Source organism: Lissotriton vulgaris, chromosome 7 (genome assembly GCF_964263255.1).
Source record: "Lissotriton vulgaris chromosome 7, aLisVul1.2, whole genome shotgun sequence".
Lineage (NCBI taxonomy): Eukaryota > Metazoa > Chordata > Amphibia > Caudata > Salamandridae > Lissotriton > Lissotriton vulgaris.
In genome coordinates this window covers 362,461,302-363,303,335 of record NC_141695.1, presented here as the reverse complement: position 1 = coordinate 363,303,335, position 842,034 = coordinate 362,461,302, and the positions used below count along the sequence as shown (strand labels likewise).

General features: G+C 45.7%; 1 protein-coding gene across 7 annotated transcripts; it reads right to left on the bottom strand.

The window, feature by feature from the left end:
- Positions 1-219,453: 219,453 nt before the first annotated feature.
- LOC147701648 (leukocyte immunoglobulin-like receptor subfamily A member 6) lies at positions 219,454-822,039 on the bottom strand. Of its 7 annotated transcripts, XM_086930274.1 has the most exons (12): positions 821,834-822,039; positions 654,893-654,931; positions 600,313-600,351; positions 474,091-474,384; positions 470,400-470,681; positions 451,469-451,756; positions 412,058-412,351; positions 364,416-364,706; positions 356,303-356,593; positions 323,085-323,390; positions 249,587-249,657; positions 219,454-219,718 (listed from the first exon to the last, which is right to left on the bottom strand). In XM_086930274.1, exons 1-11 carry the CDS (start codon positions 821,880-821,882, stop codon positions 249,608-249,610), a joined length of 2,223 nt encoding a protein of 740 aa, XP_086786400.1. In that variant the 5' UTR covers positions 821,883-822,039; the 3' UTR covers positions 219,454-219,718; positions 249,587-249,607. The 7 variants fall into 7 exon arrangements, with proteins under 7 accessions (XP_086786400.1, XP_086786395.1, XP_086786396.1 ...); XM_086930269.1 differs by lacking the exon at positions 249,587-249,657; XM_086930270.1 differs by lacking the exon at positions 249,587-249,657 and having other exon boundaries at positions 412,058-412,345.
- Between the last annotated feature and the right edge of the window lie 19,995 nt (positions 822,040-842,034).

Below are 842,034 nucleotides of genomic sequence, written 5' to 3'. Positions count from 1 at the left end.
GTTGCCTGTTTGTGGAAGAGACCGCACCACTGGTAAGTATTTCGCCAAGTTTGTTTATTCAAGAAAAGGCAGCATTTTAGGCAACGTAGTCCACAGGCATCAGATGTCCAGCCCAACGCGTTTCGTAGTAAACTTCCTCAGGGGCAGAGGACTCGAAACAAACAGCAGAGCAGTTATGGCGGCAACTTTTGTATTTGACCAAACCCCGCCTCAATGGGCGCGGCCCTCACCTGAAGGCCTCTGGTATTCGTAGTGCCGCATTTTTACTACAGTGAGTCGCCTGCTGTTTGCTCGATCATAACAGTTAATAACATCCAAGTGGATCGTGGCACCAAGTCACTGTCCATGCCACCGTTTGTGTACTCTTGAAAAACGGCACCAGTGCCCAAAGCTAATCCGCTGTTCACGGATCAACGGGGATGTTGAACCAGCATCGGAGCGTCTTCCGCGGCTCAGGCCAGCCGCTAAATACCATCCAAACAAAGTTGCCTGTTTGTGGAAGAGACCGCACCACTGGTAAGTATTTCGCCAAGTTTGTTTATTCAAGAAAAGGCAGCATTTTAGGCAACGTAGTCCACAGGCATCAGATGTCCAGCCCAACGCGTTTCGTAGTAAACTTCCTCAGGGGCAGAGGACTCGAAACAAACAGCAGAGCAGTTATGGCGGCAACTTTTGTATTTGACCAAACCCCGCCTCAATGGGCGCGGCCCTCACCTGAAGGCCTCTGGTATTCGTAGTGCCGCATTTTTACTACAGTGAGTCGCCTGCTGTTTGCTCGATCATAACAGTTAATAACATCCAAGTGGATCGTGGCACCAAGTCACTGTCCATGCCACCGTTTGTGTACTCTTGAAAAACGGCACCAGTGCCCAAAGCTAATCCGCTGTTCACGGATCAACGGGGATGTTGAACCAGCATCGGAGCGTCTTCCGCGGCTCAGGCCAGCCGCTAAATACCATCCAAACAAAGTTGCCTGTTTGTGGAAGAGACCGCACCACTGGTAAGTATTTCGCCAAGTTTGTTTATTCAAGAAAAGGCAGCATTTTAGGCAACGTAGTCCACAGGCATCAGATGTCCAGCCCAACGCGTTTCGTAGTAATCTTCCTCAGGGGCAGAGGACTCGAAACAAACAGCAGAGCAGTTATGGCGGCAACTTTTGTATTTGACCAAACCCCGCCTCAATGGGCGCGGCCCTCACCTGAAGGCCTCTGGTATTCGTAGTGCCGCATTTTTACTACAGTGAGTCGCCTGCTGTTTGCTCGATCATAACAGTTAATAACATCCAAGTGGATCGTGGCACCAAGTCACTGTCCATGCCACCGTTTGTGTACTCTTGAAAAACGGCACCAGTGCCCAAAGCTAATCCGCTGTTCACGGATCAACGGGGATGTTGAACCAGCATCGGAGCGTCTTCCGCGGCTCAGGCACGCCGCTAAATACCATCCAAACAAAGTTGCCTGTTTGTGGAAGAGACCGCACCACTGGTAAGTATTTCGCCAAGTTTGTTTATTCAAGAAAAGGCAGCATTTTAGGCAACGTAGTCCACAGGCATCAGATGTCCAGCCCAACGCATTTCGTAGTAAACTTCCTCAGGGGCAGAGGACTCGAAACAAACAGCAGAGCAGTTATGGCGGCAACTTTTGTATTTGACCAAACCCCGCCTCAATGGGCGCGGCCCTCACCTGAAGGCCTCTGGTATTCGTAGTGCCGCATTTTTACTACAGTGAGTCGCCTGCTGTTTGCTCGATCATAACAGTTAATAACATCCAAGTGGATCGTGGCACCAAGTCACTGTCCATGCCACCGTTTGTGTACTCTTGAAAAACGGCACCAGTGCCCAAAGCTAATCCGCTGTTCACGGATCAACGGGGATGTTGAACCAGCATCGGAGCGTCTTCCGCGGCTCAGGCCAGCCGCTAAATACCATCCAAACAAAGTTGCCTGTTTGTGGAAGAGACCGCACCACTGGTAAGTATTTCGCCAAGTTTGTTTATTCAAGAAAAGGCAGCATTTTAGGCAACGTAGTCCACAGGCATCAGATGTCCAGCCCAACGCGTTTCGTAGTAAACCTCCTCAGGGGCAGAGGACTCGAAACAAACAGCAGAGCAGTTATGGCGGCAACTTTTGTATTTGACCAAACCCCGCCTCAATGGGCGCGGCCCTCACCTGAAGGCCTCTGGTATTCGTAGTGCCGCATTTTTACTACAGTGAGTCGCCTGCTGTTTGCTCGATCATAACAGTTAATAACATCCAAGTGGATCGCCGCGCCCATTGAGGCGGGGTTTGGTCAAATACAAAAGTTGCCGCCATAACTGCTCTGCTGTTTGTTTCGAGTCCTCTGCCCCTGAGGAAGTTTACTACGAAACGCGTTGGGCTGGACATCTGATGCCTGTGGACTACGTTGCCTAAAATGCTGCCTTTTCTTGAATAAACAAACTTGGCGAAATACTTACCAGTGGTGCGGTCTCTTCCACAAACAGGCAACTTTGTTTGGATGGTATTCAGCGGCTGGCCTGAGCCGCGGAAGACGCTCCGATGCTGGTTCAACATCCCCGTTGATCCGTGAACCGCGGATTAGCTTTGGGCACTGGTGCCGTTTTTCAAGAGTACACAAACGGTGGCATGGACAGTGACTTGGTGCCACGATCCACTTGGATGTTATTAACTGTTATGATCGAGCAAACAGCAGGCGACTCACTGTAGTAAAAATGCGGCACTACGAATACCAGAGGCCTTCAGGTGAGGGCCGCGCCCATTGAGGCGGGGTTTGGTCAAATACAAAAGTTGCCGCCATAACTGCTCTGCTGTTTGTTTCGAGTCCTCTGCCCCTGAGGAAGTTTACTACGAAACGCGTTGGGCTGGACATCTGATGCCTGTGGACTACGTTGCCTAAAATGCTGCCTTTTCTTGAATAAACAAACTTGGCGAAATACTTACCAGTGGTGCGGTCTCTTCCACAAACAGGCAACTTTGTTTGGATGGTATTCAGCGGCTGGCCTGAGCCGCGGAAGACGCTCCGATGCTGGTTCAACATCCCCGTTGATCCGTGAACAGCGGATTAGCTTTGGGCACTGGTGCCGTTTTTCAAGAGTACACAAACGGTGGCATGGACAGTGACTTGGTGCCACGATCCACTTGGATGTTATTAACTGTTATGATCGAGCAAACAGCAGGCGACTCACTGTAGTAAAAATGCGGCACTACGAATACCAGAGGCCTTCAGGTGAGGGCCGCGCCCATTGAGGCGGGGTTTGGTCAAATACAAAAGTTGCCGCCATAACTGCTCTGCTGTTTGTTTCGAGTCCTCTGCCCCTGAGGAAGTTTACTACGAAACGCGTTGGGCTGGACATCTGATGCCTGTGGACTACGTTGCCTAAAATGCTGCCTTTTCTTGAATAAACAAACTTGGCGAAATACTTACCAGTGGTGCGGTCTCTTCCACAAACAGGCAACTTTGTTTGGATGGTATTCAGCGGCTGGCCTGAGCCGCGGAAGACGCTCCGATGCTGGTTCAACATCCCCGTTGATCCGTGAACATCGGATTAGCTTTGGGCACTGGTGCCGTTTTTCAAGAGTACACAAACGGTGGCATGGACAGTGACTTGGTGCCACGATCCACTTGGATGTTATTTACTGTTATGATCGAGCAAACAGCAGGCGACTCACTGTAGTAAAAATGCGGCACTACGAATACCAGGGGCCTTCAGGTGAGGGCCGCGCCCATTGAGGCGGGGTTTGGTCAAATACAAAAGTTGCCGCCATAACTGCTCTGCTGTTTGTTTCGAGTCCTCTGCCCCTGAGGAAGTTTACTACGAAACGTGTTGGGCTGGACATCTGATGCCTGTGGACTACGTTGCCTAAAATGCTGCCTTTTCTTGAATAAACAAACTTGGCGAAATACTTACCAGTGGTGCGGTCTCTTCCACAAACAGGCAACTTTGTTTGGATGGTATTCAGCGGCTGGCCTGAGCCGCGGAAGACGCTCCGATGCTGGTTCAACATCCCCGTTGATCCGTGAACAGCGGATTAGCTTTGGGCACTGGTGCCGTTTTTCAAGAGTACACAAACGGTGGCATGGACAGTGACTTGGTGCCACGATCCACTTGGATGTTATTAACTGTTATGATCGAGCAAACAGCAGGCGACTCACTGTAGTAAAAATGCGGCACTACGAATACCAGAGGCCTTCAGGTGAGGGCCGCGCCCATTGAGGCGGGGTTTGGTCAAATACAAAAGTTGCCGCCATAACTGCTCTGCTGTTTGTTTCGAGTCCTCTGCCCCTGAGGAAGTTTACTACGAAACGCGTTGGGCTGGACATCTGATGCCTGTGGACTACGTTGCCTAAAATGCTGCCTTTTCTTGAATAAACAAACTTGGCGAAATACTTACCAGTGGTGCGGTCTCTTCCACAAACAGGCAACTTTGTTTGGATGGTATTCAGCGGCTGGCCTGAGCCGCGGAAGACGCTCCGATGCTGGTTCAACATCCCCGTTGATCCGTGAACAGCGGATTAGCTTTGGGCACTGGTGCCGTTTTTCAAGAGTACACAAACGGTGGCATGGACAGTGACTTGGTGCCACGATCCACTTGGATGTTATTAACTGTTATGATCGAGCAAACAGCAGGCGACTCACTGTAGTAAAAATGCGGCACTACGAATACCAGAGGCCTTCAGGTGAGGGCCGCGCCCATTGAGGCGGGGTTTGGTCAAATACAAAAGTTGCCGCCATAACTGCTCTGCTGTTTGTTTCGAGTCCTCTGCCCCTGAGGAAGTTTACTACGAAACGCGTTGGGCTGGACATCTGATGCCTGTGGACTACGTTGCCTAAAATGCTGCCTTTTCTTGAATAAACAAACTTGGTGAAATACTTACCAGTGGTGCGGTCTCTTCCACAAACAGGCAACTTTGTTTGGATGGTATTCAGCGGCTGGCCTGAGCCGCGGAAGACGCTCCGATGCTGGTTCAACATCCCCGTTGATCCGTGAACAGCGGATTAGCTTTGGGCACTGGTGCCGTTTTTCAAGAGTACACAAACGGTGGCATGGACAGTGACTTGGTGCCACGATCCACTTGGATGTTATTAACTGTTATGATCGAGCAAACAGCAGGCGACTCACTGTAGTAAAAATGCGGCACTACGAATACCAGAGGCCTTCAGGTGAGGGCCGCGCCCATTGAGGCGGGGTTTGGTCAAATACAAAAGTTGCCGCCATAACTGCTCTGCTGTTTGTTTCGAGTCCTCTGCCCCTGAGGAAGTTTACTACGAAACGCGTTGGGCTGGACATCTGATGCCTGTGGACTACGTTGCCTAAAATGCTGCCTTTTCTTGAATAAACAAACTTGGCGAAATACTTACCAGTGGTGCGGTCTCTTCCACAAACAGGCAACTTTGTTTGGATGGTATTCAGCGGCTGGCCTGAGCCGCGGAAGACGCTCCGATGCTGGTTCAACATCCCCGTTGATCCGTGAACAGCGGATTAGCTTTGGGCACTGGTGCCGTTTTTCAAGAGTACACAAACGGTGGCATGGACAGTGACTTGGTGCCACGATCCACTTGGATGTTATTAACTGTTATGATCGAGCAAACAGCAGGCGACTCACTGTAGTAAAAATGCGGCACTACGAATACCAGAGGCCTTCAGGTGAGGGCCGCGCCCATTGAGGCGGGGTTTGGTCAAATACAAAAGTTGCCGCCATAACTGCTCTGCTGTTTGTTTCGAGTCCTCTGCCCCTGAGGAAGTTTACTATGAAACGCGTTGGGCTGGACATCTGATGCCTGTGGACTACGTTGCCTAAAATGCTGCCTTTTCTTGAATAAACAAACTTGGCGAAATACTTACCAGTGGTGCGGTCTCTTCCACAAACAGGCAACTTTGTTTGGATGGTATTCAGCGGCTGGCCTGAGCCGCGGAAGACGCTCCGATGCTGGTTCAACATCCCCGTTGATCCGTGAACAGCGGATTAGCTTTGGGCACTGGTGCCGTTTTTCAAGAGTACACAAACGGTGGCATGGACAGTGACTTGGTGCCACGATCCACTTGGATGTTATTAACTGTTATGATCGAGCAAACAGCAGGCGACTCACTGTAGTAAAAATGCGGCACTACGAATACCAGAGGCCTTCAGGTGAGGGCCGCGCCCATTGAGGCGGGGTTTGGTCAAATACAAAAGTTGCCGCCATAACTGCTCTGCTGTTTGTTTCGAGTCCTCTGCCCCTGAGGAAGTTTACTACGAAACGCGTTGGGCTGGACATCTGATGCCTGTGGACTACGTTGCCTAAAATGCTGCCTTTTCTTGAATAAACAAACTTGGTGAAATACTTACCAGTGGTGCGGTCTCTTCCACAAACAGGCAACTTTGTTTGGATGGTATTCAGCGGCTGGCCTGAGCCGCGGAAGACGCTCCGATGCTGGTTCAACATCCCCGTTGATCCGTGAACAGCGGATTAGCTTTGGGCACTGGTGCCGTTTTTCAAGAGTACACAAACGGTGGCATGGACAGTGACTTGGTGCCACGATCCACTTGGATGTTATTAACTGTTATGATCGAGCAAACAGCAGGCGACTCACTGTAGTAAAAATGCGGCACTACGAATACCAGAGGCCTTCAGGTGAGGGCCGCGCCCATTGAGGCGGGGTTTGGTCAAATACAAAAGTTGCCGCCATAACTGCTCTGCTGTTTGTTTCGAGTCCTCTGCCCCTGAGGAAGTTTACTACGAAATGCGTTGGGCTGGACATCTGATGCCTGTGGACTACGTTGCCTAAAATGCTGCCTTTTCTTGAATAAACAAACTTGGCGAAATACTTACCAGTGGTGCGGTCTCTTCCACAAACAGGCAACTTTGTTTGGATGGTATTTAGCGGCGTGCCTGAGCCGCGGAAGACGCTCCGATGCTGGTTCAACATCCCCGTTGATCCGTGAACAGCGGATTAGCTTTGGGCACTGGTGCCGTTTTTCAAGAGTACACAAACGGTGGCATGGACAGTGACTTGGTGCCACGATCCACTTGGATGTTATTAACTGTTATGATCGAGCAAACAGCAGGCGACTCACTGTAGTAAAAATGCGGCACTACGAATACCAGAGGCCTTCAGGTGAGGGCCGCGCCCATTGAGGCGGGGTTTGGTCAAATACAAAAGTTGCCGCCATAACTGCTCTGCTGTTTGTTTCGAGTCCTCTGCCCCTGAGGAAGTTTACTACGAAACGCGTTGGGCTGGACATCTGATGCCTGTGGACTACGTTGCCTAAAATGCTGCCTTTTCTTGAATAAACAAACTTGGCGAAATACTTACCAGTGGTGCGGTCTCTTCCACAAACAGGCAACTTTGTTTGGATGGTATTCAGCGGCTGGCCTAAGCCGCGGAAGACGCTCCGATGCTGGTTCAACATCCCCGTTGATCCGTGAACAGCGGATTAGCTTTGGGCACTGGTGCCGTTTTTCAAGAGTACACAAACGGTGGCATGGACAGTGACTTGGTGCCACGATCCACTTGGATGTTATTAACTGTTATGATCGAGCAAACAACAGGCGACTCACTGTAGTAAAAATGCGGCACTACGAATACCAGAGGCCTTCAGGTGAGGGCCGCGCCCATTGAGGCGGGGTTTGGTCAAATACAAAAGTTGCCGCCATAACTGCTCTGCTGTTTGTTTCGAGTCCTCTGCCCCTGAGGAAGTTTACTACGAAACGCGTTGGGCTGGACATCTGATGCCTGTGGACTACGTTGCCTAAAATGCTGCCTTTTCTTGAATAAACAAACTTGGCGAAATACTTACCAGTGGTGCGGTCTCTTCCACAAACAGGCAACTTTGTTTGGATGGTATTCAGCGGCTGGCCTGAGCCGCGGAAGACGCTCCGATGCTGGTTCAACATCCCCGTTGATCCGTGAACAGCGGATTAGCTTTGGGCACTGGTGCCGTTTTTCAAGAGTACACAAACGGTGGCATGGACAGTGACTTGGTGCCACGATCCACTTGGATGTTATTAACTGTTATGATCGAGCAAACAGCAGGCGACTCACTGTAGTAAAAATGCGGCACTACGAATACCAGAGGCCTTCAGGTGAGGGCCGCGCCCATTGAGGCGGGGTTTGTTCAAATACAAAAGTTGCCGCCATAACTGCTCTGCTGTTTGTTTCGAGTCCTCTGCCCCTGAGGAAGTTTACTACGAAACGCGTTGGGCTGGACATCTGATGCCTGTGGACTACGTTGCCTAAAATGCAGCCTTTTCTTGAATAAACAAACTTGGCGAAATACTTACCAGTGGTGCGGTCTCTTCCACAAACAGGCAACTTTGTTTGGATATATATATATATATATATATATATATATATATATATATATATATTTCTATCCACGCACCAAGCCCCATGACCTCGACACCTAGCAGGTCCAACAGGTCCTGCTCGCGATCCAAGATGTCTGCCCAACGGTGGGATAGCTGATGGTGGGTGCGCCGGATACCGGAGCAGCGGAAGACTGCCCGGCGCACCTTCACCCACCGCCGGAGACAATCCTCTATGGGGTAGCCGGGCCTGCTGCCTGCTGCCAAGGTCAAGGGGAGGTGGCGCTGGATGAAAAAACAAGGGCAGCCACCTCCTCCTCCCCGAAAAGTTGCTGGGGCGTCACCCCTGAAGGTCGCATTCTGCCGCAAGGCAGCCAGCTCTTGGGCACAGGCGTCTTGCCCTTCGAGCCGCTGCTGCAGCCCTTTGCCATGGTTCTGGGGTGGAGCGGAAAAGAAAAGTTAGAGGAAAAAAGTTAGGGGAAAGAAGTAGCAAGGTAAAAGAAAGAAGGAAAAATAAAACAATAGAAAAGTGGAGATTTAAAGTGGATTGAAAACTAGGCCCAAAAATATAGCTTAGAGTGTGAAAAACAGGATGGCTGCGCCCATCGCGACCACGTGGGTAAGTTTGCGCGATATTTATCGCTAACACGCACTTTGGTAGCCCGAATAAGTAGATGCATTCCCGAACATGTCTTGCCCAACCCGAACACGTTAGTAGCGACCCGGAACCTGAAATAAGGGGACACGAGCGGGCGGGACAATTGAAAAAACAAGATGGCCGCACCCATAGCCCACCTCATGGGTAACTTCACGCGCTACACATCCCAAGCATGCAGGCAGCGCCCTGAACACCCGCACCGCGCTCCCGAAGAAGAAAAACGGCTCACGAACTGGTCGAGCAAGCTACTACGCAAGCTCGTGGAGCTACGCGTATCTCGCGGAGTGCAAGAGCAACTTTGCGTTGCTTCGCGGAGTGAGGCTATGCAAATTACGCCCATGCCTGCATAAGAGGCAGTGGAAAGGGAAAGGAATATGGACTGGTAGAAGTCCTAAGTGAGAGAAACACAATATTTTGTAAAATACTAAAAAAAATTTAGGGCATTCAAAACAGGGATGCGAGAGTGTGTGTTTTTGTCAGTGTGTGCATGCAAATATTCCAGGTGAAATTCGACAGGCTCGTCACCGTACCCATCCTGAAAACACCTGGACCCAGCTATTCACCAGAAAATACATTTGTTAGGGGGGTGTTAAGACCCCACACACCCCTGTGAAGCTATCCCCCTGCCTATAGAGTTACAGACATACATATCATCAGGCCTAATACAGAGTGCTGGTGGCGATTTAACAGAGTTCCCCTTGTAGAATTTAAAAAGGGGAAAGATCAACAAAAAAAGCAGAAAATGGAAGTGTGCTGATTCTTGTCATCATGCAGTGCAATCTACCAGTCCTTGGATTTGATGCCAGAGAGGCAGCTTCAATTAAAGAATATTGATGCTTTTTATCTTTGAAAACAATTTGTTATAAGTCACACAAGTTCTAGGAAATATAGTTTCTGCATTGAAATCTAGAAAATATGTGACCAGATATACATCTCCTTTCAAATGGATACTAGGGACTGACCATTCACAAGAGTTGAAACAAACAAAGTTGCAGTTTTCTGGAGTAGAGTAAGTGTGGTGCAGGATTCACAAATGTGTTAAGTTGATTCCACTCAAAGTTGGGCAAGTGACCAAGGACCTGTTAGTGAAAAAGAGTCTTTGACATGCCCAGAAGAGTACACTGATACACCTGTTCGTAAATTTAAGAATTATTCACAGGCCGCAACCGTTGATCAAACAAATTTGATCTGACTAACGTAATTGATTCAAAAACTGCTTATTATTCTCTATTTTTTATTTATCTTAGTTAATCATATGGTTTTTTTTTTTGTAATGTTTATATTTCTTCCAGCACGTGCTCTGCTTGAAACCTTTGTTTTGGGAGATGAGTTATAGGTAGAATCCTGGATGAAGTACACGCGGTTTCACCATATCTCTGTTATACACATGTAAATTCCTTGTTCCAAAGAACAATATCATCCCCTTTATCACTATCTGATATACACAAAAAGTCTAGAACTCCAAGCTAGTCAGATCTGACAGCCCCCATCCAATCTTCACATCACGAAGGTGCAATCAATCAATCAATCAATCAATCAATAAGTCAATACATTTGTAAAGCGGACTACTCACCCGTGAGGGTCTCAAGGCGCTGAGGGGAGGCGGGTGCTGCTATTGCTCAAAGAGCCAGGTCTTGAAGAGTCTTCTAAAGGTGAGCAGGTCTTGGGTCTGCCGCAGATGGGTAGGGAGGGTGTTCCAGGTCTTGGCGGCGAGGAAAGAGAAGGATCTGCCAGCGATGGTCGCTCGTCATATGTGGGGGATGGCGGCGAGGCTGGTGGAGCGAAGTTGGCGGGTGGGGGTGTGGAAGCTGAGTCTGCTGTTCAGGTAGGCTGGTCCCGTGTTGTGGAGTCCTTTGTGCACGTGGGTGGGGACCTTGAAGGTGATCCTCTCGTCAACGGGGAGCCAGTGTAGGTCTCTCAGGTGGAGGGTGATGTGGCTGCGGCGGGGTATGTTGAGGATCAGTCTGGCGGAGGCGTTTTGGATGCGTTGTAGTCGTCGTAGGTGTTTGGACGAGATTCCTGCGTAGAGTGCGTTGCCATAGTCCAGCCTGCTGCTGACGAGGGCTTGGGTCACCATTCTTCTCATTTCGGTTGGGATCCACTTGTAGATTCTGCGGAGCATACGGAGGGTGTTGTAGCAGGAGGAGTAGATGGCGTTGACCTGCTTCGACATGGAGAGGTAGGGGTCGAGGATGAATCCTAGGTTGCATGCGTAATCTGTGGGTGCATGTGCTGTTCCCATTGTGGGTGGCCACCAGGAGGCGTCCCAGGCATAGGGGGTGGGGCAGAGGATGAGGATCTCTGTCTTGTCCGAGTTCAGTTTCAGACAGCTGCTCCTCATCCACTCGGCGATGACTTTCATTCCCTTGTGCAGGTTGGTTTTGGCGGTGTGCGGGTCCTTGGTGAGGGATAGGATGAGCAGGGTGTCATCGGCATAGGAGATGATGTTGAGGCCATGCTGGCAGGCCACTTGTGTGAGCGGGGCCATGTAGACACTGAACAGGGTTGGGCTGAGGGATGAGCCCTGGGGTACCCCGCAGATGATGTCGGTGGCTTCGGATCAGAAAGGTGCGAGGCGGACTCTCTGGGTTCTGCCGGAGAGGAAGGACGTGGTCCAGTCCTGGGCCTTCTCTTGGATTCCGACTTCTCAGAGGATTGTTTTAAGTGTGTGGTGGCAGACCATGTCGAAGGCGGCTGACAGGTCCAGAAGGATGAGGGCTGATGTTTCGTCGTTGTCTGAGCAGAAAAGTCTGTTCTCCAAGTAATACCTTGCTCAGTGTTACCATCTTCATTCTTGTCTCACACTAAACTTAACCCTTTTACTTTTCCCACTTATTTGCTGATGTCTCCACTAGCTCCGCTAAACTTTACAGCATCCTTAAAGCTGTCCAAACAATTGCAGGCAATCTTCACTCTCTCTCCATACAGATATATACCCCTCTCCTTTCTGGCAGCTCACAGTTTTATCAAATCAAAGAAAAGAAAAGGGGGACCTATGAACTAATAAAGGTCCAGTACCCAGGTTCCGGAAGCAATGGTACAATTCATGGGGGCGGGGGCTGTACTGTTCCCATAAAGAAGGAAAGAAGGTAAGGTTTAGGACAATACAGGCAGTGGGAATCTGAAGAATTTTTTCTTGGTGCTCTCACACATCCCTAGGGATGTCATACTTCATCATTGGAAAAAACAACAGAAGTATTACCCATAGACCAGATTGAGATCTGGATGTACATATGTATAAAACAACAATATCTCAATAGGATTCCCTTAACCAACAGATAAATTTGCATGTATAAAACATTACAAAGGATTTGACTCATCGGAGCACTGCCAGCGGATCCAGGTCTACTCACGAGACCACTGGCGGCTTCCTGACTGCTGGAATTTGATGGCATTAAGACAATCCTCATAGGTTACCCCTCCGGGACCTGACAGTGGATCGTTTGACCCTGCTGAATTTTAAATCAACTACCCGGCCGGAACGGGCCTCCGTTCAGTTGCCGTTCCACGACTGATTGAATGCTTGCAAATTTTCTACCCAGTCACTGGACCACCTCTCATAGACAGTTCCCTCACCTTGGCCATGACAGGGCTCCGTCCACGCGCCTTTCTCCAACGCACCATACACACTACGGGATTCCTCTACCGATCTCACGCCCATCTACTCCTCTTATCCTGGTTAACCTACTGGCCAAAGCGGGACTCCGTTTTTGCTTCAGACATTCTCTTCCACATTCTGGGCTCTTCCGCGCCGGATACTCAGCACTACACGACTATACAGTCATCAATCTCTACCAGATTGGTTATCCAATTCTGGACCAGCACCCCTCATCACTTTCGTCAATCGGCAACCCAGTCCTGATGAAGATCCTGAATCAATAGGATCGAAACTCCGTCGACCCATATTTCAGCGCAACTCACTTTCCGTTTTTGGTTCCCAAACCAACAGCATTTACTGATTTACTAAGGAGGAACCCACCATTTTTAATATATTGTTTTTATTTGTTGCATTTTGCGCCAACCGCTGTTTTTTCACTCATATGTCACTTGCGCCATCACCGTTTGTCTCACTATCACGTAGTGCACAAAGCCCCCTTGGGTTGCCACCGCATTACATGCTTCAAGTGTTGTTTCTCCAAACTGTTTTTGACTGCTTTGACAAAATTACGCTTTAATATATGATCCTATATGCACTTTGAAAGACAAAAATTCGGAGTCTCTCTTCCTATACTTCATCATTGGGCGTGCTTCTCAAAGCGCCGGCGCTGCAATGCCCTACAGTCCCTACGAAGGGTCACTTTGGCAGAGATCTTTTTTTGTTTTGCTGTATGATGAGTAATGAGAGTATGAAGGTCTCCTAGATGTATGGGGTGAAGTGATAGTGTGTGTACAAGTGAAAGGAGGATAAATCTGTCTAAGAGATGCCAGGAAGAATTTTTTATATGATGGCTCTCTTGGCAGGATTAAAAGACTTTATTGAAGGAGCAGGACTGCTTTGGGGGTTCAATTTACTAACCCTGGGCGAAGCACTACGCTACGCTCGCGTAGTTTGCGAAGTTTGCTCAACTTCGCACAACGCGAGCTGCACGTAGCACAGTGCGAACACGCATAGTGCAGCGTAGCATAGTGCAGCTGTCATTTTTTGCTTGCTCGCGGTCCTCAACGTCATGTTCGCAACCACGAGCAAGCAAAATGACATCCCGGCGAGATCCTCAACGTGGGGAGGTCAGGTTTCTCATTGCGAGTGGTTGCGCATGTTCGCGACCGCTCGCGATGAGAAACTACCAGTTCGCGTTGAGAAAGCTGCAGCTCGAGTAAAAATCTACTCGAGCAGCTGAAAACTACAGCTCGCACTGTGCAAGATACCGTTTTCAATGATTGCACAGTGCCGGATGTTTGTCCGCACTGTGCAATCATTGAAAATGCATCTTGCACAGTGCAAACATGCTACTACGCAGCTCGTGTAGTGCTACGTGTAGTTCGCGTAGTGCGAAGTGCACTTTGCGTAGCTTCGCGTAGCGTTCGTTAATCTTCATTTCGGCAATTTTGCCATAAAAGATACAGCATAAAATCAATAAAATGAAAAATCAGACATCACTGGCACATCAATAGCGGGGTAGCACACAGGTACAGGCTAGTGGTTCTCAAAGACAAGGCCCCAATACACAACAATCTATACAGTTAAGAACAGTCAGATGACTCAGAACTAGTTAATTATTTTAACAACAATCTATAATATTATGGAATATAACAAAATAGAAGTGATTTAACACTAACAGCTAAAAATCTTGCATAAAATGACTTAGTACATAAAAGTTTGCTACACTAACTGATACATGGTCTGAATCAAGATTGGAGTGCCCTAGGAATTAAAAACATACTCTTGTGCCATGCTGCTTCGAGAAATTTGGCCACTGCAAAGACAGTTGCACTTGAGAGGTCAGTCTTAAGTATTCTGAAGGTCTCGGAGCAGTTAGCAAACCCCAGATTTTTACAAAGTGGAATTATCCAAAACCTTCTAGCAGCAATGTAGGCAGGGCAAAAGAAAACGAAATGCCCAGGAGCCCCAAAAGAGTGCATGTGGTCAACATGTTTTAAACCCTCTGGCCCAAAATAGGATCCACAGTGCTTCTACCGGACCTAAGAAAAAGTGTGTGGGGGAGGGGGATTCTGCCCTATCCCATACCAAAAAATGAATTGTGTAGTAAAGGTATTCCCCAGAAAAAGGATACCTAGTATCTCAGATAAAATTGATCGTCCAACCTACAACGGGAATGAGAAACATAAAAAGTATACATAGTAAAGAACAGTTTTGCATTACTGGTTTGATGCCTCAGTAAGTTTGCTTTGAAAAATGACTCCAATGGTAGTCAAGCGCAATGCTGTAATACAGCACTTCATCAGTTAGCACAACATGGAAAAAGTAGAAGAAAATGGCAGTACACAAGAACACAAAACAGACAAGCGGTGATGCGTGCTACACAAAACACAAAATCCAAAATGTGTTGCTGTCACACCCTCGGCCATAAGTGGCTGCTTATTTTAGGAGTGAACAAAGGGCTTTACCTGAAGGACTGATCAAATGCGCCCCATTGGTCAGAGAAGGCTAGGCTAAGCTAGCGCACAGCTGCTGACTGTAAAAAGAAGGTAATGACAGTCAAGATAATGTGCTGAGGTAATGCAGCTGCAACATGGAAAAAAGGTTTGGCTCTTGTAAAGGGAACCATACTCATAAGGCTTCTCACTCTGCTCACCTGGATCGAGACTGAGCAGAGGAGGTGGTCCATATTTAAAGTACCATAAATCGGTAAATCATGCTGAGGTGTGGAGACTAGAAGTGGTGTGATAAATCAAGTATGCCATGGCGTGTTGTGTACAAGTCGGTACTAAAAAACTCTAAATACTCTAAAAATCACCCCTTTTGTGGTGGCCCTCTTGAAATGTCACGGTTGCATCTGTGCATAATGGAGACTATTGCAATTAGTGTGACTCTTCTGGATAAAAGTGAATCGGGGGTTCAGTTATACTTCTTTTGAAGGTCAGGTAAGGGAGAAAACCCCCCAGGACCCACAAGGATAGTGTCCTGTGACAAGTGGTGGAGCTCACAGGGTGTTGTGTTTTTGGAGGTTTTGTTTGAGGAGATCTTTCTGGACTACGCGAATGCAGTTTATTTGGGTGCGCGGCAAGGAACCATTAAGATCCTACAGACTGTTCAGAACTGTGCGGCCCGCCTCTTAATGAATGTTTCAAAACATAATTCCACTAAGTTAGCTCTTAGTTGGTTGCACTGGCTCCCTGTGCAGGAAAGAATCAGGTTTAAGGCAATGTGTATTATTCATAAATCCATTGTTGGCAATGGCCCTCCTATGATTCAGTCCATGGTGCAATTATATCGCGCCAATAGGACTCTTAGATCTAACAATAAACAACTTCTTGCAGTCCCTAGAATCAAACGCACACACACGGGAGGACGACGGTTCCCTTACAATGCAACTAAATTCTGGAACCAGCTTCCGGATTTTATTCGTCTTGAACATGACTATCTCAGGTTTAGGAAACAGCTGAAAACTTTTTTCTTTCCATGAGCAGTGGTGAATGATACGGTGTCACAGGAAGCGCTGGTATGCCCTTGGGTAGCCAAGCGCTATACAAGTATGTATTCATTTCAGGCTGTGAGTGCACTGGAAAGCGAATCATGGTCGCGGGATCTCTAGGGACCTGGAGTTCAGAATGCTCCAGTGCTTTGTGATGATGAGCTTGATCCTGTTAGAATTTGGGGTAAAAGTGGGTGCACATGTAATGACATCATCAGTGGGGCTTGTGTTTGTTTCCAGAATGGCTTCCCAATGGTTGTTTTGCGACCTCTTCTCCATCTGCTTGATAATTCTAGTTGGGTACTTTTTTTGCAGTTTCTTGCAGACAAGTTTTTGTTAATTAACCTGGCATGTGCCTCGTAATCTTTTAGTGAGCTGCAGTTTCTCTGAAGGCAGTAGAAATTTCTATATGGAAGGTTCTGTAGCAGAGCTTTTTGATGGTGGCTATTAAAGAGCAGAAGGCTGTTATAGTGTGTTGCCTTTTTGTAGGTTTTGGTACTAAGGTGTCCATTCTCGATGTTGATCAGTAAATCCAGAAATAGTATCGCTCTCAGGTACTGGTCAAGGGTGTTGATCCAGTTGGTGAACTCTTGACATACAGTGTCCTAGCCTTTCCAGAATACAGAAATCTCATCTACATACTGTTGCCATGGGATGTTGTTTTTGAGGGATTCACATCAGATGTACTAGAGAAAGGCCAGGCTCAGGGTGAATGTGCTGACCATAGATGTCCCTTATATCTGATGGTATACTTGGTTTTTCATTTGAAGGGGTTGTTTCTTAGCGCCATAGTGGCACACTCGATTATGAAATCAGTGGGTGTGGTGGGTTGTCCAGGTCTGTGTCCTGAGGCACCGCTAGGTCGGCATCCTGGGGGATGTTTGTATATAATGCCTCTACATCCAGGGTCGCTAGGAGGTCAATCAACTGGTGGTTGTTGGTGTCCGCAATCAGGTTCAAGATTCCCTGGTGTCTTTCAGGAACAAAGGTGTTTCCTGGGGCAAAGGCTAGAGAAAGTGGTCACAGAACTTAATCCAAGGTTCCAGCAGAGATCTGATGCCGGAGACAAGGGGTCTGCCTGGAGGGGGGTTAGTACCCGTATGAAGTTTGGGTAATATGCAAAAGTAAGGGATCGTTAGAGAAGTGTTCACTAAACTCTCTACTTCATATTTTGCAATTCAGCTCTTTTCCCCAGCGATTGTGACTATGGATTAGATGCATTGCAGCAAGGTGTTAGTAGGATCGGTGCTCATGGGGTGGTAGTATCTTCCAACCGCTAATTGGAGGAGGCATTCTTGATGATAGTAGGTGGAATTCATGACAACGATTGCTCGCCTTTGTCTGCTTGTTTTATTTTGATCGAGGTGCCTTCTGCCAAGGTGGTGACCACATCACACTGGATGATAGGTTATCATGGGGTCTGGGTGCTTTGATCAGCGCGGTTTCTTTTAGTACAGCTTTTTCAAAAATGAGATCTTTACTGGGTGCCAAAGCATGGGGGTGTAAACCTGGATGCTATCCTTAGTCCAGAGTCCTCTTGTTCTGGGGTGGCTTTATCCTAAAACAATGCCCAAAGGTGGATCTTGCAGAAGAACTGATAAAGTTTATTATTGAGTCAGAATTGCTTTTCTCAAGGGGTGGGCACAAATCCAAGGCCACTATATAGTACTGCAGTCTCATCTTCCATCAAAGTCCTCTTGAAAAGGTTGACGACTAGCTATTCTTGACCGTCTGACTCCTGGTCTGCATCTGGGTCTCTTGTTGCTGCCAGTGCACTTGTTTGTTATCTTCTCTTCTTCTTCTTCCTCTGCCTCTGCCCCAGTCTCTGCCTCAATAAGCTTTGAGAATAGGGTGTTAGAACAGGGGCTCTGGTGAGTGGGGTGGCATCTGGAACCCTGGGTGTCCCACCTGTACTTGTCCTGAGAAAGGGTGCATCTGATCAGTGGTGGGGGGAAACAAACTCCGGTGGTTCTCATTTCAGCCCCAGCAGTCGTTGCTCGGATTGCTGTGTTGTACAAGAAGTGGTTGAGCCATCTTCTGATGAGAGCTCCCCTCCAGATGGTCATTAATCTTCTTTGATGTTGGAAAACAGCTTATTTTTATCAAATCTCTTAATATCCTTCTGCAGCTTTAATAACTTCTGCTGCATAAGGTAGTCTTTGTGCTCTTTCAACTGGGTGTTGATATCCAGCAGCCATGACTTGAACACGGTGATGCCGATCCCAGCCTTCAAATTGTTTTTTGTAATTTTCTCCCTGAGTGTACTGGGGTAGCTCAGACGTGGGTCCCAGAGCCTCCACACCACTGGAGTCAAGCTAGCCGGGCTGATGGGAGGTGTTACCTCGAAACCGGTCCGGTCCTCGGATGCTTGATTCCGGTCTGGGAAAGATATGGCTGTTGTAGTTCGGACTGGACTGTTCCCATGGGGCACAGGGTCAGAGCTGATTTGCATAAAGCCATTATCTGACCCAGGGTGGTGTGGAGTGCAAAAAACGATGGATCTAGGCCCAGATCCTTGTACTGGGGTGAATGTAAGACATTGATCTACATTCTGTCCATCAAATTGTTTTTTGTAATTTTCTCCCTGAGTGTACTGGGGTAGCTCAGACGTGGGTCCCAGAGCCTCCACACCACTGGAGTCAAGCTAGCCGGGCTGATGAGAGGTGTTACCTCGAAACCGGTCCGGTCCTCGGATGCTTGATTCCGGTCTGGGAAAGATATGGCTGTTGTAGTTCGGACTGGACTGTTCCCATGGGGCACAGGGTCAGAGCTGATTTGCATAAAGCCATTATCTGACCCAGGGTGGTGTGGAGTGCAAAAAACGATGGATCTAGGCCCAGATCCTTGTACTGGGGTGAATGTAAGACATTGATCTACATTCTGTCCATCAAATTGTTTTTTGTAATTCTCTCCCTGAGTGTACTGGGGTAGCTCAGACGTGGGTCCCAGAGCCTCCACACCACTGGAGTCAAGCTAGCCGGGCTGATGAGAGGTGTTACCTCGAAACCGGTCCGGTCCTCGGATGCTTGATTCCGGTCTGGGAAAGATATGGCTGTTGTAGTTCGGACTGGACTGTTCCCATGGGGCACAGGGTCAGAGCTGATTTGCATAAAGCCATTATCTGACCCAGGGTGGTGTGGAGTGCAAAAAACGATGGATCTAGGCCCAGATCCTTGTACTGGGGTGAATGTAAGACATTGATCTACATTCTGTCCATCAAATTGTTTTTTGTAATTTTCTCCCTGAGTGTACTGGGGTAGCTCAGACGTGGGTCCCAGAGCCTCCACACCACTGGAGTCAAGCTAGCCGGGCTGATGAGAGGTGTTACCTCGAAACCGGTCCGGTCCTCGGATGCTTGATTCCGGTCTGGGAAAGATATGGCTGTTGGAGTTCGGACTGGACTGTTCCCATGGGGCACAGGGTCAGAGCTGATTTGCATAAAGCCATTATCTGACCCAGGGTGGTGTGGAGTGCAAAAAACGATGGATCTAGGCCCAGATCCTTGTACTGGGGTGAATGTAAGACATTGATCTACATTCTGTCCATCAAATTGTTTTTTGTAATTTTCTCCCTGAGTGTACTGGGGTAGCTCAGACGTGGGTCCCAGAGCCTCCACACCACTGGAGTCAAGCTAGCCGGGCTGATGAGAGGTGTTACCTCGAAACCGGTCCGGTCCTCGGATGCTTGATTCCGGTCTGGGAAAGATATGGCTGTTGTAGTTCGGACTGGACTGTTCCCATGGGGCACAGGGTCAGAGCTGATTTGCATAAAGCCATTATCTGACCCAGGGTGGTGTGGAGTGCAAAAAACGATGGATCTAGGCCCAGATCCTTGTACTGGGGTGAATGTAAGACATTGATCTACATTCTGTCCATCAAATTGTTTTTTGTAATTTTCTCCCTGAGTGTACTGGGGTAGCTCAGACGTGGGTCCCAGAGCCTCCACACCACTGGAGTCAAGCTAGCCGGGCTGATGAGAGGTGTTACCTCGAAACCGGTCCGGTCCTCGGATGCTTGATTCCGGTCTGGGAAAGATATGGCTGTTGTAGTTCGGACTGGACTGTTCCCATGGGGCACAGGGTCAGAGCTGATTTGCATAAAGCCATTATCTGACCCAGGGTGGTGTGGAGTGCAAAAAACGATGGATCTAGGCCCAGATCCTTGTACTGGGGTGAATGTAAGACATTGATCTACATTCTGTCCATCAAATTGTTTTTTGTAATTTGATCCCAGCCTTCAATGCATTTTATACTAGATTCATTTTGATGATAAGTACATAAGATAGGTGTTTGACCATGTTGTTGATGAGAATAAGCCAATCACACCTGCACTTCCACGAGATTTGGAACTATTCACGTCTGAACAGGATGTCCTCCTAAAACAAGCGTGGTGCTGTAGTTACTAGCAGCATGAGGTATTCTATCATAATGGCCCATGCATGGCTACCGTGACCTGTAATTTTTTAAGGTCAGTGATGGATGTTCCAATCGTCTTGGTTACTAGTCGTTTGTGTGCTTCAATCCATTTCGAATAAGGACAGTGTCTTCAGGTTCTCTATGACTATGTCCTCGCCAAAGCTCAGACCCTGGTTATCATCCATGATAAAATAGTTGTGTGTCTGTATTGTACTGTTGGATTCTTCTGTAAGAGTGCTTTAAAAAAATTACTCCAATGGTATTTAAGCGCATGCTGTGATACGGCACTTCATCAGTAGCCACAAATATGTAAAATGTGGAAGATAGCGGCAGTACACATAAACACAAAACAGACAATTGGACATGCGTGGTACACATAACATAACATCCAAATTGTCTTGGTTTCACATCTTGGGCCATGAGTGGCTGCTAATTTTAGGTGTGAGTGAAGGGTCTTACCCTTATGATAGATCAAATGCGCCCCATAGATCGGAGACAGAGGCCAGCGCACAGTTGCTGAATGTAAAAAGAAGTTAATGACAGTCAACATAAAGAGCAAAGCTAATGCAGCTGCACTGTGGAAAAAAGTTGGGATATTGTAAAGGGAACCATACTCTGGTCGGAGTGCGCAAATTATCTACCCTCCACTGCTTGCCTGGATCAATACTGGGCAGAGGAATTACAGTTTAATCCTACTTTCACTTCTATATACCCTATCACTCCACCCCGCACATCTAGGACACCTCATACTCTCATCAGTCATCATACAGCAAAGCAAAAAAAGATCTCTTCCAAAGTGACCCTTCATGGGGCCTGTTGGGCATTTCAGCGTCGGCCCTATAAGGAGCACAATAGTTGATGAAGCATGACATCTCTAAGCATGTGTGAGGGCACCACTAAATAATCCTTAGAATTCCCACTTCCTGTCTAGTCCTTAGTCTTACCTTCTTTCCTTCCTGACAGGAACAGTCCCCCCACCCCCCCCCCCCCCCCCCATTTGTTGAACCTCTCTGTTATAACCTTCACTCTGTCTTTCCTACCATAGTCAAGTATTACTCAGGTATTGTGCTACATTGCAGTATTTAAGTTATATACATTTTTGCACAGATAGACATGGCCCTCTATCCATCATGAGAGTCTCTCTGGGAGCATTCTGTCTCAGGTTGATCGCAGTCCAGATTTGTACGCCTTTGCTTTGTCCGTGCATTGTTCAATGTATTGCAAGGACAACACAAAGGTTTCAGTAAGATTTTCAAAGCCAAGCAAGAGGCTATTTGCACTGCTGTGTGTGGCTTTGTAAATAAATGAAACTCAACGCAGCGGCTTGCACTGCATTGCATGAATTAATAGCAAATATGCACCTCAGTGTTTAGTTTCTCTGCAGAGAATGTAAGGTTACCACCTGGCCATTCTTTTACCAGCATGATCATGATTTTAATGGCCGGGCAAGTACAAGAATTAGGAGAATCACCTAAAGCAAGTCTTTTTCTCCCTTATCACTACAAACTTCAAACAGCAAATATAAAAAGAAAGCACTTAAAAACATGCTTTAGAGCTGTTTTAATGATCACTTAAGTAGAGTAAACAAAAACATAAACATTTTAGTAATGAATACAGATGATTATATATTAAGTTCTATTTAAGTATAATTTACCGGTCTTTGCAGACTCTTATAACATGAACAAATGACCAGTATTTTTCTTTCGGGTAGGTGGTATCCCTGGCAGAGAATGTAGACAAAGATGCAGAGGAAGGAGGACTGAGATTTTTAGGAATTAATAGTTTTTATTAGATGGTAGTCAAAACAGATGGACACAGTTTCCTGCCTACACCCATTGGCCGGCAGAGCGAGACAAAGGCAGTAATACACAGTGTTTAAGCCCATAACCCGGAGGCCTGCTGCGTGTCAAGCAGGATTGCAGTACGATACATTGCATCTTCCAAATTTAAGGGGATGAAAGAAGTTAACAAAGATAAATATGACAAAGGGAAAACAATACCAAAACAAAGTCCCTCGCAAACCCATATGTCCCACCCCCACCCTCCTCCGCAGCAGTTATTGCCTCATTATGCTAATCTGAACTTCTAGTCATAGGTTTTGAGAAAGCATCATACTCATGTGGCCAGTATCTCATCTTTAGCTAGCTTCTCCAGTGGAAGCAGTTTAAGGACCTGCAGATATTTAGGACAGGTCACTTCTTTCATATCGTTTGTTAACAGCCCTCGACACCAAGGGACACGCGTTCCATTGCTAAGAGATTCCACAGGTGGTAGATCCACAACAGCACATCAGGTGTAGATATCATGCCCCATTGAGCTAAAATGACCTGTATAGCTGCCAGCAGCTCTAAGGCAATTTGCCCACCATGTACGGATTTTAATGGAAAGACCTTGGGGTGTGAGAGGCAGAGGGGAGTGTATTCTGGTGAGCGGGGCAAGGAGATCGCAAACGGTGCATCTATGTTGTCTAGGACCTCCGTCCAGTAACGTTGCAGCTTTGGACAGTGCTACAACAAGAGAGCCAGAGGACCAGACATCCCACAGCCTCTCCGGCAAAAATCTGTTTTGCTTTTGTCTCAATTGTGGATGTGGACAGGAGTGCAGTACCAATATGAGAAAACCTTAAAAGCTGTCTCTGCCCTAGCGGTGTTGTGCGCAGTGTGATGTGTTCTGTAGAGAATGTGTTCCCATTTCTTAGGAGCTAGTGGCCTGCCTATTTCTGTTTCCCAGTGAACTAGTGCCCATGTGCGTTGCCCAGAGGGACATGCAGTAAGCATTGTGTGTGCAATTCGGATATGAGACGGCGGTCATTATGTTTGCGAAGTAACCACCTTTTGAACGCAGTAAGGGGCCTGGACATTTGAGCGTAATTGGAAGGCGCTGTGATCCAGTGATATAGTTGATGATAGGGGTACGCATCAGTCACTAGGAGGCCATAATCCCACTTGAGCTGCTCTAAAGGGATCAGCCCTTCTGTATCAAAGAGGGACCCTACTCTTTTACAACCCTCATCCCACCACCGCTGGAACACGGCAGACGTCTGTCCTGGAGGAAAATCAGGGTTATCCACAACGGGGGTCATCGGCTAAGGAAAGGAGGTCCAGCCTTTTGTGATAGCCACCCTGTCCCAAATCTTAAGCATCAGAGAGGTAAGAGGGGAGGAGTAGAGACCCCACTCCCTGTGTTTGCGAGGTAACCACAATTCCCTCCACACGTTGACACCAGCGACTGACTGGTCCATGAAGTTCCAGTGTTTGCCAGATAACAGTCTGTTCCATTCTACCAGGTATCTGAGCATGCTGCTTGATAGTAGCCTCCGATCAAAGGTAGTCCCACTCCGCCCTGCTCTTTCGGACATGCCATCTGGTTAAGTGAGAGACGCAGCTTTTTCCCCTCCCATACAAACTTATTAATGAGAGCCTGCAATTGTTTTATGACCTGAGGTGCGGGAGACATAGGGAGCATCTGAAATATATAAAGAATGTGCGGAAGGATTGTCATTTTCACCGCTGCAATCCTCTCAAACATGCTAGCCGCAACCGTGACCAGGCATCCAGTGCCTTGGTCGTCTGCTCCAGTAACATCATGTAATTGAGCGTAAACGTTCGGGCAATGGTTGGGGCTAGTCTGATTCCCAAGTATAATATGTCCCTCTGTGTCCACTGGAACAGGAATTGCTGTTACTAGATATCCACCTCTTCCGGGGGGATAGTTAGATTAAAAATATTGGATTTGCCCAGGTTAACTTTAAACCCTGACACATCCCCAAAAGAGGAGTGCTCCACAAGCAGACCCGTCAGAGTTGACTGTGACTGCGCCTGCGTAAGAGAAAGGATCACATAGTCAGCATACAGACTTATTTTATGGATGCCCGACCCAAATTTCAAGCCTACTATATTCTTGTCTGCTCTTATACGTTGAGCTAAAGGCTCCATATAGAGCACAAATAAAAGCGGGGACAAGGGCACCCCAGGCGAGTCCCACAAGTGATTGGAAAGGACAATCTGTTCATCCGCACTTTCTCCCCCCCCTCCCCCTTTGTGGTCCCGTAGTGACTGAACCTGGGTTACTTGCGTTCTAGCTCGCAGTCTATGGGCCAGCATTTTACCACATTTATCACAACTAAGGTTGAATTTGTGACAGAGCCGGAGAAAGGCATATTCTGCCCTGTCAAGGTCTAGATGTTTCAGCAGGTGCCTGTGGTTCTCTAGTTCCCTCCACAGCCTAGGGACTCCGGTACGCTTGTGAATCAATTCGAGTTCCCCCACCTCCCTCTCAAGTTCGCTGTGTTTCTCTTTACAGAGTTTGTTATATGTTGCAGAAATGGAAATTAATTCCCCCCTTGTGACACGCTTCAGGGCCTCCCATGCCAGCGATAGGGGCGTAGAACCTACGTCATTGAGCAATAGGTAGTCTTCTATTGTTTGCTTTATTCATTGCCCTGTATCCTCAGCGTGTAAAAGATTCTCTCTGAGGCGTCACCCATGGGGAACACCCGCGATCGCTAGGCAGGGATGTGGACAGTGATAAGGTTGTGATCCGAGAGAGAGAGGGGGGCTCTATCGTGGCTGTGTGAAGGTGATGCAGTAGGGAGGTAGAGGCCAGAAAATGATCTAGTCGCGCATAAGCTTTGTGCGATGCTGAATAGTATGTGTAATCTCGTTGCATGAGGTGTTATGTGCACCAGACATCGTGTAATCCATTGTCCGCAACCACTCCTGTCCCTTTGGAGAGAGTGCCCCTGTTTGATGTGTTCGCTGACCAGACCTATCTAATTCTGTGTCCATTACAAAATTTAGGTCCCCTCCTACCAAAATCGCTGCATCCGGAGACGTAAGAACCTCTGTGAGTGCTGAGAGGATGAAGGGTTCCTGTTGTGTGTTTGGAGCTTAAAGTGATGCTATGGTGATGTGAGTCCTGCCCCATTCTACTCTAAGTGCTAACAAGCGTTCATTTATTTCTGCGAGAGTCGATAAGACTTTACCCGGGAAGCAGGCCCCAATCAGGATTGCTACGCCATTCTTTTTAGACAACCCACGGACCTAAACTGCTGTGGAAAGAGCCTATCGCGCATACGACTGAGATTTTTAAACATGGGAAACTGTCACAAAAGAAAAGCCTTGAGAAGAAAAAGAGTTCCTCAAACAGGATGTTTTTTATTTTTTGTTCAGTAAATTTTTATTGAATTTTTCCAAAACAAACTAGAATTACAATACAAATGTCAAAAGAAACTTTATTCGATTGAATTTACAATCATAAAAGTACATGAATAAAAATATTTACAACATTTTATAGAAAAGGGATGACCATGTAAGCGAAATTGACTGATAGATACAATAAAACATTAGATTAATCATTAAAAGAATCGACTTTACAATGGTACCCTGTATGGCAATAGAATAAAAGTTATTCACACAGGACGAAGAAAAAATTTACTGTGCAGAAGCCGCAAGTTGAGTACGAATTTTCATACATGCCTTTAAGAAACAGGCGACTGATTTGGCAACAAAAGGGGAGTCTAAACAGTGTAGTGCCAAAAGAGCAGGTCTGCATCTTCTCAGTCCTATTTGTCTAAGCAAAGGGACCAACCAACGTTTGCGCGGGGTCTCGTAAAATGTACAGAAAAAAGTTACGTGCAGTGTAGACTGAGAAGAACAATCGTCACAGGGACATTTGATCAATTCACGCGACCAATCAGAGGGCACAGGAAATGAGACAAGACGGTAAAATGAATCAAACCTGAAACGAGTTAAAACATATCTATCATAATTTGACAAATAAAAAGACAGATAGGGTTGAATGCCATATAAGGGTTGGATCATCATTAAATGTGTGGTCAACTGTTTACCAATTTCAGAGCACATGCGCAAATCACTTAAATGTGACGCACATAGATTCTTTAAAGTCTTTCTTGGTATGGTCGTGAGTGATGTAGGATTTGTAAAAAACGCTGGACAATTCAAATCATTCAAGAAATTAAAAACATACAATAGCCAAGGAATCTTTTTCCAATGGGTCAGTGTCAGGCAGTCTGTTATTAGCGACCGAGTAAGGAGACATTGCTCCTTGGTCCATATACGGTGCCAGAGGAGAATCGGTTGGTATCTAATGGTGTCGGATAGATAGTCCCAACCGAGCTCTGTGTGACTACCGTAATTTGGGGCGCTTCGGGGGAGGGCTAGTACGTATTTCAGAAAGTCATTTTCAATTACTTGAAGCTCGTTGGTAGGAGCGTAGCCCCATACACCTGCTCCGTAGGTCGCCACACTCACGCATTTGGCTTGATAGATTTGTAGTATTACAGCCGGAGCGGGCTTGCCCAACTTCCTTGAGAATGAGGTCAGCGCTGATGTAGTGCGCTGAAGCTGCAGTTTCCTACTGGAGATAGCGGGTTTCCAGGACATTTGATGATCAATGAGTATTCCTAAATATGGATAGTTCCTAGCGCTTTCTAACCTAGTGTTCTCGATATAAATAGGTTTGCATTTCTGGGTTTTCTTGCCAATATGCATAACGAAAGTCTTGGATTTATTTACTTTTAAGCCAAGGGAAAGCATATAATGGCAATACTTGTCCAGTTGCAACTGGAGCTGATTAGGTGTCCTCGCTAAAATAACAGAATCATCAGCATATAGTAATGCTGGGATCGGGCGGGCGTTTATGCAAGGGAGGTCCTTGTTCTCTTTCAACATCGCTTGTTCCAAACCATTAGTATAAATATTAAATAAGAATGGAGCAAGGACGCACCCCTGTCTCACGCCTTTTGTAATACTGAATGAGTCCGTTAGCTCTCCATTGATGCCATACCTCACACAAGCTTTGGCATCCGAGTAGAGCTCTCGGAGAAATTTCAGGATTGGCAGATCTACTCCCAAATTACTCAGCATCTCCCACAACTTGGAGTGGATTACGCAGTCGAATGCGGAACTTAGGTCCACATAGACCAGGTAAAGATTGCCGCCTTTAGCCCAGACATATTTCCCCATAAGTAGAGTTAGGTTAAGGGCCTGTTCCACAGTACCCAGTCCCTCTTAGAACCCAAACTGGAGGTCGGTAATGATCTTATTCTCCTTTGCCCAGTCCTGGAGACGTTCCAGGATGAGTCTCCCAGCGACCTTGCCCAGCGAGTCCAAGAGGGAAATTGGTCTGTAACAAGCTGGGTTGTCGCGATCGCCCTTTTTAAAGATAGGGAGAAGCACAGAGGTAGACCAAGAATCAATTAGGCCGACCTGAGAGGCTGCAGACATAACTTGCGAGACTATTGGGGACCATAGTTCGAGGTTGTTCACAAAGATGTCAAGTGGGACGCCATCAGGACCGGGAGCTTTCCCGGTCTTTGAGGAAGTCAGTGCTGCGTTCACCTCTCCAAGGTCAAAGTGAATGTCGATTGGATAGATGTTATCACTGATGGAAGGAGCCTCCCCTGGTCTTATGCCATCGGTCGTTGGAATGGAATCCCCAAAAATCTGAGAGTAGTGGGTTACCCATTTTTCAGCGGGTACCGCCACATCTAAATGAGAAGAAGCGGTGGCGTCCGCTAGAAAAGGGGACTTGACTGTTCGCCAGAATAGCGTGCTGTCCTTGGATCTTGTACTCTCATGAAGTTGGGCCCAAAGATTGTTTTTTATTTCCCGTTTACGGGCTTTTAGGGCCAGTTTGTATTGCCTTCTTAGTAGGGAAATTAGGGCCGTATTCCTGTCTTGGCTATGAAGGGCTCGTTTTAGTGCGCTATGGGCTTTGCGACAATGGGAATCAAACCATCCCCGGTTATCTTTATCCTGCTTCTTGTGTTGGCGGGTAAGCTCCTGCCGTATGGTTACTAGTATCTTAGCGAAACTAGAAAGGATCAACTGAGGGGATGAAGTCACCTCTAAGCAGGTGTATATTTGAGGAAGGGATTGTTGGATGATCCTTCCGGTAACCTCATTGGGGTTGATCTTTGACCACTTTACTGTGTAGCCGTTGGTTTTACCCATCACCAGGGATTGCTGAGTTAAGAGACTGAGCTTGGTGCGAGATGAGGGAGCAGTATTAAGTGTGATGGTAATGCTGTTGGGGAAATGGTCGCTAGAGGGATCTGTGCCAGTTGTGACATTTTTCAGACTATTGCCTAGAATTTGCGAGCACAGAATAAAGTCGATCGTGGACAACAATCCTCTTCCATGGAAAGTTGGCTTAAAATCGACAACAGGACACACAAGTTCATTCGCAAATTCAAGTTCCAATGAAAATAGACAGTTATTTAATGCAGACCCTATACTGGAATGTGTGAAGTGGGTGATGGGGAAATCATGCTCATCTTGGAGGCCACATATACCTTTGTTGTAATTACTGCATAGATAAACATTAAAGTCCCCACCCCACACAAAATAACATTGTGACTGTGAGTTTTTAACTTTCTGATCGTGCAGGAATAAAGTAATTTCCGTCAGAGACTTTACACAGTCGGCAGGTATTGTGTTATTATACATGTTAATAAAGTAATAAATGGAACTTTTATCAGAAACTAATTTAAGAATTTGGAAAATTGGGGACGCTGGGAATACTTCAGTCATAGTGAATGGGATTTGGTTGGAAACGTAGATAGCGAGGCCACCCTTGGGTCTTCCTTGCACAGATGGGGTAGCGGACATATGGAAGGTTTTAAAGCCCTGAATGTGAATCGGCTCGGTAGCCCAGGTTTCCTGGAGGCAGACTATGTTATGCCTATTAACCAAGTCGATCCAGGACTGAAGATGTATCTTAGATCTAAGGCCCGCTACGTTCCAATACATGACTGGGAGATCCCAGGTTGTTGGTAAAGAAGAATATGCAGACTGCGGATTAACAGAGGGTGGTGAGTCACAGATCTGAGGGGACGGGATAAGGGAGGAGGCGGTGGTATTTTGATCACAGGAAGGTGGTGATGTAATATTTTGTTGTCTTCTATATGTCTCCTTAGAAGCGATAGAAACAACGGAGCTGGGATCATGAAACCGTGGGGATGGCAAATACGAGGATAAATTTAGCAAGGAAGTAACAGGCTCGATCCGAGCGCCGGACGGAGGGGACTGATTGGGCCTTACCAACCAAGTTTTTCTGGAAGAGTGATTAGAATGGGTCTGGGTACTAATAATGTCTTGGGTATTGACGGAGGGGACTGATGGCCAGTCAACCATGTCCAAATATTCGTATCTGTTGGATAATGGTGGTCCTCTCCAATTGGTAAAATGACCAGAGACAGAGTTAGGGAAACCATAACCTGCCCAGTGACCACAGTCTCTATTCCCATCCCAATTGCCCACTCTCGTCCAACTCCAGGGAGGACCAGCGTTGTGTCGAGGAGCCGGGGGGTAGAAATATGACAGGTTATGGGTGGATATCCCTTCAGTAGAAGTGCGGTCTCCCCAGGAGCAGATGTGCTCAACCGTATTAGGGTCGGCAAAGTTCACTATAATGCAGTCACCCTGAATATTTTTGGGCTCAGTGCCAAGCCATGGCACTCCGCGGACGGTGGTTACTCTGTTGTCCAAGAAAGTTGGTAGAGGTCTATTATTGGACAGCCAGTATATGACTTTGTTTTTTAGTGACCAAATTGGCTCGTCGTGATTGGGGGGGAGTTCCGGAACACCTGTCATAATTACCACGTAGGGGGATGCCTCAGGCGGGAGATGAATGGGATGGCCCCTCCTCTTTCGATTTCTCGGGACGGTGTTAAATCCAACCGATTGTTGTTTAGGGAGAGAAGGAGCCGGGGTGGGAAGGGCGGGAGGAGGAAGGGATTTTTGTTGTTTGGACAGCTGTTCATTAGAGTTAGTCAGAGGTTGAGTTGATAGGGGCTTGGGTGGTTTCGGTGGGGCTTGAGGCTTAGGTACAGCTGGTGGTGGCAGTTTTTGAATAGGTTTCTGCAGAGCCTTTTGATTAATGTTAGCTTTGGGGAGAATCGTTTTTGCCAAGCCGGGCTTAGTAGTTTTGGTGTTATTTGGAAGGGATTTCCCTTGGACTAAATTGGGGTTTTTAGTGATACCCTTACTTGGGTTCAGGGCTGAAGACAGATGGGTTAATTGGGATTGGACCTGGTGCAATGCCTTTTCTATGGGATTTAAATATGACTTAAATAGATCTCCTATTTTGCTAAGCAATAGGCTATCGTTGCCGCAGGTGTTGGTAGTTAAATTTCCATTTTCAACCATACTACCCTCGCTGTCATAGCTACTAGAGCTGCTAAGATTCAGATTATCTACGGTAAGGGTCGTTGCAGCTGCTATCGCGGGGGAGAGTGGTTGGTGGGGAGTTAAAACAAGGTTAATAGTTTGAGAGGGGAGATGCGAAGTAGAAGGGGTTATAGGGGTAGTCGTAGAGGGGGAATTAGCAATGTGCTGTAAGTTAGCAGTTTTCTTTCTCTTACTCTTTCTTTTTGGGATTGCACCTTCACGTATGCCCCTGTCTATAGCTGGAGAGGGAGCAGTATCACTGTGACTAGCAAAAATGACTGGGGATTTTTCAAGTGACAAGTGGGATTCAGACAAATCTAGAGTTGCCGAGAGGTCCACCGTACAAGGGACAGTATGTACCTCTGCATGCACTGTCACTGGCAAGGGTGATTCTACTGGACGGTGAGGAGTTATTGCGGTAGCCAGTAAGCCCATAGAAGAGCGTCTCGCAATAGCCAAGTCCTGAGAGACTCGTCGGTTCAATAGAATAATACCCTGCTCAATGGCATCGTTGGCTTTGGTTATAAATTGGTCTATCGGTCCGATGACCTCAGCAGCGGCCTGGGCCTGTTTTTTAACAGTATTTCTGGTAGTTCTGGGGGACATGATACAAAGTGGCTCGGTGTGGGATACAGATGCTAGAGATACTAAGTGCGAGCTAAAAACTGGTTAATTAGTAATACATGCAGTGGCAACAAAGATGAGGGGGAGAAAGCAAACGAGAAATAGGGTGGCCCAGTCCAGTCTTGCCCTGGCTTGAACGGGCTTAAACGGGACCGCCCTTGGCCCCGCGCGCATCCCGCGTTGCAGGAGGGACTGTTCTAGTTATTATGTTCGTGCAGGGGGCGTGGCCGCCGGGGGAAGAGGCACCAGATGTGAGGTCTAGAGGCTGCTGGTCCTCGCAGTCCCCCGGTGAAGGCAGCGGTAGTTTAAAGGGGTCAAGCGCACGCTGGGAGCGTGCAGGCTGTCCGCCGAATGCGGAAATGCTCCCACCAGCGGCGCGCCCTTCCAAATATGCCCCTGTAATCAAGTGGGTCCTCCGTGAGCAGCGGGAAACTCTCCTTGAGAATCTCACAGGCAGCAAGGAACAAGTGAGAGGCACCCGCGAAGCGGGTGTCGCGAAAAGTAAGTAGCAGCTGATAGGGGGGCGTGGCCGCCGGGGGAAGAGGCACCAGCTGTGAGGTCTAGAGGCTGCTGGTCCTCGCAGTCCCCCGGTGAAGGCAGCGGTAGTTTAAAGGGGTCAAGCGCACGCTGGGAGCGTGCAGGCTGTCCGCCGAATGCGGAAATGCTCCCACCAGCGGCGCGACCTTCCAAATATGCCCCTGTAATCAAGTGGGTCCTCCGTGAGCAGCGGGAAACTCTCCTCGAGAATCTCACAGGCAGCAAGGAACAAGTGAGCGGCACCCGCGAAGCGGGTGTCGCGAAAAGTAAGTAGCAGCTGATAGGGGGGCGTGGCCGCCGGGGGAAGAGGCACCAGCTGTGAGGTCTAGAGGCTGCTGGTCCTCGCAGTCCCCCGGTGAAGGCAGCGGTAGTTTAAAGGTGTCAAGCGCACGCTGGGAGCGTGCAGGCTGTCCGCCGAATGCGGAAATGCTCCCACCAGTGGCGCGACCTTCCAAATATGCCCCTGTAATCAAGTGGGTCCTCCGTGAGCAGCGGGAAACTCTCCTCGAGAATCTCACAGGCAGCAAGGAACAAGTGAGCGGCACCTGCGAAGCGGGTGTCGCGAAAAGTAAGTAGCAGCTGATAGGGGGGCGTGGCCGCCGGGGGAAGAGGCACCAGCTGTGAGGTCTAGAGGCTGCTGGTCCTTGCAGTCCCTCGGTGAAGGCAGCGGTAGTTTAAAGGGGTCAAGCGCACGCTGGGAGCGTGCAGGCTGTCCGCCGAATGCGGAAATGCTCCCACCAGCGGCGCGACCTTCCAAATATGCCCCTGTAATCAAGTGGGTCCTCCGTGAGCGGCGGGAAACTCTCCTCGAGAATCTCACAGGCAGCAAGGAACAAGTGAGCGGCCGAATTACAATACAACAAAATACAATTGTATAACATTGTTCACGTCGTTAAACAAGAGGGTAGTGGTTATTTGTTTGATCGCATTTTTGGATTTACATTAAACACTTGCTACTGCAGCATATCAGGTGAATAGACATAGTGGTACTGAATCATGCTGAATAAAGATCCTATGAAACCATGCATGCATCTAAAAGCTCTTGGTGATGTACCTCCTGTACAGTTGCGAGCATATGACGCTAGTTTCTATTGATTCCAATACATAACCTTACTCCTCCATATCTACTGAAAATAATGTGATTTAATGTAACGTAATGTAAATTAAACCACTTAAGAAGGCAATTAAGTAACTAAGTAGGAAGAGACAGAGGTAGAGGAAAGGAGCGCTAACTCGGGACTAAAGGTCACCCATACCACAATGGGATTTACGCATGTTGCAGGTGTTACCTGTTGGTTCTTTCTATTGCACTTCACAGGGGTTTAAACATTGTGGTTGCCGTATCCAGGGAGTCCATATCCTCCTATGTTTTGGCTTCCAAGGGTAAATTTGTAGAGTGATGTTATCCCCAAGTCTCAGGAAGGTAGGCCACTCCTGCCAGATTTTATATGAGATTTTGTTAAAGCATTTCCAGTTACACAAAACTATTTTACACAAAACTATTTTACAAGCTAAGGTCAACATTAGATCAAGCAGAAAGTAGTCATCATCTCCCCCAAGTTCTGGGTCCTGGAAACCAAATAAGATATTTGAAAACTCTTTTGCCAGGGGAGATATTGAGTGTCAGGAATATATGATTAAGGACCTTGCTCCAGAAAATCTGTAATAGTGTAATCACCTGTATGGGAGTTACAGTTCCAGCATTGTGGAGACTGGATAAGTTTAAGTTTGTGTAGTCTAGCAGGTGTCCAATAGCTCCTATTTATTATCATGTATTTTGTTTGAGATAGTGTAGGGGAAATTTTGTGTCTAAAGGGCATCATATGGATTAGTTCCCAGGCTGGTTTAATTGCTTTGCTATTCTGTTCAGACTCCAATTTCACCTCAACTGATTTATGGGACTTACGAGGCTCTGGCAACAGGCCATTGTATATTTTTTAGACCATGTGGTTGGTGCTACTCAAGATATTCAATTTGGAAGGGAGTGAAAGGGGTAAGGGATTTGTATTATGTTTAGAGATCTGTACCCTTAGTTTAAGGAATAGTAAAAGTTTCGATCCGTTAACCCTCTATTCTTTTTGAGGGCCTAAATGGGATTGGTAGAGGGTTCTCGTAAAGATCTTTGATGAAATGAATGCATTTCCGTGACCATTCCTTCCAGTAGATTGTTTTTCTGTCCATTCTTATTAAGGGATTATGCCAAATCGCCATTGTGTTTAAGGCACCTATTTTTGTAGTTGATATAGAGTCAAGACGGGTCAGAGCTTTCTTCGTGTTGAGAATGATGTATTTGGAGTGTTCTAACATTGCGACCTGCATAGTCATTATAGCCTGAAGGCGGATTCCATTGAGCAAATTAAGTTCTGCATCTAGCCACTGGGGTCTGTAGTCAAAATTATCCTTGAACCACATTGCCCCCTGTTTACAAAGTTAGGCTGTTTGGTAAATCCTAAAATTAGTAAGACCAACACCATCTTTTTTCTTGTCAAGTTTTAGCTTCTCCAAGCTAATTCTCGCTCTCTTCCCTTGCCACAAAAACTTACTGATGGCTTTATCTATTTTCTTGAGGAAATTATTTGATAGAGTCATGGGTAACATACTGATGAGATAATTTATGAGAGGTGTTATCATAATTTTTACTGTTTCTATTTTCCCCCACCAAGTTAAGAATTTTGGTTACCAGTCGTCTAAGAGTTCTTTGATTTTTTTTAATGATGATAGTTTTGTTTTCCTCTAGCGTAGAAATCAGGTCGTTTGAGAATTCAATGCCGCGATATTTGATCGTTCCTTTCTGCCATGTCAGTCCTGAGTCCCCCACAACATCTCTTGACTCGCCCATATTGAGTAGTTTTACTTCTGTTTTATCTTTATTAAGGGTGTAGCCTGATACCTCTGTGTACTCTTGAATCGCTTTCATGAAGGGTGGAATGACCCTGTCAGCTTCCTTGGTTACCACTAGGATGTCATCAGCATAGGCTGCCACCTTAAAATTAAATTTATCAACGTCTATGCCTGGCATATTTAGTTTTTTCTTCAAATGCTGGAGAAAGGGCTCAAAAGCTAGGAGGAACAGAGAAGGAGACAGGGGGTATTCTTGTCTAGGTCCTTGCTTGAGTGGTAAGGAAGAGGAGAGAGCACCTCCCGTTCTCACTCTAGCTTTGGGGTTATGGTACAGAGCCATGATCATTTGAACCAGATTATACCCAATCTGAATTTCTTGAGTGTCAATTGCAAAATTGTCCAATCTACTTTATCGAACGCCTTTTCTGCGTCCAACGTTATGGCAAAAGTTGGAGAGCTGATTAATTTAGCTTTTTTGATGGCATGGCAGAAAATTCGAGTATTGTTGCTAGACAATCTTTGTTTTAGGAAGCCCGTTTGGGAGGAGTGTATGAGTTTGGCAATGTACTTTTGTGTTCTGTACGATAATATCATGGCATATAATTTGCAGTCCAGGTTTATGAGAGAAATCAGTCTGTAGTTCTTAGTCAATAGTGTGTCCTTTTCCTCTTTTGGACGGTGATTATTGCCTCAGCTGGGGTATAGGTTACTTGTCCCGATGAGGCGAACTGATGAAAGAGAAGTTGCAGAGGATGTTTCAGGAGATCACCAAACTCTTTATAGAATGATGCATTAAACCCATCTGGGCCTGGAGCTTTGCTTATTTTTAACTTCTTAATGGCTTGGCTTGGAGCATAAGGAAGAAACTACCATCCTGCAGCAATCCGGGATACAAAAATGGGCATACAGAGAGCACATTAAGGCTCCTCAATAACTTCCAGAGCCCCTAAACTCAATCTGACATGAGAAGTAGGAGTACGAGCGCGCACAACGGAATAAGGTTCACCAGCGCCAATCAACCTCATCTATTGCTAACGACGAACGGAGGGTGGTTGCAGCCTTACAGCTCTCATCATTCATACTATTAACAAAAAGAGCTGGCTCTAATCAGTGGGGCTGAGCAATTATAACAATATAACAAGGGAAATTGCCTACACTGATACAATTTGTTCAGACAAAAAAATTAAATTAAACTCAAACAGAAGAAAAACTAATTTCAACCGGAGATTTGCTATTTAATAGCTCTTTAATCATTTTAAGTATAAAAATTTTTTTACTACATAAATTCATGAAAAATTACATATATTAGATCAAAGGAACACAACACTTTCAAAAATAATATTTACACATCTACACAGCTCAACCATATCACAGTCATTCAAATCACATCCATCCATTCATACACAATCTGCCACATCCAAACTATAACGGATGTGTCAGTATAAAGACATAAAACATAACCGGAGTTACTCTGTAAATAAAGCTCAATGTTATTTAACAAGCAATATTTTAAGAAAAAAGAAGAGAAAGAAGAAAAGAGTGCACTCAACAGATATACTAATGGTAATTTTTAACACAATATTTTATCGATGATGTGCACTAGACTCAAGTGGAGTGTCACTCAACACTTGAGTATATTGGAGCAACTCCTTAGACAGGGGCCTACGCGTTTCGAATCCCGATTAGTTCAGACTGGGATTCTCCTCAGGGCCAGTGAGTTTTCTGAAAGACAGAAAAGAAAATCTGCATGTCAGCTCATACCTAGGTCATTTCAAGAGAGCTCATGAGTGAGGACCACCAGTAAAACAACACAGCTTACCCTTCTAATATGTAAGGCAAAAGGAAGGTGTTGCGTGACTAATTTCTGTGAGAGCCAAAGACAAAAGAATAAAAAAGAAGTTTAGAGTGGCTCAAAAGCAAGGACGAGTTGACACTAGGAGACACATCTAATTTCAGTTTACCTATCACTAATAATTGTCGGTCCTCGACGAGGTCATCTGTTTTATTGTATTCCTGCTAGACGAAGTGTCAGCTATTGTCTATCGTCGATAGACGGGGAGGCGGGTCGCTTGTATTTTGCTGAAAGCAAAAAACAATTGTTAAACAGAAGAGATAAAAGCCTCCACTCGGTTATAGCTGAAAGCTATTGTTATCTTACCGGCAGAATATTTGTAAATATAAAGTCTGATACGGGGGTCCACGGGACGACGGAGATTAACGATGTACCTCAGTGTCAGAGGCAGAACTTCTAGCACACTGACAGGCGTGGAGACAAAAGATTTTTGGACAGACTAACAGCTCGCTGGTTACGTGAAGAAGGCGTTTCTAAAAAGAAACAAACAGAACACTGAGGCTAATCATGAAATCCAAAAATATCATGACCAATACAATTTAAAAAGGATATCTTGTTGGCGTGGTCCGAGACGCTTAATTTGTTGTCATGCGCGAGGGCTGCAAGGGTGAGACCTGACAGCTAGCGAAGCGTGTGAACACTTGATTATCTAGACCAAAACAAATGAAACGTATAGTTAGCATAAGAAATCCGGGCATTTAGAAACAGGAGCCTCTACTCCGGGTATAATTTAAAGTGTGCCTTACTGAGGAAAAGACATCTCGAGCCGTGTGTATCATCCGGTGTTACGTAAAGGAGGCTTTTCTAAAAAGGAACAAGCATGGCATTTAGGCTAGTCGTGAAATCCCAAGTACTCGAATTCCCAATTTGCCAAAACTAATACAATTTAAAGGCATGGTCAGAGACGCTTACTTTGTTATCATGCGTAAAGGCTGCAGGGGTTAGCCCTGTCGGCTCACGGGTAGTATAACCGCTTGATTATCTAGAGCCAAAACAAATAGAACATATAATTGGAATAAAATATCTTCATGCCTATAGATACGGGACCTTTACTTCGAGTGTAATTGAAGTGTGCCTTACCGAGGGAAAAACATCTCGAGCAGCATAGATCATTCGGCGTTCTCAGTCCGCAGTGAACGGGCACTAATCTCCCACGCATGCGCCGTAGGAAGATTTTACGTGTCCTATGGCAATTCAAGTTATATACCGTCAGTTCTAGTGGGACCGCCCAAAGGCAGACAAACAACCGAAGGGAGAGTGAAGTCTCACAAAGATTTAAAGATATAGGGTCTCTATATTAATCACAGGGCTCAAAACAAGTGACCTACATACAAGGCAGTCCATCAATTTGACAGAACCGCAACACGAAGTGTCATAGCTTATAGATCTCGGAGAGTTCATTAAGACCTCTGACAGCAGTATTGAATTTTACAATAAGGAGCACCTCCCTTTTGGAGAGTTTCAAATCCCAATCCCCTCCACGGGGATCACGTTCCACCTTTGAGATGATGGTCCATCTCAAATCTTTAATTTGATGGTTTAATCTATTCCAATGGTTGACTAGAGGAGCTGTCTCTATACGATTTTTCAACCTAGATTTGTGCTGGGAAATTCTCTGGCGGATCTCCTGGTTCGTTTTCCCGATATAAAGAAGTCCACATGGGCACAAAATGCCATAAACCACATATTTTGACTTACAATTACTAAATGTTTCATGTTTCCATGAAACACCTTGGTATTGAAATAGAGAGCCCTCTATTGTGGTCTCGCAACATAAGCAGGTTCTGCATTTATGGTGTCCAGTGATAGGGGATAAACCCATCATCTGCCGGATGGATGGGGAGGCTTCCTTTGTAATCGCGGCTCTCACCACATGGTTGGCAATACTATTCTCCTTCTTAAATGCGAAGAGGGGAGGCTGCTGTAAGCTTTCATCTAGATTTTTCACTAGGTGCCAGTTTTGTCCAATAACTTTTTTTAATTGATTCGCATTGGGGCAGAACGTGGTTACGCAAACCTGGCGCTTTAACTGAGGTTTGTTACGTCGCTCTAGCAAAGTTTCCCTAGGTGTCCAACGTGCCCTTTTCATTGAGTTACATACCAGTTTTTTTGGGTATCCTCGGTCGCAAAGTTTAGACACCGAATTGGTTGCATGGAACTTATAGTCTACGTTAGGTGTACAGTTTCTTCGCACTCGGAGGAATTGACCAAACGGTAAATTCTCTCGAAGGCTCCTCGAATGGTTACTTGAATATAAGAGTGCATTATTGCGGTCAGTTGGTTTAACAAAAAGCGATGTAGATAGTTTACCCTCATTGGGGAACACTTCCACATCCAAAAATGCTATTCTTTTGTCAGAAAGTGACATACTGAACTTAATGTCTGCAGTTCGTGCATTTAGCCAATCATAAAAGCACCTCAATTGATTTTCTCCACCTCTCCAAACCATAAAAACATCATCTATGAAGCGTAACCATGCTCCAATGTGGTCTGAAAAAGGATTGTTGTTATGGACATATGTGTCCTCATATAGGGACATAAAGAGAACCGCCAGCTCTGGAGCAAATGGACAGCCCATCGCTACTCCTTTTACTTGAAAATAAAAATCCTTCCCAAAGCAGAAGTAATTTTTCTTCAAAGCAAAAGATGCCAAATCAACCAAAAATTTAGTCGGTACCTGTACTGGTCTCGGTCTTGATTCCAGGAAGTGAGTGAGCACTGCCACTGCCTCATCCTGAGGAATCTGGGTATACAGAGAGGTCACATCTAAAGTGACCAATATTTCTCTCCCTTCACAAAATTCAACAGATTCTAGCTTATTAATGAAATCTGTAGTATCCTGTAAGTAGGATGATACCTGGGTCATAAATTGTTTCAGAAAGCAGTCGACATATTTGGCGACGGGTTCAAGCACAGAGTCACACCCTGCCACAATTGGTCTTCCTGGGGGTTTGTTTTGATCTTTATGTACCTTTGGTAGAACATAAAATAAAGGTACCTTAGGATGTTTATTCAATAGGAAATCAAGTACTTTTGGGCCTACAAAACCTTGTTCAAAACCATCTTTGATTATGGGAAACAATTGGTTCTGTAATTCTACTGTCGGATCCTTACAGATTTTGCGATAACAAACTGGATCATTTAGTTGTCTAAGGACTTCGGTGGTATAGTCTAAAGTGTCACAGATAACAATAGCCCCGCCCTTATCGGCTTGTTTGATGGTCACAGTGGGGTCGTTTCGCAAATCAGTGAGGGCTTTTGTTTGTTCTTTTGTGATATTGAATTTGACATATTTTTTCTGCTTTTCCATTTCGGAAATAGCAGAAAGCACAGTCTTTTCAAAAACAATAATTTCTGTAGGTATTTTGTGGCCCGGAGGGCAAAAAGTGGATTTTTTTCTAAGTCCTGTGACTTCAGATGTTAGAGGCATCGGATTTTCAGAGAAATATGTCGTTAATCTAAGTTTGCGACAGAATTCTATGAACTCAGTTTTCATTCTAATAAAATCAGTTCTTTTAGATGGTACAAAAGACAAACCCTTTTCAAGGATACTTTCCTCTGCTTTAGTGAGTGATTTAGAAGAGAGGTTGAAGTTGGGCGAGACCGTTAGTTTTTGTAATGTTGGCGGTGTGTTGTCATCTCCCATCTGACTTTCGCCCTCGGTCTGGTTTGGCCTCTCCCTAAAAAAGAATTCTGAGCATGGCTCTGTGGTTGTTGGTTTTGGTTCCATTTACGGTTCCTATTTGGCCTACTGTTACTGTTGTTGCTACTATTGTAACTATCGCCCCCAGATGAGGAAGTGTCCGAGAAGGTGATAAACTGATTTCTTGATCTACCACGATTATCTGGTAAGTATCGTCTAGAATCCGTCTTAGTATAGAAGTCGGTTTGTAGGAAAGGATACACGTTCTCAAGGGAAAAGTTCTTTTTGTCTTTCTCGAACTGATTTGTTTTTTGTGTGATAGTATAGTCCTTAAATTCCTGTATTTCTTTAGAAACTTTGTCTAGTAATGCCTTTGCATCTGCTATCGTAGGATTACTATTAATTTCTGATTCCAACCGGGCTATTTCCTCCAATTCTTGTTTCGAAATTCTGGCTGCTGTTTCTACAGTAAGGACCATGAGGTCCCTACTGCATTTTGTCTCAATCTGACTAAAGCCCTTTTTGAAAATAGGATCCTCAGTGAAGATCACCGGAATATTTTTTATTTGGAGGCCCCCTGGGATGGTGCCTTCTCGTAGATGTTGGAGCAAAAAATGGCCTTGCAGGTCAGTTCCTATTTGCTTCTTTTTCAGACGAAGCAATTTGTCCGATTCATTTTGTGAAGTTGCTGAGACACTTAGGGAAACTGAAGTGAATACTGGTGGGTCACTCAAGAGGTTCTTAATGTGGTCTTCTGTGTAGGCAAAGGTGTCCTTCTCTGCCATAGGGAAGAATAAAAAGAAAATCGTATAGGAGAAGCATGAAAAAGAAGACAAACAGTTTAAAGTGAATACATTTATATACAAATGAAAAAATGAAAAAATGGCATATAGATTTGCCTATCCTAGGACAAAGACAAGCAATATATTCTCATCACCCACGACTCAACGTGGTTTAATTGCAAATAGCTTTGCAAGACAATTCCCGTTATAATCACTATTAACAAAAAGAGCTGGCTCTAATCAGTGGGGATGAGCACTTATAACAATATAACAAGGGAAATTGCCTACACTGATACAATTTGTTCAGACAAAAAAATTAAATTAAACTCAAACAGAAGAAAAACTAATTTCAACCTGAGATTTGCTATTTAATAGCTCTTTAATCATTTTAAGTATAACACAATTTTTACTACATAAATTCATGAAATATTAAATATATTAGATCAAAGGAACACAACACTTTCAAAAATAATATTTACACATTTACACAGCTCAACCATATCACAGTCATTCAAATCACATCCATCCATTCATACACAATCTGCCACATCCAAACTATAACGGATGTGTCAGTATAAAGACATAAAACATAACCGGAGTTACTCTGTAAATAAAGCTCAATGTTATTTAACAAGCAATATTTTAAGAAAAAAGAAGAGAAAGAAGAAAAGAGTGCACTCAACAGATATACTAATGGTAATTATTAACACAATATTTTATCGATGCTGTGCACTAGACTCAAGTGGAGTGTCACTCAACACTTGAGTATATTGGAGCAACTCCTTAGACAGGGGCCTACGCGTTTCGAATCCCGATTAGTTCAGACTGGGATTCTCCTCAGGGCCAGTGAGTTTTCTGAAAGACAGAAAAGAAAATCTGCATGTCAGCTCATACCTAGGTCATTTCAAGAGAGCTCATGAGTGAAGACCACCAGTAAAACAGCACAGCTTACCCTTCTAATATATAAGGCAAAAGGAAGGTGTTGCGTAACTAATTTCTGTAAGAGCCAAAGACAAAAGAACAAAAAAGAAGTTTAGTGTGGCTCAAAAGCAAGGACGAGTTGACACTAGGAGACACATCTAATTTCAGATTACCTATCACTGATAATTGTCGGTCCTCGACGATGTCATCTGTTTTATTGTATTCCTGCCTGACGAAGTGTCAGCTATTGTCTATCGTCGGTAGACGGGAAGGCGGGTCACTTGTATTTTGCTGAAAGCAAAAAACAATTGTTAAACAGAAGAGATAAAAGCCTCCACTCGGTTATAGCTGAAAGCTATTGTTATCTTACCGGCAGAATATTTATGAATATAAAGTCTGATACGGGGGTCCACGGGACGACGGAGATTAACGATGTACCTCAGTGTCAGAGGCAGAAATTCTAGCACACTGACAGGCGTGGAGACAAAAGATTTTTGGACAGACTAACAGCTCGCTGGTTACGTGAAGAAGGCGTTTCTAAAAAGAAACGAACAGAACACAGGCTAATCATGAAATCCAAAAATATCATGACGAATACAATTTAAAAAGGATATCTTGTTGGCGTGGTCTGACACGCTTACTTTGTTGTCATGCGCGAGGGCTGCAAGGGTGAGACCTGACAGCTAGCGAAGCATGTGAACACTTGATTATCTAGACCAAAACAAATGAAACGTATAGTTAGCATAAGAAATCCGGGCATTTAGAAACAGGAGCCTCTACTTCGGGTATAATTTAAAGTGTGCCTTACCGAGGAAAAGACATCTCGAGCCGTGTGTATCATCCGGTGTTACGTAAAGGAGGCTTTTCTAAAAAGGAACAAGCATGGCATTTAGGCTAGTCGTGAAATCCCAAGTACTCGAATTCCCAATTTGCCAAAACTAATACAATTTAAAGGCATGGTCAGAGACGTTTACTTTGTTATCATGCGTAAAGGCTGCAGGGGTTAGCCCTGTCGGCTCACGGGTAGTATAACCGCTTGATTATCTAGAGCCAAAACAAATAGAACATATAATTGGAATAAAATATCTTCATGCCTATAGATACGGGACCTTTACTTCGAGTGTAGTTGAAGTGTGCCTTACCGAGGGAAAAACATCTCGAGCAGCATAGATCATCCGGCGTTCTGAGTCCGAGGTGAACAGACACTAATCTCCCACGCATGCGCCGTAGGAAGATTTTACGTGTCCTATGGCAATTCGAGTTATATACCGTCAGTTCTAGTGGGACCGCCCAAAGGCAGACAAACAACCGAAGGGAGAGTGAAGTCTCACAAAGATTTAAAGATATAGGGTCTCTATATTAATCACAGGGCTCAAAACAAGTGACCTACATACAAGGCAGTCCATCAATTTGACAGAACCGCAACACGAAGTGTCATAGATTATAGATCTCGGAGAGTTCATTAAGACCTCTGACAGCAGTATTGAATTTTACAATAAGGAGCACCTCCCTTTTGGAGAGTTTCAAATCCCAATCCCCTCCACGGGGATCACGTTCCACCTTTGAGATGATGGTCCATCTCAAATCTTTAATTTGATGGTTTAATCTATTCCAATGGTTGACTAGAGGAGCTGTCTCTATACGATTTTTCAACCTAGATTTGTGCTGGGAAATTCTCTTGCGGATCTCCTGGTTCGTTTTCCCGATATAAAGAAGTCCACATGGGCACAAAATGCCGTAAACCACATATTTTGACTTACAATTACTAAATGTTTCATGTTTCCATGAAACACCTTGGTATTGAAATAGAGAGCCCTTTATTGTGGTCTCGCAACATAAGCAGGTTCCGCATTTATGGTGTCCAGTGATAGGGGATAAACCCATCATCTGCCAGATGGATGGGGAGGCTTCCTTTGTAATCGCGGCTCTCACCACATGGTTGGCAATACTATTCTCCTTCTTAAATGCGAAGAGGGGAGGCTGCTGTAAGCTTTCATCTAGATTTTTCACTAGGTGCCAGTTTTGTTCAATAACTTTTTTTAATTGATTCGCATTGGGGCAGAACGTGGTTACGCAAACCTGGCGCTTTAACTGAGGTTTGTTACGTCGCTCTAGCAAAGTTTCCCTAGGTGTCCAACGTGCCCTTTTCATTGAGTTACATACCAGTTTTTTTGGGTATCCTCGGTTGCAAAGTTTAGACACCAAATTGGTTGCATGGAACTTATAGTCTACGTTAGATGTACAGTTTCTTCGCACTCGGAGGAATTGACCAAATGGTAAATTCTCTCGAAGGCTCCTCGGATGGTTACTTGAATATAAGAGTGCCTTATTGCGGTCAGTCGGTTTAACAAAAAGCGATGTAGATAGTTTACCCTCATTGGGGAACACTTCCACATCCAAAAATGCTATTCTTTTGTCAGAAAGTGACATACTGAACTTAATGTCTGCAGTTCGTGCATTTAGCCAATCATAAAAGCACCTCAATTGATTTTCTCCACCTCTCCAAACCATAAAAACATCATCCATGAAGCGTAACCTTGCTCCAATGTGGTCTGAAAAAGGATTGTTGTTATGGACATATGTGTCCTCATATAGGGACATAAAGAGAACCGCCGGCTCTGGCGCAAATGGACAACCCATCGCTACTCCTTTTACTTGAAAATAAAAATCCTTCCCAAAGCAGAAGTAATTTTTCTTCAAAGCAAAAGATGCCAAATCAATCAAAAATTTAGTCGGTACCTGTACTGGTCTCGGTCTTGATTCCAGGAAGCACTGCCACTGCCTCATCCTGAGGAATCTGGGTATACAGAGAGGTCACATCTAAAGTGACCAATATGTCTCTCCCTTCACAAAATTCAACAGATTCTAGCTTATTAATGAAATCTGTAGTATCCTGTAAGTAGGATGATACCTGGGTCATAAATTGTTTCAGAAAGCAGTCAACATATTTGGCGATGGGTTCAAGCAAAGAGTCACACCCTGCCACAATTGGTCTTCCTGGGGGCTTGTTTTGATCTTTATGTACCTTCAGTAGAACATAAAATAAAGGTACCTTAGGATGTTAATTCAATAGGAAATCAAGTTCTTTTGGGCCTACAAAACCTTGTTCAAAACCATCTTTGATTATGGGAAACAATTGGTTCTGTAATTCTACTGTCGGATCCTTACCGATTTTGCGATAACAAACTGGATCGTTTAGTTGTCTAAGGACTTCGGTGGTATAGTTTATAGTGTGGTGTATTGTTCAAAACAATTTATTAAGACAATCGTTGCTGTTTGTCCATATGTTTCTTTTTATTTGTATTCCATCGTTGATATTGATTTCATATCCATATGATGAAAAATTTCCAAATAAGCTTTCAAAGTTCACAAATGCAACATGTATAATCCGCTCCAATGCATTTCGGGCCACCGCACTTCATCGGGGAGCATCTACAATAAAACAATATATGGGTGTAATCCTTATTCCAAATCGAAATTATGATGTTAATGTGTGAGCTAATAAACCAGTTTTTGGCGCCCGGAACGATTTGAAACCTCACAAATTGTAAGTACCCCTGAGCCCGTAGCACCGCTTTGCGCGCGCAGTCATCCTGTTAAGCCCCGCATGGGAAAGTAACATTAGAGGCTCTGAACCCACTTGACTCTTACCGCTAAACCGCGTTTAACCGCTACTAGTCTTTACTATACCGGCAAGCATGTCACAGCACCTCGCCTAACGCACTGATGTTTTGGTTTACACAGACTCGGTTCTTCTTTACTAGATCACTAGCCAGCGAAAAACTCATCACATTGAGCACATTATCGGTGATAGTAATAACATCGGGCACCTTATTAAACTGGTTTATTAGCTCACACATTAACATCATAATTTCGATTTGGAATAAGGATTACACCCATATATTGTTTTATTGTAGATGCTCCCCGATGAAGGGCGGTGGCCCGAAATGCATTGGAGCGGATTATACATGTTGCATTTGTGAACTTTGAAAGCTTATTTGGAAATTTTTCATCATATGGATATGAAATCAATATCAACGATGGAATACAAATAAAAAGAAACATATGGACAAACAGCAACGATTGTCTTGATAAATTGTTTTGAACAATACACCACATTGAGTGCCTCAGGGATGTCATCAATGATCCATTGGTTACACTCATTTTGATTTATCTACACTCGCCCTGAGTGATGGGCGACACCTGAGAGCACCTATAAACTTTTACTTTTCCCAAAAGCATCATCGAAAGCTGTGCCCGGCTCTACTCATTTTCAGATAGTTTATAGTGTCCCAGATAACAATAGCCCCGGCCTTATCGGCTTGTTTGATGGTCACAGTGGGGTCGTTTCGCAAATCAGTGAGGGCTTTTGTTTGTTCTTTTGTGATATTGAATTTGACATATTTTTTCTGCTTTTCCATTTCGGAAATAGCAGAAAGCACAGTCTTTTCAAAAACAATAATTTCTTTAGGTATTTTGTGGCCCGGAGGGCAAAAAGTTGATTTTTTTCTAAGTCCTGTGACTTCAGATGTTAGAGGCATCGGATTTTCAGAGAAATATGTTGTTAATCTAAGTTTGCGACAGAATTCTATGAACTCAGTTTTCATTCTAATAAAATCAGTTCTTTTAGATGGTACAAAAGACAAACCCATTTCAAGGATACTTTCCTCTGCTTTAGTGAGTGATTTAGAAGAGAGGGTGAAGATGGGCGAGACCGTTAGTTTTTGTAATGTTGGCGGCGTGTTGTCATCTCCCATCTGACTTTCGCCCTCGGTCTGGTTTGGCCTCTCCCTAAAAAAGAATTCTGAGCATGGCTCGGTGGTTGTTGGTTTTGGTTCCATTTACGGTTCCTATTTGGCCTACTGTTACTGTTGTTGCTACTATTGTCACTATCGCCCCCAGATGAGGAAGTGTCCGAGAAGGTGATAAACTGATTTCTTGATCTACCACGATTATCTGGTAAGTATCGTCTAGAATCCGTCTTAGTATAGAAGTCGGTTTGTAGGAAAGGATACACGTTCTCAAGGGAAAAGTTATTTTTGTCTTTCTCGAACTGATTTGTTTTTTGTGTGATAGTATAGTCCTTGAATTCCTGTATTTCTTTAGAAACTTTGTCTAGTAATGCCTTTGCATCTGCTATCGTAGGATTACTATTAATTTCTGATTCCAACCGGGATATTTCCTCCAATTCTTGTTTCGAAATTCTGGCTGCTGTTTCTACAGTAAGGACCATGAGGTCCCTACTGCATTTTGTCTCAATCTGACTAAAGCCCTTTTTGAAAATAGGATCCTCAGTGAAGATCACCTTAATACTTCGTGTAGCGGTTCTGTCAAATTGATGGACTGCCTTGTATGTAGGTCACTTGTTTTGAGCCCTGTGATTAATATAGAGACACTATATCTTTAAATCTTTGTGAGACTTCACTCTCCCTTCGGTTGTTTGTCTGCCTTTGGGCGGTCCCACTAGAACTGACGGTATATAACTCGAATTGCCATAGGACACTTAAAATCTTCCTACGGCGCATGCGTGGGAGATTAGTGCCCATTCACCGCGGACTCAGAACGCCGGATGATCTATGCTGCTCGAGATGTTTTTCCCTCGGTAAGGCACACTTCAATTACACTTGAAGTAAATGTCCCGTATTTATAGGCATGAAGATATTTTATTCCAATTATATGTTCTATTTGTTTTGGGTCTAGATAATCAAGCTGTTATACTACCCGTGAGCCGACAGGGCTAACCCCTGCAGCCTTTACCCATGATAACAAAGTAAGCGTCTCTGACCATGCCTTTAAATTGTATTAGTTTTGGCAAATTGGGAATTCGAGTACTTGGGATTTCACGACTAGCCTAAATGCCATGCTTGTTCCTTTTTAGAAAAGCCTCCTTTACGGAACACCGGATGATACACACGGCTCGAGATGTCTTTTCCTCGGTAAGGCACACTTTAAATTATACCCGGAGTAGAGGCTCCTGTTTCTAAATGCCCGGATTTCTTATGCTAACTATACGTTTCATTTGTTTTGGTCTAGATAATCAAGTGTTCACACGCTTCGCTAGCTGTCAGGTCTCACCCTTGCAGCCCTCGCGCATGACAACAAAAAGTAAGCGTCTCAGACCACGCCAACAAGATATCCTTTTTAAATTGTATTGGTTATGATATTTTTGGATTTCATGATTAGCCTCAGTGTTCTGTTCGTTTCTTTTTAGAAACGCCTTCTTCACGTAACCAGCGAGCTGTTAGTCTGTCCAAAAATCTTTTGTCTCCACGCCTGTCAGTGTGCTAGAAGATCTGCCTCTGACACTGAGGTACATCGTTAATCTCCGTCGTCCCGTGGACCCCCATATCAAACTTTATATTCACAAATATTCTGCCAGTAAGATAACAATAGCTTTCAGCTATAACCGAGTGGAGGCTTTTATCTCTTCTGTTTAACATTTGTTTTTTGCTTTCAGCAAAATACAAGCGACCCGCCTCCCATTCTACCGACGATAGACAATAGCTGACACTTCGTCTAGCAGGAATACAATAAAACAGATGACCTCGTCGAGGACCGACAATTATTAGTGATAGGTAAACTGAAATTAGATGTGTCTCCTAGTGTCAACTCGTCCTTGCTTTTGAGCCACACTAAACTTCTTTTTTATTCTTTTGTCTTTGGCTCTCACAGATATTAGTCACGCAACACCTTCCTTTTGCCTTACATATTAGAAGGGTAAACTGTGTTGTTTTACTGGTGGTCTTCACTCATGAGCTCTCTTGAAATGACCTAGGTATGAGCTGACATGCAGATTTTCTTTTCTGTCTTTCAGAAAACTCACTGGCCCTGAGGAGAATCCCAGTCTGAACTAATCGGGATTCGAAACGCTTAGGCCCCTGTCTAAGGAGTTGCTCCAATATACTCAAGTGTTGAGTGACACTCCACTTGAGTCTAGTGCACATCATCGATAAAATATTGTGTTAAAAATTACCATTAGTATATCTGTTGAGTGCACTCTTTTCTTCTTTCTCTTCTCTTTTCTTAAAATATTGCTTGTTAAATAACATTGAGCTTTATTTACAGAGTAACTCCGGTTATGTTTTATGTCTTTATACTGACACATCCGTTATAGTTTGGATGTGGCAGATTGTGTATGAATGGATGGATGTGATTTGAATGACTGTGATATGGTTGAGCTGTGTAAATGTGTAAATATTATTTTTGAAAGTGTTGTGTTCCTTTGATCTAATATATGTAATTTTTCATGAATTTATGTAGTAAAATATTTTTTATACTTAAAATGATTAAAGAGCTATTAAATAGCAAATCTCCGGTTGAAATTAGTTTTTCTTCTGTTTGAGTTTAATTTAATTTTTTTGTCTGAACAAATTGTATCAGTGTAGGCAATTTCCCTTGTTATATTGTTATAAGTGCTCAGCCCCACTGATTAGAGCCAGCTCTTTTTGTTAATAGTGATTATAGCGGGAATTGTCTCGCGAAGCTTTTTGCAATTAAACCACGTTGAGTCGTGGTTGATGAGAATATATTGCTTGTCTTTGTCCTAGGATAGGCAAATCTATATGCCATTTTTTCATTTGTATATAAATGTATTCACTTTAAACTGTTTGTCTTCTTTTTCACGCTTCTCTTATACTTTTTTCTTTTTAGTCTTCCCTATGGCAGAGAAGGACACCTTTGCCTACACAGAAGACCACATTAAGAACCTCTTGAGTGACCCACCAGTATTCACTTCAGTTTCCCTAAGTGTCTCAGCAACTTCACAAAATGAATCGGACAAATTGCTTCGTCTGAAAAAGAAGCAAATAGGAACTGACCTGCAAGGCCATTTTTTGCTCCAACATCTACGAGAAGGCACCATCCCAGGGGGCCTCCAAATAAAAAATATTCTGGTGATCTTCACTGAGGATCCTATTTTCAAAAAGGGCTTTAGTCAGATTGAGACAAAATGCAGTAGGGTCCTTACTGTAGAAACAGCAACAAGAATTGGAGGAAATAGCCCGGTTGGAATCAGAAATTAATAGTAATCCTACGATAGCAGATGCAAAGGCATTACTAGACAAAGTTTCTAAAGAAATACAGGAATTCAAGGACTATACTATCACACAAAAAACAAATCAGTTCGAGAAAGACAAAAATAACTTTTCCCTTGAGAACGTGTATCCTTTCCTACAAACCGACTTCTATACTAAGACGGATTCTAGACGATACTTACCAGATAATCGTGGTAGATCAAGAAATCAGTTTATCACCTTCTCGGACACTTCCTCATCTGGGGGCGATAGTGACAATAGTAGCAACAACAGTAACAACAGTAACAGAAGCCAAATAGGAACCGTAAATGGAACCAAAACCAACAACCACCGAGCCATGCTCAGAATTCTTTTTTAGGGAGAGGCCAAACCAGACCGAGGGTGAAAGTCAGATGGGAGATGACAACACGCCGCCAAAATTACAAAAACTAACGGTCTCGCCCATCTTCAACGTCTCTTCTAAATCACTCACTAAAGCAGAGGAAAGTATCCTTGAAAAGGGTTTGTCTTTTGTACCATCTAAAAGAACTGATTTTATTAGAATGAAAACTGAGTTCATAGAATTCTGTCGCAAACTTAGATTAACGACATATTTCTCTGAAAATCCGATGCCTCTAACATCTGAAGTCACAGGACTTAGAAAAAAATCCACTTTTTGCCCTCCGGGCCACAAAATACCTAAAGAAATTATTGTTTTTGAAAAGACTGTGCTTTCTGCTATTTCCGAAATGGAAAAGCAGAAAAAATATGTCAAATTCAATATCACAAAAGAACAAACAAAAGCCCTCACTGATTTGCGAAACGACCCCACTGTGACCATCAAACAAGCCGATAAGGCCGGGGCTATTGTTATCTGGGACACTATAAACTATACCACCGAAGTCCTTAGACAACCAAACAATCCAGTTTGTTATCGCAAAATCGGTAAGGATCCGACAGTAGAATTACAGAACCAATTGTTTCCCATAATCAAAGATGGTTTTGAACAAGGTTTTGTAGGCCCAAAAGAACTTGATTTCCTATTGAATAAACATCCTAAGGTACCTTTATTTTATGTTCTACCGAAGGTACATAAAGATCAAAACAAACCCCCAGGAAGACCAATTGTGGCAGGGTGTGACTCTTTGCTTGAACCCGTCGCCAAATATGTTGACTGCTTTCTGAAACAATTTATGACCCAGGTATCATCCTACTTACAGGATACTACAGATTTCATTAATAAGCTAGAATCTGTTGAATTTTGTGAAGGGAGAGACATATTGGTCACTTTAGATGTGACCTCTCTGTATACCCAGATTCCTCAGGATGAGGCAGTGGCAGTGCTCACTCACTTCCTGGAATCAAGACCGAGACCAGTACAGGTACCGACTAAATTTTTGGTTGATTTGGCATCTTTTGCTTTGAAGAAAAATTACTTCTGCTTTGGGAAGGATTTTTATTTTCAAGTAAAAGGAGCAGCGATGGGCTGTCCATTTGCGCCAGAGCTGGCGGTTCTCTTTATGTCCCTATATGAGGACACATATGTCCATAACAACAATCCTTTTTCAGACCACATTGGAGCATGGTTACGCTTCATAGATGATGTTTTTATGGTTTGGAGAGGTGGAGAAAATCAATTGAGGTGCTTTTATGATTTGCTAAATGCACGAACTGCAGACATTAAGTTCAGTATGTCACTTTCTGACAAAAGAATAGCATTTTTGGATGTGGAAGTGTTCCCCAATGAGGGTAAACTATCTACATCGCTTTTTGTTAAACCAACTGACCGCAATAATGCACTCTTATATTCAAGTAACCATTCGAGGAGCCTTCGAGAGAATTTACCGTTTGGTCAATTCCTCCGAGTGCGAAGAAACTGTACACCTAACGTAGACTATAAGTTCCATGCAACCAATTCGGTGTCTAAACTTTGCGACCGAGGATACCCAAAAAAACTGGTATGTAACTCAATGAAAAGGGCACGTTGGACACCTAGGGAAACTTTGCGAGAGCGACGTAACAAACCTCAGTTAAAGCGCCAGGTTTGCGTAACCACGTTCTGCCCCAATGCAAATCAATTAAAAAAAGTTATTGGACAAAACTGGCACCTAGTGAAAAATCTAGATGAAAGCTTACAGCAGCCTCCCCTCTTCGCATTTAAGAAGGAGAATAGTATTGCCAACCATGTGGTGAGAGCCGCGATTACAAAGGAAGCCTCCCCATCCATCCGGCAGATGATGGGTTTATCCCCTATCACTGGACACCATAAATGCAGAACCTGCTTATGTTGCGAGACCACAATAGAGGGCTCTCTATTTCAATACCAAGGTGTTTCATGGAAACATGAAACATTTAGTAATTGTAAGTCAAAATATGTGGTTTATGGCATTTTGTGCCCATGTGGACTTCTTTATATCGGGAAAACGAACCAGGAGATCCGCCAGAGAATTTCCCAGCACAAATCTAGGTTGAAAAATCGTATAGAGACAGCTCCTCTAGTCAACCATTGGAATAGATTAAACCATCAAATTAAAGATTTGAGATGGACCATCATCTCAAAGGTGGAACGCGATCCCCGTGGAGGGGATTGGGATTTGAAACTCTCCAAAAGGGAGGCGCTCCTTATTGTAAAATTCAATACTGCTGTCAGAGGTCTTAATGAACTCTCTGAGATCTATAAGCTATGACACTTCGTGTTGCGGTTCTGTCAAATTGATGGACTGCCTTGTATGTAGGTCACTTGTTTTGAGCCCTGTGATTAATATAGAGACACTATATCTATAAATCTTTGTGAGTCTTCACTCTCCCTTCGGTTGTTTGTCTGCCTTTGGGCGGTCCCACTAGAACTGACGGTATATAACTCGTAAAATCTTCCTACGGCGAATGCGTTGGAGATTAGTGCCCGTTCATTTCGGACTCAGAACGCCGGATGATCTATGCTTCTCGAGATGTTTTTCCCTCGGTAAGGCACACTTCAATTACACTCGAAGTAAAGGTCCCGTATCTATAGGCAAGAAGATATTTTATTCCAATTATATGTTCTATTTGTTTTGGCTCTAGATAATCAAGCGGTTATACTACCCGTGAGCCGACAGGGCTAATCCCTGCAGCCTTTACGCATGATAACAAAGTAAGCGTCTCTGACCATGCCTTTAAATTGTATTAGTTTTGGAAAATTGGGAATTCGAGTACTTGGGATTTCACGACTAGCCTAAATGCCATGCTCGTTCCTTTTTAGAAAAGCCTCCTTTACGTAACACCGGATGATACACACGGCTCGAGATGTCTTTTCCTCGGTAAGGCACACTTTAAATTATACCCGGAGTAGAGGCTCCTGTTTCTAAATGCCCGAATTTCTTATGCTAACTATACGTTTCATTTGTTTTGGTCTAGATAATCAAGTGTTCACACGCTTCGCTAGCTGTCAGGTCTCACCCTTGCAGCCCTCGCGCATGACAACAAAGTAAGCGTCTCGGACCACGCCAACAAGACATCCTTTTTAAATTGTATTGGTCATGATATTTTTGGATTTCATGATTAGCCTCAGTGTTCTGTTCGTTTCTTTTTAGAAACGCCTTCTTCATGTAACCAGCGAGCTGTTAGTCTGTCCAAAAATCTTTTGTCTCCACGCCTGTCAGTGTGCTAGAAGTTCTGCCTCTGACACTGAGGTACATCGTTAATCTCCGTCGTCCCGTGGACCCCCATATCAGACTTTATATTCACAAATATTCTGCCGGTAAGATAACAATAGCTTTCAGCTATAACCGAGTGGAGGCTTTTATCTCTTCTGTTTAACAATTGTTTTTTGCTTTCAGCAAAATACAAGCGACCCGCCTCCCCGTCTACCGACGATAGACAATAGCTGACACTTCGTCTAGCAGGAATACAATAAAACAGATGACCTCGTCGAGGACCGACAATTATTAGGGATAGGTAAACTGAAATTAGATGTGTCTCCTAGTGTCAACTCGTCCTTGCTTTTGAGCCACACTAAACTTCTTTTTTATTCTTTTGTCTTTGGCTATTACAGAAATTAGTCACTCAACACCTTCCTTTTGCCTTACATATTAGAAGGGTAAGCTGTGTGGTTTTACTGGTGGTCTTCACTCATGAGCTCTCTTGAAATGACCTAGGTATGAGCTGACATGCAGATTTTCTTTTCTGTCTTTCAGAAAACTCACTGGCCCTGAGGAGAATCCCAGTCTGAACTAATCGGGATTCGAAACGCGAAGGCCCCTGTCCAAGCAGTTGCTCCAATATACTCAAGTGTTGAGTGACACTCCACTTGAGTCTAGTGCACATCATCGATAAAATATTGTGTTAAAAATTACCATTAGTATATCTGTTGAGTGCACTCTTTTCTTCTTTCTCTTCTTTTTTCTTAAAATATTGCTTGTTAAATAACATTGAGCTTTATATACAGAGTAAATTCGGTTATGTTTTATGTCTTTATACTGACACATCCGTTATAGTTTGGATGTGGCAGATTGTGTATGAATGGATGGATGTGATTTGAATGACTGTGATATGGTTGAGCTGTGTAAATGTGTAAATATTATTTTTTAAAGTGTTGTGTTCCTTTGATCTAATATATGTAATTTTTCATGAATTTATGTAGTAACATTTTTTTTATACTTAAAATGATTAAAGAGCTATTAAATAGCAAATCTCCGGTTGAAATTAGTTTTTCTTCTGTTTGAGTTTAATTTAATTTTTTTGTCTGAACAAATTGTATCAGTGTAGGCAATTTCCCTTGTTATATTCTCATCATTCATACAGCACAACCTTACGGCTCACCAAGGTGACAGCTACGGGCGCCTCCGTCCACCTAGCACAGCGCAAACCAGCGTCTCCATACAACGAGCAGCACTGCTTCAATACTTCACTTCTACCCACGACGAGGTGCGATGGAATCGGCGATCTCGCTCTCAGTCTAGACAGACTGCACTGAGCCTCACGAATGATGCGAGGGGGCACGGAGTGATCGGTTTGTTCCAATCTGTTCCTGATGACAGCACTGCCGGCCCTTCAGCAAGAGTAAAGCCAAAGAAAATCGAGATATAAATAAATAAATACAAACCAACAACGGACAGAGTCAGCGCCATTTCGCATCCTGCCGCATGGCGGTCCATTTCGTGCTACAACGGCTTTCTCAATGGAGAGTAAATAAATAGAGCACACAGGCACACAACAGGAAAGCGGCAAGACAGCAAACAGTAAGCATTAACTTACATAATCCAATTAGGGAAGAGAGATAAAGCGACAATCTGTCTTTATAAAAACAAAGTAATATGTGATATGTGTAAATGCCTGACCTTAAAATGTATACCTGTCTTAAGTTAATATGATGATACCCTACAAACAAGCCTTACAAACTAGCCTCTAAACAAATATACTGTCAAAGTGGTGGATGTTGCAGCAAAATGCTGTGCTTTGTGAGACTGGATCTATATAATGAAAAATCACTGCAACTGAGATATTTGTTATTGAACTGGATGAGACCTGTGCCTGACCCTAAGATGGCCCAACAGAAATATTCATCCAACAATATTACTTTCACTTTTTGAAAACACTTCTTGCACTTCCCCCTTGAGGAAAGGAGTGGTGACATGGGGTGTCACCACTCCTTTCCTCATGGGGGAAGTGCAAGAAGTGTTTTCAAAAAGTGAAAGTAATATTGTTGGATGAATGTTTCTGTTGGGCAACAGTCGGTCTGGGTTTAGAAAGGACATAACTGATTTCACGTGGGTGATATGTGTGCGCCGTTTATGCCAATCCTGAGGCACTGTGTGGTCTTCCAGGTGGTTTGACTGATCTGCCAGATTGTCAGTAACAACAACTAGCAGTCTCTGTCTATAGAAGATTGGCTTATGCTCCCATGTCTTCATGAACCAGGAAAAGGTAAGCATTCACAAACCCATTGGGTCTGAATCATAACTTAAAGAAAGAGAAAGAGAGTGTGTGTGTATGTGCATGTGTGTGTGTGTGTGTGTCCTTGTGTGTATGTAGTGTCCAGCATTTTGTGGAGTCAGTGTGTTTCTGACTATTAACTAGGGGTCAGCGAAATATTCAGGTCTGTCAGTCGTTAGCAATATTTTCAGAGGGCTGCGATTTGAGTAGATTTGTTGCTGCTCAAGCAGTTTTCTGCTCGAATGGCAGCAAAATCAACCCGAATGACTGTGCGCTGTTGCGCAACACATTATTTTATATAGGAAACAGCGGTTCCAGTAGAGCAATGTGATTACTTGGTATAGTAAAAATAAAGCATAATAGCCAATATACTAAGTTTTATGAGGATGTTAGAGAGAAAAGGCAGCTGACGAATTTAGATAGAGCAATTGTATTTTAAAGACAAGTATAATTATATACATTTTACAAAATTGTTTCAGTGCAGAGGTGTCCCAGTGTTTCAAAAAGAACCAAAGAAACTAAACAAAAGTAATGTGATTACGTGTGACAATATTTACAAGGTTTCTCAACAATATTTGTGGAGGAAAACAACTAATCTGGATAATCAACAGAAGCGATAGACAGACACTCATTACAATCATAAGTGCTGTCTGCAAAGTTCGTTTCCTTTTTTCGTCAACGGCGTTTCGACCCTGCTGTGAATAGTGGGTCTCATCAGGACCAAGGGTGGGGGGACATCTAGACAATAAAATAAAGAATAGGTAAGGGCTGGACCAATTGTGGTATCCTAGCAATTGAAATGGACACCATGAAGGGGATTAATAGCTGATTAAAACAATACGAGGTCACATACAGTGTGAAGTGCCAACCTTGTGAGTGAAGAAGGAGTAAAACTGTTTACTCACAGTGAACCCAGCCGGGTTCTTGGCATGAAGGGAGGTCAGGGGGAGAAAAGGCATATGAATGAGAACAGGTACAAGGCATGATTGCACAATTACATGGTGATTAAAACAGGGGTCACTGCGTAAGGCAACTTATCACCGGTATATGTGACTGTGCACTCAGTGGAATCTGATCTTAGGAGCGTTTTCGATGGAGCGTGGTGATGTCAAATGAAGGATCTGGAGTTACTTTTCAAAGGGTAATGCCTGTGCGAGGGGAAAATCTATTAGAACCTGCCTCGCTGAGAGAAGCGCTCGTGGTGTGGTCTAACGCTATGGAACTGACCTTGTATAAATGGCTTGATGGCTCTGGAGTAGTGAAAAACAATCTGTATGCTCCCTTGATGGATAAAGAAGTGACTGGCGTCCTCGATGGAGCGCAGTGGTGTCAAATGAAGGATCTGGAATTACGTATCAACAGGTAATACCTGTGCGAGGGGAAAAAACTGTTAGAGCCTGCGACGCTGAAAGAAGCGCTCGTGGTGGGGTCTACCGCTATGGAACTGACCTTGTAAGAATGGATTGATGGCTCTGGAGCAGTGCGAATCAATCTGCTCCCGTGATGGATAACGAAGTAACTGGCGTCCTCGCTAGTCTACTGTATAACCCTAATGGCTTGCGCACTGAGAAGAGGTGAACACTGCGAGGTCGATAGTTTGCCTAGCTTGGAAGGGAGTGGGGAATGATAGATCCGCCGTGACAAGAGGGAGGGGTTAAAAATCAAGGGAAAATGTGGGGGGTTGGTTCATAATGATTGAATGATGGTACAATTAAAAAGCCGGTACTTGTGGCATTGCAGAGTACATTGTGTTTCTCAGGGATAAAACAGCGTGACATTGTTAATTAACAGTATGAGACATGTGCAAAAATACTGGCAGAAATAACATAAGTAAATACATACGGTGTTTCCAAAATGCAGTATCAAGCGCAGTAAGTGTTTACAACGTATCTACTGGCAGAAGCTAAAAAGTGCTTTCCTTGTCAGTAGTGTACAGTCACAGTTAGAGTATATAACGCTACTTGCCAGGGCTGGACGAGACAGTACAATTGCTATATACAGAGTATAGTGTACCAGGTGAACACATAGGGCCCGATGTAGGTAAATGTGTTTTTCCGATTTCAAAATACCGAGGCGGGCCGAATCGGTATTCTGAAATCGGAAAACGAGATGTAGGAAAAAATCACCGAAAAAATACCGATTCGGTCGGCATCGGTATTGTGATTCGATACGTACCGAATCGGCACGGACCGAATCGGAAAGTACCGAATCGGCTACCACCAAATCGGAAATTACCGAATCGGCAAAATCCGATTCGGCAATTACCGATTCGGAGGTCGGAATACACCCCCATGGCCAAAAAGCCCATAGGAATGCATTGAACAATCCGATTCGGTTAAATCCGAATCGGTAAAATCCGATTCGGTAAAATCCGAATCGGTAAAATCCGATACAGCCAATGAGGTGGATCCACCCTCCCCCACCCAAGCAGGGAGTGGCAACCCAGGCAGGTGCAGCTCATTAAGAACTTTCTGGAGAGCCAGCCTGAGCTGAACACTCACAGTGAGCAGCAGTGGGAGCAGGAGGCAGAGAACTGTGGATAGCAAGATGGCAAACACCAGTGAGAGCCAGAAGGCTGGCCAGAAGAGAAAGCCAAAGTTTAGTAGCATGGAGCTGCAGGTGTTGGTGGAGGAGGTGGTGAGGGTGCACAGGCAGCTCTTCGGGAGGCTGTCCCTCACTGTGTCGGACAGCACGAAGAGGAGGCTCTGGAGTGAGATAGCAGAAAAGGTCAACGCAGTAGGTGTCACCCCCAGGTCCCTTGATGACCTTAAAAAACGCTTCTACGACATCCGCAACCTGACCAAACGAAAGATGGCTGAGATCCAGAGGCAAGCTGGACTGACAGGTGGAGGCAGGAACCCGGCGCCACCCCTCACTGAGCTGGAGGAACTGGTGTCCAGCACCATCGAGAGGTAGTGTGTGACAGGAATCGGGACCCTGGATAGCTCAGCCAGAGCTACAGCTACAGGTAAGAAGCATGCGCATCATGACACACCCTACCAGACACCTCCCCTTTAGACACAATGCACAGCCAAACCCCAGCCCAGTACTGTAACCAACATACAAGAGAAAAGCATCATGGTATATGTAGTCAGCAGAAGTTAGCAAAATATGGCAGTGCAGAACCACAAGATAGAAAAGAGTGGAACACATTCAAAGGAGATGCAAGGACATGTGCAATGCTTTAATTGTAGTGACTGTAATACATCGGCACTCAATTTACAAATGCTTCTTTATACCTAGGGGCACCATCAGGCGGAGGACCACAAGCTACAGAGGCACCAGCACCAGCACCAACTACCAGTGCGGTGGCAGGGCCTAGCACGAGTCAGGCTGCCGAGGAGGAGGAGGAGGACAACACCATTGGCCAGGGTAATGAGGGAGACCTGGTAATCGACTATACATTCCTTCACTCCCCACAAATGTCAGGCACACCCCCCTTGCTGTTCTCCCCTGAGAACTCTCCGACAAGGGCCCACCCTGCACCTACACCACCTCCTGCCACGAGTATGGCTGTGGCTCCAGTCAACCTCATCCAGGGAGCAGCGGGTCAGGCCCCGGCCACCACCACACCCACACCAGTGGCACCCCAGCCCACACAGCAGGGCGGCAGCAGCAGTACCCGGAGGCGTGCCATTTCCAGCACTGCAGCGCCGGCACCGGAGGGCAGTGTCTTCCAGGGCCTTGAAGGCAGCATGGTAAAAATCTAACGCCAGCAGGCAAAGTCCATCATGGCCTGCCAGCGCCAGCTCCGCCAGCACAACCTGCAGATGGGCGAGATGGTGAAAGGGTTCAAGGCATTTGTAGACACAAACAAGGAGGTTGCTGCAGGTCTTGGCAGGCTGACCACAGCCATAACACAGTTATGCGGAAGACTTGAGGAGCACGAGCACTGGCGCAGGCGGGATGCCCGCGTGCAAAACCAATCCATTAGCCGCCTTGCTGCTGCAACCGTGCAACTGTGTCAGCGTGGTGCCAATATGGAGGCAAATTTGACACAAAACACCGCCGAGGTCACCAGGGGAATGGCCCGCATCACTACAGCCATGGAGGCAATGATAATCTCCAACACTGCCGCCAATCCAGCCCTGGACCTGGGGGATGCTGGGGACAGCAGCAGCCGCAGCAGCCCGGCCAGCGCTGCGTCAGAGCCGCGCAGGAGCACCAGGCGCTCCGCAGAAGCCGCAGGACATGCGGAAGGGGGTGAGGCACACCCCAGTGGGGCTGCCAAGCGCTCCAAGAAGTAGGCTTGCCAGGGCGGGTGAGGCAACCCGGACCTTAGACATTTGTTTTCTTTACTTTTACATTTTATTTTGTTGCACATCAGTGCAGTAACGGTGTTGCAACATTATTAAAATTTGCTTTTCCCCACAACCATTTACCTGTCTGTGCATCTGTACTCACTCAGAAATAGTTTTCTGTAATCTCCTCACGTCTGTATCTGCCATCACTTGGCGTAGACACCCCAGCAGGCTGTGTTAGTGGCACAGCATCGTCGTCGTCATGGTCCTCGTAGTCAGACAACTCCATCTCAGTGCCCTTCTTCACCGCAAGGTTGTGCAACATTGCATAGACAGCTATGATCTTGCAGCAGGTGATGGGGGTATACTGCTTTGCACCTCCACTCTTGTGCAGGCATCTGAATCTACTTTTTCAGATGCCAAAGGTCCGTTCAACTACATTCCTTGTGCTTTTGTGGGCCCGGTTATACCTCCTTTGGCTGGGTGTGGAGGGGTTGAGGTAGGGGGTGAGTATGAAAGAGCGGAGGGCATATGCACTGTCGCCTGGAAGGAAAAGGGGTAACATTACTCACATGCATACATGTATTACACCTAGCTACTTTGTGTTATGGGGGTCCGATGATGTGTCTCACCTAGGAGGTATCCTTCACCAAATTCGCCAGCCATCAGCCGTGCATAGATGCCGCTCTGTTGAAAAATGTAGGAGTCGTGGGTACTCCCTGGGAATTTTGCTACCAGGTCTGTGATGGTGCACTTCGCATTGCAGATCACCTGCACGTTGATGGTGTGCGTAGACTTCCGATTGCGGTATATGTATTCTGTGTCAGCTGGGGGGCAAATCGGAATGTGCGTGCCATCTATGCAGCCAATGATTTGGGGAAATTGTGCCATCTGGTAGAAGTCAGCTTTAGTTTGTAGCAGTTCTGCGTGGGTTGCAGGGAAAGAGATGTATTGGTCCATCCTGTGTATCATGGCGTCAAGGAATGTGTGGAAGAACCTTGACAGGCTGCTCTGGGTCACCCCTCCTACCGCCGCAACTCCACTTTGATAGCTGCCAGACGCAAGCAGGTGTAAGCTGCATAGCACCTGGACGTGTGCTGGGATGGCGTGTGCCCTTGGGGTGGGGTGGTCCAACAGTGGTTTGAGGTCCCTGATGAGCTCCAGAATGGTGTCTGAGTCCAGCCTGTACCTCTGTAGGATCTCTGCCTCTGTGAGCATGAACAGGGTGATCCTCTGTCTGTAGACCTATTCCTCTCTTTGCCATTCCCTCTGTCCTTCCTGCTGTAGCCGTAGCCGCCTCGCAATGACATAAAAAGCTGCCATCCTGCAAGTTGCAATGCATTTTGGGTCTGTTTTTATGGGTTGGAGTTGGTTACCACCTGATTGTAATCCATGGTAAATACCGAGTGAATAATACCGATTTTGAGCCGAAATCTGTGTTTCTGTGCTTCCCTACATCTCCCCATCTGTCCGAATCGGGGACTTTCCCGATCGGTGATTCTACCGATTCGGTAGGTTATCCGATTCGGCTTATGTCCGATTCGGTGTCACTACCGAATCGGTACATGGACCGAATCGGATAATTTCCGATTCGGTGTCACTACCGAATCGGTACATGGACCGAATCGGATATTTTCCGATTCGGTGTCACTACCGATTCGGTACATGGACCGAATCGGTATTTTAATCCGATTCGGTGTGTTACCGATTCGTTACATTTCCGATTTTCGGTATTTACGTATCGGATTATTTTCGATTCGGTAGTCATTCCGATTCGGTTTTTGGACCGATTTGGACGTTTTTCTTTGCCCTACATCTCGATGGCAGTATACCGATCGGTAAGGGCCCAAAATCGGTATATTCGGCCGTTACCGATCGGTAACGGCCTACCTATATCGGGCCCTAAGTAACAAGCTGGCCGCAGCCGAAAGATGCTAATTCGCTTGTGTTGTATCTTGCGTGTTTTGGTGAAAGGCAACATTAAAATGTAATTCCGAGAATTGCCGTCGTTCAAGCCATTACATCCACTTGATGCCAGGGGACATGTGAGCCATGGTGTGAGATGTGAGCATCGTGTATAGGGCATCGCAAAGAGACTGTACAAAGGGAAGAATGTGATAAATTGGTGTAGTGCCGTGTGATGAATTATCACGGTTGGACCAGGACAGACTTGCAAGGTTTAGTGGCACGATTCCCACGTGCTGCTGTGTCAGTAATGAACAGGGAGCAGTGGGCAATGTGAGGAGATTGGTGTCTGAGGGTGGCGACAAACCCGCGCCATTCCTCTGCAGAATTTAAACCTCTATTGATTGAATCAATCTTGTCAATCCAGTGGCATTCACGTCGTTGGAGGATTTGGGCAATGTCTCCTCCTCTTTCTGGAATTTTGGCAATGTCAATCACTTGCCACTTAATCTGCTTTATGATCTTTTTCAATGAAATGTGAGACCAAGGGTGCTGTCATCACTTGGCGTCTAATGCGACTGCGGTGTTGGCCTATTCTGGCTTTAACGGGCTGTTGTGTCTGGCCGATATAGGGGAGTCCGCACGGGCACCAGATGCAATATACAACGTTCCGTGTATTGCAATTTGAGAAAAAGTCTAGCAAATGGTTGCAATTTTCGTGTTTGAATGTGGTGGTGTTGATTGTGTGGGGACAAGCCACACAGTTCCCACATCTGTAGTGGCTTAATACTGGTGGGAGATTCCACGTTAATTCAAGTGTCCCTCCTTTCTTATGGTTTCTGTGGAGGATATGACCAGATGGTCCTTCAGGTTTTTTTCCCTTTTGTATGCAAATAGTGGCACTTCTATTGATGGCTCTATGCTTTTGATTATGTGCCAGTGTTTGGTGATGAGGGTGCAAATTTTATTGGTGTGTACCCCATCGGTGGTGACACATACAATTGTATTCACTTGTTTTTTGGGTCTTGTGACCAGTAATTCCTCCCTAGGGCAGTACCATGCCCGTTTGAGAGATCTCTTGACAATTTTATTTGGAAATCCTCTCGATATGAGCTTGGTTTTAAGTATGTCTGCTTCTTTGAGGTAATCTTCCTAGTGAGCACAGTTTCTATGTACCCGGAGAAACTGCCCAAACGGAAGACAGTCTCTTATGGTTCTGGGGTGATGGCTTTTGTAGGATAGCAGCATGTTCCTCTCTGTTGGCTTCCTATGGAGGGATGTGTATAGTTTGCCGTCTGTGTGTTGAATATTGAGATCTAGAAAGGCTAATAATGATTTGTGTACAGTGGCAGTAAAGGTCAAATGTGTTTGTATCTGATTCAGGTAGGTTACAAATTCATGGAAGTCATCCTGGATGCTACTCCGACCATAAAAATGTTGTCAATATATCTGTGCCAACATTTGATATGTCAACGTAGGGGGTCAAGTTGCTTAGTGCATACGTTTTTTCAACATGATTCATGTAAATATTTCCCAAATTTGAGGCACAAACTGCGCTCATGCTGGTCCCGAGCATTGTTGGTAATATTGCCCATTCATAACAAAGTAGTTGGTCTGTAAGGCCACCCGTAATAGAGATATAATGAATGTGGTGGGGACAGAAAAAGCCCTAGGTCTGGTTTCCAACAGATGTTCAATGACTTGGATGCTTTCATTTTGGGGATGAGAACGCTCCTAAGATCGGATTCCAATGAGTGCACTGTCACATACACCAGTGGTAAGTTGCCTTACGCAGTGACCCCTGTTTTAATCACCATGTAATCGTGCAATCATGCCTTGTACCTGTTCTCATTCATATGCCTTTTCTCCCCCTGACCTCCCTTCATGCCAAGAACCCGGCTGGGTTCACTTGAGTAAACTGTTTTACTCCTTCTTCACTCACAAGGTTGGCACTTCACACTGTATGTGACCTTGTACTATTTTAATCAGGCATTAATCTCCTTCATGCTGTCCATTTCAATTGCTAGGGTACCACAATTGGTCCATCCCTTACCTATTCTTTATTTTATTGTCTAGCTGTCCCCCCACCATTGGTCCTGATGAGACCCTCAATTCACAGCAGGGTCAAAACGCTGTTGACGAAAAAAGGAAACGAACTTTGCAGACAGCACTTATGATTGTAATGAGTGACTGTCTATCGCTTCTGTTGATTATCCAGAATAGTCGTTTTCCTCCTACAAATATTGTTGAGAAACCTTGTAAATATTGTCACACGTAATTACATTACTTTTGTTTACATTCTTTGGTTCTTTTTGAAACACTGGGACACCTCTGCACTGAAACAATTTTGTAAAATGTATATAATTTGACGTGTCTTTAAAATACAATTGGTCCATCTAAATTCTTCAATGTCAGCTGCCTTATCTCTCTAACATCACTCCTAAACCTTATAGTATATTGGCTATTATGCTTTATTCTTACTCTACCAAGTAATCACATTGCTCCACTGGAACCGCTGTTTACTATATAAAGTATGCACCCTGGTTCCTAAGTGAGTAGGGTTCCCTTGTTTCCCCCTTTCGACGTTGAGCAACACATGGTGCTGATCACGCTGATTTTCAGTGCTGCTCATGCTACAGGCGCTAAATTGCTGCACGGGCAGCATATGTTCTGCCCATTGACAAAGTTCCACAGAATCTCGCTGAGTTTTTCTGTAACTCCACCGAACTCCACAGAGTGAAACTCAGCGAGTTCCGTCCATCCCGACTATTAATCATTTTATTCCACTTTAAAAAGCCATTAGCTATTTGTGCATGTGACTGATTGTAGTAGTTTGTACTACACAGTCGTTGTTTTTAATTAATGTTTTAATATCATAGGGACCCCATGGACTCTGAAGGGACACCAGGTACCTTAAGATTAATGTATTTGATTTTTGCCTGCCTCCTCCTGCCTCCCAGAGGGGTCCCTAGGGCCTTGGCGGAATACCAGAGTATTTTCATATTAATGCATTCTATTTATGCTTAGGATCGCCATGGGCATTAAAGGGACATCAGTAATTTAATAGATGTTTATAATATTGTTATGATTTGGTGATGACATGCTTTGCTTTGAGAAGATTTGGCAAGTCTTACTCTTACTTATTTTTATTCCCTGCAGGTACTGACTGAGATGGAGATAAGCCTGTTAATTCGCTGATACCTGAGTTCAGAAATCTCTCGGCTAAGTACTTTTGCTAGTGCTTCTGCTGACCAACAGTAGAAGGAGTAAAGAAAGATAGCGGGCTCCTGCTAAGAAAGCGATCAGTGAGGAGAAGAAGTCTACCACTGGAATCAAGTCATCAATCCTTTTTAGGCAATGTGGCATAACTGCAGCATCCTTTTCCAAGCTGGAAGACACTGGTAGGAGGATCACCTCTGAACCAGCAACAGTACTACTGTCACCAAAACCAAAGCAGATGTCTCTCAACAGTGCAGTGACTTCAGTCATGGCTGAGAGCAGTGACTCTGAATTCATATTGTACCAGCAGCAAATCATATGTTTGAAGGAAACACAACTGCAAATAATGTCTACAACACCTGATCTTCCAGAGCTAGCAGTAGAGCAGAGAGGTCAGTGTACTTCAGAAGAACTGGATGTTGCTCTTCCATTGGACAGATCATCTTCATAATATTCTCAGAGGAAAAGATGAGCCCTCCCTACCCCACTCCCAAATGATAGTGACATAGGTTGGAGCTCTGACACCCTCTTTGGAAGGAAAGCGAAAATGAAGGTTGCTGATTACTGAAAGCCTAGAAAGTAAGGATCATGAACCAGTGATTGTTCCCACGTAGAGTGACAGACAGGAAATTCAGATCATTTATATTCATCTTTCTCTGATTCATTCCAGCCAATGATCATTGGTATGAAGAGGTACAGATCATCTCTGGTCACCCTGCTCAGGGACATGTGGTTCCAGCAACACCATCAGCGCCCACATTTGTAAGACCCCAGAAACCTGCATCTCACACTACCCCAACAATAGCTGCAGCACACACAAGCACTAACTTTACCTTTAGTTCTTCAAGCTCTAGCACAATAAGTAAGATCTCCTTCCCAGTTTATGAATTCTTTATGCTTAGCCTGCATGAAGATAATATTGTAATATGCTCCATTTGCCACATGTTTTATCAAGGTAAGCCATGTGAGCACTACGGTACGGTAGGCCAACTGTCCCATTTGAAAAAGCAACACACAATATTGTGGGAAGAGCACCTTACAAGCATAGCTGTTGTTGGTGGGAGAGAACCAGCAGCTGAAGTGAGGGAAGAAGGCGGTCAGGAGGAGGAAGAAAAAGATGCCAGCAGCAGCTGCACATATACCACTTCACTGTACGCTACTCCACTATCTGCTATTCCACTCTACACCACTCCAATGTAAACCACTCCATTATACGCTATTCCTCTGTGTGCCACTCCGCTTTATGACAGTGCAGGGTATGCTATTCCACTCTAAGCCACTCATTCTACTAACCTTCATCGGACGCTAATCCAGTGTACAATATTTGATTGTACACAATTCCACCACATGCTGCTCCACTGTACCGTACTCCTCTTCATGCAGAGTAGAGTGGCATAGAGAGGAGTGGCATACACTTTAGTGGTGTAGAGTGGAGTAGTTTACAGTGTAGTGGCATACAAAGGAATATCATACAGTGGAGTTTTGTATAGTGGAGTGGAATAGCGTATAGTAGAGTAGCATTGATTGCAGAGGCAAACAGCATAGTGATGTAGCCTTGAGTGGCATACATTGCAATGAGGTAAAGTGAAAAATTAGAGAGTGGGGTATCGTAGACTGGAGTGGTGCCAATGGAATAGCATAGACTTGAGTGGTGTACACTGGAGTGGTGTAGAGTAGAGTAGCATACAGTGAAGTGGAATACAGTGGAGTGGAGTAGGCTGCAGTGGGGCACAGAGAAGTGGCATATAGTGGAATGGCACAGACTGAAGCGATGCACAGTAGAGTAGGGCAAATCAGAATATAATACAGTGAAGTGGCTCTGAGTGGAATGGCGTCCATTTGCAATTGTGTACAATGATGTGGCGTGGAGTGCAGTACTGTACACTGCAATAGCATGCAGTGGAGGAGCATCCAGTGAAGTGAAATGCAGTGGAATAGTGCACAGTGGACTGTACTACAGTGGAGTGGCATACAGTGGAATAGTATAGATTGGATTGACGTAGAGTGGAATAGCGTATAGTGGAATTGCGTACATTAGAGAGGTGTACAGTGGAGTGGCATAGATTAGAGAGATGTATAGAGGAGTGGGGCAGAGCGGACTACCATAGAGTGAGAGTGGCATTGAGTGGAGTTGCATACAGCTTAATAGCATAAAGTGGAGAGGTGTAGAATAGAGTGGTGTACATTGCAGTGGTGTATAGTTGAATGGCAGAGAGTGGAGTGGTGTATAGTGGATTGGTGTACACTGGAGGGGCATACACAGAAGTGGGGTAGAGTGTGATATGATACAGTGTAGTGGCGTAGAGAGGAGTGGCATAGAGTGGTGTGGCATAGAGTGTAGTGGCATACATTATAGCAGCGGTGAGAGGAATGGCGTATATTGTAGTGGAGTAGTGTGTAATGTCAGAGAGTGTAGTAGTATAGAACGCACTGGAGTGACTTACTGTGGAATAGCGTAGAGTGGAGTAGTGTAGAAGGGAGTGGCATATGGATGTAGATTAAATTAGGCAGAAATTTAGAATATAGTACAAAAAGTAACGCAAGCCAGAGATTTGCACTGCCTTGTGTTCTGCAACCAAAAGAGATTCTCAACTGGAGACTTAATATGTTTGGGAATGTTCGAGAAGACATCGCCAGCTCTACTACCTCAGGCTCCCCAGTTGACGCCCTACCTCTGAGGGTATGGAAGGAGTTGAGGGATGATCTTACTCTTCCGACATTGTAGTTGTGTAAACAATCCCTGGAGACCATAAAATTCTCCTGTCAAGACTTCTGTCTATTGGTATTGGGGACTCAGCTCTGAAATGGATGAAGTTCTACCTCTCGGACAGGTTGCAGGCTGTCTCTTTATATCTTCACCATTCTGAATTTAAACATCTACGGCAGGGAGCACTGCAGAGCTCAGCACTCAGTCCATTCTGTTTCATATATATCTGAAGCCACTCATTACCCCAAGGGGGGCTTGGGGGAGGGCAGCCGACCCCTGGGAGGTCTCCTCCCCCGGGCTGTTTGGGAGGTTTGGGTGGGGGTGCTTTTTCGAGCAGTTTCCATTTGGGCTTCTTTTGGGCTATTTTTGGTTGTTTTTGGAGCCCAGCCTATAAATGGGCGGGGCTCCTCCTCCTGGGCACCATTTTGGGCTTAGGTGACCTGGTGGCCGGTTGTTTACTCAGCTAGTTTTTGTCACTGTTATTCGTAGGTCTTTTTTAGTCTTGACTTTTGTAGTGATTATAAATTCAGGTTTGTGATGGCTGGTGAAGATTATCGAGTGCTTGAGGCGATTCGTCTGCTTAGTGAGGCGGGCCGTTTGGATCTGGTTATAGGCGAGCGAGAGCAGGCCGAGCCCCCACGTCCCCAGCGTGTGGCATCGGCAAGGGTGTCGGCTGCCGTGGCGGCATGTTTTTCCCCTAAACGTCGGCGGCAGGAGGCGGTAAGTGAAAGGGGCCGCTCCAGAACTAGGAGAGCGGGCGCGAGGGCGCGCCGTGGGAGTGGTTCAGGGTCTTCTGACCCGGCGGGTGGTTTGGGTCTTTCTGTGGGTAGAACTGGGTTGGTGGGTGAGTTTCAGACGGTGCCGGTTGAGGTATCAGCAGTAGCTGTACGTGACAGGGCTGCCTCAGCTCCTGTTTTGCGAGGTCGTCGTGCCTCTAGACAGCGTGGTTGCACGCGCCGCTCTGCCTCGGCCTCTGCGGTGGCGGTTACTGACGTCATTAGCGGGGGAGGGGCGGAGGCCATTTTGGAGCGCGAGGCAGTGGCGTCTCGACCGTTACAGGGCGGTCAGGTTCATACTGTGTCTGAAGGGTTCGCTCCTCAGAGTGGTCTCAGGCAGGCTGAATTTTCGGCGCCCGTGGAAGTTCAAGATAACATTGTGTGTACTCCTTCGCTCACGCAGCACATCTCTTTACCTGCTGGTCCTGCAATTTCTGATTTGCCTGTTTATGGGGGGAGTGGTGCTGCGGACATGGGTCAAGTTAGCCCCTTATTGTTTTCTCCTACTGTTTCTATTCGGGGTGAAGTGGTTTCTGTTGGCAGTGGTTCGTTGGGTGAGGGTGAGTGGGCGCAGATGGGGGTTTTTGAGGGTGTTGGGCTTGGGGAAGGGTCTTTTCATGTGGGGGATGCCTTTAATGAGGGTCACTCTGTAGCTAGGTTTAGGTCTTTGGGTGGTTCAGATGTATTACCTTCTTGGGGGGAGGGGCGTGGGGACGTCGCTTTTCGGCAGAGGAGTGGGAGCATTGGAGTTTTGCCTGCTGTGTCTGGTGAGTTACAGTTTCCAGGTTTACACGTGGGTAGGAGGGATAGGGTCTTGGGTGCTTTGGGGGAGCCGGGGGTTCAGGGTCCCCTAGTTCAGGGCCCTGCTTCAGAGTTTATTCAGGCTCTGTTAGATGTTAGTTCTGATGAGGAGGTATGTGCTCCTTCCCCTTCTCCACCCAGGCTGAGCGCTGCTTTAAAAAGGAAAGGCACGGTTGGTTCTGTTGTTTTTCGGGATAGTGGTCAGGGTTTCGGTAGAGCGGTAGGTGATTTGTCTTCGGTTCCTGGTGTTTTATGTAGTAAGGGACCCGGCACATCAGTCCGGCCTTTTTCTTCGCAGGTTCGAGATCGGCCGGGAGCAGCTGACTTGGCAGGGCGGCAGGCAGCCCAGTCACGCCAAGGTGAAGTGCGGGTGGAGCCTTGCGCGGCACGTCCCATACCATCGAGGGATCCCGTCGTGGCCAACGCAAGCAGGTTCAGCGCGAACTCGATGGCCCCAACGAGGGAAGTCAACACAGGCGGTTTAAGCAGGTCAAGCGCGACCTTACTAGCCTCATCGAGGGATTCCAGTGCTGTTCATGAGAGCAGGTCATGCACGACTTCTCTTGTGCCTCAAGTTCTTCGAGATTCTACTTTGTTTTTACCGGTTGGTCAAGCGGTTGTAAGTGGTAATAGTGGAGGAGGGTACCGGCGCATACAGTCGGCCTCCCCACCGAGGTCACAGTTGAGGGCTGGTAAGGCCCGTGGTCGTTCTCAAACGCTTGCAAATGTTCAAAGTCATGTGGTTTTGCCTGCTCCTCCCCAGTTAGAGGAGTCGTTAATTTTGGACTATGATGAGGAAAGCCCTGAGGAGGGCGAAGTGCGGGAAGTTGTGTCTGGGGGGGGCATTCTCATGTTTCTCATAGTGTGTTACAGGCACCGGTGGTGCGGAGTCATGCAGAGTCGTCCAGGCCACGAGTGCTCGGCCCCTCGGTGAGGGCTCCTCGGAGGGCAGATGACGGTTCACGTACGGCATGGAGGATGGAGCCAAGTCAGCCTCCTTTATTGCGCCCAGGTGAGAATGTGGAACACTATGTGCAACCTAAAATGGTGTCTGTTGGGATTGGGGTGGACTTGGTTTCTGGTGAAGCTGACGGTAAATTGTATAAAGGTCGCATGGTAAAAGACCAAAGTGTGGGTACAGCTGATGAGGATAAAGGAGTAAGTACAAAAGTGGATAGTGGTACTTCCACAGTTGGTTTGGACACGCCTAAAAACGTTTTGCATAGTAAAGAGTTGAAAATTAAAAAATTGCCCTATATGGGTGTTACTAAGCCCTTGGGGGCTCATCTAATGCTCAGCACTAAGGAACGGATATGGAATGGTGAGTATGTGGAACTGTTGAAATTATTGCACAGAGAGGTACGGGCCAAAGAAGGCTCTAAGGAACAGGAATATGAGTTGGCCAAGCGCCCTAAGGTTCCGTTGAATATTGAAAATTGGACGGCGGCCTTTTTAATCTATGCCAGCGTCTATTGTGAAAAGTTCCCCGAGCGCTGTGTTTCCTTGTTTAAATATATGGATGTGATTCGGAAAGCGCAGATAACCAGAAATGATTTTGCTTGGGCGCAGTATGACGAAGAGTTTAGGGCGCGCATGGCTTGGGACCCAGAGGCAAAATGGGGGGAGTTGGACACAGATCTTTGGCAGCATACCATGGGTTCATCCGCTACTAGTAGGACTATTTTTACTGCTAGTGGTTTGCCTTTAGTTTATCGCCCCTTTCAGGCGCGACCCACCCGGGGAGGGGTGGGAGCCAGTTCGCCAGCGCAGTCCAGTTCAGGCACATGTTGGGATTTCAATAAAGGGGCGTGTAATAGAGAATATTGCAAGTTCCGGCATGAATGTTTCCAATGTGGCAGAAAAAATCACCCTTTGTCGAGATGTTGGGGTCCTAGGCCTTCCGGGGGTCCCCAGGGTACACAGCAGGGGTCAGGATCTTATGTTGCACCACAGCCATCTCCAGCTCCCAGGGGAGGGAAATCGTCAACTGGCTCTGGGCCCAAAGGCTCGTACACCGGTTAATGTTCTTCATCTGGCTGCCGCTTTACAGGACTACGAGCCTGCGGAGCTGCGGTCGTTTTTGTTATCAGGTTTTCAGAATGGTTTTCATTTGGGTTACGAGGGTCCTCGTTTGAGGCGTTGGTCTAAGAACTTGAAGTCGGCAAGTGAACATTCTGCTGTGGTGCAAGAGAAGTTGAATAAGGAAGTGTGTGAGGGCAGGATGGCAGGTCCTTTTGATGATTGGCCTTTGGAGAATCTGATTGTTTCCCCTATTGGAGTGGTCCCCAAGAAGGAGCCTGGGCAGTTTCGGCTCATCCAACATTTGTCCTGGCCAGAGGGTGGGTCGGTGAATGATTTTATTGACAATGATGCTGCCTCTGTGTCTTACTCTTCTGTTGACGTGGCTATGACATTGGTGGTAACTGCAGGCCCTTCTGCTTTAATGGCAAAATGCGATATTAAATCAGCATTTCGACTGCTTCCAGTCCATCCTGAGGACTGGAGTCTTCTGGGTATCCATTTCCTTGGTAAATGGTACGTGGACAAGGCACTGCCAATGGGTTGCTCTATGTCATGTGCATTGTTTGAAACCTTCAGTACGTTTCTACAATGGTTCTTTACTCAACGAAGTGGACATACGTTGGTCACACATTACTTGGATGACTTCTTTTTTGTGGGTGCGGCAGATTCGTTGGACTGCCAAAATGCTCTGACAACGTTTCAAACGCTGATGACTCATTTGGGTGAACCACTGGCTCCTGAAAAGACCATGGGTCCTTGCGCGACCATGTCTTTTTTGGGAATTGAACTTGATTCACAGTTAATGCAGGCACGTCTACCACTCGACAAGAAACAGAAAATGCTGGAATTGGTGGGTGCAATGTTGTGTAAGGAGAAGGTTTTGGTGCGGGAGGTTCAATTTTTGCTGGGTCACCTTAATTTTGCATGTAGGGTGGTCAGGGTGGGCAGGACTTTCTGTAGGAGGTTGGGAAGAACTCTCTCTGGTCATTACTTGCCACATCATCGAGTGCGTCTGTCGGTGGGGGTCAAGGAAGATTTGCGTATGTGGGTCACTTTCTTACATTCTTTCAATGGTGTGCCTTTATGTCGGGAGGTTGACTGGTTTTGGCTTGTACTGGCAGGGAAAATGGTGTGCACAACAATGGCCGGAGAGTTGGAAGAATGGAGGCAGGAGCATTGCATTTTTGGAATTGTTCCCAGTTGTGGTGGCTGTTACTTTGTGGGGTCGGGATTTGGCCCACAAAAAGGTGCTTTTTAGAATTGATAATATGGCTGTGGTGCAAGTGATCAATAAACAGTCAGCTAAGGACCCACAGATCCTTAAACTCCTCAGAGTCTTTGTGCTAGGCTGTCTTAAATTTGACATTTGCTTTCGGGCCCTGCATGTTCCTGAAGTGGACAATGACATTGCGGATGCTTTGTCTCGTTCACAGTGGGAGAGATTCCGTGGGCTTGCTTTGGAGGCAGACGAGGAGCCGACTCCCATGCCGGAGCATCTGTGGACGGTAGGCAACACAGGGTTGTTCAATTGGTTTTAGGTTCCCTGGCCCCTTCTACTAAGTTGGCTTATGAATTGGCCTGGAATGAGTTTTTGGCATCGGGAGCTTGTAGGAGGGAGATCCTTTGGCAGAGGTCTGAAGATGTGGTTCAGTTCATTTTGCGGGTAATGGATAAGGGTTTATCCAGAGTTACAATTGCTGGTAAATTGGCAGGTGTTTCTTTCATGGGAAAGTTGTTATGGGGCTATGCTCCGTCGGCTGGGGAGTTGGGTAGGAGAATGTTGGAAGGGTGGTCCCGGGAGCGGGGCTGTGTTTGGGCTCCCCTTTGTCCTGGCAGAAGTTGTTCAATATTATTGCTGTGCTGCCTGTTGTGTGTACAGACCGGGTGGAAGCTTGTCTTTTTGCCACATTGATGGTGTGGATGTTTTTTGGTGCGTTTCGGGTGTCTGAGCTGTTGGGCAATAATGTTTCGAGAGGTCTTTTGTGGGGGAAGGTTCAGTTGTCGGTCCGGGGAGTCCATATTTGGCTCTCCCATTCTAAGACGGATCAGAGGAGTTCAGGCAAGGGTGTTTGGCTGGAGGCAGTTTCCCCTCCGGAGACGTGCCCTTTACGGTGGGCTCATTGCTGGAGAAAGCTATCGGGTGGGGTTTTGGTACATCAGGTTTTTCGACATTTGGATGGTTCCTTGGTGTCCAATTATCAATTGCGCATGGTACTGCGAAAAGCGCTGCGTCATCTTGGCCTCGATGAAACTTTATATGGTACACACTCTTTTAGGATTGGGGCGGCCACCGAGGCCTTTAACAGGGGTTGGTCGAGGGAAGACATTATGGGCTTGGGGCGCTGGACTTCAAACTGCTTTCAGCGCTATGTCAGAAGGGAATCTAGTGGAGCGCTTGCGTCTGCTTCTGTTTTGCCTCTCTGATACTGTTTTCTTTTTCAGGTTCCGTGGCTGGTCCTCGCGCTGAATTCTTAACTGTGTGGATCGTGGGCCATTCGTTCATAAAACGAGCGCAACTTCAAGCTCCCCTGAGTTATTTTGGCGCAATGTTGGGATTTAATGATCGTTTATTTAATATTGTTTGGAAGGGAAAGGGGGGTATGTTGTGGAAAGACTTGATCCCAGCCCTTAATTCCTGGTTGATAGGGGGAGTTTGTCCAGATGTTTTAGTGATTCATCTAGGTGAGAATGATTTGGGTTTGGTGAAGGGAGTGGTTCTCCTTCGTGCGATGAAGAAGGATCTTTCTTTGTTACACCAGCATTGGTCAGGATGCCATGTTTTGTGGACCGAGTTGATTCCCAGGAGGGTCTGAAGGAATGCTGTGAAGCCGAAGGCCATTGATAAAGCCCGTAGGAAACTTAATCTTGAGGTTTCTAGGTTTTGTAGGGATCTGGGTTTCGGGCGTATTGTGCATAGTGATATTCGGTTCGATGCGGTGGAATTTTTCAAAGGCGATGGAGTCCATTTGTCCAGGATGGGGATGGATTTATACCTCCTTGAGTTGCGCGAAGTCTAGTCTCGTTGTTTGACGATTCAGAATTTTTTAGGCGAATAGTACACTTTGTTGGTGTTTCTGCTGCTTCTATTCCTTCGCCCCCTCCCCCCCCTCCGTGTTTTCCCCCGGTTCTGTGGTTTCTTGTTGGGGGGCAGAAAGGTGGGGGTCTTTCCCCCACTGCTTTCTGGGTGGCGGATTATTTTGGATTGTCAGTTTTTGGGCCATGATTGGACCCGTTAGTTTTGAAGTTGGATTTTGTTGGGGAAATTTTGTACAGGTTGAGTTGGTGTTCGGAGATATGGGTTGGGGCATCTGGATCGGTTTGGTTTGTAATAGGGGTTTGGAGTTATGGTTTGGGTAATGTTGATGTTATAATGTTGTTGTGGGATTTTGGTATGGTTTATTATGTGATTGGGTATGTACGGGTGGGGGCGGGTTTGATGGAGGGTGAGGGGCGGGGTTTGGGGATTTGAAAATATACAAACAAATTTGGTAAAGTTTTAGATTGTTAGACTGTTGCTGAGGTTATGTGTTTTGTAAATGTGCACCTGTTCCATTAAAGCGGCCTTTTTCACACTACTTTGGTTTCCTGGTCTGCTCACTCTCGCCCACCCCTCCCTCCCAAGGGGGGCTTGGGGGAGGGCAGCCGACCCCTGGGAGGTCTCCTCCCCCGGGCTGTTTGGGAGGTTTGGGTGGGGGTGCTTTTTCGAGCAGTTTCCATTTGGGCTTCTTTTGGGCTATTTTTGGTTGTTTTTGGAGCCCGGCCTATAAATGGGCGGGGCTCCTCCTCCTGGGCACCATTTTGGGCTTAGGTGACCTGGTGGCCGGTTGTTTACTCAGCTAGTTTTTGTCCCTCCCCCCCCCCTTATTTTTGCTGGGTTCTCCTTTCTTCTTCTTTTCTTTTGCATTTATTATTTATTTGGCGGCTGGTTGCAACAGGTGGACATAGGGTTTTTTTGCTGTGTTCTCTTTGTCGCTTGGGACAGGTGCTTGGCGGATTATTTTGGATTGTCAGTTTTTGGGCCATGATTGGACCCGTTAGTTTTGAAGTTGGATTTTGTTGGGGGAATTTTGTACAGGTTGAGTTGGTGTTCGGAGATATGGGTTGGGGGATCTGGATCGGTTTGGTTTGTAATTGGGGTTTGGAGTTATGGTTTGGGTAATGTTGATGTTATAATGTTGTTGTGGGATTTTGGTATGGTTTATTATATGATTGGGTATGTACGGGTGGGGGCAGGTTGATGGAGGGTGAGGGGCGGGAGCGGGGTTTGGGGATTTGAAAATATACAAACAAATTTGGTAAAGTTTTAGATTGTTAGGCTGTTGCCGAGGTTATGTGTTTTGTAAATGTGCACCTGTTCCATTAAAGCGGCCTTTTTCACACTACTTTGGTTTCCTGGTCTGCTCACTCTCCCCCACCCCTCCCTCCCAATAATAGAACACAACATCAAGCTGAATAATTATGCCGATGACACAGAGCTAATTCTGACCTTCAACAAAGATCAAGAAAAGGTAACACTTGCCTTTCAGACTGACATTTTGGATATTTCCAGATGGATGAATGCAAATTCATTAAAACTAAACAGGGGCAAAACTGAATTTCTGTACTGTTCAGCAAGTAATATTCCTATGATTCTTCCTCCTAACTTTTGGCCCCTCCCATCTGGAGATGAGTTGGTGCAGTCAGAACCAGTCTTTAATCTGGGGGTTACCTTTGATAAAAAGCTATCTTTGGAGAACCATGTCACAAAAACACCAGGCACATGTTTTTCACTTTTGCGTAGTCTCAGGAAGGTGTTACCACTACTGCTGTGTCAAGTCAAACCTAATATAGTGCATAGTGTTATAGAAGTTGACTATACTAATGCAACTCCTTGCTACTTCGTGTGTCTGAATCTCTGCTTAACAGACTGCACAGTCCAGAGTCCAGGTGGCAGCAGCCAAATTTGCATCGAACAGACCCCGCAGATCATCAGCATCCAATTCCTTGAGGGAAGTGCTTTGGTTGCCTCCGAGGCAGAGGATCTGTTTAAGGCTAGGTGCATTGTGTTCAAGGCAGTATAAGGCTTTATCCCATTGCCTCTTAAATGAAAACTAAAAGGATACACCCCTGGATGATAGATGCATTCTAGCACAGCAAATCTAGTCTGTGTTAGTAAGGTCTTGATGGTAAAACAAGATTGTCAGGCCTTCTCAGTTAAAGCAGCACACATTTGGAACAAGCTTCCACCATCACTCCAATCTATAAAGGAACTGCTGCATTTTAGGAAAGCCCTGAAGACCTAGCTGTTCCCTGAATAAGTTCTCCATGTCCTAAGGGTAGATAATATGGTTGGCAGCTCTGTATCTCTATTTACACCTTAGCACCAGGATACCAGTTCTGGTGACAGTTTGCACGTTATAAATGATATAAATAAATTGTGTTTATCCAAATTTACTAACCATCACAGGGACATGCATTTTGGCCTATTGTTACTTTGTAAAGCTCTCTTAAGTATTGCGCTGGCCATGCCACACCACGTATCAGTCAAGGGTAACACAATACAATACAATAATAAATCTGGGTGTTACTGATACATTGTGACAAGGTGCAGGTCGTTTGCAGTACACTGTGGTACATGCCCATGGAATGGCAATACATGGTTTTTCCAGAACGTTGGCTGTATTTTGGGATATGGCCTTACAAATTAGATGACTAGTAGCTTTTTTTTCTTTTCCCTACTTATTACCACTGTTTTAAACTGTTAATAGGTAGAGAAAATAATTTGTATTTTTCTACGTATTTTTAAAAGTTCATTGTGTAGCGCACTGGTAGGTAGCAACTTTCTGATTGTTTTTTAACAAATGTATCTTTAACTTTTCTAACGTCAGCAATATTTTAGCACAACATACCAACTACAGCATACATTTTCAGTATTATTGTAAATATGAGTACATTTTAAAATGCATTGCGTACACTATATTAGTAAAACATAGTGTAGTACAGGTTTTGTTTTAGACATATTTAATATAATTTTCTTTTCTTTTTTTCTTTTTGGTATTGCAGTGTAGGTACTGTGCACTAAGAACAACATGACTGCCTTTGTCCTTTGTAAAGGCAGTCATTAGCCAAACATATAACGCCATGTGCAGCAATAATTTCATAAAATGAATGCAAAACTGCATTAACAACAGATATGACTAGGTTCTAGGCCCCTATAATTTACCCGATGTACCCTAAACCCATAAAGGATCTTCTGTACATCAGAATGTACAATCCAGCCAAATTTCATCCAGGTTAGACTGGCGGTTTGGCCACTACATCCTATACAAACAGTCTACAGAAAGAGCATATCGCCTTTAATGGATGTTTATACGCAGGAAATTGTCCCTTTCTGCACATGAACAATTGCCCCTGCAGCGCAGGCACCATTACAACATGGCATAGGAAGCCTGGGCTGGTGCTTTGCAGCTTAGTTAGCACCAGCGCCAGGGTAAATGCAGGGGTGCGCCATATTCTTGTGAATACGATGCATCCCTGCATTTTACAAAATGTCTGTGTGTGGCCTTGCCGAATTTGGCGTAGCACCACACTCCAACATCTTTTGGTAAATATACCCCTCTGTTTCCTAAAAAGAAGTTGAAGAACAAGATGTCTCCTGCGCCTATCCTTTCTTCATTTCCCTTGCTACACTACCAATGATGATTTAGAAATTGAGGCTTTCTTATGTTGAGCATTGCTTCCATGGAGATGGCAAAAGCATATGGACAGCACACACTTAGAGCAGGTACCTTACATGCACTAATGAGGATTACTAAATAAAAGATTTCTCATGTTGTGGTTGATTGAAGGGTCTGGTAGGCTACATTTGATAATGTATTGCTTGGGGTATCATTTGGCATCATTGCTTACTTTTCACTTAATGGGAAATTGTTAATGCAAGTCCATCATCTCTAGGTTCTTCTGAGACCAGTCAGTTTATTTACCAAAACTAAACTAAAACTACTAATCCCCAAATTATTTTTCTTTTCTTATCAACACTACAGACCTATCTCTTTCAGCTGAAATAAACTAAAAACACCATTGGCAATGACCATGTGAGCACCATTGCCGAGAATCCGCTTCAATTAAAAACAAGTGCACTCAAAAGGGTCCTACTATTGTGAAATTCAGAGCGGTGTTGGAAAATTCAGAGTAGTGGCTCAAATGACAAACTCTAATCAGTGTTCGACTGGTGGTCTGCTTTGCAGCACACAGCAAAATGTTGTTATTGTTAAATCGAACTGCCAGGTACACGAAACTAATTGTCTGTGATTGGTGGTATGAGAGTTGTGTACCCTCTTTTTGCTTAGGCACCCTCATCCCTACTTTAACTCTCCAATATTGACATTTTATTTTTGCACTCTACGGGACATCTGGTCTTGAAGGAGATTGCTCCATAGTGCTCCATCTTTGTGTTTCAGCCCTGCACCCTAGAAGGACAATGCCAGAAGAATGCAGATGAACCATCCATTTTATACAGCATCATTTTTCTTTTCATAACTTACTATAACTATTTTGTTCATTGGCTCGGTCTCTATTTAACATTTTTCAAATCATTGCTAACAAATTGATTAGACAACTTGTGAGTCTGGAGGCTGAAGGACTGTTTGATTTAGGTAACTGAATTGCCATCTTTCTTCCATAACAGAAGTGATGGGCTCATTGACTTGATGAATGTTGGGTTTGTCTACCTCACCTTTCCGTAATATACCCTACCCATCTATTCATTAAACCACTAACCCACTTCCGCAGGTTGTGTGATCAGTTGAGTTGTGTGTTAATCACCACCATCAACAGATCTCACACTTGGTGGGGTGGATGTGGTTAAAGCATTGCTAGCTATTACAGGAGGTGGTTTGTAGTACCAAAATTGACATTTGCTCACACCCTCACCTCCAGCCTAGGCGTAAAGAGTACATCATAGTACAGAGACTTAGGGCTTTACTGATGGTACTACCAATTACATGTAGGGTGGTCTGATCATCTTGGGACTGACCGCTGCTGACGCCAGGTATAGTGGATCCCTGGCGGTCTTGCAGCAGACTTGAGGCTGCAAAATGCTTGGTTGGGCCGCTGTGGCCTCGCCAAGCATATTACGCTTTTCCTCCCTGCCTCACTTTTTACAGAGGTGTGAAAATTTTGGTGGTGAGGAAACAAAGGGGCACCCCTGTGGGCCCCTTGTGCCTCTGGGGATCAATGCAGGGGTGCACATAGTGTGTCCCCTGTGTGCTTGCATCCCCAGTTCCTGCAGGAACTTGCTTTGCATTCCCATAACAGTGCCTTTTTTATAGGCACTGCTGTGAGACCCCCAAAGTGATCAGTGATCAGTGATGAAATATGTCAAAATCTGGCGGGCGGGTGGTGCTCACACAGGTTTAGAGGTGCAGGAGCGGTGCAGTCCTGCTCTCGCAATGCCAAAGACATAATAAGGCCCTTAGTTACAGCAATGTATGACCAAGGTTCAGTGGTGTGAACTTTTCTACATTCGATGCCTAATATATTTGTATTCTACTGAAGTAACTTTCAACTGAGACCTCCTGACTCCTCCTGAGACTTGAGGGTTCATTATGCTTACTTTAGTAAGTAACTCAATACTACGGGTTGATTCACAAAGGTAAACTTAGACCTGAAGCCTAAGTTTAGACTTAAGTCTAAGTTTAGACCTAAAGTCTAAGTTTAAATGTAAAATTTACGTTTAGACCCAAAGTCTTATTTTAGACTTGACGTCTAACTTTAGACCTGAAGTCTAATTGTAGACATGACATGTAACTTTAGACCTGCAGTCTAATATTAGACTTCAGGTCTAAACTTAGACTTCAAGTATAAAGTTAGACTTTAGTTGAAAAGTTTGACTTTAGGTGTAAAGTTAGACTTTAGGTCTAAAGTTAGACTCCAGGTCTAAAGTTAGACTTTAGGTCTAAACTTAGACTTCATGTTCAAACCTAGACTTTAGGTCTAAATTTAGACTTCAGGTCTAAACTTAGACGTCAGGTCTAAACTTAGACGTCAGGTCTACATTTACCTTTGTGAATAGGGCCCAAAGTTGCTAATTGTTGTTTTATCATAGTATTCTCAGTCTTGAATTTCCACTCATCCGGTTTATTTTATTCTAATTTGGGGCCATGTGCTAAAGTTAACCTCATCACCAAGTTCATTACGGTGTCTTGCAAACACTGTCATGTCTACCCTGTTAGTGCCGTTGGTACATCGCCACTAGCATTAAGAAATCTGTTTGCAAAAGGTATGGATCGATTATAGAAGAGGTAGCAGGCATCACCTTTTCTACTCTGGTAAGAAAAAAAAAAGCTCTTAAAAAGGAGTAATTGTTGTTTTTGCTAAATGTAGACCGACCCAATTAGCGGTTACTAGTTATGGAGGGTAGGTCAAGTGCAATCAAGTAGTATTTTTTTATTTATTTTTATTTATCTAAACTTGTATTGCGCACAGCTACCCTCAATGGGTTTCCCGGCGCCAGGGACAGACAAGAGAAGAAAGCAAGCAAAAAGCCCAAACAGAACAGACAGTGCAGAAGGATCAATTAAACAAAAGAGTCTTTAATTTTTTCCGAAATGAGAGGAGATCAGTCTCGGACTTCAGAGCTGGCGGAAGAGCATTCCACATCCTTGGACCAAGATAGGAAAACGAGCGGCCGCCCATTTTGGCCAATTTAATTCTAGGGACCAAGAGATTGCCACTGGTGGAGGATCTTAAAGTACGACCAGGCTCATAGACTTGAACCAGGTTCTGCAGGTATTTAGGAGCAGAGCCCTGCCGAATTTTGAAAAGAAGACAGAAGGTTTTAAATTGTACGCGGTTCGGGACCTTAAGCCAATGAAGGTCACACAGAGCCTTGGCTGCAGAAGATCTCCGGGGTACATTACACAATAAACGAGCTGATGAGTTTTGCACCACCTGGAGTTTATTTATTGTGGCCTTATCGGCCCCAAGATAAAGCACATTCCCATAGTCGATGCGGGAGATCACAAGAGCCTGGACAACAGTTCTCCGAGTAGAGCAAGGTAACATCCATAAGATCTTCTGCAACCATCTTAAGATGGAGAAACAGATTGCAGCGACCTTTGTTACCTGCTGTCTCATTGAGAGCTTATCGTCAATAAGAAAGCCGAGGTTGCGGGCTACGGGGGTTGGATTCGGCAGAGGACCCATGTCGCAGGGCCAATGTCGAGGGCCCCACAGATCTTTATTTTTGCCCAAAATAACAACCTCGGTCTTATCACCGTTGAGCTTGAGCAGATGGTCGTGAATCCAGGCAGCAACGCGTGATAGGCCAGACTTCAAAGCAGAGACCTCGTGGCCCTCACTGCTAGAGAGAGAGAACACTATCTGCGTGTCGTCAGCATACGAATAGATTGTTAGGCCGGCGTCCTCCACGATGGTGGCAAGGGGTCTGATATAGATATTAAACAGCAAAGGGCTGAGAATCGACCCCTGGGGGACGCCGTATGCTGATGAGTAGACAGCAGATTCAGCTTCTGTCGAAAATACCTGAAAGGTGCGTCCGCTTAAAAAGGAGGCAATCCAGGCCAGCGCAGATCCAGCAACACCAAGGGAGTGGAGAGAGTCAAGAAGGATGGAATGAGACACGGTATCGAACGCTGCACTCAAATCCAAAAGGATGAGTGCAAAGGTCTCCCCGCGATCGATACCGTGCCGAAGCCGCTCCGTCAACCCAAGGAGTGCGGATTCAGTGGAATAATGTGCGCGAAACCCGGATTGGGACGGATGGAGATATCCCACATTTTCAACAAACGAATTAAGCTGGGTGTTCACATGCCGTTCTAAAATTTTAGAACATGCAGGCAGCAGGTATATGGGCCTAAAATTTGCTAGGTTCGTGATGTCAGCGCCGGTCTTCTTCAACAAGGGAACGACCATGGCATGTTTCCACTCCTGTGCCATTGTAGACTTTGTAAGAGAGGTATTCAAAAGTCTCATCAGGACTCTCCGTGGCTCGAGGTCCAACAGTTTTAAAATTTTCATAGGGACAGGGTCCCGAGGGGAGCCTGACCTGATACTATTTAGGCACGATAAAAAGGTAGTGTCATCAAACAAAGACCAGTCGATGATGATCGTTGAAGGGAGGGGAGGGCTCCCAGAAGTAACCACCAGTGAGGACTCAGCAGATGGGGGGGAGGTAGACAAAAATTCATGAATACACTCCACCTTAGAATTAAAGAAATCAGCAATGGCATCACACTGTGGTTTGTCCAAAGCCAGAGGAGAAGGTACCGTGTCTGCTCCTGTTAGCTTCTTTATCATTGTAAAAAGAGTCTGCGGACAATTCTGGGCTTGAGTGATCGTAGATGCCGTAAAAGTAGCCTTGGCCAGTTTACAGTTAACATGATATCTTTTTAGTGCCTCTTTATAAGCTGCCTTACTGGGGATTGAATAGAAACGCCTCCATTTTCTTTCTAATGCCTTGCACTTGGCTCATTGTGATTTTAGCTCCTCTGAGAACCAAGGTGCGGGAGGATAAAGAGATCTGTGATTCTTAGATATGGGAGGGAGAAGTGCAGTTACAGCATCCCTTAGCCACTGGGACACTGCAGCATTAGATTCTAATCCAGATTTTTCCAAAGCCGGGATAGATTCAGAAAGATGTTGATTAAATGCCACCATATTAAGCTTGTCCCACCGATAAGAAAGCTTGCACTTACCAGCACAAGGCTTAGCATTAGATGAATGAAGAGATAACACAAAATGTACCGCAAAATGGTCAGTCCATTCTAGTGGGCGGGCCCTTTGGGAGCAGTCATAGGGTAAGTTAGAAATGATTGGGTCTAACAGGTGACCTGCTGAATGGGTAGCCCCAGAGTTTCGAAGTGAAAGATTGAAGACTTCGAGATCTGACAGTAACGACTGACTGAGGGTACCTTCAGCGTCCTCAAGATGGATGTTGAGGTCACCAAGAATGGTGAAATTAGCCGATTTAAGTAATATAGGGGATATAATATCGGCCAAAGACGATATCCAAGGGCCAGCATTGCCCGGAGGGCGATATATTAGAAGACCAGTAAGCGTTAGTTGAGGACCGATCGTTAATATAAATAGAGCGGCCTCACATCCAGGGAGGGGAAACGACTCCAACTTACATTGGTAGATGGATTTAAAAATAATAGCGATCCCCCCACCCTTCCCGGAAACCCTGTCCTGACGTACCATCACATAGCCGTTAGGAACGTCTAAAGCAATGTCAGGTCCAGAGCTTTCGTGAAGCCAGGTCTCGGTTAAAAACAAAGCGTCTGGTAACTCTTCATTTATGAAATCAAAAAAAATTAATTTGATTTTGGGGAGCGATCTGCAGTTAATACTCCAAAATTGGAGAGGAAGGGGAGGCAGAAGAATCTTAGTGGCCTTCCATTTACCCCGGTGATGTGCCTTAGCAGTTTGCGTCTTAGAAAGCGGCATTTTACCGGTAGAGAAGCCACAACCTGCAGAAGTAAAATAATGGATAGGTAGAGTACAAATAGTACAAGAAACAGGAGTACGGGGTCGCAAGGATATTAAAATAAATGCGGAGTATGTTAGACGAATGGGAACAAGATCATGATTTCACCGACCTGAGTTGGAATGCAAAATGTCGATGGGCAGCCCGTCCTGCAGCCCGTCCTCAGCGCGGACGGGCGCAGACGGGCTGGACTCTGGCATGACTCCGGCAGTGATCCGGCATTCCTGCTGCGCGTGACCGCTGCGCGTCAGCATGATATCCTTTATGAGGGGGTCGAGCTACCCTCACCAAATATGGCCGCCAAACAATTCAACTGCCGAGGGGCAGAAAGAAAGGGATCAGGGACCCGCAAAACGCGGTGCAAAACCAGTTATTATGCAAGTATAGGGGAGCAGGCCTTAAAAACAGGGGAAAAATAAATTAAAAGCTAAATTAAATAAAAAACGAGGAATTATTAAAAACCCTTGTAATTCAAGCACAATACTTCTCTTTTAGCGCGCAGGGCGGTATGACCGCTCTGCACAGGTTAGAATCTTCGTTTGAGGTGTTTCCAGCAAGGCTGAGCTCTGAGTTTACTCTCCTTATAAGGGGGTCGAGCTACCCTCACCAAAGATGGCCGCCAAACAATTCAACTGACGAGGGGCAGAAAGAAAGGGATCAGGGACCCGCAAAACGCGGTGCAAAACCAATTATTATGCAAGTATAGGGGAGCAGCCCTTAAAAACAGGGGAAAAATACATTAAAAGCTAAATTAAATAAAAAACGAGGAATTATTAAGTAGTAAGCACATTTTCCTGACACCGGCAGGGTAGGTGCAGCTCAGCCTCATTAAACAAGGGTGAGAAGGCTGTATATGGACAGATCACCTTTTTTTCCATCCTTACCGTCCACAACAAGTCCCACCCCTCATAGAAAATAGGCCTCCGCAGCCTAATATATTGCCCTCTTGGTTCCCCCATGGGATCTGAGGAGTCAGGGTATAAATATTCAGGTATTCAGTGTATAAATATTCAGGACAAGGGACTAACTACCCGAGTCCTGTATGACTGCCAGCTGGATTTTCCTCATGTTGCTGGCATATTTTTAAAAGGTTTATTGGTGATTTATCACAAGGTGTCAAAGTTATTAGCTACACAAAAAGTGCTTTCCCTTTGGAATAGCTGATCTAACTAGAACTACTCAATGGCGGATCCTTCCCCCCCCCCCCCCACGCTGCCCTGGGGACTGCCAACTCCCCGGGGCATTCCTAATTATATGCGGGGGCCTCGCAGGCCCCCTCAAACCCGGGTAATGTCACCTCCTTGGGACTTAAATTAGGAAATTTGGTGTGGGGGTTCCTGCCCCCCCACACTGCCCCAAGGACCACCACCTCCCCGGGGCACTAATTATTCAAATGCCGGGGTCTATAGCGGACCCCCAACCCCGGGACCACCACTTCTCCGGAGCTTTGAAAATGAACGGAGGGGGGCCGCGGGGCCCCCCTCCTGGATCCCTGACCTCCACCTGCCCAGGGCCAGCTCCTGCAATGTCCCTTGGTGCCCACTCTGGGACATTGCCGTTTGATGTGACCCAGTCATATCAACCCCTGCTCTCGCTTCCAAAAAGCAAAGCAAAGCAGATTGCTTTGGGCAAGGGGGGCTGCATGTCACCAGCTCCCCTTGCCCAAAAGTAATGCCGGCTCCTGCAGGAGGCGGGGAGCCTGCTCGGACCATGGGAGCATTAGGGGTCCCCCCATGGTCCCCATCTTGAGGGCCAGCCCTGTGGGATGAGGACCCCAGGCCAGAAGTGACCCAGGGGAGGGGGGCACGCGGCCCCCCTCCTTAAAATAATAAAATTTAAAAACGAGGCCAGGCCCCGGGGGATGGGGTCCCCAGGGCCAATAGTGGGCAAGGTAAGGAGGACCATGCCGGCCTCGTCCCGTTTTTTATTTTTAAACTAAATCAAATGCTCAATCTCTGGGGAATGGGGTGCCCAGGGCCCGAAAATAGTTAAGGGAAGGGGGGCCACAAGCTCTCTTTCCAAAAACAAAATATAAAAAAGCTGTCATCTTGCTAGAGGCCCCGCCCCCTCCTTGCACCACTCTGCAAATGCGCCCTCTGGAGCATTCTAAGTTGCAGAATTAAGTGCCCTTGAATACTGAGGGTGCCACAGGGCCAACTAGCCCACCAGGTACCTCCAGTAAGCGACACACAGCTGGATTGCAGAGAGGTGGTCTGAGGCACGCCCCGTTTTACATCACTCTGCAAACACGCCTCTTGGCACACTGCCGGTGGGGCATTGAGGTCCATTGTGTCCTGAGGACCTCAGTACACAGGTGGACTTCCTGCCTTGAGCAGCAGTATGTCAATAATCGCGTTTGCAGAGTTGTGTAAAAAGGGGGCATGCCCTCGGACTACTCTCAGCAATATAGGTGCGTGGCGCTTACTGGAGGTGTAAAAAACACAATGGGGGGAGTGCGGAGGTATTAAAAGCCGTGGACTCAACCTCCTTGTGGTAAATTCTAATTACCTATACTTAATTTATGCGGTAAAGTTCAATAAGAATAACTCATACAAATAAGAGGCAAAATCCGTGATAATTGAGGTTTTCAAAAGGGGTTTTATTCCTTAAAAAGGAATTGGGTATTTGGCTCGAGCCAAGGTGGCATACCATTCCGTCACCACGTAGGTTCGGGAAGGGACTGACAGACAATACTTTATTGACAATCATTCATATATATAGTCAATGCATTACAGTAATGTCATATTGCAGAAGGCGTAACAGCTGAGAGGAGAGATAAGAATACACATACGTAATAAAAAGGCGTTACAATAGGCGTGCATGAAGGCGTGAACTAGAAACGTCATTAGAAACGTCATTAACATGATGTCACAAGTAGGTGGATCCATCTGAGAATCCTGCAGTGTCAGCAGAAATACATGGCAGAGATGCGCGCGCAGCAGCATGACGTGCGATTGACGTGTAACTGGAGGGTGAAGGGGACTTGACATTTAGCCCTACATGTGGAGACAGAAGTCTGGGATGTCAGATCAACCTAATCCCAAATCGTATCTAATATCTTATGTTTAAGGAACTGTATTATCTGGAAGGAAATGTCTCTCGGACAGAGGCTATTCTATACTAACTGTGAGTGCGTGTATAAGCGTCTACGTGTCTGCATGAGATGCGAGGGGGCATGGGCCTACCATGGTAACAGGAGCTATGAATTACTTGCACCGAGACAGTGAGGCCGGGCCCTTTGCTCTGCAGCTGGAAGGATGTTTACTTGAACTACGAGACAGGAATGTATTTTCGAGGAGCGGAGCAGATAATTCGAAGGTTGAATACAGTCTTGGCAGGCAACAGGCTGAGCCAAGCACCGTTAGCCGCACAGGGAGTAAGGCAGAGGTCACGGGTACAGATGCAGGCCCAGGCTGAGGCATTCAGAGTCAGAAAGCAGGAAAAAGCTCGATGGCAGAATTCAGGGCCTACTTCGCCAGGGCTGAAAAACGTGTAAAGTACACCACATAAAGACGTTGGCAAGGCATACTTAGGAACGGACTATTAGACCCATTCATGGTGGATCTGAAAGAGGACATGTTAACATCGGACGCAAATGTATTTGCGTCTTCATAGCTGGAAGTCGAGGGAACATACATGTACTTGTAGCGCGTACACGGAGTCGTTGGGGTCTAAGATAGGGGACACAATTGATCATAAAATTTATATTTCCTCATTCCCTCCTTGTCCCCTACGGACCCTTCATGATATATCGATCCTCATGAATCTATCAATCTGTTCACGTAACATCATTTGCTCTTCTTTCTTCTTCTCGCGTTTTGAATGGGAATTTGAATGAGGAATACATGATGTGGCGCACAAGCCGCAAATCGCTGGTCCACATTGTAAACACAGGCAGCAACTGAATACTATGAGAAGGGCAATGCCTAGGAAGGATAGAATCTTCCATCCCCAAGCGGTCAACGTAGTCCAGAACCAACCGGACCAAGTCCAGGTGCCTGGATTCTGATGTATCAAACTTGCAATCTTATGAAGACGTGTGATGGCTTTATATACTGTTGGCGCGTTTTCTGGAATGAAAACACAGCAACTCGACCCGATGACCTTACAGGCTCCGCCCCTATCTGCTAGGATGACGTCAATGACAAGACGATTTTGAAGAACAACAACCCGCATAGCAGACTGTTCCTCTGTTAAGTTGCCTAGAGCAGAAGTAGTTTCATTCACTACTGCTTCGAGGGTTCTAGTCAATTTGCGTATCAGTTTACTATTAAAGACAGCACCTAAATAGGGAAAGAAACCTTTATTGAAGTCTGTGTATTGCTCCCATGCCGTTTCTGTGTAATCGACAATCGGGAGATCTCTTCGAAGTCTATTGTTCACTAGATTGGTATATCTGTGATAATCAGGAGGAGCTAGGAAAACAGGTGGCAGAAGGAATGCAATGTAACAGGTACCATCCCAATCTGGAGGTAAACGTATGTATGCGGTATGACCACAAACAAAGTAGGAATGACGAGTAGCTCTGAATGTAGACTTGCCTTGATCACTGAATTCGACTATGGTAGTACATTTACTATGACCTAAGTGTACTGAACCATTCTTTCTGATACATAATTCACCTGTGACTGGTAATACTGACATAGCAGGTAATACTGGTGCAGCTTCGGATTCAACAGTTAGAATCAGGAGGTTAATTGTATAGTTACCTAATCCATATACTTCGTTTTCTAGATCAGTTCCTGTCCTAGTAGGGAGTCCCTTCTTGTCAGGGTAACAGGCTTTAAGCAGAACTAAGTTCAGGTTTCCCCAAACCCAATTCCCGTCATAGACAGCAATGTCAGAATCTAAGGAATTAATCAATCTAAACCATGCCCCACATGAGCCATTATGAGTGAACGGGTACGGAAAGAGGGGCAGAACTCCCTTGTATTTCTGGTAGGGAGGGAGTCGACCACATATCCAACAGTTTGTAGCGTTATTAGTCTGATGGGAGTGATGTAACATACTAATGAATGTGTTGTTGCGCAGCGCAAGTCTATAAGACAGTTCATGCGGAGGTAATTCGCTAAAAGAATGTTCGGCAGTGACATTGTAAGCAGATTGTGCATGCTTGAAGATAGGGTAGTAGATATGCAGTAATATACTGGCAGCAATAATCAGAAGACTTAGAAAAAACATAACCAACAATGTCACTATACAGTGACTACGAAGTGATTTACAATATGCACGTTTCTTGAGTTGTCTCTGTCTATCTCTCTCTCTATCTCGGTCTAGGGGATACATGTCAGAAACTAATTTAACCGATTCACCTAGGGGAGGACTTAAACAATTAAACTGTCTGACTTACTAGACCGTAACTTTAGTCTATATTCTTCGGAGGCGGTTTTCTCAACCAGGGGGAGTTTTGAATCAGTCTGTGGAGGAGGGCAGGGCTTAGAGTCCAAGTCCGAAGGGAGTCCGTGAAACTTTTTAACGTGGCTCGAGTGCAGCCACCCTTTTCTGCCCTCCACCTTAACGGCGGTCCTCGTCGTCAGAAGAACCAACTTCGGGGTTTGCCAGCGGGGCTCCAACGGACTTCTCCGGTCGAAGTTACGAACGAAGACAAAGTCGCCGGGGACCACTTCATGGGGCTTCACCTCGGTGTTGTCGGGAAAGGCTGCAGCTACCTGTGAACGACAAGATTGTAGTGCAGACATCAAGGAGGCAAGGTAATCTGTCAGCATAATACAGTCAACATCTGTGATTTTACAAGGTATAGGCGTCCCCCACATATTTGGTGGCCTCCCGAAGACCACTTCATACGGGGATAGCCCGGTTCGAGAATGCGCCACCATCCTCATATAGAAAAGGGCAACTGGCAAGGCTACTATCCAGTCAACGCCTTTTTCTCTACATATTTTTGAAAGTCGGATTTTCAGAGTCTGATTATGGCGCTCCACGAGACCTGCTGCCTCGGGATGCCGGACACAGTGGAACTTCCACTGATAGCCTAACAGGAGTGTAATGTGTTTCACAAGCTCGGATGAGAATGGCTGACCGTTATCTGAGTACACGATACGGGGCAAACCATACCGCGGGAAGAATTCACGAACCAGCTGCTTGGCAGTGGTCGGAGCAGTATAATCTGGGACTGGATATGCTTCTGTCCATCGGGAAAGTGCACATACGACTACGAGGACATACTTGAATCCTCGACAGCGTTCCATCTGGATATAATCCATCTGGAGGACTTCAAAAGGGTGATCGGGAGGCTGAAATCCACCTTGCTCTACGGGAATGCTTTTACCTGGATTGAACTGACAACAAATCATGCAAGTACGCACTTTTTGTTTGGCTGCTGCTCGTAAGTTTTTATTGAACCATATGTGTTTAATACTGTCTAACATGGCCTTTTCTCCTAGGTGTGCTGGACTATGTACTGTGTTAATGATTACTTGAACCATAGAGTCGGGGAGAAACCATGTAGATTTTCCCTTCGTCATCCATCCTTGATCTGTTTGGATCCCTCCTAGTTCAGTCCACTTCTTTATTTCGTCTGGTGTGGCATGTGTCTGTATGTCAATTACATCATGTGCGGGATCCTTGACTGTCATGCAGTGTGTCGATGTCGGAACTATTGTCTTTGTCAAGTCAGTTACATGAATTCGATTCTGAGCAGTTTGCTTAGCTGTTCGGTCTGCCAGGTCGTTACCCTGGGAGATAATATCGGTGACCTTTGTATGTGCCTTACACTTCATAATAGATATCGCAGTAGGTAGATGTATTGCATCTAACAGAGCTTGAATGAGGGGACCGTGTTGGATGTTGGCACCGTGAGAAGTTAAGTAACCTCTCTCTCGCCAGAGGACTCCGAAGTCGTGAACGACTCCGAATGCATAACGTGAATCAGTGTATATGTTAACTTTCTTATTCTTGGCTTGAATACAGGCTTGTGTCAGAGCGATGAGCTCTGCTGCTTGAGCTGACAGGGTGTCGATACAATTGGTTTCTATAACTTCGGTGTCTGTCGTGACTGCGTAGGCGGCCACTAATTCACCTGTACCGGTTCTCATGCATGAACCATCCACGTAAAGTGTCAGGTCTGGATCTGGTAATGGAACATCTGTCAAGTCTTGTCTGGGTTTCGTCGTAATAGTAATGACTTCAATACAATCATGTTTCAATGGGTCTACACCACTTATTGGCAAAAGTGTGGCAGGATTTAATGTGCTACAGCGTCTGATTTCTATGTGTGGTTGAAACAATGTCAATTCATAACCTGTCAATCTTGCTATAGTCAAGTGTTGGGTCTGTGTACGATTTAAAAGAACTTCCACGAAATGTGGAACTTGTACTGTCAATTGATGTCCTAATACTATAGAATCGCTTTGTCTGATTGCTAAAGCTGTCGCTGCAACTGATTTCAAGCACGCAGGCAGAGCCTGGGCTACTGGGTCTAATGTGCTAGAAAAGTAAGCACACGGTTTGTGTGAACCTGCTTGTTCCTGAGTGAGGACTGACAAGGCAGTACCTTCACGTTCTGTGACAAAAAGTGTAAAAGGCTTACTATAACATGGTGTTGCTAAAACAGGTGCTTGACATAAGGCTTTCTTTAAGTCTTCAAAAGCTTGTGTATGTTCTTGAGTCCAAGGGAGGACAGACGATGTCGCTGCCTCCTGAGTTGTCAACTGAATGAGTGGTTTTCCTAGAAATGCATATTGGGGAATCCATTGTCTGCAGTACGAAGTGAGGCCTATAAAAGCCCGCACCTCCTTTTGTGTCTTGGGTGGTGACATGTTTACAATTAACTGGATGCGGTCAGGAGTGAGCTGTCTCCCCACTTTGGACAGCAAGTGACCCAGGTACACAACTTGCTGAACACAGAATTGTAGCTTCGAAGGGGATACCTTGTGCCCCTTGTCAGCCAGAAAATGTAAAACCGTCAGTGATGCTTTTTCACATTCGGGTTCGCTTCGGGCGCTGATCAGCAGATCATCGACATACTGAAGCAGAGCGGTGGTAACAGGCATGTGGATACTGTCAAGTTGTCTTTTCAGTGCTTGGCTATAGATGCTGGGGCTTTCTGTGAATCCTTGAGGTGCGCGTGCAAATTTGAAACTTCGTCCATTTAAACTGAATCCGAACAAGTATTGGCTTTCCGGATCGATCGGGACGCTAAAGAAGGCGTTCTTGAGGTCAATTACAGTAAAGAACGTCGCTTCTGAATCAATGGCTGTCTGTAATGAAGAGATATCTGGAACCACAGGATACTGTGGTACAATGCATTTATTCAATTCGCGCAGATCAATAACTAATCGATAAACAGGTGCTGCATTTGGATCAGTACGTTTAAGAACTGGAATGATAGGAGAATTACATACATTGGAGTCTGTTTCCACAACCACTCCTTGTGCAATGAGCTCGTCAATGATTTTCAGTAAAGCCACTACAGCATCTGGGGGTAACTTGTATTGTCGAATTCATGGTAATACCACTCCTGCTTTGAGTGTGACTCGATATGGTGTAATGTGCATACAACCTACATCAGTGGGGCCTTGCGCCCACAAATGTGCAGGGACATTCTGTAACCGGTGATCCATGTCTCTTAATACATAGTGACCTTTAAAATCTCGTAAAAATAATCGCACTCCTTCCGGAGAACAGCATATTATAGCTCCTAGAGCTTTCAGTGTCTTTATACCTAGCAAGTTTTCTGGGCATGATTTTGTAAGCAATAAATCTGTAGTCCGTGTCAAAGGACCAACTGCAAGAGGAAGAGGTTGTGATACTTCATTAATAATAGGCTTTCCTGAAAATCCAAGGGAAACATTCTGTGAGCCTGAGAGGGGTGCCCCTGGAACCTCATTGTGACTTATCGTGGTCCTGCTTGCCCCTGTATCAATGAGAAACTTTCTGTCTTTCCCTAATACTTGACTGTGTACATAAGGACCTTCTTGATCTACAGGAACTTCAATAGGAGACAAGCCAACCTCCCTCTCTAGGCTGTTTCATGTGTATCGCTGATAATCGGGGTAGTCATTTTGTGCATACTGGTACATCTGTTGTGTCGTGTTCTGTGTTGCGGTAATGGGCTGTTGCTGTGGTACTGCTACGGTCTGTTGTGAAACTGGCATAGGCGGAATATGTTGTATATTCTGGGGTACTTGTTGTTGGGCCTGATCTTGTCTAGGTGGACGCGGTCTCTCCTTGGTCTTACCCGTGGAGATATTGTGTTTCAAAACTGCACAATCGTTTATATAATGACCTGGCTGTTTGCAGTAGTTACATGTCCCTTTAACAGGAGCCGTCGTATTACTGGGCTGGGTCGCACCCTTTTTGTGACCGTCTGCAGGAACTGACTGGGCAACTAACATTTTCATTTTCGTGTCTTTCATACGTCTTTGTTCGTGTTCTTGTTCTTCTCTGATTCTATTCTGGTGATACTGTAGCATTTGTAACATTTGTGAAGGGGTATTAGCTTGCCAAGTACTCCCAACTTTCAGTACTCTGTTCTTTACCTGGGGCAGGGAATTCTCGACTAATTTCGTTACAAAAAGGTGTGGATATGATTCGCTACTTGCTTTCAGGCCGCTGTTAATACCAAAACATTTTTCAAATCGGGTATAAAAATCACTAGTGTCTTCATCGGGTTTCTGTTTGCAGGCTGAGATTGCACCCCAGTCTTCCTTTTTCGTACTTAATAAACGTGGCAACACTTGTACTAACAATCCTGGTAACGCTTTAACTTTGTCTCCAAGCCCTAGGCCTGGAACCCGAGTATTTTCTTCGTTTTCTAATGCAGCCCAATCAATCTTTGCATTTCCTACTTCCCATTCTTTTTCTTTAAGTTTCTCGTAAATGCCGGCAGGCAGTAGTACTTTCAATATTTTCATAAGGTCCGGATAAGTGTAATCACCCATGAGTAGCATATCTTTTATTTCACGGTGAAAACCTGCGGGATCTTTGTCATGGCTAGGTACTAGTTTTTTCATTTCCAATAGTTCTATTTTAGTTATGGGTGTGTACACAAACACGCGTCTAAGCGTATTATCAGCATTCTGAACTGGGTGCACTTCTCGTAACGGATTCTGTCTGTCTATATAGTACATTTTTCTTTCCATGGAGTGGGCTGAATCAGATTGTGGACACAGGAAGGCACTATATCTGTGCCGATGTTCTAGAATCACTTTAATTAGATCGGTACCTAGGCCTCTCCACTTATTCATGAGCAGTTCTGCTAATATATCAGGCAGGGGACCTGGATCAGAGCGTTGGCTTCTATACAATAAGAGCAGGTGTATGTACCAGCTAAACGCTGTTCACTTGGTGTCATATTCAAAAATGTGTGTGCTAACGCATCATCACTATATTTCTCAGGATTGTCAGCCCATTGTACTGCTGACCTAGCTAATTCTTGTTCATCCATAGAATCGAGCACATGGTACCCCATTCGTTCTCGGAGTCTGTTGTCAGCCCATTGTACTGCTGACCTAGCTAATTCTTGTTCATCCATAGAATCGAGCACATGGTACCCCATTCGTTCTCGGAGTCTGTTGTCAGTGGCTTGGAATAAGTGTTCAGGAGTTCTCGGATTACACATGGCTTCTTGAAAAATTCTTTTACTTTCTGGACATACTGGACGCATTGAATTATTAAAGGGTCTTCCTTTACCTACATACGCTATCGTTTCTCTAACTGGTAATTGTGCTTGTCCTGTCGCCGTTTCTGGTTGGTCCTCCTCCCCTGAGGATTCAAACTTGTCTGATTCTATTTCTGGTTCTAACTGTCTTTTTTCATGTATTTTTATTACTACGCCTCTGATTCTTTGATACATGTTTTTTATACAATTCTGTTTATCGTGGTTCCCGTCTGCTATATTCTGACCCCATCTATGAAGTGCTTTCATTTCCTCCGGGTCTACACCCGGCCTATCTTGTTCTCTTATTAGGCAGTTTATAAAAAACCGTAATATCTTGGCTTGAGTGTCAACTTTCTGGTGCGCCATGGCCTGGCCAATACTTTCAGGGCCTTCCCCTGTTTGAACAAAGTGATATATTCTGTCTAGATGATCAATCATTCCGGGTAGTGTCAATAAAAAGTTGGTGACCCGTCTTAGTCGCACTGATGCGAGTATTAATCTTTCATCATTTCTACCGGGTACTGGATCATATCTACAATCCCCGAGACGTTCTTTTATTATATCAAAATCGGCTGCTTGAGGTGTACGTTGCAATGCTAAATCCCTATAAGTCCACCTATGTGTTTGTGGCGGTGTCTGGAAACCTGTCTGGAAACCTGTCGCCCCTCCGGACGCGCCTCCTGAGGCGCCGGCTCCGAAGGGATTTGTTGGGTGCAGAGTAGGAAGATTAGTTGCAGGAAGAGGTGGAAGAACGACTGGAAGACCAGGAGGAACATTCGGGACGGGAGGAACGGGAGGAGGAGTAGCTTGTCGCAGAGGTGGGGGCTGATTATCTCGGGGTGGAGCGCCGCCAGGAGGAGGTGTGCGTGGCGGTGCGGTATTAACATATTCGGGGGCTACATCGTCTAGATAGGAAGAAAGGAAAATGTCCTTTGCGGTTTTCTGATGCACCTTAGTCGGGAGCATTGGAGGTGGTGGATCCTTTGGTACTTCCGGGGTGGCCTTAGGTAAACCTTCAGTTAAAAGAGGATACATACCATTCATAAGTGTGTTTCGTTGTCTATCTACTTGTTCTATTTTTACTCGGATACCTTCCTCAACCAATACATTTTCTCGGGCCTTGTCTGAATCCTCTTTTCTTTTCTCTTCTTTTCTGTGTGCTTTTTCTGTGCGCCTATGCGATTCTTTACGCAATAGTTCAATGGCATCTTTCTGTGACTGTCTGGCTTTCTTTTTCCATAATGCTTCTTCTACTCTCATGATGCAATCTGCATCCCACGTCCCAGCAGCGGGCCATCTCTGATTCTCTGCTAGATCCTTGGTGTAGTCCACCCATAAATCGAGATATAAAACGGCATCTAGGCCATGTTTGTGATACATAAAGTACCCTGGAGTGTCCCTAGGTGGAATGGGAACGGCTTCCTCGAGTATCCCTTTTCTAGTTTTTATTTGTCTTAATTTAGAGAATAACGGCATCTTAAAATCAGGCTACTTGATCCTTACTCAGATATGAACACACTGGACACAATAATCACAATAATCACAATAATGAAGATCGAACAATCACTCATACCACGACATTTTGAAACACATTAAAACATTTTAAAATGAACAACAATGATTAGAATAAAACTAGCTAACTGCATGATACTAGATGTACTGCTAAACAGTACAGATACACCGCTAAACAGTGCAGACAGGATATACTGCTAAACAGTACAGATACACTGCTAAACAATGCAGACCAGGTCTGTGTACCCAAACCCGTCTTGACCGGCACAAACTAATGCGCACGTCTAGATGCGTCCCCAGCAACGGTACTCACCGGGAAGCACAGAAACGGAAGGCCTCGGAAACTCTGGACTGGACTGGACCGGACTGGATTCGGACTCGACTCGTGACGCAGATATTTCGGAACTTCGGAACCTGGTGGGCCTCAGTATACCTCGGATCTTGCTCTCTCAGCTAGGCTCTGGTCGGGATCCTCCGCACTCCTTACCGCCTCGTCTGGGTGTTGATCGCAGCCTCAGTCACCTCCGTTGGCCTGAGGGAGATACAGGAAATCCTGCGGGTACGCGTAGTTGTCCGTCCGGCTGTGGCAGGGGGCCAGGCCTGCAACGCACCTCCGGCGCGTAAGGTGGGGGAGGGGTTCCTATTCGGGCGCCAATTATGTGGTAAATTCTAATTACCTATACTTAATTTATGCGGTAAAGTTCAATAAGAATAACTCATAAAAATAAGAGGCAAAATCCGTGATAATTGAGGTTTTCAAAAGGGGTTTTATTCCTTAAAAAGGAATTGGGTATTTGGCTCGAGCCAAGGTGGCATACCATTCCGTCACCACGTAGGTTCGGGAAGGGACTGACAGACAATACTTTATTGACAATCATTCATATATATAGTCAATGCATTACAGTAATGTCATATTGCAGAAGGCGTAACAGCTGAGAGGAGAGATAAGAATACACATACGTAATAAAAAGGCGTTACAATAGGCGTGCATGAAGGCGTGAACTAGAAACGTCATTAGAAACGTCATTAACATGATGTCACAAGTAGGTGGATCCATCTGAGAATCCTGCAGTGTCAGCAGAAATACATGGCAGAGATGCGCGCGCAGCAGCATGACGTGCGATTGTCGTGTAACTGGAGGGTGAAGGGGACTTGACATTTAGCCCTACATGTGGAGACAGAAGTCTGGGATGTCAGATCAACCTAATCCCAAATCGTATCTAATATCTTATGTTTAAGGAACTGTATTATCTGGAAGGAAATGTCTCTCGGACAGAGGCTATTCTATACTAACTGTGAGTGCGTGTATAAGCGTCTACGTGTCTGCATGAGATGCGAGGGGGCATGGGCCTACCATGGTAACAGGAGCTATGAATTACTTGCACCGAGACAGTGAGGCCGGGCCCTTTGCTCTGCAGCTGGAAGGATGTTTACTTGAACTACGAGACAGGAATGTATTTTCGAGGAGCGGAGCAGATAATTCGAAGGTTGAATACAGTCTTGGGAGGGAACAGGCTGAGCCAAGCACCGTTAGCCGCACAGGGAGTAAGGCAGAGGTCACGGGTACAGATGCAGGCCCAGGCTGAGGCATTCAGAGTCAGAAAGCAGGAAAAAGCTCGATGGCAGAATTCAGGGCCTACTTCGCCAGGGCTGAAAAACGTGTAAAGTACACCACATAAAGACGTTGGCAAGGCATACTTAGGAACGGACTATTAGACCCATTCATGGTGGATCTGAAAGAGGACATGTTAACATCGGACGCAAATGTATTTGCGTCTTCATAGCTGGAAGTGGAGGGAACATACATGTACTTGTAGCGCGTACACGGAGTCGTTGGGGTCTAAGATAGGGGACACAATTGATCATAAAATTTATATTTCCTCATTCTCCGTAAGTAATGAAAAAACACAAAGAGTCCGCTTCTAAAGCAAAATTCACTGATTTCATGACACTTCCACTCTCACATCATACACATATCAATCACTTCACTGGTAAGTTCTCCTGTGTCATCGTAGGTCCTAGCATGCCCTGTCCCGCAGCAGAGGGGAAGAACCCAATGATGAAGCATGCAACCAAAGGACCTTTAGGTCAGTGATGGTTACTTTTAAAACACTAGCTGTTGCCCCATGCAAGAAACCGACTGTCTGTCATGGGTTTAGTCATTTTCTAGTAAAGATAGTACAGTTCTTCTTTTTGCTTTAGAAGCAGACATTTACTGGAGGTACCTGGTGGGCTAATTGGCCCCCAGGCACCCTCTGGAATGAAGGGGACTTTATATCCCAACTTAGAACACGCCAGGAGGTGTGTTTGCATAGAGGTGGGGAAAGGGGTGTGGCTGTTGTCCACCTCTCAGCAATCTCACTAGGTGGAGTTTACTGGAGGTAAGAGATAAGCTTGTTGACCCCTAAAGGATCCCCAGCAGTGAAAGGGACTTTAATCCCCATCCAAGAGTATGCCAGGGAGTGCGTTTGCAGAGTGGTGGGCAAAGGGGGCGTGGCCTGCTCTGAGAACTTAGCAATCCTGCTGTGTGGGAATTTCTGGAGGTAATAAGAGGGGTAGTTGGTCCCCAAGGATGTCCTTGGGGACCAACTACCCCTCTTGCTACCTCCAGTAAGTCCTGCAGAGTGGGATTGTTAAAACATCTTCAGAGGCCATGCCCCTCTTTCTCCACCACTCTGCAAATGCACCTCCTGGCAGACTACGTGATGGGGATGAAATCCAATTTACTTCTGAGGGACATTGGGGGCCAGGAAGCCCTCCTATGCAGCGGAATTCCTGAGCATTGGCCGGAGGCCAAGCACCATTTCTCCACCACTCTGCAAACGTGACTACTAGTTAAAGAAGTGTTTGCAATGTAATAGGTTATGCATTTGTGAAAATTAGAGCTATTGGTGTTGTAAATGCAAAAGTTTTTTACTAATGTTTTGTGGAGCGGAGTGGATTTAAGTTGTGTGTAGTGGAATTATGTGGTTTCTTGTACAGTGAAATTATGTGGATATAAAGTATGTGCTACTTAGTGTTTAGGAATTATGTAGAGTAGGATTATATGTGGTATGGTAGTCTGTGTTGTGGAGTGGTAACAACAGGCTTAGTATTCCTCGTTTCTATAGAAGCTCAACTATGAACTCAGTGAGACAAAAAAAGAAGGAATTACTGAGGAGCACTTGTGCATCCAATCAGAGGTATCAGCAGGGCCACTGGAATTATGTGACTGGCTGCACTGACTTTCGCACGATTATACATTTTCTGCATTAGCCACATAATTCATCATCTGCTCCCCAACCTGCAGATTTGTACAACAAAAGCCTTGTTTTTAGCTCAAATGGCTCAAGCGTTATCAATAATGCAGCGGCAAGTGTTACAGCGTGGTGGAAGGTCCTTTGCAAACCTAGAATGGTCACCTGTTACTTATTGCTAAATGTGGGTGTTAAATTGGTACTAATGGCGGACGGGTCCGGTCTCCCGAGGAAAAGGAGGAGAGGTGCGGCGGCGCTCAAAATGGCGGGCGGCATTTCGCCGTGGACTCCGCCGTCTGCGGCCGCCGCTGGGAGGTAGGATTGCGACCTGCGCTCCCCCGGCTTGCCCAGTCTCGCACCAATTGTCGCAGCAGCCGACGGGTCCTGGCTCCGTCTAGCCCCAACTCGGCGGTGTCCCCCAGCGAGGGAATCCTCCCAGCGCCTGCCTGACTTCAAGATGGCGGCCGGCGGCGACCCTCGGATGGCGATCGCCGCTTCTTCTGGCTCGCCCCAACTTCCCCCCAGCCTCTTGCCTCTCCTGCGGCCCTCTTCCTGGCTGTCGGGCCTGCCACCCGTCCCGCTGTTGCTTTGGGGGCCTCTGCCACTTCCGTTTTGCCCCGTGGTCCTGCAGCAGGAGCTGGATCTCCTGGATCGCTCACCCCTCCCCCCCTGCAGCATGGCACCAATGGCTCCGGTGCTGAATAGGCTGCTCGTGTCTCCCGGAGGCCACACATCTTCCAGGGCGGTTGTATCCACGCACGGCCCACCAGCTGCCGTGGCAGCGCCTCACGGACAACGCGTGATCGCACCTGCACCTTCGCCACCTTGCGCTCTCTCACGCCCACCGAGCCGGATGGCTGCAGGCTCTCCAGGATGGCGACGTGCCTGCGGCTGACCTCCGGCGTCATCCCTCACCTGGGCTCCCACCTTCTCTGCTGGACTTCTTGACTTTTGCTCTGTTCTGACCGACACTTTGCTGCTGTTCTCGGACAGTTTCTCTGGGCTCTGGCCCCCTACCATGCCCCTGGCCTCAGCCCTTCTCACTGTGGATGACCCTCAAATGTTTCCTCCCTGTTGTGCTTCCCCTTCTCTCCATGCCCTTGCATCCCTCCCACCCTCCCTTTGTGCTGTGGCTGCATCCACACTTATGGAACTCTGCTTTGTCTTGTGTAGTGACTCTAGTTAATGATATCTGCTTTAGACCTAGCACCATATACCATGCCTATGTAACTCTTGGAGTTTATCCAGTCATATCCCCTCCCTATGTGTGTAGAGATGACTCTAATCATTAGTGTATGCAGTAGACCTTTGACCGATTGCAATAATGTTAAGCTTTGGTATTCGCTGAAGTCCTTACACCATATACCACCCCTATGCGTCTTCTAGAGCAGCTGAAATTCCAGGAGCCTAGTCCCGACAGCTCGACGACTTCAGAGGGCTGGAAGAGGTCCCCCGCTACACGGCACTGGACATCGAAGGCTGTCCTATGTAAAGCGCTTTGATAGCCTAATCGGTTCAAGATCCTGAAATGTGCAACGTAACTGATTCTATGTAAACTGCTGTGATAACTTGTAACGGAACTGGTGCTATGTAAAGCGCTCTGATAACCTAATCGGTTCAAGTTCGCGCTACAGAAAACTCTAAAAATAAAATAAATAAATAATAAAATGCTGTGCAAGCCACTCTTGCTTCCCTCTGTGCCTCTCTTGCCTCTTTCTGTATTTATCTTGCTTCTTTCTGCATGTTTCTATCTTTTTCTGCACTTCTCTTGCCTCTTTCGGCAAATCTCTTGTACTTTCTGCACCTCTCTTCCCTCTTTCTGCACATCTGTTGCCTCTTTCTGCACCTCATTTGCTTCTTTCTGTACCCCTCCTATGTCTTTCTGCCCCCCTTTTGCTTCTTTCTGCACCTCTGTTCCTTCTTTCTGCACTTCTGTTGTTTTTTTCTGCATCGGTCTTCCTTCTTTCTGCACCCCTGTTGCCTCTCTATCCATCCCTCTTCCCTCATTCTGCACTTCTGTTGTTTCTTTCTGCACTTATCGTGCTTCTTTCTGCACCTCTATTGCCTCTTTCTGTAGTTCTTTTGCCTCCTTCTGCACTTCAATTGCCTGTTTCTGTAATTTTCGTGCCTCTTTGTGCACCTCACTTGCTTCTTTCTGCACCCATTTTGCCTGTTTCTGCATCTCTCTTCCCTCTTTTTGCAACTCTCTTGCCTCTTTCTAGGCATCTCTTCCCTCTTTCTGCAATACTCTTGCTTCTTTCCTACCTCTGTTCCTCCTTTCTTTACCTGTCTCGTTTCTTTCTTACCCCTTTGTACCTCTTTCAGCACCTTTGTTGCTTCTTTCTGCAGTTACGTTCCTCTTTCTGCACCCCACCTGCCTCTTTCTGTGCCCCTCTTGCCTCTTTGTGCACCTCACCTACCCCTTTTTGCACCCTTCTTGCCTCTTACTCCACCTCTGTTAGTTCTTTCTGCACCTCTTTGCTTTGTTCTGCACTTCCCCTGCCTCTTTCTGTTCTAAATTTCTGCATCCCTCTTGCCTTTTTCTGTATCCCTCTTCCCTCTTTCTGGAGCTCTCTTGCCTCAGTCCGGCCACCTGTTCCCTCTTTCTCTACCTCTTTTGCCTGTTTCTGCAACTCTCTTACCTCTTTCTGCAGTTCTCTTGTCTCCTTCTGTACCTCACTTACCTCTTTTTTTGCACTGCTCTTGCTTCTTTCTGTACCTCTCTTGCCAATTTCTGTACCCCTCTTGCCTCTTTCTGCACCCCTTTTACCTGTTTCTGCACTTCTCTTGCCTCTGTCTGCACCTCTGTTCCCTCTTTCTGTATCTCTTTTGCCTGTTTCTGCAACTCTTTCCATTTTCTGCAGTTCTCTTGCCTCCTTCTGCACATCTGTTGCTTCTTTCTGCACTTCTCCGGCCTCTTTCTGCACCCCTGTTGCTTCACTCTGCACTTTCCATGCTTCTTTCTACACTTGTCTTCCCTCTTTGTCTACCTTTCCTGCCTGTTTCTGCATCTCACTTGCCTCTTTCTGCACTTTTGCACTTGTTTTGCTTCTTTCTACACCTCTGTTGCTTCTTTCAGGAATTCTCTTGCCTCCTTCTGCACTTCTGTTGCCTGGTTGTGCAACTTTCTTGCCTCTTTATGCAGTTCTCTTGCCTCCTTATATACCTCACTTGCCTCTTTTTGCACCTCTATTGGTTCTTTCTGCCCTTTCCTGCTTCCTCCTGTACCTCATTCCAAATCTGTACCTCTCTTGCCTCAGTCTGCCCACCTGTTCCCTCTTTCTGTACCCCTATTACCTGTTTCTTCAACTCTCTTGCCTCTTTCTGCAGTTCTTTTGCCTCTTTCTGCACCTCACTCGCCTCTTTTGGCACCTCTGATGGTTCTTTCTGCATTGCTCTGGCTTCTTCCTGCACCTCTGTTCCAAATGTCTTCATCCCTTCTGCCTTTTTCTGTACCCTTCTTCCCTCTTTCTGTACCTCTCTTGCCTCAGTCGGCCCACCTGTTCCCTCTTTCTGTATCCCTATTGCCTCCGTCTGCACCTCTGTTACCTCTTTCTGCACACCTCTTGCCTGTTTCTGCAACTCTCTTGCCTGTTTCTGCAGTTTTCTTGCCTCCTTCTGCACCTCACTTGCCTATTTTTGCAACTCTGTTGGTCTTTCTGCACTGATCTGGCTTCTCCCCTGCAGCTCTGTTCCAAATTTCTGTATCCCTCTTCCCTTTTTCTGCACCCTCTTCCTTCTTTCTTTACCTCTATTGCCTCAGTCTGCCCACCTGTTCCCTCTTTCTGCACACCTATTGCTTATTTAGGCAATTCTCTTGCCTCTTTCTGCAGTTCTTTTGCTTCCTTTTGCACCTCACTTGCCTCTTTTTGCACCTCTGTTGGTTATTTTGCACTGCTCTTGCTTCTTTCTGCACCTCTCATGCAAATTTCTGAACCCCTCTTGCATCTTTCCACACCCCTTTTACCTGTTTCTGCACCTCTCTTGCCTCTGTCTGCACCTCCGTTCCCTCTTTCTGTATCTCTTTTGCCTCTTTCTGCAACTCTCTTTGTTCTTTCTGCACTTTTCATGCCTCTTCCTGCACCCCTGATGCTTCATTCTGTACTTTGCCATGCTTCTTTCTGCACCTGTCTTGCTTCTTTCTCTACCCCTGTTGTCTCTTTCTGCACTCGTCTTCCCTCTTTGTGCGCCCCTTTTACCTGATTCTGCACCTCTCTTGCCTCTGTTTGCACCTCTGTTCCCTCTTTCTGTATCTCTTATGCCTGTTTCTGCAACTCTCTTTCCTTTTTATGCAGTTTTGTTGCTTCTTTCTGTACTTCTCTAGCCTCTGTCTGCACCCCTGTTGCTTCATTCTGCACTTTCCATGCTTCTTTCTGCACTTGTCTTCCCTCTTTCTGTACCTTTTCTGCCTGTTTCTGCATCTCACGTGCCTCTTACTGCACTTTTCTTGCTTCTTTGTACACCTCTGTTGCTTCTTTCAGCAATTTTCTTGCCTCTTTATGCACTTCTCTTGCCTGGTTGTGCAACTCTCTTGCCTTTTTATGCAGTACTCTTGCCTCCTTCTACACCTCACTTGCCTCGTTTTGCACCTCTGTTGGTTCTTTTTGCCCTTTCCTGCTTCCTCCTGTACCTCATTACAAATTTCTGCATCCGTCTTGCCTTTTTCTGTACCCCTCTTCCCTCTTTCTGCACCTCTCTTACCTCAGTCTGCCCACCTGTTCCCTCTTTCTGTACCCCTATTACCTGTTTCTGAAACTCTCTTGCCTCCTTCTGTAGTTCTCTTGCCTCCTTCTTCAACTCACTTGCCTGTTTTTGCTCCTATGTTGGTTATTTTGCACTCCTCTAGCTTCTTTCTGCACCCCTCTTGCCTCTTTCTTCACCCCTTTTACCTGCTTCTGCACCTCTCTTGCCTCTGTCTGCACCTCTGTTCCATCTTTCTGCACCCTTATTGTGTGTTTCTGCAACTCTCTTGCCTCTTTCTGCAGTTCTCTTGCCTCCTTCTGCACCTCACTTGCCTCTTTTTGCACCTGTGTCGGCTCTTTCTGCACTGCTCTGGCTTCCTCCTGCACCTCTGTTCCAAATGTCCGCATCCCTCCTTCCTTTTTCTGCACCCCTCTTCCTTCTTTCTGTACCTCTCTTGCCTCAGTCTGCCCACATGTTCTGTCTTTCTGCAGTTCTCTTGCCTCCTTTTTTACCTCGCTTGCCTCTTTTTGCACCTCTATTGGTTCTTTTGCCCCGCTCTTGCTTCTTTCTGCACCTCTCATGCAAGTTTATGCACCCCGCTTCCATCTTTCCGCACCTCTTTTACCTGTTTCTGCACCTCTCTTGCCTCTGTCTGCACCTCTGTTCCCTCTTTCTGTATCTCTTTTGCCTCTTTCTGCAACTCTCTTGGCTCATTTTGCACTTCTCATGCCTCTTTCTAATAAATAAATAATAATAATATTAAAGAAATGTATAAAGAGCATGGTTACGCCATCTCGGCGTGTCCCCGCGCTGAGTGAGAGGGAGGTAACAGTTCACCGCAACTGAGGACCACTTCGTGCTAACCGGAGAACTGATATGTGTTAAGCATCTTTCTAAATTTAGCTTCAGAGCTATCCAACCTGAGTTTTCGAGGGAGCTTATTCTATAAGCATGGGCTGAAAATTCGCTCCGCTCGCGGAATTTGCGGATTTTCCGCGATTTCGTGATCCGTGAATCTCGCTAAATCGCTGTCAAATCCACGAATCAGAGGGACAAATTTTCAGCCAAGCACTAAACTTTTGTAAATAACTTTTGTGAAGATTATGTTCAGTGTATATTATTGTGACGAAAATCCAAGAACAGAAGTAAAATATTAACATCTTTTTGTGACATTTGTAATAAAGCTTGAAACATTGAGAGAACATATTTGAACCAGTTGTTGTTGAATGGTTGCACCGATTGATGCTGGAGTGGCGCTGAGTGGTGCTGTAGTGGTGCTGAGTGGTGCTGAAGCGATGCTGAGTGGTGCTGTGTTGGTGCTGAGTGATACTGGGATGGTGCTGAGTGATGCTGGGGTGGTGCTGAGTGGTGCTGTGGTGGTGCTGAGGGATGCTGTTGTGGTGCTGAGTGGTGCTGTGGTGTTGAGTGGTGCTGTGGTGGTGCTGAGTGGTGCTGTGGTGGTGCTGAGTGATGCTGTGGTGGTGCTGAGTGGTGCTGTGGTGGTGCTGAGTGATAATGTGGTGGTGCTGAGTGATGCTGTGGTGGCGCTGAGTGATGCTGTGGTAGCGCTGAGTGGTGCTGTGGTGGCACTGAGTGATGCTGTGGTGGTGCTGAGTGGTGCTGTGGTGGTGCTGAGTGATGATGTGGTGGTGCTGAGTGATGCTGTGGTGGTGCTGAGTGGTGCTGTGGTGGTGCTGAGAGATAATGTGGTGGTGCTGAGTGATGCTGGGGTGGTGCTGAGTGGTGCTGTGGTGGTGCTGAGTCATAATGTGGTGGTGCTGAGTGATGCTGGGGTAGCGCTGAGTGATGATGTGGTGATGCAGAGGGCAGAAAGGCACAAAAAGCAGTCTAACAAAGGGTAGAAGGGCAGAAAAACAAGGGAAAAACGAGTCTAACAGAGGGCAGAAGGGCACAAAAAAACAGTCTAACAGAGGACAGAAGGGCTGAAAACCAAGGGAAAAACGAGTCTAACAGAGGGCAGAAGGGCACAAAAAACGAGTCTAACATGGGGCAGAAAGGCACAAAAACAAGTCTAACAGAGGGCAGAAGGGCACAAAAAATGAGTCTAACAGAGGGCAGAAGGGCAGAAAAACAAGGGAATAACAGAAGGCAGAAGGGCACAAAAACGGGTCTAACAGAGGGCAGAAGGGCAGAAAAACAGGGGAAAAATGAGTCTAACAGAGGGCAGAAGGGCACAAAAAATGAGTCTAGTAGGGGGCAGAAGGGCACAAAAACAAGGGAATAACGAGTCTAACAGGGGGCAGAAGGGCAGAAAAACAAGGGAAAAACGAGTCTAACAGAGGGCAGAAGGGCACAAAAGAAGGAGTCTAACAGGGGGCAGAATGAATCCTGCCCTGCGTGTTTGTCCACGAAGATGCCACCGTTTTGTGCAATACCTCTACTCAACTGTAGTACTTTCTACTGTCTAATCAGTCAGTACCTCCTCGTTGGCTAAATGTATAGGGGCACATTTACAATAACTGGCGCATCCCCAGGGATGCGCCAGTTATTGTGCGCCGCAGCTCCGCCACCCATGGTCCGCCGCATTTACAATGCGGCGCACCATGTGGCAAAAACGGCTCAGATGCGTCACGCATCTGTGCCGTAAAAGCAGCGCATTGCTGGAGCTGTGTCGCAAGCACGACGCAGCTCCAGCAATGCTCTGGGGGGCCCCTATCTCCCCAATGCTGTGTCAAGCCTTGCACCTGCTTCAAGCAGGCGCAGGGTTTTGACGCAGCATTGGCCTAAAAGTGACTGAGTGAAATCTTGTAGATTTCACTCAGCCACTTTTAGGAGGCGTTCCAGCGCAGGAACGCCCTCCCCTCCCCCAGAACGTCTCCTGATGGCGCAGGGCTTTACAACGTGACGCATCTTTCAGATGCGCCACGTTGTTAATACCCAGCACCATGGCGCATCTTTTGTGCTGCCGCTGCGTCACAAAAGTGACGCAACTGCGGCGCAAAAGAGGAGCAAGCGGCTTGTAAATCTGCCCCATAGTGCTTTCACTACACTGTAGCTGCGTAAAGGGCCAGAAGATGTGTCTCCAGTGGCCATGTGTGCCTGTGCCTGTGTCTTCTGGCCCTTTACGCAGCTGCAGTGTAGTAAAAGCACTATACATTTACCCAATGAGGGAGCACTTACTGGATTAGCCAGTAGAAAGTACTCCAGGGCAAAATGCAAAAAAAACAGCGATTTCATGGGAAAATTCGCGAATTTGCAGATTTGTTTTTGCGATTTTGCAGGGAAATCTGAGAATTCGCAAATTTCGCCCATGCTTAGCTTATTCCAGATCTGAGCAGCCCGGAACCTGAAAAAACTGCCCCCCATTCTGGCCTTTGTTACCTTTGGAATTACCAGCAGCCCGGTCCCACTGGATCTAAGAGACCTCCTTGGCACATACCTGGTGACCCAGTCACTCAGATATGAAGGGCCAACATTCTGGGAAATATGGTGACAGGTGCATCATTTCTTAAACATAAATCTTTCCATAACTGGAAGCCAGTGCAGTGAGTCAAGGGCTTTTCTTGAAGCCGCCCTCCTAGGCTGCATGTGAACCAGCCATGCGGCAGCATTCTGCAAGACCTGTAATCTCCTAAAACCCTTTGCCATGGCCCCATGATAGAGTATGTTGCCATAGTCAAGGTGTGATGTGATAAGAGCATGCACCATCGTCTTCCTAGCCCCTTACGGGAGGAGATCCAACGTTTTACGAAATTTTTTAGGACTCCAAAACACTTCCCGACTACCTGTGTAATATGTCCGTCATAGGAAAGAGTGGAGTCCACCCAGATCCCCAGATTTTTCGCCTCGGTGCAAGGTATGGGAGTAGGGCCCAAACTCGGAGGCCACCATTCCGACGTCCAGCTCGATGTATCACCTCCCAGCCCCAGCACCTCGGTCTTGCTGCCATTCAGTTTCAGGCAGTTCTTATCCATCCGGGAGGCAAGCTCCTGCATGCAAGCCCTGAAATTAGAGGCCACAATCTCCGGTTCCTGGGATAGGGAGATCAACAGCTGGGTGTCATCAGCATAAGAGACAACCCCAACTCTAAAGCCCTGCACTATCTCCGCCAAAGGAGACATGTATAAATTAAACAGGGTAGGACTCAGGGCAGAGCCCTGAGGCACTCCCTGCTCGAATTTAATGCCATTGGAGTAGTGTACACCCTGTCTGACCTGAAAACTGCGATCTATTAGGAAGGATTTCAGCCACTTCAAGGCAGGGCCCGAGACACCTACTTTATTCAGACACTGCAGCAAGGTGTGGTGTGCTACAATGTCGAAGGCTGCACTGAGATCTAACAAGATCAGAGCCATGGTGTGCCCCGCATCAGCCCCCTGTCTGATGGTTTCCGTGGCACGTAATAGAGCAGTTTCCGTAAAATACGCTGCCCAAAATCCTGATTGCGACGGGTGAAGGAGACTCGCGTGTTCCAAATGTGTCATGAGTTGGCGATTGGCCACCTTTGCCAGAAATGGCAAAAGCCAAATGAGACGCAAATTTTCTAATTTGTATAGACTGACGATCGGCTTCTTCTTGACTGGAAGAACAATGGCTCGTTTCCAGTTCTCTGGCAGCATATGTAGATTGAACGAGACATCTAGCACATGCCTAATGAACGGCTCAAGAATATCCAGACTCTCACCCATCACCTTAGGTGGAGCAGGATCTCTGGGAGAGCCATATTTAACACTAAGGCAGACACTCCTAAGAGTCTCAGGAGAGGGAACAGTGAAGTTGTTCAGTCTCCGCCCTGTCTTAGTATCTTCCATCTGTTCTTCAAATTCAGCACCTCTCATTACAGTCCCTGAGAAGGATGAGTAAATTTCCTCCACCTTCTCCGAGAAGTAATAATTTGCAACCCGATTGCACTCTTCAGCAGAACCCCTGCTTGGCACAGCCGTTGCAGCCAAGGAGGAGATTTCCTTATATATTTGAAAGAGTTCTTTAGTGGAATTCTCCGCCGTTCCGATTCTGGCCTTGTAATGGGTGGCTTTAGCCCGTCTTAACAGACCTCGGTATTTCCTCTGTTCCTCCCTATATATCAATCTATCCTGGTTCCAAAATCCCTTTTTCCCCTGCCTCACCAAACGTTTACATTCCGCTTTTATGCGATGTAAAGCCCCGAGCTTTATTCGAGAGCAACGGTGCCACCTTATTGAGAGCATTGATTATGCGCCTCTCCAGATTCACACAGGCGATTTCACTGTCAGAACCACCCGGAGGACCACCCACTGTCAGCTCTCTATTAAAATCGTCCTGTACAACATTTTTCCACTTCCTACACGGGTGGTTGCCCATTACTACCTCCTGACTTTTGATCCCTGGCATCCTTATCACAAAAGGTAACAAAAAGTGATCCAACCAGGGGATAGGGAGAGGGGTAGACACTTCTACATCCTCCCAGCTGGAAAACACCGGATCAAGAAGGTGTCCGTACTGATGGGTAGGAAAGTAGGATTTCAAGCCTAGATGAAATGACTGTAAGTCCTGGGGTAGATCGGATGCTTCCTTATTCAAAGGGTCTTCCAAATGGTAATATATATAATATAGTTAAAAGCACAATTGTCGCACTAACACTAAAAATGCATGCTCCGGTGCAGCTCACACAGGCTTCAGGAGCGTAACAAACAGCGGTAAGAGGCCCTGCCTCAGCCCACTAACCACATCATGGCCATGCTCTCTAATGCTTCATTCTGCACTTTACCATGCTGTCCGAGTGGACACTGTCCTGTGCGGTCGCTCCCTTCGCCCTCTGCCTCCCCCAGGCGCTGCACCCACTGCTGACTGTTTTCGCGCCTGCCTGCCTGCCTGCTGTTGGAGCGCACTCAGCGGTTGGTATCGTTTTGCTGTTTATTTACATATTGCTGCATTCGGCGCTTGGTGATATTTGACTGCTTGCGCAGTGTTGTTTTCCTGCTGCACATTGCTGCTAGTTGGTGAGGGAAAAGACGATTGTGTAGGGTGCATTTCACTGTATTTTCTAGCGTGTTGCCCACTCCGGCTGTGTCTAAGTTTCGGTTCTGTTTACCCTCGGCAGCCCGTGGCTCCTCCTAGATCCCGCCTCCCAGCTGCCCCTCCCACGCTCCGCCCCCTCCACTCTCCATTTATGTCAGATGTCCCAACGCGCAGCGGCACGTGCTGCGGTCGCGCCAAAGGTGCGCCAAAGGTAAGCCCGTCTACGCCCGTCCGCGCCTGGACCGCGCCCAGCGCCAGACCCCGTGGTTCTCTTAATTCTCACCCCACCCGCATTACTGATGATTCCTCCTCCCTCCTTGCTCTAAACCCCGGCCGACTCCCCAACTGCGCCCAAGCCGCTCCTGGACACACCCATGGACCCTTCTCTTGCAACTCCTGCAAGTTCGACGGCACCAAATCCAACTCCTTATCCACCAACACCAATCAGAGACCTGACACCAACCACCTAAAATGCATCCTGCTCAACACCCGTTCGGTCCACAGACACGCCATCGACCTCTGGAATCTACTAGACACCATCTCACCGGACGACGCCTCCCTAACAGAAACATGGATGAATGCCTCTTCAGCCCCAGACATCACCATTGCCATCCCGGAAGGATACAAGATCATCTGTAAGGACCGCATCAAGCAAACAGGAGGAGGCATCGCTATCGTCCATAAGAACTCCATCCGCATCTCAACCAGCTCAGACGTCAACCTTGCCAGCGCCGAACACCTCCACTTCCAGATCCACACCGACCCCAATACCACACTCAGAGGCACCCTCCTCTACCGGCCTCCAGGACCCCGTGCACAATTCAGTGACGACATCACTGACTTTATCACCCCACACGCCCTCCCCTCCGAGGACTACATTCTATTGGGAGACCTCAATTTTCACCTGGAAAAGAGCAACGACAGCAGCGCCACCACCCTTCTGGACAATCTTGCCAACCTCGGACTCAAACAACTTGTCACTACCCCCACCCACATTGCAGGTCACACACTCGACCCCATCTTCACCTCCAGCAAACATGTCTCATTCAGTCACACCATAGCTCTTCATTGGACGGACCACAGCTGCGTTCACTTTACCAACAATAAGACCACAATCCACAACCATCCTCAACCCACCCTGCGAAGAAACTGGAACAAAATCACCATCGACCAGATCTCCTTATCACTTCTTCTAAACCCCCCCGCCCACTCCTCAAACCCCGACCAAGCAGCCATTAACCTCACCCAATGGCTATCCAACAGCGCCGACATCCTAGCACCGTTGAAAAAATGTCTAAGCAAACTAGGCAGCAAAAACGCCTCCTGGTTCAACGATGATCTTAAGAAATCGAAGAAACTTTGTCGCTCCCTCGAGAAGGCCTGGAAAAAAGACCCATACACCAGCACCAGGGACGCCTTCAAAAACGCCACCCGCATACACCACCAACTAATCCGGTCTGCCAAAAAAGTCGCATTCAAAGACCGACTAGATAACAACGCCCACAACAGCAAGGAATTATTCAACATCGTCAAAGAATTTACCAACCCATCAGCCAACTCCAACGACATCACCCCCTCCCAAGCCCTCTGCGACTCCCTAGCTTCCTTCTTCCACAACAAAATCGCAGACATCCACAACAGCTTCGACAACCGACCCGGAGACCAACCCACCCAACCTTCTGCAGGACCTTCACCCCCCTTGAACATCCTTAACGACTGGAACCCAATCTCCACTGAGGACCTCATCCGCCTGATGAACTCCATCCACTCAGGATCCCCAACTGAGCCATGCCCTCACCACATCTTCAACAAAGCAGACTCCATCATAGCACCACACCTCAGAGATGTCATCAACTGCTCCCTCAACTCCGCCACCTTCCCGGAAAGCTGGAAACATGCAGAACTCAGCGCCCTGCTGAAAAAACCCACAGCTGACCCCACCGAACTCAAAAACTACCGCCCCATCTCGCTTCTTCCATTTCCGGCCAAAGTCATCGAGAAAGTTGTCAACAACCAACTCGCCACCTTCCTCGAAACAAACAAATCCCTCGACCCCTCACAGTCCGGCTTCCGAGCCAAACACAGGACTGAGACCGCACTTATCGCAGCAACAGACGACATTCGAACTCTACTGGACAATGGAGACACAGTCGCCCTCATCCTCCTCGACCTCTCCGCTGCCTTCGACACAGTCTGTCATAGCACCCTTCTACAGCGCCTCAGAAACGTCGGAATCCAAGGAAAAGCATTGGAATGGATCACCTCGTTCCTCTCCGGAAGAACCCAGAGAGTCCGCCTCCCACCATTCAAGTCAGAGGCCTCTGAAGTCATCTGCGGCGTGCCACAAGGATCGTCTCTCAGCCCCACCCTCTTCAACGTATACATGAGCCCCCTTGCGGCCATCGCTCGCCAACACAATGTCAACATCATCTCCTACGCTGACGACACTCAACTGATCCTCTCACTCTCCAAAGACCCTAACACCGCCAAAACCAACTTACACGAAGGAATGAAAGAAGTAGCCGAGTGGATGAAGCACAGCCGTCTGAAACTGAACTCAGACAAAACAGAAGTCCTCATCTTAGGCACCTCCCCCTCCGCCTGGGATGACTCTTGGTGGCCAGAGGCCCTTGGAAAAGCACCCATTCCGACGGACCACGCACGAAACCTGGGCGTCATCCTGGACTCCTCACTCTCGATGACCAGACAAGTCAACGCCGTTTCATCATCTTGCTTCAACATTCTTCGCATGCTCAAACAACCATTTCGCTGGATCCCCACCGAAACTAGAAAAACGGTCACCCACGCACTGGTCACGAGCCGCCTGGACTATGGAAACACACTATACGCCGGTACCACCGCAAAACTCCAGAAAAAACTCCAACGCATCCAGAACGCTTCAGCCAGGCTCATACTAGACATCCCGCGTAAAGAACACATCTCTGGTCACCTGAAAAACCTCCACTGGCTCCCCGTAAATAAGAGGATTACTTTCCGCCTCCTAACCCACGCACACAAAGCACTTTACGAACTTGGACCCGAATGCCTCAACACACGACTGTCCTTCTACACCCCCTCCCGTCAGCTACGATCCTCCAACCAAGCCCTTGCCACTGTACCTCGCATCAACAAAACCACCATGGGAGGTAGATCCTTCTCCTACCTGGCAGCTAAAACCTGGAACTCACTTCCCACTCAACTTCGCCTGACTCAGAACCACCTTGCATTCAGAAAGCAACTTAAAACTTGGATATTCAACAAGTAATTCCCCACCCTTCCTCAAGCGCCTTGAGACCCTATGGGTATGTAGCGCGCTATATAAATCTCTTGACTTGACTTGACTTGACTTCTTTCTGCAGCTGACTTGCTTCTTTCTCCACCTCTGTTGTTTCTTTCTGCACTCGTCTTCCCTCTTTCTGTACCTTTCTTGCCTGTTTCTGCATCTCACTTGCCTCTTTCTGCAGTTTTCTTGCTTCTTTCTACACCTCTGTGTGCTTCTTTCAGCTGTTCTCTTGTCTCTTTCTGCAATCGTCTTGCTTCTTTCTGTACCTCTCTTGCCTCTTTATGCACCTCTCTTGGCTCTTTTGCACCTCACTTGCTTCTTTCTACACTTCTTCTGCCTCTTTCTGCACCCCTGTTGCTTCATTCTGTACTTTCCATACTTCCTTCTGCACCTGACTTGCTTCTTTCTTCATCCCTGTTGTCTCTTTATGTACCTCTTTTGCCTCTTTCTACACTTTCTTGCCTTTTTCTGCAGTTCTCTTGCCTCTTTCTGCACCTCTGTTGCCATCAGTGATGTCACTGACCATATCATGAATGATGTAATATGTGATTTCATCAGCAGTGCATTGCGGCGGCGTGAGTTATAGTTAGCTTAACTAACTATACCAGACAAAGTTCTCTGGTTTTGTACGAGTGAAATGTCCAACTAGTTTTTTCAGTAAATTTCTCAGGTTTTTTAAATGCTAATTCCTAACTATAACATCTCTGAAACCTGTGTTTTTTTTCAGTGAATATAGATATATATATACATATATATATATTCTAATTGTTGCTTTCACACGCCGTAGTTTGAGCAAGAAACGAAAAGTGGACCCGCAACTCTTGTGCCAATCAAATCTTTATTGTTCCATATATCCGACCAGCCAGTCCGCCATGACGCGTTTCGACCCCCACTGGGTCTTGATCACATGACGCATATCCATGGAGGAGAAGGCTATTTAAAGTGTACCCAACACAGGAAATGGCATTTGACCCACCGGATCATAGACAGTAAAGAAATACTTAACATGTCATAGTGCAATTAATGCATGTGCAAAATTATGCAAAAGACAGTACAGGATATTGTATAAATACATCAGATAACTTATCCTTCCGGCATACATAGCTTTAAGGCATAAATATCAGTCTAAAACCATATCTTATGTGCAAATATCGCTGATGCAATGTAAACATATTTTGTAAACAATATAATAGCAGCAATGAATTGTAATAGCAGCATAATGCAAGTGCCAGGCGAACAGTTGTAATAATAAAACAACCTTTACCTAAAATCATAATATAGAACCATGCATATATAAATATATAAATAATTCCATTTTATAGGTATCAAAATGTAAAACCCCATACAATTATGCTGACATCATGTTGAAAAGACTATATTATTTCCATTGGACATCTTATGGTCTTAATGCTTTATTTGTCAAATTGAGCCCCAGTGGGCACTAGTATATCCCTTACCAGTATTTGGTCTGTTGGTATTGCCCTATTCCTGTGTATAAAAGTGAATATGAATGTGCTCAACGTATCCCATTGATTCATAATGTGTAAAAGTGCAAGAGTCCATTAAACTTGTCACCCAGTAACTGTAAGTGGACCATAGTCATCAGTTATCTACTCAGAGATACTGTGTGCCCCCTCTTAAAAAGTGAATGTTCAACATCTATGTACAAAAGTATATATTTAAAAATTCATGTGGTCAAATCCTTTTTCAATTAATAGCAATCAATTCATTTCTATACAGCATGAGAACATACTGTATATTTTACATCAAGTTCAAGTATCAACCAGTGAGATCAGAGAAAATGTATAAAAAACAGGAAAAAGGAAAAGAAAGGACAGACTATCCCATTCCAAACATCATGCCCATTGCTCTAAAATCATAAGAAAATGAGTAAATATCTCTATTTGCATACTGGGTTATTATAGGCAAGTGTGGAAATCTTCAATTGAGTTCAATCCTGTAGGGTGCTTTGTGTCAAGTTCTAATATGTACCGTGTCTCTAAGAGTCGGAGTTTGGCCTCTCGATTGTCTCCTCGCTTCATGGGGTCAACTGAATCTATCACATAGTCCTGTACCAAGTTGGGGTTGCTGTTATGTGACTGCTCGAAATGCCTGGCCACAGGGTACGTTTGGTCTTTACTCGTAATAGCTCTAATGTGCTGGAGTATCCGTTTGTGGGCAGGCAGTTTAGTACTACCAATGTACCTCAGCCCACACGGACACTCCAGCACATAGACAGCGAAGTCTGTCCTACAGGTCAATCTTTTAGTGATTTGGATGGGTTCCGTATGGAATGGAGTGCTGTACTGAGTTCTGTTGCTGCCAAATTTCCACGCCTTGCAGCTCGGACATTTTCTAAATATATAAATGATTCCATTTTATAGGTATCAAAATGTAAAACCCCATACAATTATGCTGACATCATGTTGAAAAGACTATAATATTTCAACTGGACATCTTATGGTCTTAATGCTTTATTTGTCAAATTGAGCCCCAGTGGGCACTAGTATATCCCTTACCAGTATTTGGTCTGTTGGTATTGCCCTATTCCTGTGTATAAAAGTGAATATGAATGTGCTCAACGTATCCCATTGATTCATAATGTGTAAAAGTGCAAGAGTCCATTAAACTTGTCACCCAGTAACTGTAAGTGGACCATAGTCATCAGTTATCTACTCAGAGATACTGTGTGCCCCCTCTTAAAAAGTGAATGTTCAACATCTATGTACAAAAGTATATATTTAAAAATTCATGTGGTCAAATCCTTTTTCAATTAATAGTAATCAAGTCATTTCTATACAGCATGAGAACATACTGTATATTTTACATCAAGTTCAAGTATCAACCAGTGAGATCAGAGAAAATGTATAAAAAACAGGAAAAAGGAAAAGAAAGGACAGACTATCCCATTCCAAACATCATGCCCATTGCTCTAAAATCATAAGAAAATGAGTAAATATCTCTATTTGCATACTGGGTTATTATAGGCAAGTGTGGAAATCTTCAATTGAGTTCAATCCTGTAGGGTGCTTTGTGTCAAGTTCTAATATGTACCGTGTCTCTAAGAGTCGGAGTTTGGCCTCTCGATTGTCTCCTCGCTTCATGGGGTCAACCGAATCTATCACATAGTCCTGTACCAAGTTGGGGTTGCTGTTATGTGACTGCTCGAAATGCCTGGTCACAGGGTACGTTTGGTCTTTACTCGTAATAGCTCTAATGTGCTGGAGTATCCGTTTGTGGGCAGGCAGTTTAGTACTACCAATGTACCTCAGCCCACACGGACACTCCAGCACATAGACAGCGAAGTCTGTCCTACAGGTCAATCTTTTAGTGATTTGGATAGGTTCCGCATGGAATGGATTGCTGTACTGAGTTCTGTTGCTGCCAAATTTCCACGCCTTGCAGCTCGGACATTTTCTAAAACCCTTAATTATTGACATCCATGTTCCTTTGGTAACTACTTCTGGATTATTCTTGACAAGGTTGTTTCCCATTTATATATATTCGATGACACAGCAACACCGCCAACAAACATCAGATCCCAAAATGCATCTGGGTCATCTGGAGCAAGTAGTGAGACTATAAAAGAGAAATTTCGGACATTAGAAAAATTATGCAAACAGGAACAAAGTAAATGGTGGGAGGGAAAGTCACTTCAACGCTATCTTGATGTGAATCGTGTACCAAGAGGATTACGAAGTCTCCTAGCACCAAGCTACGAGACACCCGACCCCAATATGCTCAAAGAATGGGCGGAAACAAATCAGGAGTAGTCACGCAAATTGATGATAATTTTAGTAAAATACGCGGAAACAGACTGTGAAAAACTACAAAAAAGATAGATGATCTAAATGAAGAAATAAAAACAATGGGACAAAATGAGGAAGAAATCAAACTCAGAAAAGAGATGATAAGCCGTCTTGAAAAGGAAGAAGAAAGAATCAGAGAATGCAAACATACAAATATCATCGAGACAGAGTTGATTATGAATGCGGCAGAATATTCCCCTTTGCTAAAAAGTATGAGAGCATGAAAATTTCAAAATTAAGTGGGATAAGTAAGAATACAAATATAGGCAATCACCATAATAAACAAGGTGGATCATTGACATCAAGTCTTAGCTCAGCAATAGAAAGTGAGACAGAAGATACAAGAGCAGGGCGAGTACCAACTACTATATCATTAGGTGAGGAGCTAGATTTTTTGGTGGAGGAACAAAAACAAACCCTCAGGCCGAAGCGACAAACGACAAAAGCTCCAGCAAAAATAAAAACTGTACCAGCAAACATAGAGAAAGGAGACGGGCAAGGAAAAGGAGAAACGACCAGGCAGTACCAAACACGCAGGTGGAACCGCAAATAATCGGGGAAAATTAAACCAGGGATAAGAAATCTAAAAACATTACTGTGACCAACTTATCTGCTGTAGTATTGAACACAGCGGAGTTACAGCTACTATCCCTGGGACTTTCCTTTGCGCCTGAAAGTACCTTTGACTACGCATCCACATGGATGGATGTCTATAAAGGAATTAGGAAGTTAAAACTAAGAAAGTACCATCTGCTCAAAGGGGAAACTGAGCGAAACACCCTGGAAGAATCAGCATTAGACATTCAGTAACAAACGGAACAAACAGAACAAATGTTTAATACCCAGGAAAGGATCCTAATTGAAGATCTAGCAAACATGGCATCCACCCAGTCACAAGACAATATGACACAAAGTGAAAATAATGTAACAACAGCATCACAAAGCATTGGAACATGCACTACCAATTTCAAACCTCGCTCCAAGTTTGTTCCAAATATGCCAAGAGATGGAATTGAAATATACCACGAACATATAACAAAGGAACTTAAGGAATTAAATATCGCCACAAATAAAATCAAAAACAGAAAGAAGAGAAAATTGGAAACGAGCTATCACCAATTGATGAGCAAGTTTTCTAAAAACAGACAGATTGTAATAAGAAATGCGGTCAAAGGGGGTAACCTGGTAATTTGGAAAAAAACAGACTATTTATCAGAAGCCCAAAATCAATTAGCGGATAAAGACTGTTACTGCAGATGTGATCAAAGCACATTGAAAAATACATATGAAAAACTATACATGAAACTGATAGCCTGGAAGGGTATGGGCCTTATAAACAAAGAGGAGTTTTTATTTTTGAAAAATGATAGACCTACAACACTGGTATTATATTTCATACCGAAACTCCATAAAAATCCCCAAAAACCACCAGGGCGACCAATTATATCCGCAATAAACAGTCTAACAGAACACATGTCCCAATATATTGATCATTTTTTACAAGACTTTGTCCATAACTTACCCTCATACCTGAGAGATACAGGAGACTTTTTGGCAAAAATCAGTAATCTACAATGGCAACCTGATTATTTACTGATTACAATGGACATTACCTCGTTATACACGAGTATTAGCCATAAGGATGGTATGAGAGCAACAGAACACTATCTAAGACAAAGACAAGAGACTTATAAACATCATAGTAAAATGATCCTTGATATGATAGACTTTTGTCTGCACAACAACATCTTTCTTTTCCAACATGTTCTCTATCAACAGATTCGCGGCGTAGCTATGGGGGCCAGTTTCTTCCCAAGCTACGCCTGTCTCCATATGGGATGGTGGGAGAAACTGGTCCTCCATAGAAAATTTGGAGACATACTAAAGGAACATGTAAAATGTTGGTGGCGATATATTGATGACTTGTTTTTTGTTTGGAGAGGTGCAAAAAGTGAGGCAGAAAAGTTCATTCATGATTTGAATCAAAATGACATCAACTTGCATTTTACTTCAGTAATAAGTACTACCAGCGTAACATTTCTGGATGTGGAGGTATATGTAGAGGGTGGGAAAACAGAGACTAAAATACACAGAAAACCCACAGCGGTAAATTCCATCTTACATGCTAATAGTCACCACCCCAGACACTTAATACAGAGCATTCCCTACGGTGAAATGCTCAGAATGAAGCGCATATGCAGCACAACAACAGAGTTAAAAAGAGCCCAAGAAATAAGCAAAACTAGATTCCTGCAACGGGGATACTCAATAGCATGTATTGACACCACTATAAGAAAAAGTAATGAAGTAGAGAGAACATCACTCCTACAATCAGCTCTTGCTAAAAAGATAACAAATGCAGTAGACACATCCTCACAATCAGAAAAAGAATTTAGGATGATCGTGGGGTATAATAAGTACTACAACAAAATCAGACACATAATACAAAAGAATTGGCCCCTGGTGAAAAACGATCCAGTATCGGGACCCCATCTTCCCAAGAAACCTACTGTTACAAATAGAAGAGCCCCAAATATCAGAGACCGTCTGGTGGTCAATAACCCAATAGAAATCCCGAAAAAGAATTGGCTTAATCAAAGACAGGATTTATACAAATGTCAAACCTGCAAGGCATGTATCAATGGCGTAAACACGAAAAGTTTTGAATTGGCATTTGGGAAAGGAGAGCATCAGATAAAGCAACTGCTAACTTGCAAAACAGAGTACGTGATTTATGTTCTGGAATGCCCCTGCACGCTGAAATATGTGGGAAGTACGAAGCTGCAGGGGCATAAGAGAATATTACAACATATACGTGCAATCAAAAACTGAGATCAAACATATCCTGTTGCCCGACATTTTAATGAAAAACATCAAGGGGATGTTAAACTTTTAAAGTATTTCCTGATAGACACTATACCCCAAAGTAAGAGAGGAGGGGACAGGGATGAAAAACCTAGGAAACTAGAATCCAGATATATTCTGGAATTAGATTCCAAACATCCAGATGGTCTGAATATAACAGAATACCTATATACCTGTATATAAGATTAACAATTTACAGATATATGGAGGGAATATGTAAGCAAGTCACAACACAAACAAGCATGTGAGATTGGCCGGTCCAACAGATAAAACATCAGCATCCCCTTTAATATAGTCCACAAAAACAACAAAGCCTCATGAAGTAGAAGAACAGGATCCTTTTAAATGAAATCGTAAAAGAACAGAAACAAAAATCTTTTTAAGGCACATGTAGAAAATTTCTGAATTCCATGTTTTAATATTAATTTCTTTTCTTCACTAACTAGACTCTAAACACGACTTCACTTTTGTAACAGTTTCCATCACGATCATACTCTCACCAGAGGCTTCTGAGTAGAGAGACACAAAAAGCTACATTGATAGGGGAATTTAAACATCTTAATCCCAGAAACCTTTTTAGATGTTGGAAGAGAAACACCATATCAAAAACCAAACCCGTACAAGTATAAACACTGCCATTGAAAAAATATAAAATAAAATAACGCCAATTAGAAGTATATATTTTGTGCATGGGAAAATGTTTTTATATGTATATAGATAGAAATGACATATATTTTTTATACAGGCTTTTACTTATGAATGAAGGATTGAATATATATTATATCTATTGATAATATTTATTTGCTAACGTTGCATATAAGAGCAAAATTTGCACAAAAAGGTATTTAAACCGAGATAACAATTGTGAACTTTGCACGAAAAGCAACAAAAACTTGCACAAAAAAGATGTACTGTACTGCATAATTTGCACACAAGACGTTACTGCACAATTCAATGAGTTAAATGATGTATTTATACTTGTAAAAAAGAACAGCCATAATTGGGTACTATACCGATATGGAAATGAAAATGTTAAAAAATGTAGCTTTTTTCACTTAAATTCGAGCACTGTCACTTTAAATGCATCACGAAAAAAGAAAAAAAAGTGTAAACTGTCGGCATATGTTGAGTCAGGTGGCAACCTTCCGTGTCATGTGATCAAGGTATGTCAGGTACCGAAACGCGTAATGGCCAACAGAGCAATAACAGCTGAATAAATAAGAACTCTTGGCACCAACCTGGGTCTGTGCTCCACCTTTTTTTTCTGGAAAAGAAAGCGCAAGCTATCGGCTCGTGGGAGTGGAGTGGTGTGGATATATATATATATATATATATATATATATATATATATATATATATATATATATATATATATATATATATATATCCTTCAACAATTTAGTCCTTGATGGGGGAAAACGATGTAGCTGGTGCTCATGGCAAGAAAAGGATTAGTTCTTGCTGGCAATGTTTCAACAAAAGATGAGTACACGGCACACGCCTCAGTAAATTTCAGCTCTTTGTTTGGACAAAAGCGCTCTCCTACGCGTTTCAAACTTCACGTTCTTGGTCACAGTAGTTTACAGAGTCCCTTGTTTGTTTCAACTTTATATACTCAGTGTCCATTGTTACTCATTATGAGGCATTGTGGTACTGGTAGTTCAAATTTACAATTTAACTTTATCAATCACATTCTTTAGGCATGCACACATTTTTATAGCAACAATTCAAGGCAGCATTTAACAATTGTATTTATTGTTATCACCAATCAGTCTTATTTGGATGTCAATTAATACAGCATCTTCTAGTTTTTTTGTGAACAATTGCGCGTTCCAATTGCTTGTGTTAGTCATATTGAACTCCTCAATGAAAAACCATTCTGGTGCTTGTGTTGGTTATTATTCATCCAAACCCGATTTTGTATAGATGCCTGTGAGAAATAATAATCATTTATTCTGGGTTTGTGATCTGGGCTGAGTGCCTAAATTCACAATGATTTATTTAATTCCTAGTTATCCCATTGGATGGTAAACAATATGTTTAACATTATTGCACTAAAGCTTAGCAAAATGACTGTTTTCTTGGACATTTAATGGACTAAGTTTCCCACTAATAGACTGCTAAGTGCATCATATAGTCAACTTCTCCAAAGACGAAGAAGCGGAAAAATAGGTTATCGAAAGTGTGGAAAGACTCAAAAAGAGAGGATACAAAGAAAGAGATCTCAATAAATGCATGAAGAAAATTTATAAAATCACACAATTTGGTAAAAAATTCTGAAAGTAAAAAGAGAAATCAAAATAAATGTGATAAGCAAAGAGACCCAAGGCTTCTATTAACGTTCAGCAAAGAGGCACATAAAGTCAGACAAAAGATTCAAAAGTACTGTCCATTACTACAACAAGATCAAGACATTGCTAAAATCATTGGTGAAAGACCACAAATCACCTATAGAAAGGCATCTTCACTCAAAGATACAATAGTATGGATCCACTTCCAATCTAAACCAAAAGAGCAAAATTATCTAGAACAACAACAAAGTGGCTTTAAAAAGTACAACAACTGTAAAGCCTGCAAAATTGGGACTAACAAAAAAGACATAAGACCCTGAACAAAGAATCATCCACATCAACCAAAGAATAATCAAAGAATAACATGCACAACGCAATATGTAGCCCATGCCATCCAGTGCAATTGTGGCCTTATGTATATAGGTAGCTCCACCTGCATGCTTAAAAAATGGATTTTAGAACACATCTGGGCAATAAAAAATAAGGACCAAACCTATGCAACTGCCAAACATTTACTCATGTGCCAAAATGGAGATTGGCGAAGCATACATTTCTTTGGTATAGACACTGTGGAAATCAATGAAAGAATGGGTGACAGGAAAAAGAGAGTCAGACAGCTAGAGTCCAAATATATAATCAGGCTCCGCACAAAAAATCCAAAGGGGATGAACATTGCTGAAGAATTTTATGTTCATCTGTAAACAGACAAGATACTGTAAATCACATAAATTCACAACAAAATTGAAAATACCCTCAATGCCATAAACCAAACAAGGGAGAAATTGTGATCAAGCACCGGTTTAACTCAGACCAACTCAGAACTGTATATCATAAAAGAGGGTAATATACCCTTCAAGCTTTGAACAATATGCTATAAAAAATCCAGATACATAGATCATTGTTACCTCAAATGTACTTCACATATCAATGTAAACAGCACAGTATTTATAAAAAAGTGTTTGCAATGTGATCATTTACAAAAGGAGGCGGTGTTTAAAGAGATAATGAGCGCTCATGTAAAATTCACACTTTGTTTCTGAACAAATCACACCTATTTGATGTGTTCACTCCAACGAGATATCAATCCTCCCAAAGTTCAACAGTGCTCTTCAATACGGAGCGTTTATTAATCAAGCCAAACTGGTTCCACCTCTGAGTACGAGGGACCTTAACGCGGTCTGATCCTCCGCGTAACACTCTATCCCAAGAAAGCGCCAAACCGGCATTGGACTCGCTGTTCTAAATATCCTGAAATCAAAAGATGTTGGCACAAGGGAGTGGAAGAAAAAGAAAAGAATTAAAAGGACGAAGCACAAAGCAACAAATATACATTTCATATGTTTTTTTACTGTTTGAATGTACTCTTTATATGTTCTAGCCTGTGCAACAGAAAACTGTAAACAGCATATGCAATGTGATAAAATTGGACAATATGCCATCATTGCTACATCTATGTAAATGCATATTGCACAAAACAATACTGTTCAATCACTGTTAGGTGTATAGGAATACGGAAAACCATGTGTTCATGATTTGCAAATTACGATTCTGTCACGAGGGAATCTGTATATATTTTAGAATAAAACTACAATTCCCAGAATTCCATGGGAATGCACACTCACAGGAAATTATACAAAAACAGATGCAACAGTAGTGCCCCCTACCATGAGAAAGGCTGTCCTGGCCGAAGCGCGTTGGTGTGACAGACTGGCTCTGTAATAAATCACACATTCCAAGAGTGCAGCGTCCTTTGATATAGATATATCTCTCTCTCTCTCTCTCTCTCTCTCTCTCGCTATATATATATATATATATATATATATATATATATATATATATATATATTAGAACAAAGAGGGCGGCACAGCTGGATACTCTTTTATGAAGCTTTATTCACACAAACACTCCACCGACGCGTTTCAGTGTCTGAAACACGTCGGTGGAGTGTTTGTGTGAATAAAGCTTCATAAAAGAGTATCCAGCTGTGCCGCCCTCTTTGTTCTAAATATTAATTCGGGGCTAGGATCCAGCCCTTGGGCCGAGCACACACTGTCGAGCGCACTCAAGCTTGAAGGATCAGTTTGGAATTATATATATATATATATATATATATATAATATATATATATATATATATATATATATATATATATATATATATATATATATATATATATATATATATATATATATATATATATATATATATAAAAAAAAAAGTTGCCGCTAGGTGGGGAGAAGCACTTACAGGTAGGAATTGATGCCTGCGCAAGGGCGCGAGCTGCGAACAGAGTCCCTTTTCTGCCAGACGCGTTTCGGGCCAACACCCTTCTCAGTGGCAGCACATGTGACATGACGGCAACTGTAGGCACCAGTAAATACTCTCAGTAATTATGCACAGGTGTAAAACCTGAAGCAATGCTCTCTGGGACTGGTGGTTCCGTAAAACCCAAGTGGGCCGCCCCGCCATTCGCATGCAAAAAAAGTGTTAAAGGGATTGCCAATGTCCCTGCAAGTTCCCCGCAAGTAAAGGCACCTCCTGTACCACAGAAAGCTGCCCAAGTAAGGCAGCTGTGGACCCGCAGTTGTAAGCGGTAGTGCAACCCCGCGGCCAGGCAGGCCGCAAAAAATGGAAAGAAAAAGTTGCTGCTAGGTGGGGAAGCACTTACAGGTAGGAATTGATGCCAGCGCAAGGGCGCGAGCTGCGAACAGAGTCCCTTTCCTGCCAGACGCTTTTCGGGCCAACGCCCTCTTCAGTGGCAGCACATGAACATGAAGGTAAGCTCAGTCTATGAGGCCAGCTCAGTGGTGGATGACCTGCCACTGGGTGCCGGAGACCCTGGTGTCTCAGCGCATGCTGCACCAACTCTCCCCCAGTGCATGGTATGATCTGCCAGTCTGTACCACTTGCCAGGCATGCCACCGGCTGTCTACATGAGGGGGAGCAGGAGGTGGAGTTGTACCAAAAACACAATTTCAGCCACATCCTCCTCCAATAAACTGTTGCCAGCCATGCCCTCATAGTGACATTAGAGGTTTTTGCTGCCTCCTGTGGCCCAATGTCTGGCTCCACCCTAAATGGGGTGGCAGGGGATGAAAAGAAAGCAAAACAGATAGGTGCAAACTCTCTGAATTCTTTAGGCTGGGAGCAAGAATTATGTATCTATGACAAAGACAACCCTATACGCCCACGGGACCCGGGAAAGTATATCTATCAATCTGCACAAAATGTCTGTGGAGCTCATTCAAGCCTAAAGTGCTCATCCATAGGTATGGGGCTCTGTGGGTGCTTAACCTCATTTAATTCCAACTTGTTTCTTTGGAAATATTTTATAGAAATTAATTTCCTGGACAAAGTAAACATTTCTTTCATACCTGTATGTTTTTATACATATACAAACAATGTGTGTAACATTGAATATATAGTGCGCATGATGCAGTGCTCACATCGAGATAATATTTACAACATTTAACTCACAAAGGCAATGTACAATCCTCAATAGCTGTGTAATCTTCTAAGCAAATATAGGGAAGTTCCACCGAATTTGCAATCACGTCTTGTTAATTGTGAATGTCAACCAGTTGGGGGGGTTTTATTGACCTTTCAACCTCAAAGTTTTTGAGAGGTCTCCTCAGGACTTCGTCGTTCAACTACCACACCAACATGGTGTAGGTAGGCTACTGTCAACAATCTGTCCACCATTCATTACACCCAAGAGTCTCAAGGTCCAGTCAATTACTAGATGGTCAAATCCGTCTAACCGTTTTATGAGTGAATGCACAATATTGTAATTGTATTTTTATAGCGCTTACTACCCTTGACGAGGCATCAAAGTGCTTTTTGGTGGGTAGCACGCTATTCCAGGACCCAAAAAGGATTAGTGGTGAATTAATATAGTGAAATATGAGTTAGTATGAGCGGTGGACATGTGAGTCTGCTAGTTAGATTGAACAGGCTAATGGAGGGATAGAAGAGGGAAGGGCATAGCAAGTGTTCATTTGGTGATCATAGTAGTAGGAGGAAGTTTAGGATTAGAAAAGAAGAGATGGAGGGGGGAAGAGTCTCTAGAAGTGGATTAGGGAAAAAATATGTATTGGATGCGTCTAAGAAGGGATACATGGTGGAAGGGTTTAGAAAGGGTTGCTTGGGAGATCTGAAGAGTAAAGTGAGGTTTGAGGTGGTGCACGGAGGGATAAAGGAGGGAGGATTCTAGAAAGGGGTATTTTGGAGGGCATAGTAGTAAAGTGACATTTGGTATGAGTCGAAGAGTGGAGGTAGAGGCTATATTGAAAGAGGTATAGGGTGAGATTTAGGGTAGTGCATTTTAGAGGCTCATTATTTTTTACTGTAGGAGTACAGTACTAAATATATAGATACCTAAGTACATGGAAGGTATATATTTATAAGAGAGGTAATATCTCAGGCTTTAAGTTGTATTTAACCAGTTGCCTGCTTATGACGGCAGCACGTCGTCATGAGATATGGGTGGCATGTGCTCATGACAGGGTGGTTTCGTCATGCAGCTGTCGCTCCTCCCACGCGGCATTAATTCCCCGCCTGTGCGGGCGAATTAATGAGCGGGTGGGGCCGTGACGGAACCACGCCATCATGAGCACACGCCGCCATGACTTATGATGGCTTGGTTCCGTCACGAGCACAGCAGCGCCGCGCTCACCCCCTAGCCCCACAACCCCGCGCCATGGCGAAATTCGCGCAGAGGCAAAGGGGTTAATAAACTCAGACTTTCAAGTGTTGTTGTACTTGAAGCTAAATATTTTTTGTTTCTTTTTCATTAACTTTCAATAATTCAATGTTGAAGCAATTGTAGTTACATGGTTGTGGTAAGAGTTACATATTCTGATAGATAAATAAATGGAGAACCATAAGCATCTAATCAAATAACTTATATGCAAACTATGCAGTGATCTATACACATTTTAATTATAGAATAATATAACCATAAGCAATATGTACATTTGTTAAACAGACCTAAAGAATATCTATGTATTTATAAACATAAATTTATTTCAATTTAAGAACAAGTTTATTTATACCAATGGTCTTTAACCGTTTTTAAAACAACATTAATACAAATTATAAAATCACTATTCTTAAAACATCATAAAAAATTCCATATAAAACACACAATTGTCCTATCCACGATGTGTACACACAGGTCACCTAAATCTTTAAAACAATCTTTCAGCTATATTTACTTTTGAGGAATTCTTTAACTTTTTGAATGATCTTCCCCATGCCACTGGCTATGTCCAATGTACTTATTTCGGTTAAAAGGTTTACTGCCTGGACTCTATTTTTAGTATCATACTTTTTAAAAATCGAACACAAAAGTTCTTTTCGTATATCTATTTTACTGCAGGAGTACAGTACTAATTATATAGATACCTAAGTACATGGAAGGCATATATTTATAAGAGAGGTAATATCGCAGGCTTTAAGTTGTATTTAACCAGTTGCCTGCTTATGACAGAAGCACGTCGTCATGAGTCATTGGTGGCGTGTGCTCATGACCGGGTGGTTCCGTCATGCGGCTGACGCTCCTCCCACGCGGAAATAATTCCCCGCCTGTGCGGGTGAATTAATTAGCGGGTGGGGCCGTGACGGAACCACGCCATAATGAGCACCCGCCGCCCGTGACTTATGATTGCTTGGTTCCATCACGAGCACAGCAGAGCCGCGCTCACCCCCTAGTCCCCCCCCCCGCACACCGTGGCGACATTTGCATAGTGGCAAAGGGGTTAATAAGCTCTGACTTTCAAGTGTTGTTGTACTTGAAGCTAAATGGTTTTCTTTTCTTTTGTATTAACTTTCAATAATTCAATGTTGAAGCAATTGTAGATACATGGTTATTGTAAGATTTACATATTATGATAGATAAATAAATAGAGAACCATAAGTATCTAATCAAATAACTTAAGTGCAAACTATGCAGTGATCTATATACATGTTAAGTATAGAATAATATAACCATAAGCAATATGTACATTTGTTAAACAGACCTAAAGAATATCTATGTATTTATAAGCATAATTTTATTTCAATTCAGGAACAAGTTTTTTATACCAATGGCCTTTAAACGTTTTTAAAACTACATTAATACAAATTATAAAATCACAGTTCTTAAAACATCATAAAAAATTCCATATAAAACACATAATTGTCCTCTCCACGATGCGTACACACAGGTCACCTAAATCTTTAAAACAATCTTTCAGCTATATTTACTTTTGAGGAATTCTTTAACTTTTTGAATGATCTTCCCCATGCCACAGGCTATGTCCAATGTACTTACTTCTGTTAAAAGGTTTACGGACTCTATTTTTAGTATCATACTTTTCAAAAATCGTATGCAAAAGTTCTTTTCATATATCTACAACCTTTAGGAAGTCTAGTAATATATGTAAAATGTCACAAGTTGTTCCCAAACAGCCACATTTACCCTTATTATCGGTCATCAATCTTTTTACTCTGCTATTAGCATAGCAGGGGTTAACCCCAATTTTGAATCTTAATTATTCCCTTCTTAGCCAGAGGCAGGGTAACCTATCAATGTAGGGGAACTGCTGTTCATTTTGCCACACAGTGGTTATAAAACGTACAGAGCGTTTCTGTAGGGAGATAATCTTGGTCCTGTGCTCGGGAAATCTTACTTCCCTGAGACCTAAGTTCTCTCTTATCTACCTCAATTTGGAGGGTCTGGGGACACAGCTTAACCCTCAAAATGCAACACGCTTTACTAATAATAGCTCTTATGCCTTTTGCCCATGTTAACTCACTCTTTAAGATATCGTTTCTGTACCATTGTGAGAATTTAAACTCTTCTCCCATTCCCTGGCACTGTACTAAGGTCATACAAGCTAATATGCTCCATGAGGTGGTTCCCAATTTCAATCTCACCGCCTGGACCTTTGAAGACTTGGGCAATAAGAATATTTTTTTTAAGGTTTTACCTTCCTTAACGTCCCAACTGTTTTTACCATTCAAATAGATCAGTTCAGCACCATATAGGACTTGTGGTGAAACCATTGCTATGTATGCTTTCAGGACCGTCCAAACCACATACAGTAAAGGGGACCCATGGGCAGTTTAATGACCAGCTCTGAATACATGCCCACCTAACATTAATCACAAGAGAGTATCAGAGGGTCAAGAGTGAGACAGGCTGATAATCAAAGACAGAGAAGGTGTAGCGCTCCCACTGGCCATATGACTAAGGGGCGAGTGCTATAAAACATGCCAGATCAAGATCAGTGTCTGGTCTCTGGCTCCCATCAGTCACCACTCGGAACCGCCCTTCATCATTTGGGGCTCCGAGGACCAACACTATGCCAGATCTTGGTGTTCTAGCAGAAAGGGGTTGACCTTCCTGTTAGTCAGTGAGTGTTGGTGTTATGGTTGAAACCATATGTGTTGGTAAAGTAACTGACAGGGTTGAAAAAGGTGTAATGTGCAGTGCAAGGAAAACCAGGACAAGTATAGAAAGGTGAATAAAATTGGTTTTAAGGAGCAAAAAATAATTTAATAAGGTATAACTCCTAACACCAATATTAAAAAATAGCCAAGACAGGGTGAATTTATAACCTGTCTAGTGGTGTAACGTGGTCGACATGTTTCAGCAAAAACTGGCCAATAGCCTTGCTTTCTTCAGGACCTTTAAGATACAGCTACTGCAAACAAAGAAACCCAATGTGACAGATAAGTAAAATGTAGTGTAGGAACGACACAGAAAAGTCACCTGAACCTCCAGGTTGTGTCTGTTCCAGATCTCTTCATACCATCAGCAGTGGGCTGATTAGTAAGAAGTGAACACCTCACCTCGCCTGGCTACGGCTCAGGACTGGTGAAGCACCGCTCTATCCGTCGGTACTTCCTAGCGGCATCTGTGCCGTCTGGGTGCTTTCAGGACCGGTCTATCCGACATTTCACCATAAACCCCATTGAATTTTTCCAATCCACTAACCAATGCTGATGTCCTGAGCTTTAAAGCGTCAAGGTGGGTGTGCCAATGAAGACTTTTCTCAAACCACATCCCCAGATACTTGTATTCCGCTACCTTTTCCAACTTTTTAGAACCCAGAAACCATGTAAATCCTATTTTCCTCCTACCAAAGCATAGAATCTTTTTTTGTCCATATTGACCACAAGTTTTTTTACACCACAATATTCATTAAACCTATTTAGATTTCTTTGTAAGCCAATCTCTGTTTTGTCAATTATAACAAGAACATCCGCATATAACAGACATGGGATATGGTTCTCATCCAGCTGCGTGCTTGCCCCTCTTTCATTACCTAGGATACGGGGTAGGTCTGCAATACATATGGAGAAAAGCAGGGGGGCCAATACGCACCCCTGCCTCAACCCATTGCTAATCTGAATTTTCTGGGATAAACTCCCCTCTACATTCAAAATTATCTGGGTCCAGTTATCGGTATGATGTAATTGGATCAACCCCAACAGATCCATAGAGTTGTTGTACCCAATCAAAAGCGACACAAGGTCCACTAAGTCAACTGCTGTGCGGAAGTCCATGAAGCAACAGAACAAGCTTCCCCTCTGCTCAATCGACTTCCACGCAATGGAACACTGTGCAAAACAGTGGTCAATGATTGAGTGACCTTCTTTAAACTCCCCCCTTTCCGGGGGTTCGATACGATTTACTGCAGCCAGTCCTTAAGCCTTTCCAAAATTTCTTTGGCGAAGACCTTTTCACCTATATCAAGCAGGTTTATTAATCTATAATTTTTCAGGGCTTTAAATATCTTTTTTATGGATTGGTCCTATTTATGCTCCTCTCCCATTACCTGGAATAATTCCTATATTAAGAATCTCCAAGAACCTTTTTGCCAAAAACTCAACCCATCACTAAGGCCTTGATTTTATAATTACGGCAGGCAAATTTGTCGGGCTTGCTGCACGGGTTAGCTTAAAGCTTGAGATTGCTTTTCGATTATAAGTAGGGGTAAAAACACTCCTTTATTTCCTCCCTCACTCACGGCCAAGAAATTATCCTTCCTCTCTCTACCAACAGCCACTTTCCATAGATTTCTCCCAGATCGCTCACCCAATCATCTTCAGGGACCGCACAAAGCAAAGTTCCCAAGCTTTTGCCGGAGCTTTCTTGGACCAGTTTCCAAAAGCTTTTCACATCTTTGGACTCTATGACAGTTAAAATTTTTGCCCAGCTCCTACCTTTATAAGTTCTTTATTTATGGCTAATGATCATTTTATATTTTCTCTTTTATTTCAGGAGAGTACGAGTCAAATCCGCATTATATTTCACTCTTAGTCTTTTTTCCCTTTGCCTAATACTTGCTTTTACTTTGCGAAATTCGTCATCAATCCAGGGTCGTTCTTTGCTATGGGTTTTGTTTTTACTACCTACGCCAGATTCACCAAATTTCCTTTCCACCCTTAAACATTCCATCAGTTCTCCTATTGTGTTTTCTAACCAGTCAATTCCATTATTAGTGGAAGGGTCTGCCGAACGGCGATTACGTTTCCAATAAATTCCTCTGATATAAGGGTTGTAAGCCGCTTTGAATAGTCCACATGTACCTGAAGAGTGGTATCTCTTTGTTTACCACTTGTTCCGTACATTCCAACTTAAGAGGATAGTGGTCACTGTCTTCCTCACTTACCACCTCAAAGCACTTAATTAATTCGAAATTCCAGGCATATGTGAACACATAATCAATTGGGCAGGCTTGCTAGCCTATCATAAATGTGCGCTTTGTCGGTTGATCAGTCACCATTCTACCATTCTTGCATACCAAACCCATAGAGCCTAATAGTTGATCAAAAGCCTTATCTTGGGCCAAAATATCTCCCCTAGGAAAAATGGCATCCTCTATGTTATATGAGGATAAAAGCTCCTTACACCAAGGATCTATTCCACCGGGATCTAATTTGTGATTGAAGTCACCCAGCACAAAGAGAACGTCTTTCTGGTACTTTTCAGAAACAGTCATCAAATCTTCTTTTACATTTTCTATTTCCACCTTATATTCATATGCCTTCACCTTCTTTATGTATACACTTACAATGACTATACCTTCCTAGCGAGGAACGAGGACCAACAATAACACTCTACACCTTAACAACCATTTACATTTTAATTCCCCAAAATCCACCTTCCTAGCAATTTTTTTAGAATTCGATGTCAATTGTCCCCTAGAGGGTCTACCAAGGGGTTTCTTCTTTGACGTTTTTGACTGTTAAGCAAACCCTACAGTTGCAGGCGTTTCTTCGCACAGCCAAATCTCCTGTAAGCACACAATGTTGTTACTCTCAATGATCTTTTAAAAACTTTCCTGGTTCGATATTCCAGGATAGTAAAGAAAGGCTGTACGACGAACCTTGATCATAATTATTCCAGCCCAAGCACCCTTTTTCCTCGTAATCATGGGATGCTGGAGATGCTAGGGCTCTGTATCTATTTCCAGCTAACATAGCTATTTCACTGCCTCTTATGGTGATTTCAAGTACTTCCTTGTTGTTCCAGCAGGTATCCATCAATCTTACCTGACAAAATCCCAGCCCGGCATGATTTGTGAGGAATGGCTTCCCCTGCATGTTATAAATGCACATATTTTGATCCAGCAATTTTTCACTTTTTACTAATCTAATGCCTTCCTTTTGTAACTCATATTCCACATTTACCAGTGCTGTTTTTACAAAGGCTGAGTAAAGGAGGACCTTATTTACTTCACCCCCTTAACTATTTTCCAAAAACCTCACTTACCTAAGATCCTCTGTGCGGATATTCCATAAACTTGCATATTCAGATAGGGAAAAGAGGAGTTGAGATCTATTTAGTCGGATTCACTTCCTCATTTTTTCCCACCTGTACCCTGGTTTATGGCTCTAAAACACCCACTGATCATGTCTGCATTATGCCGCTAACCCCCATTGGTCCCCATGTGAATCTATCTTTCTTCTTCCTTGAAAGTCAATATCCTTGACGTTCTTCACACGGCCTCTGTAAGTACGGTTGCTACTAGGTCCCATTTGTAAATTCTTTTCCACCCTCCTTACCATATCACACCCTTCTTCTTTCTCACCCTTTGTTTCTTTGGGGTTATTTTTAGTGCTCCTAATTTTTTCTGTGCTTTTTACCCATCCTCCTTTCTTCAGGTTTACTAATAGACCCTCTTAACCCTGGGTATTTTTTATTCCCCGGGGCTGAGCCCACAATCTTATCTAAATTCCCAAGTTGTTTCACAAGTTGTTTTGCTACCCCCATCTGACTTCCCTTCCGTCTTGAAACTAGGACTTTCCTAGGGATATTCTCCCACCTCCTAAGGCATGGGATACACTGCTTAGAAAGCCTCCTTTCACCCCTTTGTATTATAATCATTGGGTAACGAGATATATACACTGGGCTCCAACTTCTTGGTGATGGTATCCTTCGTCACTCCTTCCTACCTGGTGACTACCCCTGCTTGAGGGTCACCAACTGGCCTGACTATTGAGGGCATTAACCTTTTTATTTGTATCAATTCCCCTACCATGGTTTTAAATTGATCCTTTGGGGATTTTAAAATCTTATTGTTCAACATTGAAACCTCTAACAGGCCTTGCAATGTTTTTTTAAGAATAAGCATTACTTCAAGCATTAAGATACTTGATGCTCCCATAACTTCCAGATGTCCCAGAATGTTCATTTCCTGTGCCTTGGGGGCTTTCAGAACCTTCCTTCCTATCGCCACAGTACTCTGTATGAATATTATCCCTTTTACTCTTGGCCTCGCTACTTGAGGCTACCTCTTCATCCTCCCCCTCAAATTCCTGATCATATGAGGGTGGGAAGAGACGACAGCCTTGGTTCCAGGGGAGTCCCTGAGATATTAAAATTGGTAAAGTTTTGAGAGTCTAAATCGTGGACTGTCATATTAACCAGGGTTGGATGGATCTCAACCACACTCAGTTCTTTATCTACTGGTTCATTCCCCTTAAAGTGTTTCCCCAGAAAATCTTTTATCGAAGTTGAAACAGATGAAACAGAAGCTCCTCCCTTTGCCGCCCCTTGTTTACCCATCTGTGGGGTTATGTACATTGAATGACTAATCTTCTGTATAGTTTTATTACATCCTGTGGGGCCTCCTTGATCTCCTTCACCATTTCCTTTTTCTTTCTGATTTGCATCCCTAACCTCTATCCCCAATCCCCTATTGTCAGCCTTTTTAGCATTTTTTGGGTCTTTCCAGACAATTGCTTTTCCTAGCGCCATCCTTTTTAAAGTTTCTTTCCTTCCCTTGGCCACAGATAGTCTTATACTTTATGTACAAAAGGAAGGGAGATACCCTACTATTGAAAATAAGGATAGGCTAGATATAATGAACATGAACAAGAGACGTCCCAAATTCCAAGCACGAATGTGTATGCGCCTTGGGCAAACACTAATTGCACTAAACTGTTAAATTGACATTACATTGCAAGAAGATCAGTACGTCAGCAAACACACACTAATAAAAACCAAAAAATATGATATTGAATTGATTGAATAGCTTTATTTCGATATATTTGTCATATCATAAAAGCTTTACAATACAATATGAATAAAAGTACATTACAATCTAACAGTTCATTCCTCTCAGACAATACATTTTATCAAATCTACAAAAACAGTAATAAAATATCATAAAAAATAGATTTATTTGCCCGAAGAATAAAAAACAAGCTAGGGGCTGAATCAAGCAGATCGTATTACTGGAGAAGCAGTTTCCTCACAGATCTTATCCGCCATACCCAACCCAAAAATGTTGCCAGGCAACAGGCGAACAAAGGGCGAGCATCAGATCGTAGTATACGTAAAGCCTCCAGGTGCGATCTAGTGCCAAGGCTCCTGCATAATGGTTTCAGCCATCTGGACCGGGGGGCTGTATAGGCGGGGCACTCAAACATGAGATGGGCAATAGACTCAACCCTTGTTTCACAAAAAGGGCAATACGGTATGGTTTGCAGTGGTGGCTTCCAACTTGATGTTAACTGCCCTAAAGGTAGAACTCCCACCCTGAATTTGAAATACAGCGATCTATCCCCCGGATTAAGAATCAAGTCCAGATAAGGTTCTCTAGAAGGGAGCTCCTTGATTGATAGAAACTCTACAACAGATCTACATAATTTGGAATTCCTCATTCTCCCGTTAGCCACCCATGACCAATATAATTTCTTTATCATATGTTTGGGTGGAGCTGTTCTATTAACCCAGGCATCTCCTAGGCCTAGTTCACAGAGAAGCCGCTTAACTTCCCTGAGCCAGCCGACCTTGTGCCAGCCGGGTAATGAAAGGAGTTCTCTTAGGGCATCAGCATAGCTGGATAGTTCAGGTACATTCCATATTCGAGCCAATAATAAGAGGGGGCGTAGCCTAGCTTGCTCGCTTATTGGGCATGTACCTGCATCAAGTAAGAGTGGGAGTGTAGGGGTGCTGTGTGGTAACTTCATAAGATCTTTATGGAAATTGTTTTCGAGGTGTGTTAAGGTGTCGACTCTCTGTACACCCCACAATTCCGCACCATACAGTGCCGCACTCACCACCCTTGCCCTATAGATGTCTAATATTGCCCCAATGGGTTTAAGGGATGAGGCACGTTGTTCTTTTAGCAGGGCCCCTGTAACCCTCTTATGTGTCAAAAAGACTTTTTGGTGGTGGGCCTTCCAATTCATGGAGTCACAGAGTCGGATGCCTAAGTAATCAAACTCCTTTACCCTTTCAAGTGGGACTGAGTCTAGAGTGGGAGGGATTACAGTTTTCCTAGGGGGGTTTAGGACAAGGAATTTGGTTTTGCTTACATTGATAGCAAGGCCCTTGGAGTCACAAAAGTCCTTGAAGCTAGAAAGCAACGTTTGAATGCCTACTGGGGTTTTTGAGATTAGGAGGGTGTCATCTGCAAATAGAAGGGTAGGTATTTTTCTGCCAGCCAGGGAGGGTGCATCTGCTGGATGTTGAAGAAGATGCTCCACCACTCCGTTAACATAAAGTGAGAACAGAGTGGGGGCTAGCACACAACCCTGGCAGACACCCCTATCTACAGGAATGCGAGATGTTTTTTGCCCCTGATTTCCCCACCTAATCTGTGCAAAGTTGCTTTCGTGAAACTTGATAAGCAAACCCAGCAAATACGGGGGTATACCCATACCCTCTAAGACATTCCACAGTTAGTCACGTGGGACCAGGTCAAAGGCAGTCCGTAAATCTATGAATGCGAGATACAAACTGCCCTTGCCCAATACGACCACTTTCCAATAAAGCATTAATAGGCGAAATGTCTGTTCGATGGTGCCAGTTCCTGATCTAAAACCAGCCTGGAAATCTGACAATACCTGGTTTTCTTCAGCCCAGTGCAAGATCCTGCCTAGAACTACTTTGCCCGCTACCTTTTGAGTGGAATCGAGCAGACTAATTGGGCGGTAGTTAGCTGGGTCGTCCCGACGGCCTTCCTTAAAAATCGGGACGACCTCAGCACCCCTCCAGGAGTCAGGTAGGCAGCCTCCCATCACGGCCTCATTCAGGAGTGAGGCAATAAGTCTACTCCAAACATCTGTGTTTTCCCGCAACAGATCACCTGGAATGCCATCTGGGCCTGCAGCCTTGTTAGCAAAAAGGCACCTGATTGCCCCTTCAATTTCCTTAGCACTGAAGGGGTAATCATTGGTTGTGGTGGCAACCGGCAGTCTGTGTGAGAGACCCGTGTTTGATTGTAGTGCACCTAATGGGATGGAGTAAGGCTTAGAAAAGTGGGCAAACCAAGCCTCCCCTGAGATGTTGCAGGTCAGTTGTGCATCGATGGGCTTGTCCCTAGCTCTCATCAGATCCCAGAACCCCTTAGAGTCCTTTTTAGAACTCGCAACCATTAGCTCACTCCAAAAGTTGGAATCATGTTCTTCCCTTGCCAAGGATAAAGTTTTTTTGTAGCATTTCCTAGAAAGTCTGATTTTACCTGGGTCTTTGGATTTACGGCTAAAATGAGTTCCCCTTTGGCAACCCGACATTCCGAAGAGTACCATTTATCTCTTGCCTTAGTTGCGCCTCTCATTATGGCCCTTACCCTATTTTGTGGAATTATGAACAGCTCGCCTAGGGCCGAGATGGTTTCTGTAAAGGCCGCAAGGACAGCATGTTTAGTAATTTCCGATGTGTCTAGACGCAACTTCACAGCTGTCATTATGGTCTTAGCTTGGGCCATCCTTCCCTCGTCCGCTGCAACTTTAGCCCAATTTAGCCGCCTACCACAATTTGAAGGAACAAGTTCGTGGGATGATTTCCATGTAGGACTGGACTTAATTGGGTTCCTGTCTTGCCACGGGGAGGTGAGGGTAAGAGCCAAAGGGTTATGGTCGCTGTCGGAAGTCAATAGGACTTCCATATCTTGGTGAAACGGCCATAGTTTGTGGTTCAGCAAAATGTAATCAATTCTGGAAGTGTGTCCCACCCTGTTATAGGTGTGCGCTCCCCTGGGGTCTGACTTGGAACGACCATTAGTTGCTCTGAGGTCGTATTCCATACAGAGTGAGTTAATATCTATGGCACTCTGGGTCCATTTTTGAATCGGATCTAGGGAGAGCATGGGAATGCCTCTCCTAGCATCATCTTCCCAGGTGTCCAAAATGTCCTCGCTGGCCAGAGGTTCGAAGCAGCAATTAAAGTCACCTTCTAGGACAACAAAGGAATCAATGTTACAGGATCCAAGTTCATTATATAATCCTGTTGAGGATAACGTTGTGGCCCCTCCCCTGGCCCCCCTTAGGTAGAGGTTAAACACTTCTAACTTCCTACCCCCCTGGCACTGTATTGTTATTCTCTGGAGATCAGGAGATTGTATAATCTTATGCCTTATGGTTAAACCCAATGCAATGCTAACCCAAATGAGAAGGCCGCCGGACGGGCGACCTTTACTGCCCTGATGTTGGGAGGCGGGAACAAAGTAGGTTGTGTAACCTACCCTGTGACAAGGTTCCAAGCACCATGTTTCTTGCAAGAGACAAATACCGAAGGGATCCACAAAGGAATTCCACTCTGGATTGTCAAAATTGCGTGCAAGCCCTGCCACATTCCAACTTAGGATCTTCAGCTGTGTTTTACCTATGGTATCCTGCCTGGGCAAAGTGACAGAAACAGGGGGATCAGGCTCCAACCCTGACACCACTACATCAACTCTATTTAGCATTAGGGAGGTCTCATTCTGGGTTCGGGTGTTTGCCCTGGCTGCGGTAGGTCGTTTCCCAGCGGCCAGGGCCAACTGGTGGGGTGACATGGAGGTCATGGGGGGTGCAACTATCTCATCCACTATAGCATGGGTTCCAAGATTATTTAAGGAGTTCAACACCCCCTGTGCTAGCAGGGCATGTACCGTTGGTTGGAGAAATGAGGTGGAGTTAGTATCATCAGGTTCGGTTGTCAGGAATAAGGAGTCTGAGACCCCAAGGGCTAAGGAAGCCTTTATAAGCGGTGGAGAAACAGCTTCCCTGAGGAGTCAATCAACTTCTTCGAGACAGCCAAACCTGTTCGAGGTTGGTGCCCCGAGCCAGCGTCTAGTTAGATCTTGCTCCTTATTTAAATACCCCCTCCGAGACTGATGATGTACCAGTGACCAATCACCTCCAAGAGTATGTATAGTGCGCGGAGGGTAAAAGAAAGTCAGTGGTCTGGGAACAATGGGTGAGCCTTCGCCATCAATGGGCCATGAGCAGATATGGTGGGCCGTGTATGGATCCTCGAATGTTACCACTATACAGTCACCAGGACTGGATTTCCTTGAAGGACCCACCCAGGGAACTCGTCGGACCATTAAAACTCTACTTCTCCGACCATTTGAAATCGGTCTATTCACGTTAAGCCAGTGCATGATCTTATTCTTCAGGGACCAATGGTTCTCGTGGTGGTCATTTCCAATCTCGGGCACACCCGTCAGCACCACCACATAATCATTGGCCTCTGGAGGAAGATCAATATAGCCCCCTCGAAAATTGTTCTTGTTATGAGAGCCCTGGGTGGTTCGGTAGACAACTTTGCTAGCATTCGACCTTAAGGGAGCACCAGCATTGGTGTATACAGGGGTTTGGGGAGTGGGGAGCTTAGTCGCCCTAGGTGGAAGATCAGAGGTTTTTCGGTCAACTCCCATGGTACGAGGTTTGGGAACAGGCCGTGTTGTAACAGGTGCTGGGGGGGAAGTTGTGGGGTCTGAGGGGCTGGGTCTTTCTCTAGGAGACCTTGGTTTTCTAGACCTCGCAAGCCAAGAGTGGCCAAAGCTATAATACTCTTTTCCATCCCTAGCAGATTATTTTCAATGCGTGATAGTCTCAGGTCCAAGGGAGAAAGGAGCTTCTTTAAAGTTTCCCAAACTATACCTATAAACTCCCCATCCCTCCCTTCCTGGCCCTCTGAGTGTAATCCAACTCCATCTGCAATTGTGTTAGCAATAGTGGATGCAGAGGCTGCACCATCCCTATCTTCCTCTCGGAGTACCTGTGACGAAGAGGCACACCCTCCCGAAACGTTAGTCACAGGAAAACTTCCAACATTAAGCTGGTGTGCCACAGCAATTGGTGCCTTCTTACGTGAGTAAGCTGACCTTGAATTACGTTTTCTTTTGTGTAGTTTACCTTTGGAATTATTGCATGCAGAATTATCGGGTGTTACCAGAGTAGGGGGTTTAATAGTAGTTTGCTGGTCGGGAATAGCCACGGGTGGAATCTGGTTTTCAAACTGGGTTATGGGACACAAGGATGGAGGTGAGGCGAGTGACACCGGAGTGTGATGGACGTCCGCCTGCGTGATTACGCAGCGCTGGATGACCAGGCGCTCCGGAGTTATAGCAGATGCTATATGACCCAAGGAGGATTTTTTAGAATTGGCAATGTCCTGCGACAATCTTCTAGCAGCAGCCAAGTCTAAGGAGACACGAGTTTGCAATTTGGTGATTTCCTTGTCTATAGCTAGATTTGTGCGAGTAATAAAATCATCCATAGGGCCGTTTTGTTGTGGCCCCCCCCCTTAGCAGCCCTACCACGGCTTGCCTGAGTGCACATATCTAGTCAAGGTAGGCTACCCACCTAAGCAATAAGGTGGAGCTATATAAGCAAAACAATGGCCGAGCAAGGGGCGATAGGGGATGGCCCATTCCAGTCCTCTCCATACTCGAACGGCCTCAAACGGCCCGCTCTTTGCCCGGTCTTCGCCCCGAGCTGCGGGAGTATGAGGCTGTGATATAGGGGGCGAGTTGGACAGGGGGCGGGCCAGCAGGGAGAGCGGACCGGATGCTGGTTAACGGTCTCGCAGGGACTCCTGGTTGTTGGAGTCCCCGCACGCTCGCAGCCCCGCCGAGCCTCACGCCCAGAACCGCCTTACTGCTCCTCTCCTTCAGCTGCTGATGCCCCACGCACTCCTAGATGAAGCAGCACCCGCGGAGCGGGTGCGGCGAAATGTGGGCTTGTTTAGCTTCTGCAACGCCGCCTGAACAAAGATGCCTCCGTGAGTAAACAGACTGGTGTCCCAGGGAGGGAAGGTGGGGGGTGCCTTTACTACCTCAGGTGGGCGGGGGGCGGGCCAGCAGGGAGAGCGGACTGGATGCTGGTTAACGGTCTCGCAGGGACTCCTGGTTGTTGGAGTCCCCGCACGCTCGCAGCCCCGCCGAGCCTCACGCCCAGAACCGCCTTACTGCTCATCTCCTTCAGCTGCTGATGCCCCACGCACTCCTAGATGAAGCGGCACCCGCAGAGCGGGTGCGGCGAGATGTAGGCTTGTTTAGCTTCTGCAACGCCGCCTGAACAAAGATGCCTCCGTGAGTAAACAGACTGGTGTCCCCTTCAAATATGATATATAAAAATCAAGTTTTCAATTTATTACATATATCAAAGTTAAAAACAATTTATCCATAAAAAACATTTCATAATAATATTCAAAGAAAACAAAGTTGACGCTGTGTTTCGGTGATTCAAAGGATGTTCACCTTCTTCAGGACAGTTTTCTTTCTTTCTCGTAAGGCTTTGATTAATTCCAATTTTAAATGAATATAAGCATCATGAAGTGGAGGTAGCATTTTCTTAAAATCTCCCCAAGGGTATATACCGGTAAGAGAAATACTCAAGATATGAAGACCTTCGTTGGAGCCACTGTCTTATTTAAAATAACATATAATGAGCTAGAAAAAGGCTGTCAAGGAGCCTGTTATTAGGACTACTTGCAAGTCGCAACTGGATATCGACTGGGCTTAAGACATCACAATGAGTTTGCTCTTCTGAATCGAAGAGGTTCTGTGAGTATTTGGGTGCGTACGTTTTTTTGTTGTATGGTTAGATTTTGAGGTGGGGTGCCAATATGGAGCAAAGGTTCCTTTATTGAGTATATTGGGTGATTTTACTCCTGATGAAGACATGTCCTGTTCCATGTATTGTTTTTTGGGTGATATAAAGCAACTTGAATGTGGAACTTCTGGCAACTGGTAACCAAATTAGGGCCCTCAAGGCAGGGAGGAGATGTGCACGTGTGGCTTTATATATAGAAGTAGTCTGGCAGTAGAGTTCTTAATCGGTTGTAGTCTTTTCATAGTTTATAAAGATGATCTGTGGTAGGATCATTGGCGTAACCAAGTTTAGACAGCACAAGAGAGATAGTAGCCTAGACTTTGTGTGGAAAGCCCAAGTGAGGGAAGACGTGTCAAAGAATTTTCATAGTAATGAAGCTCGATCTTGCTAATTTGGGCATTTTTTGTTATTGATTGGAGTACTTGGTGATTCCAAGCTTTCCTTCTCCCTTAGATACTTTTGGAGGCGTTCCCTCATCATCTGGCGAGGCGGCAAGTGTGTCATAATATTTCCAATCGCCACATGTGAATATTTCTGTTTTGGAAGTATTCAATTTGAGATGGCTCCATGTCATTCACTAGTCAACGGCTATGAGGCAACTGAAAATCTGCACGTTTCCAATGTCTTTGAATAGTTATAGCATTTGAGGTGAAATTTATTCAACATTGCCAGTAATTACTTCATGTACATGTTGAAAAGCATCGTTGAGATGATAGAGCCTTAAGATACCCTGCTTTAGTGAAGGACGGTTTGGATGACAAAGGGGGCGAATGAATGACATTTGTTCTGTTTAGAAGTTAGGATGCGATCCAGTTGAGAACAGTACCCATCTATGCCAGCTTCATTGAGTTTTTCTATTGGAGTTTCATTGTCAACTGTGTCAAAGGCAGCTGAGAGGTCTAGGAGAAGTAGTGCAGCAATCTGGTCTACTCTGGTTTTTTTTGTTCAAATCTGTTTTTATTGTGAACACAGCGATAAGCCTACAACCCCGTGTCGGGGCCGGCCGCGCAGAAAAGAGCTGGTAGGTGTATTGAACCCCGGGAGGTTGAAGCATTAACACAGCGCCCTGCCTACAACCCCCAGAAGGGGCCGGCCGCGTGGCTTAGGGGCAGTGGTAGCAAGAGGTGGCCATATGCTGGCGATGTATCATTATGCGGGGGAGGCGCGTATGGGAGAAAGAGCGGTGGTGTCACATTTTCAAACGACCCAACGGGGCCCAAACTGCCCCAAAGAGGGGTGGAAGCCAGAGTGGCAAGGAGGAAAGAAGAAAAAGTCGGAAGAAGAGTGAGCGGTAGCGAGATGGAGAGGGGTCTGGGGGGGAAGACTGTAGTCACTGGTCGGGGGCTAGGAGACGCAAATGTGCACTGGGGGAAGCAACTAAGAGCCTAGTCTGCTCGGGTCAGCAGGGATGAGGGCGTCCTCAAATAACTGCAGAGCGCGAAGCCTGGGAGGCATGTGGCGGGCATAGCTGATGGAGCACAGATGGCGCACAAGGGGTTCCCACACTGCCTTGAAGCGCACCCCCCTCGATTGTATCCGCGCTGTGAGTAGCTCCATAGTCAGGACCTGCCAGAGGCGCACAAACCAGGAGGCTATCGGCGGTGCCTCAGCCCGCTTCCAGTACAGAGCAATGAGTTGCTTAGCAGCGCCTAACATGTGAAGGGTGAGGATCCAGTCGCTGCGCGTGAGGGCCCTAAGTGTGGGGGGTCGAATGCCCAGCAGGAGCGTGCAAACCTCCTCAGGGAGGGGAAAACCCAACACCTTCTTGATGTGACTAAGGACCTCCTTCAAAAGACAGCTAGGGCAGGGCAAGACCACCAGATGTGTACGAAGTCGCCAGTCGCAGTGCCACACCTCCAGCACAGCGGCGAGGAAGTGGGGAACATTTTGCTGAGTCTCAGGGGGGTGTAGTACCATTGTGTTAGCATCTTGTATGCGTTTTCCCTCTGCGGGATGCTGCGATAGGTTTTAGGGATGTCAGTCCACAGCCGGGCCCATTGAGAAGGTGTGATATCGGCGCCAGTCGCCGACTGCCATTGCCTCTGGTAGGGATGCGCGGGCGGAGCGGTGGGGTGTTGCAGGATGTTGTAGATCTGGGAGATGAGTCGTTTCAGTCCCCCGAGGGAGCGTGCCAACTTCTCGAATAGAGTGTATGCCCTGGTAGCAGCCCGATACATGTCGTCTCCCGAAGTCCAGTGGCGCAGTTGAGCATACTGCAAGCTGGCGGTTAAAGGGAGGCCAAATTCTTCCCTGCAGTCTAGCCATGATTTAGGTGACCCTCCAAGAAAGAGGTCTCCTACAACCCTGCAGTCCCCTTGTGTCCAGCTCTCAAAAGCTCGGGTCCGGGCAGCAGGGGGAAAGTGCGGGTTACCTGCGATGGGGGTGTGTGGAGAGGGGAACATGGTTAGACCTTTGGACATTGCCACTCTGTCCCACACGTCAAGAACCGTCCTCGTGGGGACCGCCATGTATGCACTTCTGGAGCGCGCCACACGCGGTAGCCAAGGCAGGTCCCATATGGTGCGCCCCGTGACCACCCGGTCCATGTGGAACCAGTGCTTGTCGCTTTCGCGTGCACCCCATTCTATCACGAACCGAAGATGCGCCGCCCAGTAGTAGTGGAGGAGATTCGGGCAGGCAAGGCCGCCCCTGTCTCTTGGTTCCATTAGGACTTTCTGCGAAAACCGGGGTCGCTTGCCACCCCATATGAAGGACGTGAGGTCGCGTTGGAGATTCCTGATGCAGTGGAGCGGGATCGGGGTGGGTAGGCACTGGAAAACATATAGAATACGGGGAGGACCGACATCTTGACCGCATTGAGCCGCCCCAGCCAGGAAATCATCAAGGGCTTCCATTTCCGCAGGTCCGCCAGGACTTCCTTGCGGCAAGACGCCCAGTTCCTCGAGGACCACGAATCCAGGTGGGGTGTGAGGTCCAGACCCCGGTATTTAATGTGATCTTCCGCCCAACGGTATGGTGTGACCCCCTTGAGGAAAGAGACCTCCTCCTCGGGGATGGTAAGGTTAAGTGCCCAAGATTTGGTGTGATTAATCTTAAGGCTTGTTCAAACAGTGAGAGGGCTTTATGCACCGCTGGGAGAGAGTCCCGAGGGCGCGTAAGAGTAAGAATCAGATCATCCGCGAACAGCGCTACTTTGTTGGTGCGCCCCCCGTGGGGGATTCCATGAATGTCAGGAGTGCGCCTAATCAGCTCCGCCAGCGGCTCCACCGCTAGGGCGAACAGGAGCGGCGAGAGCGGGCACCCCTGCCTCGTGCCCCTGTGAATCGAGAGCGGCGATGTCAGTTGGCCGTTGACCCGAATTCTGGCTTGTGGTCCGAGGTAAGGGGCCATGCACCTGGAGATCATGTTAGGGCCAAGACCTAGTTTCCGGAGGACCGCCCGCAAGAAGGTCCAGTCGACCCGGTCGAAGGCCTTTTCTGCGTCTAGCGAGAGGAGGCAAGCCGGTATATCCCAATGCTGTACCTTCCCCACTAAGTGTGCCAGCCTGCGAAACGTTGTCGGCCCCCTGACGATACCGAATAAATCCCACCTGGTCCGGGTTTACTAATCCCGGCATGTACGGGTCCAGCCGTTTGGCCAGGATCTTGGTGTAGATCTTAAGATCAGTATTCAGGAGGGCGATGGGGCGATAGGAGGCACACAGATCGGGGTCCTTCCCAGGCTTGGGGATCAGGGCAATTTCCGCCAGACCCATATCGGGGGATGGGCCAGTGGTGTCAGAGAAGGAACCGTATAGCCGCAGCAGGTGCGGGCGGAGCTGGGTCAGGAACAGGTGGTAGAAGGCCAACGGCAGGCCGTCCGGTCCCGGGGTTTTCCCAGTGGGAAGGTCTTTGACAGCCTCCGTTATTTCCTCCTCCTGCAGGGGACCCTCTAGTGTATCTGCACACGCCGGGGACAGTGGAGACCCCTCGAAATCCACAAGAACGGCCTCCCGTGCCTCCGCAGAGGTAGGCTCCTCAGCATATAGAGAAGAGTAGTAAGCGACGAAGGCGGCCTGCTTGGCTTTCTCAGAGGTGGCGCAGGTGCCGTCCTGCCGCTTGACATTGGCGATGTGGGCCCTGGCTGCACGTGCCCGCAGCCTGCCGGCCAGCAGGCGGCCAACTTTGTCCCCGCCCTCATAGTAGCGTTGTTTGAGCGCCAGTAGGGAGTGTTCTGCCTTGTTGGTGCACAGAGTGCAGAGTGCGCAGAGTGCGGAGTTGCCCCCTGAGGTTGGTGAGAGTCCTCTTAGACGCCCGTGAAGGGGAGTCCCGGTCCCGTGCCTCCGCTTGCTTGATCTCGCTAGCCAGGTCAGTTTCCATCTTGAACGCCTCCTTCCTCCGCGCCACCGCCAGGGAGGTGATGTGGCCCCGAATGGTGGCCTTGAAGGCATCCCAGACCGTATGAAAGGGCAGGTCAGGGGTGTTGTTAACAGCGAAATACGAGTCTATGGCGTCACGGATGCTGGCGACGTCGTCCGGGTCCCGAAGGACTCTCGGCGGGAGCACCCATCTGCGTTCACGAGTGGTATGGGCCAGGGGGTCTTGTAGCAAAAGTTCCACATGGGCGTGGTCCGATAGGGAAATGTCGGATATAGCGGCAGCTAAGGAATCTCGGGCCAATTCAAGGGAGGTGAAGAGATAGTCGATTCGGGAGTATGTCCTATGGGAGTGTGAATAGAAAGAGTAGTCCCGGGTCCCCGGGTTGTGGTAGCGCCACGCATCCACGAGTCCCAGGTCTGTAAGCTGCGTTCTAAGGGTAGAGGACATTGCTCCCGTGCCATTGAAGGAGGCTCCCGCACGATCCAGCTCGGGGTCCCATACTAGATTGAAGTCTCCGCCCAGGATCACGTTAGGGTCGCCCAATGGGAACTGATCCCGCAGAAGTGTCTGGAGGTATTTGTCCTGTGACTGGTTGGGCGCATATACACATCCTAGGGTGAGCTGTACACGACCCACCTGCACCGTGGCTCGGAGGAAACGCCCGTCAGCGCTCTTGAAGGGTTTCGTGGGTCCCCGTCTAATGCCAGCCCTGCAGAGGATTGCCACCCCCGCTGTCTTGGTGTCAGAGGATGCCCAGAACTGTGTGGGGTATCTAGGGTGCGCCATGCGTCTGGTGTCTCCCTTTAGAAGGTGCGTCTCCTGGAGGAGGATAATGTCAGGGGAGTGATGTAGGAGATAGCGCCATATCTGATTCCGCTTGTTGGGGGAGTTGAGCCCTTTGACATTGAGTGAGAGGACCTTCAAGGGTGTAGGGAGGTTCGCTGTCATGGCACTAAGGGGAAGCAGAGCCGCGCAAGACCCAACGTAGCAAACCCCCCCCGCAAACAGGGCAGCGGCAGCCTCACCTCGCCTCCAGCGTGCCAGCCCCCGTAGGTCCCACCATGCCACCCCTCCGCAAGCGCGGGGAGAGAACAGGAAGAGAGGGCAGAGCAAGAGAAAAGTAGGAAGAAAAGAGAGAGGAGGAAGATAAAAGGTGCAAAGAAGAAGTACAACCAAAACAGGCCAACAGGGCCAATGTGCATTGTCCCAGGTACCGGACATCCTCTACCCGAAGGTTTGGATGAACACAGGAATGTCACTTCCTACGGGACAAAGGGAGGGAGCGGAGATCTGGGTGAGTGAATTGAAGTCAGGTCGTCTCGCAGCCCGTCCACCCCGCTGTCACAAGAAAGTCCGGGGGTGTGTCGAGCCGGGGGATCCTCAGGTTCGGACCAGCCATCAAGCGGGCACCGAGGCCTGGCGTTGTGGAGTGGGGCCCGATAGGGGCGAGGCCCATTGTCTGTATCACTGGACCCCCACAGGAGGGGGCGAAAAGCACGGGGGCAGCCCTCTAGCGGGGAGAAGGACCCCAGTCCCAGGAACAGCAGGGTTAGGTCGCCGAGGCGTGGTAGGACAGGTCCAAGTGGTCAAGTGGCGAGGACTTGCTCAGGGCAACAGGGGTCTCTCTAAGCAAGGTCAGATGTTGTCTGGAGTTGAGGGACGGTCCCCTCCTTCGGCGCCGGAGACAAGAAGCTGGGAGGCCTGACCCTCACGGTCGCCCTCGAGGGAGCGAATGTGAGCGATAATGTCTTGCTTGGTCTGTGAGGCGGAGAGGCTGTCCACTGGGGGGGGTCCGGCGGCGTTTGCGCACCGTGGACCAGTCTGGGCGCGGAGGGGCCTTCTCCGGGGGGTGAGAGCGGGATGGGCTGTGATCCGGGGACCCCGGCATATCAAGCAGTTGCGCCGCTTCTCGGTAGGATCGGAGGGACCGTCGCGTACCCTCCCACCGGAAGATGAGGGCGAAGGGGTGCCCCCACTGGTAAGAAACGTTGAGGGCCCGGAGTCTCTCCGTGATCGGGCGGAAGACCTTCCTCCTGTGGAGCGTGGTGGGAGCCAAGTCTTGAAAGATATGGATCTTGTGGCCTTCATACCGCAGGTCCGGGTGGTCTCTAGCCGCTTTTAGTATGGCCTCCTTCTCCGTGAAGTAGTGGAGCCTGGTGACAATGTCGGGCAGGAGGCCCGCCTTGCTCCCCGCCCCAAAGACACGATGTGCGCGATCAAGGCGCGGTGGGGGGCGTCCTCCTCGCCCCACACCGCGTGCAGGAGTAGGGCCATGTAGGCCATGGTATTAGTCCCCTCTTCTCCGAGTGGCACACCCCGTATGCGAAGGTTGTTGCGTCGTCCCCTGTTTTCGAGGTCCTCCTGCTTGATCTGGAGCTGGATATGTTGCTCTTCCAGGGTCGCCACCCTCTGCCGGATCTGCTCCAGGTCTTCGGTTCGGGAGTCAACCGTCTTCTCCAGGCCGTCAACCCGGTCGCCGAGGTCGGTGACTTCCTTGCGCAACTCTTTGACGCACGAGTGCACCTCCAAACTGAGGGATCCGATTTCGGACTTTAAGTCCGCCATGAAGGAGGACATGAAGGCCTGAGTCACTGGGGGGGAGTCAGCAGGCGGCAGGGACTTCCCCCCTGTCGTGAGGGGCCTCCGGAAGATGGCGGCGAGCCCGCCTTGCCCCACATGGAAGCCACCGACGCACTTCTGGTCGCCGCCGTTGGGGGGTCCGGCTTGTTCCCCTTGCCACGAGTCATGGTCCGCTCGGGGCGGCGAAGGATAGCGGGGGGGGGCAAGCTGGTGCGTGCAGCCCCCGGTCCGCAGTAGAGAGGAGTCTGAGGGAGGTCTCCCAGGTGTCCCGGTGATCCAGCAACCCAGGGTCCACGAGCAGGGGCCTAGGTCACAAGGCAGAAGATGGCAGGATGTGGTAGGGCCTCCGCAAGCCGGAGGCCGGACTGGCCTGATGTCAGCCTGCAGGGTGTGCCTGGGCAGCAGGGGTCCGGCGTGCAGGGGGGCTGTGCGGGTGTGCAGGATGGCTCCACCGGGGAGGCCAGGCGGAGTGTAGGCAGAGGGAGCGGTGGAGGTCCTCTGACAGCAGTCCTCCCGTGGTGGCCAAAGTCCGGGTCCCACGGGCCGAGGATCTCAGATGGCTGGGGCAAGAAGCAGCCTCCCGCCCCCGCGTGAGTCAGGGCCTTCCCCTGCAGCGCCCGGGTGGCCCCACAGCCCTCCGTCAAGGCTCACAAGGCCAGCAGGTTGCCCGGTAGCAGGGGATCGCGTGGGTGTGCGGGCCGGCCACCCGCCCTCAGATGTAGCCCCACTAGCAGCCGGTCTGGTGGACAAGATGGCGACCAGGGCTGAGACAGGGCCTTCCCAGCGCCAGACCCCGCCAGAGACAGCCAGGGGGAAGGGGCGGCGCAGAGGCTGCAGCTCACCGTGAAAGTCCAGCGGCGGATGAGCGATCAGGAGCTGGGGCTCATATGGGAAGAGCCTCCGACGTTCACTCTGGGTCCGGCCTCACTTTCCCGCCCAAGCCGGGGCCTCTCGTAGACTCGGCTCCCGGGCGGTCGCAGCTTCTTCAGCCGGGGGGAATCCCGGCGCCGGCAGCCTCGGTGATGCGCCCAGTCAGCAGCCGGCACCGCGGGGAGAGGCCCGCCACGAGAAGGGCCCAGGAAGGCACCAGTCCCTCGCCTGCCTCGGGAAACAGCTTTGCACCAGGAGAGTCGGGCCAGGGGACTCTTCGGCAAACCCCGCGGCAAGATGGCGGCCGGAGGCCGATCGCGGGGATCCCGGGGCTCCGGGCGTCTGCAGCGGGGGTCCCAGCAGGAAGGACTCGCCTCCGGAAGATGTTGCTGGTAGGGTGTGTAGTAGTCGGGGGGCCCCCAGGCAAGAGAAACCCCCCGGACGTCGCTGAAACAGGCTATTTACTCAGCGGGGCGACGGAGCTCACACGAGACGCGTCCGATCACATCGCTGTCTCGGCCACGCCCCCCTCTACTCTGTTTTTAAGGTCATCCCAGATGGCAATTAGGGCAGATTCTGTGCCTCTTCTTGGACAGAATCCTGTTTGGTCGTCTTAAAGTATGGAGTTATCTTCAATGAATTATGAGATCTGGGCGGATGCAGATCTTTCTATCAGTTTAGGAAAGGTCCATTTGTGATTGGCCTGTAGTTGTCAGGTCAAAGTGGGTCCAGGGTAGTTTCCTTCAATAATGGGTGTATGTATGCCTTTTTAAGGTCATCTGGAAAGGTTCCCATAGTTAAAGAATTATTGATGATTCTTCTAACTGGTGTGGTAGCTGAGTTAGATAAAATAATGTTCTTGAAGGTTTGTGATGGACACAGGTCAGAAGGACTGCCGGCAGACCTGCATCGTTTAACCAGAGCAATAAATTCACTTTGTAATATTTGTAGGGCTGGGCGGCGTTCACAGAGGTCTGCTACATGGAACTCCACAAAGTGACCAAAAATGTTGGCACGCTACACGGTGTTCCACAAGCGGTAGAGTCTGATACGTCACGCTGCTCACGCTGATTTTTAACGTCAAGTATTTGTCCAATGCTGAAAAATCTGTGTGAATGGCACTGCTTCTTTCTGCCACTCGAGTAAATGTTCTACTTGAGCATCAGCTTCCTCAATGCAAGCACAAGGTTTCTCAACGTAAGCTGTAATGACCAGCAGTGACCGTACGCATTTCGAAATCTTGCTGGGAGGAGGTCTGGAGTAAGATTTTCCTTGCTCTTCAACTTCACATTGGTGAGCTGCGGCAGAGGAATAACTCTGCTTCCTGCTGCAATGTGGAGTTTTTCAGACCTTCGTATGGAATAGGAAAAACTCAACAAACTCAGTAAGTGGGGGAGAATTTCAGGCCCAGGCCTAGATGTTTGTTTGAAGGGGTGCAGAGGCTGGGTAAGCCTACTCTTGGAGGTGTTTTTTGGAAAGGAGTCATTGCTGGTGTTTTTAATTTGTTTTAAATAGTAGTCCAACGTATCTGTTTTGGCTGTGTAATGATTTGGACATTTGTCTGCGAATTCTTGAGTGTTGGGATGAGTTCCTTCTATGCATTTTGGTTTCCGAAATTAGGTAAGAATTTTATGAAATTCTTCAATTGCACATTTAGCATTTTGAATTCTGTCTGAATAGTCCCATTTTTTAGCTTTTTCGATTGCTGACTTGTCTAATCTGTTAAGTTTCTGTAGGTGAAGTTTGTCATAATTGCTGTTTTTTAAGCCAAGTGTGATGCAGCTTTCTTATTTGCAATTTAATCTCTTTTAGTTCTGCATTACTCCAAGGTGCATGTTCTTTTGTCCTGCTTGTTTTTCTGAGTGTAATTAGGATATCAAAAGCTTAATGTAGCCACTCTTACAGTTTTATAACAGAATTCATTGTGTTCAGATCTGTGTTGGATGTTACTTGTGTTTCTAAGAGTTCAAAATTGATTTTGTTCCACGGTTGATAAGTGGATGCATGTAAGGTGGTTTTTGGGGTGTTTTATGTAGGAAAGCTAGCATATTGTGGACTGACCATGTAACTGGCATAATTGTTTGAAGGTTAACTGGTTTCAGATTTGCAAAAATTACATCTAGGATGTGTCCAGTGATGTGTATGGGTGTGTGGACAATCTGATGTAGGTTCAGTGTGCCTAGGCTAGTGATGATAATTTTTGGATAGGGCATTTTGGGTTTGTCAAACCAAATTTCTAGTTTGCAAAAACAACAGGTGATGGACCGAATGAGGATCAATGTCACACATTCAACCCAGTCAAAAGATCTGGGTCCTAATCCATCGTTTTTTTGCACTCCACACCACCCTGGGTTAGACAATGGCGATATGCAAATCAGCTCTGACCCTGTGCCCCATGGGAACAGTCCAGTCCGAACTACAAAAGCCATGTCCTTCCCAGAACGGAATCAAGCATCCGAGGACCGGACCGGTTTCGAGGTAACACCTCTCATCAGCCCGGCTAGCTTGACTCCAGTGGTGTGGAGTGCCTGGGACCCACGTCTGGGCATCCCCAGTACACTTATAGCGAGTTTGCAAAAACAACAGGTGATGGACCGAATGAGGATCAATGTCACACATTCAACCCAGTCAAAAGATCTGGGTCCTAATCCATCGTTTTTTTGCACTCCACACCACCCTGGGTTAGACAATGGCGATATGCAAATCAGCTCTGACCCTGTGCCCCATGGGAACAGTCCAGTCCGAACTACAAAAGCCATGTCCTTCCCAGAACGGAATCAAGCATCCGAGGACCGGACCGGTTTCGAGGTAACACCTCTCATCAGCCCGGCTAGCTTGACTCCAGTGGTGTGGAGTGCCTGGGACCCACGTCTGGGCATCCCCAGTACACTTATAGCGAGTTTGCAAAAACAACAGGTGATGGACCGAATGAGGATCAATGTCACACATTCAACCCAGTCAAAAGATCTGGGTCCTAATCCATCGTTTTTTTGCACTCCACACCACCCTGGGTTAGACAATGGCGATATGCAAATCAGCTCTGACCCTGTGCCCCATGGGAACAGTCCAGTCCGAACTACAAAAGCCATGTCCTTCCCAGAACGGAATCAAGCATCCGAGGACCGGACCGGTTTCGAGGTAACACCTCTCATCAGCCCGGCTAGCTTGACTCCAGTGGTGTGGAGTGCCTGGGACCCACGTCTGGGCATCCCCAGTACACTTATAGCGAGTTTGCAAAAACAACAGGTGATGGACCGAATGAGGATCAATGTCACACATTCAACCCAGTCAAAAGATCTGGGTCCTAATCCATCGTTTTTTTGCACTCCACACCACCCTGGGTTAGACAATGGCGATATGCAAATCAGCTCTGACCCTGTGCCCCATGGGAACAGTCCAGTCCGAACTACAAAAGCCATGTCCTTCCCAGAACGGAATCAAGCATCCGAGGACCGGACCGGTTTCGAGGTAACACCTCTCATCAGCCCGGCTAGCTTGACTCCAGTGGTGTGGAGTGCCTGGGACCCACGTCTGGGCATCCCCAGTACACTTATAGCGAGTTTGCAAAAACAACAGGTGATGGACCGAATGAGGATCAATGTCACACATTCAACCCAGTCAAAAGATCTGGGTCCTAATCCATCGTTTTTTTGCACTCCACACCACCCTGGGTTAGACAATGGCGATATGCAAATCAGCTCTGACCCTGTGCCCCATGGGAACAGTCCAGTCCGAACTACAAAAGCCATGTCCTTCCCAGAACGGAATCAAGCATCCGAGGACCGGACCGGTTTCGAGGTAACACCTCTCATCAGCCCGGCTAGCTTGACTCCAGTGGTGTGGAGTGCCTGGGACCCACGTCTGGGCATCCCCAGTACACTTATAGCGAGTTTGCAAAAACAACAGGTGATGGACCGAATGAGGATCAATGTCACACATTCAACCCAGTCAAAAGATCTGGGTCCTAATCCATCGTTTTTTTGCACTCCACACCACCCTGGGTTAGACAATGGCGATATGCAAATCAGCTCTGACCCTGTGCCCCATGGGAACAGTCCAGTCCGAACTACAAAAGCCATGTCCTTCCCAGAACGGAATCAAGCATCCGAGGACCGGACCGGTTTCGAGGTAACACCTCTCATCAGCCCGGCTAGCTTGACTCCAGTGGTGTGGAGTGCCTGGGACCCACGTCTGGGCATCCCCAGTACACTTATAGCGAGTTTGCAAAAACAACAGGTGATGGACCGAATGAGGATCAATGTCACACATTCAACCCAGTCAAAAGATCTGGGTCCTAATCCATCGTTTTTTTGCACTCCACACCACCCTGGGTTAGACAATGGCGATATGCAAATCAGCTCTGACCCTGTGCCCCATGGGAACAGTCCAGTCCGAACTACAAAAGCCATGTCCTTCCCAGAACGGAATCAAGCATCCGAGGACCGGACCGGTTTCGAGGTAACACCTCTCATCAGCCCAGCTAGCTTGACTCCAGTGGTGTGGAGTGCCTGGGACCCACGTCTGGGCATCCCCAGTACACTTATAGCGAGTTTGCAAAAACAACAGGTGATGGACCGAATGAGGATCAATGTCACACATTCAACCCAGTCAAAAGATCTGGGTCCTAATCCATCGTTTTTTTGCACTCCACACCACCCTGGGTTAGACAATGGCGATATGCAAATCAGCTCTGACCCTGTGCCCCATGGGAACAGTCCAGTCCGAACTACAAAAGCCATGTCCTTCCCAGAACGGAATCAAGCATCCGAGGACCGGACCGGTTTCGAGGTAACACCTCTCATCAGCCCGGCTAGCTTGACTCCAGTGGTGTGGAGTGCCTGGGACCCACGTCTGGGCATCCCCAGTACACTAATAGCGAGTTTGCAAAAACAACAGGTGATGGACCGAATGAGGATCAATGTCACACATTCAACCCAGTCAAAAGATCTGGGTCCTAATCCATCGTTTTTTTGCACTCCACACCACCCTGGGTTAGACAATGGCGATATGCAAATCAGCTCTGACCCTGTGCCCCATGGGAACAGTCCAGTCCGAACTACAAAAGCCATGTCCTTCCCAGAACGGAATCAAGCATCCGAGGACCGGACCGGTTTCGAGGTAACACCTCTCATCAGCCCGGCTAGCTTGACTCCAGTGGTGTGGAGTGCCTGGGACCCACGTCTGGGCATCCCCAGTACACTTATAGCGAGTTTGCAAAAACAACAGGTGATGGACCGAATGAGGATCAATGTCACACATTCAACCCAGTCAAAAGATCTGGGTCCTAATCCATCGTTTTTTTGCACTCCACACCACCCTGGGTTAGACAATGGCGATATGCAAATCAGCTCTGACCCTGTGCCCCATGGGAACAGTCCAGTCCGAACTACAAAAGCCATGTCCTTCCCAGAACGGAATCAAGCATCCGAGGACCGGACCGGTTTCGAGGTAACACCTCTCATCAGCCCGGCTAGCTTGACTCCAGTGGTGTGGAGTGCCTGGGACCCACGTCTGGGCATCCCCAGTACACTTATAGCGAGTTTGCAAAAACAACAGGTGATGGACCGAATGAGGATCAATGTCACACATTCAACCCAGTCAAAAGATCTGGGTCCTAATCCATCGTTTTTTTGCACTCCACACCACCCTGGGTTAGACAATGGCGATATGCAAATCAGCTCTGACCCTGTGCCCCATGGGAACAGTCCAGTCCGAACTACAAAAGCCATGTCCTTCCCAGAACGGAATCAAGCATCCGAGGACCGGACCGGTTTCGAGGTAACACCTCTCATCAGCCCGGCTAGCTTGACTCCAGTGGTGTGGAGTGCCTGGGACCCACGTCTGGGCATCCCCAGTACACTTATAGCGAGTTTGCAAAAACAACAGGTGATGGACCGAATGAGGATCAATGTCACACATTCAACCCAGTCAAAAGATCTGGGTCCTAATCCATCGTTTTTTTGCACTCCACACCACCCTGGGTTAGACAATGGCGATATGCAAATCAGCTCTGACCCTGTGCCCCATGGGAACAGTCCAGTCCGAACTACAAAAGCCATGTCCTTCCCAGAACGGAATCAAGCATCCGAGGACCGGACCGGTTTCGAGGTAACACCTCTCATCAGCCCGGCTAGCTTGACTCCAGTGGTGTGGAGTGCCTGGGACCCACGTCTGGGCATCCCCAGTACACTTATAGCGAGTTTGCAAAAACAACAGGTGATGGACCGAATGAGGATCAATGTCACACATTCAACCCAGTCAAAAGATCTGGGTCCTAATCCATCGTTTTTTTGCACTCCACACCACCCTGGGTTAGACAATGGCGATATGCAAATCAGCTCTGACCCTGTGCCCCATGGGAACAGTCCAGTCCGAACTACAAAAGCCATGTCCTTCCCAGAACGGAATCAAGCATCCGAGGACCGGACCGGTTTCGAGGTAACACCTCTCATCAGCCCGGCTAGCTTGACTCCAGTGGTGTGGAGTGCCTGGGACCCACGTCTGGGCATCCCCAGTACACTTATAGCGAGTTTGCAAAAACAACAGGTGATGGACCGAATGAGGATCAATGTCACACATTCAACCCAGTCAAAAGATCTGGGTCCTAATCCATCGTTTTTTTGCACTCCACACCACCCTGGGTTAGACAATGGCGATATGCAAATCAGCTCTGACCCTGTGCCCCATGGGAACAGTCCAGTCCGAACTACAAAAGCCATGTCCTTCCCAGAACGGAATCAAGCATCCGAGGACCGGACCGGTTTCGAGGTAACACCTCTCATCAGCCCGGCTAGCTTGACTCCAGTGGTGTGGAGTGCCTGGGACCCACGTCTGGGCATCCCCAGTACACTTATAGCGAGTTTGCAAAAACAACAGGTGATGGACCGAATGAGGATCAATGTCACACATTCAACCCAGTCAAAAGATCTGGGTCCTAATCCATCGTTTTTTTGCACTCCACACCACCCTGGGTTAGACAATGGCGATATGCAAATCAGCTCTGACCCTGTGCCCCATGGGAACAGTCCAGTCCGAACTACAAAAGCCGTTCTGGGAAGGACATGGCTTTTGTAGTTCGGACTGGACTGTTCCCATGGGGCAACAGGGTCAGAGCTGATTTGCATATCGCCATTGTCTAACCCAGGGTGGTGTGGAGTGCAAAAAAACGATGGATTTGGGCCCAGATCTTTTGACTGGGGGAGTGTGTGACATTGATCCACATTCAGTCCATCACTTGTTGTTTTTGCAACCAAATTTCTAGGTCACCATGAATGCATAGGTTGGAGTGTAGTGTTATCAGGTTTGAAATTGCATCTAGAAATGGGTGTGGGAATGTTGCATTGCTAGGTGGTGGTCTCTAAAGGAGTGGGAGGTCACAGGATGAAGATGGTGTAGGGTTGCATCTGGTGAAGAATGCCTGACAACCCTGTATGGAGATGTCGTCAGCTTTAGTGATATTTTTTTTTGCTTGAACATAATAGCTATGCCACCTCCTCTTTTGCCTATATGATTTTGTGTGATAGTTTGATAGCCTAGAGGAATGGCTGCATGTTACCCTGGAGCCATATCAACTCCCAACCAAGATTTAGTTATGAAGAGTAAGTCAGGTTCTATGTCAGTGAGTAGGTCATCGATGTAATGCTTGTTCTAAGAGAGTGAGTGAGCATTTATTTGTAGGCAGTTAACAGATTATAATTTGTTGTTGTGGTGACTTTGTTTGTAGAAGAGTGAGCAGCATTTGTTGAACTTGTAGCATGTGTGTTATTGGTGGTGGCATAAGCTGTATGAGGATAGCAATAATGTTACATTTCTATACAGAGTTCCTCATCTAGCTGCCTTAGAGGGCATTTTGATGGGTCTATGTGTGTAGGTAGTGGAGATGGCGGTAGAGAGTGTGTTGGTAAGCTGTGTTGATTTTAACCCCTTCCATGCTGCCGTCGGCCATTGGCCAACGGCAGCACTACCTCGCTGGTGCTGCCGTCGGCTAATGGCCGACACGGCCCGCCCGTTTTTTAAAACAGCCGCACTGCCGCGAAATCGCGGGAGCAGACAACGGGTTAATAAAGTAGCTTTGTTGGGTAATAGTCATGGAGAATCAAAGTTATGAAGAGTGACATGTTGGTTATTTTGTGTGCATCTGTTTAGGGTGGAAAGTGTATGAGTTGGGGTGGTGGTGCAGCATGTGGGTCATATTGTAAGGCTCTGAATTGTACAATGGATGAGAGTCGGTTGAATGAGAGTTGTTGTGTTGGTATTTTTGTTAGGTGTGGGGGAGGAGAGAAAGCTTGGCAGTAAAGATGGTTTAGGATGTGTATTATTAGTGTAGTCAGAAGGGTGGAAGTGAATGTATGTTTCTGTTTCGGAATGTATTGTGAAATTGTATGTGTGTGTGAAATTTTGATGTGCTGGTGTGTGCGTTATATTTTGTTTTGTTTTTGTGGAATAGTGAAAGGAGGTGATGATGATGTAGAGATTTTCTGAGAAGGATTTGTATGTAAAGTCTTGTTTGTTAGAAGGTGAATGGTAAAGGGGTCATGATTGTATGTGGTGTACGATAGGGGATGGGCAAGAGTAAGAACTGTTTGTATTAGATTTGATAGCTGGAAGAGGTAATATGTGTGGTGCAGTGGAGTGTAGGAGAAGCCTGTTCTTTTTGTAAAAAGAGGAGGACGGTGTTGGTGAATGAAATGTGAAGGTCTGTGTATATGTTTGGTGGTGACAAAAAGGGTTCTGCGTAACTTTGTGTTGTGTTGCTAATGTTTAGATATGTTAGTGGTATAGAACAGGGTGGTGTTTTATGTGGAAGTAATGTCATTGTGTGGTAGTTGGAATAGAAGGGTGTAGAGGTTTGGAATGTGGGGCTAGGGGGGTTGTAGGGATACTGAAATGTTTTTAGGGTTTATTTGTAGTAAATTATTAGAACGCATTTACTGTGAGTGTTTCAATATGTATGTGGATGGGTTAGGGTGGGTGCTGGTGCTGGCAAATGGAAAAATGGGCAGCATGTCTGGCCTTAGGCCCAAACAGTCTAGACTCGTCCAGAACAGACAGGCAACTGCACATGTGCTCTTTGCCCTTAGCCTTGATGCCCTAAGCTCTGAGCTTAAATAGCCCTAGTGGTCATGTGACACCTTCAGCCAATGGGAACACTAACCCTAACTAATCAGAACACTAGCTCTAAACCCTAGAACCAATAGGAGACCAGGCTTTTACAGACAAACACAGCCATTGTCCTAGCAGCCAATCAAAGACCTAACCCGTAACCTTTCGTCCAATACTAACCCTTGTCCCAGGGACCAATTAGAACACCAGACCTATAAAACACAAGATGATGGACAGAGTTTTAAAACTTTTCAAACACTCAACCCCAATCAAGAGATCTGGGTTGAATCAATTATTCATGTGCTCACCATGCTACCCCAGTTTGGACCCAGACATATGCAAATCAGTCTTGACCCTGCTCCCCATGTGAACAGTGCAGCCTAAACTGCCAGCCAGGTTCTCCCTGGACTGGAAACAAGCATTTTGGGACCGGTTTTGGGGTATTACTTCTCATCAGCCAGGCTAGCTTGAATCGAGTGGCACAGCAAGCAAGGAACTCACACCTGAGCATACCCTTGGCCAATTAGCACAAACATGTGAAACACAAGAAGATAAATGGAGTGTAGAAACTTTTGATACTTTCACCCCCAGTTAAGAGATCTGGGTTAAATCCATAGGGGCAGATTTATGTTAACTGGCGCATCCCCAGGGATGCGCCAGTTAACATGCGCCACAGTGCGCCACAGCTCCGCCAGCCATGGTGCGCCGCATTTATAATGCGGCGCACCATGGTGCAAAAACGGCACAGATGCGTGACGCATCTGTGCCGGAAATGTGGCGCATTGCTGGAGTTGCGTCGCAAGCGCGACGCAGCTCCAGCAAGGCTCGGGGGTGCCCCATTTTAACAATGCTGCGTCAAGACCTACGCCTGCTTCAAGCAGGCGCAGGCTTTTGACGCAGCATTGGCTTAAAAGTGACTGAGTGAAATCTCATAGATTTCACTCAGCCACTTTTGCGAGGCGCGCCTGCCCTGGAACGCCCACCCTGCGCCGGAACGCCCACAAGCGGCGCAGGGCTTTACAACGTGACGCATCTGCCTAGATGCGTCACGTTGTAAATCGTTCGTAGGGATGCGCCACGTTTACGCCGCCTTGCGTGACGCAAAATCTGCCCCATAGTTCTTTTGCTCACTATTTCACCCCAGTTTGGACCCAGCCATATGGAAACCATCTTGACCATGCCCCCCTTGGGAACAGTCCAGCCCATACTGCCTGGCCAGGCCAAGTGCTCCCTGAACCAGAAACAAGCATTCGGAGACCCAGATCTCTTGACTGGGTGTGCGTGTTTGCAAAGTTTCAGCACTCTGTCCATCATCTTGTAATTTTTGCACCAGACCTAACAGTCAATCAGAAACCTAACCCTAAGCCCTAAGTGCACTAGACTCCCTAGCCCCAAGGACCAATCAGAACACCAGACCTATCAGTCAATATGAAAGCTACCCCTAAGGCCCATAGAAACACCCAATACAGGAACCAATTAAAGAACAGAGATAACGTCCAATGGCTAACTTATGTAAGGAGTTCTGTGACCTCAAGCACGAGTTGATGGGCAGGGGGCTGGGAACTGCTCCTCAAGTCAAAATATCCTTGGAGACAGACAGGCTCACTCCACACTCTGGAGTTCCTGTTCAAATCTCTGTATGCAAGTGCCAAGTCTAAGCCAGTAACATTACTGTTTTTTACACACTTAAACAACTCACTCCCAGCCAAAAAACAGTGCTATATACACTATCCAAGCACAGTTTAAACCCTAAGAGCAGATTTGAGCAGTCTCAAAGGACACTCTGCTTAGTCTCTGAGGCGTATTATGTATTAAGGCTGGAGGCCTCTGTGCTCCTCGCTACAACTTCCTCCATGCTCCACTGATGTAGAGAACTAGGGTCTAAACCCGCACTGGGTTGCTTCTGTTCCCCTTCAGAAGGGATCCGGCTTGGCAGTTAGGGCTGGACTCTTCCTATTAAAGCAGGGTCATAACTGATTTGCATATAGCTGGGTTCATACTGAGGTGGCATGTTGTGTGAAATAACGATGGATTGGGATGAGGCCCAAGTGATTAGCAGCAGGTGAGATTAATTCAAGCATTCAAAGCATTACTGTTTTGTATACATATTGTGCTGCCCTAAGTGAGACGGGTATGCCCAAATGTGGACCCTTGCACACCGTATCACTGGAACCAAGCTGTCCCTGGTTGAAAAGCCCATAACTAGGGTGAAACCAGTCATGGTTTGCTTGTGTTCCAGTTCATAAAGAATCTAGTGTGGCAGTTCAGGCTGGACAGTTCCTATTGGAGCAGAGTTATGACTGATTTGTGTTTAGCTGGGACCAAACTGAGGTAGCATTGTGTGCAAAATAATGATGGATTATTGTGTCTCCTTAAGTGGGACAGGTATGCCCAGAAGTGGGTCCCATGCACACTGTGTCACAGTAACCAAGCTGTACGGGGCTGATGAGCCAATAACTTTGGCAAAGCCTGTCCTGGGTTGCTTGTGTTGCGGCTTAGGGAGCACCAGGATTTTCAGCTCCAGCTGGATGGTTCCAATTGGAGCACAGTCAACACTGATTTGGGTATAGCTGAGTCCAAACTGAGGTAGCATGGTGTGCAAAATAATGATGGATATGGATGCAGCCTGAGTGATAAGCAGTGGCTGAGATTAATTCAAGCGTTCCATCTATCACTGTTTTGCATACTTATTATTTCACCCTAAGTGGGATGGATATGCCCAGACGTGGGTCCAGTACACACACACACTGTCATTAGAACCAAGCTGTACCCGGCTGATGAGCCCTTAACTATGGTGATATCGGTCGTGGGTTGCTTGTTTTCCAGTTCAGAGAAGTCTTGGCCTGACAGTTCGGACTGGACTCTTCCTACTGGAGCAGATTCAAGATTGTTTTGCATATATCTGGGTAGAAAGGTGGCATGGTGTGCAAAATAACAATGGATTGGGATGCAGCCTGAGAGATTATCAGTGGCTGAGATGAATTCAAGCATTTTATTCATTACTGTTTTTAGGTCTCGCATGGGCAGCACATGCGCTGCCTCTACGAGGCATTACGTAAACTGTATACTTGAGTGGAACTCCTCCTCTTGCCAGTAGTTTCTCTTGCCGCTTGCCATTCGTTAACTGTGGCATTTATTTTGTTAGCAGGCTTATGGTTGGCTTGCGGTCCAATGCAGCACTTCCGTTTTGCTTCCCTTCGGCCAGAAGCAGCACCAACCAACTACAGTTTTGTTCCGCTGCTCGGCCTTATCTATTCCTGTCAGGACTACTTCTTTGTTTGTCCCATGATGCAGTCTCTGCTGGGAATCCTGTTGCACCCAGATCCCGGATTGCCACCTGGGGAGCAGCGCTTCTGTTGACGCTGCTCCCACTACACCCGATAAGACCTCCTGCCATTGCCCTGCGGCTGTTCCACAGCTCCTGGGCGGCACAAGACCAGTGACTTTCCCTGCTCTGCCTGTGCACGAGATACTCCAACATAATACCTCAGGGATTGGACTTGGAGCTGGCAACTCCGTGAAGCACATACAGTAGAGGTAGGTGGGGGGCTAGTTTTCAAATATGACGTATACTCAGCTTGGATTTAATTGCTTATGGGCCCTGGGGCTTCAGATCTTTTCACAAATGTCATGTTTTCTAATGTTTCGTCCTTGTTGCACATCTTGCCAAGATGTGATCTGCAAGATACACGTGGGATTCGAGCTCTAGCAATGTAGAATGATCCGCATACATGCCCTCGGAAAACTGCTCTGACTTGAACGCCCATTCGGTTTATCAGCTTCAATGAAATCTGCTGCAGTTTTTTTTTTAGAATGTAAAGGTTGGTTTTATTTTGAACGTGTTGGCCTCAGTTTGTGGCACTCCATAAAGTGAATTTCTAGGTCAATTCAAAGATAAATTAGTGTGCACAATTTTGCTATCCGCTGCATTATGTTTCTCACGAGATACTGCGTGAAGACAGTATCGGGCCTCGGAATCCTTCGTTTTCAGCAGTACCAGGAATAATGCGCTTGGTGCGTGAAAATACCCCTGTGTCGAAATACTGAACACACCAGGAGGTGAATACAGGAAGCCTGGGTGGGTGCTTCTCGGTCGGTGGAAGTAATGCTGGTTTACGTTGGCTGAAAGAAGACACGGACACGGTATGTGTCTTCTAGATGTTTTATTACGGCGGCAGAGCACCGGGGTCACTCCTGCACTGCTGTGCTCCCAGCGCAGACATGGCCGCCGGCGCGCCCAGAATGCACCAGCCATCACGTGGTGTAGACAACTAGAACGCTATAGTCACCGGTAAACAAAACAAGAAGGTATCGCTTGCATGTTAATGTGCACTATTTTAAATACGCTGTGTAAGCGTAAAGAGACTGTGGTTAGACAATGCTGCTACCAGAATAACCCGAAGTCTTCGGGTTAGCCGAAGTTATGTATCGGGTGAAGAGCCAATAACAAGCCCGCTATCAAAAGTTAGCTAATGGCAAGCAGGGATACATTCCCAAGTAATAGGCGGCGGTTCCCCTCAGATATAGATTACAAGATGTCTCGAAGAGACAGCGCATGTGCGCTGTCTAGCCAAAACCTAAAAATGATTTCAATATAGCTGGGTCCAACTGAGGTGGCATGATGGGGAAAATATTGATGGATTGGGATGCTGCCTGAGTGATTACCAGTGGCTGAGATTATTTCAAGCATACAATCCATCACCATTTTGCATACTCCTTGAGAAAGTGAAGCATGATGTGAATCAAATGGTCTTGGCTGACACCAAACCTAAATTAAGCAATCAGTTTTTGGGGTTGACTGACAGCCTCTTATGTTTGATAATGCTTTTTTGTGAATCTCTATTGACAGACAGAAAAACAGAGAGCCTTGCAAAGATAGATAGCGAAGGTTTTATAGCCAGATAGATAGGCAGTTGCACAGATAGAGATAATTGCATAGATAGACCACTAAATAAACAGGGTTGCATACATAGAGAAGTTTGGATAGATAGATAGATAGATAGATAGATGGATGGATAGATAGATAGATAGATAGATAGATAGATAGATAGATAGATAGATAGATAGATCGATCGATCGATAGATAGATAGATAGATAGATAGATAGATAGATAGATAGATAGATAGATAGATAGATAGATAGATAGATAGATAGATAGATAGATAGATAGATAGATAGATAGATTGAAAATAGTGATAACTAGATTTGCAAAGATAGATAAACAAACAGACAGATATGTAGATATACAGGCAGACAGGTTGATAGATTGATAGAATGATAGACAGGTAGGCAGACAGATAGGTAGATAGATCAAAACACCGGTAGGTAGATGGGCAAGTACATAAATAGACAGACTGGTAGATAAACAGACAGGTACTTAGCTAGACAGATAGATAGGACTGCAACTGTAGATGGATAGAAAGCTAGATAGATAGATTTATTTATTTATAAAGTTATATATAGCGCGAATATGATCCCAAGGGATATCAGAGTGCTTTACAATTAGAGGGATGGGAAGGTAACATTTGCATTACATGTGTCACATAGAAGTACCAAACAGAACACTTATCAAGTAGGACTCACAGAACCAGAACGGTTACAATGACAAAGGGTCAACAAAGAATAAGATAAAAACTTGTACAAAGCGAAATAGGAAGGGAGCAAATGATTCAAACCAACATGAATGGCATCTGAATAGATAGATAGATAGATAGATAGATAGATAGATAGATAGATAGATAGATAGATAGATAGATAGATAGATAGATAGACAGATAGATAGACAGACAGACAGACAGACAGACAGACAGACAGACAGACAGACAGACAGACAGACAGACAGATAGATAGATAGATAGATAGATAGATAGATAGATAGATAGATAGATAGATAGATAGATAGATAGATAGATAGATAGATAGATAGATAGATAGATAGATAGATAGATAGATAGATAGATAGATAGATAGATAGATAGATAGATAGATAGATAGATTGATTGGAATAAACAGCACAGTTTCAAATAGCATTGGAATAGTTAACTGCCTGTATAAGCATGACAAACAAGACCTCTGAAAGCAAACTGGAAAGGCATACAAGCAGAACATACATACTTTTATTGGTTTAAAGCTATAACTGTAGTCCTCAACTTAAAAAACTGTTTTAATTGGATGCAATCTGAAATGCTGTGAAATCGCAGCAGTCTGATAAAAAAGGCCCACTCCAGAAGGAATTTTCAACAGCTTTAGCAGGAGGCAGGAACTGATGAAGCTGGAATGTGCCCTGTGCTCCCATCAAAAAAGCATCCTGCTCTAATCACAAAGGCAATACTAAAGTTATAATAAAGCAAAACAAAAACACTGTCACTGCAGGAAACTAATTTATATGCTGATGTGCTTCTTGAAAAAGAGCAAATTCATCCCTCAAAATGAAGTTTGTCAGTGGCTAAAGTAGGGTGGTCCACTGCCCCATGCTGTATGTTGTTGTGGGCGGAAGTAAAATGTAAATCACTCAACAGACCAATCGAGGAAAAGAGCTGGCTTGAAAGCCCCTAAAAGTATAATATACATATAATTTTAGAAAAATCAAAAGGCCTTGGCTAAACCCAGAATTAAAAATCCAATTTGGGGATCAGAGATATAAATTTGTAAAGTTATAAGCATAAATAGCACTAGAAAGCCTAAAGCGCCAATGACAATCAATAGTCTCAGTAAAACAGGACCTAGACTCAAATGTACGATGACCACAATGGAATGTGGGTTAGATACACTAACCAGTTTCGTCCTGGTGAAAGATTTTTCCTTATAGTCTTTTAAAGCCCGTCAGGATGCCAGGGGGAGGAAACCAGAAACTTACAGGGTGGGAGGCAGAGTCCAACTGAAATGTCCACTCCAGGTCCTGTTGACAATGGTCACCTGGGCAGTTGTAGAAAAAGGTATCTTGTAGCTTTTTGTGTCCCTGTAGCTTTGACAGGAGGTCAGCCTTATGACCCTCGGAAGTCCTTGTTTTTGTCTTGGGTGAAAAAGGGAAAGCAAGTCCATTCTTCTAAGCTCTTTTCAGGTCTCAGACAGCATGTTTACTCCTCTTCTGATCTTCCACAGACACAGGACTATTCTGAGGTGAGTGCATGGTGATGCTGCAGTTATGCCTGGCATGAGAATGTGGATGTAAACGACCCCTGGGTACACCCTAACCAATGGGGTAAAGGTTACTGGCTCTAACCCTATCCACTTTGGCCATTTTCAAGATGACTGAAGTCTTTGGCCATACTAAATGTGGGCTTTGAGGGTTTTGGGTGTGTGTAGGAGTGTGCTATGATAATACTTGTATCCTATCACATTTAACAGAAATGCTAGTTTGAAGCAATGTCCATCCCCCCACAGCAACCTCAGAGACAGAGACAAATGTCTGGTAGAACAAAACAGAGTTTTTTCGCAACCAGACATGGGATACACAAAAACTGCTTTGGTATCCTGCTTTCGCCCATTAAAGTGCACCCCAAATGTTATTTATAAATACAGCAGACCCGTCAAACAGGCTATGACACTTTAATGTTAGAAAAAGGCTTACTGTAATTGGGGCCTGGCTGGCTAGAGGGACAAAAAGAAGACCTTGCCCAGGTGTCAGCTAATATTTGCTTTTAACAGAGAAGGTCTCGTTGAAGTAGGTCCCAGGTGCTATGAAAAGCCCCAGCAGACCTGTCAAGCAGGTTGTGACATTCAATCAGGATATGACACTTTAATGTAAAAAAGGATCCTCCCGCTCCCACTGCATATTCTGTCATATTCTCGTCCCATTCAGATCAGCCTGTTTGCTCATGAAAGAAAGTTCATAATTCACTCACACCTATTGAAATGCTAATTATTGGCTTGGCAAAGTGGGAGGGTAAAATTCAGATTTAGCTTTCAGGTACTTCAGGCAGGAAAAAGGCAATATTTTAGAAAAACAAATGTCATCGCCATTGAATTGGATTTTTAATAGCATTAAAAATAATTATTTAATATTGCATCCCTGTGTTTTCCTATGGAACAGCCTGCCTTTTTTTATTTTTATCTCTTTATTGGAGTTTATAACACTAAAACACATTGAAACAGTTCAGGGGGACAGCACATAACCTTTACAGAGCGCTTTATAAAGATGTGGTCAGTACATTTTTGTTGTGTTTCTAAGGATTCACAGTCTTACATCTCTGTGACCACCTACTATGTTCGCTTTATGGTGCCATCTACAATAACGTGTATAGAGGCATGCTGTCTATAGGTGAGAGATCAGGAGAAGAGGGGAATCATCCAGCTCATCCAGCCTCAAATTTTTGACAGGCCTCAGTTGGACTAAGCCTCCAATACAAAGGTATATGATGGAGAAGATATGCAGCGTCAGGGCATGTACAGTACCCAGATAGTAGCCCTAGCCCACAGGTAGAACCCCAGTGTCATATCACTATGGTGGTCTCTCATCATCCTTGGCCTTTAAACTCAGTATGTATGTTTCTTAAATCGTGAACTCTCTGTCACTTCCCACCACGCCCATCGGTAGAGCTTTGCTAATACCGTCACCACTGCTCTTGCCCACGTCACTAGGTCCTGCGGCCAGTGTCCCAACCCTGGTGCCACGCTGGCCTTCCATGCCATTGCTATCTGACTCATGAAGAGAACCAGGGCCGGCGCATAAAATCTGCTGGTGTACCTGTCTCTTAGTGGCGGGGTGTATGCCTACTATGCAACATTTTCGGGTGAGAAGCACTGCTCTTTCCGTGACCTCCAACAGCAGTGATTCCCTTACCACATTCAATGCCTATTGCAGTGTAGGGAAAGCCCATACCATGTGGTGAAAGTAGGAGGGCACAGGAGGCATTCTAGAGAAGCCCCAGGAAACATCCTGTGAATTCTCTGTGATTTCAGATCGGTGTGGTGTAAGCAGTTGAACTGTGGATACCCCCTTCACATGTAAAATGGCCCATCCATTGTTTGTCAGTAAGATCAGTGCCCATGACCGCCGACCATTTGGCCCTCGCCGGCAACACCACACCACACTTCTGAGTGTGTATCATGCTATAGACCACCACGTTCTTACGACAGACATCCCCATGTGTGATCAGGACTTGCAGTAAGAAAGATGCCCCTGGCTTCGTCCCCACCCCCCTTCAATTACCCCCCATAGCACATCCACCGCTCGTCGAATGGCTTTCTAATCTAGGAAATGCCTCACTGGTATCCCGCATTCATCCAGGATGACTTGAAAGGACTTTAGAAGCCCTCCCTGGTATATATCTTCCACTTGTAGCACCTCTGTAGTACGGGAGAGTGAATCTGGCAGTTGCAAAATCGGCACCCGTGGTGCATACAGTGAGTATTCTCCCCTGCCCTTGATAAATCTGTGCCAACATGTGTGTGCAACCCTCATCAGTCACCTCTCTGAATGGGACAGTCGAGCATTTTGCAATGTCTCCCCGGACTGCACAACACACAGTCTCCCAGCCAGCGCATTGGGTAGGACTAACATCTTCGAGCTAGCCACACCACCCACCGAGGACATAGGGAGCGCTGCCCGATGGGGAGGGACAGGCAAGCCAACACCCTGCCCTATCCAGATTCCTGCATATGTGCCACTAGATATATAACCATATCAAACTGCCAACCCAGACATGTGGACATTAGCGTATTGCGTGCTTGATCCTCCATTCGTGCAAGTGGGAACAAACAGGGGGGCATATTACCAAGCAATAGCGATAATTATCGCTATTGCTTGGTTAGAGACAAAAATTTACTGCTGAACTGCGGCGATTTTTATCGCAAATAAACCTTGGTATTACCAAGGTTTATAGCAAATGCGATAAAAATCGGCCGCAATGCATGAATATCGCTGAAAAGTCCGCGATATTCATGCATTACCGAGCTAATGCTCTTAGCCATGTTATCCACCTCCCATTGGATAACATGGCTAAGAACTGCTCAGGGCAGGTGTTAGCTTTTGGAGATATTCGAGCTTAGCGCGAATATCTTAAAAAGTTGGTAATACGAAATAGCGATGTTGGCGACTGTTTCCAGTTGCTAACATCTTGGCACGCCCACTTTGCATGTCATTAGTAATAAACAGCACTGACATGTGAAGTGGGGCCCAAGATGGTCGCTATCTCCTACTAGCTGTCGCTAACTGGTGTTAGCGATAGCTAGGCAATAGGGAGATAATTTTATCTCCGCTTTCTTGGCTTTTAAAGCCAAAAAAGCAGAGATAAACCCCCTTGATAATATGCCCCAGGATTTGTACCAGTTTATGTGCAGCCCTGATATTTCCCCGAATTTGTCCAGCATGGACATGAGGAGCTCCAAAGCTATCCTGGCATCACACAAGTAAATCAGGGCAGTGTCCGCGTATAGGGACACAATGTGCCATTCCTAGGATGCGCACACTCCCCGGGATTCTGCTTGAGTGCGGAGCCAGGCTGCTAAAGGCTCCATAGCACGCGCAAATATGAGTGCCAACAATATGCATCCCTGCCTTGTGTCCCAACGTATATCGAAGCTGTTTGATATATGGGCGCTGGTTTTGACTAGTGCTGCCTGATTACTATTCAATGTTGGTATCCATCTCAAAATCCCGGGCCCATCCCCTCTCGCTCCATCACCCCCCCCCACCCCCCCCACCCCCCCCCCGTGCAGGTATGTCCAGCCCAGGGTGTAAAACGCCTTCTCTATATTGAGGGGCACTGCTACGCTCTCAGCAGCAATACCCTCAGGTGACCCTATCAGATTGAGTCGGTGTGGACCAATGTGCCAATCACTAGCAGTCGGTTCGCCAAGATCCTCCCCGATATTTTGTAAGCGAGATTCAGCAGGGAAATCAGTCAGGAAGATCGCACATCCTCCTGGGTTTGGGGAGCACTACTATTAAGGCCTCCCTTGTCCGCCTCTTCCTTGTACATGTTCAGTAGGTGGGGGGCAAGTGTGCCAGCAAAACCTCACATAATACTCCAACAGGAAGCAGTCTGTTTGCTGCATTTTATTATGTGCCATCTGCGAGATTTCCTCTCTGGTCTTGTCTGTTTTTAAGGGTGCATCCAGCTCCTTGCCCTGGAGGGGGTGTAGGTAGGGGAGGAGATTCCCCGCAAGAAATTTGGAATCGGCTCCAAATAGCCACATCATGTGCTGTAAACAGGGTACTGTAGTAGTCCACAAAAGTATCAGTAATATCGGTGTGGAAGTGGCTTAATCTGTCTCCATTGGACCGAAGAGTCCCATTGGGAGGCCGGAGGGTCTCACACCACAGAAACTATGCCAGCATACTACCAGCTCTGTGTCCATTGGCATGTAGGCAGGCAAAATATGCCTTGTAATCGAAGTTTGTCATTCTGGCCCCAATCTCTCGGTGTTGTCGCCTCCTCTCTCTAAGTGATTGCAGTTTGTGCGCAAGTCTCAGGGTCTCCCATTCATGGTCCTGAAGTTCCCGTTCCATGGCTAACAGTTCTCTGTGCAGAGTCCCTTTAACCCCTCACATCTTGGCTATACATTGTCCTCGCAATACCATTTTTTGTGCCTCCCACTCAAAAGTGTGGGTTGATGCAGTACCCTTGTTCTGTTCAAAGTATTGGGAAATGGTCACTGAAATAGCATCACGGAGCAGTAGGTCCATTAAAGCCTCCACCTTAGGTGCCATGCGGGGATCACCGCCATTTCCTGTCCTCATCGCAACTCTAACAGCAGCCGTCAGAATCAGTGCAGGCTAAATAAGCAGTAATCACTACCCGGTCACCTAAGGCATCGCTGCAAAGAAAAATGTCCAGATGTGTGTGTGCATCATGTACATTGCATACTGGGGAATAAACTTAATACTCCCCTGGCATCAGGTGCTGCAATCGCCATATGTCATGCAGTTGCATGTGGGCCAAACATCCCTGGAAGTGGTGCATAGCCTGAGGGCACACGCCCCCCTCCGTCAGCCATGCTAAAAGATCATGCTCCACAACTAGAATGCAATTGTAATCGCCTTCCCAAACACAGAGTGCCCTAGGTAGCCAAGAGGACAGGGTGCTAAGTAATGCACCAACCCTCCCTCAAGCGCCTTGAGACCCTCTGGGTGAGTAGTGCGCTATACAAATTCCTAACTTGAACTTGAACTTGACATGTACCTTTAAGTTGTACATGGCCTAGTAATGAAAAACTTCCAAATTCATTTTTCACTACTGTGTGGCCTTGGCCTACCCCTCCCCAAGGTTAATATTGGGGCTATATGTTGTAATTTCCAATAAAAAAAGGTAGCTGTCATGTTTAATACATATGGAATTGTAATGGTACATCCTCTTTAATGGTAAAGTCGAATTTATCATGACAATGTTTTAAATGTCTGTTTTTGTTAATGTGTGCCTGCAGCCTGTCTCCAATACATGCCTGGGAGTGCGGGAGGAGGGTGACAGCTGGGCTTTGTGCATTCCCTCTCTGCAGTCACACAAAAAGAACTTAGGCCCATCCACAGCCTGATGGGCCATTTTGGGCAGGATGGGAGGGAGGAGCTGGGCACAACCTCACACTTACACGTGAATAGGCGGTATCATGTCCCCATACAAAGGACCTCTTAACACCCTGTAGTGAGTCAGGAGTCAGAGCAGGAAGGGAGGACCTCTGTGCAATTCAATGTTCTTCCTTGAAGTTTCCCCCACTTTAAAGGCACCACTGGGTATAAGAACTGGACTGCTGACCCTACCACTTCAGTACATTTCTAAACCTGTGGATACTCTGTCAGGAAGCATCACCACTCTGCTGCACTGTTGCTCCGGAATCAATGCTTTCTTGCGGTACTGACCTGCTGCCCTCCTTGCCTGGGTAAGAAGGACTGAACCCACATCACTGAACCTAGAACCAAAGTGACTCTATGGGCTTGCTGGCTTGCCTCCTGATTGAAGTCTCAGGGATATAAAAGAGTTCCAACTCACCTGCCTCAGCTCTGGGACTCTGCCATCTGTGAGTTTGCCATGGAATTGATGTGCCACGCAGTCAGCGATGCATTAGAGTCAATCCTCGCAACTATGGCGATGAGTTCGCAATGGACGAGATGCCCTGGTTCCGGGTATTTACAGGGTGGTGGAGGAGGCTTTCAAAACAGCACCCCACAAAGGGAAAATGCACGGTAAAGGTGGGGTTATGCTGCCTTCAGCACACCACTGCCTGTGGCCGTTAGGGAAGGGAGAGCGCTTTCAGCACAGAGCCTCCTGGAGCCAATACTAGATGGAGAAGCAGGGCGCTTTCAGCACACCGTCTCCTCTGGCCGGTACAGCAGGGAGATGGTAGGCTAAGTGCATACAACACCTCCTGTAGCCAGTAAAATAGGGAAGGAGTATGGCGATTTCAGTATAGCACCGCCTGTGGCATTCACAACAGGGGGAGACTACATGGCAACACTCAATCAATCAATCAGGAGTTTGTTAAAGCGCGACTACTCACCCGTAAGGGTCTCAAGGCGCTAGGGGTGGGGTGGGTGGGGGGGGGTGCAGGTTCCATTCCATCAAGGAGGGGGTCTGTCGAAGAGCCAGGTTTTGAGGTTTCTTGCAAAGATGGGGAGCAATGTTGTCTGTCTGAGGTGGAGCGGGAGGGCGTTCCATGCCGTGGCTGCGAGGAAGGAGAAGAAGCGGCCTCCCAATCTGGTCTTCCTGGTGCGGGGGACCATGGCGTAGGAAAGCTGGGCTGATCGTAGGGTCCTTTGGGGTGCGTGGAATTTGAGTCGGCTGTTCAGGTATGCTGGTCCGGTGCCGTGGAGGGCCTTGTGTGCGTGGGTGAGCATCTTAAAGGTGATTCTCACCTCGACGGGGAGCCAGTGGAGTGTGCGCAGGTGCTGGGAGATGTGGCAGTGTTTTGGCAGGTTGAGGACCAGTCACTACATCGTGTATCTGGTCAAATATAGAGGGGAAAGAAGGCTGTGTGAAAACAACATGCCCTAGAAACAGTACAGCAGAAAGACAGCAGGATGCTTTCACCACAGCACTTCATAGAGAGTATTATGCTGTGCAGATGGGTAGACTGCAGGTACATCAGACCTCCTGGGGTTGACTTGATACAAGAGGGAGGGGGTAGGCTGCGTCAGCACAACCCTTCTTGGAGACTGTGCAACAGGGAGAGGGAAGGTCACTTCCAACCTTAAAAAACAGGGTTCCTTCTCCTGAATTCAATAAATCATAGGTGGTGTTGCTATCCCCTGTGTGGGGTGTTTGCGTCAGTAGGAGGGATTTGAATGTTTCACCGGTTACCAAATTTACAAATAGATATATATATAGCCCGTATGTACTATTGGAAACATGAAAAACATGAAACTATTTTTATAAAAACATTTTTCATTCATTTATTTGGAATTTTTATTTTTTTATTTTTGCTAATAGCATATTTTTGTATTTAAAATCACACACATAAACATTTATCATCAGTTTCAGAAATAAAAAAACATACAGTATTCTTTAAAAATTGCTAATCTAGCAAGGTATTACACAAACATTACATTATAACATCATAATTAATATTCAATGAATTTCTATAGGAACGAAATTGTCGACGCTGCGTTTCGGTGCCTCTTTTGTATCCTGCACCTTCTTCAAGGACTCGTTCACTGGTTTAATGTTATCCAGGTAAGATCTTCCCTGGTGCTGATTTATCGGTCACTGTGAGCACGTATTACATCCGCTCATCTATTCCCTTAATTCTTCTATTCTTGTGTGTCAGTTTTATTCAAACTTCACTCGGTTTAGGGAGAAAATGGACCAACTTCAATCCAGTCCCATTTTCTTATTTTCTTTGATAGTTGGGGGGACGCCTCAGGGAGCTACCTTGTGTTGTTTCTTTCATCACTTTCTCTTTGTAATGAAAAGAAATTTTCTTTGCATTTGGTCCTTTTGTATTAGTATTTCCTCATACAGGCAAGGGTCACTTCTTGGAGATTTTTTTAAAATGTAGCCCTCCACTTTGTGGCTGGTAGCTGAACTGCACGGCGTCCTCCTCCTTCCCGGGTTGTTTGACCATTTTCTCCCTAAACCGAGTGATGTTTGAATAAAACCGACACACAAGAATAGAAGAATTAAGGGAATAGATGAGCGGATGTAATACGTGCTAACAGAGACCGATAAATCAGCACCAGGGAAGATCTTACCTGGATAACATTAAACCAGTGAACGAGTCCTTGAAGAAGGTGCAGGATACAAAAGAGGCACCGAAACGCAGCGTCGACAATTTCGTTCCTATAAAAATTCATTGAATATTAATTATGATGGTACAATGTAATGTTTGTGTAATACCTTGCTAGATTAGCAATTTTTAAAGAATACTGTATGTTTTTTATTTCTGAAACTGATGATAAATGTTTATGTATATGATTTTAAATACAATAATATGCTATTAGCAAAATTTTTTAAAAAAAATTCCCAAATAAATGAATGAAAAATGTTTTTATAAAAATTGTTTCATGTTTTTCATGTTTCCAATAGTACATACGGGCTATATATATATCTATTTGTAAATTTGGTAACAGGTGAAACATTCAAATCCCTCCTACTGACGCAAACACCCCACACAGGGGATAGCAACACCACCTATGATTTATTGAATTCAGGAGAAGGTACCCTGTTTTTTAAGATTGTTGACCCAATCCTTTTCCTGTCAGAAAGGGTAGCTCCCTACATACATTTGTTGACCTTGAAGGTCACTTCCAACACAGTACCCCATGTGGCCAGTAAAATATGGAGAGGGTAGAGAGCTTTTAACACAGCACCACTTGGAGGGGGTACTACAGGGCGGGGGAGAGGCAGTATCATGAGTGCAGCCTGTGGCGGTAAAATAAAGAAGGGCCATTTGCAGTACCATGCAGTTTGTGATTGCCCAGAATCACAGGATGTTGTGTCGAGGCCAGCTCTAGCACCTAGGATACATCTCCTCCACTGACTTCGAGGAAACCCCTGTAATTGACACACTTGTTGCATAATGATGCTTCTGGTGGGAGCGCACCCAAGGACACAGAGAGCAGTCTGGCAACAAGAAATTACTACAAACGAAAAAGCAGTCAGCACATACCAGACAATCACCACACTGCAGTAAAGTCTTTAGTGGCAGCTTATGTCCTCAAGTTTACCTAATCTTCCATTGAGTTTATATCCAGCAGACATGACCTGATCACTGAACGCCACTCACCCAGACATAGGTAGACCGCATAAACAGTGCCACCGTAAGTGATTGGACATCACTCTGGCTGTCTGATGGCAGAAGCATGTATAGTGCAACAGGAAGTGATAGATGTGCACCTTTCTATAATCGGAAATTACTGAACGCCACTCGTTGAGACATGCGCAGGCCGTACCTCCAGTGTGTACAAAAAAGTAGGGGTGATGTACATGCAGGTAAACTCCGCCCCACCTGAGGGCGGCAGAGTTGTGTGCTGGGAGAGCGGAGTTCACTACCCACCCATTGTTTTTGCAATGTGGATAGCTGTTGATTTTGGGACCTAGCTCAGCCGGCACCAAGGGAAACCTTGCAAACATTCCTGTTTTTTTTAAACTAGACACCTGGAGTATTCCAGCGTGGGGTTGATGTGTGTGAATCTCAACAGGTTTTCTTACCCATAAGCTCTTGCAAATGTCAAACTTTGAATACAAAAACATATTATTCTCACATTCTATGATGAAATGTTCTGGAATCTGAGGGGAGCACATATTTCCTACCACCTCGCATTTCTCCAAGTCTCTCGATATAAATGATACCTCACTTTTGTGGATAGGTCTAGTGTCCACAACAGGAAAGGCCCCAAAACACAATCTGGAAACATCAACATTTCCTGTCACAAACATAACCTGATTTGGCTTTTGATCGTTTCCCTTGCACACATATAGTATCACAAAAGGTTACAACAAAATGTCAATTGAAACAATACAGCACAGAATTCTTGGATGGTGTTTTTTGTTCTTTTAGACAGTTTGTACAGCGCAGCCAGCCGACACATGTTTTGTCAGGGAAACAGGTTGTTTCCTGACTATTCAGGGCTGTATAATTACAAACCGGCAATTCCCACACTACGGACGCAGCGTCCAGGATGCCTGATTACTTTTCTCATTAATTAACTCGTTAGACACACACTCGTGTTTCTTGAACGCCGACGCTTACGACCACCATCATACCTATTCATGTTTATTTCAGAAAGGCAATGTGTAATGGCATGAATTTTGAGGGAACAACTTTATCCAGAGGTCCCCAGCTCCTACAAATACAGTTAGACCGAGCACAGTTGTGCCGGTTTGGAATTATCATCGGCACCACGATTATCCCATATTATTCCTGCACCAGACAGTCCTTACAGTCCTCGTACAGCACCACCACCATTGACCAACGTTGTTGAATACACCGTACCGGTTTGGAATTTTTATCCGGTCAAGTGATCACCCTTTCATTGGTACTACCATACAGCCCTGAAGAGTCAGGAAACTGCCTGTTTCCTTGACGAAACACGTGTCGGCTGGCTGTGCTGTACAAACTGTATTAAAAGAACAAAAGACACCATCCAAGAAATCTGTGCTGTATTGTTTCAATTGACATTTTGTTATAACCTTTTGTGATATTATATGTGTGCAGTGGAAATGAGCAAATGTATATGTTGTAGTTTTGGGACTACACAGATTAAGGGGTTAAAAGGTATTCCCTTCCCAGTTAGCACCATAGCCTACGCATACACTCATAGACACCTATGATAACTAGCAGAGTGCCATACTTCCTATATACTAAAACCTTGTTCACACAGCTATAACCTGATTTGGCGATGGTGTAGCTGTGGATTGTGGCCAGGGGCTCAGCAGCCACCCAGTGAAACCTACCAAACCCAGGCATTTCTTAAAATTAGAAAACCAGGGGAGTCCACAGTGGTGTGATATGTGTGGATTCCACACAGATGTGTTACCCACAATGTCCTGTAAACCTCAGACTTTCCCAAAAATTGTGCATTTTTCTTGCATTAATTTGACATAAACTGCTAGAATATGCAGGGATCCACATAATTCTGATCACTCAGGGTTCCCCCACTTGTCCAAATGCAAATGCTATCCCAATTGTGTGGCTGGGCCTAGTGGCTGCGACACAGTCATTAATTCATGAGCAAGGGGCTGGCCAAAGTCCACTCTATGTATATTAAAAACATCAGGTCTGATCAACAGACAACTAATGGTGTCTCTAGCCAAGACCTAAAAACTAGTGGTATGCATAAATTGTTTTTGCGTAAATAAATATGCAAAATGTTGACAAAATCATGAGGAATGTATGCCTTTTTGTGATCAATGAATTTCATCCCTATTCATGTCTTTGTCTCGCCCACGAGCATTTTGCTCTCACAGTGTTCTGATTAGTTGACATGTATCCCTCCACTGCTGACAGAACTATATTTTTAAGCACTCCATGGTAATGCACGTCTTTTCTTGATTTCTTCTCCATGTCTTTTTTACTCTCTGCACCCTCACTATGTTGCTTTGCGTATTTCCGCAGCTAGTCCTTTGCTTCTCCCATCCATCCCTAACCCACTCATTTTTATTTATTATCCCTCCTTACTTCTGCTTCTCCTGTGTATACCCATCACCTCCACTTTGCCGCCCAAATCCTTACTTTTTGCGCCTGCTGAACTATTGACAGGCGCCTATTTTAAAATGTGTTTTGGACCTTTTCAAGATGGCTGCCAGTGAGTTTATTTTGCCCACATGTGGTGTGCACCTAAGAATGGGTTTGCAATGTCTGAGCAAACCTAGACAAAGATAGCCATTATGGATGCATGACAACATACCGATGTAATCTTTGAACTGGATTAAAACCAATATTAAAAATGCATTGAAATATGGCTGCCGTGGTTGCATTTGCAACTGCTGAAGCCATTGTTGAATGCACTGTACTATTTTAATAAACCATATTCCGATGTAGCCACCACAAATTTATGTGCATTCGCTACGACTGGCTAGCCTCAAAAAACAGTGGCAAAGTCAATAATTTCCACTACTGACATATATTGGCAATGTGTGTTTTAGGAAAAAAAGTAATTTCAAAAGCCTCTTTTTTATTTTGCAGGAGATATGAGGTAGGAATTAAGCCAAAACAAAAAGACACGTGTGGCTCTATGGTAGACAAGGCAACTCAAAGCTCCTAAATGAATATAGTGGGACAGGCCTGAACTCATAATTCACAGTTGAACGGCTGCCAGAGGTAATATTTAGAACATTTTGATATCAATGATACACTATAAATTGATGAAACGACCTAATTACATAATTGAAATGATGTGACATCCAATGTGTCATGTCCTTAGTCACGAGCAGATTTTTAAGCGTAGGTAAAGTACCGTTCATTCTCTAAGGAACAATGACAGTCTTCTATAAATGGTTCTGTTTAACTATCCAATAATGACAGTCAGAATATCTAAGTTAGAATAGGGTTTGTTGTTTATCTCAGTTTCCTTCTCTTGATTCAATGGCTTTCCTCCTTATTACTGTGTATCGTACCCAGTAGCATTTCATTCTCACCGTGTTCCGAGTAGTTGACTTGTGTAATTTGATTTTTGACTTGCTTGCATTGTGCACTCTGTGACCTTTTTAGGTCGAGCCTGGGCAGCGTATGTGCTGCTCTGAGGCATACAGTATTGGATTATGGCTTTGGAGCCCCGCTCACTCTCCACCCATATTTTTAATTGGCTTATGTCATTGTCCTTCGTAAAAGCTGGCTTTCGAGTCTTTATTAGGCCTGTTAGTCCCTCCTTGGTACCGTCTTGTCTGCTTTGTAACCTCCATTAACAAATGGACCTTTTACTTGTCTTGTTACACCGTCTGCTTCATCTTGGCTGTGAGCACTATTTTGTTTAATAATTTGCCCCTTTCCAACCCACTACGTTGCAGCACACCAACCGCTTTTATTTTATTTAACAATGTCGGTCCGCTTCAACCATAGCGGCCGCTTTATCTTTATTTTAGCAGTGCGGTCCACTTTAAGTATAGCGGCTGCGCTTTTTCTTTTATTTACTAATGGTGGTTTGCTTTAACTATTGTGGCTGCGGTTCTTTCTTTCCTTATTTTAGCAGCGCGGTTTGCTTTAAAAGTATAGTGAATGCGCTTACTTAATATTTTATTACATTTTTTGGTTTACTAGCACCCATGTGACACTTTCGCATTCATGGAGGCTGCGTCCCTTTCTTTAGACAAGCCGCCTCTAAAGAAAGATGCGCAGCCGCTATTAAAGTGAAAATGCGGCATGGGCACATTTACAAAACAAGCACTGGCGTTGCCAATAGGTTTCGCATTTGGAAAGTTGGAGCTATTGATTTTGATTTTCTAAATGACATTTTATATTTATATATTGTTATTGACAATGCCAATAACGATATATAAATATAAAATGTCATTTACAAAACGAATAGCTCCAACTTTCAAAATGCGAAACCTATTGGCAACGCCAGTGCTTGTTTTGTAACTTTTGATCCATTTGAGCTAGAAACTGCTAAAATCTGCCAATTATGCAACATATGGCGGATTGTGAGGCAAATCCATAATTATGCAGAAAAAGACACGGAATTGCATAATTCTAGCGGCCCTAATAATAATCTATGCAACATACGGGGTTTACATGACAACAGTCTGTTTTTTTTAGTTCACTAATTGTTCATGTTTAAAACACTCACTTTTAATAAATAGTTCTTAGTGCAGTGCTTAATGTCAAAGCTCACCGCATCAATACGCTTTTTAAAAAAAAATTTTTAAGAGACTTTGTTATATTTTACGAGATGTTTGTTGTAATATTTACACAGCGAACATTTTCAGGGCTCGGCTAGTGTACGAGCTCTAAGAGCCGAGCCAGACCCTTCTCTCGATTCTCCATCCTAATGTGTAGCCTCACCCACCTCAACCTTGACGTGCAGTGGGGAAATAGTTCTGACGGTGGAAATTTGACAAATCATACCGGTATGACGAAAACAAATCGAATTTGGCTCGTACCATGTTCACAAAGGTAGAGCAGAGTCAGAGCAAACAGACACTTCCAGAGCAGCACCTCAGTGTGACCTCAGCCCACACACTGGCTCGGTGCCTGGCTGCTCGGAGGAGGACGGGCCGCACTCCTGTGCGAGGAGGGCTATCTGCAGAGTGAAGAACCGCCAGGCACCGGCCTCCCGCCCTCCCACGCGTCCGGGAAGGAGCCTCCCTCCACCAGGGGCAGGCACCGCAGGGCTCAGACACTACGGCCCTCCACAGACCTTGCCGCCTCAGAGGTTTTCTGAATCGTTTTTGGCCACTATAGGTGTGGCAGAGTATACTCAGACATGAGTCCCTTTCTCACTGCACCATCAGGATTCAAGCAAGCCGGGCCGAAGACGGCTGAAATGCCAGAAACCGGTCCCCGGTAGCTTGTCTCCTTTCTGGTGAATAATTGGCTTGGTAGTTTAGTCTGCCCTGTTCCCATGATGCACTGGGCCAGGGACAGACTGATTTGCATATAGCCAGGTTCTGAGCTGGGATGGTGCAGTGAGATAAATAACGGTGATGGATCAAGCCCTGATCTTTGGACTGGGTAAGAGTGGTCTGCTTAATTCTGACACTCTGTTCATCACCACCCCCTTTTCTGAATCGTTTTTGGCCACTATAGGTGTGGCAGGGTATACTCAGACATGAGTCCCTTTCTCACTGCACCATCAGGATTCAAGCAAGCCGGGCCGAAGACGGCTGAAATGCCAGAAACCGGTCCCCGGTAGCTTGTCTCCTTTCTGGTGAAGAATTGGCTTGGTAGTTTAGTCTGCCCTGTTCCCATGATGCACAGGGCCAGGGACAGACTGATTTGCATATAGCCAGGTTCTGAGCTGGGATGGTGCAGTGAGATAAATAATGGTGATGGATCAAGCCCTGATCTTTGGACTGGGTAAGAGTGGTCTGCTTAATTCAGACACTCTGTTCATCACCACCCCCTTTTCTGAATCGTTTTTGGCCACTATAGGTGTGGCAGGGTATACTCAGACATGAGTCCCTTTCTCACTGCACCATCAGGATTCAAGCAAGCCGGGCCGAAGACGGCTGAAATGCCAGAAACCGGTCCCCGGTAGCTTGTCTCCTTTCTGGTGAAGAATTGGCTTGGTAGTTTAGTCTGCCCTGTTCCCATGATGCACTGGGCCAGGGACAGACTGATTTGCATATAGCCAGGTTCTGAGCTGGGATGGTGCAGTGAGATAAATAATGGTGATGGATCAAGCCCTGATCTTTGGACTGGGTAAGAGTGGTCTGCTTAATTCAGACACTCTGTTCATCAACACCCCCTTTTCTGAATCGTTTTTGGCCACTATAGGTGTGGCAGGGTATACTCAGACATGAGTCCCTTTCTCACTGCACCATCAGGATTCAAGAAAGCCGGACCGAAGACGGCTGAAATGCCAGAAACCGGTCCCCGGTAGCTTGTCTCCTTTCTGGTGAAGAATTGGCTTGGTAGTTTAGTCTGCCCTGTTCCCATGATGCACTGGGCCAGGGACAGGCTGATTTGCATATAGCCAGGTTCTGAGCTGGGATGGTGCAGTGAGATAAATAACGGTGATGGATCAAGCCCTGATCTTTGGACTGGGTAAGAGTGGTCTGCTTAATTCAGACACTCTGTTCATCACCACCCCCTTTTCTGAATCGTTTTTGGCCACTATAGGTGTGGCAGGGTATACTCAGACATGAGTCCCTTTCTCACTGCACCATCAGGATTCAAGCAAGCCGGGCCGAAGACGGCTGAAATGCCAGAAACCGGTCCCCGGTAGCTTGTCTCCTTTCTGGTGAAGAATTGGCTTGGTAGTTTAGTCTGCCCTGTTCCCATGATGCACTGGGCCAGGGACAGACTGATTTGCATATAGCCAGGTTCTGAGCTGGGATGGTGCAGTGAGATAAATAACGGTGATGGATCAAGCCCTGATCTTTGGACTGGGTAAGAGTGGTCTGCTTAATTCAGACACTCTGTTCATCACCACCCCCTTTTCTGAATCAGAGGTACAGCAGGCAGGGGCCAGACACCGTGCACCTGTCAGACGAGGTGGCCGAGACTCCGCGGAGCCCCATGGCTGCATCAGTCCCGCGCGCGCTCCTGCTCCTCGTGGGGGCCCTATGCGGGCTGCCCTCAGCTGCGCGAGCCGCCCTGCGTCAGCGCTACGTGGGCGCCGTGATGGTGGACTGGAGCTACCAGTCTCTGGAGGAGGGCCATACCAGGTAAAGAGGGGGGCTGACCCTGCTCGGGGCCTTAGATACACCCCTGGGCAGCGCAGAGTAATGGCAGCGGCCGCTGGGGGCAGGGGGCGAAGAGACAAGGATTAGATGCCATAGTGGGTCAGCTAACCTTTGTCAACAACTGGGGAGGAGTAGAGCCCACTCAGGCTGATAATAAATAGCCTCTCCCTATCAAACACGAGATGAGCGAGGTAAATATGGACACAGGAACTCAGACGCACGCTTTTTGTGCACACATACATTCAATTTGGGTGAGTTTAAAAGTGACCTGTGGGTAAACTTCCTTTAGGACTCCATGGAGCTTAGTATTGAAGTAAATCCTCCAGTAGGACACTTAAGATCCACAAACCCTTCTTCCATTAGTAGATGAGAATCACTTCTGGATATTAAGAAGTGCGACAAGGTTGTCACAAGCTCACATAAACGTTTGTTAATCAACCCCCCTGGCTTTATTTAAAAAAAACCCATGGCTATGGATGTAGGTAAGGGATTGGTTGTGGTCCGCATCTGGAAACATGCTCAGCTTCACGAGTGTATGGGTATTCATAACCGTATTTGGGCCCTAGCCTGAAGATGTGCGCTAGACCAATGCAGAGAAGAACGCCTGTATTCAGTGTCTTCACCAAGGCATACATTTAACTTTGAATTTCTCCAAGTTAATGTATGGGCTGCAGACAGTGAAGCTCTGATTGAGAGAGAGGCTTTCACTACTTACTGTTTCCGAGTTGTGTTCCCTGCAGTTCATGCACTAATTCGGTGAAATTATGAGTTAAATGTATGCACTTTAGAAACTACAAGAGGAAAAACAGACGAGCGCCCATCACTGCACTGTTCCAGCACAGCTGTTCACGATCAAGCCTTGAAGATGTTTCCCACCCTGGAGATGCTCGTAAATCTTCTCAAAAATGTAGATGTCCCTTCCTTGCCAGGTGGAAAGGGGAAGGAAGCATGAACTTATTACATGGGCAAAATTATTTCTCAACAGGAAAACGGGGCAGTGTCACCAACAGCCATGCTGCGTCAGCACAGAGATGAGTGCTTGTTTTGTTGAAATAGCAGAGCAAAGGGTTTGCATATTTAACTCGGAATTTCGAGTTGGCGTATGAGTTCCACATAGCACAGCTCGGATGGAGAGATAGACAATTATTACTGCGCGCTGTTTCCAAGCGGTGCATTCCGAAGGTCGAAAACACAGACAGAAAACGTCTGCATTAATCGGGGCACTTCAGACACTGCAAACGCAAAATAAAACAAGTCAGGTCCCGGGCCGTGCTGTGATTGGCTGACGTCACGGGGGTGTCCCGGACCTGCAGCCAATCACAGCGTGGCCCGGGACACACAGCAAAAGGGGCGGGGCTTAAAAAAAGGCCTAGAAACGCCCCCGAATCGCGTTTTCACCAGAAAGCGTGATTGACAGCCTCTGTCTCCCAATGGCTAGCGTCCATTTATGGAGCTAGCCAATGGGAAACAGAGGCGGTCCGAACATCCATACTGTTGACAAAAGTTTTCGATCTGGGAGGGGCACTGCGTGCCCTCGCCAGGTCGAAACCTAAAAAAACATCTCTTTGTCAATTCGACAAAGAGATGCTTTTTGTCAAAACGCCCCATGACGCAGGTTCACTTTAAATTCAGCCACAACCTTTTCTTTAGATGTAGCTTGTCTACAGAAAGTGGCGTGGCCTCCATGAATGTGAAAGTGCTGCATGGACGCTATTAAACAAACAAATATTTGCAATGCAATAGGTCTCACATTTGCGAGAGTTTAAGCTATTGCATTGCCAATCCTCTAGCTCTTCATGTTGCTTCCCTCCTCTCCAAAGCTCATCCATTGCTCCTCCCGTCCTGCTCAAGCCTTTTAATACTGTTTCACCTCCTTTCCCTTTTCATGCCCTTGTCCTGCTCTCACTTCGTTTTAGCTTTTGCACATTTTGGCACTTGCCACATGATGCAGCGCTTAATCAGAATTATCACCAACCCAGGGTCCAGGTCACTCCGGTGGGGCCCATAACACGGAAGTACAACAAACCTAGTCAAACACACTTTACACTTTACCCCAGACCCTTACAAATAATCTATACAAATGGGTTGAGTGAATTCTCTCCTATGACGGGATACCTTTAAGCACAGATTTTAACACCAAAATTTGCTTTAATCACATAATTTTACTAACTAATCTATGCATCAAGGTACCCAGCTAATTAGGTCGATGGACCAATTAGTTGAGCAAGTTGATGGTGATTGTCAAGACCAGCTTAACCTCACTACACCAATACATTGATTTGCATAATTAATTGACTCCAAAAGAATCACGAACACCTGAAATCATTTAAAAGATTTTATATAATTAATTTGCATAAAAGAAAATAATCATTTATTCTCCCATTATTAATTCTCACAGAGCATTGCCATTTATTCAGGAAATAAATCAAGAAACTGTTTAATAAAAGTCATGAAGAGAAAATGGAGGTTTACATTCATTTCATTTTTTCTTAAAATAGTTCAAAATCAATCAATCCCTGGGCATGTAACTGAAAGAGAGTTTTTCATGAAAAGATCAAAGAACCATAGTTAAAGACACACATTTAATTCTAAAGATTTCTTGCACTAAAACCTTTCTACCCAGCACTAAAACCCCAACTTTTCTTACCAAAGCCTGGCCTCCTCAGCGCATCTCTCACCCAAGCTAATGTCCCGCAACTATCTGGAACCTACTTTGGTCATCAGTGAGCATTCTGGCATAGTTTCAGGCTCCCAACATCTCTGCAAACATTTTCCTTGCAAGCAGCTTCTCTGCAATCAGCTTCTCTGACACTAAACCCCAATATTGGTCTGATAGTTATACTGTATTTGCTGGCTCTCTACCCTCAAATGTTTCAACTCTTGCCGTTTCCCTTTCCCTGATTGGTCATGAGATTTCAGTTCTCAGCTCTCAGGATGTCCATTCATTGACAATGTATTTTTCAGCTCCTAGGATGTCCGTGCATGACAATGTATTTCTCAGCTTCCAGGATGTCCATGCATGGCAATGTATTTTCAGCTTCCAGGATGTCTGTGAATAACTTTATGTTGGACATACTGATAAATACAAATACAACTGTCCCAGAGTTCATTAGCAGGCATCCAAATGTTCATATACAGGGATTCAGTTGTTCCCACATGGTCATTCTTTGGCAGGCATTCGACTGTTCTCTTAGGCAGGCATTCAGCTGTTCTCATGCTATCATTCTGCCTCTCAGCCATTCACCGGCATTCACAACAAATGGCCTCGAACATAGTCAGCTGGAGTTGCAAAGTTTCAGTGAAGCACAGAGCACAGGAGGTTTCTCCCAGCCAGATGATGTAAGCATCCTCTACTGGGCAGAACCGGTAAAACGAAGCCATTTTGGAACTGGCTACCAGCCCAAACTACGATAAACTCAAAAAGAAAATGTAAATACACAGAAAATAAGTGTTATGAGTCCCCCCAAACGCCAGTGCTAATATTTATCCTTTAAAACTGTTACCTAGCAGAAAAGCATCACACTGCAAGCCATTAAAAATGAAGCAGAAAAGCAGCATGCCATGCACAATGTACACTACAACATAGACATGTACTATTACACTACTTAAATGCTCAAAATAGATTAAACATGCGTTTTACATCATTAATTAATATGTTAATCAAAACCTGTTAATGCATAGCATTTCCCACATGTAATGTGTGTTTTTTTTAGTTAATACACCACAATCAAATTAATATATTACTGTGTTATGGGGGTGATTGGTCTGAACGAGGTACACACAAAATCTTCTGTACTTTGCTCTATCACACACTATCACTGCGCGTCCATCTTAAAGTATGTTTCTTAACCATTTCAAGATGGTCACTAGTAACTGTTTATGTACACACATGTACTGCGTGCATCAAGCTATTGGTTTGTATTATTTGATCAAACCCATTCAATGATGCATGCCCCCCAAACGCCAGTGCTAATATTTATCCTTTAAAACTGTTACCTAGCAGAAAAGCATCACACTGCAAGCCATTAAAAATGAAGCAGAAAAGCAGCATGCCATGCACAATGTACACTACAACATAGACATGTACTATTACACTACTTAAATGCTCAAAATAGATTAAACATGCGTTTTACATCATTAATTAATATGTTAATCAAAACCTGTTAATGCATAGCATTTCCCACATGTAATGTGTGTTTTTTTTAGTTAATACACCGCAATCAAATTAATATATTACTGTGTTATGGGGGTGATTGGTCTGAACGAGGTACACACAAAATCTTCTGTACTTTGCTCTATCACACACTATCACTGCGCGTCCATCTTAAAGTATGTTTCTTAACCATTTCAAGATGGTCACTAGTAACTGTTTATGTACACACATGTACTGCGTGCATCAAGCTATTCGTTTGTATTATTTGATCAAACCCATTCAATGATGCATGACACAGATGCCACATGCATCCACAGCAGTTATCTTTGAATGGCATTTGTTAAAACATAAAAAATGCATTCAGATGGACTCTCACAAATACCTGTGTATCCACGATGGTCATCTTTTCATGTATTTGTAATATTTTAATCACACACTTATATCATCTCCAGAATAGTCACAACCAGCATATCCTCAAAGTAACTAGGAGTAGAATCAGAAAAGTTAATGTTTGCTTGACGATGGGTGTCTAGTTTGATGATATTTTGGTAGTCAATATTGTGTAGTGAACAAATTCTGAAGGTTGACATTATTGACCTCAATAATGTGACTTACAAGCTCATTGATTATTCTTAGCTTTAAGGACAATGAGGATTTATATAGAAACATGACAAGGCACACCAAGAAATCAACTGAAATTAAACAAAGTTATCACAGTATCATGTTCATTTTCTGGTCTCCTTACCAGCAAAGTACCAAAGACTACTTGACAAGTTCCACATTGGTTACACTGTAATAAGTGAATGGTGTTACTAAATATTTGTTGTGCAGGAGTATCAGGGACAATCCTTCCATTTTTAATCTAAGAGAATGTATTTTAAGCAATTCAATTAGTCTGGCACTGGATTTTTGTCTTTAAGATATCATGATGCTTTGTGGAATCAGGCAAGCACTTTCATTTGAGCTGGTATAGAAGGTTAATATGGAACCTGCGCACACATATATAGTCATAGATCCAATGATCACAATTTTTCTAAGAAGCAATAATACAATCCAGGCGGTGGAATCTTTGTTCTTTATCTTGTGTGTTTTTAATCAAGCAGATGGTGTAATTGTACAAACAGCCAGCCAACACGTGTTTCGTTGTTGAAAACTGTGTTCAACAATTCTTCAGGTCTCTATGGCTGGATCACAAAACTTTGTTGGGCCTTCCTCCGGTGATAAATCCAACCCGGCGGGGTAACCAAAAAGACTCTTAGCGTTCAAAATGTTGAAGGTAAGCTATATGTTGGCAGTTATATTATCGACGCCTGAGTGATCCCAAAACCGCGTAGGGTATTGTACAGGATCGGTAAAGTTTGAACGTGAAATCACGATATCAATGCGGCAGGAAAACAACCGGTAGGGTACGTGCCCTCCTGAAAGACCCGCCTCTTCCAGATAAATGGCTTTCCCCTCGGCGTCTCTTTCCCAGTCTCGTGTGGTATAGAAGGTGAAACCAACACAAATTAGCAAGGGGTGAATTGTTGAATCAATAATCTCATTTAAGGGCAGCCATTGCAAAAATGCGCCCGGGGAAATCTCCTGGCCCTAATGGGTTTCCGGCGGAACTTTTTTCAAAAATGGCAGACCTCCTTACCACCCATATGCTGGCATTATTCAAAGGGGCGATGGAGGAAGGGATGCTTCCCCCGGACCTCCGTATGGCCACGATAGTGCCTATATATAAGCAGGGCAAACCGCCAGGGGCCTGCCCGTCATACCGCCCCATATCGTTGTTGAACGTGGAGATAAAGCTCTTAGCGACAATCCTCGCCCTTCGTCTTCGACAGGTAATTACTGGCCTGATTCATCTGGATCAGACTGGTTTCTTACCAGACAGGGCGACTAGACATAATCTGCAGAGGACGCATAATTGGTTGATGGAGGTGAGTGCACGTGAGGTAACACATGTCTTTCTCTCCCTCAACGCTGAGAAAGCGTTTGATGCGGCACTCTGGCCCTTTTTAGACAGCGTATTGACAAAGTTATGGTTTGGCCCGAGGTTCCGGGGGTGGATTACGCTCCTTTACACAGACCCGCAGGCGAGAGTTAAGGTCAATGGGGTGCTTTCCGAGGACTTTCCCATAAGGAGGGGGACCTGCCTGGGCTGTCCCATGTCCCCGCTACTGTTCGCCCTCACCATTGAAATGGTAGCTTGCGAAATATGGCAGGATAGACAGATAACTGGTTTTAAAGCCCGTCAGGTAGGAGGATATGAGGAGAAAATATCGCTCTACGCGGATGACATCCTGCTATATGTTACCTCTCCGGAGGTCTCGATACCGCGTCTGTTTTCCCTTCTGAACCGTTATGGGTCGTGCTCTGGATATACCATCCATCTGGGCATAAATCGGTGCTGTACAACCCTGGGGAGGGAAGCATAGGCCCGACATTACCTGAGGCATTGCGGGTGACGACTGATGGGCTTTTATATTTAGGCATTTACATAACGACTGATAGCTCCATCTCGTATAAGAAAAACATCCAACGAGTCCTCCAGAATTTCAATGACGATGCGTGCAGATGGAAGACTCTCCCACTTACAATGTTAGGAAGGGCGGCAATGTATAAACTGATTACCCTGCCGTGGTTTTAATAGGCACTAAAAAACGAATATTTTCCTCTCCCACGTCAGGTTTTTACAAAGATAAATGAGGGACTTCGGGATTAAGCATGGCGAATTTTGCGAATCTGGCGTTCGCGAATTTTGCGAATTTGCGAACTCGCAATCCGCAAAATGCACGAATTCTCGTGAATTTGCAGATTTTTTTTTGTGTTCGCAAGGATTTCTGCCAGTTCGCAAGGATTTCTGACAGTTCGCGAGGGTTTTGTAACAGTTCGCAATTGCGAACTTACATGTCGGCTCGCAACGGTCACGATTATGTTGTTTCTACGTCTGGTTCATCATCATAGGTTCCCAGCACCCTCTGTTTCACCCCTGCCACCCTCTGTTTTACCCATGCCACCCTCTGGTACATCAATGCCTTATGCCACCCTCTGGTTCATCATCACTGTAGATTATGGGGGGAAAAAGCAAGCACACCTGCCTGCTTCAACTGACATGAATTAATTTGGGGTTGATTTATTAATGTGTCACTGTTTTAAAATTCCAGTCTGGCACCTGCATCCTTATCTGTAATTTGCTTTCTGTTGCAGTGCAATTTTTTTTCCAGGACCTTTGTGGCCTACTTGTAGCTATTCTATGAGCCTGCTGTGAGGGTCAGAGCAGGGTCATACAATTGTTGCAACTAGCAACTGAACTCTGGAGGGGCCCTTGTCAGGAAGCACTACAGGGAATGGTTACTAATGTTGAGTTTGAACTTTTGAACCTGCTGAATGCTTTTTTTGTGTTCGCAAGGAATTCTGCCAGTTCGCAAGGATTTCTGCCAGTTCGCGAGGGTTTTGTACCAGTTCGCAATTGTGAACTTACATGTCGGCTCGCAGCGGTCACGATTATGTTGTTTCTACGTCTGGTTCATCATCACAGGTTCCCAGCACCCTCTGTTTCAACCCTGCCACCCTCTGTTTTACCCATGCCACCCTCTGGTACATCAATGCCTTATGCCACCCTCTGGTTCATCATCACTGTAGATTATGGGGGAAAAAGCAAGCACACCTGCCTGCTTCAACTGACATGAATTAATTTGGGGTTGATTTATTAATGTGTCACTGTTTTAAAATTCCAGTCTGGCACCTGCATCCTTATCTGTAATTTGCTTTCTGTTGCAGTGCAATTTACTTTTCCAGGACCTTTGTGGCCTACTTGTAGCTATTCTATGAGCCTGCTGTGAGGGTCAGAGCAGGGTCATACAATTGTTGCAACTAGCAACTGAGCTCTGGAGGGGCCCTTGTCAGGAAGCACTACAGGGAACGGTTACTAATGATGAGTTTGAACTTTTGAACCTGCTTTGACTTTTGCAAAACTCGTTTTTCTGCAGAGCAGCATTACAGCAACTTTAATGCCCCACCAAGCTTATATGAGAAAGTTGATTTCTAATCCAAAAGTTATCCAAAGAAAATCAAAAGGCCTCAAATCTAAAAAAGTGCAGGCAAATGTCAACCTGAGGAGTTATTCTGATAAAAATAATCATTTTCAGAAGGTCTATGCTGCTTGCTAGTAGATTTCTTGTGCGGAATTGCAATTTTTGTAATTTCGCGAGTGCGAGATTGTTGCTGCCCGCCGCACCTACATGTTCGCAATTGCGAACTTACACCGCAAAGAAAAAAAATCCGCTGCGTGCGAATTTGCGGATTTTGCGGGAAATTCGCGAATCTTGCGGATTGCGAATTTACCGAAAATCCGCAAAATCTGCGAGCGTAACGGATTTTCCGCCCATGCTTGTTCGGGATTTGCTTTGGCTAGGGAAACAGCCTAGGATAGCGATGGAGACGTTACAGAGAAACCAATACAATGGTGAGATTTCCCTCCCCAACATTGAGGCATATTATTGGGCAGAACATCTCGCTCCGATTAATGACTGGATACATGCCCTGGCAGATCACTCCACGTATAGACTGGAAAGGGAGAAATTGGGCCACCGCACATGCTTACATTACGTATACGGCAGGAAAGGGAAAACAGCACTACTGCCTGCAACCAGGGTGACCATAGAGATGTAGGATAGGACGACGCAACGGATCGGCTGGCGACACAACCCATCGACACAAACCCCAATTTGACAGTGGGCTTGGTTGAGAGAATTGTATAAGCTGAAAGGCTTCAGACAGTGGGACGATATAGGCATGTCCGTGCTGGGTGACCTTCAGCGACTAGGAACCCTGAAATCCTTCCAGGACTTGAGGGCAGAGTACGGGTTGCACCGCTCTCAATTTTTTAAATATGCGCAATTGCGTCATGCGTGGCAGGCGGAGGAGGTGCTCATGGAGTCACTAACGGAGTACGCTCCGCTAGAGGGCCGCCTATTGCAGGAGCAGGTACAGGCCAAGTTAGTTTCCCTGACTTATAAAACTCTTATCAACAACATGCCAGACGGGCTAGTGAAATTGAAAACGGTGTGGGAATCGAACCTGGGGGAGATGGACACGCTTGACTGGGAGACGGCACTGATGCATCCTAGGGAGGTGGCCATAAAATCCCGTCTCCGACTTATTCAACTCAAGATTTTGCATAAAGTCTACTATGACAGACACCGTTTACACAGGATGAGGCGCGCTACTGACCCTAGTTGCCTAAGATGTGGTCATGACAAGGGCGACTTCTATCACACCATCTGGGAATGTGGGGTCCTCCAAAGTTACTGGGCTAGAATATTGAGAGAGCTGGGAGAAAAACTCAAAGTGACCCTACCGCTGGACCCTAAACTACTCTTCTTGGGGATAGCGAACGAGGTGGACCTGACTCGCCCTGATCTAATTTTTTTTACATTTGCACTAGTGGTGACCAAGAGGGATGTGGCGAGGGAATGAGGAGCCCAAAATCCACCGAGGTTGGCGGACTGGAGAAATGGTATGGACATGTATATGGCGGCAGAAAGGGTTACTTATAAAGCGAGGGGTTGCCCGAAGAAGTTCAGCAGAGTAAGAGGGAAATGGAGACCTTTCTATGGCCTAGATGGGGGACTCTGAAGGGGTAGGGGGGTGTCACGGGTTGTTCTACTGTGCACGGGAAGGACTTGGGGGCAGCTACTTATCGGGTTGGAGGGTGGGATTTTCAATACAGATGCACGGTTTTGTTTAGTGGTATGCGGAAGTGGGGGGAGGCGGGTGGAGGAAGGGTAGGAGGTGATGGCTACTCAGATGTGACATGCTCGTTATGCTTTTGTTTTCCTTTTTGTTTGAAAATGCAAATAAAAGAAAATAATAACAATAATCTCATTTAAGGCTAATTCTAGTCAATTGCTGATACTATTATTGTCCATTTCACCACTGAGATATTTAAAACATCTAACCAATATTGCCTTCAATGTAAATATGTACTATATTAATCGTTATTACCTGCTGTGCTACATTACCCTTTCTCACTGCACCATCAGGATTCAAGAAAGCCGGGCCGAAGACGGCTGAAATGCCAGAAACCGGTCCCCGGTAGCTTGTCTCCTTTCTGGTGAATAATTGGCTTGGTAGTTTAGTCTGCCCTGTTCCCATGATGCACTGGGCCAGGGACAGACTGATTTGCATATAGCCAGGTTCTGAGCTGGGATGGGGCAGTGAGATAAATAACGGTGATGGATCAAGCCCTGATCTTTGGACTGGGTAAGAGTGGTCTGTTTAACTCAGACACTCTGTTCATCACCACCCCCCTTTTCTAAATCGTGCTACATTACGGTCAGCAATTCAACTGACAACCTAGAAAAGAAGGCAACTGGAATGTTAACCTTTAGGAACACTTATCCCAAGAATGCAGCAGCCTTCAAAGTAGAGTAATGTAAGCACTCAGGTTTCCTATACACGATTAGGGAGAGTAAAAGAGTAACCCATTCACCTTCTCTCTTTTTTTTGTTAGGTCCTTTCCCTTCAAAGTTAAGATGGTTATAGTCCTTGGCATATCAGTAGGTCTTTTACGAATAATACCAACGTCCGTTGCATATCCATTTGTTGCACCTCCTATTCAACACTGCATAAGTCTGGTAATGAAAGCGAAATTAAGATTTCTTCTGATATTCCTTCTTCTTGTAGAACAACTACTACTAACTTTTCCTTGGAAACTCTGACCCTGATTCACAGAAGCACTGCAGGGGTACTCTTTTACACACCTTGACATGCCTTAATAAATTGTTTCAATGCCTTCCAACTCATTATTTTCAAAAGTAAAAAGTCAACATAGTCCTTTCTGTTTTTTAAGTCGAGCATAAGTGTAAAACCTCTTGTATTATTTAGTTTACATCTATGTGGGCCTAAAGCCATTCCCAGGCTTCTCATTTGTTTGTTACAGTGTCCTTTAAAAATCCTTGCTTGCTAGTGGGCAGTCCTGCCTGCCTCTTTGTCCCTCCTTTTTCCTCCAAGGAGCAGAGACTTAGAACAATATCATTACGCTTTGTTCTGTTAGAGGGGACTATGTTATTGTGTTTGCAACCTCATGTTACACTGCGGGTGCTCAGAGCTGTACCTGCTTACATTTTATTGCCACATTCATTCCCCCAAGTTCATGCAATGTGGCTGAAATTATTTTGTTTTCTTTTGGAAGGCAGCTTACAGGCTGGCTTGTCTACAGTTTGCTGGTGAAGTGTGGAGTTAATGTGTCAGCCTATTTTCATCTGCAGATGCTCAGCAATTCCTTTTCATGTAGAATCACGTTTATTTTTGTCATGTGCAGCTTACAGAGGCAGTTCTGCTTTTACAGAAGCAGTTCTGCTTTCAGAGTGTTGCACCCGCTTCTTCAGAACCATAAACTTGTTTTTAGTGCACTTTGGCGCAGGGCGATGAAAATCGTAATCCCTAAAAGAGATAGTGATCAAGAGGGTGGCTATGAATGTGGCTACTGAGCACCACCTCTCCCAGATAGAGCTTTTATCACCAGTATTCTTGATGGAGCGAGGGTAGAAACAAAATTTTGTATACCCCTCGTAAAATAACTCTCTCATAACACTAGCATGAACTAATTGAGTGGTTTGAAATGCTAATCAACTTAGAGTAAAATTGCACATACACAAGTACATGTGGGAAACTAATTTTGCTTATGTTGCAACCATAATTAACTGATAAAGTGATTTTGTCATGTCCTAAATTAATAAGCAGCTTTAAATTAACCAAAAGCGGCATAAATGTGCTTTCTGTTTGTCTATTTGTGGAAGATGGGTAAGCAAATCACGCATAATTGTGGCTTTATTTGCTAGGTAACAACTAACAGGGATACCTTAGTAAAGGGGGAGGTAAACAGAATGGGTTTTAATTTAATAATTAATAACTATCTGTGTTTCTTTCTATAATAGTTCCCATATGGGCCATTGCGGCCTGTAGAAAAATTGACGCTTGCATGAACTCGAGCTTGAGGTGTACTGCGCATGTGCAGAGCTGTGAAAGAAAACTGCAGGCTCAGCTTGCGAAGCCTCTAGCTGAACGAGATGTGTCGAGGACAATGTGCCCTGAAACCCTGAATGACTGCCAACAAAATGGAAGTCCGTAGTGAAACCGTGAGAACTGAAGTGAATATTGCAATTTGAGGACAAGAGTGAAATGAACATTACAAAGACAATAGCTATATTCATTTTTGCAGATGCAGCGGAAGTCGAATAATGAAATGATGAGGTTATGCTCCTCCACCCCTTGGAAGAACCAATCAAATTTGTCAGAGACCCCAAATGTTTCAGAAAATGAGATAGTATAGTTAGTAAAAAGGTATAAAAGAAGGGGTTCTTACGAAGTAAAAATAACTCTCTTTTCCGATTTCATCTTTGTATCCTGACATGCTGCCGGAATGCAGATTGAATCCTGATGCGTAAGAACTCTGCTGTTTTCTTTATATTTGAACTTAGCCTGAATGGGAAAAAGAGTCTTTAGGTGAGGTTGATAGTTAGGGAAATAGAAGGATGAGCTTGGGAACTATTATGTCTTTTTTTCCTAAATAACAGTGTCCTTTGAATTTAAATAAATGTTAATTTCTGAGCATTTCATTTAATAAAATAAATGTTTGAAATTTACAATTAATAAACCTGAATTCAGTTATACTAAATTGTGTGAATAAAGCAAGTCATGATATAGAGTCTTTGCTAAATAAAAATTAGATAAATGAAGAATTAAGCTGGTCTTGTTCATCCTTAGCCTAATTTTTACTAGCATGATCCATCAATAAATAGAATGGTGGTGTGTCTGAATAAATTGATTTAATACTAGAACCATGGTAAATGAATTTAAACTGCAGATGTACATTTTATAAATAGTTTAGCATAATTTATACACCCTGCTACGATCCAGCCGCTCTCCTTTGAGTCTCACCAATCCATGAAGTAGAGAGAAAGTGCCTAAGTGAAATCAGTGTTATGGCCCCACTGGTAAGTGAATGTAATAATTGTGACTTCAGGGAAAGGTGATGAGGATTTTAGAAATTATTTCCGTAGTAGCGCTGCATCAGTTATAAACTTGGTAGCAGAGCATTGGTTGCTATAGAATTAGCTAGGATAATGTATAAGGTGAAATATATAGAAGTGGATGTACAGAATTATGACTAACATCTGTTAAATTCGTATTATGTTATATGTAGTCTTGAAAAGGATTCTGAGGATTGCGTGAAGCTGGTACCTCTGTCTGCAGGCAGAGGAAGTGTAGCAAGTAAAGTCCCACATGGCATAGTCTGTTTCAAAAAGTAGTATTGTTGTATACTGCACTGGTATAGTCATATATCACAAGTGGTGTCGTCGCACATCAGAAGTTTAGGTACTTTTCGTGTGAAAGGATAAATGCATAGCAAGGACAGCCTATAAAATCTTATCCTTCAAGTACAGGGATCATTGCGTATCCTGATTTAAAACTTACTTCCAAGAGAGTAATAGAGCTTAAGCCAAGCTTGTGAGAAGGGTAAAGGCTGCTTTATCGGCGAGTGTAAAATTCTGTGGTAGAGAAGAGGTAAGCGCTGTCTACTTGAAATACAGAATACTTGTGTGATTGAGGAAACTATCACTTTGTTTTAGTGAAACAAACGAATGGAGTTGTTTTGTGTAAGTTACTAACCAATTCAATTGTATATTTTGTAAATACGGCTTGTAAAGAAGGGGTCAGTTGGCGCTGCAGAAGCCGGAGCATGGTGACGTCAAAAGTGTCGTGCAGGGATTGGTCCTCGTGACCAAGACAGAGTAAGGGCTGATTGGTTCATCAGTAAAACAGCGAAAACTATTGGTTAAGCACTAAAGAGACTTATCTTGTTCTAATTGGTACGCTAGTGTAAACTGTGCTGTGATAGGCTGGTGTTACTGAACAGCAACAGAAGAGTAAGCGATCCTTTGAAAGACAGGTCACCGATCAGAAAATATGGATTACGGATGTATGACACTACAACGCATGCTTTTACCATGCATGCTGTTACAACACAGTTTTTACAACGCATGCTGTTACAACGCATAGCGCTTTGGGGTGCTGGATAGTGAATAGTTTAATTTACTATTCCAACTCCAGTCTCCGTGGATAGTAGGGAAGGTGTTGGATAGTAAATTAAAACTATTCCCTATCCTAGAGCGCCCCCCAGTGCAATGCGTTATAATGGTTTTCGTTGTAAAACCTGCGTTGTAAAAGCACTGCGTTGTAAAAGTTTTGTTGTAAAGGATGTTTCCCGTGGATTACTATTAAAGAGAAGACAGGAAGAAACCTTCATGGTTTAAAAGATTGAAAAATGTATTTTAACCAGACAAAGAAATAGTGACAAGAGAGGGAAAATTGCTTCCTCTGGTAAAAACGCCTGCTTCTTACATGGCAACAAAATTTGGATATCATACCTGTATATGGTTAGAGAATTGGGATAAATATACTAGAAATTATGGTGCTGTAGCTTTTCCAGAAGTAGGATCTTTAAACCCGGCTGCTTTGCGAAATCTTGGAGAAAAAATGATGAGATTTGAACCGAGACCTGGACCAACTCAGTTTGAAGCATTAGCTGAATGGGAAGATGAGATGCATGAGTTGGAAAGAGAAAGGTTGGAAAATCAAAAGGGAATTTCAATAAGACAAAAATGGTAGGAAATATAGAAGAGCTTAAGAAAAAGTTCCCTTGTCATAATTGCGGCAGGATAGGGCATTGGAAGAACGAGTGTAAGTATCCACCAAGAGTTAATCCCGAAAATACATCATTGAATTCACGGATGTAGAGGGAGATAATTCAGCAACCACCGCTACAGCAACAGGTATACTCAGCAAAGTCACTTCCACACAGTGTAAATCTACAGAGATACAGTGCAGAAACAGGATTCAGCGGAGGAGGACAGGTAAATCGATCGCCAAGAGTGAATGTGAGCTCTCAGTACTGGTTGGAAGAGGAAAATGGGAGTGAGTCGGACAATAGTTTCTGACGGTGCCTGAGAGAGGAAGAAGAGTGTGTGCTTGGAGCCACTCTTGAGATAGATCAATCTGGTCCACTTGTGAGTGGAAAAGTAAATGATCTAGAAGTAACTTTCCTAGTGGACACAGCTGCTACCCGTTCTACTGTTAGATCCGTGGTAGTCAAAAACCTTCATCTCTCAGGAGATCAAATCCAAGTTATAGGCGTAGTGAATGAACAAATCAAAACCTCCCTAACCAAACCAGTTGAAGTAGAAATTGGAAATTTTAAAGACATGCACCTATTTGTGGTGTGTGACAGCAGTCTTGTAAACCTGCTAGGCAGAGATATTTTGTAAAAAAATTAATTGCGCCATATATTGTTCACCAGACGGTATAGAGCTTTAAACTCCAGATGAAGATAGCCTGTATAAAATGACCATGTCAATGATAGAAGCTGAGAGAGAAGCAAATTATTTCCAGTATTTGATAAAGAGAAGATACCGGCAGAACTAAAAGAAACAGTGAAAGAGCAAGTGTGGGATTTTACATGAGAAGATATTGGCTTGATGAAAGGTGTAGATCCTGTAAAGGTTTCTGTGAAAGAAGGAGTTAGTTACCCAAACGTCCCACAATACAAAATGACAGCAAAAATAATTGAAGGAGTAACGCCAATAATAAACAAAATGATTGAACAGGGTATCTTGAGAGAAATAGAAAGCAGCCCTTGTAATTCACCGATAATGGGATTGAAAAATCCAAATGGAACATTTAGGATTGTGCAGGATCTCAGAAAAGTCAATAAAGTTGTTGTCCCATGTTGTCCAATTGTACCAAACCCAGCCGTGATTCTATACCAGATTCCACATGATGCAGAATGGTATTCCGTTATTGACCTGTGCAACGCATTCTTTACGGTTCCATTACCCCCAGAAAGCCAGCCAATATTTGCGTTCCGGTTCGGAGATCGCATTTTGCCATGGTGCCGAATTCCTCAGGGGCATACTGAGAGTCCATTGATTTTCAATCAGTTGTTAAAGAAATCATTAGAAGGTTTGAGCATGCCTGGAGAATCGGTATTGGTCCAATACATTGATGATCTGTTGGTGGTATCAAAAAACAAAAGATGAATGCATTAAGGATACTGTTGCCTTGTTGAACCATTTGGCCGAAGAGGGACATAAAGTGTCTCCATAAAAATTACAATTTGGTCAGAAAGAAGTGCAATACCTAGGTCATAAGATTGCAAAAGGAACTACACAGGTCACTGCAGAAAGAATAAAAATGATACAAGGAATGCAACCACCAAAAACACAGAGGCAAGTCAGAATGTTTCTGGGAATGGTAGGTTACTGCAGACAATGGATAAGTGGATTTTCACTGATTGCGAAGCCTATACAGAGACTGACAAAAGCAGACATAAGAGACCCTATTGTGCTAAATAAAACAGAAATGGAAGCGTTTGAACAGCTAAAGACAAGCTTGTGTGAAGCTCCAGCATTAGGGATGCCTGACTATGAAAAAGAGTTTGAACTGTATTGCAGCGAGCGAGAAGGATGTGCATTGTCAATACTAATTCAAAGACATGGAAAACTAAGGAAGCCAATTGCATACTTCTCAGCTGTCTTGCACCCAGTTGCAAAAGCCTTGCCAGGTTGTTTAAAAGCAGTAGCAGCCACAAGTGTGAGTTTAGAACAGAGTGAAGGAATAGTGATGGGATTTCCTGTGAGGGTTTATGGGCCTCACTCTGTGGAGATTCTCCTCGCCAGGACCAAGACGCAGTACCTCACCAATAACAGAATGACAAAATATGAAAAAGTCATTTTGGCAGCAGACAATGTGACAATTTCCCGTTGTGTTAATGTAAATCCATCTACATTACTACCTGATACTCTGGAAGCTGAAGTGAGAAATGAAGTTGATCAAAAGTGTTTAGATGTTCTTGAATATTGTACTAAACCAAGACCTGATATAAGGGATGAACCATTGCCTGAATCTGATTATGTGATGTTTGTTGACGGTTCATGCCTGAGAACGGAGGAAGGTATTTTGAGTGCTGGATATGCAGTCTGCAAAGTTGCAGATGTTTTGGAAGCATCTTGTCTGAAAGGAATTCGTTCTGCTCAAATAGCAGAATTGATTGCTTTGATTGGAGCATGTGAGTTGCGAAATGAAATCAGAGTTACCATAGTGACCGACTGTCAGTACGGATTTGGGGTTGTCCATGATTATGGGCAACTGTGGTCCCAAAGAGGTTATTTAACTTCTGCAGGATCCCCATCAGAAATGCTGAGTTTGTGAAAATGTTGATTGATGCTATTCAACTGCCTGACAAGACTGCTGTGGTTAAGTGTGCTGCACATAAGAGAGGGAATGACTATGGGCTAGATGTAGGTAACTCTAATTTACCGACTCATAAATACAGAATTTTACCGATTCGGTATTTATGAATCGGTAAATTAGAAGGAGGGAGATGTAGCTAATTTGTAATTTTGAATTACTGAATCGTTAACATTCGGTATTTACCGATTCGGTAAATACCGAATCGGTATTGCCCATTGATTCCTACGGGCATTGAAGTCCATAGGTAAATACCGTATCCTGCAAGGGTGCAGGGGGTGTCACTTTGACACCCTCTAGCACCCCAAGTACAGGCTTGTGTGCCATGTGGCACACATACATGCCCTAAGGGCATGTCTGTGTGTCACATTGCACAGGTGTGCATGCACACCTGAATTTGGTATTTTACCACCCAATAGGATTGGATGGTAAAATACCGACTCTTAAGGGCCTGTGGAACTCTTAGGAGTGTCACCTACATATGGATTTACAGAATCGGTAAATATACCGATTCGGTATTTTACCGTTTCTGTAAATTTACCGATTCGGTAAATTTACAGAATCAGTAAACTATAGGCCCCCTACATCAGAAAACCCTAATACTGGTCGGTAACGGCCAAATTTGGCCGTTACCGACCGGTATTAGGGCTCCTACATCTCGCCCTAAATAACTTGTGGAAAGAAGTATGTTGATTCAATTGCAACGTACTGTGCAAGAAATCATCTTGCATCCATAAATCAAGACAGGAAAGAAGAATATGTTTCAAGTCCTTTAATGCTAACCACAATAGTTGAAACTTGGCAGGAAGTGAGGCAAATGCAGGAAGAAGCTAGCGAGGAAAAGAAAAATACTTGGTTAAAAGCAGGATGTAGGCAAAGAGAAGACGATGAAATCTGGGTTTACAAAGATGAAAGACCAGTAATGCCCAACAGCATGATTTCAAACATGGCTCGAATGTACCATGGTCAAGCCCATATTGGGAGGGATGCAATGATTAGGTTGTTCAGACAAACCTTGTACAATCCAAAATTCAAAATGATTGCTGAGAGTTTGTGCAAGAGATGTCTGATCTGCCAACAGTTTAATCCAAACAGAAGAACTGTTGTAAGTTTAGGAACCATAGGAGGGAGTGAGGTCCATTCACACGAATGCGGCTGGATTTCATTGAGCTGCCATCTTGCAAAAGACTCAGATATGTACAAGTGATTATTTGTTTGTTCTCTCGGTGGGTTGAAGCCTTCCCTACCCAGAGAAATGATGGAGTAACTGTTGCAAAATTGCTTTTATGTGAGATCATGCCACAAAAGGGTTTCCAGTAACGATTAAAACAGATCGTGGACCCCATTTTCAGAATGCGTTGCTAGAGATGATATGTGAAGCACTGGACATTCGTCAGAAACTGCATCATGCCTACAGACCAGAAGCTTCAGGGGTAGTTGAACAGGTGAATGGAACAATCAAAAACAGGATTGCAAAAATGTGTTTGGCAACAGGACAGAAATGGCCGGACACATTACCCCTTTTTTTAATGACCCTGATAAGTATACCAGACAGAAAGAATGGATTGAGTCACATGAGATTTTGATGGGCAGGGTCATGAGACAGGCATTTGTACCAGTTGATAAACTGTTAACTATTAGTGATGACATTATACTGGATTACTGCAAAAATCTGTCTCACGTGGTAACTTCTGTTTTCCATCAGGTGGGAACTGAATCAAACACGAAAGAAACACAACCATCTCATGATCTAGTTCCAGGAGATTGGGTTCGGATAAAAGTACACCGAAGAAGAAACTGCTTGGTACCTCGTTGGCAGAGGCCAAGATAAGTTATCCTGGTCAGCACAACTGCAGTCAAGTAAGCCGGAGCAAAAAGATGGGTGCGAGCTAGCCACACCATCCATGTACCTGAACCTGAAGATCCACACAAAGAAGGTGAAAGCAGAACTGACTGTGATTCAGAAGGAGAGCCAGAGAAGAATCCAGATACTGAAGCTCGACAAGAACGTCAACATCTGGAAGTATCAGATGCTAGTTCGCCATCAGAAGGAGAAGGTGAAGTTGATGAAGTGCCAAATTCTGAAGATCGACCTGAATGTCGAGATTTGGTAAGAACTGAGTCCAGTAAATGTATCAAACGGAATACAGATAAGACTGATGATCAAGAAAGTATTGAAAAGCAGTCAGAAAACTCTAAAAGCAGGGACCAAAGTCCTGACACTGGAAAAGCGGAAAATTACTCACAACAAGGATGAGATTCCAAGTACCAGATAAGGAAATGATCTTAACAGAGTGAAACTGCAGAGTAAAGAAAAACTTGATTTTGAAAAAGATACAGACATTATAAAAGTCATGTTGAAAATACAGAAAGTGAAACTGATGACAGTGATGATGAAGCACAATTAAGAAGAAGTTCTAGGAAAAGAGCTTGGAGAGTGGAACACAATACTACAGAACCAAATACAAAGAAAGTTCGAAAATAGATAATTGGCCTACAGAAAATGATGGACTAAGATTCAAACTGGTTAACAAAGCAAGAAAACCCGAAGATCAAGTGAATGAGATAACAAGTCAGAAAGAGTCATTGGGAAAGAAAATGTAAGTAGTTCAAAGGCCAAAGAGAGTAAAGAGACCAAATCAGAGATATAAGTCACCTGAGTGGACATATATAATTTTGCCTCCTATAGAAGAAGTAGGAAGCAGCCAAGAGAATGTAAATGTTATAGATCTGGAGAAAGAAAGAAAGTATTGAAATTGGGACTAAAGAGTAAAGAAAGACTGATTGCGAATGCTTGAAAGCGAGTTAGACTCGTAAAGATTGACATTGAAAAAGCATTATAAATGCATACTGAAATAGTAGTGGGAAGAAAATAGGAGTAAAAGAAAAATTTGTTAGAAAACATCGCTGTGTAAAAAAAAACAAATGGCTACTAATGAACAAGTTACTAAGGGGGCCATTAGGATGACGGGCAGACTTTGTCCGCCTGTCATCCTACCAGTGATTGGGACCGCCCGCCACAAGGACGGGGTCCCGTAGCCAGCATTAGGATGCACCCACCACAGTGGCGGGCGCATATTGCATTCCTACCATTGTGGCGGGCGGTGCATTCAGCACCGCTCGCCACAATGGCAGGAAGGCATGATGTGCATGGCACAGCATGGCAGGCACCGCGCGATGCCTGCCATGCTGTGCATGGAACTGCTGGGGGGTACCACTCATGTGCACCCCACAACTCCCAGAGTCCTTGGGGGCCCTCAACGGGCCCCCAAAGCAGACTCCGCATGCCTTTCCATGGCGGCATTGCTGCCACGGAAAGGCATTGAAACATGCCATGCTAATATGGCTGGCGGTGTCTGATAGACACTGCCACCATAGAAACCCTTTTCCGCCCCGGTTGCAAAGCGACCGGGGCGGAAAAGCGGTGGGCGGTCTTTCCGTACGCCACGGACCATCCGCCATACTAATATGGCAGGGGTCATTCCGGAGCAGATGGCGGGCAGAGTTGCCCCCGCCAGGCCGGCGGTGACCACCACTGGCCTGGCAGGGGCAATCCGCCGGCCATCCTAATGGGCCCCTAAGTGTTCAATTTTTAGAAAATGTTGCAAGATGTCAATGATATGTACCGTATTGCTAATTGTAATATGGTTGATTTTAGCTGTTATTATTCCTTTTAGACATGATTCTGAAAAGTTGAAACCTAATGTGACAAAGGATGAATTCAAAAGTGATAAACCACGTGTATATAGACCAGAAAATCACCAGGATAGGTCGATTAGCAATTTTTCAAGGTTGCTATCTGAATATGTTAGAACTATGCATGCCAGCATCAGTTTCAGAGGGCGTAACGTACCATCACCTTCCACTTGCATATGGTGTGACTGATGATGTTGTGGTGTTCTGATGATATTTTTGAGAAACTGAAAGTTTATAATCAATTAAATAAGGTCAAGCCAGCTATGGTAATGGGAGAATGTTTCTTAATAACACAGAAATTACCACATGAGTATGCCTACAGACATAATCTGACTTGTAAAATGAGGAATGAAGAAAAAGTATTTTTAAATATGGTTGAAGAAAGGAGGGCCATGTACAAAAGAAATGAGTGGCTAAAACATACTAAATCAGAGTTGTGGCAAGCTGAGAATGAAAAATTGACTGGTCAGAATATGAATGTTGCTATAAATATAGACACTCCATCCTTAGGGAAATGTTGTATTCGCAGGGACAATACTTTGTATGATAATTATTTTGTGGTAGCGAGTCAATGTGAAGATACATATCGTATAATAGGGGGATGGGGATTTAAAGGTGGTAGAGATCCAATTTTTCCTGGGATATACTTTGTGGCAATAAGGCGTATTACAAGTTGCCAGACCATTGGTACGGGACATGTTATGTTGGCTTGCTCTTTCCAAAAATCTTTCATGTAGATAGAAGTACTAGGGGAACACATGAGATAGGCAAACATTTAGGTGGTAGAAAAAGAGAGAGTGTAGCCGAAATAATTGGTGATATTTTTGGAGCACTGATACCAATGGTGGGAATATCTTTTAATGCAAACAAAATTGGAAAATTGTCAACAATAGTAGATCGACTGTCAACAGATACTGCAGGTGGATTATGTTTTATGGTAGATACTGAATTAGTTGCTATGAGAGCTATGGTAATGCAGAATCGTCTTGCTCTTGACATAATATTGGCAAAAGAAGGAGAAGTTTGCGGAACCTTACATGTACAGCACTGTTGCACGTACATTCCTACTAAAAGCCAAAACATTGAAAATTATATTAGAAATATTACAGAGTTGCATAGAGAAATTGAACCCCTAGAGGTTGATGGTGTTCTTGAAAGAATGGGTAAAGGTTTTACAGCAATTAAACATTGGTTACATGAAATAGGTAGTTCTATTATGGGTAAGATATTTTTTCCAGTGATAGTAATAGCAGTAGTAATATTAATATTAAGAATATGTTGCATGATTAGAAAAAGGAGAAATGTTAAGAGATCAATAAAGAGGATGAGTAAGGAAAGACAAGATAGAGAACGTGAAAAAGAAGACATTGAGATGGAAGAATTTCGATCAAAAGCGTATCAAAATAATAGAAAGATAGATGAAACAAAAATTTAGATTAATACTAACCGAAAAATTTTAAACATGTTTTATTAAATTTTGCTAAAATTTGGGAGAGATTTGGGGCCAGATGTAGGTAGCCAAATACCGGTCGGTAACGGACGAAAATATCGAATTTCGGCCGTTACCGACCAGAAATGGGCTTTTGAGATGTAGGAGCCAAAAATATTCCGATTCAGTAAATAAGAGTCGGTAATTTACCAATTCAGAATTTACCAAATTCTTATTTACCAATTTTTGTAAACAATATATCCCGAGCAGTTGCAATCCGCGTTAGGAAAAGCAATAAAGAAGAAAAAGTCTTTCAATTTCAGTGTCAATCTTCTTCTTTTAATGTTCTCAAAATGATATTTCTTCAGATCTTTAGCCAACACGCCCGGATTACTCGTGAGATTCAGATCCAACTGCACACAGTTGTGGGAATTAACCAGCCCAGACGTGGGTTTGTGTTTCAAGAACATTATTTTCATTCTGCCACTTCATCGGACTGGACAGTCCTTTTAAGATTTTACGAGTGACATTGAAATTGTCTATGGGAGAAATTTAATCAGAAATATTGATCTAGCTCTAACAGACAGACAGCCCTGACGAAGTCTAACAGCATAAACTGCTGTAGACGAAACACGTGTTGGCTAAAGATCTGAAGAAATATCATTTTGAGAACATTAAAAGAAGAAGATTGACACTGAAATTCAAAGACTTTTTCTTCTTTATTGCTTTTCCTAACGCGGATTGCAACTGCTCGGGATATATTGTTTACAAATGTTTCATATGTAGTTTACTACATTGTTTATGACGCTAGATAGACGTCACTATTGTCCCTTGTAGCGGCATTGAGAATTGTTTTCACCTACTATTAGACATTTGTGCGCAAGTCGGAGAACCTTCTATCTTGTCCTTTATCAAAATTCTTATTTACCAAATCGGTAAATAAGAATTGGTAAAAAATGAGTTTGGAGATGTAGGAAACCTCAAAAATACCGAATTTTATGAAATTCGGTATTTAAGAGTCGGTATTTACCATGGAGTGAAAGCAGGTGGTACCCAGGTGCAGGCTATAAAAAAGGGCCCAAAATGCAACAGTGTGACCAGAATGGCGGCATTCTACGTCATTGCAAGGCGGCTACGGCTGCAGGCAGCAGGAGAGAGGGTCTGGAGAAGGGAGGAGTAAGTTTATAGGAGGAGGATTACGCTCTTCCAACTCACTGAGGCAGAAATATTGCAAAGGTTCAGGCTACACCCCCAAACCATCCTGGACATGATCAGAGACCTGCACCCACTCCTGGAGCACCCAACACCAAGGGCGCACGCCATCCCACCCCATGTGCAGGTGCTGTGTAGCCTACACCTGCTAGCATCTGGGAGTTACCAGAGTGTGATTGCTGCGGTAGGTGGGGTGTCCCAGAGCTGCCTGTCCCATTTCTTCCGTAAGTTCCTGGAGGCCATGATGCAGAGAATGCATCATTACATCAGCTTCCCTGACACACATACAGAACGGCTGAAGACCAAAACTGAGTTCTATCAACTGGCACAGTTCCCTCACGTCATAGGCTGTATAGACGGCACCCACATCTTAATCTGCCCACCTGCAGCCACAGAATACATATACAGGAACTGAAAGTCAACCCACTCAATCAATGTGCAGGTGATATGCAACGCTGGCAACATAATAACAGACATTGTGGCCAAATTCCCTGGGAGCACCCACGACTCTTACATATTCCAGAACAGTGGGATCTACACACGCCTTGTTACTGGAGAATTTGGGGAAGAATACCTGCTAGGTAAATTACTGTGACACACCAAGATAGATACTGCAGATGAATGTATTTTGAGTATGTAACTAATGGCACTCTCTTTTCCACCTAGGCGATAGCGCTTATGCTGAGCGGTCCTTTGTTCTCATCCCCTACCTGAATCCATCTACCAAGAGTGAGAGGCGTTACAATGTGGCACACAGAGCAACATGCAAAGTTGTTGAACGCACATTTAGACTTTTAAAAAGCAGGTTCCGGTGCATCCACAAGAGCAGAGGTGCACGGCAGTACACTCCTATCATCTGCTGTAAAATCATTGCGACCTGTGCCAAGCTGCACAACCTTGCCACCAAGAAAGGCACAGAAGTGGAAATAACACGTCATGAGGACAATGAAGATGGAACTGAACAGCCAGAGCCCTATGCAGCAGGAGTAGCGCCAGCAACAGATGGGAGACTAAGACGGGCAGACATCACACGCACCTATTTCTAAGTAAGTAAGGAAACACAGCCAGGGGTGGAATGTGAATGATGTAGTTTAATGGGCACTACGGCAAATGTCAAATGACACATCATTGTAGTCCAAATTGTGACAACCTAACTAGGCGGTCACGGGTTACCTCACCCGAACATGTTCCCTGGAGTGTGGGCAGCATTACTATCTGTGCCCACGCACAACAATGAGGGATGCCAAAGGTTGGGATTCAACATTGGCTGTTGAGCCACGGCCTGTAGATTGGCGCCTGCTGCTCCTCCTAATATCCAGTATGGGTGTGCTACTGCTGCTCCTGCTGGTGGTGTCATCAGTGTCCCCCACACCTACATCTCCAGCGTTGGCTAACTGGTTTGTCAGCAGAACTTCCATGGCAGTGGTAACCCTCCCCACCCCCCTGGAAAGATCTGTGCAGCAGTGAATCAGCCCCTCTAGCATGGCCACAGAATGGTGACATAGCAGGGAAGTGGCAGTTGCAAGACGGTTCATGGCCTTTCTGTGTTGCTGAGTACACTGCCTCTCCCGGCACCTCTGTGTGCGGTCATCATGCAGTTCTTCACATATTGACATCATGCACTGGGACATGTCCCTCATCCCATCTGCCATGTCGTTCATTTTCTCCGCCATGGAGGTGATGCCCCGGTTCATGTTGTCCATGTTGCTGTTTAGATGGCGCATCTGTCTCTATACTGAACTGATTGCTTTTGCCTGCAGGCGCTGCACTTTGACCATTATGGCCTCCAGCCCGCAGAAGACCCCGTCACCATGGCCACTTGTGCTTCACTCCCAGACCCTACGGTGTCTTGCACCTCTGTGCACACCTTCAGAAGTGGACTTCAGCCCAGCAATGTTTGCCTCCTGTGGCTCAGTTTGGGTGTCACCCTCCCTTTCCTCATCAGAGGACGTCGCAAGTATTCGCAGAGGGGGAACATCATGCCTCCTGGGCCTGAAGACGTCTGACAACTCTGAAGCTGCTGATGGAGACAGTGTTGGTGGGTCCTGCTGTGGAGAGTCATACAGGAGAGGCGAAGATGGATGTGGGGTTATGCCTGCCTCTGGTGTGGCAGCTGCCTGTGTTCTGGGTGCAGGTGGTGTTACAGTGCTTGGCCCTGCACTCCTGCTAGCATCCTCACTTCTCTCCCTTTGGGGTGTCCTTTTCTCACTCTCCTGCACAGTCCTGCGCGATGACTCTCCTGTGGACAGATATGGACATTGGCTTAGTGGTGATGCAACCCTGTATTTCAATATTAAATTACAATCAAGTCACACAATTTCATGGTCCTCAACTGCCTCTGTATGTAGTGTGTGGCATACCTTGCCTTTTTTCAAGCTGACTGTCCTGATGTATGTTGCAATGACTACCTCTCCCATGATGCATTGCTGGTGTATCCCAAACCGTGTACTGGCGTGTGTAACACACAGCCACATTGGGGAAGGGGGACAGGGAAGAGGGGGAGGATTGCTGGACATGTCCCTTACCTTGTTTTGTGGCAGCTCAGGCTGAGCTGTCCGCATCACCAATCCCAAAAACACTCTCTGGCTCCAAGGTGGACTCCACAAGCTGTTCCAGGTCCGTAAGGGCAGGTGCCCTGCTCCTTCCTCCCCCTGTGACACTGGCCTCTTTTCTCTGTGCTGCCAGCTTCACCTTTATAATGATCCTCAGATCATACCATCTTTTCTTGAGGTCAGCCACTTCTCTTGTAGTCACCCCTATGGTGTTCACCTTAGCCTGAATCCCCAGCCAGGTGTTCCTTTTCACAGCCTCTGCTACCTGCAGAGACTGTTTGTCAAAAAGCTGGGTGTGGTGTTTAACCACCTCCTCCACCAGCACCTGCAGTTCACCTGTGCTGAACTTTAGTTTTCTTTTCCAGTCTGCACCTTCCTTCTGGGAGTCCCGGGATTCCATCCTGCACTTCTGCTCAGCTCAGCTCAGTACAACCAGTCAGTGTCTCACAGGTCTCCAGTATGTTGAGTTAGTCTGCACCTGCATGGGTGTGACCACTTCCTGGTTGTGGGGTGGGGTGGATGCATGTGATTGGTTGAATCCTCAATTGCTTTTTTTTTGTATCTTCAAATCTGTTTTTACCGATTCGGTATTTACCGAATCAGTAAATACTGATTCGGTAATTCCCATTCATTCCTATGGGCCTGGATGCCCATAGGAATGAATGGGAATTACCGAATTGGTATTTACCGATTCGGTAAATACCGAATCTGTAAATACCAAATCGGGGATTGCGAATTTTACCGATTCAGTAAATTTTAACGATTATTTACCTACATCCCATTTTCCAATTCTAAAATACCGAATCTGTAAAATTCGGTATTTTAGAATCGGTAAAACAGGATTACCTACATCTGGCCCATGGTGATAAGATCACCAAAGGAGGGAGTTGATGGAGTGAGGGTAGAAACAAAATTTTGTATACCCCTTGTAAAATAACTCTCTCATAACAGTAATATGAACCAATTGAGTGGTTCGAAATGCTAATCAATTAGAGTAAAATTGCATATACACAAGTACACACGGGAAATACATTTTGCTTATGTTGCAACCATAATTAACTAATAAAGTGATTTTGTCATGTCCTCCCAAATACCTTCTGACCCTTGCGCACACCTACATGCCTGCCCGAGACTTGAGATCTGCCACCCAAGGTCTCTTCTGCATCCCTAAAATACACCGGGCTAGGATGGGAGGTAGATCCTTTTCCTTCCTAGGCCCAAAACTCTGGAATTCCCTTCCCCAACCGCTCCGTCTTGAAAATAGGTACTTATACTTTCGCAAGGCCATCAAAACCTGGCTTTTTAACCAGTGAGCGCTTTTGGTCACCCATTTAAAACCCTTTTTGTCCCTTCAGTTCAAATTTTTGTTTAGCGCCGGGAAGCCCTTTTTGGGTATCTGTCGCGCTCTATAAACTAAATAAATAAATAAAAATAAATAAATTAATAAGCAGCTTTAAATTAACTAAAAGCGGCATAAATGTGCTTTCTGTTTGTCTATTTGTGGCAGAAACTGGAAGATGGGTAAGCAAATCACGCATAATTGTGGCTTTATTTGCTAGGTAACAACTAACAGGGATACCTTAGTAAAAGAGGATGTAAACAGAATGGGTTTTAATTCAATAATTAATAGCTATCTGTGTTTCTTTCTATGATAGTTCCCGTATGGGCCTTTGCGGCGTGTAGAAAAATGGACGCTTGCATGAACTTGAGCTTGAGGTGTACTGCGCATGTGCAGAGCTGTGAAAGAAAACTTCAGGCGAGCTTGCGAAGCCTCTAGCTGAACGAGATGGGTCAAGGACAATGTGCCCTGAAACCCTGAATGACTGCCAACAAAATGGAAGTCCGTAGTGAAACCGTGAGAACTGAAGTGAATATTGCAATTTAAGGACACAAGTGAAATGAAAATTACAAAGACAATAGCTATATTCATTTTTGCTGATGCTGCGGAAGTCGAATAATGAAATGATGAGGTTATGCTCCCACCCCTTGGAAGAACCAATCAAATTTGTCAGAGACCCCAAATGTTTCAGAAAATGAGATAGTTTAGTTAGTTAAAAGGGTATAAAAGAAGGTGTTCCGATGAAGTAAAAAAAATCTCTCTTTTCCGATTTCATTTTTGTATCCTGACATGCTGTCGGAATGCTGATTGAATCCTGATGCGTAAGAACTCAGCTGTTTTCTTTATATTTGAACTTAGCCTGAATGGGAATGGAGTCTTTAGGTGAGGTTGATAGTTAGGGAAATAGAAGGATAAGCTTGGGAACTATTATGTTTTTTTTCCTAATTAACAGTGTCCTTTGAATTTAAATACATGTTCATTGTTGAGCTTTTCATTTAATAAAATGAAATGTTTGAAATTTACAATAATAAACCTGAATTCAGTTATACTAAATTGTGTGAATAAAATAAGTCATGATATAGCGTCTTTGCTAAATAAAAATTAGATAAATGAAGAATTAAGCTGGTTTTGTTCATCCATAGCCTAATTTTTACTAGCATGATATATCAATAAATAGAATGGTGGTGTGTCTGAATAAATTGATTTAATACTAGAACCATGGTAAATGAATTTATACTACAGATTTAAATTTTATAAATAGTTTAGCTTAATTTAGACACTCCGCTATGATACAGCCACACATTTGAGCCTCACCAATCCATGAAGTAGAGAGAAAGTGCGTAAGTGAAATCAGTGCTTTGGGCCCCACTGGTAAGTGAATGTAATAATTGTGACTTCAGGGAAAAGTGATGAGGATTTTAGGAATTATTTCCGGAGTAGCGCTGCATTACTCCTGTCTCCGGTACCTGCTCTATATCTCCTCCCATCCTCCACTGCCGAGAAAGAGTGAGCCGCGAGTGTCTAGCTGTGCTGCAGATCTGTGCTGGAATCCTCTGAAAGCTGACACCACGTGACCACTTGTCTCTTAGGAACCTACATATCCCTTGCTGCTGTCATGCTTCCTTCAACCGCCCCCTCTAGCTTATGGGAACGGCTGAGAGCTGCATGCTTGGCTGGCTGCCTGCCACTGGAAGCCGTGGCATACATGTCTCCAGTTAACACGACAGGGACAGAGCTCTTCTGATTGAATGAGTTGGGCCCTACAGGTTGGAGACCTTTGGCAGCCTCAGTCGTTTCCTTTACTACTGGCTATCTTATGCGCACCCTTAGCTCGCCGAGTGTGTGTTTTCTCGCAAAAATACCTGTCAAGCTTCGTCTTAACCAGGATTTCTTAATTAAGCATTAAAACTCCACTCCCGTAGGTATGTTAATTGTAGCCTTTGAACTAGTTTATCCCGGTGCATCATAAGGTGGCTTTACTGGTGAGCAGAGGACAGGGCTAGCAGGACCTAGAGTCATATGAGCAAACTATTTTAAATCAGTTGTTTTCTAATCTAAGTCCATTTGCACTCTTCAAATCCTAGGTGTGTTTCTCACTATACAGCATGTCGTTGTCTGGGCGTGTTTGTGGGAAGTTTGTACTACTCGCCTCATTTTATGTTTTTTCCAATTTAACAAAAGAGGATTGCACTGCTGGGATCAGTGTGTAGTTTGCCATTGTTGAATACCTTGCAATAATTGATTATTTGCATATGCCATGTATGATGTTTGAAATCTGTAGATGCATCGCCTGTGCATGGCTTTTGATTCTTTCAAGGAATCTGCACTCAGTCCTCTCGAGTCCAGTGCACATTATGCGTCTTGTGTGCAAACATTTTTATTGCTTATAAGAGAAGGGTCTATAGCTCGTCCAAATTTAAAAATGGAAGACTATTAGGAGTAAAGCAAATAATTAAAAGAAAATAAAGAAGGTTAGAATCCCCTTGTTGGTTACAGAAATTTCAAGAAAGTTTCTTGAAGTTCTTAGAATACCCCTGCCGGCAGCGTTGAGCCACGGGTATTAAAGCGTAGAATAACCACATGGGCCTTTTTAAATATCTAAGCCAAAACATTTAAATGTAGCAATTTATTAAAATACAACAAGTACCTGAAAAAAACAGCAGTTGGAGTCAAACTGCAAAGAGTTTCACATTTAATTAATTTCTCCCTATGTAAACAGATCTCTCTTGTTTAAATTAAGTGGTAATCCGGCTGAGGAGGCAGGAAAGGCAAAGCAATACTTTTCTGGGGGCATATTATCAAGAACGGCGTTAAAAATATCGCCAGTTTAGCGTCAGAAAACTGATGCTAAAGCAGCAATAATGGGCTTGATAATATGCCCTGGAGAATTCCAATAGAAGCCCATGTTCACCCCAGAACATGGACTTCTATTGGAATTCTCAAGGGCATATTATCAAACCCTTATTGTCGCTTTAGCGTTCATGATAATATGCCCCTCAGTCTTTCAAACAGTTAAAAAGCACATAATAATCCACATGGAGCCCTTTGTTAAATAAAGGCTCTCTTCATACAACACAAAACATTTTCAAATGTGACGCATCAAGATTAGCTTGACAGTCGTCGTTGAAATCTTGCACCAATCACAGTATCTAGAGGTTATTTTTCTTTACCTCCGGTGTGCCGCAGCCGCTCATTGCCTGGAGCAAAGGAACTGCTTATGAATTGGTCCTCGCTCCTCAGAGCAGAAGCAAGATTCCTGAGCAATGTCCCTTGCCAAAGAAAACGGAGGTCGCTTGTAGACTTGCTCTTGGGTTGAAAAAAGTATTGCTCTTCCTGGTAAACATTATTCTTTGGGCAAACTCTGCTCGACTGAGACTGTTCAGACAGCTGGGTGAGAAGGAGGAGGTAAGAGGTGGAGGTTTAATTTCCATAACCTGAGTGGTATTAACAGCTTGTATACCACTTAAGACCAAATAGCTATGCAAGGCCATTGCCATGCCACACTTCTTCACGGCACGCCTGCAATAAGTTACCATCTCGCTGCACTAAACCCTAACTCCTGAAGTTGAACAGGATGCTATTCTTAGGTCTGGATTTTGACCATTCAGTCGTCGAATTGACCTATTGCCTACAATATAGAGAGTGGGCATTGGGTCTATCCTCTTCTGCCATTGGCTTTCTTTGACCAGTCTCTTTTAGCGATTAAATTGAGCCTTTGTTAGTCAGGTTTTGGCTCAGCCCAGTGGAATATTAATTTCTAACCTATTTCTATTTGCGGTTTCAATCTTTTTTCTGTAGCTACTCAAGTGTATGCATTGAAATGCATAAGAAACTGCTTTAGATCTGTAGGCTCCCAGGTAAGGATCGTGTTTAGCCCCTCTGATTGGTGACCCTCCTGCCTTAAAGATCTGTCATCTGCTGTTGAGAATGCTAAGGCCTCGGCTTCTGGACCAACAGAACTCAAGATGGCCACTTTGATTAAAGCTGTAATGGTGGCTTCTTATTGTCAAATGAAAATATTGAAAGAAATCCTTCTTTATTCAAGGCATTTGAAAACTTGTGTCATCAATGCTAACATTGTTACTAGGCTTGATGAAACTAAGGTTTGTTGCTTAATTCTTCCAGATAGTGTTATTTGTAAGCTTAAAGTGTTATAAAATGTGGCAGTTTGACTTGCTCTGAATTTTAGGAAGTTTGACAGTGTCTCCAAAGTGGGCCATACGCTGCCTTACCCCCGGTAAACCTTTTAGAAAACTGGGGCCAAGGCGCTGCAATCCTTGTTCTCAAGATATTCTCTTAAGGGCTCCCTTCCTCTGATTCTTCCCTTTTTTTTTTTTTTTTTTTTTTGAAAACCTTTATTTATCATAAACATGGTACACAGCGTCTGCCTACAACCACTGCGGGCCGGCCGCTATGACAATATATAACCTTCCAAGGTACCTTGCGCTGAAATAGATGACAAAATTAACAACACTACGATAGACTGGCAAGGAGCCACAGGAAGAGGATAAAGAGGGTTTCATTTTGTAATTTTGTCGAATCGTCCTAAAGTCAGACCGGGTAGCTGAGAGGGCGGACCACATAAAAGGATAGCAAGTGAAACATCATTATCAAATTACTGGCGTAAGTCATTACAATAAGGATACACGAGCACAGAAGTACATGTCGCCCCAGTTAGCGCCCGCCCAGTCAATATATCATATCAGGAGTTGCAGTCTAGCTTGTCTACGGTATAATAGGATATAAGAGGGATCATTCTATAGCAGCGATGAAAGGATCCTACGACGTACAAAAAGGCACTTATTACATGGGAAAATTCGTAAAAGGAAATGCGCCCTCAAACAGTAGTATAAGAGGGAAGGAAAAGCAGGATATGAAATCATTCAGTAACTATGCATTAAAATCGATTTCTTGGTCGTAGAATCAACAAACCTTGCAAGAAAGACATAGACGCAAAGCGCAAGAATCGTCCCGGAAAGAACTAAACCCAACCCCCATCTGACCCGATATATATAAGAAAGAAGAAGAGAAACAAGAGAAAGACCAAGAAGAAAGGCCATAGAAACAAAAAAGGAAACGGAAATCAAGCCCCAACCCCCCCACCCTGCACGTCGAAGAGGCTACGCCCCCCCCCCTACTAACGTGCCTGTCGCCCCAAGAATACCCACATAAGGGAAAAGACGGGGGAAAGTAAACACAACCAGATCCCCACCCCATTCGCACAAAGCAGCTCAGGCTCGATCACAAACAGACCGACAGGTCGACAAGCAATGGCGGCGTCGTAGTATAGTTCAGCAAAGCGTCCACATCATAATGGGTGACCGGGCATCCGTCCTGCAATATATAGAGGAAGAGTTCACCCCTGTCCCAACTTGACCCTTCCGTCAATACGTAGCCACTGGAAGTTTGCAATGGGGCACCGCCCCAGACGAATAGGGTGGCCAGACAGGTAGAACAAAAGCAACTCCGTGAGAGACCCCAGAAGCAAGGGACTGAGAAGTGATCTCCTCCAGACATGTAGGCACAAGAACAGGGCTCCGGGCAAATCCCTCAGATTGCGACCCGATAGGGGCAGCACAAGATGGCTGGGTGGTGAAACAGGCCCGTGAAGGCAATCCGCACATGTTGCAGCTCTAGGCCCCGATGTCACATTCACGCGGCCGGTTAAGTTGGATCTGTGACCAACATCATCCAGGGCTCTCCACGGCACCACCTGTAGACACGCAGCAGGTGCACTCAGTGGCGGCAGAGATCCGCTTACGACACCATTTCTCCCGGGATCGCCGGAGCCCTCTTCCCACGGCTGGATGATAATAGCGTCTAGGCGCCGTCCAAGGTCCCTGGCCCCATCCACCCAGGTTAGACGCAGGGAGCTCAGAGCAGCAATGAGGTCACGAGCCGTAGGTTCCATCCTGCTTAGCCAATATAAACTCACTCGTACTCTGGGTATCTTCTTCACCGGTCAGTGTCAGTAGCCCCCACCGCACCACCCAGCCAAAAAACTGGTATAAAATCCACCAGAGCGGGGGCCGGCGCCACCTGATTCTTCCCTTTTCTTTTCAGTTTACCACCTTTAAAAAGTCTAGGACTCTGGTTAGGGCCTCGCTTTTATGGAATAGTCTTCATCTAGTTCTGTGTAAAATTGACAATCAGCAAAGGTTGAGAAGAACCCTCAGAACACATCTGTTCTGCTGAGACATTTGCCCCCTCTACTTTGTGTAAGTATGAGCCCCAAGATTATTTTGCCTGAATGTTTTCACTTTAGAAGTATCAGCTCAACTCAACTAGACCCCTCTTTTCGCTCTTGCTAGCTCAATCCTGTGTGTGTGTGTCTCTCTCTCTAATCTGCAAACACAGCATTCATTAACACATTAAACACCGACCTTATTAGTCTACAGAGCGTATTTTTGGGTAGAGCCTAGTGGCAGCGCGTATTTGCTACTCGCTCTGCCAGGCATGCTGTACTAGAGTATGCATTGGAAGCCCCCGCCCACTCTCTGCCCACATTTTTCATTGGCTTGTGTCATAGTCCTTCATCAATGCTGGCTTCTGATTGGTTAATAGGCCTGTTAGTCCATCCTTGGTACCGCCTCATCTTCATTTGTAACCACCCATGGCAACTGGCCCTTCTGTTGCGACACGGTATGTCTTATTTAGTCTGCAAGCACTATTTTGTTTGATACGTTTTTCCTACTGCAGATACAACATGCTTTTCTTAAATTCAGCGTGCCATGCGCACGTTCACTTTTTAACCAGACCCAGACAATGGGGGATCCTTGCTTGAAGTTAAATTGGTCTTGCATTTACAAGAGTTTGAGCTATTGCCACAATAGCATAAACTCTCGGAGTCGGACGAAGTGCAGAGTGTTTTACAGAAAGGCAGATACTTTTACGAAAATCACGTGTCATTTCGGCCTGTTGTTAACTGGAATGTTTTTACAGAGAAGTGGTGGCCTGGTGCGTAAGTTGCTGGTTATGGAACAAAGAGCCCCGGTTGTCCGACTTCCATTTTGGACAGATTGTGCAGTATTGCATATGTCACTTGGTTTACCTATGGCTCGTTCTCCTCACATGTCAGCCAAACCTTGGAGCAAAATAGGCAGAACACAGACAATGAACACTTTATTAAAACACTGGACTTTTTTATTTAATTAACGTGTGTGACATCCTCCCTGGGTAGCTCTAAGATCAGTCAGTGGAGCTCACACGAGCTCTGAGCCTGGTGATCTTTCTGGTGAGAGAGATAGCACTGCTGTCTCCAGAGTGAGCATGTGAGCCCTGCCAGCTCCTGGCAGCTGCTTATCCTGCCTAGGTATCTCTAACATCAATCACTGGTGCACACACGAGCCATGAGCCCGCTTTTACAAAACAAAAAAAAACATTTGTTTGTCAACTTGACAAATAGATGCTTTTTTCTGTCAAAGCGTTGCTTGCCGCGGTTTAACTTTAAAGTCGGCCATGCCTCTTTCTTTAGGTGTGGATTGTATAAAGAAAGGGGCGGGGTCTCCTTAAGTGTAAAAGAGCCACTACGGCACAATAAAACACAAAAATAATTGCAATGCACTGGGTCTCGCATTTGAAAGAGTTTAACCTCTTCCGTGCGTCGGATTGCCCCCGCCGCCTGATGTCACAGTGGGCTTTGCGTCAGGCGGCTGTAGCCCGTCCAATTTACGCAGGTGTAGAATTCGCCTGCACAGTGGGGAAATGTGTGCCACATCGAAGCGGTTAAGCTGTTGTATTGCCAATAGCACAGACTCTTATAAATGTGAGACCTATTGCATTGCAAATGCTTGTTCTAGCTGTATATAAATACCCTCTGAATATTCCCATTTGAAATGTATTAGTGTTAACTCATAAAGGCATTTAAAAGTAGGTAAAAGGGTGCTACAAATACTACTTTACATACTTTAACATGCCTTTGTGAATAAGCCTCTAAATCTCTGTAGAGACAGAACTGTAGCTGATGCCCTTCTATCCCTTGCTGGAAAAGTGAACACTGGGACAACCAGGCATTCCTACTGCAATATCCAAAAATGGTTTCTTTTGCGTAATTCTGAGTCATTTATTGATACTTTTAACAACATCTGCATTTTACAGGGTTTAACATATTTGGGGCCAGATGTAGGTAGGCAAATACCGGTCGGTAACGGCCGAAAGTCGGTAATTTCGGCCGTTACCGACCGGTATTTGGAAAATGAGATGTATGTGGGCATTTTACTGATTCGGTAATTTACCAAATCGGTATTTTAAGGAATCGGTAAATTACCGATTCCTTAAAATACCGAATCGGTAAATTACCGATTTTGCTATGTAGGGAGCACTCAAATGAGTGCTTTTCCCCTTTTAGGATTCGTTATTTACCACCAACTACAAGTTGGTGGTAAATAATGAAAACCTTGAAAAAAGCATTTTTTTTGCTTTTCCAACAGTGCCATGTTGCAGACATACATGCCCTTAGGGCATGTATGTCTGCAACATGTGCACCCATACACAATTGAGGGGTGCAACAGGGTGTCAAAGTGACACCCTGCCACCCTTCAATGTTTCCCCCTTTTACCGAATCGGTAAATACAGATTCGGTAATTGCCATTTATTCCTATGGGCCTGGAGGCCCATAGGAATGAATGCCAATTACTGAATCGGTATTTACTGATTCGGTAATTACCAAAACTTACCGATTCAGTAATTCTTTTGATAAAATTACCTACATCCCATTTGCCCGTTCTTAAATACCGAATCGGTATGATTCGGTATTTAAGAATCAGTAATCTGGGATTACCTACATCGGGCCCTTGGTCTTTCATTGTTATTCTTTTTTTTCTCTTTCGTTATAGTTGTGAACAGGGCCGTACTGTGAACCACAACCGGCCCTGGCAAAGTGCTCGGCTGGCCCCCATGCCCTCCCCACTCGGGGGTGGGGGGGGGTTGGGGGTGCCGCCGAGCTCTTTGCCATGGCTGGTTTTCTGCCGATTTTGTTACAGGGACGATTTTGCAACCGGCCTTGGTTGTGAATCATTTATTATTCATTGGGAGAAGGTAATAATTCCGGCTTCCACCCCTTGGGTGAAAGAAAGGATTCCTACTCTTACATCATGCCACAATTGTTACAATTTGTATTTAATATTATTACTATCATTCCAGGTTGCAAGCACAATTCATTTTTGTTCTGAAGTCCCTTTTTTAAGTTGCTTTATTCAAATAATTACTCATAAAAGCAAGACATACACAATATGTTAAAATAGAATTAAACTTACAGTCAATTACAATGACAGTGCACTATTGAATCCGTAAAATACACTCAATTAAAAAGTTTCTCACAGTGTTTGTTGAATGATTAAAAAGAGATTAATACATAATTAAAAAATAGCAAGTTTATAAAAACATTAATAGTCTGAAAAAGAATAATATCAAATTCATGGAGACAGATTTAACAGACAGAGAATAGTTAATTAACTAGCAGTCTCTGTCTGGTTACAAGAACATTAATGGTCTAAAAAGCAATAGTAACAAATTTGTGGAGACAGATTTTACAGACAGAGAATAGTTAATTAACTAGCAGTCTCTGTCTGATCGCCAATGCCCAACCAGTATATTTTGCTGTGGCTATTAATATCCATGTAAGTGGGCTTGAACATATAATACGCAGGGCAACCGAACTACAGGTGGTCCCAAGGTTCCTACACATAGGTGCTAGCCAAACACGCCTTGGAGCACAGTAAGCCTTACAAGAAAACAGAAAGTGACCAAGTGTTTTCTTCCCCATTCCACAGGCTGGGCAGATGTCACACCCCCCTGTACCCCATTTAGCTGTCAAAGATCTTATGGGGAGGGCTCCAGCTCTGAGTTGGAATAGGAGCTTTCTGTCACCCGGCTTTGAAATAATATTTGTTCTGAAGAAGTCCCTTTTTTAAGTTGCAAAATAGTAGTTAAACACTTGCTATAATATCATTGATTATTGTGCGGTATATTCATTGCTATTCTTATAAATAATTTAATTTGGACGCACATACTCACCGAAAGTTGTTAAATGTATCTATGAATGACTGCTGTCCCATGCAGTAATGGATGTAAAGATTTAAATGAAATATCTGCCACAATATCTTGTTATTTGCATTTTTTTCCTACTCTCCATCGAATCACAAATAAATACAATGTCCTAAAAAATAAACATGCTTTAATTCTGTTTTATTCTTTCTAAAACAGGCACAGAGTTCTTCAGTGAACAAAAAGAAACATATGAAGGCGTTATGGTCTGCTACATAAGCCAAAGAGGCATTTAATGTACATTTGTCATTAGTCATTTTGATAATGTTTATTCCTGGTTCTCTTTCCATCCCTCTTGCTGCTGTAACAGTGCTCAGCGACGATGACCGTAAGAAGGAGAAGGACCACTCCAGCCAGCACAATTTGGACAATGGATCCTTGGGTTAAATCTGTCCCAAAAAAACCAGGAATTAATATTTCATAACATTAAGTTTCCTATTCAGAGATATGAAAGTTTTGTGGTTATCCAAATAATAATATTAATATAACATGTTGGCAATGGAGACAGTAGATGCTTGCGTCTCTATAACATTAATGAAGTATGGGTGCGATAACGCAGGTTGGTAATAAGTATAAGCCAGCTATATATTCTCTGGTATATATGTGTTCATCTGAGCTACTGTATGTTCTGAGCTGCACTTGCTGCATCCCTGATACTTCTGAGTGGTTCTACTGTTTGGTCGTTCAAATTGTTGTGTGAATGACTGAGTATTCCTTTCCATTTGAAACATTAATCTATCCATTACTTATTTGTTATGGCTTAAGATATTATTTGTTTATCTTATGCTTGTAACACTGTGAATGTATTTAGAGCTTGTAGATTCCGGGGGGTTCTATGCTCTGGCAGGTGAACTGCAGCTGAAGCCTGTCTAGGAGGCATTGGCGTTGCTGGAGAAGATTCGTAATAAACCTTCATATTTACCTTCAGCTCTTGTTGTGAGGCATCCACTTTACACTGTTCCTTTCTGCTGGTGGTTCCTCTCTATTTTCCAATTTTGACAATATTTAGGGGTTTTGGATTCATAAGGTTCCCCCAAACCACAGATCAATTGCTTTCTATGGACGGTCTTGGCATGCACTGAGACCTACACAAGCCCAAAACAGTCTGCCATTTCTGCAGTCTCAGGTGATTGGCCACTCTGCACCCTTTGGTCAAGGTCCAGCCTGGTGGCACCATTATCTAAGTTTTGGGGTTCTGCAGGTTTCACCCAGGTGTAATATCCACTAGCCTCTACATGTAAATTAAGCCCCATGACAATAAATAGTGATGACTCAAAACATCAATGGGAATTGATTTTACAATCATGATCATGAATGTCAGAATGAGTGTGAAATGATGAATGATCATGGCTATTATTGGTGAACCTTTTGTTAGTGTGGATAACCACAAACTCTTGTTGATGAGGAGTGCAAAATGGAGGATTGCTGCTAGCAGGATGGTAACAACAAAGCCAGCTCTTTCCCAGCGTCCTCTGTTATCTCATCTCTCTTTATCACTGGGTCCTAACTCAGGGGAATACTCATGATCTTGCATCAGAACGGGTGCCTGGAGATTGTACCAGGAGCAGTCTAGGCACCAATCCCAGTAGTGTATTCTGGCAGCATGGCAATGCCTGCTCTTCTCCTAAATCCCACTGAGGAGGGAATCTCTGCCCCAGTGTGAGTGGTTGGTGTTTCATATCAAATTATGAATGGGTAACAGTGAATTACAAGCATATTTTTCACCTAGAGGTTTCTTAGTGACATCAAATAGACAACTAGAGCAAATATGAGTTGTTTATGATGTCACTCAGAACCACGAGGAGAAAAACATGTCCGTAATTCACCTTTTACCCATCTATAATTATCTGTTCAGTATGGCTCCCAAAGTCATTTGCCCTTGCTACAACTGCTGCACAGTGGCAGATGATTAATGGGGGAGCCAGACATAACTAACCCTGGGTGTAGTACTATGCTACGCTCGGGGAGCGTGCGTGGTTTACACTACCACGCGCTATGCGAATTGCATGTAGCACTGTGCAAAAACGTGTAGTGTAGCAGGCATTTTTCGCTTGCTCGCGGTTCTCAACGTCAAGTTGGCGACCGCGAGCGAGCAAAATCAACATCCCGGCGAGACTTTTTCCTCGTTTGCGATCAGCAACATTAAGTTGCCGATCGCGAGCGTCGAAAATAAACCTCCCGGCGAGATTCTCAACGCGGGGAGGTAAGGTTTCTCATTGCAAGTGGTCGCATATGCGCGCGACCGCTCGCGATGAGAAACTATCAGTCCGCGTTGAGAAAGCTGCCGCTCAAGTACAAATCTACTTGAGTGCCAGAAAACGGCCACTTGCACTGTGCAAGATGCCATGCCGTTTGCAATGATTGCACAGTGCGGACAAGCATCCGGCACTGTGCAATCATTGCGAACAGCATTTTCCCTATCGCACTACCCAGTTTGCGTAGTGTGAAGTACACTTCGCGTAGGTACGCGTAGCTCTACTACACAAACTACGCCCAGGGTTAGACTTAATGTGGGTTCAGTTATGTATACCTGTCCCACAGGTTAAAAGAAAGCTAACTCCCATACTTCATCAACCTCCACCACCTTCCCTGACTTCCTTCCCCCTTCTGCCGCTGTGCTTTCTGCCTCAAAGCAAACAAGCAGTGCTGTGCTGACAGGCTCTCAGTGAGGGCTGTAAGCTTGACCTGCCTGGAAGGCCTTCATGATATCACAATAGTGGGTAACCAATTTTGTTATCAACAGTTGCTGTATCATAGCAGTGGGTTACAGATTCAGAAAATGAAATAAAGTATAAAAGCTCTCTATGAGAGCCATGCATAACAAAGATTTAGCTGTGCACTGACCCTGATTTGCAGTGGATAATGTCAAACAGTGGATGTAAGCAAGAGTTCTAGCCCGGCTTATTGAAGACAACGAGATTCACAGCTCTGTGTAGAACGTACTGTGGTCATTCCAGAACATGGAACTGTGTGGTGCTCATTTCCTCAATAATTGAACTACACCCAAAACCCTGCTTAAGCTTGGCTGACCTACCTTGCTACTGCTTGCCTCTCCTGTCTGGAGTCCACCAGACAGCCTGTAGTGTCCAGAGACATGGACAAAGTATTAAACACAAACAAACACCTGGGTCTAAACTGTTAAGAAAAAGAGCTGTTCAATGTAGCATAGCTCAAGTGGAGTATTCCTTTTAAAGGATGATTTCCCTCACCCACCTTAGGTGGCATGCTTCAACATGAAGAACCTCCTCTCACCATAATGCCTAGTCATGGTGCAGGCAACAACCCCATTACTAGAGGGAGGGGCACAGCTGATTTTTTTTAAAGTATAGGACATTGCTCTGTTTGTGTGTCTCTGGGTCAGGATGAATATAAGCAAAACACAGCAGGATCTATTAAACCTGTTAAGGTGTATCATCAAGGTAGGTCAATGTGTTCCTGCTTGTTACCCTTCACAGAGGTGTCTCTGTATTCTGCTCAGAAAAAGCTCAACCAAATATGTACAAGGTGAAATAATACAAAACCAGCCAGTGGTCCTATATGAATCCAAGGAAGGGATCCACTGGCGGTCACCCTTATCATCGGGCATAGTGCTTTAACTCAGACCCTGGCATGGAGCTCAGGGTACTCTCTATCGTAAGAATCCTGAGATTCAGCCACTTCCATTGCCGACCTCTGAAAAAACATCTGCTGTGGTCCTCTCTCTAGTGAAGGGGTTGTAGCCCACAGAGTGACTAGGGATTACGGTGCGAGGAGGTTCCCAATGATGAAGCACACTACCTATGGTGGGTGAGGAAAAATGTTCCTTTAATAGGACATTGGGAGCCCTGATAGGGGCCCCCAAAGAATCTTTCTGACAGGCTTTCCATGTCAAAAGCCCAGAATGGAAAGCCAGTTGGAAACTGCCATCGTTATTCCGACAGCGGAAAAGACGTCGCATAGGAATTATGTGCTGTTCTGACTGGCCGATGGGCCCGTCGGAAGCCAGCCGGAATGACTAGCTGGTTAAAATTCTGACTACCTGGATTTCAATTAAGGGGTCGGAATTGATACCATTGACATCAGTCAGAAAACCACTGACCAATCATCAAAATCAGGCCCTAAGTGTCTCCTTGATTTAAAATATTTACAAAAAAACGTAAAATGCAGACGTTTTGGTAGAGAACTCATCATTAGTACAAGGGGGCATTGGATAAACAAACACCCACTGTCCCTTTGGAAATGATAGTGTACAGTGCTTGCTATCACGTGAGTTACAAAAAACGCGCCCATTAATTTGAAACCACGCATGCATAAGACTCCATGGTGTCAAATGTCTTCAATTAAACAAAAGACCTAACAAAGTGCTTGGATAATTCCATAAAATCCCTCAGGGGGTGTCTCAACTCATAAAAAACATTCTTGGCCCAAGTCAATATTTTTTAGCAATCAATTCTGGTTTGGCAAATAAACAGGCCTACCAAGTTCAACAACGAGGATTTCATGTAATTTAACACTCAAATTTTAAAAAAGGCATCCACCCTCAAACAATCTCTAATCATATCTCTAATAATTTCTCTATTGAAATGGGTAGTTGGTTTAACCCCTTCCGTGCTCGTGACGGAACCACTCCATCACCAGCCACAGACGCGATGTGCTGGTGATGGAGTGGTTCCATCACGGCGCAGCCGCCCCGACCACGCTGCAGGGATTCCTCACCTGCGCGGCAGTTTAATTGAGCGGGTGGGGCCATGACGGAACCACTCTGTCACAAGCGCAGCGCGCCCGTGGCTCGTGACGGAGTGGTTCCGTCACGAGCATGGCGGCACCGCGCGACCCCCATCCTCCCCAGCACTGCTGCGGAATTACCGCCGCAGCCAAGGGGTTAAAGCAGGTTAAAGGCTCTATTAACCGGGGGCTAATTTAATAACGTGTTAAGTAGGGCAGACTTGGGTCCTAATTTGTATGTTGATGGAGAGGGAACTCCGTCAGGTTATCTTCCAGTCAAGCAACTTTAAGTGAGTGATAGATGCAGAGGTTTTCCACATTGCTTTTTCAATAATATTTAACCCAGGTGTTACTGTGCCTCACCTATGGTTTGGTTAAGTAGAGGCTTAGAAATGGTGGGACAACACAGAGCCATTGTAGGTATGCCTGACTTTGTCTGTCTTTCCAGCTTCCTGTCTCCATCCCCCTCCCCCACTCACCTTCCATGCTCCAAGTAACTTTTAGTTGTTTTATTTATGCTATGGTAACTGATGTAATTCTGTACAAGTGTTTTGTTGTAAAGCTCTCTGATACCTCTGGGTCTAGCCAACTATGCAAATAAATAAACACGGGCTTAAGCAAAGCAGGTGCCTTCTAGCGTCACTTTTAGGAACTTGTGTTGTACAAGTGCTGTGCCTTGTCAGCCTGTGTAACACAGGAATTAATGTATGCAAGGTAGTTTTCCACGCAAAATCCAACAGAACGTAAAGGCACTGGGATTTACTGATATATCACTGCGTGACACATCATCAAGCAGTGTAACACAACAATGTAAATGCGTCAGAATGCTAAGCATGGCCAATGCAAGAGTGCACAACGATGCAAGGGCATCAGTATTAAAAGATCTCTAACGCAACACTCTCTGGCACGCAAACCTACTCTTTGGAGGTGGGTATTTTGTAACTGGAAGTTGGTGCAAGACAACAACAGTGACAGCAAAGGAGGAAGGAGTGCATATTCAGACAAATGATCTCCCTTGTCGATATCAATGAGGAGGAGGTGATCTTGAAATAGAGACTAAAGAAGAAGAGCATCCTGAAGTTGCTGGTTAGATTTCTTCAAGTCTACAACCAGCATTATGAATGATCAATGCCATCCCACCACATGTGAAACTGATGGCAGTTCTGCACATTATTTGTTCTTGGTATTTCCAGAAGACCTCTGCAATGTTGGCTGGAGTGTCTCAGAGTGCCTTTTCCACATTTGTGCTATCTGTGTTGGATGCCATCATCAAGCTCACGCCACAGTACCTGCTGTTTCCCAAAATCAGCCTTCAACAAGTAGACACCAATGAAGGATTTTATGACATAGCAGGATTTCCTCATGTTCTTGGTGCAACTCATTGCACCCATGTGCAGTTGGTGCTACCAGCAGTTACTACACATATTTTCTGCATTTGGGAAGATAACTATTTAACCACATGACTGCTGGCCATTTTCCCCCCCTGTGCTGGAAAATGCCATTTTGCTGTTTCGATGACGAGCTCAGCTCGTCATCAGCACACGACACCCGTGGGGGATGACTCGTCATCAGCATCGAAAGGGTTAATCAACGTGCAGGCAATTGTGAACTATATAGCTTAAAATTGTAAATATTGAATATTTTAATATATAACATTATTATAAAGTGAATTACATATATTTAAGTAACATTTAATTCTATATATTGAATTATATACTTATAGAAACATACACACATAAATATATGTATGCACATATTTATATAAACATATATATAATATAGCACTTTTATAAAAAGTATATTTTACATTATAATCTTTTTTTATTTACTATTAAAAAAGCTAATTTATATAAATATATATTGATATGCATATGCATATATTTGTAAGAAAAATAAACCATTCCTTTCTAGGAACCGATTAGAGAACATAGCAGGTCTGCAGGATTTCTTTTTTTCTGAACAGCATGTTCGGCAAAAGTGTCTTTATTAATTGCAAATGCGCCTGGGGCTCACATGTGGATTGATATACACGTTGCTTCACTCTCATTGGAGGAAAAACAAACTGTTGCAAATAAACGTATCTATACAAATCTTATAAAATAAACTAAAAAATAACTTCATATATATTTAAAACTCCGTGTAACAGTAGGGAAAGCGCTGGATGTCAGAGGGGTAATATTTACTTTTCCCACTTCAGTCTTTGCAACAGTCGGGAAAGCGTTGGATTACTGAGGGGTTAAATGTACTATTCCTACTCCAGTCTTTGCAACACTAAGGAAAGCGTTAGATTTCGGAGGGGTAAAATTTACTATTTCCACTGCAGTCTGTGCAACAGTAGGGAAAGCGTTGGACCCTGGAGAGGTAACATTTACTATTTCCACTCCAGTCTGTGCAACAGTAGCGAAAATGTTGGACTTCAGAGGGGTAAAATGTACTATTCTCTTTAGAGTCCTTACAACAATGGGGAAAGTGTTAATTATTTTTTTAACAAACATAACACCCTTAATATGAACTTTATTATAAATCGAAAACTATAAATAGCTAAAAATAAAAAAACACTCACCATGATTAGTAAATAAATTAATAATTAACTATCAGTTAAAAATAAATTATTTATCATTTAATTAAATGACCACACTATACCCCCAAAAGCCTACACGCCCACAAGTTCAATATAGCTAAAATAAATAAATGTAACGGAATTAAAGATCAATTAAATGTTTATTAAAAATTGAATTATGAACTACTAATTTATTATTTACTTCCCACTCTATACCCCTACAAAGCCATCTGCCACACATGAAAATTATTACCCAATGTATATACTTCTAATTCAATTAAATCAATAATAATGAATTAATGATTAATAAAATCATTACTTAGAAAAGCAACACCCTTTACCCCCTAAACCCAACAGCCCACACCTAACATACAACATATAAAATATCATTATCACACAATTTGCATATTTGTTAGTCAATTAGATCCATACTAATATAATGAAGAGAGAGCCCAAACCTTTGAGGCGGGTAATCTCAGGAACCACAGCAGCAATCACAACACCCAATACAGCGTTGGAAAGGGCAGTTGCAGCAGAAGGACATAGGCTATGCAGACGCCCATCATATACATTTAAAAGGTAAAAGAACTGTGCCAGCAAAGTAGTCCCTTGTGGGCGTGTCTGCGTTGTGCTGTGTGCGTGTGCTGGGGGCGTGACAAACGCTGGGGGGCGTGTGGTACGTTCCGCCCTTCATGCCATGTCTCATATCCTGTGCTAATCCCACCCTGCTCCCTTTAAATACCACTGCACCCCATAATCATAACCCACCCTTACTCCTTAAAATACCCCAACACCCTTAAACACTAACCCACCTTAACCCTATAAATATACCCTGTACCCCAAAACCCAAACCTATCCCTAAACCCTAAAAATACCCCTGTATCCCAAAACCTAACCCTAGCCCTGAACCCTATAAATACCCCTGTACCTCAAAACCCAAACATACCCATGACTCTTAAAAATACCCCTGTACCCCAAAACCCAAACCTAGCCCTGAACCCTAAAAATACCCCTGTACCCCAAAACCCAAACCTACCCCTGAACCCTAAAATACCCCTGTATCCCAAAACCCAAACCTAGCCCTGAACCCTAAAAATACCCCTGTACCCCAAAACCCAAACCTAGCCCTGAACCCTAAAAATACCACTGTACACCAAAACCCAAACCTAGCCCTGAACCCTTAAAATACCCCTGTACCCCAAAACCCAAACCTACAGCTGAACCCTAAAAATACCCCTGTACCCCCAAAACCCAAACCTAGCCCTGACCCCTAAAAATAACCCTGTACCCCAAAACCCAAACCTACCCCTGAACCCTAAAATACCCCTGTACCCCAAAACCCAAACCTAGCCCTGAACCCTAAAAATACCCCGGTACCCCAAAACCTAAACCTACCCCTGAACCCTAAAAATACCCTTATACCCCAAAACCTAAACCTAGCCCTGAACCCTAAAAATACCCCTGTACCCCAAAACCTATCCCTAAACCAAAAAACTACCCCTGTACCCCATAACCCAAAACTATATCTGAACCCTTAAAATACCCAAATACCCCAAAACATACACCTCAGTACCCCACAACATACACCCCTATACCCATACTTACCTTATCCAAACATTAAAACAAAACATGCTTTTACCATTCATGCAAATGTATGCGTGGTAAGAGCATATAAAATGTAATGCCATGCGTTATAATGGCATTGCGGAGTGATGGTACTTTCGTAATGAAAGTATGCGGAGTGATGGTATGCGGAAAGAAAGTTGTGGAATAATGGGTGTTTACCTTCCCCCGGTAAGTACATTGGTGGCACGGCGGCCCACATCTCCAGCAACATACTCATATTTTTTCACCACCCATTAGAAAAATGCACAGGTCTCTCTCATTGATGTCCAGCACGACATACACTTTTAGACACACCTCCCGCCACAAGATCTAGAATTGCGAACTTTAGAGCTGGGGACCTACGTTCGAATCTCGGCATCAGTCAACATCCTGTGAATCCAGGCAAATCGCGTTGTCTCCCCGTGCCTACCACAAATGTATGTGTTCTTCTGTAATGTAAATTGTGCTCATGCCATGTTGTCGAGTTTGCGCTATATAATATTGCAAGGAAAAATAAAGTAGGGAAACTCGAGTTCACACACTACTGAACGCGCACTCTTAAGTGCATCAGCAGTGCACTGTGAATCGGAGCGTTTCACAGGCCTGTCACAGATAAGAAATGCAATCTAAACGAAATCCTACAAAACAATATAATACTGGCCGGCAGCAATTCATACCCGGACAACGTCGGGACGGGCCTCTAGTAATTAATAAAAACATTAATGATTATTGTTAAATAATGTTATGTTATGTTATGTTATGTTATGTCAGGCGCGCAACACCCATTGGGCTCACCGGGCTTCAGCCCCCCCCGTCGCCTCCTCTGCCCGGGCTAAGATTACACGCACTGAAATGGTGCAAGATAGCATCCGATCGGAGAATGATTTTTTAAATGCTTTCTGAGAGGCCCAGCAGCCCGAGCCAGCCAGCCTCTGCTTCAGTGAGTGACCTCCTGCCCCCACCTCTTGTTTTCCTTTACGGTGGCGCCGCGAGGTGAAATCCTTGCCTGAAGGCAGGGATTTCACTTAAGCACTTGATCGCTTGTGAGCATGGGGTGTGAAGTGCACAGCAGGGGGAAAGGGCTGGCCAGTTAAGGTGATGCTTTTCCTTTGTAAAGGAATTTCTGCTGGCGTCATAGCCCATGGGGTGCTGTCTGTGCACTTGTATAGATGTGTATTTCATACAAGTGCGCAGACAGCAACCCCTGGGCTATGACGCCAGCAGGAATTAATTTACAAAGGAAAAGCTTCACCTGCACTGGCCATCCCTTTCCCCCTGTTGTCAGGCAGCAGTTTTTTGTGTAAGTTCCAGTAACTTTAATGCATTTTTCAGCACAGCATTACATACTGCCTGCATATCTAGGGGCCATATGTATCAAGCCATTTAGCATTCGCAAAGGCCGAAATTCTGTGAATTTCGGCCTTTGCGAATGCTAAATACCTAAATGGTATGTATCAAACATTTTTGCATCAAAATAAGGAATCGCAAAAATTGCTATTCCTTATTTTGCGATTGCACTTAAGGAATCGCAAATTTTGCGATTCCTTAAATGCAATGTATCAATAATGCTTTTTTCAAACAAACCAAAGGTGCCATATGACGCCCATACATGCCCTTAGGGTATGTATGTGCGCCATATGCCCCCAAATGTCTTTTTCAGGGGTGCAGCAGGGTGTTCTTGAGACACCCCTGCACCCTTGAAAAAATTCCTAATTTGCGATTAGCTAATTGCTAATCGCAAATTGCCCCTTCATTCCTATGGGCCTCCTGGCCCATAGAAATTAATGGGTAATTTGCAATTAGCAATTTGCTAATCGCAAATTAGGAATGGTAAGGAATCGCTATATAAAAGCGATTTTGTTCATACATACCATTTTGCATTTCCAAAATAGCGATTCCATAAAAAATTCGCTATTTTGGAAATGCAAATTGGTTTGATGATACATATGGCCCAAATTGAGAATGTCTTCCCATTCATTCCTATAGGCCTCTAGGCCCATAGGAATGAATGGAGAGGGTTTCCGTAATTGTGAATTGCACTTTGCGATTCACAATTATGGAATATGTAGGATTCACAATTTTTTTTGCAAATCCTACATACATCTCGTTTTGCCATTCTCAAATAACGATTCTCTAAAATTTGCTATTTGAGAATAGCAAAACCAAACTTTCATACATATGCCCCTTGGTTACTGTGAATGTTGTTTTTGACTTACATACATAGAAACGTCAAAGAGGACAGTCCCCTCCAAATATGCAAATGTAGTGTAAGTTTGTAGTGTTCATTTTTTTTTGGGGTGCTAGTGGGTAATTTTAGAGTTCAGGGTGGGTGTGGGTTTTAGGGTGCCAGGGAGTAATTTTATGGTTCAGGGTGGGTTACGGGTGGGTTACGGATTGGCGTGCCAGGGGGTAATTTTAGGGTTCTGAGCGGGTATGTGTTTTGGTGTGCCAGGGGTAATTTTAGGGTTCAGGGCAGGTGTGAGTTTTGGGGTGTCAGGGGGCAATTTTAGGGTTCAGGGTGGGTATGGGTTATGGGGTGCCAGGGGGGAATTTATGGTTCAGGGTGGGTATGGGTTATGGGGTGCCGGGGGGAATTTATGGTTCAGCATGGGTATGGGTTTTGGGGTGCCAGGGGTAATTTTAGGGTTTAGGGCAGGTGTGGGTTTTGGGATGTCAGGGGGCTATTTTAGGGTTCAGGGTGGGTATGGGGTGCCAGGGGACATTTTAGGGTTCAGCGTGGGTATGTGTTCTGGTGTGCAAGGGGTAATTTTAGGGTTCAGGGCAGGTGTGGGTTTTGGGATGTCAGGGGGCTATTTTAGGGTTTAGGGTGGGTATGGGGTGCCAGGGGACATTTTAGGGTTCAGCGTGGGTATGTGTTTTGGTGTGCCAGGGGTAATTTTAGGGTTCAGGGCAGGTGTGGGTTTTGGGGTGTCAGGGGGAAATTTATGGTTCAGGGTGGGTATAGGTTATGGGGTGCCGGGGGGAATTTATGGTTCAGCATGGGTATGGGTTTTGGGGTGCCAGGGGTAATTTTAAGGTTTAGGGCAGGTGTGGGTTTTGGGACGTCAGGGGGCTATTTTAGGGTTCAGGGTGGGTATGGGGTGCCAGGGGACATTTTAGGGTTTAGCGTGGGTATGTGTTTTGGTGTGAAAGGGGTAATTTTAGGGTCCAGGGCAGGTGTGGGTTTTGGGGTGTCAGGGGGCAATTTTAGGGTTCAGGGTGGGTATAGGTTATGGGGTGCCAGCGGGGAATTTATGGTTCAGGGTGGGTATGGGTTTTGGTGTGCCAGGGGTAATTTTAGGGTTCATGGGTATGGGGTTTGGGGTGCCAGGGGTAATTGTAAGGTTCAGGGTGGGTGTGGGTTTTGAGGTGCCATGGGATTAATTTTAGGGTTCAGCGTGGGTATGTGTTTTATAGTGCCAGGGGTAATTTTAGGGTTTAGGGCAGGTGTGGGTTTGGGATGTCAGGGGCTATTTTAGGGTTCATGGTGGGTATGGGTTATGGGGTGCCAGATGGGAATTTATGGTTCAGCATGGGTATGGGTTTTGGGGTGCCTGGGGTAATTTTAAGGTTCAGGGTGGGTTTGGATTTTGGGGGGCAAGAGGGAATTTATGGTTCAGCATGGGTATGGTTTCTGGGGTGCCAGAGGTAATTTAAGGTTCAGGGCGGGTATGGGTTTTGGGGCTCCAGGGGGGTGATTTTAGAGTTCAGGGTGGTATTGGGTTTTGGGGTGCCAGGGGGTAATTTTAGGGTGTGGGGTGGGTATGGGTTTTGGGGTGCCAGGGGTAATTTTAGGGTTCAGGGCAGGTGTGAGTTTTGGGGTGTCAGGGGGCAATTTTAGGGTTCAGGGTGGGTATGGGTTATGGGGTGCCAGGGGGGAATTTATGGTTCAGGGTGGGTATGGGTTATGGGGTGCCGGGGGGAATTTATGGTTCAGCATGGGTATGGGTTTTGGGGTGCCAGGGGTAATTTTAGGGTTTAGGGCAGGTGTGGGTTTTGGGATGTCAGGGGGCTATTTTAGGGTTCAGGGTGGGTATGGGGTGCCAGGGGACATTTTAGGGTTCAGCGTGGGTATGTGTTCTGGTGTGCAAGGGGTAATTTTAGGGTTCAGGGCAGGTGTGGGTTTTGGGATGTCAGGGGGCTATTTTAGGGTTTAGGGTGGGTATGGGGTGCCAGGGGACATTTTAGGGTTCAGCGTGGGTATGTGTTTTGGTGTGCCAGGGGTAATTTTAGGGTTCAGGGCAGGTGTGGGTTTTGGGGTGTCAGGGGGAAATTTATGGTTCAGGGTGGGTATAGGTTATGGGGTGCCGGGGGGAATTTATGGTTCAGCATGGGTATGGGTTTTGGGGTGCCAGGGGTAATTTTAAGGTTTAGGGCAGGTGTGGGTTTTGGGACGTCAGGGGGCTATTTTAGGGTTCAGGGTGGGTATGGGGTGCCAGGGGACATTTTAGGGTTCAGCGTGGGTATGTGTTTTGGTGTGAAAGGGGTAATTTTAGGGTCCAGGGCAGGTGTGGGTTTTGGGGTGTCAGGGGGCAATTTTAGGGTTCAGGGTGGGTATAGGTTATGGGGTGCCAGCGGGGAATTTATGGTTCAGGGTGGGTATGGGTTTTGGTGTGCCAGGGGTAATTTTAGGGTTCATGGGTATGGGGTTTGGGGTGCCAGGGGTAATTGTAAGGTTCAGGGTGGGTGTGGGTTTTGAGGTGCCATGGGATTAATTTTAGGGTTCAGCGTGGGTATGTGTTTTATAGTGCCAGGGGTAATTTTAGGGTTTAGGGCAGGTGTGGGTTTGGGATGTCAGGGGCTATTTTAGGGTTCATGGTGGGTATGGGTTATGGGGTGCCAGATGGGAATTTATGGTTCAGCATGGGTATGGGTTTTGGGGTGCCTGGGGTAATTTTAAGGTTCAGGGTGGGTTTGGATTTTGGGGGGCAAGAGGGAATTTATGGTTCAGCATGGGTATGGTTTCTGGGGTGCCAGAGGTAATTTAAGGTTCAGGGCGGGTATGGGTTTTGGGGCTCCAGGGGGGTGATTTTAGAGTTCAGGGTGGTATTGGGTTTTGGGGTGCCAGGGGGTAATTTTAGGGTGTGGGGTGGGTATGGGTTTTGGGGTGCCGGGGAGGGATAATTTTAGGGATAGGATGGGTATGGGTTTTGGGGTGCCAGGGGTAATTACAGATTTCAGGGCGGGTATGGGTTTTAGGGTGTGAAGGGGTTAATTTTAGGGTTCAGCGTGGGTATGTGTTTTGGTGTGCCAGGGGTAATTTTAAGATTCAGGGTGAGTATGGGTTTTGGGGGGCAATGCATCAAACTAACAAAAATGTGTGCTTTAATTGTTGTCCAGTTTCAAATGTAGAATTCACCACATTTTTTTCTCAGCTTGACCTGAGCATTAACCGATCCTGATTATCTGCCATTTTAGCTCCGCCCCATTGATATACATTAGCCACGCCCCTTCCTCTGCCATGTTAGCCCCCCCCGAAATTAAGACCTAGTTGCGCCCTTGTGTTATGTTATGTTATATATGCTTATATAGCGTACGGCTGCCCCAACCGCGGGGCGTCCCAGCGCTAGACTACTTAATTACCTTCCCCCCTACACCCCTACAAACCCAGAATCCCACACCTGATTTATACCTTAAAGATTCATCTATTACACAATGTACATAATTAATAATCAAATAATGATCAATTATTTCATTATTAATAATATATAACTTAAAAAAATACAATTATAACACAATATAATACTTAATAATTATTTATTTATTTAATAAATACATTCCTAATAATGTGTTAATTAATTATTACTCAATTAACTTCCCACCCTATTCCCCTACATACCCAGCAGCCACACCTAATAAATACTTTAAGAAACAACAATTATTACACAACTTACATCATTAATAATCACTTACAAAAGTACAAATAAATGATTAATAAATTATTAATTAATTGCAATTAAATAAATTCCCAGCCTACACTTCTACAAACCCAGTACACCAATATGACTATATAAATTACTATTAGCAATATAAAATCAAAAACTTATAAATCGCTTGAAATTACAAACCATATTTCAAAAATCTTATTAATGATTTTATAAACAATAACAACACATAAGAATAATATATGAACTAACACATAAAGATAATTAAAAACAATGGGCTAGATGCAGGTATCCAAATACCGGTCGGTAATGGCCGAAAATACCGATTTTCGGCCATTACCGATCGGTATTTGGATACTGAGATGTAGGGCATCTCAAAATACAGATTCGGTAATTTTACCGAATCGGTAATTTTACTGAATCGGTAAAATTACAGATTCGGTAAAATTACAGAATTTGTATTTTGACAGTGCTACAGGGCTTTAACCACATCACTGCTTGAGAGTTTCCCCTGCTGTGCTGGACAGCAACGAAAAATGGTGTGGTCATGACGAGCTCAGCTCGTCATGAGCACAGGAGCACTGTGCTGCATGACGAGCTGAGCTCGTCATGAGCATGGAAGGGGTTAAGGATTCGTTATTTACCACCAACTATTAGTTGGTGGTAAATAAGGAATTCCTATGTAAATGCATAAATGTGCATTAGTGCTTGTGTGCCATGTGGCATACATACATGCCCTGAGGACATGGCACACAAGCACTAATCAGGGGTGCAACAAGGTGTCAAAGTGACACCCTGCCACCCTTGACTTTTTCGGTATTTACCGAATCGGTAATTACGATTCGGTAATTGACATTCATTTCTATGGGCATATACCCAGGACCTGTAAATTGAGTGCTACCAGTGGGCCTGCAGCACTTATTTTGTAATCCACTCAACTATCACTTTAAAACATGTCTCGGGCATTTCATAGCAGCCTCAATGCAGTTTTAAACTGGCAATTCAACTTGCTATTTAAACCCCCTTGTCAAGCCTTAAACTCCCCTTTTATTACATACAAGTCATCCCTAAGGTTGACCCTAGGTAGCCCATAGGGCAGGGTGCTGTGTTATTAAAAGGTTGGACTTTTACTTATAAGTTTGACTTTTCTTAATAGGGAATCCTCCTAAATTGTTTTTTCACTACTGTGAGGCCTTCCACTCCCATAGGATAACACAGGGGAATCCTTATTATATTTAATAAGCTGTAATTCCTAATTGGTTTAAGGTAGACATGTCATGTTTGATACCTATGAAATTGCACTGATAAACCTCCTTTAATGGTAAAGTTGGATTTTTTTTTACATTTTGAAAATACTACTTTTAGAAAGTTGCCCTTTTCCGGTCTTTAGCCCTTTTGTGCCTGCCACCTGTCTTAGGTCACATGACTGAGTGTAGTTGACAGTTAGACTTTACGAATTCCTCCTAGACAGTCACAGAATAGAGGGATTAGGTGTGCCTCAATTGGCCATCTGCAGTCAGGATGGGGGTGGAGCTGAGCATAGCCTCACTTATACCTGAAATGCCTGTGCTCTGCCTTCACACAAAGGACCTAACAACCCTATAATGTCACTGTAGCCACCTTGGAACCAGGGCAGGGGATTCAGGAAATTCCATGCACTTCAAATAACCTTTTCAGAAGCTTCTTCCACCATCCAGAAGGATCTCAAGATATAAAAATAGGACTTTCAGAGCCCTCTTCAGTGTACTACTGGACCTGCAGAAGGACTCTCATAGGACTGCCTACTACTGTGACCTGCTGTGTACTCTGCCAGACACTGCTGTACCTAGGAGGACTCCTTTGTTGTCTGGAGCCTACCTTGAAACATCAGAGGCCATAGCTACATCTTCACCTGCACCCATAACTACCAGAAGTGACTCCAAGGGCTAGGTTGCTGGCCTGCTGCTCAGAGCCACAGGGAAATAAAAGTCTCCCACCATCTTAAACCCACATCTGGCCCCAACATGAGTGGGTCCTGTATCCCTAAGATGTGTCCCACCAGTCCTGGACCCTTTGTTGTGGTGCTAAAGGTGCCCAGATGCCAATTCCCAAAACTGAGGACTTTGAAAAATGTTGCCCATGAGCTGCAGTGAGAACCAGGAGGAGACTGCGATCAGCTTGCTCGCCTATCTGCCTAAGGTGCATCGCTGATCAGGTTGACTTTGTGTCTTCTCCTGCAATGTTTTTCTCTGCAGCAGCAAATCCTTTTCAGTAGTCCTTCGCCAAAGGAGTCTCGAACCTCATGGAATTGTCTTCGGGTACAGCCATCTATAGATTTTAAACTTCCATTTCGACGACTAAGTCTGAATGTACAAATCGTCACTAAGGCTTTGACCCATGGCCATCAGATAACGCTCGCTCCTCAGACGGCAGAACTTTATCTTCTCTGAACATTTTTTTCAAGATTTTTTCTGAGTCCAAAGGTAAGCACTGACAGGGCTCTCTCAAATTCTTGTATGCAAACCATGCTCCCTTGCAGTCTGACTTAACCTTTAACTTTAGTCCGGTCTCATGCGACTAGATCTCTGTGGTTGGAATTTTCATCTTTCAGGTGCTTATCTTTTACTAAAATCTTTAAAACATCATAACTTTAGTTCTATTGATTGTATTCTTGTTGTTTTGAAGTAAAACAATGTACTACAATTTACTCTATTTTTCTAAATTGGTTTGGAATTGTTCTTGTGATGTGTTTTCATTTTATTACCATATGTGTGCTACATAAATACTTTGCACATTGCCCCTAAGTTAAATTTGACTGTTTTTTTGTGCCAAGCTACCTAGGGTTAAGCAGAGTTAATTTAGTGACTTTTTTATTTTTTATTTATTTATATCATTTGTAGAGCGCGCTGTAGCCCTGCGGGAATCCTGGCACTGAAGAAAGTTGCAACGAAGAACAGTCAGTCTTGAAAGCAAGAGGAGGGTGTCTCGATGAGGGTCTGTGGTTCTGTAGTTTACCCTGCAAGGGACTGTGACTGTGACTGTTGCTTGTTCAGGGCTCACAGCCCATTCAACCAACAACCCAATTTCTCACAAAGAAAAGAACCTCCTTCAAGGAACGCATCGACATCCACGCACACAACAGTGAAGAACTCTTCAAGATCGTGAAAGAATCCCAGCTCCAGCTCCAACGACCTCCCGCCATCACAAGTACTCTGTGACTCCCTGGCTACCTTCTTCCACCGCAAGATCACAGACATTCACAACAGCTGCGACACCCAGACGCTGACACCCCTGACTCAACACCCACCAAACACACCGACCTCCTGCTATCCTGAAACCATGTCAACAACGAAGACACCATCAAAATCATGAACACCATCCACTCCGCCTCACCTTCCGACCCCTGCCCCCACCACATCTTCAACAAGGCAAGCTCCGCATCACACCCCAAATCCGAAAGATCATCAACAGCTTCTTCAAGACTGTCAACTTCCGGGAGAGCTGGAAACACGCTGAGATCAACACCCTCCTCAAGAAAGCCAAGGCAGGCCCAAAGGACCTCAAGAACTTTCAACCCTGATCCCGTTCCCGGCGAAAGTCATTGAGAATACCGCCAACAGACAACTGACCCACTTCCTGGAGGAGAACAACGTCCTGGACTACTCACAATCCGGCTTCCGCGGCAACCTCAGCACCAAAACCGCCCTCATCTGTGCCACTGACGACATCAGGACCCTACTGGGCATCGGCGAAATCGCGGCTCTCATCCTCCTGGACCTCTCGTCCGCCTTCAACACCGTCTGCCACCACACCCTGCGCACACGCCTCTGTGAAACAGGGATCCAAGACAAAACCCCTGACTGGATCACCTCCTTCCTCACCGGCAGAACCCAGAGAGTCTGCCTCCCCCCTTTCTGATCTGAAGCCACCACGATTACCTGCGGCGTACCCCAAGGATCATCCCTCAGCCCGAGCTTTTTCAACATCTATATGGCACCGCTCGCCAACATTGTCCGAGCACACCACCTCAACATCATCTCTTACGCCGACAACACCCAGATGATCCTCTCCCTCACCAAGGACCCAGCAACTGCCGAATCCAACCTCCACGAGGGAATGAAGGCCGTCGCAGACTGGATGAAGACTAGTCGGCTGAAACTGAACTCAGACAAAACGGAGGTCCTCATCCTCGGCTTCACTCCCTCTGCATGGGATGACTCCTGGTGGCCGGCCACGCTGGGAGCTTTCCCGACACCTACCAACCACAAACGCAACCTGAGGCTCATTCAGGACTCAAAGCTCTCCTCCTCCTGCTTCAACACCCTCCGCATGCTCTGCAAGATCTACAGATGGATCCCCACTGAAACCAGAAGGACGGTCACCCAAGCACTCGTCAGCAGCAGGCTGGATTACGGTAACGCCCTCTACGCTGGAACCACGGCCACACTCCAGAAGAGACTCCAACGCATACAAAACGCCTCCGCATGCCTCATCCTACCTATCCACAGCCACATCACCACCCACCTGATAGACCTGCACCGGCTCCCAGTCAACAAAAGGATCACCTTCAAGCTCCTCACCCACGCTCACCAAGGACTCCACAACGCCGGACCAGCATACCTCAACGAACGACTGTCCCTCTACACCCCAAACCACCAGCTTCGCTCCGCCAACCTCACCCTCACGACCGTCCCACGCATCCGCTGAACGACCACCAGCGGCAGATCATTCTCCCACCTCTCTGCCACGACATGGAACACCCTCCCCGCCCACTTGCGTCAGACCCAGGACCTGCTGACCTTCAGGAGACTTCTCAAGACCTGGCTGTTCGACCAGTAGATGCTTCCCCCAACCCTTAGTGCCTTGAGACCCTCACGGGTGAGTGACACACTCTACAAATGTTTTGATTGATTGATTGACAGAAGGGCTTAAATCTTAAGGAAAAACAAGTCTCTTTCCATGTGTGCTGCAGACTGTTGTACATGTTGAGAGACGAAGTAAGTACCTAGGAATACAAACCATATGTCACAATGCAATGTCTGGGATCCACACTATTGACATGCATTCATATAGTAAGTGGCTGCATTTGATCTGACAATACAAGGAGAACAATGAGTTCATGCATGTGAATGTCCATGCTCCACCCATGGAAGACCTAATAGCCTGAAATGTCATGTAAGTTGATAGAAGGATACTACTGTGCATGAAAGTTATGTACAAAATTACTCGACACCACTCAAAAGTGGTCTGGTCTGTTGTGGTAAATAACACTGAACTCTTAAATGGTTCCTGCTGTCACCTTGGGAGACACAAGGGCATAGTAATAACTTCCTTTCCAACTAGTTGTGGCATTTTAATAATAAATCACACATCCTTGTAACAATATAACATTTCCTGTGTGTAATGCCAAACCATGTGTAAACTCAATTAAGAAATGTTTACAAACAGACACATAAAAATAGTTATGGCACATATCTGTATATAGGGAAAGACAAGCGTAAAAGTGGATAGCCGAAATCCGAAAGTGGACAAAAGCCAGAGACAGCCAGCATTGTAAGGAGCGGGAGAGGCGCAAGGAGTGGGACACCTAGGTGCTCCGTAATCACTGTAATCACTGTTGTGCCTGGATATGCATAAATACCAGCAGCCGCTCTTGCGGCATGGGAAAGACAAGCGGAAAAGTAGAAAGCCAAAAGTGGACAAAAGCCATAGCCGGTGCCCTTCACGGAGATGGCCAGCATCATGAAGAGCGACAGACGCGCAAGGAGTGGGACTCAAACTCCCAGACTCCCCAGTGCAGGGGTGTAGGAGACACTAAAATTCTGGGGGGGACAGGGACAACCTTGTGGACTTCCCAGTGACCCTATACAAATCACCGCCCATTAAACAAATACAATTGCATACTTTTGAAGTGAAATATTGAGAAAAGCAGGCATGTTGTCACAGTTTGAACAGACCAAATGTTAAAAAAACATGTATATGAATCTTGCATCTTCAAGCACCAATCATACAAAGGTCGCGGACTTAAGGCGGGGACGTCATGTTTGCTAGTGCATTATGGTTTTAAAAATACCTGCTTCTGCATTCCTGGTCTCCAGCAATTTTCAGGCAACAATAAAAATGTGAAGATAACCTTGGTGAATAATAACCTTTATTGAGAGAGATCGGAGGTTTGTCTAGTGGAAGTTTTGACTCATGGTAAGGTAGCCACAGTGGGGTAATATGCCTGCTGCACGCAGATCACAAAATGCATATCATGTAAATAGGTCAGTAAGTTACTACTTTTGTCTGAGAGATTATTTTGGTATTTGCAGTTTATAAGTTAAAATCCTAACATTGAACAGTTAGCTATTAACCATCATCAAAGAACTGCATGAAAACTTCAAGGTATAGATTAGCACGTTATGATTTTTCCCCAGTTTTTCCTTATCCTAATGTTGGAAAATGGGTTCATTAGGATAGAAATCCATTCTTATTATTGAAGAGAACCCCGCAACCATGGTGTTATGTTTTAAATTCTGAAGTTGTGCTTCTTTAGTGTTGCAAAGCCATCCTGTGCCCTTGGCATTCCCCAACGTTTTGCTGACTGGTACTGGTGGTACCTGACTCTGACTGACCCTGCCCTCTGCCTGAACGTGGAAGGGTATACTCAGACGTGAGTCCCTAGCTCATTGCACCATCAGGATTCAAGCAAGCCGGGCCGAAGACGGCTGAAATGCCAGAAACCGGTCCCCGGTAGCTTGTTTCCTTCCCAGTGAAAGAATTGGCTTGGTAGTTTGGTTTGCCCTGTTCCCAGGAAACACTGGGCCAGGGACAGACTAATTTGCATATAGCCAGGTTCTGAGCTGGGATGGTGCAGTGAGCTAAAAAACGGTGTTGGATTAAGCCCTGATCTCTTGACTGGGTGAGAGTATTCTGCTTAATTCAGAAACTCTGTCCTTCACCACCCCCTGTTGTTAATTATTTTGTCCACCATAAGCGTGGAAGGGTATACTCAGACGTGAGTCCCTAGCTCATTGCACCATCAGGATTCAAGCAAGCCGGGCCGAAGACGGCTGGAATGCCAGAAACCAGTCCCCGGTAGCTTGTTTCCTTCCCAGTGAAAGAATTGGCTTGGTAGTTTGGTTTGCCCTGTTCCCAGGATACACTGGGCCAGGGACGGACTAATTTGCATATAGCCAGGTTCTGAGCTGGGATGGTGCAGTGAGCTAAAAAACGGTGTTGGATTAAGCCCTGATCTCTTGACTGGGTGAGAGTATTCTGCTTAATTCAGAAACTCTGTCCTTCACCACCCCCTGTTGTTAATTATTTTGTCCACCATAAGCGTGGAAGGGTATACTCAGACGTGAGTCCCTAGCTCATTGCACCATCAGGATTCAAGCAAGCCGGGCCGAAGACGGCTGAAATGCCAGAAACCGGTCCCCGGTAGCTTGTTTCCTTCCCAGTGAAAGAATTGGCTTGGTAGGTTGGTTTGCCCTGTTCCCAGGATACACTGGGCCAGGGACAGACTAATTTGCATATAGCCAGGTTCTGAGCTGGGATGGTGCAGTGAGCTAAAAAACGGTGTTGGATTAAGCCCTGATCTCTTGACTGGGTGAGAGTATTCTGCTTAATTCAGAAACTCTGTCCTTCACCACCCCCTGTTGTTAATTATTTTGTCCCCCATAAGCGTGGAAGGGTATACTCAGACGTGAGTCCCTAACTCATTGCACCATCAGGATTCAAGCAAGCCGGGCCGAAGACGGCTGAAATGCCAGAAACCGGTCCCCGGTAGCTTGTTTCCTTCCCAGTGAAAGAATTGGCTTGGTAGTTTGGTTTGCCCTGTTCCCAGGATACACTGGGCCAGGGACAGACTAATTTGCATATAGCCAGGTTCTGAGCTGGGATGGTGCAGTGAACTAAAAAACGGTGTTGGATTAAGCCCTGATCTCTTGACTGGGTGAGAGTATTCTGCTTAATTCAGAAACTCTGTCCTTCACCACCCCCTGTTGTTAATTACTCTGCCTGAACAGGCACAGGGCCAGTGATATTCTGAAAGAGACACCTAAAGATACTGTGAAAACACCTACATACACTAGGGTGCACTATGGGTTAGGGTACCCCTATGATTGGCATGACCTCTCCTATAAGGCCCTAGTACATAATAGGGCAGGGGGATTAGAACTATCTTTAAGTCCCTAGAATATAATAGGCAGTTTTGAGGCCAGCAGCCCTTTCTGCTTTTGCACATATGCACTGCAGTAGCCTGAGGTCAGTTTAAAAGTAGCTCTGTGTTGTAGGACTGCTTTTAAAATGCAAATTGTACCCAAACTCGACTTTTGGTTTTGGGAACTTGCAAAATTGATCAACTACAATGCTGGGGCAAAAAAATAAGTTAAGTGGAAAAATGTTTCCACCTAACTATGGCTGTATCATATTTGCAGCATAATACATCATCTGCTGCATAATCTAACAATTTGACCCAAAACAATTTTGTTGCTCAAACGGATAAAAAATGAGAAATGTGACTTATGTTGCTGTGAAGTGTAGGGCCCTTTGCAAAGGTTGACTGGTCACCTTTCCCACTGCTGCATTTGTATGTTACACAGGTACTAATGAGGCAAAAGCTTTGCAGAGGCTGTTAGTATGTATAAATATGTCAAAATAATAAAGTATCACTAAAATGCACTGCATTACGCTACAGCCTTTTTATTGTTGCATAATTTAATCAACACTGCAACATCTTTTTGGCCCCTGTTGCTGCATAACTCCAGTGGGCCGAAAGCAGGCTGCACATGTTAAAAGTGTTTGTGCATGAAGCAGAGACCATGAAGTTTGCAAACTTAGGGGCTGATTACGATGGCAGGCGGACTTCAGTCAGTCCGCCATCAAATTGGGGAATGGGACCGCTGGCCTTCAAGGTAGCGGCCCCACAATAGGCATTAGAATGCGACCGCCACTATGGCATTCGCAGTGCCTATCTTTTACATTGCAGCAGGTGCTGCTGGCTGCATCATCCGCCGCAATGTAAACAAGCAAAATGGTGGCAGCAGCTGCTGATAAGCCCCGTCCTTTTCAGACTGGGGGTGTGTTTTTTGTTGTGTGACAGATGACGTCACAGATAGAAAGGAGAGAAAAAAACATGCCCCTCAATCCGAAACAGAAGTGGCTTAAAGGGACGGACAGAGCTCTACTCCAATGGCTGGACGTCATTTAGGAAGCCAGCCAATGGAGAAGAGCTGGCTCGTTTACCTCCCTACTCTAAGACATAATTTCTCACCCAGCGAGACTGCGCAAGCACAGCCTACGCAGGCCAAGACCTAAAAAGGACATGTTACATATATCACTGCACTACGTGGCAGGCACAATGAGGTGCCTGCCACATGGTGCAGTGATATGTAGGGGGGCATCTTAGATACCCCCCGGGTCCCATGTCTGGGGGCTGAGGGGACAGGGGCCTGCTACGGGCCACCAATGTGCATTTCCACCAACTTTTCCATGTGGGGGGTGAACCGCCATGGATAGGCTGGATGGTAAAGGGTATCGTAATCCCTACTGTGGTGGCTGGTAGGCACCACCAGCATTGTACGAACCACAAGCCCCTACGCCGCACGAGTGGGCTCAAGGCGCCAGTTGGGTGTGTGGTGGTAGTCTTTCCGACCACCAGGGAACTACCTGCCATTGTAATATGGCTGGCGGTAATGCAGTCACTGATGGCGGTGGAACCGCCACTGACGGGGTGACGTGGCAGTCCCACCTCCATTATAATCACCCCCTAAGTTTGGTGTGCCTGCAAATCCTTCATTGCTGATCACTGGTGAGTTGCACCACTACTGCTGAAAAAGGCCAATGGAGGTACCAATGGGTGCGGTGAACTGGCCTCAAGGATCTTGTGACCTCAGTGACAGTCACTGTCGATGGTGTGTCTAGGGTGTGCTTCTTTGTATGCCTGCTCGCAAGACTGGAGGTGAACTGTGGTGGACTGTGGTGGACAGGCCTTCAAGGTTAACTCACACTTGCCACTGTTAGGGTCCACCTGCGGGTGCTAAGACACCAGGGCTTCTAAGGTCTATCGGGCCTTCTAAGGTGTAGCATTGGAATGAGCTCGGTCAGGAGTGCGGTCTGGTGGACTGGTCATGAAGGCTGAAAATGGTGCTCAAGTTCCAAATTCAGCAGCTCTGGCAAGAGTGCCACATTCTCTCCCACACTGAACACCATACTGCCCCACTGAGAGAAACTTGCACTGCCTTAAGCTACAACTCAATTGTGCTGCGACTAAATTCAAATTATGCTCTAGACAACAGTAAAATGCTGTCTGAAAAAAACGAATAACACCCTGGAAAAAGCAAACACTCCTAAGGAATGCAAGAATAAGAAAAGCATGTGAAATGTATTCAAGAACAACATGGTTACCTTAACAGTTTTAAACTCATTATTCAGTAAGTGATTTTGCCTGTAAAAGTCAGGACATGGCTGCAATACAAGGCAGGAAGGCACCTGTTTTGTGTCCATTGCTTATATCCTTTCAAAATGTAAGCAGTTTGGTTTAAAAAAGACCACACCCCCGAACACAGAGTCGCAGTACGCATTTTATAAGCTAAAATAATTAAAACAGTTGAAAACGATCATATTAAACGTTTCTACTCCACTCATCAACCATGTATTGCAGTCCCTTTTGAAATGGTGCACTTCCCCACCCTGGAAAAACAATGTTGTTCAAAGAAAGAAGAGAAAAAAAGAAAGTAGCGCTTTCACTGCCAAACTCTGTATAAAGTGGTGCTAATGTGTGTGGGTGTAAATAACTATATGGCCTGTCTGCTGACCACTCTGTATCGCTTTATTTAGGTATTTAATAATTTTTTCTCTCCGTCCCCAGGTTTTTCTATGGAATTATAAAACGGTCAGCAAATGAAGACATTTCCAGCCAAAGTGTTCTTCCTATTTTGGCTCCATTTCACAATTAAACAAATAAAAGACAAGGAGAGGCAAGAGAGAGAACGTAAGAGCTGACTCTTGAAATCAGAACTTAACGAGGAGGGAGACGGAGACAGAAAGAGATAGAGGAAAAAGAAAGAGAGAGGTGGAGGAGGGCCGCTGCCAGAGGCAGATCAGGAGAAGTTGACACTGTGCTTGCCTTCTCTGGGTATGAAGGAAAAGTAACAGTTTTTTTCCTTCTCTGCCCTTAGGACACCGAGCATTCCTGCAGCATAACAAAGGGCAGAGGGCGGGGGGCCTCTTTGACTCCAGGCAGGTCAAGTGCAGGGCCATTAGGTAGCGCTTTCGCGCGCTAATGGCCCTGTGAATAACAGAAGGGAGAGGGGAAATTCTTTTGTCCCCTCGTCCCCCCCATGCGCATCCCCCGTGTCCCCCCCACTTTAAAATCTGGGGGGATATATCCCCCGCGTCCCCCACACTTCCTACGCCCATGCCCCGGTGCTCCGTAATCACTGTTGCGCCTCGGGACGCATAAATACCAGCAGCCGCTCCCGCAGCACGGGAAAGATAAGCCGAAAAGTGGAAAGCCGAACAAAAGCCACAGCCAGTGCCCTTCACGGATACAGCCAGCATCGCGAGGAGCGGGAGAGGCGCAAGGAGTGGGACTCCAACTTCCAGACTCCCGGGTGCTATAATCACCGTAATCACCGTTGTGCCTGGAGGTGCATAAATAACAGCAGCCGCTTCCGCGGTGCAGGATGTGCCCAGGCCAAGGTCGGGCCCGTCCGCGCCCATCAGGGACTGAAGGAGGCCCCCCTCTTGGTTGGTTTCGTTATAATTCTCTTGTGTGTTTATTTGTTCCTGGTCCCCATCAAGCCTGTAGCCATCACCCCACGATTCCAGAGACTCTTTGATCATGAGCTGCTTATTTTAGGTATGAGTGAACTATCCTGTTTCTTCCGCCTATATCCATGAGCCCAGTGTTGTCCTGCTGATTCTGTTGGCCTCTCTACCTCTCTTACCCTTAACTCAGCCCAGAGGTCAAGCGTATCATTGTGGACTTTTTGGCATTTACTTACCTCATGTTTTCTTGCTGTCATCATTAAGAAATCTTGCCCATAGAGAACGACAACAGTGGTGCTGTGTGTGGTGTTTACCACATAAATAAATAATGACAATATGTTAAAGTTAAACGAGGTATCAATTAATAAACCTCATCCACAAACAGCTCAATCTCAACTGCCAGGAATCCCGGCTTAACATTCTTACATCAGAATAATGCAGAGACCTAATTCTATATTCTAAAAGGAACAAAGATATGGAAAGCAAAGAGGTACACATAGCTGGGCATTACACATCTCCCTTCTCAACAAAACAAAGAACAAGATGCAATAAAATAAAAATTAAGTAAAAGGGATCAAACATAATCATTCATGTAAGCAGGAGCCTTGCGTATTCGTTGACTCCTTGCACGGACTTCAGGAGAATTATTGGAACAAGATGGAGGAGTACTGATTAAACTAAACAAATGATTTTCTGCATCAACATTACATTGCTCACCAAGCATGTATTTAACTACAACAACACAACTTTTGTTTCAAATTCTCCCATCATTAGTTTTAATAGCGTTCTTAAAAACTTTTATGACAGACCTAAGATTGGTGTATTTAGACCAAGATTTACATCCCACAGGTGCTTTTATTTTAACCAAATCACCAATCTTGACCTCTTGGAAAAGAACACATTTCTTATCATCATAGTATCTTTTCCTGTTAGCTTGCTTCTTCAACTCCCTCTCCCTCCATGGACCAATGCGATTATCCAAAATCCCTTTATTCAACTTCATCCAACCTGGACACCACATGGTATTGGGAACTCTCCCTTTAAATAATTCAAAAGGGGACCTAACAGTGGTGGAGTGAGGTGAACACCGATAGGCATCTATCCTTTCCTTGAGAGCTAATTTCCAACTTAAGCCATTAGCTCTAGCAAGTTGAATACACTCCTTCAATGTTTTATTAACTCTCTCAACAGCACCATTGGTTTTGGGATGATACAAAGAAGACTTCTTGTGAACAACCCCACGATTGTTCAAGTATTCACTAAAAACACCCAAACAGAATTGAGGGCCATTGTCAGACAAAATACTGTTAGGAAAGCTTTTCCTTTTGAAAATTTCTTCCAAAAACTTAATTACAGAATCAGAGGTAATATCACTAACAGCGCACACCTCAATCCATCTAGAATACAAATCAATTACAACAATCAAGTAAGGAGTGTCTGACACCCCAGAAAGTGGCCCTAGGATATCAACGGCAATCTCATCCCAGGGATGTTTAGGTAAATTCCTGCAAACCATGGGCATGCGTTTTGTCTTAAGAATTTTATCGCTTGCAGAACACTCCACACAATCTCTAACCATTATTTATATTTCTAAATCAATTCCAGGCCACCAAAATTGTGTTCGCAACATCTCTTTAGTCTTCACTATACCCAAATGACCAGAGTGAGCATGTAAAAACATTTTTTTCCTCAAGGAAGAAGGAGGTATAAGTCTCACACCACGTGTCAACATTCCATCAGCTATAGATAATTCTTCAGAAACAAGAGACCAAGGTTTTTCCAAACGTTGTTTGCCTCTCAACATACCCATGACCTTGACTAAATCCTCGTCCTTCTCCAATTCATTTTTCCACTCATGTTCCTCCACAACACCTTCCGTAACTTCACAGACATTTATAACATCATCATCCTCTTCAACTACATCCTCAACACACATTTTGTCACTTTTCACCAATCTCGAGAAACAATCCACAGATTTATTAGAAACTCCAGGTATGTACTGTACCACAAAGTCAAACTCCTGCAATGAAATAATCCATCTCCTAATCCTAGATGAAATAGAATCTAATCCCTTTTTTCAAAAGACCTCTTTTAAAGGCTTGAGATCAGACATAACAAACATCTTAGTACCCCAAATTAAATTTTTAAATTTTCTCAGAGCCCAAAAAATTGCTAAAGACTCTTTCTCTATGACAGAGTAATTTAATTCTGGTCCCCTAAGGCACATTGAAGCACAAGCAATAAGGGAATCATTGCCTTGTTTACTTTGAACCAAAACCGCCCCTAGACCTTTATCACTAGCATCAGTAAATAAATAAGTTGGAAAACCTGGAACAAATGCATGAAGACATGGAGCCTTCTTCAACTCCTCTTTAATTTCTTCAAATTCTTTCTTGCACTCATTTGACCATTCAAAGACTACACTCTTGGCAGTAAGTCTCCTCATATTCTTAGTTTTATCAACAAAATGTATGATGAATTTTCCATAGAATTCCACCATGCCAATAAAAGAAAGCAACTCCTCCTTATTCACTGGCTCAGCCATATTGTGAATAGACTCAACTAACTCATTTTTTGGAAAAACACCTTCACTATTTATACAATGTCCCAGATATTTCACTTCTTCCAGCCCAAACTTACATTTTTCTCTCTTAAGTGACAAACCAGCTTCACTCAACCTCTCTAAAACCGCACACACACACGATCGTTATGCTCAAGCTTATCAGCTCCATAAATTAACAAATCATCTTGATAACACTTCACACCACACAGACCTTTGAGAATACGAGCCATAATGCGTTGAAAAACCGAAGCAGCTGAAATCAGCCCAAATGGCATCCTTTTAAATTTAAATGTGCCCATTGGAGTAATAAATGCTGTTAAGTCTTGACAGGACTCATCTAATTCTACTTGGTGGTAAGTAGATGTCAAGTCTAAGTACTTGGCACCTTCCAAAGTCCCAACGATTTCATCAATATTGGGTAAGGGGAACCTGTCAACAACAACCTTCTTATTTAAAGCACGTAAATCCATACATAAACGAATCTCACCAGTGGGCTTCTCAGCTATCACGATGGGTGCCAACCATTCTGTGGCCTCAACAGGCTCAATAATTTGATTCTTAATGAGTTTATCGATTTCCTTCTGTACCTTATCTTGTTCACCTAAAGGAATTCTCCTAACCTTCGCTGTAACAGGAACAGCATTTTTCTTTAACTTAATACAATGCCTGTAACCCTTCAAACATCCTACATTTTCATTGAAAACATCTGGAAACTTTTCTGCAAACATTGTAGACAAATCCTCCACCTCCTGTATTTGTACTTGGGGTGAAGCATTTGGATTAAGATTAACACCTAGGTCCCGTTGATGTCTCCAACTAATCGATGCATCACCCTGTTTGGTTACATAAATTTTACCAGGAATAATACGACTTCCCAATTCAATGGTAGCCAGAAAATAACCCAACAATTTGATAGGTTTATTTCCATAACCCAAAGGCAATATGTCACTTTTTAAGAGCTTTACGTTTTTGCCAACATTTTGGTGCAATAATGCTTCATCAATCATGGTAATTTGCGAGCATGAATCAAATTTGAACTCAATTAATGCATTATCAACTTTCACCAAATGGGATGGGTGTTCTAAATGGCTTCCATTAACTTGAAAAGTAACCGTCTTCACATGAGGTTGAGACCATTTTCTATTAACATTCTCTCTCTTGTTGATTTTAGTTCTACAACATTTTGAGAAATGTCCCCTCTTACCACAATTATTGCAAATAGACTTCAAGGCAGGACAAATTGGAGAGTTGGCAAGATGACCAAAATTTCCACATCTAAAACAGGAAAATTTGTTGTTAATATTTGTGACATTAGAATTATAACTATTTGACGTAGAGTCACTTTTATCTACAGTTTCTTTGTCTTCTTTTTTTGCTCAACAACTTACTTCCTCAACCTTTAATTCACTTTTATTTTCTGAAAAAGATGCCTTTTCCTTTTCTCCTTTCAATTCGTCCACACATTTAGTCATGTGTTCAACTTGTTTTGCAATAACTAAAACTTCTTCCAGCTGAGGTTCGTCCTTTAGCCAAAGTTCTTTCCAGATACTGTCATGTGCACATTTTAAAACAAACTGGTCTCTTATTCTTTCTTCCAACGTATGACCAAATTTACATGAAGAGGCCAACTTTCTTAACGCAGAAACGTATTCTTCCACCGATTTATCTTTCTTTTGACCTCTCAAACCAAAATGATATCTTTCCATAATTGTACTCAATCTGGGAAGATAATGTCTGTCCAATTGTTCTATTGCTATTTCATACTCATTTAAATTCCTTTGCTCAGACGCACTAAGTTCCGGTAGATGTTCTAATACATCTTGACCTTCACCTCCTAAGCAATGAAGTAATAATGAATGTTTTCTTTCAGCACTTAAATTTGTTCCGCACACTCTTGCGTAGTTAGCAAATATTTTCTTCCATTTTTGCCATTTTACATTAGGCTCTCCTGGACTTGTTAAAAAGAAAGCTGGTTGAGTTACATTCTGCATATTGTTTTTTTTAAATTTACAGAATTATTATTATTTTTTTTTAAAAGAATTTACTTGAAAATATCTCTATTTTCCTTGTAGATTTATTATCCACTACACATTTATTAAACCCTTTTTTAAAAATTTTTTTTAGAATACAATTGTCTTTAAAAGTTTATAATTCTTTTCTTGAGCTGTATTTGCACTGTGAAAAGGAAATTCAAAGAAGCACTGCGCTGATAATATGCCTATTCTAGTTGCCATGGAGATTTGAACGTAGCGCATCTTCGACACGCAGACGCCGATTTTACTAAAGAATCTCCAACGTTCCTTTTCGAAGACAGCTTGCAGTGGAACGCACACGCACACGTACAGGACAACGTCACTGAAACGCAGAGCGATCAAGATGCATTCTCCCGATTTCTCTCTTTAAATTCATTTTTCCCTTTCCATTTGACCTCCCGCCACACTTCTCACCGCTTTTATATGAAAATGCAACAGCCGCTGGGAAGACCACGCTTCCGTTCAAACCGATCAGCCGCTGGAGGAGTGATGAAACAGCATGGGAGCAGGCTTTGTGTTGAGGTAGGAAGGGCTCTCTTTCGATCGTCACCAAATAAATGTGGTGTTTACCACATAAATAAATAATGACAATATGTTAAAGTTAAACGAGGTATCATGTAATAAACCTCATCCACAAACAGCTCAATCTCAACTGCCAGGAATACCGGCTTAACATTCTTACATCAGAATAATGCAGAGACCTAATTCTATATTCTAAAAGGAACAAAGATATGGAAAGCTAAGAGATACACATAGCTGGGCATTACACTGTGCTGGGGTTATTGACAAAGTGACTAAGATTTTTTTCAATGGGGAAAGGCAAGGGGGTGTCTGGACCCATAAGTAAAGAGTCAGCGAATACGGTGAGCACTAGGGATGCTTTCCTGCAGTGCGCTGTTGGAGTGTTGGACAAGGAGTTTGACTTGGCTACCAAAAGACTATCTCATTCCCCTATCTACCAGCCACCACTGGTCTCTTCTGCTGCCCAACCAGTAGGTGCCCAATAACAGCTGCACTCCCCCCCCCCCTCCAAGCAGATTTGGCAGACAGGTCACAATGCCAGTCTGGGGGTATTGTTCCCCTCTCACCAAATGTCGACATTCAGGTCAGTGTTCAGTCACCTGCTCTAGCTCTGGGGCCTGGCGTGACTACTGGCATTGGGGGCAGGTGCAGGAGGAGCCGAGAGGAAATGCCCCTCAGTGGCGGGTCCTTGTAAATGCTGAAAGAACATTGTTCCACAGTCAACCGCAGCGGTACATTCAGCAGCGATTAATGCGGAGGCTATTATGTTAGAAACGCTCAAAGCAGCCTTGCTGTCAGCACTTGATACCAAATTAGACCCTATCCTACTTCGACTTTCTTCGCTGGAAAATACTTTGCCACATTGACCGCATCTTTCCTAAGAGACCATGCCCCCTGAGTCAAAAGCCCCCCTCTCCCACAGTCTATGACTTTGTCCATGATCAATATCCCCAGCACTAGCGGCAGTGGCATGGGGGTGGAGGTAGAGCAGTGTCTACCACAAAGCAGCCTGGTCACTCATGTGGCAACTGCATCATTACCTGACAAAACGGCACCACCAATAAACAGGGTTGATCCACAGGCCTGAACAGACAATTACGGGAAGGAGGGGAACTTTGAACCCTACTTCTTCTCAGTGTCGCCAACCAGTGGGTTTCAAAGCGGGTGGTTTGTCTAGAGCTGATTGTGGGGGGGGAAGGGGCAGGAAGGGAGGGAGGGAAGGCACACTTTCTGGGGCATTATATAACCATTCTCCGAGTCCATGCTCTGTTCACCTCCCACCCGAGTCCACGCCGCTAGTTGTGGTGCTAGCTAATGTTCCATGCCTTGATCCCGGGACTAAGGAAGACTTTTTTCAACTGAATAATAAGGTGGTGCATTGGCTCAACTCCAACATCGCCACAGGGCCTAGAGTGGTAAATCAAATACTCATGGTGTGTAGAGCATAGTGGGTGGGAAGTGCTAAGAGAAAGTGGCCAGCAGATTGTGTTATCATTAATTTTAACAACCCTGTTGTTGTAAACCGAATTTTAAGTGCAGTTGTGGAAACCAATTATAGGTGTCGGAACTCAGCAGTCTTGGCTCTCCCGATGGGATACTTTTATAGACCCAGTTATTACCAATCAGTGCCCCAACGGTAGTGGCTTACAGACGTTGACCAGGGGGGTCAAACTATGGGCCTATATAGGTTTACTCCCCTAAGTTCACTAGTCCCAGAATGGCTATCCCTTGTTAAGAGTTTTAACGTGATATGCCTCCAGGAAACCTGGGCTATAGAAAACAAATATCACTTGGATGGCTAGAAAACCTTTTTTGTGCCAGCGATTATATCTAGGGTAGGAAGAGATATAGGGGGGCTTGTCACCTTTGTCTTGCTGGCAATCCTTGGCATCTATGTTACTCCATTAATCAATCAATCATTCAATCACTGCATTTGTAAAGCGCGCTACTCACCCGGGAGGGTCTCAAGGCACTGGGGAAGAGGGGTAAGTTACTGCTCGAACAGCCAGGTCTTGAGCTTCTTCCTGAAGGAGAGATGGTCTTGGGTACGCCGAAGGTGGGTGGGGAGGGAGTTCCAAGTCTTGGCTGCCAGGTAGGAGAAGGATCTTCCTCCGGCGGTGGCTCTGCGGATGCGTGGTACAGTGGCGAGGGCGTGGCAGGTCGATCGTAGCTGGCGGGTGGGCGTGTAGAAGGTCATGCGCTCGTTGAGGTACTTGGGACCCAGGTCGTGGAGAGCCTTGTGTGCGTGGGTGAGGAGTCTGAACGTGATTCTCTTGCTGACGGGGAGCCAGTGCAGGTCTCTCAGGTGTCCGGTGATATGGCTGTGCCGGGGGATGTCCAGGATGAGTCGTGCGGAGGCGTTCTGGATGCGTTGAAGTCTTTTTTGAAGTTTGGCTGTGGTTCCGGCGTAGAGGGTGTTCCCGTAGTCCAGTCGGCTGGTGACAAGTGCCTGGGTGACGGTCTTCCTGGTTTCAGTGGGGATCCATCAGAAGATCTTGCGGAGCATGCGCAGGGTGTTGAAGCACGAAGATGAGACGGCGTTGACTTGTCTGGTCATCGACAGGGAGGAGTCCAGGATGAAGCCCAAGTTGCGTGCGTGGTCTGTTGGTTTGGGAGCGGTGCCCAGGGCTGGGGGACACCAGGAGTCGTCCCAGGCGGAGGGTGATGATCCCAGGATGAGGACTTCCATCTTGTCTGAGTTCAGCTTAAGGCGGCTGTTCCTCATCCAGTCGGCGACGTCTTTCATCCCTTCGTGTAGGTTGGCTCTGGCGGTGGTTGGGTCGTTGGTGAGGGAGAGGATCAGCTGGGTGTCGTCGGCGTAGGAGATGATGTTGAGGTTGTGTTGGCGTGCGATGGCTGCGAGGGGGCTCATGTAGACGTTGAAGAGGGTTGGACTGAGTGAAGATCCTTGTGGTACGCCGCAGATGACTTCGGTGGCCTCGGATCTGAACGGGGGGAGGCGGACTCTCTGGGTTCTTCCGGCGAGGAACAAGATGATCCATTCCAGTGCTTTCTCACGGATTCCGATGTAGCTGAGGCGCTTCACTAGGGTGCGGTGGCAGACAGTGTCGAACGCCGCAGAGAGGTCCAGGAGGATGATGGCAGCTGTTTCCCCGTTGTCGATCAGGGTTCCGATGTCGTCGGTGGCTGTGATAAGGGCGGTCTCGGTGCTGTGGTTGGCCCGAAATCTGGACTGCGAGGGGTCGAGAGATCTGTTCGTCTCCAGGAAGGCGGCAAGCTGTCTGGTGATGGTCTTCTCGATGACTTTGGCCGGAAAAGGAAGGAGCGAGATGGGACGGTAGTTCTTGAGGTCGGTGGGGTCCGCCGTTGGTTTTTTCAGGAGGGCGGTCAGTTTGGCGTGCTTCCAGCTCTCCGGGAAGGTGGCGGTGTGGAAGGAGGAGTTGATGATGTCTCGGAGATGGGGTGCGATGATGGCGTCGGCTTTGTTGAAGACGTGGTGTGGGCAGGGGTCGGTTGGTGATCTGGAGTGGATGGAGTTCATCGTGCTGGTGGTGTCTTCCGAGCTGATCGGGGTCCAGTTGCAGAGGGTGGTGGTGGCGGGCGTTGGTTCGGTGGTAGGGTGCGTGGTCTGTGCGTCGAAGCTGTTGTGTATGTCGGCTATCTTGCGGTGGAAGAATGAGGCGAGTGAGTTGCAGAGGTCTTGCGAGGGAGTGATGTCGTTGTTTCCGGCGCTGGGGTTGGAAAACTCTTTGACGATGCTGAAGAGTTCCTTGCTGTTGTGGGCGTTGTTTTCCAGTCGTTCTTTGAGTGCCGTCTTCTTGGTGGCGCAGATCAGCTGATGGTGTTTGCGGGTGGCGTGCTTGAGGGCGGTCCTGTTGTCTGTGGTGTGGTCGAGTCGCCAGGCTTTCTCGAGGGTGCGGCAGTTCTTCTTGGATTCCTTGAGTTCGTCGGTGAACCAGGGGGTTTTCTTGCCTCCGGGTCTGCTGGGTGGGTTTTTAAGTGGTGCAAGGTCATCGGCGCAGGTGGTCAGCCACTTGGTGAGGTTGCTGGCTGCTTCGCTGGGGTCCGTTGTGCTGGTGGGAGTGTTCTGGCTGAGGGAGGCGGTGAGCTGCTCGGCGGTGATCTTGCTCCAGCTCCGGTGAGGAGCCTGTTGCAGGTGGTGGTGGGTCGTAGTTCTTCTGAAGCTGAAGTGGACGCAGCTGTGGTCTGTCCAGTGGAGTCCGGTGGCGTGGCTGAAGGAGATGTGCTTGCTGGATGAGAAGACGGGGTCAAGCGTGTGGCCGGCGTAGTGGTTGGGGGTGTTCACCAGTTGCTTGAGTCCGAGGTTGGCGAGGTTGTCCAGCAGGGCGGTGGTGTTTCTGTCATTGTTGTTCTCCAGGTGGAAGTTGAGGTCCCATAGGAGGATGTAGTCGGCGGACGGAAGGGCGTGCGGGCTGATGAAGTCTGCGATGTCTTCGCTGAATTGTGTGCGTGGTCCCGGGGCTCTGTAGATGAGGGTGGTCTTGGGGTCGGTGTGTACCTGGAAGTGCAGGTGTTCGGCGGCGGTGAAGGATTTGTCGGAGTTAGTCGAGATGCGGATGGTGTTCTTGTGTACGATGGCGATGCCTCCTCCCGTCTTGTTGACACGGTCCTTCCGGGTGATCTTGTATCCGTCCGGGATGGCGATGGCGATGTCGGGCGCTGAGGAGGCATTCATCCAGGTTTTGGTGAGGAAGGCGACGTCCGGTGCTGTTGCATCGAGCAGGTCCCAGAGTTCCACGGCGTGCCTGTGGACGGAGCGGGTGTTGAGCAGGACGTATTTCAGGTGGTTGCTGCTGGTGCTCGACTTGGCGGGGGTGGAGCAGGTCCGGTGGCTGGTGAATCGGCAGGCTTGGCAGGCGAAGGGTCCGTGGGTGCGTCTCGGGGTGGCTCGATAGCAGGCGGGGTTCCGGCCGGCATTGAGTGCTTTGAGATTACATGTCTCCCCCAATTTACAGGTGATGTGATGCTGTTAAAAAGTGGACAAAGCAAGCTTCTGTTATTAAATTTTTAGAATGCAGGAGTTGCACACATGGAGGAAGGCAATATTGCGCAGCTGGGGTCTGTTCTTTAGGATAATAATTTGAAAGTCTCGAATTACCATCACATTTTTTTAACAGGGTATTTTAATATTCATATGTGTGGGGATATGAGGCAAGAAGGAGTGGAAGCTATGGGCTGTGCACGACCAGCTGGCTTGCATATGGAACACACACCCCAGGGTAATGATCTTAATTCTATCTGGAATGAATTTGATTTAAGATCTGTCATGAACAAACTGCCCCAGGGAAAACTGATATTACTCCTACTTTTATTGCAAGAGGGTGCGAGTCCTTTATTAATTTTGCCTTTGTATCTACCCCATTTTTTTCTCTGATCACTGATTTTTGGTCCAGGCGAGTGTACACAGCAACCATAATCCTGTTTGTGTTTTAACAGGTTGGTCACCAGCACACAGTAATACCAAGGGGGAGGAGAGGGTTTGGGACCCCCTATAAAAGTGAGAGAAGCAGGAAAAAGCATAAAGTAGGGGCCTATAGTACCACAGCTATTTCATGAGTCCCTCCAAACTCACAGAGAATTTGCCATCTGTAATGATGGTGATGCAAGCGCTTCCAACATTATGGATGCATTTGGGAAAATGTCTACTGCTATTGGGAAGTTACTACAGGCCCCAGGTGGGGCACGCAAGCAGCTAGGCCCAAGATGGTTCGATTCAGCATGTTCCCATGCTTCAAGGACTCTGAAGAAGGCTCTGGGTGTAGGCCGAGGGATCAAGTGGCAGTTAAAGGCCTACGAAGAGCACATAAGGATGCTTTAGCTACTTGTAAGTCTGCCCTGAAGGAGAAGGCCTGGTCTGACTTAGTCGAGTATAACACATTGCTCAATAGCGTAAGGTTTTGGGGCATCATTAATAGCCCCTTTCTATCTGGAGATAATGATACCCATTTGGATGTCCATATTACAGAGGATGACTGGGTACACCACTTTGAGGGCATGTTTCAGTTGGACATCCCACTAACACCGAGGAGGGAAGGGAGGAAGGAATGGCTGACCTTGTTTTTACAACGCAGGAGGTCAGAGCTGGTATTCTTGGACTGTCTAAAAAAAAGGCCTCGCGCCTGACGGGATCCCGGCTGATCTCTACATCACCCATGTAGACACCTGAACACCGGTTCTCACATCTGTTAATAATGCTGTAGTCCAGGTCGGACGCCCATTTTCTTGGGCCCTGTCGATCATAATCCCGATTTTTAAAAACGGAGACCGGGAAAGTACTCTTTGCTATAGGCCCATTTCTCTACTGGACTCAGTGGTAAAGGTGGTGGGTCGCATTGTTCTGGGTAGACTTGTATCTTGGCTTGATGAAAATAACTTTTTAAGTGACACTCAATATGGCTCCTGCCCAAGCCGTTCCACAGTGGATTCATGTTTAAATCTGTACATGGTTCTGACTAAGTATACTAAGGCACGTACCGGGACCATACACCTAGCCATCATGGACCTATCCCAAGCGTTCGATTGTGTCAACAGATCTAAGCTATAGCCGCTGATGTATACCATTTGCATTGATAATAACATTATCCTATTTCTCAAGGACCTTCATCAAGACTCAAGGATGGCTGTCCGATATACAAAAGATATGAAAGTGACCCGGAAAATAAACATTAAGAGAGGGGTGCGCCAGGGTACTATACTAGCACCCTTCCTTTTTAACTTATATGTTAATTCTTTAGAGAAGGCCCTTTTTGCCACAAAAGCCAATTTTCCCCAGGGAGGCAAGCATAGTCTGCCGGTCCTACTATACGCGATGAAACGGCAAGGACAGCCAGAGGCCTACAACTTTTATTGAACTCTTTTACTCTCTTCATGGAGGACCTGGACCTGACAGTTAGTCATTCAAAATTGTTTATCATGCAGGTGGGACCTCTTACAGCGAAGCAGTTTACCTTTAAGCTAGAATCATCACCAATACCCAAGACTAATGTCTTCTCCTATTTGGGGGTATTGTTTGATGACTCCTTGAGCTGGTCCCCCTTGCTTACTTGGAAGAAAGGGGTCCTAGTGAAATCTGCTGCATCTGTTTTTAACTTTGCCACCAGAGTGGAAGGTAATACAATAGAGGCCCTCTTGAAGATTTACCAAGCAAAATGCTTTTCAAAGGCCAGTTACGGGTACAAGATCTGGGGCTATATTGAGGTCAGGACCCTGACAATCGCTGAAAATTCTTTCCTGCAGCGGGCCCTTTCTGTGCCGCAAAGTACTTCTTTGTACGTTGTGCATGAAGAACTTGGGATGCCCTTCCTCTCATATGAATTGGCTTTTCCTCCCCTGGCATTGTGGCTCAGGATTTGGGCCAAGCAGGCAAATGCACTCAGTAAACACATCCTAAAGGACTGTCTTTCGCTTGAGCACCTTCGCGCATCTGATGGCTACTGTACATAACAGTAGGTCTATTGAGGCTAGGCAGAGCAGAACTATTCACTAATTCTGAGAGTATATGTAAGAGTGAGTATGCATGGGTCAAAGAGTTTTTTTTAAGAAGGAGCCATTGCGAAAGAGAGGAAACAGAGCTGCGTAAGCTCAGCGTACGCAGGCACATTATGTTAAAAACTGTGACAACCACCGAACCATATCTTTTAGGGCTCAAAATTATTTATGATTGATTTTTATTGACAAGGTTTTGGGTCGACCTTTTCCACTATCTCTTGGTTCAACAGCGTGGCTCCCACAGAGGTCAGTATCTCATGCCCTGTGGCTGTGACAGAGAGTCTCCTCAGGACATGATGCACGGTTTAACGTTCTGCAGTTTTTATGATCTTTCTAGAAATAATTTCTTATTCCTTTCCTCCGTTTCCCAGAAGGCCCATCCTAGCTCTCCGGTGACAGTTGATTCTTTTTCCTTTTTTGTTTGGTCGGATCTCTGCAAATTGACAATGGATAGATGTTGGATATTACTGCAATTGCAATTTTTTTCATACAGAACAAGAAGCAAAAGCAGGTATCGGTAGGTGGCAGATGGCAAATGGGGGCTTTGGAAAGCCTGAACTTATCGCGTTCTTTTTTTGCTATAAATAACAATGTTTAAATGGCTTGTTTGTGTTGGGTGTGGGGTCGGCTCGGGAGTGGCCATGGGTGCACTGTCTCCAGGAAGCTGCCAATATTGCGGCAGTTGTTGAACGGGGATGATTCCTCCTTCAAGATGCAGGGAGGGTGCTGGGTTGGTCAAGCGCAAAGGGGGTAGGGTAGGGTGTTTTGAGGTCCAGAGGGGTGGAAAAAAGTCAACAAGGGGGTGTATAGGAAATTCAGAGGTAAATCTGTAAAAAGAGTATATGAAAAAGGTATGTGTCAGAGAATAGAAGGTTATTTAACAGTGGGTAGTGTTAAAATGGAAGAGAAATATTTTTGGCATGGATCGAATTAAGAGGCAGATGTATCAAGATTCCATTTTGCGAATCCTAAATAGCAATTTTTAAGGAATCGCTATTTAGAATTCGCAAAATGGAATGTATGAAAAAAATCACTATTTTTTTGCGATTCCTTAATCTTCCTTATAAGGAATAATTTCCATGCATTCCTATGGGCCAGCAGGCCCATAGGAATGATTGTGAAGTAATTCTCGAAATTGCGAATTCGCAATTTGCTAATCGCAATTTGAGAATTATTTCAAGGGTGCAGGGGTGTCTCAAAGACACCCTGCTGCACCCCTGAAATGTACATGTGTGTGCATATGGCGCACATACATGCCCTTTGGGCATGTGTGTGCGTCACATGCCACCATCAAAAATGCTAAATTGTGCATTTTTTAAAGACTTCGCAAATTACCATCAATTACTACTTGGTGATAATTTGCGAAAATCGCAATTCAAAAATGCTACATACATAGCATTTAAGGAATCGCAAAATTGCGATTCCTTAAATGCTATGGCAAAATAAGGAATCGCAAATTTTTGCTATTTCTCATTTTGCGAATTTTTGATGCATGCCAAAACATGCAAAAAGACCTTTTGCGATTCGCAAAGGCCGAAATTTTGCGAATGTCGGCCTTTGCGGTTTGCAAAAGGCTTAATACATCTGCCCCTAAGAGTCTTGTCTCGAATGTTGTAGGGCATAATAGTAGAATCAAGCGTCAACTTGTCTGTGAAGAGTTGACAATGTATAAATCACAATTAGCTTTGCTAACAGAGACGCATCTTTCATATAAAGATTGCAATCTTCTTAAACAGCTGGGGTACGAAATTATAGTTTGTACTATACAAGGGGCATCAACAAGAGGAAAGGCTTTATTAAAGCACAAACATTTTTTTGGGACGATATATAAAACATTGGCTGATCGGAGAGGCAGGTGGGTAACTGCACAGATGGGAATTAGGGGTAACAAATATGTTTTCTGTTCACTGTATGGCCCCAATATTGAAGATTTTATGGTTATTGATGTGTTGAATATGGAAATAGTAAATTGGGAGGGGGAGTGGTTAGTAATGGGGGACTTTAATTGTGTTATGAATTACAGTATAGACACTACTAGACCAAGTACTACCTATAGAATGCTGAAGGTTCGTGCAGTGATTGTAGAACTGGGACGGCTTCAATCAATTAGAGACGAATGAAGATAATTGAAACCAACTGCCCCAGGGTACACATATTATTCAGCCCCACATAGGTTGTATTCTAGAATAGATATGGCATGGGTGTCGGACCATATTATGATGTCATCAGATATAGAAGTGTGCCCACAAGTTACTTCAGATCACAATCCTATATTATTATTATTTAGCTTAGAATCTGAAGGAAAGACACTTAGATCTTTTTCTTTCCCTAGATACTTGTTTGGTGATAGTGACTATTTGGATAATATTAGGAAACAGCTAGATCTATTTCTTAAGGAAAACATGGGCACAGCTTCATTGATTACAGTCTGGGATACTATGAAGGCAGTGGTAATAGGTATTACCCAGCAATTTGTTTGGCAACAGAATAAAAACCATGATATATTAAGGAAGGATGCTACTCAAACAATACGTAAAGCTGAAGAGCTCCACTAGGAGGCGGGTCTTTTTTGTACCGGTAATCAAGAACAGCTGCTCCTTTCTTTAATGGATGCTAGATTAGTATTAAGGAAGACATTTAGGGAAAGAATTGCGGCTAGATACCATCAATTTCGTTCCATGCAATATGAATATGGAAAACAAATAGGCAAGGTTTTGGCTTATAAAGTTGCAGAGGATAGAGATAAAACTCAAATAAGAAACATAAAGGGTGCTAATGGTATTATGTATTCGCATTCACAGAAATTTTGGAACAGTTTTCCATGTTTTATAAGGCGTTATATTCTCCAACTATGGGTCCTGAAGAGGAGGATATTCAAGGGTATCTTCAGGGTAGAACTTTCCAAACAGTGAGTAAAAAGGTATCTGCTCTGTTAGAGAATGATATTACAGGGGAAGAAATAGATCTGGCAATATCTTCTCTTGCCTCTGGAAAGGAGGCTGGGGAAGATTCTATACCCATTAAATTTCATAAATTCTTTAGGGATATCTTGACTCCATTACTTAGGCTAATCATGCAAAGTATAGGCACTACTGGAAAGATACCAGAATCCTAGAATATGACACAGATTGTCTTTTTTTTTGTTTTTTAAAGGCAACCTCCCGATGAATGTGGCTCTTATCAGCCAATTTCGATCATGAATGCGGATGCTAAAATGTTTGCAAAGATTCTAGCAAATCGTCTATCACCAGTTATGTCTGGGTTGGTATGCTCTCATCAACATGGCTTTATTCAAGGTAGGGACATAACAGCCCATGTGAACATGGCAGTGAGGGCTTTTGATATGGCTGAAAGGATGGCAACTCCCTCAGGTATGACCCTTCTAGATGCCGAGAAGTCTTTTGATAGAGTGGAATGGGATTTTTTTGTGGGCTGTACTAGATATCTTCGGGGTTAAAGGTCAATTTAGGTGCTGGATACAAGCTCTGTATAATAAGATAAGCCCCAAGCCAAATTATTATACTTTGTTTCACAGTCAACAACTTTCCCGATTCTTTGTGTGATTCTTGTGAGTCCCCTTTCCCTTTTATTATTGAGCCATTTATTTATGCTTTACAATCTGACCCTCAAATTATTCCACTAGTGTCGAGTAAAACCTCACTTAAGGCCATCGCTTACGCAGATGATGCGGTTTTTACAACTGAAGTTGCTAAAGCTATCGGGATTATTAAAGATGAAGCAGTTAAGTTTGGTTCTATTTCAGGGTATAAATTAAATGCCAAGAAGACACAAATACTACCTAATTTTAAAGTGGGGGAACCAATCTATGGTGTTTGTTCGGAGGCTAATTATTTGGGGGTTAGATTATCTGTGCAGATAGATAAGATATTTTCTTTAAACTATGAATTTTTATTGCAAGACACAGTGAAATTGCTTAAGCAATGGCATAAACTCTAGGGCTGGGCGGACATTTCCATTCCGCCCACAGAATGAGCGGAGATTTGCCCCTTCCGCAAAGAAGGCGGAGAAACGGGGCAAATCCCCGCACACTAGGGGGCGGAACGGAAGTTGGCCGCCCGCCCGCCTCCCGCCCGCAATATTAAACATTAATTAAAGCCTAGGAGTATATTTAATAACACTTACCTTATCGCGGGGTCATCTGCCTGGTCTATTGCGCCTTCTTCATGAAAGTACGCATGCGCGGGAGCCTGAGCATGCACATTTCTGGTAAGGAATGCGCATGCGCAGGCTCCGCACATGCTCAGTTTTAAGAAGAAGATGCAATAGACCAGGAAGATGACCCCGCGATAAGGTAAGTGTTATTAAATCTTATTTTAGGCTTTAATTAATGTTTATTATTGCGGGCGGGAGACGGCCGGACGGGAGTCACGTAACGGAAATTTGCAGAGAGGCACGGAGATTAAACCGTGAAAGTCCCTTACGCGACTTCCGCCCACCCCTGATAAACTACCTATAGGTATTATTGGGCGCTTTAATATCATAAAGATGAAAATTCTGCCCAAATGTGTGTACCTATTTAGATATATTTCTTTGCAGGTTCCAAATGAACTTTTTTTTAAACTAGAGGGGGTTTTGGGTGGCTTCATTTGGGGCTATAGGAGAGTCCGGCGAGCTATTGTTTTGTCAAATTTTCCACATAACCAGGGGGGCCTTGACTTTCCTGATATTAAAAAATATTTCTGGGCTGCTTTCACTGAGTGTTTTCGTAGCCTCTTAAATCCTGAGTTTAAAATGTTTTCCATCATTTTATATTGGGAGAGGATAGTAATATGTACTTATACAAGACCAATGAAACAAATTATTTTAAAAGAGTTAAGTTCAAGACCATGAGGGATAGCATATTTATATGGTGTGCTATATCTACTAGATAGATCTTTCATTTTATCATCATAAACTACCCTTATGGGGTAATCCGATATTTCCAGGAATGTTTTAGGATACTGCTTGTAAACGGTGGGCTGGGTTTGGGATTATTTGCTTAGGAGATCTTTATGATTACAATGGCTATGCCTCTTTTAACAATCTACAGAGGCAGTATAAGTTGCCTGACAGCAAGTTTAGGTCATGGCTAGGCAGAGCATGTGCTGTCTTGTCGAGAGATGCTGTATACAGTATGGTGAGGGAAGCTCCGCCCACTTTTCTCCTAGCTTTACATATCTTTTTAATTGGCCAAGATATTAAATTCTGCATAGTGCATTGTGATTGGTTTTTGTTAAGTTAGTCCCGCCTCCTGACGACCATGTCGTCATTTTTCTCCTTCCATGGCTTTGAGCCCCTTTGCAAATGCTTGTTTGAACCTGGGATTAGCTGAGTGCATTTGCACGCTATTTTGCCTGACTTGTTCTCAACACATGCGCAATACAGACGTTACCTGGAAGCGGAAGTGCGGGTAAAAGAAAGCAGAAGAGTAAATGTCAGAAGCAGCATGGCAGCTGTAAAGCAAATGCAAGTCCTGCAGTGCGCTTTATCTAGGGCATGATACTGTGCAGGTTTTTGGGAGGGAAGCTCTGAAGAAGCAAGTTGAATGTTGCGAGCGTCGGTGAGGGTGGTGCGAAGCTCCCAGCCCCTCTGCTTGCTATGTCTCCTCTTGTATTGTTCTTGGCAGTGATGGGAGGGGAGGAGTGTAGAGTGCTTAGGTGACAGGAGGGGGAGGAGGAGGACAGGCACAGCCTGAGCGCACACACAGCCACCATGGACTAACACTGACTGAGGCTCAGAGCAGCCTGGAGGAGTGCAGGAGCCAAGCACCAGCAAGCGGATTCCAGTACGACCAGGGGAGCACCGCCACAGGCAGCCTGATCACAGAGAGGAGCGCAGCACAGTTAGGAGCCAGCATCAGCAGACCAGGCACCGGCCGGCACAGCAAGCCCCAGTCAGGGATGTGCAGGAGCGGGACTAGCTGCACTGGGAGCGCTTCTTTCAGTGGCAGCGGCTCTGTGGGCGGAGCAGCGGGATCATGACGCTGCATCATCACTGGGTGGACTCTGCTGCTCACTGCAACCGGATCGTCAGCAAGCCACTGTTTCCCTGACCCCATGGTGAGTATCGTGGGTTTCAGGGAGGGGGCGGTGGGGGCTTGGGTGGAAGCGGTGTTTAGTTGGAATGGTGGCAGGGTACATACCCTAGATCCGGTTACTAAAAGCCCAGAAAAATGCAGAGCAGCTAAGCACAAAGTTAAAAGTTCCATTCAAATAGGACCGACAATCTTGCGAAGTGCATTTATTTCTTTTAACGTTAGACCAGTGGGTTAAGCGCTTACTTGTTTGTTAAGCTTGCACCCATCATAGGCTGGTAGCAAGTGCACTTTTTGGTGAAAATGTAAGTATGGCGGTATGATGTAGGCGCGGCCTCCGGTGTCTTTGTGAGCGGCCAGTCCGATTTGCTCAGGCTCAATGGTATGCAGTGCAAACATAATACATTTAATTGGGGAGATCCGCCTATTAGGTTGCTGACCCTAGAAGTAAAGGACTCTAATTCCTATTAGTCTCTTTCCAAGGGCTGGTTTGATTCACCTTGGGAGGTTCATAGAAATCCATGCATGACCCTAGATGTTTCAGCACCCAGGCTAATGTGCTTCATAGCTAAATTCATATAAGGTCCCAAAGACGAGACCAATTGCATTGCAAATGCTTTTCAAAAAATATTTACAGATTAGGGACTACTTGTTGAGGCATTTGAAGTTGGCAACACCATCTAGCTCAGAAATCTGGGACTGTTTGTACAGCGGGAAGACAAAATCTATGATAAGTAATTTGTATAAATGTATTAAAAAACTTAAGCAAAATGACTTAGAAAGATTGGCGGCAGGAGACTCTTGGGACAGAGGTAACATTTAGTGTCATCAAACAAGCACTTAGTGTTATAGATGAGTCAGTGCAGTCTGTTAACCTGCGATTGCAACAATTTCATGGGGAACATAGTTTACAACAAAAATTTACCACGCACTACCATTACAACGCAGGAATTACAACGAAAGTCGTTACAACGACTTTTGCTGGAGGGTGCTATTGTATAGGGAATAGTTAGATTTTCTATCCAACACCTTCCCTACTATCCACGGGGACTGGAGTTGGAATAGATAATTAATCTATTCCACTATCCAGCGCCCCCAACGCAAGTCGTTCTAACGACTTGCGTTGTAATACCCGTGTTGTAAAGGCATGTGTGGTAAAAGCATGCGTTGAAACGTCATACAAACCAATTTCATAGTATTTGCTTTCTCTTTTATACACCTGACAACATTTCTAAATGGTCTATGGCTGGTCTGGATGGGGATCGGACAAAATGCCCTAGATGTGACTTATATGCGGCTAATATTACGCATATGTTTGTAACCTATCCAGAATTGCATATGTATTGGCAGAAGATTGGCCAAGTGCTTTCTCAGAGATTGGGGTTAGGGACACCATTGACGACCACAGAAATTATGATGGGTCCTAAGCTAGCGAATCATCGACTTACATGTCTTGTCTCAATGTTGTTGGTTGCTGCTTGATTGGCAATTGCTCAGGTATTGATTGCTTCAAAACCGCCTTCCATAAATGAGTGCTGGTAATGGTTAAGGAAACGTATGAGATGGAAAATGCCATAGCTCAGGCAAGGGGTACTTTTTCTCTACAGAAACTAGATGCAGTATGGGGGCTCTTATTTTATGAACACCGGCTCTTTTTTTGATATATTATCTCAACGCATTGACAATTGCTATGTTTTTTTTCATGATTCTCTGTAAATGGTGTTTACTTTTGTCTGCCCTACGTTGTTAAATTTTGCTCTGCTGTTGCTTTTATATTATGCTTATGTAATGTTCTGTTAATGTGTACCTCACTTGTTGACAATAAAACGTTTTTTTAAAGAAAATAAATTATTACTATTCTCAAAAAAAGGTGGTTTCAGGATGGTAAGACCAGCTTTTACCTTTTTACAACTCCTCCCTACAGACACTGTTTGGAACACTCTTAATTTTGTAAGGGCTGCTCTAAGAGTCAGGTCAAGTTGTGATTAATTTCTGTATTGGAATTTAAGTATTTTAACGATAAACTCAATGTATTAACACCTGTTAACCTGTAATTTGGAAGATCTCATTAATCATGTTTGTTTGACTTTCATGGTTTTATTCATAAAACCAAATAAAGTTTGTTGATGATGAGGATGATGACTATACATAAACCATCAATTTTGCAAACAACCTATGGCTTACATTGATTTACTCATGTTCTGAATATTATATGTGTAACTTCATAAATAGAGCATGCATATCCATAGTACTGCAGTTTAAACAAAGTCAGACTAAGGAATATGCAGCATGGATAATAATGCTCGACAATTCAAACATGGTAATAGAGTGTTTACATATACGTGTGCATGACCTACAATAATTTAAATATCTGTGAATGTATGTATTGAACTGTATTTATTCTAAAGCAGTGTTGGTTTGACTCAGATTGCCTCTGTCACAGTTACCAAAAACATAATCCTATATGTCATGTATGTCAAATATACATGATACAACACTAAATCAAATGTGTGTCAATCACTGTATTATTATGTCATCAATTGTTTGAGATGGTCACCATATTCTAGGTGATCAAGGCTTTGGGGTTTAGTCATAGTTGATGACCCTATTTTCAACAACTCAGACTGAGGGACAGAAGAAATTTAATGCATCATTGCGTAAAACCTGCAATGTAGTGCAGCAAACTTTCGGAGTCTTCATATCATTTACAGTGTTTGGACAGTCCTTTTGCTCAAGAATTTGTAAAACTCCAACGAGTCGAAGTCATATTTGGAAGTAGTTGATGCGGGAAGAATATACCTTTATTGATCCATAGCTCATTGTGTAGTGGCTATCCTTTGTAGAGTACTGTGTGATTGCACCATATTGATTCCCAATTTGAACGTCTTATGCTTCTATCTAGGAGTTTATCAATTTTCAACAGGGCAATTTCATATTTTTGAAGATAGATTTTGAGCAACTGGTCGTACTAGCATTAACAGTTAAGATGGTCGCTGGAGCGAGATTTCTAAAAAGAGCTTTCTCTACGGCAAGCCACACAGGACTGTAGCCAGCAGGGGGTGATAGCCAGTAAGAACCTTGTTTGACAAGGAAGGCCGTCTGGTACAGTTTGAAATCCACTAAGTTGACCCCTTCTAGAGATTTATCGAGGCAGAGCTTTTTTGTACTAATCCTTTCCTTTTTCCCGTTCCTTAGGAACTTAGACAGTAGAGTGTCCAATTAGTGGTGAAAGTCCTTGGACAAGGTAAGAGGGAGCATTGTAATGAGGTAATTTACTAGTGGGGAGATCATCATTTTGATGGTCTTAACCCTTCCACACCGGTTATGAAGTGGGGAGACCAGTCGTCTAATTGTGATTAAATTTTATCTAACGTGATGGACTTGTTGTGTTGAAGGGTCTCGAGAAGGGTGCTGCCAAACTCAATACCTAGGTACTTAATAAAGCCGGTCTGCCATGAGAGACCAGAATTTCCAAGCATGTGTCTGGTGCCAAGGATATTCCGGGGCTTAACCTCTGATTTGTCCCGGTTCAACTTATATCCATAGTGGGTTGAGCATCTCTCTATAGTAGTCATGAGAGCCTCGATGGAAGTCTCTGGGTTCTCCGTAACCACTAGGATATCGTCTGCGTATGCTGTCAGTTTCACCTGTGTGTCCCCGAAGTTCACTCCTGCAATGTCTTCATTTCGTTTTATATCCGTTATGAGTGGTTTGAGGGCCAGGAGAAACAGAGCTGGCGAGAGGGGGCAACACTGCCTGATGCCCTGTTCTAATCGAAATGCGTCCAACAGGGTGCCATTTATGGCGATCCGGGTGGATGGAGAGGAGTAAAGGGCCATTACCAATCAATGTAGGACTTCCCCAGATTAAAAGCTCTCATACAGTGCTTTAAGAAGGACTAAGACACCCTGTTGAACGCTTTTTCTGCGTCCAGGGTGATGGCCACAGATGGGGTGGGGGTTGTTTTAGCTTTTTCCAGGATATGGCACAATAGTCTTGTGTTGTCGTTGGACATGCAGTATTTAAGAAAGCCCACTTGAGAGTTACTGATCAATTTAGGGAGTATGGCATTGAGTCTGTTGGCTAGGATCTTCGCATAGATTTTGCAATCCAGGTTTATGAGAGAAATAGGGCGATAGTTTTTTGTTAAAAGGGGGTCTTTATCTTCCTTCGGGATAACGATTATAGTGGCTTCACCCATTGACTCAGAGACACTACCTGAGGTAGCAATCGAATTAAATAATTTAAATAATATGGGGGTTAGAGATTTAGCAGCATGACATCTTGTTCTTGTAGAGGTCCTCAAAGAAGGCCTGGAAGGAGACTAGAATCATGTCTTGTTTGGTGTGGACCTTATTAGCAGAGTCTTTGATTGAGGATATGGATATGGTGAATAGTTTCTGTCTATGCTTGAGGTAGGATGCAAGCAATTTCCCTGCTCTATTCCCCTCACACAGTTTCAGGGCTTTGAATTTATTGATCCATACACCGGCGCGTTTGATCACAATAGTGTTATATTTGTATTTCTTTTTAATAAGTTGGTCCAGGACTAATTTGTTGTCTAGGTTAGCTGAGTGGGTGATTTCTAGGGCCTTGATATCTTTGATATCCAGTGTGTCGATTTCCGTGTTTAATTTTTTATTGGTCCGCGCTCTAATGCCAATAATGACGCCCCTAATTGTAGCTTACAGAGCATCCCAAACGACAGAGGGGTTTGTTTCTGGGGAATCATTTAGTTTGATATATTGCCTCATAGAGTTCTCTATCTGCTGTTTGTTCTCGGGATCCGACAGTGTTTCCTCATTGAAGCGCCAGAGCTTTGGGGGTAGAATAGAGTGAGAGCCTGCCATTAGTACTAATACACGAATGGTCAGAGACTAGTTTAGGTTCTATGTCCGTTTCTTCTATAAGATGAGTGAAGGGGCTAGAGATTAGAATATAATTGATTCTGGAGTAGGAATTGTGCTGAGCGGAATAAAATGTATAGTCCCTTCCTTCAGGGTTTTGGAGGCGCCAGGAATCTCTTAGGTTAAATTTGGAGTACATACGTATGAGTGACTCGTGAGAGCAGGATGATTGGTATGTGCATTTGGTTCGTCGGTCTATTAGGGGGTCTAACGGGAGATTGAAGTCGCCACCTACAATCAAGAGCTCATCTTGTGGTATGTTTTCTATGGATGATGAAATAGATTCCCAGAAGTCTGGGTCATCCGAGTTAGGTTAATATATATTTACCACGTGGATGGGGTCTTCGTCTCTCATCATGTGGGGAATTAATAGCCTGCTGTCTGCATCATGAGTGTGTGAGGTGATGAAAAGGTTTGATTTCTTTGAGACTAGGGTGATCACCCCTCTTTACTTGTGAACGGCCGAGGAGCATTGAGTGTGGGAGATACAGTTGAGATTTATAAAACTTATATCCTCCTCTGACAGCTTAGTCTCTTGGAGTAGGATGACGTCCCCTTTTGATTTCGCTAAGTAGTCAAAGACCTTCCGCTGTTTCACTGAATGGTTGAGGCCCTTGACATTCAGAGAGACTACAGTGAGATGTTCTAACAGGGATTTAGTTTGAGCCATCTAGAGGGTGTTGATCAGTAGAAGAGTGAGTGCAGTGGCATAACAAAACTTGTGGGGGCCCCCTGTAAAGAACATTGAGGGGGTCCCCAACACTCCAGACTCGGGAGTTCTCATGTCAGGCCCCTGCCTCCCATGCACCAGTGGCGACTGAAGGATCCTAAAAGTGGTGGGGTGAAAAGCTGAGATGTGTTTCCGGGTTGGCCATCCCGAGTGGGTCCTCCCCCAGCAAAAAACAAAAAAAGTTCAAATGCTACAATGCATTTACAACATACATATCAAGGAAACTGCTGTCAAATTTTGAAAAACAGGATTTCGAATGGTACATTTTACAATACAAGACTCAAGAAATTCCACTAGAAACATGTCGAAACCTGCCAATTTCATAATATTGAATAGCCTGGTTTGTAAAATACTTTCCCTTCATGGCTCAGTACAGAGCTGGTGCTCATACGACACCCTTCTGAATACAAATCTCCATCCATACTTATCAGAGTGCAGAGCTCTAGTTAGGATAAAGCTCACATTCCCAGATACTCAGTATAGGATTACTCTGCTAAGATGAATGAATGAATGTAACGTAAATGTAAATTGATACTTGTATAGCGCACTACTCGCCCGCAAGGGTCTCAAGGCGCTTGTACGAATACCGCTGTGGAACCCGTCCTGGCTTTCCCTGTGAGGCGTCCACTCCTGGGCACCCCCAGGGTGGGGGCCAGGCATCCTTAGCGTTGTGGGGGCCGTTGTGGAGATTAAGCAAGCTATTGCCCAGAGTTGCAGAGTGGGACTCTATGATTGGAATAGGCACCGATGCGAGAATTATCAGGTACGTGGAATTTTGAGGCCAAGACCCGCCGAGGCGGGGAATTGAACCCTGGTAAGGGGATTTATAAAGTGCAAAATAGCTGCTCCAGCAGGAGCGTCCTGGTGCTAAGTCAAGCCCTATCTGTTTGGAACATGCTACATGTTAAATTTAGAACTCTCCGCTCAGCAATTAACAGGACACATTGGTCAGCACAGATCCCACTGAACAGCATGGGCCCCCTTTTCTATACAAGACCCCTACTCACTAAATGGTTCATAGGTGAGTACAATGCTTCCCAGCAGCTCAGAACGGCCTTCAGAGCTCCAGTCTCCATGCAAAATACTATCTCTACATTTGCCGGATGCTTCATGTTAGACTTGGCATCCTTGGCGGTTTCCCCTGACTTTTGCCTCTACCTCCTGCATTTTTGCTTGTATACAAGATTTTGTTTTTGCTGGTTTAGATGCTTTGGGCACGTTGCCAGTGTTGATCAGTGTCAAAGTGAAGTGATTCCTGCGTATTTTGCGATTATGATTGGTTATCCATGATTGGCATATTTGAAATACTGGAAGTCCCTAGTAAAGTGCACTGAGAGTGCCAGGGCCTGTACATCAAATGCTATTAGTGGGCTTTGCGATTATGATTGGTTATCCATGATTGGCATATTTGAAATACTGGAAGTCCCTAGTAAAGTGCACTGAGAGTGCCAGGGCCTGTACATCAAATGCTATTAGTGGGCTTGCAGCACTGGTTGTGCCACCCACGTGACTTGTCCAGTAAATGTGTCTCAGACCTGCCATGGCAGTATCTGCACAGGCAGTTTTAAACTGCCATGTTGATCTGGCAAGTGTACCCACTAGACAGGCCCAAACCTTATCCTTCCTTGCATGTAAGGCAGGCCCAAGCTACCCCCATGAGCAGGGTGCAGTGTAGGTGAGAGGTGTGTTTTATGTGTCCTGATAGTGAAATACTGGGTATTTCATTTTTCACTGTTGAAAGGCTGTCTATCCCATATGTTAACGTGGCAGCTGGCGTGTAACATTTTACCAGTGTAACTTGTCTTTGGGCAAGATTTAGAAATGGAGTTCAGGCTCTCTGAAATCAGAATTTAATAATACACCTTTTAGTAAAGTTGGTTTTAAAATTGTGTTTGAAAGTGCCACTTTTACAAAGTGGGCATTTACTTGTTTAACCATCCTGTGTGGTTCCTGGACCTTGCCCTTATACTGACTGTAAGACCTATCACCATGAGATGGAAATCATCTAGAAGTCCATTATTGACTATATGGCAGGGAGATACAATGGGGCAGTGCTGAAAGTACGGCAATTAGAAGAGAATAGGAAAGTGGTATTTGGAAGCACCCTATTTCTATGGATTGGGATATCATGATGGAAGACTTTAAACAGCTGGACTTTATACACACACATAACAACCCCACACAATAGTAGACCTAAATAGTCTAGGACTGTACGCCAGAGAACTTCACAGGGCCTAGTCACGACACCATTGTACTCAAGCAGCGAAGAGCAAATAATGATATATAGATAATAAAAATATGCAACTAAACATACAAGTAATGGCAGACCAGGAGGGAGGGCAGAGGGAGGGGGGTGTTATATAAGTTCTAAATGTTACGTTTTTAATGTTGAAGCATAATATGTGAAACTACCCTAGGAGAAATATTGCATTTCCAGAGTACACAAAACCACCTTATAGCGCAGTGATGGATATATAACCAGGAACAACTGCAATTGTATTACATGTTCAGCATACCACTTTGTACTGTATACGATGGGGAGGACATCAAAAAGAGTAAATGCCATTTGTATTATATGTATCACATTGCAATGCTATCGTGGCAATCAATAAAGTATGTTTAAAAAAAACATCCTGTGCCCTGCCTGTTTGTGTAATTGCTGTATGGCTTTTGGAGTGACAGGAGCTGGTGATGTGCATTCACACTAGACAGTCACAAGGAGGTTTGAGATGTCCCTTGCCTTTCCTGGGTGACTCCTATAAAGGCTGAATAGACCTTGTCTGCATTTAGAGTGGTGGGAGGGGTTTCACTAGCACCTGAATGGGCTGTGTCTCCTTTTCACAATGATGTATCCACCACCTGTGGTGAAGCTGGACTAAAGAGGCCACAACTGGGCTCAGAGACCCCTGCCACAAAGAGAACAATGAGAAAATGGACCTAAAACCCCAGGATCACTTCTGGAAATAAGAGGACCCTGCAGAGAAGAAGAGCTGACGAGCTATGTGAGGAGTGTTAACTTTTTTTGTGTGAGTGGTAGGTTGGCCTGCAGTTGCTGTTTCTGTCTGTGACAGAGGAAAATGAGTCACTCGGTTTGCCCTGCTCTGGTATCCTGCTTGTGAAGAATCTCCAAGGGCTTGTGTGTGCTTGCCTCCTGTTTTGGAAGACTCACGGACATCAAAGTCTTCAATGTGCTTTACAGGATATTTCCTTGAGCTTTGCTCGAAATGACCTTGTGCTTTACTGAAAGCGCCCGTGTGTTTTACTTATTTGGGGAGTTTTCCTTGTGTTTCCCTTCATGGAACCCTCCATCTGCTTCGCTCCTTTGAAGCAGAGTGAGCGTTAATCTTTCTTATAGTTCAGGACTGAGCCCCCACCTGCTGTGTGCAGAGGTTGGAGAAGATCTGGAAGTGCAACCGGGCCTCTCATCAGCGAAGCCAGCACAAAGGAGTCCTCAGCATTGCCAGGCAATCGGCGCGGCTGACCGGCGTTCCCGGCATTGTTCACCACCACCCCTGGAGGCTTATGAAGACGTGGAGTCATCGGCTGCCACCTAGCCAACCAGCACCACCGAGTGCAGTCCCCGGGCGAGGCGGAGTAGAACACCCTGTAAGTGACAGGAGCAGGAGCCCCGCCCTTGCTGCACCAGCCGCACAGGGCCAACATGCTGCACACCGCTACAAGAGAGGTACCTAACGCCTTCCGCCTCTTTGCAAATCTGTTGCCATAATTTGGCCGCATTTTGCTGTGGTGTACAAGCAGGCCCCCCAAATTACCTAAAACAGCAACCTGGTACTGGAATGGTGTGCTCAAGGATCATTGGCACCACAGTGTTGACTACAGCATGGTAATCCTGGTGTTGTTCCTTCACTACGCATGGTCATTGTTGATGGTGATAACTGTTATTTCTTTTTCCCTTCTGAAGACCGTAGAACAAGTGTCCTGTTTGCAGGGCCTTCCCACAACATGCAGTGGAAATGATTTTATGAAATAAGCAACCTAAAAGTGTTTATTACAATTTTCTGACTGTTATGCTTATGACAATTGCCTAGTTGGCAAACATTTAATGAATAATGTGATTGTGGCGTAATGTGTTTATATACAGTGTAGGTGATATTTTTATTTACTACTGTGTGGAGTTGTAGTATGTGTAGTGTGTCAGTGGTGTTTGTGTGTGAGTTGCGCAACTGCTTTTCACATTGTCTCTGGGATAAGCCGGACTGCTCTGCCAAACTACCAAAGGGGTGAGCAGGGGGTAACTCCGTTATCCTGACTACAGTGGAGGGTTCTGCCTGATTTGGGTGCATACCTTAGCCAACTATGAACTCAATTTTTACACTTCTTCTCTTGAATGATATGCCTCTTCATTAGGAAGTATTCCAAGATTTAGGAGAAACAGAGAAGAAAAAAAAGAAATACTTCACACTAATGACTTCTAACATGACGAGAGACACACATATGCACAATGAAATACACACAGAATAAAACATCTGTCTATGGAGAGAAGCAGCTTCAACAATGCCAAAGACTACAGAGACCATATTTGGAGGGATTCTGGCACAAGGAATATCCGTCCAGAATGGAGGGGAAAAGTTCAGAAACATCCTAAACATTTAGGTAATTGAAGTGCAGGGGGCACAATGGCTTTGGTACAGGGGAATAGAGAGAGTACCCATCAAGAAAAAATACACTCTCTCAAAGAGAGGAAGGGAGAGTGCAAGTTCAAGGGGAGTGATCATGTCAAATCAGAATGAAGATCTTCTTGTGGAGAAGAGATTGTGTGACAGGGGTGAAATGTCAAGGAACATGTCCGCAGAAACTGATGAGAGGTAGGCATAGAGAGAATGTCAGCTCTCAGGAACATTTACATATGGAGGGGACGGTTACACTGCAAGTGAATATATCTAGTGAATAAGAGCATGTTCACTCAATTAAAGAATGAGAAGACAGATGGTGATCAGGTACAAGGAGATGCACTTTCAAGTATTACGGGACATGTCCAAAGAGCGGGAACGTGCCCAAATACATGAAAAGCATGTGTCTCGACACCTGTGACATCTCTGAATGCAACAGCGATGGGGTTTGTGTTTAGGTGTGGCAGGTATTTGCTCAGAAAATGCAGGGATTGCAAAAATGGATTGGGTGGGGAGAGGACCAAACTGGATGAGGGCACCAACAAGATTTCAAGCCCTAAGGCCTATCTTAACCCCTTCCATGCGGCCGCGATTCCTCTGGTGTGCTGTAAACAACACGAACAGGTGCGGGCCGTGACGACCCCAGCCGTCATCAGCACACGAGCACCGTAGTGCATGACGGCTGGGGTTCGTCATCAGCATGGAAGGGGTTAAACCAATAACTGCAATCACACACTGGTCTTTAAACAAATATGCTTCACACACTACACAAAGCTGTACAAATGCACACACCGTAAATAAAGTCTGTAAATGCATATCAACTTCACACATTGCTCTGTAAATGCAGGGCGGTGAGGGAAAGGAGTTCTTTCTTTTACACATATAGGCAGCTACACACAGACAGCTACACATGAACACACAAACACCTCAGCCGTGACCATCTCATGTGTCACAAATCTACTATTATGTGGTCACTCCTGATTTAAATTGATGTTGGGACTCCTCTACGAATCTCAGTCAGCAGAGCAGGTGGCATGAAGGAAATCTGTGCAGTTTGCTGTAACCTCAGAGTCGGAAAGGGGTCTAGTATGTCAGAACTATAATCAGGAATGGGCAGTTTTGTGGGAGACCTATCATATGCAAAGTTGCCAGCCAGCAGTAAATTGTAAAAAAAAAAAAGGAAAAAACGTCTTTATTATTCATTCGAAATTATAGCATATTGCATTCTGGGACTCGTTGGCTCATGGTTAACAAGCATTTACAATGCAATGGTTTTGCCTTTGTTAAAGTTTGAGCTATTGGCAATGCTCTTGACATTATTTTTATTTATGTTTTTTTTTAACATAAATAATTGCCATTGTCATTTGCAATGCCACTAGCTTTATCTTTCGCAAATGACACCCACAAATACCTACAGAGAGCCCCCCCAACACACACCCACACAGAGCCCCGCCCACACACTGCGAGCCCCCCACACACTGCGAGCCCCCCACACACACTACGAGCTCCCTCCACACACTGCGAGCTGCCTCCACACACTGCGAGCTCCCTCCACACACTGCGAGCCTCCCCCACACACTGAGAGCCCCCCACACACTGAGAGCCCTCCACACACTGAGAGCCTCCCCCACACACTGAGAGCCCCCCACACACTGAGAGCCCCCCCACACACTGAGAGCCCCCACACACACACTGCGAGCTCCCTCCACACACTGCAAGCCTTCTCCACACACTGCAAGCCTCCCCCACACACTGAGAGCCCCCCACACACTGAGAGCCCCCCACACACTGAGAGCCTCGCCCACACACTGAGAGCCTCCCCCACACACTGAGAGCCCCCCACACACTGAGAGCCCCCCCACACACTGAGAGCCTCCCCCACACACTGAGAGCCTCCCCCACACACTGAGAGCCTCCCCCACACACTGAGAGCCCCCCACACACTGAGAGCCCCCCCCACACACTGAGAGCCTCCCCCACACACTGAGAGCCTCCCCCACACACTGAGAGCCCCCCACACACTGAGAGCCCCTCCCCCACACAATGAGAGCCCCCCACACACTGAGAGCCCCCCACACACTGAGTGCCTCCCCCACACACTGAGAGCCTCCCCCACACACTGAGAGCCTCCCCCACACACTGAGAGCCTCCCCCACACACTGAGAGCCCCCCACTCACTGAGAGCCTCCCCCACACACTGAGAGCCTCCCCCACACACTGAGAGCCCCTCCCCCACACACTGAGAGCCCCTCCCCCACACACTGAGAGCCCCTCCCCCACACACTGAGAGCCCCCACACACTGAGAGCCCCCCGCCCACACACAGAGAGCCCCCCCCCTTGTCAAACCTCCTGCCTCTAGAAGTCGCCAGCGCTTTTTTGTGCTGGTGCTTGTAGGTGCTGGCCAACGACACTCATGGTCCAGCATGACCTGGAAGAAGCAATGCCGTGGAGTGCGGAGAACAGGAACACACATCCAAACATTACTGGCAATACTTTGACATTTTCAAAATCAAATAGCCAAACCGGAACGGATTGGCATTTAACGTGGAGTTCCATTTGTTGCGCTATATACCAATATGCAACGTGCCGGTTTCCTTACATGACCTTTTGGAACCAGTCTGTAAGATGACATTCGATGGGACATCAGCAGTACACAAAGAAACACAAGTGTTTGCGTTATTCAGATGTGAATGATTGCTCTAAACGTTTGCCACGAATGGCGCTTAATTGTGGTTCTTAGTGAGGTAAGTAATGTTATGAACTTAGCATAACCCGTGCAACATTAAATTACGCGAACCAGAAGTGTCATCAAATCAGGTACGGAAGACTTGCCCTTCATTCTTCTGAAGTCGATAACTGAGCCTCGAGCTCCGTGAATCCCAGGAGACACACACCCGCGACACTCAAAGAAATCCCATCTCCCCCACAAAGCAAAAAAGTTGAAACAAAAAGTGCGTCTCCTACAATGCAGCGGGAGGGGGGCGGGAACGGCCACACACTGACAGCGGGGGAGGGAGGAGGAGCGGGAACAGACACACACGGACATCTCTCGGGTGAGCTCCGATCCCGTTCCTGCAGTGAGGGTGAGGCCAGGCTGCCACACCCCTGGGGCTCACAGGGCTTCCTTCTTGTTTCACCCCTGCTAAGACCCCCGCAGCTCCACTCCGCCTCTTGCTTCAAGTTTCAGCCCCCCCCCCCCCACCCGGCTCTAGTTACCTCTGCCCATTGTTCCACGATGTTTGCTACTCTGACCCCCACATGTGAGGAATGAAAGGGCACAGCGAGCTACTAAAAGACTTATTGGGGGTCTGGGAAGACACACAGAAGGCTGTTGTTTTCCTACTGTTACCACATGCAGAGCAAAAGCATTGTTGCTGTTAAGGTAGGCAGTGCTACTGAAATTAATGTTTACGAAAAGGACCAAAAAAAATGAATTGTTGAATGCCTGTTACCCCCCACCACCCTCCAAGCATTATTTAACGCGTTGAGTTCACAGCTACGACATATATGTGTAGGTCAATATATTGGGGTTGATAATGTGACATACAACCCTACGAGATGAATTAAAATTTTATATATTCATGTAGAAAATGTTATACAAATGGGGCTCACTTCTGATGGTAACTTCTTTCAGTAGATTTGTCATTTTATGAAATATCCACATTTACCACTCTGGGTCCAGAAGCTTCTCACAGTGTGGTGTCAGGAGCCATGTGCCACCAATGCCAAAACTGGGTGTTGAGCCGGCTGGCATCAACATGAAGTGATGTGTCTCCTCCAGTTGGGCATGGCCTGTGATGTGGATTCCCTTTCCAGTAGTACTTCACAGAAGATGCTGCGAATCGTGACCACGGAACGTCCAAATACATTGGGGCCATAAATCACAGGGCTCGAAGCGTGATTGCAAGTTGGGAATAGAGTGTGCCCGATGCAAGAGTTTGCCCATGCGGGTGCCTATATCGGATTGGGGAATAACACGTGCTATTGGTTCACTAGACTTCATTTTAAGGAGTTGTCACAGCCGAGTCTGAGTCTCAAACTAGTGTTTGTGGAATGCCTGACAGTACCTGCCCATTTACGCACTGACTCCCTGCTCATGGCCGTCACCTGCTTGTAAACAGAGATCGTTTTGCCTGTTCGCGTGCTAACGGTTGGATTAGAGGGGAGGATTAGGTGGTGGCTGGCCGTAGGGTCAACATGGGTGGATGATTGTGCTAGGGCCAACCCTTGCATTTTGTTAAATCGCCGTTCATGGCGTATTTTGGCTAGTAATCCCTGGTTACCAGCCACGGTATGAGGGAGCGCCTTTCAGCTTCGAGTCCCACTAGAAGGCGCGGCCACCTGGGGAGGCGGGAACAGGTGTCTAAACAAGCCTTGTTCGAATGAGACGCTGAGGGGATCGTGTGTCAAAGCCTCACCTGTCCCTTGGTCCTAAAATGGTAGAGAAGTGCTCGGCCTCGCATTGTACGCTAAAACCACAGGCATTCAGCGCAGGGGAGCAGCTCAAGCCATGAGTCTGCAGGTAGGTGAACAATAGCGTCAGAGGCGCGTGCGTTCCTTCGGAGTCACGGCCCGGGTGAGTGCACCGGGGCGCAGAGTAGGCTCCTGCCTGCCCCGGTGCCCAATGCAGCCGCGATAAGCAAAGCACTCACGTGAGCAGGAAGGCGGGTGCCGGCTCAATGCCGGACCAGATTCGGGGGCGTTCCTGGCTTTTGGCTGACGTCGCGTGACGTAGCCAAAAGCCAAAAATTCTCGGGAACGCCCCCGAATCTGGTCCGAGATTGACGGACGGAGCCCTCTCCCAATGGCTAGCCTCCATTTATGGAGCTAGCCAATTGGAGGAGGGGGCGTTCACCCGACCCACACACACAACTCAAGAGGTTTTTTGGCGCATGCGCAAAGCGCATCGCCAGCCAAAACCTAAAAAGTAAAAAAGAAATACCAAGCCCAGATATGCAGAATGCTAACGGCCGAGCAGACTGCTACAAATAAGGTATTGGAGTTGTCTTGAGATCACTTTACATTTCTATGTTCTAATATCGGACATAGAGGTGGGTAGCTGACTCTTGAACATTTTATTTCAAACCTTAGTACATGCTTATAAAGTAAAAAATGGGGGCTTTTCATTAGTGGTAGGCAGCCAGGCAGGAACCGAAGAAGAGGAGGGTGAGTAAATGCTAATTGTTAAAAGTTTGTTTATACCTGGCAAATGATAGTAGATGGGGGAGATTGCGGTTGGGCTAATCCCTAGAACTGTACCGCCATGCCTTATGACCACATGTTTCCTTTTTTACTTTTGCTGGAATTGTCTGCGCACCTGTACTGTATTATTGTATAAAACTTTAAATAAAGTTTCAAAACAAAAAATGTGGGATTTTTTCAACAGCAGGTAACCTTAGGCCTCCTATTTGGTTTCAAATTGTGGGCAATGAGAGTGGCGTCACATAGTGATAAATGAATTTCTCACCTGACTTCTCATTGGACACCTCTCCTGGAGTCCAAGCTGCCACTGTGCCAGTTATGCACTGCTGGCGAGTTCCCAGCCCAGTCAGTAAGTCCTCCAGCCCCAGGGCCTGGTGTCAGAAGGGCAGCATTCAGCTGCTCTTAAAAGGTAGTAGTAGTGCTCTCCCACTGTTTGATCATCGGGAGCAAGGAAATGAAGGGGGGAGTCATACTGGAAATATTTGAGTGCCCGATCCAAGTTCCACATTCAGCAGCAAAGTCATGCACTTGCTAGGCCTTTCACACAGGATACAACAACCCAAAATGCCGACAGAACAGGAGAAAAGTGCACACGCAAGCGGCCCGTCTCCGACCAAGGCCCCATTATCCATATACTACACGGAACAGAAGTTCCTGCAGGACTCCTCCTTCAGCCAGCCCTCTCACAGCAACTAAACCATAGGGCGGTGGAAACTGCTTTATCTTTGTGCCTGCGATTACCACCCTATACACTGACTGCTGAATGTATCCAGCCTTGGGCCACATCAGCCAATGCCCCAATAGAAGCCATGCTTAAAATGGCCACGCCCACAGTCATGACATCACTAAACTGGCTGTGCCTTAAAGGCGAATCACTTCCATCTTGCACATGCATAGTTGCCCCATCCCCCAAACATCTTGAGGACTGTTTTTGATGATAATACAGGCAGCCAGCTCTATGATGAGCATCTTCCCGGTATTTTCCTTTTGCTGTCGACTCCCAGGTAACTTGTTGAGCAACATCCCTTATGCCTCCTATTACCATTCTCCCATGCCGTGCACAGTGCTGTATGGGGCCCCCTGGAGCACGGGGCACACCGCACCGCGTGGGCTGCGGGGCCTATTGTTACGCCCTTGAGTGGGTGACATCGTGGTGTCCGGAATCAGGAGGACAATGGCTTAGAGTGCCACCCTCTGCGTAATAACCCCAGCAAGGTATGAGACTAGTCATTTGCTGATTTTGTGAATTTTCTTTCCTACAAGGACACCTGTGATGCCTGAATTGGAGCCTGCAAGCAGTGCATGTCTTGTGCGATACTACAGAAGAGGTATTGTCAGCAAAATAAAAGGAACAGTAAACAAACAAAAGGGAAACAACCAGTACTGCATTTATCCCAACTCCCACTCCCCCTCCTCCCCTCCCACCTCCCTTGCCCCCTACATCCCTCCCCTCCTTCCCAGCCCTCCCCCTCTCTCCCAGAAGATTCAAACTTAGGAGCTGCGACTGCAGTACCGCCTAGAGGCAGCACAGAGAAATTGAATGGAACATTGGTTCTTCAGGAGATTCATGGAATGAGAACTACACCTCAGCTTAGGTGTGGAGATTAGCAATGAACATAGGTGATTTCAAGCTTGTGAACTAACACACCCCTTAAAACGTAGTTGGGTTAACTTGAACCTGGCAAACAGTGAATTTGTAGTGGAATTACACAACTATTGAACTACAGGGTCTTAGGAGATGAATTAAAACAGACCCTAGATGCTCTAGAGAACTATTATGAATTGCCCTGGTCGGGACATGTAGTGGCGTGAAGCAGACTTAGTAATTGCCAACATTTTGTTAACATTTGTAAGCATTTTGTTAACTTTTGTAAACATTTTGTTAACTTTTGACAACAGGAAATAGTATAGGAAAAAGTATAGGTAGACAGTTGGCTAAAGAGATTCAAGATATTTGTTGTTGATTAATAATCAACAGTGCCAGTAATCAATAATCAACGATGCCAGTGGTGTATAATGACCAGGCGGTTCAGGAGATGGAAGAGTCCTGGGCATCTGTTTTCCTCTTGTTGGAAGAACCGCTGGACAGGTCCATGCTTTGAGTTGGAGAATATTCTAGGGGGCGTGCAAGGTCTTGAGTACTTGAAAAGAGATGTGGTTTGCCATTTTCGATGATTTCAAACTTCAATTGACCTCCAAAGGAAAATTTAATATTTTTCACCTTGTGTTTATCCCTCAGAAGGAGGAATCCTTTCCTCGCTTCTACAGTTTCCTTAGAATAGTCTTGGGTGAATATTATGAGTTGACCTTTCCAGGAGACGTGATGATTTTTCCTAGAGAACTGCAGAATGGTCTCAAAATGTTGGTACCAGAGTGGTTTGCAGATCAGAGGTCGAGGACCTTTCTTCCCCTGGATGTTGAACATTGGTATTCTGTGTGCTCTGTCAAGCTCTAGGTTGTGTTCGAATGTGATCCCTGTTATCATCGGTATCCAGGCTTCAAGGAATGCTACACATGAACCTGCATCCTTCTCCGATTTCTCCGGAACTACAAAGATGCGGACGTTTCCTCTCCTTTTACGGTTTTCCAAATCGGCATTTTGTCTTCTGAGATCGTTTGTGACGCTCTGGAGATGCTTTATTATTTTTGAGGACTGAGAGGTCTTGTTGTCCACATTAATTAGGCATTGTTCCGCTTCACTGATACTCTTATTCATAGGGCTCATGTCCACCCTGATTGCCGTAAGTTCTAGCTGCATAGTATCAGTGTAGCTTTTTGTTGATTTGGGTAAGTCGTGGACTTCTGCTAGTTTTTTAAGGTCATGTCCATAGTAGCTGTCAGGTCCGACCTGGCTTTGATCGGGAATTCTGAAGGTGACGGTTCTGGACATACCTTCTTGTTGTTGGTCCGGCTTTCTCTATCCGCCATTGTCAGGCAGGGTTGAGGCATTTGCGGAAATGAACTGATGTGCTTGGCACCGTTGGTGAAGGAACTTGATGATGTCTACTCTATCGCTCTCGCCTGCCCACCTACCCCCCCTGCTGTCAGCACTGGGTCTTTTGAGTTATGCCCTGTTGCAGGAGTTGTGCCAGCAGTAGTGGTCGGAGCGCAGTTATTGAGAGGCAGAATAGAGCGGAGTCGATCAGCAGTCCGCAGGCAGTCCACAGCTGGGTTACTTGCACGGAGGGCAACACCGGGTAGCACGAGACAGCAGAGATAGTGAACCACCAACCAGTAAAGGCGGAGTATCGAGGCAAATTATTGGTAGAATATCATAAACATGCAGGATCTGCACGGTGGCCTTAAAGCAATGGGTTTTGTTTCACACTGCTTCGATGTTGTGGATTACTGGGCGCAACCCACGCAGGGGGTCAGGATGCGAGCGTCGCATGTAGAGATAAGGGTGCGTGCAGGCTACATACATGTAGATGACCAGTGTGATCTTCCTAAGGCGTTCCTGTCAGGGCATTAATGTGAGATGAAAGGCCAGAGAGTGTATGATGCTGCCGTAGTGGATGTAGGACTTGTGGTCTACTAAGCTGTGGGTTCGCCACCCAGAACAGTCTACATAGCCCCACCGTTAATATGCCAGCGGGAAATCAGGAGCCAATCGGGGGTTCAGCGGGGTGCAGCATGTTATGCGGCCTCTATTCTAGGAACTGAGTCAGGCTGTAAGTGGAATTGTGTATCGCGGTCCTGCACTTGGCGCCATTTTGTATCTGGATTAAGAGACATCCACACTCCTACTGGCTCTAGGGCAGTTGACTGTGTAAGACAGGCGGGAGTTATATGCAGAACACCTTACATCCCGCTGCAGATATGCTCATTTGAACACAGGTCTCAGTGCAAGCTGTTGGATGAGCGCTGTGGTGCCGTGCTGCTAATGCCCATTCGCCATATTGAAGTCAGGCAGTGCGGAGCAAGGGCAGTTTCATGTCTCTCGGGTCTGTTGTTATTTAACTCTAACAAAAGAGAGGGACCCAAACAAACCAAAGGGGTAGGGTACCAGAGGACAATTTGTCAGAAAAGATTCCCCATTGGGTGAATTTTTTTAACTAACCGCAGTTTAGAAACACACATACACAATCAAAACCAATAACATAACTAAGGAGCAACAAATGATGTAACCGATACAGTCATACAAGAAAATATATGTACATTTTATTTTAATATATTAAAAACAGAGTTAAAAAACATAATAAAAAACCACAATATATAATGGGACAGTACGTAAGGAAAACAATTCCTAATTCATAAGAGGGGAATACACTAGTCAAAACTGTTGTATAGGATCACACTCCAACATATATTGTTAGTCACTTCAAAAGGAGTCCTTTGTCCAATGACTTAGTGCATTTCCACCCAGCAGAGCATCGACGCGTTTCGGTTATGACATCAATTGATTCAAAGCCAAAAACCTTCCTCAGGAAAAACAATAGTATCCCACTATAACCATGAATCTTTGATAAAATCAAAAGAGATCAGTATAGGTGCTGCTATTTAAGATCAGCTACCTCCAATTACCGTCTGGTGCTGTTACGTACAGCTACTTCCAGCTACCATCTGGTGCCTTTTTAGTTGTGCTGGCCGATGGGTCTGATCTTGAACCGTTGCTAGCAGACTGCAGGCGGTCTAGCTATAGAAACGACTAAAAAGGAAACGGCAAAATCAGAATATCGTTGGTGCATTAGCACTTTTTATATCCACGCGCAATGCCAGCACAACTAAAAAGGCACCAGATGGTAGCTGGAAGTAGCTGTACGTAACAGCACCAGGCGGTAATTGGAGGTAGCAGATCTTAAATAGCAGCACCTATACTGATCTCTTTTGATTTTATCAAAGATTCATGGTTATAGTGGGATACTATTGTTTTTCCTGAGAAAGGTTTTTGGCTTTGAATCAATTGATGCCATAACCGAAACGCGTTGATGCTCTGCTGGGTGGAAATGCACTAAGTCATTGGACAAAGGACTCCTTTTGAAGTGACTAACAATATATGTTGGAGTGTGATCCTATACAACAGTTTTGACTAGTGTATTCCCCTCTTATGAATTAGGAATTGTTTTCCTTACGTACTGTCCCATTATATATTGTGGTTTTTTATTATGTTTTTTAACTCTGTTTTTAATATATTAAAATAAAATGTACATTTATTTTCTTGTATGACTGTATCGGTTACATCATTTGTTGCTCCTTAGTTATGTTATTGGTTTTGATTGTGTATGTGTGTTTCTAAACTGCGGTTAGTTCAAAAAATTCACCCAAAGGGGAATCTTTTCTGACAAACTATTGTTATTTAAAGCACCCACCTTCTGGAGCGCTGGAGTAGTGAGGAGAAGCGCCGCTGTTCAGGCTGTTCAGGTTGTCGCAGGGCCAACAGTGCCGGGAGTAAGCACAGGGGCTGGGATAGTTTCGTCCAGCGTCACGCCACCATTTTAAGCCTGCGCGCCTCGGATCCGTGGGCCACTGGTTGCGTGCGACACCGATTATAGCTTTCCCTGGGCAGTTAGGTCGAAGGTCGTAGTGTCATGTTTTCCTACCTGGCAAGGTGAGGCCTGATTTTCTAACTTTAAATATGGAGTTTAGCCCTCTGAATGCGGCCCTGATCGCTCTTATGTCTGCCGAGCGACGCATTCAGGCAGCCATTGTCGCTGCCGTCCAAGCCACGCCCCGTCACGTTAATTTTTGATTCTTCACTGCAGTCTCAGGAGTTCTTGCAGTATGAATTTGTTCATCCTGCTCCTCTGACAATGCACCGACTTGAGGATTTCCATTTTATCATTTACACTGACGGAAGCGCGTAAGCGGCTACGGGTTCAAAGCACGGATATTCGTCGACCTGCGCAATTGTGGTGGGTACTATGGTGGATGGAGATTTCAAGTCCGATGTCGTGCATACACAGACATTATGAGACTGTACAGCCTACTTGGCAGAACTACGTGTTCTGATGCTTGCAATGGAGTACGCCGATCCCAGTGTGACTACTCTTATTGTAAGTGACTCTTACTACTGTGTTCAATCATACAATGACAATCTCCCCTTTTGGACTCAAAATGATTATCGTGACTCCAAGGGTCGCACAATAAAACATAAAATGATCTGGGTTCGAGTGGCTGAGCTTAAAGAACGGCTGCCACTTGTCTTTGTAATATATACTTTGGGTCACCAGCGTGTCAGAGTTCACGCTGTTGGCAACTGTCTTGCGGATGAAGCCGCTAAGACAGCAGTTGCAACATATGCCAAAGCAGCAGTTACACGTTCCAAAAGTAAGATTGATGATGACATCTTGGCAGCTATTGCCACAACAGAGAATGGAGGTAGGTACCCTAGAAGTTTCCCTTCTAAATACTGCTATCGTCTAAGGCCTGATAAAGTTCCTTACGTGAAAATTAACGACGTTGGTGACAGGTTGATACCCAACGTGGACCGCAGGCAGACTTTGATTACAGCAGCCCACGCTGGGATGGCCTCATCGCATGCCGGCGTGTCAGCTACTGGGTCTCTTCTCCAGCAAAGATATTGGTGGCGGGGTTTGTACAAAGAAACGCGTGATTATGAACTTCAATGTGGCATTTGCCAGCAAATGAAACCTTTAGCTGCTGCACGCCTGCCCCAAACTCAGTTGTACATATCTAATAAACTGCTTGCGGGTGTTTATTTAGATCACTGCGGTCCTTTCTCATCTGATACTGCGTATAAGTACATCTTAGTAGCAATTGACTCTTGCACGCGCTTTGTGTGGTTGTGGCTGCAACGCAGTGCTGATTCCAGAACTGTAGTAAGGGATTTGCCTGTCTTTGTGGGAATTTTTGCATGTGGTACCTTCCATTCGGACCAGGGTGCAGCCTTTGCCTCTAAGGCTTACAAGGATGCTATGAGTTCTTTGGGGGTCCAGGTCAAATTTTTGTCTCCACACAGGCCTGGGGGTAATAGTATTGTGAAGCGAATGAACCATGACTTAAAGCAATCCTTGACAGCTAAGGTATTAGGTACTGGCCGAGACTGGCTAACCCACATCAATAGCATACAGCGTGCACTAAATATTCTCCCTAGAAGGTCTCTGGGTGGGTCGACCCCATACAAAATGCTCTTTGGCCTCAAAATGTTTGTTCCGACTTTGAGGGTGTAGACATGGCGATGGCCGCTGCATCCTTTGATGTAGCTGAACATTCCAATGTTTTACAGAACCTACAAAAGACCAGAGACAGTCTTTAAAAGTAACATTTGCCCTCCACATCTGATACTGCGTTGCAGATTCCGGTAGTTGGCTGGCTACACCAAGTTGGAGAACTGGTCTGAGAGAAGTTCGAGTACAAGAAGGAATTCAGTCCCTCCTATCTAGCTCCAGTTCCTGTGCTTGGCGTGCAGGGTACAAGAACAGTCATTTTACCTCCTCTTCCTGGACGTAAGGGGAACAGGTACATTTCCATTGACAATGTCAAACTACACAGGGTGGCCGATTCTTCTTAGTATGACACCTGCGGTCTCGTGTCCAGCAATGGTGCGACACTCTGTTTTGGCACCGGATCCTGCCATCGGGCCTGATGTTGCCATTGAGATGAATAGTTGTGAATCTTTTATTGCATCCACCTGCTGGTGATCCTCTTAATGATACTGAATATACTTACCCCACAGACTTGTCTATGCCTGATTTGGAGACCCATGTGGCTAATCAATCAGGTTTTTCATTTGACACACATTCTACCACAACAAAGTCCCCTTCAAAACTTTCGATTTTTGCTAACTGGTTTAAAAAACATGTTTTGTTCCCCCTTGGACTTACATTTGGCTGGTGCTATTCTCAATTTTTTTATTCATGTCCATCGGATTTGTGGTGTTTTTTTTCGTTTAGTGAATCGACACTACGTTCAAGAAAGAACTTCAATTAGACTAATTGATGGGACTTTGGGCACCCCCACTCCTCTTAGCACTTCATGAAGAGGGACCAGACATTTGTCAATATAACTGCTTGGCCCGTTTTAGATGGGACTGTATGGGATGCTGTAAAGTTCCAGATTCATGGCCCCACAGAGGTTATTAATGTCCCCAATGTACTTCGTGTTTCTATGGGGGATGTGGTTAAACAAAATATTTGCTCTGATGATTGGGATGTCCAGGCCGTAGAGGCTTCATTTTCTGTTTTGAAATATTATGCTGCTTTTGATGCTGAGGATTTGTATCTAGATTCTGCTAACTACTGTGATGTATTCTGTTACCAGCATTTTGGAAATCACTTTCTGTATAAAGCTAACACATTTAGACATTTGGTAAACTACACACAGTGGGAACATTATCCAGCACCTGTCGAAGGCAGCTCTAAATCTCTTTTTAAAAAGTTTTCTTATTTTACTGATTTTGATCAATCAAACCCTGATGCATTTTATTTTAAGATGACTGAGAAGTCCTCTTCCAAGGTTAGACTTACCCACATACAATTACTTTATTCTAAGTCCTTTATTGACCAGTTGGCTGTTGAGGGCTATGAACTGTTGAAAGATACAGTTGATCTTAAATCTGTTTGGGGTTCTAAAAGTTGGCAAGTGCAAGGCACTGAGGCTTTGCATCGTGCATGCCTCATCCCGAACCATATGTTGTTTCTGAATGCTTCTCTTTCACAAACCACCTGCTTTGGATTGGCTACTTCTAAAAAAGTAAATGCTCCTTTAATTCCTGATTTGGGTGAATACCCCAATTGGAATAATTACTCCAGTACTTCCCTTAGTGATTTACAGGCCCTGTTGAGAAATTCCTCTTTTAATGCTTCCAGCATTAATCCCGAAGGCCGGTTGCATGGCAATAAAGTGCAGATTCCTGCCAGCGCTGTTTTCAGGGTCTGACCCCTGGCTATACAGAGGTTAGAGTATGTATGTATGTATGTATGTATGTGTGTTCTTATATAGCGCTCGACTTACCCTAGGGCATCTCGGCGTTTGCCTTGGGAACCCGTCCTGGCTTATCCCTGTGAGATAACCCGTACTGGGCATCCCCAGGGTACTGGGCATCCCCAGGGTGAAAGCCAGGCATCCCGCCGCGGGGGGCCGTTGTGGAGATTAAGCAAGCTAATGCCCAGAGTTGCAGAGTGTGAACCAGTGATTAGAGTGGGCACCGAAGCGAGAATTATCGAGTCCGTGGACAATTGGGCTCAAGACCCTGCCGCGTCGGGAATTGAACCCTGGTCCCGGGTCTGACCTCTGCTTCAGGGTCTGCCTCCTCTAACCAGTGAGCCACACTTCTCCAGATCCCCGTTTTGAGAGTCAACATTCGGTCACCCCCTATTCTGTCGGCAAGTTGTGTCAGAGTTGGCTCAAAAACTCTACCTTAGTGTCAGTTAAATCACATTTGTCTGAATTGACTGACGCCGTTGATTTAAATGATTTTGTAAAAGGTCCTGCAGCAGGCAGATCGAAAAGATGGATATATGCTGCATAAAACGAGGTTTGGAAACTGTCCCAAATTGAAGCTGCTTCTAGGCTCAGAGCTATTGATCAGGCCAATTTAGAAAAAGTGCTTTTCGGGGTAGATAATAGCATTAACACCCTTTCTTTCCGTATTTACACATTAGATTTTGCAGTTCTGTACCATGGACAAAATCAATTGCGTTCTATTATGCAGTTTGCTTGGACTCTTCAAATGTCAACATTTGGGAAGGTGCCTTGGGATTACATGAACACGACTTAATTTTTTTTACTTTTTAATTTGGCTGTTAAACAACAGTTTATGTCAATGAAAGATACCACGTTTTCACTCCTGCATATTGAAAAGCTGGAGCTGTTACCATTTTCAGTGGCCGAGTCAAATTCGGCAGTTTGGCTCATCCATGGGTTAATAACTTTGCCTTTTCCCCTGTTTAAATGTGAGTCATCTATGAAACACTATGCCACAGTTATATTTGAACCTTTAGGTGGTGCTTATCTTCATGAAGTCTGTAATCTACCATTTACATATAGGTGCTTGAGAGAAGGAAAGGAAGTTTATTTAAAAGGTGAAGACTGCACATCCACACCAGATCACTCATTAGTCTACAAGAACCATTCAATTGCAGATTTCTACAATGTATTGGCACCGAATCTTGCGTGTGTTTTGAAAGGCACACCCGCTCCGGCTATTACATCAACTTTCATGTTGCTTGCAAATGGTAGTTATTTGTTATTGAAAAATGGAGATTGATGTGGTATGCTTGCTGGTATTCCGTATATCATTACAGTTTCCCAATGTGTAGTTTGCTGTAAGAATGTCCTGTTTCCTCCTCCACATTTGAGGCTCGATGTTTCCATCTGGCCTTCTATCCCGACCTTGAAAGCAGAGTTTAACTAGATGAGTCAAATAAGAGCTCTTTTGTCCCAGAAGGAAGTCGCCCTTACATCTGTGCGTGAAACATTCATCCTTCACGTTGCAAACACTCGCACTGAGGTACATGCCTTAATAAATACAGATCTATCGCTACATTTTGGTGCTTTGATTCACACAATCTTTAATGCCTCGTCAACCAAGGGCCTGCCACACTTTTTTAAAGTAGGAAGTTCTGGCCTTGTGACCTCATTCCAAGCTATATTTGGTGTGATCCCACCTTTTTTTCATTCATTTTTTTCGAGTATCTTCGGCGTTTTCCCGTTAATTCTTGCTTTGGGAGCGGGCATACTGCTGTTAATTTGTTTACTCTAAAATGGATGCACATTCTGTGCCCCACTTCAAACTGTCCCGGATGCTCCAGCTTCGTAACTGGATGCTAGAATACTATGGATCGCTACCACTGGCGACTCTGAGTGTGGCATATTGTTTACCTTTCCGGTTCTCATACTTTACTTGCGTGCAGCCTGTTTTCCATTGCCTGGATTGTGCATTTGAATGGGCCCTGGATTTGTGTCTCTGCAACACGGTGTCTCCTGACCCGGATTTTAATCTACTAATGAGTTCATTAGTTGCTCATGAAATAGATTGTTCTGGTTTTGGGATTATGGCCCGGGCAGCGGCTCATGCGGTCCTGGGCAAATGGAATATAGGGACTGTGGCCAAAGACTTTCTGGCACGCAGTTATCTTGAAGTAAGCCCGAGTTGTCCTATGATGGTGCTAGAGGCTCCGGCTATTGAAGAACATGTATGTTCATTTCCATTACTGAATTGGATGGCTGAAATGTTCACGGATGATGACAATAACTTCCTGTTAGAGGCAGTTGTGACGTACAGTGCCTATACACTGTTGGATTAAAGTGAAAAAAATGTTTATGATTCATAGTCACGTACTGAACTCATGAATTGTTTTACACTGATGTATGAATGTTTTTTACATATTTTTTTTAGGTCTTCTCCACACCATGGCCATCCATGGATGTTTTTACTGACTTGGTTACTTTTTTAATCAGATTATTACTCCCAATTATCAAGTTTGGCAACATTTCTTATTTATTTATTTATTTATTTACGCAACTTTTATAGCGCAACAAATACCCGGAGGTGTCTCCGCGCTGTAGAGCAACTGGAGTCTGTCATCAAATCATCCTCTTACTGATTTCTGAACTTGGTTCTTTCTCATTCGAACTTGAACTCTGCATTCTATGAATCTTGCCCCCTTTATTGCGAGTTCTCCAATCAAGGGAGGGTGTAGTGTGGCCGAAGGGCTGCTTTGCACGCATTTGTTATGTTAGCATGGCTTATTAGAAGTTTAAACGCCGTTTTACCTTTTGCCACTTTTGCACATGACACTTCATATAGCTATTTTTGTAAGTTAGCCTGCGTGAAGGTCTACACATGAGAAAAGGTTTGTTTTCAACATCTCTAGACTTACATTGTGCCCCTAGTCTGCACAGTGAGTGCTGAAGCCGTCAAGGTTATCATAACATGGTAGCTGTTGTTCGACATGATCGGCTAACGTTTATAGACACAACAATTTGGCAGCTGTGAGCCACTGAGATTCTGGCGCCTTTATTATTCCACAGTTGCCATGATTTCACACACTTGGAAGATTTCCATTTCCAGGGATGCAGAGAGCTTATGCTGATCAAGATGTGACTTACTCTTACTGAGCGGAAAGGTAAAGGGGTCCCCCAAACAAGCCTAAGAGACCTTCTTTAGTTTACAATACATAGTTCCTATATAGGGAGGGTGTTAAAACTAGGCGCTATACAACCTGTTTTCACCATCATTGTAATAGGATTTCTCCTTTTGTAGTTTATGGAATTGTAACAATGCTGACCATATTATTTTTAATCATATGTCTGCTTATGTTGGCTAAGATACTGCACCTGAGATCACGTCATTAAAATAAATATTTTAACCTTACCCGTGTCTCTAATTTAATCCTGTTGTGGACTGGTATGAGAGTATAACGAAAGAGTGTTCTCACTTCCCACCATTCCTGAGATGGTCTTAAGTTGCATGTTCTAGGTTGTGTAATCATTGGTTACTTTGCTATAGGATGAATAGATAATGTGACACTGATGCTAGCTGGTTGGGGTTTATCTAGGTACTGAGGTGAGTTTCTGGTACATCACAATTCACTTATGTACTAGGTCTATGTGCACAGTTCTGTATATGAGCAGGATCATTGCAACAGTAGGCCTTTTGAGAGGTTGCTTATTAGGGGTCCCCATGTACACTCAAAATGTTTGAAGTTGTCCCTGAAGACATCATTCATTCATCCCCTTGTTATTGCCCGCCAATGTTGGGCATGCCATTGGGTCAGAGTTAGGGCGTCGGATTTCTTCCACGCAGCCACTACTGCTGTCTTTGCTGCCCCCAAGCATAGCCAGAGTATTCCTTTATCTGCATTTGTTTGATATTTCAGTGTTGTAGATCTAAGCCTCAGCAGTGCAAAGGTCGGTGTGTCTGGTATTGGGTATCCCAACATTTCTTTAATTTGTGCTAAGATTTCTGCCCAAAAAGGGTGAATACTCGGTCAATTTCCACCATTCTTCTTTTGTGATATAGTGCCATGGTGTGTGTTCCCAAAACGCCATATGGTGGGCAGTTTTGAGTGCATTGTGCGGAGGAGAAGATCTAATAGAAGGCTATGATACCCTTAGTACTAGTGTTTTTTTCTCAAACTTTTCTAGCGGGGTGAGTTCACCTATGGCTGCTGCCTGTATGTCTGGTTGCAGTGCTCAATGGTGCAGTTGGCAGTAGTGGAAGTATTCCCCTTCTGTGAGGTTGAAGTCCCGCTGGCAGAGTTCAAAAGTGAGAATATCTGAATTGTGAAAGAGGTGTGATAGTGTTAAACACGCCCCTCCCAACATGCATCAAAATCTCCTAGGCATGCTGCTGGTGGGAATGCTGGATTATAATGGATCTGAACTAGAGAACATCATCCCACACCCTATTGGGGTGCTAAGGTATGCGTTGAGGAGCCGGTCTGTTTTCCGTTTCTACAAATGCCCTACATAACTCTACCTGCAATTTCCCTATCCATGTCTAGCTAGCACTTATCTGACTCTCCCTGGGACTACACAATAATGACTCTGAGTTGTGCCCTTTTATGGTAAAGATTGAGGTCTGGATGCTCTAGTCCTCCCTCTGACCTGTGTATTCCGAGTAGTTTAAAGGGAAGCAGAGCACGTTTGTTTTTCCAAATATTTGCATTGAGCATAGTCTTGAGCCCCATCTGGTATTCGGTCTCTAGTTCTATGGGCAGACTTTGAAATAAGTGGAGGAACCTAGGCAGTACCACCATCTTGACTGCATGGCTTCTTCCAAGCAATGATAGGTACATCGGGCCCATTTGCTTCAGTCTGCTTTCAAATTGTGTTGGAGTTGTGGGTAGTTAACTTGAAAGAGTTTGCCAACTACTCAAACAAGCATTTGCAATGCAATAGGACTCGCATTTACGCAAGACCTATTGCATTGCTTTACCGGACAATGGGCACGAGGGTGAAGGCATGGGCACTGACAACGGGAGTGCCAGTCGGGGTGAAGGTGCACATAGGAGTGCTCACACTCCTAATCGCACACACTACTCATACACCTTAGTGACAGTCCGACGCCGGCGACGCGGAACCAGGATCGATCCCTACACGGTTTCACATCTTACCAAGCTACCCTCCACCCCCATAAAAACTCACCACAGAGCAGAACAACTCCCACCCTTCGCAAGCAGCGCCGCAATTAAATGAGAACTACTCCCTAAAGTTACATGGTGATGTGGCGCCGCTGCACGCTGGGCGGCGTATTCTTGGTGCGGTCCCCGTCTTTTCAAAGTTCTTGAAAGGGGAGTGTCGGCTCAACGTCACGTGATTCTGCGCAAATCATGGGGGGAGCTAGACTGCTAATTGAGGCACTGGGGAACTGAGTTCAAGCCTCAGCGTCAGCTCAATGTCATGTGATTCTGGTCAAATCACTTAATCTGACCCATGCCTACCAAATAATGAATGTGTCATTGCATAGCGGTAACTGGAGCTCGTATAAAGCGCTCAGATAACTTGACCGTTCAAACTACATAATTGTGCAAAAAAAAAATTGCTTCGAGGTGATGAAGGCAAACCAGGCCCTAGTGATGGAGCTAAACTCAACGTTTGCGCTTAAAAAAAAAAGTTTGCTCTGAGGTGATAAAGGCAATCCAGGCATCAGAGGTGAGAGGGGGGGAGGCACAGAAAGAAATAAGTCTCCAGTAAAAGGGGCCAATAGCCTTGGAAGGACACAAATGAAGACATGTCCAGCATAAGGAGGGACTAATCAAGCCTACAACCAATCTCAAGGCAGCATTTAAGACACACGCCAATGAAAATAATGGGTGGAGAGTGGGCGGAGCTTCCACAAAGCTTCCCTGCTATAGTGTATACTGCATGTCTCAACGAGACAGCGCAAGCGCTGCCTAGGCGAGATCTAAAAAGGGGAAACAAGGCAAAGAAACTGCAATCTTTCCACTTTTCAACAACTTTGACACACACACAACTCTTTATGCCTGTCCTATTGCTCTTTTCACCACGTCTGTGATATGCACACACATACATTGGATTAAAAGCAGCATGCCACAATGCTCCTCCAATACTTTTTTTTACAGGCTTTACATGTATGCTCTTCTTTGTATTTCTTTTTTCAATTTTAAACAGGCTTTCTCTATTGAAATGTTCTAGTTTACGTTACAAGTAGTCATGCCGAATGTAACTGCCCATCCCTTCTTTCTGATGTCCCCTAGGGAGCCTCCCATCAAATGGCAGAAATGGAAAAAGTTTTTTGAACGTTATGCAAGAGTTTGTGGAGTAAGTCTGAGTGCGGAGCGTAGGTCTTCTCACCTGCTTCACTGCTTAGGGTCAGAAGGTCAGGACTTTTTTGATCACCTTCCTGAACTCAGTGATGCAGAAGGAAGAGACTTAAATGAATTTGAAATCTGCATGAAAAAACTTGACAAGCACTACTTACCTAAAGTGAGCACTATATTAGAAAGATATCAATTCACAAAAAAAATGTAAAATGAAGGGAAATACTCAACTTAGAAAGCTCGCTTGATCCTGCAAGTTTGCGGAATTGTTGGATGAGAGGATCAGAGACCAGCTCATGCTTGGTTGCAACATTGGAAGGATCAGTGAAGAGCTTTGGTTGAGTAATGAACCCTCTTTAGACAAGGTAATCCAAATAGAGAAAAGGGTCAAACACTTGTCAAAGTGTGTTGACACCTTAAAGAAAGACAAGCAGGCAGCTGTTCAAGTTGTCAAGGAAGAGACACAAATTAAGTCTAGGTCTGATAATGTGAGTAAAAGTAAAAATAAGCCTGTTGTTTGGAAATGCTATAGGTGCAACAAAATTGGCCACCTAGCTAATGACAAGAAATGCCCAGCTTTGAATGCTATTTCTTCTAAATATTAAAAAAGGGCAATATTTCTATTGTTTTCAAAGCCAAGACAAGGTCCTCTAATGTTAAGTGTGTGGAAGCAGAGGTTCCCGAAGTGGATTTTATCTGTGGCCAGATTGTAGTCCAAGTAGATTCTGGTGTGCAGCATAAGTGTTGCCTGGTCAATACCATTCAGGTGAAAGGTGAATCCACCAGTGTTCTCTTTGACTCTGGTGCTAAAATCACCATAGTTTCAAGGGTATTTTACCAAAGCAAACTGGCCCACAAGACCTCACTTCTTAAACCCGATATACATCCTTTAGCCTATGGTGGGGAGCCCATACTACTGAGTGGTACTCCACAGGACTCATTGAGTACTAAGGCCGTTACACCTCTGGCAAGATTTATGTGTCGGAGACAGATGGCAGTATAATCAGCTGGTTCCTCCAAGGGGATTTGGGCGTCATGTTTGACCCAGGTAGCACTTGTCCCATCAAATTAAAGAAAGAGTGAGTGCTATTCATGAAAACCCTGATCATAGTAATGAAACTCGGATTAAGAAGAGTTTCCCCAATGTGTTTAAGGATATACTTGGTTGTCTCAAAGGGTTCAAACTTGAAATACGTTTGCGTCCTGACTCACAACCCTCTAGATGCAAAGTGAGAAGTGTACCGTTGGCTGAGAGGGAAGAAATGAGAAAAGAAATGGGCAAACTCAAGCTAGGTGGAATAATTGAAGAGGACGAAGGCCCCGATTGGTTGGCCCCGGTGATCGCAGTTCCCAAGGCCAACGGGTCCCTCTGCCTATGTGTGGACTTGAGACAACTAAACAAATGCATTATAGTTGCTCGTTACCCACTCCCTAACATCTCAGAATTGCTGGTCTTGCTAGGGGGAGCCAAGGTGTTAAGCACTGTTGACTTGGCTTCAGCCTTTCACCAGATTGAGCTGGCTGAGGCTTCAAGGGACTACACAGCGTTCATAACTCCATTTGGTACATTCAGATTTGTAGGTATGCCATTTGGCCTTGTGCCTGCGGCGTCTGTTTTTCAACGTGCCCTGGAGAAGATACTCAACGGCTGTAAAGGAGCCAGTGTCTACCAGGACAACATTTTTGTGTTTGGGAAAGATCATAAAGAACATGAAGACCATCTTAATGTTGTTTTGGGTAGACTTGAAGAAGCGAATCTCACCATTGAATCTGAGAAATGTCAGTTTAGTACATCCTCCATCCACTACTTAGGGCACACTGTGTCAGGTGAAGGAATCGCGCCTACGTCTAATCTGGTAGAAACCATATATCACATGTCTGCTCCCTCTTGTAGTGAAGAACTAATGACATTTTTTGGAATGATTGAATATTATAGTAAGTTTGTTGAAAATGTTGCTAAGGTCACTATCAACATGAGGGCACTCTTGAGGAAAGGTGTTGAATTCAAGTGGAATGAAGAGTGTGACCACGAGTATGCTTCTCTCAAGAGATAGCTCAGTGATCACCCCAAACTAAAAAGTTTTGACCCTTCTAAAACATCTTTAATTACAACAGACACCAGTCTCAAAGCCGTCCTTCAACAAGAAGGTGAAGGGGGTATGAGAACAATCATGCTTGTCTCTTGAAGGCTCAGGACGCCAAAGTCTCGTTACTCCGTCATTGAAAGGGAAGCCTTGGTGGTGTTTTGGGCCATCAAGAAGCTGAAAGAATTTCTGTGGGGACCAAGTTTTTGGTAAAGATTGATCATAAGCCTCTCTGTGAAATCATCACAAAAAAGGGGATATACCTAGTCTCTAGCAGAATAACCAAATGGGGTATAGCCCTTCAGGAGTATGATTTTGAGATTAGGTACATTCCTGGGGTAGAGAATGGCATAGCTGATACTCTTTTGAGACTAGCGGGGATGGTTGAAGAGGATGTCTCAGATGAATATTGCGATGTAAGTGATGCTCATGTGTGTGTTGTTGGAGAAGAAATCATTGATGAGCACCAGTGGCGGCTTGAGTTATCTTCTGATCCTGTGCTCTCTGAAGTGTTGTCTCTCATTCACAAAAGGTGGCACACAAAAAACAGGCATCAGAGGAGGCTTTGATGTTTTGGGGCTTAAAGGATGAGTTGGCTGTTTGTGATGGGGTGCTACTGCGTGTAGCAAGACTTGTTCCCCTCTCAAACTTCGCAAATTCTTAATTGATTTGGTCCACAAGTCCCATTCTGGTATGTCTAAAACAAAGGAGAGGCCCTGGTCCTCTTATTAGTGGCTGGGTATGGATTTAAATGTTGAGAGAGTCATAAGGGACTGCGTGGTGTGTGGTGTGTGCTATGAGTGAAAAGTCGAAGCTGGTAAGAGTCCAGCCCATGATGATCAGGGAATTTCCCCATGGACCCTGGAATGAAGTGGCTTTGGATATACTTGGGCCAATTCATTCTAATGGCCAACAGGCATTCATCCTGGTCTTCCTAGATTTATTCTCCAGGTGACCTGAGATTCACTTTACCTCTATCATAGAGACTGTACATGTAATAAAGTTTCTGGAAACTCTTATGGCGATGGAGGGTTACCCCGAAGTTATTCTCACTGATAATGGGGTACAGTTAGTCTCACGCGAGATGGAGGGATTTTTAAAAGATTGTGGCATCAGGCACACAAGATGCTCCCTCTACCACCCAGAAACCAATGTCATGGTGGAAAGGTTCAATAGGGTGCTAAAAGAAACCATCTCTTGGGCCAAAAGCTCTGGTCTCAATAGGAAGGAGAAGGTTCTTTAAAAAGTTGAGACCTATAGGGTGACCCCACACAGCACGACAGGGAAGTCACCTTTTGTTATCTTCAAAGGTAGGTCTCCGTGTTCTATGGTTGCACCCTCTTGGATGAGGCACCTAGAGGAGTCTGTCCCTGCAACTCCGTCTGAGAGGGTCTTTTCTGACTGACAAATGTGGGAGGAAGCCAAGTGCTTGTCTAGGAAGTTGTACTTTGACTCCAAGAAATCCACCAAGGTCACTGTAGTCAAGGTGAGGGTCTTGGTTCTAAAGTTAAGTTCTCCAAATCTATACACATCACTAAGATTTTAAAAAACACTGTAACAACCCAGGCTCACAGAGTTTGGAATTTGAAGAGGGTTTCAGTGTACAAAGGGCCTGTGTCTAGTGAAAGTTCCCTGGTTAGACAAAATGCTGGTACCCCACGTTTGCTCTTTAGGGTTGTCAAGAGGTCAGTATATTTAAAAGACTAAGGGCCAGATGTAGGTGGCCATTTACCGGCCGGTAACGGCCAATTTCGGCCGTTACCGACCGGTAAATGGGTTTTTGGGATGTAGGGGGGGCAATTTTACCGATTCGGTAAATTTACCGAATCGGTAAAATACCGAATCAGTATTTTTACCGATTCGGTAACTTCTAGATGTAGGTGGGACTCTTCTGAGTCCCAAAGGCCTTTCAGATTTGGTATTTGACCACCCAATCCAATTGGGTGGTAAAATACCGAATCCAGGTGTGCATGCACATGTGTGCATGCACACCTATGCCATGTGACAGACAGACATGCCCTTAGGGTATGTCTGTGTGCCACATGGCACACATGCCTGTATTTGGGGTGCTAGAGGGTGTCAAATTGACACCCCATGCACCCTTGCTGGAATCGGTATTTATCGAATCGGTAAATACCGAGTGGGTAATGCCCATTGATTCCTATGGGCTTCAATGCCCATAGGAATCAATGGGCATTATCGATTCGGTATTTACAGAATCGGTAAATACCGAATCTTAACGATTCGGTATTTACCGATTCTGTAATACCTATACCCCCCCCTCTATTTTACCACTTCTTAAATACCGAATCGGTAAAATTCGGTATTTAAGAAGTGGTAAAATATTTTACCTACATCTAGGCCTAAGTATCTTGAAAACATGCTTGTATGGTTAACATGTTTTTTCTGCTAATCTATATGCCTTTTCTTTTCCTCCTCCCCTCCCATCCTATCTTCCACAATCATTTTGTTTCTCTCTGTGTTACTTGGGGAAGGTGTGTGGCATCTGAAGCCTGTCTTTCTTCTGATGTCATGGTGCATTGGTTATGTTTGATTCCATGTGATTATGTTTGATTCCATGTGAGGACCTGGTATCTCAGGTGATAAAATGTGTTGAGTCAAATGTGTTGGAGCTGTTACCTGTGTGACTGGCTGGAACCTGGATGGGTTTCTTCTTACCCTGAAATAAACTTGAAGTTCTACTCAACTACCTGCCTTCCTGTGTGATCCTTTCAGCTGTTTCAAGGATCTTACAAAGGGGTTTTGCACTCACCCCATTTACCAAAATCCTTGAGCTAGGCTCAGCCTTATTTGCCTGGATCATGGTGAGAAAGGTCTCGCAGAAGCCAAATCGCCTCAGGGTAGGAAAGAGAAAAGCCCAGTGTACCCGGTCTAATGCTTTCTCCGCTTCCTGGACGAGCATGACCGCTGGGATTTGTTTTTTTGTAACTTTCTCTATTAGGTAGATGATTCTTTGTACATTATAGTGGGTTTTTTCTCCCCTTGATGAATCCTGATTGGTCTGGGTGAATTAATTCAGGCATAATATCTTCTGATCGGGTAGCCAAGATCTTGGAGTAAAGCTTTGCGTCCAGATTTAGAAGAGCTACGGGGTGACAGGCACTGCAAAGTGTTGGAACTCTCCCTGTTTTGGGGATGACTGTGGTCATTGCCACACTCATGGAGGCTGTTACCCGTCCTACTTCTGCTATGTGATTGAAAAGAGAGGTTAAATGCGCTGAATGTTTTGTAGAAGCATGCGATCAGCCCATCTGGCCCGCGGTATTTAAAAAGCTTTAGAAAGCTCATTTTGAGCAGTTGTAATTTTAGGTAAGTCCACCATATCTAGTTGAGCTCGGGCGTTTCCCAATGTATTCCTTTTCCCTGATGAACCTGTAGTTGACGCACTAAGTGGACTCACACCTTGTTGCCTAATGTGTAGGATGTTTGTTGCAACCTTAAAAGTGTCAGCTCTGCTCTATTGGCATATATTGCATTTAAGTTCCCCCTCACAACTGTTACCTTATGCTGAAGAGCTAGAGCAGGGGGCCTGTTTGTGCAATTGTTCTAAGTTGTGTAGCTCAGTTTCCAGTTTCAAATGTTCTGTGGTTCGTTGTTGGTTAAGCACCACTTTTACCGGGATACAGTGACCCCTAAAAACTGTTTGAATGCATCCCATGTGTTAGAGAGAGATGTATCCTGGGGATTGTTCAGTTAAAAGTATTCATTTATAGTTTTCTGTAGTTCATTTCTCGCTACTCTGTCACGCAGCAATGCATGTGGGAGGAACCAACAGGAGAATTTTGGTACAGTGTCCGTCCACCCAAGAGTGAGTACTACCGGTGCATGGTCTGAGATAATAATTGGACAGATCTCAGTTTTACCGACCTCTTGCATTAGGGTACGGCTCATGAACACATAATCTAGTCTTGAAGAGGAGCGGTGTATGTGGCAAAAAAAGTATAGTCTCTGTCTATTGGGTGAGCCTCCCGCTAGACATTAACCAAACCCATATCCTGTATTGCCTGCTTAATCGCTGTTAAAAAATCTGCCCATGAGGGATCTTAATGGGTGTGTGCTGTCGGTGCCAGAGCGCCTAGTAAGGTTGAAATCACCCATGAGTAGAATCTCCCCTTCTGCAATCCCCCCAGTAGTGACTAACCCTGGGCAGGAACTGCGTTCCGCTGGCAGAATTTTGCATACTCAGCGTTCCGCGGAGAACGCGAAGTTCATGCAAAACTTCCAATTTCGCAGCGGAGCAGAGTTCAGACCTGGACCCTCCCACTTCCCCCCCCTCCCCCCATAATAAATATTTTATTTTAAAAAAATGAAAATTAATGTTAATAGAGCTCGCCATGTTCCTGCAGAATCCCCTACGTCAGACGTACGTCTGATGTCATGGTAGGACTGCGCATGCCAAATTGATCGCAAGCAGTAATATTTGAGAAAGGCATTTTTCCTCATTGTCCCTCGCACATTTTTGCAGGACACTATTCACTGGGACACATCCTGTTCCTGCCAACAAAGCATCGTTTTTGCCTCATCGCACCTATCATAAAGATTTAATTCGGGTAAGTCCACCTTCAGTTACAGTATGTGGTAATGCATTACTTGTGGCACACGTGGCACTGATAATAGAATTGTCTCTCTACAGCACACACCTCATGGCTGTAACACAGGCCACAGCATCCTCCAGGCCTCATCCACTAGCGCCAGCCTTTCCCTTGCCTCTCCCGCTTGCCTCACACTGAGGTAAGCTTGTATAACATTCTTCCATAACACGTCCATCAACAATGCCATGTTTTGCTTCTCACTATTCTTTTCTCTCTCACTTCTGTAGTACCCGGTTGGGTCCAGTGTGAGTACCTTTTCTTTTTTCTCACTCAACCGGTGTTTTCACTTCACTTGGCTGCGCATATCAATTGTTTTTGTTCCAGATACTTCTCGCTATTTGGCGTTCAGAGTAATTTATTTATACAAAATGTTCCCACCGGACTTTAGCTTACGTCACTCTCGTTTCTAATTTACAGATGTCCCTATATTATTAGGTCCTGAAGAGACCCTGTATTATTTGAAGGGTCGAAATGCCATCGACTTTAGAGAAAGCCATCTGATCAACCACACAACACAGAGCAACGAACAGGCGGTCATGATAGCACTGGATGCGGAGAAGGCTTTTGACAGAGTCTCGTGGCCATTCCTCAAGAACTGCATGACAAAGTTTGGACTAGGGGAGAAGTACATAGCAATGATAATGGCCCTATACAACAAACCGAGAGCAAAAATAGTGGTCAACGGGAGTACATCCGACCCGCTCCTACTGGGAAGAGGAACGAGGCAAGGATGCCCACTGTCACCTGGTCTCTTCCTACTGGCACTTGAACCACTACTGGCAAAAATAAGAGACAATGAGGGAATAACGGGTGTCAAGATCGGAGAGAAGACAGTTAAACTCGCAGCGTACGCGGACGACATCCTAATCACCACCACCAAGCCATCAACGTCAATCACAGCACTAATGGAGGCAATAGGGGAATATGCAGAAGCATCCGGATACAAACTCAACAAGGACAAATCGGAATGCAAACCAATGAACATACACACCACCAAATTAGTACTAGGAGACTCCGGCCTAGCATGGCAAACGAAACCACTCAAGTACCTTGGCCTGCAGTTCGGAAGGGATCTAACATCAACAATACAGCACAACGAAGACTCGCTGCTAAAAAAAGTCAAAGATAGACTAGAACTGTGGTCGCCCAAATACATCAGCTGGTGGGGAAGGATAGAGACGATAAAAATGATGATAACACCCGCAATAAACTACACGTTAAACATGCTACCGATCCAAATGACGGAAGGCTTCCACAAAAAACTGGACGGCTTGATCAACACCTTCCTTTGGAGAAACAAAAAACCACGAATTAGCCTACCCAAACTGAGACTAGCGAAGGAACTAGGCGGCCTCAACCTGGCAAACTTCAAAACCTACCAGACAGCCTGCCTAGCTAAACAAGGATTCGCATGGATCGACGAAACACAACAATATAAACCAGTCTGGCTGGAACTGGAAAGAGAGCTCCTAGGAGGCCTACACCCGACAGCGATTTTAACTGCAAACAAACACCCCCTATGGTCCAACATTATACTGAAGCACACCAGAGAAGCGCTGATGGGGGTAGACAGACGAATGGCACAGAAACTGAGAGGTACAACATGGGAATCCATCTGGTACAACACAAAAATATCATATCAAGGGGCAGTAATACACTATGACACATGGATCAAAAAGGGGATAAGCCTTCCCAAACAAATAGAAACAAAGGGGAAGCAGTTAACCTTCTCAAACCTACAACAACTACACAACCTCCCCAACAAAGAGCTATACACATTTCTGAAAATAAGGACTGCCATAACCAAAGCAAACCTAACCCGAGAAGAACCGGGCATCGTCAAGTACGTGCTAATGCTAAACTCAGCGGGACACCAAACAGCCAAGATCTACAAACTGCTTGCCCCGACGACCCTGTCTCTAAACAAGAAGACAACAAACTCATGGGCAACACTCCTAGGCAGACAGCTAAACGAAAAGGAACAGGCGCAAATGTGGGCCTCAGCTACAAAAAGCAAGATCACCCCGCAGCTAGCACAAACAAAATACTGGTTACTCCACAAAGCCTACTGGACCCCATCCAGGCTCCATAAAAGCGGCATAGCAGATTCAGGCGACTGCTGGAACTGCCAGAAAGAGGAAGGCACACTTGAACACCTCATCTTTGGGTGCGTCAAAGTCAAGAAGTTCTGGGCCCAGATAAACGCATTCATAAATGACATGTTCAAATCAGACTTAATGTTAAACTATGTGACACTGGCGACAGGGCACTTAACAGCAAACCTGAACAGCAGGGAAGAAAGAGACCTCCTAGACCTGCTCCTGACAGCAGCCCTGAAGATAATCTTAACAAACTGGAAGAACACGGCGAAAGCAAACTTCAAAACATGGATCAACTGGGTCACCTTCCTAAGAGGAGCAGACAACATCACGGGCAACCTCTCGAAAGAACACACGCCCCAAGAGCACATGTGGAAACAACTCGACGAACATTTAAAGAAGCCACAATTAATCCCCCCCCCCCCTCTTTTTTTTTTTTCTCTTTTCTCTCTCATCCCTCTCTTTCTCTTCAGCACTGTTGTAAGACTGCCAATGTATATGCCACTTTATTTTTCAATAAAAAATCTTTAAATCAAAAAAACAAAAAAAAAAAACAAAAAAAAAAAACAAATCATTATATCAGCACTGACCATTGCTTACAGTGCTGTGAAAGATTGTTGAAATGAATGGTCGTTTGTTTAGAATATTGGAAACCAGATTATAATTGTCACAAATGACATTACAGTTTCTTTGTTTGGTTTCAATTTTGCACCGGGGACACTAAGCACCAATCTTTTTGTATATTTGAATTTGGCTTCAATATTTGCTATAAACTTAACAAATCGCAACTACTGTTTACTCGGCTGCCTTTTTGTCTGAACTCTGTGCAACCCATTTACATTGCCATTGCGCATTCTGATTATCCATTTTTACCCTGGTATTGACTCCACAAGAGCCGCTGTTTCTTGATATAAATACGTACCCAGGTTCTCTGTGAGTAGGGTTTCCCTTGTGCCTGTTGAGATGTCTTCATTTTTGAGCAGGGCTGACTGAAGTTGCATCTGGAGAGCTTGCGTTGTGGTCTTTAGCTGCATGGTACAGTGTTCAAGCTCTGTCATTTTTGTCTCCAGATCTATCACCCTGCTCTCTGCCAAGTCTATATCCTGCCGAAGTGTCACCAGCTTCGGATTTCCATCTGCTTTTAGGGACTATAGAGTTGTGCACATGTCTGTTTTAAGCTCCTAATGTAATTCTTTCTTTAAGTTGCGTAAACATGTTAAAAGATCCTCCTTTGTAAAGACCATCTCGTCTTCTCCTCATGCAATCTGACGGCTGCTTCCCATGTCTGTATCATCAAACTAATTAGATATTCTGGTTTGTTGCTGTTTTTTTGCAGTATACGGAGACTCTCCGACTTTGCCAGTTGCTCTGCACGGCCCCTCTTGTATCCGAGCTGAGAAGGGGAGGTTACTCTCCAGGTGTGGCGTGCCTATATACAGAGGAATCTTCTAAGGGTGTCATCCCTGTTGACTTGCGGTAGACGTGTGGCCCCCTATCTGCCTCTATATTGTAAATTCAGGTGTGTGCAATATAGACGTTTCTGTTATACATGTAGGGTCAGATTTACAAGAAAGTTCCGCAGCGTGGAAACGCAAGCCCTTTGGCTTTCAAAGCAAAGGAATGCTCATATTTATAATTATATGTTGCATTCCTGTGCTCTCCCCTGTACTGGCGCACAAACAAAGTTGCCATGCGCCGGCGCAGGCACCCTTGAACCATGGTGCAAGGATGCCTGCATCATGGGGAGATTGTTTTTGCGCAAGAAGGGGCACCTTCCTGCACAAAAACAATCACTGCAGGCATTTTCTTCTTTCAATGCATGCTGGAGAATGCAGCACGCATTAGTAGAAATGAAAACATTTCTCCTCGTTGCACCTCGCTATGCCACCCATAGGGTGGCGTAACATTCTGACACATTTTCAAGATTACGTGTCCTCGTAAATCTGGAAATGTGTCTGGTTCCATGGGTGTTGCATGGAAACACCCACAGGAACACCCATGGAACTCCCCTATCACACAAAGTGTTGCGTGTGAAGGGGTTGTATTTATAAGGACAGGAAAAGTCACGCAGAGTGGCTTTTCCTGTCTTTGTAAATATGGGGCAGTGAAATGCGATGCCAGTGCTTCACGAAAAGCAACATTGTTCCCTGCCTTAGCTAGTCATTTACATTGTTACTAGACCATTACCATCTGCATCATCATCCTGAATTTCCATTAATACATCAAGAACAGTCTTCAAAATTAAGAACGCCACACCCCCTTGAGGGTCTCAGCACCATGTCAGGGGGGCATGGAACTCATGGAAAAAAGCCATCCATGTACACTGCAAGCAAATCCTGGGTTGCGCTCTGATCAGGCTATAAACAGAGATTAATTACTCAAATACCGAGTTTCCTTACTATAATCTGTGACCTGAAGTTTACAGGCACTGCTGTGCAAAAGGTTCATTACCTTTGCTTATGAATTGCATAACTGTGTGTGTAAAAAACAAATGCAATTCTATGTGTATGTGTATTTTGTATGACTGGGCAGAATAGTTATAAATGTGCTTGAAACTTTGATGGTTCCAAAGGAGATCTAGAATAGGGAAGTGACTGGGTGCAATGAAATTCTGGTAGCTGGAGAGCTGAGATAAGGTTGGTAGGGAGTTGCATGTGGCACGAGATCAAATAAAGGGGAGCTCTCAGTGACTAAAAGGAGTGTTAGTTTCCAAGCTTCCTGTTGTGATTACTGACCTTCTCTAGAGCAGTCCATCTCCTTGTGATGGTTTAAGAAGCACAATAAAGATCTCCTGTTTGAACCTCTGCTTCCTCGCTTTGTAACACTGGTGAGATTTTGCTGTGTGAGGACAGCCACACCATCACCCCCAACTACTTCTCCAGTGGCAACTTCACTGTGCATCTGTGCAGTACTCCTAGGGCGAGTTTACTTTTTCTCTATGCCACCTCAAGGTACTGTTTTAACATAGAACATTTTGTGCCCTTACCAACAGCTTATTGGTGCCTTTTTGCTCACCTTTATCAGAAAGCTGCAACCTTTTTACAGCAGCCATGCTTCTTTCAGTGTGGCCCAGATAACAAAAGGCTGGTTATTTAGTTCACTACAAATTGAATACCTTTCATCAGCCAAAGAGACCCCTCAGCGCTGGTATTGGATTACATTTTCCATAATATATTCCGCTGCACCTCTGTAGGCTGGAGTGCCAGGACCACCTCTGCCCTGTCCCCGAGTTTTGCTACATGACCTGCCTACAATCAGGAGGGGCTGACAGTTCGACTGCGTAAACTCGGCATCATGCCGGAAGAGACGTAATCAAACACATCATACAGGAGATATAGAAGACCATAGTGAAACTAATTTGCACCTGAAGTTGAAGGTGCAGAGCGGCAGGTAGAGCTTGTGGATGCTGTTCTCTTCTCACCCATGCCTTTGCCCCACAGAAATCACCTGCTGATAGCACAATGCGAAGACCAGGCTCAGGAAAAGCAGTGGCTCAAAGAGCCAGGGCCAGCACCAGGTGGGCATCACGTCCTCGTCACTTCGGCTAGGCTACAGCCAGCTTGTGCGAGACCCAACCGTGTCCTCGCGGCCCTGCATAGCACACGACCCTATCTGCTGCCTGTCTCAGCGTCCTCTGTTGCCCTTCCTTCTAGAGCCATCTCTCCTGCGAGGGCAGCCCTCACTGGCAGCAGCTGCCCACAGAAGAAACATCCTCGGTCACCGCCCTCAATCACACCCATGCGTGCTCCCTCCCGAACTTAAAAAAGTTTTAAAAAAAGGTTGAGGGGCTGAGAGAAGACAGCTGCCAAGATGGAAAAGAAGTCCTGTAAGAAAGAGGAGGTGAGTCACCTTGGAGCACTATAAAACCAGGCTCATCCCCTCCACTCTTCTTTTTAAGATAGAAGTTAAAGCTATCCTCATGGCTAAATACACTTGAACTACTACTCTTGTGCTTTTAAGACTTTGCGTCGTTTTGTACTATTTGTTTGATTCCTATGCACATGTGTTTTACTTGTATTTTTGACCTACCTGACTGTTCCTGCCCCCTCCTATTTGTACTACTTGCATTTACCTTACCTTACCTCACCTTACCTCCTAACTATGCTCCCTCGTGAACCCACCCTACCACTCATTGATGCCTTTGTAAAGCGCTCTGTTATCTGCAAAGATCTTGTTCGCGCTATATAAAACTTTCAAAATAAATAAAATAAATAAATAAATAAGAGGGCAAAACTCACAGGAGGCACATTTAGATTAGACCCTTCTGCACGTGACGTGCCTGCCTCGTGCTACTGGCGATTTCAAATCTGATTTGTTTTCCATTCTGCCTGCTATGCAGTGCTTTTTTCTGCAATTTAAGGTAAAACGAAATTGCCATTTGCATTCTGTACTTGCACAAAAAGAGGCGAAAGCAGGAAATACAAATCTAGTGACAGGTATTAATGAGGTCTGAATACATTATCTCTGCGGACCCAACTACTACCGGCACTTGCAGGGGGGCAGCGGCTCATAAGCACAATGCGAAAAGCAGCAGCCCGGCTTGTTTTAAACCAAAACAAATGCACAGAGTAAGCGGGGTGGTTTCTATCAACACCCTCGACTCAGAAGACGCCGGATGCAATGACGGACAGAGCGGGCCTCGTATTCCTGAGCAAGGTTCCAGGTGAGGTGAAGTCCAGTCCTCGGTCAAGACGGATGACATCTGCATCCCTTGAAGCCATCCCTTGAAGCAGAGGATCAGTAAAAGAAGGTTGTATTTCATTCCAACCTTATTTGTGGTGATATTCACTGAAGTGAACATATTAATCTTTTGACACGTTTTGGTTTTTTAATTGGTACACACATGCAGGAGCACATTTTGACAACATAGGTCCTGAAGAAAGCCTTGGGCCTTTTTACCCAGTTGGCTAAAACATGTCGACCTTGATAAATAGCAGTTATTTGTTAAAACTCCTTTTTGCACTGTTTTGGTTTTAATTAGAGTGTGAGACGATATTTCTAATAAACGTTGTTTTTCTCCTCACATCCCTATTTTAAGCACTGCACTCACTTGTTTAGCACTGCACGTAGTTCCCATGTGATCATTGATCCAAGAAACATGCGATCTGTTTTTTTATTTTCTGGTGCTCCCTCTTTGACTCTTGTTGTAATCTCATCTAGTTCATGTATGTTTAGAGTATAGTTGCTATCCTTCCTATTGACATATGCAAATGGTATGTTCCTACCCCCCTCCTCCCTTGAACCCGCATTGTTTGTCCCATGGAATGTTGGCAGGGCGTTTGACATAGAACGTTCACTGAGGTGAGCGGAGTGCGAGAGACCAGACGTGAATAAACCCAGCTCTTCTGAAGTATCTTGTGGCTGTGATTTATTCTTAATAAATTGGCGACGGGGCTGCTCGGGGGGCAGATCTGGTCTTCCCCCGTTTTTTCAGCACTGCCGTGAACCACGACGCCAAGTTCAAGTAACCGTGAGTCTTCAGTGGAATTGCGTACTGCGTTTGCTGACGAGTTTATTTATTGAGCCTTGCGTTCTTTGCCTTTCCCGCAGTGCTCTTTACTCGTTCCTGAAGAGGTTACGCTTTTATCTCATTGAGGCGTTTGTTAACTCTTGGCTTGCGCTTTTGACATTTGCGCATAGTATTTGAGCCAAGCTATTCATCGCATCCCGCTGTGCTGTGAAGTGGAATCCTTGAGGTTTCCTTCCATCTGTTATGGGCGGATGATTATTTGAGGTCGGCGTTTTTTTTTACAACGGCGCATCGACCACTCCGTGACTGTTAAGGGAGCTGTTGATTTAAGGAGATTACCGTGTGTCATTGCTCTTCATCTGTTCACGGTGCCGTTGTTACAAATCATTCGGCTGTTCCTCTCATAGCTCTCCCGTATGACAGAACAGTCAGCAGAGCGTTTATCCCTGACGACACCCGGAGTCTACAGCTGTTACTGCAGGGCGTGTGTTTTGACTGTTGTGAAGCTGTCAGTTCCGCCTTCATCTTTGGTGATGTGCGTGTCGCTGTGCTTTTTAAAGTTCTTGAAGGTGCTGGCACAAAAATTAGGTGTGTGAGGAACACCATAGCACCTGTATTTTGGCGGATCCGGTGTGGGAAGCCAAGGAGAACGACAGCCCAGCATCACACGTGTCGATGGAAGCACATGTAGAGGAGCTTGAATTACCTGTGGTTTATGAGTTGTTGTTTTTCTCACGCTGACAAGCACAGCTTAACATCGAAAAGCTTGTCAGAGGGTGCTGTTGCGCTTCACGCTGATAAGCACAGCTAATTATTTTCATCATTTCATGGTACCTAATCACCACAATATTCAGGAGCTTGTTGTTGCGATCACGCTGACAGGCACAGTATTCATCTCAGTATTCATCCAAGTCACTGTTCAGTGCATGTCACGCTGATGGGCACAGCTTAATGAGACTAAACTGTTTTTGTTATTCATCCTAGTCACTGTTTAGTGCATGTCACGCTGATGGGCACAACTTAATGAGACTAAACTGTTTTTGTTGACATTGTTGGTGCTATTTTCAACATATATATGCTAAAGAGCAATCTTAAAAGAGTATTATATATTGAGGTGTTAGCACTTGTATTGTCCAATCGCATCTTTATTATCTATTCCCACGAGTGTGTAGAGTGTTTTAGATTTGTGGTATGGCTACTGCAATGTCAATGTCGCAACCCCCTCCATTTCTCAATGATGATGGAGAACCTCTCACTCCATGGAAGAATTGGGAGAGGATTTTTGAATCTTATTTGATAGCTATTGGAGGCAACAGATTTTCATTAGAAAGGAAATTGCACATGTTGTTACACAATTTGGGTAAGCATGCTAGAGAAATGTATGATAATCTACCTGAAATTGAGTTAGAAAATAGTGGTGGAGGAGGAGAAGGTGATGCTCCACCAGATGTTTACCGTGTTGCCTTGAAAAAATTAGAAGTTCAGTTTGGAAAAAAAATTAACGTGGTATTGGAGCGACACAAATTTTTTTCAAGGAATCAAGGGAAACAAGAAAGGGTGGTGAATTACATAGCAGTCCTTAGAGGGTTGTCTTCCACCTGTGATTTTGGAAACCTCACAGATTCGCTTATCAGAGACCAATTGGTAAGGTTCACTTCTGATAGGAAAATACAAGAAAAATTACTTGCTGATGCCCCTGATTTGAAGCAAGCTATAGATATAGCTAAAAGCATTGAACACACGGCATTCTGTATGAATGAAATGAAAGAGGCGGTTGAGGTGAAGCAAGTGTGTGAGGATGAAGTCCTGAAAGTGTCCAATAAGTATGACAAGGGCAAATATGTGCATAAAGGTAGTACAATCCTAAAGGATGAGTCCCAAAAGATGAAATGTTTCCGTTGTGGTAATCCTAATCACCTTGCGAATAGTGTAAAATGTCCAGCAAGGGGTGCCATGTGCAGGAAATGCAATAAGAGGGGACATTTCACCAAAGTGTGTCATGATATAAAGAAGGAAATGACCCATATGATTTGGGATGATGTGGAGCCAAGGGAGGACATTGTATTCATGGTTAATGAATTACTTGAAAATACAGGATGTAGCTATCCAGAATGTGAGATTATGCTTGATGGTGTGGCTTATAATGTATATGCGGATTCGTGTTCACCTTACACTCTTATAAATGAAACCACGTTTAAGACCAGGTCAGTTGACAAAGTTTATGAAGTGTTGCCTCCAGACATCAACCCGGGAGGCTACAATCATGACACTATACCTGTTGTGAGAATGATCATTATGCACATCAGATTTAAAGAAAGAGCAACTGTGGGTAAAGTGTATCTAACTAAGAAAGGTTCGTGCTTACTGGGATGGAGGCATCAAAAGGACCTAGGTATAAGATTAGACCCCAATGCCTCAGAACCTGTCTATTTGATTGATCAACCCAATATTGGTAATGAGGTGTGTGAGGAGTTCCCTGAGGTATTTTCTAGTGAGTTAGGATTGTTAAAAGGATTCCTTCATAAAATAAAACTTAAAAAGCATTGCAAGCCCACAGTACACAGAGCTAGATCAGTGCCATTGGTGGTGAGAGATTCCCTGCAAAAAGAGTTGGAAAAATTGGAGTCCATGGGGGTTATTGAAAAAATTGAAAGTTCAGAGTGGTTAGCCCCCATTGTGGTCGCTTCTAAAGGTGGTGGCAAAGGGATTCGTTTGTGTGTGGATCTTAGGGATCTTAATGCCAATATCTGGGTAGAGAGGCATCCTCTCCCTAGAATAAACGAGATGCTCAGTGTGATAAAGGGGGCTAAATTTTTCAGTGTGTTGGATCTCTCGGCGGCATACCACCAGGTTGCCCTTCATCCGGAGTCGAAAAACCTCACTTCTTTCATTACGCCATTCGGAGCATACCAGTATAATCGTATGCCCTTCGGGTTGGCGTCCGCGGCGGCGGTTTTCCAACGCATAATGCAACACATCCTGGAAGACCTCAGTAAGGTTCTGTGCTTTCAGGACGATATATTGATTTATGGAGACTCAGAGTGCGAACACAACTCTATTCTAAGAGTAGTCTTATGTAAATTGAGTAAGGCTGGTTTTACTACACAAAAGGACAAATGTAAGATTGGAGTCAAATCTGTGACCTACCTTGGGCATACCATATCTGGCGAAGGGATAAAACCAAAAACCAGTTTGGTAGACGCTGTATCCCTGGCACCCCCTCCGTCAACGAAAGAGGAGGTTAGATCCTTCCTAGGATTAGTCGAGTACATGAGCAAGTTTGTGGAAAATGTTTCTAGTCATACAAGCAACATGAGGGAGCTTTTAAAAAAAGGTAGCACTTTTAGATGGAGTGAGGAGTGCGATAAGGAATTCAAGTATATTAAGTCAGCCATCGCAAGAGCACCCACATTGGGGATGTTTGATCCAAATGAAAAAACCACTCTGACTACAGATGCTAGCAGCAAGGGCCTAGGGGCATCCCTCACCCAAACTAATGGTGGATGCGAGAGGGTCATTGCATTCGCTTCCAGGACACTGAAGGACCCTGAGTCCAATTACTCTACCATTGAACGGGAAGCCTTAGCGTGTTATTGGGCTATAATCCACTTTAAATTCTTCCTGTGGGGTATCCCTTTCACTCTAAGGTCTGACCATAAACCGTTGATTCCTCTATTTTCCACCAAGAACTTGGAGAGGGCCACTCCACGTATCGCCAAATGGGTACTGGCATTACAAGGGTACAATTTCTCGATGTGTTATGTGGCTGGAGAGAAAAATACCATTGCAGACTGTATGTCTAGGTTGCCCATAAAAGGAGAAGACAGTGTAAGTGAACCACCAGATGAGGCTATACTCGCGGTGGAACTTCCAGCCATCAGTAAAGAGGAATGGGAGAGTGGTTCTCAAGGTGACCCAGAGTTAAAGGAACTGATGAAGTTGGTTGAGAATGGGTGGCCTGAGCACAATAGAGAGTTAGCTGAGAACCTCAAGCCTTATTGGTCTGTGAAGGATGAAATCTCCAGCATGAATGGTCAGCTTTGGAGAGGAAACAAGGTCATTCCCCAGGCTGGCATGAGAAACAGGATCATTGTGTTAGCACACGAGGGTCACCCAGGAAGGAGTATGACAAAGAGTAAAGTGAGACAACACTATTGGTTCCCAGGCATGGATGGGTTGGTGGAGAGCATGGTAAAAGATTGTAAAGCGTGTGGCAGAAGTGACAAATCCAAAGTTGTACACAAAGCCCCCCTCATTCCAATAGATGTTCCTAGTAAACCATGGGACAAGCTGGGAATTGACATAATAGGGCCCATGAATTTCCTCAGTGCCAACCAGAGATTCATGTTTGTAATTATAGATTACCATTCTCATTGGATCAGCACCAAGTTTGTCCACTCTATAACTACTCAGGATATGATAGAATTCCTGAAGGAAGTATTCGCTACAGAAGGTATCCCTAGTACCTTAGTGACAGACAATGGGGTCCAATTTACGTCAGAAGTCATGAAAAGGTTCTTGTCAGAATTAGCCATCTCACACATAAGAACACCTCTTTACTGTCCCAAAGCTAACGGTATGGTGGAGAGGGCAAACAGGATGGTGAAGAATTCTATTCAAATGGCAGTTACTATGTGTGAACCAGTAGAGGAGGCCGTTAGAAAAACACTATGGTCATATCATTCTACCCCCAATGCTGTGACAGGGGTATCCCCATTTGTTTCCCTCAAAGGGAGAAACCCAGGGTCTAAGCTTAACCCCAACTGGTTGAATGGGAGCAGTCCTGTGTGGGTGGACAGGCGGTCTGTGAAGGACAAGGTGGAGCTACATCAGAAGGAGTATAAAACCAAATACGACCAGAAATGGGGAACATCTTCCAGGAAGTTCTATGTTGGTCAATGGGTGGTGGTCAAAAGACCTGCTGTGGGTCGAGCTAAAGTGTCCTCCTTCTCAAAACCTGCAAGGATACAGAGAGTGAACAATAACTCGCTGGTGCTGGAGGATGGAAGTACATGGAGCATAGACAATGTAAGTGCATGCCCAGATGTGTGTGTACCAACGGCCGTTGGTGAGCAAACCCTAGATGATAATTCATCGGACACGCAGGAAACCAGAGTGACCAGGATGCGTCAGCCACCTAGTTGGCAAAAAGACTATGTAACCTAAAGTGTTTAAATCTTTCCTCCTAGAGGACCCATCACTTGAGTTGTTTTCCGTACAAGGGGAGATGTGTTGTAATCTCATCTAGTTCATGTATGTTTAGAGTATAGTTGCTATCCTTCCTATTGACATATGCAAATGGTATGTTCCTACCCCCCTCCTCCCTTGAACCCGCATTGTTTGTCCCATGGAATGTTGGCAGGGCGTTTGACATAGAACGTTCACTGAGGTGAGCGGAGTGTGAGAGACCAGACGTGAATAAACCCAGCTCTTCTGAAGTGTCTTGTGGCTGTGATTTATTCTTAACAACTCTATTGAGTGAGTTTTCCCCTGAAGATAGTCTCTATGATCAAAATACATATCATTCATCTGGGTGGATGACCAGATGATAAGATTGATCATGTTGACAATTGATGGGAATCCAAGCTCTGCTCAAGGGTCTCTGTGCTTTCACAATACTCCTGCTTCTTTGCTTCTGTACTTCTGTTTCTTGTAGTCCTAGGCACTTGTAGGCACTTTGTTTGTGAGACCCCCTCGAGTTTGCAATCATCGCTTTCATGCTCGAGGCTGCCGAGCTCGGACCTGGTTCCACAGCAGTGTACAAGATAGTGGTGGGTGCCGACCGGTAAACTCCGCTGCGCAACATAGGCTGAGCTTTTGCCAAACTCCTCCCTTCAAGTGAAGTGCGGAGTTACGAAATCTCAGTGAACTCTTCTGGCAGGGCAAAGTTTATCGCCCACACTTAGGTTTTGTTTCTTCTCAACTGTTGCATTCATCAGAGCTGCGAGCATGCTGTGTCCTTTTTACTTTATAGGCTGGTCGCAGTTTCTGAGCCGTGCATCGCTGAGGAATATTTCAGCTTTTGTCCTCACATCGACAGGCACAGCTCATTAAAGAAGCCTGTCTAGGCTCGCCTTAAAGCATGTCAAGCATGAATTGGGTCGCACCGTTGATACAAGCGGGTGCATCTATACCGCTTTTGTAGAAATTATTTGAATTACTCAGATGCAGAAAGCACTAATGACTCCCATTTCCCAAAACCAACACAGATGAAGGAATAAGATGTATTGCGTTCCTCCTGATTGACACGAGCTAATAGACAAACAAGTAACCGTAGGGTGTTGCAATTCAGGAAGCGTTGACCGGCTCCTGAACATCAGTCCCAATCACGCACAGAGATTTCAGTTGCGGGGCTGCCTCCGTGATATGAACTTTCGATTCCAAAGGCATAAATGGGGGACTTCTGAGATTTTCACGATCCCTTGATCCATGTTGCAACCAAAAAGCCTTCGTAACAGGTTGTAAAGAAATATATCTATAGTCTTGAAGAAGACCCTGGGTGATGTTTTACAACAACACTCTTTTATTGGGGTCGAAACATCGACTTACAGATTAGGTATTCTGTTGTAGTATCTGACATATCTATGCCAAAAATTAAGGTCATATGGTTGAATATACATGCTAAGCACATACAAATGCCCAATTAAGTTATTCTATGTGTGCTATAAATGTTGTATGTTCTACTATTTGGATTGTGTTCTATGTAATGTACTTTATATATGGCACATACATATGTATGTAATTTTATATCTTGTTGAACAGTCCTGTGTCTTTAAATATTAGTTTATGTATTGCTTTATACAATATATGATTTCCAGTATATTGGGGACACTTCGGAATCATAGTGTCAGTGTTATCCTTTTGTCTATGTGGTAATCAATATTGACTGTATGCCATTGATTGGTTTTCCTAGGTGTCAGGATAAATGCAAAAGGTTCTGAAGCAATTTTACTTTTCTTGACAGAAGCAACTATTAGTTTATACTGTCATATCACCCCATGATCTGTGAGATACTTGGTTACACCATTAATATTAAATGGCACACGTAAAACAAGGCTGGTTAATTCATACACTACAAGTACCTTTCATTGGCCAACGAGATCCCTCAGCGCTAGGATCGGAGAAAATGTTTTGTAAAATAGCCTCGACATGACACTTAATCAGAAGCACATTTCACACATTTCAGGCATTGTTTCTGCTCCGATGATGCATTCATCAGAGTTGCGAGCGTGCTGTGTCCGTTTCACTCTATATGCCGTTCACAGTTTCTGAGCCACGTGCCACTGAGGGGAAGATTTTCAGCCACAGGTTACTCACGTTGACAGCTAATATTGAAACCTGTCTGGTGTCAAACACGGTGAATCAGCGTGTACGCCAATAAGAATTTAGCTTTTGTTCACACGCTGACAGGCACAGCTCATTAAAGAAGCCTGTCTAGGTTTGCCTTAAAGCCTGTCAAGCGGAAACGCCTTGGTTAAGCCGGATCACTGACAGAATATCAACAGTCAAAATATCGACTTGCCAAAATATCGAGGTAAAAATATAGAATGCCAGAATATCAACTTCCTATCTACAAACAGGTAAGTACAAAAATATCGACTCCAAAATATCGATAGGAAAAAATATACACGGTCAAAATATCAAATGTTTTAAATATCTTAAAAGTAATTTAAAACTAATATAATACTAAATATAATTAATTTAAACATACTTAAAATACTTAAATAAACTTAAAATTAATAAATAATTAATGTAACTTTAAAAATATTTTTTTTGGGTATAACACATATATATATATATATATATATATATATATATACATATATATATATATATATATATATATATATATATATATACATATTATTAACAAAACATATACAATATTTTTTCCGTAGGATAGCAAGAGGGTTACATTTACTATTCACACTCCAGAGAGTGCAACAGGAGGGAAAGCGTTGGAGAGCGTAGGGGTAAAAATTACTATTCCCACTCCAGAGAGCGCAACAGTAGGGAAAGCGTTGGATAGCGTAAGGTTAAAAATTACTATTCCCACTCCAGTGAGCGCAACAATAGGGAAAGCGTTGGATAGCGTAGGGGTAAAAATTACTATTCCCACTCCAGTGAGTACAACAGTAGGGAAAGCATTGGATAGCGTATGGGTAAAAATTACTATTCCAACTCCAGAGAGTGCAACAGTAGGGCAAGCTTTGGATAGTGAGAGGGTAAAAATTACTATTACCACTCCAAAGAGAGCAACAGTAGGGAAAGTGTTGGATAGCGTAGGAGTAAAAATTACTGTTCCCACTCCAGTGAGTGCAACAGTAGGGAAAGCGTTGGATAGCGTAGGGATAAAAATTACTATTCCTACTCCAGAGAGTACAACAGTAGAGAAAGCGTTGGATAGCGTAGGGATAAAAATTACTATTCCCACTCCAGTGAGTGCAACAGTAGGGAAGCGTTGGATAGCGTAGGAGTAAAAATTACTATTACAACTCCAGAGAGTGCATCAGTAGGGAAAGCGTTGGATAGCGTAGGGGTAAAAATTACTATTCCCACTCCAGTGAGTGCAATAATAGGGAAAGTAAATACTTCATATATAAATAACATAAATATTAATACCAATTACAAAATAATTAAAATATTTTACAATTTTATAAAATATAATAATTAATCAATTAAAATTACAAATAAAAATTAACTAATAATAAAAATTAACGACCAATACTAATTATTTACCAATTACCATTAAATTAATTTACAATATAAAAATAATTAAAAATTAGACACAAAAAAATATTTTAAAAATGTAATTACTTACAATTAAATTACTTCCCAAGCTATTCCCCTATAAACACACTACCCAATACAGAAAATAATGTAATAAAAGTAACATATTTATCAATTATTCCATTACAACAAATTACAAATTATATTTTAATTAATTACCAATTAATAATTAATTGAAAACTAATTCTAAATAGATAACAATAAATAAAATAACATATTTAATTAATTATAATTAAATTACTCCCCACCCTGTTCCCCTATAAACCCACAACCCGCTACAGAAAAAAATTACTAAAATTAACATATTTATCCATTAATCATTTAAAATGTATTACCAATTATATTTTAATTAATTACCAATTAATACATAATTAACAATTAATTCTAAATAAATAATAAATAAAATAACATATTTAATTAATTATAATTAAATTACTTCCCACCCTATTCCCCTATAAACCCACAACCCGCTACAGAATTATATTACACAAAAATAAAAAAATTAATATTAACTTACCTTAAATTTGATATTTTTGTTGTCTATATTCTGTCTAGTCGATATTATGTCCATTCTATATTTTTGATTCGATATTATGTCCATTCTATTCAATATTAAAATTTTCTAGTAGATATTTTGGTAGTCTATATTATGTCTAGTCGATATTATGTCTATTCTATATTTTTTACTCGATATTATGTCTAGTCGATAATAAAAACTCGATATTTTGACTCTATCCCGGTTAGGCCTGTCTAGTGAGGAACGTTCTGCAATGTTCATTTCATCTCAGCTGTTCTATTCCATTATAGCCACAAGTGTGCTGGTCCACTTTCAGGCTTCTAGTCACAGTTTTAGTTGTGTGTCGCTGTGGAGGACCTACTGTGTTAATGACAGACACCAGCAATAAAGGATTAGGAGTTAGCCTATCTCAAATGGTGGGGGGGGGGGGCAGAGAAATATTATTCGGTAGTCGAAAGAAAGACCTTAGCATGCTATTGGGCGGTTCAAAAGTTTCCTGTGGGGCATTCCATTTACTATCAAATCAGACCACAAACCATTACTGCACGCTTTCACCACCAAAGGCTCGACCAAGACCACACCAAGACTATTGAGCTGGATATTAGGATTATAAGGGTTCAACTTCAGAGTACAGTATTTTCCTGGAACATAAAACATTCTAGCAGATTTTCTTTCACATGCTCCTCTGGACTGTACCACAGACATTGCAGAGGCAAAAGAGAATGATGTTCTACTGGAGTTAGTCAGCGTGAACAGGAATTAATGGGAAGATTAAATGAAAGAGCATGAAAAAATGATATTGCTAACAAGATACGTACAAGAGGTTTGGCCAGATAGTAGAAATTAGATTACCACCGAACTGTCCAAATAGTGGTAAGGAAGATAATTCCCCCAGAAGGGATTATAGACAACATCATCAAATTAGCGCACAAAGGTCACCTGGGATGGAGCCTCACAAAAAATAAGACGTCCTCTGAATATTGGTGGCCAGCTATGGATGCTGTGGTGTTAAATGTGTTGAAAGAATGTCTTGAATGCATAAAAAGTGACAAACACACCAAGTCAGGAACCTTCCTCTTTCCCCTGTTGAGCCGTAGACATAATTAGCCTTAGACCAATGGCCCATTAACATTTAAAACTCTAAGACAGAGGACTATCCTGGTATTGCTTGACTATTATTCACATTGGATCACTACAAAATGTCTACAGCAAATAAACACAGAAACCCTAATCAACTTTCTTAAAGAAGTATTTGTGGAGGAGGGTACCCCAAAAACCTTATTAACCAACCACAATGTACATGAAGAGGTATGGTGCTGCGGCCAGGTGACTGACTCCGGAATGTGGGGATCACGGTTCGATCCCCGGTGCCGGCGGCAGATTAGCCCAGCACCATGTGACTCTTGGGAATAGCTTGCCTAATCTTCCCGACGGCCCCCAGCACCTAGAGACCCTTACGGGTGATTGTTCGCGCTTTACAAATGTGTATTATTATTATTACAGTTCACCTCTGACCTTATGAAAGACTTTCTAAAGGAGCTACAAATCAGTCATCACTAGACAGCCCTATATTGATCCGGGTTAACGGGTTAGTGGAAAGGAGGAATAGAATGGTGAAAGAGTGTTTACAAAGGACAGAATCTACTGGTGTGTCAGCCAAAACTGGCCTTCAAGACAGTGTGTGGACTTATTGTACAGCGCCTAATTGTGTCACTGGTGTTTCTCCTTTCCTGTAATTGAAGGGTGGATCCCTAGAACTAATATGACAGCTTCATGGTTAAGGGAAAGAAGAATGGTAACGTTAATATTGAGAAAGTCGATGTTAATATGAATAATGATAAATTCATGTACAAAAACTAATTTGCATCTTTATTAATAAATTTGCCATTATGTACTCCACGTCAAGCCCAACTGTAGTTGTAGTTAGGCAGGCTCTAAGACCCAGAGTTCACTGATTGACAGATCACAGGTGGGGTGGCACGTAGCCGGCAAACAAATGTGCAAACAGGAAACCCCAGATCAATCCGACAGATAGGTGCAGCGACACGACAATGGTCTAGGGAGATTGGCCCCAATAAAGCAAATATGGCGCAGGAGTAGCACGCTCCCAAAACACCATAAAGTCAGATGCTACATAAAGTTAGGAACACATAGACAATCAGGACACAGCACACACACTACATGTAGTGATCACTCGCTCCCCATGTCGGACATCTGGACACATTATCCACTGGCTGCATTATGTCCACCCAATGTTGAGGCCCACCTGGATTCCTCAATGAGGGCATTACTTTATTGCTCCAAAGACAGTAGTTCATAATCCTTACTAAGCATGGGCGGAAAATCCGTTCAGCTCGCGGATTTTACAGATTTTCGGTAAATTCGCAATCCGCAAACTCTCGCGAATTTACCGAAAATCAGCAAATTCGCACGCAGCGGATTTTGCGGATTGCGAGTTCGCAAATACGCAAATTCGCGAACGCCAGATTCGCAAAATTCGCCCATGCTTAATCCTTACCAAAAAGGATTGCTAGAACTGTTAATGACATTCTATGCATTGTATCAAAACCCATTTCAGATCAATTGTAAATTGCGATACTCCTCAGACTCTATACCTGTAACTGTTCTCCCAGCTGCATTGTTTAATTCAACATACTGTTTGTGTTTTGCCAAATTCCTCTTATCTCTTGTTTTCTCAAGTTATTTAATGTTCAAGCAACAGTTGCAGTGGACAGAGAGAAAATATTGAGAGAAATGTCCATCCACCATGAGAAATACAAAAACGGATATTATGAGCGCCAAGAAACCCTGGGGTGAACGTGCGCTCTACAAATTCATACTAACATAACATGAAATACCACATGTATGCGTCCATCATTTAAGGAAGGAGACTGGTATGTGCTGATCTGCCCAAACCCCACAGGAGGGAAGATTACAGGATTTCTGTGCCTTTCAAAATATCTTGATTAGGGGGGTAATGTTGTTGTATCAGATAATGGCAACAGGCCCGATTCACAGAACTAACTTAAGACAAAATCCTAATCTTACTACTTTTGTTATTCACAGAAGGCATTTAGTAGTTGTAAAGTTAGGATTTTGTCTTAAGTCTGTCTTATGTCTGTCTTAAGTCTATCTTTAGTCTGTCTTTAGTCTGTCTTAAGTCTGTCTTAAGTCTGTCCTACTACTTTTGGTATTCACAGAAGGCATTTAGTAGTAGTAAAGTTAGGGTTTTGTCTTAAGTTTAACTTAAGATAGACTTAAGATCAACTTAAGACAGTCTTAAGACAGTCTTAAGACAAACTTAAGACAAACTTAAGAAAAACTTAGGACAGACTTAAGACAGACTTAAGACAGACTTAAGACAAACTTAGGGCAGACTTAAGACAGACTTAAGACAAAATCCTAACTTTACTACTACTAAATGCCTTCTGTGAATACCAAAAGTAGTACGTTTAGGATTTTGTCTTAAGTTAGTTCTGTAAATCGGGCCCCACATCTGGGGGATGGATAAAATAATATCACATAATACGGTTCATACATTTTCACAAAATAGAGGTAGTATGGGTACAAAATGGCAAGAATTGAAAGATCAGGAGGGCATTAAGAGATCTGGAAGAGTGAGTTCTCCTCCTATTTGGCATAACGATTATGTTATGAAATAATGTACTGGAGTTTTGCACTTATTGTACTGCTTTCTCGTAATGAAGTGATGTACTGGACTTTGTGTCCTCTCCTAAATACTCCATAGTGTAAGTTCATTCTCCTTCTTGCTTGAGAATGTGTATTTTTGAAAGACTATTGTATTGTAGGCTATCCTTGACAGTTCCAACTCCTATCATTGCTATGTAGCTTTTCCCTGTTGTGTTCATACCCCTTCACCTTAGTATTTTTCTGTTGTTTTATTTCCTCTCCTTAGGTTTTCCTGACAGTGAGGTTTTGTTATTTTTCTTTCCTCCCATGTAAGGGAGGTGTGTAGTAATTTCTGACCTTCTTTGGATCAGTCCCTCTCCCCCTTCCTTTCCCACCACTTGGAATGTTCCCACTCAATTGTCAGATGAACATTTCACAGCTGACTCCAGCTGACTAGAACCTTGTGATTGTGTAAGAAGCATAATAAAGATCCCCTGTATGAACCTCTGCTTCTTCACTTTGTAAAACTTCTATATTGGAATGTCGTTATTTACCTGGAGGCGGTTATGACTCATTTCTGAGGGACTAGAAATAAATGATTCTTAAAATATACCTGAGGAGTCCTACTGGCACTTATTGGAGAGGGAATCTTTATAGACAATGCTTAATCCTCTTTTTGTGAACATACAAAAGTCATGGGGCTTACTATCATAATGGTGTTTGATTTTTTTGCACCTGTTAGTTTTCTCTGTCTTTAAACATAAAATATTACACAGCTCACCTTCACCAATCTGTATGGGGTCACTGAGTGGTGATTCCACAGATACTCCGGAGTCCTGGATCTGATAGGAGCACCTGTACTCGGTGCCATCTCCAGCATTCACGCCACTGATGGGAAAAATAACGCTCTGGCTCCCAGGCGAGGGAGTGCGATCAACTAAAGCTGCTTGTTCTCCATCTGTGTGCAGGAAAAATATTTTTACTGTCTTGTCTTGGGGTGCTGAGCAGTTAATGTTGTAAGATCCTTTTACATGATGCGCAGTCTCATAGAAGATGGACGGTGTGGGCATGGATGGTTTGGGCACGTCTGAAAAAAACAATGAGAAATATTTAGTTGAATGGTATTGTGAGACATCAGAGTTTACATTTTTTAACTTTTTTCACAAGCGCTGATCGCCCAGGTTGCTGAATATTTAATTTTGTTTCCAACTCTTGCCTCTTTCTTTCATCACTCTACTCGTCCTTTCTCCTTGTCTCACACATGCAGAATCTTTTCATCCCCTGGTCACTGTTCTCCTGTGTTTGTTTTTGTCATTCTTTCTCCCCTTTCTACTTTTCTCTCTCTTGCTTTGACCAAAGTCTGATGATGGCGAATAAATCTTGGTGCCCACCACCTGCAAATATCAGAACAAATTAAGCACATGTCTTATTACAATTGGGGATCTCTTCTTTAGCACTGAGCAGGCTACTTGTAGCCACTGGAGGTAGCCCTCATATGCAAGCTATGCTCGATTTTCATACCTTAGTGTTAATTGTTGAGCAAAAACTAATGACACCCAATAATGAGACAGAATATTATCTGTGCTGGGACCATCAACTAACATATGAAAATATCATTTAGTAATACTCTTCCTTATAAGCAACGCCAATACTGCTTTATCTGTCAAAAGAAGGAAGAGCATCCTTCTAAAAATTGACCCCAAATTGGTAGAACTCGTCAACAATGAAGGAGGACAGGAAGCCAATGCACTATTTTTCGGCGATGATTTTATCAAAGAAATAACCAAGTATGCAGGTGCCTTTAGCTCCCTACAAAAATCTCAAAGGGAGATTGAGAAGGTATTTGACAGGCGTGTTTTTGGCACAGCCGGGCGATCATGAGGCCGATTTCCTGGCAGAGGCCAAGGTGTCAAGGGCCTCCTTTCAGAGGGGATTTAGACCTATCCTCTACCAATCCCAAAACTCATATACAAGCAGCTTCCCTCAGAGACAAGGGTTTAGAGGAAGAGGACAACGAGGCGACTGTCGTTGCAGAGCCTCAGATAGGTCAAGACCTTTCTGTTATCCCTATAAAGAAAGGTAGGAGGTTAGCTCAGTTTGCAGAAAACTGGCTATCAATAACACAAGACCCTTGGGTGCTGGAGACCGTTTTTGGCTACCCGATAGACTTTGTAGGGGTTCCCGTGCAAAACCATATCCCGGAGATAAAAAAGTTCAACGAAGAGTTATCAGAACTAGTCAACAAAGAGGTTCAAGACCTATTAAAGAAAGGTGCGATAAAAAAATCTTAATCGAACAAGAACTAACCTTTCCACTGTATCAACTTAATATTCAGGTAATGTATCCAACATCTAAATCAACATTGTCCCAATACAATAATTATTTAGAAAAAACATATTCTTATTTATTCATTGTTTCTTCACAAAATTCTTCATAGGAAAAAACATCATCATTATATACACTACATTTAATTCTGTACAACACTATCAATACAAGCCCCACAAAAACCTTAGAACCAACCAAATTCAGTCATTCATTAAAACATTTCTACCAACCTATCAACCATTCCAGTTAAACCTATCAGACACCACTCAACTCCTATAAAATTAGAAAAAAGAACGAAGAACAGTACATAAAACTATACATAAATTCATATATATAACAACAAAACAAAGGAAAAAAAGCGCTGATGCGCATTTCGGAAAAGGACCATGTGTCCACAGTTCCTTCATCAGGGCGCAATAGATACCATTCTTGATGGGCATGAATTCTTGATAGGCGTAAACAAGGTTCTTAGTTTCTTCTTCAATATAATACAGTTAGTCCACCAAAATAAAGTGTTTTTACACACAGGGGCTTAATATTGTAGTAGCATCCAAGTTCATAATGTCATCTTAGATTTAGAATGTTCCCAGATATTGAGGAACTTGGAAGATTCTTCAGTCTCATATCGAGTTTCTAAACGAAAATCCTATTAGGTCCAAAAAGTGAGCAACCCCTCATACGACGCTCTTAGTGAAAGCGTATGGTATAGATCAACCAAGGTCCATAAGAGGGCACCTGATAAGAGGTTTTCCAAGGCATCTCTAAGTGTTGCGCAAGTGGTCGCCTGGGTCCAAGAATTCAAACGTTTAAAGGACCGGATATCGGGGGGTCCTCCCTGCACTCGACCAAACTTTCGCAGTGCGGGCTTATAGAACAGCACCCTCGTAATATCCACTCAATCGAAAAACAAGAATTGGTAGTTTCTGAAATGGGCACGTCGTCCACGGATAGGAAAGGATCCTAGGCCAGATGTTCAATTCTCTTGCTAATGGACAATGTCTCTGTGGTAAGATATGTCAACAAGCTAGGAGGGACTAAATGGAAGGATCTGGCAGATTTGGCAAAAGTATTTTGGGATTATTGTCTCAAACAGAATATTGCATTTCACTCGGAACACATCCCTGGGTTGAACAATTTAGAGGCAGATTGGTTTTCTTGGAATCACAGGGACTCGAGCAATTGGCGTCCCAACAGGGAAGTTCCTAGCTCTGATGGACATCCTGGGTCCTTGCCAAGTAGATCTCTTTGCAGACAGACTCAATACCCAACTAGAGACTTTCTTCAGTTGGCATCTGGATCCGGAATCCGCAGGCAAAGATGCTTTCAGGCAAGATTGGGGGGAAAGGCTTCCCCCCCTTTCCGATGATTACTCGAGTAGCTGCAATGGTCCTCAAATGGAAGGTTTCTCTGGTTCTTGTGACCCCCCTTTGGAAGTATCAGGTGTGGTACCCTATGTTAGAAATGCTAGTAGACTTTCCGGTTTTATTACCTGTATTCCTAGAAGTTCTTCTAGGTCGTTCAGTAGAACTGCACGATCTAGTTTTATCAGGAGAACTGAGAATGATGGCCTTGAGAGTTCCAGGACTTTATGGGAAGTGCTGCCTACATACTTGGTCATTTCTTTGATAAAATCATCGCCAAATAGTAGTCCATTGGCTTCCTGTCCTCCTTCATTGTTGGCCAGTTCTACCAATTTGGAGTACATTTTTAGAAGGATGCTCTTCCTTCTTTCGACAGATAAAGCAGTATTGGTGTTGCCTAGGAGGCAAACTGCCCTTTGGATCCGTTGTCTGAGTTCTTCTACATTAAGAGTGGATTTGCCAACAAAGGCCTCTTCCGTCATATCAAATATTTTGGATAAAGGTCTAAGAGTCGGTCTTGGCACATGTGTAAACCCTTGTCTAACCCTTTTCTGGGGTCCTGACCACCTTTCCAATAAAGGCAATTATTTTTGGGTCCAAATCGGGGGTCTGGGTGACCGTGCGGGTAGCATAGGTCTAGGGCATTCTGACCTGAGGCGTAGTCTCAAGTCCTTGGGGATCTGTTTTCTTAACAAAAACTGTAAGTAGTTCGCTACATAGGTAGTTAGTGACCATTCAGGGGATAAAGGATGTTTCAGGAGAGAAGGATCGAACATAAGGCACCTGAAAGGGTCCAATAACTCTACGGTATTCTCTTCGCCCAGTAGCGAATCCTTGTTTGGTTTGAATGGAAAAATGTCAGAACCCTCAGAGTCAAAATCAGAAGAACAGCTCAGTTCAACTTCAGCGCTCCCCAAGGAGTTGTCACAAAGCACAACCTTAGGTTTGTGAGCATTAGGTACTATATCTCTTGATTCATTAGATGGACCCTTACCATGGTCCCTTGCGTGTGCTCGATACCACCAATTTTCATATGGGCAGAGATTTTGTTAGAATCAGAGAATTTACCTTTCTTATAAATTGGGCCGGTCGTTTCAATATTTCTGCGTTTTCTGCTAGCCTTACCTCCTGTTTTATGAAGGAGTCCTCATTGGCTGACCAAAACCTCTCCTCATCTGGGAGTCTATTATTGTCCCCCAAAAATGTTTATAGTTCATTGTCTCATTTTTTTCTCCATATCTTGAGAGAATGTCTCTAACATTCCCCTTAATTTGTCCTCAAGGGATTCAGCAGAGGTACTAGGGAGTGATTTGTTAATTCCTTCTGAGGGTTCATGGTGAGGAGAAGTCAAAGGAAGAAGTTTAGAGGGGTGAAATGCAGGGTAAACCTCATGAGAGGATACAGGAGCACCTCGAAGAAGCAGTTGACAGAAAGCTGATACAAACTGTCACTCTTTTTAAAAGGGTCACGGGGTGTGAAAGCCACTAAAAGCAATGTCAAATATCCCAAAGTCCTAAAATGGCCACCAAGACTACGTAGAAACGTGGTCTGGGCATCCAGATAGTCCTCTTTCAATTTCTATTAAAAGTGCCAAGTTATACTTCAGGTAGAGGAATGGGGATTAGGATCCCACGCATCGGAGGCAAAGGTGAACAATTGCGCTTTAAAATACACAAATGCGTATAAGCAGCAGAGGTGATTTCTTCAAAAGGCGGCTGCGACTGGAGGTGCAGCGGCTCAGAGGAGAGAGAACAGAGTAAGCTGGTCGGAACAAATGACAAGGGCTCGGCCACGTTCGGAGAATTATTGAAGCTACTAGCAATGCGGCAGAGGCACGCAACCGGTAACCAGGCAGGTTGCCATGGAGCGCGTCCCTCCGTTTTGTGGGGACAGTAAAATTGATAAGGAAACATATCGCAGAGCAACGCTGAAAAGAAAGGTCATTACTGTGGAAAAACAATTACTCTGCATTACACGGACAACAGAATAGCAAAACAAAGGCAATTGGCAGCAATAAAAAGGAACAATTAGATAGCGGTAGAGATATAAGCAGATACAGGTTTGACAACACCAATGAGGGTAGACAATAAACAATAAACAATAAACAATAAAACACCTGTAAAAGTAAAATATGTAGAGAGAAGTTTAAGCATTTTAAATAAAGGTAAATAGGAGTATTTATGGCAAAGCAGCCTAAATATAGTGAAAGCAGAACAGGGAGTGAAAGAATACTTATCTTGACAGCCAAATAAAAGGGAGAGTTATACGTGTTCTGACCTTTTATTGGGTTGGAATTTTTTGTTTTACAACATTCTAAGTTCTTTAAAGTGGCTGTGGTTAGCTAAATAAAGACGATTGCAATAAGATTAGCCTCTCTTACTTAATAAAATCCAGATTTTCTGACCATCAAGGTTGGGGAAAATCTACATTATTAGCTTCAGCCCAAGAGGCTGCCACACACTTCCTAGACTTACTCTGAATAGAGCCAGGGGCTGCATCTTAGGCTGGTGCTATGGCTTGACAAATCCATGCTCCGCCAGTTTAATTGAGATGGCTTCTTCATCCTCTTTGATGTATCAAAAGCAACAAAAAGAGAATTTGTTTATCTTATAGCCTTTGTCAAACTTGTAATGTTTTCTTAAAATGCAGAGGGACAGAATCCTCACCCTCAGATTGATAAATCAGAAGAACTATATCCTAATGTTTATGAAACAGGGACTGCACTTTGGAATGAAAGTTTGGATCCAGCTTTAGGTTCATATCCTGTGGTAAAAACAGATATAAGTATATGAAACTAAGACGGCTCCCTGCTCCCCTTGACCTCTTGCTGACATTACCACCAACAAGACCATCTTAACTGTCAGCCAATATGAAAAACCAATTTTAAGGCTCAAAAGGTTTTTTTTAACACCACTTAACACTGTTGGTAAGTCCCATGGAGGAACCACTGAATATTGAATGTACTTGTTTTTTCTGAACCCTTTATCAACCTCTTAACAAGGCGAGAGATTTTGGACATTTCCAGAAATGAACCACCAACACCTTGAGTAGCTGCTAACTGATAGGCCGATGTTGATTGTTATAAACACTTTTGGAGAAACTGCAGTATTTTAAAAGGGTCACAAGCTGTTGCTATACAGTTGTTCTTGATTTGTTTTAAAACTGCAGTGTTCTGCATATGCAGATCAAGTGGACGGACCCTAGATAGCTATATAGATACCACCATTTATTGAACAATGTAAAGCTTGCAATCCCCACCTCTCAGTTTCCAGGTCAGCAGTTTTAGAGCCAACGAGCCTTCAGGGAGAAGGGTAAAAATGATCTGCGGAGTTAATTGTGGAAATGCTGTACTGCTGACTGAGACAGGAGCATGGCCGGACTGGAAACCGACACCGGCCCTGGCAAGGAGGGGGCCTGGCATGTGCTGGGTGAAAGCTTTGTGCCACTTTTGTTGCAATGGGCGATATTGCAGATATTCTCTTCCTAAATCATTGACAGCACTCTGTGTTAAAGGAGAATGGGACGAAAGGTATTTTATTTATTTATTAAGCTTGTAGAGTGCGGCAGCTACCCAAAAAGGGTTTCCCGGCATCGGAAAGGGATGTATTAGCCCCTTCGGCCATCAGACGCTTGACTGTCTCTGGACTCTGTGCAGTAATTCTGAAGATGAGCATTTCTTGGATAGTCAAAATGGTCCAACCAGTGCTGGACAAACGTCCCCACAACCTGTCTGAAGGCTTCTTGACTGAAGAAGCAACATTCCTGCTTAAGGAGCCACCTGTAAATTGTATTTGCCTGGTGTGACATTCCTGAGTGGCAGAGGATGAATCTTCTCCCAAAGACAAATCCCGTGTGCCAGACATCTGAATGATCTTATTTTAGTCCACCCTTGACGAAAATATAAACTTTGGTAACTTGGTTGTCATCATGACTAGTACTACTCGTACATTTGTTCAAGATTAGCAAAAATAGTAAATTTACACAAAAGTGTAAGTTTATCTTTGTAAATCAGATACCGGAATTCATTGTGGAGTAGCTTTATACAGAACACCTCATCTATCCATAATTCTATGGCGTACTTCTCTCTTCTTACACCCCCATTACTTCCGTCCTGCCTTGGGATTGTGATGAAGACATACTATTTGGCTAGTGCCTCATGAAGTAAAAATGGGGAGAAGGGACTAAGGGCATAACAGTTAGATTAATTACAAATCGTCCTTCCTCATCCTAGTACTTAACTACCACCCAGGTGTCTGTCTCTCCATCAGAGATCTATTTTTCAACTTGGAAATACCAAGACTGTTAGGGAATACATTCATTTTAAGCCCATTATCTGGGAACAGAGTAAGGTTAGTTTAATGTGTGGAAATGAAGACAGGAATGGTTGGGAAGTGGTGCTAAACTCAGAAGGTGGTGCCTCCCAACTCCTGGATTAACTATTGAGATGATTTGTAATTCATGTCATTTTGGAAATTTTGCATAACAAAATGTACTCATTATGTCACATTACATGTCTCCACCCCCTGCAAAAGAGGGTACAGCCAAGTTTACAAATGTAAAGTTATCATTGCAAAAAAGGAGTAGCAGCAAGTGCAGCACTGCATGTCCAACCACTGATACTGCAATACACTTCCACGTAAAATAACAGAGGCATTGACTTAAAATAGAACCCAATAGGAAATATTGTTAAGTTAAACAATTTAACATTTAATTTAATGCTAAACTCAGCGTCAAAAAATAAGATATGTTTATATTTTATGTTACTACAATTTCTATTTGAAAATTAAAGAAACATTTTTATTGAAATTAAATAAAATGACTTTTAGGTTATTCTATATATTACTTTTAGTAATTATTAACACATAATAGAATTTCTTTTTTAACTTAAGATGGGAAGCTTTTTCTTAAAAAATGTTTTAATAAGTATTTTACTGTAACATGTTTTAATGAATTCAATATTTTAACAGTACTCTAGCATACTTTTTTATGCATTTTATTTAAAACAAATAAATACAATTAATGTACAATAATATTCATCATAAAAGTATTTTTACTACTTTTTCAAGTTTAATAAACGTATCTAGTTTTCCCTACACTTTAGCATATGGAGCTCTCCAATCTGACTGTGGAGTGTCCCTAAGGTAAAATACATTGAAAAGTAGGAAATACATTTTTGTTTTAAAAGTAGAACAAATTGATGAAAATGCTGTAGCATTCATGACTGATTTTAAATTTACAACTTTGTTATTTTGCATAAATAAAAGTAATTGTCTGGAGTTTAAATTTAGTTAAAGTTGGAAGTGATGTATAGAATTAATTAAAATAATGTAATTATATTTTAATTTAAAAAAGTAATGTAATGCAATGTTACCTTTATTTTTAAATGCAACAATTATATATAGATATATATGTGTGTGTGTGTGTGTGTGCATGTGTGTGTGTGTGTATAAAACAAACAGTTTTATTTATAGATTTGTTGTACATCAAGTTACAATACTTTATATTTGTATCTCTTTTACATCATTTAATTTAATTCAGAACTATTTCCTATGAGTTTTTATTTTAAGTCCCTACCTTCATTACTTGTTAGGGAAGGCTAATGCAGTGCCAGTGAGTGGCCATGGCAGTAGTAATTATTTGTTGTTTGATTAGTAAAAAAGCATTACAATTAAAACATTGATATCATGAGAACTGTTCCTCAATCATTTAAAAATGTGATATGCTAATTAACTAGTTACAAATGTGCACAAAAAATGCTTCAATGTTTACAGACTGTACTGGGACATTGATACCACATATACACATCTTTATCACAGTTGTTCATTGATCATTGTAAATGGTACATATGATGAACAAGTAGTTCCTTAAACAATTCAATAAAACCTGTAAACATTATACACCATTGTGAAAATGAACAAGAAAGTGCCTAGGTGCTTACACATGATCTGTGAAGTCGAATCACACAAATATCTAAAAAACTGACCATCACAGAACCATAATATAGGAGGCCATAAAACAATTCAATTAAGCTGTAAACATGTTATGCCACTGTACAAATGAACAATAAAGTGCCTCTGTGCTTTCCTATTATATTTAAAGCCTAGTTCCAAAAGTTGCCGGAAACAGAATCATTGAGTCAAACTGAATACAAATTCAAAGTGACAAATGCCTAAAAACAATAACCTTCTATTATCCAATCCTATTAAAAATTTTCCTTTGGAAAAGGCATAAACAAATTAATTTAGACTCCAAAGGCCAGCAGTTGTTCGACAATTGTTAAAAAGTATATGATTTGACAAATCAATGGAATCGACACACCAGATAAACATAAAATATGGGCATGGGAATCGCGGAACTTAGCCTGGTTTTAAGAAGTAAGGATTTTAGCAATGCACAACATGTTTTAAGCAATTTTGGTCACACACACACATGATGTGTCGTAAGTTTCACATGGCCAACCGCACAATGTGTATTCACTGGTTGGCCAATATTGTATTTAGGTTGGTGGGCCCGCCTTAATTTTCAAAATGTATCCCTCATATGGGCCAAGAAATAGGCAGTCAAATAGAGCTGAAATCGCAAACACTGATGAGAATTAACCACTGACCAAGCATGTGTATTTGCCACTAAAGCCTCCCTATCCGCAATGATTTAATTAATTTGAATATTTTTTGTTTGAAACTGTTTAAAACTGAGCTTTGCTGTTTCTGGAAACCCTGACTGCAAATCAATACTCTGGAAACATGTTGAAATATGGGATCTCCAGGCGTCTGTGTAAAGTTATTTCACACCAGCACTTGTTTGCTAGAGAGTGCCAGATCCAATAAAAACAAGGAATACATAAATTCCAAAGACTAATTTACAAGCCTTGATAACTAGTAGGTCCAATAGTTTAGCATATTTTCCCCTGGTGATAGGCAAGCCAATGTAATTGTTGGCTATTGTTTTGCTCCCAAAACTATTAGAAGATTTTCAAACTATTGACACCTCAAAGTTTTATGTAAATATTTAAAAGTATAAATAAAAGCTGATGTTCTTGACCGCAGAACATTGAAATATCTTTTAAATGAGACTTTATTGTCAAATAAAATGCCCAGTTTTTTATATGTCTTTGCCAATTCAATTGGCCCACCTCTAGCTTTCCATGATCAAGTCTTAAACTTCCCTGAGCCAATTTCCATGATTTAATTTTTTTTTTTAACATTCACCTCCATGTAATTAGCTAAAATATAATCATCAAATGTAATAATTATTCTTTTAATAATTTCAGACTTTGACTCATCAAAATAATATCATCTGCATATTGTAGATATCTAAGCTGCACATCAGAGAGTTTCGGAGAATAGACATTGACAGACTCAATGTGCTGTGGTAAATCCAACATAACAAAATTTAAAATGACAAGGGGTAAGTACACAGCCTTGGTTAAGGTCATTACAAGTTTTGATTTTTTGAGACAAATTAAAACCATCACCTAACTTAACCTGAATCCAAATATTAGCGTACAAGAGTATTATAGAGTCCAGCATCTTTCAGGGACTGCCCCATCCTACAGGTTTTTGCCATAATAATACTCATTGCACTAAATTGAAAGCAGCTTTTAAAGCTATAAAAGAAATGTATAGATTTCGTTTTTTTAAAACAGCCCTCTCACCTAGAAAATTAGTAACTGTAGAGTGGCCCTTATGAAATCCTGTTTGGTTAATTGGGAATATTTCCTGCAATGCTGCCCAAATTTCCCAATCAATCAATAATTGGAAGTAATTACCTTAGCTCCTACATAAGTTAAGGTAATTAACCGATAGTTTGGGAGGGGCTGGACTCACTGCAGATCTGAACTTGTGTACATTTTCTACTGTTTCTGATCATTTGTGTCAGTAGTAACTATGGGGCTGATTATGATGGCGGACGGACATCAGTCTGTCTGCCATCGTATCGGGGAATGGGCCCGCCCACCTACAAGGCAGCAGTCCCACAGGGCTAATTATAATGCGACCGCCACCGTGGTGGTCGCATTGAACATGTTCTGTATTGCCACGGGTGCTGCGCTCTGCAGCACCTGCCGCAGTACAAAACAGAGACCCCACACATATCCCTACACTAAATGACAGGCACCATAGGTGCCCCCCAACACCTACAAACAGGGGCCAGGGGGAAAGAGGGACCCGATTTGGGACCTGAATGTCCCTTTCCGCCAGCCATATTCATGGCAGGTAACCCGACATGAAAAAGCTGGCGGAAAGGGACATTGTAATCCCTACGGCAGTGCCTGGTCGGCACTGCCATAATTGTAGGGACTAAAAGCCCCTCCATCGCACTGGCAGGCTCAAGCAGGAGCCCATCGGATGTGTCGGGATCCACAATGCTCTTCAGGATCCAGGCGATGCTCAAAGGGTCCACCTCCAGACCTCCCCAAGCTTGGTTCTATTAAGACACCCAAAGCTTAGAGGCGGTCAGGCGAGGGAAAATGTAAATGGCCGGTATGGTGCGGCCTGGAAGTTGCCAATCTGGAAAACAAAGGAAGAGCCCGTTATAAATACTCTTGGGCACCTGTCTGTCTTTATAATCTGATGTTTTCTTACTTGTACCTTGCTAAGAGTACCAGCGGAAAGAACCTCACTGTCGCATGATGCTCTCCTCCTGTGTGCTGCCCCTGGAAGCTTCCAGTGACACACCCCATGAAGACTCTATGGAAACCGTCAGGTAGCGCCGATATAAAGTCCTTTTAGCAACCAAACGATAAAACACCCTGTTGGACCTGGGGTCTCCAAGTCACATAGGGTAGCTTGGCACTAAGTAGGAAGGCCTAACTCAATGGTACATGTGTAAAGTTTGCGTCTCACTCACTCAGTAACTCAGTGCCCATCCATCCAAAAATGACACTACACCTTAATTTTGATAAAAGTAGAAAAGTTTATCTTTTCCTCTTATGGGTTACTTTCATTAATGTTTGTCTTTACAATTCATACTACCACATGTAATATTCCAGGTATAACCTCCACAACAATCCTGCTATACTAGGAGTTATTATCTATTCCTGTCGTTGATCAATTGTCTAGTTGCAGGACAACAGCTTAACAAGACTACTGGTTACATGGGTTTTCAGCTTGAAAGGGTACTTGTAACTATCTGCACCCAAATCTTCTTGGCACTAATTTTACTGTTATGGTTCAGGTTGTCAATAAGATTTCTTTTATCTCTTAAACATGTGACTTCTGCTGATAGCCACATACAGTAATCATTTCATTTCATTAATATATATACACTGTTTGCAAGGGTGATCCTGGTACATGCATTTTCAACACTTAAGTCGTATCTTTATCTATGTTAGCTCAGTATAGTCTCAGCTAATCCATTCACAGGAAAAGGGCAGTCTCCTCTGCTAGTTCTGCCACTAGAATCCTCCTCGTCCTGACCCACCCTTTCTCTTGACAGGGCCAGGAAGCCTCGTGTTCTAGCAGGCCCGGTAGAGAGTGTTCCGTGGTTCAGTTTATCCTCCTCCAGCCCCCACAGTTGAAATCCCTGCTCGTGTTACCTTTGAGCGCTGCTCTGCCCAACCCGGCCGGCGTCTGCTGGGCCGGGATTCCCCACACGCAAGTCACAAAGAGGTCTGAAGTCTGTCAGACGCTAGCCTGAGGAGGCGGACCCTGACCTTCCTTGGGAGCTCTTCGTCGTCGACTCCCTACACCGCCCACAGGCCGCAGGAAGAGCGGTCTCCTCCCCCTGCTGCCGTCAGTCACGCCTTCTCTCTTCCAGCGCGCTCCTGCAGACAGCACCAAAAAGGGCCTCTCCCCGCCTTCCTTTCGCCCTGCGCACAACACCGCAAGGCAACTCGCCACACACCAGGCGTCCCCGCTGTCCGCTCGTGCTATCCCCCACAAGACTCGGCCGAAGAGCGGCCCCGTAACCCACACTGGCAATGGGTGGTCCGGCAGGCGGCAGTGGCTGGCTCCGACTCACAGGCTCTACAGCCCAGGGGCAGCGCACAACAACAGCGCAGGAAGCCCAGGGGGGATCCCCAGTACAGGAAGCCGGTAAGTGGTTCTTCTACCAAGGCTAGCCCAGGCGGGTTATCAGGTGTCTTACTCTTTCTAAGGAGGAGGGCAGGACAGCCAGGCCAGAGCCTTGTTTGGTTAGCGTCTGACGTTAGTCAGGAAAACAGTCTCGGACACCCTCACCTCAGTTTTTCTCCAATGATGTCTGGACTGCTCCACGCACAACTCTGGATTAAAGGAGCCAATCCTCAATGTCCCTGCTGGGCTAGGTCAGTGAGGGAGGGACAACATCCGGAGTGGGGGTCAGCAACCCTTGAGGGCAATCAGCTCCCCTCTCAGTGTCCAAATCTCCTCGTCCCACAGCCTTCACTCCAGTCAAGTCAGTCGCCTTTATCAACCTAAAATGGCTGCCTAACATTCCGCCTTATATAGGCTGACCCAGGAAGGTCCAGAAGGGTCCAGAGGGTTCTGGAACATTCCTATGCTAACCTGTGGGTCCAGTCTCTAAGGTGGCAGATGTGGCAGTTGCTGGCCACCATTTTGTGGGTCTAGTGAATCTAGTCAGGAAGGCGCCAAGGCCTCAAGAAAAGACTATGAGGGCAAAGAACACCTAACCCCTAGGCCAACACCTGAAAAATCCAGTGGACATAAAAAAATGAAAGGTGAGGAGCGGCAAAAAGGGGATAAAATAAATAATTAATTAGGAGGGACTACCCAAAGGGCAGACAGGTCTAACACACCCCCTCTTCTGTTAAGTCACAGAAGCTACGACAGTATCCATATGTAATGCACCAGAGCCCGGAAAGTAATATGAAATAGAAACCAAGGAGGCTCCTCGGAGAAGTGAGCCTACTCGTCTTACCGCCAATACACCCGGAGTCAACAGTATACTGGGCTCCTCGGTAAGTAATGACCATTCTCCTCCTTGATCATCAAAGCACTCCCCCTTGAGAGAATCCCTCTCTGAGTACAGGATACCGCTGGCGTCTGTGTCTTCGCGAATAATTCAGCGAAGCCCCACAGCGCCTCCTAAGCGCATCAGCCGACACGCTTCTCCGATGTCACAGCGGTTCCGACGGTTACTGTGTCTTCGCGTCATGCAAACACAGCGAAGCACCACAGCATCACCTAAGCGCCTCAGCCGACACGCTTCTTCAGTTTCTCTGTGGTTCCGACGGTGGCTGTGTCTTCGCGTCTAGCAAACACAGCGAAGCACCACAGCTCACCGGATGCGAATCAGCCGACTCGCACTCCCGCAGCGGCAGAATCAAAGTCCGACCCCGAAAAGGGTCATAGCCACAGATGTCAGTGTCTTTGCGAAGAGCTCTGTGAAGCTCCACGGAACCAACAATTAACGGGCAGCCGCACCGCTCACGAATCCAGAACAAACACCAAATCCAATACAACCCGACCTCCGGGTTCAAAGAGACTATATAGTTCCCGCCTTCATGCCGCCAAGACTTCGGGGACATGTAGTATCAATATTAGGCAGGGGCAGTTCACCTGGTCTCAGAACATGACAGGATGTGTGGCCATTAGTCTTTACGACTGTCACACGTCCGCCCTTCATCATAATATGGCAGGTGGTAAACTTGGTTACGATGGCGGGAAGACTGTCACCGACAGTCTGTCAGTGGCAGTCTCCCTGCCATTGCAATCAGCCCCTATTTGCAGTTTGTGAGCAGGAGTTGGCTTACACTTTTGGGTAGGTGTGTGTCCCTCATATTTTCTTCTTTAGACTGCCATTAACACATCCTTATCCCTACTAAACCACTCCCCTTTAGTCATAGAAATTCTCAGTTCTCCAGCCACGGGCACCTGTCCCTCCCACATTTACTACTAAAACAGAGGTGTGTGAGGACTACGCATACAGGCCCGGACTGATAATGTCGGGCACCGGGCAATCCCCCAGTAGGCTGGAGGGGGCGGGGCCGGTTTTGGGACAGGGGGCCGGTTTTTGTGCTGGGGGCCGATTTGGACCCTGAGAGTGACTAGTCTGACTGTGTTGAAATACAGTCAGACTAGTGCTCTGCCGTGTCTCTTTTTGCTCCGCCTGCAGCTGCACATTATACATGCTGCTCGCAACGCACAGATGTCTCCTGCCCCCGCCGAATCTGAGCGCCGCTGTTTTACAGTTCACCCTTAGCTGGGGTGGGTCTGGTGATGATGATCATGCGCATTGGGGCCCGCGCAGCCCCAATGCGCATGATCATCTTTTCAAAAAGTGTGTGTGACTTGCAGAGGGGACTTAGGAGGAGGCAGGCATCTCATGAACTGAGAGGCCAGACATACGAGTCGACGCTGAGGAGATGCACTCTGTAATTTATTACATCTAGACCCCTTGTCTGCCGCCGCAGGTGAGTCCAGTCCTTTGCATGAAAATATGCAATCCCTGATTACAGCACTGAGGGGCCGGCCGGGCCGGAATTAAGAGCAAAAGGCTAGGCCCCAAAATAAACAGCATTTCCGGCATGAAACGCACTGGTAGCTTACATTAACAAGCAGGGCAGGCCGGCGCGTGGCACAGGCTGGAACACAATGATTAATCGAACAACAGCGCCAACAGATTGCCTCTTTTCACTGCTTTCGAGGCAATGATGTATTTTTTTGCTCAGGAAAATGGGCCTTCGCAGCGCTGCAGGTGCGATTGGGTGCGAAATTAGAAGGTACGTTCGATGAGAGGGCAGCTGCCGCCCTCCCTGGGTTTCAAGGGAGAGGTAAAGGACTGCGTGGAGGGAGGGTGGGGGGGGTGGCAGGCATGAGCTAAGTGACGGAAGGAAAGCGTGAAGAATGGAAGGAGGGATGGAGGTAGAAAGGAAAGAAGGAAAGACAAACAAAAGCAAAGGAGTTAAAAAGGACGGCTAGGGGAAGAAAGATGAGGGAGGTGCGCTAAGGGACGAAAGGAAAGAGTGTAGAATGAAAGGAGGGAAAAAAGGAAGAATGGGAAACAAGGAAGAAAGGGAGCGGGAAGGGAGAAAAGCAGAACACTAACCATGAAAGGAAGGAAAGGAAAGTGCATAGGAAGGGGAGTGCAGATGAGCAAGGGAGGGAGGGGGGAGTGAAAAAAGGAATAAGAAAATGAACAAAAGGAGGGTTAGTGGAGCAGGAAGAATGAAAGCGAAAATGGTATAGAGGGGGGGAGATGAAATAAGTGTGAAGAATGGCGATGGCCGATGGGGCAATAAACTCAAATCTGAAGACAGGACAGTAGAAACGAAGGAAGTGAATGAAGGAACATGATATATATAAAAGAGAAAATAAGGGGAAGAAGGAAGTATGGCTGAAATGAATGGGAGCAGATGGAAGGAGTAGAAAGATGAGGATGGAATGGTTAAGGAAAATAGAAACGAAGCAAAAGATCAACTAAGGAAGAGAGGAAGTAGGAAGAGAATGATGAAATGTTGACAGAAATGAAGGAGGAAGAGCTGAAAGTATGGCAAAATGGTATAAACGTACAAATGAAAAGAGTGAAGAACGACAAATGTGAGAAAGAAAGGAAAGAAAGAAGAAGGAAGGTAGAAAGTGGGCAGGTATAAAGTAAGGTGTAGAAAGGAGGAAAAGTTAAGTAAAATACGAAGGAAGTAAAAAAAAGAGAGGAAGAGAAGATAAAAGAAATACAGGTAAGGAGAGGAAGGAATGAGGAGAAAAGACATGAAAGGAAGGAAGACGAAGGAATGAGGGATAATTGAATAATGTACGATAGAATGGAAGGAACGAACAAATGAAAAGGAGTGAAGAAAAAAATGAAAAAGAAACTTAGTGTGGAGGGTAAAATGGAGGCCCATCTCGGATAGTTGTCTTTAGCGGTGCCCAAAGCTGCTCGAATTCCCCACGGGTAAGCCTCCCCTCCCTCCGGTCTGGAAGGGCTCAGTGAGCAGTGGTGTCAGATGAAGAAACTAACCCTCTCCTAATGTAGTGATGTGAATTTAGGAATTAGATAACGGTCGACGTTTATGTTTTTTTTAATGCAAGGGCGAGAGTTTGGCAGCCGATATTTTGGAGTTTAGGTTTTTGTGAGACATGTTTTTATGCTTCCACGTGGGCCCATCTGTTCCCGGTTCGCCCTGGTGACACGGGCATTAGAAGAGGGGCCTCACTCTTACCACCAGAACTGTCAAGGGCCTCTGAGAGCGAGGCTGCAGGACCCTGTCGGTCTGTGGTGAGATGGGTGGTCTGTGGCAGCTAACAAAGACTCTGATGGCCGCTGACACATCTCGCCTAGTGCCGCCGCCGCCGTGGAGGAATGCAGGGAGCGCCTCTCTCTCTTAAGTGAACCGCACCTGGAAGCTTCCTCCGTGCTGCAAAGGGTGTGAGTGTATTTGGTGAAACATGACTTCAAATTGTTTTTTTTTGCCAGGGCTCGTAAACGCTGTGTCTGAGGCTCTCTGCCCTTGGGTGTACCCTCCTCCCTGTGCACTCCTGCTGTAAAGACAGTTTCATTTCTGGGAGTGTTCTATAGTGCTTCCCAGAATACTGTGTTTTTCACGGCACTAGTGTAGGTTACATGTGTTTACCGCTCATGAGAAAGGTGTCACTTTGGTCTTCTGCTTTCTTACGCATCCACATGTGCAGAATTTTGTTTTGACATTAAGATTCCATTCCATCAAATGATGTATTTGTATTTTGTATAGTGCTCGGTGCTGAGAAGCTGCTTCCAAGCACTGCAGCACAAACAGTGTCTGTGAGGCATGGGGTTGAGAATGAAGGAGGAATGACAGAGAAAAACAAGAATTGCCACAGCTCCCGATTTCATGACCATGTTAAATAAAAATGGGCATGACTTTTAAAAGACCCTATGTTGCAGGCTGTTCCCACTGGTTATCCATGTGATTTTTACCAAGAAACTATGCATTCATGCTGGTGGAGTTGTCTGTCCATTAATAGTCGACATTGGAGTTTTTCTGTAATGCTTAAGTCTGGTGTGCACTTTTCAATGTTTAAAAACAGCCTTCTACTACTTTGCTTAAACAAGCTGTTGCTGTTGCGCCCCACACAGCACTGGAGGGGAGGAACTGCAGAGAGAGTGGGGTGGGGGGTAGAGTAGCGAGAAGGGCCAGACTGGCTACCGGGCGTTTTGTCATGCTGCCAAGCTGGGGTCTGATTTTGTTGATGGGGACCTGCGTGAGCAAAACAAAATGTTTTGCATTGTTGATTTCGAAGCACACGCAGGTCTCCATCTACAAAATTAGCCCCCACCGCAGTGACATCAGCCCCCAGCTCTGCAGAATGCCTAAATGCCCGGTAGCCAGTCCGGCCCTGGTAGCGAGGGCAGGAAACAGAAGACATGAGTAATGGCCCATCAAATAAGAGAAAAGGAAAGTGCTCGGAACAGGCACCTTGGAATGCCTGTGCGCCGCAGCTCTTCTGCTTCATGAACACTTTTCTTATCTGCTTGCAGAGAGGAGACACCATGCGCTTGCACATCGCCTGTCTGTGCGCGCACATGGTTTGTCTCCCTTCGCTAGCAAAAGCCACAACCTAAAAAGTGCACAGCGAGGACATGCTGAAGGTGGTACGGTACACTTGACAGGTCTAAATAGCATATATTAGCACTCAGACATCCGATTATCAAATTAGAAGAATAAATATAATCTGTGCCCTTCTTGCAGAATTGTATCTGCTACCTGATGACTTCAACTGTATTTTACCTATTGTCACCCAAGCAAAGCAGGCATTTGTAATAGCATTTCTGGTGCATTCTGTGCGTAAAAGATTACTGCTGAATGCCGTGAGTAGTATCACATTGAATGTGCACAGCGCAGAAGTTAAAGCTGTAACTTGCATCTCTTTCCTTTTCGGTAAAGTAGAAATAACATTTGTTTCAAAAGATGCAGTTCCATCCAACAGCAAACAATGCAACAAGTAATTACAAAAACGCCAATTTAGATTGACAACTTTTTGGCTGCAGCAAAGCTTGCTTGAATAAATGCAAATTAAAAGCAGGCTTCCGTCGTCCACTGCTGTCTGCAATAACAAATTCTGAGGTTGAGATACAGCGAAGTATTATTAGCAATAGTTTGAAATACATCTAGGGTGAGAGTTCATTAACTTTTATCTGTTTTTGTCACGGGGAGCTGATACTACGGTATCTGATATCCGTTTAGTCTTCACTTTTACCACTATTGCACTGTTATCATCACAGTAATCCGTGCCCATCTTTGCTCCAAACATGGCTCCCAGGCTGTATCTGCTTTTCACCTCAGTTTCCCAGGAGATCACGGTGCCACAGGACGCCTTGAAATGCTTCATGCACTGAGAGCTGGTGTTGCTTGGTTATGGATGTTTGGGGACAGTGTGAGTGACCCATTCTCCACAAGCACTGTTAGTGCTTCCACCTTTGGAAGTGTGCAACCCAATGTGTATTATGTGATCCTTGGGTTGGTAGAAGATATAATTGATATACTCTTCTGAGGTTAATATCCCCTTAGATACCTTGGGAGTGAGCTCAGCGTACATTTCCACCGTTTTCATGAGCATAACTGCGAAGCTTTCATATTCTTTATATGTCTTCCATAGTGTAGTACCTGACAGCTTGTTCACCCCTTGTGTCCCATACAAGCCAGGCCTTTATTGGCATGCAGCTCAGGCTCCAGTGGCACGTGAAGTATCAGTAGGTGTTGTAGCACCCAGGATAATGTGCTGCATGGCTAAATGCATACAAGTTCCCAAAGGCGAGACCCACTGGCTATGCCAATGCTTGTGTAATAAGCTGTTGAAAAGCAAAATGTTTTAAAAACTGAAAAGAGAAATAAATAATATCCCAATAGTTCTAGGTTTAGCAGACCACTGAGTAGCAATATCCCTTCTAAGCGAACACGGATATGCCCATAAAGAAATTTTGTTGCAGAAAAAAATGGATGGAAATCAGAATATTGTGGTTGCTACAGGCGATGCAGTGCCTATCTCAGGCAATGTCCCCTCCAAATAAAAGGGGAATAAAAATCACAAGCTCCAAGAACCAAAGTGTATGTCAGAATATACTGTCCATCATTGTTCCTCTGCCACTAAACACACCATCCAAAATTCTTTTAGGCTGCTAGGGTTATTATTCCTGCATGACAGAGTACTTCTCATACTCTCAGCTTGTGAAGGTGATCACTGATCCTCAAAGCGGCAAGTGCTGCTAATTGTGAAGTGAGAAAGCTCACAGAGTCAGTGGCAGATTAAGCTACTAGAGCTCCTGTTCAGGGTGGTGCAACTGGCAAGGTTTAATCATTAGTATATCTCAGGGCTCACTTGCTCATCAGATTGCATATACATCGAAGTGACAGTACCCACTTTACCATAGTATGACAAGGACATACTATCATAACTTTTTAAAACTGTAAAACACCATTGTCATGACATAAAACAAAATGTGCAGATATAGAAATCATACCAAAAACCAGATTCCTCTGGTGTGTGAAGCATTGTTGAACCAGAATTGATTATTCTCAGCCATTGGACAATCCTTCCTGGCTCCCTCTTGCCCAAGTTTTTTTTTTTAGATAGATAGATACATTTATTTCAGTTAATAAAAAACATGGAATATTACACAGATAAAAACGTTAAAAGATCTTAATTCTACTGAAATTAAAATCAGATTTTAAAAGTTTCCTTTAGCATCACTAAAGTTCCAATTGTGCCCCGGTTAAAAAAAAGTCACAGTGGAGCCATCCTTAGGTTACATTTGTTTGACTGTTTGCGGTCAATAATCGTTCGGCTTTAAGATACAATTTTATGAAAGCAGCCATTATTTGTGGAGATTCTTTTCATACAAAAAATCAAAATAGTAGTGGATGCTGACATGATCTAATGCTAAACATATTTCCCAGGTATGTCCAGCACCACTGTCAGGCCAAAATACACATCATCTCGGTATGTACAAATATAGAGCCATACCAGAAACCCTGGTATGTAAAGTCTCCTTTCAATGCACAAACATTTCCTAACATGCTGCCATACACTCTCTAAATCCCATCTCCTCTTCACCCTCTTCTATCTTCACCCTCCTCAAATGGGTATCTGAGGATACATAGACTTGGAGCTGCAAGTGATGTCCACCTGCGACTGACCCAAGTGCCAGCTCCTTAGTGTGTTACTACACAGTATAGACTGAAACCTGTGGAAAGTAGATTGAAACCTGCACATTAGTGAACACGCTAACTCAAAATAAGTCTATCTCACTCATCTGTCCTATGCCTCCTAGGTTTGCCCCATAATTCGCTGATCCCAACCAGCAGATTGAAAACTAAGTTTTTGCACAATTTTGGTGACTACAAAGTATGGTCTTTTGGAATTTCAAAGCATTTAAGACCTCTGAGAGCTTAAAAGGTCCAGGACAGGCTCGGTCAAATATTAGATTACCCTATGAAATCTTTTGTCTTGCCTATAATTCAGACCGACACCGCTTTAACAAGTAGTGCTGTGTCTGAAATTATCTAATGTCTTTCCTGGTCATTTTGCCAGTATGGCGGGGGAAATCCAGTCATATATTGAGCTGTTTATGATAAAAATGCAAGCAGTGTATTCTAGTTTGAACAGGTTATGATATACCCTTTATGAATTGACTGCAGTACCATTTACAATATTAAGGAGTCCCCTGTCAACTTTCTATAAGGATACTTGACTATTAGCTGGCCTGGCTCCAGGCTATCATATGAGAACCAGAGCAGAAGCGGTGATGTGTACACTGGCATGGCATCTGGGTGACCCAGAATGGATGCTAGTGTACACATCAATTTATAGAAAATTATATCAGTCGTGAAGTCCGGTACCATCCCATGCAGGCGTCTGAAATCCTTGTGGACATATCCCCGATCCATGGTAAAAAATGGGCGGTCTGACTGAGGCCTCCCATTTATCTGGGAGCAGTTTGTACTTTCTTTGGTGCATGCAGCGCACATCAGGGACTTTCATTGCTGCTAGTGATGGAGTGCTATGCCAATTATTAACTCCTCAAAGTAAATAGACATGCGGTTCTGCTAATCTGCGTCACATAACACTCAGAATAGTTTAAAAGAACTTTAAAGAATATACACTTGTAAACTCTCTCCTGTAGTAAACATTCAATGAGAAATGTGTTGAAAAATGCTTTGTTTTGGCTTTTCTGTCTCCAAAATTTTCTTGGGGGGACAAGCCCCCAAACTCTCCCTAGTAGTGGGTGTTGGTCTCAATTTTACTTTGTTCTCTCTGATTCATTACTTGTGTCTATTTTTGGTGCTCTCTGAAAGACTGTCTATGGGTACATATGACTGGGTGGGTAACCTGGTGCTCTTTAAGGTCATCATCTACTATTTACTGTGATTTGAAAGTTGACACAATTGAATATGTAATGAAAAAAGTGCTGTAAAATACATCATTTTGGTCTGTCTTTTTCTAAAATTTTCGTGGGTGGAGAACCCCCCCAAACCCCCCTATTAGTGGTCATGCTCGCTCGCTGCGCTCGCTCGCTAAGCGCGCCGGGCGGGGGCTGGTCTGCCAAAATTTGCCAGGGCTGCTTTCAGTTCCCAGTCCGGCCCTGTACGCATAAGGGAGGAGATCTACCCACAGAAAAATAAGGGTCAGATGGAGATATAGGCCTCCACATACAGTTTGTGGATAGCATTTTGTAGTAATTCTGTAGTACTATTTTAGCACTACAAAACATACTAAATATTGCAGTTTGTGAATAGGCTCCAATTGCTCTTGTGTTGCAGAATGCCTCAACAACAAAAACCTTACCCTCAACATTAGTTTCTACACCTATGGTTTCAGCATGCTCATTTTTTGAGAGGCTTATGGCTTCTTCATTATCGTCAACATCTTGTGAAACCCTGCACTCTTCCAAGGAAGTTTAATGCATGTAATCTCATTCACTACAGAAAAATCATCAGTTTTCATCTGTGCATTGATTTTTTAGGTGCTGCAGGTTTGTAAATGTTCTTATGTCTTCATAACAATGTGAATTTAGGTCTGTAAGATAGTTTCTAGTTGTTCTCTCAGTGTTTGCCACTAGGTCCTTAGTATTTTTTGCTTTGTGGTATGATTGTAGATGGATGAATGTGTTTGGCCAAAGTGAAAGTGTGGATGTGTTGTAAATATTGTATAAATTGTTTTGTATAAGTATATTGTTATTATTTTGTTTGTCTAAATCTTTTGTATATACACATGTAAATCATTTCTGTTTATGAAAATAATTGTTTTTACTAGTGCCAAAATAAATGAATAAACTAGTGATGCAAATAACTATCCTGGTCCTTATGTCTCATCCATAGGGGTTTTCTTAAAATCATTCAAAATATATCCAGTACTGGCAGTTGTGTTGTTGTTTAGGTAACTCATCCCATTCATGACACTGTTGCTCATTGACATTTGGGCAAAGGCCTACAGCTGCCCAAATCCTGGGGTGAGGCAATAATTACACTGATATTCAAACCAGGAAGAAAAAAATGCTAGGACGATATCTCTGCTTAACGAAGACTACAAAATGTTTGCAAAGCTTTTGGTGCACATATTTAGTAAAGTCATAGATGGGATGATACATAGCGACCAGAAGGATTTCCGCAAGGGTAGATATCTACATGAACCAACATATAGCCTGATAGGTGTGACAGACCCAACCTATACTCTTTCGATTCTTCTGACAGTAGTGAACCTAGACGCTGCCAAAGACTTTGACAGAGTAAACTGCTCATTCTTAGCGACCATCTTGAAGAGGTACAATCTGGGCGATAATTTTTGTAAGGCTATCCGGTTAAAATAGCAGAACCCATTGGCTAAAATACTTGTAAATGTTAATCTCAAAGAACTATTTAAAAAACCCAGAGGCACTACATAAGGCTACCCCTTATCACCCATCATGTTTAATCTATATATAGAGCCCCAAGAACAAAAAGTAGAGCCGCAGCTGATATTCCATGTTTTGGTTATGAGGGTTGGGATATGAAGTTATTGTGGTAAAAGCAGAGGTAGTAGTTTTGGAATCTTGAAGAGGATAGCCCGTTAGTTAAAAAGAAAAGGAGATCTCTGGGATTTAATTTTGAACAAGTTATTGATAAAATCACAGGGGTTAACCTGGACACCAATGTAAGGATATGTACTTGAATAATGAAGGGTTGGGAACACCTCCCTTTAACAATCTTTGGGAAGGTGAACCTGGTAAAAATGATAATTTTGCGCAAAATAACCTATTTGTTTCATACAGTTCTCTTGCACTTTGAAAAATCTCGGATTGTTAGATTCCAGCAGGCCATTAACGCATTCATTTGGGCATTTAAGGGCATAAGAATCTCATGGAAGTAACTACCGCGAAAAAGGGAGAAGCAGGACTTATCCCTCCCTCCAGTACTATGAATGGGTCTGTAAGTGGACACACTCTGGAATGCTACTAAACTCCGCAGACTGTTCTGATTTTGTGTGCCCTGTTTAATCCTATTCTGAAGGGAGCTGAAGTAGGTATAAACCATTTTTTATTTAAGTATGGAGATTCAAAGTACTTTAGGAAGGTTAAACTGAAAGTAAAGCAAGCCATGGCAAAAATGTGGTCAAGAATTAGACAGAGTACAAGCTTAGGCTATTATTCGAACTTGGTTCCTATTTGGGACTCTCCAGGGATACTGGAATGTCTGAAAGACAAGGTAGATACCTCTATAATAGAGACAGGTGTTTGCTGTTGGAGAACTAGCTCAGGATGGTGAACTCTTACCCTGGGTTGAGATGCACCAAAAGATGGGGGGAAACTGGCGCAATTTAAATACATTCAACTGAAAAGTTGGGAGCAAAGTCGCAGATCCCCTTTGGGAAGCAGAAATTATCTGGAGTCTAAGCTGGTGGTAAAATCCCCTGGAAGCAAAGAAGCACTTCATCAGGCCGCCGATGAATTGTTCACTCTGGCTGAGGATCTGTGGGAGGAGTACTTGCCTAGGGAGCAGTTGCAACACATTCGGCAAGTTCAATGCGCACACTATTCTCAACTGTTAAGCCTGCTTGGTTGAGAAGAAAGGAGTAGTTTCTGTCCTGTAACTCCAGTTCTGTAGTAGGGGTATCTCTGTTATAGTCATAATCTAGGGAATAGTTCCGCCCATGTGCGTGGACCCCGGAGCAATCAAAAATAATCTCTTAAATTGTCAAAAAATGCAGAACTGCAAAGACACTTAAGAGAGAATTTAAAGACAGATAATGCAGCCTATATCCACAGGCTACACTGTCCAGTACTTCAACTAGAAATTCCACCAAAATAACCACACAAACAGCACAGCTTGTCCAGTTTCCTCACAGAGAAAACTTGCCTCTACCAGCAAAAGCCTCTGGAATGATAGAGAGGAAGGCATGGACAGACACGCCCCATAGGCTGCCATAATGTGGCTCAAATAGGATACTGTTCCTTTAAGAAAACTTTTCAGAACTCTCTCAGTATCCCAAAAAGCACAGCAGGTCCCTTTTACTTTCAGTTCTTTTTGAAGGAGTAACACCCCAGACCTGTAGCATTCCTTATATGAATATCTTACTCCACCGGGGACGAGGGCGGGCACTTGTGACTATAACAGAGATACCCGTACTACAGAACTGGAGTAACAGGACAGAAACTGCTCCTTCTGTAGTAGGGGATCTCTGTGTATAGTCATAATCTAGTGAATGAAATGGCAAGCCCATCCCCAAACCAAAGCGGCGGTTGAGAAAAAAACATAACACCACTGTGCGAACAGATTTCGCAGTGAAGCCTGCCCAACCTGAGCGTCTGTCCTGGCATCAGTGTCCAGACATTAATGCTTAGCAAAGGTATGAAGCCGACTTCCATGTGGCCGCCTTGCAGATTTCTGCAATTGGAACATTACGCAGCAAAGCAGTCGTGGCAGCTTTGCCCCTTGTGGAATGAGCCTTAGGTTTACCCCCTAAGGTCTTATTAGCCTTTTGGTAACACAATTGTATACAGGACACAATCCACCTAGAGATGGACTGCTTGGAGGTAGCAAGACCGGTCCTGACTGATCCATAATTGATAAACAATTAGTCGGACCTACGAATATCTTTGGTTTTATCCAGATAAAATTTCAACACCCTCCTAACGTCCAGGGAATGTAAAGACCTTTCCGCTGGAGATGAAGGATTCTGAAAAAACGTAGGCAAAGTTATAGTCTGGTTGACATGAAAATCAGAAATAACCTTGGGAAGAAATTTAGGGTGAGTACGCATAACAACCTTAGCAGCATGAAATACAGTATAAGGTTCTTGGCAACACAACGCCTGAATTTCACTCACCCTGCGGGCCGATGTAATGGCCACGAGGAACGCCGCCTTCCAGGACAGGTGCTGCAACGAAGCCTTATGAATAGGTTCAAAAGGCTCCTTCATCAATCTGGACAGCACCACATTCAATTCCCATGAAGGCGAAGGAAGCCGGACAGGAGGGAATACTTTCTTCAAGCCTTCCAAAAAATCTTTGATCACAGGGATTTGGAAGAAGGAAGTCTGTGAAGGGCATTTCCTGTAGGCAGTCAATGCAGCGAGATGAGCCTTAATGGAATGAAAATTAAGGCCAGATTGCGCCAAATGTAGAAGATAAGGAAGGATGACATCCTTCTTACACGTCGTAGGGTAATAGTTTTTGGACTTGCAGCAGATGCAGAATCTCTTCCACTTGTAAGCATAAGAAGTCCTAGTGGAAGGTCGCTTAGACTCCTTCAGTATGTCCATACAATCTTCGGGTAGATTCAAATGGCCATATTGCACCATCTCAGGAGCCATGCCGCCAAACTCAAAGACGAGAGGTTCGGGTGCACCATCTGCCCCCCGAACTCCGTGAGAAGGTCCGGCCTGCATGGCAACCGTATGTGAGGAAGGAGACACCGGTGAAGCAGGTCCGTGAACCACCACTGTCTGGGCCATTCCGGGGATATCAATATCATCCACGCCCTGGACCAGGACAGCTTGATGAGTACTGCCGGAATCAGGGGAATGGGTGGAAAAGCGATCAGAAAGCTGTTCGACCAGTCGATCTATAGGGCATTCCCCAACGTCCCCTGCTGGTAGTACCTGGAGACGAAGTCTCGGCATTTGCTGTTTTCGGCGGTGGCGAACAGATCTACGTCTGGAGTCCCCCACCTTGCGAAGATTTCTCCTAGCACTTCGTCGTTTATGACCCATTCGTGGTTTTCCTGAATCAGTCTGCTCAGTGCGTCCGCCTGAACATTCTGCACGCCTGGCAGATGGGTAGCCATTATCGTCAGTCCTCTGGCCAAAAGCCAGTGCCAGATTGCCTGCGCCTCCTGCGACAGAGTGCGTGATCTCGAGCCTCCCTGCTTGTTGAGGTAATACATCGTGGTCGTATTGTCCGTTTGTACAAGCAGAGAGTTAGTATGGAAAGACGGATGAAAAGCCTTCAGTGCCAAGTGAACAGCTCTGAGTACCAGGAAGTTGATGTGGTACGTGGACTCCGACGGAGACCATGTCCCTTGAATCTGTAAGTCTCCGGAGTGCGCTCCCCAGCCGTGGAGAGACGCATCCGTCACGATCGTCTGTGCGGGAATGTCCTTGTGAAAGGGAACCCCTCTGAGGAGATTCTCCGCTGAACACCACCACTACAGAGACTGAAGAGCATGCAGAGACAGTCTTATCGTGTCATCCCAAGAACCAGTTCTCTGATCCCACAGATCCTCCAAGCACTCCTGCAGTGGTCTCATGTGCAGCCGTGCGTGGGGCGTGAGGAAGATACAAGAGGCCATCGACCCCAGTAGAGAAGACACCGTCCTCACTGTTGTAGATGGAGCGGTCATAAGGGCCTGAGCCTTCCGAAGTAGTGATAACCGTCGCTCCTCCGAAGGAGACACGCTTGCTGACAGCATATTGATGGATGCTCCCAAGTACTGTATGCATTGGACCGGAGTCGAGACAGACTTGGACATGTTGATATGCAACCCCAGCTTGTTCAATAGAACGCACGTCTTCTGTAAGTGTGCTTGAGCTTCCGAGAAGGAGGAGGCCTTGATCAACCAGTCGTCCAGGTACGGGTAGACAAACACCTTGTTCTTCCGCAGGTGTGCCTCTACCACTGCCATGCACTTCGAGAACATCCTGGGCGCAGACTTCAGCCCGAATGGCAGTACTGTGTATTGATAATGATTGGCGCCGACTTGGAATCGCAGGAACTTCCTGTGTTTCTGTGCAATGGGCACATGGAAGTACGCATCCTGTAGGTCTATAGCACAAAGCCAGTCTCCCTGCTGCAGCTGAGGGTAAATCTGCTGCAATGACAGCATGCGAAATCTCTCTCTGCGAATCCACTTGTTTGCTTGCCACAAGTCCAGAATGGGCCTGAATTAGTTCTTGTCCTTCTTGCGGACACGAAAGAACCGTGAGTACAGACCTCTTCCCCTTTGAGGCCGAGGTACGTCTTCTATCGCCCTTTTCCTTAATAGGATGTCGGCCTCTGCCTGGAGCTGGCGCAGTTGAAACTGCGAGCTCACCGGCGGAATAGCTGGAGGCGGGCTGGTGAACCGAAGACTGTATCCATTGCAAACAATATTCAGCACCCACTTGTCCTGAGTAATTTTTCTCCACTCTGCCAAAAAGAATTGAACGCTTCCCCCCACCGGAGTGGGTAACGGATGTGGGGGAAGTAAACGCTCAGGGCCTAGACCCGGCCGGGCCTTTGGTCGCTGTTGCGGACTGTTGGCTTCCTCTGCCCCTCTGGCATTTCTGGAAGGGCCATTTGAATCTACCCGAAGATTGTATGGACATACTGAAGGAGTCTAAGTGGCCTTCCACTAGGACTTCTTCGGCTTGAAGAAAGTATTCCCTCCTGTCCGGCTTCCTTCGCCTTCATGGGAATTGAATGTGGTGCTGTCCAGATTGATGAAGGAGCCTTTTGAACCTATTCATAAGGCTTCGTTGCAGCACATGTCCTGGAAGGCGGCGTTCCTCGTGGCCATTACATCGGCCCGCAGGGTGAGTGAAATTCAGGCGTTGTGTTGCCAAGAACCTTATACTGTATTTCATGCTGCTAAGGTTGTTATGCGTACTCACCCTAAATTTCTTCCCAAGGTTATTTCTGATTTTCATGTCAACCAGACTATAACTTTGCCTACGTTTTTTCAGAATCCTTCATCTCCAGCGGAAAGGTCTTTACATTCCCTGGACATTAGGAGGGTGTTGAAATTTTATCTGGATAAAACCAAAGATATTCGTAGGTCGGACCAATTGTTTGTCAATTATGGATCAGTCAGGACCTGTCTTGCTACCTCCAAGCAGTCCATCTCTAGATGGATTTTGTCCTGTATACAATTGTGTTACCAAAAGGCTAATAAGACCTTAGGGGGTAAACCTAAGGCTCATTCCACAAGGGGCAAAGCTGCCACGACTGCTTTGCTGCGTAATGTTCCAATTGCAGAAATCTGCAAGGCGGCCACTTGGAAGTCGGCTTCATACCTTTGCTAAGCATTACTGTCTGGACACTGATGCCAGGACAGACGCTTAGGTTGGGCAGGCTTCACTGCGAAATCTGTTCACACAGTAGTGGTGTTATGTTTTTTTCTCCACCGCCGCTTTGGTTTGGGGATGGGCTTGCCATTCCATTCACTAGATTATGACTATACACAGAGATCCCCAACCACAGAAGGAGTAGTTTCTGACCTGTAACTCCAGTTCTGTAGTACGCGTATCTCTGTTATAGTCATAAGCGCACACCCTCCGCCCCGGTGGAGTAAGATATTCATATAAGGAATGCTACAGGTGTGGGGTGTTACGCCTTCAAAAAGAACTGAAAGTAAAAGGGACCTGCTGTGCTTTCTGGGATACTGAGAGAGTTCTGGAAAGGTTTCTTAAAGGCACAGTATCCTATTTGAGCCACATAATGGCAGCCTATGGGGCTTGTCTGTCCATGCCTTCCTCTCTATCATTCCAGAGGCTTTTGCTGGTAGAGGCAAGTTTTCTCTGTGAGGAAACTGGGCAAGCTGTGCTGTTTGTGTGGTTATTTTGGTGGAATTTCTAGTTGAAGTACTGGACAGTGTAGCCTGTGGATATAGGCTGCATTATCTGTCTTTAAATTCTCTCTTAAGTGTCTTTGCAGTTCTGCATTTTTTGACAACTTAAGAGATTATTTTTGATTGCTCTGGGGTCCATGCTCATGGGCGGGACTATTCCCTAGATTATGACTATACACAGAGATCCCCTACTACAGAACCACCATTTTTCACTTCATAGGGCCTACATAACTCCTGGAAAGCTGTCTAAGTTGGCAAGGGAAAATTTGGCCAAATGAATGAAATGTGAATTAGAAAAGGCATCAGACGGCCATATGTTTCAACAGTGTGCGGTCATTCTGCAATTCTCGGAAAAAGTGGGTAAGACCATCTCAAGCAAACTGGGGGTCCAGGTCAAGATAAGCCTCACATTGATTGTTTTTGGAGTGGAGGAGGCTATTACAGGCCCTGCTACACATCTTCTGTTTTGTTCAATTATACTTGCGAGAAGGGAGATTTGCCTTAAGTGGGTAGCAGACATCCCCCCTCAGTACGTAGAGTGGCTGGACTCTTTGCACTATGTGTCTAAAATGGATTTAATGGAGAACACTGCAAGCAAAAAGAAGACGTTTTAGAGTTTCTATTGAGATAGTTGAGGGACGAGTGAGGTGTATAACCTATGGTATGTCTGCTTGCCCAATGATTACACCTATGAAAATCTCTCTAAGCTGCGATAGTCTTCCCTCTTCATTTGCTTTATATGCATCTACCGGTTATCCGGACAAAGCTGAGAGAGACTTACCCTTCTGGGGCAGTGTGCTTCTGTCCTATTGTGTACCTGATGATGGGACACACCCGACCTTACACTTCGGAACTTGGTGTACGAGCAATCGAAATGTACACTGTAGTTGGAGGTGAATGAGGACAAAAAACCCAAAAAACAATGTGAATTTAGTAGAGAAAACCGGAAGTTGCAGCTGTTTGCCTATATACCCATCATATATTTAAGTCAACGGCTTCATTATCATTCCGAGTATTACACAATCTTCATATGTTTTTCATTTGGGTATTCCCTTTTGCATTATGGAGAGTCATTTGTTCAAGTTTATATTTTACAGTTGAAAGTGCACTGTTGCCCTTTCACAGGACGTATTCTGGAAACAAAATCCAGTAAACTTATCAGTATGCTGTTTGTAAATGTGCTTCTATGGTCACAAACTTAACCCTGTACAGCAGTTTGCTGTATTTCAGCTGGCTTTGAGCTGTATTAATACTACATACATTACATACAAACTACTTGGCATACTGCAAAGTTTGCTCTTTAATACGCATGCTTGTTTACAAATCCTGTGTTGTTAGAGAACATGCGAATGTGTTTACTTCAAATGCAAATGCTAACCTGACGATTAGTTATAAAAAAGGTTAATCATATCAACAACATGCCTACGTCACCCGACCAATGAATTCTTCAGCCAAACTCACATGCAAACAAAAGAAAAATATAAAGACTATAGAATATAAAGACTATAGAAACAGCTTCCTGTTGCCCAACAGATCTTAGGCACTGTAGTTTTTTATAGAAACTCTACTACTCAGCTTGCTAAATGCACATTTGCACACTCAGCAACCAACAAATGTAAAGGGTATATCTGGATTTCACCTTTCGCAAAACCATCTTAGTCTGACACATTGAACATTGGCATCCATATGCCTGATCGGTAACATGATAAGCAGCAGATATGTTGAAGATTTTGTTTTGGTTGCTTAACTTTGTATTTATTTTCTTTTATTGTTTTGTGACGTATCCATGTATAGATTAAGAATGTGCAAAATTTGTGAAATTAGCTTTTGCATAAGTATGCAAAATGTCTGGAAAAAACACAAAAATATGCATAAATACAACGTACGCAAATCGAGGTTTACCACTTTGGATAAAAGAATGCATTTTACGTTAAAAATATACCTAAAAAAATCAAGTGCTGCAAGCAATAGCCGCTCGCATTCTCACACTGTTTACATTTTGCCCCAAGGACTCACAGTTAAATTTAGCTTCGAATGGTGCGTAATTGTGCAACTGTGGGTGCTTGAATAATTTCAGTAATTTTGCATAACAAGAATAATGTGAAACTATGTGAGATTAGAACTGCCTAGCAGAAATTTTGCATTGCTTAGCATAGATACATATATGTACATGTTCACTCAAAAAGACTTTAAATGGGATGGAATGATAAATAGAAATTATAGTTCTTTACTCAGAAGATAAAATATTGTCTTTCATGAAAGACCCTAGATATGACTTTAAAAAATTTGGGCCAGATGTATATCTTGATGGACGGAAATACTCTGTCACTAACGTGACGGATATTCCGTCCACCATATTACAATCCCATTTTATCCTATGGGGATTGTAATATGGGGGACAGAACATTCATCACATCTGTGATGGACAATTTACTGCAATGTTCACAAACCAAAATATTTTAAAAACATTATTTACTCACCTTTCTAACATATTATGTATGGAACATTTATCAAGCCTATCAAATTGTATCCTTACAGTCAGTTGCATATTTGCTGAGCATTTTTTTCTTTATAGAACAACCCTAGATTTCTAAAATGAACAGAGAACTGCACATTAGATCAGTTTCAGTGGGTTAAGCGACTTTTATCCATCCTTAACTAAGCAACATTATGCCTTAGCCTTAGTTAGCCTTTTACGTTGTTACTTGGGAGAGGAGTTGGCTAACGACTAGGACGGTCGAACTCGTATCTGGTGAACTGGGTTTGAGTCGCTGCAATGACGCTGAACATCCTGTGATTCGGGGCAAAACACGTAATCTCCCCGTGCCTAGCAAAAATGAGTGTCCTCATGTAACGTAACTGGTGCTATGTAAAGCGCTGTGATCTCTGATTCGGTTCAAGTTCGTGCTATATAAAACTCTGCAAAAAAAAAGAAAAAAATCTTTGCTTATAAATTGCACAAGATGGTTCTATAGGAAATGCAGAGTAGGGAAGTGAATAAGTGCAATGAAATTCTAGTGGCTGATATAAGGTTGGTAAGGAGTTGCATGTGAAGTGACATCAATTAAAGGGTAGCTCTCAGTCACTATGGGGGGTTTTAGTTTCCACGCTTCTATATTGGAAGGTTGATATTTAGCATGAGGTAGTTGCAGGCAGGTCTCTTTGAAGATTTGTGACTCGTTTATGATGGGCTAGAAATAATTATTCTTAAAATGTACCAAGTGTGCTATGGTTCTTATTGGAGATGGAAACTTCACAGACCTTGCTTAAGCCTCTTTTTGTGACAACACAAAAATGAAGGGCTTACTAATGTAATGGCATTTTCTTTTTTCCAACTGTTTGTTTTTTCCATCTTTAAAAATAAAATGCTACACAGCTCACCTTTTCCAATCTGTATGGGGTCACTGAGCGGTGATTCCACAAATTCTCCAGACTCTTGGATCTGATAGGAGCACCTGTACCCTGTGCCAGCTCTGGCATTCACGCTGCTGATGGGAAAAGTCACGCTCTGGCTCCCAGGCGAGGGAGTGCGATCCGTTAGACGTCTTTGCACTCCATTTATATACAGGAACATTCTTTTCACTGTCATGTCTTCGGGTGCTGAGCAGGTTATTTTGTAATCGCCTACTTGGCTCCTCGCCGGCTCATAAGAGATGGACGGTTTGAGGAGATCTGAAATAACCGATGATAAAAATGTTGTTAAACGGCATTGTGAGACATCAGAGTGTACATTTCCTAGCATTTTAATATGCTCTGAATACGTAGGTTGCTGAATATATTTTTGTTTCTAACTTCTGCCTCTTTCTTTCATCCCTCTACACGTCTGTTTTCACCTCAAAGGCATTGTTTTTCTATGTTGCTTTTAGTCATTCTTTCTCCCATTTCCCAATGAGTGCCACTGCCCACCACCCGCACAAACCAGAACACATTATGTACATGTCTTAATACAATTAGAGATCTCTTCTTTAGCACTGAACAGGCTACATGTAGCCAATGGAGGCAGCCCTCATATGCTGGCTAACTCTCTATTTGTATACCTTATTGTTAATTTGGCAAAAATAGAACACCCAATAATCAGAGAGACTATTATTTGTGCTGGGACCAGTAACTAACAGACTTGTGTAAATGAAAATATTACTCAGGATACTCTTCCTTACCCAAAACCTCGTTCTTCCCCATCTCAGTCCAAACGTATTATGGAGGTGGGCCTGGTCGCTAGACTATACTACTTATCGAATCTTTTTTCAATATTTACATGGAAGAACTCTTCTTATTGACCACAGATCCCCCTTCTTTTCAAAATTATGCTTTAACATCAATTTGCATTGAGGAATAAATGAATTATTTGCTTCTGCCCAAGATGCTGACACTCACCTCCTAAACTTACTCTGAAAAGAGCCAGGGACTTTGTGCTGCAGCTCAGGTTTTTGCTATGGCTTGAAGAATCCATGTACCAATATTTATTATAGATGGCTTATTATCCCTCTTTGTTGATTCAAAAGCAACAAAAAGAGAATTAGTTGTTCTTATATCCTTTTTTGTATCTAGATAGACTTGTCCTTAGTATTTTTTGCTTTGTGGTATGTCTGTAGATGGATGAATGTGTTTGGCCAAAGTGAAAGTGTGGATGTGTTGTAAATATTGTGTAAATTGTTTTGTATAAGTATATTGTCATTATTTTGTTTTTCTAAATCTTTTGTATATACACATGTAAATCATTTCTGTTTATGAAAATAATTGTTTTTACTAGTGCCAAAATAAATGAATAAACTAGTGATGCAAATAACTATCCTGGCCCTTATGTCTCATCCATAGGGGTTTTCTTAAAATCATTCAAAATATATCCAGTACTGGCAGTTGTGTTGTTGTTTAGGTAACTCATCCCATTCATGACACTGTTGCTCATTGACATTTGGGCAAAGGCCTACAGCTGCCCAAATCCTGGGGTGAGGCAATAATTACACTGATATTCAAACCAGGAAGAAAAAAATGCTAGGACGATATCTCTGCTTAACGAAGACTACAAAATGTTTGCAAAGCTTTTGGTGCACATATTTAGTAAAGTCATAGATGGGATGATACATAGCGACCAGAAGGATTTCCGCAAGGGTAGATATCTACATTAACCAACACATAGCCTGATAGGTGTGATAGACCCAACCTATACTCTTTCGATTCTTCTGGCAGTAGTTAACCTAGACGCTGCCAAAGACTTTGACAGAGTAAACTGCTCATTCTTAGCGACCATCTTAAAGAGGTACAATCTAGGCGATAATTTTTGTAAGGCTATCCGGTTAAAATAGCAGAACCCATTGGCTAAAATACTTGTAAATGGTAATCTCAAAGAACTGTTTAAAAAACCCAGATGCACTATATAAGGCTGCCCCTTATCACCCATCATGTTTAATCTATATATAGAGCCCCTAGAACAAAAAGTAGAGCCGCAGCTGATATTCCATGTTTTGGTTATGAGGGTTGGGATATGAAGTTATTGTGGTAAAAACAGAGGTAGTAGTTTTGGAATCTTGAAGAGGATAGCCCGTTAGTTAAAAAGAAAAGGAGATATCTGGGATTCAATTTTGAAAAAGATATTGATAAAATCACAGGGGTTAACCTGGACACCATTGTAAGGATATGTACTTGAATAATGAAGGGCTGGGCACACCTCCCTTTAACAATCTTTGGGAAGGTGAAATAACCAGTTCTCTTGCACTTTGAAAAATCTCGGATTGTTAGATTCCAGCAGGCCATTAACGCATTCATTTGGGCATTTAAGGGCATAAGAATCTCATGGAAGTAACTACCGCGAAAAAGGGAAAAGCAGGACTTATCCCTCCCTCCAATACTATGAATGGGTCTGTAAGTGGACACACTCTGGAATGCTACTAAACTCCCCAGACTGTTCTGATTTTGTGTGCCCTGTTTAATGTTATTCTGAAGGGAGCTGTAGTAGGTATAAACCATTTTTTATTTAAGTATGGAGATTCAAAGTACTTTAGGAAGGTTAAACTGAAAGTAAAGCAAGCCATGGCAAAAATGTGGTCAATAATTAGACAGAGTACAAGCTTAGGCTATTATTCGAACTTGGTTCCTATTTGGGACTCTCCAGGGATACTGGAATGTCTAAAAGACAAGGTAGATACCTCTATAATAGAGACAGGTGTTTGCTGTTGGAGAACAAGCTCAGGATGGTGAACTCTTACCCTGGGTTGAGATGCACCAAAAGATGGGGGGGAAACTGGCGAAATTTAAATACATTCAACTGAAAAGTTAGGAGCAAAGTCGCAGATCCCCTTTGGGAAGCAGAAATTATCTGGAGTCTCAGCTGGTGGTAAAATCCCCTGGAAGCAAAGAAGCAATTCTTCAGGCCGCCGATGAATTGTTCACTCTGGCTGAGGATCTGTGGGAGGAGTACTTGCCTAGGGAGCAGTTGCAACACATTTGGCAAGTTCAATGCGCACACTATACTCAACTGTTAAGCCTGCTTGGTTGAGAAGAAAGGAGTAGTTTCTGTCCTGTAACTCCAGTTCTGTAGTAGGGGTATCTCTGTTATAGTCATAATCTAGGGAATAGTTCCGCCCATGTGCGTGGACCCCGGAGCGATCAAAAATAATCTCTTAAATTGTCAAAAAATGCAGAACTTCAAAGACACTTAAGAGAGAATTTAAAGACAGATAATGCAGCCTATATCCACAGGCTACACTGCCCAGTACTTCAACTAGAAATTCCACCAAAATACCCACACAAACAGCACAGCTTGTCCAGTTTCCTCACAGAGAAAACTTGCCTCTACCAGCAAAAGCCTTAATTTTCATTCCATTAAGGCTCATCTCGCTGCATTGACTGCCTACAGGAAATGCCCTTCACAGACTTCCTTCTTCCAGATCCCTGTGATCAAAGATTTTTTGGAAGGCTTGAAGAAAGTATTCCCTCCTGTCCGGCTTCCTTCGCCTTCATGGGAATAGAATGTGGTGCTGTCCAGATTGATGAAGGAGCCTTTTGAACCTATTCATAAGGCTTTGTTGCAGCACCTGTCCTGGAAGGCGGCATTCCTTGTGGCCATTACATCGGCCCGCAGGGTGAGTGAAATTCAGGCGTTGTGTTGCCAAGAACCTTATACTGTATTTCATGCTGCTAAGGTTGTTATGCGTACTCACCCTAAATTTCTTCCCAAGGTTATTTCTGATTTTCATGTCAACCAGACTATAACTTTGCCTACGTTTTTTCAGAATCCTTCATCTCCAGCGGAAAGGTCTTTACATTCCCTGGACGTTAGGAGGGTGTTGAAATTATATCTGGATAAAACCAAAGATATTCGTAGGTCGGACCAATTGTTTATCAATTATGGATCAGTCAGGACCGGTCTTGCTACCTCCAAGCAGTCCATCTCTAGGTGGATTGTGTCCTGTATACAATTGTGTTACCAAAAGGCTAATAAGACCTTAGGGGGTAAACCTAAGGCTCATTCCACAAGGGGCAAAGCTGCCACGACTGCTTTGCTGCGTAATGTTCCAATTGCAGAAATCTGCAAGGCGGCCACATGGAAGTCGGCCTCATACCTTTGCTAAGCATTACTGTCTGGACACTGATGCCAGGACAGACGCTCAGGTTGGGCAGGCTTCACTGCGAAATCTGTTCGCACAGTAGTGGTGTTATGTTTTTTTCTCCACCGCCGCTTTGGTTTGGGAATGGGCTTGCCATTCCATTCACTAGATTATGACTATACACAGAGATCCCCTACTACGGAAGGTGTAGTTTTTGTCCTGTAACTCCAGTTCTCTAGTACTGGTATCTCTGTTATAGTCATAAGCTCCCACCCTCCTCCCCGGTGGAGTAAGATATTCATATAAGGAATGCTACAGGTCTGGGGTGTTACGCCTTCAAAAAGAACTGAAAGTAAAAGGGACCTGCTGTGCTTTCTGGGATACTGAGAGAGTTCTGGAAAGTTTTCTTAACGGCACAGTATCCTATTTGAGCCACATAATGGCAGCCTATGGGGCTTGTCTGTCCATGCCTTCCTCTCTATCATTCCAGAGGCTTTTGCTGGTAGAGGCAAGTTTTCTCTGTGAGGAAACTGGGCAAGCTGTGCTGTTTGTGTGGTTAGTTTGGTGGAATGTCTAGTTTAAGTACTGGACAGTGTAGCCTGTGGATATAGGCTGCATTATCTGTCTTTAAATTCTCTCTTAAGTGTCTTTGCAGTTCTGCATTTTTTGACAATTTAAGAGATTATTTTTGATTGCTCCGGGGTCCACGCACATGGGCGGGACTATTCCCTAGATTATGACTATACACAGAGATCCCCTACTACAGAACCACCATTTTTCACTTCATAGGGCCTACATAACTCCTGGAAAGCTGTCTAAGTTGGCAAGGGAAGGTTTGGCCAAATGAATTAAATGTGAATTAGAAAAGGCATCAGACGGCCATATGTTTCACAGTGTGCGGTCATTCTGCAATTCTCTGAAAAAGTGGGTAAGACCATCTCAAGCAAACTGGGGGTCCAGGTCAAGATAGGCCTCACATTGATTGTTTTTGGAGTGGAGGAGGCTATTACAGGCCCTGCTACACATCTTCTGTTTTGTTCAATTATACTTGCGAGAAGGGAGATTTGCCTTAAGTGGGTAGCAGACATCCCCACTCAGTACGTAGAGTGGCTGGACTCTTTGCACTATGTGTCTAAAATGGATTTAATGGAGAACACTGCAAGCAAAAAGAAGACGTTTTAGAGTTTCTATTGAGATAGTTGAGGGACGAGTGAGGTGTATAACCTATAGTATGTCTTCTTGCCCAATGATTACACCTATGAAAATCTCTCTAAGCTGCGATAGTCTTCCCTCTTCATTTCCTTTATATGCATCTACCGGTTATCCGGACAAAGCTGAGAGAGACTTACCCTTCTGGGGCAGTGTGCTTCTGTCCTATTGTGTACCTGATGATGGGACACACCCGACCTTACACTTACGAACTTGGTGTACGAGCAATCGAAATGTACACTGTAGTTGGAGGTGAATGAGGACAAAAAACCCAAAAAACAATGTGAATTTAGTAGAGACAAACGGAAGTTGCACCTGTTTGCCTATATACCCATCATATATTTAAGTCAACGGCTTCATTATCATTTCGGGTATTACACAATCTTCATATGTTTTTCATTCGGGTATTCCCTTTTGCATTATGGAGAGTCATTTGTTCAAGTTTATATTTTACAGTTGAAAGTGCACTGTTGCCCTTTCACAGGACGTATTCTGGAAACAAAATCCAGTAAGCTTATCAGTATGCTGTTTGTAAATGTGCTTCTATGGTCACAAACTTAACCCTGTTCAGCAGTTTGCTGTATTTCAGCTGGCTTTGAGCTGTATTAATACTACATACATTACATACAAACTACTTGGCATACTGCAAAGTTTGCTCTTTAATACGCATGCTTGTTTACAAATCCTGTGTTGTTAGAGAACATGCAAATGTGTTTACTTGAAATGCAAATGCTAACCTGACGATTAGTTATAAAAAAGGTTAATCATATCAACAACATGCCTACGTCACCCGACCAATGAATTCTTCAGCCAAACTCACATGCAAACAAAAGAAAAATATAAAGACTATAGCATATAAAGACTATAGAAACAGCTTCCTGCTGCCCAACAGATCTTAGGCACTGTAGTTTTTTATAGAAACTCTACTACTCAGCTTGCTAAATGCACATTTGCACACTCAGCAACCAACAAATGTAAAGGGTATATCTGGATTTCACCTTTCGCACAACCATCTTAGTCTGACACATTGAACATTGGCATCCATATGCCTGATCGGTAACATGATAAGCAGCAGATATGTTGAAGATTTTGTTTTGGTTGCTTAACTTTGTATTTCTTTTCTTTTATTGTTTTGTGACGTATCCATGTACAGATTAAAAATGTGCAAAATGTGTGAAATTAGCTTTTGCATAAGTATGCAAAATGTCTGGAAAAATCACAAAAATATGCATAAATACAACAAAAGCAAATCGAGGTTTACCACTTTGGATAAAAGAATGCATTTTACGTTAAAAATATACCTAAAAAAATCAAGTGCTGCAAGCAATAGCCGCTCGCGTTCTCACACTGTTTACATTTTGCCCCAAGGACTCACAGTTAAATTTAGCTCCGAATGGTGCGTAATTGTGCAACTGTGGGTGCTCGAATAATTTCAGTAATTTTGCATAACAAGAATAATGTGAAACTATGTGAGATTAGAACTGCCTAGCGGAAATTTAGCATTGCTTAGCATAGATGCATATATGTACATGTTAACTCAAAAAGACTTTAAATGGAATGGAATGATAAATAGAAGTTATAGTTCTTTACTCAGAAGATAAAATATTGTCTTTCATGAAAGACCCTAGATATGACCTTAAAAAATTTGGGCCAGATTTATATCTTGATGGACGAAAATACTCTTTCACTAACGTGACGGATATTCCGTCCACCATATTACAATCCCATTTCATCCTATGGGGATTGTAATATGGGGGACAGAACATTCATCACATCTGTGATGGACTATTTACTGCAATGTTCACAAACCAAAATATTTTTAAAACATTATTTACTCACCTTTCCAACACTGTTATGTATGGAACATTTATCAAGCCTATCAAATTGCATCCTTACAGTCAGTTGCATATTTGCTGAGCATTTTTTTCTTTATAGAACAACCCTAGATTTCTAAAATGAACAGAGAACTGCACATTAGATCAGTTTCAGTGGGTTAAGCGACTTTTATCCATCCTTAACTAAGCAACATTATGCCCTAGCCTTAGTTAGCCTTTTACGTTGTTACTTGGGAGAGAAGTTGGCTAACGACTAGGACGGTCAAACTTGTATCTGGCGAACTGGGTTTGAGTGGCTGCAATGGCGCTGAACATCCTGTGATTCGGGGCAAATCACGTAATCTCCCCGTGCCTAGCAAAAATGAGTGTCCTCATGTAACGTAACTGGTGCTATGTAAAGCGCTGTGATCTCTGATTCGGTTCAAGTTCGTGCTATATAAAACTCTGCAAAAAAAAGAAAAAAATCTTTGCTTATAAATTGCACAAGATGGTTCTATAGGAAATGCAGAGTAGGGAAGTGAATAAGTGCAATGAAATTCTAGTGGCTGATATAAGGTTGGTAAGGAGTTGCATGTGAAGTGACATCAATTAAAGGGTAGCTCTCAGTCACTATGGGGGTTTTTAGTTTCCACGCTTCTATATTGGAATGTTGATATTTAGCATGAGGTAGATGCAGGCAGGTCTCTTTGAAGATTTGTGACTCGTTTATGATGGGCTAGAAATACATTATTCTTAAAATGTACCAAGTGTGCTATGGTTCTTATTGGAGATGGAAACTTCACAGACCTTGCTTAAGCCTCTTTTTGTGACAACACAAAAATCAAGGGCTTACTAATGTAATGGCATTTTCTTTTTTCCAACTGTTGGTTTTTTCCATCTTCAAATATAAAATGTCACACAGCTCACCTTTTCCAATCTGTATGGGGTCACTGAGCGGTGATTCCACAAATTCTCCAGACTCTTGGATCTGATAGGAGCACCTGTACCCTGTGCCAGCTCTGGCATTCACGCCGCTGATGGGAAAAGTCATGCTCTGGTTCCCAGGTGAAGGAGTGCGATCAGTTAGAGGTGATTGCTTTCCATCTTTATACAGGAACATTCTTTTCACTGTCTTGTCTTGGGGTACTGAGCAGGTAATTATGTAATCGCCTTCATGGCTCCTCACCGGCTCATAGGAGATGGACGGCCTTGGGAGATCTGAAATAACCAATGATAAATATTTTGTTAAACGGCATTGTGAGACATCAGAGTGTACATTTCCTAGCATTTTCATATGCTCTGAATACCTAGGTTGCTGAATATATTTTTGTTTCTAACTTCTGCCTCTTTCTTTCATCACTCTACACGTCTGTTTTCACCCCCAAGGCTTGTTTTCCTATGTTGCTTTTAGTCATTCTTTCTCCCATTTCCCAATGAGTGCCAGTGCCTACCACCCGCACAAACCAGAACACATTATGTACATGTCTTAATACAATAAGAGATCTCTTCTTTAGCACTGAACAGGCTACATGTAGCCACTGGAGGCAGCCCTCATATGCTGGCTAATTCTCTATTCGTATACCTTATTGTTAATTTGGCAAAAATAGAACACCCAATAATCAGAGAGACTATTATTTGTGCTGGGACCAGCAACTAACAGGCTTGTGTAAATGAAAATATTACTCAGGATACTCTTCCTTAGCCAAAACCTCGTTCTTCCCCATCTCAGTCCAAACGTAATATGGAGGTGGACCTGGTCCATAGACGATACTACTATTCGAATCTTTTTTCAATATGAACATGGAAGAACTCTTCTTATTGACCACAGATCCCCCTTCTTTTAAAAATTATGCTTTAACATCAATTTGCATTGAGGAATAAATGAATTATTTGCTTCTGCCCAAGATGCTGACACTCACCTCCTAAACTTACTCTGAAAAGAGCCAGGGACTTTGTGCTGCAGCTCAGGTTTTTGCTATGGCTTGAAGAACCCATGTACCAATATTTATTATAGATGGCTTATTATCCCTCTTAGTAGATTCAAAAGCAACAAAAAGAGAATTAGTTGTTCTTATATCCTTTTTTTGTATCTAGATAGACTTGTAATGCTTTCTTCACATCCAAACCCAGAAGGACTGAATCCTCACCCCCAGACTGTAAACCAGTAAAATTATTTCTTAATGTTTATGAAATGATGACTACATTTTAGAATTAAACTTTGGATCCAGCTTTAGTTTCACACCATCTGGAAAACAACAGATATAAGGATATGAAGCTAATAGGGCTCCCTCCTCCCCTTGACTTCTTGCTGACATTATTACCACCAACAAGACCATCTTAAATGTCAGCCAATATGAGAAACCAATTTTAAAGCTTAGATGGGGGTTACTGAATACCACTTAACACTGTTGGTAAACCCCATGGAGGCACCATTGAATACTGAATATTTTTGTTTATTGTGAACAGTTTAATCAGCCTCTTAATAATGCAAGATTTGTTGGAGGCTTCCAGAAATTAACCACTTTTAGTCACTGCCAATGCTGATGGTTATTACCATGTTAAAAGGGTCATAAGCTGTTGCTATACAGTTGTTCTATAAACACCATTTTTAAAACTACACCAGTGGTTTGCATGTGCAAATAAATTAGACAATTTCCTAGATTGCTGTGTATATAGCGCCACGAGTCTTGAACAATGTAAGGCCTGCAATGCCCTCCACTCAGTTTTCAGACCGACCGTTTTAGAGCCTAAAGAGCACTTATTTATTTATTTATTTATTTATTTTAACATTTGTAAAGCGCGAAACGAAGGCCTGTGGGCATCTCGGCGCTAAGTAACTGCAATGTTTGGCCAACAAAGGGGACTGGGAGATCATTGATTAAAAAGCCAGGTTTTGAGGTTTTTTCGGAAAGACCAGAGGGACGTGCTAGTCTTGATCGAATGAGGCAGTGTGTTCCATAGTTTTGGAGCAGCCACAAGGAATCTTCTGTCACCCCAGTTGACAGATTTAGTTCGGGGGATCACCAGGTCCAGGGAGCTGGAGGAGCGCAGTGCTCTAGATGGACAGTAGGGGGTAAGGTTCTGAGTGAAGAACGCTGGGACAGCGTTGTGTAAAGCCTTGTATACCAGGCACAAGGTTTTAAACTTAATCCTCTTCCTCACCGGAAGCCAATGGAGTTGTTTCATGGTGGGTGAAACCGGATGGAATTTGGGGATTCACCCTAGGAGCCTGGCGGCCGCGTTCTGTATAGACTGCATTTTTGTTAACACTCTCTCCTGGGCCCCTAGAAACAAAGCGTTACAATAGTCTAGGGTGGAGAGCACCAGGGAGCTTACCAGCGTTTTCGCCATGTTTTCAGGTAAAAAGGGCAGAATTTTTTTGATGAGCCTAAGTTTATGAAAGGCTGAAGAGGATATCTGGTTGGCATGTGGAAGGAAGTTCAGACGGTTGTCGAACGTGACTCCCAGGTTCCTCACTTTGTCAACCGGGACTGGGGGCTGGCCCATGGATGACGGCCACCAAAGGGGGGACCACTCCGGAGAGAGATTGCCGAAAATTACAACCTCCGATTTGTCGGAGTTTAGCTTCAGACAATTGTGTGACATCCAGTTCCCGATAGCCGACATGCCCTGGTTGAACATGTTGGCTTTCTGAAGCCCGTCATTTTTGACGGCAAGGACCAGTTGAGTGTCATCAGCGTATGAAGTGAGGCTCATCCCGTGTGCCCTGATGACTTTGGCAAGGTCCGACACATAAATGTTAAATAGTGTCGGACTAAGGGATGAGCCTTGGGGAACTCCACACGGTAGTGACAGGGGGGAGGATTCAAAAGGTCCCACAGTGACGACCTGGGTCCTGTTGGCCAGGAAGGAGGCAAGAAGATTTTTGGCATTACCTTGGATGCCTATGCTCTCGACACGGTCGACCAAGGTGGTATGGTCGACCGTGTCAAAGGCCGCCGACAGGTCTAGTAATATCAGGACGGCGGTGCCTCCCGCATCCCGGATAGATCTGATGTCGTCCGCCACTTTGACCAAGGGCGTCTCGGTTCCGTGGAAGCGTCGGAAGCCAAACTGTGATTCATCTAGGCATTTGTTATCCTCGATGAAGGAGGAGAGTTGGGCATTCATAATTTTTTCCACTATTTTTGCTAATAGTGGGAGACTGGCGATGGGGCGGTAGCTTTTGAGTTCTTCTTTATCAAGAGTGGGTTTTTTGAGCAACGGTTTTATTAGGGTTTTCCTTAGTGTCTCGGGATAGATGCCAGTGTTAAACATGGAGTTGCAGATATTGGTTATAGAGGGTAAGACTGCATCCATGATAGGGGGGAGGGGAAAATGATCAGTGGAGGGCATAGTGAAAATGGATTATCTACTGTACCACTGACTGAGACAGGAGTGGAAACCACAACTTTCCTGGTCAAAATTGGGCTGCTAAGCTATACTCCTCCAGAACCACTGTGCTAAAACAGGAGGATAGGTACATAGTAACCCCTTCAGACATTTGACCCCTGACTGTCTCTGGAATCTGTGCACTAATTCCAAAGCAGAGCATTGCTAAAGAAGGTAAAAGGTTCCAACTAAAGCTGGCCAAAGAGCAGAAAACAATGAAAAGGGAAGAAAACAGCAAGAAAAACAAACCTGCACGAGTGAGACTAAAGGGCCAGGGGAATAATCAGCCTGAGGTGGAATCAAAACGATATGGAGTTTAATTTTGTCAACTCTGATGTTTGGCAGTGCCAGCGGTTGGTTTCTGTAGAAAACGTTGGGCGTGCCACGTATTCATTCACAAATTAAGCACTGCGTAGCAATCTGACCAGTGCGCTGAATAGTTAAAATGCTGTTTCAGAATTACCTGAATGAACAGTTTTGTTGTTTTTTATTTGTGCTTTCTTCACAGAATAAACGTGATTCAAAGGCCCGCATGAATAATGTTGTAGTTTAAAAAACGGTGACAGGAGGTAGGGCTGGCAATGTTGATGCCTGTACCCAATTGCTTTTTTTTATAAAACTTTTTTATTTGGGACAGGTTTAAACACATTAGACATCATGCAGACGTGTGCCCGAGGCTTTGTGCTGGCACAAACTTAACAATATATCTGAGACCATAGCGTTATTACAAACAATTTACATTGGGTGAACTTATGAACGGCCATCCCGGATCAGCACCCTGCCTAGGCTGCGGGGGATCACATATTCCTCCCGGGATTCATTCCATTTTTTCCAAATATGTGCCAATTTGGTGGCACACCCCCTGGATTCGTATACAGTCTTCTCCGATGCCATGCACCAATCCATGTCCTTTCCCCCCTCACCCAGTGTTGGTGGTTCCTGTGCCCGCCACAATCTTGCAATATTCCTCTTAGCAATCATTATCCCAAGTGTCACCCAGATTCTATCTTTAGTATTTTAGTCTGTAGGGCCCCAAATATTCAAGAGACAGAGTTTTATATTACAGTAAATTTTGTTGCCCATTACTCGCTCCATACACCAGTTCAATATTGACCAGTATCTCTGGATGACCCAGAGTATGTGTATGAAAGTGCCCTCCTGCCCGCATCCTCTTGTGCATCTGACCTCTGCGCTATATCCCATCTTTACCAGCATTGGTCTAGCCAGGTATATTCTATGAAGTACCTTCAGCTGTACAAGTCTAAGGCTAGAGGAGATGGCAGTCTCTCTAGGAGAAGCCAAGGCCTCAAGCCATTCTTCATCCTCCAAACCCGCCGTGTTGTATTCCCACGTGGCTCTAAGCCAAAGCAGAGGGTCCGTCATTTTATTGATACTTTTTTTATATATTAACAATATGGCTTTTTCCAGGAGAGACCAGTCTAAGACCCTATCTTCTAGTGGGGAGGAGTCTGGTGGCGTCTCTCCCTTTGCTATCACTGCGAGCAACGCATGCCGGATCTTTAGATACCTAAAATACTCAGTATTAGCAAGTTCATAGTCCACTTGCAAATGGACTAAGGGATTACTCCTCCTGCCTTCCAGCGATCCCCAACTCTAGAGATGCCTATTAAGTCCCAGCAGTCATATCCACAGGTGTGTTATAGATTGCCAAGTAGGTTGGTGTCCCAGTGTGATCTAACCTCCAGTAAGTTGTGCCACCAAATATTATTTCTTGATGTCTGGGAAACCAAGTCCCCTGTCGTACCACCATCGTGTAAGCTTCTGCATAGCAATTCTGGGTGGTTACCGTCCCACAGGAGCTCTCTCAAGGCACCATCTATGGCCCTAAAGTATTCAGCTCCGACTGGATGCTACATGTTCTGCAAGCCATACAAAAACCGTTGAAGGGACATCATTTTGAATAAGGCTTCCCACCCCAGGCGGGACAATGGGTGCGACTTCCAGTGTAGGACATCACTCTTGAGTTGCTGCAGCGGGGCAGGAGGCTGCATTCTTTGAAATGAGCCGGGTCTTTAGAGACCCCGATTCCCAAGTATTTGGCATGTACCCAATTTTAATATATATGTGGTGCATTGCCCGGTTTTCTTCTCATGGGGTTTCAATTGATTTTTACAAAAGGAGCCTTTAATCACTTGGCCTTTCCTTGGCTCTCTCTATTAAGACCAAATGAAAGCGAATTATGACCTCCATGGGAAGTTCCATAAACTTTTTCCACATTTGCAATTGTCGATTTTCACCATCACAGGAAATTACAGACCAATTTTTGAGACTCAATGTTTTCTTTTGAGTAGTCACAACAGCACAATTGCTTGGATTGCCTTTCTTGTACGAGGATTCTGATGACAGAATAGTATTAAGTCGAGCACCAGGTTTTGTTCCAAAGGTGAACTCAGCCTTTCATAATGAGCAAGAAGTACTTAATCAAGTTATTTGTCCCAATGATTCTAATGATAAGAATCAAAACCGAACGTATCCTTTTAGGTTAAAGTGATCAAGATTTCAAGATTTAAATTCACAGAACAATTGAACATAGACAATGGGGCTAGTTCATCAAGGTAAATTTAAACTTTTAGATTTACTCACATATAAATCTGCTTCTGCACTGAGTGTAAGTCTACACTTTTTTGCTGTTTACCATTTCAAAGAGGTGATGTGCATCGAATGGCTACTTTGAAAAACCTTCCTCTCGGACCGGTTTTTCAAAGTAGCCATTCCACCTGGCCAGTCCTCTTTCCATTCTCTGGGTCTGGGAGTCCCTCAGGGCTCTGCTTTAAGCCCCACACTGTTCAACCTGTATGTGAAACCGCTGGCTGCTGTCGTCAGGCAATGTGGCCTTACCATGACATCGTACGCCGACGACACGCAGCTGGCGGTGACACTCAGTGGGGACCCTGAGGTGAATGCACCCAGATTCCGTGCAGGACTTATAGCTGTGGCTAACTGGATGCGTAACAACAGCCTACAGCTTAATGCTAAGAAAACCGAGGTCCTGGTTTTGGGGAAGCAGGCGGAACTTTGGGGAGACCAGTGGTGGCCTCCCGAATTGGGGGTGTCCCCAATTCCAGCGGCCGAAGTTAAAAATCTGGGGGTCTGGCTGGATTCCAACCTTTCTTTTACCAGTCATACTAAGAAGACAGCAGCTACCTGCTTTGGTATTCTGCGAGGACTGAGACCTGTCCTCAAATTCTTCGACCCCCCCACGCGGCAACTGGTGGTTCAGGCCTCTATCCTTTCCCGGTTAGACTACGGGAGTGCTCTGCTGCTTGGAGTCAATCAGGCTGAGGCTACTAGGCTCCAGAGAGTGCAGAATGCTGCCGCACGGGCCATTGTGGGCCTTCCGAGATGCTGCTCCGTCTCCACTGTCCTGACCTCCCTTCATTGGCTTCCGGTCAGACAGAGAATCAAATTTAAGGCTCTCTGTCTGACATTTAAGATCTTGAAGCTTTCCTCCCCTCCCGCCCTTGCGGGCCTTATCTCTCCGTATGTCCCCACGCGGTCCCTCAGGTCTGAATCTCACCATCTGGCGATTAAGCCTAGGTTCAGACTGAGTAGGATGGGAGGACGCTCTTTTCGTATTCTGGCGGCTGATCTTTGGAATTCCCTCCCTGGACACATTCGTGCCCTAAATAGTCTCACTCTTTTCAGACGTGCCATCAAAACTCACCTGTTTGCCTCTGGTATTTGATTCTTCTGCTTTCAGCTCTGACCTGTTATGTTGTGGTATCTGATCAGGCGCCAGGACGCCCCTTCGCTGGGGCAGCTGTGCGCCAAATAAAAGTTATTAACATAACATAACATAACAAGTGTAAACCTACATTTCTCCCACCACTAGTAAATCCTCCTACAACAGGATTTGTCATTTTTTTCTGCTTAAGTACAAGGGTAGTGGAGATCCTGGGATAATTCATGCTAAACTGAGAGGAATGGCTGCATCATTGGCTGATTGAGCTGATATTTCTGCCACTGAGGTATCTACAGTATCCGCTTAGGTCTCATCTTCAACATTTGTGACAAGGAAATGACTTAGCTGCTTGCACGGGCGTCTTGTCAGGTGTTTCTCAGCCTTAGGACTGTTATATTCAGTGTATTCTATGGAGTTTTGCAGTTATAAATACAAATTTAGGATTTAGGCATACCACTTGGCTAGTGTCTCAAAAAGTCAGGAATGGGAAGAAGAAGAGGAGGAGTACATAATAATTAGATTACTTGCCAATCTCCCTTCCTCATCCTAGTACTTAGCTAATGCCCACGTGTCTGTCTCTCCATCAGTTATTTTTTTAACTTGGAACCCTCACATGGTTAGGGATGATGATGGGAACAGAGTAAGGTTAGTTTAATGGTCGGAAATGAAGAAAGAAATGGTTTGGAAGCGATGCTGAACTGAGAATGTGGTGCCTCTCAACTCTTACATACATTACTGGGATGAGGAAGGGAGAACTCGAGAAATAAATATTCCTGGTGGTAAGTAGGCTAGGGTGAAATATTTATAACACAGTATAACACAGGCATAATTGGTGCAATCTAGGAAATTTTGCATAATTAAACTTGAAATCACAGAGATTACACCATTATGCCATATTTTGTAATTTCAGGGAGACATTTGTATGTGTTTGAACTTGAGCGGTCTAGTTAATTTTTAACCCAATGGTTCAGGTAATTTTTAAGTATGAAACTACACAACCGAACGTGAGAAGCAGTGATTTAAATGTGAGCCGCAGGCAGTTCCTTAAATGTGCACACTCATCAAATATTTCAGGTAGAGTTTTTACCCAAGCGGACCATTAGGGTAATTTCTGAGTGCAAACTACAAATTAAATTGAGAGCAGCAGTGTTTTGAATGCAAACAACCAGAAAGCAACTCAAAATTAGATTTTCAAGTTAAATATTTACCTGAACAAACCATTAGGGTAATTTTTTCAGTTGGAGATGCATTTTGCCTAAGAACACATCATTTTGTGGTAATTTCATATAATTACACTACCGCTAAGCATTATTTTCTTACAATGTCTCACATGTATTAAGTGCCCTTGTCCTAATTTATATGTGGGTCAGTCAAACACCTGGGCCCCTCCCCAGTAGTCTGACTCCGAAGTTAACTTTTGTGATTTTAATACTTTTTTAAATAAGGAAATGTGCAAGCCTTTGATACTTTTTTAATTTTGTGCAGCCATTGGTTGTTCCATTGACTTACTGGATGAATTGTAGGCTGATGTGACATTTTTAATACATTGACATCTACTGTTTAGGTCGAGCCTGGGCAGCGCATGCTCTGCGCAGCATGCTGTATTAGAGTATGGACTTGAAGCTCCGCCCATCTCCGCCCACATTTTTCATTGGCTTGTGTTATTCTCTTTTGTAAATGCTGGTTTCTGATTTGTTAATGAGCTTGTTAGCCGCTCCTTAGTATAATCTTTTCTCCATTTGTAGCCTCCCACGAGGACTGACCCTTTTACAAGTGTCCTAACTCAGGAGCTTTCATTAGCAGTTCCTAGAACTATTTACTTTATTAAGTTACACATCACTCCAAGGACACCAGCAACTTGCATTTCTCCGAGTAACAACTTATTAATCGTGGCTGCTTCCCAAAATAGTTTGCACTTGCATTTCTCCGAGATCGCTGTTTATTAATTTATTATTAATAGAAAGCGGTTTGCTAATATTTACTACCCAGTTCCCCAGCTCCAAAGTCAGCAGCTTTTAAACCACCTCCTTGCTTAAACACAATATGCATTTTAGGGGGTTTATCCTCACTGAGTCTCCATCCCACCATGCACCCACCTTTACCCCTTACTCCCTTTTACTTCCCTAAGTTTCCCCGTGAGCAATGGGAAGTGAGTTCCCTTCATTACACAGACGTGTACAACTAGCTCTTTCATTTTAAAATTAAAAAGCCTCAGATCTTGAGTCTCTCTTCAAGAGCCCCTCCCTGCCAGTGCTCACAACATCCACACGCCGTGCACTAGACGAGGTAAATTTATGTTGCTTTCTGCCCAGCGCGTGTTTTTGGAATGGTTGCTTTTATTCTGTTTTAACTAGGACTCATGTGCACACTTTTTTGGTTAATATACAGCATGAATTAGTTAGATAAACTAAATAAAACATATGTTAGGTATAACATTTAATTCACAAAATAATTGTGTATCATGCAGGCAAATAAAAATTCATAAAATAACAATATGGCTATTTTGTTTTGCCTTTAAAGAACTGTGAAAATTAGTGTGGTGTGGGTGTGTGGGTAGGCCTAAGCAACCAGCATGGCCACGTGCGCAGGGGTGGAAGCGCGGAGCATCAGCCAGTAAACCACACACTCGTCTCTTTCGGAAGTGCCGTGCCCGAGCGCGCGTCCTTCTTTTATTGGACCCCGCAGGCCACGCCTGGCCTGCGGATGCGTGGATGCGTGCGTGCGTCTGCTAGAGTGCTAACCGCACTACATCTCTATCCAACTTTCAACAATTTCAAAATATTCAGTAAACTGTTCATGAAGCGAATATACAATGTTGAAAGGGTACTTGCGTGCTCCCCGGTTGCAGAGTTCAGGAGCTCAGGTGGCAGACATAGTCATTGAGTTTCTGGTTGGGGCGGGGGTTGGGCCTCAGACTGTAACGAGGCGTGCAGCCCGAGCCTCGATCCCCGGGGTGGGCCTGGCTCCGGACGGGGGTGGAGTGTGTTGGTGCTTCAGGCTCTGGTGTGAGGCCCCCGCCGTCTGCTGCAGAGCTACTCGCCGCTTCTGGTGCTGTCGCTCCGGGTGTTTCGGGGATGTCCTCCTGGGCTTCAGCACTTGCATTGCCGGCTGGAGTGATTACTTTGAACCACGACGAGTTCCTTGACACTTCTTCTCCCTCCTTGTTGGCGGTCACCATGGTGCCCTTCGTGTTGGTGACCGTCCACGGCCCTGGTTCATAGAAAGTCCGAAACTTTCCCCCGGGTCGTCGATTCTTGATGATGACCCGGTCCCCTCGATGTAGTTGCCTTGGGGTGGCCCTGCGGCGGTTGTCCGCCCGCATGTTATTCCTGCGCCGGCGTCTTTGTGCGAGTTCCTGCATCTCATCCGGTTCCTCATCTTCCCGCCTTGGCCCCGGCGGCACGGGGAGGAAGTCCCTTCGTTGGCCTTGAAACATCAACGACCACGGGCTTCTCAGCGTGGTGCAATGGGGCGTTCCCCGGTACTCTCTCAGGAATTCGTGCAGTCTCTGTTCGGGGTCGGCCTCTTCGACCACAGCGATCCTGAACATTTTGTTAAGTGTTCGCATGAATCGCTCCACCTCCCCGTTGGCTTGTGGCCACTGGGGAGTGATGCGCCGGTGGATGATGCCCCGCGTCGTCATGAAGGTGGCAAACTCCGCTCCCTGGAAGGGAGGGCCGTTGTCGCTTTTGAGTTCACCAGGCAGGCCGAATAGGGAGAACATCTTTTCAAGTGCTGGCCCCACGTGGGTAAAAGCCGTGGATTGTATTTTCTCTACGAGGGGGTATTTGTAATAAGAGTCTATGACCACCAGAGTGTGCCCCTCACCGGGGAAGCTCCCAAAATCCACACTGACCTTTTCCCATGGAGCTGTGCAGGCTTCCTCCGTGATGATGGGAACTGGACGTTCCGGGTCGCTGGTTAACTGGCAGGACATGCAGTTCTTAAGATATTCGTCCACGGTGCTTTTTAGTGCGGGGAACCACACCTTCTCGCGCATGCGCGCCTTCATCTTGGTGACCCATTGGTGACCTCCGTGGGCCAGTTGGGTGGCCCGATGTCTGAGTTGCCTTGGTATCACGAGGCGCGTCCCTCTTAGGAGTGTGCCCTCCTCCGTGGCGCTAAGTTCATGGCGGATCTGCCAATACTTGGTGAGGGTTTCCTTGTCCGCCGCCGACCAACTCGGGGGGGGCCGGAGATACTCCGTCCAGGACCCTTCTTGCACCGCCTGGAGTGACCGCATGTAGGGGAGGTCTTCTGTGGCTGCCTCCTTGATTTCATCTAGAGTCATACACTGGGGGCAAGATGTGAGAGCCACCCACTGAACGTAGCCATCACACTCCTCATCAGTGGCTGCCAGTTCTCGCGGCAGTGGGTGCCGTGACAAATAGTCGGCTGGGTTTTTGGCTCCGGGTCTGTAGATGACCTCCATGTCATAAGTTTGGAGCTGGATCACCCATCTCTCGATTCGTGGCGGTGGATGGGGGGCAGTGCCCTTGAAGAGTGGCACCAAGGGTTGATGATCTGTGACCATGACGAAGGCTTGTACGTGTAAGTAAAGGTGGAAGTGTCCGCAGGCCCACTTGATGGCTAGCGCTTCGCGCTCAATCTGGGCATATCTAGCCTCGGTGGGAGTTAGGGCTTTGCTCGCGAATGCTAGGGCGGTCCATTTTCCTGGTTCATGTTCTTGTGTCAGGACTGCCCCGAGTCCCACAGGGCTGGCATCCACGATTACCTCAGTCCGCTTGGTCGGATCGAAGTATGAGAGGGTGGCGTTCTCCAGAAGCGCTTCTTTTATGCTCCGGAAGGCGTCCTGTTCTTTGGGGCCCCAGGTCCAGGCGGCATCTGCCTTTGTCAACGCTCGGAGAGGCTCGCTGCGTGTGGCCAGTCCTGGGATGAAGCGGCCGCAATATGTGGCCATTCCGAGGAAGCTCCTCACTTCCGTGGGCGATTGGGGTGCTGGGGCGTCCTTGATGGACTTCGACTTTCGCGGGTCGATCTGGACTCCCTCCTGGTTGAACACGTAGCCAAAGAACTCAATTGAGGGTTGGAAGAATTGGCATTTCTCCTTGTGGAGTGTTGCTCCATGTGCACTGAGTCTCTTCAATACATCCCGCAAGTGTTTGTAATGTTCGGAGGCCGTGGCTGAGTGTATGAGGATATCGTCGCTCACATTGATGACTCCTGGCAGTCCTGAAAGCAGCTCCCTGATGGTGTTCTGAAACACCTCGGCAGCCGAGGATATTCCAAAGTTGAGTCGCTTGTACCTCCGGAGGCCCAAGTGAGTGCTGAAGGTGGTTATGAAGCGGCACTCTTCAGCGAGCGGCAGTTGATGGTACCCCGCATTAAGGTCGATTTTGGAAAACCACTTCGAGCCGTTCACATCGGCTATGATGTCATCCATCGTCGGGGTCAGATGTCTTTCCCGCTTGATTGCCGCGTTTGGCAGTCTCATATCTATGCATAGCCGGACCTCGCCCGGCTGCTTGGGTTTTTCGACGATGACCATGGGCGACACCCACGGGGTGGGCCCGGTTACCTTCTCGATGACCCCCAATTTCTCGAGTTTCACCAGTTCCTTCTCCACCAACGGCCGCAGGTGGAATGGGATTCTCCGATGGCGGAGAGCGGTGGGGGCGACGTTTTTGTCAATGTGCAGTTTGATCAGTGCGCATTTGATGCACCCCAGGCCTTTGAACAGCTCGGGGAAGCGTTCCAGAAGTTCTTCTACCTGGTGGTTCCGTATGTGGTTGGCAAAAGCGATGAGCTTTAGGTCCTCCGCCGTGTGGCTGCTTATTAGGGTGTCGGCCTCTCGATCAATGATGTGGATCGTTGCGGTTACTTCCACATCGTCAGCCCGTATGGGTGTGACTATTTTCCCTTTCAGGGGAAGTGGGGTGTCGGCGCCATACGCAAATATCTTGGTCTTGGAGTTTAAGACTTCCGGGCGAGGGCGCAGCTTGTTGAATTCTTGTAGGCCCATGACATTGACGGTGGCTCCTGTATCAATGACGGCCTTCACTTCGCTCTCACCTACGTGGATCACACATGTTGGCTGCGGCCGTCGTCTGATTTTGAGTTCCCTGGCGAAGGAGACCACATACGCCTCCTCCTCGTCCTCGGAGTCTGATTCAACCTGCGACGTTGGTAGGAATTTGTCTGTCCTCCCCGGAGGTGATTCTGCAATGGATAGTTGGCGGACCGCTTTGGCGGTTGTCCATGATTTCTGCGAGCTTGGGGGTTTGTTCCTCCGGCGGCAAACCGCTGCAAAATGATTTGGGATTCCGCAGTTCCCGCAGACTTGGCCTTGGGCAGGACAGTCTCTGGCCGCATGGGGTTCGTGTCCACAATATCCGCACCGGCCCTGTGGTGCGTCTCGCCGGGCTCCTTTTCTTCCTGGGCCACGTGGTCGTGCCCGTACTGCATCAGCCCGCTCATTCCTGGTCGTTTCCGGTTTGGCGGGAATCTTGTGCAGTGCTTGCTCCATGGCCGTGGCCCTGGCATCTGACAGTTCATGAGCTCTGGCCAGGACAAGGATGTCCTCGAGCGAGATCCCGGGCTTTCTTAGGATGTGGCCCCTCAGCGTTTTGTCCCGACACCCTTGTATCAGCTGGCGCCTGATGGCCTTGGGTTGGTCTTCATCCGTGGAACTGGCCAGTTCCCGGACCCGAGTGTGGAATTGATCCATCGATTCACCTTCTCGTTGGCGGGCTTGTCCCAGCTTAAAGACTTCGAAGTCCACATTCAGTTGCGGGTCAAAATGGTTGTTCAGTGCGGTGACCGCAGCAGCATACGTGGTTACTCCCGCCGAATTGGGTAGGTGTTTGAAGAGTCGGAATACCTCGTCCCCCGCGTAGTGAAGGAGCAGCGATCGTTTCACCGCGTCGTCCGTTTTTCTGGTGACCACGAAGTAATTTTCAAGTCTCTCTAGCCACACCTTCCACCGGGGTGATGCTGTGGATGGGTCACTCGCTTCGCTGAAAGGCGGCAGCACTCCAGCAGCAGCATGCTGGAACGGGATGTTGATGACCGGTGCCGCTGCTGCCTCGTCCACCATGGCGGCTGTGCCCGAATGTTAGTGGGTCGACAAACCGTGTTGTTACCTCTGCGTGTGTCAGGCAATTTCGGGTCACTGGGGCGGACCCGCCAGAATGAGGGCACGTTGGTCTCTTCGCGGTAGGCACCGCGGGATGGTGTCGATGGTACCACCCGATGAAGGGAGCGAGGGTTGGTATCCCTCCACTTGTCGCCAATGTGGTGTGGGTGTGTGGGTAGGCCTAAGCGACCAGCATGGCCACGTGCGCAGGGGTGGAAGCGCGGAGCATCAGCCAGTAAACCACACACTCGTCTCTTTCGGAAGTGCCGTGCCCGAGCGCGCGTCCTTCTTTTATTGGACCCCGCAGGCCACGCCTGGCCTGCGGATGCGTGGATGCGTGCGTGCGTCTGCTAGAGTGCTAACCGCACTACAATTAGGAAGCTCGAAAATGACGGCCACGTCTCCTCTTCGACACGCCAGTGTACGTTGCTCTGTTTCTGTCCCCATTTGATGACATAAGACTGTTGTGCAGTACTCTCTTAATTTTACCAAACACTGTCCCCGGTGAAAGAACTACAACCAGAGAGAAAGAAAAACCGTGGTGGGGAGGGTGGATAGCGCGGAGCCCTCAGCAGAAGATGAATAAAGACTGGCTAACGCTGGAGAACTACTCTAGTAGTGAGTAGGGAGAGGAAATGTAACACAGAATAGTTTCAGGCTTGCAACACTGCGCGCATTTATTACCACTTCTTGACAGGTGCTGTTCAATGTTCCCTCTAAATTTTTTTCTTCTGTGTGTGGCACTGTGGGGTCTCTGTGCGCTGCGGCCATGGTTATGTGCGTCAGGAACCAGACCATGCGTGTGGGTGCAGCGCCAAATATCACTCCAAACTCATGCTTAAACAAGTAAAAAGACTGCATATTCACACATAAATCGCCACGTTAAGGGTCTTATGGCAGGTTTGCAATTTAGACACACGCCATGACATGAATTGGTTACACAGGCAAGTACACTTCGGGTTTAGAAAAGCACAAGACTCCAATGATAGTCCCAATATAAGATTTTACTGCTGTAGGTGTAATGTTACTTGTTGTATTGTATATCTGGATGCACAGACAGAAAGAAGCAACAAAATACCAGCCAGGCGGCACACTAGGCTAAGCAGAGAGATTTCTAACTTACGTGATACCTTAAAGAATTGCAGCAAGTCCAAAAGAACGACGTGTGCTTTACAAGTTGTTTAATTGGACTTTGGTCAGCCAACTTCAAGTAGGCACAGCCGGGCCACCTTTAACACTGGTGGCGCCCTGTGTGACATTGTTTGTTGGCGCCCCCAATGGCCACCTCTACCACGGATTCCCTCACTAGCACCCTTTAACAGCGGCCCTCAAGTCTCCAGAACCACTGGCTCTCTGATTCATTTAGTATTATAGCACCACTCATACCAGTGCAAGGTGTCAGAGCACTTTACATAATACACACATTGCACAGAGACAATCATAGGTGTGTAAATCAGTGTATTGGAAGTGTTACATCAGACAAGACTACAAGGTGTAGTGTAGGAGTTATCGATACTAGTAGGCAATATAGTTTAAGAGTGCTTATTCTGGAAAAGTACGAATTCAGAATTCAAAATGTGACACCATTGTTAGAGGTTCTCTTTAAAACAAGAATTGTTTTTTTACCCAAATGAACCCTTTTCGCAAAATTAGGATAATAAAAGACTGGGCAATAAAACATATTGCTCTAACATAATACTTGCAGTTAACACGCAGCTGTTTGATGACAGTTAATAGCTCAACGCTTTATATTAGGATTTTGACTTACAAACCACAAGTAACAAAATGAGCTCTCTTACAGAAGCAGTAACCCACTGACCTATTTACATTTCTGCACTTTGTTATCTGCATGGTACATGCTCTTAGCAGCAGGCATTTTAACCCACTGTGCGACCTTTGGATGAGTTAAAACTTCCACTAGACAAACCTCTATCTCTTTCCAGCAAGATGATTTTAATCACCAGAGTTATCTAGACATTTTAATTGATGCCTGAAAATTGCTGGAGGCCAGGAACATGCACGGCATCCAACTCTTCACACGAGGACAACACCCTTATTATATGTATAGTCAGCTGCATGCAGCAAAGCCTGGCAGTGGCCTTCATCTATCTCCATGTACAGCTCACAATCTGGCAGCCAACTACTGCTGTGTATAACTTTTAGGAGGCTTGGCTTCAGCAAGCCCAAAAGCACGATGTGTGCTTTACACATAGCTCCCAAGGTTTCAGATTGCTTGTGTGTGACATTTTCCTAATTGCAGTGTAATTATGAGTGACATTTCAACAACTATGAGTGACACTTTCTGGCGAGTAAAATCCAGCCATGAAAAAGAGGAAAAACCTATGAATAAAAGAAATTACAGCTATCTTAGGGGTGTAATGTCTCATATTTATGTTTCCCTTATCTTCATTGCTTGATTTTGCTTGAAAGAAAGTGTCACTCATATTTGTTGAAATGTCACTCAAGATTACATAGAAATTATAAAAATGTCACCCATAGCAATCTGAAACCTTGGCAGCTATGGCTCTGTCTCACTCGAGCTGTCAGCTGAGCAGAGCGCACATGCATCTGCCCGAGCCAGCCAGAGACAACAGAGACCCGTACCACTAGTGAGGAGGGGCTGGTGACATGATTAAAGTGGCGGCAAAATAGAGGCGGGAGACACCGCCTAATCACGTCTTTTCTTTTGCTGCACTTCTTTCCTAATGGGCTGTGGCTGCGGGCTGTTTGTGGCCCTTTGTGAAAACATTTGTTAATTGCAGCACCATCATGCGCTTCAATTAACAAACATTTTCACAATGGCTCACCATCAGCCCCCAACTGCGCTCCCTTAGAGAAGACTTTTAGCAAGTCCAAAAGCAGTACTGCCAAGTATCACGCATCAGGCGTGATACTAACGCATTTCAGTGTGGTGGTCCGCATCATCGCATTTAAATGCTAAGTCAAGCATAATAGGGCCTCCTCAGGCTAACTACTCATGCACCAATAATGTCTGATTGAAACAGAAAGCTGGTCTGGAGTGGCTAGCGCGCCGTGCGCCCTGCTTCTAGTAGGCTCGTGGGCGAGTCTGCAGCTCAGCAGTAAGGTGCTACAATGTAACAGACAATAACCCGACATGAGCTGTAGCATGATTAAGGATTATGGGTTCATGACGCTGCAGCGCGAGTGCTGTTCAGGCGGCGGTAGTAAACTGCTCACTCCATGCCCGCACTGTGCCACGGGTATTTTATTCCCTCAAACCCCTTTCTTCACTTTGGTGAAGGAAAAGTCTTAATGGAGGAGGAGTGGGGCCCGTCCTGAGAGACAGTCTGCCCAGTCCCATGGGCCTTGTGTGCCAAACCGCAAAGCAGGCAAAGACAAGCTGGGTGATCGGAGGCCGGTGACAGGGGAGACCGGCCGCACTGGTTGATAGGAGTGCTACTGTACTCAAGGAGGTGGGCTGGCATCGACTCCAGCGGCAGAGAGGGGGCCGCCCTGCTAGGTCAGCAAGTGGGGCCAGCATGATGGCTGCTGGACAGCAGGCACCTCGTGTCTTGGAGGGGGTGCACTTTTTCCGGCATCAGAGCCAGGTGGTCTGCCATGGACACTAGGGACCCAACCGGCAGTATCAGCTAAATCCTGGATGGACCGCTGTGGCTGGAGTTGGCCAAGCACACAAGCCCCTCCCGGACAGCTGCTGCTGGGCAAAAGACGGAGCTGCCGCCTGTACAATTACCGCTCATTGAGTCACCATGCTAAGTAAGTTGTGTCTTACTTGGGTATCTATCTCTTCCTTAAAATTGTGCTTTAAATGTTATTAATAGCGCTAGCGCACGGCAAGGGATGCCGGTCCAATTACTTGTGTAATTTCACGTCAAGTAAGCCTCATCGGTTGAAGCGGACATAAAATACAGAAATCGCCAAAAGGGATCCGTCTAGGTACTGACATGAACCCCACTGAGGTAAGATTTATACATACTTCCCCGATGCCAATTTTCGCTCCTCTGGAAAGATGCACTCTCTTATCATCAAAATGAAGATTTGGAAGTCGTTTGGATTACTGGTTCCTGGATAGATGCGAAAGTGAAACTGAAAAGGTCATCTTCTGCATGAAAACAGGGAAGGCAGAGGGAATTCGCCTGAAGGAAGCGGAATGAGTATATAATCTTCATACCACAATTTTCACAGTGGGACTTGATATTATGAAAACTACCACTAGAACACTTTGCCCGAGTTCAACCCCAGAATGAAAAGTTTTAAAGCAAATTCGGATATGATCATTATGAAATGCAGTCTGATCTCGTCAAACGACCAACTAGTCCAATTTTGCTAAGTTTTATATAACACTTATGCTTTCTGCTAAGGTAGTTCACATGGGTGCAGGTATACAGGGGTGATTAATTAACTATACAAAAAAAAGATAACATACATGTGACTTAAATGCTGGCTGCTGAGAGCTGTGTGTGGGGGGAAGTTTTATATAGCTCTAACTAGACCTGATAAATCGGGTATCAGATCGCTTTACATAGCACCAGTTTAGATACACAAGGACACATTCATTTTTTCTTAGGCACAGCGAGATTAAGTGATTTGCCCAGAATCACAGGATGTTGAGCGTCAAAGCCGAGACACGAACCCGGTTCCCCAGCTTCGACGTCGACGTGATTTGAAAGACAATGGTTTGAATCCCAGCAGGGTTGACAAGTCTTTCATCATTCCTAGGTTGATAAAAATGAGTAATACTTTTGAACGGGTGACAATAACTTTAATTCGTATCTAAAATGTCATGAGTCATAAATACAATTTCGCTTTATTTTTTTACATCTAAAAGCAGCTAGATTTGTGTTCTTTTAACTTAAATCTGCTGATTTGTTTTCTTGGCAATCCTGCCAGGGATTCTTACTGGAAGTTTATACTGAACCATTAGTAAAACTCTTGGAATGATGCATTTTCCCTGCATACAGATGGATAAAAAACACACACACCAGCCCACTTCATAGCAGCACATCACATCTGAACCTGGAAAGCCTAGCAGGACAGCCACTTAAGGACACCAGCACATACTAGTGAAGTAGTGTGGCTCACTGGTTAGTGAAGTAGTGTGGCTCACTGGTTAGAGGCGGCAGACCCGAGAGCAGAGGACGGCCCAGGACCAGGGTTCGATTCCCGGCGCGGCAGGTTTCTGGACCAGGGTCAGCGGACTCGATAATTCTCTCGCCTCGGTGCCCACTCTGATCAGCGATCACACTCGGCAACTCTGGGCATTAGCTTGCCTCATCTTCACTAACGGCCCCACCAGACCGCCGGGGATGCCTGGTCTCACCCTGGAGATACCCAATAAGGGACCATCTCTCAGGGAAGCCAGGAAGGGTTTCGCAGCGGTCAATGCGCCTTGGGACCCTACGGGTAAGTAGTGCGCTATATAAATGCCTATACATTTACATTTACAAGTATATATGTACTCATTCACACAGTTTACAAGCAATCATGAAAAGAGACTGAGACATACAGTCACTCCTGTGAAAAGGTATCTAGATACCTCTGCCAACAGCGTCTCAAGTGCAATCAGGCATCACACAGAAGCCCATAGCCATATATCACTGTTGGACTGAAAAAAGCTCCGATGCATGTCTCTCTAGAAAACGCTCCCCAGGCCAGACATGCCAAGTACCATGCATCACCCATTTTGTGAAGGCATTACAGTGTGGTGGTCCGCATCACCGCACTGTTATGCAAAGTGGCACATTATGGAACAAGAGTTAAAAGACTGGCTTTGGTAAGCGTCTCTGTAATAGACACAACATGCTTTTAATTTTCTTGTAATCTTGTAAAATAGAATGTGGGCATCTGAGACTTCAAGACCCATGATACCCCTGGGTTGTTTAGCTGCCTTGTCAGCAAAGCGACTGCAGTGTAAATCTGGCACACCATTCTGTTCACCACTCATTATTGTGCTCTTCAGCAGAGAGGCCGCTGAGTAGAGTGTGCCGGAAAGCTGTCAAGGCAAAGTTTAGAAAGGCCGGTCAGCAGCATGCTAAGGGTTCACATGCACCGATACAACTGACATGCTTATGTGAGATCTGCACTGGCAATTTCTGTTTTATAGTACATTCCACATTGAATGAGCTCAGATGAGCATCGCATTCCTGATTGCCTGCATGGGTTGAAATATTGTTTGATGAGTGCGATCTGCTCTTGACAGGTAACACCTGTACTTGGAGACTTTGTTCATCTGGTACAGTCACAGCGAGTGACAGTTTGTGCTTGAGCTTGGAGTTTGATATCAATGTGCAAGTCAGTGCAGTAGGCAGTTAAATCCAGAGACTATGCACATAAGAAATTAAGAGGCTAACATTGTGCAGTGCCTCAGAAAGCAATGTGTGCCGGTGTATAAATAAGAACCACGAAAAACAACAAAATTATGTTGTGAACCTGTGCTTTACAGCAGTTTTAAGATCTTAGAGTTTCTACTTGCTCAAATGGGTGTACTTTCTGATATTTACATGCTCCCCTTGTACTTAATGTTTGATTTTGTTTGTGAGAAAGTGTCACTCATAGTGGTTGAATGTCACTCATAATTACACTGAAATTATGAAAATGTCACACATAAGGAATGTAAAATCTTGGCAGCTATGCAAAAGAACAACGTTACAAGTCGTGATTTTGGACTTGAATTGGATGGCCATCGGGAATATTTTTTAAAAATATCAACGCCGGGAGGCTGTTTCCTGTCACTCCTGTCCAAGCCTTGAGTGAATCCCGTCCCCGGATTGGGCCTCCGACTTGGTGACATTGATGCCAGCACCGCCACGTCTGGCCCAAGCACCCTGGTAGGGATGTACTCCTAATACTGATAGGGTAACATATTTCATTTATTAGGGTATTTGGATGCAGGGCCGGTGATGTGCTTCCCCGAGGAGCTGTAGCAGGGCTGGGAAGGGAAGCAGGGCCGTGGGGGCCCTCTCAGGAAGCACCCCCCCGGCCTCCTAAGAAGGGAATGTGCATTTTAAGGCCCTGCATATAACTATCTCATCTGATCCAGTGAGATTCCCTGGGACCCAGGAGGCTGCCTCGACTAGCCACCCCTGCCCCGGAGTGTCTTTACTCTGCCTCCTTCTTTTCTCCTCTTCCATCTCCACTGTTTTGTCTTTTTTCCCTCTTGCTATCTGCCCATGTCTGTCTCCTGGCCTCATCCTCAACCCTCCCCTCTCGCATCACATACCGAATTGTCTTGCAGGTGTCATCTCCATGTACCTCGATAGAATAGAATCTGGCCTTTGTGAAAACATTTGTTAATTGCAGCCCCGTCATGCGCTGCTATTAACAAATATTTTCACAATGGCTCACAATCAGCCCCCAACCGCGCTCCCTTAAGAGAAGACATTTAGCAAGTCCAAAAGCACGACGACACGTTGACGTGTGAGAACTAAATTTATGAATACAAATTAAGGGGATGGGTTTGCGAACAATAGTTGAACTGATTTTAATGACATGTAAGCATGGTGTGATGGAGCTTCCTCCCTTGCCTGACCAATCAGATTTCGTATTTTTATGATATTGAAACATTAATGGGTTGAACACGCAGAACAAAAAGTATAATTAAGATAGCTTTAGTTAGTAAGCCAGATGAAGAATTGCAGAGATGACGGAGATGCTGTCGTTGGGAGGGATGCTGTGAGATGCTGAACAATATGCAGAACCTGAAGCAGAACCTTCTATCCTAATTTAATTAGGTTAGATCAGAAGATCGCAGAGAATCTCGGGGAGGGAGAGAGGGTGAGAGAGGGTGCAGCGCAATCGTCGGTATTCTAGAGAGGTCATCTATCCTGTCCTGAATCCTGTCCTGGTGTTTTTGTCTCCTGCCCTATCCCGGGGGACCCTCACCAGCCATTTGGCCAGGGGGTTGGTCTTTCACACCATCCTTGGTAACTATATTTTCTTGTTATTTATTGATGTCCTTTTCTCTTTGTCCTCTCTCTTTCTGAGCACTGATTATTGTATGAGTCTGAAGTATATGCTTGATGTTTTATTAATTGAATTTTCTCTCCTATGAGTGACGATGACTGCACTGTATTTTGGAATGGTTTCACATACATTAATTTAGATAAAGATTTAAAACTTTCCTGAGTCTGTGGGTATTTACATTGAATGAAAGAACAGTTAGTTTAATGTTAATTGTCACCATCAAATAGTTCAACTAATGGTCCATTGACCAGAGGAAGTATTAAATAACTAATCTTGAGCACTGTGGAAACTACAAACTTAACCGACCCCAGTGGTTTTTACCACTTATGAGCCCAGGTGAGTATTTGGCAGTGGAGTATCTGTTGTTGGTGAACCACTGGATCAGTATTCCCACTCAAGTGTCCAGTTACTGTTTGGTTTGCCCTCTCAGGCCGCCCAAAAACAGCCATGTGCACTTCCCTGTTTGCAATGCAGGCTGCATTACAACCTTCATGGAGTACATGCCCACCCCTCGAGCCCCTTGCTGAACGCCTAGTCACGGTGCTCAAGAACAATCACTACACCACATTGCAGCATTGTGATTGGCTTAGGTAAGGGAGCCTGGCTGACTTCTTACTGTTCCTGGAAGCACACTCAGGAGAGCAGGAGCACAGAAGAAGCGGGAATCGGCCTTGAGGTAAGAATTATTTAAAAATATATTTACAATCCTTTCTCCATCCAGTGTCCTTTCCCGTGTTTCCCACCTTCCAGCTGTCCAGTCCCCCTAGCAGCACTACAAAATGGCGGCGGGCCATGCACAGCAAGTGTACCACTGGTGCACCAAAGGCAAGCCCGTGTGCATCCGTCCGACCCTGGAATGCACCAAGGAACTTAATCTTGGACACACCACTGCTTTGGCGCCAACACCCTTCTCGCCATCAACCCTGGAAACCACACTGCCTGCCATCTAGTAACACTGTAAAATTCTCTTGCACCCTGAGCCTGCGAAACTGCAAACGCACCTTCTGCCACAGAAGCACACCAGAGCATTCTGCAGCCCAGCCACCCAGCTGTCCAACAGCGCAGCTGACTGGCTCAACTGCATCTTCCTCAATGTGCAGTCCCTCCTCAAACACACAACAGAAATCTGGGACCTCCTCAATGCCACCTCTCCAGACATTGCCTTCTTCAGAGAAACCTGGACCAACCTATGCTCTGGACTGGACACCGCCATAACCATCCTCTATGGCTAAAAATTCACCCGCACGGACCACCCCAAGTGCCCAGGAGGAGGCATTGCCATTGGTTACAAAAGCACACTCAGACGGACCACTCACTCTAATGACCCGACGGTGACCATGGAACACCACTTCCAGATCTAGACCAACCCCAAAACCACCCTCCACAGCACCCTCATCTACAGGCCCCCCAGGGCATGATCCCCCATTCATTAATGCCATTGTAGACCTCATCGTACCCCAGGCTCTCCCATCCACCAACTACATCCCTACTTGGAGACCTCAAGTTTCACCTAGACAACCCCAGTGACCAGAACACCACCCCCCTCCTGGGGATTCTTGCCAACATTGGACTCAAGCAGCTAGTCACAGCACCAACCCACATATCCTGACAAATGCTCGAGCCCGTCTTCTCCACCGGCGGGAACTTCAACTACACCACAGGACTCTCCTGTACTGAACATCATTGTTTACATCACGCCTTCACCATGCCCACCGTACAGCATTGCCATAAAAACCCATCCTCGCAGCTGGATCAAGGCCACAGGAAAACTTCCCATCAATTCCTTCAGCACCACCACTCAGCCAAGGCTTACAGACACCAACACCTCGGCCCGCAACCTCCACCGATGGATCTCCAACTGCAACGACACCCTGGCATCCCTCAAGAAAAGACCAGGCAAACAATACTTCAATAAGTCCAACAGGTTCACTCCCGCCCTCCACCAGTCCAGCCCCACCTGCAGACATCTTGAGAAGAGATGGAGCCACAACATCAATCAACTCCTTAACACAGTCATCTTTGCACCATTGTGACAGTTTCACTCCGCCGGTGTGTCATTTCATTTTCTTGCACGTGCAGCGGGATTCTTGCACCTTGTTGCACCATATTAGCAAAGTGACGCATCTAGGCATATGCATGACCTTGTGAAGCCCTGTGCCACATTAAAACTGCAGCTCCAGACATTGCCATAGCCATTCCGGACACTTACAAGATTATCCGCAAAGACCGCACCAATCAAACAGGAGGAGGCATCGCCATCATCCACAGGAACACCATCAAAATCACAACCAGCTCCGACGACAATCTTGCAACAGCCGAACATCTCTACTTTCAGATCCACACCGACCCCAGGACCACACTGAGAGGCACCCTCATCTACAGGCCTCCAGGTACCCGCACCCAATTCAGCGATGACATAACGGACTTTGTTAGCCCACACGCCCTAGCCTCCGAGAACTACATTCTTCTAGGAGACCTCAACTACCACCTTGACAACAAACTTGACAGCAACACCACCACCCTTCTGGACAACCTGGCCAATCTCGGACTCAAACAACTTGTGGACACCCCCACCCATGTAGCCGGACACACGCTCAACCCTATCTTCACATCCAGCAAGCACATCTCCTTCGATCGCACCACAGTTCTCCACTGGACAGACCACAGCTGCGTTCACTTCAGCTACAAAACCTCCCTAACCCACAATCGCCCTCATCCTATCCCTCGGAGAAACTGGAACAAAATCAGCTCCATCCAACTCCTCACATCACTCAACCAAAACCCTCCCACCCTCCCATTGGACCCAAACCAAGCGGCCACCAAACTCAAGCAATGGATCTCCCACAGCTCTGACGAATTAGCACCCCTGAAAAAGCACCAGATCAATCCAACCATCAAAAAGGCTACCTGGTTCAATGATGACCTTAAAAAATCCAAGAAACTATGCCGCACTCTGGAGAAGATATGGAGAAAAAACCCAACCTCAGACAACATGGCCTCCCTCAAGTCTGCCACCCGCAAACACCACCAACTGATTCGATCCACTAAGAAATCAGCATTCAAGGATCGTCTCAACAACAACACTCATAACAGCAAGGAACTCTTCAACATAGTTAAAGAATTCACCAACCCCACCGCAGCATCTAACGACATCACTTCCTCCCAAGACCTCTGCAATGCGTTATCCTCCTTCTTCTACAACAAAATTGCCGACATCCACTACAGCTTTGAGAACTCTCCAAGCAATCAACCCTCCCCACCCCCCTCTGATCCTACTCCGCCAACTAACATCCTTAGCACCTGGAACCCAATTACCACTGAAGACACCATTCGCCTCAAGAACTCAATCCACTCTGGCTCGCCCACTGACCCTTGCCCCCACCACATCTTCAACAAAGCTGACTCCATCATCGCCCCCCATCTCCGTGATGTCATCAACGGCTCGTTCAACTCTGCCACCTTTCCAGAAAGCTGGAAACACGCCGAACTCAGCGCCCTTTTGAAGAAACCCACAGCAGACCCCTCTGAACTTAAAAACTACCGACCCATATCCCTCCTCCCATTCCCGGCCAAAGTCATCGAGAAAGCCGTCAACAGCCAGCTCGCCACCTTCCTTGAATCCAACAACTCCCTTGATCCATCTCAATCTGGATTCCGAGTCAAACACAGCACCGAGACCGCCCTCATTGCAGCGACCGACGACATCCGAGCACTCCTGGACAACGGAGAAACAGTGTCCCTCATCCTACTTGACCTTTCCGCCGCTTTCGACACAGTCTGCCACAGCACTCTTATACATCGACTCAGCAACATCGGCATACAAGGAAAAGCCTTGGACTGGATCATCTCTTTCCTCACTGGGAGAACTCAAAGAGTCCGACTTCCCCCATTCTATTCAGAGGCCACCGAAGTCATCTGCGGCGTACCTCAAGGATCCTCACTCAGTCCCACCCTCTTCAACGTATACATGAGTCCTCTCGCCTCCATCGCGCGTCTACACAACCTCAACATCATCTCTTACGCCGACGACACCCAGTTAATCCTCTCCCTCACCAAAGACCCCAACACCCCCAAAACCAACCTTCACAAAGGCATGAAAGAAGTAGCCGAATGGATGAAACATAACCGCCTAAAACTCAACTCAGACAAAACGGAGGTACTCATCCTAGGTTCTTCCCCCTCAGCTTGGGACGACTCTTGGTGGCCTTCCGCACTGGGCGCAGCACCCACACCCACAGACCATGCATTTAACCTTGGCTTCATCCTAGACTCCTCTCTCTCGATGTCAAGACAAGTCAACGCCGTCTCGTCTTCCTGCTTCAACGTACTTCGCATTCTCAAAAAGATCTTCAGCTGGATCCCCCTCGAGACAAGAAAGACTGTCACCCACGCACTGGTCACGAGTCGACTGGATTACGGTAACACACTCTACGCCGGAATCACAGCAAAATTACAGAAAAAACTCCAGCGCATCCAAAAAGCATCAGCGAGACTCATTTTAGACATCCCGCGCCAAGATCACATCACCAGACATCTAAAAGACCTCCACTGGCTTCCCGTTACCAAAAGAATTACTTTCCGCCTTCTCACCCACGCACACAAAGCCCTCTACAATCTAGGACCCGAATACCTCAACACTCGACTGTCCTTCTACAAACCCACCCGTCAACTCAGATCGTCCAATCATGCCCTCGCCACAGTCCCGCGCATCCGGAAATCCACCATGGGTGGAAGATCCTTCTCCTACCTGGCTGCCAAGACATGGAACTCACTCCCCACTCACCTCCGCCTTACTCAGAACCACATCTCCTTCAGAAAAGAACTTAAAACCTGGCTTTTCGACAAATAATGAACCCCTTCCCCTAGCGCCTTGAGACCCTCTGGGTGAGTAGTGCGCTTTATAAATGTCAGAACTTGAACTTGAACGGTGTCGCAAGAAGGGCATAGTGAAAAGTTTTGCATCATTGTTTTGTCGCAGCGATGCTATACTTTTCATGAATGAGGCCCAGGAATGCACCCCATCTTATTGATGGTGAGCATTCCTGCCCTGTAGTTTTGTCGCAGTGCAGCAACATTCCTTGCAAAGACAAAAAAAAGTGTTGTAGATCACAGCGGGAAGGGGATAAAGAAAGGGAGACCACAATGGGGATGGTAAAAAAAAGGAGTTACTATTTATACATAGTTATAACAGCACTACAGTATAGATTGATATACAGTGACCATTAACACATGAAGTGAGCACTGGACGTGCTAGTGATAGTGAGCGGCGCAGTGACACAAGGGTGAGGATAACAGCGTAAACAGCGAACAGAGGGCCCGATTCACAGAATGAACTTAGGACTCAATCCTAAACTTACTACTGTTTTGGTATTCACAGTTTGCACTTACTTCTTTTGGTATTCACAGGATGAACTTACTACTTTTGGCATTCACAGAATGCACTTACTACTTTTGGTATTCACAGAATGAACTTACTCATTTTGGTATTCACAGAAGTTAGGACTCCTAACTTTAGGACTCCTAAATGCCTTCTGTGAATACCGAAAGTCTTAAAATTAGGATTTTTCTCAATTTAGTAGTAGTAAAGTTAGGACTCCTAACTTTAGGACTCCTAAATGCCTTCTGTGAATACCGAAAGTCCTCAAATTACGATTTTTCTCAATTTAGTAGTAGTAAAGTTAGGACTCCTAACTTTAGGACTCCTAAATGCCTTCTGTGAATACCGAAAGTCTTAAAATTAGGATTTTTCTCAATTTAGTAGTAGTAAAGTTAGGACTCCTAACTTTACTACTACTAAATTGAGAAAAATACTAATTTTAAGACTTTTGGTATTCACAGAAGGCATTTAGGCGTCCTAAAGTTAGTAGTCCTAACTTTACTACTACTAAATTGAGAAAAATCATAATTTTAGGACTTTCTGTATTCACAGAAGGCATTTAGGAGTCCTAAAGTTAGGAGTCCTAACTTTACTACTACTAAATTGAGAAAAATTCTAATTTCAAGACTTTCGGTATTCACAGAAGGCATTTAGGAGTCCTAAAGTTAGGAGTCCTAACTTCTGTGAATACCGAAATGAGTAAGTTCATTCTGTGAATACCAAAAGTAGTAAGTGCATTCTGTGAATGCCAAAAAGTAGTAAGTTCATTCTGTGAATACCAAAAGTAGTAAGTGCAATCTGTGAATACCAAAACAGTAGTAAGTTTAGGATTGAGTCTTAAGTTCATTCTGTGAATCGGGCCCAATGTGACAACAGAGCTGTGGTCAAAATAATGCAAATAAGGGTTTATATATAAGGTAGATATTTAGCATTCAAGACAAGTAAAAATGACCACAACAGCACCAATGTTTTTAGCTGGGTTGTCGACGGTGTTTTAGCCTGATTGATTTCAGGTCATCATCAGGACAATGGTCAATAATTTTAAAGTAGTGCTGTATGGAGGGAAGGGGAGAGAGAGAGAGTGGAGAGTAAAGCAAAGAGAAGAGGGGAGGGTCCTGGTGGTTGGTAAATACCTCAGGTGGACGTTGAGTGACTCAAACGTCTTGGGCTGGTGAAACAAGGGTTGCCATGAGGGGGGCGACATCAAGCAACCATGGTGAAACTGCATGGGGAAATGGACATGTAAGTACAGAACCTCAAGTGTAGGTCAGAGGCAGAAAGTGTGGAAAAACAATAATTTGAGCACAATGACCTATATGAATGAATCGGGGCTGGGGAGGACAGTAAAGCCCGGTGGTGTATTTGCCGTGATAGATTCCCGCTGGCCCCGCTGGGGCTCCGATTAGTTCCACTCAGTCCCCATTCTAGTTCTTCACCCATGTGACCCCTGTGACATGACCAGCGCACCAGCCTCTTAATGCCGGTCAACTCACGTCTCCGTACCCTTGGACGCTTAATTCGTCTCCAGGCCACAGTGCAGAGGTTTTGTATCCTCGTGCAGCTCCTAGTCCGACACTCGCTACTTAGCGATACAGCTCCCGATTGACTCCGTCTCTCGCATTCAACTTAAAGTAAGTTACGGCCCCTTCTGGGTCCCCTACTTAATTTCGCAATTTGTTTGTCCCACACCAAAATATTCCTTCCTGTCAGGCAGATTATCACTCCATGGCAGGGACGTGAATACACCACAGGCTTTACTGTCCTACCCCGCCCCGATTCATTTATATTAGGTAATTTTGCTAAAATTATTGTTTTTCCACACTTTCTGACCTACACTTGAGGCTCTGTACTTACACGCAGTGGCAGCTGGTGACATTCGAAGTGGTGAGGCGTAAAATGAATGTTGTACTGCACTGCGGCTAGTGAGCGAGCCCAAACAGCCTACGGGGGGATCGGGGACGGCACCCTTGAAAATTTTGAAAAAAGAATGGACAAATGGTGCATTTTCAAGTAAATTTGAGAAAGCTGGATGGTTAATAAAGCAATTGTGAAAGTGCAGTTATTACATTAATAAAGAGATGTCACTCAACAACATAGGTAGCTGCTTATTCAGTATACCCAAGGTCATGCCGCCCTGTTGAACTGTGCTTGAAAATGACCATCAAGTCTCCATTTTGTGTTGTCATGATCTCGGCAACCTGATGAAGAATTACTTTGCATGTCCCTGCTGAAGCTTGATCAACCCTCCTTCCTCCTTGTGGTCGAGCTGATTCCGAGAAGCTGCCTGTGTGCCTCAACCCCAGTTGTGCCAGGGACTCAGCCACATCCTGTCCATTGTTGGTAACTCAACCTGTCACAACCAGCTGCCCTGTGACCACACCAACTGATAGAGGAAACACGAGGCTGTGCCCTGTGACCACACCAACTGATAGAGGAAGCACGAGGCTGTGCACTTTGACCACACTAACTAATAGAGGAAGCACGAGGCTGTGCCCCATGACCACACCAGTTGGGCAAGGAAGCACGGGCTGTGGACATTGTGCAATCAGAGAACAGATGTCCCCTGACCACGATTGCACCACAAGACTGACGAAGAACTTGTCAGAATGAGGAACTTATCAAAATGTGGAACTGTGTATTGTACAAATGGGCGTGGCTAGCGCTATAAATATGTGTAAGCTGTGGAGAAAAACAGCAGTCTCCGTAGAATTGTCTTTGTACCATTCTGGGACCTCTGTCCTTAGCTCGAGCTAATAAATAACTTACTTCCCTCCACGGCTGGTTGTCCTGGTCTCTTTGGTAATGTATGATTTGAGCAAGAAGAACCCGTAGATTTTAAGGTAACCCCTGCACCACTGGCTTTGACTCTCCTAATGGTGGGGGTCTCCAAAAAGCCGGTTCTACAGCCCGCTGCTCTGAGCATACATGCTCGTGTTTCTAAAACTAAAATGCTGTAAAATATGTGTCTGACGTGCAGCCTCACATACAGACAGTTGCATACTGTACTATCTGTGTAATGTGCTTAGTGCAGCAATACAGTTATAAATACATAAGGAAGTCAGCCACACAGACTAAAAATTGTTCCCTTATAAGTTATATGTATCATGTGATTGGGGTAAACAAGATTTTGACCTAACAGTGCACTATTAATGCATTTTTATTTAACATAACTGTCCCTTCAATACCTGGTCAGGGGTAGTAAAGGCTATACACAATTACAATCAAAAGCTCACACTTACTTTACAGCTCAGTTGTTAACTCTTTGCACTGATGCTCAAAAACAATAAATATTTGCCACAAACCTTGGAGTGATTTGATCAATTAATGCCAATTTCCCAATACCCAGCTCCCAACCACCCTTTTCATTTGCAGATTAGCCGTAACAATTACAGATTAACTTGTTGTAGTGTACATTTACATTTCTTTCAGGCCAGCAAGTACCCTGGGACGAAGGCTTGATTTTGATTAGCTCAGCTGTCTGTCTGGCGTTCATTTCACAGAACAGGAAACACACAATGACACTATGAAGTATTTATTTTACACTATTGAAATTTAGCGTCCCGCAGTGATTGTCACTACTGCTGCTACTAGAGAGGACTAACCAAAAAACGAATTAACGTTAATATCTGCATATAGTTTGGAGCCCCTACTTTTCTAATTCCCTGTTCTGCATTGCAGCCCGTGTCTATTTCACCCAGAAGCAAGCGGATGAGAAAGCAGGTTAGCGGGTGAGAGGGTGTAAGACATCGAGAGTGGAAGTCACTCCCTAACGATGGTGAGTTTGCAGATGTGCAGGCTGCATTGCCGACGCAAAGGTTTGTACAGCCTTGTGTGTGAATATGAAGCACAGGCCTTCCTCGGAGTATGTTTAATGACAGACTTAAATTCTGCTGGACCGGTAAATATGCATTACGACACTCCATGATGCCTTTCACACACAATGCAGCACCCAAAATCTTGTCCATAGTCGAAGATTGCCCTTTTTTGCAAACCATGTTTGAAAAGCCCAAACACGTAAGCCCAATCAACCGGAGCCCTAACCTCCATGTTGCAGACCATGTTTATGAAAAGCTGAAGGTAGCTGAATCACCTGCTCCACATCATTAACGAAAGTAATTGAGGAAAGTGCTGAGCCTTCCTTGCTAGAAAATTAAGTAAGCAAACTTCCGGCAGGTAAATCGGCGCACAATCAGGCTACCTCTGTTCCGTCTTCCTACCATCCTTTATAAAGAGAGTGTGTTGGAGAGAGATAACAGCGAGTGAAAATGAGAGAGCGACTGACAGGTCAAGGGCAGTGCAGGGTAGGAAGAAAAAGACAGGATGAAAGATTAAAGGGCGCCTGACACTAAGGCAAGTAAATAAAATGACACTCACCCTCAGGAGTCTTCCAATCAGTGCACTTCAACAGGCCACGATGGCATTTTCAATGACGAGGCCCAGCTGCTACAGCTCCTAAAAATCATCTCTCGGGCCATCTCAGCTGGCGCTAGACAATAATGCTCAAAACAGAATACACATGAGGCTCAGAAGCATACACTGTGTAACTGTTTGGAGCATGCTCAGGATGAATCCATGGTGAAGTGTGAAATTAGTTTCGGCATGTGGATTTAGATGAAAGTTGCTTGGTCTTCAGCAGTAAATTTCGCCTCCAGGGCCAGACTCACATCAAAGTTCAGCCTCAGATTTGTAACAATGTTAAGCAAGATTGGTGGCTTTTCCTTAACACTGAAGTCATTCATTGACCTTGGACTACTGCTCGACGATTTATTTCATGTAGGTTATCGGGTATCCTTTTTATTTTTAAAAATGATAACCGGGTGCATTCCTGGACTTTGATGTGGATAAACATGACTGACTAAAACAAAGTTAATCATACAGTAGCTTTACTACTGATCTCTGCTGTGTTTTGTTGTGGAACGTTATGCTTCCCCGCGCCCTATTTCTGTCTGTAAAAGCAGCGACTTCTTTTATTTTCTCTGGCTGTCTGCCCTTTCAAATGAACACTGACACCTAAAAATTCGGATCTCTGTTACGTTGGCACTTTCCCGGTTGCGTTTGTCCCCTGCATGCCCCCGTCTCTGCCGCGCGACTCCTCATATTTGCATGCGTTACGTCAGAGGGCTATCTGACAGTTGTGTTTACAGTTGAACTGCCATTGATTGTGAGCTGGTGACCGGAGCGCTTTCTTACCGGTGTGTCGTATTACTGAAAATAAAGATACGACTTCAAGATAAACAAGTGTCTTTCTTAACAAATTTGGCGACGAGGACGGCACACCGGAGAACCCACAGCCTGAGGAATTATTTAAAGGTGAAGAGGAAGAGGCGCTACGGCATCGTGAAATGTGTATGGAAATACACAAAGTAACATTGAGTTGAGGAAACTGTGCAGTCTCCGTGAATTCGGCAAGTACAGATTGAACCTGTGGTTAATTTGAGCGATGAGAAGAATTAAATGATAACCTGCAGTTCTTTATCTGCAACACCTGAGTGAAGTTAATAAAGTGAGCCTTGGGTGCGTAGCAAAAGAAGCATGACCAGTTAATAAAGATTAGACTTTGGGTGAACGTGAGGAAAAGAAACGTGACGTTTAGGAACCTGAAGTTGCTGACCACTAGAATCTGCGCTAGGCTTATGAGGTAAACCTTGGTGGCTGAGAGGAGGAGAAGTGAGCGGAGCAGGGAGTGAAGTAATTCTCTGAAACCGCATTTTAAAATTGATTGATGCAGCGCATTAAGCGTTTGAAGTGAGATTCTCCTCAGAACTACAACGCAATTCCAAGGGCAAATGTGAAAAGTGGTCAAAGACTTCACACCACAAACCAACATGATGATACTCCAGTAAGGAGGGAGTAAAGAATAATTTTAATCTGAGCAGCAAGCGATAGAATATATGTGGTAGCAGTCGGAAATGATAATAAAATATAAAGTGAAGAAGGAAAATAAAGGATATGAGCAGCTACAAGAATTGAGCAGTGTTAATGAATCGGCGAGATTGTATGTGGAGATGTTGATGAATATTTAAAACAGCGTTCTTCGGCTGTGCTGACTTTGAACATTAGCAAGAAAAGTGTAATTCTCTACAGCGTCGATGCATGAATTAATCTAACTCTGAAGAAAACGAGCGGCGAGTGACAACTTGGCTGTGTATTAAGTGAAATTGAGGCGCATCTAGAGCGGCGGTTCTCCACGTTGTGTAAACGGTCAGATTGAAAGAAGTGTGACTCACATCAGCTTGACGTGAAGAAAGCTTAACCACGCCATAAGTTGTAAATCGGTATCAGCGAGGGACGACGGTCTTAGTGACACTTTTATTGAATAATTTATGGGGATTGATTAGCTTACTTGGAAAGCATCCGATTCAAGAACGTGAAGGAAGAAGCAGCTGGTAGGCTCCGGCGGCGCTCAATGAGCGTAGAACTTCCCTCAGCGTTGTGGCGCGAAAGGAAGAGCGACGCACTTGACATAGTGGCACCACCGTACTATTGAATACCGCAATTGCACCTTCACACATGAATTGCAGGCAATAATTTAAACAAGTGGAACTGCAAGGAAATTCAATTGTAAAGCGTTGCGTGTAAAGAAAAACGGAACTAACACGCATCACCAATTGCGTGCAACGCAAATTAACTTCGTTTAACTGCGCAAGCTACAAGAAGAGTACACAAACAGTATCCTTTTCAGTAAATAACTAGTGATAGTACTGGAACCTGTGAATAAAAAAATAACAATAAGAGGCTAACAGCAACATGTATAAGATACAATTTATAAATTATAATTTATTTTATTTTTTAGTTTACAATAACATTGCAATGAAAGTCAATGATGGAGCAGACAGGAATGTATTTGAGGATGCTATGGAAGATTTAGATGCTTATTATAAGCCAGAGGTGTGTGTCGATGTAAAAAAGTACAAATACGACAAGAGTGATGGAGATAACAAAGAGAAGGTGGATGAAGGGAATAAAAATCCTGAGTGTGTCATCACCATAGGAGGTGTTGACATAGATATAATTGTTGATTCAGGGTCACACTGTGATATGGTTAACAAATGTGTATGGAAGAGTAATTTAGAAGAAAAACTAGGAAATGATTTAAAGGAGGCCGACATGTACCAGGAAACATACACAGGAGAAAACATTGAAATAATTGGATGCAGAGAGATGGAATTGGGTTTCGTGGAGAGAAGTACCAGGAGTATGGTATACATTTTAGGAAATGGACTCTCTGTACTGGGGTTGAAAGAGCAGGGGAAATTAAGAATAACGCTAAATCCCAACAGTACAGAAACAGTGAATGGATTGACAGTAAACAAAATTATATAAAAGAGACATTTAGAGTTGCTAAGTGGGAGAACACCACGACCAAAGGACAATGCAGGATGGGAAAGAGCAGTAAGGAGAACTGAATGGACAAGTGATGCTGAAAAGAAGAAATTCAAAAACAAACAAAGTACATACATGGAAAAAGATAAAGGAAAACATATAAGAGATTAATTCGAGATACAAATAAGTGAAGAAGAAAGTGTGGAAAAGAGAGAGTTTGATAAAAAAAGAAAATATAGAATTATACAACCCATAGGGGAAGAGGAGGACTGTTGTAGTTCCGCCCGCATCAAATATGGGGAAGTGTGTAAAGGAGAAAAATCCTGATGACATTGATAAGAAAGGGGAAAATGGTCTGAATCTGGATGAACTAATGTGCAACAAAAAAGAGGATCATTATGACTGGTTAAATAGTGAGGAGCCAGAAAATGAGGGGGAGGAGACACACAAACACCTTCAATGTCCACACCCCAAAGTTTATCTTGGAGAAAACAGGATTCTTATGGAGTCATGGAGAGAAAACGAGTTCGGTAGAGCAGTAGACTCAGCCGTATCCTCCTGCGGAATCCACTCGTCAAAATTGGAAGAAGGACAGATCTTAGACGAAGCTCATAAGAATGGAATGTACCATGTCGGGAAGAAAATTACCAGTGGTCTGGTCCAGGAAATATCCCAAGGAAAGGGGTCTTCAGGCGGGCGCCACTGACCTGTATGGAGAAGACGGTATGAGTAAGGGAAGACAAGAGCACAATAACAAAAAGGATTACTTGGCGGGTTATACTAGGAGGAGTCAGAGAATGAAGAAAAGGAGACACGAACACCTACTATGTCCACACCCTGAAGTGAACTCTGGAACTGACTGTTTGCATATAGAGTTTGTCGGAGAGCCCGAGTTCAGCGGATCAGTGGACTCTGCCAATCCTCCTGTGAAATTCATTTGTCCACATTGGAGGATGGACAGGACTTTGAGCGGGCTAGTACGGTATACAGACCTTGTTGACAGCAACACCACCAGTTATTCTGGAACTAAGAACAACTAAAGGTCCGTGGTTGGACAATGCACAGATGATGTCAACGGGGAGGAAACCAGATGCCAATGTCGACTTGTCGCTTTGTGAACTGACCCATAGAGTGCTAAGAAGTCTTGGTTGACTTACAGTTGCATGTTCTTTTCTTTTCTTTTTCTTCCTTCCCTTCGGAAGGAGATGTGTTACGTTGGCACTTTCCCGGTTGCGTTTGTCCCCTGCATGCCCCCGTCCCTGCCGCGCGACTCCTCATATTTGCATGCGTTACGTCAGAGGGCTATCTGACAGTTGTGTTTACAGTTGAACTGCCATTGATTGTGAGCTGGTGACCGGAGCGCTTTCTTACCGGTGTGTCGTATTACTGAAAATAAAGATACTACTTCAAGATAAACAAGTGTCTTTCTTAACAAGCTCTAAATGTAGGTTCCCTTTAAGAAGTCCTTATTCTTTGTAAGCTCCACTAGTGCATAGCATGCGTATGGTTGGCAAAGTCCCGGTGCACTGAGAGGCCTCTCGAGTGGCTCACAGTCCTCAAGCTGTCAAATTCCACGCTGTTCAATTAGGCCTGTCCTCTCCTTTGCTGATGTCAGAGAGACTAATGCATTTAGGATGAAAAGCAAAGGCCCCCTCACTATTTTCACTCTTCTTAAATAGGTTGGGAGACAACTCCAGGGTAAGCTCTTTGTTAGGGGCCCGGTTTCCTTGACTATAGGCACTTTCATCTAGGTGCACGAAATGTGCCCAGAGAATCGTTGTGAAGTAAGGAAACCCAGCTTTGGACAGCGAGTAAATGAGCCAGAGACGGTTGGAACTGGATATGCACTTTCAAGAGCCAAGAAGTTATTTACAGAAAGACTAAATTCAAATTAGCAAAGCATATTTTTTTGTGCTTTGTTGTCAGGGAACTCGGCAGTAGCACCTTTCGTGTTTTCCTGAGTAAGCGGGAAAAATTAGCACGCCCAGCTGGAAGGTTTCAACTTCTTCGCTGGTGAACTCGCTTGCCAAAAGGTTCGTCCGGTGCGCTTTACAACACCAGGGGCCTACCACAGCAACAGATGAGGTTCTCGGCCTGCAAGCAGTCACGGCCAGCAAGACGGGAGGGGGGGGGGTTTGCGCGGGTGTGGGGGGGGAGTGGGACAGTAATGAAAATAAAATGTAAACTAAACTTACCTTAATACCTTCCTTCCACTTCTTCCTCCAGATCACGCGCCACCTCTCCTGCTGCTCCCAGCCAGGCGTTAACCTAGGAGCCTCCCTCCCGCTCCCCTCAGCCAATCACAACGCTGCAATAGCAGCATTGTGATTGGAGGCGGGCGGGCGGCACCCGGCTGAGCGCCTTTAGGCAAGGGAGCCATTTTCTCTATGTAGGCTGCATGCAGCCTACATAGAGAAAATGAGAGAGTGCCCAACTGCGCATGACTGGTTTGGTCAGCCCTGGGGACTGAACAAATAGTCCGCACCAAAGACAGTGGGCTAACCACGCTTCCTCTGCAATCAAGGAGGAACGCCCACCCGCCCGCCTCCAACCAGGCACTCCCGGCACTTCTGCTTTCTCGTCGTGTGAGAAGCTGAAATATGAAATGGTAGTTTTACAATTTCATGTTTCTGCTTCTCTCATTGTGAGAAAGCAGTGGGGAAATGCCCTCACACCCCAATGGAGGAGCCACCACTGCTTACATGTGCATTTCCCCAGGCAGTTTCACCACGGTTGCTTGACGTTGCCTCTCTTGTGGCAACCCTTGTTTCACCAAACCAGGATGTTTGAGTCACTCCACATCCACCTGAGGTATTTACCAACCACCAGGACCCTCCCATCTTCTCTTTGTTTTACTCTTGGGCTACTTAGTTACTTACCCTTCTCTCTCTCTCCTTCCCTCTAAAAAGCACTACTTTAAAATTATTGACCATTGTCCTGATGATGACCTGAAATCAATCAGGTTCAAACGCCGTTGACTACCCAGCTAAAAACATTGGTGCTGTTTTGGTTATTTTTACTTGTCTTGAATGCTAAATATCTACTTTGTATATTATAGCCTTATAGCTCGCTGTAGATGGCTATACCGGCTATTAAAGGCCCTCTCCAGCATTAAAGGCCCGAGCCGAAGGCGAGTGCCTTTAACAAGGGAGAGGGACCTTAATAGCCAGTATAGCCCAGCTATGAAGGGCTATAAGGCTATTAGAACATTCTGCCACTTGAGGGCAGAATGTTCTAACAAAATAAAACAAAGCCTTATGGGAGCGTGAGGGGATTGGAATCCCCTCAGGCTCCCTGATGCCATAGAGGGCTATACCGGCTATTAAAGGCCCTCTCCAGCGGAAATGTTGGAGCTCCAGGCTTATACCAGCTATTATAAGCCCGGAGCACTCCATAGTTTTCAATGGAGCTTCCAACATTCCAATTTTCTAATTGCCATTATAAGCCCGGAGGACTTCATTGTTTTCAATGGAGCTCCCAACATTCCTATGTTCTAAAAACCCTTATTTGCATTATTTTGACCACAGTACTATTGTCACTCTGTTCGGTGTTTACGCTGTTATCCTAACCCTTGTGTCACTGCACTGCTCACTATCACAAGCACGTACAGTGCTCACTTCATGTGTTAATGTACACTGTTTATCAATCTGTGCTGTAGTGCTGTTATAACTACGCACTAATAATAACTCCTTTTCTTTACCATCCCTGTTGTGGTCTCCCTTTTTTATATTCCATTCCTGCTGTGACCTACAACACGTTTTTTTGTCTTTGTCCTAATTAAATGACTTCCAGTTGAGAAATTTACGTATGTTACAAACTTTACCAGGTCTCACCTGAGTTAACGGGTTATACTCCAGTAAACTGTTTCTTTCCAACATTCCTTGCAGCGCTGTCCAGCACCAAAACCTTCTGAAATGAGGCCTCAAGTGTTTGCACCATTTTTAAGACCAGCTATTTTATGGTCTCAAAAAACTGCCTAAAACTGGAGTTAGAGGCAGTTTTTTTGGTTTGCACCATGCAAGGAATTCCTTGTAAATATCGCAAAGTGGAGTTAGCAGCAGTTTTTGCACTGGAACACCTACCATGCATCTCATTTTCGTTAAGACAGAAGTGGCGATCCTAAAAATTCATGTTTACCCCGGAAAACTGCTGCTAACTGCGGTTAGCAACAACTTGTAAATACAGCGATAAAAAAAAGCAGGTGAAGAAAGAGAGGGTTGAGGTAGGACATACAGACATTGAAAGAGAGAGCGTGGCAAGCGACAAAAGAGATATAGACAGATGAAGAAACAGAGTCAAAGATAGACAAGCCACATTTGAGGGAAAGTAGAAGGCTGTTCTATAGGAAGAGACAGGCAGGAAGAGGGGAAAAATTGAAAAATTAAGGTTATACAAGAAAATACAAAATCAGCAGAGAAAGGGGAAGGAGGCGGACAGAGCTGACGAGCTAGGCAAAGGAAGAAGGAATTACATGCAGAGAGAAAGTGGTGAGAACATGGGAAAAATTAAGAGAAGCCCAGAAAGAGTAGGAGAGACTGGAAGAGAGAAGGAAAGAATGAAAGAGGAAGAATCAAAGAAAAATAGGATGAACCAAGAAATGTAAGATACAAACACAGGCAAAGAAGAGGGAAAGGACGACAGAGCGAGGAAGAGTCAATTAGAAAGAAGGAAAGACATCAATATGGGAGGCGAGGATATAAACACGAGATAGGCAGGTACATGTCATAAAGAAAGAGAAACATAAAAAGAGATCATGAGACCAGAAACACAAAATAGAATGAGAAAACGAAAGCGAGTGTCAGACCCAACCTCATGCTCTTTTCACGGGAAACAACCGTTACAACGCAACTATTACAACGCACACCGTTACAACGCACACCTTTACAATGCAGGATCCGTTACAACGCATGGCTTTACAACGCATGACATTACATAGCAGATGCTATTACAACGCATGCCATTACAACGTAAGTATAGGTAAGTATTTTATTTTATTTAACCTTTTTTTAATTACTAAAATATTTAAAATAAATAAAATAATTTAATTAAAGTAATTTTATATATATAGTTTGGGTTTTGGGGTACAGGGGTATTTTTAGGGTTCAGGGTTGGGTTTGGATTTTGGGGTACAGGGGTATTTTTGGGGTTCAGGGTTGGGTTTGGGTTTTGGGGTACAGGGGTATTTTTAGGTTGTAGGGCTGGGTTTGGGTTTTGGGGTACAGGGGTATTTTTAGGTTTTAGGGGTGGGTTTGGGTTTTGGGGTACAGGGGTATTTTTAGGTTTTAGGGCTGGGTTTGGGTTTTGGGGTACAGGGGTATTTTTAGGGATGGGTTTGGGTTTTGGGGTACAGGGGTATTTTTAGGTTTTAGGGCTGGGTTTGGGTTTAGGGGTACAAGGGTATTTTTAGGTTTTAGGGCTGGGTTTGGGTTTAGGGGTACATGGGTATTTTTAGGTTTTAGGGCTGGGTTTGGGTTTAGGGGTACAGGGGTATTTTTAGGTTTTAGGGCTGGGTTTGGGTTTTGGGGTACAGGGGTATTTTTAGGTTTTAGGGCTGGGTTTGGGTTTTGGGGTGCAGGGGTATTTTTAGGTTTTAGGGCTGGGTTTGGGTTTTGGGGTACAGGGGTATTTTTAGGTTTTGGGGCTGGGTTTGGGTTTTGGGGTACAGGGGTATTTTTAGGTTTTAGGGCTGGGTTTGGGTTTTGGGGTACAGGGGTATTTTTAGGTTTTAGGGCTGTGTTTGGATTTAGGGGTACAGGGGTATTTTTAGGGTTCAGGAGTGGGTTTTGTGTTTTGGGGTACAGGGGTATTGTTAGGGTTCAGGGTTGGGTTTGGGTTTTGGGGTACAGGGGTATTTTTAGGGTTCAGGGCTGGGTTTGGGTTTTGGGGTAGAGGGGTATTTTTAGGGTTCAGGGTTGGGTTTGGGATTTGGGGAACAGGGGTATTTTTAGGGTTCAGGGCTGGGTTTGGGTTTTGGGGTACAGGGGTATTTTTAGGGTTCTGTTTTTAAATTAATAATTTAAAATAATTAAAAAAATTAATTTGATTAATTGTATTATTTATTAATTATAGTTCTTTAATAATAATAGTTCTTTAAAAAATAAACTATTTTTTTAAATTTATATATAAGTACAAATTAATTATTTAAAAATAGTTTAATTTATTTAATTAATTAAATTTTATTAAATTACGTTTTTAAATAAAATAATATACTTACCTATACTTACGTTGTAATGGCATGCGTTGTAATAGCATCTGCTATGTAATGTCTTGCGTTGTAAAGGTATTCGTTGTAAATGTATCTGCGTTGTAAAAATTGCGTTGTAACGGTGTGCGTTGTAAAAGTTCACGTTGTAACGTCATACATCCTCTTTTCACATGGTTCATGCAACCCGTAATCCCCCCCTAACCCACTACCCCCGCCCCATGTGTTGTCTGGAGTACAGTCCAAAACAACCCTTTGTAGGATAGAGTAGCAGATAGCACTCGCTACACTTGCTTGCACATCCGGGAAAGTAAAGGGATTGGAGGAACAAATTCTTATAAAAAATAAAAGTGTTAGCGTCTCAAGAGATTAATTTTCTGTGGATAACGTGTGGTATCTTCAATGCCTAAAAGGTGAACAACGTCTCCTTCCTACAAATGGTGCAGGCGTGTTTCCTGCTGTTCAGCTGGCCTTATATAGATCATCTGCCATCACTGCCCCTAGTTGGAGTGAAAATACTGCACAGCTGTTGACAGATTTGTAAATGAGGGAGGAGATAGGTAGAAAAGATGTGGGATATATTCTTTCCTCTTACAAACCCTCCCTCCACTCTTTCCATGTTCCAGCCTGGCACGCGCTGCCCTCTCTGACGCTCACGCGAATCTTGCGCTCTGGTTAGACCCGCCAAAGTGACGGAACAACCCTGTGTGTTCGGTGTGAGCCGCGAGGAGGCTACGGGCGTTAGACTGGAGCAGGCCAAGAGAAGTGATTGACAAAAACATCGAAAAAGAAAAGAAGAGAGATGAAGTAAAGTCACAGTATCACATTGTTACCTAGGACTCGTACTCGGAAGGGGTCACTGGCTGCAGACCACACGAGCGGTCCGTATAGGGGGCGATAGCGGCACTCATAGCGCCCTTCATCCGTCTCTCGGACTCCGCTGATGACGAACACGGCTGTTGTGTTCCCGAGGGTCCGCCCCCGAGGTCCGGAGGGGCGGACAAGTTGGTCATGTGACCGCTCTATAATAAAAAGAGGTCGAGCACGTGAGAGGGCGTTCAGAGACACGCGCCGACCGACCAAGCAACTTTATTCCCAGTGTCTGGCTGAGTTTATTCTAGGGCCACGTGCTAGGCCTAGTCAGGGTTAGATGTCCCTTGAGCGTAGATCACCCGACACAACAATTGGCGACGAGGGTGGTGATCGATTCCCCGCTCGGGGTACGTGTGTGTGTCCCTGTTGGGGTGAGGCGGCTGCGGGCACTACCACGTGTCCGCGGTGCTCGTGCCTTACCACCGCACACTCCCCGCTTTGCCTGCCTGGAGGAAATACTCTGATCCCTGGCTCTCTTCAGGTGAGCAGCGCTGGCCTGCATCTCTCTGCAGCGCGCAGGAGTCTGATTGGTCGCGCGAGGTGCGTCCGGTGCTCCGACTGCCGCTGGAGCACATCCCGGCGGCCCACGGACATCCTCCCGGGCGTCCAAAGTGATGGCTAACATTCCGCCCATTGAGCCGTTTGTGGTGGAAGGTGCGCCGTCCACTCTCGCACCGAAGTGGAAAGAATGGGTGGACAGGCTCTTCATATTCTTTGAGGCCACCAAGGTCCATAAGGAGCAGAAGCGTGCCATGATCCTCCATCTTGGTGGCAAGGACATTCACTCCATCGCCCGCACCCTTACGGAAGCAACTCCCAAAACCCACCACACGCTCATAAACACACTCAATGCGCACTTTGAACCCATGGCTAACCAAGACTATGAACGGTTCATCTTCAGACAAGCGCGACAACTGCCAGAGGAATCGCTGGACGCCTATCACTCTCGGTTGAAGAAACTGGCACTAACGTGTGGATTTCAGGATGTCACGGAGGAAATCAGAGGCCAGATCATTCAGGGTTGCGCTTCTGCTAAACTGCGCGAGAGAATTCTGGAGGAGTCGGGGAAACCCCTCCCAGACATTCTCACGCTGGGCCGCACGAAGGAGCTGTCCAAGGCCAGGGCAGCCCACATGGAAGCAGCTCTGCAGGCCAACATGAAAGTGGAACCAGTGAACAAACTGCAGGTCCGCCCACAGCCCAAATGGGTGAAGCGAACAACAACTCCGCAGGGCGGAGCTTCGGCACAATCATGTGGTTACTGTGGAGGCCCGAGACACCCGGCGCCAGAATGTCCAGCACGGGGCAAGATATGCTCCGGGTGCGGAAAAATGAACCATTTTGAAAAGGTGTGTCGGTCTAGAAAGTTCAGCAAGCCCCGCCAGACAGTACACGCGGTGGCGGAGCCTGAAGGCGCGGAAGGAGGACCCAGCAACAGTGATATGGACGACGACGAGGAGGAGCGGTCCGTACACAAGGTGCACATGATCGGCACGGCCACCCGACGCACAAGGACACTACCACAGTGTGCAATACAAGTAGCGGATCAGGACATCATGGCAACGGTGGACACGGGCGCCTCAATAAATCTGATGAGTGCGTCCCTCTATGGAGACATGGCTACTCCACCCAGCCTCCGCTCCACTCCGATCACCGTTTTTGCTTATGGCCAGGACGTGCCCCTCCGCATTCGAGGAAAGTTCAAAGCAGCAGTCCGACACGGAGACAAGATCACGTGTGCCAACATCTTCGTGTCGGAGGAAGGCCAAGGCATGCTCCTGAGTTGCCGGACGGCAGAAGACCTGGGAGTGGTCTCTTTTGCGTTTGGGGTGCACGAGGAATCAGTGCAGCAACTGATTGCAGACTTTTCGGACCGATTCGAAGGGATCGGCCGCTTCAAGGGTCGGGAAATACACCTGCATGTGGACCCCACTATCCAACCGGTGGCCCTGCGACACCGGCGGGTCGCGTTTCATTTGAGGCCACTGGTTGAGGAAGAACTACAGAAGCTGGAAGCCGCGGGCATCATTGAAAAGGTGTCCGGACCTACCCCCTGGGTATCGCCCATCGTGGTCACCCGGAAACCCAAGCAGCCGGGAGCGGTCCGGATATGTGTGGACATGCGCCTCCCCAATGCGGCCATCAAAAGAGAACGACACATCACCCCCACGATCGATGACCTGATCGGAGAGATGGCCGGGGCCCGGTGGTTTTCCAAGTTGGACCTCAGGGCGGGGTATCATCAGCTCGTGCTGGATAAAGAGTCCCGGAACATTACGACGTTCTCCACTCACATCGGACTGCGCAGGTACACCAGACTGAGCTTCGGAATATCCAGTGCTGCCGAAGTGTTCCAGAATGTCATCCAAGAGCTCATTGCTGGCATACCGGGGGTGATCAATGTCAGTGACGATATCATGGTGCACGCAAGGACAATTCCTGAGCACAACCAACGCTTGGCACAGGTGTTCCGCAGGCTCCGCAGCGCTGGACTCACTCTGCACCGAGACAAATGTGAGTTTCTTCAGACCAAGCTGGGGTTCTTCGGCTACGTGTTCTCGGCCGATGGCGTCAATCCTGATCCGGACAAGGTCAAGGACATCAAAGATGCACCTCCGCCCACGACTGTCACGGAAGTCCGAAGCTTCCTCGGGATGGTGAATTACTGTGGTCGCTTCATAAGAGACTTAGCCAACCTGACCCTCCCTTTACGTGATCTAACCAAAGACTCCACGCCATGGAACTGGGGACCGGAGCAGGAGAGGGCATTCCAAAACATCAAGAGTGCGCTGTCCAGCAACACCACGCTGGCGTTTTTTGACCCCAGACACTTCACTCTTATCGCAGTAGATGCCGGACCGGCGGGATTGGGGGCTGTCCTGATGCAGAGAGCCCGAGACGAGATAGATTGGGCCCCCGTCGCCTTTGCCAGCCGGTCCCTCACGGACACAGAACAAAGATACTCCCAAATTGAAAAGGAAGCCATCGCGATTCATTGGGGATGCCGGCACTTCCACCTATATGTATATGGCAAACCTTTCACAGTAGTAACGGACCACAAGCCGCTGCTGTCGCTGTTCTCAGGTACCTCATCCAAACCACCCCCCAGAATTGAAAAGTGGATCTTGCAATTACAGGAGTACAACTGTACCATTGAGTACCAGCCAGGGGCAAAGAATCCGGCGGATTATCTGTCACGACACCCCCGGGCGGCCACCCCCGAGGAGATGGAGGAAGCTGAAGAGACGGAGGCCTATGTGCGATGGGTCGTGGCCAGATCATGCCCGCGCCCCATATCCCTGGAAGAGGTGGTGAGCGCCACGGCTCAGGACGCCTGCATACAGCGGGCCAAAGATCTGCTCCGGACGACCAACTGGCAGAAAGCCAGGGAGAGCTGGAAGGCACTCACACCCGAGGCCCAGAAAGTCATGGACGGTCTGTACCACATGAGGGCTGAACTGAACGAGGACGCGGCGGGGTGCCTCCTGCGAGGGCATCGTCTGGTGATCCCGACGGCTTTGACAAGCCGAGTAGTTCAGCTGGCGCATGTAGGGCACCAGGGAATGGTTAAGACAAAGGCCCGGCTGCGGACAAAGGTGTGGTTCCCGCTCATGGACGATATGGTGGAAACTGTTGTGCGCACATGCACGGCCTGCCAAACTACAGGCGACAGCCCCCGTGAAGCCCCCATCATCGTGGAACCCAGGCCCCGAGGCCCTTGGGAAAGGGTCAGCATGGATTTTGGCAGCCTTCCGGATGGACGGCACACGCTAGTGATGATCGACGATCACTCCAAGTACCCGGAAGTCGAAATCATCACCAGTACCAGTGCCGACTGTGTGATTCCCAAGATAGAGAAAATCATTGCCACCCATGGAGCCATGAGAGAACTCAGAACGGACAATGGGCCGCCCTTCCAGGGTCAAGACTTTGCAGACTATCTCTCGTCCCTAGGAACCCGTCACAGGCGCATCACCCCAAGGTGGCCTCAGGCCAATGGAGAGGCCGAGCGGTTCGTGAGAACTTTAAATAAGGTGATCCGCATCGCGCATGATAAAGGACAGTCCGTGGAAATGGCCATTTTCACTTTTCTCCGTAGCTACCGCCAGACCCCTCACTCCACAACGGGGGTAGCTCCTGCACACCTCCTCCTAGGGCGGGTGATAACGGACTCCATCCCTCATCACCCCCAGTGGGCACCTGAACTGATAAATGAACAGACAGTAGAAACGAGGAGACGGGCTGCCTATGACCAGATCAGCAAGAAACGTAGGGCTGTGGCCCCCCATTTCAAGAGAGGTGACTTGGTGCTCATAAAAAATCGGGCCACTGGTGGCAAATTTAAACTCAGTTATGAAAGACGACCATGGCGAGTCAGTGGTATGAAGGGCACCCGCATCACAGCCACTCGAGGACGAGACAAGGTGACTCGCAACGTGTCTCACTTCAAGCTCTATCACCCGTCGAGCAGCGAGCCAAGGCGCCAGCAAGGCGACAGAGAAACCGAAACTGCAACTACGTTGCCACCTGGTGAATCAACATCTCAGCCCGAGGTCAGGCCACGTGACGAGCAGCAGGTTTCTAGTGAGGATGTGGGTGGAGACACGGAGGCCCTGAATGAGGCCCCAGATCCGGAGGGGGCCGACAACGAGGCGCCAAGCCACGAGGTGGAGGCTGGAACAGAGCCTATGACTCAGCGAGGGTCCCAACGCCAGCTACGTGCCAACCCCACCCCCTCCAGCTGGCTGAGAGACTACTTTACGTAAGACTGTTCTCATTTACATATGTGCCCGTAATGTTTGAACTGAATGCGCTAGCATTTTGAAAGACGCTGAAGGTATCGGTCCTGATGCTAGTGAGAACATGGGTTTGATCAGACCAAGTTTACAGTGTTGCAGTATGTTGTTGGTTTTGTTGTTTTTCTTGTTTTAGGAGGAATGTTGTGTTCCCGAGGGTCCGCCCCCGAGGTCCGGAGGGGCGGACAAGTTGGTCATGTGACCGCTCTATAATAAAAAGAGGTCGAGCACGTGAGAGGGCGTTCAGAGACACGCGCCGACCGACCAAGCAACTTTATTCCCAGTGTCTGGCTGAGTTTATTCTAGGGCCACGTGCTAGGCCTAGTCAGGGTTAGATGTCCCTTGAGCGTAGATCACCCGACACAACAACGGCCTCGCTTCCAGGGGGGTCCACTTGACGGTAAATGTTACCTCCTTTGTATAGAAAAAATCTCATATTCGGATACTCCGATGTACAGTTTATGGCCAGAGTTCCTCCTCTGGCGACCAGGCTCCCGGGGCTCAACACAACCGATGGATTCGGATAGGCGTCTGTGGTGAGAGGGAAACAAACAATCATAAAGGCCAGAAACTAACCATCTTTTCCTCCCCAGTACACACCGCACCCCAGCTTGTCCCAGCGATCGCATCACACTGAGCTTTTCTCTTAAACCTCGGTTGGGTCCGTCTCTTATGGCTTCACCCTATAGGAAGGATTCGTCGCCCTCTGAGCCCCGAGCATTGCGATATCTGTGTGGAAATCTAACGAGCTTGAGTTTCCCTAACTAAAGAGGACAAACGCTGAATACAAATAACCCTCTAAATCGAGAGGCGAACACGACACGAAAACAGCGGAAGACACAAAAGAACACCTCAGCTCTCACCTTGGAGCGTTACCTCGACGGTGTCACTGAAGTCAGACGCAATGCGGGGGGCTCCTTTGGAATGGTACACGCAGTAATATCTCCCCTCGTGCGCCGAGTTTACATTAGTGAAGTGGAAGACGGCCTCGCTCCCAGGAGGGTCTTGTGGAGGGCGATAGACTCTACCTCCATTCAGAATAAATCTCATATCTCTGTACTGTGCCGCAGCCGCACAGCTCAAGGTCAGGTTTCCTCCTCTCACGGTCGCGCTCCCGGAGGTGATCCGAAGGGTCGGTTTCGGGAAGGTTTCTGCAGCTACAATAAAAGAAGACAAGTTCACCACAATGTACAAAAGAACAACATTTGACTCACTCCCTCTTCCCTCCTCTTCCGCTCCCGCCCCCGATGGCATCTTTACCTCCCACCACTTCGGGTCATTACCAATCTTGGATCAAATGTTCAAATGTCTCTTACTTACCTCAAGTCTCCATTCTGTGATTCTGCTCACACGAAAAATGTCCTATTGGCCCAACGCCAGTAACTATGTAATCGTTGTGCACCCGAGAAACACCAGCTTAATAGTATAATACTGGTACTTGTGAAACGATCGATCTTGGTTGTTTCGTGTAATATAATACACACCTTTAGACTAGATACGTGGTATAAAAATTACACAATTGCTTACATGTTATGCATTTCGGGGTGACGGTGAAGACGCATATCATGTTCCCCTTCTGTCTGTGGCCTGCCTCTCTGATTCCTGATCACTCGTCTTTGGCTCTTAGCTTTGCTCCGCCTCCACCCTTTTTCGGGTGGTTAATCGAGTTTCCGCATCTTTAGGCTGTGTCAGGTTTGTGCTCAACTGTGACTTTGGTCTGTCCCAGAGTCTCACATCCACACATGTCTATTGATTCTATGTCAGGAGTGGACGAGAGCATTAAGTATCATCTTTCTTCACTTTATGTCTCAGCTGCTCTTGCGAAGTGCACCTTTTTAACAGTAACAAGCATTAGCAATGCCAATAGGCCTTGAGTGTGAATGAAAGTACCTAATGTGTCATTGATGGGTTTAGGTACTCAACAACGTATCATTCATGCACTTTGTCACTCATCTTTACTTTCATGAATCTGTTCACACATCCACTGATTCATTCATGCATTCACCCTCTGTTAGAAATGGCATTTCTGCTTGGGTAAGGTTTGCGCCAAAGCCAGGCAGAAACAACCACTTTAGTCAGGGCAAGGGAGTTACACATCGAAGATAACCCCTGCTCACCGCCTTGGTAGCTTGGCACGAGCAGTCAGGCTTTTTCGAGAGGCAATGTGTAAAGCGTTTGCGCAACACACACAAACAGCAGCAACACACTAGGCACACCACAAAAGACACTCCGCACAAGGTTATATGAAAAATAGCCTTTGTATTATCCAAAACACATTAGAATCATAATCACACAATATACACTGTGCCAACTGTCACTAGGCAATATTCACAGGAGATTATATACAGGACAGGGCCAATGAGGCCGCTGTCAGAACCTTTAGAAAGCACTAGTAGTAAAAATATCACAACCAGTAACTTCTGGTACAATAATGACCTCAGCATCAGGTCACATTAGCATTAGGCAGAGAACACATTATGCACAAATCACAAGCATAAACACATTATGCAATATCTGTAGGCATGAACATCTTATGCATAAACATCCAAACATAAATACATTATGTCATAGGCATCACAAAAGGCATAGACACATTAGGAATAAGCCACATTAGGAATAAACACATTATGCCTAAAACATGAGTACTGCACCCCAATACCACAGATAAAGTGCACACAGCACCTTAACAGACACACTGAAATGACCCCAGATGAACTGGCCTTCTCTGGGACTCAAATGCTCTTTGTCCTAAATGTCAGGGCTCGTAGCTGCCAATGCAGCAAAATCACTGTGCGCAATGCGCTGGGGCAGAGGAGTGTATCTCACTCCCTCATCATGAGAAAGGAAAAATAATGCCCCACATTGTAGCTGCCCGCTCTCTCTCGTGGTGCAGCTGGAAACTAGGCCTTGGCACCTCTGTTTCCACTAAGTCCCCACTAGAACTCTACCACAATTGTTCCCAATGTGGCAGCTGCCCGCTCTCTCTCACGGTGCAGCTGTGATCATGAGGCCTGGTACCACTGTGCCCTTTTGAGCCCCACTCCAGGACTCCTAAATACAAACTGGCCCCGGGACTCTCCAATACAAACTGCTCCCCAACAAGGAATTCAGCCTCAGCACTTCAGTGCCCCATGAGTCCCTCTCGTCAGGACTCTAGCAATCACAGTGACCCCTGCACCGGGACGCCGCCGGTGTAGCTCACGCACCAAAAAAAAAAGGCTCACGTACAGCCCCACTCACCGGGGTTGGTTCTTCTGACTGAATCCGCGACACACCGTCCTGTTTGGGACACCGGTCTCACTCCTGCATCTACCGGAGCCCAGAAAGCTCCAATTCCATGACTCCTCCCTCGATCAGGCTTCCACAAAACCTGACTTCCGAGGCTCTCTTGCAGTCACCGGAGGGGTCTTGCTCTGTCTCGACTTGGCCAATTCCGAGGGGCTCTCTCCAGCTCACTGGAGCCCTGCCCAGGACCAGGCTACAACGTCCTGACTCAAGTAGCACCACACGGGGCTCTGGCATCGTCTCTCCTGCCGGCCCGCCTACAACCAGGCGAGTCCCACCTGACTTCTGCTTTTGCCGTTTCTGTGGCGGCTTCACTCCGGGAGGCACTATGAGGCGGGGTAGGCTCCCGCTTTGGTTTTGATCTGCACGAAATGCAGGTTGGGCACCCGCTCCACAAATAATGGTACCAGCATGAGGGGTGGGCTCCTGCTAGACAAATAAAGGCACCATCCTGCGGGTGGGTTCCCGCTTCTCGCAACATAAAGGTGGGGTGGGCTCCCACCAATAAACGCACACCATTGTGGGGTAGGCTCCCTTTCTTCTAAGCAGTGGCAATGCAGGCTGGGCTCCAACTCCTTCCAGCAACTCAGGGTAATCTCTACGCTCGGGATTCCCTCTGCAGGCACTTCGCAGCACAGTGCTGCACGGCCCCACATTCCTCCTTTCCTGGAATCTGGATACAGTGCTTCACAAGGCGCTAGGGGCCACAGCTCCAAAGAACAAAGTTTCAGGGGCACAAGACCAGACCCAGGCAGGCCAGCTCACAGGGCCCTCCAGAAGGGAGGCAGTCCCTCATGAAGGTACCTCCTGAAGCCTAGCAGCAGCTAGTCCTCAGAAGCACAAGGAGGCACACTTTTCATGAGGTCACAGCCCCAATATTTATACACCACTTTTGCTTTGTCTGTCCTGGCACAGGGCTTGGGCAAATCCAGCCTCAACTAGTTCTGGGGGGTGTGGAGCACTTTGTTTACAGGGCTCCCACCCTCCTTTGTCAGGTTGGGGCTGTCATCAGCAACACCACAGGTGGGCGGAGCCAGCATTCACCTAGGCAGGCACAGACCTATTCAGGGTCAGGGGACTACTCCTCCCACTACTCCAACTGCAGATCTCCCATTCAGCCTAGCACTGACTCACCCTTCCCTCCCTGGAGCCACACACACCTCACCAATCTCTGTCACTCCAAAGGCAGACATGCAATCCACATCAGACAGGCAGACACATAGCACCAAGAAATGCCTAATTCTTGAAGTGGCATTTCTAAAATAGTGATAATAAATCTGCGCACACCATAGTGAAGTATTTATTATTACTATTCCCACCATAACAAACTTGACCCCGCTCCTCCTCTCATATCAGGAATAACCACTGAAACACTTATCAGGGAATCCCCAATGCATTCCTATGGGAGGGCAGCCTCACAGCAGTGAGAAACCAAAATGGCTATGTGTTACTACCAGGACATGTCACACACTTAAGGTACATGTCCTACCTTCTACCTACAATTCACCCTGCCCATAGGGCTAGCTAGGGCCTACCTTAGGGGAGACTGACATGCAGTAAAAGGGGGGTCACAGACATGGCACACACTTTAGGTGCCACGTAATAGCGGCAGTAACACTGCACGCACAGGCCCTGCAATGGCAGAGGACTGAGACGGGTTGAAAGGCTACTTCGGTGGGTGGCGCAACCAGCGCGGCAAGCCCACCAGCAGCATTTAATTTACCAGCTCTGGGTATCTGAGATACCACTTTACAAGGGACTGACAGGTAAATTAAATAAGCCAAACAGGTGTAGACCAATCTTTTAAAAAAATAACATTTTAATTTCTTTTTATTAACATTCATCGACATAAACCATACAATACAGTGGAATCAGGATTATCATATGCAGGGACAACAATAGGCAATCACTTAGTATAACTTTATACTGTAGGGACAATCTACGAGTGAGGGCAGCATCCTGCTCAATACTACGCGGTGGAAGGCACATGTCCCCTCCATATGCGTTCCATGGGCTCCAGATTCGAGACCATTTTTTTGGGCAACCCCGGGCTACATAGACCGTCTTCTCCCCGTGCATGCAACAATCAAGATCTTTTTTCCAGGCCTCTACGGTGGGTGGCTGCACCGCTCCCCATAATTGTTCAATGTTCCTCCTTGCAACATTAACCCCAGTGTAACCCCCTGTGTGTGATGTTTATTCAGATCTATAGGCTTCCATATGTTCAGAAGGCACCTACGTGCCTCCGGGTGAAGGACTACAGTGAGCACGTTACTTATTATATTGTGTATTTTTCTCCAGTAGGATTGCATATGCTCGCATTCCCATATAATGTGCATGAAGGTGCCTAAGTTGCCGCACCTTACCCTACACTCTCCTCCTTCAGCCCTTTCCATCTGTACCAGTCGGGGGCCTGTAACATATACTCTATGGAGACTTTTGAGCTGTACCAGCCTAAGTACTGCCGGGATTGCTACCACTCTCGGAGAAGACTCTGCCTCGTGCCATTCTTCATCATCCAATTCGATACCATCTCATACCCATTTCTCCCATAGGGTTTGGAGGGGGTCTGTCATATTGTTTATTAACTTCTTATATATTAATGCTATAGTTTTCTCCGGGCAGGTGACCATCCAGCACTCTATCTTCCAGCGGGGAGGACTCAGGGGGGAAGAGCCCTATGGGAGAAGCAAATGCAGTGCAATGGCGGGCTTGTTTGTATCGAAAAAGTTCTGTGTCGACTAGCTCTTGTTGTTGCTATAGAGTGGTAAAGGACTTCACTTCTCCCTCCTACCACATGTCTTTATCTTGTAAGATTCCAATCAGGTCCCACCTATCGAATCTGTCCGATTTCCATAGGCAACCCAGCCTCTCGGAGTCCCACAAGGGAGTTTCTAAAGTCAGTTTATATCCCCACCCGAGGGATTTAGATACAACATGCTAGACTTCTACCGAGTGTTTGGTAGTGCCTGTCAGATGGAATTGGCCAGGTTTGGAGTAGAGTGCTCAATTGAAATTCCCGCCTGGGAGGAACCAACTATCCATATTATATCCAGGGTCATCTGGGCTACCATAGGTGCCATGATTGACGGCTGCAAGGTGTGCAGTCCAATAATATTTCTGGATGTCTCGGAGGCTAATGCCTCCCTCGTATCAGTTTAATGTGAGCTTGTTTAGGGCAATGCGTGGTTTCCCATCTCTTAGCAAGTCCCGCTGGAGGCCCTCAATTTCTTTAAAATATGTCAGGTCCACAGGAGCTAAACACATTTTGCAAGGCATACAAGAAACAGGGTAAGGACATCATTTTGAAAAGAGCTTCTTTGCCCAAGAGTGACAGGGGATGAGACTTCCAACTAGCTATGTCCTATTTCAACCTCAATAACGGAGGGAGAAGATTGTGATTGTATCGGAGTGTTTGGTCTAAGGAGATGAATATTCCCAAATATTTGAAGCCCACAGCGCTAATCTGTATTGTGCAGCCTCGTGGTGGGTCTCCCTGAAGGACGTAGAGATGGGACTGATTCCAATTGATGGAAAACCCAGAATATCTGCAGAAAACTGCAAGAATGTCCAGGACTGACCCCAGGGACCTCTTGGGGGAGGCCAGATACAATAGTATGTTGTCCGCATAAAGCGAAATGCTGTCTTCCCAATCAGGAGACCAATGCAGTCCTCCTATTACTGGGTCCCTCCGGATCCAAACCACCAGTGGTTCCAAGGCCAAGGCAAACAGGAGAGGTGAAAGCGGACATCACTGATGGGTTCCTCGACTCAAGGTAAACGTGTCTGATCTTTTGTTATTGACTACAACTTGCGTCATGGGCCTATTATACAAGAGGCGTGCCCATTGAATGAAGCGTGGGCCAAACCCCATTTTTGTGAGTACGGCCAGGAGATGGGACCATTCGACAGTATCAAATGCCATGGTCGCATCCAAGGATACAATTATGGCTGATTCGCGGATCGTGGCTGCTCTACCCAGAACTCCATGGACTCTACGCAGGTTCAGTGCTGTGTTTAGGTGCAGCATAAAGCCTGATTTATCCGGGTGCACCAGGCTTGTTATATTTTTAACTAGGCGATTAGCCAGGACCTAGGCAAGAATTTTGGGTTCCAAGTTGAGGAGCGAGTGCGGTCTGTATGATGCGAAGTCAGTTTTGGTTTTACCCTCCTTATGAATGGTGACTATGGTGGCCACTCTTTGATCTATTGGCAGTATCCCCTTTTCCTTGCTTTCATCAAACATTCCTTTTAAATAGGGTGTTAACTTGTCGGGCCTGAGTTTATGCAGCTCAATAGGAATGCCGTTTGGGCCAAGGGCTTTTTCTGAGTTCAACGATCTGATTGCCTGTGCTATTTCGTCCGTCGTTAATGTACTGTCTAGAAAATCATGGTCCTCTGCAGAGAGGGTGGGGAGCGTTATGCCTTGCAAGAGCTCGGAAGAGTCATTTTATTTCATTTCATGAAGCGTTATTCGGTTCAAATAGATGACCATAAAAGCACAGACAGAATACAAAATGTTAAAAAAGGAATCAAAACTATTATTACATATTTCATAAAATCATATCATATCAGATGTGGTTATTTACATTAAAATAGACATATCTAACCAATTGATCAAAATTTCAGTTAAAAAATCATACTTTTCCTAGCGTTGATGCACTGATTTAAGAACGTCGCAGTATAAAAATAAATGTCTGCCGATTCCAAGTTAAAAATTAAAATCATAGCATGTGTAACTGTACGTACTCCGTATTTAACAAACATGAGTCTTCTTCAATGAATGGTGCCCCCGTAGTATACACCTCACTAAAGTGTCTAGCAAATCGTTTTGCGATATCCTGTGGGTCTGTTATGGAAGTGCTACCTGTATCCCTGAGTTCTGGAACCAGCCAGCTCATCCACTCTCTGTTATCAAGCCAGGCCATGAGTTTCCCTGCCTTATCCCCCAGGTCATATGTTCTTCTGAGTTTTTCCCTCCCTAGGACTTTAGCCCTGTCGGTCACTAGGGCTCCATATCCGTCTTGCTTAAGTTGCAGCACATGAAGCCTCTCTGGCGTGGCCTCAGTTCCCATTTCCCCTTCTAGTCGATAGATCTATTCCTCAATTTCTTAGATCTCTTTCCGTTTGCCTTTCTTCTGTCCAGATATTAGACATTGGGCCTGGCCCCTGATCACTGATTTCAAGGCTTTCCATAGAGTGTGGGAGGAGTCCACTGTCCCCTTGTTTTCTCGAAAGTAGTTGTCCATGGCTTTGACGAGACCCTACGGATTATGGGGTCCCAGAGTTACCAAGGGCTTATCGGGGCAAGTATCCCCACTCTTACTTGGTTGAGGACCATGTGTACCCACACCGGGGAGTGATCAGAAATGCCCCTGGCTAAGTGCTGAATTTCACAAATGTGCGCTATTTGTGGGCCAGGGACTAGGATACAGTTTATCCGGAAAAGGCTATGATGACCCCCGGAGTGGAAAGTTTGTTGTATTTTGTCAGGGTTATGTGTTCTCTACCCGTCAGCCAATCCCAGGGCCTCAATAAAGTCTGGCAGCAAATGAGAAGAGGGCCCTATTTCACGTGGGGGCTGGCGGTTCAGCGTACCTGAAACCAGAGTTGAAGTCGCCATCAAGTACTAGTAGACGTTACGGCACTGAAAGCAAGATGGCGCCCAGGTCTTTCAATGTGGTAGTCTATAGGCCAGGTGGTATGTAGACTGACATGAGTGTTATGGTGCCCCCTTCCCATGAGCCCGTAACTCCTATGTACCTGCCCCTATCATCTGTCCATGTGGAACTTATGATGAGGGGGAACCAATCAATCAATCAATCAAGGCATTTGTATAGCGCACTACTCACCCAGAGGGTCTCAAGGCGCTAGGGGGTGGGGGGTCTGCTACTGCTCGAACAGCCAGGTCTTGAGTTGTTTCCTGAAGGCGAGGTGGTCCTGGGTCTGGCGGAGGTGGGTCGGGAGGGATTTCCATGTCTTGGCGGCGAGGTAGGAGAAGGACCGTCCCCCTGTGGTGGCTCTTCGGATGCGGGGGATGGTGGCGAGGGCGTGGCCGGTCGATCGAAGCTGGCGTTTGGGAGCGTAGAAGTTGAGGCGGCTGTTGAGGTATCCTGGGCCTTGGTTGTGTAGGGCTTTGTGTGCGTGGGTGAGGAGACGGAAGGTGATTCTCTTGTTGACCGGGAGCCAGTGCAGGTCTCCCAGGTGTCCGGAGATGTGGCTGCGATGTGGGATGTGCAGGATGAGTCATATTGAGGCGTTCTGGATCCGCTGGAGTCTCTTCTGGAGTTTGGCGGTGGTTCCGGCGTAGAGGGAGTTGCCGTAGTCCAGCCGGTTGGTGACGAGGACCTGGGTAACCGTCTTCCTGGTCTCGGTGGGGATCCACCGGAAGATCTTACCTAGCATGCGCAGGATGTTGAAGCACGACGAGGAGACGGCGTTGACTTGTCTGGTCATGGAGAGGGAGGAGTCCAGGATGAAGCCCAGGTTCCATGCGTGGTCTGTTGGTTGGGGTGTGCTGCCTAGGGCGGGGGGCCACCAGGAGTCATCCCAGGCGGAGGGTGAGGATCCCAGGATGAGGACTTCCGTCTTGTCCGAGTTCAGTTTCAGGCGACTGTTCTTCATCCATTCGGCTACCTCTTTCATCCCTTCGTGAAGGTTGGCTCTGGCGGTGGCGGGGTCTTTGATGAGGGAGAGGATCAGCTGGGTGTCGTCGGCGTAGGAGATGATGTTGAGGTTGTGCTGGCGTGTGATGTCTGCGAGGGGGCTCATGTAGACGTTGAAGAGGGTTGGACTGAGCGAGGACCCTTGAGGAACGCCGCAGATGACTTCGGTGGCTTCAGATCTGAACGGGGGGAGGCGGACTCTCTGTGTCCTTCCGGCAAGGAAGGAGATGATCCATTCCAGTGCCTTCTCCTGGATTCCGACGTTGCTGAGTCGCTGCACTAGTGTACGGTGGCAGACAGTGTCGAAGGCCGCGGAGAGGTCTAGGAGGATGAGGGCCGCAGTTTCTCCGTTGTCAAGCAGTGCTCGGATGTCATTGGTGGCTGCGATCAGGGCGGTCTCGGTGCTGTGGTTGGCTCGGAAGCCAGACTGCGAGAGGTCGAAGGATCCGTTCGTCTCAAGGAAGGCGGCCAGCTGCTTGTTGACGGTCTTCTCGATGACTTTTGCAGGGAACGGGAGCAGCGAGATGGGGCGGTAGTTCTTGAGGTCGGTTGGGACGGCTGATGGCTTCTTTAGTAGAGCGCTGAGTTTGGCGTGCTTCCAGCTCTCAGGGAAGGTCACGGTGTCGAAGGAGGTGTTGATGATGTCCCGCAGGTGGGGTGCGATGACAACGTCGGCCTTGTTGAAGACGTGGTGAGGGCAGGGGTCGGTCGGAGATCCAGAGTGGATGGAGTTCATCGTGTCGACGGTATCTTCGATGCTGATCGGGGTCCAGGCGCGGAGGGTGGTGGTGGGGGGCGGTGGTTCGGTCGTGGCGTGCGTCGGTTGATTGCTGGAACTGTTGTGTATGTCCGCGATCTTGTTGTGGAAGTAGGAGGCGACGGAGTTGCAGAGGTCTTGCGAAGGGGTGATGTCGTTGTATCCGGCGTTGGGGTTGGAGAGCTCTTTGACGATGTTGAAGAGTTCCTTGCTGTTGTGTGTGTTGTTGTCCAGTCGTTCCTTGAATGCAGTTTTCTTGGTTGTGTGGATGAGTTGGTGGTGTTTTCGGGTGGCGAGCTTGAGGGCAGTCATGTTGTCAGGTGTTGGGTCTCTGCGCCAGGTTCTCTCGAGGGCTCTGCAGTTCTTCTTGGAGCTCTTGAGTTCGTCGGTGAACCATGGGGCTTTCTTGCTGCCGGGTCTGCTAGGCGGGGTCCTCAGGGGGGCGAGGTCGTCTGCGCAGTCGCTGATCCATTTTGTGAGGTTGGTGGCCGCTTGGCTGGGGTTCCTTGCGCTGGTGGGTGGGCTCTTGCTCAGGGAAGTCGCGAGCTGGACGGCTGTGATCTTGTTCCAGCTTCTGCGTGCAACCTGTTGCTGTTGGTGGGGGATCGTGGTCCTTTTGAAGCTGAAGTGGACGCAGCTGTGGTCCGTCCAGTGGAGTCCGGTGGCGTGGCTGAAGGTGATGTCCTTGCTGGATGAGAAGACTGGGTCGAGTGTGTGTCCGGCGTAGTGGGTGGGGGTGGTCACCAGCTGCTTGAGTCCGAGGTTTGCGAGGTTGTCCAGCAGGGTGGTGGTGTTGCGGTCGTTGTTGTTCTCCAGGTGGAAGTTGAGGTCCCCGAGGAGGATGTAGTCAGCGAAGGCGAGGGCGTGCGGGCTGATGAAGTCGGCAATGTCTTCGCTGAATTGTGTGCGTGGTCCCGGGGGTCTGTAGATGAGGGTGCCTCTGAGGGTGGTCTTGGGGTTGATGTGGACCTGGAAGTGCAGGTGCTCGGCGGGTGCAAGGGTGTCGTAGGTGTTGGTCGTGATGCGGATGGTGTTCCTGTGGATGATGGCGATGCCTCCTCGGGTCTGGTTGATGCGGTCCCTTCGGATGATCTTATAGCCGTCTGGGATGGCGATGGCGATGTCGGGCGCTGAAGAGGCGTTCATCCAGGTTTCCGTGAGGAAGGCGACGTCTGGTGAAGTAGAGTCGAGCAGGTTCCAGAGCTCGATGGCGTGTCTGTGGACGGAGCGGGTGTTGAGCAGGATGCACTTTAGGTGGCTGCTGCTGTTGCTCGTCTTGGTCTTGGTCAGTGCAGGAGTAGTGCAGGTCCGGATGCAGGTGAACTTGCAGGAGTGGCAGCAGAAGGGTCCGTGGGTGCGTCTCGGGGTGGCTCGGTAGCAACCCGGGGTTCGGACGGCGTTGAGTGCGTAGAGTTCGGTGGCGTCATAGGTCCGTCGGGTGGGCTGGTGTCTGCGGGAGCCAGGGGTCCTGGCACTGGGCGCGGTCCAGGCGCGGACGGGCGCAGACGGTCTTACCTTTGGCGCACCTTCGGCGCGCTTCGGGCGCGCCCGCTGCGCGTCAACGCTGCGCGTCTGCACGGTCGCCATACCTGGCGAAGTGTGAGGGAGGGAGGAGCTGGGAGGCGGGGAGCGGGGAGGGTACACAAAGGAAAGGGGTGTGGCCGCTGGCACGGCGGCGAAAAGCGGGGAGCGGGGCGGGGGGCACAGGGGAAAAACGGGGAGGAAAAGTGAATTAAATCGCAGGCTCAGGGGGAGAAAACATGAACAACAGTGGACAATGCAGTGACAGAAAAATGCAAACACAGTTGAAAAATTAGCGCGGCAGCACACAGGCAGGGAGAGCGATCCCGCTGGGGCAGCGGGGGCGGGGAAGAGGCGGCAGGCTCAGCAAGGCTGAGAGAGGCAGCGAGCAGGGGGCACACGCAGCAGCTGGTGGCCGTGCGGTGCGGGGGTGTCCTGGGAGCAGGAGCAGGGAGCAGGAATGAGTTTTTCATCATAATACTAATGCCTTGTGAGCTAGTTGTGAACCCGGCATGCACTACCATTTTGTATCCCCATCAGTGCATTGTCCTACAGGAGTTTCCTACCAAGTGCTTTTCCTGAAGCATGACAATGTCGGGGCCTGCCTTTTAATATATTGAAGGACCACACTGCGTTTGATTTTATCCCCAAGCCCGTTAATATTCCAGCTCAGTATTCTAGCACTCTTGTCCCACTGTGTACTCATTGGGTCCAGAATAAGTCTTTGTATCCTCTGTCACGATGCCAATATGCGTTGTCGATGTTAAAAACCACAACAAAAAACAAACACAAACCCCTAACCCAACAGCCCCACTCCCTGCTTCCCTGCACTCTGGGCGTCGAACTGCCCATTTTAAAACTTGCAGAGTGCCTGTCTCCCTCAAGGTGAACTAAAGGTAGCAATATGTGGGGCGCTGCCCTCCGTCCCTCTGTCCACTCCTCCCCTTTAGCAGCCATACGTTCCCCAAGTAGAGTCACGTTCCATAGTTCTAATTTTAAGTGACTGGGAGAGGAGTCCCATCGGACGTCGGCTGTGATGGGCCCCAGGTACCTGTCTCAACATGACTGTCGACCTTTTCTGATCCAAGGAGGCCCCCATATCATTTCAGGCCCTTTCATCTCCTGGTTTGGGAGGCTGATTCCTCGTCACTGCTATGACCGTTGAGATTTCGCTCTGTCTGGCTCTCAAGCCAGTCTGAGACAGTCTGGTTGTGCAAAGAACCAAGCTCGTCCCTCTGCCTCTACACGAAGATGCGCTGGGAATAGCATTGCAAACTTAAACCCTCCCTCTCTGAGCTTCCTTTTCACCTCCATGAATGTTTGTCTCTGCCTCTGTACCATTTGGATGAAATCCGGGAAAAAGGTTATTACGGCATTGTCGTAACGAAGTGGGGGTCTTTACTTGGCGTTCTGAACGATTACATCCCTGTCTCGAAAATTCTGAACTCTCGCTAACATCGGGCGTGGGGGGGCCCCCGGCTTCGGACGTCCACCAGGGACCCTATGTGCCTGCTCAATGACGAATAATTTACTGAGGCCCCTGGGATGCAGATAGTTCAGTATAAGTTCCTCCACAAAGCGATCCGAGGCTTGCCCTTGTGCTCTCTCTGGCACCACCAGTATGCGTATGTTGTTCCACCGAAGGTGCCCTTCATAATCGTCCAGTTTTTGTTCAGTAAATTTGCGGAAGGTTTGAGGGCTTGTATCTCTCCTTGTATTTGCGTGACGTCACCCACTAGGCTTGTTGCAGTGATTTCTACTTGTTTGACTTTCTCGTTGATTTTGGTGAGAGCTGCTCTGATTAGGTTCACTTCCATCGAGATTGATCCCATTTTATGCTCTAAGGTGGTCTTGATTCCAGATGTATCATCCATGACACAGTGAGTCTTTAGTGAGGGTGCAGCGATCAAGTTTATTTGTTTGGACTGTGTTGGAGCCTTTTGCCCCTGTTACTTTGGGTTTATCCATTTTGTGTCTTCGCAGGCCTAGGACTCTGTCACACAGCCTTTCTCACCGCCTGTCCCCCGTAGTGCACAGGTCGGTTTAATGTCAAAGCCCTATCATAAGCCGTCAATCTCCGATACGACTGTAGGGTGTAGGATCAGTGGGGGGGGAGGTAGTTCTCTCTGTCCCTCAAGCACTTGCCTTCTGAATTAGTGGTAGTCCTGAGTGGCAGTTACGGCCTGCCACTGCCGGTCGTGATGCGTGTCACCTGTGGCGCAGTTAGGCCTTGTGTGCTCACAACCCCAAAGGGTTCCACCACCAGGCCATTAAAAGGTGCCTTAGTCTCCCTCAGTTATTTGCAGGGCCTCTTAGCGATTACGGGCTCCGACACATGCTGTGCGGAGATTCCCCGTTCAAGTAAAGGCAATCACTGTCCTCTTGCCATCGCCATCTTGGTTTTGTGGGAAAGGTCGGCAACAAGAGGGGACGGGGGGAAATCACAGTCGCTCCCCAACCCCAAATCTGGCACCCGGTGCGCTTTACAACACCAGGGGCCTACCAGAGCAACAGATGAGGTTCTCGGCCTGCAAGCAGTCACGGCCAGCAAGACGGGAGGGGGGGGGGGTTTGCGCGGGTGTGGGGGGGGAGTGGGACAGTAATGAAAATAAAATGTAACTAAACTTACCTTAATACCTTCCTTCCACTTCTTCCTCCAGATCACGCGCCACCTCTCCTGCTGCTCCCAGCCAGGCGTTAACCTAGGAGCCTCCCTCCCGCTCCCCTCAGCCAATCACAACGCTGCAATAGCAGCATTGTGATTGGAGGCGGGCGGGCGGCACCCGGCTGAGCGCCTTTAGGCAAGGGAGCCATTTTCTCTATGTAGGCTGCATGCAGCCTACATAGAGAAAATGAGAGAGTGCCCAACTGCGCATGACTGGTTTGGTCAGCCCTGGGGACTGAACAAATAGTCCGCACCAAAGACAGTGGGCTAACCACGCTTCCTCTGCAATCAAGGAGGAACGCCCACCCGCCCGCCCCCAACCAGGCACTCCCGGCACTTCTGCTTTCTCGTTGTGTGAGAAGCTGAAATATGAAATGGTAGTTTTACAATTTCATGTCTCTGCTTCTCTCATTGTGAGAAAGCAGTGGGGCAATGCCCTCACACCCCAATGGAGGAGCCACCACTGCTTACATGTGCATTTCCCCAGGCAGTTTCACCACGGTTGCTTGACGTTGCCTCTCTTGTGGCAACCCTTGTTTCACCAAACCAGGATGTTTGAGTCACTCCACATCCACCTGAGGTATTTACCAACCACCAGGACCCTCCCATCTTCTCTTTGTTTTACTCTTGGGCTACTTAGTTACTTACCCTTCTCTCTCTCTCCTTCCCTCTAAAAAGCACTACTGGGGGCGTGGCCAAGATGGCGGGGTGAGCGGACGCTTCCTCCCGTAGCTCCTCCGGCCCGGCTCAGCTCGAGCCCCGATTCCTGCGCCTCTCTCCCCCCGCGGCTGCACTGCGGGTGAGAGAACTGTGCCGGAGTTCCTGGGGCACATTTTGGTGCCACTTTGACTTCTGGAGCCCCGGGGGAAGTTCCCGAAAAGTTTATTCGGAGATCGCTCCGAGGATTAGAGCCCGGGTCGCCCCGAGGAGAGGAGCCTGGAGGCGGAGCGTAGTGCGGCGCTGTCCGCGCGCCTTGGCTGGCCCGAGTGCTGAAAAGCGGAACGCCGGAGATCCCGAAGGAGCGGACTAGACGGACTCCGCGGAGCGAGGTGGCTTCCTGGCGGTGCCCTGGTGGCAAGCACCATTGCTGGGCGACGGACTTTAGCCCTGTACCGGCGATCCCCCCACTACCCGGGGTCTCGAGGGGCGACGCCTTGCGAACTCCGCGCCCGGAGGCGCTGGATGGCGGAGTTCGAGCAGTGCCCGAGCCGGGCAATCGACTGGTGATGGGGGGAGGCACCGGTTTCGCACTTTCCGGACCCGTTATCATTTGAGAGTTGCCCACGGACTTGCTGGCCCGGGCTGCCTTCTTGGGTCCCACCCTCCCGCCATCTTGTCTTTGTGTGGCTGAGCCCGGTGGCCCCTGCCCGCGCCCTTCTCACACGGGAACCTCGACTCGTTCTGGCGCCAGCTCATCTACTGCCCTCCCTGGGAACACGAGACGGGAGGCCTACTCTTCGGACATTGCTGCCTGCCCTGCTGGCCCGAGGGCCGTCTTGCCCATGCCCGGACCGCCATTTTGTCGCCTGTGACGCACTATCCTTGTCCTCGGCGAAGGCCTCACATCTGGTGCCCGCGAGCGGTGGCGCTCGCCTACAGCAACTAATCCTGGGCTTTGCCGGGCCCCAAGATGACTGGAAGACGTGGCGCGGCACGGGGTGATCGCACCTTGCCGGAAATGCTCGGCAGGTCCCAGCAACTATGCGACAGGACGCAGCCGTCCCCGGGGGCCTCCCGGGCATCAACGGACGCAACTGCGGGCGAGCCGCCGGTCACGCGGTCCTTCATGGAGGACTTATTCACCTCCCTCAAGGAGGAATTTCAGACTCTTAAGACCGAAGTGGCTGGAGAGGTCCGGGAGGTGCGCAGGGAAGTCGAGGGCCTGGGCGAACGGGTCGATACTGTGGAGACGGCGGCTCAACGCCGCGATGAGGAGATAACCCATCTCCAACAGGACGTCCTCCGCCTCCGTGTGGAATTTTGACTTACGATCTGAACATCATCTGCGCCAGCTTGTCACCTATGTACTACATGCACGGCAGCTATTCTAAGGTCACCTATGTATATATTGGCAGCCATTTTAGGTATCATGGTCTCCCTGTCCACGATCGATCGCTAGCACGTCCCTCTGACCAAGCAAGCTTCCTCCGCGCACCCTGACTCCCCCTCCCTCCTCCTCCTTACGAGCAGGACCATTCTGCATGACCGTGTCCTTGGGAGTCACGCTAGCGCCTGACCAACACCTCCTCTCCTCCCATGAATGCCCCTCTGTTGACAAACCTCCCTCCTGCGCTGGATTGTCCACGCGGCATGAATACCACTCCATTGATAGCCCCTCACCCCGTGTCCGACTGTCCACACAGGTCCGAGGCCATTGCCTAAGCCGGGAGATATCATTTACTGCCCTTTATTGTATGAGGTCGCTCTCCTTCAAAGGGCCCTCTATTGATCCAGGCCTCCGCACCCCCTGTGATATGATCAGGCGCACACATCCTAAGACTCGACGGAACACTCAGCTGCGTGATGGCCCCCTCCTCTTATCAGCAGGTTGAGAAACTCTATTGTGAAGGTATATGGGGGTGGGATTGACACTAGGATTACGGGGATGTCTTTTTCTTGCCTCACAAGGATCTGATTGTATCAAGAGAAGGTCACATGCCATAAACCAGTGTATAAGAGGCCAGGCCTCCGAGAGGCTGTTAGAGCACCTCGACATGATACCTTGTTGTCTGATCTGATGTGTTCTGCTCCGTCGGAATAAACTTCTGTTTCCTGCCTTCTGGTCTCCGGCGCCTGCCTCATTGCTTGGTAAACTTGAATGGTACAAGGGCGGTTAGCGCCGGGCAAATCTTGAGAAAGGTCCTAGCCCTACCTTTTTCTACAAATTGGCGTCCCAAAGCGTGGGGCCCATCAGCGACACGTGGATCCAGTGGGAGAGGTCCCGATGACAGAGTGAACGACTGCAACGATCGGGAAGAGCTCGTGTCCGATAGACCCTCGTCTGACAGCCGATCATCCGACCTTCACTAGTTCTGAACAGACCTCTCTCGAGTGATCTACGGTCCTGACTGGGAACCATCAGGAGTGCCGCGAACAACACGAAGGAGAGAGGACGATCGGGCGCTGGATCCAGAGGACAGGAAACCGTCCATGCGGTCCGGGTAAGGTCGTGTAAACACGACGAATTGAGGAAATTGTTTTTGGATAATACTAGTATTACGCTTTGTTGAAACCCTCTGGAGATTCACTGTCTGCAAACGGGGAAAAGCAAACAGGCTCTCTCTTTGCAAGCAGTGAAGGATAGGTAACGCAGACTTTTGTCCCCATTGTAATCCGTCGTACCTATCTTCCTCCCCCACTGTTTCCCGAACTATCGTTCGTGGATTATTGTCTGGAGATTCTTTGTCTGCAAACAGGGAAGAACAAGGCCTCTCTTTGCAGGTAGAGAAAGAGTGGGTAGCGATAATTTTTCGTGCCCACTTATTCTCCCCACTGGATTGTTTGATTGGCCGATTATTCGGTATTGGTTCTTTTGAGGTATTCACGGCCTCCAAACAACGTAGAATAGAAATATTCTGTCTAGTCTTTGTCCGCCGTGATAAGATAGGTAGTGCAGACTTTTGTCCCCGTTGTAATCCGTCATGCCTGTCTTCTCCCCACTGGTTGGTAGCCTGTTTAGCCCGGAACGCTTATTAGAGATGAACCATCCAGCTCCACTGGAGGGCACCCCTAATAAGGACATGTTCACTAAGTATGGACTAGTCGCTATAGCTTACACTAAACTATGGCATAAATATACGAAAAAGAACCTTGAAAGTCAGTGGCCACTGATAGGTTCCTTTGACGAAAATAAAATAAAAACATTAGAAATAGCGCTCCAGAAGAATAAGACCACGCCCACTATGCTCGACAGTATCGGCATGTGGCGCAAAGAAACGGAACAGCGAAAGAAAAGAGAAGAAGCAAAAATAGGGAAAGAATTACGAAAGGCAGCCCACCTAGCCACAAAGCAACTAGAAGAAGAAATAAAAGAAAGAAAGGAAACTATGCAAAACCAAGAATCAGGGTCGACAGGCCAATGTCCTGTTAGGACCCCCTCTGCGCTCTACCCTGAATTGCCCTCCAAACAACGAGCGAACGACGAGCTACTACTAGGTCCCCCAACCATCTACATGCCCCCTCCATATGCCCCCTGCCGACAAAGCTTCCACGCTCCGAGTGTGAGCGAAAGCGATCTCAGCGCTAGTGCACCAGCCCTCACGGCCTTTGCACCAGCCACATTAACAACCTCATCAGACGACCACGAGTCTAGCAAACAATCATCGGCCAGATTAAATAGATTAAGCAAAGATGAGCGGGATGGGATCGACAAAATAGCAAAGACCTTGGTAGAACGAAGGGAGAGCGAAGAGTACACAATGAACATATATAATTCACATGCCGAAAGCCACAGACGGCATTTTATTTTGCGATTCAGCTACCACACCCTGAACGCGTATGAAGATAGGTATCAGAGCAAGGGTCCCGCTAAATTAACAACGCTGTATAGGAAAATTGATGTTGGAGATGGGACTGAACGTGAGGCGACGGAGCTCTTCATGCAAATGCTTGAGGTCCTCCGCCACCTCACGGAACAAAAACCAGAAGCCAAGGTTACGGTCCCTGAAGCAAGGTTGGCAGAAGTAGCCAATACTATGATGCCTATCAGAGAAGCGGCTCCTTACTGGATCCCGCCACGGGGCCAGGGAACGAGCGATGATATTAACAATGAAAATGCAAAAGGAAGGGTTGTGTACAATTGGGTTTACCAACCATGGGACCGACAAGATATCCTAACCTTTAAGCAAACCCTGCCCGACTTAAGAAAGAACCCGACAGCATTTTATACCGAATTAGGCACAGCCTTGGGTTCGACAATAATGACTTTAGCAGATATTGACTTGTTCTTTGGGCTATGTCTGCCAGCCGACGTGTGGAAGCAAATCCGGAAGGCTGGCCACACGGATCTGTTTGGACATACCTGGGACCAACTCGGTAAACTAGACAGGCAGCGAGAGCCAGGGAGTAAACCAGTAAAGGACATACTGGAACTCCCAGATAAAATAGTTCAGAAATTAAAAACACTGGTCCCGGAAAGAAAAGTGGACTGGTCGATAGTCACGGCCTGTCGACAGAAACCCCAGGAAGATGTGTCAGAATACTTCTCCCGATTTGAGACAGTGTTCTCCGACTACAGTGGCCAGGACATGACCACCGCAACCGGACAGCACCTGTTTGTGCAAAATTATGTAAAAGGACTAACTCAAGAAGTCTCCCAAAAACTACAGACAAGTGAGAGTAGTTGGGGGGCCTCCAAACCCGCAGCTATCCTTCAGATGGCTCAGTATTACGAGCACCAAAAGAATGAGAATGATAGGGCGTCCGAGAAAAAGAAGAAAGATTTGAAGGAAAGGGTAATGATAGCCCAGATACAGGGTATAGCTCTAGGACGGAAACATCAAAGGGGGAACTACCAATCAAACGCCCCCAGAGATCTACCTCCTAAGGATCACACCCCGACATCTCACACTGGACGGAGAGATATTAGCAATGACCAATGCGCCTTCTGCAAAGGGTTCGGCCATTGGAAAACCCAGTGTCCGGTTTTGCTAGAGATGAATAGAAATAGGGATTCCAGGGATGTGGCAGGTGGTCCGAGGAATAGAGTACAGGGACGAGGGAACTCCAACGACACTAATAATGACAGATCAGGAAGACTGAATACATTTGACCGTCCCCGACAGAATCAATATCAGCTATCCGAAGGTGAAAATGCCCCCGATTTTGCATAGGACTGCCAGGGGCAAGGGAGGGATCCAGTCGAGCTCTGTGTTGACCAGCAAGGTCCTTATGTCACCGCTAAGGTCTTGGGTACAGAGTCTCCATTCTTGGTAGACACTGGGGCGACACGTAGTGTGTTATCAAAACGACTGATTCCAAGGGCACCCTTGTCTGGCTCACACATAACGTCGATAGGTTTCGATGGGACGCCCTCCACTAACCCCCTGTCCGTACCTATTACCTTTGACCTAGAAAGCAACACTGCTGACACGACATTTCTACTCTCCTCCAACTCCCCTGACGCCATTATGGGCATTGACTTACTGAAGCATTTTCGAGCTACCATTAGGTGTTCCCCAGATGGAATACGAGTCATTCTGTACGACAACCCAGACATGCCCAGATCCCGTCCCCCACGACACATGTGCCCCATAACTGACGCTGACATGTCCTTGCTTGACGCCCTGCCCCCGTACTTGTGGGCCAAAAATGACTCTGATGTGGGACGAATGATGATTGACCCTATCCACATAACTGTACGACAGGACGCTATGCTCCCGAAACTCCCGCAATATCGGATATCCCCAGAGGGTGAGAAGGCACTGGTAGCGATCATTCAGTCTCTGGTAGATGCAGGAGTGGTTGAAGAAGTGGTTAGCAACGTCTGCAACAGCCCAATCCTACCTATTGTTAAGAAGCAAGGTGAAGGAGATGAGAAAGCGTACCGCTTCATCATCGACTTACGAGAGATTAACAAAGTGGTTGTACCCCAATATCCTGTGGTCTCTGATATCACCACCATTCTGACCCTCATCCCGTCCACTGCCACCACCTTCTCTGTTATCGACCTTAAAAACGCATTTTTCTCTATCCCCATCCATCCAGACAGCCGTTATCTTTTCGGCTTCACTTTAAAATCTCGCTCGTACCGATTCTGTAGAGCTCCCCAGGGGTACACTGAAAGTCCCAGCATTTACAGCCAGGCCCTCAAAAGACAGCTGGATGCTTTCCAGCTACCAGAGGGAGTGGTGTTGATCCAATATGTCGATGATATCCTTTTGGCGGCCGACACCACCCTGCTGGCAACGACAGCCACCGTCCAACTCTTACACTTCCTTGCAGAAAATGGCCATAAAGTCTCCAAAAAGAAACTACAGTTCTGCCAGCCACAAGTAACTTACCTAGGCCATCTTCTGTCCAAGGAAGGGAGGAAACTTACCCCTGACCGAATCCAAACTATCCTAGACACCCCCATCCCAAAAACGCAAAAGCAGGTCCGCTCTTTGGTTGGCCTAACCTCTTTTTGCAGACAGTGGTTGCCTAATTACAGCCTCATTGTGAAACCATTACTTGCCCTGCTGACCAAAGATGTCCCCTCCCCGCTTCCTTGGACCACTGAGTGTCAAGCCTCCTTTAAGGAAGTACGGGATGCACTCTGCTCAGCACCCGTCCTCGGAACACCGGATTACTCCAAACCCTTCTCCCTCTTCACCCACGAAAGGGAGGGATGTGCATTGTCTGTCCTGACTCAATCGATTGGCCCTAAGCAGCGCCCTTGTGCCTACTTCTCCGCCACTCTTGATCCTGTAGCCAGAGCCTTACCTGCCTGCCTTCGAGCAGTAGCTACCGCTGCTGTTTCCATCCGTCGGAGCGAGGGAATCGTACTTTCCAACTCCCTCACTGTATTAGTGCCCCATGCAGTTGACACCCTTTTGAACCAGACGAAGACCCAACACCTGACGAGCGCACGACTGACAGGGTACGAGTTGACTCTGCTTGCACCCCACATCACACTTAAGAGATGCACGACTTTGAATCCTGCCACATTGTTACCCCTGCCTGAAAACGACCCCGACGTTCCTCCCATACACGACTGTGTGACCCTCACAGACGAACAGACTAGGAGTAGGGTTGACCTCCGAGACACTGCTTTTCCTGACCCCGATGGAGAGCTATGGGTAGACGGCTCATGCATCAAACTCCCAGATGGCACCACTTCAGCTGCCTATGCAGTGACGACAGCCCAAACAGTAGTTGAGACAGCCTGCATCACACAACGATCTGCCCAGGCAGCGGAGCTGATAGCCCTCACCCGAGCATGCATCATAGCCGCAGGGACCACCGCGAACGTATATACGGACAGCCAGTATGCCTTCGGGGTGGTCCACCATTTTGGGCTCCTGTGGAGGGAGAGGGGATTCCTGACGTCCCACGGCACCCCAATCCTCCACGGAGATTTAGTGTCCGCTCTGATTGAGGCAGTTCTCCTCCCCAAACGATTAGCGGTGATCAAATGTCAGGCACACAAAAGAGTGACAGACTTAGTCGGACAAGGGAATGCATTAGCCGACATCACTGCACGAACCACAGCTGAGAATAGGGCAGTGACACGCATATATGTGACTAGGTCACAAGCAGAAAAATGGAGTGACACAAGGGAAATGATCAGAGACATACAGTCGGCCAGCACCCTTCACGAATTGACTAAATGGGCAAGGGTGGGTTTGAAGGACGAAGAGGGTTGCTGGCGAACAAAAGATGCAAACAAATGGTTGCTGCCCGACTCATATCTGATTCCCATACTGACAATGGCTCACTCCCCCGCACACATAGGATCTGCACCCATGATCGAACTCATTTCCAAAGTCTGGCACAATGACAAAATCCCCGACTCAGCCAGACGCCTAGTTCAGCAATGCCTCATCTGTCTGCAACACAACCCCGGGAAAGGGACTGTAGTACCCCGGGGAGGGTTCGGGACCCCCAATCACCCCTTTGAGGTCCTTCAGATGGATTACATCCAACTAGAGAGATGCCAAACCCTGAAGTATGTACTAGTCATTGTGTGTGCCTTCAGCAAATGGGTGGAAGCCTATCCAACCCGTGACAACACTGCCATGACTACTGCCAAAGTACTACTGAAGGAATTCTTCCCTCGCTATGGCCTTTGTCGGATTTTATGGAGCGACAATGGCCCCCACTTCATAGCTGAGGTTATCCAATTAATCCTAAAGGGGTTGGGGGTGAAGCAACGATTTCATGCGGTCTTCCACCCCCAATCCGCTGGTCTAGTGGAACGCCATAATGCCACCCTGAAGCTGAAACTGGCAAAAATAGTGGCCACCACTGGACTTAACTGGCCGGATGCCCTCCCACTGGCCTTGTTATCAATGCGCTCCACTCCCACCAAGCACCATTTGACCCCCTACGAGGTCGTGTTTGGGCGTCCGATGAATCTCTGGACTGCTCCCAAACCGACCTCCATTCATGACGTCCCGGACGTCCTACTATCTGATTATTTGTGCAAGTTAACTAAAACATTGTCTGTCATCCATCAACAGGTGCAGCAGGCTATCCCCGATGCTTCCAGGGGCCCCGGCCATGACATCCAACCGGGAGATTTCGTGCTGATACGAAATTTCCAGCGAACCAAGAGTCTGGAACCTCGGTGGACGGGCCCCTGGCAAGTGCTGATCACCACCCGAACGGCGCTCCGAGTGGAGGGGAAGAGGCATTGGCTGCATGCGCACCATTGCCGAAAAGTCTCTGCAAACCTGGCCACGACAGAAAACGTCAGCACCCAAGAAGAGCTCCTGAGCAAAGACCGACCGATATTGGACTGTTATCCCGATACTGGGGCACTCGAACTTGCAAAATTCTCCGATCCCACTGTGCCGTCCAGAGAAGGGTATTTCCTGCGTCGAAAGGGGGGAGTTTCGGCTAAGTAGGCCACGGACTAAGTTAAATCTCAGAACGGTGACCTAAACACAATCCAAGGTTGCCGGGAGAGAAGCTAAACGAAGTCTGTGGTTCTGCCCGCTACCGAGCTCCCTTGAAGGTGATGGAAGCGCCAGATAAGAAGATGATGGAAGCGCCAGATAAGAAGATGATGGAAGCAACAGGAAATACCCAGTATAGAAATCCAAAGACTGACAACTTGCACAAATCAAAGACAATCGCACTCTTCATTGTCTTCCTCTTCTGCCTCCTCCTCATGACCTCCTTCTGGATTCTGGAAGAAAGCGCACCGGCTCATGAGGCATTGCTACCTACTGTGCAGCCGACCCCCCTGAAGGAGCATCACCTAATCTCTCTGTCGCCTCAGCTCCGAGAAAGGCGCAGGGAATTCTGGAACAATTCCTTTGTGCAACTGTTGCACCAACACAACATTGCTGCCAATGCTACGAACTGTTGGATCTGCGGGTTGCTCCCGCATGCCACCGGACACTCTATTCCCTTCATCCCTTCACCCTTCTCAGTTCATGGCTCTTGCCTCGCCTGGCTGATCCTCATGCAAGAGAGCCACAAGGATAACGCCACCTCTGGCCGGACAGTGTCACACTTCTACTCTGGGTTCTGGCTGAACAGAACCGGAAAGACTCCTGCTGCCCTGTGTCCTGCGCTCACAGGCGCCACCTTCATCAAAAACATTCCAGCCAAAGAACGAGTCGAAGTACAGGTGCTCCACAATCCAGCCAGGACCACCTTCTCTCATCTACAAAAACACACTACCGCAACACTGACTGTGGCTCTGTCTGTCATCAATGTCACAGGACTTGTGTGTCTCGAAGGCCATGGAACGCAGCTGGTGGGTCACAGCGCCTGCCAGACCACCAGAACATTGGACTCAGCTGACCCTCCTTCCTTTGTTGCTTCTCCAAACATGTACTTTGTGTGTGGCACCAAGGCTTACACCTGGCTCCCGAAGGGTTGGAAGGGTACCTGTTACATTGCCTTCGTTCTCCCACCCACATATGTAGCCCCTGCCAACCATCACAGGCAGAGGCGTGCAGACGACCTTGGGCAAGCCGACTCCACCGGAGCACAGTTCCTAGATGCAGCAAAGGGACTTGTTCCTCTGTGGGGCCCAATGGCAAACAGCCGTGCTATCCGGCACCTGACCCAGGCAGTAGAAACAACGATCAACGTCACTGCCGGTATCCTCGCCAACAACACTGCAGAACTTCAGGCGGTCCGCCTCGTGACCCTCCAAAATAGACTTGTCCTAGACGTGGTCCTAGCCGACCGAGGAGGAGCATGCCGCATCATCGGATCCAGCTGCTGCACATACGTGCCTGACAACTCGCCTTCAGTCTACAAAGCCATTGAACACCTCCACAGACTTTCCTCAGAGGTTCACCAAGAACAAGAAGGATGGTCGCTTGGGAACTGGTTTTGGGACACTTTGAAGAATTGGGGTTGGAAGTTGTTTTCCTTTGTGTTGATACCTGTTGTGATCTTATGTGGGTGTTGTTTAGGTATCCAATGTCTGCCACCCTTGTGCGGCCTTGTTTCTAACTGTATGTGCCCAAAGACTTTGGACTTCCGAAATGAGCACATGAGCCCCCTCTATGAGGTAGAAATACGTGGCCTTATGGGGATCAATCCAAACTGACAAGTTGGCGAGATATGTTAAAAGGGAGGACTGTGGAATTTTGACTTACGATCTGAACATCATCTGCGCCAGCTTGTCACCTATGTACTACATGCACGGCAGCTATTCTAAGGTCACCTATGTATTACGTGCATGGCAGCCATTTTATGTATCATGGTCTCCCTGTCCACGATCGATCGCTAGCACGTCCCTCTGACCAAGCAAGCTTCCTCCGCGCACCCTGACTCCCCCTCCCTCCTCCTCCTTACGAGCAGGACCATTCTGCATGACCGTGTCCTTGGGAGTCACGCTAGCGCCTGACCAACACCTCCTCTCCTCCCATGAATGCCCCTCTGTTGACAAACCTCCCTCCTGCGCTGGATTGTCCACGCGGCATGAATACCACTCCATTGATAGCCCCTCACCCCGTGTCCGACTGTCCACACAGGTCCGAGGCCATTGCCTAAGCCGGGAGATATCATTTACTGCCCTTTATTGTATGAGGTCGCTCTCCTTCAAAGGGCCCTCTATTGATCCAGGCCTCCGCACCCCCTGTGATATGATCAGGCGCACACATCCTAAGACTCGACGGAACACTCAGCTGCGTGATGGCCCCCTCCTCTTATCAGCAGGTTGAGAAACTCTATTGTGAAGGTATATGGGGGTGGGATTGACACTAGGATTACGGGGATGTCTTTTTCTTGCCTCACAAGGATCTGATTGTATCAAGAGAAGGTCACATGCCATAAACCAGTGTATAAGAGGCCAGGCCTCCGAGAGGCTGTTAGAGCACCTCGACATGATACCTTGTTGTCTGATCTGATGTGTTCTGCTCCGTCGGAATAAACTTCTGTTTCCTGCCTTCTGGTCTCCGGCGCCTGCCTCATTGCTTGGTAAACTTGAATGGTACAAGGGCGGTTAGCGCCGGGCAAATCTTGAGAAAGGTCCTAGCCCTACCTTTTTCTACATCCGGGAGCAATGTGTCGAGCTCCAGGCCCACTCGGAGGACCTCGAGAACAGGTCCAGGAGGAACAACATCCGGGTCCGGGGTGTTCCATCCGCCGATGAAGGTGCGGACCTAGTGGCTTATCTGCAGGACCTGTTCCGTGACATCTTGGAGGAGGGAGCGGATTTCCCCATCCGCATCGACAGGGCACACAGGGTGGGCCGCCAGCGTCAGTCATCAGCACCCCCGCCTGATATCCTGGCATTCTTGCCGGATTTCCCTCTAAAGGAGCGCATCATGACTGAGGCCCGTAGGAAGCAACCATTGACCTTCCGCGAAAGACCTGTGGCGCTCTATCAGGACCTGTCTGCCATCACACTGCAAAAGCGCAGGTCTTTCCGCATCGCTACGGACTTTCTGCGAGAGCACGAGACAGCCTACTCCTGGGGTCACCCCTTCCGTCTTATCTTTCGATGGAATGGGGTACTGCATCAGCTGCGCTCCTTACAAGATGTCTGCGGGGTGCTGGGTCTTACTGCTACGGAGGAGGACGGGGCTACACCCGCATGGAGGCGCCCCGAGCGGCGGGGCCGACGGAGGTCGAGAAGGCGCCCATCGTCAGCGCCAGTGAGTCGCCCGGACTCGCCCACCATCAGAGCTGACATGGCGGAGGCCCTGAGGACTGCGGCCAGGAACTTGCCTGAATCTACTGGTGTGGCCTTGACGGCCTAATTTTTCTCCGGGGGGAGAGGCTCTTAGCTTTCACGATGCTGGGCTGGGGGTTGGGGGGGCGGGGGGGTGGTGTGTGGCTGGACGTCCACTTGACTGTTTTCTGCAGACTCGCCCATTTGGGCTAGACTGAGACTATGGGGTGTTGTTTTTTGCTTTTTGTTTTGGCCGGTTGCCATCAATGGTTTTTGGGGGGGTTTCATTGTTGGTTTGTTGTGGGGGGGGTCCCGTCCGAAGCTGTCCGAACGAGTACGATGCCGCCTCTGGCCTTCCCTGCGCCCCTGCCCCGCGCGCCCCCTCCGCTGATCCCCCGCCTGCTGCATAGCGCGCTGGTTCCCTGGAGGCGATGCCACCCCTGAAAGTAGTGACCCTTAATGTCAAGGGTCTGAATAACCCCGTAAAGCGTAGGGCGATCCTCTCCCTATTGGAGGGGTCGCAGGCGGATATTTGCCTCCTGCAGGAGACCCATTTACTCTCCAGAGATTGCCATAGGTTGCGCTCTGCCAAGTTCCCCACGCAACTTTTTTCCTCTGCTGCGACTAAGACCGCTGGGGTGGCCATTCTTCTAGCCAGCTCCTTTAGGGGGGAGGTGCTGTATAAACATGCCGAGCAGAAGGGGAGGCTCTTAGTGTATCGCATGCGCTTAGGAGGTGTTACCTTTACGGTTGGTTCGGTTTACAGCCCAAACGATCACCAGGATCGTTTCCTGGACTCGGTGTTGGTGGACGTTACTGCCTCGCCCGATCGCCATGTCATCCTGGGGGGAGACCTGAATATGGTCTTCGACTCCACTCTAGATAGGTCTGCCCAGCGTTTTCCGCAGACAGGGGAGCTTTCTAAAGCGGTGCGGGACCAGATTGCAGAGATGGACCTGCATGACCTCTGGCGCACCATGCATCCCACCGATAGGGACTACTCCTACTTTTCCCACGCACACCGCACTTATTCGCGGTTGGATTATCTTTTGGTGAGCGGCCCACTTCGCTCGGCCGCCACGGCGGCGGACATCGGGGTCTTGTCTCTGTCCGATCATGCGCTGGTCTCCGGAGTTTTTGCGTGGCCGGCGCCCCCCCCCTCGAGAGGGATGTGGCGGCTTCGGGACACGCTTCTCCATAAGAAATCGGTGGTGAAGCGAGTGGAGGAGGTCATCCAGGACTACCTGACCCACAATAACAACTCTGACGTCCCTGGCTACACAGTGGGCGGCTTTGAAAACAGTCGTCAGGGGAGAGTTTATCTCCATTTCCTCGGCTGAAAATAAGGAACGCCAGCGCAAGAGGGAAGAACTGACGGCGCAGGTTAGGGAGCTTGAGCAGGTCCACCGCCGGACGGGGGCACCTCGGGTCTGGAAGCAACTGAAGGCGGCACGAAAACTCCTCTCTGCGTTGGATCTAGATCGAGCGGAGTACGCAGCGCTGCGCCTGAAACATGCCTTTTACACCGGCGGAGACAGGTGCGGTAAGCTCCTGGCCCATAGGCTTAGGGTTGCGCAGCAACGCAATGTGGTGAAGGAGCTGGTGGGAGTGGATGGGATCCCGGTTTCCGGTGACGCGGAGGTGGCAGATACCTTTCGATCCTTTTACGAGGCACTGTACGCTTCAGAATCTTCCCCACCGGGAGAGGCTGAGGCCTATCTGGAATCCGTGACCCTCCCGGACTTGGACCCCTCCCAGGCGGACCACCTAGAGAGGGACATTCACGTGGAGGAGGTCATCTCCGCGATCGCACGGCTGAAGCATGGCAAAGCCCCGGGCCCGGATGGCTACACGGCCTTGTTCTACAAGACCTTCTGTCCCACTGTCGCTCCTCTCCTGGCTCGCTTGTTCAACTCCTTCTCCGAACCGGGCGCCATCCCACCGGACCTCCTCTCGGCGACTGTGTCGGTTATCCCCAAGCCGGGGAAGGACCGGACCTTGTGCGGCTCGTACCGGCCCATTTTGCTCCTAAATGTGGACCTCAAGCTTTACACCGGAATCTTGGCGGCCAGACTGGGTCTACACTTACCAGGTTTGGTGGAGGCAGATCAGGCCGGTTTTGTACCCGGTAGGCAGACGGTCGACAACACGAAGAGAGTGACGCACGTCCTGGAAAAGGCCTCACGCGTCCCGGGGGAGCGGATGCTGCTATCGGTCGACGCGGAGAAGGCCTTTGATAGGGTTCATTGGCCATACCTCGAGCTGGTCCTTGGGAAACTGGGGATCGGCGAGAAGTTCCGCACTATGGTCTTTAACTGCTATAGGAGACCGTCGGCGTCAGTGCGTGTCAATGGACACAGCTCCAGCAGCTTCACCATTGAGCGCGGCACGAGACAGGGTTGCCCTCTCTCGCCGCTCCTCTTCGCCCTTTATATGGAGCCGTTTGCGCAGAGGATCCGCGACAACCCGGACGCTATTGGGGTGAAGATGGGGCAATACACACACACTGTCAGCTTATACGCGGACGATGTCTTGTTGACCCTAGATGACCCCAGGCGGTCGCTCCCTGCCTGTGTCCAGGAGCTGAACGCTTTTGCCCGCGTTGCGGGCTTTAAAATGAACATGACCAAGTCGGCTGCACTGGATGTGTCGCTCTCTGCCGACACCAGACGGGACCTTCAAAGTCTCTTCCCTTTGCAGTGGTCCTCCTCCACGGTGCCTTACTTGGGCATTTTGCTTGCTCCCACCCTGCCTGCCATGGTCGCAGCTAACTATTCCTCTCTAGGCAAAAAGATAAAGGAGGAACTCGGCCGATGGAACAAGGGCCTACTCTCGTGGCTGGGCCGTATTGCGGCGGTGAAGATGACGATACTGCCCCAGATCCTGTATCTTTTCCGCGCTCTACCTCTTCAGCCCCCCGTGGGCTGGATACGGCAGGCGCAGGCAGACATCTCCCGCTTTGTGTGGCAAGGCCGTAAGCCTCGGATGAAGCGGGTCCTCTCCATGCTTGCCCCGGAGGCGGGAGGTCTCGGGGTCCCGGACCTCCGGAAGTACTTTCAGGCGGCGCAGCTCCGGTACCTGGTGGAGTGGAGCCGGTGGGAATCGGACAAACACTGGCTCTTTCAAGACCAGGCAGTTGCGGGCCGTACCCTCCAGGAGGTCCCGTTCCTACGGCGCGTTCACCGCCCGCCTAATCTCTACGCCTCCTTTATCACCCGGGTCCCGCTAAGAGTGTGGGACGCGGTGTGTGAGCTACGGGAGCTCACCACTTTTCCGTCGCCGTTCTCTCCCATTGCTGACAACCCGGACTTCACTCCGGGCCTGGAGCCGGGGGCCTTTTCCCACTGGGTGAGTGCGGGATGTAGAGCGCTTTTCCAGATCTACGGGCCGGAGGGCGTGCTCCCCTTCCAGCAGCTCCGACAGGAGTTTGGCCTGACGGAGGGGGACAGACTGCGTTACATGCAAGTCCGCCACTGGGCTCTTCAACCCTCAGTGCGTGACGTCGCCGCCCGTACAATCACGCCCTATGAGCGATGGTTGGTGACCCGGGCCTCGGATGCCAAACTCATCACTGATTTGTATAAATTTCTCCAACCCCCGCCGTTTCACTACCATAACCCAGGGAGGGAGCGCTGGCACAGGGAACTGGGCAGGACCCTGAGCCACAAGGAATGGGACAAGATTGCGTATCGGGCGAGGCACTCTGCGTACCACACTGGGCTGACGGAAACCTTCACTAAAGTGTCCACCTATTGGTACTACACCCCGGAGCGGCTCTACGAGATGCGCAAACTAGGCGATAAGGGTTGTTGGCGCGGCTGCGGACAGGAGGGCACCCTCACGCACATTCTCTGGGAGTGCCCGGTGCTGTCGGCCTACTGGAAGGAAGTCTTGGATGAGGTGGATAGGCATTTTGAGATTGAGCTCCCGCGCTTCCCCGCGTATGTCTTGCTTGGCCTCCCCAATGACTTGATGTACCCGCTGAAATCCCGCAGGGGCAGGCAGATTGCGATTGCGCTAGGCTCAGCCGTTCAGAACATACTTGTCCTTTGGCACACCCCCACTGCCCCCTCTATCACTGGTTGGTTGCATAGGCTCTGGCAGGTACTGGGTATGGAGAAGATATCGCTAACGGTGGCTGGGAATGTTGACCAGTTTGAGGAGCTCTGGCATCCCTTTTTGGCACTGCTGTCCACGGAATTTCGCGAGCTAACGTGCCCACGGTACTTGCGCCTCCTTAGGCTGACACCGCCGGCGCCAGCGGCGGAGTGATTGTGCGGATTGGGGACCGGGGGCTGGGGGTGGGAAGTGGGGTTATATGCTTCTAATGCTGCTTTTCGGACGGGGATGTTGGGGTGTTGTTTTCTTTTCTTTCCTCCTTGCTTTTCTTTCTTCTCCTTTTCTGGGGTCGAGGGGCTGGTGGTATGGTATGCTTCTCTTTTGCTGTGTCGCAGAGTGCTATTCTGGCTTGGCCTTGCCTAGGGAGTGGGGGCCTACGGGGGGTTGTTTACAGTGCCTTACTGCCTTATGTTTTTTGCCTTGTTACCCTCTGGGGCACCCTGCCTCCCTCTTCTTCTTCTGACTCGCTGCAACGTTTTGCTTCTTGTATTGTATGTTTGCCTGACCTCCTGCTCCCCTCCCCGTGTTTTTTATGCCTTAATAAAATACTTTAAACCTAAAAAGCACTACTTTAAAATTATTGACCATTGTCCTGATGATGACCTGAAATCAATCAGGTTCAAACGCCGTTGACTACCCAGCTAAAAACATTGGTGCTGTTTTGGTTATTTTTACTTGTCTTGAATGCTAAATATCTACTTTGTATATTATAGCCTTATAGCTCGCTGTAGATGGCTATACCGGCTATTAAAGGCCCTCTCCAGCATTAAAGGCCCGAGCCAAAGGCGAGTGCCTTTAACAAGGGAGAGGGACCTTAATAGCCAGTATAGCCCAGCTATGAAGGGCTATAAGGCTATTAGAACATTCTGCCACTTGAGGGCAGAATGTTCTAACAAAATAAAACAAAGCCTTATGGGAGCGTGAGGGGATTGGAATCCCCTCAGGCTCCCTGATGCCATAGAGGGCTATACCGGCTATTAAAGGCCCTCTCCAGCGGAAATGTTGGAGCTCCAGGCTTATACCAGCTATTATAAGCCCGGAGCACTCCATAGTTTTCAATGGAGCTTCCAACATTCCAATTTTCTAATTGCCATTATAAGCCCGGAGGACTTCATTGTTTTCAATGGAGCTCCCAACATTCCTATGTTCTAAAAACCCTTATTTGCATTATTTTGACCACAGTACTATTGTCACTCTGTTCGGTGTTTACGCTGTTATCCTAACCCTTGTGTCACTGCACTGCTCACTATCAGTAGCACGTACAGTGCTCACTTCGTGTGTTAATGTACACTGTTTATCAATCTGTGCTGTAGTGCTGTTATAACTACGCACTAATAATAACTCCTTTTCTTTACCATCCCTGTTCTGGTCTCCCTTTTTTATATTCCATTCCTGCTGTGACCTACAACACGTTTTTTTGTCTTTGTCCTAATTAAATGACTTCCAGTTGAGAAATGTACGTATGTTACAAACTTTACCAGGTCTCACCTGAGTTAACGGGTTATACTCCAGTAAACTGTTTCTTTCCAACATTCCTTGCAGCGCTGTCCAGCACCAAAACCTTCTGAAATGAGGCCTCAAGTGTTTGCACCATTTTTAAGACCAGCTATTTTATGGTCTCAAAAAACTGCCTAAAACTGGAGTTAGAGGCAGTTTTTTTGGTTTGCACCATGCAAGGAATTCCTTGTAAATATCGCAAAGTGGAGTTAGCAGCAGTTTTTGCACTGGAACACCTACCATGCATCTCATTTTCGTTAAGTCCTGCTAACAGAAGTTGCAATCCTAAAAATTCATGTTTACCCCGGAAAACTGCTGCTAACTGCGGTTAGCAACAACTTGTAAATACAGCGATAAAAAAAGCAGGTGAAGAAAGAGAGGGTTGAGGTAGGACATACAGACATTGAAAGAGAGAGCGTGGCAAGCGACAAAAGAGATATAGACAGATGAAGAAACAGAGTCAAAGATAGACAAGCCACATTTGAGGGAAAGTAGAAGGCTGTTCTATAGGAAGAGACAGGCAGGAAGAGGGGAAAAATTGAAAAATTAAGGTTATACAAGAAAATACAAAATCAGCAGAGAAAGGGGAAGGAGGCGGACAGAGCTGACGAGCTAGGCAAAGGTAGAAGGAATTACATGCAGAGAGAAAGTGGTGAGAACATGGGGAAAATTAAGAGAAGCCCAGAAAGAGTAGGAGAGACTGGAAGAGAGAAGGAAAGAATGAAAGAGGAAGAATCAAAGAAAAATAGGATGAACCAAGAAATGTAAGATACAAACACAGGCAAAGAAGAGGGAAAGGACGACAGAGCGAGGAAGAGTCAATTAGAAAGAAGGAAAGACATCAATATGGGAGGCGAGGATATAAACACGAGATAGGCAGGTACATGTCATAAAGAAAGAGAAACATAAAAAGAGATCATGAGACCAGAAACACAAAATAGAATGAGAAAACGAAAGCGAGTGTCAGACCCAACCTCATGCTCTTTTCACGGGAAACAACCGTTACAACGCAACTATTACAACGCACACCGTTACAACGCACACCTTTACAATGCAGGATCCGTTACAACGCATGGCTTTACAACGCATGACATTACATAGCAGATGCTATTACAACGCATGCCATTACAACGTAAGTATAGGTAAGTATTTTATTTTATTTAACCTTTTTTTAATTACTAAAATATTTAAAATAAATAAAATAATTTAATTAAAGTAATTTTATATATATAGTTTGGATTTTGGGGTACGGGGGTATTTTTAGGGTTCAGGGTTGGGTTTGGATTTTGGGGTACAGGGGTATTTGTGGGGTTCAGGGTTGGGTTTGGGTTTTGGGGTACAGGGGTATTTTTAGGTTGTAGGGCTGGGTTTGGGTTTTGGGGTACAGGGGTATTTTTAGGTTTTAGGGGTGGGTTTGGGTTTTGGGGTACAGGGGTATTGTTAGGTTTTAGGGCTGGGTTTGGGTTTGGGGGTACAGGGGTATTTTTAGGGGTGGGTTTGGGTTTTGGGGTACAGGGGTATTTTTAGGTTTTAGGGCTGGGTTTGGGTTTAGGGGTACAAGGGTATTTTTAGGTTTTAGGGCTGGGTTTGGGTTTAGGGGTACATGGGTATTTTTAGGTTTTAGGGCTGGGTTTGGGTTTAGGGGTACAGGGGTATTTTAGGTTTTAGGGCTGGCTTTGGGTTTTGGGGTACAGGGGTATTTTTAGTTTTTAGGACTGGGTTTGGGTTTTGGGGTACAGGGGTATTTTTAGGTTTTAGGGCTGGGTTTGGGTTTTGGGGTACAGGGGTATTTTTAGGTTTTAGGGATGGGTTTGGGTTTTGGGGTGCAGGGGTATTTTTAGGTTTTAGGGCTGGGTTTGGGGTTTGGGGTACAGAGGTATTTTTAGGTTTTGGGGCTGGGTTTGGGTTTTGGGGTACAGGGGTATTTTTAGGTTTTAGGGCTGGGTTTGGGTTTTGGGGTACAGGGGTATTTTTAGGTTTTAGGGCTGTGTTTGGATTTAGGGGTACAGGGGTATTTTTAGGGTTCAGGGTTGGGTTTTGTGTTTTGGGGTACAGGGGTATTGTTAGGGTTCAGGGTTGGGTTTGGGTTTTGGGGTACAGGGGTATTTTTAGGGTTCAGGGCTGGGTTTGGGTTTTGGGGTAGAGGGGTATTTTTAGGGTTCAGGGTTGGGTTTGGGATTTGGGGTACAGGGGTATTTTTAGGGTTCAGGGCTGGGTTTGGGTTTGGGGTACAGGGGTATTTTTAGGGTTCTGTTTTTAAATTAATAATTTAAAATAATTAAAAAAAATTAATTTGATTAATTGTATTATTTAATAATTATAGTTCTTTAATAATAATAGTTCTTTAAAAAATAAACTATTTTTTTAAATATATATATAAGTACAAATTAATTATTTAAAAATAGTTTAATTTATTTAATTAATTACATTTTATTAAATTACGTTTTTAAATAAAATAATATACTTACCTATACTTACGTTGTAATGGCATGCGTTGTAATAGCATCTGCTATGTAATGTCTTGCGTTGTAAAGGTATTCGTTGTAAATGTATCTGCGTTGTAAAAATTGCGTTGTAACGGTGTGCGTTGTAAAAGTTCGCGTTGTAACGTCATACATCCTCTTTTCACATGGTTCATGCAACCCGTAATCCCCCCCTAACCCACTACCCCCGCCCCATGTGTTGTCTGGAATACAGTCCAAAACAACCCTTTGTAGGATAGAGTAGCAGATAGCACTCGCTACACTTGCTTGCACATCCGGGAAAGTAAAGGGATTGGAGGAACAAATTCTTATAAAAAATAAAAGTGTTAGCGTCTCAAGAGATTAATTTTCTGTGGATAACGTGTGGTATCTTCAATGCCTAAAAGGTGAACAACGTCTCCTTCCTACAAATGGTGCAGGCGTGTTTCCTGCTGTTCACCTGGCCTTATATAGATCATCTGCCATCACTGCCCCTAGTTGGAGTGAAAATACTGCACAGCTGTTGACAGATTTGTAAATGAGGGAGGAGATAGGTAGAAAAGATGTGGGATATATTCTTTCCTCTTACAAACCCTCCCTCCACTCTTTCCATGTTCCAGCCTGGCACGCGCTGCCCTCTCTGACGCTCACGCGAATCTTGCGCTCTGGTTAGACCCGCCAAAGTGACGGAACAACCCTGTGTGTTCGGTGTGAGCCGCGAGGAGGCTACGGGCGTTAGACTGGAGCAGGCCAAGAGAAGTGATTGACAAAAACATCGAAAAAGAAAAGAAGAGAGATGAAGTAAAGTCACAGTATCACATTGTTACCTAGGACTCGTACTCGGAAGGGGTCACTGGCTGCAGACCACACGAGCGGTCCGTATAGGGGGCGATAGCGGCACTCATAGCGCCCTTCATCCGTCTCTCGGACTCCGCTGATGACGAACACGGCCTCGCTTCCAGGGGGGTCCACTTGACGGTAAATGTTACCTCCTTTGTATAGAAAAAATCTCATATTCGGATACTCCGATGTACAGTTTATGGCCAGAGTTCCTCCTCTGGCGACCAGGCTCCCGGGGCTCAACACAACCGATGGATTCGGATAGGCGTCTGTGGTGCAGTGGCGTCACTGGGGTTGGTGTCACCCGGTGCGGGTAACTCATGGTGTCACCCCCTCACGACTTACCGCATGGACCACCTCTGTCGGAAATGTACGGCGCTAGGTACTGTCTTACTCCCTCTAGCTCCCTCTCTCTGTCTAGCTCCCTCTAGCTCCCTCTCTAGCTCCCTCTGTCTCCCTCTCTCTCTGTCTTACTCCCTCTAGCTCCCTCTCTCTGTCTAGCTCCCTCTCTAGCTCCCTCTCTGTCTTACTCCCTCTAGCTCCCTCTCTCTCTCTGTCTTACTCCCTCTAGCTCCCTCTCCCTCTGTCTTACTCCCTCTAGCTCCCTCTCTCTGTCTTGCCCCCTCTAGCTCCCTCTCTCCCTCTCTTACTGCTTCTAACTCCCTCTCTCTGTCTTACTCCCTCTAGCTCCTGCTCTCTCTCTCTTACTCCCTCTAGCTCCTTCTCTCTCTTTTACTCCCTCTAGCTTCCTCTCTCTCTGTCTTGCTCCCTCTAGCTCCCTCTCTCTGTTTTACTCCATCTAGCTCCCTCTCTCTCTGTCTTGCTCCCTCTAGCTCCCTCTCTCTGTCTTACTCCCTCTAACTTCCCCTCTCTCTGTCTTACTCCCTCTAGCCCCCTCTCTCTTACTCCCTCTAGCTCCTTCTCTCTCTCTTACTCCCTCTAGCCCCCTCTCTCTCTGTTTTGCTCCCTCTAGCTCTCTCTCTCTCTGTCTTACTCCCTCTAGCTCCCTTTCACTCTGTCTTGCTCCCTCTAGCTCCCTCTCTCTCTCTTACTCCCTCTCTCTGTCTAGCACCCTCTCTCTCTGTCTTGCTCCCTCTAGCTCCCTCTGTCTTTCTCTCTCTGTCTTACTCCCTCTAGCTCCCTCTCTCTCTGTCTTACTCCCTCTAGCTCCCTCTCTCTCTGTCTTGCTCCCTATAGCTCCCTCTCTCTCTATCTTAATCCCTCTAGCTCCCTCTCTCTGTCTATCTCCCTCTCTCCCTGTCTTACTCCCTCTAGCTCCCTCTCTGTCTTACTCCCTCTACCTCCCTCTCTCTCTGTCTTACTCCCTTAGCTCCCTCTCTCTCTGTCTTACTCCCTCTAGCTCCCTCTCTCTTACTCCCTCTCGCTCCCTCTGTCTTGCTCCCTCTAGCTCCCTCTCTGTTTTACTCCCTCTGTCTCCCTCTCTCTCTGTCTTACTCCCTCTAGCCCCCTCTCTCTCTGTCTTACTCCCTCTAGCTCACTCTCCCTCTGTCTTACTCCCTCTAGCTCCCTCTCTCTGTCTTGCTCCCTCTCTCTATTTTACACCCTCTAGCTCCCTCTGTCTCCCTCTCTCTGTCTTACTCCCTCTAGCTCCCTCTCTCTGTCTTACTCCCTCTAGCTCCCTCTCTCTGTCTTACTCCCTCTAGCTCCCTCTCTTACTCCCTCTCTGTCTTGCTCCCTCTAGCTACCTCTCTCTGTCTTACTCCGTCTAGCTCCCTCTCTCTCTGTCTTACTCCCTCTAGCTCCCTCTCTCTCCGTCTTAGTCCCTCTAGCTCCCTCTCTCTGTCTTGCTCCCTCTAGCTCCCTCTCTCTCTCTTACTCCCTCTAGCTCCCTCTCTCTCTGTCTTGCTCGCTCTAGCTCCCTCTAGCTCTCTCTCTCTGTCTTACTCCCTCTAGCTCCCTCTCACTCTGTCTTGCTCCCTCTCTCTCTTACTCCCTCAGTCTCCTTCTCCCTCTCTCTTGCTCCCTCTAGCTCCCTCTCTCTTTGTCTTACTCACTCTAGCTCCCTCTCTCTTACTCCCTCTCGCTCCTTCTGTCTTGCTCCCTCTAGGTTTTACTCCCTCTAGCTCCCTCTGTCTCCCTCTCTCTCTGTCTTACTCCCTCTAGCCCCCTCTCTCTCTGTCTTACTCCCTCTAGCTCACTCTCCCTCTGTCTTACTCCCTCTAGCTCCCTCTCTCTGTCTTGCACCCTCTAGCTCCCTCTCTCTCTCTTACTCCCTCTAGCTCCCTCTCTCTCTGTCTTGCTCGCTCTAGCTCCCTCTAGCTCTCTCTCTCTGTCTTACTCCCTCTAGCTCCCTCTCACGCTGTCTTGCTCCCTCTAGCTCCCTCTCTCTCTCTTACTTCCTCAGTCTCCTTCTCCCTCTCTCTTGCTCCCTCTAGCTCCCTCTGTCTCCCTCTCTCTCTGTCTTACTCCCTCTAGCTCCCTCTCTGTTACTCCCTCGCTCCCTCTGTCTTGCTCCCTCTAGCTCCCTCTCTGTTTTACTCCCTCTAGCAGAGTACCTAGTCACGTGGGCACTTTGAGGGTGTTCCACTACCCGCAGGGCTAAGTGCGAGACACTGCAAAGATGCATATACGGGACAAGTGGACCCTTTGAAAGGGCTCTAATGGTCTCAGGGGCAGTGGGGTCATTGCTTAGGCAGCTTGAGGTGCGTACACTACAAAGGAGGCCCGTATCCTCACTGTCCATATACTTTCATCTGCTAAGTGCATTAACGCAGAGTGGAGGAAACGACGCACTTCAAGGTTCTACTAGTAATAGCGCCGCTTAGACCTGGCCATTACTTACTTCTATCTCTCATTCGCTCGTCTCGGAATCACGTCACTGAGCTGCAGGGGGGTCTCCAGACTCTCCCACTGCTGCAATATGGATGTTTACACTGCCTGATGCGCGGGCGGCCCATGCTGAGAGTCAGTCATGGACAGGTGTGGGGCGCCGCGGTAATAATTACATTTTTAAACGCACCCTAGGCCCCGAGGCAGCAGAAGCTTGACTCTCTGCCTCTCTCCAGTTCCCCGCCACTTCTAATGACTTCCTTCCTGTGTTCTGGAGGCAGCCAGAATTGAGTTTCCAACATCCGATAATCCCCCCTCGCCTCTGCTCTGTTGAGCTAAGGGCAGGAAGTCTTCAGTGATTGACAACCGCGCCGAGGGCCCGGGGTCCCCAGCCAGATTGCAACATTGTAGCATCTCATAGAGTCTCATAGGAGAGACAGATTTAACTGTGACTATCTGACGGAGCCAGCTGCTGTAGTAAGTCTGCAGCGCCGGGGAGCAGCATGGTGTCACCCGGTGCGGTCCGCACCCCCCGCACCCCCCTAGTGACGCCACTGCTGTGGTGAGAGGGAAACAAACAATCATAAAGGCCAGAAACTAACCATCTTTTCCTCCCCAGTACACACCGCACCCCAGTTTGTCCCAGCTATCGCAGCACACGGAGCTTTTCTCTGAAACCTCGGTTGGGTCCGTCTCTTATGGCTTCACCCTATAGGAAGGATTAGTCGTCCTCTGAGCCCCGAGCATTGCGATATCTGTGTGGAAATCTAACGAGCTTGAGTTTCCCAAACTAAAGACAACAAACGCTGAATACAAATAACCCTCTAAATCGAGAGGCGAACACGACACGAAAACAGCGGAAGACACAAAAGAACACCTCAGCTCTCACCTTGGAGCGTTACCTCGACGGTGTCACTGAAGTCAGACGCAATGCGGGGGGCTCCTTTGGAATGGTACTCGCAGTAATATCTCCCCTCGTGCGCCGAGTTTACATTAGTGAAGTGGAAGACGGCCTCGCTCCCAGGAGGGTCTTGTGGAGGGCGATAGACTCTACCTCCATTCAGAATAAATCTCATATCTCTGTACTGTGCCGCAGCCGCACAGCTCAAGGTCAGGTTTCCTCCTCTCACGGTCGCGCTCCCGGAGGTGATCCGAAGGGTCGGTTTCGGGAAGGTTTCTGCAGCCACAATAAAAGAAGACAAGTTCACCACAATGTACAAAAGAACAACATTTGACTCACTCCCTCTTCCCTCCTCTTCCGCTCCCGCCCCCGATGGCATCTTTACCTCCCACCACTTCGGGTCATTACCAATCTTGGATCAAATGTTCAAATGTCTCTTACTTACCTCAAGTCTCCATTCTGTGATTCTGCTCACACGAAAAATGTCCTATTGGCCCAACGCCAGTAACTATGTAATCGTTGTGCACCCGAGAAACACCAGCTTAATAGTATAATACTGGTACTTGTGAAACGATCGATCTTGGTTGTTTCGTGTAATATAATACACACCTTTAGACTAGATACGTGGTATAAAAATTACACAATTGCTTACCTGTTATGCATTTCGGGGTGACGGTGAAGACGCATATCATGTTCCCCTTCTATCTGTGGCCTGCCTCTCTGATTCCTGATCACTCGTCTTTGGCTCTTAGCTTTGCTCCGCCTCCACCCTTTTTCGGGTGGTTAATCGAGTTTCCGCATCTTTAGGCTGTGTCAGGTTTGTGCTCAACTGTGACTTTGGTCTGTCCCAGAGTCTCACATCCACACATGGCTATTGATTCTATGTCAGGAGTGGACGAGAGCATTAAGTATCATCTTTCTTCACTTTATGTCTCAGCTGCTCTTGCGAAGTTCACCTTTTTAACAGTAACAAGCATTAGCAATGCCAATAGGCCTTGAGTGTGAATGAAAGTACCTAATGTGTCATTGATGGGTTTAGGTACTCAACAACGTATCATTCATGCACTTTGTCACTCATCTTTACTTTCATGAATCTGTTCACACATCCACTGATTCATTCATGCATTCACCCTCTGTTAGAAATGGCATTTCTGCTTGGGTAAGGTTTGCGCCAAAGCCAGGCAGAAACAACCACTTTAGTCAGGGCAAGGGAGTTACACATCGAAGATAACCCCTGCTCACCGCCTTGGTAGCTTGGCACGAGCAGTCAGGCTTTTTCGAGAGGCAATGTGTAAAGCGTTTGCGCAACACACACAAACAGCAGCAACACACTAGGCACACCACAAAAGACACTCCGCACAAGGTTATATGAAAAATAGCCTTTGTATTATCCAAAACACATTAGAATCATAATCACACAATATACACTGTGCCAACTGTCACTAGGCAATATTCACAGGAGATTATATACAGGACAGGGCCAATGAGGCCGCTGTCAGAACCTTTAGAAAGCACTAGTAGTAAAAATATCACAACTAGTAACTTCTGGTACAATAATGACCTCAGCATCAGGTCACATTAGCGTTAGGCAGAGAACACATTATGCACAAATCACAAGCATAAACACATTATGCAATATCTGTAGGCATGAACATCTTATGCATAAACATCCTAACATAAATACATTATGTCATAGGCATCACAAAAGGCATAGACACATTAGGAATAAGCCACATTAGGAATAAACACATTATGCCTAAAACATGAGTACTGCACCCCAGTACCACAGATAAAGTGCACACAGCACCTTAACAGACACACTGAAATGACCCCAGATGAACTGGCCTTCTCTGGGGCCCAAATGCTCTTTGTCCTAAATGTCAGGGCTCGTAGCTGCCAATGCAGCAAAATCACGGTGCGCAATGCGCTGGGGTAGAGGAGTGTATCTCACTCCCTCATCATGAGAAAGGAAAAATAATGCCCCACATTGTAGCTGCCCGCTCTCTCTCGTGGTGCAGCTGGAAACTAGGCCTTGGCACCTCTGTTTCCCCTAAGTCCCCACTAGAAGTCTACCACAATTGTTCCCAATGTGGCAGCTGCCCGCTCTCTCTCACGGTGCAGCTGTGATCATGAGGCCTGGTACCACTGTGCCCTTTTGAGCCCCACTCCAGGACTCCTAAATACAAACTGGCCCCGGGACTCTCCAATACAAACTGCTCCCCAACAAGGAATTCAGCCTCAGCACTTCAGTGCCCCATGAGTCCCTCTCGTCAGGACTCTAGCAATCACAGTGACCCCTGCACCGGGACGCCTCCGGTGTAGCTCACGCACCAAAAAAAAAAGGCTCACGTACAGCCCCACTCACCGGGGTTGGTTCTTCTGACTGAATCCGCGACACACCGTCCTGTTTGGGACACCGGTCTCACTCCTGCATCTACCGGAGCCCAGAAAGCTCCAATTCCATGACTCCTCCCTCGATCAGGCTTCCACAAAACCTGACTTCCGAGGCTCTCTTGCAGTCACCGGAGGGGTCTTGCTCTGTCTCGACTTGGCCAATTCCGAGGGGCTCTCTCCAGCTCACTGGAGCCCTGCCCAGGACCAGGCTACAACGTCCTGACTCAAGTAGCACCACACGGGGCTCTGGCATCGTCTCTCCTGCCGGCCCGCCTACAACCAGGCGAGTCCCACCTGACTTCTGTTTTTGCCGTTCTCTGTGGCGGCTTCACTCCGGGAGGCACTATAAGGCGGGGTAGGCTCCCGCTTTGGTTTTGATCTGCACGAAATGCAGGTTGGGCACCCGCTCCACAAATAATGGTACCAGCATGAGGGGTGGGCTCCTGCTAGACAAATAAAGGCACCATCCTGCGGGTGGGTTCCCGCTTCTCGCAACATAAAGGTGGGGTGGGCTCCCACCAATAAACGCACACCATTGTGGGGTAGGCTCCCTTTCCTCTAAGCAGTGGCAATGCAGGCTGGGCTCCAACTCCTTCCAGCAACTCAGGGTAATCTCTACGCTCGGAATTCCCTCTGCAGGCACTTCGCAGCACAGTGCTGCACGGCCCCACATTCCTCCTTTCCTGGAATCTGGATACAGTGCTTCACAAGGCGCTAGGGGCCACAGCTCCAAATAACAAAGTTTCAGGGGCACAAGACCAGACCCAGGCAGGCCAGCTCACAGGGCCCTCCAGAAGGGAGGCAGTCCCTCATGAAGGTACCTCCTGAAGCCTAGCAGCAGCTAGTCCTCAGAAGCACAAGGAGGCACACTTTTCATGAGGTCACAGCCCCAATATTTATACACCACTTTTGCTTTGTCTGTCCTGGCACAGGGCTTGAGCAAATCCAGCCTCAACTAGTTCTGGGGGGTGTGGAGCACTTTGTTTACAGGGCTCCCACCCTCCTTTGTCAGGTTGGGGCTGTCATCAGCAACACCACAGGTGGGCGGAGCCAGCATTCACCTAGGCAGGCACAGACCTATTCAGGGTCAGGGGACTACTCCTCCCACTACTCCAATTGCAGATCTCCCATTCAGCCTAGCACTGACTCACCCTTCCCTCCCTGGAGCCACACACACCTCACCAATCTCTGTCACTCCAAAGGCAGACATGCAATCCACATCAGACAGGCAGACACATAGCACCAAGAAATGCCTAATTCTTGAAGTGGCATTTCTAAAATAGTGATAATAAATCTGCGCACACCATAGTGAAGTATTTATTATTACTATTCCCACCATAACAAACTTGACCCCGCTCCTCCTCTCATATCAGGAATAACCACTGAAACACTTATCAGGGAATCCCCAATGCATTCCTATGGGAGGGCAGCCTCACAGCAGTGAGAAACCAAAATGGCTATGTGTTACTACCAGGACATGTCACACACTTAAGGTACATGTCCTACCTTCTACCTACAATTCACCCTGCCCATAGGGCTAGCTAGGGCCTACCTTAGGGGAGACTGACATGCAGTAAAAGGGGGGTCACAGACATGGCACACACTTTAGGTGCCACGTAATAGCGGCAGTAACACTGCACGCACAGGCCCTGCAATGGCAGAGGACTGAGACGGGTTGAAAGGCTACTTCGGTGGGTGGCGCAACCAGCGCGGCAAGCCCACCAGCAGCATTTAATTTACCAGCTCTGGGTATCTGAGATACCACTTTACAAGGGACTGACAGGTAAATTAAATAAGCCAAACAGGTGTAGACCAATCTTTTAAAAAAATAACATTTTAATTTCTTTTTATTAACATTCATCGACATAAACCATACAATACAGTGGAATCAGGATTATCATATGCAGTGACAACAATAGGAAATCACTAAGTATAACTTTATACTGTAGGGACAATCTACGAGTGAGGGCATCATCCTGCTCAATACTACGCGGTGGAAGGCACATGTCCCCTCCATATGCGTTCCATGGGCTCCAGATTCGAGACCATTTTTTTGGGCAACCCCGGGCTACATAGACCGTCTTCTCCCCGTGCATGCAACAATCAAGATCTTTTTTCCAGGCCTCTACGGTGGGTGGCTGCACCGCTCCCCATAATTGTTCAATGTTCCTCCTTGCAACATTAACCCCAGTGTAACCCCCTGTGTGTGATGTTTATTCAGATCTATAGGCTTCCATATGTTCAGAAGGCACCTACGTGCCTCCGGGTGAAGGACTACAGTGAGCACGTTACTTATTATATTGTGTATTTTTCTCCAGTAGGATTGCATATGCTCGCATTCCCATATAATGTGCATGAAGGTGCTTAAGTTGCCGCACCTTACCCTACACTCTCCTCCTTCAGCCCTTTCCATCTGTACCAGTCTGGGGCTTGTAACATATACTCTATGGAGACTTTTGAGCGGTACCAGCCTAAGTACTGCCGGGATTGCTACCACTCTCGGAGAAGACTCTGCCTCGTGCCATTCTTCATCATCCAATTCGATACCATCTCATACCCATTTCTCCCATAGGGTTTGGAGGGGGTCTGTCATATTGTTTATTAACTTCTTATATATTAATGCTATAGTTTACTCCGGGCAGGTGACCATCCAGCAATCTATCTTCCAGCGGGGAGGACTCAGGGGGGAAGAGCCCTATGGGAGAAGCAAATGCAGTGCAATGGCGGGCTTGTTTGTATCGAAAAAGTTCTGTGTCGACTAGCTCTTGTTTTTGCTATAGAGTGGTAAAGGACTTCACTTCTCCCTCCTACCACATGTCTTTATCTTGTAAGATTCCAATCAGGTCCCACCTATCGAATCTGTCCGATTTCCATAGGCAACCCAGCCTCTCGGAGTCCCACAAGGGAGTTTTTAAAGTCAGTTTATATCCCCACCCGAGGGATTTAGATACAACATGCTAGACTTCTACCGAGTGTTTGGTAGTGCCTGTCAGATGGAATCGGCCAGGTTTGGAGTAGAGTGCTCAATTGAAATTCCCGCCTGGGAGGAACCAACTATCCATATTATATCCAGGGTCATCTGGGCTACCATAGGTGCCATGATTGACGGCTGCAAGGTGTGCAGTCCAATAATATTTCTGGATGTCTCGGAGGCTAATGCCTTCCTCGTATCAGTTTAATGTGAGCTTGTTTAGGGCAATGCGTGGTTTCCCATCTCTTAGCAAGTCCCGCTGGAGGCCCTCAATTTCTTTAAAATATGTCAGGTCCACAGGAGCTAAACACATTTTGCAAGGCATACAAGAAACAGGGTAAGGACATCATTTTGAAAAGAGCTTCTTTGCCCAAGAGTGACAGGGGATGAGACTTCCAACTAGCTATGTCCTATTTCAACCTCAATAACGGAGGGAGAAGATTGTGATTGTATCGGAGTGTTTGGTCTAAGGAGATGAATATTCCCAAATATTTGGAGCCCACAGCGCTAATCTGTATTGTGCAGCCTCGTGGTGGGTCTCCCTGAAGGACGTAGAGATGGGACTGATTCCAATTGATGGAAAACCCAGAATATCTGCAGAAAACTGCAAGAATGTCCAGGACTGACCCCAGGGACCTCTTGGGGGAGGCCAGATACAATAGTATGTTGTCCGCATAAAGCGAAATGCTGTCTTCCCAATCAGGAGACCAATGCAGTCCTCCTATTACTGGGTCCCTCCGGATCCAAACCACCAGTGGTTCCAAGGCCAAGGCAAACAGGAGAGGTGAAAGCGGACATCACTGATGGGTTCCTCGACTCAAGGTAAACGTGTCTGATCTTTTGTTATTGACTACAACTTGCGTCATGGGCCTATTATACAAGAGGCGTGCCCATTGAATGAAGCGTGGGCCAAACCCCATTTTTGTGAGTACGGCCAGGAGATGGGACCATTCGACAGTATCAAATGCCATGGTCGCATCCAAGGATACAATTATGGCTGATTCGCGGATCGTGGCTGCTCTACCCAGAACTCCATGGACTCTACGCAGGTTCAGTGCTGTGTTTAGGTGCGGCATAAAGCCTGATTTATCCGGGTGCACCAGGCTTGTTATATTTTTAACTAGGCGATTCGCCAGGACCTAGGCAAGAATTTTGGGTTCCAAGTTGAGGAGCGAGTGCGGTCTGTATGATGCGAAGTCAGTTTTGGTTTTACCCTCCTTATGAATGGTGACTATGGTGGCCACTCTTTGATCTATTGGCAGTATCCCCTTTTCCTTGCTTTCATCAAACATTCCTTTTAAATAGGGTGTTAACTTGTCGGGCCTGAGTTTATGCAGCTCAATAGGAATGCCGTTTGGGCCAAGGGCTTTTTCTGAGTTCAACGATCTGATTGCCTCTGCTATTTCGTCCGTCGTTAATGTACTGTCTAGAAAATCATGGTCCTCTGCAGAGAGGGTGGGGAGCGTTATGCCTTGCAAGAGCTCGGAAGAGTCATTTTATTTCATTTCATGAAGCGTTATTCGGTTCAAATAGATGACCATAAAAGCACAGACAGAATACAAAATGTTAAAAAAGGAATCAAAACTATTATTACATATTTCATAAAATCATATCATATCAGATGTGGTTATTTACATTAAAATAGACATATCTAACCAATTGATCAAAATTTCAGTTAAAAAAATCATACTTTTCCTAGCGTTGATGCACTGATTTAAGAACGTCGCAGTATAAAAATAAATGTCTGCCGATTCCAAGTTAAAAATTAAAATCATAGCATGTGTAACTGTACGTACTCCGTATTTAACAAACATGAGTCTTCTTCAATGAATGGTGCCCCCGTAGTGTACACCTCACTAAAGTGTCTAGCAAATCGTTTTGCGATATCCTGTGGGTCTGTTATGGAAGTGCTACCTGTATCCCTGAGTTCTGGAACCAGCCAGCTCATCCACTCTCTGTTATCAAGCCAGGCCATGAGTTTCCCTGCCTTATCCCCCAGGTCATATGTTCTTCTGAGTTTTTCCCTCCCTAGGACTTTAGCCCTGTCGGTCACTAGGGCTCCATATCCGTCTTGCTTAAGTTGCAGCACATGAAGCCTCTCTGGCGTGGCCTCAGTTCCCATTTCCCCTTCTAGTCGATAGATCTATTCCTCAATTTCTTAGATCTCTTTCCGTTTGCCTTTCTTCTGTCCAGATATTAGACATTGGGCCTGGCCCCTGATCACTGATTTCAAGGCTTTCCATAGAGTGTGGGAGGAGTCCACTGTCCCCTTGTTTTCTCGAAAGTAGTTGTCCATGGCTTTGACGAGACCCTACGGATTATGGGGTCCCAGAGTTACCAAGGGCTTATCGGGGCAAGTATCCCCACTCTTACTTGGTTGAGGACCATGTGTACCCACACCGGGGAGTGATCAGAAATGCCCCTGGCTAAGTGCTGAATTTCACAAATGTGCGCTATTTGTGGGCCAGGGACTAGGATACAGTTTATCCAGAAAAGGCTATGATGACCCCCGGAGTGGAAAGTTTGTTGTATTTTGTCAGGGTTATGTGTTCTCTACCCGTCAGCCAATCCCAGGGCCTCAATAAAGTCTGGCAGCAAATGAGAAGAGGGCCCTATTTCACATGGGGGCTGGCGGTCCAGCGTACCTGAAACCAGAGTTGAAGTCGCCATCAAGTACTAGTAGACGTTACGGCACTGAAAGCAAGATGGCGCCCAGGTCTTTAAATGTGGTAGTCTATAGGCCAGGTGGTATGTAGACTGACATGAGTGTTATGGTGCCCCCTTCCCATGAGCCCGTAACTCCTATGTACCTGCCCCTATCATGTGTCCATGTGGAACTTATGATGAGGGGGAACCAATCAATCAATCAATCAAGGCATTTGTATAGCGCACTACTCACCCAGAGGGTCTCAAGGCGCTAGGGGGTGGGGGGGTCTGCTACTGTTCGAACAGCCAGGTCTTGAGTTGTTTCCTGAAGGCGAGGTGGTCCTGGGTCTGGCGGAGGTGGGTCGGGAGGGATTTCCATGTCTTGGCGGCGAGGTAGGAGAAGGACCGTCCCCCTGTGGTGGCTCTTCGGATGCGGGGGATGGTGGCGAGGGCGTGGCCGGTCGATCGAAGCTGGCGTTTGGGAGCGTAGAAGTTGAGGCGGCTGTTGAGGTATCCTGGGCCTTGGTTGTGTAGGGCTTTGTGTGCGTGGGTGAGGAGACGGAAGGTGATTCTCTTGTTGACCGGGAGAAAGTGCAGGTCTCCCAGGTGTCCGGAGATGTGGCTGCGATGTGGGATGTGCAGGATGAGTCATATTGAGGCGTTCTGGATCCGCTGGAGTCTCTTCTGGAGTTTGGCGGTGGTTCCGGCGTAGAGGGAGTTGCCGTAGTCCAGCCGGTTGGTGACGAGGGCCTGGGTAACCGTCTTCCTGGTCTCGGTGGGGATCCACCGGAAGATCTTACCTAGCATGCGCAGGATGTTGAAGCACAACGAGGAGACGGCGTTGACTTGTCTGGTCATGGAGAGGGAGGAGTCCAGGATGAAGCCCAGGTTCCATGCGTGGTCTGTTGGTTGGGGTGCGCTGCCTAGGGCGGGGGGCCACCAGGAGTCATCCCAGGCGGAGGGTGAGGATCCCAGGATGAGGACTTCCGTCTTGTCCGAGTTCAGTTTCAGGCGACTGTTCTTCATCCATTCGGCTACCTCTTTCATCCCTTCGTGAAGGTTGGCTCTGGCGGTGGCGGGGTCTTTGATGAGGGAGAGAATCAGCTGGGTGTCGTCGGCGTAGGAGATGATGTTGAGGTTGTGCTGGCGTGTGATGTCTGCGAGGGGGCTCATGTAGACGTTGAAGAGGGTTGGACTGAGCGAGGACCCTTGAGGACCGCCGCAGATGACTTCGGTGGCTTCAGATCTGAACGGGGGGAGGCGGACTCTCTGTGTCCTTCCGGCAAGGAAGGAGATGATCCATTCCAGTGCCTTCTCCTGGATTCCGACGTTGCTGAGTCGCTGCACTAGTGTACGGTGGCAGACAGTGTCGAAGGCTGCGGAGAGGTCTAGGAGGATGAGGGCCGCTGTTTCTCCGTTGTCAAGCAGTGCTCGGATGTCATTGGTGGCTGCGATCAGGGCGGTCTCGGTGCTGTGGTTGGCTCGGAAGCCAGACTGCGAGAGGTCGAAGGATCCGTTCATCTCGAGGAAGGCGGCCAGCTGCTTGTTGACGGTCTTCTCGATGACTTTTGCAGGGAACGGGAGCAGCGAGATGGGGCGGTAGTTCTTGAGGTCGGTTGGGACGGCTGATGGCTTCTTTAGTAGAGCGCTGAGTTTGGCGTGCTTCCAGCTCTCAGGGAAGGTCACGGTGTCGAAGGAGGTGTTGATGATGTCCCTCAGGTGGGGTGCGATGACAACGTCGGCCTTGTTGAAGACGTGGTGAGGGCAGGGGTCGGTCGGAGATCCAGAGTGGATGGAGTTCATCGTGTCGACGGTATCTTCGATGCTGATCGGGGTCCAGGCGCGGAGGGTGGTGGTGGGGGGCGGTGGTTCGGTCGTGGCGTGTGTCGGTTGAGTGCTGGAACTGTTGTGTATGTCCGGGATCTTGTTGTGGAAGTAGGAGGCGACGGAGTTGCAGAGGTCTTGCGAAGGGGTGATGTCGTTGTTTCCGGCGTTGGGGTTGGAGAGCTCTTTGACGATGTTGAAGAGTTCCTTGCTGTTGTGTGTGTTGTTGTCCAGTCGTTCCTTGAATGCAGTTTTCTTGGTTGTGTGGATGAGTTGGTGGTGTTTTCGGGTGGCAAGCTTGAGGGCAGTCATGTTGTCAGGTGTTGGGTCTCTGCGCCAGGTTCTCTCGAGGGCTCTGCAGTTCTTCTTGGAGCTCTTGAGTTCGTCGGTGAACCATGGGGCTTTCTTGCTGCCGGGTCTGCTAGGCGGGGTCCTCAGGGGGGCGAGGTCGTCTGCGCAGTCGCTGATCCATTTTGTGAGGTTGGTGGCCGCTTGGCTGGGGTTCGTTGCGCTGGTGGGTGGGTTCTTGCTCAGGGAAGTCGCGAGCTGGACGGCTGTGATCTTGTTCCAGCTTCTGCGTGCAACCTGTTGCTGTTGGTGGGGGATCGTGGTCCTTTTGAAGCTGAAGTGGACGCAGCTGTGGTCCGTCCAGTGGAGTCCGGTGGCGTGGCTGAAGGTGATGTCCTTGCTGGATGAGAAGACTGGGTCGAGTGTGTGTCCGGCATAGTGGGTGGGGGTGGTCACCAGCTGCTTGAGTCCGAGGTTTGCGAGGTTGTCCAGCAGGGTGGTGGTGTTGCGGTCGTTGTTGTTCTCCAGGTGGAAGTTGAGGTCCCCGAGGAGGATGTAGTCAGCGAAGGCGAGGGCGTGCGGGCTGATGAAGTCGGCAATGTCTTCGCTGAATTGTGTGCGTGGTCCCGGGGGTCTGTAGATGAGGGTGCCTCTGAGGGTGGTCTTGGGGTTGATGTGGACCTGGAAGTGCAGGTGCTCGGCGGGTGCAAGGGTGTCGTAGGTGTTGGTCGTGATGCGGATGGTGTTCCTGTGGATGATGGCGATGCCTCCTCGGGTCTGGTTGATGCGGTCCCTTCGGATGATCTTATAGCCGTCTGGGATGGCGATGGCGATGTCGGGCGCTGAAGAGGCGTTCATCCAGGTTTCCGTGAGGAAGGCGACGTCTGGTGAAGTAGAGTCGAGCAGGTTCCAGAGCTCGATGGCGTGTCTGTGGACGGAGCGGGTGTTGAGCAGGATGCACTTTAGGTGGCTGCTGCTGTTGCTCGTCTTGGTCTTGGTCGGTGCAGGAGTAGTGCAGGTCCGGATGCAGGTGAACTTGCAGGAGTGGCAGCAGAAGGGTCCGTGGGTGCGTCTCGGGGTGGCTCGGTAGCAACCCGGGGTTCGGCCGGCGTTGAGTGCGTAGAGTTCGGTGGCGTTATAGGTACGTCGGGTGGGCTGGTGTCTGCGGGAGCCAGGGGTCCTGGCACTGGGCGCGGTCCAGGCGCGGACGGGCGCAGACGGTCTTACCTTTGGCGCACCTTCGGCGCGCTTCGGGCGCGCCCGCTGCGCGTCAACGCTGCGCGTCTGCACGGTCGCCATACCTGGCGAAGTGTGAGGGAGGGAGGAGCTGGGAGGCGGGGAGCGGGGAGGGTACACAAAGGAAAGGGGTGTGGCCGCTGGCACGGCGGCGAAAAGCGGGGAGCGGGGCGGGGGGCACAGGGGAAAAATGGGGAGGAAAAGTGAATTAAATCGCAGGCTCAGGGGGAGAAAACACGAACAACAGTGGACAATGCAGTGACAGAAAAATGCAAACACAGTTGAAAAATTAGCGCGGCAGCACACAGGCGGGGAGAGCGATCCCGCTGGGGCAGCGGGGGCGGGGAAGAGGCGGCAGGCTCAGTGAGGCTGAGAGAGGCAGCGAGCAGGGGGCACACGCAGCAGCTGGTGGCCGTGCGGTGCGGGGGTGTCCTGGGAGCAGGAGCAGGGAGCAGGAATGAGTTTTTCATCATAATACTAATGCCTTTTGAGCTAGTTGTGAACCCGGCATGCACTACCATTTTGTATCCCCATCAGTGCATTGTCCTACAGGAGTTTCCTACCAAGTGCGTTTCCTGAAGCATGACAATGCCGGGGCCTGCCTTTTAATATATTGAAGGACCACACTGCGTTTGATTTTATCCCCAAGCCCGTTAATATTCCAGCTCAGTATTCTAGCACTCTTGTCCCACTGTGTACTCATTGGGTCCAGAATAAGTCTTTGTATCCTCTGTCACGATGCCAATATGCGTTGTCGATGTTAAAAACCACAACAAAAAACAAACACAAACCCTTAACCCAACAACCCCACTCCCTGCTTCCCTGCACTCTGGGCGTCGAACTGCCCATTTTAAAACTTGCAGAGTGCCTGTCTCCCTCAAGGTGAACTAAAGGTAGCAATATGTGGGGCGCTGCCCTCCGTCCCTCTGTCCACTCCTCCCCTTTAGCAGCCATACGTTCCCCAAGTAGAGTCACGTTCCATAGTTCTAATTTTAAGTGACTGGGAGAGGAGTCCCATCGGACGTCGGCTGTGATGGGCCCCAGGTACCTGTCTCAACATGACTGTCGACCTTTTCTGATCCAAGGAGGCCCCCTCATCATTTCAGGCCCTTTCATCCCCTGGTCTGGGAGGCTGATTCCTCGTCACTGCTATGACCGTTGAGATTTCGCTCTGTCTGGCTCTCAAGCCAGTCTGAGACAGTCTGGTTGTGCAAAGAACCAAGCTCGTCCCTCTGCCTCTACACGAAGACGCGCTGGGAATAGCATTGCAAACTTAAACCCTCCCTCTCTGAGCTTCCTTTTCACCTCCATGAATGTTTGTCTCTGCCTCTGTACCATTTGGATGAAATCCGGGAAAAAGGTTATTACGGCATTGTCGTAACGAAGTGGGGGTCTTTACTTGGCGTTCTGAACGATTACATCCCTGTCTCGAAAATTCTGAACTCTCGCTAACATCGGGTGTGGGGGGGCCCCCGGCTTCGGACGTCCACCAGGGACCCTATGTGCCTGCTCAATGACGAATAATTTACTGAGGCCCCTGGGCTGCAGATAGTTCAGTATAAGTTCCTCCACAAAGCGATCCGAGGCTTGCCCTTGTGCTCTCTCTGGCACCACCAGTATGCGTATGTTGTTCCACCGAAGGTGCCCTTCATAATCGTCCAGTTTTTGTTCAGTAAATTTGCGGAAGGTTTGAGGGCTTGTATCTCTCCTTGTATTTGCGTGACGTCACCCACTAAGCTTGTTGCAGTGATTTCTACTTGTTTGACTTTCTCGTTGATTTTGGTGAGAGCTGCTCTGATTAGGTTCACTTCCATCGAGATTGATCCCATTTTATGCTCTAAGGTGGTCTTGATTCCAGATGTATCATCCATGACACAGTGAGTCTTTAGTGAGGGTGCAGCGATCAAGTTTATTTGTTTGGACTGTGTTGGAGCCTTTTGCCCCTGTTACTTTGGGTTTATCCATTTTGTGTCTTCGCAGGCCTAGGACTCTGTCACACAGCCTTTCTCACCGCCTGTCCCCCGTAGTGCACAGGTCGGTTTAATGTCAAAGCCCTATCATAAGCCGTCAATCTCCGATACGACTGTAGGGTGTAGGATCAGTGGGGGGGGAGGTAGTTCTCTCTGTCCCTCAAGCACTTGCCTTCTGAATTAGTGGTAGTCCTGAGTGGCAGTTACGGCCTGCCACTGCCGGTCGTGATGCGTGTCACCTGTGGCGCAGTTAGGCCTTGTGTGCTCACCACCCCAAAGGGTTCCACCACCAGGCCATTAAAAGGTGCCTTAGTCTCCCTCAGTTATTTGCAGGGCCTCTTAGCGATTACGGGCTCCGACACATGCTGTGTGGAGATTCCCCGTTCAAGTAAAGGCAATCACTGTCCTCTTGCCATCGCCATCTTGGTTTTGTGGAAAAGGTCGGCAACAAGAGGGGACGGGGGGAAATCACAGTCGCTCCCCAACCCCAAATCTGGCACCCGGTGCGCTTTACAACACCAGGGGCCTACCACAGCAACAGATGAGGTTCTCTGCCTGCAAGCAGTCACGGCCAGCAAGACGGGAGGGGGGGGTTTGCGCGGGTGTGGGGGGGGAGTGGGACAGTAATGAAAATAAAATGTAACTAAACTTACCTTAATACCTTCCTTCCACTTCTTCCTCCAGATCACGCGCCACCTCTCCTGCTGCTCCCAGCCAGGCGTTAACCTAGGAGCCTCCCTCCCGCTCCCCTCAGCCAATCACAACGCTGCAATAGCAGCATTGTGATTGGAGGCGGGCGGGCGGCACCCGGCTGAGCGCCTTTAGGCAAGGGAGCCATTTTCTCTATGTAGGCTGCATGCAGCCTACATAGAGAAAATGAGAGAGTGCCCAACTGCGCATGACTGGTTTGGTCTGCCCTGGGGACTGAACAAATAGTCCGCACCAAAGACAGTGGGCTAACCACGCTTCCTCTGCAATCAAGGAGGAACGCCCACCCGCCCGCCCCCAACCAGGCACTCCCGGCACTTCTGCTTTCTCGTCGTGTGAGAAGCTGAAATATGAAATGGTAGTTTTACAATTTCATGTTTCTGCTTCTCTCATTGTGAGAAAGCAGTGGGGCAATGCCCTCACACCCCAATGGAGGAGCCACCACTGCTTACATGTGCATTTCCCCAGGCAGTTTCACCACGGTTGCTTGACGTTGCCTCTCTTGTGGCAACCCTTGTTTCACCAAACCAGGATGTTTGAGTCACTCCACATCCACCTGAGGTATTTACCAACCACCAGGACCCTCCCATCTTCTCTTTGTTTTACTCTTGGGCTACTTAGTTACTTACCCTTCTCTCTCTCTCCTTCCCTCTAAAAAGCACTACTTTAAAATTATTGACCATTGTCCTGATGATGACCTGAAATCAATCAGGTTCAAACGCCGTTGACTACCCAGCTAAAAACATTGGTGCTGTTTTGGTTATTTTTACTTGTCTTGAATGCTAAATATCTACTTTGTATATTATAGCCTTATAGCTCGCTGTAGATGGCTATACCGGCTATTAAAGGCCCTCTCCAGCATTAAAGGCCCGAGCCGAAGGCAAGTGCCTTTAACAAGGGAGAGGGACCTTAATAGCCAGTATAGCCCAGCTATGAAGGGCTATAAGGCTATTAGAACATTCTGCCACTTGAGGGCAGAATGTTCTAACAAAATAAAACAAAGCCTTATGGGAGCGTGAGGGGATTGGAATCCCCTCAGGCTCCCTGATGCCATAGAGGGCTATACCGGCTATTAAAGGCCCTCTCCAGCGGAAATGTTGGAGCTCCAGGCTTATACCAGCTATTATAAGCCCGGAGCACTCCATAGTTTTCAATGGAGCTTCCAACATTCCAATTTTCTAATTGCCATTATAAGCCCGGAGGACTTCATTGTTTTCAATGGAGCTCCCAACATTCCTATGTTCTAAAAACCCTTATTTGCATTATTTTGACCACAGTACTATTGTCACTCTGTTCGGTGTTTACGCTGTTATCCTAACCCTTGTGTCACTGCACTGCTCACTATCACTAGCACGTACAGTGCTCACTTCATGTGTTAATGTACACTGTTTATCAATCTGTGCTGTAGTGCTGTTATAACTACGCACTAATAATAACTCCTTTTCTTTACCATCCCTGTTGTGGTCTCCCTTTTTTATATTCCATTCCTGCTGTGACCTACAACACGTTTTTTTGTCTTTGTCCTAATTAAATGACTTCCAGTTGAGAAATTTACGTATGTTACAAACTTTACCAGGTCTCACCTGAGTTAACGGGTTATACTCCAGTAAACTGTTTCTTTCCAACATTCCTTGCAGCGCTGTCCAGCACCAAAACCTTCTGAAATGAGGCCTCAAGTGTTTGCACCATTTTTAAGACCAGCTATTTTATGGTCTCAAAAAACTGCCTAAAACTGGAGTTAGAGGCAGTTTTTTTGGTTTGCACCATGCAAGGAATTTCTTGTAAATATCGCAAAGTGGAGTTAGCAGCAGTTTTTGCACTGGAACACCTACCATGCATCTCATTTTCGTTAAGTCCTGCTAACAGAAGTGGCGATCCTAAAAATTCATGTTTACCCCGGAAAACTGCTGCTAACTGCGGTTAGCAACAACTTGTAAATACAGCGATAAAAAAAAGCAGGTGAAGAAAGAGAGGGTTGAGGTAGGACATACAGACATTGAAAGAGAGAGCGTGGCAAGCGACAAAAGAGATATAGACAGATGAAGAAACAGAGTCAAAGATAGACAAGCCACATTTGAGGGAAAGTAGAAGGCTGTTCTATAGGAAGAGACAGGCAGGAAGAGGGGAAAAATTGAAAAATTAAGGTTATACAAGAAAATACAAAATCAGCAGAGAAAGGGGAAGGAGGCGGACAGAGCTGACGAGCTAGGCAAAGGAAGAAGGAATTACATGCAGAGAGAAAGTGGTGAGAACATGGGAAAAATTAAGAGAAGCCCAGAAAGAGTAGGAGAGACTGGAAGAGAGAAGGAAAGAATGAAAGAGGAAGAATCAAAGAAAAATAGGATGAACCAAGAAATGTAAGATACAAACACAGGCAAAGAAGAGGGAAAGGACGACAGAGCGAGGAAGAGTCAATTAGAAAGAAGGAAAGACATCAATATGGGAGGCGAGGATATAAACACGAGATAGGCAGGTACATGTCATAAAGAAAGAGAAACATAAAAAGAGATCATGAGACCAGAAACACAAAATAGAATGAGAAAACGAAAGCGAGTGTCAGACCCAACCTCATGCTCTTTTCACGGGAAACAACCGTTACAACGCAACTATTACATCGCACACCGTTACAACGCACACCTTTACAATGCAGGATCCGTTACAACGCATGGCTTTACAACGCATGACATTACATAGCAGATGCTATTACAACGCATGCCATTACAACGTAAGTATAGGTAAGTATTTTATTTTATTTAACCTTTTTTTAATTACTAAAATATTTAAAATAAATAAAATAATTTAATTAAAGTAATTTTATATATATAGTTTGGATTTTGGGGTACGGGGGTATTTTTAGGGTTCAGGGTTGGGTTTGGATTTTGGGGTACAGGGGTATTTTTGGGGTTCAGGGTTGGGTTTGGGTTTTGGGGTACAGGGGTATTTTTAGGTTGTAGGGCTGGGTTTGGGTTTTGGGGTACAGGGGTATTTTTAGGTTTTAAGGGTGGGTTTGGGTTTTGGGGTACAGGGGTATTTTTAGGTTTTAGGGCTGGGTTTGGGTTTTGGGGTACAGGGGTATTTTTAGGGGTGGGTTTGGGTTTTGGGGTACAGGGGTATTTTTAGGTTTTAGGGCTGGGTTTGGGTTTAGGGGTACAAGGGTATTTTTAGGTTTTAGGGCTGGGTTTGGCTTTAGGGGTACATGGGTATTTTTAGGTTTTAGGGCTGGGTTTGGGTTTAGGGGTACAGGGGTATTTTAGGTTTTAGGGCTGGCTTTGGGTTTTGGGGTACAGGGGTATTTTTAGGTTTTAGGACTGGGTTTGGGTTTTGGGGTACAGGGGTATTTTTAGGTTTTAGGGCTGGGTTTGGGTTTTGGGGTACAGGGGTATTTTTAGGTTTTAGGGCTGGGTTTGGGTTTTGGGGTGCAGGGGTATTTTTAGGTTTTAGGGCTGGGTTTGGGTTTTGGGGTACAGGGGTATTTTTAGGTTTTGGGGCTGGGTTTGGGTTTTGGGGTACAGGGGTATTTTTAGGTTTTAGGGCTGGGTTTGGGTTTTGGGGTACAGGGGTATTTTTAGGTTTTAGGGCTGTGTTTGGATTTAGGGGTACAGGGGTATTTTTAGGGTTCAGGGTTGGGTTTTGTGTTTTGGGGTACAGGGGTATTGTTAGGGTTCAGGGTTGGGTTTGGGTTTTGGGGTACAGGGGTATTTTTAGGGTTCAGGGCTGGGTTTGGGTTTTGGGGTAGAGGGGTATTTTTAGGGTTCAGGGTTGGGTTTGGGATTTGGGGTACAGGGGTATTTTTAGGGTTCAGGGCTGGGTTTGGGTTTGGGGTACAGGGGTATTTTTAGGGTTCTGTTTTTAAATTAATAATTTAAAATAATTAAAAAAAATTAATTTGATTAATTGTATTATTTAATAATTATAGTTCTTTAATAATAATAGTTCTTTAAAAAATAAACTATTTTTTTAAATATATATATAAGTACAAATTAATTATTTAAAAATAGTTTAATTTATTTAATTAATTACATTTTATTAAATTACGTTTTTAAATAAAATAATATACTTACCTATACTTACGTTGTAATGGCATGCGTTGTAATAGCATCTGCTATGTAATGTCTTGCGTTGTAAAGGTATTCGTTGTAAATGTATCTGCGTTGTAAAAATTGCGTTGTAACGGTGTGCGTTGTAAAAGTTCGCGTTGTAACGTCATACATCCTCTTTTCACATGGTTCATGCAACCCGTAATCCCCCCCTAACCCACTACCCCCGCCCCATGTGTTGTCTGGAATACAGTCCAAAACAACCCTTTGTAGGATAGAGTAGCAGATAGCACTCGCTACACTTGCTTGCACATCCGGGAAAGTAAAGGGATTGGAGGAACAAATTCTTATAAAAAATAAAAGTGTTAGCGTCTCAAGAGATTAATTTTCTGTGGATAACGTGTGGTATCTTCAATGCCTAAAAGGTGAACAACGTCTCCTTCCTACAAATGGTGCAGGCGTGTTTCCTGCTGTTCACCTGGCCTTATATAGATCATCTGCCATCACTGCCCCTAGTTGGAGTGAAAATACTGCACAGCTGTTGACAGATTTGTAAATGAGGGAGGAGATAGGTAGAAAAGATGTGGGATATATTCTTTCCTCTTACAAACCCTCCCTCCACTCTTTCCATGTTCCAGCCTGGCACGCGCTGCCCTCTCTGACGCTCACGCGAATCTTGCGCTCTGGTTAGACCCGCCAAAGTGACGGAACAACCCTGTGTGTTCGGTGTGAGCCGCGAGGAGGCTACGGGCGTTAGACTGGAGCAGGCCAAGAGAAGTGATTGACAAAAACATCGAAAAAGAAAAGAAGAGAGATGAAGTAAAGTCACAGTATCACATTGTTACCTAGGACTCGTACTCGGAAGGGGTCACTGGCTGCAGACCACACGAGCGGTCCGTATAGGGGGCGATAGCGGCACTCATAGCGCCCTTCATCCGTCTCTCCGACTCCGCTGATGACGAACACGGCCTCGCTTCCAGGGGGGTCCACTTGACGGTAAATGTTACCTCCTTTGTATAGAAAAAATCTCATATTCGGATACTCCGATGTACAGTTTATGGCCAGAGTTCCTCCTCTGGCGACCAGGCTCCCGGGGCTCAACACAACCGATGGATTCGGATAGGCGTCTGTGGTGCAGTGGCGTCACTGGGGTTGGTGTCACCCGGTGCGGGTAACTCATGGTGTCACCCCCTCACGACTTACCGCATGGACCACCTCTGTCGGAAATGTACGGCGCTAGGTACTGTCTTACTCCCTCTAGCTCCCTCTCTCTGTCTAGCTCCCTCTAGCTCCCTCTCTAGCTCCCTCTGTCTCCCTCTCTCTCTGTCTTACTCCCTCTAGCTCCCTCTCTCTGTCTAGCTCCCTCTCTAGCTCCCTCTCTGTCTTACTCCCTCTAGCTCCCTCTCTCTCTCTGTCTTACTCCCTCTAGCTCCCTCTCCCTCTGTCTTACTCCCTCTAGCTCCCTCTCTCTGTCTTGCCCCCTCTAGCTCCCTCTCTCACTGCTTCTAACTCCCTCTCTCTGTCTTACTCCCTCTAGCTCCTGCTCTCTCTCTCTTACTCCCTCTAGCTCCTTCTCTCTCTTTTACTCCCTCTAGCTCCCTCTCTCTCTGTCTTGCTCCCTCTAGCTCCCTCTCTCTGTTTTACTCCCTCTAGCTCCCTCTCTCTCTGTCTTGCTCCCTCTAGCTCCCTCTCTCTGTCTTACTCCCTCTAACTTCCCCTCTCTCTGTCTTACTCCCTCTAGCCCCCTCTCTCTTACTCCCTCTAGCTCCTTCTCTCTCTCTTACTCCCTCTAGCCCCCTCTCTCTCTGTTTTGCTCCCTCTAGTTCTCTCTCTCTCTGTCTTACTCCCTCTAGCTCCCTTTCACTCTGTCTTGCTCCCTCTAGCTCCCTCTCTCTCTCTTACTCCCTCTCTCTGTCTAGCACCCTCTCTCTCTGTCTTGCTCCCTCTAGCTCCCTCTGTCTTTCTCTCTCTGTCTTACTCCCTCTAGCTCCCTCTCTCTCTGTCTTACTCCCTCTAGCTCCCTCTCTCTCTGTCTTGCTCCCTATAGCTCCCTCTCTCTCTCTATCTTAATCCCTCTAGCTCCCTCTCTCTGTCTATCTCCCTCCCTCCCTGTCTTACTCCCTCTAGCTCCCTCTCTGTCTTACTCCCTCTACCTCCCTCTCTCTCTGTCTTACTCCCTTAGCTCCCTCTCTCTCTGTCTTACTCCCTCTAGCTCCCTCTCTCTTACTCCCTCTCGCTCCCTCTGTCTTGCTCCCTCTAGCTCCCTCTCTGTTTTACTCCCTCTGTCTCCCTCTCTCTCTGTCTTACTCCCTCTAGCCCCCTCTCTCTCTGTCTTACTCCCTCTAGCTCACTCTCCCTCTGTCTTACTCCCTCTAGCTCCCTCTCTCTGTCTTGCTCCCTCTCTCTATTTTACACCCTCTAGCTCCCTCTGTCTCCCTCTCTCTGTCTTACTCCCTCTAGCTCCCTCTCTCTGTCTTACTCCCTCTAGCTCCCGCTCTCTGTCTTACTCCCTCTAGCTCCCTCTCTTACTCCCTCTCTGTCTTGCTCCCTCTAGCTACCTCTCTCTGTCTTACTCCGTCTAGCTCCCTCTCTCTCTGTCTTACTCCCTCTAGCTCCCTCTCTCTCCGTCTTAGTCCCTCTAGCTCCCTCTCTCTGTCTTGCTCCCTCTAGCTCCCTCTCTCTCTCTTACTCCCTCTAGCTCCCTCTCTCTCTGTCTTGCTCGCTCTAGCTCCCTCTAGCTCTCTCTCTCTGTCTTACTCCCTCTAGCTCCCTCTCACTCTGTCTTGCTCCCTCTCTCTCTTACTCCCTCAGTCTCCTTCTCCCTCTCTCTTGCTCCCTCTAGCTCCCTCTCTCTTTGTCTTACTCACTCTAGCTCCCTCTCTCTTACTCCCTCTCGCTCCTTCTGTCTTGCTCCCTCTAGGTTTTACTCCCTCTAGCTCCCTCTGTCTCCCTCTCTCTCTGTCTTACTCCCTCTAGCCCCTTCTCTCTCTGTCTTACTCCCTCTAGCTCACTCTCCCTCTGTCTTACTCCCTCTAGCTCCCTCTCTCTGTCTTGCACCCTCTAGCTCCCTCTCTCTCTCTTACTCCCTCTAGCTCCCTCTCTCTCTGTCTTGCTCACTCTAGCTCCCTCTAGCACTCTCTCTCTGTCTTACTCCCTCTAGCTCCCTCTCACGCTGTCTTGCTCCCTCTAGCTCGCTCTCTCTCTCTTACTTCCTCAGTCTCCTTCTCCCTCTCTCTTGCTCCCTCTAGCTCCCTCTGTCTCCCTCTCTCTCTGTCTTACTCCCTCTAGCTCCCTCTCTCTTACTCCCTCGCTCCCTCTGTCTTGCTCCCTCTAGCTCCCTCTCTGTTTTACTCCCTCTAGCAGAGTACCTAGTCACGTGGGCACTTTGAGGGTGTTCCACTACCCGCAGGGCTAAGTGCGAGACACTGCAAAGATGCATACAGGGGCCAAGTGGACCCTTTGAAAGGGCTCTAATGGTCTCAGGGGCAGTGGGGTCATTGCTTAGGCAGCTTGAGGTGCGTACACTACAAAGGAGGCCCGTATCCTCACTGTCCATATACTTTCATCTGCTAAGTGCATTAAGGCAGAGTGGAGGAAACGACGCACTTCAAGGTTCTACTAGTAATAGCGCCGCTTAGACCTGGCCATTACTTACTTCTATCTCTCATTCGCTCGTCTCGGAATCACGTCACTGAGCTGCAGGGGGGTCTCCAGACTCTCCCACTGCTGCAATATGGATGTTTACACTGCCTGATGCGCGGGCGGCCCATGCTGAGAGTCAGTCATGGACAGGTGTGGGGCGCCGCGGTAATAATTACATTTTTAAACGCACCCTAGGCCCCGAGGCAGCAGAAGCTTGACTCTCTGCCTCTCTCCAGTTCCCCGCCACTTCTAATGACTTCCTTCCTGTGTTCTGGAGGCAGCCAGAATTGAGGTTCCAACATCCGATAATCCCCCCTCGCCTCTGCTCTGTTGAGCTAAGGGCAGGAAGTCTTCAGTGATTGACAACCGCGCCGAGGGCCCGGGGTCCCCAGCCAGATTGCAACATTGTAGCATCTCATAGAGTCTCATAGGAGAGACAGATTTAACTGTGACTATCTGACGGAGCCAGCTGCTGTAGTAAGTCTGCAGCGCCGGGGAGCAGCATGGTGTCACCCGGTGCGGTCCGCACCCCCCGCACCCCCCTAGTGACGCCACTGCTGTGGTGAGAGGGAAACAAACAAAACAATCATAAAGGCCAGAAACTAACCATCTTTTCCTCCCCAGTACACACCGCACCCCAGTTTGTCCCAGCTATCGCAGCACACGGAGCTTTTCTCTGAAACCTCGGTTGGGTCCGTCTCTTATGGCTTCACCCTATAGGAAGGATTAGTCGTCCTCTGAGCCCCGAGCATTGCGATATCTGTGTGGAAATCTAACGAGCTTGAGTTTCCCTAACTAAAGAGGACAAACGCTGAATACAAATAACCCTCTAAATCGAGAGGCGAACACGACACGAAAACAGCGGAAGACACAAAAGAACACCTCAGCTCTCACCTTGGAGCGTTACCTCGACGGTGTCACTGAAGTCAGACGCAATGCGGGGGGCTCCTTTGGAATGGTACTCGCAGTAATATCTCCCCTCGTGCGCCGAGTTTACATTAGTGAAGTGGAAGACGGCCTCGCTCCCAGGAGGGTCTTGTGGAGGGCGATAGACTCTACCTCCATTCAGAATAAATCTCATATCTCTGTACTGTGCCGCAGCCGCACAGCTCAAGGTCAGGTTTCCTCCTCTCACGGTCGCGCTCCCGGAGGTGATCCGAAGGGTCGGTTTCGGGAAGGTTTCTGCAGCTACAATAAAAGAAGACAAGTTCACCACAATGTACAAAAGAACAACATTTGACTCACTCCCTCTTCCCTCCTCTTCCGCTCCCGCCCCCGATGGCATCTTTACCTCCCACCACTTCGGGTCATTACCAATCTTGGATCAAATGTTCAAATGTCTCTTACTTACCTCAAGTCTCCATTCTGTGATTCTGCTCACACGAAAAATGTCCTATTGGCCCAACGCCAGTAACTATGTAATCGTTGTGCACCCGAGAAACACCAGCTTAATAGTATAATACTGGTACTTGTGAAACGATCGATCTTGGTTGTTTCGTGTAATATAATACACACCTTTAGACTAGATACGTGGTATAAAAATTACACAATTGCTTACATGTTATGCATTTCGGGGTGACGGTGAAGACGCATATCATGTTCCCCTTCTGTCTGTGGCCTGCCTCTCTGATTCCTGATCACTCGTCTTTGGCTCTTAGCTTTGCTCCGCCTCCACCCTTTTTCGGGTGGTTAATCGAGTTTCCGCATCTTTAGGCTGTGTCAGGTTTGTGCTCAACTGTGACTTTGGTCTGTCCCAGAGTCTCACATCCACACATGGCTATTGATTCTATGTCAGGAGTGGACGAGAGCATTAAGTATCATCTTTCTTCACTTTATGTCTCAGCTGCTCTTGCGAAGTGCACCTTTTTAACAGTAACAAGCATTAGCAATGCCAATAGGCCTTGAGTGTGAATGAAAGTACCTAATGTGTCATTGATGGGTTTAGGTACTCAACAACGTATCATTCATGCACTTTGTCACTCATCTTTACTTTCATGAATCTGTTCACACATCCACTGATTCATTCATGCATTCACCCTCTGTTAGAAATGGCATTTCTGCTTGGGTAAGGTTTGCGCCAAAGCCAGGCAGAAACAACCACTTTAGTCAGGGCAAGGGAGTTACACATCGAAGATAACCCCTGCTCACCGCCTTGGTAGCTTGGCACGAGCAGTCAGGCTTTTTCGAGAGGCAATGTGTAAAGCGTTTGCGCAACACAAACAAACAGCAGCAACACACTAGGCACACCACAAAAGACACTCCGCACAAGGTTATATGAAAAATAGCCTTTGTATTATCCAAAACACATTAGAATCATAATCACACAATATACACTGTGCCAACTGTCACTAGGCAATATTCGCAGGAGATTATATACAGGACAGGGCCAATGAGGCCGCTGTCAGAACCTTTAGAAAGCACTAGTAGTAAAAATATCACAACCAGTAACTTCTGGTACAATAATGACCTCAGCATCAGGTCACATTAGCGTTAGGCAGAGAACACATTATGCACAAATCACAAGCATAAACACATTATGCAATATCTGTAGGCATGAACATCTTATGCATAAACATCCTAACATAAATACATTATGTCATAGGCATCACAAAAGGCATAGACACATTAGGAATAAGCCACATTAGGAATAAACACATTATGCCTAAAACATGAGTACTGCACCCCAGTACCACAGATAAAGTGCACACAGCACCTTAACAGACACACTGAAATGACCCCAGATGAACTGGCCTTCTCTGGGGCCCAAATGCTCTTTGTCCTAAATGTCAGGGCTCGTAGCTGCCAATGCAGCAAAATCACGGTGCGCAATGCGCTGGGGTAGAGGAGTGTATCTCACTCCCTCATCATGAGAAAGGAAAAATAATGCCCCACATTGTAGCTGCCCGCTCTCTCTCGTGGTGCAGCTGGAAACTAGGCCTTGGCACCTCTGTTTCCCCTAAGTCCCCACTAGAACTCTACCACAATTGTTCCCAATGTGGCAGCTGCCCGCTCTCTCTCACGGTGCAGCTGTGATCATGAGGCCTGGTACCACTGTGCCCTTTTGAGCCCCACTCCAGGACTCCTAAATACAAACTGGCCCCGGGACTCTCCAATACAAACTGCTCCCCAACAAGGAATTCAGCCTCAGCACTTCAGTGCCCCATGAGTCCCTCTCGTCAGGACTCTAGCAATCACAGTGACCCCTGCACCGGGACGCCTCCGGTGTAGCTCACGCACCAAAAAAAAAAGGCTCACGTACAGCCCCACTCACCGGGGTTGGTTCTTCTGACTGAATCCGCGACACACCGTCCTGTTTGGGACACCGGTCTCACTCCTGCATCTACCGGAGCCCAGAAAGCTCCAATTCCATGACTCCTCCCTCGATCAGGCTTCCACAAAACCTGACTTCCGAGGCTCTCTTGCAGTCACCGGAGGGGTCTTGCTCTGTCTCGACTTGGCCAATTCCGAGGGGCTCTCTCCAGCTCACTGGAGCCCTGCCCAGGACCAGGCTACAACGTCCTGACTCAAGTAGCACCACACGGGGCTCTGGCATCGTCTCTCCTGCCGGCCCGCCTACAACCAGGCGAGTCCCACCTGACTTCTGTTTTTGCCGTTCTCTGTGGCGGCTTCACTCCGGGAGGCACTATGAGGCGGGGTAGGCTCCCGCTTTGGTTTTGATCTGCACGAAATGCAGGTTGGGCACCCGCTCCACAAATAATGGTACCAGCATGAGGGGTGGGCTCCTGTTAGACAAATAAAGGCACCATCCTGCGGGTGGGTTCCCGCTTCTCGCAACATAAAGGTGGGGTGGGCTCCCACCAATAAACGCACACCATTGTGGGGTAGGCTCCCTTTCCTCTAAGCAGTGGCAATGCAGGCTGGGCTCCAACTCCTTCCAGCAACTCAGGGTAATCTCTACGCTCGGAATTCCCTCTGCAGGCACTTCGCAGCACAGTGCTGCACGGCCCCACATTCCTCCTTTCCTGGAATCTGGATACAGTGCTTCACAAGGCGCTAGGGGCCACAGCTCCAAATAACAAAGTTTCAGGGGCACAAGACCAGACCCAGGCAGGCCAGCTCACAGGGCCCTCCAGAAGGGAGGCAGTCCCTCATGAAGGTACCTCCTGAAGCCTAGCAGCAGCTAGTCCTCAGAAGCACAAGGAGGCACACTTTTCATGAGGTCACAGCCCCAATATTTATACACCACTTTTGCTTTGTCTGTCCTGGCACAGGGCTTGAGCAAATCCAGCCTCAACTAGTTCTGGGGGGTGTGGAGCACTTTGTTTACAGGGCTCCCACCCTCCTTTGTCAGGTTGGGGCTGTCATCAGCAACACCACAGGTGGGCGGAGCCAGCATTCACCTAGGCAGGCACAGACCTATTCAGGGTCAGGGGACTACTCCTCCCACTACTCCAATTGCAGATCTCCCATTCAGCCTAGCACTGACTCACCCTTCCCTCCCTGGAGCCACACACACCTCACCAATCTCTGTCACTCCAAAGGCAGACATGCAATCCACATCAGACAGGCAGACACATAGCACCAAGAAATGCCTAATTCTTGAAGTGGCATTTCTAAAATAGTGATAATAAATCTGCGCACACCATAGTGAAGTATTTATTATTACTATTCCCACCATAACAAACTTGACCCCGCTCCTCCTCTCATATCAGGAATAACCACTGAAACACTTATCAAGGAATCCCCAATGCATTCCTATGGGAGGGCAGCCTCACAGCAGTGAGAAACCAAAATGGCTATGTGTTACTACCAGGACATGTCACACACTTAAGGTACATGTCCTACCTTCTACCTACAATTCACCCTGCCCATAGGGCTAGCTAGGGCCTACCTTAGGGGAGACTGACATGCAGTAAAAGGGGGGTCACAGACATGGCACACACTTTAGGTGCCACGTAATAGCGGCAGTAACACTGAACGCACAGGCCCTGCAATGGCAGAGGACTGAGACGGGTTGAAAGGCTACTTCGGTGGGTGGCGCAACCAGCGCGGCAAGCCCACCAGCAGCATTTAATTTACCAGCTCTGGGTATCTGAGATACCACTTTACAAGGGACTGACAGGTAAATTAAATAAGCCAAACAGGTGTAGACCAATCTTTTAAAAAAATAACATTTTAATTTCTTTTTATTAACATTCATCGACATAAACCATACAATACAGTGGAATCAGGATTATCATATGCAGTGACAACAATAGGCAATCACTTAGTATAACTTTATACTGTAGGGACAATCTACGAGTGAGGGCATCATCCTGCTCAATACTACGCGGTGGAAGGCACATGTCCCCTCCATATGCGTTCCATGGGCTCCAGATTCGAGACCATTTTTTTGGGCAACCCCGGGCTACATAGACCGTCTTCTCCCCGTGCATGCAACAATCAAGATCTTTTTTCCAGGCCTCTACGGTGGGTGGCTACACCGCTCCCCATAGTTGTGCAATGTTCCTCCTTGCAACATTAACCCCAGTGTAACCCACTTTGTGTGATGTTTATTCAAATCTATAGGCTCCCATATGTTCAGAAGGCACCTACATGCCTCCGGGTGAAGGACTACAGTGAGCACGTTACATATTATATTGTGTATTTTTCTCCAGTAGGATTGCATATGCTCGCATTCCCATATAATGTGCATGAAGGTGCCTAAGTTGCCGGACCTTACCCTACACTCTCCTCCTTCAGCCCTTTCCATCTGTACCAGTCTGGGGCCTGTAACATATACTCTATGGAGACTTTTGAGCTGTACCAGCCTAAGTACTGCCGGGATTGCTTCCACTCTCGGAGAAGACTCTGCCTCGTGCCATTCTTCATCATCCAATTCGATACCATCTCATACCCATTTCTCCCATAGGGTTTGGAGGGGGTCTGTCATATTGTTTATTAACTTCTTATATATTAATGCTATAGTTTTCTCCGGGCAGGTGACCATCCAGCACTCTATCTTCCAGCGGGGAGGACTCAGGGGGGAAGAGCCCTATGGGAGAAGCAAATGCAGTGCAATGGCGGGCTTGTTTGTATCGAAAAAGTTCTGTGTCGACTAGCTCTTGTTGTTGCTATAGAGTGGTAAAGGACTTCACTTCTCCCTCCTACCACATGTCTTTATCTTGTAAGATTCCAATCAGGTCCCACCTATCGAATCTGTCCGATTTCCATAGGCAACCCAGCCTCTCGGAGTCCCACAAGGGAGTTTCTAAAGTCAGTTTATATCCCCACCCGAGGGATTTAGATACAACATGCTAGACTTCTACCGAGTGTTTGGTAGTGCCTGTCAGATGGAATTGGCCAGGTTTGGAGTAGAGTGCTCAATTGAAATTCCCGCCTGGGAGGAACCAACTATCCATATTATATCCAGGGTCATCTGGGCTACCATAGGTGCCATGATTGACGGCTGCAAGGTGTGCAGTCCAATAATATTTCTGGATGTCTCGGAGGCTAATGCCTCCCTCGTATCAGTTTAATGTGAGCTTGTTTAGGGCAATGCGTGGTTTCCCATCTCTTAGCAAGTCCCGCTGGAGGCCCTCAATTTCTTTAAAATATGTCAGGTCCACAGGAGCTAAACACATTTTGCAAGGCATACAAGAAACAGGGTAAGGACATCATTTTGAAAAGAGCTTCTTTGCCCAAGAGTGACAGGGGATGAGACTTCCAACTAGCTATGTCCTATTTCAACCTCAATAACGGAGGGAGAAGATTGTGATTGTATCGGAGTGTTTGGTCTAAGGAGATGAATATTCCCAAATATTTGAAGCCCACAGCGCTAATCTGTATTGTGCAGCCTCGTGGTGGGTCTCCCTGAAGGACGTAGAGATGGGACTGATTCCAATTGATGGAAAACCCAGAATATCTGCAGAAAACTGCAAGAATGTCCAGGACTAACCCCAGGGACCTCTTGGGGGAGGCCAGATACAATAGTATGTTGTCCGCATAAAGCGAAATGCTGTCTTCCCAATCAGGAGACCAATGCAGTCCTCCTATTACTGGGTCCCTCCGGATCCAAACCACCAGTGGTTCCAAGGCCAAGGCAAACAGGAGAGGTGAAAGCGGACATCACTGATGGGTTCCTCGACTCAAGGTAAACGTGTCTGATCTTTTGTTATTGACTACAACTTGCGTCATGGGCCTATTATACAAGAGGCGTGCCCATTGAATGAAGCGTGGGCCAAACCCCATTTTTGTGAGTACGGCCAGGAGATGGGACCATTCGACAGTATCAAATGCCATGGTCGCATCCAAGGATACAATTATGGCTGATTCGCGGATCGTGGCTGCTCTACCCAGAACTCCATGGACTCTACGCAGGTTCAGTGCTGTGTTTAGGTGCGCCATAAAGCCTGATTTATCCGGGTGCACCAGGCTTGTTATATTTTTAACTAGGCGATTAGCCAGGACCTAGGCAAGAATTTTGGGTTCCAAGTTGAGGAGCGAGTGCGGTCTGTATGATGCGAAGTCAGTTTTGGTTTTACCCTCCTTATGAATGGTGACTATGGTGGCCACTCTTTGATCTATTGGCAGTATCCCCTTTTCCTTGCTTTCATCAAACATTCCTTTTAAATAGGGTGTTAACTTGTCGGGCCTGAGTTTATGCAGCTCAATAGGAATGCCGTTTGGGCCAAGGGCTTTTTCTGAGTTCAACGATCTGATTGCCTGTGCTGTTTCGTCCGTCGTTAATGTACTGTCTAGAAAATCATGGTCCTCTGCAGAGAGGGTGGGGAACGTTATGCCTTGCAAGAGCTCGGAAGAGTCATTTTATTTCATTTCATGAAGCGTTATTCCGTTCAAATAGATGACCATAAAAGCACAGACAGAATACAAAATGTTAAAAAAGGAATCAAAACTATTATTACATATTTCATAAAATCATATCATATCAGATGTGGTTATTTACATTAAAATAGACATATCTAACCAATTGATCAAAATTTCAGTTAAAAAATTATACTTTTCCTAGCGTTGATGCACTGATTTAAGAACGTCGCAGTATAAAAATAAATGTCTGCCGATTCCAAGTTAAAAATTAAAATCATAGCATGTGTAACTGTACGTACTCCGTATTTAACAAACATGAGTCTTCTTCAATGAATGGTGCCCCCGTAGTGTACACCTCACTAAAGTGTCTAGCAAATCGTTTTGCGATATCCTGTGGGTCTGTTATGGAAGTGCTACCTGTATCCTTGAGTTCTGGAACCAGCCAGCTCATCCACTCTCTGTTATCAAGCCAGGCCATGAGTTTCCCTGCCTTATCCCCCAGGTCATATGTTCTTCTGAGTTTTTCCCTCCCTAGGACTTTAGCCCTGTCGGTCACTAGGGCTCCATATCCGTCTTGCTTAAGTTGCAGCACATGAAGCCTCTCTGGCGTGGCCTCAGTTCCCATTTCCCCTTCTAGTCGATAGATCTATTCCTCAATTTCTTAGATCTCTTTCCGTTTGCCTTTCTTCTGTCCAGATATTAGACATTGGGCCTGGCCCCTGATCACTGATTTCAAGGCTTTCCATAGAGTGTGGGAGGAGTCCACTGTCCCCTTGTTTTCTCGAAAGTAGTTGTCCATGGCTTTGACGAGACCCTACGGATTATGGGGTCCCAGAGTTACCAAGGGCTTATCGGGGCAAGTATCCCCACTCTTACTTGGTTGAGGACCATGTGTACCCACACCGGGGAGTGATCAGAAATGCCCCTGGCTAAGTGCTGAATTTCACAAATGTGCGCTATTTGTGGGCCAGGGACTAGGATACAGTTTATCCGGAAAAGGCTATGATGACCCCCGGAGTGGAAAGTTTGTTGTATTTTGTCAGGGTTATGTGTTTTCTACCCGTCAGCCAATCCCAGGGCCTCAATAAAGTCTGGCAGCAAATGAGAAGAGGGCCCTATTTCACGTGGGGGCTGGCGGTCCAGCGTACCTGAAACCAGAGTTGAAGTCGCCATCAAGTACTAGTAGACGTTACGGCACTGAAAGCAAGATGGCGCCCAGGTCTTTAAATGTGGTAGTCTATAGGCCAGGTGGTATGTAGACTGAGATGAGTGTTATGGTGCCCCCTTCCCATGAGCCCGTAAATCCTATGTACCTGCCCCTATCATCTGTCCATGTGGAACTTATGATGAGGGGGAACCAATCAATCAATCAATCAAGGCATTTGTATAGCGCACTACTCACCCAGAGGGTCTCAAGGCGCTAGGAGGTGGGGGGGTCTGCTACTGCTCGAACAGCCAGGTCTTGAGTTGTTTCCTGAAGGCGAGGTGGTCCTTGGTCTGGCAGAGGTGGGTCGGGAGGGATTTCCATGTCTTGGCGGCGAGGTAGGAGAAGGACCGTCCCCCTGTGGTGGCTCATCGGATGCGGGGGATGGTGGCGAGGGCGTGGCCGGTCGATCGAAGCTGGCGTTTGGGAGCGTAGAAGTTGAGGCGGCTGTTGAGGTATCCTGGGCCTTGGTTGTGTAGGGCTTTGTGTGCGTGGGTGAGGAGACGGAAGGTGATTCTCTTGTTGACCGGGAGCCAGTGCAGGTCTCCCAGGTGTCCAGAGATGTGGCTGCGATGTGGGATGTGCAGGATGAGTCATATTGAGGTGTTCTGGATCCGCTGGAGTCTCTTCTGGAGTTTGGCGGTGGTTCCGGCGTAGAGGGAGTTGCCGTAGTCCAGCCGGTTGGTGGCGAGGGCCTGGGTAACCGTCTTCCTGGTCTCGGTGGGGATCCACCGGAAGATCTTACCTAGCATGCGCAGGATGTTGAAGCACGACGAGGAGACGGCATTGACTTGTCTGGTCATGGAGAGGGAGGAGTCCAGGATGAAGCCCAGGTTCCATGCGTGGTCTGTTGGTTGGGGTGCGCTGCCTAGGGCGGGGGGCCACCAGGAGTCATCCCAGGCGGAGGGTGAGGATCCCAGGATGAGGACTTCCGTCTTGTCCGAGTTCAGTTTCAGGCGACTGTTCTTCATCCATTCGGCTACCTCTTTCATCCCTTCGTGAAGGTTGGCTCTGGCGGTGGCGGGGTCTTTGATGAGGGAGAGGATCAGCTGGGTGTCGTCGGCGTAGGAGATGATGTTGAGGTTGTGCTGGCGTGTGATGTCTGCGAGGGGGCTCATGTAGACGTTGAAGAGGGTTGGACTGAGCGAGGACCCTTGAGGAACGCCGCAGATGACTTCGGTGGCTTCAGATCTGAACGGGGGGAGGCGGACTCTCTGTGTCCTTCCGGCAAGGAAGGAGATGATCCATTCCAGTGCCTTCTCCTGGATTCCGACGTTGCTGAGTCGCTGCACTAGTGTACGGTGGCAGACAGTGTCGAAGGCCGCGGAGAGGTCTAGGAGGATGAGGGCCGCTGTTTCTCCGTTGTCAAGCAGTGCTCGGATGTCATTGGTGGCTGCGATCAGGGCGGTCTCGGTGCTGTGGTTGGCTCGGAAGCCAGACTGCGAGAGGTCGAAGGATCCGTTCGTCTCGAGGAAGGCGGCCAGCTGCTTGTTGACGGTCTTCTCGATGACTTTTGCAGGGAACGGGAGCAGCGAGATGGGGCGGTAGTTCTTGAGGTCGGTTGGGACGGCTGATGGCTTCTTTAGTAGAGCACTGAGTTTGGCGTGCTTCCAGCTCTCCGGGAAGGTCACGGTGTCGAAGGAGGTGTTGATGATGTCCCGCAGGTGGGGTGCGATGACAACGTCGGCCTTGTTGAAGACGTGGTGAGGGCAGGGGTCGGTCGGAGATGCAGAGTGGATGGAGTTCATCGTGTCGACGGTATCTTCGATGCTGATCGGGGTCCAGGCGCGGAGGGTGGTGGTGGGGGGCGGTGGTTCGGTCGTGGCGTGTGTCGGTTGAGTGCTGGAACTGTTGTGTATGTCCGCGATCTTGTTGTGGAAGTAGGAGGCGACGGAGTTGCAGAGGTCTTGCGAAGGGGTGATGTCGTTGTTTCCAGCGTTGGGGTTGGAGAGCTCTTTGACGATGTTGAAGAGTTCCTTGCTGTTGTGTGTGTTGTTGTCCTGTCGTTCCTTGAATGCAGTTTTCTTGGTTGTGTGGATGAGTTGGTGGTGTTTTCGGGTGGCGAGCTTGAGGGCAGTCATGTTGTTAGGTGTTGGGTCTCTGCGCCAGGTTCTCTCGAGGGCTCTGCAGTTCTTCTTGGAGCTCTTAAGTTCGTCGGTGAACCATGGGGCTTTCTTGCTGCCTGGTCTGCTAGGCGGGGTCCTCAGGGGGGCGAGGTCGTCTGCGCAGTCGCTGATCCATTTTGTGAGGTTGGTGGCCGCTTGGCTGGGGTTCGTTGCGCTGGTGGGTGGGTTCTTGCTCAGGGAAGTCGCGAGCTGGACGGCTGTGATCTTGTTCCAGCTTCTGCATGCAACCTGTTGCTGTTGGTGGGGGATCGTGGTCCTTTTGAAGCTGAAGTGGACACAGCTGCGGTCCGTCCAGTGGAGTCCGGTGGCGTGGCTGAAGGTGATGTCCTTGCTGGATGAGAAGACTGGGTCGAGTGTGTGTCCGGCGTAGTGGGTGGGGGTGGTCACCAGCTGCTTGAGTCTGAGGTTTGCGAGGTTGTCCAGCAGGGTGGTGGTGTTGCGGTCGTTGTTGTTCTCCAGGTGGAAGTTGAGGTCCCCGAGGAGGATGTAGTCAGCGAAGGCGAGGGCGTGCGGGCTGATGAAGTCGGCAATGTCTTCGCTGAATTGTGTGCGTGGTCCCGGGGGTCTGTAGATGAGGGTGCCTCTGAGGGTGGTCTTGTGGTTGATGTGGACCTGGAAGTGCAGGTGCTCGGCGGGTGCAAGGGTGTCGTAGGTGTTGGTCGTGATGCGGATGGTGTTCCTGTGGATGATGGCGATGCCTCCTCGGGTCTGGTTGATGCGGTCCCTTCGGATGATCTTATAGCCGTCTGGGATGGCGATGGCGATGTCGGGCGCTGAAGAGGCGTTCATTCAGGTTTCCGTGAGGAAGGCGACGTCTGGTGAAGTAGAGTCGAGCAGGTTCCAGAGCTCGATGGCGTGTCTGTGGACGGAGCGGGTGTTGAGCAGGATGCACTTTAGGTGGCTGCTGCTGTTGCTCGTCTTGGTCTTGGTCGGTGCAGGAGTAGTGCAGGTCCGGATGAAGGTGAACTTGCAGGAGTGGCAGCAGAAGGGTCCGTGGGTGCGTCTCGGGGTGGCTCGGTAGCAACCCGGGGTTCGGCCGGCGTTGAGTGCGTAGAGTTCGGTGGCGTCATAGGTCCGTCGGGTGGGCTGGTGTCTGCGGGAGCCAGGGGTCCTGGCACTGGGCGCGGTCCAGGCACGGACGGGCGCAGACGGTCTTACCTTTGGCGCACCTTCGGCGCGCTTCGGGCGCGCCCGCTGCGCGTCAACGCTGCGCGTCTGCACGGTCGCCATACCTGGCGAAGTGTGAGGGAGGGAGGAGCTGGGAGGCGGGGAGCGGGGAGGGTACACAAAGGAAAGGGGTGTGGCCGCTGGCACGGCGGCGAAAAGCGGGGAGCGGGGCGGGGGGCACAGGGGAAAAACGGGGAGGAAAAGTGAATTAAATCGCAGGCTCAGGGGGAGAAAACACGAACAACAGTGGACAATGCAGTGACAGAAAAATGCAAACACAGTTGAAAAATTAGCGCGGCAGCACACAGGCGGGGAGAGCGATCCCGCTGGGGCAGCGGGGGCGGGGAAGAGGCGGCAGGCTCAGCGAGGCTGAGAGAGGCAGCGAGCAGGGGGCACACGCAGCAGCTGGTGGCCGTGCGGTGCGGTGGTGTCCTGGGAGCAGGAGCAGGGAGCAGGAATGAGTTTTTCATCATAATACTAATGCCTTGTGAGCTAGTTGTGAACCCGGCATGCACTACCATTTTGTATCCCCATCAGTGCATTGTCCTACAGGAGTTTCCTACCAAGTGCGTTTCCTGAAGCATGACAATGTCGGGGCCTGCCTTTTAATATATTGAAGGACCACACTGCGTTTGATTTTATCCCCAAGCCCGTTAATATTCCAGCTCAGTATTCTAGCACTCTTGTCCCACTGTGTACTCATTGGGTCCAGAATAAGTCTTTGTATCCTCTGTCACGATGCCAATATGCGTTGTCGATGTTAAAAACCACAACAAAAAACAAACACAAACCCCTAACCCAACAACCCCACTCCCTGCTTCCCTGCACTCTGGGCGTCGAACTGCCCATTTTAAAACTTGCAGAGTGCCTGTCTCCCTCAAGGTGAACTAAAGGTAGCAATATGTGGGGCGCTGCCCTCCGTCCCTCTGTCCACTCCTCCCCTTTAGCAGCCATACGTTCCCCAAGTAGAGTCACGTTCCATAGTTCTAATTTTAAGTGACTGGGAGAGGAGTCCCATCGGACGTCGGCTGTGATGGGCCCCAGGTACCTGTCTCAACATGACTGTCGACCTTTTCTGATCCAAGGAGGCCCCCTCATCATTTCAGGCCCTTTCATCCCCTGGTCTGGGAGGCTGATTCCTCGTCACTGCTATGACCGTTGAGATTTCGCTCTGTCTGGCTCTCAAGCCAGTCTGAGACAGTCTGGTTGTGCAAAGAACCAAGCTCGTCCCTCTGCCTCTACACGAAGACGCGCTGGGAATAGCATTGCAAACTTAAACCCTCCCTCTCTGAGCTTCCTTTTCACCTCCATGAATGTTTGTCTCTGCCTCTGTACCATTTGGATGAAATCCGGGAAAAAGGTTATTACGGCATTGTCGTAACGAAGTGGGGGTCTTTACTTGGCGTTCTGAACGATTACATCCCTGTCTCGAAAATTCTGAACTCTCGCTAACATCGGGTGTGGGGGGGCCCCCGGCTTCGGACGTCCACCAGGGACCCTATGTGCCTGCTCAATGACGAATAATTTACTGAGGCCCCTGGGCTGCAGATAGTTCAGTATAAGTTCCTCCACAAAGCGATCCGAGGCTTGCCCTTGTGCTCTCTCTGGCACCACCAGTATGCGTATGTTGTTCCACCGAAGGTGCCCTTCATAATCGTCCAGTTTTTGTTCAGTAAATTTGCGGAAGGTTTGAGGGCTTGTATCTCTCCTTGTATTTGCGTGACGTCACCCACTAAGCTTGTTGCAGTGATTTCTACTTGTTTGACTTTCTCGTTGATTTTGGTGAGAGCTGCTCTGATTAGGTTCACTTCCATCGAGATTGATCCCATTTTATGCTCTAAGGTGGTCTTGATTCCAGATGTATCATCCATGACACAGTGAGTCTTTAGTGAGGGTGCAGCGATCAAGTTTATTTGTTTGGACTGTGTTGGAGCCTTTTGCCCCTGTTACTTTGGGTTTATCCATTTTGTGTCTTCGCAGGCCTAGGACTCTGTCACACAGCCTTTCTCACCGCCTGTACCCCGTAGTGCACAGGTCGGTTTAATGTCAAAGCCCTATCATAAGCCGTCAATCTCCGATACGACTGTAGGGTGTAGGATCAGTGGGGGGGGAGGTAGTTCTCTCTGTCCTTCAAGCACTTGCCTTCTGAATTAGTGGTAGTCCTGAGTGGCAGTTACGGCCTGCCACTGCCGGTCGTGATGCGTGTCACCTGTGGCGCAGTTAGGCCTTGTGTGCTCACAACCCCAAAGGGTTCCACCACCAGGCCATTAAAAGGTGCCTTAGTCTCCCTCAGGTATTTGCAGGGCCTCTTAGCGATTACGGGCTCCGACACATGCTGTGCGGAGATTCCCCGTTCAAGTAAAGGCAATCACTGTCCTCTTGCCATCGCCATCTTGGTTTTGTGGGAAAGGTCGGCAACAAGAGGGGACGGGGGGAAATCACAGTCGCTCCCCAACCCCAAATCTGGCACCCTGCCTCTCACTACTGCCTCCTCTGATGCACATTAATGGTCCCAGTACCATCACCGGGCTACATGGGCACCTCTCACTCCGCTTCTGTCTGGCTGGGCTCCACTCTTGGCACCGTTAATACCTCTCAGTCAGCTGCCTCAACTAATCGAGGGTTCAGTGTGTGTCACCGGACACGTTGACGTCAGCGCTCTACTTTTTTTGTTTTCACAGGGTCTGGGGTTTTCAACTGCATTGGGCCGCACCTTCCAGTCACCTTTGCCCTCTGCCTACACTTTAGTCCCCGGCTCCGGCGCGGTCACAGGCCATCAATGAACGGAACCTGTAACTCCGGGAGTATGCAAACTGTAGACTCGGGAGTCTTTGGGAGTGGTGCTGCCAGATTGCCACTGTTTTTGTACTACTTATAGAAGAAGGAAAGCAGAAAATAAAGAGAAAAGGAACATTGAAATGGACTTGTTGCTTTACTAATATGGTCACTGCCCTATAAACAGTATGGACAGCTATTTGTGTGCTTCAGCATTTGTGCATACATGTTTAGCTCCATAGAGAAGTTTCTCGTTAAAGCTTATTTCCTCCAAGGTGGCAGGAGGTTCTTTGCCTGGAGAGCACCAGACTATATGTTAGATTTTTTCTTATACTATTATCTGGCGGTCCTTATAGATCGAAGGGAATTTGCAACTAGGCATTGCCACTGTATGTGTTTATAATAATCACTGGAAATAATAACACTGGGACTGGTTTCGGGGTAACATCCTTCATCAGCCAGGCTAGCTTGAATCCAGTGGCAAAGTGAGCAAGGACCCATGTCTGAGCATACCCTGCCAACTTAGGGAAAATACAAGGAGATGATGGACAGAGTGCTGAAACTTTTCAGACACTCACCCCCATCATAGATCTTGGTTGAATCATTCAGCGTTCTTTAGCTCACTTCGCCATTCCAGTTCAGATGCAGCCAACAGCAAATCAGTCTCGACCCTGTTCCTCATGGGAACAGTCCTGCCCGAACTGCCAAGCCAGGTCTTCTCTACACCGGAAACTAGCATCCTGGGATAGGTTTCGAAGTAACACCCCTCATCAGCCAGGCTAGCATGAATCCAAAGCCAAAGTGAGCAAGGGACCAATGTCTGGACGTACCCTGCAAACTGAAGGCGAACAATGCATGCACAAGAAGATGATGGATGAAGCGCTGAAACTTTTAAGACACTAAACCCCGTCAAAGATCTGGGTTGAATCCATCATCGTTCTTTAGCTCACTTCGCCACCCCAGTTCAGTCCTAGCCATATGCAAATCAGTCTTGACCCTGTTCCTCATGGGGACAGTCCAGCCCTAACTGCCAAGCCAGGTCTTCTTTGGACTGGAAACAAGCATCCTGGGACGGGCTTCGGAGTAACACACCTGATCAGCCAGGCAATCTTGAATCCAGTGGCAAAGTGATCAAGGGGCCTACTTCTGGGCATACACTGCAACTTATGGTGAACAAAGTAAACACAAGTAGATGATGGACGGAGCACTGAAACTTTTCAGGCACTCACCCCTAGTCACAGATCTGGGTTGAATCCATCATCGTTCTTTAGCTCACTTCGCCACCCCTGTTCAGACCCAGCCATATGCAAATCAGTCTTTACCCTGTTTCTCATGGGAACAGTCCAGCCCAAACTGCCAAGCCAGGCCTTCCCTGGACTTGAAACAAGAATCCTGGGACCGGTTTCGGGGTATCTCCTGTCATCAGCCAGGCTAACTTGAATCAAGTGGCTGCTCACTGCAGATGAAATGAGTGGCAAGCAATCCATTAGCACTGACTGGAGAGCTGTACTACCATTTTAAGAAACATTAAAATAAAAAAGAGGAGAAGAAGGAAAAAATGAAAGAAGAAATTAAAAAGTATAGTATTAGCCAACCATTGCTGCCACTGAAGCACTCTCATTTTCAAGATAGACTTGATAGAAAATGCCATCATTTATAGTGTAAGAGACCCAATGACTGACACGGAATGAACTATTAACTCATGCAGTTCGCTTTCATTGAGGAAAGCAGAGTGTAAATGACACTCGGACAGAACAAGAAATGATAGAACAGAGAGAACCCAAAGGCACTCAGTGTATCTATACGATATGTACAGATATATGTATAATTTGGTGATTTTTTTTAATTGCATAATCCTGCTACCCAGCTAAGAAAAGATTCTAGCAAGAATGTTTACAGTGCAAATCATCCCCCCTAGGATTTGGCAGAGGCTATAAGCAACACTAAAGTCATTCCTTACAGAGGAAATCCTTTACATTTTATGTAACAAAATACCTATGTGTAGGTTTTAATACACTCACCTGGGTGAAACTTGTGTATTATACTAAATATCATTCGCGCAAACGTACTACTAATGTTTGGAAACAAGGGTGTAAATGGTGCCTTCCTGCACTCATCACACTGCAGACAGACTCACGACTCAACCAGTACTAAGACAAACGCACAGTTCTGTAGTAGGGGATCTCTGTTATAGTCATAATCTAGTGAATAGTCCCGCCCATGTGCGTGGACCCCGGAGCAATCAAAAATAATCTCTTAAGCTGTCTTCTTTGCAGTCCTGCATAGATACCTAAGAAAAAATCAAGACAAATAATGCAGCCTAACACTTAGTGAAAAGGATAGCCAAAAATGTCAGATTTTACACATTTTACCAAGTTTTCCCTCCTGGAGAAAACTCCCCTTCACCCAAATCCTTGAAATGATAGAGAGGAAGGGTTGGACAGACAAGCCCCCATAGGCTGCCATTATGTGTCTGGAAAAGGGATACTGTGCCTTTAAGGAACTCTCCAGAGACCCTCGGTATCCCATAATTTACAACCAAAGTCCTTTTACTTTTAGTGCTTTTTTCCGTCTCCTGCTAGCAGGACCCTGGAGCATCAGCTCTTCATTTTTTGAGTTTTTTAAAATTCACTTTTAGTGATTATTTTTGGATTTTTGTAGCTTCACTCGACGTCTTTGCCCTTTATTTACATTCTGCTGTGTTTTTTTGGCAGAATTTCTGCAGTCTTCTTGTCTTTATGCTGTTTCTTTCTGACAAGTGCTTTGACTGTAGTTGAAATGAAGACCAAAAGCTGAAGATCACAGAGTTTGTTTACTGTGCTTGCCTGTGTCTTATGTCTTTGACACCCGTCTTCTCTGTCAAATCTTTTCCAGGAGGCTTCGGCTACCAGGTTTGGAGCAGGGAAGTTTGAGGGCATCTTCTTCAGCCTCTGGGTAAGGAGAGGGTACGTCCTCTACCGGGTCCCATACTGTGACCTCGGGGGTTTCCCCTTGTAGGAACTCGTCTGGAGAATGACACGGCGCCGGTCAGCACCGAGGATGGCGACGTCGAGAGCAGGTATGCTCTCCGTCAACCCAGGACTCCGGTTGACGCGACGCTAAAGGTCTACGTCTAGGAGGGGACCTGGAGGACCTCGATGTTGTGGTCATGTTCGACGTCGACGTTAGGCTCAACGTCATAGGAGTGCAGTTTATGCTCGACGTCGAAGTGCATGACGTCGAGGAGGAGCTCGACGTCGAGGAGCACCAATGCTCAATGTCGAGGAGTACAGCATGCTCGACATCGAGGAGTACAGCATGGCTCGACGTCGAGGAGCACAGCAAGGCTGGACGTCGAGGAACAGCAAGGCTCGACGTTGAGGAACAGCAATGCTTGACGTCAAAGAGCAGCAATGCTCAACGTCGAGGAGCGCTCAACGTCGAGGAGCAGTAATGCTCGACGTCTAGGTGTGCTAGGCTTCACAGAGCAGTGATGCTCGACATCGAGGGATGCTTGGCTTCTCAGTACAGTGCTGCTCGACTTCAAAGTGCAGCGACGTCCAAGTATAAAAGTGTTCAACACCGTAGTGGCGTTTTGACGTCGTGGTATTGGTCAATGTCGTAGTGATGGTGATGTCGTAGTGATGTCGACGTCATGCCGGCGCTCAACGCCTAGGTCTTGTTCCAGGCCTCGCTCTGTGGTAAGCCTATCATCATCGGCGGGGACTTTGTGTTCCCGGCAACGTCGACTCGAGGCTGAGCAGTCTGCGTCGGGGATTCCTTCTGGGAGTCTGAGGCTACTTACCACTCGTAAGCGAGGGACATTGGTCCCTTTGCTTAGTTTTGAGTATTCGACTCACTGTCTTGGTCGCCTCCTGCTCTGCCCTCACTGGTGATGCCACCGGGGATGCCTCAGAACTCTCTTTGGCCCCTCTCCCACCCACCGCCTCAGGGGACTTTGGCCCATCAGTCTATGAACTCCGTTGAACGGTGGGCGGAAGTAGAAAGAGATCTCCTTTGGGGGCGTTTGGTCGCATGGGCTCCGCTGTCTTCCATTAGGTCCCGACGTCACCTTGGTGGAAGGTCTCGGTGCAGGCATGCCAGGGAGGCATCTTCCATGAGTACGGGGAGGTGCTCTCCTATTCTTACAAATTTCCCTCCTAGCGGTTTGTTCACTGGTCGGCGGTACTTAACTTTCGTCCACCGCCAGCTGCCAGGAGGTTCTAGCTTTGAGCCTACTCCTGACTTTGTCACTGGGGGGGGGGGGCGGCAGGCGAGCGGCATGCTGTGGTCCGCTCTTGCTAGGCCGTTTTGATAGATCCCTGTGTGTGTGTGTTTTATTCGCCAATTTGTGGATCTCCTGTTGAGGGAGGGAAGCCTTACAAGAGATAGTTTAAAGGGCCTGATAGTTTCAGGGCTAATCATCGGCGCTGGAGCGGATTTTTCTCTCCTGGCGACCCCCAGGTATTGCCTTGGTTTTGTTCCACGGGGCAGACTTGTATTCGTCTGACATCGCGGAAGCCTGCGGCACAGCAGTGTGCTTCTAATCTCACATTCTTTGGGCAACCCTTTGGCTTTCATGCAGGTAGTGAGTGGTCCACATGAAGTCTGCATCGGAGACTTTTGAAGGCTGTAGATTTGGGGAAGCATGGAGAACGGCTACGGTTTTCCGCCCTTTCTAGCGGCGTTTTTTCCTCCCAGTATTTGTCTGTCGCCCCGGGCCGCCATTGAATAATTCACAAGTATAATGTGCGCAGTGGATACGCGGGAGAGCTCAATGCTCCTCGGCGGACAAAAGCCCGGCCGGGTCTAAGCCCTGAGGAGTTACTTCCCCCTCGTCAGTTAGCCGCTACGGTGGGGGGAAGCAGGCAAAATTACCTGGCAGAGCAAGTGGGTGCTGAATATTGTTTGCGATGGATATTGTCTTCGTTTTGTCAGCCCTCCTCCAGCAAGTCCACCGTTTCGCTCACAGTTCCAGCTGCTTGAGCTCCACGCGGAGGCCGATATCCTGTTGAGACAAAGGGCGATATGAGATGTTTCGGTCTCAAGGTTTCTTTCTGGTGCAAAAGAAGGAGTTCAGGCCCATTCTGGGTTTGCGACAAGCAAACAATTCGGATTCGCAGGGAGAAGTTCTGCATGCTGTCTTTGCACCAGATTCCTCCTCGGCTGCAAAGAGGAGGCTGGCGTTGTACTATAGATCTGTAGGAGGCGTACTTCCATGTGCCCTTTGCACCAAAACATCGGAAGTTCCTGCGCTTTCTAGTCGGCACCAGTCACTATCAGTGCATCATACTACCGTTTGGGCTGAAGTCTGCACCCAGGACTTTTTCAAAATGCATGGCAGTGGTGGCAGAGCACCTGAGAAGGAACGAGGTGTTTGTATACCCGTACCTGGTCGACTGGTTGTTTAAAGCCTCCACTTTCCAGGAAGCGCAATTGCACTTCAACAGGACGATCATTCTGTTGAATCCGCTGGGGTTGCACATGACCATGGCCAAGTCAGTTCCGACTCCTGTCCGGTGCCTACAGTACTTGGGGGCTTCCTTCAATACTTTTTCAGCAAGCGTGTCTCCTTCGAAGGAGCGACGCTTATCGATCCTTCGGAAGGCTCAGACTCATAGCTATTCCATCTACGACATTGAGGACGGTGTCTTCTCCACTGGGGTCGATGGCCTTGTGTATCTTCCTCACGCCGCACGTGCGCCTCCATATGAGGCCGATGCAGGAATCCCTGGAGGATCAGTGGGACCAGAAGCGGGGGAGCTGGGACGACAGGATCCGGCTGTCCCTTCATGCTCAACAGTCCCTGAGATAGGGGTGCTCCGCAGAGAATCTCCGCAGAGGGGTTCCATTCCACAAGGACATTCCCATTCAGTTATCGTTACCGATGCTTCTCTCCACGGCTCGGGGGGGGGCACATTCAGACCTTCTACAGATCCAAGGAACGTCATCCCCAGCGGAATCCACGCTTCACTTCAATTTCCTGGAACTCAGAGCTGTGCATTTGGCACTGAAGGCCTTTCATCCGTCCTTCCAGACCAACTCCTTGCTTGTTTAGAAGGTATTACCTCAACAAGCAGGGGGGGGCTCGAGATCGTGCGCTCTGTCACAAGAGGCGCAGGAAGTCTGGCACTGGCTGCTAGCCAGAGGACTGACGATAATGGCTACCCATCCGCCAGGTGTGCAGAATGCTCGGGCGGATGTACTTGGCAGGCTGGGGCAAGTAAACCACGTGTGGGTTCTAACCTACGAGGTGCTAGGAAACCTCTCCGACTGGTGGGGCACTCCAGACATAGATCTGTCGCCACCGCCGAAAACAAAAAACGCCAAGACTTCGCTTCCAGGTTTTACCAACCGGGGACTCTGGGGTACGCGCTATGGATCAGCTGGTTAAAAAGCTTTCTGTACTCTTATCCTCCCATTTCCCTTATTCTGACGGTACTCATCAAGCTGTCTCAGTCCAGAGCGCGGATGATCCTAATTGCTCCGGAGTGGCCCCGACAGTTGTGATTCCCGAACGTGTTTCACAGGTCCCTCCTGCCTCACCTGCAGCTGCCGTGTCGGTCGGACCTTCTCAAGAAGTTCGCGGGATGGATGGTGCACCCCAACCTCTCTTTGTTGAGTTTGGCGACATGGCTTCTCAGATATGGCAATGTCGGCCCCTGAATCTGCTCAATGGTTGTATGGATATACTCAAGGAGGCTAAGCGACCTTCCACAAGTACTTCCTATGCCTACGAGTGGTTGAGGTTCGGCATCTGGTGCACGTCCAAGAACTATGATCCGACGACCTGCAAGGAAGATGTAATACTTCCATACCTCTTGCATTTAGATCAGTCTCGCCTTAATTTTCATTCTGTTAAGGTTCACCTCGCAGTGTTCACTGCGTATAAGAAATGCCTTTCACAAACATCCTTCTTCCAGTTTCCTGTGATTAAAGATTTTTTGGAAGGATGGAAGAAAGTGTTTCCTCCAGTTCGGCGTCCTTTGCCTTCATGGGAGCTGAATGGGGTGCTGTTCAGGTTGATGAAGGAGCCTTTTGAACCTTTTCATAAGGCTTCACTACAGCACTTGTCATGGTAGGCGGCCTTGCTTGTGACCCTTACTTCGGCCCGTAGTGTGAGTGAAATTCAGGCATTGGGTTGCCAGGAACCTTACGCAGTGTCTCAGGCTGATAAGGTTGTGATCCGTACTCAACCTATGTTCCTTATTAAGGTGATTTCTGATTTCCGTGTCAATCAGACTATAACTTTGGCTACGTTTTTTCAAAACCCTTCCACTCCAGTGGAGAGGTCTCTTCTTTCACTGGATGTCAGAAGAGTGTTGGAATTTTACTTGGGTAAGATCAAGGACATTCGTAGGTCAGACCAATTGTTTGTCAATTATGAGTCAGTCAGGACTGGTCTTGCCACCTTGAAACAGTCCATTTCCAGATGGATTGTGTCCTGTATCCAGTTATGTTATCAGAAAGCTAACAAGACCTCAGGGGATAAGCCCAAGGCTCATTCTACCAGAGGCAAAGCAGCTACAACAGCTTTGCTTCACAATATTCCTGTTGCAGAGATCTGCAGGGCTGCCACTTGGGAGTCGGTTCATACTTTTGCTAAGCATTACTGTGTGGACTCTGATGCCAGAGCAGATGCTCAAGTTGGGCAGGCTTCGTTGAGAAATCTGTTTGCACAGTAGGGGTGTTGTCTGTTTTTTCTCCACCGCCGGATTGGTTTTTGGGATGGGCTTGCCATTCGATTCACTAGATTATGATTATACACAGAGATCCCCTACTACAGAAGGAGTAGTTTCTTACCTGTAACTCCAGTTCTGTAGTAGGGGTATCTCTGTTATAGTCATAAGCGCCCGCCCTCCTTCCCGGTGGAGAAAATGGTACTGTAATGTATGCTACAGGCCTTGCTTTATACACCTTCAAAAAGAACTGAAAGTAAAAGGACTTTGGCTGTGCATCATGGGATACCGAGGGTCTCTGGAGAGTTCCTTAAAGGCACGGTATCCCTTTTCCAGAAACATAATGGCAGCCTATGGGGGCTTGTCTGTCCAACCCTTCCTCTCTATCATTTCAAGGATTTTGGTGAAGGGGAGTTTTCTCCAGGAGGGAAAACTTGGTAAAATGTGTGAAATCTGACATTTTGGGCTATCCTTTTCACTTATTGGATGACGTGGTGGCCATTGTAGCTCTTTTAAGTGTTAGGCTGCATTATTTGTCTTGATTTTCTCTTAAGTGTCTATGCAGGACGGCAAAGAAGACAGCTTAAGAGATTATTTTTGATTGCTCCGGGGTCCACGCACATGGGTGGGACTATTCACTAGATCAGGGTTCTTCAAACTGTGGGGAGCGCCCCCCTGGGGGGGCGCGGCACCATCCCAGGGGGGGCGCACGCTCCACTCCGATCTTCCCTTTGTGCAGCGCGATGCAGAGACTCTCTGTGAGGGCGGGCGATTTCCGTCAGAGTGGGGCTGCAGGGGCCTAAGAGCTGAACAAAGCTCATTAGCATGCGAATGGTCTCTTAAAGAGGTGTGAAGTGCTCGGGTGCGGCTGCCTGGCTGAGTGTGTGTGTGCCCAGAAGCTGTGTCAGCCCGGGCACACACAGGCATGGTGAGATGAAGAGGGAGAGGGAGGGAGGAAGGAGACAGAGACAGACAGACAGAGGGAGAGCAAGGGAGGGAGACAGGCAGACAGAGGGGGAGCGAGGGAAGGAGACAGAGGCTGACAGAGCGAGAGCGAGGGAGGCAGCGCGAGGGAGAGCGAGGGAGACTGAGGCAGACAGGGAGAGCGAGGGAGAGTGAGGGAAGGAGACATGCAGACAGAGGGAGAGCGAGGGAGGGAGACAGGCAGACAGAGGGAGAGCGAGGGAGGGAGACAGGCAGACAGAGGGAGAGCGAGGGAGGCAGAGTGAGGGAGAGCGAGGGAGAGCGAGGGAGACAGAGTGAGAGAGTGCGAGGGAGACAGAGGGAAAGCGAGGGAGACAGAGGGAGAGCGAGGGAGACAGAGGCAGAGCGAGGGAGGGAGACAGGCAGACAGAGGGAGAGCGAGGGAGGCAGAGTGAGGGAGAGCGAGGGAGACAGAGTGAGAGAGAGAGCGAGGGAGACAGAGGGAGAGCGAGGGAGACAGAGGGAGAGCGAGGGAGGCATAGCGAGGGAGACATAAGGAGAGCAAGGGAGACAGAGGCAGCGTGAGGGATGTTGGGTGGAGCCGGCCACCAGACGTCCGTTATGTTGCCCTGTGGGTGAATAGATGTATGGGTGGAGTGGTGGATGTATGGGTGGAGTGATGGGTGGAATGGTGGATGTGTGGGTGACATGGTGGATGTATGGTTGGGGGGTGGATGGATGAGTGAGGGGATGGATGGATAGGTGAAGGGGTGGATGGATGGTGGGAGAAAGGATGGATGCATGAGTGGAGGGATGGATGGGAGTGGATGGATGTGTGTATGGTTGGAAGGGTAGATGGATGGGTGGAGGGATGGATGGATCAGTGAAATGGTGGATGGATCAGTGAAATGGTGGATGGATCGATGGGGGGGTGGATGGTGGACGAGTCAGTGGGTGGATGGATGAGAGAGGTGATGGATGGATGTATTGATGTATTGATGGGTGAAGGGGTGAATGGATGGATGGATGAGTGAAGGGGTGGATGTGGGGATGGATGGGTGATTGAGGAGGGTGGATGGACGGGGGGATGGATGGAGGAGTGAAGGGGTGGGTGAGAGGTCAATGGATGGATTCATGAGTGGATGAGTGGATGGATGAGTAGGTGGATGGGTGAAGGGTGGATGGAGGGAAGGGTGGCTGGGTGAGGGGGGAATGGAGAGAGAGGGGGAGGATGGATGGATGGATGAGTGAGTGAGGACATGGATGAATGATTGGCAGAGTGGATGGGCAGGTGTGTGCATAGATGGGTGAGGAGAGGAGCATGGAGATGGATGGGTCAGAGAGTGCATACATGAGTGGGGGGAGGGTGGAGAGCGGGAGGGATGGATGGGTGGGTGGATGGATGAGTGGGGGGTTGAGTGGGTGGACGGATGAGTGACTGAGTGGATGAATGAGTGGGTGGGGGGATGGTTGGATGGGTGAGAGGGTGGGTGGTTGGATGGATGAGTGAGTGAGTGGATGGGTGGAAGAGTGGATGGATGAATGGAGGAGTGGATGGATGGATGAATGGAGGAGTGGATGGATGAATGAATGGAGGAGTGGATGGATGAGTGGGAGGATAGCTTGGGTGAAGGGGTGAGTGGTTGGATGGGTGGGTGGAAGAGTTGATGGATTGGTGAGGGTATGGATTGGGTGAAGGGATGGATGGATGGATGATGGATGGATGGGTGAGGGGGTGGATGGAGGGATGGATGGGTGAGATGATGGATGGAGGGATGGATGGTGGATGGGTTTGCAAGTGGTTGAAGGGGTTTGGATGTGGATGGGGCACAGATGGAGGGAAGGAATGAATGGTGGGGGAGTTGGTGGATGACAAGGTGTACATGATGGATGGGGAGGGTTGTGATGACTTCCTTTGCCTTGGAGGATTGTGTTTTGAGCTGTGTGGTACGCCTCTGTCGTTTCGCCACGCCCACTCACAGGCCTGTAGTTTGCTAGGCACTCTTGTTGTGTTGAGCATTGTTTGCTGGATATGGCCCATGGTGTGCGCGTTGCAGTCGATCATGTGGTGTGCCGGATTCCCGAGGTTTCGGTCGGGTGGTGGGGGGGCCCAACATCTGGGGGAATTCAGCTGGGGGGGCTCAACCTGGAAAAGTTTGAATACCTCTGCACTAGATTATGACTATAACAGAGATAACCCTACTACAGAACTGGAGTTACAGGTAAGAAACTACTCCCTCTCTCTGTACGCACTCAGGTACTTAGCTTTAACCTACTCTCACACATCAAGACTTTTCTCCTTGAACTCACATCGCGTACCCTACATGCACAGAGGCTCACAGATCACATGGCACTCACAAAGGCCCACCAGTCACACAGGCACCAGAGAGGCAGTCAGCCTGGAAAGGTAAGGACTCAGTTGCTCACCAAGACTAGGTTGCCACCATACTCAAGTCCTGTTAATGTGTGGCACTGTTGATGAATGTCACTTACCTCAGACCTTTTAGCTTCCACATGTCCCATAAGCAGGGACTAGCCAGGTGTCTGCTCTCCAGATGGATAAATGGCTACTACAGGAGTGCAGGTACTGGCTGTGTCTACCACTGGCATAAGTACTACTGGCACTACCATGGACAGTGCTGCTGATTCTATCTTTTGAAAATAGAATTAAACATTTACCCGTAAATGTTAATAAACTTCTCAGAATTTTGAATGACAAGTGTTGAACGTTGGAAGGACAGGCCTAGGAATCCTTTACATTTTATGGATGGAAAGACTATGCTTTTCCACATGGATCAATAAACTGAATCATACACTGGAGGCTCTGAGCAAGTACAAGTTAAACACAGGCCTTCAAAGCATGTTCAGCCTGTAGCATCAACAAGAATGGTTGCACTCTGGAGCAGTGGCAAAGCGTGGGGGATGTAGGCCCCAGTGCAATAAAAGAAGATGGTTACAGTAACTGCATGTGAGAAACCAGGACCTGTTTGCAGTGCTCTACACTATTTGCCCTCATTTTGACTACACCATGCTGGTTTTCTGATGATGACTGTGCCCTGGGTTATATTAACCAGACTGAGGGCATGTGGTCTGATTAAATGCCATGGTAATTAGGTATAATTACAGTTGGTACTAACAACCTACCTGTAAGTCCCCAGTATATGGTAGGGCATGTATGACATGTAGGTCTAGAGGCCCAGTAGATTTCATGCACTAAAGTTTGAACCACAGTGGTACATATAAGTAACCCCTAAGGTCCTCCCGAGGTGCCTCAGGGGTAGGGCACATTTTAACTAGAAGCAGGGACATAATTACAAATGTTTTATATGTGCTGTTGATGAAAAACCTGGCAATTTAATTTTTCCCAACTGTAGCACAATTGCTCTATAGGCTAACATGGGACTACTTTGTTAAAGTATAACTATTGATAGGAGTGGGCTAAAAATATAATTTAAGATCTTTAAAGAATAGTTATAATAAATCCAACAATGTGCCCCTGTTTGTTATAACTATTACAGAAAATGCATTATAGAACTTTATGTTGTGTGAGCCAAAACTCAGCATTCCAACAGCCCTCTTCTTATTGTTCATCCTCTGCCAGGCTGAGCCAAGCTGTCTTAATGAAGTGTGAAGTTGGCTGACTAGAGAAAAAGGATTTCCTTTGGGAAGAGATCTGCAAGCTGCAGAGCAAATGCCAGAGTGAGTGTGGAGTAGCCAAACTGGTCTACAAAGGGAGAATGACAGTTCAAGGAAGCACTGTCCCACCCCCACATCTCGCACCTCCAGCCAGACTGAAGCCCCAGTAATATGATTAGCAGAGGGGCTGGAAGGGGAGTGTTAGGGATACTTAGTCACACCATGGGGATGGCTTAGCCAGATCTTAACCTCTAGGAGACAGTTTCTACATTTTGGAAGATTAGAGCTTATGCCACACTTCGGAGGAAGTTGGTCAGGGGTGCCTCCCTGCTTGTCACTCAGGAACAATATATAAATATGGGAGAGCTGCCCAGCAACCCAGCTCCCTGTCTGGAATAATCAAGAGAAGCAGGACTCCCCTGATTGAACCCCTGGTCTGCACTGCAAGAGGACTGCACTCATAAAAACTACACCTGCTGCACACTATGGAACTGCAGCCCTCACGACTTTGCCTTGCTTAAAAAGGATTAAAGAGGGATTCCCCAAAAGCAACAGGTACAAATGACCAACAAATGATCACTGCCTAACACTAAAGAAGAAGAAGGACTGCCCTGCTGGAACCCTGGCCTGCACCCCAAAGAACTGCTCTTTGAATAACTGTACATGCTGCACACTTGGAACTACAGCCCTAAGAACTTTGCCTGGCTTCAGGAAGTGAAGGAGTGGGCTCCCTGACAACACCAAGTTAAAAGGGTTTGTTAATATTGGTGCAGGATAGGTTACCAGAGAGCATATTCATGAAGTCGGAAGAGAGTGGAGAGCCGAGAGGGTGTGGCTGTGGTCTCCCTTGCTGCCATACTTGCCTACTGGAGAGCCGCAGAGAAACACCAGGCTGGGCTCTTTCTTCAGCAACAGCTTATTGCCCGCAACCCGCTCTCCGCACTCCACATTCAGAGTTCCTCCACCCGAAGGCCCCATCAAGGATTATTGCAGGGATTCTGCCCAAAAACAGAACTATGCGCAGGATTATAGGACCTTGGTATATAGGGACTGAGTCATCCTACCACCTTAGTACCCATGAGCCCAGGACCGACTAGCTATAGTGTCTCAATTGCTTTCCTACTCACTCACAGAGAAACAAATGATTAGACACCCCAGAACATAACACTCCCAGATCTCCCAGGAATTGCTGTAACAAGACACACCCCTTTGCTTGCACTCTTATACTTGTCCACAGTAAGATCTGACAGAGACACAAAACAGTTTAAAATACTTATTTTAAATAACATGCCCTAACATGCAGTATACGTGCCACCACAAGCAGGAAAATTCATAGTATAAATACCAGTCAGCATAGCAGCTAGTCCATAATCATGAAGGGAGATATGTAAAATGTAAATGTAAATGTAAATGTACATGTATTTATATAGCGCAAATCACCCACACCGCAGGTATCTAAGCGCTTGCTTAGGGAACCCGTCCTGGTATTCCCCTGTGAGATAACCCCGGCAGGGTATCCACAAGGTGAAAGCCAGGCATCCCGCCGCGAGGGGCCGTTGGAAAAGACAATAGAGCCTAACCTCCCTCCCCTTTCTATGAAGCAGTATTATTATATATTAGAAGATCTCTTGGCTTAGTCAGCAGACCTCATACCTTAGCCTATAGATGATAGATCTACATCATAGGTGCTGTCTTGCTTTTCTTCCTGGAAAGGTCCGCCTCAAAGTGTGCCCTACTTATTTGTGTATTCCAATAAAACCAAAGTACATTGTCCAAACAACAGCTGCCTCTGTATGTTTTGTCTAAGGCCTAAGGCCTTGACAGAACAAAATACCAAGGGCCATTGTTGTTAAACCTTGCTCACAATGTTCTGTCAAAATCCCAGGAATGTGCAGAGAGTGAACACAGCTATGAATTCTCATGTGAAAACAGCCATAGAAAATATTGCAAAAATGAAGATGTGCAGTAATGAGTGCAAAGCAGCGGGTAAGCTGAAACGGGCTCATTCTAACTTAGAGAAGATGATAATGTCCCCATGGGCCATGTGACAGGATGGAGAGCGACGGGTACCTCCAGTGAGCAGCAGCACCATGGTCACACGCCGGACAGAAGCGACCAGCACTAGGCCGGTGCGGTTTGTTTAACTGCGGTGCAGCCTTACCTTCTCATCACACAAACGTTCCACTGCTCTTGGTGTGAAGCACTGGTGAATAGTATCAGCTCACACCTGAAACATAATTCTGGACGCCGGGCCTAGTAAGTGCACAGCTTGCTCTGCAAAGTATGAAGAGAAGGTGGAGGAGTGGATTGCAACTGTATCTGTGACTTCCGACACCCGTTTATCTGAGGCCAAAAGTAGCTAGGAAGGGAGCAACTGTGGTAACCAAAGGGCAGAAAAACTCACCAGCACCCACCCAACTGCAAGCAGGAGATCTGGGGCATACAATTGTGAGTTAGAGCATGAGAGTACATAGAGAAAACCGCAGAGCTGTAGAACTTTGGAAGAGAAGAGGGGGGAAGGGACGAGGCCAGCAGCAGTCACTTTTTCCCCAGTGTGTAGGTTGAGCCCCGAGCCTGCTGAAGAGGCCTAAATTAGGCACAGGTGCAGCTTGAAAACTGGGTGAGCTCCCCGCTCACCCACCCCCACTGGCTCAGCCTTTCCTGTTGGAAGTCCTACAGCTCCCAGCCCACTTCCCTCCTATTGCCCCAGGGTGCCCTTGCAACCCTTAAATCTCCACCTGCTCTCCCCCATACCAAGTGGGAAGGACCCTATCAATCGGATGTGTAATACCCTTTTAGGAAGCTACAACTACAAAATAAGGCTTACTGTGGACGTCAGACCATCTCTTCCAATCGCAGTATGATCAAAAGGAAATCTATCATGCAGCCAAAATCAGCCTCTGAGGGAAAAGCCTCTCTGATCCCTGAGGCCCCCTGAACATCCAAAGCATTTGGAATGATGCCCAGGCTATCCCAGCCCCAACGTTACACAAAAAGGTTCCTACTACAGACCGCATCATGCACTTCTTCACAATCTTCAAACAGCAGCATACCTCCTTCACCGACTTACCAACAGTCAGCCACTTGCCGCATATAACCTGTGTGCTACAACAGGGAAACGCAGGTCTCAATCCTGCCCAAAGAAGGCAGTGCCCAAGGAAATGACCCAACATATTTGTGGCACTCTTAAGATTCAATAAATTCCCAGGCTCCGGAAAGACGGAAGCAAGTAGTCTCAGCCCAAAACCATTATCATCAGCAACTTACCCCACAGTTTTCTAACCAGCTTAGAACCCCAGAGTTACTAACTGTTAGTTCTATAAGGATGGGGCACCAGGCTTTAAACAAGAAGTGGGGGTCTCTCAGCATAATTTCTACAAAACCAGAAGTCCAAAACTGAAAGCACACTGGAGCTCACCCCGAAGTTATTCAGAAAGGCAGAAGGAACCAAACAATCCTCCCCCTGTTCCAAAAACACCCAAAACATCAACAGGACGATCATATGGGGGCCAGAGAGGTTTTGTGCTTAAATAGCCAGAGTATGTTGACCCATTTAGAATGTCATAGTCTCCCTTTATGTGATATCTAGGGGTTAGCACTACATAGTGGGTCACATTTGGGGGACTTTGCACCAGGGATAGGGCTCAGTCTGCTGGGGTAAGACCTGAGAATAGTGGCACATTGGGCAGGCATAAACCCGGAGCAAGCAGGTTTATGGGCCCCTGGTGGATAGCGCCCCAGTGTTTGTGCCAGTCACCCCAGATGGGGGTGGCATGAGTGCTTGCGTTATTAAAGAGATCTGCGCATCCTATGGCTTCTAGGGTCTGCTTCACATACTTGAGCCATAGGATGTTCAGCCCCCGGTCACGGGCAAGGCAGTCTTTTATAATCTGCTTGCTAAATGAGGCCTCTGTATTTGCCCATATTTTGGCCCAGCAGGTTAGGGGTTTGGCTTCTAGCCTATCTCTGACGTAATTGATGCCCCGTTCTTCATGAATGATGTGGGACGGTGTACTCTGGGGTACTTTCAGTAGGCGCCGAAGGTTCTTGTTTTCCTCGGTTTGCAGATGCTGTGTGTCAATAAAACCCCATACCTCACTTCCATAAAGAATTTTGGCACAACATATAGAGCTGTATAATCTCAGGATTTGCTCCCGGGACCAACTGCCCAACCTTTGTGCAAAGTTCATGATCGACCCAGAGCAACTCACTAATGTGCGGCATTTCTCTTCTACAAGGGCCTTAAAATTAAGATGACTGTCAAACAATATCCCCAGGTAAGAAAAGGACTGCACCTTTCCCAGGTAATGGGAACCAATCGAGTAGACATCATTTTTACTCATTTTTTTCCCCACCTCCATGATGTATGACTTGATTAGATTGGGGGACGGGTCTAGGTTCTTCATAAAGGAAACAAAGCCGTCTATCAAACCCTGAAGCCCTTTGGGTGTCCACGCGTCCAGTATCGTGCCGTCTGCGTAAAGCAGGACAAGGATCCCTCTTGAGCCAATCCACAGTGTATCACCCTTTAAGGTGCTAAGTGCCTGATCCAAGCCATTTATGTACAGGGTGAATAGAAATGGGGCCAGAATACATCCCTGTCTCACCCCACTTAAACATGGGAAAGGGTCGGTGGTACTTCCCTCCTGATTGTATCTAACAATGGCGGTGGTATTCTGGTGCAATGCCTTTAAGATGTTAATAAGCACAGGGTCCACACCAAGGCCTCCCATAATTGCCCATAATTTCCTGCGATTGACTTGGTCAAAAGCCGCCGTCAAGTCCATGAAAGCCAAGTACACAGTTTTGTGGCTGGCAATGGTGTACTTGGCTACCAATAAATTAAGATTAAGACATTGATCGGTGGTTGACTTTCCTGGCCTAAAGCCATATTGGGTGTCAGTTATAATCTGTTGATCCTCCGCCCAGTCCATTAACCGGCTGAGGATAGCCCTTCCTAGAACTTTCGCTGACACATCGATTAGGGAAATGGGCCGATAGCAAAGTGGTCTGTCCTTATTGCCCTTTTTAAAAATAGGAACGATTATGGCTGTGGACCAGGATGGTGGCATACCTGTGTCTACTGCTGCATTAATGACTCTGGTCAGGATTGGTGCCCATAGATCTACCTCGCTCAAGAGAAGATCTGGTGGGATCCCATCAGGACCCGGGCCTTATTTTGAGTCAGTCCTTCAATTCCTGCCTTAATCTCCCCCAGGGTAAAACTTGTCTGGATGATAAACTGCTCCCGCTCTGCAGCTTCCGTCTGGGCCTCAGTCAGGCAGTGATTATAAAGCCCATGGAAATGCTCGTACCATGAATCTGGCAAGATGTGATTGGCTACCCTTGGTTTGTTTACCTCTGGGAAGCAAGGGTCATTTATACACTTCGCAGAAGGCAGTTGTGTTCTTTAGCTCTATCGCTTATCTTAAGTCCTTGCAGGCCTGCTGCTACAAACCTATTTTACGGCGTTTTACTGCCGATTTATAATTTAACATACATAGGGTCACCCTGCTCTTGTCTCTTGGAGAGGATTTTAATGCAATTTTCAGCTCTCTCAGGGAGCGGGAGCACTGTTGGTCGAACCATCTTGGGTCATTCGTTCTTGCTTTTTAGGCCTTGGCCTGATCCAGCGCATGCACTGGCTCGGCTGAGACATTTAGTAGGGCTCTGAGAAATGCTACTTTGCCGGTGATCAGCTTGCTAGAACGCATGCGTGTGATAGCAAGCTTATCGCCGGGAAAGAAGCACTTGCAACTACAGTGTGATGGCCTCTCCTCCCGTCTGGTTAATTCTCCAGTTTGACCACTACTCCTCTCAGTGCCCTACTTTCCTGGCAGCTATATGCAGTCAGCCGCCCCTGTATGCTTCACTGCCCATATGTCTATCTCGTGCTATCTCCTCCTCCTCCCTCTGCTGCCTCAGGTTGTCTCTGTTTCTTCTCTCTATATCTCTGCCCCCTTAGTGGATTCCGCTCCTTTCGCTTCTTAAAGGAAGACCTTCCTCTGAAGTACACCGCCCCTCCACAACTGGATCTTGTGGTGCTGATATTTCTTCAGCTGCTTAGGAAGCCACCCTCTCGTTTCAGTGCAACATATTATCGACTCTGAAACTTGCAAGCTAGGCCGGGTATAACCGAAGCAGCAGAGTACATTCGCCATGTTTTCATGTTCGCTCTACAAGGTACTGGGTGCACTTACCTGCTATGGTCACTGCCCGCCTCAGTGCAGCCCCGTGAACTGGTAGACACTTAGCCTGCTATTTGCAGTACCTCGCCTGACAGTGGCACTGTTCCCGTTCCATCAATGGTGCTCCTTAGCCTCCGGCTGCAGTGCGTGCTGTCCGCTCCAGTTCCCTACTCTCCTGGCAGCCATATGCAGTCAAAGGCCCCTGTATACTTCACTGCTTACATGTCGTCGGAGGTGCTTATCTATCCAACCGGGGACAATAACCAGGCATGCGCAGGAAGCGACACTTTAAACGGCTGCCGTGGTGCAAGTTCATACAGGGTGTGACAACAATGTTCAACATAGTTATCTCACATCCCTGCTCATGTGTAGAAACTCAGTACTGCACAGCAATGGGATAATTCCATTTGTATTTTTTTCCTGAATGAAACATTTACCTTTCTAGTTGTTCGGTATGGCCCCATTAAAATGAGGTCCGTTTATTTACCCAACCCCCATCATTAGTCCCTCTTCTCTGTCTATAACCTTACATCTGGCTTCATGCGTATCAGGTGTCTTAAGTGGCGGATGCTTCGGCTCTGTGTCCCTGAGTATTATCATTTGAATGCGCTGTATTTCTGCCAAAAGCTGCTTTTAATTCTTTCTTCGATCATATGTTTTTTAATCGGTGTGTTCTTTTTTTCCCTAGTCTTTTCACACAAAGCAAATTAATTTTTATTAGTAAGTATCTGATTGAGCATTGGAAGTAAAAGTCCACTGGTATTTATTTTTCTCTAAAAAAACATTTACCTTTCTATTTGTTCAATACGATCTCCTTACTTTGTGGTCCCTTTATTTAACTGAACCACATCACAAGTCCCTTTTTTTAGGTTTCGACTGCAAAAAAGCTGCGCAAGCAGCTTTTGCGCAGGAGAAATCTAATGAGTTACAGTATGTTGCTCGGGAATCCGCCCTCTGTTCCATTGGCTAGCTCCATAAATGGAGGCTAGCCATTGGAACAGAGAGGCGTCCGTCATGGCCGGACCAGATTCGGGGGCGTTCCCGAGAATTTTTGGCTTTTGGCTACGTCATGCTACGTCAGCCAAAAGCCGGGAACGCCCCCGAATCTGGTCCGGCCGGGCCGTGCTTGATGCTGTCCTGCCTTCCTCCTGTCCCTCCTCCCGCCGTCCCCCCTCCCGCTCTCCCCCCTCCCGCTCTCCGTGTGGTCCTGCCTTCCTCCGTGTCCCCCTCCCGCCGTCCCCCCTCCCCCCCTCCGTGTGCCGATCCTGCGCGTTGTGGTAGAAGCAACAACAAAAGAATTAAGCATTTGACGCTAATTTACAAAAATGGATTTCGGTACGAACCTCCCCCATTTTGACCTGTCCGATACTCTTGTATTGTGTAAAACAAGGCTGGTATTGTAATATTTTTCATGACCTTTCTTGGTTTGCGCTCCAGGCCTGCTGGCAGTCTGCGCTATGAAGCCCGCACGTCAGTCCGTGTCCCTCCTCCCGCCGTCCCCCCTCCCGCTCTCCCACCAGGCCCTCCACCCATGGTCTACTCCCGGAGCAACTACTCAGTGGGTGCAGCCTCTGTCCCAGAGTGCTGTGTGCACGGTGTGTAGGCCACAGGTCAGTTGGCGCACCTCAGGGGTGATCTACCAATGTGAGGTCACTCGCCTCATCCCAACAGGCAGGATCTTACTGACAGACTGGACTGTGTGTATAGAGTACACAGCGGGCGCATGCCGTTGTTATGCCGTTGTAGCGCTGTAATCCCTGCATTCAATGGTTTCCCGCATGAACCAATAGCAGCAACGTGTCAGGCCGGGTGTATTACACGCCGTCCACGCAATGAGATGCGCTGCCCACCTCTGGGATCTGTTTCTCTCGGCTGGCTACATTTTAAGGACTCTCACTCGGGCCTCTCCGTAGGTGTGAGGCAGATCACACTCCTGGGACAAGACGTGCTTTAGGTTGGGATTGGAGGTTTAGCAGGACTGTGTGTGGGTCACCCCTAGAAGAGGGGAGGGCCTCCGGGTCGGGACGCAGGGGCACAAGAAGAGCTGCGTGGTGGGCCCCATGACTGGACGAGCAGGGAGTGCTGCTGGTCGGGACGGAGGTGCTTCAGCAGAGCTGCGGTAGGGCCCCATGACTGGAAGAGCAGGGGGTGCTGCTGGTCGGGACGGAGCTGTGCGCAGGTGACCCCGCGGGAGTAGCAGGTGACCCCGCGGGAGTAGCAGGTGGCGCTGTGGCCGCAGAGCGAGATGCACTCGCAGAGCTGTGTGTAGGTCACCCCTAGAAGAGGGGAGGACCTGCGGGTCGGGACTGGGGTGCATTAGAAGAGCTGCGTGGAGGGTCCCATGACTGGATGAGCAGGGAGTGTTGCTGGTCGGGACGGAGCTGTGCGCAGGTAACCCCGCGGGAGTAGCAGGTGGCGCTGTGGCCGCGAAGCGAGATGCACTCGCAGAGCTGTGTGTGGGTCACCCCTAGAAGAGGGGAGGACCTCCGGGTCGGGACTGGGGTGCATTAGAAGAGCTGCGTGGAGGGTCCCATGACTGGATGAGCAGGGAGTGCTGCTGGTCGGGACGGAGGTGCTTCAGCAGAGCTGCGGGAGGGCCCCATGACTGGGTGCTGCTGGTCGGGACGGAGCTGTGCGCAGGTGACCCCACGGGAGTAGCAGGTGGCGCTGCGGCCGCGGAGCGAGATGCACTCGCAGAGCTGTGTGTGGGTCACCCCTAGAAGAGGGGAGGACCTCCGGGTCGGGACTGGGGTGCATTAGAGGAGCTGCGTGGAGGGTCCCATGACTGGATGAGCAGGGAGTGCTGCTGGTCGGGACGGAGGTGCTTCAGCAGAGCTGCGGGAGGGCCCCATGACTGGGTGCTGCTGGTCGGGACGGAGCTGTGCGCAGGTGACCCCGCGGGAGTAGCAGGTGACCCCGCGGGAGTAGCAGGTGGCGCTGTGGCCGCGGAGCGAGATGCACTTGCAGAGCTGTGTGTGGGTCACCCCTAGAAGAGGGGAGGACCTCCGGGTCGGGACTGGGGTGCATTAGAGGAGCTGCGTGGAGGGTCCCATGACTGGATGAGCAGGGAGTGCTGCTGGTCGGGAAGGAGGTGCTTCAGCAGAGCTGCGGGAGGGCCCCATGACTGGGTGCTGCTGGTCGGGACGGAGCTGTGCGCAGGTGACCCCGCGGGAGTAGCAGGTGGCGCTGTGCCCGCGGAGCGAGATGCACTCGCAGAGCTGTGTGTGGGTCACCCCTAGAAGAGAGGAGGACCTCCGGGTCGGGGCTGGGGTGCATTAGAAGAGCTGCGTGGAGGGTCCCATGACTGGATGAGCAGGGAGTGCTGCTGGTCGGGACGGAGGTGTTTCAGCAGAGCTGCAGGAGGGCCCCATGACTGGGTGCTGCTGGTCGGGACGGAGCTGTGCGCAGGTGACCACGGGGGAGTAGCAGGTGGCGCTGTGGCCGCGGAGCGAGATGCACTCGCAGAGCTGTGTGTGGGTCACCCCTAGAAGAGGGGAGGACCTCCGGGTCGGGACTGGGGTGCATTAGAGGAGCTGTGTGGAGGGTCCCATGACTGGATGAGCAGGGAGTGCTGCTGGTCGGGATGGAGGTGCTTCAGCAGAGCTGCGGGAGGGCCCCATGACTGGGTGCTGCTGGTCAGGACGGAGCTGTGCGCAGGTGACCCCGCCGGAATAGCAGGTGGCGCTGTGGCCGCGGAGCGAGATGCACTCGCAAAGCTGTGTGTGGGTCACCCCTAGAAGAGGGGAGGACCTCCGGGTCGGGACTGGGGTGCATTAGAAGAGCTGCGTGGAGGGTCCCATGGCTGGATGAGCAGGGAGTGCTGCTGGTCGGGACGGAGCTGTGCAGGAGTAGCAGGTGGCGCTGTGGCCGCGCAGTCAGACTGCACTCTCAGAGCGGTGAGTGGGTCACGCTCCTGGAATATACCACGGGGGCAGACGGGGACACCCCCACCTCACTCCACCTGTCTCTTGATCTTTCCCTCTATAAGCGTCGGGATTATGAGACCCATTTGTGGCTAAAGATAGCCAGGGGTGGCTGTAGTCCGTCCTCTAGGGGCCCATAGAGCGGCTCTGCTGAGGAAGGAACACGTAGGCCCCGATGGAGGCTGGAATCCTTTGTCTTGCTGAAGGAGCTCAGCGCTGCGAGGCACCGGGACCTCTTCGAGGCCCGTTACTTCACCCCACGGCTCGCCTGACCCACTCCATACCGCCGTTTTCTGAGGGGGTGATATGCGCACACTGCAGGAGCGCGGGATCCGCCACTGTCGTCAGGCTTAGGTGTCCGCCTCGTGCCAGGCAGACGAGCTGACAGCTCAATGTCAACAGGAGGAGACAAGACAGGTGTGCAGGAGAGGGGCAGAGGGGGAGCAAGGGCGCACGAGGAGGCTGGCCAGGAAGAGGAGGAGGAGGCGGGGCCTAGAGGGGACCTCGAGAGGCCTTAAAACATAGCCAGCCAGAGTGAAACAGACCCCCAGAGAAGGGCAGGGCAGCGCATCTCAGGGCTTGGCCAGCACGTAATAAATGCGCCCTGACACGTTGGTTCTATTGTTTCACGTGGGAAACCATTAAATGCGGGGATTAAAGCGCTACGACAGCAGAATAGGTGTGAGGCACCACTGTGATCATAAGTGTGGTTTCACGAAAGTGAGTGAGGTTGACAGGCGAGGGTATGGGCCTGCTAGAGGTCTATTGTGAGAGTAGGCGCTGGGGTCGCAGTGAGGGCGAAGGCAAAACAGGAGAGTGTGACTCGATATGCAGGCGTGAGGGTGAGTGGGGGGCTGGTGGTAGAGGGCTCATAGACTCCCAGAGATGGTGTGAGGCCGTGCAGGGCTGCATCTGAGAGACCCCCAGGTGTAGGACTTGGAAACCTCCTACTGAGAGTGTGGGAGTGTAGTCGGGTGAGATGTGTGCAAGAGACACCCCCCCTGCCCCTCTCCCCTGGTGTAGGATCTCTTGGAAACCTCCTAGTGACCGTGTGGGAGTGCTTATGCCTCCAGCTCCTCCCGTCACTGACTTTGAGGAGCCTTGGCACAGAGCAAGCCAGCGTGAAGCTCGACGCCATGTAGCGAATCAGAAATATAATAATGAGCCTGCACTCATTTGATGCCCTTAGCTGTAATTACATTGCATTATATGTGGTTCTATATAGCGCGTCAAACCCTGCCAAGCTGCGGTAGGAGCACGCTTCTTGATTGTAGTGCTAAGGAGGTAGAGAGTGCCTGTGGGCGCTTGGGCGTCATGCGTGATAGCCAGAGTTGTACTCCTATTGTCCTTTTGTTGCAGCGCCTTGGAATATTGAAAAGCGAGTAAGTGAGGTAGGGCGCTTTAGCCTGCAAGGCGCTAGTGTATGGACTAATTGTGGACTATTTTGTGTCGTGCACGTTGCTTTTGGGTGGAGTGGAGCTAGGTGGAATGATAGCTGTACTTGTGGCCCCGCCCACTACCCTTGGGTATGAACTTCGACTCCCAGGCGCCTGATAAACATATACATGATTAATTAGCATGTCTGCTGCAGTCCTTCTATGATACTTGGGCCTGCAAAAGGCTCGGACAGCCCTCCGGCTGATCTAAGCATGTAACCGACCCTGCCCCAGCCCTGCTGCCTTGTACCAACCCTTATCTCTGGCAGCTCTCGTCTCCCTTGATGGAAGCCTCCATTTTGATTCTGTGAAAAATATAACATCTCCTTTTGGGGGAGACGCTGAGACCACTGAACACCCTGAAAAATGCATTATTTGTGTTTTCAGAAGTTTTGAGAAAAGATGCTATTGGTTCAGAATGTGACTTGGGGGTGGATTTCGAAATACCCTCTGCCCCTCCCGGTTCACTCCAACATTCCTCCCTGTTATGGCTCCACCGCGCCCCGAAAGACACAAAGGGGAACAGACACTGAAACACAAAACACAGGTTGTGAGTAACAGGAGTGAGTTCCCTGCTCGGCTGGATGTGGGTTGAATTTATTAGGACAACAGTGGCTTCTTGTTTAAATACATTCCTGGGGCATTACAGGCCCTGATCATGGGGAAAAGCTCTAAATCCTAAGAAAACAAAGGAGCGGCTTTGGGGGTTTTCTTACAAAAATAAGGCTGCGGTAGCAGATATATTATGATGTTCGGTGGGGCTCGCGGCTGGGCAGCGGCGGCCGCAGAGGCGGTGCGATCCGCGCCTGCTTTAGTCATCAGAGCACCACTGCCTTCCAGGCCTCGGAGAGACGTCTGGAGCCGGTCCTGCAGGGGCTCACTGCACCTCACAGACATCACTGCAGCTCACAGCCCTCACTGCACCTCCCTGCAGGAGCTCACTGCACCTCACACACCTCCCTGCAGGAGCTCACTGCACCTCACAGACCTCCCTGCTGGAGCTCACTTCACCTCAAAGACCTCCCAGCTGGAGCTCACTGCAGCTCACAGCCCTCACTGCACCTCACAGCCCTCACTGCACCTCACAGCCCTCACTGCACCTCACAGCCCTCACTGCACCTCACTGCACCTCAGCCCTCACTGCACCTCACAGACCTCCCTGCAGGAGCTCACTGCACCTCGCAGACCTCCCTGCAGGAGCTCACTGCACCTCACAGACCTCCCTGCTGGAGCTCACTTCACCTCACAGACCTCCCAGCTGGAGCTCACTGCACCTCACAGACCTCACTGCAGCTCACAGACCTCCCTGCACCTCGCATGCCCTCCCTGCACCTCGCATGCCCTCCCTGCACCTCGCAGCCCTCCCTGCACCTCGCATTCCTCCCTGCTGCTCGCAGCCCTCCCTACTGGAGCTCACAGCACCTTACATCCCTCATTGCACCTCACATCCCTCAATGCACCTCACAGCCCTCCCTGCAGGAGCTCAATGCACCTCACCGCCCTCCCTGCAACTCACAGCCCTCCTTCCACCTCACAGCCCTCCTTCCACCTCACAGCCCTCCTTCCACCTCACAGCCCTCCCTGCAGGAGCTCACTGCACCTCACAATCCTTCCTGCAGGAACTCACTGCACCCCACAGCCCTCCCTGCAGGAGTTCACTGCACCTCACAGCCCTCCCTGCAGGAGCTCACTGCACCCCCCCCAGGTGGTTAAGCTGATCTCGCGAGGATAGCTCTGGTTGGTTCCGGAAGTGGGGGTCTACGACTTTGAGACCGCCTTCTCCGTGTTTATTCCACCTGGCTTTGCTGTGGCAGAGACTTGTTTGATATTGTACAAGGTGAGAGCAACTCGACGTGACAGCTTCCTGCATTTCCACCAGAATTTCCAGCCTGTCCTCTCCCTGCCTGTTGTCGTGTCCCGGCGGCAGCAGGCAGGAGCGTGCACTGCGTCCCCGAAGTAACAGCCCTAAAGTAAGCAAGAAGTACGCCCCCCTCCCACCAATCCCTGTTAGGTAGTGGAAACTGTCCAAACTGGGGTGCAGACAGCCCCTCTCACCTTTCGGCTTGGTACCACTGCACCAGCCACACTACTTCCCTACTGACCGTTCTCCACTTCAGCCCCGTCTAAATTACAATTCCTGCTTGTGACCCTTTTGCCTGCTTGTGCTTGTTTTCCTGACCCTGTTGCCTGCTTGTGCCTCTGTGTGCCCCTGTTGCCTGCTTGTGCCTCCGTGTGCCCCTCTCGCCTGCTTGTGCCTCAGTTTTCGTGCCCCTGTCGCCTGCTTGTGCCTCAGTTTTCGTGCCCCTGTTGCCTGCTTGTGCCTCAGTTTTCGTGCCCCTGTTGCCTGCTTGTGCCTCTGTGTGCCCCTGTTGCCTGCTTGTGCCTCCCTGTGCCCCTGTTGCCTGCTTGTGCCTCCGTGTGCCCCTGTTGCCTGCTTGTGCCCCTGTTGCCTGCTTGTGCCTCCGTGTGCCCCTGTTGCCTGCTTGTGCCTCTGTGTGCCCCTGTTGCCTGCTTGTGCGTCCGTGTGCCCCTGTTGCCTGCTTGTGCCATGTGGGTGTGTGTGGAGGGCTCTGTGTGGCTGTGTGTGTGGGGAGCTTTGTGTGGCTGTGTGTGTGGAGGCTTTGTGTGTGTGGGGGGTCTGTGTGGGTGTGTGTGTGGGGGGGCTCTGTGTGTGTCATTTGCGAGAGATAAAGCTAGTGGCATTGTAAATGACAATGCCATTTATTTATGTTAAAAAAAACCTAAATAAAAATGTCAAGAGCAATGCCAATAGCTCTAACTTTAACAAAGGCGAAACCATAGCATTGTAAATGCTTGTTCTGTCTAAGCCTTCAAACTGGCGATGATACTATCGGGACTCTTAAGTGCCGGCTCTGTGTCCGTGAGTATTAAGGGAAGGATTGCCACATTGAATTACTTATAAATAGCAAAAACATTTCTCGTTGTTCTTTAGACAGCCTTCAAACTGGCTATGATACTATCGGGACTCTTAAGTGCCGGATGCTCCCCGGCTCTGTGTCCGTGAGTATTAAGGAAAGTAAGTAAAATTTTATTTTCACAATTAATTAAAATCATTGCAATAAACACATTCAAAATTGACTGTTGTAGAAAAGGAGTATTCAAGTCTATTAAAAAGTCAGTAAGATTGTTGGTTAAAAGAGCAATGGGAAAGTAACTTAGAGAGGATAGAGCTCAAACTTGATCAGATGGTAAGATCAAAGAGTTAATTTCTGTAATAAACTTTACAAAGCGTGTCACTATCTGAGGTGAGTCCCCCCTCATGCAAGCATCTAGTGCTTCTTGACATGTCCTGATACTAAGAAGAAGCCAAATTGGTCTCAGCCAGAAAATTCTTTGGGCTCGTAGGCGATGACAAATACACAAGATGTGGATGAGGTTTTCCTCTTCCTGGTTACAAAAGCGGCATTGGGAGGAAGTTTCTTTCATATATCCTTGGCCAAACTTATATGCCTTCAGCGGAATTAAACCGAAACAGAATCTCATTAGTTGGAGTTTTGTATGTGGTTTCAAAGAGGATGTAAGATAAGACTGTAAAGTACCTGTTGCGCATCAAAGTCATTTGATAAGATTTTTGCTTGTTTCTAAAAAGCTTTGATTTCACCTCGATGGGCAAAGAAGTTGACCATATATCTTTTGCTTCGAGGGAGTCGAGGCAGAATGTCAGATATTTATTCCACAATGTTTTGGGATTACTAAGCACTGACCATATGCAGCTCTTTAAAGTGAGAGGGCTAGCTTGTTTCGCTTTTAGGCAATAGGTGATATATCTTGCACTCATAATCCATCGCATGGATGATAGAGAGAATTATTTCCGAATTTGGGCTTGGGAGGTTGAGTTTGGCAACCCAAAGACCCTGCGGTAACATGATGATTGCGCTCTGTCTAGCCAGTTATTCATTTTATCTTTAAAAAATTATTGCTCCAAAAGAGATTGTGGGAAGGAATTTTGCGGTAATCAGTTTTATCAGTGGGACCAAGTCCTGGAAGTGCAGAGCATTCTTCATTCTTATGAAAGCCCCCTCTAGGCTACAAGCAACTACCTGCATCTCAGTTGTATGCACAGAAGATCTCCCTTTATGATCAATCCAGACGCCCAGATACTTATATGCGATTAAAGTCTCCAGTGGTTTCCCTTCAATAAACCACATGGGCTTTTTTATTTTCGTAGAAGATATTACCATTGCTTTGGTTTTAGTAACATTTATCTGTAGCATATTGATGTTACAGTACTGGGCGAGGGAGTCGAACAGTCTTTGAAGGCCCACCTGGGTTGGGTCTAAGAGAATGATGTTGTCTGTGTATTGCAGAGTTTGTATTTTTCTTTGTTCAATTCCAAGGGGAAAAGCTCTGGAACGGGACAACCATTCAGGGAGGTCTGCGAGGTACAGGTTGAAGAGTAATGGTGCAAGGGTGCACCCTTGTTTTAGGCCTCTGCTAGTGTAGATTTTGTTAGAAGTAGACCATCTCGATGTTACTCTTATTTTAACCCAGGTGTCTGTGTGTAGGGCTATTAGTGCATTCAATAGTGACCGTGGGATGCCACATCTTGCCAATTTTTCCCACAGTTTAGGCCGGCTCACGCTGTTGAAGGCTTTACGAAAGTCAATAAATCCTAGGTACAACAATTTGCCTTTCGATGCTAGTGTGGTTTTCATCAGGTGAGCCATGCAAATTAAATTGTCCTCAATATGGCTGCCTCTTTGGAAATCAGTTTGGGGGAAAGGGATTAGGTTGTTATTTTCCGCCCATTTTGTAAGTTCCTTTAAAAGGACACTAGCATATGCCTTCCCGTCCACATCGAGTAAGGCTATCATCCTATAATTGTCAGGATTGGAGCGCGAGCCCTTTTTATGGAAGGGGACGAGGAGTGATCCTTGCCAAGATGCCGAAATAGGGCTTCCCAGTATTGCGGCCTCGAAAAGAGGGGTCAGTATCGTGGCCCATTTCTGAGCGGAGGCTTTGAATACTTGAATAGGGATTCCATTGGGTCCGGGGGCGCCTTTTCTTTATTATTCCTGCTATATCGTCTGTTGTTAACTTGACGGAGGAGATTGTATCTTCCTGAGGGATTGATTGATCAGGCAAAGACAGGCTACTGCTATTGCTATTTAAAGCGCGCGGTGCTGTATAAAGTATTTTGACAGAAGACTTCCAATCAGCAGGAGAGATATTGGTTGCGGTGGGTGGTTTAATGCCTTTGGTGGCCTTATTTACCCAGTTCCAAAATTTCCTTTGGTCTTTAGTTTTTATGATCTCAAAGGCTGTCGCCCAGTGATGCTCTTCTTCCAGTTTCTTTAGGAGGAACCTGGCCTTCCTGTATTATTTTCTAGCAGCTGATATGTCACTCTTCAGAGATTTATATTTGCTTTCATTATTCACGGTGGTATGTTGCAACTTATTTAATCTGCTGTTTGTGGTGATTATAAGTTGTTTTTGCTCTAACAAAGTAATCGAAGCCGGAAGGTCCTTCGGAAGGCTATTTGTTGGTTTTAATGCTAATTGATCTCTGAAGTTGGTCATTGTGATTTCCCAAGAGGATGCTGACGAATGATTAATGCCAGCCAGAGCCCATTTGGACACTTCCGCTTCTATTACTTCGCGATAGCCTTCGGACCATCTCAATTTTCTTACATTCTGGAGATTCGATTCAATCCCCAACTGGGGAATGTTCGGGCGATGTAACTGCCTCAGGGCAATCTTGCATATTAAGATGGCATGGCCGCTATCTGAGGATGGTATTATCGAGAGCTGACATACCTGGTGGAAAGGGGTGAGTGATATCCATATATAGTCTAGAGTAGCCATGCGGGAGGAGGATATGTGAGTATATGCGGCTGGTTGGTCCGAGGCAATCCTTCCGTTGAGGATGCGCAAGCCGGATTGATTTAGTTTTGTTGCTAGTTTTATACCATCGGCTTCCTTCCGTTGGCACTGAGATTTTATGTCTGGGATTGCCCACATTTCGTTTACTGATAATAGTTGAGAGGATTGGGTGAGGTCGGTATTCATTAGATTAGAGTTGAAGTCGCCCATTAACAGCCACAAATCGTTTGGGAATAGGGCTTCAAGATTGTTTATTATAGGCAACATATTGCTTAAAGTGGACTCTCATCTTGTTTTTGTGGGGTGCAGGTAGACACGGCCAAGGATGATTTTTTGCTTAGTTTTTCCCTTTTCGTGGCTCTTGATCTCAATGCTTATGAAGATGTAGTCGCCCTCGCCCTTGCGGAGTGTTTCAAATTTTGCGACCAATGTATTCTTCACAGCGATTAGCACACCCCCTGGATGCATGGCCACCTGCTGTGGATGGAATGGCGAAGGATTCCATTACGGTAAAATCTTCCCAGATGGTGTCCTCCAGGGCCCAGGTCTTTTGGATAGCGAAGATGTCATGGGTCTTCCGGAGGTCTGTAGGTAATCGTCTGATTTTCTCTTTTGTTAGGCCCCGGATGTTCCAGCAGCATATATTTAGGCAGTGGGCTATGTCATAATTTGGTTTATTTTCGTGCAAAGTTGTCTGTGCACTACCCTAAGGCCTGGGAGAGCCAAGACCCATCTTGGGATTTATTCGGCTTGAATACGCATTTTCGTGGTCCTCCTGCTGTTGTAGCTGTAACTTGAAGCAGGGTCTCAATCCAGGGTGCTGTTTTTGATTCCTGTCTGTGGCCACGTAGTGTCGGGGGTAACTGCTGATTCTTCCTTTCCTGGTTTAGGTCTGGTCTGGTATTGTCAGTCGTTATGGATTCAGAAGTGTTTTTTAGAAAGGTCGGATAGTTGGTGATTGTGTAAAGGCTAGCCTGAATGCCCCATTCACTCAGTTGTTTTGCGTTCTTCATTAATGTTGCAGCCTGATCGGGATTGAAAAAAGTAACCACTGTCGACTGGTTTTTCTGTCCCATTACGGGGTCTATAAAAGCCACTGTTTCGATGTCCGCTGAATTGACGCTTTCTAAACCTGGAAGGTACAAGCATAGTTTTAGAATATTTCCTCTGTTTAGAATGTCCCATTGACCCTGGGATTCATATTCCGGGTGCAGTATTATTTTTTTGTATTGTTGCTGTATGAATCGAGGTCTTGGTTGTTGGAATTCAGTTTGTGTAATTGTACCTGGTTGGGGCTGCGGGTTAGAGGATTCATCAGGGGCTTTTCATTACGTAGATGCTCCAAATTTTCTTGAGTAATTGGTTTTAAAATTGAGGAGCAGGTACTTAGGGGCAGGTCGCTGCCCATAGCCGAGTTTTGGACGAAGTGCGTCTTGTTGTCAGGTCTAACATCTTCTATGATGGCCTCGTTATAGGGTGGTTCTTCTTCTGTTCTTGGCTGTGGATTTTCTACAGTATAAGTTCTTGTTATTTGTCCTAAGTCTTGAATAGAAGGTTTGCCTTTTTCACCAATGGTGGCAGAGAGACTTATGTTAATGAGTTTATTAGGATTATCATTTTGGCTGGGATGGTTACTATGAGATTTTTTATTATTGCTACTATTTTTAGTTGTTTTAGTTTCCTTTAGGCCTAGTAATTTTTGCGTATGATTTAAAGACGTTTTCAGGTTTTCAGTTTTTTCTTTTCGTGAGTCGGCTGGTTTTTCTGGCTGCTTAGTCAAATTCATAGGTGGATCCCTCTTGTTTGTTCCAAGCCATTGTAATAATGCATTGCCCTTTTTCCTTGCTTTGTTTAATTTCTTCAGTTTCTTCTTGTTCTTTCTAGACAAGGAGGTTCCTTCCTTCAGAGTTTGTTTGGTCTTGATTGAGGACATAGAAAGGCTTGATGTGATAGGTGGCGTTTCTTCGATGTTAGGTTGTGTAGTCGTGTCTTCAGCGGTCTGTGATTGTGAGGAAGAGATGGTAATGTTGTCAGGGTAGAAGATGTTTCCTTGGGAGCCTTGAGTGGGGTCTTGAGCCGCAGGAAAAGGCTGCTCATAGTGGATATTTGTTGTGGCATTGAGTCGTGGTTGATCCAGTTTTGAACTATTGTTGTTGTTATTAGGGCGATCTTGATTGTTGGAGCTTAATTTTGGTGTTCTAGAAGTTTCTTGAGATTGAGTCAGAGTACTTGGTTTCTCTGGTCTAGTCTGAGACTTTGTCCTCAAATCTTCTATTAAAGTGGACATTATTTCGGGCAGAGACTCAAGTTATTTTATTAGGGGCTCACAGTTGCAGCTGATTTGAGCGTAGTTTGGATATGATTTTGTGTTTGCAATTGGTTCCTGACGTGGATTTACTGTGGGACTGTAGTTTTGAGCCACGTTTTTTTGGGCTCTTCGTATCAGCGAGTTTAGCTGGTCCAGTTTTAAGTCTATTCCCGTTATGGAGTCTGCTAATAATTGGAGGATAGTTCTCTGAGTGTCAAGCTTGTCAGCATGCATGTGAGCAGCATTAGCCACAGAATTCAGGGCTTTGACTGGGAGAAGTGCTTCAACTTTAGGCGTTCCTGAGTTAATTTGAGAGGCCCCTTGTCTAAGGCCTGTTGAGGGGTGATTATTCCCAGTGGGGAAGTTGTATACGAAAGGTGAGTTGATAAGTGAATTAATTTGGTCCTTTTGGAAATTTTTGTTTGATGCTTGATTTAGACTGCAGTCTTTGATTCCAGTTTTGGGATTGCTGGTAATTACAAATGGGACAATAGGTGGACTTGTTTTGGTCGTCGCCTCGAGTGAGTCATTGTTGCTAGAAAGAGTGAAGTGAAGTACTCCGTTGGGAATCGGAGTGGATGTTTGCGACAAAAAATCGAAACTACGTTTTTGAGTGTAATCGTTTGATGTATCCTTTGGCATATTTGGCATATTTTCATGCGGCAGTGAGCTTTGCGAGGGTCAATCAATCAATCAATCATCTTATTTATATAGCGCACTACTTACCCAGAGGGTCTCAAGGCGCTGCGGGGGGGGTCTGCTACTGCTCGAACAACCAGGTCTTGAGTTGCTTCCTGAAGGCGAGGTGGTCCTGGGTCTTGCGGAGGTGGGTGGGGAGGGAGTTCCATGTCTTGGCGACGAGGTAGGAGAAGGACCGTCCCCCTGTGGTGGCTCTGTGGATGTGGTGGACGGCGGCGAGGGCGTGGCTGGACGAACAAAGCTGGCGTTTGGGAGCGTAGAAGTTGAGGCGGCTGTTGAGGTATCCTGGGCCTTGGTTGTGTAGGGCTTTGTGTGCGTGGGTGAGGACACGGAAGGTGATTCTCTTGTTGACCGGGAGCCAATGCAGATCTCTCAGGTGTCCGGAGATGTGGCTGCGACGGGGGATGTCCAGGATGAGTCGTGCTGAGGCGTTCTGGATCCGCTGAAGTCTCTTCTGGAGTTTGGCGGTGGTTCCGGCGTAGAGGGTGTTGCCGTAGTCCAGACGGCTGGTGACGAGGGCCTGGGTGACCGTCTTCCTGGTCTCGGTGGGGATCCACCGGAAGATCTTACGTAGCATGCGCAGGATATTGAAGCACGACGAGGAGACGGCGTTGACTTGTCTGGTCATGGAGAGGGAGGAGTCCAGGATGAAGCCCAGGTTGCGTGCGTGGTCTGTTGGTTTGGGTGCGCTGCCTAGGGCGGGGGGCCACCAGGAGTCGTTCCAGGCGGAAGGTGAGGATCCCAGGATGAGGACTTCCGTCTTGTCCGAGTTCAGTTTCAGGCGGCTGTTCATCATCCATTCGGCTACCTCTTTCATCCCTTCGTGAAGGTTGGCTCTGGCGGTGGCGGGGTCGTTGGTAAGGGAGAGGATCAGCTGGGTGTCGTCGGCGTAGGAGATGATGTTGAGGTTGTGCTGGCGTGCGATGTCTGCGAGGGGGCTCATGTAGATGTTGAAGAGGGTTGGACTGAGCGAGGAGCCTTGAGGGACGCCGCAGATGACTTTGGTGGTTTCAGATCTGAACGGGGGAGGCGGACTCTCTGTGTTCTTCCGGCGAGGAAGGAGATGATCCACTCCATTGCCTTCTCCTGGACTCCGACGTTGCTGAGGCATTGTACTAGGGTACGATGGCAGACAGTGTTGAAGGCCGCGGAGAGGTCAAGGAGGATGAGGGCGCTGTTTCTCCATTGTCGAGCAGCGTTCGGATGTCATCGGTGACTGCGATCAGGGCGGTCTCGGTGCTGTGGTTGGCCCGGAAGCCAGACTGCGAGGGGTCGAGGGATCCGTTCGTCTCGAGGAAGGCGGCCAGCTGCTTGTTGATGGTCTTCTCGATGACTTTTGCAGGAAACCGGAGCAACGAGATGGGGCAGTAGTTCTTGAGGTCGGTGGGGTCAGCCGATGGCTTCTTGAGTAGAGCGCTGAGTTCGGCGTGCTTCCAGCTCTCCGGGAAGGTAGCGTGTCGAAGGAGGTGTTGATGATGTCCCGCAGGTGGGGTGCGATGATAGCGTCGGCCTTGTTGAAGACGTGGTGAGGGCAGGGGTCAGTCGGAGATCCGGAGTAGATGGAGTTCATCGTGCGGACGGTGTCTTCGGTGCTGATCAGAGTCCAGGCGTGGAGGGTGGAGGTGGGGGGCGGCGGTTCGGTCGTGGTGCTCGTCGGTTGGGTGCTGAAGCTGTTGTGTATGTCCGCGTGTCCGGGTGAAAGCTTTAATGATTGAATCAGGGAATGGGTCGATGAAATCCAGATTATAGAATCAGCTGAGGTACTTGTCATGGTTTTGACTTTATCTTTGTCTTTTCCCAACTGGGGAGATGGATTTTCTTTCTCTAAATCAGAGGCACTGACAATACTGTTGGCCTGCGACGAAGCGGGAAAAGCGGACATTGCCGAGGATGGGATGACATCAGACGGTTTACTTGGGCTTGATTGTAAAAGTTGTTTCTCTGGGAGAAACAGGGGTAATGTCGGGTGAAAGAGGGAATGACTGACTGATGGATTGGCTGGTACAGTAACAGTATCGCTGGCTGTGGTCTTGCGGCAAATGGTTATTTCAGGATAGAGAGAAATTGGGTTAGAGGAAACTGGAGAATTTATTGATAAATGAGAGAGTTTTATATTCTTGTCTTTTGAAAATTGGCGGACAGATTTATTTAGTTGACTGATACGGAGAAAGTGATCTCTGATGTCTGCACTGCCGTTGTTTTTGGTTTTTGATGAATGTGAAGGACAAGCGAGTTGTCCAGGAAGGTTGATTGGCGTTTTTACGCCCTTGGGGGCTTCCATTGAGGCCTTTAAGAGCTTTTCGTCGGCCTCTTCCGTTCGTTCGAGCCGCAGTAGACAGAATGGAGATTGGTGGCCATGACCTGCCTCCTGGGGATACAACAGCTTCGATTTCTGGCGTTTGGCAGATTTATGTGGGCGGTGTATGGGTTGCAATTGGAGGCTGCTCCTAGTGCGCATTGTAGTGAGGTCATAGTTGAGGCGGGGGTTTCTTCTAATGTCAGGATAGTTGTGATAAATTGAAAAGAAGTTAGTGCCCTCAGTGTGGAATAGATCTGGCGTTTTCTCCCAGCGTCTGTGCCCTTCTGTTGGCGGGCCACTGAAGAGCTAGCGTGAGCGAGTGGAGCACACAGGGGGGGCCACTGGCAGAGTCGGACCTAGTCAGACCAGCCTAGACCACCACCCCCTCTTACTTCGCAGCGGCCTCTAACGGCAGCCGCGCTCGCGATTACTCTGTCATGCTGGGCTACCCAGGGTCACTTCTGTTAAGTCCTGAAGATCTTGCCTTGATTGTGGCTTAGGTGAGGGCACTGGGCACTGGGCCCCCCGATGCTGCTCAAGAAACCTCATGACAAAGGGGAGGCGGGGGCGGGGGCTGCACTGGCCTCCCCTGGTTGTTGTCAGGTTGTGGGAGAAAACTGCAACAAGACTTGCTGGCACGGATTACTGGATTACTGATTACTAGTTACTGGAGCAAGATCCACTTTGCTGTGCAACTGATTTTCCCTTTGTGGGTGCTCTGCAGGGTTTAGAGAGTCATTTTCCCCTATTTTCTGGGTTCAGAGTTGCCCCTTTATACCACGGTATCCGCATCGGCCCGCAAGGGGATTTGTGCGGTGATGTCCCAGTGGAGTCAAGATTTTTACGATTTCCCGCGGTGAGGTTTTCTTCGACAAAGCAAGCAGTGTATCTCGCAGCAGAAGGCACTTGGCGTACGCAGCTGCTGATCTGCTCCAAGTATTAAGGGAAGGATTGTCACATTGAATTACTTATGAATAGCAAAAACATTTCTCGTTGTTCTTTAGACAGGTGCCTCACAGAGCTTTTTTGGGGGGGCTGTATTTAAACACCCAGGGGAGATTATGTGAGGGTAAAGGAAAAAGTGCAGCATTTCATCTTGAAAGAAAGCTGCCACAAGAAGTGGATCTCATTTAAAGTGCACAAAAAACAATTATATCATCAAGATATCGCAGTCAGTATTTGAATACGCTGTATTTCAGACAAGTGCCTGTGCATGTTTAAATTTTTTAAAACAATAATTTAGATTTAGGGTTCTATTATTAATCAAAGTTTTAGACAAGGCGTCTTATGCAATCTCTTGCTCTCACAGAGCCACTGGGGTCCTACCTCTACAGCATTAAAATTGTTTATTAAGATTAATAGAGAATCAGTGGTACATATAAACAAACTTACTTTACTATTTAAACGTGAGGATTTATGACTTGTTGGAATAGGTGAAACACCACAATTTAAAAATTAGAGCCACACCCTGTTCTGCTTTGCTGTTGACTTTCTGCCAAAATTGGGCATAGTTCTTCTCCTAGTTGTGCTACATGGTCATAACCTTGTGGTGTTTGGTGGCACTGGAATTCCATTTGGCGGGAGCAATGGCAATTATGTTCATGTCTGTAACGTAAAATAAAAAATGTTGGTCACGCCTTAGCTGGTGCCTCATGCTGCTCTTCTCCCTACTCTCTGTCCTTGTGCCTCACGCTGCTCTTCTCCTCACTCTCCATCCTTGTGCCTCATGCTGCTCTTCTCCCTACTCTCTGTCCTTGTGCCTCATGGTGCTCTTCTCCTTACTCTCTGTCCTTGTGCCTCACGGTGCTCTTCTCCTCACTTTCCGTCCTTGTACCTCACACTGCTCTTCTCCCTAATCTTTGTCCTTTACCTCACGCTGCTCTTCTCCTCCCTCTTATTCTTTATGCTTCAGCCATGCTTTATCTTTAAGTATGGCAGATGTGTCTTTTTTTGGTTATGCGTGGCTCGCCCACCTTTTTAAATTACTTTTTTTATAGATTTTGAATAGACTTTAACATATCTTCACTCTGCGCTGCCCCAGTTTCAGGAGCGCTGCACTTTCTAGACTTGTCCTGATGTTTTTTAAATTTCCCCTCTCATGCTTCACGTTAGAAGCCCTATCCCCACCCTTCGGGCACAAACACAGCATTTCCATTCCCCCAGCCCCTACATTTCCGTTGACATTGAGTGAGACAACAATAGGCCCACAGCATCACTCAACACTACCTCCGCATCATTTCCGCATCAGCACAGAACAACCTCAGCATCACTTAACCCCTAGCATGCAGCGCAAATTTTCATGCTGTGCAGGCAATTTGAGTAGTGGGCGGGATTCAGACGGCCCCCAGCGGTCCTCCACACATGCCCAACATGACGCATGACGACCGGGGCCGTCCTGAGCAAGCAAGGGGTTAAGTATCATCCAGTGTCACCGCATCATCACCTCCACAGTAGCACACAACCACCTCAGCATCACTCAGCAATACCTCAGTCTGCCCCTGAATTCTGGCATCTGTTGATTCTCCCCTAGTGTACATCCACTGCTCGTTTTGTACTTCAGGTACTAGATTTGTAAAGGGGATCTCAAAAGTGCTACCCAGCCTTTGCTTGCTGGCTACAAGCATGAGTGCATGTGCGCGTGCACGCGCGGCCATCTGCTTTTCCTGCATCCTTTGTTGTCATGGCGCTTGTTCACACCTGCCCCTCCCTCTCCCCCACCACAGAGCAGCCTCAGGCTCAAAGTACGTTGCACGCTGTGCTCGTACCCAGCAGAGGTTTTGCCTATTCTAGATAAACAGACACGTGTTTTACTGGGCTGTTTTCATTAGGAACCAACCCAGTCTGTTTGCCGTTTGCGTCTCCATTACGGCCCTGTTCTTCAAAGTATTGGCTTTGTAATCAAGACTACCAATTTTCTTACAGTACTTCAATGAAAAGTTCCACACATCGTCCTGCGCTAGCATAAGCTTACATTAACAACAATGGAACACACTTTGTAATAGGTAGTAGGCTATAAGAGTTGTCTTGTTTGGGTTTTGGTAAAGCACAGCTTATACCTAAGGGCTTCAAGGCACTAGAGTTGGCAACAGAAAGTGTTAATATCACCGAATTCAATGGTGCTTAGTTTACTGACCTCGAAAGGATTAATGGCTGAGTAGGGCTTGTCTTTTGCTTTCACCACTCAGCCTTCAGCTTCATTTGTGTCTTCTAGCTGTGACTCATTCTCCTCTGCTCCACTTACCCTCCCCCTTCTCCCCCTCCTCTCCTTCCTCTTCCTCAGTTTCATTTGTATCTTCTATCACTCTGAATGCTCCTGCTTCCACCAGGCACACACACCACCACCCGCCAGTGCACGCTTCCACCAGGCACACACACCACCAGCCGTCAGTGCACACTTTCACCAGGCACACAAACACTACCAGCTGTCACACACCACCAGCGTCAGTGCACGGTTGCACCAGGCAAACACACACCACCAGCCGCCGGCGCACGCTTTCACCGGGCACACGCACCACCAGCCGTCAGTGCACTCTTCCACCAGGCACACACACCACCAGCTGGCAGTGCACACTTCCACCAGGCACACACACCATCAGCCATCAGTGCACAATTTCTACAGGCACACACACCACCAGCCATCAGTGCACACATCATTTGTTATTGCATCCACAATTAACTATTGTAGCAATCGCAGTCAATCAATCCCCTTGCTCTCCCCGATGCGGCCTTACTTGCACGCACGAGTAAGTTTATAGCCCTCAAGGTGGAAGGTGCTACTATTTACCTCCCACGTCTCCTGTAGACAGATAACCTGAAAATTTGCTATGTAAACTAACGAAGACTCTTCATTTTTAAATTTAGTAGATACGCCTGCTATATTCCAGGAGATTATCTTTAAAACCCTCAGGCTGTGTCCGCTGGGATATCTGGTGTAGGGCAAGATTGGGGAACATGGGGTTCTGTCAGTAAGTGAATATGCTCTTGCGTGCCGGGTCCAAAAAGCTCTGAGTGCGATGGACTTATGATGTCCTCATTTAAATTTGCCCTAACAATTTCTCCCGTCTGTGTTAAAAGGATGACTCTCCAAACCACGGGCGCCCCTGGTTTCCCTCGACCGGTCCAGTCAATCAATATCCAGTGGCGTCACTGGGGTTGGTGTCACCCGGTGCGGGTAACTCATGGTGTCACCCCCTCACGACTTACCGCATGGACCACCTCTGTCGGAAATGTACGGCGCTAGGTACTGTCTTACTCCCTCTAGCTCCCTCTCTCTGTCTAGCTCCCTCTAGCTCCCTCTCTAGCTCCCTCTGTCTCCCTCTCTCTCTGTCTTACTCCCTCTAGCTCCCTCTCTCTGTCTAGCTCCCTCTCTAGCTCCCTCTCTGTCTTACTCCCTCTAGCTCCCTCTCTCTCTCTGTCTTACTCCCTCTAGCTCCCTCTCCCTCTGTCTTACTCCCTCTAGCTCCCTCTCTCTGTCTTGCCCCCTCTAGCTCCCTCTCTCCCTCTCTTACTGCTTCTAACTCCCTCTCTCTGTCTTACTCCCTCTAGCTCCTGCTCTCTCTCTCTTACTCCCTCTAGCTCCTTCTCTCTCTTTTACTCCCTCTAGCTCCCTCTCTCTCTGTCTTGCTCCCTCTAGCTCCCTCTCTCTGTTTTACTCCCTCTAGCTCCCTCTCTCTCTGTCTTGCTCCCTCTAGCTCCCTCTCTCTGTCTTACTCCCTCTAACTTCCCCTCTCTCTGTCTTACTCCCTCTAGCCCCCTCTCTCTTACTCCCTCTAGCTCCTTCTCTCTCTCTTACTCCCTCTAGCCCCCTCTCTCTCTGTTTTGCTCCCTCTAGCTCTCTCTCTCTCTGTCTTACTCCCTCTAGCTCCCTTTCACTCTGTCTTGCTCCCTCTAGCTCCCTCTCTCTCTCTTACTCCCTCTCTCTGTCTAGCACCCTCTCTCTCTGTCTTGCTCCCTCTAGCTCCCTCTGTCTTTCTCTCTCTGTCTTACTCCCTCTAGCTCCCTCTCTCTCTGTCTTACTCCCTCTAGCTCCCTCTCTCTCTGTCTTGCTCCCTATAGCTCCCTCTCTCTCTCTATCTTAATCCCTCTAGCTCCCTCTCTCTGTCTATCTCCCTCTCTCCCTGTCTTACTCCCTCTAGCTCCCTCTCTGTCTTACTCCCTCTAGCTCCCTCTCTCTCTGTCTTACTCCCTTAGCTCCCTCTCTCTCTGTCTTACTCCCTCTAGCTCCCTCTCTCTTACTCCCTCTCGCTCCCTCTGTCTTGCTCCCTCTAGCTCCCTCTCTGTTTTACTCCCTCTGTCTCCCTCTCTCTCTGTCTTACTCCCTCTAGCCCCCTCTCTCTCTGTCTTACTCCCTCTAGCTCACTCTCCCTCTGTCTTACTCCCTCTAGCTCCCTCTCTCTGTCTTGCTCCCTCTCTCTATTTTACACCCTCTAGCTCCCTCTGTCTCCCTCTCTCTGTCTTACTCCCTCTAGCTCCCTCTCTCTGTCTTACTCCCTCTAGCTCCCTCTCTCTGTCTTACTCCCTCTAGCTCCCTCTCTTACTCCCTCTCTGTCTTGCTCCCTCTAGCTACCTCTCTCTGTCTTACTCCCTCTAGCTCCCTCTCTCTGTCTTACTCCCTCTAGCTCCCTCTCTCTCCGTCTTAGTCCCTCTAGCTCCCTCTCTCTGTCTTGCTCCCTCTAGCTCCCTTTCTCTCTCTTACTCCCTCTAGCTCCCTCTCTCTCTGTCTTGCTCGCTCTAGCTCCCTCTAGCTCTCTCTCTCTGTCTTACTCCCTCTAGCTCCCTCTCACTCTGTCTTGCTCCCTCTCTCTCTTACTCCCTCAGTCTCCTTCTCCCTCTCTCTTGCTCCCTCTAGCTCCCTCTCTCTTTGTCTTACTCACTCTAGCTCCCTCTCTCTTACTCCCTCTCGCTCCTTCTGTCTTTCTCCCTCTAGGTTTTACTCCCTCTAGCTCCCTCTGTCTCCCTCTCTCTCTGTCTTACTCCCTCTAGCCCCTTCTCTCTCTGTCTTACTCCCTCTAGCTCACTCTCCCTCTGTCTTACTCCCTCTAGCTCCCTCTCTCTGTCTTGCACCCTCTAGCTCCCTCTCTCTCTCTTACTCCCTCTAGCTCCCTCTCTCTCTGTCTTGCTCGCTCTAGCTCCCTCTAGCTCTCTCTCTCTGTCTTACTCCCTCTAGCTCCCTCTCACGCTGTCTTGCTCCCTCTAGCTCCCTCTCTCTCTCTTACTTCCTCAGTCTCCTTCTCCCTCTCTCTTGCTCCCTCTAGCTCCCTCTGTCTCCCTCTCTCTCTGTCTTACTCCCTCTAGCTCCCTCTCTCTTACTCCCTCGCTCCCTCTGTCTTGCTCCCTCTAGCTCCCTCTCTGTTTTACTCCCTCTAGCAGAGTACCTAGTCACGTGGGCACTTTGAGGGTGTTCCACTACCCGCAGGGCTAAGTGCGAGACACTGCAAAGATGCATACACGGGCCAAGTGGACCCTTTGAAAGGGCTCTAATGGTCTCAGGGGCAGTGGGGTCATTGCTTAGGCAGCTTGAGGTGCGTACACTACAAAGGAGGCCCGTATCCTCACTGTCCATATACTTTCATCTGCTAAGTGCATTAAGGCAGAGTGGAGGAAACGACGCACTTCAAGGTTCTACTAGTAATAGCGCCGCTTAGACCTGGCCATTACTTACTTCTATCTCTCATTCGCTCGTCTCGGAATCACGTCACTGAGCTGCAGGGGGGTCTCCAGACTCTCCCACTGCTGCAATATGGATGTTTACACTGCCTGATACGCGGGCGGCCCATGCTGAGAGTCAGTCATGGACAGGTGTGGGGCGCCGCGGTAATAATTACATTTTTAAACGCACCCTAGGCCCCGAGGCAGCAGAAGCTTGACTCTCTGCCTCTCTCCAGTTCCCCGACACTTCTAATGACTTCCTTCCTGTGTTCTGGAGGCAGCCAGAATTGAGGTTCCAACATCCGATAATCCCCCCTCGCCTCTGCTCTGTTGAGCTAAGGGCAGGAAGTCTTCAGTGATTGACAACCGCGCCGAGGGCCCGGGGTCCCCAGCCAGATTGCAACATTGTAGCATCTCATAGAGTCTCATAGGAGAGACAGATTTAACTGTGACTATCTGACGGAGCCAGCTGCTGTAGTAAGTCTGCAGCGCCGGGGAGCAGCATGGTGTCACCCGGTGCGGTCCGCACCCCCCGCACCCCCCTAGTGACGCCACTGTCAATATCATTTAGATCCCTCGCATTCTTAAGTGGGGCATACCGATTCCATACTGGGATTATTGAGCCATGCCATACGTTCCCACTGTGTGGCCCTTGTGTTCACCACTGTTGTTTGGGTTAATTGTGTGCCTGTAAAAGAAGCCCAAGGGGAGCATTTTGATGCTAGAACCCCGCTCATCATGACAAAACCCCTTACTTTGCATGAGCAAGTTGTGTACAAGCTCAGGGTACAAAAAACAGACGTTGTGGAGGGTCGAGGGGAATATATTTATTGACCTGTCTGCTCACACCCCTATTATCAAACACAAAACACATAATAGAGCAGAACAGGTCTGGAGATGGTGTGTAACTAAACCAGTGACTATGAGACAACAGGATGCATGAGCGAACCAATGCTGTTGGGAATGTTGGAAACCACATGGCTGGTACAAGACCCATCAGACCACCCTTACGGTGGAGTTTACGTCACGTGGGAATTGCTGATTACACCAAACCACATCAAGCCATTCAGTGCTGGTGTGGGAATGGATATCAGATATCCAGCCATGATGTTTACCATGGAGTGGACTTGATAATGTGCAGTGCTTAAGTGGTGGTGGTGACTAAAATTGGCTACACAGCTACTGACAGAATGTGTATACAGAAATCTGTGTGTCAAGGTTTAAAAACACGCCTGGTAGTAAGACTACCTCATGGCGCTGTGCAGGTTGGTCGACATGTTTCAGCTTTCGGGGAATTACCCCAGCTTTCTTCAGGACCCTAAGTTTAAACTAGCTACTGCAACTATGACTACTAAGTGATAAATAAGTGAAAAACAATAATAAGTTTTACTAATAGATAGGTTCATGGATACATATCTACCAGAAACCTCAGTGCTTGAACGTCCACTGGCGGGAAAGAAGTGAGTCTTCTTCCTATCAAAAGACAAAAATAATTGTACAACAACACTAGTTCACGCATATAACATCATGAGCGTCCACAGAGACCGTAAAGGAAAACACACCTGCATGAATAATTGACATTCTGCATAAATAGAAAAAGCATAATAGCTTAATCACTTAGAGGCATTTCCTCACAGTGATACTCACCCAGCCTTGGGTGAGGTGAGGTCTTCACCCACACAAGGCTGGGTGAGTATCACTGTGAGGAAATGCCTCTAAGTGATTAAGCTATTATGCTTTTTCTATTTATGCAGAATGTCAATTATTCATGCAGGTGTGTTTTCCTTTACGGTCTCTGTGGACGCTCATGATGTTATATGCGTGAACTAGTGTTGTTGTACAATTATTTTTGTCTTTTGATAGGAAGAAGACTCACTTCTTTCCCGCCAGTGGACGTTCAAGCACTGAGGTTTCTGGTAGATATGTATCCATGAACCTATCTATTAGTAAAACTTATTATTGTTTTTCACTTATTTATCACTTAGTAGTCATAGTTGCAGTAGCTAGTTTAAACTTAGGGTCCTGAAGAAAGCTGGGGTAATTCCCCGAAAGCTGAAACATGTCGACCAACCTGCACAGCGCCATGAGGTAGTCTTACTACCAGGCGTGTTTTTAAACCTTGACACACAGATTTCTGTATACACATTCTGTCAGTAGCTGTGTAGCCAATTTTAGTCACCACCACCACTTAAGCACTGCACATTATCAAGTCCACTCCATGGTAAACATCATGGCTGGATATCTGATATCCATTCCCACACCAGCACTGAATGGCTTGATGTGGTTTGGTGTAATCAGCAATTCCCACGTGACGTAAACTCCACCGTAAGGGTGGTCTGATGGGTCTTGTACCAGCCATGTGGTTTCCAACATTCCCAACAGCATTGGTTCGCTCATGCATCCTGTTGTCTCATAGTCACTGGTTTAGTTACACACCATCTCCAGACCTGTTCTGCTCTATTAGGTGTTTTGTCTTTGATAATAGGGGTGTGAGCAGACAGGTCAATAAATATATTCCCCTTGACCCTCCACAACGTCTGTTTTTTGTATTTAGAGCAACTTTTCAGTTGCGGGTCTATGTAATTTGGTTGCGAACAAATTTTATTTGCACCTTTATGGCTCACCCAAATTAATTATGTGTGTCGCCTCTGTCTGTCCGGTCACTACCGCTATCCCCGTTCTAGACACTTTCATAACATCCACAGCACTCTGTACATGTGCATTTACTTCAGGAGATGAAATGAAATGAAAAATTATATTTATATAGCGCGCACATACCCTAAGGCCTATCATCCACAGTTTAATATATAACTCCTCATGGGGTCGATTGACGCTTTATCATAGAGTGATTCTTGGTTGGTCCACACGCCCACTAGACTGATTATGACCTTACTTTGAAATAATTTGTATTTTTCCTTCCACATGTATTCCGGTGTGGATTCGAAGAATATGCAATCTCAGTAAAATATATAAACTTAGTTTGGACGCTATGCAGACATTGCCACGACGAGAATGCAAAGCATTTTTCAAGTTTTCATGTTATAACAAGACCCTCTGCTTTGTAAATTGATTGATAACTCGTATCCGCTAAACATCCTTTGGCGGTGAATTATAAGCTTAGAAAAGCGCTTCCCGCCGGGCGCATGCGCATGGGAGTAGTGACTCCCGGTGTGCTTATGCGCGCGAGCTCAGAGGAAGATACTAGTTCAACTACAGGCACTATTCGAGTGGTAGGCACACAATATTTTATTTTAATCAGCGGTTTGCCAATCAAACTCTCTTTTTAAAAGCAATGAACTGCATCTCAAAACCTACACCGGGATTGTCCTAATGATTGCGCATGCGCGACAGAGTACTGTCTGCTCCCGCGTCTGCTCCGGTAGTCCGGTACAGTGCACGCCCCTCCTACTCCACTGTCTATTCATCGGTGGTTACTTAAGCATGAAGGGCAGTTCTACACTCACCTCCACTTCCGCTCGGCTAAACGATCAGGGGCACCGACGGACAGGTGAGTGTCCCATTGGACTCTCTTAGTTTCAGCAGCTCAGTCAGTTTTGGTAATACCAGTCAGCTTGGGCTGACTACACACCATCAGAGGTGACTTGGATGGGTCTTTAGTCTCGACACGTAGTGTCATGAGAGGGGACTCTTTTGCCTAGCATTTTTTGACAGTCAATTACCCTTCCCCTTCCGCTGATTGTGCTGTATAGTAATCTATGGTCTAGACAACTGCTTGTAAACTTTATATAAAACTTCATACAAGACTACCTAGAGGCACTTTTATTTGCCTGCACTCTTAAGTATCCAGACTTTGTCATGTGAGGTTGGATATTAAACATGTTATGTGTCATACTGGATGGTGTTTGTGGTTGTTGCCTTGACAGACGGGCTCCTCCATGCGTTTTTTGGGTTATGTGTGTAGAGCAATTGGCTTGGGCATGGTAGAGTTCCTCACTGTTCCCTTTTTTCTACACTGTAGAGCGGGGCGTCATACTCCCGAGCGGTTGCCGGGTGATGTGAGGTCTTCACCCACACAAGGCTGGGTGAGTATCACTGTGAGGAAATGCCTCTAAGTGATTAAGCTATTATGCTTTTTCTATTTATGCAGAATGTCAATTATTCATGCAGGTGTGTTTTCCTTTACGGTCTCTGTGGACGCTCATGATGTTATATGCGTGAACTAGTGTTGTTGTACAATTATTTTTGTCTTTTGATAGGAAGAAGACTCACTTCTTTCCCGCCAGTGGTTCAAGCACTGAGGTTTCTGGTAGATATGTATCCATGAACCTATCTATTAGTAAAACTTATTATTGTTTTTCACTTATTTATCACTTAGTAGTCATAGTTGCAGTAGCTAGTTTAAACTTAGGGTCCTGAAGAAAGCTGGGGTAATTCCCCGAAAGCTGAAACATGTCGACCAACCTGCACAGCGCCATGAGGTAGTCTTACTACCAGGCGTGTTTTTAAACCTTGACACACAGATTTCTGTATACACATTCTGTCAGTAGCTGTGTAGCCAATTTTAGTCACCACCACCACTTAAGCACTGCACATTATCAAGTCCACTCCATGGTAAACATCATGGCTGGATATCTGATATCCATTCCCACACCAGCACTGAATGGCTTGATGTGGTTTGGTGTAATCAGCAATTCCCACGTGACGTAAACTCCACCGTAAGGGTGGTCTGATGGGTCTTGTACCAGCCATGTGGTTTCCAACATTCCCAACAGCATTGGTTCGCTCATGCATCCTGTTGTCTCATAGTCACTGGTTTAGTTACACACCATCTCCAGACCTGTTCTGCTCTATTATGTGTTTTGTACAAGCTCAGGGTGCCTTAAATTCACGATCATGCAGTCCCCTGTAAAACATTTCCTGGACTTGCCGATCCAGGACACCCTTCTAGTCATTAAAATATGCATATGATTAGTGATCTTGAATCCTGCGTTTCTACTCATCCAATGGGCTGCTTTATTAATCAACATTAGTGGGGTTTCTTCTCCATCACTTATGCAGGCCGGCACCCCTGTCAAGACCACTGTATATGGGCATTAAGCAGGCAGCAAATCTAAAGACGGCAAGTCTGGGGTACCTATAACAGTGTGGACTAACATTTGCTCAGAGTCTTGAGGTATGATTGCTCTACCCCCAGTATTGACGGGGGCTAATTAGTGATTTGTGTTATATCCTATAGTCCCTTCCCTTGTGTACCTGTGACCTCTGCAATTAATATGTGTACTGGGTGCCTTTCCTTCCAGAGGCCCTAGGGGTGACACTCTACCTATTATTGTTGGTACATCTGGTAAATTGGGACCCTCCTGTACCTCATGGCTGCTAGTTGCACACCTCTTGCCCCCAGTAGTTGAGGTACTGTTCTGTGTCAAGAGCAGCAACAATTTTTCTTCTACTGACCTGATTTTCTCTAATATGGGGCCCAGAAGAGTGGTTATCATAATTTCCATTCGTGTCCATAGTTCATTGTCCGCTCCCTGCCCCACATTATCCCCTCCACAGTGTTGACACAGATAGTTATCTACAGTGCTCTCTAAATCTGGGGGCTTAAAACCAGTGGCGTCACTAGAGGGGTGCGGGGGGTGCGGACCGCACCGGGTGACACCCTCACATGGGGGTGACACCATCTGGTTGCGCCCCCTGCCCCCCCAGCAGGCCTCTGTACATGGCACCCCCTGCACCCCACCCGAAGGCCTCGGAGAGACTCGATCCGCTTTAAAAACAAAAGCGAACCGAGATATTTTCTCACCTATTCGAATTAAAATGCTCTCATTAGATAAAGTTTGAAAAGTGTAGTAATGAGGGGACCCCGCCATTTATATGGAAAAAGACACAGTGCTAAAGAGGGGGGGGGGGTATTAACCGCTTGGAAATTAGCTTTTACTTTAGCTGTTACATATCGTAACATTCTCACGTCTACAAACTCGCTGGTGCCTTGTACACAGATTTCTTTTTTCATCTTGAAAAGCTTTAAAAGAGAAACCACATGAAAGCGGCAGAGAGTGGGTTTAATTTGCGAGAGAGAGGGAGCTAGAGGGGGTAAGAAGACAGAGAGAGAGGGAGTTAGAGTGAGAAAGACAGCGAGAGAGGGAGCTAGAGTGAGAAAGACAGAGAGAGAGGGAGCTAGAGGGAGTAAGACAGAGAGAGGGAGATAGAGGTAGCTAGAGGAAGTAAGACAGAGAGAGAGAGAGGGAGCTAGACAGAGAGAGGGAGCTAGAGGGAGTATGATAGAGAGAGAGGGAGCTAGAGGGAGCAAGATAGAGAGAGAGGGAGCAAGACAGAGAGAGAGGGCGCTAGAGGGAGTAAGACAGAGAGAGAGGGAGCTAGAGGGAGTAAGACAGAGAGAGAGGGAGACAGAGGGATCTTGAGGGAGTAAGACAGAGAGAGAGAGAGGGAGCTAGACAGAGACAGAGGGAGCTAGAGAAAGTAAGACAAAGAGAGAGGGAGCTCGAGGGAGCTAGACAGAGAGAGGGAGCTAGAGGGAGTAAGACAGAGAGAGAGGGAGCTAGACAGAGAGAGGGAGCTAGAGGGAGTAAGACAGAGAGAGAGGGAGTCAGAGGGGGCTAGAGGGAGCAAGACAGAGAGAGGGAGCTAGACAGAGAGAGGGAGCTAGAGGGAGTAAGAGAGAGAGAGGGAGCGAAAGGAGTAAGACAGAGAGAGAGGGAGCTAGAGGGAGTAAGAGAGAGAGAGGGAGCTAGAGGGTGGAAGACAGAGCGAGGAGCTAGAGGGAGTACGACAGAGAGAGAGGGAGCTAGAGGGAGTAAGACCGAGAGAGAGGGAGACAGAGGGAGCTAGAGGGAGCAAGAGAGAGGGAGCTAGAGGGAGCTAGACAGAGAGAGGGAGCTAGAGGGAGTAAGACAGAGAGAGAGGGAGCTAGAGAGAATAAGACAGCGAGAGAGGGAGCTAGACAGAGAGAGGGAGCTAGAGGAAGTAAGATAGAGAGAGAGGGAGCTACAGGGAGCTAGACCGAGCAAGACAGAGAGAGAGGGAGCTAGAGGGAGTAAGAGAGAGAGAGGGAGCTAGAGGGAGCAAGACAGAGAGAGGGAGCTAGAGGGACCAAACCGGAGAGAGAGGGAGCTAGAGGGAGTAAGACAGAGAGAGAGGGAGCTAGGCGGAGCAAGAGAGATAGAGAGGGAGCTAGAGGGAGCAAGACAGAGAGGGAGCTAGAGGGAGTAGGAGAGAGGGAGCTAGAGGGAATAAGACAGAGAGAGAGGGAGCTATAGGGAGCAAGACAGAGAGAGGGGGGCTAGAGGGAGTAAGAGAGAGAGAGAGGGAGCTAGAGGGAGTAAGAAAGAGGGGGCTAGAGGGAGTAAGCCAGAGAGAGAGGAAGCTAGAGGGAGTAAGGCAGAGAGAGGGAGCTAGAGGGAGCAAGACAGAGAGAGAGGGAGGTAGAGGGAGTAAGAGAGAGAGAGGGAGCTAGAGGGAGTAAGAGAGAGAGCGGGAGCTAGAGGGAGTAAGAGAGAGAGTGGGAGCTAGAGAGAGTAAGACAGAGAGAGGGAGCTAGAGGGAGTAAGACAGAGAGAGAGGGAGCAAGAGGGAGTAAGACAGAGAGAGAGGGAGCTAGAAGGAGTAAGAGAGGGAGAGAGGGAGCTAGAGGGAGCAAGACAGAGAGAGGGAGCTAGAGGGAGTAAGACAGAGAGAGAGGGAGCTAGAGGGCGTAAGGCAGAGAGGGAGGGAGCTAGAGGGAGTAAGACAGAGAGAGAGGGAGCTAGAGGGAGTAAGACAGAGAGAGGGAGCTATACAGAAAGAGGGAGCTAGAGGGAGTAAGACAGTACCTAGCACCGTACATTTCCGACAGAGGTAGTCCATGCGGTAAGTCGTGAGGGGGTGACACCATGAGTTACCCGCACCGGGTGACACCAACCCCAGTGACGCCACTGATAGCTTTGGATGCTGATCTGGGCGTTTGTCTCGGTTTTTGTTTAGAATTAGAGGGCCCCCCACCCCTCGTTCGCTTTGCTGGAACAATTTCGTTGTCTAATAATTTCATGGAGCTATTTAATTTGGAGGCCCTTTTAGAGCGAGTAATAACCTCCCTGCCCAAGCGTGATGTTGTTTCAACACTTGTGCTTGGAGGGACCAATGCAATGGTCCCGTCGCCCTGCCTTGACAATGCGTCCGAATCAGTGTCCCCCCAATGTCTCTTGCAGCTTTCTCTAATGAGCCACTCTCCACAGATTGCGGATCAATAGGTATGGTAGTGGGGGAGATACCTGCGGGGACAAAAAGACGGACATTGGACTTTTTTGGTTATTACTACCTCCCCTCTTCTCAAAGTGTGGGAGACCCCCGTCATTGGGCGATTTAGACGTGGTATGCTGCCCATAGATGATCGTTTTTGAGTCACTATAGAGTCCAGGGAAAGTCTCTTGTCCGTAAGCTGGATTGATGGACCAATCATGATTCCGCTCTGATTAAGAAAGCATCAGGAGTCCCCGTGACCCCACCAACGAGCCCGTTCCCTTGCGCTTACTCATTCTTCGGGGCTAGAATCACTTTGATGCTGGGGAAAAGAACAGTATATTTTATGTCCTTAGTTGGCCTATCTGAAATCCGTTCCAAAAATCATGGGGTTCTCCTGGTGCCAAGATGTCAGGAGGGTGGCCCAGCCCAGCCCAGCCTCATCCTGCCGCGGACAGGCCTGCGGGAGCCCTGTCCCCTTTTTCAGCACCTCCGGGCGCTCGAAAACGTGGTGCGCGGCGTCCGAGCCGCAAAGGACAGTGGGTGATGAAGTCCCATGACTGCCCTGGGCGTCAGCGTGGCCCTGCGGTGGACTTGAAGGCCCTCAGCTCTGTAGCAGCAGTCGTGGGTGTCAGCAGGATGTCGCAGGTAATAACACAGGCTCCCGTGCTGCGGGAACCCTGGCCCCCTTTTCAGTGCCTCTGGAGCTCGAAAACGTGGTGCGTGGCGTGAGCGCCGCGAAGGACAGTGGAGGATGAAGTCCCTGGCCACTCCGGGCATCAGCGTGGCCCTGCGGTGGACTTGAAGGCCCCCAGCTCCGTGGCAGCAGTCGTGGGCGTCAGCAGGATGTCGCAGGTAATAAACACGGGCTCCTCAGGGACACTCATGGCGAGACAACTCTGGTAGGACTGCACTAACTATCATATCAGGAGGCTATGATCAACTCTCCTCGCTGTATGGGGATAGACATCAAAGTCCCCAAACTAGAGAAATATCCACACATGCTCAATACCATCTCGCCAAAGAAGGAAGTGCACTCCATCCCAAGAGGAGCAGATGGCAACCCACAGGGCAATACTTAATTAGCAACGGCAAGACCCCCAACGCATACAGAATAATCTGCATACTTGACCTAAGGACCAGCCCATGATAAACACAGAATCACAGGGTTCTGTTGGACAGCTGCCTCTCACGACAGCATCATTAACAACATAAACACCAACACACAAGGGAATCTTATCAGGGGCACCGGACCCAGCTCGCATTTATCAATCATATCCTTAAACGAGGCAGGCATAAAGAAAACTCACTGAGATCAACTCTGCCACTGATTATCTTTATAACAGTGACATCCTCTGTCTTCAGGAGGCCTGAGCCACTAAAACCACAACTCTCACATGTTATTATCAATTTCACATCCATGCCATAAAACGCAATATCTTCGGACGGCCATTCAGCGGTCTTTCCATCTTTATTAAACATTAAAGGTAGAGGCCATGGCAATACTCATCAACACACCAGAGCTGCAAGCACTACTCATCAAAGGGCTAAAGAGTAATTATCAGTCCATCCGATTACTGTTAATCAACTGCTATATTAATCACTCTTTCCATCAGAAAAAAAACTTGTTTTTTGCAGTTAAACATGAAGAACCTTTAAACAAATATGTCTCTAATTTCCCAATAATTGTTGAGGACTTTAACAACATGATGCTGGGCAAGTCCCTTAAATACCCCAGTCCTTCAACAGAGCTAGCTTCTCTGAATAGTCTTTTTGACGGCTACAGTTTAGTCTCTGTGCACTCCATCAAAGAGGACTATGAACAACAATGTTTACCATGTCCTACATTCAGGAACACATCTACTATTAACTATATGGTTCGCTGACCCCAAACGTTGGTAATTTTGAAGTTGAGTACAGGTATGAGAGAGATCTCAGTCCCCAGCTGGCAGTTTTTCAATTAGCCAGAAAAGCCACGCCACAACTACAGACACGTGGACGTGGGGATACCACAGGGGAAGAACGCCGTAAAGTCCTTTGCAAAATTAAATGGTCAGTAAATCTTGGCACAAAACGTACAGACTGGATAGCAACAAAAGAGACAACCCACACATAACCAGGAACAGCCACTCCCCTGGAGCACTTAGAGGACCTTTTCGCACAACTTCAATGGACACTAGAGGGAGGACTCAGGATTGCCACGAGGCAGGAGCTTCACGCTCGACCATTCCCCTCAAAATTGTTAAATACAGGGAGCTGCTCACAGATTCGCAGAGACTTCGAAAGGCCCTGAGGGCAAGAGGAAGAGGAGACATAATGTCGCAAGTTCAAACAATCCCAGCCCTAAGAGCAGTGCACAGAAAGAGAATCTGGCTGCAAAGAACAAAGATGATTTAAGCAGAATGTCTGAAAATGTTCACCCTCATTAAAAAGAAGAGCTACACTCAGCCCTCAAAGTACATCAGCAATCTTAGCAAATATAGCCAGAAAAAGGAGACTGGAGTGGCGACCATGTGTGGGTCAACTATATTAAGCACTTGTATTCTGATAATCAGGGCACAACAAACACATCCCCCATCTACTTCACCCTGTTTAGCCTTGCAAGCCCCCTGTATTTCAGAAACCTCAATAATCGACACTAGTAAAAAAAATAGGAACAATGGCGCTCATGGACCCAATGGGAGCCCAGTCACTGTCTTCAACTGAGCATTACTCCTCTGGGCTGGGTTTCTTAAACAACTTTTTAACAATGTCTTTGCTACTGCAGTGATTCCATCTTCATGGAGAAGTTAAATACTTTCCCAATCCAAAAAAAGGGATCGTTCAAATCCAGTTAATTACTGGCTTATTGCTCTAGATCTTGAAGAAAAAGCTGACACTCAAACTTTATTGGGAGTGCTGGGAGCCTGGGCATCAGATAACAGCCATTCTCACCTTTTTTCAATCTGGATTTTGGTGTGAAAGCTCCACCATGGACAACATTTCAGCACTGGCGTATTTGTCACACCGAGCAACGTGGGCAAAGCATCCCCTCTTTATTTTGCTGCTTTGTAGATAACAGCACAGTATTGGACCGGGTGACTGGGGAAAACTGTGGGAGAAATTTGTCACCCGGGGACTCCCCCAACAGCTTCTCAAGGCCATAACAGCTCTACATCAGGGGACCTGGGTTCAGATTAAAACTAGTCCCACAACAGCAACAGCACAAATGCCAACAAACAATGGCCTCAAGAAAGGCTGCGGACTGGCTCTCCTTTTAACCTTTGTACAGCCGATCTGGGCAAATCAGTGGAAGGCATCAGCTTAATAACTCCGATGCTGGTGAAAGTGCGCCTTCAAATTTTGCAGTATGCCAAAGCGACGGTGATAGACAGGCGAGTGGGCTCGATTGTCAATGCGCTAGCGCCATTTATTGATTCCTTGCTCTGACAGAATTGACACTGCTACTTATCTGTTTTAAAAACTAAAAATTCTTGATGTTTTAAATGATTTGATTTACCTGTGCAATCTTGTGCTTGGTGTTGTGTGCGTCAGCCTCCCCGGTCCACCGCAGCTGCCATGCTGTTTGTGTGGAGGGAGTAGACGCTTCGAGCAGGGGCACTATCCTCACTTCCGGTGGGACACTCGCGAGCGGCCATTTTGAGAGCCTCTCGCTCTAGTGGTTCCCTGCATTACCTTACTTAAATCCTATGCAGCAGTCGCGCAGCGGACGCGTGCAGCGGGTGCACCAAAGGCAAGCCCATCTGCGCGCGTCCGCGCCCGACCGGGACCTGGGGCCACGATCCCGGGTTGTGCCCATCTAACCTATATTTATAGTGCCAAGACCCTCCTGAATCTGCGAGGAGCACTGGACATAAATGCCTACACTCACTGGCCCTTGCAGACAACCCTACCAACTGTTCCTACTGCAATTTTAAATTACAATCCAGTAGTATGGGTACTAAGAAGGCTATGCCCCCCTCAAATGTTATCTTTTAAATTGCCGCTCTCTTCCCAAACATTCAGTAGAACTAGCTCTTCTCGTTGAAGATCTCAAACCGGACGTTCTTTTTCTAACAGAGACTTGGCTGCAGTATAAAGTCGACCCAGCCATTACTCAGATTCTGCAAATGGGGTACTTAATACATAGAGTAGACCGCAAATCAGGCAGAGGTGGAGGACTAGCGATCATCTTTAAAGACAACTATTGCTGCCGGTCCTCTATGGAAGATATACCCGATACAGAAAGCATGTCCTTCTCCCTACAACTCTCACCTACCCACACCTTTACTGGCCTGCTCTTATACCGTCCCCCTGGGCCTTTAGGTCAGTTCCTGAACTCAAATCCCTGATCTCCGTACCCTGTAAAGCTTCTAATCTAGAAGATACACAAGCTCGCTGTAATAATCTGGCCAAATAATTCCTCCGAAAAATTCACCTGATATCTCAATCCTTCCCCCTACATGAGATTGGGTCTATAGTTCCCAACAACACAAGTTCATCCCCTTACCCACTATGCTCACTAGCTGAGTTTCCCTTGTTGAATGAGTCGACGCTGAGTACTTTGATGTCCAGGGTCACTTCTGGCTCACCCAAGGACCCTGCCCCTCCACAACATCTCACCTCTGTATCGGAAGTCATCCGTCCAACAATTCTACAGATCCTAAATGCTTCTATCACCATGTGAAGGGCATCTTCAGCCTGGAAATGTGCTCAGGTCAGAGCCCTCTAAAAAACCAACTTGGATGTCTCAAACCTGGCCAATTTTAGACCTATCTCCCTTCTCCCGTGGTTGAGTAAGCTGGTTGGGAAACATATCAGCCTCAATTTAGTTCAACATCTGGAATTAAATAGTCTTCTCCATGAGTCTCAGACAGGGTTCCGGCCAAAGCTTGGGACAGAGACTGCCTTACTGGTAGTAACGGAAGAGGCTAGAAGGCTGGTAGATCAAGGCGGCTCAGCAGCAATTATTTTGCTGGATCTCAGTGCCGCTTTCGACACTGTTCATCATGCCATCCTGCTTGAGCGCCTGCACAACCTTGGAGTGAAGCACAGTGCCCTGGCTTGGTTCAAGTCCTTTTTGGAGGACCGGTTTTTCCAAGTTATTGAGGATACAACTTCATCCAATCAGTGGCCTCTCAGCTATGGGGTCACTCAGGGTTTTTCCTTGACCCCCACATTGTTTAATATCTATATGGCCCCACTGGCAGGGATAGTTCTTCCATTCAGCATTCAAATCATCACCTACGCAGATGATACCCAACTGGTGTTTGCATTAAACCACCCCGAAAGTTCATCTGGCGCCTTGGGCAATTGCCTATAGGCGGTAGCTGAATGGATGGAACTATCCCAACTCAAACTAAACGGGGACAAGACAGAGCTAATGTTTCTGGGCAAACTACCCTCTCCTCTCAGCATACCATCTTGGCCGTCCTGTCTTGGCAGTATGCCCACTCCTAAGCAGCAGATCAAGAGTCTTGGCATTTGGCTTGACAGCTCCCTTAGTTTCAACTATCAAGCTGCCAAGCTCTCGGCCACCTGCTTCGGTCTGATGAGGATGTTGCGAAAAATTCTACCCTTACTTCCTTTTCTTGCACGCCGGATCATGGTGCAAGCCCTCATCTTGTCTCGACTGGACTACAGGAACGCCCTATATTTGGGCGCTCCCTGTGCCACCATAAAAAACTTCAGGTAATCCAGAACTGCACAGCCCGTCTACTCTTGCAGATTCCTGGTAGGCAGTCTGTGAGCTCTGCTCTGAAAACACTCCACTGGCTCCCCGTTCAGTCCAGAATACGTTTTAAGGCCATGTGCCTTACCCATGGAGCCATTCGGAAAACCGGTCCTGCCATCACCCACTCATTTGTGGTTCCCTACTCTCCTGCTAGGAGCCTTCGCTCTAGCGAGGCCTTTTAGGCCTTTACTAGGAGAGTCGGCAGAGCGAGATGGTGCGGTCGCTCCTTCTCAATAAACGCCTCCAACTTGTGGAACTCCCTCCCTCTCACCCTACGTAGGGAATCCAACTTACAACTCTTCAGTAAGTTGCTTAAAACCCACCTTTTTAAAGCTAGTTAGACATTCCTGGTTAACTCTGTCCTGCCTGCTCACAAGCGCTATGAAGCCTCCGGGTAGTTGGCGCTATAGAAATCTTTTTTTCATTTCATTTCATTTCATATCACAATTATGGACCACTCCCGAATTGGCTAACAGAGAGCCATCAATGCTCTACACAGGTATAACCAAGCAAATAAAGTCTTGGTGAACCAGGGAAAAACCAACATAGTCATCTTTGGGAAATACCCACGCAAGAAATTAGCCTAATGGTAACTTGAAGATCTACAAATAAACTCATGCACTAGTTGCAACTACTCAGTCCGGAGAGCTAAATTAATCCCCTCTCTAAACTACGGTCACATATCCTTCCCTGAAGCACTGAAAAGGTACCTTATGAACTCTCAAATGACTGCTGATAAATAAAATCTTTATTTCTCCCCAGCAGGCTGGGAGAGCAAGGATGAGAGCGGAACTGGCTCTCATAAGCCCAGACCTTATATGCTTAGGGGACCTACCAAAATATTACTTAACAACCCTTCGAGCCCAAGCGCTTTCACCCAAAGAGCAACTAAAAAAACATCTTTGAAGAGGAAGACTCCCCATTGCATTCACAGCCGATAGTGGGCACAAGCCATTTGGAAATTGAAACCTTCAATCTGGACATTCAGGACATTCCGTTTACAGCCTGGAAAAAAAGCGGCGTGCAGTTCATGAAAGTTTCATTCAAATTAGACTCTGATAGGCTTCAACATAGGACCGCCTTCACTGCACTGGACACCTCCTATATCTTAGGGAAAGCCCAGCCTTATTTTGAGCAACCATTGACAGCCTAGGGTTGAAGGAAAATCTATTTTATGAGGCTTCTCGCACTGCCTATCGTAGACTTTAACCGAGCCGGGGCACGGAGGGATGAATTAGCAACTTGCTTACTATGCATTTACCACTGAGAATCTTGGTTCCACCTGTTGTGTTGCTGCCCTAATCTGGCTAGCTACCAACACTGCCTGCTAACCCTGTTAAGCTGGAACAAGAGCCTCAGACACTGCAGAGAAGCCTCGGGCTTGTGTTTCTCAATCAATACTACACAGTCACTAGCCAGGCTGGAGAAATTTACAGATTTAATATGCACCTCCCTTTTAAATTTAACAAGAAAAGTACCCTTGCAACTTGCTATTTAGCCACAGATTTTGGCCGGCTTGGACAACCTGCTGATGCAACACAAATTGCAGGCTTTACAAACCTGAACCCAGATTAGTAGGGAGATAAAGGATAAGGTACAAGCTATTTTAAAATCAGCAACACACTGGTTGGTACCAGTGCCTCACAAGTTCCCATATGGCCAAGTTCAAGGGCAATAGGGCCCACGAACAGTAGAGCCAGAGTTCACAATGTTTTTACCATTAGAAACTTTACAGAGTTTACAATGAATGACACTATTTAATGCTATTTATTAACATGTCCTAGCATGGTATATTGTGAACTCTGATCATAGGTGTTTACAAGTAGTGATTTTAACTAATCGAACATGAATTAAATTGCAATATTGAAAAAATTGATATCAATATATGCAATGATACACGTGTATAACAAAACAAATTTGCATTACTGTTTTCATATTCACCCGATATGACATCTCCATCAATCCAGAGTCAAAAATAAGTGGTTAGGCAGGCACTGTGACCTATGCCTGAGGCAACTGATTGACAGATCACAGGTGGGGTGGCATGTAGCCAGTAGACAAATGCTTAAAACAGGATTAACCCAGTTTTATCCTACAGATAGGCAGGGACAATACAATGGTTCAGGGAGATTGGGACGAATAAAGCACATATGGCCAGAGGGCGAGTGCGTTCCCAAAACACCATAATATTGGATGCCACATGAAGTTTGGAACACTTAGCCAAACAGAACACAGCACACACAGCACATGCACTCATGTAGGACATCTGAACACGTTACCCACTTGCCCAAATTGTGTCCATGCAAGGTTAAGGCCGGCCTACATCTGTTATCAGGTGGGAATAATGTATGGCTCCAAGACTACGCCTGCATTCCTTTTCCTAAAAAGGATCTATGAATTGTTTGGCCCTCAGATCAATTGTACTTTGAGGCAGTCCTCAGACCCCAACTCTGTACCTGTTCTCCCAGTTGAAGTGTTTAATTAAACCAACGGTTTCTGTTTTGCTAAACAGCTTTTGTCTATTTTTAAAGGTTAATTTGTATTCAAGCAACATGCTCCACCTGCACCATCTCCACCAAGAAGACCCCATCTGAAGAGCATCCAGAGGACTTTTAAGCATTTGGCTAGGTGCATTGTGGGAAATGTAGTCCCAACACCCCAAGAACCATTTTAGAACTTCTGGACCCCTGGACTGGTGTTTTAGACACTTGCAATCCACAAGAGAAACTTCTGGAAGAAGGTGACCGACTTGTCGACGAGAGTCAAGCTGCCAATGTCAAACCACGACCCGGCTTGGATTTAATGTTCATCCCACTGAAAGCTCTGGAGCTCAAGCCTTCCAGGATTTTACCAAGGCCTCGCTTTGAACCAACCCCCTACATGAACGTGGATGAGCCATCCTCGCTCTACGTTGAGAGAAAAAGCTCCGAAAAGGTTTCTAAGTGGGAAAGTAAAATTTTGTCTGAGGCCTTCCACTTAGTGTATCCGACCTGTACTCTATCGTGGTGGCCTCAAAGTTTGACTTTGTCATGGTCACAGTGGCGTCACTGGGGTTGGTGTCACCCGGTGCGGGTAACTCATGGTGTCACCCCCTCACGACTTACCGCATGGACCACCTCTGTCGGAAATGTACGGCGCTAGGTACTGTCTTACTCCCTCTAGCTCCCTCTCTCTGTCTAGCTCCCTCTAGCTCCCTCTCTAGCTCCCTCTGTCTCCCTCTCTCTCTGTCTTACTCCCTCTAGCTCCCTCTCTCTGTCTAGCTCCCTCTCTAGCTCCCTCTCTGTCTTACTCCCTCTAGCTCCCTCTCTCTCTCTGTCTTACTCCCTCTAGCTCCCTCTCCCTCTGTCTTACTCCCTCTAGCTCCCTCTCTCTGTCTTGCCCCCTCTAGCTCCCTCTCTCCCTCTCTTACTGCTTCTAACTCCCTCTCTCTGTCTTACTCCCTCTAGCTCCTGCTCTCTCTCTCTTACTCCCTCTAGCTCCTTCTCTCTCTTTTACTCCCTCTAGCTTCCTCTCTCTCTGTCTTGCTCCCTCTAGCTCCCTCTCTCTGTTTTACTCCCTCTAGCTCCCTCTCTCTCTGTCTTGCTCCCTCTAGCTCCCTCTCTCTGTCTTACTCCCTCTAACTTCCCCTCTCTCTGTCTTACTCCCTCTAGCCCCCTCTCTCTTACTCCCTCTAGCTCCTTCTCTCTCTCTTACTCCCTCTAGCCCCCTCTCTCTCTGTTTTGCTCCCTCTAGCTCTCTCTCTCTCTGTCTTACTCCCTCTAGCTCCCTTTCACTCTGTCTTGCTCCCTCTAGCTCCCTCTCTCTCTCTTACTCCCTCTCTCTATCTAGCACCCTCTCTCTCTGTCTTGCTCCCTCTAGCTCCCTCTGTCTTTCTCTCTCTGTCTTACTCCCTCTAGCTCCCTCTCTCTCTGTCTTACTCCCTCTAGCTCCCTCTCTCTCTGTCTTGCTCCCTATAGCTCCCTCTCTCTCTCTATCTTAATCCCTCTAGCTCCCTCTCTCTGTCTATCTCCCTCTCTCCCTGTCTTACTCCCTCTAGCTCCCTCTCTGTCTTACTCCCTCTACCTCCCTCTCTCTCTGTCTTACTCCCTTAGCTCCCTCTCTCTCTGTCTTACTCCCTCTAGCTCCCTCTCTCTTACTCCCTCTCGCTCCCTCTGTCTTGCTCCCTCTAGCTCCCTCTCTGTTTTACTCCCTCTGTCTCCCTCTCTCTCTGTCTTACTCCCTCTAGCCCCCTCTCTCTGTCTTGCTCCCTCTCTCTATTTTACACCCTCTAGCTCCCTCTGTCTCCCTCTCTCTGTCTTACTCCCTCTAGCTCCCTCTCTCTGTCTTACTCCCTCTAGCTCCCTCTCTCTGTCTTACTCCCTCTAGCTCCCTCTCTTACTCCCTCTCTGTCTTGCTCCCTCTAGCTACCTCTCTCTGTCTTACTCCGTCTAGCTCCCTCTCTCTCTGTCTTACTCCCTCTAGCTCCCTCTCTCTCCGTCTTAGTCCCTCTAGCTCCCTCTCTCTGTCTTGCTCCCTCTAGCTCCCTCTCTCTCTCTTACTCCCTCTAGCTCCCTCTCTCTCTGTCTTGCTCGCTCTAGCTCCCTCTAGCTCTCTCTCTCTGTCTTACTCCCTCTAGCTCCCTCTCACTCTGTCTTGCTCCCTCTCTCTCTTACTCCCTCAGTCTCCTTCTCCCTCTCTCTTGCTCCCTCTAGCTCCCTCTCTCTTTGTCTTACTCACTCTAGCTCCCTCTCTCTTACTCCCTCTCGCTCCTTCTGTCTTGCTCCCTCTAGGTTTTACTCCCTCTAGCTCCCTCTGTCTCCCTCTCTCTCTGTCTTACTCCCTCTAGCCCCTTCTCTCTCTGTCTTACTCCCTCTAGCTCACTCTCCCTCTGTCTTACTCCCTCTAGCTCCCTCTCTCTGTCTTGCACCCTCTCTCTCTCTCTCTTACTCCCTCTAGCTCCCTCTCTCTCTGTCTTGCTCACTCTAGCTCCCTCTAGCTCTCTCTCTCTGTCTTACTCCCTCTAGCTCCCTCTCACGCTGTCTTGCTCCCTCTAGCTCCCTCTCTCTCTCTTACTTCCTCAGTCTCCTTCTCCCTCTCTCTTGCTCCCTCTAGCTCCCTCTGTCTCCCTCTCTCTCTGTCTTACTCCCTCTAGCTCCCTCTCTCTTACTCCCTCGCTCCCTCTGTCTTGCTCCCTCTAGCTCCCTCTCTGTTTTACTCCCTCTAGCAGAGTACCTAGTCACGTGGGCACTTTGAGGGTGTTCCACTACCCGCAGGGCTAAGTGCGAGACACTGCAAAGATGCATACACGGGCCAAGTGGACCCTTTGAAAGGGCTCTAATGGTCTCAGGGGCAGTGGGGTCATTGCTTAGGCAGCTTGAGGTGCGTACACTACAAAGGAGGCCCGTATCCTCACTGTCCATATACTTTCATCTGCTAAGTGCATTAAGGCAGAGTGGAGGAAACGACGCACTTCAAGGTTCTACTAGTAATAGCGCCGCTTAGACCTGGCCATTACTTACTTCTATCTCTCATTCGCGGGGTCTCCAGACTCTCCCACTGCTGCAATATGGATGTTTACACTGCCTGATGCGCGGGCGGCCCATGCTGAGAGTCAGTCATGGACAGGTGTGGGGCGCCGCGGTAATAATTACATTTTTAAACGCACCCTAGGCCCTGAGGCAGCAGAAGCTTGACTCTCTGCCTCTCTCCAGTTCCCCGCCACTTCTAATGACTTCCTTCCTGTGTTCTGGAGGCAGCCAGAATTGAGGTTCCAACATCCGATAATCCCCCCTCGCCTCTGCTCTGTTGAGCTAAGGGCAGGAAGTCTTCAGTGATTGACAACCGCGCCGAGGGCCCGGGGTCCCCAGCCAGATTGCAACATTGTAGCATCTCATAGAGTCTCATAGGAGAGACAGATTTAACTGTGACTATCTGACGGAGCCAGCTGCTGTAGTAAGTCTGCAGCGCCGGGGAGCAGCATGGTGTCACCCGGTGCGGTCCTCACCCCCCGCACCCCCCTAGTGACGCCACTGCATGGTCAAGTGCAACTAGATGTTACAAGTTGGAGCTTTGGAGTTTTAAGCACTAGAAAATGTTTATTCCTTCAAAATTCATATCTCAGGTTTCCTACTTCTGATATTTGCTATTTTGGTGTCATTTTAAAGATAACAATATTTCCGATTTTTATAAATTGGTGTTGGATTTATTTTTATTGTGTGTTGTGTCCCAATTGTTAATGTATTATAGATTTTAAATGTTTTGAAGACCTGTCTCCTAAGTTAACCCTGCCTGTTCATCGCCAGCTACCAAATGTTGGGCAAGGGAATCATTTATTGTTACCTTGACTTGACTTTTTATCGTGGCCTTATTACTAGTGGCAAGTTCCTACTCATCCACACTAATAATCCACTTTCCAAGACTGCTGGCATTAACCCCTTCGGTGCTCATGTGCTCATAACGAGCTGAGCTCGTCATGACCACACCCATTATCATTATGGCCCAGCACAGCAGAGGAATAGCATGCGCAGCCAAGGTGTTAATCAGAGGTTAATGGGCCCATTAGGTCTCTTGGCACGGGGAACATCCTTTTCAACGCGGATGTTACCCCACAGTGCTTTTACGACGCATCCTTTACAACGCAAGTCGTAACCACGACTTGCGCTGGAGGGCGCTAAAGTATAAAGAAAAGTATATTTACTATTCCAACACCTTCCCTACTATCCACGGGGACTGGTGTTAGAATAGTAAATTATACTATTTACTATCCGCGCCCAACAACGCAAGTCGCTGTAACGACTTGCGTTGTTAAAGACGCGTTGTAAAGGCACGGTCATACATCCTCTTGGCCCTGGTGCCACTGCACCTGCTGTAGTGGCACAGTGCTGCAGTCCTGAGTCCTAAACAAAATGTGAAAAAAGATATAAGGGTGCTGGGTAGGGAAGCCCTGGCCCTTAGGCATGGTGGTAGGGTCAAAAACATTTGTTTAGGTCGAGCCCAGACAATGCTTGTGCTGTCTGCAAGACATGTTGTATTGTATTCCATGTGTATTAAAATATTAACTGCTTTCTATTGGCTGTTGACTGTGCCATTAAAAAATGTAGCCTTTGTATCGGTGTTGGGTTGTAACAGTCTCTCCCTTCTCTCCTTCTCACAGTTTCACTTATTGAGTATTTAGTTTGGCCACCACACTGTGTAGTATGTGATGGGCTCTATTTATAGAGACGTGCATCTGTTAGCAATTATCCTTCTCATAACTGCAGTCTGACTTCCATTCTGACCTAAAGACACGGAGCATTTCATTTTACTAATATTAAACATTGCGTGTTATTAATTCAATAATAAGGTAGAGCGTTTTTAGTTTCCTTTTCTGTTGAAGTTGTTAGGGTTTGTTTTCCGTTTTGCCAGCGGACATGGGCAGAGATGCTTGAGCATTTTATTTTACTAATATTAAATATTGTGTGTTGATTGGGGAAGGAGCAAGATGGCGGACTGAAGCCACCACGGAGCACAGCATTGTAGCGTTCTCTCCTGTGGCTATGGACGACTAATGTGAAACGAATGGGCTAACGGTGAGAGCAGAGAGAAAGCGAATTAACGGAGCATTTTCGGCCCCGGCCCCGATCGAGAGTGGAGAGTGGAGAGCTGCAACCCAACAGAGTTAACGCAGGAACTGCAGAAGCGTGGCGAAAAAGACGTCGACTCGCCGGGCTGAGGTGGAGCACCGGCGGGAGCGGAACTTGAGCAGTGTCTTGTGGGGTCCGGCGGGATCCAGCGAAGCTTGGTGGGGCCCGGCGGAGAGAGTCAGCGGTGCGGAGCTGGCCGCGGGGAGAGAGAGAGCGACGAGGGAAAGCTGCCTGGAGGGGCGAGATTGCCACGGCGTCCTGATGCAAATCTGTAGTGAAGACAAAAGCGGAGCAGCTGCGGGGGCTCAGTGAAGGAGGAGATCGCTGCGAAAAGTGGTGAGGTGGTGCTGTGAGCCTCAGGAGTCATGGAGTCACGGAGTCACAGAGTCACAGAGTCACAGTGCGCCTAAAAAAAAAAAAACATAGCAGCCAGAGTAAAAGTATTGGGACAATAACGCTGTAAGAAAGCTGTGGAAAAGACTGGTACGGGGAAGAACATGGTAGCGGGAAAGTGTGGGGCCTGTGAGAAGCCACGTAGAGACGACCAGAGACTGCAGAGGAGCTGCGGGAGTAAGCTTGGTAGTGGATGTTGCGCTTTCGTGGGCTGCAGGTTGGCGGATCTGGCGGATCATAAGAACAAAATATAAGCATTGTACAACTCTGAAGGGGGGGTCAAGGGCCGATTGCTATGACGTACAAAAAACTTTCTTTATTGTGGCTTTACTACCAACCCAGGTACAAATTGAGAGATACCCACCGGAATCCCTTGCAGGGAATCTATCTGCACATCAAGACATGGCCCCAAAAAATCCCTCACAGTCCAATTGTAAGAATCTGGTGAGTGGTGATGCTACCTGCTCTAGTCAGGGGGGTGATGTAACAATAGAGAAAACCTCTCAAAATGTTGTTAAATCAATAATTCGAGCTCCCATACTACAAGTGCAATCACAGAGAGCACCGGGAACTGAGACTGAGACTGTTGGTGGAGTGCGAGAAAGGGGTATCAGTATTAGACACACCCCCAGAAAAAGAGATAACTTCCAGGAATGACCCGAGTAACTCTTCGCCCCATGCAGTCCCCTCAGAAAATCTGGAAATCTCTGGCCCGGAGGGGTATCTTAATCTAACTAACTCTGCAGAAACAGGGATAAAAGCAGGCTCTGCTATGGAGAATCAGGCTGCGGATTTAGACATAGATATCACTTTGGGAGAAGACTGGGCTTCCAACGATGAGTTCGAGGATTTAGAGGAGACAGTAGACGAGCACCTTAGAGAGTCGAACAAAAGTGTTGATAAAGGCCCGGGGAGCAAGAAAGGGAGAGCAAAAGCTAAGAATAAAATAAAGAAGGCGCTCAGGGGACAAAATAATCTAAATACTAATCTAATCACCAAAGGACATTCGATGATCGATGACAGTCCGCTACGGAGATGGATACAGTCAAAAGGAGGTGTTAAATCAATGGCACTGCGAGACTCAGGTGCTAGCCCTACAGAAGGGGAAATTGTAAAAGATATATCACCAGGTATAGTGGAAACAGATAAGAGCAAGCTGGGTATGACGGACAGTCGGTATTATCAGCTGCCTCTCCAGTTCTCCACTCTGTCAATACATTGGACAGTCCGGATCAGACAGGACTGCTTACTCAGACATTGCAGGAGACCGGCTCGATCAAGGAAGATGTCTTGCTTTGTTTAATCTGGCAGATGCTTACTGAACAAAGGCAGGAGGCACAGCAACATTACGTCCAGATGCGAGAGGATAATGGGAGAATGCAGCACTCACTCTCTGAAATGGCAAGCAAATTGGAATGGTTGACGCTGGAGATGTCAGAACTGGAACAAAGAGTAGTTGGTGTCGAGGAATCATTTGCTGGCACGGAGGAGTCTGTGAAAAGACATGAGAACCAGATCACGGCCTTGTAAATAAAGTTGGAGGATATAGAAAACAGACAGCGGAGACAACATCTCAGATTGTTTGGTATTCCAGAGGGGGTTGAGGGTGGGGACCCAAGAGCTTATGTCGTTCAGCTATTGCAAAAAGCATTTACGGATTTATCGGACTGGGACTCTCAGGTCCAAATAGCACATAGACTACTACTGGTACAGAGGAACAAGGGAAGTCAATACCCGCGGCCCTTTCTGATATGTTTGGGTAACTTCTTATTGAGGCAAACGGTCTCACTTAAGGCCCGCCCCAACACCCCAGTTACAATAGAATCTTATCTATAACTTTCTTTGTTAGGTCGGACTTAAGTAAGGCTACCATGGATAGGCGATGGAAATTGAGGCAGTTTATAGATCAGATTAAAGCTCTTGGAGGGCAGGTGTTCCTGCAGCAGCCAGCTAGGCTCAAAGTTTTCAAGAAGGGGCATACCTACTTCTTTACGGATGAGATGGAAGATGAAAAGATGGTGATTAAGTGGCAGGGGGAAAGCACGGGCAGCGCAACAGAATAAAATAAACCCCACTGTAGTATATATACTTGAAATTTTATAACCTTCTCTTATTTTTTTTATTTATTTATTTTTATCTGAAACTTATTCTCTGCTCTAACGGGGGCCCTAAAATTAAATAAAGTACACAATTAAACGCTTGAGCCTTGTCAGTATACAAGGGGGGATCACTATTGCTGTAGCTCTTTATGGCTGCCTAGACTAACACCAGCTGGGAAGACAGGGGAATCCTTCTCTTGGGATAAGGAGGGTGAGTCGGGGTGGGCGTGGGAGTGGGGGATGGGCATTCCTAGGGATGAGCTTGGGTGGGGGGATAAAGGGGTGAAAAATAACATGAGGAAATTGCACTTTGAGAAAATTAATAAGGGAAAAAGAATTGTTGTTGCAATGAGTAAGATGAAAAAGGGAAAGACAATATTGGTATGGATAGATCGGTATGGATAGATTGAGATGTATGGCATGGAATGTTGCGGGACTGAATAGTAAAAATAAACAAAGGTTAGTTTTGGAAGAAATAAGAATGTATAACCCACATCTTGCCCTACTTTCAGAAACCCACATTACGCATCAAGGCAAGAATCTACTTGGTCAATTAGGGTATGATGTAGTGGTTAGTTCAGAGTTAAATACTGCGGTCCTAGGAGTTGTCATCTTGAAGCATAGGCAATTTAAAGGGGTAGTTATTAAGACATCTGAAGTACCGGGTTTTTAAGAACCCAGCGGTGCCAGGGAGAACACCTGAAAACTTCGAGTCCTTCCTGTTTCAGACCACAGAAACACAGAGTCTTCTTGGTGAAGTCAAAGATCGTATTTATTGGCTGCAGCCAGTAACAGATATCGTAGAAGTACAACAGCGTGTAAGTTCTCAGGAGAGGAAGTTACAAAGCCAGTCTTCTTCTTTTATACCAAATAATTAGCTTCGGGCAAACATTCCTTATTTTACAGTAGACCATACACATATTTCTACTACAAAGAAAAAGCAGAGTCATGATGTTAAACACATATTTCAGTTCGTCCAACCCATAATTGATTACCCGGCAAGACCCAGTATTTCCATCAGATATCGACAGACCCCTAATAAAATCGGGCACCTCCTCCTCGTAAAGCAAGTCATAAACCAACAGAAAGGGACAGGTGTATGTAAGATTAGGCATGGTTTGTGTGTGATGAAAGGTTTATGACATGTTGTGACTTGATACTGATCTCGCTCGGCCACTGGAAAAGGACCTGGCCGAACAAGTTTGGCTGTAGGCAGTGGAGTCAGCTTGCCCAGGTCATGGTGGAGTCAGCGAAGGTGTACGTTGCCTTCGGACTCGTCTTGGCTTTAGTCATTGCCTTATGTGAGGGCAATCACAAAATGGATGCCGTTCACAAAATGGAACCCGAGGGTTCGTGACGGAAATGCCAGTTTCAGGGTGATCCCAACACTCGATCGTGACGAAAATGCTTATGTATACCGCACTCGTCATTTGCGTTTCGCTGATACCAACATCGCCATGAATCGACGATGTTTATAATGCAGGTCCAGAATTCTCAGTACCACACATCTTCTGATAAAAGCGGTAGGTGGGCTATAGCACAGATTAAGGTGGAAGGTGTTAAATACATATTTTGTGTCTTGTATGGGTCTAATAGGGAGGACCCTACTGTCATTGATAAGGTTAATATAGAGCTGGTGGACTGGGAGGGAGAACGGGTAATAATGGGCGACTTTAATTGCATAATGAGCTATTACATTGACACCACTAGAAGAGGCGCATTTCAGAGGATGAGCAAAACACAAGCTGCGATTAGAGAGCTTGGGAGAATACATGGTATAAAAGACGCCTGGTGGGTGCTATATCCAGATATTGCTGGATATATGTATTACTCAGCGGCACATAAACTCTGTTCGGGTATAGACATGGCTTGGGTTTCAGACAAAATATTGGAGTCAAGTGGTATGGAAATCTGCCAAAGGATTACATCAGATCACAACCCAATCCTTTTAAAATTCAAAATCAAGATCGATAAGCAGAGACCTAGGCCTTTCTCATTTCCTACAAGTTTAATTTCAGATCTGAATTTTATGGCCAAGCTCAAGATACATTTGAAGGAATTTTGGGAAATTAATATAGGATCAGCCTCACATATCGTGGTCTGGGATGCATGTAAGGCTAACATCAGGGGGTTTACACAAAAATGTATATTTAGACAGAATTGGGAAAGGAAAAAAGAAAAAGATGATACCATTGCCAATATACTTCAAGCAGTAAAGCAATTAGCGGATGCATTGTTACAGCACTCATCAGAGGTAGAAACTCTGGGGTGTATCCTCGTTGATCTAAAATCTACTCTCAAAAATACACTCAGGGAGAAAAGCATTAGTAATTTGAACAAATATCATCTAACTCAATATGAGGGAGGCAAGAAAATAGGGAACATTTTAGCTCACAAAGTAGCAGACAAAAAGGCTAAAACTTTAATCAAGGCTAATAAAGGATCAGATAATGTGATTTATAAAAATACCAAGCAGTTACTGGCGCAATTTGCTAAATATTATAGGGATCTGTATACTCCTGAGAGTCTGCCATTATTTATTGATATTCAAGCGTATCTGCAGACTACCCCTCTTAATCAGATTGAGAATGGACAGCTAGACAAATTAACCAGTGACATCTCAATGGTAGAAATTAAAACAGCTGTGTTGTCGTTAGCAGCCGGGAAGACGGCTGGAGAGGATTCCATCCCTTTAGAGCTGCATAGAGAATATATGGAAGAGGTCCTCTATTTAATAAGGTAATATCATATATTAGAAATGAGAGAAAATCCCCTAGCTCCTGGAACATCACGAAAATTGTATTTTTCTTAAAAAAGAATAAACTAGCTGATGATTGTGGGTCGTATAGACCCATATCGCTTATCAATACCGATGCAAAAATTTTTGCTAAAATTCTGGCAAATCGACTGGCACCGATAATGTCTGATTTGGTGTCTACCCAACAGCATTCGTTTATTCTAGGGAGGGATACTACGACCCATATAAATACAGCCGTCGCAGCATTTGATGTGGCCAGAGCTGGCTCAACCCCACTCGGTAGGATTTTACTAGATGCGGAAAAAGCATTTGACCGAGTGGGGTAGGACTACCTCTGGGCTACACTAGAAATATTTGGGATAAAAGGACAAGTTCTACAGTGGGTCAAAGCTATTTATGATTATCCTAGGCAAAGATCAGCTATGCAGGATTAAAATCTACAGTGTTCCCTATACTACGGGGCACTCTCCAAGGATGTCCTCTATCCCCATTAATATTCGCTCTATCAATGGAACCGTTCTTAGTATCTTTGCAGAATCAATCATGTATTATTCCCTTTACTTCAAGTCTGAACCTACTGAAAATAACTGTATATGCAGACGACATCGCTGTCTATTCAACAGATATAGAAGAAGCTACTGAAGGATTATATTAGAAGCAAGAAGATATGGGTCGGTTTCTGGATATCGAATAAATACGAATAAAACACAGGTAGTAGTGAATTATAAAGCATCAACGAGGGTACAAGGAGTTTGTAAAACTGCAATGTATTTGGGGGTAAAAATTTCTGCCAACTTAGAACAAGTAGTTACATTAAATTATGAAACTTTGTTAAAAGAGACAGTCATCTCACTGAAAAAATGGCATAAGGTTCCTCTCAGTATAAGTGGACGTATAAACTTAGTTAAAATGAAAATTCACCCAAAATGTTTGTATCTGTTTCGCTCTATTTCTTTACGTATTAGCAATTCATTTTTTAAACGTTTAGATGGCATACTTAGCAGTTTCATCTGGGGGTACAAAAAAGCACAGCGTGCAATTGATTTATTAAAACTTCCATTCAGTCAAGGAGGTCTCGACTTCCCTAATTTTAAACTTTACTTCTGGTCAGCATTTCTGGGTCGGATACGCAGCCTAATAAACCCAGGTAATGATCTTTTTTATTATGTATTTATGTTAGGAGAAGAAACCAAGAAGTTTCTTTACAGAGTCAATGACCCAATTACTACAAACGGGTTCAATTTAAGACTGTACGTGAGACTATATTTATTTGGCGAGCTATCCTAAATAAATATAAAATATCAATCTACCATTCTAAATTCCCTTTATGGGAAAACCCAGCACTCCCGGGAATATTTCAGGAGGTAGGATGGAAACATGGGCTAACCTGGGTATTGTAAATTTAGGAGATTTATATAACTCCAATGGATTCTTAACATTTGAGAGACTGAATCTTATATATGACTTGACAAAGTATTACCAGATACGTGATTATTTTGTGCGAAAATTGAAGATCATGGTAATATTGGATTCTAATCTATGGGAATGCATATATCAAAGGGAGAATACATCGATGGTCAGCACTGGTTATAAAAGCTTTAACTCTCACAAAGAAAGCGATTGTGGAAGAATAGCTGTACGGTGGAGTCAGAAAATGGGGTATAATATATCTGCTAATATGATCACGTCTGCAATTAGTGGTATATGCAAAGTGGTGCATTCATATAATTTAAGATTACAGCTATATAGAACTATTTGTTTTTTATATTATACCCCAGAGCGAATATCCAAGTGGGCATCAAACTTGATTACTGGTTATAGGACCAAATGCCCGAATTGTGATCTGGTGGCAACTGATCTTCAACACATGTTTTTCTTGTGTCCTATGTTGGGAGAATTCTGGCAAGGGGTGACCTAAGTTGTATCACTTAAATCAGATAGACATATCTAATTCACAATATCTGATGTCTTAATCGGGGGAAAAAATTGGGACGCTAAACAGAAGGATTTAATAACTATATTATTGCCCTGTGTCAGATTTACTATAGCCCGGGCCTGGATCTCAAAATCACCACCAGCAGTAATGGAATGGTGTTGTATGGTTAAAGATATATATAATATGGAGCTTTTACTTGCTAAAACTAGGGGGGGGTTCAATCGCTCTGTAAGATGAACACAAATCTGGGGAAGTTTTATGTAAAGTTTGGCCTTATTTTTTTCTTATTTTTTTCAGATTCGTATTTGATGTCATTTTGTTTCTTGTACTTTAATTCACTGGTTTCATTTTTTGATATCTGTTATGTTTGTCTCGATGTATCAGTATTACTAATGTATTACTTTATTTTTTGTTATTTGTCTATGATGAATGAACTCATGTTAATAAAAAATATTAAAATATATATATATATATATATATATATATATATATATATATATATATATATATATATATATATATATATATATATATATATATATATATATATATATATTGTGTGTTATTAATTAAATAATATGGTAGAGAGTTTTTAGTTTCTTTTTCTATTGAAGTTGTTGGGGTTTGTTTTCCGTTTTGCCAGCGGACATGGTCAGAGATGCAGGAGTTATGCAAGGTGTGGCTGGGAGTAAATCGAAGTGCATATGCACCTGTTTCAGCACCAGCTTTTTGGAGCTAACAATGGTGAGCACTGGTAGGACCCGACCCAATTAAAGCTGTGTCCGTTGGTGTGACTAATACAACTATACCAAACAGTCAAACATAAAAATAATATAAAAAAACTATGGAGCATTTTACTTTACTAATATTAAGCATTGCATGTTATGAACCCTTTAGCTGCGGGGGTTATTCCCCCGCTGTGCTGGGGGTAGGGGGGGCTCACAGCACCCATGTGCTCATGACGAGCTGATCTCGTCACGGCCACACCCGTTTCCTTAGAACGCTCAGCACAGCAGGGGAATTATCCCCGCGGGTGAGCGCTCTAATGGCCAGCACAGGAGCACCGTGGCTCATGACGAGCTGAGCTCATCATGAGCATGGGAGAGGTTAAAAAATACGGCAGATCAATTATTTTTTCTTTTTCTTTTGACGTTGTCGGGGTTTGTTTTCCGTTTTTGCTACCACTGCTCTTTAATACTTTCACTGTTCTTTTATACTTTTTAAGTTCTAAACTCCAATATATGGCGAGACCTATTTGCCCAGCCAATGCTTGTTTTAAAATTGTTCAAGTTTGCTAAGGGTGTGCAAATCAGCAGCAAAATGTAAAAAGAAAAAAATGTGGCTTCCTGTGCAATAAAACAATCCCTGGGTGGGCCAGAGTATGGGGCGGCAGCTCATATATAATAAGGGGAAGGGACATATGCCTCCCCAACCCTCTAAGGGGCCCAAGGACCCCATGCACTGGTTCTGGCATTTAAATTAATTAAAGGTAGGAGGGCCACACTTCCCTCCTGGGCCTCCAAAAGCCGATAGACCACATCCTCTAGGTCTGATAACTTAATGAAGGGGGGGCACCACGTGGCCCTCTCACTGAGCCTCTAAGAAGCCCTGGGGACCTAATCCCCAATTAACATAAACCATGAACTGGGGAGAGGTGTATGCAGCCCCTACCTGAACTATACTATGGCCTGTGTTGGGACCCTATCCCCTAGGGCAGTGTCCCTGGGTCACCAAACCCAGAGACAGTGTTTTTTCCCCGCCCAAGAATGCGGGTGCGGGGAACGGGATTTTGATATCAATTTATGAGTATGATAAATTTAATAAAGAATCCCATTCGTCTGTTTTGGACCGCTAATATCTGTCATTGAGGAAAGGACCACCCGCACATTTGTTAGACAAACCCCATTAACTGACGCCACTCTGAAGAACCACTTACAACTGATGAAGTTTTAAGAGTTTATATAAAGATTAATTTGAATGCGATACAATCCACTCAGGATAAAATCTCAAAGTATACAAAATACAAAATCAATTAACATATCAGTCGCCTTAAGCTTCAGTGTGCAGTGGTTTCTTCTGCGCCATCTGCAGTAAGACAAAACAATCATCAAGTTAATCTGTCCCTACTCTATGCTATGTGACGATCCTACTTCGCAAGTTCTTCCCTAAAAAGGTGTCAGCAGTTTGACTCCCAAAGAAGTTCAAACTCTCTTTAGCCTCTAAAGGAAATCCTAAGTTTCAGAAGCAGTACCCTATCTGCCTACCCATCTGCTCTCTGAGGGTCCTCGGCCTACTGCTCCCTTGCGCTATGATGTCTCAGCGCATCTGCTCAAGGCATCTACTCTCGCCCTTGCTCTGAGCAATTCGCCCTTCTCTGATTGCCCTCTCCTACTTGCCAATTGCTACCTCCTCCCCGGGGTGCTGTCCCTAAAATACACAATCACAGTGTGAGTGGAACGCCCCTTGACGCCCACCACGGACTTCCCCCGATGATGTCAACTTCTTTCTTCTTCCATTGGTCCACTCCTCGCATCGTCCATTGAGTTGACCCTTCTCCTTTGGATGTCATCTTCATCATTTCATCGTCGACATTTATTGACTCTCTCAGCTCAAGTGTCATAGGAACTTGGACAAGGCCTTAACTTATCTGTACACTTCTCAACCTTCTAGATCATGTGAATGGTCTTGTCAAAACACAGTCCACTTCAACACATACCTCTCCTCACGTTCGAACAACAAGTACCGTCCGGCATTGTCACCTTAAATCTAACAAGTGCTAGACTTCTCGGCTCTCATGTCCACATCAAGCTATTTACAACCTTCACAAGACCACTAAATTACGTTTCATGTGACTATGCTCCTTCGAACTCTTGGTCAGTCAGGTTAGAAACACAAATGACCTAACCTCTCCCAGTATTCCTTCAAAAAGCCCTTTGCACAGCATAACCTTTGGCATACATTTCTATTCGTATTTTAGCAAAGCCCTAGTTATACTTAAACATTCTACATCAAATATATGCAATATATTGACTACGACTACATAGAACATAACTTATGCATTTTCCTTGGTTACATCTTTATGTAAGTTCTCTTATACATTTATCTACGTTTCTCCACGTTTACGTCTTTCCGCGTTATTTTCCTCGCCGCTTCTCTCAATGTTTAAAGTTACACACGTACACGAATTCTACTGTGCACGTTCTACATTTCACAAGCATTTATACACATTTCTATACATTTACCCTTCGTGTATACGGGTTTCTAAACTTAATGCATTTTAACGTGTGAATACATTTACATTTCCTATAACATGTTATCACATTCGTTGGCCCTTATGCTATAGTTGCCAACTTTACATTACGATGTGCATTTCATTCCTTCGTTTATAACATATAAGTCTAAATATGGCTACTATATACTTTTTGTTCAAATTGCGCTCTCTCAGTTCCCCCCTTTGATGACTTTTAGGAGTCATCACTAAAAGCAATTTGAATACATAGTTTATACTGAACTAGTTACATCTGTTCCTCTTTTTACCGATTCAAGCGTTCTCAGACTTTTATACTGTTGGTCTTGTAAAACAGCTAGTCTCCTTTCTTGGTCTCTCATCGATCTTTGTAACTGGTTCGCCCTATACCATTTATACAATTTTACTAATCCTAATAATATAATTATGCAAATTACTACTATTAATACAGGCTTTAAAATGTACCAGACTATACCTTTGCCTATATTAGCAAACCAACTTCCAACCTTGCCTACTCCATTTCCTACTTTTTCCCAAACATTTATTTTTGATAAATCTTCAATTTCTTGATGAATCTGTGTAATATTTCTGATAACCTTCTCAAGTGGTTTTGAATTATCAGGAATATAAGTACAACATTCCTGAACTTTCAAAGCCTTACAAACTCCGCCTTCTTTTGCTAATATTACATCTAAAGCAAGTCTGTTCTGTAATACCATTGCTCTAATCGACTGCATTTCACCTTCTACTAACATTAAGGATCTTGCAGTGCTAGCAGATAATCTATCCACGACTGTCGCTAACCTTCTAATCTTAACATCGTTAAGAATCAAACCTAACAATGGAAACATTGCTCCAAATACATCTCCTACTATTTCTGCATCTCCTACTTCCCTTTTCGTTCTCCTCGAAGCCTTTCCTTCTATTCTCGCCAAATCCTTTGCATGATATATTTTGGGGAAGACAATTGCCAAGTAACACGAACCATACCAATTATCTGGAAGTTTTACATAGGCATTTCTCCCACATACAAAATACACATTCGGAATAGCTTGCATCCCTTTCATAAAATCCTTTGTGTAGTACTCTAACCTAAAAGAGTGCTCACAACTAACTTCACCTACAAATTCACTCTCATAATACGTTTTGCTTCGAGTTAAACATAACTTTCCTTTCTGTGTTCTATCCAATGCTATTGGACCATTACTACCTTTCTTTTTATGTGCCTTCTCTTCTTCCGTCCAGTCTATTTTCCATTGTCCTGACATTTTTAGAATCTTCTGCCGTCTGCATCGATCATCTACTTGTGCTATAAACCTTTTCTCTACTTCTGATACCTTGCAAGTCAGATTATTTCTACGTGCATATGATGTATCTAACGTATCCCAAGGAAGAAAGAATTTCGCTAATCTATCTTCCTTTTTGTAATAGTCCCACTTATTCATTTGCTTATAATTCGGAACTTCAGGCAGTACCGAATCATAATTCGAAAAGTAGTACTCAAATCCTTCTCTACCATAAAATATACTAAGCAGTAAACTACATGTGATCCCATAAGTCAATGGGAGATGATGATACCTAATGCCTTCGTCTACAGAAGCCGGCAATTGCATACAAACGTAGCAATCCTTGGCCTCCATGGCATCGATATATTCATACAATAACTTGGCATATGCATTTGACCTAAAGTTTCCCTGTGACTCGTCTATGTGTAATCTACGAGCTTCATCTGCAAGTAACGCTTTTTCACGTGTAACAGTGCTCTCCTCCTTCTTTCCCACAAGAGCAGGTTTCAAAGTCGTTACAATTTTTACATTTGCTATTCTTTTATCGTTTTCATGTCCTGTCATGTAAGATATCGTTACTACTATGATTATGAGAAATATCACTATTGCTATAAGTGTACCTACTATACATCTAGCTTTCCTGTTTGGGTTGCCGTTCTCCATGTTATCAAAACAGCGTCCTCGTTCTCCAGCGAAAGTTCTTTTTCCAGTCTTTGGTTACTTGTTTGCTTTCACAGTCTTTAAAGTGCTTTTTATCAACAGGTATCTTTTACAACAATGTCTTTTTCTTTTCTTAGCAGCAGACAACCCTAACTCTTCTCCGTCCTCTAAATGTAATCCCTAATTTTATTCTTCTTTCCACTCGGTGCTAGGTTATCTTCTTCTTTATAACATACGTACAAAAAGTCTTTTATGCATCAACAATTATTGTCGGACCTGCAGCTTTCACAACAATAATTAACAGTTCGAAACGAATAACTTTTTCTTCTTCTTCGGTCATTTGCTGACCAGCTGTTGGAAACTGTAATCTTTTCAGCACTAGATCTTGAATTTTACTCAAACGTGGGGGTCGGGGAAGTGTGAAAGTCAGTAACCCCTCAGTCTCAAGCCCAGGCGCCAACATCCATATCTCCACTGTCACGACTGGATCGAGAGTGGTTACCTTCACACTCTTCACTCTCCCAGATTTCTGTCCCCAATACATCTGCTAGATAAGTCCACTCTGGGGTTGCGTACCTTCTGCAGGGCACACGTACCCTTCTTGATCTTCGTGGACTCTCAGTTCCTGAATCTGTCGTCTCTTCCTCCTGATCCGATTCTTCAGCGACAGGAGCAAGAGTTCTTTCGTTCTTTCCTTCCGAATTTGGCCTTTTCCTCCTCTCCGGCCAAACGGCTTTGTCGCTTCCCGTCTTTCCGATCCTTGTTACAGGACCTGTCTCTTGGTCACTCTCAGTTTGCTCAGTTTCTGATTCGGTCTCCCAGTTACTGTCTTCTCCTGAGACGACTTCGTTCTCTCTAGTGTCTTGACCTTCGTCGCCCTGTTCCAACACAGTTTCAGTTTCTCCGCTCACCTCCACAGCTTGGCTTTCCCCCTCTATGGCCTCTCCGCTTCCCGCCGGATTCTCATCCGAGAGAGGAGCTGTGTCTTCTGGAGGTGTTGGTACTCTTCTGGTGTGTGAGGCATGTATCCAGTTTGGCAGCCCTCCACACTTTACTGCGGTATTCGTTACAAGTATGACTTGAAACGGTCCTCGCCAACGCACGTCTAAGCAGTTCTTCCTGACGTGTTTCTTCACCAGGACCCAGTCTCCTGGACTCAGGTCATGGCACAAATCTTGTATTGATGGAACCTCTGCAGCCTGGACCTGGAGGGACACAGAATTTACGGCATCAGATAGTCCCTTGCAGTAGTCCAAAATCAAATCGTCTGTGATGTTCACTAGCGCTGCAGTCGGAACCGATGGCAACCTCATAGCTCTCCCCATTAGCACTTCATGTGGAGAGAGGCCTGTTCTTCTATCAGGTGTGCTACGTATGCTCATAAGAACCACTGGAAGTGCGTCTGGCCAACTCAGGGATGTCGATGAACAAACTTTAGCCAGTCTGGACTTGATAGTACTGTTAATTTGCTCTACAATCCCTGAAGCTTCCGGTCGATAGCTGCAGTGTAACTTCTGATCGATGTTTAAAGCTGAACACAGCATCTTCACCACTTCGCTATTGAAATGAGTTCCTCTGTCCGATTCCAAAGAGGATGGCACCCCAAACCTCGGTATCAACTCTCTAAGTAACAATTTTGCTACTGTAAGTGTATCGCACCTACGTGTAGGGTAAGCCTCAACCCATCTAGAAAATATGCAAACAATCACTAGCACGTATCTAAGTCTGTTGCATGGAGGCATTTCTATGAAGTCAATCTGCATCCTATTGAAAGGCCCCCCAGACCTTCCTATGTGACTCAAGGTAACTGGTGTTCTCTTACCCACATTTAGTTGCTGACAGATCGTACATCGCTGACACACTGCTTCTGCCGCTACTCTAAATTTAGGGTTAAACCACGTTTGCCTGAATACTCTCACCATAGCATCTCTTCCTATGTGAGCTGATCCATGCAATTTTCTTGCCATGGGACTAATGAGTTCATTTGGTAATACTGCCCTTCCGTCGGCGGACACCCAAAAATTCATTTCACTTTTCTCGCACCCAGCTGTTTCCCAGCCCTTTTTCTCATCATCTGGTGCATTTTCCTGTACTGCTCTCAATTCGTCCCATGTATCTACGGTATCTAATAGCATGGTCAATTCAGTCACTTCCTGGATTCCCCCCACTTTTGCATCAGTGTGAGAATATCCCTGCTCTGCGCAGTAACGCGCTACCTCATCGGCATATTTATTTCCTAATGATACAAAATCCGTATTCTTTGTATGAGCTACACATTTGACCACAGCTATGGCCATTGGTTTTTGCAAAGCCTCTAACAAAAGTTTCACGAATTCTCCATTCCTAATTGGAGAACCCGAGGAGGTCATGTAACCTCTTTGAGACCACAACTGCCCGTAATCATGAACCACGCCAAATCCATACTGGCTATCGGTGTATATAGTGACTCGAAGTCTGTCGCCTGCTAGGCAAGCACGAGTCAAAGCCACAATTTCAGCTACCTGTGCGGAGTGTACTCCTTCCAGGCAAGCGGCTTCTATAACTCTGGTAATCGTGCATACTGCATAAGCTGCTCTCAGCTGACCGACATCGTTTCTTACGCATGAACCATCAACGAAGAAAATTTCGTCTGGGTCTGTCAATGGCTCATCTACGATATCAGGTCTCGGTTTGGTACATAGTTCAGTCACATCGAGGCAGTCATGTTCTGTACAGTTTTCATCTTCCACTTCGTTCGGAAGTGGCATCAAAGTTGCAGGATTCAAGACAGAGCATCTCTTTAGGGTCACATTCTCGGCAGCCAATATGACCTGCTCGTAGCGTGTGAGCCTGCTATTCGTCAGATGCTGAGTCTTCGTCCTTGTCATTAACAGTTCTACAGAATGTGGTACATACACTTCTAACGGATGACCCATGACTACGCTCTCAGATCGTTCAATGCTGACACCCGTTGCAGCTACGGATTTCAGACATCCGGGCAACGCTGCGGCTACTGGATCTAATGTAGCCGAAAAGTACGCCACTGGCCTGCGCGCATCTCCATGGACCTGAGCTAATACCGCTAACGCGCATCCCTCTCTCTCGCAGCAGTAAAGCAAAAAAGGTTTCTTATAATCCGGCATTCCTAGAGCCGGGGCGCGACATAAGTCCTCCCTCAGCTGCAAAAACGCCATCAAACAATCTTTGTCCCATGGTACCGGATCACTTACTCCTTTGTGCGTCAGTTGTAATAACGGTTTGGCCTTCAGTGAAAAGTTTGCTATCCACTGTCGACAATAACCAACCATGCCTAAAAACATCCTGACCTCTCTTTGTGTAGTAGGCGCGTTCATTTTCATAATCGCCTCTATTCTGTCTGGAGACACCTTCCGCTTTCCCTTCTCAATCCTGTGGCCCAAGTATTGCACCTCAGTCTTACAATATTGCAACTTACTTGGAGACACCTTGTGTCCGTTCTCAGCCAAGTGATTTAACAAGGTGATGGTGTCTTCTCTGCAAGCTTCTTCAGTTTCTGACGCAACAAGGAGGTCGTCTATGTACTGGACCAGGACTGAATTCTTGGGCAGTACTAGACTCTCAAGATTTCGTTTCAATAACTGGTTAAAGATCGACGGGCTTTCTGTATACCCCTGAGGGATACGACACCATGTTAAAACGCGATCTTCCAGCTTGAAAGCGAAAAGATATTGGCTCTCTTCATCTAACGGTATCGAAAAGAAAGCCTGACACAAATCTATCACTGTGAACCATTCAGCTTGGAACGGTATCTGAAATAATATCACTGACGGATTCGGTACCACTGGACAACATGAAACAACAATGTTATTAATCTTCCGAAGATCCTGCACTATTCTGTATTTTCCACTAGGTTTCTGCAAACCCATGATTGGGGAGTTACATGGACTTCCCACGATCTCCTTTAGTATTCCCTGCTTAATCATGGATTCGATCACGGGCTTTATTCCTGCGATCGTCTCCGGTGTCAACTTGTATTGTGGTGTTCTTGGATACTCAGCATGGGGTCTTACCAAGATCTTTACTGGTTCCACTCCTTTGATCAAGCCTATTTCTTCTCCAGTAAAATCCCACACCTCAGCTGACACTTTCTCCCTCAAATCCGTTGGAAGCTCCTCCACTGTTAAGGTAGGATAAAGTTCCACGCATTCCCTTGAGTTTACAACTTTAAAGTCAGCGTCCTCATCATTGGTCTGCACTTCTACTCCTTCTGGTGTGCAATGTATCGTGCAATTCAGTTTGCACAGCAAATCTCTCCCTAATAAACACACAGGACTAGAATCACAGATCACGAACTGATGTTCGTCGCTGTAATTCCCTATCCTCACCGACACTGGTTCGGTCAAGGGATTTGTCATCCTTTTGTTCGCAACTCCTACCACCTGTACCGTTTCTCCTGACATTGGCAGACCCGGGACTACCGCAGATCTCAACGTAGATCGAGTGGCCCCTGTATCCACCAAAAAGGTTGTAGGACATCCCGCTATTTCAGCCTCTACGTATGGTCCTCTCTGATCTACTTCCAAGGCGGCTCCTAGAGTACAGTCCTCGTCCCTACTAGCCCGCTGCCCTGTAAGAGGATCAACGTAGTAACATTCCTCTCCTCCTACAAACAATGGCATCTGTCTGTAGGTTTTTCCTCCGTTCGTGATGCGAGGTGGTTGAGGAAACGGGGCTCGAGGAGTCTGAGTCCCCCCTTTGACAAACTTGCCCTTCGGGACTGTGGCTCCCTTAACCACGTTGTTCTGAACCTCTTCCTCCTCCTGCTCTAATTCCCCTGTCTCAACGTTGTAAGGACACTCGCGTCGCCAGTGTCCCACCTCGTTACACTGATGGCATCTCGTCTTCTTTTTCAGCGTCTCGATATCCATTCTCGGTCTCGGTCTTTCTTCCTCATCTCTGCTCTGATTATTCTGTTTCTTTGCCTGCGTCCCTGTTCCCTGCTGTCGCTGTTTATCCTTTCCAGCAGCTTGCATTTGCACTAACATTAGCTTTTCTTTAAGCTTCTTTGCCTTCGAATCTATCTCGTCACTACAATACCTTGCATACCTCAGAATCTCGTCTAAAGGTTTGTTCTGCCAACAGATCAGATGCTGTTGGATCATTAGGCATATTTCTGGTCTTAATCCTAAGACAAACTTTGAAACAAACTGTCCTATGTCCTTGGGATCCATCACATCTAACCCGCTGTATTGCTTGAATGCTTTCAGCAGCCTCTCGTAAAACTCATGCACTGTCTCTTTCGGCTCTTGGGTAGTCCGATCTATCTTTACCCAGTCTATGTCTTGTACCGGCACTTTCTCTTTTAACCACGTTATTACCCTCTCGTACTTTTCCATGACTCTATGAGATGGACCATTCGTCCTGGCTTCTCTCGTTGGCTCACAAGTGGGCCAATCAACACTAAGCTTGCACGCTGTCCATAAGTCTCCGGGTACTACGATGTCGAACAGTGTGTTCAAATCGACCCACAGTACCTTTGAGATCTTCACGAATCTTTCTACCTGCTTATACCACTCAACAGGATTATCTCTAAGCTTTGGGAAGGAATTGGTGAATGCCGCCAAATCCCCCCTAGTCCAGGGCACATGGACGTAGCTTCCATTCGCGACCTCTCGCAAAGGGAAGGCTTCCATTCTCATTAAGTCTGCGTCCTGGGACTTCTCAAGCACACTCCGTCTAACGGAGCCCTTCTTGGACCATCTTTCCTCCCATCTATCCAAATCTCTCCATATCCTGATACTTATGATCAATTCCCTTATGTGTACCTTCAGCGCGATCGTTCTGCGATCATCCAAATCCTGATCCGTGCATGTTAGCCTATGGTTGCTCTGTAAAGCCCTAGTTCGTGACAGGTCTACCATGTACCTGTTTGCCAAATTCGATAAGTTCTCATGAGCTGACCTCGCTCTTCGAGTAATATCTTTGGATAGGAACAGTATCTCATCTGGTGTATACGAGGCTAATCTCTCTAATGACACTGTACCGTCGATCAATTCATCCAAATCTGCCTTCAAACTTGTTATATCAAGTCGTTTTGCTTTTATTTCCGCTTTCAGCATCTCAGTTCTGTGTTCTTCTCTCATATCCCTCTCACCTCCACTATGCGCCCTACGCCTGAGCACAGGTGAGTTATGAGGAGCTCTGCTTCCTTCTCTTCGTTCCCACCCCTCGAGATCCCAAGCCTTTCCATCTTCACGTGGGGTATGGTGGAATAATGCTCTATCCTCCAACCCTACATTCCGTCTTCTAGGCTCGGTCTCTCCAGCTATGAGATAGGATCCACCGTTCTGCTCTAGACCACTGTAACTCGCTTGCTGTCTGGTGTCACTTAACAGACGATAAGGACCTTCATGGCTCCCCATGCTCCCGCGATCTCTTTCGTGATCACCGGATGTATGGCGAGACGTTTCGCGACTCCCTGTAATTTCGTGACTCCGACCGCTATCACCAGATGCATGTCGAGACGCTTCGCGACTCTCCATGTTTCCGTGACTCCAATGTCTTGCCTCCTCACCCGGGGCATGATGTGTGCACCTAAAGGTATTCCGGTACTCTTGTGTCCTACGTTCCCCTTCACTGAAGGTGACGCGAGGCACTTCGCCACACCCTGTACTTCTATCTTCGCATATTAGCCTATTGCTGTTATCAGTAGGACAAATGCCTCTTCTGCTTTCTTGACTTCCTCTCTCCCACTCGGGGCTGCTTTCACCCGCTCCACAATGAGAGAGAATCTTGTTATCCTGCTCTCTCCACTCGGATCCCGTTTCTAGACTTCTATTCCGCACTTCTTCGGCAGCGTCCCATTCTCTCAGGTATTCCCTTAATTCCTTATAGGTTTTCGGTTTAGGACCCCTCAAATCCATTGACCCTCTTCGACCTCTCTGTTCTACTCTGGGACCCGTTGCGGAATCAAATGGGGTACTCCGACTTATTGGTGCTCGTATCTGCCTGTGGGAATTCATTGTGGCATTCCTATTGTCCTCTTCTGCCCTTTCATTATCCCACCGTGCCTGCTCATCCTGCTGGACCCCTTCCGGGTTATAGATCGACACAATAGGACCTATGGTGACCGGAACCTGTAAAGCGTCCGGCATCTGGTATGACCTAGCGCATTGCGTCTCTGGCACGTTCTGGACCACAAGTCTTCCCACTACTCTCTGTTCCGGACTAGTTTGGGGTATCTCTACGGTCTTAGTAGCGTCCCACTCTGATACCGGGATCGACTTATACTCTCCCCACCTAGTTCCGTCTACTTGCGGTAATATCGGACTCGCAAGTTCCCCACTGTATGGAGGTGGTCTGTCTGTCAATAGCCTCTCTAGCAGTTCCTCCTCCGACTCGCTTTCCTCATCTTCCTGTTCTAGAGGTTTCTTTTCTCCCGTAGCCTCTATCATGGTGAACAATTTGTCCGCTTCTATCTTTTGCACCCTCCATTTCTTGGCTTCATCATCCCATTTAGCATCCTGCATTGCCTTTACCGATCTTCTCACTCTTTCTTGTCGCCTCTTTACGCCCCTTTCGTGTGCTGTTCTAAACCACACACCAAGAGCTTCAAATTGTGTTGGCCTCGGTAGAGGTCTCATTGAAAGCATCGTCGCCTTCAGTTGGTTCAACACTTCTAGTTTAAACGTTCCGAATCTTGGAAACGCCAGTTCTTTTTGCCCTTCAGTTAGCCTATGCCACTCGGAAATCCACAGTATTGAATGTAAGCCTACGTTTACTGCCATATGATATGCTGGTGTGCCTTCTGGTGGAGCTTCTTCTCCGGCATATAAATTTCTCCTTTTCTTTTTAAAGATTTTCCCTAAACCCTTAAAACACTTCATTTTGCTTGATAACAACCACCAATCCCTGTGCGACTCTCGCTAATCAGCCTATCCCAGCACGGTTCTACGCTGACGTCACTTGTATCTTCTTCAGCAGCTTCCCTCGTTTCCCAATTCGCCTCACGATTTCACATGCGTTTTCATTCATACATTGAAAAATGACTACTCCCGTCCAAGCGATCACTTTTCTCTGACTGTACGGCCACAGTCTAACTGTAATTGCTACCTCAACTGGCACAGCGTCTTTCCTCTTACGGTCGGACACTTGCCTCAACTGATAGGTTACTTACGCACAGTAGACGTACGACCAGCGTCCGCTACTCATTCACTCACACATACGCTCCCCCTATCATCGGTCTGTCGGGAAATCAATGGTACCTCATGACCCCCTTTCAATGGTAGACAAATTACTCTAGGTGTTCGATACACCCGAACCACTTAAGTCCTCTGGACATAAGATTTCATCCAGTTGCGCGCGCTCACAACCTTCCCTCAATCACACTACAGGCATTCAACTCCGCTTGACATTACAACACAGGAACAACATAAAACACCGCAATCTTACAACGCATGACCCTTATACTCACTCTCGACCGATTCTGCTGCTTTTCTCTCGACGCACCATCAGCACCGTCTTCAGCTGCGATTCTTCTTCTGGTCGACGATGACTAGGGACCTTGGGGTAAACTAACCTGGCCTAGGTCGTCTTCCTCAAGAAGATAACCATCAAACTCTGCTACCAACTGCGGGGAACGGGATTTTGATATCAATTTATGAGTATGATAAATTTAATAAAGAATCCCATTCGTCTGTTTTGGACCGCTAATATCTGTCATTGAGGAAAGGACCACCCGCACATTTGTTAGACAAACCCCATTAACTGACGCCACTCTGAAGAACCACTTACAACTGATGAAGTTTTAAGAGTTTATATAAAGATTAATTTGAATGCGATACAATCCACTCAGGATAAAATCTCAAAGTATACAAAATACAAAATCAATTAACATATCAGTCGCCTTAAGCTTCAGTGTGCAGTGGTTTCTTCTGCGCCATCTGCAGTAAGACAAAACAATCATCAAGTTAATCTGTCCCTACTCTATGCTATGTGACGATCCTACTTCGCAAGTTCTTCCCTAAAAAGGTGTCAGCAGTTTGACTCCCAAAGAAGTTCAAACTCTCTTTAGCCTCTAAAGGAAATCCTAAGTTTCAGAAGCAGTACCCTATCTGCCTACCCATCTGCTCTCTGAGGGTCCTCGGCCTACTGCTCCCTTGCGCTATGATGTCTCAGCGCATCTGCTCAAGGCATCTACTCTCGCCCTTGCTCTGAGCAATTCGCCCTTCTCTGATTGCCCTCTCCTACTTGCCAATTGCTACCTCCTCCCCGGGGTGCTGTCCCTAAAATACACAATCACAGTGTGAGTGGAACGCCCCTTGACGCCCACCACGGACTTCCCCCGATGATGTCAACTTCTTTCTTCTTCCATTGGTCCACTCCTCGCATCGTCCATTGAGTTGACCCTTCTCCTTTGGATGTCATCTTCATCATTTCATCGTCGACATTTATTGACTCTCTCAGCTCAAGTGTCATAGGAACTTGGACAAGGCCTTAACTTATCTGTACACTTCTCAACCTTCTAGATCATGTGAATGGTCTTGTCAAAACACAGTCCACTTCAACACATACCTCTCCTCACGTTCGAACAACAAGTACCGTCCGGCATTGTCACCTTAAATCTAACAAGTGCTAGACTTCTCGGCTCTCATGTCCACATCAAGCTATTTACGACCTTCACAAGACCACTAAATTACGTTTCATGTGACTATGCTCCTTCGAACTCTTGGTCAGTCAGGTTAGAAACACAAATGACCTAACCTCTCCCAGTATTCCTTCAAAAAGCCCTTTGCACAGCATAACCTTTGGCATACATTTCTATTCGTATTTTAGCAAAGCCCTAGTTATACTTAAACATTCTACATCAAATATATGCAATATATTGACTACGACTACATAGAACATAACTTATGCATTTTCCTTGGTTACATCTTTATGTAAGTTCTCTTATACATTTATCTACGTTTCTCCACGTTTACGTCTTTCCGCGTTATTTTCCTCGCCGCTTCTCTCAATGTTTAAAGTTACACACGTACACGAATTCTACTGTGCACGTTCTACATTTCACAAGCATTTATACACATTTCTATACATTTACCCTTCGTGTATACGGGTTTCTAAACTTAATGCATTTTAACGTGTGAATACATTTACATTTCCTATAACATGTTATCACATTCGTTGGCCCTTATGCTATAGTTGCCAACTTTACATTACGATGTGCATTTCATTCCTTCGTTTATAACATATAAGTCTAAATATGGCTACTATATACTTTTTGTTCAAATTGCGCTCTCTCACGGGCAAGCGAAAAGTAATGTTCTCCCATCAGGAGGGAGCACACAGCTTTTTTCCCTGTCTGTGCTCTTGTGCAGGGAGAGCAGACTTAACTTTTCCCACCCCGCAGGAGTAAGAGAAAACTTCTTTCACAGGGTGGGTGAAATGCGGGCATCTAAAGAAGCTGCAATGGGTGCACACGGGGAGCTGCCATGGCTGCGGAGCCCCTGAGCCTCCCCGCAGCAATGAAGCAGCTGTGGCATGCCCCAGGTGGGCACACTGTCACGGCACTCCAAAAAATAAATGACAACCAATCCTGCGGGTCAGGGAGCCGGTAGGGAAATAGAGGCCTTGGGGCATCCTCGCTGCCCTCATCAAAAGTAATTGTCTGGGGTATCCTAGATGGGCACCCCTTAAATAAAATAAATGCCTGCTCCTGCACACCTAAATAGGCATGCTGGGGCTCCGCCGTAGCCTATAAGCCAAAAATACCCTGGGTGTCCGTGTGGGACCAGAACACCCAGAAAAATAGAAAGAAATTGACAAAAGTGAATAATAAATGAGCGGCCACAACCACACATGAATTATTTACTGCTACTTCAAGGAGTGCCATCTAAAATGCCCTGCAAGGGCTATTAATTTTTTTGGGGGGATGTCCCTTGAAGGGAGGGGGCAACACACTTTCTTTGTAATGTTGTGAGGAGGTGCAGGGTTTTCTGCAGCCCCCAGGAACAATAGAGAAAAAAACGAAGTCTCCTGGGTCATTGAAACCATGACCCCAGGAGAATGTACCATATTTAAAAAAAACTTTTCTCAAGTTTGAGCTTTTGCTTTACAGCTAGGACTGCAACGTCCTCCAGGGGTTGGTATTATTGCTGTGTTTTATGTAGCCTGAAGCTGTATACAAATAAATACAATTCCTTTCTGTGTTTGATTTCATGATTACATTTTTTGTGCTGAAATATGTTAAAAGAAAAAAAACAAGGACTAATATTTTTTATGAAAACAAAGTGGCCCCAGCCAATGTATTTCCACATTTTCACCCACAAAAAGTAATAATAAAAATATGTAAAAAGAAAGAGTCACATATTTATACAGAAGTATTGTGCAACATAAATAGTGTGTCCTGAATTTGGCTTACAAAATATCACCCTATTGGGTGTAGATTTCGTCTATTAACTCCAATGAGGCAATATGTTTGTTAATGATATATAAGGTATATTTATATCAGCCAATATTTTGGCTATGATTTTCTATTACTATGCTGATAATTCAATGAATTTTTTAGGTTTGGCTCTGCCGCTTTGCAGCTGTAAGGGAAAATCTGAGTGCCCCTTGAACATTTAAAAGTATGAATAATTCAGGCAGTTCATAGACTCCCATAAATGGCAAGTATGAACATACTGACCGCAAGCCAATGCTCAACGATTGGGAGCAAAATAATAACAATTAAAAGAAAATAGGAACAATGCAAAAGCAGCGCTGGGAGAGCCAATATTGCATTACTCATAAATGAGGGCATAAGGGAGTAATCCTCATACTCCCTGGCCTGGACCATGGGGGCTAAACACTCTTCTCACACCTTGCCCAATAGCCGTAGTCCTCCCAGGTCTTTACTAAGGATGGGAAATTGGAATGGCTGCCATGCTCCCACATCTTGACCCAGGAATGTTCACCAATGTGGCTAAGGCAAGGGGTGTTTTCCATAAAAACTCTCCGTAACCTTCCATATGGGCAAGAGGTGAGAGCTGGACCCTTCCCACAAACTGCTAAAGGTGAGGGGGAACTACCCTTCACTCCTAAAACTGCCTTAGTGCAGGGGGAGAGTCCTATATCTAAGACTAGGCTAGGCCTGGGTAGTAAATTCCGTTCCGCTTGCGGAATTTGCAGAATTTGGTTAATTTTGCGTTCCGCGGAGAACGCGAAATTGCCCACAATTCTGCGTTCCGCAACTTCGTGAAATTGTTTGCTTGTTCGCGTTCTCAAAATGCATGTTCGCAAGATATTTCCCTCTGAGCACGCAAACAGTGATTGCGAACAGGAAAAAAGCATTGCGAACAAGCAATTGCGAGTGTTCACGGAATTTCTGCGTGTTCGGTGAGATTTTTTACCGTTTTGCGGAGATTTGCGTAACGCAATTACGCAATTTCTTCCCACCCCTATTAATAATCCCCATCACCTTGCCCTTGGGAGAGTAGGGCATCAAAAAATAATGAAATATGAGAAGGGAGTTCCAGCACCCCCGTACCTGTTGCAAATTAAAAACAGGGTGCAGGAGCACGGTAGGGAAACGACCATTACAAGGCGGTCTTTACACCGCATTACCATTACGATGCGGTCATCACAACACAAGTCGTGGCAACGACTTGCGCTGGATGGCGTTATATACTAAGGAGTTGTATGATTTACTATCCCAACACCTTCCCTATTGTTACGTGGGCCGGAGTTGGAATAGTAAATCATACTATTCCTGTGTCCAGCGCCTAATGCGCAGGACATTGTAACGATGTGTGTTGTGATAACTGCGTTATAATGGTAGCGCGGTGTAAACACTGCTTCGTAATGACATACATCCGCAGGGTATGGCCACCTGTCATCTGTCCCTGAACCCTGTTCCCACTGTGGGTCATGGAGGAGTGCATTATCTCTCATCTGCTCTTTCACATGGTTTCCAATTTGGAATTTGTGTGAAGGGTCAGGTCAGGTGAGCAGTGACCCACTCCTCCACGGTACACTGCATCCAGGGCCCATCGGGGAACGGGTCACCGTACACCCACTCTGCACTCTGTTCTAAATGTAGAGCAGGGTGCAGTACCAGGTGTTAGCTACTTCTTCATGGCCTACAGCATTGTGCAGGTCACAAAGTAGTGCAAGCCATCTGACCCACTTGTCCGTGACCTGCACAATGCTGGAGCCACCGAGGAGGAAGTCACTTGTCGTTCACTCCTGTGCCCTATTCTCAATCTGGATCAAAGCACAGGAGCAGGTGCCAGCTGACCAGCCCATTCATGGGCTACAGTATAGTGTGAGCCCCATAAGGGGGGCCCACTTGGCACATGTTGCTTAGCTGTGTCCCTAATGGAGAACATGGTTCACAAGCGGTTATCAGCTTGGTACCTATCGACATTTTAACTTTTAGAGCCCTCGTCTTTGAAAAAGGGAAAGGGAACTTTTTCTCTTATGGATTTCAATGCTTGGATCCTAGTTTGGCTCTTTTATCCTTCCTAATGTCAGGAGGAGTTTGGTGTATTAATGATTTCTCCAGAATGCTATCTTCAATCAAGAACTACAAGATTTCCATGAAGGTTGTTTTACCCTTTGTCTGTTTTCCCTCCTAAATGGGACCATCTTCAGGAGACCCTTGACAACTTTTACTTATGTTGTTCTATGCAAGCTGATACCTTGGCTACTTAGAGGAGTAACACTTTCCTTGCACAATCACAGTGGCAAATCAACAGACCATCTCAGTATTCACGTCTTGACACCAACTGACCTCCACCATACATGCACACGACCAACGCATTCACAATCATATGTCCACATAATCAATATGATCTGCAAACATTGCCACCATCTTATGCCATTGCACGCACCATCATTTTACAACATTCCCACATCATATCTCAAAACACCATACATTTTAAATACACTGCCAACATTATATCGATTCATTCACAATAGCACATGCACACATACATGAATCGCCAATCCACTTGTCCTGATACGACTACCCAATAGTCCTTATACACCTTTATATGTCCACACAAGCAAACCTATGGGCCTGATTTATATGTTGGCAAAGACGGCAACAGAGATCCCTCCGCTCTAACATAAAGGTCCTCCCACCCAATTTAGAGTTGGACAGACCATGGTTTGATGATGGTGCGACTACTCCGTCTCTGCCTTGGTGAAACCCCTCCAAAGTCTCAGCAGAGTAAGGGCCATCGGAGGTTTGGCTGTATGTCCACCCATCAAATTTAGGGGAGCATACATAGGGCCGTTTATCAATGCCCATCCCCACCAGGAAAAATCTGATGGTAAGGGGCATTGAAAAATGCTCAATAACCCTCACCATGGGAGGAAATTATAACGAGAGGGGTACTGTTTTTTTTTCAAAAAGAAAATCCCACTTTGGGATTTTCTTTTTGAAATAAAAGAAAACTGAAAGTTTGATGAGCGGCTCTGTCATGTTGATGGAGCTTTACTGCAAACTTACAATACATTGACATGAAGAGCCATGATGGCAGTTCCTGCCAATGTTTGAAATGTCCACTGGCCCAGTGGACATTTCTAAATTTGGCCAGAGGAACCTCCATCAGGGTGATGGAGTAATTTACTCCATCATCCTGGCGGAGGCTCAGCCACCTACCAAATATTAAAGCATCATATACCAACACTATATGTCCGCCACAATTCTTTATATGTCAACATACTTACTGTAATATGTCAGCACAGCTATGACTGTGCATCCACAAAAGTAGTTTCATATGCCATCACAAAATCATGATATATCCACAGAACAAACATCATAAGTCCACATACACACATCCATACAACTAACATCATAATGTAACAGATTAACTAACTTATGGAAACATGCCCACCATCATATATATCAGCTCAACCAACATTACATATACAAACATCCACATAACATAGCCACATTGTTCATTTTTGCTTCTTAAAGATGGGTTTGTAGACCCAAGCTTCCTGATTAGCTGCCCACTGCAGCTGGCATTACATGATGTGTGGCATGATCCTGGTGCCCTGAAAAAACCCCACATGAAAACCCACAAAAATGAGCATGCTGAGCACACATCGTGTCTCCCTGGTCGTAGTGGATGATCTGTCCAATGGCACCATAAAAAAATTGCGTGCTTTTACACAGAATTGGAAAATCCTAAAAGATGCAGACTCCTGCATTAACGATCAATAGTCCAAGGTTTCATTATCTATAGAAGTAGTCTCAACAACTGTCCACGAGTATCAAAGTCTGTGGCTCTGTCACCAGCCGCGTAGCTAGGGGGGGGCGGTCCGCCCCAGGCGGCACATTTTTGGAGGCGGCGACACTGACTGACTGGAGGCCGAGGCCCGTTGCGGCCGTGGCGGGCTCTAGAACTTGTCATTTGGCTGTGTGTACCGTGCACCCGGCCGATCCGGCCCCAGGCAAGTTTTCTTGCCAGGCTCAGACTAGTAAGAGTTAAAGAAAAGATCTCAGTCAGTGCCTTGGTGCTCTGCTACAATGTAACAAATCTGCGTGTACAGATGGGCAGCTCTGTGGCGCCACCGGGGTCGGATGTGACCTCCGTCCGTTCTGATCTGGAACTGAAAGTGAGGCTGGAGAAGAAGTGACGGGGCCGGGGTCGGACTAGATGTGCCGCCTGTGTCGTCGGTCCGACCACTGACTGGTCAGCATCATGGCCACACGGCGCGGCATCATGTTAGTGTGCCTGAGGGCGAGGCATGAATTATCATTGCTGGGCCTGCTGGCGTTCCGTCCGCCGTGGCCGCCGGACCGGGCCCCTGCGCACAGAGACTTACCGGTCACGTAAGTTGCGAGTTTCATTTTAGTATAAATTAAACCCGAATTTATATGAAGCCTATCTGTACTCACTGTACACAGGATAAAAGTAGGAGTGAGGGGAGGGGAATGGGGGGGGGGGGGGTCCGATCGGGTTGGGTCTCCGATGGGCAATGATGGCAGGAGGGAGGCACAGTGTTGCCTTCGCTGTGCTTCAGGGAGCCGATGGACAGTAGGCCGCAGTCAGACCTCAGCTGTGGCCCTGGGCCGATCTGCACCAGCCGCGTTGTATCGGGGCAGATGCTGCAAGAAGCATTCGCAGGCAGCAATGCCATTCGCCCCCCCCCCCCCTCCCCCTGAGTGAGTCCTACCTCGTATGAGAGGGGGGTGGGGTGGGTTGCACTCGCCGGCTGTCCAGCAGGGTTGGCGGCAGAAGCCGATGACTCAAAGCATAACCCGATAGCTCCATAGTGCGGTGAGTGGTGTTCGCTGCAGGCAGGCACAATGAGAATAGCAGCCGAGGGTTCCAGTACAGCTGCAATGTGGGGCACACTTCTGGTGCTTGAGTGTCTCTAGCGTATACTGCAGTATTATACCTCTAATTGTACTTTGTACTCTTTTGTAAGCAGCACACGTGTCACTTTCTCCTCCTGTAATGCACTGCTGCCTCATGTATTTTGTTTGCTCACAATTGTCACTTTTACCTCGTAACTGAACGTCAGCATTTGTAATTTGTTCATTTGTAATTTTCTCCTCAAGTATCATTACTGGTCCTGTTGTGAAGCGCTCTGACGCTTCGGGTAAAGTCCGCGCTATATAAAAACCGCATAAATAAATAAATCAATCAATAGCCTCTGCCTCACTTGCGGCCCCTGTCGCCATGAGGCCTCCGAGGGTTTGCCGAGCAGTGCGTGCTTCCCTTGATGTAACAGGGCTGTCAGGACAGCAAGGAAGTGAGTTGGACCGGCATCGACTTAATCCCACGGTGCAGATGGGATCCGATAGCATGTGAATCAAGCATTTAGCATGCAGGGCCACCAGAGTTTACAGACAGTCTTTTACATTATCAACCAAATTCTATAATCACTGAAAACTTGAAACACAGACAGAAGACACACCAAATATTCTTTAAGTTGTCCAGCAATACTCTGTCATGAATACAGAGCAAAATAAATGAAATTACAAAATCCACCGTGGGAATATCCGCCTGAATTTCAACCTGGGATACCCTGGTCACTTTGATGAATACGTTGTGTAGCTAACGAGCCAATACATCATTTTAATTAGGTCTGCCTACTGAAGTTCCAAACTTTCTCAAGGGTATGCCTCTGCAAAGTTTTTGTCAGGCAGCCAGCCTGCCACTGACTTTAGTAGTGTTGTTACCTTTGTCAGGTTACAGGAGGGAGCACTAGTGTTAGTGCCCTTCCATTTCTGGTGCTGTGCAGCAGTTTCAAGAACTTCTTGGAGTTTCTTGTTGCTCAAATTGCTATAATTTCTCATATTTATAAGTTTCCCTCATTTTCATTGCATGATTATGCTCGGCAGAAAGTGTCACTCATAGCCGTTGAAATGTCACTCATAATTTCACTGAGATTATGAAAATGTCACACATGGCAATCTGAAACCTTGGCAGCTATGTACAGATAATAGTATTTACGGAATATTCTCCACTTCCGGCTAATCTAGTCTCACTTGGACCCACTCTTCGTTCTGAAAACCCTGTTACCCATTACCATACTGATTGGAAATGGATGGAAATAGTAGATGATAGAAAACATTCCCTTTAGTAAATTACACTGCTGCTGTTTTTCAGTGATGCAGTTGAAAGGCTGAGTTGCATTCTCCTGGTATTTTCACTCCTGGAATTCTATAGAAACCCCACCACTTTTATTTATTAGCAGCTTGCCAGTGGTTGCAATTGACATCCTGTGATTCTGGGCAAATCATTTGATCTCACAGTGCCTATAAAAAACAAAACAACCATTGGCATAGCCAATAGGTCACGTATTTCGCCAGAGCTATTGGCTTTGCCAATGACCGTGTCATGTATGTGCATGTAACTTGCATGATAGAGGTAACTGTTAGCAGCAATACTATGTGTCTCTCGGAGACTCAGACATCTTTCAAGTGCGCACCGTCCTTTTTCCCCAGCAAAGGAGGGGGCGGCAATCTGAGGGGTAGCCCCGGGCGCCACAAGCTCTAGCTACGCCCCTGGCTAGTGGCAGTGTCCCAGTGAGTAGGTGTGTATCGGCAGCTCAAGCGGGGGAGTGCTCACCCGGCAGGGTAGCGTCGCAGGGCAGCGCCTCGACACTCGGTGGAGGCGTCTCCAGGCAGTCCTCCACGCCTCTCCACAGGTGTGCGATCGTAGACGCGGGCGCACCTCACTCAACCACCGAGTGAGGCAAGCAAGTGGTCTGTGCCTGCGGCGTGTGTCTACTGCTAGCGGGTGGGGGGGTGTGGGGGAGACCCCCGAGTGCCAGCGCCGCCATGGTAGAGATCGGCTATCCGTAAATGCTTCTTAGGTGCCCGCTGCCCGCATGCCCAGTCTCCTTACCCCCAGAGTTCGTCTATGCAAATGACGGCCGGCGAAGTCGGGTTGCTGCTTGCGGCTCCCTCCAGCTCCTCACCGTCTCCGGGATCGGCCACCTGAGCGTGCAGTCCAGAAGGTGGTCAGAGTCTCTCTCTCTCCGGCGCTGCTTCTATGGGTGGTCAAAAGAAGTCGGATTGCACCTCCAAAGCCACACAGGGGTCGGGGGTCCAAGACAGCCCTCTGCACTCCATCGGAAGTGTGATGTGTGGTCCGCGAGGTGTAGGGTCTCTTCACAAACGTCCGTGGCGGGCAGGCGTTTCCCCTCACCAGCCGTCTCGGGAACGTCCGCGAGTCTTTGTAGAGGCAGTGTAACGGCGGCAGAACAGTAGGTGTGGAGGGGTCACCCAGTCACCGTTGATCGGATGGCGCCGAGTAGGCCGCACCGTCGGGCCTGTCGTAAATGCCAAAGCCTCGGCCTCGCGTAGTTGGGCGTGCCGGAGCGGGGTACGCCCAGTGCGGCTGCAGTCGCACCACTTCTGCCGGTGCGGTTCCCGGTGTGTGAAGAGCCGCAAACTCGGCTGGGATGTTGGTGGGGTTTGTCCCCGGGTCCGCCCACAGCCGTGGTCCAAACAGGATATCCGTTTCGGAGAAACGGCCCCGGGAAGGGGAGCTCAGATCGGAGCTCTACCTTTCCACGTCCGTCGCCATTGCGCGCTAAGCCACGCCCCCCCATCTCCTGTGTCCTTGATGTAAGTTGGAAGCTTCTTCACTAGATCCTGTAAAAAAAAGTCAATATATTGTGTGATGTGATCTGGATGGCAGATATTATTGGCCTCCCATGGACCGGCACCGTCTTTTTATGAACCTTGGGTATGAGGTATAGTCTAGGCAATACAGGATGCTCCACATGTAGAAAACGGAATTCCTCAGTAAAGCTCAAGCCTTCTCTTTTCCATTTGTAAAGTTCTTTTTTGAGGCCCTCCCTGGCGGCATTGTAATGTTTCAATGTTGATTTTTCATAGCACAATGGATCGTTTTATTGTCTGTGTGCCTCCGCAATGTAATCTTTCTGTAGCCATATCACAATATTGCCTCCTTTATCAGACGTGGTAACCACTATGTGATGGTTGTTACTGAGTTTCTTAATTAATTCAGCAAATTGGCATTCCTGTTTGCTCTTATATCTTTTGCGATGTTTGATTTGGTGGTGCAATTTCTTAAGATCCTTTACTATTACATCCTGAAAGATGTCAATTGCATCCTTTGGCATGCTAGGTACAAAGTTTTATTTGGGCTTAAACTGGCTCATATTGGCTCCCAATTGTGTGACAGTTGCTTCCGACAATCTTTGTTGTCTTGATCCTCTTTTTCTGTGGGATTTGCTCATTAGCTATATTGCTGTGACTGAGTTTGTGCATGGTTAATAAGGTGGCAACATCAGATGCTAAAAGATCAGTATTGGGTTCATTTTCTGGACTGATTCCCTGATCTTTGAGTCCTTCTTTTATACTGAAAAACTTTTTCAACTTGAGTTTACGGATATACCAAAACACATCAAAGCGTGTACGAGTATAATTAAAGTCACTTATAGGACAGAACGACAAACTGAGGCTTAGCAATTTTTTTTCAGCCTCAGATATAGTGGCTGAGGAGAGATTTATAATAGTGTTGTCATCAAATATTGCTTTTCTCGCCAGTACTGCTTTTTTAGTCTTTTGTAGCCGTTTCTGCTTTTTATGGCGTTCGCGCCTTCCTGCGTTGTTTCTTGCTCTTTTTTCTTTTGCTGATTCCTTGGCCTTAATATCTGGCAACGATCGAACACTAAAAGATAAATCTCTTCTCCAAGATCTAAAATCATGGACTTATCCAACCCCTGTTTTATTGATGTTACTATCATCCGATGATATGCTGCTCGTCATTGAACCAGTGTCACTGATTACTGAAACTGCATCGGTGGGCGCATTTGACGTAGAACCTGCACCTGTTGTTGTGCTTGATAGCTTCTCAATCAGTTTTGATCTCTTCACATTTTCATATTTATGAGTGTATATGCATCCTGGCTCATAGTCTTCTTTGTCTCGAGCAAACTTATACACTTTGCAGGCCTTGATTTTCTCTTCCTGTTTGGTGAGGCATTCTTGCATTTCCTTTCTTGACTTGGTTATAAAGTCATTAGGTTCAAAATTCACAAGCTGCTCGTTTATTTTATCAATTTCAGTGATCAGGGCAAGTCTGTTGATTTCAATATATTTCACAAGTATTTTAACTTAGTTCTTAGAGGCCTCCAAATTGCTGTGACCCCATTCTTTTAACATCTCCGGATTGGGGCTCTCTTAACTTGGGGCTCATAAAATACGTAACCCCCTCTGCACCCGCCCCTCCTCCATGTATTTGGATAGAGGTTTTTGCTCCCACCATTTTGTCACCTCGGAGCACATACATTTCTCCAAATGTTTCAATAGACCTTTGGTTTGTCCCTAATTACAATTATCCGCATTGCCTTGAGAAGCCGTATCCCCTTTGTTGGTCGTTTTGGGCAGATTGGAAAATAAGGCATCTGCAGCGGCCATCCTGCTGTGAACTACCTCCGCTGACATTGTTGTGCAAGCTCTCTTATTTGTGTGGAACATTTAGATCGACTCTCTGTATATGCAGGGCCCCACTGTGCCGTTACTCCCCACCGATGCAATTCGCCGACTCACTCATCGCAGACAGGAACAGCTCTCGACCGATATTCCGATCGCTCCGTTGTATTCCCTTCGCTGCAGTGATAGTCTGTGGCTGCAATAAGGGGCTGCCACGCAACAAACTCTGTTTTCGAAACGTGGACACACTGGTTGATGGCGGCAGCCTAGTTCTGGGGAGTGGATTTGACGCGGAAGCAACCACCTTCTGAATCTTCATACGAACAACAAAGTCTCCGCACTTCCCCAAACTGACAGGCGAACAGAGACGACACAAATCATCCAGGTATAGGCACTGATGTAATTTATTGAAAGAGCTGCAATTGGAAGCGTTTTGGACGGAAATGTCCTTGCTCACAGATAGCCAGATATGACCCGCCATTTTAAAAAATTTGCTGTATGCACACCACGTGATCAACGGACAAAATACTGTACAAACATCAAATGTGAAAGACATTGGTCAGTCTGTTTTCCAAAACTCGATAAAGCATGAAATAATATTTAAGTGTGATATCATACAAATAATATTAAACAAACCATATGAGTCACATATATATATATATATATATATATATATATATATATATATATATATATATATATATATATATATATATATATATATATATATATATATATCACAACGAGGGAAATCCGCTGGAACAGAAATCAGGCGAGCCCACAGACTGATGAAGCAGGTGAGGTTCTTTATTTTAGCAGTGAAGGATGACGCGTTTCGACAACAGCCGTAGTCTTGGCCACTTCGCTACAAAACTACATAGAAGTGAATAGAGTCCCGAGGGGACTACGGATTTACACTGTACCAGCCTATGAATCACCGGACCCCTTGCTATTGGATGCGTGGGCTGAACACACGGCATCTGCATGTCAAGGAAGTTTACGGCTCCTCACAAAGTTCGCATGGAGTGATCGTGAAAAGGCACTTGAAGACATCAAGTTATTGGAAAAAGAGTTATCAAAAGAAGAGGATCAGGCGAAAATCATAGAATTTAAAGATCTTATGAAAAAACGTTTGAAAATATACGAAGATAAGATCAAGGAACGAAAACAAAGCAAATTTGATCGAGACGAGGAAGACTATGCCCAAGGAAGGATTTTAACCTTCGCTAAAAAATATGATGCACCTCGGAAGGAACTACTGAAAAAGAGAACAACTGGTGCACAAGTAGAAGTGGCGGAGACACCGGCAACTTCAGAGTCAGAAGTTACTGAGAACGAATTATCTGAAGACGAGGGCAGAAGTCGCCTAAGGTCAGGTCGTGTGCTTACTCCTTTTCGCGAGGAGTTCAAACTGATCCGCCAGTCCCGACAAAGCAGGGGGGGGGGCAGGCAAGCCGTCCGAGAAATCCGCACGAGGAAGACAAGGAGGGGGCAGAGGAGCCGCGGGGCCCAACATTTCGCCACCTATCACAAGAAGCAAGAGAAACTATAACAAGAAACGGCAGTAATGGAAGAAAATCTTACCATAATCAATCTGACGGATAAGAAACTAACTGAGACTGAAGAATCAATACTCAAATTGGGACTTAACTTTTGCCCTCAACGTGATTTTGAATTCACACAAACACGGATTGACCTGTACAAATTTATCCGTAAAGTGAAACTTCACAAATTCTTCAAGACTAAGATGCAAACCGGTATACAAAGGAAGAAGATCATCAGAAGTTCCGAAACCGATTCTTTGGCTGGCAAAGACCTGAATGCCATTATGGTGCTGGAAGATTTGAGAAATGATGATCAAGGCATCACTTTGACCTCTATCAATAGATCCCAACAATTGGCTATTACGGGAATTGAACAAATTGGAGGACAAACACCATTCAAACCCATTTCACAATTCAATCTACAACTAGCCAATGATGCTATAGATGTTTTTTCGGAGGCCGTATTGAAGGATCTGACACGGTTTAGAGGGAAACAAAAACACATCAAAGTGGAGAATAGCAACTTTTCTAAGAAACAACAACTTCCACTTAAGAACTTGAGCCAAGATAAAGGAATCATCTTTAAGCCTGCAGATGAGGGCGGGAACATTGTTCTACAGAGCAAATCAAGCTATAATCAGGAAGCTCTTCGCCAACTGACAAACATAGACACTTATCTACCCATCACCAACAAGGAATATTCATCTAGCATCGAGGAGTATCATCGATTGATAACCAAATGGCATACAAAAGGTCTATTAGAAATGAATGAGTTTCTTTTTCTTAGACGTTTAAATCCGACTATCCCCACTTTTTAACACCTCCCCAAGGTGCATAAAAACAAGGAATTGCCACCAGGAAGACTGATTGTGGCATCACAAGGAAGTCTAACTGAACATTTATCGATTTATGTTGATTTCTTTCTGTTGCCTTTTGTACAACCATTGAAGTCTTATATACGCGACACTACAGACTTTTTGGAGAAACTGTCATTCTTGAAATGGAAGGAGGGCTATACAATGATGGTATTGGACATCACTAGTCTATACACATCGATAAAGCATGTGGATGGCCTGAAAGCCATGAAATATTTCTTAGACCAACGGCCATTGAAATTTACTTTACTCAGTGCTTTGGTACTAGAATTTGCTGAATTCTGTTTATCTAATAACATCTTTCTCTTTCAGTCCGAATTATACAAACAAATGTCGGGCACAGCTATGGGCACCTGCTTCGCCCCCAGCTATGCAAACTTGTTCGTTGGCTGGTGGGAGGAGCAGGTGGCCTGGGAGGAGATCAATGCCTCCTGGTCTGAGAGAGTGATAAGCTGGCATCGCTTTATCGATGACTTATTCATCATTTGGAATGGCACCCCCGAATCAACCAGGGAATACATCAGGGTATTGAATCTGAATGAGGTAAACCTTGAATTATCAGGTGAAGTGAGTGAGACATCTGTTAATTATCTTGATGTCAACATCTACATTGAATCTGGAGAATTGAAAAGCAGGTTATTCCGCAAGGCAACTGCTGGCAATTCTGTATTGGTAGCGACCAGCAGTCATCCCATCAATCTTGTACGGAGCATCCCCTATGGGGAGCTCCTTAGAATCAAGCGAAATTGTACTGATGAGGAGGAATTTCAAATCGCGGCCAAACAGAGCATGGAACGCTTTAAGGTCAGGGGATACAGCTCCGACATCCTTGCTAATGCCTACAAGAAAACCAACAAGAGCTCTAATAACAGGTTTCGATTCATTACCACCTATTCCAGAAATGCCTCCTTTCTTAAGAAAACTTTGAGGAAAAGTTGGCATATCCTACAGACAGATGAGTGTTTGGCTGCTGATCTTCCTTCCAACCCCCTGATAACGTTCAGAAAAGCAAGGTCCATAAAAAATTAGTTGGTCCAGAGTCATTTGACAGACATTCCTAAATCCCCTTTTGGCGCGATGCAAGGCTTCTTCCCATGCGGGAAATGTAAGGCCTGCAAATCAAGTAAGAGGGTCCTGACTTCTCACATTCCAAAGGTGGGTCTCCGGAGAAAAATCAACAGGTTTCTCACGTGTACCACACCCTACAGTGTCTATTGTCTCTACTGCCCCTGCGGTCTTCGATATGTAGGGAGCACTGTTCAGAGCCATCGCAAAATTTGATGAGACATACCCTGTTGCACGTCATTTTGACGAAGTACATCATCGCAACAGGGATCTTCTAGGTTATTTTGGCCTTGATCATGTTCCCAACAATCCTAGAGGGGGGGACAGACTCACAAGGCTCCGTAGACTGGAGTCAAGATACATTATTGACTTGCAAACAAAGGTGCCGTGGTACCTAAATATGCAAGAGGAACTTGCAGTTCATTTAGGTGAATAATGAATATCTGCATAGAATGCCCTGGATTTAGAGACTCTCTTTGCTCATCTGATGTGCCCTTGCCACTAGTTTTAATGCCACTCCACACTGCATATGAACTGAACTATGAGTACTATGAGATTGGATTTACTACTTTACGGTACCCTATTTGATTTATTTCCTTCCCTAGGAACTTGAATAATGTATCATGAATATGGATTATTGAATAATGAATTTTGTCAATTTATTATATACATCATGTATATCGTGAACTGCTTCTATGAATGTTGCTTTATTGCCAGGTTCGTGTTTTGGAATTTTGGAACATTTGGTTCATGTGGTTAAGCCCATTTGTGGGCTCTATCTGTTGTATCACGTGTTGTGATTGACACCGTTTGACTTGTGTAGCTTTTTATTTATTTAGCACACGAGTATTATCCACATCTATTTACTTTTATTTAGTATTGTGATGGATCAGGCATGTTAAGATGGCGCTCATGCTTTGCACTCTATTTGAGTCTTTGATTGTCCTTTGTTTATTTCCATGCACACTGGTTATAATGATGTTCTGGGTGACGTTTCGGTAAACATAGAAGAAGGTTACGACTGAAACGCGTCTGTTTGCTGGTTGCTGTGTTTGTCTCAATAAACTGATTCAAACGGCCCGCGAGTGCTTTATTCCTGTGGATGACTGTCTACTTTGGAGTTGGGAGCGGCAATTGATTAGCGAGTGCACCCTCGCTTGTCAGCACCCGCCTTGGAGTGCCGCGCACTGGTGTGTGGAGAGTGGCAAAAAAAAAAAAATATATATATATATATATATATATATATATATCTCAACAACTAGGCTCGGTTTGGTCGACCCCTGGCGATTCTCACATCGGTTCCGGATTCCTTGGCAGTGCCTCGCCAAAATCAAATATCAATCACCTCCTCGAAAGGAATGAAAACGCACTCGAAGGATCTCTCTTTTCCAATTCTTTATTCATCCATAGTTCTCAATATCCAAAAATATATACCAACGCGTTTCACCGCCAACAGACGGCTTGATCACGGTAGATATTTGCATCACTTACTAACTACTTTTAAGGAGTGGTTTCCCCAAAGCCACGTGATTAGCATGTGACTTCCTGTCGATTATGCTAAGAGTTATGGGACTTGTAGTTTAATGTGACAATTGTTTTGTAAAACACACAAAATTGCACAAAATTCGTTCTCTCAACCATAAATCAAGTTACCACAGTTATATAATAGTTTAAGGTTGCTTCCGCAAATTTCAACTTAAATTATTCTTGGGTCATGGCCATCACCCATAGTTCATCACAGTTTTAATTAATTTATTTTATTTATTTATTTTATTTATTCAAAGTTTTATATAGCGCGAACAAGATCCTTACAGATATCAGAGCGCTTCACAATGGCAAGGTAGGGGCAGTAGGAAAGAACAGAGGTAATGGGAGCAATGTAGTAGTCACTAACATGAGAGGATAATAATAAAACAAAATACATAAAACATATCAATATACAGTCAGGTGAACAGGTAATAAAACGGCACAAGTCATGGATCCCATTACATAGGTGTTCAGGTAGACCTTGGGTGTGTGGCAGGCTTATAACAGTGTTCTAGTATAGAGAGCGCACTGAGTGAGGGCATCGGGAGGGTGAATCAGTGACCCAATGTGTCTCATATAATGGTCGGTAGGACGAAAGAAGCGTAGTATTGTCACCATCAGGTAGAGGTATAATGCCAAAGGACAAGGTGAGCATTGATACAAGGCAATGTAGAGTCTCTGAACCACTACCTATAAAGTTCAGGAGATCTTGGCCAGAAGGATGGTTTTCACCTCTTTCTTGAAGAGTGCAGCGGAGGAGATACGCCTAGTTTCAGGCGGGAGCGCATTCCAGATCCTGGGTGCCATTCCTGAGAAGGAGCGCTTGTAGGTTTTCTCTTTCTTGAATCTACGGGGTTTCAGGAGTAGATTTTTTGAGCTTCTATTGGACCTCGAACCTCCTGATATGGACAATTTTTGAGCGAGGTAGTTGGGTGCATTGTGGTGCACGGCCGCGTGTGTCATAACCGCAATTTTTAGTTGTATTCTGGCTTCAAACGGCAGCCATTTTAGGGACTTTAAGTCTGGGGAAATATGCGAATGTTTTCTTGAGCCAGTAATGAGTCTTGTGGCAGCGTTCAGGGAGGCTCTTAAGGGTGCTGTTGTGGATAGCGGGAGTCCACTGAGGGTCACAATTCCGTAGTCGATTCGAGGGATGACTAACGCTTGTACAGCAGTTCGGAAGTCTTCAGTCGGAAGGAAGGGTTTGATTTTCCTCAGTGTGTTTATTTGGAAATTAGCTGCTTTTGTGGCTTTGCTGATGTGTTGCTGCATGTTGAGCTTGGCGTCCAGTGTGATGCCTAGTGATTTCGCTGAGTCCACGATGGTGGGTTGGACATTGAGTGCTGTTAGGTTGTTGAGCCATGTTTGGGTGGTGGAAATTTTCGCCGGGGGTGAGATGAGAAGGAACTCAGTTTTCAGAGCATTTAGTTTGAGGTGATTATCGGCTAGCCAAGATTGAGTGTTAATAAGCGTGGAGTTCAGATGTTTGATATCTTCCGGAGATTGAAGCTTTAGGTACAGTTGTGTGTCGTTGGCGTACATATGGAATTGGACATTAGAAGCTTGGAGCAAGGTGGCGAGCGGTTCCATGACGAGGTTGAACAAAGTGGGGGAGAGGGAGGATCCTTGTGGAACACCTAGATCCGCAGGCACAGGTGAAGATAGCACATTATCGATCTTGAACTTCTGAGATCGGTTGTGTAGGAAGGACGAAAACCATTTGAGAACCGTTCCCGATATACCCATTCTAGTGCTTAGCAGTTCCAGCAGGTTCTCATGTTTGACCGTGTCAAATGCTGACGAGAGGTCAAGAAGGATGAGGAGACAGGACTCATTGCGATCAAGAATTTGGAGGGCGTCATCATTTATGTGTGTCATAGCTGTTTCCGTGCTATGTTTCGCTCGGAATCCTGATTGATGAGAATTGAGGAGGTCAAATTGGTCAATGTGTCTTGTTAGTTGGAGTTGGACACATTTCTCCAGCAGTTTGGCCAGGGTGGGGATATTGGTGATGGGTCGGTAATTGTTTAGGTCAGTCGGATCAGCTGTAGGTTTCTTGAGTATAGGAGTGACTTGCCCCACCTTGAGGGAGTCCGGAATGAGGCCTTGTTGCAGGGAGCAGTTGATGATTTTGGTCCAGAGAGGGTATCTTTAGTTTATAGGACCGTTCTCAAAACAGATCGCATTATCATTGGGAGTCCTTTAGTTAAGTTGAAATTTGCGGAAGCAACCTTAAACTATTATATAACTGTGTTAACTTGATTTATGGTTGAGAGAACGAATTTTGTGCAATTTTGTGTGTTTTACAAAACAATTGTCACATTAAACTACAAGTCCCATAACTCTTAGCATAATCAACAGGAAGTCACATGCTAATCACGTGGCTTTGAGGAAACCACTCCTTAAAAGTAGTTAGTGAGTGATGCAAATATCTACCGTGATCAAGCCGTCTGTTGGCGGTGAAACGCGTTGGTATATATTTTTGGATATTGAGAACTATGGATGAATAAAGAATTGGAAAAGAGAGATCCTTCGAGTGCGTTTTCATTCCTTTTAAGGAGGTGATTGATAATTAATTTTGGCGGGGCTCTGCCAAGGAATCCGGCACCGATGTGAGAATCGCCAGGGGTCGACCAAACCGATCCTAGTTGTTGAGAACTACGAGGCGGACCCGGTGAACGCCAAATCACAGCAACACGAGGTGTGGACGTGAACGGTGGGAGAGACAAACGGACCGGCGGACCGACATCGAAGGGTGAAGGTAAGCACGGTCGCAGTGCGGCTTCTCCTATCGAACACTAGCACCCGTAAGGAAGGTCACATTGCTGATATTTGGTTCATTTCGGGGAAAGTGGTGGTTCCGTTGCGCTGAATCGTGGCCACAATTGAAAACAATCCGAGGTGATTAAGTGTGGCAGTATTTCCAAACAGCAGCAACATTGTTACCCACCCTCCCGAGGAGGAACTCCTAAAGTCCTGGAAAGAACAAGTGGGACTGGTGAATAAAACTCATCCACAACAAAACAGTTTAAGTTCTCAACAGATAATAAAACTGACAAACTAAAATATGGAACAAAGGGAAGCAAAGCGAAGTGAACACCTAAATTCCCTTTTTGACGACGATGCAGTGGTGCAAGATAAAGACAAAACCAAGCAAAGTACTCCGAAATCGGACACCAGAAGCAAACTGAAAACATGGGAGAAATTAAGTAAGAAGGAAATAAATAAGTGGTGGGAGTTGATCACTTTAAAAAAATATCTAGAAGTGAGAAGGGTACCAAGAGGATTAAGGATATCGCTCATGCCAAGCCAACAAGAAGCCTCAAACGACCTACTAAAGGAATGGGGCCAACATATATTGGACTCCTCACTAGGATTGATGACCATCCTGGTCAAACACTTGGAAATTTCACTGGCAAGAGTCAAGGAAGAACTATCAGAATTGGAAAAAGACCTGGTAACAAGCGATATGAACCCGGAAATGATGAAATTAAAATCAGATTTAGAAAAATATGTGGAAAAACATGAGAACATAGTGAGAAATGGCAAACAGATGAAATATCAGAGAGATAAAAACGATTACACGCAAGGACGCATATTTACTTATGCCAAGAAATTTGACATTTTTCAAGATCAGAAAAGAAAAACAGCCAACTATCAGAGCTCAACAAGTGCCACATCACTAACATCTACAGGAACTAGCGAGGATGGGTCAGAGGAAATTGTAGACCAAACAACACGTGATTTTTTAGGGGACATGAGGCTGGTCCTCACACAACGATCATGGGAACAAAACCAAAACCAAGGAGGAAGAGCGAGAGGAAGGGGGCGCAGATGGGTACCCAGAACTGGAGCCCTGGCATCATCAAAAAAACAAGAAGAGGAAAAAGGAGGAAGTGGCTCCGTAGAAGAAATTGGAACAAAAACCAGAAGTATGCGCCAGAAAAACTTAAAAATGAATTGGCAGGAAGATGTAACAACAGATGACTTGGTCATCATAAATCTATCATCACGTCCTCTGAATGATCATGAAACCAATTTACTGAAATATGGGATTAACTTCTGTCCGAAAGAATCAATGGATATGGCACAGACACGTATCGATATATATAAATATATCAGAAAAATCAAATTGGCAAAAATTTTCCGAGAGAATCAAGAAATGGCAAATTACACCAAGAAGAAAAAGATAAAACCATCAGACTTAAATAGTCAAGACCAAGGTTTAACAACAACTAACCTACCAGCATTTAATGACTCTAATCAACCTTGACGTAATGGAAGATTGCGATATCATTACTGAGGAAGAGGCCTGTCCCAGAAGGGAGCAGGTTTGAGTGGAAAAAAACCCTCATCAAAATTTTACCCTCAATTACCACAAGGAAACAAAATTGACCTCTTTCAGGAGGCAGTAATTCAAGACATCTATAAAATTAAGGGTACCAAATATCGGGATAATCTGAAAAGAGAAGAGAGACAAGCCCTGAAAAACCTCACAGAAGATCAGACTATAACAATTAAAATGGCCGACAAGGGCGGAAATATTGTTATCCTGAATCAAAAAGACTATGCAGCGGAAGCTCATTCACAATTAAGAAATAAACAATATTACAGAAAACTCGACCGCAACCCAACAAAAATCTTCAAAACCAACTTGGATAAAAAGATTGCAGAATGGCAGAGTGAAAACTTGATAGACGATGATGAATATAAATTCCTCACAATGGACAATCCAGTAACTGCAACAATTTACTTTCTTCCTAAAGTGCATAAGAACCCACTAAAACCACCAGGGAGACCGATTGTTTCGGCAAAGGGATCACTCATGGAACCAGTGGCCAATTATATTGATTATTTTCTTATGCCTTTTGTTTTGAACTTAAGCTCATATTTACGTGACACAACAGATCTTTTGAAAAATCTCCAAGAACTCCCTTGGCAATCGAGCTACATGTTAATCACTATGGACGTGATAGCCTTGTATACGAACATTGAGCACAGCATAGGTATACAAGCCTGTGCCTTTTTTCTAAAAGAAAGAAATATCCAATTCACTAAGCACAACCAAATGCTCCTTGATATGATTGACTTATGTCTCACCCAGAATGTCTTTCTCTTCGGTGAAGAAATTTACCAACAGGTTAAAGCCTGTGCAATGGGCTTCTCCTTTAGTCCAGCATTCGCATGTCTCACCATGGGGTGGTGGGAACAACAAGTGGCGTGGCACCCGGACAATGACCATCATGTCAATAAAATAGCAAAGTGGCTGAGATACATCGATCATCTCTTGATAGTGTGGGATGGATCAGTGCAGGAATTTGAAACGTACTTTAACATCTTGAACTCGAAAGATTCAAACTTGAGATTTACTTATAACATAAGTCGAGATGAAACAATATTCCTTGACACCAGAATCTACATACATAACAACAAAGTAGAGACCACACTATATAGGAAGGAGACATCTACAAATGCTACACTACATGCGGAAAGTTTCCATCAAACATCTGTAAAAGATAACATACCGTACGGAGAATTCTTAAGACTACGCCGCATTTGCTCCCAAGAAAAAGAATGGACAACAAACAGCCAAGACATGGCACGCAGATTCAAACGACGAGGATACAAACAAAGTATCATCACGAAAGGCTGGACAAGAGCAAACGAAAAGAAAAGAGAAGAAATCCTCCAGACCAAACCAAAAAAGAAAGACGAAATACAAACTGATAAACAACCAGTGAGACTGATATTGGATCATTCAAGGGAATCTAAACAGATCGTAAATATCTTAAGAAAAAAATTGGAAAATTTTACATCTAGACGAAACTGCCGGAAAAATAATGGGAAACCATCCGGAAGAAACATACAGGAGAGCCACCAGTCTGAGAGACAAACTGGTGCATAGTCACCATCAAGATCCTGAGAAAAAGAAAAAAGGCATTCAGTGGTTGAAAAGCAAAGGATTCATAAAATGTCAACAATGTAAAGTCTGTCAGATTGCCATGAACAGAACAGAAGTCACTTTACCACATAAAAAATCTTGGCTAATTAAACAACTGATAAACTGCAGAACAGACTATGTAGTTTACATGATTGAATGTCCGTGTGCTTTAAAATACATCGGCAGCACCAAAAAGGAACTAAAACTAAGAATCCTTGAACATGTAAGTGCGACGACAAATAAAGACAGAAGTAATGCTGTCGCCAAACACATGGAGATTGCACACAACAGTGACTGGAAACTGTTAAAGTTCTATGGTCTGGAAACAATTTTACCTCATGAAAGAGGAGGAGACCGTGAGCGAAAACTGAGATGCAGAGAGTCACGCCAAATATTGAACTTTCGAACTTTACACCCGGACGGGTTAAATCAGAGTGAAGAACTTTATGTGCATTTGTAGATAATAAGAACACACTAGAACAACAATCAGAAAGGAATAAGGCACCCACTGTAAAATAGTCGCTTAGGGAATGTCAAAAAAAGAGAAAAAAAGTGAATAAACTTTTCCTGCTGTTTAATCATAGTACACAATGTGAACAACAATGGGGCGCTGAAAGAACACACGTAAAGAAAGTAACATCAATAATCTGCTCTCTCAGATTATATAATTGCCCACTGGAGGGCTATACTAAAGGACTCCCAATGATAATGCGATCTGTTTTGAGAACAGTCCTATAAACTAAAGATAATTCAGACTGTGATGAACTATGGGTGATGGCCATGACCCAAGAATAATTTAAGTTGAAATTTGCGGAAGCAACCTTAAACTATTATATAACTGTGTTAACTTGATTTATGGTTGAGAGAACGAATTTTGTGCAATTTTGTGTGTTTTACAAAACAATTGTCACATTAAACTACAAGTACCATAACTCTTAGCATAATCGACAGGAAGTCACATGCTAATCACGTGGCTTTGGGGAAACCACTCCTTAAAAGTAGTTGGTGAGTGATGCAAATATCTACCGTGATCAAGCCGTCTGTTGGCGGTGAAACGCGTTGGTATATATTTTTGGATATTGAGAACTATGGATTAATAAAGAATTGGAAAAGAGAGATCCTTCGAGTGCGTTTTCATTCCTTTCGAGGAGGTGATTGATAATATATATATATATATATATATATATATATATATATATATATATATATATATATATATATATATATATATATATATGGGAATTGGATGCGCAATTTGCGAGTACCAAATAGGTACCCGCAAATTGTGCATGCAACTTCAAGGGTGCCAAAAGGACACCCTGTTGCACCCCTGAAATTGAGATGTTACCACATGTTGCGCACATACATGCCCCAAGGGCATGTGTGTGTGTAACATGGAACTTTGAAAAACGTACTTTGGTGCTTTTTTCAAAGTTTTTGCAAATTACCATCAAGTTCAAATTGATGGTAATTTGCGATCCCTAATTTCAAATTTGCAATTTGGAATTGCATCATGCATTGCATTTAGTAGTCCTACCATTTTATTAAGTTGATTCGCAAGGAGTTTGGTAAAAATGTTAGTCTGTATTTAAAATGCTTATCGGCATATAGGAATTCGTATTTTCTTTATCTTTTCCTTTCTTCAAAATACTGACTACAACTGCCGTGCGGAATGATTCTGGCGGTGACCCTCCTTGTAATAGATGATGAGCTAAAATCAAGAACTCACTTCGTAGAGTTCCTGAGAATATTTAAAAAAATTCCCCCGGATGCCATCCTCCCCGGTAACTTTACCACTGGGCAGGGAACTTATTACCTCATCCAATTCTACCTTTGTAAACTCCTCTAATAGCAGTTTTTTATACCCATTTCCTAATTTTGGAATTTGTAATTCTGCTAGAAAATCGTGAAGTATTTCACTTGCTGCCTGTTTGGTGGTCTGGTAAACTCCCTCATAGTGTTTTAAAAACATCTCTTGACTTAATAAAATGGCAGGACTACTTATTGAACCAGATCAGTGCGGTTTTATGGCAGGGAGACATCTCCATACTAACCCAAAGTTTTTATTGGAGGCTCTGGATTTTTTTAATGTCAATAAAGTAGAAGCACAGATCTGGTTTTTAGATGCCGAAAAGGCTTTCGACCTTGTTTCATGGGACTGCCTATTTGCGATTTTACACAGTTTTGATTTTCCGATTGAAGTCATATCCCTTTTGAAACAACAATATGAGCACTCTAGGGCACAGATTATAATTAATAATGTAAACGTAGGGACATGCCATATAAACAGAGGCACTCGGCAAGGCTGCCCTCTATCTCCAATTTTATTTGCCCTATTTATTGAGCCTTTGGCTATGGCAATTAGAGGGAAAATGGCCCACTCTGGACCAGTACCAGGAATGACGAATATAAAACTCTATGCCGACGATATTGTGCTATATTTAAATCCAAAGCCTACCAGTCAGTTGGAAATTTTAAAAATCTTTTCAGATTTCCAGAAATTGGGAGGCTATAAGATAAATACGAATAAAACGGAAATCATTTTATGTAATTGCACTGCAGACACTTTATTAACAGAATTTAGGCAAATATGCAATACCGTTCCTAAGAGATATTTGGGAATTTATATAACAGAAAAGTTGGAAGATCTTTACGCCTTAAATTATATGCCACAATTAAAAAGGGTTGGCTCCCAATTAGCTCGCTTGAATCAACTCCCATTATCAATAATGGGTCGCGCTGCCTTAATTCGCATGTCTATCCTACCAATTTTTAACTTCCTCTTTAGTGCAGCTCCTTGTGCAATTCAGGCCTCTTTCTTTAAGTAACTGGACGGAATGTTATCTTCTTTTTTGTGGGCAAATAAGACTCCGAGGTTGGCAATCAGCACTTTGAAGGGTTCGATCACAGAGGGCAGACTATCTCTTCCAAATATTAGAGACTATTATTACGCAACTTTTGCACACCACAGTTTTAGGTTTTTTCTTTTTAGATAGTTATGAGGGAGATAATTTTTTTATGAGAAAGATCCTAATCGAACTTAAGATTAATGATCCAGTAAGAGTGACCAAATATCCAAAGAAGGTATGTTATAAGTCTATACAATGGCTATTTAAACAAAAAACCCAGCTCCTGAAATACTTTGATATTTTCAGAACGAATAGCTCAACTAGTCTAATGAATTTAAGTATAGGTGAGATAGATAGATAAAAACATTCTGAGACTTTGGAAGGAAAACGGTTTTGAAAAAATCCAGGATTTTATTGTGGGGAATAGATGGAAATCCTGGGGAGAAGTAGAAAGAAAGATTCAGCATTCAAACACAATTCTAAAATGGTCTTTTTATCAGCCTCTATGCCTTATTGAGAGAGCTAGATATAGAACTAATTTTATAAAACACATATAAGTGAAGCATAAAATAGAGGAAGATTAGCACTTGGATTAAAAATTTCAATGAAGATAAATCAGTCACTCTATATGGCAAGGCGAGAGACAGGTGGAGAAAGAGAGAAGATATTGAGATTAATAGATCCACCTGGGACAAAGTTTATACATTTAATAAATCCCTATTCCGAGGCGCTAATTTTAAACGGATGCAATTCCTCACTAAATGGTTAATTTATAGAACACCTTCGTTCCTCCACAATATATACCCCCAAGTAGAGGATAAGTGTTTTCACTGTGAAGAAAAGGGCAATTGGAAACATATTATATGGGAATGCACCAAAATACAGGAATTTTGGAAGGATATTGAAAAATACCTTAGAAATACTATAGATACCCAAATTTCAATTAATTACTCCATTTCAGCTATTGGTTGCTCCCCTAGTTCCACTCCCCACGACGAGTCACTATTTATAGCATCCCTCGTAGCAAGATCACTTATTCTACAACTTTGGAAAACAGACAAAGTACTGACTTTTAACACATGGAAAACTACAATATCTAACGTTCAGGGAAGGGAAAAAAATATGCACTAGGGTCAGGGGCACTCAGAAAATATGATAAAAATGGGAATTTGTTTAAATGCTAGTCACTGTGGGTTCTTAACTCTTTTTATTCTATTGGGATCGGATCTCGGCTATAATAGGCTGCCACGCTTGTATAGGGCTTATTGTAGCGTCTGTTTTCATCAATCTATTGCACAATGCACATTGCACTTTAAAAGAAATATCTTCTCCCAGAACCTGTATTTATATTATGGTATATTTCTATCCTGCCTTGAATGTATTTTGTATTTTCCACCTTTTAAAATCTTATGTGAAATTGATATGTACTGTTTCTTACGTATATGAACTCTCAATATAATTTTTTTTTTTTTAACTGCATTGCATTTAGGGAATCGCAATTTGCAATTCCCTAATGCATTCGCAATTTAAGTAATTGCAAATTTTGCGGTTACTTAAATTGCGAATTAGCATTTGGGTTGATGCATCCCAAATGCAAAAATACCAGTTGCAAAGGGGCAGATTCTGCGAATCTGCCCGTTTGTGATTGAATTTTTGCTGATGCATGTGCCCCTTAGAACGCTAGATTATTTATTTTTTTGGCGCTTACATTAAGCTGACTCAGCACAAGCCTAATACGGGCTGGGTCAATTTTCTGGGCCAATGGTCCCATTGAGTCGACAAAAAAGCACCATCCTAATCAAAGAGTTTGAACACTGGTCTGTATTGCTGATAATATTGTCAAAGCCAATCACAGATAGACATTTAATTTTATCTACGAGCCAAGTGAAAACAGGAACTTTCTCTAGGTTGGGGTGAAAGGCAATTTAAAAAGGAAGACAATTATCACTCACTTGATGAATTGGAATCGCCGCTAGGCATCTGGCCATCATCTGTAAAAAAAATAGACAGTGCTATATAGACTCTGCAGTGACCATGAAAACAGGCAGAAACTTTGGTCTCACTAACAGTGATATTTAGTGAAGGATTCGTTTAAATATGATGTCTGGCAAAGGTAACCCACTGGTACAAAGTAACACAATGTATATTGCTAGTGTTGTGGTCTCAATCAATCTCCCATAACAGTGAACAGGTACCATCAAAATCCAAAAGGCTTAGCTACTCCTTCCTTCTTCAGCCTTCACTCTCACCAAAATATGAAGAAAAACATTGACATTGTAAAATGAAATATCCACCTTTTACCCATATATACAACATTTATGATGCATACTGCACAGAGAAATGCAGAGATGCATAACTCCCAGTAGTATTTTCCCTTCACTTTCTCTCAAAACAGTTTTATCTTCTATGCCGCTACTTCCTGGACAAAAGGATCTACGAAGAGGACTTATAAAAAGATATCACTCAAACCCGAAAACTACAGCCTTCCTCATATCAGCTATCGCTTAGCAGTCTCCCTTCGCCCACAGCAGCCACTCTGCACAAACAAATTGTAAACTCCCCATTTCTCTGGCCTGATCAACTCATTTATCGATCATTGTGGACCCTCCACGGACTTAGAGAAACACATACATGGATTAGCAGAGCCCGGAGCACACCAAAGATTAGGTATCATATTCACTCTTTATAGTTTTACAAATAAAGATGCTGTTCTTGCTTGTTTATGTCTTCTATTATAACACAAATAGCCTTCAAATAGTGCCCTAAACAGCTTGCTGTAACTTTCATTTGAACATTACCTTCATTAAAGTTATTTTTATAGCTTCTAGTGTTGGGGAGCCGTTTGTATCCTGTAGTAGTGGTAGTGCATTTGCAATCAGTGCATGGTTTCCTATGTGTGGTGGTTTACTGCTCACTTCTAGAAGAGGTCATTGTTACTTTCCTAGAATAGTCAACAGTATCATACTAATCTTTCCTCAATTGCTGTCAGAATTCCTGTCCTGTCCCCACATTCAACTGGAACCTGATTCTGTTCCTTCCGACCCTCAGATTATTGACAGGACCCCTCTATTCTTCAGATGACCATCATCAGCATTGCTGTCTCATTAACAGGACTGCTGTCACCAGATATTTGAAAGGTTGTTGCCAGACTCCCAGCATTATACTCGTGATTTTTAATAGGAACCCCTACTCATTCCACAATGGGTATCAAGATCCCATTAATTTCACCTGACTTGCAGTGCATTCACAGGTTTGCCATCATGTTCCTAGTTCCATTCCAGAAAGCTTGTCAAGTACATTGGCTTATTATAAGGATTTATTTTCTGTGAGCGATCTATTAATTTTCCAACTTTGTCTTCAGAACACCTCTACTAGTCTCCTGATTGCTGCGAAAGTCCATGTCCTGTTCTCTTGCTTTCACCAGGATCCATATTTTTTTCTTAGTATCCCCTGTCCAGTTTCATGAAGTGCCAACAGGCTTCCTCTTAAATTGCCAGAATCAAGCTTAGGATCTGTGTGCCATGACCAAGATCATCCATCCCAACCTCAGTCGTTCTGAAATGATCCCAGGCTCATTCATAGGATTGTCAATTGGACCCAGGTTGTACTTCAAAGATTGCTGTAAGAACCTGCATGCCATTCCCAGGACTAAGTCTGCTTCCCGTCACACTCTGAATGTTGCTTTATGTTCCCTGTGTTATTTTAAGGATTTTAAACAGAATACCTGTTATTTTCCCAAGAATACCTCCTTGAAACACTTGCTGTCAGATCTGTAATGCATTCCGTGGTCTTCCATGAAAATGTCAGACCAGTCCGTGGATTGACATAAGGATCCCTGTTGGAATTGTCAAGAGGTCCCCTCCACTAGTCTGAGTTTTGCCATCAAGAAACATATGCAATCCCATGACTTCCGCCATGATCCTTGTCACATTCCCAGGATTTAATCTCAATCCTGCTTCCATTGCCAATACTGTTGATAGGATGAATATACCTTCCTAGGATTTCCATCACTAACCGGTCTCATTGCCAGGATTACTCTCAGTTGCTTTTGCTACTCTCGTGATCGGCATCAACATCCCTGTGCAACTCCCATCATTTTTGGGAATCACGGTCCCCTTCCAAGGATTCAACTTAGGATCTAGGTCCTTTTTCTGGGGATACCAATATGATCGGAGTTTCTGTCACAAGATTCTCACCAGTATTCTTGGCCCATTTACCAGATTGATATCAGGTTCCATGTATTCTCTTCAGGATCCTTGCCTTAATCCGAAATTGCACAGGTTCTCTGTTAATTTCCCAGTATTGTCAATAGGACTTTTCTTTTCCCATTCCGGAGATCACCTTTAAGATCTAGGCTCCATGCCAGATTTGCTTCAGGGTCTTGCTCACTTTCTTTGACCATGACTCATTCCCAGTATTTTATCAGGATCCTAGTGCTCTTTCCAATATCATTCCTAGGACTGGTATTCCCAGGATTCCCATCAGAAGCCTTGTAGCATGCCCAGTCAAGCCATCAAGGCCACAATGCCATTTTGCTCCTATAATTTCCATCACAATTGCTTGCCCATTTGCAGGACTGCTCTCAAGATCTCTTCCCCATTTGAAAGGTTGCTGTCAGGATCTCTGATTCCTTTTGAGAATTGACAACATGACACCAGTCCCATTTCCGGCCTTGTTGTCAACATCCATGTCCAAATATAAGGAATTATGCTAAAATCCTTGCCTCATTCCCATGAATGCCTTTTAGTTTTAGGGACTCTATCCCGAACCTTATCCTTTCCGTTGGATTGAGGTAATTTCTTTAAATGATTTTTATTAGTTCTAAATAGTAAACATACAGCATAGATTGCCAGTGCAACTGACCGACAGTCAATGCCCTCACGAGGACATGACATAATATTAATACACTAGCAGTAAAGGTTTCAGCTATCCATTCAAATTGCCATGATGGAGCAATAATATATTTGTGATATTTGTGGGGTATTTATAGAGCGCGACGTTCGCTCCGGAGGGAGCATCTTGGCGCTAGAGAACTTAAATGAGCCGGTCCAGGAGGATTAAATGGAAGCTTTAGAGTAGTCATCCGGGAGTTTAAAAATCCATGTTTTCAAAAGCTTTCTAAAGAGTTTTTCCTGGGTTTGTTGTCTGAGGGCTTTGGGCAGTTTGTTCCAAGCTTTAGTTGCGAGGAAGCTGAGGGTCTTCTCACCCTTCGTTTTCAGGTTGTATTTCGGAAGAAGGATGAGGTTGTCGTCGGTTGAACGAAGGTGACGGCTGGGCACGTAGTGGGGAAAACGTCTTGTGAGGTATTTCGGGCCTGTCTTATTGTAGGCACGGAAGGCCATAATCAGGATTTTGAAAAGAATCCTTTTGTGGAGGGGGAGCCAATGAAGCGAACGGAGCGCTGCAGAGATAGAGGACCTGCGGGGCAGACCTAGGACTAGACGGGCGGCTGTGTGAAGTACGCTCTGCAGTTTAAGGATGGTGCTCTTTTTGACTCCTGCGAGCAAGCCGTTGCAGTAATCCAGTCGCGAGATTATGAGTGCGACTGTCACCGTCTTTCTGGCATCGATGGGGAGAAAGTCAAAGAACTTTCTCAAGGATCTGATTGTTCCAAAGCATTTGCCAGCGACGGTTCTGGCATGCTGATCGAAGGAAAGTTCGGAGTCAAAGATTACACCGAGATTCCTAGCTGACGACACTGTCTGGGGGGGGTCAGCAGAATTATCTGGCCACCAAAGTGCTGGACAGAAGGTGATATTGGTGCCAATCGGGAGGATCTCCGTTTTACTTGAGTTACATTTCAAGTGGTTATTGTCCATCCATAAAAATACTTCGGTCAGGCAGTGTTTCAGGTTGAGTTCAGCTTTGGTAGATAGTTTGTCCAGGGGTACAATGAGTTGTGTATCATCGGCATACGAAGTGACGGGTATGCCGAATGATTCTATCAGATTAAGGAGAGGAATGAGATAAACGTTGAAAAGGAGAGGGCTTAGGATGGATCCTTGCGGGACACCTGAGGAGACAAGTTTGTCTTTAGAGTGGAATGGGCCCAGAGTAATGGTTTGGGAACGGTTGGAAAGGAAAGACGTAATCCAGGAAAGGGCGGAGTCGGAGATACCAATGTCCCTGAGTCTACTGATGAGGATGGTGTGGGAAACGGTGTCAAACGCCGCTGTTAGGTCAAGAAGGATTAGGATGGAGTTTTTTCTCTGATCTTGTAGGGTTTTTATGGTGTCAGAGAGTTCAATGAGGGCAGTTTCTGTCGAATGCTTAGGGCGGAAACCAGATTGTTGGGGGTGAAGAAGGTTGTAATCATCCAGATAGCGTTTCAGCTCACTGTGGACTAGATGTTCCGTGATTTTTCCCAGAGCCGGGAGCAGCGAAATAGGGCGGAGATTGGTAAGATCCGTCGGGGGTTTATTTGCCTTCTTCATAAGGGGCTTGACAATACCTTTTTTCCAACGGCTGGGTACTGTACCAGAACTAAGCGAGGAATTGATTAAGTAGTTGATGGTAGGATTAACCTCATCGATTAATTGGTGAAGAATCTTGGGGGGACAAGGGTCGGAAGGAGCACCAGATTTGCAGGCCAGAATGGCTTTTTTCGACTGCTCAAGAGGGACAGAGGAAAAGCAACTGAGCATGCAGCGTAGGGGGACCAGTGGGGGGGGGCACTGGGGAAATAGCGGGGGAAGGAAAATTACTTTGAATCAAGGTAATTTTTTCCTCGAAGTAATCAGAAATTTGATCGCAAAATTTCTGGGAAGGGGGGATTTCAGGCTGGAGTGCTTTTGGTTGCGTGAATGATTTAACAATCGTGAACAGGACCTTCTGTTTTTGGCCTGCATTTTTTATGGCATTGACATAGTAGTTTTTTTTAGCCAGTTTGATTTCCGAAAGGTAGTTTTTCCTTGTCGCGATATAGGAGGTACGATTAGTGACCTCGTATGTCTTCCGCCATTTTCTTTCTGCCTTTTTACATAGCAGATGCGCGTTTGCAAGATCAGGTGTGAACCAGGGGGCATTGGTTTTGGTTTTGCCTCGGGAGGTGCGGGGACGTGAGGGCGGGATTCTGGATTTGATTTCTTGAGTAACCCAATTGTGGAAGAGATCGGCGTCGGTATCGACGTTGCCGGAGAGGATTGGGGCTTGAGTTTGCATTGTGGGGTTAAGAGCGATGTTATCCTGAACCTTTTTCCAATTAATGTGATTGTTGAGATATGAAACAGCTTTATTTCGCCTGGATAGGTTTTCGCTCGGAATGTGAAATGGGACCAGGGAGTGGTCAGACCAGATCTGAGGTAAGGGGGATAGTGTGATCAGGAGGGGGGAATTTGTGCAAACTCCATCGAGGGTATGACCAAGGGAGTGGGTGGGCGAAGAGACGAGTTGCCTAAAGTTGAACATCTCGAGGGTTTGTATGAAGTTAATGGTATGAGTGTCGGTTTTTGATTCTAAATGAAGGTTAAAATCGCCGAGGAGAGTGAAGAATGGATATCTAAGTGAGAGTAGGCCTAGTGAATCGTACAGTGAGTCGAGGAACTCAGATGCGTTACCGGGTGGGCGGTAAATAAGTCCGCCTGAGAATGAAGTGTGCTCGCTCAATTTAATGGAGAAGCCTAATCCTTCACTCTTTTTTAGAGGCTCAAGGCTAAAAGTGTGACAAGGGAAGGAGTCTTTAAGGATGATTGCCACACCTCCGCCTCGGCCCTTGGCTCTGTCTGCCCTGAAGAGGGAGTAGCCCGGGGGAAGAGCAACAGCAATATCAGGGTTACTATCTGCTGTTAGCCATGTCTCAGTTATCATGAGGCAGTCGAAGTCGGACTCCAAGATAAGATCGTGTATATCTTGGTTGTGCTTGCACATGGAACGTGTGTTGATCAGGCCACCTTTGAAGAAAGGCAGGGGGGCCTGAGGTGTATTGGCCGAAGGGGCAGCAGAGTGGAGTCCAGTGGACCAGTGGCATAGTTTGCAACTGACTGGGCCTGAAAGTACGGTTAGGTCGAGTGTGCATGGACAGTGCTTGGTGACCTGTAGTTGGCGGAGGTCGTTGTGCTGGTAGGAAATGCGGGGGGTAAATTGGGCAGAGTATCCTGCGCCTGTCGTGTTCTTGTCGCGGACGGGCGCAGACGGGCTTGCCTTAGGCGCGCCTTCGGCGCGCAAACGGCGCTCCCGCTGCGCTCGTCCGCTGCGCTTCCTGTGCATGCACATTTGTAGGGCGAGGGGGCGTGGCCTCTAGTGGGCGTGTCCGGCGAGCGCGCCTGCTCTAATGGCGGCCGCTTTGTTATTGAGGATAGCGCGACAGCGTATGCACCGCTGTGTGCTTCAAGAAGTAGTTGGCAGTTTTTTTAAAAGAAGTTACAGTGCAAGTAAAGAGTGACACCACACAAAGCTTTTAAAAACTCGAATTTGCCAAAGGTTTGTTACAGTACCTCCAGCTCCCGGCTTCCGCCTCAGGACTGGGTCAGTGATCGGTCGTTGCGCTGAAGATCAGCGTTTAAGTAGTCAAAGGGGCGTGGCCTCTAGTGGGCGTGTCCGGCGAGCGCGCCTGCTCTAATATTCTAATTCCCTCTGAATTCCTGGTCTAAAATAATGCAGTGAAAGCCCATTGAACTACTTATCGACCAAAGAAAGAACTGAGATGAACAACCTAAAGAAAGCCACCTTCTCAGTCAAGGATCAATCAATCAATCAGGAGTTTGTTAAGGCGCGACTACTCACCCGTAAGGGTCTCAAGGCGCTAGGGGTGGAGGGGTGCAGGTTCCATTCCATCAATGAGGGGGTCTGTCGAAGAGCCAGGTTTTGAGGTTTCTTGCGAAGATGGGGAGCGATGTTGTCTGTCTGAGGTGGAGCGGAAGGGCGTTCCATGCTTTGGCCGCGAGGAAGGAGAAGGAGCGGCCTCCCGATCTGGTCTTTCTGGTGCGGGGGACCACGGCGTAGGAAAGCTGGGCTGATCTAAGGGTCCTTTGGGGTGCGTGGAATTTGAGTCGGCTGTTCAGGTATGCTGGTCCGGTGCCGTGGAGGGCCTTGTGTGCGTGGGTGAGCATCTTAAAGGTGATTCTCGCCTCGACGGGGAGCCAGTGGAGTGTGCGCAGGTGCTGGGAGATGTGGCAGTGTTTTGGCAGGTTGAGGACCAGTCTTGCGGCGGCGTTCTGGATGTTCTGTAGCTTGCGGATGAGGTTTTTGTTTATTCCGGCGTAGAGTGCGTTGCCGTAGTCGAGTCTGCTGGTGACCAGGGCGTGAGTGACTGTCTTTCGGTGTTCGAGGGGGATCCATTTGAAGGTCTTACGAAGGAGGCGGAGGGTGTGGAAGCAGGAAGATGAGACAGAGTTGATCTGGCGGTCCATTTTGAGCTCAGAGTCCAGGATGATTCCCAGGTTGCGTGCGTGGTCTGTGGGGGTTGGCGGGTTTCCGAGGGCGGTGGGCCACCAGGTGTCGCTCCAGGCGTCGGGGTTTGGGCCCATGATGAGTACTTCTGTTTTTTTGGTGTTTAGTTGAAGGCAGCTGTTTTTCATCCATTTGGCGATGGCTTCCATGCCTTCTCGAAAGTTGCGTCTGGCGGTGTTGGGCTCGTTTGATAGGGAGAGGATGAGCTGGGTGTCGTCTGCATATGACACGATGTTGAGTCCGTAGGTTCTGACGATGGGGGCAAGTGGAGCCATGTAGACGTGGAAGAGCGTCGGGCTGAGGGAGGAGCCCTGGGGGATTCCGCAGGTGATCGGTGTGGGGTCCGAGAGGAAAGGGGGGAGTCTGACCCGCTGCGTCCTGCCAGAGAGGAAGGAGCAGATCCAGTCGAGGGCCTTGTCCTGGATTCCTGCATCGTAGAGTCTGCGTATTAGGGTGCGGTGGGAGACTGTGTCGAACGCCGCTGATAGGTCGAGGAGGATGAGGGCTACTGTTTCTCCTTTGTCCAGTAAGGTGCAGATGTCGTCTGTTGCGGCGAGGAGGGCGGTTTCCGTACTGTGGTTTTTTCTGAAGCTGGATTGGGAGGAGTCGAGGATGTTGTGTTCTTCAATGAATGTGGCGAGTTGGTTGTTGATGGCTTTCTCGATGACTTTCGCTGGGAACGGGAGCAGGGAGATGGGTCTGTAGTTTTTGAGGTCGGTGGGGTCCGCTGAGGGTTTCTTCAGGAGGGGGTTGACCTCGGCGTGTTTCCAGTCGTCGGGGAACGAGGCGGTCGCCAGGGAGCGGTTGATGGTTTGGCGGAGCATGGGTGCGATGGTGTTGGCGGCTCTGTTGAAGATGTGGTGGGGCAGGGGTCCGTGGGGGCCCCTGAGTGGATTGACTTCATTGTCTTCAGTGTGTCTTCGGTGGTGAGGGCTGTCCAGTCATCAATCGCTGGTTTCCGGGTGTCGGGGGTGGTTGGTGATGGTTCAGTGTGTTGGTTGTCTTCGTCGAAGTTGTCGTAGATGCTCTTGATTTTGTGGTGGAAAAAGATGCTGAGTTTGTCGCAGAGGTCTCGTGAGGGAGGGATGTCGGTAGACTCGCTGGTGGGTTGGGCGAACTCCTTGATGATGCTGAAGAGTTCCTTGCTGTTGTGTGCGTGGGTGGAGATTCTGTCTTCAATCGCTTTTTTCCTCGTTTCTCTGATGAGTTGATGGTGGGCGTTGGTGGCGGCTCTGAAGTTGTTGTGGGCTTCTGTGGATTTGGTGTTTCTCCAGGCCTTTTCAAGGCGGCGGCATGTGCGCCTGGACTCTCGAAGTTCGGTGGTAAACCATCTGGCTTTCTTGGCACGGGTATTGTTTTTCTTGAGGGGGACTATGGTGTTGGTGCTGTCCGAGATCCATCTATGCAGGGTTCGGGCTGCGGTGTTGGGGTCGTCGTTTTCCGCGATGGTTGGGGTGGAGTTGTTGAGTGAGGAGGTGAGCTGGTCATCGATGATTTTGGTCCAGTTTCTTTGTGGAAGCAGGTGCTGGTGTCTGTGGATGGTGGGTGTTCTGAAGGTGAAGTGGACGCAACGATGGTCGGTCCATGGGAGTTTGGTGGTGTGGCTGAAGGTGATGGAGTTTCCTGTAGTGAAGAGGGGGTCAAGGGTGTGTCCTGCTGAGTGCGTGGGCTCGGTCACGATCTGGCGGAGTCCAATGTTGTGGAGGTTGTCCAGGAGGGATGTGGTGTTGGGGTCCAGTTGATTTTCGAGGTGGAAGTTGAGGTCTCCCAGCAGGGTGTAGTTGGTGGATGCAATGGCCTGCGGGGAGATAATGTCCGTGATGGAGTTGGCGAAGGGTCCGTGGGGTCCAGGGGGTCGGTAGATGAGGGTTCCTCGGAGGGTGGCGGTGGGGCTGGCCAGTATCTTGAAGTGAAGGTGTTCCATCAGTTCTGTGGACTCGTCAGGGAGTGTGCTCAGGCGGAGGCTGGATTTGTGGACGATGGCGATTCCTCCTCCTGGGTGGATGGGGCGGTCCTTCCTGGAGATCTTGTATCCTTGGGGGATGGCGATGGCGATGTCCGGTCCCGAGGTGGTGTTGATCCAGGTTTCGGTGAAGAATGCTACGTCTGGGGTGGTGCTGTCGAGGAGGTCCCAGATTTCTGTTGCGTGTTTGTGGAGGGATTGGACGTTGAGGAGGATGCATTTCAGGGTCTTCGGTTCAGTTGTGTTCTTGTGGGCGGGTTGTGCTGGATCCGTGTTCTTGGCGGTGCTGCAGGTGTGCCGGCAGCGGTGACAGCTGAAGGGTTCATGGGTGTCGGCTGGTGATGCTAGCTTGCCGTTGTTGTTGCAGCCTGGGTTGAGTGCGTGGAGTGCTGCTGTGTCGTAGTGTTGGCGGGGCGGAGGTCCAGGGTTCCTGGTGCTGGTTGCGGACGGGTCGCAGATGGGCGCAGACGTGCTTGCCTTTGATGCGCCTTCGGTGCACCAGCGGCCGCCATTAAGTAGGGGTCGGGGAGGGCTGGACAGCTGGGAGGGGGGGAGGGGAGCTGGATTGGGCCGGTCGTGCTGGGAGGGAGGGGCCGCGGGGGCAGCAGCGGCGGGGAAAGGTAAAGGGAGGAAAGAAGGGATAAAGAAAAAAGGGAAAATAAGCAGAAATAAGGCACAAAAGAGCAGAGATGCAGAAAAGAGCAGAAAGGTGAAAGATAGAAAGGGTAAAAAAACGAGTGAAAACGAGTGAAGGAGCAAAGAGAGAGAAAGGGAAAATGGGCAGAAATAAGGCACAAAAGAGCAGAGGTGCAGAAAGGTGAAAGATAGAAAGGGGAAAAAAACGAGTGAAAACAAGTGAAGGAGCAGAGGGAGAGAAAGGGAGAATGGGCAGAAATAAGGCGCAAAAGAGCAGAGGTGCAGAAAGGTGAAAGATAGAAAGGGGAGAAAAACGAGTGAAGGAGCAGAAAGAAAGAAAGGAGACAGAGGTCCACTGGACCACCAGGGATGAGGCGCTGGGAAACCTGCGGGTGGATCAGGGCCTCGATCACCAACACTGAAGAGTGCAGGGGCAGGGGCACCTCACTGAATGGTGGAGCTGCGAGGGTGGGAGAGCAATTTCACTGAAGGAGAATGTGAGGATTTAGTTGTGCAGGGTCTCAGATTCAAAGCTACTATCAAGTAAGCTAACCTTTCTGAAACAGCAGTAAACAGCAAATAAGAGAAGCAAAACAACCTCAATATTATGATGTGAAAGATACCTGGATTTGAGGGAGGATCATATGACACTGTGGTATCAGGTGGCCCAGACACTTTAATATATCACCTCTATACTTCAGCAGCCATCGCTCTCCAGATGAAAATGATATCATAGTTGACGTTCATATTTGTTGCTGACCTCAGTTTGCTTGCAGCCTGCAAACTCAATGAAGCTCAGGTATGTCTAACATTGTTTTTGTTTTCATTTGTGAAGATCACCAGAATCTCATCCCATTGCATTGCAATGCAGTGTTTTCGGAGGCCTCTGACGTCTTTCCTACGTCGGATGACACTTCCTGCAGCCGCGTAGCTAGGAGGGGGCGGGGGGGGGGGGGGGGCGGTCCGCCCCAGGCGGCACCTTTTTGGAGGCGGCCGACACTGACTGACTGGAGGCCGAGGCCCGTTGCGGCCGTGGCGGGCTCTAGAACTTGTCATTTGGCTGTGTGTACCGTGCACCCGGCCGATCCGGGCCCCAGGCAAGTTTTCTTGCCAGGCTCAGACTAGTAAGAGTTAAAGAAAAGATCTCAGTCAGTGCCTTGGTGCTCTGCTACAATGTAACAAATCTGCGTGTACAGATGGGCAGCTCTGTGGCGCCACCGGGGTCGGATGTGACCTCACGTCCGTTCTGATCTGGAACTGAAAGTGAGGCTGGAGAAGAAGTGACGGGGCCGGGGTCGGACTAGATGTGCCGCCTGTGTCGTCGGTCCGACCACTGACTGGTCAGCATCATGGCCACGCGGCGCGGCATCATGTTAGTGTGCCTGAGGGCGAGGCATGAATTATCATTGCTGGGCCTGCTGGCGTTCCGTCCGCCGTGGCCGCCGGACCGGGCCCCTGCGCACAGAGACTTACCGGTCACGTAAGTTGCGAGTTTCATTTTAGTATAAATTAAACCCGAATTTATATGAAGCCTATCTGTACTCACTGTACACAGGATAAAAGTAGGAGTGAGGGGAGGGGAATGGGGGGGGGGGTCCGATCGGGTTGGGTCTCCGATGGGCAATGATGGCAGGAGGGAGGCACAGTGTTGCCTTCGCTGTGCTTCAGGGAGCCGATGGACAGTAGGCCGCAGTCAGACCTCAGCTGTGGCCCTGGGCCGATCTGCACCAGCCGCGTTGTATCGGGGCAGATGCTGCAAGAAGCATTCGCAGGCAGCAATGCCATTCGCCCCCCCCCCCCCCCCCCTGAGTGAGTCCTACCTCGTATGAGAGGGGGGTGGGGTGGGTTGCACTCGCCGGCTGTCCAGCAGGGTTGGCGGCAGAAGCCGATGACTCAAAGCATAACCCGATAGCTCCATAGTGCGGTGAGTGGTGTTCGCTGCAGGCAGGCACAATGAGAATAGCAGCCGAGGGTTCCAGTACAGCTGCAATGTGGGGCACACTTCTGGTGCTTGAGTGTCTCTAGCGTATACTGCAGTATTATACCTCTAATTGTACTTTGTACTCTTTTGTAAGCAGCACACGTGTCACTTTTTCCTCCTGTAATGCACTGCTGCCTCATGTATTTTGTTTGCTCACAATTGTCACTTTTACCTCGTAACTGAACGTCAGCATTTGTAATTTGTTCATTTGTAATTTTCTCCTCAAGTATCATTACTGGTCCTGTTGTGAAGCGCTCTGACGCTTCGGGTAAAGTCCGCGCTATATAAAAACCGCATAAATAAATAAATCAATCAATAGCCTCTGCCTCACTTGCGGCCCCTGTCGCCATGAGGCCTCCGAGGGTTTGCCGAGCAGTGCGTGCTTCCCTTGATGTAACAGGGCTGTCAGGACAGCAAGGAAGTGAGTTGGACCGGCATCGACTTAATCCCACGGTGCAGATGGGATCCGATAGCATGTGAATCAAGCATTTAGCATGCAGGGCCACCAGAGTTTACAGACAGTCTTTTACATTATCAACCAAATTCTATAATCACTGAAAACTTGAAACACAGACAGAAGACACACCAAATATTCTTTAAGTTGTCCAGCAATACTCTGTCATGAATACAGAGCAAAATAAATGAAATTACAAAATCCACCGTGGGAATATCCGCCTGAATTTCAACCTGGGATACCCTGGTCACTTTGATGAATACGTTGTGTAGCTAACGAGCCAATACATCATTTTAATTAGGTCTGCCTACTGAAGTTCCAAACTTTCTCAAGGGTATGCCTCTGCAAAGTTTTTGTCAGGCAGCCAGCCTGCCACTGACTTTAGTAGTGTTGTTACCTTTGTCAGGTTACAGGAGGGAGCACTAGTGTTAGTGCCCTTCCATTTCTGGTGCTGTGCAGCAGTTTCAAGAACTTCTTGGAGTTTCTTGTTGCTCAAATTGCTATAATTTCTCATATTTATAAGTTTCCCTCGTTTTCATTGCATGATTATGCTCGGCAGAAAGTGTCACTCATAGCCGTTGAAATGTCACTCATAATTTCACTGAGATTATGAAAATGTCACACATGGCAATCTGAAACCTTGGCAGCTATGTACAGATAATAGTATTTACGGAATATTCTCCACTTCCGGCTAATCTAGTCTCACTTGGACCCACTCTTCGTTCTGAAAACCCTGTTACCCATTACCATACTGATTGGAAATGGATGGAAATAGTAGATGATAGAAAACATTCCCTTTAGTAAATTACACTGCTGCTGTTTTTCAGTGATGCAGTTGAAAGGCTGAGTTGCATTCTCCTGGTATTTTCACTCCTGGAATTCTATAGAAACCCCACCACTTTTATTTATTAGCAGCTTGCCAGTGGTTGCAATTGACATCCTGTGATTCTGGGCAAATCATTTGATCTCACAGTGCCTATAAAAAACAAAACAACCATTGGCATAGCCAATAGGTCACGTATTTCGCCAGAGCTATTGGCTTTGCCAATGACCGTGTCATGTATGTGCATGTAACTTGCATGATAGAGGTAACTGTTAGCAGCAATACTATGTGTCTCTCGGAGACTCAGACATCTTTCAAGTGCGCACCGTCCTTTTTCCCCAGCAAAGGAGGGGGCGGCAATCTGAGGGGTAGCCCCGGGCGCCACAAGCTCTAGCTACGCCCCTGTCTGTCACCGAGGCTTCATACTATGGTTGCTATTTTTAATCCCTGGTCTTCATGATGAGCCCGGGAACTATGAAACTTATGAACTCTATTTGGACCTTTTCATAGTCCGCTGATGCTGAGACTGTAAACTATGGATCATGAGCACAGACAGGTCTGCGTCGTCTGTAGTGGTTCACAATCATCTTCAAGGAAGCAGACTATGGATGCCATTTTGAGTGTGCCCTGAAAAAAACGAAATAGGCTTTGTACTGTGACACTCTGCGGACCATTTAAAATTATAACAGTAAATCTAACTTTAACAAATGCTGTGCTTAGGTGTGGACTGCTATTACACTCAATATAACAGGCAGATAGTTCATAGCAAACTTACAATTTTTTTAAATAGGGCTTGTGAAATCTTTTGCAAGACTGTCGAACTGGCAAACGTAACAAAGGACAGGACTTCCTCTATTGTCTTCAGTCTTTTAAAGCAGCCTAGTTCCAATAATTCTAAAATAGTCCAAGCAAGTTAATTTTTATCACACTCCACTGGAGAACATTCAGTTCAATCCTTAGTAATCTGAACCAGAATGACAATAGTTTTGTTCTATTTCATTAGCTATACATGTCTGGGATACTTATATGCAATCCACTCATCAACACAAAGAGCCCTCAATGGGCAACGAGTCTGAGTAAAAGAATCCAGAATCTAATGACATGTCATGGCTGCAGCATCATTGTAACATGATTGCCTAGCAATGACTGATAAAATGTGGGTCTTTATCATTGATAGACAAGCAGCTTTGAGGTCCTCATCTTGGTAGCCTGATAAAAAAGGTCCCCACATGTATCAGTGTTTTAGCTCATAAACGAGAGTTGAGACAGGAATGTTCCCTGCATGGCAAACAGGAATGTCCTGCTGCCCTGAATGCCTGACTGCTTGCTTGTGAAACTGGTATACTGATTATTATTTTGACCCTGGCTTCATGCAAATCTAGAGTGTATGTAGAGTCCTCTGTCCCTCCTTGCTAATGTATGACCCAGAACATATTTTCTGAGTTTACTACTGTATATGCTCTGTCGGCACCACATACAGCATTACTGGCAGTGTACTGTGTTTTGTGAAATAGGACTGTGGCCAGACCTTGTTCTATGTGTCCAGGAGAAGTAACCATTCTGTTTCCTCTCCTGTAAATGTCTACCGGTTCCTGACTCCCCAGAATTCCGATCTGACTTTCCATGTGCATTTTGAGTGTGTGCATTTGTAGTGAGTGTGTAGCACATATAAGGTGTTAGGACTCGGCATGTGGTTTGAGTCTGAGTACAGAGGCTAGTGGGACACATTCTGGAAGTATCTTGCTCAGCATGGCAAAAGATGGAAAGGAGATATAGCTTCCCCGAGAGTGGAAGTGTATTGCATGGATTTCTGCCTTGCTAGAGAAATACGATAATCGTGGGGCAGGACTTCAGTTTTTGTTGTTCAAGGTGAGGAACCTAGGCAGGGCCTACCTATTTGTCTATCTCTGATTACTGCTTCAGAGTTTCAGGAAGAATAATGACAGGCATGTGTTAGGGGAATCTCCTACGACTTTGCTGCCGCTTTTGCCTGCATCCGTAATCACTTGCACGCTGTGCACCAAGCCTTCCCTGTACAGCTGAGCCAGCGCGGACCCGCCCGCCCGGCTGCTCTTTAATATCCTGAGCGGGGCCGCCGAGCGGAGACCGGCGAGGGGCGGACTTCAGTGTCCAGAGGCCCTTGCGGCGAACCGCGTCACCGGGGAGCGCCAGGAGGCGCTTAAAATCACCATCAGCCCCATTGAGGGGTGGGAATCTCCTACGACTTTGCTGCCGCTTTTGCCTGCATCCGTAATCACTTGCACGCTGTGCACCAAGCCTTCCCTGTACAGCTGAGCCAGCGCAGACCTGCCTGCCCATCTCCCGCTGTCCGGCTGCTCTTTAATATCCTGAGCGGAGCCGCCGAGCGGAGACCGGCGAGGGGCGGACTTCAGTGTCCAGAGGCTCTTGCGGCAACCGCGTCACCGGGGAGCGCCAGGAGGCGCTTAAAATCACCATCAGCCCCATTGAGGTGTAGGAATCTCTTACGACTTTGCTGCCGCTTTTGCCTGCATCCGTAATCACTTTCACACTGTGCACCAAGCCTTCCCTGTACAGCTGAGCCAGCGCGGACCCGCCCGCCCGTCTCCCACTGCCCGGCTGCTCTTTAATATCCTGAGCGGGGACGCCGAGCGGAGACCGGCGAGGGGCGGACTTCAGTGTCCAGAGGCCCTTGCGGCGAACCGCGTCACCGGGGAGCACCAGGAGGCGCTTAAAATCACCATCAGCCTGTCTCGCGGGACGCCGGGCGAAGCCCGGGCCAAGGGCGGGCCCGTTTTAGCCCGTTCTAGGCTGGGCTGGGACGCCCCTCTTGGCTGCATGATCCGGTCTGCAAGTTTCCCATTGAAGGTACTTTTAATTTTCTGCTTCTTGATATTCAGTTACCAGTACCCCACAATTCCTGTGCTAAGAAACCTTTCTTACCATCATGACAAGGGGGTCCCGAAGCAAGACAGCGATGAAAACTGCTTTGATCACTGGACCAATTGATCAATTACCAGAACTAATGATGCCATTGACCTAAGCATTTCCCTGCTGGAGCGAAGGGTGTCACAAGACCTGGCAATTGCGAGGAGATCTTCTATGGGCCCCTTAGCTTCTGCGTTATCCCCACTCCAACTAGCTTTGCCCATTCCGGTCTTACTGCAATCAAATGCCATGGCAGAGGTCCACTCTATCCCGAAATCTGTTGACCTGTCAGCTACCAATCTCACTTCTGATTTTGACTCTACGGGGAACCTTGAGAAAACCCCAGACCTCCAGCTAATTTTATCTGAAGACCTAGGTCTGGAGAATCTGCCTAAGGGGGCAAAGGGGGGCGCTATACCTAAACAGGGCAAAGATAGGAAGGAGGGCAATTAAAAAAAAAAACTAAATATACCTACCAACAAGAAGGGGGCAACTGCCCCTTTGTTGCTGGGTGCCCCAAGTGATTCCATTACTCCACTTATTAACTCACTAGATCCTACGGTAAACCTAATGACCACGGGTAAGGAGGGTGGTGTAGTTTGTACTTAGTATTTGTAGTGCGAAAAAGACCGAGAGGGACGTGTATCAATACTTTGATATCTATCAGGGTTTTTCAAGTTATCCCTATTTCTAAGGTTATATCTTTTCTCAGAGGGCTCCCTCTGGGGAGACTGGTGTTCTTGAGTCGGAGTTCTTTCCCTCCGTCGAGGAGACCTTCCTCTGGACTGGAAAACTTTTTCCTTGGGAGTGGATTGTTTATTTCCATCCCAGCTCTTTTTAGGAGTGTTTAAATTATTTTTAATAAACAATTTTTCAGGATTTTTCGAGTAGTTGGGGTTTCACTGGTTTCCCACCCAAGCTGTCTCTACCTAATTCTTCATAACATTTTTCTATAATTCTGGCAAGCTCAATTGGTTGATCTGTTATATCTGTTTCCTTCAACTTCTGGCGGATCGCCACAGATGCTGCTTCTCCTTTTATATTGGCTAGTAATATAGCCGAGACCTGCTTGAAGTCTTTCAGTCATTTCATACCAAGAGTTAAAGCAGGTTCCGGACCGTATTCATTCTGAATCTGTTTTAGCACATCTGGTATTACCGCCATTGATGGAACACCATGTGTTTTTGTGTAAATAGAAGCAAAAACTGTCCCCCAAGTGTCACAGTCCTCCACGTGTGGTGCGACCCCCATTGGAAGGCAGATGGTCAGAATTCTGTGTTTCTCAATAGGGGTAGTATTCGGAAATACTGCCTCTATTTGAGTAATTTTCTGCGATAACCAGAAAGGAATTTGTTCCTGTTTTATGGGTGTTTTACCAAGACATGATTGTATGTTCTGTGGTGTAATTTTATTTGTGTTCCCCTGATGAAGGGGTCAGTTGTGGAACATTTACAGCTGTTTGGACTGTTGCAGTCCGCATTACATTTTGGACTAATTGTCTATGTATTTTAATTAATGTTTTTAGCTGTGCTAAAAGTTCTTCTTTTGACATTTTTGCAATATCCGGATGTGGTGTGTAGCTGGCTAGAACCGGCCACGTTGCTCCTGGTCTACCTAGTGGACCGAGCCTGGTAATATGATCATTGTGTTTTAGGGCGCCTTTAAACCAGAGCAGATGCTCTTGGTATTTTAATGGGATTTCAATCTCCTCGAAAGGAGCGTACTCATCCGGTGGATCCTCTATTTTGTAATAGTGGAACTCGTGTGTTGTAGCGTTTGCTGCTGGAAATTTTATCCAAGAATAGAATACCTCTGTCTGCCGATATTCATGTGCCTCTATCACGAAGACGACTGTGCCACCTTGTGTGGTCAGTCCGTTTTCTATAAGTTTTAACGTTATAGTTTTTCTTATGTTGACAGGGATGATTATTGCACCCGGTTCATTAATTCCTGTAACATCGGGACCCTGCTGAGTCGCATTTACTGTGGCTTCAGTGGTTCCGTTGTTTTCTACTGACATTTTATAAATGAAAGTTTTGCAGAGCAGGTCTCCAAGGAGACAAAGATTAGGTGCACAATATTTTGGAACACTGTATCCTTCAACGTTGAATAAACCAGAGCTTTACATAGGAATCTCTTCCTACTAAGTTCGGGCGGATTTTAACCTTTTACCCACTCCAGATGTCTATTGGAGTATTTACGGGAGAAAGGGTCTGTGTGAAAAAGCACGACTGAGTTACTCTAACGTCTTGCGTTAGTTTTATCGCCTTACCAAACGTTGGGCGCCATGTAGTGTAGTTCCTATTTTCCCTATAGGCCCTGCGCATTGGAATAACATTAACAGCAGTGTAGACGTAGGAGTGCGGTCTTCTAGGTCTCTACTGACTATGTTAGACTTAATTGGGTTTGTACCAGCTAGCTCAGAGGTCACTGGAAACTTTCTTGACTGAATAGGAAGTGATCAGCTTCCCTGGCTCAGACAAGAAGGGATTCAGTTTTCCAACAACCGCATTAACATGACAACTTAGCTCCTCAGAATAAGAGTCAATCTCTAGAGTCGTGTGAAACAATAGACAGCTATTTCACTCAGTCAGTTGTGCAGAATTACTTTCACCAGGATGCAGAGAATAGAGAGACGGGCATTTTCAATTAAAGGTATTATTTATTGTACAGTCTTTCTTCTCATGCAAGAGAAATGAATTGCCACAATTGCAAGACTTGTTATTATAAAAAGTGCGTACAGTAAAAGGAGTATTGCGAAATAATACTGTAAAAGCATTGATATGGTTCCTTAGCCATACGATAGTTAAAAAGAATAAAATATATACATTCATATATACATTTGGCTAACGTCCTCAACTGGTGCTTCTAACTACGCCTACCCCGGTGTACCTGACCTAAGCCTAATACTTGGGAGGGAGTAAGTAAGTAGCAGTTTAAGTTAAGTTGGTTTTGCCAAGGGTTTGCTTCAAGAATTCTCTCTAAGGGTTTAGTCAGCACAGTACCTCTGGAATAGAATGTTGGAGGTCTGGTATCTCCTCTCAGGACTCGATATTCCAGTTACCCGCAAGGGTAGGCTGGAAACGCCAGAGCTGGATGTTCTCGGCAGGAGAAAAGACAGCGTCTCTCTCAGCGCGTCAAGGAGGAGGAGGGGCAGTGTCCGTGGGCTTCTCGCATCTGCTGGGCTCTGCAAGGGACAGCTGATCTGCTCCTGTATTCACCACCACCATCGCGTTTGCTTAAGGCAATGTTGGTATTATTTATACCTGAAAGGTGCCTTGTTTGACGTACGTTTTTGGACATAAGACGTCAATAAAGATGTCACTAAGAACTGGTCATTCTTACAGTGCTCGTTAGAGTTCTATTACTAATCAAAACAAAGCAAGCGGGGCTTTCCCAGGTTGCTGGGGGATTTATCTGTTGAAAGAACTCGGAGTGTTATCTAGGAATCTAAGGAAGTGGCTTCTGCTGTGTCATATACTTCAATGAGCTGCAGAGACGAGTTACTGAAATATGGCTCTGATCGTTTATGCCATTATAGGGATATCTATTGATTATAGCCGTATAGGGGCATACGGTCACAATATTGATCGGGGTCCTAGATAAAACACAACACTTGGGCACCTTCCTCCACATACTCTAGGAGTGCCCGGTGATTGTGAGTTTTTGGAATAGTGCGCATGAAGTTATGGAAGAGGTCACGAGTCTTACGTTGTTGCCTGAAGCTAGGAGATGCCTGTTGAATGTGTGGGAGCCGACTGACTATGATGTGGCACAGACGCAGTGGGCGACCCTCTGGAATATGATTGCCAAAAGAGACATTGCGCAGCTATGGGGATCTCAGAGGCCGCCCACTGTTCTGGCATGGAAGGAAAATATGGACAGGTATATGTTTAGAGAGAAGACGGTGTATGTAGCGCGTTGCAAGCCTTGCAGATGGGGGAAAGTATGGGGCCAGTGGAACTCCTATCGGGGAGATATATGTTTACCTCCCTTCACACATGTAGAAACTACCTTGCCTTCCCCCGACCCAGCGTTCCAGCTACTACTTCGACTACAATGTCTCCTGATTCGAAATCTCCGTGCTCTCCTATCATGTACGTCGTTGATTGTTTCAAAATTTTATGCATTCCTCCCTCACAGAACGCCTCACTTTGTTAAAGATTTGTATTGCCTTGATTCTTTATTGTTTATGTTTTAAATTTTAATAAAAAGAAATACAAAAAAAAAAAGAAATCGCAATTTTGCGATTTCTTAAATTGCGAATATTACAAAAATGTTAATGCATCCTAAAAATGGGAATTGCATTTGCAAACGGTCGAATTTTGCGATTCGCACCACATCTGAATCATTAACTCATAGTGTCTGTATCTGCCCTCACCTTTTGGAGCTAGGCACATTTTTGGCATAAGCGGATAGACTCTGAAACATTCGCCCATGTGACAGCACGGTTTTAAGGGGTCCTGGAGCAGGCAATCACAGAATGGAAAGGGGAGACTCTGGTCGAGCAGCCCCAGCGAAATGAGAAGACAAGATAAAGAATTGTGCCGAGCGTTATGCGGCAAGACAATAGCAACATTCCACTGTCTCAAAAGATAATTTCATTTGGCTGTTTTTTACCCCAAACTGCTCTTGTATTTCCCATCTGATTTTTAGTCTTGACTAGCTTATAGCACACCTGTTAAGGCATATGAAGCGGGCACCCATGGACTAAATGGAAAGTTCCTACAGAGTAGTTAAAATGGAATGAAATTAAATATATTTATAAAACACACCATTACCCGAGGGTTTGTAGGCCCTAGCAGGTCAGAGAACACCACAACAGTGCCAGGAAGATAGAGAGATGACATGATCTCTTAGGACTAGGTCGAAAAATGCCAAGTATAAAGAAGCTTACGAAAGATGAAGAAGTTTTCAGCACCTGAGATGAGAGGGTGAGGAGTTCAAAAGTTTAGCAGCCACCCCACCTAGCCCTGTGGATTCTCAGAACAACCACCTGTCTCCTACATGCAGACTGTAGCAGCCAAACAGGCCAAACCATTTAAAGATGGATTTGAAGAACTTAGGGCCAGTTTTGTGTAATACCTTGTGAGCCATACAGAGGACTTTGAAAACCACACGTTTCCTAATTGGGAGCAAGTGAAGGTTTGTAAGCCTTTGACAACAGAAAGATGATTTTAAATGTACAGAATAAGTCATGCACCAGCATTCTGAATAGGCAAAAGATTGTTAATGGATACCTGGATAATGTTCATGTAAAGTGCATTACAGTAATGTAGGCGAAATGAGACAAGTGCTATGAACACCGGTTTCATCAGTTCTCCCAGAATGAACAGAAATAGGTTTTCAGGGAATATGGAAGCACGTGCCAGCAGTGCTATTCACCCTCTTATCAAATAACAAAGTGTTGTCAGAGGTGACCCCCAGGTTCTTAGCAGAATCTACATGGGTTGGGAGGTGACCACAGGACTCTAGGCAACAGTGGAGTAACAAAATGTGAGTCCCTCCTCTGCCGCAAAGTACATGGTCAAGGCCCCCCACGGTCTGGTGCCCAGTCAGGAGCTCTCAAGACAGACGCCTGACACCCATGCACAGTGCTGGACTGGGCCCCCTGGAGCTCGAGGTCCCCTCCCCCACACCCAGGGGCTGCTGGGGCTATTGTTGCACCACAGCTGGCCACCAGATCATAGACCAGATAGACTGCTGTGTTCCAAACACCAGCACCTCCTTTTTTCTGCATTAAGTTTGACAGAGTTGTCTCACATTCAAATTCTATTTCGAGACATACATTCCTTGAACCTAACTGCCACAGTAAGAACACCACCCATGAGCGAAACAAACATTTGGGCATTGTCTGCATTAGACAGTACTTGGAAACCAAAAGATCTAATCAATGATGCCAATAAAGAAGCATACAGGTTGAAGAGAGTAGGGCTAAGTGAGGAGCCCTGCGGCACTGTATGTGGAAGACTGGAGCCTTTAGCCCTGAACTGTCCATAGCTAACCACTTGCGATCTATCAACCGTAAAGGAATGCAGCATGTTACTCTTCTTGCCTGTTCTTCTCAGTTGAAAGAGGTGTCATGTTGGGCGTGGCTTGGTGCCTGACAGGAATGGCAGCGCCCGGGTGAAGCTCCTCGGGGACTTCAGGCAGCTGCACATTTCCCGAAGCGCTCCAGCGCCGAAAACGGTTAGCGAGGACGTCGGAACCACCTCTTAGGACACCTGCGGTCACCATGTGCGGCGGAATGCCGAGTTTATAGCTGCCTTTCTACCGGAGGAGCTTTTGCAAGGAATTCTTCGCAGCAACTAGTATAAACATTCCTTCCTCCTCATATACAGAGCTCATTGAAGTACATAAATTAACAAGTGACACACTTTTTCTTGCTTCCTTTGATCTTTATGGGCAGAATTAAAGGCGTTCATCCTGCGAAGGCACCTGTAAAGGACATTTTTGCCACAAACTCAATTGTTTTTACTGAATTCTACAAACTGGAGGATTCTTTATCATCATCTCCTCCAGATACTATGGCGACTACGGATTCTGCTACAACGTCATAGGGAAAATCTCTCTCCAATCGCCTCAAACAAAATCAACCATCTCCGCCTAAAACAACCTCATCTGTATCTATGGAGATATTATCAGAAGAGATTAGGGCATTGCGTCCTTTCATGGAAGAAACTAATGCAAAGTTACAAGTCCTCACTGACAACTGGAAACAACTCGATACAAGAGTCACTGCTGTTGAACACTCTATGTCTCCATTACAGATACCTGCGCTAAAGTTTCACCACTCCAAACTCAAGTCTCTGCACTTCAACGCCAAGTTGAGGATCTTGAAAATCGTAATAGGCGCAATAATCTTTGCATTTATGTACTAGCGGAAGCACTGGAGGGGTCTGACCCTCTTACATTCTTTAAATCTTTTCTCCCCAAGGTCCTCCATATGCCAGATAGCACTGTTCTTAACATTCAAAGAGCACACAGATTGGGCCGCCTTTCCTCATCTATTTCTTCCTCACAGAAGCCAAGAGGTGTGATCCTATATTTTTTGGAGTATACAGACTTATTAAAAGTTCTAACAGTGGCTAGATCCTCCCAACGTATCACCTGGTAAGGTTCTACTTTATTTTTTCCGCAGGATTAAGCCAAGGCTACCGCTAATAGAAGGAAGGCTTTTCTCAACATGAAACCTGATCTTCGAGCAATGGGCACTTGTTATGGTCTCTTTCACCCTTGCCTCTTCAAGGTTACCTATAACAACAGGACATCGACTTATGAGGATCCGCTGCGTCTTCAAAGGTTCATAAACTCTCATAAGACAGTTGTCATGGACTCTTCCTCTTCAAATGCTGGTTGAATACACGATTTCTTCTTCTGATGTAGTCTCACTTCTCTTATTTTTCTATTAAATAAGTTTTAATTCTTCTGCATTTTCAATATGCACATCGTCACTTTAATTGTTATTGTTTTTGTTCCCACAGTTCTTTCCTCTTCCTGATGTGCTGCCCCCTGGTCCTCCATTTGGTTAGCCCCGGTTGTACCCTCCGTCCTGTGTGGTTACATCCCTCCCCTTGTCTTTTTGAATCTTCCTTTTGTAGGTATGTTCCCATTTTTTGTATTCCTCTGGTTTTTCTTCTGTAGTCTTCTTTCAATGTTTCCCTCTTTAACTTCTTGCTTCATCTCTTTCTTTCTTTCTTTCTACTTTTCAAGTGTTTTCTCTCCTATCTTCTCCTTCTCCTTTACTATACAATGTTTCCGTCTTTCTACATTTTTCTTCTCCCTCCTTACTCCACTCATTGTTACTTTTCATAAGTATCTTCCCTATTGCATTTCTATTTACAATTTTATTCTCTCTTGCATGCTGCATAGATTAGTTTTTAAGATTGTTCATTGTATTGTATGCTTCCTGTTTAATGATTTTATTTTATCTCAGATACATTCAGAGTTACTACATGGAATGTTAAAGGTCTAAATAACCCTATTAAAAGACAGCGAGTGTTATCCCATTTGGCTAGATTAAAAACAGATATTGCCATGTTACAAGAAACCCATTTATCAGATACTGAAGCCTTTAAATTGGAAAGATTTTGGGTTGGCAATGTATTCTCTTCTCCAGCTTTAGGGAAAAAGAATGGTGTTGTAATCCTATGTCACAAAAAGTTTAATGTTTCTATTGTTCATCAAGAAATTGATTCAGATGGTCGCTGGGTGATTACCAAATTATTAATAGATAACGTACCATTAGTTATTTTTAACATCTATGCTCCAGTTTTGGTGGTGATTTTAACCAAATTCATGATCCCATATTAGATAGACACTCCCCAGTTAAATTTGTGCACTCTAAAATGCACACCCAATTTACCTCCACCATTCGTCGTAAATCCTTAATTGATATCTGGAGACTTTGTCATTCAGACCTCCAAGAATATAGTTATTTCTCCTCCCCACATAAAACAATCTCGCATTGTTTATCTTTTTTTTAGTAGGTGCCTTGCTCAACATGCTCTTCATTCAGAGATAGGCTCCATTTTAATCTCAGACGATGCCCCGGTTTTTGTTGATTTTTACCTAATTCCCTTCTCACCGTCCTCTGGCAGATAGCATTTTAATAACTCCCTTCTTGCAGATCCTAAATTCTCTGGCCAATTCAGCTGTTTTGCTAGTGACTTTTTACTACTAATAACCTCTCTGATTCTTCTCCAACTATGATTTGGGACTCTTTTAAGGCAACTGCAAGAGGTTTCATAATCAATTATGTTTCTCAGAAGAAAAAGAGTTTTGAAAAACAATCTTCCCAACTTCTCACTAAAATTAAACAACTAGAGTATGCCTATTACCATTCACTTACAGAATCTTCTTTAAAGGATCTAATTTCCGCCAAAGTTACCTTTAATAAATTATCTACTAAAGCTGCAGCTTCCTAGCTTTTGAAAAGTAGCGCACAATATTATGGGGGTCAAAATAAAATGGGGAAGCTCTTAGCTACTTACTTAAAAACCTGCTGTGATAGAACCAGGATTGCTTTCATAACAAACTCTAATGGTGATTCTCTTTTTAAAAATGACAATATTTTACAGGAATTTGTCACATTTTATAAACATCTTTACACTCCTGAAACACAACCCCTTCAATCTAATATATCCTCTTACTTTCAATCGCTCACTTCTCCTTTTTCTACCCATATTACCTTTGATGCGCTCAAAACAGACATAACTTTGGAAGAACTTTCTCATGCCGTTTCAGTCTTAAGATGCGTTAAAGCTCCTGGCCCCGACGGTTTTATCATCGAATTTTATGAACATTTTTCGAAGCTTCTTCTTCCGCACCTTCTTCTCCTATTTAACTCTTTTATTGCGAATGATTCTTCCCAAGGAACTTTTCAAGAAGCTATGATTTGTTTAATCCCCAAAGACAATAAAGATCCCTCTTTCTGTAAAAACTATCGTCCCATCTCTCTTGTAAACACGGACTATAAGATCTTTGCAAAGTTACTCGCACTACGTATCGACCCCATCCTACCTGAACTCATTGGACCAGAACAATCCAGTTTGGTCAGAGGACGTTTATCCTCCGATAACTCTAGAGTTTTCTGTAATGTTCTTAGCAAAGCATCTTCCTTACACTACCCACTCGCCACCATAACCTTAGATGCGGAAAAGGCATTCAACAGGATTGTTTGGGATTTTATGTTTCATGCTCTCAAATGGATAGGCTTTCCCCCCAAATTAATCTCCCATATTTCCTTATTGTATTCTGGCCCTAGAGCTTCTATCTTTGCCAATGGCAGAGTCTCAGATTATTTTTCTCTTTCCAGAAGTGTTCACCAAGGCTGTCCCTTGTCCCCTTTGTTGTTTATAGTAGCATTAGAACCCTTTTTAACAAAAAATAAGACAGGACATTCAAATTACTGGTTTTAACCTCGGGCCCAACCAAGTTAAATTGTCTGTTTAAGCTGACGACATCCTATTATATTGCTCTAATCAAGATACTTCTCTCCATTCTTTCCACCGTCAAGTTGACACTTTCTTGAAAATTTCAGGCTATCGCCTGAATCGAGATAAATGTGAAGTTTTACCCCTTAATGTCTTATGTCTGCGTCACTACTTCGATCAAACTGGATTTTCCTGGTAACCGACTAAATTAAAATACTTAGGATTATAGTTTTACTCTAATATTTCTGATACCTTAAAATTTAATTTTGAGTATATCACCAAAAAATTGACTGACTCAATTACTAGATGGCATTCTCTCTTTCTCTCGTGGTGGGGTAGACTGGATTCAATTAAAATGATGCTAGCTCCTCTAATTTTATATTCTCTTTAAATGATCCCTGTCCATATCCCAGGTTATTATTTTAAAAGAATAGATTCAATCTTATTGAAATTCCTCTGGAAAAATAAACCCCCACTGATCGCCTTATCTTATCTTAAGAAAGATAAAATCAATGGAGGTCTTAAGTTCCCTGACTTTAAATCTTATCATCATGCATTCTCTCTCAGACAAGCTTCTCGATGGCTATCTACCAAATTCTCCCCGCACCCTTCAGTATGGTTATCCATTGAAAAATCCCATACCTCGCCGTTTGACTTTCTTGAAACACTTGCATTTACTGCTAATACTTCTTTTCTGCACTCTTCTGTTATTTCTCATACACGTCAACTTTTGATTCTCCTTTTATCTTCCTCATACCCTTCTCTTACTTCCTTACCTCAACAACCTATTTGGCATAACAAATTACTTTACATTAAAAATTGCACTTTTTTCTGGAAATCTTGGAGATCCAAAGGCTTACTATGGATTTCTCAACTTTTGCTTGACGATGTGCCCTTATCCTTTACTGATCTTCAGTCTCAATTCCTTCTTCCTAACTCTTTTAGGAAACAATATGATCTTCTGCTCCCTGCCCTCCAAGATTATCTTCAATCACTCCCTTCCTCCCCTGATTTTCCCACTTCTTGTTCCACAATTTTTTCGCTTTTGAATACTTCTCCTTCAGCTTCCCGTACTTACAATTTTTTTTTATCTCCTTCAGAAAGGCTTAAGACAAAGACTGAATTGGCTTGGGAACAGAATCTGTCAATATCCTGGTCTGTTTCTTTATGGGATAAATTATGGTTAAAGATTCATAAAACTTCAAGAGCAGCCAACACTACTCAAACCCTGTATTTCATTTATCAGCGTTTATTATACTCTCCAGCAAAATTCGTATCTTTTTGTCTCCAGATATTTTGTCTAAATGTTGGTTTTGCCCATACCCAAATGCTGATCTAATTCACATGCTATTTCATTGCCCTAATATCCATATCTTCTGGCAATCAATTTGGCCTCTTATAAACATTATCTTTAACACGAAAGTTCCATTTTCCCCTTCAACTATTCTCATGGGTTCCTTATCCCCATCTTGGCCCCAAACCCCTTCTCATTTTAAATTACTTAACTTACTGCTAGCTGTAGCTTTACCCTTGATAACCTCCAACTGGAAAGATACGACAAAAGTTACTCATTCGGCATGGTGGAATGCCATATGTTTTCATCACACACTTGACACTAATTATGTCACTCCTATTTCCTTAGCAATTAAAAGAGATTTATTATGGATTCCACTTACTACATACCTATCCACACTCTCTTCCCCAAGTCCCTCTACTGTTACTCATACAAATAAGTCAGAGGATGTTCGTAAACCGCCATGATCATTTCTTGTTGTCTTTTTCTTTAGTTATTCTCAATATTGTTGTTTAATCTACACTTATATTTCCTCATGCTCTTAATTTATAGAGTCACTTATCTGCATATAATGTTATACTTAAAATTGTTTTAATTTGTTTATTGACAAAATTCATTATATTGTTCTCCCTTTATTCCCCCTTCTTTCCTTGCCTTCGGTTCAGATATTATTGTTTATTGAATCCATCTTATTATGCATCTTTATTATGTATTTTTAATTTTCATGTATATATTATATTGTTTTGAAGCACTGTTACTATATTTCTTTTTTGTGCTTGGTTTCAATATACTTGAACTTAAAAAAAAAAAGAAAGAGGTGTCATGTTAAAAGCACTGGGGAGACAAAATCAAAAGCTCTGGGTAGGTGAAACTTGATCAAAACTATGGAGCTTCTGCAATCAACATGACCTCCGATACTCTCAGCCGCCACAACCTGTGCAAGTCTGTGCTATGTCCACTCCCAAAGCCAGCCACGGAAGGATCAAGAAGATTATATGTAGCAATTAACTCCATGAGTTTCTGGTTCAGATGTCTTTCCAATACTTTGCAGGTGTAGGCAAAAAGGAAATTAGTCAAAAGTTTTTAGGGCTTCTGGCTTTAGGTTAGATTTTTTGATCAAAGAAGTGATAATAGTTTAATTTCATAGATTAGGAAAAAATAATCTGGTTGAGGATCATAGTGAGATGTTTCACTATAATGTTAGGGGCTAATTGCAGAATTTTAGGCAGACATGGCTCTAGTGGAGATCTCGACTTAATACCTAACACAAGTTTTTTTACTTGGGGTGCTGTGACCCGCGAAAAACACGAAAATGCTTGACATATTTGTGCAATGACCGTGGGCTTCGGAGGCCCACCTGTATTTCATATGCCTAAAACCAGCCTTAGATAAATTATGAAGCTCTGGATGCTCATTGTAGAATATTGTTTTTAAACTTCTTGTATTTTTTTATTTATGTGTATGTTATTGATTAGCTTCTTATCTTTTTTTTGGTTTTTTGCTTCTGCAATTGTAATGATTTTAATTAATCATACAATAAATACATTCTTTCATTGAAAATGGGGAGACCTAGTCCATGAGGATTTGTGAGAATGTACTTTTTTGTACCAACATATAGACCAACAGTTTTAAATCTTGGGATAGAAGGTAATTAAGCATAATCCGGCCATTATTATCTGGAGCTAAGAAAAGTAGTAACGTTATCAATGGATCTCACTTCAAGAAGTGTCCAGTTTCTGAATCTATTCAGCAGCCACCTACAGATACTAAAGTTCCTCCAGATTATACAATACATGCTCTCTATTCTACAGTTACCCAAGAAGACATCGGCCAAGATGAAATAGTTTTATCTATTTGAGGGACTGATGAACGCCCAGCTTTAAATCTGATGAATTCAGACACATTCTGATTTGGTGCAAGCAGCAATTTAACAACTGAACTTGCACCAACATTAACTGCATCTTCAGAATCATGAGACTCTCCACCAGTTTAAGAGCTGAATCTCTTGTAAGAAGTTGTAATATTAAAAGTTTATCCTGATACTGAAGAAGCATCTCTCCTGGAAAGGTTGATGTCTGAAGTCAGTGGGTGTCGATCTAAATTGATGATCACATGTGTCTTGGGTAGTAGTTAAACAAAGAGAATATACCTTCACAACCACTTAGTTTGAAGAATTATTTGGAACAGAAATAAACGCAAATCAATACGTTATTCCTAGCCTTTGACTTTGGCTAATTAGTTTTTAATTATTCAACACTTTTCTAAAAAGAAGGACATGTAATCAACTCAACAGAGAATACATTGTAGTGATGTCCTACTGGCAATACACATAACAACTAAAGAAATCAAAAATCGATTGTACACATTGCAAAAAAGAATATACACAAAAATCACAAAACTTATCAATGACATAAACAACTATAACATGTAGTGATCTAATCGTCTACCTGGTGAAAACAGTTGGAATATAATGAAATCATTCTTGCATGTTTACACAATTCATGAAAAAAGAGAATGCAACTGTTACAAATACAATTACAAATTGATGCAAAGATTCCTATCAATCAAGATTCAAGCTATACTTAATATAGTGGCCGACGCGTTTCAAGTCTCGGTTTTTAGAATTGCCGGACTCTCATCAGGGCTGGATGAGTCTTTAAGAGGTAAGCCAACTGTTTATGAAAAAAACAAAGAAACTGATTGGAACTACTCTTCCCAGACAGTCTATAACACAAAGCAGTCATTTAAACGTGAAAAAAATGCTTCATACCTGGTCAATGACCAGCGGGAAAATGAATGTCTTCTGTTAAACGTTTATGCAGTGCTCGCCTGTAATTGACAAGGTGACAGAAGCTAAGACGGATATCAGACAATAAAGGCGCCCAACAAAGGTTTAGTAGAAAGGCGGGGTTTACCTAGTGTAGGCTCACACGGGGCATACCATCTCCAATCCTCCGTGCACTAAGGGACAACGTGGCAGATTTTTACATCAACTCTAATGGAAAGGATTAAAAACAAAGCCTAACGTTAAAAATTTCATACGACTGCTGAGGGGCGCGTAAAGCGCTCAACAGACCAGCACTTACGTGAGCGAATGATGGATTCATGTCACGAGTTAGGTGAGTGCGGGACAGCGCCGATATTAAGTTTCTGAAAGAGGGAAAAGGAAGCCGAGTTGAAAGAAACAGCTAACCGAGTGAGGACTCGTCAGCGTGTCCATTATTTCATGAAAGCGGCGGGGCGCGCTTACCGTAAAGATGTGGTTAAATCTCAGAAAAGAGTGTCTCCTACTCAGTCATAGTGGGGACCGACCTCCATGCTGCCGGCTTCGTTACTACTTGGTAACTACAGACTGGAGTCACATGACGTGGGCGGAGCTAGGCTACCGGGTCATGAAGGTGCATTCTGGGATATGTGGTCCATAAGTCCTAGGGACCTGATGAATTATCACTAAATAATTTAACCCATGCTAGAAATACATCGTGATCGGTGGAAGGGGTCCAATCAGTCGATTACGCCCTATTCAGCTCGCTCATACAATTCAACCCTCTGTTTATACTATCAAACTTCATGATTAAATACGCCTCCTTGCGTAGTAAGGCACTGTCCACGCACACAGATCCATGTTTTGAGTCAATTGTTGCCAGAACAGTCCACTTGAACTGATTCTCATTGTGATTTAGGCTCAGGAAGTGTTCAACCATTGGTGCTGATTGAACCTTTTTCCTGATTCTTGAACGGTGTTGGGTTATTCTGATATTAATTTGTTGACTCGTTTTGCCTATGTACACCCTGTCACATGGGCAAAGCACTGCATAAACCACATTTTTCGTTTTACAATTAGTAAAATTTGTGTGTTTCCATGAGATTCCATTGTGATCAAAGACCTCCCCCTCCAGTGTTGTAGGGCAAGCAACACAATTCCCACAGCGGTGATGACCCACGATGGGTGGCAAGTTCCATTGTGTTGTCAAGTTGCTTCTGGGTTTCGGGATGTAGCTGTCAGCACGTATCAGTTGCTGCCCAATACTGAGGTTTTTCTTCATAGCGAAGATAGGCTTGGGCATGGGGCAATTAAGGTTCTCCAATAAATGCCAATTCCTAAGGACAATTTGTCGGAACTTGTTAGTGTGGGGACCAAAGGTGGTCACACAGACAAGTTTGTTAAGGTCTGACTTACTCTTTTTCTCTAACAGAGACTCTCTCGGTGTACATCTTGCTCTTTTTGTCGAATGTTTAAGCAGTTTTTTGGGGTATCCCCTCCCTTCCATTTCTTTACAGAAAAATTCGGCATGTTTATCAAAGTCCCCAATCTCAGTGCAGTTCCTCCTAATTCTTAGCAGTTGGCCGTAGGGTAAGTTTTGTTTTAAGCACTGGGGGTGCGAGCTATTAAAATGCAAAATAGTATTTCTGTCTGTCTCCTTTTTGTACAGTGATGTGACAAGTTGTTCCTCTTGGCATCTGATAGAGACATCTAAGAATGTCATTTCATGATTACTTGATTGTAATGAGAATTTGATATCAGTATGACGTGAATTGACCCAATTATGAAATAGGTCCAACTCGGTCTGGCTCCCCTGCCACAGAAGCCAGACGTCGTCTATGTACCTCAACCACTGTAGTATCTTATCAGAAAAAGGGTTATTGTTGAAAATGAATTTCTCCTCGTATTGGGCCATATAAAGTACAGCCATTTCCGGCGCATAAGGACAGCCCATGGCTGTCCCTTTGACCTGTACAAAAAACTCATCTTCAAACTTGAAATAATTCATGCGGAGGGAAATTTCAACCAAAGAGAGTATGAATGATGTGGGCACCCTATGGGGTCTTTCTCTGGAGTCAAGATATACCTCAATCACCTCAAGTGCCTCGTCCTGAGGGATTTGGGTATATAATGACGTGACGTCCATTGTTGCCATTAGCTGTGTCTCGTTGTTAAACTGTGTGCCCTCTACCTTCGTGATAAAGTCAGTAGTGTCCCTGAGATATGATGTAACATGACAGAGAAACGGTTTTAGAAAGTAATCAATATATTTAGATATTGGCTCTAGTGCTGAATCGCAGCCTGAAACTATAGGCCTTCCAGGGGGGTCAGCACTATTTTTATGTATTTTTGGCAAAAAATACAACACCGGTGTCCTCGGATGTTTTTTGTTTAAAAATTCAAATTCTTTGGGGCCAAGAAAGCCTTGTTCAAGAGCTTCTTTAGTCAATTTGTCAATTCTCCCTAGGATCTCATGGACAGGATCTTCCTTAACTGGTCGATACCATTCCAAATTTTTGACATGTGTATTACCAACGGACTGGTACATGGTGCGAGGCCAGATCACTACAGCCCCGCCCTTGTCAGCTTGTTTGATAATGATTGAATTATCCGCTTTCAGATTTTGGATGGCAGCTGACTGTCCCTTCGTGATGTTATGTTTGACATAACATTTAGCTTTTTCCAGCTTTGTAACTGATGAGAGGATTGCCTGCTCAAAGGCGTAAACCTGTTTAGGCAAATTCATAGTTGGAATAAATTTGGATTTAACTCTTAACCCAGTGATTTCAAGATTTTTGGTCACTTCTGCGCCCGCAAAGTATGACTTCAATCTAATCTTCCTGCAGAATTCTAGTGCCTCTAGCTTCATCTTGGTGAAATCAGTGCGTTTATTAGGGACGAATTTCAAACCCAAAGTAAGGACACTCCTCTCATCCATTGACAATTGTTTATCAGAGAGATTGACTATTGTAGATTGCTCTAGTTGTTCTAGTTGTTGTACTGCCTGTTTCTTGTTCGCATTCCCCAAGGTTGTTTGAAACGCACTCGGTTTGGTTGACCTCTTTCTAAAAAAGGCTGGTTGGTATTCCCTTGTTTATTTTGTTGCCCAGGTCGTGAGTCAGACGAGGAATCAGAGGAGGACGTATCGGAAAATCCAATAAATCGATTCCTTAAACGTCCCTGGAAGGAAGTCAAGGCTCGTCTAGAGTCTGTTGTTGTATAGTAATCCTCCTTGAGGAATGGATATACCTGCTCTAATTTGAATGCTTTGGAATCTCTCTCAAACTGTGTGGTTTTGACATTGATTGTATGATCTTTAAAAGTGGTGATTTCCTTCTCAACTTTCTCAATCAATGCCTTTGCATCCGATATTGTTGGATTTTCAGAGATAGCTTTCAATAACTCCTCAATCTCTTTTTCCTCCTCACTACAAAGTCTTTGTGCCGTTTCAATAGTATGCACCATCAAATCTCGGCTACATTTCGTATTGATACAACTAAACCCTTTCTTGTAATTGGAATCTTCCGTGAAGATCACAGGGATATTTTTTACCTGTAATCCCCAGGGAATGGTGCCTGCCTGTAAATGCTGGAGGAGAAAGTATCCGTGTAGTTCGGTCCTAATATGTTTTTTGCGTAGCCTTGTAAGTTTGTCTACCTCATTCTGTTGTTTTGCGGAGGTGCTCAAGGATAAAGACGAAAAAGGGGAAGAAGCAATTAAATTGCGAATGTGATCCTCTGTAAAGGATAATGTGTCCTTCTCTGCCATATTAAGCAGTGGACAAGTCCACCGCTAATGATGTAATCGTGGAAAAAGACACCTTGGTGTCTCGCTCCCACTCGAGTAACAACTCGCTCTATAAGATATTCAAGAAAGGGGATTGGCCCAGGAGATTTGGGGAAGGAAGGTAGGGCCGATTATTGCTAAACAAAGAGAATATACCTTCACAACCACTTAGTTTGAAGAATTATTTGGAACAGAAATAAACGCAAATCAATACGTTATTCCTAGCCTTTGACTTTGGCTAATTAGTTTTTAATTATTCAACACTTTTCTAGTGTCTAGTGTCTTTTTCCACGATTACATCATTAGCGGTGGACTTGTCCACTGCTTAATATGGCAGAGAAGGACACATTATCCTTTACAGAGGATCACATTCACAATTTAATTGCTTCTTCCCCTTTTTCGTCTTTATCCTTGAGCACCTCCGCAAAACAACAGAATGAGGTAGACAAACTTACAAGGCTACGCAAAAAACATATTAGGACCGAACTACACGGATACTTTCTCCTCCAGCATTTACAGGCAGGCACCATTCCCTGGGGATTACAGGTAAAAAATATCCCTGTGATCTTCACAGAAGATTCCAATTACAAGAAAGGGTTTAGTTGTATCAATACGAAATGTAGCCGAGATTTGATGGTGCATACTATTGAAACGGCACAAAGACTTTGTAGTGAGGAGGAAAAAGAGATTGAGGAGTTATTGAAAGCTATCTCTGAAAATCCAACAATATCGGATGCAAAGGCATTGATTGAGAAAGTTGAGAAGGAAATCACCACTTTTAAAGATCATACAATCAATGTCAAAACCACACAGTTTGAGAGAGATTCCAAAGCATTCAAATTAGAGCAGGTATATCCATTCCTCAAGGAGGATTACTATACAACAACAGACTCTAGACGAGCCTTGACTTCCTTCCAGGGACGTTCAAGGAATCGATTTATTGGATTTTCCGATACGTCCTCCTCTGATTCCTCGTCTGACTCACGACCTGGGCAACAAAATAAACAAGGGAATACCAACCAGCCTTTTTTAGAAAGAGGTCAACCAAACCGAGTGCGTTTCAAACAACCTTGGGGAATGCGAACAAGAAACAGGCAGTACAACAACTAGAACAACTAGAGCAATCTACAATAGTCAATCTCTCTGATAAACAATTGTCAATGGATGAGAGGAGTGTCCTTACTTTGGGTTTGAAATTCGTCCCTAATAAACGCACTGATTTCACCAAGATGAAGCTAGAGGCACTAGAATTCTGCAGGAAGATTAGATTGAAGTCTTACTTTGCGGGCGCAGAAGTGACCAAAAATCTTGAAATCACTGGGTTAAGAGTTAAATCCAAATTTATTCCAACTATGAATTTGCCTAAACAGGTTTACGCCTTTGAGCAGGCAATCCTCTCATCAGTTACAAAGCTGGAAAAAGCTAAATGTTATGTCAAACATAACATCACGAAGGGACAGTCAGCTGCCATCCAAAATCTGAAAGCGGATAATTCAATCATTATCAAACAAGCTGACAAGGGCGGGGCTGTAGTGATCTGGCCTCGCACCATGTACCAGTCCGTTGGTAATACACATGTCAAAAATTTGGAATGGTATCGACCAGTTAAGGAAGATCCTGTCCATGAGATCCTAGGGAGAATTGACAAATTGACTAAAGAAGCTCTTGAACAAGGCTTTCTTGGCCCCAAAGAATTTGAATTTTTAAACAAAAAACATCCGAGGACACCGGTGTTGTATTTTTTGCCAAAAATACATAAAAATAGTGCTGACCCCCCTTGAAGGCCTATAGTTTCAGGCTGCGATTCAGCACTAGAGCCAATATCTAAATATATTGATTACTTTCTAAAACCGTTTCTCTGTCATGTTACATCATATCTCAGGGACACTACTGACTTTATCACGAAGGTAGAGGGCACACAGTTTAACAACGAGACACAGCTAATGGCAACAATGGACGTCACGTCATTATATACCCAAATCCCTCAGGACGAGGCACTTGAGGTGATTGAGGTATATCTTGACTCCAGAGAAAGACCCCATAGGGTGCCCACATCATTCATACTCTCTTTGGTTGAAATTTCCCTCCGCATGAATTATTTCAAGTTTGAAAATGAGTTTTTTGTACAGGTCAAAGGGACAGCCATGGGCTGTCCTTATGCGCCGGAAATGGCTGTACTTTATATGGCCCAATACGAGGAGAAATTCATTTTCAACAATAACCCTTTTTCTGATAAGATACTACAGTGGTTGAGGTACATAGACGACGTCTGGCTTCTGTGGCAGGGGAGCCAGACCGAGTTGGACCTATTTCATAATTGGGTCAATTCACGTCATACTGATATCAAATTCTCATTACAATCAAGTAATCATGAAATGACATTCTTAGATGTCTCTATCAGATGCCAAGAGGAACAACTTGTCACATCACTGTACAAAAAGGAGACAGACAGAAATACTATTTTGCATTTTAATAGCTCGCACCCCCAGTGCTTAAAACAAAACTTACCCTACGGCCAACTGCTAAGAATTAGGAGGAACTGCACTGAGATTGGGGACTTTGATAAACATGCCGAATTTTTCTGTAAAGAAATGGAAGGGAGGGGATACCCCAAAAAACTGCTTAAACATTCGACAAAAAGAGCAAGATGTACACCGAGAGAGTCTCTGTTAGAGAAAAAGAGTAAGTCAGACCTTAACAAACTTGTCTGTGTGACCACCTTTGGTCCCCACACTAACAAGTTCCGACAAATTGTCCTTAGGAATTGGCATTTATTGGAGAACCTTAATTGCCCCATGCCCAAGCCTATCTTCGCTATGAAGAAAAACCTCAGTATTGGGCAGCAACTGATACGTGCTGACAGCTACATCCCGAAACCCAGAAGCAACTTGACAACACAATGGAACTTGCCACCCATCGTGGGTCATCACCGCTGTGGGAATTGTGTTGCTTGCCCTACAACACTGGAGGGGGAGGTCTTTGATCACAATGGAATCTCATGGAAACACACAAATTTTACTAATTGTAAAACGAAAAATGTGGTTTATGCAGTGCTTTGCCCATGTGACAGGGTGTACATAGGCAAAACGAGTCAACAAATTAATATCAGAATAACCCAACACCGTTCAAGAATCAGGAAAAAGGTTCAATCAGCACCAATGGTTGAACACTTCCTGAGCCTAAATCACAATGAGAATCAGTTCAAGTGGACTGTTCTGGCAACAATTGACTCAAAACATGGATCTGTGTGCGTGGACAGTGCCTTACTACGCAAGGAGGCGTATTTAATCATGAAGTTTGATAGTATAAACAGAGGGTTGAATTGTATGAGCGAGCTGAATAGGGCGTAATCGACTGATTGGACCCCTTCCACCGATCACGATGTATTTCTAGCATGGGTTAAATTATTTAGTGATAATTCATCAGGTCCCTAGGACTTATGGACCACATATCCCAGAATGCACCTTCATGACCCGGTAGCCTAGCTCCGCCCACGTCATGTGACTCCAGTCCGTAGTTACCAAGTAGTAACGAAGCCGGCAGCATGGAGGTCGGTCCCCACTATGACTGAGTAGGAGACACTCTTTTCTGAGATTTAACCACATCTTTACGGTAAGCGCGCCCCGCCGCTTTCATGAAATAATGGACACGCTGACGAGTCCTCACTCGGTTAGCTGTTTCTTTCAACTCGGCTTCCTTTTCCCTCTTTCAGAAACTTAATATCGGCGCTGTCCCGCACTCACCTAACTCGTGACATGAATCCATCATTCGCTCACGTAAGTGCTGGTCTGTTGAGCGCTTTACGCGCCCCTCAGCAGTCGTATGAAATTTTTAACGTTAGGCTTTGTTTTTAATCCTTTCCATTAGAGTTGATGTAAAAATCTGCCACGTTGTCCCTTAGTGCACGGAGGATTGGAGATGGTATGCCCCGTGTGAGCCTACACTAGGTAAACCCCACCTTTCTACTAAACCTTTGTTGGGCGCCTTTATTGTCTGATATCCGTCTTAGCTTCTGTCACCTTGTCAATTACAGGCGAGCACTGCATAAACGTTTAACAGAAGACATTCATTTTCCCGCTGGTCATTGACCAGGTATGAAGCATTTTTTTCACGTTTAAATGACTGCTTTGTGTTATAGACTGTCTGGGAAGAGTAGTTCCAATCAGTTTCTTTGTTTTTTTCATAAACAGTTGGCTTACCTCTTAAAGACTCATCCAGCCCTGATGAGAGTCCGGCAATTCTAAAAACCGAGACTTGAAACGCGGCGGCCACTATATTAAGTATAGCTTGAATCTTGATTGATAGGAATCTTTGCATCAATTTGTAATTGTATTTGTAACAGTTGCATTCTCTTTTTTCATGAATTGTGTAAACATGCAAGAATGATTTCATTATATTCCAACTGTTTTCACCAGGTAGACGATTAGATCACTACATGTTATAGTTGTTTATGTCATTGATAAGTTTTGTGATTTTTGTGTATATTCTTTTTTGCAATGTGTACAATCGATTTTTGATTTCTTTAGTTGTTATGTGTATTGCCAGTAGGACATCACTACAATGTATTCTCTGTTGAGTTGATTACATGTCCTTCTTTTTAGAAAAGTGTTGAATAATTAAAAACTAATTAGCCAAAGTCAAAGGCTAGGAATAACGTATTGATTTGCGTTTATTTCTGTTCCAAATAATTCTTCAAACTAAGTGGTTGTGAAGGTATATTCTCTTTGTTTAGCAATAATCGGCCCTACCTTCCTTCCCCAAATCTCCTGGGCCAATCCCCTTTCTTGAATATCTTGGGTAGTAGTTGGCACATTTGTTCACTATGGCTATTCATTTGGAATTTTTACAGCCAATTCATAATTTTTTGTGGATTGCAATTCTTGTTATTCTCTTGGCTATAGAGCAAAGGCACACTCTTCAAGAATATTTTCCACTGTCTTCAGTTGTACAACAATTGCAACCAAATTTACCTACTAATAGTGTGACAAGGAGTGACTATTCTAACATCATTCATTATCATTTACCTGGTGGTCTTTTTGGAAAAATGTTTCATATCAGATTTTGGGACCAACAGAGGTGGTACACATACTCTATGCTCTGTGCATATTATTGGATAAAATTGTTATGCCAGGTTCCTTTTCAAGTCCATGGGAAACTAAAGCAGTTAAACAGCTCCTAGATGCCAATATCACTACATTTATTCAATGAACTGGCCAGTGTGAACTGTATAATTTCTCTTAATGAGAGGTGAGACTCCTCTGCCTTATAGTTCAAGGGACTTCCAGTGTATTTTGCTATTGATAGAAGATCTGATTCATCGTCCTATTTTCCGAATAACCACCAAAAGTGTTGATTAATGGCAAGTCATATAGTCCCCTGAATTTCTTAGGTTCTTCTTAGGACACAATTATACATATTGGCATGATACTATTCCAGTGCAGAATATTTGGGGCACTGAATCATAGCAAATTCAGTGATTTGACATATCATTACCTATTGGCGTAGCTGCTAGTGGTGCAGTCGGTGCATTTCACTGGGGCTCAGAGGTTGGTAGGAGCCTAACTACAATAGCCCCTTAAGCCCTGAGGATATCTTAGCTCGCACTGCTGATGGCCACCTTGTGCCTGTGCTACATGTGAGGGGTACTTACACTGCTGTAAATGCTGCATTTTGTGTGTGTGGTTACACACACACTTGGACTGCTGCTGCAGATGATGTCTATGTTCTGTCTGTATGTGAGAAACTAACATTATTTTTTATTAGATCGATATATGTTCTATGGGTATTAGGGAAGCATGTACTCCTGCGTCATGCTGTACCCATTTTGTGTTTGGAAATCTTGCTATGCTTGTGAGACAAGCTTGCACTCATACATGCCAGTGCTGTTCCTTACACCTGTCACAAATCTGAAATGCTGCTTGTTTGTTGTAACTAAAGGCATAATTTAGAACTCGATGGACGGTAACTCCATCACAACAGTGACGGATATCCCATCAGCCGAAATATAAATCCCGTGGGATATAATGATATTCCTATTTCAGCCGATGGGATATCCATCACCGTTGAGGCGGAGCCACCCATCTGCAGACATTTAAATCAGCTCCTAATTTAGGCATTAAATGCCACACTTGTATTTAATTGGAAGAGGCTTGCAGTGGCCCTGCAACGCCACATTTGTTCCATAATAACCATGCTACAGACTATGTATATTTAGTATTGCATGATTATTTTGGGGTAGTAGGCCTAGAGAAGTTTTCTCTTCAAATTGTTGCTGGTTGTAAATACAATGTTTAGGTTTTCTTTAACTTTCATTTTTAGCTTTTTAATAAAAAATGTCTAAGGTGTGGCCCAGTGGATTTATGTGATTTTTAGCTGCTGCATTTAGTTCATAATTATGCATTCTACACATTTGCCACACAATTTGCAGGTTTATAAAATGTTGAGTGTATTTTCAAATGGATCAAAAAATTCCTACTAAAGAATGTTCCACACAAATTGCCTATCCTTTCGCCATAGTTTATGTGAAATGCTAAAATGAACCTGCAATTTGTAAGATCCAAGCAATGATCTTAAAAGTTGTTGATGAAATATGTTAATGAAATATGATCAAACTGTTAACTGATCCAAATCTCTTGAGTATAGAGTAGATATCTAAGATACACTGTACGCTTGCGGCATGTGAAGCAGAAACAAAGGTGTACTATATAAGCAGAAGCAATGGTGGTCAATTGCCTAGCGCTACAGGGTGTACGATGGATTGTCCAACTGTAGATCAGTTCAATCTAATCTGCAGACAGAATGTATTGAACAATTATATAAAAGAAGTAGGTGGTTTACTAGACCTGAGTTCTTGCAGCAGGTAGAAGAAGTTTATGAAAAATCAGAGACTAGTGTTCCATCTTCCAGTGTAGCATCTGTGAAGCAAGTTTGCACTGGCCCATGAGTGCCGCATTTGTTACATGTCTTTGAAGAACGCTTGCACTGACTAGCCTTGCAGTAGCATCCTTGTTAAATGAAGCAGCTTGCAAAGGCTGGCAATGCCGTACCACACTTCTTCAGTGTCGTTAAATGAAATTTGCAGTAATCCTGCAGTATTATCCTTCTTTCTTGTTTTTCAGGGAAGATTGTGGTGCTCTATATCAGAGCTGTATGTCTTATGTGTGTGAGCCAAAGACCCCAGGAACTCCTGCTCCCTGTGCTCCATATAGTTCTGTGTGTTTTTGATCTGATTAAAAACAGTTTTAAGCTGTCTCACCAGACTCTTGTTTTCTCATTTCCTTTGAATGGGATGTCACTCAACTGTCACTCTGTAGTGTAATTCCTATATTCCCAATAGGCTCTGCGCATTGGAATAACATAAACGGTAGTTTAGACATATGACTGAGGTCGACTAGGTCTCTACTGAATATGTTATACTTAATTAGGTATGCCAGCTAGCTCAGAGGTCACTAGAAACTTTCTCGAATGAACAGGGAGGAGTTAACTTCCCCGATTAGACAAGAAGGGATTAGCTTCTGACAACCGCATAAACATGACAACTTTGCTCCCTCCAGAATAAGGAGTATATCTCCAGAGTCGTGTAAAAACAATAGATAGCTATTTCACTCAGTCAATCGTGCATGCTTAGTTTCACCAGAGTGCAGAGAAATAGAGAGACAGGCGTTTTCAATAAAAGGTGTTATTTATTGAGCATTCTTCTTTCTCATGCAAGAGAAGTGAATTGCCACAATTGTAATACTTGTCATAAAGTAAAGTGCATACAGCAAAAGGAGTATTATGAAATAATACTGTAAAAGCATTGATATGGTTTCTGAGCCATATGATGCTTAAAACGGATAAAATATATACAGTTGTATACAATGATAAAAGTTGACTAAATGTACTAAACTGGTGCTTCTAAAATACACCTACCCCAGTGTACCTAACCTAAGCCTAGTACGTGGGAAGGAGTAAGGGAGTTGCAGTTTAAGTTAAGTTAGTTTTGCCAAGAATCTGAATCAGGAATTCTCTAAGGGTCTAATCAGCTCCGTACCTTGGTTTTAGAATGAAATAGGTCTTGTATCTTGTTCTCAGGACTGGATCTCCCAGTCACCCGCAAGGGGGACTGGAAACACTGAAGCTGGATTTTCTCGGCAGGAGAAAAGACAGCGTCTTTCTCAGTGCGTCAAATGGGAGGGACGGCTTCCTTCGGCACTCGCATCAGCTGGGCTTCGGGTAAGTAGTTAGCTGCTCTGCTTCAAACCACCGTGTGTTGCTTAAGGCAAATGCTGGTATATTTATACCTGGAAGGTGCAGTGTTTGACGTAAGGTTGGACATAAGACGTCAATAAGAACTGTCACTAAGAACTGGCTGTTCTTTCAGGACTCGCAGGAGTTCTAGGACAAATCAAAACAAAAGCAGGGGAAATTCCTGGGTTGCCTTTAGGTTTGGTTTGTTTAAAGAACTCGTTGTAGTTTCTAGGAGTCTAAGGAAGTAGCCTTGCCGTATTTGGACTGCATTGGCTATGACTAAATATGGATATGATTCTTATGCCTTTATAAGGATATGATTTGTTATAACCACATAAGGCATAAATCGGGAACATTTAATTAGGGTCCTAGATACGTTCACAACAACTCAATCAAAAATATTCTAATCCAAGCCCAGTCCATCAATTCTTTCTTTTAGCTCTAGTCCATAGTGATCAGGAAGATAAACTATTAATTTGAATTCATTTGATGCCCTTTGAAATTTGAAACATTATTTTGTGCGTTGAAAAAATTTGTATGAAAGAAATGTGTTGGCTGAAGCCTGCATGTGTACCAGACATTCTTTTCTGATCATCATGAACTACAGCCAAACAAAATAATTGATGGACTGGACTTGGATTGAAATATTATTGATTGATTGACGTTTGAGTGTGATCCCATTCATAACAGTGGAACTATTTGGAAGTAGCACCTGTTGACTAAAGATTTCAGACACTAGCCGGTGTGGTACAATGAACAAAAATGTTAATTGTTTATGGATTGTAAAGATTGTATCATGTTGTCTCATAAATAGTACATAATATTGCTTAGAGAAAATTGGCTTAGGGTAAACCCACTTCAGTTATTCATCAGACGGTCTCATTCACCTATTAGTTCAGTACTTCAGAACAGCACCGATATAATTGGGCAGTGCATCAGCCCTCTTCAACCATTGACTTTGTTGCCAATGTTTGACTCAGCCTAGTAGACAACCAATGATCTTTAGGATGTCTGGTAGTCTGAGTAATGGTATTTTTCCAGCCTGCTCTATGTTAATCTGCATCCAGAGAAGTTCAAACTCAGGAGATATTTCCTTTAATTCATCCCTCAGGACCCCCCGCCCCCCATATAAATGCAGATTTTTGAAAATTGAGTAATAAGACTACCAGCGGTCCGCTGCCAGTGTTCCTAACTACAACTTTTATGTGCAGAATGCCATGCATCACAGCTGCAAGTTTCAGATTCTATGCCACCTACTGGAAACACTATTTTGCATATGGCTGGGTCCAAACTGAGATGGCATGGCGATGATGATGAATCAGATTTGCAAAGCGCACAGCTGCTCCGAAGAGTGTCTCAGCAATAGTCTTATCAGGTAACATTTACAGCTGGGCAAGCAGCCAACCTTTCAGCCTCTTCTTAAAGATGTGTTCTGATACTGCAAGGTGGAGATTCAGGGGAAGTTTATTCCATGCAGAAGGACTCAGAGAGGAAAATGAGTGACCACCTCTCCTAGAACGACTGATCCTTGAAACTAAAGATAAGGCCATGTTAGAAGACTGGAGGTTCCTAGCTGTATGGTAAAAATGAATTCTGGTGACCAGACATTTAGGGCCTATCTGATGTAAGGCTCTATAAGTAAGGACTAGAGTCTCAAGCATAATCCATCTCCTCACAGGAAGCCAATACAAAGCACAGAGGTATGAGGAAACCTTAGCTCTGGGCTCAAAGAGGCAGTTGTGCTGTTGCATTCTGGCCTACCAGGAGCCTTTGGATTTCAAAGTCCAGCAGTCCAATGTACATCACATTAGTGTACTCTAGCCTTGACATGATGAGGGCCTGAAATACAGTTTTCCTGGCAAGTGCAGACATAACAAACTGAAACCTTTTTCAGCATTCAGAGGAGACCAAAACAGGTCCCTACCACAGACCTAACTTGAGGCTGAAACAAGAGTTGGGTGTCAAACGAAACCCCTAATTTCTTAACCACATCTGTTGGGGAGAGCACTGGGGGGCTCCCTCTGGAAAATAAGCCACCCAGTCAGGGGGGACATACAAGGCAAAGAAGAGTATTTCTGTCTTATCCACATCGCACACAGCAGATTCTGGTGCAGCTAGGAGAATAATGCAGTTAGATATGGTCTAATTAAATCTGTAGAGTTATCTTCACTTTTATTAACCCCTTCCGTGCTCCCGTCTGCCGTTGGCCGATAAGAGCACTCCCTCCCCAGTGCTGCGAACAGTCAAAGGCCATCACAGCCCCGCCCACTCAATAGAAGGCCCACACCGCGGCGGATTTGCCGCTGAGGTTAAGGCGTTAAAGGAGAAAAACAACTGAATTTTGCAAATTAGATTATCTTGGCTCCAAAAGATTCAACCAAGTAGCTGATCACAATTGACTATTATGAATTTACTACACAGTGCACTCTCTAAGGACCTGTTTATGAGTTTAGTGGTGCAGATGCACAGCAAAACCTGCATGAGAACCGCCCGCCATATAATTACTTTTTACGTCACTGGCGGGCAGTTCTTTTGGTGTTCCCACGGTGGTGCCTATAAAATTATCACTGCAATGGGAACGTCAAAGGGAGTTCCAGCACGGCATGGTTTGTAAAGTCCATGCCGTGCTGAAGATTCTGTGCATGCATACAGGGGTGCTCATGTTGTTCCCACCTTGTGCTTCCACAGCGTGTGATGCACTAGAGGCCCTTTAGGGCCCTCTTGCTCCCTCTCCACCAGGAATTTCATGATTGAGGTCCTGCCAGACATATCGCACCCTCTGGACCACTGCGGCACTGCCAGGGAACAGCGGTTCCCTGGCAGTGTCAGTGGTTCCAGGGTGACTTGACTACTGTGGTCGTAATGTTACGATCGCCACTGCCACCCCACCATGAGTCTGGCAGTCCTAAGATCACCAGACTCGTAATTAGGACTTAAATTACACCCCTCCTAAAATGGGGGAGCCAAATTTATGAGCCTAAAGTTACTATTTGTAACTTTTCCCATGAAGGCAGTGGTCTCTCACCAAAGTGGAGAGCTCCGTCTGGTAAGGTATAGAGAAAACCTAAAATTTGTATTCAATTTAGGAAACAAATGAAGAACAAATATTTTGATGTTAAATAATAAAGTAAATTCTTTTTGTATTTTTATTTTAAATGTACCACGTAATAAAATATGCCACTGCACAAATAACTTAATGTTGAAGTACATTTTTAACAAATATAAAGGTATAAAATTAAAATAATGTTAAAAAGAGATATAAAAAATACCTACATTTATATTGATTTATTGTGCATTAAATGTATTTACATAATGCATTTAAATTAATTTAATTTTTTTAAGTTGCATTTATTTTAATGTTTTTGAATGTTAAAAGAGGTTATGAAAATATTTTACACTAAAATTATATTGTGGTTCTCTTATATACTTTTTAAACAATACATGCTATTTATATATTTCAAAAAAAGTAAACGTCAATTTATTTATTTAAACATTATTTCCTATAGGGTGTCATTTTAAGTCCCTGCCCCCATTGTTTTCTATGGGAGCTTTTTGCATTACCAGTGGTTGACCATGTGTGGTTCTAGACATTAATATTTGACGTACTACATGCATTTTTGTGTCCAATTTTCATGTACTGCTTATGAATTTTATGTTGTTTGATTATTAGAACTGTATGTCATTGAATTATTTTTTACTCTTATTATGTGGTTTGACCTCGTGGTCACATTTTACATGTTGTTTTTAAACAAATACTCATTAAAGATATATATTTTATATAGATATTGTTAAATTTCTTGATTTTCCTACTTGATTATTGATCCATCCCGAGTGTTCACAGTGTACATTAGACGTCCTGGGATTTTCCTCACACTGGTTCTAGACATTCTCCAGTCCAGAGTTGGAGTACATTTACAAGTGTTAGGGCCTTTTTGGCTGGAGTAGTTTCCTAAATGCAGTTTATGTATAGGAATCGGCTTAGTCTTTTGCTGGTGCGCACATGCTGCTCCCTAAACCCCTCCCTTTTTGTAGTGGGTATTCCCTTTTTTTCCAGCCACTCCCCTATCCTCCCACATTTACTGTTAAATCAGACGTAAGGGCGTGAAGATCTAAGCAATCACGGCAAACATCTCCTGACCGAAAAAATAAGGCATTCCTTACATTGTTGACAGTTCTTACAACAAACACCATATCATTGATCTTAAAACATTCATTCTCAGTTACTGAAGTCTGACTCATTTGAGTGACCCTACCCATGGGAAAATGTTGCTTTCTTTGCATTTGTTTGTAAAATGCTCTTTTCGCCACAAATGTTTCATTCCTTTCTCACAGCTAGGCACCCTCCATTTAAGGCCACATGAAAATAACTACCACAACATTAGCACAACAAGCTATCCTCATTTCTTTTAATTTCATTTTGATTTTGAAATCAAAACTTCACGTATTTCACTTGGTCTAGTTTCAGGCTTATTTCTCTGACCTCCTTCATTCAAGATACTGATTTCTGTATTTCTTCAGGTGTAGGTATTATTTTAGTCTAATTTGGCAATACCCATAATCTGCAATCTTTATTCCATTGTATTAGAGTTAGTATTAATTACTACCAGGTCTTCCAACATTTCATCAGCAGATGCTCCAAAGTTGGAGGTATTGGCTAACCGTCTTAGAGCCATGAGGATGTCATTAAATGTCTCACTGTGGTTTTGGACAGGTGTATAGATGTTATTGGTTTCCCATGTCACTGGTGTGGGGGTAGAGCTTAAAACAGTAGTTTAACCTGTGGATGGCCTCATTAAAATCACTCAAATCATCTTCACCCTCAGCAGAAACACCTTTTGGTAATGTCTTAAATATTTCCTGGCCTTATGAGGCTAGACAATGTAGCAGCTTGAATTGTTTCTTTCAACTGGCATTTGATCTCTGCTTCTAAGGCTACTACACAAAAAGGTCATTCTTTTTTCGATCTTTTTCACAGGATAGGTGGATCTGCTTAGCTCTGGGCAAATCTTTTGTGGTGGTTCACATTTCATTGCAAATAAATGCAGCATATTTTGTACCAACGCAAAACAAAATAATGCCTAGCAGTAGAGGAAATTATAGAGCAAAACAACACACCTAAATAATAAAGATAGCCGAAGAAAATATGAGTTCACCAGGAAAGACTGATAAACTCACATACATATAGCCTTACAAAATATATATAGTAATTATGCAATAATGTATATAACATCTGATGGAAGTGTCGGAAGATGTGCAAGGTGGATAAATATCTTAATTGAGAATGATAATCATAATGGAATTATCTATGATAAAATAGTGGGATTCATAAACCCTGTTGTGGAAACCATTCTCAAAGAGAAAGAGTCCAACCTGATGTGCATGAGGAGTATCCTCAACTCTTCATTGATGCTGCTAGAGAAAGCGTTTTTGAGGGTACTCTACATGAAAGTATTATGGAAGACACTGGTTCATGTGATCAAATACCATGCTGGATGTAGGAAACCATCTTGTAAATATACAGGAGTGTGTTTTGGTAGTTCTTTGCTAAAGGGCAAGATGTGTTACATCATTAAGTGATAAGATACATTCAACATTCTTATGTTAATTTCTTTACTTTTTCTTCACTTGACTTCCCTACTTATTTTGTCATTGGTACCATCAAAACTCTGACATTTCAACATTATAAGGGTCTCTTCGGTGACTGTTGGAAAGGATGTGAATGCCTGTGAATGATATGCTAATATTATAATTTAAATTCAATGTGTTTAATCAGATCTACGAGTCAATCTTTTGCTTCAATAGGTTTATGTCAACAAGTCTCTCTATAAATCATCTTACAAACATATATTCACCTTAAATAGTCAATTAAGTAAACACATTACCGTTAACTACTAAGGCCCCGATTGCAAGTTTGGCAGTGCGACAGAGGGATGACCTCCATATTGCCAAACCCTTGTGAGAACCGCCTGCCATATAATTACTTTTTTAGTCACTGGATGGCGCTTCTTTTGGCATTCCCACGGCGGTGCCTATAAAATGGGCACCGCATTGGAATGTCCAAGAAAGTTCTAGCACAGCATGGACTGAAAAATCCATGCCACGCTGGAATGTCTGTGCATGCACACAGGAGGGAACATGCTGTGCTGCCTTTGTGCTTCCACAGGGAGTGAGGCACAAGGGGGCTCCTTCGTTTTCTCTCCTCCGGTGTTTTTATCATGGTGGAACCACCATGAAAACTCTGGCATAGAATAAACTTTTAACATGCTTAGTGGTCTCGCTAAGCATATTGCAGCCTCTGGATTGCCATGTTACAGCCAGAGAAAGGTGGTTTCCTGGCTGTTTTGACGGTGGGTGGCAAGACCACTAGGGTAATATTGTGGCAGTCGTAAGACCGCCACTGCCGCGCCGCCACAAGTCTGGCTGTCCTAGGACCACCAGACTCGTAATTAGAACCCTAGTAGGCAAAGGAAAGAATGCTAACAGATTTTACTGAATTCAAATCCACTCCAGGTCTATCCTGAGCCTGTGTTAAGGGTACAAGTTAGCTCTCTTATTCTACTCCTAAATGGGGTCCAAATCTCCGTAAATGTAAGTGTTGGACTTGGATCTTTTTGCAGGGTCATCCCTGAACTTTTTGCCTTCCTCCTATATTCTCTCTGACCTGTTTTTGTTGGTTTAATGACTCTGGGCACTTTACCACTGCTGATCAGTGCTAAAGTGCATATGCTCTCCCTACTGTAAATGAATGTATTAATTGGTGATTTCATGATTAACTATTTGGTTTACTTGTCAGACCCTAGTACAGTGCACTGAGTGTGCCCAGGGCCTGTAAATCCAAATGCTGCTAGTGGGCTTGCAGCACTGATTGTGCCACCCACAGAAGCGGCCTCGTAAAAAGTGTCTAAGGTCTGCCATTGCAGAGCCTGCGTGCAGTCTAGTACTGTCATGCTGACTGGGCAAGTGCACCCACTTGCCAGTCCCTAAACCTTCCCTTTTCTTCATATTAGTCATCCCTATGGTAGGCCCAAGGGCAGGGTGCATTGTAACAATAAGGTAGGACAGGCCCAGATGTGTGTGGCATGTCCTAATAGTGAATTACAGCTAAGCATGGGCGGAAAATCCGTTCCGCTCGCGGATTCCGCAGATTTTCAGTAAATTCGCAATCTGCGAGATTCGCGAATTTCCCACAAAATCCGCGAACGGAAATCAACGAACGGGGATTTGGTCAAAAGTTCAAGCTGACTTTTGTAACTCTTTTAGAATGGCGCCAGCAAGCTGCCAGAGCCATTCTAAAAGAGTTACAAAAGTCAGCTTCAACAGGAAGCTCTAATAGATAAAGTAAAGCAGGTGCTGCTCAAATTCAGTTACACAATCATTAATCACCCCCATACTTGGGGTGATTAATGATTGTGTAACTTAATTTGACCTTCAACTGGAGCACCTGCTTTAATTATCTATTAGTGCTTCCTGTTGAAGCTATTTCTAGCTATTTTAGAATGGCGCTGGCAGCTGCCAGCGCCATTCTAAGTGGGGCTGAGGGCAGAAGGGCACATAAGTGGGACAGAGGGCAGAAGGGACAAAAAATTAGTGGGGCAGAGGGCAGAAGGGCACAGAAACAAGTGGTACAGAGGGCAGATGGCATAAAAAACAAGAGGGTGGCAGTGATTAAGCAGGCAAAAAAAAAACCCCGCGAAATTGCAAAGCGCCTCGCAAACACCCACGAACATGCAAAGCGCATCGCGAACATCCGCGAACACGCAAAAATAAAAAAAATCTGCAAATTCGCGCGAATTCGCGAATTTTGAGGATTGCCAATTCGCAAATTCGCGAATTGCCAATTCGCAAAATTCGCCCATGCTTAATTACAGCCATTTTCGTTTTTCACTATTGCAAGGCTACCTGTTCTCCCTAGGTCAGAATGGGCTGTTAGAATTATTACACTTTATACTCCTAGCAGGCTCAGAGAACATGGTAGAAATTCGAGTTTAGCAAGCCTGGACATAACATACATCTTTTAGTGGTTTATTTTAATGTTCTGTGTTTGCAAATACCACTTTTAGAAAGTAGGTATCTGCTTGCCTAACCATTTAAGCCTGCCTCTGCGAGGTTGTGTATTCCTTCTCTGGGTTTGTGTGTGACAGGGCTGGGGGACTCCAAGAGACAGGCTGGGGCAGCCCGGTGGTGGATAGGGAGATCTGCATCTAGATGGGAGGGAGGAGTTGCACCTGAATAGGGCTGGGCCTTCCCACTACAATGCTGGCTCCACCCCCTGTGGTGTGTCTGATGTCTCTGCCCTGCATACTGAAAGAAGAGAAGGAAGACTGTTAACAAAGTGCTCCTGGACTGTACTTGCCTTACACAATTCTGGCTCCACCTCCTTTGGGGCGTCTGATGTGCCTGCCCTGCGTGGTGAAAGGAAAGGAGAAGTCTGGTAAGCAGAGTACTTCAGAACTGGCTTGAACTGGGCACAGGTCCCTCTCCCCTCAGAGAACAAAGGATTTAGGGGTATAAGTATTGGGACCCTGATCCCAAGAAATTAGATCACTCCTTGACTTACAAGACTAAACCTCTGCTGAGGAGAAGGAACCTGAAGAAACTGAGGAAAGACTATTCCCAAGCTGAAGTGCTGCTTGGGGGATAGGCTTGCAGTGGTTGCCTGACTGCCAAAGAGAGGAGAAAGAACTTTGGACTTTTCTTTCAACTTGTGCAAAGATCTCCAAGGGCTTGGAAGAGAGCTTGCCGACTGACCGAAGTCCCAGGACCAGTGGACTTCACCAGCCTTTGTGAATTGCTGCTGGAAACAAGTGGCTACAGAGCAGGGAGCTGATGCTGACTTCGAGTCCTGTGACCGCAACGGAGTTGGGCACCGCCTCGCACACTTTGCGACGCACCGCCTGACTCGCACCGCTGTCCGGACTGATCAACACCAGCTCCCGAACTCCGGCTCTGTCACCGCACCGTAAAGCTAGAAGCACAACAACGAGCAACGCCCGCCTCGAACAACGGATGCTCTGAGTTCACCGACTCCGTCTCAATGCTGTCAACGAGCCCGTAGCCTGCCCCGTGACTGGAAGGACACTGTGACAAACCCTGGAACCGGCTCGCACATCCGTGCCGGACGCCTCAAGGAAAAGGTACTGTGACTGAGTCTGTCGACATTTGAGTTGGCCCGGACTGCCGCAGTCCGCTGGATTTGTTAGACTTTGTGCTCCTTTCAGCAGCGCTGTAGCCGGACAAGGCTACTGACTCGCACAGAACCTTGAATTAAGCCTTTTTAACCTGAACTCTTGAAACTGAATAGTACTGTGGATTTTTTTGTCGTTTATTGGTTTTGTGATAACTTTATATAAAGTATACTTATTTTTTATATAAAACCTGTGTGGTATCCATTTGTAGTGTTGTCACTGGGTTACTGTATGTGGTCACAACTTCTTAACTCACATCGCCTCTGAAATAAGCCTTGACTGCTCGCGCCACGTTGCCTTTAGGGTGAGCAGGGGTTATTTGGAGAGAGTAATTCCCTTGCCCTGACTAGAGGAGAGGGTCACTGCTTGTCACAAGTACCTACCTGTGCCAACCATAGACCCCCAATTCTTACAGTAAGAAATTATATAATTGGTTGAGGGGGATGCATACCCCTATCAAACAACAACAACAATCCTTGTCAGGGTGAACTAGAAAATCACTACATTAAGCTGTGATTAATCCTCTGGTAGATCCGCACAAAAATTGTCAGGCTTTACTTAGAGCCTCTGTGTTAAATATGTATGCAGCACACAAACAGTACAAACCCAACAGAAGAAAAATCCCACATACTTTTAGGAAAATAAACTAAAATGTAATAAATAAAATGACACCAAAACACATTAAACCCCAATAGTAGAAACAGAGTTGGAAATTGTTAAAGTTTAAAATGAACAATAGCAGCAAAATGAACTAAGCACGCACCACAGTAATCTGGTAGTGGGAGACCAGGGAAAGTCCAACGTTAATGCGCCGTCCAATGTACGACCACCAAAGCTGTGGTGCGGTCACACACCAGATTAGGAGTTCAATCTTGTCATGGTGGGTGGTCCAGTGGCAGTCTGACAGCAGTGGTCTGTTAGGCTCATTGAAGAGCTGAACATGCAGACCGCTGCTGTCAGAGCACCGACTGAACATTCCTGCACTACGTGGCATACATGCCACACTGTGCAGGAAACTAGTGTGCAAATCTAGGGGGGCAGAACATGTGCCCCCCCATATGCACCTCCAGGTCCAGGAGCAGCAAGGGGGCCCCATTACGGGGCCACTTAGCTGCCTCACCACCACCTTTTTCATGGCGGTCTTACTGCCATGAAAATGGCATGTGTGGCAACTCAAAATATGCTCGCAGTGACGCACCAGCTCCAGCAGCATGTTAATATGCCTGACCGCTACACCGCGGAATCCAAGATCCACGTGGAAGTGGCAGTCCTGTGGTGGCCCAACTGCCACATTCCAATTGCAGCATTTGGTACCGCAGTGTGGCGGTGGTCGTATTGCAACCTTGAGTACCACGGTCCTGTGGACCGTAGTACTCGTAATCAGGCCTTTAGCCAAATTTTCAAGGAAACATTCCTGAGAAGGTACATTTCAGTGGTGCACGGCAGCAGGTGCTGTCTGAGGAAGAGGTATAATCATAGGGAAGCTGCTGAATTAAGTCCAGCAAAGATTTCTGAGTTGGGACTTTGCCGCTTTATTAGAAGCAAAGTAAATCCAGTGGAACAAAGCTGCAGACTGTATCCATTGAGGGCACAAGACTTGATCCCTATTCTGGGAGGACCTGTTGAGAAGAATTTGTTGTTGTGGAGGAGAATGTAGCTGGAAGCCAATGGGCCATGCACCTTGGGTGGATCGACTGGCAGGTAGGTATGTCTCCTGTCAGTTCTCAGACCACTTTTTAGTGAAAACTTGTTTAAGTCCCAGGTTTTAAGGTTAGGGTGGAAATGCACATTCAGCTCCACTTCCAAGGGACCAGAACTGGTTGTGCCCCACTTTTGGGGGTCAGGTTTCACTCCTGGCAGAGTCCAGGTACTGGGTTCAAGGGTTCTGGAGCATAATATGTCCCTGTACTTCAGAACAGGAGGCCTGGTAACTAGCCCTTGGAGTCACTCTGGTAGTTCTGGGGTAAGCAACAGGGTCGGCCTTAAGCAGAAGGGCAGTCATCTGAGGGTACATGGCAGGTTTAAAGCAGCAGGGTAGCTTCTGGTAGCAGCAGGGCAGTTCTCTGAAATACAAAGCAGTCCTTTTGAGTGTCCTCCACAGATCCAGAAGGGAACTGAAGAAGTGTTCTGAGAGTCTAATATGTATACCTGTGCCGGCCTTTGACATGCTTCTATGCTTCCCCCACTCTGGTTCTAGAAATTTCCTTGCCATCCCCTGCCTAGCTCCAAGAAGTCTAGAGTAACAAAAGAATGGCGTCAAGTCCATTAGTGAGTGTGCTGGAGATATCACTTTGAAATGTGAGTGGGGCAGAGCTGATATCTGGTAGGATTGCACTTTCTGGAATCCACTGAACCCCATTATGCACAAAGGCCACCTGCCAAGCTATTCACAGTCAAGTGACCCACATGCAGACATCAAATAGTTAGGATAAGAAAACGCCTCCTTTCTAGAGGGCCATTTTTAGAATTGGGTGTATCTGACTATTAAAGAGGATTTTAAATCATAATTCTTTTGAGACCAAACATGACTTTTCTACCTGTTTCAAAACAAAGATTAGCACACATTACATGCAAAAAGGAAACCCAATGTTATCCAATGGGAGAGGTAGGCCAGAGAGTAGTGAAGAACAAATGTAGGAGTTTTTTTTACCACCAGGACATGCAGGGCAGGCTTGGCAAAAGCTTTATTTTGTCAAGTAGAATTGTCAGGTAAAAACTGAACACAGGCTGTGCAGGCTAACCTGAGAAATCTTTTAAAGGCCTACTTAAGTGGTCCGTACAATAAATGTTGAAGGCGCACTTGTAGCATTTAATTTGCCGGCCCTGGGTACATGCAGTACCACTATACTAGGGATCTATAAGTAAAGTAAATGTGCAGATTGGGTGTAAGCCAATTTTACAATGTTTCTGTACAGGGTATAAGCATTTTAATACTGGTTAGCAGTTGGAAAGTGCCAACAAGAACTGGTTCAGAAAACAGGAGAAGAGAAAACAAAACATTTGGGGATGACCCAGTAGAGAGAGCCTAGTCCAACAATGGGCCTCAATAGATGTAAGTAATACTGATTGTGGAGAAAAGTTAAGCATACTTCATCCCTTAGTTATGACCATTACCATTCAGTTTGCACCATTTATGTGGTTCAAAGTATTTAATAATCATTAGTTAAATACTAAAATTAAATACTCACCCTGCAATGACACCAAGTTCCATCTGTCCAGAAAGAAACCTAAAAATAAAGTAGTATATTATTAGTGCAATGTGTTCCATGTAGAATGTTATTGCTAAACCATATCTCTAATTCAATTTAGTTATAGGCATGCAAATGATTTTATACTTATTAAACGTATTTTTCCCTCCATTGTCTTTAAGACACTCACAGAAATATGTTGTAGATAATATCCTTTTTACCCAGATTATTTGGTAGCACAAGCCAAGAGAACTGTTCAGAGTCTTGTACAATCTACCTCCTGCTTGTGAGGCAGCAGTTAAGAGGACAGTCTGCTTCATGTTGAATCAGTAAGCAGACCCAGTTTATACCAGTTTTTCAAGAGTCACATGCCACAAAGGTCCATAAAGGTCAACCCCAAGCAACTCATAATTAATATGAGTGACCAAATTATACAAAAATGGAAAATACTGGAACTGACACAAAATGAGTAAGGGCCCGATGTAGGTGGCAAATTTCGGTCGGAAACGTCCGAAATCGGCCGTTTCCGACCGGTATTTGGCACTTTGAGATGTAGGGGGCCAGTATTTACCTATTCGGTATATTTACCGAATCGGTAAATTTACAGAATCTGTAAAATACCGAATCGGTATTTTTACCGATTTGGTATCTTCCAGATGTAGGTGGGACTCTTCTGAGTCCCACAGGCCTTTCAGATTCGGTATTTTAACACCCAATCCAATTGGGTGTTAAAATACCGAATCCAGGTGTGCATGCACATGTGTGCATGCACACCTATGCCATGTGACAGACAGACATGCCCTAAGGGCATGTCTGTGTGCCACATGGCACACAAGCCAGTATTGGGGGTGCTAGAGAGTGTCAAAGTGACACCCCCTGCACCCTTGCTGGAATCGGTATTTACCGATTCGGTAAATACCGAATCGGTAATGCCCATTGATTCCTATGGGCTTCAAGGCCCATAGGAATCAATGGGGGATACCGAATCGGTATTTACAGAATCTGTAAATACCGAATCTAATAGATTCGGTATTTACCGAATCTGAAATACCTACATCTCTCCCCCTCTAATTTACCACTTCATAAATACCGAATCGGTATGATTCGGTATTTATGAGGTGGTAAATATAGATTTACCTACATCGGGCCCTAACTGTCTATACGCCAGTGTAGAGTCTGTGTGGTGTCAGTCTGAAATCTCACTAATCATTTCACCACTTTTGTCCAGCCTCAGTCTATGACTGCTAGTTGTTGGAATTTTGCGCTTTTGCAGGGTCAACCAAATGTTTTTGGGCCTTTTTGCTGAAGTCTCTTTTCGCGAGCTATGCACCACTGTGCAATTTGCCTCTCTTATTTAGAGGTAAAGTGTTTGTACTACTCATTTCAAAATTGTGAAATTGGCATACTCCTAATCGGCAGTCCTAAGTAGCTTCACTGCCCATTAAGGCATGGTGCATGATATTTAAAAGTAGAACATGTGACCTTTCAAGTTAAATATATCCTTACAGCAATTAATAACTCAAAGCTATTTTCACTGTCGAAGGGTTGGCTGTTCCTTAGGAAAGAACTTGGTAACAACATTGAGTACTAATACTGTATCTCTGGTATGGTACTAGCTAGACAAATAATGAAACGCCTATCTCAATAGATATTAAAAATGGAATTCATTGGTAAAATCAGATTTTTCTAGATAATATTCAAAAGTAACTTTAGAAAATTACCTTTGTCTAGCTGAAGTCTCTGGAAACGAAATCTGCATTTTGATCTCCAGCTTCTGCCAGGTATTAATTAGCATTTTGAGTCAATACAGTATGAACTTGCTCACAAGACAGGAACAAAAGGCTGTGGGTGTGTGGAGGTTTTCTTGTGCCCTTGACAGAATAGCCTATTGACTGGACCCAAGGATTTGATTAACTTCAAAGGCGCCTACCCTGTCAGAAGCAGATGCAGCTAACACACAGGCTTGTGCCCTTCTATTGTCCCCCTGCCAGACCAGCTTCCATCACAGTGGGTCTCTTGTTGATATCACAATGTCAGATCCTACTGGATTGTCAAGAATGGCTTGACAGGTCTGCTGGGGTTTTCTTAGGTAATTTGGAGGCACCCTTTAAAGGATAGAAAAAGAATGCCAAAACAATTTGTGTGTCTGGCTGCTGAAATCTTGCCTTTGTATCAATTTGTGTGTCGGGTAGCTGAAAGCTCACTGTTGTCCTACCACAATTCTGTTGGGGGTAGAGGGACTGACTACAACTGGATTTTAGTTTTAGATATAGGAGGACACTAGGATTGTAATGGAACGCTCCCCCATAGCCCCAGTCCTTAGAGCTCAAGTTTAGTGTGTCCAAAAAGTTTGATTATCTTTAAAATGCACAAAATGAGTAGGGTTAGCCCAAGTAAACTTTAATGTATTGTTTGGGGCATCCTCAGGTGGCATTCTAGTCCACTAGCTGGTGTCAGCCATAAATTTGGCATCTCCTGATATCCACGTCAGAACACTGGTGTACCGGTGGAAAATCAAAAGATGAGGACTGAACCACAACCTCTCATAGACCGGAGAAGATCATAGAACATTGGACCTACTCTCCCTCTTGTACCTAGGACCAAGAAGTGGACTTCAAGGATCATAAGACTGATCTACTGTTAAAGCTACAGGGACACAACAGGCTACAAGAGGTCTTTTCTTGCAACTGCTCAGATGACCAGTGGCAACTGAACCCAACTGGACCCTGCTGTTTGGCCTCTGTCTGCCACTTGGTGAGTCTCAAAGTGCCTCCCCTTCGGTTCTATGGAGGGTAGGGGTACTTAAAGGTGTACTCTTGTGGTGGACATGGACTTAAAGGACTAAAGTCAGAAAGTAAAATGATGAACCTGGTTAGTGTGCCTGGCCCACTCTCCATCGCATTCAGTGCCTAGGTACTGTTCTGCAATAATCACCAACTATAATTAGCACTTTGCACTTCTTGGCACTATTTCTACAAAGTACTTTAAAAAATCCTGTCTCTGGTTCCCCTAATTGGCTTTATGTCATTTTGGTGTAATTTTGTTTTCCAATTTCACTATACCTTTCTGATTTCTTATTAGATTTTTATTGTTTTGCTTTTCAACTTTATTACCATTTTAATACTGCGTAAATACTTTACATATTTACACATTGCCTCTAAGTTCAGCCTGTCCACTTTGTGCTATAGCTACCAGGGGCATGATCTCAGATTTATTTAGAGATTTTAGTGACTCACCCAACAAGGATTGTGGTTATTATTAGAGATGGGTACTCACCCCCTCACCTGGCATCTTCGTTTCTGACCCTTGCCTTCTTCGCAATACACTTACAACTTCAAGAAGGTGAACCTCACTCTGTCCTTTCAATTTACAAGACCACAGTAACTGTTAGAATGATCGTACCTATCCAGTACCTGTCAACTTTTGTCTTTTACGTTTAGCAACAACTCCTAGCATAATGTGAGCAATGGACTCAGTTCTGTTTCCTCCAAACTAGCAGTTGTCTCATAACATACACAAACCCATATTTTCAAAAGTTTTCTTCTATTTTTATTTTAGTGTCTGAAGCTTGCCTGAACTTAAAATGATCTTTCTTTCTGTGATGACACAGATTAAGAAGGAATTTTTCTTTACTTTTCTCTCTTCTCAAGCATCATTGTCCAATCAGCCTAGTTGTTCTCTTGGAATCCCTTAAATTGCTTAAATTGGGTAGCCCAGTACACCTTTTATATGGCTCAAGTCATATCCGATGACAAACGCCCATATGTATCCAGTGTCCCTCAGTTTCAAAGACCACTCAAACAATATCCTAAGTTGTGCAACCTTAAAGTAACTAGTAATATTTGGCGTTCCCAGGTCCTTTACCTCTTATGCACTCTCAAGACTCTCCAAGACAGATGTACACATTTGCCAGCCCAAATGAAGTGGTCAACAGCCATCTGAAGCGATTTCATATCTTTTTCTGGTGTTTGGACCAGGAGTCCGAACCAGCATCATTAAGGAATTCTCCAAACCGGATGACAGAGAATACGTTATCACTCCTTCACAAGAGCTGTACGGCAACCTCACCAACTTCTTTCATCACACGATCGCAACCAAAGAAACTTCAAACCCCAAACTATACCTTCAGCCTTCCTTGACAGATTCACTTCCACCGCAACCAACACAAACCACAGCCTGACCACATGGAACCTTCTCTCCACCCAGGACACCACCTCCATGATGAAATCCATCCACTTGAGAGTTCTCACAGACCCATGCCCATACCACATCTTTAAACTCAGAAACCAAAGGTTCGGCCAGGAACTCACCACCCTGTTCAACACCTCAATCACCACTGCAACCTTTCCTGACTCCTGGAAACATACCGAATTAAAACCACTTCTCAAAAAACCATCCACTGACTCCAGCAAGCTCAAACACTACTGGACAATCTCCTTGTTCTCATTCCCAACCAAGATACTGGAAAAGATTATTAACAAGCAACTCAAAACACCCCTGGAGCAAAACCAGCTACTCAACGCTTTCCAATCCGGCTTCCACAGAATCACAGCACTTGATCGCAGCAACCCATGACATGCAAACCCTCCTCAAATGAGGGGAAATAGCAGCTTTGATCCTCCTCAACCTCTCAGCAGCCTTCAACACCACATCCTACCACACGCTTATAGAAATACTCCATTACATCGGCATCCGATGGGACGTGCTCAGATGGATCACCTCTTCAGAAGAACACAGATAGTGCCCCTACTGTTAGGAAATCTCATGATCATGCTAAAAACCCTCATGTTTCCTGTATAATTTGTCAGCATCCTTCTGGAAAGTATTTTAATCATGTATGCTGATTTGGTATTTATTATATTTCAATTGTACAAGTTATTCACAAGGCATGGGACATTTGACTTTAGCAATGCTTGATGTTTTACTAAATGCCATGCTTAGACTGTTAGCCTTTGTCAGGTACATCTCCGTTCTATCACATTCAGAAAACGTGATGAACGTAGGAGCCACACCCTCGCTCCTCTATAAATAGCCACACCCATGTTAAAACAGCGCTTGGCTTTTCGTCTGAAGGGTCGAGTTCAAGAAGGAGATTATTGTTCCTGAATCCTGAAAGAAGAAACTCCTGGTCTGCACAAGTCATCCTGAATCCTGAGAACCCTTCCTCATGTGTCAGCTAAGTGAACTAATGAAACTCGTTTAATATTTTATCACGCTTTGGTGCAAACGCGCTGTATATTTTCTTGCATATTATATGCGCGTGTGACTTTTTAAAGCGCATGTAATGTTACAGCGAAGTGAAAGCAATCTTTATTTCTAAAAAGACGCATTGCTTTCAGAGTGTCTAAACACTGTACATCATTGCCGAGTGAAGCTTTCTGCATTGAGAGGGCATGTTGGACTTCAATATATTTAAAGAAACATTCTATTCATTATTGGGCACAGCAGACTTTTAACTCAAGTCAAGTCAAAAAGCTTTATTTCGATAAAACAATTATCATAAAAGCAACTCAATAAATCATATGGTACAATTAAGAACAGTAATAGGTTTAAAGAAGACTTTTTTGTCTGTGTGCTTAACAATAAAAAGGACAGTAGTTTCAGTGATAATTGTTTGCACAAGTAAAACTAGCCAATTAATTAATTGAGTTTTTACAGAAAAATCAAGAAAAAATGGCAATTCATTGAGTTAAGACATTTTTAAAATAGAATTAAACAGTTAATTTTAGCCTTTTGGCTCGAATGGACCAAGCCCATGATAAAAATTTGGCTAAGGCACAAGCATAGGACACACTACTATCGGATATAAGTATCCTAATTGCCGCCTCATGACTCCTAGTGCCCAACTGGCGACATAAGTTTTTAAGCCAAACCCTCCTTGGAGTTGCGTACACGCTGCACTCAAACATGAAATGTGCCAATGACTCCGGTTTGGCGAGACAAGCTGGGCATAACTCGGACATTTCCATATGGGATTTCCATCTTGCGATGAAAGAGTTAAGAGGAAGGGTTCCTGCTCTGAATCTGAAATACAAGGCCCTATCAAAAGGTTTTCCAATTACATCAAGGTACAGTTCCCGTCTAGGACGATCTTTAAACCTCAGGAAGTGCTCTGTGAGCCTGCCCAAGATGGTACTAGTATTCCTTTGTGAGCGGATCCAGTCCCAGTAAAGCTTTTTGAGGACAAGCTTCGGGGGTGAAGTTCTATTCGACCATGATTCAATTTGGCCCAACTTTGTTAGCAAGATCTTCATGTCTCTCAGCCATTTGATTTTATGCCAACTTGGCGATGACATGATTTCTGCTAGACCTCTGGCATATCCACTTAGTTCTTCCACCCACCAGATGCGTGCCCATAACAGTAATGGGCGAAATTTTGCAACATCAGCAATCTGGGAGCAGCCTAAGTCCAGCATTAGAGGAAGTGTAGGGGTGCCTTGCGGGAGGGACATAATTGCTCTACAAAATTTGTTTTTGGATCTCGGCAGAGCATCAGTAATGGATGAACCCCAAAGTTCGGCCCCGTAGAGGGCAGAGCTAACACCTTTAGCTGAATAAATCTCGAGGGCTGTAGCTATAGGCCTTGTTGTGCAGGATCGTTGCTCTTTCAAAAGGGCTCCTGTAATCCACTTGTGGCTCATCAACATTTTATCTAAGTATGGGGTCCAATCCATTTTGTGCGATAGGCGTATCCCAAGATAGTCAAAGACCTCTACCCTTTCCAAGAGCTCGGCATTCAGAGTGGGAGAGCGAACTTGTTGTTTAGGAGGATTCAGCACAAGGTACTTAGTTTTATTTGTATTTATTACCAGACCTCGTTTGGTGCAAAAGGATTGAAAATTGTCCAAAAGTCTCTGGAGACCCATTGGGGATTTAGAGATTAAAAGCGTATCATCCGCGAAGAGGAGGGTCGGTATGCGTTCGCCAGCCAGGGAGGGTTCATCAGAAGGATCTTTCTGGAGATGCTCGACCACCCCATTGATGTAAAGAGAGAAAAGGGTGGGAGCTAGGACACATCCCTGGCGGACACCTCTCTCAACCGGGATACTACCCGTTTTCTCCCCTCCAGGGCCCCACCTGACTTGGGCAAAGCTATCTTGGTGCAACCTAACTAATAGGGACAACAAATAATGGGGCAGCCCCATGTCAGCGAGTACTTTCCACAGTGATTCCCTAGGTACAAGGTCAAAGGCAGTCTTTAAATCGATAAACGCGGGATAAAGACTGCCTTTGCCTATGACCACCACCTTCCAATACACCATCATGAGTCTGAAGGCTTGCTCAATCGTCCCAGTGCCCACTCTGAAGCCTGCCTGATAGTCAGAAAGAATTTTGTTTTCTTCTACCCAGTTTAAAATTCTGACTAACAGGACTTTGCCGACTACTTTTTGGCCAATGTCTAGCAAGCTGATCGGCCTATAGTTGGATGGATCATCCCTCGATCCTTTCTTGTAAATAGGGACCACCTCGGCCCCTTTCCATGATGAGGGGATAGGGGCGCCTTTACAAATGGCAACAAGGAGGGAATGAATCAATTTACCCCATTTTGCGCTGTCAGACTTTAAGAGGTCACCAGGGATGCCATTGGGACCAGCCGCTTTTTGTGGAATAATAGTGCTTATTGCATATTCCACTTCCTTGATCGTAAAATCAAAGTCAGTAGGCCGGATTACATAATTTGGAGTGAACAATGGTAGAACCACCCCACCCTCATCAAGATCACCATGACCGGTATAAAGTTTAGAAAAATGATCGACCCACGCCTGGCTTGGGATATTACAGGTTATCAGATCACTATCTGGTCTATTACGGGCTCTTATAGTATCCCAGAACCATTTCGAGTCTTTTTTAGAGGTAGCTTCTTTGAGAGTTGACCAGTAGGCATCTTCCCACTCCCTTTTTGCTAGCTCCAATGCTCTTTTATGTTCTTGCCTAGCCATCTGTATTAGTGATTGGGACTTTCCCTTGACCGCCTCAATTAGGCGTGTTTTGGCTTTCCTACATGATGCAGAGTACCAGTCGTGTCTCCCTTTAGTTTTGTTTTGGGGCATGGTTTTCCCTGCGGTCCCTTTTATCCAAAAAACTTCCCCTATTGTTTTTACGGCTGCTTCATATATAGATGTTACCCTATCTACTGCCATAAGTGGGTCTATTGAGCTAATTTCTACTTGTGAGACTTTAAGCACTTCTTCAATGGTGGAGAGTTTATCAACATTGCTCGAGATTTTATTCCACTTAAGGCGTCTTCCACAAGAGGAGACAGTAACCCCATGTGGACGATTCGGTGGTACTAACGGCACTCCGGAGGACCAGGGATTCACTATGGATAGGGAAAGTGAATTATGGTCACTCTCTATGGTCGGTATAATAGTCTTAGACTTTTAACTCATTTAAACCAATAGAAAAGGCGTGTTTCAGGTTTCCGAATGAAAAAGAACTCTAAAGATGTTTGACAGCAACGTTGATTTATACTTCCTAATGTTGGCATCGGACATTAATCAAGCTGATTAAGAAGGAAGTGTAAAAAGCATTATAAATAAACCAGCATTTAGAATTTGTGCATTTAAAAAGAACATGTGTATCTAGGCAGTGATATTTAACTATTTAGTTTGCCGGTAAAAGTATTTCCAGAAATATTCCTAGAGAGACTTTTTCTTTTGCAATAATGAACACTTGGATGAACCTTTTGAATAATTGTCATTGAATATTTAGGTAAGAGTTCATGATGTCAGAGATTTGATTTTAACAGTGTTCAATTCAACAAAAAATGGAAATGTGGATATACACTCACATGATTTTTGCATTTCTTATAGCCTGCCATAGAGGGCTATACCGGCTATTAAAGGCCCTCTCCAGCGTTAAAGGCCCCGAGCCGAAGGCGAGGGCCTTTAACAAGGGAGAGGGACTTTAATAGCGGTATAGCCCATCTACGAAGGGCTATAAGGCTATTAGAACATTCTGTCACTAGAGGACAGAATGTTCTAACAACAAAAAAAACTTTTGGAAGTGTGAGGGGATTGGAATCCCCTCAGGTTCCCTGAAGCCTTTGTTCACAGCCAGAGCTGTGAACAAAGAAACATTGGAATGTTGGAGCTCCAGACTTATACCAGCCGTTATAAGCCCAGACCACTCCATTGTTTTCAATAGAGCTCCCAACATTCCAATGTTCTAATTCAGTTTAATTCTTTATGAATTCTTTACGCAGTCAGTCCATATGCATAAAGAAGTCAGTCTTAATACAGAGAGAATACAGTTGAAACAGAAGACTTTATAAGGTATATTAGTGTAGTTTTTTAGTGCAGTTTTCCTCTCTCTGTAAGATGATTCATGTTAGTGTAATTTTATAATATAACTAGCAGCCCGTCCTGACGTTGTCCGGGTATGAATTGCTGCCGGCCAGTAGTATATTGTTTTGTAGGATTTTGTTTAGATAGCATTTCTTATCTGCGACAGGCCTGTGAAACGCTCCGATTCACAGTGCACTGCTGATACACTTAAGAGTGCGCGTTCAGTAGTGTGTGAACCGGAGTTTCCCCACTTTATTTTTCCTTGCAATTTTATATAGCGCAAACTCGACAACATGGCAAGAGCACAATTTACATTACAGAAGAACACATTCATTTTGTGGTAGGCACGGGGAGACACAGTGATTTGCCTGGAATCACAGGATGTTGAGCTGATGCCGAGATTCGAACGTAGCTCCCCAGCTCTAAAGTTCGCAATTCTAGAACTTGTGGCGGGAGGTGTGTCTAAAAGTGTATGTCGGTGCTGGCCATCAATGAGAGAGACCTGTTCATTTTTCAAATGGGTGGTGAAAAAATATGAGTATGTTGCTGGAGATGTTGGCTGCCGTGCCACCAATGTACTTACCGGGGGAGGGTAAACACCCATTATTCCGCAACTTTTTTTCCGCATACCATCACTCCGCATACTTTCATTACGAAAGTACAATGACTCCGCAATGCAATTAGAGCGCATGGCATTACATTTTATATGCTTTTACTACGCATACATTTGCATGAATGTTAAAAGCATGTTTTTTTTTAATGTTTGGATAAAGTAAGTATGGGTATAGGGGTATATATTTTGGGGTACTGAGGTATATGTTTTGGGGTGTTTGGGTATTTTAAGGGTTCAGATATATGTTTGGGTTATGGGGTACAGGGGTAGTTTTAGGGTTTAGGGATAGGTATGGGTTTTGGGGTACGCAGATATTTTTAGGGTTCAGGGCTAGGTTTAGGTTTTGTGGTATAGGGGTATTTTTAGGGTTCAAGGGTGGGTTTGGGTTTTGGGGTACAGGGGTATTTTAAGGGTTCAGGGCTAGGTGTGTGTTTTGGGGTACAGGGGTATTTTTAGGGTTCAGGGCTAGATTTGGGTTTTGGGGTACAGGGGTATTTTAGGGTTCAGGGGTAGGTTTGGGTTTTGGGGTACAGGGTTATTTTTAGGGTTCAGGGCTAGGTTTGGGTTTTGGGGGTACAGGGGTATTTTTAGGGTTCAGGGCTAGGTTTGGGTTTTGGGGGTACAGGGGTATTTATAGGGTTCAGGGCTAGGTTTGGGTTTTGGGGTACAGGGGTATTTTAAGGGTTCAGGGCTAGGTTTGGGTTTTGAGGTACAGGGGTATTTATAGGGTTCAGGGCTAGGTTTGGGGTTTGGGGTACAGTGGTATTTTATAGGTTTAGGGATAGGTTTAGGTTTTGGGGTATAGGGTATATTTATAGGGTTTAGACGGGTTAGTGTTTAAGGGTGTTGGGGTATTTTAAGGAGTATGGGTGAGTTATGATTATGGGGTGCAGGGGTATTTAAAGGGAGCAGGGTGGGATTAGCACACGATATGAGACATGGCATGAAGGGCGGAAGTACCACACGCCCCCAGCGTTTGTCAGGCCCCCAGCACACGCCCCCAGCACACGCCCACGGCACAATGCAGACACGCTCACAAGGGAGTACTATGCTGGCACGGTTCTTTTTTGCTTTTAAATGTATATGGTGGGCGTCTGCATAGACTATGTCCTTCTGCTGCAACTGCCCTTTCCAACGCTGTATTGGGTGTTGTGATTGGTGCTGTGGTTCCTGAGATTACCCGCCTCAAAGGTTTGGGCTCTCTCTTTATTATATTAGTATGGATTCCATTAACTATTCACAGATAACTATTCATTAACTACTCCCCTGCCAAGTCATTGCAATGTGGGGTGCCACAGGGGTCGGCCCTTAGCCCGACCCTATTCAAAATCTACGTGGCCCCCCTTGCTAGATTAGTAAGATCGCAGGGGATGGAGGTGGTGTCTTACGCCGACGACACCCAGATCATGGTGTCGCTGGCCTTCTCTGTCAATACATCCGCATTCAGCTTTAGGTCATGCATGCAACACGTGGCAGAGTGGATGATACTAAACTCCCTAAAGCTGAATGGCGACAAGACAGAGGTCTTGGTCTTCGGTAAAGACCAACACGCTTGGTCGAGTGATTGGTGGCCTTCATCTCTTGGCACCTGCCCCACTCCCTCCCAATCGGCCAGAAATCTCGGCGTCATCTTTGACACTTCACTCGCCATGACTCTCCAAGTGAATAGGACCATGGCCACATGCTGGGGTGTTATCAAGATCTTAAAAAGAATACTCCACTATATCACCTTCCAGGCGCTCAAGCAGATTGCGATTGCTCTTGTTGACTCAAGGCTTGATTATTGTAACTCTCTCTATGTGGAGTCCAACAAGGGACTCATTCATCGACTGCAGACAGAACAGAACGCCGCAGCGCACTTTGTTCTGGCCCTTCCCATAGCATCTTCTGCCACCACTGCTAGGAGAAATCTCCACTGGCTCCCCATTCAACTCAGAATCTCCTTTAAGCTCCTATGTCGTATATATAGAGCACTTGCGGCTGGTCCGGCGGATGCCCTTGGTGCTCTGCTTACCCGCAATGCACCTACTAGATGCCTACGATCGGCCGGGCTACACCAATTGGTAGTGCCTTGTGCTAGGAGGTCCAGATGGGGAGCGAGAGCTTTTTCTGTTGCCGCCCCTCAGCTCTGGAACTCCCTCCCGGTGGGGATCAAAACTCTACCCTCTATCGATCTGTTTAAAAAGGCCCTCAAAACCTGGTGCTTCATCAGAGCTTATCAATGAGATACTGTTGCATGACCTGGCTAGTTCCTTTTTGGTATAGGTGCCTTGACGCCCATTGGGCTAAGTTTGCGCGTTACAAGATCCAATTCCTTCAGATAAGAAGTTAAAAACAACACCTGTTAGCAAGAAGTTGGATCCTGGCTGGTCCAGGTAGCATATGTTGCAGTGTCTTCTTTTTCTCTCTTGTCTTCCCAAATCCCCTTCCCTTTTGGAATAATTGTCAAGTCTGCTGTTTCTCCAGTGGCCTTGAGGATTGTTTCAGGAGGTAAGGTGAATCAGCATCAAAATCGCCCCTGCAAATTCCCCTGGATATTCAGGTGAGTTGCTGGAGTCTCACTTGACACCTACCACCTTTCACCTCCAAACCCATGGATATTGTCTGTAGTGTCCCTCCAGGGCTCTTCCCTCAGCTCCACGCTCTTCAACCCATATATGAGCCAACAGGCCAACATCGTCAGATCTCACGGTCTCAACATATTAGCCTAAGCAGATGACACCCAACTAATCCTCTCACTCACCAATGACTCTACCACCACCAGTACCAATTGCCACAGATGCATAACAAGTGTCACCAAATGGATAAAGAACAACTTCATGAAGCTGAACATGAACCAGACTGAAGTATAGGTCAGGCATCGGGTGCAAAGAATGGGATACCCCTGAAACAAGTTCCAAAATCAGGGAAAATTACAATGGTGTAAGTATCGACATTTAGGAACAGAATAAATAGAGTGGACCTAAGCAAAATTATCAACTCACAAATACGGTAGATACATGTCATCAATTTCAGCTAGAAGTAATGATTTTATAGGGATATCTTTTTATTTCAATCTTTATAAATATATATCAAATACAATAAATACACAATAATCCAAAAATTCCTTAACTGAATATTATCAATAAAACACATCTATGAGTATCAGGTCAAATACTTAATGGTCACAGTACAATTCAAAATGATGAACCATGGTGGTTTAAAGCATGGCTAGAGAATATGTTCCTACGCGCGTTTCGGCTATGTGTCTTCAGGAATTCCTTGCCTCTTCACAAGGGTGTTATTTCCACTCTGCTTTGTTCATGTTTAGGAAACGATAAGGGGGTGGCCTTCTATTCATTTCACAGCACTATTTGCCTGTTTTTCTAGATTTCCTGATAATAGGCTTGCGACAAATGTTTTTATCCTTAGTATTTAAGTATATTATTTTCTTTCTATATATAATGTGTAGGACCGCTATGTAATTAATGTGTGAGACGAATTGAAGATACATGCATCAGAATATATCTTATTTCACTTCCCAGGTCACATCTTTGTTCTTGACAACATGGCTTCCTGATGAAGGTCCACTCTATTTATTCTTTTCCTAAATGTAAATACTTACAGTATAGGTCAGGCATGCCTTCTCAAAATACACCATGCACTCTGCAATTCTTCCTGTAATTCTCCTGGAGCAGAGGAAGTATTGGGTCCAGGCCTAGCAGCAGTATCATAACAGACAAGACACAGATTTGGGTTGCAGGTAAGTCTTGCCTGCACCAGTAAACTCCGCTCTGCTGCGTAGGTGGAGTTTTGGAAAACTTCACACTCCAAATGGAGTATGAGTTACTAATTCTCCGCAAACTTTGCTGGTCGAGTGGAGTTCACTGCCCACCCTTACTGCTGGTACATGCACATCAGGCCCTACAGAACCAAAGATCTACCTACATCAATCACTGCTTGACCTTCCACCAACTGTTGAGAAGTGGAAGATGCTCCTTCTACATCGCAGCAAAGACCTGGAACAGCCTCCCCACACAGCAACAGACCATCACCTCTCTGCCAGAATTCCAAAATGCCCTCAAGACTTAGCTGTTCGAAGGGTCTCTGGGACCTGCAACCACTTGGATACCCTTCGGGTGATTAGCTGCACTTTATAAATCCTTAATGATTGAGTGCTTGAAATCCATGAAGTAAGCTAGGCGTGATGTTTATTTGAACTGCTTCCCCTAGCCAGGAAATGTCTCTGACATCCTTTCTTTAGATTACTCTTCTTCAATCCTGGTATTTTATTCATTATAAAGCTTGGTCAATTAACATGGCCTGTCAGCAATAAAAAAGCTTAAAAATGGTAGTGAGTTTGTGGCCACTTCCTGTGTTGTTGACCCTGCTCAATCTCCCAATTTGTTTAGATTACAATCACCCCTTTAAGAAACCTGAGTCAAAAAAGCTTCACATCCACTATTAAAAGAATGTAGTAAGTATTAATCTTCTGGGCCACATGTCACTGCTTAAAATGGAGCACTTTCATTACAATTGCTACACCTCTCAGCTGGTTTGACTAGCAGTACAATTAGAAATGCTCAAATCTTCAATTGCTCATTGATCAAAAGATAACCTGTGCTTTCTCTCTGGTAGCTTGGCACAGAGTAGTTAGGCTTATCTAAAGAGATAATGTGTAAAGTATTTGTGCAAAACACACACACACAGTAACACAATGAATACACCATAAAAAGACTCCACACCGATTTATAAAAATAGTTCTCTTGTATTATTAACAAAACAAGACCAAAATGATGAAAATGTCATATATATTTCTCAAGATATGCACATTTAAAGCATACCAAGACTCACGGTATTCAATGGTTGAAGGGACACTGGTGTTCAAAGCATTTTATTTATATAGGCAAAAATGTAAGATTAGCAAACTCTGGAATGCCAAAAGAACACTCACATTGGTTCGGGCAGCCACAGTATCACTGACTGGTTTGCACTACCAGACGCTAACAACAGAGTAGTGGGAACAACATGGTCCTGCTAATGAGGCAGAATCCGCCACATGTTTGCAAGCGAGGAAGCTGCAGGGACCTCCAAGGTCTGCCGTGAAACTCTGCCTGCTAAGGACGTTGATAACAAGGGAAGTGGCCCCCCAGCATTGGACGGCCCAAGGAGGCTGGGACGGGCATGACATAGTCGCTGCAATCTGTGTTGCCCAGGCAACGCATTCAAAGGGAATACAGCTGATCCACATGGCACCTAGCCTGAGGTGCCACTCTCATCTGGATTCTCTGCTTACATGGCGCAGACATGAGAGGCATGGAGCATCAGCATCCCAAAGGCGAGCGCTTGTCTTTACAGAAGTGAAGCGCAGATTCTGAGGAGCTTTCAGCTGCCGAACTCAGAGTCCCACAGCAGCGCAGGTAAGGCAAAAGTCTTTGGTGACCCTGAGACTTTTAGAAAAAGAGGGCAAGCCAGCAAGCTCTTGGAGAACACTTGTTGCACAACAAAAAGGTATCAGGCAGCAAGCCAGCACACAAAAGCAGGTCACAGAGTTTCTCTAGCAGCACAACATTCAGCAAGCAGCAGGCTAACACAGCAAAACAGTTAGCAAAGTGGCAGTCTCTTCTGGCAGCACAACAGTCCTTCTGACAGTGTGCAGATATAGAGCCAGAAGCATCTGCTTACAATTCCCATGTAGTGTCTGATTTTATGGGTCAGAACCCCAGTACTTGTATCCAAAAGTGCCTTTGATGCAGGGGGTAACTTCAAAGGAGTTCTCCAAAGTGCAAAAGGATCCCTTTCAACCCAGTCCTGTCCTGTCAGTACCTTGTGCTTGTGCAGGACACTAGCTATTCAAGTGGGGTGTGAGCAGCACCCATCTCGCCCCGGCCCAAGAAGAACCATCAGATTGAAGATGAATGTAAATGCAGTTGAGTGATCTGTGTTGTGGCTGTCTCTAGGGAATGCACAAATGTAGCTGTCACTTAGCTAAACCCAGACGTGTATTGGAGACAGGTAGTCAGGCATACAGAGCAATAAGTGCAGAGAAATGTCCACTTTTAAAAAGTCAAACAGGACCTATTTGAACCTAAGGGCGCACTTCACACAAACCCTATATGGTGCTCTATAATTTTCACAAAATTTGTTGAGAAAATATGGACGATTATGTGTACCTTCACTAGTAATCAAATTGTTCTCACAATGTATTCAATAGTCAATACAAGCAATGTTTTTCAACAACGGTTAATGACCTAAGGGTTCTTGGGATAGAGTATACAAAAAGACAAATTGCAGAAGCAATTGAAAATCATAAATGCGCAAACAAAATGATGACAGTTCAAAGCACTCTGTTTTTGTTTATTTTATTTTCCATGCTTTCATTTCTTGATAAATCAAAACGGCATCAAACAATTCTCATTGCATTTCGGTGCAAACACCTTCATCAGGGGAATGCTACAAAAATATATATAATACACATGTTTCTGGGATTCAAAATTTATAAAAGTAATCAGGTGCAGAAAATGGACACTAGTTACAATTCTAAACCTTTGGATAGAAAAACTATAGTACCCTCAAAAACTCAATGTATCTCAGTCTTGCGGTATATGTCTTTCATCCGCCCCACATTGTAGTTTTGGCAATTATCATTGGGTACTATAGATAGTGCTTGGTGCCCGCCTCATCCAGAAGCTCCTCTGGTCTAGATTTGCAGTGTCCAGAGATTTGTAAGATGCCCCCACTGAGTAAGGGTAAGTGAATGAAAGTGAGTTAAAAAATAGATCAACACCTTAGGTATTTAATGAATGGTGTGAGTCTATTATCAATAAAACATAAGCGGTACTTATAATAGATCGTGTTACTAGATCTATAAGTATATCATTAGAAGTTGTGTCGACATGTTTCAGCCCCCCTTGGCTCAAAGGAGTCTATGGGGCTTTCGTCAGGACTAACAGACAGACAAACATTTAAATCGTATCTTTTACTTACACAACTTGTGTAGTATATTAAGATAGCTTACTTATTAGGTGTTCACTGGCCATTTGTGCTCTTTTAACCTGTAAAAAGAGAAAGACAAACATGCATACAATACACATAAATATAGTGTAAGGTATTGTGGGGGCGCCAGAGTTAGCAATAGTCTAATCTTCTGGGTCTCTTATTTTAAGATTATGTCTGGTATCAGATGGTGGAAGGACTATTTTAGGTAGAGGACTGAGAGAGGTTAGAAAGCGACTTTCGGCAAAACTCTGATTGGCCCCTAGATGTGCTTGGACCCACAGTGCAGAAAATGTGGCTTATATATGGCTTTTACCAAGGATAAGGTGTGCTTGGCCATTATATGTCTAGATATTTACACTAAGGCACCTAATGTTTTCACAGCGGGTGCTCGTCATTCTAGGTGCAAAAGTGGGCATGGTGTAATGGAGGTAACCCACTGGTTGATAGGGGTTGTATGGCTACTGTTGAAAGTGCGCATTAATACACCTTTGTGCGGTCAAAATATCGTAAAGGCAGTTTTTCGGTATTTACACTGGGTAGTTGTAATACGTGCATGTACTTGAATGGTAGTGATAAATGTGCACGTACACTGTCTTTCACAGACCTCAGGTTAAGGTCGTCTTTAAAATAGTCCCAAGCTCTATTAGATGTTAACTTTTAAACCTGTTAGGGCACAGGGTGCTATTTCTTGTCAGCAAAAATGTATATAACATGCTCAATGTTCGAACTTTCATAGTTCGGCAAAATCGGCAATTATTTAATGAGTAGTCCTAGCGCTTAATAGAAAGTCATGCTCGCGCTTATTGGAAAGTTGAAAGTTGAAAGTCGTGCTTACAGGGGCTACGCGTTGCACCATTAGCTGTGGCATCAAGTTTGCAATTACATTAATGCTGCTTGAAAAGTTATTTTAAAAGGTTTTCGTAACTCTAATCATTAAGCGCGTATTGGGTAAAAGAACGCAGGCACCCTCTTACCTAAAAGCTGTTCATTACGGGCTTCGTCAGGGGATTCAAGCTTCCTTGTAGCCTCAGAGCTAAAGGTAAGCGACACAATGTGGTGTTAGGCTTACCCAATAACCTTACCGCTAGATTCTGAAAAGGAGAACAGCAAACAGTCCGCCGCCATTACCCGCATGTGCAAGGATCCTGCCACTTGTGCTGACTCTGCCCCTGGACTAGGAGCACACATCAGAGGCACGTATTTAAAGGGGTCATGGGTGCAGTTTTTTGCTGATTTCTAAAACTTTATTAGTTGTCATGTTGACGTGCCCCTGGGTAGGGGTTGTGACTAGCGCTAAGTTTACTGGATTTAGGCTCATCATATTATTCTTGTATCGACACGAATGAGTTAGTTCTAGAAAATTATTGATTTATGTTGGGATTTAAAGGTGATGGTGCGTAGCATTGTTCGTGCTCATGCATTAGTTTGGAATCCCTTTGTTTGATGTATAGCGCTTATTTGCCAATAACTTGTCTATATAAATACGCCCTTATTTTTGAGTAGAGTGTTACTTAATTGAGTCGTATAATGTTAATCGTGTCTTAGGCACTCGTAAAGTTGCCAGTGCAAGCTTCTATTCTTTGCGGTTGCATGGCACTGTTTTGGTTCATACAAATACATTGTAACCCTGTTGATATGGTCTTGTGCTAAATACAGATTCTGTTTTAATTTCTTAACTCACTAAAACGAAGTAGTGTTAATATGGCCAGTAACAGTTAGTGACCTGAGACATCTTTGTGTACAGTAGTGTCTATAGCATCGTACTATTGGGCAAATGTAGTCAATGTACAGCAAATTGGTGCCAAGGCACATTGTTGTTAAGTCCCCAAACATGGGTTTTAAGGCGATTCACCCATCTTTGTTCCTTCTCATAGAGCCTTTTTTCTGCATTTCGAGTTTTATGCACAATCATTTCTAGCACTGTCCAACGTATATCTTCACAGGAATGTCTTGCCTCGACAAAGTGTGCACATAATTTAGTGGTTGTCTTTTTGAGCCTGATGTTACTTCTGTGTTCTCCTATTCATGTCTTAACTTTTCTGCAGGTCACCCTATATATTTCTTTTGGCAGGGACAGCTCGCCATGTATATAACATGAGTAGAATTGCAGTTTGTGTGCTGCCTCTGGGTCCATAGCAGAGTTTCCGATAGTTGTAACTGTTTTGATGTTATCGTGTATTTACAGGCTATACAGTTACCACAGGGGTAATGGCCTGTTATGGTTGTCATCGTTATGTCTCTTGTTAAAACCGGCAGTTGTTTGTTTCTGGGACGGGTGTGTACCAAAGTATCTCGCAAATTTTTGGTTCTTTTATTTGCGAGCCGGGGTTTTGGCCAGTCAAATTTTCCGGTAGTCAGGATATTCCAGTTTTTATTCACTAGTTTTTGGACCTCATATGGGGAGGGACAGAAAGTAGTAACACATGTGGCTAAATCAGGTGTAGGGTCTTTTGGATGGATCTGCAAGAGACATTCCCAGGGTTGATTATTTGCACGTTTCCTACATTTGCGGATTGTGGCAGGTGTGTAGTCTCTCACTCTCAATTTTTTGCTGAGTTTCAGCGCTTGTATCTTTTAATTCTTAAAAACTGGCTATAAGGAAGATTGTCTCTCAGTGGTTTTGGGTGATAGCTCTTGTACGACAGTAAACTGTTTTTGGCAGTGGGCTTTGTGTAAGTTCTTGTTTGTAGGATGTTATTTTCAACAAAGATGGTGAGATCCAAAAAGTCAATTGTTGAGTTGTTGGCCGTGTAGGTAAATTTGAGCCATGGATTGCGTCCATTTAGCCAGTCGATGAAGAGTTTCAGATCATGTTTTATGTCCCATATGAGGAGAATATCGTCAATGTATCTCTTCCAGTAAGTGGACATTCATTCCTCCTCCCTACCCTTTTGATTACTAAATTCAAAATTTATAGACATGATTGTACAAATAAACATTTTCAGTTGTGATTCAAAGCAAAGATCCAAGGCGTTATCAGAACAAGCCGATGGTCCTGTGATCAAAGGTTGTGATGACTAGTGAAAGAAATGATCAGTGGCCATGCAAACACATTGTGTCTAGTGCAGAGTACCAAGTGTTTAAAAACACGCAGAATAAACAGTGTGCAAACGCCCTGTTCACCACTGAGGCAATCTCCAAAGCTAGTGCAACTAACAAAACTAAAAAAACTAAAAAAACTTTAAAAAGCATGCTAATTAATCTCCCCCTATTGAATCCTAAAAGACTAACCTAAAAGGATGCCACAAATCTATTGCATTTTGAAAGCAGTGCGGGTGCACGCAGCGAAAAGGTAATGACAAAAATTAATGTCTCTGTTTAAACCGGTGAACAGCCGATTTGCATTAATACCCAAAGCCCAAACCCGAAAATCATGAATATGACATACTTCAAGATTCTGAATGACTTGCCTCCTTTCTCTTCCATGGATTCAGACAATCAAACACTGAGCATTATACTGCAAAGTAAAGAGACGTGGTAAACAATAGTTTCTGGGCTTCTCAGTAATCCTAGGGCGAATAAGCCCTCCTTCTCTTACCTTAGCAATTTGACGTTTTTTGATAGAAGACTCCTAACTCCCTCATGCACGCTATGCTCAGAAACTACTCTTCTCCTACATTTAAACTTCCGCGAGTGACATCACAGGCCACTAAACATGGGTGGTGGTCCCCATCATTTGGATTCACACTAACATCCTATGCCGACGACACCCAGATAGTCGTGAACCTTCTTCCTGGCGGCACTCAGACTGCCCCCCGGAGGCTACAGAACTGTATGAGTGCCTTGGGAGGTTAGATGACACGAAACTGTCTGAAGTTGAATTCTAACAAGACAGAGGTGGTTTTGTTTGGAAATAATCCTAATCTCTGGACACCAGATTGCTGTCCGATAGATCTAGGCCAGCTTCTCACGCCAGTAAAAAAAGTGAAAAACCTGGGCTTTTGGATTGATGAGAAACTGAACTGCAGGAATCAGATCAATAAAGTGGTCTCGACTACCACCTTTATTCTTAAATCCTGCAAAAAAATATTGCCATCTCTCTCTAAAGCAGCACAAAAAACTATTGTTACTGCCTTAATCATGCCTAGGCTAGATTACTACAACAGCCTGTACCTAAAGATATATGAGGGATCTTTGAATAAACTACAAGATATGCAGAACGCAGCAGCCAGACTACTTACCCGCGTACCCAAATCCGAATCCATCTCCGCCCAAATCAAAGCCCTACACTGGCTTCCTGTAAGGAAACGCACCCAATTCAAAGCCCTGTGCTTGGTTTTCAGAGCCCTTCATGGAATAGGGCCTGAATTCCTTAAACAACTCACCCAATGGTACACCCCGACCAGAACGTTACGCTCCTCTGATGCCAAGATGGTAACTATACCAAGGGTAAAGAAAGCTAACTGGGGAGGCAGAAGCTTCACAGTTAATGCAGCTAAGGCTTGAAATGCACTTCCCCTCTCTCTGAGAAGCATGACTAACCTACTTGCATTCAGAAAGACATTAAAAACTTGGCTCTTCACAAACTGAAAATAAAAACCCCACTACTCATCTTCCACTGATTCCTCTTCAGTACTTGCTTTACAAATAGCTTTAACATTAACATTAACACAGCCCCTAGGGACCGCCACCTCCCTGGGGCTTTTTAATTTATGTGCATGGTGGCACACAGCTCCCCCCACTGCCCAGGGGACTGCAACCTCCCTGGGCCTCGTGGGCCCTCCAATGTCTCAGGGACCGCCTCCTCCCCAGGACTTTAATAAAAATTGGGTGGGGTGGCCTTGTGGGACCACCCAAGCCCCGGGGACCATCACCTCCCCAGAGCTATAACTAATAATTAGAGGGGGGGGGGTGGAGCCCACCCACACTGCCCAGGGGACCACCACCTCCCCAAGGCATCGAATATGTAAATACGGAGTCCGTTGTGGACCACCACCTCGCCAGGGCTATTTACATGTTGGAGGAGGGCTGCACGGCCCAACTCGTGGAGCCCTTTATGGCCCTGGGGACCGCCACCCCATAGGGCTGGCTCGTGCAATGTCACATTGCTGTTTATATGGCAGGGTTGGAGCACTGCTCCTGGCCTGTCATAGCAAACCCTGCTTTGCTTTTAAAAGCGAGAGCAGGAAACCTCCCGGGACCAGAAGTGGCCGGGGAGGGGAGCCATGTGGCCCCCTCCCTTTAATTACATTTTAATTTTTTTTTAAAGTGGCCCAGGGATGTATATTCATCAAAAAATGACATCACATTCATACTCTAAATCTGGTTACAGAAGTGAGGTTAAACACTGCTAAATTGATCAAAAAGGATAAAAACTTTCTACGGTGAATCCCACCGATGTAAACATAACTCGTAGATAAAACATTTATGCTGGCCTATTAGTCAAAAACAATCCATCGACATTTTGTCGATGGATTGTTTTTGACTAGAGTATGAATGTGATGTCATTTTTTTTAATGAATATACAACGTATAATTATGACCAAGGACTCTTGTGGAAATAAAATAAAATTGTTTAGAGGTCCTATGTGTATTTCACTAAAATGTATGTCTTTACACATTTCAGATTGTATGCCGTTTCCTCCGTCTCCCTATTCTCCTCTGTGTGCCCTGATGAAGGTGTGGCCTTAGACCTGGCATTGCACCGAAACGTGTCGGGAGATGACCCAGGACACAATACCTGTACACCATCTGGCTACTGAACTATGATGTGTATGTGATGATTCTTGAATGGATGAGTATGTATGAACCTATGGGGTCTTGGATGTTTTAGTCTGTGTGTTTGTGGATAAATCTGATTGAATGAACACAGGGGTTTGTAGGATGAGTTTAAGTTGTCATGATGTATACTATTATCATGTATGTGTTGTGGATTTGGATTAATGATTTGTAAAGAAATGATATATTTATACGAGAAAAAATGAAATAAAATATGAATATTTTTTATAACGACTTGTGTGACTCTGACTCATGTTTGTAGGATTCTTGTTACAGTGAGCTTTTCCCTGCTGTTTGTAAAGTTAGGACTCAACTCGAGCCATAATATTAATCTATAGGGGCAGACGTTGTTCTTTTTCGATTTAGCTGTTGTTTCCCCTGCTTGTCTGCTCGAAATCTGTTCTTTCAGGGGGCCCCTCTTTGTATTGATCTTAGGAAAAATTGGGTCCTAAGTTTTTTCCTATAAGCAAAATAGTCAGTCGTTAGGCGCAATTCTTGGGAGAGTTCGTTCCATTTTTTTGGCTGCCAGATATGCGAATGAACCTCCCCCCGCTCCCACTTTCTTTATGTGCTTCATCCTAGCCAGTGCTTCAGAGAGTGAACTTAGGCTCCTTGTGGGGACGTAGAATTAAATTCTATTCTGTATAATTCTAGGGACACGTTGATGCAGAGCTTTGTGTGTGTGACTGAGTTGTTTGAACACTGCTCTTTGTCGCATGGGTAGCCAGTGTAGATCTTTCATGCACTTAGATGCTGAGCTAAGTCTGCCTTTATTACACACCAGTTTGACTGCAGCATTTTGAAGCACATGCAGGTGTGTAAAAATGTAATCAGCCATACCAACCAATAGGGCATTTCCATAGTCGAGCTTACTTATGAGTGAGGCCTGTGTGACAGTTCTTCTGCAGTCCAATGGGATCCAGGGAAAGAGTCTCCTAGGTAATTTCATGGTTACAAAACCCCTTCCACAGAGGGCCTTCACATGGTCCTTCATGGAGATGCCTATGTTTTTTGGGCATCCCTTGCTTTGTAGTTGGGTGCATGCTATAGTTAGGTTCACACTCTACAACTCTCATGCATTTTTAACATATGGGCCTAGATGTAGGTAATAGCAAATTACCGAATGGTAAATACCGAATTTTACCGATTCGGTATTTACTATTAGGTAATTGCTATGTAGGTAAATAATTCTGTAAAATTACCGAATCGGTATTTGCCATTGATTCCTATGGGCCTTGAAGCCCATAGGATTCAATAGCAAATACCGATTCGGTAATTACCGAATCGGTAAAATTACCAATTGTACAAGGGGGACAGGGTGTGACTTTGACACCCTGTTGCACCCCTGTGACTGGCTTGTGTGCCATGTGACACACAGACATGCCCTTAGGGCATGTCTGTGTGCCACATGGCACAGGTGTACATGCACAGATGTGCATGTACACTGGAATTCGTTATTTACCATGTAATAGTATTACATGGTAAATAACGAATCAGTAATGGCCTGTGGCACTGTTTCCAGTGCCACCTACATCTGTATTTACCGATTCGGTAAATTTACAGATTCGGTACTTTACAGAATTGGTAAATTTACCAAATCGCTAAATATACTGATTCTGTATGTTTTAAGGCCCATACATCTCCATTAGCAAATACCGGTCGGTAACGGCCAAAATCAGCCGTTACCGACCGGTATTTGCCGACCTACATCTGGCCCTTGGTCTTTAAAATTATGAATGTCACTTTTATCAAATACTCATATGTCCTACTGCCTTTTACCTGGGAATTCATGTACAAACTTGATCTTACAGCCTTGTGTATTACCATAAATGCCAGGTATGCACATCCCATGCCAAAAATTATTACCATCAAACCAGGGCCAGCATTATGCCATGGCTAGGCACAATGATACGAGGTATAGCATTGCGACAGGACTGAACTTCATTGTACCATAGAAACCCACTACATACAAAGAGTTAACAGCATTATGCCAACTGTAGCACTACACCATGATACATGGATGATAATAATTTTGCCCATTATTCTTGAGCAATCAATGCCCTGTGCTAACTTGCACGCCTAACAGTGTGACCAGGAGTTTGGCCAGCCCCTTAATATTAGAGGATAACCCAAACATTGCATGGCTGATGGCTAGCGCAGATGTTTGCAGCCTACCTGATGGAAGGTACCTCCTTGTGGCAGTTCACAATGACACCTACTACTGTGAGGCTGATGGAGATATCAGTATGCTAGAAAAATATGTATCCACACATGGATCTTTAGTAGGTTACAATATCACAATGATCCTCTGTTTGACCTGTTGGCTTTTTACTTGGTTCCTGGAAACCTTTTGCCTTTCTTCATTTTTTGCTGATCCTATTTTTTGCTAGCCATAGGACTGTACTGCTGCCAATCAAGGCTAAAGTGGATGTGCATGTGCTCACTCCTTAAAACATGGTAACATTGGATTGTTGGATATTGCTGGGGGCAAGATGGCGGTCAGTCCTTAGACCGTGCAAGCAGCATTGTGTATGAGCTCCGCTTCACTCCGTTTTGAAAACCGGCACACAGAAGGAATTACGGAGGGTTTGATGGTTCGAGCTTACGGATCTACGCCTGATTATCTAGTCTAGTACTGACCAACCTTGCGGTCGGAAATTCTATTGAAATTCGGCGTCCTATGCTTACTTTTGAGATTTACGGCTACCTTGAGCGGCTTTCATCTCCCTTGGTGCCGGAAGCTTCACTTGGCTTTGCTGTAATGCCGCAATCGCTCTTTCTGGTTCTCCCTCCCACAGCTGCCGTGTCTTCTTCGAGCACAGAGCTGCAGGGTGGGGTTTTGGCTCAGGGATCGAGTTTAACCATAGAGCGGCAACAATGTTTCAGTTACTGCGGTAACACTGTATCGAGCCCCGCTACACACAGCGAAGGCAGAACGGAGAAAGCTAAACTTGGTGGGCTTTCTACAGTGCAATTTGTCAAATTACAGAGGGAGAAGGAAATCGACCAGCGCTCATTAAAAAAAATGCCAGCAAAGTCATCAGCGTCAGCTGCAGCAACCAGAGCAAGGGTAGCCAAAGCTGCCAGAATTTTACGCAAAGAGGCTGAGCGACAACAACATGAGCAGCATGAACAGCTAGAGGAACCTGACAGAAGAACACACTTACTGTCTAACATTGATAAGACTAAGACAAGAAGCCAACAGGCACTATTGGATTCTACAGCAAGACATGAGCTTCACGCTGCCCGCAGGAAACTAAACTCAACTGGGGACACAGTTCTCGATTTATTTCTCAAGAAGGGACTTCTCAGCGGCTCCAATAAACAAGCTCCAATGAATGAGACCCCCCTCTACCTCCTACTACTATAAATAACATTGATGTTGAATCAGGACAACCAATTACAGAGACTTGTATTACACCTGAGCTGCAACATTCTGCTGTAAACATCGAAACTGTAAGTAATATCAATGAACCTATTCAGACCCCTGTTCTACGTATTTCTGAGGCCCCGCGACTAGCGCAAGCCACGCTTCAGAGCCTGCACGACAAACTATGTCTTTTTCTGGAATAGGGGGAAACATTTTGGGGGTGCAACTAGACTCAACCTCACCTTCACTAGGCACGGCTCAATCTAGCCAGGTGACCTCTAGCGGACTCTTAACTACTCTAACTGAGTTCTTAAATACAGCTACTCCCCCTATATAACAAACAGCTGCCTCTAAGGACTCAGATTTGGTAGAGGGGAGCCATACATTGACTCAAATAACAGCAGGGGAAGGCATATTGAAGAATGAGGCTCTTGAGGAGAAGGAGAAGGAATCTAGTTAATTTTATTCATTCTCTGATGAAAATGGCCTAAATGTATTGGCGTAGTGGTCAGACGATACTGACTCGCTGGAGGGTCTTGAAGATTCTGAACTACAGCTTAGTTCGTATGACGAAAGTTCAGAAGAGCAAGATTCTAATATCAACACGATTAGAGCCAAATCTAAAACTACTACCAGAATACAGGAAAAGGGTGCCAATGATATACAGACAGCTCCTGATTCATCTCCGCAGCTAGCTACAACATCAAATCTCCCAGCAAGCTCAGAGATTTCTCATTCAGCTGTAGAGACTATCTTACAAGCCATAGCGGCTCATAGAGAAGAGGCTGCACAAGACAGTAAAAAATCAAGAGCTGCACTTCGAAAAATGCAAGGAGTAGTCAGAAAGCTTTCTAAATCCTGTAACCTAATAGGTGAAAGAGTCACCGAGATGGAAGCTAGGGTTATGTCCAATGAAAAAGAAACCACGTTGAATGCTGAATGCGTTAAGCTTCAAGATGCTGAATTAGTTGATATTAAATGGAAGCTAGAGGAATTTGAAAACCGGCAACGTCGGAACAATCTCCGCATTTTAGGTGTCCCAGAGAAACTTGAAGGGGGTGATACTAGAGCATTCGTGGTTAAGCTACTAGAAGATTCTATCCCTGCACTCAAAGACTGGAACTTGAATGTAGAGGTTCAACAAGCTCACCGGATGCCATTTAATATTCCAACAAAACCTGGCATATACCCTAGAGCCATTTTGGTTCTATTATGGTAATTTCTTAGTGAGACAGGTTGTAGCTGAGAAAGCTAGGCCTGATCACAAGGTTCAATATAACGATTTTGCATATTTTTCAAGACCAGATTTCTGCCATGTAACCGTGGAAAGACGCTGGTAATTAAGATCTCTGATCAAACCATTTCAGGACAAAGGTGCACAAGCATATCTTAATAACCCCGCAAAGTTAAAAATTGTACATGGCGGTCTTACTAAATTTTTCGTTTCAGAGATCAAAGCAAAAGCATATTTAGATCAGATGTCGTAATACCCTTATTAGAATGTGAATGAAACTGGAAAACTGTTTTGCTTAATCAATGGCTCTATACGCTCCCATATACGTTTAAGTGATACGTCATATTTGTTATTATCTGTATTATCATTATTATGGGAGTATTTCAAGTTCTATATACTATATTGCACTGATATTGACTAAAGGTTCTTTCTATTCTTGACTTTTCCTTTATTAATCCTTCTTTTTCACCCTTTAGTTTCTTTCTTTTATTCTCTTTTCTATTCCTTCCTATCCTTCTTATCTAATGTTTTTTTCTTGAAGCGGTTGCTCATGCACATTGCTGCAATCACATCACTCAGACTCTAGTTGAGTCTGTTTGCCCACTGAATTGGGAGGGGGGCTCAAGGGGGCGGGGGGTTGGGTTGTCAGGGGGGGGTAAGGGTGGGTCACCTAGGGAGGTGAAAACTAAAAAGGAAAAAAATTAACCAGCTTTCTTTGCAGAGGAAATACGTAAAAAGAGATCAAACAGCATACTAACAGAATTAGAATATTATTTGCTTGAGGCACTGCGACAATCATTTCCTATTAACAATGGGTAGGTTAAATGTCCAGACTTGGAATGTCGGAGGTTTATTAACAGGAGATAAACGAAGACGAATGACTGAATTGCTCAAATTAACTCCAGTAGACATACTCTGTCTTCAAGAAACGCATCTGCCATGGGACAAAAAATCATGGTTGAATATTAATGGGTATAATTTATTGGCTGTCTCCACACAGACTTCAAATATAAGGGGGGTTGCAATACTTGGAAAAAAAAATCTGGGTTTAAGTGTACGACATTTATCAGATCCCCATGGCAGATGGGCTATTTCTAAACTCGCCTGTGGAATAAACATCTGTACAGTTTATGGTTCAAATCTAGACGATTCCACAATTTTTGAAGAACTAGAGACCGAGTTGCCTACATGGCAGGGCCCGCTAATCCTATGTGGAGATTTTACCATCTCATTAATACCACCGGTGTCTAATGTCCCCTCAAAAACAAAATACCAAGGACGCAAACCCAAAGTTTACAAAACCCTCAACAGACTTATCAGCAATCTTGGATTAAAAGATTTGTGGCTACACAACAACCCACGTGATCAAGGCTCTACCTACTTCTCTCATCCCCATCAAAAGCAGGTTCGTATTGATTATATTTTTTGTAACCGCAGACCTTATTCCACTCTCAACCATAAAAAAAGTTCCAAGAATAGTCTCAGATCATAATGCATTAATTTGTGCAATTACATTTAATCCTTTTACTACTCAATCTAGGTCTTGGTCATTTGACCGGAAGTTACTATCCAATACTGAATTTATTTTGCATATTAAAAAATGGACTGAGGAGTTTTTCAACATTAATCACTTTAGCGCTTCCAGAAATATAGTCTGGGATTCATATAAATCTGCTTTAAGAGGTGAGATCTCTAGTTTTCAACATGCAGCACGAATCAAAGCTAGAAAACCTTATGAAATAAAGTTAAAGGATTTAACGAAAGCCAAAATAGAACACACTTGTTTAATAGAACAGAACAAAGAATCCCATAATCAATGGCTTCGGGTGGTGGTTTTGAAAGCTGAGCTTAATACTGAATTAAGTCTAAAAGCTGCCCAAACTTACAGAGCTTTTAGAAAGAAGGTTTATGAGACGGGTGAAAAAATAGGCAAACAACTGGCTCTGCGCACACGTCAAAAAAATGTGCATAATAATATTACTTCTATTGTAGATGGTGGACGTACTTACGTTCAGTCTACAGATAATATTACCCAATTTCAACAGTACTATCAAAAACTATACTCCGAGGACGGGAATAATTCCGAAAAAGATATTGACATGTTTTTGGCTGGTTTTCTTAACAATACGGCAGCTACTAACTTGCTGGATGATGGGATGAGAGAAGTACTTGAAGCTGAGATTACTATTGATGAAGTTGTAGAAGCTTTATCACTTTTATCCTCGGGCAAAGCAGCAGGCCCGGATAAATTGCCAATCGAGATTTATAAGATTCTTAGCCCCCTATTAAGCCCTCTATTACTGGACTTATTTCTTGGCGTACAGTATAATGGCATTCCCCCACCTTCTTGGGATGAGGCTAGCATTATAGTATTTCCTAAGAAGGGAAAATCACCCGAACAGTTGAATTCTTATCGACCCATTTCATTGATAAATTCGGACTCCAAATTATAGTGATGGCTCTCAGACTCAGCAGGGTCATCGGGCATCTGGTTTCTCCGTGGCAGCATGGCTTTGTTCCGGGTAAGGGGACAACTGATCATATTCACCGTACTATCGCTTTATTCGATGCCATGTCGGTCACGGGGGATCAGATGTCTATGATCCTGCTTGACGCTGAGAAAGCCTTTGACCGTGTCTCATGGAGCTTTTTGTGGGTTGCCATGACGCGTCTTAATTTCGGCCCCAAATTTCTTAAATCTATAAAATCTATGTACCACCAACCCAAAGCAAAAGTCTCAATTTCAGGATTGGAATCAAATTTTATCAATATAACAAGAGGCACAAGACAAGGATGTCCTTGCTCTCCTTTACTCTTCGCCCTTTATATTAATCCCCTTATCTTAAAACGAATAGAAAATAATATTATAAAGCCGATTGTATATAACCATTATGAAACTAAAGTTCTAGCCTATGCTGATGACATCGCGGTATTAACATCTCACCCGATCGAAGCGCTACATGAAATCGAACTATACTCTCTTCAATATGGTAAATATTCGGGTTATTCTCTGAATAGGGGAAAGACCATTGTACTGTGCACAGACAATACTATATGCTCAGATTCAAGAAGAGCAAAAACTGCGACATATCTTGGTGTGATTCTATCCGCCGATATAAAGATACTAGTTAAAAACAATTTTGACCCACTAATAGATACAATTAAGATTGACTTGGATAGGGTAAATGGTTTGCATCTTTCCATTATAGGCAGAGTTAATTATTTAAAGATGAATATACTACCGAAATGTTTGTATCTCTTTCGTTCTATCCCTTTACTTATAGATTCTAAGATAATTAACTCAATTAATAAACTCACCTCCAAATTTGTATGGCAACATGGGAAGATCAGACGATCTTTACCTTACCTATCCACTCCGCTCAACAGAGGTGGGCTTACTGCTCCGAATATTATTCTGTACTATTGGGCAGCCTTTTTAAAACACCTAAAACCAATGATTCTAGAAACACCCTTAGCCTTGGACACTATCAACACCACTATTCCCACAATCTATGAACTAACGCTAGGGCATGAAGCGAACGGTATGTTATTAAGAAAAACTGAAAAAGCCCATTATAAGCAAATTAAGGGTGAGATCATTAAAAGTGCCTGGCTGATCTGGAATCAGATACTTAAACATACACAGATTGGCAAACTCAACCGATATACGCCCTTATTCCATTCGACCATCACTTCTGATCTTGATTTTGAACATACAGCTAAGAAATGGTATAGCCTGGGCATAAAAACAATTAACGAAGTTTGGATAAATGGCCCACAGACTACATTTCAAGATGTTAAAATAAAATTTGGTCTCCCAGAAGGGGATTTTCTCAAATTTGCACAACTGCATGCTAAATTAAAAGCTAAAAAAGATCTAATCAATCTTCAGAAGAACGACTTAATAGAAGCTTGCTATCTCGCAAAAACCAGGATAGGAACACTATATAATATTCTATTAACTAATGTTAATGATGATATCGAGAAAACAGAAACTAAATGGACGGTAAAATTAAATAATCCCGATATCGATATAGATAAAACACTCGAAATGAGCAATAAATTATTTATGGCTAGCAATTTAAGGGCACAACTGTACAAAACCATTTATGACTTATATTTTACCCCTGCCAAACTTTTTGCATGGGGGAAAAGGGAAAACGACCTATGCCCACGTTGCTCACAAGGTCCAGCGACGCTTATTCACCTGTTTAGCAGCTGCCCTGAGCTACGTATATTAAAAAATATGATTGCCTCATTTTGGGAGAAAGTCTTTCATCACAAACTTCCAGAGTCCGATACTTTGTATGTGTTGGGATATGACAGCTCGTTAAAATTAAGTAAATCGGAACAAAGACTTTTATTTATAGGTACAGCTGTATTGAGATTAATCTTGTCTGCGCGGTGGAAGGATAGTCTTCCCCCTAGCTTCCAAATATGGCTAGCTCGCTTTCTCGCAGTTTTTTATTTTGAATCTGGAATATATGCGACCAGGGTGAAGGACTGGGTTCTTCTAAGACCCAGCGGTGCCAGGGATAACACCTAAAACCTTCTTGGGTAACCTGTTCCGGCGTACAAATGACAGAGACACGGGACACTTCCTTCGGCGTCAAAGATTCGAGGTTTATTACTGCAGGGAACACAGAAGTCACAAGAAGTACAGCAAGTGTAGGTTCGAGGAGTCTGATTCGAATTGTATCTGTGGATCGCTCCTTTTATACAGTTTTCATGCATAAGATAACATAGTACACAAAGGTTTACAACTTGGTTCCCATCGTAAAGACCATAAGGGATCGCTTTCATGTATTCAGGGCCCGGAACATAAGTACAGTGGCGTTTGGTAGTTCCCAACTGTAAAAGCACATTTTCCCACCATTAGTACATTCCAATCAGCAGTAAACAAATCGAGAAAGAGACAGAAACAGGTGCAGAGGAAGACGAGGACAGCGAACAGAACGAAAGGGTGTAAAAGGGGTGGTACCAGGAAACACGAGCTGCAGGCATCAAAGGGGACGTGCTTAATGAATGCACACTAAGACAATAGACCGGCACGGCAAGATGAGCCTCGAGCGGGGCCATCTGCCTTACAGTGTCATCCCCCTCATCATAAAGACACCTTCAATGGAAATGTGTCTTCCGCAAGAGTTTGGGAATCCCAGGGTCGCGAAGCGGACAGCGCCCGTTCGCTGGCTACTTGAGGGCAAGAAACAAAATGGATGCCGTATCTAAGATGGAAGCCGTGGGTTCAGATGAAGAAACCCACGAAACAGACGAACGGTTTAGGCTAGCGCAGCGAAAACGCGTACACCCACTAAACTCGTCATTTGCGGTTCATAGATACCAGACTCGACTATATTCGTGCGAGTCGAAAACACCACTTACGATCGTCACAGAACCTCAAGGGGAATCAAAACAAAACTACGTGGTAAAGAACTGTCGCACCCTATATCAATATGGAAAGAAGGGCTTTGTCCTAGTGGAATTGGTTAAAGTAAATTTGAAGTTCTATTTGTACTTTCTTTTAATTGTTCTTTTCTTCCGAATTTAAATGTAAATAATGAATGTATTGTATCTCACTGAATGTGTATTATCCTCTGCTAACGCTGGTTCTAATAAAAAAAAACAAAAAAAAAACATGTTAACATTGGCTTATCCGTAATTAACATATTTCATTTACTTATAAGTCCCTAGTAAAGTGGCAGTCCATGTACCCAGGACCTGCAATTAAATTCTACAAGTGGGCTTTCAGCACATATTGGGCCTTTAAACATGTCTCAGGCCTGCCATTGCAGCCTGTGTGTGCAGTTTTTAATTTCTATCTGCCAAAATCAACCTTTCGCCAGGCACAAACCACCCTTTGTAATACAAATAAGTCAACCCTAGGGTAGACGTGGACAGCTCAGAGAGCAGGGTACAATGCATTTGAAAAATCAGACAAGTACTTTTAAGTTTTACTTGTACTGGTACTGCAAGGCCTACCTCTCCCATATACTCATATTAGAGTTTCCTTATTACTATAATAGAGTTTAATTTCCAATTCCGAGATCTACAATCCTTTTTCAGGAAAGTTAGGTTCCGTATATTTTTTTCCAATCAAAATCCCATATAGTACAATGCCAACCTGTCAGGGCTCTCACCTAAATCTACTTGTACCCCCACATTGGACCAATTACCACCAGAGGTGTCTATCTTTGAAAAAATACTATATAAAAAAGTTGTCAATATAACTAATCAGGTCAAAAAAACTCCTTTCAACCTGAACAGAGATGAACATAGAGCACTGAAAGATTTGAAATCTGATTCAGATAAAGTAATCAAAGCCTGCGATAAAGGAGGTGGAATCGTTGTGTATGATACCACAACGTATTTTCAAAAATGGAAGAAATGCTGAGGGATACTCGCTTCTATCTTCCCATTACTAGAGATTCCACTAGGCAGGTTGTAAACAAAATACGTAAAGTTACAGGTAAAGCTCTTCAAAATGGCAACATCTGTGAGAAGGAATGGGCCTATTTAAATGCTGAAACACCAAGAATGGCGAGTATTTATGATATACCGAAGGTCCACAAGAGTGTCGTGGACCCGCCTGTAAGGCCTATAGTCACCACGATAGGATCAGCCACAGAGCCGCTGGCAAAATATGTGGATGCAATACTGTGTTCTCATGTTTCCTGCACTCCAGCGTTCGTGCAGAATACAAGACACATCATCAATCGGGTGGAAAATGTACCCATTAGTCCGGAAACACAATACCTTGTCACCGTGGACATTGAAGCGCTTTACAGTAATACTCCAATTGATGGAGCGATAGAAGCAGTAGTTTGGTTCATCCATGAATATCAAATCAGCTGCCCATCAGTTTTTGTGCTAGAATGTCTTAAAATCGTACTCTCAGACAACATCTTTGAATTTAATAACCAACTTTATAGACAAAATCAGGATGTCAGCATGGGGGCATCTTGTGCCCCCACTGTGGCAAATATATATATATACATATATATATATATCGCGCTCCGAGTATATATATATGTCCCTTTTTGAGAAGAAGTATGTCTTCAATGAAATAGCACCCTTCTATGAGTCGGTGAGGACCTGGTCCAGATTCATAGGCGATGTGCTCTTCATCTGGAACGACAGCTCTGAAAACTTACACCAATTTTTGGACTGGATACATTTGTGTGATACTAATATTCGCTTCACACATAATGTAAGTACCCAGCAATTGGAATATCTTCATGTCTTGATTAAACATAACTCAGGTGTCCTAGCGGTTGACCTATTTGTCAAGTCAACCGCTAGGAATACTTTACTACACTATGACAGTTACCACCCGGCCATCCAGAAAAACAGCAACCCGTTTGGGGAATGTTTGCGCTTAAGGCGCAACTGCACGCACATCTGTGACTTTGATGCCAAGGCGGTAATGATGAAAAACAAGTTATTAGCCAGGGGCTATCCAAAAAAGATTGTGAGAGACTCCTACAAAAGGGCTAGGTTCTACGACTGTCAGCACCTACTCAAGAAGGTAAAACAAAGTCAGAGTCCTCCCTAATCTTTATTACTCGCCACTCGATGCTGAATGCAGAATAAGACGGGCAGTTTACTCCAGCTGGCACATTCTTAATGTGCAACAAGCAGACACAGCATCTCTCGCCAAACCTGTGTTTGCATACAAACGCAACAGGAACTTAAAAGATCATGTAGTTCAATCGCGTATGTCTAAAACCACCAAATCTTTACAAACCAGTATCACAGGAACACATCCAGTGGTTGGCACATTTAAATGCACTGGATGCAAATCATGTGCCACAGCTATAGAAGCCCCCACATTATAATTCAATGGCCAAGTTATATCATCAACTAGCCTTAATAATTGCAAGACATCGAATGTCATTTATTTAATAATATGTCCATGCAATTTGGGCTATGTGGGGGAAACTGGGAAAGCACTCAATGTAAGGTTAACTGAGCACAGGTCGGCGATTAGAACGCAAAAGGTTTCCGCCCCTTTGGTAAACCACTATTTGGAAAAAGATCATGCACCAGATGACATGAAGTGGTACATATTAGAAAGAATTCTTCCTAAAGAGGACAGATCTACTGAAACAATCAGGAAAGTCAGGGAAGTTTATTGGATATTTGTCTTGGACGCTGTGACACACGGCTTACATTTGGAAATTCCCTGGGATCATGCAATTAAATGAATTAGATCTAGTCATCACTGTACAGCACTTTATATATGAGTCAATAGAGGTGTCCCATATCTTGGGGGTTGCTGTCCATTCCATTGTCTGCATGCAACCTTATATATTGTTAGAACATCTACTAAGGCTTATTGTTTACACAGTAAGTATAGCATTTTTCAATAGGTTGAGACAATAAATAATAACATGCAATGGAAACTCTAGTAGTGCCCGCTAGATATGAGTTGTTTTAATATCTGAAAAGCTTTACTGTCTTTAAAGCAAAGATAGTGTCTCTACTTTGACTGAGATAACAAACAACACATGTGATTGATAATAGAGCAGTGCTCGTCAGATACGAGTTGTCTTTTAACATCCGGCCAACTTTATTTTCTTTATAGCAAGCTTAGGGTCTCTAAATTGAGTTGGAAAATAAATAGCATATGCGATTAATCATTAAACTACTGAGGCGCCTTAGTGATTCCATTAGGACGAGTCTATTATATCATTTAACGTTCTAGTCTATGTGGGCACGGCGCGGATACATGACGTATTCACGCCACGTACGTAAGAGCAGCGGCTCTAATAAAAGCTTGCTTCCATCAGCTTCGAAAATCTTTATCGAAAAATGACCGGGAGCCAGAGGATGGATATCCTTTATTAATAAAGGTGAGTCTATATATAGGAATACCCACAATACTTATGTATAATAGCGTATATGTTAGTCTCTAATAGCGTGGCAATTTTTCAGTGGTAAATCTGTTACTGTATTTTCACGCTAAGAGTTTCAAACTTTACGTCAAGTCAGTAGATTTAGAATCAACATAACGTATAGCAGTCATGTGTGGTACCTCTCTCGTTGATTTTTCCTTTTCCCCCTAAGTGGTCCACACCGTCTTTTCACGCCACCTGACTGAGCAAGGAGGACGCCGATCAAAGACGCCGAGGCTGCTGCTGCTCTCTTCTCCCGGCTCTTGGCCCCTGGTAGCCATTCCAGGCCCACAGCATCCCTGCCCCTTCTTTCCCTTGGCCTCGGAGGGGCGCGGAGTGGCCGAGGGAGCGCAAGGGGTCAAAGCCACACACCCAGGGCCAGCGACCGCAGTGAGCAGAGGGGAGCAAAGAGGAGCCGGGAAACAGCAGCATGAACAGGAGAGATCCGGGGCCATGGTGTTTACCTTAGACCGGCCACTGTAGTATGAGTGCATAGAGTGCACATAGAGTGTGCGGTGAGTCCTATGCACAAAGGAGTGTGCACCAAGGAGCGAGCGCGGCCGCAATTAACTGTGGCCACGGAGTGTGAGCCTGGTGAACTCACAGAGGAGTGCAGCCCGCACTCACTAGTGTCCCCTGCTCGCCCCCCCACCCTCTGCTCGCCCTGCTTACTCTGACTAAAAGTGCCACTGCTCCAGCTCCGGATACTGCTCTTGACTAGCCGGTCCAGACTGTGCTTTGCACTCACCCTAACCGCTAGTTGTGAGTAGTGAGCAGGGCATATGAGGCGAGGAACACAGGATTCCTGCCCAGCACAGCCTAGAAAAAAAACATTCAGCCAACAAACTGACTTCTCTATCCCAAATGACATCAAACAAAACTCCGGACAATTGTAAAATTAGAAAAGGAGGAGTGATCAAGCAAAGTGCTACCACTCACAAGACATGCAAAACCTTGGTATTTAAAGAACATAGATACGGGGTATATAGCTGGAAATCGACATACAAATTACCATACAAACTTGGTGACAGGACTGTACGAGAAAACCAAAGACAAGCTCACGCACAACAGGGGAGGGAAATGACGAAGAGCAGACCAGGCATCAAAATACATAAAACCAGGGTCAGTTCTGGCACCAGCATCAAGAAAAAGTCGGATAAGGAGGCCCGAGCACAATTAGAGTCTACCCCTATCGTGCATTTCACATTAAATTCAAATGCCAACTTAAAAAGCAAGGGAATCAGTCAATACTTTATGACAAAACTGACTGGACAAAGAACCTTGGGAAAGGAAAGACAATTGAAGTTTACAGATCGACCAAAACAAAACATAGCTGAAAAAGCACTAAATCACACAAAATATAATGGTATCAACGCCACAACAGGGTCTGATAGCCCCCCATTTTGTTAGATCAAACAACAAAGAGTATGAGCCACATCCCAAGACCAGAAGTCAAGTCTTTCATGGACAATTATATTCAAGACAGCAAACTCACTTTAGGGCCGGACACACCTCCGACATCGACACAGTCGGCGTTAGTAATGCGCTAAAATACACCCAACCACGAGGAACCGGTGACGGGCAAGACAGTATAGCAACTTTAACCATTCAGTTAACACTTAAGAAGCCTCAGAACCTGCCAAAGTATTATCAAGGATAGCAAAAAACGCTTGAAGAAGCAAGCAAAAAATAATAAACAACGCAGCTGTGCAAAGGAATTACAGCTGGGCCTGGCTACATCACACGGCAGCCAGAGTAAAAAAACGAACCCAAAGAAGGCCCGTGCACAAAGCCCTCCAGAGTCTCAGGAATATTATCCTATTTTTCATAAGTTTAGACCAGGAAAAGATCAGCTAAACAAAATACCGCCATTGAAACTAATTATAAATACAAATTGTGACAATAATCAGCTAAATAAATCATTAGCTATCAAATTAAACACAAGCACAAATCTCGATACTCGTCTTATTTTCAAGCACAAAGAGCAGCCTATTGGAGTCCCAAATGAGCCCAAACCTTCACTAAACATAGATAGCGGGGAGCGCCACCTTGTAGAACAGTGCTTAGAAAATCAAGAACTGGTTGCATCACCACAGGCTAGGTGCAGATAAAGGATATCCTTCTATTTAGCTGAAAACCTCGGGACATGGGGGAATGAGGCCAGACTAGACGACAACAGAGTAACCACAACAACGGTTCAAAGTTTGGAAACACAACCTCCCGCTGGCAGCCAAAGGGTTCAAGTGCAAATGGAGACGGAGAGCAACATCATAATTTTCACACCTGAATATATATCTCATGGAAGCTCCGACACATTAAACAGATCTAATATTTTACAACTCCTCCGATACATCCCAGAGCTCTCTTGTATTGTGACTGAAGACCTCATTCAAGTCCAATTCAAGGTTCTAGGGAGTAATGCAAGAGAGTCAACAATATCAAAATGGAAAAATAATTCAATAGCCTACAAAATCATGCAAGAAAGAGATCAATTTGTGAAATGGGGGATCAGTATATACATACCAAAAGAGGAAAAGTACCCGCATATGTTAGGAGGTGGTTCAAACAACAAAAAGACAACAACCCAAGAAAGACCATCTTAAGAGGGACAAAACCAGTTCCCCACATGTCATAATTTCTTAACTTAAGAATACATCTTTCACCAAACCTCAACCAAACAGAACGAGGACAAATTGACCAATCTAGAAAGTCCCAAAATGGAACTATAATGACCCGTACATGCATAAAACCAAATAACTCCTAGCACAATAAGGAACGATCGTTTGGGGAGTCAAATGATCACCACTATAAAAGTCATCTCATGGAACGTGTACGGATTAAAAACTAAGTTGCAAAATAGAGCTGCATTTGAATTCTTATAGCCTGGGGATCTGTTGTGTCTCCAAGAAACCTGGTTACTCGCTCCAGTGGTCATCCCAGGCTTTGTAGAATTCCAACAACCAGCAAAAAAGTACAATGTATTTGGCAGGCCATATGGGGGCTTATCCACATACATACAAATTGGCTGTAACATAAAAAGCTAAAACTGTGTTAAACACGGATTACATTCAAGCTATCTACTTGCAGGGATTACAATTGGAAGGCCGTCTTTTTACAATTCTCCTATTGAATATTTACTTTAATTGTAAAGATAAACCAAGATACTCCGAGATGAGGGCCATGGTAGACACACTTGAAGACTTGCTTAGTAAACACTCAAACAGCGGGATCATATTGGCTTCGGACTTCAACACCCAGAATCTGGGGAAAGTAAAAGATGCATTACTGCACATGGATCGCGCTGGGACCTTATTAAACATCTTTTTAAACACATACAGATGAAGGTCAACGCACAACCCACAGCTTACCAACTATGTCACGAATACCGCTTCACAGGGGAAGACCAAACCCTCAATTGATTATATTTTTTGTGCAATTGCCAGTATTAACAAGCAGCAGAACTCTGCAATCCAGTGCTACAGACCAGTGATCATTTTCCATTAGCCATAGCCATCTCGCTGCAAACAGCCAGTCTTTTGAAAATTCCCCTCTTAGGCCACTCTAAAGGAGAGGAAATACATGTACTCCCGAGAAGGCTAAAATGGAATAAAATAGATACAACTGGCCTGTCAAAGTGGAAAAGCAATTGGCCCGCACCCACTAAAGACTTTCCAGCTGGCAATATATGTGAGAATTGGACCAACTTGGCACCAGAACTGTATCGCCTTTTCTCAGGCAAAAGACCACACCAGCAGCAAGACTCTGTAGAAAAGGTGAGCTGCAAAACTCAACCAAGATGTGAAAACATCGCACAAAGCAAGCAGGACTTAAGACAAGCCAACCGTGAACATAAAAGAGAGGGTAACGATAAAACACTTCAAACCCGGTTGTTAGCAAGAAAAGCTCACAGGAAAAACCCATGGGCTCACAAAAGGCAATTGCAAGACTCACAATGGCTGCATATCTTTAGCCTGTTGATGCTAAATAGACAGGCTTAATTCTGGTCATATATCAATAGGCTGTCCAGCCACGGCCACGACCGGCGCAATGGGGTCGCCAGCCAAACTTGGGTTTCCTATGTGACTACACTGTACTCTAATGTTCCGGACCACAGACCAGTAAACCATCAAAGAGCTTCTACCAACACCAGTTCAATTAACCCCCGTATAATGACCACGGAGGAAGCTCCTGAAACTCTTGACGCAGGCCCTCGGGTGACACTAATATTAAAAAATATTAGAAAGGATGGGGTCCCGGGACCCAATGGTCTGCTTGGAAGCCTCTTTAAAGAAGACAGCGATTTCTGGGGAACTTTACTTACTCCACTTTATCAGTTCTCCCAGAATAACTCAATGGTGCCTGAAGCCTGGAAAGGCTCCCTGCTTCAACCGATACACAAAAGGGGGGACACTGGGGATCCAACTAATTATAGGCTGATAGCCCTCTTGGATATTGAGGCAAAAGGATACTCAAGCCTCCTCCTGCAAGACCTGCACAATTGGGCTAACGAGAATGACATTTTTCCAGTATATCAGTCCGGTTTCAGGCCAGGAGTTTCAACACTAGACAACATAATAGCCCTCGCCTATCTGGTAGAACAGTCCACCCAGGAAAACCAGCTTTCACTCTTCGCATGCTTTGTGGATTATTCCACAGCATTCGATGGAGTCAACAGGAATTTGCGGTGGAGGAAATTTTGGTTGGGGGATTCCGACTACCCTGCTGAAAGCAAATATTGCTCTCTATACCGGAACTTGGGTACGCGTGAAGGTATCGACGAACGCAGTAACCAAAAAAATCTACACATACAGAGGTTTAAAACAAGGGTGTGTACTGGCACTCTTGCTTTTAAATCTCTACACTGCCGACCTTGGCAAAACAATATCTAAAGCCAATCTGGTACCCCCGAAAATTGGATCTACTAGACTGTTTCTACTGCAGTATGCAGACGACATGGTGCTTATGGACCATACCAAAACGGGCATGCACCGAACACTGTATGCATTAAGCATCTATAACGACGAAAACGATTTAAGAGCAAACGCAGAGAAAACAGAGGTAGTAATTTTTGGGAAGTATGCAAATAAACTAAAAAAACAATGGAGAATGGGTAACCTGAAAATAGCAACAACAACCAAATACAACTACCTTGGGGTTTGGATTATGAACAGTGGAAAATCAGCAGCATACACTGCATCCATGGAATCAAAAGCTAAGGCAGTGACATACGCCCTCTGCAAATTGAACTCCAAACTAAGTAGCCCGACAACTGGACCCATTAGAAAGGTCAAGTTACTCCCTTCAATTACATATGGCCAACTAGCATTCACCGCAGCTCCAATCAACATCATGGAGCGTGCCAATTGCCGGGCATTTAAACAGATCTTGCTCATGCTCGAAACATCTTGGTACGGCTTGAATTTGGGCTAAACAAACAGTGCTATGAACACTGAGCGTCGATTGTTCGGTACTATCGAGGGGTCTGTGCTGCCCCCTCAAACACAATGAAGGCAATCTTGAAGGAAACGGCCTTCTAACTGCTTGCACTGAATTGCACCTTGACTTGTCCAATTGGCAGGATTTTATTTACCAACCTGGAATTTTAAAAAACATTTTAAAGAAACAAGTTAGACTACTATCCAAGGAAGTGGACATGAAGAAACTAGAGTCCTCTAGTCGCAACATCAGTCTACTAGCCAGTTCCTTTCATGATAAACTGAGTCAGCCATACCTTGAACAAGTCTATTTTAAAGCAAATTCTGTCTGTGAGATTGATGGTATTACCGATAAAAGACATCAACGGGCATTTGAAAACACTAGAGTCGGTTACTACTTGTAGATTGTGCCATCAGTACGAGGAATCTATGACCCATATGATCTGCTCATGCCATCGCTTGTATTATGCACGTCGCACTTTACTGAAACCCCTCTTCTTAAAATATGGGATACGCACCTGCACAGATGCTATGAAACTCCTCTTCAAGATGGAGATGCCAATGGAATAAGCAAGATTAGCGAAATTTGCACATAAGGTGAAAGAACTACTACATAATGACTCAGTCAAAGACTAGAAACAGTAGTTTTAACCCACGTTCCATTGCTGTAATTATGAGAATGGCTCAGAAATTATAATGTTTTTGATATGTTTAACAGTCTTGTTAAATGAAATGACCATGCCTATTTATGATCGAACCCAACCAGTTTCTTTTTTTAACAATTTTAATTAATTGAAACAATAAACAAAATACAAAATATATACAATCATGTGTGTTTAATCTCCTCCAAGAGGTAGCCTGTTTTTGCTGCCCACGGAAAAAAAAAAAAATTTCGCGAGTGCATAGACACCCGAGTAAGGGTAGGCACATTGTTGTATTTCATCTGCGCTATTTTAACACAAGGGATACACTCTCTATATTGAAACCTCATGTAGTTACTGGGAGCTAGAGATACAGTCACGTGTTAAAGACACTACATGGCCCTTTACCCACTATGGTATTCACTATAGTACTTTTCGTGTGTAAACAAGAGTATCGCAGTTTATGCAACTTGTTATAGGGATAGACATGATCAGTGATTTGTACTGCATTTAGGCCATAAAAGACAGAGAAATAGGGACGTACTTTCAAATGGTCATATTGGCAACATGCAGATCACCCCATAGGAAATGCTTGGATGAAATCCTGATAAATTAATCCACATTTAATAAATGGACCGTACATAAGAAAATATTGTTCATCCTAACACTGATGTTATTGTGCTATCATAACATTGTTATCAACTTTAAGGAAGGAATTGCACTAAGTCCATTAATTATTTCCATTTTTGTCTAAATTGAATCGAGCATAGGTTAAGATCGTTATCGGACCAAGGGCCGATGTAGGTAATCCCAGATTACCAATTCTTAAATACCGAATCATACCGATTTGTTATTTAAGAACTGGCAATCGGGATGTAGGTAATTTTACCGATGTAATTACCGAATCAGTATGATTCAGTAATTACCGAATCGATATTTACCGATTCCGTAATTGCCATTCATTCCTATAGGCCTGAAGGCCGATAGGAATGAATGTCAATTACCGAATCGGTAAATACCGATTCCGTAATTGGGGAAAACATAGAAGGGTGGCAGGGTGTCACTTTGACACCCTGTTGCACCCCTCAATTGTGCATTGTCCTTAGGGCATGTATGTCTGCAACATAGCACTGTTTTAAAAGCAAAAAAAAATGCTTTTTAAAGGGTTTTCATTATTTACCACCAACTTTTAGTTGGTGGTAAATAACGAACTCTTAAACCCCTGTAGCACTGATTACAGTGCTACCTACATGTCAAGATACAGATTCAGTAATTTTACTGAATTGGTATTTTACCGAATCGGTAAAATTACTGATTTGATAAAATTACCGAATCTGTATCTTGACATGCCCCTACATCCCAAACTCCAAATACCGGTCAGTAACGGCCGAAATCGACCGTTACCGACCTGTTTGCCTTCCTACATCTGGCCCCACATGCTTTATGATGAAAATACCTAATATTGTCCATTCATTATAAACACTGCAACTATCGAAAGAGGTCAGTATGATCATGGGAGCCATACAACCTAGGAGGGGATTTAGTTAATGGTACAGAGCACAGCTCTATCATTTAACATTTCAGATTTACACCATATGGTTTGTAACAATACCCACATTTGGGAAGCAGGCAGAGCTTCATCCACGGAGTGGAAACGTCGAGTTTTCAGAAGGTAACCCTACCGTCATTTATTCAGTGAACAACAAGGTCGCATTAACATGGGGTTCATAGATTACCCCAGGACTGAAACATTTCTACCTTTTTTTGACCTTCTGTCGGCCATACCACTTGGTTTCAGGCAGTTTTTCCATCAAGACATATATGAAGGACAAAAGATTATTTCAAATTAAGGTACTATTAGATGTTGTTGTTTTACTTTCATGCAACTTATGTCCTGCGTATTATCTGTAGATACATGCAAGGAATTTCAACATCAATAGGAAACCTCAGATAAATATAACCAGCTTAATTCAAGTTTTAAGTAAAGTTCACAGTTGGTAGTTGAGATAAATTAATCCCTTAAATCATAACTAGATAAGGGTCTCTTTCTTTACTCATAGAGTAACACAAAAGATATCTTATATCTGTGTTCCTTAACTTTTGAATTTAGATAATCTATTGAAAAAGATGTGTAAGCAAAAAAATCGAACCACGAGGAAATCACATTGGGTGAGTGCTGCGACAAATTATTAGAAGATGCTTGAAGTAACCTCATCTCTTTAGTTAAGGAGGTTAATCTTTTAATGGTTTAATATAATTGAAAACTTTGGACAACTTTAGTGAGGATTCATACCCACTAGATTTCTGGTAAGACAGGGAATGTATCTTTGCAAGTAAATGTCTTCTTTCACTGTATATTGTTATATGTTGATGGGCACACCTAAGGTTTGATTCAATATTCAAAGACCGGTTATATCAATATATTGATTTTAAGATGCAGCTTGGCACGCATGTACATTTAGTAAGTTAGCTGTAAGCTTGTAGACCACTTCTGAAATGAATTAATCAGAGTCAGCAATTAGAAATGTTTATTGTTATTTTCTTTTTTGTAGTAACCACTGGTAAAGAAACCCTGACGAATGCTCAGACGAAACGCATTGGTAGCCAGCAACTAAACCAATAACTAGAGAATAGGCTAACAAACATTATAATTGTCTTTCTCTCTTTTGTCTTGTTGTATGCTGAATCTACTAGAGTGCAACAATTGTAGTTACACGTTTATATAGGGTCCTGTGCAAGATATCTTATATAATTAATTATGTCGGATATCTAATATCTGTCAATGCATGTTAACTAAATGACTGGTGTCAGAAAAAATGGATAACCAGTATGTATAAAATGAGAAAATAATAAATCAAAAATATATATTTTTCTATACATTTTGTCTCATGCACTTTGTTTGCACAGTGGTCTACAAGCTACGCGTTCTATTATCATCCAGCACTGAACCCGGTGCAATCCCCCCTTTTTCCCATTAGTGATTTCCAAATAGGAACATGTAACCAGTTAATATTTGGCATCTTTAGAATTGTAATGAAAACTCCTAACTTATGGTGAAGTCAAATTTTGAATTACAATTTTGAAAATGCCACTGTTAAAGTTGTCATTTTCCTGACTTTAGTGAATTCCCTTTAGTGCCTGTAGCTTGGCTCTGGCTCACATGACTGAGTGTAGCTAACAGTTGGGCTTTGTGTTTTCCTCCTAGACAGCCACACAGAATAGACAGCTTGGTTGTGCCTGTATGGTTCGTTACTGGCAGGATGGGAAGGTTGAGCTGAGTAGAGCCCTACTTACTCTTGATATGGTTGTGTCTGCCTTCACCCAAAGGGCTGCATACCTACTATAGTTTGTCTTATGCCAGGAAAAGCAAGATGCTGGGGACTTCACAGGGAAACCTCTAGAATCTTCTCTTCCACTTCAAAGGCACAACTGGGTATAGATACCGATCCTCAGACTCTTCAGAAAACTTCTGGACCTGTGGATACTCTGCCAGGAAGAAGGGCTGCTGTACTGTTGAAGAACTGGCACTCTGCTGTACTGCTGCCCTGCTGGACAGCTGTTTACTGATCTGACCTGCAGCCTCCTGCCCTCTTGTCTGGGTGAGAACCTGCATCTGTTTAACCCAGAACCCTAGAGTAACTCCTAGGGCTAGTTGGCTGGCCTCCAGACTAGAGCCTGAGGGACAGAAGGATTCAAAAACCTTGAACCCAGCACCTAGACTGCCATCAGTGAATCTACCTTGCGAAGTGGTGCCACCCCAGTCCTGAATTCTTGGAAGTGGGTCTGAGGTGCTCTACCAGCCTCTGTGGATCCAGCAGAACCAATGCATTTCCTTTGCAACACAGCGCAACCTCTAGCAGTACTGACACATCCCCGATGCTGTGTACATCCGAATTGTCGCAAAGGCCCCCACTGCATTCCAGCCTGTTGCCTCATCGTAACTGCCACTGCATGATGCATCTTCAGCACACACCCTCACATCTCTTGTCAATGGCATCCTCAACGAGGACTGCAGACTCTGCAAAACAGCTTCGCAGCTTCTAGGAACTGACACACTGTCCTGATTGCGCGACGCATCCTCGAGGTGGGACTTTGCCATGCAACCCCTTGTTGAGGGCATCCTTGAGAATGACACAAGACTTCGCACCACAGCCATGCCACATCTCAGAACTGACTCATCGCTTCGGCTGCATGACACATCTTCAACGTGGACTCTTGAGGCGTTTCGCAAACTTGGATTTAAGGTACTTTGTTGAGTGGGCCTAAGTGGGTCCCTGTAGCCAGCTCGTGCTCCATCATGGTTGGCCTGAACTTTTGACTTTGTCCCGGTCTGGCGTGACCAGATATCAACAGTTGGCACTTAGACACTATTTTTACTAAAATCTCTAAACCTGCATATCTATGGTTCTACTGACTGAATTTGTTGTCATTTTGGTCTTGTTTTCTTTTTAAGAAATTATTCTGTTTTTTTAAACTGGTGTGGGATCCTTTTGTGGTATGTTTTCACTGTGTTATTGTTTGAAGAGTTGCACAAATGCTTTATACATTGCCTCTGAGTGAAGCCTGACTGCTCTGTGCCAAGCTACTTGAGGGTTGATCACAGGTCAGTTTAAGGTTTGCCCATGACTTCAACCTGAGAAGAATAGTGGTTGCTGCTTAGGAAGGGGTTCAATGGACCATGTAGCCAAAAAAAGAGTATGCTGCCTCAGAAGGAACAGTCACTGAAGTTTACGCAATACTCAAGGGGACAAGGGCCTCCAGACCCCCCGAAACAAATAAACAAGTCAGTATTGCATCTGTGTTAATGGAATGTACGAAGCTTAAGCTCCCTTCTAAAGGACACCTTAGCTCTTAAGGAAATATGCTTCAAAGATATAATTTGCCTACAATAGACCTGGCAATTAGCACACAAATCATGGCCCGAACACAACGAATATTGCCATTGGCCTCTCCCTCTACATCAGGGGGGCATGCCTGGGAGGCGTCTCAATCCTCGTCCACTAAGCACTTGAGATGAAGGGGTCAATCATGGCATTTATTGCAGAGGCCTGCATGTTTCTTAAGCTTGCAGCTTCATCATCCATTAACCGAAAAAAGAGTCCATCGTTAATCTTTGGAAGCATATACATAAATCCATACCAACCAAAAAAAAATTGATCACGCTAAAGATTTTAGATTTGAATAAGGCCCTATGCCCACAATATCCAAACAAATTCTGGATCTTGGCAGGAGATTTTAATATATTTCAAGTTGGGATATCCCACATGTCCCCCAAGCAGCAAGAAGAGGACAACCAATGAAATATTCCAGAGAGTGTGCCCAGCCTCAAGAAGCGAGATAAACCCAGCCAGAAATTTGCCTCCGCCTTAACCGCCTTGGATCTACAAACCTTAACTGGAAAGGAAAGCAAGGATAAACCAGCCAGTCATACTCACAGAACGAGTTTTTCGACCTCGCAAATTGATTATATCTGGGAAATTACAGCAACTATATGTAGTTGGCATTGAAGAGGGCACCTGCAGGATACAAAGAATAACATGATCTGCAAATCTGGCCCCAGAAGATTCGGCAGAACTGAGGAAAGAACTGCAAAGTAAAACATCAATAAAATTATCTTCGGCGTGGCCTCGTGGTGAAGCAAGATGGCAGCAAGCTAAGGACTCTCCCACTCATCCCCTGTTCCCCACATCTGTCTGACTAACATATCCTCACCCTGAGGTCGAAATCAGCAATCGGAAGACCCGGGGAGTCCATCTAGTCCAAGATCGGGGCATTCGATACACGAAATCCGAAGAAAAGTCAGCTTCCAATTTCGGCCTGCGCCCAAGAGTGAGCCGGGGCCTGGGGTGATTGGCATGCCCTGCGTCGGAGTCACATTGGCGGCCTGCACCTGGCGCTCAGCCCGGAGCGGCGCTCGTGGACCCGGCGGCTGGAAATCGGCAGAGAAGTAGCAGCTGATCCCAGTTGTGAGGCTGGTGATACAGAGCGGGGCTTCCCCCCCCCCACCCCCCCCCCTCCCCACCGGCCCCCGTCGAGAGGAGTGGCCACTCTGGAAATAACCAGGGGTGCTTCTGGGGGCCAGTGGGGAGGCAGACGAAGCGGTCCAGGAGAAGCCAGATCCTCGACCCAATATACTGAGGTAAGCCCCCCAAGGCACCGAACCCACGCAGGCAGCGATATACCAGTGGGAGCTGGAGTAATACATGGGGCCCCCCAGTAACCGGGAGGCGACAGAGACGCTGTGGATCCCTCTGCGAAGCTAGAGAAGAGAGAGTAAAGCACATCACAGGGGTAACTTCTGTACCAGCACACCTCGGGGGCCCCACCCCCACAACAGCCGCTAACTCCCCAACCTAGGGTGGAGAGAGGAGAAATTGGCCTAGGGAGGTGCACAGTCTCAGTTGGCGGGGCGGACTACCGTTCAAAGAGTCGCACCTGCTTGAGGCCGTAACCTAACTGCCTCCTCGCCCCATCTTGACTATTTCTGAAATTCCATCTGGGTACTCCCTGCGCTGCACTCCACTCCATAGTGAACAATGGTAGCAGTACATTCGTAACACAGAGGGACAGAGGGGTCGGACAGAAGGGGCCTACGTGAGCCCGGGACGCCGTGACCACACTACGGCAGCGGAAGACAAACCCTAGACTTGCAACACGATGGTCCTTGTCCATTCTGTCACAATGTCGATTGCGAGGGGATCTAAGACTGTTCAAAATAATAACCTGGACAGATACACATGCCTGAAGACAGCCCTGGCCGAACAGCTGCCACCCAAAGTAAAGCCAGGGGAAGAATCGGTGGCGGACGCCCAGGAGCACACCCTGAAGGTTGTGCTGGACGCAATTGGTGGGATCTGCGCGTCTCTAGAGCAGAGAATGGATGCGGAGGTCATGTCAATCAGGGCAGACCTAACCATGAATAGGGAGAAAGTCAAACAATTGGAGGTCACAACAACAAGCCTGGTAGAAGACACCAACCAACTACAAATCGAAGTGCAGGAACTAAAGACATTACGGAAGATTGCTGAAGATAAACTGGATGACTATGAATGCCGTAGTAGGCGCAATAACGTATGCATCCTTGGTGTACAGGAAAAAGCGGAAGCACAAGCGATGGATCCATTTGTCAAAAATCTAATCACCAAGCACCTCCAACCAAAAGGCCTATCCAATATCTTTGTCATTGAAAGGCCCCACATGGTGCCGGAGGGCCGTCCGACCCCTGGAGCCCCTCCTCATCCCATACTGGCCAGACTGTTGAACTATCAAGACAGAGACCTCTTATTACAGAAGGCCAGGGTTGCACCACCCATACGACTTGAAAATTTAGAGGTCAGCTTCTTCCCGGACTTTACCAACGCGTTACAGAGGCAGTGCAGATCCTTTTTGGGGTCAAAAAATGACTGAGAGACAAGGGCCTCAAGTATGCCTTGTTGTTCCCGGCTCATCTACATGTGGAGGCTGGGGGGAAAACCAGATTATTTGAGGCTTCCGATTGGCTGGATGGCTGGAAAAACCCAACAGAGTGTGGGTCCCACGGGGACTAGGAGGTACCGGGCCCTGGCCTCATTTGAGTTGTGTGTTGGGGTATGGGCGGCATCATCAATGTTGCCAGGCTCTCCGTGATTAACTGTGAAGGGTGCGAGACATCAAATATAACCACTAGACCGACGTGAATACCCATGAGTACTCAATGGGACAAAGAATTTAAAGTAATGATCTGGAATGTAAATGGTTTGGGGGACAAGGTCAAGAGAACCGTGGTACTACAATACATCAAGAGGCATGATCCGGTGGGCACTTGATGGGAAATACTTGCAAAGCCCTTAATAGGTGGAAATACCGCCTTGTGGCACACTCAGGGTTTACCTCAGGCTCGAGGGGAACAGGTATATTACTTAGGAACTCCTTCCCTATAACGGTCAAGTCAACCTGGGTGGACACTGGGGGGAGGTATGTGGGCATCTTGGGACAATTGGACAATGGGAAGGTATGGTACTAACCCTAATGTCGGTCTATGTGCTGCCGGGCCATCAGGAACTCGCTTTTAAAGACCTGGGCACCATTTTGTTAACGGTACCAGAGGGACTTCTTCTGGAGGGATGGGACTTGATGGCACCAAAGACAGGAGCCCTCCAAGAGAACTTTGCGCCTCCAATAGCTGGCTACCAGATTTTATGGGGGCTATGGGACTACAAGATCTATGGCGCTCATTTCACCCAACTACTACCCAATACACATACTACTCAGGCGCCCATGCCAGCCTGTCACGGATAGATTACTTGCTAGCCCCTTCAGACCACTTGACACATGTACGGGAGATCAGACACATGGCGAGAGTTATATCCGACCATTCCCCGTTGTGGGCAAACATTGTGGTTGGTCTCCAAAGAGTGGGAAGAGTTGCCCCCATCAACTCCTGGCACCTCCAGAACCCAGTGGTTCATGAGGCATTATGCACTGCAATCAAACAATACTTTCTAGAAAATGTGGGCTCAGTGAGCTCTCATCAGACACTATGGGAAGCATTCAAGACGGTAGTCAGGGGCAAGGACCTTTCCCAAATAGTGGGAGTGAGGAAGGAAAAGGTCAAGGAGGAGGAAGCACTAGAGTCGAGATCCGCTGACTCTAGGAAGAATTGACAGAAGGATCCAACCCAGACATCCTGCATGCCCTGCACCTAAAAAAAGACAGCTACACTAAAAGGCCCTGGTGACAGATAGAGCCAAGGCACTGAGAAGAGAGATGCTAGGAAGGATATATGACCAAGGGGATAAGGCCAGGAAGCTGATTGCGTGGTTAGACAAGCAAAGGTTAGCTAGCAGGCTCATACCAGAACTTATTGACGAAGCCTACCATAAGATCACGGACCCCCAGGACATTGCCAACACATTTGCTACCCACTTCGAACAGATCTATTCCTCACAGAATCCCTACACAATGCAAGACTCTCTCGATCTCCTGCAAGACATAACTTTACCTAAACTATCAGCGTCAGAGCTGTAATATTTAGAAGGGGCACGCACGACAGATGAGATGACACAGGCAGGCAGGGGACTTAAACTGGGGAAAGCATCAGGGCCCAACAGCCTCCTGATTGCCCCCCACCTGTGTAAAATGTTTACTGAGAGTAAAGAACTCGGGGAGCTACCTCGCGACCAGAGGATAGCCACTCTAGTAATGATCCACAAAGAAGGCAAACCCCGAACAACCTGCTTGTCCTATAGACCAATCTCCCTTCTGAATGCCGATCCCAAAATCTTAGCTAAACTCCTGGCCAACAGTGTGATTAAAGTCATTAACAACTTAGTACACCCTGACGAATCTGGTTTCATACCCCAGCGCAACACAGCACTCCGTAGGGTGCATGGGTGATAGGAAGGGCAGCATCCATATAGGAAGAGGCGGTATTAGTATCACTAGATGCATCCATGGCATTCGATATGCTCAAATGGACATATCTATTTGCCATTCTAGAAAAAATGGGTTTTGGGCCCCACTTCATTCAGTGGGTGAGACTCCTCTACACGAAACCCTTAGCCTAGATAGTTGTAAATAACAAAAAATCTGAAGTGTTTGGACTTAATAGAGGGACGAGACAGGGATGCCTGCTTTCTCTCCTCCCTTTTGCCCTGGCACTGGAACCCCTGGCATACTGGGTGCACAGAGACCTAGTGATTCGAGGTTTTAAATGGGCTGAAATGCGAGAAGACCGCATCTCTATATGCGGAGAACATCCTATTGTTTTTAACATCCCCAAAGGCCTCCTTTACTGCAGTACTTGACATCATTGCCATTTCTGGCGGATACTCAGGGTATTCCATCTACTGGGTCAAATCAGTGCTATATGTCCTCAAGGGAATCCTTGCGGGCCTTCCCAGGAATTCCACGATACAGGTCTCCACACAGGGTTTCAAATACTTGGGAATTTACATTACCTCAGATCCATCAGACAGATTCGCTAAGAACTTACTCCCTCCCGTACAGAGACTGAAAAAAGACACGGAGCATTGGATGACGCTTCCACTTTCGATGCTGGGCAGAGCATCTTTATTTAAAATGATATCCCTACCCTGGTTCCTATAAGCCCTGCAAAATTCACTGGATTTGGTACCTGCAAGCTACTTTAAAGAAATCGAAAGTTCACAACGCCGCCTACTCTTGAATGGGAAGCCGCGGATAGCGCTCCCCAAACTAAATCTCACCTGGTACGATGGGGCATCACCCTCCCAGATCTCAAAAAATAATATTGGGTAGCCCATCTGGCAGCCATCAACCACGGCACCTACAGACAGGCGTATGATCCGGGCTATGCAATGGATCATTTGGTGCTACCGGGAGGGAACTATCAGCATGCGCTATTCTCAAGTGCCGGAAAGGACTGCCTCACCGGACCCACTAAGCACTCGGTGCAGGTTTGGCAGGCGGCCAACAAAAGTCTGGTAGGGGACCGCAAGTTGACTCTGGCCACTCCACCATGGGACTCGGCCCAGTTGGGGAATCTATGGTCATCTAAAGGTTTCGACAAATGGGACCTCATAGGTATTTAGAAAATCGGTGATTTATGGACAAAAGTTACAATCAAACCATTTTCAGTCCTGCAGCAGGAATACGATCTTGCCCCCACAGAATATTTCAGATACTTACAGCTCCATCACACGTTGCTATCCTGTTTCCAGAAGGGAGATACCCACACGGACTCATCAACCCTTGAAGACAGACTTCTTGACATATTTTTGCCAATGAAAGCCATATCACTCACCTATAAAAAGTTAGTAAATCACACTGGAGATCCCCTCTTGAAACTGCACAAAAACTTGGAAAGAGATTCTAGATGATGAGGATTGGAAAACAGCACTAGCCTCGCCACATGAGGTTGCCATTGCAGCTAGGTTAAGGCTGGTACAACTCAAAATATTACACAGAATCTACATCCCGGACCAACTATGGTACTAATGGGAAGAGCAACAGACAGCCGATGTAGGAGGGGGTGTGGGAGTGAGGTCACATTCCTCCATATACTGTGGGAATGCACATTTATACATAGGTATTCGAAGAAGGTACACAAGGTGATGGGTGAGGTATTAACGAACATCTGCACTTCGCCGCTATTACCAGCTCATGAAGAAACAATCTAAATATGAAACATGTTACCGATTGTTGTAAAACGTGCACTTTCGCCTGTTCAAACTATACTGCGAAGAGATGCGTAAATATACTGTGATTTGCCTTGTAATGTTGATTCCTACTGTTAATAAAAAAAATTATTTAAAAAAAATTATACCATAAAATTAACTTTTTTGCTGAGGTGGTCAATTCTACTGACTAAACTACTAGCAAAACTAGCACACAAGCCACAAACAACAGGTAGAGCTCTGTACGAAAATGAAACCAAAAATCCTGTATTGAGGCCCTTACAACATGATGTGAACAAACCCTGGAGGCGGCTCCATAGAGGTTTTGCCACAAGGAGCGTGCTAATGGAGTTCAGGAAGTCCTGAAGATGGACAGACAAAAAGTCTGGGAAATAGCTATAGCCAGAGAAGATCAAGCTTGGGTAAAATTGTATGAGGCCAATAACATTTTGGTCTCTTGTTAAGAGAACAGTAAATCAAAACAATTGGAAGAAGTTTCCAGCTGTATCCGTCGAGCAGTGGAACCATTACATACATAATCCATACAACCCTGATAAATTAGTGTGAAGCCTGGAGACTGCTATTGAAGAGTTCCCGAAGGACATCAACACACTTCAAAGTACATTGTTGTGGTCCCGTGCCACATTCGCAATGGAACATGCTCACCTTAACTTGTTTTGGAGCTGCAGGAGCCCTTGGCCCAAACAGCATACCCACAAAGATCTTCAAAATGCTTCAGCAGCTTGGGCTGATCTTCTTGAGCCACTCTTTAAAAACTGCTTAATGTAAAACAAATTCTAGGACAGTTGGAGAGGTGCCATGCTCACCTCAATCCATAAAAAGGGCTTATGGGATAACCCAGCCAACTTCATTGACCTACTAGATGTGATAGGCAAATGTTTAGCAAAAATCTTAAATAATGAAATTAAAATATGGTCCTGCTCCAAGGGCCAGATGTACGATGGATTAGCATTCACAAATAAAAAAACATAATAAATAATAATAGAGGTATTTGTAGAGCACTGAGTTACGCACACCGGTGTGTCCCCGCGCTAGGATGAGAGAGGCAGAAGCTGAGAGTTTAGCTGGAGAACAAGCAGTCTATCTGACATAAAGGTACGTTTTTAATTTCGCACGGAACCTAATTTCTACTGGTTCCAAACGTAACTCCATCGGAAGTTTATTCCAATGTTTTGCCGCTAGGTGCCTGAACGATCGGCCTCCCATGCGGGCTTTCTTCACCTTGGGGATTCTCAGCAGTCCCCACCCGCAGATCTTAACGCACGGGTGGGTTCGTAGGATTCAATCAAGCTCTGCAATGGTCGAGGTGCCCTGCCATTCAGAATCCGATGGCAGGTGCAGAGAGCCTTGTACTCTACTCTGCTCCTCACTGGAAGCCAGTGCAGCTTCTGCAAGGCCTCCCTCGAGGACACCCTTTTGGGCAGCCTGAGAATCAAACGTGCTGCCGCATTCTGCAGCACTTGAAGGCGACCAAAACTCTTCCCAGGTGCCCCCAGATACAGCAAGTTCGCATAATCTAGTCTTGCGGTCACTAATGAGTGTACCAGGGTTTTACGGGCCTCCATGGGCAGTAGTTCCAGGACTTTCCTCAGTTTTTTCAAAACTCCGAAGCACAAGCCCACCACACGGTTGATTTGGGGGCCGAAGTTAAGGCCCGCATCAAACCAAACCCCCAGGTTTTTTGCCTCCTGACAGGGGGTGGGGGTCGGCCCTAAACAGGGTGGCCACCAGGCCGACGACCAAGCAGACTGGTCTCTCCCCACCACAAGTGCCTCTGTCTTGCTGCCTTTCAGTTTCAAACAATTCATAGCCATCCAGTCGGCCAGATCTTTCATGCACGACCGGAAGCCATCTGCAGCAAGACAGGGCGCATGCGACAGGGAGATGACCAGCTGCGTATCATCGGCATAAGATACCATTTGGAGGCCATAGCTCTCAACAATGGAAGCAACGGGCGCTACGTGCAAGTTAAAAAGGGTCTGGCTCAGAGACGAACCCTGGGGCACGCCCTGGCCCAAAGGTACCCCTTTGGAGTAGCAATCTCCTTGCCTCACTTGGAAGCTTTTGCCCGTTAAGAAAGCCTGGATCCACCTCAGCGCAGTGTTAGCGAAACCGCCTCTGCTCAGACACTGTAGCAAGGTGGAATGTGCTACAGTGTTGAACGCCGCGCTGAGGTCCAACAGGATCAAGGCCATCATTTGCCCCTCATCTGCACCCTGTCTCAGATGTTCTGTTGCCATCAATAGGGCAGACTCTGTCGAGTGGCGAGGTCTAAAGCCGAACTGCGTCGTGTGGAGCAACCCTACCTCCTCCACATATTCCATGATTTGGATGTTTACCACCTTCTCAGCCACTTTGGGCATAAAAGGAAGGAGAGAAATGGGCCTCAGATTTTCTAACACGTCAAAACTAATGTTAGATTTCTTCCAGAGGGGGAGCACCACTGCCTGTTTCCACCCCCTAGGCAGCATGCCCGACTTAAACGAAACATCCAGGACATGCCTTATATAAGGCTCCAGGACCTCCAGGCTATCCCCCAGACGTTTAGGGGACACCGGGTCCAAAGGGGAGCCAGATTTTACAGAAAGAGATATCCTGACTAATTCTTCCGGAGGGGGGGTGGAAAACATTGTGAGCTGCCCCAGATTCTCCGTGCCCTCGGATGTTACACCAGGCTCAGCCCCTGTGGAGAGAGGATTGGGAAAGGTCGAATAGATCTTTGCAATCTTGGTGGAAAAATAGTCAGCGATACGATCGCATGTTTCGATCGAACAATTCTCCGGGTCTGCAGAGGAGTCTATAATGGTCAAGGACTTGTAGATGCAGAAGAGCTCCTTAGCCGAGTTCTTTGCCCCTTGAATTTTATCTGCGTAAAAGGCCGCCTTCGATTTCTTAATCAGCCTATGATGTATCCGCCTTTTTTCTAAAAACAGTTCCCTGGCCTGACTATCATATGCTACCCTCCATGAGCGTTCCGCTCGCTTGCACTCTGCCTTGGTCCGCCGTAGTTCTCCGTTGAACCAAGGAGCTGTTCTCTTCATGCGGCTGCCCGCAGATGTACGGCTAAGTAGAGCAGTAAGATCTAGCACCTTTTTAATACGCATATTCAGATTAAAATCAGCCGATTCTATGTCTTCTCCTCCTGGCTGACCTTCCCGCGTCAGTGCTTCATTAAAATCTTCCAGGGAGAATTTTGCCCACTTCCTCCTCAGATAGTTCAGGGGCGCATGAGTATATTTTATGGCCTTTATGATGTTTATGGAAAATACCACCAAGAAGTGGTCTGTCCAGGGAATCGGCTCAACTGTCGAGACATCGACCCCTTCCCAATTTGCAAAAATCGGGTCTAAAAGATGGCCCTGACGATGAGTGGGGCTAGAGCTCTTAAGTTCTAACTGAAGGGCATGAATGTCCCTACAGAACTCCTCCACTCCTTTATCCCCTGAGCTGTTTAAATGCAGATTAAGATCTCCCAGTAATAGGAATCTATCCCTGCGTAGCGCTGCCTCTGTCACGTTGTCTAACAAACTCTCCCTAAACTTGGTACAGGTTCCCGGAGGTCTATATATTAAAAAGCCCTTGATCGTCATTCCCCCATTAATTTTTATGGTGAAGGCTCCCGCCTCGCTATCTGCGACTGGAGCCATCTCCAGTAAACAACCTAAATGTTGTTTAAAAATTATCGCAATCCCCCCTCCTTTCCCCACTGGCCTGTCCTGCCTAACCATGGAGTAATTCTCAGGCATAGCCTCGATAATATCTGAATCAGAGAACTGGTCTAACCATGTTTCTGTGAGGAACAAAAGATCAAACTGTCTCTCCATAAGCTGATCACATATGTCCAGCCTATGCTTCCGTAGCGATCTCACATTAAGGAGGTCACATACTAACGCGGCTTGTTCCTCAGTGCCCTGCAGAGCGGTGACGAAGCGGTACCGACAGTGAGTACATTCAGCGTCCTCAGCTGTCATACCATGCATGCACGCGTAAGTAGTCTCCGGACGTAAGCTAAGGAGCAACTCCCTGTCCCAATGGATTTTATCATGTGGAGCAGGGATTATCGCCCTAGGCCGCAGTCGGCCGCGGACGGGCGCAGACGGGCTCGACTTAGGCGACACTTCGGCGTGCCTTCGTCGTGCCCGCTGCGCTCGTCCTCTGCGCTTCCGGGGAGACATCCTCCTTTTGTAGCTCTCAGCCCGTCTGCCTCGCAGCCACTAGACCGCTAACCGGTCCCTCGCAAAGCGGAAGCGGAAGTGACTGTCTCTCACCTCCACGCCCTCCGCTCAACGGTGCTAGCCACCCTGTCGGACCGAGGCGTGGAGGAAGGAAATACAAGACAGCCACCCGAATACATCCGGTAAGTCAGGGGAATACAGGGGGGGGGGGGTGGGAAGCCTCAGCCTTCTAAGGACTTGGCCCCACCAGAGTCTCCGTTAAATTACAGCCACAAGAAGAAAATTATTTAAAATAACTATGCAGCACAGTCCGGTTTTAAAAGCACAACATTACAAGTTTTAAAATATCAGCGCGCTGGCGCAACCCAAGCAGCTATGAGCCCTGCCACTGCTCACTCACCAATCACAAATGGGTCTTAGACCCATAAACACCCCTAAATTTAGTATTTGACTGCGGCCCTGAACCTTGATCCTCAGATTCCAGCAATCTATGAAGAAAAAGAATGAAAAAGACGCCAAGCAGCAAAGCCTGAAGATGACTATTGACTTAGCCTCAGTGTACCGGCCTGTCTCCAGCTTAAAGTACCTGCCAAGAAGACGATACCTGTTTTCGGCCAGTGACTTCCAGAAACCTGAGGAAGACTGGTGCTCTTCAAAAAAGACCAGATCACCCGAGGACAGCATCCTTGCCCAGAAGAATCCGCCTACAAGGACTCCAGATCCAGCCGGATCCCCATCTCCTGGCCACTCTGCCCCGACATCCAAAGTCCGAGTCTGAGTGGCCCACCTGTTCAGTGAAGTCGCACCAGAGATCCTGACCTCGACTCCATCAGTGGCTAACCTCTCCTGGATGCCACAAAGATGCCTGCAGCATCAGTACGAAGGGTCCTTCCTGATTGCAACCAGCTCCAATAAAGAAAATCCAACACCTAAAGTCAACCCTGCATCTGCACCGTCAGACTTTGTGGAGCCCAGCATCTTTCAGCATCTCCGTTGTAGCTTTCTGTACCCCTCCTGCCTCTTTCTGCACCCTCTTCCCTATTTTTCCAGCACTCTTGCCCCTTTCTGTACCTCTGTTGCTTCTTTCTGAACTTCTCTTGCCTCTTTCTGTACACTTTGTTCCGCTTTCATCACCTCTGTTGTTTCTTCATGCACTTCTCTTGGTTCTTTCTGCACTTCTCTTGCCTCTTGCTGCACCATTCATGTCTCTTTTAGCACCTCTGGTGCATCTTTCTGCATATCACTTGCCTCTTTCTGCACTTCCCTTGCTTCTTTTTACATTTCTGTTGCTTCCTTCAGCAATTCTCTTGACTCTTTCTGCACTTCTCATCCTTGTTTTTGCACCCCTCCTGCCTCTTTCTGTACCTCTCTTGCCTCTTTGTGCACCTCTCCTACCTTTTTCTGCACCCCGCTTGCCTCTTTTTGTACCTCTGTTAATTCTTTCTGCACCCCTCCTGCCTCTTTCTGCACCTCTTCCCTATTTGTGCAACTCTCTTGCCTCTTTCTACACTTGTCTCCCTTCTTCCTGCACCACTTTTTCCTCTTTTAGACTGCGTTTACTTCTTTCTGTACTTCTCTTGCCTCTTTTTGCACACTTCGTGCCTCTTTCATCACCACTGTTGCTTCTTTCTGCACTCCTCTTCCTTCTTTCTGCACCCCTTGTGCCTTTTTCAGCACCTCTGTTGCTTCTTTCTGCACTGCTCTTCCTTCTTTCTGCACCCATTATGCCTCTTTCTGCACCACTGTTGCCTCAATCAGCACCTCTGTTGGTTCTTTCTGCACTGCTCTTGCTTCTTTCTGCATCTCACTTGCCTATTTCTGCACTTCACTTGCTTCTTTCTAAACCTCTGTTGGTTCTTTCAGCAATTATCTTGCCTCTTTCTTCACTACACTTGCTTGTTTCTGAACCTCTCTTGTGTCTTTTCGCTCCTCTGTTGCCTTTTTCTGCACTTCACATGCTTCTTTCGGCACCTCTCTTGCCTCTTTTGGTACCTGTGTTGCTTACTTCTGCACCCCTCCAGCCTCTTTCTGCAACCCTCTTCCCTATTTGTCCATCACTTTTGCCTCTTTTTACAGCTCTCTTCCCTCTGTAGCACTCTTGCCTCTTTCTGTACCTCTGTTGCTTCTTTCTAACTTCTCTTGCCTCTTTCTGCACTTTTCTTCCTTCTTTCTGCACCCCTTGTGCCTCCTTCGGCACCTCTGGTGCTTCTTTCTGTACTTTTCTTGGTTCTTTCTGCACTTCTCTTGCCTCTTACCTCAACCTTTGTGACTCTTTCATCACCTCTGTGGCTTCTGTCACCACTTCTCCTTTTCTCTGCACCCCTTTGCCTCTTTATGCACATCTGTTGCTTCTTTCTGACCTTCTATTGCCTCTGTCTGTAACTCTCTTGCTTCTTTCTGCACCTCACTTACCTCTTTTAGCACCTCTGTTGCTTTTTTCTACAGCTCTCTTGCCTCTTTCTGTACGTCACTTGCCTCTTTCAGCACCTCTGTTGCTTTTTTCTGTAGATCTCTTGCCTCTTTCTGTACCGCTCTTTTCTCTTTTTCTACCTCTCTTGCCTCTTTCTGTACCCCTGTTCCCTGTTTCTGTACCTTTCCTGCCTGTTTCTGTACCTCTCTTGCCTCTTTCTGTATATGGTATAACTTTGTACAGAAGTTACCACTATCGTCATCCTTGGCCGACAAGCCCACAGTATCATTCCAAATTGAGGTAGAAAGCAAAGTGGGTACCTTTCTGGTATATAAGTCCCACATCTTCACTGGGCAAACCAGAGGAGAAGAAGCTTCCATGCTGACACGCTGACACAAGACGTTAAAGTCCCTGCCCACAGAAATTCCAGCAGGCAGTGGTCTGACATCCCTAGCGAGTTGTCCATTTCGAGACAAAGACAGTGTCCTTCATTCTCTCCCATCAGGTAATGGGGGTTGGCTCTTTCCTAGGGAGATTCTTGGCTGTACACCTTCACACATGCTTGGTAAATTTAGGTACTTCTAGTTAGGGTTTGCATTTTAGGGGTGCTCATGATTATTGTCATGTATCTACATACCTGCATATATTCATTGTTTTAGTACCATGGTAGAATTCTACCTTTTCTTTAATCTGTTAGTGCTCATAACCGTATACATCTGCTTCTGTCTAATGGTTGTTGCGGCACACATATTTTATACTAGCATGACACTGGTTCAATAAATACTTATTGAAAATGTCCCCACAGTTTATTCTGTGTATCTCTCTGAGTGAGCACGAGTGACTGAGCGAAAATTACTGTACTGTTTAACGATCCCTGAGGGATCAGGCTTGTCATGTTCAATAGTTGCCAGAAATGATTCTCTCCTTGGTAAGTTGTGGGGCTTATAGTGGCACTGTGAGCTATCTGGTTTACAGACTAACATATCCTATGTTGGATTCTAGAATCAGCCTGGACACCAATCCCTTAGTTTATGCTGTCTCAATGCACAGATCCTATATAGATTTGTAGGAACTACATGACACTATGTGGTATCCAGTTTATTTGTTTTGTTTCTACAGGTTGGATTCTTAGGGGCCTATTCACAGAACTAACTAACGTCAAACTCCTAAACTTACTACTTTTGGTATTCAAAGAAGGCATTCAGTAGTCTTAAATTAGGATTTTGTCTTAAGTTAGGATTTTGTCCTAAATTCGGATTTTGTCCTAAATTAGGATTTTATATTAAGTTAGTATTTTGTCCTAAATTAGGATTTTGTCCTAAATTAGGATTTTGTCTTAAATTAGGATTTTGTCTTAAGTTAAACTTAAGGCAAACTTAAGTTAAACTTAACTTAAACTTAAGACAAAATCCTAAATTAGACAAAATCCTAATTTAAGACAAAATCCTAATTTAAGACTACTAAATGCCTTCTATGAATACCAAAAGTAGTAAGTTTAGGATTTTGTCGTAAGTTAGTCCTGTGAATCAGGCCCATTGTTTTTTTTCATTTGGAGTTTGGGAGGAATGTAGTGTCCCACTGGACATGTGATATTGCAGCCCCTTCATAGGATCAGTGTCTACACCCACCCCACACCCATTCATCACAGGTATCACAGTGAGGTAACCTTCCCAATAATAGGATCCGGGTGCACGTTCTCTGGGTCAGTTGAACCCACTAGAACTACGTTTCTGTATCATTCATTACTTTAGTATATGAGTCTAGGGACGGCAACTTTACAGTACCCTCAGATTTACAGGAACCAACACTTGTTACACCATAGATACAAGACCATTGTCTCAGACAGCAGTACTCCAATTGCCATACAAATGTTTTTCGATACAGATAAGCAAATGACTCCACAGAAGTCATGAGTTGAGAGCCACAGTGGAAAGTGGCCTCTTGCACCTAAGATATATTAGCAATGAATTTCTGGAGCGCAGAATTAACAATCACTCAAAACTAGCATCAAATATACCTATATCTTATGCAAACAGCTAAAGATCAACCCTTTCAGGGATCATCTTTACAAAGTCTAAACCCCCACTGACTGGAGTCAACTGGAAACTCCCTTATTCATTCTTCTGCTTATTCCTACACCAAGAACCCTTTTCCCTTATTACATTCCTTCACTATGATCACCCCCTGGTTGCAAGCACCTTACAAAGAGAGCCATCCCTTCCATCCTACTACATTCTTCCTTATTTCCTTTAACACACTCATGGTGATTATCAAACGTCCTACCGTACATTGCATCCTGTGCAGCCACGTGAAGCACAACACTTACCCTCTTGCTCCCACAGAGTCTAGTGTAACTTTCCTCTCCAACTCTATTCTCCCAACCAGAAACTAGACGTATTGCCACCCCTATGTAAATTCCCAGCTTGTCTCTTGCTCTTGAACTCTAATTTATTAAAATTTGAAAAGTCAGACAAGCACTTTTAAGTTTCACTTGTTCTGAAAGGCATAGACTCACTTTGGAGTTTCCTTATTACATTTAATAGACTTTAATTTCCAAATAGGAACAGGTAACCAGTTAATGTTTGGCGTCTTTGGAATTGTAATGAAAACTAACTTATGGTGACGTCAAATTTTAAATTATAATTTTGAAAATGCCACTGTTAAAAAGTTGGCGTTTTCCTGACTTTGGTGAATTGCCTTTAGTGCCTGTAGCTTGTCTCTGGCTCACATGACTGGGTGTAGCTAACAGTTGGGCTTTGTGTTTTCCTCCTAGACAGCCACACACAATAGACAGCTTGGGTGCGTCTGTATGGCTCAATACAGGCAGGATGGGAAGGTGGAGCTGAGTACAGCCTTACTTGCACTTGATTAGGCTGTGTCCTGCCTTCACCCAAAGGGCTGCATACCCCCTATAGTTTGTCCCAATTGACATATTTAATTTGCTTATAAGTCTCTAGTAAAGTGGTACTACCTGTATCCAGGCCTGAAATTATAATGTACAAGTGGGCTATCAGCACTTATTGTGCCACTCTCTTAAGTAGCCCTTTAAACATGTCTCAGGTCTGCCATTGCAGCCTGTGTGTGCAGTTTTTAATTTCTATCTGCCAAAATCAACCTTTTGCCAGTCCCAAACCCCCTTTGTGAAACAAATAAGTCACCCCTATGGTAGAAGTGGACAGCCCAGAGAGCAGGGTAAAATGCATTTGAAAGTCAGGCAAGTACTTTTAAGTTTCACTTGTACTGAAAGGCATAGACTCACATTGAAGTTTCCTTATTACATTTAATAGACTGTAATTTCCAAATAGGAACAGGTAGCCAGTTAATGTTTGGCGTCTTTGGAATTGTAATGAAAACTAACTTATGGTGAAGTCAAATTTTAAATTACAATTTTGTAAATGCCACTGTTAAAAAGTTGGTGTTTTCCTGACTTTAGTGAATTGCCTTTAGTGCCTGTAGCTTGTCTCTGGCTCACATACCTGGGTGTAGCTAACAGTTGGACTTTGTGTTTTCCTCCTAGACAGCCACACACAATAGACAGCTTGGGTGTGTCGGTATGGTTCATTACTGGCAGGATGGGAAGGTGGAGCGGAGTACAGCCTTACTTACACTTGATTAGGCTGTGTCCTGCCTTCACCCAAAGGGCTGCATACCCCCTATAGTTTGTCTTATGCCAGGAAAGGCAGGATGCCGTGGACTTCACATGAAAACCTCTAGAATCTTCTCCTCTACTTCAGAGGCACAACTGGGTATAGATGCCGAACCTCAGACACCAACTCTTCAGTAAACTTCTGGACCTGTAGATACTCTGCCCGGAAGAAAGAATGATGTTATTGAAGAACTGGCACTCTGATAGACTGCTGCCCTGCTAGATAGCTATTTATTGTACTGACCTGCTGCCTGCTGCCCTCTTGCCTGGGTGAGAACTTGCATCTGTTAAACCCAGAACCCTAGAGTAACTCCTAGTGCTAGTTGGTTGGCCTCCTGACTAGAGCCTGAGGGACAGAAGGCTCCAAAAACCTTGAACCCAGCCCCTGGACTGCCATTAGTGAATCTACCTTGCCAATTGGTGCCACTCCAGTCCTTATCCCTTGGAAGTGGGCCTAAGGTGCTCTACCAGTCTCTGTGTATCCAGCAGAACAGATGCATCTCCTCTGCAGCACAGCACAACCTCTATCAGTACTGATACATCGCCGTTGCTGTGTACATCGGAATTGTCGCAAAGACCCCCATTGCATTGCAGCCCGTTGCCTCATCGTATCCTCCGCTGCACGATGCATCATATCTCTTGTTGATGGCTTCCTCAATTAGGACTGCTGACTCTGCAACACAACTTTGCAGCTTCACGGAACTGACACACTATCCTGATTGTGCGACGCATCCTCAAGGAGGGACTTTGCTATGCAACCCCTTGTTGCTGGCATCCTTGAGAATGACACAAGACTTCGCCCCACAGCCATGCCACATCTCGGAACTGACTCATTGCTTCTGCTGCTTGAAACATTTTGCTAACCTGGATTTAAGGTACTTTGTTTAGCGGGCCTATGTGGGTCCTGTAGCCAGCTCATGCTTCATCACGGTTGGCCTGAACTTTTGACTTTGCCCCAGTCTGGCGCAACCAGATATCAACAGTTGTCACTTTGTGCTTTTAGACACTGTTTTAAAAAAAATCTCTAAACCTGCATATCTCTGGTTCTACTGACTGAATTGTTGTAATTTTGGTCTGTTTTATTTTTTAGAAATTATTCTGTTTTTTTTAATTGGTGTGGGATCCGTTTGTGGTGTGTTTTCCCTGTGTTATTGTTTGAAGTGTTGCACAAATACTTTATACATTGCCTCTGAGTGAAGCCTGACTGCTTTGAGAGTTGAGCACTGGTCAGTTCAGGGTTTGCTTATGACTTCCCCGTTAGAAGAATAGTGGTTGCTGCTTAAGAAGGGTTCACTATTATGACTTGAGTACAATGCGAACATGTGTAAGAGGTCTTTTCCTTCCATATTTCTCTAGATGGATAATAGACACAGATTAATGTAATTTCATGATGAAATGATTTCTTCTCACTGGCATAATCGATGTAATGAAATACAAAATCCTAATAAAAACATTTGGAAAAAAGGGTTTCAATGGCCCATGTAGCCAACAAAAGAGTATGCTGCCTCAGAAGGAACAGTCACTGAAGTTTACGCAATACTTAAGGGGACAGGGTCCCCCAGTACCCCCAAACAAATAAACAAGTCAGTATTGCATCCGTGCTCATTGAATGTACGAAGCTTAAGCTCCCTTCTAAATGACACCTTAGCTCTTAAGGAAATATGCTTCAAAGATATAATTTGCCTACATGAGAACTGGCAATTATCACACAAGTCATGGCCCAAACACAACGAATATGCCATTGACCTCCCTCTCTACTTCAGGGGGGTTTGCCTCAGGAGGTGTTTCAATCTTGGTCCACAAAGCACCGAAAAAAGAGTCCATTGTTAATCTTTGGAAGCATATATTTAAATCCAAAGCAACCTAAAATAAATTGATCATGCTAAAGATTTTAAATTTGAATAAGGGCCTATGCCCACAATATCTGAACGAATTCTGGATCTTGGCAGGAGATTTAAATATATTTCTACTTGGGCTATCCCACATGTCCCCCAAGCAGCAAGAAGAGACAAGCAATGGAATATTCCAGAGATTGTGCCCGGCCTCAAGAAACGAGAAAGACCCATCCAGAAATTTGCCTCCGCCTTAAACGCCTTGGATCTACGAACCTTAAATGGAAGGGGAAGCAAGGATCAACCAGCCAGTCATACTCACACAACTAGTTTTTCGACCTCACAAATTGATTATATCTGGGTTTCTTCCCAGTATTTCATCCGGATTAGCAACTTCCAAGTCTGCCACTCTCCAAATAGCTCCCACGCTTCTCAATTCCATCCACAGAGAGACTTTGGAATTACAGCAACTATATGTAGTTGGCACAGAAGAGGGCACCTGCGGGATATGAAGAATAAAATGATCTGCAAATCTGGCCCCAGAATATTTGGGCAGAACTGAAGAAACAACTGCAAAATAAAACATCAATAACATTAACTTTTCAGGAAGGCCCTGAAGATGGACAGACAAAAAGTCTGGGAAATTGCTTTAACCAGAGAAGATCAAGCTTGGGTAAAATTATATGAGGCCAATGACATTTTGGTCTCTTGTTAAGAGAAAAGTAAATCAAAACAATTGGAAGAAGTTTCCAGCTGTATCCATCGAGCAGTGGAACCATTACATACATAATCCATACAACCCTGATAAATTAGTGTGCAGCCTAGAGACTGCTTTTGAAGAGTTACCGGAGGACATCAACACACTTCAAAGTACATCATTGTGGTCCAGTGCCACATTCGCAACAGATCATGCACACCTCAGCTTTATTCAGAGCTGCAGGAGCCCCTGGCCCAAACAGCATCCGCACAAAGATCTTCAAAGATGCTTCAGAAGATTGGGCGATCTTCTAGAGCCACTCTTTAAAAACCGCTTAATGTAAAACAAATTCTAGGATAGCTGGAGAGGTGCCATACTCACCTCAATCCATATAAAGGGCTTGAGGGATAACCCAGCCAACTTCAGACTCATTGCCCTACTGGTTGTGACTGGCAAATGTTTAGCAAAAATCTTAAATAATAAAATGAAAATATGGTCCTGCTCCAATGGCCATATGTACGATGGATATTTGCATGAGCAAATGGGTCTTAGACCCATAAACACCCCTACATTTCGATTTGGCTGCGTCCCTGAACCTTGATCCTCAGATTCCAGCAACCTACGAAGAAAAAGGATGAAAAAGACGCCATGCAGCAAAGCCTGAAGATGACTGCTAGCTTCGCCCCAGTGTTCCAACCTGTCTCCATCTTAAAGGACCTGCCAAGAAGACAACACCTGTCCTGTGGCCGGTTACTTCCAGAAACCTGAGCAAGACTGTCACTCTTCAAAAAATACAAGATCTCCTGAGGACAGCATCCTTGTCCAGAAGAATCCAACTACAAGGCTCCAGATCCTGCCGGATCCCCATCTCCTGGCCACGCTGCACCTGACACCCACAGCCCGATTTGGAGTGGCTCACCTGTTCAGTGAAGTCTCCCCAGAGATCCTGACCTCGACTCCTGGATGCCACAAGGGCGCCTGCAGCATCAACACGAAGGGTCCCCCTGATCGCAACCATCTCCTGTAAAGAAAATCCAACGCCTAAAGGCAACCCTGCATCCTCACTGTCAGACTTTGGAGAGCTCAGCTGACGAGGCACAAGCCTCCATTGACATATCAACCTATCTGCCCAGCTGGTGGTCACCTTCGTCCAGCCTCCTGGACGAAGCCTGCGGCTTCTTTGTGCGACTGAGAATCACATTTACCTGCATTGGGCGACTGATGCTGATTTGCACCCTGCACCCAGCCGCCCCGGTGCTGCTGGTAGTGTATGGTTGGTGCAGCCTTGTGGCCCCAGTTGTGCTTGTTTTAACCCTTAAAGCCTGTGCCCTGAAACCGTGGGTATTTACCTGCAACCAGCACCTCTTGTTGTGCCCTCAGTCTCTATTGACTAACATTGGACCCAGTGACCTCTGCACCTGACAGTCCCAGTGCCGCTGGTGGTATAATACCTACCTTGATCTGACCCTTGCCCGGTATTGGTCTAAACCCCCAAAGCCTGGATGTGTAAGTAGAGTACTTACCTGTAAAGATGAAAAACTGTTTTCCTTCCATAGGAGTGCATTGCATTTCTAACTGTTGCACTAAATGTTTATCTGTTTCAATTGTTAAGTTCTACTACTGTTGAATATTATATCACAAAGTATTTTCAGTATACTTGTTAAGTATTTTTACTGCTATTGCAAACACAATTTAATGTACCTGAAACGTATTGATATTTGAAAACTGGCACTTACCTGCAACTGAGTTTCTCTTGGTCCTAAAAATAAAATAAAAGTAGCAAAGTAATATTTTCATACATAACAATTGGTCTTGGATTCAATCTTTGAGTTTGTGTAACCATTTCTTGTCTGAGTGTGTACAAAAAATTCTTAACTCACCCCTCTGATAAAGCCTAACTATTCAACCAGACTACCACAAAAGCGAAAAGGGTATTATCTACATTGGCCTCTATAAAGCCTTTGGGAATCCACTGGACCCTGTGCAAACTGTACCTTAATGTGGTATAGTATATACCACATTAAGGTATCCTAGATAACACAAGAACACATTCCATATGCCCCTCAACTGCACCTATGACTTGATGAACATGGGTGGCATTGTGACTGATTCTTCTTCTCATTCCTCATCCTGGACATGCATATCTGTGCAGTCAGAGAAGATTTATCACTTAAGGTACAAGAGCAAAGAGCAGAAATGTAGGAATTGGAACTTTCTTCAGGTATATCTCAAAGCTGGGGACTTTGCCCTAGAGTGTGATCATCACCATGGAAGCTCCAAATGTCATTCAAATCAATGCCCTTAGTTATCATGTAAGACCGAGGACAATGGCTACTCTCCAGAGAAAGAGGGAAGAGAAATTGCACAATGTCGCAGTCTTTAAAAGAATACAAATCTAACATTGAAAGTCCCCAAAACCATCAATATGTTACACCCATCTGACAGACGACGTAAAACTAATGGCATTTTAGAAATTTTAATGAATAGCAGAATACCTATTTTTGGCAATCAGCATGAATTAGAGGCTGAGTTAGTACTTTGTGTTTCTCACCAAGTCTCAAGTCTTAAGAACTCAACAGTTCACCCTACATCCTGTCGATATCAGTCCAGATACTACATGTGGGGGAAACGTTGTTTACAATGACAGCAAAACTATGAATGAATGAATCAATCAATCAGGGGTTAATAAAGCGTGGGTCTCAAGGCACTGGGGAGGGAGGGAGCAGCTCCGGATCAGTTGAAGAGCCAGGTCTTGAGGTCCTTCCTGAATGTGTGCAGGGTCGGGGAGCATCTGATGTTCACAGGGAGCTCGTTCCAGGTCTTGGTTGCGATGTAGGAGAAGGCTCTCCTGCCTTTTCTGTTTCTGCGGATGCATTGGAGACCTCTGCCTGGATAAGGTCGGAGGAGCGAAGGTTTCTCTCGGGTACTTGGAAGGATACCATCTCGTTGAGGTATTTGGGTCCAATGTTGTTGAGGGATTTGTAGGTGTGGGTGAGGAGTTTGCAGGTGACCCTCTTCTCGACGGAGAGCCAGTGGAGGTCTTGTAGGTGTTGGGTTATGTGTTTGTGAAGTGGTGTCCAGAAGATAAGTCTGGCTGCAGCGTTCTGGATGGTTTGGAGTTTGTGTAGAAGGGTTCTGTTGATTCCTGCGTATAGGGCGTTGCAGTAGTTCAGTCTGCTGGTTATAAGTGCGTGGGTGACGTTTCTTCTGCAGTCGGGGGGATCCATTTGAAGGTCTTGCGCAGGACGCGTAGGCAGTTGAAACTGGTGGAGGCGACGCTATTGATCAGGCGGTTCATGGAGCGGGAGGAGTCGAGGATGATGCAGAGGTTTCATACATGGTCTAGAGGGGTAGATGGGTTTCCGAGGGCAGAGGGCCACCAGATGTAGTCCCAGGCGGAGGTGTAGGGTCCAATGATGAGGACCTCGGTCGTCTCTGAGCTGAGTGTCAAACAGGTGTCTTTCACTGAGGCTGCAACGTTCTTCATTCCTTCCTGGAAACAGAGCCTGGTGTCTTCTGGCTTCTTTGTGAGTGAGAGGATGAGCTGGGTGTCATCGGCGTAGGATACAATGCTGAACCCTTGCTGTCTGACGATGGTGGCGAGGGGTCCATGTAGATGTTGGGGCTGAGCGATGATCCTTGGTGTACTCCACAATTGATATCGGTGGAATTGGAGAGGAAGGGAGGAAGTCTGTTCCTCTGGGTTCGGCCAGAGAAAAAGGATTGGATCCAGTTGTCGAAGGTTCCTTGTATCCCCGCGTCGTGAAGTATGGCTGCAAGTGTACGGTATGAAATGGTGTTGAAGGCTGTGGTGAGGTCCAGAAGGATGAGGGCCGCAGTGTGTCCTTGTTCGAGTAGCATGCAGATGTCATCAGTGGCGGTGAGGAGGGTGGTCGTGGTGCAATGTTTGCTGCGTAATCAAGACTGGGAGGCATCCAGGATGGATTTTCCTTCGATGAAGGTGGTCAGATGTGCATTCACAAGTTTCTCGGTGAGTTTGGCCCCGAAGGGAGAGAGAGAGATGGGCCGGTAGATTTTCAGGTCTGTTGGGTCGGCCGTTGGTTTATTGAGGAGGGGTTTGATCTCTGCCCGCTTCCAGTCATCTGGGAAGAGGCTGGACATGAAGGAGGCGTTGATGGTCCATCCTAGTTCGGGTACGATGGCAGTATTCCAGTTCTACGGTGGAGGGATTCCAGGTCATGATAGATGGCTTATCGGCGGTGTGGGGGTGGGGGTGGTGTCCGGTGTCTTTTCATTGAAGTTGTTGTAGAGGATTTTGATCTTCAGAAAGAAGTACAAGCTGAGTTTGTAGCAGAGTTCCTGGGAAGATGTGATGTCCGTGGCTTCGCTGAGGGTTTTTGCGAACTGCTGCATGATGTTGAACAGTTCCTTGGCATTGGCCACATTGGGCTGGACTTTGTCTTTTATGAAGGTCCATTTGGTGTCTCATATGCGCAAGTGGTATTCATTCAGGGCGCTCTGGTAGTTATTCTGTGCTACCGTGGTTTTCTGGTTTCGCCAGGTTTTTTCTAGGCATCTGCAGGAGAATCGGCTTCTTGTAGTTCTGTGGTGAACCAGGGAGCCTTCAAAGGGCGTTGTTTGGCGGGGTGGCAGAGGGGTGCGAGCTTGTCGATGCAGCAGGAGGTCCAGCGGTGAAATTCCCGGCTGCGGAGTTGGTGTTGGTTGTGGCACTGGGGGGTCTTGGAGGAGGGTGGTGTTGAGGTGTTTCTCTGTGACCTTGCTCCAGTTTCTTGTGGTGGGCGAGGGGTGGCTTGGGTATGGTGGTGGTGTTGAAGGTGAAGTGGACGCAGTGGTGGTCTGTTCAAAGGGGCTGGGTGGTGTGGCTGCAACGGATGTTTGTCCCACCTGTGAAGATTGGGTCGAGGGTGTGTCCTGCTTTGCAAGTGAACAGCAAAACACACAAGATGATGGACAGAATATTGCACAATGGCAAAACTTTCCCTACCAGTCACAGATCTGGGTTTAATCCATTGTTATTTTGCTCACTAAGTCACCCTAGTTCAGACATGGCCATGTGCAAATCAAACTTGACTATGTGCATCATGGGAACAGTCGAGCCTGAACTGCGAAGCCATGTCTTCCCTGGCCCGGAATCAAGCATCCTAGGACCGGTTTCTGACTATCAGCCATCTTCAGCAATGATAGCTTGACTCCAGTGACGTAGTGAGCAAGGGACCCACGTCTGGGTGTACCCTTCACACATAGGGTGAACAGCACAACACACAAGATGATGGACAGAATGTTGCACAATGGCAAAACATTCACCCCGAATCACAGATCTGGGTTTAATCCATCGTTATTTTGCTCACCAAGCCACCTCAGTTCAGACATGGCCATATGCAAATCAGTCTTGACCCTGTGCCTCATGGGATAAGTCCAGCCCAAACTGCAAAGCCATGTCTTCCCTGGACCAGAATCTAGCATCCTAGGACCGGTTTCTGGCTATCAGCCGTCGTCAGAAAGGCTAACTTATCTCCAGTGGCGTAGTGAGCGAGGGACCCACGTCTGGGCATACCCTTCCCACAATGGGTGAACAGCAAAAACCAAAAGATGATGGACGGAATGTTGCACAATGGTAAAACATTTACCCCCAGTCACAGATCAGGGTTTAATCAATTGTTATTTTGCTCACCAAACCACCCCAGTACAGACATGGCTATATGCAAATCAGTCTTGACCCTGTGCCTCATGGGAACAGTCCAGCCTAAACTGCCAAGCCATGTCTTCCCTGGACCAGAATCAAGCATCCCAGGACCGGTTTCTGGCTATCAGCCATCTTCAGCTAGGATAGCTTGACTCCAGTGGCGTAGTGAGCAAGGGACCCACATCTGGGCAAACCCTTCCCATATAGGGTGAACAGCAAAACACACAAGATGATTGACGGAATGTTGAACAATGGCAAACCATTCACCCCCAGTCACAGATCTGGGTTTAATCCATCGTTATTTTGCTCACCAAGCCACCTCAGTACAGACATGGCCATATGCAAATCAGTCTTGACCCTGTGCCTCATGGGAACAGTCAAGCCCAAACTGCCAAGCCAGTTCTTCCCTGGACCGGAATCAAGTATCCCAGGACTGGTTTCTGGCTATCAGCCGTCTTCAGCCAGGATAGCTTGACTCCAGTGGCGTAGTGAGCAAGGGACCCACGTCTGGGCATACCCTTCCCACAATGGGTGAACAGCAAAACACAAAAGATGATGGACGGAATGTTGCACAATGGCAAAACATTCACCCCCAGTCACAGATCTGGGTTTAATCAATTGTTATTTTGCTCACCAAGCCACCCTAGTTCAGACATGGCTATATGCAAATCAGTCTTGATCCAGTGCCTCATGGGAACAGTCCAGCCCGCACTTCCAAGCCATGTCTTCCCTGGACCGGAATCAAGCATCCTAGGACCGGTTTCTGGCTATCAGCCGTCTTCAGCCAGGATAGCTTAACTCCAGTGGCGTAGTGAGCAAGGAACCCACATCTAGGCATACCCTTCCCACATAGGGTGAACAGCCAAACACACAAGATGATGGACGGAATGTTGCACAATGGCAAAACATTCACCCCCAGTCACAGATCTGGGTTTATTGCATCGTTATTTTGCTCACCAAGCCACCCCAGGTCAGACATGGCCATATGCAAATCAGTCTTGACCCTGTGCCTCATGGGAACAGTCCAGCCTAAACTGCCAAGCCATGTCTTCCCTGGACCAGAATCAAGCATCCTAGGACCGGTTTCTGGCTATCAGCCATCTTCAGCCAGGATAGCTTGACTCCAGTGGCATAGTGAGCAAGGGACCCACATCTGGGCATACCCTTCCCATATAGGGTGAACAGCAAAACACACAAGATGATGGACGGAATGTTGAACAATGGCAAACCTATTGTAAAGATGCAATACTAAGTAATCAGGAAAGAAGTAGTTTATTGGCCCAACAGGGAGGCAAGTGATCAACATCCGAGACCATGAAGCAACTGACTGATACATGTTACATTCTATGATGACATGGCTGCATTCTCAACAAAGAATGCACATAATTAAAGGCATAGATACAACACATCTCCCTTATTATAATAACAAAATAAAACAAGAAGGAGAAAGAAGAAGAAAAAAAATAAACAAAAAAACAAAGATCCTGTGAAAGGAAAGAATCATTCAGAATAGTAATCTTGGAGATACAAAGGAGGTCTCCTGATTCTAGAGTTTGTCCACGAGAAGAGACACGCTCATCTTGAGGAAGTACATGCTCACCTTGAGGAAGTTAGAACGAGCGTACAAGATCTGAGCATTCCACTGGAGCAGTCTCCACAATACATTTTCCAGGAACAGGACCAGACTTCACTGGAGCAGGTTTCACAATACCATCATCCCCCTCCACACACCTTGACAAACGTGACATGCTCCAGACATCTCCCCCAACAAGCATAACCACGTTCTTCATGACCTTTACAATACGCCTAGGCCCAAAGAACTTGGACTCACCCTTAGGGGACCAAACAGCCTTTTTGATAAAAACAAAATCACCTACTTTCCAAAAAGAATCCTTCGCCCCCTTCAAGACGTCAAATCTGCGCTTGTACTTATCCTGGTAGTTTCCTAGCCTAGAATCATTGAGCACAGAGCCTCTATCCTTAACAGACAACCACAAAGGATTAAGCTTGGAACCAGCAACTCTACCTTTAAGTTTCTTGAAAGGCAAAATGCCAGTTACACTATTGGGAGTGTTCCTGTGCGCCCACAGTTTTTCTCTGAGAATAGGTTTCAAAGGAAGTCTTCTCTCCAAAGCAGTCTGGGCACACGCCCTAGTCAACCTATTCATAATTTCCACCAAGCCGTTTGCCTGCGGAGAATAAAGGGCAGTCTTATGATGGGTGATAGATAGATCCTTGAGAAAAGCAGACATTTCATGGAAAGTGAATTGGACACCATTATCAGAGACCAAAATGTGAGGTACCCCTTCACAGGTAAAAGCATCCTTTAAAAACTCAATAACATTCTTACTTAAAACAGTTCCCATACAAGAAGCAGACAACCACTTCGAAGTGTAATCTACTAGAACGACAACAAATCTCTCAGAGGGTCCGAGGTTCTCAAGGGGTCCAATAATATCAACAGCAATTTTAGACCAAGGACGTTCAGGTATGGCAACAGGAGAAAGAGGGGCGGTGTTCACCTTCCTGGATTTGTCATTACCAGCACAAATGTGGCAATCCTTGTCAACAATTTCAACCTCTCGGTCCAACTCAGGCCACCAATAGGATTCTCTGACCCTTGCTTTGGTGAGGCTACGACCCAAATGTCCCTCATGAGCTAAGTTAATTATCTTTTCCCTCATTTCAAAAGGGGGAATCAGTCTGTCGCCTCTGAACAATTCACCCTGAACAATGTTCAATTCATCCCTTACATTCCAATAACCTTTAGCAGGATCAGGAACTTCTTTCAAAACAGGCCAACCATTGACCGTTGCTTCCAAAACAAAATTCCTAGCTGGATCATCAGAAAAACTGTCTTTCCATTTCACTTCATTCAATGCAGACTCCCTTACCCATGAGACAGTAGGAGAATCTGGATCCTACATGACCAACTTATCAAGGGGTAACCTAGAGAGAAAGTCAGCGGGAACATTCTTAAGACCAGGTAAGTACTCAACACAGAAATTGTACTCCATGAGAGCTTCAACCCATCTCTTAATCCTAGGAGTTGTACATTCGACATTCCTACATGAGAACAACTGCACAAGAGGTTTGTGATCAGATCTAACCACAAAAGGTAGACCCCACAATTAAAACCTAAAATGCTTGATGGCCCACAAACAGGCTAAAGCTTCATGCTCAATGACCGAATATCGCTCCTCAGCACCCTTTAAGGAACGAGACGCGGAACCAATAACCTTTTCCGAACCATCCACAAGCTGTGACAAAACAGCCCCCAAACCACGTAAACTAGCATCAGTGGACAAAATGGTCTTCTTGTGCACATCAAAATGCCCCAAGGTTGGCATCTTTGCAATCTCAGACTTGACAGTATCAAAAGCATCAGAACACTCCTTGTTCCAATTGAAAACAGCACCCTTTTTGAGAAGAAGTCTGATAGGTTGCATAACACTAGCAAAATTTGGAATAAACTTAGAATAATACTCCGACAAACCATTGAAGGATTTTACATGATCCTTGTTAGAAGGTGGTTGAGCTTGAAGAATAGCCTCCGCATGGTCAATCTTTGGACTGATGCCCTCCCAAGATATGTTGTGCCCCAAATAAGACACAGACTTAACCCTGAATTTGCATTTCTCCCGTTTCAAGGTTAAACCAGCGTCCTTGAGTCTAGACAAAACAGCAAATAAGATAACATCATGCCTGCTAACGTCAATCCCGTGGACCAAAATGTCAGATACAACAAAACCATTCATCCCCAGTCACAGATCTGGGTTTAATCCATCGTTATTTTGCTCACCAAGCCACCTCAGGACAGACATGGCCATATGCAAATCAGTCTTGACCCTGTGCCTCATGGGAACAGTCCACCCTGAACTGCCAAGCCATGTCTTCCCTGGTCCGGAATCAAGCATCCTAGGACCGGTTTCTGACTATCAGCCGTCTTCAGCCAGGATAGCTTGACTCCAGTGGCATAGTGAGTAAGGGACCCATGTCTAGGCATACTCTTCCCACATAGGGTAAACAGCTAAACACAGAAGATGATGGATGGAATATTGCACAATGGCAACACATTCACCCCAGTCACATATCTGGGTTTAATCCATCATTATTTTGCTCACCAAGCCACCCTAGTTCAGACATGGCCATATGCAAATCAGTCTTAATCTGGCGCTCATGGGGACAGTCCAGCCCGAACTGCCAAGCGATGTCTTCCCTGGACCGGAATCAAGCATCCTACGACCGGTTTCTGGCTATCAGCCAACTTCAGCCAGGATAGCTTTACTCCAGTGGCGTAGTGAGCAAGGAACCCACATCTAGGCATACCCTTCCCACATAGGGTGAACAGCAAAACACACAAGATGATGGACGGAATGTTGTACAATGGCCAAACATTCACCCCCAGTCACAGATCCGGGTTTAATCCATCGTTATTTTGCTCACCAAGCCACCCAAGGTCAGACATGGCCATATGCAAATCGGTCTTGACCCTGTGCCTCATGGGAACAGTCCAGCCCAAAATGCCAAGCTATGTCTTCCCTGGACCGGAATCAAGCATCCTAGGACCGGGTTTTGGCTATCAGCCGTCTTCAACCAGGATAGCTTGACTCCAGTGGCGTAGTGAGCAAGGGACCCACGTCTTGGCATACCCTTCCCACACAGGGTGAACAGCAAAACACACAAGATGGTGGATGGAATGTTGCACAATGGCAAAACATTCACCCCAGTCACAGATCTGGGTTTAATCCATCGTTATTTTGCTTAACAAGCCACCCCAGTTCTGATATGGCCGTACACAAATCAGTCTTGACCCTGTGCCTCAAGGGAACAGTCCAGCCTAAACTGCCAAGCCATGTCATCCCTGGACCAGAATCAAGCATCCTAGGACCGGTTTCTGGCCATCAGCCATCTACAGCCAGGATAGCTTGACTCCAGTGGTGTAGTGAGCAAGGGACCCACGTCTGGGCATACCCTTCCCACACAGGGTGAACAGCAAAACACACAAGATGGTGGATGGAATGTTGAACAATGGCAAACCATTCACCCCCAGTCACAGATCTGGGTTTAATCCATCGTTATGTTGCTCACCAAGCCACCTCAGTACAGGCATGGCCATATGCAAATCAGTCTTGACCCTGTGCCTCATTGGAACAGTCAAGCCCAACTGCCAACCCATGTCATCCCTGGACCAGAATCAAGCATCCTAGGACCGGTTTCTGGCTAGCAGCCGTCTTCAGCCAGGATAGCTTGACTCCAGTGGCGTAGTGAGCAAGGGACCCACGTCTGGGCATACCCTTCCCACAATGCGTGAACAGCAAAACACAAAAGATGATGGACGGAATGTTGCACAATGGCAAAACATTCACCCCCAGTCACAGATCTGGGTTTAATCAATTGTTATTTTGCTCCCCAAGCCACCCCAGTACAGACATGGCCATAAGCAAATCAGTCTTGACCCTGTGCCTCATGGGAACAGTCCCCCTCGAACTGCCAAGCCATGTCTTCCCTGGACTGGAGTCAAGCATCCTAGGACCGGTTTCTGACTATCAGCCGTCTTCAGTCAGGATAGCTTGACTCCAGTGGTATAGTGAGTAAGGGACCCAAGTCTGGGCATACCCTTCCCACATAGGGTGAACAGCAAAACACACAAGATGATGGACAGAATGTTGCACAATGGCAAAACATTCACCCCCAGTCACAGATATGGGTTTAATACATCGTTATTTTGCTCACAAAGCCACCCCTGTTCAGAAACGGCCATATGCAAATCAGTCTTGACCCTGTGCCTCATGGAAACAGTCCACCCCAAACTGCCAAGCCATGTCTTCCCTGGACTGGAATCAAGCATCCTAGGACCGGTTCTGACTATCAGCCGTCTTCAGCCAGGATAGCTTGACTCCAGTGGTATAGTGAGTAAGGGACCCATGTCTAGGCATACTCTTCCCACATAGGGTGAACAGCAAAACACACAAGATGATGGACGGAATGTTGCACATCGGCAAAACATTCACCCCCAGTCACAGATCTGGGTTTAATCCATTGTTATTTTGCTCACCAAGCCACCCTAGTTCAGACACGGCCATATGCAAATCAGTCTGACCCTGTGCCTAATGGGAACAGTCCAGCCCGAACTGCCAGGCCATGTCTTCCCTGGACCGGAATCAAGCATCTTAGGACTGGTTCCTGGCTATCAGCTGTCTTCAACCAGGATAGCTTGACTCCAGTGGCGTAGTGAGCAAGGGACACTTGTCTGGGCAAACCCTTCCCTCATAGGGTGCACAGCAAAACACACCAGATGATGGATGGAATGTTGCACAATGGCAAAACATTCAACCCCAGTCACAGATCTGGGTTTAATCCATCGTTATTTTGCTCACCAAGCCACCCCAGGTCAGACATGGCCATATGTAAATCAGTCTTGACCCTGTGCCTCATGGGAACAGTCCAGCCCGAACTGCCTAGCCATGTCTTCCCTGGACCGGAATCAAGCATCCTAGGACCGGTTTCTGGCTATCAGCGGTCTTCATCAAGCGGGGCCAAGAAAAAAGAGGGGTCCCAAAACGCGATTTCTTCATGTTAATTTCCATAGGAATTTTGGAACAGGCTACAGCTTGAACTGGTGAATGGAATTACACCAAATTTGGCAAAAAGGTAGCTCTTGGTCCAGAAAGCGACCTTTTATTTAAATGGTGTATATCTGTTCTGTAGTTCGCGAGAAAATAAAAAATAAAAATATTGATATCTGAGTCACGACTTCTCCCAAGCATGGCCTGACTTCTGATTGGCTGCCAACACTCAAAAGCAGAATGTGTTGGCATCCATCGGTTACTGAGTTACAATTAAACAGTATAATAAAGGTGAAAAACAAAAAAAGGGGTCAGGGTAGAAGCACCCTGACCCATAGGCCTGCTCAGGGAGGTCCCAGCAGTCTTCAACCAGGATAGCTTGACTCCAGTGGCGTATTAAGCAAGTGACCCTTGTCTGGGCAAACCCTTCCCTCATAGGGTGAACAGCAAAACACACGAGATGATGGAAGGAAGGTTTCACAATTGCAAAACATTCACCCACCGTCACAGATATAGGTTTAATCCATCGGTATTTTGCTCACAAAGCCACCCCGGTTCAGAAATGGCCATATGCAAATCAGTCTTGACCCTGTGCCTCATGGGAACAGTCCAGCCCGAACTGCCAACCCATGTCTTCCCTGTACCAGAATCAAGCATCCTAGGACCGGTTTCTGGCTATCAGCTGTCTTCAGCCAGGAAAGCTTAACTCCAGTGGCGTAGTGAGCAAGGGACCCACGTCTGGGCATACCCTTCCAACATAGGGTGAACAGCAAAACAAACACGATGATGGACAGAATGTTGCACAATGGCAAAACATTCACCCCCAGTCACAGATCTTGGTTTAATCCATCGTTATTTTGCTCACCAAGCCACCCCAGGTCAGACATGGCCATATGCAAATCAGTCTTGACCTGTGCCTCATGGGAACAGTCCAGCCCGAACTGCCAAGCCATGTCTTCCTGGACCAGAATCACGTATCCTAGGACCGGTTTCTGGCTATCAGCCATCTTCAGCCAGGATAGCTTGACTCCAGTGGCGTAGTGAACAAGGGACCAACGTCTGGGCATACCCTTCCCACATAGGGTGAACAGCAAAACACACAAGATGATGGACGGAATGTTGCACAATGGCAAAACATTCACCCCCAGTCACAGAGCTGGGTTTAATCCATCGGTATTTTGCTCACAAAGCCACCCCCGTTCAAAAATGGCCATATGCAAATCAGTCTTGACCCTGTGCCTCATGGGAACAGTACAGCCTGAACTGCCAACCCATGTCTTCCCTGGACCAGAATCAAGCATCCTAGGACCGGTTTCTGGCTATCAGCCATCTTCAGCCAGGATAGCTTAACTCCAGTGGCGTAGTGAGCAAGAGACCCACGTCTAGGCATACCCTTCCCACATAGGGTGAACAGCAAAAGACACAAGATGATGGACGGAATGTTGCACAACGGCAAAACATTCACCCCCAGTCACAGATCTGGGTTTAATCCATCGTTATTTTGCTCACCAAGCCACCCTAGTTCAGACACGGCCATATGCAAATCAGTCTGACCCTGTGCCTAATGGGAACAATCCAGCCCGAACTGCCAGGCCATGTCTTCCCTGGACCGGAATCAAGCATCTTAGGACTGGTTCCTGGCTATCAGCTTCTTCAACCAGGATAGCTTGACTCCAGTGGCATACTGAGCAAGGGACACTTGTCTGGGCAAACCCTTCCCTCATAGGGTGAACAGCAAAACACACCACATGATGGATGGAATGTTGCACAATGGTAAAACATTCACCCCCAGTCACAGATCTGGGTTTAATCCATCGTTATTTTGCTCACCAAGCCTCCCCAGGTCAGACATGGCCATATGCAAATCAGTCTTGACCCTGTGCCTCATGGGAACAGTCCAGCACGAACTGCCAAGCCATGTCTTCCCTGGACCGGAATCAAGCATCCTAGGACCGGTTTCTGGCTATCAGCCGTCTTCATCAAGCGGGGCCAAGAAAAAAGAGGGGTCCCAAAACGCGATTTCTTCATGTTAATTTCCTTAGGAATTTTGGAACAGGCTACAGCTTGAACTGGTGAATGGAATTACACCAAATTTGGCAAAAAGGTAGCTCTTGGTCCAGAAAGCGACCTTTTATTTAAATGGTGTATATCTGTTCTGTAGTTCCCGAGAAAATACAAAAATAAAAATATTGATATCTGAGTCACGACTTCTCCCAAGCATGGCCTGACTTCTGATTGGCTGCCAACACTCAAAAGCAGATTGTGTTGGCAGCCATCGGTTACTGAGTTACAATTAAACAGTATAAAAAAGGTGAAAACAAAAAAAGGGGGCAGGGTAGAAGCACCCTGACCCATAGGCCTGCTCAGGGAGGTCCCAGCCGTCTTCAACCTGGATAGCTTGACTCCAGTGGCGTATTGAGCAAGTGACCCTTGTCTGGGCAAACCCTTCCCTCATAGGGCGAACAGCAAAACACACAAGATGATGGAAGGAAGGTTTCACAATTGCAAAACATTCACCCCCAGTCACAGATCTGGGTTTAATCCATCGGTATTTTGCTCACAAAGCCACTCCGGTTCAGAAATGGCCATATGCAAATCAGTCTTGACCCTGTGCCTCATGGGAACAGTCAAGCCCGAACTGCCAACCCATGTCTTCCCTGAACCAGAATCAAGCATCCTAGGACCGGTTTCTGGCTATCAGCCGTCTTCAGCCAGGATAGCTTAACTCCAGTGGCGTAGTGAGCAAGGGACCCACGTCTGGGCATACCCTTCCCACATACGGTGAACAGCAAAACAAACACGATGATGAACAGAATGTTGCACAATGGCAAAACATTCACCCCCAGTCACAGATCTCAGTTTAATCCATCGTTATTTTGCTCAGCAAGCCACCCCAGGTCAGACATGGCCATATGCAAATCAGTCTTGACTCTGTGCCTCATGGGAACAGTCCAGCCCGAACTGCCAAGCCATGTCTTCCTGGACCAGAATCAAGTATCCTAGGACCAGTTTCTGGCTATCTGCCATCTTCAGCCAGGATAGCTTGACTCCAGTGGCGTAGTGAACAAGGGACCCACGTCTGGGCATACCCTTCCCACATAGGGTGAACAGCAAAACACACAAGATGATGGACGGAATGTTGCACAATGGCAAAACATTCACCCCCAGTCACAGAGCTGGGTTTAATCCATCAGTATTTTGCTCAAAAAGCCACCCCGTTCAAAAATGGCCAAATGCAAATCAGTCTTGACCCTGTGCCTCATGGGAACAGTACAGCCCAAACTGCCAACCCATGTCTTCCCTGGACCAGAATCAAGCATCCTAGGACCGGTTTCTGGCTATCAGCCATCTTCAGCCAGGATAGCTTAACTCCAGTGGCGTAGTGAACAAGAGACCAACGTCTAGGCATACCCTTCCCACATAGGGTGAACAGCAAAATACACAAGATGATGGACGGAATGTTGCACAATGGCAAAACATTCACCCCCAGTCACAGATCTGGGTTTAATACATTGTTATTTTGCTCACGAAGCCACCCCGGTTCAGACATGGCCATATGCAAATCGGCCTTGACCCTGTGCCTCATGGGAACAGTCCACCCCGAACTGCCAAGCAATGTCTTCCCTGGACTGGAATCAAGCATCCTAGGACCGGTTTCTGACTATCAGCCGTCTTCAGCCAGGATAGATTGACTCCAGTGGTATAGTGAGTAAGGGTCCCATGTCTAGGCATACTCTTCCCACATAGCGTGAACAGCAAAACACACAAGATGATGGACGGAATGTTGCACAACGGCAAAACATTCACCCCCAGTCACAGATCTGGGTTTAATCCACCGTATTTTGCTCACCAAGCCACCCTAGTTCAGACACGGCCATATACAAATCAGTCTGACCCTGTGCCTAATGGGAACACTCCAGCCCGAACTGCCAGGCCATGTCTTCCCTGGACCGGAATCAAGCATCTTAGGACTGGTTCCTGGCTATCAGCTTCTTCAACCAGGATAGCTTGACTCCAGTGGCGTAGTGAGCAAGGGACACTTGTCTGGGCAAACCCTTCCCTCATAGGGTGAACAGCAAAACACATCAGATGATGGATGGAATGTTGCACAATGGTAAAACATTCACCCCCAGTCACAGATCTGGGTTTAATCCATCGGTATTTTGCTCACCAAGCCACCCCAGGTCAGACATGGCCATATGCAAATCAGTCTTGACCCTGTGCCTCATGGGAACAGTCCAGCCCGAACTGCCAGGCCATGTCTTCCCTGGACCGGAATCAAGCATCCTAGGACCGGTTTCTGGCTATCAGCGGTCTTCATCAAGCGGGGCCAAGAAAAAAGAGGGGTCCCAAAATGCGATTTCTTCATGTTAATTTCCATAGGAATTTTGGAACAGGCTACAGCTTGAACTGGTGAATGGAATTACACCAAATTTGGCAAAAAGGTAGCTCTTGGTCCAGAAAGCGACCTTTTATTTAAATGGTGTATATCTGTTCTGTAGTTCCCGAGAAAATACAAAAATAAAAATATTGATATCTGAGTCACGACTTCTCCCAAGCATGGCCTGACTTCTGATTGGCTGCCAACACTCAAAAGCAGAATGTGTTGGCAGCCATCGGTTACTGAGTTACAATTAAACAGTATAAAAAAGGTGAAAACAAAAAAAGGGGGCAGGGTAGAAGCACCCTGACCCATAGGCCTGCTCAGGGAGGTCCCAGCCTTCTTCAACCTGGATAGCTTGACTCCAGTGGCGTATTGAGCAAGTGACCCTTGTCTGGGCAAACCCTTCCCTCATAGGGTGAACAGCAAAACACACAAGATGATGGAAGGAAGGTTTCACAATTGCAAAACATTCACCCCCAGTCACAGATCTGGGTTTAATCCATCGGTATTTTGCTCACAAAGCCACTCCGGTTCAGAAATGGCCATATGCAAATCAGTCTTGACCCTGTGCCTCATGGGAACAGTCAAGCCCGAACTGCCAACCCATGTCTTCCCTGGACCAGAATCAAGCATCCTAGGACCGGTTTCTGGCTATCAGCCGTCTTCAGCCAGGATAGCTTAACTCCAGTGGCGTAGTGAGCAAGGGACCCACGTCTGGGCATACCCTTCCCACATACGGTGAACAGCAAAACAAACACAATGATGAACAGAATGTTGCACAATGGCAAAACATTCACCCCCAGTCACAGATCTCGGTTTAATCCATCGTTATTTTGCTCAGCAAGCCACCCCAGGTCAGACATGGCCATATGCAAATCAGTCTTGACTCTGTGCCTCATGGGAACAGTCCAGCCCGAACTGCCAAGCCATGTCTTCCTGGACCAGAATCAAGTATCCTAGGACCAGTTTCTGGCTATCAGCCATCTTCAGCCAGGATAGCTTGACTCCAGTGGCGTAGTGAACAAGGGACCCACGTCTGGGCATACCCTTCCCACATAGGGTGAACAGCAAACACACAAGATGATGGACGGAATGTTGCACAATGGCAAAACATTCACCCCCAGTCACAGAGCTGGGTTTAATCCATCAGTATTTTGCTCAAAAAGCCACCCCGTTCAAAAATGGCCAAATGCAAATCAGTCTTGACCCTGTGCCTCATGGGAACAGTACAGCCCAAACTGCCAACCCATGTCTTCCCTGGACCAGAATCAAGCATCCTAGGACCGGTTTCTGGCTATCAGCCATCTTCAGCCAGGATAGCTTAACTCCAGTGGCGTAGTGAGCAAGAGACCAACGTCTAGGCATACCCTTCCCACATAGGGTGAACAGCAAAATACACAAGATGATGGACGGAATGTTGCACAATGGCAAAACATTCACCCCCAGTCACAGATCTGGGTTTAATACATTGTTATTTTGCTCACGAAGCCACCCCTGTTCAGACATGGCCATATGCAAATCAGTCTTGACCCTGTGCCTCATGGGAACAGTCCACCCCGAACTGCCAAGCAATGTCTTCCCTGGACTGGAATCAAGCATCCTAGGACCGGTTTCTGACTATCAGCCGTCTTCAGCCAGGATAGCTTGACTCCAGTGGTATAGTGAGTAAGGGACCCATGTCTAGGCATACTCTTCCCACATAGCGTGAACAGCAAAACACACAAGATGATGGACGGAATGTTGCACAACGGCAAAACATTCACCCCCAGTCACAGATCTGGGTTTAATCCATCGTTATTTTGCTCACCAAGCCACCCTAGTTCAGACACGGCCATATACAAATCAGTCTGACCCTGTGCCTAATGGGAACACTCCAGCCCGAACTGCCAGGCCATGTCTTCCTTGGACCGGAATCAAGCATCTTAGGACTGGTTCCTGGCTATCAGCTTCTTCAACCAGGATAGCTTGACTCCAGTGGCGTAGTGAGCAAGGGACACTTGTCTGGGCAAACCCTTCCCTCATAGGGTGAACAGCAAAACACACCAGATGATGGATGGAATGTTGCACAATGGTAAAACATTCACCCCCAGTCACAGATCTGGGTTTAATCCATCGTTATTTTGCTCACCAAGCCACCCCAGGTCCGACATGGCCATATGCAAATCAGTCTTGACCCTGTGCCTCATGGGAACAGTCCAGCCCGAACTGCCAAGCCATGTCTTCCCTGGACCGGAATCAAGCATCCTAGGACCGGTTTCTGGCTATCAGCGGTCTTCATCAAGCGGGGCCAAGAAAAAAGAGGGGTCCCAAAATGCGATTTCTTCATGTTAATTTCCATAGGAATTTTGGAACAGGCTACAGCTTGAACTGGTGAATGGAATTACACCAAATTTGGCAAAAAGGTAGCTCTTGGTCCAGAAAGCGACCTTTTATTTAAAATGGTGTATATCTGTTCTGTAGTTCCCGAGAAAATACAAAAATAAAAATATTGATATCTGAGTCACGACTTCTCCCAAGCATGGCCTGACTTCTGATTGGCTGCCAACACTCAAAAGCAGAATGTGTTGGCAGCCATAGGTTACTGAGTTACAATTAAACAGTATAAAAAAGGTGAAAAACAAAAAAAGGGGCAGGGCAGAAGCACCCTGACCCATAGGCCTGCTCAGGGAGGTCCCAGCCGTCTTCAACCAGGATAGCTTGACTCCAGTGGCGTATTGAGCAAGTGACTCTTGTCTGGGCAAACCCTTCCCTCATAGGGTGAACAGCAATACACACAAGATGATGGAAGGAAGGTTTCACAATTGAAAAACATTCCCCCCAGTCACAGATCTGGGTTTAATCCATCTGTTTTTTGCTCACAAAGCCACCCCGGTTCAGAAATGGCCATATGCAAATCAGTCTTGACCCTGTGCCTCATGGGAACAGTCCAGCCCGAACTGCCAACCCATGTCTTCCCTGGACCAGAATCAAGCATCCTAGGACCGGTTTCTGGCTATCAGCCGTCTTCAGCCAGGATAGCTTAACTCCAGTGGCGTAGTAAGCAAGGGACCCACGTCTGGGCATACCCTTCCCACATAGGGTGAACAGCAAAACAAACACGATGATGTACAGAATGTTGCACCATGGCAAAACATTCACCCCCAGTCACAGATCTCGGTTTAATCCATCGTTATTTTGCTCACCAAGCCATCCCAGGTCAGACATGGCCATATGCAAATCAGTCTTGACCCTGTGCCTCATGGGAACAGTCCAGCCCGAACTGCCAAGCCATGTCTTCCTGGACCAGAATCATGTATCCTAGGACCGGTTTCTGGCTATCAGCCATCTTCAGCCAGGATAGCTTGACTCCAGTGGCGTAGTGAACAAGGGACCCACGTCTGGGCATACCCTTCCCACACAGGGTGAACAGCAAAACACACAAGATGATGGACGGAATGTTGCACAATGGCAAAACATTCACCCCCAGTCACAGAGCTGGGTTTAATCCATCAGTATTTTGCTCAAAAAGCCACCCCCGTTCAAAAATGGCCATATGCAAATCAGTCTTGACCCTGTGCCTCATGGGAACAGTACAGCCCAAAGTGCCAACCCATGTCTTCCCTGGACCAGAATCAAGCATCCTAGGACCGGTTTCTGGCTATCAGCCATCTTCAGCCAGGATAGCTTGACTCCAGTGGCGTAGTGAACAAGGGACCCACGTCTGGCCATACCCTTCCCACATAGGGTGAACAGCAAAACACACAAGATGATGGACGGAATGTTGCACAATGGCAAAACATTTACCCCCAGTCACAGATCTGGGTTTAATACATCGTTATTTTGCTCACGAAGCCACCCCTGTTCAGACATGGCCATATGCAAATCAGTCTTGACCATGTGCCTCATGGGAACAGTCCACCCCGAACTGCCAAGCAATGTCTTCCATGGACTGGAATCAAGCATCCTAGGACCGGTTTCTGACTATCAGCCGTCTTCAGCCAGGATAGCTTGACTCCAGTGGTATAGTGAGTAAGGGACCCATGTCTAGGCATACTCTTCCCACATAGCGCGAACAGCAAAACACACAAGATGATGGATGGAATGTTGCACAATGGTAAAACATTCACCCCAGTCACAGATCTGGGTTTAATCCATCGTTATTTTGCTCACCAAGCCACCCCAGGTCAGACATGGCCATATGCAAATCAGTCTTGACCCTGTGCCTCATTTTTTTTCGTAAAACAGTTTTTATTGCAGAGTTCAATGTAAGTATCACCACACATTTGCATTATTTTGTTACGGGACCGTAGGCCCTTAGGTTCCATCCGGTTATCATGCAAACAGCCGTGCAACCCACAACCCGGAGGCCGGGCGGCGTTTCTCGCATTAATAGCATCCTGCAAATTCCATTGGTTAGTGCTGTCAACTCAATTGGTCTACCGCTCTCTGCTTTTAATTTTCACCCCTCTCTCCCCCAACAACCATGAGAGGCTTACTGTGTTCTCCATTATTACTGAGATTCACTTCTCCCCCCCCCCCTTGGAGTCTGTACCTGTGTCTGGTGTCGGAAGATCCAACTGTGTTGGGAGTTCCAGGAGTCTTAAGTCGAATGACGTGTTCGTGTGTCCGGTGTTGGTGCTGGGTTCCGGACTGCCTCCCCCAGGGTTCCTGGTTCTATAGCCTCCTCCTCCTCCTCATTATCCACTGCACTATCCCTGAGAGCCTGAACCAGGATTTCCCACGCCAGTGCTGCTTCTTGAGCTTTCTCATCTGATCTACGTCGGGCCAGTTGGAACCTAATTGTGCTCTCCGCCGCAGCCCATTTCAGGAATTCGTTCAGCCATCTTCTGTGTGTCGGCGCCGCCCTTGATTTCCACCCTCTGGTTAGCTCCCTCTTTGCAATCAGTAAGCCCATGTCTATGAATTTGCTTGATAGTTTGTTTTTGCGTGTGTGCCGAAACCAGTGTAAGATTGCAACCGCCCTGTCATACTGCAGTTCCCTGTCTGCTATCTCGTTCAGGGTGTCGCCCACCTCCCTCCAGTAGTCTTGCAAATGTGGACAGTCCTTCAGCATATGTAGGAGGTCTGCACCTAGTTGCGCGCATCGGGGGCATGCTGCGTCTTCTGCGCCAAAGTACATTGCTATTTTGAGCGGGGTGAGGTAGGCCCTGTGGATAATGTAAAGATGTATTAATTGGAAGCGGGCGTTTCTTGTGCTTTTCCTGGCTCTCTGAACCAGTTGGGACCACGTTGTATCAGGGATTTCTTTCTGCAGATCAGCCTCCCAATGAGTTTTGAGGCTGTGGTAAATAAAATTAATTACCCTGACATAATTTCTATGCATTAATAAGGATAACTCATATAATGAGAGGCAGAGTCTGTGGTGTCCGATTCAGAAGGGCTTTATTACAATTACTGCAGTAAAGGGAGAATCGAGTTCCATCACCACTAAGGTTCAGGAAGGGTCGTCATCTTCTAACGTTTATTACACAGAGTACAATATATATAGTACAAACATACATTGGCTTTCATGGAGAGGTGGAGCAAGTGCAAGAGAGAGATAAGAACACATAGGCGTGTAAAGAGGCGTACATGTGGGCGTTCCCTTGATGAGTCACAAGGTATGTCATAGGTGGGTGGACACATGGGAGGAAATCTATAGGGGCAACTGGAACCTTTACCCTACTTGTGTGCGTAACCTAGTCATGACGTGCAATGGACGTGTAACTGGGGGAGACAGGAGGGGCTGACTTTTCGTGCTAGTAGAGAAGTCTTGGATGTCAGGACGACCTGCACATCTAGTAATATCTGATATCTTAGGTTCAGGGAAGTATATCTGACTTAAAGGTCGCTCGGGCAAAAGCTGCTCATCACTAAATGCTAGTATGGGCCTATATTTCTTCATGTATAGCATGGGGGCTGTGGGCTTTCTATGGATGCGAGCTCTGTAAATCACTTAAACGGAGACAGAAAGGCTAGGCCCTATCTTCTGCAGGCGGAATATGTTTATTCTTTTCATTAGACAGGAATGTGTTTCTATGGAGCAGAGCAGATAACTGTAGTCATAATACTGTCTTGGCAGGCTACGTTGGGCACCTCTCGGCTGGGCAGGAAGTGAGTGAGAGGTCAGGGATGCAGGCGGGTCTGCAGCTTTCAGAGTGTTTCAGGAGGCTCGAAGCCTGGATTCGGGTCCTGGCCCTACGAAGCCACAAAACGGGTGCATCTCGATATTTGAACGTGCACCATGTAAAGACATTGGCAACATAGGCCTAAAAGCAGAATTATCGCTTCCTTCATGGAGGGCCTGGTAGCGGACATGTTAACGTTGGACGCAAATGCAAATGCGTCATCAATATGCGTCATTTTTTCGGCCATAGAGGGAAAATGCATGGATGTCATGCGTATACATTGAACGTTGGGGTACACAATAGGGGACACACTGACCATATAAAATTCAATTTTCCTCATTCCCTCCTTGTCCCCTAAGTTCCCTTCAAGTCACATCTAATTGCATAAGACCTTGTATATGGTCATACTGCATCATTTGCTCTTCTTTTCTTTTCTGGATACGTGGATGGGGAATACAGGCAGTGGCGCACAGACCGCAAATCGCGGGCCACATTGTAAACAAAGGCAGCAACTGAAGATAACAACCAGTGCTATTCCTAGGAATGACAGTACTTTCCCTCCCCATGCTGATATTACATTCCAGAACCAACCGGACCAAGTCCATGAGCCTGGGTTCTGATGTATCTCGTGAGCTATCTTGTGGAGTCTTGTTATTGCTGCATACACGGATGGCGCGTTATTAGGAATAAACACGCAACAACTGGAGCCGATCACTCTACATGCTCCGCCCCTATCTGCCAGGATAACGTCAAGAACAAGGCGGTTCTGAAGAACAACAAGTCTCATAGCAGACTGCTCTTCGGTTAAGTTAGCCAGAGCAGATGTAGTCTCGTTTATAACTGCTTCAAGGGTTCTAGTTAACCTGCGTATTAATTTACTGTTCTGAATGGGGCCTATGAAGAAAAAGAATCCTTTATTGAAATCTGCATATTGCTCCCAAGCTGTCTCAGTCTGGTCGACAATTGGGGAATCTGTCTCCCTTCTATTTCTGACGTGTACTAGTCGTGAGTCTCGATGATAATGGGATGGGGCTAGAAAGACTGGTGGCAAAAGGAATGCTATATAACATGTTCCACCCCATTCCATGGGCAGACGAATATATGCTGTCTGACCACAAATGAAATATGAATGGCGGGAAGCTTTGAAAGAGGACTTTCCTTTATCATGAACTCGATTACAGTATTACAATCACTGTGTCCTAGATGTACTGATCCTTGCTTTCTGACGCATAATTCACCTTTGACTGGTAAAACTGTAATGAACGGTGGACCTGTACTTTTCTCGGACTGGACATTTAAAATCATGAAATTAAGGGAAGCATTTCCTTGTTCGTACACCTCATTTTCTAGGTCTGTTCCTTTTCTCTGGGGGAAACCATCTGTGTCTGGAAAACATGCTTCATTCATCACTTTATTCAAGTTTCCATATATCCATTCATTCTGGTTGGGTTTTCTGTCTAATGATGTCATTAAAGCAAACCATGCTCCGCACGAACCATTGTGCGAGAACGGGAAAGGAAAGAGAGGCAGAACTCCCTTCGTTTTCTGATAGGGTGGGAGACGGCCACATACCCAGCAATTTGTTACATTGCTGGCCTGATGAGAATGGTGCAACATTCGAATAAAGGTATTGTTGCGCAGTGCTAGTCGATATGACAATTCATGGGGTGGCAAGTCACTGAATGTGTGCTCTGCAGTGTCATTGAAAGAAGAATGTATATGTGAAGCAATAGGAGGAAAGAAAACATGTAGTGTCAAGCTGATACATATAACAGTTATACTTAAAAGGAACATAATAATCAGGGTTACGATGCATCTACTGCATAGGGACTTGCAGTATTTCTCTCTCTTATCTCTCTGTCTAGTACTATTCTGATCTACGATCATATTCATGTCTGAAACCTGTCTAAACGATTCACCCGAGAGGGACTTAAACAATTGAACTGTCTGACTTACTAGATCGTAATTTCAATTTATACTCCTGTTGCGGAGTTTTTTCTAGCAAAGGGGGCTTTGAGTCACTGGTTTCGAGGCAGTCCTTTTTATCAGAGTTCGTTAGTCCAGGGAGTTTAGTTTTGATTCCATGAAGTTTTTTTTATGTGCTGGGCATGAATCCAGCCCTTTCGTCCTTCCACTTTCACAGCGGTCCTTGTAGTCAGAAGAACAAGCTTTGGCGTCTTCCAGCGGGGCTCGAGAGGACTTGACGTGTCGAAATTTCGCACCAGGACGATGTCACCAGGAACGACGGTGTGCTCTTTCACTTGAGTGTTGTCGGGGAAGGCAGCTGCAACCTGTGAACGACAAGATTGGAGTGCAGACATCAAGGAAGCCAGGTAATCTGTCAGCATATTACTGTCAACATCGGTGATTTTTCTGGGCATCGGCGTACCCCACCTATTGGGTGGTCTGCCGAAAAAGACTTCATACGGGGACAGACCTGTTCTGGAATGAGCTACCATACGCATGTAAAAGAGGGCAACCGACAGGGCTACCATCCAATCCACGCCTTTTTCTGCACAGACCTTCGCTAATTTTGTCTTGAGTGTCTGATTGTGTCTCTCTACAAGTCCAGCTGCCTCGGGATGTCGTACACAATGGAACTTCCACTGGTACCCTAACAGAAGAGATACTTGTTTCATTAATTCAGAAGAGAATGGCTGACCGTTGTCTGAGTACACAACACGGGGCAATCCGTATCGTGGGAAATATTCTCGAACCAACTGCCTGGCAGTTGTTACGGCAGTGTAATCTGGGACTGGATATGCTTCTGTCCATCTAGATGGGGCACATACAATTACTAGAACATATTTGTATCCTCGACATCTGTCCATCTGGATATAATCCATCTGGAGGACTTCAAAAGGGTGGTCAGGGGGATGGAATCCACCTTGTTCCACCGGAATGCCTTTGCCTGGATTGAACTGGCAACAGATCATACAGGTACGTACTTTCTGTTTAGCTGCTGCACGCAGGTGCTTGTTAAACCAAATGTTCTGTAAACTGTCTAGCATAGCTTTTTCTCCTAAGTGTGCTGGACTATGTGCTGTATTGATAATTACTTGAACCATGGAGTCTGGTAAGAACCATGTAGCTTTGCCTTTTGTCATCCAACCCTGGTCAGTCTGGACCCCTCCTTGTTCAGTCCATTTCTTTATCTCGTCTGGAGTGGCATGTGTCTGTATATCGAGTACATCTTGTGAGGGATCCCTGACTGTCATGCTACTTGTCAGTAATGGTTCTGTCTTTGTTGTGTCGGTTGGAGTCTGGGCTGTCAATTTAGCTGTTCGATCTGCCAGGTCGTTACCCTGGGAAATGGTGTCTGTAACCTTCGTATGGCTGAAGGCAAGTGTATGGCTTCTAACAGAGTTTGAATGAGGGGACCATGCTGTATTTTGGCCCAGTGAGAGGTCAAAAAATCTCTTTCCTGCCACAGCACGCCGAAGTCGTGCACGACTCCGAAAGCATACTGTGAATCTGTATAAACGTTTACTTTCAAGTTCTTGGCTCGTATGCAGGCTTGTGTCAGAGCGATGAGCTCTGCTGCTTGGGCTGACAGTGTGTCAATTCTGTGTGTCTCTATGACTTCCGTATCAGTGGTCACGGTATATGCGGCCACTAACTCTCCTGTGCTTGTTCTCATGCATGAACCATCAACGTAAAGTGTCAGGTCAGGATCGGGCAATGCAATGTCTGTCAGGTCCTGTCTTGGTTTCGTCACTGTATCGATTACTTCCACACAGTCATGTGGTGCAGTCTCTACTGTACTTGAGGGTAAGAGTGTAGCAGGGTTAAGTATGTTGCATCGTCTGATTTCTATGTGTGGCTGAAATAATGTCAGTTCATATCCTGTCAGTCTTGCTATAGTCAGGTGCTGTGTCTGTGTTCGGTTCAAGAGAACTTCAACTGCATGTGGAACCTGTACTGTCAGGGGATGGCCTAACACAATAGAGTAGCTTTGTCTAATAGCTAGTGCTGTGGCTGCAACTGATTTCAGGCACGCAGGCAGAGCCTGGGCCACTGGATCTAATGTACTAGAAAAATAGGCACACAGCTTGTGTTTTCCTGCTTGATCTTGTGTAAGGACAAATAATGCTGTACCGTCTCGTTCAGTGACAAAAAGCGTGAATGGCTTGCTGTAACATGGAGTCGCTAAAACTGGTGCTTGGCATAAGGCTTTTTTCAGTTCTTCAAATGCGAGTGTATGTTCTTGTGTCCAAGGGAGGACAGTCGAAGAGGCTGCCTCCTGTGTTGTCAACTGTATGAGTGGCTTGGCTATAAATGCATACTGAGGGATCCATTGTCTGCAGTAAGATGTGAGGCCTATAAAGGCCCGTACCTCTTTTTGTGTCTTGGGCTGGGAAAGGTTTGCAATTAACTGAATACGGTCTGGTGTAAGCTGTCTACCCCTCTTGGACAGCAAGTGTCCAAGGTAAACCACTTGCTGGGCACAGAATTGTAACTTGGAAGGGGAAACTTTGTGTCCTTTGTCTGCCAGAAAGTGTAGAACTGTCAGTGAGGCATGTTCGCAGTCTGGTTCGGTGCGGGCTGTAATTAAGATATCGTCAACGTACTGGAGCAGTGCGGTGTTGTCAGGCATGTGGATACTGTCTAGTTGTCTCTTTAATGCTTGGCTGTAAATACTAGGACTTTCTGTGAACCCTTGAGGAGCCCTCGTAAATTTGAAGCTTCGTCCATTTAAACAGCATCCGAAGAGGTATTGGCTCTCTGGATGTATCGGGACACTGAAGAAGGCGTTCTTGAGATCAATTACAGTGAAGAACGTCGCTTTGGAATCAATTGCAGTCAATAAGGAAGAAATATCTGGGACCACTGGATATTGGGGTACTATACACTTGTTTAGCTCTCGAAGGTCAATCACTAGTCTGTAGACTGGTGGTGCATTAGGGTCTGTTCGTTTGAGAATAGGAATGACAGGTGAATTACATACATTCGAGTCTGTTTCTACTACCACTCCTTGTGCAATGAGTTCGTCAACAATTTTCAGTAATGCTACTACGGCATCAGTTGGCAACTTGTATTGTCGGATTCGTGGCAGTACTACTCCTGACTTGAGTGTAACACGATATGGTGTAATGTGCATGCAACCTACATCAGTCGGACCTTGTGCCCATAAATGCTGTGGTACATTCTGGAGTCTGTGATCAAAATCTCTCATAACATAATGTCCTTTAAAATCACGTAAAAACAATCTCACTCCTTCCGGAAAACAACAAATAACAGCTCCTAGTTCTTTCAATGTCTTTATACCAAGTACATTTTCTGGACATGACTTTGTTAATAACAAGTCTGTAGTACGGGACAATGGACCAACTCCTAGGGAAACTGGTTTTGACACTTCGTTAACAATAGGCTTTCCTGAAAAACCCAGGGAAACATTCTGTGAGCCTGAGAGGGGTGCCCCTGGAACCTCGTCATGACTGATGGTATTTCTGCTTGCCCCCGTGTCAATCAAAAAGTTTCTGTCTTTTCCTAATACACGACTATGTACATAGGGACCTTCTTGATCTACAGGAACCTCAATAAGAGGCAAGCCAACCTCCCTCTCTAGGCTGTTTCATGAGTACTGCTGAAAATCTGGATAATCTGACTGTGCATACTGGTACATTTGCTGCGTGACCTGTTGTGTGGCAGCGATCGGTTGTGGTAGGGCTACTGTCTGTTGCGGGTTCTGTGGGGTGCTATTCTCTCTAGGAGGATGTGGTCTTTCTTTTGTCTTGCCTGTAGATATATTGTGTTTCAGAACAGCACATTCATTCACATAGTGACCTGGCTGTTTGCAATAATTGCAGGTCCCTTTAACAGGTGGAGTACCTTGAGTGCCTTTTCTATTTCCACTAGCTGGTACCGATTGTGCAACTAGCACTTTCATTTTCGTATCTTTCAGACGTTTCTTTTCCTGTTCCTGTTCTTCTCTAATTCTGTTCTGGTGGTACTGTAACATTTGTAACATTTGGGAAGGACTATTTGCTTGCCAAGTACCCTCAACCTTCAGTACTCTATTCTTGATCTGGGGTGAAGAATTCTCTACTAATTTGCTCACAAAAAGATGCGGATAAGATTCACTTCTTGGCTTAAGGCCACTATTAATAGAAAAACATTTCTCAAATCTGGAATAAAAATCACTAGTGTCTTCGTCTGGTTTCTGTTCACAGGCTGAAATAGCATCCCAATCTTCCTTTTTAGTAGTCAATAATCTCGGCAGGACCTGTATCAAGAGTTCAGGTAATGCTTTAGCTTGATCTCCAAGACCTGTGCCAGGGAGCCGTCCTTTATCCTCTGTTTCCAATAATGCCCAATCTATCTTTTTCTCTCCTAATTCCCAATCTTTTTCTTTAAGCTTTTCATAAATACCGGCCGGTAACAGTACTTTCAGTAACTTAATAATGTCAGCGTACGTGTAATCCCCTATGCGGAGAATGTCTTTTAATTCACGGTGGAACCCCCCGGGATCTTTATCATGACAGGGCAGTATTCTTTTCATTTCCAGTATTTTCATTTTCGTCAAGGGGGTGTAAACATATACACGTTGGAGTGCACCGTCATTGTTTTTAACAGGATGAACTTCTCGTAGGGGGTGCTGTCTGTCTACGTGGAAACCCCTACTGTCGTGGTGTGGGACAGGAATCATGCATGTGGTCAGGAAAGTCATGTGCTTATGTCGTTGGTCCAGAATGACATTAATTAAGTCGGTACCTAGACCTACCCATCTGTCTAGTAGTATATCGTCCAGTAACTTGTACAAGGGACCGGGATCAGAATATTGACTTTCATACAATGTGATCAGATGTTGAACCATGTAAATACCAGCTAAACGCTGTTCATTTGGAGAAAGGCTCAAAAAGGTCTGAGCCACTATGTCACCATTATATATACTGGAATTAGATACCCATTGAACGGCTGACCGGGCTAATTCTTGTTCATGTGTGGTGTGGGGTCTGTCGCACTCTACTTGTTTTTTCAGTGCATTCTCAGTAGCTTGGAACAGATTTTCGAGGGAAAATCTTTCTTTTATAGGGGGTCCCTTTTTGTGGTAATCAAGACATATGGGCCTGTCGAATGGTCGTGCTCTACCTACATAAGCTATTCTATCAGTGTTCTCTGTGTCATCCTCCTCTGAGGCTGAATCCTCTTTCTCTTCAGACTCTGTCTTGTGTACTTTTACAATCTCTTTACATATTTTCTTATACATGCGTTCTGTCTTTGCCACTGTATCATGCCTACCGGCAGATATGTTGTCACTCCATTCCATCATACCTCTAGTTACTCCTTTTCCTGGCTGGTCTTGTTCCCTGATCAGACAATTAATCAAGAAGCGTAAAATCGTATTTTTAACCTCTATCTTTCTTTGTTTCATGGCATTTTCTATACTCTCGGGTCCTTCCCCCATACGAATAAAATGATATATTATGTCTAAGTGATCCTTCATGTCTGGTAACGGAAATAGATACTCTACAGCACGTCTTAGTCGTAGTGACGGTATGAGCAGGGTACCTGCACCTGGTACTGGATCGTATATACAAAGTGATATGGGTACAGTAGAAGTCCTATAGGGTGATGCCGGTGGCGTTCGTTGTCCTAATTCTTGCAATGACCGTGTTGGTGGCGGTGTTTGGGGTGTCGCTGGTAACCCCCCTCCCACTGCCCCTTGTCCTGCGTCATCTCTCACTGTTACTGTCGTTACAATCGGTGGAGGTAGCGTCTGTGTAGCAGGCGGAGGGGGAAAAAATGGATTGTTGGGATTATTGACGGGACGAGGGGGTGGCGTTACTACGTTTACATAATCCGGAGCAGACTCCGCTAGATAGGAAGAAATAAAAGCTTCAGCTTCTGTCTGTCTATGTCTACGTACTTTAGTCGGTATCAGAGGTGGCGGTAAATTACTAGGTTCTTCAGAGAGGACAGGATACATGCCCGTGATGAGGGCATTTCTTTCTCGGTCTACTTGTTCTGTCTTGACCCTTTCCCCCTCTTCCTTTAGTTCTTTTTCTCTGGCTTTTTCCCCAGCTTGTCTGGCTCTATCTGCTTTGTGCTTTTTTTTCTCGGATCTCCTATGCGCTTCTTTACGCCATAACTCAATAGCAACTTTCTGGGACTGTCTGGATTTCTTTTTCCATAACGCTTCCTCTATTCTCATAATGCATTCAGCATCCCATGTCCCTGAGGCAGGCCATCTATACTTTTCATCCAGATCCTTCGTGTACTCTACCCATAAGTCTAAAAACAGTATGGCATCTAGCCCGTGTTTCTGGTACATAAAATGACCAGGGGTGTCTCTAGGCGGGACGGGAACTGACTCTTCGAGAATCCCTTTTCTAGTCCCTATCTGATGTAGTTTCGAAAACAATGGCATGTTGGAACTTTAACGAAAACACGATATGTACAGAAATAGACTGAGAACAATCATTCATACAACAACACTAAAACATTAAGAACAGATACATCCTAACTAGCACATGAAAAAGAACATGGTCTTGAAAAAACTGTTTACTTTATGCACTGCAAAACAGCACAATCATACCGGTCTCATAAAGAGACACGTCTTTACCGTGCCCACCGAAATGGACCCGTCTTTACCGTGCCCACATAAGGGGACACGTCTTTACCGTACCTGTGTACCCAGATACGTCTTTACCGTACTCAAATTAATGAGCCCGTCTTTATGCATTCCCAATAATGGTACTCACCGGGAAGCAGAACTTGAACTCGAAGGCCTCGGACACTCGATACTTCGCGACGACGTCTACTGCTGCGGTTACTGCTACGGCTTCAGCTACGGTTACAGCTACGCATGCGCCTTGGAACAGGTGGGCCTCGGGATACCTCGGACCTTGCTCTCTCGTCTCGGGCTCTGGTTGGGATGGTCCGCATTCCTCACCGCCTCGTGTGGATGCCTGGTCGCAGTCTCCGTCTCCTCCGTGGGCCTGAGGGAGTAGGCAGGAAATCCCGCAGTCGTGTACACTGGATCCGTCACGGCTGTAGAAGGGGTAGGGGGCTCAACCTACATCGCCGGCGAGTGGGGAAGGGGACTTGTACCTGTTCGGGCGCCAAATTAATGTGGTAAATAAAATTAATTACCCTGACATAATTTCTATGCATTAATAAGGATAACTCATATAATGAGAGGCAGAGTCCGTGGTGTCCGATTCAGAAGGGCTTTATTACAATTACTGCAGTAAAGGGAGAATCGAGTTCCATCACCACTAAGGTTCAGGAAGGGTCGTCATCTTCTAACGTTTATTACACAGAGTACAATATATATAGTACAAACATACATTGGCTTTCATGGAGAGGTGGAGCAAGTGCAAGAGAGAGATAAGAACACATAGGCGTGTAAAGAGGCGTACATGTGGGCGTTCCCTTGATGAGTCACAAGGTATGTCATAGGTGGGTGGACACATGGGAGGAAATCTATAGGGGCAACTGGAACCTTTACCCTACTTGTGTGCGTAACCTAGTCATGACGTGCAATGGACGTGTAACTGGGGGAGACAGGAGGGGCTGACTTTTCGTGTTAGTAGAGAAGTCTTGGATGTCAGGACGACCTGCACATCTAGTAATATCTGATATCTTAGGTTCGGGGAAGTATATCTGACTTAAAGGTCGCTCGGGCAAAGGCTGCTCATCACTAAATGCTAGTATGGGCCTATATTTCTTCATGCATAGCATGGGGGCTGTGGGATTTCTATGGATGCGAGCTCTGTAAATCACTTAAACGGAGACAGAAAGGCTAGGCCCTATCTTCTGCAGGCGGAATATGTTTATTCTTTTCATTAGACAGGAATGTGTTTCTATGGAGCAGAGCAGATAACTGTAGGCATAATACTGTCTTGGCAGGCTACGTTGGGCACCTCTCAGCTGGGCAGGAAGTGAGTGAGAGGTCAGGGATGCAGGCGGGGCTGCAGCTTTCAGAGTGTTTCAGGAGGCTCGAAGCCTGGATTCGGGTCCTGGCCCTACGAAGCCACAAAACGAGTGCATCTCGATATTTGAACGTGCACCATGTAAAGACATTGGCAACATAGGCCTAAAAGCAGAATTATCGCTTCCTTCATGGAGGGCCTGGTAGCGGACATGTTAACATTGGACGCAAATGCAAATGCGTCATCAATATGCGTCATTTTTTCGGCCATAGAGGGAAAATGCATGGATGTCATGAGTATACATTGAACGTTGGGGTACACGATAGGGGACACACTGACTATATAAAATTCAATTTTCCTCAAGGCGCGTAAGAGGTTGCACATTCTCTGTATGCATTCTGGAGTAAAGGCACGTAACCGCCTTGAATGTCCCCGCTGCCATCATCGTGTATTGGCACGCTAATATTGTCTTGAGTTCCATCAGTCCCTCCCCCCAGTGTGCCTGTATAGCTCTCGTCATGGCCGCATGTAATAAATAGTCACCTCTGGGGAGGTCGTATCGCTCTTGCAGGGACTGGTAGGGTGTTAGTACTCCGTTGTCGAAGAGGTCCCCCACCATCTGTAGACCAGCCTCCTCCCAAAGGTGGAGTCTCGACCAGTCTCCACCATGTGGCAGCGCTGTTATCATGCCTATCGGGATTTCGGGCGCATAGGGGTGTTCAGGACCGGCTCGCTTCTGCATGCGGTTCCAACATATTCTCATTGTCCGTTCTTCTTGGGACAGCCCTCCAAGTACTAATCTTTGTTGTAAGGTTATATACGCTAGTACATGGCGGGGGTGCCAATGTCCCTCTCCCGCTCCGGGCCCCAGTACGCTCTCGCTACCTCTTGCGTAAAGAACTGTAGTTGTGCTGCTAGGTAATAGAGCTCGAAGTCAGGGACCGCCAGTCCCCCCTCGTTCTTCGGGCGGGTCAGAGTCGCCAACGCTATTCTCCGCCTGCCTGTTCCCCATAGGAATGACACCATCTGGGATGTTAGGCGTTTAAAGACCATTCCTGGTATCCATATGGGAAGGGTCCTAAAGAAGTACAACAATCGTGGTAGGGCAATCATTTTGAGTAATGACACCTGGCCTGTCATGGATAAAGGGAGGGTGGCCCAGAAGGACATGTTGCCTTGCAGCGTTCGGATACAGCGGCCTATATTGCCATCCAATAGGTCTGCAGGCTCATGGTAGATATATACCCCGAGGTAGTGTAGGCAGTCAGGCTCCCAGCGTAGTCTGGGATGGACCAGGGAACACTTTTCTGTTTTCCGGATGGGGAAGAGGCAAGATTTCGCCCAGTTTACTTTTAAACCAGAGACATCCCTGAATCGCGCTAGGAGCTCCTCCGCACCCTCTACTGCCTCCTCAGCGTTTTCTAAAAACAGCAGGAGGTCGTCTGCGTATAGTGATATATAGTGGTGGGTCCCTCCAATTTCCAAACCGCGGTAGTAATCACCACTTCTAGCCAGTGCCGCTAAAGGCTCTACTGCTAAAGCGAACAATAGAGGAGAAAGTGCACATCCCTGTCTAGTTCCTCTGTGTATCTCATATCGATCCGATATCAAAGCTCCCACCCTCACTCTAGCACCTCATCCATCGTATGTAACCCTCACCTAAGCCGAAACGTTGCATCACTTTGTAGAAGTAACTCCACTCCAGGCTATTTGACCCGGTGCCTCATGGGAACAGTCCAGCCCGAACTGCCAAGCCATGTCTTCCCTGGACCGGAATCAAGCATCCGAGGACCGGTTTCTGGCTATCAGCGGTCTTCATCAAGCGGGGCCAAGAAAAAAGAGGGGTCCCAAAACGCGATTTCTTAATGTTAATTTCCATAGGAATTTTGGAACAGGCTACAGCTTGAACTGGTGAATGGAATTACACCAAATTTGGCAAAAAGGTAGCTCTTGGTCCAGAAAGCGACCTTTTATTTAAATGGTGTATATCTGTTCTGTAGTTCCCGAGAAAATAAAAAAATTAAAATATTGATATCTGAGTCACGACTTCTCCCAAGCATGGCCTGACTTCTGATTGGCTGCCAACACTCCAAAGCAGAATGTGTTGGCAGCCATCGGTTACTGAGTTACAATTAAACAGTATAAAAAAGGGTAAAAACAAAAAAAGGGGGCAGGGTAGAAGCACCCTGACCCATAGGCCTGCTCAGGGAGGTCCCAGCCGTCTTCAACCTGGATAGCTTGACTCCAGTGGCGTATTGAGCAAGTGACCCTTGTCTGGGCAAACCCTTCCCTCATAGGGTGAACAGCAAAACACAAAAGATGATGGACGGAATGTTTCACAATTGCAAAACATTCACCCCCAGTCACAGATCTGGGTTTAACCCCTTCCATGCTGATGACGGCCCCCATCCATCATGCATTACGGTGCTCGTGTGCTTATGACGGCTGGGGGCTGTCATAAACCCATTCACTCTTTAAAAGTCCAGCACAGCAGCAGAATCGGCCCAGCATGAAAGGGGTTAATCCATAGGTATTTTGCTCACAAAGCCACCCCGGTTCAGAAATGGCCATATGCAAATCAGTCTTGACCCTGTGCCTCATGGGAACAGTCCAGCCCGAACTGCCAACCCATGTCTTCCCTGGACCAGAATCAAGCATCCTAGGACCGGTTTCTGGCCATCAGCCGTCTTCAGCCAGGATAGCTTAACTCCAGTGCCGTAGTGAGCAAGGGACCCACGTCTGGGCATACCCTTCCCACATAGGGTGAACAGCAAAACACACAAGATGATGGACGGAATGTTGCACAATGGCAAAACATTCACCCCCAGTCTAGATCTGGGTTTAATTCATCGTTATTTTGCTCACCAAGCCACCCCAGGTCAGACATGGCCATATGCAAATCAGTCTTGACCCTGTGCCTCATGGGAACAGTCCAGCCCGAACTGCCAAGCCATGTCTTCCTGGACCAGAATCAAGTATCCTAGGACCGGTTTCTGGCTATCAGCCATCTTCAGCCAGGATAGCTTGACTCCAGTGGCGTAGTGAACAAGGGACCCCCGTCTGGGCATACCCTTCCCACATAGGGTGAACAGCAAAACACACAAGATGATGGATGGTATGTTGCACAATGGCAAAACATTCACCCCCAGTCACAGAGCTGGGTTTAATCCATCAGTATTTTGCTCAAAAAGCCACCCCAGTTCAGAAATGGCCATATGCAAATCAGTCTTGACCCTGTGCCTCATGGGATCAGTCCAGCCCAAACTGCCAACCCATGTCTTCCCTGGACCAGAATCAAGCACCCTAGGACTGGTTTCTGGCTATCAGCCGTCTTCAGCCAGGATAGCTTGACTCCAGTGGTATAGTGAGTAAGGGTCCCATGTCTAGGCATACTCTTCCCACATAGGTGAATAGCAAAACACACAAGATGATGGACGGAATGTTGCACAGTGGCAAAACATTCACCCCCAGTCTAGATCTGGGTTTAATCCATCGTTATTTTGCTCACCAAGCCACCCCAGGTCAGATATGGCCATATGCAAATCAGTCTTGACCCTGTGCCTCATGGGAACAGTACAGCCCGAACTGCCAAGCCATGTCTTTCCTGGACCAGAAACCAGCATCCTAGGACCGGTTTCTGGCTGTCAGCGGTCTTCATCAAGCGGGGCCAAGTAAAAAGTGGGGTCCCGAAACACGATTTCTTCATGTTAATTTCCATAGGAATTTTGGAACAGGCTATAGCTTGAACTGGTGAATGGAATTACACCAACTTTTGCGAAAAGGTAGCTTTTGGTCCAGAAAGCGACCTTTTATTTAAATGGTGTATATCTGTTCTGTAGTTCCCGAGAAAATAAAAAATAAAAATATTGATATCTGAGTCGCGACTTCTCCCAAGCATGGCCTGACTTCTGATTGGCTGCCAACACTCCAAAGCAGAATGTGTTGGCAGCCACCGGTTACTGAGTTACAATTAAACAGTATAAAAAAGGTGAAAAACAAAAAAAGGGGGCAGGGTAGAAGCACCCTGACCCATAGGCCTGCTTAGGGAGGTCCCAGAAGGACCCTCAGGCCCAAGAAAAGCATTTTTTTAAAATGTCTGCTGATTTTGCAGTGGTTGCGCGAATTCAGTAGAGAAAATAAAACAAACGAAGGGCGGACTCCCGCGCTACGTTTCCTATAAGTGCCCGGGTGGGCTAGGTCTCAGGGGCAATGAGTAAATATGTAGCAGGGGCCCGCAGGGGGCCCTGCAGCCCTGGGTACCGCCACCTTCCTCGGGCTGGTAAAAAAATGCATGGGGGCTCCTGTACCCTCATACCGCCCCGGGGACCACCACCCCCAGGGTCTTTGTTCATTATATGTGGGGGGCCTTGCGTCCCCCCATGCCCCATGGACCACGTCCCAGGACGTACATTTAAAAAATGAAGTGTGGGGGGATCCTGCCCCCCCCCCCACACTGCCCCAGGGACCACCACCTCCCTGGGGAACTAAATATTTAAATGCAGAGGTCTGTTTCAGACCCCTGGCATCAGGGACCACCACCTCCCTGGGGCATTACATATGTTGGAAGGGGGCCTCGTGGCCCCCCTTCTGGAGCCCTACTTGGCCCTGGGGACCACTACCCCGCAGGACCATCTCCTGTAATGTCCCGGGGCGCCCACTCCCGGGACATTGCCGTTTGCTATGGCAGGGCGTGCCATAGCAAACACTGCTTTGTTTCTTGGAAGCAAGAGCAACAAATATGCTCTTGCTTCCAAGAAGCAAAGCAGAATTGCTTTTGGGCAAGGGGAGCTGCATGTTCCCCTTGCCCAAAAGCAATGCTGTCTTCCGCAGGAGGCGGGGAGCCAGCTGGGACCATGGGGGGATTGGGGATCCCCCCATGGTCCCCAACGCTGACGGGTCCCCGGAGCCAGAAGTGGACATGGGGAGGGGGGCTACGCGGCTTCCCTCCCTAAGGAATTTTTTTGAAAAAAAAGATTGAGGCACACCCCCGGGGGGTTGGGTTCCCCGAGCCAACAATAGCCTCAGGAGGGGGGCCATGTCAAAATCCAAAATGACGAAGAGTGAACCCTTTAGTTGCTGGTGCAGAAAAGTGCTTTTATTAAGTAGGTGCCAGCGCGCCCGCCATGACGCGTTTCGCCTCCAAAGGAGGCTTGATCACATGACAAACTGCAAGCCTAGGAGCAGACTGTTTAAAGTGACAGTGCGGAGCAGCCAGTAACAGACATGGAAAAAATACTGTGCAAATTCGCATCAATTGGACCAATACATAAATAGATAAATCCTGTATCAAATTTACAAACAGCAACCTGTATGGCAATAAACCCAAAGATTAAAAAGGGATTAAAATTGATTGCATGATAACAAGTCACAGGTAATAGCGTATTCAAAGATTTCCTATATAAGCCATAGTGGCTAACATCGTGTAAATAGGAAAATAATCTAATCTGCCCCTGCATTGTATTATGTAGGGTCAAACTGATACGCCATGGTCCCATTGTCCTTTTAAAACAAATTACTAGCACAGTTTAAAACTCAATTAGAAAACATTTCCATCTCAACATTGTCTGGTACAATTCTTTAGCTGGATTAACTCCAAACGCATAGAGCCCAAGTGGGCCATTCAATAAATAAATGTCTGCTCAAAGGATTAAAGTGCCAAAGTAATGTGCAAAGTGCAATGATAAAGTGCAAAAAGTGCAAGACAAAACAGATCTTAAAAAAGACACACATTTGTGTATAAATTACTCAATGCTCATGTAGCCACATATTTCTATTCAAATCAGCTAAAAAAACTTCAGTTTGTATCTCTATCTGGACAGGCTGAATTAATTCCTGAGAAACCTAAATGAAGGTGTACAGATCTTCCCTGATATTAAGTCCATTGGGATTATTTGTGTTCAGCTCCAATATGTATCCTCTCAAGGAGACTGAGTTTGGCCTCACGGTCACCTCCTCTCCTTGATACTTCTACTGTATCTATAACAAAATATTGGAGCTGATAAGGCCTGCCTTGATTTTTGGCTTCAAAATGCCTGGCAACCAGATAGGTCTGGTCATGTCCTACAATAGACCGTATGTGTTGGAGTATCCACTTGTGGGCGGGCAGTCGAGTACTGCCCACATATTTCAACCCACACAGACACTATAACACATATACTGCATAATCTGTCCTACAAGTCAACCTCTTGTTAATAGCAATGGGTTGCTGCCAAAAAGGACTGCTGTAGTGTGTCCTATTACTACCATAACGGCAGGCCTTACATTGGGGGCATGTCTTAAAACACTTGCTGAGAGACAACCTAGTGGTAGATAGTTACGGCTCTAAGGTGTTCCTAACTAGCGCTTTAGCCATAGAGGTAGATCTACAGAAAGTGAGCAAAGGTTTATTCCTCACTCTTTGTCCAATAAATGGATCACTTTGGACAAGGTTCCAATTTTTGTATAAGATCTTCCTCAATTCCCCATGCTGACGATTGTAAGTCAGTATAATGCGAGAGGGTACTTCAGGGACCTTGTCCACCAGTTGATCAACCCTTGCCTTAGCCCTATCCTTTGGAACCATAGCCTCCTATATAGTAATAGACTTGGTCCGTTGCATAGCTTTAAGTAGACTTGTGTTTGAGTAGCCTCTGGCCAAGAAGCGTAGCATGCTTGCCTCCTGTGCAGCTGCGCATTCTACCTCTGTGCTATAAATTCTTCTGATCCGAAGCATTTCCCCGAAGGGAATGCTCCGGATCAGGTGTGCCGGATAATGGCTACTGGCATGCAATACTGTGTTGCCATCACTAGGTTTCCTATATATTCTGGTCGCTAGGCTGTCATTCTAAACAAATATCTCCACATCTAGAAAACACAGTGACTTAGAACTAATATTGGAGGTAAAATTCAAATTGATGTTGTTCTTATTAATTACCTCTACAAAAGCCATGGCACTTTCAAAGGTGCCCCTCCAAACAAGGAACAAATCATCTATATAGCGTAGGTACAATAGAATATTGTTGGTAGCAATTTCCTGGAGTTGGCCAAAGAGGACCTGCTCCTCCCACAGCCCAACGTGTAAACAGGCGTAGCTGGGGGAGAAGCAGGCCCTCATCACCACACCTCTGACCTGCTGGTAGATGGCACCATTAAAGATGAAAAAAATTTGTTCCAGGCACATCCTTGTCATGTCCAATAGCATCCTGTTGTGAGCCACTGAACTGGGGGGGGGCATTTATTAAGATAAAATTCCATGGCTTTCAATCCGTCACAGTGTCTTATGGAGGTGTATAGGGCCGACACATCAAGAGTCATCAATAACATGTTTGGGCCCCAAGAAAATCGCTCTACTTTACACAAGAAATCAAAAGAATCTTTTACATAGGAGTCTAAAGACTTGACGAAATCTTGAAGGAAGAAGTCAATATATTTTGACACGTTCTCCATTGAACTGTCAATAGCAGAGATAATGTGTCGACCAGGTGGTATGTCGGCCCCTTTGTGATTTTTGGGAATTAGATAGAAGGACGGGATCCTTTTTCAAGTAACGGAATTCATCCTCCGATAGAAGACCCGCACTTCTCCATGCTTGTAGTTTTTGGTATTGATCCACCCATGCTGTTTTAACAATTTGAATGTTACTTCTATGGTAGCATGTAGAATCACCTAGATGAACTTTGCTTTTTTCAAATACATCTTCCGGGGCCACAAGACTACATTTCCGCTCTTATCAGCCTGCTTCACAATTATATTATGATTGGTTTCTAGCTTGCTGATGAGTTGTTTATAACATCTGTTTTGTTTACTGATGTAGAACTTTTTTTTGTTGATGGGGGTATACAATTTCTTAACATCTTGTACTACTATTTCCTGGAAGGTGTCCAAGTTGTCATGAATCATGACTGGCTGAAATGTAGATTTAGTTTTAAAGAGTATGATATGTTGACTACTAGAAGCATGGAGCATATTTTTTCCAATTCGACCGGACCCTTGTTCGTTTTGTAATTCCCAAATTTCTTCAAAGGTATTCTGGTCTTCACTATTGGCCATTGCTGGGCTTTAAGTCACTTCAAGTTGATTTTTCTTTTTGGGTTGTAATTGGAAGAATTTATTCAATTTTAATTTACGGGTGAATCTGTAGATGTCCATCCTTGTGTCTGCATAGTTCATGTTGCAGGGCGGGCAATATGATAGCCCCAAATTGAGGACAGCAATCTCCCCTGTAGTTAACTTTAGGTCTGTAAGATTAATTACTGATTTTGGTTCGGTTTTTTCGCAGTCTTTTTTTGAAACCGATTCCAATGACCTTGTTCCCTCGGTTTGCCTCCATTTGTGTTTCCGGGCGCGACATTTCCTCTGTTCGCTCCGTTTGAAGTTGGCCCTTTGTCTCTTGCTCCAGTAGGTTTGTGTGACCTCAAAGTTTGTCTGCGATCCTGGCACATGCAGTTGACTTCTTGCGCCAAGGATAGTTTTGTAAACCCCCAGATTTGAATCTCTTATTGGGTCTGCTTCTGGATCACTTTCCGCAGCCGAGCTAAGGTCCGAAAATGAAGCTGATGGCGCAATGGTTGCATTATATATATATATATATATATATATATATATTGTTTCCCAAATCGTTCTGCAGCAGAAAAGCACTTGACAGCAGCAAGGTATCATTCCTTCATTTATTTGCGTTACGAAGTGAAATTACATCCGTCATTGTACTTGTTTGCCTGCCGACGCGTTTCTGAGCTGTCCGCTCCTTCTTCTTGGGCAATTGGCAAAGCGGTTTGATGCGGCTTACGTGAACTAATGCCTCAGCTGTCTTTAGTAGTGATAGTCAGGTGATGTGGCTTAGTAGCTTGTCATCACTTGCAATGAGTTCTGGGGCATGTAGTTTTGATCCGCAATTGAAACGCCCACAGTGGGTTCCTCAATGTCATTTAATTAACAAGATCACAGTGGCTTACTCCAATGCCACTGCGATATTTCAAGCACTTCAGTGTGCCCCGGAGAAATGTCACTTTCGTTAGTGTTGCAATCTGATGTGCCATCTCCAACTTTGGAAATTTCCGGTCAGGCGGCCCCTTTCTCCATCGGCTGCCTCCTCTCTTCCAAGGTGGTGCTTTTCCCACGGCGAAGCTGCAGTGTAAATCATATTGTTTCCCAAATCGCTCTGCAGCAGAAAAGCCCTCGACAGCAGCAAGGTATCATTCCTTCATTTATTTGCGTTAGGAAGTGAAATTACATCCGTCATTGTACTTGTTTGCCTGCCGACGTGTTTCTGAGCTGTCCGCTCCTTCTTCTTGGGCAATTGGCAAAGCGGTTTGATGTGGCTTACGTGAACTAATGCCTCAGCTGTCTTTAGTAGTGATAGTCAGGTGATGTGGCTTAGTAGCTTGTCATCACTTGCAATGAGTTCTGGGGCATGTAGTTTTGATCCGAAATTGAAACGCCCACAGTGGGTTCCGCAATGTCATTTAATTAATAAGATCACAGTGGCTTACTCCAATGCCACTGCGATATTTCAAGCACTTCAGTGTGCCCCGGAGTAATGTCACTTTCGTTAGTGTTGCAATCTGCTGTGCCATCTCCAACTTCGGAAATATCCGGTCAGGCGGCCCCTTTCTCCATCGGCTCCCTCCTCTCTTCCAAGGTGGTGCTTTTCCCACGGCGAAGCTGCCGTGTAAATCATATTGTTTCCCAAATCGCTCTGCAGCAGAAAAGCACTCGACAGCAGCAAGGTATCATTCCTTCATTTATTTGCGTTACAAAGTGAAATTACATCCGTCATTGTACTTGTTTGCCTGCCGACGCGTTTCTGAGCTGTCCGCTCCTTCTTCTTGGGCAATTGGCAAAGCGGTTTGATGCGGCTTACGTGAACTAATGCCTCAGCTGTCTTTAGTAGTGATAGTCAGGTGATGTGGCTTAGTAGCTTGTCATCACTTGCAATGAGTTCGGGGGCATGTAGTTTTGATCCGCAATTGAAACGCCCACAGTGGGTTCCGCAATGTCATTTAATTAACAAGATCACAGTGGCTTACTCCAATGCCACTGCGATATTTCAAGCACTTCAGTGTGCCCCGGAGTAATGTCACTTTTGTTAGTGTTGCAATCTGCTGTGCCATCTCCAACTTCGGAAATTTCCGGTCAGGCGGCCCCTTTCTCCATCGGCTCCCTCCTCTCTTCCAAGGTGGTGCTTTTCTCCCATCGAAGCTGCCGTGTAAATCATATTGTTTCCCAAATCGCTCTGCAGCAGAAAAGCACTCGACAGCAGCAAGGTATCATTCCTTCATTTATTTGCGTTACGAAGTGAAATTACATCCGTCTTTGTATTTGTTTGCCTGCCGACGCGTTTCTGAGCTGTCCGCTTCTTCTTCTTGGGCAATTGGCAAAGCGGTTTGATGCAGCTTACGTGAACTAATGCCTCAGCCGTCTTTAGTAGTGATAGTCAGGTGATGTGGCTTAGTAGCTTGTCATCACTTGCAATGAGTTCTGGGTAAGCATGGGCGAATTTTGCGAATTCGCGATCTGCGGATATGCGAATTCGCGATCCGCAAAATTTGCGAATTTGTGCGAATTTGCGGATTTTTGTTTTTTTGCATGTTCGCGGGGTTTTTTGCGTGTTCGCGGGGTTTTTTGCGTGATCGCAGGGATTTTTGCGTCTTCGCGAGCCGCTTGCATAGCGAAGTTACCCATGCAGTCGTTTATGGGAGAGGGAGAGAGAGATAGATAGATAGATAGAAAGAGAGAGAAAGAGAGGGAAAGAGAGAGGGAGAGAGAGAACGAGAGAAAGAAACAGAGGCCGGATCTCTGAAGGGCCAGATTCCTGAGTTGCCCCTACAGAACATACAGCTTTTTATTTTTAGCAAAATGCATATGAAAATTGTGCTGTTAAGGTCTCTTTTAGTTTAACCCCTCCTGACAACTCAAAATGGGCGTATTTGCCATCCTCTCCCTTCTTCCTGTTTTTTATATCTGTAAGTGCTTCCTGATGAGGTTTAATTCCTTGGACAGGTGCCTCGTTGCCTACTTGTAACTATTCTCTGACCCTGCTTCAAGGGTCAGAGCAGGGTCAGAGAATAGTTGCAAGTAGGCAACGAGGCGCCAGGAAGCAATTAGCAGCAGGTGTCCAAGTTGAAGTTAATTTGTTTGTAACCCTTTTGTAAAAGATTACAAAGAACTTAGGTTCAACTTTTGCACCTGCTGCTCTAACCCTTGCTTGGCTGAAAATTCGTCCCTGTTGATTTGCGGATTTTACCGCAATTTCGCAAGATTCGCAGATCGCAAAATCGCGGAAAATCCGCAAATTCGCCCGCGAAACGGATTTTACGCCCACCCTTAGTTCTGGGGCATGTAGTTTTGATCCGCAATTGAAACGCCCACAGTGGGTTCCGCAATGTCATTTAATTAACAAGATCACAGTGGCTTATTCCAATGCCACTGCGATATTTCAAGCACTTCAGTGTGCCCCGGAGTAATGTCACTTTCGTTAGTGTTGCAATCTGCTGTGCCATCTCCAACTTCGGAAATTTCCGGTCAGGCGGCCCCTTTCTCCATCGGCTCCCTCCTCTCTTCCAAGGTGGTGCTTTTCCCACGGCGAAGGTGCCGTGTAAATCATATTGTTTCCCAAATCGCTCTGCAGCAGAAAAGCACTCAACAGCAGCAAGGTATCATTCCTTCATTTATTTACGTTACGAAGTGAAATTACATCTGTCATTGTACTTGTTTGCCTGCCGACGTGTTTCTGAGCTGTCCGCTCCTTCTTCTTGGGCAATTGGCAAAGCGGTTTGATGCGGCTTACGTGAACTAATGCCTCAGCTGTCTTTAGTAGTGATAGTCAGGTGATGTGGCTTAGTACCTTGTCATCACTTGTAATGAGTTCTGGGGCATGTAGTTTTGATCCGCAATTGAAACGCCCACAGTGGCTTCCGCAATGTCATTTAATTAACAAGATCACAGTGGCTTACTCCAATGCCACTGCGATATTTCAAGCACTTCAGTGTGCCCCGGAGTAATGTCACTTTCGTTAGTGTTGCAATCTGCTGTGCCATCTCCAACTTCAGAAATTTCCGGTCAGGCGGCCCCTTTCTCCATCGGCTCCCTCCTCTCTTTCAAGGTGGTGCTTTTCCCACGGCGAAGCTGCAGTGTAAATCATATTGTTTCCCAAATCGCTCTGAAGCAGAAAAGCACTCAACAGCAGCAAGGTATTATTCCTTCATTTATTTGCGTTACAAAGTGAAATTACATCCGTCATTGTACTTGTTTGCCTGCCGACGCGTTTCTGAGCTGTCCGCTCCTTCTTCTTGGGCAATTGGCAAAGCGGTTTGATGTGGCTTACGTGAACTAATGCCTCAGCTGTCTTTAGTAGTGATAGTCAGGTGATGTGGCTTAGTAGCTTGTCATCACTTGCAATGAGTTCTGGGGTATGTAGTTTTGATCCGCAATTGAAACGCCCACAGTGGGTTCCGCAATGTCATTTAGTTAACAAGATCACAGTGGCTTACTCCAATGCCACTGCGATATTTCAAGCACTTCAGTGTGCCCCGGAGTAATGTCACTTTCGTTAGTGTTGCAATCTGCTGTGCCATTTCCAACTTCGGAAATTTCCGGTCAGGCGGACCCTTTCTCCATCGGCTCCCTCCTCTGTTCCAAGGTGGTGCTTTTCCCACGGCGAAGCTGCCGTGTAAATCATATTGTTTCCCAAATCGCTCTGCAGCAGAAAAGTACTCGACAGCAGCAAGGTATCATTCCTTCATTTATTTGCGTTACGAAGTGAAATTACATCCATCATTGTACTTGTTTGCCTGCCGACGCGTTTCTGAGCTGTCCGCTCCTTCTTCTTGGGCAATTGGCAAAGCGGTTTGATGCGGCTTACGTGAACTAATGCCTCATCTGTCTTTAGTAGTGATAGTCAGGTGATGTGGCTTAATAGCTTGTCATCACTTGCAATGAGTTCTGGGGCATGTAGTTTTGATCCGAAATTGAAACGCCCAAAGTGGGTTCGGCAATGTCATTTAATTAACAAGATCACAGTGGCTTACTCCAATGCCACTGCGATATTTCAAGCACTTTGTGTGCCCCGGAGTAATGTCACTTTCGTTAGTGTTGCAATCTGCTGTGCCATCTCCAACTTCGGAAATTTCCGGTCAGGCGGCCCCTTTCTCCATCGGCTCCCTCCTCTCTTCCAAGGTGGTGCTTTTCCCACGGCGAAGCTGCCGTGTAAATCATATTGTTTCCCAAATCGCTCTACAGCAGAAAAGCACTCGACAGCAGCAAGGTATCATTCCTTCATTTATTTGCGTTACGAAGTGAAATTACATCCGTCATTGTACTTGTTTGCCTGCCGACGTGTTTCTCAAGTCAAGTCAAGTCAATAGATTTATATGGCGCACTACATACCCATAGGGTCTCAAGGCGCTGGAGGGAGGGTGGGGGGTTTCTCAGCTGTCCGCTCCTTCTTGGGCAATTGGCAAAGCGGTTTGATGTGGCTTACGTGAACTAATGCCTCAGCTGTCTTTAGTAGTGATAGTCAGGTGATGTGGCTTAGTAGCTTGTCATCACTTGCAATGAGTTCTGGGGCATGTAGTTTTGATCCGCAATTGAAACGCCCACAGTGGGTTCCGCAATGTCATTTAATTAACAAGATCACAGTGGCTTACTCCAATGCCACTGCGATATTTCAAGCACTTCAGTGTGCCCCGGAGTAATGTCACTTTCGTTAGTGTTGCAATCTGCTGTGCCATCTCCAACTTCGGAAAATTCCGGTCAGGCGGCCCCTTTCTCCATCGGCTCCCTCCTCTCTTCCAAGGTGGTGCTTTTGCGACGGCGAAGCTGCCATGTAAATCATATTGTTTCCCAAATCGCTCTGAAGCAGAAAAGCACTCGACAGCAGCAAGGTATCATTCCTTCATTTATTTGCGTTACGAAGTGAAATTACATCCGTCATTGTACTTGTTTGCCTGCCGACGCGTTTCTGAGCTGTCCGCTCCTTCTTCTTGGGCGATTGGCAAAGTGGTTTGATGCGGCTTACGTGAACTAATGCCTCATCTGTCTTTAGTAGTGATAGTCAGGTGATGTGGCTTAATAGCTTGTCATCACTTGCAATGAGTTCTGGGGCATGTAGTTTTGATCCGAAATTGAAACGCCCAAAGTGGGTTCGGCAATGTCATTTAATTAACAAGATCACAGTGGCTTACTCCAATGCCACTGCGATATTTCAAGCACTTTGTGTGCCCCGGAGTAATGTCACTTTCGTTAGTGTTGCAATCTGCTGTGCCATCTCCAACTTCGGAAATTTCCGGTCAGGCGGCCCCTTTCTCCATCGGCTCCCTCCTCTCTTCCAAGGTGGTGCTTTTCCCACGGCGAAGCTGCCGTGTAAATCATATTGTTTCCCAAATCGCTCTACAGCAGAAAAGCACTCGACAGCAGCAAGGTATCATTCCTTCATTTATTTGCGTTACGAAGTGAAATTACATCCGTCATTGTACTTGTTTGCCTGCCGACGTGTTTCTCAAGTCAAGTCAAGTCAATAGATTTATATGGCGCACTACATACCCATAGGGTCTCAAGGCGCTGGAGGGAGGGTGGGGGGTTTCTCAGCTGTCCGCTCCTTCTTGGGCAATTGGCAAAGCGGTTTGATGTGGCTTACGTGAACTAATGCCTCAGCTGTCTTTAGTAGTGATAGTCAGGTGATGTGGCTTAGTAGCTTGTCATCACTTGCAATGAGTTCTGGGGCATGTAGTTTTGATCCGCAATTGAAACGCCCACAGTGGGTTCCGCAATGTCATTTAATTAACAAGATCACAGTGGCTTACTCCAATGCCACTGCGATATTTCAAGCACTTCAGTGTGCCCCGGAGTAATGTCACTTTCGTTAGTGTTGCAATCTGCTGTGCCATCTCCAACTTCGGAAAATTCCGGTCAGGCGGCCCCTTTCTCCATCGGCTCCCTCCTCTCTTCCAAGGTGGTGCTTTTGCGACGGCGAAGCTGCCATGTAAATCATATTGTTTCCCAAATCGCTCTGAAGCAGAAAAGCACTCGACAGCAGCAAGGTATCATTCCTTCATTTATTTGCGTTACGAAGTGAAATTACATCCGTCATTGTACTTGTTTGCCTGCCGACGCGTTTCTGAGCTGTCCGCTCCTTCTTCTTGGGCGATTGGCAAAGTGGTTTGATGCGGCTTACGTGAACTAATGCCTCAGCTGTCTTTAGTAGTGATAGTCAGGTGATGTGGCTTAGTAGCTTGTCATCACTTGCAATGAGTTCTGGGGTATGTAGTTTTGATCCGCAATTGAAACGCCCACAGTGGGTTCCCCAATGTCATTTAATTAACAAGATCACAGAGGCTTACTCCAATGCCACTGCGATATTTCAAGCACTTCAGTGTGCCCCGGAGTAATGTCACTTTCGTTAGTGTTGCAATCTGCTGTGCCATTTCCAACTTCGGAAATTTCCGGTCAGGCGGCCCCTTTCTCCATCGGCTCCCTCCTCTCTTCCAAGGTGGTGCTTTTCCCACGGCGAAGCTGCCGTGTAAATCATATTGTTTCCCAAATCGCTCTAAAGCAGAAAAGCACTCGACAGCAGCAAGGTATCATTCCTTCATTTATTTGCGTTACGAAGTGAAATTACATCCGTCATTGTACTTGTTTGCCTGCCGACGCGTTTCTGAGCTGTCCGCTCCTTCTTCTTGGGCAATTGGCAAAGCGGTTTGATGCGGCTTACGTGAACTAATGCCTCAGCTGTCTTTAGTAGTGATAGTCAGGTGATGTGGCTTAGTAGCTTGTCATCACTTGCAATGAGTTCTGAGGCATGTAGTTTTGATCCGCAATTGAAACGCCCACCGTGGGTTCCGCAATGTCATTTAATTAACAAGATCACAGTGGCTTACTCCAATGCCACTGCGATATTTCAAGCACTTTGTGTGCCCCGGAGTAATGTCACTTTCGTTAGTGTTGCAATCTGCTGTGCCATCTCCAACTTCGGAAATTTCCGGTCAGGCGGCCCCTTTCTCCATCGGCTCCCTCCTCTCTTCCAAGGTGGTGCTTTTCCCACGGCGACGCTGCAGTGTAAATCATATTGTTTCCCAAATCGCTCTGCAGCAGAAAAGCACTCGACAGCAGCAAGGTATCATTCCTTCATTTATTTGCGTTACGAAGTGAAATTACATCCGTCATTGAACTTGTTTGCCTGCCGACGCGTTTCTGAGCTGTCCGCTCCTTCTTCTTGGGCAATTGGCAAAGCGGTTTGATGCGGCTTACGTGAACTAATGCCTCAGCTGTCTTTAGTAGTGATAGTCAGGTGATGTGGCTTAGTAGCTTCTCATCACTTGCAATGAGTTCTGGGGCATGTAGTTTTGATCCGCAATTGAAAGGCCCACAGTGGGTTCCGCAATGTCATTTAATTAACAAGATCACAGTGGCTTACTCCAATGCCACTGCGATATTTCAAGCACTTCAGTGTGCCCCGGAGTAATGTCACTTTCGTTAGTGTTGCAATCTGCTGTGCCATCTCCAACTTTGGAAATTTCTGGTCAGGCGGCCCCTTTCTCCATCGGCTCCCTCCTCTCTTCCAAGGTGGTGCTTTTCCCACGGCGAAGCTGCCGTGTAAATCATATTGTTTCCCAAATCGCTCTGCAGCAGAAAAGAACTCGACAGCAGCAAGGTATCTTTTCTTCATTTATTTGGGTTAAGAAGTGAAATTACATCCGTCATTGTACTTGTTTGCCTGCTGACGTGTTTCTTAGCTGTCCGCTCCTTCTTCTTGGGCAATTGGCAAAGCGGTTTGATGCGGCTTACGTGAACTAATGCCTCAGCTGTCTTTAGTAGTGATAATCAGGTGATGTGGCTTAGTAGCTTGTCATCACTTGCAATGAGTTCTGGGGCATGTAGTTTTGATCCTCAAGTGAAACGCCCACAGTGGGTTCCGCAATGTCATTTAATTAACAAGATCACAGTGGCTTACTCCAATGCCACTGCGATATTTCAAGCACTTCAGTGTGCCCCGGAGTAATGTCACTTTCGTTAGTGTTGCAATCTGCTGTGCCATCTCCAACTTCGGAAATTTCCGGTCAGGCGGCCCCTTTCTCCATCGGCTCCCTCCTCTCTTCCAAGGTGGTGCTTTTCCCACGGCGAAGCTGCCGTGTAAATCATATTGTTTCCCAAATCGCTCTGCAGCAGAAAAGCACTCGACAGCAGCAAGGTATCATTCCTTCATTTATTTGCGTTACAAAGTGAAATTACATCCGTCATTGTATTTGTTTGCCTGCCGATGCGTTTCTAAGCTGTCCGCTCCTTCTTCTTGGGCAATTGGCAAAGCGGTTTGATGCGGCTTACGTGAACTAATGCCTCAGCTGTCTTTAGTAGTGATAGTCAGGTGATGTGGCTTAGTAGCTTGTCATCACTTGTAATGAGTCCCAATGTATGACATAATGCACATTTGTGCACCACTGCCTATAGAATCACATTTTTTATCTCTCAATGTACAACACAATGCGCATTTGAGCACCACTGCTCATAGCTCTGCACTTCGGGGCCAAAAAGTGCATTTAACACCTCTCATGCTTTCAAATGCACATCCCATATGTTTTGTTCTTGGCAAGCTGTTCTACTCTGTGACAGTTTCCACTTTAAAACTACAAGATTACACAAGAGAAATCTTCAAGAGAAGCAAAGTATATGCAGGACGTACATTCATGCTAGGGTAAAATGAAACACTTACGTCAATTAAAATGATGGTAGTCAAAGGTCCTCACGTGGTGTCAAACCAAAGTAGTGCCTCTAGCACTACACTTCCCTCCGCTATTCATTACATGCCCCCTGGACCTGGCTCTACTGGGGGTTATTTAAAAGGAAGTGTGGGAGCCTGCAATTGCTTTTTTTTAAATAAAAGAATTGCTGCAAATTGTTTAATATTGGGGGAGCCCACGACCATGATATGGGGGTCAGGGTATTCCCACTCTGCCCCCTATGTGTTATTTTCACCTCGTTTAAGTGTCGGAAGCCAATCAGAGCAGTTAATTTCCCTGTAGGAGCTCGTCTTTGTTCGCGAAGGCTACACGACCAGAGATATCACTATCATTTTCAGATTACATTTCTCAAAAACTACTGAACATATTTACACCAAATAGGTAAAAGGCACTTCCTTTGGTGTTAGTCCGTTCAGCAGTTTGGGCTGTAACTGTGACTAAAGATTCCCATGGGAATTAACATCACAAACACACCCAATTTTCTCACCTCAAATTCTCAGTCCTCACTGCATGGATCATACCCAAACTTTCAATGACAACCAGGACCTACCTTGACACTTCTTTTCGGAAAATTTGATGAAGATTGGTCAAACAACGCCAAAGTTATAGGCAAGTCAAAAAATGCTTTTCTATGGAAACTGGGTCTTAACAATGACTACCTACTGGCGACTGCCAGTAGGTAATAACACACACACACACACACACACTGATGACATCACTCATGACATCATTCGGTGACTGAGTGTTTCTAAAAAGTTGTTAAATAGATATACACAAAGGTGTATTGATGAATCAGTGGGTGTATGAGGGCAGGTATGGATGATGTAGTGGGTGTGTGACAGACTGTATAAGTGAGTAATTATAGATGTCTCAGTGTATGTATGGGTAATTGACTAATTTGTGTGAATGTCTGTATCATTCTGTCAGTTGGTATGTAAGTGGCCTCATGGGTTGATGAGCAGGTACATGTGTGGCTGTATGGGTTATGGATCAGTTGTCTGAGTACCTGTATGGGTGTATGAGTGTCTGTGCTGGTAGGTGAGGGGATTTGTGACTCTGAATGGATGAGTGAGTGGGTGAATCATTGGCTGTATGCGTTTATGAGTTCATCTTAGAGGGGCTCTATGGGTAAGTGTGGGTCCTTATGGCTGTGTTGGTGGTTGAATGGATGTGTTAGTTCTTTATGGGTGAGTAACCTCATATGTGAAAAGCAGTACAGGTGAGTGTTGGAGTTTATAAGTGACTGTATGTGCGAGGGAGTGATTAGGAAAGCGCCTGTATGGATGAGTGTGTACTTGTGTCAGTGACAGTATAGGTGAGTGTTGGAGTATATATCTGACTGTATGTGTGAGTGAGTGATTGTGAAAGTGACTGTGTAGGTGAGTGTTAGATCTGGGGGTCTCTAGTTGGCAATGGTTATCACCTTTGTCCAAATAGGGAACCTTACTTTTAAGTCAGGATAAGGGGATTACACTCCCTAATAACCCCTGCTCACCCCCTTGGTAGCGTTTGGCACGAGCAGACAGGCTTATCTCAGAGGCAGTGTGCTAAGCATTTGTGAATATACACAGTAATACAGTGATAACACTACAGGTGGACACAACACAGGTTTTATAAAAATAAGTATTCTTTATATAGACTTAAACACAAGACCACAAATGACAAAAATCCACAATACTACACTTAAGGTTACTGAAAAGATGATTAAAGTCTCTTAATTCGAGTTGTTGGTAAAGGTGACAAAGTTCTCAACAAAGTACCTGGATGCGTAACGCAAAGTAAACAAAAGGCTCGCAAAAGGGGTGATGCGTCGGTGCCGTAATCTCGGGAACGGTTGCGTCCTTTCTCAATGCTTGCGCAGAGTAGGGGACTCATCGTGAGCCTTATCGGAATGAAGGTGATGCGTACATTCTTGGCTTTTGGGCCAGTTGCGGTGCGCAAGATGGCACCTTGATGCGATGCGATGATCCAGTTACAATGCAAGAAGATGGCGCCCTTGATGCGGTGATGACGATGCGATGACGCCCTGGCAGCCTTGCGACGACTCTGTACTTTGGAGCCGCGACAGGCCCTGCGACACGCTTCTTCTCGATTTGTCGCGCTTCCAGCTCCCAGCGGCACGTAAGTGACTGGAGTCAGAATTCCCAGCAAGGAAATTCAGAAGGGAGCTGGAGGTGAAGTCTTTTGGCCCTGAGACTTCAGCAGGAGGCAAGCACAGTTCAAGCCCTTGGCGAATATTCTGTAGATGAAAGTCCTTACAAAGTTCCTTCTCCTTTCCCTTGGTAATGAAGCAACCACTGCAGGCCAACCCAGCAAACAGCACACTGGCAGAGGGGCAGTCTAAACTCCTGCAGCTTCCTTGGTTCTTCTCCTTGGCAGAAAGGTTCCTTGATCCAGAAGTGATCTAATTTCTTGGGAGCAGAGTCCCAATATTTATACCCCAAAATCCTTTGTTCTCTGAAGGTAGAGAGGCCTCTGCCTAGTCCAAACCAGTTCCAGAGCACTTTGTTTACATGACTCTCTTCTTCCTTTCACTGTGCAGGGCAGAGTCATCAGACGCCCCACAGGAGGTGGAGCCAGCACAGGGGAGGGAAGATACAGCTCTGGAGCACTCTGTTGACATGATTCCCCCTCTCCTTTCACAGTGCAGGGCATAGACATCAGACAAGCCACAGGAGGTGGAGCCAGCATTGTAGAGGGAATTCCTAGCCCTATTCAGGTCCCAGGTGCACTGTCTCCTGGAATTCCCTAGCCCTGTCACTCACAAACCCAGACGAGGAATACACAACTCAGCAGAGGCAGGCTCAAATGGTTAGGCAAGCAAATACCTGCTTTCTAAAAGTGGTATTTGCAAACACAGAATATTAAAATAAACTTTACTAAAATATGTATTTTATTATTCTGAGTTAAGGCATACTAAATTCGAATTAATACTGTGTTCCCTGAGTCAGTTAGGATTGTAAGAATGTAACAATCTTAACTGCCCATCCTGGCCTATGAGAACAGGTAGCCTTCAATAGTGAAAAACGACAATGTCTGTAATTCACTAGTAGAACTTGCTACACACATCAGAGCATGTCCTACCTTGTACTTACAATGCACCCTGCCCTTGGGCCTACCATAGGGGTATCTAATAGGAAGCAAAGGGAAGGTTTAGGGACTGGCAAGTGGGTGCACTTGGCCAAGTCAACATGGCAGTGCTAGACTGCACACAGGCCTGAGACACACTTTACAAGCTGCTTCTGTGGGTGGCACAACCAGTGCTGCAAGCCCACCAGCAGCATTTGATTTACAAGCCCTGGGCACACATGGTGCACTGTACTAGGGACTGACAGATATATCAAACAACCCAATCATGAAATCCAATCAGTTTATCAATTTAACATAGGGAGCACAGTGCCCAAAGCATAAATCCAGCAAAAACATATCAAAACAGAGGAGGCAATCCGTCAAAAATGGAAGGGAGACTCACGCCAATGATGCCACGTCTAACAGTGAGTAAGTAGGTGTAAGTAGTATGTTTATGAATACGTGGATTGGTGTGTGTATAACTGATAGGTGAGTAAGTGACTGTGATTGACTCTATGAGTGAGTGAGTAGGTGTGTGAGTAATAAGGGTGGGCGTAAAATCCATTTCGCGGGCCAATTTGCGGATTTTCCGCGATTTTGCGATCCACGAATCTCGCGAATTTGCGGTAAAATCCGCGAATCAGCGGGAACGAATCTTCAGCCAAGCAAGGGTTACAGCAGCAGGTGCAAAAGTTGAACCTAATTTCTTTGTAACCTTTTACAAAAGGGTTACAAACAAATTAACTTCAACTTGGACACCTGCTGCTAATTGCTTCCTGGCGCCTTGTTGCCTACTTGCAACTATTCTCTGACCCTGCTCTGACCCTTGAAGCAGGGTCAGAGAATAGTTACAAGTAGGCAACGAGGCACCTGTCCAAGGAATTAAACCTCATCAGGAAGCACTTACAGATATAAAAAACAGGAAGAAGGGAGAGGATGGCAAATACACCCATTTTGAGTTGTCAGGAGGGGTTAAACTAAAAGAGACCTTTACAGCACAATTTTCATATGCATTTTGCTAAAAATAAAAAGCTGTATGTTCTGTAGGGGCAACTCAGGAATCTGGCCCTTCAGAGATCCGGCCTCTCTTTCTTTCTCTCGTTCTCTCTCTCCCTCTCTCTTTCCCTTTCTTTCTTTCTCTCTCTTTCTATCTATCTATCTATCTATCTATCTATCTATCTATCTATCTATCTATCTATCTATCTATCTATCTATCTATCTCTCTCTCCCTCTCCCATAAATGACTGCATGGGAAACTTCGCTATGCAAGCGGCTCGCGAAGACGCAAAAAGCCCTGCGAACATGCAAAAAAACCAGCGAACACGCAAAAAACCCCGCGAACACGCAAACAAAAAAAAATCCGCAAATTCGCACAAATTCTCAAATTTTGCGGATCGCGAATTCGCAAATCCGCAAATTCGCGGATCGCGAATTTGCAAAATTCACCCATGCTTAGTGAGTAACTGTATGAGTGTCTGACAGTGTGTGAGTAGCTGTATAGGTGTATGCGTAGATATGTCATTGGCTGTATTAGTGAGTTAGTGGTTGTATGAGTGGCTGAATGGGTGCATGAGTGGATGTGTGTGTAGACCTATAAATCAGTGAGTGGGTATGCAAGTATTGATATGGGTGTGTCACATGGTAGTGTGAAAGTTTTAGTGGGTGTATGAAAGGTTACATGGGGGAGTGGTGGGTCAGAGATTCTGTAGATGATGTAATCCGTGATGTCATTTGAGATGTCATCAGTGATGTCATCAGTGAGGTCACTGACCATGTCATGAACGATGTAATATGTGAGGTCATAAAGAGTGTATTACGGGGGCGTGAGTTATTGTTAGCTCAGCTAATTATCACTGCTGAATTTATCTGTAACCCTTGTTTCTTTCAGTGAATTTCTAAGGTTTTTTAAATGCTAATTGTTAACTATAACATTCCCGTATCCTTTATTTTTTTTCAATTTCTAAGGTTTAAAAAAAATTCTATTTGCGAATTGTAATGTCCATTTTTTTGTACCTGAACCTATAAGATTTTCATACTATCTTTCTATAATTGAATGTTGTGTAATATTTCATATGTGTTTATCGGAAAATATATTAATAATTGGGTTTTATTTTTAACAATTTTGTAAGTCAGCACAATATTGTTGCATTTAATGTGGAGATTAAGTCAGCAGTAAATCTATTTCACATACTGAAAAATATACTTAAAGAAATTTTTTAAATAAAGTTTAACTCAAAATGTTTAGTAATATATTGTTTTAACTTTTCTTTCTGTGTTCAATTTAGAAGAAAGCCATCTTTACAAAAAAAAAGTATATTCGCGACTACCGACATCATAGCGTTGAAGTTGATAGTCGCCAAGAGCGCATGGTTTATATCAAGTGTAAAATATACCAATTGAAATATTCTACAGTATATTTAACAGTAGGGCATTATTAGTGTACTTTTTAAACTCATATTTTTTCTAGTGAGTTTCCAGAATATCTTCTCCAAACACTTTATCCCATTTCCGCAAATACAGCGGAGGTTGCGATGACGTCGGTAATCGCTATTTCCCCTGTCATGTTGTGAATGAGGAAAACAAAAGCAGACATTCAATGACCACCAACACATCTAAAAATAATATTTACAAAACTCCATTCAGAACATTGCCCTACACACATTACTATATACATTTTTCTTTCAAAGCATGTTTAAAGTCATATTTTTGTACTGAGTCTCGATCTCTTGAGACCTATTTTCTGGTTATTCAGGACATCGTAACCATGTCATTAACCATGACGATCGCGCCTTTCCCATAAAGTGAAAACATATATATGTACATACATTAGAGTATTCTACACACTAGAGGTTTATTACTGTACACTTCAAATTAATGTTTTTCTACTGTATTTCTACAACCACCTTCACTAAAAAGTATTTTCCGTTTTCCCGATGAGGGCGGAGATCGTGATGACCAGATGTCAATATCGTGATCCCGCTGTCACAATAAGAGAATGCAAAAGCAAGAATTCAGTAGAAACCACCACAATTAAAAACATAACTATATAATTAATTGCAACCATCATAGTAGATCTCACCATATAAATAGCTCTATAAAAACATTTATCAATAGCTCTATAACAATGCATACTAATGATTCATTGATTCATTTTTTACATATTTTAACCAATATTCTTGATGACTTTGATAGCCGTGATGTCCCAGCGATGGTACATGGGGCCACGCTGGAGGTCGTGGCGTTGTTGCGAATATTGCACGCGATAAACAAAAAAATAATTTTGGACATATAACTTCTGTCACTAACACCTCTATTTCTCAAACTTGGGGTCAGAGTATCTCCACCATGACCCTTTATGTGGGCTTTCACACAATATTTCAGCCCCCGGGAACCATTCCCGATAGATAAAATGGCGGCCGCAACTTTCTAGTCAGGTTGTGTCCAGCCAATCAGAGCATTTTCTATGGAAATTATGTCTTAACGACAACTACATACTGACAACCACCAGTAGGTAATATCCAGATATATATATAGGTTTTTGGGTGGTAATTTTAGTATTTACCATGTATATTGGTTTTGGGATGGCAATGATATTTTTAGGGTTTTTGGGTTGCGAGGGTAATTTTAGGGGTGAGAGTGGAGATTTAGGTCTTGGCTAAATCTCCGCCACCGCCCAGAATCCCCACCTCTGAGCCGGAAGCTCTGCCTCTGGGCCGGAAAATCCACCTCCGAGCCGGAAGCTTCGCCTCCAGGCCGGAATCTCCGGCCCGAGTGGGGACTTAAAGTTAGTAGTCGTAAATCCATTATGTGAATGCCAAAAGTAGTAAGTGCATTCGGTGAATACCAAAAGTTGTAAGTGCATTCTGTGAATTCCAAAAGTAGTAAGTTTAGGATTTTGTCTTAAGTGAATTCTGTGAATTGGGGCCTGAGTATCTGTGGTGCCAGTAGATCTGGGAGTGGTGTACACCGATCTCTGGCATGCCCGATGGTATTGTGAAATTTTGAGTACCTTCCAGCGAAAAAGACATTGTTTCACATGCTGTAATTGGTGAGTCATAGGTAATGCATGGTATGTTATGTTAAGATAGTTTGTAAAGCGCACAGCTGCCCAGCAATGGGGCGCCCCGGCACTGAGCAACAATAACACAAATACTGCAAGAGAATCCCACACAGATAAGAGAAAAAAGGGGGCTGGAACGGCAAAAGAGTAGAAAAGGAAAGTTTATTGCGAGAACAAATGGGTTTTTATCGCTTTCCGGAAGGTCAAATAATTATCCATGCTCCGGATATGAAACGGGAGGTCCTTCCAGAGCTTAGAAGCCAGTGAGCGAAACGAGCGACCACCAGCACGGGCCATCTGCACGTGTGGTATAGAAACCAGTGTTTACTAGCAGACCACAAATGACGACGAGGCGTGTAGAATGTAAACAGGCCAGATATTATGCCATAGGAGGGGGATTTCAAAATCTTAAACACAAAGCAAAGAGATTTAAACTCCACCCTTCTCTCCGCTGGTAGCCTATGTAGCCGCCGAATAGTACTAGAGGTGGAGCAACGACTGGGTATGGCAAAAAGCGTTCTTACGGCGACATTCTGGACCCTCTGAAGTCTTGAGATCTCAGTCTTATTAACCCCAAGGTAGAGCACATTGGCATAATCCAGTCCAGAAAGGACAGATGCCTGCACAATGGGCTGCCGAATAGAGGGATCAAAGAAAGTTAGCATGGGTCTAAGCCAACGTAGAATGCCAAGACAGGTTGCCGCCACCCTCTTAGTTTTGGTTTGAAAGCTCAATGCTGAGACAACCCAAACACCGAAGTTTTTCACTACCTTTTTTGGGATAGGAGGGGGTCCCAGGGAGGAGGGCCACCAGTGCCCGCTCCATAGCTCATGGTCCTTTCCAACCAGCAAGACCTCTGTCTTGCTGGCATTAAGCTGTAGGTAGTTGGCCGTCAGCCTCCCTGTCCAGCCGCTAAGCCACTTTGGAACTTGGCCGCATCGTCCTGACAGTCATTGGAAAGGGCGACTACAAGCTGGGTGTCATCAGCATATGACACGATCGTCAGCCCTCTCCTTTTGGATAGCAAAGCCGGAGGCAGAACATACAAGTTAAAAAGTGTTGGGCTTAGCGCAGAGCCCTGGGGGACCCCTGTTTAATGAGATACATCCCAGAAGAAAAAGGGGCAGCCTGTCTGAGAGAAAAGAAGAAAGCCATGTCAGGGCAGCGCCAGCAATGCCAGCCTCCTTCAGCCTTTGAATCAGGATCTGATGCAAGACCGTATCGAAAGCAGCACTGAGAACCAATAGGATCAGTGCCTAGGACCGCCCCTCATCTAGAGCAGCTCTCAGATGTTCAGATACGGCTAAGAGGACTGATTCAGTGCTGAGGTTGCGACGGAAGCCACACTGAGAGTCCAAGATGTAATTTTCGTACTGATTTTAAAAACAATGGCTAGCCCCCTCCTGGTTTGCCACTTCCAACCCTCATCACTATGAAACAGATTGGGGGTTTATACTTACCAGTAAAATACTTACATTTTCATGGCAAAGACATTTGTGGCAAAGGCATACTCATGGTATAAAAAGTAGCTGTAAAGACTTTCGTTGTAATGATGCTGTCATGTTACCTGCATCGTTGTAAAGACATTTGTGATAAATGCCCCTGTTGTTCCGTCATACATCCTACATATGGCTGCTCCCCATTCTGTACCACAGACCACTAACTGAAAAGCTACTGTTCAATTCATGTCTATTTGGGAAGTGAGGTGATATTCTTGACCTATTTGGCTACCATGCTGGCCCTATCATCTGTCACACTCTACCCCCTACCTATTTGCGTTCATGACCAAATGGTGGCCCACTGATGACATCAGAAGTTTAATAATTTGTCTTAGAGTCCTTTTTGGGTCGATCCTAGCAGCACACATGCGCTGCTCTGCGAGTTATGCTGTATCTGCTTGGGGTGCATAGAGCACACCCACTGCTTTCTATTTGTCCCTTGGTGTGCCTTTCTGAATTCCTTTCTTTTTATTGGTAAAACGCTGCTCTTTGTCCCACCTTTTGGTGTGTTTTTCCCTTTGTCGTGATTGCCCCTGTTACATGTCCCCTTACTCCTTGATTTATTCATCTTTTGTTTGGCTAACTCTTTCATTCACTGAATTGGTCCCATGCCGTGAACACAGCTTCAACATGGCCATGCTTTGGTGGTCTTGAAGATAAGCATGTGTTGGGAAAAAATGGGTCACAACTATACAAAAGTGTCGTATAGAAGTGATGACTGCATCTTTCATTCACCCCGCCCCCACCCCTCCACCAACCACTAAAGAGCTTCAATCAGTCCAAGAAGGAAAGATGGTGCTCCTGGATGCTGCAGAAGGTTCCATTCCAAACTGATGTATGAACCCACCACCATAGAGTCACACACTTTAAAGGCTTTGAGTTGAGCTTTGATGCCGGAAGAAAATATCAGTCAGTCTGCCAAGGAATCTGTCCATCAGTTTAACACAGAGTCTGCACCAATAATTTAATTGTGATGCCCTCCTCATTTTGCAACAGAATAAATGTACATTATTGTTGTCACCGTATACATGGCCAAAATATCCTGCTACCTACGACTCACACCTTTCTCAGAGATACATATCCGGAACTTGCTCATGTTTTGCTATTAACAAACATATTGTGAAATTAACTCTAATGTTATGTTATTGAGATTCTACAGAGTGCATTATAACTTTGTGCTTCTCTTGGCTCTATGAACTACAGAAGGAAACAGCTATTTGAAGTGCTACTGCCTATTATGTAAAGATTTCCATTCCTTTTTCCGTTCTGAGGCAGGAATGGGGTGGGATAAATCTAAGATGCAGCTGTAGGAAGTTCCAAAGAGTGGGGTTGAAAACAGAGCAGGCATGGCCTACAACAAAGGCCATTAAAAAATCAGGAGAAGGAAACAATCATTGCACTTGAAATTTAGAGATATTAAACAATGATGTTGTGATTCATAAAAGCTTAAGTGATTTTCTTTAAAAAAAAAAGGGTATCTATATTTTTTCTTCTTCTGGACATCCGCTTTGGTCCTGTTCACACTGCTGACAAAAGTGCATAATTTAGGAGGAATGCCATGTTTTTCAGGTTTCCTCTTGTTCATGGAAGTTGCATTGTTTTGGATGACAGCCAACATCTGTTTAACTCTGGCTATCATGGCCATGACTTTTTTAAAGCTTGATATTGTCACGTCAATCTTCTTGTCTTGGATGCACCAAGAGACACAGTATCGTGTAGTTAGAGTTGGGTGCGGTCTGTAGGGGCAGGTAAAGAAGCTGAAGTTGTCTTTAGTGGGCAAGTGTTTTTTATGGACACTCGCCCACTGTGGCTGCCTGTGGTGGTTAGCATTTCCTGCCTGGTCGCTGAGCCGTCGTCTGACTTCCTACCCAGTGCAACAAGTTGTCCCCAAGCTCCATAGTAAAATACAACTGCAATTTAGGTGCAATCGACCATGCATGTATATTTGATACACCCCGTGGAGTGGATATCAAAAAGCTTTGCAATATACCAGCATTAAAAAGATGTGAGGCACCACATTCTGTACAGTGAAAGGTGCATCTGTATATTCTGGGTATTGGGTTACTATAGGTTGTGCCTCAAGAGTCAAATTCTTTACAACAGCTGTGTCCCATATAATGGCTCAGTTGCACTTTATGCAAAAGACACACAGTTGATAGACGGAATGCAGAACAAATCAAAACATTCACCCCCAGTCAAGAGGTCTGGGTTAATTCCATCATTATTTTGCTCACCATGCCACCCCAGTTTAGACCTGGCCATATGCAAATCAGTCTTGACCCTGTCCCTCATGGGAACAGCCCAACCCGAACTGCCAAATCAGGTTCTCCCTGGACCAAAAACAAGTATCCTAGGACCGGTTTTGGGGTTTCACCCCTCTTCAGCCAGGATAGCTTAATTCCAGTGGCACAGTGAGCCCAGGACCCATGTCTGGACATACCTGGTGCAATTAGGGTGAGAAAGCAAAAGACACACAATTGATGGACGGAATGCAAAACACATCAAAACATTCACCTCTTGCCCACTGCGGCCATCTGTGGTGGTTAGCATTTCCTTCCTGCTCGCTGAAATATCGTCTGACTTCCTACCCAGTACAACAAGTTATCCCCAAACTCCGTAGTAAAAAACAACTGCAATTTAGGTGCAATCGACCCGTCACACTATGTGATCCACTGACACTTGGATCTCCATCTGATGCACTTATATTTGATACACCCCATGGAGTGGATATCAAAATGCTTTGCAATATGCCAGCATTGCAAAGATATGGGGCACCACGTTCTGTACAGTGAAAGGTGCGTCTGTAAATTCCGGGGATTGGGTTACTATAGGTTGGTCCTCAAGAGCCTAATTCTATCCACAGCTGTGTCCCATGTAATGGCTCAGTTCCACTTTATCCCACTTCAGGCAATAGTCAGGAAGAAAGGTGATGTAGCAGAGGAGAAACAACATTTTTTGTACCCCCTACAAAGTTATTCCCTCATAACCATAATAATATTAATTGTGCGAAGCATGTAAACTCATCACCAAAATGCACATTATATTTAAACACTACACGTAGGAAAACTAACTGCTATTTGCAAAAATTGAATTTATTAATAAACTATGACATAAAAGAGTAAACGCATGTATTTGTGCATATGGTAGAATTGTATTGTGGCAAAAGAGTACAGATGGTAAGTAAAATTGCTTGACATGTTGCTTCGCTAGGTAACACCTAAAATGGGTAAATAGAATGGCGGGAGGAAAACTGAAGGGCTTATTTACTATTTCTTATTTTTGTTATGTTTGTTTTCATATTAGTTTCGATTACAGCCTGATCGGCCTAGTCTGATAAGTGGCTGCTGCTAAAACGCGATGGTACAATTTAAATTAAAGATGGCCCCCGCACATGTGCAAAGAATGGATGCTCAGTCATGAGAGAATGGCCTATGCCTGGAGGGAAATATGTAAAGGCCAGCCTGGCCTGCAACGGGAGTCATGCCAAAGTGAACTGTATTGAAAAGCCTGGGAACGGATGAGCATTGAAACCTGTATGCGAGGAACTATTGTCAAGTGCTAAACAAGTACAAATATGAACATTTGATGAATTCATGTGAACTCGTGGTATGAATTTGCACTTTTACGAACTGGTTTGAGCAAGGAGGACATGAGGTGATGACCACCACCACTCCAATGGACTAATGAGAGATGAGTGTAGCCCCTAAAAGTTTCAATTTTGGGTTTAGAAAGTTACTGAAAGGGTATAAAATAGCTTGTGTAAATGATCTTGGTGTGGGCGTTATTTTTGCACCTTTACTCAGCACAACATGCTGTCGGTTGGGACGATTTTTCTTTATTATGCAAGAGACTTTGAACATTTTGGAATTTTAACTTTGATGAGGAAAAGGCACGAGATCTGTCATGGAAATTCTATGTCAGGAGTGAGACATCGAGGAGGTTAGAAAGACAGACAGTCAGCTTTGGAAACTAATCTATGTTCGGCGGTTCTATCATCGCCCTATGGCCAAGGGTTAATGAGTACTTTTCATTTTCTTTGCTTAAACTGTATTGAATACTGTTTAGAATGTACTTGTCTAAAAAATATTTCGCAATGTAAAATTCTCCCTTAATGAATCTAGATAAAATTCTATAAAATATAAACTCGAGTCTGTGGTTTATTAAAGTAAAGTCATGACGATTAAATGTTGAAAGTTATCAGAACTTGTGATTGAGCTGGACTTAATCACCATCAACTGATTCCTACTAGTTGGTCCATCGACCAAATAGCAGAGTACCTTGATGTTGTTGTTCATGACTGTTAGGCGTTTAAAAATTCTAATGTATATAATATATAAAGTTATTGTATAGGTTAATGAGGTACCCCGCATAACTTGCAGCTCGTTTACTTGTCACTGATTCAGGGGCTGTGTAATTTGAGAATGTGTGTGTGACTCGCAGTGCTATGGGCCCCACCGATGAGTACAATAAAAGAGGTTGCTCCTGGATGGGTGATATAGATAGAATGTTTTGTGCTAGACCCGCAGCAATAGATTTCTTGGTAACAGAGTTATGGTTTCTATAGGTCAGTTTGGAGATTAATGATTATTGATGTTCTATGTTGTGCGTTAGTGTGCTCCGTGCTGGAGTAGGACAGAATATTAGAGTAGGTTGAAGGGAAGAAAAATCTATAAAAAATGGCTTATTATTATGAGCAAGAAAAAGAGAAACCTACATGGTTTAAAAAGATCAAGAATCGGTTTAAGAAAGACAAAGAAATAGTCACTAGAGAAGGAAAAGTGCTTCCTCCGCCGAAAATGCCTGCGTCATATATGACGAAGAAATATGGGTATCATGCTTGTATTTGACTAGAGAATAGTGTTGGCATTTCCAGAGATAGGTTCACTTAGCACAGTGGTGTTACGGAATTTAAGAGAGAAGATGATGAAACTTGAACCGAGACCTAGACCGACGCAATTTGACGCTTTGAAAGAATGGGAAGATTAGGTGTATGAGAGAGAAAGAGAGAGATTCCTAGATACAAAAAAAAGGTATCGTTCAGAAAAATTATGGGAATCCAATCACGAAAGTAGGATGAGACGATGGAGGTGTGCTGATATGTGGGATGGTATGTATCCTATTAGAACAGTGGATGAGATAGTGGGAAGAAAGTGTACAGAGAAAAGAAAACATGGAATACCAGAGAAGAATGAATGTGGAATTAGTGATACAGAAGACGAGGTGTTGGAGGATATTCTAAATAAGAAACCTCCTCCATATCAACAGACTTCTGCAGTGGTGACATCAAATGCACCGCCAATAGAGACTGAAATGAATGAAACCCCCAAAATGATTTACTGAAATAAAAAGTCCATTTGAAAAATAGGAGATACCACAGACTGTAAAACCTAGTACTTCAGACTTAGAAAAATCAACAAAAGAATTAGCTGAAAAAATAAACGAATGGATGATGAATGTAGAATCTGTAACTATACCAGTAACTATAGATCCTGTGATACCAGTAGTTGAGAATTCGAAAATAGATGAGTATCCGTTAACGATTCCTTTGAATTCCAGTATGCAAAAAGTATGAGAAAAAATGTATCCTGACATTAATGAAACAAAAGGTACAATTGAAACAACACCACCTGTCGATTTGACAATAAATCAAAGCCCAATATATAGAGTTCCTATGGGATCAGAATCAGCAACTGAAACTCCAGAAAGAAGTGTGGATAGAATCGACTTATCTAAGACACCTGTACGGCCAACAGCAGAAGAAGTAAATGACTGGGTTAAAACTTTACAAAAGAAAGATATCAAACTAAAACTTTTGGATGTCGTTAGAATAAAAATAGACATGGAAGAACTGATTATCGGAACAATTGGAACTGATAGACTAAAATCATATCAAGAAGTTGAATTAATGTTTATGTGCAAAAGTATAACTTGGAGAGCAGAAAATCTGCATGATAAATTGAAAGAAACAGCAAATGAATTAGGAGTAGAATTTGCAAAATTAAAATATTGCAGAAACCCTACAGAGTAGATTTCACTGAGAAAGATATAGAGCCAGATGTTCAAGTCTTTTGCGACTCGCAAAGGCCGAAATTTGCAGAATTTGCATTTTTTCAGATGTATGAAAAAATCGCAATTTAAGGAATCGCAATTATTTGCGTTTCCTTATTTCGCCATAGCATTTAAGGAATCGCAAATTTTGTGATTCCTTAAATGATATGTATGACACATTTTGAAATTGCGATTTTAAGTTAAGGAATCGCAAATTACCACCAACTTGTACTTGATGATAATTTGCGATTTCTTTTAAAAATGCCCTATTTGGCATTTGTGAGGGTGGCATGTGACACACATACATGCCCATAGCGCATGTATGTGTGCCACATGCACACACATGTAGATTTCAGGGGTGCAGCAGGGTGTCTTTGAGACACCCCTGCACCCTTGAAATAATTCTCAAATTGTGATTAGCAAATTGTGAATTAGCAATTTGAGAATTATTGCACTATCATTCCTATGGGCCTCCTGGCCCGTAGGAATGCATTGGAAATTATTCTTTATTTGCGAATTCGCAAAATGCGAATTCGCAAATAAAGAATAATAAGGAATCGCAAAAAAATTGCGATTTTGTACATACATACCGTTTTGCGAATTCTAAATAGCGATTCGCCAAAAAATCGCTATTTAGGATTCGCAAAACGGATTCTTGATACATCTGGCCCATAGAGAATCTGAATACATCAGGACGGTAAACACAGATAAAAGAATGAATTGTATTGCTGAGAAAATGGGGAGACGTAGATCGATGGAGAAGAAGGTGTCTAAAGAAAAGGGATGAGATAATTGATAAAGCATCAATAGCTTTCCCTGTTAAAGAAAATGAACCAGTGGTAGTAGAATATCCGATGAGAGAAATACCGGGAGGAGGTTTTGTACCTGTGCCATGGATTAGACAAGTTATATTGTCATTTACAAATGATTTCCCAAGATTACGAGAAAAACCTAGTAGATAGGTTTGTAAAGGTTTCAAAGGTTTTGTGGGAAGATTTAGATGGATTGTTTGACATAGTTGTACCTGCAGATTTGTGGACAGAATATAACATTACAATTGATTGGCCAAAGGAAGAATATCCAAGAGATGCACAAAACAGGAGCTCCAGGTCCGGAAGTAATGAGGAAATATGAACAGGTCATAACATTTTTGAAAAATAAAATTCCTCCAAAAGAAAGAGATTGGGTAATGATCGATAGAACTACTCAAGATGCTAAAGAATCTGTACATGCTTATTATGAAAGATTACGTCTAGTTTTCAAACAGAATAGTGGATATGAGACTTTGAGTGAGAATGATATGAGTCACTTTGTATATTGATTTGTGTTTGGATTGAGACCGGAGATAAGTGACATGATAAAACAGCATATGATGTGCTGGCAGTCCAGTACCATTGATGAGGTATTGAGGTATGTAAAATATTGTAGTGATGACATTGAAGCTAGGCAGCATAAGCTTAAAGAAAAAGCTATGTCAGCACAGGTGGAGGTTACTGAACAACAAGAAGCACAGTTGATTAATCTGGCTAATGAAATAGGTCAGACAAATATGAAATTTAACATTGTTAAAGGAAAAAGTCAAAAATATAGATGAAGCTGAAAAGAAATGGCCAAGTCAAAATTGCGGAAAGGTAGGGCATTGGAAGAACGAGTGTAAGTTACCTACAAAAGTTAATACCGAAAATAAATCATTGAATCCACAGGTGCAGAATGAGGTGAATCACCACCACAACAGTAGGTAGTTACTCAGCAGAGTCAGGTGCCACAACCACCTCTCCCACAGAGTGTAAATCCTCAGAGATACAGTGCAGAGACAGGATTCTACGGAGGAGAGAAGGTAAAGAGATTACCGCATGCAGCTGCTGTTTCACAGTATTGGTTACGACCGGATGGAAATGAATCAGATGAGAGTCTTTGACAGTGCCTAGGAGAAGAAGTAGAGTGCATGCTTGGAGCAACTCTAGAGGTAGTTCAGTCTCGTCCCTTTGTGGATAGAAAGGTGAGTGGCATAAATGTTACTTTCCTAGTGGACACTGGTGCTACCCTTTCTACAGTTAAATCAGTAGACATTCCAAACCTTCCTCTCTTGGGAGAATACATCCAAGTTGTAGGTATAACAAATAGACAGATTAAAACCCTTCTCACACAACCAGTGGAGGTAGAAATCGGTTCCTTTAAAGAAATGCATCGCTTTGTAGTATGCAATAGCAGTCCTGTAGATTTGCTTGGATGCGATATACTCTGTAAAATGAACTGTGCCATGTACTGTACCCCAGATGGCATTGCCTTCCGGCCAGCAGATAAGGATGTTTTGTATAAAATGACCATGTCACTAATTGATTCAAAGAAAGGTGAAACGTTCCCTGTGTTTGATAAAGAAAAGATTCCCATTGAATTGAAAAGAAGAGTTAAAAATGAGGTGTGGGATTTTACAGGAGAAGATGTAAGTCTAATGAAAGGAGTAAATCCTGTAAAGATTACTGTAAAAGAAGAAGCAGTTTACCCAAATACCCACATTATAAATTGACACCAGAAATCATTGAAGGAGTAACCCCAATAATTAATAAACTGCTTGAGCAAGGGATTTTAAAAGAAATAATGAGTAGTCCGTGTAATTCACCTCTAATGGCACTGAAAAAGCCAAATGGAACTTTTAGAAAAGTGCAAGATTTGAAAAAGGTAAATAAAATTGTTGTTCCCTGTTGTCCAATTGTGCCAAATCCAGCTGTAATATTATACCAAATTCCGCATGATGCAGAATGGTACACAGTCATTGATTTGTGCAATGCATTCTTTACAATTCCATTACAAACTGAGAGCCAACCAATTTTTGCCTTCGGGTTTGGCGAGCACATTTTGGCATGGTGTCAAATTCCTCAAGGGTATTCCATTTTTAATCAGATACTTAAGCAATTCCTAGAAAGTTTGAAAATGCCTGAAAAATCTGATTTGGTTCAATATATTGAGAACCTATTAGTGGCATAAAGGACCAAACAAGCTTGCATTTCTGATACTGTTGCAATATTGAACCACTTGGCAGAAGTAGAACATATTGTGTCTCCATCAAAATTACAGTTCTGTCAACAAGAAGTACAGTATCTAGGTCATAAGAGTGAAAAAGGGATGAGAAAGGTGATCACCGAAAAAATCTGAATTATTAAAGGAATGAGTCCCCCAACGACACAGAAACAGGTGAGAATGTTCCTTGGAATGTTTAGTTATTGCCGTCATTGGATAAGTGGATTCTCATTGATTGCAAAACGTTTGCAGCGATTAACCAAAGGGGCTACGGAAGACCATATAGTGCTGAATGAAAAAGAGATGGAAGCTTTTGTACAATTGAGAAACAGTTTATGTGAAGCGCCAGCGCTAGGCATGCCTGATTATGAGAAAGAATTTGAACTGTATTGCAGTGAAAGAGATGGGTGTGCACTTTCAGTCCTAAAACAAAGGCATGGAAGAATGAGACGACCAATAGCATACTTTTCAGCGGTTTTAGATCCAGTAGCAAAAGCATTACCTGGATGTCTCTAAGCTGTAGCTGCTAGGAGTGTGAGTTTGGAACAGAGTGAAAGCATTGTGATAGGATATCCTGCTAAGGTATATGTTCCACATTCAGTTGAAATACTTTGGACCCAAACCAAAACACAATTCATGACCAATAGTCGTTTGACCAGATATGAGAAAGTGATTTTGGGTGCAGACAATGTAACGAATGCAAGATGTATGTATGTGAATCCTTCCACCTTATTGCCTAATGCATTGGATGCTGAAGTCACAAATGACGTTGTCCATAAATGTTTGGATGTACTTGAGTACTGTACAAAACCAAGACCTGACATTAAAGATTAACCTATGGAAGAATCAGATTATGTGATGTTTGTGGATGGATCATGTTTGAGAACAAACAAAGGAGTTTTGAGTGCTGCGTATGCTGTATGCACAGTGGCAACTGCAATGGAGGCATCTTATTTTAAAGGAATACGTTCAGCCCAAGTTGCTGAGCTAATTGCTTTGAATCGAGCTTGTAAACTGGGAAAGAATGCAGAATTACTGTAATTACTTACCGTCAGTATGGGTTCAGAGTTGTGCATGATTTTGGGTGAATTTGGATCTAGAGGGGATACATGACCTCCTCGGGACCTCCAATCCGGAATGGTGAGTTTGTGAAAATGTTGCTTAAGGCAATATAGCTGCCTAAAAAGATAGCAGTTGTAAAGTGTGCTGCTCACCGAAATGGAGATGATTACATCACTGAAGGAAATAAATTTGCAGATGCGATAGCTCAATATTGTGCTAGGCACATGACTTCCATGAATCGGAGAAGGGAAAAAGTACATGTTTCTTGTCCTTTAATACTTAGTAACATAGTTGAAACTTTTGCAGGAAGTGATACAATTACAAGAAGAAGCGAGTGATGAGGAAAAAGATAGATGGATAAAAGCAGGTTGTAGACAAAGAGAGGAAGATGAAGTTTGGATTTACAGGGATGAAAGACCAGTTAGGCCTGATAGCATTATCTCTAACATGGCACGGATGTACCATGGACAGGCACACATTGGTAGACATGCAATGATTAGACTTTTCAAACAAACTTGGTATAACCCTAAGTTTCGGATCATAGCTTAGAGCCTTTGTCAAAGATGTCTTATATGTCAACAATTGAATCCAGGAAGAAAAACAATTATTAGTCTAGGATCAATAGGACGGGAGGGAGGTGCTTTTACCAGAATGCAACTTGAATTTATCGAAATGCCACCATGTAATATATTTAGATATGTTTTGGTGATTGTTTGCTTATTCTCTCGCTGGGTGGAGGCGTTTCCAACCAGGGGAAATGATGGAGTTACAGTAGCAAAACTTTTACTGAGGGAATTAATTCCTTGGTATGGTTTTCCAGTGACGATCGAAACAGACAGAGGAAGTCACTTTCAGAATGAAATAATTCAAACAATATGTTAGGCATCGGACATTGCATTGTGCCTACGGACCAAAGGCTTGAACAAGTAAATGGAACAATCAAAAACAGACTTAGAAAAATGTGTTTGGATTCAGGACTCAAGTGGCCGGATGCTTTGCCACTTGTCCTAATGATGTTAAGAAGCATACCTGAAAGGAAAAAAAGGTTTGAGTCCTCATGAAATACTGATGGGACGAGCATTTGTACCTGTCAACAAACTGTTGACTATAACTGATGATCTTAGTCTGGACTATTGTAAAGGATTGGCTGATGTGGTACATTCTGTGTTTCACCAGAATGGAATAGCTTTATTGTACAGTTAATAAAAACTCACAATTAAAAAAACTTCCATCATTAAAAATCATATGAACCTTGTTTTACACTTGTGTTATTAGAATAAAAAGAAAATGGTGTTTTACACTCTATAAAATCGTATCAGTCTCAATTGAATTGTCTGTATTGTCTGTTTCTAAATTTATAAAAATGAGTGTGCCTCAATATGCCTGTACGAGATTATGGCTTGGCAAGTGTCATAGAAGGCTGTTCCTTTTTTTGATTAAAGTGCTGTTGCTTGCTGTGTTTCAGATGTACCATATGGCTAGCTCGTGAGTCTTCTGGCCACAATATCAAAGCACTTTGTTAGTCTGCAATTTATCTGGATCTCTTCAGGTTTAAAGCACAACTTCACAGCCTGCCTGCAATTTGTTATGCCCTTGGTTCCATAATACTCGGCGCGCCTTATGTCCCATCAGGTTTGGGCAGATGCAAATTATGTGTATTAGGTCCTCTTTCCCTGTTCGACAAAAACAGGCTCCCCTTTTCCAAGATGCCAGGTGAGGTAGTATGCTGAAGCGTAGATTTAAGAATTTGTTTTTTTTCTTCTGCGTGAGACCCATTTTCAGATGTTCCTGTGTCTTAAGAGCTCTATAGTCTTTCAGCACTGTCCATCCATGAGTCCTCTTGGCCAGAATTGCTTTATCTTGTATAGATGAAATCATTTTGTTTACTTTTGTTACCACTTTTTTAAAGCTTTCATTGTCTGTGGATGACTCCCAAAGGTTTGTTAATTCCAGGTACTCCACTGATTCTAATGGATATTTCTCGGCGGGTGAGTTCTCTCGGGTAGACAGTTTGGTCCAGAGATGGGCGTTTAGAGATCCTTGCTCTGCGCCTCTGATTTTGCGCCAGCTTTTTATGTAGGCGCCCCTTCTCTCCATCCTTTGTCTCTGGAGACCAAATTCAAGGCGGATTTGGGCTGGGGACACGCAGTTCGGCAGATTGAAGGTTGCCCTGTATGCTCTACTGATTATTTTGAGAGCTAGAGATGGGTTTTTTAGTGAGGACAGGAAGAAGTGGCGCTCAGACTTGTTTACGTAATGTTCATGAGGATCTAAGTGAGTACGGTGCTGCCAGGTTAGGGGATTTACCCCATAACCCTGGGATTTGTGTGGGTTGTAGGATCCACACTGGAAACTGAGCACAGTCCCCGGCACACGTGGTGAGGGTATTTACAAAGATGGTTTAAATGTTTATGGTTCTGAAAAAGCGACGGTCGACACCAGTGTGTGATTTGAAAAAGTCTTTTATATATCACAAGGTAACAACAGTATTGGAAAAAACAACCAGTTGACACATGTTTCATCACAAGGAGTTACCCCATGACTATTCAGGGCTGTTCCGTGTCGGAAGAGGAAGGGGGGCAGGCCCAAGGTGACCGGTGATAATTTCAACCCGGTCTGGGGTGTGCTACGAGCTTTGGTTAAAAGCGTGGTAGGTGGTGATGCTATAGGTTGGAATAAAACTGAGACCCAGAAGCGGTTTGATGAAAGGTGCCCCCAGGATGGAATCCATGGGCGGTGAAATTAGATGAGACTGCCAAGGCGGGTACGCGGTGGCGTTTGAAAGGCAAGCACTTTTGCAATCCAAAAGTAAGCGGGTAGATGTCCAGTGTCTGCAGGTGAGCAAGGTGGGGATGCCAGAGGAATGGCGGTGTGTGGGACCTGGGGAATGAAGCAATACTTGTTGCCCGAGTAGGGACATGTGGTGCAGCGGATTCGTGATTAGGTGGGTTTGCCTGTGGGGCTGAGGACAAGCGCTGTATCAACGGTTGTCAAAATTCAAGTTGTGCCGGAGAATATAGTAGTTCTTATCGTCCGGGTAGGGACACGTGGAGCGGCATGTTCGGGGTGCGACTGGTTCGCCTGGACTCTCGATTACGAAGCGGTGCAGCGACACTGGATCTGCAGGTTCAGATTTGAACCCATTGATTATTTTGTCTAGAGCCGTTGTGTCTTTCTCTTGCATGGGTTCGCTGCTGTATGTGAGCATTGGCTGTAGACGTGCTCTCATCACCTTAGGAGGATGTCCAGTGATCGATCTGGGAGTACTTTCTTCAGGGGTTTCATTGAGAAGTAGAATGATGGACCCTTTTGACGGATGGCCTCTGGTTGGGGTTTAAACAAACCTCTGCTGTCTAATAGTACCCCTAGGTATTTATAATTGGCTACATGGTCTAGCCTCTGTCCATCCAGGAACCATGCAAGTGTTGTTGTTTTATTGTAGTTAACTGACATAACTTTTGATTTGTTTAGGTTGATCCTTAGTGCATTGTTTATTGAGAAATTGTTGGTAGTGTCCAGGATGTGTTGTTGTCCAATAGGGGACCGACTAATTAAGACCAGGTCCTCTGCGTACAGGAGGTGTGATAGCAAGATGTCTCCCAACCGTGGGGCATGCGATTTGGTTTTGTCCAGTTCTCCAGGAAAATCTGCGAGGAAAAGGTTAAACACCATGGGGGCTAGAACGCATCCTTGTTTGAGACCTTTTGTGGTGTTGATTTGCCTTGAAAGGTGCGTTCCAGATCCCAGTTTATTCTTGACCCAAGTGTTGGTATGCAGTAGTATCAGGTGTTTTAAAAGTGGCCCGGGAAACCCCAATTTTTCCAGTTTCTGCCAGAGTTTTCCACGGTCAACATGTTCAAACGCAGCACTGTAATCTATGAAGCATAGAAATAGCGAGCTCTCAGCTGTCTTAACCGCGTCTGCCAGTAGAGTTAGAGCCATGAAATTAGTTATTGTGCCCAGACCTCTACGGAAACCGGTTTGGTTTGCTGGGATGCTGTGTTTTGAAGTAGCTTAGGATGTTAGTTCCTCCAAGAGAAGTCCTGCATAGTACTTTGCCTCTGTGTCAATTAAGGCGATAAGTCGATGGTTACTTGGATTGCTCCTTTCGCCCTGTTTATAGATCGGACTTATTATTGATTCTCTCCAGGTTGATTGACATATCGCTGTTTTACTAATATCCTGGAAGACTGGCGCAAGTGTGTCGCTCCAGAAGTCAGCGTCTTGCTTATATATTATTGGCGGGATTCCGTCGAGGCCAGGAGCACCTTCTAATTTCCCTTTTGATATTTGTGGCTTGATCCTAGCCGCTGTTGCTGCATGATTTTTTTCCTTCTTGTTTGCGGATAATAAGGAGGTTGTTGTTCCTTCCTCCTCCAGATTTGCAAGCTTGGTCTCAGTCAGTTTGGAGTCATCATATACTTCCTGTTTGTGTATTCTTGTTTTGTTAGTGCTTGGGTACATCTTGATTGTCCCCCTCTGAGTTTTTATCGTTGAAGTGATTTGATAAATAGTGTGCCCATTCGGTTTCAGATATATGTGAGTTTATTCCTTTATGACCTGGCCGTTGCAGGCTATGGATTGTTTTCCAGAATCTAGCGCTGTACTTCTGTTTTGAGTCATACACGATTTTCGCCCTGAGTTCCTCATTCATTTTCCTTTTCCTTTCCCAAGTCTTCTTTTTTTGCTGAGCCTTTAGGGTTCGCAACTCCTTTTGCAGGGCTTTATTGTTCGATTGTTTGCGGAGCTGCCTTAGGATCTGGTTTACTTTCCGTTTTCAGGTTTTTTATCTCTGGCGTGGTTACCTTTCCCAATATGTTGCATGGTATGTTCCCTTTGCAGGTTTCTTGCTCTGTGGCGTGTGTTCTTTCAAGTTCCATTACGAAGCCTCTAATGGGTTCTTTGTCAACCTTGTTATCCAGTGGAAGATTTTTTTTGCGTTGATTGTTAATTCTTCTACTTTATCGGTCTTGCACCTTATCCGTCTAAAGTTGGAGGTATACTCTGTCGCGACGCTATCTCATGCTTCAATGTAGTTCCCACTAGTGACGCCTAGTTTCACTTCTTGTGGCAGGTGGTCGCTTTGGCCGTTTTCTCCAACCTTGAATGAACTTATTATATCAAACAGTGGTAGTGTCGCAAGGATGAAGTCGAGGTGAGAAGAGGTGGTTGAGGAAAAATATGTTATTGCAGGTGGTGTGTCCTCTTTAAATCGACCATTTAGTACTCTCAGGTTTAGCTGCTCCAGATCTTTCAATAGTTGGGTTGAGCATCGTGTTTGCTTATTTGGAGAGGCTGGGGATTGGTTTGGTATTCCCCACGCAATGTTCAAATCCTGTGCTATTTCATCTTCTGATTTTTTTCCAAAAAGGTAAAGATTGAAATAGCCTGCCAGAAGTAAGTTCTCCATTCCCTTTCTTCCATGAGTCTTACCAGTTCACTGACCAGTTCTCTTGCCCCTTTTAGTCTGTGCTTGGGGTGTATGTATGTATTTATTATATATAGTAGTTGAGCAACCTGGTTGTTTTCAATTGATATTGCTATTGCCTGTATGGCACTAGGGGGAGTGAATTTTACCTTGATTTCTTTCATTGTTCCTATTTTTAGTATTAGGGCGAGTGACGCCAGGCCTCCTGAGCTGTGACCATAGGAAGAACCTCAAATTGCTGGGTGGATTTGAGTTGTGTATCCTTGTAGGGGTAACTCTTTCTCTTCCCAGGTTTCTTAGAGTAAAATCAATTGAATGATTTCAAATAGTTTCAAGCTTTTTTCCCCATTAAGAGAATCTGAGCATTTCCTCCAGGATTTGAATTGCTGAGTCATTTGTTTTCCGTATTGTTTTTGTCATTTCGTGTCCATGTTGATCTGGGGAAGAGTGAAATTCTATTGCAAGTAGGTCTGTTGTGTTAATATGTTTTACATTTTCAATTGAGTGGATGAGTCTTAGTATGTTGCCCCTGTTTAGGGTATCCACTCTTCCTCTGGATTTGAATTCTCGGATAAATAGGATGATGTCTGTCTCTTTTTTTCCGGGGGTCGGTACTCGGTGATGGGTTGCTAGCTCGTGTTGTTTGACCCTGTGAGTAAGAACCTGGTAAGATGAGAAGAAGACTGAATCTGCTGTCTGAAACAGGAGAAGAACCCTAAATGACTAGGCCTGCTCTCCCTCTTGCACCCAGGACAAAGAATCAGACTCCAAGGGTCATAAGGGTAACTTCCTCTTCAATTTATATGGAAACAGCAAGAGACCTTCATTGCCACTGCCCAGCTGATCAGTGGTTATTTGTCCCGGACTGGACTCTGTCTAACACCCTGTGAGTCTTTGAGTGCCTCTCCTTAGATCCTGAGGGGCTTTAGAAGCATACTCCTTTAGTGGATTGGGGCCAAAAGGACTAAAGTCAGAAGGCAAAACATTTTTGTTTTCACCTGGACAAAACCTGGGTGGTTTAACCAAACAATGCTCCATTGTGGTCTGCATCCCAGGCCGCAAAGACCATTACCCATCATTCACACTCAATGTCGGGCGGACGTGCCGTTGTGGATACTGGTCCGGCTGACCTCCAGTCCGCAGTCTTGACTGCTAAATTTTGATGGAACCTCACTATCTCATCTCTACAGCACAAGTTTATAAAAGAAACGAGCATTGGCATAGTCAATAGGTCGCACCTTTGCGACCTTATAAGTGTTTACCCATGTAACAGTTGATGTTGTTGCACCAAGGATATTGTGCTGCATAACTAAATACTTGTAAGGTCCCAAAGGCGAGACCTATTGTCTATGCCAATGCTTGTTTTCCTAGGCGGGGCTACTGAGGGTTATAGCAAAGGCAGCCCCTAAAGGGAGCATCAGGGGCCGGCACCATAACAGCTGCAAGGGACCCAAAAACACCAGTTTGAGCCGCAGTAGCGTGCCCAACAAGGGGGAGGCAGCACTCATTTCCCACAGGATAAGAAAGCGCACCAAGGTTGGCACATAAACACTTGGTCAATTAGGACTCAAGTAATGTTTTAAACCCCCCTCTGGGGGGACACTGCAGCACTTCAGCTGGAGCAACGGAGGGCTTAAAAGGAGGCCTTGCCCTTGCATAGGCTACATTTGTGGAGCAGGGACAGTGCACAGGACACAAGGGGTGTATTTGCTGGCAAAGGAGGCACACCGGCAAGACAGTGTGCCAGAAGAAGGCCACTTACCTGGGGATGCCTTATGGCAGGGTGAGTCGGCTGATGGGGGAGTAAGCGGAGCATGGAACTCGCAGCTCATATCCATGGACACCAAATGGACAGACCAAGGACGCGACTTAAGCCTAACAGCAGTAAGAGGCTACCACCTCACAATCTGAGAAAAACCAACAAGAAACTTTATGACTCAAAAAAAGTGACATGTATGATGGCCCTAACATGTAAAAGGTGTTGGAACTATGACAAGCAAATGACAGGACTGAATTGATCTATGACAGATAGGATTTATAAACCTTAACCAGTTTATAAGTTATGACCAGTCATTCGTTTATGATTTATGATCCTGTCGGAATAATTTATGACACTGTAATAATGATTAATGGCCTGCCATATTAATTTATGACTGGCTGCTCTGATTTAGGGCAATGACGTAAAATAGATAACACATGTTAATAAAACTGTGGCCAAGATTTCTCCCAAGAAAGACAAAAACACAAGTGCTGGTGTAATTTGTATTCACAAAAAGTACTGGTTGGAAGAGGCCAAGTACTTGGGTAATGTGTTGAGCTGCAGCAACAATTTGGGCTGAATGGTGATGACAGGAGCTGGCATGAAGGATAAATAATGTGGTTTTTAGTGTGCGTGGTTGAACACTGCAGTACTTCGTGTAGTTGACATGGTACGGTAAACTAGGGCTAAAAGACTCTCCCTTGTCTACTGAAAGCCCGTAGGTGGGCTGCTTTCCAATGTTTGTCGGGACACCCTTCTAATGGGGGAGCATCAGCTCGAAGCTTTCACGTTTGCTTGTCTCACAGATATGAGGCACAAGGAGGTTGCCAGGCACGCCCACCACACAATTATCAATTACTACTGCGTATCAGGAAGAATGTGACAAACCGGAATGAGGGAACTGGAGTAAATACCATCACCATAGTTCTAGGGCACAAGTATGAGTCAGTAAGAGGAAGTCTACACCTGACACCAGGGTTTCATCAGACTGTATCTCTGCATCAGAACAACCTGTCCTGCAGGTACTGAATGTTAGAGTGCGGACTCAAGTGCTACTTTCGTTGTTTGCTTTGAGATATCTCTGTGTAGTGTGTGAGCAATAACGCAACTTAACTGGTAAGAAAATCTCTGCATCATTGGGTGGATTTGTCACCGTTCATACCTGTAGGACGCAGTAACTCCTTATGTTCACCAGAAAATGGCACTACGCCAAGGGAAACCGGTGTATGCAGCGACTGCTCCTTTCATCTTTGCTGTTAGTGAGGCCTGAATGAAAAACAAGCGTGCATGCCTAAAAAAGTGTCAGCAAAAGAGAATGCGTTTCCATACCTGGAGCAAGCCAGGGGCACCATGTCTTTGTAAATTAATTACAAACATATGGTGTCAAGCTCGCTCCCGCAAGGGAATCGCCAAACGAGCAGGCGTTGCCATTGAAGGCAATGGAATGCGTGCACGTTTTTAAGACAAAAACCAAACCGATTGCTAAAGGTCTTCTGCCTATGCAGCGCAAGCGCACTGCTAGGCAAGACCTAAAAACTACCTATCCCAGCTTGAAACAAAGTAGTAAACTCAAGTTCTCTGGCAGTTGATTTGTTATGCCTGCTCGATTTGTTTCTACTACATCAACTCCTGAGTTCCATGAACGCAGTTGGTCGCATGAGATGAGGAAAATTAGAGGCAAGTGATTTCTCTTGCGAGGCCAGTACCTTCTTGACTGAACTCGTTTAGCCTGTTCATAGAAGTTCTTACATATTAGCCACGTCTTGTCATTTCAATGATAGACTGTTTCAACTTTATAGGCATGCCAGTTCGTGACACCAAACAAGTCATATCACGCACACTAAACAAAACGAAGCTGGTGGATTTTCATTGCTTATACTAGGCAAGTCCCCCCTTGTTGATAAAGCGAAGCGCACAGCATAGGAAATGCGCCTTCGTTAGCCTGTAGAAGAGTATGATGTTCACGCAACTGTAAAAATAAAATTAGGTCAATTAAAAAATGTGTGCACACATGAAGCTACTCCACAGTTGTTTCTAAATTGAAAAACTTTAGAAACCCATCTAAGCGCTAATTGATTAGTCAGACTTTTCTACAAGCTGTTCTGAACACGAAACTACCACCGATTCCAGACAGCAACAACACAGTATAACGTACCTTAAGGCACTGAAATCAGGTGTTGATTTTTAGGGAAGGCAAAAAAGATTGGACTATAACAATTCTAAACCACTTTTTCACATTACATTTTGCAGCACTGATCAAGTCCCGGTCCTGAGGAGAACCCCACAAATCATGGAGGGTACGAAATGTTTTGACCCAGCTTTTGGGGAAGGAATATCTGTATTGAATCAGTACTAGCTAATAAATATGGCAGATTGCCTATTCCTGTAGCATAAACATCCTATCCCCACTAGCTCACACCGGCAGGACACCTAGGTGCACATGCATCAAAATAGACAAACGTGATTCTTTAATTGCGATTTTTAAGGAATCGCAATTAAAGAATCGCTATTGCCTATGCATGTAGGAATCACGAAATAATTGTGATTCCTACACATTCCCTAATTACGAGTCACAAATTGCCACTCGCATTTAAGGAATTGATTCCCATGGATTATTATGGGCCTATAGGCCCATAGGAATCAATGGGAATTGCATGCGGAATTTGCGAGTACCCAATATGTATTCGCAAATTGCGCATGTAATTTCAAGTTTGCAAGGGTGCCAAAAGGGCCCACTGTGCACCCCCTTAAATTACAATTTCTCCACATGTTGCACACACACATGCCCAAGGGCATCTGTGTGTGTAACATGGGACTTTGAAAAATGCACTTTAGTGCATTTTTCAAAGAAATCGCAAGTTACCATCAACTTTAGATTGACGGTAATTTGCAAATCAAATTAACGAAATCACAATTTTTTTGTTTAATGCATTGCATTTAAGGAATCGTAATTTGCGATTCCTGAAATGCAATCGCACATTAAGTATTCTCAAATTACGATTAAATTAAATGGTGGTTTTTGCATTTGGAATCATGCATGCCAAATGCAAAAATACCGGTCGCAAAGAGGCAGATTCTTAAACATCAATTCATGCATCAATTCATGCATCAGTTTTAGGTTAATGCATGGGGCCCATAGTGGTATTTATTAAAAAATGAACGTGTTATTTACTTCGAGTAAAGGACTGGTCTACTTCACAATGGTATTGTCTTGTTATTAATGTGATTGCATGTGATTATATTGTTTCTTTATGTTGAAATGTTATTGTGAAACGTATACATGAACTAAAAAGAAAAGTTTGCCCAAAAAAAAAGGCATGGAAGAAATGTTAACATTTCTTTAGAAAGTAATGTAAAACCAAAGTCAAACAAATCACAAGGGCCATTAAAAATCAACTGTGTGGTTCTTAAAGTGCAAATTAGCATATAGTATACAGCGCCTAGACACTGCAATTGTTGATACAACTTTTGGAAAGTAGGCGTTTTTCTTGCTTAACCATCCTGTGTGCCTCTGTTAGGTTGTGGGTTGACTACCTGGCTTCAGAATGGCAAGGGCTGGGCATGTGCATTCACTGTAGACAGCCTCTGGGGGCATTGAGGTGTGTCTTGCCTTTCCTGGATGAGTGAGGGCTGGGCTGAATAGACCTGGTCTGCATTTACAGTATTGGGAGATTTCTTGCACCTGAATAGGGCTGGTCTACCTTACGCGATGCTGTCTCCACCTCCTGCCAGGAGCTGGGCCAGAGAGGATAGAACTGGTCTGGACTAAGCACATAGACTTTCAGCCAAAAGAGAACAAAGGGAAATGTGGTATAAATATTGGCACCCAGACCTCAGGACTTGAGAACTCATTTGGATTAAGGAACATGTCAAGAAGAAGAGCTGGAGAGGCTGTGAGGAGGAACAACACCTTTGATGTGTTGGCTTGCAGTGGCTGCTTCTGTCTTGGGCAGAGAAAGGACTGAACTGAACTTCTAGGTTTGAGTTTATCCAAGGGCTTGAAGTATAACCTGACTCCTGTTCAAGAAAACTAAGGAACAGCAAATACTTCAAGTTCATCTGCTATCAGCACTGTCAACTGTGTGGTTTGTGCTGCAACAGAAAAAAGCAACCTGATGCCATCAACTACGCTGCTGCCAGCTCTGTGTCCTGATGGAACTGCATAGGGCACCGCCGCACTTCTCACTGCAACCCCAGTCTCACTGACCACAATGTCTGATGTTGCCATCAAGCCGCTGCTTGCACTGTGACCTGTGGACACCGCACTTCACACCATCTTGCTTCACACCACCGCCCTGGCATCCCCAATTACGGAGCTTCATGCTGACATCAACGCTGCTGCTTGCACTGTGGTTCAAGGGCACAGATTGTAAGTTACACAAAGCACCACCCTCATCACACACCGCAGCCTTGGCCAACTGCCGCTGGAACCATTGACTACAGTTCATCAACTGACAACAGCACATCAACAATGACGACAACAGCACTGCTTGCACCATTACCCACCAGCACGCGATGAGCACTGCACCACTTTGCGCTACAGTCCTGGTCTCACTGATGTCACTGAGCCGCTGCCTGAACGGCAAACTGAGGGTACCGCATGCCGCACTGCTGCACTTTGCACCGCAGCCTCGACACCTGCCAACGCTTGTGCTCCCGACTTCAACTGAGAGGAGTTCAATCTGCAATGCGCGTGACTTCAAAGGCCCGACGATAGGTCACTGATGCCCTGCATTTCTAAAAGGTACTGTTTTGTGTCTTCCTGACACCGTAGCCGGTCCGCGACGCTGCGGTCAGCCAGAACTGTTTGGATTTGTTGTTCACAACGCTGTGAATGCCCACAATGCATTAACAAACTTCAAAGGCAAACCACACCCTGAAACCCCATGGAAAGCCCTCAATCCCACACTGAGTGGGATTTATGAGGTGGAGAACAACAAACGTATGGTGGAGATTCCCTGCACTCGTAAAAGGTATAAAGTCTGTGTTAGAAATGAGATTTCTGGTTGGCTGAGGTTTGCACCAAAGCCAGGCAGAAAACACCACTCTAGTCAGGATAAGGGAGTTACACTCCAAAAATAACCCCCTTGTTAGCTTAGCACGAGCAGTCAGGCTTAACTTTAGAGGCAGTGTGTAAAGCATTTGCACATAACCGACAGTAATACAGTGTAAGCACTACAAACGGCCACAACACAAGTTTAGAAAAATATCCAATATTTTTATATACTCAGATCAGTTATGATAAGAATCCACTGTACAGTACTTTTAAAATAGTTGCGTTGCAAGATGTCTTAAAAACACAGTTCCTTGATGTCGTGAACAAGCAAGTCCAAACAGTTCTGGCTGGCTGCAGCATCGCAGGTCAGCTGCGGTGTCGAGAAGACCCGCCAACAGTACCTTTCAGAGATGCTGATCGTCGAGGACCTCTCGTTGTCACGCCCGTTGCAGGTCGATCTCCTCACTGATGGAGTCAGGAGCACTGGCGTTTGCAGGCGTCGGGTGCTGCGGTGCAAAACGCAGTGGTGCGGCATGCGGTGCCCTCAGGTTGCGGTGCGAGCAGCGGATTGGTGGCGGCATCAGATGGCGTTGCCGTTGAGACCAGGGTTGCGATGTGAGATAAAGGCGGTGCTCGACCCGGTGCTGGCAGGTCACAGTGCAGTAGCGGTGTCGCTGTTGCTGAAAAGCTGTCATCGGCTGACAACTCGAGTTGGTGATACCTGCTTTGGTAGGCCAAGGTCGCTGTGTGGAATGAGGGCGGTGTGTTGTATAGCTTTACGAGCGGTGCCCCCGAACCACGGTGGAAGCAGCGGCATAGAGTGCGGCGTGGAGTGGCGTCGTCTGGGATACCAAGGCGTCATCGGGAAGCGAGGTGGTGCAGAGTGCGGTGCCTACAGGTCACGGTGCGAGCAGTGGCTCATTAGCGACGTCAGAAGGCGTCGTCAGTGAGACCAGGGTCGGGTGACGGCGTTGTGGCGGTGCTCTCTGCGGAGCCTTCAGGACACAGTGTCGCAGCTGCATCGTAGAGGGCGTCGGGCTTAAAGTCTTTCATGTTCCTGAGACTTTGTGAACAGGGGTCAAGCTCTACCTCAAGCCCTTAGAGATACTCAGCACAAGTAGAGAAAGTTCAGTCCAGTCCTTTCACTGCTTTGTTGGGTTGGCAGCTGCAGGCCAACCCAACAAAGCAAAAACACAGCAAAGGGGCAGTACTCCTCCTGACAGAACTACCAGCTCTTCTTCTTGGCAGGTTCCTTGATTCAAGCGAGTTTCAAAGTCTTGGGGTCTGGGCCCCAATATTCATATCAGCAATTCCTTTGTCCTCTGAAGGCAGAGCGGCCTGGACCTAGTTCAAACCAGTTCACGGTGCATTGTGACTGGGTGCACCTTCTTTCTTTGTCAGTGTGGGCCAGGGTCCTCAGACGCACCACAGGTGGAGGAGCCAGTATTGTGGAAGGTGAGCTCAGCCCTATTCAGACCTAGGCGCTACTCCTCCCACCCATCTAGGTGCAGATGTGCCTATTCAACCTGGCAAAATCCCCCTGTCTCCCCCCAGCACCTGTCACTCACAAACCAGGCAGACAATACACACGTTAGCAGAGGCAGAATGGATGTTTAGGTCAGAAAATACCTACTTTCTAAAAGTGGTATTTTCAAACACAGAATGTTAAAACCAACTTCACTAAAAGATGTATTTTATCAGGCATACTAAACTCGAATTTCTACAATGTTCTCTGAGTCAGTTCGGATTATAGGATGTAATGACCGAACTGCCCATTCTGGCCTACGGAGAACAGGTAGCCTTGCAATAGTGAAAAATGAAGTAGGCTGTAATTCACTATCAGGACATGCCACACACACCAAGGCATGTACTACCTTTTACATACAATGCACCCTGCCCATGGGAGTACCTTGGGCCTATCTTAGGGGCGACTCACATGTAGCAAAGGGAAGGTTTAGGGACTTGCGAGTGTGTGCACTCGCCAAGTCGGCACGGCAGCCCCAGCTGTGCATAGGCTCTGCGATGGCAGGCAAGAGTTACACTTTGCGGGCTGTTTACGTGGGTGGCACAATTAAGGGCTGCAGCCCACCAACAGCATTCGATTTATAGGCCCTGGCACTCGCAGTGCACTTTACTGGGGACTGACACATAAATCAAATATACCAATTATGGAAAGACCAATCCATAACACATTTTATACAGGAGCACTTGCACTTCCCCCTGGACCGCAGTGAGGAAAGTGTGCAGAATCATTGCACCAGTAAAAAACCGGGAGGTCAGAAAGCAGAAAGTCAGGGGAGACACGCCAAAAGATGCCAAGTCTAACAGTCTGCCAGAAATCCCTTTGTGAATTCCTTGAAGGTGTAAGTAACTTATGTTAAGAACTAAATTTAACTTTGCAACTAGGTCCAATGGTCCTTACGAATTCATATAGGTGAACATAACTATTATTGTTTTTGCGAATCTTTTTTTGCTTTTCCACATAATTTATTATTATTTTTCTCATTGAGGCATAAACTAGGGGAATTAAATTATGTCAGTTTGTGGAATGAATATTTTGGATTGTTCTGTTTTTTGTGGCACTGTAGCCTCCTCTTGAAACAAGCACAAAATGTTTCATGAAGGAGAAATGAGTAAAATGTAATTGGCATGTCATGTGAGCACCTTAATTAATATATAGGCAGTATCAAAAATGTAGATTTATCTTTGATGTTAACTCTTGCAATTATAATGAAATTTTAGCAATTACAATTATTATGATGTCATCAGAATTTTATTCATGTGACATAATTCCTAGGAAAATTCAGGATTAAATGCAGTCACATCACTTCCTGTGATGTCATTGAGGTCAAAGGGTGTATGATGTTACTTTCACTACCCCTACTAGTTTGATGAATCGACGCCCATGCATCTGCTACACCAACCCCGTGCATCAGATCTGGCTTGCACACAATTTGGACAAGGGGACCATCCATGGAAGCACAGGATTGCACTATGTCCAAGGCAACTCATCATGCAAACTTAGGCTGCCTCAGAATCGGATGTAGCCCTGTCGCAGTTACTGCCACTATGGAGTGGTGGGGCGGCAGGGCAGCAGGAGCATCAGCTGGGGAGCGGGGGGTTGAATTAAGAAAATGTAAAAAATAACATTACCTGATCCTGCTGCCGCCAAGCGCTTTGGTGCTCCACCCTTATGCTTCTCCCAGCAGTCATACTATGAGAGCAGCGTGGGGATTGGCCTAAGCGGGCTGGTTTTCGCTCCACTCAGGCACAGTGGGTCTGTGCATTTTCCTAGCCCTGCTGTAGAATAAAGCTGGGTTAAAGAAACCTAAGTGCACGTCTGTTTGGCCGGCCTAGTATGGCCGGCCACACAGACATGGGCACTTAGAAGTGCACAACATACCACCTCCTCCCTCCCATGCCGCGGCCCGCCCCTCCCTACACACGCTGGCTCAGAGCCAGCAGCTGAAAACTAAAACAAAAGTAGAATATCTTTTTAATTTTCAGCTGCTAGCTTTGAGCCAGTGGGGGACGCTCCTCCGCCTTTGTAAAGCCTACACAACATTAACAAGTGGCAGTAGCAAGCTATAGCAATAATAATGTAATACTACCTCCCACTTTTCCCCCTGTATTCTAAAATGTTCAGAAAGTTGCAGTAGGGCAGCCTAAAAGTGAAAGGCTGCAATTGAAATGCATGTACACGGCGCAATCTAGAAGCATTCCAAACTACCAACGCACAGAACATTCTCTTTTTAAAAGATGCAATCACCACATATCATTTAATCAATGGCGTGAAAGGTAAATGTTTTACATGTGCTTATCACGTTAACCTGCTGTTCGTTTTCGCTACTAAAGTGTTCTAAAATCATGTCTTCCTATAAATGTGAAAGATGTGCCTGTGACCAAGAGTAGGTGAAAATGAAATCTAAAATTGAACTATGAGATTTACAGTAATTTGTCTATAAATGTATAAAAGTGAGAGAGCGCAATTTGAATAAAACGTATATCCGAGTCATATTTAGAAGCATATAGTATAAACGTAGGAATGAAATGTATATCGTAACGTGAAGTTGACGCCTATAGCATAAAGTTAACAGATGTGACAACGTGATATAGGAAATGTAAATGTATTTACTCTTGAACATGCATTAGATTTAGAAGGCCCGTATGCATAATGGGCTAATGTAGAAATGTGTAGAAATGCTTACGAGATGTAGAACTTGCAAAGTAGAATTCATGTACGTGTGTAATGAAATGGAGAAACGGCGTGAAATATAACGTGGAGAAATGTGCAGAGAACATATATATCAATGTAACAAATGAGAATATAAAAGTTATACTCTACGTAGTTTGTATTCTATGTAAATGTATTCAAGTATAATCAAGGCTTTGCTAAATGCGATTATATATAAATGGGTGTTAAAGGTTATACTGTGTAGAAGAAGTTTGTAGGAATGTTAGAAGAGTTTAGGTCATTTGTGATTATAACCTGACTGACCAAAGGTTCGCACGAGTGTAGTCCGCTGTATGTAATTTAGTGGGCTCACAGGAGTCATGAATAGCTTGATGTGAACGTGAGAGCCAAGGAGTCTAGCTCTCGTTAGATTTAAGGTGACAATGCCGGACGGAGTTTATTGCCTAAACGTGAGAGGAGACGCTTGGAATGTGAGTCTTGTTTTGAAATGACCATTCACAGGACCAAGAAAGGTTATACTCATAGTCGTAAAGTTTAAAGTTCTGTTGAGGTTATAGACTTTTGATCTGAAAGTGTCAAATGAAGTCACCAACAAGAAGACGAAGATGGCGTCTAAAGAAGAAGGGTCAACTTAACGGACGACGCGAAGAGACGAAGCAATGAAAAAGCTAGAAGATGACCTCACGGGGAAAGTCCGTGGTGGGCGTCGAAGGGGCGTTCCACCCACACTGTGATTGTGTATTTTAGGGACAGCACCCCGGGGAGAAGTTAGCGAAGGGCGAACAGCGAAGGTGAAGCAAGTTAGGAGCTCAGGGCGAAGAGCAGATGACTTGAGCAGATGCGCTGAGAGAGATCAGAGCGCAAGAGAGCAGTAGGCCGAGGACCCTTAGAGAGCGGATGGGTAGGCAGAAAGGGTACTGCTTCTTAAACTTAAGTTACCTTTAGAGGCAAAGAGAGTTTGAACTTCTTTGGGAGTCAAACTGCTGACACCTTTTTAGGAAAGGAACTTGCGAAGTAGGGATGTCACTTAGTATAGAGTAGGGACAGATTTAACTTGATTATTTTTCTCTTTCTGTAGATGACGCAGAAGAACCACTTCATATCGATGCTTTTTAATTTGCTGATTCTTGAACTGACTTTAATTGTATTCGTTTGTAGACTGAGGTTCTTTAGGGAATATATGTTCCTTCTAGTTCCTGTATATTTGTTGAATTTGATCCGGAGAGGATTGTATTTGCAACTTTTCTTAATTTTATATTAAACCTTTTTAAACTTTATCAGTTGTAAGTGGTTCTTCAGAGTGGCGTCAGTTTATGGGGTTTATCTAACCTATGCGGGGGTTGTCTTTTACTCAATGACAGATAACAACCGATCCAAATTTGACGAATGAGATAAGTTATCAAATTGATCATAAAAAGATATTAAAATCTCATTCCCCGCAGTTGGTAGCAGAGGATGGTTTTCTTCTTGAGGAAGACAACCTAGGTCAGGTTTAGTTTACCCCAAGGTCCCTAGTCATCGACGACCAGAAGAAGAATCGCAGCCGAAGACGGTGCTGACGGTGCGTCGAGAGAAAAGCAGCAGAGTCGGTCGAGAGTGAGTATAAGGGTCATGCGTTGTAAGATTGCGGTGTTTTATGTTGTTCCTATGTTGTAATGTCAAGCGGAGTTGAATGCCTGTAGTGTGATTGAGGGAAGGTTGTGAGCGCGCGCAACCGGATAAAATCTTGAGTTCAAGGAGAGCTTAAGTGGTTCGGGTGTATCGAACACCCAGAGTAATTTGTCTACCATTGAAAGGGGGTCATGAGGTACCATTGATCGCCCGACAGACCGATGATAGGGGGAGCGTAAGAGTGAGTGTATGAGTAACGGACGCTGGTCGTACGTTTACTGTGTGTAAGTAACCTATCAGTTAAGGTGAGCGTCCGACCGTCAGAGGGAAGAAGTTTCGCCAGTTGAGGTGACAATTACAGTTAGACTGTGGCCGTACAGTCAGAGAAAAGTGATCGCTTGGACGGAAGTAGTCATTTTTCGGTGTATGAATGAAACGCATGCAAGACCGCGAGACGAGTTGAGAAAGGAGGGGAACTGCTGCAGAGGGGACGAGTGACGTCAGCGTAGAGCCGCGCTGAGATTGGTCAGTTGGCGTAGAACCGCGTTGGGATAGGCTGATTAGCGAGAGTCGCACAGGGATTGGTGGTTGTCATCAGGACGTAAACAAGGAAGAGAATTAATAAGAGAAAATCGTAGGTTATCAAAATGAAGTGTTTTAAGAGTTTAAGAGCAATCTTTAGGAGGAATAGAAGAAACTTATATGCCGGAGAAGAAGCTCCACCAGAAGGCACACCAGCTTATCATATGGCAGTAAATGTAGGCTTACACTCGATACTATGGATCTCCGAGTGGAATAGGCTAACTGAAGGGAATAAGGAACTGACGTTTCCGAGATACGGAACGTTTAAGCTAGACGTGTTGAACCAACTGAAAGCGGTAATGCTTGCAATGAGACCTCTACCGAGGCCAACACAGTTCGAAGCCCTTAGTGCATGGTTTAGAGCAGCACACGAAAAGAGCGTAAAGAGGCGCCAAGAAAGAGTGAGACGATCAGTAAAGGCAGTACAGGATGCCAAATGGGATGAGGAAGCTAAGAAGTGGAGAGTGCAAAAGATAGAAGCGGACAAACTGTTTACAATGATAGAAGCCACGGGAGAAAAGAAACCTCTAGAGGAAGATGAGGAAAGCGAGACGGAGGAGGATCTGATAGAGAGGCTATTAACAGATAGACCACCTCCGTACAACAGCGAAACCGCAAGTCCCATACTACAGCAAGGGGACGGAGCTAGGTGGGGGGAATATAAATCGATCCCAGTAACAGAGTGGGATTCCAACAAGAGTGAGGAAATACCTCAATCTAGTTCCGAACAGAGAGTAGTGGGAAGATTCGTGGTCCAGAAGGTGCCAGAAACGCAGCATGCTAGGTCGTACCAAATGCCAGACGCTTTACAGGTACCTGTTACCATAGGCCCAATCTACAACCCAGAAGGGGTCCAGCAGGAGGAACAGGCACGATGGGACAGAGAAAGGGCAGAGATGGAGAATAGGAATGCCATGATAAATCCTCAGAGGCAGATATTAGCACCAATGAGTCGGAGTACCCCATTAGATTCCGCAACGGGTCCCAGGATAGAACAGGGGGGTCAAAGAGGGCCAATGGATTTAAGGGGACCTAAACCGAAATCCCATAAGGAATTAAGGGAATACCTGAAAGAATGGGATACTGCCGAAGAGGCTCGGAATAAAAGTTTAGAAACAGGAGCGGAGTGGAGAGACCAGGATAACAGGATTCTCTCTCATTGTGGAGCTGGCGAAAGCAGCCCAGAGTGGGAGAGAGGGAGTCGAGAAAGCAGAGGAGATACTTGCCCTACTATCAGCGGCAATAGGCAAATGTGCGACGATAGGAGTGCAGGGTGTGGCGAAGTGCCTCGCGTCACCTTTAGTGAGGGAGAACGAAGGACGCAGGAGTACCGAAATACTTTCAGATGCACTCACCATACCCCAGATGAGAATGTGCGACATTGGAATCACGGAAACATGGAGAGTCGCGAAGGGTCTCGCCATGCATCCGGTGATCATGGGCGAAGTCATGAGAATATAGGGAGTCGTGAAACGTCTCGCCATACTTCTGGTGGTCAAGAACGAGATCACGGGAACATGGAAGACCGTGGAGGACCTTTCATTTTGTTGAGCGACACCAGACAGCAAGCGAGTTACGGTGGTTTAGAACAGAACGGTGGATCCTATCTCGTATCTGGAGAAACCGAGCCGAAAAGACGGAATGTAGGGATGGGGGATGGAGCATTGTTCCACCACACCCCACGGGAAGATGGAAAGGCTTGGGATCTAGAGAGGTGGGAACAAAGAGATGGAAGGAAAACTCCTCATAACTCACCTGTGTTTAGGCGTAGGGCGCATAGTGGAGGTGAGAGGGGTGTAAGAGAACAGCCTAGGACTGACGTACTGAGAGCTGAAATAAAAGCGAGACGGATTGATGTAATGAGTTTGAAATCAGACTTGGATGAAATAATTGACGGCACAGTGGCAATAGAGAGGTTAGAGCTGTACGCACCAGATGAGATACTGTTTTTATCTAAAGACGTTACTCGGAAAGCGAGAGCAGCTCATGAGAAGTTAACGGAATTGGCAGAAAAGTACATGATAGACATATCACGAACTAAAGCTTTGCAGGCCAACCATAGGCTGAATTGCACGGATCGGGATCTAGATGAGCGCAGAACGATTGGACTAAGAGTACACATAAGGGAATTAGTAATGTGTATTAGGATATGGAGAGATCTGGATAGATGGGAGGAAAGATGGTCCAAGAAGGGATCTGTCAGGAGGAGTGCACTTGTGAAGTCCCAGGATACAGACCTAATGCGAATGGAAGCTTTCCCTTTGCGAGAAATCGCCAACAGAAACTACGTTCATGTACCCTGGAGTAGGGGGGATTTAGCGGCATTCACTAATTCCTTCCCAAAGCTTAGAGAAAATCCCGTAGAGTGGTACAAGCAGGTAGAGAGATTCGTGAAGATCTCTAAGGTGCTGTGGATCGATTTGAACACACTGTTCGATATCGTAGTACCCGGAGATTTGTGGACGGCATGCAAACTTAGTATTGAATGGCCCACTTGTGAGCCTCCGAGAGATACCCGGACAAATGGTCCATCAGATAGAGTCATGGAGAAATACGAGAGAGTAATAACATGGCTAAAAGAGAAAGTGCCGGTGCAAGACATAGACTGGGTTAAGATAGATCGAACGACTCAGGAGCCCAAAGAGACAGTTCACGAGTTCTATGAGAGATTACTGAAAGCATTCAAGCAGTACAGTGGGTTAGACGTAATGGATCCTAAAGACATAGGACAGTTTGTGTCGAAGTTTGTTCTCGGATTGAGACCAGACATAAGCCTAATGATTCAACAGCATTTGATCTGTTGGCAGAACAAACCTTTAGATGAAATTCTGAGGTATGCAAGGTACTGTAGCGATGAGATAGATTCTAAGGCAAAGAAACTTAAGGAAAAGCTAATGCTAGTACAGATGCAAGCAGCTGGAAAGGGTGGACAGCGGCAACAGGGAACAGGAACGCAAGCAAAGAAACAGAATAATCAGAGCAGAGATGAGGAGGAAAGACCGAGACCGAGAATGGATATTGCGACACTGAAAAAGACAACGAGGTGCCATCAGTGTAACGAGGTGGGACATTGGAGACGCGAGTGTCCCTACAATGTTGAGACAGGGGAATTAGAACAAGAGGAGGAAGAGGTACAGAACAACGTGGTTATGGGAGCAATAGTCCCGAAGGGAAAGTTTATCAAAGGGGGGACTCAGACTCCTCGAGCCCCGTTTCCTCAACCACCTCGCATTACAAATGGAGGGAAAACCTATAGACAAATGCCATTGTTCGTAGGAGGAGAAGAATGCTACTACGTTGATCCTCTTACAGGGCAACGAGTGAATAGGGAGGAAGACTGTACTCTAGGAGCAGCCCTGGAGGTAGATCAGAGAGGACCATACGTAGAGGCTGAAGTGGCTGGATGTCCTACAACCTTTTTGGTGGATACGGGGGCCACTCGATCCACGTTGAGATCAGCGGTAGTCCCAGGTCTGCCAATATCGGGAGAAATGATTCAGGTGGTAGGAGTCGCAAACAAGAGGATGACGAATCCTCTGACAGAACCAGTGTCAGTGAAGATAGGGAATTACAGTGACGAACATCAGTTTGTGATCTGTGATTCTAGCCCTGTGTGTTTGCTAGGAAGAGATCTGTTGTGTAAACTGAACTGCACAATACATTGCACACCTGAAGGAGTAGAAGTGCAGACTAACGATGAGGATGCCGATTTTAAAGTTGTAAACTCGCAGGAATGTGTGGAACTATATCCTACCTTAACAGTGGAGGAGCTTCCACAGGATTTGAGGGAGAAAGTGTCAGCTGAGGTGTGGGATTTTACCGGAGAAGAAATAGGATTAATCAAAGGGGTAGAACCAGTAAAGATCCTGGTAAGACCCAATGCTGAGTATCCAAGAACACCACAATACAAGTTGACACCGGAGACGATTGCAGGAATAAAGCCTGTGATCGAATCCATGATTAAACAGGGAATACTGAAGGAGATCGTGGGTAGTCCATGTAACTCCCCGATTATGGGTTTGCAGAAGCCTAGTGGAAAATACAGAATAGTGCAGGATCTTCGAAAGATTAATAATATTGTTGTCTCATGTTGTCCAGTGGTACCGAATCCATCAGTGATATTATTTCAGATACCGTTCCAAGCTGAATGGTTCACCGTGATAGATTTGTGCCAGGCTTTCTTTTCGATTCCTTTAGACGAAGAGAGCCAGTATCTTTTCGCTTTCAAGCTGGAAGATCGCGTTTTAACATGGTGTCATATCCCTCAGGGGTATACAGAAAGCCCATCGATTTTTAACCAGCTATTGAAGAGAAATCTTGAAAGTCTAGTACTGCCCAAGAATTCGGTTCTGGTCCAGTACATAGACGACCTCCTAGTTGCGTCAGAAACTGAGGAAGCTTGCAGAGTAGACACCATAACCTTGTTAAATCACTTGGCCGAAAACGGACACAAGGTGTCTCCAAGTAAATTGCAATATTGTATGACTGAAGTGCAATACTTGGGCCATAGGATTGAAAAGGGAAAACGGAAGGTGTCTCCAGACAGAATAGAGGCGATTATGAGGATGAACGCGCCTACAACACAAAGAGAGGTCAGGATGTTTCTAGGCATGGTCGGTTATTGTCGACAGTGGATAGCTAACTTCTCACTGAAGGCAAAACCTTTATTACAACTGACGCACAAAGGAGTGAGTGATCCGGTACCATGGGACAAAGATTGTTTGATGGCGTTTTTGCAGCTGAGGGAGGACTTATGTCGCGCCCCGGCTTTAGGAATGCCTGATTACACAAAACCATTTTTGCTTTACTGCTGCGAAAGAGAGGGTTGCGCTTTAGCAGTTTTGGCCCAGATACATGGAGATGCGCGTAGGCCAGTCGCTTATTTTTCGGCTACATTAGATCCAGTAGCCGCAGCGTTGCCCGGATGTCTCAAATCCGTAGCTGCAACGGGTGTCAGCATTGAACGTTCTGAAAGTGTGGTAATGGGACATCAGTTAGTGGTGTACATACCGCATTCTGTGGAATTGTTAATGACCAGGACTAAGACTCAGCATCTGACGAATAGCAGGCTCACACGCTACGAGCAAGTCATATTGGCTGCCGAGAATGTGACCCTAAAGAGATGCTCCGTCTTGAATCCTGCAACTTTGATGCCACTGCCAAATGAGATTGATGATGAAATTTGTACAGATCATGACTGCCTTGATGTGACTGAACTATGCACCAAACCGAGACCTGATATCGTAGATGAGCCATTGACTGACCCCGATGAAATTTTCTTTGTTGATGGTTCATGCGTAAGAGACGATATCGGTCAGCTGAGAGCAGCTTATGCAGTTTGTACGATTACCAGAGTTATAGAAGCCGCTTGCCTGGAAGGAGTACACTCCGCTCAGGTAGCTGAAATTGTTGCTTTGACGCGTGCTTGTTTAGCAGGTGACAAACTTCGAGTCACCATATACACCGATAGCCAGTGAAGATGTTGTGCTCAGCTTTGAGTATCGATCAGAAGTTACATTGCAGCTATCGACCAGAAGCTTCAGGGATCGTAGAGCAAATCAACAGTACAATCAAGTCCAGACTTGCCAAAGTTTGCTCGTCAACATCCCTGAGTTGGCCAGACGCACTTCCAGTGGTTCTTATGAGCATACGTAGCACACCAGATAGAAAAACAGGTCTCTCTCCACATGAAGTGCTAATGGGGAGAGCTATGAGATTGCCATCGGTTCCGACTGCAGCGCTAGTGAACATCACAGACGATTTGATCTTGGACTACTGCAAGGGACTATCTGATGCCATTAATTCTGTGTCCCTCCAGGTCCAGGCTGCAGAGGTTCCATCAGCACAAGATTTGTGCCATGACCTGAGTCCGGGGGACTGAGTTTTGGTGAAAAAACACGTCAGGAAGAACTGCTTAGACGTGCGCTGGAGAGGACCGTTTCAAGTCATACTTGTGACGAACACTGCAGTAAAGTGTGGAGGCCTGCCAAACTGGATACATGCCTCACACACCCGAAGAGTGCCAACACCTCTAGAAGAAACAGATCCTCTCTCGGATGAGAATCCGGCGGAAAGCGGAGAAGCCACAGAGGGGGAAAGCCAAGCTGTGGAGGTGATTGAAGAGACTGAGACTGTGTCGGAACAGGTCGACGAAGGTCAGGACACTAGTGGGACCAAAGTCGCCTCAGGAGAAGAAAGTAACTGGGAAATCGAATCAGATACTGAACAAGCTGAGAGTGACCAAGAGACGAGTCCAAGAACAAGGAGCAGGAGGACAAGGAGTGACGAAGCTAGTTGGCCGGAGAGAAGGAGAAGGCCAAGCTTAAAGGCATAACAAGAAAGAACTCTTGTCCCGATCGCTGAAGAATCGGATCAGGAAGAAGAAACTACAGACTCAGGAACTGAGAGTCCAAGAAGATCGAGAAGGGTACGTGTGCCCTGCAGAAGGTACGCCACCCCAGAGTGGACTTATCTAGCAGATGTCTTGGGGACAGAAATCTGGGAGAGTGAAGGAAGTGAAGGTAATCGATCACGATCCATTTGTGGCAGTGGAGATATGGATGTTGACTCCTGGACTCGAGACTGAGGGGTTACTGACTTTTACACTTCCCATACCCCCATACTTGAGTCGGATCAAAGATTTAGTGTTAAACAGATTACAATTTCCAACATTTGGTCATCAAATTCCAGAGGAAGAAGAAAAAGTCATTTGTTTTGAATTATTGGAACTTGTTGTGAAAGCTGCAGGTACGAGAATAATTGTTGATGCATAAAGACTTTTGTATATAAGCTATAAAGAAGAAGATAACTTAGCGCCGAGTGGAAAGAAGAATAAAATTAGGGATTACATTTAGAGGACGGAGAAGGGTTAGGGTTGTCTGTTGCTAAAGAGAAAAAGACATTGGTTGCGAAAAAGAGACTTTTGTTGATAAAGAGCACTTTAAAGACTGAGAAAGCAAATAAAGCAAACAAAAACTGAAAAAGAAAAACTTTTCGCAAAAGAAGGAGCTACGCTGTTTTGATAACATGGAGAACGGCAACCCAAACCGAAAAGCCAAATGCATAGTAGGTACACTTATAGTAATAGTAATATTTCTCATAATTACAGTAGTGACGATATCATACATAATAGGACATGAAAGTGATAAAGAAATAGCAGATGTAAAGCCTGTAACGACTTTGAAACCTGCTCTTGTGGGGAAGAAGGGGGAGAGCAATGTAATACGTGAAAAGGCGTTACTAGCAGACGAGGCTCGTAGATTACACGTAGACGAGTCACAGGGAAACTTTAGGTCAAACGCATATGCTAAACTATTGTACGAGTATATCGATGCCATGGAGGCCAAAGATTGCTACGTTTGTATGCAATTGCCGGCTTCTGTAGATGAAGGCATTAGATATCATCATCTCCCACTGACTTATGGGATAACATGTAGTTTACTGCTTAGTATATTTTATGGTAGAGAAGGATTTGAGTACTACTTTTCAAATTATGATTCGGTACTGCCTGAAGTTCCGAATTATAAACAAATGAATAAGTGGGACTATTATAAAAAGGAGGATAGACTAGCCAAATTCTTTCTTCCTTGGGATACATTAGATACATCATACGCACGCAGAAATAATCTGACTTGCAAAGTGTCAGAGGTTGAGAAAAAGTTCATAGGACAAGTAGATGACCGATACAGAAGGCAGAAGATTCTAAAAATGTCAGGACAATGGAAAACTGATTGGACCGAAGAAGAGAAGGCACATAAAAAGAAAGGTAGCAATGGTCCAATAGCATTGGATAGAACGCAGAAAGGAAAGTTATGTTTAACTCGAAGCAAGACATATTATGAGAGTGTATTTGTAGGTGAAGTAAATTGCGAACATGCTTTTAGATTAGAGTACTACACGAAAGATTTCATGAAAGGGATGCAAGCTATTCCGAATGTATATTTTGTATGTGGAAGAAATGCCTATGTAAAACTGCCTGACAATTGGTATGGTTCGTGTTACTTGGCAATTGTCTTCCCCAAAATATATCATGCAAAGGATTTAGCGATCATAGAAGGAAAGGCTTCGACGAGAGCGAAAAGGGAAGTAGGAGATGCAGAAGTAGTAGGAGACGTATTTGGAGCGATGTTTCCTTTGTTAGGTTTAATCCTTAACGATGTTAAGATCAGGAGACTAGCTACAGTTGTAGATAGATTGTCTGCAAGTACTGCAAGGTCATTAATGCTAGTAGAAGGCGAGATGCAATCGATTAGAGCAATGGTTCTTCAGAACAGACTTGCTTTAGATGTTCTATTAGCAAAAGAAGGCGGAGTTTGCAAGGCTTTGAAGGTCCAGGAATGTTGTACTTATATTCCTGATAATTCAAAACCACTTGAGAAGGTCATAAGCAACATTACACAGATTCATCAAGAGATCGAAGATTTGTCAAAAATAAATGTTCGGGAAAAAGTAGGTCATGAAGTAGGAAAGGTTGGGAGTTGGTTTGCTAACCTTGGTAAAAGCATAGTATGGTATATATTAAAACCTGTATTAATAGTATTAATTTGCATAATCTCATTGTTGGGGTTAGTGAAACTATATAAATGGTATAGATCGAACCAGTTACAAAGGTCTATGAGAGAACAAGAAAGGAGATTGGCTGCTTTACAAGATCAACAGTATAAAAGTTTGAGAGCACTCGAAACGATAAAAAGAGGGAATGTTGTAACTAGTTCTGTGTAAAAGTGTTATTCAAATTGCATTTAGTGATGACTCCTAAAAGTCATCAAAGGGGGGAACTGAGAGAGCGCAATTTGAATAAAACGTATATCCGAGTCATATTTAGAAGCATATAGTATAAACGTAGGAATGAAATGTATATCGTAACGTGAAGTTGACACCTATAGCATAAAGTTAACAGATGTGACAACGTGATATAGGAAATGTAAATGTATTTACTCTTGAACATGCATTAGATTTAGAAGGCCCGTATGCATAATGGGCTAATGTAGAAATGTGTAGAAATGCTTACGAGATGTAGAACTTGCAAAGTAGAATTCATGTACGTGTGTAATGAAATGGAGAAACGGCGTGAAATATAACGTGGAGAAATGTGCAGAGAACATATATATCGATGTAACAAATGAGAATATAAAAGTTATACTCTACGTAGTTTGTATTCTATGTAAATGTATTCAAGTATAATCAAGGCTTTGCTAAATGCGATTATATATAAATGGGTGTTAAAGGTTATACTGTGTAGAAGAAGTTTGTAGGAATGTTAGAAGAGTTTAGGTCATTTGTGATTATAACCTGACTGACCAAAGGTTCGCTGGAGTGTAGTCCGCTGTATGTAATTTAGTGGGCTCACAGGAGTCATGAATAGCTTGATGTGAACGTGAGAGCCAAGGAGTCTAGCTCTCGTTAGATTTAAGGTGACAATGCCGGACGGAGTTTATTGCCTAAACGTGAGAGGAGACGCTTGGAATTTGAGTCTTGTTTTGAAATGACCATTCACGGGACCAAGAAAGGTTATACTCATAGTCGTAAAGTTTAAAGTTCTGTTGAGGTTATAGACTTTTGATCTGAAAGTGTCAAATGAAGTCACCAACAAGAAGACGAAGATGGCGTCTAAAGAAGAAGGGTCAACTTAACGGACGACGCGAAGAGACGAAGCAATGAAAAAGCTAGAAGATGACCTCACGGGGAAAGTCCGTGGTGGGCGTCGAAGGGGCGTTCCACCCACACTGTGATTGTGTATTTTAGGGACAGCACCCCGGGGAGAAGTTAGCGAAGGGCGAACAGCGAAGGTGAAGCAAGTTAGGAGCTCAGGGCGAAGAGCAGATGACTTGAGCAGATGCGCTGAGAGAGATCAGAGCGCAAGAGAGCAGTAGGCCGAGGACCCTTAGAGAGCGGATGGGTAGGCAGAAAGGGTACTGCTTCTTAAACTTAAGTTACCTTTAGAGGCTAAGAGAGTTTGAACTTCTTTGGGAGTCAAACTGCTGACACCTTTTTAGGAAAGGAACTTGCGAAGTAGGGATGTCACTTAGTATAGAGTAGGGACAGATTTAACTTGATTATTTTTCTCTTTCTGTAGATGACGCAGAAGAACCACTTCATATCGATGCTTTTTAATTTGCTGATTCTTGAACTGACTTTAATTGTATTCGTTTGTAGACTGAGGTTCTTTAGGGAATATATGTTCCTTCTAGTTCCTGTATATTTGTTGAATTTGATCCTGAGAGGATTGTATTTGCAACTTTTCTTAATTTTATATTAAACCTTTTTAAACTTTATCAGTTGTAAGTGGTTCTTCAGAGTGGCGTCAGTTTATGGGGTTTATCTAACCTATGCGGGGGTTGTCTTTTACTCAATGACAGATAACAACCGATCCAAATTTGACGAATGAGATAAGTTATCAAATTGATCATAAAAAGATATTAAAATCTCATTCCCCGCAAAAGCATATGGCTGAATCGAGGTTCCAAATTGTTTGGGATTATCGCATTTATTTCACATTGCTAGTTTCACAAGTAATGGGGAAAATTGGCATTTATAAAACCTGTAAGAATAGGAGCAGAAACTCCGATTCCTGTATTTATTTACATTCCTCAGCCAAAATCTTTAATCCTGTGGTAATCGTGCACCTCGGAATTAGTGTACCTGCGGTATCAGTAATTCCTGGGATCAGATTGATCAAAGCAGTGGTCCCACACAGCCTGTCATCCATATTATTATGTGTCATACTATTACTGCAGGGCTACTGAGGACTCCAGCTGCTGCTTAAGAATCTTGGGCCTCATTCCTCTATATAGTTATGGAACTCCTCAGTGGCTTGCAATATTCTTCCAATGTGCAAAAGGGGGTACTTTATCCAGTATATAATGTGTGTTTCACCATTGACTGGCGAGTATTTCTGTAGGCATAGGGGGACTCGGGATATGTCTACATGTAAAGAGTTGTGAAGTCTGAAGGTACCTTCCAAAGTATATTATTGCTAATATTCATAATTGATTATGCAATTTTATGTATTAAATGAACAAATTCCTGATTGGATTTTCCTGATTGGATTTTGCCTTTTGTGTGGGCCTGATAGTGACTCGCGTATTTGGGTACCTGAGAATTCCGTTAGATTATGCTTAGTTACGCCAGAAGCGCAATTGTGCGTTTGGTGCTATTTTTTAGCACAAAACTGCCTCGTGTCCAAAATGGGCTCGAGAATGCGCTTTGCTCTAAGAAATAGCACAATATGCAACAAAACACAAATAGTGGATGTGAGCAGCCGCTCGTGCTTGCTAATAAGGCTCTTAGGGGAAGATTTTTCCCCAATTTACTCTCCCAGTGTTTGGAGATATTGGCTTAGTCCAAAATGCACCCTTGCGTCCAAAATGGACGTGAGGATGCATTTTGCGCTATGAAATAGTGCTAAATGTAGTAGAATACAAGTAACTAGCGTTAGCACTCACTAAATGTGCTTTTTATTACACGAGCAGGCGTAATTACGTAATCAGTTATTCTGAGTCAGTGAGTAACACGGCATTACGAAAATAAATTCGATTACTCCAGCGCAATCGACATTACGCCCGGGCCTACCATTTTCATCAATGGCAGCAAAGCTCCAGGGCCTGCCATTCGTGCCGTACATTGGGCCCCTTCTTCAACAAATTCTGTACTCATGATAGTTGCCAGACACAAAAATAAATACAAATTCCTAATGAAATTCTTTGAAATGTGTGGCCACCTCTATGGCACGAAACATAGCGCTTTTGCTCACAAGTTGTTAAGATCGAGGGGCCTTTTTATGGAGGCCTTGCGCCGCCGGTGCGTCACTTTTAACATGGGAAAAAGTGACGCACCGGTGGCGCAAGGCTTTCATAAATGAGGCCAGGGGTTCTTAACCTTTTTACTACTCTGGACCCCCAACCTGAGCAAAGCTCTGAACCACAAAACAAGACACAAAGATACATAAACAAGTGTACATAAAAGGGATGCACATAATATGAGATACGGTATTTAATTTGCAAAGAAAAAATACACAAACATTGAAGTTTTATTATAATGACAGTCTGGTGCTTTTCAAACTTTGATTTTGTTTCAAAAAGATGAATTAATATGCTTGACTTTAGCAAGCCGTTATGTCTTTTTTGCTTCATATGCATGTTCTCTTTTTGTCCGTACACCATTAATTAAATCCAGCGAGGCCACCAATCATCCATACTAGATTGTGTTTTTCTGCACCTGTGCAGCTCTGGCAATCCAGCTAAGGATGCCAATTTAATTTATACTCTCCAACTTTAAAATCATTCACATTTCCAAAGCGTTTAACTTTTTTCAATTTTCAATTTTGCTTTAATCGTATATTTAATTTACTAATCTTGAATCATTTTCTATCAGTCGTCGAACCCCTAAGTAGGTGACATGGACAGGGCCAGCTTTAGTGCGAGTGATGCCCAGTGCGACCATTTTTATTTAGGACCCCTGTTTACCTCCTTCCCAACAGATTCCATCACTACCACCCTCCACCACTGCCCTCCTTCCTCCATTGCCCTTTATCACATATGTTTTATTTATTTTAAAGTGCTGGTTGGGATTGGCTTTACTAATAAGAATGTATTTCTCCGTAAACTAAATCTTTTCAGCACCATTATGAATAGACAATGAAAAAAGAGGGGGAGGGGCGGAGGGAGTGGAATAGTGTTCTAACCTATACTATGCAGTTTGCGCACAGCTCCTTGATGACAGTTCATAGGTCACTGTCCTATATTTGGATCCTAAATTATGACCTGCAAGTAACAAAAGGATCTCTGTAGCAAAAGCATTAACACTCTGAGCGACCTACATACAATACAGTTCTTTGATCTGCATATTATACGATCTTTATACATTACTTTATGATGAGTCAAACTGCCACTAGACAAAACCCTGATGCTCACCAGCAGGATCATTATTTACCAGTTATCTTGACATTTTTATTGTTGCCTGAAATCTACTTGACACATAGGACAATCTGCAGCAGGTGCTTGTAAACCCATAAGTTATTTGTAAACATTGCGTCCCCCAAAGTCAGGTGAGGCTGCACCAGTCGCACCACCCCAAAGCCGGCTCATTGGGAGCCTCAGGAAACCGCAAATGCCAGGTTAAGAAGTGAGCAGGCTGGTGGAGATGAATATCCTTATCTGCTGATATGATAATTAGGGTCTGGGTAAATGCAATAAAAGGGATGAGCCGAATAAGACTTACAGCTGAAGAAGAGGCAGGAGGGGAACGCAGGCGACATCTTGAGCAGCATCACAGGCAGACCTCGGCATCCGCTGAAGCTCCTCTCATCCAGCGAAGAGGAACTGACTAGAATCTGTCCATTTCTCAACTCTAACCGATCGAAAACTGCTGTCCTCCCCCTCCTTCTTGGAAACTTTCACAACACCCTTGTGTGTACTTTGTACAATGACAAGACCTAAGAATTTCCAGCTACTCATAAAGAGGAAGGAAATTGGGTTAAGTGTAAGTCACTTCTGCTCCAAGAATTTACTCTTCAGTGAATACCTAAGAAATGTTTCACAAAACTAATAGTTATACAAACAAACATATGTTCCCAAGCAGGTGACACTGTCCTGGATAAAACAGATATATGGGTTAATTTAGAGTTTGGCCAGGGATCTACTAACACGCTAGGTCACATGTGGCATGACCGACATATTTAGAGATCCTCTGCCGGCATATTTAGAGAACCACTCCTTTCGTGCCTCCTTCCAGAAAGGAAGAGGGAGGCCTTTTCAGCCATTTCAGAAGCAAAAGCACGCCAGTGCAGGGAGAGAAGCGCACGGCAATGGGCCACCAGCAATATGCTGGAAATTCGAGGCCGGCGATTGTACATATGGGGCAGCATGTAAGTTCAAACACATATGCTCCACATGCGGGGCACCCTGCAATAGGCTGTAGGCGAACGGACAACCCCAATCGCGTCAAAAGAGAGAAAAAGAAGCAATGAGTCAACCGAAAGAGGTGGAGTAGGGGGAGCAAAACAAGGCAACACCCCACTAGCGAGGTCCCCCATTAACACACAGAGATTACGAGCACTAGCCAACAGATATCACAGCAAATCGGACGCAGACACACTGGTACACAGCTTTGGGAATGGCTTTCTCATCCCCTTCAGCGGCCCCCTCCCTCACAGCTGCGAGAGGAATTTGAAGTCAGTGATGAAACACCCAGGGGTGGTAGCCAAAAAGATGGAGAAAGAGAGACAACTTGGCAGGATTGAGGGCCCCCTCATGGCCGGAAAAGGGAGGGAGCTAGTCATGTCACCTCTGGGGGTGGTACCAAAGACACAAAAAGGGCAATTCCGGCTCATCCACCACCTCTCACTCCCGGAGGGCACGTCAGTAAACGATGGGATTAAGGCTGAGGTGTGCTCAGTAACCTATTACACAATTGACGATGCAATAGACCTGATAAAGACTCCAGGCAGCGGGACTCTCATGGCAAAGGCAGATATCAAGTCAGCGTTCCGCTTACTCCCAGTCCACCCCAATAGTTTCCACTTGTTAGGTTTCCAGTGGGAGGGACTGTACTATCACAACAAGGCAATGCCCATGGGATGCTCAGTGTCACGCGCATACTTCGAGCTTTTCAGCACGGGAAACTGCATTACCTGGACGATTTACTGTTTACCGGCCCAGCTGCATCCCCCGAGTGCGAAGACACACTGAGGGCATTCATTACAATAGGAGACGAGCTGGGGATACCACTATCCAAAGACAAGAAAGAGGGGCCAACTAAAAAGATCACTTTTCTGGGGATCGAGCTGGACTCGGTCACTGGGACGTCTAGGCTACCCCCGAGAAAGTAGAAGACTTTAGACAAGACATAAGGAACATGTGCGGGCGGGACAAGGCCACATTGAGGGACATACAACAGCTCATAGGAAAGTTGAATTTCGCGACAAGGGTCATACCAGCAGGCAAGGTGTTCGCTAGGCGATTGACACAGCTGACACAGGGCCTAACACACAGACACCACCACGTAAGGCTCGGGCCGAGGCAAAGAGGGACCTGCAGATGTGGGATACCTTCCTGGCAGACTTCAACGGGGTGCTGATATGGAGGGAAGGCTGGCTGACCAGTAAACAGATTGAGTTGTACACCGATGTGTCAGGGAGCACAGGGTTTGGAGCGATTTTGAGGGAAAAGTGGAGTGCAGGACTGTGGCCCAGCAGCCGGCACAGGGAAGGCATAACAGGCAACATAACATTCTTGGAGCTCTTTCCCATCGTAGTGGCATTAGTAATCTGGAAAAAGGAGCTCCGGGACATGAAACTGACCCTATGGTCTGACAACAAGGGCGTAGTGCAGGCGATTAACGGAGGGTCGGTAAGGTGCCCAGACACACTAAGACTAATGCGACTTCTGTTTACATTACAGCTGGAAGGCAACATAGAGCTGCGGGCAAGGCACGTGCCAGGGGTTGAGATTGAAATAGCAGAAGCGCTATCGAGAAACAAGATGTGCAAATTCAGGGAGCTGGGACCCAAGGCAGAGAGGAACATGACCCCCTTCCCGAACCAGCTCTGGGAGCTGACAGGCCGGACCTGTCGGAACTGATCACACACGCACTCACCCCAGCTGCAGCCAAATGCTACAGTAAATACGTAGCAAAGGTAATGAGAGTAGGGGGTATACAATTACTAGCCGATGACAGAGACACTCGCAGGGCGGCGGAACAGTTCATTGGCTGGGCCTATGAGGGGAAAAGGTTGAGGTCCTGGGCACAGGCTCACTTGGCAGCCGTGGCCCATTACGCAAAGCTTGAGACAGGTCTCAACCCAATTGCATCCCACTACTTCAGGGCAGCAATGAAGGGGTGGAGGCGGAAGGAAGGAAAGATGGTGGAAACAAGGCGCCCAAGAGACTTTGAGAAGATAGGAGTGCTGCTGGAGGCACTGGAGGGCGTAACAACAGATAGATACGAGCTGCTGCTATTTTGGGCAGCGTTTACCACAGCATTCTTCGGAGCATTTTGCATAAGCGAGTTAGTGGCCCCTGCCAGGGAAGGACAAGCCGAGTACTGCATCCAGGCCGGCAACGTGACCCCCGGGGCAAAGAGAGTGGAAATGGTACTACGGCGGTCAAAGACAGACCAGGCGGGCCAAGGGGCCATAGTCAGGTTACAATGCATCCAAGATCAGAGACACTGCGCTGTATGCTGCCTGTTTGCATTCATGGCGGTACACCCGGCGGGAGAAGGGCCACTTTTCAAACACAGGAACGGCACCCAGCTGAGCAAATTTCAGTTCAAAACAGTGATGCGCCTAGCTCTCAGCAGGGCGAGCCTTCCGGCAAAAGGCTTTGGGTCCCACTCTTTCCGGATAGGGGCGGCCATGACCGCAGCACAGCATGGGATGTCTGAGGCAGGAATACAGGCGGTAGGGCGATGGCGCTCGCGCTCATACAAAACATACGGTCGCCCCCAGCTGTTATGACCAGTAGGCGCGTGGGGCAAACCAGGAAGTGACAGGCCGTTTTTCCATTGCTCCAACAGGGAACAGACCACACCTAGGGGCTCATTAGGATTGCAGATTTTCCGCATCCTCTGGGCTGGCAGAAGCCACCGCCGGCCCGGAGGATGCAGAAAATCCGCTGCGGACTCACTAAAGACCCACTGCCACATTAGGATGGCTGGTGGGTCCTGGTTTCAGTCCTCTGCTTTTCCGCCGCGGTTGGCTTACAACCGTGGCGGAAAAGCTCTAATATGGTGGCGGTGTCTCTCAGACACCGCCAGCCATATTAGGATGTGTTTAAAAAAAATGCTTTTCCGCGGTGGGTTTTCTGCCGTGGAAAAGCATGTGGAAGTTCACTGCGGGGGCCCGTTGCGGGCCCCTTGGGTGAAGGGGAGGGTGGGAGGTGCACATGGGGGGTACCTATGGTACCCCCCTGTATTTGTATGCAGAATTCGGCAGACACCGCATGGTGCCTGCCGCTTTCAGCATACAAATGCAATGTATGCATTTTTACCATTGCCGCAGGTGCATCTTTAAGCCGCACCCGCCGCAATGGTAAAAATAGAGGATGTGACCGCCAGGGTGGCGGTCACATCCTAATTTCACAGGAGGGAACTCCGCAGGCCATGCGGAGGTTCCCTCCTACTCAGGGGTCGCGGACGGACGCAAGTCCGTCCGCGATCCTAATGGGCCCCCTTGGTGGGTGGTGGGGCACTCTTTTGTCAGGCGGATGGACGCTTGGTGGAAAATCTCAGGGGGCTCACTCAGGGACAGGCCAATGCACACATGCGTGTGATGGTTCGGACGGTCGGGCATGCGGAGGGAGCAGCTGGCGGCGGCCCTGAAAGGTCTCCAGGAAGTCGCAGGCCGGCACCCGGACGTTTTGATCATACATCTGGGCGGGAACGAGCTGGCCGGGATTGGGCGGAGAGCACTCCTCCTCGGGATACAGAAAGACCTCATCGAAACGTCCTGGGCATTTGGGCGCACATCAATAATCTGATCCGAGCTAATAAGTAGAAAAGAATGGTGTGGGCGGAATCATACAAAGGGGTTGAAAACTCAAGGAAAAAATTGAACCTCACAGTGAGCAAGTTTTGCAGGGCAAATGGCCTGGCCTCAATCAGACACGGGTTGATACACACAGGCGGCCCAGAATACTACACCGACGATAGGGTACATCTCTCCGAACAGGGCATGAGAATTTCTGGTCCAACTTGTGGGGCGCCATGGTAATGGCGGGGTGTCAGTAGTAAGGCAGGACGTAGGAGGGGGAGCCGCAGGAAGACGGTAGCCTCCCTGACGGCGTGGCGAAGGGCTACGCTGAGAACGGTTGGTATGGAGGCACACTTGAGTGCGGTGCGCCGGAATAGGTCCACTCACCTTCAGATGCCGCACGGCTGGGTGAGGTGGCCTAAGGAAAGTGACTCTGGGATGCCTCACGGCTGGGTTTAATGACTACCAAAGGAAGGGGTAGTAATCAGAGACGGCCCAGCCCCCGCCAGATGGCAGGGCACAACAAAAGCGGACAAGGTAGCGAGGCGGCCTAACTCTGGGGACATAGGCTACCCCCCCTTCCTGCGCAAATGAGGCGCAAAGAAAATTCCAACCTACCAAAGAACCTGCCCAGAAGGGCCAAGAGAAGATCACAAGGAAATGCATAATCAGATAACATGCAAAGTGCAAAATATAACTGTTTCCTTGTAACCCTAATAAAACTGCGGCCAACAAATGACCACCACAAGACAAGAAGTGTAGTGGCTTTTCTTGGCGGGAGGGAAAATACCGAAGGGAAGAGGATGGTGTATGCACGAGGAGTGGGGCAGAGTGCGGGGATTATTGCAGAGGCGGGCCCCCGAAGGGAGCTAAAGAGCCGGCACCATAACCCGGCGTCGAGTCCCCAGAGGAAAGAGGGGAGGGGGAACCCGGCATGGTGCGAAAAGGAAGGCGGGGTGGGGAAAGCCCACAAGGGTCCCCCACCCCAGGCCGCCGTGGCCAAAGGGGGGGCATGCATGTTTCAAACCCCCCAAATCACAGAACTGGAGCGAACCCAGAGCGCCAGTCAGGGGGCTTAAAAGTGCGGCTCCCCCAGGTAGGCTCCTAGCATCCAGGAGCGGGGGAGCAGCACGACACAAGGATTGAAAGCTTGTCCCACCCACCCACACCAAAGGAACAGCGATGTCGCAGGGCTGAGAAGGGCTAACGACGTGGAAGGGCTACGCTGAGAACGATTGGTACGGAGGCACACCGGAGGGCGGTGCGCCAGAATAGGTCCACTCACCTTCAGATGCCTCACGGCTGGGTGAGGTGGCCTAAGGAAAGCGACTCTGGGATGCCTCACGGCTGGGTTTCTTGACTACCAAAGGAAGGGGTAGCAATCAGAAACGGCGCTCGCAGCCCAGCCCCCTCCGGATGGCAGGGCACAACAAAAGCGGACAAGGTAGCGAGGCGGCCTAACTCTGGGGGCATAGGCTACCCCCCTTCCCGCGGGAATGAGGCGCAAATAAAATTCCAACCAACCAAAGAACCAGCCCAGAAGGGCCAAGAGAAGATCACAAGGAAATGTATAATCAGATAACATGCAAAGTGCAAAATATAAATGTTTCCTTGGAACCCTAATAAAACTGCGGCCATAAAATGACCACCACGAGACAAGAAGTGTAGTGGCTTTTCTTGGCGAGAGGGGAAACACCGAAGGGAAGAGGATGGTGTATGCATGAGGAGTGGGGCAGAGTGCGGGGATTATTGCAGAGGCGGGCCCCCAAAGGGAGCTAAGGAGCCAGCACCATAACCCGGCGTCGAGTCCCCAGAGGAAAGAGGGGAGGGGGAACTCGCATGGTGCGAAAAGGAAGGCGGGGTGGGGAAAGCCCACAAGGGTCCCCCACCCCAGGCCGCCGCGGCCAAAGGGGGGGCATGCATGTTTCAAACCCCCCAATCACAGAACTGGAGCAAACCCAGAGCGCCAGTCGGGGGGCTTAAAAGTGCGGCTCCCCCAGGTAGGCTCCTAGCATCCAGGAGCGGGGGAGCAGCACAACACAAGGATTGAAAGCTTGTCCCACCCACCCACACCAAAGGAACAGCGATGTCGACCGCTGAGCCTGCTTCAGGTGAGGTCGCCCCCACACCGCTGCTCCTTCCGCTGCCTGCCAGCACCAGCACCTTGCCCTGCGGCTGCCTTCCTTGCCCGCAGTCCGCCGTCCGCCTGCTGACGTTTCTTTACTTTTTCTCCCCTCTGCTCCGCCGTATTTTATGCCGTCTACTTGTGTGCCCCTCTCCCCTCTGCCTTCTGTACCACCCCAGCCGCCGTATTTTGTGCCGTCCCTGTGTTCCCCTGTGTGCCCCTCTCCCCTCTGCCTTCTGTACCACCCCAGCCGCCGTATTTTGTGCCGTCCCTGTGTTCCCCTGTGTGCCCCCCTCCCCTTTGCCTTCTGTACCATCCCAGCCGCCGGACGACCCAGCCACCCCTGAGCCGCCCTCGGCCCTCCTTTCCCGCCACTGCCTCAGGCATCACCGCCCCCCTCCTGCCCATTGGCCGCTCTGCTCCCGCCACCCAGATGACCTGCCCTCCCGGCTCCTCACTTATGACGCCCCCAGAGCGACGCGCAGCAGACGTGCGCAGCGCGAGCACTGATTGAGCGCCGAAGGTGCGCCAAAGGTAAGCCCCTCTGCGCCCGTCCGCGCCTGGCCTGCGCCCAGGGCCAGGACCCCTGGCCCCCGCAGACCCCAGCCCACCCGCCGGACGTACGACGCCGCCACTCTCAACGCACTCAACAACGGCCGAGTCCCGGGATGCTACCGAGCCACGCCGCGACGCACCCACGGACCCTTCAGCTGCCTCTCCTGCAAATTAACCTGCATCCGGACCTGCATTACACCCGCAGCCACCAAGCCGAACACCAGCAGCAACCACCTCAAGTGCATCCTGCTCAACACCCGCTCCGTCCACAGACACACCATCCAACTCTGGAACCTCCTCGACACCACATCTCCAGACGTCGCCTTCCTCACGGAACCATGGATGAACGCCTCCTCAGCGCCCGACATCGCCATCGCCATCCCGGAGGGCTACAAGATCACCCGGAAAGACCGCGCCAACCATACCGGAGGAGGCATCGCCATCATCCACAGGAACACCATCCGCATCACAACCAACACCGACGACACCCTCAAAACTGCCGAACACCTGCACTTCCAGATCCACACCGACTCCAAGACCACCCTCAGAGGCACCCTCATCTACAGACCCCCGGGACCACGCACACAATTCAGCGAAGACATCGCCGACTTCATCAGCCCGCATGCCCTCCCCTCCGCTGACTACATCCTCCTCGGGGACCTCAACTTCCACCTGGAGAACAACAACGACCGCAACACCACCACCCTACTGGACAACCTCGCCAACCTCGGTCTCAAGCAGCTGGTGACCACCCCCACCCACCTCGCCGGACACACACTTGACGCCGTCTTCTCATCCAGCAAGGACATCATCTTCAGCCAGGCCACCGGACACCACTGGACGGACAACAGCTGCATCCACTTCAGCTTCAGTAGAACCACGTTCCACCACCACCAGCAACAGGTTGCACGAAGAAGCTGGAACAAGATCACAGCCGACCAGCTTGCCGCATCCCTGAGCCAGCACCCTCCCGCCAGCTCAGCGAACCCCTGCCAGGCCGCCGACAACCTCACGAAGTGGATCAGCAGCTGCGCAGACGACCTCGCCCCTCTGAGGACCCCGCCCAGCAGACCCGGGAGCAAGTAGGACCCATGGTTCACCGACGAACTTAAGAGCTCCAAGAAAAACTGCCGAACCCTCGAGAAAGCGTGGAGAAGAGACCCTACACCAGACAACATGTCCACCCTCAAGCTCGCCACCCGAAAGCACCATCAACTGATCCACGCCACCAAGAAAACAGCATTCAAGGAGCGGCTGGACAGCAACGCACACAACAGCAAGGAACTCTTCAACATGGTGAAAGAGCTCTCCAACCCCAACGCCGGAAACAACGACATCACACCATCACAAGACCTCTGCAACTCCCTCGCCTCATACTTCCACAACAAGATCGCGGACATACACAACAGCTTCAGCACACAACCAACGCTCCCCACGACCGCACCAACGCCCCCCACCACCACCCTCAGCGCCTGGACCCCAATCAGCACTTCAGACACCATCCGCACGATGAACTCCATCCACTCCGGATCTCCGACCGACCCCTGCCCTCACCACATCTTCAACAAGGCCGACGCCGTCATCGCACCCCACCTACGGGACATCATTAACACCTCCTTCGACACCGCCACCTTCCCTGAGAGCTGGAAGCACGCTGAACTCAGCGCTCTACTAAAGAAACCAACAGCGGACCCCACTGAACTCAAGAACTACCGCCCCATCTCGCTCCTCCCGTTTCCAGCCAAAGTCATCGAGAAGACAGTCAACAAGCAACTGGCCACCTTCCTCGAGACCAATGGATCCCTCGACCCCTCACAGTCGGGCTTCAGGGCCAACCACAGCACCGAGACCGCCCTCATCGCTGCCACCGATGACATCCGAGCCCTGCTCGACAACGGAGAAACAGCGGCCCTCATCCTCCTAGACCTCTCCGCAGCATTTGACACTGTCTGCCACCGCACCCTTGTGCAGCGCCTCAGCAACGTCGGAATCCAGGAGAAGGCACTAGAGTGGATCATCTCCTTCCTCGCTGGAAGGACACAGAGAGTCTGCCTTCCCCCGTTCAGGTCAGAAGCCACCGAAGTCAGCTGCGGCGTTCCCCAGGGCTCCTCGCTCAGCCCCACCCTCTTCAATGTCTACATGAGCCCCCTCGCGGCCATCGCACGACAAAACAACCTCAACATCATCTCCTACGCCGACGACACACAGCTGATCCTCTCCCTCACCAACGACCCCGCCACAGCCAGAGCCAACCTACACGAAGGGATGAAAGACGTAGCCGAGTGGATGACGACCAGCCGCCTGAAACTGAACTCAGACAAGACGGAAGTCCTCATCCTGGGCTCCTCACCCTCCGCCTGGGACGACTCCTGGTGGCCCCCCACCCTGGGTACCGCACCGAAACCGACAGACCACGCACGCAACCTGGGCTTCATCCTGGACTCCTCCCTCTCCATGACCAGACAAGTCAACGCCGGCTCCTCGTCCTGCTTCAACATCCTGCGCATGCTATGCAAGATCTTCCGGTGGATCCCCACCGAGACCAGGAAGACGGTCACCCAGGCCCTCGTCACCAGCCGGCTGGACTATGGCAACGCCCTCTACGCCGGAACAACCGCCAAACTCCAGAAGAGACTCCAGCGAATCCAGAACGCCTCAGCGAGACTCATCCTCGACCTCCCCCGACACAGCCACATCTCTGGACACCTGGGAGACCTGCACTGGCTCCCGGTCAACAAGAGAATCACCTTCCGCCTCCTCACCCACGCACACAAAGCCCTTCACAACCAAGGCCCGAGTTACCTCAACAGCCGCCTCAACTTTTACGCTCCCACACGCCAGCTCCGATCGACCAGCCACGCCCTCGCCGCCGTCCCCCGCATCCGAAGAGCCACAACAGGAGGAAGGTCCTTCTCTCACCTGGCCGCCAAGACCTGGAACTCCCTCCCGACCCACCTCCGCCTGACCCAAGACCACCTCGCCTTCAGGAAGCAGCTCAAGACCTGGCTGTTCGAGCAGTAGCGGACCCCCCCACCCCAAGCGCCTTGAGACCCTCCGGGTGAATAGTGCGTGATACAAATGTCCTTGATTGATTGATTGATAGAAGGGCTAACGACGTGGCAAAGAGCTACGCTGAGAACGGTTGGTACGGAGGCACACCGGAGGGCGGTGCGCCAGAATAGGTCCACTCACCTTCAGATGCCTCACGGCTGGGTGAGGTGGCCTAAGGAAAGTGACTCTGGGATGCCTCACGGCTGGGTTTCTTGACTACCAAAGGAAGGGGTAGCAATCAGAAACGGCGCTCGCAGCCCAGCCCCCGCCGGATGGCAGGGCACAACAAAAGTGGACGAGGTAGCGAGGCGGCCTAACTCTGGGGACATAGGCTACCCCCCTTCCCGCGGGAATGAGGTGCAAATAAAATTCCAACCTACTAAAGAACCAGCCCAGAAGGGCCAAGAGAAGATCACAAGGAAATGTATAATCAGATAACATGCAAAGTGCAAAATATAAATGTTTCCTTGTAACCCTAATAAAACTGCGGCCAACAAATGACCACCACGAGACAAGAAGGTGTATGCACGAGGAGTGGGGCAGAGTGCGGGGATTATTGCAGAGGCGGGCCCCCGAAGGGAGCTAAGGACCAGGCACCATAACCCGGCGTCGAGTCCCCCGAAGAAAGGGGGGAGGGGGAACCCGGCATGGTGCGAAAAGGAAGGCGGGGTGGGGAAAGCCCACAAGGGTCCCCCACCCCAGGCCGCCACGGCCAAAGGGGGGGGCATGCATGTTTCAAACCCCCCAATCACATCACTGGAGCGAACCCAGAGCGCCTGTCGGGGGGCTTAAAAGTACGACTCCCCCATGTAGGCTCCTGGCATCCAGGAGCGGGGGAGCAGCGCGACACGAGGATTGAAAGCTTGTCCCACCCACCCACACCAGAAGAGCAGCGATGTCGCAGGGCTGAGAAGGACTAACGATGTGGCGAAGGGCTACGCTGAGAACGGTTGGTACGGAGGCACACCGGAGGGCGGTGCGCCAGAATATGTCCACTTACCTTCAGATGCCTCACGGCTGGGTTTCATGACTACCAAAGGAAGGGGTAGCAATCAGAAATGGCGCTAGCAGCCCAGGCCCCGCCGGATGGCAGAGCACAACAAAAGTGGACAAGGTAGCGAGGCGGCCTAACTCTGGGGACATAGGCTACCCCCCTTCCCGCGGGAATGAGGTGCAAATAAAATTCCAACCTACTAAAGAACCAGCCCAGAAGGGCCAAGAGAAGATCACAAGGAAATGTATAATCAGATAACATGCAAAGTGCAAAATATAAATGTTTCCTTGTAACCCTAATAAAACTGCGGCCAACAAATGACCACCACGAGACAAGAAGGTGTATGCACGAGGAGTGGGGCAGAGTGCGGGGATTATTGCAGAGGCGGGCCCCCGAAGGGAGCTAAGGACCAGGCACCATAACCCGGCGTCGAGTCCCCCGAAGAAAGGGGGGAGGGGGAACCCGGCATGGTGCGAAAAGGAAGGCGGGGTGGGGAAAGCCCACAAGGGTCCCCCACCCCAGGCCGCCACGGCCAAAGGGGGGGGCATGCATGTTTCAAACCCCCCAATCACATCACTGGAGCGAACCCAGAGCGCCTGTCGGGGGGCTTAAAAGTACGACTCCCCCATGTAGGCTCCTGGCATCCAGGAGCGGGGGAGCAGCGCGACACGAGGATTGAAAGCTTGTCCCACCCACCCACACCAGAAGAGCAGCGATGTCGCAGGGCTGAGAAGGACTAACGATGTGGCGAAGGGCTACGCTGAGAACGGTTGGTACGGAGGCACACCGGAGGGCGGTGCGCCAGAATATGTCCACTTACCTTCAGATGCCTCACGGCTGGGTTTCATGACTACCAAAGGAAGGGGTAGCAATCAGAAATGGCGCTAGCAGCCCAGGCCCCGCCGGATGGCAGAGCACAACAAAAGTGGACAAGGTAGCGAGGCGGCCTAACTCTGGGGACATAGGCTACCCCCCTTCCCGCGGGAATGAGGTGCAAATAAAATTCCAACCAACTAAAGAACCAGCCCAGAAGGGCCAAGAGAAGATCACAAGGAAATGTATAATCAGATAACATGCAAAGTGCAAAATATAAATGTTTCCTTGTAACCCTAATAAAACTGAGGCCAACAAATGACCACCACGAGACAAGAAGTGTAGTGGAATTTCTTGGCGGGAGGGGAAATACCGAAGGGAAGAGGATGGTGTATGCACGAGGAGTGGGGCAGAGTGCGGGGATTATTGCAGAGGCGGGCCCCCGAAGGGAGCTAAGGACCCGGCACCATAACCCGGCGTCGAGTCCCCAGAAGAAAGGGGGGAGGGGGAACCGGCATGGCACGAAAAGGAAGACGGGGTGGGGAAAGCCCACAGGGTCCCCCACCCCAGGCCGCCACGGCCAAAGGGGGGGGCATGCATGTTTAAAACCCCCCAATCACATCACTGGAGCGAACCCAGAGCGCCTGTCGGGGGGCTTAAAAGTGCGGCTCCCCCAGGTAGGCTCCTGGCATCCAGGAGCGGGGGAGCAGCGCGACACGAGGATTGAAAGCTTGTCCCACCCACCCACACCAGAAGAGCAGCGATGTCGCAGGGCTGAGAAGGACTAACGATGTGGCGAAGGGCTACGCTGAGAACGGTTGGTACGGAGGCACACCGGAGGGCGGTGCGCCAGAATATGTCCACTCACCTTCAGATGCCTCACGGCTGGGTTTCATGACTACCAAAGGAAGGGGTAGCAATCAGAAATGGCGCTAGCAGCCCAGGCCCCGCCGGATGGCAGAGCACAACAAAAGTGGACAAGGTAGCGAGGCGGCATAACTCTGGGGACATAGGCTACCCCCCTTCCCGCGGGAATGAGGTGCAAATAAAATTCCAACCTACTAAAGAACCAGCCCAGAAGGGCCAAGAGAAGATCACAAGGAAATGTATAATCAGATAACATGAAAAGTGCAAAATATAACTGTTTCCTTGTAAGCCTAATAAAACTGCGGCCAACAAATGACCACCACGAGACCAGAAGTGTAGTGGCTTTTCTTGGCAGGAGGGGAAATACCGAAGGGAAGAGGATGGTGTATGAACGAGGAGTGGAGCAGAGTGCGGAGTTATGACCCCCTTGCACCACCGTGGCCTCACTTTTTCTTATGCTCGGGCAGGGCAAACCTTGTAATCATATCTATGAGGCCACGCAAACATACTTGGGAGTAGGAGAGGCAGATCCAGCGACCCTCTACAGGTGCAGTGTCTGACCAGGCAGGTGCCAATACAGGGTGACCAGGGTGCAACCGGACACCGCACAGCTCAGCTTGGGTAGGTAGGCACTGGTGCAGGCAGAGGTACCCGGTGCCCCGCCAAGGGGCTTTCCACCCTCCTCGCCTCCGCCCTGTGCACCCTGGTACTGCAGCTGCTCCTCTTCCTGGCCACCGTGAAGGTGTGGGAGCTGTACTGTCTGAGCACCCGGGACCGCCTCTGCCGCTGCCCCTGGCACCATGGGTCTGTCCTTCTTCGGAGAGACCCTGCAGTTGGACCTACAGGTATGGAAGCCCCGCGCTTGCGGTTCATTTTACAGAATGACAATGTGTGCAGGATACTACAGGCTACAAACTAACATTCACGCGAACCATGTACACCAGAGTGGTATCGGCTAAAGAATTGGTCATTTTATAGGTCTTCCTCCGATTTGACTAGAATGATTTTTCTTTGCATGTTTGCTTTTATTGCTTCCTACATTTTGGACTCAGGTGTCGTTCTTGGACCGGTGTAGGCATTCTCCATGCACCGCAATCCTCTTCTCCGAAATTCATTTAATTTCATTATTTTTTTACGGAGGCAAAAATTCCTGCAGATGAGGCCAGACGTGCACGCGTTGCCGTTGAAGGCAATGGAACAAGTGCATGTTTTAGGGCAAAAGCTTCATCGATGCTAAAGGACTTTTTCCAAGCAGGGCATGCCCGCAGCTAGGCGAGATCTAAAAAGGAAAACGCCTTCAAGGAGGCGTGTTTTCCTGCACAAACATAATTCTGCCAACAACACAGGCACCCTTGCACCACAGTGCAAGGGTGCCTGAGTTGGCACTAGGCTGCCGAAACTACACCAGCATTGGTGAAAGCACAGGAATGCACCATATTAGATAAATATGGTGCATTCCTGCCCATTCACTTTGATGTAGGGCAGTGCAGCAAGGTGACTTGCTGCGCTGTCCTATGCCATAACCCAATAAATGAAGTCCCCATCAGTGCCTTAGTGGCTTTGCTGAGGACACTGACGCTTGGCCCACCAGGCTCCATATTTAATGCAGTCACCCTGCAAAGGTTTGTGTTTTTCAATATTAACTACCAAAGCAAGAGTACCGGGAGTTTCCTCCGAGCCTAAAGGGATTGTTTCTTTTGCTTCCTGTTCCCAGGCAGTGCCAAAGTGGAAAATGTATGTAGGAGCAACCACCCTAATAGGGCAGGCATTCTGATGTACATTCAGCTCATTGGGAATCTTCTTACTCACTTGGAGACTGCTTTTGTTGCTTACTGGTAATTATCAGCCTACAGCTAGATTGAGAGTTGGCGGCCTCTTATCCGGTCCGATTAAAATAGCTTGCGGTACATGGGAAGTATAGCCATCATCTTCTCTGCTATTTGTCATCGCCACAGACCCATTAATAAATATTCTGACAGAGAAACTCCACCACCGAAGTACCTGCATAACAAGGATAAGTTTTCTCGTATCTCTTATGTGGATGATGATATCCTTATATCAACTAAACAAAATAGAATCCACTCTAGAGGTGGTAGTGATCCCTACAGTGATGGGGAGCACACAGTGATGTTTTGAATACCCCTCACACACCAACATGCCCCTTGGTGTCATGCTTCATCATCGGGGCCTTCGCACCCCTCTACGGGATGCGGCGTGCTGCGACTCACGGATACGTAGGAGCACTGAAAGTGAACTATGTGTTTGTGAGAGGGAGAGTGAGTGTTGAGGTGAAAAGTGAAGGTTAAAAAATACCTGGCTCGTAGGAAAAAAATAATTAAAAGTTTTATTACGTCCTCGGCTGGTATTATTAAAAGGGGTGCAAGATGAGGTTGTCAGTTATACGCTTAGGGTATTTCAACCTCGGAAGTGCGTCAACATGTTTCGGAGTATCGGAACTCCTTCTTCAGGACGAGGATATGCACAACTATCCTCACCTTACTCACATGGGGTGTAAATGTAAAAGTGTATTCTACAAAAAACAAAAAGTGAAATGTACCTATGGGTGTTTATATTCGAATAAGCTCTGTTGCGCCCAATTGGCGTTAATGATACAGAACTTATGGACAAAGGTTAGCTGACCTCATGAGCCTTAGCGTAGTATTGGGGGTTCCTTCCTCACTGCTCAATTTAGCAAAGGTTACTGCAAGACCTGGTAGGCTGCCTTCCCCTCAACGCGGCTCCGACGATGTGTCGGACATCGTCGGAGCTGCGTTGAGGGGAAGGCAGCCTACCAGGTCTTGCAGTAACCGTTGCAAAATTGAGCAGTGAGTAAGGAACCCCCAATACTACGCTAAGGCTCATGAGGTCATCTAACGTTTGTCCATAAGTTCTGTATCATTAACGCCAATTGGGCGCAACAGAGCTTATTCGAATATAAACACCCATAGGTACATTTCACCTTTTGTTTTTTGTAGAATACACTTTTACATTTACACCCCATGTGAGTAAGGTGAGGATAGTTGTGCATATCCTCGTCCTGAAGAAGGAGTTCCGATACTCCGAAACATGTCGACGCACTTCCGAGGTTGATATACCCTAAACGTATAACTGACAACCTCATCTTGCACCCCTTTTAATAATACCAGCCGAGGACGTAATAAAACTTTTTATTATTTTTTTCCTACGAGCCAGGTATTTTTTAACCTTCACTTTTCACCTCACCACTCACTCTCCCTCTCACACACACAAACACATAGTTCACTTTCAGTGCTCCTACGTATCCGTGAGTCGCAGCACGCCGCATCCCGTAGAGGGGTGCGAAGGCCCCGATGATGAAGCATGACACCAAGGGGCCTGTTGGTATTTGAGGGGTATTCAAAACAACACTGTGTGCTCCCCACCACTGTAGGGATCACTACCACCTCTAGAGTGGATTCTATTTTGTTTAGTTGAATTGTTAGGGGACATCGAATCCACTTCCTCCTCTCCCTCCCTCCTCCTGTGAATCCTTGATATCCTTATATCAACACACTGGTGCTAATGTGCATCAGTCCTAAGAGAAATCAAATTTGGACTTTTTTCAAGGCTGCGCATAAACTGGGATAAATCCATGATGACTGCTCCACCTCCAGCAGTTCAAGAACATAGCTCTGATTTTCCCCTTCAATGGAGTGAGACTCCTACATGCCAGCTAGGGATACAAACCCACCACAAGCCAACAGCTGTCATCCGAGCCAATTATGACCCGGTAGTACCGAAAATTAAACAGCAAGCCCACTGCACCAATTCCGCAATCCTAAAAATGAATTTCGTTCCTCTCTTAGTGTACTTGTTTGTCAATATTCTACCCCCTCTTACGAGTTGCAAGAAAGTTTCCCACCCAACACTCTACTCCGATACCATTATGGGTACAGTCCATGCTTGGCACTCCCTCGCACACCATGCAGGCATCACTGTGCTTTGTTCTCCATGGGGTCCGATTACCAACAACCCCCTAATGCCCATTATTTATGAACCACAGTTTCAGCCACAACTGGCATCTTTGGGAATCCACGTCATGGGCAAAAAATTCTCAGAGGGCATATATATTACACTTGTGGCTTTTAAATCTAGAGGAGAGACCTCTTCCCTTGCTATTTTCTTATTTTGGTGTATAAAAAAGACCCTTCAGGCATACTTTCCACAATTCTCTGACACCTCAGCCACATTTACAGCCCTGACCATGACATTTTCTTTTACCTCGCCACAAGGTCTCATCCAAAACTATAAAATGCCACTGTAGAGAATGCCTACAATAATACATCTGAATCTGGAGAGAAATGGGAGCATGATTTGGGCACTCCTATTACAGACGATATCTGGAAGTTCTGTTGTATACAAATTAAAAACAAATCCCTAAATAGCAGACACAGTGCCTCAGGTACAAAGCTGTAGCGAATCGTACATCGATCACCAACTGGTTTGTGACTGCTAAAATAGGGAATCCTTATATACTAAGGGATAAAAATAAGGATTTTTTTTAAATTGTAAATGAAACAAAATATTTAAGGAATTGGTAAATAGAGAATTATTAAGTGATTCCTTAAATAGGAGTCGCAGTTTTTTTAATCATTATTTCTATATATTAAACATTTGGAAATTGCTATTCCTTCAAACAAAATGATGATCACAAACCCACCTAGGGGGCGTGGTGCCTTTAGTGGCATCACAGGCAGAAGCCAGGTCAGGGGCTGCTCTTCCGGGTCGAGTAACCCAGAAGAGAGCGGTGCAGGGTTCCCCCGAAGCGCGTCACGCTGAGGGCGCGGGAGATCCCGGACTGCTGGGGGATTTAAATTCTCAGGACAGGAAGGGGAAGTCCTCTTTTGTCCTCAAGCCTTGGGTGTAGCAGATCGGAGCGTCGTGAAAGTCAAAGCCACGAGGAGCGTGTGGAGCTGCGAGAGGTCGTAGCGAATCCTTTTGGTCGGGCGCTCGGGTTATTATCCAGGTGAGAGGGCTTCACAACTAGCCTAGCAGGGGATAGGTTATTTAAGATAATGTAATGGATTGCAACTTTTATATTTCTTTTTAATTCCTTTCATCTTAACCTGGGCGTAGTTCATTGGGGGGGGGTGCGAGACTCGCTTCACGCAGGCTCCAAGGCTCGAGCGGGGAAGGTAAGGTGGAGTTGAAGGAGCCGGGGCCGTGAATCGCGTTCATAGAGTTCAGTGCGGGCCGTGTGATATAGTACTGTTTTAGGGCACAATAATATACCAGATAGCGCCCCAGGCTGCAATTAGACCGCAAGTAAGGGCGGTGAGGGCCCGGTCTCGGTAGCGCTGATGGTGGCGAGCGTCAGCGAGTTGGCGTGCTTCTTAAGGTATCATGGCTGCGAGTGAGCAGAGCATGCCCCAGGCCACAATTAGACCACAAGTAAGTGCGGTAAGGGTCCGGTCTTGGGAGTGCTGATAGCGGTGAGCGTCCGCGAGGTAGTGCTCTTCTTTAATGTATCATGGCCGCGAGCGAGCAGAGCGTTTGAGGGGATGCAAGGCAGATAACTACAGGGCGCTCAGCCAGTGAGAATGCTGAGCGCCCGAGTAGAGGCATGTGGGGGGCTGTTAGGATCTGTTTTTACCCCCTAGAAATAACTTCAGACATTTGTGGAGGTTAGAATCTTCTTTATTCGATCCAAGCGCCGGGTAATACGTCCAGTAACGCTCGTAACTCGCGGCACTCTAAAATGGCCGCACTTCCGTTTCCGGTTCGTGGTGCCCGCCCTGCATAACAACTAGAGCATCACCACATATCTCCCCCCTTTAACACCCTCACAATAGACCCAACATGTTCATGATTACACTTCTTAGTCCCAGTGGATATGCATGTGGACAAGGATAGTGAAAGGAACAGTCTTACTTGGTCTCTATGCTGAAGTCCTCGAATTTCTTGGGGGCCTTGATCACTCTGCCCGACTTTGTTCTCACTGGCTCCAGGCTGGAGTTTTCGTCATGAGTCCTGTCTGTGTTTCCATCCCCTTTATACACTTTTGTTCGCCATTCTCTATCTAGTCCTTCGCCTCCTTGGCTCCGTGGTGTTGGTGGGTTGGTTTTTCCCTCTTATTCGCCTTCCTCCTGAGAGTGCTGGTCTTCATTGTACCCACAATGTAGTTGGTTCCTGGACATGTCTGTCTCAGTTGCTTTCGCTGGTCCCATTTCTTCGCCATCCTCCAAAGAGAGCGGACTCCCCTCAACAGGAACTTCCCACTTTAGGATTTTGCTGCACTTCGCCATCCTGTCTTGCGACCACACTTTCCCATCACTGAGCAGAGCTGATCTGGCATACGGCTCTATCACTTGCAAAGGTAGTGTGAACTTGCTGTCACCCTTCTTCTTCAGCAGCGCCTGTTTCACTCTCAACCACTCGCCCTTTTCTAGGGCCACCTCTTTGACATTTTGTTGTTTGTTGTAGTGTTCTGTGTACAAGGCCTGTGCCTTCTCAATATTCCGACGTACGCCTGCCGGGGACCACTTGCTTTGGACTATTAGATGTTTCCATGCCAAATTGTCCTTCGTAAAAGGGTCTCACCCTCGCAGTATTCAGAAGGGGCTATGTCCTGTGCTGGCAGGGGTAGTGCGGTACGCCCATAACATCCTGTGGAGCTCCTTCTCCCAATCTTGCCCCGCACTTATCGCTGCTTGCACTGATCCCGTTATCACTCTTTTAAACCTCTCTTCCAATCCGTTCCCCGCTGGGTGGTAGATTGGGGTGTGTTTTACCTCTATCCCGTTGCGGACCATGAAGGCATTCCATTTTGCAGGCACGAACTGCGGTCTATTGTCGCAGGTGATCTTTTTCGGGATCCCTTCCCTCAAGAATGTGGAGGTTAGGAAGGAAAGCACGGCTTCCGTGTCCACAGCTTCACACACATCCACTTCCGGCCATTTGGAATGCCTGTCCACCAATACTATGGCATATTTCGGCACCCTGTTAGAATTCAGGATGCGGCCTAAAATGTCCACCGATAGCAGCTCCCACGGGCTAGAGGGAACTGCGAATTTCCCCAGTGGTGGCCGCTGTAAGACCTATGTTTTGTCCGCCCTGCTGCATGGTTTGCACATCCGGACATGTCTTTCCAGTTGACTGTCCATGGCAGGCCACCAGTAGGCCTGCTTTGCCCTGGCTTTGGTCTACATTATGCCGAAGTGTCCCTTGTGGAGAATAGTTAAGAGGTGTTTCACCAAAGTCTGTGGGGGGACCACCTTGTCTCCTCTTAGTAAGAACTCTGGATTGTCTCCAATCGACAGTTCCTCTCGAACTTCCCAGAATTTCTGTGTCACGTAGCTCTTCACTGCCTCCACAGTCTCGAGTCTCGTCTTGTGTGTATGTCTCCTCCCATTCTCTTGCACTGATTACTGTTTCATGGTCTTGTGTTGATACCACCATGTAGCCTTCCCATGAGGGCTCTTGGTATGCCTCCGGCTCCATAGCCGCCGCTCTACTTAAAAAAATCTGCCACTTTGTTTCTATTTCCTGGAATGTATTCCACATCGTATACGTAGTCCAGTAACCTC

Bases quoted from the DNA above. Each gene is read 5' to 3' on its own strand.
- LOC147701648 (XM_086930269.1), bottom strand. From the start codon at position 821,882: ATGCTGCTCAAGATGTCGCCTGCGTTCCCCTCCTGCCTCTTCTTCAGC. The intron at 474,385-600,312 runs GTGAGTGATAAT...CTTTTATTGTAG, and splicing joins CGGCGATTCCAATTCATCAA to CTGCAGAAACCTTCCCGAAA. The intron at 412,352-451,468 runs GTGAGAGCTGAG...CTTTTATTGTAG, and splicing joins CGTCGAGGTAACGCTCCAAG to CTGCAGAAACCTTCCCGAAA.